Here is a 1,153,433-nt window from a genome sequence, read left to right as displayed (position 1 = left end):
ACACTTTACCTGTCCCATTCTCACCACTCCTCTGACTGCCAGTTAGCATTTTTGTTAGATCTTTACATTTTGTGTTCTAAGTCTCTGGAGATCTCTGGCATATTTTCCATCTTGTGTGTCTCTATGCCACATTCTAAATAACTTATCTGACCTATCTTCTAGTTCACCCATTCTCTCTTCACCTCCATCTAATTTTATGTTAAACTCATTCATTGGTTTTCAACTTGTATTATTATAATTTCCATTTCAATAAATCATATCTGGTTTTTCTTCAAATCTGCATTAAATTAATTACACAAGGACTTCATGACACTGAGGTGGCTCTAATGACATGGCAGCATATGGAATCAAACCAAAATCTAAACCTGTAAAAAGCCTTAAGGCTCTGAAATCAAAACACTAAGAACGACCCGTCACAAACAGCCAGTTAGGCTTTAAGCTGTAGTCAATCAAATAATTTCCTTTCTTTTTCCCTACTTTCTCCGTATACGTCTTTCTCCTGCTCCTCTTGGCAGAATGCTCCTAACCATTTCCAGTTTGGCACTGCCTGATTTGAGTAGATTTTTGCTCAAATAAACCACTTAAATTCGTAATATGCCTCAATTTAGATTTTAACATCTGCTTAGACCCTCATTAGTTTTGTTTTCTACAGACATTTTAAACTTGTCTTTTAATTCTTTAAGTAAAATAATCATTTATTTTGGATCATGAGATTGATAATCGCAGTATCTGATGTCTAAGCAATCTCAAAAATGACAGAATGATCTCTGTTCATTTCTAAGGCAAACCATTCAATAGTACAGTAATCCCAGTCTAATGCCCCAACCAGTCATGCTGAAGAAGCTGAAGTTGAATGGTTCTATGAAGACCAACAAGACCTTTTAGAACTAACACCCAAAAAATTGTCCTCTTCATTATAGGGGACTGGAATGCAAAAGTAGGAAGTCAAGAGCAACCTGGAGTAACAGGGAGATTTGGCCATGGAGTACAAAACGAAGCAGGTCAAAGGCGAACAGAGTTTTGCCAAGAGAACACACTGGTCATAGCAAACACCCTCTTCCAACAACACAAGAGAATATTCTACACATGGACATCACCAGATGGTCAACACTGATATCAGATTGATTGTATTCTTTGCAGCCAAAGATGGAGAAGCTCTATACAGCCAGCAGAAACAAGACCGGGAGCTGACTGCGGCTCAGATCATGAACTCCTTATTGCCAAATTCAGACTTAAATTGAAGAAAGTGGGAAAAACCACTAGACCATTCAGGTATGACCTAAATCAAATCCCTTATGATTATACAGTGGAAGTGAGAAATAGATTCAAGGGATTAGATCTGATAGACAGAGTACCTGAAGAACTATGGATGGAGGTTCCTGACATTGTACAGGAAGTAGTGATCAAGACCATCCCCAAGAAAAAGAAATTTGTAAGGCCTCTCGTGAGGCCTTACAAATAGCTGTGAAAGAAGTGAAGCTAAAGGCAAAGGAGAAAAGAAAAGATATACCCATTTGAATGCAGAGTTCCAAAGAACAGCAAGGAGAGTTAAGAAAGCCTTCCTCAGCAATCAATGCAAAGAAATAAAGGAAAACAATAGAATGGGAAAGACTAGAGATCTCTTCAAGAAAATTAGAGATGCCAAGGGAACAGTTTATGCAAAGACGAGCACAATAAAGGATGGAAATGGCATGGGCCTAACAGAAGCAGAAGATATTAAGAAGAGGTGGCAAGAATACACAGAAAAACTATACAAAACAGATCTTTATGACCCAGATAACCACGATGATGTGATCACTCACCTAGAGCCAGACATCCTGGAATGTGAAGTCAAGTGGGCCTTAGGAAACATCACTAAGAACAAAGCTAGTGGAGGTGATGGAATTCCAGTTGAGCTATTTCATTCCTAAAAGATGATGCTGTGAAAGTGCTGCACTCAATATGCCAGCAAATCTGGAAAACTCAGCAGTGGTCATAGGACTGAAAAAGGTCAGTTTTCATTCAAATCCCAAAGAAAGGCAATGCCAAAGAATGTTCAAATACTGCACACTTGCACTCATGTCACACACTAGCAAAGTAATGCTCAAAATTCTCCAAGCCAGGCTTCAACAGTATGTGAACTGTGAACTTCCAGGTGTTCAAGCTGGTTTTAAAAAGGCGGAGGAACCAAAGATTAAATTGCCAACATCTGCTGGATCATAGAAAAAGCAAGAGAGTCCCAGAAAAAACATCTACTTTTGCTTTATTGACTACATCAAAGCCTTTGACTGTGTGGATCACAACAAACTGTGGAAAATTCTTCAAGAGATAGGAATACCAGACCACCTGACCTGCCTCCTGAGAAATCTGTATATGTCAAGAAGCAACAGTTAGAACTGGACATGGTACAACAGACTGGTTCCAAATCAGGAAAGGAGTATGTCAAGTCTGTATATTGTCACCCTGCTTATTTAACTTATATGCAGAGTACATCATGCGAAATGCTGGGCTGGATGAAGCACAAGCTACAATTAAGATTGCCAGGAGAAATATCAGTAACCACAGATCTGCTGATAACTCCACCCTTATGGCAGAAAGTGAAGAACTAAACAGCCTCTTGATGAAAGTGAAAGAGGAGAGTGAAAAGGTTGGCTTAAAGCTCAACATTCAGAAAACTAAGATCATGGCATATGGTCCCATCACTTCATGTTGAATAGATGGGGAAACAGTGGAAACAGTGACACACTTTATTTTGGGGGTCTCCAAAATCACTGCAGATGGTGACTGCAGCCATGAAATTAAAAGACACTTGCTCCTTGGAAGAGAAGCTATGATCAACCTAGACAGTATATTCAAAAACAGAGACATTACTTTGCCAACAAAGGTCCGTCTAGTCAAAGCTATGGTTTTTCCAGTAGTCCTGTATGGATGTGAGAGTTGGACTATAAAGAAAGCTGAGTTCCGAAGAACTGATGCTTTTGAACTGTGGTCTTGGAGAAGACTTTTGAGAGTCCTGGGACTACAAGGAGATCCAACCAGTCCATCCTAAAGGAAATCAGTATTGAATATTCATTGGAAGGACCGATGTTGAAGCTGAAACTCCAATACTTTGGCCACCTGATGCAAAGAACTGACTCATTGGAAAAGACACTGATACTGGGAAAGATTGAAGGCGGGAGAAGGTGACGACAGTGAATGAGATGGTTGGATGGCATCATCAACTTGATGGACATGAGTTTGAGCAAGCTCCAGGAGTTGATGGTGGACAGGGAAGCCTGGCGTGCTGAAGTCTATGGTGTGGCTAAGAGTCGGACACGACTGAGTGACTGAACTGACTGACTAATGTCTATGCAGATCTATTTCTTCTGTTGACATATTTAGTAATTATTCATTGTTAGCTGCTCCTTTTCCTTTGTGGAGGAGGAGAATTCTTGAGGCCTTGGATGGAAGTGGTTTCCCTCAGAGAGGCTTTGTGCTTATTTTTACCAGATGGTTGGGGCATTGCCATTCTGGAAATACCTTAAAATCTGACATGAAGTTTGTCTTACCACCTGGGTTACATGAATTTGATTTACATGTCCACACAAATGTCAGCTTAAATTTTTAATCATCAGGAAGAATTGTTTATTATTATTATTATTATTATTATTACTACTACTGTGAGGGCTTCCTGGGTGGCTCAGTGGTAAGGAATCTGCTTGCAATGCAGGAGAGACAGGTTCAGTCCCTGGGTTGGGAAGCTCCCCTGGAGAAGGAAATGGCAACCCGCTCCAGTATTTTGCCTGAGAAACCCCACAGATAAAAAAGACTGGCAGGCTACAGTCCATAGGCCATGGGGTTGCAAGAGTCAGACATGACTTAAAAACTAAACCACCATTGTTCCACCACCATTACTACTATTACCTGCTTTGTCTGATGCTTAAGCATCTTGCCTTGAAATTTCCTGTGTGTGGAAGGGGCACAGCTGGGTTTCATTCTGGCTCACAGTGTCACTTAGCATGTGACCCATTGAGGTTCCAGGATTGGGAACAGTCACTGGACTCTGCTTTCTCCCTGCTCCCTACCTACTCTCTCTCTCTCTCTCTCTTTCTCTCTTTCTCTCTTTCTCTCTCTCTCTCTCTCACACACACACACACACACATGCATACCAGGCACTTGTCCTAAAAACCTGAAAATTGATGCACAGGTTCATCAGGTTCAGTAACAGCCCTCAGGGTAAAAACTTTGCTTACTTCTCTAGCTTCCTGTCTTCCCTTAGATGTTGGATGGATAAATCCTCACTGCTATATTTTACCAGTTCTTCAATGCTTTTGAGAAGATTTTAAAAATATACATTAACTAACATTTTTCATAGTTATTAGCAGGAAGATTGTTCCAGATACCTAGCCATTATATTACTAGAAGCAGAGCTATGTATTTTCTAAATGTGCAGATTTGTAGCAAGGAAATAATTCAGAGTGAATTCCTACTAAACAGGACAATGTGGAGATCAGTACCTTGACAATTTTTCAAAGGGAACTTAGAGAAATATGATGGTAATTGCCTTTTTTAATAATATATACCAAACTAGATGTTTCAGGCTAGTGGGGATTAGAGATTCAACTTCTGTCTGTGGATCCAGCAAAACTAGCTCTTCTATAAGGAGACAGATTCCATTAATTCTACAAATATTTATAGTGCAACTAATCTACATCCTGAGGATACAGAAGTGAAAAAACCAAGTCTCTATCCTCATTGAATATAAATTCAAATGGAGATTCATGCCTGTGCCTTTCTCAGCACCATGTTCTAACCAGCAGAGTTATGTAGCACGGTTGAGATAGAGCTATCAGTGAGTGTCATATTTCCTGGGGCCAACTCAGCAGGTGTAAAAAAATAATAAAGTGAAAAGAGTGGTTTTTTTTCCTTTTTTCTTAAACAGCCAGTGCTGCATGGATGAGCCATTATTTTTCTTTCCTCTGAGTTCAGTTTTCTTAAACCTCAGCCCTGTCCACTGTGAGCATAATTGGGAGCAACAGGGATACACTGACTCATTTGCATGACAAATCCTGCTGCAGTCGGTAGGTTGCACTTGGAGTTTCTTCCTTTGAGGAAAATCAGATTTTCTTTTGTCCTTTTTAGTCTATGTCAAGTCACTGTGCCAGGTCTCACCCTTAGTTCTGGGGAATGAATGGGAAGTTGGATATGCAGTTTAGTGAGTTGGAAATGCCCAAATAAATCCAGTTTATTTCAGGATTAGAAGGTCTTGACCCTAATTTCAAGTGCTGACAACCTGATTCTACCAGAATACACATGAGCAGACACTAAGTCTCAAGATACGGTCTGCAAGCTAGAGGAGGTGGTTCTCACCTTTTCATCTGCTGCATGATCTCAGGTTCTAGAGACCCCAGAGACAAAAGGAGAGAAGCTTCTTCCATGCAAAGTCTTGCCCTCCATGCCCCTATGATACAATTTAGAAGAAAGCAGGGCACAAAATTGCCCTGTGACTACCACTGTGTGTATCACTAGCACGTGAGGAAAGAGCACAGGGCGGCATTTTGCAGCATGTATTCCTCAAGACCCTTGCAGTGTTACAGGGAGTGGGGAATATATTGTCTGTCTCTTTTTTGAATCATCTATAACTGTACTTACATATTCTGAGAAGTTACACATTGAAGTAACAAGAACTGATTATCCAAACATATTCCAAATTTCCAAAATCATTTTTTTCTGCCTATCTAGTGTTCCATGGAAACACTTCGGGAAAGTGTCTCGAGGAAAACTTAGGTATCATCATGGTTATGTTAAAGTGACAGGATTATGGGTGCCTTTTCTTCATCTTTTCAAATCTTTTGTCCTCTAAATTTTGTTTTGTTTTTAAAAAAGAGCCTCAAACTAAACAGTAAAAAATTTCTGATCAACTGTTCACTACAACTGAAACGTTACTTTGTCAAAATATTTACTCCTTTGTGTGACATGGTAGATTTCCATGGCATCACTGACACGATGGACATGAGTTTGAGTAGGCTCTGGGAGTTGGTGATGAACAAGGAAGCCTGGTGTGCTGCAGTCCATGGGGTCACAAAGAGTCAGACACGACTGAGTGACTGAACTGAACTGAGCTGATCATTTCTACTGCAAATATTACCTAACTTAACATAAACTATATCATAATCAACTATTTTTGCCTCAGAAAAGAAAAATTTTTTTGTTTGCTTGTTTGGGTGTCAAGGTTCATAGTTGCAAGCTGGATGATTGAGGCAGAAACGGAATAATGATACTGAAAAAATACTGAACCACTTGAAACTATCATAGCATTGTTAATCAGCTATACCCAAATACAAAATAAAATGTTTAAAAACAAAAAAAGACATTGAGTTGCCCATGGAGGCTCCAGGAGGATCAGAATCAGACTTAAATGTTACCTATTCCAGAAAAGCATCCAAAATTCTCTTGTAGAACTGATCCTGTGAAGACTTAATTGTTGTTTCTCCTGGACACAGACAAATTGCTTCTTCCACTGACAACCCTGATCCTGGACACTGGTGTCCGTGCTAAAACTGTTACCACCACGGACTCTGGAAACTGGATCTAGCTTCCACTGGCACCATTAGCCTCACCAAGATGCTGTCTGCACATCCAAGGGTTTTTTGGATTCATAGCTTCCAAGTCAAAGTCCACCCTGGGTGAATCCGATTCATGAACTGTTAGTCATATGCCCATGGTCTAGCTGTAAGGAAAGCTGGAATGGTGAGTACCTGGCTTCTACAGAGTGGAAGACTTTGTGCTCTGCCCAGGTAGAGGATGTCTCAAAGCTAAAGTGGGGAGGGAGGGTAGGTAGGAAGCCAAAATTAATGACAAACTGCCTCTCCTCCCAAGTGGTTCCATCCCCTACACCTCTCTTGTTTCACATTCAATTATACTTTGTTCTCCCATCTTCTCACAATCTACACTTTCCATCCCCTCTACCTATTACAAATTTTACAGTAATATGAAGAGTATCAGAGCTTTATCCACAAACAGCTGAGACTGCAGCAAACTATAAGAGCTTGTTATTTAAAGAGCCAAATTCACTTATACCTATGGAGCTGCTGGCAATGACTTAGGTTTGAATGTTCCAACCAAAACCTCTCATGTATTTTTGCATGTCCACCCCATCACCCCATCTCCAAGTAGCCCTTCAACGCTTCTCTGTACAGTTTGTATTTTTAAAGAAAATTCTATTGGTTTCCACACTACAGAAATGAAAATGTATCCCTTCTCCTACCCTTCCCCTAACTGGGAAATGCACACAGCTGGTAAGGTCAGTGTGGTGCAGTTAAGCTATGTCTTCCCTAAGAAGGTCTTGGGAGACCTGAGCATGTTTAAGGAACTTTTCAACTGCCAGAAAATATTCAATGACCCTAAAACAGCCACCCAAGAACAGCCCTGGTATTCTGGGATTCCAACAGTAAAACAAAAGGAAAACAGAGGTTAGTGGTGGAATGAGCCTGGGATTTGGAAAAGCAAAAATTTCAGAGAAGTATGATGTGAAACCTGACACCAGGCAGAAGCCAAACCCCTCCTAGATGACCTGTCCACTCAGGGAAAACATGGGCTGTAGGGCAAAGAGAGACAATATCGCTGAGGATCAATAGCTCTGCTGTCCAAAACTCTTCTGAAAGAGCTGGTCAGAAAAGAAAGAGCTTTTCCTAACTGACCAGAGGGAGAAGAGTTCCAGAGGCCAATAGGCCATCTGGCTGTATACACAGCATCAAACCAGTCAGTTCTAAAGGAAATCGGTCCTTCATTGGAAGGACTGATGCTGAAGCTGAAACTCCAGTGCTTTGGCCACCTGATGCGAAGAACTGACTCGTTGGAAAAGACCCTAATGGCAGGACATGAAGGGGAAGACAGAGGATGAGATGATTGGATGGCATCACCAACTCAATGGACATGAGTTTGAGTAAGCTCCAGGAATTGGTGATGGACAGGGAAGCCTGGCATGCCACAGACAATGGAGTCACAAACAGTCAGACATGACTGAGCGACTGAACTGATCTTGTACTAGTGCTATTTGGGCACACAAATCATTCCTTTGCTGCTATTGTAATCTTCTTAAGAGCACAATCCATATCCACTCTCTGTTTTTAATCTCTATAACTCCAAAGATAATGGCAAATATTGGTAGGGACAGAGAGAGGGAGAGAGGAAGGAGAGGGGAAGGGAGGGAGGGTGAGAGGGAGGAAAGGAAGAAAGGAGGAAGTAAGGAAGGGAGAGAAGGAGGGAGGGAGGATATTTGGAGCAGAAATGCTATACCACCAGAGATTTCAGTGACACAGATAAACCCATTCATATTATAGGGGAACTTTTACTTTTCCAGTTGAAGAGTTCTTGGCTCATGCTGGGAAATTACTTGAAGGACAAGGTAATTCAACACACTCTTCCCCTGGTCAGTTTCAGCACTTCATCCCATTTACAGTTTCACATTTTTAAAACATAAAAATAACTAATCTAAAGAATTCAGTAATAGGATTGGCCAGGGCCCATGAATCCCTAGAAATATTCTCACAAAGTCAGTGTAGAAAGCCAATGCTGTGTGTCTAAGTGGTCTCCAGGGTGAAAACATAGCTCGCTCCTAGGGGATATGACTTGGAGCATGAATGGAGTTTTAGCTTGGGTTAGAGATGGGCATCAGTTTCCACTGACAGATTCCTAGGCTCCAACTAGACTGCAATCTGGCTTCTGAAAACCACCTACGCCGATAAAACTGCTCCAACTAAGGTCACTGACAACTTCCTTATGGGTAAAATCAACAGCCCCCTCATAACCCTTATTTTACTTAATCTTTCCACAACTTTTATCACCTCCCATGTATCTGTTTCTTCAACTCTCTCTCTCTTTTTTTTTTAGCTTCTGAGTTTCTTCTTATTTCCATTCTAGTTCCTCTTTCTTAGTCTCCTAGCAGCCATTTCTTGCCCTGTCCATCCCGAACCTGTTAATGTCCTCTAGTGGTGATCTTGGTCCTTTGTTAATTTAATCTACTCCTCTAGGAAGGACTCCAAACTCTCATTTTCCATCATACCACCCAGCCCTTCTCAGTTGACTTTTATAAGGGCATGAAGCTCTAGTGCATCCATTGTATATAATTAATTAACTTCTATGTATCTAGAATGGGACTAGCTATCAACCATCCTGGATGAGAACTGAGAAAACAGTTACTCAAATCATATCCTGTAAGGCTTAATTCTCTCCAAGAACCTTTACTGAAGCTGGATAGCATTGGCCCCCTAGAGCCAGCTGCTTAGGAGACAGCTCCACTTGGCTGTTTCACAGATGCCACTTGTCAATAACAAATCTATTGCCTTCTCTCATAATTCCTCTTCTCCTCTGTTTCTTAGTTTGATGAAGATCATCATTATATTACTGCTTCCTGATTTTTCTATCTTTAGACATAATCCATTAATTACTATGGAAGACAAAGATGGGATGTTCTCTGTCACACACACTCCTGTTCCCAGCATACACTTTCCATCCATCTTACTTACAATTTAGAATTTTTGTATGATATTCTATTTATATTATTATAACTATGCAAACATATTTAATAACTGAGCCATATAATATACTCTAATGACCTTCCCTTTCCTGAACAACTTTCTGTTTTCCCTGGAAATAACTGTGGTCTTTTGTTTGTTTATTCACTTAGATTTCTGTAAACATAACCTTAATTTTTTTCATGTAATCGTCACTAATTCAGCTCCAAACTCTTGTCCAATTATGTAAACATCCTTGGTATTTTAGGCCTCTTATCAATTTTACTTCCTTAAAGAATCTGCCTATAGATAAACTTCATTGTTGATATCTCACCAGGCTCCCTGAGGAAGCCCTTATGTCAGTATCTCTAGATCATTTTTCTTGGGTTGGTCATATTTCCAGAGAAGGCTCTTTTCATCTCTTTCTTGAAGGATAAAGATGCTGTTGTCAAAATTCTGAGATGTCTCAATCTCAGTATGTCAACTTTTACTAACTCACTGTATTTTCAATATGATATTCCCATACTTGACTCGATGTGGTGTCCATTTTATTCTCTAAAGAGAACAACTCTCTAGTCTTCTGTCAGAGTGGAAGTAGAAAGTCATTTTCTTATATAGACAGGGAGATGATTTGGGGGTGTCCAACTCTTTAAAATAAATTGAACCACTTCTCCTCATTTTATATCCTCCTTTACTTCTACTTCCAGAGTGTCTGTTACCTTTGATTCCTGAGACTTTGGGGGAAAATCTCTGGTTCAGATCGGCTTCCTATTTATTAATAGTCATCCCCACTGCTTACTTAACACTAGGGTTCCACTTTCTCCAGTGTGTTGATCAATCACCACTCTTCCATCTATTATCTAGCTTCTAAAGTTTTGTTACTCTTGTGTTTTCCCTGTTTGTTCTTATGGTTTATATATTTATAAAAATCCCATTGTCATCTTTTAAAACATCTTTTAATTTTGGCGGGGAGAAATATAATGTATCTCTTCAATTTACCTTCCTTAAATAAAAGCCCCTAGCCTTTTAATTATATCTCTTGCTACTCTTCCAAAGCCACTCTACTTGTAGTTCTTCAAATGAGGTTTTTCTCTCACACATACACACACACACATTTTCATGTTACTCTCCCTGCTAGATTAGCTTTCTTACTTCCTCTTCCCCCACCTCTGCCGAGGAACTCCTGTTCATCCTTCACCAGGAGCTCTTACCTCTACCAGGACACTTCCCAGACCCTTTCCTGTGACCCTATAGCTCCCTGGATACCTGCTCACCACAGCACTTATCTTCCTGGATAATATCTGCTTATTTACTTTTCTGTTCTTACCCACTGGTCTTTAAAGACATACTAATGGGTCTCTCACAAGGCCTTCTTCCTCCAGGGATACCTCTGGCAAAAGAACATTTCTTTTAACTAAGTGGGAAATGAGAGACTATATGAGATGCTTCCCAAAGGCAGAGTTCCAGACCAGGAGTTTCAGTGCAAACCATGAAAAATATTATTATTATTATTATAAAAGTCTCTCTCCTAGATTAGTTCTCAAAGTTAGACAAGAAATTAACTGCCCTCAAAATTATGCATACTGCTTCTTAGTCAAAGCACTTTAGCATTCATCAATTAATTATAGTAATTTACTATCATTAGCTAGCTAATTAAATTTGAAACTGAACCTCCAGAGGAGAAAGACCAATTTGGAAATACCACTCCAGGCAGATGTCCATAGGCCTAACTCCTAATTTCTTGACCTTCCATGAAAAATAGTGGGTTCTGGGCTGGAACTGGGCCAAGCAACCATCCCATGGGTTACTCCTCTTCATTACAAGCATCCAAGCCTAGTTTCTCTCCTCTCCAGAGTTTCAATAGCAAACATTTCTGAAAATGTCCCCCCAGGTGACATACTCATCAGAATCACATTACTATTTTCAAACAGAAACAAAAGGTCATCTCCAACACAAATACACACAAAATGCAGAGCTTCTCTGGCCCTTACTCTTGCAAAAAAAAAAAAAAAAAGGAGAATTAAATGACTAGAGCTATAAACCAAGCCACTCTTTCAATGTTTGAGAGCTGCTTAAAAAGTGGTTTTGTTGGTATGCTGATAAAATGGACAACCTAGAAGAAATAGACAAATTCTGAGAAAGGTACAATCTCCCAAGCCTGAACTAGGAAGAAACAGAAAATATGAACGGAAAAATTACCAAAAATGAAATTAAACCAGTAATTTTAAAACTCCCAACAAACAAAAGTCCAGGACCAGGTGGCTTCACAGGTGCTTCTACCGAACATTTAGAGAAGAGTTAATACTTCCTTCTGAAACTATTCAAAAAAATTGCAGAGGAAGGAAAACTTCCAAACTCATTCTACAAGGCCACCATGACTCTGATACCAAAACCAGACAAAGATATCACACAAAAAATAAAATTACAGGCCAATATCACCAATGATATCAACAATATCACCAATGGGCTTCCTTGGTGGCTCAATGGTAAAGAATCCACCTGTCAACATTCGTCAATAACAAATGTCAATGAGGATGTGGAGAAAAAGGAATCCTAATACACTGTTAGTGGGAATGTAAATTGGTGCAGCTTCTGTTGAAAACAATATGAAAGTTTCTCAAAAAATTAAAAACAGAACTACTATATGACCCAGCAATTCCACTCCTGGGTATATATCTGAAGAAAACCAAAAACACTAATTCTAGAAGATACACATACCCCAGTGTTCATAGCAGCATTACTTACTATACATATATATACACACACACTCAATGGGATACTACTCAGCCATAAAAAGAACAAAATTTTGCCATCTGTAGCAAAATAGATGGACTTGGAGGACATTATGCTAAGTAAAATAAGTCATTCAGGGAAAGTCAAATACCATATGATATCACTTATATATGGAATCTAAAAACCACAACAAAGTAGTAAGTACAATGTAAAAGACAAACCAGTGGTTACCCCTGGGGAGAGGGAAGAGAGGAGGGGCAAAAAAGGGGTAGAAGAGTAAGAGACACAAACCATAAGGTACAAAATAAACTACAAGGATATATTGTATAATACAGGGAATATAGCCAATATTTTATATTAACTATAAATAAAGTATAACCTTTCAAAATTGTGAATCACCATATTGTGAAACTTTTATAATATTGTACAGCAACTAATATTAAATTAAAATAAACATAGTAAATCACCAAAAAAGTGATTTTGTTGGGGCAGAGATTTGGGGGAGGTTGGAAACAATGGAATGGGAGAAGGCAAACTTCTACTTAGGTAACTAGTATTCTCGTAATACAAAATAGACACCCAGATTTATTTCTCTCCCATACATAAGAGACATGACCTTTCACTTGAAATTTGTGGAGCTTTTCACTTCTTAATGAAAAGGAAAGTGAAGAGAAAAATTACCTGGTGTGTGTTGTAGCCCCACATATGCACTGAAGTCACTGGAAACATGCCCATGGAGCATTAGTCCCAAAGCAGTCTGATAAGCCTCCATTTGCTAACCCTGAGATGCAACCCTCCTAATCCATTAAGGCCCCTACCCCTAACAGGAACAGCCTGGCTTTTTCCCCTTAGGAGAAAGGGAAGAAAAAGGAAGTACAAATATCTCAGGATGCAGTCATTTTTCTAAAAAGAGCAAAACACTTCTCTGCATTTTCATTGCAGATTGCTTATGATGAAGTCTGATTATGATGCTGTTATTATTTACATCACATAATATTAATAAGGATAACAGTAATAATAACAGCAACAAGTTTCAGGTGCTTTCACAGTTTACATTACAGCTTGTGAAATACTTGAGAAATATTTTATTATTTCCATTTTTACATGGAATTAGGCTCTTGTAGAGAAAGTGATTGCCCATGGCCACAAAGCTTGTTGGTGACACAGCTGAAATTCCAACTCTGGTCAGTTCAGTTCAGTTCAGTCACTCAGTCATGTCCAACTCTTTGTGACTCCATGGAATGCAGCATGCCAGGCCTCCCTGTCCATCACCAACCCCTGGAGTTTACCCAAACTCATGCCCATTGAGTCAGTGATGCCATCCAATCATCTCATCCTCTGTCATCCCCTTCTCCCACCTTCAATCTTTCCCAGCATCAGAGTCACTTCCAGTGAGCCATATCTTCATATCAGGTGGCCAAAGTATTGGCATTTCAGCTTAGTATCAGTCCTTCCAATGAATATTCAGGACTGATTTCCTTTAGGATGGACTGGTTGGATCTCCTTGGAGTCCAAGGGACTCAAGAGTCTTCTCCAACACAACAGTTCAAAAGCATCAATTCTTTAGTGCTCAGCTTTCTTTATAATCCAACTCTCACATCCATACATGAACACTGGAAAAACCATAGCTTCGACTAGACAGATCTTTGTTGGCAAAGTAATGTCTCTGCTTTTGAATATGCTGTCTAGGTTGGTCATAGCTTTTCTTCCAAGGAGCAAGCATCTTTTAATTTCATGGCTGCAGTCATCATCTGCAGTGATTTTGGAGCCCCCCAAAATGAAGTCTGTCACTGTTTCCCCATCTGGTCATTTGATGAAAATTGTTATAGAGTTACTCCATTCTCTCTACACGCATTAAAGTGCTTATAGCTGAAAATAAAAGAAATCTCAGCCAAAAATCCAAAGAAAGGGCAATTGATTCAGTGCTTCAGTGACATCAAGGACTCAGGTTTTTTCCGTTTTTCTTCTTTACTACCTCTATTAGGTCAAATGTCTTCCCCTCATGGTTTTAAAATGCTACCACAATCCTAGGCATCACCTGTTTAGACAAAGTCCAGACACAGAAAAATGACTATCTCTATAACATGTCCCTTTTTAAAAAGCTGAGGCAACTCCCCTTCACACTCTGTTGGTCACAATTTCATCATATGCCCTATCTCAACTTGCCTATCCCTTACCAAGTGGCACCATCTTGATTGGCTTACCAGTCAAGATTCAATGCAGTGAGGCTAGGAAAGCACCCAGTCTCTGCTGAACAAAATGGATTCTCAGAGAAAAGTAAATAAAATTTGTCAGCAGAGAAGAACAGAGGAATGCTCTGGGATTGGGACCAGGTGTCACTCTATCAGTATGGCAGACCATTTTCTAAAACATCCTGCTATCAAATACTGAAACAAAACATCTGGTAATTTTCTAACTATAATTGATATATAAGGCTACCAGAGTATGAGGGAAACGTCAAAGTCCAATATGATTAAATATGTGTAGTGCTAGATATACAACCCTGTAGAGGGAACTTCACTACCTGGAGGTAAAGAGACCTGAGTTCTACAAACTAGTGGATGGTCGTAACCTTTCTAATCTTGAATTCTTTCTTTGTCACACTAGTTAACAATGCCTGCCTCTATTTACTTCTTGGAATTTTTCTTACTATAAATGGCTTAATAAATCATTATTGCCATTTAGCTGAAGTCATTTTCCAATGAATAAATACAACAGGGAAGATTTCTGGTTTTGAAGGCATGTTGAGTGTTCCTCTTGCTGGGTCCTCCCCATGACTTCCTTCTCCTTCCCAGGTCTCAAACAAACCTGAAACATGTTTTGTGAATCCTCCGCTCCTGGTGCCTGACCCTAAATGGCAGACCAGGATGTCTGTCAGTCAGTATCTGAGGGTATTTTTAGAATTCACTGTAATGTACACATTGAACCCACTGTCTGTCTTTTCATCTCAGTGAACCTATTTGATGAGGAAGTGGGTGTCAGGGATCACAGGGATCCCAGTGAAGCTGAGGAGACTCAGAGGGAACTAACAGTGATTTGACCACTTTTGTTTCTTTGCAAAATGAGAGATGTTTCATCAAGTACTTTTACCTCTCACAAGATTCTTGGTTTCCTTTCTCCATGGCTCTTTCTCTCTCTCTGGTCACATCTTTCGGACTGGGATTCATTCTCTGATTATAACTTGGCTGTGTCTCTCTTACTCACCAAGTCAAGCTTCACTGCTAGGTTCATCCTAATGGTATGCCCACATGACTCCATTTGTTCTCAATTTGTTCTTATTGACTCCATTGGTTCTGGTTTACCTTCACTCCTATAATTCAGAAAGCTTTTAGCTGATTGTCTGTGAGAGAGCATATCATAAAGCCATGTCCAACTGAACTGGAAGAGACATAGTGATTATCTTACTACTCAAAGTGTGGTCTGCAGATTAGCAACACTGGCTGCTAGAGGCTTTTTAGAAATGCAGTCTCTCAGGCCAGCCCTAGACCTATTGAACCAGAGTCCACATTAAACAAGATTCTCGGGTGATTCACATGCATATCAAAGTTTGAGAAGTGCTGATTTAAATCAACTACCTCATTTCACAATGAAGTTAAGTGGCTTCTCTAAGGTCTCATGGCAAATTAGTAACTGAATTGGATTGGATCTCCAGTCTTCTAATTACTAAAACTGTACCATACTACCCTTAAATACTACTGATTCATTTTCATCCTTAGTTCACCCACCTTTAATTTTCATATAGGATGGTAGGCATAAAAATATATCAGTATTTGGGTTACAAATTCACTTCTGTTACCTATTACTATGTATTATTTTGACAACATAGCTTCATTGTATTCTGCAGCCTTCTTATCTTTCCTCCCTTGATGTAATTAATTCACCAGGACTTTCTCTGGTCCAAATAATGACATGAATAGAGCTTCTCTTTAGGATCTTTTATTCACCTCTTCCTTTCTATCACCCTTTTATGACTCCATCAGCTGAATTTGCAAACTAGTCTCTCTAACTAATAATATTTTATTTAAAATTCCTCTACCTATATTTATTTCTATTTTTTTATTTATATTTATTTTATTCCTGTACTTATATTTATTGTGTTTAACTCTTTGCAACCCCATGGACTGTAGCCTGCCAGGTTCCTCTGTCCATGGAATTCTCCAGGCAAGAATACTGAAGTGTGTTGCCATTTCCTTCTCCAGGAGATCTTCCCAACCCAGGGATTGAACCCAGGTCTCCTGCACTGCAGGCAGATTCTTTACCTTCTGAGCCACCAGGAAAGTCCAACATACCTATATTTATAAATAAAAATAATCTAAAGTTTTTATTTTAGTTTAGTTCTTGGTGAAGATCTGGAGATTAAAATTATGATTTCTTCATAAAATGAACTGGGAAGCTTGATCAATTATTTTAAAATCTGTGGATCTCCTAAATGAAGAATTTTGTGGGTCGTACTCTGTGGTTCCTCTATATTTTGAACACTTTTTACAAGATCATCCTATTTGAAGGATCATAACTAAAATCAAAAACAAAGTAATTTTTTAGATGAAATATACCTCTATGTTTGCATCTTTCTGGTATCTCTTGAGCAGACTGAGGGTAGGATAGAAGAACAGGGAAGGGGAAATACGCCCTCAGATTTCCCACTCCAACCCTCACTGTCTCCTACCCTGAAATATAATAGAAAATCTCATGTATCCACAATCCATGTTTATCTATCAATACCTTCATTCGTGAAACATCCATTAGCATCCTTCCTACTTCTTTTATTCTGTATCAAGCAGCTAAAGAAATGCAGTCTAAGAGTCCTAGGTTCCATTGCAGTACATTCGTGGTGTCCGTTTTTCTTTCTTTTTTTTTCCATTTCAGTGTCCTCAAATTAGAGAAGGAGCATTTGGACAGCTCACAGTCATACTCAGGCCTTCTGACGAGGCACATGTTAGCAGGAATGGGAGCATCTATGGGGCACTCTGAGGCCCTCCCTGATCTGGAAAGATGTGGTCATGATTCATGTTTCTACAGCAAATGACAAGAGGAAGAACAGAGCCTGCTACTTATTAGCAAGTGTCCCTGCTGTCCTTGTCCTCACACGCTGTATTTCTCAGTTTAGAATTGTAACCTCAGGACCAGCCTGCATTTAGAATTTCCTGGGTACCAAAAAAGAAAATCTATAATTTTATCACTACCGCACCTGCCCCTCAGTTCTCTTTGAGCAATCTTTGTGATTGGAAGAAGCTAAGGAATATACAGCAAGTCTGAAGAATCTTAAAACTTAGTGCTCAAAGACAAATGTTTCCCTCTCTTGATTAACAGGTCAAGTAAGCAATTGCTTCTGTAATGTGGTCTGAAGACATTAATCAACAAAAGGTCTGCCTACCTCATACATTTCCCCCTCTCTGGCCTGAAATTCTGCTACTAATATTGCTGATGGGAGAGAAATTAGTTTCCCTTTCTTGTCACAGGGATGGAAAGAACACAGACAGGCATCCAAATTTGCATCTCCCTCAGTTTGCCCAGGACTAACTTTTCTCTAAAATTTTCACAAATATTCAGGTGCATAGAGGGGGGTCCCAGGTGGGTATCAGGGGATGTAGGGAGGAGGATGGTTGTGGGAGAGAGACAAACATTTCTAAACTAGAAGATACTCCTCCTAACTCAATACTCTATAAAATCCAGGAAGAAGAAAGGTTTGCAGTGCCTCTCAGCCTCCTCCAGCTCCAAGAATTTCCTCTCTTGCCGGAGGAATTTCCTCTCTTCCCAAGGAATTTCCTCCCTTCCCACCCAGCAATTGAGTAGGAGAATAAGGAGATATAGGGGGAAGAAAAGAAAGAAAGAAAATTAGCAAGCAATATTTTCTGAGGTAACCTGTACATTGATTTATTTATTCCTGTGTTATTTATGCATATGTTAATTTTATGCAAGTATTGCAAGTTGTTTTTATTGTTTCCAGCATGTAGATCTGTGGAGAAACCCTCCTATTATTCAAACACGAAAGCAGCGACAAAACCACTTGAGAATTACAATAAGATGTAAAATACAGGAGCAGTGACAAGGTGGTCCCAGAGGTATCTGCAGGCACAGTTGTCAGTTCACTCTTCATGATCCAAATTGAAGCTACAGAGAGGCCCAGGATCCAGAAGACTCAACTCCTCAGAGAATATGTTTACTCATCCCTTCATTCATTCAACAAATACTAAGTAATCTGTAGTATAAGCTAGAAATACCTATTAGGGGCTGGTCATGGCCACCCAGGTATTAACACACTACTCTTGCCGGTCAAAAAACTGAAAATCACAATGTGATGTGGTGAGCTGTAAGTGGTGGGCTTCCCAGTGGTTTCAGTGGTAAAGAATCCACCCACCAGCGCAGGAGACCTGGGTTCTTTGATCCCTTTATCAGGAAGATTTTCTGGAGGAGGAAATGGCAACCTGCTCCAGAAGGGGGCGACAGAGGATGAGATGGTTGGATAGCCTCCCGGACTAAATGGACATGAGTTTGAGCAAATTCTGAGATAGTGAAGGACAGGGAAGCCTGGTGTGCTGCAGACCATGGGGTCACGAAGAGTCAGACACTACTGAACAATTAAGTGCACACACACACACATGTACTGTTGTGGTAGAAATGGCAGAGTCTTCAGATAGAGTAAAGAAACGGTATTCAGCTTAGAGAAAATGATGTGTGTTTGTGTGTGTGCACGCGTGTGTGTGTTGAGGAGTAACATGGCATGGATAGGGAACAAAATAATTTATTGTGAGGAGGACACCAGCAAACAACCCTGGAGAAGCCAGCGGAGGTTGCTCATGAAGAACAGTGCATGCTATATTAAGGAATGTGCACTTCACCCTGTAAATAAAAACTGGGGAACCACGGACAAAATTCAATCAAGAGCATATTATAGTCAAACTTAATTATGAAATCCAATCATCTGCCAGGTATGGAAGATGAGTTGGAGGGGGTAAACAATGGCTGTAGGGAGAGCAGTTAGGAATCATTGCTGTGATTAGGAGAGAGGTGATAGGAGCCGAAAGTGGGGAAGTGGCTTGGGGATGGGACAGGAAGAGAACTCTATGGCAGGCAAAGCCAACCACATTTGGAGAGAGATTGAATGAGAAGCGATGAAAGGAAGATGTTCAGGATGACCCTAAAATGTCTTACTTAACTGATTAGTATAATAAACGGTGGAGCCACCAATCTAGCTAAAGAACTTAGGAGGAAGTTTGGTGAGAAAGATGATGACTTCAGCACAGCCATGTTAAGTTGGATGGGCCTAAGTACCATCTGGGTGTAGGCTTCCAGCAAGTCAGTTCAAAAGAAGGATCTGAAAGTCAGGTAAGAAGTCTGAGATTTAAGAATTATCAGCAGCAAGGTGATAGTGTAAACCATAAAAATGGGTGCACTGACTCTGAGAACTATGTAAAATGAAAAGGGAGCTGACCTAATGATGAAAGCTTTAAGGAACATGGAAATATAAAAGGCAAGAAGAGAGAGAAGTGTCCATCAACAGGAGATCTAGAGGAAGCGTCATAAAGAAAAACCAGAAGAGTGAGACTACATAAAAGCCAAAAGAGGGAAGAAATTCAAAAGCCTACATCAAATGCAGTAGAAGTACAGCAAAACATAAGATCTTAAATATCTCACTGGATATGGTAGTTAAGAGGCCACTGATCATTTTCAATTCAGTCGCTCAGTCGTGTCCAACTCTTTGTGACCCCATGGACACCAGGCTTCCCTGTCCTTCACCAACTCCTGGAGCTAATTCAAACTCATGTCCATTCAGTCGGTGATGCCATCCAACCATCTCATCCTCTGTTGTCCCCTTCTCCTCCCGCGTTCAATCTTTCCCAGCATCAGGTGTCTTTTCCAATGAGTCAGTTCTTTGCATCAAGTGGCCAAAGTATTGGAGTTTCAGTTTAAGCATCAGTCCTTTCAATGAATATTCAGGACTGATCTCCTTTAGGATGGACTGGTTGGATCTCCTTACAGTCTAAAGGACTCTCAAGAGTCTTCTCCAACACCACAGTTCAAAAGCATCAATTCTTCGATGCTCAGCTTTCTTTATAGTCCAACTCTCATATCCATACATGACTACTGGAAAAACCATAGCTTTGACTAGACAGACTTTTGTTGGCAAAGTAATGTCTCTGCTTGTTAATATGCTGTCTAGGTTGGTCATAGCTTTTCTTCCAAGGATCAGACGTCTTTTCATTTCATGGCTGCAGTCACCATCTGCAGTGATTTTGGAGCCCCCCAAAATAAAGTCTATCACTGTTTCCACTGTTTCCCCATCTATTTGCCATGAAGTGATGGGACCAGATGCCGTGATCTTAGTTTTCTGAAAGTTGAGTTTTAAGTCAACCTTTTCACTCTCCTCTTTCACTTTCATCAAGAGGCTCTTTAGTTCTTCTTCACTTCCTGCCATCAGGGTGATCTCATCTGCATATCTGAGGTTATTGACATTTCTCCCGGCAATCTTGATTCCAGCTTGTACTTCATCCAGCCCAGCATTTCTCATGATGTACTCTGCATATAAGTTAAATAAGCAGGGTGACAATGTAAGCCTTGATGTACTCCTTTTCCTATTTGGAACCAGTCTATTGTTCCATGTCCAGTTCTAACTGTTGCTTCCTGACCTGTTACAGATTTCTCCCGAGGCAGGTAAGGTGGTCTGGTATTCCCATCTCTTTCAGAATTTTCCACAGTTTGTTGTGATCCACACAGTCAAAGACTTTGGCATAGTCAATAAAGCAGAAGCAGATGTTTTTCTGGAACTCTCTTGCTTTTTTGATGATCCAGGGGATGTTTGCAACTTTATCTCTGGTTCCTCTGCCTTTTCTAAATCCAGCTTGAACATCTGGAAGTTCACGGTTCACATACTGTTGAAGCCTGGCTTGGAGAATTTTGAGCATTACTTTGCTAGTGTGTGACATGAGTGCAATTGTGCGGTAGTTTGAGCATTCTTTGGCATTGCCTTTCTTTGGAATTGGGATGAAAACTGACCTTTTCCAGTCCTGTGGCCACTGCTGCATTTTCCAAATTTGCTGGCATATTGAGTACAGCACTTTCACAGCATCATCTTTTAGGATTTGAAATAGTTCAATGATTTTAACTTGATCATATTAATGAAATGATGGAAGTTGAGAGATGTTAAAAAGGTGGGGGCGGGGGGGGGGGACATGAAGAAGTAGAGACAAAATTCAGCCTACCCTAAAGAGTCTGCATGAGTAAGGAAGAAAAGAGGTTGTTGAGAGCAAGAAGATGCGGATTCAAGGGAAGCTTTTGACATCAGAAGTAATTTGAGCAAGTTGATAGATGGAGAGAAGTAGAAGAGACAGGATGGAGGCAGATGGATGATGTGACGAAGTCCCAGAAAAGGCAGGAAGCAACAGGGTCAAGAACACAAGTGAAGGGATTAACCTTGAAATGTGAGGTGAGAGTCAGGAGAAGAGCAACTATTTTCCTGGGAGGTTGCAGCATGGAATATCAAAGGATGAGCAGCCTCTGTGAGTGGGGATTGCAGAGGAAGTTGAGATTTTGAGGAGATCCAGGTGTCAGTTAAGACAAGAAGGTTGAGAACTTTTCTAAAACCTCTTTAGGGATGTAGAAGAGTGTATGTTAACAGCGGGAAGGGAGTTAAACACACTCAGAGAATTCTCAGGTCCTTGGTAGGGGTAGAAATTAGTCTGGCCTAAACTTAGGGGATGTGGCAATAAGTCTAAGAGTCCTCCATCTAATGAAGAAAGATTTCAATGTGACCATGACTTCTATTAACACATCCTATAAAACATTAACAGTATCATTACTAATGCAAGAAAACCTTCTCGTGCCAGAGTAAATAAAAAATAAAGGTGTGAGCTTAGATACGAGACAAGGTAGCTCTGAACAGGAATTTATGTTTCTGCTAAGCTGGTTTTCTGCTCACTCACACTCTTTGTCTTTTTTCATTTACATTTCTGGGTTATTTTCCCATTATGGTCACTTATTTACTTGACAGATGATAGAAGGTCAGCTAAGGATGGAGTATGATTAGCATATAAACAAGATTTTAAAATAGCTGGAACAGAGAAGGACTTTAGAGCCTGCTAATCACTGGAGACTTGACCTCAAGTGAAAGTGTACTTGGGCAATCCTCAGCCAGCCCTAAGAATGCCCTGCCTTGCCTCTGGTGACCTAGAGTGAGTCACCATTCAACTTAGCTATAAGCTGCCACTGTGTCTTTAATTTAGCTCTAGCATTCTAAAAAACTAAAAACTTAGTCACAAATATACAGTACTTGAAGGAAAGGTTGAATGGTGTAAAACTGAAGACCTTAGACTCAGACCTGGGTATGAATGGCAGTTGTCAGGCCAAGCTTTATTTCCCTTAGCAAGCTACTCGAATGCTGGGTAAGAGATGTCACCAATGAAGGGAAGTCATCTATGGGTTGAGTTATTTATGTACATTATCAGAATATCCCCAACTCTACGAGCTTCCTGGCTCAGCTTCCCCCAGTGTAACAGTCGGAGCTCGTACCTTACCATACTAAGTCAGAGAAATCTAGTTATCTTTTCCAGAATTTCCCAGGTGGAGGCAAATGTTCTTCAGACTCCTGTCATCAGCTCATTTCTTAGCCTCTTTCACCATCCACCTCCTGAGATGCTGTTCTCTCTCCTTTTCCAGTGTTGAGTGGACATGGTCCCTTCTCCTTAGGCCTCCACACAGCACCGACAGAAAGCTTTTCCCGAAGGTTTGTGTTCATGGAGGTGGTCACCGATCAGAAAGCAGACTAAAGTGGAATATCACACATCAGGCCAGACAGCATCTCTTGCTAACCCTCCATGTACCTGGGATCTCAACCTCCCCTGGTGAGCCTTCCCTCATCTTCTCTTTCCTCTGCATTCCAGGGCCAGGAAACAGACATGTTCTCTTATGTTATTACTCAGGGTATTTCCAGGTGCCCTTGGTGCTCTGCCTCACTCCCCTGTACATTGCCTTCAACAATCACAGAGGGCTCTTTATGTGAACTTCTACCCTGGGCTCTACTCCCAAACAACACAAAGAATCATCAGAGCTTTGAAATAGCAATTTTTCTTGCACGAGCACCAGATCACACATCTGGTCTAAGATCACTGTTCCATAAGTAGAAAGGAAAGGAACAGAAAAGCTATTTTCTCTCTGTCCTTACAAATGCCTGGGTCCTGAAGTTCTGGGATTCTATTTTCCTGGGATACATGTGTCACTTTATATCCCCACAGCAATGTTCTAAGACATATATTATCTTCCTCATTTCACAGAGGAGGAAGTTTAAGCTGAGAGAATTGAAATGATTTGCCCAGGGTTACAAAGCTAGTAAGTAACAGAGTCACAATTAGAACTCAGTGTTTGGACTGCTGCTCCCTCCAAATAGCTTGAGGCTACCATGCTGTGAGGAAGCCCGGGCAGCCACATGGAGAGAAGAATCAAGAAACCAGGCATGTGAGTGAAGCCTTCGAAGTCTTTCCAGCCCATGTTAGGTATCAGCTGACTACAGACAAGTGAATGACCCCAGCTAGTGTCACACTGGACAAAATTATCTGGCTAAAACCTATGCATATTCTTACCAAGCCTGTTTTTAAATCCAAAAAGTTAGAGCCCTTCAGGAGGCTTCACTAAGCAAGGTAGGTCACCCAGCAACAAGACTGGGGATGAATTGGGAGATTGGGATCGACATATATACACTCCTATGTATAAAATAGATGACTAATGAGAACCTGCTGAATAGCACAGGGAACTAACTCTGCTCAGTGCTCTGTGGTGATCCAAATGGGAAGGAGATCCAAAAAAACAAGGGATATATATACCCTCACGCTGGGAAAGATTGAGGGCAGGAGGAAAATGGGGTGACCAAGGATGAGATGGTTGGATGGCACCATCGACTCAACAGACATGAGTTTGAGCACACTCTGGGAAACAGTGAAGGACAGGGAAGCCTGGCATGCTGCAGTCCATGGGGTCACAGAGTTGGACATGACTGAGCGACTAAACAAAATAACTACATATAGATACACACACATACACACACACACACACACACACACACACACGTATAGCTGATTCACTTTGCTACATGGCAGAAACTGACACAGCAGTGTAAAGCAACTCTATTCCAAAACAAAAATAAGAAAAGAAAGAAAGAAAGAAGACTTCTTCTCACAGACTAATTTCTCCTGGAGAGTCTGCCTGTGCAGTTGGCAAAGAATAACTTAGCCCTGTAGGACCAAAACACCCAAAGGTAGAGCAGATTCTGCTGGGCACTGACCCGAATCAGCTTTTAGTTTCAGGAAAGAAATCTAACTATATTTCTGACTACCGTCTCATTGTTGGTGTCTGTGTCTGTAAATGTGCATCCCTGGGCTTAGCGTCCTCCATGCAGACAAACCATTTCACTACTTATGTTCTATCTCCATAAATCTCATCTTCCCACCCTAGAGCCATTCTAGTGCTTTGAGCCTCTCTGCGCTCAAAGAACTAGTTTCTGGGCATTTGTAAAACACACATCCAGGAAGCATCTCTTGTGTGCCAAGTGCTGTTCTAGGGCCAATGGATTCCATACAGAAAGGGCAGGTATGGGGCTGCCTGCTCTGAAAGAGCTTTGGCCAGGAAACCAGGCAAGAAATAAGAAAACAAATCAGTAAGATATAAAAATGAGGGCTTCATAGTAAGAATTAGGAAGAAAAACCACATGAGATCCAGAGATGGAGCAGGATGAAGAGAAGTGGGGTGTGGTAGGGAGCAGTGTCTACTTTTAAAGACCCCTCTGAAAAAGTGACTTTTGAGCAGAGACTTGAATGAAGCAAGGGAGGGGACTGAATGGAGAAATGGAGGAAGAATGTTCCAGGAGGAACAGAAAGCACATGTAAAGGTCCTGAGGAAGAAAGAGCTTGGGGCTATTCACAGCAGAGCGAGAAGGCTTTGTGGCTGGAGAGGAGGGGGAGGGGAGGCTGGGCAGGAGCACTGGGGTCACGTGGTGGAGGCTTCACACCAAAGCAGAGAGAGTGGATGTTCTTCTAGCATGCTGTGGGAAGGTGCTGGGGAGCTTTGAGCAGCACTCTCTGGCCTGCTACATGAGAAGTAGACTCTAGAGGGGACCACGTGGAAGCAGAGAGACCAGTTGAGAGATGACCACAACTGTCGAGAAGAGCAGTAACAGTAGCTCAAACTTGAGTGGGAGGACATGATAAGACATGGGATGTGATCTGAAGGTAGAGTATCTCAATTACACACACATAATTATTATTCAGATCCAGTTCCTCAGCTCTGAGATTTGGAAGCATTTTCATTTTTTAAACTGATGGTTAAAAATGCTGAGCTGGGTACTCCATCAGTTCAGTTCAGTCACTCAGTCATGTCTGACTCTTTGTGAACCCACGGACTGCAGCACGCCAGGCTTCCCTGTCCATCAATAACTCCCGGAGTTTACTCAAACTCATGTTCATTGAGTTGGTGGTGCCATCCAACCATCTCATCCTCTGTCATCCCCTTCTCTTCCTGCCTTCAATCTTTCCCAGCATCAGGGTTTTTTCCAAAGAGTCAGTTCTTCGAATCAGGTGGCCAAAGTATTGCAGTTTCAGCTTCAGCATCAGTCCTTCCAGAGAATATTAAGGACTGATTTCCTTTAGGATGGACTGGTTGGATCTCCTTGCAGTCCAAGGGACTCTCAAGAGTCTTATCCAACACCACAGTTCAAATACATCAATTCTTCGGCACTCAGCTTTCTTTATAGTCCAATCATGCGTGACTACTGGAAAAACCATAGCTTTGACTAGACGGACCTTTGTCAGCAAAGTAATGTCTCTGCTTTTGAATATGCTGTCTAGGTTGGTCATAGCTTTTCTTCCAAGGAGTAAGCGTCTTTTAATTTCAAGGTCACCATCTGCAGTGATTTTGGAGTCCAAAAACATAGTCTCTCACTGTTTCCACTGTTTCCCCATCTATTTGCTATGAAGTGATGGGACCAGATGCCATGATCTTAGTTTTCTGAATATTGAGTTTTAAGCCAGCTTTTTCACTCTCCTCTTTCACTTTCATCAAAAGGCTCTTTAGTTCTTCTTCACTTTCTGCCATAGGGTGGTGTCATCTGCATATCTGAGATTATTGATATTTCTCCCAGCAATCTTGATTCCAGCTTGTGCTTCATTCAGCCCAGCATTTTGCATGATGTATTCTGCATATAAGTTAAATAAGCAAGGTGACAATATACAACCTTGACATACTCCTTTCCCGATTTGGAACCAATCTGTTGTTCCATGTCCAGTTCTAACTATTGCTTCTTGACCTGCATACAGATTTCTCAGGAGGCAGGTCAGGTAGTCTGGTATTCCCATCTCTTTCAGAATTTTCCACAGTTTATTGTGATCCACACAGTCAAAGGCTTTAGTATAGTCAATAAAGCAGAAGTAGATGTTTTTCTGAAACTCCCTTGTTTTTTTGATGATCCAGGGGATGTTTGCAATTTGATCTCTGGTTCCTCTGCCTTTTCTAAATCCAGCTTGAACATCTGGAAGTTCATGGTTCACGTACTGTTGAAACCTGTCTTGGAGAATTTTGAGCATTACTTTGTTAGCATGTGAGATGAGTCCAATTATGCAGTAGTTTGAACTCCATCAGGGTACTCCATCAGTGCCCCCTGATGTAGGAGTGTTGCCACAGCTATTGGACAGCTCTCAGGTGGGGAGATGAGTGGATTTAATAAAATTGGGTCCCAAAGGAAAGCTTCACATAACCATCTGCCAGGGTTGCCTGTTGGTTCTCTGTCTAGGAAGCCAGATCAAACAACAGTCATACAAATATCCATTGAGTTTGTCATATTTGCCATCTTGAAGGAAATCTGAGTTTTGTGACATGTTCCTTGGAGAACAAAGTAATTGCATTTTTTGAAGCCTGATCAATATTCCTTGGTAGGTAGAACTAGTTTCTGATCAGAGAAGGATCAATTTGCATAAGGAACCCCAGGATCTTCTAAGAAGGAAGGAACCTGGACCCCTACATGTTTCCCTCAAGATTTAAAATTAGGAGGAAAAATGGTAGCCCTTACTATGTTTCATTGGTAGGAAGGGATTCCAAAGGTCCCCAAAACAACAAAGGCAAAGATGCCATGCTGGGGTCCTGGCTCATCCCAGGAGCCTGAGGTTCATGGGGCTTGGCCAGTTCTGGGAGGACAGGGGCTGAGCACAAGTGAGTCCTCACACTGCAGTACTAGCGCCCGTGGCTTAGAGAGCTGTGACTTCAGAGCCCAAGCATGGGGTGCCTCAGTAGAATGGTAGTGATAAGAGTCTACACCTGTGAAGACATCACAGTACTGTAAATGGTTGTTAACAGTGGCGCCACGCAGCAGCGAGAAAAACAAACAACACAGGACCAATCAGACACCACCTCGTCATCTCCCGGGGTTTGAAGGGATCTCTGGATCCTTTTGGACTGAATGAGCCCCTGGTCCCCATGGACAGTGGGAGAGGGAGGGGCCTTAAGATGAGTTCCTGCACTTCCTGAATATAAGGACAGATGAGGACCCTAGTGATTAACTGAGGAAATCAAGAGAACCACATATTTGAGAATGGATACATACATGGTATAGTGCATGGTACACCATATATGTGGTAAGATAACTCCATATAAAGAGAATAGACTGCCTTACATCATAAAACTGTGGCACCAGCTACCTTTACTGGTAAAGAAATGGGTCATTTTATTTATCGTTTTGTTTGTCTCTATATTTCCTACAATGAACATGCATCACTTTTTTTTTCCAAAAAAGAAAAAAAAGTAAATTAAAGAAGAATATTCACCTCCCTCACCAGATCCCTCACCCTGCCAGCAAGTGCCCCTGTGGGTGACCCCAGGAACCCACAACCACAGACCACTTCTGGTTGCTCTTGTGGCTCCTGTGATGGCCATAGGTGGTGATTCCTAGGCCGGTGAGTGGCCAGGGCCTGACGACCTCCCAGCAGGCATCCTGGGTGGCCTGACCTCTGAGTTGAAGTGTTTCCCCTGTCCAGGACAGGACAGTGGCAGGACCCGCCTCCACGTCCTGTTATTGATCAGGACTCCCTCAACTGTTCAGGGGGCCCCATGAGGTGACCACTCAGGGATGTCAGGCGGGGATTCCCACACAAGTTCCCTGGCGCCACACGTGTTCTTTAAAGAGAGAGTTTCACTTCAGGTACCAGGCATCACACCCACAGAGCAACAAATAGAACCTCTCCTGTGAATTTGCATGCCACAGCCTATCCTCCTGGGGTCACTTCACTGCCACAGGCATTTATATATTACCTCCATGTGGTCAGAGCTCTGAGCTGCAGGCTGAGGGGACAAAGATGAGAACCCCGACTCTGTGCTTCCAAAGAACCTCCAGCCCAGAGGGAGGCAGGAGTCACAGAAGAGCCTCTGACCCAGGAAGAGTGTCCTGTGAAAATAGAGACCCGCAGGTCAGCACGTGATTGACTTCCTCCCACAGCAGCCAAACCTATTTCTGGTATCAGGTCCTGCTTCAACAGGTCTCAGATCCGTCCCCTCATACCCACTGCCATCAGCTTGTGATGGTTCTGCCCTCTACAGCTCTCACCAAGACTCGCACACCAGCCACAAACCACCTTTCAATCCAAATGCACTGCCAGGATTTTTCCAAAATCCTCTCTCTCCTTTAAAGTATTCAACAGCCTCCTATGACCTTCTGTATGAAGTCTTATCTCTTTAGCATTTGGTGCCTTTCCTAACATAACCTATCTTTCCTATCCTTTTCTCCCTGCCCTCTAGCCCCTGACAACCCCCTACAGTCACCTCCCACCCTCTCCCCCACCCCAGCCCACACACACACATCCAGAACACTCCAACAAGACCAGACTTAGCAACATTCCTCAAATACAACACAGCCTGGAAGATCCTTTGCCTTGATCTCTGCTTGTCAAAAGTCTGTTTACTCTTCAAGGTGCAATTTAAATGTCTCCTTTTCTGCAGTCTTCTTCAGACCTGAGTCAGAATTAATCCTACCTTGAACCATAATAGTAATTTGCTTATATCTTCTTAATTGCACACATCATATTATGCTTTGCCACTCTCCACTTAACCTTGAGCTCCCAGAAAACAAACATTACAAGTCATTCCCTTTGTGTCCCCCACAATACAGGACCTAGCAGACACCAGACACTTGTTTGCTACTTACTGAATCAAGATGAAAATCATTCTTATGCTTTCAATACAAAAAAAAAAAAAAAAAAATTAAGAAGTGTCATGGTTCAGGCATTGGTTTCACAGATCCCAGATGGTTTTCTTTTTGTTTAGTCACAGAGTCATTTGGCTAAGTCTTTTGCAACCTCACGGACTGCAGCCTGCCAGGCTCCTCTGTCCATGGGATCTCCCAGGCAAGAATACTGGAGTGGGTTGGAATTTCCTTCTCCAGGGGATCTTCCCAAGCTACGGATCAAAACTGTGTCTTCTGCATTGCAGGCAGATTCTTTACCACTGAACCACCTGGGAAACCCATGTGTACACTAACACACACACTACTGATTTCAGAGTTTCCCTAGAGAATCTCAACTAATACAGCAATCAACTCTGGACAGGCTGGAAAACTAAGCAACTCTTGCTAGTACAGAAGGCCCGGCTCCAGTGGATATGGCATGTCGATTCAAGTATAATTATTCATACAGGAACACTTTTTTCCAAGCCCTAATATTTCTTCCACATGGAGGGACAGCCCATAGAGTGACAATCCTGACCCTCACTCCACCATGCCTCACTCACCTGGTTGGTGAGTTAAATGGAAAAACCACCTTCTTCGTCTTCGTCGCATTCCTCTCTGCCTTTTCATGCTCCAAGTCTTACCTGAAAAAATTTCCACCTGCGACTATGGCAGGGTAGCTAAGTCTGTCCAACTCTGCACTCAGTTAGCAGGGTCATTTGATTCTCATTATAAGCTGCATCTTCCAACTTAGCCTCTATCAGTAATAAAGAAAAAATTTTTTCTCCATTCTTACTGTTTTGTTTCCTGTTTAGAACCCTTAGCAGTGAAGAGGCCCCCAGGCAATACTCATATCTTGACTTAGCTTCTGAAGTGTCTACCCAAGGAACAGCCCACCCTGGGCCCTTGGATATCTCCTAAGGACCCTGGAGTGGCCTTGAGGTTGGGAGTCCAACCCCTCTTAGCACTTAAGAGGATTATTACACTTGCTTCTGCCTGTGGGAAACTATGAGAAGCAAATCAGAACATGTATGTGAAACTTTCTGGGAAGTCGATCCTAGTACTTAAATGCAAGGTGGAATTATTTCTGTAGCTGTTGTCATTCTGTTGATGTAAAATCCCAGGGGCCCACCGTGCCAAGTTCTGTTTGCTGGCACCCTGAGGGGCTGTCTTACACGTGTTCTACCAACATTTGGACCAGCTCCCATGGCTCTGGTGAAGCACTTCCCATAGCATCCTCCACGTCCCACCAGACATCAGTGCCCAATGGCAAGATACGGACGAGCACGTTTCCCCTCCCCCCACACGGGGTAACCAGTTTCTCAGACTCCTGAAGCAGGACGCGCCTGCCCAGGGTCTTGTGGCATTTATAAGAACTCTGCATGTCTTCCTGCAGCCAGTTCCCTCTCGCCTAGGGTAGCCCCGTCCCGGGGCTCAGACAGGTTTGCATGATAGATGCTGGGCTCACTTCATCACTTCACTCCTTAGAAACTCAGTACCCTGTTACCAGACCAAGATGGCGGTGCTTGGACCCAGCTTCCACAGGACGAGGAAACTTCTGGAGGCTCCTGAGTCCCTGACTGGATCACTGGACCAATTTCCCAGAGATGCCCAGACATGTCTGAATTCCAGGGGTGGATGCAGTACACCCTTTATGATAATTCGTGGCTGATATGACCAGGCCTCGGGTCTCCCTATGACAGTTATACAGGTGCCCTTGAGAGCACCCTCCTGATCTCATCCCTATTTCCTGGCCAACCCACTTTCAAACCCAGCCTCTGGGTTCCCCTCCACTCCTTGCTTCTCTCTCTCTCTCCCCAACGCCCCTCCCTCTTTCTCTCTCCCCCTCCCTCCCTTCCTCTCTGAATCTCTCCTTCACTTGTCCAAGTAGAAGGGGTGAGATAAGAAGGGTGAGATGTGGTGAAGGCACAAACAAGAATCAGCCTGGGGATATTTTCCCTCCGCTGCTCAAGCAGATCATGTATTTTATATTTTGCCTGCCCTCAGAGAGAGAGAGAGAGTTGGGAGTTTTTACCCTGTGCTGTGTGTGCTCACCTCCCTTGGGAAGCAGGCAACATTCCAGCACAGGGCGATCCCACACCCACGGTAAGTTCTGCAGCCTTAACTCCCAGGCGGTCTGGGATTTCTGTGGACGGGGCCAGAAGGGTGGAGAGCATGTGACATGGATGGTGCACCTGGCCCCTTTAAACCTGGTCAGAGACAAATGCTGCTTCCGAGAGGGTAACAGCAACACCATCTCGAGCTGAGCAGCTGGCTCCGCTTGGTGGAACATTCTTCCACACTAAGTCCCATCCTGTTTGCCAGCCCCGAGCCAGTTGGTTTCTTCCTCTGCAGGTCATTCTCTAGAGAGGGTTGGGGGGCAGGGAGATTGGGCAGGAGAAGGGTGTTTAGAGCATGAAAAAGTTCAGGAAGGGTTTTGCTCTCTTCCAAAAAAGGACTGAGCCAGGAGAGCCGAGGGATTCCCCTTCGCAAGCCAGTGGTGTCAAGGACACAGGCAAGGGATGCTATAAATTTAGCACTCATTGTCCCGCTTCTGGACCATAAGAGGTCTCTGACGCCTTAACCTCACCCCTGCTGCTGGAACACATGTGGCAAACGCTGCGATTGCAAACTCCTAGGGAACACAGTTGGGGAGCAACTCACTCTGTGTGGGGGTGCAGGGGCTGAAACCAAGACACATATCTGGGAGACGCTGTCAGAGTATGACAAGAAGGCACCCAAGAACATCCAAAGGGCCCCTAGGATGAGGGGCCTGAGCTGGTGTGAGGCTGGGAGTTACATTTTCCCCCTAAATCCTTCCCACCTGTCTTCCCCACTTTGGCAAAAACAAAACATTAAGGAATAGAGAGAAGTATTGGTCCACAAACATGATTGTACAAGAAATGTCATGTGGATTTATGCACTTGAAATTTGACTCAGAGTCCTTTACCCTCCAGTCTAGTGGGAAATTCAACCCAGTCATTCCTCATTCCCATATCTTAAGGCTATGCAAAGGACCCCAGGGATGTTTATGAGTTCAAAATATCGGTGAGGCGCCTCCAGAGCACACTGGTGACTGCACTGTACCTCCACGTGACCCCTTGAAATCTAACCTCCCTGTGACTTTCCTGCAGCTTTAGATGGGGACTGTTGGGGACTGCAAGCCCATTCCCCCTGGAGCCAGGGTCTTGCCCACCTAGGAGTACCATCCCCTTCAAAATCTTGCCAGCCTCCCATCAGGGAGAGAAGCAGGGATTCTCCCTCTTTGAGAGGCTCTCTGACCCCCCATCCCTCCCTTAACAGAGAAAAGGAATCTCTCCCTCTCTCCTCTCTCACCTCTTTTCCCTTGAAGGTCCTAGTCTTCCCAGCTCCTCCCTCCAAGAAAATCTGGATAGAATCTGTATGAGTTGAAGGCAGTCACCTCAAACTGGCAGCTGGCAGGACAAATAATCCTGCAGATATAAGTTAAATGTTGGACAAGACAGTTGAGGATCCAGCTTCTGGGGAATCTGCATTCTATTTTATGTTGAAGACATAGAAACAGGCTTGAGGAGGGCACGTAACCATGTGCAGAGCAGGGGTAAAAAGGATCCTTGCAGGCAATGCCAGGGACCAGGAAGAAAATATACCAAGGGGGTAGGAGGAAGAGGAAGAGTACTCTGGAGACTGAGAGGTCAGGGAAGTTTCTCCATGAACACCTCCTGGGGGCTGAGGCCTGAAAGACAAGGAATGCAGCACATGGAGAGTGATGGAAGAGCCTGCCAGGTGGGAAAACACCAAACATAAAACCCCAAGCTGGGTACACGTTTGACTCTTAGGAATAACAAATCAAAAAGCCAGTGGGACAATTGAGCTGACTTCAGAGTTGGGGTTAGGGACTCAAATTCAGGGCATGAAGGACTGTCAAGAGGAAAAGCTTTTGCAAAGGAGATAAGTGAGTCCTGGAACAATGTAGCAGGCTGGAGACTAAGGAGGGAGGCCTCCAAACATGATAAAGCATGATCATGGACTCTAGAAGCACTGATGATTGACCTTGAGCATTAAACTTCCCTTTTCTGGGTTATAATTTTCTTGTGGCAGCATCAGGTCCTTGGGGAAATTCTATCAAATAGCTATAGCTTTCAAGGAGCTGTTTTGGGGCAATCAAGTCCAGGCTGTGTTCTTGTTTTGGGGACTAGATCACAGGGAGCACTATAGATATGGTTACAGCAGGGCAAACTGAAGTCAGACAGAGCTGGGAGAAGCCTGGATGACTTAAATGATGTGTGGGGAACTCCTTGATGATTTTCAGAAATACTAGGGGAAGGGACAGAATTACTGAGACGTGCAGGGTGGGGACTCAGACCAGGACAGCTGATATTAACAGTGGTGATGGCTGATGGCCAGAAAATCTCTTAAAAGAGAAGTAGAACTGAACGGATGAATGAGATTTAGATCATACTTAGAAGAATTGCTTTGGATCTCCAACACAAAATACAAAGCCTTCTCTCAAGAACTTCCTTGGCTAAATTATCTCAAAGCTGTGACAATTAAGTTTCTGGAAGCACTGACCAGAACAGCAGTGTGTCTCCTCTTCCACTTGGCTATATTGCCCTTCCTTAGGCATCACCAGAAGGAGGGGTGTCACGTGGCCAAGCTTGCTTAGAGGACTTTGACAAATCTCCTGATACAATGCCAAGGGTGAGATGGGAGAGCTGGGTGGGAGAGCTCAGCTCACACAAAGGCCAGGAAAGGCCTGGCCTAGGTAGGGGGATGGGCAGCATGACTTTCCAATAAGCCTGCTGCTGCTGCTGCTTAGTAACTCAATTGTGTCCAACTCTTTGTGACCCCTTGGACTGTAGCCCACCAGGCTCCTCTGTTCATGGGGATTCTCCAGGCAATAATACTGGAGTGGGTAGCCATGCCCTCCTCCAGGGGATCTTTCCATCTCAGGGATCGAACCCAGGTCTCCCACATTGCAGGCAGATTCTTTACCATCTGAGCTACCAGGGAAGCCTTCCAATAAGCCTGTTGTAATTTGATTAATTCATTCAATAGAATTGGGAGGCATCAGTGATTTCTGTCCTCATGGGGCTTATACTCTAGTTAGTGAAAACATAACAAATAATAAAAGCATAATAAATACGTCAGTCATGTGGTATGGTAGAGAGAGAGAAATGCTTTAGAAAGGAAATGTGGAAGAAGGGAAGGGAGATCAGGAGTACTGGGAAGAAGGCTTGTGGGCGCTTTTAATACTGTGGTCCAAATGCGGTGACATTAAGTGGAACGCGAAAGAGGTGAGGGAAGAGAAACTTTCAAGCAGAGGGAACAGCCAGTGCGAAGGACCTAAGATGGGAGTGTGACTGATGCCTTGCAGGAACAGCCAAGAGGCCAGCCTGGCCGGGGCGCCGAGAGGGAACACAGCAAAGGGATGACCAGGGCCTGTCCCACCAGCTGCAGCAGAAACCGCGATAAGCTCCACGACAGCAGGGGCTGTGCCTTTTCATCCCTGCCTCCCCAACACCTGGCACATTACCTGCATCCAGCAAATACTGGTTGAATGAATCACTGCCTGTAAAACAAGCCCTTTCTGATGTCCCAGTGCGTGGGCCAACGCTGAGTCATCAACACGGCCCCCGCTTCCTCTCTCCCACACCTTCTCGCCCCTCTCCAGGCCTGCAAGCACCCCTGATGCAATATCAGGCAGCATCACCACCGCCCAAAGGTGCGGCCTCATACACCCTAAAAGAAGACACCCTGCGTCTCCAGAGACCACATTATCTGAAATTCTTGGAGGAAAGGGCTGGGAATGTCAGTTGCTCTGAGCAAATGAAACAAATCAGCCCCCAGTCAGCCTTACCTCCAGGCCCTGCATCCCTGACTCTGCCTTTTATGGCATCCACGCAGCCTGCCCACCCCCTTTCCTGCCCCCTCTCCCCACCACCCCCAGAGTCCATTCACTGAGCAGGAAGATTTCCTCAGGAAGGAATTCCTGTGCACACTCAGTCAGAACGCAAGGCACAGTAATCAGCAAGGGAGGAGGGGGAACTCCTTTTCTTTTCTGAGACAACAGTACCAGTCCGCATATCAGATTTTTTCCCAGAGCCTGAAGTATCAGTCAACAATTAAACAAAAAAAGGGGTGATCACAGCCCCTTCCTAGCTCCTCCCCTACCGCACTACCCAAAACTCAGGGCCCCAAGGGCCTGTGAGACACCAGGGGACATCTCAGGCCAGCAGGCTCCTGTAGGAGCTCTCCTCCAGAAAAGAGGAGAGTGACACCCCTGGGCCCCTCACCCTGGGAACGAGATATGAGATATAACTGAGCTGGGAAGCTTGTCATGAAGCTCTGCAAACCCTTTGCAAACGACAAGGGCTCACCAGCACTGTCCTTTGACTCTCAGAGCTATGATAATCTCCTCCCTCCCCAGATGAACTCAAAGCCCCCTCGCATTTTCCCTCAGTCCCTTCTTCCTTCTTAGGGACCTGCCAGCCTTGGGAGACTAAGAAAGCCAGCACCTGCCAGCCCTGCAGGAAACCCCACCTCACCTGTGAACCCAGGATCCAGCAAACAGACAATGTGAATGAATCTAAAGATGCTCTATTAACAGAAAGGTAACCTCTTCAGACAGATGTTACTAAGAGGTCAAGCGGGTTACTATGCTTCTTAAAATATAGATCTATTTGTTTCAAACCCCCATTTTATATCCTAGGGGGAAAAAAAAATCTGCTGCCTGCCTTGAGATTTCTGCAAATTGCAAGGGAACCTATATCCTTCTCTCACTCCTGGCTCCAATTTCCTGCCCTTACTGAATTCTCATTTTCTGTTCTCCATAATTCTGCACCTTTTCCTCCCAACCCTGTCCTCTCGCCCAAAAGCAATCATTTTTACAAGCATCAGACGTTAGCTGAATGTTTATTGACGGTTTGTAGGTCATGAGGAATGGGTTACATTTTCTCACCACACAGCAAACGACCTAACATCTGATACCAGCTGTCCCATTTCTTGAACATCCTCTAGGGATTTCTCACAGGCCATGCCTGAATGTGAATCGCCTTGGCTCCCTCTCTCCCTCGCTCCCCCAGGGATACCCCCACTCCCGGCTCAGAGCACTGGAGTTCCCTCCCCTGCTCCGCATCCAAAGCCAGTCTAGGTGTGCCATGGAAGCAAAACCACCGGACTCTTCTAGCAGGGCCAGCTTCAGAAGACACTTGCTTTAAATGGTGCTTTTGCTCTGTTTTGCCAATGAAATTATAATTCATTGTAATTCATAGGGAAGCAAAAGAATTTCTTCCATTTCATTCTGCAAGCTCACGCCATTATTTGTAGCATTTGCAGCCTGCTATTTTTTAGGCTGAGAGCTTCCAGTTCCATTCATGGCTAAAGAAATAGACTTACTTACCTTGGATCATGCTCCCCTCCCCCTCCTTATTTCTACCCTTTCCCCACTCTAAACAGCATCAACACTCTGTAAATTGTGTAAATAATGTTTTGACTTTACCAGTTGTCTTTGCCACCAAGTGGTCTAAATCAAAAGGCTTAACCTGGGGTCTAGGAACCCCTTAGGAAGTTAGGCAGAAGTGCAGAACATTCATGAATCCCTAAAACTATATGCAACTCTGCCTTTTTCTGAAGAGAGGGTTTATAACTTTAATAAGATATTCCCCCCAAAGGTTTTAGCCATTTATCAGGTAGCTAGAGAGCAGAGCTCTGTAGCTACAATGCAGCCCCAGGTGCTAAGGTAGCCTTAAACCAGGTCACTATTTAATTGGCAGTTTGGGAAAGAGAATAAATCATTATTTTTTTTTAAAGTAACTTTTCCAAAATAGCTGCTATGAGAGTTGTAAAAAAAAAATCAACAGGAGTTAAGAGCAGGGAAAATGAAAATACAAATTCTTATTTTTTGCAGAGAATTTTTGTAAATGTGATTCAATAAGCTAGTGCCTAACAGCTAATGCCTTTTCAGAGACATAAATAAAGTGATTCTGAAATGCAGACACTTACTCCTGCATTTCACATTCTGAAGAGTCTGGTTTTATAATCTTAAAATATTAACCATAAAAACAAAAATGAATCAGATACATAGATTTATTGTATTCACTGGAGAACAACTTAGCGCAGATAAAACAACTGCAACAAATGAACCCAAAGTTAAGGATGGATGGAAGCCTAGAGCCAATTAAAGCAAAAAGAGATTTAAGTCTGAAAATTGAAGATAAGGGTTGGCAATTATCCTACCATCTAACCAAACATACAACTGCTACGGTTCTGGATGACTTGATGTATTTTTAATTATCATATCAAGTGTTTGACTCTAGTTAGAAAAAAATGAAATTGACCATAAAAAAAAAAAAAAAAACCTTTCATCTCTTTCCCCCATAATTCAGAAAGAGAAACATCATGTCTGCCCACATAGTGTCTCTACATGTAGACAGAGCTGTGCAGTGCCATTAAAATTATATCATAAATTATAGAGAAAGGATGCTCACCATCTCCTGATCTGTGTTTACCTCATATTAATTCTCAATTGAATGTGGAAATGTTTAGTTTTGCTTCATTTACATTGTTAATAGTCTTACACTAGATTACAAGGAAATAGATGAGAAAGAAGGTCTTCAGAATGTGGCAAATGGTTTAAAAGTCTTAGCTGAACTTGCCCTGTGGAAGACAATATTATACTTAAGCTCCAGGCAAGAGGGCCCCTGGCCTGGACTTAAGTGTTAGAAGGGCTCCCATATCTCACAGTTCTTCCCAGGTAGCGCTAGTGATAAAGAACCTGCCTGCCAATGTGGGAGACATGAGAGACATGGGTTCCTGGGTCGGGAAGGTCCCCTTGAGGAGGGCACGACAACCCACTCCAGTACCCATGCCTGGAAAGTCCTATGGACGGAGAAGCCTGGTGGGCTATGGTCCACTGGGTCACCAAGAGTTGGACACCATTGAAATGACTTAGTATGCATGCACACATCTCACAGCAGACGTAAACACACACACACATGATCATGTGAACAGTTCTGTCACTTGGCATCTGGTGCTCAGAGATGGTGCAGAGAGACCCACAGTCCCAAAGATCCACTCTTGCTTCCAGCGCCCTTCATGGCCCAAGAGAACACTTCTCATCTCTTGCCTATGTCCTCAAAACAGAAGGTGGCTGGGTCTGGATGCCACGAATGTTTGTGGGTTTTGTCCTGCAGATATTGAACCACAGGGAGGATTCAAGCAACAAAAGCACTGAAGTATAAGAGAATAGACAAATTAGCTTGTCAAACTCTTCCTCTTGGCATAAACATGACACTTCTTGCATACCAAATGATTGTTTCCTAGTAAGTGCCAGGTGTCTGTTTTCTTCTGTCTCTTTGTATTCTAATTTAAGGTTCCAGAAGTAATCACAAATGATCACAGTATTTGCAACAGATGCAGGTAGCAGCTGAGGAACATTATGCAATATTAAACAAACCATATCACCCTTAAATTTGTGTATATGGTTGAAATATGGTATCAGCATTTTTACTGGTAACTAGAAGAATGCTGAATGCTAAACTGTAAATGGTTTTGTTTTGATACAAACAGTTTAAAATATTTAATTAAAGTTCAAGAAAAATCATATTACATTTCATGTTTATTTAAAATACAGCCAATACTTTTTCAAGGAAGATTGAGTAGATATATTTAGATATAGCTATTTCTTCCACTAAAAATCCTGGACATTATACATAAAAATAAAGATAAGAAGTCTCTGAAACAAAGAGAAAAAGGCAGACTGACAAGAGACTTCAGAACCCAAGGAATGGCAGAGTGATGAGTTCCAGGGTTTTCTTTTTGCCTCATGCATCCCAGACTTAAAGCTGAACAACGCAGCAGCCCAGAAATACTGACAGACAGATAAAACAAGCCCCAACAAAAGCCTTCTCTCTCTAGCCAAAGAATAGGACAGGGGCAGCCTAGCAGACAGAAACAACTATAAACTATACTTTTTAGAATATAACAACTCTACTCTAGCCAAACACCATAGGAAAGATCTGTGGCCCCATTCCCACCCATGCCAGCAAAGTTCAAGTGGGAGCCTAGACATCCCCATGTGTATAAGACTGTAATTAGGTGCTTCAGCACCCTCAGTGATATCAGGGAAGGTCATGTAGGGTGCCCAGACTTTCATCCTCACCACCAGTAACAAGCTCCCCCCAGGCCATTGTTCAGTGGAGAAGACACTGACAGCTCAAACTTGCGCCCCATGAAGTGATAACGAAGAGCCCCTGTTCCTCACTCCCCTCTCTGGTTCTGTCAGAAGCGGCCTACTGGAGAGTCAGGACTTTCACCAATGGCCAGTTGACCTTCACCTTGCTAACCAATGACCTTGACCTTGTTAACCAATGACCAATGACCTTGGTAACAAGGTCACTGTAACTGCAGAGTCAGTGGAGACCACACGGAGAACTGGAACTCTTACCTCCACCCCAAGCAACTCCCTCGGGGTCAGCTGTCAAGAAAGAACAAGTGGAGAACTTGGATGTTCACTTCTATTTTGCAGTGATGGAGCAATGCCTCCCCTTCTCCTGACAGAGAGGTACAAAAAAATAAATGTGTGTGTGTGCTCAGTCACTCAATTGTGTCCCACTCTTTGTGACCCCATCGACTGTAGCCCGCCAGTCTCCTCTGTCCACGGGATTGTCCAGGCAAGAATACTGGAGTGAGTTGCCATTTCTTCCTCCATGTGACCTTCCCAACTCAGGGACTGAACCCTCCTCTCCTGCATTAGCAGGTGGATTCTTTACCACTGTGTCACCTGGGAAATCCACAACAAAATAAATAAATAAAAACAATTTCAATTAAAAATCACTTTTCATACCAACAACCAGAAAATTCTCAAACTGAATGGAAAAAGACAATGAATAGATGCCAACATTGAGATAAAAGAGACATTAGAATAATCTGACAAAGATTTTAAAGCAGCCATGTTAAAAGTGCTTCAATGAACGATTAAGAACATGCATGAAATAAAGAAAACCACATAGTCTCAGCAAAGAAGTAGAAAGTGTCAACAAAGAAATACAAGATGTAAAGGAGAACCAAATGGAAACTGTAGAACTAAAAAACAATAACCAAAAAAAACACTCAGTGGATGGACTCAACAGTGACTTGAAAGATGGAACAATAGGCATTGCTCAATCTGAACAACAGAGAAAATAGATTGGAAAAAGAAAATTAATGGTGGACTTCCCTTGGCAGAAGAATCCACCTGCCAATGCAGGGCACATGGGTTTGATCCCTGGTCTGGGAAGACTCCACATGCCTTGGAGCAACTAAGCCCATGCACCGCAATATAGAAGCCCTAGAGGATGAGAAGTCACAGCAGTGAAGCCTGTGCACCACAATGAAAAGTAGCCCCTGCTCACCACAGCTAGAGAAAGCTGACAAGCAGCCACCAAAAGTAAAAAATAAAGTAAAAATAAATTAATTTAAAATTTTATAACTATAAAAATTTTAATTAAAAAAGTAATGGTGACTCAGAGACTTGTGGGACCATAACAAAAGTTCTAATATTCACATCAAGGCAGTTGTAAAGGAGAGAGACTGTGGAGCTGAAGAAATACTCAAAAGAAATAATGGCTGAAAACCTTCCAAATTTGACAAGAGATATATACATATTAAAGAAGCTTAGCAAACCCCAAACAGGTTATACACAAAGAAATCTATGCCCAGATGTATCATAATTAAAACTTCTGAAAATCAAGACAAAGAAAAAAAATTTGAAAAAGTCAGAGAAAGACACCTTGCCTATAGGGGAAGAACAATTTGAATGACAGTGGATTTCTCATTAGAAACCAGAGAGGTTAGAAGAATTTTTTCCCAAGGAGAAATATTTTAGAATATTTTTCAAGTGCTGAAAGAAAGTTGTAAACCCAGAATCCTACCTAGCAAAAATCTTATCTAGGAATAAAGAAGAAATCAAGATATTCTCAAATGAAGGAAAACTAAGATGATTTGTCACCAGAAGACCTACCCTAAGAGAATGGCTAGAGGAAGTTTTCTAAACAGAAAAGGAAAAATAAAAGAAAAGAGGAAAAAAATATGTAAGCAAAAATATAAGTACATACAATAGGCTTTCTCTTCTTGAGTTTCTAAATTATTTTTGATGGTTGAAGCAAAAATGACAACACTGTCTGATATGATTCTAAGTATATGTAGAGGGAAATTTAAGACAGTTATATAATAAATGGGGAAGTAATGGGATATAAGGAAGATAAAGCTTCTATTATTTCACTCAATACCAATAGATTGTGATAAGATATATATATATATATATGTAAATAAAACTTTTATTATATAATGTAATTCCCAGAACAACTATTTAAATAGCTATACAAAGAGATACACTCAAAAATACTATAAACCAAATGTAAGCCTAAAGAATATTTCAGTAACCCACAGGAAGACAAGAGAAATAAAACAGAAATGAAAAAAATGAGAAGAGTAAGGGAAAAAGGAAATGGCATATTTCAACCTCATCGATAAATACATTAAATGTGAAAGTGAAAGTCGCTCAGTTGTGTTCGACTCTTTGCGACCCCATGGACTATATTCCAGTTCATGGAATTCTCCAGGCCAGAATACTGGAGTGGGTAGCCCTTCCCTTCTCAAGGGGATCTTCCCAACCCAGGGACTGAACCCAGGTCTCCCACATTGCAGGCAGATTCTTTACTAGCTGAGTCACAAGGGAAGCCCATATTAAACGTAAATGATCAAAATACATCAATTAAAAGACAGTGTTGGGAGAGAGGATTAAAAAACATGACCCAATGATATACTGTCTATAAGAAATTCACTTTAAACATGACAGTATAAGCAGGATAAAAGTAAACGGGTGGAAAGAGATATATAATGCAAACATTAATAAAAGGGAAGCAGGAATGACTATAGTAATATTAGATAAAGTAGATTTCAAAGCAAGAACATTACCAGATCCAGAGGGAGATGTTGTATAACAGGGAAAGGGTCAATCCACCAAGAAGACATAGCAATTCTAAATGTGTATGCAGCAAACAATGGGGCTGCAAAATATGTGAAGACAAAACAGAATTGAAAGAAGAAATAGACAAATCTACAGTTATAGTTGGAGACTTCACACTGCCCTCAATGACTGTTAGAATAACCAGGTCATCAAAGAGACAGAGGAATCCATCATCAACCAACAGAAGTAATCAGTATTTATAGGATATTCCACTTAACAACAGCAGAATACATGTTCTTTTCAATTGCCCATAAAACATATACCAGGAAACACCATAGCCTGGGCCATAAAACATATCTCAACAAATGTAAAATGATTTAAATTATGCAGTATATGCTTTGGGAACTCAAACTGAAAATCAATAACAGTATGATAACAGGAATATCTTCAAACTCTTGGACACTTAAACAACACACTTCTAAATAATCCATGGTTAAAGAAGTCTGAAGGAAATTTTTTAAAATATATCAGAATGGAAGAAGATAAAAATATAACATATCAAAATTTGTGAAACATGGGTAAAGCAGGATTGAGAGGTAAATTTATAACACTAAATGCATATGTTAGAAATGAGAAGTCTCAAATAAATAATCCAAGTTCCCAAGTAATCAAGAACCTAGAAAATGAAAAGAAAACCCAAGGTAAAAAGAAAGAATAATGATACAAGCAGAAATCAATGAAACTGATAACATAGAAAAATCAATGAAATGAAAAATAGAATCTTTGAAAAGACAAAATTGGCAATACTCTTATCAAGACTGACAAAAAAGGGAAGAGAGAGAGAGGGAAGGACAGAGAAGATACGAATTACCAATATCAAGAATGAAACAGTGGGTATTGCTATAAACTTTGCAAATGTTACAGGGAATACAAGTGAATACTACAAACAACCCTACAGACCTACATTTGACAAATGGATAATGAAAAATAAAAACAAAAACTTGAAAAATTTTGAAGTTCTCTTTGAAAAATTTTGAAATTTCCCTTGCAAAATAAAAACTACCACAATTCACTCAGTATTAAATAGATCATTTAAATAACCACATAACTGTTAAGAAAGTTGGATTTTTAACTTAAAAACTCCCAAAAGAGAAATCTATAGGACCATATGGTTTCACTGGGGAATTCTATCAAATATTTAATGAAGAATAAACACCAATTCTATATAATCTCTTCCAGAATATAGAAGAGGGAACTTTTACCCACTCATTTTATGCAACTAGCATTACTTGATACCAAGACCAGACAAAAACAGTACCTAAAAAGAAAGCTACAGACCAATATCCCTTGTGAATTTAGACACAAAAATACTTAAAAAAAATATTAACAAATAGAATTCACCAATATGAAAAAATTATATACCATGACACAAGTGGAGTTTATTTCAGGGATGCAAAGCTGGTTCAGTGCTTGAAAAGCAATTGTAATCCACTAGTCAACAAATCAAATAAAAAAAATCACATGGTTATATTAACTGGTGCAGAAAAAATTTTGACAAAATTCAGTATTCATTCATGAAACATGAAATGTTTCATGTTCATGAAATTCTCAGTAAAATAGGAATAGAAGGAACTACTTCAGTGTGATAAAAAGAACCTATAAAAACCTACAGCTAACATTATACTTAGTGGTGAAACTCTAAATGATTTTCCCCTAAGATCTGAAACAAGGCAAGGATGTCTTCCCTCACCACTCTTACTCAATAGGGCCAAAATTTTTAGCCAGTGCAATAATGCAAAGGAAATAAAAGGTATACAGATGAGAAAACATTAAAATATGAAGCAAAATTGTCCCTATTTCTAGATGACATGTATGTGAACCAAGAAATTCCAGATGTACAAGCTGGGTTTAGAAAAGACAAAGGAACCAAAGATCAAATTACCAACATTTACAGGGTCATAGAGAAAGCAAGGGAAATCCAGAAAAAAATCTACTTCTGCTTCATTGACTACACTAAAGCCTTTGACTGTGTGGATGACAATAAACTGGAAAATTCAGACCACCTTACCTGCCTCCTGTGAAACCTGTATGCTGGTCAAGAAGCAACAGCTAGAACTGGACATGGAATAACAGACTGGTTCCAAATTGGGAAAGCAGTATGTCAAGGCTATATATTGTCACCCTGCTTATTTAACTTATATGGAGAGAACATCATGACAAATGCCAGACTGGATGAATCACAAGCTGGAATCAAGACTGATGGGAGAAGCATCAATAACCTCAGATATGTAGATGATACCACCCTTATGGCAGAAAGTAAAGAGGAACTAAAGAGCCTCTTGATGAAAGTGAAAGAGGAGAGTGAAAAAACTGGCTTAAAACTCAGCATTCAAAAATCTAAGACCATGGCATCCCGTCCCATCACTTCATGACAAATAGAAGGGGAAACAATGGAAACAGTGATAGATTTTATTTTCTTGGGCTCCAAAATCACTGCAGATGGTGACTGCAGCCATGAAATTAAAAGACACTTGCTGCTTGGAAGGAAAGCTATGACAAACTTACACAGTGTATTAAGAAGCAGACACATCACTTTGCTGACAAAAGTCCATATAGTCAAAACTCCTAGAACAAATAAGTGAATTTAGAAAAGTTACACGATTTAAGATAAATATGCAAAAGCCCATTGTTTTTATATAGACTAGCACTAAATGCATAGTCATCTTAATTAAAAATACAAAACTGTTTACAATCACACATAGAAAACAAATGGGTGCAAACCTAACAAAACATGTACAGGACTTGTATGCTGAAAATGACACAATGCTAATTAAGAAAATCAAAGAAGATCTAAATAAACATATCATGTTTATGGATAAGAAGACTCAAACTAACAAAGATGTAAATTCTCCCCAAATTGTTACACAGGTTTAACACAATTCCTGTCAGTATATGGGAAACACTTTTTGTAGATATGAAGATTCTTCTAAAATTTATTTAGAAAGGTAAAGGAACTTGATTAGCTAAAGACACTTTTTTGGGGAGGCATGGGGTGGTGTAGCACTGGGTCTTAGCTATGACATGTGGGGTCTAATTCCCTAGCTAGGGCTTCCTGCATTAGGAGAATGGAGTCTTAACCACTGGACCACCAGGGAAGTCCCACTAAAACCATTTTGAAATAAAGGATTAAAGCAGAAGGAATCAATCTACTCAATTCCAAGACTTATGGTGTAGCTACATTTACTAAGACTGTGACGCCGGTAGAGAGATAGACTCTCAGATTGATGGATAGGATAGAGAACCCAGATATAGGCCCACACAAATATGCCCAACTGATTTCTGACAAATATGCAAAATCAATTCAACAGAGGAATTTTTCAATAAATGATTCTGAAGTAATTGGTTTGTTATTGCTGTTGTTCAGTCACTCAGTTGTATTCAACTCTTTGTGACCCCATGGACTGCAGCAAGCCAGACTTCCCTGTCCTTCACCATCTCATGCTCAAACTCATGTCCATTGAGTCAGTGATGTCATCCAACCATCTCCTCCTCTGTCATCCCTTCTTCTCCTGCCTTACCTTTCCCCAGCACTGGAGTCTTTTCTAATGAGTTGGCTCTTTGCATCAGGTGGCCAAAGTATTGGAGCTTCAGCTTCAGCATCAGTCCTTCCAATGAATATTCAGGACTGGTTTCCTTTAGGATTGACTGGTTTGATCTCCTCACAGTCCAAGAGACTCTCAAGAGTCTTCTCCAGCACCACAACTCAAAAGCATCAATTTTTCAGTGATCAGCCTTATTTATGGTCTCCACAGGCAAAACAAAAAAAGAACTTTGACATAAATTTTACACCTCAAATTTAACTCCAAATGGATCATAGACTTAAATGTAAAACACAAAACTATAAACTTTTAGAAAAATGGGAGAAAATCTTTAGAATCTAGCACTAGGCAAAGAATTCTTAGACTTGACACCAAAAGCACCACTCAAAAAGCGAAAAAATGATAAATTTCCAGGGATTAAGAAGTGAACAGGAAAGAGAAGTATGTGGCTATAAAAGGGCAACATGAGGGACTCTTGTGGTGGTAGAAATGTTCTTTATCTTAACTATCAATTTCAATGCCCTGGTTGTGAAATTGTGCTCTAATTTTATAAGATAATATCATTGGGGAAAACTGGGTAAAGGATATGTGGGGTCTCTGTATTATTTCTTATAACTATATGTGAATCTATAATTATCTGAAAATAAAAAATTAATTTTAAAATTCTATTCATTTGCTATAATTTTTTTCATTTTACTGTATAATTATAAATGCTTTAGAACATCTTTAGTAATACACATGAAAAATAATGTCAAATTTTCACTTTCTAATATTTCAGTTCAGTCAATCAGTCGTGTCCTACTCTTTACGACCCCATGAACTACAGCACACCAGGCTTCCCTGTCCATCACCAACTCCTGGAGTTTACTCAAACTCATGTCCATCAAGTTGGTGATGCCATCCAACCATCATCCTCTGTCATTGTCTTTCCCTCCTGTCTTCAATCTTTCCTAGCATCAGGGTCTTTTCAAATGAGTCAGGTCTTCGAATCAGGTGGCCAAAGTATTACAGTTTCAGCTTCAGCATCAGTCCTTCCAATGAATATTCAGGACTGATTTCCTTTAGGATGGACTGGTTGGATCTCCTTGCAGTCCAAGGGACTCTCAAGAGTCTTCTCCAACACCACAGTTCAAAAGCTTCAATTCTTTGGTATTAAGCTTTCTTTATAGTTCAACTCTCACATCCATACAGGACTACTGGAAAAACCATAGCTTTGACTAGAGGACCTCTGTCAGCAAACTAATGTCTCTAACATTTACTTCCATTTATAACATTGATAAAAATATACTCAAATGCTGATGATCTGAGAGAACAGCATCGAAACATGTATATTATCTAGGGTGAAACAGATCACCACTCCAGGCTGGATGCATGAGACAAGTGCTCGGGCCTGGTGCACTGGGAAGACCCAGAGAAATCGGGTGGAGAGGGAGGTGGGAGGGGGGATCGAGATGGGGAATACTTGTAAATCCATGGCTGATTCATGTCAATGTATGACAAAAACCACTACTATAATGTAAAGTAATTAGCCTCCAACTAATAAAAATAAATGAAAAAAAAGACAAAAAAAAGAAGAAATTAAAAAAAAATTTTTTTGAGGCATTTAGGAATAGTGGACAGCTTTCTGATCAATGAGAACTAACTCATTTACCCATTTTTTCTGTAAACCATTGAAATTTACATCATTTGTCATTTTGAGCTTGGAATATCAAAACCATTGCAGGGTTTCTCAACTGAAAATGTTTCATATGAAAATTAAAAGTTAGCTTGTATACATTTCTAAAGTTTCCCCTATGCGGGAACACTGGCAGTTTAAAAAAAAAAAAAGCTACCTATTCCCTGACTGGGAATCGAACCCAGGCTGAGGTGGTGAGAGCGCCAAATCCTAGCCACTAGACCACCAGGGAAGGTGCTAAGAGAATGTCAAGAAAAACCTACAAGGCTAATGCTTTGTAGGTACGAAGTGGCACTGCAACAGGATCACTTTCGTTTTTACAAGGACCTCCTGTCCGCACCAACCAATAAAATATGGAAGAGAGGAAGATGTGGCAATGCCGAAGAAGAAGAAATCGGGGCATGTAGCTTCACAGAGTCTCCTTCCCTGCTCCAGACCTGTGGATTTACTCAGGAATAAATTGAAGATTTAGCTAAGTAATTACAGCAGTTCTTAAAAAAAAAAAAAAAAAATATATATATATATATATATATATATACTCAAATGCCATTCTGATGATGTCATTCCCTTGTTTAAAAATCTTTCTATGGCTTTCCAAAGGCATATCATATAAAAACACTTTAGGTTGATAATTGAAAAAGACACATGTGCCCCCATGTTCACTGCAGCTCTTGTACCATAGCCAGGACATGGAAGCAACCTAAATGTCTGTCGATAAAACAAATATTGTTTATTAATACATACATGTGGAATCTAGAAAAAATGGTACAGGTGAATCTATTTGCAGGGCAGGAATAGAGATGCAGATGTAGAGAATAGTCGAGCGGACGTGGTTGCGGGGAAAGGGGCTGGGATGAACTGGGAGATTAGGACTGACATACATACACTACCGTGTACCAGATAGATAGCTGGTGGGAACCAGCTGTGTCGCACAGGGAGTTCAGTTTGATACTCTGCGGTAACCTGGAGGGATGAGATGGGGGAGTCGTGGGAGGGGCTAAATGGGAGGGGATATACATATGTAGATTGTACAGCAGAAATTAGCACAACATTGTAACGCCACTCTACCCCAATTAAAACCATGCTTGTGGGACAGCTGACTGTCCAGCTCACATGACTCCTGCTTTCTTGGGGCTTTTTGTCTTCCCTTTTTCTCATCCTTCCCCCCCCCCACCCCCAAATAATTCATTCCTTATTCTCCTAAAGTCCCTTAGACTTTTGTTCACAGGACAGTGTGCAGGCTTCCCTGAGACTGTCTCAAGGTTGAGGATGGTACATTTTTCAGACATGCTTTAGACACATCAGAGTTCAATGCTGATTGATAAACAAGGTGTTCAACCTATGGACAGAACAAATGAATAAATGACCTTGAAATACCTTGTAAATTATACAACATAGGTTACTTTTTAACTTCACTCCAGGAACTTTTACAAAGAGAGAGAGAGAAGAACAGAAAAATATACAAAACCCCATAACTCAGGAGGAAGAGCCCTGTGTAGCCGCAGCACACACAGGGAAGAACGAATAAGTGGTTGGAATCATGAACATCACTGTACAGCTTTTATTAATAAGTTTGGGGTCAGATCCTTTGAATTGTTCTTTAGGACCGATGGGAGAAGGGAGGGTGAGAAATCATCATGTCATTTCCAGCTGCTCAGAGAAGAATCCCAGTGTGAGTCCTATTTTTCATGAAGAGACACAAAGAGACATCAAAACATCAAACAGCACATTTCAGTTTTATGCACAGTCCCAGCCTTAAGGAATTTACAATCCACTTTCCATTGTAATCATTCCAATCACTTGCCTTTAAAGCAGTTTAATGCAGTAAGGAAATAATGCATGGGAAGGAGCAAGGGCTATTGCTTCAAACAGGCCTGAGTTCAAACCTGGCTTGACCCTTTGCTGGTTAGTTATAGAAGTCTATCACATAGACATTTTCCATGGCTGTAAAATGCAATATCAGACCACTTAGCCATGGAGCAGGTATGAGAATTAAATAAGATAATATACGTAAATTGTGGATCACAATGCCTGGCACACGGTAGGCCAATAAATTATGACCATTTCTCTCCCCATGAAAGGTACCAATCTCTGGATTATGAATTTCAAAATATCTCCAGGTGAAATATTTTTTCTCATTTAAACTGTATTAGAAACTCAAGTTATAACACAAGAGAATACCCAAGAAAAGTATGATACGTGTAAAAAATGTTATGTTAGAAACCCTGCAGGGCTCTCAGTCAATACTTGTTGACTGGCAAATGCATTGTCAGATCATAAAAATCACAGAGATGGAAAGAGATAACAGCATAAAAAGGTAATTTGGAATCAGCACAGGATAATGACTATACCTCAATAAGTATTTTATTTTTATAAGCCACAGTAAAGGAAACTGGAAATCATTTAGGAAAAAAATCAGGTTTTCTTTTACAGCCACAAGTTTATATGAATACCAAGAGGCAGAGTACCTGAAATGCTGGCATCTCATTGGCAAAATTGCTAAACTAGAAGCAAAAATATTTCACATATTTGCGGGGGCGGGGTGGGGGGGTGTGTATTCACAACTGTGGCTACCTCCTTCTACATGACCCAGGGAGCAGGAGATCCAAACACCCTACACACCCATGACTGAAGCACCGATTCAAACAAACACTTCCTGGAACATCATCATCTCAAAGACATGGTTTATATAACAAATGTTTATTGAGCTTTACTATATTCCTGGTACCATGCTGGACTCAGGGACACTGAGTCCAGATGACGGATCTAGATTCCTGTCCTCAAAAGCAGAGGTAGGCACAGAGATAAATAATTATGAGTGGAGAGTGACTGGCTATACTCGGGGTATGTACAAGGACACACAGAGGCACAAAGAAAGCAGTGGTCCATATAACCTGCAGGATTAAGGAACTATTTCTCAGACAACTGAGCTAGACCTTAAAAGATAATATACTTTTCATGCCAACTGATGGTAAAGGCAAGCCAAGCAGGGAAACCCCTGGATGAAGGTCCAAAGACTAAAGATGCAAGTGAACTCAGGGAATTGCAATCAGTTCCCTGAGAACTGGGACTTTTATAAGTCATACATAATGTACATATACATACTATCTCACATGCATAGTATATATATATCTTCCTATCCTTGTGAAATTGGCAGCAAATAATTATTCCAATTTTGTTGATGCATGTACCATGAACTTACACTCCCTATGTCATGAATTCATCAGCCTGCCTAATATTTTTAAACTAAATACGTGGAGGTTGTTAAATGGCCCTCAGTCACCTATGCCTTACTTCTCATAGGTTGCTGAATTTATAAGACAGGCCACTCACAGTGATGAAGATCCTGGAGGGATGCAAAGGAAGAGACTGAAGGATTGAGGGACACAGCTTCCCAGTGTGAGCATCTCAATGGCCCAACAAAATAACCCAACATCCTGGAGAAATCAACATTCTCGAATTGTCAAAAATAAGCTAAAACTGTGAATAGTACGTGAATCAGTCCTGTACATTGTGAAACCTAAGCCTTAGGTTATTTTGCAACATAAAAATAAAAAGTTTGCCATCAAGAAAAAAAAAATTTTAAGACAAGATATGCCAATTTGTGGAGAGACTCTCGGCACCCTAGGGTTTTGAGCCATTACAGATCATCTTATTTAGGCTACAGAAAGAACTGCTATGTCCACAGCAGCCATCACTAAGTGATCTCAGTATGTTTTCCTACTGAACCTGAGATAAGGGGAGGACAAAGCATCCCTTGTACTGTTAAAAATAGTGCTTTTAGGCACCATCAAAATAGCTCTATGCTTACATTAAAATTGTCACTTCAAATGTTATCAACCCAATTTTGTGTCCCAGGTCTGCTATAGAAGGGTTATGTCACATTTCCAAAGGTCACATAATTTCTCTAAGCTTCTAATCCCTCCCTTGCAAAATGAAGGTCTGGACCGAATAACCTCCAAAGTCCCATTCTGACAGTTCACAATTCTGACTTCTCTTTTTACTGCATCCAGCTATCCCAAGCCACTATCTATACTAATAACCACTTGCCTTGGACAGCAGAAGTCTAACCCCTAGTCCCCAAGGCACGCAGGTGAATCCTTGACCCAAACAGCACAGTTCATATGAAATGCCCCATGGGACCATCTGATCAGTGTTTTTGTCCCCCGTTTTGGGCAAATGTGCACTAGAAGTAAATCAGTAAGAAAATGATTGCTATCCCTAGAGCAGTGACTTGAAAATCAATATTTGCCTTGTCCTCTGTGGTTTCATTTCCTGCCCGGAAACAGAGCTGGGTGCTGCAGATGAGGCCTGAGAAGACAAACACTTCTGATATAGGTTCTGAGTTCAGCATGGCTTCCTTTGCTGAGATCTTGCTAAACACTAGAGAAACTTTCCTTTGGTGGGATCAGGCAGAAAGTACAATTTGGATGGACTTCACTCTGGATTTCCTACTTCTGGATGAAATTAGGTGGGGTGCCACCTTCCAAAGGGCTTTCCAGCCTCTAGGAACCCTCAAAGTAGGTAGAGAAAGGGGAGGCACCCAAGAGTGCCAGCAGCCAGTAGGCAACAGGTGTGAGAAATGCAGCTGCACTGGGCACCCTGCCAGGAGGACCACAGAGTTGCCCCAGGAAGAGCCTACCCCTCAGCTCAGCAATACTGGGTACAGCCTTCTACTAGGGCAGTGAGCTCTGTCTGCATATTTATAAGAGCACATAAGGCAGTGTTTCAAAGCCTGAATTATAAAGCCAGAGACCTGGGTTCAAGTTCCATCCCTGCCCTTTATCACTTCTCCAAGCCTCAGCTTCCTCATCCCTAAAATGATGCTAACAGTAGAATCTAATCATAAAGATCATTGTGAGCATTCAATAAGACAAGGAACAGAAAGCAATAAGTAGTCACTAGTTTACAGTGCTGTGCTGAGTTCTACTTCTGTGCTTAGTCTCTCAGTCACGTCTGACTCTTTGGACGATAGCCCGCCAGGCTCTCTGTCCACAGGATTTTTCAGGAAAGAATATTGGAGTCGGTTGTCATTTCTTCCTCCGGGGCATCTTCCTGACTCAGGGATCAAACCCATGTCTCCCGTGTCTCCTGCATTGCCGGTGGATTCTTTACCCTCTGAGCCATCGGGGAAGCTCCAGCTGTGCTTGCGCCTGAGGCAAAAGGAAAAATCAGCACTACTGAGCCTGTCTTTTGTAAAATCTTAATATTTTGTGTTGGGCATTAATTTCTCACATTTTTTAATTTTTTAAAATATTGCATTAAATAACTATTTATCTTGACTACTGAGGGACTTTTAGGAGGTATACCTTAACTCTTGCACACTCACCTAAGAACTCAGTAAATGTGGGTTATCATTTAACCACCATCATATGATGACTGCACATCACAATTAGCACTTAATTACCTAATTTCTTGTATTAGTCATTGCTCTAGGTGCTTATGTCCTGTTTCCCAACTAATTTGTGCACTTATTAAGGGCACAAATTATGACCTATGTCTTTTATTCCTAAAACTGCTGAGTCATAGAGATTCAAGTAAGTGCATGTCCAGTGGATTACTTATAGCCCAAGGTAGACAATTTCCATCTCCACTGTCCTCTAATTGTTTCATGTTTTTAAAGGTTTCTGTCTCATGATCCTTGAGACCAGAGATGGCATCTGGCATTTATTCTGTGTGTCATGTCTGGTGCAAATATGAGGGACAGAGAACTGGGAGAGACCTCTGAGTTCATCTGATCCCACCTGCTCACTTTACAAAGAAATTATTTGCTGCCCAAAGAAGTTTAACAGTGTAGCCAAGACATGCTCAGTGATAGTGCTGGGGTGAAAACTCAGGTCTTTTAGACTGTTCATACTCTAGTGCTCTGTTAATTTTCTTTCACCCATTGTATCAAGCACAGAATTCTACAAGTAGGAAAAATTCAATAAGTGATGTAGATGATTGATTTCTGGAACTTGAATAATCTTCTTTGCTTAAACAGGGAGTAGGGAGGGAGTCATTGCCTGGAAAAGTGTCTGTGTATTTACCAGCTATCTACATCTCCTGGCTCAGTGTGGCAAGGTGGTTATGAGAACATTGGATTTGGAGTTAGACAGATCTGTGTCCTGGGTTCACTACTTCCTAGCCATGTGGCCTTGGATGAAATTAAGTTTCTTAACTGAATTTTCCTCATCCAAAATGTAAACTTAACAATGGTACTTAACACAGAGAACTGTGGGAAATTACACAAAACAGAAATATGCAATGAGTATGGCAGACTGCCTAACACATAGTAAATGCTCAACAAACATTAGCAATTATGACTATTCTCAAAGTAAAGCCCTAAGAGTTAGGTGGGCCATAAGGGGAGATGGACAGAGTCATATGTGCATTCATGCGTGCACACTCAGTCACTCAGTTGCATCCGACTCTTTGCAACCCCATGAACTGTAGACCACCAGGCTCCTCTGTCCTTGGAATTCTCCAGGCAAGACACTGGAAAGTGAAAGTGAAAGTCGTTCAGTCATGTCTGACTCTTTGTGACCCTATGCACTGTATCCAGGCAGCCTCCTCTGTCCAGGGATTCTCCAGCCAAGAATACCAGAGTGGATTGCCATTCCCTTTTCCAGGGGATCTTCCCAACCCAGGGTCGAACCCGGGGCTCCCGCATTGCAGGCAAATTCTTTACCTTCTGAGCCACTACAAGAATACTGGAGCGGGTTGCTATTTCCTTCTCCAGGGGATCATCCCCATGTAGGAGTCTAACCCATGTCTCCTGCAGCTCCTGCATTGGCAGTGGGATTCTTTACCACTGAGCTACCTGAGAAGCCCTAGAGTTATATGGATGGTAATATACCCACATCTTTATATAATAATGGATAAAGACTGAGAATAGGGAGCTAAATGATCAATTAAGCACTTAGAATTATGCAAAAGACTAGAGATCTCTTCAAGAAGATTAGAGATACCAAGGGAACATTTCATGCAAAGATGGGCACAATAAAGGACAGAACTGGTATGGACCTAATAGAAGCAGAAGATATTAAGAAGAGGTGGCAAGAAGACACAGAACTATACAAAAAAGATCTACTGTCCCAGATAACCATGACGGTGTGATCACTCACCTAGAGCCAGACATCCCAGAGTGTGAAGTCAAGTAGGCTTTAGGAAGCATCACTATGAATAAAGCTAGTGGAGGTGATGGAATTCCAGCTGAGCTATTTCAAATCCTAAAAGATGATGCTGTGAAAGTGTTGCACTCAATATACCAGCAAATATGGAAAACTCAGCAATGGCCATGGACCGGAAGAGGTCAGTTTTCATTCCAGTCCCAAAGAATGTTCAAACTACCGCACAATTGTACTCATCTTACATGCTAGCAAAGTAAAGCTCAAAATTCTCCAAGCCAGGCTTCAACAGTACATGAACTGAGAACTTCCTGATGTTCAAGCTGGTTTTAGAAAAGGCAGAGGAACAAGGATCAAACTACCAACATCCATTGGATCATAGAAAAAGCAAGAGAGTTCCAGAAAACATTTATTTCTGCTTCATTGACTATGCTAAAGCCTTTGACTGTGCGATCACAACAAATTGTGGAAAACTCTTCAAGAGATGGGAATACCAGACACCTCACCTGCCTCCTGCCAAACTTGTATGCAGGTCAAGAAGCAACAGTTAGAACCAGACATGGAACAACAGACTGGTTCCAAATTGGAAAAGGAGTATGTCAAGGCTGTACATCGTCACCCTGCTTATTTAACTTATACAGAGTACATCCCGTAAAATGCCAGGCTGGATGAAACACAAGATAGAAGCAACATTGCTGGGAGAAATATCAATAACCTCAGATATGCAGATGACACCACCCTTATGGCAGAAAGTGAAGAGGAACTAAAGAGCCTCTTGATGAAAGCGAAAAAGGAGAGTGAAAAAGCTGGCTTAAAAACCAAAGAAAAGAAAAAAAAATTAAAAAAAAAAAAAAAACCAACATTCAAAAAATGAAGATCATGGCATCTGGTCCCATCACTTCATGACAAATAAATGGGTAAACAATGGAAACAGTGATGGACTTTATTTTCATGGGCTCCAAAAATCACTGCAAATGGTGACTGTAGCCATGAAATTAAAAGATGCTTGCTTCTTGGAAGAAAAGCTATGACCAACCTAGACAGCATATTCAAAAGCAGAGACATTACTTTGCCAACAAAGGTCCGTCTGGTCAAAGCTATGGTTTTTCCAGTAGTCATGTATGGATGTGAGAGTTGGACCATAAAGGAGGCTGAGTGCTGAAGAACTGATGCTTTTGAACTATGGTGTTGGAGAAGACACTTGAGAGTCCCTTGGACTGCAAAGAGATCAAACCAGTCAGTTCTAAGAGAAATCAATCCTGAATATTCATTAGAAGGACTGATGCTGAAACTGAAGCTCCAATACTTTGGCCACCTGATGTGAAGAACTGACTCATTGGAAAAGACTCTGATGCTGGGAAAGATTGAGGGCATGAGGAGAAAAGGATGACAGAGGACGAGATGGATGGATGGCATCACCAACTCAATGGACATGAATTTGAGCTAGCTCTAGGAGACTGTGATGGACAGGGAAGTCTGGTGTGCTGCAGTCCATGGGGTCTCAAAGAGTTGGACACGACTGAGCGACTGAATAACAACAACAATAATATTCCCACATCTTTATATAACATCGGATAAAGACTGGGAACAGGGAGCTAAATTATCCATTAAGCCTTTACGATTATACTATGTCTATCCCATGAAGCATCATAAATAACTCTGATATCCAACATATTCTGTGAGATCTCAGTTCCACATAACCGTGACAGGGACCCCACAAATACATACACACCCATTGCCTAGCTCCTGAAATCTCACAGATTTCCAAAAGCAATAAGAGACTGGACCAGCAGACTGCATCCTGTCATAGAGTCAAGAGTGCCTAACTATAATTCCACTTTTAGTTCCATTTCAAGAGAAAACAAACTATATTAGCAAGGATGCCCAATCGATAAGCTGAAGCCCAGACAAATATAATACTACACTCCATGACTTGGAATGTTGCCGGCATAAGCCTGACACTATGAACAACGGATGGAGTAACCCAGGGAAACCAACTGCATAACCGAGTTCACACAGTACCCTCATCTACTTTTGTTCTCTTTTGCCCTCCACACAAAGCAGGGCTCGGAAGCCAAATTCATATGACTCCACAGCAAGATGCGAGGTAGAGGTCTGTGTGAAAAGTTATCCTATTTTTTAGTACTTAGAACTTGGGGGAAAGAAACAGACTTAGATATCCCAAATTTCCAATCAAAGACTCCAATATTTTGCATTTTTGGAGCATCTTTAAACCAAAATCCTGAAACCACTTCTGCTTGTCTGGTATTAACATCTCAGAGAAGCAGCCAAGAGTTTGTTGAAGCACTTTAAAGAGCACTTAATGTTCAAGGCCCTTTTGAATTTTGAAAAACGAGGGAAAATACAAATAAAACCATTTTTCACCCTATGTCAAACACTCTACTGGCAATCTGAAAGTTCTGTTAAAATTCAAGGTTTCCCAAAATCAATGTGGTATCCTAAATTGGATCCAAAAACAGAAAAAAATGGGGTGGGTGGGGAACATTAGTGGATGTACTGGTGAAATTCAAAGAGTCTATAGTTCAATTATTAATACTGAGTTGCCAAAAAGTTTCTTTAAGTTTTTCCAAAAGCTGTTGCAAAAAAAACTTGAATGAACTTTTTGGCCAACCCAATACCATGCTAATGCTAATTTCTAAGTGCACCACAGTTACATTAGATTCCAGCACTAGGGTAAACTGAATGAAAGATATATAAGATCTCTGTATTTTTTTGGTAACTTGCCTACAAATCTAAAACTATTCCAGAATTCATTCAAAAAGTCATTTTTGAATTAGCAAAAATAGGAAGTCAAGATTTCTTTCCCAAAGAAACTTTGGTGAGTGAGAGATATGGATATTACTATTCCCTCTCCCCAGTGAAAAGCATATTAAAAGGACAAAAATCCCCAGTCTTTTACTAGAGATTAACCAAAAGATGGTGGCCAACTCTGTGTCTCCTCCAGGTAACACATTGGAAGGCAGGGGGAACTGGGACCTCCAAATGTGGGCTCTCCAGTCTGTCAAACGGAGATCATGACCTCTCTTTCAAGCATCCCCATGGGGAATTCAGCACACAAAGGAGGTAGAGCACTCTGCACATATCAGGAGCTGGGGGGAGTGGCATTTTCCTTTGCACCTTCTCAGGGCCTCCCCACTGGCAACTCCTGTCGGTCTCTAGGGGTGAAGGATGGCTCCTATATCTTGGTAGGAGGGCTCCCCGTGTTCTCGGGGAGCCTGCTGGATGGCTTGGCACCTGGACAGTGAGCTGAGGTCTCTCAGCCCCACCTCTACAAGCACTTGTATTCTGCTGTGCTCCTGTTAAAACTCTCTGGAGGCAGCTCTGTCCTTGCACTACTTTGTAAAGAACAGCCCACCCATCACTCCGGGGGGATACAGAGACAGAACAACCTACCACTTTCTTAACTAATTTACTTTTTCAGTAAGAGTGAGAAGGGAATAAATGAGTCATGAGCTAAGACTGGGGGGCTCAGCCTTGCCCCAAAGAGTGGCACCGTGCAAGCCACAAGGTGGGTCATTTCTAGAACAACCTTTGCTGCCCTTGGCTTGGCCCAACTTTTAATATGTCTGCACTGACTCAGTCTTTTGCTTCAAGGAAACTCAAATTAACTAGACTTTGTCATTGTGTGACAGTGTAGAGCCCATCTGTTCTTCCTGGTATTGTCTGGTCTTACAGATAGAGACTACTTGGTGAAAGTCCCAAGTTTTAACATCCTATGTCCATAGGTTGTGAATTTTCTTGAGTAATCTCTATTCCAAATATTCTGCCTTATTGATCCTAGAAAACTGTCCCAAATGTTCCAGAAACTGAACATGTTTTAGGATGTCTTTTCTCCCCAGCAGCCTCATCTACCTAAAGGTAACCACATGTTCTGCCAGCCCATCAGCTTTCTTCAGAGGAGGTTAAGGGACTTTCCCGGTGGTCCAGTGATTAAGAATCTGCCTCCCAATGCAAGGATCATGGGTTTGAACCCTTGTTGGAGAACTAGGATCCCACATGTCATGGAGCAACTAAGCCCGTGTGGGGCAAGTACTGAGCCAGAACACTCTGGGACCCACAAACAGAGTCTGTACGCTGCAACAAAAGATAACACAAGATACACGAAGATCTCATGCACCACAACTAAGGCCCCTCTTTTCATGTCCAACTCTTTGCAACCCATGGATGGTAGCCCGCCAGGCTCCTCTGTCCATGGGATTTCCCAGGCAAGAATACTGGAGTGGGTAGCCTTTCCCTTCTGCAGGGGATCTTCCCAACCCAGGGATCAAACCCAGGTCTCCCACATGGCAGGCAGACTGTTTACCACTGAGCCACCAGGAAGCCCTCACAACTAAGGCTGGAGGCAGCCAAATAAACGAATAAATATTTTTTCAAAAGAAGTGGCCAAGGTACCCATCGGGTGTGTGGGTACCATCAAGGACAATTCTCATGCATTTTGGCCACTCGGTATCTGAATCCCCTTCATTGGGGGCGTCCCTCTCCCTGTGAGGCAGAACTCTTCTCCCCTCTACGGAGCAGGCAATGACAGTTTGCTGATTGGCCTCCTATGCAACAGAAGGGCTAGCCTTGAACAAGACTCTACCAAATGAACCCAGTCCAGACTTCAAATTGGAAACTAGTCATATGAGAGAGCAGGGATCACACAGAATCCATCTGGTGTGGGGACAGCTCATCCAGCTTACCAACGTAGCAGTGGCAGTGAACCCAGGACAGTTTCCAACACTCACTGTTGGTGTGGCAGGCAACAAGCGGCAGTGTCTAGGCTGAGCAAAAGCTGCCATGGGTCTTCAGGTCTTCACCAGACCAGTTCTTCAACACAATTGGGCTGTTTCCCTGGCCAAGGAGCCCCAGGATCTGGCCCTCTGAACTTTCTAGAAATTCTATGAACCAGAGCCTACTTCACAGGTCAGCAACCTATAGTCACACAGGGCCCCAGGCTCAGCTTACTGACCCTGGGTTTAGTTAAATGGTCAGCTTCCCACCTTCTAATCCTTCACATTTTTCACCAAGAGGCTCACATTTTCATTTTGCACTGGATCCTACAAATTATGTAGCTGAGCCTGCCATGAGCTGGCTAATAAGCTTAGGACTTCTGGTGCCATGGAGCCCTTTGGATGTCTGATGAAGACTATGAGGTATATAAAGAATATTTTGAAATGTACACAATGGAATGCATGGGAAGCCAGCTTATATTAAAATATAGTTTAAATATTTTTTTGTAAAACAAATATATGTTAGCATAATAAGTGTGAATTTCATTAGTACATTAAATAAATCTAATGGTAAGTCTAATAACTGCTGTTGCCCAGAAGTAATATGAGCATAAACAGTATTCTGGAATGCCTGCAAAAACAGAAATGTGACTTGAACATACCTATGACTTCTAAAGGTGATAAACTCACAGATATCTGATTTGTTGTCTATAACTGAGGGAAATGCTAAGTTCAGTGAGAGATTTTTTTAAAGTGAGGGCTTCCTGGTGGCTCAGTGGTAAAGAGTTCCCCTGCAATGTGGGAGACCTGGGTTTGATCCCTGGGTCAGGAAGATCTCCTGGAGATGGGAATGGCAACCTACTCCAGTATTCTTGCCTGGGAAATCCCATGGACAGAGGGCCTGGGGGGCTACAGTCCATGGGGTCACAAAAAGTTGAACATGACTGAACAACTAACCCTTTGACTTTTGATATAAGTTGCAGACACCTTATTTTTTCATTAAAATTTAATTGTAAAGCTTAATTAATTAAAATTTAATATAAATAAATTCCTTTTCTGGTTCAGTCAGCCAAAGCTATTGCTTTGTTGCTTATAAAAAGAAGCCTGTAGGATACAGGGAACTGATGTGACCCAGGCCCCAGAGCGAGTGCTGAGCATGCCAGGCTTCTCCACAGAAAACAAGCAAACACAACAGTCAGAGCGGCCCCAAGGGAGTCAAAGGCTTATCCAATATAGCTCAGCCTCAAGTGTTAAGATCTCAGACGGGAAAGTGTCAATGATGACAGTCCAGGATGCTGGACTCTTACAAGCCCTGGGCATGTTACAAATCCTACATGTGTGGTATAAACCAAGGTATCTAGAGGTCTGAGCACGTGGAGATCCCTTCCAGGTGGGAAGGTCAACTACTAATAACTAACAATGATTCTACCACCAGAGAAGGGAGATAAGATATATGACAGAATAAACACTGCCCCGAGGCCCACAGCAAGTTAACAGAACACTGAAGAATCCCCTTCCTCAATTTCCCAAACCCTAATTCAGAATCCTTTCTTCTAGTCAACTGTTGTTGTTGTTGTTTAGTCACTAAGTTGTGTCCGACCTTTTGCAACCCCATGGACTGTAGTCCACCAGTCTCCTCTGTCCATGGGATGCTCCAGGCAAGATTACCAAAGTGGGTTGCCATTTCCTTCTCCAGAGGATCTTCCTGACCCAGGGATCAAACCCAAGTCTTCTGCATTGGCAGCCGGATTCTTTACCACTGAGCCACCTGGAAAGTCCTCTAGTCAAATTACGTCTCAGATATTTCAACATGAGTTTGTTTTTTGCAGATCTCCTAGGAAATATGATCAAAACATAACTCCCCAGGTACTATTCTCTTGTCACCCTTCCACTCTTCCTTTTGGGGGGAGGGGACTCAAAAGTCCTTCAACACAAGGAATATCTATCCTTTCAGCACACTTGAAAAACCCCCATTTATTTAGAAAGTAGAAAACAATCCATTCTCAGATATCTTTACTTTTCCAAAGTTATTTTCTATCCATTGTTACACTTGATCTCTGGGCACATATCGCTAACCCTGTTTTACCGATGAGGAAATCAAGGGTCAGTCACAGAGAGGCTGTGACTTGCTTAAGGTCACAGAGCAAGAAAGAACATTCAGGTTTCTTGCCTCTTAGCCCAGTGTCCTTTCCTCTGCCCATAACCCTCCTCTGAGCAGATCATAACAGAAAGGGAGGAGGTCTCTGAAAGGGAAGTACAATCATGCAGATCATCCAAAAAAAATTCAAGACACCCACACCCCAAATTCAGGACAGCAGGTGTCAGTTAGGAAAAGAGAGGCTTGAAAAAGAAAACAGATCACCTCATCCTCTGACCCCAGACAGGCTCTGAGCCACCAACATAGGACAGAATTCCCTTGGCCAGTGACCAGCACACAGAGGCCTTCCCATTCCTGCCTGGGATTTAGGCTCCGAACAACAGCAATAGCAGGAAAAGGGCTTCATGAACATGAAAATAAACAAACTTTCTATTTTTAGCTGGGCTGCAGCTGCGAGAACTTCATTATTTGCTTTTTAGCTGCAGCATTCTGAGGGAGGAGAGGCGAGGGGGTAGGGGTGGGGAATGAGGACAACTAGGGACAGTCATGCTGGGAGCCAAATTTTCCACTGCTGAACCTAATTACATACAGGCCGAAGAAACCCCCGTCCAGCCTGGAAGTCTGTGGAGCCTGCAGGTCTGGAAAAACTGGAGAGCAACAACCAGGAAGCCAGCCCCTGACTGGGCTCTCTCCGGGCCATATATAGAAATAAATGATCTTTTGCCTACATGGTTTTTAGAGCTACTAAAAACCATGTCACTGAGTGATCTCATCAAAGGAGTGGAAGATAAGCTAGCAAGATGAGACCTTTCTGGGTTTCCCAGGTGGCTCAGTGGTAAAGAATCTTCCTGCCAATGCAGGAGACGCGGGTTTGATTCCTGGGTCAGGAAGATCCCCTGGAGAAGGAAAGAGCAACCCATTCCAATATTCTTGCCTGAAAAATCCCACAGATAGAGGAGCCTGGCGGGCTGCAGTCCATGGGGGCACAAAAGAGTCAGACACGACTTAGTGACTAAACAAGAGACCTTCCTCCCCTTCACTTAGACTCTAGTGGGAACCTGTGTGAATCTCACAGAAACTTGGATCCAGCATTGTCCAGGTTTAAACACGCTGGGGTCCAGAATTCCCAAGGAACATGCAGTGTTTTCTCCTGCCCAGCCCTCACTGACAGCAGCAATATCGGGAGCTTGAGAAAGAACAATGCTAACGTTAAAGGTGGGGGATAAAGGGAGCTGTGGGTCCCCTTCTCTGTATGCCTAGCACAGGATTGGGTGTTATGAGGAGGGAGTTCCAAGCCACCAGACAGGAGGGATCTTTCCTTATAAAAGTCACTGTGGCTTTAGGAAAAGCATGCACCTGTGACTTCAGAAGTACCTCTTTAGCCTGAGCCCATGGCATCTTGAATTATGTTCTTTTCCCCTCTTGTCATAGCCCTTTTCTTTTTTTATATGTAACTTTATTTATTTCTTCTTGGCTGCACTGGGTCTTTGTGGTGGACTTTTCTTTAGTTGCAAAGAGCAGAGGCAACTCTGTCCTTGCAGCGTGTGGGCTTCTCATTGCGGTGGTTTCTCTTGTTGTGGAGCACGGGCTCCAGAGTGTGCAGGCTTCAGTAGCTGCGATCCCCAGGCTCTAGAGCACAGGCTCAATAGTTGTGGCACATGGGCTTAGTTGCTCTGTGGCATGTAGGATCTCCCAGATTAGGGATCACACCTGCATTGGCAGGTGGACTCTCCACCGCTGAGCAACCAGGGAAGCCCTCGGGGCCCTTTGCCTGCACGGTCCCCACTATATGTACAGTCTTTGCGAGGACACAGAATTGCAGACCCCAAAGCATACTGAGCAAGGGAAGAATACAATGCTTTGGGTACTTACAAGGAACACAGTAGGAACACAGAGGACTGGCTTTTACCTCATTCCTGGAGAGTTAAGATCTTTTCAGAGAAGATGGTAGCACCCAGACAACTAGAGATTAGGTAAATGGAAGAGTTTCTCCTCAAACACCCCCCATGAAAGTTGTTGTTTAGTCATTAAATTGTGTCCAACTCTTTTGCAACCCCATGGACTGTAGCCCAACAGGTTCCTTTCTGTCCATGGGATTTCCCAGGCAAGAATACCAGAGTGGCAACAAAAGAGACACAGATGTAAATAACAGACTTTTGGACTATGTGGGAGAAGGCGAGGGTGGGATGATATGAGAGAATAGTATTGAAACATATATATTACCATATGTAAAATAGATGACCAGTGCAAATTCGATGCATGAAGCAGAGCACCCAAAGCTGGCGCTCTGGGACAACCCAGAGGAATGGGGTGGGGAAGGAGGTAGGTGGGGGGTTCAGAATGGTGGGACACATGTATACCCATGGCTGATTCATGTCAATGTATGGCAAAGCCACCAAAATATTGTAAAGTAATTAGCCTCCAATTAAATTAAATTGATTAAAAAAATAAAAGAATACCAGAGTGGGTTGCCATTTCCTTCTCCAGTGGATCTTCCCAACCCAGGGATTGAACCTGCATCTCCTGTGTTGGCAAGCGAGTTCTTCACCACTGAGCCACCAGGGAAGCCCCCTCCCCTCCCATAAAAGCGTGGCTCTCAAATAATAAGATGGTAAGAGGACATAGTAGGACTGAAATATAAAAGAACTTAACCCCACCTTCTCAAAAATAGTCAGTTTCTACCTCCCAATAAACATTTATCATTTTACCCAACCCAGGGATATTACATTACTAAGCAAACCAAATTACAAGAAAAAAAGACAGTGTCATAATCTATTTGACTGTGAATTTCAACAGCTAACAGTGTAAGTACTGGAATCTTGGGCTGGAAGAGATCATATGGGCTACTGAACCCTCTCACCAGCTATAACAATCCCTTCTACAGTATCCCTACCAGGTTGTCACCCAGCCTTTGCTCCAATTGCTCCAATAATGGAGAGGTTTCCAAGGATCAAGACAACCAGTTACTTCGTTTTAAAGGCAGGAGTTAGAGTGCATAGAGGCCTCCTACCAGGCTGAAGTTAAGGTTCCCAGCCTTTCCACACTCTAATAAATCACAAAACGTCACCAGATTAACTTTGAGAGTGGTCAGTTCATTGCTCAAAATCTGCAGTGACTCCAACAACTGATATACACATTGTAATCTCTGTCTAAAAGACTGGGAGAGTCTATATCAAAATGTAATATTGGTTATATTTGGTCACCAGGTTTATGGATGATACTTTGTTTTTCTCCTTCATACTTTTGAATCTTTCCCTAGTTTTCAGAGATAGAGAGAGAGAGAGATTAGGAAAGGATAATCAAATAAATAATGTTACTTACAAAAAAGCTCTACAATGTTTATTCCTTCATGTTGTACCCAATTCAGCTCCCTTTCACTCTTTCTCCATCTTTAAATTCTTATGCACTGCCTAGATTCTGGCCAACCCACCTCTATCATAAAGGTTTCCTTGATTGCTCCAGCCATTACTGCCTTTAAATCCAAATTATAAAATTGAGCACTTTATCATAAGCAGTTGTCTACTATCTGTTAATTATAGCATGGGTCAGTTCTACATTAGATGTAAATTCCTTAAGGACTGTATCATGGTGTCTACCTAGCACAATGCAGAGGTTACTGTAGATTCTCCATCAATATTTGCTAGTGGATGGATGGATGGATGAAATTCCATTGGGTGTATTTGTTAGTGCAGTTGGTTAAAGCATAGTTTGAATAGTTAGAACATAGCCCTAATAAATAAGTTTTGAATGCCATCTGATCCTATGCTTTTCACACTAGGGTGCCCACAACCCTGGAGGAACATGGAAAAGTATGTCAAGTGTATAAGTCAAAAAATATTAAATAATGTCTTCCTGTTGTTGTGTCCAACTCTTTGCTGCTCCAAAGACGGCATCACTCCAGGCTTCTCTGTCCTTCACTATTTCCCAGAGTTCGCTCAAATTCATGTCCACAGAGTTGGTGATGCTATCCAACCATCTTATCCTCTGCTGCCCTCTTCTTTTGCCTTCAGTCTTTCCCAGCGTTGGAGCCTCTTCCAATGAGTCAGCTCTTTGTATTAGGCAGCCAAAGTATTAGCACTTCAGCTTCAGCATCAGTCATGTCTTCCTAGAGCAAAAATATTTCCCCTTGGAGGAATACTCTGGTGGGAAAGTATGAGAAGCACTTTTGTAGCCCATGTTTTTTTAAGTGCGGGAATTCCCTCTAAGGCTGATATTCAGATACTGTTTGAGTTCATCCATTTAGGCTTTGCTTCTAGATACTTTTAGATACCTGTTTGTTTAAACCCCACCAAGAGACGTTCCTGAATGAAGGTATAATTCATCTTGCAGACAACAGGATAGAAACCACTGGTCTAGGAGCCAGAACACATTGGTTCTGGCCCAGTTGTGCAGCCATTGTGGGCAACCAGCCTCTTGAAGCCCCAGACTCTCATCTACTCTGCCCTCCTAGCAAACGCTGAGTTAAATTAAATAATACATTTGAAATGTCTTTGTAAACTGAAATTTACTTGCAAGCTTCAGGTATTATTGTTGTTGTCTTTATCATCCCAGAAGCAGTTAATTTGACTGTGTCCCAGGAGACAGGTTCTCTTCCCAAATCCGTCCAGTTGAACTAAGGAGGGTAGATGCAGAGCTCTGAATTGAGCAGTTTCTAGGTGGAAACATGACTCTAGTGGAAGCTCCACCAGACTAGACTCTCATTCATTTCTATATATCTCAGGTTTTGCACAGTATTGGGAGAGAATGAATGCTTAATGAATGCTGAATAAATGTGTTTCTATTATTTGGAATTTCTGCCTTCCATCATTTACCTGATCTCTGACAACATTAAAACTTTTCCAAACCTCAGCCTCCTTAACTATAGATAGGTAGAACAGTACCTCAGAGTACTGAAAATTTAAAAGCAATATACATCAGTTGCCTGGCTCATAGGGAGCAGTAAGTCAAAGGCAGTTAAAACAGAAGGAGAGGGTGAGTGTATTTCTGCAACTTAGCAGATGAAGGCTAAATTATTATTTTATGGTTTTTGTCAGCCCTTCCTTTTACCTGTTATAAGAGCCAGCCCAGGGAAAGGAAGTTTGTTTGCAGCAATGTTGTTCTGAGTCACTGAACGAGTTAAGGAAGCAAATTTCAAAGGCACAGTTACTTTGCAGGCCCTCGGGGCAAAAGGAATAAACAATTCTAGTCTTCAGAGAAACTTCTTCCAAAATGAATATGCTTGGGAACGGGGAGCTGGGGTTTCCTAGGCATCTCTCTGACAAAGTGACAAGAAATGCTTTACCTCGGCCATGGAAACGCTGCGTGAAACCCCCATGATGGACTCACTCAATAAATTGACCAGTAAAGGAGAGCAGGAGACATGGGAGAGAGACAGAGACAGAGAGAGACAAAATGAGAGCTCTGTGGGGCTCTCCTTCTACCCTAAGACGCTGCCAGACAAATGGAATCCCAAGGCCCTTTGTGTATGTGAGCACTAGGCCAATGATGAATCCCGAGGAAGAACACTCCAGAGATGGCGCTGGGAAAACAGCATTCAAGACACCACCTGGGAGGCTGGGAGGCAGAAACTGAAAATGAAAACTGAGCCCCTGCATGCCCCAGAGGTATAAACAAACGGACTTCCATGCCAGCACCACCCGCTTGCCAGCCTCACTGCTGGAAGACAGGGGCTCTATCTCTAGAACTTACAGGAGTGCTCAAGAAAGCACAGGGCACATGGCGCAGACGGACACAGGTGTGAGGGGAGACATGGGGATTGTCAGAGGGGTCATTTAAGAGCTTCCTGAACTTCCCCCAATGCCAAAGTTTAGAGCTACAGTCAGAAAAGTAATATTTTTCCCCCTGGCATCCAAGATACAGCATTGAAGACACTCTGGATGCTGTATGGAAAAGCGCTCCCCAGAAAAGTATATTGTCACTGCTCTTTTTAGAGGAGCTTTCATAATTAGAGTAATTTATGTCAGAATTAGACAGTTTAGGGAATGGAAATCTAATTGCAAGAGATAAATATAATAACCGATATGAAAACAGGCTCTCAAAATCTGCTTAGAAATCCAAAGCCAAAATGAAAAAGCAATGCATTTTAAAAAAGGCTACAAGGGGTGGGCTGGAGTGAGGGGTGGGTGGAGGCGGGGCGAGGAAATACTTTCTCAGAATGGTTATAATTTAGCTGGAAAACTCGCTGTTTTTAGGATAACCTGCTAAAACTGAACATGCATGAGACTAAAAATAAAAGACAGCATCTGCAGCACATACTTGGCTAAGGTAAAAAGAATGAGTTTTTGCTACCTTCATGAGGCGAAGGCCACGGAGACTGTAGAACTGAGCATGTCCATTGGCTCAAATCCAGGCCAGGGCTCCTGTCCACAAAGGCCCCATGTTCAGGGCCTGCTGGGCCACCCTGAATACCTGACCACATGGAGTCAATATCGGCTTCCTCCAGCACTCCTCTAGGGCTCTGCCATTCACGGGTCTGTTCCAAACCCCTCTGGAATCCATTTATGTTGCCAGCCTGTACCACCTCTGGGAGATAATCCATCCCATACATTCATGACCTGCTGCTTAGTGTAGTATTTCCACCGACTTGTCCTGAACTTGCCTCCCTCGTGGTTCCACAGTGCTGCTGAGTTTCAGGATCTGGTGAACAAGCCTATGTTCACCCAACCCGCACCATTTGTAGGCTGACCATTTCCCCCAACAGCCTGCACCTTGTCAGTCACCCTTCTGACTTCCAGTGGGTGCCTCAGGGAATCCAGGTTGCTGATCCCGTACTTTCTGTAGCCCGGGTATGCTTTGAGATCCTTGCCCAAGAGTCGTAGGCACAAATATAGCCCAGGTTAAGGTGACAGTAAAATAATATCCTCAGTTTAATATTTTCCTTCCCTGAAAAATGGACTTCCCTTGTGGCTCAGTTGGTAAAGAATCTGCCTGCAGTGTGGGAGACCTGGGTTCGTATCCCTGGGTGGGGAAGATCCCCTGGAAAAGAGAAAGACTACCCAAACCAGTATTCTGGCCTGAAGAATTCCATGGATTGTAAAGTCCATGGTGTCGCAATTGGACATGACTACGCAACTTCACTTTCACTTTCTTTCACTTTTTCTGAAGGACAGGCCCATTTGGGGGCAGCACTATCCTGGGTGCAAACACAGTATATTTGACATGGCTTCTGGACTCAGAGAGTTTGCAAACTGACAGGACAGTGTCTGCAGGCAGCACAACGTGGGTAGTTTCAGGCCAATAGTGCAAGTCAACCATCTGATCCAGGGCATCATCAAGAAAGAAAAGCAAGTGTGGCAGACTTGGCCTTCACAGAAGGCTATGGTTCTATGCTAAATACCACCCCCTTTCCCGCCCTCCCGCCTTGATTTTCACAACCCTCTGAGAGAGAGGCAACAACTTTTGTCCCCAACATACTGATGTGAAACCAGAGCTTAGCAGGTGCTAGAGTTAGCAGGGGGTAGTCACTCAAATCTCCAGTCTCAGTTCACAAATCAGCTTAGTTTGGCTTCTTTTTTTTTTTTAATTAGATGTTAAGGCTCTGTTCCACTCCATTTAGAGTCCACTAACCTCTTGACCACTCTCAAATATCTTTACTAAAAACATGAAAAATAATGAGGATTAAGCAAAATGTAACAGCACCATGGTGGCTTGTGGCCATCATCAGACCTGGGATTTCACTGCCAAGAGAATAAAGGAGTAGGTGGTGCTCTAACCTGCTGTTTTGTAAGGACTGCGTCATCCTCCCAGAGTGAGAACATCCTGGTCAGTCACCCACTCCTTCACTTCTACCATAATTGCATCTTCCTCATAATGCCAGTCCCTCCACAGACTTGGAAGCCTTGCAAAATACAGTGAGCAAATCTGCTTTCTTGCCCACTGCTTTCTCTGCCACAGAAGAGATGGCAGAGAAAGCAGTCTCACTTACTGAGACATTACAGTGATACAACTTACAGATTCCTGTAAGTGGCTTCAGTCGTGACCGACTCTATGCGACCCTATGGGCCATAGCCCACCAGACTCCTCTGTCCATGGGATTCTCCAGGCAAGAACACTGGAGTGGGTTGCCATGCCCTCCTCCAAGGGATCTTCCCAACACAGGGATTGAACCCACATCTCTTATGTCTCCTGCACTGACAGGTAGATTCTTTACCACTAGCGCCACCTAAGAAGCCCTCCTTACGGATAGGCCTGGGATTTTCTTTCCACCATTGATAGCCATGACCATAAAGCCCTAGTCTCAAGTCAATTGCCTCAGTTTCTCTTTAGTTGTTTTCTGTCCTCTCTTCTAAAAGCAACCCTAAAAATGGTCATGTAGGCTAGAACAAATGTGTAACATTGCTCCAACTTTCCAGGAATGCATCTTCTGAACTCCTTCCTCAATAGACTTCATTCCAGGCCTGAATGTGACCCTTGCTCACATGTGGGATTCCTTCACAGAAGGGGCTTTCCTCCTCTACTTGATGACACAGTAGTAAAAGGATGGCTGGAGGGACTGGAAACAGACTCAAATCTGGGTTCCACCACTTATGAGTTATCTGACTGTGAGGAAGTTACTGAGCTACTCGGACCCTCAGATTCTCATCTGTAAAATGAGGATGATACTACATCTCACAACTATGTTGTGAAAGGCTGAGCGATACGTTATGTGCCAAGCTCCTGGCACACTGCCATGTCCTCAGCATGAAAGGAAACCTCCATTCCCAAATCCTCAGGCCAGTACTCAAGACCTCACTCCACCCCTGCCCCAACCCCATTCCTTGCTCAGGGCCCTGTTAGACTCTGGCTTCCAGCTCAAGAGTGTCAGAGGAACCAGTTCTATTAATACATAGGTAGACAGCTATAGGCTCAATGAGGTTACAGAGTGAGTGTTTCCCACCTTGGTTAGCACGTCTGCTAAGAGAAGCTCCTCATCCTGACCCTTCTAAGCAATCTCTCCAGCCCAATCGCCCAATCTCTGCTGGCCCTACCTGACCACCTGTTAGCCCACCTGCTTCTGGAATCCACCTTCCCCCTCTTCTTGTTCAAATCCAGACTGAGTTTTCTCCACCTGTGTTTCTGGCAAGGAGGTCTTGTCTAATTTCCTTCCACTGTAGGAAAACTTTTCTTTCTCTCTCTTTGCTTAATGATCCTTGGCATTTCTGATGGCAGCACTGGGTTTTCTCTTTGGTCTTCCAACTCAGAGCCATTTGGTTTCTCCAGCGCTAACAGAAACAGATCTCTTATTCCTCCGTGGAAACAGCTGGCAGCACTAGTCATGTTTAACACCCACCCGCAGAGGCCAAAGGACACCGGCACTCAAGCACGGGAGGTGGAGGGCAAGACTCGGCTCAGCACCCGGCACTTGGGCACCTGGCAGAAAGAGTCAAGAGGGCAGCAGCTCAGGCCCATGACATGGAAGGACCCTTGGACACTCCAGGGCCAGGCTTCCCACACACACAGCACCTGGGAAACACTGAGCTCCCTGCCCTGAGTCATCAGAAACTTTGGGTCTGGAGTCCTTCCCACGCGGTGGGCAGCTCTTTCATTTTCTAGCGTCCCAGGTGCTGGACACCTGACCCACTGGATCCAAATAAAGAGTGGATGAGGGCAATACTGAGGAGAGGGGAAGCAACTCTGAAACCTCTGTGAAGGCATTTCCCCCTCCATCTCTGCTTCTGACAGGTCCTGCAGAAGCACACACTGTTTCTCATCGCCTTCAGCGAGCAGTGCAAAGCCTTCTCCATGGTGTTGCGTGCACCCCACCAAACACACAGCCCTGATCAGGTGAGCCCTGCACTGCCCTCTGTCCAGTGAAGGCACGAGAACCTTCACCCAATCTGCCCCCATGGGCTCCCTCTCCAACACCTCCCACCGCCTCTCCGAGAAGGCTGCTCCATTAGGAAGGGCTGGGCTGTTTTCACTTAAGCCCACTTTCCCTCCCGGATAGGTCTCAGGTCTCTGGGAACTTTGTTGCGTCCCTGAAAGCACTGAGGGACTGGTTGGCTCCGCAGGCAGGCAGGGGAGCGGCTGTGTCCTGCAGGAGGCGTGTTCCGGGACAGCGGGGCACCGACACGACACGCAAGGGCGGGGCGGGGACGGGGTAGCCGGCGGGAAGCCCTGGCTGGAGGGTGCGTCCGGGCCCGTGTGCGCCCAAGGCCAAGGGCACCCCGTTCTCCGCGGGCCCGGGCCCGGGGTGGAGAGTGTGGGCCGAGCCCAAGACGCGCGAGGGGCAGCGAGTCTGATTCAGGAAGTCGAGCCTCTGACATCAGGGGCAGGACGACGAAGTGGAGTGAAACCTCAAAAATGCGAAGCCTGCGCCCGCGGGAGGGCAGGGGACATAGAGGGCGCCTTTCTCGCCACCGGCGGCAGGTACGCGCGGCGCAGGGCGGCCCCCGCTGACCCGCCCCTCCGGGCCAGGACCGCGCGGAACCGGCAGGGGCTTCCGAGGAGACACCCGGCACCTCGGCCGCCTTCGCTGGGGCGGCACCCGGCGGATCCCCGGGCGACCGCGCCTGCAAGAAGGCCTCCGGTGGGACTCAAAGGTGAGTCTCAAGAGTTTGTGTGGTTGTCTCTGTGTGTGTGTTTAAATACATTTTAAGGTGCCTTCCGTTGGTAAGGGGACTTCCCACTCCCTCTTGCCTCTGGAAGGATGAGTCCAACCCCAGAGATCAGTGAAATCTGAAGATCGTTTCCAAACAGCCTCTTGCCCCTCACTTCCAGCGTTCCCCCCGCTTTGCAAGGATTCTCAGCAGCCTTACATCTGTTTCTGGGCTAAGTCCACATGGGTTCCCAGCCGCGTCTGGGGTGGAGTTCTCAGGCTCTAGTTGACAACAGCTGCCGGCAGGAGCGGCTTGAAAGGGACAGAGGGACATTCGGTTTGCTACAGGAACAAGTCAAGACCTGAGACCCTCCAAAAAGCATTCCAGGCTCAAAGGTTTCTAAATTGTTCTAGGCAAGCTGAATTTTCAAAAGGGGTCTAAGAAACTGGCCACAAGGAAAAAACGGCCTGGAGCCAGGGCTGGAATGGGAGCCTTTCTGCTATTTCCTGAGCCTCAGGGGATTTGCTGTGACCCAGACTTCTGCCTAACTTCTCTGCCTCTCTCAAGGGTCCCACTCCTACTCCCCTCCCCCCACGTGACGGTAGAATGGAGGACACAATGAGACCTGTTTCCCTAGTGTTTTGAATAACTTCACAGGAATACATTATGTAATAGAGTTAAATAAACTATAGACATTAGCTTGTGGGAGCGCCAGTCTTGCCCAACCGAAAGGGAAACCGAAGCAGACAGGCATGGCTTTAATTTCTCAGAGAACACTGGCAGTCCACTTGCTGCAAGAATTCTGTTGAATGAGGAAGGGTGGTACCCTTGAGCGTCTGAGAAGCACTTTTCTCCCAAAGCTGTTGCATTTAATTCACTCAAGTGCATAAGAACCTGAAGGTAATCTGAAGGGACCCTCATTCTGAAGTCCCGCTGGGTAAGGGAAGAGCCTTGATTTATATGGAGCAGGACTTGAAGATGGCACTGATGCTAGGTTGTTCCTAACCTCGGTACAAATGGTTTCCAAGTTCCACCTAGAGAATTCAGCAAGGATGTCACCGTCAACCTCCTGGCCTGATGTGTCTACCTGTTGCCCAATGCCGGGCTGGGGAGGCAGATGTATTGAAAAATCTGATCAAGTCTTTCATTTTATCTGAGATTCTGGCTCCCCATCCCCAGTCCGGATATAATTTTAAGAAAGAAATGCATTGAAAGCCAAATGTTTCTCCAGCCTTCAAACTTTGTTAACATTTAACCCATGGAATGGGCTTCCCTGGTGGCTCATGCATGTGTGTATGTACACGCTAAGTTGCTTTGACTCTTTACAACCCCATGGACTGTAGCCCACCAGGCTCCTGGAGTGGGTTGCCATTTCCTACTGCAGGGGATCTTCCTAACCCAGAGATCGGACCTGCATCTCTCACGTCTCCTTGTTAGGTGGGTTCTTTACCGTTAGCGCCACCCGGGAAGCCCCTCCCTGGTGGCCCAGTGGTGAAGAATGTGCTTGCCAATGCGGGAGGCAGGGGTTCACTCCGTGAGTCAGGAAGATCCCCTGGAGAAGGAAATGGCAACCCACCCCAGTATTCTCAACTGGGAAATCCCATGGACAGAGGAGCCTGGCAGGCTATAGTCCATGGGGTCGCAGAAGAGTTGGACATGGCTTAGAGACTAAACAACAACAAACCTGTGGAATAGAGAAAGGATGTTTTCCATCCTGTCCCCTGAATACTAACTGGGGAATTGCAGGTAATGCAGATTACACTACTATGCAAGGAATGATGAGCTCTTTCCTGTGGCAGTGGGAATTCGTTTTTTAAACAGGGAAAGAGTATGGTCAGATCTGTGTTTGGAGAGAGAACTAATGGCCAGATGGAAGCCGGGTTGGAGAGATAAGGAACAGAGATAAGGAGGACCTCAGCTAAGAGAACAGCAGAGGGAACTGAGAAAAGGGGTTTGGACTTTTGGTAATTTAGGAAGTAGAGTCAGAGGTAACTGGAGACCAAGTGAATATGGCTAAGGAGGAATGAATGGAATGGAGGATTATAAGGTGTTGAGCTGGGGATGGGAAGATGCATTGTGATGCTTGTAATGAAAACCACATGAACTGGAGGAGGAGTAGACTTGGGAAGCAGAGTTTGGGAGAAAATGATGAACACTTCAGACACATTTAAGTTGGGTGTACTCAGGAGATGCCTGGGTGGAGATATATGAGAGGTAGTGGGTACACAGGTCTGGAACCCAAGGAGACGTGGAGGTTGCTCCAATGCGACTATCTCAGATGCTGTGCAGAAAAGCAGTGTTGAAGGAAACTAAAGAGGACTGTATTACACTGTCAATGAGATCGCTTGACCCTGAAGGGTCTTGGATTGGTCAGTAATGGCCTACAGATCTTATTTTCATATCACATACTGACTTCCATATGACTCCCATGAGACACCCATGGTTTCCCCCAGCTGTCTGGCGGGATGATACCTAAAATGTTGGTGAGAACCCTGGGTTAACGACACACAGGTGGTGAGGATGCATTTAACCAATAAGCAAATCCCCAGGAATTACTCCCCAACATGAGAAGTGAATACTTTAGTTGAATTGTAAGATCTGCAGATCTCCCCAGAACTCATACCCCAAGTCAAGGCATGGCACCTGTGTGGGAGAGTCCTACCTTCATTAAAACAAGAAGGACAACTTCCTCAGATGAATTCTAAACCTCTGTAGAGTGGTCCTTTAGGTCTGGCTGCCAATGCCCAGATCAGGATTTTATGTGACCTGGTAGGGAAGAAAAAATCACCTTGAACTTGGAACTAGATAGACATGGGTTCAATTCTTGCCTTGACCACTTATTAGCTGCCCTTGCACAAGTCTTTGAATCTCTCAGCTTCATTTCCTTTACATTTAAAATGGGGATAATTATGTCTCACCAGGGCAATGGTTAGAATCAGAATCAAATTGAAAAAGAAAGTACATTTAATGTGCTATATAAATTGTACAGTTCTATAAAAATGTAAGGGGGTTTTATTATTATTACTAATCTTTCCCCTTGAAGTCACCAAATCAGATGGGCTATGTAGGTGTAGGATTTGGGCAGCATTGTAGGTCCAGATGTGCAGCTTTTTAACTGCATATAATATTTGAAGGCCGTAATTATAGACGTCTCCTTCCGTCAGAGCAATGACGGGTATCTGCTTCGCTTTTTACTCCTTACTTGATGTGATCAAAGATCAAAGAAGTGAATGGTCTCCTAAAGCAAATGCAGGTTGTATACTGACCAGGAGCTCCTGGGAGCTCACAGGGATAAAGCAACCAGGATTCCACTTACTAAGCCACAGACCAACCCCATTTGCAGCTGAGGCCACCCAAAGGGGACACTTTTTTTTCTGTAATCCTCATCAGTGTGCTAGTTGAACCAGCAGTAGTCCTGAATCTGAGCATCTTTCAATGGCTTAGATGTCTCTGTGGTTTTCCTGTCTCCCAGCCAGAAAAGCCTGACATATTCCAATCTAGTGAAGCTCAAGTTTTAGGCCAACATTAGAACTTTCAAATAAACAGACTTCTGATAGGGGCTGGTTGTTGAATGAAGAAAAGGAAGTAACCACAGACTCAGAGACTTCAAATGGAAAAACACTTTAGAGATGAGCCAGCCCCTCCCCCTCACTTCACAGATGAGCAAACTAAGGCTCAGAGAGGGAAGTGTGTACTGGGGTCAACAGCTGGTTAATGGGGGAACCAGCATCCAAGTCCTAGAACAGCGAACACTCCTGGGGTTTCTACCACCTGGACCTTCTGTGCCTCACACACGGGGGCATAGGCAGGCACTGAGAGGCTGGCAGAGGGGAGAAGTGGAAAGATTGTATTTAAAGGCTGCATCTTCCCCACAGTGGCCCCTGGGGGTAACCCAGGGGGTAAGCAGGAGCAGCCCCTCCTTTAAGGGACTTCTCAGGTGGTGCTAGTGGTAACGAACCCACCTGCCAATGCAGGTTAGACATAAGAGATGCGGGTTTAATCCCTGGATCAGGAAGACCCCCTGGAGGAGAGCATGACACCCCACTCCAGTATTCTTGCCTGGGTCTCACAGAGTTGGACATGACTGAAGCGACCTAGCGCGCGCGCGCGCGCGCACACACACACACACACACACACACACACACACACACACGCTCCTCCTCTATGGCAGTCTCTCTGCCACACCCAAGCCTTCTGCTTCATCAGTGTCAAGCCTCAAACTGTTCTTAAGAATTCCCAGAGAGTCCCTTGAGAAGGGATACAATACTAGCTGCCTTAATGAACTAAAATCTGGTTTTCTGGGGGTTTGTTTTGTTTTGTTTTGTTTTCTTAACCTTTTTTTTAAATTAGAGGATAACTGCTTTGCAACATTGTGTTGGGTTCTGCCATACAACAATGCAAATCAGCCCTAAGTGTATATCCCCTCCTTCTTGAGCCTCTGTCCCACCCACCCCCATCCCATCCCTCACACAGGTCCCAGGTTGAGCTCCCTGTGTTACATAGCAGTTTCCTGTATCTGTTTTACACATGGTAGTGTATATATGTCAGTGTTACTCTCAATGCATCCCACCCTCTCCTTCCCCCACTGTGTCCACAAGTCTGTTCTCTACATCTGTATCTCTATCCTTGCCCTGTAAATAGGCTCATCAGTACCATTTTTCTAGATTCCATATACATGCCTTAATAGATGATATTTGTTTTTTTCTTTCTGACTTACTTCACTCTGAATAACAGACTCTAAGTTCATCCACCTCAATTCAACTGACTCACATTCACTCCTTTTTATGTCTGAGTAATATTCCATTGTATATATGTACCACAGCTTCATTATCCCTTCCTCTGTTGATGAACATCTAGGTTCCTTCCATGTCCTGGCTATTATATATAGTGCTCCAATAAACATTGGGGTACATATGTCTTTTTGAATTATTAAAACCTATTTATTAGTGTTTCATGAAACTTGTCATGAAGACTATTTCCAGACCAGTGGGTCTGGAAATACACATGGGTATTTCATTTTTGGGTCATCATTACACATCAAAATGATAGTCAACTCACTGTTCAGTGGAAAGGCTGTAAGTGAATCACAGGAACTCATGAGACTCATCACAGGCACAGAAGAGACACAACAGTGGCAGACAGACTTTCTCCCTCTCTAAGCACTGGAAGGAAAATCTGCAGCACAATTTTGGATAGACAATGCCCAGGGCTACCGAGCAGCTCAGGTTTCTGACCTGTCCCCCGCATCAGCCCGAGCCATCTGAACAGAGCACTACCTGGGGACGTGCGTGGGAGACCAGGCGAGCGTAGCTGAGCTCCCAAACAAACTCCACCCAAACACAGGATTCCTTTCTGAGGGTAACTCCCAAGGGACTGTGGCAGTGTCCAACTCGAATCCTGGCCCTGGGAAGAGGCTTCCTCCCACGCTTGTAAGCAAACTGCTCCATGGAATTTGTTGCTAAGAAATGAAAGGAAACCTAATCACAGCCATGTTTCTTGATCAGACCTGAAGATTTGTAAGTCACTGCAGACTCTCAACCGTCTTTCTCTTTTTATCAAAGAGCAAGCCTTGCTCTCAACTGCCTATAACTCGTTCCTCTTGGGATGTTTTTCAGCAGACTTTTATTCTTCTTAAATATGACCCTGATTTCATGCTGGATAAGCTTAAGGAAAGCCCATCCACAACTTCGTTTAGTTTTCCAGGCAAGGTAGAAAAGACAATTGGCAGGAGAGAGGGGCAAAATGTAATAGCAATAAGGATATAAAATCGCTCAGTCGTGTCCAATTCTTTGTGACCACGTGGACTATACAGTTCATGGAATTCTCCAGGCCAGAATACTGGAGTGGGGAGCCTTTACCTTCTCCAGGGGATCTTCCCAACCCAGGGATTGAACTCAGGTCTCCCACATTGCAGGTGGATTTTTCACCAGCTGAGCCACCAGGGAAGCCCTCAGCAATATGGATAGTTGTACATAATAATATTAATACTTTTAGTCTTCTATTGTCCTTTTCAGGACAAAAGTTGGGGGTACATAGGTTTAGAGATGGGTGTGGAGGCAAGGGTTTGGGGGCAGAGAAATAGGCAGGGGAAACTGGGACATTCAATTAGCTTTAGCGTCATGGGAGCAGAATGGCATGCAGTGCACATGCTGGGTCTTAACCTAAATGAGATGTGACTGTGGCCACCTTAAATAAGAAAAGAGGAAAGCTGCACATGAGCCTGGAGCCTCTGAGATCCTGAGGCTGCGTCTTTTCAAAATATCTAATCCTAGGTCCCTGTGCAACTCCACCAAAGGGTCAAAGCACCGGCTTTCAAAAGCCCCTCTGCTGTAAAGACTCCACAGCAGCTCAGGGCCCCAGGAGCCTCTCAGGCACACTGGCCCAAAATCCCCCAGGAACTAACGCTGGGGTCACAGTGACTTAGGTCTGCAGTGTGCATGCTAGGCTCTCCATAGCTATTGGTTGAATCATGGTGCTAAGACTTTGAGGCACACAAAAGTGACAGCTGCTGCTCCCTCCCACCACCCCCACCAGGCTGCTCTACCAGCACATCCAGCATATCATGGTTGTTTCTGTTCTGCTGGGGAGAAGCAGTGAGGCTGGAAGAGAACACGCCACTGTCAGGGCCAGCCCTGCAGACGCACCCCATCTGTCAGGCTCCTTTCTGATTCCTGACTGATGGCTCCCACCCTCCCCTCCCTCACTCCACCTTCCAGTCCGACCTGAAACATCTCCTGCCCAAGGCCCACAGTCTGCCCAGCGGCAGTTGCCAGCGCAGTGATGGCCATGGCCTAGATGAAAACCTCCAGACTCATTACGTGGGTGACCCACCCTATCCCATAATGAGGCCTCCCAGGGAGAGAGGAGCACACAGACACAGCACACCACCCAGACATGACCTGCTTGCTCAGAGTGCTCCTGGTTTCCAGAAGAGAAACTCAGACCCTTCCCTGCAGGATGTTTGGCCCAACGCCTTCTCTGGCTCAAGAGAAAAGCAATGATGTGCCGGGTGCCCTAGGACACTCACTGCTTTCCAACTACTGTGTTCGTGTAGTTTTGCATGGAGATATTATTGACCCCTCTAAAGAAAGAGCTGATTTTTACTGTGTTTTCAGTGGATAGATGGCACAGGTTTCCACAGCGAGGTGTGGAAAGAATATCTGAGATGTTCAGGTAGAAATACTGCATTTCCCCCACCCTGTCTGGGACAAGAGGAAGGGACCCAGTCACAGGGCATGTGACACACAGGGAAGAAGGTCTGATGCTCCTGACTGACATTTTCCAGGAACAAGTCTTCAGATGTTTTAAAAATAAATATGATTCCTTCAAGAAGGAATACTTCAACCACTGAGGTATGTGGTCATTCAGTATTTGGTACTAGAGGGAATGAATAAATACACACTAAAAAGATAATCAAATCAACAATGTTATACTTCTTAAAACTTAATAATGGAAACTGTACCATTGTTTTCCATTTATCATCTATCAGCTTTCAAGAAATTTTGTATTATCTCCTCCCATTTTTTTTATGGAAGTGAAATTCACATTACAGAAAATTAATCATTTTAATGTGAACAATTCAGTGGCATTTAGTACATTCACAAAAGGGATTGATTGAAAGTTTTAGTTGCTCAGTCGTGTCTGACTCTTGTGATCCCATGGACTGTAGCCCGGCAGGCTCCACTGTCCATGGAATTTTCCTGGCAAGAATACTCGAGTAGGTTGCCATTTCCTTCTCCAGGGTATCTTCCTGACCCAGGGATTGAACCTGGGTCTCCTGCATTGCTGGAGGATTCTTTACCATCTGAGCCACAAGGGCCGCCCATAGTACATTCACAGTGTTGTATAAATAGCATCACCACCTCTAGTTCCAAAATATTTTCATCATTGCAAAATAAACCCCCAGATCCATTAAGCAGTTACCCCTTATTGCTCCCTCTTCCCAGCTCCGGGCAATCTGCATTTATGGACTTATCTATTCTGATATTTCCTATAAATATATGCCCTTTTGTGTCTGGCTTCTTTCATTTAGCTTAATGTTTTCAAGGTTCATTCACGTTTTAGTCTTTACTGGTGATTCGTGCTCTTTGTGGCTGAATAATTATTCATTCTGTGTATTTACTATAATTTGTTTAACTGTTCATCTGTTGATAGACGCTTGGGTTGTTTCTACCTTTCGGCTATTGTGAATAATGCTGTTATGAACATGTAAGTACAAGGATTTGTTTGAGTACCTATTTTCAATTGTTCTGGGTAGATACCTAGGAGTAGAATTTTTAGATCATAGGGTAACTCTATGTGTAACTTTTTGAGGAACCATCAAACTGTATTCTCCAACATTTTAATCAGCAGATGTAAGTTCACTTCCTTTCTTGAGGATAAGAGGCATATGAAGTGACATGCTTTCCCACGCCTGGTCCCTTATTTCTTGCCTTTGAGCTTATCCTTTAAGGAAAGATACTAAACTCTGCTTCTTGTTGTCCTAGAGATGTGGAGTTATTTGGATGCTTGAGATAGAAAATATTTGGGGGACTTCCCTGGTGGTGCAGTGAATAAGAATCCACCTGCCAATGCAGGAGACGTAGGTACGATTTCAAGTCCAGGAAGATCCCACATGCCACAGAGCAGCTAAGCCTGTGCACCACAACTCCTGAGCCTGCGCTCTAGGGCCCACGCACTGCAACTGCTGAGCCCACACGCACAACTGCTGCGGTCTGTACATTCTAGGGCCCATGAGCCACAGCTAATGAGCCGCTGTGCCACAACTACTGAAGCCCATGTGCCCAGAGCCTGTGCTCTGCAACAGGAGAAACCGCTGCAATGAGAAGCCTGTGCACCACAGCTAGAGGGTAGCCCCCACTCTCTGCAACTAGAGAAAGCCCACGTGCAGCAGTGAAAACCCAGCAGAGTCAAAAAATAAATAAATGATAAATAAAGAAAATATTTGGGTAAACTACAAATCCTTCTTGGTGCGGTTAAGTAGTAGGCAATAGGTAACACCAGCAGTATTTCTGGAGGACTGTTGATGTGCCACGCATTGCATTAAGAAAGTCATACCCTTGCTCTCATTTAACCCTCGTAGTTCAACTATGATATCTATCTGACATAGGAGGAAAACTGAGGTCTCTATCAAGAGTTAAGTTCTCTTCCTCTGGCTCCAGAGTGTTATTGACAAGCCTCTCCTACAAAGAAACTGCAACTGCCACCAATGATGAATCAGAAGCTGTTCTGTTACGGTCCACTTTGGCAGATGGATAAAGACGCAGTTATAATAGTGTGACCAGTGCTTTGATAGGTGTGACAATAGTGAAGAAGTACACTTAGCCCAGCTCTTAGGTGACAGACTTACCAGAGGAGACAAAATCTAAGTTCCTGTTATTATTTCATTTATAAGTAAATGAGCTTTCGTGCCACTTGGTGAGGATGGACCCTCCCCCATCCTCCTTTGGCACCACCAGGTCATCATTCCTTGTGCCCAGTGTCTGGCACGCAGTAGCTGCTCATTAAACATAGGTTAATAAATACATGTCTATCCTAAAGGAGATCAGTCCTGGGTGTTCATTGGAAGGACTGATGCTGAAGCTGAAACTCCAATACTTTGGCCACCTCATGCGAAGAGTTGACTCATTGGAAAAGACCCTGATGCTGGGAGGGATTGGGGGCAGGAGGAGAAGGGGACAACAGAGGATGAGATGGCTGGATGGCATCACCGACTCGATGGGCATGAGTCTGAGTAAACTCCGGGAGTTGGTGATGGACAGGGAGGCCTGGCGTGCTGCAACTCATGGGGTCTCAGAGTCGGACACGACTGAGCGACTGAACTGAACTGAACTGAATAAACACATGTGCTTCTGCAGATGGAACTTCCAGGCCCTGTCATACTGCTACAGGACTGCAATGCCTGAGACTCAACTCCTTTGCTTTCCTGAAACAGCTGGGGCGTCCCTGGTGGCTCAGTGGTAAAGAATCCACCTGCCCATGCAGAAGACACGGCTTCCATCCCCAGTATGGAAAGATGCCACATTCTGCAGGGCAACTAAGCCTGTGAACCACAACTACTTAGCCTGAGCTCTAGAGCCTGTGCTCCACGACACGAGAAGCCACCACAGTGAGAAGCCCACACACCGCAACCAGAGAGCGGTCCCCCACTTGCCACAACTAGAGAACAGGCTGAGCAGCAACGAAGACCCAGCACAGCCAAAAATAAATAAATAAGCAGCTGTGGCCCAGGTATGAGGGGAAAGGAAATGAGGAAAGGCCTAGAACAACTGTCTTTGTTCTCTCAGTCTGAAAACATGAGGAGACAAGAGAAGGCGGGGAGCAGGGTGGGGAGAGGGGTGAGGCTGTGAAGATACCTCCCCTTGCCCAGGTGAGGAGTCTGTAGAAGTGCCTGGGGTCCTGGAGCAGACACGGAATGAACTGCTAAACCACTTTCCAAAACTCTAAGTTCTCCACTTCATCTCAGGGTTGAGTTGTTGCATCAGGACATCCAAGCTCATGGCTATCCCATATCTGAGGCAGTTCACCTCGGCCTGCAGGGACAAGCAGCAGAGCCTGGTGGAAAGACCTCGACTCTCCCCAGTGGATAATTCTCGCTCCTCTTTCCCAGGGGTTTTCGGTGAGATTCGGCTCTCACTTACCTTCCCTGGTTCACATTCAGCTCCTCTCTACAAAAAGAGAGCCCTGCTGGCCTTGCTTTAGAAGGCAGAAGCTGTCCCAGCCTGGCTCTGGCTGCACCTTACTTATGCTGGGCCGCGTTGGGTCTTCGTTGGTGTACGGGCTTTCTCTTGTGGTGGTGAGAAGAGGCTATTCTTCATTGCAGTGCGCAAACTTCTCATTGCTGTGGCTGCTTTTGTTGTGGAGCCTGGGCTCCAAGTGCACAGGCTTCAGTAGTTGCAGCTCATAGGCTCTAGGGCCTGGGCTCGGTAGTTGTGATGCATGGGCTTAGTTGCCCTGGACCAGATCTTCCCAGACTAGGGATCGATCCTGTGTCCCCTGCACTGGCAGGCAGATTTCTTAACAACTGGACCACCAGGAAGTCCCTCTGGCTTCATTTTTTTCTCATACACATTTCTTAAGTGTCTTTGTGTCTGCCGGACACTATCCTGGAGGCCGTGGGGGAATTTAAAAACCAAAACCAGGCACAGGTCCCACCTGCAGAGGCCTACTGCCTATTCCTAGGAAGCTCCCCAGCCCAGCCGCAGTCATGCCCCCTCATCTAGAGGTAGAAGAAACAGCCTTCCCCCCCACCCCCGCCACCAGAATTAGAGCCTGTCCTGGGATCTCTGCTTGCAGGTGCCACCGTTTCTTTGCCCACCACCCAGGCTCTGGACTGTGCCACTCGTGGCATCCCCAACATCTGCTTCACCCTGCTTGGCTGGTTCTCCAGGCTCTGACCAACTTACCTAAGTCATAAGCTGCTACTCTGGGTTCCTAACCCCAACTGTGAAAGCAAGGCCTTCTTGTTCTGCACAGCCCCCAGTCCTGGTTCCCTCCACTGCTGTAGCCCTACCCTGTTATAGCACCTGGGACCTGGCCATGCAGAGGCCATTGCAAAACTCGTGGAGATATTGCCCTGACCTGGAGGAGGTAACACACAGCCCCTCACAGACACCCTCAACTCTCCCATCCCATAACCATTCAGTTGGTTCACTAACCAATGGACAAGCATTTATTAAGCATCTACTATGTGCCAACACTGAACTAGGCATGGGGGATTCCTAGAGGAGAAAGCTCTCAAATAGTCTACAATCAAGTGGAAGAGCAGATACAAACAGCATCTGTACCACAAGTATACAATAGGAAGACTACATAAGTATCCCACAGTATCTTACACGCATTGTCAGGGAGGGAGGTAGGAGAGAGGGACAGAAATGTTCAATTGTGATGATCTCTATGTAACCGTGATTCCAGAAAAAGTCCCCAGGTCACTAAATTCTCCTTTCTCTTGCCCTGTCTGCTGAGGGCTGTTCAGTACACATAGGTCAGAGTTTGCTCTAGTTTTATAGGCCAGAGCCTTCCTCGTGGGCTCTGCCCGGGACACCCAAAGGCATCTTGCCATACTACACATGGGAGTCATCAATCACTGTGGTCCCTACTGCATCCTTGAACTCCCCACTGCTAGATTAAAGCAGGGGTCACAAGCTCAACACCCATGGGGCCTGACAGATAAAACTAACATGTATGGAATATGGGCCAGGTGCTGCTTTAACCACATGACAAAGATGATTCAACTCATCTGATTTCCATAACAATTCAATGGCAGAGGGCCCATTCTGATTATTATTTTATAGCTGAGGGACAGAGGGGTAGAGAGACTATCCTAGGTTGGACAGCTAGTGAATGGAGGAGGGCAAGCAGCCTTTGACCCAAGCTAGTCCACCTGAGAGAGTAACACAGGTAGTATGGGGATCCCTACAAGACTCGCTGGAAGCTGTGTCTCAGCCAACCTCTCTTCACTGATCACATCTACCTTACAGGCTTCCAGCTTGCAGCCTGTGATTTCGGGTTGCCCTTCTTACACAAAAAACTCATTTGGTTTCCACCAACCTTGGGCTAAATGTTAATAGTACTGTTACATGGGTAGGCTAACTGAGTGTGTGTGTGTGTGTGTGTGTGTGTGTGTGTGAAAGAGTTGTTGTTGTTTAATTGCTCAGTCGTGTCTGACTCTTCGACCCCATGGACTGTAGCCCAACAGGCTCCATGGGATTTCCCAGCAAGAATAATGGAGTGGGTTGCCATTTGGAGCAATCTCTTTGATCTTGGGCCAATTGGAACTGGCTTTGGTTACCCTCATGGCCCCAGATTGGAATTTGGGATTATCAGCACATTTAAGAATATACAAAGGAATAAAGCGTGTTTGGAGTTGAGAGGGAAGGAGGCAGAAAACTGACTAGCCACTCAGATTTTCTCACGCAGTAATCTGCTTTCATGGTTAAACATGAAAAACAACCCCTGGGTAGGTCCTTGGCCCAGTGCATCATCTTGTTACTCCTGCTCTGTCCTTGGACATTCAAGTCAGAATAAGGAAGGAGGTGAGGAGGGAGAGCAAGTCTCCCAGTAGCATCTCTTCTCAGGCCACAGCCTTTAGGAACCCTCACCTTGGGCCAAGCTGTTGCCTGCAATACCATGGATTAGAGCAGCTGGCTGGGAGAGTGAGCTGTTTGTTGCCATGGTAACAATGGCAGATTCAAACTCTCCAGATCTGGGCCCGGTGCCTGGGCCACCTTGATTGGCTTCTTTCTCTGAGCCAGCTGTGCTTTCTTGAACAGCCTGGAATCCCTTCATTCTCATCCTCACTGCATTTAATCATCCCATTCTCCCAGCAGGTGCCATTTCAAATCCCACCCTCCTCGAAGCCTTGCTTAGATTCCCTCATTGGAATGAACAGCTTCCTTCATGCTGCTCCCATAACCATTTGCTTGCATTTCCCTTGGGACATGTAACTAGTCATGCTTCACTGTTCCCCTGTGCTCATCCATTTCCCAAGCAAAAAATAAATCCCTTGATTCATAGTCTGTGTCTTTAGTTTGGAATCCCTTACCCAGGTGGCTGGCAGCAAGTTTCACATCTTGTTAGGCAGCATTAGCTGGGAGAGCCTTAGAGAAAAGAAGCTCCTTGTGCGCACAGTAGGTTCTCAACGGAAGTGCATTGTATTGAACTGTGTGCTGTAGAGAGGGAAAAGGGCAGTTCCTTGGCCTCCTTGGATTCAGTTGTGTCAACAACCCAGGCTCAGGGAAGGAAGAAAAAAGCCAGCCAAAGGAGTTCCTCTTTCTGAGGAAAAAAAACAAGAACTTTTTGCAGTAATACCAGTGAGGTACCGAGACACTGAATGCAACACACACTCTCGCTACTCAATTGACTTGGCGTCTGAGAATTACCAAATGGAATGTTAGCAATTCATGACAGCAAAATGTGTCAGGAACACAGCCAACCGGGGCTTTCCAAAAGCATGGCAATAGCCTCACTCTCGTGTGATATAATTATAATATTCAATATGGCACCCCGTGAGGCAAAGGCCCATATCCATTTGAGGCCAGTGATCTTTGGAAGTCAGGTCTCACTGCTGTCATTTCTGTTTCTTGGCACTGACAGCCTCACTGGAGATCCAAAAGTATCCAGTCACGGAAAGAGGCCTGCAGAGTGTGCCTGCCGTCTGGAATGCCCCCCAGCTATCTGGCATCTGAGCACATTCTGAGCCCAGGCTGAATGAATTCTCCAAACCCAGAATACTGAAATTCCAATTGGTAGATTTTTTTTTCTTTTCCTGAGTATCTTCTGTGTGGCCACAATGCTGGGTACGAACCCATAAACCAGTGTGGCAGAGTGGAATGAGCCCTGGATATTTAGGGGCAGAAGAGCTGCCACGTCTGCCATGATTGGCTGTGAGACCTTGGGCAACTCATTGAATTTCAGTGAACCTCAGTTTCCTCATCTATAAATATGGTCATTCACTAATTCAACAAATATTTTCCAAGAACAAAACAGGTGCAAATATTTTCCAAGAACAAACATGTCCCATCAAATATTTTTCCAAGAACAGAACAGGTGGGAGTACATTCTGTCTAGAAAGGAAGCAAGATGATTAAATAAACAGTGACTCTAAAGTGGGTCATAGGCTGTGGTGACAGTATAGAGACAGTGTCGGGGTACAGGACAGAGGCTCTAATGAGGTCATGGAAGGTTTCCCAAGGGGGTGCTATTTTAGCTGAGACTAAATGCATAGAGACCAGGAGATTGCAGAGTACTGGTTGAGGTGGGATTGGGGGAGAGTTGGGGGGATTTGAGATAAAGAAGCTCTTGAGGCCCCAAAGCAGGAAGGACCACATATCTCAGGGAGTCTGAGAAATGGAGGGTTTTATAAACTGGAAGACTGACTGGTTGCCATTGTTGGTTCCTCTCCTGTAGCTTTTTGGGAGTTAATACAATAAGGAGAGTATCACGCTGGGAAATGGAAAAACTAGAACCTGGTCTGCCCTTGGCCACTGACCAGCTTTGCAATTTTAAACAAATTTTGAACACCCATTTCTGTTCTTTAGTTTATTCATCTGTGAAATAGGGCAAGAAATCCCTTCCCTTCTCACATTACAGTGGATTTAATGAAGAAATGTTTGCAGAAGAGAAGCTGTTAAAAAATTAAAATGAGTTATAAGTGCAGGGTCTTTGCTAGTACTTTCCCCAGTCATAAATAAATTCAAACCCATTCAGGCATCAGTTTTAAGACTGGAGAAGTGATTGCACTGTGGTTCCCCCCCCCCTACCCCCCCCCCCACCCCTGCCTCCCTTCCCAAGGGATCAGGAAATAAATCACAGTTTCTTTCTGATTGGTTTGGTGATATTTCATTTCAGTTCATAATCGGATTTTGTCTAAGGGAGAAAGTATGCTATTAATAAAAGTGTTTTGTTTTGTTTTTCAATTGTAATATTTGTGATTACCAAGCCTGGCTGGTTAGGGCAGACTGCCCATGTGCCCTGGGGAAGGCAATGGCATCCCACTCCAGTACTCTTGCCTGGAAAATCCCATGGACGGAGGAGCCTGGTAGACTGCAGTCCATGGGGTCACTAAGAGTCGGACACGACTGAGCAACTTCCCTTTCACTTTTCACTTTCATGCATTGGAGAAGGAAATGGCAACCCACTCCAGTGTTCTTGCCTGGAAAATCCCAGGGACGGCAGAGCCTGGTGGGCTGCCACCTATGGGGTCGCACAGAGTCAGACATGACTGAAGCGACTTAGCAGCAGCAGTCCATGAGCCCAGGATGGCCCTTAATCCTGCTCTGGCCAAGGCATACTTTGAATTACCAGAGGGATCAGGTAAGAGAATGAAATATTGACACTGCTGTGTCTCTCTTGCTCACCAACATTCAGGACTTTCCTGTTACACCAAACCTATGCTGAGCCTTCCAAGCCCCCTGAAATCTCACCCACCTTCCTCAGGAGGTTTCTTCACTGCCTTCCCAGTCCCAAACTCTGTACGTGCTGGCCTCTGTACCCCAGCTCTTGCTTTCCCATCCTATTCAGCTCAGCCTAGCTTCCCTTCTCTCACTTGAATGTCCAACCCTTGATGTGATCACACCCAGTATAGGAGCCCTGCACACCCTCCATCTCCTCCAGGTTGCCTCTCCCTTAAAACCTAAGCCAACAGCCATCACTCTCCTTTCTAACTGTGCATACATTTTGGCACTTCCTGATATTTATCTTAGCCTTTAATAGCTTGTGTTATTTTTGAAAATTAAACTGTAAAGCACATTATCAGTTTATAAAGACTCTCATGCATATTTAACTTGACTTTCACAACAACACTGGATGGTGAGTGGAGTCAGTGGAGTTGTTATCTTCCCATCTGAAAGATGGGGAACCTGAGGCTTGGGATTCAGGGACCTGCACTGTCTTCTGGCAGGACTTACCCTGTTCTAAGTCTCATGAAGAAACTCTCCTAACTCTGCTCATTGTTATGTGGCAGCCTGGATGGGAGGGGAGTTTGGGAGAGAAGAGATACATGTTTATGTATGTCTGAGTCACTGTGCTATTCACCTGAAACTATCACAACTGTTAATTGGCTATACCCCAACACAAAATAAAAAGTTTTTTTTTTTTTTAAAAGAAATCCTAGGCTGGGAACCAGATCATACACTTCTCTTTTCCCCCTCAGCACCATGTTGATCACACAGCAGATACTTAACTAACATTTCTTAGCATGAAATCCATATGCAACTACCGGAAAAATAATTGGAATGGCATATTTCATTGATACAAATCATCACTATTAGTACTATTAGCCTCCTCATGGATAAGTAACAGGATGCTTGCAGAATTGTTTTTATTTTAGTGACCCAGTAAACAACTTCGGGGAGGCTCTCACATGTTCTATACAAACCTCCCTACCCCCACCCCCACCCCCGGCAGTCAGTCAGAGGGCAGCCACCCCTGCAGTTTCTGCTCCTTCTGCTCACACCAAGCAGCCTGGCCCCACCGACTCTTGCTTCCTGCGAAGGATGGAATGTGCTTATCAGAACCTGCCTGGCAGGGTGGACATGCTTGACCAGCCCTTGGAAATCTGGGGTCATTTGGGCACATGGAGGATCCAGGCTGCTTAGCACCGTGGCACTGCGAGGAGAAAGAGGAGCCTCACTGGTTGGGGTAGGGTCGGGATGGGGTCCACCCATCCACCCATTCGGGGTTGGAGGCAGGAAGACCTCCCAGCATGGAAGCCAGCTTTCCAAGAACCTCAGGCCACTGTGATGACCTGGCAGAACTGAGGGGTGATGGCTGCTGCCCTGTCCCTACATCGGCCCGGAGTAACGCCAGTTGTGACTCTTAAGAACTTGTGCAGTTCCTGACAGCCGAGGTGCACATTCACACGCCCTGCTGCTCTGACACAAGGACCCAGGCAGGTGCCCACTTCCAGTCGGTGGTTGACTTTGGAAAGTGCCTGCGTACAGTCAGGCCTTCAGAACTGTATCAGCAGCCTGCCTCCCTCCCAGCCCCGTGCCAGCTGCCCTTCTGCAGAGGCGAACCATGCTATCACTTTCTTGTGTCTCTTCCCAGACTTCCCCCATTTGGGAGATAAAGAAATTGAGGCCCCAAGTGACTGAATGAGTTTCCTGAGGACGCACATTAAGTCACAGGTAAGAATTTGAACTGGCTTCTCATACCACCACGAACTTCCCCTATGTTCCCAAGCTATCTTTTAGCCAAGAATTCAGCTTGTATGAAAATCTTCAAGAGTATAAACAAATAAAACCACATATTATTCAAAGCCAGGCCTGGGGATCTGGAGCCTCATAGACTGTCTACTGAGGAGCAGAGCTGCCTACCCCTCTCAGGGCACTCACTTCCCAGGCCCTTCTCTGGCTGCTCCAAGCCAACTCCCATCTCTGGGACCCTCTCCTGCCTTCCAGCTAGCAGGGGCAGGACTACACATCCTGACCGTTTTGCCCTATCAAAATGCTCCCACCCAATGTCCTATTTCTTCAAGATACTGATACTTTGAGGGTTGGTCTGATAAAATAAATATACATACATACATTGGGCTGATAAAATATACATACATACATACATACATATGTAGGGCTGCTAAGGAAAGATAAAGCTTAAGGCTGGTGTAGAGCCAGGTCAGAGTCAGAGTTCTCTGGCCTCTCCCACCATCTCCCCCACCTCCCATTGACCCCATACGCTTTCCAGAGTGTCTTCCATAATACTTTGAGGTCTCCAGGCAAGGATGGAGCAGAGGTGGTGGCTAGGGAGGACAGGATAGGGCTGAGGGAAGAGTGTGTGTGTGTGTGTGTGTGTGTGTGTGTGTGTGTGTACTCTTTAGTATCTATGAGGAACTCCCCTACCCCCACAATCCCCAGCTTAAGCAGTTTCTTCCATCCATACTCCCAAATCACTCATGGGCAATGCCTGCAGCCTCCTTTGGGAAGGTCATTTCAAGAGTGAAGAAGAAAAACATTGATATGGGGGGCAAAAGCAAGAGAACTGAGGCTATCAGGGATGAAGCAAAGTCAGTGGCAGTTCCAGAATTCCCCTAGCACAGGACTTAGGGGTAGCAATCTATATGCACAGAGGCACCTAAAACTGCATTTGATAAGACGGAGCAAATGTCACCTATATCAAAGAAAGAGGGTACTGAGGCAAAAAAGGGGGTGTTACTTGCCTGGGTGGGTGCTCCATCAATGTTTTAGCACATTCATATATGTCTTCTACGTTCACCAACAGTCACTTATCAAAACGGTAAAAATACATCTATATCCACACTCGATGTTGGGGGTACAGATGTAAATGCATATAGACAGGAAGTGAAGATTCATCCAGTAGTAACATCGACTCCTCCACACTACATGCCCTCTGTGGCCCAAAGTCTGACGAACCTGAACTGTTTCCACACTGTGCATTCCACAGGGGTGAGTTATGACTGGAAGGAGAATATTTCTGCTCACTCCCTCTATGACTTGGCCTTTACATTTTAAGCCTTAATATTACAGTAAGGTAGCTTTCAGCTTTTAATTGCCCTGAACTTTTGTTAACATTAAATGAAGGGAGGAAATGGAAAGGAAAATAAAATTGTATCTGTATTGCTTCTGAGTTGCATAATTGTATATTTTTGCCACCCCATTAGTTTTCAACTATTCCAGCCTCTAAACCTCTCCCCCGCCACCACTGAGGAAAATAAATAAGTCAGTCATTCAGCTATTGCTGCAAAGTTTGCCAGACTCTGAGTTCTCTAATATTAAAGAGAGTGATGCAACTGTAAATTCAGAGTCTATTTTTTAATTACCACCTGTGGGAGACCCTGAATCACACAAGTGCTTGGCTGTCTTCTTGCTTTTTCTAAAAACATACCTTCCCTCTAAGCAGATATGATGTTAAACATCAGTTATTGGAGTCAGCCACAGACTGTGTCCCCTTTATTTGGGGACCAGAGAAGGCACTGCCCCTCCCCAACCACTTCTAACTCCAAGATGACCTCAGAGCCTCAGCTCACACTTTCCAAAAATAAAACTGTACCTCGGCACTTTACCACACCCAGCAAGATTGGCTCCAAAATTTTTTACCAAATAGTTTGGAAGAGTGAAAATAAGAGCAGTATAACCCAGGTATGTCACTGTAACCATGGCTACAGGTTTTATTAGCACTAATACCAGGATGTGGTCAGATTGGATATATACAGACGGCAAACACAAGCCTGAGTAGTGTCAGAGTGTGTGCCCATAAATTCTCCAAATTGGAAACGTGGCCCTTAATGACTATGATTCATAAAGGACCTGGGGCGGGCAGGGGTGAGGATGGAGGGAGGGTGAGGGGGTTGAGGGAGGAGAAGGTTTAGGTTGGAGGGCCGCATCAAGAAGGGAGTCAGTAACTAAAATTACTTCTAATTTTAGCTGTAATTCAGCTTTTGAATACAATCCTCTAATATGCCCCTACCTTGCATTTAGACTGCAGTTTTCTCTATGTTCTTTGACGTACCTTGTCGTTTGTTCACAAGTCTTGACAGATATCTGAGATGGCTAATAGCTGCAGTTCTCAGATGAAAAGGGGGCTCAGAAAGCTTAACTGATTTGCCCAAGGTCAGAAGCTTGGAGGACAAGTGAACCCAGAACTAGAACTGGTTCCTCTTAATATTCTTTCCACCGCACCCATCTGCCAGCCTTTATATTCTGCTTGGGACATTTGGATATGTATTCATTCCTCTTGCAAACATTCCCTCATCCTTATCATTTGTTTAATTAGCCAGAAACCAAGATCAATCCATCAAACTGGAGGTGACAGCTGGAAAGTAAGGCTTGCCTTTTGTCCTCATCTCTTTTTCAAGCCCCCTGCCTGGCTTCCAGCTACACAGATGACAGCACAAAGAATAGGCACTGTAGTCCCTATTCCAGAGGGAGTGTGTGGTATCGGGGTTACAAAGTTTAATATGCCTCCAGGACCGGGTGAAGCCAGCAGAGTGGGACTGGGGTACAGGTTAGGGGAACGTCGGTCCTTCTAATGCCCCAGCAGATATGGGAGGTTAGTGTAGCCCAATTTTAGGACTCACTAAAGAATGAGAATTGTATATGAAATCAGAGGAGGAAAAAATAAAGTAAAATAGAAGTGCCTAAGGGTTGGATATAGCTCCTGGGCTGTCAGTGAGCACTCTAGGGAGTTTTATGTGTTTAGGTCCCCAGCACCGACGGTCATGTGTGACGTATTGCACTTCTCTTATATTTCTGGTCCTATTAAAATGTGAGCCCCTTAGGGTCACAGGAGGTGTCTTAGTTCATCAAGGGCGTGTCCACAGAGTGTGGCACACATGCCAGACTTTCAAATACTTGACAGGTGAATGATTGGTGAATACCCCTTCATCCTAGAAGAGAGGGTCCAGAGACTGAAGTCCTCAGCATCTGGAGAATGGCAGTTCTAGAGCATAACATTTACAGCAGGGTCTTCTGCACTTTACTAGCTCCTTTGTTGTTCAGTTGCTCGGTCATGTCCAGCTCTTTGTGACCCCATGAACTACAAGTTTTGTCTGTTCATAGGAAAAGTGATCAAACTGCACACCAGACTTCCCTGTCCTTCACCATCTCCTGGAATTTGCTCACACTCATGTCCATTGAGTCCGTGATGCCATCCAACCATCTCATCCTCTTTTGCCCCCTTTTCCTCTCACCCCCAGTTTTTCCCAGCATCAGGGTCTTTTCCAGTGAGTCAGCTCTTCCCATCAGGTGGCCAAAGTACTGGAACATCAGCTTCAGCATCAGTCCTTCCAATGAATATTCAGGGTTGATTACCTTTAGGGTTGACTGGTTTGATCTTGAAGTCCAAGGGACTCTCAAGAGTCTACTCCAGCAACACAGTTCAAAAGCATCAATTCTTCAGCGATCAGCCTTTTTATGGTCCAGCTCTCACATCCATACATAACTACATGTCGTCTGGCTAACATGAAGCGGTTGGAGGGCATGTCCCTGCTAGTCAGGGCCTGACAAAACGTGCCCCATTGGAGAAGGGTATGGCAAACCACTTCAGTATTATTGCCTCAAGAACCCCATGAACACAGTGAAAAGTAGCTCCATGGCCTTGGGCAAATTAGTCTCTGATAGCCTCGGTTTCCTTATCTGTATAATGGGGATTTAAAAGACTCACCTCCTGCATTCTTGAACGAGGTCATGTCTGTTGAGCCTTGATGACACACACAGAGTTGGACATTTAGTAAGAACACAACCAATGGTGGCTTTTGGATTCAACAGATCATTCTCTGTTCCTGTGAAAGGTGATAAGACATTATGCCAACCCTCTGTTTTTGAGGCTTTGGCCTCTGAGGTCTCTGTGTTAAAAGAGGATAGTCAAAGGAAAACAAGTGAGCATTCTAGCTCAAATGAAGAGGAGAAAGTTGATCGTGATGGACAAGACAAGGTAGCCCTAAGAAACTAGATCCTGGATGTCAGGAGGGCCGAGAGAGGGGTGGCAGCTGAGAATGAATGGAAATAAAATTAATGAGAGAGCAGGGGAAAGGCAAATGAGTCTGCCATGATTCGCAGGATCAGCTAACTCACTTCTTAAACCAGTTCACAGTAAAAGTGATCAAACCCTGCAAAAACTATGAATTCTGTAATGAATGGCTGTTTTTACCTTTCATACAATGAGTAGTATAATAAATAGATGGCTATATGGCTTTCAAGGCAATTTTAAGGCACCCACTGTGTGAAGTGTACTTAGGCAACATGCTCTACACACATTATCTTTATACATATCATTCATTCACTCACTCATTCATTCATTCATCCATTCAACAAATACTGCCAGCCCACTTTCTGCTAGGCACTCTGTGGGGTATATGGAATAAAAAAATGTAGTACAGTGGAAAAAACACCTCGCCTTCTGAGAAATGTGCTAATAGCTAATATCTGTGTTTACAGAAGAGAAAACTAAACTCAAAGTGCTTAAGTGGATGTTGCCCAGACTCCAAGCCGGTGTTAGTGAAGGAGGCAAAAGTCCCGACTGCATTGTTTTTTGGTTGAGGAGAAGAAAACTCAAGTTTCCTTGATGATCTAGGGACATAAATATGAGGAAGTTTATAACTTGCTAACAGGCTGGGGATATTATATTCAATCATATTTAGCACTGTTGGAACTTTCAGAGTATCAGAGAGGCACAATTTTTAGTGTTTATTCCTAAGAGAGACTGAAAATGACTAATTATTGTCAGAGTCTATGACATGCATCCTTGGGAGACAATGTAATTAAGGAAGGGAAGAGAGAAAGGAAAGGAAGAGAGAGGGAGAAAGAGTAAAGGAGAATAAAGTGGCTAGAGATTTTAGGCCTTCCATAACAGAAAGTCAAGAAAGCCCAGATGAAAACCCTTTTAAACTCTTTTCATTGTCCTTAAATTATTATGATTATTTTTCTCACATCATCTTTGAGCAGAAAGAAGCTGTCTTTTTCCTCTGCTGTATTTCCTAGCATAGCTTAATTAATACTTGATTGATTGAAAGATCGACTCATTTGAACCTGGAGTGAAATGGAGCTTTTTAATTTTCTTTTCTGCTGAACCTGAAATAGAGCATATAGTAATTAGGGAAGGATCCCTTGTTATCAGAAAGTCACAGCCACGATGAGCAATTTGTAACCGAGCAAAAGGAAGGTAGATGATTATTTGGGACCTGATAAAGCATACTCCCCACTCCCTACTGCTTTCAGTGATATGGGAGTTTCTTGATCATTATTTCCTCCTTGAAAGAGTTTCTTGGCTAGGGATCTGTCTGGACAGTGGGCTAAATGATGGGTAATTGTCATCAGAGTCTGACCACAGATGTGACTGATGGCCTCTTTTCTATGCCTTTCATTACCCCGGCTCTCTCCCCCAAAACCTGGATTGACTAATTTACATTTTTTTAAAGATCTCTTGAGTTAATCAGCATTTCATTTATTCATTCATTCATTCAGGGACATGTTCAACTCTGGGCATCTAAACAGAATAAAACACGCAAGGACCCAGTTCTCACTGAACTCGTTTAGCAGAGCAGGCAGACAGTCCATAAATGCATACGCCACAGTGACAATAGCAATGCATGTGAATGAGAAATTTCAGAGTAGGAAGAACTACTAGGGCTGTAAGACAGGATGGTGTGGTAGAGATTCACCAGGGGCTTGGCTTCTCTGATGACTTGGTTAAACAAGGCTTCCTGTTGAGCTAACATCTGAGGTTACAGTAAGTAGAAATGCCTTTGCAGAAATGCTTCTGCATGTTATGAAGTGGTTGATCACGCTAAGATCTCAGAGAAGACGTACTGAAGGGATTAACAAGTTCCTGCAGGGTGGACAACTCTGAAGTAGGTGTATCCAGGGCATGGTGAGTAAGGAGCGGGGTACAGGACAAGATTAGAGACGGAGGCAGGGCCAGCTGATAGAGGCATGTCTGGGGTACGGCCAGGAGTTTTGATTTGACTCCACAGGCATTGGGAAGCTGTGGTGGGTGGGGGCAATGTGATCTGGCTCATGTGGGGAGAAGAGGCCATGAACAGGGAAGAGTAGAACCAGAGAGAATGGTTAGGAAGCTGAGCAGTAATCCCGGTGAGGGGTGATGGTGACCTAGCCACGACGTGGCAAGACGTGGACACATGTAGGATATATTTTAGAGAAAGAGGCCATGGGAGTGCTGAGGGGTGGGAGTGCTGTGAAGTCAGGGGGCGTACATGAGTCTCCTGGGCCTACTGTGATGAAGCACCATAGGCTGGGCACTTTAAACAACCCAAGTGAGTTGCCTCACGGTTCTGGGGGCTAGAAATCTGAGATCAAGGTGTTGGGAGGGCTGGGTCCTTCTGAAAGCCATGAAGAGAGGATCTGTTCCAGGCCCCTCTCCTTGGCTTGTCAATGGCCAGCTTCTCTCAGTGCTCCTTCACGCTGTCTTCCCTCTGTGCAAGTTGACCTCTGTGTCCAAATTTCCCCTTTTCATAAGGAAACCAGTCATATTGGATTATAGACCCGATTTATGCCAGTATGATTCATCTTAACTAATTTATTGATATATCTCCAAAAATGCTGTGTCCAGTTAAGGTCATATTTTGAAATAGTGGTTAGGTCTTCAACATAGACATATACTATATATGTGTGTGTGTATATAATTTTTTGTGCTGTTCTGTCTTTTAATTTTTCAAAGAAGACAAGTAATTACAATATAGTCAGACAAGGGCTGTGATGGTAGGTCATTAGAGTAGTAGGTAGTGGAGTCTGGAAGGACAAGGAGTTCCCCTGTGAATGTACCGAGGGGAGAGGTGAGAAGCCATGCCAGGCAGGTGGATCAGAGCACGTGGCAGCGCGAGACAGCAGGATGCTTGGGAGAACCTGAGGGCATGTGGCAATGGGGGTGGTGGGGGAGACGAGGCTGGGATGGGAGCAGGAACCACCAGCTCACAAGCGCTTTGTTCCCCTTGCTAAGGAGTCAGGATGATGGTACAAGAGACGAAGAGCCAAAGGCGGACTGAGCAGGGGGGCATGACCCCACTCCAATTTTAGGAGATGAACTGAAGAAAGGAAAAACTAGAGACTGGTCTGGGGGCTCGGACAAATGCGATGACAAGGCGGGTGAAGAGGAGGGCACCTCTGCTCCTCCGGATCCTTTCTCTGCTCCTCCACCCTCTGCCTTCTATGCTCATGCCACCAGAACTCCCTGGTCACCTTTGGTGCTCCCAGGCTCCAATTCCCTCCTAGACTGTGCAAAGCTCTTCCCCATGTCCAGGCCTTCACCCTACTGTTCCCACCTGTACACAGGTAGACCCTTGTCATCCCTCAGACCTCAGCTCAAAGTCACCTCCTCAGAGGCCATGCTGACTGTGTCCTTTATAGCATCAATAGCATCTTTTGGTTTCCATGTTTGTGTACCTGTTTACTGCCCACCTTCTCCCTGCAGAAAACAAGTCACTTTACCATATCTGCATCATTCCTGACTACATCGGCGCACAGTGCCTAGGGCAGCGTTGACACATACTAGGAATGCAGAAGGAAGAAGGCGGAGGGGGGGGGGGCAACAGAAAGACAGTATGGTTTGGGGGAAGGACAGAGGCTCGTGTCACACTCTGCCCAGGGATATGAGGTCCCCAGAGATGGTATCCCCATCCTCATATTCTGTATTTTAATTCTGAATTGGTTGCTTTGAAAAAGAATGATGAATGGAATGGAGTTAAGAGCCCCCTTACTATAGGAAAACTGGAGGAAGGAGGAGAAAATGCCTTTTAAAGGAGAGCTCAAGAAGGGTGGCACCCAGGCAAGTAGAGATTGGGTATGGGGCTTACACACTCCCCCATGAAAGGGTAGCTTTCAAATAATAACACAGTAAGAGGACATAATGGGACTTCCCTGGTGGCTTGGTGGTAAAGAATCTACCTGCCAATGCAGGAGATGTGGATTTCATCTCTGGGTCAGGAAGATCCCCTCGAGAAGGAAATGGCAACCCACTCCTGTATTCTTGCCTGGAGAATCCCAGGGACAGAGAAGCCTGGTGGGCTACAGTCACTGGCGTTGCAAAGGAGTCAAACACAACTTAGTGACTAAACAACAACAATAGCAACAAAGAATCAAAGTCATGGCTCCAGAACCACTCCAAACTCTAAAAAGGCAAACAAAATGAGCATCAGGTGAGGAGTCAGGGGTGTTTCTTCCGCTGGCCTATTCATTTGGGGTCAGATAATAAGGGCACTCGTGTCTGTTGCCAGGCGTGGTACCAAGAGGTTTTACATTTACTGACTCACTTGTTTTCACAACAGCCTATTATTATCAGCTTCATTTTACTATGAAGAAAGTGAGCCCCAGAGAGAGAGGCTGAGTAACCTGCCCAATGGGATAGACAGTGAGTAGCTGTCAGGATTCCAACCGAGGCTACTTGGTCCCGTAACCTGCACTCTGGAGCACTTAGCTAAATCCCTCTTGGGTGGAAGCTGCACTACAAGAGAATTGTTAAATGGACCACATATTTGTTATAATCATTACCAATGTTAGCTTTTTGTCACCTGTATGAGTCAGGATGGGTTAATTGCTACAGCAAATAATTCTTAAATCTCAGTGGCTTCCCCGCACAAAGGTTTCTTTCTCTTCCACTGTTTGCTGTAGTCAGCAAGGTGCTCTGCTAGCAGCCATTCAGGAACATCTCCCACCTCTGCTGTCCCGGGGCCCTGGCGTCCTTCCCTGGGCCCTGTACGTTGGCCAGCCAGTGAACAAGCAGAGAGATACTGTGAAGGACCTCAAGAGAGATTTCAGGACCCAGGTCCACACTCTCTTGTCCAGAACTCAGTCACACATCCCCAGAGGTGTCGGGGGCTGAGAGGCATAGGCTGTCCTGAGCCCAGGATGAGGACATGATGTCCGTCTTGTCAACTGCTATCTCAGTCTTACCTGTAAGGACCTCTATATGGGACACCTGACTGGGGTGGGGGGGTCACGCTGGGAGTCAGAAGACATTGGTTCTGGTCCTGACCTTACCAACTGTCAACTGTCTGACCTCCAGCAAGACACAGCCTCTTCTAGCCCAGATTCCTCATCACTAAAGTGAAGGAACTCAACCACATGACCCATCTCTGGATTCTTCCGACTCAGGATGTCTGTCTGACAAAGCATCACTTCATTATTTTTAATAACCATAGTGCCTTAATCATTTCTGTATTGATGACCTATTTGTGCTTTTGTTCAAAATTGCAACCATAACATTGATTCTGAAGGAAAATACTATCAATTTTCCTCTAGTACTCAATATCCATTTTCACACCATATATGCATACTCTGCAGGGCGGAGGAAGAGGCTCCAACCTGGACTAGTTACTTAAAGCAATTAATTAAATTGGGGGAAATACAGATCTCTATTTCATCATGCCTTGAGCCAGGTTTAAGTCATAAAGTCACATTCCACTAGCAGATTATTTTCTGGGATCTGACACTTTTTGTACAAAACAGTACTTACATCTATTAGAGGGCATCTGAGCATGCCAGGTTAGCAAGGTGAGAACCGTGAAGAAAATATATACCCAGAGCGGCAGAGCTAATAACTGCTGACTGAGATTCTAGCCGTGCCCTCGCTACCAGAGAGCCTTGGTTTCTGAAGTGTGTGATGTTGTCATAACCAAAGGGATTCTACAAGGACTGCAGGGTGGATCTGAGAACTGGGCAAGGTTTGGGCAGGCAGAGTGCAGAGCCCTGGGGCTGAATAAGATGATTTACACCCCCAGGAGAGATGGTGAGAGTCTTAGAGCCTGTTGGATGGGATTCCTATTTTAGAAAAAAAAAAAAAAATATATATATATATATATATATATATATATATATAGCAGAGTTGGATACCAGAGAGGAGACTAGGGTTAGAAGACGAGGAGCAGAGCACAGCCCAGAGACAGTCCTCATGTTCCTCGGCCTGACAGTTCCACTACTGTGTCGGCTGAAGAATGCCCAAGTCAGGCCACGTGTCCCGCCTGCCATCACCACCCTCAGCCTCGTCCGGGTGTCATTTCCCCTGATCAGTTATAATCATCTCCTCCTGCTCCCATTCTCGGCAATCTGTTCTCTCACCCCACTGACAGTGTTCTTTATAAAACACAGGTCTAGCCTATTCCCTCCTTGCTTGAAACTCCATGGCTCTTTCGCACACACCAGCCACTGATACAGCTTAGCCAGCCCAACAGGTGCAGGGCCACCTGGCTCAAGGGCTTCCCATCACCCCCCATCACCCTCCACACACACTGCTGCTACATCCAGCCACACTGTCCTTTCAGGTCCTTTTCAGGAAAAGCAACGGGCCCAACTGTTCATCTGCAAAACCAAAGCACAGTGAACACATTATTTCCTCTGTTTCCAGACTTTGGGGAGAGGGGACACTTTATCGAGTGTTAACAATTGAACTCGTTGCTTGAAATTTAGAGGCACTTCATCTGAAAAGGTATTGGAGAGTTGAAGATAAACACACCACACATATTACTTGAAAGTGCTTTAGATAAGTTTAGTCTAAGTTTTGAGACTTCTCAGACACCTTGACCACATGATTGCTGTGGTTTTCTTGTCACTCAGACCTTAGCAAAGCCATCCTTGCTCAGCGCCTGCCCCAGCCTCCCTGATGGGCATCACTCATTTTCTCAGCATCCCAGACTTCTCCTTTGTAGCACTTTCTATGTTACACTTGCACACCAGTCTTCGGGCTTCTTTGCTTCCCGCATTGGACTTTGAGCATGAGAGGGACAAGGACTGATCCTGCCTATTTCCTGGATACCCAGGACTCAGCCCAGTTACTGGCATGTAGTAGGTGCTGCCTAAGTAGTCACAGAAGGGAGGGGCAGATGCCATCCTGACTGTCATTTCCTTTGCATCTCTTTCCCTCAATCCCCTCCAGGCCAGCAGGCTTACTCCTTCCCCAGTGCTTCTCTCATGCCTTAACACAGAGCTTGACCACAGGACTCATCATGTTGTGCTTCTGCTATTTCTGTTTCTCCTCCTTACAAGACAGGAAGGAGGTCAGGGTCTGAGTGCACAGGGTCAGACACAGTGGGTGTTCCGTGAATGTCTATTACATTGAACTATGACCTCAAAAATCACTAAGGACGGTGACTACAGCCAGGAAATAAAAGACACTTGCTCCTTGGAAGAAAAGCTATGACCAACCTAGACAGCATATTCAAAAGCAGACATCACTTTACCAACAAAGGTCCGTCTAGTCAAAGCTATGGTTTTTCCAGTGGTCATGTATGGATGTGAGAGTTGGACTATAAAGAAAACTGAGTGCCGAAGAATTGATATTTTTGAACTGTGGTGTTGAGGAAGACTCTTGAGAGTCCCTTGGACAGCAAGGAGATCCAACCAGTCCATCCTAAAGGATATCAACCCTGAATGTTCACTGGAAGGACTGATGCTGAAGCTGAAACTCCAATACTTTGGCCACCTGATGGGAAGAGCTGATTCACTGGAAAAGACCCTGATGCTGGGAAAGATTGAGGGCAAGAAGAGAAGGCAGCGACAGAGGATAAGATGGTTGGATGGCATCACTGACTCAATGGACATGAGCAAACTCAGGGACAGAGTGAAGGACAGGGAAGCCTGGCTTGCTGCAGTCCATGGGGTTGCAAAGAGTCGGATGTGAGTTGGTGAATGAACAACAATGATGACCTCTAGGAAAGCAGCTCTGGCCCAGATGCCCTGACTACACAAGAGCAAGAAGTGACACCCAAAGAGGTTGCCCATAGCAGGCCTCAGGTCTGCTGCATATGAAGATGGACCTCTTCCCCACCTCTCCTTGCCCACAATCCATCCATTCTCTCATTCAGCATATAGCTCCTGAGAGTATAGAAAAGGGTCATCAGCTCAGCCTGCTCATTCAGCAGTTTTTGAACCTGATAACTGTCCAGAAACACTTGGGTTGTTTGTTATAAACAAATTTCTGGGCGTTTCCTAGACCTACTTACTGAATCAGAGTCTCCAGGAATGTAATTCGGGCACTTGCATCTTTAACCCCCTTGATGATTCTCAGCCAGCCATCGTGGCCAGAGTCAGAGACCGAAGAGGAGACTAGGGCTGCCCTCCTGAGATCCTGCTGTCACCTGAGATCCATGGGTGAGGACATAACGCAAACATAGTGATCACTGCAACACAAGGTATGGGCTCAATGAAACATGCGAGGAAAGGCCCAAGGCAAGGTCTCTGCCCCTTTGCCCCCAAGTTACAATGATGAGATGGCCCCCACACATACTCAGGAGTCTGCAGCTGCAGCAGGGGAATCTTTTAAGGTTCTGAGACAGACCTGACCCTCCTGCTTCACCCTACCTGTTATAAGAAGGCCAATGGAAAGCACTCTGGAGAAGGTCTCAGGGATTTTAGTTGGATGCCATTATGATCCTTATCATTAACATTTCTAGAAAGCATTTGCTACTCAACAGACCCTATTCTCCAGCTTTACATGTATTATTTCACCTAATAGAAATAACAAGAGGCTGGTGCAAAGGAGAATGCCCTGCCCCTTTCTTGGAGAGTTCCAGAAGAAACAGAAGTCTGTGGGCCAGCCTTGGACATGACTCTGGAGCAGCTCTTGGATCGCAGGGATGGACCAGTCATCCCTGTGGCAGGAGCCATCCCTGTACATTTCCAGGGGTTCTGAAGTCTGAGGAGAGGCTGGGGCCTGCAGGGGACTAGGTGCTCTCCCCAGGCCTCGTTTTATGAGCTCAACAGTCCTCCAGACACTACCAGATATTCCCCAATGACCAGTCTCCATTCCTGTGGCTGAAAGCCAGAGTCTAGAATTATACCCACAGAACTGCTGACCAGCCCTAAGCAGGGAGGTCACTGTGACGCCCTTTTCATTTGAATGGAGTAGGGGTCCATGGTTCTTTGGCCATGTAGATTGGGCTAGAGGTGAGAGACGGGGAAGAAAAATCTCAAGGCTAGAATTAGTCCATTGTTATCTGGAGTTCACTCACTACTTTATAGATTATGTTTCATAATGTTGTACAGTTTACAAAATGCATTGAGCTCTTAATCTTCACAACCTCATTACAAGGGAAGCTTATTAACTGCATTTTGTAGCTAGTGTTTGGTAACTGGCCAAGGTCACAAGAGTTAACCCAGGACTCAAACCCCCAGGTCTTCTGGCTCCAGGATCTCTGTTCTCCATCAATACCTCACATGCAGGCAGACAGAAGCTTGTGAGAAGAATGAATGAATGAAATGAATGAATCTCTCCCAGCTAAATACTAAGGAGGATATAGAGATGAATACTACTTGGTTTCAGGAAAACTGAAAGGAACTTCTCCCCTCTTCTCTCTCCTCACACCCACCCCCACAACCACAATCAAGTTTGGTTAGCACCTATTGTCGGTTTTACAAGAAGAGATGAATTATTTTTCAGTGTCAGCAACACTTGAGAGCTGACAAAAGGATGGGGTCTCCCAGAGGGCATTTCTAGGCCGAAGTGTGACTCCTTTTGCAAAAACATTCCACAGAAGCTCTGAATTTTTTAATTCATACCACCAAGGAGATATTTGATTGTTTCCTGGAAATGCTAATAATGCAAAGCTCATAAATACTAATGAAATGCTATAGATTAGCAGAGTTCAGCAAGTAACCTGGGGGGCGGGGGTTGCCTAGAAGAGAATTCTTAGGTTAAAAAATATAAAGAATACCTTTTAATCGAATGTTCCCCAGACAGGGTTCCCAAGTGTTAATGAATATTCTCTTTGGCCATATGGAGAGTAGACTCAAATAAGTACCTTTAGGAATCCAGAAGCTAATTATTGACTTCGCTTTTGCTTGAAAAGAAATCTGTTTATTCACATGGCTATTTTAGGTGCCATGGGATGGATGAGTTTGAGCCAAAGTTGGGAGGGGTGGGAGGGCCTGGAATGTTGAAATAAAGACATAATTCAAAGGCATGCTTTTATTTCATCCAACTAAGCAACCTAAACTGGAATCTGCTGCTGCTTCTTGTCTATTGACATGATCCCTCGATGATAGTAAGTCCCGAGAAATGTATGAGGCTCCATGATATCAAAAACTATATCTTTGTCATTCATTCCTGAATCCTCAATACCAAACAGTTTGTGGTACATATCAGGTGCTCAATAAATGTTTGCTAAATGGCTGAAGTGCTCTCTTAAAACATCTTCCAGAGCTTTCCAGACCCTCTTAACTTTCCCTGAAGGGCAGCTCTGATCACAACATCTTCCTATTATGTGCTCAGTCATGTCTGACTCTTTGTGACTGCAAGGGCCGTAGCCCACCAGGGCTGGGATTCTGGCTGAAGCCCGCCAGGGCTCTGACCATGGGATTCTCCAGGCAAGAATACTGGAGTGGGTTGCCATTTCCTTCTCCAGGGGTTCTTCCCAACCCAGAGATCGAACTGGTATCTCTTGCATCTCCTAAAATTGGCAGGAGGATTCTTTACCACTAGCGTCACCTGGGAAGCCCATTATAGAGCCCTCCCCACAAGGAAACACACCCTGTGAAGGTCCTCTCTAACCTGGCCACAGCCTACACTCCTTCACTCTCCCACCCTGAGTTCCAAGCTCGTCAGAAGGTCCCCTAGTCTCCTACTGATGTTCTAGAAGTTTCTCTGCCTGGGATCTTTGACATCTCTTTCACACGTCTGTCAAGAGCCTACTTGTCTCTTGGCTCTACTTTCATGAATACTGTCCTACTGTTCTCCAGGAGCTCCACGACCTTCTCTCTCCGACCGAACCCAGAGTGTGCCCTGATTCACATAGGCTCCCCACGGAGACCAGCACAGGAAAGCCTGTCAGTTAAGTGTCTGCTGCTGTCTAATTTGAATCACAGAAATGCAGTGCAAGGAGCCTTTGGTTCTCAAAACCGTATGTGCAGGAAGGATCAGCTTAGAGAAAGGCACCCAAAGTCTTCCTACGACAGAAGAGAAAAATCCCTCTGGGCCAAAAAAACAGGGCCATACAAGGCTGAGGTCAAAGCAAAGATTATGGCAAAAGAAGGAGAATCCAGAGGAGAGTGAGGGGTGTGAGGAGGAATAGGCGGGGGGCTGGCCCCGCTGAGGGGTCTGGAGAGACCAAGCATGGTTTTCCTCTGTAAAGAACCTGGGCACTTGTTGGCGTGTGGGCAGATCCATGGCATGTGATGTTTCAGACGCTGGAGGGGCTCAAGCAAAGCCTCCAGCGAGGACACATAACTTCTCAGGGTGCTCGTCTTTGTTGCACGTTGAGTTTAAGTTCAGATGCCAGTATGCTTTCTATAAACCTCCCCTTGGGCAGGACTGGATTTTTATCGTATGTATCTTCATGCATCTGTGAGGTATCTGACAATGGGAAATAAATCTCTTTGTAGTCTCTTTCTACAGCAGACCGGGATAAATGTTTCATTCGATCTGGGGGATGGCGGAGGATTCTATAAACCCTGGGCTACTTGCCAAAAATGGGTTAATTCCACATGAAGAAATCGGAGGCCCAGAGCAACACTATGAATGGCTCAGCCCTTGGGGATCTGGAGCCAAGCTTCCCAGAATCCTCAGGGCCAGCTCTGCTACTCACACACTGTGTGACCTGTGCCTGCATCTCTTTGGCTGTAGGATGGGAAGAATAACTGTACCTACTGCATAAGCTTGTGATAAAGTCCAAATGAGTCAACAGGCGCAAGGTACTTAGAACAGTGCCCAGCATGTAATAAGTGCCATCTTTTAAAAAATAATTATTTAATATGTATATATTTACTCGGCTGTATCAGGTCTTATTGCACCATGTGGGATCTTTCGTTGTGGTGCGTGGACTCGAGAGTGTGTGGACTCCAGAGTGCATGGGTTTAGTTGCCCTGCAGCATATGGTATCTTAAGGTTCCCGGGCCAGGGATTAAAGTCATGTCCCCTGCATTGCAAGATGGATTCTTAACCACTGGACCACCAGGGGAGTCCCAAGAGTGCCACCTTATAGCATGATGTCAGGCTCCTTGGGCCCAATGGCACAGAAGCAGGTGCCAATTTATATGACTACATAAACTGTATAAATGATGTTATGAAGGGGTGGGGCCACATGCCTGCAGACCAGGATGGAGATCCTGGGTGGGGCTTGGATGGACACGTGGGCACTGGGTATCTGGGACACCAAGAGTGCATGTTGTCCAAGGAATTAGACCTCCAACCACAACTGCTGGGACAGCATGTGTAACACACCACCCAGATGTGTAACACACGCACTTATGCTCCAGTGCAGGACAACCCAATGAAACCTGAATTTCAGAATGACTCTGGACCTAGGTCCCCCCTAGTGCGTCCCTCCACTCACAATGCACCATCCCGTTCCTCACTTAAAAGATATAATTCACATGAAGGTGGCTTAGAAAAATATCGAGTAAAATATAAAGTAATGTTACTATCCTTAGTTTTTCTGCTTGCCCGGCAGCCTTGGGTGAGTGCTGGACCCATTGTTCAGAAGTCTGGGTGTTCATCACAGCTTTGTGTGTGATGAGAAACACACATGTGCTTGTGTGTCACCTCACAGACAGGTCACCTCACCACTCTGGGCCTCAGATTCTGCATCTTTAAATGAGACAGCTGGTCAGGATGATTTCTTAGCTCTCCAGCCTGAAAATCAATGACTTTTCGATCTTCAGCTCCTGGACAATGTTTAATGCCAAGAGATCTCTTAAATTCCTTTGACTCATGACTGTCCTCTGAGTCTTGTTTAGACCCAAGAAACTGTAGATTCCAGAACTGAAGGCGCCTCTAAGATCTTACACTTGGGAGCTGAGGCCTGAGATATATGTGGTGAGTTGGAGAAGGTACCATAGGAAGAGGGATCACTCTGGACAAGCAAGCAGAACTGTCCAGCTGCAAGCTTGGGCTCAGGATAGGAGGAGAGAGGCAGCCAGGGACCCCCTCCCAGTTTCCAGGCACCATCACCGATCAGCCTGCAAAACTCTTCACTGCGAAGAGAGGGAACAGGCCGGGAAGGAGACTTGGGAATACTTGGTTGGGGGACAAAGAGAAGAGACAAGGGTAATGAGGGAGAGAAAGGTAGAAACAGAAAAACTTGGTTTCCCACCCACAGCACGATGAGTCCTTGCCAGGTCTGAAAGTGGAATGTAAGGAGGGAGGAGTCACGGGGCCAGAAAGAAAGCATGAAGGGACCATGAGAAAAGCAGGAGTGAGACAGGATGAGCACTGATGACCTCTTAGCCTGGGGAGGTCCAGGGCCCCCATGACAGCCAGCAAGACTTGGACATTCTATCTTGTGCTTAAGCTTTCATTAGTGTTAAAAATGACAAGTTGTGTTCGTGGAAGGTCAGATATGGAGCTGTCCTGTGGGGAGTGTGTGTTCATCATTTATCAGGTAGGCTGAAATGAAGAAAGGTGGAGAACTACTCCTGTAGAGGGTCCGGAGAGCCAACCCCCTAACCAGAACACTGTGGGATGCACACACTGATTTATCTAACCATCATGGAGGACTACCTACGTGCCAGGTCTGACATCTTATTAACTGTCATATCCTAAGCCCCATATAGTGTGTACATAGCAAGAATTAGTTAATACATAACTGACTAAATGCATGCATTTATCTTGTTTATTGAGTCTCTCAATACAATTTCAGTGAACTCTGGAACTCTTTGATTTCCTCCCATTTCCTGAGCCTAAAATCAATGATGTTATTAAAAATTATAGACCATCCCCTCCTCGTCTCTCTTAAATGATCTGCTGTTCTCTCTTTAGGTGCTATCTGTGATCTACCCAAACCCAGAGCTGGAAGAGGACTAAGTTTGAAGTGGACAAGCCTGCATCTTCTCACATCCTGCCCTTGTGGGTGAGCTAAGGGGCTCCTCTGGCCCAGTCTAGCCAGGCACCATGGAGAAAATCAGCATGTTCTTCAGTGCCATCTGGGACATCATCTCCACCAAACACCAGGAGGGCCTCTTCAACAGCATCTGCCTAGGCATCCTCCTGGGGCTGCCCCTCCTGGTGATCATCACCTTCCTCTTCATCTGCTGTCACTGCTGCTGGAACCGGCCAGCTGCACATGGCCAACAGCCAGAGCAAACCAAGGGGAAGAAGAAGAAGAAAAAGAAGGCAGCTGAAGAAGACCTCTGGATCTCTGCCCAGCCCAAGCTTCTCCAGATGGAAAAGAGGCCATCCCTGCCTGTTTAGCTAGGCAGAGGGCAGCGGTGTCCTGCCTTGGGAGCTCAGCTGCCTTCCAACCACACCCAACATGGGGAGCAGAAATCCCTGCAGTGATGCACTCATGTTCACAGAGGAACTACCCAACCAAGGAGCAGCCCTCAGACTGAGTGTCCCCCGGGGCAGGCCTTCCCAGGGAGCACGTGGACAAGTCTTGGGCGCTTTCTCAGCATCTATGTGTCCAATAGCAATGCTCTTTACTGCAGACTCAGGCATGCCTTCCACCCATCTCTGGCACATTCCATATGCAAAAGCACAAGGAACATTTATTCATACTTCTTGACATATCTCCCAAATGCACACATGCACAATACCACAGATACCCAGGCAAGTATATTCTGTTCATCAACTGGTCACTGAATGTCTACTTTGCACAAGTCCCTAAATGAGGCAGTTCATTGTCTGCTCTTGGAAAAACATCTCATAGGAAGGCCTGGCAGATCCAGGCCCACATGCACAATTATATAACAAGAGAAGCCTATGTGCTGTCAATGCCATACACCACTCAGGTTAGAGATGAATGCTCTTCTGTTCCTGTCCCTACATAACCTTTTACTGGAAATCTTCATATCTGGACACTCCAGCCATCTGGTATACCCCCATTCCCATATATTGATACAGACACACCAAGTTCCTGTGCTTCTGGCCTCTCACCTGGGAGGAAAAGTTGAAAAATCAAAAGCTATCATCTTACAACTCATCACCACTGATGGGTGTTTAATGGCATCCAAGACTTCTCTTTGAGATGCTACCCCCAGCAAGCCTTCCTTCTCCAAGCAAGAACAAATGGCTTCTGGCCATCTTCATGGCCAGGTTTATGCCGTCCACTTCAGTGGACTGCCATTGTGTACCTGTGCAATGTAAGTTTCACAGATGGAAATGGGATGCTACCCCTGAGCTAGGGCTCTCCTATGAACCCTGAGGTTTTCAGCAGGGAAGAAATTAAGACAATCACTGGTACAGTCTCACAGAGGGCACACTGGAAACAATTACTTAAGGGTATCATGGAGGCATGGCATGTTGCAGACGGGGTGCAGAAGTTACAGAGTTTAAATGAAAGTAGGACGAAGCTATTTAGAGATTTATTAATATTTATCTTGAAGCTCAGGCTAGTGCTTTGCACACAGTCGGTACTCACAACTGTCTGTGGATGCTGTCAGATACGTGATGCTATTAAGGGTAAACTTGTAATACCTCACCAAGTCCCCAAGTGACCTTCTCTTCCAAGTGAGCCCATTAATTGCTGCAACAGGTGGAAGTTGGGTATTTAATTCTGAATAAGGAGGATGCATGCAGGGCCAAGGTTTGGGTTGACAAGTGTGCCCTGAGATCCATAAGGACATGTAAGCTGGGTCCATGGTTAGCTGAGCAGAGCATCTCCCCACATTCTGGGCTGAGTTTGGGAGGCTGAATTAATCCACTCACAGGGTGAACTGGGTGGTGTGTTGATTGTCTGTGACCATAGCACAAAGATGGATAATTCCCCATGTGGGAGCAGGTTGTGCTCTCAAAGTTCATTTGCACATCTGCAGGGTAGCTCTCTTGAAATATTTTCCGACTGAAGCTGTTCTAAATGATGGTGAAATTGCAATTTCATTAATAATATAGCTAAGCTATGATATTTATAGAAGCAAAAGCTAAATTCTCTAACACTGTTTCATGGAAAATATCCTCTGCTCACTTGGGGCAGCTGGTAGACACCCACCTTTCAGGCAAAGTCCAGCTCTAGTCCTGTGGAGGTAAGGTGCCTGCTGGCAACTGCTGCACCAAGATCTTCTAACGGAATACCCTGTTAAACATATTGCAGGCCTGCTTTTATTTTAAAACCAGCCCTGTTCCCCCTTCTTGCCCTAAATGGGCCTAAATACCCCAGGCACTCAGGCCCCTCAGGCATCAACCTCTTTGACCAGAGAAAGAAGCACCCTCTGATGCTCTGTCCCCTTGTCCTGGAACATCTGGCCATCCCCTTTACCTCCCAGAATGACTTCTCATCTCCCCACACCTCCCACTGCCCAGCAGGCTGAGTTGCTTATTCTGTCTCCAACTCTCAGCAACCCCTCAAATGGGGGACTTGGGGGAGACGTAGAGGCTGACGGCTGAAACTGGTGTCAGATACAATCTAGGAGAGCCGATCGCTGGGATCACGGAACCACACGAGTACCATAGTTGTCATGGCAACCAGCTGCTAGTCTGAATTAAGACAGCAGTCCGTCGTCATCACCCACGACAAGGCCTCTTTCTCCAGGTGCAGTGCCCCACCATCTCCTATCTGAATGTATCTGCTCCACCTCCAGGTGTGAACACCCAGAAACACACTTCTCGGTTGCTTCCATAACCCAGGTTTGGAAAGCCAAATGCTTGAAAGAGGCATCTCTTCTTTCCCATCCAGCCTCCTCAACAACCTTCACTGGAGTACCCAGAACAGTGCCCAGTGAGTGAGAGGCCCTCAGACTTTGCTGAATAAGTGTATGTGTCAAAGAAGCAAAAAGCAATTATTGGAGTCCACTGCCTTTCCTTCCCACTTCATTGTCATCCTCCTCTCCCCTGTTTTCTTCTCCCATTCCCCTCTCTGTCTCGAGGCACCACCCTGGCTCCATCCCTCTCTATCTTCACTCCTCCTTCCCACCCTCTGTCCCAGAACCACCACTGGCAGCCAGGGGTCCCTTAGGACTGGAGCCACCTTGTGGGGGTGGGGATAGGCTAACAGAGGACAAAAGGGATGGCAAACAAGAGGCCTCCTAAACCAGCCCAGGCCTGGAGGAGGAGCCCCCAGGCCCAGGACTTCTGAACAATCAGAAGAGGTCTTTCTCCCAACTGTTCAATGGATTCGCTTTGGGTTTCTTGGGGGGCGGTGGGAGGAGGGGAAGATATAGAGAAAGGGCAGTCACTTTTTCAAGAAGAATATAAATGGTCCACGTTGTATAGCATTTGTCAGTGTCTTTTTTTTTTCCTGGAAAATTTAAATGCACCAAGAGAAGATTTTATTTAAATAAAATACTTTGAAACTAAAAAGCCATGTGTAACCACCTTACATATGGAAATCAGTTAGTTATTTTCTTGACATTAGAGACTACCCTCTCCCAGAGTTCAACCAGAATGATGGATGGGGTGACTCCCTCTGGGACGCCAAAGGCCCAGCCATCCCCAGGCACTATCTTCCCTCTACCAGCAGAGTCAGAGGTCCGAGGAAGAGGGGTGAACTCACACCCCACTGCCTGCAGAGCAGACACCTTGGAAACTAGGCACCCTCAGAGATGCCAGATGCAGAAAAACACACTCATGTTCCTTGGCAACACTTAGAGAACTTTCCCATCAATGAGGTCAATCAATGTCCTCTTAAAGGTAAAAGGGGAAAATAGCAAAAACTAAGTAAAAATAGACTCCTGAGTTAAATCTGGTGCTGGGAAGAGGAGAGATCAAAAGTTTCTACAGTAGCAGCAAGGGAGATAGATAGGTAGGTATCTATAGATAGGTAGATAAATAGATCATAGTAGGTAGACTTTATACATAGATAGACAGACATGTGTATGAATGAATAAATGTGTATCTTTTTTTGAGTTGGCCATAGCCTTGCATTGGTTAAGAAATGCAATGAGGACTTCCCTGGTGGTACAGTGGATAAGAATCCACTTGCCAATGCAGGGGACACAGGTTCGATCCTCGGTCCAGGAAGATTCCACATGCCAAGGAGCAACTAAGGCCATGCACCACAACTATTGAAGTCTGCGTGCCCCGACTACTGAGCCCATGTACTACAACTACTGAAGCTCACAGGCCTAGAGCCCGTGCTCCACAACAAGAGAAGCCACTGCAATGAGAGGACTGTGCACCGCAACTAGAGAGTAGCCCTTGCTCTCCGTAACTAGAGAAAGCGGATGCGCAGCTACAAAGACCCAGTGCAACAAAAAATTAACACATAAGATGTGATTAACATTTTAAAAAATGTAATGAGTTAAATGTTCCTGATTCCTCCCTTGATGATGCTAAGCCATCATTAGCACAAAAACCATCTAGAGCAGCGCTATCCAACAGAACTAGGAATAACAGAAATGTCCACTCCCTGCCCAATATAGTACCATTAGCAGTATACAGCTATTTAAATTAATTAAAATTAAATAAAGCTAAAGGTCCAGTAGCTGACTTACATCAGCCACATTTCAGTTGCTCAACAGCTGCCCACAGCTGGTGGCCACCATCCTGGAGAACGTGGGCCTAAAAGCTTGTAGGGGGAGCAGTCAGACACACCAGCAAAACACCATGCTAACTGCACTTCAAGGGCCAGGGCAGGCCTGCATTCATCTTCCCCAAGGCAGGCTGATATCCCTATGAAAAGTAAATGTGTAAGTCACTCAGTCATATCCAACTCTCTGTGGCCCCATGGACTATAGCCTGCCAGGCTCCTCTGTCCATGGGACTTTGTTGTCATTCAGTCGCTCAGTTGTGTCCAACTCTTTGCGATTTTAAAATCGTGGGACTTTACAGGCAAGAATACTGCAGTGGGGAGCCATTCCCTTCTCCAGGGGACCTTCCCGACCCAGGGATCGAACCCAGGTCTCCCACATTGCAGGAATCAATGTGCCTGAATCTCAGATGGCAGAATCTTTACCATCTGAGCCACCAGGGGAGATATTCCTCTAGTTGCAGTCTATTCCTGGATTTCCTTCCCCATCACACATATTCTACGACCAACTGAGGACAGAGATTCTTCACTCACCTCTCTCTTCTTTCCTCCAGGATTTTGAAAACTTTCCACCATCATGGAGGGAATGTTGCCCAGACTGCATCTGGGGGAGCGGGGGTGGGGGGGCGCTGCTGCACCCCTGGGTGGATGCCAGAGCTCAGTACCATCAGCTCCACCTGTCCAGGCTCAGCCCTGACGTTTGGGATATGAATGGACATGTGCACAACGCTGTGAGCATTCTCAACTCACCAGAACACTCTTCACTGGCCCCTTGCCCTCTGCCCTTAGTACAATTCCTAAATTCAAAGTCACAGGATTACAAGACTGAAAAGAAGAATGCCTTTATCACCACTTGCAGTCTCTGCCAGAGGTTCAAAGGGATGTTTTGAAATACCTGTGACATTTCATTCAGGAATGGCCATGTATGCAGGTATCTATTAATAACTCCCTCTGGAGGCTATCTGTTCCATTTACATTTTTGACTCTAGGATGTGCCAAGCACAGCAGGTGGCCACAATATGAAGGCATTTTGAGGGGCTCACAGCCTGGCTGTGGGAACAGACAAGCAAAGAGACCATTCTGGTACAGTTGGTCACTGCTTTCAAAGAGGGAAGTTTCAAAGCTCACGTCAAGTCAGGTTGGGGGCAGGGGTCACCCAGAAGCTGTCACCCGGAAGAGAGCTAGCTGCAGAGGAGGAAACAGGAAAAAGAGGGCACGGTTCGTATCACCTAAAACCTGAAGGTTTAACCTGGTGGGGACCACCGTAAGTGTGGGAGGCAAGGACTGGGTTGTCCCGATTCCGAAGCTAACTCCAGCTCCCACAGTTGTGTAATATACATGCAAGACTTAATCTCTGAGTAGAATTAATGCCAGTCAGTATCTATATCAGAGGGATGAGAGGATTAAATGAGATAATGCATACAAACCGTTTAGCACGGAGCCTGGCTTATTGTAAGTGCTCAGTAAATGTTCCTTATTATTAAGGACAGAAGGAAGATCATGAGAGACTTGTGTCCTAGAAGTCAAAGGAAAAGAGACGTTCGAGAAGAAAGCCAGAGTCCGCGGAGTCAAATGATGCAGACAGGTCAAAGGAGATAGGAATTGAAAATAATGGACATTTTCTGTTCCTGTTGGTGTAACAAGTCCCCTCATTTCACCACATACTGCACTGCTTACAGTATTATCAATACTCCTTGAATTAAGGGCTCCCAATTTATAGGACGTGACCGGTGAACTCCTTAAGTACCTATCCCTGGCGTCAAGCCCCTCTGCCCACAACTAAGCCACCCTAGGGTGACAGCGCCCCTGGTGGCCAGATCAGGAGAGAGTTTGCGTCAACGTGTTTTTCACCTTACAACAGTGCTTCTCTTAGAACATCAATCCAGCTATGTTGCTGATCCTCAGATGAAATGTGCTACAGATTCACTGGGTTTTATGGGACAATCATGATGCCACGCTCATTTTCTAGATAAGGGATTTTCACAATCTTAATTGCTGTTACAAACTTATTTCTGTGAAGTCTTCCAGACTTTACATCACTGCCTAAGAAAGCTCCCCTAACCACTCAAGTCTTCCCCATCACAAGATCAGACTACACTCTTCCTACCTCCCCAGCTCTCCATTCCATTCTCACCTATATTAGAGCTAGTCTTTATGAGGCCAGAACTGTAACTTATTCACCATGTATCTCCGATACCTAGAGTGGAGCATTAGTGCATACTAGATGCTACATAAATGCACTGATTAAGGGAAAAAAGAAAAAGAATCACTTGGTTGTTTTTTTTTTTTTAACAAGTGCAGATCCCCACTTCCTCTTTGCCCTTCCTCTGGATTTATTATATCTTGGACCAGATCAGACAACCTGCTCTTCTAACAAGCATACTAGGTAGATGACAGTGGTCTCTGAACCTTACCTTGAGAAATATTATCTAGATATTCAGAAACAAAAAGCATTTTATAGTCAAACAAGTTTTCAAAGTGCTACATACCATGTCTTTCCCACTCTTTCTTGGAATCTGCAAGTATCATATTTAAAAGCTCTAATGGGTACTAGAATAAAGAAATGGGTGTGACTCTGCTGAACTCAGAATTTTCTCAAGTTTATTTGACCACGAAACCTCATCTTTTAGCACATCTGGAGGAGCAAGGGTTCCAAGGAACACCATTTGGGAATGCTGCTCTGGGGTTGTGCATACCCCCATGCTTCATCTGCTGGTCTTCTGCTGCTAACACCTCAATTCATGTCATCCCCAAGGAAACCTTTTGTGAAATGTAGACAGATTCTCCTTTCCTTTTACTTAACCTTTCTTTCTCACTCTGCCCTTTCTCTTTCTTCCATCTGTGAGCAAGCCATAATAATCCTATTGGTGCCTATTCATAGCAAATATACCTTAGTGTTGGCTAGAGATACAACTTTATAAAAGAACCCGCCTGCCAATGCAGAAGACAAAAGAGATGCAAGTTTGATCCTGAGTCAGGAAGATCCTCTGGACGAGGAAATGGCAAACCACTCCAGCATCTTGCCTGGAGAATCCCATGAACAGAGGAGCCTGACACTACAGTTCATGGGGTTGCAGATAGTCGGACATGACTGAAGCAACTTGGCACACACCTTTATCAGGAAAAAAAAAGAAATCCCAAAACTTTGAGTGACATTATGGAGACGGAAGATGCAAGGCCTCTATCCTACCAGAGTGCTTTCTACCTCATAAAGGCACTTCCATTACCTCATCTGACTTTTGCAGCAACTGACGTTGTGAGTAAATCATCCCCATTTTATAAAAGATGAAAGTGAGAGGCAGAGAAAGCGAGCAACTTGCCCAAACCTGGACTGGAAACCAGAACCCTCAGACTCCTGTGCTAGGGCCCCTGGGGCACACAGGGCAATGCGGCCCAGTCCACTGATCTGGGCTCCTCAGACTGTTAACTAGCAACAGCACCCCCTAGAGGTCAAAAACTCCAATAACGACTCCAATAAAGGGCTCTGCCCACACGTCTTTAGACACCCTGTAGTATTCTTGCCTGGAGAAGGAAATGGCAACCCACTCCAGTGTTCTTGCCTGGAGAATCCCAGGGACAGAGGAGCCTGGTGGGCTGCTGTCTCTGGGGTCGCACAGAGTCGGACACGACTGAAGCGACTTAGCAGCAGCAGCACCAGTATTCTTGCCTGGAGAAGCCCACGGACAGAGGAGCCTGATAGGCTACAGTCCATGGGGTCGCAAAGAGTCGGACACGACTGAGCGATTTCACTTTCACTTTCACTAATGTCTCCTTCAGGTGGTCCACCGTGCAGTGTGAACCCTCAGAGTTCTGTGTCTTTTTTTTTTTTTTTTTTTTTGTCATCCAAGTGCCTGACTTAACCTTGGATTGCAGAAGCACCCACTTCAAAGACCACTATGCAGGATAAACACACTGCAAACACACACAGCTAGATGAAGACCTGGGCCGCCTCCCCTCACTGTGGCACCTTTGTTTTAGAGATCCTGGGTGATTTCAGTAATCAACTACTTGGGCCACTTGATTTTTTTTTTTTTTTTCTTTTCCTGCACTTTAAATTCACCAGGAAAGACTGATCCCTCAAAATCCTAGGCCCCCACCATGGACCCCAATAAAAGCAGAACCCTAAGCTCACTCTCTCTCTCTTGAGCTATTTTTTCTCTCCCCCACAACCTCACTATGCAGCCCCAGGCATGAAGTGTAATTGCCAGGTCTTGTAAGAAATAAACCTTTATTTTTTCAAAGTTTCCTAATAGTTATTGCTGAAGGGTGTCTTAAGATAAGAATCACAAAAGCCAGTCCAACCAAAACATTGGTTATTGATAGGTTGAGACCAGCACAGAACACACAGCCAGCCTCACTGGCCTCCTTATCCTTCTCTCATCAAAACTAATTTTCTTCAGTTGCCAAAATAAGTAATTGTTTCATTCCATTTTTTTTCCTTTTTAAATTTAAATTGCAATACTACAATACCTTTGCTTTCTACTTCGGTCATTTAAAGTGCACTGCAATCTGTATTATAGAATGAACAGGCTTTTCTGGGCTAACCTGAGAACCTTTGTATACCATTGGAATCAGATCTCAACCCATTTCCCATTTCCCCCGTAGAAACTAACGCAAGGCCTATTGGGAAGTGGAGTCAGCTGCGCTTTAGGAACTGCCTAAAAGCCCTTCCGGGGCGCCCCCCACCCCCTGCCGGACCACCAGCCCAGTAGACCAGGTTGGGGGAGACAGTCCCGAGCTCACCAGGCAATCTCTTCCAAAGGGCTCCCGGGGCTTCTAACATGCAACTGGGTCGAGAACCGCGGCTAAGATGAAAAAGGGGATGGCAGTGGATTACAGTTTCTCAATTACCTGTTTTGTGCGGCAACACTGGCTGCGCACCACCAAGCGATGGCTGGAAGGTGAGTCGTACCCCACAGGCTGACTCTCCACATGAATTTACCCGCGAAGGAAGAAACGTGAGGACCCCCAGAACTTCCCTCGCGGTAGGAGAGGAAAGGAGCGTTGAGGCTAGAGGTTCCCGGTAGGACCACACTGCCATCTGCTGGCCTGGCTGGGAACAGCGCGCCCCTGAGCCGGGCCGCGGGCTCCAAACGTATTGATTGATCCGCACTCTTTATTGACAGAAACCTCCCGAACCTCTTCGCTGCCCGGGTGAAGGGCTTAAGAGTATGACCTGGAAATATTTTTAGCGGAAAACTTTCTCCTGTAAATGGCTAGCCGAGAGCATTTCATTATTTATACTTGCTTTTTCACTGCCATGCTGTACCCCCAACCGGGACACTCCACCTGTCCACAGCCTCCCTCTCTTCACAGAACACACCTGGTCTTTTCCTTCAGGGCATCCCTTTGATCATAATACCTTGAGTCTTTTTTCTTTCTTTCTTTCTTTCTTTCTTTCTTTCTTTCTTTCTTTCTTTCTCTCTTTCTCCCTAGTTCCTTCAGCGTTTTCGGCTTTAATGATCCTTGAATCCCTGAGAATTCCAAGTTAAAAAGCAGATTTTTTTTTTTTAATTTTTGGTCACACAGCTTGTGGAATCAACCAAGGATTGAACCCAGGTCCTCAGCAATGAAGCACAGAGCCCTAAGCACTGGACCGCCAGGGAATTCCCCAAAGCAGAACTCTGGCCTTCATGTGACAAACATAAACGTTGGGCCCCTCTTCCCAGAGGAAGCTACTGTCAAGAACAACCAGTTTTAAACTCTGCCATGAAAGGAGCCCTCTCCTCATTTACCACCCATCCCCCTCAGATCCTGTTAATCCTTCCTTCTATTAATATTACTGATCTGTGCTCTTCTGTTTCCCACCATTTCTGCCTCAAGCCAAGGAAGTCAGTGCCTGCACGCTTAGTCGCTTCAGTCATGTCCAACTCTTTGCTACTCCATGGACTATAACCCACCAGGCTCCTCTGTCCATGGGGATTCTCCAGGCAAGAATACTGGAGTGGGTTGCCATGCCCTTTTCCAGGGAATCTTCTCAACCCAGGGATTGAAACTGCGTCTCTTATGTCTCCTGCATTGAAGGCAGATTCTTTACCACTGAGCCCCGTAGGAAGCCCATACCCATCGCCTATTGCAGTAACCCTTCACTGTCTGTGACTCTCTACTTCCTTCCATGTCTCCTTCCATTCTCCAACTTCCCCAATGCCCCCAACTTCCTTCCACGCCTCCTTCCATTCTCTATGCTGTCACCAGACTGATGCTTCCAAAATACAAGTCTCACTACAAGTGTCCCTCCAAGGTTTAAACACCCTCAGTGTTCTCCACTGCCCCTCCCAAACTTTTTCATCTTAGCTGTGGTTCTCAGCCCCATTGCATGTTAGAAGCCCCTGAAGCTTTAGAAAGCACAGCTGCACAGGACTCAGCTGAGACCCATTGAAGCGGCATCTCTGGGGGTGAAGTAGGGCCTGGTTACGTGACAACTCCAGCTGATTCTGATGATCAGTGACAGCTGGGACCATGGTGCCAGCTGAGACCACCGTGCTCACATGGCTGAGAGGAGTTCCTGCCCGTCCCTCCAGTATGACTCCCCACCCCACCAAGAAACCATCTTCCTCCCTGAAACACACCACACTCCGTCCAATCTCATTTTTGCCATCAGGTAATCTCGTCCTGAGGTGCCCTGCCTGCCCCCAGCCTTTCACCTGTCCCTGGCGAATCCAGATTTGTTCTTCCAGACGCGATGCTGACACCACACCCGCAACACTTTCTGGGGCACCCCACTCTGCTCACAGCACTCTCTCCATCGCACTGCCCACTATGCGTCCCCACAGCTGTCCCCACCACCCTGCGGGCAGAGGCTGTGTTCTGCTGATCACTCAGGGCTTTGCTAGCATCTCCCATGGAACAGGAAACCACTCAGAGACTTTATCAACTGTTTGTGATGCTCCGTCCTCACTTTTACCCTGGTGCCTGGCTATGCCCCTGTCCCTTCTATGACAACTTTTGTTTGTTGCTATTCATCAGTTGCTCAGTCGTGTTCAACTCTTTGCGACCCCATGGACTGCAGCACGCCAGGTTCCCTGTCCTGCACTATCTCCCAGAGTTTGCTCAAACTCATGTCCGCTGAGTCGATGATACCATCCAACCATCTCATCCTCTGTCACGCCCTTCTCCTGCTTTCCATCTTGCTCAGCATCAGGGTCTTTTCCAATGAGTCAGCTCTTCGCATCAAGTGGCCAAAGTATTACAGCTTCAGCTTCAGCATCAGTCCTTCCAATGAATATTCAGGGTTGATTTTCTTTAGGATTATTTTATTTGATTTGTCCTAACCAGTAAGAATCGTCCCTGAAGCTTCAAAACGCTGATGGCTCATAATCTGACTCTAAGAAGTGTCTGACCCTCGAAAATGCAGGTCTACCCAGAAATCTATTCTGGGGCCTATCCTACATTCAGCTGCCAGAGCAGGAGCTCCCAGAGTTGGTCACATTAAAATGAGGTTAGGCACAGAGGTTTAGGTCTGGAATGTTCTCAGTCAGACAAACATCTTTGAAAATGAGCTCCCTGCCCCTACCTCCACCGACTTCCTTCTCTGCCCCAGTGGAATCCTTGAGGAGTCAACTGAGGTTTTTTCTTCCCTGTCCTTTCAGGGCAGCAAGAACCCTACAGGTGAAAGAATGCAAGAAACAGCTCCAGTTTCCCACAAGTTCTCTGGCTACCATGTCAGACACCTCCTGAGCAAATAGCCCAGCAGCGAGTGGCCCCCTCTGCCAGAGCTACAGTCACCCGTCCATCAGCAGCCCCAGCCCAGAGCTGCCGAGTCAGAGGGGCGGGGGCCCAGCAGTCCTCTTCCCCAGGGGCATCTGAGAAGCCTGATTCAATATGGGAAGACCACCCACCAGGCACTCCACCCACACTGTGAATCATCCTGGGGTTTGATCCAATTTGCAGAGGTGGCTTTCCTTTTCCAAAAAGGCTGCACCCACTGGGGTGAGCACAGGGGTCCTGAGTCACCGAGGTGGAGACTCTACCTGCAAACAGGAGATGAGAGGCCTTGGAATTTACAGGCTGTGCAAAGGGACCTTTAAAACCGACAAGGAAATTAGCTCCTGCTCTGGCCCTAAGGTGTGGTGTTGGAGAAGACTCTTGAGAGTCCCTTGGACTGCAAGGAGATCCAACCAGTCCATCCTAAAGGAGATCAGTCCTGGGTATTCATTGGAAGGACTGATGTTGAAGCTGAAACTCCACTACTTTGGCCACCTGATGCAAAGAGCTAACTCATTCGAAAAGATGCTGATGCTGTTAAAGATTGAGAGCAGGAGGAGATGCGGATAACAGAGGATGAGATGGTTGGATGGCATCACTGACCCAAAGGACATGGGTTTGGGTGGACTCTGGGAGTTGGTGATGGACAGGGAGGCCTGGCATGCTACAGTTCATGGGGTCGCAAAGAGTCGGACACAACTGAGCAACTGAACTGAACTGGCCCTAAGGAAGCTGGATCAAGGCTAAAGACCTCTAGTCAGTTTCTACAAATATCTGCTCCTCACAGAGGCTTGTGGAGTCCCCCAGTATTGCCACCAATCTCCACCTCCATCTCTTGATCCTACCTTAATTTTCTTTCATGGCACTAATCACTTCTGGGAATTGTATGGATATCTGTTGTTTATTAATCATCAGCCTCCACCAACAGAATATCAGCACAAGGACAGGAATCTTGCATTTGGCTCACTTCTAGAGAAGCAGGACTTACAGAAGACCAGCATGTAGTAGGGCTTAATCAGTATTTGTTGAATGAATGAAGGAATGAATGCATGACAGCACACACACTCCAGCAGGGCAAGAACGGGCTCGCTCACCTCTGTGAGCTCACCTCACACTGCCTGGTAAGCAGGCAGAGCCTTGAAGTCTCCTTGAATCAATGAACAAGGTGCAAGCTTGTTTTTAAACCCTCAGCCCCAACACCTACACAGTACTTCATCCAGACTGCCCTTTATCAGACTGAGCAGTTACCAGGGCATTGCTCAGTGCATGTGTAAATGGAGCCAAGGGGATGCTGAAAATTTTAAACGTTGACAAACACTATTCCAAAAGGATGGCTTGGCGTTTGGCCAGAGGTTAAAACCTGGAGAACCCGAGGTAATAAAGGACTCCCAATCCTGAAGGAGGATTGCAGCTTGTAGGGCATTTGTCTTCCTCCTCACTCACTCACTTCTCCTGCTTCCAAATACCATTATTTACCATCACAACAGTAAGAGGTCACAGCCAACCAAATTCCATTATAACGCTCAAATTGTACCTTTGCTTGCACTTAGGTTAAATTTAGAATTCAAGTGCACTTACGTGGGGAAAATAACACACAGCAGATTTTTTTTAATCAGTGATTTATTTTTTTTTTTTCTTGAATAGGAATTTGACTTTTTTCAATGGTTACTGACTTTGCTACAGAAAAACCTTCCAAAGTGATAGGAAAATAAGACAAAAGGATCTGACCTTGCCAAGTGTCCATTCAGACAATAAGCATCTGGTACTGAGCACTTTCAGAAAACCCAGGGGTCCAACAGAATATGTGGTAGGGGAGAGGGGAGGAGGCTGAGGACTTGATGTTATGAAGGAGTGACAAAGAAGAGTCTTTGGGAGGACCCAATTACCAAGAGAGTCAAACTATTCAAGGTTGAAATAAGTGAGAATTTATTCACAACATATGCAGATCTACAAAAGTGATTATGCAGATGGCTGGTAGGGGGCACTTCAAAATAGCAGTAATATGGAATCTGGGGTTTCCAGCATGCCAGATACCAGTCAAAAGTTAGCAAAATTCAACTCTCTCTTTGTCTCTTCTAGTTCCCTTGAATAACATCAACAATTTTTTTAAAAAGGGGAAGATTTATGCCTTTTCTCCCCAAAATCCAGTGGTAATGGAAGGTAAGTTTCAGGCTACTATCAGCCCCTTGTCATCAAAGAGAAACCCCTCTTTGGTACTTCTTTTTAGACAGAAGATTTGTATTAGTAGAACTATGTGTGTATACATATATATATATATATGTATATATATATATGTACACCAATTTTGAGATTTCCAATTAGTGAAGTACTAGATGATTCTTCACTTTTTTTTCCCCCAACCCCATATATTTGTTACTGAAGCTAGAACAGTAAACCTTGCAGCTTCAGTCCTGTCTCTCCCATACACACTGTGCGGCTACTTTTGTATGGATTTTCAGGCCCCGATATACGTGGGCAAAATGCAGGTGACAGGGAAGTAAGCTGCATGGCTGAGAGCTGGTTGACATGCTTTGTCCTGCAGGTTATCCAGCCATCTCAGAAGCCAGGGGCCATGAGCCTTCTTCAAACCTCCATTAGTCAGTCATCACTACCCACCCCACCCCACGCTTACACAGATGGCCCCAACCCTGGGCTGGTCTCCTCTTGTGCCATATGTGCACAAATGGGCCGTCAGAACGTTCTCGAATTTTCTCCCAGCATTCGCTTCTTTCTGCCCAGAACATGCTCCCCGCTGTAGCCGTGAGGTCGGATCTTCAACTCCACAAAAGGAATGGAGAATTCATGTCCCTTCCATGGCTCCCAGTTCACCCCCTATGTTAAATAAAGAAATAAGCCAATAAACAAGCAAGCCAACATTAAGAAGAGGCACTCGGGAGAGTGGAGTGGGTTACCTCACCACAGAGTGCTTCTCTACCAGAGAAACCACTCCCTCCCTACTTTGCGGTTGTTTAGTTGCTCAGTCGTGTCCAACTCTTTCACAACCCCATGGACTACAGTCCACCAGGCTCCTCTCTCCACAGGGTTTCCCAGGCAAGGATACTGGAGTGGGTTGCCATCTCCATCTCCAGGGGAGCTTCCCGACCCAGGGATCAAACCCAAGCCTCCTGCGTTGGCAGGTGGGTTCTTTACCGCTGTGCCACCTGTGAAGCCCACACCTCTCTGCACAAGGGACAGAAAAGGAGACTGGGGTACTTAAAAAGGAAGCGAGAGAGGAATCTGGCAGTGTGTGCCCTCTGCTGGGCAGCTGAGGTTAGACAGGCTGAGGACTGGGAAGCCCCCTGGGGTTGGAGGATGGGGGTGTGAGCCCAGCAGGCGGGTGAAGCCAGAGCAGCTGCAAAGACAACACAGGGTCAACCTGGTCAGCAGTGATTAAATTCACAGTGATTTGCCTCACTCTTTTCCTTTACAAAAAATTAAAGACAAAAATAAACACATTAATTGGCCAATTGTGTAAAATCATTTTCAATTTACACTGTACAGATATTAGCTCTGGGGTAACGAATAGCCTGCTGAAAACTAAATTTCGCTTTATGACTTTTGACTGGTGAGCACAATAATATTTAATTCACTTAATAACCTTGCAACCTGGCCAATAAAGAGCCCAAGTGACCAATTTTATGTATTTTAATTTCTGAGGTAAATAATAAACAAGAAGCTAAATGCTGTGCAGACTGTGAAAAGCACATTAACCAGATGAATGTCTTTTATTAGCAAATATGGGGATGGTTTAGGGCATGTTGGCTGCTCATTTCAAATATCTGATCTCTGATCACAGCTTCCCTGAGTCAGTCCACATGCAGCCTCCAGGATTCATGGGCCCACCCTCCTTGGCTCCCCTGAGTGCAAATTTCTTCTTCCCTTTGAAAAATCATGTAAGGATGGGGAGTCCCTACTGCCTGGTTAGGACCAACAGAATCAGAATATACCTGGACGTTAGATGTATTAATATTTACAGTCATTTTGATATAAGGTGAGTTCTGGGGAGAGGTGGCTTCCTGAAGGCTAGGATCAAGACCCAGGGTAGGAAATTAGAAACCCAAGGAGGGGAAATTTCATAGAGTGGGATGAATTAATGATGAGTAGGAACAAAGATGCAATTTTCAAGAAGCTGTGAGGGAGCAAACAGGAGATGCCTAGTAGCTGGCGAGGAGTCAAGATGATGTTCTCAGGGCATGAGAGTTCGAGAAATCACTGGTATGAAAGTTTTAGAGCAAGGGAGGGGTGAGGAGCCTGTGTTCACACTCCTGAAGTGGAGAAACTGGTTTAGCACAACGCTCTGAGCAGACTTTGGGTGGCTCTAGGATGAAGTGGATCCAAGGGTGTGTGTGTATGCTAAGTCACTTCAGTCATTTCCGACTCTTTGTGACCCTATGGGTCTTACCTAAAGCAGAAAACTGTACCCCGTGATCAAAGGACAGAGGAAAATAGCTCTGGTGTAACTGGAAGAAGGACTTCCCTGGTGACTCAGATGGTAAAGAATCCACCTGCAATGCAGGAGATCCGGGTTCGACTCCTGGGTTGGGAAGATCCCCTGGGCGAAGGGAATGGCTACCCACTCTAGTATTCTTGCACGGAGGATTCCATGGACAGAGGAGCCTGGGATCACGAAGAGTCAGACACAACCGAGTGACTAACACTTAGAATTTTCACTTTTAACTGGAAGAACAACTGGATAGAATTCTGATGTGTCTGTTATGGATAAAATGTTTGTGCCCCTTCCAACACCCAAAAACGTATACATTGAAGCCCTAACCACCAATGTCATGGTATTCACAAGTGGAGGCTTCGGGAGGTAATTAGGGTTGGATGACGTCACCTATAGTAGGATCAGTGCTCTTCCAAGAGGACAGACCAGAGCTTGCAAGCGAGTGGGCGAGCAAGCTCTGCCTCTACTGAGTGAGGACACAGTGAAAAGGCGGCCATCCACAAGCCAGAAAGACCTCCCATCAGAAACTGAATCTGCTGGGAACCTGGACTTCCATCCCCCAGAACCATGAGAAATGAATGCCTGCTATTTAAGCCACCCTGTCTCTATTATTCTCTTATAGCAGTTCAAGCTGACGAAGAGAGTGTCCACATGTGAATTTGTAAAGTAGGATGATGTGCGACGCATACCATCCCTGTTAAGCAGTGGGCGGCCTGAGTCCTCCCTACACTGAGGAAGGCCGCAGCACTGGTGGGAATGCAGAGAGGGGCGGGCTGCCGCAGATGGGCAGAGAGGACCCAGACCTCAAGGCCACGGAGCCTGGAGAAGGAGCCCTACTGCCCTGACTGTTGGCCTCAGAAGGAGAGGGGCAGCCACACCAGCTGGAGGGTGTCACTCCGGGAACACAATATGGGTGGAGCTAGTGGTAAGGAAACTGCCTGCCAATGCAGGAGACGAAAGAGATGCGGGTTTGATCCCTGGGTTAGGAAGATCCCCTGGAGAAGTAAATAGCAACCCACTCCAGTGTTCTTAACTGGAGAATTTCATGGACAGAGGAGCCTGGTGGGCTACAGTCCCCGGGGGTCGCAAAGAGTCGGACACGACTGAGCGACTAACACTTTCACTGGGACAAAAAAGATGTTCACCTGCCACCCACCTCACTATGCTTGGTCTCCCCGTATCTGCCGTTGGGGTTGGCCAAGTGGCAGTTCTTGTACCACCAGCCGCCGTGATGCGTCAGGGCACAGTTGCTGAGGGCGATGTCGTTGTCTCGGTCAAAGGTTGTAAACTTCCATCCGTTGTGGTAACTGAGCGCGTCCCCTGAGGGCAGAAGTGACAGAAGTGGGTGGGATCCTCCTCTGGCCTGAGAGAGGACTTGGCAGGAAAACCTCCGGGCACGAAAATGCCAGGGGTGCAGTTGGTTATGCCACAAGGAGTCACGCCTTTCTCAAAATCGCCAAGATGAGCACACAATACGAATGAACAGGTTCTCTTTCCTCGCTTGTCACCCAAACTTCAGGCCTGTTTTTCCAATAGCTTGAATAGCATTCCACTTAGCGGCTTCACAGTAAAATATCCAAACATCTAAAACCGAACTCCTCGACATTCCTCATAGTACCAGACCAACCTCACACAACTGAACCCCGTCCCACGCCACTGTCTCTGCTTCAGCATCCCCCCATTGGTCCAGACTGGGCACTCCTGAGTCACCTTTGAAAATCCTGTTGCCCCCGTCCCCCACCATGATCCAGCCCTTCCTTCTATAGATCACTCCAATACACCCCTGTCCCCCACTTCTGCCACCCTGGGCTCTTCTCATCTCTCCAGGCCTGTGTCAACACAACAGGCTTCCCAGTTCTTCCGAAGCTTAATACGTATCCTTTTTCATCATCTCAGATCTACTTCCTCCCAAGAGGAGTGAATTACTCCTCCTGGCTTTGCAGGCTTGTACCTTGGCTGTATCTTCTGTACAACCTCATAGCCTGCTGTCTGTCCCCAAAGGTGCTGAATGTGTAGGGGGGACGAGTCCATCATCCATGCCTCTGCTTACCTGCTTCTCTCTACCCTTCATCAGTCCAAGTCCTCAGCACTCCTCGAAGGCCAGCTCAATCCCACTCCTGAGGAACAGTCTCCTTCTTAATCCTCCCATGCGCCCTCTTAACACACACACACCTGAACTTCTAGAGCCCTTCTGGGCACACAGGTACAATTAAGTGCTCATTACAAACTGTCTAGAAACCTGCCTTAATCACTTGACTTGTGTTCTACTATTTCCCCATCACATTTGTCATCCTTCTACAAGTTTACTTTTTAATTCAGCTCATAAACGGCAATAAGGGCTCATATAAATCCCAAGCTTAATCAAGTCTGTTCCTATGATAACAATACTTCCATGTAATCTGATCTCCGAGTTACGGATCACCTCCACATGTGCATTCTCATCTGATGCCCCTGACAAGCCTACAGGATGGGTCAGGCAGCTCTTAGTCCCATGAGGAAGGAAACTCACAGTTTGTTCTAGGGACTTGCCACAGTCTCTCAGTCCACTGGCAGCAGAGCCAGGACTCAAAGCTCCAACCTCAGACCCCAAGCTCGGCGTTCTTTCTGAGCCACCAATTCACCTGCGGTTTGCTTGTTTCAATAGCAGGCTTTGATTATGCCAACAAGAATGAGCTATCTCTGACTATCTATAACAGTGGTTCTCAAAGTTCAGTCCCTGGGAACTTGTTAGAAATGCACGGTCTCAGGCCCACCCCAGTCCTACAGAACCAGAAACTCCAGGGTGGTACCCTGCAGTCTGTGCTTTGACAAGCCCTTCAGATGCCAGCTGAAGCTTGAGAACTTTTGTCCTGCAACTTCATTCATTCATTCATTCATTCAGGAAACATCAGGTACACCTGCCATGGCCCAGGCTCTGGGAATGCAAGCAGTGGTCCTTGCCCTTAGCTGCGGGTAGCTGGGGATAGATACATAAAGAGTTGACAAAACATGGTGGAAAGGGAAGGTCTCAGTTTGTCTTTCTCATTTGGGAGCTCAGACGGCCCTTTCATGTCCACCTTGTTGTTGTTGTTTAGTCGCTAAGTCGTGTCCAACTCTTTTGCAACCCCATGGACAATATGTAGCCGGCCAGGCTCCTCTGTCCATGGGATTCTCCAGGCAAGAGTATTGGAATGGGCTGCCATTTCCTTCCCCAGGGGATCCTCCCAACCCAGGGATCGAACCCATGTCTCTTGCTCTGGTAGGTGGATTCAGTGGGCCACCTGGGGAGCCCTCATGTCCACCTTTGTTGTTGTCCAGTCACTCAGTCGTGTCCATCACTTTGTGAGCACATGGACTGCAGCACATCAGGCTTCCCTGTCCTTCACCATCTCCCGGAGCTTGCTCAAACTCCATTGAGTCGGTGATGCCATCCAACCATCTCATCCTATTGTCCCCTTCTCTTCCTCCCTTCAATCTTTCCCCTCATCACAGTCTTTTCTGAGACCCAGCAATACCTCTTCCCCTGTTAATTTTCTCCAGTGAAAGAAGAGCAAACTGTCACTTCATTCACAGACATTTCTTCATCTCCTTAGATTTTCTGCAGATAGTTCCCTACAGTTCAAAATACCGCACAATGGCTCCCTTAGTAACAATTTTAATGAGCACAGTTTATCTAACTTGCAAGTAAGTTCAAAGAGCTGTTTTCTAAGCACCTGTGCAGAGGCTGTTTCTTAAAGATCTCCTTGTGGCTATCTAACCTTGGGCGCTGGGATAAAGAAAGGTGAAGCAGGTTGTGGTCTGAGTGTGAGACTTCCCCCCACCTCCAATCCATGATGGATTATCTACCTTCTGGCTTCAGAGACCAAAGGCACACTAATGCTCCAAGTGTAGATAGCGAGTACTCTCATAAATCAAAAACTAACTTTTCTTTGGTCATCAGGCCTTGGCCAAGACAGTGTTCTGATGTATTAAGCTTATCTCCTCAAGGAAAATAGAGCAGAAAAGTCAATGGTGGTTATACTCTCTCTCCCTCTCTGGAAGTTTTAGGAGAAAACATTGATGAGAGACAAATGCCCCACTTCTAGTGTAATAGCCTTGGGTGGGAGAGTCAGTGGCAAGCCCGTAAGAGGTCTGAACCCAAGCCCAGGTGGGGCTGCTGACTGGTCAGCACCCATCTCATCAAAATATCTCTTGAGGGGAGGGAAGGGGGTCCCTAGTGGGTCCAGTGGTTAAGAATCCACCTGCCATTGCAAGGGACACAGGTTTGATCCTTGGTCCGGAAAGCCCCCACATGCTGCAGGGCAACTAAGCCTGTGTGCCACGACTACTGAGCCCATGATCCAGAACCCATGCTCTGCAACTCCTGAGGCCCGAGAGCCCATGCTCCACAATGAGAGAAGCCATCGCAATGAGAAGCCTGTGTACCACAGCTAAAGAGTAGCCCCCAGGCGCCACAACTAGAGAAAGCCCATGCACAGCAATGAAGATCCAGTACAGCCAAAAATAAATAAAAATAAAATATTTAAAATATAAATATATACATATATAAATCACTGTGGGACCAACTCTTCTCCTCCCATACCTCCTGAGATAGGAAAGATGAGCCAGGCAGCTAAGCCATCTCAGGCCAGAAGAAGCTGTTAACATCACATCCCCTATGAATGACACACAGGCACAGGATCATGTGTCTGGACCTTGAACCTCTTCCACTCTGAGACCAAGAATGGGCCCATGAAAGTGTGATTTGTGTCACCTCCAGCTTTCCCTTTTGTTCATGTGTTCAACGATCCTTTCCTTCTTTAAGTGCCAGTACTTAAAAATTCACTTCAGAGCTAGGAAGGCACTGGCCTTTGGGATGGAACAATTTTTCACTGTGGGTATTTGGCAAGCCTGGCCCCAGCCGACTGAATGCTGGTTGAGTTCCTCGTCACATTTCTCAGTGTCCGTAGGGGGTGAACCATCCCTTCTTGAGCAGTTCTAAGTCTCTGAAATCAGATGCAAGTGGCTAGTTAGCCCACAAAAATCCTTCTGCACCACCCTGAATGTCTGCCTATTTATGTTTTCAATATAATCTCCAAATTAATGAACAGCAGCATCCTGAAGGTAGAGCTCACACAATGTCCTACCTGTCTCACTCCAAGAATCAGAAAGTCAATTGACCTGGTATTACCTTGCTGGAATTTCCCTTAAGGAGGAATAATGTGCTGGCTTTTTTAAATTAATTTTTATTGGGGTATAGCTGCTTTACAACGTTGTTTTAGCTTCAACTGCGCAGCAAAGTGAATCAGCAACACATATGCTTCAGTCAAGTCAACTCTTTGAGACCCTGTGGGCTGTAGCCCGCCAGGCTCCTCTGTCCATGGGATTCTCCAGGCAAGAATACTGGAATGGGCTGCCATTTCCTTCTCCAGGGGATCTTCCCAACCCAGGAATCGAACCCATGTCTCTTATGTCTCCTGCACTGGCAGGCAGGCTCTTTACCACTAGTGCCTCCTGGGAAGCCCGATTTAGCACACGGCTGCTTTATAAGGTTGTTAGTTTCTCCTGTATAGCAAAGTGAATAGGCTCCACACACACATATATCTGAGTAGGGTTCCCTGAGCTCCACAGCAGGCTCTCCTTAGTTATCTATTTTATACATAGTATCAACAGGGTGAATATGTCGATTCCAATCTCCCAGTTCATCCCTCCCCTCCCCCCCCCAACTTTGGTGTCCATGTATCTGTTCTCTACATCTGTGTCTCTATCTCTATTTTGCAGCTTCTTGATTTGACTTCAGTAGAAGCAAAAGTTGAGGGTCCGCCTGGACAGTCTGAGTAGGAAAACAGTCTAAAACCTCCCTTATCCACCAGAGCTGTTCATCTCTAGTTCCAAAAAGAGCGACAACAGGGTTAAAAGCTGCGGAGAGCAGGCCCATGCCTGGAGATATCAAAATGTTTGCTTTCCATCTGAATGCCATGTCCTCTAAACAGTACCTCATCATTTAGGACATAAGCAGCCAGAAGCTTGCTAAATTTCAAAATCCTCCTTGGGGACCAATCAGCACATATAAGGAAAGCTCAAACTCCACTAACCCCACCAGCATAATTCAGAATTTAAGAGTAAGAATGATAGTACACAGGGGAAGATTAGACCACTGCCTAAATGCTGCATGAATTCCAAGTCTCCCAAGGCTTCCTATTAAAAAATACATCCTCCACTGACCAGCACTTGTTGGCCCGCACAACCTTAGACTGGGAATTAGCCCCTAATCACAGTTAAAATGCAAATATAGTCCCCGGGAGGGGAATCACAGTAATTCACAAAGATGTTGACTCCTTTTCACTCATTTTCCCATTAGCATCAGGTCATTTACTGGATTAGCATAGACCTCAGAGAAGGGACATTTGAATACTAGAGGGAGGGGGACTAGGTAGCCTGGGAGGGCAGGCTTGAGTGAGGTCCCCAGCAGAAGGCCCATGAGGACAGTGGGTTTCAGGGAGAGATGTGGGCCCAAGTGCCAGAGGGAACCAGCCCAATCCCATATCTTACCTGTAGAAGGTGCCACAAGTGGAGTCTCTGAAGACTGGGCTTTTTCAGCCTGAGAAAGGAAGGCTGACTGATCACTGTGGTCAGGACTGAACAGGGTATTGGGAAGGAAAGGGATGGCCAGATATTTAACTATGTGGGCTGAGACAGAACAGGAGGAGGCCCGAGGGGTCTGATGAAATAAAGTTCATATTTTCTGGCAAGATACAGGGCCCATTTGCACCTTGTCCTTCTCCCTTAGTGTGTACCATGCATCTGTATTAACCAGACCTCTTTAGGAAATGATACTCCCTCTTAATATCCTCAAGGAGCCATCATGAATCATGACCTGTGATCCAATACCTTGTATGTGGTGTAGATCTGGACTGTGTAAACTGTCAATGATACATCATTTGACGGATTTATAACCCTCTATCTCAAACACTTATCTAACTGTGCTCTGACCTCTAACAGGAGAGACAGTCCTCTGAATTTTCTGAAAGACTGCCACCCGGGTTATAATCCTTGGGTTGGCTGGAATAAAACTTCCATGTCTTTCTTGTTTTTCACTGACAGGTCTAAGAGAGACTGCAGTGTGCACACCCTTTCCACCTCTGGCTGTAAGGCAATCTGATCAGCTACAGTTGGTGAAAGAGGGTGGGAGCCAGTGCACTTACTCCTACGAAAGGGTGTCTTGAAATCCCTCTCATTCGATTAATATCCTTAGAAACCACTAAATGCCCATCTGTGTTTCCCAATTGTATTTTAACTGGCTTTTTTCTATGCCTGACTTCCACGTTTTTTATATCAACCCTGAATATTCACTGGAAGGACTGATGCTGAAGCTGAAGCTTTGGCCACTTGATGCGAAAAGCCGACTCATTGGAAAAGACCCTGATGCTGGGAAAGATTGATGGCAGGAGGAGAAGGGGACAACAGAGGATGAGATGGTTGGGTGGCATCATCAACTCAATAGACATGAGTTTGAGCAAACTCTGGGAGGTAGTAAGGGACAGGGAGCCTGGTGTGACACAGTCACTGGGGTCCCAAAGAGTTGGAAACGACTGAGCGACTATCACACACACACACACATTCCTACATAGCCCCAACAAAGTCAGAAACACGCTAAGTCAAACACTAGACTTACTTGCTAGGGTTTAAAGATGATAAATACAGGTTTAAAGTATAATATTAAAACAAAAACCATGCCTTGCATCTCAAAGAAAATGCTCAGTGTCATAATTCCAGTATTTCATCAGCTGCTTAATTTTGTTCTTTTCCTTTCAAGACTTAACACACCACCAACTGGCTTAAATCCAGTGAGACGCTAATTGAGGCTACCGTTCCCCTCCTTTCAGCTGAACTATTAATTTCTGTGTTGCCATAGTTGTGTGGAGTTAATGAGACCGATTCTTCTTATTGTGTGAATCAGCACTTCCATTCTTCTGTCTTTATTTATGGCAAAGTACCACAATAAATTTAAATGACACACACACACACACAGGCACCGCTGTGCAAGAGTGGCAGCCACACTACTGAAGCCGAATGAGAGGTGGGCAGACACCATGAAATCTCTCGGAATGTAGGTTCATCAGCTAATGTACAACAGCCTGATCTGGGGCAGTAGAAGAGGAAGGATTTTACTGGTGGAGGATCAGTGTGTAACATAGAGAAGTTCTGATTTTATGATGGTCAAAGATTGCTTTGACGATTCTGTTTTACCCCCTACCAGGGAGCGGGGCCTCAACTGTTCAATGAGGACAATTCACCTTCGTGAAACAATATTCCATCCCCCAGGTCCACGGCAGGTGGCCGACCCATCCTCAAGATGCACCAGGCAGGAGACCCCAGCAGGAAAGACACATTTTGTCTTACCTGCCGTGCCTCTGTATTTCCCGACTGTGAGCCTATACCGTTCCTTGCTGGAGGCCACCTGGAAGGAGTCGTACACGGCATAGGCAGATTCGTTGGCAGTCTGTAAGTCCACTCTTACCTCATAGCGGGTGGGCGTGCCCATGGTGAGGTTGTGTAGCTTGTCAAGTCCTAAGAACAAGGAATGGAATTCTGGTAACCAATCACCACTGTTTGCATCTGAGACTTTCAGTCCCCCAAATGTGCTTTGGCCTTTTCCTCCTGTGATAATGGGGCGGGGGTGCGGGGGTCTTCCCTATACCATCTCTTATGGCAGGCTTGTTTTCTCAACCCATTATGTCTTTGGTATAGTCATGCTTCTGAGCATGGAAACCATGCCCTCTGGGAGGGAGTGGGGATGGGGGTGGGTAATCATGGGATGAATCTGCCCCCACTGATTCCTTCTCTCTCAAGCAGGAGCAGTCCTACTTATCATCCACTTATCTCACCAAGTGGGAGAGGAGATCAACCACTGACTCCAAGGTCACTGATGGGATTTTTGAACCAAGCAAACCACAAAACTCATCTACTCTATCAGATACTGCATATCCATGTGATGAGTTTAATTCTTCATTTCCCAACTGGTGCTTCTGGCTATTTCATTCTCCACGAACATCTGCTCCAGAAGAGAGCAGAAGGAAAAGGGAGAAAACAATGCCACAATGACTGGCATTCCTCATAGAATTCTGTGTGACTGCCCAACGAGAGCCCAGAATCCCAATCAATCAATAACTGTTCTCCCTCTGTGGCTTCGGAGAAGTTCATGCTGCAGGTGGATTGTGTGGAGCTCAGATGCAGCATAAAGCCCACGTGTGACAGTCCCACCCTCCCACACACCCAGCACACACCAGAACCTTCCCAGTGACCCAGCCCCACCAACACCCTGGTGGGCGGCTTCCTCAGTGCCCCCATCACCTGGAGCTCTTCCTGAATGTGAGGAGCTCCCTCAAGCTGCCTGATCAGCTTCTTAGGGAGAAATCTCCCCTCCACACCCCAGCCTTCAGGGATGCTCAAAGATCATACCAAGCCAGAACTCCTTCATGGGGTCCCCGAAGCCTTCCACGTAGGTCCGCCAGCGCTTGAAGAAATCCAGTTGCCCAGTGTTCCGCCTCTGGAAGACCTGAAGAGGGAGACGGGCATTTCTACCTGACACATGTGGACAGACGTGGCTGATGAGAGAGAACAGCATGGCACGCTGGGAGCTGCCCTGAAGATGGACAGAAGCGGCCAGGAGGTGAAACTGACAGAGGTGGTGATGGACCGAAGTGGAACTGGGAGAGAGGAGGACGTCAAGACTGTCTTTCGAGTTCTGGGCTCCCAGTGCTAATGGCAATTCACTCTGCCAATTGCTAAGAAAGGGGCTCTGAGAGAGGACAGTTTCCATGGGGGCAACATCACTCATTTGGGGAGCTGGTGAGTGTGAGTGGCTTCTGAGGTATCCTGGTGAATGAAGGTACCATAGGAGCTGCTGAATGTCAGGGTCAGAGCTCTCAGGAGGGGGCCTGGCTGAACTTAGACGGTGAGCTTGTGTCTGAGATAGTGCTGGCGCTCACCAAGTCCAATTTTGCTCTCCTCTTCTCCAGGACACAAAGAGACTTTTTGTTGTAGCCTTTCTTGCAGTTAAGTTGGAACCATGTGACTTGTTCCGGCTACAGGACTGAAAGCGTGAGCACAGGGTGTGGGGTGGGGGTCTCCCCACTCTCTCCCCCATTGCCCCAGGCCAAGGTGCCATGGTGAAGGCCACATGTCAACAGGGCAGAACCATGAGCTGGAATCAGTCTGAATCCCTGAGTCACCACTTAGTAGTGACTTTGCACACGTGAGAGAAAAAAACCTTTTATGGGTTAAATCATTGGAATTAGGTACTAGTTTGCTACTACAGCTTAGCCCATTCCATCCTAACTAACATGGAAAGCCATCAGGACACAGAGAGGGAGATGAAGCCATTGGAAGGATGAGACCAAATCAGGAACTGAAAGGAGCAAGCGGCCTAGAATGAAGCCTTGTGGATCCCAAGATATAAGAGCCACACACCGCAAGATGAGTTCATGAAGGAGAAAGAGGAGCAGCTGGTGATGTGAAGGACAACTGGGAAAATGTGGAATCAGAAAGGCCACCAGAGAAGGGTGTGTCCGATGGTGTCAAGTGCTGGTGAGAAGTCAGGGAACGTGAGGCCCAAACCGCCCACAGACTCTGGTGACACGGAAGCCCCAGTGACTTGAGCGAAGGCTGTGCTAGTGAGTGATGAGGGCAGAAAGCCAACTGGTTCCAGCTCAAGAGTGATTGAGAAGGGACAACATGGAGACACGGTTGGGGCTGTTTCATGAGAGTATGGGCTGCTTTCTTTTCAAAAATCCCTCCATCTGGGGAAGGGAGGCAGTTCTGGCCAGAATCACTGGATTCTTTTCTATGCTGCTGCTGCTGCTAACTCATGTCAGTTGTGTCCAACTCTGTGTGACCCCATAGACAGCAGCCCACCAGGCTCCCGTCCCTGGGATTCTCCAGGCAAGAATACTGGAGTGGGCTGCCATTTCCTTCTGCAGTGCATGAAAGGGAAAAGTGAAAGTGAAGTCGCTCAGTCATGTCCAACTCTTCGCGACCCCATGGACCATAGCCTACCAGGCTCCTCCGTCCATGGGATTTTCCAGGCAAGAGTACTGGAGTGGGTGCCATTGCCTTCTCCTCTTTGCTATGAAGTAAACCTAAAAAGCAGCTCAAGGCTAGACACACCTATGTATGCTTTTGCACTTCTAATTCCTCCTGGCCTTGGCAGCCACGCTAGACGCCATCCTAGCTAGCCCCACACATGAGTCTGGAACTCCCTAAGAAGGGGGTGGCATCTTCCTCTCCACCTACTGTCCTTTGTGCTCCTTCAAAAGCAGAAGCCCCAACACAAAATCCAATCCCCCTCTTTTCCATCATGCTTCACACCACGTGCCTTGAAGTCAACCACTTCATCTGGAATTTGGTGAGGCAGACCTCCTAATATTTGAGCATTCTTGACACATTTTTCTCTGGGAAGAGACAGGGAGGGAGGAGAGAGCAGGTTGCCCACAACAGTGCCCAGAGCTCACCGCCAACTCCTGAAGCATCAGTCCCTGGCTGCTGGCCCGGGAGGCACTGAATGAAGGGTGGGGGTCCTGGCAGGGGTTGGTGACTCAGTCATTTCTGTTCCTGAGCATCAGCAGACTTGTTGTCCAACAGGGTTGGAAGTGGGAAGGAGGGGTCTACCCCAGAGGTACTAGACGGACTCATGAGACAGGGTGTGTGAAAGGGTAGAGAGCTGTGAGCAGAACTTAGGGATGGTCACAGTGAACAACTGCACTAACACTCACTAACGCTGTTGTTCCCTTTCCCCTCTCCTTACGTGTCCATCTTGTAAAGACATCATCTTCCTTTCCTGGCTTCCTTGATTTCTTTTTTCACTTACTGATCTATGCAACAAGCACTCATTGAGCACTTTTAAAGGCTGACTCCAGGGCAAGAATATACAATGCCATTTTACAGATGAGAAAGTGTAGAAAAACAAATAGAGTCACGCAGCCAACTATTCGGTGGCTGATGCAAAGATAAAACACTGCCTCGTCTTTCCCTGAGGAAGCCTGAAAACATCAGTTGTGTGGAGTCTACTGTTTAAAAAGCATGCCTTAAGATTCTGAGGCTGTTCATTTCCTATCACGGCACCTGGGACTCCTCCTGGATCATGAGCAATGAAATCCTAGGGCATCACCATTTGATTCCATACACACTGCATCAAATTCTATTCCCACTAATGTAGTTAGTTCCCATGTAAGGTCAGGCTCAAATCTGATCCCACCCTCCTAGGACAGAGGCTTTACAAAGGCATTCGGTCTCTATCTCCAATCAATCAACGTACTGCCAAAGCATTTTTTTGTTTGTTTCTTTGTTTATTTTACTAATGCTTCAGCATGGCTAGGGAAATTGAAAAAAAAAAAAAAGGTTCTGATGCTCTTTGCATCACTATTTAGACCCAGCTCTACACTTACTAGCTGTCTCCTTGGGCAAGTCAGTTAACCTAGACTAGCCTCACTTCTCTAAACTATGAGATCAGGATGTTAATAGCCTATTTGCCATTCTCTTAAATCAAGGCTTCAGCATGGTCATGAATCATGATAAATCATAAAGGCCAGAGTCCAGCTCATACAGATAAAATAAGTGATTATTATATATCAGTAAATGTGTTAGCTTGCATTTTATAATGTCAGATTCCAAATGAACTGACCCACGGGGATCATTTGTACATCTTGATCAAGCAGCCTTAATTGACTCACTGAGAATCTAGTCCATTCCCTTCTAGGAGATGAAAATACCTTATAATGAACTATTTGGGATAACAGAAACCGCTTGCCAAATAAATCTCAAAGGAGAAAAAAATCTTTGTCTGATTCTAACAACAGAGCTTCATTGTACTCTAGAACTTTTGGTCCTAAATGACTAAATCAGGAGGAAAAAATTAAAATCTCACTTAAATGCCTGTGGAAAGAGCCTCTCATGAAGTTCTTAGGACTTACAAGATGGGAAACAGAAATGGAAATATTTGAGACACTTAAGTGTTCCTTAATAGTCTCCATTCCAGCTTCCCACCCGTAGCCTCAGTTACCTCAGGGCAGAGTTCTGGCTAACCCAAGTTAATCAAATTGTGTTCTTGCTGCCTGAGTGGAAAAGAATTTCCTTTAAAGGATTTGAGAAGCTCAGTTTATAAGGGTAATATACTATGATCATCTTTCAGTGACAGAAGACTTCTGAATCCCCCAAAACATGGAAATTACTAGTAAAAGATTTGGTGGAGAGGTTTGCAGGACTCCACATATTTTCTGGAGTGTAGTGACTTTGAGGAGAACACTACAGAGTCTCAGTTCATGTAGTATCTTCAGGAACCTGGGTGAGAAAACAAGATTTGGGAGGGGATGGGGCACTGGCATTGGTGGGAACCCAGAGTTATTTCTGGAACTGACCTCTGTGTTCTGGCAAAGGTCACTTGCATGGGCAAGATGTAAAAGGCAAGCTCCTTGAGGTCAGGGATTTTTGTCTATGTGGCCCACTGCTGGTTCATAAGTATACAAAACATTACCTGACACATAGTAGGTACTCAATAAATATTAGTGAAAAAGAATCATGGATACTCCCAGGCAGACAGACCAGCAGCAGGTCTCTTGCAAAAAATTGCCCTAGACACATATCTCTTTGCCTGTGTGAGGCTGGCTTTCAAAAAGGCCACACCAACAGGGACTTCCCTGGAGGTCCATTGGTCAAGATACTGCACTTCCAAAGCAAGAAGCATGGGTTCCATCCTTTATTGGGGAACTAAGATCCCATATGGCATGCAGCATGCCACCATCCACCCCCGAAAACAAACTAACAAACAACAAAAAGAACCACATGGAACCATACAAACATCCTGCCGATGGGCAACTACAGGGACAGAGGCAGGGAACTGGCTTCAAGCCTAAAGGGACAGAAGCACAGACGTACAATGGTGCTGACGAGAAGCCGCAGGTACAGCCCAGAGTCTGGTCAGGTGATGGCCTCCCATGTGACACTCGGTTCCATTATTTTTACAAATCAATCAGGAATATCCCCCATCTGATCCATTTCTGCCTTTCAGCCATCAGATGCAGCTGTGTGGATAATAACTTTTCCTCTTTGCTGCTTATCAGATGGCATCATTTCATCTGTGGCTGCCCAAGTGTCTTTGGTTCCTCAGGCCCCTGAGCGAATGTGTAAATGAACGCAGTCTGAGCTCTATGAGATCACGCTTTCTCCTTCCCACAGCAAGTGGTGGAAGCACAGCGGGTAAGGCTGCAGGCTGGTTTGGAGCAGTGAGAGCCTCTCGCTGTTCAGGTACAGGGAGAAGAGGGTAAGGAGAGGTGGGAAGATCAGATTGAAAGTCTCAAAAGCAGCTCATCATATAATTGGATCTGCAGATGCAATCAAAGAAGGTACCATGCAGTTTAATGGCCCGCAGAGAATAAAACCTCCACACAGATGTGAGATGATCAGAACATTGCAAGTTTCCCTCTTTCAGGGTTTAGCCTTTCGTATCAAAGTTCCAAAAGCCCTGCTTCTGTACTGTGGAGCTAGGATGCAGAGCTTGGACAACAGGCTCCAAAATTCAGAGGACTGAGCCCCCAAAGAGGCCATGTGTTTCCATCTTGGATGACCTGAGATGACCCATTGGGAAAACCAATGACCCAGGAGGCTGCAGTCCGAGAATCTGGTCCCAACTTTGTTATTAACTAATGTGACCGACTCAGTAGACATGAGTTTGAGCAAACTCCAGAGGATGGTGAAGGACAGAGAAGCCTGGCATGCTGCAATCCATGGGGTCACAAAGAGTTGGACATGACTGATCAACTAAATGACATGTGACTTGGTCAGGGCACTTCTCCTTCTGGGCTTCAATCTACCCATTTATAAAGTATGAGCAATAATCTCTCTCATTCTATAGCTTATATGTGAAGGTCATGTTTATGAGTGTGCTTTGCAGAAAGTAAAAATGTAGGCAACTCATGTAAAGAGGCCATTAGCATTAATAGAAGGTGATAAACCCACAAGCCTTCCCAAACATCAACCTAAATTTAACCAAGCCTGCTCTATCCCAGGAATCAAGTACCTCGGGCCCTGTTCTTACAGTGGGGTGGGATCTCTCTGAAACAGCTGCAAGGCACCAAAGCATCTCTCTCCCATGGAGGAAGAAGAAATAGAGCTCCCTGGGCTGAGAAACAAGAACAGCCCAGGGCTCTGTGTAACTCACAATCCAGCCTCCTCCGTCTGTGTCCATGTCACAGTACACCTGCAGGGGCCGGCTGGCATCCCCGTGCAGGTAGATGGTATAGAGGCCACTGGCGACGTTACTGTTCTGCTGAACTTGACTGCAGTCCGAAGGGTGTGGAAAACGGGCACCAACTGGGAACCAAGCAGAAGGACAGCACTGTTAGGAGAAAGGCAAGGGAGGAGGGGAGTGGAGCTAGTCCCCTATTTTAAGATCAGCTTCCCTGGTGGCTCAGAGGTTAAAGCGTCTGCTTGCGTCTGCCTGCAATGCGGGAGAACTGCATTAGATCCCCTGTAGAAGGAAATGGCAACTCACTCCAGTATTCTTGCCTGGAGAATCCCATGGACAGAGGAGCCTGGTGGGCTATAGTCCATGGGGTCGCAAAGAGTTGGACACAACTGAGCGACTTCACTTTCACTTTGTTTAGAAATTATTTTGGAACCTCCTACTACTTTGCATCTTCCAACTCTTCACTCACATCTTATTTTTCTCACTCACCCTGCTTGCTCACATCAACCCCCCCCCCCCAAATGTACTAGTGTGTGCTAAATTGCTTCAGTGTCCAACTCTGTGACCCTATGCTCTGCAAGCTGCCAGACTCCTCTGTCTGTGAGATTCCCCAGGCAAGAATACTGGAGTGGGTTGGCCATGCCCTCCTCCAGGAGAGCTTTCCAACCCAGGGATTGAACCCACATCTCTTACATCTCCTGCATTGGCATTTACCACTGGTGCCACCAGATAAGGTCAAGTTCACATCACTTCCTCCTCTGACCAAACCCCCCTCTTCCCCTCCACCAGACAATACTCCACTTCACTCCCTTCCTTCATCTCTTTACCATGGGATGGATTTCTTCTGAATTCATAACCCCATTTCCATTTCCCCTTGTCTAGAGAAATCCAGAGCCCTGTCGCCACTCGCTTTTCCTTGGACCCATTTTCTGCTTTCTCCCATGCTTGTCCTGCATTGCATTCTCGTTCAGAGTGCGTGAGCTCACATTACCTGTGGAAAGGTTGGTAGATACACTCCTGCTCCGGCGATCACCCTTAAAGGCAACTAAGGAGATAGGGAGGGTGACACCCTGCTCAAGGCCTTGCAACTCAAACCTCTGGTCCCCTCTTCCAAGCTGCACCTCCTACCAAACAAAGAAGACAGTAGACATTCACTTATCACCCACAGCACCCTCGGTGTCAACAGCACTCCCTGGTGCTAATGACAGAAGCTCCTTGGGAGGGTAGAGTTTTGTCTTTTTGAGGTCTCAGTAGTAACCCAGAATGCCAGTAGGTCCCATTTTCTCTTCAGGGCTGTGCCATGGAAATTCAGCACTTCCCAGCACTAGCCGGGAACCACCAGCACCTCAAACTGCCACTGGGGGAGCACCCTCGAGGGGAGCACACATGAGGTCTTCTGCCCTCCAGATACAAGCTGGGCAACCAACAACAGCCACTATTGGCAGCAACAGGCTAGCAACACCAAGCTGAGAAAGTAATGGGCAAAGTGTGCTGGCCACCAATATCTGAGGCAGGGAGATAGCTGGGTTTTCAATAACCTTTCTCCCTATGCTTATAATGGCAGCTTTACCACTGAGATAATGAATAAATCAAGGTGCCCTTCCTTTTTTCCTTCCTCCCTTTTTTTCTTCCTTTTCAAGGAAAGAGAATACCAACTTTCCACTGGGACAAGTCACAAAGATATGCTGGCTTTCTAATTCCAGGTAGGAGGTATAACTCTTGAAATAAGGTTAATCAAATTCATTAAATAAATATTTATCGAACACCAACCATGTGCTAAGTTCTAAGCACTTTAGACACAAGGCGAGGCAAAGCAGACAAAAATCCCCTGTCCTTGTGGAGCTGACATTTATTGGGGAAGTAACACAGGACAGATGTGTGGCCAGCAGATACGTGACAGGCAGCTAGGAAGGAGCAGGCACGAAAGTTAGTCCCATAAAATGAGACCACATGTACACTGTTCACAAATGACCAAGTTTAGCTTTCTCCCTTGCATACAGCAAGTGATCAGTAGGGATCAACACATTCATAAGCAGGTTGCCATGAGACCAGCTATTGAGCTGGTTGGCCCCAGTGAGTTGCTGTACATGGAGGCTGGGGCAGAAGAGAAAAGACGAATGTCCAGTACCTTGACGGTGCCGTCTGGGAACTGGTAGGTCAGAATATAGCCATCGATGTTGGCAGAGGGGGGTGTCCAGGTCAACACCCCACCAGACTGGGTTACAGCAGAAGGACGAAGGTTTTGGGGAGGGTCAATGTCTGTATATAAAACATCAAGTAGTTATTATTACTAAGGTAATGAGAAGAGGTAATTTTTTAAATTTCCGCTTATATTCTCTCCCTACACATTCCCATTTTCTTCTTCCTATCAAGTAAGTAGCAGCCTCCATTCTTCCTTGCCATAAGGTCTTTAGGATCTGTTTTTCTCAAAGTATAAACCCATGGAGGACAAGAGGGTTAAGGGGTGAGTTTCAGAGGGAGTGAACCTGGGCTCCCACTTCCCCAGCAGATTTGCAGAGAGTGGTGGTGGTGGTTTAGTCACTCAGTCATGTCTGACTCTTGTGGCCCCATAAACTGTAGCCTGCCAGGCTGCTCTGTCCATGGGATGGGACTCTCCAGGCCAGAATACTGGAGTGGGTTGCCATTTCCTTCTCCAGGGGCTCTTCCTGACCCAGGGATCAAGCCCAGGTCTCCTGCGTTGCAGGCAGATTCTTTACTGACTGAGCCACCAGGGAAGCCACAGAGAGTGGTGTGTATGAGCAAACTCGATCAGCAAAGTCCTGGAGATGGCAGGGCTCCCGAAGGAGCAAGGAAGGACTAAGACCCAATGCAGCATATATATATATAGATGTGGTAAAAATGGCACTCTGAATTTGGGAGTAGCAGAGGCAAACAAATCTGAAAGGCCCCTGCATACAGAAACCAGGGACACTCAGTAAACACCTGCCCAGAAAGATGACCAAAATACAAGATGGGACCCCATGCCTGGCCTTGGAAAATCACCTGAGACTTCATACACAGCCCTGAGGAAGAAGCATGACTCTAAATTTACTGAGATTTCCAACTAACAAACAGAACGGGAACTTATAATAGAAATTAAGTTGGTATAGAAATATAAAGTTCTGTGTCTTAGGTAACTAAGTGTGCAGCCTTAGATGCATACCCTGTACAAAATGGGGAAGCAGGGGAGATGCTTGCACAAAAGAGGAGAGAAAGGGAGACAGGGTAATAGAGATGGAGGAAAAGCAGAGATGTCTTCTCATTCCCACGCGCTTCTCCACTCAAACACCAGAGGGAAAGCGTGGGTGCATGTATGCACTGTAGACCAGGAAGACTACATCTCAGCAAAAATTCTAGTCAACACCACAGTAATTGGTCAGACAGCTCACTTTTTTTTAAAGCAAACAAAATATGAGTGGAAATTTCCATTTTGAAAAATCATCATAGAGGGTGACTTTAATTTAGAAGTTTCCAAAAAAGATGTCTCTAGGCTATTTTCTACCCAGTAGCATTTCAGCAGAGAACTGAAACACAGTATTTTAATAGAAATCAGGCAGCTGTTGTTTCGAATTAGGATGTTTTGACAAATTTTGAGTTTCTGTAATATCAGCGTGGTGTGGCTTTCTAAAGCATAACATCTGGTCTGGATTTTATTCCATCCATCACGCAGAAAAACTGAATTTCCTAGTTTCAGAATCAAAGGAAAACCTTAACTATGTAAATATCTTGAGCTGGCTTCTGCCACCCCTTTGACTGCCCACCCATCCCCAGGTTATGAACCTGAGATGTCTGTCTTAGTTATTTCTACATTTCTACGAAGTAGAAAGATTAAATATTTTTGTCTTTAAAAATGGGGAGGGGGCTTCTCTGGTGATTCGGTGGTTAAGACTCTGAGTTTCCACTACAGGGGGTGCAGGTTTGATCCCTGGTCAGGGAACTAAGATCTCACACACTGCACAGCGCAGCCAAAAAAAAAAATTTTTTTTTAATGGGGAAAGTGAAACAAAGAGAAGATAAAGAAGAAAGAGAGAGAGGAATGGAGGAAAGAGGAAGTGGGAGGGAGACTGGGGGTGGGGGGGTAGATGGGGGATGGAGGAAGGGAGGGAGGGGAAGAAGGAAGGAGGAAGATGCTGACTACCCCAAGACAGAAGTCCTGGGTATCAAGGAGCCTTGGGTGTGGAAAAGAATTTTTCTTTCTACACACCTTTGTTTAGTTTGAAAATTTTCACTATAAGCGCGTATTACTTTTTTATTAAAAACATCTGTTAACTGTAACTGATAAATATAATGAATACATTCAAGGCACCTCTCATTTCAGTGGCCACACATGGTAATACTGTGGCCACACGGGATGACCAGGCTCTGCCCAGACTGTCTAAAAAGACCCGAGGACATCAGGGTGGGCTGCATGATCCTGTCAGGTCCCTGTGAGGCCTCATCTCCACAATGCTCAGTGAGACCAGGGGTCTCATCACGCACATAAAATACAGGCAGTCCAGGCCCCTTTACTGGCCAACTGGAGAGGGACAGTGGGAGAAGGAAGATGCTCCACCACTGCCCTCAATGTGGAGATGGAAGCAGAAAAGGCTCCTCGCCTCCCTCTTCCCCAAACTGGAGCTGAGGCCCAGCCAAGTTCTCAGGTCAGGACGGACAGCCTGGGAGCTGGGCTGGGTGAAGGGGGTGTGAGGGAAGCTCCCTTCCACACAGCCACCTGAAAGAGTCACAGTTTTCCTTCACACCACTTCCTTCCTAAACTGTCTGTCAAGGTATTACTTCAGAAAGGTGAAAAGGGAAGCACTCTGAAGAACGCCCTCAGGGGCAACACTGTGTTCCCTGCCAGTCTCCTCAGACTAGATGTGGAGGAAGGCTATCTCCTGTTAGGTGTGAAGGGCTCCATGTCCCCCACCCCCCACAGTACCTGTCAGGGCCTTGGTGTCGGCCTTCCTGCTCTCCCGGTCCCCCTTCTGGGCCCACACGTGGACCGTGTACTCCACACCTGGCCTCAGGCCCGTCAGGACGGTGCTGCTCTGCTCCTTCCCCACCGGAACCTCTCTGGTGTCTCCGTCAGCAGAGGTGTAGCGCACCAGGTACCTGTCGATGACGGCCTGCACTGGGTCCCAGGAGACGGTGGCCGTGTTCTCTGTCACCTGATCGTTCACCAGGTTTTTGGGGCTGTCAATTTCTTTTTAAAAAGGAAATGCTGAATTTTACGGCCAAAGGAACACATCACCATTCATGATACTTTTATTAACAATACAATTCCATTGAAAACATTTTTCCAGGGGAAACAAACCACTGGGAAAATGTTATATTAAAACTGAAAGGAATTTGATCTTCTCCAAGTGCATCGACATGGAAACTTTTTGTTCTTCTAGTTCCCATAAAAATAAAAATAAAAATCTCCTGTGCAACAAGACAAGCGACCCAAATGGCAGGTGAAGGGACCTCTTTTGCTATTTCCATGGTATATAGCTATTTCGTTTCACAGAATTTTAGAGCTGAGAAGTTACACCTTTCAAACTTCTCCCCTTTCATAAAAGGAGAGGAGAAGGGAGATCTAGAGAAATGAAAAGACTTGGCCAAGATCCTGCTGTTTTCTTGCATTAAAACTTGGACTCTGGGGACTCCCCTGGTGGTTGAGACTCTGTATTGCCAATTCAGGGGGCATGGGTTTGATCCCTGGTCGGAGAGCTGGGATCCCACATGCTGTGTGGCATGGCCTAAAGATAAACAAACAAAGAAACAAACAAACAAAAAACTAGACAAAAAACCTAGACCCTCTTCCTCCTGAATTGTGAGCCCTTTCACCTTCTCAAGGACTTTGCTCCCTTTCATCTGCCCTTTCTCACCTATACCTTCAGTCTCTCCCCGCCTCCCGTCATTCCCAGACAAACAAGCTCTAGGCTCTCCCGTCCCTCAGCTCCCCTTAACTGACAGACTTCTCAGGAGAACCCGCCTGTATATCCCACCTCCTGTTCACTCCTCAGCTCAGTGAAGTTTCACATTTCTACAGCACATCACTATAACTGCTGGTCTAGGTCACCAACAACCTCATCTTGCCAAATTCAACGGACACCTGTCATCCTCACCTTGCTCGACCTTTGAGCGGCATTTGGTAGAGCTGAGCCACTGCCCCTGTCTCAAGACACTCTCAGCCCTTGGCTTTCATGACTATACACTCCACTGGGTTTCTCTTAAGTGCCTCCTCCTCTTTGATTTCCATCAGCAACCTGGAAACATAGGGGAACTTGAGGGGCCCTCTCTTCCTCTCTGTCTACAGGTGATCTCAGCCATGTCCGCAGCTTTATTAATATTCTAATCATTTACTTAGGGCTGTGTCATGTCTTAGCCACAGTATGTGGGATCTTCGTTGAAGCAAGCAGGATCTTTTGTTGTGGCACGTGGGTCTTCTAGTTGAGGCGCTCAGTAGCTGCCCCCCAGCATATGAAATCTCAATTCCCTGACTGGGGATCAAACCTGCATCCCCTACATTGGAAGGTGGATTCTCAACCCTGGACCACCAGGGAAGTCCCTCCACAGCTTTAAACTCCAGCCAGATGCTCACAGATCCCCAGTGCCTATCAATCCTGAGTCCCTGACTTGTATCTACAAGAGCATATCCACCACAGCACCTAGCATGTATTAAACACTCAATAAATACTTGTGGACTCAACAAATAAGTCTCTTAGTTAAGCAAGAAATCCCATGAGTACCTCAAGCTTAAGCATTTAAAAGTCTTAATGTTCCTCCTCAGATCTGTTTATTGCTCAGAAGATGCCCCAAGTCAGAAACAGATGTCATACTTGGTTCCTCACTTTCTTCCTGCTCCACATCTCATCCATCAACAAAAACTGTCACTGATGCCTCCAAAATATGTGCCCTGATGTCCTCTTTTCTCATCCCTATTGCCATCATACTTGTCCATCTCTCCCTACCAACTTGACTAATCTTCCCCCTTCTACTCCTGTCATCTCTCCCATTTATTCTCCTCACTGTGGCCTGAATAACCTTTTAAAAATGAATATTGCCTCATGCCATTCTTCTCCTGATAGAATAGCATGCCCCCTCTTTGAGGTACTGTGTGGTCCTATATGACCTGACCTTTCCCCCTGCCCCCATCATCTCATGCCACTTTCTCTCCCCACCTCTATGCTCCAGCAAAAACAGCCTACTTTCAAGTTCTTCAACCATCTCATGCTATTCCAAATCAGGGCCACACACTTGTTCTTCCCTCTGCCCAAGATGGCTAGTTTTCCCCAACCCCTCTTCTGCCCTTCCTCTACAAGCACGCTGCCCAAGAGATCTCTCTGCAATGATGGGAATAGTCTAGAATCTATACGTTAGTCACATGTGGCTACTGACCATTGGAAATGTGGCTAGTGCAACTGAGGAAATCATTTTTAAATTCAATTCAGTTCAGTTCAATTGCTCAGTCGTGTCCGACTCTTTGCGACCCCATGGACTGCAGCACACCAGGCTTCCCTGTCCATCACCAACTCCCAGAGCCTGCTCAAACTCATGTCCATTGAGTCAGTGAAGCCATCCAACCATCTCATCCTCTGTCGTTCCCTTCTCCTGCCGCCTTCAATCTTTCCCAGCATCAGGGTCTTTTCCAACGAGTCAATTCTTCACATCAGGTGGCCAAAGTATTGAAGTTTCAGCTTCAACATCAGTCCTTCCAATGAATATTCAGGACTGACTTCCTTTAGGATTGATTGATCTCTTCGCAGTCCAAGGGACTCTCAAGAGTCTTCTCCAACACCACAGTTCAAAAGCATCAATTCTTCAGCGCTTAGCTTTCTTTATGGTCCAACTCTCACATCCATACATGACTACTGGAAAAACCTTAGCTTTGACTAGATGGACCTTTGTCAGCGAAATAATGTCTCTGCTTTCTAATATGCTGTCTAGGTTGGTCACAGCTTTTCTTTCAAAGAGAAAGTAATTTTTAAATTACTGTTAATTAATTAAAATTTAAATAGCCACATGTTGCTAGTGGCCACTGTACTGGATGGCACAATATAACAGAACTGTAAGCTGGACACATGGCCACCAAGCTAAAGACTCCATTTCCCAGCTCTCCTTGTGGTGAGGGACACTGTATCTTGGGTCTAGCCAGGGGAATGTGAGGAGTGACATGTGCAGTGCAGTCATCTCTTCCCTTTCCCATGCCCCTTTCCACTGGCTGGAGTGAGGATGGGTAATGACCATGTATTGGATTGGCCAAGAAGTTCATTTGGGTTTTTCTGGGAAAACTCCCTGGGAATGGCTGAGCAACAATACGGAAGGAGCCTGGGTATCCTGAACCACGGAGCTATCATATCAGCCTTGGCACCTTACACTCTGACCATTCCACAAGAGAGAAGTAAGTTTCCTTCTTGTTTAAGTCACTGTTACTTGGTTGTTTCTGTCAATGTGCATCTTTTTTTAAATTTTTTAATTGGAGGATAATTGCTTCACAATGTTGCATTGGTTTCTGCAGGACATCAACATGAATCAGCCATAGGTATACATATGTTCCCTCCCTCTTGAACCTTCCTTCCTCTTCCCATCCCATCCCACCCCTCTAGGTTGCCACAGTGTACCAGGTTGAGCTTCCTGTGTTATCTACTACTCCCCCATTTCATCCCTGCCCTGTTATTCTCTACACCTATACCATGTTCATCCCCTTCATAAAACTTATAATTTATAGTTATAAATGCATTTGCTTGTTGACTATCTGTCTTTCCCACTGGACTTCAAGACAGTAGGAATCATATATATTTTGTTCACTGCTATATCCCAGGCCTGGCACTTAGAAAATGTTCATTAAAATTTAGCTGCATGTTGAAATGAACACTGAACTTCAACTGCCAAAAGTTCCTTTAATCTAAACACCACCTATTAAGTAAAAAATAAAATCAAATAGCTTGCTACAAAACAGTACTTTAATGCAGTGGTTTTAAGAATTTTATATTGGCTCTATCTTATTCCCTATAATTTCCTATAGCTGAGAAGCATCGTCATTAAAAACACAGGCTTTGAAAAACAGTTTAAGACATTCATGGGATTGCTCAGTACCGAGCCCATTATTATGCTTTGTTCTTTCTTTAGGTGAATGGAGTTTGTTGTTGTTGTTTTTTCTTTCTTTTTTTCTTTTTTTTCTGTAAACTCCTAAAATAATCCACAGTCCCTGAGGACATGGGCCACAAAAGCAGCATTGCCCTAATTCAGCAGCAGTTAGATCAGCCCACAGTGAAAAACCCTAGTTTGCTTTTCTTGTCCCTCCTGTTACCTGTAGGGGCCTTAGTGTCGGCCTTCCTGCTCTCCCGGTCCCCCTTCTGGGCCCACACATGGACCGTGTACTCCACGCCTGGCCTCAGACCCGTCAGGACGGCGCTGCTCTGCTCCTTCCCCACCGGAACCTCTCTGGTGTCTCCGTCAGCAGAGGTGTAGCGCACCAGGTACCTGTCGATGACGGCCTGCACCGGGTCCCAGGAGACGGTGGCCGTGTTCTCTGTCACCTGCTTGGTCACCAGGTTTTTGGGGCTGTCAATGTCTGAAAAGAAAATAACAATCAATATGCATAATTAATAGGCCACAGAGTGCAGAAAATCACAGCCACCTTGCTTGGGGTGACACCCTTTCATGTTTTGTGGGGTTTCCATCTTGCATGCTCTAACTGCATCATGGATATACGTCTTCTCTCCCCATAAAGACTTTGACTCCCCAAGGAGAAAGCACAGTAGACCGAAACCTGAGCGTCTATACTACTACCTCTACCAAGAGTTTAGCAAGACAAATTTCTTTATTTATTCAATAAGCATATGTCAAATGCCCACTATATACAAGGCTTGGGACTAGACAGTTTGCAGGGTTCAGTTGAAGAAGACATGGTCTCTGCTCACAAGCAGCTAAAAATTTTGTTTCTAGCATCATGTCAACAAAGACCTCTTAGTTCATATAAGATGATTCTACCAGCTCGAAGCAAATATAAGCCCCCAGAGGAAGCGGGCTATATTCTACTCCCATGGGGTTCCCACTGCCTAGAGGGAACAGGGCCCATGGAAAATGCTCAATATATGTTGTTAAATGAATCAGCAAAATTAAAATCCAGTTTTAATATGCTTTAGCACATCATAGATTCACTTGTAATGCTGATTTGCTGGCTAAATCACAGTACAGAAATATAATCATACATGTCTTTCACAATAAGGTAAGAATATAACCTAGAAATTATACCTGAAAATAACACAATATTGTAAATCAACTATAGAAAGTCCAGATATAAACCCATACACATGTGTGCATGTGCTAAGTCACTTCAGCCATGTCTGACTCTGCGACCCCATGGACTGTAGCCCACGAGGCTCCTCTGTCCATGGGATCCTCCAGGCAAGAATACTGGAGTGGCTTGCCTTGCCATTCTACAGGGGGTCTTCCCGACCCAAGGGTCGAACCTGTGGCTCCTGCATTGCAGGTGGGTTCTTTACCACTGAGCCAACCAGGAAGCCAGAATATAACATAGAAATTATCCTTATCCTCAAACGACTCATTATAGTAAAGCAAACCACATACAACTACTCACTTTGGTAGATGTAAAGTCTACTTTTTGAAGTTGAGTTTTGAACACATAACAGTTAATATTCATGGCATTTGATTTTCATTTTCTGTTTCCAATCACAAACTCAACAGGAGAGCCTCAATACTGAACAGAAGACTCACACACTCAGAAGAAGTACTGGCAGGACCTGACCATCAGTCATGGCAGACTTGTAGCTTGGAGGCTGCCAAGTGGCCCTGACTTGTAAAGAAACCAGTTAAAGGGAAATGAGAGATGGAATATGCAGTACATTATGATGGAACACCATCCTGCTCTTCCATAAATCATCAGCTCTGCCAGTTTTCAGTTCAGGAAACCAAAACTAGATGAGGCATAGCCTTAGCATGACAGGCCTTACATTCCCGAAGAACAGTGCGCTGTTACCTGTAGGGGCCTTAGTGTCGGCCTTCCTGCTCTCCCGGTCCCCCTTCTGGGCCCACACATGGACTGTGTACTCCACGCCTGGCCTCAGGCCCGTCAGGATGGTGCTGCTCTGCTCCTTCCCCACCGGAAGCTCCCCAGTGTCTCCATCAGCAGAGGTGTAGCGCACCAGGTACCTGTCGATGACGGCCTGCACCGGGTCCCAGGAGACGGTGGCCGTGTTCTCCGTCACCTGCTCGGTCACCAGGTTTTTGGGGCTGTCAATGTCTGAAAGGTAAAGTACACTATTAGCAAGCACCAGAGAGTGAGACCATGTTCCTTGGGGTGAGGCAATCTCCATTGTTGTGGTTTTCCTGTCTCCTATGTGGATTTTAAGTTGTTTCATGGACATAGGTCTTCTCACCACTCTTGGATCCTCAAGGAGGCGGCATAGGATAGCAGAATGGGCACTGGATCCAGAGTCAGAAGAGCTCCATTCCAATCCCAGCCAGAGAGGCAGAGCAGAGGACCATGAGGAGCGGCCATGGGCTGGAGCCAGCAGACCTGGGCTCTAGGTCCAGCTCAGTCATCAGCCAGCAGCGGCCCTGCACAACTCTGCCACCCCTGGCTGGGTCTCCATCCCTCATTTGTAAAATGTGGGCCTTGCCAAATAGATTTTAAGGTACCATAATATTCCATGAATATTCCATGAATCATCGGCTAACTTTGTGACTTGTCAAAATCATTTATGTCTCTGTATTTGAGGTTTCTCAACTGTAAAATGGGGATATTGATTCCTGCTCTACCCATCTCAATGAATTCCTCTGAGTACCAATGAAATGAAGACTATAATTCTCATTCATTGCTGGTAGGAATGTAAAATAATGCCACTGCTCTGGAAACAATTTGGCAGCTCCTCAAACAGTTAAACATAGAGTTACCATATGACCCAGGAATTCCACTCCCAGGTATATAGCCAAATGAATTGACAATACATGCCCACACAAAAATTCATTCATAAATGCTCACAGCATCATTATTCACCATAGCCCCAAAGTGGAAACAACCCAAATGCTCATCAGCTGACAAATGGATAAACAAAATGAATTAGATCCATATAATGAAATATTATTTGGCAATAAAATGTATGGACACAAGCTATAACATGGATGAACCTTGAAAATATTATGCTTAGTGAATGAAGTCAGCCAGAAAAGGCCACATATTCTTTGAATCTATTTATATGAAATCTACAGAATAAGGAAATCTCTACAGACAGAAAGTATGTAGTTTCCTAAGGCTGGAGGAAGCAGTGCTGGGGAATAACTGCTAATGTCTGGGGTTTGTTTTAGGAGTGATGAAAATATTCTGAATTAGACAGTGGTGATGGCTGCACAATTCTGCATATACTAAAAACAACTGAATCACACACACTATAAAAAGGTGGATTTTATAGTATGTAAATTATAACTCAATAAGTCTGTACTTAAAAAATGAAAACAGAGATGAGAAAGAGCTTTAAAAATTATGAACCGTTACTATTTAAAAGTGCAACCTTAGGATCCTCAGAATGGAGTACACAGCAATCAAAAGAGAATTGATCCACTAAGAAAGCAATAAGACTTCCTTGTCCTGAAGAGATTGCAGCACAAGTCATTTTCCTAAAGTACATGTGAGCCTAACATGTGGCTTATTTCTTTCCTTTCAAGAAGGAATATTTAATGATTGATCACAAAGTAAATACACAGTTGGAAGGACAGTGGATGGATAAAACCAATCACCATTTATCTTTGCAAGATCAAAGTATGAGGCCAAATGTGAGCCCCTTATTTTGATGTAATGTGTAAAAAGGAAGTGAGGGATAGTGTGTGGTTTGGCAGAAATCTTCTCCTGCTCTTCCAGAAAACATCAATTCTGCCACTGTCAGTTTAGGAATACAAAACTTGACCAGCCATTGACTTTAGCATCTCAGGGCTTACATTTCTAAAGAGCAATGCTCCCTTACCTATCGGGGCCTTGGTGTCAGCCTTCCTGCTCTCCCGGTCCCCTTTCTGGGCCCACACATGGACCGTGTACTCCACGCCTGGCCTCAGGCCCGTCAGGACGGTGCTGCTCTGCTCCTTCCCCACTGGAATCTCCCTGGCGTCTCCGTCAGCAGAGGTGTAGCGCACCAGGTACCTGTCGATGACGGCCTGCACCGGGTCCCAGGAGACGGTGGCCGTGTTCTCCGTCACCTGCTCGGTCACCAGGTTTTTGGGGCTGTCAATGTCTGAAAGGAAGATGCTAATCAATAAACACCATCACAGAGTGAGATCTTGGGGCCATGTTGCTTGGGGTGGGATAGTTTCCCATTCTCATAATTTTCCTATCTTATAACAGTTTTCAGTTGTTTCACAGACATAGATCTCTTTATATATCCAGACTTGAGGATTTTCAAGGAGGAAGCACAGAATAGCAGAATGAGCAGTAGACCCAGTCAGGAGAGCTGTGACCCTGGACAACCCAGCTGTCTCTGGCTGGGCCTCAGTTTCTTGATCTATAAATCTTGCCTTCAGGTTGGCTGGACTCAGGTTCCTTTGAGCCCTACTGGTCCATGCATGCATCTAATCTCATAAATTATTAACTTGCTTTGTGACCCTTGGCAAGTCACTTCACTTCTCTGCATCTGTAACATGGGGGTGTTCAATAGTTATTGTACATCTCTCCAGGGTAGCTCTGAAAACGAAGACCAACAAATGTCATGTAGAAAGGGGCCTTGAATATATTATGGTTATCAGTGTTTACAGGAAAAAAAAAGGCACAGGGAGATAACATGAGTACATATTCTGTAGAGCTGGGTATCATAGGACTTAATAACATGCCCTTTATGACAGTTTCTGGCACAGAGTGCATGTCCAGTGACCACAAGCTATTTTAAATGATAGCAGTTTGTTGATATTTTATGAATGTACAAGATTATATTCCTCCATACTACACATAGATAATGTATTCAAAAATGTATTCACCAAGAGAACAACACCACTTCTCTGTTCCAAATACAGGCATACCTAGTTTTATTGTGCTTCTCTTTATTGTGCATCATAGATATTACACTTTTCACAAATCCAAAGTCTGTGGCAATCCTGCACACAGCAAGTTTATTGGCACTATTTTGCATTTGCCAACAGCATTTGCTGACTCTATGTCTCTGTGCCACATTTTAGTAATTCTCATAATATTTCAAACTTTTTCATTCTTATTATATTGGTTTTGGTGATCTGTGATGAGTGATCTTCAATGGCACTACAATTTGCTGAAGGCTCACATATGATGAGCATTTTTAGCAAAAAAGTATTTTTAATTAAAGTATATACATTTTTGAGACACTATGCTATTGTACATTTCACAGACTACACTGCAGTGTAAATGTAACTTTTATATGCACTGGGAAGCAAAAAATTCATGTGACTTTCTTTATTCTGATGTTCACTTTATTGCAGCAATGTGGAAACAAACACAATATTTTAGAGATATGCCTATAGTTGATTGCAAAGGCCATTACCCTAAGGTCTTATCATAGACTGACAATCATATGTTCAAGTGGGACCACTCTTATCTCGGCTTAGGCTTGACCCCAAGAAAATCAGTATCTACATTCCAACCTGAGGGCCCAAAGCCAAGGTGGGTGCAACAGTTTTGTGGCCTTTGATTGATCAACCAACTACAGACTATGAATGAGGTTGGACAGCACAAAGAGGTGGGACTTAGAGAGTGGATTTCTTCGAAAAGAGTTACACGGACAGTCCCACGGGTGAGGGCCAAGCCTCGAGTAAGCAGTTGTAATAGGATCCCTTACTGACCTGCACAGGTATACTCTAGAGCAAAAGTTCTCAACCAGGGGTGATCAGCAATGTCTCGGTTCACTGTGGGATAGGGAGGCTCCTGGCCCCAGATGGGTGGAGGTCAGCGATGTTGCTAAACATGCTACAGTGCACAAGACAGACCCCTGCAACAAAGAATTATCAACAGTGCCCAGGTTGAGAAAACATGACCAAAGCTTGGGGAGCATCATGGGCTGGTATCTGACCTGTGCATAGAATATTTGAGATGTGAAAAAATGGCTGGTTGCCTTGCTGCAAAGAAAGGAGACACTGCAGCATTGGGAAAACAACAACAACAACAACAACATATATCTGGTTGCGTGGGCAAAGGGTGCATGTGTGTTCCACATGGACCAGAAGTGGACCAAGGCAAGGAGAGCCCACCCAGGGTTACTATAGAAGCTATCAAAGGGAATCACCCAGAGGCGTGAAGAGACCCCACCAGAAGGGCAGTGGTGGGCACTCCCAGATGGATGAGCAGAGGAAGAGGAGTGGGAGACCAGTAAGAGAGGTACAGGTGCCCACAGATCACTCCAGGGAAAGAGCCAAGGGAAGAGGACAGACGAGCTGTCTCTGAAGAGCCCAAGGAAGTGTTCCATGAAGGAAAGGTTTTAATCCTTGTTGGGCACCATGGCAGACTCAAGCCAGCTGGGACTGTTACTGTCAGGTGAGATCTCTCATCTCTCCTCCTGCTGACCCCTTAACTCCCACACACTAAACGTTAATGGGTCAGAAAGTCTAGCCAGCACTCTGGAAGAACAGTGCTTGAAGAACAGAGGAGAAATATAAGAGAAGCCAAGCACGCCCCTTTCTGTGACAGGCAGTCCGCCCATAAATGGCCCAAGCTGATGGAGAAGAGCAGGTTTAACTTTCAGTAAAGTATGTACAATTACTTGGATGCAGACATCTTAATTACTAAAATGAAACATATTGGGGGCTTAAAGTGATCTAGACATTTGCTTATTTTGAACTAACAAATACACCATCATTTCTGCCAAAAATGCTCATCCAAAGGGCAGAAACAAAAATAAGCACCATGGAAAGGCTTTAAACTGGTGAGGAAGGAAGAAATTTGGTTTTGGATGAACCCATCCCTCAGCATGATCATTATTTGGGCTTTCTTTATATTCATTCTTTATGAAGGGGAAGGCTTTGGGTTTGTTAACAACAAACCAATGTTAAGGCTTTGTTAACAACAAAGCAGGCTCACAGACAGAGAACAAAGGATCATGAGCAGGAATGTCAATGTTGAAAGCCTAAACTTTGGTCTTTAACCAAGCAGGACAAGTTACACATTCTAAGAGAAGCCACACCATGGAAGAAAGAGGTACACAATTCCCTATGCGAGGATACCAGCCTACTCATCCTTAAGCCTCTCTTTCTGTTAAGGTGAGAGAAGAAAACCAACCTAGACAGACCATGAGCTTAGCAGAGACAGTGACGATACATGCTCCATTACCTGTAGGGGCCTTGGTGTCGGCCTTCCTGCTCTCCTGGTCTCCCTTCTGGGCCCACACGTGGACCGTGTACTCCATGCCTGGCCTCAGGCCCGTCAGGACGGTGCTGGTCTGTTCCTTCCCCACTGGAACCTCCCTGCTGTCTCCGTCAGCAGAGGTGTAGCGCACCAGGTACCTGTCGATGACGGCCTGCACCGGGTCCCAGGAGACAGTGGCCGTGTTCTCCGTCACCTGCTCAGTCACCAGGTTTTGGGGGCTGTCAATTTCTTTAAGAAAACATTTGGGAAAGACTAAGCCTTGAAGCAACATAAGAGATACTCACCACCCCATCACAGAGATTTTTTATCTCCTAGAGCCCTCTTAGCACAAGACAATGGCTTTCCCATCCCGGATTCCCTGGTGGGAGTCAAGGGAGAAAATAGCCCCTAGTTCTCCACATCAAAGGACTGCTCATTATAAAGCTAACATACTTCCTTAGCTTCCAACTCCCTAAAGTGTGGGAGGAACAATGTCTTCTTAGCAACATTATGGCAAATCAAAACAATCCATTAAGTATCTGGCATGATTTCAGGGTATCTAATTTACCATTTTATCAGGGGCTACTTCCCAAGCAATCATTCTAGAAGTACTATCATAATCATTGCAATGACCAGATCCTATCAGTATCTTGACGGAGTCTACTAAAAACACAGCCACTGCCCAACTTTCCTTCTGTCTCCTAGTCGGCTGAGTGGCTCCATGAGTAGCTGTCACTGTCAGGAAGGGCAGCACGATGAGATCACCACTAGAACTCACTGTCTTCTTTGAGCCTTCAGTCTCTTCTTTGCAAAGTCTCTCAACTCAAGACACATCTTTGCCTACCATGCACACCCAAATCCACACCCTCAAACTTCAATCCGCATTGACCATCTTTCTCTTATTACCTGTCGGGGCCTTGGTGTCGGCCTTCCTGCTCTCCCGGTTCCCCTTCTCAGCCCACACGTGGACCGTGTACTCCACGCCTGGCCTCAGGCCCATCAGGACGGTGCTGCTCTGCTCCTTCCCCACCGGAACCTCGATGGTGTCTCCATCAGCAGAGGTGTAGCGCACCAGGTACCTGTCGATGTCAGCCTGCACCGGGTCCCAGGAGACAGTGGCCGTGTTCTCCGTCACCTGATTAGTCACCAGGTTCTGGGGGCTGTCAATTTCTTTAAGAGATGAAAAAGTGTGCCATTTGCCAACTCACTAATTTGTGAAAGGCCAGCATACAAACAACCAAAATGATGACCTCAACAAATTTCAGAGTGTGTTAAATGCCAATAGTTGGGATAACTTAAGGGTTTAATTAAGCAAGTGGTCTGAAATTTCCAAGAAAGAGCCATTTGCATTTAATGAAAAGTAAGGTTTACAGACAAAGCCTATATTGAGTCTCAACTCTATAAACTTTTCTCTACAAGTTGCCTTTGGAGAGAAAGAATTCGTCTTCATATACACATTTCTCCATTACCCTGGATTTATCTTTTAGTTCCTGACTCCTTATACTGGAAAGCAGTTATACTTCAATAAATCTTTGCATCAGATCTAATATTTTCTTTTGGAAGAAAAATATCTAATAAGTAGAAGCTGTCAGTTCTTTCCATATAAAACATTATGTCTGAGGCCAGAGAACTGGGAGACTTTTAAAGTGAATGTATTTGATGTCTAGGTGGATAAAAATAATCCTACTTGTCTGAGTTTCTATGCAGTTAAACTGAGTTGAAACCTGGGTTCCACTGTTTCCTGGTTGCCAACCTAGAACAAACTGTACAACTTAAGTCTTGGTCTCCTTATCTCTACAAAGAAGGAAATATCTACCTACCTCTGTGTTATGATGAATGGTAAATGAGATATTGCGTAGTAAATCTTAAATATGAGCTCTTTGCTATTATGAATGTCACTTAAGGTACGAAATATCACTTTCTCCTCAAAACATAAACCCTTAAAAAGTCAAAAATCTACGGAATCGGGTGTAATGATTAGCATGCCTTTATTCTCCTGTTTCAAAGACCACCTCCTTGAAAGGCCGAGCTTTCTGTGACAACAGCTTTATTTCAGACCTGCACACCATGACGTGCCAGTGGGGCCAGGCCAGCTCGGTGGGATACGCAGACAAGGGGGAACATGCCAGAAGAAGCACAGGGGCTCGGAATGTACCAGCAGCTGACATGAAAGGACAGACAATTTATCCTGGGATTCTGAGCTGGCTTCTCAGTCCCAGCCTTATCTTTCCACACTCCACCCCTCTCACAGACCTACCCTCCATAAACACCACTAAAGATAACATTACCAAGATAAGCTGATGTTAAGACATGACAGAAAACCAGCCTTTAAGATATTCCCACACCTATATTGTTCAGTCGCTCAGTCGTGTCTGGCTCTTTGCGACCCCATGGACTGCAGCACGCCAGGCTCCCGTCCTCCGCTGCCTGTGCTGCTCCCACTGCGAACAGCCGCCCACCCTTCTAGACTCTTCAGGTGGCAGCTCCTCCTGTGGGCTGCCATGACCCCTCCCACCCCTACCTTTTTTCAGATTCCCATAGTTTCAGGGTTAACACAACATAAGTCACTGCACTTTATCTTTTTCACTTGTCTTCTCTACCCAGAGGACTGTGAACAACATATGAGCGCAAACCACGTCTTTTACCTTTGGACCCCCGGAGCCCGGCTCTGTGCCTGACACCCCCAGCAGTACCACACCAGTGGTGGCCTCTAATCTGTGGTACTTATTCACACCACCCTCACCTGTGAGCAGGGAAACCTCTTCTTCATTACAACTTTCACTGTCTTAAAAAAGGTTGACCTAGGGACTTCCCTGGTGGTCCAGTGGTTAAGAATCCACCTGCCAATGGAGGGGACATGAGTTCAGTCCTTGCTCTGGGAAGATCCCACGTGCTACAGGGGAACGAAGCCTGTGCACCACAACTCCTTGAGCCCATGAGCCTAAAGCCTGTGCTCCTCAACCAGAGAGGTCACCTCAACGAGAAGCCCATGCATCACAACTAGAGTAGCCCCACTGGCCCCACTCGCCACAACTAGAGAAAACCCATGCACAGCAAGGAAGATCCAGCACTGTCAAAAATAAATAATAAATAAATGTTTTCTTAAAAGGTTGACCCACATAGTCTATTCACAACACCCAAAATCCTGGTAAATGGAAGGCCAGGTGCAATACAACCCAGGATCTGGTAATCTACAGTCAGTCCAGCGGCCAGATCTGACCCACTGCCTAATTACATAAATCAAGTGTTATTAGAACACAGTCATGCCAGTTCATCTCCACACTGTCTATGGCTGTTTTCTCATTTCAGTGGCAGAGCTGAGTAGCTGCACCAGAGACTGTGTGGTCCCCAAAGCTGAAAATATTTACTATCTGGCCTTCTGCAGAAGGTTTTCTGACCCTGACTTTAAACAAATATAGATCTCACCACCCTTACTGCCAACTGCTTCTTCCCCAGGAGGAGACAAAAACCACATGGCCTCAGGAGGCTATGGACCATGAAATGCTTCCAGGTCAAATGCAGACTAACATTTCTGGGCACTGAATGTTTCTGTCTTCTCAAAATGTGTATGTCGAAGATCTAACCCCTCATTTGATGGTATTTGGAGGAGGGACCTTTGGGAGGGAATGAGCTTTAGACAAGATCATAAGGATGGGGCACCCACAGTGGGATTAATGTCTTTCTGAGAAAAAGAGACCAGAATCTCCCCTCTCCAGCATGTAAAGAAGAAGGAAGCATCTGTAAGTCGAGAAGAGGGCCCTCACCAATAAATGAATCAACTGGCACCCAGATCATGGGAATTTCCAGGCTCCAGAACCACAGGAAATAAGGTTCTGTTGTTTAAGCCAACCAGCCCATGGTGTTTTGCTATAGCAGCCTGAACAGACTAAGACACATTTCAAGAAAGAAGCACGACTATGATTTATGTAGCATTCTCTATGTCAGGTAGGGGCTTCCCTTGTAGCTCAGTTGGTAAAGAATCTGCCTGCAATGCAGGAGACCTGGGTTCAATTCCTGGGTCAGGAAGATCCCCTAGAGAAGGAAATGGCAACCCACTCCATTATTCTTGCCTGGAGAATCCCATGAACAGAGGAGCCTGGAGGGCTACAGTCCATGTGGTCCCAAAGAGTCGGACACAACTTAGCAACTAAACCACCACCACCTCTATGTCAAGTACTTACATGGATTAATTCATGTAATCTTCACACTAACCCAGTGATGTAGACAGTCACATGCCCCATTTAATAGACAAGAATCTGAGGAACGGAAGTGAAATAACTTGCCCCAAATCACTCAGCTAATAAATGGTAGAGCTGAGATTAAAACTTGGAGAGTCAAGCTTCTGAAACCATATTCCTAACTGATTATCAGCTTCTCTGAGCATCTTGACACTAAGAGACTGTCCAAAACAAGTTTATCAATAGGTGAATACTTTTCTAGGATTCCTGTCACATGTGTGGGACGTCAGTGGACTCCAGGATTAGGCTTCTCTGAATTCAAAGTCGGAGCCAGAGGAGGGTTTAAGCAGAAGGAATGTCTGGGATATACATTCCTATGCAGCCTCGGGACATCTGCAGGCCCCAGCCAAGCAGAATGACGGGATGGAGTAAGGGAGCCCTTACAGTTTCTGAAGCATAAAGCTAGAATTGGTACATTTGGTAAATGTTGACTCAGGAGGCAAACCGTTTTCATGGTCTGAAAGAGAGCTCCAGATTACATACACAGTGCCCGTGCAGTCACTGCAAGCTGAGATAAGCATTCAAATTCACTGTCAGCCAAATGTTTTGAGTTTTCACATCCAAAAAAAAAAATGAAAATTAGGAAGTATTCCTCTGCTCTGAGGGAGTTGCACGTGGAATTTCAACCCATGTAAGTATGACCCTCTGATTCAAATTAAAAGGATGGTCTCTTTTGTTTGAGGTTAAAAAGGGGGGAAAAAATTCATAATTATGCAATTTAAAATTGCTTTGGCAACCCCCTGCCCCACACCTGCAAACAAAAGAGCTGGTGCTAGGGGGATTCAGTCTCCTAATTCAAGAATCAATCTTCTCCCTGCCATGAGGAAGTCTGTTTGTTTAGAGATGGGAGAGAATAAGAATGAGAGACGACTCCCCTTCTCCTGTTACCTGTGAGGGCCGTGGTGTCCGCCTTCTTGCTCTCCTGGCTGCCCCTCTCAGCCCACACGTAGACTTCATAGGCCTCGCCCGGCTTCAGACCTGTCAGGACAGTGCTGTTCTGCTCCCCGGGCACCGCGGTGTCCTTCGTCTCCCCGTCAGCGGAGATGTAGCGCACCACGTACTTGTCAATGACCGCCCGGACTGGGTCCCAGGAGACCGCCACTGTGTCTTCTGTCACTCGGCCAGTGACCACGTTGGTTGGACTATCGATATCTTCAAAAACATAACACAAGAAAGAAAAATTAGAGAAGACCTCTAGCTGGTCAAGGTCACAAATGTTTCAAGATTGCATTCTTCTGGGTGCAAGACTCTCCATCATCTATGACAGGGGACAGCTGACCTCTGCTTGAACCCTAAGCTGAAAAAAGTCTTCCTGATGGACATCCACTTTCAGACCACTGAACACGTTAGAGAAAGTTCTTCCAAGTGTGGCCACCTGAAGTGGCTATTCCTTCAAGTATGTCTACCCTTGGTGGGCATGTAGAATACATCTAATTCCTCTTCCCAGAGACCATTCAGCAGACCCCACACACTGTAGCCTGCCAGGCTCCTCTGTCCACGGGGATTCTCCAGGCAAGAATACTGGAGTGGCTTGCCATGCCCTCCTCCAGGGGATCTTCCCAACTCAGGGTCTCTAGCATTTCAGGTGGATTCTTTACCATCGGAGTCACCAGGGAGGCCGGGTCTCTTTCTGCTGCTGCTGCTGCTGCTAAGTCACTTCAGTCATGTCCGACTCTGTGCGACCCCACAGACGTCAGCCCACCAGGCTCCCCTGTCCCTGGGATTCTCCAGGCAAGAACACAGGAGTGGGTTGCCATTTCCTTCTCCAATGCAGGAAAGTGAAAAGTGAAAGTGAAGTCGCTCAGTCGTGTCCGACTCTTAGCGACCCCATGGACTGCAGCCTACCAAGCTCTTCCGTCCATGGGATTTTCCAGGCAAGAGTACTGGAGTGGGGTGCCATTGCCTTCTCCAGGTCTCTTCCTACTTCTCCCCTAATCGAAACAGTTTCACCTCTCTAAGTTATGCACTTGTAAATTAAAATCTATTATATCATATTATAAACTTATATTACCAACTTCCCACTTAGTTTTTAGACTTGGCATTTACATCTAGACGTGTTCTTGTCTTTCCCTTTTCATAGAAAAATTCCCAGAACTCAGTTCATTCATTCAACAATTCATTGAGCATCCATTCCATACCATGGAATGTAATGGCGCTCAGGAATCACCAATTAACAGGACAGTCAAAAATCCCTCTTTATGTAGACTTCATATTCTAGAAGGACTAACCCAGAACGAAATGTCACAGACACTTTACCCTCAATAACAGCCTCAGCCCAGAGCCTCAGAAAATTCCTGTTTTTTTTCATACTTGTCCCAGTTACCCCAGGGGTTTTCAACCTTTGTCAACCAAGGACACCTACTAAGTACCACCACCAGAGGGTCTACTTCAGAAGGTCTGAGATACACCCTGACATCTCTATTTAAAAAACAGATACGCAAAACTGCACAGGTGATTCTGATGTACATCAAAGGTTAAGGACCTCCACATTAAACCACATCTTCCCAATTTTTGCATATCATACATGTCCTGGACCCACCATTTATCCCCATTATATTTCATCTTACAGATTCCATTTATAATTTAGTCTTTCATCCAAGATGCCCACTTTCCTTTCGAGGTTTTTACCATTTGCAAACTTAATAAGTGATTCATCTGAGTGCACCCATCAAGGTCACTAATAAAGATGCTTGCCCCAAGACTCTGCTTTACATATAGATTGGTATCCTTCTGGGTGAAGACACACAGAAAGGATATCTAAGCATTTTTCTTCTTCCTCATCCTGCTCTAGTTCTCCTGGCCAAGGATTTTCCAGCAGAGAAGCTACAACTTTACATAGCTCTGTTCTTTGACATCAGCTACAATGCACTTTTCTTGAGCACAGTGGCTGTGTTTTGTGTGCAAGGAAATGAAATACATTCTATCACCAGAGACAGTGCATATTTTATGTAATAAGTCAACTGCCATTTATTGACCACATATTAAGTGCCAGATGCTTTTAATTCATGACTTTATCAGACCTCATAGTAACAACATAAGGCATTTACCAGGTTCTCCATGTACTAGTTTGCAAAATTAATAACAGTTACCATTTTGAGATCACTAATTATATGCAAGACTCAGAGAGATTAGATAAATTGCCCAAACTACACAGACAGTAAATGGTAGACCCTGACTCCTTCTGTAATCATTGAGTGTCTGCTTGGAGCCAGAGACTCAGCAGTGTTATGAGTTAAATTGTGTCACCTGACCAAAAAGATAAATCTAAGTACTAAACCCCAGCACCTCAAAATGTGACCTTATTTAGAGGGCTAGAGATATAGGGTTAAAATGAGGTCATTAGGGTAGTGGAACTGATCCTTATAAAAGGGGGAAATTTGGACACAGACACATACAAATGGAAGACAAGATGAAGACACTCAAGGAGGAGACAGGCATGTGAACGTGCACCCCAGTGTTCACTGTAGCACTGCTCACGACAGCCAAGACATGGAAGCAGCCTAAAGGCCCATCAACAGAGGAATGGGGAAAGAAGATATATATTAACACACACAACGGAACACGACTCGGCCATTAAAAAGAATGAAATAATGCCATTTGCAGCAACATGGATGAACCTAGAGAATGACTTCTCAGTAAGTCAGAGAAAGAGAAATAGCATATGATATCCCTTCCCTTATATAATGGAATCTTTAAAAGTTACGATACAGATGAACTTATTTACAAAACAAAAACAGATTCCCAGACTTAGAAAGCAAACTTATGGTTGCCAGAGGGGTGGTTGGGGGGGAATGGATAGTTAGGGAGTTTGGGATGGACATGGACACAACTGCTATATTTAAAATGGATAACCAACAAGGACCTACTGTACAGTACAAGGAACTCTGCTCAGCGTCATGTGGCAGCCTGAACGGGAAGGGAGTTTGGGGGAGAATGGATACATGTATGTGTACGGCTGAGTCCCTCTGCTGTCCCCCTGAAACTATCACAATACTGTTGATAGACTATACTCCAATACAAACAAAAACGTTAAAAAAACCCAAAAACACAAGGATTACCAACAAACCCCAGAGGCTGGAAGGGACAAGAAAGGATCCTCCCCTTGAGCTGTCAGAGAGAATGTGGCCCTGCTGACACCTTGATTTCAGACTTCCAGCCTCCACAACCTTGAGAGCCTCCACAGCCAACTTCCACACTCAATTTCTGCTTTAAGCCACCCAGTTTTTGATACTTGGTTATAGCATCCCTGGGAAACTAATATAAGCAATGAAGAGAATAAAGACCCCCTACTAGGGAGCTTACATTCTCTTAGAAGAGCCAGACAATAAACAAGTAGGGATAGTGTTAAGAAGGAATTAGAAAGTGAGAGAAAAAAGATACTTGGGATTTTAGAAGGAAGGCCAGTGAGAAGGTAACATCTGAGCAAAGAGCAGAGTGAAATGAATTTGGCCATGGACAATCTGGGGGACCTCACTCCAGGCAAAGGTAGCAGCAAGTTCAAAGGCCCTGATCCATGTATTCGGGAAACAGCAGTAGGCCAGGGCATCAGTACAGAGTAGGTGAGGTGGTTGAGTGGCTGAAGGTGAGGCCAGTGAGGCAAGGAGGCAAGGGGATGCCTTTGAAAGTCATTGTAACAACTTGGCTTTTGCACAGAATAAGATGAGAAGCTTCTGGGGGTGGCAGAGAGGGGTGGTGGTTCACAGAATGGTATGCTCTGACATGTTATAAAAGGACCCCTCTGGCTGCTGGAGAGAGTACAGACTGTCGCAGGTCAAGAGCGGAAGGTCGCTAGGAGGCCGCTACAACAGTTTGTGTGTGAGATGACAGGAACATGGACAACTGTGGCAGATGAAAGAGGGCTGGGAAGACTGCAAAGACAGTGTCCGCTCGGGAATTTGATGTGGACTATAATGACTTGTCAGTTTGGGTCTTGAGCAATTTGCAGAAAGTGGCGTCATTTACAGAGATGGGGAGATCTTTGGTACTGATATTACAAGTGCTAAAGGAACTTCTCTAGGCAGGAAACACAAGAGATGGGGAGATATGAGGGAGGGTAGAGTCTCCAGAAGAGGCCAGGGAGAGGAATAGGACCAATGGTTTGCTTTTGGACTTATTAACTGGTAATTGGCAGAGTGAAGATTTGAACCCAGTCCCATCTACCTAAGACTACAAATTTCCACCTTATATCACTACCATTGGCCTCTTCTTCTTCCTCTTCTTTTAGTATTTAGTTGTTTAGCTGCATCCAGCCTTAGCTGTAGCACACAGGGCCTTTGTGGTGTTATGCGGGATTTCAGGCAGACTCTCTAGTTGTGGCACAGGCTCAATAGTTGCACACGCAGGCTTAGTTGCTCTGCAGCAAGTAAAGTCTTAGCTTCCCCACCAGGGATTGAACCCATGTCCCTGGCATTGCAAGACCAATTCTTAACTGCTGGACCACCAGATAAAGGCTCCCATTAGCTTCTTCTTATGGAACTATGACTACTACTAAGAACGTGAAAAAAGTGAAAGTGTTGGTCGTTCAGTCGTGTCCAACTCTTTACAACCCCATGGACCATAGCCCACCAGGCTCCTCTGTCCACGGGATTCTCCAGGCAAGAATACTGGAGTTGCCATTCCCTTCTCCAGGAGATCTTTCCAACCCAGGGATTGAACCCGGGTCCCCCACACTGCAGGCAGATTCTTTACCATCTGAGCCACCAGGGAAGCCCACTACTAAAATGATAATAATCAGTTGCAAAGAAAATAAAGTATGATCTGAAAATTTCTTGCGACCTGAAATCCAGCAGCATTCATGGACTGGAACTTGGAGGGGCAACTAGAAAGAGGACATGGTCCCAGACTGCCACCTCTGGGAGACAGGGGCTGGGTGTACCTCACACCCACTGGCAGAGTGGGCCTCTTAGGATGAAAGGGCAGTGCATTCAGGACTCAGACATCAGAAGGGCCTCATCCTGGGCCTCCAGAGCTTGAGCAGGCTCTACAAGGATGCTCAGGAGAAAGTGTGTACCCCGAGGGAGAGGACTCCCTCCTCACCCCATTGCCCCTTTCTGTGCAAAGCATGATTCTACACATGCCAGGGAGGGAATAAAGCGAGCCTCCAATGGTGATATGTCACTTTGGGGAAATCAGTGCTCAACTGGGAGTGGGGACACATTGACTGGCAAAGTAAGGATGGGGAACGCCCAGAGACTCCTGCCTCTTGAAGTCCCTGGCCCCCATCCTCTCCCACATCTGTGCAACCCCCAGGCCTCTCACCACCTCTTCCTGCCCCAGATCAGTGCTTGTCACTATGGCTACAGGACCCTCAGCTGAGGCCCATGGCTTTGTAGGGCGACGACTGCCTACATATGCAGCCCTGTCAAGATCCATCATATCCGCAGGGCTGGATGGAGGAAGCCTTATGCTATTACAGTCGGGTTTGATAGAGTAATGTATGAAAAGCACCTGGCATATAGTATGTGGTCAAGCAATGGCACCTGGTTTTTTCAATACATTATAGTTTTACAGGTTATTTGCAAAAAGTGAGCTTATGTAACACACCTCTTCTTAGAGAAAAAAAGCACATAAGGAATGAGCATGAGACAAGGGGCTACCTCTGGGATTACACAACAATTTAGCTCTGTGGCAGTCACTACTGTACTCTAATATCTGGGAAGCAGAGATCAGAAAGATTAAGAGAATGACCCTTAAAGAAGAAACTGAATGTTTACATATATCCCATCATTTTTTGGATTTCCTTCCTATCTAGATCACCACAGAGCATCAAGGAGGTTCTCACTAGTTTACTATTTTATACATAGTGGTGTACATTATATATGTCAATCCCAATCTCCCAATTCATCCCACCTCCTCTTTCCCCTCTTGGTGTCCATACACTTGTTCTCAACAATTGTGTCTCTATTTCTGCTTTGCAAATAGGTTCATCTGTACCATTTTGCATATGTATAACTGATTCACTTTGCTATGCAGCAGAAACTAATACAATATTGTAAAGCAACTATACTCTGATAAAATTTTTTTAACATAAACAGTAATGAGGGCAGGCTTGCCTTTACATATAATAAAATTATGATAAGTCCAAAAAAAAAAGAAAGATGAAGGAAGTCTTCTTCTAAAAAAAGAAAGAAAAAGAAACTGAATATTGTCTTTCCATCACTGCCTGTGGACTAAGGACAGTTCTAAAGAGACGTGTTAGACTGCATCTGTCCCACTTGGGTGAACAGGGCTAAGCTACCACCAACGATTATGGGAATCGATCCAGGGAAGCACAGATTTCTGGCACAAGGCCTGATTTTGACACACAGCCCTGAGGCTCCTCATCCACCCCCAACAGTCCCAGCACCCCCAGGAACAAAGAATAACTGGAAAAAAGCCAACTCGGCTATGAAGAGTGAGAGGGCAGGAGGCGAAACAAAATCATAGCATGTCAGGGTTACAGAGACCTCACTCAGAGAGGACATGTGACTTCTCTAAACTCATAAAGTCCGTGAGAGGCCGGGCCAGCCTGGAACTTGGGACTCCCCTCCCCCTTTCTCTCAACTCCCTAACAATAGCAACAACAACTTGAGTGTTTGAGAGGCTCCTTAAAGAGCTGCTCCTCTCCTTGATAAATTTCAGGTTGGGAATTGGATGCCAAGATACAGATGTAGGAGGAAAGCCTCAGTGATAGGACCCCCCACAATGCATGACATCACTGGAGGGAGCCAGCTTAGCAGCACCAAGACCTCCCTCTCTGCCAAGAAGGAATATGGGGATCATAAACAGTCTTTTCCATGGAACAAAGCCTTTTAGTAGCCTGCTACAGCTGACCAAATCCTAGATGAGTCACAGCCCCGGCTCAACTGGGAGATGGGCCCTCCTGCCCTGGCCCCAGCTTCCTCCTCAGGTTGCAGTCTCCCACCTGCTGGACACTAGCAGCCCTGGTTGGACCTTCCTCAGGGCCATGGGAGGTGAGGGACATCTAAGACAAGAGATATGAGGCTTGATAGGAGAGATTCACTTTTGAGTGCATGTATTAGGTGGCACCAATGGTAAAGAACCTGCCTGTCAGCGCAGGAAACATAAGAGATGCAGGCTCGATTCTTAGGTCGAGAAGATCCCCTGGAGGAGGGCATGGCAACCCACTCCAGTATTCTTGCCTGGAGAATCCCATGGACAGAGGAGCCTGGCGGGCTATGGCCCACAGGGTCACAAAGAGTCGGACACGACTGCAGCGACTTAGCACACACACACTCAAATAAAGGTGAGCCCCATTTCAGAGAGATCTACAAAACTGGGGATACAGAAAAGGCTGATAAGGAGTTCTAAGCACGTGAGGACAGGTTATTCTGCCTTATTACAAGATTCCCCCACAGGGTTGGGTAGGGTTACGGCTGTCCTGGGTCTATGTTCACACGCGCAACAGCACGGGTCCACATTCCAACCCATGGCCACGGGATCAGGGACAGCCTTCTCCATTCACAACAGCCACGTGTGAGTCACCTAGCTGGCATAGTGGAAAATGGCACAGTCAGGGCCTAAAATCTATGGGGACATGGGCTTGAGGGCAGGGACGGGGGCCAGGGCCTATACTACTGTTCTGAAGGTGAGTTCACTGAAGAGGTCTGTATAGTACCTCTTCAGTATAGAACTATAGTAGCTATGTTTTCTTAGGTCTCCTCTACTGCTGCTTATTGTGGCAATAAAATTATTCAAAAGATATCATATGCAGAGAATGTGTTCACAGAGATCGATCCATCTTCCTGCTGTCCTCCTCTAGCTTTGCTTCTGGAAAGCGACCCTAAACTCAAATGTCATTCACTAGTTTACTCTGAATCTCCTAAACTTTGTAGGCCTCAACATTCTCATCTGTAAAATGGGAATAACAATGCTTGCAATGTTAGTAGAAGGACCAAAGATAATGTTCATGAAGCCCCTCGGTACCTAGAACACAGTGGGGCCTCAAAGACTAGAGATTCTCATTATTTTTCAGCTACAGGGTGTAGGTGTGGGGTGGCTGTGAGAGACAGGAGTTCTGAATGATACAGGAGCTCATCTTGAAACAAATAGGAGCTAAAGAAGGAAAGTTTTAGGGGCTGGGCCATTTCAAGTGAAGCACTGTGTTTGGGAAGCAATAACAAGTAAAAAGGATAGTAAGAGTTGCCAAAACTTATTTCATAGCATAGTCTCAGGAGAAAAGTTCTGAGAAAATTGCTAATAAGTGAATATGCTACACCGTATGTTCTAATGTGCCTGGGAACACATGAGATTATGAAAAAGCAAGTGGTCCTTTGTTTCAGACTCACTATGGAAAGGCATGTATTACAGACATTATTACACAATCATAAACATAAAAAAAGTAAGAGAAGGAATTTGAAACTCATGTAGTCCAACTTCCCATGTTACAGATGGAGCATCACCTCCCAGTGAGGGGCCTGCCTCTCTGGTCATCTGAAGTGATGCAACTCTGAGGGTCTGATGGAGGAGTTTGGGAACACTTCTCCCTGGAGACACTGGCCTGGCTGATGTGTGCTTCTCCAGAAGCTGACCCGGTCCTGAGGTTTTTAGAAGTGCTTTTCAGGGCACTTTGAGCATGTTAACAGGGTAAGATGTTTCTCTTCTGTGGTATGAGTTCCACTAAGTGATTCATTAAATGGAAAACATCTAAACTGTGCCAGTTCCACCCTGAACATGCATATGCCATTCTTATATTCCAGTATGTTTTTCCATCTCATGGAATGCACATCTGGAGAAAAGAGATTCTTCCCCTCCCTCTTACACTAACTAACAGTCTAGCCGGGTGTGAGAGTGTTTCCGGACCTTAGAGATTATTGTGTCTTTTTTTGTCATGTTAATAAGGCACATAATACAAATGTATTTGCAATCCAATAAAATATCCCATCCTGCTTTTAGAATATAATAAGCAATAAAAATATCTCTTGAATGCTCATGTTCTAGCTAGGATAACACACTTGAAAGTTTAACTGGCAATTCAAGGCCATTTGTAATTAAATGCTCTAGAAATTCAGGGGCAAAGATGGTTGCCATTTAACATGGTCCTAGAAGGCCTCAGTGGAGCGGCCAGTGTAGGGGCTGACCCTGGAGGGATGTGTGATGTTACTGCTGTGAGCCCTTGAAGGGCAGAGAAGCAGGGCTCATCATCTATGTATCTAAAGGAAACGTGTCTCTGCTGCTGCTGCTGCTGCTGCTGCTAAGTCACTTCAGTCGTGTCCGACTCTGTGTGACCCCATCCCTGGGATTCTCCAGGCAAGAACACTGGAGTGGGTTGCCATTTCCTTCTCCAATGTATAAAAGTGAAAAGTGAAAGTGAAGTCGCTCAGTCATGTCTGACTCTTCACGATCCCATGGACTGCAGCCTACCAGGCTCCTCCGTCCATGGGATTTTCCAGGCAAGAGTACTGGAGTGGGGTGCCATTGCCTTCTCTGAAACGTGTCTCTAGGACCCATGATACTTGGCAATTAATGTTTGTTGAACTGACTTAATTGACAGCTAGAGGTAACAGTGGAGAATTTTCCAGGCAGGGGTAACAACACGAACAAACCGATGAGGTAGAGAGAAGTCTTCTGTGTTAGGGAACCCCAAGAAGATACCAGTTGCAGGAAGGCTTCCTGGTGGGAAATTCTGAGCATGACAATGGCCCGGGTTGGGTGGGCCCACAGAAGCCAAGATAAAAGGACTCTATCTTACCCAAGACAATGAGAAGTCACAGAATTTTTTTAGTCAGGGAGTAAAGAGTATGAAAATTAACCAGAAATTCCCTGGTGGCTCTGATGGTAAAGAATCTGCCTGCAGTGCCGGAGACCCAGGTTAGATCTCTGGGTTACAATGATCCCTTGGAGAAGGGAAAGACAACCCACTCCAGTATTCCTGTCTGGAGAATTCCATGAACAGAGGAACCTGGTGGGCTAAAGTCGATGGGATCACAAAAGACACGACTGAATGACAGAAACTTCCAATTTCACAATGACCAGAGAAATAAAAGTAGGTAGCCTTTAAGTTTTGCATCCACCAAAGTGGACATCCTGGGTTCCAGTCCCAGCCCTGTCACTTCCAAGCTGGGCAATCTTGAGCTTAATTTCTCTAAGCCTCAGCTGTCTCATATGTGACTTAGAAATAATAATAAGACCTACCACACAGAATTATGATCAGAACTAAATGAGATAATTCACGAGCAGTGCAGTTAGTACAATGCCTGGGGCATGGTAAGCTCTCAATTAATTCACAGCTAAAGAAAAAGCCTCTCAAAGCAAGCAAAGACCTGCCATTTTGCAACTCACTGATGGTGATTCACTAGTCCACCGTTCATGCAGGCTGCACAGTACACACTGTATGGTTAAAACACTAATGTATATTTTATCCTTTATGATTGCCCAACTATATAATTCTTTCACATTTCAGCTATGCAATCTGTTAGGCAGCTGAAACAGTGAATTCAATTCTTGCACCATCTCACCCTTATTCTCACCACCCCAACCAGCTGCTGCCAGGACTGAATTGAAAAGAACTACAAAACTTTTCAAGAAAGTCTCCAGATTCAAATATCCCTTCTTTGCTGGCTCCAAGGATTAGCCTTTACCCAGCGGCATCAAGCTCACAGCCTCCCAACGTGACTTAGCAGGAGCACAGAGTGGTTCACAATTCAAAACGGGCTCAAGCACCATCTAAAAACTAAAAATTACATAGGATATCTTGCACATAAAACTACCATGATTTCAAATTCTTTTCTGATTAATAAATTACAAACTTACTGTCAAATATTACTGATTCATAGCAACATTTGTCATATATTTTCTTAATCCACAGATGCTAAATCTAGTGCTACTCCCCTGTGAAAGTCTTTAATATCTCTTGACATTTTAAAGCAAACTCCCTGAGTGTGTTTGTCATGAAAAAACACCGAAATGACAAGAAAAAAGTTATAAATCACCTGTCTTGGGTACTGTGGAGCTGTGTGCCTAAGTCCAAGATAATAAATGCCTTGGAAAGAACCCAGTGATTGAAGTTATTAAAATAAGCAGAAAGGTGTTGAAAACAGCCTATCCCCTTGACTCCAAGATCCAGGTGGAGATTTTCAACAGCAAGAAAAATGTGAGATAGAAGAAGTTTGCTTCCTCTCTCCTGCCCCGCACCCCTCCCCCAGAGATGTCATTATACAGAGAGACTGGCTGTCTCTATGCACGGCAGTACAGAGTTTTTATCCAAAGAGGAGTCAGCCAAGAATATAGCAGAATGCAAGCAAAGGATGCATTCACCGTGCCTCCACGTGGTTCTTACCTGTCCTGCCATTCAGAACAATCGGCTTGCCCTCGAGGTCTCCCCTCATAGGGATGACTGTGATCTTATATTCAGTCCCCGGCTGCAGACCTGGAAACAAGGAGTCAATGCTGGGTTGCGTAGGGGCTCTGGACCCTGGAGCCCCTGCACTGCTCTTCTGGGGATTCGGAAGGGCAAGGGGTGGGGCTGTGGGTCTCCCTTCAAGACTACATTCTACCTAAGGCAGCTGAAGAGCTGCAGGACCAGTGGAACATGAGGCATCACTGAGGAGCTTACGGGCCAGAATGGACGAGATGAATCTGATGAGGCTCTGGTTTCTTCCTTGGGCCATTAAGCACATATTTCCCAATTGTATTTATAGCCCCAATGTTTTTCTGCTCCCGACAATCATTTTCCCTCAAACGTTCCTTTCCTTCCCATTGTAATAATTCACTTAACTTGTTCCTCTTTATTTTCTTTTTCGCCTTCACTTTACTTGGCCTTTTCTGTTTCTTTTTTGTTCTTAACTTTTGTGGTTTCTCTGTAGCAGCCACCTGAATGCTTGTTCCTTATTGCACAAAATTTCAGACTTTGGTGACAAAATGCAGGCAAATGGTAGCATGTATGAGGCACACCCCACAAAACATTGAGAACCCCAAGATGACCGCTCAAGACAGAAATCAGAGGGTGGAAGGCAGGACAAAGCCCCAGAGGAGGACGTACCAAGGAGCTGGTAAGCCTCAGGGCCCCTCACTTGCACCAGCCCCTTCCAAGGCCATGTGCTTGGACATTGATGCTTATGTGTTACTTTTCTTAAAGAGGGTCCTGAAAACTGTGCAAGCATCAGGTGCCACAAAACATTACCCAGCCCTGCGTGGCCCCATTGTGTTTGCAGCCATCTAATTTCCAGTCTTCCAGTGTTTGCTCAGTCACCTGGGATGAGGAATGCCCCACTCCTGGCCACCTAGCTCAACTCCTTACACATCCACATTATGGCATTGAACAAACCAACTTCAACCAATTTCTCAATGTCTCTCTCTCTCCCATGTCACATACACACACACACATATACACACACACTCAGTTCTTCCAAAAAGAAAGTCTGTCTGCCATCAAATCCCCTCTGAGACGCAGAGGCTTCCAGAAGGTTAGCTGACTTGGAAGAACATTTCAGATGTATAATCTGCTACCCAGGTGCTTCGAGATCCTGGAGTCAGCCCTGGGATGCTGGAGCAGAGTCTTCAGGCCCCTCAGAGTGGGCTGACCTCTGTGAGCTTGGAGTCAGGGTTCAGGTGATTCTCAAGGCCTCAGAATCCTCTGCGCACAGCTGAGAGCTGTAGCTGCTGGTCCCCACGGCTCACACAGTCCCCACCTCAGCATCCACACCGAGCATCTCGCATCCCCAGTGCTGGCTCTTACCTGTGATGTCGTATTGGCTCTTGGGGTCACCGCTCTTGGGCACGGTGACCTCGGCCACCTCGTGCCCTGTCAGCGGGCCATACTGCAACTTGTAATAGTCCACCTCGGTCGGGGGATTCTCCCATTCCACGTCAAGGGAGTTCTCCGTCTCATCCGTCACCCAGGCAGTGCCAGGCACAGCAAGATCTAGTGCAGGGTCAGGGAGGGCAAGGGAAAGCGGTGAAGACGAGGGCCCCCCATCTGTAACAGGCTGCTTGCTACCAGGTCAGCTCCCATTCTTGCCACTCTGAATGCAGGCTGCAGCCCCAGGATGTGTCCTTAAAATGTGTCCCAGAACTGCCAAAGCAGCATGTAACTGTTGGTTTTCACACTGTCCATGGAGGACACACTGTCTTCCAGGAAAACTTCTTCCCTACCCAGCCCATCAGATGCCAAGCAACCTTCCCCGTCCATGTTGCTATGGCCAAGCCCTGAACCTCAAGTCTTGAGGCCAGCCGTCAACACACTCGGCTTTGGGGGCAAGTCACACTGAACCGAACATTCACCCTTTAGCTCTTCAGAGACGCAGGCCCACGACAAGACTCTCAAGGGCCCTCCATGTAGAGTTTGGGAAATATATGTCAAATTTTCTGGAATGCAACACTGGTGATACAACCTGCTCCTTCCTCAGTCTCCCAAATTACAGTTGCTTCCCCTTCTCTCAAATTCTCTTGTAAGATTTACCCCAAAGCAAAAGTGTAAAGTAGCAGAATTTTAACTTGGTCCTTTGAAGGATTCTTCTTGCACCTTCTACCAAATTTTACCTGATACCTGATATCCTCAGATACCTGATACCTGATATCCTCAGCTGCTCTAACTATTGATCCTGTGAAGGAAGAAAGTTACTGTGCATACTTCCTCATGCTCTACTGGCTGAGTCAGTAAAGAATCTGCCTGCAAGGCAGGAGTTCAGTCGTTAAGTTGTGTCCAACTCTTTGAAACCCCATGGACTGTAGCCCATCAGGCTCCTCTGTCCATGGGATTTTCCAGGCAAGAACACTGGAGTGGATGGCCATTTCCTTCTCCAATGCAACGCAGGAGACTGGAGTTCAATCCCTGAGTCGGGAAGATCCCCTGGAGAAGGAAATGGACAGCCACTCCAGTATTCTTGCCTGGGAAATTCCATGGACAGAGGAGCTAAGCAAGTTACAGTCCATGGGGTTGCAAGAGTTGGACATGACTGAGCAACTAAACCATACCAGTGCCACACGAAGTATTAATGGCTAAATGTTCACCCATCCACTCAGAAGAAAATGAAAATATGATGCCTGTTACCAAGGAATGGATTGCTGGTGTGGCTCTGTGGGAAGGACTTTTGGGTGCTGGTATTTGAGAGGGGTCTGGGGTCTCTGGGAGTGCTTGAATTCCAATGGCCGCCTCCCAGGCCAGTGTCACCTAGCCTGAAGTTTGGAACAGGAAAGACAAGCCCCAGACTCTCAGCCTCGCCCCCTTCCTCACCTCCTGCGCCTTGGTTCTGAAGGTGTTCCCACCAGGCTGACTGACCCTTTGTCAAGGACACAGAACAGAGAATTTGTGCATCATTCAAGGGGCAAACTCTCAAGGCCCTGACTGACCCTTTGTCAAGGACACAGAACAGAGAATTTGTGCATCATTCAAGGGGCAAACTCTCAAGGCCTGTGGCTCTGAATGTTTCTGAATCTCTCTGTTATGGATATAGAGTTTCACGGAGCCTTTTCCCTAAATGCTCCCTCCCAAGCTCTGCCTTTCACCTGAGAGCCTCCAGGTTCTTCCCTCAAAGATGGCAGTTCCTTGAGGAAACAGATCAAGAGGTGAATAATGAAAATGACTCGAGGGTTACAGAAGGGGCACGACATGGCTCACAAGTGAAAAAGCAGGAACTTCATGAAAAAGTGCAAGGTGAGCACGGGGTAAGTGTCTCTCAGGCTGAGGTCTCCCAGAGGAACAAACCAGAAAGGGTTTCACTTGAATTGGATTAGACGACTTTGCAGTCTTTGCAGTCCTCTTTGCAGGATTTTACAAGTCCCCAGGGCAAGAAGCCAGGAGTGTTTGCTAAGACTTTCAGAACAGATGTCTCTGCTCTTCATTGAGAGACTGTGGGCACTGTCCTGGCTGAAGACAGGGGCAGTCAGACAAAAACAAAAAGAGAAAAAGCAGCAGGTCTGGGGGGTGGGGGGTGGGCGTGGGGGGTGGGGGTGGCGGGCAGAGCCTGACTCTCACAGGAGAGAGATGTTCTCCCGCTGAACATACACAATTTCACAGGGATTTCCCTGGTGGCTCAGTGGGTAAGACTCTGTGCTCCCAATGCAGGGGCCCAGGTTCCATCCCTTGTCAGGAAACTAGATCCCACATGCATGCCACAACAAAGATCCTCGGTGCCACAACCAAGACCAGGAGCAGCCTAAATAAATAAATACAATCTCACAGGACATCAGCAGCAGAAAAATCAAGATGAAACAAGACCATTCCAAGATCATGTCTGCACACAGGCAAAACATGAACCAAACATCATCCAAATCACAAAAATGACTAAACATCCTCCCTCCTGACTAATATGAGTGACTATTCCCCCTCCCTTTTTTAAACCAATGACAGCTTTAGCCTCCCTCTAGTCTGCCCTCTTTCTAGATAAGATTCACCAAGATAACAATCACAGGATTATCCCCAGTTCATGACAGTATGCAATAGAAAGTAAATCCCTGCTTCCCTAACCCTTCTCTCAGATCACCTAACATAAGTCCAAATCCTACACCAGACCCCTCAAACACTGTCTTCCTGAGACACACATGGTCCCCCATTGTGTGAGCTCCCATGAGGCAACAATCAATAAACCCAACTTGTTCAACTACAGGGGTGTTTTGAGAGGTCTTTGGCTAGAGGGCATTGACAATAGCAATCACAAACTGTCCTCCCAAAGAGGATAAGTCCTTCACGTTCTTTCAAGCACTGAGCTACTCCTACCCTTTTCTATTCTTACTACTAAAATGAACAGGCAGCCAGATATTTCTGCAAAGACACTGCATTCCCAAGGCCCATCTTGGGGTCTCCCTGGCCTTTCCTTGAGAGTTTAGGGGAAAACGGAGGCAGCTTATTTTCATCACACCTAGAATAGTGACTTTTTGTTTTTTTAAAGTCTCCCTGGCCTTTCCTTGAGAGTTTAGGGGGAAACGGAGGCAGCTCATTTTCATCACACCTAGAATAGTGACTTTTTGTTTTTTTAAAGTCACTCAGTCGTGTCCGACTCTTTGCAACCCCATGGACTGTGGACTCTAGACTCCATGGAATTCTCCAGGCCAGAATACTGGAGTGGGTAGCCTTTCCCTTCTCCAGGGGATCTTCCCAACCCAGGGATCAAACCCAGGTCTCCCACATTGCAGGCAGATTCTTTACCAGTTGAGCCACAAGGGAATCCCAGAACAGTGCCTGGCAATGTTCAGATAAATGTTCAAGTAAATGTTCAATAAAGTATGTTGAGAAAAGGAATGAATTTGAATCACTTGAACAGCTAGGTTTCTCTGAACCCTTGAAGATCTAGACTGTCTCAGGTACTTTCATAGGAATGAATAATTTCTAAAGAATAAGTAGTGATGCTTGTCCTTCCAAACATCCTAGTAGCACTTAGTGGTGCCATAGAGACTCTGTCCCTCCAGATCCATCTGCCTTCCTGTTCTGTATCCCAGATTATGACCTCTGAAATGTATTAGCTGGGTTCCCTGGCCCTCTGGTTTCTGGTCATGCGCAGCCAGTGAGACTAGAAGACCAGAGGGCAGAAGAGAGAGTTTGAGCAACTGTTCTCCTTCACTGCCTCCTGATGAGAACACAGTGACTGCCTGCATTCCTCTACCAAAGGCACTTCATCAGGCAGCCATCTTCTAAAGCTCTTTCCGGGTCCCAGTACCAACTTCCATCCCCTGCCCCTTCAGACTGGGGTGGATCCCCACTGACACTAGTCCTGAGTATTTCATCATCCAAACCCTATCTATACCTTTATAAATAACCTCTTCACTAAACTTTCTAAGCTACCCCGTTTGTTCCCTTTCTTTCCTGCTGAAATGAATCTAATTGATACAGGTGGCTTCAGCAGACCCCCAATCATACCAACTTGACCTTGTTCAGAGGCTCAGTGAGGGCGTGAGGATGCAGGTGTCCTCTCCATGGCTGCTTGTACATGGGTGCCAGGGCAACCAGAAAAGACTATTGAGAGTCCCTTGGACAGCAAGGAGATCAAGTCAGTCAGTCCTAAAGCAAATCAACCCTGAATATTTGTTGGAAGGGCTGATGCTGAAGCTGAAGCTCCAATACTCTGATAGGAAAAGCTGACTCACTGGAAAAGACCCTGACACTGGGAAAGATTGAGGGCAGGAGAAGAGGACAACAGAGGATGAGACAGTTGGATGGCATCATCGGTGCAATGGACATGAATTTGAGCAAACTCTGGGAGATGGTGAAGGACAGCGAAGCCTGGTGTGCTGCAGTCCATGGGGCTACAAAGAGTCAGACTCAACTGAATGACTGATGAATAACAATCTCAGGAAATAGAGAAGACCCTGTAATTCCCAATCCAGCAGGCTCCATCACTGGCTTGGAGGACCCAATAATCAAGGAGCAGAGAGAGGGGAATAAGAATAGGGACTTTTCTTCAGAACCTAGGATTGCAGCAGCTGTGTTTTTCAAACCCCAAACCAGAGCAATGGCCTGAGTAGTAGAAGGGTACTTGTGGGGACAATGGAAGAAGATGTATAGAGCAGGACCTCTCTGGGGAAACCTGGCTCCTTTCTCACCTGTGGTGGCCAGTAGATGCTGTGGGCTACTGGAAATCTCTTTCTTCACGTTGCGCAGGGTCACGATGTACTTGGTTCCAGGCAGCAAACCAAGGATCTCGTAGCTGTGCTGCTCCTTGGGCACTCTGACATGCTTCACGGAGAGCTCCTTCCCCAGTGGGTAGTAGCTGAGGAGGTAGTGGTCCACCTGGCTGGCGGGCTCCCAGCTGACCAGCAGGGAATCCTCTGTGCTCTTGAGCAGCTGCAGTCCCTGGGGGGCAACCACTGCACACAGAACAAGAACAGGGGTGGAGACAGTGAGGGAACAGGGCTGGGGATCCAGAGCCAAAACGTATTCCTTGAGCACCTACTTTATATTGGGTTGGCCAAATCATAGTGTATGGAAAACCCCGAGTGAACTTTTTGGCCAGTCCACTGCTTAACGCTATGATGGTGGGTGGGGAGGATACACAGCCTGTGTAAGGCACCACGGTGGATCCCCCCCCCCCAGAAGTTATTATATGGTTAGGAGTTAATATTGACCCCCCCTATGTCTCCAGTGATGCTCCAAGTCTTAGTTCAAAACCGTCCAACCTATGCCTTGAATAGGAGTTAACATTAATCTTTACATGGTCCAGAGATGAGAAAGCAAGCTACAAAAAAAAAAGAGAGAGAGAGAGAACCAGCTGGGACCAAGATGGTGAATCTGACTTCCAACAGACCCTGAGTCTCACTCTACCCTGATTTTCTATAGTGGCATATTAAATGACATGCCTACCAGCAGCATTGACTGGGACATTAGGAGTCAAAAAAATGATGAAAAGAGAGTGGCACCCCACTCCTTTGAAAAAGCACTGCTCCTTCTCAGGTAGTCTAATGCACACACCTCCCCAGCATTAACCTTACTCCTCCTTCCTTTGTTTTTACTCTTTAAAATTAAATCTCTCTTGCTAGCTGGGCCAGTAGATCTGTGCACTTCTTCCACCACTGAATAAAGCTTGTGCTGTAGGGATCTCAGCTTAAGTTTTATTATTGGCAGCTAGAACTGCAACCCTTCCCCAGCCAGGCACAGAGCCTCAGCAGGGTCAGGGCCTGAGCTGGGTCTACAAGACTTCATTCAGTAGCACCTACACACACACACACACACACCTACACACCTACACACACACACACACACACACACACACACACACAACTAGACCACCTAAGACTACTGGTCCTCAAACCAGTGGTATCAGCATCACCTTGGAACTTGTTAGAAATGCAAGTTCTTAGGGCCCTACCTCAGACCTGCTGAATCAGAACCTCTGAGAGGGACCCAGGAATCTGTATTTTCACATGCTCTCCAGGGGATTCTGGTGTAGGCTAATAAAGGTGGGGTGCCCTACTTAGGACAAAATGTACACTGATGGTTAAAGGGTGCCTGGACCATGGGGGCCGGGTCAGAAGAGAGGCGGGCCCAGGCGCATCTCCGCTCTCACCCCGGGCGCAGTCGAGGCCGGTGAAGCCCTCTTCGCAATAGCACTCGCCGGTGTCGCAGAAGCCGTGGCCGCTGCAGTCGCCGGGGCAGCGCCGCTCGCTGCAGTCCTCCGACGTGAAGTCCTCGTGGCACTGGCAGACGCCACGCACGCATGTGCCGTGCCCGCTGCAGTTCTCGGGGCAGGCGGGGTAGGCGCAGTCGGCGCCCACGTAGGGCGGCTCGCACACGCAGCTGCCGTTCACGCAGCGCCCGTGGCCGCTGCAGGCGCCGGGGCAGGCGAGCCGCTCGCAGTCGGCGCCCTCCCAGCCATGCTCGCAGTGGCAGCTGCACGTGTCCAGGGAGAAGGTCCCGTGGCCACTGCAGTGGCGGCTCAGACCTGCCCGAGAGGGAGGGGAACAGTCAGCGGAGGCTGGAGGGCTTGTGAATGGGGACTCTCCATCCCTGAGGACCCTGAAAGCAGAGGATTTCAGGATTCTGCAAGACTCCTTCTGTAGAGGAGGGTAGGGTCTATAGGGAGGACTAGGAGCTTGCCCTTTCCACCGTGGGTCAGACTCGAACCTGCGAAATCTATACTTTATGCCTGAAAAGTCACAGGGGCCATACTAACACTTCCCTTTCCATCCCAAGCTCTCCTGTGACTTCACTTGCTTCCCCCACCACCTCCCGGTAAATGATGCTAATTATTTAGTACCGTTCTATGAAAGCGCCTTAAATGTTCCAACCTGGGTATCAGTGGGCCAGTTTATACTAAGGGGCAGAGCTCCTGGGGTGGGAGGAGAGAGTTAGGCTGGGTGGGAGTTTGTCTTGATTGGAGGAGCTCGACCTAGCAAGTCTGAGTCTTTAGGAAATGAGCTGAAGTTGAAGCCTGAAAGGTGGACCTGCAGAAGCTATAAAACAGCCCGGTCTCATTATGGGGATAACAGATGGGAGAAGGGTTAACCAGGCTCCCTTCTCTAATCCCAGACAGCAAGAGGCGGTTGGAGGATGGGTCAGTCCTCCTGGTCTGCTCACCAGCCCCAGCTCCTGATTCCCAGAACACCCTCTTTCCTTCCTAAAAATGTTTGACGTTCAGGCTGGTCAGGGGCAGTTTCATGCTCTTTAATTGCCCTTTTATTCCCGCGCAGCGTCCTCCGTGTCTAGTTCTGCGTCTGGCCTATAGGAGGCGCTCTTAATGGTATCAATTTCTTCTACCGTTAAACTGTATGCCGAAGTATCACCGGTTATTATTCTTTGGATAATAATATGGGCAGTTTATGTTGAAAAAAAAATGTGGTGATGGAGGTGCTCACTATTTGTAAAGTCAAATTGTAGTACTTTATTACTAATAAAAGAATTAACAGTCTGCTAAATAATGGGCCAAAAAATCTGTATATCATCTCTAGTTCTCAGAACTTAGACTAGCTGATAGAATTATTCTCAGCAGACAGTGAGGAAACTTAAGAAATTTGCCCAAAGTCACACACTAAAGAATGGCAGAACTGAGATTTGTACCCAATCCTGTCTAGCTCCAAGCCACCGACCTTTTTTCCTCTCCAACCTATCGCTTTCTCTTAAAAAGCAAAGGAGAGATTGGATCCGCAGATAAAACTGCGCCCAGAAGCATTCTCTTCTGGAAGCACTGACCCAAGAGTCCAGGCTCACTTTAAGAGTTGCTGGTCCCTCCCTGCTCAGGCTTGAAGATAACCCCTAGAGCTAGTACCAGTGATGACATCCCCCTTAGAGAAAACCCAGAGTGAGAGGCAGGGTGCTCACGAGCCTGGTAGAACACCTGAAGGTGCTCATTCAGTGTTTGTTGAATGGTTACCAGGTAGTGTGCTCACCAGCTGCTCCCGGGCAGCAGCGCTGGGCGCTGCAACGCTCCTTCACCTCCGCCATCTCCTCCTCCAGCTTCTTCACCCGGGCCAGGAGGTCCCGCACGCTGCCTGCCAGCTCACAGTCCTTCTGTGGCGTCTGCAGGCGGATGTTGTGCCTGAAGACAATATTCTGTTCCTCGATCTCCTCTGAGGCCAGGAGCGAGGTCCCATCACCACGAAGGGGCTGGGGTTCAGCCTCCACCTGGACCAAGGCGGACTTGGGCACGTCGATCTTGTAGGTGTGGCTGACAGTGACCTGCTGCTCCTTCTCGCTGCATCCAGAAGACTCGAGAGTGGCTGGGGCCGAGGCCGCCAAGAGCACAGAGCCCAACAGGAGCCCCAGGGGGAAGCAGAACCTCCCCTGGAGACCCATCCTTGGGGAGTCGGGGAACCGATGCTCCTGGAAGCCTGCATTCAGAAGAACATGCAAAAGAAAGCCAGGGATATCTGCTGATGGAAATTGGCCTTTTTAATGGCTTCTAAGGGTCCACGGGAAGCTGAGAAACCAGCAGAAAGATTTCATCCTCTATCTCCTGAGGGCTCGTATTAGATTATTTTTTTTTGTTCCTTCTTCACACATTGCACATTCCTGCCTCCTGCTTTGCTGACACTGTTCCTACTCCCTGGGAGGCCTTCCTCTTCATTTCTAATTCTGTATTTCACCTGCACTTTAGTAATAACAAGAACGACTTCTTGTAGTCAGGGCATACTTTGTGCCAAGCTTTGCTCGCCCTAATCCATCCTGACAACACCAACAATTGTAGCTGCACGTGGAGCACAAGTTATGTGCCAGGCACTGTTCTAAACATTCTACATTTATTATCATTCAATCGTCACAACAACTCTTCATGGACTATGTGGTTATCTGCATTTTAGAGATAGGGAAACTGAGGCATAGCTACCTCAAATGACTTGCCCACAGGCACACATGGCTGAGAGTGGCAGAATGTGAACCCGAGAAATCTGACACCAGAGTCTGTTCTGGTACCGCGTCATCATGCTGCCTCGTGAAGATGAGGAGGCAGAGGCTCATGGGATAGAGTGTGTTGACCTGGGTACCACGGCCAGAAAGGGCAGAACCTGTTCTCAGCCCCCCAGGCCAGTGTCCCACTCACCACCTCTGCCCACAAATGAGCAAGAGAGCAGAATTTCTAATCAAAAATAACCTCTCCACAAAGTCTTCTCTCACACGCCCTCCCTCACCTCAGCTGGAAATTAGCTCTCCTTCTGCTAAGCATTCAGAGCAGTGTATGGGTCCCTCTGAGCATCTCTTAGCAGTGGTTCTTGTCTTGTAATTACTCTTGGATGCAACTTGTGTCCACACAAGACCATAAGCCTTTTAAGGTCAGGACCCAAAGCCAAGTCCTCTTGGGGACCACCCCCAAGACAGGAGCACAGAGCCCCGCATGCTGAGGGTTTCAGTCAGCCTCCAACTCCTCTGGTGCTCAGGTGGTTAGTAAGTCAGGCCACTTGGACCAGAGCTGGCTGTTATGTTCCACCACCTCTGCCACCCACAGACGGTGCAGGCCCCTGGCACCATCTGTGCTCAGGAGGACCCCATCTCTCCTGGGGCCCCTGGCCCCGATCTGGGATGGCACATTCTTGATCACTAACAAGCTGAGTCAGGGCAGATGCAGACCTAGTCACCTCACGTTGACTCGCAGGTACTCAGTCACCAACCAGTATATCTCTCAGTCAAGCTGTCATCCAGAAACCAGTCTGCAGAGCTGCCTCCTGACAATGGACTCCTGTGACCAACTTGAGACTCACAGGCATTTGTACTACAGACTGGAGAAGTCAGGAAGCCTAGTCCTTTCCCTGGCTGTGTCCCAGGCAAGCTCAGGGTCTCCCTCTCTGTGTGTGAGGCAGCTCCTATGTACTGAAAGGACAAATGGGGCAGGTCCTAGGTGTCTATCCCTGCGAGTTCAGTTCAGTTCAGTCGCCCAGTCATGTCTGACTCTTTGCGACCCTGTGGGCTGCAGCATGCCAGGCTTCCCTGTCCATCACCAACTGAGCTTTAGCCTCCTCAGTTGTCAAATGGGAATAGCAGTGGCTGCCTGACTGCATTGTGTGTGGAAGGCACTCAGCACTACGCCAGGCACATGTGTGCATGCCCAGTCACGTCAGCTGTGTCTGACTCTTCGTGACCCTACTGAGAGAGCCAATTTCCAGGGAGGCTGATAAGAAGTCTGGGGGTCCCCAAGGAGGAGAAAAGGACAAACTTTTTGTTTAAGTGCAGAACTGATGATTGCACAACAAAACAACTCATCTTGCTCAAGGATATGTTTTTCCTTAAATTCTGTATATAACAATGTATCCTGCTTGAGGACATGTGTCTCCTTCTTGAGAACCTTCTGGCAAGTCCTGTCATCTTAAAATATATATTGTGGGAGTGGGTCTAGTAAGACCTTTGCAACCTTGCGACATTCTTTTGATTTATTGTAATAACCAATTAAAAAGTACATCGCTCACTTGCTAAGACTAGCAAGTGGGCACTCTCCATCCCCCTTCTGAGGTCTATGTCAGAAGCTTTCTCTGCCCCTTTTTATACTTTAATAAAATTCTGCTACACAAAAGCTCTTGAGTGATCAAGCCTGGTCCTTGGTCCCGAAGCTAAATCTTCTTCAGAGACCATGAATCCGACATCATTCACCATAAGCTATCACTATGGACTGTAGCCCACCAGGCTCCCCTGTCCGTAGGGTTTCCCAGGCAAGAATACTGGAGTGGGTTGCCATTCCCTCCTCTAGGGAATCTTCCAGACTTAGAGACTGAACCCATGTCTCCTGGGTAGCAGGGGGATTCTTTACCCACTGAGCCACCTGAAAGCCCTGCCAAGCACAGAGTAAGGCCTCAATAATTATTTTGAGGTTTTAATTTTAATCAGCTACTCAGTATGACTTCCTTTTTTCTCTTATCTCTTTTATTGGGAAGGGTGACATTGAAAAGAATATACAACATAAATTGAATAGTTCTAATGAACAATTATGGGCTTCCCAGTGGCTCAGTGGTAAAGAATCCACCTGCCAATGCAGGAGACACAGGAGACCCAGGTTTGATCCCTGGGTTGGGAAGATCTCCTGGAGGAGGAAATGGCAACCCACTCCAGTATTCTTTCCTGGAGAATACTATGGACAGAGGAGTCTGAGAGGCTACAGTCCTTGTGGTTGCATAGAGTCAGACATGAGTTAGTGACTGAACACACACACACAATGAACTGTTTTAAAGGCAACAGTCATGGAACCACCATCCAAATTAAGAACTAGAATACTGTGGACCTGGAAGATATTATGCTTAGTGAAATGTCAAACAGGGAAAAATAAATACTCTACTTTTTCACTAATATGTGGAATCTTAAAAATAAATGAATAAATAAAAGAGAAACAGACTCACAGATAGAGAAAATTAGTGGTTATCAAAGAGGAACGAGGTGGGGGAGAGCAAATGAAGTGAAGTGGATTAAGAGGTACATACTACTAGGTATAAAATAAATGTTACAAGGATATAAGGTACAGCAGAGCAAATATAGTCACTATTTTATAACTTATAATGTATGAGATGTAACCTGTGAAATATAAAATTACTACATTGTACACCTGAAACTAATGTAATGTTGTTGTCAATTAAAAAATTTTTTAGAAGAACTAGAATACTGCTAGTGAAAGTGAAACTGTTAGTCACTCAGTCGTCTCCAACTCTTTGTGACCCCATGGACTGTAGCCCACCAGGCTCCTCTGTCCATGGGATTCTCCAGGCAACAATACTGGAGTGGGTTGCCATTTCCTTATCCAGGGGATCTTCCTGATCCAGGGATCGAACCCAGCTCTCCCACATTGCAGGCAGATTCTTTACTGTCTGAGCCTCCAGGGAAGCCCTGAGCCACTAGGGAAGCTGCTAGAATCCTAGAAACCCCCACGTGTCCTGTCTGATGCTGTCTCTCCTCCGCATCAGTAGTTGAAATCAGCAGAACGCCATCAAAAGAATTGACCTGGGCAGACTATTTCTGGGCAGAAAAAAGGAAAACTCCCTAGTTATTAAGCCAAATTCTAGTACTGTGTAAAATCTTTAATTCTTAATAGTCACCATTTATTTCGTATCAGAAAGTGGAGGAAATAAATGCTGAAGGACCCTGGCAGAACTGTTATTTAAAAAATAATAACATTACAACATTAAATGTTATTTGTCAAGTTGCTGCTACGTGCAAGGCATTGACCAGATGCATTAATCCTCATGTAAGATTGGTGTTGTTCTCCTTACCCTGGGTGAAGAACCAGGTGTTGAGAGTCAGCTCACTTACCAGGAGCTGCTCAACTAGTAGGCAACACAGACAGGATTCTCATTTCGGTGCATCTGATTGCAAGCCTGTGCTTGTTCTTCTCTGATGCGACAAATAATGGGTGAGTTCAGTATACAACATTTCTATGCAACCCCCTCCTTTGGACAAATATCCTATATGTTGTACCCAAAGGTTGTACCACCATTGTGAACTAATCAGAACAGCCCCAAAGGAAAGCTCTTCTTCATGTTACCCCTTTGCTACACTCACTCCATCTTGGCTCTTTCTATTAATATTATCCAAAGCATGTATTATTAATAATAGTAATAGCATACCTCTTCTGAGCACTTACTACATTTCAGGAACTGGACCCAAAAGCTAGCAGAGGTAATGGAATGGTCAGTAAGATATTTCTTGTCGTCAACTGATTTAGACAGTTGGTTAATAAGTCCCCACACATTTTAGAGAAAGCTGTTCTTCTGAAGGGTTTCTGGGGATGGGGAATTTGAGGTGAATAAGAGGTGAATACAGTGCCTGCCCCTTGCCTGGGGGAATTCAGAGATGGGAGTTTGCCTGGAACAGGCTGCATAGCAGACACTGGAGGAAAGCCACAGTGGGAGGACTTGCACCCAAGAGTTTGGGGAGACAAGGTATATAAGTCCTTCCACAGGTGAAGTTCATGCCACAGAAAATGATGCAGCAGGGGGGCCAGAGTTGAGATGCACCCCGCCCCAGCTTACTCCAGGGGGCGAACTACCAGAGGAGGTGCTCAGAGGGTAGAATGGGGATGGTCTGAAGAAAAGAGGGGGCAGATGGAACCAGCTCTGGGAGCAGCTGCCTTAACAAGGCGTCTAATAACCAGAGGGAACTATAACAGCCCTTGCTTAATGAACTGCCTTTTCCCTTCTCTTCTGACCCCCTACCCTGCCTCAGTGAGCAATGTGCCAGCTGGAGAGGGGGAGAGGCAAGAAGGAAAGCAACTTACCAGGCCAACCGTGACCCCCCCCCCCGCCCCCACCCGCTCACTCATCTTTGGATTCCAACATCACCCTAAACTGAGTGAAAAGAAAAGATGCAGCCTGGGTGGGAGACTGAGACTCTGACATGGGAATGGACCTGCCTTTCACAAAAGGGGTTCTCTTCCAACCCCCAAAGTGACCAGCAGAGCCCTGGAATCTGCTGGAGAGCTTTGTCAGAAAATGGAGAAGGTGAGGAGCACCGGTAGAGTGACTTGGAAGGTAGGTATATGATAAAAATGACCGTATTTCATCGTTACTGTCTTCCAAAGTTCAGTTGCGTGATAAATCAGTCACACACACATTCTCTGCTTACTTCCCTAGGATGAGGCTCACAGGCAACAAGCAATGTGCCCCTGATTGTGCAAGGAGACTGCAAGATCATAGATTGGAACCCAGGTGCAGTGTCCACCAACTGAGCCACTAACTCCTGGGCACTCTGCCATCACCAGTTACCACACAGATGGATCTGAAAAAGCACTTTCTAGGTACGGGCTGCACACAAGTTTCCACTGTCAAATCTCCGCTTCCCGGGCAACAACAGAGCTAAAAAGGCAGGCTTCAGGCCTCTCTGCCCACTGCTGTTATCCAACACCTCCCCCCACCCCCAGCCCATGGCTTGCTATTCTCCAAAATATAAATGGAGTGCAGATGGTTTTCTGAAGTTCTGAACAAATGCAAAGCAATCCATGGACTCGTCATAAACCACAGCGGGACTGGGCATAGGCCAGCCTCACGGTGTTTGTCTTTGAAGCCTGGAATAGGAGAAACCCCAGAAGCCCTTGTAGGAGTGTTCACTGTCACCCATCCCTCTGAGTTGTAGCAAGATGTCCTTGCTAATTACAGCCTCTTCGATGCACATTGAGGTCAGATTTTCCTAGCAGGGGCATTTCTCGAAAGATGATGAGAATAGGGGAGTCCTCAACCTAGCTCTTCTGTCAAGGGTAATGGGTGGGAGGAGATGCCTTCTGGCTCTGTCTCCCACACGTGGCAGGAGGCTTAGGGGAAGAAAGGGATGACTTCACCCACTCTTTTATGAACGGTGACCACAGACAGAGCTCTGTGAGGATGGGAAGGAGACAGGGAGGGCAGTACACGTCACCCAGAAAAATGCAGGGCAAGTTTCTGAATGGGGATGATTATCCTGTTGAGGAACAGTTTTCCGTGGAGAGAAGAGTAACTGCCGTAGGAATATATTGGCAAAGGGTACAGGAGTGCTGGGAAAACGCGCACAGGAAACCAGGCATCCTGGAGAATCAGTTTCATTGATTGACGTGCGTGCAGCGCATGCTAAGTCGCTTCAGTCATGTCCAACTCTTTGCAAATCTATGGACTGTAGCCCGCCAGGCTCCTCTGTCCACAGGGATTCTCCAGGCAAGAATACTGGAGTGAGTGGCTCCGGGGGAAATGTTTCCCAACCCAAGGATAGAACCCAAGTCTCTTGCATCTCCTGCATTGGCAGGCAGGTTTGTTACCACTAGTGCCACCTGGGAAGGCCCTCATTGACTGAACCTTTACTTAATTCTGTCTTCAGGAGGGGCAGTGGGTGATGGGGAGAAATAGGAGCAGTGTGCATTAAAACTCAGGACAAATGCTGCCTCCTATTGCTGTTCTGAGAAAGGCTCTTTGAGGTATATCCTGCTGACCCTGAACTGGATGGATGGTCCCCCTAGTTCGGCCCTGAAGCTGAGCTGATGTCACTGGGCTCTACATTTATGCTTTATTTCATTCTCTTTTGGCAGGCACATCTACCCCCGTGGCTTTCATTTCTAACTAAACACTGAGAGTTCCCCAATCTGTATGTGAGTTCCTAGCCCAGACATCCCTGTAAGCTCAGGGATGACAGTGGCCATGACTGTGTTAAACCTCTCCATACTCACAGCTTTACAGCACAGTCCTGGCCAAAGTAATATTTTGTGTAAATAAGAATAGCCACTGGGTTTTTGTTGGTGTGTTTTTGCTTGTGTTTTTATTAGATGATGGGTACTGTGCCACACGCTTAATAATGAGACAGCATTCTCATTTAATCCTCAAAATCCTGGTAGTCAATTGATGTCATTCTTTGTTACAGGTGCTCAGAGAGGTTAAGTAAGTTGCCTAAGGACACACAGCTAATAAGAAGCAAGTGTAATAGTTGCTCAGTCGTGTCTGACTCTAGCGACGCCATGGACTGTAGCCCACCAGGCTCCTCTGTCCATGGGATTTCCCAGGCAAGAAGACTGAAATGGGTTGCCATTTCCTTCTCCAGGGGATCTTCCCAACCCAGGAATTGAACCCAGGTCTTCTGCATTGTAGGTGGATTCTTTACCATCTGAGCTATGGAATATATCCCAAGCTGGAATCAAGACCAGGTCTGTCCACTCCCCATATCCGTGTTCTTCATTTCTCTGCTATAATTATTGCATCAAATGGGAAAAAATCCAATAAGATTACGACATGTGAAAAAGAGACCAAATGTCTGCCTTCCTGAAATGTTTAAGAGAGGGATTCTCCAAAATAAAGGAAGCCCAAGGCATACTGAGTGCTCAGTTAAACACAAACTTTTTCTGAGCAGTACCAAGGATAAACCCCTGGAAAGATAAATTATTGTTTGTCCCATAAAGAGGTTAAATTCTGGTCAGTTATCTTGAGAGGCTGGAGAGCTCTCTTCCTAGGAAACACAGAGCAGACCAAGACATCTGTTGTAGGGGTAATTTCCAACCAAGTCTTTGGCCGGAGGAGCAGGATGGACTCTGATCCCAGAGGGTCCTCTCCAGTCCTAGGGCTGGTGGTCTTTATGTCACTTCATTTTCTCCAAAGAAGGGCAGGAATAAAATATACTACTTACATCAAAGAGAGTAACAGCCAACTTCTTAGCTACCATTACAGATCTATTTAAATTTAGGGCTTTCTCTGATTCCCTTATTACCTCATCTTGCCCTTACCGTTAACCACAGCAAATAAGAGCACTGCTTTGGGTTTTAGAAAAACTGTATTATCTTGGGTTTCAGGGTGGAATCACTTTAAAAGATATTCTGTCCCCAAATGAAAGGGTGAACATCACTGAGCTAGGAAGGAAAGTGAAGGAGGTGGGCAGCTAGGGATGTGGTGATGTCACAAATGTTCCCTGGAAAATTTACTCCTCCCCCAAACTCCCTCTGGCATATTCACCAGTGATCTACAGTCTGTACCCTGAGTGACTCCAGGGTCTTTTAACTCAAACACAGTCTAGGAGAGCAAGTTCTCATGCAACTGAGTACTTGCCATGGCTCAACTCACCCTGGCCTGGAAATCTTAAGTAAGGAGCTTCACCTCTGTATCTTTTTCTCCTGCAGGTTGCAAACACCTGTGATACACAAGGCCTTCCCTGGTGGCTCAATCATAAAGAATTCTCCTGCCAAAGCAGGAGATGTGGGTTCACTTCCTGGGTCAGGAAGATCCCCTAGAGAAGAAAATGACAAGACACTTCAGTATTCTTGCCTGGGAAATCCCATGGACAGAGGAGCCTGGTGGGCTGCGATCCATGGGGTTGCAAAAGAGTCGGACACAACTTAGTGACTAAACAACAACAACAAATGATGCACAAGGTCATACTGTTTCTGTCTGGGTCACTGTTTAGACAAACCAAGTATATATGGGCACTTTCATTTCTAGTCTTTGTGACGCTGAACTCTGCACAGGCATTCTCTATAGGACATGAGTCAGCAAGTTGTGAGTGAGGATGAAAAATTGATTTTATGTGATAAGGCTTAATATGGTCACATTTCAGACCTCAGTTCCCCCAATTCAACCACTCTGCTAGCTCAATGGAATACACCTAGTGAGTGGCCAAGAAATCCTTGTGAAGACCTCACACTGCCATGCAGTACCCCTTCTCACAAAGAACTCTATCAAGTCTGCCCATGTGCCATAGGCTGTAAAAGATAAAGGATGGCATTCCTGAACCAGCCTCAGCACTCAATCACTTTTTCTTGGATTGCTCGTGTGATTGTTTTGTTCTATCAACTGAATCTCTCTTTAACATTTTTTTTATTTGACTGCATCAGGTCTTAGGGCACTCAAGATATTCATGCATCATAAATCTTTCACTGTAGTGCATAGGCTCAGTAGTTGTGGCACACAGACTTAGTTGCCCCAAGGCATGTGGAATCTCAGTTCCCTGACCAGGGATTAAACCTATGTCCTGTGCATTACAAGGCATATTCTTAAACTCTGGACCACCAGGGAAGTCTCTATCAACTGAATCTTAATCCACCTTGCAAAGGCTCACATGGGTGATGAGAAAGTGGCTACCATTTTCTAAGCACTTATTATGTGCCAGCCTCTATACTAAGAATGTTTAGAAGCTCTAGCAAAGATATTTATTTATCCCCCAGGAAGGTCACCAAAAAAAAAAAAAAAAAAGACCTTCATTTTGCTTTCAAGGGAATGCACAGGCTCATGCATGAGGAGAAGACAAAATGGGCACAAGGGCAAAAATTCAGAGACCTTGAACCACATCAAACCAAACACCCAGGCTCCAGAATGACTAAATATTACCTTATACAAAATTAACCTTATTCCCTGTGGTCCTGAGGGGCCTCTGATGAGAAACTATACTTGCAGCTGAATGACAATGAAAAGAGGCACATCATAAAAAAGTTGCAATTCCTTTCTTTAGGTTAGCATGTGGTTTTCCACATATTGAAATAACTTGAAAGCTCCTGCCTTCTATCAAAGAGGAGAGGCTTTTCCTTGTTAATTTCCAAGGACTTGCACTGCTCCACCCACACTCCCTGGATCTCTTTGAGACCAACAGCACATATTCAGATGGTGACTGGTTGACATTAACAGTGAGTCTACTGTGCTGAAACCCAGCAAAGCCCCTGAGATCTCAGCTTTGAGATCTCAGCTTCATCAGCTCGCATTCTGGTCACTCCAGATACTGCTACAGAACCTCAACCATGATCTCATGTCTGTATCCAGAGCTTATAGGAGCCAAGGCTCTGGAATGAGCACTGGGTGGACACGAGTTTCCACTGGGTCTGGGCACGATTTCCTCTGGCATCTTCTTGGGAACAGACCTCAGTCTACCCTTCATTTCAAACCACAGACGAGGACTGGGATGGAAACCAGAAGCCACAAGATGATTTCAAGTCATGCTGTCCTATTTTCTCTCTTCCAGGAGTCAACTGCAGCCCACAAACTTGGGGACATAGCAGGATTCAGAATTGCATTAAAGAATGTCAGGTGGTTTTTTTCCCTCCTCCCTGGGAAAATAATACTGATGCTAGTATACTCTTTATTCCTTCCTAAGTTCCTTCTCCTAACACTCTCACCTTGATTCTGAGTCTCCAACAAATGCCCAGATGCCAAAAATTACTAATTTTTTTCCATGTAGACTCTGTGCTCAGCCAGCCGCCAATCTATAGTCTTGGCTGAGCAGGTGTCACCCGATACCTTAGTAATACTTCAACTTCTCCAAGAACCAGTGGACTTTGGGCACTGTGGTTAACCTATGTCCAGATTTGGGCAATTTCTCATTTTTATGTTAGGACTTGTTCTTTTCTTAATGCTTATATAGGCAACTCAGTTTTGTGCCTTTAAGTGATTATTCTCACTCATTCTTTCTCTCTCCTTCTCCTAGCTCTCTCCCAAACATAAAAATAGATAAATAGATACATAAATGAAAACATCTCCAAAAACTAACCCACCATATTATTCCTTGAACGGTTTCAAAATGTTTCCTTTGTGGCATTATGAGGGTAATAGCATGAAGCTTTTGAGAAAAGACATTGTCCTCTTACAATAAGAATCAAAACAGATCAAATTAAATATTTGAATAAACTTCAAAGCTCTTCAAGTTTATTCACAAACATCATCTTTAATGGAATATACAAAATCCAGAAAAGAAAAAAGTTATAATAGTTTCCTGATCACAACTAAAATGAAAGCTCCATTTTAGAATTTTTAAAAGTGAGATATAGCAGATAAATAACAAAAACAGAGAAGTCTTTGCCATTGTAAAGCCTGCAAAAAAATAAAGATGAGAACATGCTAGACTTAAAAGAAACATTTAATATAAAAATCTATTATTCCATGTGGAAATTTCCCTACAATACAGACTGCATCTGGCCAGGTAAGAAAATTGTGCTTAGCTCAGTTGGGGAATCAAATATACTATTGGTTAGGGACATGTTACTCAGGTCCTGGGAAATATTATTAGGAAATAGTATTTCCTAATTGGAAATAAATATCACTTCATGGAGTTAACAGGAGACTAATTACTCTGCCTGGATATTTGGGATCGGGAAGTGAAGCCCGTGAGTTTATTCGCACCTGGCCACCATCTTCCCCCCACAGGTAGAATCTTCAGAGATTGGTGCTCTTACCTTGGAGGCTGTTGGGTACCACTTCCAATACTTCTGCTACCTGGTAGTCTGGCCTCTGGGGCTGCAGACCTTGGTGCTTGTCTATCCCTCGTTGTCTAATTCCCTCAGCTGTCCTCTCTGGGTTTAAATCCCATTCAGGCCAGGGGAGGAGCCAAGAGGGACTCTGGGGTGTTCCCCTCTCTTCCCAGCAAAAATTCAGTTAAGAGATAATGAACAACTCTTTCTTATTCTAAGTAGGAAAGGAAAAAATATATTCGAAATTTCCCTCCTTTGTTTTTACTTCAGTTACACAGCAGCTAAAAATACTGGAGGCTGTTTCCATTTAAGTAGGTCCAGAATAAGGTTATTAAAAGAGTTTGCATGTCTCCTGGCCAAGAGCGGGGTCTCAGGGTTTGAAAGTGTGTTCAGCAAGTCTCTCTTTTTTGGCTGTTTCAGGCACTCTGGGATTTATTGCCTACCATTTTTAAAATAGGAAAAGACCTCAAGCATAGAAAGAAGCGAGCGGAGACCTCAGGGACAGAGCCTCTGTGTCTCCCTCCCCCTCTCCCTCCTTCAGCTCACAGCTGGGAGTGGTGGGCTTCTGAGGACACCTGAGAGCAATAGCAGACCCAGAGGGTCTATTTCACAGCCCATTCTGACCCCCAGCCCTTCCCAGAGGCCTCCCACTCACCACCACAGAAGACCCCTGTCACCAGGAAGGCACAGGGGTGCCCTTTCATCTACCCTTCCCCTTTTGCCACCGGATGGCCAGGCGTTTACCCTTTCTATGAACCAGCTGTTCCAATAGGTCACAGCCCTACCCTCCACCCCTCTCCTGCCCTGCTTGAGGTGGATTCTGGAGCACAGATCTACAACACAATGGAACGAGCCCACAAGTTTTAGTTCAGCTCCGTAGTCATCAAATGTTGTTGGAGAGAGAGCAGGAGAAGGAAGAGGACAGAAGAGATGTGGGATCAAGGAGCTGCTCCCAGAAGTGTGAAGGTGCGTCCAGAGGCAGACTGAGTGTATCTGAAGCTTGTGTCCGCTACTGGCAGATGAACTTTGACTTAACCTCTTCTTGCCTCTGCTTATTTATCTCTAAAAAATAATAATGTGATTATGGTGAAGATTAAATGAGTTGATACATGTAAAGAATTTTGACTAATCCCAGGGACACAATGATGGTTCAATAACTGTTAGCTTCAGGGGAGGGGGGGAAGGGATAAATTAGGAATTTGTGATTAACAGATACATGCAACTATTTACAAAATAGATAAACAACAAGGACCTACTACATAGTGCAGGAACTGTATTCAAAATCTTGTAATAACCTATGATGGAAAAGAACCTGAAAAACAATATGCGTGTGTGTATGTGTGTATTTTTGACTAACCTGAAGAGGGAGGAAAAACAATCAAAGGAGAGGAGTCAGGTCCCACATGGGATCAACGCTGCACAAAGAGAAGGAAACTGTCATAAGATGTAAGACACAGAGCAATAGAGTTCAGAGGAAACGAGAATCCAGAACCAGGTCTAAGACCCTAACTACGAGCCAGAAGCACTTTCACCCTGTCCATGACAGGATGGACAGAATCAGTCATGAGAACAGGGGCAGGGTTTCCCACAGATTGTCAGATGGAGGTTGGAGCTGATTTTATTTAACTCTCTAAGAAAGGTGACTTCAGTTCGCACTCAAGTTATAGGATTTCTTCTCAGTAGCCCTCATTTCAAGATCCATAGTGCTGGTTGACTTCTCTATGTGTTTATGTGGAGACTCCTTAATTTCAATACGAGCTCCTGGAGAATAAGGACTTAGTTTTCTGCTTTTCCCCTCACTACCTATGGTATTGCCAAGTATATAATGCATTACTTTAAATTTTCCAGCATGACAGATATATTCCTCGAGATGCCCAAGGACAAAGCAAATTCCCCAAACCTATTCAGGCCTAATGAATGGTGGAAGGCACTCTTTTGTCTGCCTCCCCAACAGCCTTGCCCTTCCTCTTGCCCATGAGAACCCCAATTTTACTTAAATAGCCACTTGCCTTCTCCTGATCTTGGGCTTCAGGGGTGTATACACCCATTCCATGCTGGTGGGTTCTGATTTATCTAAACTAACCAGGGTAAGCCCACGGTCCTTACTACTGACTGATTCAGACAAGAACATGCAATTCTTTAGGGATCAGTGAGTTGTAAGGAGAGGCTACTGATGGGACTTCAAGGAAAGGTCCTAACTAAAAATAAATAAATAAATGACCCAGAGAGGAGACACACATTGTCACATCTTTATATAAAGCCTGAGACTGTGCTGTGCCAGACACTTTGCAACCAAATGTAAGGAGTCTTAGCCAAAGACAAAGAAGATCTATCAGGGATGGCCAAACAGAAAGATGGCAGGAATCTGGGTTTTTTAATGACATTACTAAGCTGCTGAATTAATTGCCCCTCAAGTTTTTCTTTAGGCCTCCCAGGTAGTTCAGTGGGTAAAGAACCCACCTGCCAATGCAAGAGATGCAAGAGACACTGGTTCAGTCCCTGAGTCTGGAAGCCCCCTGGAGAAGGAAATGGCAACCCACTCCAGTATTCTTGCCTGGAAAATCCCATGGACAGAGAAGCCTGGGGGCTATAGTCCATGGGGTCAGAAAGAGCCAGATGCAACTTAGCATGCAAGTTTTCTACTTCAGCACTTTCTTGAGTCAGGATTTTGCTTCTTAGAACTGAGAGCATTCCACAGGATTCTACATTGCTCTGTTAATTTCTTGATAGAAAAGTGATTTCTTGACATCCCACTGAGAACATAAAGAGAGAGATATAGAAAACCCTAGGAAGAAATCATCACAGCCAGGGACAGGCCATAACTTAGAGATAGATAAGTCAGTTTCCAAAGCTTTCTGGTCCTTGAGCAGCACTGCATGTCCTTCAGATTGGGACTCCATTGCAGATTTTAAATTCTTTTTTTTTTCTAATATTTTATAATCTCTATTGGGACTTCCCTTGTGGTTCAGCTGGTAAAGAATCCGCCTACAATGTTCGATCACTGGGGTGGGAAGACCCCCTGGAGAAGGGAAAGTCTACCCACTCCTTGGCTTGGAGAATTCCATGGACTGTATAGACCATGGAGTCGCAAAGAGTCAGATGTGACTGAGTGACTTTCACTTCACACCATATATTTAAATTTATGGACCACAGCCTTGTCTAACTCAATGAAATTATGAACCATGCCTTGTAGGGCCTCCCAAGACAGACAGGTCATGGTGGAGAATTCTGACAAACTGTGGTCCACTGGAGAAGAGAATGGCAAATCATTTCAGTATTCTTGCCTTGAGAACCCTATGAACTGTATGAAATGGCAAAAAGATAGGACACTGAAAGATGAACTCCCCAGGTCAGTAGGTACCCAGTATGCTACTGGAGATCAGTGAAGAACTAACTCCAGAAAGAATAGTCAGACTCAAAGCAAAAACAACACCCAGTTGTGGATGTGATTGGTGATGGAAGAAAAGTCTGATGCTGTAAAGAATATTGCATAGGAACCTGGAAGGTTAGGTCCATGAATCAAGGCAAACTGGAAGTGGCAAACAGGAAATGGCAAGAGTGAACATCTACATTTTAGGAATCAGTGAACTAAAATGGACTGGAATCGGTGAATTTAACTCAGATGACCATTATATTTACTACTGTGGGCAAGAATCCCTTAGAAGAAATGAAGTAACCATCATAGTCAACAAAAGAGTCTGATACGCATATTTGGATGCAATCTCAAAACATGACAGAATGATCTCTGTTCATTTCCAAGACAAACCATTCAATATCACAGTAATCCAAGTTATGCCCTGACCAGTAATGCTGAAGAAGCTGACACTGAATGGTTTTATGAAGACCTACAAGACCTTCTAGAATGAACACCCAAAAACGATGTCCTTTTCATTATAGGGGACTAGAATGCAAAAGTAGGAAGTCAAGAGACACCTGGAGTAACAGGCAAATTTGCCTTTGGAGTACAGAATGAAGCAGGGCAAAAGCTAATAGAGTTTTGCCAAGAGAACGCACTGGTCATAGCAAACACCCTCTTCCAACAACACAAGAGAAGACTCTACACATGGACATCACCAGATGGTCAATACCAAAATCAGATTGATTATATTCTTTGCAGCCAAAGATGGAGAAGCTCTATACAGTCAGCAAATACAAGACCAGGAGTGGACTGTGGCTCAGATCATGAACTCCTTATTGCTAAATTCAGACTTAAATTGAAGAAAGTAGGGAAAACCATTAGACCATTCAGGTATGACCTAAGTCAAATTCCTTATGATTATATAGAGGAAGTGACAAATAGATTCAGTGGAGTAGATCTGATAGACAGAGTGCCTGAAGAACTATGGACGGAGGTTCATGACGTTGTACAGGAGGCAGTGATCAAGACCATCCACAAGAAAAAGAAAGGCAAAATGGTTGTCTGAGGAGGCCTTACAAATAGCTGACAAAAGAAGAGACATTAAAAGCAAGGAGAAAAGGAAAGATATACCCATCTGAATGCAGAGTTCCAAAGAATAGCAAAGAGAGATAAGAAAGCCTTCCTCAGTGATCATTGCAAAGAAATAAAGGAAAACAATAGAATGGGAAAGACTAGAGGTCTCTCAAGAAAATTAAAGATACCAAAGAAACATTTCAAGCAAAGATGGGCACAATAAAGAACAGAAATGGTATGGACCTAACAGAAGCAGAAAACATTAAGAAGAGTTGGCAAGAATACACAGAAGAACTATACAAAAAATATCTTCATGACCCAATAGCCATGATGGTATGATCACTCACTTAGAGCCAGACATCCTGGAATGCGAAGTCAAGCAGGCCTTAGGCACCATCACTCTCAATAAAAGCTAGTGGAGATGATAGAATTCCAGTTGAGTTTTTCAAATCCTAAGAGATGATGCTGTGAAAGTGCTGCACTCAACATGCCAGCAAATTTGGAAAACTCAGCAGTGGCCACAGGACTGGAAAAGGTCAGTTTTCATTCCAGTCCCAAAGAAGAGCAATGCCAAAGAATGCTCAAACTACTGCAAAAGTACACTCATCTCACACACTAGCAAAGTAGTGCTAAAAATTCTCCAAGCCAGGCTTCAACAGTACGTGAACCATGAACTTCCAGATGTTCAAGCTGGATTTAGGAAAGGCAGAGGAACCATAGATCAAATTGCCAACATCTGCTGGATCATCGAAAAAACACAAGAGTTCCAGAAAAACATCCATTTCTGCTTTATTGACTAGGCCAAAGCCTTTGACTCTGTGTATCACAACAAACTGTGGAAAATTCTTCAAGAGATGGGAATACCAGACCACCTGACCTGCTTCCTGAGAAATCTGTATGCAGGTCAAGAAGCAACAATTAGAACTGGACATGAAAAAATAAATAAATAAAATAAAAACTGAAGCAGAAAAAATGCTTATTTAAAAAAAAAAAAAGAACTGGACATGGAACAATAGACTGGTTCCAAATCGGGAAAGGAGTATGTCAAGGTTGTATATATTGTCACCCTGCTTATTTAACTTACATGCAGAGTACATCATGAGCAATGCTGGGCTGGATAAAGCACAAGCTGGAATCAACATTGCTGGGAGAAATATCAATAACCTCAGATATGCAGATGACACCACCCTCATGGCAGAAAGTGAACAAGAACTAAAGAGCCTCTTGATGAAAGTGAAAGAGGAGAGTGAGAAAGTTGACTTAAAGCTCAACATTCAGAAAACTAAGATCACGGCAACCAGTCCCATCACTTCATGGCAGATAGATGGGGAAATAATGGAAACAGTGAGAGACTTTATTTTTTTGGACTCCAAAATCACTGAAGATGGTGATTGCAGCCATGAAATTAAAAGGTGCTTGCTCCTTGGAAGAAAAGCTATGACCAACCTAGACAGCATATTAAGAAGCAGAGACATTACTTTGCCAACAAAAGTCTGTCCAGTCAAAGCTATAGTTTTTCCAGTAGTCATGTATGGATGTGAGAGTTGGACTATAAAGCAAGTTGAGCGCCAAGGAATTGATGCTTTTGAACTGTGGTGTTGGAGAAGACTCTAGAGAATCCCTTGGATTTCAAGGAGATCAAACCAATCAATCCTAAAGGAAATCAGTCCTGAATATTCATTGGAAGGACTGATGTTGAAGCTGAAACTCCAATACTTTGGCCACCAGATGTGAAGAACTGACTCATTGGAAAAGACCCTGATGCTGGGAAAGATTGAAGGCAGGAGGAGAAGGGGATGACAAAGGATGAGATGTTTGGATGGCTTCCCCAGCTCAATGGACATGAGTTTGAGTAAGCTCCAGGAGTCGGTGATAGACTGGGAGGCCTGGCGTGTTTTAGTCCATGGGGTCGCAAAGAGTCAGCACACTCAGACATGACTGAGCGACTGAACTGAACTGAATATTTATTGACGTTGTTACAGTATTGCTTCCATTTTATGTTTTGATTTTGGGGCCCAACGCATATGGGATCTTAGTTCTCTGGCCAGGGATCGAACCCAAACCGCCTGCATTGAAAGGCAAAGTCTTAACCACTGGACCACCAGGGAAGTCCCTACATGGCCATAGATTCTCTGCAGCTCCTCCCTGCACAGGACTGAATTGATGTCCCCACTACCCGAGCCTGGCTTACATGTGTGATTTCTTTGCCTGAAAGACTCAGGCTCAGTGTCACTATGAACCTGAGCCAGTGGCCATGAAGCTTCTACTCTCACCATCTTGGAAAACAAATGCCTTCTAATGATGAAGGAGCACAGGAAAAAGAGGCCTCTCCAGCCTCGCTGAAGCCACAGACCTTTGAATGAGCCCAGCCAATACTACGTGAGCCATCCTGGCCCCAGTCTACTCCAAACTGAATTATCTCCCAGTCTACTCCAACCCACAGAATTATGAGCAAATAAGTCATTATTTTAAGTCACTGTATTTTGGAGAGGTTTGCTATGCAACAATGGAAAAATCATATGGAGCCTACACCCAAACTAGGCAAATAGTTTAACTTGAAACTAATTTCAACCCATTATTCTGTCCAAATAAGTGTAACCCATCCCAGAACAACCTGGAAAAAAAAAAGTTGCTTGTTCAAATGGTGGTTCAACCAACATGTTATTATATCATCTTCTTTTATTTAAGAAAGATGTAGGAAAAAGCATTCCAACTGCAGTCATATCCAATTTTATTTGTCCTAAGAAATCACCCAAAACCCAGAACACCAATGTGCTGGCTCTGGCGGAACCCGAATCACTTGTGTCTAGTTTGGAGACCTGGAGCTGGTTTTAGCTGATCTGGGTCTGGTTTGAGCTGGTTGGAAGATATGTCTTAGTATCTTTAATTAAGATTCTGCTGAATCTAAAGGAACTAAAACACAAACTGAACAGACCTCCACTGTCAAGATCTTGTCTCAGCTCACTTGCTCACTGTGTCTCTGCTCTAAGTTTTTATCTACTCTATACCCACAGGGACCCATTCCCTTCGTGGTAGACTCTGATTTCAAATTCTAATAGTGTTTATAGGGATATGGCATCTTTGATTTTTAAATGCACATGTGCTTGCAAAATAAACAGAATCTGGCATTCAGCAAACAGGAGGGTTTATTACTCCCTTCAAGGCAATAGGAGATCTTGATTCTTCTTTCATCAATATTTTCTTCTTTGGGTCAATATTCTGTGATATCTATCTCAGTAGAAGTCAATATCTTCTTATTAATTTCTTTTCACTATAACATTTGTAATGAGCCAATGACCTGAAATGTGTGGGGTCAGAAGGCTAGATTTGTAGCTGCTGCTGCTGCTGCTGAGTCGCTTCAGTCGTGTCTGACTCGTAGCAAGGGACCTGGAACCTTGAAGGGGATGGCAGTTTGGTCTTTATGAGGCTCTTCATGCATCCCTTGCCCATAGATCACTGTTTTGTAGATATCATTACTATTTTCACTTTAAACATAATTATAGACTAACTAGAACATGCATAAAAATGTAAAGAAGAAAATTAACTGTAATTTAATTACTGTAATTTTCACAACCAGAGATAACAACTGATTTTTTTTCTACTGCTACTGCTACTGCTAAGTCACTTCAGATGTATACATAGATGAAGAAATGTCCATATCTACACCCAAGGATAAAAAAGATTAAACAATTAAGATTACATTCTATGCTTTTTTGCTCAATTTTATATATTAAATTTTTTCCCGAATTTTTTTATGTACTTTCAAGGACCTGCTTTTTACGCTGCATAGTATTCTAACATATACATCTAATACATGGGGGAAAGGATTGATGACAAAGGGAAACAAAGACATTGCGGGCAGTAATGAAAATGTTCTATACTTTGGCTGGTGGTTGTCAAAGGACTATATAGATTTGTCAATATTCATTGAATCATGTTCTTTAAAAGGATCAATTTTAATATATATTAATTTTATCTCAATAAACCCAAGGGAGGGGAAAGAATTAGCTAAAGAACCACCTCAAAATATGAAGCAGCTCTGCCCAGATCTTTGTCTACTGTTTAAATTGTCTTGACAGCACATGGGAATAACCAGGGAGCTTTTAATAAAATAAAATGCCAGGGGTGTTGGGGAGGGAAACCAGAGACTCTGATTTAACTGGCCATGGGTTGGGCCAATGAATTATATTTTCTGAAAGTTCCAATGGTGACTCCAAAGTATGCAGCCAAGGTTGAGAACCACTGGTCTACACAAGAATTCATTTAGACCAAAGAGGCAGAAGGAGATAAAATGGAATGTATATATTTCAGAATAATAAAAGAATTTTAGAAAATTTTCAAAATAAATATTTATTAGCCCACTGATGTTTTGGTCTGATTTCACGCCCCTCACCCCAAGGCCTGAGGTAGTCCTATAAATATTCTTGTTGTAATGTAACTCAAATACTATAAAATTTGTTCTTTTAAAGTATACAATTCAGTGGTTCTTAATGTATTCATCAGACTGTGTAATCATTACCAGTATTTACTTTGAGAACATTTTCTTCAACCTAAAAACAAACCCCCAATAGTCACTTTTCATTTCTCCTTCCCCAAGCCTGTGACAACCACTAATCTACCTGCAGTCTCACTGATTTCATCTGTTCTAGACATTTCAAATAAATGAAATCATACAATATATGAACTTTGTGACTGATTTCTTTCACTTACCATAGTGTTTTTAAAGTTCATCTATGATATAGCATGTATCAGTACTTCATTCCTTTTCCTGGCCAAATAATATTCTAGCACATGGATATACCAAATTTGTTTATCCATTCATCCATTGATGGAAACTTGAGTCATGTCCACATTTTGCCTATAATGAATATTACTACTATGAACATTTGTGCACTGGTTTTTATGAAGATATATGTTTTCATTTCTCTTGGTATTTACGTAGGTATGAAATTGATTTCTGGGCCATATGGTAACTTTATTATGTTTAACTTTTTGAGGAACTGTCAAAAGATTTCCAAAGTGCCTATACCATTTTACTGGCTGTGTATGAGTTCCAATTTCTCCGTGTCCTCTCCAACACTTGTTTGTTGTCTTTCTTAATTATAGTCATCCTAGTGTGTGTGATGACTGGTGCATGAGTTGTTCAGTGGTAGAATTCTCACCTGCCACATGGGAGGCCCAGATTCAATTTCTAGTCCATGCAGCCACAGCGTCCCCTTTGGGGCTTCCCTGGTAGCTAAGCTGATAAAGAATCCGCCTGCAATGCAGGAGACCCTGGTTCTATTCCTGGGTTGGGAAGATCCACTGGAGAAGGGTAGGCTACCCACTCCAGTATTCTTGGGCTTCCCTGGTAGTTCAGCTGATAAAGAATCCGCCTGCAATGTGGTAGACTGGGGTTTGATCCCTGGACTGGGAAGATCACCTGGAGAATGGAATGGCCACCCACTCCAGTATTCTGGCCTGGAGAATTTCATGGACTGTATAATCAATGGGGTTGCAGAGTCAAACGGGACTGAGCAACTTTCACTTTCAGTGTGTGTGAAGTAATATCTTGAGGTTTTGATTTGTATTTTATCAATAATTAATAATGTTGAGCATTTTTTAAATCTGCTTATTGGCCACTTGTATATTTTCTTTGGAGAAATGTCTATTCAAATCCTTCACCCATCTTTAAATTGAATTATTCATTTTTTTATTGTTGCATTGGAAGCGTTCATTATATATTCTGGACATTAGACCCTCAATAAATATATTATTTGAAAATATTTTCATCTATTCTTTGGATTGTCTTTTCACTTTCTTGATAGTGTACTTTGAAGCACAAAAATTTTTAATTTTGATGAAGTCAATTTATTCTTTTTTTCTTTCATTGCTGATGCTTTAGGTATCATATATAAGAAAGCATTGACTAATCTCAGATCATGAGATTTACAAGTTTTCATCTAAGTTTTTTATAGTTTAGGCTCTTATATCTAAATCAATGATCCATTTTGAGTTAGCTTCAGTATATGCTGGGAGGTAAGGGTCCAACTTTATTCTTTTGCATGTGGATATCTAGTTGTCTTAACACCATTTATTAGAAAGATGGTTTTCCCTGAATAAATTATCTTGGTACCCGTATTAAAAAATGATAGTCATGTATTTTTTGAGTTTTACCTCTGCTCACCTGGAAGAAATTTATATATTCTGTCAGTTTATCAGAAGCTCTTAGTCCAATTGTCCACATCCACATGTCACTGGGCCCAGTGCCCAATAGTTGTGAGTTTCAAGTGCCAGTTCCCACTGGGTCCTTAACAAATACTTTTTTATAAACTTAAGGTTAATCAATTGCATAAACAGAGCATAATTTATTTCTGATCAAGTTGATTGGTCTGATTCAAATGGCTTTCTCCAATCAGCCAGAAGGACCAAACTAACCTGTAGAAGTCAACAGTCTTAGATTCGGAGCAGTGAAAGAATCTTTGGGATGACAGTTGCCTATCAAGTGGGACTATGATTTTGTCTGTTCCTCTCTCCTGTGTGACTCATGGTTAAATCCTGATTTATTCTGAGATAACCATAGTGATTTTCAGTCTCTATGCAATAGGTTGATTTAGGAAAAAATATTTGATCCACTTCTGTCAAATGGGGCTTCTGAAAAAATTTTCGCGTGTGAAGAGAATGGGTCCTTCTCCTTCCCGTGGCTGTGGCCCTGCTTGCCTGGAATGTGGCAGCCATCTTATAACTACGAGGGAGCTAAACGGGACAAAGTATGACAGAGCAGAACTGTGAGCGGAATCTGAGTCTTTAATGACATTTCTTGAACCCCTGAGCCCACCCGGGAGCTTTCCTATCTTGGGACTTCTCTTGATCTGAGACAATATATTTCTTCATTGTTTTAAGCAATGGGGTCAGGGTGCTTTGTTACTTGTATTCAGATCATTCTAACCAACACAGACCTCATGACTTTTTACAGAAAATGCCCTTAAACTGCAAAACTTTAAGGGGACTATAAAACTGAGCACAGTGACCCAGGGACTTGACATCCTCCAAAGGGAGTTCCCAAACTCAGCCTCATATGAGCTTCCTTGAGATCTACAAGGAGACCTACTCTCTAGGCTAACGATGATGGAAAAATTATGGTACAAAGGTTGAACTTCATCCCAGCACTGAGTCCCTGGCTTCCTCAGGGAGGGCAGCTCATCTCTACTGCTTTACTGAAAAAGGGATAGAATTTTGGTATTAATGTATTTAATATATCCTTATCCTCTAAAACTGTTGGTTATAAAGGACGTGGGCTTCCCTGGTAGCTCTGTGGTAAAGAACCTGCCTGCCAATGCAGGAGACGTGTGTTCAATCCCTGGTTCGGGAAAATCCCATGGACAGAGGATGCTAACAGGCTATAGTCCATGGGGATGCAAAAGAGTCGGACATGAAGGAGAAACTAAAAAACAACAACAGAGGGAGTGCTTTTACATTCTAAGTGGAATAATGAAATCTCAACATCTTTGGATTGGGAAGGCGACAGGAGAAGCCATACATATGGAGACTCCTCCCTGACAGTAGTCCTCCTCCAGCCAGGGCTGCTCGCCACCCTAATAGGAAGGAAATTTCAGTTGTATATTAAAACCAGCACGTACAGGATTTGAGAGCTTCCTAACTCTTCCCAGGTCCACACTCAGGGACGTCACATTGGTAGCTTAAAAATCACTGAATATTTATAGCCTGGAAATCAGCAAGGACCTTTCTCTTTCTGGAAAATCAAGTGTTCAGTGTTACCAGCACACCACTGGAAATTCCTCTCTTGGTCCTCCAGGGGCTTGGAGATTCCTTTATACAACCAAGGTATCGTAATATCTCCCAAACTTCATGACTATAAATCAAAGAAGAGAAAGACCCCACTGTCCCTCCCTGAAGACGACTAACTGCTGAAATATGATAGGAAAATTCAATCAGTTGCTCTACAAACTGAGTCATAGCCTCCTATCTCAAATTTTCCTTCTAAGGCCAGGCTGTTCAGACTTTCGTTTTATGGTTTTTGTTTTTATTTTTAACACAACTTTGATTCTCCTTAATAGTCTAATTGCCAGCATTTTCATTTATGTTTTTTTTTAAATTGCTGTTCTCTCAGAGTGTAGGTTTACAGCAAGGCTGCTCTGTGGTAGCTATTCCATTGCAAGCAAGGGCAAAGCCACAGCTAATGATAAGGTCTTACTGTGGAACTGCTGAGGTCACCCATTTGAGCCCATCTGTGGTCTCTGGGAGATGAGTCTATGCGTGGCTCCCTGGTGACTGAGGGTACCTCTGTAGACTTATCCCTCTGGCCACCTCTCCTCCCATCTCCTTCCATCTCTGTTATCCCATATCCATCCCCAGCCAGGCTCTATAAGGCTCTTCTTTCTCCCACTTTCTTTCCAATTACAGGTTTGGGAAAGTGGGCAAAATTCATTGTCAACACAAGTCATCCCCACTGGAGCCTAAAGTTGAAGATAATTTGTTTTGAATTATGGGATATTTCAGATATACAGAAAGGTATAGAGTATTATGTGTGTTAGTCACTCAGTAGTGTCTGACTCTTTGCAACCCCATGGACTGTAGCCCGCTATGCTCCTCTGTCCATGGAATTCTCCAGGCAAGAATATTGGAGTGGGTTGCCATTCCTTTCTCCAGAAGAGTATTGGAAGCACTCTTAAACTTCTACCCAGCTTATGAAATAAAGCTATATAAACACTGTTAAAGTATCTGCATGTGCCTCTCTGATCATATTGCCCTATCTCCAAGAGAGAAACACCTTCCTGAAATTGAGACAATTATTCCAGTGTCTGTCTTTATACTTTCACTATACATGTCTATATGTAAGCCTAAAAACAGTATACAAAATTGGTTTGTGTTCTTTTAAGCTTTATGCAAATAGTATCATATCTATTATACGTCTCTTTCTGAAACTTGCTTTATATCTATTATGATTTTATCCATGTTTGTATTAATTTTTTATTTTTCCTGTGCCACACATCTTGTAGGATCTCAGTTCCCCAACCAGGGATTAAACCTGGGCCATGGCAATGAAAGCACTGAATACTAACCACTAGACCATCAGGGAACTCTCTGTATTATTTTTCTATTGCTGTGTAACAAACTACCCCAAATGTAATAGCTTAAAACAGCACTCATTATCTCATAGTTTCTATGGACTCAGAGTCCAGACATAGCTTAACTGGGTCCTCTGCTCAGGGTTTCATGAGGTTGCAGTTAAGGTGTTGACTATGCTGCATTCTCATTTGAAGGCCTGATTGGGGAAGAATCTGCTTCTAAGCTCATTCTGTTTTTGGCATAATTCTTTTCCTTGAGTTCTTGTGGTTGAGAGCCCTGGATTTTTTAGAGGACATCCACTTCCCTGCCATGTGGCCCTCTCCCTAGGCAGGTCACATTAAAGCAGCTGGCTTCTTTACAAGGTCAGCAAATCTCTCACTCTAGTCTGCTAAAATGGAATCTTATAATGTATAAGATTTCTCTTGTTGATTTTGCCATAGTGCATTGATTGGAATCAAGGTACAGGTTCTGCCTGCCTTCCAGGGGAGGGGGCTACACAAAGATGTGGACACCAGTACTTGGGGATTATTGGGACCTAGTCTGCCTAGGATCTATCTGCCACAATGTTGATACATGTTACTCTGGTCCACTTATATCTGTTGTTGCCTGCATCATATGAATACACAACAAAAATCTACCCATTTTGCTGTTAATGATTAGATGATTAGGGGTAATTCCAATTACTTGCAGTTATAAATAATGTTATGCTTAATAATCCTTACAGGTCTCTTCTGTACATGGGAAAAAGTTTTAGACCTGGAAGCACATGTCTTCAACTTTACTGAATATGGCTAAATTATTCTCTGGAATAGTTATACCTATTTCTATTCTACCCAGGAGTATATGACTCTCCTACTCTTGAAGTAAAATTACTTTAATTTTTTACATTATGGGCAACCTGGCATGAGTGAAATAGTGTCTGCTGGATCTATTTATTATTTTCCTAATCAATACTAAGGTTGAGTAGTTTTTTCTGGTTTTTTCTTTTTTTTTTTTCCGGTTGTTGTTTGTTTCTGCTTCTGGGAACTGTCCTGGATTTTGTGTATTTTCTTATTAATTTGTAGACCTTTATGTATCCTAGATCTTAATTCTTGGCGTTATTGCACTAGTGCTATTTTCTTCTTATTTGTGCTTCTCTTTTAACTATTTTTCCTGGTATTTTTATGTGCAGAAGTTTTTCATTTTAATTTGTTCAAATTTATCAGCCTTTCCCTTTATGATTTGTTGTTTTAATGACTTATTTAAGAACTATTTCCCTATCTTGAGGTAAATAGATAGGCACCTATATTTTCCTATAAAGGTATCAAAGTTTTGCTTAACACATTTAGATTTATATCAGTAGTATACCCAGAATATTCCCAGTATTCCCAGGGTAAAAGAAAAAATCCAATTTTATTTTCTTTTACTATGTAAATACCTAGTTGTTTTAACATCATTTATTTAATAGGTCACTCAGCCCTTTTAATATGCTATGTCAACTCTAATTTATCAAGGTCTCATATGTGTGTGGGTTTGCTTCTCAGTTCTCTGTTCTGTTTCCTTGATTTATTTGTTTATTCCTATACCAATATTCTCTGCCTTAATTATTATAATTTTATGTTTTAATATCCAATCAGACATTCCCTACCATCTCATTCTTCTCTTCAGAAAAAAAAAAGTTTTTAGTCTATATAAGACCTTTGTTGTTTCATATAAACTTAGATTCAGAAGGTCAAGTTCCATGAAAAGGCTTGCTGGGATTTGATTGGGGTAGTCTTCAATTTGTAGATTGATTTAAAGAAAGTAATAAGCTGAAAATTTTCCTTTTAAATTTTATATGTTGAATTGTTTACACACAGTACCTCCAATGTGTATCTGGAGATAGATTCTTTAAAGAGGTAAAGTTAAATATAGGTAGGTCATAGGTAGACCCTAACCCAAAATGACTGGTATCCTTCTAAGAAGAGGAGATTATGACACAGACATCATGACCATATGAAGACACAGAGAAAAAATGACCGTCTGCTAGCCCAGGAGAGAGGTCTCAGAAGAAACCAGGCCTGTTGACAACTTGATCTGTTCTAGTCTCCAGAACTATAAAAAAAAAAAAAAAAAAATTCTGTTGTTTAAGCTACCCAGCCTATTGTATTGTTATAGTAACCTTAACAAACTAATACAGGGAATTTTGAAAGAATCACCACCCTGAGTTTTCCTGTCTACAGAGATAAGCCCTCTCACCATTTATCTGGATCTTCCTTAAGAAAGTTTTACAATTTTCTCCATAGTGATCTTATAGATCTTTTATTAGATTCACTCTAGGTACTTCATATTTTTTTTATTCTCTCTTAATTCCAGTAGTTTTTCCATAGATTTTTACAGGTTTATGTAAATATTCATATCATGTATTAATAAATAATAACCATTTAACGTCCTTCTTTCCTGCCCTTATAATTTTTTATATCACTGAACAGAAGCACTGAAAGCTGGCATCCTTGTGTTGATTTTGATCTTCAAGGTGTTGCTTCTCCAATTGCAAGGATACACTGAACATTTTTATGCAGGAGTTTTGCTACCCGACATCCTGTAACACAAGCTTGATAAATCCCTCTCCTGCCCCCTCTTTCTCTAGCCCCTTCTCACTCTTCTTCCTTCAGTACAACCTATCTGTTCTGAGCTTTGTGTCTTAAAAATAAAGTGAAGTCATGTGGAGATTCACACTGAGATGCTGACGGCTGATTATCCATCGGATGGCACATTCACATTTTAAGACAAAAGTCTAGGTCCAAGGAACAAATGTGACTGTTGGGGCCTGAGTGTTCATCTTCTCAGATCCTGACAGTCATGGCAAACACAGCCCCCTTTACAGCTTCCTTTTAAAAATACCACTTCTCAGACTTCCCTGGTGGTACAGTGGATAGGAACCCGCCTGCCAATGCAGAGGGCACGGGTCTGATCCCTGATCCAGGAAGATTCCACAAGCCTCGGAGCAACTGAGCCTATTTGCCACAACTACTGAGGCCCACACCCTTGAGCCCATGCTCCCCAATAAGAGAAGCCACAGGAATGAGAAGCGTGTGCACCACGACCAAGAGTAGCCCCAGCTCGCCACAACTAGAGAAAGCCGGTGAAGGAATGAAGACCCAGTGCGACCCAAAATAAAACGAATAAATAAGTAATTTTTTAAAATACCACTTCTCTCTGGGCATCCAGATTCATACTAACTCAGTGAAACCAGGAGAAATCCCGAAGGATGAGGACTTGCTGTGTCCCCTTATTTTAATCAAACTACCCAGGTTCACACTCCGCTTGCTTAAATGGTCTTGGGCAAAGCACTTCCTCTCTCCTGCCCCAATTGTTGGACTTCTCAGATGGGAATCACAGTAGCACTTCATCACGCTTACCTAGTAAGTCGCTTCGGTGGTGTCCGACTCTGTGCAACCCCATGGACTGCAGCCCGCCAGGCTCCTCTGTTCATGGGATTCTCCAGGCAAGAATACTTGAGTGGGTTGCTGTGCCCTCCTCCAGGGGATCTTCCCAACCCAGGATCAAACCTGCATCTATTATGTCTAACCTGAATTGACAGGTGGGTTTTTTACCACTAGCACCACCTGGAAAATCCCTAGTACCTTCTCACAATGAGGGTGGGGGGGCGGGGGAATGAATCATTGATATAACTTATTGGGAATAGTGCCTAGCATATAGTAAACACTCGAAAAACACTAGCTAAGCCAAGGGGACAGCCACCTTTGCACTGCCATTCAGTTGCTTAGTGGGTTTGTTTGTTTGTTTTTTTCTTTTTCCATAAAAATCTCAAAATATGGTGTTTAAGTGTTACCCTATCCCCTGTGTTCCACCCTGTGGCGTGGCACAGAACACAACTCTAGTTCACTTATTAAAGTTTATCCAACCCTGCCTGGTAGCAACTATATTACTACTCTCCTTGCCTTTTCTTCTAGAATTTAGGGTTGAATGCCACTGGCTTTCAAGCTAGCTTTCCACAATGAATGAAATACTAAGCAAGAAGCAAGCAATCCCGGAAGGACCAAACCAAACCTGACCATAGAGATGCTGGCTCACTGGCAGAACTCTGGACAGAGCCGGTTTTCGGCCGCATCGCCAAGAAACTCGAGTGCTGTGCTGGGGGTTAGTAGGGCTGGTAAGCTTGATGACATTCGTGCCAAGGTCACAGGGAGTGGGGGTGGGAATAGAGTGACAGGCCTCATTTCTTTTCAGTAATGCCCATTAATCAAAGAGAATGTCACATACCGAGATACAGGGAAGTCATTCTGGCTTACACATGAGTTAACTTGAAGTTTACACTAACTAAAACAGCCTGTTTGCGGCCTATGAAACATACATCTGCCTTAATTACTAAAGAAAAGGGCACATTGACCAGGAATAAAGAATGTCTGCTAAAAATCCAGACTAAATGCCCCTTTTCCTGATGCTGCTCCTCCTTCAGTGATAAGACGTCCCTCGCAGGCACCAAGGCCATACTGTACACGCTGGCATGTTTTTCTGAAATCTGGAAGAAATGTATCCCTGGCTTTAATATTCTTTAATATTCACAGACATAAAGCTGTGCTGAATGGGGAGGGAGGTGGGAGGGGGGTTCAGGATGGGGAACACATGTACACCCACGGCTGACCCATGTCAATGTATGGCAAAAACCACTACAATATTGTAATCAGCCTCCAACTAAAATTAATTAATTTTTTTAAAAAAGCTGTGCTGAAAACCCTGCTTCTGGCATTTGGGCTGGTCCTCAGTTTGGTTCAAATGAAATTCTTTTTCTATTCTTACTACTGACTCCTTATTGATTATTTTTGTCGACACCATTAAGCAATGAGATTGCTAGACTGTAAGTTCAGGAAGGGCAAATAGCTGCTGCTCTAGTACCATGCCTGGTACATACAGGCACTTCAGAGATAGACACAAGCTTGTTCAAATTTTCTCCTGCATGCGCCCCACAGTTAGGCCTAATGCAGGCCCTAGACATGCAATAGATAGTTAATAAATATTGGTGGGTACTTCACTCAGTGGCAACATGCTACGATGTGAGGTGTTAGCCTCGGGGAGCTGAGTCATCTGTCTTATAACACATTTTTGTTATATGTTTAACGTGTGCATGTGTTTAAGTGCAGTGTGTGTTCATCAATCAGTCGTGTCCGACTCTTTGTGACTCCAGGGACTGCAGCCCACCAGGCTCTTCTGTCCTTGGAATTTCCCAGGCAAGAGTACTGGAGTGGGTTGCCATTTCCTTCTCCAATGTTTAAGTGCACACACCCTCAATTAGTTGCTATAAAGGAGAAAGTTAAATCACTAAACAAATGCAACTGTGTCCACTAAATAAGATGTTTTGCATCCAATGATGAAGGATCGGGTGTTACGGTCATTCTCAGCGGTAGCCAGCATGTATTGAGGAACTAAGCCAGGTCCCACACTGAGCAGGTTAGGAGAATAAAAAGGGACACTGTACTGTGACTCACAGGGGAGTTCAGTGAGGCTTTGGTCAGAAAAACAGAAGCCCAAGCACAGAAGGTGAGGGGAAGGGGCAAAAGAGTAAAGCCAGCTCTCACCTTTGCTTCCATCCTTTAGAAAATCAGGAGCTTACAGGACCTTGGGAAACCACCACTGATGATCCCAGCGGCCTCCAGTACCAAGGGAGAAAAATTTCAGGAAGGGTACTACTCAGCCACTAGGAAATTTTCAGGCGAAGCATCACTGCTTTCACATAGGAAGCGAAAAGGTGCTTCCACAGAGAAGCAATTAAAAACACATCTGCCTCTCTTTCTCATGCCAGATCTCAGAGGAATGCCTCTCATTGGTGAAATCCAATGGAAACAGAGGAAGTAAAGGACTCTGGGGAGTGTGGTTCTCAGGCTTCCAACCCCTAAGATAAGGGTGGAGTATAGAAGGGGTGGAATGATGCTGAGCTGTCAACAACTTTGCCATGAAAGACTTCTAAGGTAAATCAAAGCAGTTAACCTGTGATAAGGACCTAAGATACTCCAACACTTTGGCCACCTGATGCAAACAGCTGACTCATTGGAAAAGACCCTGATGCTGGGAAACATTGAAGGCAAAAGGAGAAGAGGGTGGCAGAGGATGAGATGGTTGGATAGCATCACCAACTCAATGGATGTGAACTTGAGCAAACTCTGGGAGACAATGAGAGACAGGGAGGCCTGGTGTGTTTCAGTCCATGGGGTCACAAAGAGTCAGACACTGCTTAGCGACAACTGAACAACACAACAACAAAGACCTGAGAAGCAACACCATCTGTGCTTACAGGCAAGCTTTGTCATTAACAGGTACAAACTGCTATGTATGAAATAAATAAGCTACAAGGATTATTATACAATGCAGAGAATATAGCCAATACTTTAGAAACTAATATAATATTCTAATATAATATGGAGGTAAATCAACAACAACTCAATAAAAATGATAAATTTTTGAAAAAAAGATAAGGATTGACCTTTGAGGAAGGCTTTGGATAGAGTCAAACCCCAAGACAAGACTTCATCAAACAGGTAATGACAAAGAGGAAGAGAACGTGGACGTGAGTAGGCATATTTTTGTTTACTCACTGACTCATGCATTTAGTCATCCACTCAGCAAATATTTATTATAAGCATTGGGCTAGGCCCTTGAGCTTCTAGACAGCGAGGAGCCACTGATTGTTCCTAAGACAGGAAATAATATGATGAGATTTTTAGTGTAAGATCATTCTGAAAAATGCATATGTGCAAAGACACAGCTGAAAGGAAATGCACTGCAGTGTAATCACTGCTCATCTTTGGATGGTGAGATTGTGAATAAACATTATTTTCTTTTCTAAATCTTTCAGTATTTTCCAAATATCTCACAATCAATGTGTGCAACTTTTTATCAGAAAAACATTTTGAGAAAGAAGAGATCAAGCTGGTAACAATGTGGAAGAAATTCATCACACGTTTGTCATCTGAAGTTTTTCTCATGGATACACTTCCTTTGCTCTTGCTTTCTTCCTCTTCACCTGGTTGCTGCCTCATCACTCCTTAGTTTTCAGTTGAAACTGTTTTTCACTGAAAAAACTTGCCTGCCCCCTAAGGCTAGGTTAGGTGTGCATGTTTGACACTCCCAGCCCCTGGGAGTGTCTCCCACCACTTGATATACCTACACGTGTGGGCTTGATGTTCATCTTTCTCACCAGAATGTAAACCCCTTAGGGCATGCATCATACTCACCTTGTCCACAGCTGCTTTCCAAGCACGTTGGTCACTCCATAAATGTTGCTGGAATGATCAGCTCTGTCTATAAAGGATGTAAGACTAGAGATAGGCAGATTAGTAAGGAGGTGATTGTGATAATCAACAAGGATAAACAGTGCCTAAACTAAAGAGAGGAGATAGTGATGAAGAGGAAGAAGGGAAGAACTAGCCCATGATGCTGTTAAAGTGTCAAATCTGGAGAACCTAATGACTTCCTTTTGGATTCATTCAACAAGAAGCAATAGTTTGGGGACTATTTTGGAGGTAGGATTTATAAGGCTCACTGATCAATTAAATGTGAGTATGATGGAAAGAGAACTACCAAGAAGGGCTCAAGAGTTCTGGTCTTGAACAGTTGGATGTATAATGATACAGTTTCCTGAGATGGAAAAGGCATTTGTTGGGGGAAGCATTAAAAGTTCCAATTTTGGGTGAAAAATAAGGATAGGGGAGATGGAGGGGGAATTGCTGATCTTAGCTAGGGAATTATTCTCTTAGGTAGGAGATATAAAAGGTGAATCAAGCTTGTGGAGAAATGCTAATTAGGTTTTGGATATGTTGAGTTTGAGGTGTTCATTGAGATAGCCACGCTATCTAATGAGATTATGAAGAAGTGAAGTGAAGTGAAGTCGCTCAGTTGTGTCTAACTCTTTGTGACCCCATGGACTGTAGCCTACCAGGATGCTCAGTCCATGGGATTTTCCAGGCAAGAATACCGGAGTGGGTTGCCATTTCCTTCTCCAGGGGATCTTCCCGACCCAGGAATTGAACCCGGGTCTCCTGCATTGTAGGCAGACACTTTACCGTCTGAGCTACCAGGGAAGCCCTAATGAGATTATAGGGGTCTAGAATTTATGAAGGGCTTCCCTGGTGGCTCAGAGGGTAAAGCGTCAGCCTGCAATGCAGGAGACTCGGGTTCGATCCCTGGGTCGGGAAGATCCCCTGAAGAAAGAAATGGCAACCCACTACAGTACTCTTGCCTAGAAAACCCCATGGACAGAGAAGCCTGGTAGGCTACAGCCCATTGGGTGGCAAAGAGTCAGACACGACTGACCGACTTCAAATCATGAGCAGATCCTGGACAAAGACAGACATGCAGACTTAGCGGTTACAGTTGAACCCATCAGGTAAATGAGAACATGCATACAGTGAGAAGGGCAGAAAAATACCAACATCAAAACCCTTGAGAAACTGATATTTATAGAGGAAGAAATGCCCTAAGAGGAGATTGAGAGGGATTCAGAGGAGTAAGAATATCAGATTACATGAAACAAGGAGTGCCATTTTGATCGAAGCAAGAGTTCAGACAAAGAAGTAGTACACTTGAGTGGTAAGTAGGGGCCAGATTTTGGAGGTCCCTGAATACAAGGCAAAGAAGTTGACTCTTCATCCAGAACCTTCGTGATCCATGGTGATGACAATGTATATGTTCTGGGTGTACTTGACTGAGCCTCCTAGCCCTGTAGGGATATTGAGAAACACTGGTGGGTCAAGGGTCCAAAATCTTGATCCATACAGTCGACTTGGAGATAGAAAGTAGAGAGGGGTCCATTAACAATATATTTCTTATCAAACTCTATGTCATCTAACTCAAGTCACCACTGACTTGAATAAGCTGAAGAGTAAAACCCAGACTTCCAAAAACCATCATTATTTTTGCTTGGTTCTTATAGCAAGGCCTTCAGCAAAGATGAAGGACAAAAAATATCCCCCAGGAATTCTTCTGGTCTAGCCAACTCCAAAACCAACCACAGCTCATCCAATAGCCTCTGTGATGAACCTCTTTGGCGCCACATGGGCCATGTGTTAGTTTATGTTCCAGAAAGAGGCATTAGACAAGTGCAGAAAAATGTCTGTCCTCGTTTCCATTATAATGTTCCAGAAGAAGAAGAAGATGGCCTGAGGCAAGGGGAAGACAAGCACCATGACTCTTCTAAACCCTGGCAGCTGTACCTTCTACCATACCACTGCAGCTTGGGGAGAGGGTGAAAGCTAAGCTTCAAAAACAATCACCAACGAAGGACCTGACTAAACACAACCAAAGAGGGAGAGCGAGGTGAGCTGGATCTTTGCAAAAGGCACTGGGGTGCATGGTGAGTCTGTGAACCTGAATGTTCAGGAAGGTTCCTGGGTGGATGCCTTGGTGGGCAGCATGTATTAGGGAGCATGCATGTCACAGGAGCATGCATCTCTCTGTGTGGATTGAGAAAATGAACAGCAATTCAGACGAAAGGAAAGAGTATCAATGATGGTTAGTAACCGGCAGTGTGTTTGTGAACGTCTGCAGGAGACTGAACTTGACATAAACACTTTGCAGACACACATTGTGCGGTTGCTTTCAGAAAGCCCCAAGGTTCCAGCCGCTGACAGAAGCCAGAGGCTGCAGAGACTTGACTGGAAGATGAGCTGGACAGGACGGATGCCCTTGGGGAAATGGGCTGGCCCTGAGAACTCTGTACTCCAGAGCCTGGTTGGGGAGAATAGGGAAAAGAGCAAAGCAAGCCCAGTTGAATGGGAGGTTCTTTGATCCAATCTTTTGATCAACTCTCCCCAAGTCCCAGTTTCATGTCTAGGGGAAGGGGAGTGAAAAGGCAGAGAAATCTTTTAAGGAGAGAGGCCATCTCTGAAGGATGCAAAAGCCAGAGTCTAAGTAGCTGATGTTCTGAAGCACAAGGAGCTTGTGGCTGATCCCTCTAAGTGTCCTCAAGATGCGCCCTGTGGAGGCAAAATAAATAAAGTACAAATAAGCAAATGGGACCCAATCCACCTTAGAAACTCTGCACAGGAAAGGAAACCATCAACAAAACAAAGGTGGGAGAAAATATTTTCAAACAACACAACCAACAAGGGGTTAATATCCAAACATGCACACAGCTCATACAACTCAATAGCAAAAGACAACCCAGTCAAAAAGTAGGCAGGAGACCTAAACAGACATTTCTCTAAGGAAGACGTGCAGATGGCCAAGAGGCACATGAAAAGATATAAAAGATGTTCCACCATGCTAATTATTAGAGAAATGAAAATCAAAACTGCAATGAGGTACCACCTCACACCAGTCAGAATGGCCATCATCAAAAAGTCTACAAACAATAAATGCTAGAGAGGGTGTGGAGAAAGGGGAACCCTCATACACTGTTGGTGAGAATCTAAATTGGTGCAGCCACCATGGAGAACAGTATGGAGGTTCCCTAAAAAGCTAAAAAATAGAGCCACCTTATGATCCAGCAATCCCACTTCTGGATATATATCCCCCCAAAAATAAAATGAATTCAAAAAAATACATGCACCCCAAAGTTCATAGCAGTACTATTTATAACAGCCAAGACATGGAAACAACCCAAGCCCCATCAACAGAAGATTGACTTAAGAAGATGTGGTATATATATATATATATAGAATATTGTGAAATATAATAGTGGAATATTGCTCAGTCATAAAAAGAAAGAAACACTGCCATTTGCAGCAACATGGATGGACCTAGAGAATTTTATACTTAGGGAAGTAAGTCAGACAAAGACCAAATAGTATATGATATCACTTATATGTGGAATCTAAAAATAATATAACTGAAAACTACTATACACAAAATAGATAAGCAACAAGGATTTACTGTAGTGTAAGATATTGAACTATATTCAGTATCTTGCAATAACCTATAATGCAATATAATCTGAAAAAAAAATCTGTAATTGAATCACTTTGTTGTATACCTGAAACTAACACAATATTGTAAATCAACCATACTTCAATTTTTAAAAAATTGAGAAGATGTGCCTTGTTGGAGAAGACAGACCCCTCCTTACTCTTGGTTTAGTAGAGGTGAAAAAGTAAAAGTATTAGTCACTCAGTTGTGTCCGACTCTTTACAAGCCCATGGACCATAGCCTGCCAGACTCCTCGGTCCGTGGAATTCTCCAGAGAAGAATGCTGGAGTGGGTAGCCATTTCCTTCTCCAGGGATCTCCCCAACCCGAGGACTGAACCCCAGTCTCCAGCACTGCAGGTATTCCTTACCATCTGAGCCACCAGGGAAGCTCTTGGCTCAGTGGTGAGGCCCAATGTGTCCAGTGAAATTGAGGAGGCAAAAAAGACGGAAAATCACAGATAAAGAGGAACCAAGAAGGGATCAAAAATAATAATTGGGTTTAAAAGTGAGGTCTAAAAAAAAAAAAAAAAAAAAAAAAAAGTGAGGTCTAGGACTAAGGGTATGATGTCAAAGCTGGGGTAAAAGAGAAAGACATGCACCAAAGAGACAATCTCTGCTAGTTCCACCCAGTCCTGTCCTGTCCAACAAACACACAGAGCACCATGCATCCTAAGGTTCTTGCACTCAAGGAGCCCACAGTATTCCAGACAAACAGGCTCCTATAGGTCTGCTAACACAGTGAATGCTATAGGTCCAGGGTGCTAGGAACCCACAGAGGAGCAGCCCTAATCCTGCCTGGGGTCCCCAGCAAAGCCTTCTGAAGAAGACAAGTATAGGCGCTTTGAACGCAGAAATAACATTGTGTGCACACATGCGTGTGTGTGTTCCCACATGTGCACACATGTACATGTGCATAATCTATATTCCCCAAGGTCCTGTAGAGCATTTGCATATGACTGATAATAAAAAAGGCTGTAACATGAACACAAGGATTAGTTACTTTTTATATTTGTACCTTTCTAACTATTCCTTTGCTTTCTTCTTTTTCTTTGCCTTTGCTGGCAATGCCCAGAGAGTTTCATTTTGAGGTAAGGTCCAATAAACTGGATGTCAATCAGATACAGAAATTGCCATCTTACGACATGAGGCAGTATTGGAGGGGAGGATACTGTGGCCAACAGTAAGAAGGGAAATCATCGTTATCATAATCATCATAGAGCATTTACTGAACACAAAGATCCAGCTGCTATTTTAAGGGTTTTAAGTATGAAGTGTGCTAAATCGTTTCATCCTCAATAACCCAAAGAGGTGGGTATTGTTAGAAGTGAGGACTTCAGTCGACACACAGAGAGGTCACATACCCTGGGCAAGGTCCCAAAGAGAGTAGATGGTGGAGTCAATGCCATCTGGTTCCAAGCCTGCAGCTTCTACTGCATCCCACCCTCAGGACCAAAACCTAAAGGCAAAAGAATCTTGAGCTTGCCCCAGTGTACAGGGCTGAGTTGCCTAATTATTTACAAAAATTTTAAAGCTATCTAATATCCACCAGTTCATCTTCCCTACGTCCTTCTGTTTCCCTGTAGAAATTAGAAGGTCCTAAATTCAAGGAACTTTATAGATGATCACTTTTCTCTGAGCATTTATTCCAGTGGTAAAAATAAAATAAGCCATAGAAAACAAGATAATATTAGAATTACAAAGCACATCATTCTCTCAATCAGATAATAGTGATGAGCCAAGGGCCTACTGCTTTCTGGCAGTAGATGCTCAGCAGGGCCTGGAGACCAGGATAAAGGACCACCAGGGTAGGACTGGCTTTCCTGCCCTCAGGTCAGTGTTCATGCTTCAGTTTCACCATCTGAAAAATGGAGCTGATGATCTCTGGGCCTCATTAGAGCACTGCAAGATGAAAAAAATTCATGTCTGTATCTGAGAAGTCTGAATCTCTTCAGAGAAAACAATTATCACCAAGATTAATTAACCTAAATATGACAATGACTAGTTGGTGCTCATCCTCTTTAATTGTTCCTCCGTATTAAAAGGAACATTAAAACCCAACCTATTACAATTGAGGGGTGAAGGAAAACTAGACAAAACAAAAAGAAGAAGGAGAATCCTATAAAAAGCTTCTGTCACCACGGCTATCCCACACAGACAACTGTATTCTACAGTGAGGTGGCCACGTGTGCAGGCCTATTCTTCCATCGTCATTACATCAGCTTTTCCTACTGGGTTGTCACTCCCCTTCATGCTGCAAATGCCCCTCCTCTTCAAGAAGCAGACCCTGTGGTTACTGGAAGTATGAGGCTGAGGTTTTGTACTGAATCCCAGATCACATCAGAACAGGAGACACTCGGCCTGAATCAGACCTCAAAGACAGACTTCAAATATATGAGAGGACAAGTCTACTCTCTGCTGATTAACAAAGTCTGAAAGAATATACCGAATATAACCTGAACTCAATTCATTCAAATATTTATTGAATGCATACTATGTGCTAGGTATTGTTCTAGAAGGTGGGGATATAGAATTGAACGAAACAGACTCATCATCATCACTGGCCTCTGGAGTTTACATTTCTAGAGGGAAGGACAGACTACCTCTCCCTGTAGTAGACAGGAATCAATATTAATAAAGTACAACCTTGTGGTTCTAGGAAAGAAGTAAATGAATGGATGGCAGTTTACGTTCTTCATGTGGGCTTCCCTGGTAGTTCAGATGGTAAAGAATCTGCCTACAAGGCAGGAGACCTGGGTTCAATCCCTGGGTCAGGAAGATTCCCTGGAGAAGGGAAAGGCAACCCACTCTAGTATTCTTGCCTAGAGAATCACAACGGACAGAGGAGCCTGATGGGCTACCGTCCACGGGGTCGCAAAGAGTGGAACACTACTGAAGTGACTAGGCATGCACACTACATTTCTCAGTGCTGTGTAGGATACTACTGACCCCACAGCTTGAATCCTATGGAGATGTGGTAATTTAGGTAATTACCATCGTACTTTTTTTCCTCTCTTCTCTTCCCTGAGCAGAGACATCAAGGATGCTTCATCACCATGAATTATACCTAAGAAAGAGAAAAACAAAACCCTAAGTAAAACCCTGAAAGCAGATGCCCAGCAAGTCAAACTCAATCCAGTAAATTTTATATTTAGTAGAGGGCTTCCCTGGTAGCTTCCTTGTGACTTCCCTTGTGGTTCAGGGCTTCCTTTATGGCTCAGCTGGTAAAGAATCCACCTGCAATGGGGGAGACCTGGGTTCGATCCCTGGGTTGGGAAGATCCCCTGGAGAAGGGAAAGGCTACCCACTCCCATATTCTGGCCTGGAGAATTCCATGGACTCTATAGGCCATGGCGTTGCAAAGAGTTGGGTACCACTGAGCGACTTTCACTCACTTCACTCACTTCCCTGGTAGCTCAGCTGGTAAAGAATCTGCCTGCAATACGTGAGGCCTGGGTTTGACCCCTGGGTTGGGAAGAGCCCTTGGAGGAGGGCATGACAACCCACTCCAGTATTCTTGCCTGGAGAATCCCCATGGACAGAGGAGCCTGGCGGGCTACAGTCCATGGGGACACACAGTCAGGCACGACTGAGCCACTAAGCCTAGCATAGCACATATGTTAATCCCGATCTCCCAATTTATCCCTCCCCTCACCCTTTCCCCCTGGTCATGGTCCTCTTGATCATCAAGCTGATTCTGTTGCTCACTCCTGCCTCTCCAGCTGTGGGGGTGCCTCCTTCTCCTCCTACCAGAGGAAAGTCTACACTTATACTATGAGGTTTTGGATCCAACTCAGGGACTTCCAAGATGCTATCTGTCCAGCGGCTTGTGGCCCCGGCTAAAGCAAAATGTTCCATGTGGTTTCAGGGACAAGGTCACAACCTTTTTCGTTTGCAATGTTCTTAGTAGAGTTTGAGTTGGGGGAATAAACAGCTGATAGGAAAGCAGCTTCTTTTTTTCATATTTTTTCCTCTTTTTCTTTTTTTTCCCTTTCTTCTCTTCCTAGGTTTTCTAAATTTCAGATCCGGATGAAAAGGCTAAATACTAGCAATTTAGCTGAAATACATTGCTTTTAGTAGCTATAGCGACAAAAATACCAAAGAATCAGAAGTTAATGAGCTTTCAAGGGTAGAAAACCTCTGCAAATCACAAGGCGAGTCCTGTTGATGCCAGCAACAAGGCAGAGGTCCCCTTTTTTGGAGAAGATGCATGGTACGACCCTGCAGAGCCCAGCAGCCCCAGAGTGGAAGTGTGTATTATGTCCTCATGTCCCTGGTCTGTGCTGAGGCCTGTGAAGAACCAAGAGGAGAGCACCATCACTTCACATCCCTGTAAAGTACACTTTACGTGTCTGTCCAACAGCCCTCTCTATGGCTTTCTCCCAGAAACCCATAATCCTTAAGATTTTCCCCACCCCCTACCTCCAGGCTAACATGGTTAGACTAAGAAAAATGTTCCTGGATATGCTTGTTTTCTGCTGAGTTTATTAGTTGTCAGGCAAACTGGGTGAATTTAAACTTTGTCTTGATTTATTTTAGAAACGGAAATTACAAAACAGAAACAGACTCACAGACATGGAAAACAAACTTATGGTTACCAAATGGGAAGGGGAGAGAGATAAATGAGAAGTTTGGGATTAACAGATATACACTACTATATGTCGAATAGGTTAAAAAAAACAACAACAACAAGGTCCTACTATATAGCACAGGAAATTGTATTGAATATCTTGTAGTAATCTATAATGGAAAAGAATCTGAAAAGAATAATATAACTGAAATATATATGCATATATATATATATTCAGCCCATGGCTACAGTCCATGGGGCCACACAGAGTCGGACATGACTGAGTGACTTTCACGTTCACTTTCTTTCTTTCATGTGGGACCTAGAAAATAGTACTGATGAACCTATTTATAGGGAAGAAATGGAGATGCAGATGTAGAGAAAAGGCCTATGGACACAGTGGGGGATAGAGAGAGTAGGATGAATTGAGAAAGTAGAATAGACATATACACCCATCATGCGTCAAATAGATAACTTGTGGGAAGCTGCTAACAGGGAGCCCAGCCTTGTACTCTGGGATGACCTGGAAGGGAGGGATGGGAGAGGGAAGGGCGGCTCAAGAGGGAAGGAATATAAGTAATTATGACTGATTTGTATTGTTGTACGGCAGAAACCAACACAAGTCTATAAAGCAATTATCTCCCAATTAAAAAAAAAAAATTGACATAGGAAATAGACTTATGGACCTGGATGGAGGGGAGGAAGAAGAGGGTGAGATGAATGGAGAGAGTAGCAAGGAAGTAGATACACTATTATATGTAAAATAGATAGCCAATGGAAATTTGTTGCCTAGACTTAGGGAACTCAAACCAGGGCTCTGTAACAACCCAGAGGGATGGGAAGGGGTGGGGGCTGGAACGGAGGTTCAGGAGGGAAGGGACGTATGTATATCTGTGGCTAATTCATGTTGATGTATGGCAGAAACCAAAGCAATATTGTATAGCAATTATCCTTCAATTAAAAATAAATTTTTTTAAAAAGTCATGAAAAAAATTTAAAAGTAGAGGAAAATAATACAAATTAATAATTGTATTAATTATATTAATAATATACATAGTATATTTATGTATTATAGATATTTATAGTATTTGTATTTTTCATATATATATATATTTTGACAGCTGGGGGAAATATGTCAACCAAGTACATTACTGGAAGAGCTGTATATGAGTATATCAGTCCCACCCTCCCTAACCTTGACTTTACCCCAAGAGGAATTCTAGTAAACATGTGTTTACTTTTGGGTATCTCTTTAGAAATTCAGAATGGGTGAATATTGCACGCACATATTATGAGTCGCTGGAGTCAGATAGGAAAAGAGGAACTTGGAAATGAGACTGGAAAGAGCATTAACAGTAGACCCGCTGCAATGGCACCTTGACAAAGTTGGTGTGTGTGGTGGGTTGAAATAGACTTATGGACCTGGATGGAGGGGAGGAAGAAGAGGGTGAGATGAATGGAGAGAGTAGCAAGGAAGCAGATACACTATTATATGTAAAATAGATAGCCAATGGAAATTCATTGCCTGACTTAGGAACTCAACCCACCCACCCCGCCCCCAATATTCATGTGAATCCACAACCCCAGAATGTGACTGTATTTGAAAATAGGGTCTCTGCAGATGTTATTAAGGTAAGACTGAGATGAGATCATCCAAATGGCACACATTCAAATGAAAATGTTCTTATAAGAGGCAGAAAAGAATGCAAAGACAGAGTGAGGAGGACCAGGGGGAGTCAGAAGCCCCTGGTTGGAATATCCCAGGAGTTGGAATAATGATGCCACAAGCCAAGGAAGGCCAGGAAATACCAGAAGCTGGAAGAGGAAGGAGCCTCCTCTAGGGTCTTTGGAGAGAGTGGGACCCCCTGACATTTGATTTTGGACTTCTGGCCTCCAGACTGTAGGAGAATAAGTTTCTATTGTTTCAAGTCATCCAGTCTGGGGCAATTTGTTCTGGCAGCCACAGGAAATGAATACAATGAGGAAAAGTAAACCACGTCCTTAGAATGGGGAATTAGCTTGAGAGAAAAGAGGTGGGTAGCTAAATAGAGGACTTGGCAGTAGTTTCCTCTGCACACAGATACTAAGGCCATGACTGGGATTATAAATCCTGGGAGCTGGATGGACGGATTGGCAGTGACCTGCTGAGCTGTGCCTCCTTGGTTAAATGAGATTATCGGGAACCATTACTTTCTAAAGCACCAACTTACTTGACATCTCTGGATCATAGTAGAATTAAAGGAAAGCAGTACAGCTGCGGGCCAGGCAGCCAGGCTTGGCAAAACGAGGGGGCCAGAATCAGGTCATCGCCTCCTCAGGCAGTGCCAACTTGCACACCATACCTAGCCTGCCGGCAGAACAAGAGTGGTGAAAAATCAGCAATTCCAAGTCCCCAGTATCAGGAAGATATGAATATGTGGCTGGAAAATGAGACTCAGAAAAGAAAAACCTCTTTGAATGCATATTACCTGCAACAAGTCAATACAAATACGCAAGCATCTCCTTGGAACTGCTGGGAAGAGAATGGAACACGTTTTTGTGAGTTGGGGATGGTAAGTCGAAATTGAGGACCATATCCGCTGCTACTGATTTAAAATGTACAAGATATTAATCACATCACCTTCATTTAGAGACCAGTCTTTATGATTAATGTAAAAATAAAAAGAATACATTTACCCCCACTCAGAACCTGGTTGATACACAAGATCTCAAGTTCTACAAATGCACATTTTCCTATCTCCCTAGCAAAGTTCCAGCAGTGGTTTTGGCCTGGTGAAAAAGTATTTTCAGTCTCCTCCACTGGGGTGGCTTAGCCAAAAACCTTTTCGTGGGATTGTGTTGACACATGACAGATTCGATGCTAACCCCAGTAACTTGAAGCATCTCTCCCCACCCACCCATCTTTTCACCTGTTCCTCACCTCCTTGGATGACAGAAACTATGGTGTATGTGGTGTTCAATTAAGCATTTGGTGAACTAAATTGAACTGGGTGGAAAGGCTGCCTGAAATAAAATCTTTTCGAGAAAGGGCCACCAAGGGGAACCTCGGAAAGGGGATTATCCATTGTGGTTAGAGGTGCCTGTGGGGGGGCCGGGGGCGGTGGTGATGGAAAGGGCGCTGCAGAGGGCTGGACTTTATTTTGTAACAGAAAGCAAGCTACCAAAAGTGAGTTGTAATGTGTTAGAAAGTTTATTCTGGCAGCAGAAAAGCATGGAGATTTGGGGGGGCGGGGGGAATGTCGACTGAAAAATACAATCACGATCTGAAAGTAGAGAATTATTTGCTAGGAATGTTTAGGACTCCAAGGCCAGAAGACAGCATATCAGTAGCTCTGAGAAATCTGCTCCAAGGAGGCAGGAGGGGAAGTCAGGCTATACGCAAGTTTGCAACACAGGCAACAGGCAATCTGAATATCAAAGATCAGATATCAAGTTAAGGAATTCAGCATTCTGTGTATGGGAAGATGCAAGCTTCTGGGCTCCATGAATTCATTCCTTTCATATGTATCTCAGCTATCTGGAGCCAATCTTGTTTCCTTGTTCACCTTAAGGAGTGGCCCAGGTGGCAGATGGCTGCTTCTTGCACTCCCCCAACTCCTCAGCAATCACCATGGGGTGTGGCAGCTTTGGCTGGATCTGTTTTGGGAGCCCTCATTCACTTTCGGAGGCCAGAAATTGCTGATGGCTGTGACATTTCTTGTTTATTGATATGGCAGGAGATATTTTCATTTCACCAGAAGGAAATGGGTTAAGTTTTTTTTTTTTTTTAAAAAAAGGAAGCAAAAAGAACAGTTATGAATCCACTTACCAGTTCAGGTGGAGATAAAGAGGATCTGACCAAGAGGAGCAGGAGTAGGAAAGGAGAAAATAAAAGAATGATTAGCAGCAGAATTACTGCCGGTAGTTTCCTGGCAGTCCAGTGGTTAAGACTCAGCACTTCCATTGCAAGGGGTGTGGGTTCAATCCCCAGTCGGGAGACTTAAGATCCCACATGCCACACAGTGAGGCAAAAACTAATAATAATAATAATAGTAATAATTAGATAATAAATAAAAATGAAAAAGTAGAATCAACAAGATTTGAATGATCTGTTGGATGGGATATTTTTGTCTTAGCCTGAGTTCCCCCTACTCCCCCACCACCTGCAAAAGCAGGCTCTTCAATAGAGGTTTCCATGCAAGTAGTTGATTTGGGTAGCAACCCTGGTGAGCAGGAATGAGGAGTGAGGAGGGTGAACAAGAAAGAGGGAAAAGGCAGCACAAAGATGCATCACCACGTTACTGACAGGACTTTCCTATTGCTTATACCTTCCAGGGGTTATTCAGTCTTCCGTCACCTGTTGGTTCCGGGAGTCCCACAAGCATCCACTGTCCTGCAGCTGGTGGCCGTGCTCACTGAGAGCTGAGCTCTCCCCTGGCTCCTCCAGCATCCGGGGTCTACCTCAGAGACGCTGAAGAAGGAATTCATAGGGCCTGGACTCCATCTCAGGCCTCTCCAGTGGACCCTGAGCTCTGTGCTTAGCACCTGTGGGAATGACAATGGAAGGATAAGACCCCCTCTGGGCAGGGGAATCTTGAAGATCACATCCAGGTTAAGAAAAAACAGACACTAATCACCCCTGCCTCCGGACAGTATCTATCTGGATGTAACCACAGGCTTATCGGTTATTAACTGGTTGGAATATAACCGCGGGCTTATTGATTATTAACTGTTTGAACACATAACACGTGAATGATGGGGTTATTGTGATTGTATTTACCCTTCCTTTGTAAGCCTCAAGGGATTTGGGCTGGTGGGTTTGGACATGTATACATGGGGTATAAAAGATTTTCACAAATGCTGGTCCGGGTCCTTGGCTAAGAGAAGACTCTGCCTTGGGCCCGCCGGCGTAATAAACTGCACTCCACTATCTGCATTGTCCTTCTGAGTGAGTTTGTTTCCCGGAAAGCATGGCTATAACAACACCCCAGGCCAAGAGGTGAGAGGTGCCTGAGCTAAGCTGAGCCAGGTGCTGTCTGACCGCTCCTGAGCTCCACTTTACATCTCACTAAGTTTAACTGCAGCTCTTTCCTCCTTTACGAACAAGGGGCCCTACATTTTTATTTTTCACTGAGCCCTACAAATCATGTGGCCGGTCCAGCTGTTGAGCCCTACAGAAGAGGCAGGTGTTAGTTGCTCAGTCATGTCCGGCTCTTTGCGACTCCATGGACGGTGGCCCACCAGGCTCCTCTGTCCATGGAATTCTCCAGGCCAGAATACTGGAGTGGGTAGCCATTCCTTTCTCCAAGGGATCTTCCCAACCCTGGGATCAAACTCAAGAGGCAAACTCAATTGCAAACGACCTGATGATAGGCAACAGGTCCTCATTGTATTTGGAGAACAGTGGCGGGGTGTGTGTGTGTGTGTGTGTGTGTGTGTGTGTGTGTGTGTGTGTGTGTGTGTGTGTGTGTGTGTGTGTGTGTGTGTGTGTGTGTGTGTGTGTGTGTGTGTGTGTGTGTGTGTGTGTGTGTGTTTCCCATTTGCTGGCCGGCCTTGGCCCTCCAACGTGCCTCTACCGCCACCTTGTGTTCAATCCCGTGCATAGCATGCAGCTCCCGCAGGCAGAGCTGCAAGCAACTGCTTGCAGAAGCGCTCGGGCCACTGCACTCCACAGCCAAGCTGGTACACCAGTAGGACTACTGTTCAGCTGGAGGTGTCTAATAAAGCTAGACTATCCACACCCACCATATCAGAGCCTGGGTTGAAAACGGTTGTGTGTGTATGTGTGTCTGTGTGTGCCTTTCTCCCTTCAACCTCCAACCCTTTCTTTTTTTTCACCCCCACTTTCTTCCTCTTTGTTGCTCCTCTTGCCCTTCCCTATACACGGACCACTGAAAGCCCAAGAAGTCTGATTCTTTTGACAAACCATATCCAGCTTTCCCCATGGGGGAGGTCCGGCCCTGGAGGCCGCTCCAGGAGAGCGTCGTGAATGGGAAGCACTGCAGGGGTGAAGCAGGAAGAGTGTTCAGCTCCTAGGAAGTTGCCGAGTCAGCCTGTGCCAGACAAGGTCCCTAGGCACAGGCAGACACCAAGGTCAACATTCTGACTCTGCAACTCCCAAGGCTACAGTCAAGTTAAGCCTGTTATTTACCAATTACAAAACAATAAAAAGGAATACTTGGGGCTTCCTTGGTGGCTCAGTGGTAAAGAATCTGCCTGCCAATGATCCCTGGGTCGGAAGACCCCCTGTAGAAGGAACTGGCAACCCACTCCAGTATTCTTGCCTGGGAAATCCCACTGGACAGAGGAGCCTGACAGGCTACAGTCCCTGGGGCCACAAAGAGTCAGACATGACTTAGAAACTAAACAGCAAAAAGAATAATTGAATAATCCTTGCCCCTCGCCAAAAAAAAAAACAAAACAGAAAGGCAAAGGAAATGATCAGTCCCATATTAGGTACAGACTAAATGCCAAAGGAACAACCTATGTGAGGGTCGACACTAAGGAGTCGGAGAAATGAAGGCCAAAGGCACAGTGAATGACTGAATGACTGGAACTAAACAGGAAGGAGTGGGGCATCCCTGGATTCCTACTCTGCCTGTCCCCAAGAGTTTGCACGGGCTATCCCCTAATTAAGACCAGATCATGGCCTTTCCCTCTGAGAAATACATTTTTCAAATATTTTGGGTGAAATAATAGAGGCATGAAAAACAAGGACAGGTTGATATTTTTAAATCAACTTCAACATTTCTGTGTATATCATAAGGAAATTGAAAAAACATTTCAAACATAAATATAACCAGTAATCTAGTTACTCACCTATTAGTGTTAGTATTCAAGTGTATTTCCTTCTTCACCTTTCTTCGATCTAGCTGTATATCTGTGTATCTAACCTATAAACATGCCTATATCTTTGAATATATATCTAAAATTTTGGAACCCATCAGATTTTTTAAAACTAGAATTATAACATGTTATTTCTTAGTTCATTTAACTCTCCCCCTACTGTTAGACTTTTAAGTTATTTATTTGTCCTTATTATAAATAACCCCAGGGTATGTGTCTTTGTATATAAATTTTAGAGTTACTCAGTATGTCTTTGGGACACATTCCTAAAAGTGGTACAACTGGGTCAATATAACAACTTTGAATAGGCTCTTGCTAAATTATTTTGTAGAGAAGTTATACCAGTTTATATTTCTACCACTAGGATATGAAATTCCCCATTTCCCCATAACCATAACAACACTGAACTTTTTTTTTAACCTTTGTTAATTTGCGAGATTGAATTGTCATTGTTTTAATTTGCATTCTCTTGGAAACTAATGAGGATGGATACTTGTTATTAGACATTTGGAGAATTGTCTACTGAGATTTAAGTTCAGAAATATGTTCACCTGTCTTTTCTTCTATTTTAAGGCTTTGTTAGCATTTAACTCTTTATCTAAAATTTAGTTTGATAAATGGTAAGTGGTAAAGATATAATTAAAACAGTTTTTCCCAGGTGTTCTTTAACAGTTTTTCCATCATCACTTGTTCAGTGATTTTTATGCTTCCCTTAATATATAACAAGTTGCAATTATACTGGGATTTCTTTCTGACCTGTCTAAGCTAGTTTATTTACCTGTCTGTTGATTTTGGCATCAGTATCACACTAGTTCAATCACAATGGCTTTATAATATATGGCGTTTTAATATCTGGTAGAGCAAGACTATTCATTATTTTTCCTCTTTGAAAATTTCATAGCTTTCTAACCTCCTTCCAACCCCACTTGGTCTTTTATATAAATTTTAGTATTGAGAAAATTTGCATTGAGGGCTTGGATTGAAATGCCACAAAATCTGTTCTTTAACCAACTGATAAGTTTATAAGTAAGGATCCCATGACAGTACTCCAGGCTTTGTCCCTGAACTGTTACTTCCCCATTGCTGAGTGAGGATTGGTCATCGACCGCGGCCTGGGACTAGCTCCATGAGCTCAGCGAGTCGTCTAGGCTCTCTGTGCCTCAATTTCATCATATATACAGTGATTCTTGTCATTTTATAGAATCAGACATCAACTAGCACAGTCTCTCACAAACAAACCTCAAAACATTTAACAATTAAATTTTAATCTTTTTACTCCAAAAGTAATTTTTAAGTCTTCTCTAAAGGAAAGATTATATGGGAAAAAACAAAGGCAATAAAACTGGCAACAGTGGGTATCTTCAACTACATCTAAGTTTATCATGCTGAATTGCATCAGAAGGAGAGGGATTTTTTTTCTGTCATCCTACCTCACACACATACACCATAGTACATGATAGACATTTAATACATGTTTGTTGAATGAACACTGTGGAAAGAAGTGAAAGGCAAAGGAGAAAAGGAAAGATATACCCATGTGAATGCAGAGTTCCAAAGAATAGCAAGGAGAGATAAGAAAGCCTTCCTCAGCGGTCAATGCAAAGAAATAGAGGAAAACAACAGAATGGGAAAGACTAGAGATCTCTTCAAGAAAGTTAGAGATACCAAGGGAGCATTTCATGCAAAGATAGGCACAATAAAGGACAGAAATGGTATGGACCTAACGGAAGCAGAAGATATTAAGAAGAGGTGGCAAGAATACACAGAAGAACTATACAAAAAAGACCTTCACGACCCAGATAATCACGATGGTGTGATCACTCACCTAGAGCCAGACATCCTGGAATGGGAAGTCAAGTGGGCCTTAGGAAACATCACTATGAACAAAGCTAGTGGAGGTGATAGAATTCCAGTTGAGTTAATTCAAATCCTAAAACATGATGCTGTGAAAGTGCTGCACTCAATATGCCAGCAACTTTGGAAAACTCAGCAGTGGCCACGGGACTGGAAAAGGTCAGTTTTCATTCCAATCCCAAAGAAAGGCAATGCCAAAGAATGCTCAAATTATCACACAATTGCATTCATCTCACACGCTAGTAAAGTAATGCTCAAAATTCTCCAAGCCAGACTTCAACAGTATGTGAACCGTGAACTTCCAGATGTTCAAGCTGGATTTAGGAAAGGCAGAGGAACCATAGATCAAATTGCCAACATCCACTGGATCACTGAAAAAGCACAAGAGTTCCAGAAAAACATCTATTTCTGCTTTATTGACTATGCCAAAGCCTTTGACTGTGTGGATCACAACAAACTGGAAAATTCCTAAAGAGATGGGAATACCAGACCACTTGACCTGTCTCTTGAGAAATCTGTATGCAGATCAGGAAGCAACAGTTAGAACTAGACATAGAACAATAGACTGGTTTCAAATAGGGAAAAGAGTACATCAAGGCTCTATATTGTCATCCTGCTTATTTAACTTATATGCAGAGTTCATCATGAGAAATGCTGGGCTGGATGAAATACAAACTAGATTCAAGATTTCCAGGAGAAATATCAATAACCTCAGATATGCAGATGACACCACCCTTCTGGCAGAAAGCAAAGAAGAACTAAAGAGCCTCTTGATGAAAGTGAAAGAGGGGAGTGAAAAAGTTGACTTAAAACTCAACATTCAGAAAACTAAGATCATGGCATCTGGTCCCATCACTTCATGGCAAATAGATGGAGAAACAGTGGAAACAGTGACAGATGTTATTTTGGGGGGCTCCAAAATCACTGCAGATGGTGAATGCAGCCATGAAATTAAAAGACGCTTACTCCTTGGAAGAAAAGCTATGACCAACCTAGACAGCACATTAAAAAGCAGACACATTATTTTGCCAACAAAGGCCCATCTAGTCAAAGCTATGGTTTTTCTAGTAGTCATGTATGGATGTGAGAGCTGGACTATAAAGAAAACTGAGTGCCGAAGAATTGATGCTTTTGAACTGTGGTGTTGGAGAAGACTCTTGAGTCCCTTGGACTGCAAGGGGATCCAACCAGTCCATCCTAAAGTGTTGGGAACCACCGGGATGCACGCAGTCCGTGACAAGATCATGGGACGAGAGAGGAAACTGCAAGGCAGCTCTTCCTCACATGGGGCTGCCCCGGGGACCCAATATGTCTCCTCCAGAGCTGCCTGGACAAGAAAGGAACCTGCAAGGCAGCTCTTCCCCTCGAGGTTGTCCTAGGGGCCCGGTAATGTCCCTTTCTTCCTTCTGTCTTACTGTTGTTGGGCTTTCTATTAATTTTTGGAAATGATAATATATAGTAATAAGGCCTCGCTGGAAAAGTCCAAGCCTTTTTGGAAATGCTTAAGATTGCTCTGGCTCAGGACACGACCATAAACATCAAGTCATAAAAGAAAAGGACACAGGTATAGTTTGGCTGCTTGCTTAAAAGATTATAATGTTCTAGACTAGAAAAGAGTAGAGGTATTTAGATTTAGAAGGAGATATACTGCTTTAGTTTACTTGCTCCTTGGTTGAAAGGGTTTTCCTTATTGCTATTTCCTTGCTGCTATTTGTTCATTGTTTCCCTTTCTTTAAACAACATGGGATATTACGGGTATTTTTGTAAAATTAGAAAATGGGGTATATAGGATTTTGATAGAAGATTTATATTAACCAGCTTTACTGCCATTATTTTACTATTAATAGAGGTGTTTTGCTATTTTAGAGGTGTTTTTGCTGTTTAATAGTTAATCGTTGTAAATTGAGATTTTGTAGTTTCAGGTAAAGAAAAATATCAGGTTTTTCTCATGGTACTATTTTCAGAAATGTCAAACATGTGACTATAACCCTTCCCATGTATTGTTTTATTGTTCAAAGAATTTACACTATACCTGAGATTTGTGAAACATTGTTTTTGTTAGAGTAAGAATGTTAGGCCATTGAGGCAAGAAGATTATGTATGGGACATTTAAGTATAAACTCTGTAATCGTAAACGTTCTAGATGAATGCTTAGGGGGAAAACATGGGAAAAAAATATTGATGGAATCATAAACCAATATCTGATGTAATATGTGGTGACTTAAGGGGGAGGTAACATTCATTCTATAAAAACTGAGCTATCCTAAAAATAAAAAAAAGAGAAAGCTACCTCTTCTACGCAACGTCTGTGTGTGTGTCTGTCTGTCTTCTTCCTCGCTGACGCCACTCATCCCTTGGGTACTCCTGGTCCTGCCGGGGCTGGACCACGGGACTAAAGGAAATCAGTCCTGAATAGACATTGGATGGACTGACGCTGAAGCTGAAACTCCAATACTTTGACCACTTGATGCAAAGAACTGAGTCATTGGAAAAGACCTTGATGCTGAGAAAGAATGAAGGTGGGAGAAGGGGACGACAGAGGATGAGATGGTTGGATGGCATCACCAACTCAATGGACATGAGTTTGAGTAGGCTCTGGGAGTTGGTGATGGATAGGGAGGCCTGGCGTGCTGCAGTCCATGCAGTCACAAAGACAACTGAGCAACTGAACTGAACTGAACTGAAGGAATAAATGAATGAATGATGATGGTTCTCCTGATCTTAGAATTCCAGAACAGTAAGGTCAATAGCCATCCCCACTTTTTGTCAAATAGCCAGGGAGAATTGCTTTAACCTCTTCTAAGGAAAAACAGGCTAATAACACACTAATACTGTTTAAGATATCACTCAGTTCAGTTCAGTTCAGTCGCTCACTCCTGTCTGACTCTTTGCCTCCCCATGGACTGCTGCACATCGGGCCTCCCTGTCCATCACCAACAGGGTGCAGGGGGAATGGGAAGTTACTGGTTAATGGGTACAGAGTTTTGGTCCGGGAAGATAAAAATATTCTGGAGATCTTCGGTGATGAATGTTTGTACAATGACATGAATGTACTTGATGCCATTGAACTGTACACATAAAAATAGTTAAGATGGCAAATTTTATGCTATGTATATTTTACCACAATTTTTTAAAAGTTACAAAGCTGTTTAAAGATGCTGTCAGAATTAATTTTACAGAAAGAAAGCAAAAGACTGCTGCATATAAAGTTGGCTCACCTATTTTGTTAGCTGATCTTGTTACTATTTTGGCAACATCACTGAGCCCAAGTTCATACTGCTCACCACACAACAGGCCAATAAATCAAGAGATAAGTTATTGAGACAAGGAACAGCGACGTTATTCAGAAAGTTGGCAGACAAAGAAGGTGAAAACTAGTGTCCCAAAAAACTATCTTCCTGAAGTTACAATTTAGGCTTCTTTAATACTAAAACAGGAGGGGGTTGTCTTGGCTCTAGCGACTCCAGAGTGGATATTTCTTCCTTCCTTCAGTCATTCACAGATGGGCCTGATCAGGATGTTTCCTGTGAACTAAATAAAGTTTTTTTAAGCTTAATTCTCATCATCCGGAAGACAGGGTTCCCAGAAGTATGCTGTATGCTTAGTTATGCAGTCCTGTCCAACTCTGTGCAATCCCATGGACTGTAGCCGGCCAGGTTCCTCTGTCCATGGGATATTTTTTCCAGGCAAGAACACTGGACTGGGTTGTCATTTCCTCCTCCAGGGGATCTTCCCGACCCAAGGATGGAACACAAGTCTCCTGCATTGGCAGGCAGGTTATTTACAGCTAAGCCATCAGGAAAGTTTCAGAGAAACGTGCCATTATGTATAATTTAAGCTTATAGGTAGCATCCCTTTAGTGATTAACTTGTAATAGAATACAAAGGTTCTTCCAAATTACAATTGCAGAAGATAACCCTCAGCTGTGGGGCGAGAAAAGAAAGGTTATTAAATGCGCTAGAGTTAGGACTAGATGCCTGTTTGACTCTGGTCCCTGAATTCTCTGATTCTACCCTAATAGGAGCTCATGCTGGTCTTTCCTGCCAGCTGGCCTCAGTCAATCCCTCCCCAGATCATAAGCCATGTTCCAAAAAACTTGAACCTCTAAAGAAAGGAGTCTGCACTCAACTTCCCTTTCCAGAAGACTCCTGTCCAATAATGTAGAGGTAAATGGCACACAGGAACATCGATTCATAAATCAACGCCATCTATCAACATACTAGCTTTGCCAAGCGAACACATACTTACTCCTTGATACTCGTCTAGGAGGACAGTAGGTGGCTGGTACTTGCCTCACTTGCTATACAAAGGAGCCCCACAAAAGGTTCATTCCAGACCCAAGGACTTTTGTTATAAACATAAACTGAAAGTTCCTTGTACTACAGACTGAAAACAGCAGTTTTAACAAAACGGCAGAGCTCCGCGCTACCCACCCCCTGCTCCGGGAAAAAAATTTAAAAAACGATTTAAGCGTTTTTCACCTAAAGTTTTAATACACAATATACATATTTTAAAATATATATAAGTCCTAGACATTCATGGAACTACAGCATTGCCATTAACAACATGATTATATGACCATTATAGCTGAGAGAAAAGAGAGATCTGCAAAATTTACAGGAGGAATGAGGAAGGAAGAACCGGACAGAGGAAGAACTGGGCGTAACTGTGGGCTTCTAGCAAGTAGCATCCTAAACTACCGGAGGATACAGGAGAAGCAGGTCGAGCGACAATTTAGAGAAAGAGACATTGGTGACAATGAACAGATAGGTAAGAAAGGGTGAAGAAAAGGAGGTGAACGAGGACAAAGGTTAAGAGGTTGTGTAAGCCGCTCAAGAAGGGAGGAACAGGTGAAGAGCGTCACAGTCCACTATCAGTATCACAGCTCCGCTTCCAGATGGTTATTTTGCCCAAATTCCGTTGAACACCGCGAGAACGCTAATCTAATTAACTATCCCCGCCTTCCCGAACGCTAAAGACCCGCCCCCTGCGGCCCAGGTCCCGCCCCTCGTGTCCTCGCTGTCTGCGGCAGTGTTAATAAAGTTGCAGCGGTTTGACATTTGCGGTCGACAAGATGGCTGCCTCCATGCTCGGCTCTCTGCTGCGGATCGTCCGGCAGGTCTGGCTCGCGCCGTTATACCCTCCTTCCCTTCTCCCCTGAACTTCCAAACACACAGGTCCTCCCTCCACTGTTCTGTCACCAGGAGCGCCCAGTGCAGACCTGTTCCAGGGTTCTCTCTCTGTCCGCTTCCCTCCTCCGGCTTGATACCGGGGAGGGCCGAGCTGCAAATGTAAATTTGTAAACTTAGAGCTTTTTTGGAAACATAGAGCTTAGGGTTATTTGTAAACTTAGAGCTGACTGGTGTTGAAAGCCTGCAGACTGCCTCCAATTTACGAGTGTAGGTGGAGACAGAAGGTGTTTGAAGAACGAGGCCCCCCAAACCTCCCAATGTTAAAAAAAAGAGAAGCCTAGCAAAAGAGACTTGAGCAGAGCGAGGGAGGAGAGCGTGGTGGCAGCGAGTGGGGAACTCGTTAAAATCAATTAAAAGGAGGGCTGAGAATTGCCTGTTGGGTTTGCGTGCGTGCCTGCTCAGTAGCTTCCGATTCTTTGCGACCCCATAGACTGTAGCTCGCCGGACTCCTCTGTCCATGGTATTCTCCAGGCAAGAATACTGGAGGGTTGCCGCGCCCTCCTCCAGGAGATCTTCCTGACCCAGGGATCAAACTGGCGTCTCTTGGGACTCCTTCATTGGCAGGCGGATTCTTTACCACTGCGGCACCTGGTAGCCCCTCTGTTAGGGTTAGCAGCGTGGAAATTGTTGGAACCTGCATCATAGCAGTTTCGATGGTGTGGTGGGGGTGAAAGTATTAGAGACAGAATAGGAGGAAAGAAATACATTGTATCTTTCCTACAAACTACACAGATTACAAACGTAGACTAACCTTTGAAGACGTTTTGCTGCAAAAAGGAACAGAAAATTGGGTCAATAGCTGAAGAGGAGGTGGGTTAAGAGTGGGTGTTTTGTGGTGTTTTTTATTTTTAATGTGACAGAAGTCAGTGCGTGTTTCTGTGTCAAAGGGAAAGATTCTGTAGAGGGGGTAAAGTAGATAATGTAGGAGAGGGAAGAATTGCTGAAGCTGTAACTTGTGTAGGCAAGAGGTGGTGAGTTTAGTGTTAGATTATTTGGTCTTCAGAACATGAACAGTTAATCTGTAATGGTGTTGTCCAATAGAAATAAAATGCCAACCACATTTGTAACTTACAATTTTCGAGTAGCCAGATGAAATTAATTTTAATCAAATTAATTTTAAAGCAGATGAAATTAATTTTATTAAAATATTTTAAATACGTTTATCAAAAATATTGTATTTCAACATGTAATCTCTAAATATAATGTGTGAGATCTTACATTCTTTTTTTCATGCTAAATCTTCAAAATCAGGTTTGTATTTTACACTTAGAGTACATCTTAGTTTGGATTCTAAACGTTCCACGATTAAGATGGAAAATGTAGTCCTATCAAAACTAAAATTTTTTAATGTTTGCCTTGCTTATGTTTAGTTTTTTTAATTAAAATTAAATAAAATTTAGAATTACATTCCTCTAGTTACTTTTCAAGGGCTCACTAGTCATGTGTGATTAGTGGCTACTGTATTGGACAGAGCAGATAGTTAATAGGAAGAGGGAATGTAGTGCATATGATTGCAGATGTTTTTTAAAAAATTTATTTTGTTGAAGTAGAGTTGATTTACAATGTTATGTTAATTTATGCTGTGCAGCAAAGTGATTCAGTTGTACATATTTTTTCATATTATTTTCCATTATGGTTTATTACAGGATATTGAATTTAGTTCCCTATGCTATACAGTAGGACCTTGTTGTTTTTCCATTCTATATATAATAGTTTGCATCTGCTAATCCCAAAGGCCTTATCCAGCCCTTCCCCATGCCCCCTCCCCCTTGGCAACCACAAGCCTGTTCTATATATCTGATTATAGATGCTTTTGATTTCATAATTGAAGAGAAAGTGAAGTCATCAGCTAAACATGGGGATGTGGGAGCAGGTGTCAGGGATTTAAAGAAAGAAGAGATGGTGTAAAATAGTCAAGAGTAGATCAGAAGAATAGTGGCAAGAATTAGAGCCAATAAGGTGAAGTGAAAGAGGGATCAGGGAGTTGAGGGTGTATGGAAGACAATATTGTGTTTATAGACCATGGAATTCAGGTGGCTCAGACTGTAAAGAATCCGTCTGCAATGTGGGAGACCTGGGTTTGATCCCTGGGTTTGATCCCTGGGTTGGGAAGATCCCCTGGAGGAGGGCATGGCAACCCATTCCAGTATTCTTGCCTGGAGAATCCCCATGGACAGAGGAGCCTGACAGGCTACAGTCCATGGGGCAGCAAAGAGTCGGACACGACTGAACGACTAAGCACACAGGAGATAGGAAATCAAAAGCTGAGAGACAGGTGAAAAGCTGGTAGGAGCAACGGATTAAAAGTTCCAGAGGGGCTGTTATTAGGGTGTTAGAAGAAACATGCTAGAAAGAAGTGATAGAGTATGAGATACACACAATTGGATGATAGAAAACTTTCACCCACTGGGAATAAAAGACCTCCGGCATGGAAGTGAATAGGAAAAGAAGAGTGGAGGACAAAATGAATGGAGGAAAAGAGTTCGAGGAATGGAGAGATCAGGATAAAATTTCACCTGTGTTGAGATCACCAGGAATTAAGACAGGAGGAGTGACAGCCAGGATTGACAGTGAAAAATGAAAGGGAGTGGTGGGGGCTGTGGTAGATGACTGCAGTGGTGGAAGAATAACCCAGCGGCACGTGAGTCACAACTTCCTTTCAGGAAGGAGGGACAGTCTGGAAGCTGCAGTAAAGAGCAAGAAAGCTTCCTCCCAGCTGTGGGAGAAAAAGAGCTATAGGGAAAACTATTGAGCAAACATCTGGAGGAGTTGTTAAGAGAAGTTGAGGATTTAGATGATATTGATGATGGTAGACCATGAGTTGAAGACAATCCAATGGAATAGTTTTAGGAGATGGACAGGGGTGAGAGAGAGGGGTAGGTTAGGATATGTACAGAACAGAATGGAAGCAATCTTAACATGTAAAGCACTGTTATAAACTGGTAAGAAAATACAATATAATAGAAATGTGGGCAGAAGAGATGTAAGAGACCAGTAAATGTTTATTTTAAAAGTGTACTGCCTTTATAATCAGAGAAAAAAGTTGTACAGAAAGAATAAAAAGTTCTTTGTTTTTTCTTAAATAAATAGAAACCTGTTAGGAGACGGTAGAGAGAACATTATTTAGGGATAGTCTGGAAAAGAATTGAAGGGGAAAATATTAAATTTTGCTTTCTAATTCTCTTTTGCTTTCAGTTTCATAGGTAACAGCAGACATTGCATTGCCCCTTCAGAATTGTTTCTTTCAGCCAGCATGACCTCCTTGGACCTTACCACTCGATCTTGTCCATTTCCTCATTTGGTTTGGAAAAACTTCATCTTCTCTCCCTTCCCCCGCTTCCTAACTGTATCAGAATTCTGTCAGGCCTTCAAAGCCTTGCCTAAGCCCTCTTTCCATGACGCTTATTTCCAGCCACTGTGACCATGGTACTCATTTGAGTCAGTTATGAATGAAATTTCAATATCGATTTGATACATGCTGTCTTATTTCCAGAGGATGATTTTAGAGTTGTCGTATTTCCCCTTGAGACTTTGAAGCATTGAAGGCAGTTTATCTTTTGTTGATAGGTTGAAAAAAAAAAAAAAGATTATCTTTCTAGTCTAGTAGTCTCATTTTCAGCTTTATATTCTGTATCATGCTGTACATGTATTTCTAAAACGGCAGTTATAAGAGGCCATCATCATTCCCCATAGCTGTAATGTAATGAACATACAGTATCTGCTCTGGTTTGGGAAAGACTTGAGTTTCTAATGGCCTATACTCTGCGTGTACCATTAGAAGTGTTGGCTCTCACCATGTAAACATGTGACAATGAGGAACCCTCTGTCTTGTTACTGGACAACTCACGCTAAGAAATGAGTTCTGAGTGACAATTTCAAAGTACCCATTGACCCAGCAGTTCTGCTTCCAGGAATTTATCCTACTGATATATACAAATATATATGAAATGATTTACATAAGACATTATTCATTGCAGCATTGTTTATAATGATAACTGGTGAGGTATGGTCTAGTTATCCACCAGTAGGTCACAGGATAATAAATCATGATGCATCTGTGGGGAGGAAGAAAGTTCTCAGCTGGAGCCCTTGTGTCAATAGCAAGAGAAAAGCATACAAATTTGTAAGTTTTACCCAACACAGGAGTTTTCATAAGGAAAGCCGAACCAAAGGAGTTAAACCTAAGTGGGTTTTGTGCAAGGGTTAATGAAGCCTGGTAAGTCATGGGAAAATGTGGTAAGACTAAAGGCATGAGCTATGTGTAGAAAACTAAAGGAAAGTTAGTGTGGCCTGTTACTCAGATTCTTCTCAGTGTTCCTCAGGCTTCAGATATAAGGATGCTTCTTTTATACCCTGGGTATACAGAGGAACCCTCTCGTGAGGGTCTTGTGACCTGTTTCAGGGGAAGGGTCAGAAAGTCCTTCATGCACATACTGTTTCTCAGATTCCTTTTGCTTGAAATAAACAGTATGCCAAAGGAGCCCTATTTTGAGATAGTGTCTCCTGAACCTGGTCACTTCCATATAGTGGAATATTATGCAACCTAAAACAATATGGAAGCTTTTAAACATGGATATAGAAAGAGCTCTAAAATCTATTGTTAAATGGGAAAAAAAATGGGTAGGGAAACAAACATGGGAGAGGGAGTGTGTACGTGTATTTTATAGGCAAAAATCTCTGGAAGGCTACAGAAAAGAAATTAGTAACTGGTTACCTCTGGGATAGGGGTATGGTCACTGGGCAGGTAAGGGATGATGTGGGAGGATGAATCCACTTTGTGTCTTTTTTTTTATTATTTTTTTTTATTGAACTGTAGTTGATTTACAGTATTGCTTATATTTGGTGTTGTGTGTGTGTGTTCCTTTTCTTAATTCTTTTCCATTATAGGTTATTACAAGATACTGAATATAGTTGCCTGTGCTATACTCTAAATTCTTATTATTTTATACATGCTAATGTGTATCTGTTAATCCCACACTCCTAATTTATCTCTTCTTCCTCCCTTCCACTCTGATGATCATAAGTTTGTTTTCTGTATCTGTGAGTCCACTTCTATTTTGTAAATAAGTTCATTTGTATCATTAAAAAAAAAATTCCATATTTAAGTGATATCATGAGTCTTTGATTTTTTTCCTTAAAATGATGATCTCTAGATCCATCCATGTTGCTGCAAATGGCCTTATTTCATCTTTTATGGCTGAGTAATATCCCATTGTGTGTGTGTGTACACCCCACATCTTTATTATCCATCTGTGAGGGACACTCAGGCTGCTTCCATATCTTGAATATTGTAAATAATGCTGCTGTAAACATTGTGGTGCATGTATCTTTTTGATTTAGAGCTTTTTCCGGATACATGCCCAGGAGTGGAATTGCTGGATTATATGGTGACTCTTTCTAGTTTTAAGGAATGTTTTCCATAGTGGCTGTACCAATTTGCATTCCCACCAACAAAGGAGGAGAGTTCCCTTTCCTCCACACCCTCTCCAACAATTGTTATTTGCAGACTTTTTGATAGTGGCCATTTTGACCTGTCTGAAGCGATACCTCACTGTCGTTTTGATTTTCATTTCTCTGAGAATTAGTGATATTGAATGTCTTTACATGGACAGAGGAGCCTGGCTGGCCATGGTCCATGGGGTCGCAGAGAGTCAGACATGACTGAAGTGACTCAGCACGCACACACATGTACCTGTTAGCCATCTGTATGTCTTTGGAGAAATGTCTATTTAGGTTTTCTGCTCATTTTTTAATTAGATTAAAAATTTTTTTATTGGAGTGTAATTGATTGACAGTGTTGTGATAGTTTCTGCTGGACAGCAAAGTGAATCAGTTATGCATATACATATGTCCACTCTTTTTTAGGTTCTTTTCCCATATAGGTCCTTACAGAGGATTGAGCAGAGTTCCCTGTGCTATGCAGTAGGTCTTTATTAATTATGTATTTTGTATATAGTTACGTGTATGTGTCAATTCCAATCTTCCAATTTATCCCTTCCCTCCACCCCCCAAACCGTAAGATTTCTTTCTACACGTGACTGTTGTATAAATAAGTTTATGCGATATTTTTAGATTCCACATATAAGTGGTATCACAGGATGTTTGTCCTTCTCTGTCTAACTCACTTCACTGAGTATGACAGCCTCTGGGTCCATCCATGTCTCTGCAGTTGGCAGTATTTCATTCTTTTTTATGGCTGAGTAATATTACATCATACATATATACACATATATGTACCACATCGTCTTTATCCATTCCCTTGTTGATGGACATTTAGGTTGCTTCCATATCCTGGCTATTGTAAATAGTGCTGCAGTGAACATTGGAGTGCATGTATCTTTCTGAATTATGGTTTTCTTCAGGTATATGCCCTGGAGTGGAATTGCTGGATCATATTGCTGGTAATTCTGTTTTTAGATTTTTAAGGAAACTGCATGCTGTTCTCCATAGTGGCTGTACCAGTTTATGTTCTGACCCAGCAGTATAGGAGGGTTCCCTCTTCTCCACATTCTCTCCAGCATTTACTATTTGTAGGCTTCTTGATGATGGCCATCCTGACTGGTATCAGGTGATAACTCATTGTAGTTTTGATTTGCATTTCCCTGAGAATTAATCATGTTGAGCTTTTTGTGTGCTTTTTGGCCATCTGTATGTCTTCTCTGGAGAAATGTATATTTAAATCCTTTGCCCATTTTTTAATTGGGTTGTTAGTGTCTATGTTAGTGAGTTGTGTGTGCTGTTTGTATATTTTGGAAATCAAGCCTTTGTCAGTACCATCACTTGTGAATGTTTTCTCCCAGCCCATGAGTTGTCTTTTTGTTTATAGGTTTCCTTTGTTGTGCAAAACTTTATAAGTTTGACTTGGTCCCAGTTGTTTAGTTTTGTTTTTATTTCCATTATTCTAGGAGATGGGCCCAAAAACATATTGCTGCAATTTATGTCAGAGACAATTTATGTCAAAGACTGTTCTGCCTATATCTTCCTCTAGGAAAATGTAGCAGTGCAACTTTTCCTGGGACCATTTCCTGGAGAGATTGTCTTTTCTCCATTGTATATTCTTTGTTTGTCCTAGATGAATTCACCCTAGTGCAGGGGTTTATTGCTGGACTTACAGTCCTGTTCCATTAATCTGTTTTTGTGCCAGGACCATATTCTGTTGATTACTGTAGCTTTGCAGTATTGTCAGCAGCCAGGGAGTCTGATTTCCTCTATCTCCATTTTTCTTGTCAAGATCACTTTGGCTATTCAGGGTCTTTTATAATTCCAAACAAATAAAAAAAATTTGTTTTAGTTTGTGAAAAACACCACTCATAATTTGATAGGGATTGCATTGAGTCTAAAGATTGCTCTGGATAGTATTAGTAATTTTCACAATAAAATTGTTAATTTTCACAATATTGATTCTTCCAATCCAAGAACATGGTATATTTTTCCATGTGTTGTGCCATCTTCAGTTTCATCAAGGTCTTACAGTTTTTGAAGTACGGGTTTTTGCCCCTTTTGGTAGGTTTTATTCTTGTTTAGTTGTGTTTTTTTAGTTTATTTAGTTTATTCTTGCTAAGTTGTGTCCAACTCTTTTGAGACCCCATGGACTGTAGCCCACCAGGCCCCTCTGTCCATGGGACTTCCCAGGCAAGAATACTGGAGTGGGATGCCATTTCCTTCTCCAGAGGATCTTCCTGATGGTGGGATTGAACCCATGTCTCCTGCATTGGCAGGTAGGTTCTTTACCACTGAGCCACCAGGGAAGCCCTCAGCAGATTTGAAGTGAACTGAAAGGGGCTCAGTTGTGTCTGGCTCTTTGCGATCCCATGAGCTATACAGTCCATGGACTTCTCCAGGCCAGAATACTGGGGTGGATAGCCTGTCCCTTCAGTGCATCTTCCCAACCCAGGGATCAAACTCAGGTCTCTCACATTGCAGGCAGAGTCTTTACTATCTGAGCCACAAGGGTGGTATTTTATTCTTTTTGATGCAATGATAAATAGGGTTGTTTTCTTAATTCTCTTTCAGATTTTTTGTAGTTAGTGTAGAGAAATGCAACAGATTTCTGTGTATTAATTTTCTATCCTGCAACTTTATCAAGTTCATTGTTGAGCCTCAGTAGCTTTCTAGTGGCATCTTTATGATTTTCTATGTGTAGTATCATGTCTTCTGTAAACAGTGGCAGTTTTACTTCTTCCTTTCTGATTTGGATTCCTTTTTTTCTTTTCTGATTTGGCTAGGACTTTAAAATTTTTATTGACTATTTCTGATCTTACAGGAAATGTTTTCAGCTTTTCACCATTGAGTATGATGATGTTAGCTGTGGTTTTATTGCACTGAAGTGTGTTTTCTCTGTGCTCACTTTCTGGAGAATTTTTATCATAAATGGATGTTGAATTTCTTTTTCTTATTTAAAAATTATTTGTTTTTAACTAGAGGATGATACTTTACAGTGTTCTGTGGGTTTCTGCCATTCGTCAACATGAATCAGCTGTGGGTGTACATACGTCCCCTCCCTCTTGAACCTCCCTCCCACTCTAGGTTGTCTCCGTGCACAGGTTGAGCTCCCTGCATCATATAGCAAATTGCCCCTGGCTATCTGTTTTACATATGGCAATATATATGTTTCAGTGCTACTGTCTGAATTCGTCCCACCTTCTCCTTTCCACGCTGTGTCTGCAAGTCTGTTCTCTGTGTTGCTTCTCTATTGCTGCCTACAAACAGGGTCATCAGTACCATTTTTCTAGATTCCACATATATATGTGTTAATATACAGTATTAATATTCTGACTTACAGGCTCTAAGTTCATCCACCTCACTTGAACTGACTCAAATTCAATCCTTTTGTGGCTGAGTAATATTCTGTTGTATATATGAACCACAACTTCTTTATCCATTCATCTGTCAGTGGACATGTAGGTTGCTGCCGTGTTCTGGTTATTGAAAATAGTCCAGGAGTGAACATTGGGATACATGTGTCTTTTAGAATTGTGGTTTTCTCAGGGTATATGCCCAATAGTGGGATTGCTGGGTCATATGGTAGTTTAGTTTTTAAAGAAATCTCCATATTGTTCTCCACAGTGGCTATATTAATTTACATTCCGACCATCAGTGCAAGAGGGTTTCCTTTTCTCCACATCCTCTCTAGCATTTATTGTTCATAGATTTTTTGATGGTGGTCGTTCTGACTAATGTGAGGTAGTACCTCATTGTAGTTTGATTTGCATTTCTCTAATAATAAGCAATGTTGAACATTTTTTTTTCATGTGTTTATTAGCTATCTGTATATCTTCTTTGAGAAATGTTTGTTTAGGTCTTCTGCCCATTTTTTGATTGGGTTCTTTGTTTTTCTGATATTGAGCTGCATGAGCTGCTTGTATATTTTGGAAATGAATCCTTTGTCAGTTGCTTCATTTGCAATTATTTTCTCCCATTCTAAGGGTTGTCTTTTCACCTTGTTTATGGTTTCCTTTGCTGTGCAAAAATTTTTAAGTTTAATTAGATCCTGTTTGTGTATTTTTGTTTTTATTTCCACTACTCTAGGAGGTGGGTCATAGAGAATCTTGTTGTGATTTATGTCAAAGAGTATTCTGCCTGTGTTTTCCTCTAGGAGGTTTGTAGTTTCTGGTCTTACATTTAGGTCTTTAATCCATTTTGAGTTTCTCTTTGTGTACAGTATTAAGAAGTGTTCTAATTTCATTCTTCTACATATAGCTTTCACAGCACCAGTTATTGAAGAGATTATCTTTTCTTCATTATATAGTTTTGCCTCCTTTGTCAAAAACAAGGTGCCCATAGGTACATGAGTTTATCTCTGGGCTTTTTATTTTGTTCGATTAGACTATATTTCTGTTTTTGTGCCAGTACCATACTATCTTGATGACTGTAGGTTTGTAGTATAATCTGAAGTCAGGAAAGTTAATTCCTCTAACTCCATTCTTCTTTCTTATGATTGCTTTGAGTATTTGGGGTCTTCTGTGTTTCCATATGAATTGTGAAGTTTTTTGCTCTAGTTCTGTGAAAAATGCCATTGGTAATTTGACAGGAATTGCATTGAATCTGTAGATTGTTTTGGGTAGTATAGTCATTTTCAGTGTTTATTCTTCTAATCTAGGAACATGGTATATCTCTCCATCTGTTTATGTCATCTTTGATTTCTTTCATCCATATCTGATAGTTCTCTGAATACAGGTCTTTTGTCTCCTTAAATAGGTTTATTGCTAGGTATTTTATTTTCCTATTGCAATGGCGAATGGGATTAATTCCTTAATTTCTCTTTCTGATTATTCATTGCTAGTGTATAGTAATGCAAGGGATTTCTGTGTATTGATTTTGCAGCCTGCAACTTTGCTAAAATTACTGATTAGCTCTTATAATTTTCTGATAATATCTTTAGAGTTTTCTATGTGTAGTATTGTGTTATCTGTGAACAGTGAAAGTTTTACTTATTTTCCAGTCTGGATTCTTTTTATTTTTCTTCTCTGATTGCCATGGCCAGCATTTCCAAAACTATGTTGAATAACAGTGGCAAGAGTGGGCACACTTGTCTTATTACTTATCTTAGAGGAAATACTTTGTTTTTCACCATTGAGAATGTTTGCTGTGGGTTTATCATATATGGCCTTTATTATGTTGAGGTAGGTTCCTTCTGTGTCCATTTTCTGAAGAGTTTTTGTCATAAATTGGTGCTGAATTTTGTCAAAAGCTTTCTCTATCTATTGAGATTTTCATATGATTTTTATCTTTTAATAATGTGGTATATCATATTGATTGACTTGTGTATATTGAAGAATCCGTGCATCCTTGGATAAACCCAACTTGATCCTTAATGTGTTGTTGGCTTCTGTTTGCTAGAATTTTGTTGAGAATTTTTGCATCCATGTTCATCAGTGATACTGGCCTGTGATTTTCTTTTTTTGTGATGTCTTTATCTGGTTTTGGTATCAGGGTGATGGTGGCCTCATTGAATAAGTTCAGAAATGTTCCTTCCTCTGCAATTGTTTGGAATAGTTTCAGAAGGATTGGTGTTAACTCACCTCTGAATGTTTGGTAGAATTCTTCTGTGAAGCCATCAGTTCCTAGACTTTTCTTATTGGCAGTTTTTAAATAATTGGTTTTATTTCAGTATTAGTAATTTTCTGTTTCCTCCTGGTTCAGTCTTGCGAGATTATACCATTCAAAAAATTTGTCCATTTCAATTAGGTTACACATTTTATTGGGACATTGTTGCTCATACTAGTCTATTATGATCCTTTGTATTTCTGTGGTGTCGGTTGTAACTTTTCCTTTTTCATTTATGATTTTACTGATTTTGGCTCTCTCCCTTTTTTTCTTGATGAGTCTGAAGATTTGTAAATTTTGTTTATCTTAAAAAAAAAAAAACCAAAACCTGCTTTTACTTTCATTGCTCTTTTTTATTGTTTAGTCTCTTAATTCGTTTGTGCCCTGACTTTTATGATTTCTTCTACTAACTTTGATTTTTATTTCTTCTTCTTTCGCTGGTTGCTTTAGGTGTAATGTTAGGTTGTTTATTTAAGATTTTCTTGTTTCCTGGGATAAATTTGTATCACTATTAACTTCCCTCTTAGAAGTGCTTTTGCTATATCTCATTTTCATTTGTCTCCAGATATTTTCTGATTTCTTCTTTGACTTCTTCAGTGATTCTGTGATTGTCTAATAGCATATTGTTTTATCTCAGTGTGTGTGTGTGTTTTTCCATTTATTTGATTTCTAGCTTCATAGCCTCATGATAGAAGATGCTTGATATGATTTCAGTTTTCTCAAACTGACCACCGTCTGCTCTGTGCCCCTGCATGGGATCTATCCAGGAAGATGTTCCAAGTGCACTTGTAAAGGATGTGTATTCTGTTTTGGGCTTGAATGCTCTATAAATATCAGGTCTGATGTGTCATTTAAGGCCTGTGTTTCGTTATTTATTTTCTGTCTGGATGATCTATCCAGACAGATATTTGTGGGGTGTTATAAGTGGGGTGTTATACCCCATTGATATAAGTGGGGTGTTAGTGTCCCTCACTATTATTTTGTTACTGTCAATTTCTCCTTTTATGTTTTTAACATTTGGCTTATCTATTGAGGTGCTTCTATGTTGGGTCAATATATATTTATAGTTGTTATATATTATTCTTGGATTGATCCCTTGATCATTATATAGTGTCCTTTGTCTCTTGTAGCCATCTTTAAAAAGTATATTTTATCTGATGTGAGTATTGCTATTCCAACTTTTATTTGATTTCCCCTTGCATGAAATACATTTTTCCATCCTGTCTCTTTCATTCTGTATTTCTTGAGAAGTGGGTCTCTCATCAACAGCATATTTATGGATCTTCTTTTATATTCATTCAACCAATCTATGTCTTTTGGTTGGAGTATTTAATCTGTTTACATTTATGGTAATTGTCGATATATATATTCTTACTGCCATTTTGTTTACTGTGTTGGATTTGTTTTTGTAGGTCTTTTTTCTCCCTTTACTCTTTTGTTCTCTTGTGATTTGATGACTGTCTTTAGTGTTATATTTGGATTCCATTTTCTTTTTTGTATGTATATTATAGACTTCTGGTTTGCTGCAATTACCATGAGGTTTTATATTGGAATGTGTATTTATACGTACTTGTTGTAAGTTGACCTCTTATTTTCTAATGCACTTTAGGTACTCTGCATTTGTACTCTCTTCCCCTCATGATTACTATTCTTTATTTTATATTTTACATCTAGTTTTGTGTAACCCTTAACTGCTTGTTGTGGATACAAATGGTTTTACTACTTTTGTCTTTTAACCTCCCTACTAGCTTTATGCATGGATGATTTCCTACGTTTATTGTACGTTTACCTTTACCAGTGAGTGTTTCCATTTTGTCATTTTCTTGTTTCTAGTTGTGTCCTTTTCTTTTCTGCCTCTTGAAGTTTCTTAAGCAGTTGTTATAAAGCTGGTTTTGTGGTGCTAGATTTTCTTAGCTCTTGCTTGTCTATAAAGCTTTTGATTTCTCCGTCAAATCTGAATGAGACCCTTGCTGAGTAGAGTATTCTTGGTTTTAGGTTTTTCTCTTTCATCACTTTAAGTACATCATGCACATTCTTCTGGCCTGCAGTTTGTGCTGAAAAATCAGTTGGTAGTTTAATGGGAATTCCCTTACAAGTCATTTGTTGCTTTTCCCTTTTAAGTCTGTCCTTACCTTTAATTTTTGTCATTTTGATTACAATGTGTTACGGTATATTTCCTTTGTGAATTAATCCTGTATGGGACTCTCTCTGCTTTTTGTACTTGGGTGTCTGTTTCCCTTCCCATATCACAGATGCTTTCAGCTATTGTTTCTTCAAATATTTTCTCAGACCCTTTCTCACTGGGATCCCTATAATGTGAATGTTAGCATGCTTCCTGTTATCCCAGGGGTCCCTTAATCTGGCCTCATTTCTTTTCATTCTTTTTTCTGTTACATGGCAGTGATTTCCACTCCTGTGTCTTCCAGTTTACTGATCCATTCTTCTGAATCATTGAGTCCACTACTGATTCCTTCTATAGTGTCCTTCATTTCAGTTATTGCATTCTTTAATTCTGTTTCATTGTTCTTTGTATTTTCTAATTCTTTTTTGAAAGTTTATAATTTCTTGCTCTCTGCATCTGTGCTCCTGCCGAGTCCTTTGATTGTCTTTACGATCATTACTCTGAACTGTTTCTTGGGTAGATTGCCTACCTCCACATCACTTAGTTGTTCTTATGAGGTTTTATCTTGTTTCTTCGTCTCAAATATATTCCTCTGTCACCTCATTTTATGTCAAGTGCTGTTTGTATTTTATGTATGTGGTAGGTTGGTTACGTTTCTTGACTTTGGAGAAGTGTTCCTCTGTAAGACATCTTTTGCATCCCAGCAGTGCTCACCCAACAATGGCCAGGGGCCAGTTAGTCCCAGGGTAGTGTCTGGCCTGAATTTGCAGATTATTCTGTGGGTTGCGGAACAGAAATTTTCTTTCTTTGAGGGGCTGGTGCTTGTCCCCTGGTGGGTGGAGTTGGGTTTTGATCCTCTGGCAGATCCTGGGTCTGACTCTCCTTCACTTATTCCTTATCGCCTTTAGATGGTTCCTTCATCAGCTTCAGGCCAAGTTCGAAGTTACTATGTCAATTGGAGAATGTTGCGTGATGTAAAGAGAAGAAAAATGGCCTACGAGTATGCAGATGAGAGGCTACGGATCAATTCTCTCAGGAAGAATACTATTCTTCCAAAAAACCTTCAGGTTAGCTAATTAGGATGAGTATCTGCCAGAAAATCATTAACTCAAATCACTTCATACTGTTTGTTGTAACTTAGTATACTTTGTGAAGACTAGAATCTAGTTTTCTTGGTCAACATAAACAAATACCATTGAAACTTTTGATTAGTTTCAAATGAAAAAATTATTCATTCTTAACTAGCCTTTCAGCCATTTCATTAGGTGATACTTAAAAGGTACTGAGGCATGGTGACCACACAGAAATTGGATAGTTATTTTGACCCATGGTGTGTCTCTAGTTCATCCCAGTCTTTCAGCATGCCCAGCATATGACCTATACTATTCCTTATCGAAGGCCATCCCTAAGCCTGTTTCTGAATTCCTTTACCCATGAGGTGGCCTTCATATAGGTTTAACTTCTTGTCATACTGTTTAACTTGAAAAAGAGAATGTCAGCTCAGGCTTCCTGAAGCATAAGTCCTGTACCAAATTGTTAGCATAAAATACCTGTATTCAAGAGTCTTATCAGAGACTATAACTCATACTCAAGGCCATGAAACTTATCAAAAGCTCAGAGTAAAAATTATTTCATTCATTTAAATTTGAAGAATAATATACAGGCTCTTCATTATCATGGATTCTTTTTAAATCTTATCTAAATTCGGCCAGATAAGCAGAAAATGGAGTGCCTTGGACCACTGTGTTACAGCTTTTATTGTAATGGCATTAAGCTACTTGCCTATATTTAGGCAGTAATAAGTGGCTCCTGAGAAACAAAGCTTAAGATGTTAGGGAGGACAAATTTATGAAGACCTCCATGAAGAGTCTCCAGTTTGAGAACCATCAATAGATGTGCAGAGCCTCTGTGAATCCTGGGAACTTATATGGCTGTTTGTTGCCTGCCAACTAGCTTACAAGGCGAATTTCTGTCCCAGTGCTAATGAATTTACAGGCTCTCACAGAATGCTCTTTTGTTTCATTTTCCCTTTGCCTAGTTTCCTCGTTTGCTATACATATCGATTTTCTCAGTGAAGCTGGGACAGTCATTTGGGGAGACAACAGAAGTGCATGCATGTATTTTCCAAAAGAGAAATGAGAATGTTATCCTTGAGGTGAGGGGCTGAAAGGAGGGAGAGGGAAGGCTTGGGTACTGATACTGTTTCTTAGGCTAGTTGCTGGTTACACAGCTGTTTTCTATTGGTGAAAACTTTTTGAGCTTTACACTTACAGTTTGTGGATTCTTGATTTTGTTTGTTAGGTTTCAATTTAATTTTGAAAAATTACATTGCGAGTATGTCAAACAATTCTGTCATTTTTCTTTTTGGCCTGTTTCTACTCAGTAAAATTCATCATGGTATCCAGGGTTCTTTTGCCAAACTTGGCTGCATTGATGAATCTAGCCTTTTGTGTTCTCTTCCTCTGAGCATTGACTCATCATCTAGAATTAGTAAATGCATGTGATCTGTGTGAATAATGTTGTGACTTCCCTTAGGAGGTGGCTGATGAAGAAATCGCTGCCCTTCCCCGGGATAGCTGCCCTGTTAGAATCAGAAATCGATGTGTTATGACGTCCCGTCCACGAGGTGTAAAGCGGCGCTGGAGGCTCAGCCGTATCGTCTTCCGTCACTTAGCTGATCATGGGCAACTGTCTGGGATCCAGCGAGCAATATGGTGATCATCTCCAGAAGCTACTGACCTTGCAGGAAAACCATTTAGGCAAGAAGAGACTTTTCTAATAGATAAAAACCTGATTTTTATTTGAGTGTTCTGTCAGTGAATAATATTTTTCTAAATATATTGTTCCCAAGCATAGTGCAAAGAGTAATTAAAAAAAACTTTGTGAAAATATGTTCTGTATGGTTGTCTTTTCCTTCAAGTTCAATCTTTTAGCAACATGTAAGTGTTCCTGTATTTTTTTAAAGAGCGTTACTTCATCCAGCAGTATTATCTTGCTCGTTGACATGTAGCTCATGTGTGGCAATTATTAATCCTGGGCTGGCTACCCAGATCTGCACAGCTCACTTTTAGTTGGTTGTGAAGACAGACAGTACACTGGAAGGTAAATGTGATGTTCTGGATTATCTAACTAATCTTTGTGTGATGGCTGAACCAAAAGAGAATCACTACTTGTTTTCTTGCTCCATCTTCAAGGCCTGAAAACCTATCCCAGGAGGAAAAGTCCTGCTGGAATGGTATGTATTTGCTGTATTCATATTTATTTCATCTGTAACAGAAATGAATAAAGGGAGAAAAACTTGTCTTGTGCAGTAACTTGATGATGTCATCAGCCCAGTGATAAAATATCCACGGGGTAGTACGGAAGCACCTACCTAACATCCGTCTAGAAGATGTTCCTGGAACTGACACCTGAACTTAAATCAGGAGGCAAGGGATGAGATTGTCTGCAAAGAAAACAGTGAAAGCAAAGGCATCAAACAGTGAAACTGCGGTCACTTCAACGTATCAGAACTGAGAAGCACACAACAAAGGCTGTATCAAGGAAGACATCATGTGTGAAGGAGCTAAGACTTAAATACCAGCTGTCAGAGTTTTAAGCAAAGGAATGACATGATAGTTTGCCCTACATATAAATAACAGCTGTGTGATAGATAGCCGTGAAAGGAAAAGACTACAAGCAAGATAAACAGCTAGGAGGATATCTTAATTGTTCAGGATGACAAGGGCCTGAACTAAGGTAGTGGTATTAGCAAAGTAGAAAAGGGGACAACTTTTTTTATTTGGCTGCACCCTCTTCCAATAACACAAGAGAAGACTCTACACATGGACATCACCAGATGGTCGATAGCAAAATCAGATTGATTATGTTCTTTGCAGCCAAAGATGTAGAAGTTCTATACAGTTAACAAAAACAAGACCTGGAGCTGACTGTGGCTCAGATCATGAACTCCTTATTGCCAAATTCAGACTTAAATTGAAGAAAGTAGGGAAAAACCACTAAACCATTCAGGTATGACCTATATTAAATCCCTTACAATTATACAGTGGAAGTGACAAATAGATTCAAGGGATTAGATCTGACAGAGTGCCTGAAGAACCATGGATGGAGGTTTATGACATTATACAGGAGGCAGTGATCAAGACCATCCACAAGAAAAAGAAATGCAAAAAGGCAAAATGGTTGTCTAAGTAGGCCTTACAAATAGCTGAGAAAAGAAGAGAAGCGAAAGGCAAAGGAAAAAAGGAAAGATACACCTATTTGAATGCAGAGTTCCAAAGAATAGCAAGTAGAGACAAGAAAGCCTTCCTCAGTGATCAATACAAAGTAATAGAGGAAAACAATAGAATGGGAAAGACTAGAGATCTCTTCAAGAAAATTAGAGATACCAAGGGAACATCTTAGGCAAAGATGGGCTCAGTAAAGGACAGAAATGGTATGGACCTAACAGAAGCAGAAGATATTAAGAAGAGGTGGCAAGAATACAGAAGAACTATACAAAAAAGACCTTCATGACCCAGATAACAACGATGGTGTGATCACTCACCTAGAGCCACTCACCTAGATCCTGGAATGCTAAGTCAAGTGGACCTTAGGAACCATCACCATGAACAAAGCTAGTGGAGGTGATGGAATTCCAGTTGAACTATTTCAAATACTAAAAGATGATGCTGTGAAAGTGCTGCACTCAATATGCCAGCAAATTTGGAAAACTCAGCAGTGGCCACAGGACTGGAAAAGGTCAGTTTTCATTCCATTCCCAAAGAAGGGCAATGCCAAAGAATGTTCAAACTACCACGCAATTGTACTCGTCTCACACGCTAGCAAAGTAATGCTCAAAATTCTCCAAACCAGGCTTCAGCAGTATGTGAACCGTGAACTTCCAGATGTTCAAGCTGGATTTAGGAAAGGCAAAGGAACCATAGATCAAATTGCCAGTGATCCACTGGATCATTGAAAAGGCAAAAGAATTTCAGAAAAACATCTACTTCTGCTTTATTGATTACACCAAAGTCTTTGACTGTAGATAACAACAAACTGGAAAATTCTTAAAGAGAAGGGAATACTAGACCACCTTATCTGCCTCCTGAGAAATCTGTATGCAGATCAGGAAGCAACAGTTAGAACTGGACATGGAACAACAGACTGGTTCCAAATTGGGAAAGGAGTACGTCAAGGCTGTATTTTGTCACCCTGCTCATTTAACTTATATGCAGAATATATCGTGTGAAATGGCTGGGCTGGACAAAGCACAAGCTGGAATCAAGGTTTCCGGGAGAAATATCAATAACCTCAGATACGCAGATGACCCCACCCTTATGGCAGAAAGTGAAGAAACTGAGGAGCTTCTTGATAAAAGTGAAAGAGGAGGGTGCAAAAGCTGGCTTAAAACTCAACATTAAAAACTATTATCGTAGCATCCGGTCCCACCACTTCATGGTAAATAGATGGGGAAACAATGGAAGCAGTGACAGACTATTTGAGGGGGCTCCAAAATCACTGCAGATGGTGACTGTAGCCATGAAATTAAAATACGCTTGCTTCTTGGAAGAAAAGCTATGATCAACCTAGACAGCATATTCAAAAGCAGAGACATTACTTTGTCAACAAAGGTCCGTTAGTCAAGGCTATGGTTTTTCCAGTAGTCATATATTGATGTGGAAGTTGGACTATAAAGAAAGCTGAATGCCAAAGAATTGATGTATTTGAACTGTGGTGTTGGAGAAGACTCTTGAGAGTCCCTTCGACTGCAAAAAGATCAAATCATCAATCCTAAAGGAAGTCAGTCTGAATGTTCATTGGAAGGACTGATGTTGAAGCTGAAACTGCAATACTTTGGTCACCTGATGCGAAGAACTGAGTCACTGGAAAAGACCCTGATGCTGGGAAGGACTGAAGGCAGGAGGAGAAGGGGATGACAGAGGATGAGATGGTTGGATGGCATCACCAACTTGATGGACATGGATTTGAGCAAGCTCCAGGAGTTGATGCTGGTCAGGGAAGCATGGAGTGCTGCAGTTCATGGGGTCACAAAGAATTGAACACGACTGAGTGACTTTACTGACTGATTACAGATCATAATAACTAGAACATGAAAGTTGCTGACTTGTGGAATATCATTGACAACCTACCTTTTCCTTTGAATCAGGGTTCAAGTACTGTTCACATTTTTTTGGGGGGGAGGGGGGGAAGCCATCTCCTACTCCTTTTTCTTCATGTAATTCATTTGTTGGAGGAGCCAGGTTATTGGTCCTGTAGAATGTCAACATTTGGCTGTTTGCCTCTTTATGTGTCCTTTAACTTGGTCCTCTATTCCTATAAAGTAGTATTTACATCCAGTGGCTTGACCAGCTTCAGGTTTAATATTTTAGGAATGGATGCCATGTATCCTGTTCCATTACATCAGAAGGCTCATATCTGGTTGTCTAGCTTTTGCTCTAGTCATTTGTCTGCAGAGCAAACTATCATGCCATTCCTTTGCTTAAAACCGACAGCTGGTGTTTCAGTGTGAGCTCCTTCACACACGTGATGCCTTCCTTGATACGGCCTTTGCCGTGTGCTTCGTAGTTCTGATGCGTTGAAGTGACTTCAGTTTCACTGTTTGATGCCGTTGCTTCCACTGTTTTCTTTGCCAGCAGTCTCATCCCTTGTCTCCTGATTCAAGTTCAGTGGATTCAGGAGGGGTCAGCTTCACCCCTGCATTTGAAGTTCCCCGTTTATTAGCCTGTCACCTAATGATTTTAGCATTTCACTGACGGTTGTTACCCTGACCTCTGTTTCAATGAATGGTGATTTTCTAAATTCCATGACTTTTTCTGCATTAGCTGGAATTTTTCTGTAAGGAACTTAATTTTATTTTCCTGAAATAAGACTCTTAAAGATTGGATATACATACATGATTTTCTATTAGTTTTTAGAGTAAGTTGGTGCTATAGCAACTTCCAAAGGTAACATGATTTTTCACTATCAAATGATAGTGACAATTTTACACTTTCTGTGTATTTGTTTCAGTCCCCTCCATACATGATTTTGATGCTCAAAATAATCCTTTCACTCTTGGGTCCTGTAACCTGTTAATTTGGTACAGGGTATTTGATAGTTCCTTTGCTTTCTGGCGTAAGATAACCCAGGCTTACCTTGTCTATTTCCTGCCTCATACTTTAAGGGTCCATTTTTTAGTAGGAAATGTTGGTAGAGACTGTATGTGAGCCCTTAGGGTGCTGCTCATTGCTATTGAATTCTGAATTATCAGTGCTTTTAGGCCCCTTTGGTGGCAATTGCTAGGAGATGTGTACTTTTATACTGGTAAGTTTATACTGATTTTATACTGTAAAAAATCTTAAATTCCTAATGACATCAATCTAATTAGTACTGTCATTACATAATATGTAAATATGGTATCAATGTACTACTAATTTTACTAATAGTAATGATTGCATTATGACTTGTGTGGGGTTTTTTGTCCCTAGAAAATGGACAAAACACTGTATTCTAAGGTCACTTGAAAGTAGTATAACACTACGTATTTTGTTTGCAAACGTTAAGGTTTTTTTCTTTTTAAAAATATTGAAGTATAGTTGACTTACAGTGTTGTTAACTTCAGTGTACAGCAAAGTGATTCACATAAATATGTATTCCTTTCCAGATTTTTTTCCATTATAGGTTGAGAGACTGAATATTTTGTGTATGTGAGGAAGTGTTTCTAACTTCATGGATTTACATGCAACTGTTCAGCTTTCCCAACACCACTTGCAGAAGAGGCTTTTTCTCCATTATATAGTCTTGCCTCCTTTATTGAAGATAACTGACCACAGGTTTGTGGGTTTATTTTTGGCCTTTCCGTTCCCTTGAACTGATCCATGTCTGTTTTTGTGCCAACACCATACTATTTTGCCTAGTGTAGCTTTGTAGTATTGTCTGAAGTCTAGGAGGGTTATGCCTCCAGCTTTGTTTTTTCCTCCTAAGGATTGCATTGATAGTTCTGGATCTTCTATGGTTCTATGTAAGTTTTAGGATTACTTGTTCTAGTTCTGTGAAAAATGTCATGGGTACATTGATTGCATTAAACCTGTAGATTGCTTTGAGTAGTATGGCCATTGTAACTAATTCTTCTAATCCAACAACATGGCATTTCTGTTTCTTTGAATCACCTTCTATATCCTTTATCAGTTTATTATAGTTTTCAGGGTGTATTTCACTTTCTTGATTAGATTCATTCCTGAAGTGAAGTGAAAATCGCTCAGTCCTGTCCAACTCTTTGCGACCCCATGGACCATACAGTCCGTGGAATTCTCCAAGCCAGAGTACTGCCTTCACCAGGCAATCTTTCCAACTGGAGATCAAACCCAAGTCTCTTGCATTGCAGGCTCTTTACCAGCTAAGCCACCAAGTTCATTCCTAAGGTACTTTGTTTTGATCATGATTTTTTTTAATTGAAATGTAGTTGATTTATTCAATAATGTTTCAGGTGTACCACAGTGATTCACCTATACATAAACACATATATATATGTATTTTTTCAGATTCTTTTCCATGATAGGTTTTTGTAAAATACTGTACAATTCCCTTCACTTGGGCTAGGAAGTGCTGAGAGGTGGCATGACTCCGTGCTGATCTCTTTCTTCCCTGCCTGCCACAACCTGGGTGTTGCACCCTCCTTTGAGCCTCTGAGGCTTTCTTTCCCAGCTGACCTTTCAGCTGGTGAAGGATCCCAGGGTGAGGAAACTGGTCACAGCTCAGGGGCACAGGTCTCACCCTGATTCTTGTTTCATCCTACCCAGCTATGTGGTGGTATTTCTTGCCACTTTGGTTCTATGAGATCTTTTGCCAGTGTTCAGTGGGCATTTGGTGAGAATTATTCTTTAGGTGGGTGTGTTTTTGCTGTATTTGTATGAGGTAAGTGCCACATACTTTTATTCTGCCATCTTGATCTGTCCCCAGGTTTTTAGGTTTTAAATTCTTAAATTTCAGGTGGTCAAAACAATGGAAAAAGGTACATTCACAAGATTGCTCCCATCCCACCTGTTTTCTTTCCCTATTGGTGGCCATTTTTATTAGTTTTTTCTTCCATTGTCTATTTACATGCAAATATATATATTATGTATTCACATTTCTCACCTTTGCTGACAGTAAGGTAGGTTTAACAGAAACAACATTCTGCACTTTGCTTTTCCACTTACTATATCCTGGTTGATCACTGTATATCAGTATATGGAAACAATCTTCATTTTTTGGTGATGATCAGTACTTTCTGTGTAGATGTTTCAAAGTACTAGTTTACTCATCCACTCCCCTATGAATTGACATTTGGGTCTCTCTCTGATCTTGTGTATACTTCAGTATCACTCCAAATTTTTGCCAGGGTTATCTTTGGGTAAGGGCCTAGTAGAATTGAGAGGACACATACATATATAATTCTGGTAAATACTACCAAGTATTCTTCTATACAAGTTTTAAGTTTCTCAGCCTCTTTATTCCATTACCATGTATGTACTGCCCCATACTGTAACAGTCAGTATGTTTTAGACTGTTTTAAAATTATTTCTCTTCTGAACAAGGTATTTTTGTATGTTAAAGGTCACTTACATTCCTTTTTACAAGGAAATGTTAGTAATTTTAGAATTCTTTCAATGTTTTTGGTTATTGTGGGGGTTTTGCATCTTGCTCTTGTCATTTTAGGAGGAATAATAACCTTTAAATAAACAATACCCCTAAAAACCTGACATTTCTGACATACTCTTGGACAGAAGAGCTTTACTAACTTTACTGAGCATAAAATACATGGATTTGCACATTTATTGTTGCTTTAGGGTTACTGTTTTTATAAGACATCTGATCCATAGCAAAACTTCCTTGTTAGTACCATACAAATGTGTTTGTCTACTATGTTTAGCTTTAGTTCTAATTTATTCATAAATGTATTTAAGCCTAGAGAAAAATATTTGTGATTAGATTATTAGGCCATGGTGATACATGCGATATGCATTACTTAAGCTGTGGGAGGAAAGCGATCAACCTCTATAACCACCTTAAAACACAGGTACAAATTTGCATTTTATGTAAAAATTCAGGCTTTATTTCTACTTATTCTTACACTGGTGGGAGCTGATGTCAGGAACTGAAAGCCAAGCATGAACTTTGTTTTCTACCTCTTAGCTGAACAATAATACACACAATGTGGCATTTTCATTAGGCAAGACTTGCTTTTTTATATTTCACACCAGAATACATTACTCTTCTTGAATAAAATGACCTGGTTACTAAAGAAACCATCCGTGTAGGAAGTGTTTAATAAGCGAATTTTATTTAAATAAATCCTCCAGCAGGAAGTAGAGAATTCATTGCCTTTACTTAGAAGAAGGCTGTGTAAGTAGTTCCTTGTCAGATTTGTGCAGCTCAGCAACATTTCCTTATTGGAAACATCATTTTTCCACATCACAGTTCCCGAAAAGACTTTAAAGTCTCAGAAGTCTGTATCTCCTTTGGCTTGCTTTTCTCTTGATTCCACCCAAGCTTTATTAATGGTTCGCTTCATATCATCATCTCCATCTTCATAAATTTTCTTTAGAACATTCATTAATCCCTCACTAGGATCTGTTTCAGTGTCATAGGAGGGCTTTCTATTAAAAAAAAAAAAAATACACAATGAAGAGTGGAGGAATATATACATAATTATGATATTTTATACCTTATGATTACTAAGTACAGAAAGACAAATGAGGCTGTAGGAAGTACATAAGAGTCAGATAGTATCCTAAAAGAAAGAATCAAAACATGCACAAATCTATCTAAGACAATACATACCCACACTTAGCTCATCAAAGAATGGTCATCAAAAATGGTTAAGGGGTTGTTATCTTGGGACCCTGGCATTTTAGGTGAGTTTTAGCAGGAAAGGTAAGTAAATAATCATTTACCTTTCTGAACTGTTTTAATGTTTTAACCATGTTTCCTCATGTAATTTGAAATTTTCATTGAGAGAAAAATAAACATACATTGTAACACATAGACACATACTGAAGCACATATATATTTTAATTAGAAAAGCCTTCCTCTTAAGACTGAAATACAGGCGTCTTGAGCTTGGTGGTATAAAAGCACACTTCTAGTTCAATCAGTGTGCAACCTGGGCCCATTAACTTTTCCACTCACCTCATTAAGTGCCAGATTCTTGGGATACAGTAAGACAGGTTCCTATATTCAGGTGATCCATTCTAGATTTAAAAGCAATTCCACGGATAATGCCTAACCTTAGCCAACCACAACCGAAATGCCCAGTGGCTATGGGAAGGGGGAGTGAGAGATGTGGATGGTTAATTGACTCAATGTAGTACATTACCCCTGCAGGAGAACAAGAGGAATGTTTGACCTAGAATGGAAGTAGCTCTGAATAAACATTTTTTTCAGAATAGCCATTACTAAGTAGGATAAAAATATTCTCTTTTTCACTCTATACCAGTGATGGTGGTGGTGGTTTAGTCGCTAAGTCGTGTCTGACTCTTGCAACCCCATGGACTGTAGCCCACCAGGTTCCTCTGTCCATGGAATTTTCCAGGCAAGAATACTGGAGTGGATTGCCATTTCCTTCTCCAAGGGGATCTTCCCAACCCAGGAATCGAACCCAGGTCTCCTGCATTGCAGGCAGATTCTTTACCAACTGAGCTACCAGGGATGCCCACCAGTGATAGTGAAATTCTAATTATATAGCAGAAACTTGTGGAACTCAAAAACTGTACATGGGTATCTGGGCTACTCTGTAACTACTGAAGTGCAATATCCCAGAATGAGCAGAGTTATCTGTACAGAAGCACCACAGCCCAGGGGTAAGAGCTGGCACAAAACCACCAACCACAAGTACAAAGACCTCCTTCAGAAGCAACCTGCCAGACGCGTGCCCTCTGACAAGCTGAAGCAGACGTGAGATAACTGGGTTGGTTAGTCAGAGGACATTAGAAGGTAAGGGGTCAAATTATATAGACTATAATACAAATATAATATAAATTACAGACTATTATCAATGAAAATCTATAATCCTAGCAAAAAATACATTATAATTCTCAAAGAAATGAAAATAGACTCACTCTTTCTCTTTGCATTCTTTTTCAACCTGAGTCAGGTAGTCCCACCGTGTGTTTTCTGCTTTCTTTCTACATAAGATAAGAACTGTATCTGTCTTGACCTAGGAAAAAAGTAGAAAACAGGTACAACTTAGAACACATGGTGATAAGCATGAATATTTAGAATATAATTATTTACTCAATTACTTGAGTTACTGTTATGTACAGGACCTGTTTAGGGGTTAGTAATAGTTTTATAAATAGGCTGGAGTCTGAAGACTCATGGAGAAATGAAATCATACACAAGTAAAACTGGAATACCTTCAAATAGTAGGTGCTATCAAAATAAAGAGGGTATTAATGGGACTGGGGGAGATTAAAGAGGGTATTAGTGGGAACTAAGGAAGGAACTTTACTCAGAAAGCCTTTCAGAGGTGAAATGAGCTGTGGCCCAAGATCTAGCAAAAGAGGGCCTTCCAGGTAGTTGACACAGCAAGGAGAAAGGTTCCAAGAAGGGATGATTTTGGTGTATTTGAAAATGAGGAGGAATGCTGGATTTTGATGACTGAAGGACAGAATAATATGTAACAGCAGTCAGAGTCATGCAGAAAATCGTATCAGGCAGTACTGGTTAAGGAGTTTGGAAGGTGAGTATGCAAAAAGAGCAAGAATATACGACCCTTTCAACAAATATTCATAGAACTAGGAGTTCTTTGAGTACTACCTTCAACTATGCCATTAGTGGACAAAGAAAGGAGCAGTGAGTCATAAGCTAATCATTAAACTATATTCTAATATTACCTTTCAGCTGCTACATAACTATATAAACACAGCAGAATGGCATATCTATATACCAGAGGCATTAAACTTCATTTATTTAAATTAGGTAGAGAAGAGAGATTATATGAATCAGTGAAAAATATTTTCAGATACTTTATTTCAATTTTGTGAAACAAATTTTATTGCCACTGTACAAATGAGAAAACTGAGGTACAAAGTGATGAAGTGAGCTGCCAAAGATCACAATAAGTGATAAACCTGGCATTAAAACCCAAGTCTCATTCTTAACTATTTTCTGTTTGTTCAATACCCTCCTGATTCTAATGCAGTATTCTTATAATCTACTTTTCTACAGCAGGAGCTGGCAAACTTTTTCTGTGAGGAGCTACTAGATAAATTTAACATTTAAGGCTTTGTGGGCCACATGGTGTGCTATAGCTACTTAAACTTGCCATTGTAGTACAAAGGCAGCCACAGACAACACCTACACAGGTGAGCATGGGTACGGCCAAATAAAACTTTATTTAAAACACAAGCAGCAGGATAAGTTAATTCCAGTTCGTCTTCATTTCGTAAGTTTTCACATTATGACCAAAAATGTAAACTTACCTTTTTTGAACTGCCTTCCACAGAGATGGGTTTCAAGAGATTGTTCACAATCATGGAGTAACTCTTTCCATTTAGGTTCTTTACCAAAAGATCAAATGACCTATAACACAATAGTGAGTACATTATCTTTCTGGTTCTATAAAAAGGTGATAATCAGTTCCTGTGGGAAAAAAGCCACAGTTCTATTTTAGGATGTGCGTTTGGCCATCTCAGAGCAGAATTTCAGGAACTGCAAAGGAAAGGACCCATTATAAAGCAATCTTCTCCACTGTTGAGAACTCACCTCTCTGTGAAATTCACCTGCACACTCTCAGCAGGCACTTGATGAACTCCAGGTAAGGTAATGTAGATTTTCACAAACTTATCTGACTGGTCCCATCCTGGTAACAATAACAACAGAAAACAACAGGAGTAAAGCCTGATGCTATCTCTGGAACAGCAAATGCAAATAGCTCATAAAAAAAAAATTCAGATAAAAATCTACTAATAGAAACATGAAATAAAAATTTAAAGATTTTTTTAGATGGAAAAATTGAGCTTCAAAGCAGCTAAGTAACCGACCCAAAGTTAGGCACCTAGCTAGTGATATATAATATGGACTCAAATCCAGATTTACTTGAACACAAAACCCGTGTTTTTTATTCCTTCAAATAAGAAATAGGATAGTTTAACTATCTAATTTATTTATTTAACTATCTAGTTCATTTAACTATCTAATAAAATGTATTTACATTTCTAAAGAACAGCTCATTTCCCTGTTCTATGGAAATAATTTTGTTCTAAGTATTGATAATCTCCACTAAGCTAGACAGCTAAACATCAGTTTCGTCTAATCAGTATTATCTAATTGCATAATCATATCCACTTCTCTAAGCAGTTCAACAAATGCAATCCTAGCTTCCTCAATCCCTTTCCCTGATAATTTAGTGTCAAATTTAGAGTCAAATTCATCCAAATACACCAAATTTGACTAACCTAACAACATCTAAACTATGTTATTTCAGTATATATTATCAAACTGTTTCGTCTCTAACCTAGATGAATTGTTTACAGAAAACACACAAACATTACATAAAAAAGCATGTTACATAACAAAATGTATTTTTATGTATTTATTGTATACTATATATATGACATTTTCTTACCTGGTCCAGTAGAATAGAAATGCAGTGTTTTTTTAAAAAAAAAAAATGTGCTAGAGGGTTCTGGAGAACTTCATTTAGTTTGTTCCCATCCATTCAACCCATCCTCCACACCAACAATTTCTCCCTAAACACAAACCTAGATTCCTAGTTAAGATGCCATAACCCTACCACCTTCAGGCCAGTTTTCTATAGTCAAAGAAGTACTTAGCATATTTCCTACAGTACTGCAGCACATCACTTAAACTGCTTTTTGCTATGACAATACTCAAAACACACGATGACCTTCACATCTCTTTATGTCCTTTGCTCATAGAATTCTCTTTTCTTCACAATTGCTGAACCCACCTTTTAAACTGAGATATTTCTTCTAATTCTCCCTGACTCTTACCTTCCAGCAGAGTTATTTTATCAGCTATAGTCTCATAATACTTTAAAGCTTTATTCAGTTAAGCAAGTATTTATTAAGTACTTACTATATGCTAGGTATTGAGAGCACAAAGTAAAAAAGATTATCCCTGCCTTCATGAGAGCTCATCTGTATTGCTTCCAAAATAAAGCCTACAGTCAACTGAGGAAAAATGGTATTATGATGTTGTTATGGTACCAGGTGTATGTCTATGTCCCAAACACACCATAAGCAGGGACTGGGTCTTGCTCACTGTTGTGTATTCACAAGTCCAAGTAAAATACAAGATATTAGATGCTCAGAAATGTTTTTTTAACTTAATTGGATTCCCTTCCACAGTTAATATTGGTGGTTGTTTGGCAAAGACAAAATGCTGTCCACATATATGAAACTAGTCTTCATCAAAAAATCTACAAACAACAAATGCTGGAGAAGGTAAGGAGAAAAGGGAACCCTCCTACACTGTTGGTGGGAAAGTAGTTGGTGTAGTCGCAATGGAGAACAGTCTGGAGGTTCCTTAAAGTAAAAACAGAATTACCATATGATCCAGCAATCTCACTTCTGGGCATACACCCAGAAAAAACCGTAATTCAAAAGATACACGCATCCCAATGTTCACTGATGCACTGTTTATAACAGCCAGGACATGGAAGGAACCTAGATATCCATCTAGAGGAATGAATCAAGAAGAGTGGTACATATATACAATGGAATATTACTCAGCATAAAAAGGAACAAAATTGTGCCATTTGCAGAGATGTGAATGGACCAAGAGATTGTCTTAGAGTGAAATGAGTCAGCAAGAGAAAAAAGGTATAGGTGAACTTATCTGCAAAGTAAAAATAAGACACACAAACATAGAGAACACACACGGATACCAGGGGTGAATGGGGGGGTGGTGGTGGGATGGACTGGGATTTACATATATACACTGCTGTGTATAAAACAGGTAAACTAGTAAGAACTGACTGTATAGTACAGGGAACTCAACTCAATGCTCTGTGGTGACCTAAATGGGAAGGAAATCCAAAAAGAGGAGACGTGAGTACACCCAGAGCCGATTCACGGTGCTGTACAACAGAAACTACCACAACACTGTAAGGCAGTGATACTCCAGTAAAAAAGATACACATGAAAACTCAGCAAATCTAAGAAAAGTGTAGACACACACACGGGAGTTTTTTAAATACACAGCAAGCTAACATATGTCAATATATCACATTACTATTACCAATGAGTTGGAAATACTGAATGCTTACAATTTTATGGTAAAATAAACAAGTATTGAATAATGCTTACTTCAGTTTAAAACTGTACATGTCTTTTATTGGGACATGCAATATATCCCTTATAAAATATTGTATTCTAAACAGTATTATGGTTATTACTGGAGAATCTCTGGGTAGTAGAATTATTTTCTATTTTTTTCATATTTTTTTTCTATTATCCAAATTTTCTTTGATAAACACATACAGACACAAAGCTGAGTCCATATATACTGAATATATCTCAGCATAGGTTCCTTTTTAATCTCTTAAAAACCATCTTATTAAATAAGAGCTGACAGGTCCTCTATTTCGAATCACCAAAAACACTCAAAACTTTTCAAAAATGATTCTGTTAGTCTCTACTGAAGAACAGGCCTCCTCAGAGGCAGAAAGAGCTGGATGTGATGTGAGGGACAAGCCATACCGTAATTACTGATTTTCACTGTATATCCTGTTGTAATAGGAGCAACCACAGCAGCTGGCTTCTCATTTTCTGTAAGTTCTGCTTTCCTCTGTGATTTCTGCTGCATCTTATTCTTCATTTCTGTCTCAATCTTGGATTTTTCAGCGGTCAGGGCATCACGTACTCTTTTCCTAGTGGCTTTTTCCAGCAGAACCTTCACCTCTTCTAGATCTTTCTGGAGCTGTGTTAAAATAAAAGATAAATTAGATAAGATAAACAAGATAATCTGATATTATGCATACTGATCACTTCAACTCACTGAACCAAGAGCTAAGAATAAGAGAGAGGGTCACTTAAATTTTCCAGGATTGGTAGCAACTAGGAGTCTTTCCTCCAGCCTACTGAATTATAAATAACTCAAGCTCCCTTTCTTTTAAAAAGGAAAACTTGGAATGAACAATAAGTAATCAAGCCAAATTTTTCCAGTTTGATAGACTGTTTGCTATCTGACTTTGTTTTAAAAAATTTACAAGATACGTTTGTGATTTATAAATATTTTCTGATAAGATGAATAAATTCAACAAAAAGGGATTCATGGATTTCATTGTAACATGCAGTCCTGTCATCAGATATTAGGAATTTTTTAAATATTAAAATAAATGAGTACATGATAAGCATGGTGAAATGGTACAGCTACTTGACTGAGGTAATCCTCTACTTTCCAATAATGATTGGTCCTCAATGATCTTCCCACCCCAAATAGTATAAATAGAAAAGTTTACTATTTTAAGACCAAAGATTAAAAAAAGACATATTTTCTTCTAATTAGTTGCCTGATTCTAAAGCTCCTGGTTAATTTTACCATCAGAAGTCTGGGACTTGGTTGCACAGTAGAGGGGAAAAACCTGGGCAAACAATCCAACACACTCATGGATCACTGAAAATGCCATCTGTTTTTTCCTCTCATACCAATACATGGCCTACCCAAGTCTATTTCTATTTCTTTCTAGAGAGAGACCAAGACACTATTAAAAAATTAATGGGCTTAAAAACTTTTTTCCACTTATTCTTTGACCTACTGCAAATGCACGAGATCTTTATAAACAAGGGATTCATTTTTGTTAAAATGACTTTACATTCTCACTTGATACTAGCAATTTGACAGAAGACTAACATTATAGCCAGGATCATGTAAGGTTCAATGTAAAAATATTTAAATGCTTGATAACTTGGTATAATATCCAAAGTACAGCTTGAAAGTGTTTCTTATGAGTCTTAGAAAATGCAAAGACTTTCTGCATTTTTCTGTATGAATGCCTTTTACCTCAGGTCCTTTATCTCATTTAACTCAGATGCCCCTGTTTCACCTATCTGTAACTGCTAACTTGGTATAAAAAGTTCAACTGTGCCCAGGCTCCTGTCCAAATTCTATCCCTGCCTCCCAAAACTCATGTTACTAAGACAAAAATTGCAAACTCATCTTTTAAGCATAGTACCAAGTTGCTTTTAGTTCAAATCAATCTTTTCTGTTATCATGATTTTAAAAATTCACATCGTAATAACAAGATGACAAAACAATTAAAATGCACGATAAGTATATTCTGTTTTCAGAATAAGGACTTAACAAATGAAAATGTATAGTCTAAACAAAAGGTTTTACTTCTTGACTGAAATAAGAATCCTTCTTCCAGAAGAAAAAGAAACTGAGAATTATGCAAGAGATCCCTAAACCCTCTCTACAGCCAGTCTATAGTACTACAAAAATAAGATATGCACTCAAAGTCTGAAGCAACTTACAGCAGGTCTGTTGACGGCAATTCCTCAGTTCTCTGTTATCTGCAGACATCTGACCAGTAAAACTGATCCCTTGGGACTTTTCCTGTACACATACCTTAGATACAGCATTTCTTACCTAATTTGTCTAAGTTTTCATTTGTTTTCCTTATGCAAAATCACATCTCCCTTTTATCCCTCTTCATAAACGTAGTCTTTTACTTCCAGATTCTTCACCAGGAAGCGTTAAAACCAAAGTGCCTCAAAACAGGCAAAGGATTTGCGCAGACATTTCTTCAAAGATAACACAAATGGCCACCAAGGGCAGCAAAGGATGCTTAACATCATTAAGCAAACATAGTAAATCCACTTCACATCCACTAGGATGACTAACAACAAACTCCAGCAAACAAGTGTTGTTGAGGATGTGCAGAAATTGAAACCTCCATACACTGTTTGTGGCAATGTAAAATGGTGCACTTTGGAAAGGAGTTCAGCAGTTCTTAAAGTTGGTTACCATACGACCCTACAATTCCACTCCCAGATATATACCTAGAGATTTGAAAACCATATATCCACATAAAAAGCTGTACACAAGTATTCAGGGCAACAATGTTCTAGGGGCCCAGAGAGTGAAATCATCCAAGTGTCTATCAATTTATGAATAAAGAAAATGTGGTATATCCAAACAAAAGAATACTATTCAGCCATATAAAGAAATATATGCTTCACCAAGGAATGAACTTGAAAACAATATGCTAAATAAAAGAAGCCAAAAAGCAAACGGTCATATATTGTAACATTCCACTTACATGAAATGCTTAGAATAGGCAAATCCATACTAGACTGCTGGGTGCTGGCGGGGAGTAATGGGAAGTGACGGCTTAATGGCTACTTGATAGATTTCTCTGAGGGTTGAAAAATTATACAGTGTTGATGACTGCACAACACAGTGAACATACTAAAAAGCACTGCCCTGTACACTTGAAAATGGTTAAAACCTGTGAGTTTTATCTCAAACAAAACCAAAAATCCAAAGTGTCCCTAAATTAGAAAGCTCACTACTTTGAAGATGACTAATACTGAACCATCCATATGTACGACTGTAAAGCCACTTCCTTATGGACCATAAAGAAGGCTGAGCACCGAAGCCTGCTGCGTTCCAACGGTGGTGTTGGAGAAGAATCTTGAGTCCCTTGGACTGCAAGATCAAACCAGTCCATCCTAAAGAAAATCAACCCTGAATATTCATTGGAAGCACTGATGCTGAAGTTCCAATACTTTGGCCACCTGATGGGAAGAACTGACTCATTGGAAAAGACCCTGATGCTGGGAAAGATTGAGGGTAAGGAAAAGGGGACAACAGAAGACAAGATGGTTGGATGGCATCACCGACTCGATGGACAGGAGTCTGAGCAAGCTCCAGCCAGGAGTTGGTGATGGACAGGGAAGCCTGGCATGCTGCAGTCCATGGGGTCCCAAAGAGTCGGACACGACTAAGCGACTGAACAACAAAAAAGCCACTTCAGATACACCTTCCTCCGGGCACATGGTACCATCAGGCCTATATTTAACACATAACAAACTTGTGGCAAGTTATCTAGAATAACACACATGCGCGTTTTCTTCATTTAAAGCAAATTTTCAGAATCACGTTAAGTCAAGTGTGAGATTTCCCAGTCTTGCTCATATTAATCAGAAGATTTCCAAAGAACAAATCTAGTCAGTGGATACTCAACACTTTACCGTGAATAACAGTATTGACATCTTAAGTCAGTAAAAGAGCAATGCAAGTCTGATTCCCATTCTGTAACTGCGCAGTCACCAAAAACCTGCCTCTGTTCAGTTTACAGGGCTTAAAAGAGAAAAAGCTATTTACCACTACCAAGTTACAACTAACTTTTCGGTTTATTTTTTAAAACACCTATAGCAGATTGCTGTTTTGCCAAGCACTGTTTTGAACATTTATAGCTCTTGGTCTTTACGACTCCATGAAATGAATACTACTGTGGCCCACAGAAGCACCATAACTTGTCCAAAGTGTGTGCAGAGAAAACATGACTAAGACATTTAAGTGCTAGGACCGAAAATTCCCTATTTCCAGCCTCCCTCTACCATGGAACAACAGTTTTTGCAATCAGCCGTAATTTAACCAAGCTTCACGTCCTCAGGCTAGTGTAACGCGAGCGGAGGAGCCTGAGAATAACGTGAAGGTGACCAGCCCTCAGGCCCACCGCCGCACATACCTGCCACCGGGAACCTCAACACATCTCCCGCTCACCCACACCGAGCCGGGGAGGCGTCGGAAGGCAACTTTCCGGGGGCAAGCGGAGGCCCCGAGGCCCGCAGCAGCTGGGTCGGCACCGAGGCCGCTTCGGTTGGGCGGGTGGGAGGCCAGGCGGGAAGGGCGGGAACCCGAGGACGCAGGCGGGCGGCCCGACTGGCAGGTGCCGCCGGCGGCCGAAGGGCAGCTCGGCACGGGAAACGGGCGGGAGACGGAGCGGAAAGCTCCAGCAAGGCCGACGGAGGAAAATGGGGCCGAACTCCTTACCTCTTCCAAAGCTGAAGACATGGTCGGGTTGCTTCAGGCAAGGCCCGGGCCGCAGCGGCGTAGGACGGAAAACGGGAAACGCTGCACCGAGCGCTCTCACCGCGAGCGCAGACAACACCGGCAGGAGTAGCGGCGGACGCAGCTTGCGAGCACACCTGACCCTGCGCGAGATTTCGGCCCGCCTCCCGCACGCGGCGCCTCTGGAACCTTCGCGAGTCCTTCGCCACCGCCCAACCAGCCTCAAGCACCGCCTACCGGGCTCGGCTCCGCCTCGCCTCTCCTGGCCCCGCCTCGCCTCTCCTGGCCCCGCCCCACCCATCTCGTCTCTTAGCAACACTCAACTCTCGCGATCAAACCGGCAGTTCGAGAAGAGTAATGCCTCCACCTCCCAGCCCGGGAAACTCTACTGAGTATACTTTGACCCCGTTTGTCCCGCCCGCGCAGTCGCCGCTCCGACCTGCTGCCTTCCGTATGGTAATAACCATAACCCAACGCCGGAAATCTGCGGGGTCCAAACCGGAAATTGACAACAGAGTCGGTTGTTTCCGTGCGCTCTAGGACCCGGGGCCATCGAGGAGGCCATCTTGTGTAAGACTAATTTGTGAACTTGTACGAGGCCAAAAAAAAAGGGGAGGAAAGGAAACCTATTTATGTTAAAGTGAGAAAGAACAAGAACGTTAACTGCAGAGTCCTGAAGAGAATAGCTTAATTTTCACTAGGTTCTGGTGCTCTGGAGACTTCACGACTTAGCGTGTACAACGTGGTTACGTCATCACGGACCGCGAGAGGATGTGGCGTTGCATTGGCCACGTGACAGGACACATTAGCTCGCCGGGGCAAGTATATATAGCTGCACCTGGAGACGTCACGATTTAGCGTGTACGTGGTGACGTCACTACGGACCTGGAGAGGAGGAGGAGGGGTTGCACGTGACCCGGACCCGCGGTCGTGGCTCGGAGAGTAAGGGTAGTAATATATGGGTGTCTCCGTGGGCCCAGCGTTTGTGGTCTCGCAACCCACTCCAGTATTTTTGCCTGGAAAACCCCGTGCACAGAGGAGCTTGGCGGGCTATAATAGTTCATGGGGTTGCAAAGAGTCGGACGTGACTGAGCGACTCGCTCTTTTTTTTTTACCCCTTCCCTCCGTACACGGTGGAAGCGCTTCCGTGGAGCCCTCACCGACCATTCTGCAAATCTCTAGTTGTCACCCAGGTTTGGAGTCGGTTTTAGTGAGCCTGTAGACCACAGATATCGATTTCGCGACTGAACAACATCGACCGTAGGAAATGTGAGCCAAGCTTTTCTGGGGATGCGTTCTGCTCTTGTTCTAGCTCCCGTTATCTCGCTTCCTAAGACCCTTAACTCTTTTCAGATTATTTTAGCTTTTGGCAGCCCGTCGAAAGCATAAACAATAAACCCTGAGAAGTCAAATAGCCCGCATTCAGTTTTAAAGTCGTCCGACGTAGAGCTTAGAAACAGCAAGTCAAAGGAGGAAAAAGGAGTATAAACAGCAGGCGGACCATTATCATGGTCAAGAATGTGAAGGGCAGTACAAAAACAAATTGCAGGTATGCACAACGTGCACAAATTTCAAACCTGATGTTAAAGGTAAAGAAGCCAGGAGGAAGTCCTATCGTTTGGTTCCCTTTAAACGAAGTCTAAAACTGCGAGACATTAAAAATCCGGTTAGCCTTTCCTTAAGCGGGAGAGACAGTGACAGACAGGAACCACAAGGGGGCTTTTGCGGTTCAAACAGTATTTTGTTTTCTTGCTGTGGATGCTGGTTACAAATGTGTTCACATTGTAGAAATTTCATTGAACTGTAATTTGCGTTTTCTTTTGTGTGTTCTAATGAGCTGTAGCCCGCAAGGCTCCCCTAACCGTGGAATTCTCCACGCGAGAATACTGGAGTAGATTGCTATTCCCTTCTCCGGGGGATCTTCCCGAACCAGGGATGGAACCCCAGGGTCTCCTGCATTGCAGGCAGATCCTTTACTGTTTGATCCACTAGGGAAGCAATATAGTTAACTAAAAGCTATATTTAAGTAGGCCCAGGAGGGAATTTTCCCTGGATGATAGAAATGTTACACTGATACATGCCATTGTCAGAATTCATAGAACTAACTCCTAAGATCTGTGGGTTGGTTTGTTTTTTTTTAAGTTACCTCTCAAATTAAAAAAAAAAAAAAAAAAAATGCGTCTAGGGAATTCCTTAGTGCCCAATAGTTAGGACTTGTCTTTCACTGCTGACGCCTGGGTTCAGTCCCTGGTCAGGGAACTAAGATCCCACAAGCCCTGAAGCACAGCCAAAAAAAAGTCTTAACTGGAAACCTGGAATTCTTTAGGTACTTAATTAAATAGGAATAAATATCCCATTTCACTGTGTGAGAAACTGACCTAATCCAGTGATTTTTAAATTTGCTCGATTATACACCTGGGGCAAATTCTCCCACCAGATAGCCTAAGGTCACAGTTTTAAATACCACCAGTTACCAGTGACTCCAAAATCTCTGCTCAGTTGCACCACTCCTCTGAGCTCCAGGCTCTGCCTCTGCTTGGATGTCTGATGAGCACATCAAATTCAGCTTATCTGAGAAACAAATCAACCAGGAAAAGGAAAAAAAAAACACCTCCGGATTTCTCATCCTCACACCCCAGATCAGCTTTTCCAGTTATTCTTCTCTCTGTGAAGGTCACCTCATTCTTTTTGTGGCTCAGACCAAGGAGTCATACTTGAGTCTTCAGTTTCAGTCCTACATCCCTTCCTCTGCCAAGTCCTGGTGGCTTTCAAAGTATGTTGAGAATAAAACCACTTCTCACAACCTCCACTGCTACCACCCAAGACCAAGGCATGAGTATTTTGTCTGGACTGTTAGCCTCTTAGCTGGCTTCTCTGCTTTCCCACTGGGCCTTTACAGTTAGTTTTCCAGAGTAGCCAAGGTAATCTTTTTCAAATGAATAAAATCCAAACTCCTTACACAACCTGGACTGTCTACATGATCTTAAATTTCACTTTGCGATCCCTTATCCGCCGGGTCTCCCCTCTCCCTGACGACAACACTGGCAGTTTTGTCACTCCTTGAATCCACTGAGTTTGTTCTCACCTCCGGGTCTGTGCTCTGTGCTTTCTTTCAGTCTGGAATGGTTTTCCTCCAGATCATCACATAGCTTTTTCTGTCTTCCTTTTCTGCCAGCGCTTAAAAACACCTTAGAATTTCCCATTTTTAACAGAAATTCAATGCTGCTTCTCTCCAGTTGTATCCTATAATTGTCCTTCCATGTATGATGTAGAAGCAAACTGACTCCTTGCACTGCTTCCATCAGGAGTTACTGGGTACATCAGATTCCCAAATCAAGGGGAAAAAAGTGAAGAACGTTGTATCCTGAGATAAAAGCAGACCATCATCGACACACACATCAGGGTCACGGTATCTAGTTCTAGTCCTGCAAATAAACTCGAGAACCTGAGCCTTTCCTCTGAAATTAAGACTCCCTAAAATCAAACGCTTTGTCTCTGATTTTTGCAATGCTGATGTCTAAAAATATGGATCGTAGTGCGAGAACCATGAACAAACTATAGACTCTATCCTTGGAAATTGTGTAGTTTCTTCCTATAAATTCTTGTAATTTCTATTTGGCAAGCTTGTTCTTCTAAAGCCTGAACTTCCTCACAAACTTATTTTGCAATTAAACTTTCAAAAGATTTTATTCTGGACTTCCCTAGTGGTACAGCAGTTAAGACTTTGCCTTCCAATGCAGTGGGTGCAGGTTCAGTCTCTGGTAGGGGGAACTAAGATCCCAGGCCTCACAGCTGAAAAACAAAACATAAAACAGAAGCAGTATTGTAACAGATTCAATAAAGACTTTAAAAATGGTCCACATCAAAAAAAATCTTAAAAAGATTTTGCTCTGAGTGTCCCTTTGACAGTGCTCAAAAGTTTTGTTAAAAGCATAATTTCAAAAAGGTGAAATTGATTCTCATGCAAATAAAAAATGAATATTAACATACTTTATACAACTCATTGCATAAACCAGTGAGGGAACCAGTACCTTGTTAAAACTGTCAAAAAGTGCATTTGCACAGCTAGGTATTTATAGACAATTTAGCAATGGAATATTAGTGTAAGGTTGTAAAGTTAGACACAAACTACTTAACTGTCCTACAGAGTAGAACTATATCTAACTTGGAGTCATCTATTCCACTGGAAAGAAAATGGGATTTGCGTCCCTCCTGGACAAAAACCTACAGGTTAACAGGTAACTTCACAAAGCCTAGGACCTTTAATCAATAATGAACAGCGAGTTCCACTTACTTTTCATGACAGGACCATTCATGACCTTGTAACTGCCAAGCTCAGTAGATATTTTCTGGATAATTTGATGGTTTTACTTTTTATATAAAATTTCTCATTGTTTTAATTGCTACATGGGCCAAACAAAAGATGTCTGTAGTCAGGGTTTGGGGCACAAACTAATTTTACAATCTCTGATTAGTATTTTTTTAATACATGAATTCTAAGAGGAGCTGACTAATCTGGCTTTAAGTCTCTCAGTCGTGTCCAACTCTTTGCAACCCCATGGACTGTAGCCTACCAGGCTCCTCCATCCATGGAATTTTCCAGGCAAGAGTATTGGAGTGGGTTGCCATTTCCTTCTCCAGGGGATCTTCCCCACCCAGGGATCGAACCCGGGTCTCCCGCATTGCAGGCAGACACTTTACCATGAGCCACCAGTGAAGCCCCTCATTTGGCTCCAGGGACACCCAGAACAAAATGCAAATTAGAACCCAGTGCAAATTGCAATTTTCTGTACCCTGCCTCCACTTCAGGAGAGCCTATGGAGTTTTCAAAGTTCTGCCTGAATTACATGATGTCATGCACTGGATTGTTCTCTGAAAGATGAGCAGCAGCCACCCAATCCAATATTAGCCAATCAGATTGTTGCAAGGTTTTGAATTGGGACACTGAGATGCCAGTCCATCTCTGCTGGTCAGTTGAAGACAGGGCATATAAACCTGGAGGTTACACACTTTGAAGCAGAGGGGGCCTCTTTTCAGAGACAGCAGCAGCAGCAAAGCATCACCTGTCAAGACGAGCAGAAGAGTGATTATGAGAACAATTGTTCACATTCCAGCCCCTTGTCCCTGTGCCTCTTCAGGCCCAACAGTTTGGCCTTTGGTATGATGAGCTAAATAAACTTCTTCCCTTTTAATGAACTACCTTATTATTACTAGGTTAGCTTGAGAGAGTTTGTTACTTGCAACCAAGGAATCCTTACAGAGAGGCACACAGGGCACTTGGCTGTGCCTCTGCACAGGATATCGTCTTGCAGGGAATCGCCCAGAGCAAACTCCTATTTATTTCTCCTTGCTACAAGGACTAGAGTCTAGTACCAGATAAGAAGCTTTTCACCAACGCCAGGTTCAGATGATTCAGAATAAAGTCAGCTAGAAAAAAAATCAAAAAGACATAGATGGATTTTAGAACAAATGTTTATTACTGCTTAATGGGGCCAAAGGGGCAACACAAAGCATTGAGAACATCACTGGCTCACAAAAACAGTCACCTTGCTACCTTCTCGGTTGCATTTGTTTATTTCACAAGGCTTCATTCACACATGAAAACAAGATATTAATCCAATTCAAGTTCATAACAATTATAAAAGTAAACATTTGTTGGGACAATGTACAATAAATTGCACTTTTCTTAACAAGCATTACATTTACATTTATAGAGTATACTATACATAATACATGGAATAAGGGAAACATCTAATTGGTCAGTTGATAGAGGAGAGAGGCTGCTCACTAATATCTTTCGTAGTCAATTAGCACTGTTTGAGCTAATCAACTCCTTTATTCTGGAACCTGTATTCATTGGAGAAGCCATGGGCAAAATCATAGAATTTGTAAAAACAGATGGCATAGAATTTCTACTACCTCCTCAGCAAGGGAAAGGTAGGAGTTGAAAGAAATGAAGTGAGGCTGACTGAGAAACTTTCTTTCTTATTTGAATTAAGGATCCATACATTATGCAGAATACCAAAAATAGAGAAACTGATGCAAAGACTATTACAATCTTGGATTCTGGGACCAATTCCAGGCTTTATTCTTGTGCTTTCATGACACCAGAGTCTTGACGAATTTATGTCCTTGTCATTCAGTTTCCTATATTTTATTCCATATATAATATATAGTTATTAAAAGTTACATTTCAACAGAAAAGATTTTACATGTTAATTTATTGCCAATGAAAAAGGAAAGTAACTTAAAATATTCATTTTCTACTCAATGATTCTTTTTTTAAAAAGTTTCCAGAATACCACTAATGAAAAACCAGGGGTGGAGGCAGGGAGAGTGGGACACGTTGATGAAGATGTTTTTATAGCAGGGAGCAAACACACTTGTAGCTAAGCTTGACATGTAGTCTTTTAGATGGGAACTAAGACAGGAATGTCTGACAGCTGACTAGTCACTAAGCTACTCATAAACATCCACTTTTCTCCTTACAACTCAAGATGATCATTTCCTATCGAGGTGCAGCCCACATGCAAGTTTTCATTTTGGTAGCTCTTGAAAGATAAGACAATCCCTAAAGGCTCTGCCTGTGTTACATGGAAGCCACTATGAGACAGGAAGATGTTCTGGAGCAGTTCCAGTTCAATGTGACCATCAGCATGGCAACTAGAGGGCAAGAGTTTTGTATCTGGTGGTAGGAAACACAGGCCGCCGAGCTGGGTGTGGCCTTCTGTATCTGATCACCATGTGCATATTCAGTTGAATGGTACCAGGGTATACCAAAGAGGCAGGGATAAGCCGTATAAAATTATACCAATCACCAATCACACACACACACAAATCTCACAGCATTCAAATCAAACAATAGTTTGTTCATGCTCTCGTTTACCTATACTTGAAGCAAGAGAAGAAGAATTTTTTTTTAAGAGTAAGTTATACAACAGAATTATCTTACTAAGTAAAAGTGTTCTGTGCCAGAGAGAGAAAATATTCACTTTTTAAAAGCTTCTTTTTCCCTAATACAATCATGAAATTGGACAACCACCTTACCAGAGTAATTAGTAGACTGATCTCAACTAAAGAAAAAGAAAACTCAATCCCTTATATTAGTTACAAATGTGATTCTTATCCTCAGAAATGAATCCATTCCTTTAAGGATCTCTCATCTCTTGTGCCCTAAATTGTGTATTTTCTTGTTTCTCTCACTTCAGCGAGGAAATGAAGCTACTAGTTATCAACTGGGAAGTATTTTAGGAAAATGGAGTAAGGGTTTGAGAAACATAAATGTTAATACATAGTATAAGAGGACGAAAGTTTCAAAAACAATGAAACCAGATAAATACTATTAAACATCCCAACATCAGTACAAAGATTACATTTCTACTTTATTATGGAAATTTTAAGAAAGCCAATGAAGAACAAACCACGAACTAAATAGTTGGGAGAGGGATGGAGAATTATTAGTTGCATGGAAAGGTAGGCCATAGGCCTATGTGACATTCCTATTAGTGTTTCTGATAGGCACTCATATACAGAACATTAGGTAACTGAGAATTTCTTTGCATTAAATTATATGAAACTAAATATAACCAAATTGTGCCATGGCTCAGGATGTGGGAAGCTAGAAAACATATGCAGTGAAAAATTCAACTTGGTTTCTTTCAGCTCTAAGGAATGTGTTAAGATTCTCAAGATATAAAAGCTAATGACTGAATTATCAAATTGAACTTCATTCTCTTATATTGAAGAATTTAATGAAAGGAGAACTCTTCACTTTTCAGAATGCTGCAAATGTTGGATTTTTGGAGGAATGTTTTATACAAGATGAAAAACATTCTGAAATATTTGAAATTTTCCTGGATATTTGAGCTGGTCAACCTCTTTCTAAAATCAAAAGAAGAGTATGAATTCTCAAATATACTTCAAGATAAATTAAAACTAGCAGATACTTAATGCTGGAATGCATGAAACAATATATGTTGAAAGGCATGTGGTCTGGGATAGTGCTATTGTAACATTGTATGAATAATATCATATACCAACTTCTGAATTTTCTTTCTTTCTGTATTTGCTATTGCTACTCACCCACAGGCATTGTAGTGAGGGACAGTTTAGACTATGATACTAATACACATATCCAAGTATGATGTGGAGCTGGAGGAGGAAAAAAAAAAAATCTATAGATGGCCATTATAATCTGTTAAAAGAGTTAAAATGCAACAGATTAAATGTTTACAATGTTTATACCTGGTGATTTTGTTTAAAGAAGCAAATGTTAGGGGCTAAAAAACTGAGCCAGGTCTACAGGTAAGAACTGAACCTACAGCTAGTTCTCTCTCAACTACACTTTAAGGAAAAGTATGCAACTTAGGCATTCTGTGAAATGTAAAAAGAGCTCTGTACAGTAGAATTACGAGATTCACAAGACACAAAAGAACATCCTTAATTTAGCTAGCCATCTGATAAGGCAACTTGTACAAGGCTTCTTGGGATCAAAGCATAAAGTACCAGAAAAGCTAACAAATTTTACTAAATGATTTACAAAAACAAGTACCAAGATGCAATTTTCTAGCCATTATATTTTACAAAAAAAAATATTAACTTTTCTAAACCACCACATAGGGAATGTTAAAGTCAACACATACTCAGAATGCTGAGTTATTTTCCTTTGGGGTGAAAGGAAATGAAAACTATGATGAAAGATGTTAGGACGAAAAAAAAAAAAAAAGGAATTCTGTAAGAAAAGTATTATTTGATGAGTGTAATGAAGGATAACAAACAACCACATCAATTTTATGGGCTATAGATGATACGAACACTTACCGATGAGGGGAACTTCACTTTTTAGAGTTTAATGATTATTTTAGAGGAGAGGATCCACCATGAGTAACTTGTAGTGCATGCTCCTGGACTTGAGATGGCTCTTACATGATTTTTACTTCCAAGAGTATGTTACTTTTAACTGCAACATATGGCACAGATGAGAGTCACTCTGCCACTACAGGGTTTAAGATCCTCTGCAAAGAATATGTTCAACAGTGAAGCCAAGGATGAGCATCAATAAATGTTACTGTACACAGACGACAGTAGTTTGGTTGATGTAAAAGGACCGAAGGCCTCCAAAACAGCTTAAAAAATGGGAAAATTGGTTTCTCCCTTACCAAAGGATTTCCTGCAAAGACTATTTATAAAGACATGTTAAATATAATTGAAAAAAATATTTCCATCAACTTTTACACAATAGCTTTGCCTTTCCATGAGATAAGTATATCTATAAAGGTTTTATATGCAATTGAAAATGTTACAAATGCATTTGCATCTCTTCATCTAGGGGTACCAAGGGCACATTCTTAGGAAGCTACAGAACTCAGAAAAAGGGGCCTAGTATTAAATTAAGGTGATATGAAGCTGACCTCTATTTCCCATTTCATAACTTTAACAAAGTTAGAGTATATTAGTGTTTCCTTCGCAAAGTATATGTCAACATTAAACAAATACTCTGTCCCTGGTTCTACATTCCATTCTAAGCACAGTAACTGTTCCTGGGTCTTTTCAGGCTTCTCTGGTAGAGGTCTCCTAAAGATGAAACTCGTAATGTCCACTTCTGACTTCACATTTGCCAGAAGGCACAACTGTATTCTTACTTAGGAACTTGTGATTCTCCTGTGGAATTCTGAAAAGGACCTGTTAGGAGACCAGGACCAAAGTGATTTATTTTATCCTGCATTTATAAAAACCTCAGTTCTTTTTTATCTAGTGTGTGTTCTCAATAGCCTATCTTATTCCATGGTTCTTGGCACTTAATTTCCAGATGTACCCCACAGAAAATAAAAATAAACTAATTCTCTTTGGGAACTGTCCGACCCCAGATCTGTTCTTTCCTTCAGATAGGTTTATCGCTGTCCAGGGAATCACTTTCAAGAGGAAACCTGACGGTCATGGCTGGCCCCAGAGTGTGCTTTATCTGAATAAGTCCTGAAAAGTTACGAGGTTTTGGTTTCAATCTTTTTTTTTTTTTGCTGTGACAAATATCTTCCTATCAATTCAACCTTGGAATAAAAGACATCTCCATTTTCATGTAAGATAAAAATAATTATGAATAATTAGTTCTAAATAAAAAGCATTTAGCTCTGAATTACTTATTTCCAACCAGACATCAGGCATATAAAATAATGTGTAATAATACTATGATGGATCGGAACACGGCCTTCCATGAAGCACAAACACAGGTATTCAACATAAATCAGGTTAATTTAAGTAACACCCCTTTGAAAAGTGTCATTCGAGAAAGACTGAGAGCTACTGAAAGATCCTGGCTTGCTTTCTGGCCTCCTTCCCTTCCTTTCAAAGGGACACCAGGACTCTTCCTGGGTTTCCGTCGCTTTGATCGTTGTGCTCCTGTGCTTGGGTGAGGCTGGAACTATGTGCTCTCCTTGGGGGGCTGGGTGGCCTGTGGCAGCTGCAGCGGCTGCGTGCCCGTGGCCGTTTTGATAGAGTTCAGGGTTTTGCTAAACCAAGAGTTTTTTGCAGCTTGGATTTCATTCATAAGGGCTCCTCTCTGATGTTCAAGTTCCTAATTAAAGAAAGAAAGTTATCTGAGTTATATAAATGTTTTCTCTCCGCCAAAAATAAAATCAAGAGTGCAGCTTTTTGGAATCCACATAGCCATAGTTTTCATCCTACACACCCAGGTGAGATTTAGTTGGCTTCTGAATGCAAGAAAAAAAAATGTAGAGCTAAAAGAGTTACCACTAAAACCCAGAATCTGTGCTTTCTCTGATCCATGACAGGAAACCTCATTTTACCCTTTCCTCCCCCTTGCAATTTAGGTCCAATTTAGGCTGCAACCTGAGAGAAGATGTTTAAAGCCACAGGTAAACATAAGCATATGGATGGAAAGAAGTTTTACTAATAGTGTGAGTATGAATGAGTTCTGGGTCCCAACACACAGCCTTGGCCCTGAGAATGTACAAGGTCTGGTGCAGAAAGTTCAGGATCATTAGTGTGGTGCAGTGGAGGCCATGGCAGGACACAGTGAGGGTGAGGATCACTGGTAGAGGGAAATGGGAACAGTCCATCAGAAGCCAGGACTGTTTTCCTAATTCTGATATCCTCCAAACTGGAACGAGATTATGGGGAAAGGGATTCGGCAAAATCAGGTAAAGATGAAAAGGGACTCCAAAGAAAAGAATGGCCGTCAGCCAACATTCAAGTGTTAGGGCGAGGAGAGCAGGAGGGGTGTGGCTTTTCAACTCTAAGCATCAGCTAAGTGACCAAGTTCAATGCGAAAGGACCATGGCAAAAAAAATCTCAGGTTAAACTAAAAAGGCATATGCTTAAGTTCCCATAAGGGGTGTGTGTGTGTGTGTGTATGTATGTGTGGTGTGAAATTTAATTATTAAAAATTTATTTAAAACTATGTGTTTATTTTTGTTTCATTGCTCAGTTGTGTCCGACTCTCTGCAACCCCACAGACAGCTGCATGCCAAGCTTCCCTGTCCTTCACTATCTCCTAGAGTTTGCGATGCCATCCAACCATCTCATCCTCTGTCGTCCCCTTCTCCTCCTGCCCTCAATCTTTCCCAGCATCAGGGTCTTTTCCAATGAGTTGGCTCTTTGCATCAGGTGGCCCAAGTATTAGAGCTTCAGTTTCAGCATCAGTCCTTCCAATGAATATTCAGGGTTGATTTCCTTTAGGATTGACTGGTTTATATCAGTGTTTAAAAGTGACGTAAAATACAACTCATTAGTGGGCAGAAAATGTATTCATCATATACGGTATGAATTGTGAAACATTCCATGATTCTAAGCTTGATGGGTATATTCTACAGTCCTAGAATATCCTGGGCCACTGACTTTAATTTTTCTTCTTATCAGTCTTTTATCAAATCACCAACCTGGATTTTACACTTGGCCTCCACCAGCTGCAGTTTGGTCTGTGCCAATTCCAGCTCCATCTCCCTCAGCTGCTTCTTAAGAGAGTCCTTCTCGTCATCCGATTCCATCCCCTGGTCCTCTCTGCTTATGGCCGCTACTTTCAAAGCACCCTCCTTGCTGAAAATGTCACTGCAGTGTTTACATGCCATCATTTTACCCTGAAATACCCAAAAGAGATAACCAGTATCAAACCGTATTTCATAGCATATATCATGTCCTGAGATACTGTGATATGGTATTTCTTTGGACACTGCTTCTGGTCATCAAATGAAGGCCCATTTATGAAAGTATTTTTCTTGGGCTATGACCAAAATGGTTATAATCAGCACAAAACCCAACTATCGAAGATAGGAGCTACTTTTTCTTCAAGTGTCTATAGAAAAAGTCTGGAGATAGGAAGTGTTATAGCATTTTCTTGAATGTGTTCTAGAAATTTTATTCTACCATTATCCTTACTGGATGCCAAGCCCATGGCATATACTCTACGTGCATTAATTACCTCATTTAACCCTAGAGCTACCATATGACCAGGTACTATTATCATCCCCATCTACAAATTAAAAGCTTAAAGAGTACAAGTAAACTTGCTTGTGGTAGACAAGGAAGGTCATTATGAGTAACCTAAGTCTACCCTAGCAACAAACAAGTGTTGGGTTGGCCAAAAAGTTCATTTGGGTTATTCCATAAGATGGTATAGAAGTACCTGAACGAATTTTTTGGCCAACTCAAGATATGTCCCTTTGTTCAACTTTAAGGAAAGATGGTCATTATTGTTTAAGGTAATAAAAGTCATTGGGTTACATGCCTGGATTATCAATCAAGCAGAGAGCACTGAACACTAGCAACAACAGAACTGCTGTTTTCTTAAAATATCTTCAAAAAATTTAGAGATAAGGGATATTATAGAACATTTCTATTTTGATGTCCGACTGTTACAAGCTCAGCATGTCCCTAGCCATAACCATGCTTCTCTCCTCACACACACACAAAGTAACCATGCTCACACTTCTGTGTCACCGTGCATGACCCCACCATGTAGGCCTAAAGGCTTTGGTATCATCTTTTCTTTAGCTGCTTCTTCATTCCACTGGTCATTAAATTCTTTCTCTGGTATGTCCAAGCATGTCTCCCAGGCCCAAAGCCCCAAAAGTCACCTTCCCAGAGCAAGGTTCAGATTTTTCAGTTCTCATGTCTCAGATTTTCAGGTTATAACTTATAAAATATGTATTCTTTGAGCATTTATTGTGTGCCAAGTTCTAGACTAAGCACTTTATATACATCATCTTATTTAATCTTCAAAATGACCTTATGAGGTAGGTAATACCTCTAGTTTATGGAGCACAAAATAAAGCTCTGCTTAGTCACTCAGTTGTAACCGACTCTTTGCAACCACAAGGACTGTAGCCCCCCAGGCTCCTCTGTCCATGGGAATTCTCCAGGCAAGAGTGCTGGAGTGGGTTGCCATGCCCTCCTCCAGGGGATCTTCGTAACCAGGGATCAAACCCACATCTCCCGCATTGCAGGTGGATTCTTTACCGTCTGAGTTGAGGTTAAAAAACTTGTCAAGCTGTTAAATGATATGCGAAAGTGCCTAGAATGCATTTACTTACTAGTGCTGTATAAACCTGAATATATTCAAATTGAATTGCATCAGGTTTCTCTAACACTGTCCCAAGAGTGGGCTCTGCCAAGGCTGCTGCTTAAAGAATACCAATCCACTTGGTTTATTCCTGGTTCTGTAGAATAAGCTATCACTTTTTTCAAATAGAAAAGAAACACAAGTAGTTCTACCACGAGGGGGCAGCATATAAATAAGTGTGACTCTGTGACCCCATGGACTGTAGCCCACCAGGCTCCTCTGTCCATGGAATTCTCCAGGCAAGAGTCCTGGAGTGGGCTGCCATTCCCTTCCCCAATGGAATCTTCCTGACCCAGGGATTAGAACTCGGGTCTCCTGCATTGCAGGCAGATTCTTCACTGTCTGAGCCACCAGGGAAGCCCTATAAGTGCTTCGGGTTTTCCTTACATCTCTAAAGCACTGATGGAAGAATACACCTCCGGCTGAGTGTCTCCTGTTTAACAGAGTGATGGGACGGTCCTGCTGGGCTGCACCTGAAGTCACATCAATCCAGGCACAGTTGGGATGCTGGCTTCAGAGGGTTCCCAGGTTGCCAACATGTAAGAGAGCTCGGGAGCCTCGTGTGCCAAGGCTGAAATCTAGCCTCTTTTCCTGCTACCGTCTCTGACAGCTCACAAGGGTTATGGGCTTTCGGCTGGCCCACATCCCAGTCCAAAGGTGAATCCTATTCTCCATAATTCCTAAATCCTTTGTAACAAAGGTGGGGTGGGGACTGTATTTAGAGGCTGTCTGCCTGTGGTGTGTCATCATATACTGGGATCAGGCGCTCACTTAAGATGACATGAACTGGGAAGACACTGCATCACAGAACCGTCTCATTCTTCCTCACCTTTACCACTTCCAGCTCCTCCTTGCTGGCTGCTTGCTGTTTCTCCAGTCGGGTACTCAACTGGGAACAGATCTAAGAGAAAGAAAAGAGCTGCTTTATTAGAAAGTAGAACAACTCATGTAGCATGTGCACATAGCTGTTTATTCACTCTAGCATCTTTGACACTAGAAGAAATTTTGCAAATTTGCCAGTCATTCCCATAATGAGCAGCAGAAAGCCTAAGCCTGTTCTGTGTGTAAAGCACATTTCTATCTCAGTCAGTAGAAAAAACACAGGGGATAAGTTTGATTTATGTCTGTCACTAGTTTTTGTGACTGGTTCCAGAGAATTCCTGTCCTCACTTTGGAATCAATCTGTGGAATCTTGCTGACTGTCTACTTTGGGCAAGGTACTATCCTAGGAATCTGATGAAAAGAATTCTGAATCAAAGATGTCCCCTGTCTGCTGCAACACAAAGAGTTTCTGTTTTCAATCACAAAAGTTTCTTTAGGAAGTGGCAGAGTGAATTTTTTAAAAGTTAAAATGAACAGAAAGTAATAGCGACGAAACTTGAAACAAGAGGTTTGGCAACATAGCATAAAATGAAATGACTGGAAGTCTAGCTCTACGACTTCCTAGCACGGTGTCTTTGGGTATATTCACTCATCTTTCTAAGCCTCAGTTTCTTCATGACTGAAAAATACTGTGCTGTGATAATCACTGGGAAAGAAAATGTACATAAAGGGTTTAGTATAGGACCATTAAATAACATCTCATTATTCTGATTCTGAAACAAGGTGCAAACAAGCACAGGGAACAGAAATAAGTGCTTTCAAAGTCCACCAAATTATAAATGTGTGTGTGTGCATGCACGTGCATGCGTGTGTGTATGTGTATATACACTGAGAGACTGAGCACAGATATATATATATATATATATATATATATCATGTCTGACTCTTTGTGGCCCCATGGACTGTAGCCTGCCAGGCTCCTCTGTCCATGGAATTTTCCAGGCAAGAATACTGGAGTGGGTTCCTCCTCTAGGGGATCTGCCCGATCCAGGGATTGAACCTGTGTCTCTTGCATCTCCTGCATTGACAGGTGGATTCTTTATCACTGTGCCACCTAGAAAGCCCTATATATACTATATATATACATATAAAACTGGAAGGTCAAGTCTTACTAAGCCTGAGTGAAGTAAGAATCTTTTATTTTGGAAAAAAAATGGAATAAAACATTTAGGGGATGTCAAATTTTCAAATGCAATCTGGACTAAACACATAAAAGGTCTACCTCTATTATCAAAACAGACACTTAAAAAAATCCCAGTCTATAATTTCAGAGATCAGAACTTGTTGAGTTCAGTCTCTAGTTTCTCCAGATCCAGGCCTGGAAACAATATGTAGGACTGTGCTGGCTGACGTTAAAAGGAAGCAATCTCTCTAGAAATTCTGGAAAACCATAAACCATTTTAAATAAGCCCAAACCTTCTGAAATATAGCCAATAGTAGCCAATTCCAACTACAGAATGCATTTGGATTATATGTTTAATTATCTTCAAAGAGATGGGTCTGTTGCTTGAAGTGCTTGCCAGATAACATTCAAGAATCGTCCCAAGGACTGCTCTTTGAAAAGTGCTGCATATGGAGGCCACCTATGGCCTAATGTGATGGAAAAAATGCATCTGCAGTGATGACAAGCACGTGGTCTTTGATGATCCTCGTACTGCTTAATGTCTAACCAGTCCTTCTCCTAGTTATCCAAATTCAACATTTCCTTATTAACTCTCTTGTATTTCTTGTTTCTCCATTGTCACTACTATTTATTGTAGTTCAGGACCCTGTCTTGTCTCAGCTGGCCTCTTACTGCTCTGTGCCTTTCTTTGCCTGTACATCTCTCCACTTGTTTCCACATCTCTCTCTGTGACCGAGTAGTACCAGTTCCATGTTCCCAGTCATGCCACTGTCCTGCTACAAACAGAATGAAATCCAAACTCCTTAGCCTGTCCCTGAAGACCTTTCTTGACCTTGGCCCCAACTCATCTTTGCTTTTCTTGCCTACTTGAAACTCTTGCTAAACAAAACTGTCACTAATCAACCTCCCATGCCTTTGCCCATGCTTTTTCAACCTTTCCAACATTTCCAGCCTTTCCTTCTCTATCTCCAGATGCCTGAACCTCACCTTATCTTTGAAGCACAACTCAAATCACTCCCTTCTCCAGGAAGGGATTCCTCATCTCCCATACATAATTCCCTCTCCTCTTAATTATGGCCAAGTTTTACCTATTACAAGATTAGCTTACAGAGAAGAAAAACTGGATCAATTTCTCTTTTATTCCTCTAAAGTATCAAACCTCACATGCAGTAGGCATTAAATAAAGATATTTTGATTATATATATGTATAGATAAATAAGCATATAAACAGATTATAAAACAGAGTAAGATAGATTTGAAGCCTTAGTTCTAAGGAATCTTCCACGAAAGGGGAGAATCCTTGTGGAAAGATAGTCATAACAACAAATGAACTAGTTTTCCTCCAAAAGCATGAACAATATGACTGACATTTTTATTTATATAGCAATAGCAACAAAGCATACTCAGTGTATTAAGTGATTCTTTCTAGTTGGAAAGATTAAGGGAGGTTTGTTTTGTGTTTTTCTGCACCTCCACAAGGGACATACATTTTATTTACAAGCAAAAAACCACTTTTTAAAAAAGTAAGACTTAGACTTCCAACTCTTTTGTGAAACAGGAGACCCTAGGGAAATTTCTGGGTAAGTAGGTGGCATATGGTGCCTTAATAATTTGAGAAAGCTGAACTTGAACAGTCTAGTCAGGGTCTTATGACAACAAGCGGATTCCTGGCTGTGCCCCAGCCTAACCAGCAGGGACCACTGGAGCCGGAATGGAGGCTTTCTGAGACCCTGTCTGGTGATGAGACCAGAAACGTCCTCAAGGAGACCAGCCCCCCCACCACCTACCATTAAAACATCATTTTAAGGTTCACAAGAGGTTTCCTGCTAGGCACTAGCCTCTGTTGGGAAAGGCCACACAGGCATGTGCGGACAAGAGCTCCCGTGTTCTCCACTGTGACAGCAAAGGACGCGCAGATCTCCCAGCTGTACAAATGCTAAATTCTAGTGCTTGGCAAATGTGATCTATTGGAAATCAGCTTCTGAGTAAGGCAGAGACAGGATCCCAGTGGTAATAAGATTTCTCATTCCTCTAAATCTATCAAACATTGAAAACAACCAACAGATTGTTTTGCTCAATTAAACTTCCCATGTTATCAGCAAGCATGTCTAACCACTGTCTGTTTCAGAGGAGAAAATGAGCCAACAAATATAATCCATGCAGTGCAGCGACTATTCTGGAAACTCTAAAAACAAACAAACAAAATTTCCTCAAAGATAAGAGCAAAACAAATACTTCTACAGTGATGAAGCCCACGGGGGCACATTACCTGTTTATACTCGGCAATGATAGCTGTAGTCTTCTTGATTTCATATTCTGCCTTCTCTAGCTGTTTCCTGAAGACTTCTTTTAGCTATAAAGAGTAAGAATGAGAAACATCAAGACTCAGTCAAAATCTTTACACATTTCCACCAATATCCATATTCAAGTCTGCCTGATTCCAAGTCAACAACGATGTAAACAACTGTCGAATAAGGGTCCATTCAGAAGCTATCTTTATTCTCATGAGGCTAAAACAAAAAACATCAAGGCAAACACTGCATGTGCTCTCGATGCTCTGACACAGACTACTGAAAAAACACTTTAGGCCTTCTTTCTCATCTCATATTGACTCTATTGTTACCTCTCTGGAGGAAGGAACAAGAGGCTTTTGGGACTGGAGTCAGAAATAGAGGTGCGGACTAAAGAAACACTGACTTTAGAAGTTAAAGTGACATACGATGCAGTACTTGTTACAGTCACAGAAATACTAAATTATGAATGCTGAACCTGAAACCACAGTTATTTCTGTAGCTTGGCAGCTCAAGAAGAAGGTTAGAGCAATGAAAAGGTTTAGATGTTACCAGATAAAAGGGAAAGAATTCAATTCTCCCAAGATGACCAAACAAAACCCAACCCTGGTTAATCTGCAAGTACACAATCAGAAAACAACTGATGAATTCTGCTTTGCAGCATCCCAAAATATGAATGGAGGATACTTGGTACTTCCAAATTCACAAGTTATTGAAATTGATAGCTGCACTTCTCATTAGAAGATTTGGGAGTTTCTTCATATTTGCTACATTCTAAAATTTTAAGAGCATTTGTAGGTTGTACTGATTCAAACTTATTTGTTTTTATTGGTCTCCATTCTTTATCTTCCATAATTCAAGGACATCAACCATGCCCTTTGTCCCTTCTGCCATAAGGCTCCACTGACTCAGGGTCAACTTAGGTAGCTTAGAGGCTTTGAGTAAGTTCACTCAGTTTCTCTAAGTTGTAGTTAACTCATTTGACAAACGAGAATAATCTCTATCTCACAAGTGAACCATAATTAAAATAGGATACACACACAAAGGGAAAATCATAGATTAAATTCCTTTGTTAATAGCTTTATTCTTTACCTAAAGTACTGAAGTGGGCCCTCAAAAAGCAGGAAATAAAGAAAAGAGTAAAACCCATCAAAATGCCAAGATCAAACCAGATAATCAGCCCCTGAATATTTTTGATTACATTAAAAAAAATTCCTGGTCCACTGTAATTGCCAAAACATTTCATTATTTAGGGGAGAAAAATGAAAATCATGGAATACTTTTTATAAATTCTGGAAGATGCTAAATAACACATCCCTTCATTAGTAACTTTACTGGAACTTTTGCTGGTTGCTTGGAAGGAGGTCTTTGAAATGCTTTGTGTTCTGTTTTATACTTAGTATTATTGATGTCTCCGAATGAGACTCATTAAAATAATTGAGCTAATCATGCCTGGCTGGGACAGAGATGGAGACCACTGGGGAAGCAGCCTGCTCTTCCTTAGGGAAGCCGGAAGCTCTGACTCCAGCTGTCACGGTCACCTCTGGGGCTCCTTGGCAATGGCATGTCTTCCAGCTGATCACCCTCACCACTCACATGAAGACAGGAGCGAGCTAACTTCAAGGCTGGTTCCCAAAGGGTTTCTTTCTATTCCCTCAGAGAATACCATTTGAGAGTTCTGCCAGGAACAGAAATGTTGGTGCTCCTTCTTCAAAGTCATCAATCCAGAAAATGAAGCGTGACTGATGGAGGCAAATCTCAGCAGAGATCTCTGTAGGCATCTGGCTTAACAATCCTCATAAATGACTTCAGAGAAGTCAGTCATCTTGGAGATGCGACACGAAATTTACAGATTTGTCACAGCTCTTGGGTCATAATTCCAAGTTCTTAAACTTTGAGAAGACTTCACGCTCTTGCTAGACATCTCAGTAAGGCAAATTCCTGAAAGCTGTTCCAGGGTGGAAATGCTGCCACCTCTCCTAACACCCTTCAGGAGAAATGACTCAGTGCTACTCACATGTACCGCTTCAGCACCAGCCTTGATTTAGAACAAATTTAACTTTACTTCCTATTTAACTGATGCTGGGAAAGATTGAAGGCAGGAGGAGAAGGGGACAACAGAGGATGAGATGGTTGGATGGCATCAACGACTCAATGGACATGAGTTTGAGAAAGCTCTGAGAGATGGTGAGGGACAGAGAAGCCTGGCGTGCTGCAGTCCATGGGGTCGCAAAGAGTCAGACACGACTAAGCGACTGAACAACAACAACAACTTTACTTCTTGTTTATAGTGTTAATCAAGCCCAGGAACCAATGCACCTGCATGAAGACCAGTTACCCATTCCCCACATGCCTGTTACCTGAGCCGTCTCTTCCTCCTGCTTCCTCTTCTCTTCTTCCGTCTCCACCAGCCTCTGTTTGGTCAAGAGAAGCTCCTTATTCAGCACGTCTGCCTTGTCTTCTGCCTGCAAATCAGAGCACATTAGTCATAAGGAAGGTGAAGAAATCATGTACATACTTTATGGGGCAACACCCCCGGAAGCCTTTCTTCCCCTCTGGCTCACCCAGGGGTGGGGGGTGGAGGTGGTTGCTTTCAATGAATGCCAACTAGCTACTGCATGCTCAGCACATGTTATCTCTAATCCTCACAGCAAAAATTATTTTCCAGCTAATGATAGCAAGATTTGAAGAGATCAAATAACCGGACTGGGACACACATCTAAGATCAGAGTCACAGTCTGAATTTGGATGTGAATGGCATGGAAGGGCATGCTCCTTCTAAGTGTTTCTTCCACATTTTCAGCAGCGACAACAGCACAGACTCTGAGGCTATGGTAGGACGGGATGAAGGGCTGGAGCCTCCCTGGGAAGCTTCTACCCGGTGATGTGTGGGGCGGAGCCAGAGAGGAGGAGGAACAGACAGGCTGACCTGCGAACCACAGCTCGGTGAGCAAGTTTAAAGATCAGCTGAGGGAACCTGGCCCTCCAGGCTACTCACAACAGCAGGGAGTACAGTAAGGAGAAATGAAGACCAAAAACCCATAACAGGGACAGCCCAGAGGCAAACTGAAGTAAGGACCAGGAATCCAGGCACACAAGACCGTATTTCTAGAACAGCCAAGAAAACTCAGAGAAAGTGCTCTGCTCTTAATTTGGATACAGAGCCAAAATTCACTGTGAGAGCAGTGTGTGTGTGTACATTTAACTTAGTTAACGTGTGTCTGCCTGCTTTACACATTAGGGCCCTTACCTCACCCTTCAGGTCTTGGCTTCAAGCTCACTTCCGCAGCACAGGGTGGCCTCAGCCCTGTCCCACTCAGCCCATCTGAATCGGTTCCCCACCCTCATCTAAACTCGTACTCCCCCTGGTAGCACTTGCCCCGATCTAGAGTGATAAACTGTGTGTGTGATGTGTGTGTCTTGCCCACTTGGCTGCAAGCTCTAGGAGGCAGGAACCCTCTTTCCTGCGCTCATCACTATACCCCCAGCACCAAGCCCAGGACCGGAACAGAGCTCATGCTCTGTAAGTGATTACTGAGTGAATGGACGTGGTTCTCTGAGTTATCAGAGAAGCAGACTTGGGGAAGGGGGCCACAGGATGAGTTCAGCAGAGAAAACGACAGACACTGAATACAGGCAGCTCTTTGAAGAAGCCATCCCTGGCTGACAGCAGCAAAATGCTGTCGAAGTCATTGTGAAAACTGGCCAGGTGGCCCTCTCTGTGTTTCGCCGCATCTCCCACGTGTCCAGATGGCCGGGCCAGCACAGTCTGCTGGGTCCTGGCAGAGAAACTACCTTCCAGCTTCTCGGCTCTGTCTTCCAGTTCCTGATGTCCCCACAGCCCAGGGCTCAGAGCTGTTTTCAGATAACTTGGAACTGCCGGGTAGTTAAAGTGAAAAATTCCCTTCTGAAGACTCTGAAATTTGTTCTGATACATTAGATTTCAGGAAGAAAATCTACGTGGCAAAAAACACATCCTAAAAGGAGAGGTGGGCCTCAAAAAAAGCAACATATATACTACAAGTTAAGTTTTAATAAATGGTAAGATACTAGATGATTGATACTGACTATGGACACTCAAAATTGAGAATTCTAGAGCTGCAAACCGGATAACAAGTGACCCACAAAGTGGGAGATGCTCCCCAAAGTCTCTAATGAAGGGTCTCCCAGTGGCAAATCAAGAGCTTGCATTGGTGGATGTGCCTCTAATTCCCCAAGAGTTTGGTTCAACTATCCTTCAGTTGTTCCACTATGGCATTAGCCTTTGAAAATATTTTTACGTAAAAAAATTCAATTTTCTAGTGGAAAAAAAAAAGAGGTCCTGATGGCTTCAGTGTTTAAGTGAAAGTGTTAGTGGCTCAGTTGTGCCCAACTCTTTGCAACCCCATGAACTCCAGCCCACCAAGCTCCTCTGTCCATGGGAATTCTCCAGGCAAGGATACTGGAGTGGGTTGCCATTTCCTTCTTCAGGGGATCTCACCGACCCAGGGATCGAACCCAGGTCTCCCACACTGCAGGCAGGTTCTTTACCGTCTGAGCCACCCAGGAAGCAAAAATCTTATCGGATCTGTCTCCCTAGAATGGCTGCCCACTGGTTAAGGTTCTACGCCAGAATTTCTGAGTGACAGCCTTGCTAATAAAGACGACTGCACTTTAACTTCCTCTTACTGTACCCCCAGCAGGTTCCATTTTGTAAAGAGAATGGTCCTTTTAATAGCACATATCATGACACTCTGAAACAAATGTTTTCTAAGTTTGGTTTCTCGAAGGAAGATTCACTCAAACTGTGAGCCTTCTGTAAACCTCTGAAGAGTCAATGCTATCCTAACATTTATTTTTTGTTTGTTTGGTTTTTTTTTTTTGTTTTTTTTTTATTAGTTGGAGGCTAATTACTTCACAACATTTCAGTGGGTTTTGTCATACATTCATATGAATCAGCCATAGAGTTACATGTATTCCCCATCCCGATCCCCCCTCCCACCTCCCTCTCCACCCGATTCCTCTGGGTCTTCCCAGGGCACCAGGCCCGAGCACTTGTCTCATGCATCCCACCTGGGCTGGTGATCTGTTTCATCATAGATAATATACATGCTGCTTCTGAAATTCTGCAGCATATCTAAACGTTTACAATTTTGGAAATATCTATAAGAAAAGGGAAAAAAAAATCCACTTCCTTGAGGAAATTTTTAATAAACACTTAGATATGTATGATGAGAGGGTCTATCATTTTTATGTACACATAAAATGTACACTGCTGCACGTTCTTCACGAGGCCAAGGTCAGGTGACCTCACTCTATTTCTGTTCTCAGATCTGACATCTGTAGGAGTTGCTCTAGGTCCCACATGGGAAAAGTCCCTGGAAGCTGCATCCAGAATTTCTCCTTCAAGCTTGACAGTGAAGTAGGGGTGATTCTGCTCATCAAAATACAATCAGATCTGAATTAACGTCCTCCTCCTTCTAAAAACAGTCTTCTGAGTCTCTGTACAGCCAACCTCTATACCCCGCTTAAGTAGAGACTATCCTTTAACTTTAAAGGCATCTCCAGGAACAGAATACTAAACAGACAGATATTCAAATTCTATCTTTGTGCCCGAATGATAAAACCTTCACCACAGTTTGATAAGACTGAGTGGACACTTGTCATTATCATCTTCTAATCACGGACCAACATCTCATAATGCCTTATTGATATGAAACCTTCTGAAAGTGTTAGTCTCTCGGTCGTGTCCGACTATTTGTGTCTCCATGAACTACAGCCTGCCACGCTCCTCTGTCCATGGGATTCTCCAGGCAGGAATACTGGAATGGGTTGCCATGCCCTCCTCCAGGGAATCTTTCCACCCCAGGGACCAAACCCAGGTCTCCTGCATCGCAGGCAGATTATTTACCATGTAAGCCTTCTAATTGTTATCTAACTTGTATGATATACAATATGCAGGTCAGGAAGCAACAGTTAGAACTGGACATGAAACAGTAGACTGGTTCCAAATCGGGAAAGCAGTACATCAAGGCTGTATATTGTCACTCTGCTTATTTAACTTATATGCAGAGTACATCACGAGAAACGCTGGGCTGGATGAAGCACAAGCTGGAGTCAAGGGTGCTAGAAGAAATATCAATAACCTCAGGTATGCAGATGACTTACGGCAGAAAGCGAAGAAGAACCAAAGAGCCTCTTGATGAAAATGAAAGAGGAGAGCAAAGAAGTTGTCTTAAGACCCAACATTCAGAAAACTAAGATCATGGCATCCAGTCCCATCACTTTATGGCAAACAGACAGGGAAAGAATGGAAACAGTGACAGACTTTATTTTCTTGGGCTCCAAAATCACTGCAGATGGTGACTATAGCCATGAAATTAAAAGACACTTGCTCCTTGGAAGAAAAGTTATGACCAACCTAGACAGCATATTCAAAAGCAGACACATTACTTTGTCAACAAAGGTCCATCTAGTCAAAGCTATAGTTTTTCCAGTAGTCATGTATGGATGTGAGAGTTGGACCATAAAGAAAGTTGAGCACTGAAGAACTGATGCTTTTGAACTATGGCATTAGAGAAGACTCTTGAGAGTCCCTTGGATTGCAAGGAGGTCAAACGAGTCAGTCCTAAAGGAAATCAGTCCTGAATATTCAATGGAGGGACTGATGCAGAAGCTGAAACTCCAATACATTGGTCACCTGATGCAAAGAACTGACTCATTTGAAAAGACCCTGATGCTGGGAAAGATTGAAGGCAGGAGGAGAAGGCAACGACAGAGGATGAGATGGTTGGATGGCATCACAGACTCAATGCACGTGAGTTTGAGTCAAGTCCGGGAGCTGGTGATGGACAGGGAGGCCTGTAGTTCATGGGGTTGCAGAATTGGACACGACCTGAGCGACTGATCTGAAGTGAATTGATGACATATAAATGAGAGACACAGGCACTTGATCTGTGATTACAACATGAACCAACTTCTCAGAAGGCTCCGCTCTAACATTAGGGATGGGGCGCTTTCAAAAATGATTTCTCAAAGGACTAACCAAGGCAACTGTTTAGTTGAAAACACAACAAATTATGTGTCACTTGTGACATGCAGTGTCTGATTCAACACAAACTCCTGTGGTCAGAAGGGACCTGGGCCCAGTCTGCACTGGGAAAGCACTGGTTGTGTCTCTTGTTTTTGTTCCTCGGGAACAGAAAGAACAGGAAGGGCCTGAAAGCAGGTAACCAAAACTGAACTGGAGATGCATCTTTTTTTCATTTCTGATCACTGAGAAGTCCTTACTGAAGTCCTTACCCCAGAGGGTTGGGGACAAGTTGTCAAAAGAGAAGGCTCTGTCAGAGAGAAACATGAAGAGCTGCTGGTGCCTAGGGAGCCTGAAGCCAGCTCTAAAATGACATGGGTAGGAAAGAATGTGTTTTTTTAAGTACCTGATTACCTAATTAGTGTGTGTTTGGTTTACATATTGTCTCAAATACAATCTGCTTTCATGCTTGCTTAATGTTTGCCAATGTTCTGCTATCTGAATTAAGAGATTTGATTCTGATTAGGCTGGGAATGAAAAAGCACTGGGCAAACTGGGTAAAGGCAGGCAAAGCCTCAAGCTAATGCCCTTCCTCGAAGTCTGGAGGGGCCAGGTACCTAAACTGCAGGGACAGCTTTTCGATATAAACCCCACTCGGGCAGAAACTGCAAGATCAGATTTTAGGAGGAGATAGCAAGTTTTGAATTAGCAATTCAATGGCATAGCAATTTCATTCTTTCATCTAGATAATAAGCTTCAAAAGGCAGAGGGGCCAGGTCTTTACTGTTTTAAAAAGAGAATGACAGGCATGAGGGGGGGAAATAAAGAGAAGGAATAAATGAAGGAATCTTTTCTTTTGGGACTGATCTAGTAGCTCCATGAGATACCTAGGTACTCAATAATTATTTCAGGAGGACTCTAGCAACTTTTCCAGACTAATCTACAAAATAAATTTATTGGAGGTGGAGAAATAATTTTTTAAATAATACATTTTTCTGATCATAAATGTTATAAGGCATGTTATTACTTAACCAAGGGTAAAAATATTAGTCGTGCTCAACTCTTTGCAACCACATGGGCTGTAGCCTGACAATCTTCTTTGGGATTGTCCAAACAAGAATATTGGAGTGGGTTGCCATTTCCTTCTCCAGGGGATCTTCCTGACCCAGGGATTGAACCCGGGTCTCCCACATTACAGGCAGATTCTTTACTGTCTGAGCCACCAGGGAAGCCTCTAACCAAATGCACTTAAGTAATTTAAGGTCTTCTTAGAAAAGATAAATAATTGAAAAAAGTATAAAGATGAAGATAAAAATTAGACTTACTCTTATCACCCAGAGATATCTAATAGGAACATTTTTTAGAGTTTTCAAAAATTAATTTGTTCTTTATTTTGATTTTTGGGTGCCTTGGGTCTTTACTGCTGCACTTAGGCGTGTTGCAATGAAAAGGGAAAAAAGAAGAATGAGTTTTACTTTCCTTTCCTGAGAACAAAGAAGATGGAGAGAACAGTGAGCAGGCCTAATCACTCCTAGTTTTTCTCTTAACAGGTCCTAATTTGTAGCTATAACTAAGCTTGCTTTTCTGCCCCCTAGCTCTGCGTGAGCTGCCTCTGCACCTACTATCCTTTAACTCTATGCTAATTAATCCTGTATCTGGTGCTCACTTCACTTTACAGCACTCTCTTTACAGAGCACTCCATAGTTTTTTCTCTTTTTACATTATAGAAAGAAGGCCACAGTACAAATACACAAAAGACAACAGGGTCAACTGCTAGGCTATGGGACTGCCAGAACCAATTAACAGGCTGAGGGAGTCTGCAACTGTTTTTGAAACAATGCAAGAGGAAGAATACAGTATCTTTACACCTTTGTTCCTCATCACTAACCCCTGAGGGCAAGCCCTCATCTGTAGAATCCTCTGGATGCCTCATGGGCTTTCCTGGTAGCTCAGATGGTAAAGAATCCACCCCCAACGTGCAAGACCTGGGTTCGAATGACCTGGGTTCCATCCCTGGGTTGGGAAGGTCCCCTGGAGGAGGGTATGGCAACCCACTCCAGTATTCTTGCCTGGAGAATCCCCAACAACAGAGGAGCCTGGCAGGCTAGTCCATGTGGTCAAGAAGAGTCGGACAAGACTGAGTGACTAGGCAGAGCACAGATTCCTCATGGAAGTGGGGCACAATTTTTGAGGCATGTGCTTGCTGTGCCCCTTCCGCCAGCTGAGGATTAAATTTACCTATCTAGTTCCCCCAGACTCTTGTCTCTGTATTTTTTATTAGGCCTCGGTAGTCAGAGAAAGCCAAGATTTGTGGTGGCATCAGGCTTTTCTCTAGCTGTGGTGAGCGGGGAGGCTCCTTTTCTTTGCAGTGCCTGGGCTTCTCATTGTGGTAGCTTCTCTTATTGCAGAGCATGGGCTCTAGATGTGAGGGCTTCAACAGTAGCAGCACACGGGCTCAGCAGCTGCGGCTCGCAGGCCCCTACGGCACGGGTTCCGTGGTTGTGACACACAGGCTTAGCTGTTCCTCGGCACATGCAGTTTTCCCGGACCAGAGGTCAAATCTGTGTTCCCTGAATTGGCATGTGGATTCTCATCCACCGCGCCACCAGGTGAGTTCCTCCCGTAGCAACAGTTTGATGGATTTCTATTTTCTTGTTGGCCTTTCTCCTGTCACAAGGTAGATTCCAGCCTCCTTTCCTTTCCTCCAGGATGGCCCCGGGTGAGCATATATCCCTTGCAATTTAGATGTAAACATTATACACAGATAAATTTACTTTTTAAAAAATATTATTATATCATTATCTTCTCATTGTTTTTAAAAAATTATTCCAAAAAGATATTTTACAGATGTGCCTTCATCCTTTCTATTGGACATATACCTTATTTCATTTTTTTATTCTTGTAAGTAACACTGCAGTAAACAACTTTGCACGTATATTTTCATGCAAGTCTCTATTTTTTGGAAGGAAAGTTATGACCAACCTAGATAGCATATTAGAAAGCAGAGACATTACTTTGCCAACAAAGGTCCGTCTGTTCAAGGCTATGGTTTTTCCAGTGGTCATGTATGGATGTGAGAGTTGGACTGTGAAGAAAGCGGAGCGCCGAAAAATTGATGCTTTTGAACTGTGGTGTTGGAGAAGACTCTTGAGAGTCCCTTGGACTGCAAGGAGATCCAACCAGTCCATCCTAAAGGAGATCAGTCCTGGGTGTTCATTGGAAGGACTGACGCTGAAGCTGAAACTCCAATACTTTGGCCACCTCATGCGAAGAGTTGACTCATTGGAAAAGATCCTGATGCTGGGAGGGATTGGGGGCAGGAGGAGAAAGGGATGACAGAGGATGAGATGGCTGGATGGTATCACCGACTAAATGGACATGAGTTTGAGTAAACTCCGGGAGTTGGTGATGGACAGGGAGGCCTGGCATGCTGCAATTCATGCGGTTGCAAAGAGTTGGACACGACTGAGCGACTGAACTGAACTATTTTTTAAAGGATAGCTTTTCAAGTAATGGTAGATATGCCAGTTGCCTCATTTATGAAATGGAAGATTAAAATACCTGCTTAATGGAGTCATTAGGAAAATTAAATGAGATGATGCTTATAAACTGCTAAATAAAGTGCTTGGTGAATAGTAGGAATTCAGTAAATATTTAATTTCACTATTGTTCTACCTTTTAAAGGCTAAACATATAGCAAATACATTTCACACAAAACTTTCAATTTATAACTCTAACTCATTTCATTGCATCCCAATTAAGTCTAACTTCTTAAAACTTTTTTTCCTTTTAGATTTATTGAGATAGAGGTGACATATAGCACTGTGTAAGTTTAAGGTGTACAAAAAAATGACCGAATTACATACACTGTGGAACAATTACCACAACAGATTTAGTGTAAAACTTTTTCACTCAGCTAGCCATCTTAAGAAAACTATTAATGGCTAAAATATTCAAAATGGCAGAATCAAGTGTCAGTCAAGGTCATCTGGAAAGTTAATATGGAGCCAAAAATTTCATTATAGTACTGAGTCACCACAATGGTCTTACTTCTGACAGAAGTAAAACAGTCAAGGTCATGCTGGGTCAATGGCCCTGTTGAATGGGACCCTTCTGCCTTCTTTGGTTCTGGCTCTCTTAGTCACACATTTTTCATTTTGCCTCTAACAGCTTGCAAATGGGCTGGCTGATGCAATTTGTGATCAAAAGGGCAATTCCCACCCCCATAGGGCTGCTGCTTCCACCTTCTATTTCCTGTCCCAAGCAGCACAGTTTCTGTTTTATTTTGAAACTCCAGTTAGCGTTGACTCCTTCAGCTTTCTCCTCTCCCCTTTCAGCACTTTTCTTAACAGTGGTTTTTATCTCCCATCTTACTGTGGTCAATCCTAAAGGAAACAAACCCTGAATACTCATTGGAAGGACTGATGCTAAAGCTGAAGCTCCAATCCTTTGGCCACCTGATTCAAAGAGCTGACTCAATGGAGAAGACTCTAAGGCTGGCAAAGATTGAAGGTAGGAAGAGAAGAGGGCAGCAGGGAATGCCATGGTTAGATAGCATTACTGACCCAGTGGACATGTGTTTGACCAAACTCCAGGAAACATTGAAGGACAGGGAGGCCTGGTGTGCTACAGTCTATGGGGTCACAAAGAGTTGGACACAACTCTGCAACTGAACAATAGCAACAACACAAACAACAACTTACTGTGGTTAAAACTTCTGAGCTGCTAAATTAGCTGTTTATATGGGAAAAGGACTTGTGGCAGGGACCGTTTTTAAACATTAAAAAAAAAAAAACCTTCCATTTTAAACATCCAATCATATTTATATTATCAATGGATCTGCATTTTAAATATTGCCAAAGCATACTTAGAGTACAGGTAAAGCCTTTTTTTTAAACAGATTCAGCCAGTCTAAGTTTCAACTTTTTTGACCCTGCGCCATTGGGAATACTCATATTTTAAAAGTTAGAAAATAGTATGATGATTTTAAAACTGTGCAAGATTCCTTCTATATTGCCAATTATTTCCAAAGACACTAGCAACGGAAAAACAGTAAGTCCTAAAGCTATGAGTACTGTTGGAAAGGACGAGGAAGTTAAAGAATTTAAGGGCTTCCTAGCAACAGCTAATGTTTATTGAACACATACTACTGTAGTGCTTTACTTCATTTAATTCTCACATCTTCCCTATGAGGGAAACACTTTTTGAAACCTACAGGCAAGTTAAGGATGGCCCTGGGTCATGTGTTTAGTAAGTGGTGATGCCAGGATTGACACCCAGGCAGTCCTGGCTCTCTGCCCCTAGGATGCCTGTCAGTCCACCAATACACATATCTCAATGTACAAGCTTCATATAAAATCCTCACATTTACTATAGATGAGAAATCTTGGAGCAAAATGTATAGTAACTATAAAATGTTAGAGTGGCATTAATATACTCCTGGTGACTGATATCTTCAGGTAATGATGCTGTAAGTCCTTGGTTTAGGAAAAGAGATTAAGAGGGCATCCCTGCTTGCTCGGTGGTGAAGAAGGCAAGAGACGTGGGTTCAATTCCTGGGTCAGGAAGATCCCCCAGAGGAGGAAATGGCAACCCACTCTAGTATTCTTACCTGGGAAATCCCATGGACTGAAGAGCCTGGCAGGCTACAGTCCATGGGGTTGTGAAAGAGTCGGACACCACTTAGTGACTAAAACAAGAGATCAAGAGGAGAGACACCAGAGAAGCTTAGAGCCTTTTTTTTCTTTTTTTTTTAAGTATCTTACACACGCTGTTTGGAAATGACTGAAACCCCAAAGGCTTGTGTTTTTCACCATCTCCAAGGAGCACAACAGTCCCCTCCCACCTGCCACTCTCTCGCATGCCGCCCACCCATTCACCCGTCAAGCAGCTGACTCAGCATCAAGCACAGAGCAAGCCCTGGTGGGACTGCTCTGAGAGCAACTTGGTCCTTGCCCTGGAGGACGTCACCACAGTCTTATTTCTACCTCGTGAAACCAGGCTTACCTGATCCAAGTCATTCCGCAGAGCAATCTTGCTGGTTACTAGTTCGTGAGCAAGGTCGTCATTCTCCTGTTCCAGCCTCATGCTGGCCTCCTGTAATCTCCGGTTCTCCCTCTGCAGAAAAAGAGCAATAGCCAGAGGTGGGCATTAGTGCCTAGACGTACTATCAGACACCGATGGAGCTGGTGAGGAAAGACAAGCGACAAAAACAACAAAGTGAACTTTTGAAAGTGTCAGAAGGAGAAGGCGCGAGTGGCACAGGAAGGCAGGACTGCTGTCTGGGAAACAACGGTGGGTTAAAGCGAGCGGTGCAGCTGCAGAACTCTACCCGGTGAAACTACAACCCCGTCAGCCCCCCAGACAGGGCTTCATCATAAAAACCATGCCACGGAAAGCAAACTTTCCAAAGCCACCCCCAATCCTGTGAGATTTTCAGAGACCCAGAACACAGACACAGGCAAGTCTTTGCTGGAAACATGCACGATAATCCCACCCTGGACCACAAAGGAAACTGCACGACAGTAGGGATGAAATTACGAAAACCGCTAGGCATTTCTCTGAAATGTTTTTCCCATTTCAGGGTTTAAATTAATTGAGTATATTTAAGATACACAGTTTGGTCTGTTTTGCTATCAACTGATATTTTCATTCTTTTTGGATATGAAGGCATTTACTTTTTTGAAGGCCAATTTCTTTGTTGGTATGAGCAACAGTCCTTATGATAATGTCTCAAAGTTTGTTTTGCTTTTTTAAAAAAAAAAAAAACTTCAAATTAAAAGATTCTGGGTAAAATAAATGGCTGAGTTGGTTTTTTTTTCCCCTTGAACTCCCAGAAAAAAATGTGAAACAGCTCTATAATGAAAGAAGCAAGTCACTCATTCTTATGAAGCAAGGACTCCCCTTAACCAGTCATTATAAACTGTGTACATTCACTCTATTTTCCCAAGAGCAATTTAGTGTCCTCCATTTCAAAGTATCAAAAGTGCTGTCTTTGCTATTGTTAGCAGTTACAGATGATTCAAAAGAGAGCTGACAGGAAAGACATCAATGTGATGAGACCTTCCTGTTTTTCAGATTTACACTCCTAACAGCATTTTCTGCAAGCGCGGCAAAAACTCAAGACAAAGCAGTGTTGTGCAACCAGAAGACGAATCTACGCCCTGGAAGGCAGTGTATCAGACTGGAGTGGGGGGCAGAGGGGTAGAGGAGAGGGAGGGGCAGGGAGTGGATTTTATCTTCTATAGAACAACCTGGACTTGAAAAGAGGAAAACCTAACTTCTTTCTTTTTGTCTTTTAGAAACGGGCTAAGAAACAGATGGTAAGGGCAAAGCCTGAGACTCTTTATGGAGGCAGAAGATCCAAAAACAGGGCCAGCAGAGAAGCCAAAGAACAAACTTGCACTTTGACTGCACTCAGTCAACAGGGCCCACTTCTATCTTTTCCTTTGGAAAACACAGACTGGGATAGTTGGGAACAGTCAAAACATTTTTGAAAAAGAGAGCTACTGAAAAAGAAAACAATCCCAATAGAGTGTTAACACATAAGTAAAAAATATCTAATGACAGGAGAAATCTGCATGCTATCTTTGTATGTATTAATGTGCTATTTAGTCGCTAAGTGGTGTCTGGCTCTTTTGTGACCCCATGGACTGTAGCCCGCCAGGCTCCTCTGTCCATGGGATTTCCCAGGCAAGAATACTGGAGTAGGTTGCCATTTCCTTCTCCAGGGGATCCTCCCAACCCAGGGATCGAACCCGCTTCTCCTGCATTGGCAGGCGGACTCTTTACCACTGGCCCACTGGGGTAGCCTGTATGTTATTTTATGGGGAAAAAAATAGACAAGTAACTAGAAAATCCCATTTTTATAATAACACAAATAATATTAACTGTGGATAGTGGATTATGATTGTTTTTGTCTTTTTTTTTTTAGTGTTTCCAAGTTGTCTACAATAAATTTATAATACATGTGTTTAAAAAGTTGTTAAAAAATAAAAAGTAATTCAGAATATCAATTTCATTGGAGAGGATAAAATGCCAAAACAAGAACTTTTTAAAAGTTTACTCCTAATAGAAGCTATGTGAAACTATAATGGGTGCACCTCTGTGACTAAGATACAATGGAATCCCTCAAAACTGCCACCTTTCCAGGAACCCTTCCCCAAGATATATTCCTGGAAAGATAGTGTACATATTTGTATGGGAAAATTATACCCATCAAATACTGTTTGGGTCTACCCTTGAATCTTTTAGTCTGTGCTGAAGTCATCCAAATTCTAGCAGGGGATAGAGATTAGTCTCTCATTCTGATCTATCAAACTATGACCCCTTTTTGTGGGTACAACTTACATACTGGGTGGAAACTTAGATTAAAAAAATATCATTCAGAAACTTTTCCAATAAACTCCCTCCTTGTCAGAAAGCAGCAGCAATATCCAGCACAATTTCATCATAACATATTTCACAAGGCAGAATGCTTCAGGCCAGGAAGAGATTTTTCTCATTTCTTGATAAATCCCTTCAAAAGAGACCACGGTAAGATGACTTGAATACCTATTCCCAAGTGTCCTATTTCTCCTGAAGTTGCACTTGGAGGTCTCCAAGGCACAAAGAGCTCCCTCAACTATTTATTTATATTGCATTAATTTGGCACAAGTGGAAATGTTGCAGCTAACAGTTTTTCACATTACAGTGTCAGAGGCTTAGAACCAAGCTAAAACAACCTCCAGGTAAGGGGCTTCCCTCATAGCTCAGTTGGTAAAGAATCTGCCTGCAATGCAGGAGACCCCGGTTTGATTCCTGGGGTGAGAAGATCCCCTGGAGGAGGGATAGGCTACCCATTCCAGTATTCTTGGGCTTCCCTTGTGGCTCAGCTGGTAAAGACTCCACCCCCACTGCAGGAGACCTGGGTTGGATTCCTGGATTGGGAAGATGCCTTGGAGAAGGAAAAGGCTATGGAGAATTCTACGGACTAGTCCATGGAGTCACAAAGAGTCGGACACAACTGAGCGACTTTCAGTTTCACTTCACATGAAAGGCATACACCACTAGTGGACACACACCTTGTTCAAAGAACTTAAAAAACACACCAGGTAGCTACTTCACTATTGATTAGAAATAAATGTCTGATGGGTTATGCTATATAAGAAAGAGGTATGAGCACAGCTGAAACTTGACCGGCCATTTCCTATTACCATGATTGTCACCACTCGAACCTTTGACACAGTGCCCAGGGAGTGGGATGGAAAGGGGAAGATCTGGGAGAAATTATGGGTGTCTGAGGGTCTGTTAGGCTTTCCAGGTGGCTCTGCGGTAAAGAATTTGCCTGCCAAAGTGGGAGATGTGTGTTCAATCCCTGGGTCAGAAAGATCCCCCAGAGGAGGAAATGGTAACCCTCTCCAGCAGTGTTGCCTGGATAATCCCATGGACAGAGAACGTGGTGGGCTACAGCTGGCTCCTGGGGTTGCAGAGTTGGACACGACTGAGCACACACACACACGGGGGTCCCTAAAAAGCAAAATAGCCTAGGGGGCAAGCCTACTGGCTTTTGCTCTAGCAAGAAGCTTCAGTTCAGTGTCTGCAAAGCAAGCAGCACGCTGGGGAGTGTGGACTCCTGGTTCTGCACTCACAGACACGTGGGGAAGCAAGCTCTGGGGCCAAAAATGCAGTATCGTCCTCCAAAGTATGAACCTGGGGGTGGTCAGATGGAGACTTTCCATGAAGAAGAACCTGCCCACACTTACCACGGGGTAAAGAGAGACGACATGACTTGGCTGTCTCTTCCAGCCTTTCTGAGGAGTCAAAACTGTTTTTAGAACTGACTGATTCAAGAAACAGTTTGCCTTTATACTAAAGAAGACAGGTTAGCTTTGGGAAAGGTAGTAATCTTGCCTGGTTCATTCTGAAATGTTGGCAAGGGTGTCCACCAGAGAAAGACTGAAGTGGCCCCCTAACCTCAGCCAGGGCAGAAATGCTCACACGCCACACGTCTGCCCGAGCAGATGTGCTGACCGCTCAGAGCCCATAGACAACACAGGCAAATTGCTTCCCTTGCCTTTCGGAAAACACTACAGGAGACAAGGCTTACATAACCCTGCAAATTTACATCACACTCTTGGAAACCTCCTCCATGTCACACAATTAACAACATGTGCACAAAAAGCAGAGAGCAACTTTTCTCCTTAGTTTCGTCCCCCCTGCATAGGAGATGTGTAACCAGGAAAGTTGGATTAGTATCTTGGGGGAGGAGGATACTGCATTTTTCGGAGAGACAGACGCTGATGTTACAGACACACACAGACAAGAAAACTTACCTCCTCAAAAGTCACAGACCAACTATCGTTTTCAATCATAGGTACAAAGACAATTGAAAAAAAAAAAAGAATATCCAATGAAATTGCACACCTACTAATACAATTAGGAAATGGTGATAACAAAAAACAGACACTTGGTAATGCTATTTCGCTCTGTTGTTTTTCCTTAGAGTGTCATTTACTCTATGCTCTCTCCAGGACAGCTAACATTTGATGGAAGAAATTATACTTGAGGCAGCCAATGGGAGCGAAGAGTGATACACTAAACTCCTCCCTCTCCACACTGCTATTTGCAGTCCGCATGACTGATGCAAACGCTGTCTGTGGAACTATTTGCAACTAGGGTGTGAGTTGTTTATACTGTGTTGTTAAGAACTGGGCGGAAGGAACTTCCTTCAATGACAAAGCCAGAAAGCTTTCAAAATATTTCATCTTCAGGCATGACAAAGCCAGCAACCTTGCAAAATATTTCATCTTCAGGCAATGGAATTATATTGTTGGTCAGGGAAATGAGAAAGGAAAACGAAGGTCCCAGGTCTCCTTCGTGTCTGGGGATTGGAGTTTGGGTGAAGCAGTATAATGAATGGTGAAAGTCATTTTTTCCAAGATGAGAAACCAGAGAAATGTGAACTGGCAATCAGAAGAAAATAAACTCAGCCTTAAAGGAAAAAATGATGGAGAAGGAGGAGGCTTTATAAACTCTAGCTCAGTATTTTGGGTGTGCTTGCTGTCTGCTGCTATAATGAATTCTTGGCACATGCTTTTAAAGACATTCCAGGGTCCAGAGAAAATGTTTTCCTAAAAGACTCAGGGCAATTTTATTAGCAACAACATACTCAACTCTCACCTTTCTTCTTCTGGGTGCCTCTTTCAAAAGCCTTGATAGTCATCATATTCAAATTTCATCAGTTTTTTGACATTTAAAGACAAATGCCTACAGACAAAAATGTTTAAATGTCTACATTGTAGATGAGATTTGAGAAAGCAAATCTGGATATCTGAAATCATTTCATCCTCTTCCTTCACCCAACACAGCCAGTTTTATCTTTCTGGTGGAAATTTAAACAATTTTAAATGTCAAACTAAAGAGAAAATCTTGTCAGTAGTAACTAACTGGCAGTTGGCAAACCAGACTGAATTTCTTTTAGCATTTAAGAACCATCTTAGATTACACTCTAGCACAGGGGTCAGCAAACTTTTAATGTAAATGCCCAGACAGTAAATATTTCAGGCTCTGTAGGCCATATGGTCTTTGTTGCAGCTACTCAACTCTGCCATTGTTGTGTAAAAACAGTGATAGATAATAAGCATGTGGCTGTGTTCCAATAAAACTTTATTTACAAAAACAGGCAGTGGGCCATATTTGGCCCACAGGCCATATGGTTTATAAATCTCTCTACTACTCTAGCGTATACATCAAATTTTTAAAAAGCAAATGGGTTACAGATGATGTAGAAACAGGAGTGTGATGTAATTTTCCAGTCATCCTCCTCTAACAGGAAACAAGACGTACTAAAAATTGAAGAAAAATTTTGGAGCGTTAATTCTAAAGACCATTGATAAACATACTGAGAAATTCTTAATATGCATAACCTTTATATCTCCCCTGAGTGTTAAGTATAACTCAATCAGCAGACAAGCATCATCAGAAACCACCTGCTCCTTCTTAGCTAAGTGGCGCCAGAAGCATCAAGAGAGCCTAGGTTTGCCTTCTCCACCATCCTACAGCAGTGAGTACATGAGTTAGCCAAGAGCAAAAAGAAAAAGAGCGGCAGCCATCTGAGGTTTATAGTTAAGTTGTCACAGATAGATAGAAACCATCCTCTTGATTATCACTATTCATTAAAAGCATGTGATTTCATAACAAATATTTCCAAAAGCCAGTAACATCTCTGTGATATGAAAAATAATAAAATATGTTTATTTTCATTGGATGAAAAACATTTTTCAAAGACGGATTCACTTCTCTTAACTTCTATGAGTAAGGAAGGGTCCAATACGAAAACAAAACAAAACAAAATGGGGCAGGGGTGAGGATCATTTTTTTCCAGATATGATTAGTATAATTTAAACTTTAGCATAATTTAAAAACAAAATATGATCACTGTTGTAAATTATTTCCTTAGATATGTAAGGATAGCAAATAATACAAATACAAATTAAGCTTTATGTAGAAAACCTTGTTTGTACTATTTATAATTAAACAGCTTAATTTTAAATTACATGCAGGGACAACTGCTCTACAAAAATTAGTATGGGCAAGTAAAACCTTCTGTGAAATTACAGGAGTCATTTTCTTTCTGTTTGAATTACATTTTAGTTAAAAAAGAAAAAAAAGTACTATGTCTAACCTCAAGAAAGAAGTTAAACATTCTAAATTTAATTATACTGAATATAGATAAAATCCTTCAATTAGAAACTATGTATTTATAATACTGTCTCCCAAAACCCAAGAGGGTTTTAAACATTCCTGATTCTTTCTAGGATTTGCCCAACCAGAATAGGTAATAATATAACCTTCATTACACTTTGGGAAATTCACTGAATTTAATTAATTAGCTGTGCTTTTTGAAGGCTTAACTCACATTTGTACAAGTAGTTCTTTCTTTAATTAAACAAGAAAAGCATATCATCTTCTAAAGACAGATGAAGGCTGTAGTTCTCTAAAATTGCCATTAATGATTACATCATTAGAAAACTAACTTCCCTCAAATGAAAACAGTTCATCATCTTAAAATAAAAAACAATATTTTAACTTCTGAACTTGATAACCACCTATTAGGTGCTTGGCTACTAATTTTTAAAATGACTAAAACAGCTGTACATATCCATGAATGTTTGTTTTCTGGGGATTGTATAAATCCCCAGATGAAAGTATACATGATGTATTTCTACAGACAACTCTTTACCTTGTATTTCACTTAATCTGAAATTTATAAATATGCAAACCAAAACATCAGAGCAAATAAAAATCACTACACACACACAAAAAAAAATCACTACACAAATCCGGCCAGGTCAAACTTAAGAAGGATAATAAAAGAGGCTTATAATAAATACTGTACATTCTTCTTCCAATAAAGTTTCCTTTCTGTATCTTGGAATCTAGTCATGAAGATAAAACAGAAAGAGTAACCAGAGGCTGTAAGCAGTCATTACAGAGCTCACTGAGTTTCAAATACAAACTTATTCCAAGACCAGGTAGCACAGGCACTGTGCATATGTATGCATTACCTATTTATAGGTTTTGTCTATGTGCATACATATATGTATATAAACATACACACACACACACATAAAGATGAATGCATCACCCACTTTTGTTGGCTGGCCTTTCCTTATAAATATGAGGACATACAGGATCTATAGTCATCGATTAACTCTAATTCTGACAGGAGACCTCCCTCCTTTAAGTATGGTTCCTGCACAGGTACCTCTGGTATGACTGAGGTTTATGAAAAAAACATGGCAGGCAGATGTTAATTCTCTTGGGACATTTAGCTTGGCAGGTCTTTTTTGGTGGGGGGGGGGGGGGGACATAATCCACATATCAAAAATTCATTTTTCTAAAATGTACAATTCAGTGGTTTTTCTACATTCTCAAAGTTGTACAACTGTCACCATTATCAAATTCCAGAACATTTGCATTATGCTAGGGTTCCAAAATTTAAATTTATACCGATGCCATTTCATCAAGTGTTAGGTACAGGTGAGTATGCTGACATAACCTCAAGAGTAGACATTTTCATATGTCATAAAAATAGACACAAAACACATGTTTAGATAGACACAGCAAGAATGTGAGTGCTGCAAGTTATCTCTACTTTGTTGGATCTTTAAATCCATGTCTGGTTTCCCTGAAACAGCTCTTTCAGTACCCCACCATGCCCAAGAAAAACAGTATCAAGCTGAAAAAAAATCTCTTGGAATATCATAAGGTATGACATTTCTGGGTCTTTGTTTTTAATTGACACAACCTTCTTAATTCTCTTGAATTAAGCTTAGGAGGCAAACTAGGGGGTAAACAAGGCATTTTAAACACTACAGATCCTAACTGTTGAGGAGGGATTGTTAGTGAACTGTGTAAGTTCTGACTCAATGCCTTCAAAGATCTTCCCCAAGTTATTCTTGAGAATTTTCATATCTAGGTTCCCAGTTCCTGGACATGAACAATGAATTGTAAAGTGCTTATGCTCAGGGCATAGATCTTACTCTTGACAGGATTAAGTTTATAAGATGCTAAAATGTATTTTCTAAGATACTTTCCTAAGTTAATGAATAAAACTGTAATTAGTTTCTTAAACTAGATATTGATTATCTGAAAGAACAAATCTCCTGATGGGTGAACACCATGTGCTCCACTCTCACTTTGAAAATGTAATTATAACGTGAGGACCATAACTTTACCAGGTTTATCTCCAGTACAAATTTTTAGACATTATTAAAAGGGTATAGGAATATTAGCTGAATGATGCATTAGCAAGCTATTATAATAACACAAAAAAAACCTATAGAGGATATCTTATATACATAAATAGAGCATTTAAGCTAAAAAGTAGTACCTTTGTTCAAAACAAATGGCAAAAATAAGTTTAATTCTACTTTGACTTCTCAGTAAAAATTGTACACATCAATAGTATATGTGTGATAGTCACTTTTTAAGAAAATAATAATAATATGCATTGTATTATTCACTTATACGTACCTGCTTTGACATAAAAAGGATATAGGAAACAATAACAAGTTCAGTTCCAGACTGAATTTGAATACACAATTTTAGTCTTTCATTTCCCTGTCTTCTATTTAAAGAACCCTTCCCAGACTTCACTCAGAATGATGGCAACAATAAGAAAATCAGAATGATGCAAACAGCAGGAGAGTTTCCTTTTGGAATCTTAAAAATATTTTATAATTACTACTTCAAAGCTTTCTACAGCAGCATGCTACATAAGCTACATTAAAATTGGTTTTATTGAGCGGTGGAAATTAGCTTCCAACTATGAGTACTTTATAGGGTAATAGTTATCTGCATAGCAGTATGTGGGAATTCTACTGTCAGCTAGTTTAATAAACAAAGGGAGAAACATACTTATGTTAGATTATTAGGTTAACAATACTTGGGAGAAATAGGAGAAAGAGAAGTGAGGGACTGGTGGGGCAGACACAAATTAAGGGGATATTATTCTAGTAATAATTGGGTAATTTGAGGCAGCAGGCCTAATAAGGCTAATAACAACCATTTACTGAACACCAACTATGTGCTGGGTACTTTGTATACAACGTACCTCATCTTCACAACAATCCTTCAAGGAAACGTGTATACTACACATTTTACAGATGCGGAAGAGGTCCAATAATTAGTCTAAGATGCTGAACAGTGGCATAGAGGTTAAAACCCTCAACTTGGACTCCAAATCCTGTCTTCTTTTTCAGAAATTCACGTTTTGAACTCAGATCTGACTACAGAATCCATACTGCCTTTCACCACTCCTCTATGTCAATGTTCCATGCTATTCAATTCAGCAACAGAAACAAGATAGACCGCGTGGCTGCAGTGGCCGGTGTCCAGCTCTCTGACGACATAAAGGCCACTCCAGCTACAGAAGTGGAAGGCATCTCACAGTGAGTGGTTTAATTAACAATGTCATCACAGTACTTTTTTTGGCAAGTTGTTTCAGCATTGCCGGGACTCAGTGTATGAATACAGTATTCTCTTATCCTAATGTACTGGTGTGGAGAGGGAATCATTATATGTCTGTAGGAATCTGAAGAATTAAAACATGCTGAAGAGAGACACTAATATTTCAGTCAGAAAAAAGTAAGGTTGGGGTCAGTATTTCCCCAACACTGTTTTATGGAAACTGTTGCTAATTACCATTGAGGACATCATTATAACCAGCCCAATTTTTAAAAAATACTGCAACTAAAAAAAAAAAAAAATACTGCAACTAACTGGGATATTAAACTGAATCATTTTCATTTTGGAACTGAACTCTGTAATGAAATGTCACTGTTTTCTATAAATTTGTTCATGGAAATAAATGTTGCGACAAACACCATGACTGTGCTCAATATACCTTTGTGGTTTTTATTTTTTACTTTTGAATGAGTTTGTATCTTTAACATTGGCTACAAACAGGGGTAAGTCTGAAACATTCTTGTACCAGTCTTGGAACAGTTCGCCTTCTAAAAGTCTTTGTGGATGTGACCGTGCACAGCTAAAACCGTACTTTGCCATTTTTCTTTTTTTTTTCTCATTTTTGAAAGTAGTTGATAGCCACTTTCTCTCTTTTCTTTTTCCCTTTCTTTCAGCTTCTTATGAAGACTCCCAGTATAAATGCAACAGGTGAAGTTACCTACAAATATACAAACTGAAAGAAAAGAAATATTATGTTTGGCTACTCAGGAGTCTCCTGAGATGAAAACATACCTGGATATTGAGCAAAGTCAGAGTTAACATCAATCAAGAAGGAATAGGGGGAACAAATGTCTCCCAATTGCGGCTTTAGGGGAAAGAAGATATTGGCTCAGACAGGTGACATGTGTCTCCCATACCTTGTATCTATCCATTGGGTCTTCCTGCTGCAGCTGACTCTCTCGCATTGTCTGATATTCTTTCTCATATTTCTTTAGCTTCTTGGTTGGTACCTGCCGGGTTGAGAGGAAAACCAAGTTAGGAAAAAATCATTTACGAAACCATTTTCTGATGTGTTTCCCAACGAAGTCTCTGGCTTTCTAAAGGAGTACACCTGACTCAATGAAGGGGAGAAATCTAGACTCTCTGGTGGCTCAGATGTTAAAGAATCTGCCTGCAATGTGGGAGACCTGGGTTCCATCCCTGGGTTGGGAAGATCCCTTGGAGAAGGGAATGGCTACTCACTTCAGTGTTCCTGCCTGGAGGATTCCATGGACAGAGGAGCCTGGCAGGCTACAGTCCAGAGTCGGACATGACTGAGAGATTAATACTTTCGCTTTTAAAGTTTTTCTGTAAAGGTCCCAATAGCATATATTTTAGGATATGTGGGCCATACAGCCTAGGTTACAACTCCACTGTTGTTACTGTACAAAAACTGCAGATAGGTGATATGCAAACAAATGAGTGTGGTCATGTTCCAACAAAACTTTATTTACCAAAGTGAGCTGTAGTTGGTCCATGTCTGTTCTACAGCATTGCTGGCAAAGCACCCCTTTTCCTTGTTAACGTATTTAACAGTGCTATTACTTCTGTTAGCTGCTTTTCTCAAAGTAAAATTCATTCTTCTGCCGTGTTAAAAATCATAGTTATTATTTTATAAAAAGGCTGAGCAACAAAGAAAAATTTTTAATGGAACCTATATACCGGAGAGAAAGCAGATTCTAGAACAGGTAGGCAAACGATTTCTATTTCATAATGGTTGTCAAGAGAATTAAATGACATAAAGTATCTAAAGTAACGTCTGGTTCATGGGATTTTAAAAACAGTGTTTCTAGAAAATATTATAAAAATTAATCCATTATAATCTGTCATATATTTTATATAACAGACTAAGTCTACTTCTAGGTTATTCTTGAACAATCCAAATTTACAGAATTCCTTTAAACATCAAAATCTCCCCTTAATGTTTAGGTCCTAACATGAAGCTAAAGTTTTAAAAAGAAAACAAGTGTGTTACTTGGCTAAATTCTTGGGGACTCAGTGAAGGCAAGGACCATGTGTGGATGCACCTCAGCCTCCATCATGACAACTAGCAAAGTAACTGGCCCCTAGGAGGCCCTCAACAGATTGCTTTTTGTCAAGTTCAAATCCTGGCATTTAGAAAACGTGTGTGTGTGTGTGTGTGTGTGTGTGTGTGTGACAGAGAGGATGGAAAGCAGCAGAAAGAAAATAAAATAAACTTATGGTTTCCTGGGGTAAGGATTGTTTCAATTCTCTCGAATCTGGTCAGAGAATTTGTTCAATAAAAAGCAAAGACACTAGGTTATTCTAATTACTTTGTTCTTCCCATCCAAGCACACTGTGAGTACTGGAATTATTTGCTTTTTATCACAACTGGGAAGTTTCACACAGTCCAAGCCCATCAGGTAGTGTAAATCATTCAACAATCACACGACGACAATATTCATTTGGCTGACAGGGACTGCCTACCCAGGAAGACAAGACGAAAGGACACTTTCCAGCATGTCAACTGAATTGCAAAACCATTACTGAATACTGGCATAAGAAACTCTAATCTTTACTACCGTCTCCAGAGACCTTCAACAATACACTGTGGCCAACTTGAGCGCAAGGCAGAAAAATGCCACCTGCCAACTGTATGGCCTTAAGATCATTGATGAACAAGGAGGAAAATATAAATGATCACGTACTAACAAAACAGCAATGACATTATATTTCTTGACTTTGAGAAGGACAATTTTATCCAGTTTTCTTTTCTCTGTACTTATCATATACTCTGAAAACCAAAAACAGATTCTCAAGATGAAATGACAGATCACTGGAACTGCAGTCGCCTGAAGCTGGGGAGAAAAAGGAAGAAGTCCCAGCATTTTAAGCCACGAGAGGGGTTTCCCCGGTGTCCCTAGGAGGAGGGGTCAAGGCGAGAAGTAAAAGGATTTGTGAGGAGGAGGGAGCCTACTCCAGCAGCCACTTACCCACAAGATGAGAAGGAAGTATTAGACAACATGTAAATATTTTTGTGTAGCTGAATACTGGCACCACTGGGTACCAGCCTGAACATCAGTCTTGCACGCATGCTAAGTCGCTTCAGTCATGTCTGACTTGTGACTCTACTGGACTGGAGCCCGCCAGGCCCCTCTGTTCATGGGGATTCTCCAGGCAAAAATACTGGAGTGGGTTGGTTGCCATGCCCCCCTCCAGGGGATCTTCCCAACCCAAGGACCCAACCCAAGTCTCTTTTGTCTTCTGCACTGGCCGGTAGGCTCTTTACCACTAGTGCCACCTCGGAAGCCCAGGAACATCAATCTTAGGAGGAAGCATTTTCTACATGGTTCTGAAATGGATTCATTCACCAGTAAGTCAATTAAATATTATAAGCTTGTCTCTAGAGAATGTCTTCTAAAACTGTATTTTTTCAATTGAAACTATTTATGACTGAGGGGTTTTTGTTAACACGCAAAAGGGTGTCCTTTTAAAAGTCTACCTTGTTACTTATGTTAAGAGGTTCATTTCAAAGGGAAATATTTTAAAAATGCATTAAACACCCCTCAGTAAGCTAATCCTTTCCCATCTGGCTGAGATTCTAGGATGTTTGGCTTCATCTTGTTCAGGAAAATAGAGCAGGTTCCCAGAACAATATGTTGCTAGGAAACCTTCCAAGCTTATTTATCTTGTGCTGTGGGGTGATATTGAGCATCCACCTGTGATTGGCACAAAGTAAAAGGAAAAAAAGGTGGAGGAGGAAGGAGAGCTGATGTGAAACTCCTGTCGTTTATGAGATAATCAAAGAAAATAGACAGTTGTGGTTTTAAAAACTGTATTTCAGGACAAAATTGATTTTATTTTAGGGAATGTAATATTTAAAAACTTCTTCAGTAAGTAGTTTTAATTAAAACACAGAAAGTCATTCAGAATTATTAAAATTTAAACAACCTATGATCTCAAGAGTAGTATAGGTATCTTTTCCCTTAAGTTACATAAATTTAATGTAATTGTGCACTTGAACAATGAGATTTAAAGTATAGGGAAGCATGTGTGTAGGTTATATGCAAATACTACACGATTTTGTGTAAGGGACTTGAGTATTCATGGAGTTTAGTATCTATGGGGGGTCCTGGAACTAATTCTCTATGGATACTGAGGAATGACTGTAATTACTAATTTGCCTTATTCTTTCTCAAGGTTAATCAAGCTGGCCTCAGTAGGAGATACAGAAAGCGAAGAATGAATAAGAATACAGTAGTTCCCTCTCATCCATACTGGTTGTCAGACTGCAAACAGGACCAAACTCTACGTACACTCTATTTTTTCCTATACATAGGAACAATAACAATAATAATTATAGAACAATCATTACATGCTGTAATAAAAGGGTTACTTGGACACAAGCACTGTGATATCAGACTGCTGATCTGATAACCAAGGCGGCTGTTAAGCGACTCCTGGTGGGAACACAGTGTGGATACGCTGGGCAAGGGGGTGATTCGCATCCCGGGAGGAATCAGCAGGATAGTGGACCCTAATCAGAACAGCTCAAAATTTAAAACTTATGGATTTTTCATTTGTTCATTTCTGGAATTTTCCATTTAGTATTTTAGGATTGCAGCTGATTAGAGTAACTGAAACCTTGGAAAGTGAAACTACAGATAAGGAGTGACTACTGTATGCTCAACATTCTCCATTTCCCATGTTCTCTCTCCTTTTCATTTAAAGCACTGATTTCCTGGTTTTATATGACTCTGAGAGAAAAAATATATATGTATATACAAGGTTTTGTTGTATATCAATTAATTTTAGGTGAATTTGTCTTAATAATCTTTACTTCAGTAATCATGCCCATCTAGGTTATCACCTCACTTCATATTTTTATTACATTATTTTGAATACCTCTGTCCATGGGATTTCCCAGGCAAGAATACTGGAATAGGTTGCCATTTTTTTCTCCAGGGGATCTTCCTGACCCAAGGACAGAACCTGCATCTCTTGCATTATAGACAGATTCTTTACCACTGAGCCACCTGGGAAGGCCTTTGATCAGTAGTAATTGGCATTAAGAAAAACATGAAATGCCTTCATGCCAAAGAATTTCCTAATAGTTTTAGAGGTATAATTTAGAAAACTCTGTATTAGAAAACTCTATATTTAAAGCCTCCCAACAATTAAGATAAATTTAAAAAATTTTATTTTACAAATAAAATCCAAGTAATACTTGGAGAGTGTTTGCCCAAGACAGGTAACTTGCCCAACATCATATAGCCGATAAATGGAGTCAGAAATGGGATCCTGGCAGTCTGCCTGCAAAGTCCATCTTCTTCGACCACTCGGATCTAGTGCCTGGGACCAGATGATCGAGGCAAAGCTTCTTGAGAAGTTGACGGTCTAGACATAGAGCTAATTATGTGTCTAATTACCATATAGTTTCATAAGTACAACAGCAGATGTTCATAAAGGGTATAAGCGTGATCAAGAAGAAATTTGCTGGGGTGGGGGAGAGCACCTCAATAAGGAGGACTTTTCGTTATGACTGGTTTACGTAAACTTCCTTGCCCAATCAAACATTCCTATACTTCCCTTTGCTAATTTTTAACAAGGGGCCACTCACCTGTAAGAGGCATTTATTTCTGGCTTGATGAATCTTATTTCAAAAATAAATACAAAACTATTTACAGATCTATACAAATGCTAGCAAAGTAAATCACTATGTTTTAAAAAGGCTGATAAGATCTAGTTAATACTTTCCTGACTGTCAGAGGTCTGAGTGCCTAAAAAATTAACAGGCCAAAGGTATTAACCATTATGTACTACTGCTCTTACTCACGTCAGATAATTTCTTAAACTAAACATCAATGATTCTAATTTAGTATATTAATCACCGGGTAGAGAAAAAAATAAATAAGCAGTATAGCACCACATTTCTTGTTTATAGGGGGGTGGGAGGTGCTCAGACTGAGAATTTTCAATTGAGTCCCTCCCATCAAGATGTAAACAGAAAGTGGATTACTGGCAACCAAAATTCTAATAGTAAGCTTGCAAAAGCCTAAAGGACTTAGAATGAAATAACTGGGAAGACATCAAGAGGAGAAGACATCTAAGAAGAGGAAGCATGTCCTTTAGGCTTAACTTCACCCTCCTCATGGTGTTCAGCAAAAGAAGCTACCCTGACTCTTTTTGAGTTTTTAGTACTAGGAGGAGGGAAAGAGTTAATTTACACCCCCACCCCAGGGTACGCGGAGAAGATTCTTGAGAGTCCCTTGGACTGCAAGGAGATCCAACCAGCCAATCATAAAGGAAATCAGCCCTAAATATTCATTGGAAGCACGATGATGAAGCTGAAGCTCCAATACTTCAGTCACTAATGCAAAGAACTAACTCATCAGAAAAGACTCTGATGCTGGGAAAGACTGAAGGCAGAAGGGGATGACAGAGGACGAGATGGTTGGATGGCATCACCAACTCAAAGGACTTGAGTTTGAGCAAGCTCCAGGAGATGGTGAAGGACAGGGAAACTTGGTGTGCTGCAGTCCATGAGGTCGCAAAGAGTCGGACACAACTGAGCGACTGTACAACAACTGGGGGAAACCTTCAGAGAACGTAAGAGTCATTTTTATTGAGGAATAACTGACAAATGACATTTACTAGTTTCAAGATATATGATTTGATATCTGTACACATTGCAAAATGATCACCAAATTCAGTTTAGTTAACATCTGTCTCTACTGTTACTGCCTCACTTCATCTTGTGATGAGAACTTTTAAGATCTGTTCTCTCAGTAACTTTCCAATATGCAATACAGTATTATTAACTATGGACACCATGCTATATGCTACATCCCTGTGACTTACTTATTTACAACTGGAAGTCTGTACCTTTTGACCCCCTTTCACCCATTTCACCAGCCCCCTCCACCCCCGCCAAGCCCCAAGTCTCTGGTAACATTAGCTGTATTCCAATACTTAAGGAATACAGTGGTTTAACGGGGTGAGGACAAGAAAAGTATTTATCTCTTGCTGTAATTCTAACGTAACTCCCGATGTTTACAGACATCAAATTACTCAACATACTTTCCCTGAATTCACACGTTAGTCTACAATGCTGCACTTTCATTTCGTCAGGTGCGCTCAGTTTCCCCAATTACTCAGGCCTAATGGTGCACACTCCTGTGACAGGTTCCTGTTCTCATTCATGAATAATTGTATGATGTGAGTCACTTTCCGGCATTTGTGGCTTACTCCTGAATGCAGTGTGCTCATCAGAGTATCTGTGAAAGCTTCTGAAATATTGATTTCTACTTTCTTTACCATGTTCTAATATAATCTGTCTGGCCCCAGTGCTGTAGCAACTCTAAGAGACACGGCATTTTATAGAAACTGCTTATCTGTTCATTTCTAATTTCTCATCTCCAGGCCTATAAATCTAATCTATTTATATGGAACTTCTTGGCACTTCGGCTCTAGAGTTTTCCTATCAATAAATAATACCTGGAGGTAATTTCTTTATTATTCATGTTTGACAACTTCCAAATTTATAGTGCCCAGCCCAAGACTTCTACTGAGCTGAATCTACATAATTCACTGTGAATTTCATGTATATTGGATGTTTCATATTTGAGATGTTTTCACTCAGGAGACACAACCCACCCCCTACACCCCAACTTGCTCTTCCGTGGTTCACCCTCAAAGAGATGCACAGGCCAGAAACCCAGCAGTCACATTTGGGCTGGGTTTACTATGTCCATGCAGTAAGTTGAGCGTACTGAGAAAGACTAAGTGACATGCAGAGGGACCAAAGTAAGGACCAACCCCAAGGTGTGATGCCTTTCTGACACCAAAGGTAAAGCCTTCACTGCAGTATGTTACGTGCCTGTCATCCAGCCGGCACACAGGGCTCTCAAATCCAAGAGCCTTGCTAAGCTTCATCAGTCACCTGCTGCAACTAGCTGAGTGAAGCCACTGCAGGAGGATGGAGATGCTCTATTCTAACAGCTGACTGGGAGACAGTGAACCTAGGCTATGTGCCATCTTAACCAGCACAAAGCAGGAACTCAGAAAACTGCAAACATCTTCACCCTGAACTTTCTGGGCAAGCTAGGAAAAAAAGGGAAGGTCAAATAGACCCTGAGGTGATTGAGCCAGGAGTTTCACTCTGAGAGTAGCCTGCTTAAAATTCCATAAAGTCTCAAGAAGGGGCAGATTGAAATGATATATTTTCCTCCTCTCCCAGCCTTCTGAAAAAAGCACTGAGGCATAAACAACTCAGGAGATTTACAGCTTAAAGCAAATTACCTTAAGGTATTGGAATCAGTCAGAGCTTAGATGGAACATTTTTTGAGGCCTACAGCTTCATTGAGAATGCCCTTCTCTATGTATTGTTCTTATATTTATTTCTTTCTGTTCCCCCTGCTTCATGTACAGATTTGTAAAAAAGAAAAAAAGAAAGAAAAAAATGACAGGTTCTTTTTTTCACCCACAAGCAACAGTTGCAACAGGGTTACAAACATTCCTATTAGTTTTTAAGTCTTTTTCTCAGATTTTTTTTTTTTAATCTGAAGGAGAAAAAAGACATTTAGCCTATCTTTCTTTAAAGCACTACAAATCTTTATCTCACTATATTGGTTAACTTCAATTTTAGACTGAATTATAGAAATTCTGTTTTCTCTTAGATTTTGGTGAGAAATATATCACTGAAAATGTTTATTATAACATTTGAAAAATAACCGAATGCTACCCAGTGCTAAAAATTAAGACTGTAAGGTAGTATGTAATACACTACATCTGGTCACATGTGGAATGGTATTGGTCTGATTCCAGGGAGCAGATTAACCAGCTGTAGTCCCCAAACTGGGCCACAGAAAGCTGATACAGCTATGCATTCAGAGTGAGCTAATTAAGCTTATTTGAAACTAGACAATGAGACAGGAGGGGAAGAATAATAGCAGAGCTATGTAGGACACTGTTCTTTATTACCATCAAACGCTATGTTCACTGGGATAGTGCTGGCCTTTGCACTGCAGATGCTGAGAAACCCGAAGCAGTATTTTTATGTCGTTGCCACTGGCAATTAGGTCAGAAGTAAACACAGATTCTTGCTGAAAATATTCACTGTAGGCAGGAGGGCATAGATATTTATGCTACACAAAATTTAATTCAATACTAATATGCTGGGACTTGCCTGTCAGTCCAGTAGTTAAGACTGCCTTCCAATGCAGGGGTATGGGTTCCTGATCCTATAGCTAAGATCCCACATGCCTCGGGGCCAAAAAAATCAAAACATAAAACTGAAGCAATATTGTAACAAATTCAACCAAGACTTTAAAAAATGGTCCACATTAAAAAAAAAAAAAAAAAAATATATATATATATATATATATATATATATATATATGCGCCAAACAGCAGTTGTATAAAAGTCTGAGTATGTCTGTCTTCAGATTCACCTTTACCATACCCTACTATCTGAAAAGGAAAGCAGTGGGAAAGAAAGAGAAATTGGGAACCTTTACTGTATTCACCTACTTTAAAGGCAGTCCCTGGAAGGAAGGAAGTCAAATTGGCCAGAAGTCATCAGCAGGAGTATTCAATGCATGATAATTGCACTGCCATTTTTTTTTTCTTTTTGAATTTATTTTTTTATTGAAGGATAATTGCTTTACAGAATTTTGTTGTTTTCTGTCAAACCTCAACATTAATCAGCCATAGGTATACATATATCACCTCCCTTTTGAACCTCCCTCTCATCTTCCACTGCCATTTTTATATACCAACTGTTTAACATGGGAAGAAAAACTCATCCCTCCTTTGCATTTTTAAAAACCTCCCATTTTGCTCACTCCCTCCACAGATAGGTACTGATAACCTACAGCATTGCAGGCAAAGCCAGCCAAGAACAAACGCACAGTGCGGCCTCTCCAGGTGCTCAGGCTGGTGGGGAGGAAGTCTTCAAAGAAACGATCACACAGTTGAAATAAACAGTGCACTTACATAAGGTGAGCGCTGTTAGGGAGACGTTAAGGTTGGGGCATAAAAGTGGACAGGATTCTAAACTTTTGATTGCTTCTCTGAGGAATGACAACAAAGCTGAAGAAAAGTGAAGAGTTAAGTCAGGGACTTCCCTGGTGGTCCAGTGATTAATAATTCGCTTGCCAATGCAGGGAACATGGGTTCAAGCCCTGGTCCAGGATGCTCCCACATGCCCATGCCACGGAGCAACTAAGCCCATGCGCCCCAACTACTGAAGCCCTCTTGCCCTAGAGCCCCTGCTCACCAACAAGAAACCACCACAGTGAGAAGCCTGGGCACCACAACTAGAGAGTAGCCCCTGCTTGCAGCAACTAGAGAAATCCTGCATCCAATGGAGCCATAAATAAACAAATAATACAATTTTTAAAAAAGCTAAGTCAGCCAGTGAAGAGTAGGAAGGGAGAGTGTTCCCAGCAGAGGGAATGATGGGCACAGGATGGCAAAGAGCATGCTCAGCTACAGAATTTGCCAGGACCAATACAAAATAAAAATCAAGGCCACCTGTTCAAAAAGTGAGAATTTCAAGATGAGAGTAGAGCGTTAAACCAAACGCAGTCGTGCAGGGCACGTGCCCATGAAGCCAGCTGGAGGGACTGAAGGCCCGGTGGAGCACAGGGACAGAAATGGCTAGCTGAGGCTGAAGAGGTATGAGAGGTACACGGGCACCAGCCCAAGGACCAGGGCCCCAGGGACCAACCTCACGGAGCAACCTCCTGTTGTTTCCTGCACATTCCACAAAGAGTTACTGAAGAGCTGTTGTGAAAGTCAGACTATTATGTAAGCACTCTTCTGGGTGCTAAGAGGAAGACAAAGAAGACAGTCTTTGCTTCTAAGCAGCTTACAAATAATTGCATAATTTAGGGTAGAATGTGGTAAGTTCCACAAGAGACTGTAAGCACCAATTTGTGGGAGACTCAAGGCATGAAGATCACTCATTTGAGGTAAAATGTGTAAACACAGACAGGACTTCAAGTGGACTGAAATTAGCATTCCTCTGCCTTTAGAGCAAAGATTTGGCTGGATCACTTCCTTATATGCCAGGCACTCTATATGTATTAATTTATTTTCGCCTCACATCTGTGAGGTAGGTGCTATTAATTTCCCTCACTTTACAGAGGAGGAAACAGAGAGTCAGGAAGGTTAAATAACTTGCCAGAGGCCACAGAGCTAGCCAGGTGGCTATTCATTCTAATCAGGGCAGTCTGGATCTGAAGTCCTGGCTTTGAACTAGTATATAATGTTATCATTTTACAAACATTTTATTTTGCTTTCCTATATCTATATGTTATTCTTATGCCTTTTTTATTTCTTTTCCCTGGTCTTCTGTTGTCGCTTTATTCTTTTTATGTACTTGATTAGCTATATACAACTGCCTCAAATTGGCTAAGAGATAAAAAACAAGAAAAAATAATTTTTCTAAAGATTTTTTCAACTGTATCCTCTAGAGCCAGAGTTGGCAGAAACAGCAACAGGATGGGAACTTCCCTGATGGTTTAGTGACTAGGACTCTGCACTCCCAATTCACAGTGCCTGGTTTGATCCCTGGTCAGGGAACTAGATTGCATATGCCACAACTAAGATCCAGCACAGCCGAATAAACAAAATAAATAACATTAAAAAAAAAAAAAAAAAGAAAAGAAACATGAGATACATTTAGGTGTGGATTTCTGAAGATGATACAGACAATACTACCTTCCTCTGCTACTGATGACAGTTCCAATGTGTCTTTGTACTGATGGGACAACCAGAGCTGATACAGTTACAGACAAGGACAATTACTACTGACTCCTTGCGGACTCTAATTCTGAATTCGTGGAATTCTGGGAACTCACACGTTGCCTCTCAGTGTCCCCATGACCCAAAGTTAGTTCTCTTCCTCACAGAATTGGGAAGTGCGTGTATGTGCTCATTCATTCAACAAACATCTACTGTGTACAAGGCACTATGCCAGATGCTACATGGGATACAAAGATAGCTATGACACAATCCTTTCATCGAGAAACTTACAATAAAAAAAGAAACTCACAATAATCTACAGAATTTGATTAATGCCATAATTGAAATTTGAGACTCCTGCTGTTGCAGTTTAGAGGAGAATATTTTCACAAATCTACGAGGAAATTAGGACAGACTTTAAAATGGAGCTAGTATGTAAGCAGGCATTGTCCTCGGGGAGGTTTTGCTATTGACCACCTATAGGCACTGGGCTTCCCTGGTGGCTCAGATGGTAAAGAATCTGCCTATGAAGCAGGAGACCTGGGTTTGATCCCTGGGTCAGGAAGATCCCCTGGAGAGGGGAATGGCAACCCACTCTAGTATTCTTGCCTGGAGAATTCCACGGACAGAGGATCCTGGTGGGCTATAGTCCATGGCATCACAAAAAAGCAAGATACAACTAAGCGACTAACACTTTCACTTTTCTTGGTCAGGATTTTTCATCTTCATCAGCATTTTTCTTTTATGGTAGGTATCAATAGCCTCCAAGGACTGGAGATAATCACCGTCATAAGCCTTTTCCCTATTACCTTTCTACCAAGCAGGAAGCATCAGTTGTTGGGTGGTAGTCAACAAGCCCAGCATGTTCGGCTGCAGGTGCCATCCTGCAGGTGTTAGACTGCTAGCTTGCCAGAATCTTACATGCAATCCATACAAGGCCAGAGGGGCCTACATATAGTATTTCTAGCCAACCCAATGAAAAATTATTTGACATCCTTTATGCTAATTAGAAAACCCTCTACTGTAGATTTAAATATAAGTAGGTTGAATTTATAGTAGTTTTCTCCTGATTGGGGTCTTTCTAATGCCAACCAACTACCATTCCCATATCAGGGTGCTTCAAATATTAATCAAGTCCAAGGTATAGACTAAAACTAACACATATCACACTGTGTAGGCTGCAGTATCTTCATTTAAATTGCAGAGTCTAACAGTAGGGTAGGACTGTAAGAGCTATAGAGAGGGGTAAGATTAAGGAGGAAACAACTCATTATGGCCTATTTCTCTCCTCATTCCATAAAGGAAAAAGAAAGAAAGTGCTGTAAGCAAAAGGCATGGAGCTAAAAACATGAGCCTACAAACTGTGCCACGCAGTTATGTTTGTCTGGGTGAGGACCTAGAAGCCTGGTGTATGGTGCCTGCGGAGCAGGCTGGAAAGAATACCCCAGAGCCAGGTCATTAGTAGATCTAGGTCGTTGCCAAATTGATGAAAGTGTGAACTATTTTGGTAGTTGATAGTTGTGTGACCATATTTTCTGAACTAAAAACTGGGCACGTGGGCTTAGCAGATGTTTGTATCCATTCTGAATATGAGAAGCAATCTGGAATACAAAAGAACATAGAATACTAAATTTAAATTGTTTTGGTAGCTTATAGGACTTAGAAGGTAGAGAAGGTAGAATATTTGACATCAGAACTACCTTTGAAAAAAAAAGTCCTGTTCCAGAAATGGTAAGAAGTCAGTGAGGCTTTAAAACAGGGCAACAGAAAGATCATAACCGTGCTAGTAAGAACGTTCATTGGCAATGGTGTCTATGCTAAACTAGAAAGGGGGATAAAGAAAAGGAGGAAGGTGACAACTGAAAAAATACAGTTATGAAACAGTTCAGGAAAAGGTGTTTGTTAAGATGGTGGCAGTACAGGACTTGCCTGGCGGTCCAATGGTTAGGACTTCACGCTTTCACTGCAGAGGGACTGGGTTTGATCCCTGGTTGGGGAGCTAAGATCCTACAAGCTGCATGGTGCATCCATAAAATTAATAAATAAAAAATACTAAATTAAAAAAAAAATAAAAGGAGACAGTAGAAATGCAAAGGAAAGACCATTAAAACCAATAATAGAGAGGCCTTAAAAGCAAGTCTTCCTTGCTCATTTTGGTCAGGCCAAGAGAACCCGCCCCTCCTAAAACTTCTTTCAAACTAGTTTAAACAACTTATTTAACAATCACATATGGCTATAATTAGTTTTTCCTGGGCATGAACTTTCTTAATCCAATTAGGATGCCTTATGGCAAAAAAAAAAAAAAAACCCAAACAACTGCCTTATTTAAACTTGGTATCTCCTGCCTTAATTGAAACAAAAAGCTGAATACTCAGTAGATGCTTAACGCAGATTTGTTTGGTTAAGCAGATTCTTCACGTCTCAGGGTTCACAGGGACTGTGTTAAGTAGTAAAAATACTGGAATAAAAAAGAGATAAAGACTGTGCCCATATATTTTCCTTGAGTATGGGTATTATAGGAGACGCGATGACAGAGAGTTGCTAAGTGGAAAGACACAGAAATTCACTTAACATAGGATATTTCTGTTACCTAAATGAGAAGACTGTGATAACCAATTAAAAATGGCAGTTTTCCTTGATATGTTTGACAGAGCCAATAATTAGCTCTGCTCTGTGGGGCAATTTCTAAAGTAGTGCATAAGAATGAGACTATTTGAGGAAACTTTTTATGCTATGCAATTGGATGCTGTTTCCTAAACTGAAATTCACTTCAGTAATCTTGAGGGGAAAGACATTAGTAAAACCATCATTCATACTAAATGCTTAATACAGGTAGGACAGGTATATATATATATATATATATATATATATATATATATATATATCTCTGACAGTCAATAAGAGTATGTCTAAGACAATTCTCACTTTGAAAAAAGGTAATATCAAACTAGTTTTCTAAAAGTTAACTAAATGAAATCATTTTAAGCAAGAAAATGGATCAGATAAGAATATGTTTGCAAGTAGGCTTGGATGCACAAGTGGAAGAAAGGTTAAGATTAGTTTTGTATATGCCTTGTTAAAGGTCCGTCCACTGTTTACACATGAATGACTGTTCTCCAAAGCTTGGGGTGGAGTGGCACTTACGCTCTCATTTCCATGGAAATTGTGAGGAGGCAAGAAAAATAATGTATGGGGAAATGTGTCAGTCAGTCCTCACTTCCCTTCCACCCATCCAGCCCTCCTCATTTCCATGGGAACAGGAATTGAAAGACCTCCAGCAGCTGAAAGTGAAAGCTCACTCATAGATTGCAGCTGTTTGAATGTCAGCTGAGCACTGCAAATGACAGTTTATAGCAGCTGTTAAAATTTTTAAATGATGTTTTCCCTAATAAATTCCTCACTATAATAATTTACAAGGGGGAAACTGACTATATAACTAGCATGAGGAAGAACACTCAAAGGGATGTTTTGAGGCTTAGTCTGCTGCTGTCTTTCAAAATTCTAATATCATATATCATTTTAAAACAAATGACTGTAATAGGAAAGGCAGTGAAATGAAGACTATGTTCATCAAGTCACTGGGATGTCACAAACTTCTTGCAAATGGTGGATGTGGAAAAGGGTAGAGCAACTAATTAAACTCAGGGAGGAGAGAGAAAAGGAGGAGGAGAGAGAAAAGGAGGAGAGGAAAGATCTAATTCAGCTTTTAAAAATGATTAATTATATTTTATTACACAAAATTATGTGAAGATTGTCAGCTATACCTAGAGATGGAACACTGAGTCCAGTGATGTTAGTGAGAGATCTTGACTTAGGCATTTGTAAAGAATTCTATAAACAAACAGTACTGTATTCAAATCTCTTTGGTTGGAGTTCAAATGGAGAGGTATACCCATATATACATACGTGTGTGTGTGTGTGTGTGTGTGTGTGTGTGTGTGTGTGTGTAAATATATTTGCTACTGTGATTGGAAAGGACAAAGCAGAACTCGCTAAAGATTGCCCATTTCCTCTCTACTTTCAAGGGCTTTAGCATACACATATAAAGTGACTTATAGATAAAAATCTGTGTTACAAGCTTTTAGCTCAAGGGGAAATAAGTCTCTTCAATTCAGATTATTTCAGATTAATGAACACGATCCTTTTAAATATATGTGAAGGCTGACAAAGGAAAAAAAAGAATTTTTTGTTTTACATGTCAGTGACTCAATTTTATCTCTGAGGTACTTTTTCACTCTTTATGGAGAGGTTGTTGCTCCCAATTGTTCCCTATAACTCAGGCAAACACATGAGTAGTATTGTACATGTATTGGACATGCCTCAGGCAAATACGAAATCTGAACACTGCCTAATACAATTCAACAGAATGGTATCACGAGCATTCGCCAGCAAGGTAAGTAAGTGGGAATATTATATCAGACCTTTGGGGCCTACAATGGGCTTCTTATTCTTACCACAATCTTCAAGGTGATAGTTCCAAAAACAGGAGATAAGAATAAACTACAGCAGAGTTCCAAGTTAAGATAACCAAAAGTTTTCACTGCTGATTCACGTGGTCTAATTTCATTTACATCAAGAAGTACATATTGAAAACTTACTTATCATCTAGCTCCAAGTGCTAGTAACACTAACAGTTATGAATGAGATTGAGTTTCTAACCGCCAGGTATCTATTTTTTAATGAGATATTACTATTTTAAAATGAATCTTATAAAAAAAATATATGGAGTTCTCCTTCTCCCGCCCTCATTGCTATAGATCTTGATATTCATGAGGGTTGTCCTGAGACTTTGTGAATATTACTTATAATGTAACAGATAACATACCCTAAAAACTGCAGGTCAGTAGTTGAAAAAATGAAGGTGACCCATGGTGAATCTATAAATATGGGCCCAAAGTTATTAATAAATTCTGGTACTTTCCAATTCTGCATAAATGCTTTTTCTTTCTCTTTTCATGAGCAAATTTCTACTGGTTAACATAATAGTTAGGATGGTTTTATAAAGCACTTTGATGCTTATATAAAGTATATGGTGACACAGTTTCATAGCATAGATAGGACCTACTATTAAATTTGACAAGCCAAGTTAAAGCATGCTTTAACTTAGTCCAAATGGCTCTTTTCTTGTTAAAAACCATAATTCCTTTGGCCTTTATGAGAAATTAAGTTTCTCAAATTTCCTTTTTCAAAGCTAATGATTTCTTGTGATACATTTTCAAAAGATTATTTATAAATTCAAATATGTAAGGACAAGCCAAAATTAAGCCAAAGTCCAAATTAAGTGATTTACTTCATCTCTTAGACTTTGTAAGCAGGAGTAGGTATGTATTTATGTATCTATTGTTTCTAGTGCAGAAAAAGTCAAAGGTATTAATTACACCTAGATATTCTCAAAACTTATTCACATGAACACAAAACAGAGAACCCAGAAATATTTACAAAAATTTTGTGAGAACAGTAGTAAAGGCCTTCCTTGAGAACAAAGAAAATTAAAAAAATCAGAAATATCAATCACCTTTTCAGAAGGAAGTAAGTTTTAATTTAAGGGAACTTTTAATATGAGTTGAAAAAAATTTTTACTTCAGGTACTCTGTCATAATTATTCCTTTTTGCTGACAGAAAAGCTAAAGGATACAATATCTAGCCCAGGAATCTAAACAAAGAACAGATTCCCTGATAATCCCATGAGGTGAAGGTCACAACACTGAATCAACCATGCTCTGTTTTCTAGTATAAATATTTTTGGTCATTCAAGAAAAAAAAGAGATATTTTCATAGTGATTATACCAATTTAAATTTCCACCAACAGTGCACAAGGTTTGCATAGCATACTTTTGATGACTATAGAAAACATAGCTGGTATAGGAGAGAAACAGTTCATTAATTGTACTTTCTTATATGTGACATTATATAACTCCATGGCTGATTCATGTCAATGTATGACAAAACCCACTGCAATGTTGTGAAGTAATTAGCCTCCAACTAATAAAAATTAAAAATAAATAAATAAAATAAAAATATTTAAAAAATAAAATAAAAAAATAAAAACAAAACAAAACTGTACCAATTCCACTTCTTTGATGTAACTGTTACCATTGCTGATCCCTGCTTTAACTGTTTCTGTTAGGCTTTAACAGAAAAGGTTTCTAAGCCAAAAAGACAAAGAAAAGTTTAATTCTTCTACAATTTTATAATTTTCCCTAGGGGACAGGGCTTTCCACAGACTGTGAGTTGATATGGATAGATATTCCAGTCTGACCCTGATGCAAGACCAGGCGTGTTCAGATGGCTCTAAAACCCTAAAAAAGGTCCCCAGGCACACGTGACAACCAGGGAATCTTCATTATTCAAGAGACAACCTCAATGAAGACTGGAATACCGAGTAGAAAAATCTGTCTTCCCCAGGACAGTGGGTCTCAAACACAAGTATGCATCAGAGTCTCCTGGAGAGCATGTTAAAGCACACATTTCAGGGCCCTATTCCCAGAGCCTCTGATTCATCAAGTCTGAGGTAAGGCCTGAAATTGCGCATCCCTAACAAGTTGCCAGGTGATGCTGATGGACCTAGTCTAGAGAATACACTTGGAGAACCCCTGCTCTAGTTTCTGTTCATTAGGGTACATCCTTGAGTACTCATCAGTCACCCAATCTCCTTTTGTAGCCAACCCATGAAAACAGAGTGCAGGATGGCCTTCTCGAGGGCCCAAAAAAGTGAGGAGGGTAACCATGCAAGGGGATGGCCTTGTGTGGGACATCAGAGCCCAAGAAGGGTAAGGAGGGCATTTACACAGAGAGGCAGCCTAGCTGCAACCCAAGGGGAAGACATCCATAAGAGAGGTACAACCCGACATGGGGAGTTAGAGCTCCAGCGGAATGAAGAAGGCAGCCACACAATGTGGGCTCAGCAGGGGCAGCAGAAATAACAGCCTTGTGCATACAAAGGGACTGATGGAACAAGTTAAGGATTCAGGTTGCTTGATGTCGAAGAAAGTCGTTATAACAATGGTAAGAACCCCTATGTTCATAGCAGCCCTATCCACAATAGCCAAGACATGGAAACACCCTAAATGTCCATAAACAGGTGAATGGATAAAGCAGATCTGGTACATATACACAATGGAATATTACTCAACCATAAAGAGAATGAAATAATCTCATTTGCAGCAACATGGATGCAACTAGAGATTATCACACTAAGTGAAGTAATTCAGAAAGAGAAATATCATTCTGCTTGTAAGTGGAATCTAAAATATGACACAAATGAACACTCACAGACATAGAGAACAGACTGGTGGTTGCCAAAGATGAGAGGGTTGAGTGAGGGATGGGGAAGGAGGCTGGAGTTAGCAGATGTAAGCTTCTATATATAGAATATACAGCAAGGTCCTACTGTATAGCACAGAGAATTATATTCAATACACTGAGATAAACCATAATGGAAAATAACATACAACAAGAATGTACATATATATATGTATAACTGAATCACTTTTGCAATACAGCAGAAATTAACATACTATAAATGACTGTATTTCAATAAAAACATTTCATAAAAATATTAATGAAAAAAGAACTAGAATGAACCCTGTTCAGTTCAGTTCAGTTCAGTCGCTCAGTCGTGTCCGACTCTTTGTGACCCCATGAACCACAGCATGCCAGGCCTCCCTGTCCATCACCAACTCCCGGAGTCCACCCAAACCCATTGGTTTCAAAGTGGAGGGAATGATGCAAAGTCAGAGTTTTCACGTGTGTGTGTGCATGTGTAGTGTGTATTCCCTAGCTCCGTCTGCTCAGGGGGCCTAGAAGCAATGCCATCTCCATGGTGGTGTACCTCTATTGCAGAGATCTTGGTTTCTAAATATCACTCTCTACTAAAGCGAACGAGGGCTTCTTAAATACCTGATTTCAAGGGCAGGGGCAGGAAAGCACAAATAGAGCCTGGAATATCTTGCTGTTCCAAAATCAAGTTTTCCTCAGAGAAAAATGGGAACATGTCACAGGACACAGACATCATCTTGGAGGAGCTTCTAATGGTCCCAAAAGGGATATTTGAGCATTAAAATGAATAGTTACAGGAACAAAATAACAGGAAATCACAAGTCTCTATAGATGTGAATTAAATTATTTAAATTATTTTGACTAGGAAAGGGCTATTTATATCATTTTAAAGCCTTCTCCACAAAAACCTTATTAGTTACGTAGGAGAACAGAACTTTACATGGAGAATCTGGTAGGAACCACCATTAGTCAAATGAGCAAAGTGAGCATCACCAGTAAATGAACAAATCAAAATCGTGCTCCAGGGACTTCCTTGGTGGTCCAGTAGTTAAGAATCTGCCTTCCAATGCAGGGGATGCAGCTTCGATCCTGGTCAGGGAAAAACATCTCACATACCACTGGGCAACTAAGCCCATGTGCTGCAACTACTGAGCCCTCTCTGCCACAACTACAGAGAAGCCTGTGTGCTGCAATGAATGATTCCATGTGCTAAAAATTAATGCATATTTTAAAAAAAATTATGCTCCATCTGACAGAACGGACACAATGAGGAAAAAAAAAAATCATATCTAGGGTAGTCTGGTCAAAATGTACACCCTAAATCTAATCATGAGGCACCATCAGAACCATTAGACAAACTCAAGTTGAGAGACATTCTACTGAATAACTTAGCTTGTAATCTTCAAAAAGTATCAAGGTTACAAATGTCAAAGAAAGACTGAACAGCTGACTGAAGGTGTCTAAAGACAGAAGTTGAACACAGTGCCTGGCTCAGAATTTATTTTTAAAAAAAATTTTTAATTAAGTGAATAATTTGAAATATTAAAGAAAAGGATGGACTTTCCAGACTTGTTCTGATATAATCCTACTTGGAGAAAGGAGAAGTACCAGACAATTTCTCTGGGTCCTTTATAGTTTACCAGTTCTATCTGGTTTACTATCTTCCTGCTCATCTATCATTCAGAACACAGTGAATAGTAGAATTTGAGCATGGGTAGCTCAGAACTGCACTGGACAGGCAAATAACCACATACCAAAGGAATATGATCCGTCCTAAGGAAAGCTGAAGTGAAGTGAAGAAGTGAAAGTTGCTTGGTTGTGTCCAACTCTTTGAGACACCACAGACTATACAGTCCATGGAATTCTGCAGGCCAGAATACTGGAGTGGGTAGCCATTCCCTTCTTCAGGGGGTCTTCCCAACCCAGGGATTGAACCCAGGTCTCCAGCATTGCAGGCGGATTCTTTACCGTCTGAGCCACCATGGAGGCCAAGGAAAGCAGCTTTATTAAAAGCAGCAAGAAGCTTAAAGTCTTAATTTAACACTAAGTAGGCAAATCTCAAAAGCCTACATACATCTGGACACAAAATGGGAGGCAGACAGTGTCTTCAACAGAAGAGGCCATCACATGTAGCCTTTCACACGGTATTTCTGCCACTTGGTTGTATGCTCAACCAGAAAGTGATGAGAACCAATGTATTATCATGGGTTTTTTAAGTTAAATATCACCAAAACCTTCTGTTATAAAACAGGAGTCATCTTTTGGCTTCTTACAGTGCCAGGGGACTGTTATGCAAGTAGTAAATGGGCGTCTAAAGTTACTACCCATTTATTTTACAACTTGAGATGGCTAGTTTACCAATTAATCAGAATCTTTAGCATACTGAGGCAAAGAGCAGTGCAGAGATATATATGTTGTATGGATACGAAAATTCCCTGCCGTCCTCCTTCCCCTTTAAATACTCCAATTGGCTGAGATAACTAATTCTGGTTCAGCATAGCTGAGTAAAACACATGACAATAGCTGTCTTCCCTAATCTCTCTCTTTTTTTAAAAAATATGTCTTGCCAGGGCTGAAGCAAGCTTTGATTTGGCTCAAAGCACTGGCTTCTATTAGGCTTCAAAAGCCTCACAAAGAAAATCCCTGAAAGAGGATCAGTGAAAAAAGCATTAACTGTTTGAAGCCATAAGAAATGACTTCCCTTATTCAAAGCATTCGAAGCTAGGCTTAGAACTAGAGTATTAAAATATCAATCTTAACATTAGCACTGGGGCTTCTGCATTTTATTCTTTAAATATAATGCAAAAGACATCCCATCAGCTTTCTTCTTAAAAAGAAATGGGAAATGTTCATCGCATAAGAAAATACTGAGTTTCACTGGACACATATATTCATTCCCACTACCCAGAGTCTGATCTGGAGGAGGTACATGTATATTGTAAAGTACCCTGACAATAAATAAAATTAGGTATTAAGAGCATTCATATTGCTTATTTTATCTCTCTCCTTTAAGAGAGGGGATGATGAAGGTATGATTTTTCAAAATGTTTCCAGTGAAACTCAAACGGGAACAACAACAAAACCTCACTGAAATTGAGGGTCTACAAAAAGAAGAAACTATTCCCCATTTGATAAACTGAAACGGATAAATTCCTTTACTTGAGACTTTGGTGGTTTTATATTCACCTGGACTTCAAAAACGTATCATCAGATTACCGTTAAATTTAGCAGGAATGCTTATCAATATTTGGTTACAATTTTAAAGCTCTTGTCTTTTAAGATGTATATTTAAATACTGACGAATGAAATAATATATCTGAAATTTTTAATACCCCAGCAAAAAATGTTGAGGAGAAAAGAAATAAAGAAAAGTGGGAGACTGATGGTTACTGAAGCTGGGTGATGATACATGAATATTAATGGTTCTCTTCTCTCCAGTTTTGTATGTTTAATAATTTCCATAATACAAATTAATATATATGCAAAACAAGCAGACTCAGGCGTAAAAAACAAACTCGTGCTTACCAGCGGGGAGAGGGGAAGAAGGAGGGACCAATTAGGGGTATGGGATTAAGAGACACAAACTATTATGTATGAAATATGTAACTAACAAGGATATACTGTATAGCACAAGAAATTATAGCTATTATCTTCTAATAACTTTTAATGTCATATAATCTATGAAAATACTGAATCACTATGCTGTACACCTCAAACTAAAATTGTAAATCAACTATTCTTCAAAAAAAACTTGTGAACAACAACAAAAAGTTTCCATAATAAAAAGATATTTTAAGGCATCCATTATTAAAGCTCTTGTGTATAATTATGGCAATGACACAATGAATCCTGATCTGGATTTAAGTCCTTTCCATTTAAAACACTGGTTCAGAAATCTGATTCTATCCTTGATGTTCTAATCACTTAAAGTTACAATGAGAGATTTAAAAAAAATTTTTTTAATACAAAAACACTTTGTATTGGGGTATAAGAAGTAAGAAGTGAAGTCACTCAGTCCTGTCTGACTCTTTGCGACCCCATGGACTATAGCTCACCTGCTGCTCTGTCCATGGAATTCTTGAGGTGAGAATACTGGAGTGGGTTGCCATTCCCTTCTCCAGCGGATCTTCCCGACTCAGGGATTGAACCTGGGTCTCCTGTACTGCAGGCAGATTCTTTCCTGTCTTAGCCACCAGGGTAGCCTTATTTAACAGCTGTAGGTAGCCCCAAATATAGCATAGCCCATTTTCATCCACATTTAGATATACCATGGGGCACACGTTTAATAAAAGTTACACAACTAGAGCGCATGTTGTAAATGACACCATTATAAATGGATTCCATTCTATTTCAAATTCTGAATCATAGTTCTTTGAGACATATTTTTTCTTATCTCCATCTCAACATGGAAAATGAAGAAAATAAGTACCAAGTAAATCATCATTTGACGAGGACAAAATCAAGCTCATTGAACTTTTGCTTTATCATCAGTAGGAATTTACATTTCTAATTTCTAATCTGACCAAAGTACAAAAACTTAGTCATATTTTTCTTAACAAGTCTGAGGAACAGAATCTTTCTTCAATACTGACAGTGGGGAACAGGAAGAGAGCAGTGAGTAAAAGAGGAAAGTGGTTTCTCCAACTATTTCTTCCCAGCACTCCATCCTCAATCACTTCCATTTACGCTCTTGCTCGCCAAACACAACTGTTAAAAACCCACTGAGCAGCAAACTTCCTTACAAGATAGGGGTCACAGTGGAAAAATGAGGAAAGTAGTAGGATAACTATGCAAAAGCACTGCTATATTTGTTTGTTTACAAGTTTGTATCCCCTACCAAACTTAGAAAAGGCAGAAGAACCAGAGATCAAATTGCCAACATCCACTGAATCATCGAAAAAGCAAGCAAATTCCAGAAAGACATCTACTTCTGTTTTACTGACTACACCAAAGCCTTTGACTGTGTGGATCACAACAAATTGTGGAAAACTCTTAAAGGAATGGGGATACCAGACCACCATACCTGCCTCCTGAGAAATCTGTATTCAGGTCAAGAAGCAACAGTTAGAACCTGACATGGAACAACAGACTTGTTTCAAATCTGGAAAGAAGTATGTCAAGGCTGTATACTGTCACCCTGCTTATTTAACTTATATTTCATGTAAAATGCCGGGGTGGATGAAGCACAAGCTGGAATCAAGAATTGCAGGGAGAAATATCAATAACCTCAGATACACAGATGATACCACCCTTATGGCAGAAAGTGAAGAAGAGCTAAAGAGCCTCTTGATGAAAGTGAAAGAGGAGAGTAAAAAAATTGGCCTAAAACTCAACATTCAGAAAACTAAGAACATGGCATCCGGTCCCATCACTTCATGGCAAATAGATGGGGGAATAATGGAAACAGTGACAGACTTTATTTTTGGGGGCTCCAAAATCACTGCAGATGGTGACTGCAGCCATGAAATTAAAAGACACTTGCTGCTTGAAAGAAAAGCTATGACCAACCTAGACAGCATATTCAAAAGCAGAGACATTACTTTGCCAACAAAGGTTCATCTAGTCAAAGCTATGGTTTTTCCAGTAGTCATGAATGGATGTGAGAGTTAGACTAAAAGAAAGCTGAGCCCTGAAGAACTGATGCTTTTGAACTGTGGTGTTGGAAAAGACTCTTGAGAGTCCCTTGGTCTGCAAGGAGGTCCAACCAGTCAACCCTAAAGGAAATCAGTCCTGAATATTCATTGGAAGGACTAATGTTGAAGCTGAAACTCCAATACTTTGGCCACCTGATGTGAAGAGCTGACTCATGTGAAAAGACCCTGATGTTGGGAAAGATTGAAGGTGGGAGGAGAAGCGGATGACAGAGGATGAGATGGTTGGATGGCATCACCGACTCAATGGACATGGGTTTGGGTAGACTCCAGGAGTTGGTGATGGACAGGGAGGCCTGGCATGCTGCAGTCCATGGGATCGCAAAGAGTCGGACACGACTGAGAGACTGAACTGAACTGAGTTTTGACAAGTTTGCTAAGGAAATGCAATAGTTTTTTCAACAAATGGTGCTGAGACAATGGATATCCCTATGTTGAAAAAAGAATGTATGTAAACTCTTATCTCACAACATACCTCCTTGTCCCCCCAAAACAAAAGAAAAATAGAACACAGACCTAAATATGAGAGCAAAAACTAAAATATTTCAAAGAAAACCTAGGAAAAAAACCTTCGTATTAGATTAGGCAAAGATTTTAAAGATATGATACCCAAAGCATAATCTATAAAACAAAATAATGGTAATATAAAAACTCTTGCTCTTCAAAAGACATCATTGAGAAAGCAAAAAGGAAAAGTCATAGATTGTGAGAATATATATATAAATCATATATCTGATAAAGCACATACCCAGAACATATAAAGAACTCTCACAACTCAACAAGACAAAAAAACCTAATTAATTAAAAAACGGGCAAAATTTTTTAAGTCACTTTATCAAAGAAGAAATACAAATGGCTAATAAGGACATGAAAAGATGCTCAACATAATTAGGAAAATGTAAACAAAAACTTCCAATGAACTACTATTACATACCCACTGGAATAGTCTATAATGAAAAAGACTAACAATATTAAATGCTATTGAAGAAATGGAGAAATTAGAATCCTCAGAAACTACTGGTGGGAATGTAAAATGTTAAGAGTCACTTTGGAAAATGGTTTGGCAGTTTATTTAAAAATGAGACACAGGCTTACTATACAACTCAGCAACTGCTCCTAGGCACCCACAGAAGACAAATGAAAACCTATGTTCACACAAAAAGTTGTATACGGATGTTCATAGGAACGTTACTCACAGTAGCTAAAAACTGAAGCCAGTAAAAAAAGTCAACCAACTAGTACACAACTAGTTTACCATCCAACTATGGGTAAAACAAAATATGGGATACACATACAATGGAATACTGTTATACAACAAAGGGAACAAATGACTGATGTATACAGTAGCAGAGATGAACTTCAAAATCATCAGGCTAAGTGAAAGACACAAGGTAAAAAGCTACCAATTGTTTAATTCCATTGATATAAAATTAACAGAATGTAAATCCATAAACATAGAAAGTAGATTCCAAATTACCGTGTCTGGGGATGAGATAGGGATTGACTGCAAATGATGATGAAGGTAATTTCTGGGGTGACAAGAATATTCTAAAACTTGATGTGGTGACAGATGCACAAACCTATAAATAATTACCCTTCCTGAGTTTCAACTGGGCTCCCATCTACAGATTAAAAGATTCTTTTCCCATATAGATTATTACAGAATACTGAGTAGAATTCCCTGTGCTATACAGTAGGTCCTTGTTAATCATCTTTTCTATATATAAAAGAAAAGAAATATGCATATGCATAACTGAGTCACTTTGCTCTACACATGAAACTAACACAACATTGTAAATCAATTATACTCCAATATAAGATAAAAAAATTTTTCTAAGAGAGAGAGAGAGCCAAGAAAAAGAAAAAGATTATCTTTCCCAGCCTTTCCCAGCTTGAGAGGCCATATGACTAACTCTGGCTGTAAGCAAAGGTGATGCACGCCATTTTGTACTGATGCTCTTAAAAGGGAAGGGGCTTGTCCCCCACTTCCTTTGTCCTTTCTCCAGGAGATCTTCCCAACCCAGGTCTCAAACCCAGGTCTCCCACATTGCAGGTGGATTCTTTAATGTCTGAGCCACTAGAGAAGCCCACAAATACTGGAGTGGGTAGCCTATCCAGTCTCCAGGGCATCTTTCTGGATTGACCCAGGAATTGAACCAGGGTCTCCTCCGTTGCAGGTGGATTCTTTACCAGCTGAGCTACCAGAGAAGCCCTGGTAGCTTTCCTTTCTCCTTTGGCCATGAGATGGCAAAGACTCTAACAACTCCTTAGTTCCTACTTCCATCATGTAAGTAGCTTGTGAGGATGGCAGAGCTACCTATGTCTTTCTAGCCTTGGATCTCACCATCATGGATTGTATGTGAGAAAACCACTGGATTTTTAGGATACTACCATTACATTTTAGAAAATGAAGACTGGAATTCACCACTCAACATTTGTTAACTGTGAAGTATGTTAGGCAACAGCTATCTTTATGAACTGTTTGCATGTCAGCAGTAAGAACATTCTTATCTAATTACAGAAAAATGTATGCAACGAATTCTGTTTCCAACTGTAGATAAACATGGTGGGAAATTTATCCTGGACACTAGAATATATCTGAAGGATATGTGTTGAAAGAACATTCCAGAAAGTCATGAAAGCTTTGTAACTTGCTTCTGTCTTTTAGGTGTCAACATTTATTTTCTGAAACAAGGAATCACTAGTCTTTCACTTCATATAGTCACTGGCATTTAAATAGAACCAAAGAAAAATTTGTCTTTTTTCTTTTCCCTGTAGTTTTCCAATAAAACTTTAAGAAAAATATTACAAAAAGAAACCTTTTGCAGACAGTTCATTTGTAGAAAGAGGCTAGATATTTTCTTACCTGCCACCTGACTTAGAATGCTGATAGGTAATCAACTAGGAGAGAGCTGAAATTGAGAGGCAGTTATTAACCCTACAGAAGTTAATAAGCTTTGTAGAATTTTCACAAAGTGAGGGTTTGGTAAACATATTTACATTATCAGGAAGATTATAGCACAAAAATAGCTATGTTCTTCAGGCAAGACAGAAGCTGCCTGTTCTAACTGACATTCCACAGGGACAAACCTTTTATTTCTAGAAACACAATGTTTAGTGTTGCTATCTTAACTCACATGGCAATGATGAGCATGTCAAAACCTGTGGGGAAACAATCAAAATCCTTATAGCTAAATGACTTCATCACGTGGCTCTTATGAACAAGCATGCAGAGTGGACTATGAGTAGACACCTCTACTTAGAGCCAAGGTAGAATCTGTGTCATATATAACAGACACCTAAGAGTTCATAAATTAAACTTTCAATTATTGTGCTATTTACTGCGTATACCAGATAACAATGCAAATGACAGCACTAAGGAGTTGCTGCCATTAGAAAGGCACATATTTATTTTCACTGTTTTTTAGGTTTAAAAACTTGAAAATATACAGGCTATGAACGTCTGAGATAAATTTGATTGTTAAAGGATTCCTTTCTTGAAAATCTAGAAGAGAATGAATTCACAGTTAATTTTAACTACCTGACATGACTTATCTTTTAGATTGATACACATTTCCATAACAAACTTATCTGACTAGACACAGCTGGCACTGTCAAAAACAGATTCAGTTTGTGTCCAACTCATCTTTACTTATCTATACTTTGCTTTTAAGACATTTCTAGATGTGGGTGTGTTCTTTTCTGAAGACACTGAAAATTCTTGAGATCGAAGACCACATATTTGGCTTTTAGGTATTTCCTGTAATAAGGCATGGTACACACCCTTGCCACTTACAAATGCACAGCTCCAGCTTGTATAAGGATAAAACAAGTATCCAGTCCTTTGGGCTACTATTCCAAGACAATGGATGTGCGCTATTCTGTTCATATTCTCTTGCCTGGCCCACTGTTGTGGGATAAATTTGAGAGGCTACCGGCAGAGAAAAGTGCTCCCCTGGCAATTCAGTTGGTAAAAACTCTGCTCGCAGTGTAGGAGACCTGGGTTTGATCCCTGGGTCGGGAAGATCCCCTGGAGAAGGAAATGACAACCCACTCCAGTATTCTTGCCTGGAAAATCCAATGGACAGAAGAGCCTAGCGGGCTACAGTCCATGGAGTCAGACGTGGCTGAGCACCTAAACCACCACCGGCAGAGAAAAGCAGTAAAACCTACAGAACAGAACACAAGCATCTGTCTCGTGTGGATGCGGAACACATGGCTTATATGTCATTAACACCTGCCAGCCATGGACAATGCCATCAATCGGTTTTTTATGTTTTTATTTTATCAAACAATGAGTCTGTGAAAACATAAATGCTTATTACCCAGCTCAATTTATACTTTAATTCAGAAGTGAAAATACTTTGTTCGGAAGTAAAAATCAAATCTTATCTTGTCACTCATTTGACTGCAAAACAAACTCAGGTCTGCCAAGGGTAGGAGCTACTGTGAATAACAATTCCAGAAACAGAGCAATAAAAGGACATTCCCTAACTGACCAGGGCTTGTTGTATTACTCTGAGTCTAGTCAGCATTAACACAGAAGCTCCAGGGAGAAAACTGGGATATCTGGAATAAAACCCATCCTAGTTCTGGAGGAGTTTAAAAATCACTATCTCCAGAGTCACGACTATCTCCTTTCTACACCATCAAGGCAAGTAGAGTCTAATACCTGGGAGCAGTAAGGATCTTTCTGTTTAGTCATGTGTCTCTATATTCAGCAGTCGAAAAGAATCATAGCAGTAACAAGGGAGCTTTGATTTTTATAACAATAAGTAATCATTCAATCACGTAATAGGAGTATTTGAATGAGCTATTTTCAACATCTTGAAATCTAATAAGACAGATGATGTCATTACTAAGCAGATAATATGCTCACAAAATTTACTGCTAGTCTTACAAGCACATTCCCAGATTCGGTAAGCATTAAGTTAAAAATCTCAAAACATCCTTCATAAGTAAATTGGAACCTTTTCACAGAAAGATAAAGCTTAGAGAAGGAAACAAAACAACTCATACAAATTTTCATTCAGTTTAGATACTATGTTATTCTGCATGACTCAGAGGGTAAAGAATCTGCTTGTAAGGCAGGAAACACAGGAGATGCAAGTTCAACCTCTGGGTCAGGAAGATCCCTTGGAGTGGGAAATGGCAATCCACTCCAGTATTCTTGCCTGGAAAATTCCATGGACAGAGGAGTCTGGTGGGCTACAGTCCATGGGGTCACAAAGAATTGGATACGACTGAGCAACAACTATGTATATCTATATATGCTATTCTGCACATTTTCACATGAACAGTTTGCACTCTTATTAAATTACATAAAAGTTCACTCTCTTAAACAGATGTTTTTATGAATTTTATGATGTTTTATGTCAAGAAACTCAGCAGTGGCCACAGGACTGGAAAAGGTCAGTATTCATTCCAATCCCAAAGAAAGGCAATGCCAAAGAATGCTCAAACTACCCCACAACTGCACTCATCTCACATGCTAGAAAGTGATGCTCAAAATCCTCCAAGCCAGGCTTCAGCAATATGTGAACCGTGAACTTCCAGATGTTCACGCTGGTTTTCAAAAAGGCAGAGGAAGCAGAGATCAAATTGTCAACATCCGCTGGATCATTGAAAAAGCAAGAGAGTTCCAGAAAAACATCTATTTCTGCTTTATTGACTATGCCAAAGACTTTGTGTGGATCACAAAAAATTGTGAAAAATTCTGAAAGAGATGGGAATACCAGGCCACCTGACTTGCCTCTTGAGAAACCTGTATACAGGTCAGGAAGCAACAGTTAGAACTGGACATGGAACAACAGACTGGTTCCAAATAGGAAAAGGAGTACGTCAAGGCTGTATATTGTCACTCTGCTTATTTAACTTATATGCAGAGTACATCATGAGAAACGCTGGTCTGGAAGAAGCACAGGCTGGAATCAAAATTGCCTGGAGAAGTATCAATAAGCTCAGATATGCAGATGATACCACCCTCATGGCAGAAGTGTAGAAGAACTAAAGAGCCTCCTGATGAAAGTGAAAGAGGAGAGTGAAAAAGTTGGCTTAAAGCTCAACATTCAGAAAACTAAGATCACGGCATCTGGTTTCATCACTTCATGGCAAATAGATGGGGAAACAGTGGTAACAGTGGCTGACTTTATTTTTCTGGGCTCCAAAATCACTGCGGATGGTGATTGCAGCCATGAAATTAAAAGACACCTACTCCCTGGAAGGAAAATTATGACCAACCTAGGCAGCATATGAAAAAGCAAGGACATTACTTTGCTAACAAAGGTCCATCTAGTCAAGGCTATGGTTTTTCCAGTAGTTATGTATGGATGTGAGAGTTGGACTATAAAGAAAGCTGAGCACCAAAGAATTGATGCTTTTGAACTGTGGTGTTGGAGAAGACTCTTGAGAGTCCCTTGGACTGCAAGGCGATCCAACCAGTCCATCCTAAAGGAGATCAGTCCTGGGTATTCATTGGAAGGACTGATGCTGAAGCTGAAACTCAATATTTTGGCCACCTGATGCGGAGAGCTGACTCATGTGAAAAGACCCTGATGCTGGGAAAGATTGAGGGCAGGAGGAGAAGGGGATGACAGAGGATGAGATGGTTGGATGGCATCACCCACACAATGGACATGGGTTTGGGTGGACTCCGGGCGTTGGTGATGGACAGGGAGGCCTAGCGTGCTGCAGTTCATGGGGTCGCAAAGAGTTGTACATGACTGAGCGACTGAACTGAACTGAAAAATATCTTGACACAAACCAAAAAAAGTAAATTGGACTTCATCAACATTAAAAATTTTATGCAAGGAACATGAAGAAAGTCAAAAGACAATCTACAGAATGAGAAAAAATATTTTTGAATCATATATCTAATAAGAGTTTGATATCCTGTATATATAAAGAACTCTTACAATTCCACCAAACAATGCAGTTATTATTTTCTTGGGCTCCAAAATTACTGCAGATGGTGACTGTGACCATGAAATTAAAAGACGCTTACTCCTTGGAAGGAAAGTGATGACCAAACCTGGACAGCATACTAAAAAGCAGAGCCATTACTTTGTCAACAAAGGCTAGTCAAGTCAAGGCTATGGTTTTTCCAGTAGTCATGTGAGGATGTGAGAGTTGAACTATAAAGAAAGCTGAGTACTGAAGAATTGATGCTTTTGAACTGTGGTGTTGGAGAAGACTCTTGAGAGTCCCTTGAGCTGCAAGGAAATCCAACCAGTCCATCCTAAAGGAGATCAGTCCTGGGTGTTCATTGGAAGGACTGATGCTGAAGCTGAAACTCAATATTTTGGCCACCTGATGTGAACAGCTGACTCATTTGAAAATACCCTGATGCTGGGAGGGATTGGGGGCAGGAGGAGAAGGGGATGACAGGATGAGATGGTTGGATGGCATAACCAACTCAATGGACATGGGTTTGGGTAAACTCCAGGAGTTGGTGATTGATAGAGAGGTCTGGTGTGCTACAGTTCATGGGGTTACAAAGAGTCGGACATGACTGAGCAACTGAACTGAACTGATACAGTTAAAAATGGGCAAAGGAGTTGAGTAGTCATTTCTCCAGAGAAATAAATGGCTAATAAGCACGAATGAGAAATACTCAACATCATTAGTCATCAGAAAGACATGCAAATTAGAACCACAACGAGATAACCAGTTCACATCCATGAGGATGGCTAGAATAAAAACAAAAACAAAAAGTCAGAAAAGTGTTAAGAATGTTACTGAGGCAGTAGAGAAATTAGAACTTTCCTAAGCTGCTGATAGGAATGCAAAGTCGTTCAGCCCCCATGGAAAGCACCATGGTGGTTCCTCTGTAGGATAATTCTACATTTAACTTGAAAATGAAAATAAAAGTCACTCAGTTGTGTCCAACTCTTTGCGAGTCCATGGAATTTTCCAGGCCAGAATACTGGAGTGGGTAGCCATTCCCTTCTCCAGAGGATCTTCCCAACCCAGGGATTGAACCCAGGTCTCCTGCATTGCAGGTGGATTCTTTACCAGCTGAGCCACAAGGGAAACCCAAGAATACTGGAGTGGGTAGCCTATCCCTTTTCCAACGAATCTTCTCAATCCAGGAATCGAACGGGGGTCTCCTGCATTGCAGGTGGATTCTTTACCAACTGAAGCAATTTCACTCCTAGGTATATACTGAAAAGAATAAAAAACAAGGACTCAAACAGACACTTGTACAGCCATGTTCACTGTAGCATTATTCACAACAGCCAAAATAAGGGAACAATCCACATGTCTAACAACAGATGAACAGAGAAACAAAATGTGCTCATATAGTATATACATACAACAGGATGTCTTCAGTTATAAAAAGGAATGAAGTTCTAATATCATACAGCATGGATGAACTGCAAAACATTACAGTAAGTAAAATAAGCCAGATAGGAGGACAAATATTCTATGATTCCACTTGTATGAAATACCTAGAATAGGCATTTCACTGAGACACAAAGTAGATGAGAGGTGACGAGGGGTTAGGAGAAAGGAGGGCAATAGGGAAGAACGGCTTGATGAACAGATTTCTGTAATCGGGGGTGGGGGGGAGGTGGGTGAAACTGCTTTAGAAATAAATAGTGGTGAATATAACCAATGCCACAACTGTACACCAAAAAATGACATACCTAAAAATTAGTTTAAAACTTCCAGCATTTCTTCAAAGTCGAGACACCTAGAGGTTTAAATTACTTTTCTTTCTTAATCAAGCATTAAATTATTCAAGTCAGTTATGTGTTCCTCAAAATATGTAAAAAATTAAGATTCCAAAATAAAACCCTTGATTATGGAGTCAAAGTTCATATAATTTAACTTCCTAGCTGATGTTGGGATGTCCTCAGTATTATCCCTAAGTGACTATATACTGCTTAAACATATGTAGCACTTTACTGGAACACTTACAGGCATTCAGAAGAACTTACTAACCTTCCAGTGAAAGTTCTAATTGTTAGTTTTGTTTTTCCCACTTCTGAGTTGAAATCTGTATCTCTAGCAGCCTATATTCATTAACCAGGATTCTGCCTTTTATTCCAACTTCCACACAATAGTCCTTCAGAAATCTGAAGACTATTATTGGACCTCCAATGTTCTGCTATCCCAGCAGCGGAATTGCCCTTTTGATAAGATTTGAAACCAGCCTATCCAGGAGATGGTGAGGGACAGGGAGGCCTGGCATGCTGCAGCCCATGTGGTTGCAAAGAGTCAGACATGGCTGGACAACTGAACAACGACAACAATACCAGCCTGTACCTTTCATTCTAGCTATATTCCAAGTATTTTATTTTATTTTACTTTTTATTCCAAGTATTTTAGAATCACTATATCCATCACTATTATTTCCTTCTCATTATTTTCCACATTTAAAATTTTTTCCATAATACATCTATATTACCTTTCTGATGACAAAATTCTACTTTAGGGGAAAAAAACCCCACCACATCAGAGGAATCATTAGAGTACTTTCTGTACTCTAAAATACTAAAATATGCTCCATAACAAAACTTATATTCCAATCTGAAAGGAAGAAAAATAGAATCAGAGCAGAACAGATGAAAAATGCTGTGTTACTTCTTCCTAGACACGATACTTTCAGAAGATTTACACGCACATTAGAGATCTTTGATCTGAAATGGTTAACCCAAGACTCTCACTCTAAAGATGAGAAAATTCAGAAGCAGAAAGGTCAAATGCATTGCCATGTTTAAATCATTAGCTTAGTGTTTCTGACAGTGCCATAAAATTAAGATCTTCCCTGCTTAAAACCTTGAAACAGCATTACATCGCCCTGTGCATGAAGTCCAATTTCCTTAACATGGCTATTAAAGCCCACTCTCTTCTCTAGCCTAACTTCAAGCCATTCTTTGCTTCCCTTAGCCAACTCTCTCTGCTCCATTTCTTTACGTTTTCCTGCTCACTCCTGAAACTTAGAATACACTTTCTGCTCTTATTAGAACACCCGACCCCTTCCCCTCATTCTCTTTGGTTGACTAAATCCTCCTTGTCCCTCAGGTCCCCTGACCCCTAACTTAGATCAGTTCGCCCTCTGTGTTCCCACAGAGCCTAATCCCTCTGATTTGGACTAGATCTCCCTAAAAATTCCCTTAGGACTCAGGTCTTCCTCTCTCTTCATAAAATTCATAACATTTTGTGTGATTGTTTAACATCTATTTTGCCAATTAGACTGTAAATCCCGTGGAGGTAGGAACCCCACTTACCTTGCTCTCTTCTGTAAGCGTAGCACTAACTCCACTAACATTACTGGGTGCAAAGTACATAGTTAATAAAAATTTAGTTTTATTAATACTAAGACAAGTTCACTTTTAATGGCTAAAAACATCTATAAAATGCTATTAACATGCTATACTACACACAATTCTGGATTTGAATCCCACATGTTACTCTTTGCCCTACTAAGTTTCATGGACACACTGTTTCAGCTAGACTTTTCTGGGTCCTGAGTCTGTCAACCAAAATGCTAGCTATCCACACTGGGCCCTTTATACATTTGATACACAAGCTACTAAAAAATAGATTGCCTTTGTATAATTAAGTACCCTTCATTTAAGATAAATGAAGCTGGTGGCTCAGATGGTAAAGCGTCTGCTTGCAATGTGGGGGACCCGGGTTCGATCCCTGGGTCAGGAAGATCCCCTGGAGAAGGAAATGGCAACCCACTCCAGTACTCTTGCCTGGAAAATTTCATGGATGGAGGAGCCTGGTGGGCTACAGTCCATGGGGTCGCAAAGAGTCAGACACGACTGAGCAACTTCACTTCACTTAAGATAATTTTTAGTATAAGTCATTTTTGTACCTGTCCAATCTTCTTCTAAAGTGCCAGTTTCTGGACTATCAAAGTTTTTTTTTTCCATTACAACAGTAAGTTCACAGACGTATTTGAATAAATAGACTGAAAAGTGAGATTCAAGTAAGACGGCAGCAGTTCCACATTCAAACAATAACTTTCTTGTTAGCATATGCCTTCTACACAATTAGGGAAATTCAAAACAGACAAAACTATTAACTGCTTTACTTATTCATTGTAAGCATGCCTGCTAACGGAAGAATCTTTTCATGTATAGAACTCCGAGTCAAACATGGAGCTTTTAGAATTTAGGTAAGCATGCTTTTGAACTGTGGTGCTGGAGAAGACTCTTGAGAGTCTCTTGGACTGCAAAGAGATCCAACCAGTCCATCCTAAAGGAGATCAGTCCTGGGTGTTCATTGGTAGGACTGATGTTGAAGCTGAAACTCCAATACTTTGGCCACCTGATGCAAAGAACTGACTCATTGGAAAAGACTCTGATGCTGGGAAAGATTGAGGGCGGGAGGAGAAGGGGATGACAGAGGATGAGATGGTTGGATGGCATCACCGACACAGCAGACATGGGTTTGGGTGGACTCCAGGAGTTGGTGATGGACAGGGAGGCCTGGCGTGCTGCAGTTCATGAGGTCTCAAAGAGTCAGACACGAATGAACTGAACTGAAGCATGTTTACCTTAATATCCACACACCCGAAAGACAGTAAATAACAGGGCCGATCACTGTTAGAGCAATCATTCACCTTCAAGAAATTAAACAAACTCTAATTATAGATTTAATGTCTAACTTACCATCTTCCTTAGAAACTTTTTAGGTGTAGAAAAGTTCAGGATTCTGATAATCAAAGGGATATATAATCTCAAGGTTATACAATAACTTATATAATAAGTATAGTATTATAGTATAATAACTAATGAGTGAGAGCCAAGCATAATGCCATGTATTTTGTTTTGTTTTGAACGCAAATAAAACATTTTATCTTTTTTTTTTAATGCCATGCATTTTGATTAATGATTAAGAACACTGTCCCAGAGCCAGGGAGCCTGTGTTCAAATTCTGACTTTGCTACTTTCTTGCAGTGTATCCTTGAGCTATCTTCTGAACCCCTGCTTCAGCCTGACCATCTGTAAAATAAGCCTAAAGTTTTGTTGTGAAGGTTAAATGACTTAAAAAAAAATAATGAGTTAATTGAATTAAATAAAGTTTAAAAATAATGTGATTCTTTTTATTGTATCATTTTATCACTATTAAGATGAAACCCAGGATATATGTATACCTATGCTGAAGCTGAAACTCCAATACTTTGGCCACCTGATGTAAAGAGCTGACTTATTGGAAAAGACCCTGATGCTGGGAGGGATTGGGGGCAGGAGAAGAAGGGGACGACAGAGGATGAGATGGCTGGATGGCATCACCGACTCAATGGACATTAGTTTGAGTAAACTCCGGGAGTTGGTGATGGATAGGGAGGCCTGGCGTGCTGCAATTCATGGGGTCGCAAAGAGTCAGACACGACTGAGCGACTGAACTGAACTGATGGCTAATTCATGTTGAGGTTTGACAGAGAACAAAACTCTGTAAAGCAATTATCTGTCAATTAAAAATAAATAATAAAAGAAGATGAAATATAATACCATGGAACTTGTTATAATACTATAGAACTTGTGGACCCCGAGCCTTACGTTCCTTATTATGTCAATCCCCTTTCATCTTAATTTGTGAGTCTACTAATTTTCTATTCTTACTCTAAGTCTCTTAACATGAAATCAGTGCACAGTCAATAAAGGAAATTAATTCTTTCCCTTTGTAAGGGTACCGAAGACAAGTACCTTACTGTCCTACAAAAAATTCTCTAAAGCTAGGGAAGACCGAGGATCTACACAAGCAGCTGGGCTCTAGAGGTGCTTAGAGAAAGGTGGACCAGTCCAACGTCAGCAGTGCTGTGGTCACCCAGTCCATGTCACACTCGTCCTGCACGGCTGGGCCCTGGCTCCTGCAGCCAGAAGCAAGCTGAAACCTATGGGTTTGGTCTAAATAGGTCACTGGTGAGTGAAATTTTTCAGTATGAATTCACAGTCATTTTATATCATGTTCAATATATTTTAAAAAAAACTTCTATATAGTTTGAAAGATTGAGTAGGCTGAATGCCTTCATTTCACTCCAGATGGAATTAGTACCTTTATTTTACATAGTTCTTATTTCTGTTTTTCCCTTGAAGATTGCTTAGGGGAGACGTGGTAATTTACTGTGGGATATCAATATCACTAGAAATTTGTATATCCTTTAAATATTTTCAGTATTCTTAATTCTGGAAAATTCACAGGACAGTTTCTCTTGTTTCTAATTACCAGAAATGAATAGTTTTCGCTCAGTTATTCCAATTACTTATTTGCCCAATTTTGTAGAATATCTACCATGTTTTGACCTGGTAGGGTTTGAAAAAATGTCCTTGTGTCTTGGCAAGTGTCTGTTAACAAATGATCTCTTTGGGTCCAGTGTCAACCTTCTTGCATCAAATGCAGTGTGCTAAATTCCATTCCCATCAATGATTATAGAAGAGTACTCACTTCCTGAAGAAATAGGTAAAAGTCCTTTGTAGGAGAAAAAGGAACTCGTGAGTCCAGCCAACTCAGTCGTGGCCGTCTTGGTTAGAGACAAAATATATTCTGGCGTACTGCAGTCTTCTGTCATATCCTCTCTGCACCCTTCCATCATTGGAAAGGCTGGTCCTTCAAAACATTTCATTCATGAACAAGAGTCGTGGGTCCTAAGCTATCCCTTGTTTTTCATATCTTCTTCGAAGAGTTCAAGTCAATGACAAATTAGAGTACACATTTACAGACGACATTAATCCTTTAAATGGAAGATACATTTCCTGTCTCTTTAATAAGAAGAAACCTCAACAGCCTACACCCAAGAGAGAAAGCAATTTGCACCTTTTAGGCAAGAGCAATAAAAATGATCATTTCACATGAAGGAGTCAAATTAATGTAAGTGTGACTGTTAGGTTAGAGGGCACTGCAGAGCTTTTGGGCTTCTAACCAAAAGTCACCTTTTAACAATTAAGAGATTTTGCTGATTGCAGCATTTATCACATACTGTATGAGTTTTACCACTATCTTGGGATATATTGAATCCCAAAACACCAAAATTATTGTCACAATCTACCAGTTTGGAGTTCTCCAACAGATAGTTCAGTAAATGCACCTAGGACCTTCCTCCTCTTCCCCTCATAATTCTTAGGATCTAATTAAGGAGGTAAAAATTATTTGAAGGTATTTTAATGTACTTCTGAAGCATGCACTGGTAGGACACATGCATTTAAAGAGAACAATAGTGACTTGGAAATGATGTTCTCAAATCCTGTTTTCAAAGAACAGCCTGGAAAGGATCTGCCACAAACTGTTTCAGTGGACCCTACAAAAGGAAGACCTGGTTACTAAAACTACTAGGATTATTCCATAAGAGAACTCCTGAGTATGAACAGTGCACTCCAGCTTTCTGAAACTTAGCAGACATTTTGCATGGCTGATAATTGCTGAGATCCTAATTAGAGAAGTACCTGCCAATGAAATGTCATAAAGAGGAAAAACAATACATGTAATCAGGTTACATGTATACAAACTTAAAGGTTTGTAGTAAGATGTTGGAGAAGACTCTTGAGAGTCCCTTGGACTGCAAGGAGATCCAACCAGTCAATCGTAAAAGAAATCAGTCCTGAATATTCACTGGAAGGACTGATGCTGAAGCTCCAATACTTTGATCACCTGATGTGAAGAGCCAACTCACTAGAAAAGACCCTGATGCTGGGAAAGATTGAAGGTAGGAGGAAAAGGGGACGACAGAGGATGAGATGGTTGGATGGCATCACCTACTCAATGGATGTAAGTTTGAACAAGCTCTGGGAGAGTGAAGGACAGGGAAGCCTGGCATGCTGCAGTCCATGGGGTCACAAAGAGTCAGAAACAATTGAGTGACTGAAAAACAACAAAGGTCCTTAAAGAAAACAAAAATGGTTCTTTGTCTCTAATAGGCACCTATCTGTTTAAGATAAGGCCTTCATTTTATATGCTTACATTAACAACTATGCTGTAAATTACCCCTTTTTCTCTTCTCCTTTCTGGGAGAAATAACAACTCTTAACAAGTGGTTGTCTTTGGAAATCACTGTCTTTTCTAACCTAATACATATATTGATTCTCTTTCATTGTTTTAAGGACCACAGGAGTTCTTTGGATAGAATTTCTGAGTGGTAAAATTATTAGTAATTTTTGCCTTTTATTATTTATTTATATTTTTTTCCCAAATTTTATTGTATAATCAACATTATTTTACTCATTAACGATAAAAAACTAAGTTGCAAGATCTTTAGGGAGTAGAGCTATTTGGTATGCTTCCCTTTAAATAAATGATACAAACAGCTATTCTTTCTGTAATATGTATTAATCAACTTTAGTACATCATTTTCCTACTCAAAACCTTCATCTATAGAATGAAAATATCGCTCCCTTAGCATTACACACAAAACCCTCCACGACCAACACCTATTTTCTTACCACTTCCTGGCCTTCCTCTCATATTCTAGCTAGATCAAACAGATAAAATTCCCAGACATGCTATTTCTCCTGTGTGCTTCTCAAAGTGCTCCCTCTTCATCTGTAACATCTTTCTTCTCCATATAACGACCTGAAAATTTTCCATTTTTTCTTTAGAATGTTAATCAAAAGTTTTCACCTTTAAAAGGGCACAGATATACTCTGCTGGTGGGTGAAACGATACATCTTTGAAGGACAGCAATTTGGCTTATATATCAAAATTACAAAATGCACATACCCTTCAACCCAGCGATTCCACCCCCAGGAACTGGATATATGGATATTCTAACACTTTTGTGAAATGACACGCAAAAGGTTATTTACTGCACCAGTTTGTAGCAACAAAATACTGGGAACAACTCTAAATACACATACATTGGGAGCTGGTCAAACATATTACAAAATTCCATACAGTGAAATACTATGCATCTATCAACTGCATAAGGAATCCTTGATGTACTGACATAGAAGAATTTCTAACACATATGGAAAAGCAAAGTATAGAACATGAATGGGATGCCAAAATTTCTGTAAAAAGAGAGGGGAGGAACACACACCAATTTGCTTGTATCTGCATAAAATATTTCTGATAAAGAAGAACACCACTGGGACAACAGGAACAATTTCACTGGACGCTATTTTATATGTATTGAAATTTTAAACCATGTGAATGTACTACTTATTCAAAAGGTAAAACTGTAACAGTTTAAAAATCAATGTGCTAAAAAATGTTCAAATCTTTTGATAGTATCTCTATTTCCCATACTGTCTTTTCCATCAACTCCTTTATTTATTCATGAGAACACCAGACTGCAGATATTCTGTGCCAAGTGAAGAGAAATAAAAACAACCTGCAAGGTACAACTCAGGGGAGCAGAGAGAATGTTCATTTCAGTGAGGCCCCGGGTACACACACAATGTGACAGGCACACCAAGGAAAGGCTCTCTTCCAGATTAGACTGTTGTCTCTTTGAAGATAGCTTAAAGGTTAACACAGGGCATTGCCTGTAGGAAGTATGCATGTTCAATGAATCACTGAATAAGCTAAAGAAGTAAGCAATGCATTATTTTTTTAAACAGTTAAAAACTATTATTTAACTATTCAACTAGTGTGTGTGTGAAAGTCGCTCACTCGTGTCTGACTCGTTGCAACCCCATGGACTGTAGCCTGCCAGATTTCTCTGTCCATGGAATTCTCCAGGCAAGAATACTGGAGTGGGTAGCCTTTCCCTTCTCCAGGGGATCTTCCCAACCCAGGGATCGAACCCAGGTCTCCTGCATTGCAGGCGGATTCTTTACCATCTGAGCCACCAGGGAAGCCCATTCAACTAGACTCTAAACTAATTAATTCTACAGTAAATTTTACAAGAATTTAGTATGAAGCTCTAAGGATAAAAATATTTTGAAATAACCTTTCCTATCTTATGAAGGTATCCAATCATTTTGAGAGTCCCTTGGACTGCAAGGAGATCAAACCAGTCGATCATAAAAGAAATCAGTCCTAAATATTAATTGGAAGGATTTACACTGAAGCTAAAGCTCCAATACTTTGGCCACCTGATGCAAAGAACTAATTCACTGGAAAAGACCCTGATGCTGGGAAAGATTGAAGGCAGGAGGAGAAGGGGACGACAGAGGATCAGATGGTTGGATGGCACCACTGATGCAGTGGACATGAGTTTGAGCAAGCTCCAGGAATTGGTGATGGACAGGGAAGCCTGGAGTGTTGCCTGGCGTCCACGGGGTTACAAAGAGTTGGACATGACAGAGCGACTGAACTGAATCATTACAAACATTATCCACTGCAGACCATGATTACACATATGCTTCTTTTACACATATACACTTCTTCCCCCCAGCAACACTATCGATTAACTATGTACAGAGAGCATATAAAGCACCAGGGACAATGCTGGGCTAGCGATATAGTGGTACACAAAAACAGACACAGCCCTGTTCTCACGGAGGTTATGGGTTAGTGAGAGACGAGTCAAACAATCACACAAGTATTTTTAAGAGCAGGCTCATTGGAAAAGACCCATAAGCTCGGAAAGATTGAGGGCAGGAGGAGAACCGGGGTGACAGAGGATGAGATGTTTGAATGGCATCATCGACTCAATGGACGTGAATTTGAGCAAACTCTGGGAGATAGTGAAGGACAGGGAAGCCTGGCGTGCTGCAGTCCATGGGGTCAAAAAGAGCTGGACATGACTGAGCAACTGAACAACAAAGGAGGAGAAGAGAGAAACTGCCAGGTATAGTCAAATTTCTCCAAGGCAGTCATAAGGAAAGGAAAAGTTACCTAAAGTCTTTATGTCTCAGAAAATGTAAGTTAAATGTTATGTTAGGGGGGACTTCCATGGCAGTGCAGTGGTTAAGATGCCGCATTTCCACTGCAGGGGACAGGGACTCGACCCCTTGTCAGGGAACTAAGATGGCACATGCAGTGCAGGGGGCCCTAAAAAAAGAATTTCTTTTTAAAATGTTATGTTAGGAAATTGTGGACAGAATACAATGTCCTTGACCTTAGATAGAAAAATATCTATATTTTCCTGAACCTCTGAAGCTAACCTCTGAAATCAAAATTATGAATATAGGTAATAATCTACTGTATTATTTGTGACTTTGTTAACATATCAAGCTCTGTACCACTTTGGGGCTTTCTCTCAGAGGTTTCCTCTGCCTGAGCCATTCTTTTTTCCCTTATTTCCCCTTGGATGGCATTCAGATCTCAAATGACACCAGTGAGGCACTCACTGATTACCCAGCATAAAGCCTCTAATTAAACAATTTAATTATATCATTCCATTTTAAGTCTCTGCATAATACTTATCACTGGCTGATAAGTGTTATCATTAGCTAATATTCATGTCTTACCTCTCCAAATAATATAAAATTTGCAATTGATACAGGTCTTTCTACCTCACACCTAGATTTCCAGGGCCAAGAATACAGCACAGCACACAGGAGTAGACCAATGAATATTTTTAATTAAATATTAAACTGAATACTAATATGGGTGCTAAAAGAAATAAAAAACTAGAATAAGATTTTTCAGTCATTGTGGACAAGCTATGATTTTACAAAACAAAAACTAGGTATTATATATTTCATGTCAATTGCTCCTATAACAACTCCAAAAAAGATATTTTGAATTAACTCACAAATCAACCCCACTCCCAGAATCAAGTATAGAAGATAACTTCTCAACATCTGAAACAGGATTTCTAACGACTGTCGTAGCAGCTGGTTCAATCATTTCATATTTAACAGCAAAACAACCTAAGTGAGCTTTAGAAAGTGAATTTATTAAGTCCTGCTAAATGTTAATCTCTTATTTCAAGACTGTGTAAAGGGAGAATCAGTTTGGAATTATATTAATCCATACACATATACCTCTTACTATGTGCCGGGTATTCTTAAATGCTTTAATGTATTAACTGATTTAAGCCTATAAGATACTTTTTAACATGCTTCCAATTCACAGATGAGAGAAAGGAAACTCAGAGAGGTCAAGTAACCTGCCCCAAGTAAATGAGCTAACTGGTGGTGAAGTGGGATTTGACCCAGACACTTTGGCTCTTGGGCTCATCTCCAGACTATGTTACCTCCCCTGTCACTCAGATTCTCCCTGAAGAATCTAGAGGTGTGATTAATGGGTAACAACTTAACTCTGCAAATGACAGAACTATAAATTTGAATGCTGTATGGCAGCTACATTCTGCAATGGGAATGAAAAAGCAAAGAACTTGGGGAAAGAGATAAAATAGATGCAAAGAGATAAGCTAATTAGATGGCAAGAGATAGTTTGCCACTACTAGCTATGCTGAACTCCTGCTCTTGTGTTTAAAGGAACATCCCCTAGTGCCCACATGATAAATTCTGCTTCTTGTTTAAGATAGCTCAAGATTTTACTACCTGCAACTGTAAGAATCTTAACTTATATCAAAACTGATAAACCAAATGAGGGAGGATATGGCTTCCTGTGCTAAACTGAAGATGATGAAATACTACCAAAATATGTTCACTGAAATAACAATCAGAATGTAAAATATTCAGATAATAACATTAAAAAATATGGATGAGTCAATAGCTTTATTCTAATCAATATTTTTGTATACAGAATGAGGACTGAGAAACAACTACTGATTTCATTCTTTTCTCCATCTTTGGTACAAGGAATTGCTCTAAATTTTTTTTCTTTTTAATTTGGCATATGAGATGAAATTTATGTGCCAACCTGATAAGGAGGAAGTCATTTTAGAAAGCTCACCCTCATCTCCCAGTTATACAACAGAAACTGTAGCTCCCTGAAGACCTCCCTTCTTTCCCTGGTGCAGAGCTGCTAAGCTGGTATCTGTCTGCTGAGAACATTATATCCAGTGCTAATCGAGTATAAACATGTGCTAGTCTGGGTAAAAAGCTTTTGTTAATGGACAAACCACTGAACAACCAAGTCTCTTACAGTGATGCTGTGATCTAGAATTTCTAGATGTGGAACACAATAAAGCCAAAATGGGCCATCTTTTCTCCATTACATGTCTTAATATCCAACTTTCCTATTCAAGCTGACAATAGTAACAATCTTTCCAATTTTAATTTTATAAGGTGGAAAGTTTACATGACAGTAATTTGCAATTTATCTCAATCATTTACTCTTCATGTATAGATCAGCTGCTGCTGCTTCCTAAGTAATTCTACTGTACCTATCCACTACAAGAACTAAGCATTGTGCCTGGGCAAATTTCTTTATTTACACTTTTGCTGCTGAAGTGTCAAGAAGTCCAGACTCTTGTCAATTCTTTTTACCTGCTGTAATGACCTTTAAAATTTTTCTCCATGGGCAATATGGCGCCTGTCAATCCGTTACTGCCCATTCCTGCAATAATTGATATATCTACTCAGCAGATGGTCTCACCCATATAAATCCCTACAATTAATGCCACATTGCCTTCTCACCATCCTGAGGTTCAAATCTAAGCTCTTCTACAGCAGGGGTCCCCAGCCTCTGGGATCTAAAGCTTGATGATCTGAGGTGGAGCTGATGGAATAATAACAGAAATGAAGTACACAATAAATCTAATGTACTTGAACTACCCCCAGACCATCCCCTACACCCTGTCTGATAAAACAGGTCCCTGGTGTCAAAAAGGTTGGGGACCACTGTTCTATACCATCTGCATGGCAACAGACTTCAAGTTTTCTACAAGACTGATATCCTAATAGTGACCCCCTACCAAACAAAGCAATTCACTAGGGCAACCCAACTCGTACATTTGTCCACCCCTTGCCTTCTTCCATGGGCTTCCCTGGTGGCTCAGTGGTAAAGAACTGCCTGCCAATGCAGGAGATGTGGGTTTGATCCCTGGGTCAGGAAGATCCCCTGGAGAAGGAAGTGGCAACCCACTCCAATATCCTTGCCTGGGAAAACTCATGGACAGAGGAGCCTGGCAGGCTACAGTCCATGGGGTCGCAAAGAGTCGGACACAGCTTATCAACTAAACAACAACGCCTTCTTCCACATCCCTATGATGCCTTATCTGCTCACCATTCTCATCCTTTAGGCTTTCTTCAGGCAGTTACAAGGGGAGACAATTAGAGCTTTCACTCCTAAATGCTTTTAATCCTTGAAATAACCAAGTAATGTAATGCTACTATATCCCTCATTCAGATGCTTAGAGAAACTAAGTAATTTTCCAGTAAGCAGCAGATGTAAAACTTGAACTGGGAACCTTATAACCTTAAAGCCTCTGAAATAGTTAATCCCTCAGCCTTTGCACAAGCTGTTTTCACCCGGCTCAGAAAGGCCCTACTACTTTCCACTCTCTGGCAAACACCTGCTCAGCCTTCAAAGCTTCAATTAATTGCTTCCATCCCCTTTGGAATTCTGCCTCCACACTGAGTAACTATTCTCTACTTCATTCTACCCGATAACAGTAAATATCACCCCCATAAATATTGATTTTGCTTGTCTCTTTTATTTTAATATGAGATCTTTGGGTAAAGGATATTCTATTCATACCCAGCATATTGCAGTAATCCCAAAATGTTTATAACATTACATACTGGATAAAACAACGTTCCCTTCATTATAGATTAAAAAGTTGAAATAATTCAGCAGAACTTAAGTTAACATTTAACCTGAAATATACAAGCTTGACAGACTATGCATTGGTTATTAGGTTTATTCATTTTTAAACATTAAATCATACATTCTGAATTTAAATACATATTCAAAGCTTCCTTCTGGAATGCATAACAAATGTAACAGGTGTGATCTTTTCCCTTTATTTACACTAGTCAAGTATAAAAATAATTAGAAATGGTGAACATGGTAGAGAAGAACACTGGTGGTTCCACTAGGAGACAGAAGGCCCTGACTGAGGAAAACTTAAGAGTCTCCCTCTTTCGGTTGTTATTATTGGTTGTTATCATTCCTGTGTGAGCACCTTGCAATAAGCGGAGGATGAGGAAACGGGTACAATTTTTTCTCAAAATGAAAGAGTTACTTTCAGCCAATGAACAACAAAAGGAAAACTAAGCTGTTGGATTTAAGGAAAGGCAAGAATACTGTGTCCAATGAGGTAGCTTTCTCAATGCTTCTGAGTCATTTTGATTAGACTGGATTTTCACCTTACATACCAACTTATTTACACTGTAATTTACAAGTTCCTAAGTTCTAATACCACCCTTATGGCAGAAAGTGAAGAGGAACTAAAAAGCCTCTTGATGAAAGTGAAAGAGGAGAGTGAAAAAGTTGGCTTAAAGCCCAACATTCAGAAAACTAAGATCATGGCATCTGGTCCCATCACTTCATGGCAAATAGACGGGGTAACAGTGGAAGCAGTGTCAGACTTTATTTTTTTGGGCTCCAAAATCACTGCAGATGGTGATTGCAGCCATGAAATTAAAAGACACTTACTCCTTGGAAGGAAAGCTATGACCAACCTAGATAGCATATTAAAAAGCAGAGACATTACTTTGCCAACAAAGGTCCATCTAGTAAAGGCTATGGTTTTTCCAGTGGTCATGTATGGATGTGAGAGTTGGACTGTGAAGAAAGCTGAGTGCTGAAAAATTGATGCTTTTGAACTGTGGTGTTGGAGAAGACTCTTGAGAGTCCCTTGGACTGCAAGGAGATCCAACCAGTCCATCCTAAAGGAGATCAGTCCTGGGTGTTCATTGGAAGGACTGATGCTGAAGCTGAAACTCCAATACTTTGGCCACCTCATGTGAAGAGATGACTCACTGGAAAATACCCTGATGCTGGGAGGGATTGGGGGCAGGAGGAGAAGGGGACGACAGAGGATGAGATGGCTGGATGGCATCACCGACTCGATGGGCATGAGTTTGAGTAAACTCCAGAAGTTGGTGATGGACAGGGAGGCCTGGCGTGCTGTGATTCATGGGGTTGCAAAGAGTCGGACACAACTGAGCGACTGAACTGAACTGAAGTTCTAATAATCGTCACTCTAGGCTTTTGTTTAGCTTATCTTAGCAACTACAGTATTGATGTGTATAACCTTATGTTGTGTGTGTGTATGAATAATCTGGATGATAAAAGAGAGATTATACCTGACTTCCTTATTCTTTTTTCTTATCTGTTTTATCAAAAGGGCCTATATAAAGGGATCTGTGATTTTCTTCATTATCATTCATTTTTAAAGGATCAACAGGATACAGCCATATTTTCAAAGTGTGAATCAAGACATTTCTGAAATCAATGGTTGTACATAACTATCTTTAAAACAAATATAACAGAGCAGGAAAAAAAAAGTGAACATCACATGTAGTAATAGTAAGTATGGTTTAGTCAAATTTTCTTTCAGGTTTGTGTGTACAATGTCGGGAGATGTATTTTTCACCGTGTCTCCATCAAAGATGTCAGAAAGCCACAGAGTTACTTATGAACAAGAAAAGATTCAGTGTCCACACCAAAACCACTGTACTTAATGGCATTACTATCATTTAAGGAATCAAGATAACTCTCATTATGAAACAAAGTCCAATTACAGAAAGATATTAATTAATCCTATACTAGGAAAGTTTCTAAATACCCTTATAAAAGTCAACCTAAACCCAGGGGATTTTATATGTTAGTAAGAATGTAATTTGCTTTACAGTGCAGTAATAAATCACACTGAGAAGCAATTTACTTTATACTGCGGAAAATCTCAGTATTTATCCCTTTTATGCGATTTTTTAAAGGATTCATCTCGGACAAAGCAGAAAACTCAATATGGAATCAAAAGCAAATAATAAATATTTTATCTTACCACAATTTTAGTATAACTTTCCCAGACAAACTAAAACCAAACTATCACTTCCAAAAGATGATACCAGTAAATAAACTCTTTCAAATTTCAAACCGAATAAAAAGAACTAAGAATCTCCAGCATGTTCTGTAATCAATTTAACATCCTAACATTTATACTATTTAAAAGTTCGGTGTATAGAGCTATATTTTGTGTCTTTATCATGCCTCTGAGATTTTCCATGCTAGTGACCAAATTTCATGTCAAATAAGCTCCTGGGCTAAATCCCCTTAGGGGGAGCTGGAATTGCATCAAGGCATAATATATGTCAATATGCAGAATATGGAAGAGTGTTTCCTGGTAAGCACATCAATAGTCATTCATTCATTCATTTTCTCTCTTCCTGTCTCTCTGTATGTGTATAAGCACACAACCCAAGTGTCTTATATTTATTGAGTATACGAGGCTCCCCATGACCGGGTCACTGCCTACCTCTTCCACATCTTCTGTCCTCTACATTGGGTTACTTTACATCTCTGTTTTTGTTCTTCTCCCCTTTGACCTGTAAAATTACTACACATTTTTGAAGACTCAGGTCAGATCCCTTAAAAGGACCTTGATAGGACTATTAGAAAACAGTGAAACAGAATTTTGAATTTTCTGGATAAGTGTTCATGATGGAATATTATAAAATTAATGGCTAAAATGAAGCTTAAAGATTACTCACAACTGTGAACTAACCTATCCTGACTTAGTATATATACATATTTATGGTTAACTAAGGATTGACAATAATCTCCATATAATACATATAATTATAAAAATATAAATTATGTATATTAAACAGGAAAAGAATGCAATAGGCTGGATATTTTTGTACAAATGAACACTTAGAAAAGTATATTATGGTTTTGTTTTTGCTTTGCTTTTTTGATCTAGCTCATTCTTTTAAACTGTAGCTATAAAACATTTACAAAATGAGAAAGTATAATGAATTCCTATGTACTCCTCTTCTGTTTCAAAAATTATCAACACCTATTCATTTAGTTTTACCCACATCACCAACCTCTTTACTGGACCATTTTGAATCTTTGCAGACATTAACTATCCTTACCTATCTTGTTTATAATCATTAACTATATCCATACATCTCTCTAAATCATCATTTTAAACACAATCAAAATATTACTGCACACACACAAACTGAGTACTTCTCAGTATTACTAAATATCTAATTAGTGGTCAAATTTTCCCTGATTACCTTATAGATTTTTTTTATGGTGTCAACAGTACACCGAAACAAGGTCAGTATACTGCATCAAGCTAATATTTCCCTTAAGCCTTTGAAAATTAACCTATGAGTTACCCCTCCACCATTTTTTTTTAATTACAATATATTGTTTGAAGAAATTGCCACATTGTGTTAAGGTTCCTATGTCTTAGAATAGAGAATTATGGTTTCATACTAGTAAGATGGTGGCTCAATGGTAAAAGAATTCACCTGCAAATCAGGAGACACAGGAGACACGGATTTGATCCCTGGGTCGGGAGACCCCCTGGAGGAGGAAATGGCAACCCACTCCAGTATTCTTGCTGGGGAAATCCTATGGACAGAGGAGCCTGGCGGGCTATAGTCCATGGGGTCACAAGATTCAGACACAACTTAGTGACTAAACAAAAACAACTAGTAAGATAATCTTTATTATTGCTCATTCTGTTGCTTATGATTGAGTACTATTGAATAGAAGAGGTCACTATGACAACAGTCAGGAAAGTATGTTTAAAAGATATGGATCAATGACCGATATAAGGATGACATTTACACAGAAGAAACAAACATTTGCAAGGACTTTGTTTTTCTATTATGCCAGGTCATGCAAACTAAGACTCTTGGAGAATGGTTAAAAAAAAAAGGTTACAAATTTAAATCCCAACTAAAATTATATTTATAATAGTTCCTAGTAATAACGTAAAGACTGAAAGTTATCTGATTTTTAGATAGCTCAATTCTTAATGTCTCTGTTATGGCCCACTGGTAAAAATGCTCCACTTCAGAAATACTGAATTATATATGTGTAAATGTACAGGTAGCCCTCACCTAATAACCATATATGTACATACAAGGCAAACACATGGGAAAATATTATGTTTGGCATTATAAAACTTCTTTCAACCTCACTACATAAAAAAGCATTAACCTAGGTTTTACTTCTGGGACACCTTAAATGTACTACTAAGGTATAATAGTGTTTACTTATATAAATAAAACCATGAAAACCTGTAGACCTTGTTGCAGCTGTAACAATGTCAACAGCAATACTTCTATTTTAATTCCTAGGAAGTTATGCCTCAACTGCTACACGAGTACAACTATCATATTAGAAAAGAAATAACAGCCCGAGAAGAATGTGCAAGGCCCCACCTACCATAGACCTGGGCTTGCTGATGGCCACCAGACTAGTGAGGAAGTCTTCGTCGTGCAGCTGGCTGAAAACATGGGCGTCATAGGCTACCATAATGGAGATTTCTTCCATCATCTTGCCAGCTGGTCTTTCCACAGCAGCAGCTGCTGTCCCAGCTCCAGACCAGACTACCCAGGGGAAAATCCTATTGCAGCTTGGTGCCAATGCACACACCCACCTGAGTCTGAGGGGGTGGAGTGTCAAAAATCCAGAGAAGGGGAAAAAAAAGCAGCTGCTATCATAGGCTTGTCTAGAAATTCACCCCCAGTAGAAAACTGAGTGAGGTCTCTTTATCTACGGAGGAAGTATATACTATAAACACCTTCTGCATTCTTAACAGAGCAGCTGGAAAATTGAGTTTTTGGAAATCTTCTTTAAACTTCAAAAAAGTCTCCTAACTGGAAATATCCTAGAGCAAAAATGGGGGAAAAAAAAAAAAAGGAAACCAAAAACCACAAAAATTGATGTTATGTTCTCGAGAATTTTTTTAAGTTTATCTTCTTACTTCAGTATTACTTATATCAAGATTTGTCTTCTTGGAGAAGATGTAGATTTTCTTACTGCTTATTTGTTTCACGTTCACAGCAAACAAATAGATGGTAACATTTAAATTTTCAGAATTTATAGAATTCTTGGTGTAATTAAAAATTATCTCAAGAAGCGTGAAAAAAAAAAAAAAAGGTTCCTTTTCCCCTCTGAGTATTTCTGTTAAAAACAAAAAGTACCAAAATATAAAAATGAAACAGACTGCAATATCAGTTAATAACCATTTCCTCTTCTCCCATTAAAAAAAACAACAAATATTTTAAACAGAATTCTTGATTTTCAGAGAATTTAGTTTTCCGCTGTTATTCTGAAAACAACACAAGGTTGTCATTTCTAAACTGATTATTATTCTCCCATGATAAAAGTTCTCTTTGTCTATTTTTAAGCTTAGAGATTTCTTTTAATTACCCCCAAATCAGCAGATAGTAATGAACTACTGGTGCCTTACTTAGCTATGAGAAGCGTCTTTTTAAGTACAGCTGAAGACAGTAAATGAACCTCAATGTGCCCTGATGAAAAATGTGAAAACTGCCCAAATTATCATTACAAGGTTGCCTAAATCACCAGGAAATATAATGCAGGCTAATTCCATGGGGAAAGTATTAAGCAAATAAAAAGGGAGGAGGGCAGATAAAGCTCCTCCCGAAGTTGTTTTGCCAGTATTTCTAATTAAGCTATTATCTTCTCTGCTTTTTCCAGAGTATGACAGTGCAATACTATGAGAAATATTTGTTAGAATTAGAAATAAACTGGGAATGTTTATCTTTAATCAAATACAATGTTTAGTCCTAATTACCCATAGTAGTATTATGTTATTTAGTTTGCTTGTTTTTCAAAAAACAAGACTTGGAATGAAATTTCTAGTGCCTATTTTTCCTTCTCTTTCCAAAGTATTTCCACCTAGATGAACATGATTACTTAAATAGTACCCTGTTCTATTTAAATGTGATTAGAAGAGTTTTGCGACACACAAACACACACACACACACACACACACACACACACACACAAAGAGTGGGGAAACACCTTACTGCTTACTGCCAGGAAACAGAAGCAAGACTAATAGGCTTATTTTAAACCGAAAATGCAATACTTTAAATAAATCCTCAAGATTAAAACAGCTTCAAACTGTGTTTGACCCATGCTGGAGCTGGTAAAGCATTTTCACTTCATTTTTTTTCCCCCTACAAGGCACTTGTGCCTTTTAAGCATTATTTTTCTTAAAAATTCTTCCCGCACTCAACACTGACTAACCCGGTAAAGATTAAATGATCATCAGGAGATGAGGTATTCTAAAGCGTCAGGCAGTTCATACCTTTTTAATTCCTTTTTATCTTTTCAGAAGTACTTGAAAAGATACTGGGACTCCTCTCGTGCATTCACTAGCACCAGAAGGCTTCCGATTTATCTCGCAGGACCACTTTCTAGCTGTGAAAGCAATTCCTCTGGCTTTCATATTTTCCTTGGCTTCAGTGACTCAGTGCTTCCACACTGGTATCTGAATCAGGTGCGCTGACAAAGACACCTGTTGTGGAAGGTAAAGAAACCACTTCCCACAATGCCTTATTCCCTGCTGGCAACCGCCCAGGGGCAAACAAGAATTATGACCGCATTTGAGCAGTTGCCTGTGCAGCCTGGGAGAACACATTCAGTTAAACAATAGGTAATCTTCTTGGTTAAGAACACTCATAACCAAGAAAAAAAAAAAAAGAAAGGACCAGGGAAAATGTATTAAATAGTTTTAGGTGCTGTGTTACAAAGTCATAAAACTTTTAAGGCAGTAGGGCTATAGGAGTGCAAAACACTTTTAGAAACATAATCAAAGGCTGTAAAGACGGTTTTAAAATGACAAAAAAAAGCTAACCACTTCAAATAATTAAGTCCTTTTAGAGCTCCACGTGGGTTGTTAGGTGAACAATTAGGTATTTTTACAAAGCTCCTGATTTATTATCTTCAAAAGACTGTTCCAATTAGCCAGAGTGCCTTAGAATTATCTGTAACAGTTTGTGTCTCAATCCAAGAAGTCTTCTCTAGTAGCCACACTGCATACGCTTACTAGAACAAGGGCTCCGTAAGTTTTGTACGTATCCTTCATTTTTCTGTCACCCTTAAATATTCCTCCAGATTTTACAGTCTGAGAAACAAAAATTTTAATGTCCCTTTTTCATATGTTAAATGTATATCTGTGGTCCCCCCAAAAAAGCATACTTCTATGGCTGATTCATGTTGATGTTTGCCAGAAAACAAAATTCTGTAAAGCAATTATCCCTCGATTAAAAAAAAAAAATTTTAGCAAACCAATGATCTATTCTTTAAAAAACTGTCTTTATACTACCTTTTTCTCTTTTCCTAAAGATTCTTTTCTCCAGTCTCAGAAATAAACAGCTATTACCCCCCTTCCAGACTTCAGGAGTCATTGTACACAGTCCTGTTTACATGCAGTACTTCACTGCCTTGTAAGACATCTTTCTGACTCGTTTGCCTTTTCCCCAGTGAACTGGACCCACGGGTCTCCCCGGATGGTTCCCACCTGAGCTTCTGCAGTCACTGACTTCACACCATTCAGAGCCACTGAAAGAAAGGTATGGGCGGAGGGGGGAATTACCTGCAATCAAGGAGTGTACTGCCGACTGCACCAGTTGCTGCTAAAATTCACCAGGAGAGGACTGTGTATTAAATGGGCAGCAGAAAATAAAGCATTTGTGGTAACCAATAGAGGGGCTCCAGTTCCAGCAGGAACAAGCTAGCTGTCTGTCCCAGGGCAAGTCACTTAACCTCCCAAGGTTTCAATTTCCTCGTGGTCATGTAAATTGAGAGGGACGGAATAGATGAGAGGTTTTCCTGTGTGCTCAGAAAGAGTCAAAAGCAGTGTGTCCTTTTCCGCTCCACTAAATAGGCTTATTGGAGGATTTGAAGGTGAGAATACCTTTTTAATCTCTATCAGGATGAATCACAAAGGGTAACATTAATCCCAGATGTTAGGAAAGTACCCCCCACGGTTGCTATAATGTGTCCCAACAAATGCTGTCTACTTTGTACCCGAAATTGGATTTTCTAACATCAACTCTTTTGCTTTTAAAAGATTTGGTGACAGTTGTTGCACTTTTTATTAGTTACTCTTTACAGTCTTTCTATTCAGAAGCCAAACTGGCTACAAAATAATTTTCAAAAGGCTTCTAGATCTCATTAAGATAAAAAAAATTAACAAATATTAATAAATATCTCTAATGATTTTTGAATGCTGTTTTTAAAAATTTTTTACACAGATTTTACTCTATTAGCTGATTGTGTTCCAAAGGCTATTCTTCTGGGATTATTCCTATTTAACACAAATATACCTGGGTCATACTAAATGAGCGTGAGTCTAATAAACCATTCCTGGCCTTCAGAGAACATCTATTCTCAAGAGTCAAATTTAGTAAAAGCCAAAATAAAAATCAAGAGAAGCCTGAATAAGATGTGAACATTTTCTATTTCTGTGTTCTCCCCAAATGCAGCAAAGTAAAGTAGTTTAATCATGGGAGCAGTATTTTGTTATCCACCATCAAAGCAGCAAATACATTTAAAAAATGAACACACATCATTAAAAAATTATCTCACCTCACAAGAGTGGCTTTAGAGACCCTTTTTCCCATGCCTCAGGTTCTACCTGTAGAACATTCTCATCACAACAGCCATAAAATCAGGATAAGACAGAAGACAAAACCACCATGACAGAAATATGGCCTAGAGGACAGAAAGGTCTCCTGTGCCCCCACCACATACTGACAAAGCCTGATAGAGACCATTTTTTTCTTCCCCAGGGGTTCGTCTAATCATTCAGTAACATCTTTATAGATTCAATTAATAATATAATAGATTCAATTAAATATAAATATTCATGAAAATATATGAATATTCATGGAGTATACACAGCTCAGTTTTAACAGACTGTCGCAAAACGTTCATGGTGTTGACATAGAGATAAAGAACTCTAAGAAAGACAAAATTCTACTCTTTCTTAATCACAGAAAAGCAATATTCCAAGGAGGTTTCTCTTTACATGTAGGTGTGCACATTACTAAAACCCAAGTGCTCTCAGTGGAGGAACAAGAGATAAAATGAGAGAGAAACCATAGAAATATCAATAGAAGAAAACTTCTCAGAAGATTTTGGATTTCAGAATAGTCCAGTAACATACTGAGTTTTACAAAGGGAAAAAAAGAAGTAGAAGATAAATTAAAGAAATCTTGGTTCTTTTCAAAATCATGCGAATGTAAATAAAGAAAACCATTATTCTTGTGTCAAATTCCAACCGTTCAGCTCATTACCTTTCTTATCTTTGCCAGTAATTGCTAGGCAAATTCAAAACCTCAGAAAACACAGATTATTTAAAAAAAAAAAAAAAAATCCCTAGAGTTAAACTAAGAAAACAAAAACCAGGGGGACACAAATACTTGCTTAACAGTTATACTGGGTATCTTACTCCTTTCATTTGCATCTCACTGCAAAGAATGAAGGGGAGGTACATTCCAGACTATGAAAGAGTAGCTGCAAGCTCTAACAAGTCAGCTTTCTACCACATTTGTAACTCTAAAACCCACAGCTAACTATTAGAAACAAGACAACAGGTCCAACATGGAGTTCCTTATGCTAAAGCCCCATGTCACCAAAGACTGCTACAGTTTCTACTCTCCCAGAAATGAAATCTTAAACCAGGAATCACCTGACCAGCACTAGTTAGGTAATCTGCCTGATACAGCAGGTGAATTTCCCCTAAGGGAAAGGGATCTCCCCATAACCACTCCACTTTTTTGTCCAGTTTAACTTTCTTGGTTCTGCTCCGTTCTGCCTATAAAAGTACAACTCCTCAGAGTGCCATTCTATCTGCTAGACTGGCTGCTTCCAATGCATGAATTGTTGAATAAAGGCAGTGAGATCTTTAAAATTTACTCACTTGAATTTTCTTTCTTAACACAACATATCCACTTAAATTTTACCTAACCAAAATAAATATTTCAAGTGCTCCTAAGCATTCACTGTTGAAGCCTGGCTTAGAGATTTTGAGCATTACTTTGCTAGCGTGTGACATGAGAGCAACTGTGTGGTAATTGTAGCAAAGTAGCACACTAGCAAAGTAATGCTCAAAATTCTCCAAGCCAGGCTTCAACAGTATGTGAACCATAAACTTGCAGATGTTCAAGCTGGATAGAGAAAAGGCAGAGGAACCAGAGATCAAATTGCCAACATCCGCTGGATCATCGAAAAAGCAAAAGAGTTCCAAAAAAACATCTACTTCTGCTTTATTGACTATGCCAAAGCCTTTGACTGGTGTGTGGATCACACCAAACTATGGAAAATTCTTAAAGAGATAAGAATACCAGACCACCTGACCTGCCTCCTGAGAAATCTGTAGGCAGGTCAAGAAGCAACAGTTAGAAGTAGACATGGAACAACAGACTGGTTCCAAATCTGGAAAGAAGTATGTCAAGGCTGTATATTGTCACTCTGCTTATTTAACTTATATGTAGAGTACACCATGAGAAATGCTGGGCTGGAATCAAGATTGCCAGCAGAAATATCAATAACCTCAGATATGCAGGTGACACCACACTTATGGCAGAAAGCGAAGAAGAACTAAAGAGCCTCTTGATGAAAGAGGAGAGTGAAAAAATTGGCCTAAAACTCAACACTTAGAAAACTAAGATCATGGCATCCAGTCCCATCACTTCATGGCAAATAGATGAGAAACAGTGGAAACAGTGGCAGAATTTTATTCTTTAGGGCTCCAAAATCACTGCAGATGGTGACTGCAGCCATGAAATTAAAAGACACTTGCTCCTTGGAAGAAAAGCTATGAACAACTTAGACAGCATATTAAAATGCAGAGACATTTCTTTGCCAATAAAGGTCCATCTAGTCAAAGCTATGGTTTTTCCAGTAGTCATGTATGGATGTGAGAGTTGGACTACAAAGAAAGTTGAGTGCTAAAGAACTGATGCTTTTGAACTGTGATGTTGGAGAAGACTCTTGAGAGTCCCTTGGTCTGCAAGGAGATACAACCAATCAATCCTAAAGGAAATCAGTCCTGAATGTTCATTGGAAGGACTGATTCTAAAGCTGAAACTCCAATACTTTGGCCACCTGATGCAAAGAACTGACTCACTGGAAGAGACCCTGATGCTGGGAAAGATTGAAGGCAGGGGGAGAAGGGGACGACAGAGGATGAGATGGTTGGATGGCATCACTGACTCGATGGACATGAGTCTGAGTAAGTTCTGGGAGTTGGTGATGGGACAGGGAAGTGTGCTGCAGTCCATGGGGTTGCAAAGAGTTGGGCACAACTAAACAACTGAACTGAACTGAACACATTCACTGCTATTTGCTATTAATATCACCCTGAGTGAGAATGGTTTCAAACACAATCCAGGAATATGAGTAATGCTGCATCTTGTCTCATTTTGAGCAGAATATACAACTGAATTGTAATTACAAATACTTTCACCTTAATTTCTAAAGCATTTGAGTAACTTTTTAAAAGTTTTACTGACCACTAAATCAAACCATTCCACATGGAGTATGTTTCAGATTCCTTTTTTTCACAAGGTCAGAAGGTAGGTTTAGGGAACAATGAACTGTAAGCTCCTTTTCATTCAAGTGTTCATTTGTCTCAAGTTCTTCCTGTAGGGTTGCTGACCCAACCTGGATAACTCCCTTCCAATGAGCCCTCAGGTCCCTGTAGTCGGTAATACACTGAAGCATGAAGCCGTGGACTTGGCTAAAATTCTGCAGTTAAAACTGGAAGAATTTCATGGTACGTGAATGATATCAATAAAAATAAAAACAGCATTTACAGAATGCCTACAACGTGCATGAGATGGGCTTATAGATTTGTAATATAGTAAAATATAACTAGTTATAATAATGACTGGAGGAGAAGGGGACGACAGAGGACGAGATGATTGGATGGCATCACTGAACCAACGCACATGAGTTTGAGCAAGCTGTGGGAGATAGTGAAGGACGGGGAAGGCTGGTGTGCTGCAGTCCATGGGGTTGCAAAGAGTCAGACATGACTGAGCGACTGAAGAACAACAGCTTACACTAAAATTCTTCTGTAATAGCTAGTGTTTAATAAGTACTCACTCTGCCCTAGACACAGACTCTCATTTAATCTTCACATAAGTCAATGAGCTAGGCACTACAAATATCCTTGCTTTATAGATGAACTAAAGTGTGGACAAGTTTAGGGATTTGACTCCGTTCTCAACAGTCAGAAATGGAATCGACAGGATTCCAAAACCAGTCTGTCTGGCTGCAAAGTGAGTGCCCTTCATGACTAAAGTAAGATAGGGGAAGTAAGCAAACATGCAGAGAGAATCAGCCTTGAGCCAGACACCACTGCTCCTCCCATGCTGGGATCTCCTTCACACTCACACACTTCAGGTTACACAATACAATGCACTGTATTGGTCAAGTCATATTAGGACTGTAATAGAATTAAGTCCTTCTGCAGACAGGAGAGTCTTCATGGGAAAAAAGAATGGATTAGTTTTCATAAGCAAAGTAATTTTTTTAAGAGAAAAAATAAAATTAGCCTGGTCAGAGTGGTGAACTGATACTTAGATACAGTAGGAGATAAGGTTTCAAAGGCAGTTTTGAATCAGCCTGTGGTAGGTTTCTAACCTCAGCTCAACAAATTTGGAATAGAAGGTATGCAGGCCAAGGGCAGACCGTGTAGACTACAGGGTTTTTGTCTTTCTAGCTTCCACTTTTTTTTGTCATTAGGTCATTAGAGGAAGCACAGTATAATGGTTAACACATGGACTCCAGGGTTCCAAATACCCTGGTTTGATACAATACTTTGCCACATACTAGCTTTTTGACCATGAGCAAGTTCCACAGGCTGTCTCACTACTGGTCTTCTCATCCACAAAATGAGAAAATGATAATAGTACCGATGTTATGAGGACTAAAACAATGCATATAAAAGTCCTTACTAAGCTGCCAGGCTCCATAAAGTATCTGATTGGTGATAGTTGCTATTATTATCAACATTAGTAAAAATGATGGGGAGTTCCCTGGTGGTCTAGTGGTTAGGATTCAGCACTTTCTCTGGTATGGCCTGGGTTTAATCTCTAGTCAGAGAATTGAAATTCTGCAAATCACACCATGTGGCCAAAAAAAAAAAAAGAGAGAGAGAGAGAGAAAAGCTTGGAGGGGTAAGATCATCTGTCAAAAACGGAGAAGATGGAATATAACCTTTAGAAATGAGGTAGGGGCTGTTGTCAGTGTATGAGGGCAGTCAGTACCTCCATTTCTATTTTTTTGGTCCAATTAATAAAAAATTCAGGAGGGAGAAATAAAAAGTGCCACACAACTCCAATCCTGTACCTGTTTTCCCAACGCAATTAATCTTTCTAGATGTTGCTGTGTTTGGGAGTGATTTGGTAATTTACACAAATCCTTCTGTCAGAAATAATTGAAGCAGTTTAGTGGAGGTAAAAGATTGATAATGGGGTGGCAGGGGATCTCTCACAGTTAGCTTCCCTCTCCAGTTTCCTGACTACAGTGCAAACAGAGCCTAATCAATTACCTTTTATTAAATTGAGCAATTGTGACAAGAACAGGGAACAAAGAGAGCATTTGTTGTATAACGATATCCATCTGTTAAAACCTGATCAAGAAAATAGTTACAATGGGCTATCATGTGCAAATACATAATCCTTCTTCATAATTGTATTATAATAAGATTTTCCAGCATTCATTTGTATCTTAGAGTCAAAAGAAATATCCTATGCAATAGTTTAGAGTAACAGCTCATCCAGAAGCTTAGAACTGACCAATAAACCTGTAATCTACTTCGGTTCAAAGATATCAACTGAATTTGATTAGGGGTGAAGGTGGAAGGAGAGGAAAAATAACACATATTTAACAGTCGCTGTGCCGGCAGCGGGGTGGGGGACGTGGGGGGCAGGGGAGGTTTAACTATTTTGTATTTCTTTCAGTTTTAACAGCAATACTATTCAACTGGTTTTGTTATGCCCAATTTACAGAAGGGGAAACCACTGCCTTAAGAGTTTATTTGAGGTCTTACCAGTAATAAATCAGAACCATGATTAAAACTGATATACATGATTACAAAGGCTCTGGGTGTTGTTTTTTTTCCCCTGCTTTTTGTTTTTTTCTCCACCTACAACAAGTTCTTCATAACATGAATTTAACTGAGAAGAAAAACGGTTCAACTTGGAGATCCTGAAATAGAAACTTTAAAATTTCTAAAGCGAGATTCTGTATTTCTCTTCTGTTTTAAATATTATATTAAATGTTTTAAATATTTTGTTTTTAATATTATATCACTGTATATTGAAAAGATGAACTAAAAACTCATTGCATCTAATAATATTACTTACTAGGCATTTGCAAATTAACAAAAAAGAAAAGACTGGAGGCAAACTACTGACAACGGCCATGTGCATACTAAGAATCTGCTGCAACAGAAACACCATGTGAACGGAGACAGCATTCTTTGAACTGTCAATGGTGGCTTATATGACGTTAAAAATTAGCTTTTCCTTTGTGCTAAGAGCAACAGTGAATTGCTTAATTAGCTGATAGTAAAATAATAAAAAGGTATTGATAATTTTTTAACAGTAGTCGTTAAGTAGTAGCAGTGGCAATGCCCAAAGCATTCTAATTTTATTCATTTTGATAAGAATTTACTTTTTATATTCCATCTAAAATTTTTTTCCCAAAAAGTGATCATTTCAGGCTTAAAAAGTGTTAGCAAGTGTCATCATAGAGACTCTCTCTCATAAAGATCATAAAAATAGCTAAAATCCTCATGCTTTAACTCCTCTTCAAACTAAGCAGGAAGTTAAGAGGGAATGTTAGGGCCTGCATAGCTGACTTAAAGGTTTTATTTTCAGTCACTGATTCTAATATGATAACCACCTTCAGGCCTAAGGACATACATATTCTGCAAAACATCTTCCTTATTTTAAATGCTCACTGAGATCTAAGTAAAGCTTCATATATTTAGGTGAGGAAGGCCTAGTTTAACTAGGTTAAGTAGTTTACTAGCTGACTTGATACATAAAGAAACAGAGGCAAAATAAGCAGCCATTAATTTCTAGAATTTCTGGCTTATGCATTCCTTATTGTATACATGCTCAGTTGCTCAGTTGTGTCTGACTCTCTGTGACCCCCATGGACTTCTTCTCTGTCCAGGCTTCTCTGTCCATGGAATTTTCCAGGCAAGAATACTGGAGTGGGTTGCCATTTCCTACTCCAGGGGATCTTTCTGACCCAGGGGTCAAGTTCACCTCTCCTGAGTCTCCTGAGTTGGCCAATGTGCCATCTGGAAAGCCCACATTCCTTATTATGTTGTCCTTATTATCCTGTATTAAAATCCTCAGTGTGTTCTTAAATACAAATTTTAAATATTCAAAACTGCTATGGAATTGTTGTTTTATATTAAACTTAGCATACATTTAGGGAGAATTTTAATTGTGCAATATGAGATTATGACATATATTTAGACCAACGTTTAACTAAAATTGAGATAATGGTGAAACAAAAAATTAACTAGTTGAAATTATGTTTCTATACAAGCAAATCTGAATAAATGGTCGGACTGTAAAACTGGATACAAATATTTTTTAGTGGCTCCTGAACAACTTCAACTTACGTATATAATGTCTTTTGCTTCTTCTGTTGGCCAACTAGTTGTTATTTCACTACTTCTATTTCTCTTTCAAGGAGTGCAAAAACAGGGAAAAAGGGAAAAACTCTAATTAGTGACTTTAACTGGTGGGTGTTATTTTTTATCATCTATATCAATAACTAGGCTATGGGAATAAGTTAAAATTAAGAGTTAAAATAAATACAAGTTTCATTTTATATAAATTTCAGTTATCAAATGTCTATCCAATTTTCAGTTTTCTATTCCCACATATAAAGGAGAGCTGGCTAAAAAAGAGTTTACAAGAAAACTGGTTCATAAAGCAGGCTAAATAAACTTCATGTTAAGCAAAGAGTTCTGGCATTAAACTTTATAAAGGATAAAAGAAATTGCCCATTATCTGTGCTTGGAAAAACAGAACTGAAGCATTAATAAGTGTCTATTTTATTAACTATTTTAGTCACTATTAGTGATCTTGTAAATTTTTTTTCTTTTCCTCTGGAAAAACTGAATAGTAACCTGGTCTTAAAACTAACATGTTAAGGTTCAGAGAGTTTTTAAACTTCAACCACAACATTTTCTTATTCTCCTCACCATTCTTCTCCACATTATCTATCTTCCTTTTTGTCTTTGTCTCTCTCTCTCTCAAACATAGCTAAGTCGCTGTAGTCGTGTCTAACTCTTTGTGACCCTATGGTCTGTATGTCAAGCTCCTCTGTCCCTGGGATTCTCCAGGTAAGAATACTGGAGTGAGGTGCCATTTCCTTCTCCAGGGGATCTTCCCGACACAGGGATCGAAGCTGCAATTCTTACGTCTCCTGCACTGGCAGGAGGCTTCTTTACCACTATCGCCACCTGGAAGTCACTCTCTCACACGTACCTCTCTTAAAAGATTATTTTTTTGTCCTAAGCTATTTGACTCTGGCACATACGCATTTTATTTGATATGTATTTATATCATTGTGACCCCTCAAGAGACTGAGCCGTATCTGTGGGTGTCTGAGGGCCTTCTGCGGAGGTGTGAGTCAGCAGTGGCCTGCTGAGGGGACAGGGGCACTGGCTGCAGCAGGCCTGGGAAGCACAGGTTGGCACAAGTCTTCCTGGAGGTTGCCTTTAGCCCTATCCAAAAGCCTGCAGACGCCATGAAAGGGCCTTCATAGGCCAAACAACTAACAGGGAGGGACCACAGCCCTACCCAGCAGCAGAAAACCGGATTAAATATTTACTGAGCATGGCCCTGCCCACCAAAGCAAGCCCCAGTTTTCCCCACAGCCAGTCCCTTGCATCAGAAAGCTTGCATAAGCCTATTATTCTCATCCATTAGAGGACAGACAGAAGAAATGAGAACTACAATCCCACAGCCTCCAGAACGAAAACCACAATCACAGAAAGCTAACCAAAATCATCACATGGATCATATAGCCTTGTGTAACTTAATGAAATAATGAGCCATGCTCTGAGGGGCCACCCAAAACGGACAGGTCATGGTGGATAATTCTGGCAAAATATGGTCCACTCGAGAAGGAACAGCAAACTACTTGAGTATTCTCGCCTCGAAAACCCATAAACAGTATAGAAAGGAACAAAGATATGGCATCAGAAGATAACTCCCCCAAGTCAGAAAGTGTCCAATATGCTACCAGGGAAGAGCAGAGAAATAGCTCCAGAAAGAACGAAGAGGCTGGGCCAAAGCAGAAACCATGCTCACTTGTGGATGTGTCTGATGGTGAATCGGTGGTGAAAGTAAAGTCTGATGTAGTAATGAATAATATTGCCTAGGAACCTAAAGTATTAGGTCCATGAATCAAGGTAAACTGAGTGAACATTGATATTTTAGGAATCAGTGAACTAAATGGAAGGATGCTTTCTAACTGTGGTGCAGGAGAAGGCTCCTGAGAGTCCCTTGGACTGCAAGAAGATCAAACCAGTCAGTCCTAAAGGAGATCAACCCTGAATATTCATTGGAAGGACTGATGCTGAAGCTGAAGCTCCAACACTTTGGCCACCTGATGCCAAGAGCCAACTCACTGGAAAAGACCCTCACGCTGGGAAAGACTGAAGGCAAAAGGAGAAGGAGGTGGCAAAGAATGAGATGGTAGGATAGCATCACTGACTCAATGGACATGACTTGAGCAAACTCCAGGAGACAGTAGAGGACTGGTGTGCTACAGCCTATGAGGTCTCACAGAATCAGACACAACTTAGCAACTGAATAACAATGGCAAAGCTCTGTATGCCATAGTGGGAAGACCTAAAGCTCTGACAAGTGAACATGCCAAGGCTAAGTGACGAGTTTGACAGGAGACTGAATGTGGCAGCACCACCTCCCACTCTAAGCCCTTAGCTCAGATGACTCTTCTGAGGTACTTCTGGGTCAAATAACCAAAAATAAAATCACTATATGTAATATCAACACTTCAACTGAATCTTTAAGCACTTCCCTCTCTTAAAACCTTAATGTACTTAATATATTAGCTTCTTAGCATTAAAAACCAATATTGTAGAATTCTATATCCAATGAATTAGAAAACATTTCTTTAGTCAGCAGTATCACTGATAGGCCATCCTATCAGGAAAGAATAACTAAAGCAAATGATAAACACAGGGCAATGTTAAGAGGTTGATGGGAGAAAAGAGACATTCATGTTAAATATACCATATGTTTTGTTTTTGTTACAAAACATGCAACATCTATAAATTAACCAATAAAAGCAGAAGTTGGAAGAAATTCAAAGTGAAACAAACCTCCTCTTGATTTTAATGATCAATAAAGTGTGAGTCACTCAGTTGTGTCAGGCTCTTTGCAGCCCCATGGACTGTAGCCCACCAGGTTCCTCTGTCCATGGAATGTCCCAGGCAGGAATACTGGAGCAGGTTGCCAGGGGATCTTCCTGACCCAGGGATCGAACTCAGGTGTCCCACATTGCGGACATATTCTTTACCATCTAAGCCACCCCAATAAAGAAATACATAAATTTAAGACAAATAAGTCTTTCAAGGCTTTACAAGATATAGGCTTATTAGTTATTTTGGTGGTTGCTAAGCAACATTCTCTTCTGTAAGGCTAAAGCACATGAAATTCGCATGTTTTCAGGATAAAAAAACTTGAACAAAAAATTAGAAAACAGCATTTGAAAAGTGTAAAGGAAAACACATTAACCAGCTAATCAGGCAGTAACAGAGGTTTAGTGCTTTTTGCAATAACAGTTAAACACTTTGTTTTCCACTGGTATCACATGAGATGCTACTTCAGCACATTAATATTGTAATTTTATTGAAACGGTGATGATTATACTGACCTCTACACTCAACAGCCTAATTATTTTGAAAATCTCAAATTAGATCAGGATATGCTCTAATTACTACCACTAATGATGATCTCTATAGATCTCTTTCTCCAACAATATTTCTTCAAATCCACAGTTTCAAGATATGTCACATACCTGGTTTATACTTAAAAAAAAATGTATCTGGTTGTGACATGGCATTTTAGTAAAGCTACCACTTCATGATGCTACTTAAATTGTTAAGATCCCTGAAAATTCTGTTCTTTAACGTCACCATTTCGGAAAAACCTTTTTAAAAAAAAAAAAAAAATAGATCTTGGCTTCCCTGGTGGTTCAGCTGGTAAAGAACCTGCCTGCCATGCGGGAGACCCAGGTTCAATCCCTGGGTGGGGAAGATCCCCGGGAGAAGGGCATGGCAACCCACTCCAGTATTCTGGCCTAGAGAATTCCATGGACAGCAGAGCCTGGAGGGGTACAGTCTATGGGTTCACAAACAGTTGGACACAACTGAGTGACTATCACTTTCTCCTTTTCACTATAGCAACTTGATGAGTAAAGATGAGTGCTATTGAATCTGTTAGGTATAATAATGGAAACTTTTTTAAAAAAGGAAAGAAACAAATAACTGAGGGGAAAATGACGGTAGAAACCCAACTATTGTTGGGAAAGAGAGGATAGTAAGCAGAATTCCAGTTCTATCATTTTGAGGATTCAAGGGAAAATCCCTACCCCACCATTGTCACTTCTCCCCTTCCCCATTTTTAATATCGTGCTGCAATAGTGTAAATGCTGTAGGGCTGCAATTGCCAATTCCCTTATTCACAAAATCAGTTCCTCACTGAGTTTTCTTCAAGTCCACAATGAATAAACCTTGATGCAGAGGTTAGTGAGGGTCAACTTAAATGAGCCAATGAAAAGAACCTGCAAATGTGATGACTGTCTTCATGGAGGAGAAGGAAGTGCCTTGTGTCTCGATTGTAATCATGACTTGTTTTGGCTCTGCAACCCAAACACTGTATGAGCTTAGATACGCAGCTTCTTATTTTATTTTAAAGCAACAGCATTGGACTAAATGATTGGTCGAGTCCACTTTAGCTTAACAGCCCATGACTCCACTTTGAGGATACAAGACTTATCTATTAAGAATAACTACTCAATCTTTAAATCTTCTCAGATGGGACACTTAGTACCAGTTAGTAGGATCTTTCAAATGCTTTCTCTTTTTGTTTTACCATAGTAATAATATTGCCTCAGACCAAATTCAAGAATCCACTGTGAAAGATCTAATCTCATACAGCCTCTTTCCTTTCTTTTTTTTTAAAAGAAATTATTCTATTTATTTATATTTTTTTGGCCTTGCACCATGTGGGATCTTAGATCCTTGACCAGGGATCAAATTCATGTCCCCTGCAGTGGAAGCAGAGTGTCTTAACCACTGGACCATGAGGGAAGCACCTGAGATGTGACATTTTTAATGACCATTATTTTATCTTCAAGACCTACTAGAATGAAACATGAATAGAAACATCAAATTGCAGAACTCACCCTGAGTCACAGTCACATACAGAAAAGTTTCTCAACCTTGGTATTGGTAACATTTTGAGATGGATGATTTTTTGCTGCATGGAGTTGTCCTGTTCATTTTAAGATATTTTGTACATTACTGGCCTCTACACACTAGAAACCAGTAGCACCCCTCCCTTAAGGCTGTGACAAAATTTTCCAAACATTGCCAAATGTCCCCTGGAGGTGAAAACTGACCTGAGCTGGGAACCCTGGATACATAGAAAATTAAGAGAAGGATTATTTTTCATCCCAAATTTACTTCTAACCATCAGACTTTCAAAAATAATTTCCATAGTTTCAACTCAAATGATGTTGCCTCATAATTATCGCAAAAAATAAGCCACTGATTCATAGATGTGATAAATTTTCTTTCACTTTGACAAAGTCTTTGCCTCTGAGATGACAACCTGAACATTAAAATATTCTTTTTGTTTTTCAGCCTTGGTGGTGGTTTAGTCGCTAAGTCGTGTTCAACTCTTGCGACACCATGACAGGCTCCTCTGTCCATGGGATTCTCGAGGCAAAAATATTGGAGTGGGTTGCCATTTCCTGCTCCAGGGGATCTCCCCAACTGAGGAATCAAACCCAGGTCTCCTGTATTGCAGGCAGATTCTTTACCAACTGAGCTACGAGGGAAGCCCGTTTTTCAGCCTTCAGTTCAGTTCAGTTCAGTCACTCAGTCGTGTCTGACTCTTTGCAACCCCATGAATCGCAGCACGCCAGGCCTCCCTGTCCATCACCAACTCCCGGAGTTTACTCAAACTCATGTCCATCGAGTCAGTGATGCCATCCAGCCATCTCATCCTCTGTCGTCCCTTTCTCCTCCTGCCCCCAATCCCTCCAAGCATCAGGGTCTTTTCCAATGAGTCAACTCTTCGCATGAGGTGGCCAAAGTATTGGAGTTTCAGCTTCAGCATCAGTCCTTCAATGAACACCCAGGACTGATCTCCTTTAGGATGGACTGGTTGTATTTCAGCCTTACTGAGGTATAATTGACAAAAATGTATTTAATATATACAACTTGATATTTTGATACTAAATATTCTTAAAATTGGAAAATCAAAAATCACCTATAAGTACCTCATTGTTATAGGTACTGTTTATATATCAGTATTAATTAGTTACAGGTTGAAATATGTACTATTCAATGTCATCAATCAGTTTTATAAAGTTGCAAAAGGGAACAAAATATTCACCTTAAAAATGCCTCTTTGGCATAATGATTATTTTAGAGTTATTAATTTTAAGAAAATAGAGGAAAAGATCTGAAAACCAAGTAAAAGTTACCCTTTTGTAAAGAGAAGGATGATTCTAAATTTCTAGAAACTCTTTATCACTGGAGAAGGTAAGCACTTAGACTGCATAATAACCTTGTCCCTGTTTACTGTGCTTTTCCTCCCATAAATAACTGTCCCCCTAAACATTTTTTGTCTTTAGCTGGAAAAGCTATCAAAGATGGTTTCTTAGGCAATGTTGGGAAGTTGCTCTGTTTTCCTGGGTATCTCCCATGTATATGGGAGGTATGCATGTTATCAAACTTCTATTTGTTTTTATCCCATGAATCTGTGAATTTTATTTTAGGAGGTGTCTCAGCCAAGAACCTCAAAGGATAGAGGGACAATTATTGATTCCTTCCCTATAGTAGAATTAATGAATTTCAGAGACACAAGGTTCTGAATGGTTTTCAGATTCTTATGTTTCTGAAGGTGATCAGAATACACCACCCCAAATATGCTGATGTGATTTAAGGATTATTTAGAGCTGAGGGCAACTGAGAAACAGCAGACATAGGAGGAGCTCATGTCCTCCCCCATCTGCCCAAAAGAAGGGCATGTGCCTGCAAGCTCAGCTGTGTTCGACTCTTTGTGACCGGATGGACTGTAGCCCACCAGACTCCTCTGTCACAGGATTTTCCTGGTAATAATGCTGGAGTGGGTTGTCATTTCCTCCTCCAGGAGATCTTCAGGGATTCAACCCACACCTCCTGCATTGGCAGGCAACTTTTTTCCACTGTGCCACCTGGGAAGCCCAAAAGCAGGACATACATTTCCCTTTTGCAAAGGAAATTTCCTTTAGTAAAGGTGTCTCCTCTACAACCCTCATCTACCATGCTCTCCTCACACATTTTCTAGTCATCTTCCCACAATTCACTTTCCTAGAAGCCCCAGTCCCTTTTTCCTGTCTTGTCACAATTTATTGTGCTGCGGGTATACATGCTCAATTGCTCAGTCGTGTCCAACTCTCTGTGATCACATGGATTGTAGCCTACCAGGCTCCTCTGCTCACGAAATTATCCTGGCAAGAATACTGGAGTGGGAAAAAAAAAGAATACTGGAGTGGGCTGCCATTTCCTACTCCAGGGATTTTCCCGACTAAGGGTTGAACCCGCATCTCTTGTGTCTCCTGCATTCTCAAGAGGATTCTTTACCACAGTGCCATGGGAAGTCAAGTAGTCCCCAAGTCCAAATGCTTCTTTGATTTTTCACTTCTTTTCTGTGAAGTTTCCAAATCACGTAAAAATATTAACATCAATGAAGAAATATATGACTTTTGTCAGTTTAATTCACAGTTCCCAAGAAACCAAATGTGAGAGGGTAGAAGAAAGGTTTTCTCCCCACCCTCATTTGAAAAGACCCTGATGCTGGGAAAGATTGAGGGCAGGAGGAGAAGGGGATGACAGAGCATGAGATGGTTGGATGGCATCACCGACTCAATGGACATGGGTTTGGGTGGACTCTGGGAGTTGGTGATGGACAGGGAGGCCTGGTGTGCCGCGGTTCATGGGGTCGCAAAGAGTCGGACATGACTGAGCAACTGAACTGAACTGAATTTGTTGATGTATTTACATTCAAAATGGTGACAATTTTGTTTATTCATAAGTATATACCACTATGAATTCACAGAGCATTGGCACTGACAATAAGTCTAGTTCCTGATTTATACATTGTTAGGGAACCCACTGACTGAAACCACCAGCCCTGGCCAGGCATGAGAGTAACCACTTGTAAGAGTTATCTTACAACAGGAGGTCCTGGTAAGGAACACAGAAATAACAAAATGCCGACAACTGGAATAATTCAGGAAAGGCCAGGGGGAGAGAGGAGATGCCAGCCCTTAAGTCCCACCAACCTCCCTGCATCCTCGCTGGAGCCCATCTTGGCTGGGTGATGCATGCACCACCAGGAAGAACGTGAGCCACAGTGACTGATCAGAGACAACCTGGACACTAACCCCATCACCGTAATACCCGAGACGGTGAGCCATGTGGCAGAGCAGTTCTCCTGGCTTCCCTCACCCTGATGCTCTTGGCCCGGGCACACCTTCCCAGTGAAGTCTCTTGCTTTGTCAGTACATGTGTCTCCTCAGATAATTCATTTCTTAGGGTTAGATAAGAGCCCATTTCAGGTCCCAGAAGGAGTCCCCCTTCCTGCAACAAGATGAGGAAACCAAAGCCTAGGACTTAGGCAACTAAAAAGGTAAGAATAAATTACATCTTAAAAATGAGAGGAAGATGAAACTGAGAAAGTGGCATAAGAAGGAAGAAGAAACAATGCCAAGTGGGGAAAAAAGTAATGTCTTTAATGGAGTGTGGCAGGATATAGCAAACTAAGTCTGACTAACTGTAGACCTCAGCCTCTGGGATCTGTACAGAACAAGAGCTAGAGAGATGATGGATGTAGTTATAGAGCTTTGATAAGATCAGTGCTTCCTACTGAAACCTAGCAGGAGCCTGTGGGGCCCCTCGAGGTACAAACCCTTTCTGTGTTCACTACTTCTTGTGTGTAGGAAAAAGGTTTCAGCCTCCTAGACCTTCTCTCATTTCCAAAGGGCAGATTCAAACAGTTACTAATTAAAAGTGAAGTTGCTCAGTCGTGTATGAACGACTCTTTGCAACTCCATGGACACATGGCTCCTCCATCCATGGGATTTTCCAGGCAAGAATACTGGAGTGGTTTGCCATTTCCTTCTCCAGGGGATCTTCCCAAACCAGGGATCAAACCCAAGTCTCCTGCATTGCAGCCAGACTCTTTACTGTATGAGCCAGCAAGAGGAAATGCACAAAGGAGGAGCAGTCAAGAAATAAGAGCGCTCTGATAAAGAAGGGTTCTGTTCCTCATCAAGGACTGTTGCTGTGGTTCAGTCACTCAGTCGTGTCTCTTTGCAACCCCATGAACTGCCGCATGCCAGGCTTCTCTGTCCTTCACTATCTCCAGGAGTTTGCTCAAACTGAAGTCCATTGAGCCACTGATGCTATCCAACCCATCTCATCCTCTGTCGCCCCGTTCTCCTCCTGCCCTTAATCTTTCCCAGTGTCAGGGTCTTCAAGGGATATATCTATAACAATACCTTTGCATTCTTCTGCTGGAACTAAGGCCCCCACTCAGGGGAAGGATGGTAACTTCAGGATGAGAACAAGATTCCTGCAACACCACTCTGTTACCTGATCACCAACAGATCAGAAGAAGGTCACACACCTGCAGCCCTCACCCCAAAGTTTTCCTACAAAAACTTTTCCCCGAAAACCATCAGAGAGTTTAGGTTTTTTTGAGCAAGAGAACTCGTTCTCTTCACTTGGCCCTGTAATAAACCTTTTGGGCTCCAAACTTCAACATTTTGGTTTGTCTGGTCTCACTGTGTGTTGGGTAAAAGAACTTTTGACTGACAATACCATAAAGGGGAAACCGCTGCTGGTGGAGATCTGTAAAATCAGGTGATGGGGTGGCTAGAGCCTCCATGCTTTCTGGTTTACACAACTTGATTAACTTCATTTGCTGCTATTAGGTGGGGTGCAGGGTTGGAGGAATAGTGTGGTGTTTTAAATTATATTTGGAAAGGTTTTTTCATGTGTTTTTCCTGGGGCTTTTTAATCTAAAGGTATTTAACTTAAAAATATAAGAAATAAAATAGAAAAATAAAAGCAAATCCTGTAAAATGTAGCGGTGAACCTTTGCTGCCTCTGTATGAGTTTTAAGTTGCATTTTATTTCATTTCTTTCTCCTAGGCTGCACGTACCATGTAGCCTGTGGGGTCCCATTCCCGACCAGGGATAGAACCTATGCCCTCGGCAGTGAAAGCATGGAGTCCCAACCACTGGACTCAAGGAATTCCCTTAAGTTGTACTTTAAATTGGTCCAGGTATTCCAATATGTAATTGGTCAGTCTAATCTGAGAGCATATGGATGAGAATAGGGTTATATAATATTTTAAAACTAAGAGGGATGCCGAAAACTTGGCCTCTGTGCACCGGTGCCAAATCAAATCTTGGAGACAGTGTTTTGGGTGAAGTAGAAAAGAACAGATTTACTGCTTGGCCAGGAAAAGGGGGACACAGCAGGCTCATGCCTCTAAAACTGCGTGTCCCAAAGGGGAGGTTTTCCTGAGGAGTTTTATAGTAATGATTCAAGGGCAGAGTTGCTAATAAGTATCAGGGTATGTGCGGGGCCTGCACTCCTTTAATCTGACCTCTCCTGATGAGCTTCTCTGGCTTCTTTGATCTGGCCTCAGGTGGTCACCTCCTTTGTGTCTTCATTCCCTCCTTTCTCTGATTAGCAACTGTTTGAATCTTCCCTTTGGGACTCAGGGAAGGTCATGGAAGCTGGAGTCTATACCTTACAAAGAAGAAACGAGGGACAGAGAAAGGCTTCCGTGACCAGGAGCCCCACAGTCTCCTGCTCAATTTCAATAACACGAATTAACTTTTCACTTGAACTGTCCATTTAATGAAAGCTGTGCTCTTGTTAGTACAAACAAATAAAAATGGTTCACTGCATAAGCATCAATCAATCATGAAAAACTGACTTAAAATTATGCAAATACTAAAAGGCAGTTTACACTTTACTTTATTAAGTGGTACTTTAGCGAAATTCAAGAGAACACATAGTTATTGTTTTTCCTACATATAGAAGACAGTGTTAAACATCTGGAGTACCAGAAAGAAAAACTCAAGGAATTCAGGCTATTAAAATACTGTAGAAAGACAATGAAAGAAACTTCTATACACAATGAAAATCCATGGATTAATCCCTCATTTCCCATAAAAAATAAACAAATACCTTTCAATCTCATTTTGTTTAAAATGTCTTTGATTTGAGCCTTTCTTTTCACTCAATCTCAAGGGCCTGTGTCTTTCTTTACCAGGTGCAGGAAACAATGCCTATTGAAGGTGAATAGAATGCTTACTTCAAGATTCTATGAAATCACAGGTGGAACTTAGATTCGTACGGTGTAAGAGCTGTACTGGGCCTCTGGGGTCCTCTAACTCAACTGCTTATGTCAAAGGCCTCCAGTAAAGCTATGCAGTGGTGAAGTTAAGGTGGGAATCAGCCCTCCTGACTGTTAAGCAAGGGCCCTGAAAAGTGAAAGTGAAAGTGAAGTCGCTCAGTCATGTCCAACTCTTCAAGACCCCATGGACTGTAGCCTACTAGGCTCCTCCGTCCACGGGATTTCCCAGGCAAGAGTACTGGAGTGCGTTGCCATTTCCTTCTCCAGGGGGTCTTCTGGACCCAGGAGCCGAACTCAGATCTCCCACATTACAGGCAGATGCTTTTACTGCCTGAGCCCTAATGGAAGCCAAAGCCTGTCTTGCCTTTGTTCTATGTACAGGATACATTCACTCCCAGTCTTTCACAGAGCACAGCTAAACTCTAAGGGCTAAATAAGGTGAAGATAAGCTTCCTCCAGTGCCTTTTGGACTGGAGAAGCTCTAGGCCTGAATAGGGCCATCAGAATGGCCCATGGTGGCTGCCCCGTCAGACTGCTACAGATTTCCAACACTAGACCAGAAATGAATTAGTTTCTACTACTAAAACACAGGATCTAGGCTCAGCGGGAACTGACTCCCAGCACTTAATATAAGCTCAGGCTTTTCTCAAAATATGATTTTAGGTAACTTCTCTTTACTGAGAATATGAGACTTTTAAAAGGGTTGGGATGAGATAACAAGAAAAGGAGTACGCCAAGGCTGTATATTGTCACCCTGCTTGTTTAACTTATATGCAGAGTACATCATGAGAAATGCTGGGCTGGAGGAAGCATAAGCTGGAATCAAGATTGCCAGGAGAAATATCAATAACCTCAGATATGCAGATGATACCACCCTTATGGCAGAAAGTGAAGAACTAAATTAAAGAGCCTCTTGAAAGTGAAAGAGGAGACTGAAAAAGTTGGCTTAAAGCTCAACATTCAGAAAACTAAGATCATGGCATCCAGTCCCATCACTTAATGGCAAATAGATGGGGAAACAGTGGAAACAGTGACAGACTTTATTTTTTTGGGCTCCAAATCACTGCAGATAGTGATTGCAGCCATGAAATTAAAAGACGTTTACACCTTGGAAGGAAAGTTATGACCAAGCTAGACAGCATATTAAAAAGCAGAGCCATTACTTTGTCAACAAAGGCTAGTCAAGTCAAGGCTATGGTTTTTCCAGTAGTCATGTATGGATGTGAGAGTTGGACTATAAAGAAAGCTGAGCACCAAAGAATTGATGCTTTTGAACTGTGGTGTTGGAGAAGACTCTTGAGAGTTCCTTGGACTGCAAGGAGATCCAACCAGTCCATCCTAAAGGAGATCAGTCCTGGGTGTTCATTGGAAGGACTGATGTTGAAGTTGAAACTCCAATACTTTGGCCACCTGATGCGAAGAGCTGACTCATTTGAAAAGACCCTGATGCTGGGAAAGGTTGAGGGCAGGAGGAGAAGGGGACGACAGAGGATGAGATGGTTGGATGGCATCACTGACTCAATGGACATGGGTTTGGGTAGACTCCAGCAGTTGGTGATGGACAGGGAGGCCTGGCATGCTGCAGTTCATGGGGTCGCAAAGAGTCGGACACAACTGAGCCACTGAACTGAACTGAAGAGAGAATACTTTAAAAAGCATTAAAAATTTTTACATTGAGTATTGCAATCAGAAGGTTTAATATACAAGTTTTATTTCAAATTCACTCATGAAATCCATAAATTATTGTGCATTTCCTGGTTGCTTAGGCCATTAAGGGTCTAATCTATTTCCTGAGCTGAAACTAGCTAATGGAAAAATATTTAGAATAGTAATCATCCAGTGAAATGGGCATCTGGCATCTATTTAACCAAAACATATTCTTGGTCATATTTCCCTTCAGTAATTTATATGGTTTCTAAAGGGATAATCTCACTTTTTACAATGAGAGGTCTTTGCTATTAAAACATGGAAAGGCTCCACCCTCTCTACCCCTAATGTTTTATGAATAAGGGCACTCTTCTGTACAATACTCTTTGGCCTCAATTACATAATATCAGGTTGGAAAGTTTATTACTTGATTTCCTACCAAGCAATTCATTCCTGAAACCACTGAACAAAAAATAAAAATGTAAGGTCAATATTATCATCATAACAAAATTGAGATTTTTATATTTACTTGATGGAACTCTGTTAAATAAGCTTATCATATACCACTTATATGCAATATTGCCCCAAAGCTGAGGAGGTCCAAATTACTGAAGGCAAACTATGATGTGCGGATGCTGGATTTACCATGTGCAGCTTACAATACCTCTCAAAGCCTCATTCCTACACGTTTGTTTCTCTTTGGGGGCTAGCAAATTCATCACCTATCGGCATGCCTCTGACATATATTATTAGGTGGAGGGTTCAGATGGCAAACTAATTTTTTATATTTAGCCTAGTAGAAGCATTATTTGGAAAGTAAAATGCCAGAGGAAAACCCCGACCTCAGGAACGAGTCAACCAGGATTTTAGGGGTGATCTGTACCATTCCTAAATGAACATTTAGCAGAGATCATCAAGAGTCTTTGAAAACAGTCTACCAGAGCCAGGCTTGGGCTTTGGAGCAAAGCTAGCCTTTGAGTTGAGACCTGGGAGTGTGGATCCCCTAAATTATGCACAATTCTGAAATCAGATTTTTCCACTAGAGGGAATTTCTTTTAAATCAGTAACTGTAAAGTATGGTTTATAAAGAAGATAAAGTAGTTTGATTAGATAAAAAGATTACTGGACTTCAACAAAAGCACTCTGCTTTCTTTCAAATTGGAGAAGGAAATGGCAACCCACTCCGGTACTCTTGCCTGGAAAATCCCATGGACAGAGGAGCCTGCTGTTCTTCTATTATGCAAGTTTTTACCTTTTCATAATTCAGACACCAATCAGTGAGGGTTATTTTATATGTTTTGGCACTGAGCACTAATATAATTAGAGCAGCTGCTCTGAAAGCTTCCATCTACTACAGAATTAACAATAATATAGTTCTCTTCCTTTTAGAAACATCTCATGAGAAAACAAAAATATTTAACTTCATTCCCTTATGAAAAACAACACATTTCTGCTAAAAATGACCAATACCTTCTTTAAAGAAATTTCATTATTAAAGCAAAATAGAAACTGTTTGTTCTGTCTGCTAGGCACACCCTGTACAGTCATTAAAGTTAGTTGTTTAAATTTTTCCTCCTGGGTTTCACATTTATTATAGATAAATCTTTTTATAACACATTGCCCAGAGATGTTATATTCGAGGCAGAAGCATTTTCTGACCTCAGCACACTATTGACAAGCCCCTGAAAGGGGCCGGGAAAGAAAAATTGAACAACGTAACTGACCGAAAAGAAATGACATCAAGACTCAGAATTAGACATTCTATGTGTTATTGAATCTGTTGATCATGCTGGGCTCTTGACACTGACTTGTTTGTGACTGTATTTTCTACTCAGAATCTGAAGTGATGGAGACCACAAAAGCAATCTAGAATCTGCCTAAGCTCTTTGGAGACCTGAACAGATATTCTTCTCTTCTGTGGTTCTCAGAGTTGACATTTCAAGGCAAAAGTTTATGAAAGTCCAATGAATTAAATAAAAATAAGATATCTGATTCCCACACCACTAAACTCAAATAATTAAATGAAAGATAACTTCTAGTGTCTGGCAATTTAGAAGGTAAACAATTTTTATTCAGTCTCAGGTAAAATTGCCATTAGAACAAAACTGGGTGGCGCAGCAGTGAAGAATCTGCCTGCAAAGCAGGAGACACAGGTTTGATCCATGAGTTGGGAAGACTTCCTGGAGAAGGAAACGGCAACCCACTCCAGTATTCTTGCCTGGAAAGTCCCATGGACAGAGGAGCCTCGTTGGCTACAGTCCATGGGGTCACAAAGAGTCGGACATGACTTAGTGACGGCGCACAGCACGCATGGAGCAACTCAAGTAAGTAAGACTCTAGAAAAAACTGGTCAAAAAAGCATTACAGTGTCATTGGACTGCACATTCATGATTAGAAGTTGCTCTAGTGACAAATTTAAAACCCAGGCCACATAAACAAAGAGTTTCTAGAAAGGTAGGAGTTAATTTCCTAAAGTATCCAAAGAAAATAATTCCAATTTCTTCACTGAAAACAGAAAAGACTATTTAAAATGGAAACGCCCCCCAAATTGCTTTCAAGACTATAATCCAAATGGGGGGAGAGAGGAACAAGACAGCTATAAAAATTTTATTCTCTTCGTTAAGATAATAAAATTATCATCCTATACACTGAGTGCCTGATTAAAAAGAATAATAAGAAAATTGGACTTCAACACAATTAGAGAAAAAAATGAAAATACAGCAGAGTATGTTTTACTTATGGCACCTCACAGGAGTCAAGCAGCCCGACTCTACATGTGGTCTCTGTGCTGGGGGCTCTGAGGCTGATCTGCACGATCCAGCCACATCCAGACAGGAGGAAAGATGCTCCCACCTCTAAGTTCTCATAAAGCCCCAGAGGTATGGAGGCTGTAGTTTTAATTTTTTTTAATTAGAGTACAATTGCTTTACAATGTTGTGTTGGTTCCGGCTGTACAACAACACGAATCAGCTGTATGTATACATACATCCCCCTCCCTCTTGAACCTCCGTCCCACTCCCCTATCCTGCTAGGTCATCACGGAGCACAGAGCCGAGCTGTGTTCCCTCCAGGAGCTTCCCACTATGCATTCTACACCTAGGCGTGTGTCCACGTCAGTGCCACTCTCTCAACTCGTCCCACCCTCTCCTGCTCCCCGCCCCCGTGTCTCCATGTCTGTTCTCTTCATCTGTGTCTCTGTTCCTGCCCTGCAAACAGGCTCATCTGTACCATCTTTGCAGAGTCCTGTATGGACGTTTTAAAATGCAATTTTACTCTACTTGTTTTCTATTACTGTATAACAAACTACCACAAACTTAGCCCCTGAAAGCAGCTTCCATCTGTTGTCTCACAGCTCTGAAGGTCAGGAGTCTGGGTGGGTTCTGCTGGGCTTTGCCTAGGGTCTCTCATAAGGCTGAAATCAAGATTCCTACTGGGCTGGCCTCTCATCTGGGAGCTCTGGGGAAGAATCCACCTCCAAGCTCTTGCAGGTTGTTGACAGAACACAGTTCCTTGTGGAACTATGGACGAGGCTGTATGGATGAGGTCCTATTTCCTTGCCAGCCGTCAGTTGGAGGGCTGCCCTCAGCTCTTCAAAACTGCCTGCCTCCCTTCTCCCATGGTCCTCTCCATCTTCAAAGCAGCAGTTGTATATGGAGTCCATCTCATACTTCCTCCCTCCCTGACTTCCCTTCTGCCATCAGCCAAAGAAAGTTCTCTGCATCTGAGCTTCTTATGATGAGCAGGCCCACTCAAATAATTCAGGAAAATATCCCTATTTTCTGGTCAACTATGACATAGAACATAATCTTATCAGAGAAACCAAATCTCATCACAACCTCAGATTCCAGGAATTTGGCTGGGACATCTTTGAAGAGCATTTAAGAAATTCTGTCTAGGACTTCTCTGGTAGTCCAGTGACTAAAACTCTGGGGTCCCAATGCAGGGGGCCCAGGTCCGATCCCTGGTCAGGGAACTAGATCCCACGTACCTCAACCAAGACCCAGCACAACCAAATAAATAAATAAATATTAAAAAAAAAAAAAAGAAAGAAATTCTGTCTAGCAAAAAAATTAAGGCAAATAAAAAAACAAAAGCCAAAGGGTGTTGTGAACTTGTCCAAATGTGAAACAAAGGTATTCTAAATTCCTCACACTTGAGTAAGAAACATTTGCAAATGGTATAAAATAATAAAAGTACACAAGAAGCAAGACATCCTTCTCATACTGTCCCTTAGGCCCAGTTCTGATCCCCAAGAACCACAACTTTTTACTAGTTTCCCAGGTCTCCTGTGAGAAATCTCCATGTTTGCTAAAGCACATATCTGGGAACTCTGGTCTGATGTGGTGCTGAAAAGTTATTAGCACTCCCCTGCTACATCACCTGGGCCTCACTCAAGCTCTTCCTGACAGAGTTGGGGGCGGGGCGGGGGGGGGGGGGGGAGTTATTCTGTGACAGTCAGTGTAGGTTTCCTGATGATTAATGATCTGACTAATGATCTGAGATTAGTATTGATTATTTCTGTTTTACTAGAAAAACATTCATGCCTTCCAGGTTCTCAAGTTAATTTGTGCAGGACTGAGCAAAATATTTTCTTATAATTCTCTTATTCTTTTCTTATAATTCTTTTATTCTTTCTAGGTTCTATCCTTTCCCCATTATTATTTCTCATTCTACGTTCTCTTCCCCACCCACATTGCAATTTTATTAAGTTAGATAAAGATTTATCTATTTAATTAATTTTTAAAAAAAGAACCAGCTCTTTTATTTATTAGTCTAATTAATTTCCTTCTTCTAATTCATTAACTTCTATCATTATTCTGACTTTCTGCTTTTTAATGTTTGTTTTATTGATTATTTCTCTAACTTCTTGAGTTAGAGATTTAATTCAGCTATTTTCTTTCTTCATGAAGATAGGTGCTTCTGAATTCTACTTTTAGCTGTTCTATAGTCCTGACATATAGTGCTTTTCCTCCTAGATTTTCTATAATCTGTTTGATTTCCTCTATAATCCAAGAGTTGTTTAAATAAAAAATTTTAACTATTTCTAATTATGTTCTTAATTTCTAGTTTTATTACAGCGTGATGAGAGAATGCTATATGTATTCACTCTACCTTTTGGAACTCATTGATATTTTCTTTACAGTGTATTTTGTTTTTATTCAGCAGTATAAAAGGTCTGTTCTTAGCTTTTAGGACACTAAATGACAAATATTAATAACAAAGAGTTAGATCATTTATTATCTTTATTTGGGTTTTCATTTTCTTGTTTTTTTGGCCATCTGGTCTCACTAACCAAGAGGAGTGAATTAAAGTCTCCTACCATATCACATATTTCTCTTTGTGTTTCTTCCTGTTTCTGTTTCATGGATGACAGTAGTATGCTGCTGTCATGAGTCCCCCTCTTTGCCTCATTTAAAGCTCTCTCCCCTAAATCTCACACTCCTTACATTGAAGATGTGATCCTACTTTTTTGTTTGTGTTTTCCCAGGAAGCTTTTGTTTCTCTCATCAGCCTTGCCTGGGTACTTCTTCACTGAGGCCATTACCCAGCTTCTTCTTCATGCCCAGCCAGGGCCAAGGACGCTCCTGCTGCCATCCACACACCCTGTCCCCTTAGTCTAAACTGGGCATTTCTGGGTTTGTCCCTCAGAGAGTTCTTTCAGTTTCTTCTGAGATTGGCAGCTGCAGGTATCTTTCTTCAATTGTGTGTATTTGTTCTTTATCCCATATTGTGGTTTGGGGTTGTGTATACCTCCTCCTTTCCTGGAAGATGAGGTTCATGTTTCTTCTTTTTGTCCTCCTAGTGCACTGACGCCCTGATATTCTGTCATTGAAAACCTAGAATCTAGAATTTGTTTTTGCCAGTTCTCCTCCGCAATCCGTGCTCTATGTCACGTTCTCTGGTGAAACGCTTTGCTGTCCTGTGTCCTCCAGGTGTTCCTGCCAACAGTATGTTCCACTCCTTAGCCTTGTGAGTGGGAAAGGTAGCTTCTTATCCAGCTCTTTGAAACTCCCCCCAAGGTTTCTAGGCTATTCTACACTATCTCTACCTCTCCCAGAAGCTGCTGGAAATTCTACTCTCACTTCTAACTTACATTTCTCTCTTCAGCTTAGTTTAGTCTGCCTGAAAGTATATATTTTTTTACCAGTCAATTCAAAGCAGATACTAAATTTTAAGACAAATCAATAGCTGGGCCATTATGTGCTCAATTTAGTATCTCACCTACTACGTGCAAGGCCCTCTTCTAGGCATTAGAGAGGCACACTGCCATGAATGCTTCAGAAACTCATACTTCAGTAGAGAGAAAAGAAGAAATAATATTCTTACACTTTTTTGCTAATGTACATTTCCACACAGTCACCTCTAAAGCCATGTTTCAGGTCATTAACGTTACCTACCTTTCTCTGGTCCCTCCCTGTATCACATCTGGGTTGCCTTTTCCTGTTCAAAGTCTGTTGCCCTCTTCAGGTGGGCATAAAACTGCTATTGTTCTTCAGTCCTTGCCTTGGCTGCGGAGCCAAGGTAATAAAAGCTGAGCCTGTAGAGCAGGTGTGTCATTTAGGATCCTTTGGCTACAAGGAACAGAGACTCAATCAGTTATCCCAAGTAACTGTGTGTGGCTGTATATAGTGTGTGTGTATATACATATGTGTGTGTGTGTGTGTGTAAAAGAGGAGTATGAGTGGGAATACTACTGTAACGTTTCATGGGAAAATATGGAATAAAAGCATGTCAGATGGTTAGGCCTCTTAGTAAGTCCTGGAAAGCTGCTTAAGCAGGCCTCATGAGAAGTACAGGAACACAGATTGAGAATTTCAGTTGCCCAGGCTCAGGCAAATGTGTAAGCATTTGGTTAGTTCCTTGTGTCTTTGGCAACAATAACCTACTGATCATGCTCTTTGCCTACAGATGTTAAGTAAAATCTCTGTATCTCCCCCCCACACAATTTAAAAAAAAAGTTTCATGACTTAGCTTTCACTTATTCATCACTCTTGCTTACTCATGGCTTCTTACTGACTCATATCATCTCTGTCTACCTTTGTTCTAGTTAAGCATTTGACTTTTGTTCCTACCAAATAAATCTCTCTACCTCAAGTATACACTTTTCTGGGAGAGGATTTGACCAGCCTACTAGGTCACCATCATCAGTAAGGTTAAGCACTGGTGCTAGGTCTTCTAACGGATCAGCCTCCACACGGCCTGTTTTAGTATTTATTTTTTTCTGATTGCTTTACGTCAAATGTAGGTGGTAAGGTCTAGCAATACAGAGCATGGCCACCTATATGCAATGCCTAGAGCTGACGTCTTCAGGAAGAGGCTACAGGTAGGAGTCCTTAGACAAGGACTGTGGGTATACAGATACTCCTAGCTTTGGCCTGCCTATTGCAGTAAGCTTTCCTCACTTCTGATAACCAAAATGCTTCTTGGAAGTCATAAAGAAATGATTATTTTATAGAATTTGAGATTTTCTTTTATACTTAACTGTAATCACTATCAAGATAAGAGTCCATATACCGTAACATCAAAGGCATGAGAATTTAGTCTAGCCAGCTAGAAATTCCTGGGAAAGGGTTATATCAAATAGTACCTACTCCTAGTAGTCAAGGAACCAAGGTGATCAACGTCCTGACTTCTGTAAAGGAACCACTATAGCTCAGCGCCAGTGTGCCTAAAAGAAACCAGGGCTTACTTATAATCACATTTATGTCATCTAATACCACATAAATGAAAGCTTTTCATTTCACTTATGACAATTCAGGACTGAATTTCACTTTGCTTACAATCCCTACAAGAACAGGTTTTATCATCAGCTCATAGACTGGGAAAGAAAATTATTCCAGAAGTCAACAATGCCATATTCTAGATGAGAGGTACAACAGACTCAGAGAATAAACTAATAAGGCTTTAGAATTTCAAGCAGGGCACAGCTGTAAACTTCAGCCTGGCTTAACACCTGAGCTGACACAGTAAGTGCCTGATTGGGTACAAACATCTGTTTGCCCAAGCCTAGCCATATGCCACTAGAACTGAAGAGGAGGCAATTACCAACAGAGCCATAATGTATTCCTTACAGCTCCTGTAGGGGCATGTGCCCAATCTGTCCCTATATGTGCAATTTGCTTGATTCTTGCAAAACTATAAAATCTGTCAATCATATATAATCTGACATTTTTTTTACAAATTGAAGATATATTCATAAACAAAGAGAATATAAATTTTGATAAATTCCTTATACAAAAAAACATTATCATGTTTTTCATAAAAATACCTTCTATGGCCAGATAGTGACCTGTATCTTAAAGGTACATTACTGATGTGGTTAAAAGGAAATTCTCTACAGTGAATAATCCATATAATGCACACCACTAGAAACACTTTTTCTATCAGCCAGATACAAACCATTCATTAGGTGTTTTTTTATTATTATGGACATGAATTATGTTGTGTAGATATTCTACAATTTTTTTTCTATACTCATCAGTTGATGGACATTTGCTGGTTTCTACTTCCAGATTTTTATAAATAATGCACATATTGGGGGGGGGGGGAATGCAAAACATACATCCAATAAAGAAATTGTGTCCAAAATATAGACAGAACTGTTAAAAATGCAACATTTGGTTTTTGTTTTTTAACTTTTTTCTTTCTTTTTTTTAAATTATTTTTTACTGGAGTATAGTTGATTTACAATGTTTGCTAACTAGCAAAGTTTCATTTGGTTTTTAACCAAGGAGTTACTAAGCACTTACACTACACCAGGGTATTATGCTGGGTGATCAGAATATGGAACTGGATTTACCTCCTACCTTCCCTGGGTGGGTGGTGGGGGCGCTTCCCTCGAGGCTCAGATGGTAAAGAATCCATCTGCAATGCAGGAGACCTGGGTTCGATCCTTGGGTTGGGAAGATCCCCTGGGAAAGGGAAAGGCTACCCACTCTAGTATTCTGGCCTGGAGAATTCCATGGGCTGTATAGTCCATGGGGTCACAAAGAGTGGGACACGACTGAGTGATTTTTACTTCCCTAGAGGGAAGGAGTCACGAAGGTCCAGACAGGCTAATAGACTGATAGATAAACTATGAGAAAAAGATGTAAGAGAACATCTATCCGGCTAATCAAACAGCCAAAGATTCAGAGAGGTGTATTCTGATTTCAGCGTGTCCTATGAGACATGTACACACATTCTGATACATTTTGCATCTCTCCCTGAAGTGTTTACCACGAGAGATCCTGTGGCATCTATTATCAGAGGTATAAAGGAAGAAAAGATGTTTCTCAGCTTCAATTTATGACTTTCTTGCATCCAAGTGTGTGAATCTGATTCTGTGAATATCAAATGAGGTAAAGCAGAGGTGATCATGGTCTTTATCAACTGTTTTGCCAAGACGGTGCTATCAGTGGGTGGGACAAAGTGGCTACAGGAGCGTAAATCTTTGAAATGAATTATTTGGCTGGACAGAGGAGGAGTGATAATTATCTTATATGGAGAACAGGAGGCATTTATAACCTTCAACTCCTCTCTCACACCTCAAGCTTCTCAAATTCCCTCACTTCCTATATAAACCTTCTAACATCCTAACCTTCAAACTGCCTAGTTATATATGATATCAAATATACACAGAAGAAAAATGAGAGGAAAAAAAAAAAAAAGAATGGGCAAGAAATTAGGTCCTCGATGCCACCTTGAAAGAAAATCAGCATCTTTTAACATGATGCTGTGCTTAGTCGCTCAGTCGTGTCTGACTCTTGCGACTCTAGGGACTGCAGCCCGCCAGTCCATGAAATTCTCCAGGCAAGAGTACTGGAGTGGGTTGCCATGCCCTCCTCCAGGGGAGCTTCGCAAACCAGGGATCTAACCCAGGTCTCCTGCACTGCAGGTGGATTCTTTACCGTCGGGGCCACCAGGGAAGCTAGTGGCTGAATTAGTTAAATTACAGGATCTTGGTAATTTAAAATAAAAGCAGTGTATTTTTTGTTCATGTAGAGTTCAGTAAGCAGGAGAGTATGATCGGGGGTTTTCTGAACTTTGTCATCATTTAGGAAGAGATTCTATCATCTTCAATACGTGGTTTCCAAAGGCACTTGAGTATGTCAGTTGGCAAAAGTGCAGACAGCACAGAAGCTATATGGGAGGTTTTTTTTGTTTTTTTTTTTTCCAAACAGCCAGAAAGAAACATAAAAATGTACATCACTTGTACTCTCTTTCCTCTGCCCAGACCCATTCAGATGACTACATGCAATTTCACAGGAGTCTGGGAAATGCAGTTCAAGCTGTATCAGCAGGAAGAAAAGAGAACAGGTTTGGCGAACAATCAGTCAATTTCTGACAGTGTCTTTCCCAGAATATTATACTTCATATGCAAATATATTCAGTTCTTGCATTCCAGGGATGGTTTATTCGAATATGAGTTCAACTATATAAACATATTTTAAGTACCTTGGAGAACAGGGCGGTAGAGGATGAGATGGTTAGATAGCATCACCGACTCAATGACATGAGTTTGAGCAAACTCGGGGAGATAATAGAGGACAGAGGAGCCTGGTGTGCTACAGTCCATAGGGTTGCAAAGAGTTGAACACGACTTAGCAAACACGTTATAACAAAGTTTTAGTATATCGAATAGTGGTACTGTCTCCACTTGCATTTACTTGTCAAACTTAGCATTCCTAAAACTCAACATTTCTAAAGCCAAACTTATGATCGTCCCTCTTCCTATCTCCTTCTGACTTAATCAACTCAAAAAAAGACCTCTGGACAACCAGTTATTCAAGACAGATGCTTGGGGATAGCCTTTCATATTCTACTCACTCTCAAATCACCATCCAATTCATCAGCAGGTTTACTTTCAAAATAGAGCCTGAACCCATCAGTGTCTTCCAATTGTCCCTAATCCAAGTCAAATCCACTTCTCACCTCTATTATTACTGTGGTTTTTCTCTGTTTTTGCCTTTAGAAGAGTTCTTTATTTTTATATTTTCTCCAATCTATTCTTTCTTACATAAATCAGATAATCTCTTGAAAACTCTCCCAAAGATTTGCATTATACTTAGGATAAAATCCAAAATCCGAGCCAAAGCCTTTGAGGACAACGAGGATCTGGTCCCAGGTTTCATTAACAACCTCATTTGTCAGCACTTATTTTGCTCAGTCTACACCAGCTTTTTAGTTCCCTGAAAAGGTCAAGTGCCTTTTTCCATAAGGGCCTTCCCATACAGCCTTTCCTCTGCCCAGAAAATGGTTATTGGTTTTTTTTGGTTTGCTTGTTTTTTAAGAATGAAATTCATTTTCCTTTTACCATGAAATATCTTTTCACACAGAAGAATGTGACTGATGTGTGTGACTCTCACTCGCTCAAGTACCAAGGCCAAGATGGGTGATTCTCCCATCCATCTCCCTCTGAAGAAGAGGTGTAAGGGGATGGGCTTTTCCCTCTGACTCAATCATGACTCAGAAGTCTTGGTTTGACTTTGTCTTCTGCACAAAGCCTGCTAAAGTCTAAATGTAGGCCACCAAGGATCAGCAAAGGCCCAAAGAACAAAATATAGGTTTAGAATTTACTTGTATCTCAGAATTAAAAATTCTGGCTCCCAAAATTCTTCCTTATTTTCCCACTCAGCCACACATTAAAAAATATACTTCAACTATTTTATCCAGAAGTTTTAGATGTTCTGTATCAGAAGAGTTTATACTGAGATCTAGTCCACTCTTTGGCCAGAAACAAAAGACCTTCTATAGCATACTTTACTACTCCTCCACAGCTGGTTAGCGCTGTTAATCTTTTACAGCTTCAGCTGAAAATGTCACAAGTTTTCCTTGATCTGCATTCCTCAGTCTAAACTATCTTCTTACTATTTTCTCTCTTGTAACAAACTTCTCTTTCCTTTTGAAACCTTTATTACAGTGCTCGACTATACTTTATTTTTGGGTTATTCCACCCCTTCCATTATCCTGTGAGCTTCAGGACAGAAGTCTTGTCTGTTGTGATTATTACTGAATAGAAAGACTAATGCAAGATTGGGACACAGAAGGTGCACAAGAAATTTAAAAATACGTATTAAGCAAAAGAATGAATAGATGCAATTGAATGCAATCATAGTGAATCAGAAGAGTCTTACATCCTGTAGGTGACCAATAAATACTGGCAACAGTAAACAACTTCTAAAATGACCGCCTTCAAAAATTATGTAGTATAAGATTAATATAAAACATAGTATACGAGAGAGTCAAGCACAGACTGTGGAACCAGACTGCCTGGAGTCAAATTTCTGATCTGTCACTTACTGACCAAGTGGCCTTTGTCAGAGGCCAGTTTTTGCACCTGTTTTCTGATCTGTACAGTCAGATCAGTAAGAGCACTTCACGATGTTAAGGTGATGATTAAATGATAAACATGCCAGGCATCCAAGGAAGGAAGGTATCATTGTTATGGCTTCTCTCATTTCAAAGTTAATGCTAATCAATGGTTCCTTCAAAGGAAAAAAGGAAGTTACACAGAATGAGAGGGGGAAATAAGTAGCAGCAGCAAGCATTTGAAAGGGACTTGGGCTACTGATGTTCCAGCAAAACGCAGGAACACACAGGGACAGCCACGAAGGAGGCAGGGAGGAGCGGGCTGCGTGGGTGCCCAGTGCCAGCATGCGGGTATTATCAACTCAGTGGTAGGGACAGCCTGAGACAGGCCTGCCATCTCCTTGAGCCACAAGCCCATAGCACTTAGTTCACACCATCCATCCACCTACTCTCTGGGGAGGATGTCTTTGGATCTGATTTTGGGCTCAGTTAATAGAAAACAGTAGGGAACATAAGCCAATAGGCAAGATTAAGTTGTGCACTTCTTCACAGCAGCAAGCATCTCTGGGCAGTAAAGGCAAGATCTGTCTTCTGCAGCAGTTTTCCTGATAAATGCTGTCCTCTGGCTTCCAATCTTTTGGTCCCCAGGGACAGGTTTTGTGGAAGACAATTTTTCCATAGACCGGTAGGGTGGGGCAGAGGAGGGAGCTGGTTTCGGGATGATTCCAGTGCATTACATTTACTGTGCACTTTACTTCTACTATTATTCCATCAGCTCCATCTCAGACCATCAGGCATCAGATCCCTGGAGGTTGGGGACACCTTCTGTACTCTACTAGGGGATCTAATTTTTCAAAAGAGAAAGTACTAGATCTTTCCCCCACTTTCTTTTGTCTTCCTTTGTTTTTCAATGGCATTTCCCTCCCAATACTGGGAATATATTACACAGTCTCTTCTCTGGTGTCCATTCCCTACTCCCTAGATCCTGGATCCATCAAAAACAAAGTCATTAGAGTTTGGATCTTGTTATGTTACATGCATTTTCATGCTCTCTAGATAGGAAACTAGCTCTTTTTTAGTTACTCCTGGAGACAATCTATGCATGGCCCACCATGAAAAACTTTCATTAAGATGAGTTTAACTACATCATCCATGTTAGAAGTGTAAAGTTACATCTGTTGAGATCAGATGACCACAGCCAAACCCTGAGCTGAATTAAAACAAATATGTAAGATCCAAAGAAAGAGTCCGCCATGGCAAAGCATGGAATAGCTAGGCTGGTGTCTTGTGGCAAACTTTCATTTGGTTCTACCATATTTTCATTGCTCTGTGTCAGAGAATGTATCATATTGTCCTTTCTTTAAAATAGTGTGAACTCATCTTACCCTCGGAAAAAATAATCTGAGACATTTATCTTGAAAAACCAATTTCAATAGTAAACCTTAACTTTCTCATCAGAGTATGTGAATTTTAAGGGCAAGCTGCTGCTCTACTTTGGCCAAAAAAGTAGGTATTTAGGAGATTCAGATTTGTCTCTAAATCTTTGATTGCAATACACCTATGTACTATCGTCTTAAGAAGCTGTTCACATTCATTTTGGCAAATGCATTCCTCTCCTCCCAGTGACTTATGTCATCTAAACCATTCTTTTTGGTCAACATGTTGGATAGATAACACATAGTACAACTGAAATAAAACTAAAATATCCTGAAACTAAAACAGAATATTTATTTCAAATCCCCTATAAATTATTGGTAGCTATGTCACAGTAAACCTGAAAAATTTTGTTTCCTGTGAACCTTTCTCATATATAATAAAATTAATATCACAGACTGAATTTTCTTTGTAATCAGAGTATCTCTACTCAAGTTCTGTTAACAATTTATAAGCAACTATTACTTCTGCCATGAGGGAACCCAAACTGATAATGGTTTATGAGAAAAGTTTTTTTTTTTTTTTTTCATTTGAAGAAGCAATATCAGCCTATGGTAAAAGAAACTGCACAAAAGGATATAGATATAATTAAATAAAAAGTATTAATAAATGAAAGTAAATACATTAAATGGAAAGGAAGTCTCCTCTCCACATCAAACTCAGTCCTCTCATCAGAAACTAGTTAATGTGGGGGTTGGTTGGCTGGCTTGTTTTTATGTACTAAAACACAAATTTGTCCCGAGTGTGTGTAGTAGATCGTTACAAGACAGGCTCCCAATCAACTACGTCTTCTGGCATCATCTTCCCTGTGAAGTCCTCTCCATGTGCTTTGCTTTGGTCAATGTGATGCTGACAAATGTAACACAAACAGAAGCTTGAAAGGTGCTTATGCACTGGGTCTTGCCTTCCTGGAAATCTGAGACCACAAAGCTGAGAAGCAGCCCAGGATGAAAAACCATGTGGAAAGGGAGATCCTACTCTGAGCTATCCCACAAGCTGAATGCTACCACAAGAATGAATCCAGAGATAACAGCAGCAGAACCAGCCAGTCAACTCACAGAATTGTGTAAAATTTTGTTGTTGTAAGCCAGTAAGTTTGGGGATGACTTGTTATTCAGTAATAGATAACTGATCTATGTGAAGCATAAATATGCAGCTATATTGCTGATATTCCCTGACTTCAATTCATGAAGAATAAAATATAATTAATAATTATGAAATATGTAAAGAGAATTTCATAAAAAATACAAAACATGACTACAACTTCTTATATAAAGAAGGAACAGACTAGTCTGTCATTTAGGATCTGTATTAGCAGTCTTTTGATTATAAACTCTATTAAATTTGACTGTCTACCCGATTTAATTTTTTTTTTTTTTTGCCATAGAGCATGTGGGATCTTAGTTCCCCAAGGAGGGATCAAACCTGCACCTACCCCTTGCAGTGGAAGCTCAGTGTCTTAACCAATGAACCACCAGGGAAGTCCCATGTCTACCTTATTTCAAAAGGTTGTGGTATATACACCTTGGCTTCAGTTCTTTCAACAGTTGTTTTGACCACAGACAACTAAGAGGTTTATGCAAATAAGACTTGAAAAAACTTCTAGAATTCTAAAATCGTTGACTAATAATCTGAAAACTTGCATAGTTAAAGATAAGGAAGAGCATTTGGTAACCTAAGCATCAGGGAAGAAAGCTGACCTTCTATCTAGTCTATCTAAGTCTTAAAGGTATTGAAAGATGGAAAATTCACAAATTTTTACTACATGATCCCTGTGATCTATACAATATGATGGAAATCCTTCTTAAGGCTGCATTCAAACCAAGAAATTTAGATACTCCACTTTTCTATAGGAAGAAACCTGGAGTATTATTCAGTGGGACACATGAGGGTTTTTCTATTTTCCAAGTATTTTCAGAGAGGATTTAAAGCCCAATATTCCTCATCTTGAATGAATAGGCTATGTTAACTGAATAAATATTTAATGAGTGACTTCTTTGATCCAGCTTTTATGCTAGGCATTGAACCAGCCCAAAGCATCTAGAGAGGAGCAAGGTAGAGAAAAACCCTTGAGGAACTCACAACGGGAGAAACGGACGCAAATCGATTACAGTAATAATGATGAACATTTTTTGTATACTAGTGATGCACAGTATTGGCTAAGTTTCTTACATATATTATCCCACTTCATCCTCACAGTAATCCTATTATATAGACAATATAATCCTCATTTTACTGAAGAGATAACTGAGGTACAGGTAATGTCAGATATCACACTAGTAATAAAACAGAGAAGCCAAAGTTTAACTGTAACCACACGGCTGTGGTGCTCTAGTGGAGGAACCGCCAGAATTAGAGTAAACAGCAGCCTGGGCTCCCAGAAGGGGTGGTGTCAGTTCTGGTTATGAAAGGATGACCGGGGTTTGCTTGACCTCATAACTGCAAAAGGATTGGATAAATAATTTAGCCAGTGCTTCATAGATATGTTTAGCTTTATTAATTCTTCATTTTTGTTTAGTAGGTATTAGCTTTATCTCACAATAAGAAAACTCATACTCAAGGAAATCGAGTAACTTTCTCAGGATAGTCATTACAAGTTCCAGGTAGAAGGGACAAGATGTGATGAGGTCAGGAAAACACATGGCATACTGATGTGAAACCTGGGGATGAGTGCCAAGCTGAGAGCCAGCAGTGCTCTCTGAAGTGAGGAGCGGTAAGATGAGGTTGGTTTTCCAGGCAGAAAACTTTGGTGGTAGTGAGTAAAAGAAACTCCAGAAGATATAAACTACACAGAAACTTACATTACCATACGTAAAATAGGCAGCCAATGGGAATCTGCTGAATGACTCAGAAACTCAAACAAGGGCTCTGTAACACCCTGGGGGGTGGGATGGGGAGGGAGATGAGAGGGAGGTTCAAGACGGAGGGGACATATGTATACCTGTGGCTGACTTATGTTGATGTTTGGCAGAAACCAACAAAATTCTTTAAAGTGATTATCTTTCAATTAAAAAATAAAATGTGGAAGCCAGAGAGGCCAGTTAGTTAGTCTGAGGCAGCTACAATAGCCCAGACAAGCAATGTCAGGGGCCTATAACTACAAATTCTGAAGGTTCTAAGATCCTACCATGTCAAAAACAAAATTTCCCCCCAAAATTTTCCCTTACAAGTGTAATGTCTACAACCCTGCATGTTTAGTCGCTCAGTCATGTCTGATTCTGTGATCCTTTGGACTGTAACCCACCAGGCTCCTCAGTCCATGGAATTCTCCAGGCAAGAATACTGGAAAAGGTTGCCATGCCTTCCTCCAGGGGATCTTCCCAATCTAGGGATTGAACCCACATCTCCTGTGTCTCCTGCACTGCAGGTGAATTCTTTACCACTAGAGCCACTTGGGAAGCCATCCTAAAATTTCATGAAATATTTTTGAATAAGGGCTTCCCTGGTGGATCAAATGGTAAAGAATCTGCATGCAATGCAGGAGACCCAGGTTCGATCCCGGGGTCAAGAAGATCTCTTGGAGGAGGGAATGGCAACCCACTCAAGAATTCTTGCCTGGAGAATCCCTAGGACAGAGGAGCCTGGCAGGCTATAGTCCATGGGGTTGCAAAGAGCTGGACACTACTGAGAAACTACTTTCACTTTACGTTCATTTTTGAATAAAAGGTTGTATATAAATGATTTTAGAAAATAAACTAAATCCTTTGGTCTTAAACAGTATCCAAATCATGGTGTTGCTTAAAATACTCATTCTATTACAACAGAATATAGATTTTCTTCTATCACTGGACATTCTGCTAAGATGTAACTTATTTACTTGTACAACTCACAGCCTGTCTTTTAGGATATGAGGGGAATTGGGGGAGCTTATGGTTTGTATAAGATATGATCCTATATACAGACAGGACTGAGCTTCCCTGGAGGCTCAGACAGTAGAGAACCCACCTGCAATGCGGGAGACCTGGGTTTGATCCCTGGGTTGGGAAGATCCCCTGGAGGAGGGCATGGCAACCCACTCCAGTATTCTTGCCTGGAGAATCCCCACAGACAGATGGTGGCCTCAGAGTCGGATACAACTGAGCAACCAAGCAGAGCACACAGCACAGACAGGAGTATACGGAAGTTAATGCATGCAGACCACATCAGAACAGGGTATACAAGATAAATTAAGCTACCATGCATGCCAGAGGAAATTCCTTGCCAGCCAAGTGGGCTGATGAAAGTGGAGAAAAATAGGATATCTTAGAAAATCTGAGAATTTAGGAGAAAATGGGAGAACTTGGGTACACTGACCAACACAGGAAACTGTCAAGTGTCACCAGATGCTGGAAGTACAGTTCAAGTTAAGAAGGGAACATCTTCAGAAAAATTAGCATTCTGCTGACTATGAGAAAGACACTGCTAGGAGTTGAACTCTATGTTCTCAAAATTCACGTGTTGAAGCCCTGATTCCCAGAACTGGTATCCTTGCAGCAGTGTAGCAGTAGTGTTAGTTGCTGAGTCATGTCCAGCTCTTTGCAACTCCATGGACTGTAGCTCACCAGATTCTTCTGTCCATGGAATTTTCCAGGCAAGACCACTGGAGTCAGTTGCCATTCCCTTCTCCAGGGATTGAAACCAGGTACACCCACATTGCAGGCAGATTCTTTAGCATCTGAGCCACTAGGGAAGGTATCCTTGTAAGGAGAGGAGATAAGGACATGGGCAACACAGGCAGCAGAATGACCATGTGAGGACACAGAGAGAAGAAAGCCATCTTCAAGGTGAGGAGAGAGGCCTCAGAAGAAACGAAACTGCCAACAACTTGATCTTGAACTTCTAGCTTCCAGAACTGTGAGAAAATAAATTTCTGCTGTTTAAGACACATAGTCTGTGGTATTTTATTATAGCAGCTCTACCAAACTACCACAGGCATGAAATTGGGGGACAGACATGAGACCCAGAAAAAACAGTACTGTTGGTTAGGAAACAACTCAGTGAACAACTTCAAGAGGTAGTAAGAGCTAGTAAAAAGTACAGTGACCCTAAGGACAGGGGATAATAGAGGATAATGTAGTGCCTGGCAAGGAGAACGAATGAAACACTGCCAAGAACACAGTGCTGAAGGCACTGAGCCTGTGCCAAACTGAGTGACTGAAGCGTCCCCTAACCTGCACAGCGAGACAGAACACTCTGTCTGGCTTAGTCATGACAAGTGGTAAGTCATGGTAAGTTTTACCACCTCTTCAGGTGGTTTGTATGCCAAGATTCCCTCATATAATAATGATGATAACAGTGATGAATCGTTTGAATCACATATTACAGAAATTTAGGTAGAAAGTGGTACAGGCACAGAAAAGGAAGAGGCTAAACATTCCAGATGAAAGAAATGGCTTCCACAGGGGGCAACAATAAAATGTCTCCAGACTAGAGGAACTGACTATGAGAAAGGAGCGCCCCATTTAATCCCAACTAGCAACTACAGCAGGCTTCCCTGGTGGCTCAGAAGGTAAAGAATCTGCTTAGGTTCAATCCCTGGGTTGGGCAGATCCCCTGGAGGAGGGCATGGCAACCCGCTCCAGTATTCTTGCCTGGAGAATCCCCGCGGACAGAGAAGCCTGGCGGGCTATGTATGGTCCCTAGGGTCACAAAGAGTCGGACACGACCGAGCGACTATGCACAGCACAGCACAACAACTATATCAAGGTATATACCTTTCCCCTTAGCAGTTTGTCTGCCTTTAAGTGGAGCTTCAGAAAGCCTGACAAACAGTTGGAGATATGTGAAAAACACTTAAAAAAATCCCCATTATCTTTTTTGGGTTGCTATTCTCATTGATATGTTTCATTTAAAAAGAAAAGAATTTTTCATGGTTGAGCAGGGAGAGGGAGAAAAAGGCATAAGAGTAAAATAAGTAAGCTCTCCAGAGTATTATTAAATAATTAGATTTGGTCATTTCCCAGTTAAATGCTAAATGGATCCATGAGTTCATGAAATAAGAATATGAATAACTAAGTAAATATAATTATACTTTATACGCCCCAGAGTAGAGGCACTGGCATCTGACACATCTTTAGCTGAAGTGTTTGAAACACCCCCAAGTTCCAATGGCTCAGCCTTCCTAACCTAACCTATTTTAAACACCTAAGACATTTATAATTTATTTGTATTGTTACCTAAAAAAAAAACTTAAATTATTATCAATAAGCAGCAACAGGGGCACAGAGAAGTACATTTATTTTCTTATCTAATTCAGATCCCCAAACACAAACTATGAAGCATACTTTAAATATAATCTCAACATGAATTCAAGTAGTTAAAAAAAAATCAAAGAGGGGGACTTCCCTGGCAGTCCAGTGGTTGAGATTTCACTTTACAATGGTGAGGGGAGGAGGGTATGTGTTCCATCCCTGTATGGGGACCTAGGATCCCAGGTGCCTCATGGTCAGGAAACCAAAACACAGAACAGAAGCAATATTGCAACAAATTCAACAAAGGAAAACAAAGAGATGTGCCTCTCATTGTAAATAGCTACAGGAAAGTTATTTATTACCACTCCTTCCAGAGAAGGAAGAGGTGTTCTAACTTTATTCTCCTACACAGATAAACATAAATCATAACAACTGGATAAGAGGTAATTGGCGAAGCACTGCAGAAAGTTATATGAAATATGAAAACTCTCACTTAAGAGCATAACCATTTGTCTTACTAAGTCTTTAGAAGACTGCTAAGAGTGAATTAGCTGCAGGGAAAAAGAATACTTAAAAGTTTGAGAGAAGGGAAACTTCTAGTTGAAAGAGTAGTTCTGAAGTGTCCTTTTTTGTTGTTAATTGTATGTGGAGAGCTCTAGGGACACTGTACCAAGTTTGAGATGCAAGTATTCTTATGATTTCTTAGTATTCTGTTTAATTTCTAAGTATTCTAATTCTTAGTATTTCTGTTTCTGAAAAAAGAGATGCCCACATAAAAATCAATTTTTATATCCATTTATCTTACTTTTCTTTGGAATAGGACAATGGAATGGTTTTTATAGATCAGTTCATCATGCAACACCCATCAAGTTAATTTAAAAGTGTTTACATGCTTTCTCCTTAATAAACTGAAAGAGAATGAATGGAGAAGCAGATATGATGGTAGAATAAAACAGCGGAAGCAACGAAGGATACAAATGTATTCCAGCTGATTAGAAACGGCCAGAAGAGCAGAGTTTTCTAAAGAGGAAGGGTGGCTGAGGCTTGGGCACCTGGAGCTCTGGCCTGTTTTCTCTACCTGTTATGAACTGTTTCAGAGCATGGCCAACATTAACATGTGTTCTGCTCGTTCCTACAATGTTTGCTTTGTGAGAGGCAGGATCAAATTGTATTAATCCCTGTTTGGAGGAAAACAAAACAATGCCCCAAATCTCAAGACACGCTAAGGGTTATCAATGTTAATAGAAGCTTCAAAGGAAACGTGAAAGAAATGTTTTGATATCAAAACTCCTTCACTATCTATTTGTTAATGACCACATCACTGTAGCCTATAACAAAATTAACGGTAACCTGGCAGAATACTATGACAGTTGAAACCAAATAGTCCAAACTGTGGCTGTGAGTGGTCTCTACAGGAAAGGAACACGAGATATGGTTCCATTAAACATGAGCCCTTTCCACAATGCACATACCGGTGTGTATTTTAGATTCATGGAGTCAACAAAAGCCTCTGTGTGGCCTCATTGCTAATTCAGAAAAAGCCTCTATTTGGGAGATTACATTCTTGCTTATACACAGCAACAATCGCCAGAAAGAAATAGCAAACGGCATGAAGAAATTAGAGGTAAATTGCTTTTAATACAAATGTTCTTTATAGTTTTGCTCTAGTGAGAAAGTTATTTTCAAACAGTTAAGTTCAAATCCACGGTTACAGATATGGAGTTCTCAGAGGGAAAAATATTAAATCTCCAGATAAATGAATTTACCTCTAGTCCATGAAAAGCATGATTTGTGAGAGGCAAGATCAAATTGTATTAACCCACTTTGGGAGAATGGATAATGGTCCATCACAGTATAATATATGGGTAACTGAGAGCTTCGAGTTTTCAGAGGCAGGTAGCTACCATGGTAACATATGGTCAGTGGTGGCCCCCTCTCTAGCAGGGTTAGGAAGATGATTTTGGTGTGAAAGAGTAAGATGCTAGGGTAGGACTTTGTTTTTAGCCACTAGAGCCCTCCTCTTACTCTTATTTCCCTTACTCCTACAGTCTCTGCCCTTTTTGTTTATTCCTCCTACAATGCATTTCAAATCTCTACGATTAGAGTAAAATGGTAGTGATGGTGATAATTTCATTAAGACAGAGAGAAGCAAACTGTGTGAACTAGCCATGGATGGCAAAATATTTAGCAACTTGTATGATTTTGTTGCTACTAAGAAAGCTGAGCTTTTGTTGTTGTTCAGTTGCTCAGTTGTGTCCAACTCTTAGAGACCCCATGGACTGCAGCATGCCTGACTTCCCGGTCCTTCACCATCTCCCGGAGCTTGCTAAAACTCATATCCGTTGAGTCGATGATGCCATCCAACCATCTTGTCGTCTGTCGTCCCCTTTTCCTGCCCTCAATCTTTCCCAGCATCAGGGTCTTTTCCAATGAGTTGGCTCTTCCCATCAGGTGGCCAAAGTATTGGAGCTTCACCTTCAGCATCAGTCTTTCCAATGAATATTCAGGATTGATTTCCTTTAGGATGGACTGGTTGGATCTCCTTGCAGTCCAAGGGATTCTCAAGAGTTTTCTCCAGCACCACAGTTCAAAAGCATCAATTCTTCGGCGCTTGGCCTTCTTTATGGGTCCAACTCTCATATTCGTACATTACTACTGGAAAAATCATAGCCTGAGCTACCAACTGAAAATTCTGAGCACAGGTAAGTATTATCTTCTAATGTCACTAAACTGTCCTTAAAATAAAAGTGTTTTTGGAGAAAAGATGCATTTCTCTTGGGTAATCACCAATAAGACTTTTAATGGCCTCAGCCACCACTCTCTGCATTCTTAGAGTTCAGTTCTTTGTCCCTCGCCCTCACTCCCTGTCCTACAGTCTCTCAATCCCTATCTGTCCTCACTCTCTCTTTCACTGGTTCTATTCCATTATCTATCATGTTAACCACTCTCCTGCTATGAGCCTCATCTCCCTGACCCCGTGGTGAGGTAGGGTTAGAAGCTACCAGTCCAACAGAAATGACTATTAACAGTCAGAAATGCTGTGCCAGTTGTTAAGTCACTGGTACCCTGAAATTGGCCATGGTGGAAGTATTCTACCTGGAAGCTGGCAAAAGCTACAAATCAGAGACTCTCCCTTTACTCCTCCCTCTCATGCCCCCAAAGGTCTGACTTATTAGTGCACCACTGCCCAGGTTGCACTGCCCTCCTTTTGTCTAATGGTGGGAAACCTCAGTGATAGGTGAAACTAACTGCTTTCTTCAGGTATATATTTGGATTGGTGGGTGTTTCTAGAGAAACTCCCAAAAAAGTTGCAGATTTTTGCCATTATGAATTCATGATCTCCAACAGTTCAGCCCAAGAATTCTTTTGTGTTTTCTCAGTTAGTTCTTCCATTCTCTACAATACCTAAAAGTCTGTCTGTATTCTTTAGATCTCCAGCTCTACTACATTCTTAACAGAAATAAGAGAAATCTTTAAGTGGAATATAAGAATTCAATTTCCTTCAACCTTCCCTTCTCTTACCTAACCTACACATTTGTCTTTATTCCCCATCTACTCAGTCCCTCCTGCTGTAATGGAAAAAAAAGTACATTCTTTGATCTAGGTCTGTCTCTGTTGATATATGTTGAATCTTTAGCTTTTTCTCTTGTGGACCTTTCCTTCTTATTTGAAAATTAATGGTCTGGCCCCTGGATACCAGCCGTCATCATTCCTTGAGCCATCTTCCATTTCTTAAATATACCACACTCCCTCCCACCCCACAGCATCCACACGTTTCCTTCAGTCTGAAGGGCTTTATCATCTCAGTGCGAGAAAGCTTTACCTAATCCCCTGGGTCAGGTTCCTTTGCTCTCTGCTCTTCATATATCTTTATTATATCCCTTCTGAGCATTTGTCTCACTTTTGCAATTGTACATCTATTAAGACAATTATATAATTAATATCTTCTGCACAATATAAACTCCATGAGTTCTGGGAGTTTTTCTGCTTTTGCTCAACTTTGCATTCCCTGGGCCTAGCACAGTGCCTGGCATGTAGTAGATACTATATGAAGACATTGATTCATTGAGGGAATTTTAAGCATTTAAAGCCATCTTCCCCATCCTCCAAAACTTCATCTCAACTTCACATCTCTTGTACTTATGCTCTAGCTTGCTGGCTGTCATCCTCTGTTATCTCCCTATGCTAACCTCCTTAGAAGAAGTTGTCTCATCTTCCCTTTTCCATTGACTCACCTCCCATTTATTCCTTGAATCTTTGGCCATTATACATCATCACCCCACTGAAAATGCTGTCACTAAAGCACCTCTTTATCACTAACTGTTGCATGACATCCACTTCCACTCTCAGTACCTTACGTGAACTCTAAGCATCCTGGTTGGTTGAACTAACCAGGAAGAAGTTCAACTTCTTCCTTCTTGAAAATATACCTTTTCACACTTCACACTATTCTGGGTGTTGCCTTTCCAGTCTCACTAGCTTCTATGCCTCAGAGCATCTCTTATATGTTAATGAATCTATCCTCAACCCTTCTCTCTGCTCCTCTGAAAATTCACCCACTCCCATAGTTCAAATACTGATGACATCCAAATGACTACTTTCAGCTCAGATCTGACTTCCATTCCATACCTACTGCCTATTGGATAGTTTTATGTACTTGAATTTGAGATTGTAGATATACACCATGAGACTAACATGTCCCACACTTAACTCATTATCCTTGTAGTTTGTCCTTTGCTTGCCTTCATAAAGTGATTACTACCAAGTTGCCTAAGTAAGAATCCCGAGAGTCATTACTGACTCTCCTTCTCTGCCCTAAGCTCTCATTTAATCACTAGAATCTGCTGATTCTATCTCATGAATATTTCTGGAATCTGTCCACATCTCTTTAATACTAGTCTGGTCACTTATTAACTGGATTAATGCAACCACTCTTGAATTGGTCTGTTACCAATATCTAATCTTATCCATTTTAATCCGTTTTCCACACACCAGCCAGAAAAGCCTTTCTAAAACGTAAATCTGATCATTTATGTCTCCTATTCAAAACCCTTCAATCCATTCCCCTTTCCCCAGGATAAAATCCAAGTTGCTTACCACTGGATTACAGGGTTACACGGCTCTGTACCAGCTGTCTGGCCCCTGCTTATCTCTCTAGTCTTCCATCTATTCCCCTCATTCCATCGCTCCTCAAACCCTATTTTCCAATGAGGAACTGCATTTAGGTTTTGGACAACTCCATATATTCTCATTACCTCTGAGCCTTTGCATATTCTCTGCATGGAACTCCCCTCCCCCTGCCTCCACGTACTCCTTGTGCTGTGCTGTGCTGAGTCACTGGTCATGTCCAGCTCTTTGCGACCCTATGGACTGTAGCTCGCCAGGCTTCTCTGTCCATGGAATTCTCCAGGCAGGAATACTGGAGTGGGTTGCCATGCCCTCCCCCAGGGGATCTTCCCAACTCAAGGATCAAACAGAGGTCTCCTGCATTGCAGGTGGATTCTTTACCATCTAAGCCACCAGGGAAGCCACAGATGTACTCCTTAATTCCTGCTAATCCTTAGGTCTCATCTTAACTGTTAATTCCTCTGAAAAGTCTTCTTGCATAGCTCCTGGCACATAGTAGTTACTCAGTAAATGACCTTTTCCCTCTAATCTCCTTTTATTTTAATGTCAGACCACAGTTTTAATATTGTTCAAGTTATTTTACTAATAAAATACAAGTAATATAGGCTATTTTACTTTTCCAAACATTTTATTATGAAGATCTACTAAAAGAATATTTTGAATGATATGATGAACTTTACTGCTAATGGGGTTCATCATAACAGTGGCACTTATAACACTGTTTCAAACAAAAGTTAACTGGAGAAAAAAAGACATGCTCCCCAGCTTTTGGAGAATAATCCTCAGGAAAGGTTTTCACAGCCATAAAACTAACCTATTATAGTACTCTGACTTCTGTTATATTTTCTTCTAATTCATCTTTTTTTTTCCATCTTTTTGTTTTTATCAAAGCAATGACCACTAAATGAATGCCTCAATGTTTAAAAAAGCCAAAGTTTTAATATGTCATCATCTATATAAACAGTCTATTTGAAACATAAGGAGGCATGAAATATTGAATTAAGTCATATACAATGTCGAATAACTGGCAGTTTTTGACCAGTGGTGCCAGTGGTAAAGAAGCTGCCTGCCAGTGCAGGAGATATAAGAGACACAGGTTCGAACCTAGGTTGATGATCCCCTGAAGAAGGAAATGGCAACCCATTCCATTATTCTTGCCTAGAGAATCCCACGGAGAGAAGATCTTGGCAGGCTACAGTCCAGAGGGCCACAGAGAGTCAGACACAACTGAAACAACTTAGCATGCATTTAACCAACGAGACTGGTCATTTAATCAATTTAACCTAATACAATATGTGACTAATGTTGAATGAAAGTATGCGAAAAAAAAAAAATAACAAGAACAATTATAAAGATTATATGTATATTTGGACTGCAAGGAGATCAAATCAGTCAATCCTAAAGGAAATCAGTCCTGAATATACACTGGAAAGACTGATGCTGAAGTGGAAGATCAATGCTTTGGCCACCTGATGTGAAGAACTGACTCACTGGAAAAAGACCCTGATGCTGGGAAAGATTGAAGGCAGGAGGAGAGGGGATGGCAGAGGATGAGATGGTTGGATGGCATCATCGACTAAATGGACATGAGTTTGAGCAAGCTTTGGGAGCTGGTGATGAACAGGGAAGTCTGTGGCACAGTCCATGGGGTTGCAAAGAGTCGGACACAATTGAGGGACTGAACTGATATATATATACTTGAATATGTATAGGTACATTTATAAATTCTTATGCTCTAAAGAAATATCTATTTTCTTAATATGTTTAAGATGATCCCACAACACAAAAGTTAACTTCTTTGAGCCACTGAGTTGCCTTTAAGAATCCAATAAATGTTATATATTGTTTCACTAGGAAACAGAGGATGCTTAGAAGGTTATATAAAGAAATTCAAATTTCTAGTGACTCAGAGTCCATGAAGCCAAGATCCAAGTTTAAGAAGCTCTCCAATAGCAAAATTTTAAACTATATGCTAACAACTGAATAATGATATTCAACAAAATTTGCCTTCTTGTGAAAGTGCAAGATATTCATATATTAGTAACCAAATGATTTTTCAAAGTAAAGTCTAATGGGTAAACATATTTTCTCATTTTAGCCTGGTTGGATCATAGGAACAGAAGGAAAATCAGAATGATTTAAAGTCATGTTAGTAAATTTAAAAAAAAACACCAAAAATATTCCTGATATTTAGTATCACACAGGTTTCAGATGAATAAAGTTATTTATCAAATCCAATGTGCTTTATCAATAAATCCTGTTATCAACACACAGAGCTTCCAAGTTATTTTTTACCTATAACTGTTGCATTTATTTTAAAACCAGTCAGTTGACTGCAATTACTGGTTACCCAGTTTCTTTGATTTAGAGGACTGATTCATTTTGAAGGGTAATTAAATGAGAACATGTCCAAAGACTATATGATCATATACAAATACTATAGAAGTAATTAAAATTTTAAAAAATGGATTACTTTCAACAGAAGTTCTTTTCTTAATCTTAAACAGGTTGTGGATAAGAAATCATGAGTTCAACTTTTTTGCCTATTCCATACCATAGCTGCCTTTCTCTTTAAATGTTCCCTCTAATATGGAGCTTTGGTCTGTAAGTCCATCATTTCCTAACGTTTCCAGTTGCCGGCATATGCTGCTATAAAGATGGCACGATGACTCACATCCTTACCAGACTCCCACTCTCATTATTCAGTGTAACACCTCACCCTCCACAACCTCTTACAGTTGCAGTCTATCAGAATGGGGAAAGAGGAGGAGGGACCAGTAGTGGAACAGCCTGAGTTCTTTTTCAAAACTGTAAGCTGCTGTGAAATCCACTTAATGGGCTGTGACTAGCTCTCTGGTTTGGGGATTTGGAAGGGAAAGGAGAGAAGTTTAAAATGAAATAGAATATAATACAGTAGAAGAAAAAACATCAGAGTGCTTCATACATTATAACCATAAGTGTCACTCCAGGTATATATGTGTGAGTATGTATGAATGTTTAAGGTCTTGACATAAAGGCTATTTCAAAATGCAGGTGTTGGATGTCAATGTATGGCAAAAACCTCTACAATACTGTAAAGTAATCAGCCTCCAACTAATAAAAATAAATGGGGGGAAAAAATGCAGGCGTTGGTTAACAATCTTAAATTTTTATGTTGGAGATCTACCTTCTAGTCCCAGCATAAACCCTGAATACTGTACTATTTATGCCTTCCTTCTTTCAACTAAACCTCACACCCACCTCACAATCATGTTATAAATTAAAATGGTGTTCCTGTGGGTGGGCTTCCCTGGTGGCTCAGTGGTAAGAATCTGCCTGCCCAGGCAGGAGCTATGGGTTTGATCCCTAATCTGGGAAGACCCAGTGGAGAAGGAAATGGCTACTCACTCCAATATTCTTGCCTGGAAAACCCCATGGACAGAGGGGCCTGGTGGGCTACAGTCCATGGGGTTGGAAAGAGTCACATACAACAGTGGCTGACCAACCAACAACCAAACAGCCCTGTGGGTACTGTTTTATGTATCTAAGAAAAAGGTACTCTCCTTAGAAAACACAAAAAACTAACAAAATACACAAAACAAAATAACAACCCTATTATTATTTTTTAAAGAATTCTTATCTGTTCATATGCAAATAAATCACTGTGGCTGCACACAGCACTTTCATCCCAGGAACAATCCATTTAGATCATATTTTGAACTTGTTTTCTTTTTTTTTCTTTTTTTGAACTTGTTTTCTCACATTTATGTTTCAGTGTCTCTCAGATCTCATGTTTCTGGCTTGACAACTGTTAGTTACTTCCATCCTCTGAGGAGCTTCATAAATTATACTGGGCAAAAGTCTTTCCCTGTTACATTTCATATTTTAAAATCACTTTCCTGGGTTTTTTGTTTTCAGTGATTTCCCCATCATTCTAGATTTCCCTTGAAAACATTCACCTATACCTCTTAACTCTCTACTCTCTTTTTCTTAGAAATGAATGTTTTATTTTAATAGGTCCCTACAGCATTGCCCCAGGTTATAGTACTTCCTTCTGACAGCTCAGGAACAATAGACTGGATGAAGCCTATCTTTCAAACCTTCCACCCAACAAAATTCAGTCACCAGGACCATTGGAATGTATTTTCAACATTTACAGACAAACGTGGCTTCTGCTTAGTCATCTGATCTTAATCAAATAAAACAGTCAAAAAGGGTTTAAAAGTTTGCATTTCAGGATGAAGACTTTAGAGGTCTATCTTTCTTAATACCTTTGGAAAATGATCTCTTTGAATACAGAGTTCATTTGGAAGACAATATAATCTTTTTCTCCAGAGTTACTTACATTCAACATTGAGTTACATTTTCGAACATTTAGAATTTAGTTTAAAATAACTTAAAATTCAAACACAAGTCTAAGGACACCAGAAAAAAGAAAGTGTTACAGCGGGCATTGTGCTAAAGGGAAGTCTGTGTCAAAGCACATTTTCAGTCATGAGCTTAATAAGCCAATGGCTATTCTCTCTTATAACTGCTTCATCCCCAATCTGTGGAATCATTTTGGCTCCTTTTTCCCTCTCACACCCATGTTTAATACATCATGAAGTCCTGTCGGTTCTCTTTCAGAATATGTCCAGGTTCCAAGCACTTCCATTCTGTGTCTCTCCCCATTATGATCACCCTGGTCATCTGTCATCGTTTCTCAAGAGGGTTACTGCAAACACACATCTGATCTCCCTACTTCTACTCGTACCTTCCTCTTGTCTGTTTTCAACACAGTAAGCACTGTGATCCTCCAAAACCTCAGACAGATCTTCTTACTCTTTCACTCAAAATTCTGCAAGGGCTCCTCCATACAAAGCAAAGCCTATGCCCTTACAGTGGCCTTGTGAGCTAACTTCCTCTCCTATTGCCCTTGTTTTCATTCACTTCATTCCAGCTCTACACCGGTCTTCTTACCCGGCATGAGCCAGCCGTGGGGACTCTGAATCAGCTATTGCCTCTGCTGCAGTGCTCCTCCCCCAGACATCTCCATGACTAACTCATCTCTACCTTCAATGAGATCTACTCTATCTAACTGTAATGCTTCTTCTCCCCATCACCCCAATCTTGCTTATTTTGCCCTACTTTTTCTCTTTTGATAGCTATTTATCACCTTCTGACATATTAAGTATATTCTTTATTATGTTCATTGGTTACTGCTGTCTGTTTCCTTCTGCAAGAATGTAAAGTCTGCAAGACCTGGGATCTATGTTCAGAAAACAAATTTGTATTTTTGTCATGGTTAGGTTAAGATTTCCTAGAATATTCCAAAGGTACAAGAACTTACATCAGTAAATTGGTTCCAAATTTTTTTTCGAATGTACTATCTTGGTACTACCCCAGTGGTTAAGAATCTTTCTTCCAGTGCAGGGGATGTGGGTTCAATCCCTGGTCAGGGAACTATGACCCCACAGGCTTCAAGGCAACTAAGCCCAAGCACTGCAGCTAGAGAGCCTGCACCACAACAGAGACCCAGCCCAGCCCAAAAAACAAATATAGACTAAAAAAAAACTTAAAAAGCGCTATCTCACCTTAACACCACAATTCTCTAAATAGAGATTTCTATTTCAAGTTATTTATAAAATTTGTTTAGTTTTGTAAGACATGTGATAAGGAGCAATATATCACATATATCTGTCAGGTGTGGGATGGAAATGGGCAGATCAAGACAGAGCTTTCCAAGTCCCTTAGAGAAAGGAAAGCACGGCCTAAGCAGGGTGCTTTTCTTTTCTTTAACTCATAATCAAATTTATTTAGCTTAGTTTTGTTAAACTCACAATCAAGCTTATTTAACTTAGTTCTGTAAAGGAACAGAAACAAATTGGCACTATGATGGATGCTGGTGAATTACTGGATTAATTATAAAAGAAGCCCCAAATTAATTAAAATTATTATAAAACTTGATTGTATAATTTTTCTGTATCAGGAAATTATCAACTTTCTGACTATGATCATCAACAAACACCTCTAAAACTTATTTGATTCTTTCACCTAGTTTTTTTAAGTTCTATTTTTGCCCCCACATCAAAAAATAACAACTGGATTAAAGAATTCATATTGAACAACAAAACAGAACAAAAACCGGAGAGAAATTACGTAGCAAACCAGAAACCCATGGACAACATCTACTATCAAAGATGGCCACTAAGCATATCCATAAATTTCAAAATATAAGTAGGTAGGAACAAACACCACCACCATAAGTCCTGTATACTGTACATTCATTATCTGCAGCAGCAGGAAGCAGAAGAAAGCAATGGGACATCTAACAGGAAACTCCTCAACAGACACAGGTATTCACTGGAAAGCATTACATACCAAATCAAGAACAGCCACTGAAAATGAGAATGACTTTACCCAACTTAAAATCCAGTAAGAATTAAGCACAAAAAGCCCACGGATAGACCTGATGGAGTTGGAGCCACGTGACCCCTTTGGACTCCAGAAACTAATTCACCTAGAAATCCTCCTCTGACAGATCCCCAAGCCAACAGGAAAGTGGTGGGAAGGGTGCGTTTCTTGCTTGGCCCTAAAGAATCTTAAAATAGATGGCAAAATCTAAATACTAAGTCTGCTGCCGTGGAAACCACTAACAGAGCAGGCTACTCTAGAGGTCCACTTGTAAGATCGATGTTTGTCTTCCTCTTGTTACGATCTGAACCAGTCAAGGTTCACTCTAAGTCCTACTAGACGATACAGCCACTATAGATACAGACCACCTTGACAAAAATGTCTGAGAGAGACTAGGTCAGATACCACATCGCCTTCAACACAGTCAAAATCCAGCAACAAACAGAGGGTTTTACATAATTTGCCATGTTACTCTGCTTCAGGCTCCACCTTTATTACCTATAAATTCATATATCATACCTTAATGTTGCAAGCCTGCTCCATTAGCCTGCGTGCATTTTCCTCTGCCCTGTACCTCTTTGGAAGCTGGACTCTGAAGAACTTTAAGGCGCCTTCAAAATCAGCCTGCAGAAGATCTTCCTTTGAGGTCTACAAAACAATCACCAAGAATCGTCCATTACATTTTAACCTACATTCATAACAAACACATTGCAAAAGGAATTTCTATTTTCCTGAATTTTAACTTTTATTGGCCAAGATCTAGGTGAGGTCCAAAAATTTTTAGGAAGAGATTTCTAACTGCTTTAGTATAAGCTGAATAAGTCACCGTAAATCCTAGAAGTGACAAAGGAATTAATTAACAGGTTAACATATTTAATTTATATAACCTCTAGATTAGAATGATGGATCCTGGCAAAGCTAACCACACTATGGCTCTGGGAAAAGAAAAATGCCAGAAAAAGGAAAAAATTTGAACTCTGGGACACATCTGTGATTTTAACTTAGTGGGCATTTTAAGGAATTTTTAAACAAAGCTGGCTGAAGACACAGACAGTACAATTAAAGCACAGAAGAGTTACATAACAAACACCTAATGAGAGGATGACTTTTCAATTAATGACAATAGCAGCTCAAATGAAGAAAATAAGAAATTATTTAATATCTTAAAGACTTTTAAAAAAAGTAAATGAAGCAAACCACTTACCTACTGAATTTCTTATGAAAGCTACTTTTGCAAAATTTACTTAAGAAATAACAACTACTTATAAATATATGCATGCACAGAAAAAAGACTGAAAGGAAATAAAAGAAAATGTTTCTCTGAAGAGTGAGGTTAGTTTTTTTGTTCTTCTTCTTTATATTTTGCTATATTTCCTGTGGGAAAGATCTTATAATAAGAAAGCAATAAATGTTTTAATAAACAACTACACATAATCACTGGCAAATATTGAGACACAAATTATGAGACTGAGGCATACTGGGTACACTGAAATAGGCCAAATCAAAAAAAAAAAAAAATTAGGTGTTAAGAGTCAGCACTTAATTTTCAAAAAAGGCAGAAAGAAAATGATTAAAACAAACCAAAAAAAAAGTAGCTAGAAATCATAGAACTACATGAAAGTTCAAATTTTACTTTATTTAAATTCAAATGTAAAAGTGATTAACAACTACACTGAAAGACTAAAAGGAAGTCAGAGGATTTCTGCTCATAACAAGTTGTCATCATCACCACCCTGGTCTAAGTCATTGTTTCTCAGCTGAGTCATTCAGTAACTTCCCAGCTGGTCTCCCTCTTTCTCCCTCTCCTTACCGCAGCTAAATACTTTTTCAAATCACGCTGCTCTTCTGTGTAAAGCCCTCCAATGGTCCTTACTGTGCTCAGAATAAAATCCAAAATCATTACCATTACCTGCAAGACCCTTTATGACCTGGGGCCCTGCCTTCCCCTTCAAGATGATGTTGAATTGCATCTCTTTTCTTGGTCTCAAGTTCCAAGAACACTAGCCTTCTTACTGATTTGTTTTTTTTTTTTTTTGTACACACTGAGTTCATTCCTAACTGAAGGCTATTGCCTGTTATCTCTGTCTGGAATATTCTTCTCCCACATCTTCACTATGATAATAACTTTTTGTGATTTATATTTTAGCACAAATATAAGATTTGAGTTAGACCTTTTCTGAGCACTTAAATTCTTCCTCCTAGCCTATCAAGTCATTCTTCATCCAGTCGTTTTCTAGTTTTTTGTTTGTTTTCATCCTAAAGAAAGGGGACTTATTTGTCTTGTTCTTTACTGTATCCACAGTGATAAGACTAATGCCTAGATTATAGGAGGTACTCAACTAAAATTTACTGAATAACTGAATGAATCCTCCTTTCGTCTCTCTTTCACTCTACATATGTAATTTTTTCTCCCCTTCGCTTCTCTTTTAAATAGAAACATGTAAAATAAAATATTAATTCACACAGCAGGCATTTTCACAGGGGAGTAGGTTGGCCCAGGTTTAGATTCGTAAACTAGTAATCAGAAAATAGAGCCAGGCTAACAGTGCCAAGGGAAAAAACCAAGCTTCAGTAAACCTCAGACTTATTTCCTCCCTCATAGATACTGAAAGATGGTGGCAATAAGTAGTGGAGAGAATATTTAGCAGGATAAAGTGCTATCAACTCACCTTAACTGGAAAAGGCAGTTACTGGAAACAAATTCAGCCCAAAAGTGGGTCTCTTCAACTGAAATATCAACTGCCAAATTGTTGAGAAAGCATCCACCTACCAGTTATACCAGACATACCACATCCTATTTCACCTGTAACACTTGTTCTGATGATTAACTCTGGTAATTGTTGGGGAAAATTCAAGACAGGCTGCTTATAGAGTTTGTAGTGAAACAGGACTGGTAGCTTTCTTCATCATTCAAAACCTCTAAGCACACCTTTTCTATTGTCAGTGCAACTAACCTCTAGTTACCTACAAACAGATGATCCAAAATGGTGTGGAACAGTCTATCACCTGCAGGCAGAAAAGTTACCTAATTTTCTAACACTGCCCAAGGCCTAGTTTCAAGTCCAGCTTCTGAGATCATACAAAAGAAGAAAGATACAGCCCAACTCAGATGACATCTCTGGAAACCAAAATTCAGAGTACTCTGTGACTGGCCTTTTCAAAACATTGCTGGTGTTAACGAAGCTCCAGATTGCCTGAAAGTGTGAGTTGCTCATTTGTGTCCGACTCTTTGCAACCTGGTGGACTGTAGTTTGCCAGGCTACTCTGTCCATGGGATTCTCCAGGCATGATACTGGAGAAGATACTGGTAGCCATCCCCTTCTCCAGGGGATTTTCCTGACGCAGGGATTAAACCCATGTCTCCTGCATCGTAGGTAGATTCTTTATCGTCTGAGCCACCAGGGAAGCTTACTTCAAGCATACCCACTACTAAAAAGTCAAAAAATTATCAGATGCAAATTAGAAAGGAGATGTAGCACTTATTTGAGAGACAAATTGATTTTTATATTTGGGGGGTATCAGAAGTATACATGGGCTTCAGCCCACGGGGTCACAAAGAGTTGGACACTACCGAGTGAACTAAAAAAAAATCTTTATTTATTTATTTGGCTGCACCGGGTCTTAGCGGTGGCATGCACCCTCATGCCACATTGAAGATGGCGTGCATCTTCAATCTTCATTGTGGCATGTGGTATCTTTAGCTGTGGCATGGGAGATCTAGTTACCTGACCACCCAGGTCCTGTGCATTGGGATCGTGGAGTCTGAGCCACTGGACCCCCAGCAAAGTCCCAACATGGCAACTTTCATACTTGGGTCTTTAACTTCTTTAAAGAGTTACTAAGTTAGCCAAAAGGATTGTTCGGGTTTATGGAAAAACCTGAACGAACCTTTTGACCAATCCAATACAGTCTGTCTTCAGTGAGTAATCAATCCTTGCAGCAGTCAACAACAGAGGTAAAAATGGGAGAAAAACTTTCTCATCTGCTTTTTCATTCTCTCCTTAAAAGTAATGTTTTAAGGAAATTTACAAATTAAAAAAAAAAAAAACTAGGATACAGTTTGACAGCATAAGAAATCTGATCAAAATTAAACCTTAGATGGCTTCTGGAGGGACAGTGGGAGCATTTGGCTATAGGTGTATGTCAATGTTCGGCTTGACAGTCCTCCAGTTTCACCATGCACAGGGCCCAGAGTACCAGTACTGAGACTACAGCCAACACTGACATGTCATACAATGATCTGATAATAATTTCCCATGTCATATAAAAGAAGAAAGAAAAAATCTAGGAGGACAGGAAGATTTTGAACATGAGTAAAAGCTTCTCCTCTTTCTCCAAATTTCACACACTTACAGAGGAGTATGAACTCTGGCTGTATGCCACTGTTAATACCATTTTGGGAGTGTTTTTCCCACTGAAAAATTCAGTGCAAGAGTATCACATTTTCAAGTGATTAAAAAAATAAGAGAGAGAGAGAGAAGAAGGCAGGGTGGGTGGTAATGAACAGTTCTAACATTTGAATGTTAGCTCCAGATGCTTCTATTCCAAACCTCTCACTGTTCTCCAAAGACAAATCTTTCTTTAAAGGCCTCTGATAAGCAGCAAAATCTAGATTTGATTATTTTAGAGGATTATTTGGGGGGAAAAAAATCTAGGCACAGTTCTCTTTCTCACCTTCACTATATTCACCACAAATGGCTTTTTCTTCCTTTAGGCATAGAGTCTAACAGGATTTCCATTCCATTGAGCAAAGTTTCTGGAGGTCTGAGAATCATTTGGAAGTGTGGGCTTTAGAAGAGGACATTACTTAGCTGGTATCTAGGATACCTGTATCCCTTGCTTTGGTATTTTAATTTCACCAAAGAAACGTATGCTTGGTGGGTCTGCACACAGAATTTATGCCTTGTGGTAATATCTAAAGTGGAACACTGGTACTTGATTTATTAAAGGGAAATTATTCTTTACTAAGTGTACCTTTGAAGGATCATAAGCAAAAATTCCAAATGTGCTTGTGTTCCTGTAGTTTGATGGTACCTCTGTGCCTCAGGGAACAAAATATAAGGCTCAGAGTTCAAATCCACAACACTGTCTTGGTAAATCTTCATTTAATTTGATCTGTTTCATTAAGAAAAGTAACTGGCCTCATATGAAAAAAATACTACTGGGATCTTAAATGCAAAACAGGGATTTGTATGTGGTTAGCCCCTACATAGTCATATTGAAAACATGACTAAAAAGCTAAACTTCAGTTCCTTCCCTCCTGACTGGTAATGGAAAGATTACAACATTGCATGTGGCAGGATTCCTCTTAGGACCACCCTGGGCAGATTAACCATCGATCCCCTATCATTAGGCAGTCCAATAACACATGGCTGAACAATTGGACATCCCCCTGGTATACACTAAACTTTGAGCAATAACTCATTGGATAGCTGATCCCAATTCATAGCCATATTGCTAATTAAAGGGCATGTGATGTGATTTCTCAGAATGCAGAGTACCCTAATTCTATCAACAATCTTTTAAGCTGTGTAGCAAAGTCAGAAATTTCCAAATGGCCCTGCAGATAACTCAGCATACACTTTTCACATAGGCTGCAAGTGGCTCTATGACCTGTAATGTTCGAGCCCAGAACAACGTGAGGGCTGTACCTACTTGGGTACCTACTTTGGCAACCCAGCCAAGTTTGTACAGTTGCAACATATAGATGTCTATGAGCACCCCCACAGATCTGAACCTTGTGAAGATTATAGCTTTTACTGTTGACAATCATTCTACACTACAGGCAGTTTAAAGTCATCCCTGATGCAGATGTAGGTATGAGAGACATTTCTTGTTATTGATTTTATGTTTCCCTTCAAAATGCTAAAAATGTAAATGCCAAAGAAAGGCAGTACCAGTCATTGTAAAGTTATCAGTGGAAGCCTGTCAGAGACAAAGTTAAGCAGTCTGTAAGGATATAGAAATGCGTTAGATAAAAAACTGACTCCTTAAAGAGAAGCAGATAATTTGTTGAAATATATTTCAGCACTTCTCAATGTCAAAGCTCCTAAAATGCTTTTTATTTCACTGTTTAAAAAAAAACCCTCCTTTTTAATAGAATCATGATTCTTCAGTTTTCTACTTTATTAAGAAAAAAAAAAAAAGTGACTCAGGGAAACAAAATTCAAGTGAGCACTGATGACCTCACCTGGGCACTAAAATATATATTTTGAGCTCTTCCTTCTTAAATTACAAAGGAACTGTATTTCTCAAAAAATATCACCCCCTTCCCTATAACTGTATGCTGGTCACTGCATTCAACTTCACCTTGCAGTGATAAATAGACTCTTTTCAGGGTGAGAAACCCCTTATGTGCACAGCTACCTAACATGTCTGTTATGATGATATAGGAGAGATCCTATTTATTTGTAAATAGATACATTAAGACTAAGTTAATACTTGTAAAGATAGTATAAACAAAGATGAACTATACTAGAGGGAGATACGTGAGAGAGAGAGTTAAATTCAGTCAAGTCAATCTTGTACTTCTGGAAAGCCTCAAATATGAGAGAACCAAATGAAGGAACAGTCTAGAATGGTATTAAACTCCATTGTATAAAATAGACAAAGTGAAATTATTCTTGCCCAATTAACAGATAATGGTATAGGACTACTGTAGGCCAATTATATTATAGAACAGTTGCTAGGTATAGTTCTCAAACCGCTAAAAAGAAACCCTGCACCAGTGGGTATTGTGGGTATTTAATTTTAACCCTTGATGGGAAGTGAAGAAGAGTGAATTTTTTCTCTTCTTCAGGAAATTAAATTTTTAAAAAAAAGCAAATTGGACTTCCCAGACTCAGCACAGACCCAACAGCCCTAAGCTGTTTCCAGATAAACAGTTCAAACATTCCAGGAGAGAAATCTGTAATTTCCTAATCAATGATTTTTAGGGAATAAAATTCCCTACTAAAACAATCAAACTGGATATCAAATAGAGAGGTTAGAAAGCAAACCACACATAGTCTAGATAAGTCACAATAATGTCTGTTGTAAAATTTAACCCTTTGGAGACATAAATAACAGAATGCCTCCAACCAAGCATTTGGGTATCCTGGTTTACTACTAAGCCTGGCCAGCCATAAGACCTTTTTCTTTTTTGCTGCCAGAGAGATAATGCCACTGATGTGGGCTCAGAGAGGAGAGCCATATCTCCTCCAGTCAATTAAGGAGTGGCGTGGACCAGGCTCGGACAGGGCCCCAGGGCAGTGGCCACTCAGCACTTCCTTCCCGGTAGAGTGGGGAAGGAAATAGGAGACCACAAGCCTCTTCCGGGGATACAAGGAATTCTCACAGAGGGTGGCAGATTCTCTACAAATGAAGTTCAATGAAAAACAGTCTCACCGCCAGAAGCCGAGGCACAAACAGACGATGCCCCATCCCCAGAAGTTCCAGCACTCGACACGCATACTCATTCACCAGCTTGCTCCTCTCGTCGTGCATGTCCTGGGACTTTTTGACGGGAGCTGTGAGCTTAGCAGCTGGGGCTGGGCAGGGCACCCCTTCTTCCATGAGCAGTAAGTAGGTATCCAGAATGAGAAAGTGGGATCTCTTATCCACAATTTTGAGAACTGCGGTGGGAGGGGAGCCAGGCTTCGGTCTCCCCGGGAGCACGCACAAGCCAGTCTGTGGTGGGAATTGCCAGCTAACGTCTCCACGAGAAAAACATTTTGGCTAAATTATCCACTGTGAGAGAGCCCCAGAGTAGACTGGAAATGAAATCAAATGCTGATCTAAATTAAAAACAACGACAACAACAAAAAACAAAAAACGGCGAAAGCAATCGAACACAAGAAAATGGCCAAGAGTGATGCAGGAGAGTTCACATACATGTGTAAAAATGGACAAGATGCTTAGAAGGGTCTAGCATGAGAGAGTGTGTGAGTGTGTGTGTGTGTGTGTGTGTGCTGTGCATATGTGTGTGTGTGAGACGGTGTGTGTGTGTGTGAGTGTGTGTGAGAGAGAGAAGCGACAGCAGCAGCGGTAGCCAGGAAGCCAGGGCAGTTGTGAAGCTGCAAGGAGAAAAGGATGAGCTCATTGCAAGCCTTGGTTCGTGACAAGCAGCGCTGCTGCTGCTGCTGCTGCCTCTCGCTGTGAATCAGTAATGAAGGGGTAGGGAAGGAGGGGAGGGAAGAGAAGGAGGTAGGTGAATGAGCATGCAGACTGAGTCTCGGGGGAGAATGCTGTAATAGGAAGCCAATGGCGAGCCGCTGGGCAGATGCACTTCCCCTCCCAGTCCACCGTCAATCAGTGTTAGGCTGACAGCTTATGCTGTTGAATCCTAAACCCACAGACAGATGAACTAGCTTCTCCCAACGTGTGATGCTCACAGGAAAATCAGACAGTCTGCCGGCTAAAAGACTGACCTTTACTCACTCCTGCTTTCTAATAACGATGGATACCAGTCTGATTTTATACCACATATTAAAAGTGGGAGGCTCCAATTCTCGTTAGATCACTGAAATTTCTAACAGAAGAGGGGCTTAGGGGAAGATGACAAAGTATGGACAGAAGAGCAAGGACCGAGCAGCCAAGAAACGACACACCCTCAAGTTGAAGTGTTTATGCAGTAATGACTTTTTGTAGTGCTAGGATATGCAAAAGTAACTCGGCATTCTGGGGAGGCTGGCCGCAACTAAAAGGAAGATTTTTTAAAATTTATTTTTATTTTTTATTGAGGTATGGTTGATGTAAAATATTATGTAAGTTTCAGGTGCACAACACAGTGAAAATGAATATTTTTATAAATACACAATATGATAAAGCATAAAAACCTACAAAATTATAATAAAAGTATACCTTTAAGGAACTATTAAAGTTAAGATTCTCAAAGCAGAAATAACTTTCCTAACCTAAAGACTTTGATAAACACTCAGTCAATAGTTCTACACATTGTTTTGATATTTTCTGGTCTAGTCCTGCCTTGTATAAGACAACTGAGACTTATCCATAGTTTAAAATTTTACAATCTTAGTATTGCAGTTTTACATTAATTTCCTTGGTGTGAACGATCAGCTGTCACAAAATCAAGGCAAAAGGACAAGATCCCCACTTAGTGTAGTTTCTTAACTTTATCCTAACAATTAACTAACACATATCCAGAATCTTGGTGCTAAATCTCTAGAGTTGGTCATGAATACCAAACCAGCTTCTCCATACAAAACTGTAGCATGGTACAGAGAAATGGGGCTAGGAGAGCCAGAGCAAGTTCCCTCTCAGTCTTAGTTTCTTAACCTGACAAATAAGAGTTATGGATCTCATTTATTGGCATAAATCACAATCATCTCTCTGATAGTGATTACCAAAATACATTAATTACAGAACTGAAGACTAAGGGAAACGTTGCCTTCTTTAACAGAATATGGTTTGGTTTCTTTTTCCAAAGCTTCAGAAGAACATTATTTTGGTTAAACATTTAAAGTATTAATTAACAAAATATCTTAAATAAGATATACATATATTGCTGTCAAGCCCTCTATTTCTTCCAAAAATTATTTCTTAAAAAATATAAAGATTATAATGTAAAATTATCAAAGCCACTAGAAAAAAATATACATATATATATATTTCAGATCACTAAGGATTTGGAGAAAATGTCTGATAGGTTACCCAGGATGGCAGTTGGTTCAGCCAGAAGGGGAAAGAAGGAAGAGGTTCTGGGCCTCTCATATCCCTAACTACCCCTCACCAAAACAAACACACCCCCATCCCCACACATAAGAAACAGCTCCATTTTTATCTTCTTTACATAGTAGAGTTCTACATGAGCTTTTGTTTCAAAAGACTGTGTTATTGTGTGAAGAGCACTGCCTTAGTAGCTTCACATTTAAGAGCAAGGGGATATTTTGACCTGAACAAGAAGGAAGAATTCAGTGACTCCTTAGCTTAAAGGATTTTTTTTTAATCGACTTTTTTTTTTAAAGGATAGAGGAGTTGCTCCCATGTATGTGACTTGGTCTCAAAGAACACTAGTAGAAGCATTATTTTAAATTTATGTAAACCAGAAACAAAAAATTTATTATTCAAAAGAACTCTGGTAAAAAGAAGTAAAAAAGTAATCAAAAGACTTCGGAACTCTAGGGTTTGGCTCTGATGCACACAAAAGAAGTTAAAAATATATGTACTAAACATTAAGTGTAATAATTAAAATATGATATTTTAATGAGCAAACCAGGTCACACTTCAAACATTTAGGTACATTTAACAAGATGCTGTGTAAAAGACACTACAAACAGGTGGTAATACGTTTTAGTTTTCCCAATCTCTCCATCACCCTTCCCCTAATGTATGTATTATTCTTGAAGAGGGAAAAGGCGCAGTCAGCTGGGGCTCTGGGTGACTCCTGCTGGGATGGCAGAAGTATTTCTAGCGGGACGTGTCATGGGTCCAGGGCACACCTCCTCCAATCAGGCTAAGGAACTGGGGTCACACTGGGGCCCTACTGAAGGCACAGGGGATTAGAGGAAGGGGCAGGAGGACATGGGGGCAGGTCTAGGTGACTACTCCTACCAGCCCCTGAAGCAAGATCCTGAACCAGAAGGTGCAGAACTGGCAACAGTGGTGGGTGGAGAAGGTGGAGCTGCTGACATCCTGGTCAGAACTAGGTCCTAGGGCTTCATTCCCCGGACAGGCCAGTAGAGAGTGAAGATGAAGATGAGGAGGGAGCTACAGCACTGAGTGACCACAACACTGCCATTGACCCAGAACATAGCAAAGTTGGTGGAAAGGACAAAGGTGGCGACATCAAATGCCCGGTGGGAAGATGTGGTACAGAAGACCCACCAAGCCTGGCAGGTGTCCACTGTCTGCCAATGACCTCACTGGTCCTGTTTTCAAGTTGGCTGCCCCTTAAGAATAGGCTGTTGATCAGTATCAAGGAAAGTAATTATTCTACATTATCACTTGGTAAAAAGAAAGAATGTAACTAGTGATTTCTGAAGCCCTAGAAGAGTGAGTAATCTCAATGAGCATCTCCCCTTATGCCTCCCCAACTCCCCAAGTAAATTATTTCTCGCTCATCAGATTCAGCAATAAATACAGTAAACTTTTGAAAGACAAACGTTTGAGTTGTATAGTAGGCCAAAACTGAAACTAATGATAGTAAAGAAACTCTTCTGCATTAACCAGTTAATAATACATGATTTCTCATATTTCCTTACATTAGGAGATTTTTTAGAAAATTCTGCAAAGTAAGTTCAACAGCAAACTGAAGATACTATGGGAAATGTGGACGAGTCATCCTATGAGGCAGAGTGAGAGAGAGGTAAAGAGGGCCAGGCAGTGGTCCCAAAGCCATCGTCTAAAGAACAGCAGCCTCACGCTGGAGCGCCGGCAGCAGGTGCGTGGCGGTGCCGTCCTACTTAGAGCTCTGGGCTTGAGTGCGCTTTCCTGAGCCACTCCACTGACTGTGGCCGTGTGCAGAACATAGACAGATTTCCACTGTAAAGTGAAAAGCGTGCTTGACTTAATTTATGGAACTGTAATTAAGAATGCTGAGTGCATAGTTACTTCAGGGGTTACAAAGGTGAAAAAAGGAAAACACTTTCCAATCTGCAGGAGCTTCAAGTCAGGGAGGCATTCAAACACAAAGGTAAAAGCAGGACGTGGACTCTGTAAGAGGAGGAGGAACACACTGTGTCTTATGATCTAGTCATGTCTCCATTGTCTGCAACAGATGCAGACAGAAGTGGGTTTAGACTAGTGGGATTGGCCTGGATCCAATTATAAGAGTAATAAGAATTAAACAGATCTCTGAGAGCAAAGCAGGGCATTGCTTATGAATATCATCCTTTAGTCACATTTACTAACTGAATGTCACACGTGAGGTACTTACTACTCTGGGGCCTCTGTGAAAAGGTAGTATCACCTGCCTAGTCAAGTCACTCTGAAATTTAATAAGTTGATGTATAGAAAGGAATTATCTCCTAGTGCCTAACACAAGGTGGGTACCAGATAACCCTAGAATTTCTTTCATTCTTTCTAGAAAGTCAAGAAAAGAGGAGAGCAAGTGTAAAATGCATCGTCTTCACCTGGGTTAGAGTCTAGAAAGACAAAAGGCTCTGGATGTTTTAACAGAGAGTTACCCAAATACCGATAAAAGATGCTCCTGTAAGACCAACTGCCTCTTTAGTTGAGATTTAGATGGTGAATAATAAGTAGCGAAAGGATCCATGCTCTTCTCAACTAGGACAGGTAAAACTTCAAAAACTCAATTCTCTATTTCTTTTTTGTCTTCTAGACTACTTTTAAAAAGCTGAGCCCTCAACAGTTTGGCAAATTCCTGAGAGCCAACAAGAATGGATACTACCCACTCCAGTATTCTTGCCTGGAGAATTCCATGAACAGAGGAGCTTGGCGGTCTAAAGTCCTCGGGGTTGGGAAGAGTCGGACACGACTGATTGACTAACACTTTCACGTTTTTTTTTTTTTTAAAGATCCAACAAAAATAAGTAAATAATATCGAGTAGTATGATATCTTGGAACTGTAAAAACCCTACAACTCACCCTGCCATTCAAGTCTTGGTTCTGCTTAGCACTGTTCCTTGTGCTTCTGGAGATAGAAAGAAACATCAGAGGCTGCTTCTGTCTTTATGGATTATTCAAGCTATTTGAAGAAAAGGCTAAAATGAAATGTAATGAGACTAAGTATACAACTTGGATCACAGGGAAATGAGTCTCTTTATCTTGTAGTTGGGACTCACACTGAGGAATTAGAGTTCAAAATAAGAAAATACATAATTAACTAATATCATGGCTGGTATGGCTTACAAGATTATTGGAACTCAAAGAAGAAAACATGTCCTTGTAAAATATTACAGACTTACCTAGTTTTCTAGAAAAGTGTTGACTTCTTGTGACACTTTAAGCATAGCTATCTTAAAGGAGTTCTTTGTTTTACTTTTTTAGTAGAAGAGACAACTTTTCCCCACCAAAAGCAATTCAATAACATTCTGAATAGTCATGGCAGTATCACTATTACCTTGTTACTTACTCTTGTAATCAGATTTAAGAGTAATCATAATTTATTAATGCAAGAACTTCTACAGTCTCTTTGGGAGTTGGTCACTTTGCTCTGTTTCCTTATCTTTGTTGGCAGTTAGCTCAAAAGACTGACTATTTGTATTACTGGACCTTTATATTTATTTAAAAAGGACTACTTATGGTAAGTGAGAAACCTGAGATTTCCGGGCACTCAGTTGGATCATGTATTTTATAATAATACAGGATACAGGATTTTTTTCCATGTGATGTTGGTGAAAATATCTGAACACAGTCAGTTTCCTTTTCTTCAAGCTAATTATCCTTGTTGATAACTGGGTCTCCTGTGAGCTGGTTTCTGGACCATTCTAGACTGTTCACAGTCCTACCTCCTGCTCCAAGGAGATGATTTTGTTAGACAGTGTATCTCAATAAAGTATTACCCACACTAACATACTTGATAACTCTAGAATCATGAAACAATGATTTTATGATTAACAGAATCATAAAATAATGCAATGTTTTTAGACCCCAGAAACATCAAAGTCTAACACACACATTCGTCCTATTGATGAAAAGACTGAGGTGGCAGATAAGTGACTTGTTCACAATCATAAAATATGCCTGAAGGAGAGCCAGGAAGCCAGAGCCCCACTACACTGCAGAGAACCTAGCATTTCCTGCTCTGTACCTTGCTCTCTTTCGGTAATGGAGCCCATTAAAAAAAAAAAAAAACAAACAAACAACTCTCAGAAGGAAGACTGTGCTCCACCATTTTAATGGAACTGGTCTGAAGCCTGTGCCTGCCATCTGATATGAATGAACCTAAGAGACTTAAATCTGAGTTGAGAGGAGGCTTCCAAAAGTCCACCTTGATAATAGACCCTTCTAAACACACACACACTTGTGATAACAAAGCACATTTGCCTTCTAGTTTTGAACTGAGAAGCACTCTCTTCTTCAATCATACAGAGAAGCTACACCCTTGGCCACTCAGCCTCAGTGTCTACATAAAAGCAGCTTTTTTGAAGCCATGTTAGTGATGCGGGCTTGAAAATGGAAGCTAACTTGGTTCATTAATCCCTCCTCTGGACAGTCTGTGTGAGACTCATCTTTATTTTCAAGTTGAAGCAGAAGGCATAAATGGTAGCAGAGGTCTGTTTTTTTTTAACTAATTATTTAATTAATTAATAGGTTAGTACAAATGTAATTGTGGTTTTGGACCATGAATTTTAAGTCATTACAATAAACAGGCTCAAACACATCTTTATTAATCAAAATACGTACCACAATCAACACATTTTTGTCAATAAGAAATAAGTTTGTTTATTCTTGTAGTGTAAAAATGCATCCTTCGGGATTCCTTAAACTCTTGGAAAGCATTTTCTGCCTCCTGCTGGTTGTGGAAGGCTTTTTCCTGCAAAGTTGTCAAGATGCTTGAGTCAGCAAGAGGTCAGGTGAATATGGTGGATGAGGCAAAACTTCCTAGCTCAATTCATTTATCTTTTGACAAACCAACCTCGTACTGGTTGTGTGATGTGCACTCAGGCGTTGTCATGGAGAAGAACTGGGCTCTTTCTGTTGACCAATGCCGGTTGCAGACCTTGTAGTGTTCAGTGCATCTCACTGATTTGCTGTGCATACTTCTCAGATGTAATGGTTTCGCCAGGATTCAGGAAGCTGAAGTGGATCAGATGGGCAGCAGACCACCAAACAGTGACCATGACCATTTTTTGGTACAAGTTTGGCTTTAGGAAGTGCTTTGGAGCTTCTTCTTGGTTCCATCACTGAGTTGGTCGTCACTGGTTGTGGTATACAATCCACTTTTTGTCACACCTCTCAGTCTCATTGAGAAATGGTTCACTGTTGTGTAAATTAAGAGAAGACAACAAAAACTATGATTGTTTTGATTTGTGGTCAGCTCATAAGGCACCCACTTATCAAGCTTTATCACCTTTTTAATTTGCTTCAAATGCTAATGACAGCAGAATGGTTGATACTGAGTTCTTTGGCAACTTCTTGTGTATTAATAGTTGTAAGAGGATTAGCTTCGATGATTGCTCTCAATTAGTCACTGTCAACTTCTGATGGCCCGCTACTACTACGCTCCTCATCTTCAAGGCTCTTGTCTCCTTTGCAAAACTTCTTAAAGCACCACTGCACTATACGTTCATTAGCAGTTTCTGGGCCAAATACATTGTTGATATTGCAAGTTGTCTCTGCTGCTTTATGACCCATTTTGAACTCAAATAGAAAATCGCTCAAATTTGCTTTTTGTCTAACATCATTTCCATAATCTAAAATAAATATAAAATACACAGCAAGTAATGTCATTAGCAAAAAAACATAAAGTGACAAATGCACATTAAAATGATGTATAACATAACCACATTTAGTTAAGAATGTACTTCAATATCAAATGGCAAATTTCAACAATATAAAAGCCGTGATTACTTTTGCACCAACCTAATGATTTATTTCTGGCTGTACTGGGTCTTCGTTTCTGGCACAGGTTTTCTCTAGTTGTGTTGAGTGGCGGCAACTCTCTAGTTGCAGTGCATGGGTTTCTCATTGCAGTGGCTTCTCTTGTTGCAGAGCACAGACTCTATGCACGCGGGCCTCTGTAATTGCCTCCTGTGGGCTCAGTAGTTGTGGCTCACGGACTTAGTTTCTCACGGTATGTGGGATCTTCCCAGACCAGGGATGCAATACATGTCCCCTGCATTGGCAGGCAAGTTCTTAACCACTGGATCACCAGGGAAACCCCAAAGGTCTGTTTTTTAATTTTAAATAGAGATTAAAATGATGACATATTGAATCTAGACTGTTCCTTGATCTCAAGCTAGACTGGCATTTTACTTTTTCTCTGTGTTTTGTCATTGTTGTTGAAAATAATGAGGTGCTATATTCATCTTGTAAGTTGTGAACTGCCTCTTCCTCCTTCTCACGGTCCATCTCCAGTTTCTATTAAATTTGCTATCTCCGGAATCTTTGTGTTACATAGAATGCTAGGTGTAGTTTAACAGCTGTCACTGTGAAAAATAATATTTTCAGTGGAGGAGTTATATGGGTCAGCTCATGTATTAACAAGTGAATTTGTTTCCACAAAATGAATATGTCAAGATGAGGACATTCAATTTTTTTTTCTGAACAGCTAAGTCCACGTTCTGAAATCAAGATGCTAACAGACTATGCTAGTTCCCTCTTTCCTACTTCCCACTCATGGCTTAGAATGGATTCAGTAGAATTTCAGAAGTAGGAGGCTGGTGAGAGTGGAGGGGATTTTCTCCCTTACTTTTACTGAAGGTGACTGGCTTTCTCTCCACCTCCCTTGCACATTCAGCCCTGTACACTGAGCACTGCCACAAGCTGTCTTGCAGGATGACTGGAACAAGTGAACAAGTGTGTGAAGGTCTTTCCCACTCGGTAGGCTCCTTCCCCTACCTCACACATATATTTGTTTCAAGCAGAGTGTAACACAACAACTTACACATCACAAATTCTTGATAAAATTTAAGTGACTGAAAGTATAAATAATAATAGTTATCATTTATTTGGAGCCTATAACAGCCATGAATTGGGCTTCACAGGTGGTGTTAGTGGTAGAGAACTTGCCTGTCAATACAGGAGACATAAGAGATGCAGGTTCGATCCTTGGGTTGGGAAGATCCCCTGAGGAGGGCATGGCAACCCACTCCAGTATTCTTGCTTGCAGAATCCCACGGACTGGCAGGCTACAGTCCATAGGGTTGCACAGAGTTGGACATGACTAAAGTGACTTAGCACACACGCAACAGCCGTGAATTATACCAAGGCCTATTACTGCAATTAATCTTAACAACCAAGTACACTCATTTTGGGCTTCCCTGCTGGCTCTGAAGGTAAAGAATCCACCTGCAATGTGGGAGACCTGGGTTTGATGCCTGAGTTGGGAAGATCCCCTGGAGGAGAGCATGGCAACCCTCTCCAGTATGCTTGCCTGGAGAATCCCCATGGACAGAGGAGCCTGGAGGACTATAGTCCATGGGGTCACAAAGAGTTGGACACAACTGAGTGACTAAGCACACACACACCCATTTTACAAAGGAGGCATCTGAGCTTAAAAAAGAAATAAAGTGACTTGTAGCTACAAGACCATGTAGCTACTAAATGGCACCTGCAACTATAATTTACACATCTGATATATAAGTATTTTAAGTCTAGTTTGAGTTATTTGAAACAAAGAAGGAGGTGGAGGCTAGATCCTAGAGGCTAGTCAAGTTAGTCCAGTGGAAACTACAGGATTTTCATAGTCATATAGAGTGACCAATGTGTCATTTTAAATTTTTTATTTATTTTAAATAAATAAATTTATTTATTTATTAATTAATTACTGACTAACATGTCTTGGTTCTAAAAGAAATGACAAAAACAACTTATGTACCCACACCTTTTTTTTTTTTTTTGACTACTGGACAACCCAATCCTGAGATCAGCCCTCTCTCCAGAGCTCCCAGTCTATGTATCTCTTCTTCCTGGACAAATGCAGCCTCACATGCAAATTCATCCTGGCATGTCCAAGGTCACCATTTCTTTCCCAATGCAGGCCCTCCTCTTATATTTCCCATCCTAGTGAACAGTATCCTCATCTACCCAGCAGACACCTGGGGGTCATCCTAGAGTCTTCGTTTTGCCTCCACTTCTCCCACTCAACCCATCATTCAAGAGTGGTTGATTTAATCTCCTCATCATCTCTCAAAACTATCCTCTCTTCTTCATTCCCAATGCTTCTGATTTGAGTTCAGCCTTAGTATGACATGCTGGGACTTCTATAATCTGTGATACTCAAGTTACTTGAAGTTCCCCTCCCCCTACAATCAGTTAACGACATACCTTAATATCTTTGTTCTTGCTCTCTCCTTTTGTTAAGCTGCGCTTCCCCTCTAGTTTCACTTACCTTTTCCTAATTTGTTAAAAGTCAGCTCTTGTATTACCTCCGGCAGGAACCCTCCCTCAATCCCAGGGTTGGGGGCATGGCCTTTCTGCTTGGTCTCTTTCCTCCTCTGCTCTCTTTCTCATAACACTTGCAGTCTTATACTTTAATAAGCTGCTACCTTAAGTATCAAAATCAACACTTAGGGTCCTTCTCCCCTACTGAGACACTTAGAGATAGGTATCGTGTACTAGCCTTCTTTTTATCCTAAAAACTTAATAGAGGCAATTACTTGAGACACAGTGGCTATTCTATAAATATTTGTTGAAATGGTTCAGCATTTGAAATGGATAAAATAATATTATTCATGGGAGGGATAGATAAACATTTCTCTGGATAGAGATACTGATGCTTTAATATTTCTGAGCCTTTTAATTTCTTTTGGTTGTACCACATAGCATGTGGGTCTTAGTTCCTTGACCAAGGACTGAATCTACGCCCACTGCATCTGAAGAGCAGAGTCTTAACCACTGGACCACGAGGAAGTCCATCTGAGCTTTATAAAGGGTTATTTCCTCTTTCTAGAATGATTTCCTCCATTATTTTTTCTTTAAAAATTATAACAATCCTGAAAACTGTTGTCACAGAGAAAACAAAAGCTGAGATATTAGAGAGACCTGGCTTTAAAACCACAATTTCAAGTCCAATTAGTTGCATGACTTTAGGAAAGTTAACCTCTTTGAGTCCCACTTTAAATAGTAATACTATGAAGTTGCTAAAGTTTATTTCTAGCTTGGTAAACTGGGATGCTGGTAAAAGCATTAATGGATAGGGAGACTGCTGGGGACAAAGTATGGAGGATGAAATTGGTTAGTGAGGAATATGCGGCAATTCATTGGAGATGTTCTATAGGCTATGGGAAATAGAATATGGAGCCAACGGATGGGTTTAGGAATCACTGGTAGTCATATGCAAGATGAAACAAGGGAATAAATGAAGTAAATTAGGGAACTATGGAAGTTATGAAGAGAATCTGCCTGCAATGCAGGAGACCCAGGTTCAATCCCTAGGTTGGGAAGATCCCCTGGAGAAGGGAATGGCTACCCACTCCAGTATTCTGGCCTGGAGAATCCCATAGACAGAGGAGCCTAGTAGGCTACAGACCACAGAGTTGCAAAGAGTTGGACATGACTGAACTAACACACATGGAAATTATGAAGAACTGTTCTCACAGTTTACTTGGATAGTCTTCTTAATCATCCCAGATGTAATTTAATAACTAATTGTATAATTATACTGTTAGGGAAATGATCAACCCAACAGACAGAAAAATTCTATTACTGCATTAGTTCCACTCACCAGTATGTTCCAGCACTCAGTACAGTAACTGCCTATAGAAGGAGCTCAGGGAACACTTACTGAGTTGATGAATGATTGAATCTCACATCATACTCACCAATGGATATTCTAATCAAATGCTTTTGAAATCTGGTGACCAAAATAAATAGTAATGTGAGACTATAAGCTCCTAATAAAAACGTCCCGAGGTGAGGGTAAAAACAAAAACCTTGTAAGTTTCTTCTGTGGGCCAGACCTGTATCATCTGCTTCCACACATGACCTCACTTCATTCCCATAATATGTTGTGGTAACATCACTGCTAAAACAAAGGATTTGCTCATGGTTTGAAAAATCAGTTTGCCCCATCTCTGCAACATCCTTGATTTCTCACTTCCCTTCTGCCTTCTAAACCCAATTTATCTGTAAGTCCTGTCAGCCCTATCCACAAAACTATCTGAAATCTGTCCTCTTTTTCCATCTTAATTGTCATTACCTTGATCTAAGGCACCATCATCTCCTCACTGGGCTTGAAATAACATCTTAATTAGTCTGTTTGTTTCTGTTCTTGCCTCTTTTCAACCTACATTCCACACACTAGAATTCCTCATTCAAAACGATGTCTTAAAACCATAAATCACATCAAATTTCTTCCTGATTAAAACTTACACTGGCTTCCCATGTTACTCAAATGCCAATGTATTTCTGTTCATTACAGGTCTCTACTGAGTCAGCCCCTGCCTAAATCTCTGACCACAAGTCCATCCTCTTTACATCTTGCTCACTCACTCACTAGGCTCCAGTCACACTAGCCTCCTTTCTGTTTTGAACATATAAAGCTTTTCCTGCCTCAGGGCCTTTGCACTTCCTGTTGCCTCCAATTTACATATGGTTGGTTCCACAGCAACATTTGACTCAAACGTTATTTTGCTCCTGGAGGACTTTTCTTACCAGATTATCTAGTGGCAGGTAGTAGTAACACTTAGATTCCTCTGTATTATTTCTTTCATGACATTTATTACTATTTGAAATTGTTTATTCCTTTCTTATGTATTATCTTCCTCTGCAACTAGAAAGCACCATGGCAAAGCTTACAGGAGAGAAGAGAGCTTTTAAATTATCTTGATTGACAAGCTATTAGAAAAATATAACCATAAAATAAGGTTCTTGTCTTAGCTTCTTTCATTCACTCACTTATTTTTACTTTAGAAGATTATTATTTTACAGGGCCTTTTGAATCTCTCTTTTCTTTAGCAACCAATAGTCAATGAAAGTGACTCTTTGACATTTATAGATTTAATATTTATTGCTTCAGCTCTCTGAGAGACCCCATGAGGCCACAACATAGCACCTTATGAGTTTGCTAAGGAATGAATTTAGTTACTCCCATATAGCAGATGGTGAGTAACCTTAGCTTACAGTCTCATTCTTCTCAGTTATTATATGTTCTCATTGCAAGACAGTTACTTTATCTCAATTTTATTAATAAACTCAATAAAAAAGAGGTATTAAAAAATTAGGAAATTTAAGAATATCTTTAATGTATCCTTTATGAATGTCAAGTTGTTTTTTTCCCCAAACCTATGTCTATACACATTAAAAAAAGAGATGATACTCCAACTAAATTGATCTACCTGGTTAACTACAGCAATACCATGATTAATAACAAATGTTATACCTCCAAAAAGCCTACTATTAATCTATAACCATCATAAAGACTGGCCACAGAAAAATACAGAAACCATTTTAGACATGCAAGTAGCGGAGTCACTGTGGTTTTTGGTAAAGGAGAGATTTCTATATTTAAAAACAAAGATATCATAATGGTTTTTAAAGTGTCCTGCAAGCTGTGGATAATATATGCTATATTACTGTTGACAACTTTAGGAAAGAAAAGGAAGTTGAACACAAAACAATCAGAAGTAGCCCTTAAGCCCAGTGGGGATAGAAAGGAATAAATGAACCCAAGGGCAAGGAATGAAAGAGGAAATATTCCATTCTCTGTGTGTATACCATGGTCTCAGAGTTGTGCTAGGTATTAGACAGATGGGAAAACTAGCACACAATGTGTTCTCTACCCTCAATGGCATCATAGACTTTATGGCAGAGATCTTACCTCATGAGTGGGACAATTAGGATGTCCACATGACAGTGTGTGGTAACACGCCCAGTGGGTACAGCTGAGGCAGTAGGTACATCTGAGGCTAGATTATGATGAAAATGAAATGCTAGAGAATGTGCTTATAGTGGACAACAGATAGGTGAAGATACAGTGAAGATAATTTTTAGAACAACTAATCTGGTAGCCGAGGGCAAGGGAGTTTAAGAGAGGAAGACATCAAAGGCAGACAAGTTATAAAGCTCTTGCAGAATGCCAAATGTGAGAAAATGAGAGCCTGGACCGGTGTGGTTGTCATGGAAACAGAGCCATGCTTGAATCTGAGAAACATCATGAAGAAAAAACAGCTCTTCGTTATCTTTGTGTAACTTTCCAAATACATGTAGCTTATTATGTCCTCCTTTATATAACTTGCTGATACAAAACTGTCAGAGAAAATATTCTTTACTAAGTCAGGGGAAAAGGCACACTACAGAGAAAACACCCATGATATATGAACACTGTGTCTCTCTTAAAAGTTGCTGACTTTGAGGTACAAAGTTGGTTAAAAGATCAATTGGTTTGGTCACTTTCTCTGAAAGTCTAATTATTAATGGAGTTCAAACCACAATATATTAAGCCGAACTAAGCAGAAGCTGATCCAGTAGCACTATTCAATTGTCTAGGGACACCCTGGTTATCACTAAATGAGCAGGAGGTGAGAATGTAAGGTCTAGTAAGTAAGCTGCCTTCTCTACAAAAACAAAGAACACTTCATATGCAGCTCCTTTCCTTCACATTGAAGAAGGAACATGACAGGGAAGTTTCTGAAGGAATGATAGAGAAAAAGTAGAGACTAGCACGGTCTTAGCATCTTGCCTAGTCTCCCTGAGGGCATCTGGAAAACGCTGCTCAGTTTGCTACTCCCTTCCCATCTCCATCGTTCCAGCCTTGGTTAAAAAAGCCTTCATTATTTCTCCCCTTAACTGTGTTCTAATTAGTCTCCATATTTATTACCAATCTCTTCACATTTCAGTCTCTCTGTCTCCAAAATTAACTTCCAAAATGTCCTATCCAACTCTATACCTGGTTAAGGGTACCGTCTGGCCCACAGGTTCAAAGGTTAGCACACAACCCTAACCATAAGACATCTTTCAGACAATCTAGACCTATTCTACCATTCCAGTAACATCTGTCACCTTAATACCTCATGTTCCACATTCTCATGAATGTTCTTCTGAAATATATTATATATCATGATGTTTCTATTCCTTACATATGCAGTTCTCTTCATCTAAAATATCACTCCTTGTCTTCTCTTGCTAATCTCTCCAAACTCGAATGTCACTTTCCCTTTCAAGTTATCTTTGTCATTACCTCCCTCCTCCACCTTTGTATCCTGTCCTATTTGTTCAGGACCATATTTGTACACTTGTCTGTTTCCTCTGCTTCCTTTGGAGACTGACTACAACATATTCAGCGTTGTTGTCTTCACTACCCAACAACTCCTAGTCACTGTGGTCACAGATCATTTAAGTAAATGTTGAGGAAATGAATGAATGACTGAATCTCAAATGAAGAAGTGAGCTATGAATATGTTAAAATATGAGCTTAATTTTTAAAGACATGTCTTAAACTAGAGGATGGTAAGTATGTATCTCTTTTACTGAACCTCTGTATTTGTAAGACATTGCTGCATACTAAGTTGCTTCAGTCGTCTCCAACTCTGTGACAACATGGACTGCAGCCCTCTAGGCTCCTCTGTCCATGGGATTCTCCAGGCAAGAATACTCGAGTGGGTTGCCACTTCCTTCTCCATTGTAAGACATTAAAATTTGTCAAAATGAAAGCAGTGTAATCTTTAAGGATTTCTAAAAGAAGAGAGGAAAATACATGATAAAACAGTGTAAATACCATAAGAAAATAAATAAAACTCAGTATTATTTAGCACTATGCCCATGCTTACTTGGTAGTTTCTTCAGAAACAAGTTTAACTGGGGGAGGGTAGGGGCTCAGTCATCAGACTGACTAGTTCCCTGGAGGTACATCAATGGACAAATCTACATACTTTGCAGGATGGACACAAATGGAAGTCCAGAAGTTATGTTTTTGTTTGAATTTTAATATGCAAAATATATTGGGAAAGGGCAAGTTAAATAAAACAATTGAAATAAATTGACTGGTAGCTTCTTTCAAGGCTCATCCTTTAAAATGGAGTTAGTTCACCCAGCCAAATGTTTGGAGATTATGTAGAAGCCTAGTAGGAGATCAACACCCACTCTGCTCCCTACTCCTTCATCCTCTCCTCCCACCTCTCCTCCATCTCTGGGCTGCCCTCCTTCACACGTATTTTGATTGGCATCCTAGCAGGTCTATTTTTGGCTTTGTACCCAGGTTCCTAAAACTCACTTTAGGCCAGCCTTACCTGATGGCCAAGCTTGTTTCAGGTACTTCCTTCAGTTCATCTGCTCAACCCTCTACCTTTCTAGTATAATAATACCATCTCTGGGTAGATGACACCCCCTTTACCAATCCCACACCTGCTGGGGTCAGCCTCTCCCACTTCCTACCACAACTTACCACAAGAGGAGAAATCTCAAATTGGTGATGTCAAAGAAAGAAAAGAGACCTGAGATAAGGTAAATACAATAAACGGACCAAGAGCACTCAAGTGAAAGAAGAACAGAATAAAAATAGTCAAAATCTATAGTTGCTCAAAAAAAAAAAGAGAAAAATACCAAAGATGCAAAGATATGTACTCTCCTCTCAATTAGCAACAGAGAATGATGGCACTAATATCAAACTGAGGATTAACATATATTTGAATGTGAATTGTAATTCTACTTGAATAGCTCACTTATTATGAAAAACCTTAGTTTAATGATTGAAGTCACTTAGTGAAGAGCTAACTCAAAAAGCACTAGGAAAGCATTTAGATTTCTTATGAGATATTCCCAAACATCCCACTCCCATCTAGAATACCCACAAAAAGTGTAATCCTGCCCATGATGCAAAGTGCCACCTACACAGAGATGCAGAGCTCACCCAGCATACAGTAAAAAATGAACAAGCTTATTTCAAAGAGCTCCCCTCAAGTTCTTTAAAAGGCAGTTAAGTGAAGCAGGTATTTAAAAGCACTTACTCTAGCAAATGCCAACTAAAAATTGTTGCTTGCCATCTGGTTCTATAAGAATGAAGTCACTAGCCACTGCAGTCACTGACCTTCAACACACCCTGAAAGGAGTTCAGGGTGGAGATGGGGAATGCAGCACTTTGTTCTGGGGAAAACTGATAGAACAGGCCTTCAGATGGTTAGATTATTTTCAGAAGATTTTATGAGACCAATTTCTCATAAAATATCCTCTCATATCTAGAAAAGCACTAAAATCATTAACAGACACATCAGTTCCTCGTGACTAGCAGTAACCTTCCTGTGACTAGCAGTAAATTTCTGCCAAAACTATACTTGACTTCATGTACCCCGCTCTTCACCAAAATCACATATGTACTGACCTCTTCCCTCAGCTCCTTGGAGCAGTTTCTCAGAGCTATCTGAGAGACTGTATCCCAGGCTACAGTTCTCATTTTGCCAGTATTTCTTGAGTTATCTCTATTTAGGATTGTAATGTAAACATGGAAGAAGGTAAATGATAACAGAGGTCAGATGTGAGCCTGACCTGCAAAACATGTAGATTTACAAAGACTAAAAGCCTATGCTTAGACAGAAAGCAGACAAGTCCAAAGTGCATGAGGCTAATCTGATTCTACTTTGGTTTAGCCAGAGTAGAGACAGGTGATGAGAACCACCCATGTGGAAGAGTGTAAAAGGTTTTTAGGAATAGTCTAAGGTATCTGAACTCCATTTTCAATCTTTAGGAGTCAGTGAAGTCCTATTAAATATAGGAAAAAAGGATGTAAACAGTGTCTGAGCCCTGTACTTGACACTAGTAAAGTTAATTGAGGGAAATTTTAATCGGTGTATAATTATTTAAATTAAAAATACTTAATTTGGGAAACATGAGACTTTTCTATTTTAAAAAAGGAGTTTTCAGCATATATAGTCTATGTGAAAAGATATGCCTTTACTGGATAAACAATCAACGAATATTAAACAAAAGAAGCAAGGGTTAGTGTGGTTTCCTTCTCTCCAATGTGACACTTGAAAACAAAGCATAGATCTTTAGGGGAAAAACAAAACTACTTCAGATATTGCTTTCGATGTGGTGCAATCTACTTAAATACAACAACTGCAAAAAGATGAGGTAAATCCTGTGGCCCTTTGCTACTCTGTGCATCAATCCTGGAATGAGGATGCTTACCGAACATGCAGAAACTCAGGTGCCACTCTGGGGGAGGAAAAGTAAGCTTCAGACTATCTCTAAGAAATAAACAGTCTAACTAGAGAATGCAGAACAACTACATATGAAATAGCTAAATAAAACAAAAGAGTGAATGATGCATTTTATAATTGCAGTAGATGCTCATTTCAGGCAGAAAGAGTCAGGAACCATTCTTTAAAGGGGGTAGGACTTAAGCTAAAACATAGGGGCTAGGAAGGCTCTGTATAAACAGAGCAAAAGGGACATGATATGTGAAATAAAGATGGTTTCAGGCTAGAGTTTAGCTCAAAGACTTTCAATGAAAGAATGAAAAGATGAATACAGCATAACAATCAGGGACATGATGACAGATGTGCAGGTCATTAGCTATGTAAATGGCACCCCCTGAAGTTGTGTGTATATAGTTGCCTTACCCACACATGAATAATGATCAAGACAGGGGTCAGATGGGGTGGGAGGGAGGTTTAGGAGAGAAGGGACCTATGTATACCTAGGAATGACTCATGTTGATGTATGGCAGAAACCAACACAATATTGTAAAGCAATTATCCTCCAATCAAAAATAAACTTTAAACAATAATGATAAAGGTAATAATGAAAAAGAAATGTCAAGGGACTCTGAAAACATTATACAAGGTGGCTAAAGATATAAAACTGGAACTTGAGCAAGGACAAAATTTAGGAATTATCTTCTTTGGAAATCAAATTTATGCAATTCAAAAATTAAGAAGGCCCAAAGACAAATCTATTGCTAAAAGCTGAGGAAAAAGAGGAACCCACCAAAGGAGTGAGCAGAGAAGTAAGGGTCCTGAAGAGTAGAAAACTGGGGAAGAATCAATGGTACCATCTCTGCAGAATGCCTTTTTTCTCCCAGTCTAACTAGAGAGTTATGACTAAGTAGGAAGTAAACAATGAAATCTTCTGATCATATATTCAACCAGCTGCTTTTCTGAGCAGCTTCTCTGTCTTAAGACACAAGATTGCATGCATGTGTGCTCAGTTGTGTCCGACTCTTTGCAACCCCATGGACTATAGCCTGCCAGGCTCCTCTGTCCATGGAATCTTCCAGGTAAGAGAACCGGAGTGGGTTGGCATTCCCTCCCCAGGGGATCTTACTCATCCAGGGACCGAACTTGCGGCGCCTGTGTTTCCTGCACTGGCAGGCAGTTTCTTTACCACTAAGCCACCAGGGAAGCCCATGTTGGAATCTAGTACCCATGTGTACATGCTTCAATTTCTACAGTTATTAAAAATTTCAAGTTTCAAAATTAAACGTATTATGTAAAGAGTACTCCTTAATAGATATAGGGCTATTCAGGTGATCACTTTCTTCTTCAATGAGCTTTTGCAGTTTGTATTTTTTGAGGAATTTGTCCATTTCATCAAGCTGTCAAATTTACTGTCATAAAGTTGTTCATAATCTTTTACTATCCTTTTCAATGTTTGTAAAATCTGCAGTGACATCATCTTTCTCGTTTCTCTTCTTGGTAATTTTGTCTTCTCCAGTTTTTTCCCCTGGTCAGTCTGCTGAGAAGTCTTTATTAGGTGCATAAACGTTTATCATCTTGACATGTGTTCTCTGTTTGTTTGATCTACTCTTTTCCCCTTTTCTTTTCCTGCGTTTTTATTTATTTTGTCTGCACTGGGTCTTCGTTGCAGCATGTGGACTATAGAGTGCAAGGGCTCAGTAGTTGTGGTGTCCAGACTTGGTTGCCTCAGAGCACATGGGATCTTAGTTCCCCGACCAGGGATCGAACCTGCGTCCCTTGCACTGGACGGCAGATTCTTAACCACTGGACCACCAGGGAAGTCCTTCCTGCTTCTTTTAGATTAAATTTTTTGGGTTCTATTTTATTTCTTTGTTGGCTTACTAGTTGTAATTCTTTGTTTTGTTATGTTCGTAGGGTTTCCCTTGTGGCTCAGCTGGTAGAGAATCTGCCTGCAATGTGGGAGACATGGGTTTGATCCCTGGGTTGGGAAGATCATCTAGAGAAGGGAACGGTTACCCACTCCAGTGGGTAATTCTGGCCTAGAGAATTCCATGGACTATCCAATGGGGTCACAAAGCATCGGACACGATTGACCAACTTTCACCTTACTTCACTTAGGGTTCCTTTAACTTATGATATTATACACTTCACATACAGTATACATGTTGTACAATGGTCATACTACCATTGCTTCCCTCCTGGTTTTTATTCTATTCCAGGTATCCCATGCTTTCTGAAAGTTCATTCATAGCACTTCACTTTTATGAAAGACTTATATTAGAATCTGTTTTCACCAGCTAAAGAAATCCAAAGAAGACTTTCATTTTTACAAAAAAAAAAAGACAAAAAGCAAAACCAACATTAAGCATCTGTTTTGCAGCAAGCTGAGCAGTTATGGAGGCAACACACACCCCAAGGAGGGAGAGTGGCTCCTTATCTGGGAACTGGACTCAGCATCAAGTCACCATACCTCTGAACTGTGTCTGTGAGCATATGCTTCATCTCAATTACCCAACAACACAGAGTTATTCCTTTTGTTTAAACAGTGAATTATATTTTAAAGATAATTAATCAGGAAAAGGTTTTATGTATTCACTCCTCAGCCAAAGGACTTCCTTTGACATTTTCAGCAATTTGTATTTGCTAGTGATGAATTCATTCAGGTTTTGTGTATCTGTAAAAGTATTTTGCCTGTTTTTTAAAAATAAGTTTCCCTTTCTTGTTTATACTTTAAAGATGTTGTTCCACTGTCTTCTTGCTAGCATTGTTTCTAAAAAGAAAGCTGCTAAATATTGATCTTTGTTCTTTTGTAGATAATATGTCTTTTTTCTTTGGCAATTTAAAGATTTTATCAATGGTTTTGAGCAATTTGAATATGACATGTCTTGGTGTATTTTTCTTCATGTTCCTTTTGCTTGGATTTTAACTCAACTTGAATCTGTGGATTTTATAGCTTCCATCAAATTTGGGAAAACATCAGGCATCATTTTTTCAAATGTTTTCTGCCCCTTCTCCCCTGTTTCTTCTTCAGGGACCCCAATTACACACCCAGGAGGCTTTTGTAGTGTCTAACAATTCATTATTCCTTTCTTTTCAAAAATCCCATCTTCACTTTAAATTTTGCATAGTTTCAACTGCTATGTCTTTAAGTTCATTAATCTTTTCTTCTATAATATCACATCTACCATTAACCTCATTTAATATTTCTTAGTTCTATTAAACATAGTAATTTTTATCTCTTAAAATTCAATTTGGGTCTATTTTTTAATATCTTCGATTTCTTTGCTTAACTTTTTGAACATATGAAATAAAGTCATAATTACCATGTTAAAGTCACTGCTAATTATAACACCTGGGCACATTTTGATCAGTTGGTTTTTCTCTTCACTATGGATCCAATTCTGCTTTGGCCATATACATAAAGGTGATTCTAAGAGGTAATAAAGCAACATTTCACAACCATGGGTGATTTTGCTCCCCAGCGGACACTTGGTACTGTCTGGAGACATTTTGTCTTCACTGGTGAAGTGCCACCTGTCACTCTAGAGAAAGTGGATGCAAAGTGGTCTATACACTGAACTGACCAAGTACAGTGATCTGACGCCTCAGAGTTGGAAACTCTAGCCTGTCCCCCCAGTAGAAGGATACACAGGGTCTATATTTTCCCATAAGTCTTTTGTCATTAAGACTTCTCAGCCAAAATATGGAGACAGTCAAGAGGCAAAGATCAAATTAAGGATGTTGCCTTCCCACTCAAACTTGTGGTTTTAGAGCTGGCCTCCCTGAAACCATTAATAAAATGGGAGAAGATGAGGATGGACCACTAAAAACAAACAAATACTACAAGAAGACTTAAGAATTATGTTTAAAAGAAAGATCTGGGTTTTTATGAGTTTATTCATAATGAACTGACTGGAAGCAAAAACCCCAAAGCCTACAAAAATACTGAGGAGATTAATTTCCAAAAGGCTGGCCTGAATAAAACCAGCTTATTTATTTGATCACTAAAACAACTCTCAGGCTTCCAAATCTCCACAAGGAGGAGGTCACCTCTGAAAACTGTACAATCCCCAAGGAGGGTGTACTCTTGAACACTAACTTAGATGTCGCCACAGAGGACAGTGGAAAACGGCATGGTTGTTGGAGATGAGAACAAGCAGGCAGCCAGATGGGCTAACCAGGAAGGCTTCTCTAACTGCCGGAGGAGGGAACCTTGGCTGTTTCTGTGGACCACTGACTACAGTGTGTTTCCCATTCCTCCCTTTTCAAAATGAGAGTTTTTATTGCACTTAGACTTTTCCCTATCACATCTGCACACTGGATGTGAGATGAAAAGATACCTTGTCACTGGACTGTGAGGAACCACCCTAGACCTGACAGACAGGACTGTGCATCACCCAGGGACCCTTGACTCTGAGCAGATAAAGTAACTGAATGGGGGCCTTTGAATGTCTCGCTTGGGAGGGAAGGAGTGTCTTCGTGTGGGAATAAAGGTGATCACAGGTGGGAGGGGGGATCGGGATGGGGAACACATGTAAATCCATGGCTGATTCATGTCAATGTATGACAAAAACCACTACAATATTGTAAAGTAATTAGCCTCCAACTAATAAAAATAAATGAGAAAAAAAAGTGATCACAGACATTGAATGGCCAAAGGGTAGGCAAACTATGATTGACTTTGTTAACTGTTCTCTAGAACATTTCCCCTTCTTCCACAGACATAATTGCTTTAACAGGACATGTGGCTGCCGCGGTAGACTGTATTTCTTTGTTCTCTTGCAGCTCGGTGTGGCGTGGACAAACATTTTGTCGTTGGAACATGAGCAAAAGTAATATATTCAAATTACTCACTATTTGCTTAAAGTAAAAATTCTTGTTCTTCATTTGCTTAAAATTTCCCCCTCTCTCTGAATTGGAACTTGGATATGGCATTGATCTAGTTTTAACCATGTACATGAGGACAACATCCTAGGAGACAGTAGAGCTATAACATTATCTAAGTCATCTATAGAGCTGGGTTGCCTGCCTTTCTGGGCCAGTCTTTCTCTTTCTGGACTGGTACGTATGTGTGAGAGAAATAAACTATCTTATTTAAACCACCATATTTTTCATGGTTTCTCTTTCATGTGCTCTTCTGCTTTCTAAATAGCAGCTTAGCCTACACCCTAATTAATCAAAGTTACCCAGGTCACAAGTAAAAGACTTTGTTATAAATTCATTTGGCTATGCCAAACCCAGATTTCCTGAGTCAACGGAAAACAGCAAAGGAGAAAAAAGACCAAGACTATGAATTTTTTGGTGATTTTATTTCCAGTAAAAAGAGTATATTTTAACGTTTTCTCAACCTGCATAAACCAAGTATCAAGTTTTTATATGCTTCAGTTGAATCTCCTCTGACTGATTATCCTATTGTGATAATATCTATCGATTCCCACAGTGAGTCATCAACCCTGTCAGCACTTTAATGAACAAAATTAGTCTATTTCATGCTGAAAAGCAATGCCAGCAACTCTCGCAGATAAAAAGGGTCATAAAAACTTATTGGGCAGTGACATCCTCTCACAAAATCTCTTGATAGTATCTCCCTATGACCAGCCCACACACAATGATTGGTCAGAGTGAAACGGAATTTGAGTAGGGCATTAAACAGCATTCAGGGATGACTTTATACATCTTAATGGCCATGAAAAAGAAATGGATAGGCTGAGTTTAGGAATCAAATATTATTCTAGCCAGTCAACAGCAGAGAATATTTTAATTTCATGACCATTCTTCCTCTTTTTAAAAAAAAATTATTTATTTATATGGCTGTGCTGGGTCTTTGTTGTGGCATGCAGGCTCTCTAGTTGCAGCTAGCAGGCTTAGCTGCAGCATGTGGGACCTCAGTCCCCCTGACCAGGAATCGAACCCGCATCCCTTGCTTTGGAAGGTGGATTCTTAACCACTCAACCACCAAGGAAGCCCTCATGATCATTCTTGATAGCTAGCTGGTTTTCATTAGCCTAAATTCAATTATGTGTTGACATAACAATTGCTCCTAGTTTCCCTGACTCTGTTTCTGTCCTGTTCAACCAGTGACGTTTCAAAATTGGGATGACTATCTTTAAACATGCAGTTGAAGGAGTTCTAAACACACTACCCCAAAATATAGCATCTTGGAATGCTGAATACTTTAAGCTGAAGGAGTCTGAGAAAGTGGCCTTTTCCCACCTTCCCCCATCCTTCTCCTCTGAAGCAAATCATAACACCCTCATGTGAGAGGTACCCTTCTACACCTGGAAGGAAAAACATCCTTATCTCCCAGAGAGAAAGATGCTGCAAAGAATTCAAATAAACAGGTCTTACAAAATTTTTCTCAGTTAATCATACTTCTTTATGACTGTTCACTCTTCATGAAACCTAGCATGAAAACACTCAAGTTTAACTGATTCTTCAGGTCTTCACTTTCTTTTGAAGGCTCCTATGTCACGTAAAACATATTAAATAAATTTGTAAGCTTTCTTCTGGTAACCTGCCTTTGTCAAATTAGTATTCAGATTCAGGCATGGATTCTATGAGGGTTGAGGAAAACTCTTCCACCCCTACTTAGTCTTCAGACAATATGGATAGAAAACTTTTTCATTCATAGTACAATGTCAACATGAATTTGAGAAATGGAAGTTGATTTCACTATAATATAAGAATCTCTTGCTATGAAATGTGAAAAAGCATGGAATTTGGGGTGGGAGCTCTGGGACTGAGCATCAAATGGGAATTATGATCTCTTCTTCACAGGGTAACTGTAAAGTGTAAAATATCTACACATCTACAGTCTAATGATTAAGAACATTAATTCAATAGTTCAAGACAGGCCCAGTTCTGAGGCTGGTGTGTCATTCAACTAAACAAATGACTTTAGCCAAGTTATTCAACTTCTCAAAGCCTTTGTTTCTTCATCTGTAAATGAGGATATTGACTCATAACAATCTTTCTAAGATCACTATTGAAATGAAAGGTTATACATTATGATAAGTGAAATAAGCCAGTTACAAGAGGACATATACTGTATAATTCTACTTATATGGGATACCTAAAGTAGCCACATTCGCTGAGATACAGTAGAATGGTGGCTGCTAGCTGATGGGGACAGGGAGAAATAGGGACTAATTACTTAATGGGCTCAGAGTTACAACTTGGGGAGATGAGAAAGCTCTGGAAGAAAGCTCAGTACAAGTGACCAACTTTATGTTATGTATATTTTACTACAATTTTTTAAAAAAGAAAAGAAACAAAAAAAAAACAAGAAAAGAAAAGAAACTGGGCTTCCCTGATAGCTCAGTGGTAAAGAATCTGCCTGCCAATGCAGGAGACATGGGTTCGATCCCTGGTATGGAAAGATCCCACATGCTGCAGAGCAGCTAAGCCTGTGCCCCACAACTAGTGAACCTGTGCTCTAGAGCCTGGGCCCACGTGCCACAGCCACTGAAGGCCGCGTGCCCTAGAGCCTGTGCTCTGCAACAAGTGAGGCCGCTGCCATGAGGAGCCCACGTGCTGCAAGCAGAGTAGCTCCCACTCGCCACAACTAGAGAAAAGCCTGTGCAGCAGCAAAGACCCAGCACAGCCAAAAATAAATCAATTATTTTAAAAAAAGAAAAAAAAATTAAAGGTCATGAAAATTAGTTTAAAAGTACAGCATCAGGTATATTTTAAATGCTTTACAAATGATGAGTGTGTAACAATTAATTTTATTATTTAGTTTTAAAGTGCATTAAGAGTTCATCATAAATGATAAATGTACAATTAGAGAATTTTTGATGACAGTCATGAGATTTGTGAAAATATGGATCCAACAAATTACTTGGGTGTCTGGAAACACCTGCTAAGAATAATGGAAATACAGAGGTGTATGTACTAAACACACACCCTCACATTTACACATGCATACAATGACATCTCACTGGCTTAGAACAAATGAATTGTTCATATTCAAGGATGCTGCTGAAAGGGACTTTTAAGTAAGATTATAAACAAATTTGTTGGTATTCATTCTTAATTATAATAGATTGATTATTCTTTTGCATCTAACTTTATTATCTTGCTCTCAGAACTCTTTTTTTGTAAGAGAGACGAACATAAACTTCGGCCAAGGAGTTAAATAACAAATGTGGCAATAATTCCTATCTATTCACTAAAGAACTGAGATGATTGTGTATAGCATATATAGTGTGTGTATACGTATATACATAGATATGGGTACAGACACATTCACTTACACACACACACACATATACATGCATATAGTAAAGATTAGCAGTCAGTAAGACAGAGATTTAGAGCCTTAGAAACAATATTTTCTTATCCCCTTACCTGTAAGTAAGGAAATTAAGTGTTAGATTAGATGATTTGATTAAGACCCACATTAAATGGATGGCAGAAATATAATCAAAGCCCTTCAGAACCTCATCCCATGCATCACCCTCAAATGCACCAGAGCAAAGAACCTGCCTGCCCTTCCTCCTCATGCCTCTTTTAATGCAGTTCATGCTGCCTAAAATGCTCTCCTCACAATTTAGTCATCTTTGGAAAATCTTTCCTGGAAAATCTTTCCAGAGCGAACATGGAGCCCCGCCCTCAGGCTCCTGAAGCTCCCCTTTAAAACCCCAGGGCAATCATCCTGATAACAGTCTACTCATCTGCCATCTTCATTAGACTTAGGACAACCTGAGGACACACACTGTCGTCTCTGGATGCTCCCACACCTGACCCTGGACCTGTCGACAGCAGGCACTCACTGAATGTCCATTGGATAGGTGACCTAACCCAGCACCACAGCTTCTCTAAAAGGAGACAGGAAAGCTGGCATCAAGACCGCAAGTGGCAAGCTAGCTTTGGAATGAAGGCAGAGCACACCTTCATTAAATACAGAAGCACAGCAGAGGATGAAGGCGGAGAGGGATTCTTTTTTTAAGTAAAAGAAAAGAAGGCTTGAGTGTGCTAAATGTATTCAAAGAAGGACACTGAATTTTATTATTCTTAGTTCTGTCAAGTGACCCCATATTTCCCAGGATACAAGATCATATTAATTACTGACAACTTGGAATGGAGCATGTTTAATCAACTATCCTCTCTTACTGGCATCTTGGACTGTCTCATGAGAAATAATGAGAAATCACCTCGAGAAATTTGCTGTGCTACACAATATATACACAGTACTATGATGATATATTTTTTTCTGATATCAATCCCTCACCTATTAAATGTACTATTTATAAAATTCTAAAACTTTAAAATTCCTTGAGTATCTTGCACTAGTTAGAAGCCCAAATTTGTGTTTGTTAGCAGTTTTAGCATTCACTGGATAGCATACTAAACCAATCTATCTGCAAAATGAAATACAATACAGAAAAAATTAAAAACAAACTAAACATTCACACAACCAATTATATTGGAAGGGGAAACCAATACAAAGGAATAGCAGTATCACCAAATTGCAAGTGCAGGACTATTGAGTTCCTATTTCAAAAGGAGTTGTGTTTTGCTGCCACCTACAGGGAAACAGGCATTCCTTCATGAAAGTTACAAAACTAATTAACTAAAGGTGTAAAAACCATTGCAAATCCAAAAGAATGTTATGGGTTACTTCATATTTTCAGGTTTTTTTCTTCTAATTTTGTAACCTGAATAGCCGCTGCAGAAACTACAGCCTTAATTTCAGTCCTACATTAGATCACCAACTTCAAGCTCAGAAACATTTTTTTAACCCAAGTTGGTAAACCAAAGACTAGAGAGAACTAAAATCCATTTTCTATTTTCAAGCTAAACGTTTTGCTCTTCACTTCATGCTTTCTAACCCTGTGTGGTATTTAAATATGGTCCCACAAGGAGAGAGCCTCTGGAATATGAATTGATCCTTCTTTCTGGTGTCAACAGAAAGGAAAAGGAGAATTGCATTTTGAAAGGTCAAAGAAATCCTTAACCAGCCAGCATAGTGCTGAATAAAAACTGATTTTTTTACTTTCAAATAAACAAGGCCCTATTTTATTTTACTTTATTTTATTTATGGGTTACATCAGAGATGTACTCCCTACTTTTAAAAAAATATTTATTGGTAATTTGTGTTTCTATTTTGTAAATTTTTATTAAAATATAGTTGACTTACAATGTTGTATTAGTTTTCATGTATACAGCAAGATGATTCAGTTAAGCATACATATATGTATGCATTCTTTTTTAACATTCTCTTCCATTATATATTATTACAAGATTTTGAGTATAGTTCCCTATACTCTACAGTAGGTCCCAGTTGTTTATTTTATATATAGTAGTTTTATATATAGTAGTGTGCATATTTTAATCCCAAACTCCTAATTTATTTCTGCATCTTCCCCATTTCCCCTTTGGTAACAATAAGTTTATTTTCTACATCTGTGAGTCTATTTTTATTTGGTTTTCTTTTTTTAAATTTCACATGTAAATTCAGTTCAGTTCAGTTGCTCAGTCATGTCTGACTCTTTGTGACCCCACAGACTGCAGCACGCCAGGCTTCCCTGACCAGCGCCAACTCCCGAAGCTTGCTCAAACTCATGTCCATCAAGTCGGTGATGCCATTCAACCATCTTATCCTCTGTCATCCCCTTCTCCTCCTGCTTTCAATCTTTCAGAGCATCAGGGTCTTTTCCAACGAGTCAGTTCTTCGCATCAGGTGGCCAAAGTATTGGAGTTTCAGCTTCAACATCAGTCCTTCCAATGGATATTCAGGACTGATTTCCTTTAGGATTGACTGGTTGGATCTCCTTGCAGTCCAAGGGACTCTTCAAGAGTCTTCTCCAACACCACAGTTCAAAAGCATCAATTCTTCAGCACTCAGGTTTCTTTATAATCCAACTCTCACATCCATACATGACTACTGGAAAAACATAGATGTGACTAGATGGACCTTTGTTGGCAAAGTAATGTCTCTGCTTTTTAATATGCTGTCTAGGTTGGTCATAGCTTTTCTTCCAAGGAGTAAGCGTCTTTTAATTTCATGGCTGCATTCACCATCTGCAGTGATTTTGGAGCCCAAGAAAATAAAGTCTGTCACTGTTTCTGCTGTTTCCCCATCTATTTGCCATGAAGTGATGGGACCAGATTCCATCTTAGTTTTCTGAATATTGAGCTTTCACTCTCCCCTTTCACTTTCATCAAGAAGCTCTTTTTCTCTGTCTTACTTCACTTAGTATGATATCTCTAGGTCCATCCATACTGCTACAAGTGGTATTATTTCTTTCTTTTTATGACTGAGCAATAGTCCATTATGTGTATTTATATATATATATACACACATACATATATTCTAGAATATATGTAGAATGTAGAATATGTATATACATATATTCTACATTTTCTTTATCCATTCATCTGTCAATGAACACTTAGGTTGCTTCCATGTTTGATTACTGTGTATCTGTATAATATATTTGCCTATTTGTATAATAAATAGTACTGCAATGAACATTGGGGTGCATGTATTTTTTTTTCAAACTATGGTTTTCTCCAGATACATGAACAAGGCCAAATTTTAGACTTTTGGGATTCTCTACTAAGACTCTTTTCTTGATTTGAAGATACTAACAGTAGACAAGCTTTGCTTTATAAATTAGGTTTTATGGTTCAAGCAACAACCTTGATGATCCAACATGAATTAGCTGAAGCACAATTCACACCTCAACCCGGGTACTTCTTTGGTCTCCCTTTTAAAGGAACTCCTATAATATACTCCTCAGTAATTCTCACGGCCCCACTGAGCAGATGCTACAATTCTCAGATGGGCATTGCAATGGTGGAGCATGGCAGACACATTAGCAACTGCTAACAATGAAAATAAGGACCATCCATTTTCTAAGTGTGTCTGTGAATGCTTCCTCTAATTGCTCATGTGTTTTCTTTCCCTCTTGTTCCCTCACTATCACTTTTAGGTAATTTCATTTTGAATGTTTGATCACAGTGTAGTAGATGCTTAGCAGCACACTGGGGTCACCTGGGGGGTTTTTAAAAATGCCGATGCTTGGGATCCCTTGATGTTCAAATGAAACTGTTGTGTACAACTCAGAATCAGAAAATGTTTAAAGCTGACTCTAGTTACAGGAGATTCTGATGTAGAGTTAAGACTGAGGATCTTTGCCGTGTACATTAATAACTCAATGCCTGGCAGGCCATGGTCCATGGGGTTGCAGATAGTCGGACACGGCTGAAGCGACTAAGCATGCATGCACTTTTTACCCTCCTGGTTCTGGAACTGCCTGCATCACATTAGAGGGTAGGGGGATGGCTGAGAGCAAGAATGTGGAAATGTTCAATTTAAACAAATTACTTGGGATCTAGGTGGTTCCAAAGTACACTGATGGTCAATAATCACTTTGAGTTCTATTGCTGGTGTTGCTGTTCAGTCGCTAAGTCGTGTCCGACTCTTTGCAGCTCCATGGACTACAGCATGCCCGGCCTCCTTGTCCCTCGCCGTCTCCACAAGTTCACCCACATTCATGTCCATTGAATCAGTGATCTATTGCTGAAGGGACTCAATACTGTGATATGACTAGAATAAATTGGGATAGTCTCTTATTGAAAACTGGTGGGAAGATTTTTTTTTTTCTTTGAAGGAGGAGAAGGAAAAGCAAGGAAAAGAGATTTGCTTCCATACATTAAGAGGACTGTCAGACACTACTTCAAACAACTTAAGGAAAGGCACTGCGTGTCCACTGTTGTATCCGTATCATTAAGCACAGGGTCTGGCTCACAACAGGTGTTCAGAAGTCATTTGCTGAATGAACACATAAATGAACGAATGTTATTAGTATACAATGTGTTTTACTGGGTCCACTCCCAGTAGGGAATGGTAGATGAGTTGGCAGATAACAAGTGGAAGGTTACAAAATGACAGGTTATTACAGGTGAGAAAACAAGGACGTCCTAAAATGGTATAGGAAGAGGTTATTTTGGCTGTAGAAGGGGCACTGGATAAGGAAGCAGGTTGCGACACACAGGGCATGGCTTATTAGAGAGCTCCCAGCCTGCTGACAGCAGGGTAACCTGGAAGGTTTAGAAGGAGGCCAAAATACGAAATACAAAAGATTATTTCTCCTATGAAATACCAGACAAATTTCTGGAAAGACGATTCCATGATACAAAAATCAGGCTTACTGCAGCAGGCTACTGACATGAGAGAAGTTTGGTTAAAGAAAGAGATGTTTCAGTTCAGCATGTAGATTCTGTTTGATATCCAAATCAGAATCACATAGCTAAACTGGAAAAAAAAAAAGTAACACAAATATATTTTCTATTTCTCATGTAATGTGAAATATTTCTTTCTAAAAGCTGAACAATGATATAAACAGAGTAAGCAGGGACAAATGAATAATCTCTGAGAGAAAAAAATTTCAATTAAGCAAGTAGATTACATAAACCCAGAGACATACAAAGATACTTTTTTTAAAAAAATAGTAAAATCTGCCCTCAAAGTCAATTATATTTCAAAATAGCTGGAAAAAAAAGTGCTAGGGTTTCCTATAAATCTAGTCTTGAATCAGTGATGACAAATACAAACCTCACATGTATGAGTAAAATGAAGGTTTTCTCAGAATAAGGGGAAGAGTTTTACTATTCCTTATGCATAGTGATTCTGAATGGAAGAACATAGAATTCAACAAAGAAATAGAATATATAAGAAAGACTCAAACAGAAATTACACTCAACTGAAAAACACACTAAAAGGGTTCAACAGCAGAACAGATGAAATAAACATAAGCACAAATCACTGAGCTGAGACAGCAATGGAAAACACCCCACAGAGTAGCAAAACAAAAAGGAATTAAAAGAGGTGAGGAAATGTTAGGGGCCTCTGGTACAAGATCAAATGGAATAACATTCACGTGAGAAGAAAGAAGAAGCCAGAAGGACTATTTGATGAATAATGGCTGAAAACTTCTCTAATCTGGGGAAGGAAACAGTCATCCAGATCCAGGAAGCCCTGAGAGTTCTAAACAGGACGAATCCAAAGACAAACACACTGAGACACATTATGGTTAAAATGCTAAGAGTTAAGGATAAACAGAGACTCTTAAAATCAGCATGAGAAAAGCAATTAATTACTTAAGGAAAATCTCATAAGGCCATCAGAAGACTTTTTTCATCAGAAACTTTACATGCCATAAAGGAGTGGCATAACATATTAAAAACGCTGAAAAGAAAAAAAAAAAAAAAACACACACAAACAACCTGCCAACCAAGAATTCTCTACTGGCAAAGTTACCATTCAGAATAAAGGAGATATTACGAGTTTTCCAGATAAGCAAAAGCTAAAGGAATTCATCACCACTAAATTGGCCTTATTAGAGATGTTAAAGGGACCTCTCTAAACTTAAAAAGTGCTAATTAATAATGAGAACATATAAAATTAAAAATCAATATAAAGGCAAATAAATACTAAAGGTAGTGGATCAATCACTTATATAGCATATACGAAGGCTGAGACAAAATTGTTACATAAAATTAAAGTACAATAATTAAGATACACATAGTAAACTAAAAAGGTTTAAAATGTGTCATTAAAAATATAAGACGTATGGAGAGTATACATATATAGGATGTTGTATGTAAACCCCATAGTAACCACAAAGAAAAAACTTATTAATAAATACACAGAAGAAAATGAGAAAGAAATCTAATACTAAAGAAAATCACGAAAAAATCACGGGAAAAGAGAAAGAGAAGAAAAGAACAGAGAGGAGCTACAAAAATGACCTGAAAAATTAACAAAATGACAGTAAGTCAATTGTTTAGTCACTCAGTCATGGCCAACTTTTTTGCAACCCCATGGACTGTAGCCTGCCAGGCTACTCTGTCCATGGAATTTTCCAGGCAAGTTTACTGGAGTGGGTTGCCATTTTCTCTGCCAGGGGATCTTCCCAACCCAGGGCTAGAACCCACGTCTCCATGTCTCCTGCACTGCAGGTGGATTCTTTACCAAGGGATAGGGAGAGGAGAATTTCTATATGTAATAATAGCATATAGATGTACTGTAGTACTTACTAAGTTAGAAGCACCAATCATATATAAACTCATTAACCTCTAATAACAATCCTATGTGATGAATGTTACTAATATCCCCATTTTAAAGAAAGGGAAAATGTAAGTCACCTAAAATGTTACTATTAGTCACTCAGTCATGTCTGACTCTTCACGACTCCATGGACTGTATAGCCTGTCAGGCTCCTCTGTCCATGGAATTCTCCAGGCAACAATACTGGAGTGGGTTGTCATTTCCTTCTCCAGGGGAATCTTCCCAACCCAGGAATTGAACCTGGGTCTCCTGCATTGCACTCGGATTCTTTGCCATCTGACCCACCAGGGAAGCCAGTAAGTTACCTAAGATCGCTGGATAAACTGTTGAAGATGGAATCTGTTCTCAGGAGGCAGAAGAGTAGGAAGAAAAGCACGTACTATGCTAATACCGTTTTGATAACTACTGAGAGATCAAGTTAGATAAAAAATAGAAAAGATGTCAACTAGATTTCATTAATGACTTGGCCAAAAAAGCTACAATAGCATGGTATGGAAACATACCATAGTAGAGATCATTGAACCAGTAATATAAAAGATATACTTAATAACATTTACATAACATACACAGCCCCTCCAAGATAAGGCTCATTCTTCTAAAACTTAACCAGAATCAACTGACTTGCCTAAAAACATCCCAGATATTTCCAAACAAAAGTACATAACATTGGAGTCTTCAAAACTGAGGCATTTCATTTGTTTACAACAACAATTATTACAATAATTACTTTTTAAGTTGCTTTGTTTTTCCTTCAGGAAAACAGAAATTCTGATTTTTCAAGAGTATGGTTGTTAACTGAGAGCTGTTTTGCAATATGGATCAAAAATTAAAATGTGATTACAGTTTGACCAACAATTACATTCTTAGGAATTTATCCTAAAGATACCATAAGTATGCAAAGATGGAATTTAAGGATGTTTGTTATAGTTCTGTTTAACAGGGAAGTCTAAAAATAATTTTAATGTCCATAAAAGTTAAAAATATAAAATTGGTTAAAAAAATAAAAAAATAAAATTGGTTAAATAAATTATGATACATACAATAGAAAAATAAGCAGTCATTTAAAAGGCTAAGGAAGTTCTCTGTGTAATAATAGCTCCTGGGTGACTGTAGTGCTTACTAAGTTACAGGCACCAATCATATATTAACTCATTAAACCTTAACAACAATCCTATGGAATGGGTATTACTAATATTTCCCATTTTAAAGATGAGGAAACTGTAATTTGCCTGAGATCACCGGACAAATTGTGTAAGATGGGATTTAAACTCAACCCGTCTGACCCCGTGCTTTTAACCACTACATGTATATTATAACACAGAAGGATATTTATAATATATTATTATATTAAAAAGTCTTGTTCAGCATTTTTAAAAGAAAATAAATATATATTCATCCTTTTACATTGTTCTTTTAGATTTACTTACTACCTCCCCATCGTCTTATCAGTAACCCTCAAACCCATATTTAAAACATATTTATTTATATATACATATATGTATATGAGTATATGTAGGTAGGTAATACATCCTTACATATTCAATAGACTAAAGCATGGGAGAAAGATTTTACATCCAATTTTTATTATGGTTTCCTCTGAGGTAGGGTTATAAATGGGCTTTAACTCTGTAATGTTTATATGCTTGTGGTCAGGGTGGAAGGAAACGTTCTGTCATTTACTTTTTAATCCTTGTCAGAAAGCAAAGAATCTATTCTGATTAGAAATTTTCTCTGCCAACATGAAGTCACTCAGATTCTCACTGATCATCTCCCATCTATTATAATGTACTATCCTATGACTACTGAATGCATCATATAATCACTAAATTAGATTTTTAGGAATATACCTATCCTACCTAATGGCTTCTCCAACAGCCTAAATAATTTAATGATGATACTGTTAAGGAATCATTCTTTTAGCTGAGTGGCTTTCTAGCCACCTGGTAGACTGTTTCTAACCCAAAAGTAAATAGCTCCTATTCAGAGAACAGATGTTATAAACCATACTGAGCAACAGAGACACTCACCTATGTTTATGTTGTTTAAAAATGTTATTAATTCAGCTTTACCTTTGCTAAGTCAAAAGATTTCAAACAATCTGGGGCCTTGGTTCTATCAATTATCAGCTGGGGGAGAGAATTATTAAATGGTTTTCTCTGATACAGTTTATGGTTCTCCTACAAATAACATCTGGATATTTAATATATGCTAATAAGATGATCTAAGCTAACACTCAATGCTCAAGTGTTAGCATTGAGTGCTCAAGTAATGTTAAGTAATTGCTCAAGTAATGTTACCTTTCTGATTCCCCTCATCACAAGAAGTAGAGAGAAATCCCTCTGCAGCTATACTGAAAATTGGTTAGGCTAGGTTCATAAGCACTTTCAGCTATCCCTAAGTTTATTATTTTTATATAAACAAGTTTACATTCTTTTATCTGACAGATTAGAAACTAAAAATTAATCACTGTCAAATGCATTTTGGGGTATTCTTTTTCTAGGTGGGAACAGTCAGATCAGTTAAGTACACTTAGGTACAGCCTATGTGTACTGATTCTATGTGGGGTCAGCTCCAAAATTCAAACAAGAGCTCCCAAAGTAACTTTGTTAAATGAATTGTTCATATCTAAACTCAAAATGAAAAATATGAAGTACACTGTATGTACATTTTAACAGAATAAGAGAGAAGGAGCAGTAGCCCATGTCTTGAGTTATATAAGGCCCATGTAATGTGATGCCTTTGCTTTGGATAAAAGTATTTAATGGTTAAGCAGGAAAGCTCTCCTAAAATATCAAGAGGTTCTCTGAAGCTTCAAGTTACGATCTTTGGGGCAATGTGGAAGACTTATGGGGAACCTAGTAATAAATTCAGAGTAACTTCATGAATATAACACTAATCACAATAATGACAGTTACCATTTATTAGGCAATACAACTTTCCATTATGTTAAGGGGTTTTATGGATCCTATTATTTAGCAATCCTATGAACTAGTTTTCATTACTATCTCAAAACTCAGGGTCTGAGCACTATGAGTAATTTGCCCAAGGTCATACATTAGAGCTGAAATTAGAACCAAATCTATCTGAGTCTGGTTCTGAAATTTTAACAACTACATTTTACTAGGAAAAGGGTGAACCTGCATCTTTTTATAAACAAGGCAATTTTCACCTTCAATAATAGAACTTCATTTTTAACCAAAGGACAAAAACCAATCAGGTTATTTTCATCAACTCTGCAGCAAATGTCTTGCTGTTACCACACTTTTAAAGTTGCATTGATATGTTGATATAAAATCCAACGAGGTAATTATAATTGAATTCTGACATGTCATATAAATTTCTAGCTATCAGAGAAAGAACTGCAAATTGCAAGTAGCAGTTTCTTTTTTAGTCAGCATATTATGGAAGCTTTCTAATAATTCAATTATATGTTTAGCTACCTTTAGAGATGTTATTATGGTAAGAAGCATTTTAAGGAAAAAGCTGGCATCATTTTGACAGAGAACAGGTTTTAACTTTTTCTCATATCATCCAACTCGAATGAATGGAAATATTTTTATATGCTACTGGAAAGAGTGTTATGATAGCGAGATTAAATGGATTATAAGAAAATCAAACTTGAAATACACAAAAACAACAAAAGATGGGAGAAGGAGAGAAGAGCAGAGTTACTCAGAGAAGTCGTTTTTTGTGTTCAAGAATCTAGAATGAGTCAAAGGTTGTAAACTGAATGATGCTCAGTTCCAAGGGCAGAGAGATAAGACAGTTTGGTTAAACATAAAAACGGACTTACTTTTAGGAGAGCCAAGGCTACGTGAAAGATTATGTTCAAACCCTGAAACAGAAAAAGAGAGTCAAAATCAATAATCACATCAATCACTATTTTATTAAGTATTTTCCCAAGACCTCCACATATCATTAATAAAATGATTGTTTTCATTTCCACATGCAATAATAATTAAATGATGAGATTTTTCAAAGGTATTTTTCTTCTCTGAGAGGCTTATTATAAATTTTAGGTCCTATTTAATTGATGCTCACATAAAATTATTGTTTTTACAGTAAATTACTTTTCTTCAGTCTATTTCTGGTTCAAGGCCTGCAAAAGTCAAGTTCCTTGATCAAAATGGCAGTGACACTGAAGTCTAAAATGATTAAGTGAAATTTCTCAGTCCTATCTGTGTCATATGGTTACACTGCCCGTGGAAAACAAAACAGAGAACAAAAGGTGTTCCTGGTAACTAAGGCAGATTATATGAGGGGAACTGTAAGCATCACACTGGATTTCCACTACCTACCATTCTAATTGTTTTGTTGTTTTAGTGTTTGTTTTCAAGGAGTATTTGTACAACTAGAGGTTGTAATTAGGGGCTATCTGCTAGACTTCCTTGTCTTTTTCTTCCTGAAAACCAGAGCAACAGTTCTTCAGGAATAAAAAAGATGAAATAGCTTGCTAAGAAGCCATACTGGAGCTGAATTTTGACTCTGAGTGAGATGTTGAGATATAAAAGTCAAGAGAAAGGAATCTTAAATGCTCAAGATGACAGAGGCAGAAACAAAACTGCCACAGAATACGCTGTTTCTTTGCCATGCAAGTCATCATTCATGAGAAAAAAGACCTTTCAAATTTGAGCTGATATCTCCCATAAGTTCGTATCTTCCCATAACTGTGTGGTATGCCCTCTTCAGCTTGGTCACAAGTATAATCTAAACTACCTTTTGGACATGGAATTGTACTAGATGTGCTATGCAAAGAACTCCTAATGAACCATCCTTTTACTATCTCCAAAATCAGAAGCAAGGATTAGGACTAGATAATTAGAGTATATTCCTGTTATAAGAATCTCTCACATTCAACTACCGAACATATGATGTAATGGCAGAAGAGATGAATGATAAACACAAAATAATTGGTTGAAAGTTTTGAGTGTACTGAGTAATTCGTTAAGAAACCAAAGCAGTAAAAATCATAATCAGGCCAGGAGACAAAATCAAATTGACAAAGAGTTCATTACCACAGCAAGCAATGATTCTAGACTAGTTTTGGTCACTATTAGAAAAAAGAGAGAAATACTACTATAATAATAACAATAATAATAATTTTAAAACAACTTGGGTTACAATTAAGCAGAATCTGCTTTCCTAATCTAAATTTGGATCCCTGCCCTCTAGTTGTAGGCCCTGCTCCACATTCCCTCCATCCCCCACACCACAACCACTAGGCATGGTCCAACCTCACGACCTGAATGCTGTGCTGATCAACCTGCCGTGAAGACCAAATCCACAGGATCTTTGATTCTTAGTTGTTTTTTATTCAATCACTGTCACTATGTAAGCACCTCTTGTCTATAGTTCTCTAATCCCCATAAAGCTCTGGCCTTCCTCCTAAGCCCGTCTCCCACCCTTCCATCTCCTTTCCAGACTCCTTCAGAGTTCATGTTCATGTTCAGCCCCATTCCATGTTCAGCCAACTATGCTATGCTCTTGACCTCCCTGCTAAACATTTCCCCCACCTCCATGCTTTCACAGAAAGAGGGAAATCTAGGGATCCATATAGCAACCTGTATTATGGTTCTCATTTTTCAGAGCATGAACTTGATTACCTAAGTTATATATGCATTTAGCAGTTGCAGGCTAGGATCACTCTCCAAAGCCTCCCAAATGAGTAGTCTAATGGCATTTTCACCTCACAGTGTTGATGTAATATGTATAATAAGTGCTTATTTGATAACCAAATGATTATACTAGGTATCTCCAAGTTTTCTGGGATTTATTCTTTTCCATATGGACCCAACTAGACCAATTTGTAGAGTCACCATCAAATAACAGTAAGAAACATTTTCTTCAATGATCTCAAATTATTGGACAATTGAGCTATGGAACACACAAAGAAGAATTTAGGGGAAAAAAAGAATCTGTAAATAACCAAAACAGCTCTTGCTAATAGCAAAGAAAAAACTTATTCAAAGTTTAATTTCACTTACACTTAGAATTAGTAAAGAATCTTCCTGCAATGGAGGAGATCTGGGTTTGATTCCTGGGTCAGCAAGAGCCTCTGAAGAAGGAAATGGCAACCCACCCCAGTATTCTTGCCAAAGAATCCCATGGACAGAGGAGCCTGGCGGGCTACAGTCCATGGGGTCCCAAAGAGTTGGTATGACTGAAGCAACTAACATGATTTTATTGTTCACAGATATCAGAAGTAGCGAGCTAAAAGACAAAGTGTGTGCTAGATGGGATTAGGGACATAGCCTATAGAGACAGTTATCAGAATCAAAATATTATACTTGATAGAAGGTAAACTTTTAAAAAAATGTATAGCTATCTGGGCTCATCTAATGACGTCAAAAGACCTTCAATAGCTAACCTTACTGTGGTAACCCCAGAAATATTAATGAATGCTTACATTATATTTGAAACACTGTGCTTAAGAAGAAAGCACTGTCTGTGTTTTAAATAAAAAGTAGCTTTTTAAGCTTGGGCAGCTAAAGAGGTAACTTTCATTTATTAGAAGATTTTATACAAATAAATTCTTTAAATAAGTTCATAATGTACATGTTTATGTGAAACCCTAGAAGTTATAAAAAATGAAGAAAAGTAAAGACTTCATAAGCTTTAAACTGAAGTAGAATAGTGTGGCCAGACCATACAAACAAAGGCACAATATTTTCAGACCTCTAGATTGCTGGAAATTAGAAAAAACATGCTATTCTGCCAAGTTCTTTATTTCATTACAAATGTATCCTGATTTCCTAATAGAATAAAAAAGGCAACTTATTCAGACATTTTAAATTATCTATTTTTCTCTTTTAGATAAGACTTATTCCCATTTAGAAATATAATTAGAGGTATTATTAAATTATAGTAACCTCCATAGGCCAGCATTCAGGCAGCACAAGTAGGTTTCTTTTAAGATGACAATGTCAGTATAAGCTTCAGTCCTCAACCTGCTAGCCACCAATGAAATACATTGTAAGCAAACAACCCTTCACTTTTCCAAGGCACCAAATGAACTAAATGCCCCATCATTTTATTGTCCGCTTACTCTTACATGGTCCAACATTTGTCTAATTAAGCTGAAATATATTAAAAAAATTTTTTAAAGAAAAGATGTCATACACTTTCAAAATGCCTCCCTATTTAGAAATATGTAATCTATAACAATTTGTTTTTCACTGGGGGTAAATAAGTGTTCCTAATGGGATTGAAAGGGTTAAGGTACTTAAAGAATTATTAAGAGTGAAATAAGAGGTAAATACACTGTCATGGCTACTTACCATTTATATGCAAAGTCTAACTCCAAGGGCAAGATAATAAATAAGTCAATATCCATTGACTATTTCCTACATGTCAAGATCTAAATTAATTACACTATAAACATGTCCTTACTTAGTCCCACAACTACCTGAAATTCCATTTTACCCACAAAAAAGTCAGATTTAGAGAAGTCAAATTATATTTCCTAAGGTCATAGAGCTCTTAAATGGATTTTAACCTATACAGTATAACTCTAGAAGTCATACTCATAACCACTGTTAAGAGAAGATGGCTGAAGGAATGAATGAAAGAATACCTTAGCTGAGTATTATTTAATGTGGCCTCTAATTCTCAAAGGATTAAAGTGATTCTTCCCATTTAAAGGCAAGTATATTTTGAGAGCAAGGAGGAGAAAGATTAATATGTGACCTCTATCAAAACCAAATTTTATTATTTGTCTCCATATTAAAAACACTCACAAAAATCGTCTGACTGCTTGCAGGACGTGAAGCAATAGAAACTCAGCTTGCTGTGAAAATAAAGGGTCACCACCTTTATCCAGTGACAACAGACTGAGTGACAACCTTCTGGGTATGAAGTAGTTCCTTAACTGCCTGGGAAGCTGCTGCATCAAAATTCAGTCACAGCCTGGAAAAATCTTCACTTTAAAGAACACCTACAAGTAATTGCCTCAAATTAAATAATTGCTCCAAAGTGCAGATCATCGTGTTCCTGGGTAGGCCGACAACGGAGCACCCACCAGCCTGTATGACGGCAGGCTGACAGAGCGCTCACTGAGACAAAGACACGAGTGTCTTGGCTCTGACAGCAGGCAATCGTGGGCTCAGAGGGGGCTGACAGACTGTGTGAGAAGCTGTCAAGAACTGCACCGACAGCGCTGAGAACAAACGCCGGGAAGGTCGTGTCAAAAAAGTGCCAAACGTGCATCCGCACTGGGGTCCTCAGGGACCAACGTAAATGGGAAATCAACAGTATGTGGAAATGGAGAGCCAAGCAACAAGCAGCGAAAAATGATCAGACAGGTAAGTGGAGGACAAACACAGCTGAAGCTGGAGGAAATGGGTGCTGCTCTTTTGGCCATCCAGTGTGGGACACGTCACTCCAGAAAGGGGCAACGACTCACTGAGACAGCATTTAGAAAGCATACTGAATGAACTGAGCACTTGCTCAGTATTCAATAAACGCTAGCAATTATTATTAGGTTTGCATATTTATTGCCTGCCATATCTTACATTTTATATACTGTTTTCACTAGTTCTCTCAATACTCTAGGGCATTTATGTTACCGCCACAATTTTAGAGATAAGAAAACTGAGGATCATAGACATCACACTGTTAGTAAATGGTAATGCCAGGGTTAGAATTTATGTATGTTGGACAAAAAAATGTCCATGCTTTTTTTCACCAATTCCATCTCTACTGCAAAGCCAATGAGATTTTGGTGAAATATCTGTTATGAATTAAAGGTGGTCATAATTCTCAGACACTTTTCCCATTGACAGGCAGAGTCTCTTGGTCCTTTCCTCTTGAATCTGGTAAGACTATATTACTGCTTTGACCAAGAGAATATGATAGATGTGAAGCTATACCAATATTCTTGGGCTCAGGTTTCATAAGACATTGATTGGTGGCTTCCATATCCTATTTCTTGGAGTGCCCTCTTGGAAACCAGTCACCAAGTAAGACGTGTAATTACACTTAGACTCCCATGCTCCAAGAGGCTGAACACAGAGGAAAGAGCGTGCAGGACACACGCCATGCACAGAAAGAGGCCAAGAAACACCCTGGTGCCAGGTATATTAATGAAGATGTCATCCTGAAAGTGAATCCTCCAGCCTCAGGTGCTCCAGCTGATGCCATGTGGATCAGAGATGAAGCACACAGATAAAGTCTTTCCAAATTTCCAACTTATGAAATTGTCAATAAAATAAACAGAAGTTCTCAACTTTTTAAAAAAAACTTTGAAATAATTTCAAACTTGGAAAAAATTTGCAAAAATAGTGTCAAGAGTTTCTGCTCACCCTTCACCCAGCTATGAAGCTGGGTTAACATCTTACATCGTACAAAACCACACAACCACCACCAAAATCAAGAAAGTTGTATTCAAATTCCCACTAATGATTTTTTCCTGGTCCAGGATCTAATCCTGGATCATAAATTGAATTTACTTGTCATGTCTCTTCAGTTTCTCTTCTGGGACAGTTTTCAGTCTTTATCTTTCATGAACTTGACTCTTGTCAAGAGTAAAGGCCAGTTACTTTGTAGAATGCCCCTAAATTTGGTCTGTCTGATGTTTCTTTATGATTAAACTTAGATTATGTATTCTTAGCACAAACACCTCAGAATCAATGCTGGGTCAGCCCATTTGATCAGGAAGCTACATTAATATCAACAACATCTTGCTCCAAAATCACTGTTTTAAAGTCACTCAGGGGACTTCCCTGCTGGCCCAGTGGTTAAGACTCTGAGCTCCCAATGCAGGGGGCCCAGGTTTGAGCCCTGGTCAGGGAACTAGATCCCACATGCTGCAACTAAGACCTGGTGCAGCCAAATGAATGAATAAATTAAAAAAATAAAAATAAAAAAAATAAAGTCACTCGGATTTGGCATAGTTTGTAACATCAGGTAACCAGAAAGAATCCCTTTGGCTTCTCTTTGATAAATTTCTTACTTCTGTGATCTGCACTGAATTATTTTTTTCCCCACAGAAAAGAGAAAGTGACAGATAATTACCATGCAAATATAAAGAAGTAAATACTGGCTGCTCTTTAAATATAGGTCCTATAGCAAGAATACTGTAAATTTCAGCCAAAAAAAGTATTTTACTTTATTCTGTGCTTCTTGTATTATAAGTACTTTACAAGTTCAATTTTTTAGAATGACTAAATAATGGACTTTGATGGAGTAGTAAGTAAAATGATGCAATATTCTGGCTTTTGGTTTGTTTCTGGATGCCCGCTAGAGGGCAGGATTGTAGCATTGAAAACCAAGAAGCAGCTTTACCAAAAAAAAAAAAAAAAAATTTCTGAGACTTTCATAGAAGCTTTGCATACAAATTCATTTAAGTCCTAATGTGTTAAAACCCTCATGGCTAAGTCCTCCCTTATGTCTACAACTAATTCACTACAATAATATAAAATATGAAAAACCTTGGAGGATTGTCACCCTTCCTTCCCCCAGTTTTATTAAATATTCTCCATTTTTGTTATAGAATTGTGAATTTTTTCCTAAGTAGAGTGGTGAAGAAGAGTTCGAGAAGGGGGACGGATGAGAAGTAAATATAACATGAATGTGTCAGTTTAGGCACAGGTGATTATCTTTGCTTGACTTAGACCTGTTTGTTTTTAATATTCTATTTATTTACTTTAGTTCTGGCTGCCTCTGGTCTTAGTTGCAGCATACAGGATCTTTCCTCGTGGTACATGGGCTTCTCTCTACTTGTGGCCTGCAAGCTCAGCTGCCCTGCCACACATACGATCCTAGTTTCCAGACCAGGGATCAAACCCACGTCCCCTCCATTAGAAGACAGAATCCAGAGGATTCTCAACCACTGGACCACCAGGGAAGTCCCTAGGATTCGTTTTTTCAGCAAACTCAACATTCAAAAAACTAAGATCATGGCATCTGGTTCCATCACTTCATGGTAAACAGAGGGGGAAACAATGGAAACAGTGGCAGACTATTTTCCTGGGCTTCAAAATCAGTGTGGATGTTGACTGCAGCCATGAAACTAAAAGACACTTGCTTCTTCGAGGAAAAGCTATGAATAACCTAAACAGCGTACTGAAAAGCAGAGATATCACTTTGCCAACAAGATCTGTATGGTCAAATCTATAGTTTTTTCAGCAGTCATGTATGGATGTTAGAGTTGGACCATAAATAAGGCTGAATGCCAAAGAATTGACGCTTTCAAACTGTGATGCTGGAGAAGACTCTTGAGAGTCCCGTGGACAACAAAGAGATCAAACCAGTCAATCCTAAAGGAAATCAACCCTGAATATTCATTGGAAGGACTGATGTTGAAGGTGAAGCTCCAATACTTTGGCCACCTGATGCGAACAGCCGACTCACTGGAAAAGACCCTGATGCTGGGAAAGATGGAGGGCAGGAGGAGTAGGGGATAAGAGGATGAGATGGTTGGATGGCATCATGGATTCAATGGACACAAGTTTAAGCAAACTCAGGGAGATAGTGAAGGACCAGGAAGCCTAGTGTGCTGCAGTCCATTGGGTCGCAAAGAGTCAGACATGCCTGAGCAACTGAAAAACAATGGCTGAAAAGTGGTATATCTACAAAGTCTGAGTCCTTAACTACATGTGACTCTGGGAAGAACTCTTAGTAGTTACATCTAAAATAAATAAACCTTTCAAAAACAAAGCATGTGAAATAAGAGAAATAAATCACAGTTTTTTGACAAATATTCATTAAATCTGTGTGCCAGGCACTCTGAGAACTGCTTAGCATTTTTAAGTTTACATGGATGGATAAGTTATCCTCTTCCAAGGATAGGAAAAGAATATGAGATAAAAATGTGAACAGACAACATTGTCCCTGGGCAAAAAAAAAAAAAGGAGAGAAAAAACATGTTGTAGTTTCTATAAAGATTCCCTATCGGCAATGAACTCTGGCAATCACCCTTTGTTCTCCTCAAATCCCCTTAAGTCATGATGAGCCTTGGATTATGTTGTCTTCTAGCTACAGTTATCTGTCAACCATCCCATTCTGCAGGGGTGTTACTGATGCCCTTCATAAGGACAAAGTAGCCTCACCAATTCCTAACTACCAGCTGATCTTGATTCTTTCCTTCCTCCCATCTCCTGCTAATTTCCATTGGCCCAACTCACCTAGAAGCCAGAAAGTATATGAATTCTATCAGAATTCTTGTACCTACACCCTCACCTTTCTTTTAAACTAAAAAAGATAAGAGATGAGAGGGATACAGATGTATAAGTGATATAGAAATTGAAACACACTGCTTAAGGTTCATTAATTCACTCTAAATCACACATAAATCATTGAATCTAGAATTCAAAACAGGTAGTCTGTCTGCAGAGACAGTATTTGAAAGGACCATGGTATACTATACATTTTCCTCAAATCTGAAGCTATTAAGTGAGAAGATATTTTAAAAGTTAGCTGAATTAACAATGGAGTTTTTTTTTTTTTTTTTTCATTTTTTTCCCATTTATTTTTATTAGTTGGAGGCTAATTACTTTACAATATTGTAGTGGTTTTTGTCATACATTGACATTAACCAGCCATGGATTTACATGTATTCCCTGTCCAGATCCGCCCTCCCCCCCCCCACCTCCCTCTCTACTCGATTCCTCTGGGTCTTCAAAGTGTACCAGGCCCGAGCACTTGTCTCATGCATCCAGCCTGGGCTGGTGATCTGTTTCACCCTTGATAATATGCACGTTTCGATGCTGTTCTCGCAGAACATCCCACCCTCGCCTTCTCCCACACAGTCCAAAATTGTGTTCTGTACATCTGTGTCTCTTTTTCTGTTTTGCATATAGGGTTATCGTTACCATCTTTCTAAATTCCATATATATGTGTTAGTATGCTGTATTGGTGATTATCTTTCTGGCTTACTTCACTCTGTATAATGGGCTCCAGTTTCATCCATCTAATTAGAACTGATTCAAATGAATTCTTTTTAATGGCTGAGTAATATTCCATGGTGTATATGTACCACAGCTTCCTTATCCATTCATCTGCTGATGGGCATCTAGGTTGCTTCCTTGTCCTGGCTATTATAAACAGTGCTGCGATGAACACTGGGGTGCACGTGTCTTTCAGATCTGGTTTCCTCGGTGTGTATGCCCAGAAGTGGGATTGCTGGGTCATATGGCAGTTCTATTTCCAGTTTTTTAAGAAATCTCCACACTGTTCTCCATAGTGGCTGTACTAGTTTGCATTCCCACCAACAGTGTAAGAGGGTTCCCTTTTCTCCACACCCTCTCCAGCATTTATTGCTTGTAGACTTTTGGATAGCAGCCATCCTGACTGGCGTGTAATGGTACCTCATTGTGGTTTTGACTTGCATTTCTCTGATAATGAGTGATGTTGAGCATCTTTTCATGTGTTTGTTAGCCATCTGTATGTCTTCTTTGGAGAAATGTCTGTTTAGTTCTTTGGCCCATTTTTTGATTGGGTCATTTATCTTTCTGGAATTGAGCTGCAGGAGTTGCTTGTATATTTTTGAGATTAATCCTTTGTTGCTTCGCTTGCTATTATTTTCTCCCAATCTGAGGGCTGTCTTTTCACCTTGCTTATAGTAAAAATGGAGATATTTTAATACTGCATCTTCAGACTAAACATGGTTCCAGAAGACCAGTAGCTAAGAGATATGTGAGAGTGTATCAGTTTATTACTAAAGGTATATATTAACATACCAACTTGAGCGGCATTAAATATATACTTCTGAGACAATAGAAAATACATATTGGCCTGTGGCACAGAGCTCCAGAAACCCTTGTAATTTCCAAACTGATAAGAACACTGGGAGCATCTCTGTTCTACTACCTGATCTTTGAGCCCAGTTCCTGACACAGGGCTCTTGAAACCTCTGTAATATCCTGAGTGATACAAGTGTCTTTTGTTCCAGTGAAGTAACTGTGGGTGGGTTCCTGGATGGCTCTTGAATGAGGGCTGGTCACTGAAAGACCAAGCCAAGATTGGAGCTTGGGATTTCCCGGTCTATTTCACACCCTCCTGAGTAAGGACAAGGGTTGAAAATAAAGTTAATGATCAATTAAGCCTGTGTTATGAAGCCTCCATAAAAATCCCAGTAGTACGGGATTTGGAAAGCTCCTAGGTTGACGAACACATCCGCTCTAGGAGAGTAATGCACCCCAACCCCAGGGGGACACTGGGCTCAGGACCCCCTCAGGCCTTGTCTTATGCATCTCTTCAATTGGCTGTCATTTGTATCCGTTATCATACTCTTCAATAAACCGGGAAAGGTAAGTCAATGTTGCTCTGAGTTCTGTGAGCCCCTCTGGCAAATTAACTGAACTTGAGAAGGGGTCAAGGGAGCCTCTGATGTCCAGCCAAAACGGACAGAACTGTGTGTGACCTGGGGGAGCTACTACTTGCACCTGGAATCTGAGGCAGGGTGGGAGCACAGTGTTGGGGGAGCAAGACTTTAACCTGTGGGACCTGACACTATATCCACGTAGATGGCGTTGGAATTGAGGTAAATTGTGGGACACCCAAGTGGTGTTGCAGGGAAGTGCTTGGTGTGGGAAAAAACAGCCACACATTGGGAGACTAAAAGTGTCAGAAGTGAGTGTGTTAGGAGCATGCGAGCAAAGGAAACACACAGAGAAGAAACATAGGAGGTACACGTAACTGAGATTTTCCCCCTATACCAGAAGGGAAAAACAGGTGTTTCCCTTTACTGTGCTAACCTAGGTAATCCCAATAAGAAGATTTAGGCCTGCTGGTAGACTGTAAGGTCCTCTTTGATAAGGCTCTCACGGGCTGCTATCACATCACCTACCATGTCAGGTAGGTGAGTGCCACTCTGCCCCCTGCTGCTTGTTAGGGGTTTCACTGGTGGTACCCAACTCCCCCTATATCCCACCCTCCTTAGTGATCTAACAGCTGTGGGGAGATGAAAAATAGGTTTTTAAGATATTCCCTCATATTAGACCATGCCCTGAACCTCTGGACTTTATGGTGTTTTTCTCTACCTGGAACATTCTTCCATCTTCTCTTAATTACTGTTCTCCTTGTTTGGGTCTGGGATTAGATGCTAATTCCTCTAGGAGGCTTTTTGGCTTTCCATTGCTGGGTTAGACACCCCTCAATAGAGTTCTTTCAAAATACCCATGACCTCCACATCACAGCATTCAGTTTACTGATGGGTAACTACTCATTCACCAGTCTCTATTTCCCTGTAAGTTACACGAGGGTAGAAACCTGCCTTTCTTTACTGGTATATTTCCATCATTTAGGACCCTACCTGGAACAGAGCAGGTACTCAGAATTAGTTCAAGAAATGGATGACATAAATAGGGTTGTCAGGATCAAGGAGAAAATCTTTGATGAGAATTAAAATTCATGAAATGTTCTTCAAACTAATTTCTTCCTACAATTTCTTGATATTAACTACATACTTTTTCTTTTTGGTTGATGAGTCTCCTTTTCAGGTTATTTGAAGAGATAAACATGTTACACTCAGTTCCTTCTTAAATATTAAAAAAGTAAGCTCTTGGATAGTAACACTAAATTATAGAATGTTACTGTTCATCTTTTTCTGCCCCAGAAGGTTCACCACCTCTTTACAAATCTGAAAACTACAGTATAGTGCACCAGGAAAACAAAACCAATCACACAGTAATCACCGTCTTCAGAGGTAAGCAGAATCATGTCAAAAAATGAAACAAAATAAGAATTTTCAGTCAGATATACAGGGGAGAGGATTTAAAAGCCTCAAGAAATTGTATGTAATTTTGCTTGATTGATGAATCCAGTGCTAACCTGCATCTAGACTAACACACCAGGGAATGCCCTGCATAGGTGACTCTCACCCCTCCAGAGCTGAAGTCCTGAGGCTTGTGTCATGGTGGGAAACCACTCATGAGTGTATTCATCTTTAGAGACCCTTTTTCTTCTGTCCTCACTCAGTATATGGGTAAATGTTGGTGATGCTTAAACACTAGGGACAGTAGAGATGAAAGAGATACAGGAGGAAAGTACTGAAAATGAGTATGAAAAGTTAAATCAGGTAACCAACTCCACTGTTGCCCACCACGTCTCTGTGGAGGTATAAGAAGAATGTTGCTAATTATAGGAATTCACAAATGTTTTCAAATCTCTAGATGGGACAGCTCCATTTTCCCCTCCACTGCTGGTCCCCTACCACCTTGAGCCCCTAGCAGCCTGGTCTGAATAAAAAAATGTAGGCAAACTTTAAAAACCAGGGTAATATACCCTGGAGATAGCCAAGAAGTCCAAATTTCTTTCTGCCTCAGAGATACATGTAGCTTCTTTCTGCCAAAAACCACACAGGACTTAGAAATAAACTACATGCACCACTTTACAGAAGTCACTACATGGTAAGCTCTCATTGCTACCATCTCATAGAGGCTTTATCACAAAGAACTTCTGAGTACACTGTTCCATTCAACTGGAACAATATCTGGTGCTATATAAGCTAATGGTAATACCTCAATTTTACAAAGGAACCTCAAATACATTAGGTGATCTGTCTTAATTCACAAAAATAAAACTGGAATGGTTAAGTTTCCTTCTGATGCAGTTCTTTTGTCATTAAATAAGTGGTTCTCAATCCAGGATTTTCATTAGAATCACCTGTGCTGCTTTTATGACACACAGATGCAGGAGTCCCACCTCAGATAACAATTTCTCCAGGTTAGAGCCTGGCCACTTGTATTTTTAAGAACTTGCCAGGACTCTCTAATATGAATTCAGAGGGAGAACAGAGCATTATCTAAAGTTAGCAAGCTCATTAGAATCACCTGGGGAGCTTTCCTAACACTCCCAGGTCTAATTTTATTGGTCTGGGTGGGGGTCAGGTGATTATAATATGTAGCCAAGTGTGGGAATCATAGCACAATGCCTCTAACAAGCACATCTAAAGATGCCTTAGAGTCTGCTTATAGCTATTTCATATCATTTAAAATGTTTCTAAAGGTCACATGTGGAAAGCCCTCAGTCAAACACTGATATTAAATGTCACTGAAAATACTGTGTGCTGCATTGTAGCATATTTAATTAAGAGATATGGAATCTAGCTGAAGATGATGGTAGAAACAGAAGCAACTAATATATCTTTAAAAAAATAACACTGATATGGAGCTCAGTATAGCTTTTTAGAACCTGTGGTCAAATAAATGAAGATGTTAAATAATCTCTCTGGAATCCATTAATACCAATCATGTGTTATCAAAAACTGGAACATATTCAATTCTCTAATGAATGGTCCTTTCAAGTACATTAATGTAGGTAATAACCCACTAAGAATAGAAGGTCGATGCTTCTACAATGAGTAAATCAATACACCACATTTTACTTGAACTATGCAAAAAAACTCATGCTTAAAATATCAAGATAAATTAAGTTTTATGTATTTAAAAATAAATATATGACAAATTCTAAAAAGCATACTACATTCTTTATAAAATATAAACAAAATTCTATATAACAAATTAAAACTAAAACATAATGTATAGAAAACAATGCATTGAAAACTCAGTCTTTTTTGCATGGGTGAATTTTATAATGGAAAATATCTGACCTTTTATTTCAATGAATGCAGAAATAAAGGAGAGATCTGATGCATATCTGATAAAATGATTAATAAAAACATAAACCTTAGGATCCATTGCAGGCTAATCTATACGCCCCATCTTTTGTCAGTAGAAAAAAATATAAAGTGGCCACTTTGAAAACCGTTGAAAATAGGTTACTTATCCAATTTCACAAATGTCTTCAGTGATTTATGTCCATGTGTATATGTGTACATATTTATATACAGGTGGTATTATTCTATTTTATAGGAAACTATATACAACTGTCTATTTTTTAATCTACAGGAAACACAATAAACTCAATTCAGCACAATAAAAATGCCAACAGCAAAAATTTAAAGTAATAAAATTTGGCAGATTAATGGTGAAAAAAGAACAGCACATAATGAAAAACTAAGCAACAAAATTTCAATTTAGCAAGTTAATTTTGTGGAACTAGTAACTGAAAAGATTTCAGAGAAAACAAGCTATTAATATTATTTCCTTTAAAAATTCCAATGAAAGTCAACATTTGCTCATCAACTACAAATGTGCCCCAAATTTTAACATAAATACATATTATCCGTTTGACCAGAAATCACATTCCTTACTAGAAGAGAGAATACACATGATTTTGAAAATAGCAGTAATTTTTTTACTGCAATATGAAAACTTAATCTTGAAACTAAAAATGTTTACAAAACAAAACAGAAATGACAGATTCTTAGATATAACAAAATATTCTGATGAGCATTGATTTTCCTTGAATACTAAACAGTTAGAAGTTGGCAAAGGTCCTATTTTCTATAGCTTTACGATGTTTCTTGTCAAGCATTTTTTGGACAGCATCCTTAATAATTTAAGGTACAATTTTCCCTTTTCTACTTATCTATTCATACATCAGGGATATGTAAAATCTACAACCTCTGACCCATGAGCCATAATAATTATCCACTTTTTTAGAAAGCAAAAAGTAAATGAGCTTCCAGTATAATTTCAATTAAGCACCATGATTTATGTAGCAAATCATTTTTTGTTAGAAATTAGCGACCATGGAACAAAATACTGAGGACTTCAGGTACCATGAAGAATAGTCATTTGATTGCTCTAGGATATAATTCAGGTTATTCACAATTACTCTAAGCTATAAAATGGATGGGGAGCTTTTTCCTTTATTAAGAGCTGACCAAAAGAAAGGTATTTATCTAAAGGTATTTACCTTTAGAAAGGTATTTATCTAAAGGAGGTAGACAGCTGGTCTCACATCAAGGAATTATACAAGAAATCACAGATCAACCTGCCATAGTGAAGAGGTGTCTCCATTTAGGAAAAAATAGTAGAATTAGTTCAGTTAGTTTGGTCTGAAGATCTACTGAATGACAAAAAACAACAAAAAAGCAAGTTAAAAGTAAGAGCTATAATAAAACAAAAGGACCCAATTAACAAAGGACACTGCCGCAACAGGAATACAGTGAGTGTGTCAGTCGCTCAGTCGTGTCTAACTCTTTGCAACCCCATGGACTATAGCCCACCAGGCTCCTCTGTCCATGGGGTTTTCTAGGTAAGAAAATGAAGTGGCTTGCCATTTTCCTCCTCCAGGAGATCTTCCTGATTCAGGGATTGAACCCATCTCTGCTGCATCTCCTGCTTTGCAGGTGGATTTTTTACCTGCTGAGGCATCAGGGAAGCCCAAGAATACAGTAGTTGTTGCAAAAGTTCTATAATTATAGGGAGAAATTCCAGAAATTAATTCTGTGAAATTCATTCCCATTTAAACACAGTAAATTGCTCCTATTAAACAATCTGGAAATTCACTGTAGAATTCATTAATGCTGTAAACCCAAAGTTTCAGAACTTAGGCAAGTGTCTCAACCTCTCTGTAAGTAAGATTCTTAAATAATAGACTGGGGAACACAGGTTAAAAATAACAAAGCGGGGGATTTGATAAGTTTACTTCCTGAGTTCCACCCTGGAAGACTGATTCTTAGTGTACTGATTCTTACTGATTTTAGTGCAAGGTCTCAGTCACACAGAAAGGTAAGCACTTCTACAATCCAGTATTCCATAGGTTGAGCATGAACATAGCTTTGACCCTAGCTCATCCCGTGTCTCATTTATAACAGACGTCCTTTGACTTTCTCTTAAGACCAAGATTTTTTTTAATTAATTAATTTATTTTAATTGGAGGCTAATTACAATATTGTAATTAGCTAATTACAATATTGTAATTGTAGTGGGTTTTGCCATACATTGACATGAATCAGCCATGGGTGTACATGTGTTCCCCATACTGAACCCCCCCTCCCACCTCCCTCCCCATCCCATCCCTCAGGGTCATCCCAGTGCACCAGCCCTGAGCACCCTGTCTCATGTATCAAACCTGGACTGGCGGTCTGTTTCACATATGATAATATACATGTTTCAATGCTATTCTCTCAAATCATCCCACCCTCACCTTCTTGCACAGAGTCCAAAAGACTGTTGTTTACATCTGTGTCTCTTTTGCTGTCTTGCATATAGGGTCATTGTTACCATCTTTCTAAATCTCATATATATGTCTTAGTATACTTTATTGGTGTTTTTCTTTCTGACACTCTGTATAATAGGCTCCAGTTTCAACCACCTCATTAGAACTGATTCAAATGCATTCTTTTTAATGGCTGAGTAATATTCCATTGTGTATATGTACCACAGCTTTCTTAAACATTCGTCTGGCGATGGACATCTAGGTTGCTTCCATGTCCTGGCTATTATAAACAGTGCTGCGATGAACACTGGAGTACATGTGTCTCTTTCAATTTTGGTTTCATTGGTGTGTATGCCCAGGAGTGGGACTGCTGGGTCATATGGCAGTTCTACTTCTAGTTTTTTAAGAAATCTCCACACTGTTCTCCCTAGTGGCTGTACTAGTTTGCATTCCCACCAACAGTGTAAGAGGGTTCCCTTTTCTCCGCACCCTCTCCAGCATTTATTGTTTGTAGACTTTTGGATAGCAGTCATTCTGACTGGTGTGAGATGGTACCTCATTGTAGTATTCTTTTTTTGTGGCATCTTTGTCTGGTTTTGGAATTAGGGTGATGGTGGCCTCATAGAATGAGTTTGGAAGCTTACCTTCATCTGCAATTTTCTGGAAGAGTTTGAGTAAGATAGGTGTTAGCTCTTCTCTAAATTTTTGGTAGAATTCAGCTGTGAAGCCATCTGGTCCTGGGCTTTTGTTTGCTGGAAGATTTTTGATTACAGTTTCGATTTCCTTGCTTGTGACGGGTCTGTTAAGATCTTCTATTTCTTCCTGGTTCAGTTTTGGAAAGTTATACTTTTCTAAGAATTTGTCCATTTCATCCAAGTTGTCCATTTTATTGGCATAGAGCTGCTGGTAGTAGTCTCTTATGATCCTTTGTATTTCAGTGTTGTCTGTGGTGATCTCTCCATTTTCATTTCTAATTTTGTTAATTTGGTTCTTCTCTCTTTGTTTCTTAATGAGTCTTGCTAATGGTTTGTCAATTTTGTTTATTTTTTCAAAAAACCAGCTTTTAGCTTTGTTGATTTTTGCTATGGTCTCTTTAATTTCTATTGCATTTATTTCTGCCCTGATTTTTAAGATTTCTTTCCTTCTGCTAACTCTGGGGTTCTTCATTTCTTCCTTCTCTAATTGCTTTAGGTGTAGAGTTAGGTTATTTAATTGGTTTTTTTCCTGTTTCTGGATGTAAGCCTGTAATGCTATGAACCTTCCCCTTAGCACTGCTTTTACAGTGTCCCATAGGTTTTGGGTTGTTGTGTTTTCATTTTCATTCATTTCTATACATATTTTGATTTCTTTTTTGATTTCTTCTATGATTTGTTGGTTATTCAGAAGCGTGTTATTTAGCCTCCATATGTTTGAAGTTTTAACAATTTTTTTCCTGTAATTGAGATCTAATCTTACTGCACTGTGGTCAGAAAAGATGACTGGAATGATTTCAATTTTTTTGAATTTTCCAAGACCAGATTTATGGCCCAGGATGTGATCTATTCTGGAGAAGGTTCCGTGTGCACTTGAGAAAAAGGTGAAGTTGATTGTTTTGGGGTGAAATGTCCTATAGATATCAATTAGGTCTAGCTGGTCCATTGTGTCATTTAAGGTTTGTGTTTCCTTGTTAATTTTCTGTTTAGTTGATCTATCCATAGTTGTGAGTGGGGTATTAAAGTCTCCCACTATTATTGTGTTACTATTAATTTCCTCTTTCATACTCGTTAGTGTTTGCCGCACATATTGCGGTGCTCCTATGTTGGGTGCATATATATTTATAACTGTTATATCTTCTTCTTGGATTGATCCTTTGATCATTATGTAGTGTCCTTCTTTGTCTCTTTTCACATCCTTTATTTGAAAGTCTATTTTATCTGATATGAGTATTGCGACTCCTGCTTTCTTTTGGTCTCCGTTTGCATGAAATATTTTTTTTCCAGCCCTTCACTTTTAGTCTGTATGTGTCTCTTGTTTTGAGGTGGGTCTCTTGTAGACAGCATATATAGGAGTCTTGTTTTTGTATCTATTCAGCCAATCTTTGTCTTTTGGTTGGGGCATTCAACCCATTTACCTTTAAGGTAATTATTGATAGGTGTGGTCCCGTTGCCATTTACTTTGTTGTTTTGGGTTCACGTTTATACAACCTTTCTGCATTTCCTGTCTAGAGAAGATCCTTTAGCATTTGTTGAAGAGCTGGTTTGGTGGTGCTGAATTCTCTCAGCTTTTGCTTATCTGTAAAGCTTTTGAATTCTCCTTCATATCTGAATGAGATCCTTGCTGGATACAGTAATCTAGGTTGTAGGTTATTCTCTTTCATTACTTTCAGTACGTCCTGCCATTCCCTTCTGGCCTGGAGGGTTTCTATTGATAGATCAGCTGTTATCCTTATGGGAATCCCTTTGTGTGTTATTTGTTGTTTTTCCCTTGCTGCTTTTAATATTTGTTCTTTGTGTTTGATCTTTGTTAATTTGATTAATATGTGTCTTGGGGTGTTTCGCCTTGGGTTTATCCTGTTTGGGACTCTCTGGGTTTCTTGGACTTGGGTGGCTATTTCCTTCCCCATTTTAGGGAAGTTTTCAGCTATTATCTCCTCGAGTATTTTCTCATGGCCTTTCTTTTTGTCTTCTTCTTCTGGAACTCCTATGATTCAAATGTTGGGGCGTTTCACAGTGTCCCAGAGGTCCCTGAGGTTGTCCTCATTTCTTTTGATCCTTTTTTCTTTTTTCCTCTCTGCTTCATTTATTTCCACCATTTTATCTTCTACCTCACTTATCCTATCTTCTGCCTCCGTTATTCTACTCTTGGTTCCCTCCAAAGTGTTTTTGATCTCATTCATTGCATTATTCATTTGTAATTGACTCTTTTTTATTTCTTCTAGGTCTTTATTAAACAGTTCTTGAATCTTTTCAATCTTTGTTTCCAGGCTATTTATCTGTAACTCCATTTTGTTTTCAAGATTTTGGATCATTTTTATTATCATTATTCTAAATTCTTTTTCAGGTAGATTCCCTATCTCCTCCTCTTTTGTTTGACTTGGTGGGCATTTTTCATGTTCCTTTACCTGTTGGGTATTTCTTTGCCTTTTCATCTTGTTTAGATTGCTGTATCTGGAGTGGGCTTTCTGTATTCTGGAGGTCTGTGGTTCCTTTTTATTGTGGAGGATTAACCCAGTGGGTGGGGTTAGACGATTGGCTTGTCAAGGTTTCCTGGTTAGGGAAGCTTGCGTCAGTGTTCTGGTGCGTGGAACTTGATTTCTTCTCTTTGGAGAGCAATGGAGTGCCCAGTAATGAGTTTTGAGATGGGTCTATGTGTTAGGTGTGACCTTGGGCAGCCTGTATGTTGATGTTCAGGGCTATGTTCCTGCGTTGCTGGAGAATTTGCGTGGTATGTCTTGCTCTAAAACTTATTGGCTCTTGGGAGGTGGTTGGTTTCAGTGTAGGTATGAAGGCTTTTGGACAGTCACTTATTACTTAAAGTTCCATGTAGTCAGGAGTTTTCTGGTGTTCTCAGGTTTTGGGCTTAAGTCTCCTGCCTCTGGATTTCAGTTTTTTTCTTCCTGTAGTCTCAGGACTTCTCCAACTATACAGCCCTGCCAATGCAGGAGACCTGGGTTCGATCCCTGGGTTGGGAAGATCCCTGGAGAAGGCAATGGCGACCCACTCTATGATTCTGGCGTTTGCAGGAAGAGGAGGGGGAGGGTGGCTGCGGACCCGACAGGCGAAGAAGACAGCCAAAGAAGACAGCGCCTGCTGACTCAAGCCAGCTCCCACTCAGGCCCTCTGCAGGCACGACATAGCTTATTTTCTGATTTCAGAATGGACTGGGTCGTTGGGGTTCGCTGAGGGCTTGCACAGCAGCGGACACTCGCTTGCGCAGCAGGAGCCACGAGGCTGTGACAGTCTCTGGGGGCTGCTGTTCCGGGCGGCGCATGCGCACTTTACTCCTGAACGCGCCTGGGGGTGGTCCCTCCCGGGCTCAGCACGTGAAAAAGAGCAACAACAAGTCTTCATTGTAGTTTTGATTTGCATTTCTCTGATAATGAGTGATGTTGAGCATCTTTTCATGTGTTTGTTAGCCATCTGTATGTCTTCTTTGGAGAAATGTCTGTTTAGTTCTTTGGCCCACTTTTTGATTGGGTCATTTATCTTTCTGGAATTGAGCTGCAGGAGTTGCTTGTATATTTTTAAGATTAATTCTTTGTCAGTTGCTTCATTTGCTATTATTTTCTCCCAATCTGAAGGCTGTCTTTTCACCTTGCTTATAGTTTCCTTCATTGTGCAAAAGCTTGTAAGTTTAATTAGGTCCCATTTGTTTATTTTTACTTTTATTTCCATTACTCTGGAAGGTGAAGACCAAGTTTTTATCTCCTACTGAGTTCTGGTTCTGACTTTTTACCTTTGTCTATTTTACCTTTATTCTGAATTTTTACCTTTGTCTATTTGTCTATTTTACCTCTGGTTCTATAATTTTTACCTGCGAACTGATTCAATTCTCTGGGCTTTTTTAGGGCAGGGACCTTATTGTTGCTAGTCCCCTCTTTGGAAATGAGGTCCTGCTTCCAAATCCTACCCATTTGGGCAGGGCTTAGAAAGCCTTACTGGACCTGCTTTCCATTCTGAATCCTACCCTCTCCTGAGATCGCACGGCAACCCACTCCAGTATTCTTGCCTGGAGAATCCCAGGGACAGAGGAGCCTGATGGGCTACAGTCCATAGAATCACAAAGAACTGGACAGGACTGAAGCAACTGAGCATGCTCCAGAGATCTCTGTAGTCACTCTTTGTGTTCCTACTAAGAGCTAATCCTACCTTCAATATACGAACACTTACCAACAACTATATTAGGAACTATAAGGAAATAAACCACAGCTCTGCCCTTGAACACTGCATGCTCTAAGAAAGGCATGAAAAGATCCCCTACCAAGCTGACCACTACAGTCTCCTTTGCAGGATTCTTCATACTTTCTTGTCAAATCCTGGGTGCCACAGCTTCAGTATTTGATCCTCCTTTATTGACACTCCTGAGGTGACGCCATCAAACCCTGTTTAAATACATACTATGTACTGATGACTCCAAAAGATAGCATCTTTAGTCTCACTTTCTCCTTTACACTCGACTCATTTATCCAGCTACCTCAAGATCTCTATTTGCATGTCCATCTGGGAATCTCTGTCATGTCTGAATCTGAACTCTTTATTTTTCCCCACAAACCTGTTTTCCCTCCAATATTTGCCACCCCAGTTGTCATTCAACTGCATTCTTCTAGTTGTTCAGACAAAAAACTTGAGAATTATCTTCTATTTCTTTCACGACCCCCAATCAATCCATCAGCAAATCTCATAGAATCTACATTCAATATATATCCATAATTCAACTATTTCTTACTATCTCTACTGCTCCCACTCTATGCCTAGCTACCATCCCCTCTTGATGTGGATTAATGCTATAGCCTTCTGGTCTCCCTATTTCTACCCATTGGTCCTCCAGTCTATTGTCAAACCAGCAGCCACTCTGTTGAAAGTGACCCTTTGAAAAGAGACATTAGATCAAATGACTGCTCAAAACCCTACTTTTTTCCCCTTAACTTTGATAGCTTCATTAATTCAGAAGTTTGGACTGACTGATTTTTCCATTTAGAACAGTACTTGGCACAGAGTAGTGCTCAATAAATAGTTGTCGGATGAATGAAGAGAACTACAGCGAGAGAGGTATGTACATGACAACACAGGGGGAGTCCAAAGGCAGAAACATGAGTTCCAGTTGCGTAAACTGGGAATAGCTTCACAAAGCAGTGGATGCTTGAACAGATTTCGAGGAATAAACTCACACTGGTCAGGAGTTCTGAGAGGAAGACACTGAAAGCCAACAGCATGGCCCCTGTAAGGGCTGAGAGAAACAGAGGCATAGTGCACTCTGGAACTGCCTGGGATTCCAGAGGGTGGAGAGGGCAAGTGTGAGTGAGCAAAGACTGAGCTGGCAGGGGTCCGGGTAGGGCCAGGTGCTCCACTCTTGCTGGCCCTCCCTGACTCCTGCAACTGTCCAGAACTTGGTCTTCCTTACTATCAGTTCAAGAGATATTTGGGCTCCATGAAAGACAGAAAAGGCAGTAGGGTATCGGGGGTTTATGAGATGGACTCTGGAGTTAGCCTTCCCAAGTCTGAATCAACCCTTCAGTTCCTCCTAACTGGATGACTTAGAGAAATGACTTACAAACTGTCTCTGCCTCAGTTTCCTCACAAACAGTGACCTACCTCAGAGGGCTGTTATGAGAATTAAATGTGAAGCACTTAGAACACACAATTCAGCACTGCATATCTGAACACCATTATTATGGTAGTCTACAAAACTGGACTTCCCAGAATTTGTATATGGAATTTCATTTATTCAAGATCTTAAGGAATTTGCTCCATATTTTGATAAAAGCTGACCTATACATTTCTTGTATAACTTTTCGAAAAAATCTTTTCTTTCTCCCAATCAATTTGATCATATCAAAGACTCAGTCTTAACAGGAAAAGCTTAGATCACTAGGAAATAAAAATAGCTAGTACTTCAGGAGAAAGAGATCAAAGGATTAATACACTTGAAAAATGAATAGAAAAGAGACATGTTTATAGCTTTTGCTTCTTAGAAAATAATGAAGCTGACTAATTTAGTTTTTGAGTATTTATTCCTTAATGGCTAGCTGCAGTTTTTAAAAGTCGTATTAATAAAAGAGCTTGGTCGCACTGATAATGTAGGGAGTTTCCCGTGATTAGGCTGCTACCTTGCCTATAATAGTCACTATTAGACAGTGCAAGGTCACTGGGCTGAGGTAGAACTCTGGACGTGCCTGCACTCAAGCCTTGAGATGTCAGATTTCAACCACAGGAAACAGATACTGATAATAACCAGAGAATTTGAGGAAGACAACCAGGAAGCTGAACATCCCTTCTATTGCAGTGTTTACTGGCTTCCTTGTGTGGATCTGCTTCACGTCTAACTGCTGTTCCTTTTACTATAGTATAAATTAACTTCCTTTTGTTCTGTCTGCAAAGGAAATGGAAAACACCTGGTTGCAATTTTCCATGTCACTGAGATACTTCTGAAGGCACCCTTTTCAAGTTTAAATATTCTTAATTCCTTCAATCTGTCTTCATATGTACTATTGTAAACTGTTTCACTGTTTACCTATGAACTCTCTTCAAGGCTTTTGTAACATTTCCTACTAAAAACAAAACAAAACAAAACAAAATTAGGTAGTATACTGTAGCATTGGTCCAAAGAGTACAGACAGCATTTGAAGAATCACCTAGTATACTCAAAGTATTCAACTTAATTCCTAACCAAACTGCTTCTCCTGCTTTGAACTTGAGGATCAGCCATGGATCTTACAGCTTGTCCTGTCATATTTACACGAGGCCCCTTCTTTTTAAATAAGGGCTCTTGACTTGAACTACCCACGGAGTATTTTCCAAGGTGAACAATCCATGATTCTTTAAAATTTATATACAATAGGAACACCTGATTTTCCAATTTCGAATAAAGAATAGACTGATTTATAGAGACATGGCTGTCTTTTAAGCTCTCAGTCACTAGAATATGTAACAAAAAGGCACCAATATTACCAATGCCAAAGTCTGAGAAGCAAGCCTCATTTACAGAATATGCCTGTAGAATCTCGCCTTTCTGAGACTGGAGGAGTTACCAGGCATCTTACGAATGTAAATGGCGGGTGAGTTCATGAATAAAAGTAAAGCAAGACAGTCAGGACAGCATGACAAAGAAAAGTTTTAGGTTTTTTTGCGGGTCTAGTGGATAAAGGTTTCGGTTTTGCTTTGTTTCCTGGATTAGTCAATGGAAGAATAATATCTATCAAAATAGTATTGTAATCTATTTTTCACAAATGCTGAGAAAAGAAAGAAAACTAAAAAACCTGAAGAAATTACCAAAGTATAAAGTTCCTTTTTGAGACTAAACAATAGGACTGACTAAACCCTAAACAGAAGGACCAACTCTTTGCGATCCCTTGGACAGTGGCCCACCGGAGTCCTCTGTCCGTGGGATTCTCCAGGCAAGAATACTGGAGTGGGTTTCCATGCCCTTCTCCAGGGAATCTTCCTGACCCAGGAATCAAACCCCCATCTCTTATGTCTCCTGCACTGGAAGGCAGGTTCTTTACCACTAGTGCCACCTGGGAAGCCCAAACAATAGGATGAGCACTCATTTCAGAGGGAATATCTACATGTGTGCAAACAGAATGACAATGAAAACTGTCTATACAATTCCTAGCGGCCCTCATGACCTTCTAGTTGTCTCAGAGCAATGTTTCTGAGGGCAGTGAACTGCACTAGGTAAAAGTAGAATGTCCTCAAAAAAGCAAGAGGTTGTTCTTAGAGGCACCCTCAAGGGAGGAAGGCAAAAAGGACAATGCTGTTTTGCACTTCAGAATGAACTTGGAAAAAAAATCACTCTGCCCATTAAATTATTCTCTAGGCAATGATTTTTACATTTTAAACCAAATTGATATGTTCCAAAGCTGAAATTATTTTATGCCGCTTTCATTTCCTTTAGGACGCTGAAACTGTGTGACTGGGCTGGATGACCACACAGGTGTGAACAGCTCTAAGCCTGGGTACAAGTAAAGCCCTTCCTGCTCAGAGAATATGTGGACAGACACTATGTCCCAGTGAACACACATGGTGCACTGAGGACTCAGGTTTAAATACAATAACTATAATTAATAAAATAAATAAATAAATACAATAACTAGCGTGGGGCAAAGTTCAAACATCCAGAGAGAAGCACTGTGTATTCAATGCATCCCCCCCCAAAACTCTTACTTCAGTCAAGTAATTGTTATAGAATTTATATTCTGAGTTTTTGTAACTAATCTGCTTAGCTTTTCATTATTTCATGCTGTAAACTTTTAAAGACAATCTAAACGAGTAACAAGTTACAAACAAAACTTGTCCTTGCATTTTGAATTAGTTCCAACTAAGTATCTGGAGGTTAGAGTGTTTAGGCATTAAATGGCTAGGTCTTGCATGTCATTCTCTAAACAGTGTTACTTCTGAGAGTGAAGAGTTAAGACATTAGTCTGCAAAGTCTTCTGGAGAGAGAGACTGGATTCCTTTCCTTCCCTACAAAAAAATGCACTTCTGATGGTTGGTACAGGAGATTAACTGTGTAAAAGAAAACATGAGAACTTTGCCAAGGGTTTCATTTGTTTGTTGCTCTCTAAAGCCTTGCTGAAGCTGAAATTCCAATACTTTGGCCACCTCATGTGAAAAGTTGACTCACTGGAAAAGACCCTGATGCTGGGAGGGATTGGGGGCAGGAGGAGAAGGGGACGACAGAGGATGAGATGGCTGGATGGCATCACCGACTCGATGGACATGAGTTTGAGTAAACTCCAGGAGTTTGTGATGGACAGGGAGGCCTGGCATGCTGCGATTCAGGGGGTTGCAAAGAGTCGGACACGGCTGAGTGACTGAACTGAACTGAACTGAACTGAAAGCCTTGCTATACAACATGTGCTTGGTGGGGGCAGTAACAGCATCACCTAAGAGTGAGTTAGAAGTGCAGACTCTCAGGTTCTATATCCCACAACCACCAACTGGAATTTGAATTAGCAGTTAAATAGGATCACCAGGTGATTCAAATGTATAATAAAATTTGAGACTCAAGTGCTAAAGTTCCTTCCAGTTGGAGGAGCTTATGATCTTATAATAACAAAATCTGACTCTTGACAAAGGTGTCTTTAAAATAAGGTAAAAAGGAAACTCACTGAATTTCAACATAATAACATTTTAATGAAAAGAAAGGATTGTGCCAGGCATGCAAGAAATACTGCCTCATTTAATCCTCACCAAAACCCCTAAAAGATGAATAGTATTATCTTCTTTTTACAGAGAAGGAAACAGTTGCTGAGAAATGAAAAGCTTTGTCTGAGGCTGCAGAGCCTGGGAGCAGCAGCAGTGTATGTCTGGGGAACTAGGTCTTTCTCCCTCCAAGTCCTACACTGCTTCTACACCAATGGCCAGGAGAAAAATCTAGGAAAAGGTGCCAAGGGTAGTTACAAAAAAACAAACCAAGTGAAACTCAGTCAACCAACCAACAAAGTTTATCGATTACTTACTCTGGACCAAGAAATGTTCAACTCTTAAAGGAAACCTAAGATGTGAGCAACAAAGCAAAATTAAGACAATATAATGAGTATAAAATCTGTGATTCAAGTAATTATTAGAGATAACTAGACTTCAAAAGTGATTTTAAAATGTTAATAATAGTTATCTCATGGTTAGTAGAATTGCTGCTTTAAACTTTTTTATCTGAATTAATCAAATTCTCAAAAGGAGACACTGTTTTTAAATGAATCTATGCTTATACCAGTTTAATATGATATTTTAATGAAGAAATAATAGATGAAAAATGATTTTACATAAAAATAAGCCGATAAATCACAGGCTTCAAAGTTTCACAGGTCACGCTCTTGGACTTTTCCATTTAGTTTTACATTTTTCTTTTAGACATTATATACTTATTCTGCCTTGTGATTCAAAATATAATGTACTTCCCACAAACAGCAGATGGCACCATGCATCAGTGAAAAGAATGACAAATAAAAAGTCATAAAGGTCAAGCTGTCAAAATTGATATATTTTTAAAATAACTCAAATTTTCTAATTAACTTTATAATAGTGATAGATAATTTAAGACTTCATTTTGAAGATCCACTTTAGATGAGGAAGTTACTTTTGATCCAATTTTGCTGAAGAAAACTTGTGTGAGGATACAAAAGAGGAAAGAGGTATCCTACATTGTAAAAAGTCTACTGCAAATTAACTTAAAAATAGAGCTCTTAACATAAAAACTCCCAACTCAAGAGAGGTTTCTAGGAGAATAAAAATTCAAAGGGAAACTTCAAACTGCTAAATTATTAAAAGAACAAATCTAATATACAATTTAAGGATCATAAAATCATTACTGTATCTTCGAAACTGATTTTAATCAATAATCTGTGGTATTGTCAACCACACATCACAAAGAACTACATTTTTTGCCACCAAATCACATCATAATTCTTTTCTTTGACTCCAAATGATCCCAAGTATTGTCCAAAAACACAATAAGAACCTGGGAGGTATGCTAAAAGCCAAACACAGAGTGCAAGTAAGTCCTTTCCTTCTTTGACCAGCAACTCAGCAAGCAAATAGACATTACTTCAGATACTATTTCATTCCTGGATTCATCAAGCACATGGATTATATTTTTACAAAGACAGAAAACAGATTCTATAGGCACAATTTCTGTAACAGTTATAGAATGAAAATGAAAGGTTAAAAGGCAAAAAATAAAAGTGATATAGGAGGTTATATATTATTGATCCTTCCAATTTGTAAGACTAAATTCCACTAAATCTCTTTTTCCAAACCAAAAACTGCAGGGGTTGGTCAAAACAGGAGGTCATGTTTTCAGAAGTTAAAAAAATAATACGCAAGAACTCATCAGAAATTTTCCTGCAATATTTTCCTTTCTCAATCTTTAAACTGTGTATGTAATGCTTTGGGAAGAGGGTGATGTTTTTCATCGTCTCGGATAGGTATTTTTCCTGAGTGAAACACAGCAATAATACTTCTCAAGGGTTTACCTTATAAATAGTTTTGCCCTCCAATCATAAAAGTTCATTTTGGGTCCAAACAATAAATTTTAAAAAATGAAAATCCACTTAAAACCATGCTCTTGGCTCTAGGTAGTCATTCGTTTCTGATTCAATTCAACCCTATTCTACCCTATCTCATGCTTTCTCATTGAGTTGTCAGAATTCATCAAGTCCTGGAATCCTTAACCGTGCCCATAACAACAACCATGCCCTCTTTTCTGAAATACGAATTCACCCACTGCCCTTCATCTCCTCTGCTGCCGCTTTCAACTAACTACCAGCTTCTATGGGCACCGGTCCCTAACCGGTCTCCTTGGTCTTCTCATTCCCCTTCAATGCATCCACAGCAGCCACTGTTGTGGTTGAGTTGGTTAAGTCACAGCCATCAGTTCAGTTCAATTCAGTTCAGTCACTCAGTCATGTCCGACTCTTTGCGACCTCATGAATCGCAGCACGCCAGGCCTCCCTGTCCATCACAAACTCCCGGAGTTTACTCAAACACATGTCCATCGAGTCGGTGACGCCATCCAGCCATCTCATCCTCTGTCGTCCCTTTCTCCTCCTGCCCCCGATCCCTCCCAGCATCAGGATCTTTTCCAATGAGTCAACTCTTCGCCATCAGGTGGCAAAGTACTGGAGTTTCAGCTTCAGCATCAGTCCTTCCAATGAATACTCAGGACTGATCTCATTTAGGATGGACTGGTTGGATCTCCTTGCAGTCCAAGGGACTCTCAAGAGTCTTCTCCAACACCACAGTTCAAAAGCATCAATTTTTCGGCGCTCAGCTTTCTTCACAGTCCAACTCTCACATCCATACATGACCACTGGAAAAACCATAGCCTTGACTAGACAGACCTTTGTTGGCAAAGTAATGTCTCTGCATTTTAATATGCTATCTAGGTTGGTCATAACTTTCCTTCCAAGGAGTAAGCATCTTTTAATTTCATAGCTACAGTCACCATCTGTGGTGATTTTGAAGCCCCAGAAAATAAAGTCTGACACTGTTTCCACTGTTACCCCATCTATTTGCCATGAAGTGATGGGACCAGATGCCATGATCTTAGTTTTCTGAATGTTGAGCTTTAAGCCAATTTTTTCACTCTCCTCTTTCACTTTCATCAAGAGGCTTTTTAGTTCCTCTTCATTTTCTGCCATAAGGGTGATGTCATCTGCATATCTGAGATTATTGATATTTCTCCTGGCAATCTTGATTCCAGCTTGTGCTTCATCTAGCCTGCATTTCTCATGATGTACTCTGCATATAAGTTAAATAAGCAGGGTGACAATATACAGCCTTGATGTACTCCTTTTGCTATCTGGAACCAGTCTGTTGTTCCATGTCCAGTTCTAACTGTTGCTTTGTGACCTGCATACAGGTTTCTCAAGAGGCAGGTCAGGTGGTCTGGTATGCCCATCGCCTTCAGAATTTTCCACAGTTTTCCATACAGATCTCTAAAACAATTAAATCAGACCACACAATTCCATCTTATAGATCTTCACTGGCTCCTCCCTGCACTTGGGATGAAATCCCAGGTCCTCCTTGACATGGCTGCCAAGCTCTGTTATCACTTGGGTCCACCCACCTCTTGGCCAGCTGCTGTCTGTGATCTACCAGTTCTGCCTTTCTTCAATTTTCTCCCACTCAAAAGCCTCCCACATGGACCTTCCCCACCCATCGCTGAGAATTCGCGTACTGATCTCTCAGATCTCAGCTCTAAATGTCACCTACTCAGAGAGGCCACTCTTGAGACCCTAATCTAAAATAGGTTTACTTATTACAAAAATCTTGAGGCAGCTTGTACTTTCCCTTTATAGCATTAATCAAAATGTATAACCACATATGTTTTGTATTAATTTAGTATTTGTCTGCTCGATAGCCTGTTAGCTCCATGGATAGAAAAATAAATCTGTTCTATCAACCATGATATCTGCTAGGTCTAACCCAGTGTCAGAATATACTAGGAATTCAATATTTTTAAATAAATGAATGACTGGATGAATGAATACAACATTTCCCTTTAGTGAGTATCTCCGGTCCCCTAAATGTTGAATTTACTGGTTATTGCTTTTCTAGAGACAAAAGACAAACCTTCACTTGAAAACAACTTGGAAGCATATGCTTCCCCTGTTTTTGCTTTCCTGGCATCCTCCTAACTGTTCTAAGTACCAGTCTGTCTCACATTCATGTTTGGGATGAGAGTTGCCTAGTTTTCACTCTTTTTCAATGCCTTTGAAAGCCAAATAACTCATGAATCCATTTAGACTCTCTAATAAACCTTTAATAACCCAACCTTAAAAACATCTAGTTACTCTGCTGAAATGATGCAACACACCAATGTATTCTATGAACTCCTGTCCCCCCAAATATAAGAAAATATATCAAAAAAGGCTATACAAATCTAATTAGATTTTTTGCATACATCATATAATGTGTTCCCTCCCCTGTAAGTCCACAACAATGTAGCACCATTAGACAATTTGGCATTACACCACATACTCATAAATGTAGGTTTACTGCAAAAGATAAAAGGTATAGAGGATAAATCTGTAAAAGCCATAATCTTCAACAGTAGCATTCACTCTTGATGCTGAATTCTCAATGAATATGTGTCAGCTGACACCACACAACTATTCTGACTCTCCTAGGATTACCTTTTGAAAACATCTATTTCATCATGCCATTACCCTGATTTAAAAGTTTCAGTGGCTTCCCATTTACATAACCATGTTTCCCAAACTGCAGACGCCAAATCCGAGGTAACAGTTATGTGTGAGGGAAAGAAAAGCCAAAGCAAATATGCTACATCTCTTTGGACAAACAGTTTTTACTTAAACATTTTTAGGAAAAAACATTTACATTAAAACAACTCTGGCTCTACTGTGGAGCAAAATGCAAAATTTAAAACTGAATTTTAAATATATGATATGCAACTATACAGAAGCTTTGAGTTTGAGAAACTGTCAGACACACGATAAACAGTAAATATGTTAAAGAGACATCACAGAGGACTTCATTCACTATATAAATAGTGACAATTATGGCCCAGCAATACTGGGCTTGAGCAGTGGACCTCCCTCCTGTTTGGATCAGGTGTTCCTTTTCTTATGAGCTCAACCCTAATATATCACTAGTGTCAATATAATATTAGGTTGAACCACAGGAAACTGTCAATATTCAATGACTTTTGATTTACAAAAATGACATACCCGTATGGTTCAACACAATAGAAGACTCTTTCTGTCTAATTTGTACGTGATCACCTCAACCTGCCTCCTTTCAGAAATATCTGTTTGTTCTTCTCCATCATCAATTACTGTTACTGGCCTAAACCAGACTTCAGTAAAGGCTGGCTTAGGATTCAATCTGAATCAATTGATACACAAGTATAATCAAGTATTCGATGCTCTATATTTTGAGGAAAAAACATTCCCTCTCCTTCAGTTATGGCATAAACAACTCCTGCTTGCCATTTAATAGTACTGAAGGAACATGAGCTAAAAAGAAATGGGAAAGTCACTTACAATCTTTCTCCCACAACCTAACTGATCAGAGCATTTCTCTCAGTATGCTACTGGGTTAACATATAACAAAACCATTCTAATAAGCCACTTATATAAGTGTAGAATCTTTTAAGCTTGATCAACTATTTCTACTGTTAAACAAAGAAATAGGCTTCGTCAGAGTAAGAGTGCCTGATATCAACCACAAAGCACTGAATATCAAGTCACACTTTTCTTTGTAAAAAAGAAAAAGTTATTTGTGATTCTGACTTTTAAAAAGCTTTGAAATTTTTTAAGAAGGAAAAATTTTAGATTTTCAAAGAGATTTTTAAGTTTAGTATACATAAACGTGTTATTAACGATCATAGGTCCGTTTGGTCAAGGCTATGGTTTTTCCAGTGGTCATGTATGGATGTGAGAGTTGGACTGTGAAGAAAGCTGAGTGCTGAGAAATCAATGCTTTTGAACTGTGGTGTTGGAGAAGACTCTTGAGAGTCCCGTGGACTGCAAGGAGATCCAACCAGTCCATCCTAGGAGATCAGTCCTGGGTGTTCATTGGAAGGACTGATGCTGAAGCTGAAACTCCAATACTTTGGCCACCTCATGCGAAGAGTTGACTCATTGGAAAAGACCCTGATGCTGGGAGGGATCGGGGGCAGGAGGAGAAAGGGACGACAGAGGATGAGATGGCTGGATGGCATCACCGACTCGATGGGCATGGGTTTGGGTAGACTCCGGGAGTTTGTGATGGACAGCGAGGCCTGGCGTGCTGTGATTCATGGGGTTGCAAACTGAAGCGACTGAACTGACTGACTGACTGATATCATTTTCTGACTTTGTGAAAGTGAAAGTCTGAAAAAGCCTCACAAATCATCCACATTGAAAACAAAATGCAGACATATTTCATTCCCTATTTGGCAACTGCTAACTTTAAAAGGTTCCATCTTACTCTTCAGCTAAACCTTTATGAAATAAAATACCTGACTATTTTTACTCATAATTTGCTGCAGCACTGTCATGAAACAAGACTGATCCAGATACCAGTTCTGAGGAAGTTTAGCTGTTAAAATACACATCTGTTTTCTGTCAACTTGGCTTTGTTGATAGGTCCATAGTAACAGATGACCAAAATAGCCTTGAAAAGAATCAACAGAACGAGGTTCTTACCCCTAGAATCAATCTGAACATACAGCAACCACATAAACATTGCTGGATATTTCCCTGAAGTTTTGTGTTTCTCCGAATTCATTACCTTGGACTATTATTTCACTTCCTAGAATTTGCCAAGTAATGAATTCTAAGAAATGAAAAAGTGCACTACTCTCATGCCTCTCCATCTCACTCTTCTCAACCTCCATAAAAAGAACTGTGCCTAAACCATTCAATAGCTCCCATATGGGACAGAAGGCAGCTCCCCCGTGACTCTCCACTATTGTTGCTACTGATGATTAAAATGATCAAAAAGTATATAACCTTTAGCCCAAACGCATTTCAATATATAAGCACATGAAAGTATTAAGTGAGCATTCCTTAAACTTCAGAGAATTTTAAAATCTAGAAACATTTGTTAAATATGTAAATTTCTGGGGTCATATTTTTCAAGAATCTTGAGTCTCCTATGGGGCTACAGAATTTGTGTGATTAACAAGCTCTCCCCACCCCTCTTCCAAGTTATTTCTTTTGGATATAATTCAATTACCATAACATTCAGCCTTTAAAGGTGTTCAAATCAGTAGTTTTGAGTATATTCACATGATTGTACAACTATCTCAATTATCTAATTTCAGAACATTTCATCACCCTAAAAAGAAGCCTTTTATACCCAATCTCTCTTCCCCCAGCTCCTGGCAACTACTAATTTCCATTTTGTCTCCATGGATTTGCATATAAATGAAATCATACAATATGTGCTCTTTCTGTCTGGATCCTTTAACTTAGTACCATATTTTCAAGATTTATCGAGGATGTATCAGCACATCATGCCTTCTATGGCTGAATATATGGGTATACCCTGTTTCGTTTCTTCATTCATCAGGGGTTGGACAGTTGTGCTGCTTCCACTTTTTAGTTATTATGAATAATGCTGACATGACCATTAGTACACAAGGTTTTCTTGTGGGGGTATTCTTTTGGTAAATTTATGTTTTTAGTTCTTTTGGGTGCATATACAGAAGTTGAATTGCTGGGTAGTATGGTAACTCTATTTTTAACTTTTTGAGTAATTTCCAGACTGCTTTTCAAAGTAACTATAATACTTTACATTCTCATCAGCAATTTATGAGGGTTCCAGTGTCTCCACATCCTCACTAATGCTGGTTTTTGTCAACCTTTTTTATTATAGGTATTCTAGAGAGTGTGAAGTGTGTGCTTTTAGTTTGCTTTTTCATCTTGACTCATGATGTCAAAGATCTCTTAATGTGCTTATCAATCATCTGCATATCTTCTTTGGGGAAATGTCTACCCAGATTCTTTCAGTTTAGTCACTCAGTCGAGTCTGGCTCTTTGAGACCCCATGGACTGCAGCACACCAGGCCTCCCTGTCCATCGCCCACTCCCACAGTTTACCCAAATTCCTGTCCACTGAGTTGGTGATGCCATCCAACCATCTTATCCTCGGTCATAACCCTTTTCCTTTTTCCGCCTTCAATCTTTCCCAGCGTCAGGGTCTTTTCCAATGAGTCAACTCTTCGCGTGAGGTGGCCAAAGTATTGGAGTTTCAGCTTCAACATCAGTCCTTCCAATGAACACTCAGGACTGATCTCCTTTAGGATGGATTGGTTGGATCTTCTTGCAGTCCAAAGGACTCGCAAAAAGTCTTCTCCAACACCACAATTCAAAAGCATCAATTCTGCAGCACTCAGCTTTCGTCATAGTCCAGCTTTCACATCCATACATGACTACTGTCCACTTTTAAAGTGGCTATCGCTCTTTTACTACACTTGATCTTAGAAAAATGGATGAGATGCTTGGATGGTATTACCAGCTCGATGGACATGAATTTGAACAACCTCTGGGAGTTGGTGATGGACAGAGAAGCCTGGTTGGTGTGCTGTAGTCCATTGGGTCGCAAAGAGTCAGACACGACTAAACGACTGAACTGAACTGAACCCCTTTATTCATTAAGTTGCAAGAGTTCCTTATGTATTCTAGATACAAAGCCCTTATCAGACATGGGATACAAATATTCCCTCCCATTCTCTGGCTTTTTTTTTTTCTTTTTCCACTTTCTTGATAGTTTCCTTTGAAACACAAAATTTTAAAATTCTGATGAAATCTCTTGTCTTTATTCTTTTGTTGCTTGTGCTTTCAACATCATATGTAAGAAACCACTGCCTAATCCAAGGTCATGAAGATTTACAGTTAGATTTTCTTCTAAGAGTTTCATAGTTTCAACTCTTACATTCAGGCCTTTGATGGATTTTTTTAGCTAATTCTTACAGATGTATGGGGCAGGGGATACAACTTCTTTTTTTTTTATATCAATATCCATTCATTCCAGCAACTTTGTTGGAAAGACATTATTTCCTTATTGAATTGTCTTGGCACCCTCATCAAAATCAACTACCCAAAAATGTATATTTGTGAACTTTCAATTATAATCCATTAATCTATACATCTATACTATAACTAATCGGCTAACAGTGAGACTTTCAGTATTGCACTATCATGCTCTTCTGATATTAAAAAAAAAAAATTCTCACAGAACAAGGAATATTTATAAAATTTCCAGGCGATACACTACTGGACATAAACAAAAATCAAAGGTGACCTGTTTTTCAGAAGCCTGATGATTTTGTGTATTTCAGGACAGACTCACTGTATCTGAATGTGTTCAGCACTATTTGCTTCAGCCCAGTCACTTATTTTTAAGCTGTTTATATTTCAAGATAAAAGTTTATTATTAGACAATTAGAGAATAATGTGCTTTCCTCTGCTGAACAGAAAAAAGAACACTTAGAGATTTTATCAGGACTATTGGATATCTATCATTCATGCTTTTACAAAAAGTCATATAATAATAATAAATATTCCTTTCAATCGACTTACAGGAAAACAGATTCTGAATACTGAGAATGCACTAATTTTTCTCTGTATTAAAGATTCTTATGGACAAAATGGACTCTTGCCTATCTGTCAATTAGTATAAACAAGAGGACTAGTCACAAGTACTATGCACCTACTTCACTGGGAAGAGGAGAACAACTAGACCATGACCACTAAGTGCTGTAAGAAAGAAACAACTACCAGATAATGACACAGCCCAAGCTGCAACTCAATAGGTCAATGAGTCAGTGGAACATGCAGGAAACTGTTCTATTCAATTGAGGAAATTTTTCTGGCAGTATTTCTCACAAACAAGGGCAAAATGGGCTATATTACCAGGACACGGATAAGAAGCAAAATGTCAAGGGGACTTCTAAAAAAAATAAGAGCTTCTGAAAACCCTGATGAGACAACCTAAAAAGCAAGAGACCAGAATGTTCTTTTTTTTTTTCTTTTACATTTAATTTTATTAGTTGGAGGCTAATTACTTTACAATATTGTAGTGGTTTTTGTCATACATTGACATGAATCAGCCATGGATTTACATGTATTCCCCATCCCGATCCCCCCTCCCACCTCCCTCTCTACCTGATTCCTCTGGGTCTTCCCAGTGCACCAGGCCCAAGCACTTGTCTCATGCATCCAGCCTGGGCTGGTGATCTGTTTCACCCTAGATAATGTTCTTCTATGCTTCTTTTATAACCAATGCAATCAGCTATTACAGTAGTGGTAGCTGATTACTGTATGTCTAGATATAATTGCTCTGGGTAAATAATGTAAAAGTCGAATCATTATTTGGTTAAAAATGCCAAATAATGGATGCTGATGCTAAAGTACCTAAAAAGGGAAGACAGAGAAGAATACCAGGAGTATCAGAAGAAGCCATTTCATAATGAAATCCTGCTAGACCATAGAAGGAGCAACTGAGATACAAGATCAACAAATTCTTGGACTGAGAGACCTCAACTGATGTTGAGAAATGACAGAACTCAGTCTTTAAATGAAAGTAGATAATGTAGATTTCTTTAGAGAGACAAAGATCATGGTTTATTTGGACAATAATAATCAGTCTACCATAAAAACTGTTTCTAAGTTGGCCAGTCATATGATGAAGATGAAGGGCAGCAGTCTGTTTGGAGAAGGTAAGAATCAGTAGGACCAGGGATATAAAACTTTAAGCAATGTGTGGCCCAGAATCACTCCCCAGAAAAGTCTGCCAGTATGCCATCCCCAAACCTTTTGAGACTTAAAAAGGAAAGCTTAAAGTTTATCAGTAAAAACTGAGTATGAATATAACTGAATGGTAAAGACAAGGAACTACTCTCCAAAAGAAGGTCTCATTTCCTATCTACTGCTAGTTGACACTATACGACAGAGTTTCCTCTCTAATGTACAATCTAAACAATTTATAAATCAGACTGTTATGAATAGTAACAATGGAGGTCTTTAAATCTGTATTAGCTAGAAGACGCTTTCACAATCTAATTTTCAGACAACGGGAAGCATTCAAATATTTCATATTGCTTTGCACATAATTATGAAAATAATTTACACAGACTGACATTACATGCTGCCTTTACTCAACCCCTGTTTGAAAAACTAAACCACGAAAATGATTTGGAATACTGCTACCACTACAACTCTGAGGACCATAATTTTTAAGATTAAACTCTATATTAAAACTGTGCTACTCCTCATTCTAAATAAATAAGTATCTATGGCTGGATAATACATTTTTGAGATATTATTTTGAGATTGATAATATAGTTTTGAGAGTAAATATTTATTTAATAAATATCAAATGCCAAATTTTAAAGCAGTTAAACACTAAATAATTTCAGTCCGTGAAGTATAGACACTCAGAAATATTTTGATTTTCCAGATCCACCAATGACCCTTCTCAGAAAATCTGATTCCATGCAGGTTACCTGTTGAGTGCGCTGTAGGTCATGTGACTTCCCCCAGTGGCTGCCCCTTATCACAGAACACTGCACAAGAGATGGACACCTAGCCTACGGGGACACATGTATCTGACTCATTAATATGCAGGCTTATTTAAAACATGAGCAGGAAAAAAAAATATAAAATAAAATAAAACATGAGCAGGACCAATTACGTTATCCCTGAAGAGTGTTATCTTAAAAATATAAAGATAGTGCCAAGAGCTTAATCTTAGAGCTGAAGGGTGATGGAAGAATTTTCTGAGATATTTTAGGCCCTGTACAAGCAAAGATACAAATATATAGGTCAGGAAAAAAGGGAGAACATGTAATTCATAAAGAGCAAGAGATCAATACAGATGAGGGGCTGGAGTCTGTGTGTCACCTGTTCTTCCTGAGGTCTACTTGCTCATATTCCTCTGGGTCCCCTCTATATTTATAATTCCCGGATGGCACAGTGGTAAAGCTAATGCAGGAGATGTGTTTTCGATCCTGGGGTCAGGAAGATCCCCTGGAGAAGGAAATGGCAACCCACTCCAGTGCTCTTGCCTGGAAAATCCCATGGACAGAGGATCCTGGTGGGCTATAGTATATGGGGTCACAAAGAGTCAGACTCAACTGAGTGACTAAATAACAACATTCCACTGTGTTTAAGCTACTATGTTTAAGTTTCTGTTTTTTCTTTCTTAAAGACTCAAAAGAAGTCTTATATTTCAGCCCATAGGATTTCATAAAAATATCTACACGAAGACAGTAAAAATAATTTTCCCCATTAATTCTTTATTCCTACTCTTTTTCAACAGATATTTCATGTGTGCCTACAAGCTGACTAGGTATACAGTAAAACAGAAGAGAGACATGGCTCCTCTTTCCAGAAATGTGTAATCCAGTGAGAGAAATAGGTATTTGAAAAGTAATACACAATAAATAAATAAACAACCACCAACTTACAGGGTGCTACCAGAGAAGGTAAAAGGATGCATTACTTAAGAATGAGTGATCACAGAAAGCTTCTTAGAGGAAGAAACATTTAAACTTAGATCTGAAGGAGTGAGCACATAGAATGAAGAATACATTCTAGGCAGAAGGTAAAGACTACAGGAATGTTTTCAACCTGAAAAGATCATAAGTGTTTCAGAAACTATAAGGTGGCCAGTGTTGAAGTATAGTGAATAAGGGCAAGACTGACCCAGGGATGCCACTGGGGAGAAAGGAAGGGAAGATTTCAGACCAAGTGAAAGAATGTAAATTTTATTTAGCGGGAAATCACTGAAGGATTTTCCTTCAGTGGCATGACCTGATACTGGTTTTATGAAAATTTCTCGATGCTGTGGAGAATCACAGGATAAAAGAAAGTCAAGTGGTAAGATGAATTAGAAGGTTCCTGAATAGGATATGAAACTGAGTAAAAGTCAAGAAGCAACAGTTAGAACTGGACATGGAACAATGGACTGGTTCCAAATTGGGAAAGGAGTACGTCAAGGTTGTATATTGTCACTCTGCTTTTTTAACTTATATGCAGAATACATCATGTGAAATGCCGGGCTGGATGAAGAACAAGCCAGAATCAAGATTGCTGGGAGAAACATCAGTAACCTCAAATATGCAGATAACACCACCTTTATGGCAGAAAGCGAAGAGGAACTAAAGAGCCTCTCGATGAAGACGAGAGAGGAGAGTGAAAAAGCTGACTTAAAATCGAACATTCAAAAAATGAAGATCACGCTATCTGGTCCCATCATTTCATGGCAAATAGATAGGGAAACAATGGAAACAGTGAGAGATTTTATTTTCTTGGGCTCCAAAATCATTGCAGATGGTGACTGCAGCCATGAAATTAAAAGATGCTTGCTCCTTCGAAGAAAAGTTATGACCAATCTAGACAGCATATTCAAAACCAGAGGCATTACTTTGCCAACAAAGGTCCATATAGTCAAAGCTGTGGTTTTTCCAGTAGTCATTACAGATGTGAGAGATGGACCATAAAGAAGGCTGAGAATTGAAGAAATGTGGTGTTGGAGAAGATTCTTGAGAGTCCCGTGGACTGCAAGGAGAACAAACCAGTCAATCCTAAAGGAAATCAGTCCTGAATATTCACTGGAAGGAATATTTTCAACCTGAAAAGATCATAAGTGTTTCAGAAACTATAAGGTGGCCAGTGTTGAAGTATAGTGAATAAGGGCAAGACTGACCCAGGGATGCCACTGGGGAGAAAGGAAGGGAAGATTTCAGACCAAGTGAAAGAATGTAAATTTTATTTAGTGGGAAATCACTGAAGGATTTTCCTTCAGTGGCATGACCTGATACTGGTTTTATGATGGAAAGAACCGTTATTAGAAAAGACTCTGATGCTGGAAAGATTGAAGGCGGAATGAGAAGAGGACGACAGAGAATGAGATGGTTGGATGGCATCACCGACTCAATGGACATGAGTTTGAGCAAGCTCTGGGAGTTGGTGCTGGACAGGGAAGCCTGGTTTGCTGCAGTTCATGGGATCCCAAGAGTTGGACATGATTAAGCGACTGAACAACAACTGAGTAGAAAGACACATTTTCCTTTGAAAACATTTTGAAAATGGACTTGAGAAACCAGTGAGTACAATGTTTTCCAAATAATTGTAAACTTCTCAGATATATATATACATATATATACACACACACATACACACACAGAGCATACATAAAGACATACATGAAAATGATAAACACGGAATGGTTCCTCTGAAATAGGGAAAAGGGAGTGTGTGTGATCAGGAAGCAGTAATAATATACAAAGCTAATATTGTTGGTATTGTTTTATTTCTTAACCAGAGAGGTAGATACAGAGGAGTTCACTGTATGTCTTAATGATTTTTGATAAGTTTTATTAGTACCTTTTAATATTTTTTTTGTTTATTTGGCTGTGCTGGGACTGAGTTGCAGCACTCAGGATCTTTAGTTATGACATGTGGGATCTTTGGTTGTAGCATGTGGGATCTAGTTCCCTGACCAAGCATTGAACCCAGACCCCGTGCATTGGCAGCATGGAGTCTTAGCCTCTGGACTACCAGGAAGACCCTATTGTTTTTTTTTAATTTTTATTTTATACTGGAATATAGTTGATTTACAATGTTGTATTCATTTTAGGTGCACAGCAAAGTGATTCAGTTACACATGAACCTATTTATTCTTTTTCAGATTCTTCTCCCATATACGTTAATATAGAAAAGTGAGTAGACTTCCCTGTGCTATAATGTAGGTCCTGGTTGATGACCTATTTTATACATAGTAGTGGGTACATGTTAATCCCAAAGTCCTAATTTATCCCTCTCCCAACCACCTTTCCCCTTTGGTAACCATAAGTTCGTTTTTTATGTCTGTAAGTATGTTTTGAATGGACTTCCCTGGTGGCTCTTTTAGTAAAGCATCTGCCTACAACGTGGGATACCCGGGTTCAATCCCTGGGTTGGGAAGATCTCCTGGAGAAGGCAATAGCAACCCACTCCAGTATTCTTGCCTGGAAAATCCCATGGATGGAGGAGCCTATTAGGCTATAGTCCATGGGGTTGCAAAGAGTCGGACAAGACTGAGCGACTTTAGTTTCACTTTCATTGTTTTGAATATTTAATCATAAAAATAATAGACTATGTTTATTTTATTCAATCAATCCATGTATGTATATTTAACTTCTACAAGTGTTTCTGCAACCAAAACTAGTATAAAGTAACTTTAGTTATCCTGATTCATGATGAACTGAAAGATTTTTATTGGAAAAAAAATGTCACCCTACAACGTAAAGTCAGTGATCTTGGTTCTGATTATGAGAACTAACCACGCAAATAAACCCTGTGAGTTACTGCACAGGTTCAAAATGTGCAAAGACTTTGTGAGTCTGATTTCACTGAAGCAAAATACCACTTCTGTTTTTAGGAGTAAATATGTTCTTGTATTTTAAAGTACTAGGTTTAGCATATTTATTCCCCCATTGATCATCTTTCATAATTATCCCACCCTCTGTAGTTCTTATTTAAAGGTTGACCTTACATGTTTCCAGAGGCACAAAAACCTGCTTCTAGAACAAACACTGCAGAGGAACTGTAATCCAAGCACTTCAAGAACAAAGCACGTGACAGTAACTTTCCCTTTCACTCCACAGCATCATCTGTCTCCAAGATGCTCCCTGGAGCATAGAGACTGCACAATCAGCCATCCTTTTCCTCTCCCCACTACACTAAATGAAAACATGTAATCAATAAACGTACCCCAGATGCTCCATCAGCATATCCTGTTTTCTCTACTTTTGAAATCTGTCCAGAATTCAACCACTTTTAACCACCCTCACTGCCGCTGGGCCAAACAACCAAGACTACCACAGTTGCCTCCAACTGGTCTTCCACTCCCCTCTTTGAACTCTCCCCACATCTTTTTTCAACAGTGCAACTGATGATCAGGATAAAACATAACCTCTCCAGTGGTTTCTCCACTCGGTCCAATAAAACCTAAATTCTCTACAAGAGTCATAAGACCCTGTTGAACGTCTGCCACAATTCTCTTCCTTCTCTCTCCATAGCATTTAACACCTCTCATATACTATAATTCCACTTAATCATCTCTTTATTGCTTCTCTCTTCCACAAAGATAACAAAATTAATAAGGGCAAGAGTTTTATCTGTTTTTTCTTTACTGTTGTATCCCTGAACTTGAATGATGCCAAGTATTGAGTAGGCGTTGAAAAAATGTTTGCTAAATGAATGGACGAATATTCCCCTCAAAGTCACAGGAAGTTGTTCTGTCATTTTTTAACTGGAGGTTTCTGCCTCTTTCTGTAATGTCAAAATTAACAAAAACACAAGAAAAAGCTATACGACAACTGATGTGAGAACCATAAAGACCCTAGAAAGTGGGAAAGATATTAGCACCCAGAAACAAGATATTAAAGAGAGTTCTTTTTCTAGTCCTGAGATTTTCTATTGATAAGTAAAACATTAAAGTAGCATATAGAGTATTCATTGGTTAGTCAAAGTATTTGTTTCCTTCCTTTCATGAATAACTACTACTAAAATTTTCAGAAAATTTTATGTTTTTGTTCTTTTCCTATATCAGCTCTTTCTAATGTGCTTTAAATTCAACATATTACTTGTTGAAGATATTAGTGCTTCCATAGTAATCATATAGCACAATAATAAATGTATCAAACTAACATGTTGTGATACATAGCGATACAAGCTTCAATTCAGTTCAATTCAGTCGCTCAGTCATGTCAAACTCTTTGCGACCCCATGGACTGCAGCACGCCAGGCTTCCCTGTCCATCACCAACTCCCGGAGCTTACTCAAACTCATGTCCATCACATCAATGATGCCATCCAACAATCTCATCCTCAGTTGTCCCCTTCTCCTCCTGCCTTCAATCTTTCCCAGCATCAGGGGTCTTTTCAATGAGTCAGCTCTTTGAATCAGGTGGCCAAAGTATTGGAGTTTCAGCTTCAGCATCAGTCCTTCCAATGAATATTTAAGACTGATTTCCTTGATGGACTGGTTTGACTTCCTTGCAGTCCAAGGGACCTTCAAGAGTCTTCTCTAACACCATAGTTCAAAAGCATCAATTCTTCAGTGCTCAGCTTTCATATGGTCCAACTCTCACATCCATACATGACTACTGGAAAAATCATAGCTTTGACTATAGGGACCTTTGTTAGTAAAGTAACATCTCTGCTTTTGAATATGCTGTCTAGGTTGGTCATAACTTTCCTTCCAAGGAGCAAGCATCTTTTAATTTCATGGCTGCAGTCACCATTTGGAGTGATTTGGGAACCCCCCAAAATAAAGTCTCTCACTGTTTCCATTGTTTCCCCATCTATTTGCCATGAAGTGATAGGCCCAGATGCCATGATCTTAGTTTTCTGAATGTTGAGTTTTAAACCAACTGTTTCACTCTCCTCTTTGACTTTCATCAAGAGGCTCTTTAGTTCTTCTTCACTTTCTGCCATAAAAAATGGTATCACCTGCATATCTGAGGTTATTGATATTTCTCCCGGCAATCTTGATTCCAGCTTGCGCTTCATCCAGCCTGGCATTTCACATGATGTACTCTGCATATAATTAAATAAGCAGGGTGACAATATACAGCCTTGACATACTCCTTTTGCTATTTGGAACCAGTCTGTTTTTCCGTGTCCAGTTCTAACTGTTGCTTATTGACCTGCATACAGATTTCTCAGGAGGCAGGTCAGGTGGTCTGATATTCCCATCTCTTGAAGACTTTTCCACAGTTTATTGTGATCCACACAGTCAAAGGCTTTAGTATAGTCAATAAAGCAGAAGTAGATGTTTTTCTGAAACTCTCTTGTTTTTTTGATGATCAAGCAGATGTTGGCAATTTGATCTCTGGTTCCTCTGCCTTTTCTAAATCCAGCTTGAACATCTGGAAGTTTACGCTTCATGTACTACTGAAGCCTGGCTTGAGGAATTTAGAGCATTACTTTACTAGTGTGTGAGATGAGTGCAATTATGTGGTAGTTTGAACATTCTTTGGCATTGCCTTTCTTGGGTACTGGAATGAAAACTCACCTTTTCCAGTCCTGTGGCCACTGCTGAGTTTTCCAGATTTGCTGGCATATTCAGTGAAGCACTTTCACAGCATCATCTTTTAGGATTTGAAATAGCTCAACTGGAATTCCATCACCTCCACTAGCTTTGTTTGTAGTGATGCTTCCTAAGGCCCATTTGACTTGGCATTCCAGGATGTCCGGCTCTAGGTGAGTGATCACACCATCGTGGTTATTTGAGTCATGAAGATCTTTTTTGTATAGTTCTTCTATATATTGTTGCCACCTCTTCTTAATATCTTCTGCTTCTGTTAGGTCCATACCATTTCTGTCCTTTACTGTGCTCATCTTTGCATGAAATGTTCCCTTGGTATCTCTAATTTTCTTGACGAGATCTCTAGTCTTTCCCATTCCATTGTTTTCCTCTATTTCTTTGCATTGATCACTGAGGAAGGCTTTCTTGTCTCTCCCTGCTATTCTTTGGAACTCTGCATTCAAATGGAGAATGTATTTTTCCTTTTCTCCCTTGCCTTTAGCTTCTCTTCTTTTCTCAGCTATTTGTAAGGCCTCATCAGACAGCCGTTTTGCCTTTTTGCATTTCCTTTTCTTGGGGATGGTCTTGATCACTGCCTCCTGTACAATGTCACAAGCCTCTGGCCATAGTTCTTCAGGCACTTTGTCTATCAGATCTAATCCCTTGAATCTATTTGTCACTTCCACTGTATAACTGTAAGGGATCTGATTTAGGTCAAGCTTACATGATGTTTTTTATATATATATATATATATATATATACACACACACTATATATATGTATCAATTAAAAATTCAATGTATCACTATTTCAGGAAGGAAAGTAGGGGCAAAGAGTAAGGATATATAATGAATCTATTCTTCAGATAACAGCATTAGAAAAGTGCTTTGAAAAGGGGATTACACTTCGTGGTATTTAATCATATATCCCATAGTGTCGTTTTTCTTCTCCTCATCACCCTAAGAAGAAAGGAGGCAGGAGAAATATTCCAATTTGAAGGGTCAATGATTTCCTTAAATTTCGTGAAATATCAAGTTACTATATAAGTCTGAATATATTTGATACTCTAAAAACTGAACTATCTGGGAAGAGTCAACTTCAAACACCAGCTGTCAGTTAACTTGTCAAGACTAAAAGAAACACTGTTTTCCTTATGTCTTTTGAAAGACCACGGAAGAAAAAACACTTTTGGAAGACTAACTGAATCACCATAGCAAAAAAGAAACAGAATAAACCTTCTATTAGGGACAATGGCTAAAATTTTTGGTTTTAGCAAAGAAGCGCCTCCACTGAGGGGAAAACAAAGATGTTTAGAAAGATAAGAAAGAAACAACAGCTAGTTAAGGCCCTCTTAAGAATCCCTGAAGTTAGCTAGTTATAGAATAAACGGAAAAGCAACTAAAAGGATTATACAGGTCGATGGAGCAGAATGAAGGGCAATATTACTAAGTGAATATTTACTACATAGCAGACAGAGTACCAGGCACTTCATATTCATAATTGCCTTTAATCCTTAAAATAAACCCAGGAGCTAGATATTGTTAGCTTCATTTCACAGATAAAGAAACTAATACATATATTGGTAAAGTGATATAGGACGGATTGACTTAAAAACCAACTTAAAACCATCCAATGTTAAGATGTCTCTCTGGTTGCTTCTTCTGTAATTGAATACATTGCTGAATTTTCCCCACCAGGGTAACTTCCCTCATATAAGCACAAAAGTGATTCAGGTCTTAGACACAGCTCTTAGTTTTCATTTGCATGCAGCTTTAGAGATTAAGTGAATGATTTCAACCATCAAATGAGTTTCATTTTGATTCATGTTCAGGAACACTAATCTGATCCAGGACCTGCCCACGAAAATAAAAAAAAAAAAAAAAAAAGAAAACAAAAATCTGCCCCTGTTCACAAGGAAGATTTTTGCTGAATAAAAACAACTCAAAAAGTGATACTTAAGATACTCTGAAAACCTGTTTGGTACCATCTACAAAAACCCTAGCTTACATATGTCTTGACCTAGAAATTTCACTCCTAGCTGTGTACCCACTGAAGTGTATACACATGTTTACCAAAAGACAAGTTCAAGAATGTTCACAGCAACACTACTCATAATATCCCTAATCTGGAAATGATCCAAGTGCCCATCAACAATAGAATGGAAGAATAAATAAACTGTAGTATAGGCACACAATGGAACAAATAAACCATGCCTAGGAGCACTATATAGATGAATCTCACAAACAATATGATGAATGCAAAAGCAAGATGAAAAAGCGTTCATATTGTATGAGTCCATTTAAACAAAGTTCAAACAATTAAAACTAATCTATGGTGTTGAAAGTCAAGACCACATTACTCCTCAGAGGAGCAATGACTGAGTGGAGGGAAGGAGGGCTATGAAATACAGTGTTCTCCTTTAATCTGGGATGTGTTACACTAGTATGTTTGCTTTGTTAAAATCACACCCTGTTTTAGTCTTGGTGGGTTAACAGAACAGTATTTACACTATAATTAATACTTTTATCCTTCTTCTTATCCCTCCATATAAACAGAGGTATATAATAAACACAGAAGATTTTAATTTTTTTTTTCATTTCAACTATTGGCTAAATGTCAATCTACAGAGTTCTTCCATTTATCTCAATATAAGAAAATGTATTTTCAGCTCCAGTTTCAAATCGTGTAGCCATCCATCTTCAACAAAAAAAGAAATTGACCCAATTTACCACATATTCAGCTTTAAGTAAATATTTTAAATAAAACCATCATTAAGTTTTTCCTAATTCCAGATGCATTGACAAAGTCTACTAAAATTCTTCCCTTTTCTGCCACTTAACTTCATGTTCTTAACCTTAAGACGAACGAAGACATCTTTAAAAGCATTTAACTTAGGAAAACATGAAATGACAATATGCTTTCTAAGGGTAAAATTTTAAGCTCAATGTCTTTCTCATTTCACAATAGGATCTTTGAGCAAAATACTCTGCAGAGCTGTACATCTTTTTAGTCAGAATAAAGAATTCCAAAAGCTTTTCCATCTGAGAATCTCCAAGCCTTCCACTTGTAACTCAATATTAATTTATAACCATCAATATTTAAATTGTTTTTAAAGACAGAATATGACAGAAATACCTATGGATGTTTCTAATTAAGACTATGTTGCTATTCCTTCTTTTAGAATATTTGATCCCATATGAAAGAATGGCTTTGCTATAAATATTTTAACCACAAGAAGGAAAGGGGCAAGGAGAAAACACAGACAAGCAGGAAATAAAAGTTTATCTAAAAATTTCCTTTGTAAATTAATCCTCTGACAAAGATGAGTTAGTGGAAAGAACAAATGTCCTGAAGCATACTACAATATCGTTCCCAATAAACTCTATTTGGAAAGGCTATTTTACTGTGTTAAGGGATGTTATCATTTATTCCCCTGGTTTCCACAATGCTGTGTTTACAAGCAGTTCCGTGTTTTAGAAAGCTGGGCAACCTCCTTGGACAGCTGCAGAGTGCACATTTAATGGAAGAGAAAGTAACGCCTCTGATGCTCTTATTCATTTTAATGAGCATCAAGGTTAATTAATCATCAACGCTGTGATTATGATCCTGAATCACAGTGGACAACTGATGAGCAGGCTTATAAATTTTCTTTTCTTTTCCCTACCATAAATGTTGCTAATTTTCTTAGTAACTGATATTAGAAACTCAAGTCTCTTCAAGATGACACTTCCTGAGGAATTATGTAATCTGGGTTCCAGAAGTCCTATGGACAAAGCTCCAATGTTAGGAATCACACCATTCGGGAAGAAACAATTTCACAAAGTCACTATTCCAGTGTTACTACTCTACCAAAAGTGACTCAAGAAATCCAATTTAACTGATATGATTAAACATATTAATTTCATTCTTTTTTCTATAATGAACACCTTCAAACCAATCTGCTATATATTTAGACAGTATCAGCAACAAAAATGAAGCAATGATAGATTTGCAAGCTCTTACTATATATAAAGATAAAACTGCTAAAATGTCATATCTCCACTTTTCTATTTTTATACATACCATGAAATACTAAACTCAGCTCAGTGTGCAATGAGTAAGATATAGGCATATTTACTTAACAAAATTAACTTTTGGTATCAATCTGCTTTAAGATTAAAGAACTCAATGAATTTGCTTTTACTTTCAAAGAGCATTAAACTGAATTTAAAGAGCCAGAATTGTTTATTTACCACACCAATTTGGACAATCAAGCAAAGCAGAATTTTTGGTACAAATGTTCAATTTGTTTTGTGTATATTGTTATCACATCATTTTGACTCTGAATAAGGTTTTAGCTCCTAATTTTGCATTCTTCCTTTAGGCTTAATTTAAATAGGCATTTTAGAAACTAATTTGTAAGTAAAATAAACAGGAGAATTAAGTGTTTTATCAACCAGGTTCTTTGGCTGTTATAACATTCTGAATTTGAGAATTTATTCTGTGACTCTTATTGAGTCACTCAACTCTTCTATATCAAATATATTACAAATGTTTTAAAATCTTATGTGTTTATAAAATGCTCTGCAACCTTTATATATTGTGCAACTGCCACCTAGAACCTTTGAAGAGCAAAACCCAGCTATGTTTCCATATAACATGGTTATTGCTATAGTAGGTTTGAAAATGACAATTATGCTTTATATAGATTATATGTTTTATCTTTTTAATCTTATTTTTATAATTAAATTTCTAGTTTCTGTAGTGATTAAAATGGTTAGAATTTTTTTAAGGAAGTTATAAAACTTTATCTAAAAAAATACTGTAATACTGTAATACAAAACTGTCTAGATTATATTAGGCTTATACTTTTGATTACTCCAGCTTTTTACATTAAGACAGTTATATTTTTAAATATATTTATACTCTCAATAAAAAAGTTCTTATCCAGCAACTTTTCATCACTGCAAAGACTATTAAACATTTTGATGGGCAGTACATGATACATGTGTGTGTAATATTACTTACATCTTTAAAGTAAAGAGTAAAGTAAATAAATACAGCCACCTATGAAACTAAAAACAAACAAAAAAAGAAAAAATGTAGATACCTAAGGAATTCTGCAAACAAATTTCTGAAATATTCTGTCTAAAAAATATGATATAGAAGCTTTAGTTTATCACTTCTCAATTAGCTGGCAAGAGCCTCAAATAACATACAGGAAGAGATACCTTATGACTTGAGAATTTAATTACCATAAGATTTTCATTTATATTCACTGTTGGAATATAATTACATTACCATTAAAAATACTCGATCCTGATTTCATTTATTTAACTTAAAAGATCCTTTATATTAGTAATGCATAATTACACAGATACAGGCTTATTGTGAATGTAATGATACAAATTTAATTACCTTATTTTACTTTATAGAAATTATATATGCCTGATATTTTCATTTCTCACAAATAATAAAGAAGTCTTGACTGAGAATTCAAATAGAACCTTTTGTTCAGCATTTCTGGCTTAATGTTCTTTTTTAAGGAAAAAAAGAAATGAAGAAAACTGTAACCATTTTAAGTAGAGACTATTTTCTATTTTGGCTAAAATATGAAGGACGGGATTCACTCTACCTCACAAAGCAGTAAGTCAATGATGTGGAAGACCATGCAGAGTGGGAACTTGGCAGTAAAAAGAGTGAGAAACCACTGGGATGCGTACATATGAGCTTCCAGGTTCAGATCAGAAAAGTGGTTGTGCAGGTCCGGTAACTGCTCCTGAAAGTCAAAGCAGAAAACTGAGGGCGAGGAACACTTGAGGATGCTCTATTTTCTGCCACAGCTGCAATTTATGACGAGCTGGCTATGATGACTCTCAATTTGCTACAGTATTCATTGAATTTTATGTAACTACATAGAAGTGATGACAGGAGATGAGAACTGGGGATGTGACAAAGGACCAGACAGACTTGTTGAACAAATAACAAAGAGAAGCTCTTGCTCACTTGACTCTTCCTGTTTCTTGGGAAACACCTGCAATGAGAGAACACCTGCAGTCTAGTGACGACTGTGACTCCACGGTCAAGTCACAGCATTCCCATTCAGGGTTCACGCCTAAATAGCCAGGAAAACAATGTACCTTTTCTTTGAAGACCATTTAATATCAATGTCATTTAGGTTGTATGGTATTACTTCAGTACATTGTGGTACTGAAGCGCAAAAGATAATCCTACTTTTAACAATCTAGCTTCAACATACTAAGAATGATTTAGTATAGAAAATGTACAAGTACATCCTGTGTGAAATAGATAACCAGATTCTTCCACACAGTCTTTTTCCCCCCTCAGTGCCCATTTGTCATTGGTGCTTACAGTTCTTTTTGACATCCACCTCCCCCTTTATTTCTTCTTCACAGTTAAGGTCTTACACCTTTCTGCATTCCCTTCTCTCAATAAAGCTGTCCTTAACCTCAGTGCAAACTCTCTGCCTTCCACCCCCCTGTTCAGTCTGACATTGGCTACTCTTCCCCTTTAGACAACTATGGATCTGACAGCTCATGTCCATTAACTCCTACCAGTAGCCTCTACCGCCACATCTCAATAACCTTCCTCCCCAGACACTTGACTTCCCACCACTATGGAATCAATTCATTTATGTATTTTCTTCACATTTCTCTTGGGTTCCCAATACTTCATACAGAGAAAGCCATATAAACATGCTTCACGGAGCCACTACAAACTTAAGATTTATTATACAACCTCAGCTTCCCTGGTGGCTCAGACGGTAAAGTGTCTGCCTACAATACAGGAGACCCAGGTTCGATCCCTGGGTCAGGAAGATCCCCAGGAAAAGGAAATGGCAATCCACTCCAGTACTCTGGCCTTGAAAATCCCATGGATGGAGGAGCCTGGTAGGCTACAGTCCATAGAGTCGCAAAGAGTCAGACACAACTGAGCGACTTCTCTTTCTTTTCATACAACCTCAGGTAAAATTGAAAGCTACTCAGTAATTCCTTTAACAGCACCAAACAACAATTTTGCTCTTGCTCACAATCTATTTTATTTTATATATATATATAATATATATAATTATAATTATATATATATAAAAGAATACCTATTTCTCATACATATATAAATTATGAAATAGTAACAACATTGTTTAAGATCTGGAAATTACAGAGGAAAACATTTAAAATATGTGCTATATTACTATATTTTATGTGGTTTTTAATTTCATCAATTAAATCACTGAGATCAATATCAATCACTGAGAAAAATATTAAGTATTTCAGTTTTTATTATGAAAATATAACTTCTTTACAAATAATACTGGGAACCCTCTTCATTAACTTAACTCACCATATTCACGCTTAGAAGTTTCTTAATGTTGAATATTTAAATGGAAGACTATTTTTATAAACCATTAAATAGTTAAATATTTTATGATATTAAGACACTATAGACATTGGTAAAAATCAAATCTATTTACATTTCCTGTAACTTTCCACTAGATTTTCATAAACCATTATTGTTTAATTTTAGAATTTTTCGGTAATTTAACAAATCTCTTAGTGATAAAAGTTCCTAGTATTTATTTACCTGCATGAGTCTCTCCAACTGATAGAATTTGCAGTGAAGATCTTCAAAGTTGTTTTTGTAGAGGTCTCGTAAACCATAGTCATACATGATTTTCACCAACACACAGAATGCTTGTTCTTCTGGCATCTACAGGAAAACATGCACATATAGAACATAACTGAATGGCATTCTGACCAGAATGTCAGAAACATCCCTGCATGTTATTAAGCCACTGGATCAGTGGTTTAAGGTCACTTGGGAATGAAATTCTTCAGAGCCAGCTTTCTGCAGAGACATAGGTAAAATATATGCTCCAAGTTTTGAGCTTCCTCACTTGAGATGAATTTCCCTCTTTTGTTAATTTTAATCATCCTTTCATTTATTCATTAAACCATCTTAAAAACAGGTAATATAGTCAGATGATGCCCAAAAAATCAAAACAGTGTAAAAGTCTATGAAGGTTAAAAAAAAGTCCCACTCCTCTCTATCCTTATAAACACTAACCCCTGTATCTGCCCCCCACCTTTTTTGCATAATCCCAAAATTACTTTTAATAATTCCATGTGTATCCTGTCAGTTTCTTTATGCAAACAAAAGAATTATACTTATTTTCCCTTTCCTACATGAAAGATAGCATTCTAAATACACTGCTGTGTATTTGCTTTCCGCTCTCAATAATGTTCCCTAAAGAGGGAATGCTGGGCCAAAGGACAGAATGTGTTTTTAATCTTGACAGATAGTATAATATTGTCCTCCCAGAATTTTCTTGATGCTGCTTATTTTTCTCTCTATAAAAAACATTTTTCAGCTGTTTCAGAAGCTTATGAGCTTCTTTCATTAAGATTTAAATGACAAAATTTGATATACCTTTCCAGAGATATTTTTATCTTAACAGAGAATAAAGTCTAAAATCAAAAGAACAGATCTCTAAATTATAGCATAAAGCTGAAAGAATTTAGAGAGGGACATATTCAATATTTTAGAATCTGTACCAAGCAAACAGAAAAAGTTGTCCTTACTCAAGGTCCTAGGATGTACCTATTATGTAAACATTTAGTTTAAATGTCATTTCTTTCAAAGTCTGACCTTGGCTGTTTATGGTATCTGACACATCCGTTAGACTAACTTCCTGCCTGTATAACTGAATCAAGTAGGGTTCTATTCACCCACTTAGAAATGAAACTGTTTATCTGAGTTCCTACACAAATTGGCCACTTCTGTTTTCTACTATAAATCATGAAATATGTGAGTTAGTTAAAATCTCCTGAAGTTAAATAATGACAGTTAGCTCTTGTCATTTTGCTTCTCTAAATATTTGCTTATTTCTTTTTTTATCTATGAGTTGGGGGGCTTGGCTTTGACCCTAGCTGTTCAAATCAGCAGACATCTTTCAGTTTATTTGCAGTCATCTGGAAGGTAAGCACAGTATATTTTCTACCCCTTTACCAATTCTGTCACTGAAGCTTCAGTTGAGACTAACATGCACATACACATGTACTTCTCTTATTACCACATTTTAAGCCTTTTCATCTTCTCTTAGATCTCTTCTAACATGGCTATACAAAAAAGCTGCAAGTAAGATAACTGTAACCAGCCCTGGAGAAATTAATTCACTTAATCTCTCCCTCATTCTCAGTGATGTTTAGTTGAATATTTTACCATCTGCTATCTCATCTTATTTCCTGGGATGTGGTAAAACCACTAAAGCAAATGTTTAAACACCCTTCAGCATTCATATATGCAATCTCTGAACATATGAGATCATGCACTGTTCTAGGCCCTGGATACAGAGGTGAAAGTAGAGTGTTGTCCCAAAGGACAAGGAAATAGGCAAGTCAACTTGAGTTTGATATAGACACATTAAGTTCTGGAATAGGGGAGGCTGGATGTGTGGGAGAGGAGTTAGATGCCACTACAGTTACAGTGCAAACAGAGGGATGGCTGAGTATGAGCTAGATCAGAATAAACTATTCACAAAAATGAATGAGACATAAATTTCTACTGTGCTTTTAGGTATGAAGCTTAAGGTCACTCATATTCATTCATTCCATACTCATTCTCTCTCCCTCTATCCCTGAAGCGTCACTGTCTTTTATCTCTTGGCCCCCTTTCCTCTCTCTCTCCTCCACCTTCCCCATGTAACTGTCCCTCTCACATATACATACTAACAACATATTGAATAAATGTTCTTTAGTTTGAACTTGATCCCTAAAAAGAAATCCCTAATAACCTTTATTTAAAAAAAAATACATCTGTATTTGTTGGCAGATGGGTAGCCTTGGAGTTAGTATCCTTCAGGTCTAGCTTCAGCAATACAGTCAAGCTTTTGATTTTCAGGTAGTTCATGGGTCACATGAAAGTCATAGACTAAACCTATAAAATACCAGTCCAGCTGGGGTAGAATCAATACTGACTATCTGTGAAGACTAAGGTCAGATATAATAAGCTCTTATGGGATCTCAGATAGTGCCTTATCATGAAACTAAAAATGAATCCCTGTGAAAACAGAAAAGGCTCACTAACAAAACGAGTAAGAAAGTAATGGGGAAAAAAAAAAAAGAAAAAAAGTAATGGGAAGTATGTATAATCCTTTGGAAAGTGAAAATTCAACCTTCTCTTTATAGTTTAAAGATGAAATGGGATCTATTTAGCATGTTCAATTAAAGCTTCCCTTGGTATTTCTCTCTCTTCAATTAATGTACTCATTATTAAAACAGAAAGCAGGGTAAGCACTCAAAATTTAGTAAAAATCTCAAAGATGTAAAAAATGAGAATAACTAAAATATTTTATATTTGATATAACTAAAAATATTTTATATTGTATAAAATATAACTAAACAACAAATACTCATGGACATTTACACCACAGAGAAAAAAGGAAGTTCACACATAGATTTATAATGGTATTTTGCTTTTGAAGGATTAGACAATGCATGTTTATGAAATATATGTCAGTAAAATGTCAACAACAGGGAGTGAAGGCTGAGTCTAGATTTGATGATATTGTAAAACATAAGATACATGATAAAAATATATTTTGGAAATAATAGACAATAATCACTTGTGGCCACTAGTGGCTTCATGACGGCAGGAAAAACAACAATAACAGACATAAACAGACTCGAGTCTAAGTAACAGTAGAATATGGCAAAATAATTATTAATTTTCACTATTTACAACTTTTCTGTTGTAATGTTATTTAATGTAAGTTTATATCATTTAATCTTTCCCAGTTTTATTGAGATGTAATTGATGTACAAGAGTGTGTAAGTTTAAGATGCACAAAATATGGTTTTTCTGATCTATATATTTCTACATACATATAAATGTATGTATAATTATACCCATATCACCTCACATAGATATTATTTTTGTTTTTTATTGTGAGAATTTTTGAGTTCTTTTGTGGTGAGCAATTTTCAAATATATAACATTGTTAACTATATTTACCATGCTGTAAGTTACATCCCGTAAACTTATTAATCTAGTAACTGGAAGTTTATACCCTTTCACCATACTCACCCATTTCTTCCATCCCCCACACCTGTCAACTACCTACCTACTCTATTTTTCTAACTTCTCTTTTTGAAAAAAAAAGTTTCTGCATGTAAGTGACATCAAGACTTATTTTACTTAGCATAAAGCCCTCAAGATTCATTCATATTGTCACAACAAAAGGATTTCCTTTTTTATGGCTGAATAATATTCCAATCTATGTGTATACCATATTCTCTCTTATCTATCCATCACTCAGTGGACACTTAGGTAGTTTCTATGTCTTCATTATTGTAAAAATGTGGGGTGAAGGTATCTTTATGGGTTTGTTTCTTTGTTTCCTTTGGATAAATACTCAGAAGTATAATCACTGGATCACGTTAGTTCTATTTTTTTACTTTATGAGGAACCTCCCTTCTGTTTTCCACAGGGACGGAACCAGTTCCCATTCTCACCCATAGGGCACAAGGGAAACCTTTTCTACATGTTCTCAACAACACTTATTAATTCTTGTGTTTCTGATGATAGCTATGGTAACAGATGTGAGGTGATATTTCACTGTGGTTTGATTTGCACTTCATTAATGATTAACGTAAAGAGTCTGCCTGCAATGCGGGAGACCTGGGTTTGATCCCTGGGTTGGGAAGATCCCATGGAGAAGGAAATGGCAACCCATTCTAGCATTCTTGCCTGGAAAATTCCATCGACAGAGGAGCCTGGTAGGCTACAGTCCATGGGGTTGCAAAGAGTCTGACACAACTCAGCAATTTTCACATACACATACATAATGATTAATGATGTTGAGCACCTTTTCATGTACAGGATGGCCATCTGTATGTCCAGAGGAAAAGTTTTCAACCTACCACCAATGAGTATGATGTCAGCTGTTGGCTTATCATATATACCCTTTATTATGTTTAGGTACATGTCTTCTATATCCATTATGTTGAAAGATCTTCTCATGAACGAATGCTGAATTTTGTCAAATGCTTTTCTGCACCTATTGAAATAATCATATGATTTTTATCTTTCACTCTACTAATGTGATACATAACTTTTATGATTTCCATTTGTTGACCAACCCTTGCATCAGTTCAGTTCAATTCAGTCATTCAGTCGTGTCCGACTCTTTGAGACCCCATGGAATGCAGCACACCAGGCCTCCCTGTCCATCAGAAACTCCCAGAGTTTACTCAAACTCATGTCCATTCAGTTGGTGATGCCATCCAACCATCATATCCTCTGCCATCCCCTTCTCCTCCGGCCTTCAATCTTTCCCAGCATCAGGGTCTTTTCAAATGAGTCAGTTCTTCACATCAGGTGGCCAAAGTATTGGAGTTTCAGCTTCAGCATCAGTCCTTCCAATGAATATTCAGGACTGATTTCCTTTAGGATGGACTGGTTGGATTTCCTTGCAGTCCAAGGGACTCTTCAAGAGTCTTCTCCAACACCACAGTTCAAAAGCATCAATTCTTCAGCGCTCATCTTTCTTTATAGTCCAACTCTCACATCCATACATGACTACTGAAAAAACCAAGGCTTTGACTAGATGGACCTCTGCTGGCAAAGTACTGTCTCTGCTTTTTAATATTCTGTCTAGGTTGGTCATCGCTTTTCTTTCCAGGAGCAAGTGTCTTTTAATTTCATGGCTGCAATCACCATCTGCAGTGATTTTGGAGCTCAAAAGAATAAAGTCTGTCACTGTTTCCACTGTTTCCCCATCGATTTGCCATGAAGTGATAGGACCAGATTCCATGATTTTAGTTTCCTGAATGTTGAGTTTTAATCCAACTGTTTTACTCATTTTAAGCCAACTGTTTCACTCTCCTCTTTCACTTTCATCAAGAGGCTCTTAGTTCTTCTTCACTTTCTGCCATAAGGGTGGCGTCACCTGCATATCTGAGGTTATTGATATTTCTCCCAGCAAACTTGATTCCAGCTTGTGCTTCATCTAGCCCAGCGTTTCTCATGATGTATTCTTCATATAAGTTAAATAAACAGGGTGACAATATACAGCCTTGACATACTCCTTTCCCTATTCAGAACTAGTCTGTTTTCCCATGTCCAGTTCTAACTGTTGCTTCCTGACCTGCATATAGATTTCTCAAGACGCAGGTCAGGTGGTCTGGTATTTCCATCTCTTTAAGAATTTTCCAGAGTTTGTTGTGATCCACATAGTTTAAGGCTTTGGCATGGTCAATAAAGCAGAAGTAGATGTTTTTCTGGAACTCTCTTGCTTTTTCGATGATCCCCATTTGAACATGGTATATGATCCCTTTAATGTTTTGTTCAATTCAGTTTGCTGGTATGCTGTTGAGAACTTTTGAACTATATTTATTAGGGATATTGGCTTATAGTTTCCTTGCAGTAACCTTCTCTGGTTTTGATATTAAAGTAAAGCTTGCCTTCTAAAATGAATGGGAGTTTTTTCTCCTCTCCAATTTTTTGGGAAGAGTTTGAGAAGGATTCGTACTAATTCTTTAAATGTTTGGTTTTAATGTTTGGTAGTATGCAGTAAAATCATCTGGTCCTGGGGTTTTCTTTGTTGAGGAAGTTTTGATTCCTGATTCAGTCTCCTTACTTGCTGCTGATCTATTCAGACTTTCTATTTCTTGAGTCTTATGTATTTCTAGAAATTTATTCATTTTTTTTCCAGGCTATCCAATTTGTTGGTGTATTGCTTTTCAAAGTAGTCTCTTGTTATTCTTTATATTTCTGTAGTATCAATTGTAATGTCCCCTTTTTTAATAACCTCATTTATCTATGTTCTCTTTGATTAATTTAGCTAAAGCTATGTAATTTTGTTCATCTTTATCTCTTTTGAACATTTTTAGCTTCAAGTCTATTTTGTGTGATATAAACGTAGCTACCTCTACTTTCTTTTGGTTACCATTTGTTTAAAACACTTTAATTCTATCCCTTCATTCTCAGTCTGTGTGTATCCTTAAGGCTAAAGTGAGTCTCTTTGGGCAGCATGTTATTGGATCTTGTCGGTTTTTTTTTCCTTTTTCCAATCAGCCACTCCATCTCTCTTGGGATAATTTATCCATTTTCATTTAAAGTAATACTGGTAGATAAGGACTCATTATTAACATTTTGTTAACTGTGTTTCTCTTTGTGAATTCTTTGACCCTTGCTTCTGCTCTTGCAGTCTTTCTTTGTGATTTGCTGACTCTTTGTAATGGCACGCTTTGATTCTCTTTTGTGAATCTACTGTTGGTTTTGCTTTACGGTTAATATGAGCCTTATATAAAATATCTTATAACATCCTATTTTAAGTTGACAACAACTTAACTTTGATAGTGTATAGAAACTTCATACTTGATGTTTCTTCCCACTTCACACTTTAGTTATTGATGTCACAATCTACATCCTTTTTTTAAAATATTGTGATAAAAATTACTATAGTTATGGTATTTGTTTTATACTTTTTAAAAAGAGCTGTAAGTGAATTATGTTCTACCAGTATACATTAGAGAATCTGACTCTGACTATGTATTCATCATTGTTGTTGCTCAGTCACTAAGTTATGTCGGACTCTCTGTGACCCCATAGACTGCAGCACGCCATATTTCCCTGTCCTCCGCTATCTCCCGGAGTTTGCTCAAATTCATGTCCACTGAGTCAGTGATGCTATCTAACCATCTCATTCTCTGCCACCCTCTCCTCCTTTTGCCTTCAATCTTTCCCAAAATCAGGGTCTTTTCCAATGAGTCGGCTCTTTGCATAAGGTGGCCAAAGTATTGGAGCTTCAGCTTCAGCATCAGTCCTTTCAATGGATATTTCGGGTATTTATCATTACAAGTGAATTTTACAATTCATGTTTTTATGATGTTAAATAGCATCCTTTTATTTCAGCTTGATGATGCCCTTTAATTTTTCCTGAAAGGCAGGACTAGTGATGCTGAACTCCCTCCGCTTTTGTTTGCTGGGGAACACATTTATCTCTATTTCATTTACAAAGTTCAGCTTTGCCAAACCTGGTATTCTTGGTTGATATTTTTTTCTTTCACTATGTTGAATATATCATCTCACAATTTCTTAGCCTCCAGTGTTTCTGCTGAGAGACTAAACAGACTTATAATAAGTCTGGATAAACATCTTCTTTGGGTGGGGCTGCTGGCTGTGCACCATGGTCAGAATGGCCACTAGCTGAGCTTCGCGATCACCTCTGGATAGGCAAGGTCACAGACTATGTTCCCTGGCAGGGTGTCACCAATGGTTAGACTGGCTGGGCTCCATAGCTTGATGGTACTATACGCTGGGCTTTGAGGCTGCCCAGAGTGACCCTTCGGGCTACTTGGTTATACAGAGGGACAGGCTGTGCCCAACAGTTGGGCAAGGTTGCTGACTTGGCTCTCTGTCTGAGCAGGGCTGTAAGATGCAATTGGCAGCTTGCTCTGTTTCTCTGGCCAAACTTCCTAGAAAATCAGGACTGGAGCCTAAACCAGAAATTGTATGGGGCCTGTGAATTTGCTTCCCTGCCTGGCCAGAGCAGTAAAACAAGCTCTATGACCACTATAGCTCATTGACTGATGATCTACATCAAACAAACTGCCAACCAGTATCTTTGACCCGATGAGGTCACTAGCTTGGCTCTACACATGGACAGAGCTATGGGCTGGGAAATCTCGTTGAATACCACTGAAAGCAGTAATGTGGTCTGCAAAGATCCTCCTCTCTGTCACTATCTGATTTCTTGCAGTCAAGCCCTGCAGATTACCCTAGTGATCTCTATTAGGTAGAGCAAAGTAGGCCTCCTAGAAAGCATCTTGCAACACTGGGGGAGATGGATGTCCACCTTGGTTTCTCACGTTGGGATGCTGTAAGGATAAAGCTAGGGTAAAGAACCTGCCTGCCAATTCAGGAGACACAAGAAACATAGGTTTGATCCCTAGGTGTGGAAGATCCCCTGGAGGAGGGTATGGCAACCCACTCCAGGATTCTTGCATGGAGAATCTCATGGACAGAGGAGCCTAGCAGACTACGGTCCATAAGATCGCATAGAGTCAGACACGACTGAAGCGACTTAGCATGCATGCAAGGATAGACGAGACGTACTCAAGGGACAACACAGGTGTGTGGCAGGTGACCAAGGGGGGGTTGTTCCCTTCTTGAACATGGAAACTATGTCTTACATCAACAACTGTCATAGTGCTTTTATAGGTAGGCACTCAAAAGAATTGAAATGGGTAAAACTTTTTATCCAGGTAAAATTACAAAAGTAAATTTCTTTACTTTTTTTTTTTTTAATATGTATAATCTCATTTAACTCACTCATCAGTCTTACTATGCAGGAGATATTTACTACTCCCATTGTAGAGGTAATGTATAAAGGTATATGAAGCTAGGAGATTAAATTGATAGAAAGGAAATTACTACAAAAGTAACAGCTTTCTGCTGTTAAAATGGTTTCCAGAAATATATGCTCTCACAAAGGAAGTAGCAGAAATGTGTTTCTTTTCATACAAATGAGAGCACTTCTTATGTATCACTGGGAAGAATGATCCATGAGAAGAATGCCCCCTTTCTGTTCCTCACCATTTTTATTACAGAAATAGTGACAGCCTACAGTGTCCAGGCTCCTCTTGGAAATAAGGCACACAAGCTCAGGGTGAATGGCTGGGTTGGGGTTTATTATATAGTACAGCTGTGTCTTTGAAATTTTACTTTCTTTTAAGGCTGATCATATATGGCACTTGGAACATGAAGTCTCTGTTATTCACTTTAGCTGATGAGATCATTCACAGCTTCATCTTAATACCAAAGCTCTTTGTGGCATGTAGTAATTTCTATGCCCCTACTAACTGCTGGACTCAGATAACCTAGATTCACATACCAGTCCTAGCTGTGACCTTGGGCATGCTAAAGTACCTCCCCAGGTGTCAGATTCTTCTTCTGTAAAGCAGGGATCATGACAATCTACTTCCTTCTGAGGACTGAATGAGATAGATGTAAAGCTCTCAGACCTTACCATATATATAAGTGACACATGAAAATTAACGACTATTATTGTACACTCAGGCCCGTGCAAACGTAAAAACCTGCACGTACCCTCAAGTATGCATGTTTATATCCCACAATGAGCAAGAGGGCTCCCCCTGTGGCTCAGCTGGTGATGAAACTGCCCGCAATTCGGGAGACCTGGGTTCCATCCCTGGGTTGGGAAGATCCCCTGGAGAAGGGAACAGCTACCCACTCCAGTATTCTGGCCTGGAGAATTCCATGGACTGTACAGTCCATGGGGTCACAAAGAGTCAGACACTACTGAGTGACTTTCACTTTCACTCACTAACTGCTGGGCACTGCTGTAACTTTGTATCCCCCAAAGCCCTTAGCACAGAGAGCTACATAAAGAGCAAGTATTGATATTTATTTAAGATAATTTTAACAAAACTCTGAATAAATCTGCCTTTAACAATAAAGGCATGGCACTCACAGGGGGCAATCAGTTGGCAACTGTGAATGTAAAAGCCAACAAAAATGTAGAAGAAAAGGATGAGTGTCAAAGTCGAAGCAAGGGGCAGCCAAATGTAACTATATTAGTACTGGATTTCTTTTAATATTATAGTAAATGATAAATGTTATTATAGTAAATGTTATATACATATGTATATATATATATTTATTATATATTATAGTATATATAAATGTTATTATAGTAAATGATAAACAAAAGAAATTCTTGTATTATCTGTATTTTGTATTGGCTATTTATCTTATATCTCAATTCATTTAAAAAAATCAGTCAAGATCTGAAAATCAATCTGGAGCTGCACTAGCAAACTTCATTTTATTGTGCGAGTGGGTTCCCCACTAAGTAGCACTGGGGCATCCATCTATTTTAAAAAGCATTAAAATGACTTTAATTTGCTGATGTCACTTAGTTGCTAAGTTGTGTCCGACTCTTTTGCGACCCCATGGAGTGTAGCCTGCTAAGCTCCTCTGTCCATAGGATTTTCCAGGCAAGAATACTGGAATGGGTTGCCATTTCCTTCTCCAGGGAATCTTTCTGAACCAGGGATCGAACCTGCATCTTCTGCTTTGCATGTGGATCCTTTACCGCTAAGCCACCAGTGAAGCATTTAACTTATTACAGTGATTTCATTGAACTTGACAATCTAATTTATCATTGATATGCAATTGATTTGTCTAACTTACAATAAAAATAAATCACTGGACAATATATTTTAAATCGGCTATTAGAAGTTGGACCACAGTGTGTCTCTAGCAGTGAATATCCATCTTTGCTGTGTACAGGAGCTTTGTCATGGAAGCAGTATTGCTTTACTGAGGAAATGATAAGATAAGTATTAAAAGCTTATAATTTAAGATGTCAAAACATCATCCATGGCTCTATGAAATACAAAACTAAATACCTGCCTCACATGCACAATCTGAGAATCAAGCATGATGTAATAATCACTGTTTATTAACAAATGCTGATAATGATCTGCCATCTGTACTAACAGAGGTTATCACTGAACGGAGCCAGTCTTTAAGCTTCACTGCTTCATTCTGTGTGCTCAGTCATGTCCGACTCTCTGTGACCCCATCGACTGTATAGTCCACCAGACTCCTCTGTCCGTGGAATTCTCCAGACAAGAATACTGGAGTGGGTTGCCATTTCCTACTCAGAGGATCTTCCCAACCCAGAGATCGAACCCATGTCACTTGTGTCTCCTGCATTTGCAGGCGGATTCTTTACCACTGTGCCCCCTAGGAATCCCTGCTTCTCTCTGCAATCAACCACAAAACAAAGCACCCTAAGTACTGCAAAAGTCTTTAAGACTCACCTGAAGTAGTTACATCAAGATTTTTGTGAAGTAAAATTATATGTTGAAAATCTTAAATAACTGTTTAGGATAAAACTAAGTTTTTATTTCACATCATGGGGTCGCCAAGAGTCGGACATGACTGAGCGACTGAACTGAACTGATGTGTTTTCATGTCTTTTTGTAGTCAATCTACCTTTTTCCCATGAAGTTAATGAATATTCCACTGATTTTTTTGTTTTCTTCAACAAAGGTCAATGTTAGAGGCCATTCTGACAATCATAAATTAATGAGTCTTCATTTTCTGTTTACAAGTTGAAAAGCAAATAGATGAAAACTTCTGACTGTTTATTTTCCTTTTAAATCATAAAAGTGCCAAATACATGGTAAAAAACATTTAAATTTAATGGCTATCTGTAAGTCTTAAAACATGCTGTACCGCCTATTAGTTTGCTTTGCGAGCTCGATATAAGCTAGGGCCCAAAAGAAAATTGGCTGGGTAAATAATTATTAGTTTTAGAAAGAACAGCATTGTTACAGACATTCATTCATGACCCCATTAATCCTCACAAAAGTAGGAATAAGTTCCACATTTTGAATATTACACTAGTGAGGTTCAAGGAAGTTAGGTGATTTACCAATAACTATATATCTATTATGTAAAGTCTGGACTTAATCCCATGGTTATACTCTTTTTGCGCCAGATACAAAATAAAACTACACTTATAATGCACGGTATTCAACATTCATAGAAACCCAAGGAGGATGATAATATTATTTTCACTTTATATTATAAATGAAGAAACTGATTCTTCGATCTCAGGGAACTTTCCCAAGGTCATGTAACTTGAAAGGTATTAACCCACAATTTAAATTCATAGCTGTGCTTTTATAATCCTTTGAAGGAATTCGGCTTTGAAAGGACAAAGACGTATGAGAGAGCTAAATGGGAGGATCAAAAGAGGATTTTTTTCTTAAGGCAAAATGCCTTGATTGTATTTACAGGACACAGGGAGAAAATGCTGAGGAATGACTCTGAAGCACTGATGCAAAAATTAACAGAGAACAGGAAAAATCTCTTGAGTTTATAAGGAAGAAGTGATTTGGAAGTAAAGAAGGGCTTATTAAAAATAAACTCAAACTCTTATAGCAAAGAATCACTACAAGATAATGGGATGTATCTGTCTAGCATTCTACCTTCCTATCATCTTATGTCAAGATCTCCTTTCTTATAGGAACACCATTTCATTTTTCAGGAAGAAGTGACCCAGATCATTACCAGCACAGAGGTGAACTGAAGACCTGGGCCAGGCCCATCAGAACACTGGAACTTCCTGACCTCAGTAACCAACTCAAGAATGACAGACCCCGAAGGGCAGGATGCTCCAGGGTTTTTGCTTGCTTGTTTTAAGTGCAGAAGCTATAGCAAAAGATAAACATGATGCCTTCTGAATGAAGCTGTAAAACTGAAAAGATACGAAGACAGGCCAAGTCGCAGACAAACTGCCCACTTTGTGCCCTGCCTTTATAAGTTAAAGCAAGAAACTCTAAGCACAACAGAGACAAACAGATGCAGATTTCCGATGACAAAATATGAACTCTGGAATATCAAGCATATCAAAATCATCTCTGCTCTGGACTTCCCAGTTATGTGGGCCAATATATTTCCTTTTAAATTTAAACTACTTTGAGTTCATGTTATGTCACATGTAGCAGAAAGATTCCTAAATAATATCATGGCGCAAATATTTTTACTTATATAAGCATATAAAGACACTAGGAAGCCTCTGTTTTGTTACCTCGGACTTTCTAGAATCTTTATGTTCAGGGAAACTAAGAAGTGGCTCTGCTTCTCATCTCTTAAGTTCATTGGTTAAATCTTACCCGAAGCTCGTTTTTCTTTGGGGGGAGGGACATTACAAAGATTTGTAATTTTTAAATCTTATATTATTTTTAAATGTAGCACACAGAAAAAGACATAAAAGTTAAGATTTTACTTCACAGAATAAATGATTAAGAAGTATAAACAGGTTAGGAGCTAGAATACTGTTTACTCCTAAGGATCCCTATGTGTCCCTTCCCAGTCATGACTCCCAGTTTCTCCAGGAAGGTCAAGATCCTGACTTTAACTGTATTGACTTCATTGGTATTATCTGTATTTTCCATCTCTACATAGCATCCTAAAAAACACAGAGTTTACTTTTGGCGTTATTGAATTATACTAAATGGAATCATACCAAATGATACCAATAATTGCTTTCTTACTAAACTTTATGCTTGTATGATTCATTCACAATAGCCCATGTAGTATATAGGAACTTCCCAGGTGGTGCTAATGGTAAAGAATCTGTCTGCCAATGCAGAAGATGTTAAGAGATGCGGGTTTGATCCCTGGGTCAGAAGATCCCCTGGAGAAGGGCATAGCAACCCACTCCCGTATTCTTGGCTGGAGAATCCCATGGGAAGAGAAGCCTGGTGGGCTACAGTCCACGGGGTCACAAAGAGTAAGCCATGACTGAAGTAACTTAGCATGCATGCAAGCATGTAGTGCAAAACATTTCTTTCATTGCTGTATAGTGTCCCATAATATGAATATACCACAATTTATCCATTTTGATATATAATTACAATTGCAAAATTAGATATTATAATAATGGGCATTCGAGTTGTGTGATCATTATAAACACTGATCCTATAGTATAAACTGTAATTATGATCCTATTTTAATATATGATTCTACTGTAAAAGTAGTGAAAGTGTTAATTACTCAGTCATGTTCTATTCTTTGCAACCTCATGGACTGTGGCCCGCCAAGGAATTCTCCAGGCAAGAATACTTGAGTGGGTAGCCATTTTCTTCTCAAGGGGATCTACCCGACCCAGGGATCAAACCCAGGTCTCCCACAATGCAGGCAGATTCTTTACCATCTGAGCCACCAGTATACAGGTTCTTAAATTTGACTAAAGTATATACTGAGAGTGGAATTAACTGTTATGCATATCTTTATCAGATAAAGCAAAACTGGCTTCCAAAGGAGTTGTGCCTAGTTACAGTTTTTGAAAAAATGCAATACTTTTAAACATTCTGGCTTATCCAAAAATAATCTTTTTTGCAGCTGGAAAGCTTCCATACATGCTGATATTAGTGTGTGTGTATATATATATACACACACACAGTGATTTAACCTTAAAAAGGAGCATAATCTTCTGAAAGTCTAAGAAAGTATATGTTTGATTAAAAAAACTTTAAAGCTGCTTGACAATAAATATGTGAGAGAAATATACTGGGGTTAAAAATTATGCAAAATACTTTACATAGTATTTAGAATAAATGAATGTTCAAAAGATATTATTTATTATACTAATAATATAATGATATAATGATATAATATAATGATATTAGCGATAATTATTGCATATTTGACTTTAAAGGCAAACACTATAATGATTACAAGCAATCTGTGGTGTAACAGCTTTTTTGAACTATAAATGATAAATTTCTTATAATTCCATCAATGGATATAACAGCATCTATGTGATAAACATTTAATTCTTCCAGTGCTTTACTGCAAGTTACAAAGAACATTATCAAAACATCTGAAAATTTCCAAGCACCAGGAAAAGATATTTATTTCTTAAAACTATTCAGACATGGAAAAACTTTAAAATTCTAAATTTTGGTTCTTAAACCTACTTTCATTTTTGGTCTTTCTTTCCTCTTAGGCAGTGAACGTGAAATATAAATGACCATGGGTGAGGAAGACAGCATCCCAGAAAGAAGCTGCTTCTGACAATGATTAATGTGGAGCTGCCAAAGGATATGTGGCAGCAAAAAGAAGCCATTGCTTATGTAACTGATAAAAAATTAGTCAGTAAGGCCCTAATAACGTATCTCCCTGGAATCCGAGATAGTGTATTTGATGAATTGTTTAAGCTAGACTCTATTCTTTTATCTATTTAAACCATGGGGACAACATGAAATACAGAAAAGAAAAAATTATAGTTAGCTTCTCTTATTCAAATTGGTTAATGGATATATTGGTCTTTCAATGAAATATGCTGATTAATAGAATTATCACATATATTTTCAATAAAATTACAATCTAATTTGTTTTTCACTAACATTGATTATCAGTTTATCTTTCCTCCAGGATTCTGAAGGCATTTCTATATCTCCAGTTGTTTTTATAAGCCATGACAACAACTGCATAGTTCTATTAATGTAGAAAGTGTAGAAACTAGACTACATTTCTATTCATCTTGTGACACACTTTGGAGGCAATTTTGTTGAGTATGTTTACAGTAGCTGACTTTCCACGACCCTTATAATAGAAGAGTAGATAATGTAAAAAAAAATCTGGGTTATTTGAGTTTCTTAGCTATTTGAATCACTCTCTTTTTTTCAAGGAGAAAATGTGTCCAACTAAACATGAACTTACAGTTACCTAAACTTCTGTTAAGTCTCAGAACAGATTTCCTAAAGTGATATTCTTCTAATTGAGGTTTAATAGATATGTGTTTCACAGGTCTAATAGATATATGTTTCACAGGTCTAAAATGCTAAACTGTGACATATTCAAAGATTACTTTGTAGAAGACAAAGCTTCACTATCTGTGGCCTGAACATCAGCTTCTCATCAGAGCGATCATGAAGCTCCTTCTAGAAAAATGATGGTTTTGAACCTTGGTGAAAACACCCATCACTGCTTCCAGCCTCCAGCCCCTTGTGTAGGGACATGACTATTCCAGATCTACTAGGCGGCGTTAGTAATAGAACTAAGGGCCCAAGAATTTATGACTATAAAGTACTTGATTATCACAGGAAATCTCAAAAAGGTGGTCTGTGGAGATGACAAAAAAAGGACAGTAAGAGAACATCAAAACACCATAAATAGATGATAATGCCACAGAGAAAGAAATTGAAATCAAAGCTAGAGTGAATAATCACAATAGAACAACGGTATATTATTTTTTTTCATTAAAGTCAAATGATCATATTTAGGACCATGAATCTACTATAAATGTTCTTCATTTTCAGAATGTAAACCGTAAAAAAAAAAAGCTTCTGTTTTAAACTTGGTCCTCTTTGCTGCATCTGACATTATACAATGCTGCTTCTCTGTTGAAAATCAAGAAACTCTTCAGAGATCCCTCTTCCTCATTAGCTCTTTAAATAATTGGCATTCCTGGGTTCTATTCTGTTTTTCTTCTACTTATTTTTCTGAAATGATCTGATCCACTCTCATCATTTCAGCTTTGATTTCTCCCCAGAGTCAGTCTCCAGTATACAGCTGGCTGCTGGACAGCTACTCAGATGGCCCCCAAATACCCTCCCTTTCCAAAATTTTAAAACTAAATTCATCATCAACTCCTAACCTTTTTGCTTCCATTCAATCTCAATGGACCTGTTTTCTACCTCAGTTCAATATACCGAAATTTACCCGGTCGCTTAAGCAACGAAACAAGACAGGCTACCTTTGACCCTTCCTCTGTCATTCCATCCATGAAACCTACCAATTTTGCCTCCAGAAAAATGATTCTTTCTTTTTCTCTAAGTCTCAACAGCGCTCATTTAGATTGCTATTTCCTAACTGGTATCTCTGCTATTGCATGCTTCTTTTCAGTTCCATCCTCTATGTGGATATAAGAATTTATCTGAAATGAAAATCTGATTGTCATTTCCTTGCTTCAAACTGATTGTGGCTCCTCATTAGGTACAGAATAAAGCCTCTATAGAATAAAGCCTACATTTCTTGATATTAAGTCTTTATAATTTTTCCCTGCCCATGTGTCCATTTTTATCTCACATATCTTTCTCTGCATACACTTTCTACGGCAATGATATAGAAACTGTCATTTCACTGTCCCTTTATATATTGTGCCCTTTGTTTTGCCATACATCTGCTCACGAAGCAATCTCTACTCCTCTTATCCATCTTGTCTTCCCCAACCTCATTTATGTCTTGGCAAAGCTACCACCTCTTCTAGAAAGTCTTTTCTGAAAGTTCTCCTCTCTTCTCTTATTCTGTGCATCGCTTTCACTTACCACACCATAAGTCCTCTATAGTGATCATCACAAAAACAATGTAGATACATAAAAAGAATTAAAATAATAGGTATGTGCCTACATTACCTGTGCCCCGTTCCAGCCCTGAGGCCTTTGAAAACACAAACAATAAATTATTCATATTTGTAATCCTACGTCTTAGCCCAGTACTGACAACTGATCCTCAATAAATGTTCTGTCAAATGACTAAGAAGAAAGAGAATGTACAAAAATAAATCACAGAAGAGGTAAAAGATTTCCTTGTCACATTCCTTCATGATGCTCCTGGTCCTGCTCACATTTGGGCAGATACATTGACTTCCTCAATCCTAGTGGGTTCTAGTTAAAAATAACTCCAAATAAGCAATTTATTCCCTACCATCCCGCAAAATTAATTCTATTGAGAAACTAACTGTCATGTTCTTGACATCAGATCTCTTATTTTCTCACCAAAAGTACAGGTTTAAAAAGAAATGCCATGTGTAATCTCCATCAGGTAAATGGAGAATAAGAAGGGAGAAAAAAAAAAAAAAAAAACGAGCAGAAAATACAATGAATATGGCAGCACCATGCCATTTATTACATGGAAAATTACTTACATGCAGCAGCAATACAGCAGCAAGAAAAGACTGTCCTTGACAGTACCCAATGTCTTCGTCATAGACAGAGTAGGCCTAGAAAAAAGATGAAAGGAAAGAAATATTATAAACATTCACAGATTTTAACCTAAGTGCTAGTTCACATCAAGCTGCTACTTGTTCTTATCCCTGGCCTGTCCAGCACAATTTCACTGATCCTTCATCTTGAATGTTCAAGCCATTAGCACAGTGGAATCCTTCAAAGAGGCCGCACATTTCCTAAAGCAATTCTAGATGGCCCATTATCCCCAGGTTCATCTTTAGAATCTGGAATAAAAAGATGCTCAGAGCACCTAAATTAATTTTTAAAGATCCATTATGGTTTGTGGTCAGGCACACAAGACTATGGGAGGCAAGAGCAAAAGGTGGAGGAGGGTAGAAGGGTTCTACAGTTGATGTGGAAATTCTAACGCATCATATGGGGGAACACTGTAGTACAGATACCATAACCTAACAGACTCCCCCCCTCAAATCACCCTCTCTAGCCTCTACATGTTCTCAGACTTTGAGGGACACTTACATATCTGTTGTATACTGTTTTTCTTTTCTTATATAACCCTTTATAATATAAAAACCATTTATGACTCCAGGGTAGTATAAAGGTAGACAATGTGGGCTATAGCTATAGTTTATTGACCCCTGGTTTAAAACAACAACAACAAAAAATAATTCAGGTGCTCTCCCATTTATTTTTAAAATACAAACAACCCCAATTGTGCTGTTTAAATCCTGGACATGTACCCCATTCCATGTATCCCATCTATCTGTAGTGCTTCATTTTAGTGAAGGCATCTCCATTTAAAGTACTTAATATAATACAATGCACTGTGATTTTTTAAGTATAAAAATTCTCTCTGTCCAGGGCAATGGTTATCAAAGATAACAAGGAACAGTTATCATATCTTCCATATGCCAAGGTAGTCAGGGTATAAGGACTAGAATTCTTTAATTAAAAAATCTTTATGGAAATATAGCTTCTATTCAATGAAATGCATACCTTTTAATTTCACAGTTCCTTAAGTTGAGTCATTCATGTAACTCTGACATTATAGGATATTTATATCATTCTAGAACGTCCTTCATGACTCTCTGAAGTCAAACCACCTCCACCCAGGCTACCAGTAACATGATTTTTTTCACAATTATTAGCTTTGCATTTTTAGAAGAATTTCATAAAAATGGATTAATATATACTCTTTTGTGTCTGACTTCCCTCACTCAGCATAATGTTTCTGAGATTCTTCAATGTTGTTGAATGCATCAGTAAATCATCCACTTTTACTACTGAAGAGTATTCCACTGTATAAGTATACCACAATTGGTCTATCCACTCCCCCACTGATGAACATATGGGTTTTTCCCCCCAGATGGGGGCTGGTACAAATAAAGGTGGTTTGTATACACAAGGCTGCTTCTTGTGTACATAGATTTTCATTCAGTTCAGTTCAGTTCAGTCACTCAGTCGTGTCCGAATCTTTGCGACCCCATGAACCACAGCACGCCAGGCCTCCCTGTCCATCACCAACTCCCGGAATACACCCAAGCCAATGTCCATTGAGTCGGTGATGCCATCCAACCATCTCATCCTCTGTCGTCCCCTTTTCCTCCTGCCCTCAATCTTTCCCAGCATCAGGGTCTTTTCCAATGAGTCAGCCCCTCGCATCAGGTGGCCAAAGTACTGGAGTTTCAGCTTCAACATCAGTCCTTCCAATGAACACCCAGGACTGATCTCCTTTAGAATGGACTGGTTGGATCTCCTTGCAGTCCAAGGGACTCTCAAGAGTCCTCTCCAACACCACAGTTCAAGAGCATCAATTCTTCTGCGCTCAGCTTTCTTTATAGTCCAACTCTCACATCCATACATGACCACTGGAAAAACCATAGCCTTGACAAGACGGACCTTTGTTGACAAAGTAATGTCTGCTTTTGAATATTCTGTGTAGGTTGGTCATAACTTTCCTTCCAAGGAGTAAGTGTCTTTTAATTTCATGGCTGGAATCACCATCTGCAGTGATTTTGGAGCCCCCAAAAATAAAGTCAGCCACTATTTCCACTGTTTCCCCATCTATTTCCCATGAAGTGATGGGGCCAGATGCCATGATCTTAGTTTTCTGAATGTTAAGCTTTAAGCCAACTTTTTCACTCTCCTTTTTCACTGTCATCAAGAGTCCCTTTATTTCCTCTTCACTTTCTGCCATAAGGGTAGTGTCATCTGCATATCTGAGGTTATTGATATTTCTCCCGGCAATCCTGATTCCAGGTTATGCTTCTTCCAGCCCAGTGTTTCTCATGATGTACTCTGCATACAAGTTAAATAAGCAGGGTGACAATATACAGCTGTCACGTACTCCTTTTCCTATTTGGAACCAGTCTGTTGTTCCATGTCCCTTGGGTAAACACCTAGGAGTGGAAGTTCAAGGTTCAAATGCTAAGTGTATGTTTAACTTTTTAAGATATTGCCAGATTATTTTGCAAAATGATTGTTCAGTTATTAACTCCAAATCAGCAAAATATGAGTACTCATTGCTCACATTCTTGTCAATAGTTGATATTGCCAGTCTTTTTCCTTTTATTAATTCCTGTGCTTTTGACTTAAATTTCTCTGATGGCTAATGACATAGAATGTCTTATACTGTGTTTTTAGGCAACTGATATAACTTCTTTTGAGGTTATCTCTTTGAGTTTTGTTCATTTGTTTAATTCAGTTGCTCATCTTACCACTGTCGATTCATGAAAATTCTTTATACATTCTGTTGACAGAATCATTATCTGACATATGTATTACCGATATTTTCTCCCAGTGCCTTTTGAAGAACTGTTATCTTTTAACCTTCTGCCTATGATGACATTATCACACCCTCATTTAATGAGAGAAAAATTAGATCATGGAATTATTTCCTAATGAATTTATGGAAGCTTTTCTTCATTATAACCAGTTTCCCAAGATCAGCCTAATTATATTAACTGAAAGATGGACTACCATCCTTTTATTTATTTAATTTTTTTTTGATTTATATAGTTTTATTTATGAGTGCTCATTTGTACTTTTATCCAGAGCTCATGGATTGGGGTAGGTTGGGGTGTGTGTGTGTGTGTGTGCACACAAGGATTACAGAGAGAAAAGGAAAGGAACAATTAACAAAGAAAGAGGGGAGAGGTTCTAATACTATCCTTATTTAGTGCATCCCTGATGGTTCTCCATTACTTCTTTTTCCACGAACAAGGAACTCTGAGATTTCTTGATAAGACATCATGTCACATATTATCATCAAGGCTTCCCTTTCTCATAAAAGATAGTCTAAACTGAGGATTCCTTAAAACTGGGGATGGATCTCTAAAGGCAATCATGCTTCATCAGTCCTGACAAAGTTTTGACAAATGTTTGATCCATCTTTATATATTTAATAGTTACTGAGAAGTGTGCTATGTACATGTGCAATTTGCTATGTACATGCACATTTATGTTACGAGAAGTTCAACATAAAATAAAGGTCCACAGTCCACCAGAGGAGTCCACCAGAATTCAGTGACCCCACAAACTATTCTCTAACTGGAGAGCTGAGGATAAAAGTACATATCAGCAGTGTATCGATCTTACTTTCTAATTATGTTATGGCTTTGGATTAGGTTAGCAACAAAAATGACTTTTCAGAGGGCACCTAATAAATCGATTTTATGATTCACAGTTTGAAAAACACAATGTTCTAGTACGTTCTTTCCCTTGGAGTTCTTCCAAGCATTCTTTGGGTTTAGTCTAAGCCTCCTCTAACTGAACTGAACCAAATCCTTTCCCTCCATTTGAAACTTGCCTCTCTTTTGCACCATACGTTCTTGTCCCACTCCTCACTATAACTGCTTCCCTGGCCAGATACCTGCTCAAACTGACTTTCAAAAATCAACTGAATAGCACTACTATAACGGAGGAGGAATTGGAACAACCTTCCCTCTGGTAATAAATTTAATCTATATACAGACAAAATATATAAACAACTATCTGAAAGCACTGAGCAAAAAGCAGGAGGAAGAAACTGGAGGGGAGAATAAACTTGGAAGACAGTAATGACACTGCATAAAATTCTCATTTTTTATGGCTTTTTCTGGAGGCCATGTGACAATGGTGCCACAATGGAAGGATAAAACTTGGATATTAAACTGTAGACTTACTGGCTTGAAGAATCAGAGAACAGACTGGGATGACTGTAACAGCTAGAAAGCAAGAGTAGAAATGCTAGGGGAAAAGTAACAGAAGAGAAGCCTTTACTATACCTAGTGTAAAAGTACAATATCCAAGACAATGTAAAACTGATACAAGTATAGACAAATAAATAAAACAGAATAAGAAGTCTAGAAGTAGAGCCACCCTCATACAGTCATTTAATTGCAACAAGGTTATCAAGATAACAGTGAGGGAAGGAGAAATTTTTACATATGTAAAAATGTAAATCTATAGAAATTGTTTCAACAAATATGCTCAAACAATTGGAATCCATATGGGGGAAATTAATGAACCTTTATCCCTAACTTTATTTCATATGAAAAAATTAATTCTAGATATACCATACTCCTAAATATAAAAGTAAAATTATAAAGCTACTCAGGGAAAAGACAGAACATCATTGTAACTTGATAAAGGCAAAGGTTTCTTAGCCAGGGCACAGAAGTATTAACTATTAAAAAAATAAATGAATACAATAGACATTAGCAAAATTTAGAAACTGAAAAGCGGAGACATGAGTCTGCTGACAAAGGTCCGTACAGTCAAGGTTATGGTCTTCCCAGTGGTCACATATGGTTGTGAGAGCTGGACCAAAAAGAAGCAGAATGCTAAAGAATTGATGCCTTTGAACTGTGATGCTAGAGAAAACTCCTGAAAATCTCTTGGACAGCAAGGAGATCAAACCAGTCAATCTTAAGGGAGATCAACTGGATGGACTGAAGCTAAAGTTCCAGTATTTTGGTCGTCTGATGAGAACAGCTGACTCACTGGAAAAGTCCCTGATGCTGGGAAAGATGAAAGACAGAAGGAGAAAAGGATACCAGAGGATAAGATGGATGGATGGCATCACCGATGCAATCAACATGAACTTGGGCAAACTTCCGGAGATGGGGAGGGGCAGAGAGGCCTGGTGTGCTGCAGTCCATAGGGTCACAAAGAGTTGGACCTGACTGGGAGACTGAACAACAACAACACTGATAAAAAGATACCATTAAGAAAACAGTTAAACTAAGGACTGGGGAAATATTTGCAAATGTATCTCAACAAAGCTTGAACAGAATATATAAAGAATTCCTCCAACTTGATATCAAAAAACCCAATTTAAAAATGGTCTGAAAAGATACATCACAGAGAAATATCTATGAATGGTCATTGGGAACATGCCCAAGTAGAGAGAAGATGAAAATGGAGGATTCTCACCTCCCCCATGAACACATCAAAAAATATACCTATATGTGGAACAGTTCTCACTGAAAACTAACTGGAGATTGGTAGAAAGACTACTGTACAACTAAGACTGTAAGAAAGATCCACACAGAATCAAGTAGAAAGGGAAGAGAAGTGATCAGACCTGTGCCCCTGGGAGAAGACTAGGAGGAAAATAGAAATTATACGGGAAAGAGATCCTCCCAGGGAGTGAATGGTTTGAGCCACATACTGGTGCCCCGACCTTGGGGACCAACACAGGGAAGATAAGCCCAGCGGCTAGTTGGAGGGACAACGGGACTAACAGGAGGGCTGTGTGAAGACTGGACTCCACTTGTGAGAAGCATGCACGCATTTGCTTGCTCCTGAAGCAGGACACAGAGTGTGGTGTGTAAACTGCATGAGAGGCTGGCCAGCTTCCTGAAGACCACTCCAGTGCTTCAGAAGCCTTCTGGGTCTCAGACCACAACCAGACTGCCACAGCCCAAGGCCTGACCTACCCCAAATGTCTGAACCAGCAACTTTAATACTCCAAGATACTTTAAAGTATTAAGATGGATTAATTAATTGAATGCAAGAGTAAGATGGATAGAGACATCTGATAAAAGAGGTAACAAAATATTAATTATAGAATCTAGGTGATAGATTTATGTACACTGTACAATTCTTTGAGCTTTTCTGTGTATTTGAAAATACTTTGCAACTTTCAGGGGAGAATGTTGTTCCTATACTCTCTTCACTCTGTTCTGGACTACAGACTACGCTTCTGGCTGGGGTCCCAAGGGAATTTTTTATATTCAGTCAGCGAGTCACTGCTTACTGAGTATCTATTATATAATCAAACATTGTGCTGAGGTACACACAAGGATGAAAATATATGGTCTATGTTCCTCAGCTCAGAATATTATGGAAGAACTCAGCATGTACAGTGAGAAAGTACACAGTGAGATGAGTTCCAACCAGAGGGAAAGGGTGCGTAACCAAGCCATAGTGCAAGGAATGGAGATAAAGGCAAGGGAAGCATCTCAGACAAGGTGCTACTGTCTTAGTCTCAAAGAAGAGGATGTGACCAGAATTGCTGCAAGCTTGGCCTCACATTCTTGAAGGAAGAATACTGAGATTCTTCAGGCATGCTGCATGGTCAAAGGCAGACGATGTCAGACACTGTGCTAAATGCTTTCCCACATTCTCAATCAATCCTCACAAAGCCTGTGAGACGACAAAAGTGATATTGAGAGAGGGTAATTAACCTGGGCAAAGTCAAACAGCTAAAGCCAGGATTTGAACTCAAAACTTCTCAAATACAGAGCCTATTACATTATATCACTGCTAGAGACTGTGTTCTCTCAGAATTCATATGTTGAATCTCCAAAGTAATGGTTATTTCGATGTGGGGCCATTTAGAGTTGTTTAGGTCCTGAGGTAGAGCTCTCATGAATGGTATTAACTGTTCTTATGAAGAAGATTCAAGAGCACTCCCTCACCTCTTCTGCCACTTGTGGACACAGTGAGGAGGTGGCCATCTGTGAACCAGGAAGTGAGTCCTCACCAGACACTGAAAACTGCCAGCACTGTGACCAAGGCGTCCCAGCCTCAAGGACTCTGAGTAGTAAATGTTTGTTGTTTAAGCCCCCCAGTGAGTGGTGTTCCTGTAATAGTAACAGGCTAAGACATTCACTTAGACTGTGTGCAGAATTATTCATCTTAGACATTTATGTGTTTGGATCCGCATAAGATAAGAGGGTCCATCTTCTGATTTGCCTTGGGGTTCAACAAACATGGACAATCAGACTGCATACTCTCAAGATTTGCCTTGGGGTTCAACAAACATGGACAATCAGACTTCATACTCTCAAGAGAAAAGAAAAAAGACAGTCTGATCAAGGACAGATGAATATTTTTCAGTCCATAACTTCTGGGTTTAGGGAAGCAGAAGTTTTAATTTCTTTATGTAATATGCATGTTTATTAACATACAGACTACAAGCTAAAACTTAGACATGAGAAAACATAGGTAGTTGTTAAAGCTTAATCGTGTTGGTGCTACCACGTACATATAATTTAGGTTCTCCTTATTAAAGTCGGTGGGTGAAGGAGAGGTTGGGAAAAATTGAGAGCAGCACTGGAATATATATACGACCGTGTGTGAAACAGCTCGCTAGTGGGAGGTTGCTGTGTAACACAAGGAGTTCAGCCTGACGCTCGGTGATGACCCAGAGGAATGGGATGGGGGAGTGGAGTGGGAGAGAGGCTCAGGAGGAAGGAGATGTATATATACTTATGGCTGTTTCACGCTATGGTATGGCAGGCACTAACATAACATTGTAAAGTTAATTATTCTCCAATTAAAAATAAATTCTTAAAAATTAATGGAAAAAAATTAATATGGAAAACACTTTTTTTTTTTGCCTTGTGAATAACTCTTATGCATTGATAGAGATGTTAACTTTGAAAATAATTTTCCACAGGGTAGTGAGACTTTCTTTGCCAATCCAAAATACACAATAACCACTACTGCTCTTGAATTATTTTAAAATCCCTAAGGAAAGTTTTTACTCTTAAAGCTAGATTGTCTAAAGCCTTATCAACAACCTGTTTCTCCCCAAACACTCTTATTCACATGTCTTTATCAGATTGATACAGAAAATATAGAATGGTGTTTCTCTTTTGTCTCAGAAATGTGCAACACACTGCACTATTTTATCAAACAACCACACTTACAAATAAAGGTGAAGGAAGTTCAGACTCACAGGAAGAACAAAATCAGAAGATGCTCTTTAACAAGACAGAAAGGCTGCTATGTGGGCATGCAAGAAGGAATTAAACTTCTAAAACAGAGTCCCATTCAGCCTCTTGATACTACTAAAGTACTGATGTAGTTGCTGACTTAATGTCTATCAATAGACAGTAGTTAAGTTTATTAGTTTTAACCATGACATGTTAAGTGTTTCTCTAAACTCTAACCTAAATATTGAATTCTCTCACAATTTAATAGAGCTCTGAGAACAGGAAATACTAACTCAGATTTCCCCACTTTAATAGGAGCTTGACATTTATGTAAAGCAATTTTTCATTTTTTAATATTAGATAAACTGTTAAATCTATCACTACAATGAACTTCTGCCAACATGAAACCAAAACAAACAGATAAACAAATCAACCTTTGAATTATTGCTCAGTAGCCCTTAAATGAGTATGCTAGGGAGAAAAATCCAAATATAAAATATGTAAAATAAATTCACTTACAAACTAAAAAGAGATCTGATCTCACACAATCTGAGAGACAAAAAAAGAGATACCGAAGAAATACTATTTTAAGTAATGCTACAATAATCTAAATGAAAAGAGGTCACAAAGTGACAAGAATCATTAAAACACATGGTTGTCTAAAAGTAGAATAACATTTAAAGAAAAGATTACTTAATATAGCACAAGAATATAAGTGGCTTTTCAAATAATTCTTCAGCATTAATTTTTCTAACAAATAACAAGTAACATTTATTAATAACTGCTATTTTCCCAGATATTTGTGTTGCGGTGCTTAGATGCTCAGCCGTATCCAACTCTGCAACCCCATGGATTGTAGCCTGCCAGGCTCCTCTGTCCATGGGGATTCTCCAAGCAAGAATACTGGAGTGGGTTGCCATGCCCTCCTCCAGGGGGTCTTCCCAACCCAGGGATCAAACCCAGGTCTCCCGCATTGCAGGCAGATTCTTTACCATCTGAGCTACCAAGGAAGCCCAAGAACACTGGAGTGGGTAGCCTATCTCTTCTCCAGGGGATCTTCCTGACTCAGGAATCAAACTGGGGTCCCCTGAATTGCAGGAGGATTCTTTACCAGCTAAGCTACCCTTGATATGTAAATAATTTATTTAACCCTTACAACAACGCTCTGAGTTAAGTACTCTTAATATCCCCATTTTATAGAAGAAAAAACTGAGGGAAAATAAAAGTAAACAACTTGTGCAAGGTCACCCAGTTAGTAAGCAGTAGGCCAGAATTCAAACTCAGGCAGCTCCAGTCTTCAAACTAAGACCTAGCTTCAGAGCCCAAGGCCTTAGCTACTGTCAGTATACAGTCTCTAGATCTCAATGATTGTTGACATATGTGGTACAGTTTACGTGAGCAAAAGAAAGACCTAATGATAAAACATAAATTTTTCTTTTTGCTATGTAATCAATGAATGTTCAGAAAGAAATCACAGAGAGAGCTTTAGTTAAAGAAGAGGAATGCTAACACAAAGTTTAGGACAGTGGTTGACTTTGCTGAGGGAACACTGAATCTGAGATAAGCACCTGGGAATATTCAAAGATATTGATAATGATTTATTTCCTAAATTGTATGTACAGGGATGTTGCTTCTATTATTGATTTTTCAAAATCATAAATACAAATTATGTTTACTCATTTGAATGTATGATACATTGCATAATTTTAAAAATTTGAATATATTTTAAAATATTTCATAATTTAAAAAATTTGATGAATTTAAAAATATGACATGTTTCATAATTTTAAAAATTTAATTAAAGTTTTAAAAAATGACTTATTACTAACATTCCATTTCACTGAATGGAACACAGCACTGGTTTATGTTAAGATTTCAATTTGGTTATCATTACCATCTTTCTAAATTCCAATTCATGTCAATGTATGACAAAAACCATTACAATATTGTAAAGTAATTAGCCTCCAACTAATAAAAATAAATGAAAAAAAAAAAGATTTCAATTTGGGTGACATCTCTAGAATATAAATGTATAAGACACACACTGACGGGTGGAGAGGGAGGTGGGAGTGGGGATCGGGATGGGGAATACATGTAAATCCATGGCTGATTCATATCAATGTATGACAAAACCCACTGAAATGTTGTGAAGTAATTAGCCTCCAACTAATAAAAAAAAAAAAAAAAAAAGACACACACTGAGCTGGAGTTTAATATATTTATGATTCAAATAGCAAAACAGACAACTAATGAAAACTACTGTCTTGGAAAAAACTGTACATGTATGGCTGATTCTCATTACTTATTCTAGTTATACTCCATGAAGTTTCTTCAAACACTGAATCGAGTAGATATTCAATTCCTATCCCTAGGGGATACAGTGTCTTAGGCTTCTGCAAGCCTCTGGTCACAACACTTTCAGCAACTGATCAATATACAACCTTCTGTTACACGTGTTTCTACTTAAATACACCTTTTAAAATATTTATTGTTGATTCATTAATGCTGAAATCACAGCCAATAGCGTTTCGCTCACGCCTGAATGAAGTTGATCTAACAGATGTATTTCCTCCACAAGACACATCACAGCCTTCTGGTGCTTAGCAAAACAGGCAGCACTTCAGCACGACACGTGGGGAACACTTTAAACAGCAAAATCACCAAAAGCAAAAAAACGAGGTATTAACTATACCGCAAAAAAGACACTGGTGTGTAGTATGCAAGCTGAAACAAGAAGGCAGAGCATTACCTAGTTGCATCTGAACTTGGCAGATACTCACTCATCATGCGACTCAGACATTGTGCACAGGCACATCAGTGAATGACTACAAAAGCACCAAAAGTATCAATTTTGAGGTTACAGACAAATCGTAGCAAGTAGGTGAATTTGAAAATATGGAATCTATGAATAAAGAGGATCGACTCTGTGTATGTGAGTATTGATAACTATGTTTATCCATGTCTACATATCTTCTTGAATTTACATATCTTTTTGGACACACACACATATAAACACACAGGCATATCCAAAATTAAGTTGAAATTGTTTATTTCTGAAAAAATCTACAAAAAGTTAATCAATACAAAGCATTTTTAATTAATAAAACCAATATTTTTATTTATTGGAATAATAAATTATTAGTTTTATGAAGGACCACAAACATTAGATCAAGTAAATTAAAACTTAATATGAGTGTAGCCCCACATACAATTTGAAGTTTTAAAATTTGATTATAAATCATTATTTTATTAAAAATTTTCAGTACTCAATTTCCTGATCATATTCCTTTTCATGCAAACCTTTAGAATATTATCACTGACGTGTTTTATTTATTTCTTTACTATTTATACCAGTAGTCCACAGTAATGAACCATTCACTAACCACTATTTTCTGTGAAACTCAGCATATGTTTCACCATGAACGCAATACAGTTATTAGGTTATCAGATTAGCTGGAATCATAAAATTAGTCCCTAACTACAGTGACCAGGACAATAACTCTAAAATCATTGATTGCTGGGTTAGAAAAAGCTTAATCAAAGGTTTTCTACTAGTGGATCTGAATGCCAAATACTTCAAATTTCAGCTCTGCCATTTACCAGAATTATTTTACCAGAATGCCCTAAGTTTCAATTCTTTTGAGGCAACAAATATTTATTGAGTGTCTACTATGTGAAAGGGTGATCTAAGCAGTGAACAAAAAGGCCAAAAATCTTTGCTCTCATAAAATAAGCCTTCTTAGTGGAAAAATATAACAGCCTGAATAAATAAATACCAACATAGGTACAAAGATACATACACATGTTTGAAATTATTAAGTGCAGTGGGAAAAAGTAGGGCAGGGAAAAGGGCTAGAAGTGCTGGGTTAAGAGGAGATTGCAATTTTAAGCCAGGTGGTTAGGGCAGGCCATAATGAGAAAGTAACACTTGATCAAGAAGTCAAGAGAGGTGAAACAGCAAGCCACAAAGATTTCTGGGAGAAGATTGTTCCAAGCAGAGGGGATAACCAATGCAAGAACTCCAGTGTGTGAGCAAAGCTGGCATGTATGACTGGGGCAAAATACATGATGGAAAGAATACTAATACATGAAATTCACAGCCCTGTAAATCACTATAAAGACTTTGGTTTTTATAATGAATAGTATAGAAAGCCACTGGAAGCAGAAAGATCAGGTAGATAATTATAGCTTAGACCAGGGTAGCTGCAGTAGAGATAGTGATTAAACAGTCAGGTCCTGCATATATTCTGAAAACAGCCAAAAAGGCTTTCTAAGGGACAGGTGTGTGGTAACTGGGAAAGAAGTCATGCACGGCCTGTCGACCTTTGCATGGCTGTAAAAGCACCATAGGCCTGGAACGTTTCCACACGTGGAAATAAGGAGCCCTCACAGCTTGTGCTGAGCTTACTGTCTTGTTCGGGGGGTATCTTTTCCTTTTCTAGCTTGATGTGTACTTCATTGTTCTGCTGAAGTGTGTCTGTCATATGGCACCTGGCCAACCCCACCATTATTATCCACCGTCTCAGTGAGGATGGAACGTGGCCCATCCCTGAAGCACAGACCATCTCCCTGCAACAGTACAGATGGGACTCGCTCACCACAGGGGGCTGACACTCACTGCTGAAGCTGACTTGGCTCTCTCTTTTCTGTGAGAGTAATGCATTGCTCCTTTCAGTGCCTGTGTGAGTCGTATCTTTCTTAGTAACCCCAACATCTGCAAACCACACAGTGGGTTGACATCCTGGGGCTGCTGCCCGTAATGGGTAGGGAATGGGTGCTATTATTTTAACAAGTAGTGTAAGAGAAAGAAAGGAGAGTCAAGGATGATTCAAGGTTTCTAGCTGAGTACCTGGAGTTACTATTAACTGAGACAGAAAAGACTATGATGATTCTTTCTGATTTGTAATAGGTTTGTTTTCTGACCAGACCATTTTCAGAGCAGTGATACAGGTGAAATCCTGACTGATACAAGTTTACGACAGAGATGGAGAAGAAGAATTGGTTACAGCAAGTATAGACAAATCTTCTGAGGACTTTTGTGATAAAGTGGAACAGATGCTTTAATCTGTAACACAAAAGTAAAAATAGAAACCATATAAGTTTATTTGAAAATTAAACAGAGTGCCCAGGATACAGTCAGTTCAGTCGCTTAGTCGTGTCTGACTCTTTGCAACCCCATGAACCACAGCACGCCAGGCCTCCCTGTCCATCACCAACTCCCGGAGTCCACCCAAATCCATGTCCATCAAGTTGATGATGCTATCCAACCATCTCATCTTCTGTCGTCCCCTTCTCTCCCTACCCTCAATCTTTCCCAGCATCAGGGTCTTTTCCAATGAGTCAACTCTTTGCATCAGGTGGCCAAAGTATTGGAGTTTCAGCTTCAACATCAGTCCTTCCAATGAACACCCAGGACTGATCTTTAGGATGGACTGACTGAATTTCCTTGCTGTCCAAGGGACTCTCAGGAGTCCTCTCCAACACCACAGTTCAAAATCATCAATTCTTCAGCGCTCAGCTTTCTTTATAGTCCAACTCACATCCATACATGACCACTGGAAAACTCATAGCCTTGACTAGATGAACCTTTGTTGGCAAAGTAATGTCTCTGCTTTTTAATCTGCTGTCTAGGTTGGTCATAACTTTCCTTCCAAGGAGTAAGCGTCTTTTAATTTCATGGCTGCATTCAACATCTGCAGGCATTTTGGAGCCCAGAAAAATGAAGCAAGCCACAGTTTCCCCATCTATTTGCCATGAAGTGATGGGACCAGATGCCATGATCTTAGTTTTCTGAATGTTGAGCTTTAAGCCAACTTTTTCACTCTCCTCTTTCACCTTCATCAAAAGGCTCTTCAGTTCTTCTTCTCTTTCGGCCATAAGGGTGGTGTCATCTGCATATCTGAGGTTATTGATATTTCTCCCGGCAATCTTGATTCCAGCTTGTGCTTCCTCCAGCCCAGCGTTTCTCATGATGTACTCTGAATGTGAGTTAAATAAGCAGGGCGACAGTATACAGCCTTGACGGACTCCTTTTCCTATTAGGAACCAGTCTGTTGTTCCATGTCCAGTTCTAACTGTTGCTTCCTTACCTGCATACAGGTTTCTCAAGAGGCAGGTCAGGTGGTCTGGTATGCCCATCTCCTTCAGAATTTTCCAGTTTATTGTTTCCACACAGTCAAAGGCTTTGGCATAGTCAATAAACAGTGAAGTGCTGAATAAATGGTAGCAATGACAAGCTGACATCAAGAAAGATTACTATGCCCTTTTCCCAAATACCTCATTTGAGCCATCTTCAGAATGAATGTGAAGCTATCTGAAAGGGGTCTTACTCACTATTAAAATTTTTATGGATTCTTAGGTTCACTGACTTCTTAATAAGTAAAACTCAGGAAAGACAGAGAGAATAATAAAATTCATCTGCAAAACATCATTATTCTACCTATTTCCTTCCTGATGCCACTAGGGAGAGAAAGACACAGAGAAGGGTAAGCTGACATGGAAAATCAGACCCTAACCAGGATGACAAGACCATCCATGTGGGGAAGTGGTGCCTGACAAGGTGAGTCCATGCAGGGTGACATTCTGGCACAGGCGTTAGAGCCTGACCATGGTAAAGAGGCTCTCTGTGCAAGAGAGAAGAGACTGCAGCAAGGGGAGACTGGTCACACATAGAAATGTTGATCTAACGGATTAATATTTTAAGGATAATGGGAGCTGGGTTTCTCATTGTCAGAGAAGGGAATTACAAATGCAGGACACTAGAATTAATCCTCTGGTGTTGGACTGAAGTTGGAAGTATTTCTATGAATCCATGGTTTTCAACACATATAAACCAATACAAAAACAAATGTGGTCAGTATATGTCAGCAAAAAAAAAAAAGAAAGAAAAGGCAAAGTAAGGATCTCCAAAAATGCGCTTCTCCTTAACAACAAGAAAAATAGCAAAAACTGTTATAATCAACTTTTTCAGAGCTCTGGATATTGAACAAAGGTTTGCAGCAGCCTGAGGGACATTTATTCTGGAAATACAACTGAATTTTGGTAAGAGTGAGGAACTCGGTGACATTTTTAACTTGCCATAGTTCCATCCTCTGCTCTGTAGATGACGACCTGGAAAACTAACAGCTTGCATTCTGCAGTGAAAACAAGCAGGCTGGCAGCCACCAGAGGGAGCAAAATGAGACTGGAGCTTCCTGTAAAGATCCACTTCCAGAAAATTATCATTTGACCTGTCTATTGATTCCCCAAAGAGTCTACCTGCAAGGTTCACTCAGGATGAAAGCCTTTTCCCCAGGGGCATTTGTCAAAAACAATTACAGACACGTTAAACATGGCGACTACCTAAGGTGATGGATGAAAGTTGGAGCAGACAAGAGACTAATCAAAGGCTTAATATCCATAAGGGCTATGAAAGACCCAGATATATTTCTGAGAATTTATAGGACCACACCTATGCATAAGGTTTTAGAAATGCCCAAAGCTTTGTGTATGCTTTAGGAAAGGCCTGAAATGGTTTTAAAATCTTGCCTCTGGCTATCTGTGAGATTCTGCACAAGTAGAAAGTCAACTGACTGCTTGATTGAATACTGAAGACATACCTAAATACACACACACAGCCCCATGGCAAAGACTGAGAAACTTATGGTTGCAGGCATTTAAGGAAATCTCTGTCTAAACACTAGCTAATCACCAAGTAGAGACTTCAGTGGCCACAAATGACAAAAAATGACTTCCCAGAATTAATGCAAAAAAGTTACCAACCAAACTACGTTAACAAACAACAATAAAAGTTGGCAAACCCATAGAGACAGAAAGGTCAATGACTGTCAAGGGCTGAGAGCAGAGATGATGAGCAGAGACTTGTAATGGACACAGGATGTTGGGGGGAATGATGGAAACGTTCTAGAATCAAATAGTGGTGATGTTTTCATAACTTCTTAAATATACTAAAAACCACTAACTTTCACTTATTCAAAGGGGTGAATTTTATGGGATGTGAATTATATCTCAATAAAAATGTATGTTTGTGTGCATACACATGCTTATGTATGTCTGTATGTATATTCCCCAGCCATGTTCACTGTGGTGACTTGTGACAAATGACACCCCAAAGCAATGAATACACCTAGCAGATTTTGGTTTCTTACCATTTTTGACTAAAGAAAACAGGGCTCCTTGGAGAAATGGCTAATTGTAGAACTAGGGCAGAGAAAAAAATCTTGGGACATATCTTTTTGAGGCAGAAAGAAAGGCAATGCTCTAAGAATGACAGAGTACATCTATCACTTGAAGGTCTTAAAAGTCTCCTGCTGTCTAACTGGGGACAACCTGAGCACCAAAACAAATAATGCTAGTGAGAGAATATAATCCCCTGAATAAAATGAAGATTCACGAGTCCAAGGGACTACAGTAAGTAATAAATAGATGGAAAGTCTGATAAGGAATGAGATATTTACATAGCTACAAATTGTGTCACACAAAATAGTTATCAATTACAAAGGCAAAAAGAGTAACTTCAGAGAAGTAACTTCAGAGAAGTAACTTCAGAGGAGCCTAGTAAACAGTATCTTATTTATACAATCAAGGTAAAAATGGGGAAGCAGCCACACCTGTGTGCTACCTGGGAGAAAGAAGTAAGAGCAGAGAATTCCTTCTGTGTTATTTCTGCCAAAAATGTATAACCTAAATCTAACCATGAGGAAAAAAACAGGCAAAGGAAATTGAGGGACATTCTAAAAAATGACTGGTCTGTAATTTTCAGGTCAATAAAGTGAAGGCAAGAGTGAGAAATTGTTCTAGACAGAAAGAAATCAAGAAGACAAGATAATCAAAGGAAATATGTAATTGTAAACTAGATTCCTTCTCTATACAGGATAATATTTAAATAATTAGTGAAACCTTAATAAAGACTAAAGGCTTAAGTGGTAGCAATATAGCAGTGTTTGCTCTTCTGATTTGGACGCTGTATTCAAGTCATGTGGGAGAATATTCTTGCTTGTTAGAAAACATCCTAACATATTTGGGAGTGATGTCACATCATGTTGGAGAATCACTCTCAAATAGCACAGGAAAATAAAATTCTGTACCTGCAACTTTCTTCTAAGTTTGAGATTGTTTAAAAAATATAGAGAAATATGGAAATATATATACATATATATAAATAAATTTGACAGGATTTTTGCCTAGATTCTAATAATAAAAACTTGGAGCTTAAAAAAATTATTAAGTTTTTCCTATATGCTGATAAAAAGGGAGTATCAACATAAGCTCTAAAAATAGATTCAGTGATATGAAATCATCTAAACACTGGTGACGATAAATGTAGAAGGCTAGATGTCTCACAAATATTCACTCACAAAGCAATTTTCTTATCTAACATAGCTGGCAAGATTCCTAGATTTAAGTTTCCTTTTATATAACACTTTAAAAAAAGCCCCTGGCAACAACTTAAAAGTGAACTGATATACCCTTTTGTTTTTAAGGAAATTTAATGTAACTGCCATATCCTTAAAAAAATTTTTATGTCCTTCTTATAAGAAATTACTGTGTGATTATGGTAAATTACTCGGAGGGTTTATACTCTCGATTTTTTAAAAATGGTACATAAAGGACATCAAAAGTAGGATGGAACTCTAAAAAACAAAGAAAAGCAGCAGCCATGTTCTGAAGAAGTTTAATAAAACTGCGGAAGGAAATGGCAGAAATAGAGAGCTTTTTCAGAGTTTATGTACATTAAATTTTCATCTGAAATAACAGTGCAGTGACCCCGAAATGCACCTCTCAGATCTCCAACATCAGGGAACATATTGACCAAGGGTCCCAGGCGGTTGCACCAAGATCACACTTGCCATGGGCTGCTCCCAATTAATGACTGAGCACAGCACGAACCCAAAGACAGGCCAGCTTCTGGGAAAGGGGGCGCTCAGGCCAGCCCAGTGGCTTTGCCAAACTTTCCTTAAAAGTGCGCTACATCCAAGACACTACCATGTGACCCTCTTCCCTTCCTCTCTTCTTTCAGGGTCAGACCAGCACGGCACACCCAGCTTCCTTCCCATTTTCTCTTACAGGCACTTCCCCTAATACATTTTTCACACATTTAATCCTGTCTGGATGATAGGCTTCCTATAGGACATGGAATAACACAGTCAGTTGCATCAAGTCAAGACTTCTGAGTCAACTATTTTAACACTAAATAGCCAGTACTGACTGTACTCAGCAAGCAGGGACAAAGAAAAAGAAAATGTCAGAGACAGCCTCCTCCCTCCAAGACTGAACACACTGCAGAAAAGACGTAAATGAACTAATCAGATAATGTTCAAAATATAATACATAATAACCTAAATTGTGCGAGAGTATTTTTAATCTCTAAATCACTGTGGGTAGAAGTGGGTAGGATAAGCTTCACAAGGGAAGTGGGCAACTAAGAATTGGACAGATGGGAAGGAGGAGGAGAGCAATTCAGATTCACACCCTTCCAAGGTCTTTAATACATGTGAGAAGAGGTCTGGTTAAGGAGGAGGCTTCAGTTATAAAGACACTGCCAACTGCATAACGATTAGTAAACAGGAAGGAAGTGCCCATAATTCTAGAGCTAACTAACTCAGAAATAACTGAAGAGTTTATTACTTAGGCTATTTAAGGCATCTGCATCTGGTATAGAAACACACCTCTATTGTGAGAAAAATCATAAATTCAGGAGGTACCATGATTAGCATTTTACTTGAAGGTTCTTTGTGTATGTCTTTGCAGGCTAGTTTTGTTTTTTCCTTTTCTATTTTAAAAAGTAACCTTACTTTTCTCCTTATCCTCAAAGAGTAATGTTTTCTTAAAAGAGTGACTATAATCAAACCCTTAGGATATACTCTAATCCTTGTATTCTAATTTTATACATTTTTATTATCCTCATAATCCCACCATTTCTCTTCTTTATTCTAATAATGGTGTGACGGCTTCAATGAGCGTTTCAGTTGAAAGACTACAGGCTCCACAGAAACTACAAAGCTATTTCAAGAAAAGCTCTTATGTGCTTATGCACATAAAGAAATTTTAAAAACCTCTTCAGACACTCTCAAGAGCATTACAAATCTCTCCTTCTCTTTCCAGGACTCCAGCTTCACAAACCTGACCTTTTCATTGTTACAGTTTCAGAAGAAAACTCCATATTTAAAATAACAGTATGTCTTCCCAGTTGAGCTCTGAGTCATAGAAAGTCTATCCTATTAATATGTGTATAAAAGAGAAAAAAACCCCAAACATCCTTAATGTATGAGTTTAATGATACTAACAAATATAAAAAATATTTTTAAAATATTTACTCAAAAGCTAAGCATGAAGTTAACCCCCAACCACACACACATACACACAAGTGAAGCTTTTCAACTTCAGGTTGCAAAGATTTCTTTTTATGTGTATGTATATGTGTAAGCATGCGCCTGATGTTCTGAATAGCTACAAATATAATTGTCCTTCCATGAAAGCAGTAGAAATAGCCAATTCTTCTAAATTTGGAATGACTGATTTAAAGGAGGGGGGGAAATTAAACAAGCACTTACTCTGAGAGATTAAGTCTTAGCAATATGATAATCTACTATCCCCCTGTAAATAAGATCATCAGTGAGCTTCCCCATCCTCCAGAAACTCTGAAACTAATAACTAACAATACGTCTACTGAAAAGTTTGAGGAATACGTTATAAAGGTTTGATCCCTTATATTTCCTCACAGGAGCTATGTGTAACACCTTATAGAAGGGGAAATCTGTGGGAAAGTGCCTATAAATACTAAGAATAGCTCAGCAGAGATTTTCCGTGGTTGACCTGTCAGGTACACGAAAATTAAAGGTAGGGCTGATCAAAGAGAAAGGTCTCCAGGAAATATTTCAGACTTTTAGTTGAGATCCTGGAAGATCCTAACCCTCCAAGCAAAAAAATAAAGTCAAAGCCGGCTCAAAGGGATACAGCATACTCCATCTTCTTACCAAAGGAATACTGAATCTGCTCTGGAATAAAATAACATCATCCAAAGCCTTTATAATTTTTCATACACAAGACCCAGAATTCTATTAAATATGATTGAGCAGGCAAAAAACATGAGCGAATAAATAAAAATCAAGAGAAAATAGGAATACATTCATGTAAAGTAAAAGTGAAAGTTGCTCAGTTGTGTCCCACTCTTTGTGACCCTATGAACTATACAGTCCATGGAATTCTCCAGGCCAGAATACTGGAGTGGGTTGCCTTTCCCTTCTCCAGGGCATCTTCTCAAACCCGGGATTGAACCCAGACCTCCCACACTGCAGGCCAATTCTTTACCAGCTGAGCTACAATACATTCATAGGTGATCAGATACTAGATTTTATCAGATTTGCACTTTAAAATAACTGATTAATCTGTTCAAGAAAATGAAAGGAAAAAAAAGTAATTTCACCAAGGAACTAGAATCTACTTTTTAAAAAATCAAATGGAAATTCTAGAACTGAAAAATAAAACAACATTAATCAAGAATTTAATAGATTGGAGGAAGGATGATAGCAGGCTATAATGTGTTCAGAAAATGTCATTCAAACTAGGGATCATTCAGGAACCCCAAGGAAGAGAGATGCATTACAAGTAGTCAAATAGGTACAAAACTGTATTGAAAGTACTATCAATTCTGTAACAACTCATCCCTACAGTCACAGTTCAGTTCAGTTTAGTCACTCAGTCGTATCTGAGTCTTTGCAACCCCATGAACTGCAGCACGCCAGGCCTCCCTGTCCATCACCAACTCCCGGAGTCCACGCAAACCCATGTCCATCAAGTCGGTGTTGCCATCCAACCATCTCATCCTCTGTCGTCCCCTTCTCTTGCCCTCAATCTTCAATCAACCCCCCATAAATCAAGAAAACAATAAAAATAATATACAACTGTATCTACTTTCACAAGAGTCAGTAATCATTTGTGTTCTGTAAAAATCATGTATCGGACCACTCATCATTTTGGTATGAAAATAACTCCTGAAATGCATCAGTTCTTATATTAAATCCAACCTCATTTTTGAGAAAAATATGTGCTGCAACAGGGGTTATATTTATTTTTGTCCTTCTACAAACCATTATACTAGCAAATTATTAACCCAGATGAACAGAGGTGTGATTTCTCTGGATTATGCTCAATCCCTTCCTTTAATTCACAGCAGTAGCCTCTTTTATATAAATCAGTTTGCTGGAATCAGAAAATTTGAAAAAAAGCAACATGCCTCAAATTAAACTGCACAAGACTCACTTAAGTCTAATCTGTTGTGAACAATGTTTTAGCTAATTACTATGACTGACTTGTCTTAGGTCTTATAAAGAGATGTACATCTAGAAGTAAATCACTAAATGCACATTTCATGTGTGCATGAAACACACTCCCAAACACAGTAACAGAAAGCAAGGCTAAGATTTCAAAGTAAAATCACACCAATTATAGTCCTGGTATGGACAAACAGAGCTGGGACCTAATACAGGAATTATTAGTAACTGTTCGAGTCCTCATTCAATACATCATATTTCAGAAAAAACAATTTCAAGCAAACTGTAAGAAGAATCATCTTACCACACCCCACGCTCTTACTGAGGAAATTTAAGAAGTGATTTTCCCAAAGTCTTAAATCTGCCTACAGGAGGAATAAGACCAGAATCGGATCTCTTAATGCTTAGTCCTTTAAACTATGCCAAACTGTCTCTCAACTAAAACCAGATTTCACATCATATGTAAATTAGAAAAGTGCTAAAGATACTTGGGGAGACCGTATCCTCTTCCTCCTTTAAAGGACACTATTTTAAAATATGTTATTGACATAATTAATAGGAAAGAAAGGAGGGAGAGAAGGGAGAAAAAAGTGAGGGAGAGGAGAAAGGAGGGGAAGGGTGCTAAAACCTTCCTGCTTCTAGAATCTTGTGAATCCTATTATACTTTCAGTTCTACTTCCACATGAACCTTTTCGATTTCCTCCTACTCTGAAAAAGATATTAAGAGTCAAAAACTAAAATTGACAGGGCCATTAAAACATGACAGTGAGTTTTTAACAGCATTCCCTCTAATCTGACAGTTCAGATCATTCCTCATTTCATTAGAGTCACTGACAACTTTTTAACTACAAAGTCAGACTGTATCCTTGAAACTAGAGTTGATTTCTACACTTATTCTAACTTAAGTTCTCTTAATAATTTCTCTCAATTTCAGAGCACAGCATATTATATATCTAGAACAGATCTAATTGATGAGGAGCTGTCAGAAATAAATGAGGTGATATATGTGAAAGTACTCAGTAAATTTGAATTTATTATAACACCTGGAAGGTATTGTGTGGAAAAAAAAGTCTATAAATGTGTTGCTTATGTGAATACCACCATTCTTAGTGGTAAATCATTAAATGCATTTCCTTTACAATCAAGAGCGAGACAAGGATATCTACTATCGTTACTTCATTTTAACACTATAATAGAGGTTTGGGTCAGTGCAATAAGACAAAACTTACTAAGGGGAAAAAAAGAATAAGAATGGCTTAAGAAGAAGCAAAACTGTCCTAATTTACAAACTGTATAACTAAATAGCTGATTTAATGCCAAGGTTTTATTATTGCTTATTCAGTTTTGTGCAAAGTATCCAGAACGGAATCTCAGTTTTATTGCTAAGACTGTGAGATATGATGTTAGATACTATTCTAGAAATAAAAATGATAGAATAGGGACATCATACTCAGTGACCTTAAAAGTCATACATGGCAGGATGAAGCTCATATGGCTCAAATTGAATACAAAAAGCAAAGGAAAGTGGATGAACAAACTTGAGAAGAATATTTAATCTAAACTATTTGTGATTATCACCACCATCACAGGTTTTCCTGCAAGAAGACTGGACTATTAAACAACAGCCGCTCAAGAGGAAAAGGAACTGTGTCAGTTACAAACCAAGTGGTCCACAAGGCAGGACCCCAACAAATTTTGGTTTCTCCAACATTTTCTCATATATTCATCTCTCCTCTCCTCCATTATCAAAGACAGTTGAAAAGTTATGTTTGGGTGATATATATTTGAGTACAATATTAAAAGCCTTAGGGACTTTTATTTACTATCTTGAATTCTGAGATGCTTTTAATATGAAGTTTTTTGGGGGGTTTCCACATTTTCATGAAATTCAGTGCAATTTAAGCTACTCAGCAATTATAATGTATCTTAGAGCTACATTTTCATAACATTTTTTACTCAGAAAGAGTTTAAAACTGTGTAATCATATTACAAAACACACACTGATAATCTAAAATGGCTACACAAGCTGTGGGAATGTATAACATACTTTCTAGTGAATTCAAGGCTGGATTATTATCCGTAATACAAAAGCAAGGGGTATCAACTACTTAAATGTACCAACTATTTAACTTTTATCTTTGCATTTAGTAGTGTTTTGGATGCTTCCTCTCTAAATCTTACATAAGGAGGCAAATACTGGTTTACTACAATGGAGCAAAACTGTGAGGTACAGGCTGCAAGCACACTGAGCCATCTGTTTCAGATATGTGAAAAAAGTATCTAAATTCAATCAGAGACAAATTGCAAGAAAAGTTACTGAATGGATGAAAATATACTAAACTCTAGGAGAAAAACGCTGCTCCATAAACCATAAGCCAGACTTTCTAAATAACTTAAGAGACTATATAAATTTTGACATCTTCCTGATACAAGCCAGACACTAGCTTGTAAAATTTCAAAACGGGCAGAAAAAAATTTTAATAATTACATTTCCTTTTTACAAGCATATAATGAATATAAGATACATTTTTTGTGGTGTTTGATGGTTTTGGGCATTTTAAAGAATAGATGACATATCACCTCCCAGAAATCAGTACACTGTCAGACTTTAAGTTAGTAATACATTTCTAGCTCTTAGTGATATATTCATATAAAAATAGACTTCTGATCAGTGTGTACATTTATAATCCTCCAATATGGCTACATCAAAAGAAAAGAAATGGGAAAAAAGAAAAGACAAGACAAGATAGGAGTAGGCAGAAGGCTAAAACACAAACATGCAAGAATTTTAATCAAAGTATAACATTTGCAGAACACCAATCCTACTTCGTAAGCACATGTAAGCACTGCTTTTACCAGTGCCATTTTTTTAAAAAGTAAATATAAAATGATATTGATATGTGAGTATATTTCTGACTATCTACTGACTAATCTTTGCTACTTAATACTTAACTAAAGGCTAAATTTGATAATTCAGAAACATGTAATCTGGCTTGAAAATCAGCCATGGTGTTTGTTGTTTTTCCATATTATTACAAGATTTTTGTGTAGATCACTATTCATTAACAATCTTTACTGGAATGGCAGCTAAAGGACAAATACTGAATATACCCACCACACTTTGTAGGACATTTTAACTTTGAGGATAAAGGGCAAAACTTTTTTTAATGGAAATTTTGCAATTTTGAGTCTCTGGCCTCAATTAGCAAGGACAATACAAGTTAATGATATATAATAATTTGAAAAGTTATTCTGCATTTCTAACAGAACTTTCAGAAATTAATAATCTGATAACTATTCTCCACTAATAAACAAAGTCTTTTTTTTTTTTTTTTTTAATTTAAGCAAGGCTTATTTACTGAAAATCAGGAAACAGTTTTCTTCCAGGTCTACTAATAATGAGGGAGAAGAAAGATTTCAAAATGGGACGTTAAAAACTGCACAAAATTGTGATATAACTCAGAGGATATCAACAATGTCAGAGAACCTGCCAGTATTCCAAAACAGGTGCCACACTGTTTACTACTTTTGCCTACTGTCAAAAATTGCAACAACTGCCACATTATCTTGTCAGATATACAGAGTCATTGAGAATCCTCTGAGCCTTCACTGCAGTAGTCTAAGAGGACCTTTCAGTTCCTTTCCTGTTAGCGTCAAAGTCAAACTGAAGTCAGACTATGCCGCCTCCCTCACAAGAAGGTACAGAGCACGCAGCCCAAAAGTCACCTTCAGGACTCAGTATGGAGGATCTGGTGGTGTTAGCGTAAAGGACAAACAATGGCACAGGGCAAATAAGAAATGCAGACAGAACGAAAATCTAAAAAACTTTAAGATGCATTCCTAGAATGCAGCCCTGAAAAGGAAGTTAGAAAAAAATAAGGCAGAGGGCCCTACCTTGCAGATCTTGTAGAGAGATTCCTGGCCGTCTCCTCCAGTATCTTTGAAGTAATCATGTGCAGGAAATGTACGATGAATATCTCGAGTAATAACACTCTCCTGGGCTGAGTCCTAAAAAAAAAAAAGTAGAGTTGGTCATTAATTTAAATTTTGTTAATTATGAAAAATAATACATACATGTTAAAACATTTCAAACAGCATAAAAAATATTTGCTGCTTCCTCCATTAAAAACAAAAAAACCTGTCTTCCCAGATGCCTAGTCCCATGCACCAAAGATATTATAAATACTACCAATAGTTTCTTTTGTGTCTTTCCACCCATTTATCCCTAGATATGTGAATCCATGTTTATGTGAGGGGGAGAGGAGAGAGGGAAGTTGCACACACCCATCTCTATCCTTTGCTTTTTGAAGCACAAATAGACATAAGCTCTCTGCTTTTTTCACTTAACAGGATAACTGATAGAATAGTCTTTATTGGTACATGTAAATGTATTTAATTCTCTTTAAGAGCAACTATTAAAAAGAATGAGGTACATCTGGATATAGACATACCATAATTTACATTTTCTTATCACTGATGTTTTGTTATTTTTTCTATTTATATCACAAATACTACCACTAGGAATATTTCCATACATACATATTCAAGACAGATTCCTAGAGGTGGAATTGCTAGGATACTGGATATATGCATTTCCATTTAAGGTACTTTCCCTTCAGAGTTGTTGTACCACACATAATCAAAACAATGATAGTGTCTGTGTTTCTCCACACCTGTCCCAAACCAAATCTGACTTTCTGAGAATCTGATATGAGAAAACTCAGACCATAGTCATTTAAAAAGTACAAAATATTATCAATCTTTCCTGCCAATAGGTAAATTACCCAACTCATTTGCTTCAGAAAATAAAAAGCCCCCAAACTAGCATAACAAGATGACATACACTTTAAATATAAATCTAGAGGCTTTTCTTTTCCAGACAGATTTAGGATCTAAAAGTTCAAAACTGAGTAAGTTCTAAGCTTTATACAAAATAATCATTCACTTGATTTTATTCTTCTCAATGTTTGTTTTATCTGTTTAAATGTCAAGAAAATAGAACAAGACTACTTCTAGCAACCCCAATAATGAAAATATCCTGCACAATTAAAGAAGAATCAATGATTACTAATGCAAATTAAAGGTGTTTTTTAATGTCTTGTTTCCATATTTGAACAAATCCCCTCTTTCAGATAAAATTAAGAAAAAAATGTTTAATATATGAGTTACTTTAATAAATGCTATTTCTCTTTCTTTTTCTAGCTGAAAAGTATATAAGGAGGAGCAGGTGATGAGCTCTAAAGTTAAGCCAGTGCCTTCTCTTGCTGCCTTTTTCATTTCAGCTGCTATATCATGCTGGGTGGTAATTAGATCTTATATCATGTGGAGAAACAACTAAAACTGAAACGTTCCAAATCTGCCAGCAAACACCAAACATATTACAAATCAGTCCAGAGGAAATTCTGATGGCTTTATAGGAATGGAATGCTAAAGACAAATAAAAATGAAACTTTCAAAAATTTTCCATACCTTAAATAAAAGGAGACATAGAAAGTTTACGTTTATCATGGCCAATGTAGTTTCTAATGGTACAGACTATTGGGGTAGGATGGGGATATAGAACAAGGTAAATATAAAGGCAATGTATATGGAAATATATTATAAAATGCATGATTTATCTGATATGATATTGAGTCTAAGCAGGGGAATCTGGTAACGGGCAGATGAGTTTTCACTGTCCAGATTTCCTCCATCAGTGGGTTTCTTTTCAGTAAGTCTCCACCGACAAACTCTTTGAAAAAAATAGCCAATGAAAATGTTACTCCTCCCAAGTTGAACTATTTTAGGGGCAAACATGTGTCGACTGCTTCACAGGATAACTCATTTTTCACTTTCTGAGATGCTGAGAGAAAGAAATCATTGGACTATATTCCCTAGAAACTGCCTACTCTGTTGCTATCATGCTGTGTTTAAATGGTGCCAAGAGTCTGATTCAGAGAAAGAGAAATTGATCAAAAATATCTAGGATATAACTCTGCATAATATTGATCAATTTTTTCTATGAATAGTTGAATCTTCCTTGTTTGTTTTAAAAAGTAAAGAAGCAAAATCAAATGAATAGTGAGTTGGGCAGAAAGATTGAGTGCAGTTTTCCATAAGGTGTTATGGATAACCCATTAAAAATCATAGACTTTTCTGCACTTAATAAACTTTACCTTGCTATGATTACTTTTAAATGCTTTCTGCATATGTGTTTCTAGAGTTTTCTTTCTACATATTGCTCTCAGTTGGTTAAGAGGACAATTTCTGGAACTTCACTTTATAAACTAAATAAGCTATTTTGCTACATTATTCACTGATGCCTTTCATTTAAGTGAAGGTTAAGAAGTACACTGAAGTGAAGTGAAAGTCACTCAGTCATGTCCAACTCTTTGCAACCCCATGGACTATAGAGCCCATAGAATTCTCAAGGCCAGAATGCTGGAGTGGGTAGCCTTTCCCTTCTTCAGGGGAATCTTCCCAACCCAGGTCTCCCGGATTGCAGGCGGCTTCTTTACCAGCTGAGCCACAGGGGAAGCCCAAGAACACTGGAGTGGGTAGCCTATCCCTCCTCGAGAGAATCTTCCCAACCCAGGAATCAACTGGGATCTCCTGCATTGTAGACGGATTCTTTACCAACTGCACTATCAGGGAAGCCGTAAGAAGTATAGTAGACTCTTACAAACAGACTATTGTGAATGAAATTGCTAGAGAAAATAATAGTGTTTTCAAAGCAAAAGCTGAAGTTAACCATCTCCCAATTACCCATACTGTTAAAAATAGGAATGGTATATATTCAGGAACCCACATCTAATCCCTTGAATTTATCCACTCAATTATTAAAGTATTTGAGTCAGGGAATCACTAACCTAACACTGCAAAAGGAAGACAAAATGATTTCTCTCTTCAATATTCATCCCTTTTTTAGACTTATTCCAGTTATAAAAAATAAACAAAATGAACAGAAGACAAAAAAGAAGCCAAGTAACTGACCATCCAAATATCTAGAGTTAAAAAGTTTCATGTGAAAACCTCTCTTAAAATACGGCCAAAAACATTTTATAAGCACAACCAAAATTGACATGAGGTCATTTTCTTGGAAGGTCCCCATAAACAGAGTTTCCTTAAGTCCTTACAATTATTCTTAGAATGAGAAGATGGAAGAATTCACTTCCTGACAGGTGGTGAATTCACCAGGATCTAGAGACTCACAACTTTACCCCCACAATTTCCTTTCTAGTGGATGTACGTCCCATTCCGATCTTCAGTCCAATATGGTGGCTTAGTGGCTCTGGCTGCAGTCAAATTCATTGATTCTATTTCCGGCTACTTCAAGTAACAACTATAGAAGCTCAGACAAGTTATTTAATCTCACTAAACTCAGTTTCCTCATCTTTAAAACGGGATGGTAATGCCAAATTCATGTTGTTTAGAATAATATACTGTGTGTAAAGTGCTTAGCACACTGTCTATTATCAAGTGAACACTTATTAATCTGTGTAGTTGTTAAGCTGTGTCTGACTCTTTGTGACCCCATGGACTATAGCCCGCCAGGCTCCCCAGTTCATGGGATTCTCCAGGCAAGAATACTGGAGTGGGTTGCCATTTCCTCCTCCAAGGGATCATCCTGACCCAGGGATCAAACCCACCATCTCCTACATTGGCAGGCAAATTTTTTACCAGTAAGCTACCAGTAAAGTCCCTAAATCTGAGAAAACTCATTAAAGCAATAAATAAAAACAATAATCATTATTCCTCCTTCTCATTAAGGATCATGTTCAGTTGTTTAAAAATTTGGTGAATTTAGTTTTAGACATCCTTCTGTATTTGTACACTTTAAATAATGAAATAAGCCACTGTTTCTCTTCGGATCATAAACATTGTGATTATGAAAGCAATTCCCTTTGAGCTTTCAGTGTGATGATGCACTAATGCGTATGCACCCTCTTCTGAATTTTCTATCAGGCATCTTACATATATTAGTTTCTATTAGTCCATGATGAAAAGCAAAAGTGAACAATTATTTAGATAAAGTGATGTTTAACCCAATATGCAATGCTGGGGCCACTAACACCAGTGTGAACACTCTGGCTCCAACTTTGCATATATTCATGCAAGAAAAAAATATGTACACAAATATACCCTGAAAGAAGACTGGCAAGCACAGAGTACAGCAGAAGCTAAATTTGCCAGAACAGTTACCGTTTCCATTCTTTACTTCAGAATTCAGAATCTGAGGATCAGTGAGGGGTTGAAGTCACGGTTAGGGAGAAAACAAATGCCACTATCACTATTACAAGTCTCCCTTCTGGATCATCACCATCAAGAAAATCACTGGCAGGCAAAGTCCTTGAGATCCTCTTCTATCCTGCCTAAGGAGGCATCAGCTTGGGCCACACACACAAACTGACTCAGAGCAGAAACAGGCAGTAGTAGTGAGAAGTTTGGAAGAAGTCTTTTCTTTCTTCCTCGGACCACACTCCTCTGATACTACCACCACACAGAAACAAAATTTCTAAGGATTTTCTTTTTTTTACTTTACAATATTGTATTGGTTTTGCCATACATTGACATGAATCTGCCATGGGTGTACATGTGTTCCCCATTCTGAACCCCCCTCCCACCTCCCTCCCCATCCCATCCCTCTGGGTCATCCCAGTGCACCAGCCCTGAGAATCCTGCATCATGCATCGAACTGGCGATTCGTTTCACATAAGATAATATACATGTTTCAATGCTGTTCTCCCAATCATCCCACCCTCGCCCTCTCCCACAGAGTCCAAAAGACTATTCTATACATGTGTATAGAAAGAAAGGATTTTCTTTCATTTCCAAACTGCTAAGTCATAAAACAAAACTTATCTTCAAAAATACATCAATCTCTAGTGTAATAAAATCCATGGCCTGACAAAGGATATATAATTCAGCTTGCTGAAGATCAGTTTAAAACCATTGCTAAGAGGTACGATAAGTATCTCGATTAACTCTTGATCATTTTAAGTGGAGACAACGTACAGCCTGTTATCAAGAGGATTACATAAGTTTTCTTCCAGTATATTGTATATATTCTGACATCCTTCCTATCCTCTTAATTCCTCTTTGAAGACAATCATCACTTACATGCTTGTTGTGAGAAAGAAACGAATATAGCATTGAAGTCAACAAGTATTAAGAAGACAGGTTTGAATGACCATACCTTATTTTTTATTTTTTTTTTTAAGATACAAATGCTGTATGTTGAAAATTAACATTTTTTCTTAGATAAATTTAAAATTTCTAGTCTCTCCTTTAAATTAAATTTGTCACTTAGTGGTTAATTTTTATTTGACCATTAAAAATACAGAGTGTGAAAGAGTAAAATCATTTCTGAGATAAGTGTGTTATTATTTTTTTATGGAACAATTTCTAGGCTGTCAACAACCGGAAAGGTATTCTAGTGAGGATGAGTGTTGTCACATGTGACTTTAGCACCAGATGAAGTGAAAAAGTAATGTCCTGATAAACAAACACCTTTGGCTGTAGTCTGATTTGCAACATTTTTACAACTTTCGCTGCACCTTTTCTTATGAATCTCTATTGTCAAATCCAAACTAGAAGTAAATTTTCACTTTTCATCTATTACAAAATCATTTCAACTTTTAAGTACCATGTCAACTTGTATCATTAGAAATGCCAATGTAGACCATGCATAGCCACAAGCAGTCAGCAGATAAATGATTCAGAGCCTAAGAAAAAAAAAAAAATGACCTTAAAATGTGCCTTCTATTCTTACTCCACAGGGATCCTCCTCTAGTTCTATGCTGGAGCTAGATCTGTGGAGAAACATCACAAACTAGTCAGCTTACATGTCCCTGAAAGCAGATGGGTTTGCAGTGGTGGCTCTGATTTATTTGCCTTGATGTTTGCCAAAATTCCAAAGAGGCAGAGATGAAAGGAGAAAACATAAGAAGCTCATTCTAGTTTCAAACATGCTACTAAAATCATGAGCTAGAAACAGTAACATAAAAAGGCTGGATCACTGTCAGCCTTCATTTCTTGAATATGGACGGGGGGAGTCTCAGCATTAGCAGGGTAATACGGAAGCAAAGAAATAAACAACCAAACCATATTGTTAGCAAGCTGCTTCCTGTGCACTGCACACACATGCTGCCAGATGTCTCAGAATCAAAGCCTGACACAAAGGTAAAAAATATAAGCCATATTCTGGCTTCAACTAGAAGGAGATCTCTTAGGGGCAGTAGCAACGGTAAGAACAAAGAGCAGGGGAAAGGGAGAGGAGAGTAAGTACTGTCATCATAAGACCAGTCAAGATCCATAACGAGTACCTTAGTCTGGAAGGGCCTGAGGGGAGTGCAGCAGGGATTATGTGATGAGAACAAAGCATTTCTTTGGGACTAGAAGACTAAGAAATGCTGCAGCCTATGAGAACAGCCTGGATTTCCCTGAGATCCTAGAGAATCCAGGTCAGGTACCTCTCCATGATGAGTATCTGGGGTTACTTTTAGACTCCAAATGCATCTATGGCCATATTTGGATATGCCCTCATTCCCAGGAATGCAGACCACTCACCGTCTCAAAATAAAGGTTCAACTGGTGTATTTGACAGCCTTGGAAACTTGTATCAATGGGCAATGATAAATTCTGCAGCTCTTGTTAGAATGAAGTACAATAACTGAACTCTTAGTTCAGTTTGGAAAATATGCTAATATTTTCCAAAGTTAGATTATTTCTAACTTTGCATTATTTTTTAAATCATTAATTATAAAATTTACCAGAACAGTCCTTTATATTCTTTTAAGATAAATAAAAATTTAAAGGGCTACATATTTACTAACCATTGTGTAAGAATAACTTTCATTTTTCTATAAAACTTTAAAGAATGCCTCTGATAATCAGCATTTGATAAATATGACTATTTCCATCTAATCGTTACATTTTATCATTGTATTTACTTTGACCTCATACATACTAGTTACTGTTTTTGTAGGCTGAATATTTTAATAATTTATAAAACATTCTATCATTCCTTCAATCATGTTAGATGCTTCTCTTTGAGCTCAATTAATTGTCTTGAATTGATGACATAAAAATTGAATGTACATAAAAAATAAAGCTTTTTATTTGCTGCATAGTTCAAATCTGTTTATGTATTCAACATCTACTTTTCTGAGTACCTACTAAGAATCAGACACTACTTTAGGAGCAGAGGATATAACTGTTAGCAGGTGAATGTCCCTCCCCTATGGAGTTTGTATTCTAGCAATAGAGGAAAAAGACACAAAAAACAAGTATATAATATTGTTTAGTGAAAAGTACTATAAAAAATAAAACAAGATATAGTGAGGAATGGGATGGTATTTCAGGTAGAGTGGTTTTGCTTCTCTGAATGAGAATTCAAATATTTAAAGAAAAAGTTTTGTAGGAAAGGAAAGAGGATATGCAAGAGCCCTGAGGTGGAACAGGATGCCAATACTTTTCTGAACATCCTCCAGCATTTTGCTGACTTTATGTTTGCAGATGTCTTCAACGAATTCTTAAACATAACTCTGATACTCTCCTGGATTAACCTGGCTACCTCAGAAATTTGTTAGGATAAATGAGATTATGTTACAAGATGTTTCCGTTCATATATTTGAATAATGTGATGTGTCTATATGAAAGCTTACCATTCAAATATTTATTTAACATCATGGGTGAGACATTGTATGAGGATCTACAGGATCAAAAAGGTATAAGACATAGTCCATAATGTCCCTAAATTGCTAGAGCTTAAGAGTTACTGGTAAAGACAAAATGGAAGGAGACACACTAACAGCCAGGTAAGTGATATGAGTAATGTGGGCTACAGGAATTCAGTAAAGAAAATGATTATAGAAGAGATCAAATGGTGAAAAGTCGCCTTGCACAGGAGATGGAGACTGGGCTGAGCATTGTAAACAAGACAGTCTCAACAAAGCTGAAAGATCTCAAGAGAATGCACTGACAAGTGTGGTGTGAGCAGAGGCTGCAAAGCAGCAAAGCACCTGGCAGGCCCAGGAAATATGATTCTAACTGACCAGAGAGAGAAACTTATAAAGGGGCAAGGTGAGTGGGATCTAAACTATGGAAAGTTAATTTTGAATGAAGATGTTTTAACTTAACCCTACAAACAACAAGGAGTTTTTTCATCTGCCATGGTCTCTGTAGTCACAGTTTTGTGAACTCTTGTTTCAGCTGAGCCTCATCTGCAGAACTGCCGTGTAGTGAAGATTAACCTTACCCAAAAAAAGGACTGGCCTTTGCCCTTGGCCTCTAGGAGGTGATCTCTAGGCCCCTGTGATACCAAGTCTAATAGGAAGTCTTTGTTTGCACGTGGGCATGACCACCCAATAGCCTAGCAATGTGACTCATCATGGGGTTTTTGAAGCACAGAGTATTAGGTCCATCTACGGAGAGGATGGGGGCTAAAGGTCAGTCATATAAACAGTACATGAACAAGCCCCTATAAAAACTCTGGACAACAGGATTCAAGTGAGCTTTACTGACTGGCAATACTCCAAGCACATGCTCACACAGTGATGTCAGGAAACTACATGGTCCGTGACTCCATGGTGAAAGGACAAAGAAAGCACCATGGTTGGTACTTCTCATGGAGTCTGCCCAACATCCTCCTCCCCTCGGCAAGCTTTAATCTGTATCCTGTAGTGGTAATATGATGTCACCGCAGAGGAGCCGGGCAGGCTGCAGTCCACGGGGTTGCAAGGATTCAGACACAACTGCGAGACTAAGTGCACACACATACATGAGCATTACAGCTTTCACGGAGTTCTGCGACTGTTTCCAGTGAATTACTGAACCTGAGGGTGATTTTGGTTAACACCTTCACACAACTAGTGTTAGAAGCAAGGGCAGTGGACTATGCTCCCTCTCTTAACTGTGAAACTGGTTAAATTCTGACAAGTAGGCCATCAACAAATAAAAAGTTCTCACTGTCATATTCTCACCAGTAAATTTTCTCTGTTCAAAGATACGTATCATTGTCTTTCTTTTAGTCTTTGACAAAATATTACTCACAATAAAAGTCTTCCAATACCATGTCAATTCAGATGACTTTTTAAAAAATCACCTTTAATATAGAACCTCAAATGTTAAAAATGTTGGTCTACTGTTGACCATTTGGCCATCTGTTCATTGAGTTTCTCAAAAACCTCTATGTAACCAGTAAAGCCCATTAAATTAAAAATAGGTCACACAACTACAGATATGATTTATAACTTGCATAAAGGATCACCTGGAACTTCACAGAAGAGTGAGTGTAAGTAAACAGTAACTACATGCTAAGCTGCTTCAGTCATGTCTGATTCTTTGCAACCGCATGGACTGTAGCCTGACAGGCTCCTTTGTCCATGGGATTCTCCAGGCAAGAATAATGGAGTGAGTAGCCATTTCCTTCACCAGGGGATATTTCCAACCCAGGGATCAAACCTGAGTTTTTTATGTTTCCTGCATTGGAAAGTAGGTTCTTTACCACTAGCACCACCTGGTAAGCCCAAACTATAACAACCACCCTAAGTAAATGTCAGTAATATGTATATTTTTTAAATCCTTTAGGATCAATAAAGTTACTCTATACTGGAGTGTTGGTTTTGATAAAGTAAATTTTTGTATCAAGTCAGGTTATATAATTGCCATTTTATTCTTTTTGTAACAGTACATGTTTCCATTAACATAAGATTTTACTCAAGTAGGACTAGAAGATGCACTGATCACAGCAATAATAAAATAGGAAGGGCCAAGAACAGAAAAATTTTTTCCTGAGAGACTATAAAACTTCTAGTTCTCGATAACAATAATTTCAATAATGTGACTTCAAGAATTAAATACTCTAATTCAATCTGGAAAGTGTACAATAAGGTATTTTTTTTGTTTGTTTTACATATTCTGGTTAATATATCAACTTTCTTTTCTGATACTCTACTCATAATTCTCTATTCAAGAGGGTCAATTTTTGTTTCTCCAACAGATTTCTCTGGAAGTAGTACAATCCTTTTTGCAATATGGCACATTTGAAATCTGATTAATCCTTTGTGGAATAATGCCAAATAATGAGTAGAAACGAAAGATTTTTATTCTGCACTGCTTTTCTCTATATGGACTCACAGATGAGCATTACTATTCTAAGACTTGGAAGGTCTAGGTAAATATATTCCAGCTCCTTGACACAGTATATTCCTTTTTTAGCTTCTTTGCTGATTCCTCCTCTGCCTACTCCTTATCTGATGGTGTTACATCCTTAGCATTGTTCTGTGCTCACTCTCCGGGCTCTCCTTGGGAAATCACATCCATCTCTGTAACTAACTACCATCTGTCTTCTCTCTCCTGGATCTTTACTAAAGTAGAGGCCAAATCTTACTGGTTATCAGAATCATCTGATAATTTACTTCTGAAGCTAAATCCCCAGATTTCACCTAGATATAATCTACCAATATTTCTAAGCACTTCCAGGCAATCTGTATTTTTAACAAAGATCTATCTGTCCTTGAGCTAAAGTCCACTAATTGTTATTTGGAAACTACTAGTCTAACAGACTTACTAATCCACATCTAAAACAAGCTCAAAATTCAATTTAGAATTTCCTATATTCTGATTCTCAGCGGAGTGAACTTCCATGCCTCAGCTGACATGGAAAGAGTTATTCTGGAAGTATTCTCTCTTTTTCTCCCTAAATCAGTCTGTCCTCTGGTCTTCCACTCTGCTTTTCTAATTAATTGGTACCCATGTCTGAATATCCCCACTGGAGTGCCACCTCCAGACAATCAGTTCTTACTTGTCTTTGTTTCCCTGGTGGACTGAGACTTTAGGAGGTCCTTCATAAACAAGTGCTGAATGAATCAGAATAAGGGAAGCAGGCATGGGAAGCATATATATATATGATGATATATATATATATCTATGATGAAGAGACTCAAGTTACATAATTTTAATTCTGAGTTTTCAATTCTCTTCTAACCTCATTTAGTCAAGAGCAGTGAACAAAAGGAAAAAATTTGCACCAAAACCAAAGATAAGGAGTGACAGACTTCCAAACCAAAATTTCACAGCAAAATGCATACCAAAATTGTTCTTGCTCCTACTATCAAAGGAGACACATGAAAATAATTACAGGTATTATATAAACTACAAAAAATCAAAATTGATCTATCTTAAAATATAAGTTAGAAATTCTATCACTATTGCAATTGCCAAAAATCATCATTATGAAAAGCTATCTGGAGTTTTCTCACTGAGTTTTACCTCATTTTATATGAAAATTCATAAAAGATTAAAGACACATTCAAGTGCTGCATTTTTTAAAAAATTAGTCTTTTTACTTTAAAAATGAGAGGAAATGAATTACATAATTAATGTGTTCAAAACTCTATTAGAAGCAAATTACAGTAAATATGATGTTTTAGAAATCTGAAGCATCCTTTACAGTTTATATGTTAACTTTTTTTCAATAAAATAGCTTGAAGTATTAGACTGAGATCAATATTAGACAACAATCAGGAAATTGTTTTCTATTCATTGTAACTCTGGATTATAGTATTTAATAGAGTCAGTTTCTTTATTAGTCTTAATTCAATCAAAGGAAGACACAGATCCTCTCTTCTTTGATTTTAGGATCCTTTAGAAAGACTAACACCTTCTATTCTATCTCATAAGAATATGATACTCACAAAATGAGAATTTTTTCTATCTTTTGAGCTGCTAGTTTATTTAAGTTCTATAACACTATCATGAAAAAGTAGAGAGAGAAACAGTGCATTGGTTGTCATTTTCATTGGTTGTCATCTTCTGAAACACCACCATCTCCTCTGCTTTCATCAACATATGTTTGTTTCTGATTTAAATGCTATACTGCCCACATATTTTTATGTAATTTGTTCCTAATAGACCCAAGTTGCTAAGAGAGGATTTTTAAAGTCTGAATTTCTGAGAAAGATAAATATCGTATACCAATGCATATATACGGAAACTACAAAGATAGTACTGATGAAATTTTCTGCAGGGCAGTAATGGAGACACATATACAGAGAACAGACTTATGGACTCAGGGGGTGGGGGAGGAAGAGAGGGTGAGATGGATGGAGAGAGTAACATGGAAACTTACATTACCATATGTAAAATAGACAGTCAATGGGAATTTGCTGCATAACTCACGGAAGTCAAGGTAGGGCTCGCTGACAATCTAGAGGGCTAATGGGAAGGGAGATGGGAGGTACATTTAAGAGGAAGGGGACATACATATACATACATATGGCTGATTCATGTTGCTGTTTGGCAGAAACCAATAACATTCTGTAAAGCGATTATCCTTCAACTGAAAAATAAATTTAAAAAATAAAGTCTGAATTTCTAATGAAGGGAAATAAAGTGCAACTTCTATAAACATTAAGAAATTGTAAAAGTAACTCCATTTATTTCTCATTTATTAAACTGACGTTTGTGGAAGTTACTTTGACTTGACTCAGTGCTGTGGGAGTCGAAAGGTTTCTTCCCAGTTGTCTACCCAGAGCTGCTTTTTTATTTAGGCTTAGTTCTGGCTCAGTGGGAAACAATCTGCCTGTCAATGCAGGAGACTCAGAGAGTCGGGTTTGATCCCTGGGTCCAGAAAATCCCCTGGAGGAAGAAATAGCAACTCACTCCAATATTCTTGCCTGGAAAATCCCTTGGACAGAGGAGCCTGGTGGGCTACAGTCCATGGGGTTGCAAACAGTCGGACATGACTGAGGGACTGAGCAGAACAACAAAACTACAAATAAAAGATCTTTCATTTTCCAGAGCTTTAAGTGATTGGTAAGTTATACACACAGACTGGTTCCTATCTTGCAGGGTACTTAGGTACAATTTGTAAGTAGTTCACAATATGAAAATAATATTATTCCTCAGAGAAACTAAGCATCATTTAGGTCAGGCAGAACATATTTTTTTCTGGCACCATCACCATAATTCAGGATATTATCGCTTTAAGCTCAGGTTCTTTCCATGGCCTCTGAATCACCCACAGATTTGCTCTCTTTCCATCAGACTGTGCAATACTTAGGTTAAGTTGCCTAAAGCACTGCTTTGTTGTTTTGTTGTCATTGTTTTTCCACAGTATCACAAGTGTTTTACTATTTATTTTTTGGTAATACATAGCTTTTTTTTTAAATTGAAGTATAGTTGATTTGCAATGTTGTATTAGTTTCAGACATATAACAAAATGATTCATATTGGATGCAGTTCCCAGTGCTATATAGTAGGTCTTTATTGCTTATCCATTTTATATACTATAGTGATAAAGCACTGTTTTGCTCCTGGGTAGCATTCAAACTACAGTCCATGGGGTCAAGAAGAGTCGGACATGACTGAGCAACTTCACTTTCACTTTTCCCTTTCATGCACTGGAGAAGGAAATGGCAGCCCACTCCAGTATTCTTGCCCGGAGAATCCCAGGGACGGGAGCCTGGTGAGCTGTCGTCTACGGGGTCACACAGAGTTGGACACGACTGACATGACTTAGCAGCAGCAGCATTCAAACACATCTACAGTAATGGTCCCACCTGCTATCCTCTAATAGAAACAAATTCTTATTCCTTTCCATCTGAATCACATCTCATGCCCCAAAGTTTCACTGTTCTTTCAAGTTTTAATGCTTTTGTGCACTTTCCTCTCTCTTGGATGACATGACTTCCCACATTTTCCCCTTCTGAAATCCTGTCCATTTATAAAGGTTCATATCAGACTTCTTCCATGGTACGTTTCTGATGATCCAAAATTAATACCTTCTTCCTTTATGCTCTTATAATACAAACTTCTATAGACTTAACTAAAACTTCCATATATTGCCTTGGGGTAAGACATATTTTACCTCCACTAAGCTCCTGGCCACGAAAGATGGTGCCTCACAGTAACCTATACAGTACCCTATGCGGTAAGGGCCAAACAAAAATACCCATGTAATAAATGATTCTATAAAACAAGAAGACGGTCAACCAAAGCAGAAGGGCAGAGAATAAAGAGCAAGCTTGTATTTCTACTTAAGTAAAGGGTGCGTCATGTCCCACCCTGAGCCACAAATGAAAACTAGGTTGGGGTAAATTTTCCATGCTTGGTCACTCACATCTGCCCTGTGAAATGCTTTGAGCTCCTTGGGAACAAGAATGATAAAAAAAAAACCATCATAAGGCAGGATGTTATCTACCATCACCAAATCCACGGTTAACATTTTTACAAACAAGAAATAAGACAGTCTCGTTCAAAACACTGCTTTGTCAGGGACTACTCGGAGGTAGCTCTCAAATAAGTCATCACATTTTAGTTCATAATGCTAACTTCCTGATATACAGAGGAGAATCAAAGAAGTCTGTACACAGATTTATCATGATCATCAGAAAGCACACATTTTACTTAAATCTATCTTCAACCTAGCAGAGGCTGAAATGCTTTACGAAGACGGTGTTTGCTGCAATTGCCTAAGGAGCTGCTGAAAGCAACAGTCTTCTAAGCCAGCATTTCATGCTATGGCTGTGACAACGTGTTCAAAATCACAATGGTAAATAACACAGCCTTGAAACATGATGGGGATAGTAGGACCAAGACACTGTCACAAACGTAGAAAATCCAAAAGCCACAGAGAGGAGAAAAGATTTTGATTCTTTAAACAACAAAGATACAGCACTCTGACCCCAGATATCAGTCAAGAGGACACCTCTGCTTTTGCCACTGAATGCAAGGAAAGAGATGGAGATGGGATGAGGTAAATAAGGCAAAAAAAAAAAAAAAGTGGTCTGCCTTTAACCTTGAAAGCAGATATCACAATACCACTATGCGATTACCCCCAGAGAGATCAAGGCCTTGTGAGCAAAGGGGAGGAGCAGCAGAGAATGACACTGAAGGGGAGGAAAGCTCAATAATACTTCATCAGCAGAACTCTTGACTTCTGAGCTTTTTTACTGTATTTTACTGAATGATTAAATAGGTCGACTAGTACAAAAATCAGTGTCATATTAAAGAAAATGTATTTAATCCAATGTGCTCAACTATAAAGTGAGCTTTAGTCATTTTAAAATTTCATAATTCCTCTGCGTCTCTTTTTCTGTCCTGCATATGAGGTGGGAGGGGGGATCAGAATGGGGAACACATGTAAATCCATGGCTGATTCATGTCAATGTATGGCAAAAACTACTACAATATTATAAAGTAATTAGCCTCCAACTAATAAAAATAAATTAAATAAATAAATAAATAAAATTTCATAATTTCACAAGGGTTAGAAACTACTGTGTTCTGCCCCAGCTTTAGGGTTCCCACATAAAATACAGGATGCCCAGTTCAACTGCTTGTGATTTCATATTGCAAAGGACTTACTTACTTGTTACTTGAAAACATTATTTTTATATCTGAAATTAAAATTTTAGTGGGCGTCCTATATTTATATCTTTGCTAAATCTGGCAGTCTTATCCAGATTACTATTATCACGGTATGGGGAACATCAATTTCTGAGTACTGCTCACATATTACTCTGTTCAAGTTGCTTTTAAATACTTGGTCGAGTGAAAGTGAAAGTTGCTCAGTCATGTCCAACTCTTTGTGACCCCGAGGACTGTAGTCCATGAATTCTCCAGGAAGAATACTGGAGTGGGTAGCCTTTCCCTTCTCCAGGGGATCTTCCCAACCCAGATCTCCGGCATTACAGGAGATTCTTTACCAGCTGAGCCACAAGGGAAACCCAGGAACACTGGAGTGGGTAGCCTATCCCTTCTCCAATGGAGCTTCCCGACCCAGGAAGGCACCATATTTGATAGAAACTAGTCACATTTGACTTCTCAAAAAAGCTGTATTAAATTTACTTAAAAATTGAGAAAATATTAGTTAAAAGCCACAGATACTGCTATGAATAGAATCAGAAAGATCTGTTCAAATCTATAAAAGACTGAGAGGAAAATGAGGACATCTAGGTAACAATGGACAGACACCATTATTAGTGAGAATACCAAGCCTGTGAGGCACAGAAAAACTGAATTGATGAACTGGAAAATAAGATCAAATTAAGATATAGCAGACTGATTTGAGGTCCCTGCAGACATGAAGGCAGGGAACAGATAAAGATTCTTCCCAGTAAACAGAAGACAAAGATGCTCAGAATGTTTACTTAGTCAACATTGTCTCTCCTCTGTTTAAATGCCAAATAAAATTCAATCAATTAACATCTGAAAAACTTTTCTGGTCTAAGAAAATGGCTTCAAAATTAGCAGAATGACACAAGCCTGCACCTGAGTTTTTTAGTACTCTACTTTGCCTTATCAAAGGATAATGTACTGTCCTGATATTTACATAGCAAATTATCAGGAAAACTTGAAAGGCTTGGTGGGTATGGTGGCCTGGAGACAAGCAACCTATACATAGAACTCCAATTCAGGAAAAATGAAAATTTATGGGCTGCATATTCTAAATGATCTTTTAATTAAAAATTGTAAGTAAATAAATGTTGGTATCCATTTCTTAAATATTTTTTTTCAGATAAGATAGACTTAATTTTTTAAAATTTAATTGGTACAAAATTACTTTACAGTTTTGTGTTGCTTCTGCCATACAACAATGTGAATCAGTCATAATTTTATCTGCCATCCCTCCCTCCCCTCTCCATATTCCACCCCTCAAGATCATCACAGAGCACCAGGCTGGGATCCCTGTGTTATTCAACAACTTCCCACTACTTGAGTATATACATATGTCAGACAATGCTACTTTCTCAATTTGTTCTATCTTCACCTTCTGCTTCTGTGTCCACAAGTCTCTTTTCTACTAGTCTCTTCAATACCATCTTTCTAGATTCCATACATATGTGTTAAAATATGATACTGGTTTTTCTCTTTCTGACTTACTTCATTCTGTATAAGAGGCTCTAGGTTCATTCACTTCACTACAATGCACCTTTGGGCACCTTATCTTTGACAAAGGAGGCAAGAATATACAATGGAGAAAAGATAGCTTCTTCAATAAATGATGCTGGAAAAACTGGATGGTTACATGTAAAAGACTGAAATTAGAACACTTCCTAACACCATACACAAAGAAACTCAAAAGAATTAAGGACTCTAACATCAGAAACTATAAAGCTCTTAAAGGAAAACATAAGCAATACACTCTTTGACATAATTCACAGCAAGATTCTCTGACCTACCTCCCAGAGTAATGGAAATAAAAACAAAAATAAATGTGGCCCAATACAACTTAAAAGTTTTTGCACAGCAAAGGAAACTATAAACAAGATGAAAACACAACCCATCAAAATGGGTGAAAATAACTGCAAACCAAGTAACTGCCCAAGAGTTAATTTCCAAAATATATAAGCAGCTCATATAGCTCAGTATCAGAAAAACAGATGATCCAATCAAAAAAACAGGCAGAAGACTGAAACAGACATTTCTCCAAAGAAGACATACAGATAGTCAATAAACACATGAAAAGATGCTCAATAATGCTCATTATTACAGAAATATAAATCAAAACTATAAAGAAGTATTACCCCACACCAGTCAGCATGGCCATCATAAAAAAAAAAAATCTATGAACAATAAATGCTGGAGAGGATGTAGAGAAAAAGGAACTCACCTACAATGTTGGTGGGAATGTAAACTGATATAGCAACTGTGGAGAAGAGTATGGAGATTCCTTTAAAAACTAGGAATAAATCTACCATGTTAGTCGCTCAGTTGTGTCTGACTCTGTGACCCATGAACTATAGCCTGCCAAGCTCCTCTGTCCATAGAATTCTCCAGGCAAGAATACTGGAGTAGGTTGCCATTCCCTTCTCCAGGGAATCTTCTCAACCCAGGGATCAAACCTAGGTTTCCAGGATTGCATTCAGATTCCTTATCATATGACCCAGCAATCCCATTACTGAGCACACACCCTGAGAAAAACCACAACCCTAAAAGACACATGTACCTCAAACTGCAGCACTGTTTACAACAGTCAGAACACAGAAGCAATCTAGATGTCCACTGACAGATGAATGGATAAAGAAGTTGTGGAACTTCTTCATACAATGGAACATTACTAAGCCACAAAAAGACACAAATTTGAGTCAGAGGTGGATGAACCTAGAGCCTGTAATACATAGTGAAGTAAGTCAGAAAGAGAAAAATAAGTATCATACATATGGAATATATATGAGAACAGACTTGTGGACACAGCAGGGGAAGCTATTGTTGTTCAGCTGCTAAGTCATATCCAACTCTTTGTGACCCCACAGACTGCAGCACACCAGGCTTCCCTGTCCTTCACTATCTCCCAGAGTTTGCTCAAACTCATTACATTGTGTCAATGATGCCATACAATCATCCCATCCTGTCAGTCCCTTCTCTTCCTACTTTAAACTTTCCCAGCATCATCTTTCCCAACGAGTCAGCTCTTTGCATGAGATGGCCAAAGTATCCGAGCTTTAGCATCAGTCCTTCTAATCGGAAGGTGAGAGTAGGACAAACTGAGAAAGTAGCACTGACTTAAACACACTATTATGTGTAAAATAGTTATTAGGAATTTGCTAAGTAACACAGGGAGCCCATTCTGGCCCTCTGTGATGACCTCAAGAGGTGGGATGTAGGGAGTGGAGAGAGACTGAGGAGGGAAGGGATATATATTAATAAAATTATGACTGATTCATGTTGTACAGCAGAAACCAACACAAAACTGAAAGCAATTTTCCACCAATTAAAAAATAAATAAGTTTTTTAAAATTTAGGTTTTAAAGCCAACTGAAAAGTATATAATCTTGGACCAGTTACTTAATGTCTCTAACCTTTGTTTTCTTCATCCTTACTACTTCTCCAACAAAACAATTATGCTAATTCTAAATTTCAGAATTTAAGATTAGATATTAAGCATGTCGATCATAGTACTTGGCACATAACAGGCATTCAACTCATGGTGGATATCATTAAGTCTGAAATTCTTTTGCTTTTTTCCTATAGCATGAGGGCAGTAATTTTAGTACCTGGAAGCTGGGTAACTGCTGAAGCCTTCAGATGCTACCAGGCAACCAGATCATACGCAAAACTTCTAAGATAGAGTCATGGTGAAAAGACTGGAAGTTAGGGAAAACATGGCAATTCTTGGCATTTCTCTGTAAGCCATGGGAACTTCACATCTCCATTGCTGAATCATGATAATGTTTTGATGTTCAGTGTGGAGGAGCATGCGTGCTCACTCATGTACAATTCTTTGGGACCCCATGGACTGTACCTCGCCAGGCTCCTCTGTTCATGGCATTTTCCAGGCAAGAATACTGGAAAGGGTTGCCATTTCCTACTCCAGGGAATCTTCCCCATGCAGGGATTGAACCCACCTCTCTTGTGTCTCCTGCACGGACAGGCAGATTCTTTACCACTGCTCTTCCTGTTCTGAAAACTTTTCCTTCTGACAGACAAACATAGATGTATATATGGGGATGGTCAAAAATGTTTGACTACCACTGCCTTAGAACACACTAGGATTTCAAGGAGCCCTGATACTGTTTAAAATTTATGAGACACAAATAAGCAGGAAAGAAGAGAGCATTTAACTTCTTTGAAAAGGAATTTTTAGGGCAATCATGAGACAGAGTTGCCAAATATGGGCTCTAAAACATGGATACTGGGATAAAGATATAAAAATCCTAGCTTCAATCCATATGGCTGTATTAAGATCAACTACCCTCAAACGACTACAGAACAAAACACAGCTGGTAAGCTAGATGATATACATTCTTCACTGAGCAAGACAAGTTCATTTTTTCTTTTAAAAAAAAAAAAAAAAAAAAACTTGTGTGTTTTCTTTTTATTTTCTTACCACACTGAACAGCACATGGGTTTCCCTGACTAGGGACAGAACCTGTGCCCCCTGCAGGAGAAGGGCAGTCTTAACCACTGGACTGTCACGGAAGTCCCCTCATTTTTTCTTAATGGCTATTTCCTTTTAAAAGCATTTGGGAACCTATATGCGAGACAGCAGAAGAGACACAGATGTAAAGAACAGTCTTTTGGACTCTGTGGGAGAAGGCGAGGGTGGGATGATTTGAGAGAATAGCACTGAAACATGTATATCATCATATGCGAAACAGATCGCCAGTCCAGGTTCAGTGCGAGAGACAGGATGCCCAGGGCTGGAGCACTGGGATGACCCTGAGGGATGGGATGGGGAGGAGGTTGGGAGGGAGTTCAGGATGGGGGACACATGTACACCCATGGCTGATTCATGTCAATGTATGGCAAAAACCACTACAATATTGTAAAGTAATTAGCCTCTAATTAAATAAATTAATTTTTTAAAAATAAAAGCATTTGGGAAATATATAACTTAATTCACTACGGAAAGGACTTTATAAATAGAATCTGGTATAAATCCTTTTTGTGTAAGGAATTAGAGATTTACGTAATTGGAGAATTCAAAATATCAGCTTCCCTGATAGCTCAGTTGGTAAAGAATCCACCTCCAATGCAGGAGATTCCGGTTTGATTCCTGGGGTGGGAAGATCTGCTGGAGACGGGATAGGCTACCCACTCCAGTATTCTTGGGTTTCCCTTGTGGCTCAGCTGGTTAAGATTCTGCCTGCAATGCAGGAGACCTGGGGTGGGAAGATCCCAGGAGAAGGGAAAGGCTACCCACTCCAGTATTCTGGCCTGGAGAATTTCATGGACATAGTCCATGGGGTCGCAAAGAGTTGGACACAACTGATCTGCCTTCATTTTCTTCACTTTCAACGTGTATAATACAGATGCTGTAGTTTGCAATGCTATTTTTGGTTATGAAAAGAAAGACCAACAATGGATTAAAAAGGCGCATGTGATTTTTAAAAAATGAAGCACCATGGGTTGGAAATGCTTAAAGGAAAAAGTTCTGGCATTAAGACAGAAAAGACTTAAGGAAAGTAAGTCTGTCTGTCATAAACTGAACTCTGTCTTATCTTCAAAGACATGTTCCTTCAAACACCTTATGGATTCTGCCCTCAACACTCCACTGAAACTGCTTAGGGGTTGCGATGACCTCTAAATTGTCAAGCACAAAGGCTATTTTTCAGTGTTCCCGCTGTTTGAAGTAGACAGCATTTGAGAAAGCTAAATGTTCCTTCCTTTTGTGTGTGTATGATGAAAACCATTAAGATCTGCTCTCTTAGTGATCCTTAAATGTACAATTTACTATTATTAACTATAGTCACCATGCTGTATGTTACATCTCCAGGACTTATTTTATAATCCATTTCTTTTTTCTTGAACCTCCTCCCCGACAGGCTCCTGAATACCACTTATCTGATAGTCCTCTCATCTCTACAGTTTCTCAGCCTCCTTTGCCAGCAACTCTTGTATAAACTTCATATTTTCAGCCTTTTCTCCTTTTTAACCAACACTATCCTTATGATTTTGTATTTACATACAAGTCCTCACCTTTAAGCCGTTCATGAATGATTCTTAAATCACGTCTCCAGGCTTCAGCTACACTTTAAACTGCCTACTGAGCATCTCCACCTGGCTGCCCTGAAGGTACCTCAAACCCAGGGTGTGAAAAAACAGAGTCAGCACCGTTTCCCGAAAGTATCTCAGTATCTTTGCTGTGGTTGTTCAGTTGCTCAGCAGTGTCCGACTCTCTGTGACCTAATGGACTGCAGCACACCAGGCTTCCCTGTCCATCAGCAACTCACGGAGCTTGCTCAAACTCATGTCCACTGAGTCGGTGATGCCATTCAACCATCTCATCCTCTGTCGTCCCCTTCTCCTGCCTTCAATCTTTCCCAACATCAGGGTCTTTTCTAATGAGTCGGCTCTTCACATCAGGTGACCAAAGTACTGAAGCTTCAGCTTCAGCATCAGTCCTTCCAATGAATAATCAGGATTGATTTTCTTTAGAATTGACCGGTTTGATCTCTTTGCTGTCCAAGGAACTCTCAAGAGTCTTCTCCAATGCCACATTTCAAAACCATCAATTTTTCAATGCTCAGCCTTGTTTATGGTCCAATTCTCAAACATGACTACTGGAATAACCATAGCTTTGACTAGTTAGATCTTTGTTGGCAAAGTAATGTCTCTGCTTTTTAATATGCTGGTGAGGTTGGTCATAGCTTTTCTTCCAAGGAGCAAGTCTCTTTTAATTTCATGGCTGCAGTCACCATCTGCAGTGATTCTGGAGCCCAACAAAGTGAAGTCTGTCACTGTTTCCATTGTTTCCCCATCTATTTGCCAGGAAGTGATGGGACCATTACTCAGCATCTTTGCCTCTCTCATATTCCCTCTCCCATGTGGTGAATGGTACCACTCTCTATTTAGTGTCTCAAAGTAAAAATCTAGGAGTCCTCACAGATGTGTCCTCCCATATGACTTTCTGTCAAAACCAATCACAAAGCCCTATCTGTTCTTTCTCATAACTGACCCTCAAATCCATCATCATCATGTAAGTCATTACACTATTGCTCCTTATTTCAGTATCTTTCAGTATTACTTCAGTAACTGAGCTTCCTCTTTCTAGGATATTATAATCTTCTTTCCCCTTGAAAATAGAATTTTTTGAACAGAAGTGACTTAACAACAACAAAAAATCACCATTTAAAACACACAATTCAATGGTGTTTAGTATATGCACAGAATTGTGTGATCGTCACCACAGTCTAAGTTGAGAACATCTTCATATGCTCTAAATAAACCTCATGCCATTTAGTAATCACATTGTATTAGCCTCATCCCTCTTAACACAAGGCAACCTCTGCGCCACGTTTCTATATATCTGCCTGTTCTGAACATTTCATATTAACAGAATAATACAATATGTGGTCTTTTTGCGACTGGTTTCTCTCACTCAGCATAGTATCTTCAAAGATCAACCCTGAACCATGTACCAATACTTCATTCCTTTTTATTCCTGAATAATATTCCACTGTATGGATATACTACATTTTATTTATCCATCCCTTACTTTATAGACATGTGGGATGTTTCTACTTTTTGGCTATCACAAGTAATACTGCTATGAACATTTGAGTACAAGTTTTCATGTGAACATATTCTCAGTTCTCTTGAATATATACCTAGAAGTGAAATTGCTAGGTCATATGGCAATTCTCTACCTAACTTTTTGAGAACTGCCAGTCAGTTCCACAAAGCAGCTGCACCATTTTAAAATTCCCACCAAAAAATAAATAAATAAATAAAATGAAATTCCCACCAGCAGTGTATGAAGGCTTCAATTTTTCCAAACTTAACTTTTGATTATAGCCATCTAATGGGTATGAAGCGGTACCTCACTGTGTCTTTGACTTGCATTTCTCTCATAGTAAATGATCTGGGGTATCTTTTCACATGCTAGTTGGCCATTTGTGTATCTTCTTTGGAGAAATAACTGATTCAAATCTTTTACCCATTTCTCACTTGGGATGTCATTTTATGATTGAGTTTAAAGTGTTCTTTATAGATTCTGGATACTAGGTCCTTACCAGATATATGATTTGCAAATGTTTTCCTCCATTATGGGTTGCCTTTTCACTTTCTTGATAATGTCCTTTGATGTATAAATGTCCTGGGTGTGGTGTTTTTTTTTTTTTTTTTTTTGATAGGTCAGTCAGTTCAGTCGCTCAGTCGTGTCCAACTCTTTGTGACCTCATGAACCACAGCACGCCAGGCCTCCCTGTCCATCACCAACTCTTGGAGTCTACCCAAACCCATGTCCATCGAGTCATTTGATAGGTAAGTAGTAGATTTACTTAGAGAGAAACGCACTCCACAGACAGAATGTGGACCATCTCAGAAGGAGAGAACATCATCGAAATATGGTGTGGTTAGTTTTTATGGGCTGGGTAATTTCATAGGCTAGTGAATGGGAGTATTATTTCAAGCATTTCCAGGGAAGGGGTGAGGATTCCAGGGACTGGGTTACCACCCACTTTCTGATCTTTGATTGTCATGGTTGGAGCTATCATGGTGCTGGTGGGTATGTCATAAAAGTTATAAAATTTGATAAAGTCAAATGTATAATTTTTTCTTCTGTTGCTTGTGCTTTTAGCTTTGTATCTAAAAAGCCCTTGTCAAATCAAATGTCATGAAGACCTACCCCTGTGTTTTCTCCTAAGTGTTTCATACTTTTAGCTTTTACTTTAAGATCTTTCATCTATTTTGAGGCAATTTTTAAATATGATGTGACGTAGGGTTTTATTGTGATCTTTTAACCTCTCTACCAAACTTTGGTCTTGTTGCCCAAATGATTTTTCTTAAAAGAAGACAAACAATTTTTCCTGTTGGCATCAATGTATAATTAAAATTTCTACATGGCCTTTTCATATTTTTGCAGTGATATTTAACTTTGTCAGAATAGAGTAACTGATTATAACTATCCCAGGATATGTGCATGTGTACACTAACACATAAACACACACACACTCTTGTGTGTAATTTCAGAGTATTAGCAAAAACTAAAATCTATCAAAGACCGCCGGCCCAAAGAATAGAGCCTAAACCCCTTTGCACTTCTTTGGCACTCCATGCCCCCATCATCTATCCTGACCTACCATTCTAGCTTCCTTGTCTTCCAGTCTGCAAACTAGCTCTCACAGGTTAGCATTAAAAGTTCTCTGAGTCAATCCAATATGTCATACTACATTATAATCACATTTCTTTGCACATGCATGGTATTCTTTCCACCCAAGATGTATTTCTCATCTCACAATACTGTTTTAAACATTAAGTACGATAACTATGCAAATGTACTGAAGTTAGAAGGCATAATGTTGGCTACATTTGACAACAAAAGACTTAGCATGTTGGGAAATGACTCCATATTTTATTTCCAGAAATCTGAGTGACTTAAACAAGGGTGTTATATCTGTATTTCTTCTTTCAATAGTTAATACTGGAAATCCAAATATGTATATGTATGGAAATCATATAGAACTAGACAATTTCCAGGTAACAATAATAAGTCTAAGGGATGGTAAACTGATCACAAAACCAACTCACTGTATAAGTTGCTCTTATAAATTTTTAAGGAAGATTATACTGGTTGATGTATTCATGTGAAAAAAGTTGCAGCATAACACAGAACAACGAATGTCAGAAAATATGATGTTCTGTCTCTGGAAAAAGAAATTCAGTTAAAAGGCTACTAAATTTTCACCTACATATGTTTACTTCACTATCAGTGATGCTTTCCAGACATCACTTTAAAATGCATCGACTTACTTAAATTTTGTTAAAATTAAAGTTGCTACTTCTGTGTACATATCTGAGGGAAACACAGTCATTATCTTGAAGAGATACTTGCAACCCCATGTTTACTGCAGCATGATTTACAATAGCCAAGACATGGAAAAAACTAAGTGATCATCACTGAATGAACAGATAAAGAAAATGTGACACGTGTGTGTATGTCTATACATACAATGGTTTCTCTGCCATTTGCAAAAAAACCATAGATGGACCTTTAAAGTATCATGCTAAGTGAAATAAGTCAGATAAAGACAAACATTGTATGATTTCACATATATGTAGAAACTTAAAAATAAAACCCTCATAGAAACAGATAATACATCCATGGTTCCTAAAGTTGATGGGATGGGTAAAGGTGAGGAAAAGTACATAGTTGCAATATGAAGATTAAGTTCTGGGAATGTAATACACTACATGATTGCCATGGTCAAAAATATTGTACAGTGTACCTGAAAGCTGGTAAGAGAATACATAGCTCTTGAAAACTTAATATGAGAAAAAGAATTATAATTACATGAGGTAATGGATGTTAACTTATGGCAATCATTTCACAATATACGCACACTTCAAATCATTATGCTGTCCACCTTAAGTGAATGTTATACACCAACTGCAGTTCAATAAAGCTGGAGTGGGAGAACCGATCACCAAAGGAAAGCTATATCTTGGCAGGGAAGAAGTGTTATGTCAGCTGAGAATCAACCCTTAAGAATCAGGACAATAGGACAACTAGTTCTAAAAGCTGAATATCTTTGAGAGGAAAACTTCAGGAAGACAGATGTAAAATAATTAAAGAGTAACAGGGAGAATTCAAGGAGAAATGGTTATCAAAGTAAAGTATGCAAGTAGTGCCGTTATCATGAGGGGATAGCACATGAAATCTGTGGAACTAAGACTAAGGGAAGGCGTAAGGATAAAGAAATAACCGTAGGGAGCTGAGGAGGGCTTTTCTTAAAATGTATAAAGTGAAAGTGTTAGTTGTTCAGTAGTGTCCACCCCTTTGTGACCCCATGGACTACAGCCCACCAGACTCCTCTGTCATGGAATTCTCCATGCAAGAATACTAGAATGAGTAGCCATTCCCTTCTCCAAGGGATCTTCTTGACACAGGGATCAAATCTGGGTCTACTAGCACTGCAGGCAGATTCTTTACCATCTGAGGCACCAGAGAAGCCCCTAAAATTTGTAAATTTCTATATTTATAGTCTTCAGGTTTACTAAAATCTCTAATGAAAAATGTTATAAAACACTTGTGTTAACATTTTTAACTCTTTCTAAACAAATCTAACAAATAAATGAACAGATTGTGATGTTACATTTCACTGAGTTTACTATTTTGGGGCTTCCCAGGTAGCTCAGCTGGTAAAGAATCCACCTGCAATGCAGGAGGCCCCAGTTTGATTCTTGGAGTCAAGAAATGTGGATGTATTATGTATTAATATGTATGTAATATGTATTAATCAAGCAGAAGGACAGAAAAAAATAAAATGTTGGTAATTACACGTTAGGGCATAACTAAAGTCCAACTCTTCATCAAGGTTCAAGCAAAATCACAAATAAAGAGACTTTGCTAAATAAAATGCAAACTCTATTTCATAAACTTCTTATTATTAAAGCACTCTTTTCTGGAAATGACAAGTACAGTAAACTCATTGATTACTCATTACAAAAAAATTAACTTTCCTTACACAAATTGCCTCAATTTGTGACCTTCTGTGTGGAAGAAAATGATGCGGTACTTCAAAAGTCGTATCGTAAGTAACTATTATTATTATAAAGACTAAATAGTTTATGTTTTTTATATTTATTTCTGACATTTTTAAAAAAGTTTCCTAATATTACAGTTCAATTTTTAGATGAAGTGGACAAAAAAAAACATCCAAAAGGCATATATGAGCCATGTTTTTATTTCTTCCATTTTTCTTTTTATGATTATATATATTTCAACATACAAAAGAATGGTGTTCCCATTATTTAAGCTGTTTCCCACCAGATAATGTTTTCTTCAGCATTTAACCAAATGTTTGAAACTGAAAACAGAGAAGCTCAATATGATTGGTTAATTAAGATTTCAAAGAACCTGCTGCTCCCTAGAGGGGAGGCTAATTTCTCATTTATAAAGCCCATTTATAACTCTAGCTCTGAGAAATGGTCCTAATAAAACTCACAGTTAAGTAGGCCTTCAAATGCATACCAGCCATTAACATTTGGGCTGCCTGCTGCTAGCAAAATATTAATATTTGATGCTACAGCATTTTCATTTTATAAGACTACTTAGCATAAATCTGTTTCAGGGTCTTATGAAACAGCTTTATTTATGTGTTAAACAGATTAAATTTTGTAATAGTTGGTTTTTAAATGACTTGAAAATAGTTTATAGCCACAAAGAATCTATATATTTTCTGATTAGATTAACAGATGTATTTTCTCCAATAAACACACTACTTTTAGGGAAAAAACAACTTACTGTAGGGTCCTTTGAAAAAAAAAAAAAGAGAGCCAGGAAGATAGTAAGGGAGAAAGCCAACTTGAAGGAGATAAAACCACTTTACTTTATTATAATGTTTGTAATTTACTAACAATTTCTTATACATTCCTACTTATTTAATGTGCATAGCAATCTGGTGAGAAGCATAGATAATTACTATTAATACATTAAAAGATGAGAAAACAAAATCTCCAGAAAGGTTAAAGCAGAGCTCAGTTACATGGCTAGAAAGTGGCAGGGCAAGATTAGAATTTAGACTTTGTGTTAAAAAGAATTTGTGCGTGTAATTGTCTAATATTTGAGCTGTGTCTTAAAGATTCAAAACCAATGGAGCATATGGGTGTGAGTGTGAGTGTTTGTCTAAACAAGGGTGGGGAGAACAGGGAGGGGATGAGAGGGGAGGGGAAGAAAGCGGGGGAAAGCAGGAAAATCTCAGGTTAGGACTCTATGCAGGTTAGGACCATGTGCATGGAACTGCTCACTGACCCATTTCCTTCTTTAGACTGTAACCTCTTTGAGGACAGGGAATGTGTCTTTGTTCCCCACTGAAATCTCAAGACCTACCAGAGAGCACATAAACACTGACTGCACAAATAACAGAAACTAGAAGAGAATAGTGGTAACGACATAAAAGGAGAAAGTTTCAAAAAAGAATACTTAATGTCAACTGTCACAAATCTGTCTAAGTAAGAACTAATGTATCTCCCTTGGATAAAACAAGGAAATTGAGGCTGACTCTAAAGAATACGGGTGAAGGACAGTAGTTCCCAGTGGCATGATGGAGGAAATACAGTCAAGTGTTCCGCAATTTAAATCTTATTTCTTCACTTGTGTGTTATTAAGAGTGTTAACATGGTCTTTTAACTATGTTTCTGGGCATAACAGACATCAAAGCGATATTCCATCAAGGTTCAGAGAAGGGAGGTAGGGAACAAGCCACGTACCAAATATTTTCTCAAGGTAAAACATTATCATATCAGTAAAAACTCTAAAGAGAGGTAGAAACAAGCTAGGAGAATTCATTCCACCCTTCCTTTCACCTAATGAAAAAAGTCTGACTGCTTTCTTAGATACGAATAATGAAGCATAACCCTTAGGCTATTTTCACTTGTTTGTGCTATTTAAATATTATGGGAAAAAAATGACCACACATTAAACAGTACAACAGCCAATCAGCTATTCAGAAGATTTCAACACTTATGTGGCATTTATGCCACATAAATACCTGTAATAATAATAACAACAACAACAACATGTCTTTTTCTAAGTAATAAAATTACCATACTATCTCAATATGTGGTATGTTGTACATGTGGGAAAGCAAAACTGACACAATTTAAATATCAGCTATATTCTCTGAAAAATGAAACTGATGATACTTCCTTTCTGTTCAAGGCTTCAACCTTCACATCAATAGGAGAAAGAATTTCTTTATTCTTTGCTCCATCAAAGAATGAAAAGATAAGTCCTGAGATCTAAGAAGGCTGTTATTTTCATTAAGTTAAGAACAAGATCAGTAAGAACCCTACCACATGAATCAATTAAAAAATGTAAAAGAGATTTTAAACTTTCTCATCAAAACAGTACTGTGGAAAACTAGAAAGGATGATGAGTTCCAACAAGCACCATCTTGCTTTATCAAACATTAGTATCTGTTTTGTACTACGTATCAGGACATTTATGGTTATTTGCTTAAAGTCAGTTAATGAGGGTAATATCATGAGGAAAAGATTTAAATTTGTACAATTCTTAATTATAGAATAATTACAGAGAAAGCAAATTTATTACTTTCAAATTCCACTCAGTAACAGCAAGGTCCTAGGGGACCTGCTGTAATGACCAGATAAGGCTGGCTGTAATTAGCATGCCTCTTCTCTGTGTTAATCAGGGTGCCCTACTACTGAAGGTGGCTCAGAAACACTCTGTTCTTTTAACCATTTAAAACATTCCCTTTTTAATCTGGCTCACATTATTAGTCATAGGCAATGAAGAAAGAATTCTGGAAGCAAAAGCAAATTTCTTTCAGGAGCTGTTTCACAATCCTTAAGAGTTTAAATTAATGAGGTCTTACTAAGTTTGGTTTCATCGTTTGCTAAACTTTTCTCTGTTGAGCACTTATTACCCTCATATGTTTTCTTGTTGTCGTTTGTTTGTTTGCATTCAATAGTTTATTATGGTAAAAGAAGCAGAACAAGTCTGAGACCAATAGTGGCCACTTATCATTTCTAGCTACGTTTCAAAACCAAGAAGGAAGAAAAAAAATCATTGTGAGACAAAAGTCTACCATATCACAGGGAGATGACATATCAACTCCCTTAAGAATAAGTTTTTTAAAAGAATAGATGCCAGTACTTAGCATAAAAATTGGTATTCAGTAATTATACTTTTAATCCTAAGAGCAAGGATCTGTTCTTACATAACCACATTATATGATCAAAACCAGAAAACTATCAGCTACTTTGAATGGTAATATCTTCTGAATTTGAATTTCAAATGGCCCTTGACACTAGAAAATGATCTTAAAAGTTTTGTGTATACTAGGACTTTCTTGGTGATCCAGTAGTTAAGACTCCACATTTCCATTGCAGACCAAGCGGATTCGATCCCTGGTTGGGGAACTAAAATCCCGCATGTCATGGAGTGTGGCCAAAAAAAAAAAAAAAAGAAGTTTTGGGTATACTAAATCAATGATTTTTTAAATAATGGCAAAGTGAAATGGACAGTGGATTGGGATTCAAGAGTTTCTTCCTTTTCTGACATTGCTAGTTATATGGCTTTAAAAAAAATCAGTTTATCTCAGGATCTCAGTTCACTTAGCCACAAAATGAAGGAATTGGCCAAAATAATTACCAATATTCCTCCCAGTTCCAACTTGCTCCCATTCTGTACAATGATTACTAAAAGTAGAAAACTACCATTTGTTTTACAGCTCAACAGTGTGAGATCCTCAACTGACTGTCCTGCCTTAAACTTTGCTACCCAATCAGTACAGCAAATTTCAACCAAGTGTGGCCATTCTGAGTCTTGTTTCCCTGGTGGCTCAGATGGTAAAGAATCTGCCTGTGATGCTGAAGACCAGGTTCAATCCCTGCATGGGGAAGATCCCCTGGAGAAGGAAATGGCTACCCACGCCAATATTCTTGCCTGGAGAATCCCATGGACAGAGATAGCCTGGTGGGCTACAGTCCATGGGGTCGCAAAGAGAAGGTACGATTTAGTGATTAAACCACCACATAAGGCCTTTAAAAACTGTGTGTTCTGATTTTAGTATATTTAAAACACAATGGTTAGAGGCTTTATAGAAAATTTTAAGATGCTACATAAATACAGGCTAGGTTTAACAACATCTAACGTTAAGGTTTAAAAGGAAATTTCACATGTTATCTCATTCAGTCTTTTCTACATGTTGGAGAGCTATTGTGTTATCCATTGTGCAAAGGACAAGCTCTAAGATGGCATGAGGATTGGGAGAGTTCATAGTCCATGCTCTATCCAGTATACCATATTACCTCAAATGCACATATAAACCTCCTAGATAGACCTGACTTTGATTTAGCAGGGAATGTGTTTTAAAATGCTTAACTGTAAACTGTCATAGTCCCAAAAGAGCAAAATCTTATCCAAAATACAACATCAAAATTTCTTCATTTTTTTATCTGCAAGCTGCTCCTCAAGAACAATTCAGGATAACTCAAAAATTAAGTAACTGAGACTAATCTTAGATATAAAAACAAGTATTTCTGTTAGGAGCTAACATGGAGACATGCTGAAATGATGTGAATATAGGTGATAATTCATTTGATTCCCAATACTGAAATTACATAATTATTAATAAATTTGGGATATTTCAAAACTGTAATGTCCTTTTGAGACTCTACAGAACTCAAATTTAGACTATATAAGAAGCTCTTATCCAAAGAGCTCTGATATATATATGACTTAGAAAGACTCTAAGATCTTGAGATCCTCCATGAAAGCATTTTATCACCACTGATTATTAAATACAATTCTTACCCAGTGGTCACTGAGATACAAAGCTCTGTGTTCATTCAATCTGTTCAGAGTGAAAATAAAACTCAGTTTATCCGAAAAACAGCCCAAACCTATCTGACCACTGTAATACTTCTATAAGCAATGATGAAAACTGAATTATTTGCTTTAGAAAGTATTTCAAGTTGAGAATTTCTATGAACATGTAACATGGGTAACCTTTCACTAGTTCTAGTTTATACTTCAGGATTACCTATTAGCAAATGATCAACTGATATAATTCCAACATCATTTAGTTATCATTCAAAATAAGAATCATAAAATAATAATTCTGTAGCACCTAAAAGCACATTCACTGTCCAGCAATGATTTTATAGAATTTATTTATTTTTTCACAATAACAACTACAATTGATTCTTAGCTCAAAGATAGGTGTCAGTTTTCCAAAAACCTTTTACAAATTGTTGCTCTTGATAATTAAACAAAATACACTTCAACTTCTTTCCTTTTGTGGGAGGGTGACTTTCTCCAGATTACACACATTAATGCAAAGGAAAGAGAAATGTAAGAAATCTTATCTATGAAGAGGTAGAAGTAGCAAAGCTTTTACGTTTCTCTAGTTGGCTGAGAGAAAATATTGCTAGATTCCCAAATCCTTTTTTGGACAAATGCCTAAAGTGGATAAAATTGGCTTTCTGTTCTGCAACAGCAGTTAGTTTTTTAACAATTCCTTACAAAAACCAGCAGACATTTGGGGGTTGCCAAGGTAAAGAATACAATGAGGCAGTGTACAGAGTGGTTACAACAGGCTCCCAAGTCAGTGGTCAGGTCCAGCTCCTAGCTCTTTCCTCACCATCTTTGTTAGTGAGAATTCTGTCAGCTGAAAAAAATAATAGGAAACCCTTGACAAAAGTTTATTTGTCTCTTTTGTGTAAATGCTCAAAGACTGGCCATTCAGGGCTGATGCAGAGGTTCTGCTTCCCAAAGTCCACAGGGTCCCAGTTCCTTCCAGCTTTCTGCTTTATCCTTCTAAGGTGCAGCCCTAGCTGGTTTAGACTTGCATCAACTGTCACATGCTTACGACAAAAAAAAGGAGGAGTAGGGAAGGGAAGGAAAAGGTGTAGATGATGCAAGCCAACTCTCTCTTAAGAAGTTCATCAAAATTACCCACAACAATTTTTTCTTTTGCCACAATGGTAAACAGATGCGGAAAAATGGAAACAGTGGCAGATTTTATTTTCTTGGGCTCCAAAATCACTCTGGACGGTGACTGCAGCCATGAAATTTAAAGATACTTGCTGTCTGGAAGAAAAGCTATGACAAACCTCTGTGTGTGTGTGTTTGTGTGTGTGAGAGTCGCTCAGTCGTGTGTGTGTGTGTGTGTGTGTGTGTGTGTGTGTGTGTGAGTCGCTCAGTCGTGTGTGTGTGTGTGTGTGTGTGTGTGTGAGAGTCGCTCAGTCGTGTGTGTGTGTGTGTGTGTGTGTGTGTGTGTGAGAGAGAGTCGCTCAGTCGTGTCGAACTCTGCGATCCCATGGGGTGTAGACTGCCAGGCTCCTCAGTCCATGAGATTTTCTAGGTAAGAATATTGGAGTGGGTTGCCATTTCCTTCTCCAGGTGATCTTCCTGACCCAGGGATCAAACCAGGTCATATGCATTGCAGGAAGGCTCTTTACCATCTGAGCCACCAGGGAAACCCATGACAAACCTAGACAGTGCATTAAAAAGCAAAGACATCACTTCACTGACAAAGGTCCATATAATCAAAGCTATGGTTTTTCCAGTAGTCATGTACAGAAGTGAGAGTTGGACCATAAAGAAGGCTGAGTGCTGAAGAATTGATGCTTTCAAACTGTGGTGCTGGAGAAGGCTCTTGAGAGACCCTTGGGCAGCAAGGAGATCAAACCAGTCCATCCTAAAGGATATCAACACTGAACATTCATTGGAAGGACTGATACTGAAGCTGAAGCTCCAATACTGTGGCCACCTGATGTGAAGAGCCAACTCATCGGAAAGCACTGATGCTGGGAAAGATTGAGGGAAGGAGGAGAAGGGAGCAACAGAGGATGAGATGGTTGGATGGCATCGCCGACTCAACGGACATGAGTTTGAGCAAACTCCGGGAGATAGCGAAGGACAGGGAAGCCTGGCATGCTACAGTCTATGGGGTTGCCAAGAGTTGGACATGACTTACTGACTGAACAAGTCACACTTAACTGCAAGGGAGGTTAGGAAATGTAGGCCCCATGACTTGCTGGAGCTGTTATTACTATGAGTAGGCAAAAACAGATATTGGGGTACTTAGCTGTCTCTATCACACCATCTTGTTGATCTTAAATGCTTTATGCCACTGATGTCTCATCTTTAAAATGAAAAAGATAATAGAACCTCCCATCATAAAGTTACTGTGAATGTGAAATAGTAATAATCAACATAGAAGGGTTAGCATACTGTCTGGCACATAATACTCAAGAAAGTAAATAATTATTTTTCTTCAGATATTTTCTTTCGCTTACTGATTTCCCTTCAATTGCTAAAAATTTTATAAACTGTTTTGTTCCCTTTAGTTTACTGATTTTTCCCGAACCGCATTTTATCAATATAGAGTAAACAGACTGATCCTCTCAAGTCACTGCTTTCAGCAAGGCCCCTCCTCTTTCTAAAGTCCCTAACACAAACACACACACACACACACACACACACACACACACAGATATTCTCTCTTTCTCAAGAAAACTTTACTGCATGTTACTCTCTAAATTCATGTGCAAAAAAACTCCTAAATCTATGCAATAACCTCTAAAAATCCTCTTTCCTTACCCTTCAACACTTTTCAACAATATCCCCACTATGATCCAATGCAGACAATACCAATGATAACAACTACAAACCTGATAATAATAAAGAGTACTAAATTAATAGAGGCTATCACTTCTTGAGTTTTTGTCATTGCCAGATAATGTGCTACGGTTTCTCATGAACTCTCTCCTATTTTAAAAATATAGTTGATTTACAATGTTATGTTAATTTCTACCATACAGCAAAGTAATCCAGTTACACACACACACACACACACACACACACACACACACACATTCTTTTTTAATATTCTTTCCCATTATGGTCTATCACAGAATACTAAATATAGATTCCTATACTGAATAGGGTTCCCAGTAGGACCTTCCTCTTTATCCATCTTATATATAATAATTTGCACCTGCTAACCTCAACTTCCCACTTCATCCTTTCCAAAACTCTCTTCCCCTTGGCAAACACAAGTCTATTCTCTATGCCTGTGCTAACTCTCTCTTTTAACCCTCATAATAATCCTGTGAGGTTATCACCATTATTATCCCCACATTATAAATTACAACTCAAGCTTAGAAAGTTTATACCCAAAGTCACACAGTAAGTATATGGCAGGGCTGTGATGTGAACAGAATTCTTGTTGGACTTCAGAGATGTTCATTTAACCACTGTGTGACAGGTGTCTTGCACAAACCTACCAACTTCATTCTCTGTACACACCTGAGTCATCTAAAATTCTTCTACTAATCACATCCTACAGAGTGTCATTAAGGTCTAGCTCATTTCTGATTTCTTCCATGACCCCTTATCAGGTGTAATGTAAGAATAATTATAGTAATTATAATAATACAGATAATAAACAGCAAAATCACACTTATATATGACAGCATGCAATTCTCAGCATCATATACTAACTCATTTAACCCTCACAACAACACTGTGAGTCAGACGGTAACAGTCCCCATTTTATAAGGAGAAAATGAGACTGAGACAGGCTAGACAACTTGCCCAAGTTCTCACAGCCAGGAGATGTTGAAGCCAGGATTCCAACTCAGGGCCCCTGGATACAACCTTGTGCATTTCACCACTAAACCATACTGCCACTCATTTATCTTCTGTACCTTATCTCCTCCCTGACAAAATATATTCTTCCCATAACCCTTTCTTGGGCTTCCCTGGTGGATCAGATAGTAAAGAATCTGCCTGCAATGCGGGAGACCTGGGTTCAATCCCTGGACTGGAAGATCCCCTGGAGAAGGAAATGGCAAGCCACTCTAATATTCTTGCCTAGAGAATTCCATGGACAGAGGAGCCTGGTGGGCTACAGTCCATGGGGTTACAAAGAATAGGACATGACTAAGCAACTAACGCTTTCAATTTCACAACCCTTTCTTAGATACTTAATCATATAGAGCATTATACTATAAAACAATATAACCATGTAACATATTAAAATATCACACACAAGATATATGAATAAACTAAATGTGGCATACTTTCATAGTGGAATATTATTCAGCCATAAAAAGGAATGCATTTTTATACATGCTACAACATGGACAGACACTGAAAACTTTATGCTTTGTGAAATAAGTTAGACACAGAAGGACAAATATTTTAAGATTCCTTTACATGAGGTACTCAGAATAGGCAAATTCACAGAGACAAGAAGTACAAGACAGGCTACCAAGGGATGGGGGCAGGGGAAAAGGAGACCTACTATTTCAAAAGCATGGAGTTTTTGTTGGGAATGATGAAAAGGTTCTGAGCATAGATATTGGTAAAGTTTATACAACACTGTGAACGGATTTAAAGAAAGAAAATTGTCTACTTCTGAAGGGTTAAAATGATAAATATTATATTTTACCACAAGAAAAAATGTCATGCACATTATTTGACAGTCACACTTCACAGACTCTTTAAGGCTGATGAAAACCTTCTAGGACCAGGAGACAGTAGGATATTTTTACATGGTTGGTTCATAAGTCTTTAAAATTTGTGGCAGACAGAAAATGAAAATGTCCACTTCTATGAAACACCTAAACAGTAAATCCAAAACTAAGTCTTGCTTTCCCAATGTGATCAACAGTATTTGAAGGAAAATTTTTGTACACACACACACAAACACACATACAAACAAGGTGCTCAATAAAATTTTGCTTAATTAAATAGAATATTTAAAGCCTCTCAAAGACACAAAACACAAGTAACCTTTGCAATTATTTCACCAGGATTCAAGGGAAATTCTACAATCTTCATTTTACAAACGGGAAATATATGGCATGAAGAAGAGAAGTGATACTATTTCAATAACTGGATATCTGACACTGAGAGCTGCCTCACATTTGTAAGTTACTGAATCACACAACCTTGAAAAATGACTCAAAACATCACCCATGATACTACATTCATCCAAGAGAGTAAATCATGGGTCTCCAGGTGTCTGAGACTGGCCGCTGCGCTGAGATCAGGCCTGAGCTCCTGAGGCAGGAGTGCGGACTCTGAACTGCTAGAGCGACAGAGAACCTCAGGGCCCAAGGAGTAAGTAAATCAGAGCAGGGTGAACACTGATTATCACCTGCAGCCTTCCTCCTCTAGCTTTCCCCCCACATGATTCAAAACACCCTCCAAATTAAAAGGGGAGTATTTGAAGACCATAACTCAGGTGAGGTAACCGATTATTACCTACCCAGCAATGACCATGATGGGAAAAGAAACAAAGCTAGCATCTGTCCTTTAAGAAAGTGACCTGAACCGCTTCTAAAGAAGAGGCTCCAAAACCCTGTCTCAAGTGAGACTACTGGCTCTCTAGCCAAACGCTCCCCCACCTCTCATCACTCAACCTCATCCCCTTTACTGACAAGGGCAGAAACATGGAATTTCTATTCTTGCTCTTTGTTTGGTTTCTATTGGAGGTACAAGTGATTAACAACCATGGAAATACTAAAAGCTTCATACCAGAGGAAAAAGGATGCAATAAAGGCTAAAGTATACATCAACTGGACATTTCATAACTGGAAATATCACTGAGATATCTTTGTATTTCTTGGAATAAATTCTAAAGGGAGTTAAGAATCCTAATTAGAAATGAAGAATTGTTAATATAATGGTATACCATAAGATTATTCATACTTACATATCTGAGGAACAATTTAGGATTCTTTTAAATTTATGAAACAATCAAAAGGTTACATCTTATATATATAGGAAAAGGATACCACTGAAAATCATCCAAATCTTCACTAAAGTTTTCAAGAAGTGAATGGATCTATCGGCTTCCTGAAGCAGCTCATCCTTACCACCCCCAACCCCCGCCACAATAGCACATTCTGTTACTAACAACCATTGACCAAAAGAAGTGAACGTCACTCAGTCATGTCCAACTCCTTGAAACCCCATGGGCTATACAGTCCATGGAATTCTCCAGGCCAGAACACTGGAGTGGGTTGCCATTCCCTTCTGCAGGGGATGTTCCCAACCCAGGGATCAAACCCTGGTCTCCCACATTGAAGGCAGATTCTTTAGCAGCTGAGCCATAAGGGAAGCCCAAGAATACTGGAGTAGGTAGCCTATCCCTTCTCCAGCAGATCTTCCCGACTCATGCCCGAATCTCAAAACAAAGCAATTGGGACATGGGGAACACAGGGAAACAAAGCTTAGGTAGAATTTCTTTTGAGTTGCAGCTGATGCTTAAGTTATAATGTAGCCTAGCTTTGCCTGATATTAGAGATTTATCTTTAGAAGTTATACACAGAAACATTCCAAACTGTGTCAAATCCAGACAATGAATCCTTCACAGATATTATGACAATCAACTGAATATTAACATACCCAAAGGAATTCAAGGGGGAACAGAAGGAAAGTGGAAGCCAAGAGATATTAGACAGGTCATAAGAGGAAAGTAATCAGTCAAAAAACAAATAAATAAAGGCAATTAGCTAGATGCCAAGTAGTGAGAGAATCCTACAGTGAGCTTGGTGATCATTAAAATTTAAGGAAGCAAAACTCCTCCATTGGGAGGAGGTGATGTAGTGTGTCCACAACATAGCTGGACACGTTCATTAAATAGAGTGGAAGCAGGGAGATAATAGAGAAAGACCATGTTTCATGACATGTGTCTCAAGAGTGGAAGATATGTGCTAGGTTAGAAAATAACTGATTCTAGCTCTTTTATGATCCTGTTGCCTGAGTTTACCTCAGAAACCTCATATACCCACCAAACCCATTCCTTCTAACATCTTCCCACTAACCTATTAAATCATGAATACCCCTTCACTTCATGACATACTGCCTACATACCCTACGACACATGCTTCTTGTCATTTCAAATACAATCATTCAACTGACGTTATGGCAAATATCTGACACTGTGGGGAAGAGACTAAAGGGCTCAAAAGGATGAACATGATCTCAGAAATAACTTTTGGCAGGGCGGGGGAGTGGGGGTTGGTTAGAAACTTGTATGGTTTTCTGGGAAGTGGAAGACAGTTAATCCCTGCAGGAGTTCAAGGTGGCTCTACCTTTTAACCCAATCTACCACTTTTAAAACAATTTTAGCTCCCAGAAGATCTAGAGAGTTCTAAATACATTAAATAAGAGATTCCTCAATAATTTCATATGTATTTAACTTCTTGGAAATTGATACTTCTAACCCAACAAAAAGTTCCAAGACATTTCAGGTGCCTGAAATCCAACCAGAGTCTTTGGCAGATGGGACTTCCTGGGAAGAAGAGAAGTCCAGAAGCATAACCACAGGAAAACTGGACCGTGGAAAGAAAGAGCGTGAGGAAGAGATAGGGGAAGGACTTCCGGACCAGCATTTGTAAACAGCTTTCAGAACCTTTCCCACCAGAGAAAGGATTCAAAGAGACTATGGTGAGCTCTTGAATTGTCTACCCTACTCCACAGTGGATGAATCCCAGAAAAGTAGTCTTATAGTTAATAATACCTAAAGGATTCCAGGAACAGAGACCAGTATTGTGACCACCGAAAATTTATCATTATTCTAAAGTTCTTCCTCAGGATTGAAAATAGGAGTCATTCTTTCAGAAGTCTTTCCCACAGCATAGTGCCACAGAGTCTCCTGCAAAATTCACTTATCCTTCATTCAGGTACCATCTCTTCCAGGAAGCGTTCCTCAACGCCCTAAGATGGGAATCATAACTTCCACTGTATTCTCATAACATCCTCTGTAAAGTTCCAGCTAAGCATTTAATACACGAAAAAGTCAACAATACTTTATCTACCTCCCTAGTCAGATTGTGAATGCCTCAAGGAAGAGATTTCTGATGCATGTAATCAGTAAGTACTCAAAAAAATATTTTTTTGATTCAATGAAAGATCATCTTTCCTCTCTGAAGATACAATGAATTACATATGTCTCTATTGCCCAAGGGATCTGAGACGTTTCAACTAAGCTGGATGGAAGAGAGTAAAACACGGCAGAAGAGGAGAATGTCAGCCTCTAACAGAGTTGAGTTTAATGCCTACATGCTACTTTGCCAAATATGTGACTCTGAGCAGGTTACTTACCTATGCTTCACTATCCTTACCTGCAAAATGATGGGAATAATGGTAGTCATCTCACAGGCTGTTGTGAGGGTTAAACAATGAGACATGTGCAAAGTACCTGGCAGAGTGGCCAACGTACCCTAAATGATCAATAAATCTTAACTGTTATTGCCAAGCAGAAAGAGGGCAGACATGCACTTAGGAGACTTGGATGCTACATCTCCTAGGATTCATTTGCTGGCCATGTCACCTGGAGTTAATAAAGCACAATCTCTGGGAGCCTCAGTTTCCACATCTGAAAAATAAAGTTGAGGAAAACAACCTGCTTAACCTTGCCAGCTGTGTGAATCAAATAAAGTCAGATATGTGAAGCCACTATAAAAATACTACAAATAGGTAAAGTTTATATAACATGGAGCTCTGAAGTTTTTGTTCTGTATAATATATGTCTGTCTAATGAGAAGCAAGCAGTTCTCATCTCTGCTTTCTTCACTGAGGTGATGATTAATACATATGTGCACATTATTTTAAAAATGAAAATCTCTTTCCAAAAAAAGCAAAACATTTGATAAATGCTCTACATGGCAAGTTATTTAGGTAGAAGAGAAAAAGGATTATATTAGAATATACTTAAAAAGAAAACATGGATTCCCAAGCATTCCCTCTACCCTTTATATTTTCACAATCTTTATTGAAGCATTTACTATACTCCTGACTACAGTAAAAAAAAAAAAAAAAATCTCTCATCAAATTATAATGCCCAGAGGAAAAACACTATCTTGTTTATGCCCCCAATTTGTAGTACAGTGCCTCATACTTAGAAGGCCATGTTTGTGGAATTCAGGACAAATACACTATCATCATTTACGAACAGCCTCTTCTCTGAATGTAAAATACTCATTGTCTCTACAGCTCACTTGACAATTACTATGAAAAAATCATGTGGCATTTCTTGGAATACTTTTAGAATATTGTGCAGATTCGTTGCTATTAAAACAACTATAATTGTACTATAGTCTTTTCATATGTAGTAAACCCCTTGAAAGCAAGATCCAGGCCTTATATTTTCTTTCAAATTTTGTATTATTTAGCATAATGTCTCACATACAGAGGAGTTCAATAAAGAGTTGCTAGCTGGTCAGTCATAGTATATATGGCAACTTGACATAATCATTATGTTCAAGGGGGAAAAAATGGGAAAAAAATTTTCTTCTTGGTATTATTGACCTTCTGTTTAGTTTTCTATCTAGAAAATAAGGAAAACTATAACTGTTAAACATTTTGCAAGAAGACTAATAAGATCACCTGTAATCACTGTTGTGCTTCAGGGCAAAATGATACTCCATAAATAGAAAATTGTATTAAAATATGCATTTCTAGAAAGCCAGGGATGCTTGTGCCTGGGGTTCCTAAACTCTGACCAAGACAAGGCAGAGCTTTATATGAGCTGGAATAAGCATCCCAGGGAGGGCACTGAAAGTGATAAACATTTGGAAAAAGCCATTGTGGTGTTTAGACTTAATTCATTTTCTACCAGTGGCAAGACCTGGGGTGACAACATTTGTGTGGGTTTGTCTTAAAACAATTCTCTGGCTGGAATTAAACAAGTAGCCTGGCTAGATGCAAACTCAACAACTTTCCCCTATTCGTCCATTTCTGTAAATTGAGCAGACCAGACCATGTACATTCTGTGTCACTGAGGATGCTGGTATTAGGAAGAAGAAATAAATTAAGTACAATTATTTGCCCTTATTTTTAAAACAACTAGTACTACACATGCATATCTTTAAACCACAATGCAAGGTAAAGAATCTCAGAGGCTAAATATAAACTGAGTTGATTTTTGGAGCCGAACAGTGTTCTGCATGCTTTGCATATGTTAATTTACTTATTCCTCATAATATTTTCATTTCATGGATGAGAAACTGAGGCACAGAGAGGTTGAGTCACTTGTTCTAAATCCCACAGAAGAGCAGAGCCAGGATTTGAGCCAAAAGAGGCTAGCTCTAAAGTTTTTGCTCTCTGAATATGCTGTATCATATGTCCATACAGCAGCCAGCACAGATATATGCAATAACTGTTTGTTAAATTTAATTTTATACCTAATTTACATGCTTGAACAAATTGAAAAATATTTTTTCACCAAAACCTTTACATAAACCAAACAATTTTAAGTCTTAGACTTCATGGTTCAGTGCAGGGAAAAAAGCATTCTGTTAAAATACTCTAAAACACTGTGAAATAAGGGGCATACAAACTTTTTTTCGGTAAAAGGCCAGAGAGAAAACATTTTAGGCTTCTGGCTCAAACATCTCTGTAAAAACTACTCATCTCTTCTCTGTAGCACAAAAGCAGCCACAGATATTATGTAAACAATAAATTTCAAAGTTTACTGCAAAACGAGTAGAAGGCCAGATTCTGCTTAAGGGTCTTAGTTTGCTCACTCTTACTCTAAATGAAAACAATATATACATAAACAAAGCTCTACTATGGCAAAATTAGAACAACTGAAGTACCAGAAGCACATTGCTTAAAATAATTTCTCTGGTTCAGACAGTGATTCTCAGCAAGGGGTGATTTTTCCCCAAGAGCAACATCTAGAGACAACTGGGGTTGTCACAAGGAGGGGATTGTTAACTGTCATCTAATAGGGAGAGGTCAGGGATGCTGCTAAATATCCTATATTACACAGTACAGTCCCTAAAACAAAGAATTATCCTATCCAAAATGCTAACAGTGCTGAGGTTGAAGAACTTTGATTTCAAGAACAATGATTTATATAAATAATCTTTTCTGTCTATTTGCCTTAAAACAGCTTTTCTATTTGGTCCTGAAATAACCCCATAAAGAAGATAAAGTAGGCACATTTATCTGATATTCTACAGAAGAAAACATTCAGAGAAGCTAAATGATACAAATCAGTTCACAAAGCCAATTATGTATCAGAGCAAAAACTCACAGTCACATCCTAAAACATGGGTTCATCCCCCCTTACTTTATAGGATTTTAAGACATGCTTATAACAGATAAACTTGAACAATGCTTTTATAATTGTATTGTCAAAATATAAGGCTATTAATAAAAACACTGAATTCCATATTTTAGGTCTTGTTGAACTGGCTGCCCTCAAAACATCTACAAACAATAAATGCTGCAGAGGGTGTGGAGAAAAGGGAGCCCTCTTACACTGTTGGTGGGAATGCAAACTAGTGCAGCCACTAGGGAGAAGAGTGTGGAGATTTCTTAGAAAACTGAAAATAGAACTGCCATATGACCCAGCAATCCCACTGCTGGGCATACACACCGAAGAAACCAGAACTCAAAGAGACACGTGTACCCCAGTGTTCACTGCAGCACTGTTTACAATAACTAGGACATGGAAGCAACCTAGATGCCCATCAGCAGATGAATGGATAAGAAAGCTGTGGTACATACACACAATGGAATATTACCCAGCCATTAAAAAGAATGCTGAGTCAGTTCGAATAAGGTGGACGAAACTGGAGCCTACTATACAGAGTGAAGTAAGTCAGAAAGAAAAACACTAATGAAGTATATTAACGCATATATATGGAATTTAGAATGATGGTAACAATGACCCTATATGTGAGACAGCAAAAGAGACACAGATGGAAAGAACAGACTTTTGGACTCTCAGGAGACATTGAGGGTGGGATGATTTTACAGAACAGCATTGAAACATGCATATTATCATATGTGAAACAGATGACCAGTCCAAGTTTGATGCATGAAACAGGGCACTCAAAGTCAGTGCACTGGGACAACCCAGAGGGATGGGATGGGGAGGGAGGTGCAAGGGGGGTTTGGGACAGGGTAACACATTTACACCTGTGGCTGATTCATGTCAATGTACAGCAAAAAAGATGACAATATTGTAAAGTAATTAGCCTCCAATTAAAATAAATTAATTTTTTAAATACCTCAGGAAATTAAAAATAAGATTCAATTCTGGGAGGTACAGTACAAAGGAAATTTAGAAATGTTAAATCAATTTTCAAAAATATCCTAGGAGAGAATCATCACAATTAACACATAACTCAGCAGATTCTCCCCTGCTATTCTCTGCTGACTCATTTAGAGAGTCGCCCATCAGTCCCAATATTCCTTTCAAAGCACAGTTCTTAAATTTCTTTCTTAGAACTGAATACATAGAACTACTATGAATACTATACTGAGGCACATTTTTGATGGAAATGGAAATGTACTTTAGTTTCAGTCTGCAGAATCAGGGAATATGGAAGAAAGAAAGTCCAGAGTATTCCCTCCACTGAAACTTAAATGGGACAACAACTGTCCTAAAATATAGCTTCCATCAGAGGGAATCGTTTTGAACACGTATGACAACTCCATTCTCACAGTACCAGAGCCGCTGGTGTTTGTGGACTTTGGCAGAATTAAGCAGCCATGGGAGCTCCCAGGTCGTACTTCTGGCTCTATCAGCTCTAACTCTCATCAAAATGATTTCACCAGAACCAGCAGCAGAAAAACTGACCAGTTTAGAAAGACATGAAATACTGCTAGATTTCAAATGAAATTATTTCTTCCATACAATTCTCTCTTTTACCTTCAATCCCACTCAATAGTACAAGAAAATGGACTTCTACCTCTTTAAACTAGAGACTTATAAACTACAAAACAGTATTTCAATTCAGAGCCTGCTTTAAGTATATTCCTGATGTGTTATATCAGGCCAGGACAGTTTGGTCTCCAGCAGAGAGGAAGACAATCTATCCTGAATTATCAAAGATGTGGAAAAGTCCCATGACAATACAATTATATCAGGTCTAGGTCTCTTGCACTCAGTATTAAATAATTTTAATTTGCATTTTCTGGCAATTTTTTTAAACAAAGTAAAAGTTTCATGTGTGTGTGTTTGTTTGTTTATGCCAGTATCTGATTTTCTAAGCTCTTTTTGTTGAGACATACTGAACTTGAAATTTTTATACCAATACTTTGCCATATATAGATAAAAGCTCTAAGACTTCTGTGTTAATACTGAACAAGAGAAAATATAGTACTTCCTTCAAAAATATATTAGAACAATTTGAGAATAAATTAAAATTTTAAAATAATAATAAATTATAAAAGGAAACTTTTGGAGTATAAAACAAATGATGAAACATATGATTTTTAAAATTTTAGTGAATACTTTTTTTTCAGTGAATTCTTAATTAGGTAACAAAAGCATAGTTTGAAAAAGATAACTGAGTGACACATTTCTGAATGGGTTAGTCTTTCTTTCACCGTCAACAGAGAGCTAGGCTGCCATCTTCAGATTCCTTCCATCATATTCTCTGAGGGAAAAACACCTTCATTTGTTGAGAATTCGAGACTCACAATGACTGAGAAAACCAAAAGAAAACACCTGCCTAGGTTATAAGTTCATAGATTCGCTTTCCCTTTATTCTGCTTTCTCACCCAACTTCATTATTGCCTCAAACAATACACCAAAAGGGAACAAACGATTCCCTTTGATGGATGGTGGTGGTTGTTTATAGTCGCTAAGTCGTGTCTGAATTGTGTGACCCCATGAACTGTAGACCACCAGACTTCTCTGTCCACGGGATTTCCCAGACAAGCACAGTGGGTTGCCATTTCCTTCTCCAGGAGTTTATTTCCCAACACCATGGTACCAGTAATGTTCTGCTATCAGGGATGATAAATATTAGGAAATTATGGGTAAGCAGCAGCACAGTGGTTTAAGAGGCACATTATGGTTTAAAACAAAATTTAAGAATAACATCTCTAAATATAACCTGAGAATTTATTTGGAATAGAGTCTAGCTACTTCTACCAACAATTGTTTCTCCTTTGTTCAGAAAGATCAGCCTAATCAACTATGGAGGTCAACAGAATGATAGATGTCACAGACAGAATCTGTCTCTCTCTAGGGGAACTTTTAGCAAACCTTGAAAGTGAGACAAGGTTATATGAGGTAAAGAAGCAAACTGATTAAGCTATATATAGACTTAATTCGATGGAAATTTTAAATTCATCTGGCAGTAAAACTATAGAACAGCATAAGGAGTTCCCTTAGGCTGAGGCAAAACATCACAGCCTTTACAGAAAGCACCAGGGTGGCCGGCTTGCAGCTCTAGGGTGGACCTTTGGTGTGAAAAAGGAGGTCACAATGCAACTGAACAGTAGGAAGATTAACACAGATTTTTTAGACATTATCACAGCCTCAAAGAGTGGCAGGAGTAAACTGTCCTTGCCTGTCTTTACATGACTTAAATTTTTCTCTGTTCAGTTTTCTGGAGAAAACTCTAAGGAGAAAGGAGAATGTTATCCTTATATCTTTCTCTTTAGGTGGAAGTGGTCGCAAAAGGTTGCAGTGTAACTCTTTGAACTGGGAACAGTAAAACTGCAGGAATTAAGCTAGACTGCTCTTTCTTCTGAGGAAGCCAGCTGAGGTTCATTGCACTGGGTCTGTTCCCTGACCCCAAACTGCTGTGGTCTATTTGCTTCCCAGGGGCCCATGATCTTTCTCAGTCAGAAAGTAGCCAGCCCTCCTGGAAGAGCAATCCTCTTTTTCCAATGTGTATATCCTGAAGCAAAGGAGAGTGAGTGAGTGAGTGAGTGAAGTCGCTCAGTTGTGTCTGACTTTTTTCGACCGCGTGGACTGTAGCCCACCAGGCTCCTCCATCCATGGAATTTTCTAGGCAAGAGTACTGGAATGGGTTGCCATTTCCTTCTCCAGGGGATCTTCCCGACCCAGGGATTGAACCCAGGTCTCCCACATTGCGGGCAGACACTTTACTGTCTGAGCCACCAGGGAACAGGATAACCTAGCTGTTAAAACTTGCACCATACTTCTAGAGGGAGAAGCTTAGAATTCTGAGGCAACATCCCCAGTTCATCTGAGCTTGGCATAAAGAAAAAGGAACCATGGGGATCCTAGCTTGGGTCGTATATGACAGAGAGAGCAGTAAGATGATGTAATTCAAGTACAGCCTCTGACCTAATCTAGACAGGAACTGTTTAGCAGGACACAAGCACCTGGTTTTACACCAAGGCCATGATGGAGGCACAGGTCCCCAAAATGGTAGACTGGAATGAAGGGGTTGGGAATAAGGTCACAAAAGTGAAGAGAAGAATTCCTGGAGGACAGTCTGCTGGTATACAGTGTATCACTGGTTCAGGCAAGAACTGGCATCTAAGCAAGAGATACACATGTCTATCAAATAAACAAAAGTGATAGTTGGATCCAGCATATGAATACCATGTCACGAGGCTTCAATCAAGGCATTGACAATAATTTCAGCAATTTCCAAACTGTTGGCAATTTCCAAACTAAAGATACTAGTCTGCCCATGACCCTGAAAAGTTCAGTAGAGAACCCCGAGCTTCAGCCTGGGCTAACTTTTCATCAAGTACTTAGGGAAATCATGGGCAACCCAGCATCATTTTCTATGGGCAACTGCAAAGGGTCCTGCACAAGTCATTCACGTTGACCTTTCTAGATACAATGTGGATGTAATTTTGTCCCTGTGCAGTAGTTACGTACTTGCAAAATAATTCAGGTCATTTAAGAGAATATATACATGAGATATGATCCTGCCTTTACGATCCTATAGCTGACTTTCAGTGATAAAGATTCCTTGATTTGCTCAATCTTTGAATGGCTGAAGAATTCAGAGACACAAAACTCCCTTTACAAAAATGCCCCTAACTCATTAGTACAAACCTCCAGACTCCTCTTTCATACCAGAAGCAATGCTACTTGTAGGTTTATAAAAATACAACTGCTGACTAGCAGAAAAGTGCTCTCAAATCTGACCTTACTTCATCCATCTACAAGTAATTCCAAATTTCTCGAATGCTCCGCAAAGAGCTTCCTCAGGACCCAACAAAGAAACTTAATGTGCACTGTTTCCTTTTATTTCAAACTTTTAAACCTAGTACCAAAGTTCTATTCAGATTGCATTCTTATCAGGCTCTGATTCATATTTCAAGCTTTTGCCACTAAATAGCCAGTTGAAGGGTATACTAAAAAGAAGGGTATACAGTGAGGAGTGAAAGAAAGAGCACCATGGGAACAGTATCCTCGGTCTCCCGTCTTCAGTCATTACTGCCCTTATTTCACCCATCCTGGATATCACCAAATTAGTATTTCTACAAACCTCCATTTCATGTTTTTATTTTCTACTTTTTGCTATCACTATAATTCTATGTATGTGTGTGCATGCTCAGTTGGGTCCAACTCTTTGTGACCCCATAGACTATAGCCCGCCAGGCTCCTCTGTCCATGGGATTCTCCAGGCAAGAATACTGGAGTGGATTGGCCTGACCTTCTCCAGGGGATCGTCCCAACCCAGGGATTGAACTCACATCTCTTGTGTCTCATGTACTGGCAGGCAGATTCTTTACCCAACGGCATCACCTGGGAAGCCCCTTCTAGTTCTTCTGCAATGGACACATATAATGACTTTTTTTTTTTTTTTTCAGTCAAAAGAAAACTCTGCTTTCAGCATTTCATTCTCAGAGTACAGTCTAAATGCACAGCCCTCCACCATCCAGGCCCCCATGCCTCCCCACTCTGGCAATTCATTTGACCTTCTACAGTGACTCCTACACTCTTATTGAATGATCTACATTTCTTGAGTACAAGTCTTTGTCTCACCATTCCTGCAATTTGTTCTTGCTTCTCTACCACAATGCATTCCCTAGCCCTTCCCTTATCAAAATCATCTTCACCTTCACAGATTACATCACCTTTGATGTTACTTACATCTACTATAGACCAAAAGTGAAATTTTCCTCTTCCTTAAAATGTCTCTGCAAACTGAGAGCCAACTGATAATTTACTGGCATAGATTATGAGTTGTTTTCCTATGTAAATACTACTTATACCTTCACTAATCTCATTAAACATTAAAGAAAAGGAACACAACTTGCATTTTTTTTCTTGGCACATAATAGATGGTCAATGAATGTTTGTTGCATGAATCTCTAAACATACTTAAAAACTTTAACATATAATTAAACCAAGTACTTGATAAACATTCAGTATTTACATGATTCTGGAGTACAAGGGCTTTTGCCATAAAGCTATTGAAGGGTATCCTACCTACATTACTAACATATTATGGAGCATTTTAAAGCTTGAAGAATGTAGATATTACTCACTGGTGAGTTAAGCAGCGATGGAAAATAGTTACAATTGAATATGAAAGATAATTTGTACCTTGGCATAATTATAACCTTTTGAAAAAGGATCTAAACATATACTCCATTGATTTAATGTTCATATTATTACTTCCCAGTGCTTAACTCTAAACAAAGAGTTCTCATATATAGAGAAAGAAAAAGTATAAAGTAAAAGAATGCTTGCTGTTTTCTCTTTTGTCTTTAACTACAGCCAAGGGAAGCCTAACAGGACACACTGCAATGCCATAAGCCAGGCACCCTCTTGCTTCTTCTAACTGCTGGAAACCTAATTAAGGAGCAATAAACAACTTCCTACATGCTGGCCTTGGAAACTACAAGTGTAAGCAAAATACAACACTGTGAAAAGGGTTATGCAACTATTACTGTTTATTATGACCTCAAGAGCTATTAAGCAGTAAAACGCAAAAAGAGTCATGTCACCAAATAAACTTAGACTTATTTTCTTCCTTTTAAAATAGATAATATCCATGGTAAGATATATGACACCCCCACCCCCTTAAAACATTTTATTTTCAGAGAATCATCACTTCAGAGGGGAAAAGTTAAATTTCTAGGAATGTACTATGCTCAAAACTGAAAAAATTATTTTCAAAGTACAAGGTGTCTTTTTAAAGAAAGGAATTACAGTGTATAAATCAAATTAAACATTTTCTCCTATGGTACATGCCATTCCATTTGACTGCCAAGTAAATGTACTGCTTTTTGAAAACCTACCATCAGAAAATGTCAAGGAGTTCATGTGCAAATGTCATGGGAATTTAGTACATTGGTGGTGGTGGTTCAGTTGCTAAGTTGTGTCCGACTCTTTGCGACCCCATGGACTGTAGCCCCCTAGCCTCCTCTGTCCATGGGATTTCCCAGGCAAGAAAAATGGAGTCGGTTGCCATTTCTTTCTCCAGAGGATCTTCTCAACCTAGGGGCCGAACCCAGATCTCCACCTTGGCAGGTGGATTATTTACTGCTGAACCACCCAGGGATGCCATTTAATAAATTACTATAACTCAAATTGATTTCAGTTTTACCAGGTCAAAAAGAGGAAGGTTTAACCTAATCATGAACACTTTCCAACATTTTAGATACCTTCTTTAAAAAAGGAGGAGAACTTCAGATGAAGCAGACTAAGTACTATAAAAAATTTAGAAAAATAAAGGTGCAAAACTACTTCAGAAAAGATGAAGGAGAGCCTCAATTTATGAAAAAGAGGATTTGGTTCAATTTGTAAAAGCAATTATACTTGAAAACATTAGGGATATAAATGAAGAGAACAAAATGAAACAATAAAAACCTGTTGAATTTGATTATAAATCAACTGAATTTTGAGGCTATCGTTAAAGGAGCACTGAATTAATATTTTCACTTAAGTGACGAATTCTGTTACCTTCTATAAGGAGGGACACTAGTTGTAATTACCTGTGATTCTATGATTCCTGTTGAGGATTTTTGCATCTAAGCAAGTGAGAAATAATGGTCTATGCTTTTTTTCCCCTATACTGCCTTGTCTATTTTCAATATCAAAGTAGTATGAGCTTCAAACATGACTCAGGAGGGGTTCCCTCCACTTTCATAGAAGAAACTGTATAAAATTGGCATTAATTCTTCAAATCTTTGGTAGAATTCTCCAGTGAAACATCCAGAACTAGAGATTTCCTTTTCAGAATCTTTTAAATTACAAGTCTAATTTCTTTAATGGATAAAGAGATATTCAGATTATTCCACCTTGGCTGAGTTCTGGTGGTGTGTGGTTTTCAAGGGATTGAGTTTTTTCTTCTAAATTATCCATTTATGGGGATAAAGTTGTTTAAAGCATTCTCTTGCTGTGTTTTTAATGTGTGCAGGATCTGTGCTGATATTTATTTTTCACTCCTGATACAGGCAATTTGTGTTTTATCTTTTTAAATTTGTCTTTCCAGTCTTGCCAGAGATTTACCAATAATGATCCTTTCAAGAAATCAGTTTTTTATTTCATTAATTTTCTTTCCTTTTTTTTTTTTACTGTTTATTTGATAAATAAGGTTTGTATATATGTAAGGTGTACAACTTGATGATTTAATGTGCATATACAATTCCCTGTATGCTGGCCTTGGAAACTACAATTGTTACATAATCACCAAGTTCAAGAAAATTAACATATTCATCTTTTCAATAGTTAGCACAATTTTCTTTTTCTATGGTGAGAACACTTTAAGAGCCACCCTCTTAGCAATTTTCAATTATGTAATAAAGTATTGTTAACTATAGTCACATTGCACTACATTAGCTCCAGAACTTACTCATCTCGTATAACTGAAACTTTATAACTGTTAACTAACATTATCAAATTTCCCACTTTTCCCAGGCCCTGGTAACCACCATTCTACTCTCTGCTTCTATGACTCTGACTACTTTAGATTTTAATTGAAATGAGATCATGCCATGTTTGTGTTTTTGCATCTGGCTTATTTCAATTATCATAACATCCTTCAGGTTCATCTATGATATGACAAATGATAGGAATTTCTTCATATATATAGAGTGATGTATGTATTTTAAAACTTTCTTCACTCATCTGATGTTGAAGGTTTAGGTTGTTTCTATATCTTGGCTATTATGAATAATAGAAATGACCTTGGGAGTACAGCTCTCTCTCCAGTTTATGACTTGATTTCCTTTGGGTATATACTTAAAAGAAAGATTTCTGATCATATGGTAGTTATATTTTTACTGAGGAATCTCTGTACTTTTTCTCTAACAGGTGTACCAATTTACATTGGTAATTTACATTACAGCAAACAGTGAACAGGGTTTCTTTTTTCCCACATCTTCCTCATCACTTGTTTTCTCTTTCTGATAATAGCCATTCTAATGGAGTGAGAAGATACCTCACTGGGGCTTTGATTTGCATTTTGTGAAGCTGGGCATCTTTTCACGTACCTGCTAGTCATTTGTAAGTCTTTGAGAAAAATATCTACTGAAATCCTTTGCTCATTTCTAAACAGATTATTTGGGGTTTTTTATGCTGTTGAGCTTTATAAGTTCCTTATATATTTTGGACATTAGCCCCTTACATGGATTGCAAATATTTTCTCCAATTCCACAGGTTGCCTTTTCATTTTGTCAACTGCTTCCTTCGCTGTGTAGAAGTTTTACACTTTGATGCAATCTAATTTGGCTACTTTGCTTCTGTTGCCTGTGCTTTTGGTGTCATATCCAAAAATCACTGCCCAGACCAATTTCAAGGTGCTCACCACCGCCCCCCCCCAAGCTTTCCCCTAGGAGTTTTAACCAATTGTAAGCTGATTTTTATATATAGTGTGACATAAGAAGTCTGTCTGCCAATGTAGGAGACACTGGTTTGATCCCTGGGTCAGGAAGATCCCCTGGAGAAGGAAATGGCAACCCACTCCAGTATTCTTGCCTGGGAAATCCATGGACACAGGATGCTGGCAAACTACAGTTCATGGGGTCTCAAGAGTCAGACACAACTGAGTGTCTAACACTTTCACATACAAGAATCCAACTCCAATTTTCTGCATGTGTATATCCATTTTTCAACACCATTTATTGATGAGATGATCCTTTTCCAATTCTGTGTCGGCACCACCGTCAAAGACTGGTTGACAAAAGAGGTAAATTTTTATCTTGACTCTCCATTTTGTTCCACTGGCCTATCTACCTTTTCCTGTGCCAGTAGGATACTGTCTTGATTAAGGTAGATTTGCAATATTTGAAATAAAGAAATGTGATCCTCCGGCTTTGTTATTATTTCTTAAGACTGCTTTTGGCTATTCAGGGTAAGAGCTGTTGGATCCTTCTGACGTCCTCTTATTCATTTTCTTCCCATACGGGGGAAGAATTGGCCAAAGCAATCTTTCTTGGCACTGAGTGTGGCACGTAGGCCTCTTTATTTCATCAGTAGGATCTGGGGCACTTGTGCCAGTAACGGCATACATGATGGGGCATGGAAGGCACAGGGAGCATCCAGGAGCTCAGATCCTGCAGGACAACTATAGCTCCTGAGATTGAAGACACAGGCACACTCACTGATAGCGGCATCAGTGTCCAAGGTGTGGGCACGTACGGAGTTGAAGTCCAGGGCTTGGGGGCACAGAATGACCAGTGCCTGGGACTGGGGAACAGAAACACCTGCTGCAGTGGTGGTGCTGGTGTCGAAGGTGTGGGCACTTGCTGAGCGACTGTGGAGTCGGGGTCTGGTGGGGCTAACTGGTCCTCCTCCTGGGAGAGGGCGGAGACAGCAATGGCCCATTTGTTTGTGTGGCAGGGGAGCACAGCAACATGGGACTCTGGAAGCTCTGGGAACTGAGTTCAGGGTTAATGAAGACTGCATAGGTCCTCCATGCTGAGAGCCACCATTGTCAACAGGCGTGATGAGGATCGCTAGGGCCCTCCTGTTCCTTTCCTTGTGGGAGAAGGTCACATCAAGGGGTTGAGGTGACACAGTCAAAATGCTGTCTGTGCTTTTCTATGCAGGATTCTCAGTTTCTGCTTTCTGCAGCTCCCCTGCTGTAAGCCATCATATTTTCATCAATATGCAGTTGCTTATGCACTGTTTTTGATGTTTCTGTGGAGGGGCTGAGCATTAGAACCTCCCAGTCTGCCATTTACTGATGTCACTCTACTGTTTCCTTATTTTGAATTTCCTGGTTTCTATTTTTATATTTATTATTGCTTTGGGCTTATTTTCTCTATTTTTTTTGTAATTTCTTGTATTAGGGATTTTGATTATTGATTTGAAAACTTTCCTCATTTCTAATGTAACCATTAAGGGCTACAGATTTCCCTGTCAGAACTGGTTTAGCTACCTTTGACATATTTTGATATGTTTTATTTTCACTCATACTCAATTTGAAGTATTTTTAAAAATTTCCTTTGAGACTTCCACTGTGATCTATAAATAACTTTTCTTCCTATAATATTTGTTATGGATTTCCACTTTCAATCTATTTTCAGAGACCATACTCTCTATGTGGAGAAGGAAATGGCAGCCCACTCCAGTATTCTTGCCTAGAGAATCCCCATGGACAGAGGAGCCTGGGGGGCTACAGTCCACAGGGTTGCACAGAGTTGGACACAACTGAAGAACTTAGCACACACTGTCCATGACTTCAATTGTTTTAAATTTACTGAGGTTCGTTTTATGGCCAAGAAAATAGTCTAACTTGGCTAATGTTCCATTTGTATTCTGCTGTTGTTGGGAAGCATGTTCTATGTGTGCCAGATAGATTCTACTGGTTGACAGTATCGTTCAGATCTTTAAATACCTGTTGATTCTCTGGATACTAGTTCTGTCTGTTGCTGAGAAGGGAGGCCTGGGTCCATTTACATTTTAATATAATTTCTAGAGCAGCCACATCCAACATACTTTGACGTTTTGTACATTGAATATTTATTAATAAATTTTGAACAGGTATACTGAACTTTTCAGTAGCAGTCACTGATTGGCTGACTTTCAGAAGCCGGGGGTGATGACTGATTTGTTACCTTTCAGATGTGAAGGTATTGGACTGAGGCTGTTATTGACTGGCTGATTTGCAGAGGCATGGCCACTGGAGTGAGGCTGTCATTGATTGGCTGATTTTCACAGCATGTGCACTGATCCAGAGTTATTTCTAATTAATGGTGGTTACTTATTCATGACTTGGGACTTCAGGCAAAGAACAGTCTATTCATTTATTGAACATAAAAACTAAACACTTTTAATTCTCAGTTCCCTTCAGAATAACCTACAGGAGAGACCATAAAAAAAGTACACAGATTTATATTTCTGCAATATGATTTTCAGCTAGTGCTGCCATATAAACAATTTAAATGTCAGTTACTGTGTTGGATAAATAAAGATGCTTTAACTGCTGAATTTTGATATTATATTAGAAATGTTAAATACATGATATTTAGTGCATCCTAAAAAAGTCAATATATGACACAAGATAGAATCATTAAATATGGGATGCATGGCTATACTAATTGTGAGAGACTGTGTGTTTCCTGATAGAGACTTTGGATTTCAGGCAGTAAGTACCATGGACATTTTTGAAACAGGACAAAAGACATGACTAGATTAATGTGCAGACAGGTCAGGAGGGAAGAGAGTGTGGTCTAGAAAGTAATGACTACAGGAGGGCGATTAGTTTAAATACAACAGATCCAGGAGAAATATTAAAAATGAGATTCCTCAATTATTATGAGTACCTCTTAAAACAAAGGTCAAGGGAGGATAGAGAAAGGGATTGTAAAGTAAAACAGAGCTTAGTCTCTGGCTAGTTTTGGTCTCAAGTGTTTCAGACTGGTATAGTACTCAATTCCTACTTAATGGCAAGGCTAATTCCTCGATACTATTTATAGAAAAAAACCTAAGCTTCTGGAATTATTCTTAGTTTTAGGGACTCAGGAACAAGGTGGCTTGGCTTTTCAATAGTTTTGCTTCTGCAGGTTTTTCCATTTCTTGAGATCTCAAGAGCTATTACCAAAACATCGAAAGCCTTCACTTCATCTCTGCATAATTCTAACCTTTAGCTGAGAATGGTGACCAAGTATGTACAAACTTGCTTTTCTCTTCACAAGAATTCAAGGTTTGAATACCCACAGAGGACTGCATCACAATATTTAATTCCATTCTCCCCTTTGAAAGCATTCTTGCTCTACAAAGTATCTCTAGCAACCACACCAACAACCTCCAAACACCAAGAAAACATACAGCTTTACTTCCTATAATTATCATTATGAAGAAAACAGAGCCAAAACAATGCACCATCCTACGGAAATAAGGCTGCCTCTTCTATCTGCTTTTGAGAACTACTTGGGCTGCTGCTGATGCTGAAGTTCCAATACTTTGGCCACCTGATGCAAAGAGCTGACTCACTGGAAAAGACCCTGATGCTGGGAAAGATTGAGGGCAGGAGGAGAAGGGGATGACAGAGGATGAGATGGTGGATGGCATCATCAACTCGATGGACATGGGTTTGGGTAGATTCCGGGAGTTGGTGATAGACAGGGAGGCCTGGCATGCTGCGGTTCATGGGGTTGCAAAGAGTCGGACACGACTGAGTGAACTGAACTGAACTGAACTGAATTGAATGTATTTGGCTGGAGGACAGTTTCTCCTTCTTGAAAACCTTCTGACTAATCCTGATATCTTAGAATGTATATTATGGGAGTGGGTCTGGAGGATCTTTCTATTGTTAAATTCTAATCTTGTTATACTAAAATGTAAATTGTGTGAGTATGTCTGGTAAAATTTTCACAAACTTGAGACATTCTTTTGATACATTGTAATAACTAATTAAAAGGTATATAACTCCATTGCTAACACTATCAAGGGGGTACTCTCTCTGCCCCCTTCTGATGTCTATGTCAGAAGCTTTCTCTGTCTCTTTCATACTTTAAAAAAAACTTTATCACACAAAAGCTCTGAGTGATCAAGCCTCGTCTCTGGCCCCAGATTGAATTCTTCTCTTCCAGAGGCCAAGAATCCTGTCATCTTTTCGTGGTTCAGTAACAACCTTTCAGGAGTACATCAAGGCTGTATATTGTCACCCTACTTATTTAACTTATATGCAGGATTACGTCATGCTAAATGCTGGGCTGGATGAAGCACAAGCTGGAATCAAGATTGCCGGGAGAAATATCAGTAACCTTAGATATGCAGACGACATCACCCTTATGGCAGAAAGTGAAGAACCAAACAGCCTCTTGATGAAAGTGAAAGAGGAGAGGAAAAGTTGGCTTAAAGCTTAACATTCAGAAAATTAGGATCAAGGTAACCGGCCCCATCATTCCATGGCAAATAGACAGGGAAACAATGGAAACAGTGACAGACTTTCTTTTCTTGGGCTCCAAAATCACTGCAGATGGTGACGGCAGCCGTGAAATTAAAAGACACTTACTCCTTCAAAGAAAAGCTATGACAAACTTAGACAGTGTATTAAAAAGCATAGATATTACTTTGCCAACAAAGGTCTGTCTAGTCAAAACTATGGTTTTTCCAGTAGTCATGTATGGATGTGAGAGTTGGACTATAAAGAAAACTGAGCATCAAAGAATTGATGCTTTTGAACTGTGGTGCTGGAGAAGACTCTTGAGAGTCCCTTGAACTGCAAGGAGATCAAACCAATCAATTCTGAAGGAAATCAATCCTGAATATTCATTGGAAGAACTGATGCTGAAGCTGAAACTCCAATACTTTGGTCACCTGATGTGAAGAACTGACTCCTTAGAAAAGACCCTGATGCTGGGAAAGATTGAAGGCAGGAGGAGAAGGGGATGACAGAAGATGAGATGCTTGGATGGCATCACCGACTTCAGGGACATGAGTGTGAGCAAGCTTCAAGGGTTGGTAATGGACAGGGAAGCCTAGCGTGCTGCAGTCCACAGGGTCACAAAGAGTCAGACAGAACTGAGTGACTTGAACTGAACTGAAATACATTTTTATAGTTGTATGGTTTTCTTTTTTTAATCTAGGTCAGTGTTGCCAGTTTAAATTATTTTTTAAACCTTTTGGACAGTTTCTAACTAAACTTGTGAAATATCAACCTGGTGACTCAGGTATTCTTTTAGTGTTATTTAAACATATGCAGCAAAAATAACAGCAAGTAGTTAGTGAATGTTAAACTTAAAAATGAGAAAGGTGATAAGAAGGCATAACATGAAGTTGTAGTAGTAACTGAGTTTTCCAACCAAGATAAATTAGTAAAGCAAAATGAGGGAACTCCAGCCATGGCCTGAAATATTGGAAGATGAGTGGCATACCAATATTCCTGCAAATCTATTTGGAAGTGATGAAAGTGTATCTCAGAAACAGATGAAGAGTAGAGGTTTTACTCTTCTGAAAAACTTAAGAGAATAGCTTAATTTGTAAAAGAGAATGAGAAAATCAAGTTATTCCTATAATTATCTCTAATACTAAACATATAACATGATACATTTATAAATAAACAAGCTCGGAGTTTCTTCAATATTTCTACTCATAGTCCTAAGAATACTGGTGAACATAACTTTTAAACTAAGCAGTATAAAGTACTTGAACAACAGAAACTGTAATTTTACAAACAAGTACACTGGAAGGTAAACAATTTAATTAACGTTATATGGCAAAATTTTTAAATTCTAGGTTGTTTTGCTTGATTCTATAGATAATGCTTTCCATGAATTACCTTCACTCTGAAAGATTAGTCATACAGGTTCTAAAGTGAACATTTGTGACATCAACCAGGGAAATGATCCATAAAGTTACTTCTAAACTCTCAGCTCCCTCAGAAAGAGAGCAGTGCTCATGTCAAGCTGTCAAGAAGGGCTGATGAATTGATGAATAGGCATCAAGTCTCCTAAGAATTTGGTGTCTCAGGACATATTTGTACAATTAAGGTTCATGGAAAGAGCTGGAACAAAAAAATGTGAGATGTTAGAACATCTCATCTAATGTTAAACGATAATTGGTGACAATGTCACAGAGACCTTCACAGAACCTAACCAAGACTGTAAGATCATCTTTGATTAGGTACATTGTTTTTCCCAACATGAAAGTAAATTTAATCTTGCTGAAAGACAACATAAATATGATCCTTTTCAAATGTAATATAGTATTAGACTTCCCTGGTGGTCCAGTGGTTCAGAATCCGTCTGCCAATGCAGGGGACACGAGTTTGGTCCCTGCTCCAGAAGATCCCACATGCTGCAGGGGCAACTAAGGCTGCGTACCACAAATATTGAGCCTGTGCTCTAGAGTCTGGTAGCTGCAACTAGTGAGCCCACATACTAAAACTACTGAAACCCATGCATCCTAGAGCCTGTGATGTACGACAAGTGAAGCCACTGCAATGAGAAGTCTGAGCACTGCAACTAGAGAGTAGCCCCTGCTTGCTGCAACTAGTGAAAGCCTACGTGCAGTGATGAACTGCCAACATAGCCAAAAATAAACAAAAATATCCATGACTTTCATTATCCCCTACATATAACCTCTTTAATAAAAAGAAACAAATACAGTATACAATAAATTGATGGATCCGAGGTCAGCTTAAATACTATGACCGCATATCTAAACTTTGCAGAGAAATTCTCTGCCTCTAAAACTGCTTAGTTAACCTGAAATTTTTGTTCTTTTAAAGCTAATCAAGCTCTACAGTATAACAAATCCTTACTTCACATACACACACACACACACACACAGAGAGGAATATTTCTAAGTCATAAAAACAAATGAAATAATGCCATTTGCAGCAACATGGATGAACCTAGTGATTATCATATTAAGTAACTCAGAGCAGACAGAGAAAGGCAAACATCATAAGACATGACTTACATGTGGAATCTCAAAAAATTATATAAATGAACTTATTAACAAAACAGAAGATGACACACAAACATATAAAACAAACTTATGGTTATGAAAGGGGTTTGCAGGAGTTGGAGGGAGAGGAAAACTAGGAGTTCGGAATTAATATAAAAACACGACTATATATAAGATAGGCAAACAATAGGGACCCAATGTATAGCACAGGGAACTATACTCAATATCTTGTAATGACTTATAATGGGAAAGAATCTAAAAAAGAATATATATATATAATATATGTATATATATATATATATGTATAACTGACTTTGTTGTACTATTGAAACTTACACAACATTATAAATAACTAAGTCAAAATAAATAAATAAATAAATCAGAAGGGGGAAGAAAAAGAAACGCTTACTTTTTTCACCAGCTCTACCACCATAACAATAATGAATCCTGGCATTTCCTGAGGGCTTGCTTGCTACGCGGCAGACACTGCATGGACTTACTACCAATCTAGGAGGAAGCTGCTAATTTTACTCTTACCTTTTCCCACAAAGAAGCACCAATGCTAGCACAATCGAGAGCAAGGATCTGAATCTAAGTCTGTTTAAATCACAATGTTAAACCTCAATTTTCAAAAGAGAGTTTAATGAACACCTACTGGCTTTCTCACTTAACTGCTTTATCTTAACTCAACAGACGCAATTTAAGAAAAAAATAATCAGACAAATCAGCTCAACGGTCCTTTTCCTCAATATCTGTGAAACAATTCTAATGACTCTAAATACGCCACCTTACCGTTACCAAAAGAGGCATCTTTAAAAGAATCAACTATAGAAAAGGACTCAGAGCAAAGTTCTTATTCCCTGTATTATGGATGGCACATTAGAGGAAATGAGAAATCTGATGAATTCAGATAACTGAGTAACATCCAAATTATACCACCAGCAAATATCTAAACTTTGTTTATACTAGAACTCCTACTTTATTTAGCGAGTCTTGAGAGCTTAGTGTAGAGAGTGTGTGTGTGTGCGTGTTTGTGAGTGGGTGAATGAATATCTGAGCCCCACCTTAATATATTTATACTTAGTACATTTGCTATATGCATTACTGTCAACCTATATAGTAAATATTCTTAGATAAAACAAGTGTAAATAGATTGTCTTACATGTTCCCCTTACCCACTGGGTTATACAGTACACTCCTTCCTCATTTTGGACATCATGGAATTAAAGAAGCAGAATTTTTTCTGGCTTCTTATTTCACTAGAATTGACACCAGATCCAACCTTAGAGCAGTTCAAGGGCTTTTTCCCTAACACTCAGGAGGGTCAGTGGAAGAACCAATCTCATAGTAAACAAAAACGCGTTCAGGAGAGGTCTAGAAAAGCCCTGTTTTCTTTATATGTTCACTTAGATCTACTCTTTTTTAACTTTAAGATTTTTTTATTTCTACAACACCAACTCTTTTCTACTTAGAAGTTTTTTTTTTTTTAAGCTAACGTAAATACTGCACAGAATGAAGCAGCCTGTGTGATCGAGACAAAGGCAGAACATCTTGTTGTTTAATCATTCATTCATGTCCGATTCTTTGCGACCCCATGGACGGTAGTCCACTAGGCTCCTCTGTCCATAGCATTTCCTAGGCAAGAACACTGGAATGGGTTGCCATTTCCTTCTCCAAGGGATCTTCCCAACCCAGGGATTGAACATAAAACCAATTGACAATGTTTGTTAAAAACTGCCACGCACCAAGCAATACGTGAAACATTTTACAGGTATTATTTCACACAATTCTCAAAAAATCTATTGGAAAAAAATAGGTAACTTCCACAAAATTATACATGAAGCACAAGAAGAACAAGAATTAAAACCCAGGCTTATCTAATGCTGAGCTCTTAATCCCTCAGCCTGACCGCCAACTAAGCCACACTACGTTTGATTTTTCCATGAAAAGATCATAATAATAATAACATGTACTTATTATGTGTCAGCATTAACTTTTTCTTGAAAATGATACTCTAACTAGAAGCAGTTATTAATCTGATTTATAAATGAGGAAACCATAGGATTAGAAAGTCATATAACTTACCCAAGGTCACAGAAGGCTAAAAATTAATTTAAACCAAGGCATTCTACTGTCAGAGCCCAGACTCTCAACCACCACACTAAAGCAATATGTTTTTCTGTGGCAATTTCACCCTGCTAAAAATTTAGCAGACAAACTTACTTTGGTCTGTTATTGGTATCACATTTTAAATGAGCTTATAACATGTGCAAATGTGTACACATACATACACATGCAATATTAATGACCCCGTATTTCTAGATTATTTGATATTTCAAAAAATTATCTGCAAATTGTGTGCAAAATTTTCATATTTCAAAGGCAAAAGCCTCTTACTATTTTTCTGTAAATCTGACCATTTTCCTCCCAGGGAGTTCAAAGAAGTTCTTTGATAAATAACATAATTTTATAACACAGAGTGAAATATCATTACACCCACTTTGTGGGTTAAAAAAAACTAAGTCACACAAAAAATTAAATGTCAGGCTGCAATTCAAAGAGTAAACGGCAGCACTGGGGATAGAATACAAAAGTCCTAGATTAGTGGCATGTCTATAAGGTTATACTTCAATAAATAATTTTATAATGCACTGTGAAATATCATTACACCCACTTTGTGGGTAAAAAATAACTAACTCATAGAAACTTCAGTGATGAATCTGTGAGGTCATCCTTCAGTAGACATTTGTGGGTCATATACTATAGAGGATACATGGCAAACAACATAAGGTTTGGGAAAATATAAGAAAAATCATTCTTAGCTAATAATCTTACAGAAAAAGACAGATATATGAAGAGTCATAAGGGAAGAATAAGGCAAGTACTAGGAAAAAACAAAACAAAAAAACACTTAACGATATGCACAAAGAAACCAAAACCGGAAAAATCACTCTCAGGTTGAAAGACGGAAAAGTTTCAAAGTGAGTTAGCATTTGAACTGAACTTTAAGAACAGTTAAAATATTCACACACAAAGGTAGAGAAATGTGCATTCCAGATAGAAGTATTATGTCATCATAAACAAAGAAACAATTTCCCAAAGAACAGGTCAGAGGAAGCTGCACCATGGGACCCACAGAGAAGAAAACAGTAAGATCTGAGAGACGGAAAGAAAGTTTGATGCAGATTCTGCTGTTGTTTAGTCACTAAGTCCTGACCGACTTGTGACCCCTATGGACTGTAGCCCATGAGGCTCCTTTGTTGATGGGATTTCCCAGGCAAGAATACTAGAGTGGGTTGCCATTTCCTTCTCCAGGGGATCTTCCTGACCCAGGGATCGAACCTTTGCTTCCTGTATTGGCAGGTGTATTCTTTATCACTGAGCTACCAGGAAGGCCCTAATGCAGACTAGAGAGGGCATTTTCAAGCAGGCTAAGGAACTGAGCTTTCTTCTAAACTAAGAAGAACAAGGAAATGACAAAACAGATTCTGAGCTTCAAGGAGACTGCTCTGGCAAAAGTTTTAGAAGATTAACTAGGGAAGAGAGAAACTAACTGGCTGCATACTTGTTGAATGATATTGTGCCTGGGGTATGTGAAGCCACTGGATATTCACTGAAGGTATTTCTTAAAATGTAATTTTACTGGAAGATCTGGAGTAGTGGAAACAAGAACAACTTTTTGTGCCCCTTAAAAGCTCTTTATACATGCATTAGTTAGAATCATATTTTGCACAGTGATCATAAATATTGTAGAAAAACATGTAAAACTCACATGGTGGCAGATCATTAGGGTTGTGCTCTAAGGCAGCACCACCCTCCTCCTCTCTACTCAAGAACTAGGCTCCCTTCTCCTTCACTGACTGTTCAAAGTTCTAAGTCACAAATATTTGGCAAACACTGTACAAAGTTTTAATAATTTAAGTAGGAAGGTCTGAAACATGGCAGTTATGGACAAAACTGCAAGGAGGAAATGGGTGGGGTAGTTATTAGGGGTAAGGTAATGGCTGTCATCCATTCTTTATCCTTCTGCCCAGATTTGGTTTAGGTGTCCATCCTACAAACTTCCACAGAACACTGCACACTGTTGGCTCAGCACGTATTACACCAAATTGACAGTTTTCCTGTCTGTGTATCCCCCACCTCAATTCATGCCAAATCAGGGACTGCCCTAGGGTACAGTTGTATTCATAACACTTTGTACAACTTCTGGCATCTAGTAAGTATTCAGTAAATGTCTGTTGACTAAACAATTATAGAAGCAACAGATGAAATCACATCATAATTATTCATATATTCATTTCACAGAGAAAAGGAACTTGCATATCCATTGAGATACCCTGTCCCTTCACAAAGATTTAACCACGCCAGAAATGAGAATGTATCCTCAGCCGGGGTAAGGTGTGCTGTGGTAATCTGGGAGACACCTTCAACTACCCTTCCTACTCTTTCAAAACAAAAGTGAAGAGTGCTTGGCAGTAACCACTTGACTCTCCTTCTGATATTGCTAACCACCTCCCTAACCACTGCTTAGTTAGGGCAGCCACATGCACTGATGTTGTGTACAGAGTAGGAGCTGGTTCAAGGAGGTTGGGAGAGTTATCCTGTGCATGTAATGTAGGGACAGCAAAGACAACTGCTGCTATATTATAGGGCTTGCTCTGGACTTAGTGAACCACGGAGCTTTATTTGAAAGTGAATATAAATTTTACATTTACGTACTTTTAAGATATTAGTCTAGAGGTACTCGTTTTAAAGTAACATTTCTTAATGGAGTAATGGTATACCACCTGTAAATCTTTTAATATCTGTATCTCCAAATAATAATATTCAAAATCTAAGGGTCACAACAGTTTTATTTTCAATAGAATCTTTCAATAAAAATATTTTAAAAACTACTTCAGAAAAATGACTCAACAATTAGGGTCATAAATACTTAAAACATAGGAATGCTTTAATGAGCTTGAATTTATAAATAAGATCTGGGGAAAATGTTTCTCTTCAAGTTAAATTTTATTATCACAGGCTTTGAGATTGAGAAGACTGCAAGAAATAACCCTCCTTTCATTTCTTCCTTCCCCACTTATTTCCCTTCCTGAATCATCAGGAAAAGGAAAAAAAAAAAAAAAAACTTGCTGCCAATGAAGCATAGAAGAGAGGCAAGACAACTTTCATAGAGCTCAGAGTATGGAAAAAGGGAGGAAGCAAAGACAGAAACCCGCTCTAGTGATGTAAGCAATGCTGGTGGTAGAACAAATAGGCAAAGTTGCAAGCAACCTTCTACAAATAAATAAAAACTAAGTGTGAGTGTCCCATTCAGTCCTTCTAGCCTTGCCAAGAAAGCTGCCTAAGAAAGCTGTCAAGAAGAGAACTTTACTAACTGGACTACTCAATGTGGACTTCTGAAACTACTTTTTCTTCTACATCAGGTATTTAAATTGAGGGGAAAACAGAAATATTTTCTTTGCGTGTCATTGTACAAAGCCAGCATATAGTACTTTAAAAAGTAAAAGAGGATTCTTTGTACGTCATGGTATAATATTAAAACTCTATAAGAAATACTCAGTGATGTTGTTGTTCAGTCCCTCAGTCAAGTCTGACTCTTTGTGACCCCATGGACAGCAGCACATCAGGCTTTCCTGTCCTTCACCATCTCTGGGAGCTTGCTTAAACTCATGTCTAATGAGTTGGTGATGCCATCCAACCATCTCATCCTCTGTCATCCCCTTCTCCTCCTGCCATCAGTCTTGCCCACCATTAGGGTCTTTTTGGAGTGAGCTCTTCACATCAAGCAGTCAAAGTACTGGAGCTTCAGCTTCACTATCCGTCCTTCCAATGAATATTCAGGATTGATTTCCTTTATGATGGACTGGTTTGATCTTGAAGTCAAAGGGGATCTCAAGAGTTTTTCTCCAATATCACAGTTCAAAACCATCAATTCTTCGGCGCTCAGCCTTCTTTACGGTCCAACTCTGACATCTATACATGACCACTGGAAAAACCATAGCCTTGATTACACAAACTTTGTTGCCAAAGTAATATCTCTGCTTTTTAATATGCTGTCTAGGTTGGTCATAGCTTTTCTTTGAAGGAGCAGGCATCTTTTAATTTCACAGTGGCAGTCACCACCTGCAGTGATTTTGGAGCCCAAAAAAATTAAGTCTGTCACTGTTTCCATTGTTTTCCCATCTATTTGCCATGAAGTGATGGGAGTGGATGCCATGATCTTCATTTTTTAATGCTGAGTTTTAAGCCAACTGTTTCACTCTCCTCTTTCACCTTCATCAACAGGCTCTGTAGTTCCTCTTCACTTCCTGCCATAACAGTGGCATCATCTGCATATTTGAGGTTATTGATATTTCTCCGGGCAATCTTGATTCCAGCTTGTGCTTCATCCAGCTTGGCATTTCACATGATGTACTCTGCATACAAGTTAAATAAGCAGGGTGACAATATACAGCCTTGACACACTCCTTTCCCTATTTGGAACCAGTCTGTTGTTCCATGTCCAATTCTAACTGTTGCTTCTTGACCTGCATACAGGCATCTCAGGAGGCAGGTAAGGTGGTCTGACATTCAAATCTCTTTAAGAATTTTCCACAGTTTGTTGTTACCCAGAGTCAAAGGCTTTGGCGTAATGAGCAGATGTTTTTCTCAAACTCTCTCGCTTTTTCTATGGTACATCGAATCTTGGCAATTTGATCTCTGGTTCCTCTGCCTTTTCTGAATCCAGCTTAAACATTTTGGAGTTCTCGGTTCACATGCTGTTGGAACCTGGCTTGGAGGATTTTGAGCATTACTTTGCTAGTGTGTGAGACGAGTGCAATTGTGTGGTAGTTTGAACATTCTCTGACATTGCTCCTATTTAGGACTGGAATGAAAACTAAACTTTTCCAGTGCTGTGGCCACTGCTGAGCTTTCCAAATTGCTAGCATGTTGACTGCGGCACTCTAACAGCATCATCTTTTAGGATTTTAAATAGCTCAGCTGGAATTCCATAACCTAGACCAGCTTTGTTCATAGTGATGCTTCCTAAAGCCCACTTGACTTCACACTCCAGGATGTCTGGCTCTAGGTGAGTGATCACACCATTGTGGTTATCTGAGTAGTGGTTATCTGGATCACACCATGATGATGTGATCAGTCAACAATAGGAAAAGTTTCATACAATAAAAGCCTTACCAAAAAATATTATGTAAACTCCTTAAACATTATATTCTGTAAAATATTTAATGTTTAATGGCATGGAGAAAATATGTATAATGATTTATTAAGTGAAATTAAAAAAGCAGATTATAAGCAGAGCAGAGCATACACAAAACATACATGATTAGTTAGAATGGTAGCTCTACTTCCCCTATGAAGAATTTAGCTTTTTCCTGAAATTTAGGAAAATTAAAGAGATTTCCTATTTCTTGTGTGAAACCCGTGGCTCTCCATCTCTAGTTTTGACTGTTTTTGCTCTGAACAACCAACACTTCATCAGCAGGAGAATGAAATCTTTCCATTTCATCTACCCATATCTCTGTCTAAAAATGTGGACAGAAATGTGATACATATATGCTTTTTGATAGCTGAATTTTCATTATCCAATGAATTTCATTAGCCATCTCCTCATAGAAATACAGCTGCCAACTTTTTTCTCTTTTCTTTTCCTCATTTATAATTGCCAGTGTTTCTGTAAATGAAAATCTTTTATTAAAACAGAGGCCAGTTAAATGCTGTTTGCTTTCCTGCCCAATATCTAAGCTTAATGTCCAATGGCACATTAATAATGAAATATTAAAATTTCTTTGTAGGCACACAGACATACTTTGCAATACTCCAAAAATCTACTGATAAATAATTAGTGTATAAAATAGCAGAATCTGGCTTAGAAAATTCCATAAAGAAAGGAAAAGTCTAAATATCTTTGATTTAGAATCAGGAAGTTCAAGAGTTGCTAATGCTATGTAACACTTACTAAGCACCTCTGCTAAGGAATGGGGAGACAGCCATATAAAAATGACTGGTTCCCCAAAATCTTTTACACATAATCTCAAATGGGAAAGAGTGGTGTTCCTTAGGAAGATAGGTTCTTAGAAGCAGTATGTTCAGGGCTACAGGCTCCACTGACTCCCTAATTAGCCTTTTGTCCTCTGAGAGGAAGACATATGCCTTTACACCCACCCCAGGTTAAAGAAGGGTGATTGTTAGTACTGATATAGCTCCATGTTTCTCAAATCTTATTAAGCTACTTTGCACTTGGTTCAACCTCATAATATGAACTGTCATAGCAACTCATTCAACTGCTTCCCACATAGAAGTTTATAGTCTATTTTTAATTGAAACTTCATCTAAGTCACAGAAGAACTGACAAAATACAAAAGCTCAGCTGGAAACGCATTTCTGAAATTATCTTTATGGTTTGTTGAGGGAGAGAGGAAAGGCAACTCTATTTCAAAGAAATTAATAAATGAGATTTTTGACCTTTTAGGTTAAAAAATCAACTTCAGAAGCAGAAAGATAATATCTCAATATCTATTTATGTTCTACAATTTAAAAATCTCCCTGCCTTTATATCTATTCCTTCTTATATCAAGAAAATTATTTTAAAGTGGAAAATAAACATGTAACATCTAAGCCTTTTTTCCCTATTAAGAGAAAAATATGAATTATTTAAAAGATCTTAGTGTGCAACCATACCAGGCAATAATTCAGACACTCTACCTTCTGCTCAAAACAAATAACATTCTTTGCTAAATGTTAGCAAATTTCCTTAACATGACTACAAAATATTTCTAACATAATACACACCTTTTCCCAAAAGATATTTATAGTTTTCCCCTCTTCTAGTCATTGACTTACTCTATTATCTAAAAGCAATTATCAGTATGATCTAAAAGTTACCATTTGTTAACCTTATGAATGGTTGTTTTGATGAAAACTATTCTTTTAAAAAAAGTAAAAAGTTTTAATTATTCCCATACTCAACCTATCATTGTCAGTCATCCTAGAGATATATCACAATTTCATAGAAGTCACATGTAAATTCTTCCTGTCTCTGTATCCCCACACCCTTTCCTCTTCTCTCCCTCTTTCTCAACCTTTGTATACATATACACAAACACACACACACACACTCCCATAGAGTTGCAGAAAGTTAAGATTATTTTTGCTTTGGAACTTTTCATTCTCAAACTGCACCTTTAAAGAAAGTGATATAAACACTGAGAAAAGGCCGTACATTAAATTTCCAGGCCATATATTAAATTTGCTCTGACACTGAAATTATCCATGTGAATAAATTCTCCAAGTAAAGACCTCATCAATAATTAAAATACTGATGAAAGGATATTAGCCAAGAAGAAAAAAATGTCATGATAAAAACCTGAGGTGAAATAAGGACAAGATTTTCTACAGAAAACATACATGCACATTATTTCAGCCTTTATAAATTCCATTAATATGAGGCTATCATGTTCATTTAACAATATTCACTAACAGACTACCACACACAGACACTACAACAAATGAAGTATAAAAAGACGAATTTTTCAAGAATCTTCTTGATGCTTAGAAATTATACACATCCAATTTAATTTTAAAATATTCTCAATTTTCCTACCAAGTCCATGGCAAAGTTGAAATATTTTAATTCAATGAAAACCAGAGAAGCAATTCTGAAAAAAGAAAGCCTGTTGTCAGAGCACTATTCATAATCACAATGAATATTTTTTCCTCTGGAATTAATCCTTAATCATTTCGGAAATGCATGTTTCTTAAAACTAAGTAGATCCCCATAACTAGGAAAACACAGCTTTCAAGAAAGACAAAAGTTGAAGAAATTGGGAAATGGAGGGCTACAAAATTGTAACTAAGAACACTTAAGATGTTCCCACTGAACTAAACACCTCTGTTCTTCCAAAAGGATTCTGAACAACTAACAGGCACCAAGTACATCTTCTACAGTCCTTTCATAACAGTCATTACTCAGACTAAAGACAAACTTTCTTTGGCAAATCATTCGTTAACTGCCGTGTTAGTCACTCAGTCGTGTCCAACTCTTGGCGTCCCTATGGACTGTAGCCCCCCAGGCTCCTCTGTCCATGGGCATCTCCAGGTAAGAACATCAGAGTGAGGAGCCATTTTCCTCTCCAGGATATCTTCCCAACCCAGGGATCAAACCTGGGTCTACCTGCACTGCAGGCAGATTCTGAGCCACCAGGGAAGCCTAAATCTATAACGCACAGAGCAACTAGTTCTCTCAGATCCTAACAATCTGGACTTGCAAAGTTCTGGGCCTCATGGACCATTCCAAAATCCTAAGACATGTAGAGGAGATTTTCTTTAAAAAAATGACTGGGTACAATCCTGAAAAACCTAGGAATCTGTATATAAATGGGGCTCTCATAGAAATTTTGCTTCATTTTGTTTAGTTTTGACATATGTGCAACAGAGGAAAGATAATGGTAAACATCACATCCTATGCAGATGAAACATAAATGTTAATTTAGAAAATTCACTTTCTAAATAATTTAGAAAATTAAAGGTAAACTAGAATAGTGCTAACTACAACAGTAGTGGTCTTTAGAGTGAATATCATTCATTCATGTCAGGAAAGTGGCATTTTAAAGTTCTAAAGTCCCAAAGGTGAGAAAGCAAAATTTAAGCATAATTTCGTATAATAACCATGAAAGCTTAAAGTCCAAGGATTATGACCCCATTTTTACACAAACACTAGGTCTACTGGAATACACAAAGTTAATGATCTACTAAAAGCAAGGGACATAAATAAGACATCTTAAAATCTTTGAAAGATATACACATGGACACACTTATCCAAAGAGACTAACAAAACTGAATACAATTAAATTATAAGGGAGAATGAATAAGCAGTTCTTTGTGTGTATTTATGCCTACTTCTTTTTAACTTCTGAAGAATAATAAATTTTTAAAGTAAATTTAGTAAAATTTATTAAACTTAATAAAATCTAATTCTGGATCCAGAATCAAGCAATGTTTAAATCCAAGTGAAAATAAAAATTCTTAATGGGGAACGAGGATGGAACAACGGTTTACAAAAGTATATGCTTATAATAAATATGAAGCCAGAAAAAGCAGCATAATTTAGGGAACTTAGCTTACAAAAAAGCAAAAGTTAGAGTCCCCAGTTTTTTTATTCACATATATATAAGCATTTATATATTAATTATAAAGAACAATTATATATACATAAATATAAAGAATCTGAGCTTATAAATGGGCTTCCTAGATGGTGCAGAGGTAAAGGATCTGCCTGCCAATGCAGGACAAGTAGGAGATACAGGTTCAATCCCTGGGTTGGGAAGACTCCCTGGAAAAGGAAATGGCAATCCACTCCAGTATTCCTGCCTAGGAAATCCCACGGACAGTCTGGTGGGCCCCAGTCCATGTCGTCGCAAACGAGCTGGACATGACTGAGCATGCAGCTAGCAAATAGGAGAGAGGGAAAAATTGTACCATGGACCAAAAAAAGGCAGGCAGGGCCATATTGCACAATGCTCAAGGAATAACAGTACTCTATGACAGTGAACAGCCCCCACAGAACTTTCCCAAAGATTCTTTAGTCTACATTTATGAGCAGAGTTGGCATTTTTACCAAATTAAAAGATACCCAATTAAAGCTGAATTTCAAATAAATGGTAAACAATTTTTTAGCATATTTTTGCAATGCAATATTGGGGACATACACATGCTAAAAAATTATGAGTTGTTATTTGAAATTCAATTTTAACCAAAAATTCTCTACTTTATCTAGAGATTCTAGTTTGGATGCTTAGTATTTGCCATTTACTGAATCTAGTTCCTTCTGAACAAATGAAAACAGCATCAAAACTTGAAAATCCAGGATCCTAACTCCAAAGAGACTAGCAGAGGATTACAGTTTAAAGGATTACAGAAGCGAAATATCTTATTTCTTGTTTGCTAGTATAAAGAATGGAGACCTGTCACACCACCTCTGTGACCTTGGGCAAAACACTCCACAGCTAGTTTCATATAGTACTTCAGTTCAGTTTGGTCGCTCAGTCATGTCCGGCTCTTTGTGACCCCATGAACTGCAGCATGCCAGGCCTCTCTGTCCATCACCAGCTCCCGGAGTCCACCCAAACCCATGTCCATTGTGCCAGTGAGGCCAACCAATGATCTCATCTTCTGTTGTCCCCTTCTCCTCCTGCCCTCAATCGTTCCCAGCATCAGGGTCCTTTCAAATAAGTCAGCTCTTCACATCAGGTGGCCAAAGTATTGGAGTTTCAGCTTCAACATCAATCCTTCCAATGAACACCCAGGTCTGATTTCCTTTAGGATGGACTGGCTGGATCTCCCTGCAGTCCAAGGGACTCTCAAGAGTCTTCTTCAACACCACAGTTCAAAAGTATCAATTCTTCTGCACTCAGCTTTCTTTATCGTCCAACTCTCACATCCATACATGACTACTAAAAAATCATAGCCTTGACTAAATGGACCTTTGTTGACAAAGTAATGTCTCTGCTTTTGAATATGCTGTCTAGGTTGGTCATAACTTTCCTTCCAAGGAGTAAGCATCTTTTAACTTCATGGCTGCAATCAACATCTACAGTGATTTTGGAGCCCAAAAAAATAAAGTCAGCCACTGTTTCCCCATCTATCTGCCATGAAGTGATGGGACCAGATGCCATGATCTTAGTTTTCTGAATATTGAGCTTTAAGCCAACTTTTTCACTCTCCTATTTCACTTTCATCAAGAGGCTTTTTACTTCCTCTTCACTTTCTGCCATAAGGGTGGTGTCATCTGCATATCTGAGGTTATTGATATTTCTCCCGGCAATCTTGATTCCAGCTTGTGCTTCTTCCAGCCCAGCGTTTCTCATGATGTACTCTGCATAGAAGTTAAATAAGCAGGGTGACAGTATACAGCCTTGACGTACTCCTTTCCCTATTTGGAACCAGTGTGTTGTTTCATGTCCAGTTCTAACTGTTGCTTCCTGACCTGAATACAGGTTTCTGAAGAGGCAGGTCAGGTAATCTGGCATGCCCATCTCTTAAAGAATTTTCCACAGTTTATTATGATCTACACAGTCAAAGGCTTTGGCATAGTCAATAAAGCAGAAATAGATGTTTTTCTGGAACTCCCTTGCTTTTTTGGTGATCCAGCGGATGTTGGCAATTTGATCTCTGGTTCCTCTGCCTTTTCTAAAACCAGCCTGAACACCTGGAAGTTCTTGGTTCACATATGCTGAAGCCTGGCTTGGAGAATTTTGAGCATTACTTTACTAGCGTTTGAGATGAGTGCAATTGTGTGGTAATTTGAGCATTCTTTGGCATTGCCCTTCTTTGGGATTGGAATGAAAACTGACCTTTTCCAGTCCTGTGGCCACTGCTGAGTTTTCCAAATTTGCTGACATGCTGAATGCAGTGCTTTCACAGCATTATCTTTTAGGCTTTGAAATAGCTCAACTGGAATTCCATCACCTCCAACAGCTTTGTTCCTAGTGACGCTTTCTAAGGCCCACCTGATTTCACATTCCAGGATGTCCGGCGGTAGGTGAGTGTGAGTGATCACACCTTCATGATTATCTGGGTCGTGAAGATCTTTATTGTACAGTTCTGTGTATTCTTGCCACCTATTCTTAATATCTTCTGCTTCTGTTAGGTCCATACCATTTCTGTCCTTTATTGAGACCATCTTTGCATGAAATGTTCCCTTGGTATCTCTAATTTTCTTGAAGAGATCTCTAATCTGTCCCATTTTATTGTTTTCCTTTATTTCTTTGCATTGATTGCTGAAGAAGGTTTTCTTATCTATCCTTGCTATTCTTTGGAATATATTACTTAAAGGTAAAAAAAAAAACTGGATGAAAAACTGACAACAATATATGTGAAGCATCTTATGACCATAAATACTGACGTTACCTGAATACATTCTTGCAGCTTTACAGCAAACATTCATGTGATATTGTCATGTGAAATTTGTTTGCCTTACAGGCTTCCACTAATCTCCTGAGATCTTTTATATATATAAAAGCTTCCCTGGTAGCTCAGATGGTAAAGAATCTGCCTGCAATGCAGGAGACCCAGATTTGATCTCTGAGCCAATGAGATCCCCTGGAGAAGGGAATGGCTACCCACTCTAATATTCTTGCTGGGAAAATTCCATGGACAAATGAGCCTGGTGGGCTACAGTCCATGGGGTCACAGACAGTTGGACATGACTGAGCAACTAACATGTTCATATATTTATACACACATTGATACATATACACGCATATATATAATAACAAAAGTATTCATAAAAATGCTTTTATGAATTAATTTCATATTCATAAAATATGATGAAATTACCATGACATTGATTAAATTGCCATGACTACAAATTTAGGATCATACTAAAGGTAATAACTAAAATCATCCTCTTCTGCCAAGCAAAATTTCCTTTGGCTTATTGATTTAATAATTCTATTCCTAAAAATTAATTCTCTTTCCCTCTATAAATCAAAGCTTTAGTATTATAATTATTGCACTAAGACCTGTACCTAATTTTTTTGCATGCTATCAATTAAACTGAAATGTGCTGATGTGTTTATTAAAACAATCTACTACAACGATTCCAAATAGGTAAGGCAAATGTTGCTTTCAAGAAGACTACACTCAAGGCACTATGTAAGTACTCTGTAGACAAGTCAGTTCCTCAACTAGTGGTTGTAACAAAGCATAATTAATCCTCTCACAATCCTCTCCATTGCACTTACTTAAAAATCTATTTAACAACCAAAATCTACTTTGCTGTCAGATCTGCTCTGTGTAACAATTTAAATCAGAAACACTCTGCTTAACTTGCTACATTAGTCTAAAAGCAGCAAGGAGCTCTCTTTTCTGAGAGAAAAAAAAAAGTTGCAGGAAAAAGGTAAGGTTAAAAACTGAAAATTGGATAGTTCTGTTTTTTGGGAAATAAGTTTTCTACAAAAAAAAAGAAGATTCATACTGATAAATTACAGAGCCAAAAATACAGTATTTATGAGGCATTTATGGCAAGATCAGCTAATAAATTAATAACATTCTAGCCAGATTTTAAAAAGAAGTTGTTAGTCATTCCCTAACTTCAGACTATACTACAAAGCTATGTCAAAACAGTATGGTACTGACACAAAAACAGATACATAGATCAACAGAACAAGGTAGAGAGCCCAGAAATAAATCCAAATGCCATGGTCAATTAATCTATGACAAAGGAGGCAAGGATATAAAATGGAGAAAAGACAGTCTCTTTAGTAAGCAGTGCTGGGAAAACTGGACAGTTACAAGTAAATGAAAGAAATTAGAATGTTCGCTAACACCATATAAAAAAATAAATTCAAAATGAATTAAAGATCTAATAAGATCTTTATTATTTGATGAGATGAGATATTAGATGTAAGATGAAATGGTGTAACACTCGTAGAAGACAACATAGGTAGAACACTCTTTGACATAAATTGCAGCCAGTATTTGTTTAGATCTCGCTACTAATGCAAACAAAAGCAACAATAAACAAATGGAACCTAATTAAACTTAAGAGCTTTTGCACAGCAAAGGAAACCATTGACAAAATGAAAAGACAACCTCCTGAATGGGAAAAGATATTTGCAAATTGTATGACCAATAAGAGACTAATATCCAACATATATAAACAGCTCATATAACTTAACCTCAAAAAACAAACACCCTGATTAAAAAATGGGCAGAAGAGCTGAATAGACATTTTTCCAAGAGGACGTGCAGATAGTTAACAGTCTCATGAAGAGATCGCAACATCACTAATCATCAGGGAAATGTAAATCAAAACCACAATGAACTAGCACCTATCATCTGTCAGAGTGGCTATGATATGATCAAAAAGAACACAAATTACAAATGCTGGCAAGGATGTGGAGAAAAAGTACCCTGGTACACTATTGGTGGGGATGTAAATTGGCACAGCCACTCTGGAAAACAGTATGGAGCTTTCTTCAAAAGCTAAAAATAGAACTAACATATGACCTTGCAATTCCACTCCTGGATAAATATTCAAGAAAAGAAAAAACTACTAACTCAAAATGATGCATGCACCCCAATGTTCATAACATCATTATTTACAATTTCCAAGGTATAGAAACAAACTGTCATCAACAGATAAATAGATAAAGAAGATGTGGTATACAGACACAATAGAACATTATAAGCCATTAAAAAACATGATATAAGTCAGACAGAGAAAGATATTGATATCACTCATATATGGACTAAAAACTACAACAACCTAGTGAATAAAGCAAACAAACAAAAAAAAGCAGCAGACTCAGCAGCTCTGTTTACAATAGGCAGGGCATAGAAGCAACCTAAATGTCTATCAACAGAGAACTAGATAAAGAAAATGTGGTACATAAATATATATAATAGAATATTACTCAGCCATAAAAAGAAATGAAATTGGATCACTTGTAGAGACGTGAATGAACCTAGAAAGGGTCATACAGAGTGAAGTCAGTCAGAAAGAGAAAAACAAGTAGTGCATTAACTCATATATATGGAATCTAGAGAAATGGTATAGATGACCTTGTTTGCAAAGGAGAAACAGAGACACAAACATTGAGAACAAAGGTATCGATACCAAGGGGGAAAAGCATGGGGTAGGAGGAATTGGGAGATTGGGATTGATACAGATATGCTATTAATACTATGTATAAAGTAGACAACTGTTGGGAACATACTGTGTAGCACAGGGAACTCTATTTGATGTACTGTGATGTCCTAAATGGGAGAGAAATTCAAAAAGGGGATAAATGTATATGTATGGCTGATTCATTCTGCTAGGCAGCAGAAGTTAACACAACATTGTAAAGCAACTATACTGCAATAAAAATAAAAAGAAGCAGACTCACAGATACAAAGGACAAACTAGCAGTTACAAGTGGGCAGAGGAAGAAGGGAAGGGCAAAATGGTGTAAGGGGAAAAGAGGGTTATTATGGAATTAGGTGAAATCATGTGTGTGAAACTTCTAAAAAATTGTAAAGCACTTAAGAATTTAAAGAATCTTTCATCCAATTAGCAAAGTGAAAAAATTCAAAGGAATGGATTAAGAACTATTTTTAAAGATTTTAGCAAATGACAGTCTAATAATCAAGATATATTTTATTACATCACTTGTTAAAAACATTTAAGTGCCTATTCAGTTTCATAAGACCAAGGAAAACACTCTTAAAGATCCTAGTAAACGATCTGAAAAAAAGCAACTGAAAACTGTTAGCTCTGTTACCCACCTCTCCTCTAACCCTATTCATGTACTATGAGCAACTCAAATGTGAATATTACATAGGTTCATAAACAGGGGACAGCTGAATATTGAAATTTCAATATTGAATATTGAAAATATTCAAAGAAAACTACAAACCAAGTTCTGTGGGATTCAAAAGGTGGAGGAAATTATATTCATGTGGAGGTAAGGCATCTGAACTAGGTCTTAAAACACAGCTAGTATTTTAACAGATGGAAATAGTCAAGAGAACTTCAAAACAGACAGAGGCTTAAGTAAGAGCATGAATACAGGAAAACATGGGATATTTGGAAGCGGAAAGAATGGAGGTTGGTACGAACAGGAATCTGCCAAGCCTTTCTGAAATGGACCAGATAATAAATATTTTAATCTTTGTGGGCCATATTGTGTCTGTTACAACCACTTATTCTGACCTTCTGGTACAAAAGCATCCTTAACAATAGTCAATGAATGAGTGTGGCTGTACTCCATTAAAATTTTATTTACAGACATTGAAATTTGAATTTCATGAAACTTCTCATGTCATTAAGATATTCTTCTTTTGACTTTTTCTCACCATTAAAGCATAAAAAACCATTAGCCTTCAGGCCACATAGAAGCAGGCAGTGAACTAGACTTGGATGGCAGGTTGTAAATTGTCAACTCCCATTTGAAATTCCCAATAAATTGGGACCCGATGACAAAGTTTCAATTTTCTAAAAATTTAACTATATCTAAATACTTTCAAAGTTTATTACTTTTTTTTTTTTTTTTTTTTTTTACTTACAACTGATTTTATTTTAAAGAACAGCAGGTCAGAAAAAGAACTTCAAGACTTCATTTTTAACCATCCTTAATCTTACTTCTTATATACGTCAATAGGCCTATGTTCTCTTGATGTTTAATTGCACTCAATGTTTAGGCATTAAATTGCTTTTCTTAATTTTCTACTAGGTCTCCTTAAGTCCTTCCTGCTTCTCTTTGTATAGCTTAACTAATTATCAGTCAGTCAGTCAGTTCAGTCGCTCAGTCATGTCTGACTCTTTGTGACCCCATGAACTGCAGCACACCAGGCCTCCCTGTCCGTCACCAACTCCCAGAGTCCACCCAAACCCATGTCCATCGAATTGGTGATGCCATTCAACCATCTCATCCTCTGTTGTCCCCTTCTCCTCCTGCCTTCAATCTTTCCCAGCATCAGGGTCTTTTCAAATGAATCAGCTCTTCGCATCAGGTGGCCAAAGTATTGCAGCTTCAGCTTCAACATCAGACCTTCCAATGAACACCCAGGACTGGTCTCCTTTAGGATGGACAGGTTGGATCTCCTTGCAGTCCAAGGGACTCTGAAGAGTCTTCTCCAATACCACACTTCAAAAGCATCAATTCTTCAGCACTCAGCTTTCTTTATCGTCCAACTCTCACATCCATACATGGCTACTGGAAAAACCATAGCCTTGACTAGATGGACCTTTGCGGACAAAGTAATGTCTCTGCTTTTGAATATGCTGTCTAGGTTGGTCATAACTTTCCTTCCAAGGAGTAAGCGCCTTTTAATTTCATGGCTGCAGTCACCATCTGCAGTGATTTTGGAGCCCCCCCTCCCAAATTAAGTTAGCCACTGTTTCCGGTGTTTCCCCATCTATTTGCCATGAAGTGATGGGACTGGATCCCATGATCTTAGTTTTCTGAATGTTGAGCTTTAAGCCAACTTTTTCACTCTCCTCTTTCACTTTATCATTATTTAGTTTTTGTTTTCTACACAGACTTTATCTTGAAGTCTCTTGGAGTTTTTAAACAACAATAATTGCAGTCCATTTCACTGTATTTTTTATTTTAAGATACTCTAGTCATTGCCTCCACCTTTTGAATTTGAATACTTTAGAATTTTACCAAGAATCCTGAAAGTTTTATTACTGAAACAAAAACATCTTTACCCCAAATTCATCTATTTTCATCTCCTGGAATTATTAACGATCTTTGGCCACGGTAGAAAAGTTTCATCCATATGGATCCCATAACATCAAATCCAAAAAATTTTCCATATTCAAAAAAATACAGTACAGTTAACTTGGGCAAGGGCAGCAAACCCCAAAACTTCAGCAAGTAAATTAATCAAATATAATCATATGTTTATTAGAAATAAAAAGAACTGCTCAGTGGGACACAAATCCTTCACATATGTGCCTTATAATGCAATATACCAAAATCAGAAGAAAATCATTTTGAAATCATTTCAAAAATTACTTTGTCCAAGTGGATTAAGAGAATAAAAGATACAATATGGCAGACACACCTTGAAACAAACTGCAATTAAAAACCACCATTCACTTTCAAATCTAATACTTAGATTTTATTCTTTACCTTGTAATTAAAGATCTGATTTTGTTTCCTGCAATAGGACACAACACTGCAAAAGGCTAAATATTATCCACAGTTCACCAAAGTACAGCTAGTAGCTGTTAGGAAAAAAAAGCAAGGAAGTACCTATTTATGACAAATGATTCATTTTTTATGAAACAAAATACTCAATGTGACACAAAAGTCCTCTCAGAGGGAAAGAGATTGATGCTGAGAGCAATTTTAATAACGGCTGTTAATGTCAATTATGTGTTTACCAGGAACCAGGCGCTGTTATTTGTACTTTACATGTCGTAACTCTCACAACAACCCTATGAGGTAGGTGCTATTATTATTCTCATTTTATAGATCTGAAACTCAGTGACAGCGAATAACTTGTCCAAACTAGAAAGATGCAAAGCTGCAAGAAACTCAGGCAATCTGGCTTCAGACCCTGAACTCTTAAGCACTACACTGTTACAGTGTAAAACAAAACAAAACTGTATTTGAGACAAAGGACTATGGCTTTACAAATTGGGATTCAAAACACTTTAATTTTCAACTGTGGGAGGTTACATATAATTTCAAGCACAGTAAGGTTTAGTGTTTAATCATATTACAAACATTTCACATTATTACTTAGTAACAAGGCTAATATTTACTAGTCAACAAATGGTTGAAAGCTGTCTTAAAATGATGCATGAGTATTACTTTGAAAATGTGACAATTCAACATAATGAATATATTAAGTAGGCATGAACTGATGAGTGGCAGACGAAAAGAGCACTGCTATACTTTACAATTTAGATCATTAGTTCTCCAAGTGTGGTTTCCAAGTCAACAACATCAGGACTGAAGAATCCAACTCCTGGTGAAAAATCCATGTATGCTTTGTGATTGCCTGTGGGCAGATCTAGAAAATGCTTTACCAGGAAAAATGAAGAAAGTCACATTCTCAACACCAGATCTGATGCACAGCCAATGCACTGCAATGAGTAAATGGAGTTGCACTCAAGGACTCAGGCCCCCTGGCCAATCATACTGTTTCCCTGGCTTGACTCTTTCATTTTGGCTAGTTGCTTTAATTGCTTCTCCAACACTTGGCAGCTCAGGGCACTCTCTTACCAGCTCAGTTAAGGAGCTGAGAAGCATCACCTGGGAACTTAATAAAAAAATAAATAAATAAAGCAAAACCTTGGGCCCTATTCCAATTCAAACAGAAATTCTGGGGGTGCAGCCCAGCATTTTGAGCTTTCATAACTCATCAAGCTTTGAGAATACTCTTTCAGGGAGACACCCTCCTTCCTTCCAGATATATAAATGATTCCTAGTTATTTCTTGGGGCATTTCCTAAGAGCACTTACAAGAGGAATGATCAAATTCATGGGTCACAAACTTCTGAAAAAATAATCTAAGGTTTATCTCGTCTCCCTTGCCCCATCATCTTTCCAAAAGTTTTGTGTTAGCCTTTAAGATCCTTATTTGTATTCCTTTTATGGAATAAGGCAAATTCTTTTTTTAAACTTACAGTAAACTGCAGAAGAAAACATATAGTATACCAGCATTCACACAAGGTTTAAAAGCATTCAAATTGCTAAATACTATTCAAGGACAGATATAAAGACACATAGGAATGACAGATGTAAACTTTTTCTAAACAGTGATTACCTTTAGGCAAAAAGGAGGAAAGATGACACCAGAGAGGAGTACACAGGGGGCTTCCATTACATTTGTAATACTTAACTTCTTAAGCTCAGTTGTAGATATACAGATGTTTACATTATTCTCTATAGATTTTTATGAGGTTTTAGAAACAACTCATAACATACCAACACTTGATATAAATGGTGCCAAGTGGCCTGTATTCCTAAATTTACTTTTCTCATGCCATGCTATGCTTTTGGTGTCCGTGTTGAGGAAGAGTTTGTCTTTCACTACTTTTTGATGCTTCACAGTGTACCATCTACATGAGACATTTCTATTATTAGTTATGTACTTACATACTCTATTCATAGCTGAATCATACAATAAACTATCACTTTTCTATTTCCGTTTCCATATTGTTTCTCCCAGCCCCAGAGTTCATAGTTGTCCTGTTTCTTTACTTAGTTTTCTACATACCCAAAACTCTTCCCTAATTTTATAAATCTCTTCTCAGTAGATACCAATACTCTCAATATTTTATCAACTTGAAAAAAAATATCTCCCCAGATCCTTCTGAATTCTGATTTGAATTGGCTGCTCAACAGACCTCCCATTCAGCTATCAGGTTAAAATTTTCCTTTTCCTCAACCAGAGGGTTCTCTGTACCTCTCTTTCATGGTAGGTCTTCTCTCTGCAGTATCTTATGCCTTTCTCTTTGTTTTTGCATACTTTCATGGTGAACATTTCACAGTAGCTTGAGAAAGGACGAATGGAGACCTAGCACATCTTAAAATGTTATTAATCTGTGTTCATATTTGTTAATTTTTGCTGGGTATAGAATTCTAGGTTGGAATTATCCCTCACATATTTGAAAGTGTTGTTCCATTGTCTTCTTCCACCTTTTTATCCAATATGTTGGACATCTGGTGTTTTCTATCATTCTGGAACCTCATGAACATGTTTGTGAATTATTTATTTCCTATTCTCTATTTTTATCTTCTAAAACTCTTTCAAAAAGTAAGATTGATCGATTGGTTGGTTGATTTTTGCTTTGGCCATGCCCCACATCATGGCATGTGGGATCTTAGTTCCCTGACCAGAGACTGAACCTGTACTCCTTACAGTGGAAGCTTGACGTCTTTACCACTGGACTGCCAGGAAAGTCATTCTCCTAGACCACTTACTATTCAAGTATTGGACCTTTTAGACTATCTAATATTTTTCCTCTATTGTTTACAGAATTAACTTATACAAAGTACAGAAAAGCATGCAGGTCAAAAGATTTTTACATTTACATTCAAGGTATAAAACCTAGGAAGACACATTCATATTAATACACCATCCTATACTATACCCACCTCTGACTGATAGCCACTATTCTACCCAAGACCATAGTTTTAATTATTCTTGAAATTCATATAAATAGACACATGCATTATATAGTTGTGACTTATTTCTTTCACTCAATAATTGCACTTTCAGATTCACTCATGTTATTGTGTATGGCAAGTTTGTTATTCTTAATGCTATGACCTAATTCTATTAAATTATCTACTCTATTTTCTACCTCTTTGTATTTATGAATACTTGCTGGGGGACTTCCTCAACTTCATTTTATAACTCTTTATACAATAATTTTTTAATTTTGCTTTTTTAAAAAAGTCTGTTTGCTCATTTTAATTCCCTGAATGTTCCTACTTACAGGAACATATATGTGTGTGTATAAGTATACTATTTTGTCCATCTCTTATATCTCAAGATATTTAGTTTATTCTATTTTCATGTTTGCTCTTTTCTCTGCACATGATCCATGTTCTCCAAGTGGTTTTTTATCTGATTGGTTTGGCCTTATTTTTTTTAAGTTAAATGTTTCCTTCTAATACCTAATGATATTTAATAGTAGGGTACTTCCCCAGCTCTGCAGAACAGTGCCAAAAGACTCACTTCTTTCTTGCCTCATCCACAAGATCCATGGGAGGTACTGCATGAGGGGGAGTGGTAAACAGCTGGCAGAAGAGCAGCTGAGGCTCTCAGAGGGCATTAACGGGATGTAAATCCTACAAATGCACCACAGATTCTATTAGGAAGGTGGTCCATGAACTGCTGTGGATGCCTCAGTGGAGGATCCCATCAATTGTTCCCCAGCTGACAACCCCAATTTTCTCTGCACCTCAACCACACACACTCCCACCTGGTCTCCAGCCCCATGTGAACAACCCCAATGCTCTAACAGGCTGCTAGCGCACATGTGAAGAGAACTGGCCCACCTCTACAGGACTGGGAAAAACCACACAGACCCACATGGTCAGCACTGCTCTAGGGAAAGTAAGCAAACAAGAGACTGTAAGCATCCAGTACAACTTTGTAGGGTCAAAAGAAGTCACACAAGTGTAAGAATTCTACCAGAAGAGGGAACAAGAAGTGTTAAATAGGCATATCCATAGAAAAGGTCTGAGAAATATGCACAAATATATATACATAAATAAATGAATGTGATACAAAATGAATGTGATACGCCATGTTAAAAGAATAAAATTTAAAAACTGCATGTCGTCTTAATAGGTGCAGAGAAAGCACTAGAAAATTTAAACATCCTTTCACAATAAGGATGAATTTGTCATGATGAAGTTTGTTTACTTCCTCTCAACAAACTGTATACATAACTCAACATATATAGAGGCCATATGTGACAAGTCCATAGCTAAAATCATATGAGTAGTAAAAAGTTCAAATCTTTTCCTTTAAGATCAGGAACAAGACAAAGATATCTAACCTCGACATTCCTAATTCAACACAGTGCTGCTGCTGCTGCTAAGTCACTTCAGTCGTGTCCAACTCTGTGCGACCCCATAGATGGCAGCCCCCCAGGCTCCCCCGTCCCTGGGATTCTCCAGGCAAGAACACTGGAGTGGGTTGCCATTACCTTCTCCAATGCATGAAAGTGAAAAGTGAAAGTGAAGTCGCTCAGTTGTGTCCAACTCTCAGCGACCCCATGGGCTGCAGCCTACCAGGCTCCTCTATCCATGGGATTTTCCAGGCAAGAGTACTGGAGTGGGTTGCCATTGCCTTCGAATTCAACATAGTACTGAAGTCCTAATGGACCAATTCAGCAAGAAAAAAAATTCAAATCAGAAAGAAGTGTCTCCGTTTGCAGGTGACATGATCCTACATATAGAAAATCATGAAAATTCACAAAAAAAATAGAATTATTAAACAAACTCAGTAAAGTTTCAGGATATAAAATTGCTACCTAAAAATCAGTTGAACATATGCCAACAATGAACTATCTGAAAAAAAAATTTTAAAGCAATCCCATTTGTCATTTCAAACCTATAAGATAGGAGGTGAAAGATCTGTACACTGAAAACTATAAAATATTGATGAAAGAAACTGAAAAAGACATATAACTGAAAAAATATGCTATGTCCATGGATCAAAAAAATTAATATTGTTGTTAAAATGTCCATACTACTCAAAGTCATCTATAGATTCATTGCAGGTGGATATAGATTCTTTACCAGCTGAGTCACAGGGGAAGCCCCACAGATTCATTGCAATCCCTATCAAATTCCAAAACATTTTTCATAAAAATAGAAAAAAAATCCAAAATTTATATTCAACCACAGAAGACTTCAAATAGATAAATCAATCATAACAGCAAAAAAAAAAAAAAAAAAAGGAGGCATCACACTTCCTAATTTCAAACTATATTATGAAGCTACAGTAATTAAAACAGTGGTACTGGCATAAAAATAGACACCCATACCAATGGAACAGAATTCAGGGCCAGAAATAAACCCATGAATATACAGCCAACTAGTATTTCATAAAAGACCCAAGAATACCCAATGGGGAAAAGACAGTCCCTTCAATAAATAACACTAGCAAAAGTGCATGCCCACACACACACAGATGAAATTGGACCCCTATCGTACACCACTCACAAAAGCTAAGTCAAAATGGACTAAAGACTTAAATGTAAGACCTGAAGTCACAAAAACCCTAGAAGAAAACAGTGGCAAAAAGTCCATTGACATTGGTGTTGGCAATTTCTTTTGAATATGATACCAAAAACACAAGTAACAAAAGAAAAAATATAGAAGCAGGATTACATCAAACTGAAGATTTTGTACAGCCAAAAAAAAGAAAAAATCAACAACATGAAAAGGCAACCTGTAGAATGGGAGAAAAATATTTGCAAAATACATATGTGATAAGGGGTTAACATCCAAAATAAGGAGCTTATGAAACTCAACATCAGAGAAACAACCAACCAGGGAACGGGAACTTAATAGACATTTTCCAAAGAAGACATAAGATGGCTTAAAAAAAAAAAAGATCCATTTAAAAAATGGGCAGAAGGCTTGAGTAGACATTTTTCCAAAGAAGATATAAAAATGGCTAATAAGAATATGAAATAGTGCCCAATAACATTAATCCTCAGGGAAATGCAAATCAAAACCACCATCAAAATTTTAAAATGAGATATCACTTATTAGCATGGTTATTATCAAAAAGAAAAGAGATAAGTGTTGGCAAGAATATGGAGAAAAGAGAACCATTGTATACTGTTGGTGGGATTGTAAATTGGTACAGCTACTATGGAAAACAGTATGGAGGTTCCTAAAAAAAAAAAAAAAAAAAAACAGAGACAGAACTACCAGAAGAGCCAGCAAGTCCACTTCTATATATGCCTGAAGAAAATGAAATTGTTACCCTGAAGAGGTATCTGTACTCCTGTGTTTACTGCAGTGTTACTGAAGCAATACTCACAATAACCAAGTGATGGAATCAACCTAAGTGTCCGCTGATGGATGAATGGATAAAGAAAGTTGATACAGACACAATCCACAATGGATTACTATAGCAATTCTGTCATTTGAGACAACACAAATGGATCTTGGGGCCATTATGCTAAGTAAAATATGCCAGAACAAGAAAGATAAATACTGTATGACTTCACTTATATGTGGAAACTAAGGAAGTCAAACTCATAAAAGCAGAGTGGAGTGGTGTTTGCCAGAGGCTGGGAAATGGGGAAAATGGAGGAGATGTTGGTCAAAAGGTATAAATTTCCATTTATTATAGAAAATAGATAAGTTATAGAGAATTAATGTACAGCATGGTGACTATAGTTACCAGTTTTCTATCATATACTCGAAACTTGCTAAGAGAGAAATCTTAAATTCTTCACCATTAAAAAAAAGTTAATAGTGTGATGTAGTGGAAGTGGTAACTAACCTTACTGTGATAATCATATCACAATATATATATATGTCCATCAAATCATCACACTTTACACCTTAAACTTACATAATGCCAGAGGTCAACTACAGCTCAACAAAGCTTGGGGGTGGGGAAGAGTAGGGCACTAAAGAACTGAGTGAAAGGTCAATAGGATGGATGGGGCTTGCTGAACAGTGGTGCTCACTGAAGAATGATCTGACTAAGCCGTGTCTTGGGGAACCCCCAAAGAATCTATCTATAAGTCTTCCCTTCTTGGACTTCTTATATTCACTAGAAAAAATTCTTTCCATCTCTTGCTCTGACAATATCCATCTGATTACCTACATCCTGTGGGCTGACAGAGAAGATTGGAAGTCTCAATATTCAAAATGTAAAAGTTTCATTTATTATCCCTGATTTCAACAGAGTACCCACCTGTCTTCTGCCTTTTACTATTCTGTGGTGTTCGGGCCTGGTGCCTTTATTTTACACTTTACAGAAAATCTGCCTTTAGACTGCTGCCAGGTAAGACAGGCACTATAACCCAGCTATATGGTGAGAAGGACAGGCTCTTGGAAACCAACTGCTTAAACACATTTTTAAATCAGTTCTCTTGTTTTTAACCCCATTTTAACTCCCATTTCCAGAGGTACCCAGTGTTTCCAACTCTGAGTAGTATGAATTCCTGGTATATAAATCAGTTTTCTCAGTTTTCCCCTCTGCCAACTTATAATTGCATTTTCTCAGGTCTGCTAAGTTAGTTTACACTCATGCATCTGCTTTTCATCTTTCAAATTTTGTAACTTATCTCCCATTTTCTTTGTCTTTTTGAGTTTATTTTTTTAAGCCCTTTAGTTTCCTTTTAGAGGGGCTTTGGGAAGGACATGAGCTGTCAGTGTATGTTTAATCTGTCAGGTCTAACCAGAAGTCCTTTCAATTTTTTTTATACTACATTTCAATAATGAATAGAAAATTCACAAAGCAAGAAATTAAATTTAGACTGCAGCTATCTCTTTCAAAATTTAGCTTTCTATAAGCTCCTTCTTTCTGAGTATGACCACTGCTTATTTTATTTTAATAAAACCAACGAACTCATGTGACAAATATTTTACCACGACTTAAAATGGATAGATGTTCTAGCATAAGTTTTGAATGTGACTAAATAATCTGCTAAATTATAATACATCCAGCTAAAATATAGTTTTATGATTGAATCAAATGAATTTTTTCAGCCTATAATAAAGGCTCTTTATTTTCTGTGGAATATACATTTTATCTGCCACTGCTTATATTTCAGATTATCTAGGACACCTAAATTTAAATTCATTAATAGGTTTTTCTAGTTATAAACACATTATGTTCTTGATTAACAAAACACTTTAAATCAGATGCCTACATAAGAAAACCTAGATAATTCACATATGATTTTAATTCGGAATATAAAATATTTCTCAATTATCAGTTATTACTAACTGATAATGTATTTACCAGTGTCTTAAGTAATCAATCTTTAAAAAAACATATAGAATAAAATGCAAAGCAGTTGTTTTGTCTTTTTTCCTATGGTAGTCAAGAAATAATGACTAAGAAAATATGACAGTCATAGTTCAAATAGTATATTTGATGGCATTAAATAGTTATTATAAACCTATTTTATGCTTAATAATTAAAATTCACTCTACATCAAGTTGCTATGGCAACACAACTTCACTGAAAAATAAATTCTTCAAGTTCTGCCATGAAGCATACAGCTGACCTGAAGTCTTTGAGAATAGGGAGAAAACTATATAATTTTCCAGTTCATAAATGTCTAATCAATATTTAGAATTGCTTTCCAATCTATAGCAGGAGTTCTGCTCTCAGAGTCCTGAGGACTAAGTCTTTTATTTGGCTTTCATTTCCTTATCCCCTTAATACATGAAAACATTCTTGATAAGAACCATTTCAGCAGGGCTCACCTCAGGCACATTGGCTGCAACTATAAATAGTAAAATCTGCCATCTGCCTTTCTATTCTTGTGCTGAATGCAGTGCTGGCATTGTGTTCACACTTCACTGGAGCCAGGCCTGATGCTGTATCGCCAGCAGCAACAGAAAATAATAGTGCAAGACAGAGATAATGAAGTGAAGAACAGAAATGGTACTACTATAATTAACTGCTATTTTGATATTCACCACAATAAAGCATACACAATGGTGTGCAGACAGCCTAAAGCCACATTTCGCCTCAGCCTTGTAAATGGGTTTGAAACCAAACTATTGTTGCAGCCCCCTGATTTTACATCACTGAAGACTAATTAAGATGTAAAGAACCTAAGTACAGTTAGCAATATTTGTTTGTCAAGTTAGAAAGAGGCTCCACAGTTAACCCATGTAGTTTTTAGACTAATGATATTTAATGAAGCATTTCTTTCTACAATCATGGCTAGTTTCCTGTTCTGTTTTAAAGAGATAAGCTCTTTAATGATGAAAAAGCCCTTTTGCTGTGCCTGATCCTTCCTTACTCTCAGTTCTGAGTGAGTGAGTCAAAGTTGCTCAGTTGTGTCTGACTCTTTGCAATACTTGCAACCCCAGGGACTGTAGCCCGTCAGGCTCCTCTCTGTGTGATTCTCACTCAGGTTTCTCTCTATGTGATCCTCACCCAGGTCAGAATACTGAAGTATCCGGATAATTGTTCCTATCTCCAGGGGATCTTCCCAATCCAGGGATCGAACCCAGGTTTCCCACGTGGCAGGCGGATTCTTTACCGTCTGAGCCACCAGGCTGAAACGCTATGAAAATTTTCATTTCAACACAGTTCCCTATATTTCTCTTGGGATATTTTGAATCCTTAGCTACTGTAAGATATAGACCTTTCCTCAACCTCGCCATTACATACATTTGACCTATTTTAAAATAGAGAATGATTGTCAAAGAAGTCATTTGGATATTGTAGAGGAATGTATACAGGGCAACAGTCATATTGTATATTCCTATATTAGTAACCCTGATATTCCTGAATCATTAATTACTGAAGCCACTAGCTTACTTACGTCATCAACAGCCAACTCCAGGAAGCACAGAACACAGTATGAACAGTGTCCCTAGAGCTGTGCAACATGACAGAACTAAATGTGGATTTAATGCCAAAGATGAGATGAGAACAGAAGAGACTGCTTTGGTTTTGTTTTGGTATGTTTTGTTTATTTGTTTTTAACTCCCCACGTGGATTTAATATACAATGAGGATTGACTATCACTGGCCTAATAATATTAAAATCTGTACCAAAGTTTTTCAAGATAAAATGATTTCACCCTCTAAAAATTTTTACCTACAATCACTTCCTAGCTTTCACATTCAAAACATCACTAATATTCTTAGCTGATTGATGCTAGCAAATATCAAATATAAAGCATTACGTCGATGCGAAAATAATGTCACTTTTGTAAAGATAAAAAAAAAAAAGGCAATTAGAGAGTTACAACGTAATTCATGTAAGACCGTGAAATATTCTTTACGGGTGGAAAACTCTGCTTCTTGAGAAATAAATTTATTGAGATGACTGAAGTGCCACCTGGAAGTCTACTATAATCACACAGCATTTATAGTGGCTTAGCTGAATTTTTTTACTTCCTAGTAAGCTAAGGAGAAGTTTAACAAATACAGCCCTGACGGACTGTTACCATGTATTTCTACAGTATGTATTTCTATGGATTAAGACTCTAAAAAAAACCTGCCTTCCTAAAACTTGTATCAGTAGTTCCCTAGAACCGGAGGGGTATTACTTGTTCACTATAGATCGGTAATGTTTTATAGTCACTTGCCAGGAGAGAATTTATGGCTCTCTTAGAAATAAAAATGGAAGCTCTTACAGGTATTTTCAAAGACATTAAAATATTGCAAGGAAGACATCAGTATTTCTTTCAAATTACTTTTAATGGGTCCTATTCAGCCAAGTCCTGCTTCTACATCTCCCCCTATAAAACATATTTGAAATGAAGTAAGTATTTCCCATGCTTAATCCAACATAAGAAAACCTATTTTTATATCATGTTAAATTTAGATTGCGAAGATGGCGGAGGAGTAGGACCCGGGGAGACCACTTTCTCTCCTACAAATTCATCAAAAGAATAACTGAACGCAGAGCAAACTTCGCAAAACAACTTCTGATCGATAGCTGAGGTCACCAGGCGCCCAGAAAAGCAGCCCATTGTCTTCGAAAGGAGGTAGGACAAAATATAAAAGATAAAAAGTGAGACAAAAGAGCTAAGGACGGAGATCCGTCCCGGGAAGTCTTAGGCAGCATTGCTTGGGGTAGGGTCCGGGCCTGAGTGCCCTGAGGACAATCGGAGGGAGCTTCTGTGAGTTGCCAACTTGAACGGTGGGAGACCAAAAGAGAGAGAGTAAATTAACCGGCCCGAACACACTGCCGGCCGTTCGCAGAACAAAGAGACCGAGAGGGTCCAGAGAGGAGCTCGCAGGCTGCGGACCGGCCCAGCCCCGCCGGAGGCAGGAGGCAGGGGGGAGGGGAAGGTCGCGGCGACACACAGGGCGCAGGCACCCGACCGCCGCGGGCGGGGACTGGGGCTGGGGATGCGGAGGGCAGAAGGCGCAGGCACCCGACTGGCGCCAGCGGAAACTGAGACTGGGTCCGCGGAAGGGAGGGGGCGCGCCACACCTGGGGAGAGTGCGCCCACCAAGCCCCTGGCTGCCTGGACCGCTCTGACGGGGAAGGCACTGAGAGCAGGCTCAGCTTTTCCCTCCGCGCTTTTGTGGAACACCCGAGGGCTGGAACCTCGCGCAGCGCGGGGCGCGCTCCATATAGAACAGCCGGGAGCCTGAGCAGCGCAGACGGAGGGAGCAGCGTCAGCCCCTCCCGGCAGCCCCAGCCCATCCCCGCGGCGCAAGCCCGTCACCACAGCGCCAGCCCCTCCCCGCTGCGCGACGGAACTAGCTACCTGAATAAGAGTCCACCTCCGCCCGCCTGTGTCAGGGCTGAAATGAGGCTCTGAAGAGACGGGCAAACAGAAGCCAAATAAACAAAGGGAACCGCTTCAGAAGGGACTGGTGCAGCAGATTAAAATCCCTCTAGGAAACATTGACTACACCGGAGGAGCCTGTAGATATCGAGAAGCGTAAGCTGGAACGAGGAGCTATCTGAAACTGAGCCGAACCCACACTGACCACAACAGCTCCAGAGAAACTCCTAGATATAATTTTACTTTTTTCTTTTTTTTTTTTTTTAATTTTTTTTATTTTTTTCTTTTTTTTTTTTCTTTTTTCTTTTTTATTTTTTCTCTTTTATTTTCCTTTAAAATCCCCTATTACTCCCCCATTACTCCTTAACTTTCATTTCCATAGACTTTTACGATTTTTTAATTAGGGGGAAAAAAAATTTTTTTTTTCTTTTTTTTTTTCCTTTTTTTCTTTCCTTTTTCTCTTCTATTTTCTATTTTTCTTTTTCTCTTATTTCTTTTAAAGTCCTCTAGTACTCCTCTACTACTCCTTAATTTTCATTTTCAATACACTATAACCTTACAAAAAAAAAAAAAAGAGAAGCCCTATTTTTAAACCGAAGATTATTCTCTCCCAATCTTGACTCTCTGTTTTCTACCTTAGAACACCTCTATTTCCTCCTTTCCCCTTCTCTTCCCAATCCAATTCTGTGAATCTTTGTAGGTGACTGGGCTACGGAGAACACTCTGGGAACAGACAGCTGCGTAGATCTGTCTCTCTCCTCGTGAGTCCCCTTTTTTCTCCTCCTGTTCATCTCTATCTCCCTCCTCCCTCTCCTCTTCTTCATGTGACTCTGTGAACCTCTCTGGGTGTCGCTAACGGGGGAGAATCTTTTAGCCATTAACCTAGAAGTTTTCTTATCAGTGCTGTATAGTTGGAGAAGTCCTGAGACTACAGGAAGAATAAAACTCAAATCCAGAGGCAAGAGACTTAAGCCCAAAACCTGAGAACACCAGAAAACTCCTGACTACATGGAACTTTAAGTAATAAGTGACTGTCCAAAAGCCTCCATACCTACACCGAAACCAACCACCACCCAAGATCCAATAAGTTTTAGAGCAAGACATACCACGCAAATTCTCCAGCAACGCAGGAACATAGCCCTGAACATCAACATACAGGCTGCCCAAGGTCACACCTAACACATAGACCCATCTCAAAACTCATTACTGGGCACTCCATTGCTCTCCAAAGAGAAGAAATCAAGTTCCACGCACCAGAACACTGACGCAAGCTTCCGTAACCAGGAAACCTTGACAAGCCAATCGTCTAACCCCACCCACTGGGTTAATCCTCCACAATAAAAAGGAACCACAGACCTCCAGAATACAGAAAGCCCACTCCAGACACAGCAATCTAAACAAGATGAAAAGGCAAAGAAATACCCAACAGGTAAAGGAACATGAAAAATGCCCACCAAGTCAAACAAAAGAGGAGGAGATAGGGAATCTACCTGAAAAAGAATTTAGAATAATGATAATAAAAATGATCCAAAATCTTGAAAACAAAATGGAGTTACAGATAAATAGCCTGGAAACAAAGATTGAAAAGATTCAAGAACTGTTTAATAAAGACCTAGAAGAAATAAAAAAGAGTCAATTACAAATGAATAATGCAATGAATGAGATCAAAAACACTTTGGAGGGAACCAAGAGTAGAATAACGGAGGCAGAAGATAGGATAAGTGAGGTAGAAGATAAAATGGTGGAAATAAATGAAGCAGAGAGGAAAAAAGAAAAAAGGATCAAAAGAAATGAGGACAACCTCAGGGATCTCTGGGACACTGTGAAACGCCCCAACATTCGAATCATAGGAGTTCCAGAAGAAGAAGACAAAAAGAAAGGCCATGAGAAAATACTCGAGGAGATAATAGCTGAAAACTTCCCTAAAATGGGGAAGGAAATAGCCACCCAAGTCCAAGAAACCCAGAGAGTCCCAAACAGGATAAACCCAAGGCGAAACACCCCAAGACACATATTAATCAAATTAACAAAGATCAAACACAAAGAACAAATATTAAAAGCAGCAAGGGAAAAACAACAAATAACACACAAAGGGATTCCCATAAGGATAACAGCTGATCTATCAATAGAAACCCTCCAGGCCAGAAGGGAATGGCAGGATGTACTGAAAGTAATGAAAGAGAATAACCTACAACCTAGATTACTGTATCCAGCAAGGATCTCATTCAGATATGAAGGAGAATTCAAAAGCTTTACAGATAAGCAAAAGCTGAGAGAATTCAGCACCACCAAACCAGCTCTTCAACAAATGCTAAAGGATCTTCTCTAGACAGGAAATGCAGAAAGGTTGTATAAACGTGAACTCAAAACAACAAAGTAAATGGCAACGGGACCACACCTATCAATAATTACCTTAAAGGTAAATGGGTTGAATGCCCCAACAAAAAGACAAAGATTGGCTGAATGGATACAAAAACAAGACCCCTATATATGCTGTCTACAAGAGACCCACCTCAAAACAAGAGACACATACAGACTAAAAGTGAAGGGCTGGAAAAAAATATTTCATGCAAACGGAGACCAAAAGAAAGCAGGAGTCGCAATACTCATATCAGATAAAATAGACTTTCAAATAAAGGATGTGAAAAGAGACAAAGAAGGACACTACATAATGATCAAAGGATCAATCAAACAAGAAGATATAACAATTATAAATATATATGCACCCAACATAGGAGCACCGCAATATGTACGGCAAACGCTAACGAGTATGAAAGAGGAAATTAATAGTAACACAATAATAGTGGGAGACTTTAATACCCCACTCACAACTATGGATAGATCAACTAAACAGAAAATTAACAAGGAAACACAAACCTTAAATGACACAATGGACCAGCTAGACCTAATTGATATCTATAGGACATTTCACCCCAAAACAATCAACTTCACCTTTTTCTCAAGTGCACACGGAACATTCTCCAGAATAGATCACATCCTGGGCCATAAATCTGGTCTTGGAAAATTCAAAAAAATTGAAATCATTCCAGTCATCTTTTCTGACCACAGTGCAGTAAGATTAGATCTCAATTACAGGGGAAAAAATTGTTAAAACTTCAAACATTATGGAGGCTAAATAACACGCTTCTGAATAACCAACAAATCATAGAAGAAATCAAAAAAGAAAACAAAATATGTATAGAAATGAATGAAAATGAAAACACAACAACCCAAAACCTATGGGACACTGTAAAAGCAGTGCTAAGGGGAAGGTTCATAGCATTACAGGCTTACATCAAGAAACAAGAAAAAAAACCAAATAAATAACCTAACTCTACACCTAAAGCAATTAGAGAAGGAAGAAATGAAGAACCCCAGAGTTAGCAGAAGGAAAGAAATCTTAAAAATCAGGGCAGAAATAAATGCAAAAGAAACTAAAGAGACCATAGCAAAAATCAACAAAGCTAAAAGCTGGTTTTTTGAAAAAATAAACAAAATTGACAAACCATTAGCAAGACTCATTAAGAAACAAAGAGAGAGAAACCAAATTAACAAAATTAGAAATGAAAATGGAGAGATCACCACAGACAACACTGAAATACAAAGGATCATAAGAGACTACTACCAGCAGCTCTATGCCAATAAAATGGACAACTTGGATGAAATGGACAAATTCTTAGAAAAGTATAACTTTCCAAAACTGAACCAGGAAGAAATAGAAGATCTTAACAGACCCGTCACAAGCAAGGAAATCGAAACTGTCATCAAAAATCTTCCAGCAAACAAAAGCCCAGGACCAGATGGCTTCACAGCTGAATTCTACCAAAAATTTAGAGAAGAGCTAACACCTATCTTACTCAAACTCTTCCAGAAAATTGCAGAAGAAGGTAAGCTTCCAAACTCATTCTATGAGGCCACCATCACCCTAATTCCAAAAGACAAAGATGCCACAAAAAAAGAAAACTACAGGCCAATATCACTGATGAACATAGATGCAAAAATCCTTAACAAAATTCTAGCAAACAGAATCCAACAACATATTAAAAAAATCATACACCATGACCAAGTGGGCTTTATCCCAGGAATGCAAGGATTCTTTAATATCCGCAAATCAATCAATGTAATACACCACATTAACAAATTGAAAGATAAAAACCATATGATTATCTCAATAGATGCAGAGAAAGCCTTTGACAAAATTCAACACTCATTTATGATTAAAACTCTCCAAAAAGCAGGAATAGAAGGAACATACCTCAACATAATAAAAGCTATATATGACAAACCCACAGCAAGCATCACCCTCAAAGGTGAAAAATTGAAGGCATTTCCCCTGAAATCAGGAACAAGACAAGGGTGCCCACTCTCACCACTACTATTCAACATAGTGTTGGAAGTTCTGGCCACAGCAATCAGAGCAGAAAAAGAAGTAAAAGGAATCCAGATAGGAAAAGAAGAAGTGAAACTCTCACTGTTTGCAGATGACATGATCCTCTATATAGAAAACCCTAAAGACTCTACCAGAAAATTACTAGAGCTAATCAATGAATATAGTAAAGTTGCAGGATATAAAATTAACACAGAGAAATCCCTTGCATTCCTATATACTAACAATGAAAAAACAGAAAGAGAAATTAAGGAAACAATACCATTCACCATTGCAACAAAAAGAATAAAATACTTAGGAGTATATCTACCTAAAGAAACAAAAGACCTATACATAGAAAACTATAAAACACTGATGAAAGAAATCAAAGAGGACACAAACAGATGGAGAAACATACCGTGTTCATGGATTGGAAGAATCAATATTGTCAAAATGGCTATTCTACCCAAAGCAATCTATAGATTCAATGCAATCCCTATCAAGCTACCAACGATATTTTTCACAGAACTAGACCAAAGAATTTCACAATTTGTATGGAAATACAAAAAACCTCGAATAGCCAAGGTAATCTTGAGAAAGAAGAATGGAGCTGGAGGAATCAACCTGCCTGACTTCAGACTCTACTACAAAGCCACAGTCAGCAAGACAGTATGGTACTGGCACAAAGACAGAAATATAGATCAATGGAACAGAATAGAAAGCCCAGAGATAAATCCACGAACCTATGGACACCTTATCTTTGACAAAGGAGGCAAGGATATACAATGGAAAAAAGACAACCTCTTTAACAAGTGGTGCTGGGAAAACTGGTCAACCACTTGTAAAAGGATGAAACTAGAACACTTTCTAACACCATACACAAAAATAAACTCAAAATGGATTAAAGATCTAAATGTAAGACCAGAAACTATAAAACTCCTAGAGGAGAACATAGGCAAAACCCTCTCCGACATAAATCACAGCAAGATCCTCTATGACCCACCTCCCAGAATATTGGAAATAAAAGCAAAACTAAACAAATGGGACCTAATGAAACTTAAAAGCTTTTGCACTACAAAGGAAACTATAAGTAAGGTGAACAGACAGCCGTCAGATTGGGAGAAAATAATAGCAAATGAAGAAACAGACAAAGGATTAATCTCAAAAATATACAAGCAACTCCTGCAGCTCAATTCCAGAAAAATAAATGACCCAATCAAAAAATGGGCCAAAGAACTAAACAGACATTTCTCCAAAGAAGACATACAGATGGCTAACAAACACATGAAAAGATGCTCAACATCACTCATTATTAGAGAAATGCAAATCAAAACCACAATGAGGTACCATTACACGCCAGTCAGGATGGCTGCTATCCAAAAGTCTACAAGCAATAAATGCTGGAGAGGGTGTGGAGAAAAGGGAACCCTCTTACACTGTTGGTGGGAATGCAAACTAGTACAGCCACTATGGAGAACAGTGTGGAGATTTCTTAAAAAACTGGAAATAGAACTGCCATATGACCCAGCAATCCCACTTCTGGGCATACACACTGAGGAAACCAGATCTGAAAGAGACACGTGCACCCCAATGTTCATCGCAGCACTGTTTATAATAGCCAGGACATGGAAGCAACCTAGATGCCCATCAGCAGATGAATGGATAAGGAAGCTGTGGTACATATACACCATGGAATATTACTCAGCCATTAAAAAGAATTCATTTGAACCAGTCCTAATGAGATGGATGAAGCTGGAGCCCATTATACAGAGTGAAGTAAGCCAGAAAGATAAAGAACATTACAGCATACTAACACATATATATGGAATTTAGAAAGGTGATAACGATAACCCTATATGCAAAACAGAAAAAGAGACGCAGAAATACAGAACAGACTTTTGAACTTTGTGGTTGAATGTGAGGGTGGGATATTTCAAAAGAACAGCATGTATACTATCTATGGTGAAACAGATCACCAGCCCAGGTGGGATGCATGGGACAAGTGCTCCGGCCTGGTGCACTGGGAAGACCCAGAGGAATCGGGTGGAGAGGGAGGTGGGAGGGGGGATCGGGATTGGGAATACATGTAAATCCATGGCTGATTCATATCAATGTATGACAAAACCCACTGGAAAAAAAAAATAATAATAATAATAAAAAAAATTTAGATTGCATTCTTATAATATAGAACTAATGATAATAATGTTATATACTTCAGTGAAATATTCAACTGTGCATCTGAAATCTTCGTCTTGGTGAAATTGCCAGGGTCTGCCAATAGGTCTCCTCTTAAAATAATTCATTAGCTCCACATTTTAAAGGAATTATGAGCTAACACTTGAATAAAGAACTATATTAATAATCATGTTACAGCATCTATTTTTTTAAAAAATTACTGTTCAAATACTGGGTTCAAATCTCAGCTCTGTCCCTTACTAGGGCTATTTATTTAGACTTATTAAGCCTCAGTTTCATCTATGAGGGTAATTATAACACTCAATTCATACAGTTGTTCTGAGGATTCAAGAAGGCATAAAGCAATTCATACACACACACTGTCTCTCACACACACACACTTTTCAAAGCTAGAATAACTCAAGTATCTTCTAACTGATTTCAAGATTTTATCTTATTAAAGGAGCAGATTAATTTTACTCTGCAAAAGTGGTGGGTATTTCAGATGAATTTGACTTGGTATTTGTCCATTCTTTCAGATTATCTGTAATTACTGGAACTACTTCATAGGATTATTTTGAGATAAAAATGAAAAAATCTTTATTGGGTTTAGCACAACATCCAACATCTAACCACGTGCTCATTGCTGGTTAGTGATTCTTTTTCTCATTATTATTCAGTAAATATAGTTTTTATGGAATGACTGATCATGGTCCTGTTAGTCCATCAAGCACCTTTGTACACATTAGGAAAAAGTACCCCTCCCCTTGGACTGGTGGGTGGTACAAGGCCAAGTCAAGGTGCACACCTGAGAAAGTTGAGTAGCAACCTGCCTCCTAGCCAGGCTCCGTGTGCTGGTTATCAATCTTGATTAAAGTACCTAGAGATGGGGAGGCAGAAAACACTTCCTGAACAAAATGAGTTTTAGAGCAGACAGTGAAATAAAGGAAGAAGCATTAGAAAACATATAGAAATATTAGGAAATAAAGAAATTTATTCAAAGAGATGGTATGCATGAATGTTAAAGGAAAATTTACTTCATAAGCAACACTCTTTATTAGAGTAAGTGAGAACTCAGATGTAAACAGAAAAAGAAGTCAGTCATCTGGACCGGGAAAAGAGGGTTAATGGGTAAAATCTTCAAGGAATATGGTGTTCCTATAGTCATATGGATATAGGTGTAACGAGAAATTCAGATACTATGGGTAGAGGATGAATTGGTGAGAAGAGATGAATTAGATTCGGCTACTGGTTTTAAGTCTGCATACAACTAGTCCTTTCAATACTACAAAATTTAATATATACTGGTGAGCTGATTTTCAGAAAAGGAATATCTATAAACTGGTTCACTGGAGTACTACATCTGCTAATTTATAACTTACCCCCTCTATCTCTCGGTCTTTAACTCCCTTAAGATCAGACTTCTGGAAGGAGCGAGCTATGGCTGCTACTCTTCTTCCTTTCCATTTCACATTTTCTTACAGTCTGGCTTCTACCCCAGCTTTAAATCCTTAGATTTGAAAGGTGGCAAATGAACTCCACCAACAAAAAAGAGACTCTCCCCTGTTTCAGCTTAAAATGTAGCACCAATTTCATGATTTAAAAGTCAAGTAGCACAAAACAGCCTATGTTTCCTCTTTTCATAAGATTCCTCTTCTGAGAATCAACTGTTTTTCCTTTAGTAATAATTAGCACTGTACTTAAATATTCATAAGCTTATATAGCTATTTCTTGATTCATTTATTTCAGATTTTACCTACAGTTTCCTGCACTGGTAGCTGAAACTTCACCTTTAAATGGATATAAGCATTCACTGTTATCACTTTAAGAGTCTCTCTTCTTTTGATTTTCATCACACTATGCATCATCCCAAAAAACAAATATACAAATTCATAAAAATGTGTTAGTTTAGTTTTACAATTTTTCATATGAAGAGTGCTTAAAATATAGACTATTACATACCTGAGTTATTTGTCCTAAATACTCATTATAGATAATTTTAAGTAACTAAAATCAATAATTTTAGATAACTTCAGTATACTATTAGGAGAAATTCCCTATCAAAACAGACAAGCTAGTAAAAAATTTAAATTTGTTTACACTAGTTAAAAACATGATACCAGTAATACATCTTAGCCTATATCACATGCTTTCCTAGAAGAGTGGCAACTGACAATAGCTACTAGCATTTATTTTTTAGTTAGTAAATGATCTACTGAATGTTAAATATATTCTAAACTGGATAAAAGGAAATAATACTTAAAATATATTGAGAAATATTACTGAGGGATGATGTAGAATCATTGCTTTTTAAGTACTTAATGAATGCTAACTATCTGGGCCTTATATGAATTATTAAAACAGAAATGAAAGGATGGTTTGATTATAATATTAACATCTGTCACGAAGCCTTCCTTTAAGGTATTTGCATGACTCTCTAGCAGTGCTATGACAGAACTCATTCTCAAGGAGGACTGTGACTATCAGGGTCTTAATTCCACTGCCTTAATGTCACTATACTTCCCCTCTGGCTTAGCAGTAAAGAATCTGCCTGCAGTGCAGGAGAAGTGGGTTCGATCCTTGGGTCGGGAAGATCCCCTGGAGAGGGAAATGGCGACTCATTCCAGTATTCTTGCCTGGGAAATTAGGTGGGCCACAGTCCATGAGGTTCCAAAAGAGTCGGCATGATTGAGCAATTCAACAACAAAGTCGCTTATAGGTGCAGAATGTTAGCAGGATCAAGAAAACTAGTATTACATACATCTCTGACTTAAAACATAACCATCCTGAATAATGTATTTTATACACGTACATGTTTAAATATTCACTATTCTCTGAGCAGCACCATCTAGCCTAAAGCAATGTCTTCAGCAATGTGGGCTCCAGAAAAGAGTACATTAGCGCCACTGTCACAGAGGCCTCTCCAATTCACCAGGTGAGTCATACAAAGATTCTAATTTACCTGGCTACCTCATTTTGAATCCCTGATCTGCTACAACAGGTAATTTGAGAAAGTGTTAGAGAAAAACTGGAGGCTTACAGTGTGCTCATTATGCTCTGAAAACATGATTTTTATAGATGGTGTGTGTCAGTAGCTCAGTCGTGTCTGACTCGTTGTGACCCCATGAACTGTAGCCCAACAGGCTCCTCTGTCCAGGAATTCTCCAGGCAAGAATACTGGAGTGGGTAGCCTTTCCCTTCTTCAGGGGATTTTTCTGACCCAGGGATCAAACCCAGGTCTACCACACTGCAGGCAGAAGCTTTTTACCATCTAAGACATCAGGAAAGCCCTTGTATATATATATGATAATAAGTTTCAGTTGTCCCTTATGCTTCCAAGTAGCAAATGTTTTAGAGTATAACATGTAAATTCTAGTACAATCTTAAGCCTGGACTTCTATATCTCTATTCTCTATCTTCCACATTACAGTAAAATTGGCTAAAATACGTACTACCATACATTTCAAAAGTTACATGCAGTGGTAGTTAGAAAATACACAACAGGTTTGCTAGAAATCAGTAACTAGAATGGAAGAAGTGAAAGTGATAATACTACCATTACTGCTCTCTCCAAGAATAATGCCAGCTATTAGCTATTACCACGACCAAAGTACTAGGCAAGAAATATTCGTCCCAAATGGTTAAGGCTCATCTTCTCAAGAGCATACTTGTGCTATGAATAAACACATTGAGAAATCCTTTGTTTTTATTAATTAAAATTAAGATTGGTTTTACTGTTCATTAAAAAAAACACTGTAAAATACTTCACAACATGATTAGTTGTGTAAATAAGCCACATGCTATTGAAAAGTCCAGCAAGAGATAAATTAACCAGGGAACTTGATAGAGAGTCAGAAAATATAACCAAATGGAAGGACAAATGCTCAGTATATCTAAAATTACTCCAGGAACCATGGCGGGGGGGGGGGGGGGGGGGAAGGCATGAAATTCTAATTTTTCTTAGGTGGAAATTATGGCTTAATTTTAGTTCCAGTGTTCTAAATCTGTACTTTTAAGAGCAGGCTTACTTCAATTGTAAACATGTAGCATTACATGTGAGCCTCCTGGATCCTTTTATGACTAAGGAAAATTAGTCATAAGCTATTTTCACTGAAAACATGCACCACTGCCACAGTGTTTTGCTGGTAAAGAAACAGGTTTCCTTCTCCTTTACTCTGTAGCTTTCTTCACATTACAGATCTGTTGACTTTGTGCTTGAAGTCTGTGTGGTCCCTTTTCCCTCCTATCCCTGCATACAACCAAAACCACGTGGTTGACTTTCGAGTGCTGTGTGCCTTTAAGTGATGCTCTAAGTTTTTATCCAAATAAGAAATTCTACAATAGGTTAGGAATGTGGAGTCCCTGAAGTCATGTTTACGAGTTAAAACGTCAAAGCTTTGACAGAACATTTTCATTAAGATCCTGCTCCTCCTCCTGCCTGCAGTTCTGGTCAGTAAGTAAGAAAGAAAATCTGTGGATACGGATACATGGGATTGTTTCTCTTGTGGTTTGACCATCAACCAATTCAGTGCACTTTGCAAATCAACTAATTAATGTCCTGAATTAGCATCCTAACAGAACTGTCTGTTGAGCTATGGTAAGCTTTATAATAAATACATGACAAGTTTCTTTGTTCTCATGTAAACAAAATATGGCATATAGAGTCATGGGGAAACCCTGCATCCATTCAATGAGTAGTTTCATTGAAATGCAAGTGTTTCTCTTTTAACCCAAACTTGGATTGTGGGATACCTGACCTTGGGGATAACATTTTGTCTGTTTATACTTCGTGAAGGCAAAGGTGAGAAGAGCCATAGGAGTCCCGAGGTCTCCAAACCAGGTTCCTTTATCCAAATTCTGAAATAGTGTTTCCTAACTTTGTTATGCTGTCTTGGTCAAGGATCATTTGATTAGAAGGAACAGGATCCCCTTAAGTTAGCATAGGCAAAGGGAATTCACTGAAATGATATAGGACTCTTACTCAGAATCTTTGCAAATTCAGAAAAGAATAGCTAAATCCCATGAAAGGTATCTTCCAATTCCTCCTTTCATTCACTTGCCTATTCATTTAATCAATATTTACTGAGTACCTCCTATGTGCCAGGCATTGTCTTAGAAGCTGAGGACAGAACTGTGAATAAAAACAGATGAAAAGAAAATCACTGCACTCGTGAAGCATACATAATGATATGAAAAGACACAGGAGCGGAAAAGAATCTAAAATATTTGAGGGAAAAACTTCACTGCGTTTGACCTAAGTATGGCACAAGTGGAAAAAGAGGTTAAAAAACTAGATTGAGATAGGTTTTGCAACTGAGGTTGAAAATTATCATCTTAGGTTATATTTAAGATGCAGTAAAAACCCAGTGGAAATTTTTAAACAGGATAATGGCATCATCAAGCAAGAGCTTAAGGAAGACCAGAGCTATGAATGGTGGATAGAATGGACTCAAGTTGGGGTTGGGGTTGGGGGAGGAGGAAAGGATGGGAAGACCAAGAGCAACAACTGCTACTTTCCCAATAAGAAGATGTGTGGACCTTAACCTCAGCAATGAGTAGAAAAAATAGAATGGAGGAAATAAATTAGGTGATGGTCGTTACATAAGTAGAATGGACATGCCTCTCACTGAATACAAAAAACTTTAAAAGCTGTCAAGCGTGACTGACCATGCCATGAAGTGAGACAATGAATACTGTGTGTAGCAGAGGGTTAGAGAGAATAGAGAACGACTCTTGTCTTTTAAGACATTTAGTTTGAGATGTCACTACGCTTCAAGTATAGGTATTCTGGCAATGTAGCTTCTGGAGTCCAGGAGACTTGAGGACCAGAAATATATATTTGGGAGTCATTGCAATGGGTTTAGAAGTAGAAATATAAAGTACTTCAAAGGAATGGATTGCAGGGGGTAGTGGAAGGATTGACTGAAGGATGCCTGTGTTTAAGGTTTGAGAAAAAGGAGTAATAAATTCTTGGTCAGAGAGTTAAGAGCATTAAAAAATTAATGCATTCTTGTACATTACCTGAGGAAAAAGGATGAAGCAGGAGGAAGTAGGGGTTAGGGGATTATATATACAAACATATACAGAGTTGAAATATGACAAAAGAGGGGCAAGATGAATGTTTTTAATTTATATAAGCTATTAACGTTACTAAGCCACATGCATTTCCCTCCTTCAGCAGGGATAGGATAAAAGGTATTATAATATATCTTACGCTGTCTTACCCACTGGGCCAGTTTTGACTACATAGAGATTTCTAGGTAGGGTTCACCATTTTGAATGCAAGGTGTTAAACCTAAAATAAAGAGAGTATCTGAGCAAAAGGTTTTCATCATTATTCTTCAAGCTTTAATTATCTTTTTTCAACACTATCTGAGACTAGCTATTTTTACTCAGATATTTTCTAGCCAAAGATGCTCTAATTACCTTGCCCTGAATAGACTCTACTCACCTTTATTTCTATAGTGCTTTGAACACTTAAAATTTGCCAGTAGTTCTTAAAAGATGGTATAATACTATAGCACTCCGATTTAATTAAACACAAATGTGCTCTTTTTTCATTCCTAACAAAATGCACACAACTAAACAGGGCTTGCATGTTATATAGAAGTAATAAAACAGGCACTGTGTGTATCAGTCACAGTTCTATAGACTCATAAAATGTGCTTAATAACATTATTTCTAGGGTGAGAAGAAAGTATATCTTCCAATAAAAATATGTGACATTTGTTCAGAAAAGACAATCATTTCCTTGAGAAATCCTCAGACTAGATTTTTCTCAAAGACACATTCCTATGAATAACTTTTCTGAGGAATGAAGCTGTAACAATTTCTATAGCCCTCCCAGGAGAGAACATCTCCCTCAAATACAGAGTTGGGTCAAATACGCAATTGCAAATGACATGCCAATTCATCATATGTCATCAGATCTTAACCACTTTTTCTCTGGTTATGGTACCATTTAGCTAAAAAGCAATCAAGATTCTTCCGAGAACACTGCAGAAAAGATGAAAAACTATATTAAGAAGAAAATAACCTTGAGATTCAACAGCAAAGTAAAGGGCATAATTGTATTGATTCAGAGAAAAAGCAAAAGACTGTGAAACAAAAGTACATAAAAGATTTACTAAATATATAGATGGGGAAACAGTGGAAACAGTGACAGACTTTATTTTTAGGGACTTCAAAATCACTGCAGATGGTGACTGCAGCCATGAAATTAAAAGATGCTTGCTCCTTGGAAGGAAAGTTATGACCAACCTAGACAGCATATTAGAAAGCAGAGACATTACTTTGCCAACAAAGGTCAAGGCTATGCTTTTTCCAGTAGTCACGTGTGGATGTGAGAGTTAGACTATAAAGAAAGCGGAGAGCTGAAGAACTGATCCTTTTGAACTGTGGAGTTGGAGAAGACTCTTGAGAGTCCCTTGGACTGCAAGGAGATCCAACCAGTCCATCCTAAAGGAGATCAACACTGAATATTCATAGGAAGGACTGATGCTGAAGCTGAAACTCCAATACTTTGGCCACCTGATGTGAAGAACTGACTCACTGAAAAAGACCCTGATGCTGGAAAAGATTGAAGGCCAGAGGAGAAGGGGATGACAGAGGATGAGATGGTTGGATGGCATCAATGACTCAACAGACATGAATTTGAGTAAATTCCAGGAGTTGGTGATGGACAGGGAGTCCTGGTGTGCTGCAGTCCATGGGGTCGCAAAGAGTCAGACACGACTGAACAACTGAACTGAACTGAAATATATTTCAAGGCACATGGAAAGTCCTGCAGAAAACTGTAAAAACCCACATTAAAAATAGTTTCTGCCAGGGTAGTGAAATTTAGGGGAAAAATAGTAGATAGCGGATCCTGGGCCTTATTTTATAGGAACATATTGTTGGTATGGTGTGGGGAAGATACGGGCTCCTCTTACAGCAGAGTGGAAAATGGCAGAGTCCTTACTGTCACTAGCACAAATGTATATAACAAATCAGGAAAAAGAAATGTTACTTATCCAAGATGTCATAATATTTATAAAATTTTTAATGTACTAACAACTTTAAAATTCTTTTGAAATGCAGATACAACATACTATCTCATAAGCAGTGAAACTTCATTCAAGATAGAGCATGCCTTTATTGGCATCACTATGTTGTAAAGAATACAGATACTGAATCAAGTGTGGTTTCTGCCTTTAAAGAATTTCTAACTACATGAGCAATGGCTCTAATTGGTGAATACAAAATATGGTATATTAAAGATACTTAATAGTAAAACAAAATTCAGAGACATCTTATTATCTACCATGAGGTTACAGTGTTTACTCATCTGATCCACTTTGAACCAATTCACTAGACAATGGCTCATCAAGGCCACTGCAACTCTCACATATTTTTTCCCCATGTGCTTTTTTGTTTGTTTTGTCTTGTTTTTACTATCACCACCCCCACAAGAATGTGCTATGAGGGTAAATCAGTTTTGGTTTGGTTCTTGGTTTTCTTTTCTTCTTTGTTTCAGCTTCTTGATTCTAGCTATAGTAAAAAGAAGTTGCTGCATGGAAGCTTTGAAACTACAGATAACATTAAAGAAAGATGAAAATAACTCATCTGTATCAATTACCTACTACAGTTGACCCCTAAAAACAGATAATAAAAATTGGTAGAAAAGAATGCTAGAGGGTACTTATAACTTTTGTGTTTATAGATTAATATTTCCCATGGTATGCCCTTTGTTTGGGACTTCCCTGGTGGCTCAGTAATAAAGAATCTGCATGCCAATGCAAGAGACGAGAGTCTGATCCCTCAGTCAGGAAGATACCCTGGAGAAGGAAATGGCTACCCACGCCAGTATTCTTGCCTGGGAAAGAGGAGCCTGGCAAGCTATAGTTCATAGGGTCACAAAAGTCAGACATGACTTAGCAAGTAAACGACAATGCCTTTTGCTTAAGTATGTGAATTCAGCATATCTTTAGTAATACAATGGAAGCGCCAGTATAACATGGCAACACTACTATCAACAAACATAATTCTGATCACTCTATTTTTTAACTTTTTATCAAAGCAATGAATGTACATGATTTTAAAATAGTACCCTTAGGATAAAGTGAAAATCTGCAGTGTTTTGTCCCATTTTATTCTCCTGAGGAAATTATTTTCAATTCTTTGAGCTAGTTCTTCCTATACTTACATACATATATCTAAATAACATGTACACCCCTCAACAAACCCCACGGCATATAACAGGTGCTAGTGAGCTATGCAATATTCACATGGTACTGAGATGGACCAGGTAGCTGGTCAGTTCTTTAGGAGACTTTTCATTGGAAAGGTCAGTTTCCTTAGAGACGAATCTTTCAATTTCCTCACTGTGTTAAGTCTAGTTGCTAAAATTCTATCTGGCATTTTAGCTGCTTAAATTAATTACATGAACTTTTCTATGTACTCATTTATAAAAAGTTCATTGTATGAGGAAATTTATTTCAAATTACATTTCAATAATTATGAAGAGTAGCAAGTTTTGAGGCACATTTTTACCAACATAATTTTCTACTTAAAATTTTCAGTTTCTGTACATGAAACACACCTTTATATCAATTAACAGTATTCAAAGGTAATCAGTGTTCCAGTGAAACAGCAGAATTTTAGATTAAGAAAAACTTAGAATATTTTCTAAACTGCTCCATTATTGCTCAAAATTAAGTTAAGAAAAAATTAAGATATTCTAAGAATCCCAAATGGTGTGCTCCTCAAAAAGGGGGCATATATAATAAATATTTTCTAAATCGATGTGTTTTTTTCACTGCTGAAAATCCTCTTGGAAATCAGAGCAACCGTGTGTTTTAGAAACACCTACAAAAAAAGAAATTATTATGCAATAGAAATATTTTGAGGAAGAATCCTAATTGTTAGTACACAGTTGCTCTCCCCAAAGTTTTTACTTTAAATAATCAACAATAATGACTACTTACAGTCGTCACTGAATAACTAAATCTTCTCATAGTGCCTTATGTACCCATCCAAAAAGCAACTAAAAAGATTTTAATGGAAGTATAGGGAGAAGAATAAACAAGTAATAAAATGAAAAGACCAAGCAGTTTAGAAAAATGAAGAATCTCAAAAGGACATAGAAGCATCTGTGTCTTTCCCAAGTTTGGGCCTCTACCACAGATTCTGACTCAGGAAACATTAAGAAAAATAAGAGAAGAACGTTCACAGTAGGAAATGCTTGTTCCTCATTTTAGATCACTGAAGTTGTTCTTCTAAGAAGTCAGGCATGTCTTCCATTCAAGTATGGCAACAGGCTTATAGAAAACAAATAAGGAAAAAGCAAATTGGTATTTAATTTTACCTGCAAATAAAAAATGTGACATCACAAAGATTCATCACTCCCATTTAACCACAACACCATACTGAGCAAATCTTTTATAGAAGTCCCAAGTCTTGATTAACACTGAGTTTTTTCACTGGGATTCAGAGCTATTGTACCTCCTAGCTCCTTCTCAATCAGAGACTGTACTTTGCCAAGAAACAAAACTATGGGTAGTAATACCTGTATCAGAAGCTTATGGTGATCATTAAATAACAATGCAGATGACAATGCATGTGAGCTACCTGTCCCACAGGCAGTTCATGCACCTTAGTTTCTCTCCTTCCTTTTTAATAGGACTTACCGCAACTCACTTTCATAATACTTACCACATTGTCCTGATTGTCCATCGGTTCCTTTCTCTATGAATGCTTGCACATGAGGAACTCTATATTCCTCATCTTTGATCTAGGCATTTAGTATAGTATTCAGTACACAGTAAGGGCTCAAATGAGTCAGCCACAGCCTTACAAATAGCTGTGAAAAGAAGAGAAGCAAAAAGCAAAGGAGAAAAGGAAAGGTATTCCCAATTGAATGCAGAGTTCCAAAGAATAGCAAGGAGAGATAAGAAAGCCTTCCTCAGTGATCAATGCAAAGAAATAGAGGAAAACAACAGAATGGGAAAGACTAGAGATCTCTTCAAGAAAATTAGAGATACCAAGGGAACATTTCATGCAAAGATGGGCTCAATAAAGGACAGAAATGGTATGGACCTAACAGAAGCAGAAGATATTAAGAACAGGTGGCAAGCATACACAGAAGAAGTGTACAAAAAAGATCTTCACGACCCAGATAATCACGATGATGTGATCATTCACCTAGAGCCAGACATCCTGGAATGTGAAGTCAGGTGGGCCTTAGAAAGCATCACTATGAACAAAGCTAGTGGAGATGATGGAATTCCAGTTGAGCTATTTCAAATCCTGAAAGATGATGCTGTGAAAGTGCTGCACTCAATATGCCAGCAAATTTAGAAAACTCAGCAGTGGCCACAGGACTGGAAAAGGTCAGTTTTCATATCAATCCCAAAGAATGGCAATCCCAAAGAATGCTCAAACTACCGCACAATTGCATTCATCTCACACACTAGTAAAGTAATGCTCAAAATTCTCCAAGCCAGGATTCAGTAATACATGAATCGTGAACTTCCAGATGTTCAAGCTGGTTTTAGAAAAGGCAGAGGAACCAGAGATCAAATTGCCAACATCCGCTGGATCATCAATAAAGCAAGAGAGTTCCAGAAAAAAAAACATCTATTTCTGCTTTATTGACTATGCCAAAGCCTTTGACAGTGTGGATCACAATAAATTGTGGAAAATTCTGAAAGAGATGGGAATACCAGACCACCTGACCTGCCTCTTGAGAAATCTGTATGCAGGTCAGGAAGCAACAGTCAGAACTGGACATGGACCAACACGCTGGTTCCAAATAGGGAAAGGAGTACGTCAAGGCTGTATATTGTCACTCTGCTTATTTAACTTATATGCAGAGTACATCATGAGAAACGCTGGGCTGGAAGAAGCACAACCTGGAATCAAGAATGCCTGGAGAAATATCAATAACCTCAGATAGACAGTTGACACCACCCTTATGGCAGAAAGTGAAGAGGAACTAAAAAGCCTCTTGATGAAAGTGAAAGAGGAGAGTGAAAAAGTTGTCTTAAAGCTCAACATTCAGAAAACTAAGATCATGGCATCTGGTCCCATCACTTCATGGCAAATAGATGGGGAAACAGTGGAAGCAGTGTCAGACTTTATTTTTGGGGGCTCCAAAATCACTGCAGATGGTGATTCCAGCCATGAAATTAAAAGACACTTACTCCTTGGAAGGAAAGTTATGACCAACCTAGATAGCATATTAAAAAGCAGAGACATTACTTTGTCCACAAAGGTCCGTCCAGTCAAGGCTATGGTTTTTCCAGTGGTCATGTATGGATGTGAGAGTTGGACTGTGAAGAAAGTTGAGCGCCGAAAAATTGATGCTTTCGAACTGTGGTGTTGGGGAAAACTCTTGAGAGTCCCTTGGACTGCAAGGAGATCCAACCAGTCCATCCTAAAGGAGATCAGTCCTGGGTGCTCATTGGAAGGACTGATGCTGAAGCTGAAACTCCAATACTTTGGCCACCTGATGCGAAGAGCTGACTCACTGGAAAAGACCCTGATGCTGGGAGGGATAGGGGGCAGGAGGAGAAGGGGACAACAGACGATGAGATGGCTGGATGGCATCACCGACTCAATGGATATGAGTTTGGGTAAACTCCGGGAGTTGGTGACGGACAGGGAGGCCTGGCATGCTGAGATTCATGGGGTCGCAAAGAGTCGGACACGACTGAGCGACTGAAGTGAACTGATAGTAACAGAATCCACTAACACCTGAACTGAATGGTACATAAGCATCAGGAAGTAATAGTAAAATGAACACTGTTCCGCTTATAAGGAAACTTACCACAAGCTATTTACACTGGGTAAATCACTTAACCTCTCTGGACATCATTTTCTCACTTGTAAAATAAGAGGTTTGGACTAAAAGATCCCAAAACTTCCTTCTAACTACAAAATTTTGTAATTTTATGACTATAACTCTAAACAGTATAGAAGTTATAAGGGTCTAAAATTTTGTATTAAAATATAAACTATAAAAAAGTTCTAAGAATAGAGATTTAAAAGACAGAGAAAGCCAAGAAACTGATATGTAATACATGTTTCACGTTTTACTTTCTTATACTAAACAAAACTGTCATTGCTGCCCCTACTGCTAGGAGCAGCTACCACTTACTGAGTCTCAATATGTGCCAGGCACTGTGTTAAACTCTTCATGTAAATTTTATCATTTCATCTTCACGGGAATTAGATGAAGTAATTACTGCCGTTAGAGTCGAGGACACTAAGACTCAGAGTGGTAGCCCAAAGTCATTGATTGGAGCTGGAATTCTCAAGCCAAAGTATGTTTGATGCCAAAACCCACTACTAAGAATACATGTATCTCGCTACCTATAAGCTTTATAACTCTAGGTAAGAGAAAATAATCTCACCACTTATAATTATGTAAGTACTGACCATAAGGAAGGCTGAGCACCAAAGAATCGATGTTTTCAAACATGGTGTTGGAGAAGACTCTTGAGAGTCCTTTGGACAGCAAGGAAATCAAACCAGTCAATTCTAAAGGAAATCAACCCTGAATATTCACTGGAAGATCTGATGCTGAAGCTCCAATACTTTGGCCACCTGATGTGAAGAGCCGACTCACTGCAAAAGGCCCTGATGATGGGAAAGACTGAGGGCAAGAAGAGAAGGGGTTGCGTGGCATCACTGACTCAATGGACAAGAGTTTGAGCAAACTCCAGGAGATCATTAAGGACAGGGAAGCCTGGCGTGCTACAGTTCGTGGGGTTGCAAAGAGTTGGACCTGACTTCAGCAACTGAACAACAACTGACCTCAAACAAATACTAACAAAGCAATCACTCACATGGCACTCTTTCTTATACTAATATGTACCTCCAGCAGCCCTGAGTGCTCTACCTCATACCAACTGTGTGCACTAATTTTAAAACCTTTGATGACTATAATTATTATGCTATGCTATTCCTTTTTAATATTGATTCCCATAAAAATATAATCAGGTGTTTTAAACTTGAGTTTCTATGTGCTGTAAGATTTCATCAAGAACATGTGAACTACATTCTAATCTAAGCCATTTCCTGGATCATAATGTAGTATATGTGATAACTGATCTTGCATAAAGGAACTCATTTTTAATTTTTTCCCAGTTCTACTGTGCATGTTGTATTGTGGTATTTTGGCCTTTCATAAGACTGAAAGAAAAACAACTCTGAGTGAGTAATTACAACTTATTAATATGTAGAAAGCACATTCCATATGAATTCCTAATATTGCCCAAAAGGAATTCAGAATATAAAGAAACACTCTTGTTGCAATAAACATCTATAGCACATCATCAACTCATAATTGACTTAGAGATTGTTCCTCTGGAAAGAGAGACTTCTTGAAGAGATAAAATATATAGAATCATATATATCAATTAAAAACATTATATCAAATGTTTTTATCAATTAAAAACATTATATCAGATATATTTCCTGGTCTGGGATTAGATAGTAGAGATCAAAGAGCCAATTCCTAGCCTCTATGAAGAGAAAGCAATGCTAAATAGTCACAGTTATAATTTTGTTTCCGTTAAAATGCTTATTCCTCATATTCATAGGATTCAATTAATCTTGACCTACTGATCAGATTTACTAGAGTCTATACCATGATATCAGGAAATTATTAAAAGATTATAAAATATATTTGATTTAAATAAGCTCTCTTTATAAACAAATATACGCGAGTAACATCATGTGAATATTACATGTGAAGTTAAAATCACTCAGTTGTGTCTGACTCTTTGTGGCCCCATAGAGTGTAGTCCACCAGGCTCTTCTGTCCATGGAATAATCCAGGCAAGAATACTGGAGTGGGTTGCCATTCCCTTCTCCAGGGGATCTTCCCAACCTAGCAATCAAACCCAGGTCTCCTAAACTGCAAGCAGATTCTTTACCATCTGAGCTACCCGGTAAGCCCTCAAAGTACACATATTCCTATAAATAGGAATTTTCTATGTAAATTCATATATAACCTCACTTTTTCTTAGCTGAATCGTTATACTCTCACTTGTTCAATTACCATATTTCAATACAAAACAAAGAATACAAATTAATTAGTTCAAAGCTAAATAAACAAAATGGGCTAAATTATGCCATCTTTCCTAAGCATGGTTTAGAACTTTAAAGGTAAGGAATAAAAATATAGAACTAGCTTTCCAAATGTGATAAGAGTAACTTATCCATGAAACTTACAGGCTCTTGAAATAAATCAAGCCTGTAAGGTAAGGTGCTTTCAGGGATTTTATTTTCCCTTCTGGGAGATACTGCAATGACCACTGTGTAGTTACAGCCTCTGAGACAGAAATCAGAAATGAAATTAATGTATAGGCCAGAGCTACTAATAATGTAATGTGCAACTCTCTGACATTAATAGAGATACTCAACCAGAGATGAAGTGGCTAATCAGTTTTTTCAGTCAAGTAAATCAATAGCCAACCTACAGAGGGTTCTTGGAATCTTTTGTTCAAATGACAAGGCTGCTGATCTTTATAAGCAGTCTTTGTTGGACTGAAAGAGAGAGAAAAAAAGAGCAAGGGAATCTGCAAGAAGCTGCCAATGACAAAAGGGCAAGAGGGGGAGGGTGCATAAAAAACAGGCTCAGAGAACCAGAAAGCAGTGCACCAGTAAGACTCCAGGTTATAAAAGGAGGGAAAGAGAATTCATACAACACAGAGAGCCCAGAAAACCAATGGATCAAAGGGGTAGGAGGAAGGGAGCACAGGAAGACAAACAATTTACACAATGTACAGTGGTGTTGGGAAGGAAGGGCTGAAGACAAAAATGCAAGGCAGTGACCCAATGCAACTTCCTGGGTTGAGGGTGAAATCTAACTTCAAATTCCACTCAGACGTTCCTTAACTTTCTTATGTCATTCAATTACAAGTTCAGCCTCTTTAAGGAATTTCCCCAACCCTCTTTTCTTTCTTGGGATGGCAGCTAGTTAAAAGGAGGAGACTGAGTTGTCTTATAGCATGCTAATTCACATGCTGTATGTAGCTCAGGCAACTGACTGGCTTCCCCTTAGACACCTGCCATTCCACCTAATCACTGAGTGTCCTATGCTTGTGTCTAGTGAGATCTGGCTGATTTTTTGGCTTACACCCTTGAATACTGCTATAGCCTATGGGCTTGAGACCCTCTGGTTTTGAGGTCCAGATACTCTGCAGTATCCAGGCTTTCTGTTTAAAGGCTTTGGCAGCTGACAGCACTCTGAGAATTTCTCTATCACTAGAGAGTCAGTTTTTTCAGGCAATCTTGCTGTTCTTAGATTCTCTCCTGAAGACAACAGATTATTCTTATCATCATCATCATCATCATATCTCCCTATCTTCTACTGTGACTTTCAGCCTCTGAAAAGGTAGGTAGGGGAATGAATACACTATGGCTCTTCTCAGCCCTGGAAGATTTCTTCTGGTCTGGGAGAAATTGCCTATTTGGTTGTTTAATCACTCAGTCGTGTCCAACTCTCTGGCGACCCCATGGACCCCAGCAGGCTCCTCTGCCCATGGGATTCTTCAGATAAGAATACTGGAGTAGGATGCCATTTCCTTCTACAAATACATCATCCTAAATCTTTTATATACCATATTATATGTGTATACTTATATGCTTATAGTGAAATTATGTATAAATTTTCAAAGTTTACTCTTTATGCACTAGAGTTTCTAGAATTTAAAACTTGGTATAGATAAAAAAATTAATTTAAAACTCAAAACACTGGACTTTGATCCAGTAATTATCCTCCTAAGAATTTATCATACTGATAAACTGATAGGTATGTAAAATTATGTATGGTCAGAATTATTCACTGTAGCATTATTTGTAAAAGCATAAGATTAATAACTGAACTGTCTACCAATTGGATATGGCTACTATAGCTGGTAAGAATGAAGTAGTTTCATACATACTGATATGGAACTGCAGCAAGAGATATTATGTGAAAAAACCTAGGTGTACAAGAGTGTAAACTATGTATCTTTTGTGTACACAAAACTGAACAGGAGTGAAAGGGTGGAGGCCAGTTGGGGAGAAAGTAGAGGAAAGAGATTTATATAAACTTGCATCCTTTTGTACCTTTTGAATTTTGTTATTATACATGTATTTCACATTAAGAAAATAATTTATTGAAAATAAAACTCAGAGCTGAGCAAATGATTCCTTTATTTGAGGCTGCATCTACCCTCATCCTGAAATAAACAATGCATGTAAATGGTTCCATGGACTGATGGGGGAAGGCCTGGAAGGACAGGAACAAGGGAATACTTGGAACAAAGATATTCTTTTAATAGCCCCAAAAGATTCTTCACATCGCCCTGGGAACTAGGCCAACTTTCACATTTCCTTCCCATGAGTTTGCGACACTGGAAGAAGGTAAACTGGAATGGTGACATTTCACGGCATACATTTCAGAGGGAAACCAGTTTCCACCAAACACTCACAGGGTAGAAAGACTGAGTTTCAAAGACTCGGGCAAACACTCACCACAACCTTACAACTCATGCTGGAGAGTCCCATGGGCTTCGGAGAAGTGAGCAGCTTCCTCGGGCAACGCATATCTTCTAACAGTAATTTAAAATGGCATCATAAAAGACCAAAGATTCTGGCTGCTAGGAATTCTTTCTAATGGCCAACTTAAAATTTCACAGTAACAATGAAAACAGAGGGGAAAATTAGCTTTATTAACTTTAATCATCTAAACTGGAATTGAAACAATTGAGAGGTTAAGATTCTAAAACCTTATACAAACAAGCCCAAATCTCTAAAGAGTCATTTCATATCACACGGAAAAACCATACAATCTCTTGTAAATTATAACTACTTGCTAGAAATTATCTCAGAGGTACTTTTTCCTCCAGGAAAACAACAACAATAATACTTCAACAGAAGATTAAATGAACTGTGTCACAGTCTACCAGCCAGTTCCACGGTGCTTTAAATAGGAACAACACAGAGCGAATTTCCTTTCCTATCACATTCCTATCTTATACGAAACAGCATCCACTGGCCCAAGGGAAAAACAGTACATCAACACAAAAACAACCCAGCTGAAGGTGGCTGTGGCTTTATCTGCAGGAGTGCATCAGCAGACATAAGCCCACTTAATTTGACCTAAACCCTTCCAAGCCTCCAACAGAGTATTACTTTCAAAAGGCAAGAAACAGATTAATGCCATTTTTTTCTCTAAAAAGTATTACACACAAGCAATATTCTAAACTATGCTCTTAAAAATGCTAGACTCCAGTGAAAAAAAGTCAACAGAAAAATAAAATTATTTCTTAAAAAATAATGACTAAGTGCAAAATGGTAACTTCCAAGAAATACTTAAATTCAAATATAAAGATGAAATAGATCAGACTTTGAGATTAAATGTTAAGTCTGAAGTCTGAATAGATTTCAATGTCATATTTAAAAATAAAAGTAGACTTCATTGCTATAGACTGCATTCTGCCTATAAAATTATTATTAAGTTTAATGTTCAGTGTGTTATGAACGTCAACAGATAAGTAAATAAACTTGAAAATGATACTTTAAACACTTATTTAATCATGTGTGCTATTTTGGGAACATTTGAAATTGTTACTCTATTTCACGAATGTCATTCAATAAATATTTCTCAAATACACATTATGCCAGACTCTGGGAATTCAACAGTGAGCAAAAAGAAAAAAAAGAAACAAAGACAGTCCCTGACAATGATAATGAGAAAGAATTAAATGGGTAATAATATTGCAATGAAATAAGGCTAAGTTGGAAGTACAGGATGCAGTGAGGCCACAGAGCAGGTTCATCTGCCCAACACCTGACCAGTATGGAAGAGCAGGAGGGGCAAAAAGTGGTGAAGGAATTTAGGACCCTTCCTAAAAAGTTTTCACATGTAAACTAGGACTTTAAGGGTCACTAGGACTTATTCAAAGGGAAAGGGGAAGAGGCTCCAATGAAGGAAGAATTACCTGTATAAGAGTGGAGAGGCACAGGGTAGGGTAGGGAGGTAGAAGGCAGGGCATCTGAGAAACTAAAAGTTCTTAATTCATTTCTCAGGTAAATGAATGGAAACATTCTCCCTTCACTCCTCAATTCTACTTAGTCATCCATTCAATTAAAATTTACTGAGCTCTGATAAAGTTAATGCATATATCAGGACCCTCAAAATGGAGGCCACCCCATTGGCCCAGCCCTCATCACATATCTAAACCCAAGTCAGCCTGCACTTACAGGAAACACCTCATTGTCAAGGAAATCTAACATATACTAATTGCAATCCGCCAGCTCGGCTTTAGCTAACTTACCTTACCCTAGAAACTAGGACCTGCTTGCCTAATAAGGAAGTCCCTGACCTCTTGGTCAATCATGCCCTACTTCTGACTTGCCTCTTCTAATGCTCTATAAACTTGCTTTTGCCCCAAATCTTTCCAGAACAAAGCTCTACTGTTTGTAAGACATTGTACTCCCCGAATGCATGGATCGTTTTCCCTTCAAGAAAGGACATCAAATTTATTACTAAGTTGTTTTAGTTTTGTCATTTTACAGCTTCTATTATCAGCTGCCCCATTCAAAGGGCAAGGTTCCATTATCTTTTTCAAATTATAAAGCCCAAATAAAAGAAAATCAATACTCCATATAAGGGCTCTTTATCTTAGGATGACCTTACACACTATTCCTTTGAAAAACAACCAAAAAAGTAATTATTGTCAAATTGATAAACTCTCTGAGAAGGAATTAAGTCTTCAAATAACTGTTTTACTTATTTTCCCATTTTTCTTATCCCACTGCCTCTGAATTTTCATAATATGTACATCTTACAGTTCAGTAGGTCAGAAATCTGACACAGGTCTCCCTGGGATGAAATCAAGGGCTGGCAAGACTGAATTCCTGCTGGACTCTCCAAGAGGAGAAATCTGTTTTCCTGATTTTTTTTAAGGGCCATTCACATCCCTTGCTTTTGGCTCTCTTCCTCCATCTTTAAATTAAGGGTTAATCAAGTCTGCATCACTCTAAATCTCTTTTCTGCCTCCCTTTTGCATTTTCAAGGACTCTTACGATTATATTGAGCCCACTAGTATAATCCAGCATAATCTCTCTGTATTTTAAAGTTAACTGATTACAACTTTAATTTCATCTGTTACCTTAATTCTCCTTTGCCATGTAACCCAACATATTCAGAGGTTCTGGGAATTCTGAATGACTGGGGAGTCATTACTCTGCCTACCACAGCACATTCAATGAATATTTAACACAACATTGAGGAAGTTGCAGTGGTGGCCTTTATACTTCTGTGATTTTTATCTGCTAGGGTAGGTTTTAAAATGTGTACAATATCACACTGTCAAGGGGGAAAAATGCATCCTAAGGGTACTCTAAGTAATAACTAGGTGACTACAGAAATGAGAAAGAACATCTTTAAAAGCTTAGGGGAGAAAATATAAAGTAGGTCTTAAAGCACAAGTAAGATCCACGTAACAGGTAGAAATGAGAATGGGGGATATTTCAGGTGGTGGCTTTGGGTGACTAAATAGAAGGAAGATTTAGAAAAAAGAAAAAGGAAGATATATGTAACAAGTCCCAATACGATGGAGTGAAGAACACTCAATGGGATGCAATGGGAACTGAAAATTCCAAGGAGAGAATGGTCAAAAATTATTAAAATGTTGCAGAGATAAAGGAATGCAAAGACAGAGAAGTCACTGGAGTTTTAATTAGCAGATGACTGGTGAACTTCAAATGAGCACTCAGCCAAGTGCTGGTGGCAGGAGCCAGGCTGCAGCTCTTACAGAAGCTGGCTGGTGCAAGTGCAAATGATTCTTTTGATAAACCTAGTTTCAAACAGCAAAACCTTTTTAAAAGGTTGAGATGACAAGGTAAAAGGTTCAGTAGTACACAGTATGGCAAGAGGAAGAAATCAATGAAACTGGACATAAACCAAGCCATATGCTGTGCAGTGCTTAGTCACTCAGTCGAGTCCGACTCTGCAACCCCATGGACTGTAGCCTGCCAGGCCCCTCTGTCCATGGGGATTCTCCAAGAAAGAATACTGGAGTGGGTTGCCATGCCCTCCTCCGGCAGATCTTCCCAACCCAGTGACTAAAACCAGGTCTCCTGTATTGCAGGCATATTTTCTACCATCTGAGCCACCCAGGGAACCCATTTTTACCGTGTAAGTCATAGCTATTTTATGTCTATCTCCTTCTGATAACGTAGTCCTTTAATGTCTCTATTTAAAAAGAACAAAAACAAAAAAAACCCCATAAGAATACAATTAAATATTCAATTGTGTAGCACTAAGGAACTAAATTTGACTTAAAACACAAGGGCTACGGCATGTTCTAAGACCACTCTGGTCTGTTTTCTACATCCCCCACGAGACATGGAACAACACTAGCCCTGAAGGAATGACAAGAACAGTGATGATCAAGATCTGTCATGCAAGAACCAGTGATCAAAAAGCAGAACGGCAGTTGAATGTACCCTCCTCACTTATGATATTTTCTCATACTCTTTTCTAAACTTACTGATGCTGCAGATAGACACTTAAAAAGTGAATTACTGAAAGCACCAGTAATAGTGAAACAAAGAAAAATTAAGAAAAACTTGATTCCAACGGAACAAAATACATAAAGAAAAACAATAAATATTGAAAATATTACTGGTAAATTTTCATTTTTCAGTGAAATCAACTGTAATACTACCTATTAACAAACACAGACAAAATCTTAGAAAATATTAAATTATAAAATGAAGAATATTCTTCTTCTGAAAATGATCATCTATAATTAATTTGCTCATTTCAATAACCTCAAAAAAGTTTAATTTGGACAGTTCTGGTTATATATCTGAGCAAAATCTCACACAACTGAAGCCTTAACTCAATAATAATATTTCACAGATAATCTGATAAACTATTACTTTATAAAAAAAGCTCAGTATTGAACTCCAGGAACATAAAAAATGGGCACAATATGGATTATTTAATTAAATTTATGATGTCTGAATGATCTCTCTGCCTCTGTTAAATGAAGTAATATTATTTGCTTCTTATTGCCCTGCTAGGTTTTAGAAGACACTACAAATGAGTTTTATTCCTAGAAAAATTATTCATTTAAATTAATTTCTAAATATTAAACCTAATTTGTCATTGGTTCTTCTGAGGAACTTGACAACAGCAAGTCCTCTCAAAGAAACACATAGCTGCCCAGCTAAAAGACAAATTCCCATCCTCTCTTGGCTTCCCAGGTGGCTCAGTGGTAAAGACTCTACCTGACAATGCAGGAGACGTGAATTTGATCCGTGGGTCAGGAAGACTCCCTGGAGAAGACAATGGCAACTCAATCTAGTATTCTTGCCCACGAAATCCCAGGGACAGAGGAGCCTAGTGGGCTACAGACCACAGGGGTCCCCAAACAGTCAGACACGACTTAATGACTAAACGACAAAAGTGAAACTAATCCTAACTGATATAATGGGCATATCCTAACAATTCCACACTTAGCATATACTCAAAAGTGTAGACCAATGCTATCTAAGAGAGTGACAGAAATGTTCTGTATCTTTGCTGTTCAATCAAGTAGTTGCTAGCAATGTGTGATTATTGAGCAACTGAAATGTTTTTCAACATTTAAAACTGAATTTTACATTTTACTTAATTTCAATTAATTTAAATTTAAATAGCCACATGTGGCTAATGGCTATTGTATTGGACAGCACAGCTCTAGGTATTAAAAAAACATCAAAACTGTAACTGAGTTAATTTTAAATGATATAAAACTTCTCCCTAATTTATTTTTTTCTCCCTAATTTATATATAACAATATAGCAAAACTGCAAACATCATTTTAATAAGAAACATGTCTATAACTATACTTAGCTAGAATAATGTATATTGTCACTCTGCTTATTTAACTTATATGCAGTGTACATCATGCAAAATGCCAGGCTGGACGAGTCACAAGCGGGAATCAAGATTGCCAGGAGAAACATCAATAACCTCAGATATGCAGATGATACCATCCTAACAGCAGAAAGTGAAGAAGCACTTTTGATGAGGGTGAAAGAGGAGAGTGAAAAAGCTGGCTTAAAACTCAACATTAGAAAACCAAGATCATGGCATCTGGTTCCATCACTTCATGGCAAATAGATGGGGAAACAATGGAAACAGTGACAGACTTAATTTTCTTGGGCTCCAAAATCACTGCGGATGGTGACTGCAGCCCTGAAATTATAAGACGCTTGTTTCTTGGAAGGAAAGCTATGACAAACCTAGACAGGGTATTAAAAAGCAAAGACATCATTTTGCCAACAAGGATCCATATAGTTACGGTTTTTACAGTGATCATATATGGATGTGAGAGTTGGACCATCAAGAAGGCTGAGCACCAAAGAACTGATGCTTTTGAACTTTGGTGCTAGAGAAGACCCTTTAGAGTTCTGTGGACAGCAAGGAGATCAAACCAGTCAATCCTAAAGGAGATCAGTCCTGGATGTTCATTGGAAGGAATGATGCTAAAGCTGAAGCTCCAGTACTTTGGTCAACTGATGCGAAGAGCCAACTCACTGGAAAAGACCCTGATCCTGAGAAAGATTGAGGGCAAAAAGAGAAGAGGGTGGTAGAGGATAATATAGCATCACCGACTCAAGGGACATGAGTTTGAGCAAACTCCAGGAGTTAGTGAAGGACAGGGAAGACTGGCATGTTGTAGTCCATGAGGTCACAGAGAGTTGGACACGACTTAACAACTAAACAACAGAGAAATGTTATTATGATTAACTTGAGCTATGCCTATAGAAACTTGGAATATGTTAGTTGTGAGGATGAAGACAATTTGACAATGGGTCTAAAACATACACCTTCTACTTTCGTACAAAAAAATACCCTGAATTTCATCTTAATTTGAAATCAACTACTCTTAAAAATGTGATAGGATTTAAATAGTTTTCAAACTTCTCCATTCATATGCCTCTTAACTCAGAGTGGCTGGAATATACAAAGGACTATCTAGAAAAGTATAATGCCTTTCTATGCATTAACAACTGACCTAATATTATGTTGGAGAATATTAAAGCAAAATTTGTACTTAAATTTCAATAAAATTACTTCTTAGCATGCAATGAAATTTTTTTTGCTCTGCTTTAATAACCAGTAGATATTTTTCCTCCCCAATTTTAACGACCTTCGTGTCAAGAGGTACGAATATTATGGATAGTAAAGCACAGTTCTTAGGTTATTAATAAACCAGAAAATTAACAACAGAAAGGTATCTCAGAAAGGTCATGCAGTTTATATGCTCACATTTGTCTACCTTCTTCTCTCCTTTCCCTTCAGGCAGAATTAATCTCTGTGATCATAAAGTACTCTGTGTGACAGATCTCCTCACACAGCACTTACTGTACTAGGTCAGGATGGTTTTCAAAACTGCCTCTGCTCTACACCTTGAAATTCTCAAGGGCAGAAGAGACCTCAGAGGGGACTGTGACAGTGGAACAAAACCATCCAGAAGTGGCACAAAGGAGTTTGCTCTCTAGGGCAGAGGAGCAGAAGAGGAGAAACGTAATCATGGCTCACTTATCCCACGTTTCTGCCCAGGGCTGGTCTTGGTTACAACCTGCTTTATTTCAGTTCATCCTGTAGTTCATTGTTGGGTACACCTCTGTTTGCTTAAGATTTCTGAATTGCAAAATCACATGCAAATTAAGGAATAAATGAGATAACAAATTTAACCATATAATGGATTAATCCTAAATAAACCTTCTAAGTCACTTTGGTTAACATTACACAGTTTGCTGATCAGAGTATTCTAAATGGCACTCACTGTTTCTGCAACCTCTGTGTAACTCCCTTTTGTTTTAAATAATCTATATAGAATCAATTAAGTATTATATAAATACCACCCACTTCCTTAAAACAGAGACATGAGCAGATGAAGAACTGATTTTAAAGTTATGAAACGATGTCATTTTTAAAAATTCACTTTGAGTGACATACTTTTAAATTTTAACTGCTGCCTTAAACTAAAATTACAAATAACTCGTTAGTTATCTGAATTCCTATTTTTTAACATGAAAACTATATTTTATATACAGAACAGGCTAGACTTGTGACACTAGTTATATATGATAGCAGTATTAGAGATATAAATGTACTCCAGAGAAAGTAAATATCCTGGTCAGAATATCCAGGAGCAGAACCAATACTGGCAACCATTGAGCATTATTTAATATATGTACCCACCTATTAGCTCTAACCAACTATCCAATTTAAGACCCCTTCAGGGCTAAGTAGGGAGTAAAGAAAGCTATGGTCTTCACCACTGATGTGCTATAATAAATTAAGAATCTTCTGCCTGAGGTAATCAGCTAGACAGAGAAACATACAAAAGTATACCACTGCTTCTTCATTAACCAAATTCTACATTGGCATTTTAAGCCCATTTTTCAGGTGGGCTTTTCATTCCATCTCTGTCTTTAAAAGCTGTCATTCTGGAAAGGTTTGAGAATTTCCATAGCAACTTCAAATTTTAAAGTACTATTTCTCAAAGTGTAGTCTTAAACCACCTGCACAAAAATCTGAGAAGATCTGAAAACTGCAGATTTCTGGGCTCCAAAGCCCCACCAAAATGAACTCAGAGAAGCAGAGCCCAACTTTTCACAAACATCCTCCCACAAGATTCTGGTGCATGCTCAAGTTTGAGAACCTCTGCCTAAGAACAATCTATTCCTGGGACACTTCGTACATGCATTAAGAAGCACTGGACATACAGATATAACCTACACTTTCAAGGTGTGATCTCTAGATCAGGAGTAGCAACACTAGGGAACTTGCTAGAAATGCAGGACCTCAGCCCTGTTCCAGCCCTGCTGAATCAAAATTTGCTCCAGGTGAGCTCCCCAGGTGATTCATATTTACATCAAAGCCCGAAGTGTACTTTAATAATAGACAGTACAGCTGTCTAGAGCAGTATTATTCTTGAAGGTAGGTGTCCTGGGGCACTTTCCATCAGTAAACGGCAAAGTATATTAGGGATACTATGGTAAACACCCAAAATACACTTTATAGTTGAAAAGGCAATCAAAGCCAAGGCCTTGCTGAAACCACTGAGGGATGATTCTGAGTATCTTTCATTGAATTTTTAAATGTTTGTGATAATATCCTCTCCATTCCTTTCTACCAAGCATTTTATTAATCATGGAAGACGGAAGTCATTCAAAATACAACTGAGAACAGACAAAAGCTGGAAAAGAGAGAGTGCATAAGCAGCAATGGTTTGTGGGTTTGTGAGTTGTCCTGGTCCCCAACTTCAGACCCATGTAACATATAAAGAATAAGCAAGACCTTATTCATTTAATTCAGCACATTCTAAAAGGTGTTTTCCCATGTATGGATGCATTTCTGGTTGGGGTATAGTTTCTTACTGAATAAAAAGATTTGATGAAAAGAATCAAAAACAAAATGTTAAGAGACAGCTCTCTTAGAACCTTTTTTAAAACATGGTAGGGCACAAATTAGAGAGAGGACTGAAGTCCAGAAAGATACACATGAAAACTAGATAAGAAAAATAAGAACTAATGTGCATATTCCAGATATATTTTGTGCTACTTGACAAAATATCATGCTTCCTGTTATAACACTACACAGAAATGACAACTTACTTTCTTAATCAGAGAAGCATATTAAGTTAGTTATAAAGTTTATTGCTAGGTAAGGACAATATTACCACTCAACTATGGTAATACTATCTACATATTCAGCTTGTTATAAAATGTACTATGCATGTTTGATAAAAATACTTCAAAAAATATCTTTGGAGAAATGAGCTCCAAGCACTCATTTAAGTACTAAATAATGGCAAAATTATATTTATTATAATTTGACATTTGCTTTGTACTTGACCCTACATAAAACTTACTCTTTAAAGAAAAATTATTTATTTATTTGGCTGGTCAGGGTCTTAGTTGTAGCATGCAGGCTCTTTGCGGCAGCATGTGGAATCTAGTTCCCTGGCCAGGGACTGAACACGGGCCCCCTGTGTTGAGAACAAGGTGTCTTAGCCACTGGACCACCAGGGAAGTCTCCAAACTTATTCTTACTGTGCTTAAGCACTGAATGATTTCATAGCACTTGCTAAAAATCTTAGTAATGTGGGTACAATAAGAGTTAAGTTTTATGTAGAGTCAAGTACAAAGTAAATGTCAAATGATAATAAAACATAATTTTGCTATTTTCATGCATTAAGTCAGGGTCCCTATTGTATGTTGTTGCTGTCTTATCGCTAAGTCTTATCTAACTCTCTTGCAACCCGAGGGACTATAGCCCAGAGGCTCCTTCTGCCCATGGGATTTCCCAGGCAACAATACCGGAGTGGGTTGCCATTTCCTTCTCTAAGGGATCTTCCTGACCCAGAGATTGAACCCACAGACCTGCATCTCCTGCATTACAGGCAGATTCTTTTACCACTGAGCCATCAGGGAAGCCTTAGAGAAAGAAATGTATCCAAATGTCTAGTACCTTTGCTCCATCTTTAATAACTTAGAACTGAAATTGAAAACAATGTTACATGTTACAGGAAGCAAATACCAGAAAATCAAGTAAAACTGCTGTCACATATTGGTTGATCCAGAATCAACACTAAATTCCAAACTCACATTGCACCCTTCTCTACTTGCTATACTAACAATGCTTAGTTCATTGCTCACAAGTCCTAAATGTTAAACAATGATAATTACTATATGTAAACAGCACAGCAATGCCTACAGCCAATGAAATCACTCCACAAGATGCTTAGTTGCTCAGTGGAGGTTATTTGTTTATGAACAGCATAATTTTAGCTTGTGATGCTATTTGTTCATACATTTCAAAAGTCTGGCTGCCATTCATACATACAGATTAGCTGCAAAGATTTGTGAAAGAAGCCTACCTAGCAATAACTTCTGCATTTGATATTTAATAATAATACTTAAATTACAATAATCTAGCAGAGACCACATGCACAGCTTTGATATCTCAGCACACCCAGTTCTGCTCCTACATCTCTGGTACTCAAACAGTACCGCCTTCAGGTCCAGGAAAGAGACACTACCACAGACCCTGTGTTGCAGAGGATCCTAGTATCGCCAACAGCCCAAACCAAATCTACTGTCGAACACTGGGATGCCTTCTGCCCCTAGGATCTGGGGCTCACAGCTGACACAGTGCGACCCTGACCCTGAACATCTACTCTCAGAAGTAACACTCCTTAAGCCCCAAAGAAACGCATCTCTCCATCTCTTATCCTTCCTCCTGAAAATAAAAGGAGACTATGTCAGAACGCCCTGAAGGTGTGCGGGCTATTCTGCTGCCAAAGACAGAGACAGATTTTGCTCTGGAGCTTTGGGAAGATTTGAGCGATGAAAGCACTTAGGTAAGAGAAAAGACAAATTAATTAACTTGTCAAATCCTTCCCCTCAGACATCATGAATGCAATAAATCCCTGCTTAACCATGTATCATTTCCCAAGAGTGCCAAGGGCCATTTTCTTGCTTCATGTTTTAATTTATGGTTCTGGAGGTACTTGCAAATGAACATGGTGTTTGCAAAAGTTGCACACAGAAGCTGAAGAGTATTTTACAATATTAAGAAATTCATAAATCTCTTGTGTTTGCCTTTTACATCCATAGAAGAAAAATAACCTGAAAATAGTTTTTAAACTGTTTATATTTCCTTTAGTTTATATTTTTATTAACATGTATTCAAATTTTGGTGAAATAGCTGAAATATTCAGTCAGTAAATTGCTCCAAATTTTAATTTTATTAATAAAATGAATATAACTAAAATAAAAATAGTATAGGCATAATTACTAATCTTTAGAGTACTCAACAGTTTTAAATTTAAATTCAGAATACTGAAGATTAGAAAATTGTTTTAAGTGAGATCTTTTCTTACACAGAAGACTGGGAGCTTTGTTGAAAAGTTTTCTTATCAAGGATGCATAAAAAATTAGAATTAATTCTGACCTTTCCAAGGTTCTTCTTTGTTGGACCCCAAGCCAGAATTCTTATCTCCTGACATGGTGTCAGTGGTAAAGAACCTGCCTAACAATGCAAGACACATAAGGGACCTGGGTTTCATCCCTAAGTCGGGAAGAGCCCCTGAAGGAGGGCATGACAACCCACTCCAGTATTCTTGCCTGGAGAATCCCACGGATAGAGGGGCCTGGTGGTTACAGTCCATAGGGTTGCAAAGAGTCTAAAACAACTGAGGGGACTTAGCACGCATGCACGACTCCCAACCTAGTGCTCTTTCAGTTTCAATTTAGGAAGATTTATAAAGTTCATCTTACATGGGATATTTAGGTTTACACTTGTAATTTCTTGACCTGAAAGTAATACATTTAGAGCAAGAGACTAGATCTGCCTTAATGTGCTAGAAGTCCTTGATTAATATCCTTTCAAATTTAAAATCTCCAAAAATAGACAGGATCATCATGTTTACCTTAATTGTCTGCCCTTAACTTTTTGATACTCAGCACTGCAAACTTTGTTTTTATTTCCATTATTCTAGAAGATAGGTCAAAGAGGACCTTGCTGTGAATTATGTCAAAGAGTGTACTGCCTGTTTTCCTCTAAAAGCTTTATAGTTTCTGGGCATTTAAGTATTAAATCCATTTTGAGTTTATTCTTTACATGGTGTTAGGAAATTTTCTAGCTTCCTTCTTTCACAAGGAGCTGACCAGTTTTCCCAGCACCATTTATTGAGGAATCTGTCTTTTCTCCATTGTAGTTTTTTGTCATACTGAATGAAGTCAGACAAAGAAGAAGAAATAGCATATGGCATCCCTAATAGGCCAAATCTAAAAAGAAATGATACAAACCAACTTATTTATGTAACAGAAACAGACTTAGAGCATGAACTTATGATTAAAGGGGGAAAGCATGGACAGAAAGAATAGTTAGGAAGTCTGGGATGGACAGGTACACACTGCTGTATTTAAAATGGATAACCCACAAGGACCTACTGCATAGCACAAGGAACTCTTCTCAATGTTACGTGGCAGCCTAAATGTAAGGGGAGTTTGGGGGAGAATAGATACATGTATATATATGTCTGAGTACCTTTGCTGTCCATCTGAAACTATCACAACATTGTTAATTGGCTATACTTCAATATAAAGTTGAAAAAAATTGAACAAAAAATACAGTAACAATGTCCAACAAGACACACAATGACTGAAAAAGATAATCCAACCAACCATTCAACATATATAAATAGAAAAAAATGCACAATGGGAATGCCAAATAATCTAGCACATTGCTATCTCAAGTGTGGTCTCCATATCAGAGCACCAGCATTACCTAAGAGTTTATCAGAAACGAAGATCTCAGGTACCACCTCAGACTTGTTAATACTTAATATGAACCTGCAATTTTACAAGATCCCCAGGTGATTTGTACCCACATTAAAGTTTGAACACTACTGAACTAGTAGGCTCATTGTACCTGCTTGAATATGACAACAGCTATCATTTAAATATTCATTAACTATGGCAAACATGGTACTCCTGGACACTTCATGTGATACTTCATTTACTATTAGAATATGACAGGTATTATTTTCCCTGTTTTATAGACGACAGAATTAGGGGTCACGGAGGTTAAGTAACACGTGCTCATTGCTTCAGTCATGTCCGACTCTGTGTGACCCCATGGACTGTAGCCTGTCAGGCTCCGCTGTCTGTGGGATTCTCCAGGCAAGGATGCTGGAGCGGACCGCCATGCCCTCCTCCAGCAGACCTTCCTGACCCAGGAGTGGAACCCGTCCTCCGTCTACCTGCATTGGCAGGTTCTTTACCACTAGCGCCACCTGACGGCCACGGTCAAAAGTGAATGGTGCTAGACCTCGGAGAGCAGCCAGGCCACTACAGTGATACACTGCCTCTCTAACCACTGGCCTCATGAAAGAAGAATCACTCTTAACTGTTACTTGTCAACGTCTGAAATATTTTAAGAGGAACTAAGAAGGGAAAGGGATTCCCAGGGTGGCTCAAGGGTAAAAGCACCCCCCATGGATACAGGAGACGCAGGTTCCATCCCCGGGCTGGGAAGATCCCCTGGAGAAGGGAATGGGAACCCAATCCAGTATTCCTGCCACGGACAGAGAGGTATGGTGGGCTACCGTCCACGGGGTCACAGAAGAGCAAGAAACAACTGAACAATAAGCAACTAAAGTAAACAATAAGAACAACTAGACAATAAGAACATGGGAATACAGCAAAGTACTGTGACATTGACATCTTTTTATCAGAGTCTCCTGGGTTTATCAAAACGCTTCTCTTTTACTGTGTTATGGTGAGGGGTCAGGTTTGAAAAGAGTGATAATCCAGTTGAAGAATAGGGGTAGCTCACATAAACTAACAGAACACCCGTAAGAAATTAAAATATCAACACATGCAAAATGACACTTTACAAACTGAGTACATAATTTCCAATAAAGTACTGAATAAATTTATTCATTTTAATGTAACATTTATTAATTACTTAATATATGACAGGATTACATTAGGATGTAATGAGGATCTAAAATTAATTTTAAAAAAAATAGATTCTCTGAGCTTAGGGACTGTGAGGCTGACAGTATGAACATTTAAGTATAAAAGAAAAAATGACAACCATTACAAGATACATGTATACAAAATGCCAGAGGAACAGCTAATTCCACTCCACCATGCCTTACAAACAGGAAAATGGGGTTAGTTAAAGACTGTCTAAGGAAAGTTTGGTAAGGCCCTAAAAGAACTGATTGATATGGATTAGTTTCACGTGCATTCATTGTCTTGTCTGTAAAACAAGGGAGTCAGAGATGAGAAATCCCCAATAACCTGTAACATTCTATGCAGGAGCCTCAGGGGAATGGCTGATGGTAGGCCTCCTCAACCTGCTTCACTTAGAGCAGCTCAGCCATCATTAAGTTCTGTGTACGCATCTAAAGGAGGTTTTACTGGCTTTAAAGAAAGTGTTGTTTTGTTTTTTTTAATTTTCATTGGAGTATAGTTGCTCTACAACATTGTGTTAGTTTCAGGTGTACGGCAAAGTGAATCAGTTGTAAATACACCCACTCGGGTTTTTTTAGATTATTTTCCCATAAAGGCCATTAGAGCGTACTGAGCAGAATTCCCTGTGCTATACAGCAGGTTCTTATTAGTTACCTATTTTATATATAGTAGTGTGTATCTGTCAGTCCCAATCTCCCAACTCATCCCTCCCCTACCTTATTCCCTGACAACCTTTAGTCTGAATTCTACATCCAGTCTCCTGGCAGACTAGATATGCTTTGAGGTAAGCATAATATGGCATATATAATTCTACAATGCCAAGAGAAAGTTTAAAAATTTAAAACACTTTAGCACTGTGGAATTATATATGCCAAATTATGCTTACCTGAAAGCAAGTCTAGTCTGCCAGGAGACTATCTCAATTACTTGCTAAGGAGCCAAAGTAAGATATCAACCTAAGGGGAAAAAAGGGGCGCAGGTACTGTAAGAAGGGAATACATCATCAGGGCGTGGAGACTCTTGAGCCTGTGCGAAGTTCACCTCCGAGTTCTAACTGGGATTTGTCCCCCAGTTCCAGATGGCAGATGCCATACCAAGAAAAAGAAAACAAGATGTTGCTCAAAATGTATGTTCGAGACAATGAGAGTACAAGGTGGGAAGGCTTTGGTGGTGAGGGCAGGGCAGCGGGGAGAGAGCTGGCTTTACGAAAGTAACAGAGAACGCAGCCTGCTTCTGCAGAACCCCAGAGAAAGCAACACCACTTAGCATATGAGGAATCCTGCAAACCAGTATGCTTCACAGAGGTCCTATGTTGTCAAGGGACAGAACTCACAGCACAAACAGCAAATAGCGGTGGCCTACCAGAGGCAGAAGTGGACACCATCAAATAAGGCGGCTAGTACCAACTGGGTTCTGGAATACACAAGCAATGGGAAGAACGCTGATACGGTACAATCAGAAAAACCATGAGAATATGCCTATACCATAGTTCTGCCCCTGTTATGGTTAGGAAACAAGTTTATGACTGGAAGGTTATAGATGAAATAGCATGCTGAAGAAAACAACAAGAAAGAGACATGACTGACCAACTTTGTTTACCGTACTGATTTTTTGGAGGGAGTAAATTAGTTTGTCATTGCTTTTGCAGAGATTTCAGTTCTTTGACTTAATAGTATTCTGGCAGGGGTGGGGAGAGAAGGTAACATACTCTATATGAACGTGGGTTAGTATTCCTACCTCATAAGGAATTCTTCTGCCAACTGATAATGAAGAAAACACTCTAACAGAAATGTAGATAAAGAACACAGACATTTAATTTATTATAAAGTGGCCATACCTCTTTGTACCTGTCTAGGTATTTATTACTAAAGGTACTGTAAAGATACTCTTACTATATAAGCAGATACAACCTAAAATATTGCTGCATGCTTTGACTTTAAATGTATGGCAGTATTTCACTGTATTCAAAATTGTTTTTTCCTCCTAATACTTTTCAAAAGTATCTTTATAATAGACCAACTGAGGACAATGATGGGTTAAAATCGGTTCCTATTATGTATAAACTTTGTTAATGAAAACAGAATGACATAAATGCAATTTTTTCTGGTTCCTATTATGTATGAATTTTGTTAATGAAAACAGAAAGACATAAATGTAATTTTCTCTTTCTAGTTTAAAATATTACAGTACAAAAATCAGTTAACACAGCAAACCTGAGACTGCTGTCCTTAGAAGGGCCAGTTTGCAAGGCTGGCCATTTGCTGGCATCTGGGAACTTGAATAGGGGGAGGGGTCCCACCACTCTCTAACTGATAAGTATACCTAAACTATTTCTACAGACACACATTTTATACTGAACATCTACCTTCCTTCTAGGAGTCTGGAATTTCTACACACCAGATAAAGTGTGTCTATGTGACTCGATAAAAAACCCTGAACTTCTAGGCTCAGTTGAGCCTGTCTTGGAGAACTCAACTGAGAGGACTCTTGGAAGCTTGTGCCTGGCTTCCTTCAGACTTTGTGCCTTTTCCTCTTGCTAATATGCTTGTATCCCTTTTACTGTAATAAATCATAGCCATGAATGTGACTATATGCAGAATCCTGTGAGTCCTTATAGCAAATCTTCAGACTGGCAGTGGTCTTAGGAACTCTCACCATGATAACACTTCTGCCCACTGTAGGAAAAGTGGACAAATGATCCATTTCAAGACTCATCAGCAATCTCTAACCTAATCCTTTGTCCCTTATATGTGGCCAGCCACCAGGTCCTGCAGACTCTCTTTTTTTATAATATTACTTTCTTTCCATTTCCACCAGCCCAATATCCTTGCTTTCTTTCCAGTTACCACTCTCCTGATCACCTCAAGCTCTGATTATGACAACAGTCTCTCTCATTCTGCTCTGACTGCCCAACAAAATACTACAGATGAAGCGGCTGAAACAACAGAAATTTATTTCTCACAGTTCTGGAGGCCAGGAAGTTCAAGATCAAGGTGCTGACCAGTTCATTTCCTGATGAGAGCGCTCTTCCTGGTCTGCAGACAGTTACCTTCTTGGAGGGCCCTCACACAGCAGACAGGAGAGCACTCTGCGATCTCTTCCTCTTCTTACAAGAGGACCAGCTGTATCATGTTAGGGTCCCACCCTTATACCCTCACTTAACCTTTAGCACTGTCTCACAGGCTTATTTCTAAATACAGTCACACCAGGTGTTAACAGTTTTAACACATGGATTTGGGGTGTGTGTGTGTTAAACTCTTAGAACTTAACAGTCTCCTATTTGGTCTCTCTGACTTCTGTAATAAATTCTGCATTCTGCAGCCAGACTAAGCTTCCTAGGAGGACTGCAGTCACCAAGGAGGGATCTCCAACACCTCTAGTATACAAAACAAGTACTTTAACCTGGTGACCACAGAGTCAGCATCTGACATCTGAATGGGATTTACTTTGGAAGTTAATAAATTAGAGTGGTTTGAAAGAGTATTTAGTTCTGACTTGGATATGTTCAAGCTCTTTTAAAAATATTAATTGCCTAATATTAATTGTGTTAAATTCTAGTAAGTATCTACTTTTCTAAGGTATTGTCCAAAATTGCAAAATTTCTAATATATGAAGAAATTATCATCTTCATAAACAAATTACTCCCTAATAAGTATACTTGAGTGTTTGAAAGCAAGCTGAATATTTTACTTTCCTTCCCCATTAAAGTAGGTAAACATTGTCTTAATATCAATTTTATATCTCCAAGTCATTCAATTTTGTATCTTCACACTGTTGTCTTACTATTAACTTTTTAAACTGAACTGGAAAGGAATGCTAATTCTTCAAAATAACTACTATACCATCAGTGCAATAATCACATTCAATCAGAAAGGAGCTTCAGCAGAAAAACAGCTAAGTGCTAAGTATAACTGAATTTAAAGACAAAAAACTACATAAAAAAGGGATAAATTTTTAAAATTCTAGTGAATCCTTCTCAAAGAAATTCATGCAAAGTGGCTAAAATGTGCTTCTATTGAAACAATCAGTATCAATACATCAAGATTTTTTTCTAAATTTCTGCTATGCATAAACCACCATGCTAATCAGTTACTTCAGTGGAATTACAAAAGCTTGATACATAGTGTCAGCCCTCTTAATTCCTGACTAGGAAAATAAAATAAAAAGGCAAAACCCAACTTTAAGTTAACCTGGCTAGCACACAATGTCAATGAAGTCATTGGTTTAATCTATGACAACTGCTATGCTTTGTTCCCTAAACACTACATTCTAGAATTCCCTTAAACGCAAGGAGGGTCAGGCATTATAACATGGACATAAAACTAAAAGTCTGTCATTATTTCTGGAAAATTAATCAACATCTTTGCATAGAAAAGGTAGTAGCATTACCATTTACTTTCGTGATATAGCTAAGTTTACATAGACTGTGCATAGGTCAATTTACACTTTTTAACTGAGTCTTGAGGGGATTAAAAAAAGAAAAAAAAAAGAGTACCAAACTTAATCTGTGAAATTCAGAATCAATTCCTAGTTGATGACAAAGAGGTGAAAAAAAGGTATATCAATCTACTCTGTGAGAGAGGGTAATGCAGAGCCAGGACATTTCAGTAGGTACCTCCAAATGCAGTAGTCATTTTGTGCAACCAGTAAGAGCATGAAGGTGGGCCATGGCTATAGAGAGACCTTGATCATGTAACTATAGTCAAGAAACGATCAAAGATACAAGGCATGTTTGGGCAAAAGTTCTCAATACCACTAAGAACTCTGCTCTTGTAGCCGTGAAATAACCAGAGCTTGTTTTTTCTTCTCAAGGCAGCTTAGTTCTATAGTACCTGGCGCTCCTGGGCTTCAGGAGGGTAAGTAAGGTCTGTTTGGCAGTGACAATCCCCAGTGAAGACAGCTGAGCCACTTCCCAGAATGCTGTCAGAAATTGGAACTGAGTGAAATTTTGTTTCCTTTCAGTATTGGTCTAGTGAACAATTTTAATGTACCTGTTCTGTTCCAGTCCAAAGGGTTTAGAAAACAGTGTATGTTTGGATCCAACTCACACTGAAATAATCACTGTCTTAAAACTGATTAGTTTGGGACTTCACTGGGACAGAGCACTTACGACGAGGAGTTCTTTCTGCAGGGCCTCTAAGATCTAGCCTCTCCCCAGGGCAGACAATTTAAGCAAAATTTAATACAGTATTTAAAAATTTAATACTCTCAATCTTTTGCGTGCAGAGAGAAATACTTAGTTAAAAATTTAGGTTCCAAAACAGCACAGGAAAAGATGCTCAACATTGTTAATTATTACAGAAAGGCAAATCAAAACGACAATGAGGTTATCAGCTCACGGAAATCATCATCAAATATAAACAATGCTAGAGAGGTGCAGAGAAAAGGGAACCTTTCTACACCTATGGTGGGAAGGTAAACTGGCACAATCACTATGGAGAATACTATGGAGGTTCCTTAAAAAACAAAAAATAGAGCTACTATATGATCCAGGAATCCTACTCCTGGGCATATACTAGAAATATATATATATATACGATGGAATGTTACGCAGCCATAAGAAAGAATGAAATATTGCCATCTGCAACAACATAAATGAACCTAGAGATTATCACATTAAGTGAAGTGAGTCAGGCAGATAAAGATAAATATCTTAAAAAACTAAAAAGAGAGCTACCATATGACCTAGCAATTGTACTCCTGGGCATATACTGAAGAAAACCAAATTTGAAAAGATACACTCACCCCAACATTCACTGCAGCACTATTTACAATAGCTAAGACATGGAAGCAACCTAAATGTCCATTAACAAAGGAATGGATGAGGACAACACAGTACTTACACACAATGGAATATTACTCAGCCATAAAAAGAATGAAATACTGCCACTGCAGCAGTATGAGTGGACCTGGAGATTGTCATACTGCATGAAGTCAGACAGAGAAAGGCAAATATCATACGATACTGCCTATACATGGAATCTAAAACAAATGGCACAAATGAACTTATTTACAAAACAGAAATAGAGTCACACACACACATACACATATATACAGAAAACAAACATGGTTACCAGAAGTGAGGGGCTGGGGGAGGAGGAAGGAAGGGTAAACTGGGAGAACAGGATTGACAGACACACACTGCTATATGAAAAACAGATTAAAAGGATCTACTGTACAGCACAAGGAACTCTACTCAATATTCTCTAATAACTTATATAGGAAAAGAATCTGAAAAAGAAGGAATATATATATATGTATAAATGAATCACTATGCTGTACACCTCAAACTAACACATTTTAAATCAACTAAATTCAATTAAAAAAAATCAGATTCCAGAGACCCACATACCAAATATTCTGATGTAGTGGATCTAAGGTGGTTTCAGGTTATGCTCAGTTCTAGTAAGCATTATCAGAAAATCTGATGGAAACTGTTTACAGCCTACACTTCTACGACATGCTAGATTAGTGCTTAATTCACATAAGAAAAGACCTTATTCATTAGAAAGTAGCAAAGGCATCTTTGCTAGAAAGATGTAGGCAACACAACTTTCTGATATGTGGCAACCAAAATAATACCCCTTATCACCAATGTATGCATGTAAAATTATACACACACACACATATTGAGCCTACTATAGAGGACAATAAATCAAAGCAGCACTTATCTGACAATCAGCAATTTATGAAAGGCCCTTACACAGTTACAACTGTCATTTTCTAATATCAGTTAAAAAGACATGAGTGAAAACACACACAAGCATGTGTTTGGTACAGTTACCTAAAATATCTATGCTCTGTTCTTAGCTTTTGTATAAAGCACTTTGCTAGTAGCATCTAGAAATTCTGGGGAAACAATCATACATTCTTAGAAATGTTCAAGCAAAGCTCCAAAATAATTATCAGTATAATCTACTCAAAAGCAAAAATACTCTCATTTCTCTATAGTGCTCACCTAAAATCCAAGACAGATTGCCTAAAAATACTTGTTGAACACCTATCACATGTAGGGTGCTACTTTGGGTGACAGGAATATAGTGATGAATGTGGCAAAGTCCCTGTCCCCCTGGGATGGAAGGTTCTACAAAGAGGAAACTGTAATGATTTTATACATATGTCAATGTCAAATCCTTCTCCTCTGGGCTTTTCAATTTTTTTTTAGATGCTTTAATATCCAATGTCCAATGCTAGCCTAAAAAACTAACCACTATTTGAAATTCACTGTGCAATATTTATACCAAATACATGTCAATTCCATCATATGGATCCTGTTTAATTTTACCTCATCAATAATACCTGTTTAAACTCAAATTAGTTAGTAAATATATACTCTGCTATAACACTAGAAGATTATAAAACCAATGTAGAATGTGAATCCATCACTGAAGAACAATCAGGATGAATTCTCATAAAAAACTAAAGCACATTTTAAATGTATACTATTTTGTCAATTATATCTCAATAAAATTACGTATCAATAAAGCTAGAGGTAACAGGCAAATGATTGTTAAGGGGGACAGCACAACTTGTTCTAACTCTGTGTTATTGCAAATATAATTTTTTGTGCATTGAATTGGCTTTTTACAAAAGCTAGAGGTGAAAAGAAAGTAAAATTGGGATATCAGAGCATAAGGATAATGACTACTTGCATTTTAATATTTTAAAGTAATTTTTTATTTTTAATTAAAATCAAATTACAAATTTGATTTTTTAATTAAAAAATTACAAAAATGTAATTTTTATAAATTTGGCTGACAGAAAGATGAAATAAACTACTACTAAAAACTACTACTAAAAGCTCTGATGTACCACACACACACACAAAAAGCAGAATTATTTAATATAAAATCAGGCTACTTTTTTTTGGTGTATAAACCCTCTTACAGAATGTCATCGTTAAGTCATTAGATAAGCTGGAATACCATGGTTTCTCTCACACATAAAATAAGAATATTAAAATTTCTATTCATTTATCCTTATTCATATGTATCTTTATATAACCTTTAAATTTAGAAACACAGAGTGAGTGAGTGAAAGTGAAAAGTCGCTCCATTGTGCCCAACCCTTTGAGACCCCTGGACTATACAGTCCATGGAATTCTCCAGGCCAAAATACTCGAGTGGGTAGCCGTTCCCTTCTCCAGGGGATATTCCCAACCTAGGGATCGAAACCAGGTCTCCCACAATGTGGGCAGATTCTTTACCAGCTGAGACACCAGGGAAGCCCAGAAACACAGAAGAAACTTTTAAAATACATGCATTGTAGAAAAATATCAGGAAGGAAGACAAAAATTGACCTTAAATGACAATCAAAACATTTAAGACACAAAAACACTAAAATAACCTCTTAATAATATATATATCCCACATTTATAACTGTGAAATGGCCAGGAAAAAAAACACATGACCAAAAAAGTCTCTTCTAACTCTTAAGATTCCACGATTTTACAGCATATATAAAATGCTAAACATTATCGTATTGAGGAAAATTTGCCAACTTTAGTCATGATTCTCCTCAATTCTCTGACTGAAAATCTTCTCTACAGCAACCCTCTATTAGTTTCCCAAGGAGAGATGACAAACGAAAGAATAGCAGCTTCAGGTTAACTGCTAAATAAAGGGGGAAACAGAGAGACAGCTATCTATTGGAGTTGAAAGGAAACGGTTTTGGAGTCAGACAAAACTGGATTCAAATTCTGTAGATTCTGCTACTTAGTAGAAATGAGAAGATGTAGGCATTTAAATTTCAAGCTTTGATATACCTGCCTGTGAAACAGACTTAGTAAATAGTTGAATAAAATAATATACATGAAGACTTTTTCATAATGCTTGTTACAGAGTAGCTGTGTTATAAGTATTCTTTCTCATCCTCAATATTTTTTTTATTGAAGTGTTGATTTACAATGTTATTGTCCCTGCTATAATTTTACTTTCTGTGTTTAAAAAGATAAGAACCATGGCTAAGTAAACTATCCAAGCAACTTGCAATTTTAGTTTCAGCATCCCATGCCCATGTCTCACTTTCAACTAGGCTTGGACAAAAATAAGGTAGCTATTAAAAGATCAGATTAATCTTTGAGAAATCGTGGACCAGCAGAAAGATGATGACTAGAAAAAGACAAAGTTAAAGCTGTCAATACAAAAATACAGATTTCAGATATACTAAGTTCTATGCTTTATCTGGTAAAATTCTAGACAAATGGCTTATAAAATTTAAGAGACAAAGATGTTTCACTGTGTTCACTCCTGGAAAAAAAATAGCAACAATTTAACTGTGTTTATCTTTCTGTACATGCACGTGCCTTTAACCGGTTTCTATTAGGAAAATCTTGAGACAGAACATATTTAATTTCTGTAGGGCTGACAACAATGATGACAGCTGCTGTTGCTAACATTTACTGGACTCTTTCATATGCCAGGCATTATAGTAGGTGATTTATATTCATTATTGCATGTACTCCCATGAAGCAGGTACTAATCAAGGTTCAGAGAAGTTAGGTAACGTGTCCAGTACTACAGATAACAAGACAAAATGAAAAACTAAAACCCAGATTGGTTTGACTCTGGAATGACTGAATGACTATGCTTCACTCTCATCAGCAAACATCTCATGAAATAATTGACAATAAGAAGGAAAAAATGTGAATTATATCTTAACACTAGATAAAATGGGCACTAGATATTAGGCAGAGTTAAGAGACAGATATACATCTATGCTCAGAAAGTGCTAACTGAATAAAGCATAATTCATTTAGAAGGAACCTTTATAGTTAAGTTCTGTTCTAGGTATTCTGTTTATATCATGACTGCTGACTTGAAGGACAACAGAAAGCGTAAGATTTTCAATCTATAACAAGATTCAAAAATATCACATAAAACTATAAGGAAAAACTAGTAACATTAAATTTTATAGGGATGACTTTAAAACCCTGCAATCAGGCTCAATAAATTAACTTTCCAAGTTCCGAATATGAAAATACTGGTTGATGAATAGTTTAAAGTGACAGACCTTAAAAAGTTCACTATAAACTTAGGATGACTCTGTTGTTGAAACAGCTAAGTATATCTGGGATATATCTGATACATATATACATATTTTGTAAACTGGAATTACCAATTCATTTGAAACTATAGTTGGTGAAACAAGGCATTACTGCTACGAATAAACCAATCCCTGTGCTATGCTGTACTTAGCTGCTCAGTCATGTCTGATTCTTTGCGACCCTGCCAATGTAGCCCGCCAGGCTCCTCTGTCCATGGGGATTCTCCAGGCAAGTATGCTGGAGTGGGTAGCCATTCCCTTCTCCAGGATCTTCCCAACCCAGGGATCAAACCCAGGTCTCCTGCATTGCAGGCAGATTCTTTACCATCTGAGCCACCAGGGAAGCCCAAAAATACTGCAGTGGGTAGCCTATCCCTTCTCCAGGGGAACTTTTCAACCCAGGATCAAACTGGGGTCTCCTGCATTGCTGGTGGATTCTTTTCTTTTTTTTTTGGTGGATTCTTTACCAACTGAGCTACCTTGTTTTATTTTCTTCATGACATTTATTATAATCCAAAATTACCTTATGTTTTATTTATCAAAGTCTTAACTTGGAATACTTTTGTTTAACCTCTATTTGCACAGAAGCCCTATGAGAGAAGAGAGTTAGTCACTCTTAATTACCACCATATTCCGAGTATTTCAAACCGACTTGCACCTAAGAGGTACTCAACAAATATCTATCAAATGAACAAATGAGCAAAGTGCAGGGAAATAAAGACATTTAATTTGGGAAGCAGAGGAAGATATAAGGCAGTTTTCACATATCAAAAGACCTATATCAAAAAAGGAGAAGACCTATTTCTGTTTTCCGCAGAAAGATGGCATAGAATCAAATGATAGACATTTCAAGAAAAAAAGATTGGGCTCATAATTAAGAAACATCTTCTAAGTCATACAGCTGCCTAAAAATGGAAAGGGCAGTCTTACTAGTCATAAAACGATTCCTAGGGGTAGGGGGTTGTGTCCATAAGTTATCAGTTAACCTAAATCTATGATTTAGAGTACATTAAGAATATAAGATGATACATGAAGACTGAAAGAAAGTGATCTGATTACTCAGAGATGGTATCTTGAAAGACAGTAAAGAAAAAAATCAGTACAAATTGGATTCTGAATGAAATGGTGAAGGAGAAGAAAAAGTTCTGACAGACTTTTGTCCAATGAGCATTTACTAAATACAGAGTTGTAAGCTGGAGGTCTAGGAAGACAACAGGAAGGTACCAATGAAATTAATAAGAAAACAAAACACAACAAAAGGAGATGGTCAGTATAAGGAATCAGCTGGAAATAATGAATTCCTTTTGCAATTGTTTGCATTTAAATTTTTATGAGAAATCCAGAATAAAAAGGCAAAACATGTGTGACAAGATAAAGTTATAAGGCCATATTTGGAGAGCATCACTTGAAAATATTTGCCAAAGAATTGTACTTCAAGCCCTGAGAATGGATGAGCTTTCTGTAGAAATATTCAAAGGGAGCACATAAATTAAAGAAACGGAGAACATCAAAATTATAGCTCTGGAAGGACCATTTTTAAAGGCCAACTAATCATTTATTTGTCCTTGGGTAGAAGTTCACTTAAAAATCCCAAAGGTCATTCCATCTTCATAAAAATCTGCACCAAAAGGCATTCTTAAAAACAAACCCCCCTGCAAAATATATTCCAAACAGTAAAGATATTTGTATTAAAATCTTTCTACATTTTAAATGTAGTTATGGAATACAAATGGTAAATTTTCTATTATCAAATGCTATCAAATAATTACATATTAAATTATACTTTGATTTGCTAAACAGATAAGCAGGACTTAAACACTTTTTTCCTGAATTTGTAATTCAACACATAAGTTTAGAAAATAACATATTATCTTCTGACAAGTCCAAAATATCTATCTGTATTGTATCAAATTAAGTACTTCTCAAATGATGAAAAAAGGTTTCTGCATTTCCATACATGCCCCAATGTTCTAAAATAAACAGTATCTTTCTGCATCAAATTGAGACATTATAATTAATGAAATTTAATTATAAAGATCTAGTTGTTTTTTTCCAAACTGTGATTTTTGTTGTTGTTGTTAATGTTAATTCTTTTCTCAATCTTACTTAATCATAAACAAGGTTAATATAACGATAAAAATTACAGGAAAACTAAGTTTTAAAAACTGTAGAGCATCTTTGTAATTTAGCCCCAATTGGAAGACTGGAAACTACAAAATTAGTAAGTATATTGCAACTGGTAATCAGGAAGAGAAAGGAGAGGCAAATTCTTATCAAAATACTATATCACTAAAACTGTTGTTTAAAAGAAATGAATATAAGTAGTAAGGAAAGGTGTATTTCAAATAAAAGGTCTACTGCTGTAAACAATAAAAGGTCTAATCTAATTGAAGAGGCCTATATTCAGTTATTTCTATGAGCATAAGAAGAACTGAATGCCTCCCTTGGTGTATACTGTAGGAAACTATACTCTATCAATATCCTAAAACATTTATACTATATATATATATATACACGTATATATGTATGTGTATGACATTTATATAAGTAAATATCAACATAACATAATTATTTAAAAAGTTAATTTAGCAAGCCTAAGACTACTTACCCTTTGAACAGCCTCCTTGTAAGGATGGCCTTTGGCTAGCTTCTGGGAACATGGCTGATAAACAGTTCCCTACAATCATATGAAACTTCCCCTAAATGATAAGGAACTCATTATGCCCGGACTGTGTGTGCAAACAATTTGGTTAAGTTAAATATGTTTTCCTCTGGGAATCTGGGACTTTGGCAGGTGCAAGGAGAGAATGCCTACATGACCAGCCCTGGGTAAAGAGAGTTGAGTCTTTAATTAGTTTCACTAATAGACAACATTTTACACATGTTGTCACAACTCACTGGAGGAATTAAGTGCATACTATGTGACTCCACTGGGAGAGGACTCTTACAACCTTCTGTCTGATTTCCTTTATATCCTTTTGCTGTAATTAACCTTAACCATGAGTACAATTTACTAAATCTTATGAGTTCTTCCAACAGAACACCAAGCCTGAGGATGATCTCAGGGATTAATGATAAAGATAGTTTGAGACTCTTTGATTACTAAACACTGATTTACACATTAAAGGTGCTTATCATATATGCAGATGGCAAAAGCTTAATGAATATATTGGAAGATACAGTGAAGTATCCAAAAAGGCTTGAACAACTGAGCCGATTCTAACAAAATGAAATTAAGTGAGATAAAGACAGCCTCTGATTATGTTTTTAAAAAACAATACAAAATTTGTATACCTATGGCTAATTCATATTCATGTTTGGCAGAAACCAACAAAATTCTGTAAAGCAATTGTGTGTGTGTTACTTGCTCAGTTGTGTCCAACTCTTTGCAACCCCATGGGATGTAGTCCACCAGGCTACTCTGTCCATGAGATACCTTCAACTAAAAAATAAATAAAATTTTTAAAAAAGAGGGAGGGGAAAAAAATAACACAAGCTACTATACATGTAGGAAGAACGAACTTGTAATTAAGTAAGTATGAAAAAGACTTCAGGGTTTATTGAAAATAAACCCATATATTAATGTAATATATAATTAAATTATATAATTAATATAAACCCATATATTAAATGGTAAGATATAACTATCAAAGATTCCTAATGTACTTCCGTGCTAAATAAAATGCATACTATATTCAAACCAAGAGTAAATAATAGCCCAATCCTCCTCTGTTACTGGTCATATCACATATAGAAAATTATATTTATCCATTTAAAGAAGGACATATTACAGCACATTCATGGCAAAGCTTGTGATGAGCTCCAAAACCATATTTTATAAGGAACAGCTCAAGACCAAAAGAAGACTGGAGATAGGCACAATGGTTCTCCTAACATATATAGCAAGTTCTTGGGTAAAATAGAAATTTTAATTTTTTCCATATAATCATAAGGAAAAGAAATCAGGAAGACATTCATTCAAGTTGTGTATAAATTTAAAAATTATCTAAAATTCAAAGCTACCCCAAAGATCATTCGCCCTCCTTTAAAACACATATTTGAAGCCTAAATGTCCACTTAATGTGGGTTTGGAAGGAAGAACTCAATTAGGTACATAGCTATATTAAATAAAACTTAAATAATCTTTCATTTCTTCTAAATACTCTTTTCCATAGCTCCTTCATGTATACTCTACTAGAAAGGCAGGGGGGAAAGAATTTTGAAGTAATCTTCAGTCCAGCTGCACCCTTAACTGAGTTGGGGAGAAAAGGGATAAGACCTCAAAATACAGTTAAGCCAAATTACTCAATTCAACTCAACAAATAAATGACATACTATAATAGAGAGCCCTTTACATTCAGCTCAACAAAGAACTGAGTAGCCCCCATGTACAAAGCACTCTGAGGGACCAGGGCAATGCAAAAGAACGGGGAGAAAAGCTGGGCTTACAAGCATCCCCTGGCTCCTCAGACATTGATACCAGGTGTCACAGCTCCAGAGTGGCAAAGCCTCTCACTGGCTTACCACAGCTCTAGTCACCATGGTGGGAACGATGGTTCTGAAGGTTAGAAAAATCCCAAGTATCAAAACCAGGCCTGGGGTTCTCAACCATTAACAGTTTATGTCTTAAGGTCCAGGCCCAAAGACACAGGCCTCTAAAGTGTCTGCTTGAGAAAAGATCCTCCCCCACAGCTATAACAGAGGCATAAGAATACAAGGGGGAAAATGTTCTAAGTCTTTCTCAAACTCTATTAATAGAGGTGGCTGTATGACACACACAACATGCTTCCCACCAAAAATAAAAATTAAAAAATAAAGGAAGAATTTGAGTACCATGGTTTAAATGAGGCTCAGCAGACCCATCCCAGTTTTAAGAGTTTTAGTGGTTTTTTTTCGGTGCATGAAAGATAGACACCACAAAAAACACACTAAACAAAGCAATCTCTTTCAGGGGCTCAGAGGAGATAAAGTGAAAGTCAATTCTCTTAATTTACTTGTTAATATACAATTGCTGCTGGAAAGTTTGTGGTGAAGGAGGTAAATTCGTTACTATTTGAACTACCAGGGAAGCCCTAAAGGTAGGCTGATAGTTGTTAGTGTGAAATAAACTGGTTCACTTCTTTTAAAAAATTTGGCACCATGTATAAATAATCATTTTAATAATATTCAGTATTTCTCTTTCTTAAAAATTGGAACAAAATAATACTAAATACTAAAGCTTATTTATAAAATGTTCATAAAGAGTATGCAATAACACAGAAAAATGCTAAAGATATAAATAACTACATTAAAAACCCTTTACATAGAAAAAATCCTGGTCAATGGTAGAAAATGATAGGGGGGAAGAAACAAATGAGTTTTTATATCTATGTGTTAATATTATATAGAATTATGGGTGATTCACTCTCTTTTTTATCCTTTTAAATACTCCTTATATTTCCTGCTGGCTCAGACAGTAGAGTTTGCTTGCAATGCAGGAGACCCAGGTTTGATCCCTGGGTAAGGAAGATCCCCTGGAGAAAGAAATGGCAACCCATTCCAGTATTCTTGCCTGGGAAATCCCATGGACAGAAGGAAGAGCTTTCTGGGGTCGCAAAGAGTCGGACACAACTGAGAAACTAACACACACATATTTCCTTAAGGAATAATACTTGTTTAAAGATTAAAAATAAAAACTAAAATGAATTCTGACTGAGGATGAAAAAGGGGCAATTAGTTACGTGGAAGCAATGACAATCAGAAGAGGCAGACTATTATTCAACATAGTTTTGGAAGTCCCAGCAGGGCAATCAGAGAAGAAAAAGAAATCCAGATTTGAAAAGAAGAAATAAAACACTGTTTGCAGACAACATGATACTATACATAAGTAAGTAAGTAAAGTCGCTCAGTCGTGTCCGACTCTTTGCAACCCCATGGACTGTAGCCTACCAGGCTCCTCTGTCCATGGGATTTTCCAGGCAAGAGTACTGGAGTGGGTTGCCATTTCCTTCTCCAGGGGATCTTCCCGACTCAGGGATCGAACCTGGGTCTCCAGCATTGGAGACAGATGCTTTACCGTCTGAGCCACCAGGGAAGCCCAAAGAAAACCCTAAAGATACCACCAGAAAACCAGCAGAGTTAATCAATGAAATCTGTAAAGTGGCAGGATATAAAATTAATATACAGAAATCCCTTGTATTCCTATACACTAGCAATGAAAAATCAGAAAGAAAAATTAAGGAAACAATCCAATTCACCACTGCAACAAAAAGAGTAAACTACCTAGGAATAAACTTATCTTAGGAGACAAAAGATCTGTATGTAGAAAACTATAAGACACTGATAAAAGAAATCAATTATGACACAAACAGATGGATACATATATTATGTTCTTGGATTTGAAGAATCAATATTGTGAAAATGACTATACTCCTCAAAGCAATCTACAGAGTCAATGTAATTCCTATCAAATTACCAATGGCATTTTTCACAGAACTAGAAGAAAAGTTTTACAATTTTTATGGAAACACAGAACACCCCAAATAGCCAAAGCAATCTTGAGAAACAAAAACAGAGCTGGAGGAATCAGACTCCCCAACTTCAGATTGTACTACAAAGCTACAATCATGAAAACAGTATGATACTGGCAGAAAAATAGAAATATAGATCAATGGAACAGGATAGAAAATCTAGAAATAAACCCAGGTACCTATGGTCAATTAATCTATGACAAATGTTGGCAAGACAGCCTCTTCAACAAATGGTGATGGCAAAACTGGATAGCTACATGTAAATAAGTGAAATTAGATCATTCTTTAACACCTGACACAAAAAAAAGCTCAAAATGGATTAAAGACCTAAATGTGAGACTGGACACTAAAAACCTTTTAGAGGAAAACATAGGCAGAACACTCTCTGACATAAATCGCAGCAAGATACTATTCAATTTGTCTTCCAGAATAATGGAAATAAAAACAAAAATAAACAAATGGGACCTAATTAAACACAACACTTTTGTACTTTGTTGAACACTGAACATTTCCTTCCCTTTCACTTTAATAATTTCAAATATCCCAAGGTATCCTCTGAGACTAAAGTATCCAAGTGAGTGACTGAGTGAGTGAAGTTGCTGAGTCATGTCTGACTCTCTGCGACCCTGTGGACTGTAGCCTGCCAGGCTCCTCAATCCATGGGATTCTCCAGGCAAGAATACTGGAGTGGATTGCCATTTCCTTCTCCAGGAGATCTTCCACATAGCTAAATATTTAGGTCAATTCATCTTTAAAACTGGCAACCCCACTCTAGTATCCTTGCCCGGGGAATTGAACGGACTGACAGCCTGGCGGGCTACAGTTCATGGGGTTTCAAGAGTTGGACATAACTTAGCAACTAAACTGCCATCTTTAAAATGCATCAAGTTCTCTAATTCTTCAATCTATTGCATTGCTCCTAAAATTGTTTCGCAATCTCTCCCTCAAATTCTAGAAATTAGATAGTCTGTCCCTTAGCTTGCATCCCACAATTCAATAAATTACTCTCTGGACTTAAAAAGCATCCAGGAGTATCTGCAGAACCACAATTTATGTCACATAAAACATAAACAAATATTTATTGTCCTACTTTACTGATACAAAATGCAAACATATCTGGCTAATTCAGATTTCAATAATTTGAATTTTGCAATGACTCATCTTACAAATCTTTTTAATGGGTACCATAAGTTAAAAGATCAAAATTCTCACAAAAACCTTAAATGTTTAAAACAACAAACTTTTTCAAACAATTCAGTAAAATTCAGTTATATTCAGTTGATGCATACACTAGAAACTAAGGAAACAGTTCATCTAAGGACATTTATAAGGCAATCCTGTGTTAGCCTAATTAGAGTTCCTTTAATTTTTCTATAACCATATTATTTCACTCAAAGAAAACTGAATTATACATTAACAGGATTTTATGTAAAAATATCACTAATTCAGACTGCTCTCTCTGATTCCCTGAGTACAATTTTTTAAACTATACACAACATAGCACTTCATAAAGCACAGTAGCCAGAAATGTCAAGACCTTTTCTATCACTAGGTTTAGAAAAAACCATCCTATTATGACTTCAACAACACTGCAAATCCATTATAAAGAATATTCAGAACATAAAGTGCACAGCTATGACATGTTTACTTTTCAAAAGCATATGTGTGTGTGTGTGTGTGTGTGTGTGTGTACTAGTGTGTTTTTGACAATTCTTCATCATTAAGGAGAAGGGGCAACAGAGGACAAGATGGATGGATGGCATGACCAACTCAATGGACATGAGTTTGAAGAAACTCCAGGAGATACTGAAGTACAGGAAGTCTGACGTACTGCAGTCCATGGAGTCAAAAAGTTAGGCATGATTTAGTGACTTAACAACATCATCATCATTAAGGTTATAGTTTTTAAACACATAACTAACACTGCTCAATTCAGTCTACATATCTTTCAGTAAATTCACCAGATGTTTTTAAACTGTTGTGTTTTTTAAAAGATAGTTAAATGTTATAACCCTCTATGGATAAGAAATTTCTTTAAGAAATTAGCACTGCTGAGAATACATCTCATTAAAATTTTCCATGACCTCAAAATCCCACCTTCAATATACAATTAAAACTTCATATGGAATTTTTCCTGTATTAACTAAGTCACTCCTCATTTTCTACTCAATGAAAAAGGGTCAGATCCCTCAACCACAAGCCATACATAAATATATTATTCAAGAACTTTATCACAGGCAAAGTCACTGCTGCACAAGATATATGGTCAGTAGTATCTTTGTTTGGTTATGTGATCTTGTGAGGAGGGTCACTTAAAAATCTTATCTCAGATTTCTACATGTAAAATGAGATAGGGTTTGCTCACAGAAGCTTTTAGAATATATTTAATTCATAATGCCAAGGGCATTACACATATTCAAAAGCATTTTAAGCTTTTTCAAAACTTAATGTGCAGTATTTTATAATAATTTCTTAACACATATGACAAAGAGGCAAGACTTGTCTCCAATCTCCTCAATGCACACACAATCATTTGAATATATCCCATATTAACATTCCCAAACTAAGACATCACTGGTAATCTCAACAAAGAATGTTACTTCAAATCTTAAGTTTTCTATTAAAAAACATGTGCACCTTTAACTATAACAAAAGTAAACACTCTAAAATGACGGCAAAATGAAAACACAGGGATTTTTTCTCAGTCTGTAAGAGGTGCTTCCCTGGTGGCTCAGTGGTAAAAAATCTGCCTGCCAATGTAGGAGACATGGGTTTTAATCCCTGGGTCAGGAAGATCCCCTGGAGAAGGTAATGGTAACCCACTCCAGTATTCTCACCTGGGATTCCCATGGACAGAGGAGTCTGGCAGGCTACAGTCCATGGGGTTGCAAAAGAGTCGAAGATGATTTTTAAGAAGTATAACAAATACATATATAGCCACATGCACACACCTTTTTATCTTGTCCCATAAATAAATGCTACTGCAAGATATTCTAGACTTCAAAATCTATAAAAGTATATCAAGGTATAGCCCTCTAATAAATTTAAATTTTTTGTTCAATTTTAAGTATTAAATCACATATAGAAACTGAGAAAGTAGGGCTGAAAAATGATGCTGATGACTGAAATAACAGAAGCCATTACAAGACCCACTTAATAATAATACATTCTAAATATAAATCTTCAAAATGTACTTTTCCAGGGTTATCTCCAAGTAAATATACCTAAAAATCCTGTAATCTTTTGAGATCTTGGAGAGCAAGAAGTTAAATGCATATTTATTTGTAATTTTTCTTAAATTTTAAAATCTAATTTATGGCAAGAACATTTCACAAAAACCTAGATATACATCATACAGAAGTTGTTTTCTTACAAATAAGAAATTGTAATTTGCAATTGGCAAGGAATTCTAAAAACAGAATTTTGAAACTTTTCCTTGCCAAAATAATCACAAGAAAAATCCAAATACAGTTTAACTTGTTAAAAAATTAAAACAAGGACTTTAGAATTTTTTTAACCTGTTGCTCACAAATTATCTTTTAATCTTGGCAAAATCTAGCATTTATAGTATCAATTTTACAAATAGCATTTTTAATTACAAAACCTGTGGAGGAGTAAATGAAATAATTGTGATGAGGCTATTTATTATATAAAATGTATACTCTAAAAATATCTACTTTAAACTTCAGACTTTATTAGGAATATAAGTAAATGTTTTAAAACTGTATGTTACACAGAGTATATACATGAACACTTGCTTGTGTCAGGCATAACCTCAGACAAATGCACAGGTCTGCACTGCATTCAAAGATACATTTTGAATTTTAAAGAACAGACCATATAATACTTTGTACTTGATTTTTTTTATGCGTGGGACTTCCACTGAAAATAATGTCATCACTTTGAATTCATAGAGTATATCTGAGTAGTTTTAACCAGCATCAACATCATTTCCACTTACTTAAGTAGAAAACATAAAATAAAATTGGAGTCAGATTTCTAAACTCAAAAGAGAAACATGATTTATTTTGTATAAAGGAGCATTGGGGGAAATTTTAGAATTTAAGGAAATAATTCCATTCAATAAATTCTATCACTATGCACTGTTTCTTCCTGATACTTATCACTTGTATATTTTGAAATTTTACAATCTCCAAAATTAATCTGATCCCATTTATGATAGTGAAAATATTGATATCACATATGCCTTTCATGTTAAACACTCATCAGACATAACAATCTCCAACTGAATTTATTACTATGATTTTCTTCACCTTAATAGCGAATCATACGTGAGAATAAAATAAAAGTTATCACTAAAAAGTTACAGATATGACTTTTCGGGGTGGGGACGCTAAAAACAGAATCTTGCCTATCTGTGAAATAGGCAGCTAACACATAAGCTGGACTCTACTTCCCTAATGCAAGGTCATCCTTCTGTTATTTAAAGACGTGAAAAATGCATCTTAAAATGCATCAGTGGTACATTTTTAAAATATAATGCATTTTAAAAAAAGTGGTAGATAACAGAGATCCATTTTAGATTCAGCAAATAACACTTAAAAATGATTGTGCTGAAGCAAAATTATATCAAGAACATCTAATATCACAAACAGAAAGGCATCAAATGTCTCTGAAAATTTTACATGTACTAACAAATATTATACATGTCAGAAACTACATAAACTGTCTTTAAAAGAAAATTGTATTGAGACAAATTTAGATAATGTTACTTGTAAAATCAACAAAACTGTGAAACATCAAAATAGTTTTTAAACAGCACACTTAACAAGACTATTTTCCAATTATAAAAGTAAAGATTCACTATAAAAATTTTTAAACAGGATATTAATAAAGAAGGAAAACCTAATCACATCACTTTTAATATTTTAAAAGAATTATCTACACTATTGAACAAAGTTAAAATATTTTAAATTATAGAGCAAAACTAGCACTGGATAAAACTTACATTTATAAGAAACACTGAAAGAAGGATTATTTTTTCTCTTCAAATCATTTTTCCTCAATGTCCACATATTTGGTTGTTGATTATACAACTTTCTACACATCCTTCCTAATCTTAAAGTTTTACTCAGGGAAAGGAGCAACTGTTGGACCCTATACATCAGAACAAAGCATCAACTCAGTAACAAAGGCTCCTGTGCACTGTGATGGTCCTTCCTGGACAGAAAGGATGCTATGCTCAGCACATTATACAAGCAAATTCCCCACATCTTAATTTCCTCTGTTTATCACACATTTATATCTTTTTCATATCTAATGATTACCTTCCAGGGTATGGAGAGACAGAGGAAAGTCATTTAAGGCAACGACTTCATTTCTAATTTTATATAATGAATGATATAAAGAGAGCAAATCTACTTATAATCTTTGTTTCTTCCAGGTAACATGTTTATGACAAAATACCTTAAATTCCATGTTAGTGTACGAGGAAAACTAAAATGCAAAGACAAATGGCAAGGTACTCGTCAACAATGCTTTCCTACTATTGCCAACCTGATGAAAGAAAAATGTTTGACTATGTTGTATTAAATATATAACTAATACAATTTTTGTATTTACTATATTAAATAAAGTGCTAGTTGCTTAGTCGTGTCCAACTCTTCGCGACTCTATGGACTGTATCCCGCCAGGCCCCCTGTCAAGGGAATTCTCCAGGCAACAATACTGCAGCAGGTTGCCATTTCCTTCTCCAGGAGATCTTCCAACCCAGGGATCAAACCCAGATCTCCCACATTGTAGACAGATTCTTTACCAACTGAGCCACCAGGGATGGAGGTTAATCTCAGAGTCATCCTGTCTCATCCCATCGTCTGCTTGCTGGATATCTTTCATCTCCAATGGTATCTTCATGAACAACTATTCCTGGGAAAAGAGCTTTCAGAAATTATGGAAGCTTTCTACATTTAAAAAAATCTGGTGGTTTAGTTGCTAAGTCATGTCCAACTCTTACAACCCCAAAGACTGCAGCCTGCCAGGTTCCTCTGTCCATGGGATTCTCCAGGCAAAAAAACTGGAGTGGGTTGCCATTTCCTTCTCCAGGGGATCTTCCTGACCCAGGAATCGAACCTGGGTCTCCTGCACTGCAGGCAGATTCTTTACCACCTGAGCTATGAGGGAAGCCTGGGTTTAGGCCAAATCCAAGTTTACCAGATTTGGTAAAAAAAAAAAAAAAAAAGCCATCTTATATAACTCTAAATGGTTATAAAACTTCCTTATCAGAATCAGTAATCTTTAACCTGTGATAGTAATAAATATGGCAGCTACAAAGACAATAAAACAGCAGCTACCACAATTTGAACAATTTGTATGTGTCAGGAGCCATGCTGAATACAGAGACCGCTTTATCTCATTTAATCTTTAAATCCAGCCTACTAGGAAGGTACAAGTCTCTGGATCTTTCTGATCCAGATGAGAAAACTGAAAACTTGGAACATTTAGTATCTTACCTAGGGCTAAACAGCTTATGAGGGCCAGGGTTTCAGTCCAGACTTCACAAACTCATAGGTGACAAAGCCTTATGACACTATATAACTTTAGAAACAACTCCACAGATAATAGAACCTTTAGAAATAGACTACAGCATTATTGTTTGGCTGTGATCTATAACCAAATTGGATAATTACCACTGAATACAGTATAGTGGTAAGAATGATGGTTATGCTTTCTATTCTTAAAACATATTCATATTAAAAAGGCAGAATAGTTTCAAAATAAATGTTTTCTTATTACAAAACACATATTAAAAGGAAGTTAAGTGGCTTATCCTGACATTGCTCACAAAACATTAAAATAAGTGAAGAATCTAAACCAAGGACTTGCCTTCTAGAGGCTTTCCTTTCAGCCTATAACAAAGTTTTCCTTCTCTACCCTTTGTCTTAAAAAAATCATTAAGAAATTTATAGAGACTTGGAAAAGGTATGCAATGAAAACTTAACAGAAAAAAAAAAAAAAAAAAGAAAACTTAACAGAAATGAACAAAAGGACTGTCAAGGGGGTGTCGTGCCCCAGGGTTTCAGTTAGATTAAAGACTAAACTGGTAAGTGTGGCCTTATCAGATTGCTACTTTAATAAAAGAGAGTTTTAAGATCAAGGGAAAAGATATCACAAGGAAAGAACTGAAGCAAAACTTTAGGTGAGGAAAAAAAAAAAAAAACCTCAAACAAGCTTTGCAGGGAAAAGGTAAAGACAGAGGTACAAGGTTTGAAGGCCTTATGGGGGAATGGCAGGGTAGCAAAATGGTTACGTGAGTGTGGACAAACCTCTACCACTGACCGAGAGGCCGACCTTGGATAAATCACTTTTCTTTGGCTTCCCCATCTTTAGGATGGGAATAAAAACAGTACCTATCTCCAAGGGTTGCAGTGAGAATTCAAAGTTATCACATATGTAAAACTTCACAGTGCCTGGCATATAATTATTAACTAGCATGAGGAAAAGCAAAAAAAGAAAAAATGCCATAAACACAGCCTCAGGTATTTTGTACAGAAGATGTATGAAGTCTTTTCTAACTATACTTACATACCAAACTAAAGGAATCAACATCTGATTCCCAAATAACACACACAATGTTGAAGGTTCTATTTATATCAGTCAACTTGAAAGTTAGTATTACGTTTCCTCAAGCTTTATTTTCCTTAAACTGGTCTGAACTCAAAAGGCACATTTCAACTTATCCAAGATGTCACTGGCAAATGGAATGAGAATCAATGTAAACAACCCAAACCACAAAAATGTGAATAAATTTTTGATTTCCCAACAGTAATCTTATATTTTAAATGTTTTATTAAACTGAAGCAACTGAAGCAAAGTCTGATTTTGAATATGTAGAATACTGTTTTATTCTTTATTTTAAACCTTTCTTACATGATTAAAAATATACATGGGTTCAGAACAACCTCAATAAAACAATGACATTTCTTTTACTAAAGGACCTCTTAAGTCAAACCACCAATGTGCAAACATGGTTGGCTTCTAATTTGAAGAGTCATAGGCACATTTCACTATATGCATTTCATAAAATAATCAAAAATGCTGAGAATACTCAGTAATTTGATATAAATTTTAAAATGTCTGTCTGGCAGGAAACTTATGATAAAAAAAAAAAAAAAGGTAAGATTTAGATGTTTTAGCACTTACACCTGCTTCACTATTAATTTCCCAAATGCCATTTTGCTACATCTAAACCCCTGACAATTTATTACACAACTCCATATAGCACACAAAAAAATAAGTTAATTTAATCTCTGAATGGGAAAACAGATCATTACAAAAGAAAATATTGACAGTTCTTACCTGTATTTGATAATTAAGTATACTTTATTCTCATCATCACTAGGAATGCAGCTTGGTCTAGTAGAAATATCTAATTAACAACTAACAAAAGTATTTTTCTCTTAAAAGAAGTTTTTATATATTTTTGTCCAATGTTGACAATTTAAGCAACACTGATCTATATAGTGTGCTAAGAAGACATTAGGCACAGATCACATAATGTAATTTACATGTTCTTTGTTGTAAAAAATATAGTATGTGCAAATGCATTATCATACAAATAATTAGTGGATCACAACAGTAAGCTCTGCAGACTTAACATAAAAAGGCTAATATTTTACTCTTTAAAAAAAAAAGGTGGAACACACCAAGTAGCTTTAAGAGCAGTACCCCACTTCTGAGTGAGTCCTCTGCATTTGCATTGTGAATTATCTTAAAGAAAAACAAAGCTTAACTATAGGCCCCCCCAAAAAGGACACCACTTTGGGCACATGTATTATTTCAAAAGAAACCAAATAAAAATGTTTCCCAAAGCCATTAAAAAATACTTAACACAATATTTTAAACAATATATAGAATACTTTTTTAGAAGGAATAAGCCATTCAACATTATGACTTTTATATAATAGATTCTTTCATTAGCTAAGACACTTCTGGCTTAAGGTACCAAAGGATGCAGATAAAGAAAAATGGAAGAAAAATAATAGCAGGCTGTTGGAAAGGAGGAGGGAGCATACATTTACCCAGAAGAAACAAACAAAAAAAAACTGTTTCTTTTTCTTCACTGCAGAAATTTGTGCTACAGGTATAAAAACACAAGCAAAAGGGTTGTGTGGCAGGTAATAAAATACAATGCTTGCTATGTATCCTCCATGGAGGGACTTTTAGGGATTGCAGATTAGTGAGTTTAGAAGTACACTTTGATGCAAAAGGTTATACTTTACCACATATATAATATGTAGCATTTTTCTATAAAGGGCAATTTATATAAGTAATTTCCAAAGACACAGGAGAGAGTGAGAGAGACAGAGAGAGAGAGAGAATGAGAGGCAGAGACAGAGGAGAGAGCCCAGTCAGAAAGAGAGACAAGATGCCAGGGGCTTCGCTCATGCCCTGTGGAAGATGAGGTACTTTTCCATCCTCAGAGCTTCACTTTTCCTAGTACTGCATATTTATACTCACACACTACAATTATCTCATGAGATTACCCTCTATATATCTTTAGGTGTTTTGTTTTTTTTTTTCACATGAAAAAGAAAAAAAAAAAAAAAAAGAAACTTTTAGTCCCTTCCTCTCATAGTCAACTATTCAAGTAAATATTTCTCTAGTGGCAAATTTCCAGATGAAGCAAGAATACAATCCAAAACTACTGTCAGATTACATGTGATTTACTGTGGCGTTTTCTTCAGATGGAGCAGGAGTTAGCCCGTTTCCTAGGTTTGGGGTCTCGTGCTTCCTGATCCTTGACACACATACAAGACATACACATTGTCTCAGACAGTCTTCGGAGGCCTAGCCGGAAAACACTGTTGGAGAGGCTGTATATAACACAGTTACAAAAACTATTACTTATAGCCAGCCAGGTGGTTAGGAAGGACAGTGTTGGATTGTCCAAGACCCGGGAGCTTTCTAGAAGAAAGTAGATGATGTAAGGGAGCCACAGCATGTAAAACACACTGGTTATCCGAAACAAAACCATGGCGTAGCGACGATCAGGGCTATGCCCGGCCTCTCCGGAGGCAGCCGCCTCATGGCTCGGGAATCGGGCTCTCCGGTCATTTATCTCTTTGGTGTGCTGCCGGCAAATTTTGAAAATGTGGAAGTAAGTGAAGCAGACAACCAAGGCAGCAGGGGCATAAAGTAAACAAACAATAAAGCCGGTAAAATAGGCACTGGTGAGCCAAGAGGTGGCACACCATTCAAAAATGTCACCGTGGTAACCAGGTTTCCCCCAGCCAAAAAAGGAAGGCAAGAAAATTAGGCAAGAGTAGATCCAGATCAAAATGATGCAAATTCTCAGGCGACATGGGGTGACCAGTTGATTGTAGGACAGAGGCTTGGTGATGGCAAGATAGCGATCCACACTGATGCAGGCAAGACATGCCATAGAAACACTTTTCAGGACTGAGATGATATATCCAAAAACCTGGCAAGTCAGTGACTCGTGGATACCTGTGGAGTAGTGGAGAAGTGAGAGAGTAGGAACCAAGCAGCTAACTCCAACAAAAAGATCAGCATATGCCATTGTTTGAATGAAATAGCTGGTCGTATAGTGGTGTAACAGTGGAGCACAGTGAAAAACAAAGATGACCGTTAAATTCCCAGCAATGATGAGAAATGTCAGCAAGACAATGACAACTGTCTCGAAGATGCATACGTCCACCGCACTGTAGTGGCCAAATCCAAGTGGGCAGGAGTGACGTTCAGACACATTCAAAATGCCACTGCTCGTGTTCAGGATCCTCCATTCAGTCCACCTGGAATCATTCATGGCTTGGAATTAAAAGGACCTGCAGCCCTAGCTACGGCAAGCAGGTGCCCTGCCTAGCATCTGCTAAACTCTGCCCGTAAGTGTCTCAGCATCAGCTTCGGCAGACAGTGGCAGTGCTTCTGTCACAGCTGAGCATCCCGGGGAGTTGTACTCAAGTCTCTTCACCAGCCTCGGTGCAGCAGTAACACACCTCAGCTTTGGGGGGGAAGGAAGAGGAATAAGCTAGAAAGGAGGTGAAAAACAGGTCACCAATTAGCTTCCTCCGGTGCTTTCAAACAACTTTTTGCAGACACAAGGCACTTCTAGAGAAAATGGACTTCTTAATAATACCTTGCACTATGAAAAATTAAATCTGTAAAAGGAAAAAAGCAATTGCCAAGAAAAGCTCTTGTGGGCCATTAGTTCTCTTCAGAAAGGTAGTTTCTTAGGGATCAACTAGGAAGAACGAGGAGGGAAAAAAAAAGTCTTAAATAGTCTAAGGATTCCTGTTTCATCTGTCAGGAGAAATGGATTCAAATTTTAGAACTTAAATAATTAAAATCACAAATTTGGTTGGAAAGCTAAGAAAAAGTTCATTGGGCTAAATTGTGTCTTTGGGCTCAGTTCAGGGTTTGATGCTGGTGGGTCAACTTTATGATCCATTTCTCTTTCTTTTATCTCAAAAGCTAAGAATCCCCTTCTCCAACAAGATTAATTCTAAAAGATTCATCTCTATTGGGGCACAAAGGAGCAGAAGAGAGGTAACAGACTCCAGACTGCCCTATAACTCTCATGAGAGGAAAAAAAAAGCATATTTCCGATAAGGAAGATAATACACAATGGGTCAACACTGACAAAATAGAAACACAAACTTCTAAAGTTTTAATTCTGCATGCATTTTTTAAGCATTCAGATGAAAACAGTTTTACTCCATTACAGTTAATGATGCTACCACCAGCACTGTAATTTACATCTTTTCCTTTTCAAAAGGAAAACAAAATCATTTTTGCTATTAAGTTCAGCATCAATAACTGAAAATAACCTTCATTATCTGATACGCCACCTTCCTTATAATGGACGATCATAAAATATACAGCTCAAAGTTATTTATCACCTTTGCAACCACACCTATCTCTCACAAATATATATAAAATCTAGACAATAGAAACTTTCCTATATGCTCTGAACTTCTGACTAGAAATGCTGTCATTATTTATTATTTAGGTATTTCTAGTAGGCTTTATAGTCTATACTGCTGCATCTTTTCTGTTTTCATTAAATGATTAATACATTTAATCATTACTTCGACTAAATCTTTTCAAAGTAAAATATTACCTTGTCTGTTATATTTGCAGTTCTATAGCAGCCATATGTTAAGAAAATGTCTCTTCTATTTCTGTACTCTATTTTGAGCAAGTGCTCAATTAGTACAGGGGCCATTAGGTAGGTTATAAGATGTTCTTGTTTTAAAATACTTCTAAAGCATCGAGATGAGTTTAAATCCTAGAGTTTGAAATACTGAAAGAGTGGCAGGATAGAATCCATCCAAAAGGCTTCCAAGGTCATTCTGATATCAGGTTAGCATTTGTCAAAAGTCTTTTTTAAAGTACAGGCATTTCAGAGAGTCTCCTGTCAGTCTTTGTTATCATACCTTTTGAAGAAATAACATGCATTAGAAATAAAAACATTTCCTTCAGGAACAATGCAGGAGCTTAATAGAAAGCATTCTTCTCAAAGTTATTTTCTTGTGCACCACCAGGTCATTCAGGGAAGTCTTTCTTCTTTCATAATAATATCCACAGGATATTCCTCCTTGTACACTCCTAGTTTCACTTAGCAGAAAATAGTTCTCTTGTTACAGGAATAAAACAATGCTTCTCACCTACATTCACTCTTATCAGCTGCTTGGCTGGGCTGCTTGATTCAGAAGTCCAATTTACTGTGATGCAGTTACCGAGATGCTGTCAGTATATTCTTCACAGTCTCTCAGTATCACTTCCTGCACCTGAGCCGAAGCCCTGCTCCTCCTCCTCCCCACCCTGAGCTGATGCAGAAGAACTCACCATCAGAAAGGTGACTCGGTCCTCCTGCCCCAATCAACAGCACAGCCAATGGCCACTGCAGCTGAAACTGTCACTAGGTAACAGTTGCCAGGCACATGCAGGCTTATAGACTTAAACTCGGCAAGCTCCGATCAAGATTGACAAAAGAAGACAATGGAACTGACCGATCCTTGTAACATATTAATGACATGTATGAATTTCTAGAGGTATTGTCCTTATAGCATGTGTAAAGATCGTTTGCTATGAGCAGGACAGGAAAAAGACCCCAGGATGCACCTTTAAACCCTGTAGAGAAACTACCACAAGGTACTATGACACTAAAAAGTCAGCAGTAATCTAATGCTCATTGGCAGAAAAAACTTATTAATTATTAAAAATCATCTAAGTCTTCATGAACTCAAGTGACAGAGCAACTATTTTTACTCTCTAAAATATATTATATTTTGATTAATAGAAGTTACTTTATAATCTCCCCAACCTCTGCCACACCCACACTAAACTGCTGAATCCGATGTATTTAACTGTACAAAGCACTGGAACTAATACCTCTATACTAAAATCTACTTGCTGGACTATTTAAGGTCAAATATGACCTCAGAAGAGTGGACATTAGAAATAAACAGAATGACTGCTTAGTTCACTTTTTATCCTAATAGAAAAAAGAATTAAAGAGTCAAAGAACTTATTCACATATTTCTTGAGCTATTCATACCCAAGTCAGAGAAAAGCTAATTTATAAGCTCATTTATATAATGGATATTTAAAACCATTTCCACTTATTTTGACTTACTATAGACAAACATTCCCAATTTTAAAAATATTTCTTACAGGGTCAGCAACTTTCTTAAAAGTGATTTAGAATTAATTTATACATTATTTCAGAATTGAATCAGGAAATTTAAGATGAAAACAGATAACCAACATTTAGAACATATTCTATGTGCCAAACATTATGTTATATGCTTTACATTTTTTTCTCAGTAAAAATACTAAACCCATATGAAGTAGATACCCATCATTATCATCTTCCAAAGGAAGAGAGTGGGTACCTAGAGAAGGTAAGTATAATTTGCTTACTAACAGTCATGAAACTAGGAAGGAAACAGGTCAAAACTGTCATTCTGAAAACCATTTTGATGAACCCCTCCCTCATTCCCTCTGTTTTCCACTTAGAGCAGCTATTAAGAAAATGTCTAAGAACAATTATTTTCGGATTTCAAAAAATGATTTCTAAACCACAGGACCCTATTTTTTTCTTCATTTTTAACTATCAGGAAGACCATATCATTGCTAAAATCTTCATGAAGTTAGGTGAAATTAAGAAACCACATTTCTCATTATCAGAAAAATTTATAAGTTAGAATAACAATCTTAGAATGAGTACCATACTGATATTTGAAAGTAAAATTTACATATATTTTTAAATTAGGAAAGTATGATGACACATTTACCAGAAACTTAGAAAAGACAGAAAAAAGTCACATACAATTCTACTCTATATTACAACTAATTTTTAAGTAGATAAATTAATTTTTAATTGGCATTTCAATATAAAACTATCAAAAAGTAACAGAAGAAATTAAAAAGCAGAAGTATATAATAGATCTGAAAAGCAGTATGAACCTATTCAACATAATTAAGACATATACAATTTTCACACAATAGCAAGGTAAAAAAGTTCCCATAGACTATAAACCAGAAGACACTGAAACATATGTAGGGACATAAAACAAGGTGCAAAAATTTCATGGTCTAAAGGTACTGCAATTATACAAAGTCTGTTCTCTTATCACTGTGGAATTATGTTAGAAACCAATATCAAAAGCTATTTGAAAATAACCCACATACTTTCAAGTGCAATGTGACATTTACCAAGAGAGATGGTTGACCTAGTCACTGAAAGCTTAAAGAAGGTTAAAAGACGGACAAAACACAGAGGGTGATTGCAGAGAAGAAGGCATTTAAATGAGAAATTAATACAAAAGGCTAGAAAAGTTCTATTTTACAGGGAAGCATTTTGACTTTTAGGGACACATAAAAACATGAAAACAAACAAGATTCGACTTAACTAAAACTTTCTTTCACAATAATAATAAATATTCAAACTAAAAATTATAGATGATAAATATTAATGACTGTAGACAGGTCCTACATTCCACATAAAGAGTTAAATATGAAGGTTTCTGAAGAAAACACTAAGAATAAAACACAACTAATTATTAAAGTGGCCTCATCTAAAAAAAAATCTTTATACAATATTGTAATTAGCCTCCAATTAAAATAAATTTTAAAAAAATAAATTAAAAAAAATAAATAAAACAAAGATTAGTTGCAAAAAATTCTCCCAAAGATTACCACAGATACTATTGATTTTATTGCTTTGTAATTTTCAAACTACTTACATTAACCTCATGCAATTTTATAGCAGGCAGGATTATAGGAATGTTTTTTCTCACTTTGTAGATGAGAAAACAGAAGGGAAGAAGATATGTGACTTACTTAAGCTTAAGCAACTTGTATGTGACAAATAAAGTCATGAAAATAGAAAAAAAATCTTTAAAAAAATCATTTCAAAAGTATACACTATACATTATTTTTCAAGTTTTGAATCATAATATTTTTAAAAAATCAGAGAAACAACCAAATAACTTAAAGATATTCAAACACTAGATCACTCTGACCCATTTATTTCCAACAAATAATCACTGGTAGAGACTTAAGTCTAAGAAAAATATAAATAATTCCTAGTTGTATATGCTGTCAAAGGTATATGATAATATGGGAAGGAGAGTTCAAGGAGCAATAGCTTTGACCCACCAAGCTTCCTTCTTTTCTTCTACCAACTTAAAAAAACAGCTTCAGGAGTCCTGACAAGGTAATTTTCTTCTTTCCTGAGACTGACGCTTACTACTAGTCCCTCACTTTCCTTTCCTTCTATTCTTTTTTTGTGAACTGATTATAAGAGAAACTAATTTATAAAGTGAAGCTCTAATAATAACAGCACTAATAGCACATATTTACACAGCTCATTGCATAAAGCACTCTGTTTTTATATTATGCATAATTCTCTTCATTTTAAGGGTCATTAGATGTTTTATTACTGCCATTCTTATTAGTCATTATCAACCACCCCCCTCTCCTTTCAACTTATGAACACTGGCTGGGAAATATCTAAGAGGAATCATCATTTGGGATTACTTCAGAATTACTTCTAACAGCTAAAAGTTAGAACTTCTTGAGATGATATATCACGGATGTTTAATTTTTCATTCATACCTTATATATGTTTTATATGTTCAACCTTTGCACATATAAAATTCAAATATGAATCAATATTTCATTAGACATCTAAGCAACTCAAGCAAATACTCAATAGGGGTTAAACAGCAAAAGAAGAGAGAACCATTAGCCACTGGTGGTAAACAGCATAAACAGTAGGCAATGATTATCAGGGAGAAATGCAAAACCAATACTGTGGGGCGGGGGGGGGGGGACAGAAGATAATATAAAAAGTTTTTTAAGTTTATTTTTAAAAGATACAAAAAGGTGTATGGACTCAGAATTTACTCATTTCTTCAACTATTCCTCCCCACCTATTAACTTTTCTCCACCTCCACTGGCACTACCCTAAGCCAGCTAGCCATCATTGTGTGTGTAGACTACTACAGAGGCTTTCAATCTGGTCTTCCCATGTGGTCTGTGGCCTCTTTTCAAACCACTATGGGCAAAACAGACAGAATACTCTTTTCAAAATGCAAACTAGATGGTATCATGCTCAGTCATTTCATACTGCCCTTAGTATACAATTCTAACAGGTCCTACAAAATCTGATCTCTGTATATCTATTCAATCTAACTTCTCTTTTCTATTCTTTAGGATTAGCTAATTAGGCTCCTAGAGAAGGAAATGGCAACCCACTCCAGTATTCTTCCCTGGAAAATCCTATAGACAGAGGAGCCTGGAGAGCCTCAGCCCACGGGGTCGCAAGAGTTGGACCTGACTTACTGATTAAACCACCACCACCACCACCACCAAACTGGCTCTACCTGCTCCCACTCCACCCTTTCCTCATCCCACACATATTTGCTATATTCCCTACTTGCCACAGGATATTTATACCTGCTGCTGATTATAACATTATTTTAGTTAATTCAGATATATATATATATATATATATATATATATATATATATATAATCCATCCCTCCTAATATATTCAAATTAAGGGCAATATTATTCATTTATTTATTTATTAAAGTTGTTCAATCGAGTCCAACTCTTTGCAACCCCATGGACTATAGGGGCTTCTTTTCAAATCACTACAGTTTGAAAGCAACCATATACAGTCCATGGAATTCTCCAGGCCAGAATACTGGAGGGGGGAGCCTATCCCTTCTCCAGCGGATCTTCCTGACCCAGGAATCAAACCAGGATCTCCTGCATCGCAGACTGATTCTTTACCAACTGAGCTATCAGGGAAGCCCATTATTCATCTATACCTCTACCTAAATCCAATTCAATATGCATACTTGACTGCCACTTTGAAAAATCCTATCTAAAAAAAAAAAAGAAAAAGAAAAATCCTATCTAACAAGAGATAATGATTATTATCATTTTAAGAATTAAAAAATGCTACAAAATATAGTATAAATGTATTTTAAATGTACTATCAAACGTAGTATCAAAGCAACTTGGTCTAAGCACCAAGAGAAAAAAAAAAAAGAATATAAAGTGGGACATCTTAGAATCCACTGATTTTATGACCTTTCAAGAGCAGAAAACAAGCTTATAAATTAACTTCATTTTATTATGAGGCAAGTTATTAGCTATTAAAAATATTAACAAATGTTAGTGGTACTACAGAAAAAAATTTCCTCAAACTGACAAAAATACTATATGGGAAAGACCACGGCTAACATAACGCTTAACAGTGAGAGAGTAAATGCTTTCCTTTTAAAACTGGAAACGAGGCAAAGATGTCTGCTCTCACCACGTCCATGCACAATATTCTGGAAGTCTCGGCCAGTACAGCAGGCATGACAGATAGTTTAGTGATAAAGGAAAAGAAAGACATGCCTGTACATGTAAGAAAGACCCCCAAAGATCCACCCCAAAAGCCCATCAGAACTAATGAGTAAATTTTTTCAGAAACAAGGTTAATATACAAAAATCACTGCATTTCTATACACTTGGAACAATAAATGAAATTTTAAAACAATAAGCTATTTACAACAGCATCAAAACACCGAAAATATGAATAAACTTAACAAAAGACATGTGTGTCCTCTACCCTAAAAAATACAAAATGTCACTGAAAAAAAATTAAAAGGTCCTAAGTAAATGGAGAGATATATAATCTTTACAAATTAGAAGACTCAATATTGTTACAAATATTAATTTTTCTCAAACTGATCTACAGATGTATTGCTATTCAAATTCAAATCCAAGTAGGTTTTTGATAAACTAAGAAGTTGATTCTAAAATTTATATATAAACACAAAGGACCTAGGACAGCAAAAACAATCTAAGGGAAGGATTAGAAAAAATTTGGAGGACTGGCACAACCTGATTTCAAAACTTATTATAAAGCCACAATAATTAAGATTGGCATAAGGATAAGCAAACAGATGACTTAAAAGAACAGAGCCCAAAACTGCCCATACAATGAGGTTCTGCAACAGGAAAAACTTTGATGAAAGAAATCAGAACACGGCTGCTGGCGGGGGGGAGGGGGGGGGTGTATGTGTGTGCGTGTTTACTATGTATGTAAGTTATAGCTGAAGAGAACGATAAAGATGATTACACTTGCTTTTTTTCAAGTGCTCACATTTTGGTGCAAAGCCATCAAATTAGAGACCTAAATTACTTGAGTGCATTTTAAGGCATTGCCAGGAAATCGTATACGTTGATGTTGAAAAAGAAAAACACCAGAATTCTCCAAAGCAATGTCCCATTAAGAATAAATAGGCTACTGAAATGTCTGAAAGAACAGAAACTGCTGGACAGAATAAGTACATTTAGCCCGTGTCTACATTCACACTCTCTCAATCATTATACCTGACTCATTGCTCACTGTTTGTACTCACAGACACAACAGTCCAGATGCAAGTGAGACACTGAGTGACAAAAGGCTTCTCATTAAATGCCAGTTATACGACACTCTGAGACTGCCCTAGCTAGCTAGCATCTCAGACAGCTGGCTGAGAAAGCAAAACCTTTGAGACAATCCATTATTTGTATCAGTCACAAAGGAAAATGGACAAACAAAATACCAATTTATGTGCATGTTTAACTCAGTGGGGGAAACACTCAAATATATAATTAAAATCAAATTAATTGGTCAAAAGCAGTATGCAAGCAATAAAATAAAACCATGTACAGTATGATCTTCCCTCCCATTTCTCCAAGTTATGTTATTATTTTTAATAAACATCTATTTAGTTTGAAGACTGTGAGTTAGTGAAGAAAATATAGGCTTTAGAATGAGACAGATTTGGGTTGGCACTGGCTACAGCACTTAATAACCATAAGGCCTTAGCTATGTCATTTTCTTCATGTATCTCAGTTTCCATATGTAAAACTGAGATAATATTTAACTTTTTTAAAGTTGGTTATGAAAACTAGGAATTAAAAGTAAACCTGAAAAAGCACATAAGGGTAGTTCACTCCATTCTCACTGATGATGAAGTTAAACATATTCTTCACTATCAACAGGCTTCTTGTTTAGTCATTTCTCCCTAAGAAACCATGCCCACAGTAACCTGTTGAGATTACAGAATTAAAAACAATACTCTCACTTTTCTCTTGAGTTGCCATCTCTCTCACAGTCCTTTTAAAAAATATATTCTTAAAATATACATTAAATATACATTAAAATACAATATACATTAAAAAATATTCTTAATTATTCATTATCTGAACCTGATCACACATCTTAGAAAATTCATGTGATTAGCAACACAGTAATATAAAAATTACCAAACCCTGGTCCATAAAAATCTCAGTTACAAGGATCCTGCAATTCCCAGACAAATATTTTTTTTTTAATTTTTAAAATTTTGTTTTACTTTATCCAATTTTACACTTAAATCTTTATAAGATGGATCACCCACTTCTCTGCCTTCTTACTAATAAATTGAGAATTCTGAACATAATTTAATGTTTGCCTAGTAGGCTGGGATCATCACTGTTAATGTCAATTAGAATACTATCTCATAACACAAATCAAAATTTGGATTCAATACACATGTATACTGAATCAAGAGAAACTTGTTTAATTTTTACAAGCAATTAGGTACCTATAAGAGAATACATAAATTGTATATATGCATCCTTATATCTTCTGATTCTATTTGCACAGAAAAGAATATATAGCTTCCTATATTTTTATATATAAATACAGCAGTATTCTTCCTCCTTCTTTTAACTTGCTATCTTCAATTTTCTAGAGGATTAAATATCAGAAACTAAACTTATAAGAATTTTTTCCTCCAACAATAAACAGAAGTACTGCTCTATGAATAAAGTGTCATAGCTCAGGTCTGCACTGTCAGTTATTTCCAGGTAAGTGAAGTGGTACCTATTTTAGTATGGCAATAGACATAATAAATACACTGAAACAACACAGGGAAAAAGGAAATTCCAAGCTTTCTTACAACTTTCACATAAGAGCTATCAATCATTCATGTTCTTTTCTTACTTTATATAACAACAGATCTGGAAATTTAATTTTTATATCAATGAAATGCCATTAAGTATTAATATTATCTCTCAGAATGGGCTCAATACAGTCACTTCCCTTTAATTTTTGTACAATAAAGACACAGAAGGAAAAGTTAAACCTTAAAACATTTCCGGGGAAAGTCTGTTAAAATTATATGAAAATAGAACAGCACAATATCATTTTAAATTATGGGTTCACATTATAGGAAAGAAATGTTGATTCAAATTCATTTTTAATTGAAAGAGATTTCTCCCTTATAAAAGAAAATCGCTATTTTTTAAGATATCTTATTGTTATGGCAACTGAAGTGCTAAAAATAATAAAGAAATATCAAAGTTGTTATAGCAACTGGAATTTTAAAAAGCCATGAAGTATAAAATAATCAAACCTTTACTTGGCTTGAAATGCAACATCTATGACTCAGTCTTCAAAAGAAAATTTGAAGTACTCATGGTCTTGTCTTTACAAGTTATCTCTGGAGTCCAAATTAAACACACAAACTCGCATAATAGTTGAAGTATTTCCTATATTCCTTACATTTCTCTCATTATTCTATACATATTAAACAATGTGGCTTTACTAACCATACAAGTTACCAAACTTCATGAACAGCAGAAAATGACTACTTAATAAATGTGTGTTGAATTGAATTCAACTATACAAGAGTTGGCACAAAACCTGGAGTTTCTGATTTTCTAACTCGTTTCTAACCTCAAGGCTTCACTGTTCTGCTCTAGAAAACACTAAAGGTGCAGGAAATTTCTACCCATTGCCAAAGTGCTTTGCCTAGATTCATCTAATTAGTTCAATTAATTTAAAATTTTATTGAAGTCCTATTGCATATTTGGTATTATGAAAAGTTCTAGGACTTTCTTTCATAGAGTTCACTGTATAGTACAGAAGAACTAAAACAGGTTGCCACCATTGAAATGTAAAGCGCAATGAAGGAACATAATGAAATTATCAAGAGAAAATTCATAAAGGTCCTCTAATCAGTGGTAAGATCCTCGAAGAATTTAAACCACGAGGTAACATAAATTTCTTGTTTGTTCTCAGTGAAGCTCAGATTAAGAAATTAAAACTATAGATTTATATGCTTAAATAAAGACACATCTTTACTTTCATAGCTTTGTATGTTCCTTTCTGATAACTAATGACCAAGATACAGGTAACAAATATAGTAACATTTGGTACTAACACAGAACATCTCTCCAGCATTTATGGATGGAAGAGAACTGGCTGGGAACACACTTCTTGATTCCCGTGTTTTATTTGTATCCATCTGCATTTTAGTATTTTCACCTTAAAACCATCAGCTTATTTTTAAACAAGCAGTGATTTATCTTGTGAGCTACTGATAAAGATTTGAGAAGTTCAGACTTGGTTCAGTGGGAGATAGGAATATCTTAGACCTAGAAAGGGATTGTTGGTGTGACTGCTGATTAGCAAAGCCTCCTGTTACATATAATACACACACACACACACACAAACATACATACACACATACACAAACATTTCCTTATCTACCTTACCCAGTAAAGAGAATAACTAGTGATGACTGGTACTATTTTGATCCTGAGGCCAATACAATTCTATTGCTTTCTATTAAAAATAAATGATATGATCCTTTATATGAATGATTTGTAATAACTTGCTTTATTCTGAATCCATGTTTATTAGTATCATCCAACAAAATCTTATTTTTATAATTTTTATGAAAAAAATACAAACAAAAACACCAGGAAAAAAACCTAAAGTCACAGAGTTGTATTAAGTGCTTAGATTGTATGTACAAAATAAATTATTCAACAGTTAATTTGATTTAAAAGTGTAGTAATTTATATCCACGCAGTGCCTGTATCATGACTTGTATAACAGCTGTTTAGACTTCTATTCATTTATGCCAAATATATAGTGTCTATGTGTATGTATACATTATACATTTTATAAAATTTCTCAAACTGGAGTCTAATGAATCTTTGAGAGTTATCTTTTGGGTCCCATGAGTATTCAGTAGTATCTTTTAATTTTCAGTTTTTACTTCCACAACAATCTTAAAGGCTTTACTAGAAGTAGATTCTGATAATCTGACGACTATCTCATAATGAAGTATTGTTATACAATACTGGTGCCAACAACTGTCAAAGTGTTTACCACTGTTTTGGAGCCAAGTAGTTCTTAATTTGTGCAGGCTGAGAAATCAGAACATAAAGAGGTTTAATATGTAAATGATATACCAAATAAAGGTTACATGACCTAACACCACACTGTACAAGGAAGTTTTCCAGTGGGTCAGAAACGTGTGTTGGGAAAACTGAGTCATCTGAGGGCACATGGCCCCATAAGCATGCCAAACTCAAAGAAAATCTGTACTGTAACTGTCAGGATCACATGCACACTGTGACCAGCAGTTTAGTTTCAAGAAAATAACCTCATCTGTAACATTAAATTAATATTGTAAGTGTGCATTTTTATTGATTTTACAGATTGTTTCTGTTAGATTTATTATGGTCACCAGAAATAAAAGTATAGAGAGTTTAATTTTATATCACATATGATTCATATTGAGGTAATAATGAAATGATATTTATAGTCAACACTGGTAGAAGGGGACAGTTGAGGACTTCTCTACCCATGAAATGGTATGGCGTAGTCTTCAAAATGAATATGCTGGAAATACAATGTGATATATTTCCATCCCATACACTGTAGTGTCAGCTCCTAGACCTACACTATCATCTCATTTTTCTTTAAGCCTGGCACACAGTGCCTCAATCATGTATACTCAGAACAAATTTGTTGAAAGGATAATATTTCTGTTGATCCAGAACTCGCCACTCCCAAAGATCTCAAAATGCTTTATCAACAGACATCACTGCTGACTTTATAAATATATTTTATGGCTTACTCAAGATCACATTAAAAATATGATGAAAGAGAAAAAATTCACAGAAAGGAGTGAAACGAAAACCCTCAGACCAGGGATGTATTAAGGTCATTAAGATTCTGTTGTAGGAACAAAAAATTATTTACGTGTCAATTTAATTCACCAACCAAAAAATAACCATCTTCTTCACTAGGTTATAAGCTCCTCTGAAAATATCTTTCACCACTGTTACTCTGAGCGGCAAGCACAGTGCCTGGCACATTACAGAAAGTGTTAATCGCTCAGTCATGTCCGACTCTTTGCGACCCCATGGTCTGTACCCTGCCAGGCTCCTCTGTCCATGGGATTTCCCAGGCAGGAATATTCGAGTGGGTTGCCTTTTCCTTAGGTAATAGTATGTTCTAAATAAATCAAGTTAATTGATTTGCATTCCCCTCTTGCTAAATATCAACATAAAAATTATTTATAAGTGTGGATTCTAATCTAGCAGGTTGCAAAGAGTCCATGGGGTTGCAAAGAGTCGGACACAACTGAGCAACTAATTTTAATCTAGAACAAACAGCAGAATTCTCTTAAAATATCATAAATTATGGTAGCTTAAACTCATCCATATAAAGCTTTTCAAAAGAAAGCTAAAAACATTATACTGTCTCATCATCCTTGGGTCATGTTATGGGGGAATGAGGAAAACGAGAAATCAAACAAACTGACCTACATTTTCCAACACAACTTTATTTTTCACCAGGCAGTTTCAAAGCTAAGTGGCTAAAGTGATTAGGTAGCATAGAGAACATCTCAGAATATTGAACCTCTGACAGAAATCACTTTTAACAGGCAGAAACTGAGAAAGGGAAGGATAAACCTATTACGCTGTTTTCAAGAAATGACTAAAAGAGGAATAAATGTTGCTAAACTGGCAGAAGCTTATAAGAAAATGTCTCTATTGAGAAGGATTTGAGATCAAAGAAGAAAATGTGATTAAAAACTGAATTAGCTTTGTTGATTTTTGCTATGGTCTCTTTAGTTTCTTTTGCATTTATTTCTGCCCTGATTTTTAAGATTTCTTTCCTTCTGCTAACTCTGGGGTTCTTCATTTCTTCCTTCTCTAATTGCTTTAGGTGTAGAGTTAGGTTATTTAATTGGTTTTTTTCCTGTTTCTTGATGTAAGCCTGTAATGCTATGAACCTTCCCCTTAGCACTGCTTTTACAGTGTCCCATAGGTTTTGGGTTGTTGTGTTTTCATTTTCATTCATTTCTATACATATTTTGATTTCTTTTTTGATTTCTTCTATGATTTGTTGGTTATTCAGAAGCGTGTTATTTAGCCTCCATATGTTTGAAGTTTTAACAATTTTTTCCCTGTAATTGAGATCTAATCTTACTGCACTGTGGTCAGAAAAGATGACTGGAATGATTTCAATTTTTTTGAATTTTCCAAGACCAGATTTATGGCCCAGGATGTGATCTATTCTGGAGAATGTTCCGTGTGCACTTGAGAAAAAGGTGAAGTTGATTGTTTTGGGGTGAAATGTCCTATAGATATCAATTAGGTCTAGCTGGTCCATTGTGTCATTTAAGGTTTGTGTTTCCTTGTTAATTTTCTGTTTAGTTGATCTATCCATAGTTGAGAGTGGGGTATTAAAGTCTCCCACTATTATTGTGTTACTATTAATTTCCTCTTTCATACTTGTTAGCGTTTGCCGTACATATTGCGGTGCTCCTATGTTGGGTGCATATATATTTATAATTGTTATATCTTCTTTTTTGATTGATCCTTTGATCATTATGTAGTGTCCTTCTTTGTCTCTTTTCACTTCCTTTATTTGAAAGTCTATTTTATCTGATATGAGTATTGCGACTCCTGCTTTCTTTTGGTCTCCGTTTGCATGAAATATTTTTTTCCAGCCCTTCACTTTTAGTCTGTATGTGTCTCTTGTTTTGAGGTGGGTCTCTTGTAGACAGCATATATAGGGGTCTTGTTTTTGTATCCATTCAGCCAATCAGAAGATTGAAGTAGGGATCAGCAGGGTGGTTGGATAATTTGGGGCCCCCTAAGTAGTGACAAGCAACAATGTTTACAAACTCCTGAGTTGAGGGATAGGACTTTAAGTAAAATGAATGTCTATGTATTTATGGACATTCATTATACACACACACACCCACACACATATGCATGTATGTACTTATTTATATATTTTGTTGTTTGTTACTCACAGAGTCGTGTGTTTTGTTGCTTTTTAGTCACAAAGTCATGTCCAACTCTTTGAGACCTCATTTACTATAGCCTGCCAGGCTCTTCTGTTCATGAGATTTCTCAGACAAGAATACTAGAGTGGGTTGCCGGGGGAATCGGGTGGAGAGGGAGGTGGGAGCGGGGATCGGGATGGGGAATACGTGTAAATCCATGGCTGATTCATATCAATGTATGACAAAACCCACTGAAATGTTGTGAAGTGACTGGCCTCCAACTAATAAAAAAAAAAAGATTTAAAAAAAAAAAAAAGAATACTAGAGTGGGTTGCCATCTCCTTCTCTAGGGGATCTTACCAACCTGGGGATCAAACCTGCATCTCCTGCATTGGCAGGCAGATTCTTTACCACTGAGCACACACACACACAGAGAGAGAGAGAGAGAGAGAGTGTGTGTGTGTGATTAAATGTCCTATTAAATCTAACACTGACACCTTCACAAAACCAGCTTCAACTCAGCAGTGCTTTGGATGTTTACAGTGACAAGTGTAACAAGGTTAACCTTGAGAAGTGTAGCTGTACAACATGAACTCACGTTACAAATGTTACAACTCTCTGGTTTTCCCATTCACTGTCTCTTAACTATCCTTACCTTCAGGTGCTAAAATAGCCTGATACACAAGCAGTATAAAATATAAAGGTGATTTCTAGAAATACAGTTATTTAAAAGTTACAGATTTTTTTTAAAAAGTGTAGTTTTGCTTAAAGAAAACTATGCTTTGGATTAAAAGTAGATTCTCATAAGATTTAAATGTGTCAGTAGGGTAGAATTAACTGGGTATTTAGAAGCCAGAACACTAATCCTAAGTGATTAATAGTGAACATTTACACTAGAAAAAAAAGTGTTTACAGAATTTTATTCAATACCCAATATTCTGAAGTTGCTTATAACAATGAGATAAATCAACCTGATTCTTTTTTCTTTTCTCATATACATTTTAACCATATATATTTTTTTCTTTTATCAATATACTTCCTGTGCTTATGCTATTTGAATAATATCAAAACCTTGGAGTCTTAATACTCCAGTCTTTCAGCGATTGTGACAGGGAGAAAACATGATTAAGATGTATTTGTGATAGAAACATTTTAGAAAATCTTAGGAAACTATTTATCCAACATCTCTTGTATGTCTTTAAATTTGTAAATTTAATAATCCTGTTTAAATGCTTACATATGCAAATCTTACCAAATTTTTGTACCAAAAGATGGCTGCAAAAGTATGAAGGATTCTAGTTATAGTAATGGGTTAGAATGACATTTTCCTTAATAACTCCTTTTATAAATGTACCGCCCAAGCTGAATGTCATTATGAGACTATTTATAATTTAGAACTTTCCGTCAAGATGATTTTATGCCCTGACATGACACTGAGTAGGCTGGAAACAGCTGTATGCCCCAAAGGAAAATGAAATTATTGGTGTTATTCAAGAGCAAAGGTATTAAATGCAAAGTATTTTTTATAGACCTTCATGAGAATGATGGTGGGTAATTGATTACAATGTACAGTAAAATTAAACCTTTCAAGCAAAAACAATTACAATCATAAATGCTATTCTACCAATAAAGTTTCCTCCCTCTAAGGAGATGAAAGTTAACTATAAATATAATTCTAACCCTTTGAGTTTCCTAATAAACTAGATGTATGGAATGGTACTACTACAATTAAGGTTTTTGTTGCACACAAAGTGGGTATTAGAAAAGTTTTGGAAAAGACAAACAATTTATCCAATATTTATGGAATGTCTTTACATTTATCAATTTCAACTGCGCATAAAATGAGTTTAACTAACACGAGCAGTATCAAGAGGAAAATGTCAATTACTAGGGAACATGAGGGTTAACTATATTTATGGAAAACATTGGTCTACACCCCACCATTAACATAAAACTGTGAAAAGGACAATCAGACTAAGGTGCTTGCTTCTATTGTGCTTTATTTACTTTTTTAATCTATTAAAAATAAAAAATATTAGCTTATGTCTAATTTACTCCTTATATTTGGGGGGCTTTTCACAAGAATTCAGCTTTGTGGAGAATTCTGAACACAGAATGCTTTTCACGTCTTAGTCAAACGCTACTGGAAATGAGAGAAGAAAGCTTTAGTTCACTTATACACTGCATAACATAAAGGAAACCCCTTGACTTCTCCCAGTCCCAAATGCCTAACAAATCTCATTTATAAAGTGAGATACTTAACATGTGAAGCATGCACTAAAAACACTAGATCCTTTTTTAGAGTTCTTGAGAGCCTTGAAATTTTTACATCCAAACACTGCCTATTAAAAATGTAATAAGCATGGGCTGGAACAAAGACTGTAGACATGAAAGCCAAAGAAAACTACTAACAAGAAATAACATACTACAGTATAGCTTGATCATACAGGTCAAATCCTATTTACAGCAAATGCCATAACAAATTCAAACGAAAAACCTCAGCATGACAAAAAGATTCCCAATGCTGTGGCTGATAACCTAAACATCTCAAATAATACTCCGTATGTAACAATGCCCCTTACCAACTGAAACAGAAAAAAAGAAAAAGGGGGGAAAAGGTAGAAATTCCCCTATTATTTGCTTACACTGACTGACAAGGATGATTTAATCATTCTGTTCTAAATGGTAAATCATAATCCTATTGTTGGCTTATTTTAATTCCAAAAACCCTTGCATTCCATTGTATACCACAATTTTATAACAATAATAATGCCAATAAAGCACTAATCATGGGCACAAATAGAACATAAAAGTGTGCCATAAATGATAATATATATGCCAATGAAATGCAATAAAGTCTGGAATTTATTTCTGTTTTTATTTCAGAGTTACAGTAAAACACTTCAGAAAGAGTGTGAGTTCAAGGAGATTTTGTGTTGGTTGCTCAGTCGTGTCTGACTCTTTGCAACCACATGGACTGCAGCTTTCCAGCCTCCTCTGTCCATGGAATTTTCTAGGCAAGAATACTGGAGTGGGTTGCCATTCCCTTCTACAAGATTAGTGTCTTGAATATGGTTTACATTAGTCAGCACCTTTTTCCAGAAATTTTGGTTTAAAATAGTTATTATTTATTTAAAATATGGTTGAGTACACTTGACTGAGATGACTTAAAGTCTGAAAAGTATATGATAAAACATTTCAATAAAATGTGTATTTTACCACTATCAAAAAGAGTTTAATAACGAAAGAAACACAGAAATGACATGGACTTGAGGAAATAAATGAAGGTTAAATCTGCAGTTTATTAGTTGGAGAAATCATCCTGAATATTCACTGGAAGGACTGATGATGAAGCTGAAGCTCCAATACTTTGGCCACCTATTACGAAAACTGACTCATTGGAAAAGACCTCGATGCTGGGAAAGATTGAAGATCAGAGGAGAAGGGGATGACAGAGGATGAGATGGTTGGATGGCTTCACTGACTCGATGGACATGAGTCTGAGTAAGCTACATGAGTTGGTGATGGACAGGGAAGCCTGGCACATTGCAGTCCATGGGGTCACAAAGAGTAAGACACAACTGAGTGACTGAATTGAACAGGTTGAGAATGCAAAAGCAGCAGAAGTTAAATTATGAGCCAGTATCTCTACTTGCATGAAGTCTGAGAGGAAGACACACAGAGGTTATTACTTTCACACCATAAGCACATCCTGCTCTAGGCCAATACTACAGAACACAGAAATCTTAACAATCTCTCTTTGGCAGTGGGTCAGAAAGAAAAAAAATAAATCCTATATTCTAGGAAGGCCACAAAAATGTAGACACACATTTTTATTCATTCATCATACTTCTTGAAAGCCTACTATACCAATGCTTTCTGTTTGAAATCCTCTGGTTTTGGTCAAATGCATCTTTTCTTATAAACTGAAGTGACTTTTCCTTTAGGAACAAGGATGCTTATTTCTCAGATTTGCCTTTGGCCTACATATCCCAAAACAATTTTTTTTTCTGTTTCTGAAATGAGAGAAAGTTTAGTTCTAAACAGATGTAATATATAAATCAAAAGTAAAATGAACACTTAGTCTGCCTTCTGTACTTAAATTACCTACAGAAGTTGTTTCAAAATTAGACACGAGGGCTTGGCAGAAGATAGAATATAGCTTTTACAGAATAGTAGTCTATCCTAGGAAGGAAAGAGGGAGGAAAGAAAGGAAAGAGGAGAGGAGGAAAGAAAGGAGCAAAGAAAGAAAGGTATGTTCAAGACTTCCAAAAAGGAACTTAAGAAAAATTTTTATATATAAATATTTAGTATGCATTTAATCCCAAAGCATATTATTTAGCATTTAAATAGCCCCTTTGGCCCAGAAGTCTTTAAAAGTTTTTTTACTAGTTGACTCAAAATTCAAAGTACAGGTATGTAGCATTTTGGAAATACTGTGCAGCTCATTCTGAGATTTTTTTTTATGCAATTTTATTCATAGTAACTTTTCCAGAAGAGAATAAAGAAAAGTCCAAAAGACAGGAGGAGATAATGCCAAAATATTTGTTTTCATTACTGTCAATTTAATAAAGTGTAAAGTGCTTCCCACAATGTCAGATGCAGTCTAAAACTACTATGGAGAAACGTTGGTGAGATAAGTATATATTCTATAGGGGCACAGTCACCTGTAAGCAAAAGACGATAGTGTGGTACAGAAGGATGGACCCCAAACTTAGTGTAAGAGATCTAGGCTACAGCTTCTGATCTTATAATTATCACTATGTACTGCATATCCCTACAAATAAGTTCCTGTTCCTTTGATTTCTCATTTGAAAATAGAATAATACACCAATTGTTTTGCTTATCCCAGATGGTCAGCTGAAATATTGAGAAAATATTCATAAAACATTCTGAGAAAACAATTCTAAAGTATGTTAAAATATCATTATTTTTCACTGATAATACTTAAAAGAAAATATTTTAAAGAAGATTTTACTCAGAAGAATGGATACCTGACCAACTACTTCATATAACTTCCATTCGGCCTCTATTTCCACATCCATAAAGTAGGGAGAATCATTACTGGCCTAACTTAGTATTAATATGAGGCTTTCATAAGGATAAAATTAAAAGCTATATTAAAAAAATCTTATAAACTATGAAAGACCTATTTCGATGAACTTATTGTTGATGTCACAACAAAATTCATACCTTGAAACTTGAATTTTGAAATATTAGGAAATAGGCACTTTGGGAAGTGATTATAAATGAAGTCCAAGAAAGCTTGCCCCGTCCACCATGTGTGCAAGAAGGTACCATTTATGAAAGCTCCCCCAGGAAGTGGGCCTTCATCAGACACTGAACCTGCTGATGCCATGATTTTGGAATTCCCAGCCTCCAAAACCATGAGAAAAAATTTCTGTTTTATATAAGCCACGTACCCTATGGTATATATTTTGTTATAATAGCCCGAATGGACTAAGATAGCTATGAAATAAACACAAATGATTATTCCTATTATTATGAATTTAAGTTTCTCTTCTTAAAACTTTTTTTGGAAGTTGCTCAAATGTTAAGAAAAATTGACTTAAATCTCAAGGCTCCTTATTAACCGGGCACAGGAAGCCTAGTTACAAGGCAGTGCTCACCCAATAGGCACAGAAAAGACTCTAGTTTGTTACACCTAGAAGTCTCCAAACTCAAAGAAATCATACAAAGCCTTTTTATCTAAAATATGTGCTCTTAAACCAGACAGCTCTACTGTCTGGTTTGCTATGACTAGTTTGGACAAAATTTTTATAAAATATAAAATCTTTATGCTTCAGTGACAGCAATGTAAGGTAAGATTAAATGAGTTAAAAGATTAAATTATACTCAAAATCATTAATTATCACTATTAATATATCATTAATATTTATATTAAATATAATTTAATATTATGATTATAAAAATTATAAAATTTCTACCCAACAAACCTCAGAAGAATCACTCGTGCTTCCCTTCAAAAGTACTAAAGTTTGATACACACAGGAGCTGTACTTCTTGTATGATGGGGTGGGCCTTAACAGACCAAGCGTAAGTTCTAGACTAAACACACCCAAAAAATAACTCACTGAGCACTGAAGAGAGAGAGCGAGTGCAGGTATACTTTGGAGAGGTAGTCAAAATCTGGAGAAAGGGAGTAACAGGTAAGTTCACATTTTTGCACCTTTGGCATGAGGGCAGGCCACATTCATAGCGTGATGTTGGGTGGCTGAAGTTCTGAAAGAAAGCCCACCACTTTATCTTTTCTGACTGAGGAGCCAGGGACAGTACCCAGTGTAATTACAACTGCGACAGAGTGAGGAGGGAAATAATAGGGAAAAAGAGCTAGAAAATGAGAACCCTAAATTCTGTGCATAAAATCTGCCCACGTCTCTGGGTAACCCCCAAATCAAATACACACATGACAGAGAGACTGCAACTTGGTAGCTTCAAGATAAATGGACTAAACTGAGAAATGGGCTGCTGACCACCACAGGCAAGACAGAGTTTACAGTTAAAAGTTAAACACGTGAAAAAAAAAAAAAATTCCTCTCCTAACATTCACTCTTTCCAGAGGACAACTCCAAAATTATCTGACAAACAAATACCAGGAAACCGTGACCCATATTCAAAGGAAAACGCAATTAAAAGAAGAAAATTTTAAGATGATCCAAATGTTGAAATTATCAGACAAGGACTTTTCAGAGGCTGTTATATATGTATAAAAATGTAAAATTCTCCACTCCCTAAATGTTTCTATGCACAGAAACTGTTGTCTATATGAAATAGTTATTCTGTTTATATCACAAGGTGACACTGAGGCTCATTCCTGCATGAAATTTTGTGAATAAATTCTGTTATCTTATTAAAAAATTAACATTTTTAAAATGTGTTCCGTGAATAAGCACAGTCTGGACATGGAGCTATCAGCAAAGGAGCCCCAGCATTAGCTAAAAAAATCCTCAGAAAATTAAATTATTTTTTAAAAGTCAAACACATTTCTATATAACAATTATACCCCGATTATATATGTTATTCTGCTTTTTTCTCTTCACTCCAGAGTCATCATCACCTCATTTTTAGTCTGTTTTATTAACATATCTTTGAAAGGGGGAAAAAAGGCTATTATAACTATGCTCAGTGATAGAAAGAAAATACTTGTAATGAATAGAAAGAGAAGAAATTTCAATACAGAAACTGAAATATTAAAAAAGATCCAAATGAAAATTCTAGAATATAAACACTGCAAAAAAAATAGCAGTAAAATAAAATATATAATAGCATATATATATATGCTATATATATATATAAATATATAATATAAACTATAAAATAGCAATAAAAATTCACTGGATGGACTAAGAAGTGAGATAAAAAATAAAAGATAAGTAAACTTTAAGAAAGGTCAACAAAAATTATCCTATCTGAAGAAGAAAGAAAAACAACTGCAAAAAAAGAAGTACAAGAACGTGGGGGCATGATACCAATATTTAGAGTACCAGTAGTAGAGGAAAGAATTGGGAAACACGAGATATTTTAAAAATAATGTTCCCAATTTCTCCAAATCTGATGAAAGACATAAATTTATGGATTTATGATCCTATGCAGGATTAACATGAAGAAAACCATGCCTATTATAGTCAAATTGTTGAAAACTAAAGTTAAAGAGAATTATCTTGAAAGCAGCCAAAGAAAGACAATGTATTACACACTGGGGATATTAATGATGATTATATGAATGATGCGGGACCAGCTATATAATTTGTGGGCGTCAGTGTAAAAAGAATATTCAAGGCTCATTGTTCCAAACTATTAAGGATTTCAAGGCAGCAATAGCAGAAAACGTAACCAATCACAGATCCTTTCTAAATATGGGAGGGAGGTGGGAGGGGGGTTTGGGATGGGGAACACATGTAAATCCATGGCTGATTCATGTCAATGTATGGCAAAAACCACTACAATACTGTAAAGTAATTAGCCTCCAACTAATAAAAATAAATGGAAAAAATAAATAAATAAATAAATATGGGGCCCTCTGCAGCTGCACAGGTCACATGCCCATGAAATTGACTCTGAAATGATCATTTACTTTCATCAGGAATTATGGATGCCAAAGATGGTAAACAACATTCCTCGAATGCTGAAAGAAAAAAACCGTCAACCCAAACAGTCTGTGGTTGTTGCTGCTTAGTCGCTAAGTCATATCTGATTCTTTTACAACCCCATGGACTGCAGCCCACCAGGCTACTCTGTCCATATCCAGAGACAGAGTCCTTCAAGAAGAAAGCCAAAATAAAGGTACTTTCAGACAGTGGAAAACTATGCTGTTACCAGCAGATATATGCCATAACAAATACTAAAGAAATTACTTCAGGTTCAAGGGAAATGAGAGCAGAGAGAAAACATGAATCTTCAAGGATGAATGAAGAAGACTGAAAACAGTAATAAATATCTGGATTTTGTTCTTTATCCTAAATGCATCAATGAAAGTTTTTTAAAAAGCCTTTTCTGGCCATAATATGGAAAACAAGCTGTAGTTAAATGGGTGGGGTATGAAAAAATGGAAGTGGGAAGACCACCAAGAAAGTTATTGCTGTCATCTTGGAAAATGATGTACCTAGGACTCTAGCAATAACAAAGATGGAGAAAGCCCATGTTTGAATCCTAAGTAGGCTCTTCCCAACTACACTGGACTACACTTCAACAGGAAAAAAGTACAAAGTATTTTCTCAGCTGGAGATACTGGCAGAAGATAAAGCTTAGCTTAAGCTTCATTCTGTTCTGGAAGGGCCCCAGAAATATGTTCACATCATTATAAGCTTTGGTAAAATTTGCAAAAAAAAAAAAAAAAGACTATTTTCCTTAAAAAGCTTCCGCTACCCCCTCCAAAAAAAAATCATATATGCTTTAGGCCCAAATTCTGAATCCACATTAGATACTCAGACAAAGCTAAGTAGCATACAAGGGAAAGATGAAAGGTATATTAGAAATGAAAATCAAAAGCTATTTTTAAAATCTTCTTGGGTATTTAGCTAAAAAGTCTTGAATGATGAGAGTCAGTTAAAAAGCACTCCCACAAATTAAATTAGTAACATTCAACCTAACGGTCTCTAAATCAATAATGTAGTATGTTCAAGATTCATATAATTATACCTGTTAGTAATCAAGATTTTCTTCCGAGGAGTGATTTCTGAAGGTAATACAAACAAAGAGGCTTTGAGGGTTAATGCATTTAATATGCATCACTTCACTTTCACAGCAAAGGCACCGGCCAGGTTTTCCCAGAGGACTGTTTTGTCACAGTATCTCTCTGGCTACATATTCACCCAATTTCAAAAAGGAGGGAAAAAAAAAGCCATCCAATAACTTTAAATCTGTGTTAAGCTACTATCTCTATAATAGAATATTTCAAATTAATGTGGTTGGCTCTTTCACTAAAGGACTCTTCTCCCATATAAACCGACAGAAGGAATGGGAAATAGGACTTATCTTCCCGGGAAGTAAAATATACTATGGTTTTAAATGTGATGGGTTGAGTAGCACAGAATGAAGATTAATGGAAGTAAAATTTAATTCTTGTTCAATAGGCTCAAGTGGAAAACCTAAAAGGCTCCACACAATTTGAGCATTAAAGACGAAGCCTGAATAAAAAATCAAAGTGGACAGCCAAAATCCAGGAGAGAAAAACCGTTCAAAAGAATCATCTTCTACTTCTCTGATTCTCTGAATTTCCTTTCTTCTTTCCCATCAAGTAAAAGCCAAGTATCACATGGCTTGTTTGTTACATAAAGCATAAATTAAGGAAAAAATGTAAACCTTATAAGGCAACTATGTTTAACCCATTTTATGTTTATTTACATAGTACTCTTTTGATAAGGAACTACTGTATAACTATTTTACTTTTTAAATTATACTGACTCATAGGTCCATCTGTAAACTCTTTATTAATGAGGGCTATCTATGATTATAAAAAAATAACTATTTCATAGTAAACAGTAAACTACATTGTGACCTTTTAATATATTTATCTTTCTTAACTACAATAAGCCAGGAATAATTACACCCATTCACTGAGCCAATAATCATTTTAAAAATACTTCAGAAACATTTTCGTGTTTAAAGTCTAGGACCCAGATCTTTGCTACTCAAACTGTGGTTCATGGACTAGTAGTGGTGTTGGCATCATCTGATGGGTCATTAGAAATGATAACCACAATCCCCACCCCAGGCCTACTGAATCAGAATCTGTGTTTTAACAAGAGTGACAGGTGTTCTGAATGCCCATTAAATATAGACTTCTGTCCCAGGTAATGTTTCTGACAAAAGAAAAAAAAGCTGATGGTTGAAGTTAAAACTGAAAGCAATCAAACCAAAAACAGATTTTCAAGGTCTGACTCAGTGTTTAATGATTAAATCAAAACTTGCAGAGGGATATGGAATTGGCATCTTAGATTATATACTAAGCTTATACTCTACATAGGATCTAAGTGACATAATGCTGGCAATTAGTCTCACTGACATATTTTCATGGGACTAAACACTCTTAGCTCAGAAGGTAAAGAATCTGCCTGCAATGCGGGAGACCAGGGTGCAGTTCCTGGATCAGGAAGCTCCTCTAGAGAAGGGAATGGCAATCCACTCCAGTATTCTTGCCGGGAAAATCCCATGGACAGAGGAGCCTGGCAGGCTATAGTCCATGGGGTCACAAAGAGTTGAACATGACTGAGCAACTAACACTAAACACTCCTTAAAGACTCTCTGCAGTGCCCGTGGAGCATCATATGATTCTTAACACCAAGAGAATTTCTCTTTAAATGATAATAAAATCATTCTCGGGAGAGATCCACAAACAATACAAGTGGAAATAATACCTACTACCTTGCTAAATCTAAATATGACCTTTTACCTAAGAACAATAAGTGACTTGAGTGCCTAATCTGGAACAGAATCATTTTGGAGTGAGGCACAGTTTTCATCCACTGCCATGTGTACACCTAGAAGGATAGGTAGCAATACTGGTGAGCAACCCAGATAACAAACAAAATGAGTTCCACATAAGTGCTGTCATGCCTCAGCACTCAAAACCTCAGCTCTAGAAAGCCAGCAAGTTGCCTCTTAGCATTTAGTCTCGGGAAGCAGTTATCTATTGATGAGAACTTTGATAGGCTTATAGTTTTATCACCATATAAAGAAGAAATATTCTCTGTGTTTATATGCTCCAAGCAATGTTCAATGTATAACATTAAGAAGAGAGTTAGAAATCACAGATAAATTAAGGTAAGTCCAGTTTTTATTTCCAATTTGGACACGCCTTTGACTTTGGGCTGAATATTTAAACATTTAGACTTCTGTATTAAGTTGTAATACTATTACTTGAAATCAATCTATTCCATAGATAAGGCACAAAGATAAATTAATAAATGTTTCTAAATCAATTTAATTAATGTATTAAACACATGAGACTACTTCAAATAATGTGAACATCTGAGTAAATGAGTTATTCAAATTAACACAAATCCATCTACCTAAAGTTCAAAGAAAACCCAAAACAAAAATAAGACCAGATATGAATAAAGCTATGGCTTCTGGCTTTAATACTGTTCTTGCTCAAGACATTGACTTGCTCCCATCAGACACATCACATACAATATAGGTGAGTGACATTCTGAAGTTAATAACTTTTCTCTCTTTGTTTAAACAAACTACAGGTCTAAAAGAAATGCATCTACCTTTAAAAAACAATTATGCCTTCATTCTTAAGACTATGTTTGCCCTGGTTAAGCATGCCATGAACTTTGTATATATTAGATTATGTCGTATCAACAAACATCTGTATGAGATTTACCATCTTGAACTACAACTGATTTGAAATAATTGCACAGAATTGATTGCCATAAGGCTGCAATTCAAATAAAGATTACAAAAGTATGCTCTGACTCTACCATGTGCCAATGGGTGGGAATGGGAGGCTGGTAAGGATACAAGGAAGAGTAAGTTACAATTCTAGCTCCCACTAAGGGTAGCTTTCCTGCGCTTATCTTCCTAATTCTTCCAAATATCCGCCAATTTTAGAAACCAATAAACCTCTATATGTGTATTAGGACAAAAATCAAAAGCCAGGGAGTAAAATTAACAAAAGCAACATCAGGAAAAATGATAAAGTTCTCATTAGTAGTCCATAATCAATTACAATTTGGTAAATTAAGAAATAATTGATTAGCTGGCTATAATAATCATCACAAACATAAAAAGGCCTGGGAAATAAGACATATAGCACATACATAAAACACATACCCTTGTTAAGTACTTTCTTGTAAACCGTAATTCTCCAAGATGATTTCAGGTAAGACAGACTAAGTAACAGAAAATCCAGTATGATTTAAATAAATAAATTCACTATTGTTGTTAGATATTTATGTTTATTTTGATCTTGTACATTTTATATATGTGTCTGTCTGTGTGTGTCTGTATAGTTGCTTACATGTATCTATATACAAACACGGGGCTTCCCATACGGTTCAGTGGTAAAAGAATCCGCCTGAGAAGGCAGGACTTACAGGAGACCCGGGTTCCATCCTTGGGTACGGAAGAACCCCCGGAGAAGGAAATGACAACCCACTCCAAGTATCCTTGCCTGGAGAACCGCATGGACAGAGGAGCCTTGCAGGCTACAATCCATAGGGTCGCAAAGTGTCAGACAAGACTAAGCACGTATGCATATACAAACCCAAAAGTTATCTACTATGATACTTTCTATATAGCATGGTTTATTTCAGGATTTAGAAAACATGGTAAGATGACAAGATTATAAGTTGGAAAGCCTTGCAGGTCAGCCAAAATATTCTAACTCCAGAATTATTGCTATTATGTAAACTTATATCTGAAAACAAGTCCATCAAAGTTTATTACCACAAAACAATCTGCTGGAAATCCTTAAATTACCCCTTTCCCATGGGAGACATAAGCAGTTAAAGAATGTTGCTAGAACCCGGAGAGCAAGTAGCTAAGTCTACAGTTTCTTTCTATGAAAAGGCTGAGCAGGCAGCTGATGAGCAGTTTCCCTTTTAATTAGAGTAGTTTCCTGATTAATTAGTCCCAGAACACTTAACATAAGACCACACTGTGCCACTGGGATGAACAATTCTCCTCATGGTACTAAGTATCATCTTTTTTCTAGGATCAAGCTCAACCTGTTTTCTGATCAAACGGGAAAGGATCTTCTCTCACAAAAAGTGAGTTGGAAAAAACTATAGCCACATGGAGAGGTATATCATCAGACCCAAAAGGAAAAAAAAAAAAAAATGTAGATTATCTAGGGGAATTCCTTCACTTCCTTAATTGAAGGTTCTCAAATAACTTCATTTACTTAGAAAATCTTGATCTTCAGTAGTATGTAATAAAGATCAATTTCCTTTTTAACTGCATGATCAACTCTATAGTTGATCTGAATGAGACAGAAATTTTGTAAACATATTCAAATCATCTTTGCACATACTTGAGCTTTGAAACCCATCAAGGCAGAGATCATGGGGTTCTCCAGGCAAGCATACTTAAGTGGTTCGCCAACCCCGTTTTCAGTGACAGTTTGTCAGAACTCTCCACCATGACCCATCCATCGTGGGGGGCCCTGAGCAGCATGGCTCACAGCTTTCTTGAGTTGCACAAGGTTGTGATCCATGCAATCAGTATGGTTAGCTTTCTGTGACTGTGGTTTTCATTCTGGGGGCTGTGGGATTATAGTTCTACCTTCCTGATGGGAGGGACACACTGGGGAAAACTGGGTCTTGCTCTGGGGGATAGAGCTATGCTCAGTAAATCTTTAATCCAACTGTCTGCTGATGGGTGGGGCCATGCTCCCTCCCTGTTAGTTGTGTGGCCTGTTAGTTGCTTAGTCCTGGAGTCTGCAGGCTCAATTATAGGGCTACTGGCAACCTCCAAAAATAACTTATGCCAACATCCACCTCACAGGACTGCTGCTGCCACTGCCCATGTCCCTTCAGCAGGCCACGGCTGACCCAGACCTCCGCAGGAGATCCTCAAACACCCACAGGCAGTTCTGGCTCAGTCTCTTGTGGGGTCACTGCTCCTTTCCTCTGGTCCTGGTATACACAAGATTTTATTTGTGCCCTCTAAGAATCTGTTTCCCTCAGTCCTGTGGAAGTTCTTTAATCAAATCCCGCTGTCCTTCAAAGTTAGATTCCCTGGGTATTCCCAGTTGCTCTGTCAGACCTCCAGGTTGGGAAGTCTGATGTGGGGCCTAGAATGAGATGGAAATACCAGACCACCTTAATTGTCTCCTAAGAAACCTGTAGGCAACACAAGAAGCAACAGTTAGAACTGGACATAGAACAACCGACTTGTTCAACCTTGCGAAAGGTGTACATCAAGGTGGTATACTGTCACCCTGCTTATTTAATTTATATGGAGAGTACATTATGCAAAATGCTGGGCTGGATGGTTCACAATCTGCAATCAAGATTGCTGGGATATGCAGATGATACTTTAATGGCAGAAAGCTAAGAGGAACTGAAGAGCCTCTTGATGAATGTGAAAGAGGACAGTGAGATAGCTATTCTTAACACTCAAAAAATGAAAATCAAGGCATCTGGTCTCATCACTTCATGAGAAATAGATGGGGAAAAAGTGGAAATAGTGATAGATTTCATTTCTTTGGGCTCCAAAACCACTGGGGACAGTGACTGCAGCCACAAAAATAAAAATCGCTTGCTCCTTGGAAGAAAAGCTATGACAAACTTAGACAGTGTATTAAAAAACAGAGACATCACTTTGTCAACAAAGGCCCTTCTAGTCGAAGTTGTGGTTTTTCCAGTAGTCGTTTATGGATGTGAGAGTTGGACCAAAAAAGAAAGCTGAGCGCTAAAGAATTGATGCTTTTGCTGTGGGTTTCGAGAAGACTCTTAAAAGTCCCTTGGACTGCAAGGAGATCCAACCAGTCCATCCTAAAGGAAATCAGTCCTGAATATTCACTGGAAGGACTGATGCTAAAGTAGAAACTCCAATACTTTGGCTACCTGATGCGAAGAACCGATTCACTGGAAAAGATCCTGAGGCTGGGAAAGATTGAGGGCAAAAGGAGAAGGGGGCAACAGAGGATGGGATGGTTGGATAGCATCACTGATTCAAAGGATGAGTTTGAGCAGACTCCAGGAGATAGTGAAGGACCAGGAAGCCTGGTGTCCTGCAGTCCATGGGGTCGCAATTTCTTAGCAATTGAACAACAAAAGTAAAGATCTGAGGTCCCTAGAAAGTAAAGTAAGAGAGCCTCAGAGACTTTAATTAAATAATCTGTATGAAAAGACAGAATCTTACTTAGTATACTTAAGTACCAACTAGAAAGATGGGTAGAAAAATTAACATAAGCATTCAATTAAAAATTACCGATTTTACTTTTTCAAACACGAACTGAAGGTTCAAGAGTTCAATGGAATTGCTCTTTTTCACATCATTTTTACAGGTATCAAAGTAAAAGCTTCATGACACTGTCTTCAAAAAATCAGTCATCTATTAAAAGATTAAATAGCTTTTTTAAACATGTCAGAGATCATCCTCTTAAAGGGTAAAAGTGATTGAATTATTCTGACAGTAGTAACAAGTAAAGCTCTCTCTTGTAGAAGAAAATGTGTATACCTATAATATTCCAATCCAAAAATTTTAAAGTTCTGAGCAACTTTTACCTAGATCCCCTGGAGAAGGGAAAGGCTACCTACTCCAGTATAGTACATGGGGTGGCAAAGAGTAGACACAACTGAGCAAATTTAACTTTCACTTTTCAGTTTTCTTCATCATTCATATGGATAAAAAAAGTTTGTATGTAAAAAATTCAAGTCTTTTGTGTGCTTAATAGAGGTATAATTGAGAAAATTGTGATAGGAGAAAAAGTAAAGATTTAATATACAGAAAAAAGGAAACAAATGAGAATCATATTAAATTGTTATGGTATAACTCTTCTTTCAAAATTGCAACATATTGAATTAATTACAATACTTAGTTTGAAACACTCTATGGAATGAATATATTAAAACAAAAGCCAGCTTGTACATTAAAGCTTTAAATCTGAAAAATATTAGTGCTTTCCTCTTATCCATAATTCTATAGCTATAAATATAGTTTTTATACCACCGGATCCATGCTCAGCAACAGCCCAAAAGTCTTCTCTCAAAACAGCATACTCCTACTCTAATTCATTAGAAAATCATCTTTTCCTTTAATTTACCTCAAAACTATTTACTATGTTTAAAGAATAACAAAAATAATACTTAGTACTAGAACTAGAACATTATCACTTAAGTACATGGAAACAATTAAGAATATATTTTTAACTTTTCATAGAAACATATCGATCGATGCTGGGGGGGAAATTCTAATTCTGAAGTCTCAGATTCACACATATCATCATAGTTTTTACACATGTGGTTGTCCATATTGATATGAAAGAAAATGAAAGATTTCAGGTAATGAGAACAAAGAAAATTTAATAAAATTTATCCTGTGAATAACAAGCAAAGGTATAATTATGTATTAAGAAACCATCGCCCTTATTGTGCAAGAGAAAATAAAAGGTACATTTTCTTAAAGAACCTCAATAATTCTTAAGTTTCCTTTAATACAGACCTTCTAGCATGTACATGTTCAAGTCATTTCATTACAACACAGTGGATATTCCTAGTGTCCTTGCTCCCCTTATTTTTTTGGCTAATAAATTTTAAAGAATTATAAATTTTCTGGAGATGTTTATAGAAATTTTATAGCAATATCAGTAATATACCCATACAAGAGTCTGTGACTTTTATAATACCAATGGTAGAGACTCAGCAGGAGTAACGCTATTTGAACAAAAAGCTCATTTCCTACAAATAGACAAGGTGATGACAGAGAACAGAGAAGCTATGTAATTAAGCAATGCCCTGCCTCTCAATGAAACTAGTGTTGAATGTTATCTAACATACAGCATTGAATTTTTAAAACATAAGCCATGTAAAGAAAAAGCAAATATCTACCTGGCTAAATGACATACAAAGTTTACTTTAGTTGTGGAAACTTAAAAGAAAATGTAACTGATTCCGTAATTTCACTTTTCAAATATTCACTAAATTTCATTCAATCATAAAAAAAAAACACCAATTTAAACATTTCCTCTTGAGACTGTCCAGTAATTATAATTACAGTACATTCCACTAAAATAGGGTAAAATTTTTTCTTTAGCTACATGTTTTATTAAAAGCCATCTGCTACAATAATACACTGGAGAACAGAGAGAAGACAGGCTTTACTCTGAGCAGTACCAATAACCTGACAAGAATAAACACAGTGAAGCTTTATCTGTCCATACAATGCTCAAGAAAGCAGAGAACTTGCAGAATCTTAAAACAGGCCACTCTTACTGTTGTTTTTTATGTATATTCCAAAAAAAGATTTTTTGGCAGCAACTACCAAAGCAATACTTGCAACTTTGCCCTTTTTACTCTCTGACAGAGGTTTAAGCATATGCTCTCTGAACTATATCAAATTAGACTTCCTCTTTGCAAGTTTATACTGTTTTGTACTTAGTCAGTAGATGGTATTTTTCAGTTCACTGATTTTAAAAATGAAAATGCATTACCATCCTAGCACGGTACCTGACACACAATAGGTACTCAAACATTTACCAAATAGATACTGTAAAATTACTTGTTCAAATTCTATTACTTCAACTTTAGGTACATCAACCAATTATTATGATTACATCAACTCTAGGTACAGCAATTAAATATAAATATCCATTTTGATATGACATATTTTCTGAGGTTTTTCACTTCACATATTTATTCTAAGAGGAACAAACTTGTATTACATTCTTTTCATTTTACCAGGGGACAAACACTGACCCATAAGTAGTGGATGTAGTTCTCCAACTGTGGTGGAAGTGAGGGAAGGAAGGAGCGCACTGACTCCACTTCCTAAGGCTTCCAGGATAATCCCAGCTAAGTCACCAAAGGGCACCTGAATCATTATGTAAGCTACTCCTACTCTATTCCCTCCCCTATCCCACTCAGACATATTTAATTCCCATCTCAGGCATCAACTTCCCCATGAAGTCCTCCCTGACTCACCCAAGCAGAGCTGCCACTACCTCTTTCATATTCCACACACTTGATTAAAATACCTGTTATAACCTGAATCATCATATATTTGATTTATCTGCATATAGGTCTGGCTTTCCCTAGGCCATGCTCCTCAAAGCTGTGAGCCCCTTTTGTCTACACAGGCTTAGAAACCACACAGGGCCTGGCCCATAAAAGATGCTCAATAATAAGTTATTGAATGAATTAATTAATAAGTGAATGACACTGGTATCTCCCTTGCAGTTTTGATTATATCATATAGTCATTAGGAGTGATTTTTAGAGAATATCATTTAACTTCATGATATACTTGAAACTGCATAATGACTAAATAATAATTCATATAATCATTATAAAGCCAAGTTTAAGGATTCAGACATTCCATGATATTCACTAGCCAGAAGGAAAAAAAAAAAAGACAAATCTGATTTTTCATACTTCTAAAAAGAATAATGCTTAAGTTCTATCAGCTATTGTTCACATCAGATGCTCTCACAAAAACTATGTAACTGGAAGTTGACCAACACTAAAGTAGCAGTATACACTGACACAAATATCCATTAATACTAATATCATATATTCATACCTTAAATACACACTATGTACCAAGCACTTTATCATTTTACTTAATTCCTACAACAATTCTAGTAGGTACTACTATTATCTGTGCTTTACAAACGATGAAGCTGAGGCTTAGAAAGTTGAGATAACTTCTCAAGATCACAAGTTAATACATGGCAGGGGTGAGACTCAAATTCAGGTCAATCTACCACTAGAATTTAAATCCTTTAAAAAGAAATTGTGTGTGCACATATATACAAACACTTCTTAAAGAAAAGATTCACTTGGAAAAAAGCAAATTTAAGTGAGAGAAGTATGATACCATTACTTCTGAAAGCTTATCAATTAAAGGCTTATTTTGATTTTAGCAAAATATAAAGTAGGAATGTTATCGATCAGATCACTTCTACAAAAAAGGAGAGAATTATAGTCTAATAATTGCTATGTTATATAAGCTGTAATCAGCAGACTTGATAAACTATACCACACATGCCACATAATTACAAAAATTATACATACATTTCTGTAAAGCTACATAAAATGCAAATTGCCCTAAAACACACACAATCTTCCCTAAGTCAAATGGCTCATAAAGTGTGAAAATGTTGTCATTACTCAGTGGCTCCTAAAGCCAGCAATTAAGATTTAATTCTGGACTTCCCTGGTGGTACAATAGACAAGAATCTGCCTGCCAATTCAGGGGACATAGGTTCAATCCCTGGTCCAGGAAGATTCCACGTTGTGCAGCAACTAAGCCCATGCACCACAACTCCTGAACCTGTGAGCTGCAAGCACTGAAGCCTACACGCCTAGAGCCTGAGCTCCGCAACAAGAGAAGCCACCAGAGAGAAGCCCGTGCACCACAGTGAGGAGCAGCCCCAGCTCACCACAACTAGAGAAAGCTGCATGCAGCACCAAAGACCCACCATAACCAAAATTAAATATTCTTTTTAAAAAGATTTAATCCTAATCTTTGAAGCTCTAAATTCTGTTTGTTTCTATAAGGAGCAGCAAGGTTACAATCCTTCCATTGTCCTTTCAGATCACCTCAGTATTATGAAGAATGCTAATTTAATAGAAATAATAAGAAATCTCAATGATAAGCAATAAAGAACTTATACTTTCAGAAGTATGCGGTACAAGCCTGCCACTGATCCATCAACAGTGTCGGTGTCCTCAGCCTCTGGCAGATATCACGTAGCAGCAGACACTGGTTGAAGCCTCAAGTCAACTTTAGGAAAGATGTGTGAACACCCACTTGAAAAGGGACAGCTGATTACAGCTTTTCTATTACTGATTCTATAAAGTACTGTTAGAAATTTTCTATCATTTGGAAAGTTTAGACATGTTTTTTTCTATAAACAGAATTCCTCAAGTAAACAAAAATTTCATTTCCATACAATGATTAGCATAGAGAAAAGGAGATAATAGTGTTTTTATTTCTTTAACCATTTATTACCCTTAATGATTAATGATGGGGAAAATACAGAGAAAGAGTTTTCCCTTCCAAAGGATCTTTAAAAGACAAAACATTAGAATGCCCTATCCCTTTCATGTTTATTTTAGAGTTTTCTACTTTATGGATTCACATACTAACTCTGCTATTTAGTAACTATGGGTCTCTCAAACTCTCTGAACCTCCCATCTCATCGATGGTAAAAATGGGAGTCCCATCACTGAAGATGTCAGGTGTACATGGAAATGGCATATGAAAGCACTAGACATAATACCCATCACACTTTCCACTGGTTCTCTCAGCAAGTATGTTTTAGCATTACCATGAAATTAAAAGATGCTTACTCCTTGTTAGGAAAGTTATGACCAACCTAAACAGCATATTAAAAAGCAGAGACATTAATTTGCCAACAAAGGTTCATCTAGTCAAGGCTATGGTTTTTCCAGTAGTCATGTATGGATGTGAGAGTTGGACTGTGAAGAAGGCTGAGCGCTGAAGAATTGATGCTTTTGAACTGTGGTGTTGGAGAAGACTCTTGAGAGTCCCTTGGACTGCAAGGAGATCCCATCAGTCCATCCTAAAGGAGATCAGTCCTGGGTGTTCATTGGAAGGACTGATGCTGAAGCTGAAACTCCAATACTTTGTCTACCTTATGCGAAGAGTTGACTCATTGGAAAAGACCCTGATGCTGGGAGGGGTTGGGGGCAGGAGGAGAAGGGGACAACAGAGGATGAGATGGCTGGATGGCATCACCAACTCCATGGACATGAGTTTGAGTAAACTCTGGGAGTTGGTGATGGACAGGGAGGCCCGGCGTGCTGCAATTCATGGGGTCACAAAGAGTTGGACATGACTGAGCAACTGAATTGACTGACTGACTGACTGAGAGGGCAGTCCTAGTGTTGAATATTAAGATTACAGCAGTGAGCAAATCTATATGCAGTCCTTGCTGACCTAAAGTTGATGGTGAAGAGTGCCCTGTGGCTCATACTGAATTTCCTACAGCCTCTGACCATGGTGGAACTTTTCACAACTCTGTGTCTTTGGGTGTGGCATTGCCTCAGCCTAAACACACCCTCCAGCTCTTTGCTCCTGGGCAGAAGGGTTGGCTGCTCCAGTGTCTGTGCTCCCCTATCACCTCGCTCATATCTCTGTCACAGCACTTAACCATGTCATCACCATTCCTCTGCCTTCCAGACTGACTCCCACACTGGACCGTGCATTTCTATTAGATAAGATACCAGTGTTACTCTTCACACAGAAAACACCTGCATGTTTAATAAATTAAAGGATGAATCAGTGGCACAAGTCCATAAAAGTGTTACACATATTTCATTTTCCTTCTTTCTCTTTATTTCTCAAGAGGATGTCCTTAATCTGCACAGATATCACAAACCCATAGTAATCTCCACATTTCCTTCTTTTGCACGCTACTCATTTAACATTGAAACATACACTGTTTTATAATTTTTCTCATCCCCTATCACTAGTGAGTGCTTACCATGTATTAGGCATGCTGAGTCCTTTACGTAAACTACCTTACAATCTTATTCAATCCTCCCAAATCTATACAATATGTATCATTAAGACCACTTTATAAATGAGATGAAGGATAATTAAGGAATTTGCCCAAGGTCATGAGCTAGTAACCAAGGTCACAAGCTAGAGCTTGAAATCTGAACCCATGGTCTCCCTCCAGTTGCTGTTCAATCACTCAGTCATGTCTGACTCTTTGCGACCCCATGGACTGTAGCACACCAGGCTTCCCTTCCTACACTATCTCCTGGAGTGAGCTCAAACTATGTCCACTGAGCTGGTGATGTCATCCAACCATCGCATCCTCCCTCCAGAGTGCGCACCATTTCCTCCCAAAGTGGAGTTATAGCTATCACCGAGGCAGGCTGTGCCTAAAAGTTCCCTGATCCTGGCACTGGAGTTAGCACAATTTCTCCGTGATGTAAACGGCTCAGCTCACCTGGCTTGTTCTGTTTGGTCCTCAGCTCCAGATTAAGGTTAGCAGTTAGTCTGCAGCTCCTGTCCTGGCTCATCTTAAATCTGTCTAGACTTTTTCATCCTTTTTAAAAACTTTGGTCCCTAAAGTCTTTTTCCTTATCAGTGACAGCTCCCTCCCCTGAGGCAAAGGTTGATATGCTAATATGATGGAGTCACAGAATCAAGCATATTTCAGGGCCCGGTCAGGTGTTACAATGTGTGAAGAAAAGAGAGTAAGTAATAAAGAGCAGGAATAGTATGTCTATGAAATAGGAAGCACAAGCTTGAGCAAGCAATGGATACTATTCTTTAATGTATTGTACTGATGATTACACAAAGCAGATGATAGGCTGGATCCAGTCTTCTGGCTATATGCTATCTCACCTGAAAAGAATGCTTCAGAATGTGATTTGTTTTTTCAAAGAGTGAACTAGCACACTACTACTAAAGGATGAAATGATAAACAGACTAGTTTTTCTCCTAAGAGCCCAATCACCTTTTCCTTCTTCCCTATATTATCTGATATATTTGGGAGGGATTTTAGCAAGTTTATTTGTTCAAGCTGAACCAGTTCATTAACTGACCTTGAAATCTTGCCATTCCCTTAATAAGAGAGGAGAGATTAATGAGACCAAAAGAAAATACTACCAGCTTTGGACTAAACATGCAGGCACTTCTTACTGAAAATCCTCTAGGTATTCATATTCTTTCTCCTGAGCATCTCCTAAGCTCATATGCATTCACCACCAAAGTGCATTCTTAATGTTCTTGGCTACAAGCACTTGCTGTCTGATTTCTACCCGAAAGCATAGAGAAAGAACAAAATTATTTTTTCAATACTGTCATTATTCATCTTATTTTTATTATGCTTAGCTATCAAGCAAGGAAGACAATGAAATTAAATATACCACTGTACTTCCTCTCACAGAAATGTTATGACTTGAGAGCCTGAATAAAGGCACATGATCAGAGCCACACATTTCTACATTGTTTATATGAAAATGCTTTTGATAAATGGCACTGTTAATGATAGAAATATTAATAACATTAAAAATTTTATGTGGTCATTGATTTATAAACCAAAGGTGAAAATATTTACTATACTATCTTTAAATTATACATTATTAGTCAATCTCAAATGGCGATTAGTAAACATTTGCTGTCCTAAAATAAGCTACTAGGCTTAGATGCTTTTCATAATAAATTATTCCACAACAAAAAGCTCAATCACTGTCACTATCAATAGGCAGGTGTTGCAGAGAAAGGCAGGTGTCTACCTAGTATTAAGTGTCTCTTTCTTATTAATAAACTCGTATTTCAGTGCATGAAGAGGAACTGCAACATACCATTTAAAAAAAAATATTTCCCAGAATTCCATGGAGATAGTCATATAACAGAATCCTGGTCAAGAAAATTAAGTGGAAGTTGTTGTTGTGGGGTTTAAGGAAAAGCTCTTTATAAGGGTGACACACCTGGTCCAGATCTGCTAAAGAGTTCTAGATTCAAGGAAAGTTCAGGCTCATGGAACGTAACCTTTAAATACTTGGAATTTCCCAAATGACAGAGGCATCTTTGTCATTCATGGTGGGACCCACCAATCACCTCTTACAATTTATGCTTACATTTTGGGTGACTCATGGAAGGACCACAGACAGTTTATTCTAAGAAGAGGACTAAGCATGGGAGCTGGCCAAGCCAGAAAGACCAACCATGAAATTAGAGGATAGGGGTGTTGAGCCAGGTGATTTCAATCCAATCTCAGTGGAGAGAAGAAGACTAAAGACTTAGTTCAACCAAATGGCTGGCAATGATTCAATCAATCACCCATATATGATTAGATTAACTCTATATATAAAGAAACCCCAGTAAAAATTCTGGACTCCAAAGCTTGCTGAAATGCCTGGGCTGGTGATACATACTACTACAGATTGATGCTGGGAAGGTAAGGTGTCCCTGAGGACAATGTAAGCTTCCTTGGAACCCTCGCAGTTCCAGATTCTGCCCAATGTATCTCTTCCTTTGGCTGACTCTAATGTATATCTGATGTATATCTTTTTGCTATTTAAAAAACCCTAGTAATCATAACACTTTGCTACATGCCTGGGTGAGTCTATGGGGACCCCCAAATTTGTAGCCAACTAGTATGAAGTGAGAATGGCACTGGGGATCCCCAACCTTGTAGTTGATTTCAGAAATCTTGGGCAGAACTTAGCAGTCTGGAGGACTATTCCTTTAACCTCAAGTTTGGATGCTTTTGTCTTTCCTTTCCTCTTTACTGGACACAACACGATGTAGAGAAGTCATTTGAGACAACAAGGTGACAAGCACAGACCAAATATATCAGACAGAGTTCAGTCAGGGACGCAGAACCTGTTCTAAACATTTCAAAATCGATTAATGTGAGGACTTAGGTTCTTAAACACTGGAAGACCAAAAGACTGGGAACATCACTGCGAGCTTTTAGGTCTGCCACAACTATAGTCCAAAGAATCAGGAGGTTGGTTGGCACTGCTAATCAAGATAGGAAACTGCAGAAAAAAGGAACACAGAATGAAGGCGGGAGATTCATAAGGGAATGTCCAGAGCAGATGAAAAACTCACAAATGGCAAAGGCCAGGCATCTGCCTACTACTGCCAAATAAAAACAATATGGCTTTTTCCTCCCTCCAGTCTTCACAGGCAGAAAGTAAACCACTGTCAGAATTCAGAGTGAAAGGAGTCTGGGAATATTTTATTCAATGAAAACATTTATGTCATTCTGTCTCTTGGCTCTTTCTCCTGAAAACTGTATATTCAAAACCACCATGTTGCTTAGTATATGTGTATATGCTTAGTAAAACTTTTATCACACATATAGTGATATATAGTGATATAGTATATGGTCAGGAGTTTATAAACAATATTGTGGCAGACTAATTTCATTTTTCTCCCAAAGTTTGAAATCTTAAACGGTATGAATTAGAAAGCCTCTTAGTGGAGAAAAGAATATGACAGTAGCTGCTACCCCATAAACAGTCATTGACAGTATACAATTACTTACTCATAGGAAAAAGTGATTTGATGCCAAGAATTATGGTCTCTGGACATTTTTGCTCAGATGGGTATCATTAATAAAAATGTCTGAGCATAAACTTCCAATATATGTATATTTATTATTTATGTTTATTATTCACAAGTGCTACTGTACTAGTAAAAATACTATAAAGCATAGAAACAGACTATAAAAAAGATTTTTTAAAATGAAAAATGTTTGCTTAACAAAAATACTACAAAAATGCTATTCAATATAAAATATGGGTCATTTAATTTTTTATTTTCTATAATTTTTCTATGAAGATAAACCTTATATGACATAATATTCACCAAAGTGTACAATTCACTGGTTTTTAGTATATTCACAATGTTGAGAAACCGTCACCTCTAATGCCAGAATATTTCCATCACCCCAAAACGCAACCCCAAACCTGTTAGCAGTCACTCCCAGTTCCTCCCTCCTCCATCCCCTGACAAACAGTAGTCTATTTTCTGTCTCTATAGACATATCTATTCTGAACATTTCATATGGACAGAATCATACACTACGACTCCTTATCTTTTAATATGTTTGTCAAGCAATTTATGAAATGACAGTTTGAAAACCTTCACAAATCAGTTTTCTGATTCATGGTTTAATTGTGATCATATCTGGAGAACACTAACAGAGAGCAGAGGCACCTCGCTGGTTTCAGTCCCACCATCAACCATTTTGCTGAAATAAAGCTAGGGGATTACTCATTTTCTCAAAGTATTCTTAATAAATCAGAAGGCAGTGAATTTTTATATTTCTAACAATCAGTCTCAAATTTCCTGCAACTACTTGCACAAGATTTAAATGTTCTTGAAATTTATGATTCCAGATTTAAAAGAAAGAAAATGGTAAGAGTTTTTAAATAACACAGACATGCAGTTTTCAATCACAAAAATCACACTGATGTTCAAATTGCCAAATGTTTCAAACATCCTTTCCTATAACATGAATTTATTTCCCAATGTAGTTGCTTTGTCATCCATTATCATAATATTAGTTTTTGACTGAAGGAAAAGAGTAGTGTGCTTCTCTTTTTTAATACCTTGATATGTAGCATCCTGTGACATAAACCTTTGTAAACCATTCATCTATGCTATGAAGATTAGAACTAGCCTGTAAATCCAAGTAACCTAACGCATGCAAACTGCAAGAAAACTGAATATTCTAAAAGTGAATACATGAGTGTGAGCACCACTGTTATTTCATTCCAAAGTATGCAAGGCCCTTCTCCCCCACCTCACTCCTGAAGCACAAGGGATCAGCGGCCATTAGCCCCAAGAACTTAGTAAGGTACGCCAGCACAGCCAATACGAGTAGAGCTTAACGTCATTTTGTGTGTGCAATTTAAAATTGCAAATGGAACTTTAGATATCTGCCCCCAACATCAATCGATTATCCTACACATCCCACTACAGAAAATACTAATTAGAAATGGTATAAACGGGTGTTTAATATATGAATTGAGCAGTGACTGGCTACACTAGGAACTCAGAAAACATCTGTGGAATGATTGGAGGCAAAGAGGTAAGTGAGGGGAGAAGGAATTAGAGGGGCTAAAGAATTTTAAAAGCTTATGTAGCCTGAGGAGTAAAGTCTTACTGAACAAAAAAATTCCTTTATTAATAGAGATTTTCTTAAAAAAAAAAGTTATCATTATTTTAAAATCCATGATTTACAGTAGATTAAGAAATTGGGAGGTAAGACCTAAGAAGAAAGCCCAGGAGCCAGGATTACCCATGTTCTAAAATCAGTTTTTTGGACATAACAGAGGAATTTACATTGGAACCAGAGGCTCCTGACAGGATAAGGATCTGGGCAACTATCCACATCATCTACGTGTAAGGTTACATAAGCACAGACAGTCATAATTTCAAGTTAATTTGACTTTAAAATTATACTAGAGTACAATTATACTGTGTACAACTGTATATAAATCTCACACAATAAGAAAGGTTAATTGAAAGTACATGAAATATAAGTATATTCCAACTTAGTAAACAGTTATAACAATCACTGAAATGAAAAAAGTGAAAGCCAAGACTTAAGTGTTCATAGATGACTACAGTCCACTGTTTATCACTATTCAACAAGTGTTCAGAACAAAAGGCAGACATATTCACCAAATGATGCAGTACAGCTTTTCAAAAAGTTCAAAGCATTTATGACTTATTGGAGCTATGAAAACAGGATTTACTTAATATATTGTCACATGAGAGTAACATGAAAAGAGCTCCTACCTTTGTGATAAGAAGTCGGTACCTATCCAGCATCGCCTGGTTGTCATGGCAGCCTGCTAATAACTGCCATACCTCTGCCCTCAATGCTTCAGGAACACCACTCTTCACCAGAGTGGATAATCCCTTTGGTCGTGCACCAAGGTTATTGTGCCTGAGAAAACAAGAAGATAAATCATTCATATTCCCTTCACCACTACTGACCTGGTGCTGTTATGGAAAATATATTAATGAGTTCATAGTAAAAAAAAAAAAAAAAAAGTGTAAGACTGAATCAGGAGGAAAATGGCAGGGAGTGGCATGAAATAATAATAGTAGTGTTTAAGTTTAGTAACATCTTCAACTTTTTTTTTTTTATTGCATCTTCCTTATTAGTGAACCACGTTATTCCACCGAAAAGGAAAGTTTTTCCTTCCTCTCATTTATTTTTTAACCATTCTATGAACTTATAATAATGAATGTGTTAACTGTATATTCCCAGGAAGCATTTCAAGGCATAAAAAGAGCCATTTGAATTCCCTGAGATGAATGTATGGTGTGTACAGCAAGGGCTGGGGGCTAGGGATGCTGAGAGTGGATCAGAAAAGAGGCCTATTATACCTTGACTATACCTCTAAATCCTGATCCAAAGTACCCCTGAAAGGAAGAACCTAGCCCTTTCCTACAAACCTCATATGACCTATCCAACTCCCCAGACACATACACTTAGCAGCTTTACCCACTTCCAAGGGTGCTTAGAACCTGAACAAAGACAAATACATTGTCATGAAGCCAGTGATCACAAAGCAGGTATGCAACTCTGATAATCTGCCCAACTGAACTGAAACTGAACTGCAGTTCCCAGCCTATGCCTAGCTTGAACCTGGAGCTATGTTCCACACCTTTTTGTTCAGACTTTACCTCTACTTTTATTTGCTGCTCACCTTTAATCTCTTAAGAGTTGATCCTAACGTAACCATCCAAACTTTAAAGATGTACTGTGCTTTGGTCTAACATCCCAGGTTTTGGCTTCAGGTTTTGAACCTGTAAGTCATAGAAACCATACGTCTATTTTCTAAAATTGGCCTCCTGCCTACTTTACCTACCAAATACAACCCAGACCTCAGTTTTGGCATGTCCTTCATTTGAAAATATGTTCCAAGCTTTACCCGTACTCTCATAATCCAACTATCTCGGAAAAATTTTAACAACTTCCGAAACTCGAAAGTTCAAGTAAACTCATCCCATTAATATCTTTAATAAACCATTAAATTTATGACCATTCTGCTTTATTTCAGCCTCTTAAGGGAAAACTTTTATACTGCTGAGTTAGAGAACCTAAGCTGATGATACTGACAGGCTTGAAGCAAAACAGAGTAAAGAGAGGTAGAGCTTACACGATTTAACATGCCATGGCACCATTAAAGAACCTAATTATGCTGCTAAGTGAAAAAAGCAGGTTTCAAAATAGCACATATATGGTATTATTTTAACTACACATTCTCTCTCTCACACTCTCTCCTTAACACATACTATTTTGAAATCTGCTTTTGACATGCATAGGGAAAGAATATGGAAGAATGAACACCAAAATATCTATGTAATGGAAACAAGAGAAAGTATTCCTTTTATTTTTCTATACTGTTTGAAACATTTACAATGATCTTGAATCCTTTTATAATCATACATTAAAAGAAATTCACTTCAAGTCTTTAAATTTCTCCAGTGGACTTCAATTAAAAAATAAATTAATTTGGAAAAACACCATAGCCAAATATGCTCCATAAAATACGTCAAGTAGAGGCTTCCATGGGGACGCAGTGGTAAAAAATCTGCCTATCAATGCAGGATACACAGGTTAGATCCATGGTCTGGGAACATCTCACAAGCCACTGAGCAGCTAAGCCCACATGCCACAATTATTGAGCCTGTGCCCTAGAGACCGTGCTCCATAACAAAAGAGGCTACCACAATGAGAAGCCTGCACACCCTCACTAGAGAGCAGCTCCCGCTTCACTGCAACTACAGAAAAGCCCTTGCAGCAACGAACCTAGCACGGCCCCCACACAAAAAAAAAAGAATTAAAAAGAAAAAGTTGATTTTAAAAAATATGTCAAATACAAAGATTATTAACTATTCCTGAGGAGACTTACATTTGAGTAAACTATATGACACATGGGTTTCCTTCCAGCTGCCTAGTCTTCACTCTCCAACTGCCTTTAAAATTAGCAAAGGAATGCTGCACCAAAGAAAGCCAGGAGCAGCTTCACAAAAGGATCTTTTCTGTAATCCTATTATTTGATTCTGATCACTGATGCAATGGACATGAACTTGGGCAAACTTCGGGAGATGGAGAGGGACAGGGAGGCCTGGCATGCTGCAGTCCACAGGGGTAAGAGTTGGACATGAGCAGGCGGCTGAACAACAGCAACAACAGACTTCTGAACAGGAAAAACATACATGATTTGAGGGCTAGCTGAGTTTCTGAGCTCTTAGTATAAAATAAAAATAACTAAAAGCAACAGTGTGCCAAGGGCTAAGCGCATTTCTCATGAAATTAAATGCAAAGTATTCTGAATTATAAGTCCCATAATGAATAATATAAGAGTAATTCAAAGTAATTAAATATACTACATGTTAAATATACTACATATACTACATGGTTATACGTGAACCGTGAACTTCCAGATGTTCAAGCTGGTTTTAGAAAAGGCAGAGGAACCAGAGATCAAATTGCCAACATGCACTGGATCACCAAAAAAGCAAAAGAGTTCCAGAAAAACATCTATATCTGCTTTATGGACGACGCCAAAGCCTTTGACTGTGTGGATCACAATAAACTGTGGAAAACTCTTCAAGAGATGGGAATACCAGACCACCTGACCTGCCTCTTGAGAAATCTGTATGCAGGTCAGGAAGCAATAGTTAGAACTGGACATGGAACAGACTGGTTCCAAATCGGGAAAGGAGTACGTCAAGGTTGTATACTGTCACCCTGCTTATTTAACTTATATGCAGAGTACATCATGAGAAAGGCTGGGCTGGATGAAGCAGAAGCTGGAATCAAGACTGGCCTGGAGAAATATCAATAACCTGATATGCAGATGACACCACCCTTATGGCAGGAAGTGAAGAACTAAAGAGCCTCTTGATGAAAGTGAAAGAGGAGAGTGAAAAATTTGGCTTAAAGCTCAATATTCAGAAAGCTAAGATCATGGCATCCTGTCCCATCACTTCATGGCAAATAGATGGGGAAACAGTGCAAAGAGTGGCTGACTTTATTTTGGGGGACTCCAAAATCACTGCAGATGGTGATTGCAGCCATGAAATTAAAAGGCGCTTACTCCTTGGAAGGAAAGTCATGACCAACCTAGAAAGCATATTCAAAGGCAGAGACATTACTTTACCAACAAAGGTCTGTCTAGTCTGTCTAGTCAAGACTATGGTTTTTCCAGTAGTCATGTATGGATGTGAGTTGGACTATAAAGAAAGCTGAGTGCCAAAGAATTGATGCTTTTGAACTGTGGTGTTGGAGAAGACTCTTGAGAGTCCCTTGGACTGCAACGAGATCCAACCAGTCCATCCTAAGGGAGATCCGTCCTGAGTGTTCACTGGAAGGACTGATGTTGAAGCTGAAACTCCAATACTTTGGCTACCTGACGTGAAGAGCTGATTCATTTGAAAAGACCCTGATGCTAGGAAAGATTGAGGGCAGGAGGAGAAGGGGATGACAGAGGATGAGATGGTTGGATGGCATCACTGACTCAATGGACATGAGTTTGAGTAAACTCCAGGAGTTAGTGATGGGCAAGGAGGCCTGGCGTGCTGCGGTCCATGGCGTCACAAAGAGTCAGACACGACTGAGCGACTGAACTGAACTGAACATGTTATACTGAGCTCAATGTCAGCACTGTGTATCTACAGCTATTAAAACTTCAATAAATATCTCCCATATAAAAGAAACCTTTATTCAACCCCACATAATACTCCAGATGTCATACTGTCTTCCCCCTTTGCACATCACATTTCCCTAAAGGATGACTGTACATTCTATCTTCCCTCACACTCATTCCTCAGCTCAGGTCAGCACGGCTTCTCTCTTATATAAGTAACACATGACCTCTCTCCAAGCCACTAAATTCCAGAGACATTTTTTTTTCCTTCCCATTTTTTTTTTATTAGTTGGAGGCTAATTACTTTACAATATTGTAGTGGGTTTTGCCATACATTGACATGAATCAGCCATGGGTTTACATGTGTTCCCCTTCCCGATCCCCGCTCCCACCTCCCTCTCCATCCGATCCCTCTTCCCAGTGCACCAGCCCTGAGCACTTGTCTCATGCATCCAACCTGGGCTGGTGATCTGTTTCACCCTTGATAGTATACTTGTTTCAGTGCTATTCTCTCAGAACATCCCACCCTCGCCTTCTCCCAGAGAGTCTAAAAGTCTGTTCTGTACATCTGTGTCTCTTTTTCTGTTTTGCATATAGGGTTATCATTACCATCTTTTAAAATTCCATATATATGCGTTAGTATACTGTATTAGTCTTTATCTTTCTGGCTTACTTCACTCTGTATAATGGGCTCCAGTTTCATCCATCTCATTAGAACTGATTCAAATGAATTCTTTTTAATGGCTGAGTAATATTCCATGGTGTATATGTACCACAGCTTCCTTATCCATTCGTCTGCTGATGGGCATCTAGGTTGCTTCCATGTCCTGGCTATTATAAACAGTGCTGCAATGAACATTGGGGTACACGTGTCCCAGAGACATTTTTCAGTCCTTCCACTACTGACCATTTTGTTTCCTTGGCATCAGTGACAAAGCACTCTCTTTTCCCTCCTCACAAACCCCACGGATGATTGCTTCTTAAAGTGTTTCAAACTATAAATCTCTCCACTCTCCCTCAATGATCTAATTCTCTCCACTCTCTTATCTCTGGGCATTACTACCCATCTCCACGAATTCTGAGCTCCAGAAATCAACATACTCAAATTCGAACTCATATTCTTTCTCCCTAAACCTGATCGTTTTCCACAGTGTCCTACCTCAGTGATTGTCACCCCAATTCAACCAAATTAGAAACCTAGATGTTACTGTTCACATTATTCTCTATCCCATAATTTATTACTAATCTATCAAGAAATCTAATGCATTTTATTTTCCCAACCACTCCAAAATCCTTGCACTCCTACCTATCTCCACTGCTACCAATTCTACTCATTGTGCCTCCTAACATCCACTCATCCTATTACCATGTATTTCCAATACGGCAGGCAAAATGAAGAGGAAAATAGCTTGATTATATATCATATTGGCTCAAATTACTTTGCATAATCAATTATACAAGATTCTGAATCTGAACTATCTCTTCTTACACAGGCATACACCCACACATACACATACAAACACATACCTTAATGTTAACAGTCAACAGTCCATAATACAGCTTTTACTGTAATATGATTAAACTCAACCAATATTCTAGCTTCTAGCTGGCCCTTGTCTAATTGGCCAGGCATAATAGAAAACCTTTTCCTCCTCTCTTAAAAACCCAGGCACTATTTATCTTCATAGTGAAGTGAAAGTGGCTCACTTGTGTCCAACTCTTTGCAACCCCATGGACTGTAGCCTGCCAGGCTCCTCTGTCCATGGAATTCTCCAGGCAAGAATACTGGAGTGGATAGCCATTCCTTTCTCCAGGGGATCTTCCTAACACATGGATCAAATCCTGGTCTCCCACATTGCATGCAGATTCTTCACCATCTCAGCCAAGAGGGAAGCCCTAGAACACTGGAGTGGGTAGCCTATCCCTTCTCCAGGGAATCATCACCACCCAGGAATTGAACCAGGGTATCCTGCATTGCAGGTTGGTTCTTAACCAGTTGAGCTAACTTACAGACTGACATTTAAAAAGAACTGGGTAGTTCATAATACAACATGATTAACAGCTTTAAATTACCGATTATTCTGTAATGATACAGTAATTAATTATATTGTATACAACACCCTGTACTTAAGAGATACTGGTATCAATGGCTACCAAGCCAAAAGCTATAGTATGCATCTATGACCAGAGAGGATCCAAACAAGATGACAATTTATAAAAATAGTCATTGTTTCAGTATTTCTAATAAAAATATAATTACATATGGTCATTGATTTAATACATTAACTACAGCTATCAGGAGACTTACAAGCAGGCATCTAGTTAGGACAAGTGTTGAACTCTGCACTAGAAGCAATATAGGTATCAAATGATTCAAAAAGTCACACATAAACCAGATGTGCTAAACAGTAGTAATTGGGAAGTTTGTGATGCATGAATGTAAGTTCCACAAGAGAAGGAATCTCTGTCTTTTTTACTTATATATCCAAAGCACCTAGAGCAGTACCTGTTATATACAAGGTATTCAATAATTTTAGATAAAAGAATAGATTTATGAGACTAAATTAACATGAACAACTAATACAGCTAAGCTAAAGAATGCTTTTTTTTTAAAGGCAAACAGTCTCACTGATTTAACAGCATCATAAAGCAGTTGTATATTCATCTAGTTACCTTCCAAGAGGCATCTTCTCTTGAAACTGTTTGGGCATATAAGAACTTCCTCTATTTTTTTTTTTTTTAAAAAAAAAAAAGAACTTTCTCTATTTTTAAGGCTGTCTAGGAAAGAATTTCAAAGAGGAGCTATAATTTCTAACAAAAACAGCAGAGAAATCAAGAAGTGAGAAGAAAAGCCATTGAATGATACTCAGTGGTCACTTATAGAATTGGGGCAATTTTGATAGAGAAGAAGTGGAAGTAGGTGGCTAGAAGATATGAGAATGTGAGGGCAGCAGCTTGACCCACTTTAAAAGGTCTTCTCAGAAAAAGGAATAGTTAGAACTGAAACTAAAAGATGGGGAACATCAAGTAAAGTTGGGGATTTGTCCTTCCCTCATTAATGCTAAGACCTATATATGTCAACTGAGGTCTCACTTTAAGTTAATCAAGATACATGAAGAAGTTTCAAGAAAAGAGATAGATTAAAGATCACTAGGAAAAGCAAGTGCACATACTTTGTTCTGATATGTATATGCTTTCACCGGGTTTTTTCATTAGTGGAAAAAGTTGAACATTATATTGATGTGAAAAGGAAGGAAGCTATTTATGTTCATGCTTAGTGATTTGAATTCTTTATGTTTTCCGAATTTAGATATTTTGGGGGATCATTTTGCTGATGTTCAGCTAGGTTGAGAGATCATGGATTAAGAACATATTTTCCCACTTTGATAATAAGGACAATCATGAAGAATACAATCAAAGTGCCTATTAAATCTGTATCAATTTTCTGAAAGTCTAACAAAGGTAAATGAATAGTCTGAAGGTAGTTTTACTTATATATAGTAAACCAATACTCAAATTTTATCTCAAAGTTCCCTTAGTGTTTTGGTTAGAAACAAACGTTTCCTGCCACAAAAGTTAACTTACATCTAAGTGTTCAGGGTCAACACAGTGTTCTCCTAGTCTTTAAGAATCTCAACAGCTTTGATACAATTCAAAACCAGAAACAGTTTTCCAGAAATAATTCTGCCCCAATTCCTTAAATAATTATTTAATATGCAAGACATCAGCATTACCATTCTGAACATATTCAACACATAAAAAAAATCTTGCTACCACTTTCAGTTTGGTGTTTTCAAGTCCTTCTATCACAAGTGTGTTAGTTGCCCAGTCATGTCCGACTCTGTGACCCCATGGACTGTAACCTGTCAGGCTCCTCTGTCCATGGAATACTCCAAGAAAGAATACTGGAGTGGGTTGCCATTCTCTTCTCCAGGGGATCTTCCCAAATTTCTATCACAAACATTTCCTCAATTCCTCTCTCCCTGACCTTCTTCCTTTCCTTTTCTCTAAATCTTTGTTTGCTCACTTTTTTATGTAGTATTTCAAAACACTTTAACTCCAATTTCATATGAAGACCTCCATCACTGAATTTTTACTGTGTTTTCCATTTTCTTTCCCATAGTATCTTTTTTTTTTCTGATAATTTAAAATTAGTATTAGTCTTCCTTTGCTGCTACTGCTGATAAATCACTTTAGTCGTGTCCAACTCTATGCGACCCCATAGACAGCAGCCAACCAGGCTCCCCCATCCCTGGGATTCTCTAGGCAAGAACACTGGAGTGGGCTGCCATTTCCTTCTCAAATGCATGAAAGTGAAAAGTGAAAGTGAAGTTGCTCAGTCGTGTCCGACTCTTAGCGACCCCATGGACTGTAGCCCACCAGGTTCCTCCATCCATGGGATTTTCCAGGCAAGAGTACTGGAGTGGGATGCCATTGCCTTCTCCGAGTCCTCCTTTATATATTTCTAATAGTATATTTCATTATCTGAGTTCTGATTTTATCCATAAAAGTTTCACTTTATTTTGATATAGTGATCTCATTGTTTCACAGTAAGTTCAAAATACTTTCAACTACGTTTTATTTAAAAACCCCTTGATAACACAGGCTGTCTCTTCATAAACAAAATTTTCCCCCAAAGCACAAAATGAAGCACAATAGGTGCCCTACCTAACTGAATCACAAAAATATCTTCTTGTAAGTCCCTAGCTAATATTCCTAAGACTCACTGAAATGCTCTAAACCCACAGAAACATTAACGTTAAAAAAGATACGCCAAGAGCAATTTTAAAACTTTGTCAATTCTTGTGTAATAGAAACAAACTTCTCTCAATTAGACAAATCTCATCATTTTCACATAAACTGTCATGACACAACTACAATGAGACACGTAAACATAAAAATACTTCAACTGTAAAAGATTCAGAAAGTTTTCTACAGGTCTAAAAATCAGTTATCTGAGTTCTTTAAAACAGTTCCCTAAGATTCTATAAATGAGTTAGCTAAAGTCCACTACAAAAAATATAATGTAGAAAGATTACATTTCTGAAAAAATGTACACTGAATGGTAGCTGAGGAATCCCATCAACTCTACTTTAGAATTATTTCTCCATTTGGAACTACACTTTATACAGAAGGCCCATGAGTTTGGTACTGACCTCATCAACCCATTCAGTTATGTCCTAACTAGCTACTCTATTAACAATTTCTTCTGACTCCAAAATTACCTTCTAAATAATAAAAAGCACAATAAAAGCAATTTTTTAAAGGTTATTTTCCAAGATCTTTTTTATTAGTATTTACTTTTATTTATTTGTTTGGCTGTGCCTGGTCTTTGTTGTGATACTGAGAATCTCTGGTTGAGGCATGCAAAGTCTTAGTTGCAGCATGCGGGATGTAGTTCCCTTACCAGGGATTGAATCTGAGTCCCCGGATTACCAACTGGACCACCAGGGAAGTCCCCATAATAGCAACTTCATCTTTAAAATATGTGTTGGGAACTGTCTTTATCGTGTTTATTGTATCTTTTTTTTCCTACTTCTGTGTTCATTCCAAAATTTTCACTGGGTGCTAACAGAAACATTTATCCATTATGTCACAATTCTCTGTTTTAACGTCTATATGCCTCTAGTGGCTTCCCTGGTGGCTTGGACAGTAAATCTACCTGCAATGTGGGAGACCCGGATTCAAGCCCTGGGTCAGGAAGATCCCCTGAAGAAGGAAATTACAACCGCTCCAGTATTCCTGCCTGGAGCATTCCATGGACAGAGGGGCCTGGTGGGCTACCGTTCATGGGGTCATAAAGAGTCAGACACGACTGAATGACCAACACTTTCACTGTCTCTGTAAGATGGTAAACTCCTTGGGGGTAGGGATTTTCTACTATTCATCTTTAACTCAGCAGTGTCTAGTACAGTTCCTTAGAGAAAGTAGACGATATTTTTAAGTTGGCTCAAAAATCAAATGATTGTCATTTCACAGAAAAGAAATATAAAAAAATGGTTAAGAAATTTGAAATAACCTCAGTTTTTCAGTTATTTTGTTAAAATGGCCTGTTATCTATTCCCACCCTTCTTGCTTGTGAATCTCAAAGGTAGGAGCTATGTGTTTACCTGTGTATCTCCTAGAGCCTACAAGGATGCTTCATATTGAAACAAGTTATAAATCTTGTGGACAAATCAATTTTAAAGAGTGAAGATCTCAACTGGCTGTCTAATTAGTCATAAACGTATTTTACTGTATTGTCCATCATACTGTCATTCTCATTATTTCTTTTTAAATTCATACTAGAAGATTGGAAAGAGTATCAATTTTCTGAGTCTATTCTCTCACTTACTAAACCTTCTACATGCACCCATAATAACGAATCCAGAAATCTATGTACATTATAGAAATGGCAGCCTGTCCAACTGGTTAAAAAGTCCTGCCTTTACAGCCAGACTGCCTAGATTCAAACCCTGGCTCTGTCATTGACTTGCAGCATGATCATGCTCCTAACTGTAACTCCATCACTCAACAAGTCCCATCTCTTCCTGCCTATTCATCAGCTTCCCTTGCAATTGTGTCCTCTTCTGGCATCATCAAATTTTCTCTCCCTGCAAGTCACGTACAGCAGCACACAATGTACATGCTCAAATTATCTCTCAACCCACATTCACTTACTAATATGTCCTTATTTCTTATCACCCCTTTATAGCAAAACTTCTCTCAAGAGTTATCTATCTATACCTGATGATTACCTTTCCTCCTAGATATAGTCCAACCAGGCTTTCATTCCTCCCTCTCTATGGAGAGTTTCTTGTGTGAGTCACCAGTGACATTCAAACTGCTGGACTCAATGAAATTCTCAGGCTTCCTCCAACGTGACCTTTCAGCAGCTGAGCACTTTGTTCTTGATAGACTTATTCACTTGTGTTTACCTTGATTCTCCTCCTACACTATTGGTTGAGCTTTCTGGGACTCCTTTGCACAATATTTCCTACTCATCTTTCCAACTGCCAGACTCCACTGCTGGTTGAGGGCTTGGCACCTAGATGACTATCTATATTTACTCCCTAAGTTATCTCAATATAAAGATACATAAACACGCAGTTTTTTAATTAATACAACAGATGAACAATCACGTAAATATAAAATTTTCAATAAGAAAAATAAATTTTTACCATCTTCCTAGCAATTCTCCCCAAGAATATAGGATCTTCTCAGGACAATCCTTAGACACATCACCTGTTCCACTTGAGAGTTCATTATCACTCTCTGCAGAAGAAACACAAAAACAACAAACATTATATAGTACATTGTATATTTATGTGTTATAAAACAAGAAGCATGACTGTTTCTAATAAAACAAATACTTCAGCTTATATTACACCACTGCAAAAATAACAGTATAAACTTCAATAATATATTTTATTTCAGTGCCAAAATAAGTATTTTCAAAGCACAAAGTTTTTATTAAAATTCTTGTCCACGGTTTACATGGTATGAAACTGAAAATACCTATAAATAAATATCTTTACCCAACGGAAGTAAAATTTAAAAGCTAATGGTAACATGGTTAGAAATTCCTATTTAGTATTTTATCCATCAGTTTAGTATTCTCAAATATTGTGTGTGTGTATTCAGTCACTCAGTCGTGTCCTAATCCTTGAGACCCTATGGACACAGGGCCACCAGGCTCTGCTGTCCGTGGGATTCTACAGACAAGCATACTAGAGTGGGTTGCCATTTCCTGCTCCAGGGGATCTTTCTCAACCCAGGGATCAAATCCATGTCCCAGTGTCTCCCAGAGATGAAACTTTCATCTTTCAAAATGACAACTTCACAAGACATCGCAAAATATAAAGTAATAGTTTTAGAAAGAATAAGACAGCTTGAGTTGTAGTTTACAATCAGTAGTGAAAATAAGTTAATTCTAAATTCTATAAATCTTTTGAATGGTAACAGACTTGGTAAAGAAAGGAAATGTAATGGACACAATTCATCTACACTATAACAAAGCTTTTGACACAGTGCTACCTAAGAAAAAGCTGGAGAAGTACTGATTGAATGATAAAATAAGCTAGATAAAAATCTGTCTGGCTGATAGCACATACCAAGGTTTCACCAATGCTGTTATAGTATAATAAGGATTGGCATTAAGTGAATCTCACAGGGATCTGTGTTAAAAACAATATTGCTTAGCATGTGACAAATCCAATGATCCAAGCAGAAACTCATTCATACCAGTGGATATATTCAACATCAAAAATTAATGTGATAAATAAAGATTTATTTGGTGATGTTTAAAAGATGTGTTTATATCTACCTGAAAAGATTTTATCACATATTTAGCAAAATAAAACCAAACTATATACACACACACACACAAATGCTTCATCATCTTTAGGACAACATCAGATAAACAAGAATGATGATGGACATTTTATTCTAAAAGCAAGTATTATTCTGGATATTGGGAATGAAGGTTAAGAGGCTATACGCTAACATCACTGCTCTAGAAATATCTCACACAGAACTGAGAGGGTTTTGTTTCTTTTAAAGCTAAAGCAAATGAAGTATTACTAAGTATTGGAGGAATAAAGTAAACAGAAACAACTGAAGTCTTAATATTAAAATAGCCTAACATGAAAAACTGTGCCTTATAATCCTTATAATTTTTAACTAAAATGAGGCACTTCTGTAAGTAATATGAAAATGAATAAAGGAAATCTCATTTAAAGTGAAGTCAGGAAACCCTGAAGGGGCAATTCTCACACATGTATCATTCGTGGAAGCTTACAGGCACTAACAGGAAGGAAGATTTCCTCCCGATCCAGCAAGGACAAGCTGCTAGCCACCTGCAGTCAGTGAAGAAGCCCTGCAGCCCTCCCCAACTTCCTCCTTTTCTCTATAAAAGCAAGCCCCTCTCCTCCATTCTCCAGATATGCCTATCGTTTACTGTTGTTTGCTTGTCCCAAATTGCAATTCTCTCCTATTACAAAATAAACTTATTCTGCTGGTAAAATAACTGGCTGGTTTTATTTGTTTAACATCAGCAGTGAAAAGGGACACTATTAAAAATTACACTAGAAAACAGGTTAAACTTACACTATCTCAGGCAAACAGACTTCTGGTCACCCTTCTTATTAATTAGTACCAAACATAAGTGTTTATAAGTTGATATTCAATTAAGCAGAGTCCAAGATGATCCCACATTATACTTTAATTTGCCACACAGTAAATAATAATACACCAACGTGCCAAATTGTACACGCTAAGTTGGGAGATCAAAATCTAAGAACACAATGACAGAAACAAGGAAACGAACACCAATGGACATCACTAATCTTGAATATGAAAAAACTCAAAAGGTACTACTGATATTGAGACTCTTTTGGACTCTTATTGTTCTTGCTGGGAAAGGAATCCCTAAGCATGAAACAAAATGAAGATGCTTTAAGAAAGAATAAGAAATATGACTACCTATAAAATTAAAACTTCTATGATGTAAGGTACAGTATATATTTTTTAAAACTGTATTTACAGTATATATTTAGAAAAAAAAATTCTAACATATGACAGGACTATTTTGTGTAACATATCAAAATAAAGAGCAGTCCAACAGAAAATTGGGCCAAGGACATGAACATAGTACAGGGCAAAATACATAAAATACAACTAGCTAAAAAAGAAAGCCCTAGCTCATTAATAATTTTTCAATGCAAATTAAAACAATGAAACATATTCATCAATTAGACTGGCAGACAGTATAAAGAATAATAATATCTGGTGTTGATAAAATGGGAAACAGGAAGGTTGATACTTAAACAAGCAATCTTTATTAAGATTCTAAGATGAAAATACCATTTGGTCTAGTAACGTCACTTCTAGAAGTTTATGATCCAGAAACACATATGCCAAAAAAATATGTAAAAGGATTTTCACTGTATCATTGTTTGTGAAAAAAGAAACTGAAAACTATCAGGAATCCTTCAATAGGACTTTTATTAACTAAATTTTGGTCTATCCAGTCAAAAGAATACTATCTAGCAGTTTAAATGAATTGGTGAATCTTTATATGCTAAATGAAAATCATCCAAAATATATTGTGATAAAAAGAAATAAAAGAGCAATTTTAAGTATGATTTTATTTTAGTAAATATTATTCCTTATATGATTACAAAGATCTTTAAAAATAGCTGTAAGAATATACACCAAACTATTAACAGCAATTACGTTTCAATAACTAACAGTATCTTATCACATAGCAGGCACTCAATAAATATTTAGGGAATGCATCTTTCAGTTCTAAGTTTTATATTTCTGTAATACTTTTATCTTTTAACATAAGTTGTGTGTAACTATAAAAAGCACAGGGAAAGGATTTTAATCTTTTAAATGACCCCTGTGCTATATGAAACAAACACCTATTTTATTTAACCCCTACTGCTATGTCATAAAAACATGAATGATAACAACAGCGTCGTGTCTTCTTGACACTCTCCCAAGTTACTGTCCATCAAAAAAGGAAATCAGAACTGTAAGCAACTAGATTAGCAATGGAGAACTCCAAGGAGAAGGAAAGAAAACGGGCACAATGAAGTAAAACCAGACCCCTGATGAACAATTAAGGCAGAGACAACAGAAGGTCAGGAGCCAAATATTTGGATGAAAAGTAGGATTTAGCCAAGTAAGTTAGGAGGCTTCCTCAACGGCTCAGTGGGTAAAGAATCCATGTGCAATGCAAGAGACCCAGGAAACGGGGGTTTGATCTCTGGGTTGGGAAGATCCCCTGGAGAAGGAAATGACAATCCGCTCCAGTATTCTTGTCTGGGCAATCCCATGGACAGAGGAACCTGGTTGGCTATCGTCCAAAGGGTCACAGAGAGTCAGACATGACTGAGTGACTGAATAAATAAACAAACAAAATAGACTCCTACAATAATGTCTTTAAGACTTCCGTGAAAACATGCCTTTTGGACTCCCTGTTGGTGCAGTGGTTTAGGAATTTGCCTGCCAATGCAAGGAACATGGGTTCAATCCCTGCTCAAGATTCCACATGGGGTGAGACAGTTAAGCCCACGCACCACCAACTACTGAACCTTGCCTGCCCTGGAACCCAACAAGAGAAGCCACCACAATGAGGAGCCTGTGCACTGCAACTAGAAAGTAGCCCTCACTCACTGCGACTAGTGACAGCCTATGTGCAGCAATGAAAACCCAATGCAGTCAAAAACAATAAACTTTTTAAAATCATGCCTGTTTACATTACTTAATCATATATTTAATATCTGTAACATTCATGTCCTTCTCTTGAAGTCCAAGCTCTTAGAGGGCTGGGATTGTATCTTATTTGCCTTTATAAGTAAACTTCAGCACATAACACTGGACTATGAAATGAATAGAAGGATTACTTTGTGGCTGCTTTATTTTGAGAATATGTTCATACATATAAGGCACTTGGGAAGGAAAACCCTTCAGCAAGAAAGATGAGAAATCAGGCAAATTTTCTGTAAACACATGAAATTGCCCAGGTTTCGGAGTATTGATTGAAGAGGAGGACAATTCCTATTTTGAATGCATGAGAGGCTTTGGAGAAATAGGACAATGTTAAGAGAGTTAGTTGAGGGAATTTGTAGGTAATAGTTTCATCTTACTCTATAAAGCTTAACTTTAGGAGAGGTCTCTGGCAGACTCTGCATAACTTACATAGCAGGATTTGGTAGAGACTCATCTTAATATGCCTAGTTTCACTTCCTTATCATGAACATTTTCCTCATCAATTTCAATTTCCCTGCAGTTACTGGTGTCCTTTAGAAAGCAGGACCATGAAGAGCATTTCAGATGTCACTGGATTCATACTGTAGGACTACTGCTTTCTTTAATCTAAACATCAGTGAAATGGGAATAATATCAATCAGGTAGCATTGTAAAAGTTAAATGAAAATGTATTTGAGGTACTACACAGGGTGCCTGGCACACAGTAGCACTCAAGTGTTAGCTATCATTTTTATTCTTATTGTTATTGAGCCCATAGTTGCCTACCTTCAAAGCACTTAAAAGTAACTTAAAAAGGATTCCAGGTTTGTTCTGTCTTATCCACTGATTTCTAGTATGCAGAGAGCAGAAACCAATTCTACAATGCCAAAAGAAGTTATAATAGATGTAAATTTTTAGATCAAACAAAATAAATATGTATGATGCTGCAATCAAAATAATTTAGTTTCTTAACTTTGTCACTACTCCCTGCTTTGAAAAAGAATTGTGTTTCTATTAGCAATGTTTTTCATCCTAATCATAAAAGGAACTTTTCAGAACTAGTATCAACAAACATCATAAAAGGAAAAAAAGTACAGACACAGATATACAAAATACTTTTTTTCAAATAAAGTTAAAAATAAATAACAAAATTAGGGACAAATAAGCACAAAAATCTCATTTTCTTTTCTACTAAAGAATTACTCATAAAATAAAAAGCTGAAAAGTAAGCACAGATAAAATGTGACTACTGAAGATTTTCAGATATTTCTCCCCTTAATTTTAGTCTTTCTTAATAAGTAATAAATATTTGTTGAAAGAAATACAGGCAATCACAGGTTGCTAAAACCTTTCATCTAAACACACTTGGGAGAAAAAAACTGAAAATTTTACTAACTGTGCAAAATGTGTAGAAACAGGTCTGTAAAATAACATCTTCCAACCTGGAGTAGTAACAAAGTGATTCATTTTGATTGCCTGCTGCCTGCTAAGTCACTTAAGTTATGTCCCACTCTTTGAGACCGTATGGACTGTAGTCTGCCAGGCTCTTCTGTCCATGGAATTCTCCAGGCAAGAATACTGGAGTGGGTCGCCATTTCCTACTCCAAGGGATATTCCCAACCCAGGGATCAAATCCACGTCTCTTCTGTCTTCTGCACTGGCATGTGGATTTTTTACCACTAGTGCCACCTTGATTAATTAGTTGTAAAGAATATCATTTTGAAGGCCAAACCCTATAGCCACATTTTAATGACTTTGAATATAATATAATCTCTCAATTTTCACATCACAGTCAGAATATACTTGTTTTACATAGAAACTTATACACAAATGTAAATCATTAATGTAAAACAAAATATATTCCTTAGTTTCTAAAATGTTCTAACATTTCCCACTGTCCAAAGCAAGTTGATTTACGATAGAGAAAAGATTCAAGGTAGAGACCACAAATTGCTTGCTTCTTTCCAACTAAATTATCATCACTGTCATTCTGAATCTAATTACAAGTTTAAAATTAATAATCCCTGTAGTTCCTAAGCATAAGTGATTAATAAAAATGTATCATTAATTGCTGAAACCTGTCAACCACACTCAAGAGAACTAGGGCAACCAACACGCCTGATGTTAAGGACAATTAACAATGTTAAGCCAACTGTTACATTTTACATTTTTCTGGGATAGTAATGACTCAGAATTTATTTAGTTATGTATTTACACTTCGAATTTCAGTTCTTTGGAAATGCATTTTAATTTTATTCCATTTTCCTATTTTTAAAATTGTATGTATGTATGTACGAGTGACATACAAAAAACTGTAGATATTTAGTGTATAAAGCTTGATGTATTTGTAGAGGTTAGCATAGGCCTAGAATAAGAAATTTGAGTAATGTCTATCTGAATGTGCTATCTATGACCCTTTACAAAATAAACTGAGGTGGTAAAAGAGGAAAATAACATCTGGCAGATTTTTTAAAAAGAACATATGATTTAATAAAAAATTGTTTTAAAACACATTCAAAGAATGATTTTTTTAAGGTAGCTATTCAATTAAGAGGGAAAAACTGAACAAGAGTTGGAGATAATTAGAAACAAAGAGTAGCAAGACAAGAAAGAATTTATCAGGCTAGGTCAAATCTACCTTAAGGTAGAAAGGGAACTCACTGACATCTACCATGTGGTACACAACATACTCAAGAGTCCTCTGAGCAGACAACCCTCTTCAACCAAGAGTGTAACTGAAAGGGAAAATACTCACAAATAAATAAGGAAAGGGAAATGCCCACAAAACTAGCCAAAGAAGCCACATGAAATCAGGCAAAGAAGTAACAGTGAAATCAGGTTCATGTCTGCAGTTGGGTTTATATATTCCACTGAGAGACTATACTTCAGAATATAAATTCAGTTGAGTTACTGAGAAAATCAGATAACTAGACATGATGAAGACTGAATAATGATCTATCCACCTATCTATATATATGTGTATATATATATATAAACATGTATATGGGGACACTTATGAACACATATGTGAGTGTGTACATATGTACACACATGTGTCTCTCTGTGTGTATTTATGAGGAGAGGAAGAGGAAGGAGGGAGAAAGAGAGATGGATAAGTAACCAAAATACGGAGGGGTGACAAAATCTGGAGGAAATGGTTCTCTTTAAGAGAAAGCATATTAAGTATATGAAGAGATTGCCAAGTAAAGAACACAATAGAGGGGAAAGCAAAAACTGACAAAATAGACTTAGGTTAGCTTTTAATATGGGCATTCCTGGTGGCTCAGATGGTAAAGAATCTGCCTGCAATGCTGGAAACCTGGGTTCGATCCCTGGGTTGGGAAGATCCTCTGGAGGAGGGCACAGCAGCCCACTCCAGTACAGATGATCTCATACACACAAGGATTCTAAAATTCAAAAGTCAAAAAAAAAATTTGTGAAAGCAATAGAAAATAAACAGATTTTTGAGAAAAACTCCAGTTTTTGGAATTTAAGTTCCATCTGTCGGGCCTGCTAACATTCTCTATGTGGCCCATGATCACACATCTTCCTGTGATGTCCTGAATACTTGTCTGCCTTCCTTTCTAGACTAACTTACTCACTTTTGTTAGAAACTGTGTTCTAGTCATCACTATATTCCTCCCTATCAAAGTACTGGGCAATTTGGCTGGCAACATCTGTATAGAGACACAAAAGACCACAAGCAATCAAAGCAATCTTCAGGAAGAAAATCAGAGCTAAAAGAACCAGGCTCTTTGACTTCAGACTATACTACAAACCTACAGTCATCAAAACATTATGGTGCTGGCACAGAAACAGAAATACAAATCAACGGGACAGGATATAAAGCCCAGAAATAAACCTACACACCCAAGTTCAATTAATCCATGACAAAGGAGGCAAGGACTATACAATGGAGAAAAGAAAATGTCTTCAATAAATAGTGCTGGGAAAACTGGACAGCTATATTTAAAAAATGAAATTAGAATATTCTTTAACACCATACACAAAAATAAACTCAAAATGGATATGAAACATAAACATAAGACCAGATACTATAAAACTCATAGAGGAAAACATAGGCAGAACACTCTTTCACATCATAAATTGCAGCAATATCTTTTCTGAGCCATCTCCTAGAGTAGTGGAAATAAAAACAAAAATAAACAAATACGAACTAGTTAAACTCAAAAGAGTTTGCACATCCAAGGAAACCACAGACAGAATGAAAAGACAACTGACAGAATGGGAGAAAATATTTGCAAATGATGCAAGGAACAAGAGACTAGTCTCCAGAATTTACAAACAGCTCATGCTGCTCAATAGCAAACAAACAAACGACCTAATCAAAAAATGGACAGAAGACCTAAGTATACATTTCTCCAAAGACAACAAATACTTGTATTTGCCTGATTTCCTATCCCTCTTTAGCTCAGCTCAGTTCAGTCCAGTCGCTCAGTCGTGTCCGACTCTGCGACCCCATGGACTGCAGCATGCCAGGCCTCCCTGTACATTGCCAACTCCCAGAGTTTACTCAAACTCATATCCATTGAGTCAGTGATGCCATCCAACCATCTCATCCTCTGTCATCCCCTTCTCCTCCTGCCTTCAATCTTTCCCAGCATCAGGGTCTTTTCAAATGAGTCAGCTCTTCGCATCAGGTGGCCAAAGAATTGGATTTTCAGCTTCAACATCAGTCCTTCCAATGAACACCCAGGACTGATCTCCTTTAGGATGGACTGGTTGGATCTCCTCTTCAGTGTTTTCATAAATGATATCACTATCTATCCAGTTGCTCAAACTGCAAATCTACAAGTTGTTCTTGAAACCTTTTACCCTCATCACCTACATTTAATTACCCAACCCTTGTGCATACCACCTCCAAAATGTTATCTCAAATCTATCTACTTTTCTCCCTTTCCAAATACAACTCTAACTCTAACCTCTAACATTTTGACAGATCTTACTATGAGGGTCTCCTAAACAATCTTCCTGAACTCATGCTCTGAACTTCATGCTCTACTGAACTCCATTCTACATGTATCCAGCTGCTGTGGCATTTTGAAATCATGAACCAAATCTTTGTCTCTCCAGCTTAGAACCCTTCAAAGTCTTCAAAAAAGAGAAAGCCCTCACTGTGGCTTACAGAAAGTAACAGGATTTCCCCCCTGGCTACCTGTCTACATCTGTTGTACTACTAAGTTGCCTGTCCCCTGCCATTTGGTCATCTGTCCTCCCTTTCACTTCTTCAAAAATCATCAGGCATACTTTCACATCTGAGACTCTGTACCACCTGGCCTCCCTCCTGAAATGCCCTTTCCCCATCTTCCAACAGCTGACTCTCTCTTGTCATTCGGATCTCAATTTAAATGTCACCTACTCAGAGAAATTTTTCCTGACCACCTAATCTAAAGCAGCTACCCAAACCAATCAAGCATCATTAGTTCTTCACATTTTTCTTATTTATTTATCATCTACTATCTTCTTCCCAATTAGAAGTAGAAAAAATTTATCTATCCTGTTATATCAGAGGTGTTCAAGATCAACTCCAGGTTCAATGATTCCCTAGGAGGACTCAGAGAAATCAGCAGATAGTTACTTAATACATGATTTACTAGTGACTGTGAAAGGATACAAAGAAAAATCAGCAAAGGAAAAAGGCACACTGGGTGAAGGCTAGCAGAGAGAAAGCAGAAACTTCCAAGAATCCTCTCCCAGGGGAATCCTCTCCAGGTGCTCAGTGCTTAGTCATTCAGCCGTGTCCAACTCTTTTTGACCCCACAAACTGTAGCCTGCCAAGCTCTTTTGTCCATGGGGATTCTCCAGGCAAGAATACTGGAGTGGGTTGCCATGCCCTCTTCCAGGGAATGTTCCGAATCCAGGGACTAAACCCATGTCTCCCGCAACTCAGGAGGATTCCTTACCATCTGAGCCACCAGGGAAGCGCACTCAATTCCTCCAGTGATGAGCTGTGACACCACGTGTGAAACACCATCTACCAGGAAAGCTCATCAGAGACACTGCACCAGGAGTTTTTCCTGAGGCTGGTCATAAGTACTCTATGCTGAGCATGTACCAAAATTTCAGAAGCCAGGAGAAAAGCAGGTGTTCAGGATAAACCATACTGTAGTACAAACAATTCAGGCAGAGTTAGTCACTCTTCTCAGTTAGGGAATGTGGCAACCCTCCTAAACTCTAAGTTTACCAATACCAGCCGGAGGCCAACCTTGCAAACAGGCTCTTCTAAGGACAGAAGTCTGAAGTTTGTTAACTCTTTTCTGTACATTTATCCACCCCTATATCACCAATTATATCTTCCATTAACAGATTTTAAAAACAAGAATACGTTTTTTTGTCTCTGAATCGAATATTTCTAAGAAATTCCCACTCATTAAACAAATATTTACCTAACACTTGCTACATGGTAGGCATTGGGAGCTCAAAAAATAATAAAACACCATCTGCCCCTTAGGAACTCAAACTCTAGAAGGTGACAGAAATTAATTTAAAAGACCATATTTATAAGAAAGCATTTTAAAAATTACTAATAGTGGTGTGTATGAAGTGCCATTAGAGCATGATGATGGAAAGACTAACACTACCTCAATATATAAGAAAATCACTTCCAGGAAAAATTGAGAGAGAAGAAAAAGCCTACTTCAGCTATAAGATTATCTGAAGGAGTAATATTTGAGCCTGAGCTGAGATCTAAATGATAAGGGAAATGCAGCCAGCACAAGTTTTGATCAAAGTACCTTTCAAACAAAGAATAACATACACAACAATAGGAAAGGTCAATTAGAGGGAAAGCTTTAAATACTTAGAATACTGTACACATTCAATTAATGGTAGCTATTAGTATAATACCATGTTCTCTTCATACATTAAGAAACGGATGATTTTAGAGATTAGATACATGAAGCCCATACCTCTAGTACATTTGTATACCATTTATATCTACTCTATTCATCTACCAAAAAATTAATTTTAGACAGAAGTTAAAAATAGTGCAAGTAAAGTGAAGCAAAAATTGATTAGCTATTCATTCATTCAAATATTTACTAAGTACTCACTACATGACCGAACTTAAGAAGATGAAACAGACATGCCTCCTAACTTTGAGGAATTTATGTTCTAGGAGAAAGTAAGTGCTTGGACACAGACACATGAGAGGAAAGCAGAATATGGGCTATAACAGAAACAGGAACAGAAAAGTCAATGGTTGGAGTAGGTTAGTAAACATGCCTTAGATCAGAAGACTTAAGCTAGAGCAATAGGTAAATGAAAAACTAAGCCTTACCCTGCTCAAAATAAAGGGCAAGTTAGGGGGCAGCACAAATATGGAAAAAAAATTAAGGGTTACATCATTAATAGACATATATTTTCCTAAGCTGTGTAAGCAATTTATTTCCTAAATTTTTATACAAAAAACACCCTGAATAAAATAAATCATTTCCAAGAAGACACTTTTAACACAACTGTAAAATATCTCTTACACCAACCTTTGATTAAATCAGAAAATACAAAATCAGCATGACGTAAAAGACCCTCCATTATTCAACCTCTGTAGTCTCTCTAATCTCATTTGCCACCCTTACAGATGAACAATGTATATTTTATTGCACACATAATGTGGTTTCCCATCACCTGAAGCTTTCCTCTGCCTGGAAGGGCTCCCGTATGGTAGTGTCCAAACATTTCCAGCTAAATGATAGCATTAATCAAGACTGAACTCAGAGGCATAATTTTCAAAATGTCTTCCCAGAATTTTCAGGCCAAACCAAGCTCCTTTTAGTCAGCTCACATCATGCCCTGTTCTCATCTTACTAAAGTTGGCCCACCTGATCCATAGGGTCTGTACTCATAGACTCAAACAATCATGGAGCATCTCTAAGGGTACCTGGGCACCTAAGGATTTGGGTATCAACAGGGAGTCCTCTAACCAATGCCCCCAGACACCCAGGGATGAGTGTACTGCATCTACTGTATTTTACTAAAATTATCTATTTATGGGTTTTGTTCTTCAAACAGACTATAAGCTTCCCAATGGTAATAGTCACATCTTATTTTTGTGTCTACAGCAATGAGCAGAGCAGTGGGTGCCCACTAAAAGTTTACTAAACTTTTAAAACTTTGATAAAAATTACCAATAACAAATCTGAGTTATAGATGGCTTTCTAATCATTGCAAATGATCCAGGAATCACACTTGAAAAACATAAAAAAAAAAATCATTAGTTTTCTTTAGAGGGAACATCCTGATTATCAATTATCTACATTTTTCAGTCTATAGTATAGACTCTTCAAAACAGAGATCATCAGCAAGTGCCAAAAGCATCTGTGGTTTGCTGTGAATAAGAGAAGACCCAGCTGCTCTGTACACTTCTTAGGTGAATTGAGCAGTAAAATGAAAATGCACTGCAGAAGTCAGAGAGTCTTCTGTGTATTGCCACTTGGATTGAGGGCCACTGAATCTCAGAACAGGTGGTTTTCCATGATCAATGGTTCTCAATTCTTTCTACCTCTGTATCATTCACATATGTAGCCCATTCTCATGAATTCTTTTTTTCAACACAGTGAATTCTCAACTTAGGACATACACTTCTAAAGTAACAAGACACTTCCATATATTGAGAATTACTGATCTACATATGTTAATTGAATTTGAAAGTATCACATAGGAACTGCCAAGTTAATTCAAGTATATTTATATTTATATTTCTTTTTCTAAAAAAAAAAAAAAAATGTGATAAAGGTCAACATACAAAATGTGACTCAAGTGAAGGTCAGTCACTTCATTAAAGTCAAACTACAAAGTCTCTGCATCTCTGCCCTTAAAATCCAGTTGACAGTCATACTGAAAGAAATGGAAATTTGTTGCATCATTCTATGATTAAGGCATATTCTTCTTCTTACACAAAACAGCATACTATTTTCAAAAAAAGTACCATGAATGAAGCTCACGGTGTCTTAAATTATGAAGTTGTAATACCTTAACCATAATATGATATAAATAGTCAACAGAAATCTTACTTTGGAAATGATCATAGGTACAAAGACTTCAAGAAGTATCCAAATTCTCTTAGAATTCAACTAACTAGTCTTTATCTGAGTGCCTGTACCTTTAATATCTTGCATTTATTTTACACATCTCTTTCCATCTCTAGACTGTAAGCACCAAGAAGACAGGAACAGATCGTAACCATTTGATACAGCACTTAATATATGCCTAGAATATAGCAGGCTCTAAATATAACTGAATATGAGAAGGATGAATAGGGCATTGGGAGTTGAGAGATTCAGATCTCTTATAATGACTGGAGGGAAGCTGAACTTTCTGAAAAAGTGAAAGTGAAAGTCACTCACCCATGTCCAACTCTTTGTGACCCCATGGAAGCTACAGTCCATGGAATTCTCCAGTCCAGAATACTGGAGTGGGTAGCGTTTCCCTTCTCCAGAAGATCTTCCCAACCTAGGGATCGAACCCAGGTCTACTGCATTGCAGGCAAATTCTTCACCAGCTGGAGCTTACTGAAAACTTACTGCCAAAAATATCACACTGGGCTTCCCAGGTGGAACTAATGGTCAAGAATTCACCTGCCAGTGCAGAAGACATAAGAGACATGTGTTCAATCCCTGAGTTGGGAACATTCCCTGGAGAAGGAAATGGCAACCCACTCCAGCATTCCTACCTGGAGAATCCACAGACAGAGAAGTCTGGTCCATAGGGTCGCAAAGAGTCGGATACAACTGGAGCAACTTAGCATGCAAGAAGGATGAAAGAATAGAAACTGAAAAGGAAAGATAAGTAGGACAGAGCAAAGATTGGGAATGATAGAAGCAAGGAAGGGTAAACTAATACTAGAGAGTTATAAAGGTACGAGAAGAGAGATGATGAGGAAGACTATTAAGCAGGTTATAGCTGGGCAATTCTGAAGAGACATAAAAAATCTAATACCCTTATTTCTCTGATGTAAAATTTGTTTGTGGTTTTTGTACAAAGAGAAAGGACAAATTAAAGCTCTAATTATCTAAAGTCAAACTTGTTTTATTATTTAAATATCACTCAAAAAATTTTAATGTGCTCAAATGGGTATCACTTAAAATTTTTATTGAATAATTTGCCTATCTCTATTTACAGTGTAATGAAAACACTAATACTACTGTATTATGTAGACCTTCTGCTGACATACACTTTCCAAATATTGTACTCGAGTCCAAATATTAAAGCAAGGGTAAAATTTTTAGCATTAAGTTTTCAGAAAGCTCAGCTTTCGTCCTGTCATTATAAGAGATCTGAGTCACTCAACTCCCAATGCCATATTCAAACCATTAGAACACCACACCCCATGGTGTAACAAAAGCCATAATTTCTTCAATTGAAAATTTAAGTCCTTTCTTTTCAGATACTAACTGCTGCTAAAGAGAATGGCATTTGAATTAGTTCCATAAACATTCTGCAAATAGTTAATAAACTCTCAGTCTTGTTTCAGTTAAAGGAGTTAACTGTTTCCAAATGCAATTATAAAGGAATCAGGAGAATACATTCTGGTCCGGCCACTGTCACTTAACCTCAGGGTCTCAGTTTCCAGAACCATAAATGAGATGGTTCAGTATAATTAAATTCAAATAACACTTATTAAGTACATTCTGTGTACAAATATACAATGCCTAAACTGTTGCAAGGTTCCAACACTGAAATCTGTTAATGATTTGATGTTATCAAAATTGTTCTGATTGAAACAGACTGTATAAGTAGAATCCAAAAACTAGCAGCCTCCTCCTTGGACCTTTTCCTGACACCTACTTTCCCAATCCCTGCCCTTGGGAGCCACAGATGCTTATAGTAATTTCTGGCTTCAACCCAAAGCTGAGCATGAGGCTGATAAAGAATGGCAGTCTGCCATATTCAGCTCCCACCTGAAAAGAAGGTAATGCCTGAGGAGGAGAAGGGAGATTCAAGCAAGCTGTTAGCCTAAAAAACAAATGAAAGGTTTTAGCATGGAAACTACTCATAAACTGTGTAACTCTGAGCAAGCTGCTTAATCTCACTACACTTCAATCTTTTTATACTTAAAGAAAAAAAAAAAGATGATAAAATACCACCTAATAGGACTGGTGTGAGAATTAAACAGATTAATTCATTTACTTTCCATATATATGCTTCACTATTATTCAGTTCAGTTCAGTTCATTCACTCAGTCGTGTCTGACTCTGTGAGACCCATGAACCGCAACACACTAGGCCTCCCAGTCCATCACCAACTTCCAGAGTCCACCCAAACTCATGTTCATTGAGTCGGTGATGCCATCCAACCATCTCATCCTCTGTCATCCCCTTCTCCTCCTGCCTTCAATCTTTCCTAGCATCAGGGTCTTTTCAAATGAGTCAGCTCTTCACATCAGGTGGCCAAAGGACTGGACTTTCAGCTTCAACATCAATCCTTCCAATGAACACCCAGGACTGATCTCCTTTAGGATGGACTGGTTGGATCTCCTTGCAGTCCAAGGGACTCTCAAGAGTCTTCTGCAACACTACAGTTCAAAAGCATCAATTCTTTCTTCGGCACTCAGCTTTCTTTATAGTCCAACTCTCACATCCATACATGACTACTGGGAAAACGACAGCCTTGACTAGACGGACCCTTGTGGACAAAGTAATGTCTCTGCTTTTTAATATGCTGTCTAGGTTGGTCATAGATTTTCTTCCAAGGAGCAAGCATCTTTTAATTTCATGGCTGCAATCAACATCTGCAGTGATTCTGGAGCCCAAAAAAATAAAGTCAGCCACTGTTTCCACTGTTTCCCCATCTATTTCCCATGAAGTGATGGGACCGGATGCCATGAATGTTGAGCTTGAGTTTTCTGAATGTTGAGCTTTAAGCCAACTTTTTCTCTCTCCTCTTTCACTTTCATCAAGAGGCTCTTTAGTTCTTCTTCACTTTCTGCCATAAAGGTAGTGTCATCTGCATATCTGAGCTTACTGATACTTCTCCAGGCAATTTTGATTCCAGCCTGTGCTTCTTTCAGCCCAGCAATTCTCATGATGTACTCTACATATAAGTTAAATAAGCAGGGTGACAATATACAGCCTTGATGGACTCCTTTTCCTATTTGGAACCAGTCTGTTGTTCTATGTCCAGTTCCAACTGTTGCTTCCTGACCTGCATATACGTTTCTCAAGAGGCAGGTCAGCTAGTCTAGTATTCCCATCTCTTTCAGAATTTTCCACAGTTTATTGGGATCCACACAGTTGAAGGCTTTGGCATAGTCAATAAAGCAGAAATAGATGTTTTTCTGAAACTCTTGCTTTTTCGATGATCCAGCAGATGTTGGCAATTTGATCTCTGGTTCATCTGCCTTTTCTAAAATCAGCTTGAACATCTGGAAGTTCACGGTTCACTTATTGCTAAAGCCTGTGCTGGAGAATTTTGAGCATTACTTTACCAGCGTGTGAGATGAGTGCAATTGTGTGGTAGTTTGAACATTCTTTGGCATTGCCTTTCTTTGGGATTGGAATGAAAACTGACCTTTTCCAGTCTTACGGCCACTGCTGAGTTTTCCAAATTTGAGTGCATAACATATTGAGTGCAGCACTTTCAAACCATCATCTTTTAGGATTTTAAATATCTCAGCTAGAATTCCATCACCTCCACTAGCTTTGTTCATAGTGATGCTTCCTAAGGTCCACTTGACTTCCCATTCCAGGATGTCTGGCTCTGGGTGAGTGATCACACCATCGTGATTACCTGGGTTGTGAAGATCTTTTTTGTACAGTTCTTCTGTATATTTTTACCACCTATTTTTAATGTCTTCTGCTTCTGTTAGGTCCATACCATTCCTGTCCTTTACTGAGCCCATCTTTGCATGAAGTGTTCCCTTGGTATCTCTAATTTTCTTGAAGAGATCTCTAGTCTTTCCCATTCTATTGTTTTCCTCTATTTCTTTGCACTGATCGCTCATTATTATTACTAACTAGAAAATAGAATTAACTGCCTTTTGAATCGGTTACTCAACCTGTTTCCAGAGACCAGTCTACCTACCAAGTGTTAAAGGCACTCTACTTTGCCAACAAAGGTCTGTATAGTCAAAGTTATGGTTTTTCCAGCAGTTGTGTATGGATATGAGAGTTGGATCACAAAGAAGGCTGAGCACGAAATAATTGATGCTTTCAAACTGTGGTGCTGGAGAAGACCCTTGAGAGTCCCCTGGACAGCAAGGAGATCAAACCAGTCAATCCTAAAGGAAATCAACCCTGCATATTCACTATAGGACTGATGCTGAAGCTAAAGCTTCAATACTTTGTTCACCTGATGAAAAGGGACAACTCATTGGAAAAGACCCTGATGCTGGAGAAAAATATTGAGGGCAGGAGGAGAAGGGGGTGACAGCACTTGCTTTACCTGGTGTGGTGGTAACAGACCATCTCAAAATGCATTTGTGTTAGATGAAGACATCTTCATTGTGCTTCAACTGACTGAAGAAATTTAAACGTTCTGGAGAATGATGTCTACTGTAATCAGGAGACACTTCAGTTTGTCAAAAGTATTAAGATATAAAGATGATGTAAGCTTAAGTGACGACAGTCCTGACAGAGTACTGACACTCAATAAACATCTGGGAGGGAGAGAATCCAAAGGGAAAGCAAAAATTCTTTCCCTTCAAATAGAATGGATTATTGTTTCTGGGTTCCTAGTGGTTTTGATCTGTATATCCATAGTTTGATGGGATTCCAAAACAACATACACCTCTTAACAGATAAAAATGCAAAAGGAGCGGGTGTGAGAGAAGCAATAGTTTTCCATGACCCTCCCCTGACACTAGCACAATAATAATGCTTACTTTCTTTCCCATCTCCCTTTAGACAAATATGCAGGCACATAAACCAAACAAGATTTTTAGAATTTGACTATAGGTATCATGAAATACTAAATCTCTGACAGGAAAAGCAGTTTATATTAGATTTAACAATCAAATTCAAATCTATTAGCAGAATAAGCATATAAGACATGCTCAATTTCTTTTATAATCATGGAAATGTAAACAAAATGAGATGTCAGTAAGAATGGTAAATATTTTAAAACTGATAATATTTCCCGTTGGTGAAGGGAATCGGTGAAGGGTGCTCAGATACACTATTGGAAGGAGAAAACATTTGCAGTCTTTCTAGAAAACAGTTTAGCATTACCTATCAAAAACCAGATTGCGCCTCAGAGTATATATACAAAGAAGACTATTCTTTATAACAGCTATAATAGCAAAAAATAAAAATGGTAATTGCTTTTAAAACCTTCAAAAGAGAAATGGAAAAGTAAGTTATGCTATACCCATGTCACAAAATACTATGCAATTTTATATAGTGAAAAATTGTTTAATGAAGTGTTCATAAGAGATTGTTTCATGAGAAAATCGAGTTGCCAAACATGATATACACAATGTTCCTTTTGGAAATGAATACATAAGCTTCTTAAATGATTTCTCTTGAGAATTACTATTGGTGGGTAATAGGAGTCCATTTTACATTTATTTAAAATTTTTAAATACGAAAAAGAGAGAAATTTTCATGTATTTTTGTATTTGTTTTTTAAGAAATAAAAAGATGATTCTCTTCCCAAATCATAAATCAATGATTAGCTTTACACAGAAAATTTTTCAGTCACACTGTTAATTTATTTAAATGTCTTAAAGATTTGATTAAGTAAATGATTATCTCAGTCAAAATCCATTTTAGTTGATTCATGTGCTTGGTTAAATTGAAATGACAAACATATCAATAATATTTGCAAAGGAAAACAGAACATGCTATTATAAGTTTATCTCAAATTCACTTGGGGGTTTTTCTATTACATTTATCATTTGTCAACAAAAGTAATTATTTTAAGAATTCTAGCCTGTTTCTAACCAATTTCCTCTATTTATCACACTACCATTTAAAATGTTATTGATATCATATTAAGCTGAAGCCACCAGGAATAAATACTGGTATGCTGGATCAAAACAACTTTTTCAAACACATGCTTGACTGAACCACTTTGGAAAATATAAATACACTAAAAATGTTATTAGAAAGATAAATAAAGTCAGATTTCTACAAAAACTGCGCTGAATTTAGCCAGTTGTACTGACCCTTCAAGTATAAAGTTCATTTATCCACTCTATAAAGGTCAGCCCTATTATCAACAAAGACATTTCTAGGATTAAATTAGGGCTTCCAATTTTTTTAAAAGTACCAGTATAAACTCTATTTAGTATATGATTGCTGTGTAAATATGTGAGATTTATTTCATTAAAACAAAAAAATCCTCAGGTCATGAGATAATTACATACCCTGAAAAAGAAACAAGAAAGGAATTCTGTATTAATTTAAAATTTTAGATATCAAAGATTTTCCCTCAGTTCTCAATTATTCTATGAATTAAATTAAGTATGAAAAGGAAGTCTTAATGAAGGGGGGGGAATCCTATTTCAGTTAAACTTCTGCAATTTCAAAGAAAAACATCTTTCTATGTAACGTTAAAAACATCTATGTAACGTGACCTCTGAATAATATGATAAGAAACATGAGTAAGTGCTCAAATTTTCATCCAAACATGATGCAGCACTAGCCTTGTGCTATATCAAGCAATCTGCATAATCAGATTTTATAGAACTCAATCTCCCTCTTATTTTCTAATACTTTTTCTTCTCCATTCTCATCCTATTCTATAATATTTATAGAAATTGTTGATAGGGAAATTGCAAAAGTAGCATTGGGACAATCTCTCTAAGCATTCTAAATTAATTTTAACATTCACCTTTCAAGAAGTTTGAGACATGAAAGCAGGCAATGAAGTAACACATTAGTTGGCATTCAGGAGAATTTACAGGGGATTGGGAAAAATGAATTTATCACACTGAAGTTAGAAAATGATTAAGGACAGTTGTATGCACATCAGACTGACACAAAAATAGCACTAATTAAGGAAGAACTAAGGATAAGTTTCTATGGGAATACTGGCTAATTCAAAATTAATTTTCTAACTTGTGAAATAAATATTTTAAATAAGTTAGAGGCTTCTCTGGTAGCTCAGATGGTAAAGAATCTGCCTGCAATGCAGGACACCCAGGCTCGATGCCTGGATTAGGAAGATCCCCTGGAAAAGGATATGGCTACCCACTTCAGTATTCTTCCCTGGAGAATTCCATGAACGGAGAAGCCTGGCAGACTACAGTCCAAATAAGTTAGAAAGAAAGAAAAGTGACCATGATCACTTAATGCTTGACTGCATATTTTTACATTAAAAATGTTTCAGATAATATAAACAGTGTATCTACAAAGTACTAAATGAACCAAATTTGACACCAGCATGAAAACAGAACACCAAAAGAATAAAAAAGGGACACCAAGAAAAACCAAACTTATAGAAGTTTAATAACCAAATCGGAGTATTTTAAAATATTTATCTAACTAACCCTTTTCTAAAAGCACACAACACAAAAAGAAAAAAATTAACAAAAACATACCATATAAAAATCCACAATTCATATTTACTATATTCACAATCTTATACCTCTTATATGGTTAAAACTTAAAGTTTCATGAAATAGATTTATATACTTTGAATAAAATGTCTAAGAGTGTGATTTTCTTATCAGAGATTCTGCACTGTATTAACCTTGAAGAGCAATCCACCCTGATCAATATAAAAAGATATTTTTATGATCTTAAGATGTATTTTTTCTACTAGATTATTCACTTATAACAGTTTGAATTAAATATACATTTCAGACATGCCAAAACAACCACAAGTATAATTGTACCTTGAATATAAACAAACTGTGTAGGCACAGGTACAATTGTACCTTGCATATTAACAAACTGTGAAGCCACACTTAAGTTACTAAATGAGAAGGATGGGTGCTTGCCATCACACTTATATGATGAAAACACTAACTCTAGCAGTACTGCTTTTCCTTTTTTTCTTGCTATTTACATTTTCTTTCAAATATATTTTCTATTAAGAGCGAAGTTAAATCATGAAATTTGTTTTGCTCGCCTTAAAGTCATTTCAAAATGCAAAAAGAAAAAAATAATTTATTTTTTAGATATATTTCCACTAGAAATACACTAAAACTTTACTATAATATGCTATACATAGCAAAAGTCCTATAACAACAGCTTATTTTGGAACACTAATAAAAAGGGCATTTATTATGTAATAAAATGTAACTAACAAAAAGTAACATCAGCTATATGGTGGCCCCATTTTTGTACACAAAAGACATTACAGTAATACCAAAACATTCCACAGAGTTTCAAAATTACATTAAGTATACTTAAAACTGTTCACAAATATGTTTTAACTGTTCGGGTTGACCAATTTTTCTATAAAGGGCCAAAGAGTATTTTTAACTCTCACATGTTGTTGTTTCTTTTTACTTTTTTGGTGTGGGGAGGGAGTGGGGACTGGGGGAAGTTGTTATTACAATCCTTTAAAAATATAAGAGCTATTCTTTGCCCAGAAGCCATATAAGAAAAAATAAGTTGTGGGGCAGATTTGCCAGTAGGCTACAGTTCACCCTTTCAGAATAAGTATTCATTCTTATTTGCTTCAAAATATTAAAGATGAAAGAATCTTTTAAATGCCCAGTAATACATATTCCAAAGTAATTAATTTCATTAAAAAGTAGGGGTATACTTACAGTAAAAGACTAGACTATATATTTTATAATTTAAATATAATTTAAATCAATATAATTGAAATCATTCCCATACACATTGAACATGTTAGAATCAGATTTTGATCTGCCAGTTCCAAGAATCTTATCACTTAAAACAAATTGAAACACTAGATTCCAGTGAAACTCCACAAGTTAAAGACAGAATAATAAACTTTCCAGGCACAATAACATTGCAGGAAGTGAATTAAGACATATTCTTTGTTAACTGAAAGGTCAATTACTGTTTAAAGCTACATAAAACCTTTTTTTGTGAGGAGGGAGTAAAAAGACTCGCAGCTTAGACACATGAAAATACAGTTTACTTATACTGAGTTGTACAGATTTTCACTCTTTGGAGGTATTTTAAAATATAAAGATTACTGTATGATTGAGGGGAAACAAAACTAGACCTTGACAGATCTTATTCATGAATCAAACACTGTGAAGTTTGTACTTTAGATTTCTAAATGAAATACAAATCACAGGGGAGGAAATTAAATACTTGAGTTCAGTTGATATGGAACCCAATCACACTCAGTCATCCCATAGTTAGATTGCAGTGTTCTCTGAAACACCACCAGTTATTTGTAAAGGAAAAGGTCAGAAACCCAAACAACACTACTAATCTTAAATGAATATCGTAATCTTGATTATATTCAGGTAACTGCAATACACACTGTGATGTGTCGCAGTACTACTTAATTGCTGCAATGATTCAGAATGTTTATTCCCACCTAAAACATAAGTAACCATAAAGGAATTTTTCACCCTCAGAACCAAGCTTATTGCTAAAATATCTAGGTACACACACACAAAACTCATACTAAGGACGTGTTTTTCATCATAAGGGAATAGAACGCAAAAGCAGGAAGTCCAAGAGACACCTAGACTACCAAGTAAGTTTGACCTGAGAGTACAAAGTGAAGCAGGGAAAAGGCTAACAGAGTTTTGCCAAGAGAATGCACTGGTCATAGCAAACACCCTCTTCCAACAACACAAGAGAAGACTCTACACACGGACATTACCAGATGGTCATTACAGAAATCAGCTTGATTATATTCTTTGCAGCCAAACATGGAGAAGCTCTATACAGTCAGCAAAAACATGACTAGGGGCTGACTGTGGCTTAGATCAACTCCTTATGGCCAAATTCCAACTTAAATTGAAGAAAGTAGGAAAAATCACTAGGCCATTTAGGTACGACCTAAATCAAATCCCTTACAATTATACAGTGGAAGTGACAAATAAATTCAAGCAATTAGATATGATAGACAAGGTGACTAAGAACTATGGGCAGACGTTCGTGATCAAGACCATCCCCAAGAAAAAGAAATGGCCTGAGGAGGCCTTACAAACAGCTAAGAGAAGAAGAGGAGCAAAAGGTAAGGGAGAAAAGGAAAGACATAAGCATCTGAATTCAGCGTTCCAAAGAACAGCAAGGAGAGATAAGAAAGCTTTCCTCAGTGATCAATGCAAAGAAACAGAGAAAAACAATAGAATGGGAAAGACTAGAGATCTCTTCAAAAAATTAGTGAAATCAAGGTAACACTTCATGCAAAGATGGGCTCAATAATGGACAGAAATGATATGGACCTAACAGAAGCAAAAGACATTAAGAAGAGGTGGCCAGAATAAACAGAAGAACTACACAAAAAAGATCTTCATGATAACCACGATGGTGTGATCACTCACCTAGAGGCAGACATCCCAGAATGTGAAGTCAAGCGCGCCTTAGAAAGCATCACTAAAAACAAAGCTAGTGGAGGTGATGGAATTCAAGCTGAGTTATTTCAAAACTTAAAAGATGATGCTATAAAAGTGCTGCACTCAATAGGCCAGCAAATTTAGAAAACTCAGAAGTGGCCACAGAATTGGAAAAGGTCAGTTTTCATTCCAATCCCAAAGAAGGGCAATGCTAAAGAATGTTCAAACTACCACAAAATTGCACTCATCTCACATGCTAGCAAAGTAATGCTCAAAATTCTCCAAGCCAGGCTTCAACAATACGTGAACCATGAACTTTAAGTTTCAAGCTGGATTTAGAAAAGGCAGACGAACCAAAGATCAAATTGCCAGCATCTGCTGGATCATTGAAAAAGCAAGAGAGTTCCAGAAAAACATCTATTTCTGATTTATTGATTACGCCAAAGCCTTTGACTGTGTGGATCACAACGAACTGTGGAAAATTCTGAAAGAGACAGGAATACCAGGCCACCTGACCTGCCTCCTGAGAAATCTGTATGCAGGTCAAGAAGCAACAGTTAGAACTGAACATGGAACAACAGACTGGTTCCAAACTGGGAAAGGAGTACGTCAAGGCTGTATATTATCACCCTGCTTATCTAACATATGCAGAATACATCATGCTAAATGCTGGGCTGGATGAAGCACAAGCTGGAATCAAGATTGCTGGGAGAAATATCAATAACCTCAGATAGGCAGATGACACCACCCTTATATCATAATGTGAAGAGGAACTAAGGAGCCTCTTGATGAAAGTGAAAGAGGACAGTGAAAAAGCTGGCTTAAAACTCAACATTCAAAAACTAAGATCATGGCATCTGGTCCCATCACTTCATGGCAAATCGATGGGGAAACAATGGAAACAGTGACTTTAATTTCCTGGTCTTCAAAATCACTGCAGATGGTGACTGCAGCCATGAAATTAAAAGATGCTTGCTCCTTGGAAAAAAGCTATGACCAACTTAGACAGTATATTCAAAAGCAGAGACATCACTTTGTCAACAAAAGTCCATCTAATCAAAGCTATGGTTTTTTCCAGTAGTCATCTATGGATGTGAGAGTTGGACTATAAAGAACACTGAGCACTGAAGAATTGATCCTTCTGAACTGTGGTGTTGGAGAAGACTCTTAAGAGTCCCTTGGACTGCAAGGAGATCAAACCAGTCAATCCTCAAGGAAATAAGTCCTGATTATTCATTGCAAGGACTGACGCTGAAGTTGAAGCTCCAATACTTTGGCCACCTGATGCAAAGAATGGACTCATTGGAAAAGACCCTGATGCTGGGAAAGATTGAAGGCAGGAGAAGAAGGGGATGACAGAGGGTGAGATGGTTGGACGGCATCACCGACTCAATGGATATGAGTTTGAACAAGCTCCAGGAGTTGGTGACGGACAGGGAAGCATGGTGTGCTGCAGTGTATGCAGTCACAGAGTTGGACATGGCTGAGCAACAGAACTGAACAAAATGTCAGACCACCATACTTGTCTCCTGAAAAACCTGAATGCAGGTCAAAAGGCAACAGCTAGAACCAGACATGGAACAGTGGACTAGTTCCACATTGGAAAAGGAGTATGTCAAGGCTGAATATTGTCACCCTGCGTATTTAACATATACTCAGAGTGCATCATTCAAAATGCCAGGCTGGTTGACTCACAAGTTGGAATCAAGATTGCTGGGAGAAATATCAACAACCTCAGATATGCAGATGATACTTATGCATATTTAATATTTAATGATACCACTCGATGACAGAAAGCAAAGAGAAACTAAAGAGCCTCTTGATGAGAATGAAAAAGCTGGCTTAAAATGCAACACTCAAAAAACAAAGATCATGGCATCCAGTTCCATCACTTCATGGCATATAGATGGGGACAGAGTGGAAACAGTGACAGATTTTATTTTCTTGGGCTCCAAACTCAGCAAATGGTGACTGCAGCTGTGAAATTAAAAGATGCTTGCTCCTTGGAAGAAAACCCATGACAAACTAGACAGAGTATTAATAAGCAGAGACATCACTTTGCTACCAAACATCAGTATAGTCAAAGCTATGGTTTTTTTCAGTGGTCATGTAAGGATGTGAGAGTTGGACCATAAATAAGTCTGAGTGCCAAAGAATTAATGCTTTCAAATTGTGGTGCTGGAGAAGACTCTTGAGAGTCCCTCGGACTGCAAGGAGATCAAACCAGTCAATTCTAAAAGAAATCAATCCTGAACATTTGCTGAAAGGGCTGATGCTGAAGCTGAAGCTCTAATACTTCAGCTACCTGATACAAAGAGCTGATTCACTGGAAAAGACCCTGATGTTGGGAAAGACTGAAGGCAGGAGGAGAAGTAGGCAACAGAGGACCAGAAGGTTGGATGGCATCATTGACTCAATGGACATAAGTCTGAGCATCCTCCAGGAGATAGTAAAGCTCAGAGAAGCCTAGCATGCTGCAGTCCATGGTGTTGTAGAGTTGGACACAACTTGGCAACTGAACAACAACACAAATATTTCTTAAATTAATTACTGGGTGAAATTAATTAATATAAAAATATGCCCTCTTCCAGGGTGAACTAACCTAGCACTGAGCCTTTGAATATGGCAATTAAAGACAGGTATGATGCAGTCACATTTCCCTGCCAATTATTTCTCTAAAATTGGTCATTTTCTATGTACAAGACCAGCATCCTAGTTCAGGCTTTATGTCCTCGACTTAGACATATATATCAAAGATTCTTTGCTATTCTTAACTGCATTTCACATAATATACTGCCAGCTTAATCTACCTAACTCACACCTAACTCAAACCTTCACTCACACCATGACCAAGCTCAAAATCCTTTTAAGACTGTCCACTGCTTTACACAAAGTCTATGCTGTTCAATGTTTCTAGTCACTTTCTCCAAGGAAGGCCTGCTCTCAATCCCTCTCTGACCCCACACTCGCTGTCTTCCGGGCATACTGAAGATTCTGCTCATGTCTTTACTTTCCGCTTTCACATATGTCAGAATGCTGTGCTTCTTCCTTTCTACTCTTCCAAATACCACTGACTCTTTCAGACTTTCCCAGGTGTGGTCATTTGAAAGTGAATTAAAACTAGTGTTTACTGGAGACCCACTGTGTAGAACTGACTGACAAACCCACTAAGACGAATAAGAGTCTGAGCTTCTCACTGGAATTTACAGTCACAAGGGGGAGAGAAGACACATGGAACTATAATTTAATATGGAGTACGATAAATGACACTAAAGATGTGTAAATATAGTGGAATTCTGCAGTGAACAGGAGATCACTTCTGACTGGGGACAAATAGAGCAATCATGAGAAAAACATTTAAGTTGATCGCTGAACCCTGGTTTCAAAAGGCAGAGATGGTGAGGATGCCACATGTAATGGAAATTGCTCAATAAAAGACACTAGAGACCTACAGCAATCAATACTCTTATAATTCATTTGGAAATTCATCACGTACTGTTTTCAAGTTGTCTGGATCATTTTTTGTTTACCTAGTACTGTATATATGTATACCCTTAACAGGACCTCGTCTAACAGGAGAAATAAGATACAAACTTGTAAAATAAAGAGGAGTAACAGTAATTATCTTGCATGGTTATGGTAATAAGTGAGGTAATGTGTATGCAAAAGTGGTTGTTATCAATATATAACAGATGCTTGAAAAAGGATTGTTTCCTTCATTTCTGGTACATAACCCTTCGTTACAGGCAGTTCTAAAATGACCACAAAGATTCCTGCCTCCTGGTATAAACACCCTATATAATCCCTACCCTTGGGTGTGAGTGGGACATGTGAATAAGATGGATGTCACGACTGTGACAACGTTGTGTTACATGGCAAAGCTGAAGGGATTCTGCAGATATGAAGTCCCTAACCACTTTGGCTTTAAGTTAATCAAAGGGAGGCTATCCTAGAGGAGCCTAACCAAATCAGGTAAACTCTTACTCCCTGCCAGTCTGGTGGTTTTTCACTGCTGAGGGCGTGGGTTCAATCCCTGGTCAGAGAAGTAAGATCCTACAAGCTATACCATGTGGCCAAAACAAATTAAAACAAAACCAAGAACTATCATTAAAAAAAAAATGGGGGGCCTGGGCCTTCTCCTGCTGGCCTTAAACCAAGCCCCTCTGAGTACTATAACAATGAAATGAATTGTGTAAGCTCTGAAGAGAATCCCAAATTTCAGATGAGACCGAAGCCCCAGCCAAAACTCTGACTGCAGCCTCAGGAGACCATGAACAGAGGACCCAGCTGATCCAGAGCCACACTCATGATCCATGTGAGATGATAAAAGGGTGTTAAGATACCACATTTTTGAAATAACTTACTATAGAGCAATATAAGACTAACTAATACACTCTACTTTCTCTCAAATACCTATCCTTATCAAATGCATTTTTTGCTAACTTTCATTTGTTTAAACAGATTCAAGAATCAGTCAACAACATGATGAAGCCCTTTCTTCCCTCTTTCACATATACACAGCAGTGCACACACACATCAATTTTATAAATATAAAAAGTACCTGAGTGGAAAATAAATAGTATCTAGCATGCCAGTGTTATTTTGTTGAAACATATTTTCTCATCTGTAAAACGAATATAATAATAGTATTGACCTTACGGGGTTGATATGAGGAATAAACAAATTAATGTGTGTAGGCAATTTAAATTCTTGCTACTCAGAGTGTAGTATGACCAGGAGCAATGGCATCTGACAGATTTTTTTTTAAGTAAGACTTCATTTGAACAAGATCTCCAAGTAATACACACACACACTTAAAACCTGGGAAGCACTTCTTTAATCAGCACCTACCACAAATAAGTGCACTATGATCATTGAAAGTTTAAGTCACTCAGTCATGTCCGACTCTCTGTGACACCAGTCCATGGAATTCTCCAGTACAGTCCAGAACTATACAGTCCATGGAATTCTCCTGGCCAGAATACTGGAATGGGTAGCCTCTCCCTTCTCCAGGTGATCTTCCCAACCCAGGGATCAAACACAGGTCTCCCACAATGCGGGTGGATTCTTTACCAGCTGAGTCACAAGGGAAGCCCAGGAATACTGGAAGGGGTAGCCTATCCCTTCTCGAGCAGATCTTCCTGATCCAGGAATTGAACCAGGGTCCTGCACTGCAAGTGGATTCTTTCTTTTTTTTCCCCCCTTTTTTTTTTTCATTTATTTTTATTAGTTGGAGGCTAATTACTTTACAATATTGTAGTGGGTTTTGCCATACATTGACATGAATCAGCCATGGATTTACATGTGTTCCCCATCCCGATCCCCCCTCCCACCTCCCTCTCCATCCCATCCCTCTGGGTCTTTCCAGTGCACCAGCCCTGAGCACTTGTCTCATGCATCCAACCTGGGCTGGTGATCTGTTTCACCCTTGATAGTATAGTTGTTTCAATGCTGTTCTCGCAGAACATCCCACCCTCGCCTTCTCCCAGAGAGTCTAAAAGTCTGTTCTGTACATCTGTGTCTCTTTTTCTGTTTTGCATATAGGGTTATCATTACCATCTTTTAAAATTCCATATATATGCGTTAGTATACAGTATTGGTGATTATCTTTCTGGCTTACTTCACTCTGTATAATGGGCTCCAGTTTCATCCATCTCATTAGAACTGATTCAAATGAATTCTTTTTAACGGCTGAGTAATATTCCATGGTGTGTATGTACCACAGCTTCCTTATCCATTCGTCTGCTGATGGGCATCTAGGTTGCTTCCATGTCCTGGCTATTATAAACAGTGCTGCGATGAACATTGGGATGCATGTGTCTCTTTCAGATCTGGTTTCCTCGGTGTGTATGCCCAGAAGTGGGATTGCTAGGTCATTTAGCAGTTCTATTTCCAGTTTTCTAAGAAATCTCCACACTGTTCTCCATAGTGGCTGTACTAGTTTCCATTCCCACCAACAGTGTAAGAGGGTTCCCTTTTCTCCACAACCTCTCCAGCATTTATTGCTTGTAGACTTTTAGATAGCAGCCATCCTGACTGGCGTGTAATGGTACCTCATTGTGGTTTTGATTTGCATTTCTCTGATAATGAGTGATGTTGAGCATCTTTTCATGTGTTTATTAGCCATCTGTATGTCTTCTTTGGAGAAATGTCTGTTTAGTTCTTTGGCCCATTTTTTGATCGGGTCATTTATTTTTCTGGAATTGAGCTGCAGGAGTTGCTTGACCTATACATAGAAAACTATAAAATACTGATGAAAGAAATCAAAGAGGACACAAACAGATGGAGAAACATACCGTGTTCAGGGATTGGAAGAATCAATATTGTCAAAATGGCTATTCTTCCCAAAGCAATCTATAGATTCAATGCAATCCCTATCAAGCTACCAACAGTATTTTTCACAGAACTAGACCAAAGAATTTCACAATTTGTATGGAAATACAAAAAACCTCGAATAGCCAAAGTAATCTTGAGAAAGAAGAATGGAACTGGAGGAATCAACCTGCCTGACTTCAGACTCTACTACAAAGCCACAGTCAGCAAGACACTATGGTACTGGCACAGAGACAGAAATATAGATCAATGGAACAGAATAGAAAGCCCAGAGATAAATCCACGAACCTATGGACACCTTATCTTTGACAAAGGAGGCAAGGATATACAATGGAAAAAAGACAACCTCTTTAACAAGTGGTGCTGGGAAAACTGGTCAACCACTTGTAAAAGAATGAAACTAGAACACTTTCTAACACCATACACAAAAATAAACTCAAAATGGATTAAAGATCTAAATGTAAGAACAGAAACTATAAAACTCCTAGAGGAGAACATAGGCAAAACACTCTCCGACATGAATCACAGCAGGATCCTCTATGACCCACCTCCCAGAATATTGGAAATAAAAGCAAAAATAAACAAATGGGACCTAATGAAACTTAAAAGCTTTTGCACAACAAAGGAAACTATAAGCAAGGTGAAAAGACAGCCCTCAGATTGGGAGAAAATAATAGCAAACGAGGCAACAGACAAAGGATTAATCTCAAAAATATACATGCAAGTGGATTCTTTACCAACTGAGCTATCAGGGAAGCCCTAGTATGATCACTGTATTTCTTAAAATGAAACTCATTTCTTTTCTATATTCTCCATTGTATTTTCATTCAAATATAAAGAAATCTCATTTGCAAACTGATTTCTACAGTAAGAGCTTTAATCAGACTATGAATTAACAAATTAAAGGAAAATAAACCTCTAGTTGAGTTTGAGACTGTTTTACTCTGCAACCAAAATGAATTAGAAGTGGTATTAGTCAAGAGTACCAGTCACTGAGATCAAAGGGAATATTTTCAATCTAGATAGCATTTAACCAATCTAAATACAAAAACAAAAAATGCAGATTACAGTAAAGTTTAGTTTACAAGCAAGGTGTGAAGCTTGCCTCATATTACTGTGAATCTGGTCTTTTACAATTACTTGGGCATGTGTCTTAAAGGAAATCACCCTGTATTTGCCAAGTATTATCTTCTTATAATTTACCATCCATGTTATAAGTAACTAAATACAAGTCTGAGGTCAACAAACAGAAAGTCAGCTTGAAAACCAAATGAAGCAGTATCAAGTGTACCTCAAGTTTCAAAAGCAGGAGCAATTCAGAACATGAAGGAGTATACAAAGGTGGCAAGGTAGTTTAAAATAATCCCTAAGGCAGTTGTACTGATGGACCTAACTTTCTGCAAAGATTCCTTGCATTCAAATTAATTCCCTTTAACACACTTCACTTTTTCAACAGCACTTGAAAAATATGCAAAGATACTTTAATTCATTTTACTTTAGATCTTCCTCAGGAAATTAAGAGCAATTTTAGTCCTTTAAAGTCTGCATCCCTTTTTAGTTAAATTACAGGCTAAGGTAAGACAATTTAGTGACTTGAACTTCCACTTTTGCTTTGACAGGCAAATTGCTGAAAATAATTAAATAAAAGAATACTCCAAATCCCCCCAGCAGGAAAACATTTCTATGCCACCTCCAGCTCTAACTTTTGATATCTGCGTTGACAGAAATGTCAATTATAGAACTAATAATAAAGTGTATTGAAAATGTATGAAATGTCTCATCTATAAAAGAAACTATTACTTCCTACTCTGTGATTTCTGTAGCTTTTTTAATATGGGTGATGGCTAATAGATTTTCAAAAGACAAACTGACATCTCAAATAGTGAAAACTTATTAAGAACAGAAGTAAAAATTTTGAGGGAAAAATAGAAATCTGATGACTTGCTCTTATTCAAACCATATATAAGAATGAGAAATTGAAAACTTTATTTATGTTTTCATATTTTCAAGTGCAATTTCAGAAATGTTAACTACTGCCTTTCTAGTCTTTCTCAGTATGAAATCATCTTGAAGCAATGTAAAAGAAAACATATTCATTTATTCTATAATTTTTGTGTTAAAATATTTCTATTTATTCCTTCACTTATTATTATTCATGCTATTTACTCAGAAGGCAAAAATCTCACTGAGAAGGTGGTACTTATTAAAGAGGAAGGAGAGACCCATTTGGCAATCCAGGAAACAAGGTGTCCTTCCAGGGGAACAGCAAGTGCGAAAGCCCAGTGGCAGATTATAGCAGTGTCTGTGAAGGACACAAAAACTGAAGAAGAACTAAACAGCCTATGATGAAAGTGAAAGAGGAGAGTTAAAAAGTTAGCTTAAAGCTCAACATTCAGAAAACTAAGATCATGGCATCCAGTCCCATCACTTCATGGCAAATAGATGGGGAAACAGTGCAAACAGTGGCTGACTTTATTTTTCTGGGCTCCAAAATCACTGCAGATGGTGACTGCAGCCTTGAAATTAAAAGATGCTTACTCCTTGGAAGGAAAGTTATGACCAACCTAGACAGAGTATTAAAAAGCAGAGACATTACTTTGCCAACAAAGGTCCATCTAGTCAAGGCTATGGTTTTTCCAGTAATCATGTATGTATGCAAGAGTTGGACTATAAAAAAAGCTGAGCACCAAAGAATTGATGCTTTTGAACTGTGGTGGTGGAGAAGACTCTTTAGAGTCCCTTGGACTGCAAGGAAATTCAACCAGTCCATCCTAAAGGAGATCAGCTCTGGGTGTTCATTGGAAGGACTGATGCTGAAGCTGAAAGTCCAATCCTTTGGCCACCTGATGCGAAGAGCTGACTCATTTGAAAAGACCCTGATGCTGGGAAAGATTGAGGGCAGGAGGAGAAGGATGACAGAGAATGAGATACTTGAGTGGCAGTACCGACTCAATGGACATGAGTTTGGGATAGGCTCCGGGAGTTGGTGATGGACAGGGAGGCCTGGCAAGTTGCAGTCCACTGGGTCGCAAGAGTCAGACATGACTGAGCAACTGAACTGAACTGAACTGTGAAGGAGAGCAAAGGACAAGGGTGGAATTTGTGGGGCAGAGAGTGACAGCGAATGAGGTCAGAAAGGTTACAATCAGAAAGCAAAATCACATACAGCCTTATAAACCACGGTAAAGAACTTTGGCAAACAAAATGAAAAGCCAATGGAGAATTTTCAGAAGAGAAGAAATGTAATCTGACAAATTTCAAAAGGGTGACTGTGGCTAGTGCAGAACCACAGACTAAGGGGGAGTGAACAAGGGTGGAACGCAGAAGACCCGTTAGGAGGTATTGCAACAATCCAGTCCAAGAAATGACAGCAGCAGAGAGAGGGTGGATTCTGGATCCTGAGATCCAGCGCCTAGGAGCTGCCACTTGCTCACAGCGGAAGCCTACAGGGAAGATGAGCCTTCGGCCATTTACTCCACCTGGAACGTGTTCTCTTTGTAGAACAGAAAAGAAGCAAAACCACTGCACACGTGCAAGGCCTCAGGTCCAGCATATATCTGTGAATAGCTAGGACCCTCTCTAATCTGCCTGAGTGTATGTGCAGCCCTGCATGTATACACAGCCTCCCAGACCACCAGTGATATGCAGAACTAATGAGGCCCAGTCATTCCTTAAATCTCCTTTCGGAAGGAGTTTTTTTCTTTCCCAACCAAAATTACATCATTCTACATAAAACACTGGTCTTCCCATTCTTTTGCCATTAAAAAAAAAAAAAATCGCTATTGTTTCCAATAATGTTCCAAATCAAGTAAGTCCCTTCCAGGGGTGAAAGCAAAGCTACCAGTTTTCATAGCTCACCCCATCCTAGCAAAACTACCATGATAATAAGCCAGTGGTGGGAATCAGCAGAATAGGAGATGCCTCAAGTACTAAAACACCATTCGCAGTTCTCACTCAAGGCTCAGTAGTTTTTCTTGAATAAATGCTTTCTCCATATGTTCATATAATTTGATCACCTTCTCAAGTCCTTCACTGCCTGTTTTTTTGACGATTTTGTTGACATTTATGATTGCTTTTTCATAAGCAGATTTGCCAAGCTTCTTACTCAAGCCATTCCTGCATTGAATATATTTTAAACGCAATTTGCCTGAGCAACCTACTAAAAAATATCATAGAAAATATTTTTAAACATTGCTAAGTATGGAAACTGCCTGTATGCTAAAATCACTATTTTCTTTTGACTGTTAACATGCCTTTGTTGAAGAGCTTACTCAGGGGGCCTTAAGTAGAAAAAGTCTCTAAGCAGAGTAAATAGCATTTGTAAAGACACAGGAAGCCTGCTAGGAAACTGCACCCTTAAGTGTTGGGTGGGTAACTATTTTTAGCTCTCCTTTCCCTATTACAGATGAGCTCAAATCTCTTACACCCTAAAAATGCCCTTTTGTGGCCACATGCAACGCAATGTTTTAAAGTCTAGTCTCTTTCCTCTTCTTCTCCATTGACTTTCTTGAAAAAATAGTCTGAAAAGTATTTAAAACATCCCTTTCTCACCTCTAGTCATTCCTCAGTCCAGTATAAGAAGGCTTCTTTTCCAACTTTATTAAAATGACCCGCAGAGGTACCCAGTAGCCTCTCAGATTTACCAATGAACAATGGTAAATGAATCCAACAAACAATCTTTGGTCCTTATCATACTAAATCTCCCTGTTCCATTTGTCAATACTGCAACATCATTTTCTCCTTTTGAATCTCCACTCCTTGGTCCATTACTACCTTGTCTTAGTTCTCATACTGTTCTGACCATTTCTTCTGCAGATCTTTTAGCTGGACTTTCTCTTCCCACATCTACCCTTAAATGTTAGTAATCTCTCAAAACCCTACTGTTAACCCCCACCTCCCACATTTTCTCTCAAAGAAATTTCAGCCAATTATCACTGCTTCACACTGATGACCCTCAAACCTTTATCTCCAGTTGTTAAAACTTCCCTCACAATATAAGACCATTTCTAATCACTGAAAAATAGCTGTACTTCAATGTTCCCCAGTGAGTTCAAATCCATCACTATCTGAAACTGAATGTATCATACCCCACCTCAGACCCACTCTTCCCAGGTATTCCTATCTCGTTTGCTGGCATTAACATCATCCAGTCACCTAACCTAGAAACCTAGATTTAATCTATGATTATTTCTCTTCCCTTCTCTTCTTTCTGCTGCCCATGACATCCAATTCAGCTAAAAGCCTTGTTGCTTTTACCACAGGCATATTCTCACATGTCTTCTGCCCTTCCTTCCTTACATGCTGAGGCAGCCACTTTGACAGACCTGTACCAAACGAACTTAAGGGCAGCATCAAAAATGAAGCTGGAGCCCACGTCAGCTCTCTTGCTAAGACTAGAAAATGATGGCCTTCCAATACTTCGTACAGGACTTTCAGATCCTAGCAGTGAATGTCTCCAAACATGTTGCTGATTAATAACAAGCCAAAATTGGGATCATTTAGTTTGCCATTTACTTCTAAATGTATCAGTTTTCTAATTATGTTATTTTCCATAAGTAAATGGTTCTTCCCTTACACTGCACATCTACACAACTTTCAAACCTCATGAGCCCTAAATTTTCACTGAATCAAAAAATACCTGTCCAAGACTTGGATGGCATGGAGTAATGTCAGACAAAATGCATGGTAAGTCTATGAAATAGCAACTACATTGTATACCACAAAGCAGATGAATACCATGGAAGTGATATTCTGTGACTCCAAGGCTAAGATATAATAGGCATTGCAACTTCCACCTTAGTTCCCTGGACTGCTGTCTGGGGAGAGCTCACCATTGTACCACATGGACACCCAGGCAGCACGAGCGGGAAGCCTTTGTGGAGAGAAAGTGAAGTATCGCGGCCAATGTCCAGCATCATTTTGACAACGATTATGAATCAGCCCCCTTGGAAGCTTCTCCAAGCTTTCAGCCCCATCAATGTCATCTTCAAATAACTAAATCCCCCAGATGATATCTGACTCTCCATAACAAACACGAAGCCACAACTGACCAGACAAGCCTAATTCATGACCCACAGAAACCATGAGATAATAAATGTTTTCTGAGTGGGGTGGGAGGGGAAGAACTCTACTTCCAACTACATGTAAAAATTTAAATCATTCACAGACACATCATTAATGAAAAAAAAAAAAACCTGACAGGGAATTCCCTGATAGGGAATTCAGTGGATTCCGTGGTTAGGACTCTGCACTTTCACTGCCTGCAGTCCAGGTTCAATCCTCAGTCAGAGAACTAAGATCCCACAAGACACAGCAAAAAAAAAGAAGAAGAAGAAAGAAACTGACAAATCAGACTTCACAAAAATTAATCTTTCGTTTCTCAAAAGACATTGTTCAGAAAATGAAAAGGCAAACTGCAGAGTGGGAGAAAACATCTGTAAAACACATCCAATAAAGGACCTTTGTGTGTGTTAAGTCCCTTCAGTTGAGTCCAACTCTTGGCGACCCTGGACTATACAGCCTGCCAGGCTCTTCTGTCCACGGGGATTTTCCAATAAGAATACTGGAGTAGGTTTCCATTTCCTCCTCCAGGTAAAGGACCTTTACCAGTGTATTTAAAGAAATCTTAAAAATCAACAAGAAGACAAATAACCCAATGTTAGAAAGGGTAAGAGATTTGAAGTCTTGACAAGAAGGATAAAACAGATGGCAAAGATGATATAAAGAAACTTTCTTTTAATAAACCCTATCCTATAAGCAGGTAATATAAAGGTTAAAAGTAAAGATCCATCATTTAACTCTAGTTTCTATAAAAAGTACTGAGCACAAAGCCAAATGACACGTGACTCTCATGAGGTTGGTTAGCAACTCTCAGCAGCATTCATGTAGTAAACAAAGCAGATAATCGCTAGTGTTTCAAAAAAGTGAATGGTAAGTGATAAGGCAACAACAATAAACAAATCAAAACTGAATCATGTCAAATGAGGAGTAGGACATAACATTAACCACTTAAATTCTAAAAATGCTTAGAATTTGAAACTTCTCATTAAACACTTCAAACGTGCAAGACAGCAAAGTTAAGCTGTCAAATTTAAATAATTGTGTAAGTTGCACTTAGGAGTACGCAACCAAGGAACCAAATGGACCAAATTCTCTTCTGCATCTAGTAGAATCTAGTCTAAAAGTAGCAGAGACTACAAAGAAACACCACTCCTCCCCCTACTGCTTAGAGAGGCACGCATGCACACATGCACACACGTGCGCGCACACACACACATACACACATCTGTAAGGATACAAGTAAAGCAGCTATGTAAAGACAAGAAACTGAGTAAGTTTCATTTCTTACCCTCTTCTGCTTCATCCTCCTGGGGTGACAACGGGCCGCCTCCACTAGTAGGAGTGACTGGTTCCTCCTTCTCAGACTCTCGCTGTAGACTCACCACCTCATATATTGCATCCCCAGCATTGGTATGGCCTTTTCCCTCAGACTGAGAAAGATATAAAAATGTGCTTAAACATTAGAAATTTGAAGTAAACACTGAAAGATGGTGTATTTCAAGGGTCATTAAAAAGAACTAAAATGAAGAAGAGCAGCAGGTCATGCTTGATCTACAGCACGTCTGAAGTTGAGAAAAATCTTTCAAGTGCAATGTTCACATAACATCCTAAATGTATGGTTCTTTTAGTATTATTTTAACCAAAACAATAAAACATATTAACCATCTGAAAAATCTCAAATTTCTTTTATCAGAAAAACCTAAGAAGCCACAGATTCCAGGGTAGAAAGATAAGCAAGTGATGCTGGATTCTTAGGACTGACTACCTTGCTCTGAGATAAAGAGAAACCAGCTATATCCATCAACTAATTCATGGAAGTAGGTAGTTTTCACCTTACAAATGGCTTACATTCTAAATGGTCTTTTTTTAAGGAGTAAAATTTCCAAGGCAATCATTAATTAACCAACTTAGCATGGCCTACAAAGTCTTAGATTAGTTGAACCCTGCCTCTCTCATGAGCCTCATCTCATATTCAAACACTGTTACAATACTATACTTCAACCACTCTGGCCTTGTTTCAGTTCTGAGAACTTTTTCTTTTTTTCCCTGCCCAAGGCCTTGGGATATCCTTTTCTCTCTGACAATACAGCTTTTCCTCCTACTCTTTGCTAACTACCATCAATATTGGATCCTTATTTCTTAATGTTACTTCTGTTGATGTTGTTCACTTGCTTTGTCGTATCCAACTATTTGTGACCCCATGCACTGCTGCATGCCAGGCTTCCCTGTCCTTCACTATCTCCCAAAGTTTGCTCAAATTCATGTCCACTGAGTTAGTGATGCCATCCAACCATCTCATCCTCTGTCACCCCCTTCTCCTCCTGCCCTCAATGTTACTTCTACAAAGAATCTAAACTAAATTCCCAAGTTTTCAGTTCTTATCATAACAACAGAGGAAGTATCATATGGGCAGAGATCATGTTGACTTTCAATCAGAAACAATATGGTACCTGACACATAGTAAGTATTCAACAAATATCTGTAGAATCAATGATTAGACTAATGGTAAAACATGAATTTTAAAGCCAAACAGACCTGAGTCTGAATTCAAATTTCACTACAAGTAAGAGTGTGGTCTTGGACAAAATACTGTGCTGAGGCACAGCACCTCTATCAATAAAACTGAAATAAACCATCTCAATTATTAAGGAGATTAAATATAATAATACTTAGAACATAAAATTAGAGTGACTGAAACAAATTTTTATTACTATTATTATCTCAGTCTTTACACCATTTTACCACACTCTAAAGAACACAAAATAACAATAGTATAGGCATATATAGAGGTATAATTATCTCAAATATCTACCTTTACTTTAATTAATTTAAATTACAAAAACATAACTAATTATTCATTCTTTTCAAGAATTTCTTCTGAACAATAAATCAAATTTCAGGCACATTTTCAAGCCATTTAGCAAATAATAAAAGGTAAAATTGTCCACTGCATTAAACATAGAGGGGGAAAAAAAAGAAGACAGCCATGAAAAATTATGTGGTTAGGTTTAAACCAAACATTTTTTTTTTGTAGTTCTACTATATTCAGGAAACAAAGATCTCAATCCCTAAAGCAACAACTAAAGTAATTGTATAAAGAAATACAATAAAAATGAAATACTAGAAAACAAGCTGGCAGAGGAGTAGGTGGACATGGAGTATATCTCTCTCCATGGATACATCAGGAATACACCTTCAGACACAGAAGTCCATGCAGAACACCAGCTGAGAGAGGACGGGAGTAGCTGAGCAGCAGAAAAGAATACACAGAATCACGCAAAACTCGGTAGGCTGGAGGAACTAGGGGGAAAAAACAGGAGTACTACAAGGACTGGACCTGCCCTTGGTGGGTTTAAGAAGCGAAGCAGGGGTCTGATTCCCACATCAGGGCAATTGTCTGAGTCAGAGGAGAAACATTTAAGGCTGAGAATGAAACATCTGATCTGTGGCAGCCTAAATAGAATGAGAATCAGACAGTCCTTGCTGCAGCCATACGTACCCTGGAGAGGGATGCAGGTCCCCTAGAAGGGGCGGCAGCAGCTGGGAGCTGGAGCTTAGGGATTGTGGAGCAATCCCAGGGCGAGGGCTACTCTTGACTGTGGAGAAATCACTAGGTATAAAGGACACTACACTATGTTAAAAAGATCTAGTCACCAAGACTATATAAGAATCTTATAAACATATGTAGCTAACAACAGGCTCTCAAATAAATGAAGCAAAAAATTCACAGAAATAAAAGGAGATGGACAAATCCACATTTACAATTGGAGACATCAACACTCCTCTCACAGAAATGAAAAGAAGTATACGAAAATTTACAATGTTATAGAAGAACTGTACATCATCAACAATCGTATCTGATATTATATATCACTCCATTCAATAACAGAAGAATACACATTCTTTTCAAATGCACATGGAACATTCACCAAAACAGACCATGTCCTGGGTTATAAAACACACTTGAAGAAATTTTTTTAGACTTAACTAAATTATGTTTAGTGACCATAATATAATTAAACTGAAAATCAACAACAGAAATGTGTCTGAAAAATCCCCAATACTTGGAAATAAAATAACACACTTCTAAACACTCCATGGATCAAAGAGGAAAACTCAAAGTAGAAAATATTTTTAACTGAACAAAAATGAAAATACACCAAGTGAAAACTAGTGGGATACATCTAGGATTTAGAAATATAAATATATGTATTTCAGATGAGCCATTCAAAAATCAATAATCTAAACATGCACCTTAAGAAATGAGGAAAAGAAGTACAAAATAAAGCAAACAGAAGTAAAATAATAATAAAAAAGATAACAGTACAAATCAATAAAACTGGGGACACAAAAAGTTTAAAAGCAATGAAACCAAAAGGTAGTTTCTTTACAAAGATCAATAAATTGATAAACCTCTAGCTAAATTCACAAAACAAAAAAGAAGATACAAATTATCAATACCAGGAACAAAAGCATGGGTATTACTATATACTCTATGAAATCAAATGGATAATAAATAAATACTGCAAACCGTCCTATGCATATTAACTGTACAACTTAGAAAAATGCACCAAATTTAAGCTGTACACCACAATAATTTGATACACTGTATATACTGCAAAATAGCTACCACAATAACATCCTTCACATGACATAGTCTTAGTAATTTACTAACAGATTGTATTCTTTCAGTAGAAGTATAGTTGATTTATATGTTTCACATATACAGCAAAGTGATTCAGTTTTATGCATATATACGTGTGTGTGTGTGTGTGTGTGTGTATATATATATATATATATATATATATATATATATATATATATATATTCTTTTTCAGATTCTTTTCCATTATAGGCTATTACAAAATATCGAATATAGTTCCCCATGCTATACAGTGAACTGAAGTGAAAGTCACTCAGTTGTGTCCAACTCTTTGTGACCTCATGGACTATACAGTCCATGGAATTCTCCAGGCCAGAATACTGGAGTGGGTAGCCTTTCCCTTCTCCATGGGATCTTCCCAACCCAGGGATCAAAGCCAGGTCTCTTGCATTGTAGGTGGATTCTTTACCAGCTGAGCCACAAGGGAAGCCTGTGCTATACAGTAGTTCTTTGCTTTTTTATCTAATATATATGTAGTAGCATCAGCTAATCACAAATTCCCAACTGATCTCTCCCCTAATTGATCATACTTTAATTTAAATAGGTTTAAATCAACATGCATCCTCAAAAGGGAAACTTCCTCTTATGCCTTTTAGATCTAATAACTGATAAAAGGCTTTGCCTCCACGTGAAAAGAATGTTAAGGCACCTGAAAGCAAAGAAGAGATTTGGGAGGAGGGCAAAAAATAGTTATTTTAACATTAAACCTGTATTTAGCCCAGAGCCCATAACAAGCCTAAAGGAGGCCTGAGCTAGGAAAAGATTTAAGAAAGGGCAGCTACTTCCACCTCCAGTCTGGATCATGCTCTCTTAGAGAATAAAGAAGAAACAGCTCCCTTCCTTCTAGTAAGGGTCAAGCCACAGGAGCTTCTGAGAGCAGGTAAGACTATGATGAACTCTTGTCACGCCCTAAATCTACCCTTTTTTTCAGGCAAACCTCCTCCCTCTAAATGATGTCAACTAAAAACACAACAGGATAGTAGCCTCTGGAGAACAGCTTATCAAGAGAGAAGCTTTTCCGCTCTCCTTAACAGTGATCTCCAGTCTTACCTCTTGGACATTATGACTCTGTTTCTCATTTCTCTATAACTTCCCCCTGTAGGCCAGCAAGATTTACCACCCCAAAATGTCTCTTTGGCATTTAGACTATTTAGAGTTGGAACCAATCAAGGCCCAAAAGACTGAAGAAGCAGCTTTGACCTTCCCCCTCACTGCCTAAATTTAGATAGCAGGCCTGTTCCTCAAACAGAGTTACAACAACCTGCAAAGGATATGGGCTAGGTGTGATGGGGAGACTCAGCGGGGCCTAGAGATCAGAGTTCCCTCTGTCCGACTGTCACCGTGTAGCCCATCAAACATCTGTTTACCAAACATTTGCTTTCCCAGCTCCATATGAACTACCATTTTCCCCCAGAAACATTCCCCCCAACATACTCTTTTATCTTCAACTGAAGATGGTATTCAAGGTGAGGGATTCGTCCATTTCGGTGAATTTACTCAGTTTTCCTGGGTCTCTCCAACGTGTGTGCCATGCTAAGTTGCTTAGCCATGTCCGACTCTCTGTAACCCTATAGGCGGTAGCCTCTGTCCATGGGATTCTCCAAGCGAGAATACTGAGGTAGGCTGCAATGCCCTCCTCCAAAGGATCTTTACAGTGCAGGGATCGAACCCTCATCTTTTATGTCTCCTGCATTGGAAGCCAAGTTCTTTACCACTAACACCACCTGGGAAGCCCTGATGTACACATGCTATTAAACTTTTTATTTTCTTCCTTTAATCTATCTCACATCACTTTAATTCTTATTAAGAATTACCATCTAGTCAAAAATATGTTTTTTCCAGTAGTCAATTATGGATGTGAGAGTTGGACTATAAAGAAAGCTGAGCACCGAAGAATTGGTGCTTTTGAACTGTGGTATTGGAGAAGACTCTTGAGAGTCCCTTAGACTGCAAGGAGATCAAACCATTCAATCCTAAAGGAAATCAGACCAGAATATTCATTGAAAAGATGGGATGTTAAGAAAAAAGAAAAGACGGATGTTGAAGCTGAAGCTCCAATACTTTGGCCATCTGATTCAAAGTGCTGACTCATTGGAAAAGACCCTGATGCTGGGAAAGACTGAAGGCAGGAGGAGAAGGGGGCAACAGAGTATGAGATGGCTGGATGGCATCACTGACTCAATGGACATAAGTTTGAGCAAGCTCCAGGAGATGGCAAAGGACAGGGAAGCTTGGAGTACTTCAGTCCATGGGGTCTCAGAGAGTCAGACATGACTGAGGGACTGAACAACAACAAAGCAGAATCATAGGAGATGGTTCTTGGATATGAGTCCGTCTTCTCCGCAGGTGCCAGTCTCCTTATTAAAGCAATCTTTCATTTCCCAACAATGAGTACTGGCTATTGACAGGCAAGCAGCTAAACATGAGTTCAGTAACAAGCATAAGGATTACTATTTTGAGCTAAACACAATCAAAACTCAGCAGATTCTTGAAAGCTCTTCTACCTCTCCCTCAATTGCCTAAATTTACTTAAGAAAGGGAGACAGCTATTAAGAGAGATATCCTTTTACCTAAGAAACATATCTGCATAACAGGACTACCTCCTTTTTTTAATTCCCCAAATATCTCCTCCCACTTCCTGTGAATGACCTTCCTCCTCTTTGCATCCCCAGATCCCTCCCCTTTCCCTGGCTCAGGATGGAATATAAGCTTCAATTACCAGCTGCCTTTTGAGTCTTCATATCTTTCTGGGGCTCCCACAGCCACATAATTAAATTTTCCTCCTATTAATCTGTCTTGTATTTATTTATGTATTAGGCCAACCAAAGAATGTAAAAGGGAAGAAGAGAAATTTTTGTCCACCCTTACAATATTACTTCTCTGCTGTGATCACAAAACGTGACTCACATAGTTCCTCAAAGGGGCTTCTTTTAACCACCACTTTCTTTCTTTCTACTGCTATGGCCCCTTCCTTTTCTAAACCCCACAGAATTCTGTACATTATTTTTATCTAGTATTAATCACAACCCTCCAAGTAAAATGGCAATTTTTATATATTTCCTTATTAATAGGAGGTGACACAAAGTTCCTTTGGGGATAAGGTTGTTATTTGAAATATCTTATTCTCACTGTGCCACTAGAATAGATATTATAAATTAACTTTGAATTAACTTGACTACAACAGTCATGGAATTATTTGTACTAAAAATCATTTATATTCACTAATCCAAATGTCACAGAATTTTAGAAAAAAATTCAGTAATACTAGTAACCCACATTATTAGTTTATAATAAGAAAACCAAGGCTGCCAGACATAAAAGGACTCCCAATAGGTTTATTTTTTTTTAACTATTTACTGAGAAAAAGCTTCATCTTTCACACTTATTTCATATAAAAATACAAAACATTTATTTCATGTACTAAATCCAAAATATATGATATACACTACATCTCTATACCAGGATTAAGTGACCCCTTCTCAATCAAATGTAAATTTCACTATGTCATTTAAGGCCAGATGCTCCAAAAACTAAACAAAACTTAATTTGTTATTATTACAAGAATTTAAAAATCTCCATACTAATCAGCAATCCTTCTTTTTTTCCAGAAAATTTGTTCATCATAATAATCAGATGTACTTACAGAAATCTCAATTTAAATTATTTAAACCTTATTAATTCTACAACATATGTTTTGTATTTCAAGAAATGTCAAGCTACATTAAAATATGTTGTACTGGCCTCTAAATGTTCTGCATTTCCTGAATCAACATAATGTAAATAACATTTCTTAAGATTACCTTTAAAATGAACATAAGTATTTCTTTCTTCATAACACTATTTTTCCTCCATAATTGCCTCCGATTGCTCTTTATAGTTTATCATAAATCTACAAATGAAGCAAGGATTTTAAGAACCACCCCCTGCATGTTTTCAGTGCTGCTGACTCAGCTGACCCCTTGAGAACTGAACTCTATTTTACAACAACTTCAGCTAATCAGCAATTTTTCTGGAAACTATCTTATTTATAAATATGCCTAACTTATGAAATAAAAGATTACTGAATTCACTGAAGTGCTGCTTTTTCCAAGCTCCTATCTCCATATGCCTCTACACTTTTATGCATAATATAACTTTACTCATCAATTTTTACTAAATTTTGACACCAGAGCAGACTAGAAAATATTTTTATGAAGGACAACACTGCTAAGAATGTTGCACACCATTATTGGCAACAAAATCAATTATCTCAGTCCATAGAAAATAATTTCATTCCAACATTTCAAACAAGTAGTATTTTAAGAGTAATACCATAGTCTTTTTTTTTTTTAGTTGGAGGCTAATTACTTCACAACATTTCAGTGGGTTTTGTCATACATTGATATGAATCAGCCATGGATTTACACGTATTCCCCATCCCGATCCCCCCTCCCACCTCCCTCTCCACCCGATTCCTCTGGGTCTTCCCAGTGCACCAGGCCCGAGCACTTGTCTCATGCATCCCACCTGGGCTGGTGATCTGTTTCACCATAGATAGTATACATGCTGTTCTTTTGAAACATCCCATGCTCACCTTCTCCCACAGAGTTCAAAAGTCTGTTCTGTATTTCTGTGCCTCTTTTTCTGTTTTGCATATAGGGTTATCATTACCATCTTTCTAAATTCCATATATATGTGTTAGTGTGCTGTAATGTTCTTTATCTTTCTGGCTTACATCACTCTGTATAAGGGGTTCCAGCTTCATCCATCTCATTAGGACTGGTTCAAATGAATTCTTTTTAACGGCTGAGTAATATTCCATGGTGTATATGTACCACAGCTTCCTTATCCATTCATCTGCTGATGGGCATCTAGGTTGCTTCCATGTCCTGGCTATTATAAACAGTGCTGCGATGAACATTGGGGTGCACGTGTCTCTCTCAGATCTGGTTTCCTCAGTGTGTATGCCCAGAAGTGGGATTGCTGGGTCATATGGCAGTTCTATTTCCAGTTTTCTAAGAAATCTCCACACTGTTTTCCATAGCGGCTGTACTAGTTTGCATTCCCACCAACAGTGTAAGAGGGTTCCCTTTTCTCCACACCCTCTCCAGCATTTATTGCTTGTAGACTTTTGGATAGCAGCCATCCTGACTGGCATGTAATGGTATCTCATTGTGGTTTTGATTTGCATTTCTCTAATAATGAGTGATGTTGAGCATCTTTTCATGTGTTTGTTAGCAATCTGTATGTCTTCTTTGGAGAAATGTCTGTTTAGTTCTTTGGCCCATTTTTTGATTGGGTCATTTATTTTTCTGGAATTAAGCTGCAGGAGTTGCTTGTATATTTTTGAGATTAATCCTTTGTCTGTTGCCTCGTTTGCTATTATTTTCTCCCAATCTGAGGGCTGTCTTTTCACCTTGCTTATAGTTTCCTTTGTTGTGCAAAAGCTTTTAAGTTTCATTAGGTCCCATTTGTTTAGTTTTGCTTTTATTTCCAATATTCTGGGAGGTGGGTCATAGAGGACCTTGCTGTGATTTATGTCGGAGAGGGTTTTGCCTATGTTCTCCTCTAGGAGTTTTATAGTTTCTGGTCTTACATTTAGATCTTTAATCCATTTTGAGTTTATTTTTGTGTATGGTGTTAGAAAGTGTTCTAGTTTCATTCTTTTACAAGTGGTTGACCAGTTTTCCCAGCACCACTTGTTAAAGAGGTTGTCTTTTTTCCATTGTATATCCTTGCCTCCTTTGTCAAAGATAAGGTGTCCATAGGTTTGTGGATTTATCTCTGGGCTTTCTATTCTGTTCCATTGATCTATATTTCTGTCTTTGTGCCAGTACCATAGTGTCTTGATGACTGTGGCTTTGTAGTAGAGTCTGAAGTCAGGCAGGTTGATTCCTCCAGTTCCATTCTTCTTTCTCAAGATGACTTTGGCTATTCGAGGTTTTTTGTATTTCCATACAAATTGTGAAATTATTTGTTCTAGTTCTGTGAAAAATACCGTTGGTAGCTTGATAGGGATTGCATTGAATCTATAGATTGCTTTGGGTAGAATAGCCATTTTGACAATATTGATTCTTCCAATCCATGAACACGAATACCATAGTCTTAAGTGCAAGAATACTATCTATACCTTAAGAAAGTATATTTGACTATGAAATAAGCAAAATTTCCTTGTTTAAATACCTTATCACATTATTCTCCAAGTGAGAAGCCTTTTGTTTTTATTTATTAAATTTTCAATACACTAAAAGAATATAAATCTTTACATAAGAGGGTCATTTATTCCTCACTAATAGGCCACTTGATAACATGGCCTTGGTAATGTGTGATTTCTTAAACTCCACACAAATGACAGCCAAGGGAGAGGTGCCAGTACTTAATGAAAAGAACCCAAGTCACGGTGCTTACCATCTTGCTTTGCTTCACAACTGGCTTTTTACTTTTTAAATGCATTGCAAAAGAGTATATGTATATTTAAGGAGTCTCTCCTCTCTGGCTTATAATTTCAAAACTTAAAATACTAATTTTTCATACCTGAAAATACTAATTTTTCAGATCTTAAAAACACTAATTTTTAATACCTTGATAATGGGAAAGATTGAAGGCAGGAGGAGAAGGAGACAAGAGGATGAGATGGTTGGATGGCATCACCGAATGAATGGACAGGAGTTTGAGCAAGCTCTAGGAAATAGTGAAGGACAGGGAAGTTTGTGACATGGGGTCACAAAGAGTCAGACACGAGTTAGTGACTGAACACAACAACAACAAATTTTCAGAATAAATCCTTTTAACTCAACTAATAATTCAAGTTTTCGATGAAGGCCTATAATAAACAATCTATTCTCATTTCAGTACCCAGAATGAAAACCTGCTTTATTCAGTTTTATTTCCTTTGATGTAGTCTCATAGTAAGATACACTCTCTAGCACAATACAAACCAAACCTGAAAGTAAATGGTAACAGCTGAATGTCTTATAGTTCTTTACACAAAATAGGACCAGTAGAATATAAAATTATTCAATGATTTTAGCAAGCATAAAACTAAACAAAAACAGTACTACAAAGGTTATATTCTGATACCTTCCTATCAAAGAATCCTGCCAATAAACACCTATGGATGAGGGAATGCACAGCATTTATTTTTAGTAATAAGAAAAAAAAAGAAATAATATTCATCAAATTACTTCTTAAGCAATTTATTAATGTAGCAGTAGGTGATGTCACCATAGTTTAAAAACATGAGTATCTTCAATTCATTATGAATTCTATTTTCGGGTATTTTAAAACTGTCATTTAAGGGAATTCCCTGGCGGTCCAGTGGTTGGGACTCCACACTCTCACTGTTGAGGGCCTGGGTTCAATCCCTGTTTGGGGAACTAAATTCCCACAAGCTGCATGGTGTGGCCGAAAAAACACAAAAGCAAAAGCAAAAAAAAAAAAAAACTGTCATTAAAAAATCACTCTGAAATAACACAGTAATAAGCAGATAATACTTTAAGCATTAGAACCTTCCAAAATTCTCATTTTGCTTCCAGCTGTTTTGGAAGTCCTCCCATAAATTAATAATTAAAAAAAAAAAGAAAATACCAAGTGACGCATAATTTCTATTTTAATGAGATATAATTGACATATAACATTGTGTAATGTATTGACTTGATACATTTATATACTGCAATACGATTACCACTGTAGCATTAGCCAACAGCACACATCATCATCATTTCTTTCCTGTGGTAAGAATAATTATGATCTAATCCCTTAACAACTTTTAAAATATATAGTACAGTACAATCAACACTTAGTACCTATGGAAAGACTAGATTCAGGACCTCACTGTGGACACTGAAATCTACAGATGCTCACGTACCTCATATAAAATGGTATAGTGCAGTTGTACCTGCATATCTGCAAGTTCTGCATCCACAGATTCAACCAACCAGGAACTGAACCATGGACTAATCCAAAGACCAACTAAATCCACCCTTGAGGAACCCATGGAAAAAGGGCCCACTAGATTGTTGACTACAATCACTAAGTTTTGTACTAGACCTCCAGAATGTTTTTTTATCTACTAACTTGCAGTTTCTACATAGTTTCTTAACTATAGCATTTCAGCAGAAAGAAATCGGTTCACTTTTACAGTATCTGCTATGTCATTCCTCTAAACGTTGGCAACAAAAGGTTTTAGGCACTTGCATCCATATTTTGATGAGGTATTCACTCAGCAAAATCACTAGCAGAGGGATAGACGTCCAAATACAGGAAAAAAAAAAAAAAAAACAGAAAAAAAGACTGAATTTTCTAAAAATTTTAACTTTGTATTTAAAGTAAAGTAAAATGTATCATAATACTTCGAACTGTATCCAGCCTCTCTCTGTCCCCAGTTATGGGGGTGAATTATCTTGTCTCCCATTCAATCCTCAATTAACTGCAGTCTGACTTCTTCCCCAATACTCCTCTCAAGTTGTTCAGGTTTTACAGTCTAAGATCTTTATCTCTTATCTACCAATCATATCCCAAGCTAACCTCCCTGCAGTACCTAATGCTGCAGGCCTTCTCTCCTGCTGGAAACAATCTTCCCCCCTGCTTTTCTGGCCTCACACTCTTGTGATTTTATCCCAAGATCTGTGCTTATCCTTCTACATCCACTTCACTCAATCCTCTTCCTGTACCAATCTTTGAAATGTCTCCTCTTTCAACACTTGGTCTCAGGGTAATTTCACCTACTCCTATTCACAATTCTCAAGCAATAACCACTTTTAAAATCTTTATTTCCCAAGCGTAGGATACAAATATCTGACTGCCTACTAAACCTAAACGTCCCTTTGAAATGTGAAATTCAGCATGTCTAAACCTCCGCTAGCTTGCCTCATGAGCCTGGAAACACTTCTCCTTGAGAGTCTGTTTGAATCAAAACGATCAACAACCACCCAGTCACGTAGAAGTAATCCTAGGTCTTGCTTTCCCTCAACCTCGCATCAAATCAAACACCAGATCTTGATTCTTACTTCCCTAAAGTCTCTCAAATTCATCTTTTCTACTACCCCACTGCAAAATACCAGGCCAGATGAATCACAAGCTGGAATCAAGATTGCCAGAAGAAATATCAATACCTCGGGTGGTGTGCAGATGATACCACCCGAATGGCAGAAAGCAAAATAGAACTAAAGAGCCTCTTGATGAAGGTGAAAGACAAAAGTTAAAAAGCTGGCTTAAAACTCAGAATTCAAAAAACTAAGATGATGGTATCCAGTCCCATCATTTCATGGCAAAGAGATGGGGCAAAAATGGAAACAACAGCAGATTTTATTTTCCTAGGCTCCAAAATCACTGTGGACAGTGACTGTAGCCATGAAAAAGATGCTTGCTCCTTGGAAGAAAAGTGACAACAAACCTAGACAGAGTATTAAAATACAGAGACATCACTTTGCTGACAAAGGTTTGTATAGTCAAAGCTATGATTTTTCCAGTAGTCATGTATGGATGTGAGAGACAGACCATAAAGAAGGTTGAGCACTGAAGAACTAATGCTTTTGAACTGTGGTGCTGGAGAAGACTCTTAAAGAGTTCCTTGGACAACAAGAAGCTCAAACTATTCAATCCTAGAGGAAATCAACCCTGAATATTCACTGGAAGGACTGACGCTGAAGTTGAAGCTCCAGTACTTTAGTCTCCAGACGCAAAGAGCCGACTCATTGGAAAAGACCTTGATGCTGGGAAAGATTGGGGGCAGGAGGAGAAGGAGGCAACAGAGGATAGGTTGAATGGCATCACTGACTCAATGGACATGAACCTGGGCAAGCTCCAGGAGATAGTGCGGGACAGGGAGGCCTGGCATGCTGCAGTCCATGGGGTCGCAAAAAGGCAGACATGACTTAGTGACTGAACAATTATCCCCACTGCCATCGCCTTTCTTCAGGCATTCATCATTTCTCATCTTGGCCACAACAGCCTTCCAACTTCATATTCACTGCCTCCAGTGTCAATATCCTTTACACCACTGTCAGACTGAACTTTCCCAATTAAAAACATATTGTCATTCACAGCTTAAAATTCTCCCAACCTGAGGACAAAGTACTAAGCATGACAATGACCTACCTATGCAGAATAATTACCCACCATGCCCACTGATACTTCAGCAATACAGCAGTATCTAATCTCCTGAAGATCTTCAACCTATCATGTTGCATCAGAGCTGTATGAACTGACTCAACTATTGTCTCTGACTAAAATGTCCTTCTCTGTCTTACCACAATTCAAAATCCTGACCCTTCTACAAGAGTTAGTTATTCACTTATTGGTTAATTTATTCATTCATTTATTTTAGGCTTAAGATACAAAAGACTCTGTCCAAAAAGAATACAGACTAGATAGAAGACAAGTATTAACTAATATTAATAACAATAATAGCTAACACTTACTGAGTACATACCAGGTGATAAGCACTGTCCTAATGGGCCTGACATGAATTCATATTTAATCATCATGAGAGCCATGATATTGTATATAATAAGAAATACATTGGTCTTCATCCTGGCTCCACAGCAATAAAGGTGAAAGAAACATCTTTTGTTATAATATTTGGTTTTTATCCATTTTCTGAAATAGTTCCAGGGAATCCCCTGATGGTCCAGTGGTTAAGACCCCACGCTTCCACTGCAGGGGGCATGGGCTTGATCCCTGGTCAGGAAACTAAGATCCCACATGCTGCAAGGTGCCACCAAAAGAAAAAATATATATATCTTGAACCATGAAATAGTTCCAGAGTAATAAAGGTAAAATGAGCATTTTTTTGTTATTTCTAATGAGCTTCTTTCAACTACAGCTGAATTTATATTCATGAGGTGACTTTTAGAAAGCCCCTAAGCTGAGAACGGGGCAGGTGGATGCCAGGAGAATCTATCACATTGATTTGAGGGCTAGAACTTACAGCCCCACTCCACCAGCCTGCAGGGAGGGGAAACGGACTGGTGCTTGAGTTAATCGCTAACAGTCAATGATTTTCTCAATTATGCCTACAGAATGAAGCATCCAAAAAACCCCTAACTTAGCTGTTCAGAGAACTTCTGGGCTGGTAAACACGTGGAGGTACTGAGAGGGTGGCAAGACTGTATATCCCCAAGACCTTGCACTATGCATCTCTACTAGCTGGCTGTTCCAGAGTTGTATCCTTTTCTAATACACTGGTAACCTATTAAGCAAACTGTTTTCCTGAGTTCTGTGAGTTCTAGCAAATCACCAAACCTGAGGAGGGGGCTGTGGCAACCTCCATATTACAGCTGGTTGGTCAGAAACACAGGTGACAACCTGAACCTGCAGTTGGTATCTGAAGTAAGGAGGAGGGGGAGAGTCCTGTGGGACTGAGCCCTTAAACTGTGAGGTCCACGCTAACTCCAGGTAGTGTTATCACTGAACTGAAGGGTCAGTTGGAGAATTAATTGGTATAGGAAAAACACCCACCTATCTAGAGTCAGAAATGAAGTGGTGGGAACAGTAGTAAAGGAAACAGAGTTTTCTTTAAACAAATCTGAGGTGGTATAATAAAAATCCCCACTTCGGAGATGAGGAGTATCTTGCCTAAGGCTAAATATCTAGGACATGGGGGGAAGCTGGGTTTCAATCCTAGGAACCTGACTCCAATCCAAGGTGACAAGTATGATTAGTGAGTGTCACTTGTGCACTCTGCATACACTTCTACTGTTGCATGAATCACCAGTAGGATAATCTTTTTACCATTATATTCTTCACTCTTTAAAGACAAGATAACATGTATTATTCATTCACATATCCCCAACACTATCACGCTACAGGTACTCAATAAATATTTAATAAACAAAGCACTGAAAATCATTTCTAAAATGAATAGTGGTATCTCAGCAAACTAATTTTACCTATTATGATACAGGCCTTTGACTCTCTCAGTTTAGTAACACTTCATATGAAGCATGAATGCCCTCATGGTTTCTGGATCTTGACCCCTACTAAAACCTAGCTGAAGGAGAGCATCTTCTTAAACTCATTAACAATGAGGTCAATAAGACTGGTAAAAGTTATTAAGGTCTATTTCCTGGTAATATGCAGCAAAGCTTTAAGACAGTGGAATAAGCATCCAAAAGTAAAATATGGGATGTTCATTAACAATAAAAAGGCTTTTAGAGCAAGGGATCTTTTTGGCAAGCCATTTTCAAGTGACTCCATGTAAGCACAGTGCTCTTCTCAGATCAGCATCATACAAAACGAAGTTTCAGCAGCAAAGAGCCCGTTTTCTTAGAAAAGGAATCAGTCGCTGCACTTCCAAGGTTTCAATTGTTACAAATCCTTACATTTTCTCATAAAGTCTTCATATACTGTATACCTAATGTAGTCAGTGATGTCAACAAAGATGATACAAAGAAAGACAAGTTAAGTGAAATACAACAAAAATGATCAGTGCTCATATGGAAAATTTTTCAGGAAAAAAATACTAGTTTTAGTGTTACAGCTAGCATATTTTCCATTTCTCATAAACATTTCACAAGGACAAGTTTTAGGGCAAACTGCTTAGCCTTAATTCCTGATCTATCACCTAATAACAACCCTCCTATGCCTAACAGTTTATCTAAAAAATGGGGTTAATAAAGCTACTTACACCTCAATGGTGGCGGGCTACAGTCCATGGGGTCACAAAGAGTTGGACACAACTGAGCGACTAACACTACACTACACCTCAACAGAGTTGTGAGGAGGTGTACCATGTAGGACTCTCTTTAAATGATGGTTGTTTTCATTACTATTGCTCATAGTAACAGTCAGAAAAGTTGCTATTGTTCTTTCCAACAAGAACGGAGAGATCTCCTTGAATATACAGAATACTGAGTAGAAAACACAGAAAAATCTCATCATAGAACTTAACACAGTTGACATTTATAGAATATTCCACCCAACAAATGCAGAATACATATTCCTTACAAGTACCCTTGGAACATTCACTAAAATGGGCCATGTCTTGGGTAAGTAACTCTCAACAACTTAAAAAGATTCAAATTTCAGAGTATGTTCTCTGTTCAAAATGAAATTAAAAATCAGATTAAGAAAGTTATCTAAAAACTTTGTATATATCTGGAAATTAAACAACATATTTCTGAAGAACTCACATGTCACAAAAGAAATGACATGGGAAATCAGAATATAAATTTCAAATTTATGAGCACACAAAAGATCAAGTTTTTATGGGTACAGCTAAAGCAGAAGTTAGAGGGAAATTATAATCTTAAATATTAAAAGATTTTAGGGAAAAAAGATATTAGTAAAAAAATGTTTTTAAGAATCTTCACATGTAGCAACTAAACAAACAAGTTAAATCCAAAGAACAAAAAAAGGAAATATAAAAGAAAACAAAAGGAACCAAAAGAAGATAAAACAGAAAAACAATAGAGAAATGAATGTGCTCCAAACTTGGTTCTATGGGGAAGAATGAAAATCAATAAAACCAATATACTTCAAGCTAGGCTGATTAAAAAAACACAAGGGAGAATATATAAATTACCAGTATCAGAAATAAAAGCAGATCATAGAGATTCTAAAAACATTAGAAATAAAAAGGGAATATTTTAAGCAATAAATTAAATATCCTTGATTAAACTGAAGATTCCTTGAAAGAAGAGGATCACCAAAAAATGACTCAAGAGGAAATAAAAATAATAATAAAGTAACACATCATCTACTAAAGAAATTAAATTATACCACTGAAGTCATAATCTGCCTGCAACTCAGGAGACCTGGGTTCGATCCCTGGGTCAGGAAGATCTCCTGGAGAAAGGCATGGCAACCCACTCCAGTATTCTTGCCTGGAAAATTCCATGGACAGAGAAGCCTGGGGGTCTACACTCCATGGAGTCGCAAAAAGACAACGACTGAGCAACTAACGCTTTCACTTTCTTTCACTTTTCAAAGTTAGAAGGGCTTCCCAAGTAGTGCAGTGGTAGAGAATGTGCCTCCCAATGTAAGAGACATGGATTCGATCCCTGGGTTGGGAAGATCCCCTGGAGTAGGAAATGGCAACCCATTCCAGTATTCTTGTCCGGGAAATGCCACAGACAGAGAAGCCTGGTGGGTTACAGTCCATGTGGTCGCAAAAAAATAAGACACAACTGAGCGACTGAGTACACAGTTAGAAACCATCTTCTTATTTTACATTAATTTAAATCAGTTTCACATTTAATGGAGCTGAGTACTACAAGTGAGTCTAATTTAATCTTTTTAATTCACATGAAATGATGTCAAATAGTTTTCTTTTTCCTCAAATAGTATTTTTTTTATTACTAAGAAGTCTTATGGTACTTACCACTCAGTAACTCAATATCAGCAATTTTAAAAAATATAAAAATAACAATCATAAAATCCACTCATATATTCTTTACATTTATGTAAATATAAATTCCAGTAGTCTTGCAAGATAAACAAGAGTACTGGAATTTATACATTTACATAATTAGATGTATATGTATAGCATATGAAGCCAAACTGAGCAATAATAAGTTTTTGTAATATGAAAATGGTTAAGTGGTTTCTATATTTGTTCACTGCACTGATGCTTGCTTTTACATTACTTTTTACATATTACAGTATATGAAGCAACAAGCATTTTTAAATTTGGGAGAGAGGGAGCACTAAACAGGATATGAGGAATTCTTATCACTCAAACAGAATATTTCATTCTGATTTCATACAATGGATGCTGTTAGAATTCAAATTATTTTTCACAGTAACCTTCTTCCTTCATTTACAAAAAGGGTGTTTTACATACTAACACTGCTTAAGAACTTAAGAATTTCAGAGAAACCCTAATTTTGTTCATCTAATATTAAAATAATTGTATAACCTTACTGATAAGTCAAACAACACATTCATATAATATTATATAGGTAAAAAGAACTATAACAATCAGTTATTACTTAGAAACTTTTTCGCTATTACTTTCTAAAGATATATTTCTGTGCTCTTTCTTTTTGGTTTCATTAATCATATATAACAGAAAAGTTTTTGATGCAGATTTAATATTTCTATTAAGTATGTTGATACTTTACAGGTACCATTACAGGTTTCTAAAACAAATTAAATTTCTATTTAATTTAACTAGCTGTTTTTTTCAACTGACACTAATCTTACATATTCACTGGAAGGACTGATGCTGAAGCTGAAGCTCCAATACTTTGGCCATCTGATGCAAAGAACTGACTCACTGGAAAAGACCCTGATGCTGGGAAAGATTGAAGGCAGCAGGAGGAGGGGACAGCAGAGGATGAGGTGGTTGGATGGCAGCACCGACTTGGATGGACATGAATCTGAAAAAGCCCTGGGAGTTGGTGGTGGACAGGAAGGCCTGGCGTACTGCAGTCCACGGGGTCACAAAGAGTTGCACATGACAGAGCGACTGAACTGAATCTTACATATGCATTTTACAAATACTCCATTGTTAACTCTATATATCATTTGATTATCTGAATAATTTTATTGCTTTTTATTGCTATTTAAGGAATTACACTGACATTAAAGAAAAAAAATAGTAGAAAACAATATATGAAAAGAACAAAAAGATCCTACCTGTTTCAACCTCATGAAGAAAGTCTCCGTGAAAGTTTTTCTGCTGAAATACCAAAATCGCTCATTTGCAGGGTACACACGTACTACTGTCTCCAGGAGAAAGCGGACTGGCTCCACCACTTCTGTGACTACCATATCCACTGCCACGGTCATGTATACTCGTTTATCTGCAGTAGAAATGTTCTGTGTTTTATGCTAACTTTATTACTACTTGATTGAGAAAACAAAGTTAAAGAACTTAGGTTCTTTATACTCATGTTACCCTCTATGTTTAAGTGTTTTACTGACACAGAGGTTGACAAAGTAATCAAGTTTCCCAGGTACATTTCTCAATTCTCCTAGTCTCATCTTATGAAAAGACTAAATCTCTTCTGACAATTTTAATTTTTCCTTCCCAAAATCAGGCCCTCAATAAAAAAATTAAAATTTAAATGTCTTTTACACTAAAACTATCTTTCAGGTTGCCCCCCACAAAACAAACAAACAAACAAAAAAACACTAGAAATAGAAAATCACAAAAACTTGTCTTTCATTCTATAAAAAAAAGATACTAGAAATTATTAGGTTTGTTTGATGAGTTGCATGGGAAGAAATGTCAAATCAGAAGAGACACTCAACCTTCACTTTGTTCAATTTGCTTGGAAAATTTTTATTAAAATGATTCAATGTTGTATGCTTTAAGGGAAGTCTCTGGGGATTTCTTAGTACCCACAATTTCCATAATAAATATTAATCCTCAGGAAAATCACTGACCAAAGCTCTAATGAAATAGCTCTGTGTAATTTTCATACTCTCGACATACATAATGTATAAAATATTCTCTCTGTATATACTCCATGTATACACACAGTATATTTATACATACTATAAATATAAATATATTACAAATATACATATACTATTTATAGTACATATACACTACAAATATATGTAATTTTCAAATATATACTCTATATATGGTGAAAGTCTCTCAGTCGTGTCCAACTCTTGGCGAACCCATGGACTATACGGTCCATGGAATTCTCCAGGCCAGAATACTGGAGTGGGTAGCCTTCCACTTCTCCAGGGGATCTTCCCAACCCAGGGATCGAACTCAGGTGTCTGGCATTGCAGGCAGATGGACAGAGGAGCCTGGCAGGCTACAGTTCACAGGGTCACAAACAGCTGGACACAACTTTGTGCCTGAGCACATACTATAAATATATATATATAACATATATCAGAGCCCTGGCAAGTGCTTTTTTTTTAGACAGCAACAGTATACTGTTAGAAGTGAGCATTTCAGCTACCACTTAAAATGCTTACTTGCTACAGCCTCCTTTAAATTTTAATCTAGAATCTTCTAGGCCAGTGTCTATTGGTTATCTTTAGTTTCACTATGATAGGTTGATGGACAACTGGGAGTTGGTGATGGACAGGGAAGCCTGACATGCTGCAGTCCATGGGGTCGCAAAAAGTCAGATACAACTGAGCCACTGAACTGAACTGATGATAGGTTGATATGGACTTGATTTACCCTTTTGAAATTCATTGGGCTTTTTGAATCTGTGGTTTCATTATTCCATATAACTGTATTATTTTTAAATTACTTTTAAAATTTAAAAATTATTTCGTCTGCAATTTTCAGTTCTCAGTTAAAAGGAAAGTTCATATGACCAAGCTTACCATTAGAAGAAACCTTCAATAGTTTCTTTTTAACCATTATACAACATTTAAAATCATCAACTATACTTCTATTAATATAATTAAACTCAATAAAAGATGTATTATATTTGTACTAAATGCAAGCATTCAATCTGCCAAGTCAAGAAAAACTGGGATTCTCTCAACATTGTATCAGGATGTCATTTTGATATACAATTATACAGTTTAACTGAACAAATAAATTTTTAAATATATTATTTTTAATTGACAACCAAATAGGTGTTAAACTACAAAATGAAACTGAACTATGTGTTACATTTAAAACAGATTAAAACTGCTTTTATAAGTTATTGTTTGAAATGTCTGTATTTTATTCTTCAAAATTATCAGCTGACTTATTTTTTTTCATTTTCATGTTGATTTTCTGAATGATTAAAAGGAAGATGTTTATAGACTGGTATTGACAAGTCTGTATCCAGAAATAACAAACTGTGGGTGTAAAGATTATTTATTCCTATATAGGAAAACCTAAATTTTATATAATCATCATTATCTTTCTCTTTTTAGCCCTCATTTTGAAACAGCTTGATGTGTGAGCAAATGCATGCAATTTATGGAAGTGGTAAATACTCCTGAGAATAATTATCATTTACTGTTCTTCATTAATATCTTTCCATATCCATATTCACTAATGCTCCTGTCTTTAACCAAAAGTCTATTGTGGATATAAAGTAAATAATATAAAACTAAGAATCAAGCAAACTGATCCATATTTTCTCAAGATAAATTATTGTGTTGAGTCACAGTAAAGCATTTAGTAGAAGATTATAACTCATGAGGGGCTTCCCTGGTAGCTCAGTTGGTAAAGAATCCACCTACAATGCAGGAGACCCTGCTTCGACTCCTGGGTCAGGAAGATCCTCTGGAGAAGGTTAAGCTACCCACTCCAGTATTCTTGGGCTTCCCTGCTGGCTCAGCTGGTAAAGAATCTTCCTGCAATGCAGGAGACCTAGGTTCAATCCCTGGGTTGGGAAGATCCCCTGGAGAAAGTATTGGCTACCCACTCCAGTATTCTGGCCTGGAGAATTCCACGGACAGTGTAGTCCATGGGGTCTCAAAGAGTCAGACACAACTGAACAACTTTCACTATAACTCCATGAGGTGAAACTAAATTTTAGTTTAAAGGCAGACAGTAGACAAGAAAACAACAAAATGTCACATGGGCAATGAACAGATATCTAGATAAAGTAGGAGTAAAAACAATGGGAAAAATGAAAAATGAGCCTATTTATCATCTATAAATTCTGTTCAACACTAGACATAGTAAACAAAATGAAAAAATTAAAAACTTAAAAAAAATACTTGCCATAAATGAAATCTTAAATATACATTACTAAATTCCCAAAGGTCAAAAGGCTGGAATAAACAATTAGTAAATAAAAATATATATATAAGTAATCTGTAATATAAACAAAAAAAGTTAAAATAGATATCAAATATAAGCAAAAATTCCAGAATTTTCTTTCATTTCTTTCATATTCTTTTCCCCTACAAATAAAATAACCCTATTATGACACATGAAACAGTAAGCCCAAATACTTTCCTGAAGAATGTAATAAAATTAATCCACATATTCTTGGAGGTCTTTCTTCTGAACAGTTATAGGAGATTATCCCCATTGACACATAAAGTATGAAAAGAAGAATAACTCCATTTAAAATAAGTACCAGAATATTTTTTAAACATGGCAAAACAATATTGTCCATAATGCAAATTTTATAATAAATATTGAATAATCTTTTAGGAAAAGTCACCTTTTGGGGTTTCTTCATTAAGTGCCAGAAATATTGGTGCATTGGGGTTCCATATGCCAGTGATAACATAAGCTCTCCCATCACAGCTCTTTCCCATGGATTCCTATGACATTTCAAACAGAAATCACTGAGAATATTTACACCCCCAAAATCATCATTTTAACTTATATCTTACTTTAAGCAATCCAATTAATTAAATTTGAATTTACACTCAGGGCATTTATTTTCTTGGTAAATTTTTTTCACTCTACAGAAGCATTTCTTTAAATATTAAATTCTCCTGCAGCTTTCTCCAGCATTTCTATTTAGAGACACAAACTCTAGGATAAAAGGTATGCCCTTTGATGCTGACTCACAGAAACAGTATTGGTATGAAGTTATATTTAACTTTATCTTAGGCTGGTTGTCAAAATCTCACATACCCAGACATACAAGGATATATGAAGTGAGAATTAAGCTAATCACAGGAAAACATTAAAATTTTTCTTCTAATGTTCTAATTTTTAATATATTCTTAAAATAACTAATTTCCTTTGTCACAATTAACACCTTTAAAGTTAATACTTTTCTATTGTCTATATGCCAGATATACAGACACTTTCTTACAATCATAAATCAATATTAGGAGACTAATCCTGGTTTGTAATCTATACCCAAGGTTGTTAACTATCTTCCTCTACCCTTATATTTATTCTCCTTCTTCCATTCTCTCCTTTTCTTCTCTTCTTGCTCTTCACTTCCTCCACTCCTTAAGACTTTTACCAAGCCAGCTCTTGACTCTCATTAAAGCAGAAACTTCTATAGTTAAAGCAAGGCCACATTCAGTTATGTATATGTATGTGTGTATGTGGTGTGGGGGAGCTTAGAGGTTGTCCCATGGGAGAAAAGCACACAGTATACAAATATAAGCATTTGCAAAAGAGTATTATTATCTACAATACTTTCAATTTTCTATACCAATTTCCTCATATTATGAATGGAGAGCGCTAAAAATGTCAGGCTAAAAGACAAAAAACTTTTTTTTTCCAGTATTTCCCACACACAGATGCTTCTCTGAATCCTTATGAAACTATTTCAGTCATTTGGTAATTACTATGTACATTTTTCTACTGTACTGGCGATAGTTCACTGATCAGACTGTAAAGCAGAGTGGAAAAACACTCAAGACCATGTAAAGGAAATCCACTCAGTACCTCCAACACACTTATATATTCATATTCATTCTCTTTCCCTGTGTCCCTCCCTCCCTTCCATGTGCCTATCTTCTCTCTCTACTCTCTAATTAGACCCCCATTCAGAGCAAGAATGAGCACCTGACCCCAAAATATCTAGTTTATTTCTGGACAAAAGCGTATGCTATGCTTGAGTCCAAAAAATGAGCTAAACCAATCAAATTCTCTCTTTCAATTAACAAATACCCAGGAAAGTGGGCAGTTAGCAGTGGAGCTGAAAGGTTTTGATATGAAAATGACAGACCACAGGCAAAATGAAGTAATAACTGAATTTAAGGTACGGGAAAATATATAAGGAACAGCACAGTATTAGGAAACTGCTAAGTGTTAAGCAAGAAATGGGGAAAACAAACACACAAAAAAATCCTTAAAAATAATGAACCACGTAGTCAAAAAACAAAGGCATTTACAAAGGAGGTGAATTGAAGGGGCAGAGAGTGGGGAACCTAGAGAGAAGGGCAGAGAAGAGACAGGGAGGGAGAGAAAGGGCAAGGAGGGAAAAGGGCAGGAGAGGGAAAAAAGGAAAGAGGCGGGCAATGAAGGAAGCAAAGGAGGGAGAGAGAGAAGAAGGTGCAGAAAGAGAAAAGGGAGCAGAGCACCAGAGCTGTGATAACGGGGTCAGCTCCTAGGAAAGAGGCTCACTGAAAGAGCAAGCCCATGTGGAGAGGGGAGGCAGACAGGAAGAGATCAGACAGAGACCACTCTTCAGGTTCAGGTACAATTTCATCAAGGTCAATAACCTCTTTTGTTTTTCAGCTGCTCTAAGTGAACCTTTGTTCCCTGTAAGCAAAACAGCCTAACCAAATCAAACATATTTTTATTTCTTTTTAGTCTTCACAACCACAAAAATACTGTCTCATACATTAAAAGCCTTCAATAAAAGTTTCTCCTTGAGTCATTCCTGTTATTGTACTAGATATTTCTATTACATAGCCTGGCTTGCTCCCATCCCCTTATGAAGAGACTTTCACAATCTTTGCTCTAGAGTTCTTTCCCAGCTCCTCTGCAGACCTTCCCTCCCCCAAGAGGGCTGACAAGATCAGGGACATCAGGGAAAGGACATCTGGACAACAAACACCTCTGCCCCAAAGAGGCCAGGCTGGAACCACCAGATGCCCTCCTCTTAAGAAAATAAAACAGGAAATAGAAACAGAATATGGCACTTCGCAATGGAACATAAGCTGAAGAATCAGATACAAAGCCATGAATGAACTACTGTCAAGTTATGAGGTACCTGAAGCTGTGAGGTCAAGTAGGGACAGCAGGGTAAAGCACACAGATGTTATCAGGAGGAGGAGATAACACACAAAGAAAGAAAGAAACATAAGTTCTCACTAATCCATTCATTCCTTAAGCAAATATGAGACTACTATGAGTCACACTCTATGCCTGTGAGTGTCCAGCAAAGAAAACGAGAATGGTCCTGACTTAACGGAGTTAACAGGCTAATGATTTCCAAACAGCAGTTTGTGACCCATCTGTGGATCATAAAATCAATTTAGTGGATTATGATCAGACTTTTTAATCAAGTAGAAGAAAAAAATAACAGATTTCATCAAACATGAATTATTTCATAAATTTCACTATTTCTTAAATTTCATAATTTAAGAATTATTTCATAAAAATTTTACTTCAGCTTTTCTTTTTTACCATTTATAAGTGTATTAGATTACAATGTAAATTTTATTTCTGTGAGTCCAACTACTGGCCTAGTGTCTCAATAAATAGTTAATTATGAAGATTCACAAACTTTCTGGACTTCCCTGGTGGCTCAGAGGGTAAAAGCATCTGCCTACAATGCAGGAGAACAGGGTTCAATCCCTGGGTCAGGACGATGCCCTAGAGAAGGAAATGGCAACCCACTCCATACTCTTGCCTGGAAAAATCCCATGGACGGAGGAGCGTGGTAGGCTACAGTCCATGGGGTCACAAAGAGTCAGACTCGACTGAGCGACTTCACTTTCTTTCACAAACTTTCTGAGGCACCTCTAGGATTCTAAGTTGTGTTCCAGTTCCACGAAATCTGACTCTACTGAGTTTTCACCTCTTTTTGGTACTTTCCTGTTCAGCATTTCCTAGGTATCAATGGTTGTAAATCAAAAATTCTAATTTCCTTATTCCTACACTACAAGTATCTTCAAAACTTTTCTCACTACTGGGATAAAATTCAGAGTCCATTATCTGCACCCCCCCGCCAAAAGAGCTTAATTAATTTTATTTATATGTGGTTTTATCTACTATGTATAATATATATAAGTAATTCATCTGACTAAAACTATATTTTGTTTATAAATAGAGCTTTCTTTTTCATGTATATTTTATATTAAACAAAATTTATAAATGTATAGAGAAGTCTCAGCTAATCCTGCTCATTTAGCATTCAGGGAACAAAGTAGGCACTGCTCAAAAATGATTCAACTCAAATGGAAAAGCCTCATAAATTCTGACGCTCCAAAAAAAAAAAATTGACGTTCAGTTGTACCCTTTTTCAAAGTTTGTCAGAATAAAGTGCAAGGGGAAATCTGTTTTCAAAGAGTTCACGTATTTGGATATGTCATAGAAGTATTAATATCTTGTTCTAGAGGGCAGAACTAAGACACATTAGGCAAAGTTACAAGGAATATGATTTCAGGTGATTACAAAGGTATAACCTATAATAACCACAACTGTCCCATAGTCTTCATTATAAGGTAATCAGTTCCTTTTTATTAGATGTAGTCTGGTTAAAGCTCAATAACTGTGTATTAAGATACCATGAAGATTAATAGCATTGGGTGACAACAAATCACAACTGCTGATAATTGTACATACAAGCTCTCCAACTTGATCAACTATTTATTGCACTGGTAAGCCCACTGCTCCCTACAGGAGCTTCAGTGCTGACAAGCCTTTGATTTCAGTATGGATTCTTCAAGGTGGAGGGATGCACTACAAGTGAAGGGGGATCAGAAGCTCACGCCAGGTCTCTAAATCTCTGCCAGTGATTCATCTTAATCTTTTAAACTCTGCAAGATCATTACCAATTAGGATCTAGGAGCTGATAAGTATTTAATGTCCTTGAAACTCCCTCCTCACAGAATTTTCAGGGCTCCAAAATGCAATCTCTTGCCTTAAGCAAAACCACCTGCATTACTGATATGCTGTAAAAATGGATGGAAGAGAGATGAACCAATAGCTAATTTGTTTTCACATTTAATGTAACTGGTTGTCCTTACCTTACCTACCCAAGCAATGCTTCCTCGCTATTTCTGTGGCTCACTGTACTGACTCTATGAGAGCATTTAACCCAATGATATCATTACAGATTTAAAGATCTGTTTCCATCACAAGATTATGAACCCAAAGATGTTAGAACTTTATTACCATATCTATAATGCCAGCACTCCACACAATACTTGGCATACAATTAGGTGCTCAAAAATGCTGAATAAACCATCCTACTAATACTAAAAAATCACTGTGGTATTATCCTGAAATAAAGAAAAAGATGATATAATTTGTGATATTTAAATGACATTTGTAAAATACAGCTGAAAGGAGAACATGTAGTGCTACCTAAAAGAAAAATCTCATTTAAGAACTTTATATTTATACTAAAATAACTATTTCTTATAACATTTCTAAACCATAAACTGGATGTTTTCATTAACTGCACTATTAACAGGTATTTCTGTTTAAAAGTTAAGATGGCTTGCCATTTTTACATCAAATACCAACTCTTAAATATATATTAACCTTCAAGGGCATTCCTTAAATGAATACCACTCCCACAGTAAATATACTTTGCTAATGAAAGGTAATCAAGAAGGAACAACTCAGAAAGGGAAATGCTTTAAAGAAAACAAACGCATCCATCACAGTACTCAAATTAACATCAATACCACTGCATTAAAATAAATGAAAGGAACCATATCCACTCTGGATATGCCTGTTATAATCATGTACTTGTTATGTTTGGCTCAAAGAAAGGATATTTTCCTAAGAAGTCAAACAGATGAGTAGATGAACTTTTTCATAACACTATCCTTTTATCTGCTTTCAACGTGCATATGATTCTTTCTACAAAAGTTTTTTAACTCCTAAGTTTCTCGCTTATTAGAAATTTTAAGTATGGGGTTCCAAATTAAATGACTACTATCACACGGCTGAAAGTTAGAAGTAATTTTGACAAAATGACGATTTCAAAATAGAAAATACTTTAAAAACATAAAATAACTATCAACTATACTTGGTTAAGGTGCTAAAGATTTTCATTACCATATCCAGTAAATGCATGTCACTGTTCTTCACGTTTCGACCTGGGCTTAATAACATTCCAAAACATCTGAAAATATTGGGGGGAAAAAAAGAAGAAATGAGGTATCAAGAATATATAGAAGCCCAGTGAGCAAAAGCCTTTTAATAGTAACTATACAATCTGTCTAGCTCTATACTTACAAATAACTTTTTTTAGAGAAACATCACAAATAAGAATCCATCAAGATACATAATAAAATCACAAAGAAATAAATTATTTAAATTCCCAGATCTCTATTTCTGCTTCTGAAAGATTACCAATGAACAGAAACTGTGATAAAAATAGCCACAAATTGTTAACTGAAACAAAATACAGTACTGAGACATGAACTAATTTCTAGGTAAAAATTAGAGATTGTTTGCCTTAGAGTTATTCCAAACATATTGATCAAGATCAACTAATATAATTAAATTAAAAGTAAGAAAACTTAAAAAAAAATTAGAATAAAACACTGTACTCTCTCTTTGCATCAAGCCAGATTAATACAATCAATCAACTGGCCCTCAACAGTCATGTTCACTGAGTAGACTATCAATACTGTATCTTCAGTTTGAAAAGAAAAAAAAAAGGCATATGAAACTCATTACTAAAAAATGTTGTTATACTAGTGAAGATACTATCCAGCATATATTATTAACTACTTATTCTGTGCCTCCTGATGCTAAGGAAGTTTTAGGAATCCAATTAACACTATCACTTTATTTGTAAAGGGTTTTCATCAACTATAAAATTCAGTTAAACCTAACATTTCTTTATATTTGTTATGATATCATTATTTTTTCTTTATTGTTAGGAAATGTAAACTCCAGAAAAGTTAATTTACTTAAACTCATATGGCTATTACATACCTCTTGTACTCAAGAGGCAACGTGATCTATCTACAGTGCACCTCTCTCTGCCAACAATGTATACCCACACTTACTAGAATAGTTTTTATTACAGTTCTCCAAACATTAAAAATATGCTACGGAGCATTTTATAAAAGGAGTAAAGAATATAAACAAACTAAATATAAGATTTTTTAAATTTCAAAATAATGGCAGCTGAGCAGTCAATACTAAACCTGATCCTTGTTTTCCAAAGGTTTACTTTTCCAATGGCAGGGTTTTTCCTTCCATAAACAAGACAAGAGAGTGGTCGGGATGGGGAATATATGTAAATCTATGGCTGATTCATGTCAATGTATGACAAAAACCACTACAATATTGTAAAGTAATTAGCCTCCAACTAATAAAAATAAATGAAAAAAAAAGAGAGTGGTCCTATGCAAATAGGAGCTTAGTAAGTGGTAAAACAAAAAAAATTTTACTTCCTGTAAATATTTCAGGATACCTTCCAGAAGTCATGTAAAAATGATCAAATATATAATAAAGATACAACAAAGTCAGTGAGCTTTGAGGAAAACCTTCCAAACACACTATTGTAGCAGTGAGCAAAGTATAATCAATGAAAATAGAGATAATTATAACCTAATACTCATAATTTTAATGATTCCTATAAATTGCTATGAACTGTCTTTGAACTCACATAACAAACACTGTCTATACAAATTAAATATTAATCAGCCACTTCATTGTATTATTTCTAATTGTGCCTTAAATTCTTTATAACTACAGAAAACAGTGTGGAGATTCCTTAAAAAACTAAGAATAGAATTGCCACACAACCCAGCAATCCCACTGCTGGGCATACGCCCTGGGGAAACCAGAATTGAAGGAGACAAATGTACCCCAATGTTCACTGCAGCACTATTCACAATAGCTAGGACATGGAAGTAACACAGAAGTCCATCAGCAGACCAGTGGATAAAGAAGTTGTGGTACAAATGCACAATGGAATATTCCTCAGCTGTAAAAAGGAATGCATTTGAGTCAGCTCTAATGAGGTGGATGAAATTGGTGCCTATTATACAGATTGAAGTGAGTCAGAAAGAGAAAAACAAATACTGTATATTAATGCATGTATATGGAATGGTTTTTTCCAGTAACCATGTGTGAATGTAAGAGTTGGACTATAAAGAAACCTTAGCGTCAAAGAATTGATGCTTTTGAACTGTGGTGTTGGAGAAGGCTCTTGAGAGTCCCTTGGACTGCAAGGAGATCCAACTAATCCATCCTAAAGGAAATCAGTCCTGAGTATTCATTGAACGGACTGATGCGGAAGCTGAAGCTCCAATACTTTAGTCACCTGATGCGAAGAACTGAGTCACTGGAAAAGACCTTGATGCTGGGAAAGATTGAAGGCAGGAGAAGAAAGGGAAAACAGAGGATGAGACGGTTGGATGGCATCACTGACTCGATGGACATGAAGTGTGAGCAAGCTCTGGGAGTTGGTGATACACAGAGAAGCCTGGCGTGCTGCAGTCCATGGAGTCACAAAGAGTCAGACACAACTGAGCGACTGAACTGAACTGAACTGATGGAATTTAGATGATCCTACAGGCAGGGCAGCAAAGGAGACACAGATGTAAAGAACAGACTTTTACACTCAGTGGGAGAAGGCAAGGGTGGGATGATTTGAAAGAATAACATTGAAACATGTACATTATAGCGCAAGTATGATGTATGAAGCACGGCACCCAAAGCTGGTGTTCTGGGACAACCCAGAGGGATGGAATGGGGAGGGAGGAGGACGGGGAGTTCAGGACTGGGGGACACATGTATCCCAACATCAATTCATGTTGATGTATGGCAAAAACTATCACAATATTGAAAAAGCAATTATCCTCCAATTAAAATAAATTCATTAATTTAAAACAACTTAGTTTCTCCAACTAAAAAGTCAGGTCAATGAGGACAGAGACATGTCTCACATTCTCTACATATTTTGTTTCAGCCTGCATCTCTCATGGGTGTTTTACATATGATTTTTCCTATTATAGGATTTGGGGTTGGTTTATTTATTTACTTATTTATTTTTTTATTTGGTTGTGATGGATCTTATTTGTGGCATGTGGGATCTAGTTCCCTGATGAGGGATCGAATCCGGGCCCCCTGAATTGGAAGCACAGAGTCTTACTCACTGGACCAGCAAGGAAGTCCCAATTATGGGTTTTTAACTTACAAAGGGCCTTCCTTGTAGCTCAGCTGGTAAAGAATCTTCCTCCAATGCAGAAGAACTGGGTTCGATCCCTGGGTTCGGAAGATCCCCTGGAGAGGGGAAAGGCTACCTACTCCAGTATTCTGGCCTGGAGAATTCCAGGGACTATATAGTCCATGGGGTCGCAAAGAGCTGGACACGAATGAGCGACCTTCACTTTCATTTAAGTTACAAAACTATCATATAGTCACTGTAAAAAGCTAAAGAATACCAAAGTATGTAGGGAATTTCTCCTTCTCTCTAATCTCAGCCCCCTCAGGAACCAATACTAAGAGTTTAGCAAGTATCACCCCTTCTTTTCTTTTGCTTGTTTTAAAAATTAAAGTTCTATATGGTGTTTGCCAGGTTTTCCTGATAGCTCAGTTGGTAAAGAATCCTCCTGCAATGTAGGAGACCCCAGTTTGATTCCTGAGTAGGGAAGAGCCCCTGGAGAAGGGATAGGATACCCACTCTAGTATCCTTGGGCTTCCCTTGTGGCTCAGCTGGTAAAGAATCCACCTGCAATGTGGGAGACCTGAGTTCTATCCCTGGGTTGGGAAGATCCCCTGGAGAAAGGAAAGATACTCACTCCAGTATTCTGTCCTAAATAATTCCATAGACTGTATAGTCCATGGGGTTGCAAAGAGTCAGACACAGCTGAGCAACTTTCACTTCACTGTCAACACGAAGTGACAACAGTGTAACCTTAGTGAAAGCACCTATCCCCTTGAGGCTCTGCTTCCTCTTCTACAAAATAGAAGACGTACAACACATGAACTCTAAGGATTCTTCCAGCATTAAAACTGTATAATTGTTTTCTATCAAGCTATAACAGCCATTTCTAAAATTATATTTCATTAAAGCACAACAGGTTTCCTATGGAGACAAGCTGGGTCTATTAGGAATAACATCTCAGTAATTAGATATTATTAGTACCACAAACACCTAATGTGAATATTAAGTGCTTCACTAGGGAATTCAAAGCATTCAACCTTCTCTTATTAACTCTATAAATAATGTTTTCAGCAAACTGCTATTACACCTATTTTTTTCAAGGAGTTCACAATCTAGTATAGGAGGAAAATAATAGACAATTACAACCTGTATGGTAAGTTCTATGATAACTGTTAGTATAGAAGGTTAACAAAGCACAGAGAAAACACATTTAACATTATTTATTGACCCAAAATTTGAAATCAAACCTCCTAAGAATAAGATTATGGTGTTATCATATTAATAATTACCATATTATAGCAGCTGTTTATTGAATGTTTTCAGACATTTACTATATTGTTGCATTCACATTTTAAAACAACCTCCATACAACAAATGATAAAATTTGTTTCCAGAAAGTAGAAGTGATTTGCTCAAACCACATAACTATTGGGCCATGACTCTGACTCCAAAACTGCATAGTCACTTAACGTTATAATTTGTCACTTTCTGGCCTATCAGTCAATGTTGTTCAACTGCTAAGTCATGACCAATTCTTTGCAATCCCATGGACTTCAGCATGCCAGGCTCTTCTGTCCTTCACAATCTCCTGGAGTTTGCTCAAATAAATATCCATTGAGTAGGGGATGCTATCTAACTATTTCATCCTCTGCTGCTGCTGCTGCTGCCCCCTCTAATTTTGCCTATCAGAAAAAAATTATAAATTCCTAGTGTGATCCTTGGCAAGTCACACACTTCAAAGCCTCACTTTCCACATTTCTGAAACAAAAATATACCTGCTTATAGTTTCACTATGTTAATATACAGTTAAAATGAAAAAATCTCACAGGGAAAGGACAGTGCAAACTCTAGAGAAGTTGCCAATTACACATTATATGGAACAATGGATTGGTTCAAAAATGGGAAAGGGGTATGTCAAGGCTGTATATGGTCACCCTTATATGCATATTACAACATGCAAATACCAGGCTCAATGAATCACAAGCTGGAATCAAGATTGCCAGGTTCAGTTCAGTTCAGTTCAGTTGCTCAGCTGTGTTTGACTCTTTGCGACCCCATGGACTGCAGTACACCAAGCTTCCCTGACCATCACCAATTCCAGGAGCTTGCTCAAATTCCTGTCCATTGAGTCGGTGATGCCATCCAACCACCTCATCCTCTGTCAACCCCTTCTCCTCCCACCATCAATCTTTCCCAGCATCATAGTCTTTTCCAGTGACTCCGTTCTTCACATCAGGTGGCCAAAGTATTGACGTTTCAGCTTCAGCATCAGTCCTTGCAATTAATATTCATGACTAATTTCCTTTAGGATTGACTGATTGGATCTCCTTGCAGTCCAATGGACTCTTAAGAGTCTTCTCCAACACCACAGTTCAAAAGCATCAATTTTTCAGCGCTCAGCTTTCTTTATAGTCCAACTCTCACACCCATACATGACTACTGGAAAAACCATAGCATTGACTAGATGGACCTTTGTTGGCAAAGCAATGTCTCTGCTTTTTAATATGCTGTCTAGGTTGGTCATAGCTTTTTTCCAAGGAGTAAGCATCTTTTAATTTCATGGCTGCAGTCACCATTTGCAGTGACTCTGGAGCCCAAAAAATAAACTCTGTCACTGTTTCCCCATTGATTTGTCATGAAGTGATGGGACCGGATGTCATGATCATAGTTTTCTGAATGTTGAGCTTTAAGCCAACTTTTTCACTCTCCTCTTTCACTTTTCATCAAGAGGCTCATTAATTCCTCTTCACTTTATGCCAAAACAGTGTTATCATCTGCGTATCTAAGGTTATTAATATTTCTCCTGGCAATCTTGATTCCAGCTTGTGCTTCATCCAGCCCAGTGTTTCTCTTGATGTACCCTGCAATAAGTTAGATAAGCAGGGTGACAAAATACAGCCCTGACATACTCCTTTCCCAGTTTGGAACCAGTCTGTTGTTCCATGTCCAGTTCTAACTGTTGCTTCCTGACCTGCATACACATTTCTCAGGAGGCAGGTCAGGTGGTCTGGTATGCCCATCTCTTTCAGAATTTTCCACAGTTTGTTGTGATCCACACAAAGGCTTTGATGTAGTCAATAAAGCAGAAGTAGATGTTTTTCTGGAACTCTTGCTTTTTCAATGACATAGTGGATGTTGGCAATTTGATCTCTGGTTCCTCTGCCTTTTCTAAATCCAGCTTGAACATCTGGAGTTTCATGGTTCACATACTGTTGAAGCCTGGCTTGGAGAATTTTGAGCATTACTTTACTAGCGTGTGAGATTAGTGCAATTGTGTGGTAGTTTGAGCATTCTTTGGCATTACCTTTCTTTGGGATTGGAATGAAAACTGACTTTTTCCATTCCTGTGGCCACTGTTGAGTTTTCCAAATTTACGGGCAAGTGGAGTGCAGCATTTTCAAAGCATCATCTTTTAAGATTTGAAATAGCTCAACTGGAATTCCATCACCTCCACTAGCTTTGTTCATAGTGAAGCTTCCTAAGGCCCACTGGACTTCACATTCCAAGATGTCTGGCTCTAGGTGAGTGATCACACCATCATGATTATCTGGGTCGTGAAGGCCTTTTTTGTATAGTTCTTCTGTGTATTCTTGCCACTTTTTCTTAATATCTTCTGCTTCTGTTAGCTCCATACCATTTCTGTAGATTTCCAGGAGAAATATCAATAATCTCTGATATGCAGATGACACCACCATTATGGCAGAAAGGAGGAATTAAACGGCCTCTTGATGAAGGTGAAAGAGGAGAATGAAAAACCTGGCTTGAAAATCAACATTCAAAAAACAAAGATGATAGCATCCAGTTCCATCTCTTCACAGCAAATAGATGGGGAAACAGCTGAAACAGTGACAGACTTTATTTTCTTGGGCTCCAAAATCACTGTGGAAGGTGACTGCAGCCATGAAATTAAAAGACACTTGTTCCTTGGAAGAAAAGCAATGACAAACCTAGACAGTGTATTAAAAAGCAGTGACACCACTTTGCCTACAAAGGTCATTATAGTCAAAGCTATTGTTTTTCCATGTATGGATGTGAGAGCTGGACAATATTAATGGCTAAGCATCAAAGAATTGATGCCTTCAAACTTTGGTGTTGGAGAAGACTCTTGAGAGTCTGTTGGACAGCAAAGAGATCAAACCAGTCAGTCCTAAAGGAAATCAACCATGAATATTCATTGGAAGTGCTGAAGCTGAAGATCCAATACTTCGGCCACCTGATGCAAAGAGCTGACTCATTGGAAAAGATCCTGATTCTGGGAAAGATTGAAGGCAGGAGAAAGGGATGACAGAGGATGAGATGGTTGAATGGCATCACCAACTCAATGGACATGAGTTTGAGCAAGCTCCAGGAGATGGTGAAGGACAGGAAAGCCTTGCATGCTGCAGTCCATGGTTAGATAAGTCAGCCACGACTGAGTGACTGAACTATAACTGCCCAGCGAGTCTTTTCGTGAAAATAGAGCTTGAAACAGCTTTGAATACCAAGTTAGCTTCTATATGGGCTTCCTGGGTGGGTCAGTGGTAAAGAATCTGCCTGTCAATGCAGGAGACCTGGGTTCAATCCCTGGGTAGGGAAGATACCCTGGAGAATGAAATGGCAACTCACACCAGTATTTTCACCTGGGAAATCCCATGGACAGAAGGAGCCTGATAAACTACAGTTCATTGGGTCACAAACCAATAAATGACTAAACCAACCAACCAAGGCATCCATACAAACAACAAAAACTCTGCATATCTTGTATGGCTTTAGGCTTAATTGATGGAGAAAAGGAGGGGGGAAAAAGGATTATATGTTAATGTCCTGCAATAGAAAACTATTTTTTTACTTTTTTAGTCCATAAAAATCATAATTATACATATCTCCATGAAGACCATGGATAAAAAGGAGGAAAAGAAAAGGAAAAGAGGAAGGGAACTGACCAGTATCAGTTAAAGAACACTGTCTCTTACTAAACTAAACCTGTGCTATTAAAAATGAGAAAGTGACAGTATGACAGAATAAACAGAACTACAACAAAGAAGAAAGGCTGTAATTCTATCATAACTTTAGAATACACAAAAACCCTAGAAAACTAAATAATTTCATAAAATTGGAATCCTAGCCATCTTATAGAAGTTAAAGCAAAAAAGACAGTTGGAAAAGTCTTCTATATAAGAACTGTTGAAATTATTTTTTCCCTATTAAAGTTATCAGGTAGAGAAAGATATACAGGCATTCCTCACTATACACAGCAGTGTGGAAACATAAAAATAACCATACAAGCTGAAGCTGCATTGTGATCTTATAAACAGTGGGAAATATTATGATTGTCCTGTGACCTGTAAATATTTTGTCAAAACTTTAAAAACTCTCATCAGTTACAAATACATAGGGAAATTTTTTAAAAAGTAAAACTATTATTTAGTACTTCATATTTTAAAGTACTTAGAAATATTGAAAACTGAAATGTTTTATTTCTTTTGAAAAGTTATTAAGAATAGTTTAAACAGTGTTTACATGGAAAAGACCCTGATGCTGGGAAAAACTGAAGGCCAAAGGAAAAGGTGGCAACGGATGAGATGGTTAGATAGCATCACTGACTCAAAGGACATGAACGTGGGCAAACTCCGAAGATGGTGATGGACAGGGAGGCCTGGCATGCTGCAGTCCATGGGGTCACAAAGAGTCAGACACAACTTAGTGAGTGAACAACAACAAAACAGTGTTTTGCTTTCTTCTCATGTGATAAACAATACAGAATAAGCATTTTTTTTCCTATGCCTTGGCAAACTGTCATACTCCTTTCTAACTCTGAATGAGCTTCCAGTACCTTATCCTTTGCACTTTTACATCTCTAAGAGATCCTTTAACATGAAGTTTTTGCTGGTTTGACTTCCCAAGACATTCATCCTTTTCATCAAACCACTTGCCTTATTTATGCTGATAAGTTCACCTTCACTAAGGTCTTCTGGCTGTATACCTAGTGTAAACCTACTGTCAACATTCCCATGGTCAGCTATTCTTCTATAACTCCACGTATGCACTATTCAAATCCTGCACTATTCAAATTTGTACGGTGCAGTCAACGTTTTGCCACACTACACAAATACAACTCACTGTTACTTCCTGTTAGGATGTGTGAATGTTTTCAATTGTATGCCTTCATGTCATATCTCTTCCAAAACTCAGCTAAAGAAATTGTATGATCTCCAGTTTCTTATAATTAACATATATTTCAGTGTTGCAACTAACTGCAAAACTGTGGCATGAAGACTAGCAAAACCTGGATTTTATTTTTTACCGCGGTCTTCAATCCAGCATAAAAATAAACACTCCATTTCAATCATAAGAAGCTTTCTATTCCTAGTGAAATTTTAACTAAAAAATGTTGAAATGCCTTTATCATGTCTATCATGCCTTTATCATGTATATCAGACTTTTTCAATATGCTTCATATTGTAACTTCATGCAGAGCTAGGTCTCATCCAATCTTCATTTTGCTGTCATCATTTTCTTTTTTTTTAATTTTTTATTGAAGTATAGTTGATTTACTGCAGTCCCCATTTTCAAATCTTCTAAGATAACATGCAATTTCATTTTCAATATTATCACTTTGCATTTATTTGTTGCATTCATCTTTGTTGGCTACCTCTTTCAATTATTCATTATTGTAAAATGTTACATGGGTTTATCATTGAGAGACCAAGCAGGCAAAACAACACACTTGGCTGTCTGTAACTGAACTAAATAAAAGATACACCATAACCTACTTTATACTTTGAAATAAGTGATGTTAACAGTCACTGGATAAGCATTTATGTAGTGACTGTGAACTGAAGAGCTAACAGCAAAGTCTACATTTTATGCAATTACTCACAATTAATATACCATGGTTAACAAAAATTTGAACCATGTGTCTGGGGGACTGGTATTCTTTAACTAAACCATGGTAACATAAATCCATGCATATCATATCTGCAGAACAAAGACTGCATGCATATACATGTAGGTTCCAAATAAATATAGCCAACGTTTTGCCTTCTCAGAGGGGTATTTTACTCTAATTCTGCAGGCTATTCTGATTTCCGGTTATCACTCACAAAGCACCAGCAGTCTCAGAAAAAAGCATGACTGTGGTAGTACTATTAGTACCACCAATAGCAAGCATTCATTTGTTTCAGGGACTATTTCAAATACTTAGCAAGTATCACCTAATTTTATCCTTCCAATATTCTTAACAGGTATCATTCACAATTTACAAACTAGAAACTGAAGCACAGAGAAGTTAAATAATTTGACCAAGTCACTGTAGAGCAGGGTTTCAAACCCAGATAAGGGGATTCCATAGATGTGAACCTTAAAAATCTTGCTTGCTTCAGTGCCTTCAATAATAGAAAGAATAAGTTTCATCATTAGGAATTATACTCATCAGCAAGATTTAAAAGTTGGTTATTTTTTCTTTTCATTCATCAGGTAGGAAATTTTATTTGTTCCCCAAAGATTTTTAGAACACGAAGACTAATTACTGTGAAAAAAAAAAAATGTTAATAGATGCTTAGGATTGTCTTAAATCTGCTACCAGTGCAGAGAATTTAACCTATAGGAAAGTTATGAAAGAACAGATGGTATCTTTAGGTCCATTATTGAAAAAACTATCTGTCAATAAGCTTTAAGAAAATACAACAACCTCCACACCATCCTTGGACAATAATGTCCCATTAACTCTCACACTCGTAATGGATAAAAATTTGAAATGCAGAACCATGATTCAAATATGAATACTTTCTACTAACTCTCTTCAAATTAAAAAAATGAGAAATTAGCTATAGTTAAAAATATATATTAAAATGATTACAACAATCAAAATCTAAAACTTGGCTTAATCACTGCTAAAAACATTTAGTAAATCAATTATTTTGCTTTATTATTCAATGGTAGTAATACAGGAAATTTGGGTAGTGATACATTTGGGCTTTTGCAAGTATCAGGTTTATACATCAAAATAATCAAAAGCCAAACTACAAATATTTTTATAATTGAGTATAACTATAAATATAATTTCAAAACATCAAAAACAAAGAAAAATAACATTCTCTCCCTATACTGCTGGTTAACAAGCGCCCATTTTCTCTTTCATAAACATAAGCTGGAGTTAAGCCAAACAACAGCAAAAAAATTACAAACTCAATTTGATGAGAGAGTTTAAGGCATAAGCAAGTTAGCACGCATGCTTAGTCATGTCCAACTCTTTGCAACCCCATGGACTGTAGCCCACCAGGCTGCTCTGACCATTGAATTTTCCAGGCAATAATACTGGAGTGGGTGGTCATATCCTTCTCCAGCGAATCTTTCTGACCCAGGGATCAAATCTGTGTCTCTTCTGTCTTCTGCATTGGCAGGTGGATTCTTTTCCACTGTGCCACCTGGGAAGCCCTATAAGCAAGTTTACTTTTTAACAAAATACTAGTGATTCCACCTGGAGTTCCTGCTCCTTTTTCTTTTTCTTCTAATTATTTTTATTTTACCAACATTTTCACCTATGTCTATTCACGTATTTTTCTTTATCCCTTTCCTCGAGAATTTTATCTTTCTTTATATAGTTGGAAGTAGAGCGGATATGATTTACTGATGAATTAGATGTGCAGTGAAAGAAAAAGAAGTCAAGGATGACTCCAAGTTCTCAACCTGAGTAACTGAAAAGATCAGACTATAAATCATAATGCTGGGGGAGACTACGGGAGGGACAGGTGTGTGACAGGGTCGGGAGTCTAGACTTTCAGGATAGTGATTTTGAGACACCAAAGAAGTAGAGCTGCAGGATACATGAATGAGGAACATAGAGGTCTGGGACCTCAGGTGAAAGATGAAAAGTTGGAAGTTACCTATTTTACAGATATATTTAAAGGAATTAGACTGAATGAGTTAACCTCAGGAGTGAGTGTGGTAGCAGAAAGAATAGAATCACATCAAAGAAGGCAAAATGGATTAAAACGACAAAGGATTATTTCAGCAATGCTGAAGGTTGAGTGTAGGAAAAAGGCTCCTGGAAAGGGAACGCAGAACTCAGGAGTACCACACTTTACTCCTTCTGGTACACAAGACAAGCAAGGGGCAGTATTACTAGAGTAACGAGGAGTTCTGAGTATCCTCTTACTATTTCTGATAGGGAGATGGAAGGGGAACAGAACATGAGTGTGGAGGAGGATCTACTTGAAGTGCATCAAGAAAAACTTATTCTAGGTGTCTGAAGACATTTTCAGGTGGTAAGTTTCCAAAACTATAAACCCATGTATATTTACTATATATTATCATCAACTCATTACTCATTGCTCCTCTGAAGACAAGGTGCAGAAAAGCTATTTTGTATCCTCATAAAGAGACCTTCAATTAGGCAAATACTCATTTTCTGTAATCAATAAAAGCCACACACACACACACACGGAAATAGTTATCTTAAATGTGATTTCTGGATGATAAACTAGTCACAACAAAATGCTCTTCAAGACCACTCAAGGATCAATGACTTGCTACAAGGACTCACAGGACTCAGCATACAGCTGTACTTAGGCTCAGGACATAGTAGAGCGAACAAATACAAAGCAAAATTGGCAAAGGGAAAAGGCACACAGGGTGAAGTTCAGAGGAAACTAGGCACAGACTCCAAGACTACTCTTCCCGGAGAGTCACACAGAGGACACACGTTCCCAGCAATGAGTTGTGGCATGTGAGAAATGACACATCACATACGTGACACGCTCACAGACAAGAGTCTGTTTTTCTCAAGACTAATCACATAGGCATCCTCTGCCTAGCATATGCCAAAATCCCAGATTCCATAAGGAAAGCAGGAGCCCAGGACAAACCACATTGTTTGTACTAAGTGGCATAATAAGTCACTAGTCTCAGTTCTAAGAATGGTGGAAACCATCCCCAAAGCTTTAAAATTGGCTTTAAAATTGCCAGACAAGAACCAACCTTACGAGCACAACTTTCAGGAACAGTAGTTTCAGTCCTCCTTTGTTAACTCTTTTCTACACAGTCCTATTTTGGTGTTTATATTTTAAGCAAAAAAAAAATTAATACTAAACAACATGATCTGAATGTAAAATAATTTGGACTCCTCAGAAGCTCAATTCCACTTAAAACAGCTGAATCAAGTTATATGAAGCTCTGACTAGTTATCAAAAGGATAAGAATTTTCTATGTACAGTGGAAAAATAGAATAATTTACCTAAACATATGGACCTTAAAGAAAACAGGTAAAGAACAATTTAGAAAATAACAGGAAAAGCCAGGCTTCAACAATATGTGAAGCGTGAACTTTCAAATGTTCAAGCTGGTTTTAGAAAAGGCAGAGGAACCAGAGATCAAATTGCCAACATCTGATGGTGGATCATCAAAAAAAAAAGAGAGTTCCAGAAAAACATCTGTTTCTGCTTTATTGACTATGCCAAAGCCTTTGACTGTGTGAATCACAATAAACTGTGGAAAATTCTTCAAGAGATGGGAACACCAGATCACGTGACCTGCCTCTTGAGAAACCTGTATGCAGGTCAGGAAGCAACAGTTACAACTGGACATGGAACAACAGACTGGTTCCAAATAGGAAAAGGAGTCCGTCAAGGCTGCATATTGTCACTGTGCTTATTTAACTTCTATGCAGAGTACATCATGAGAAACGCTGGGCTGGAAGCACAAGCTGGAATTAAGACTGCTGGGAGAAATATCAATAACCTCAGATATGCAGATGACACCACCCTTATGGCAGAAAGTGAAGAAGAACTAAAGAGCCTCTTGATGAAAGTGAAAGAGGAGAGTGAAAAAGTTGGCTTAAAGCTCAACATTCAGAAAACTAAGATTATGGCATCCAGTCCTATCACTTCATGGCATATAGATGGGGAAACAGTGGAAACTGGCTGACTTTATTTTTCTAATTCCAAAATCACTGCAGATGGTGATTGCAGCCATGAAATTAAGACGCTTATTCCTTGGAAGGAAAGTTATGACCAACCTAGACAGCATATTCAAAAGCAGAGACATTACTTGGCCAACAAAGGTCGGTCTAGTTAAAGCTATGGTTTTTCCAGTAGTCATGTATGGATGTGAGAGTTGGGCTATAAAGAAAGCTGAGTGTTGAAGAATTAATGCTTTTCAACTGTGGTGTTGGAGAAGACTCTTGAGAATCCCTTGGACTGCAAGAAGATCCAACCAGTCTATCCTAAAGGAAATCAGTTCTGAGTGTTCATTGGAAGGACTGATGCTGAAGCTCAAACTCCAATACTTTGGCCACCTGATACAAAAAGCTGACTCATTTGAAAAGACCTTGATGCTGGGAAAGATTGAAGGCAGGAGGAGAAGGGGTCAACAGAGGATGAGATGGTTGGATGGCATCACCGACTCGATGGAGTTTGGGTAGACTCCGGGAGTTGGTGATGGACAGGGAGGCCTGGCATGCTGCAGTTCATGGGGTCACAAAGAGTCGGACACAACTGAGCAACTGAACTGAACTGAAAAAGGATGACTAAGTAAAATTATTAAAAATAGATAAAATCAAGTTAATAATTAGAGCACAAATACAGTATTCCACACAGAAGACTTCTTTCACATTTGTTAATTATTGTCTAAACTCCTACTAAATAAAAAGAACATTTTATGTAGTTCTTCCCCCTACTTCTTTTCAAATAAACCAAAATCTTTCAAAAAAAGGAAAACTGTTTTGCCATTACAAATAAGAACAAAGTACTAGTAATTAAACAATGTTTACTAAGTCATATAAAATAATTTTACCTGTAAGTACAATAGCTCTCTTGGATCTTCTCCCCAATAAAGTCCTACAAAAGGGTCATATAGAAAAGCTTTAGGAAGACTAGCAAGAAGCCCTGCTGCCTCTTATTAGCTGCTTCTTACAGGCAAAATAACATGCCTTAGTTCCTTCCTTTGCCAAAAAAGAGTAAATAAAAAGATAATTTTTTGTCTTCCCTGCTGGCTCAGTGGTAAAGAATCTGCCTACCAATGTAGGAGACATAGGTCTGATCCCTCATCCAGGAAGATCCCACACTTAGAAAACAAACTTATGGTTGTTGGAAGAAGGATGGGGAGAAGGGATACTTAGGGAATTTGGGATGGACATGTACACACTTCTATATTTAAAATGGATAACCTAATGTATAGTACAGGGAACTCCGCTCGGTGTTATGTGGCAGCCTGGATGGGAGGCAAGTTTGGGGGAGAATGGATACATGTATATGTATGGCTGACTCCCTTTGCTATTCACCTAAAACTATCACAACATTGTTAATCCAGCTATAACCCATTAAAAAATAAAAAGTTTTTTTTAATCACAATTTGAGATAAGAAATGATTCCATTTAACTTTGACTTGAATGAACTCTGACCTGTTTGTACTGTATTTTCTAAAGGTCTGGGGTTAAATTACACGTTTTTATTTGGACAGCAAAAAAAGACTATCAGCTAAAAAGACTATGTATGGCAACTCACTCCAGTATTCATGCCTGGGAAATCCCATGGACAGAGAAGCCTGGCAGGCTACAGTCCATGGGGTCGCAAAAGAATTGGACACAACTGATCGACTAAACAACATAACATGGCATATAGTATACTATTATTACTTTGTCTTTTCCAGTGCATTTCGTTTCCCCTGGAGCGAAATGATTTTCCAGTATTTTTATATTGGCTTAATTTTTCTATGTACTTAACAGTAATTCAAATTCAAACACTTCCTTAATTATGTAAATCTCTTTTACAAATCTTCTGGTACTGTGGGTGTTGCGTTAAATTTGTCTTCTTGAGGAAATCACTCCTGAAGACTGCTCTAATAATGTGGGTTCACTGTTCTCTTGGCCTGGCTCCCCATTACTGTCACCCTCAGGACTCCTGATTCTGTCTTGTGTTGGATATTCCGAATCCTGGACCCCATATATGTATTTATTTAATTCAAAACCTCATTTTTTTTTTAAAACCTCATTTTTTGGTAGAAGACATTCTTCAGTAGTTTTCCAATAAAAGGAGTTCGGGAGATTTAAAAAAAAAAAAAAAGACTATCTAAAATAAACATTTTCCCCCCAGAAATGTATCAGGAACTTTATCTACCAGACTGGCTAATTTCATTAGATACTAGTTAAATTAGTTACTGTCAGTATAAGTCCAAATACGGGAGAGAGCACAAAAATAATTTGAACAGGGAAATCTTATTAATAAAAAAAAATAATTGTCTATAACAAGAGAGTGACTACAAAGAGAATTTTTAAAACTATTCTAAGGCTGAGGAAGAGAAACCCAAAGAAGACCAAACCAAGAAAGAAGGTCCTCTCCCTAAAGCTGGTAGTCTCATCTCACTGTAGAAGGCGTGACTGTAGACCAGTGGATGACGAAGCAGCTTTCTGGACTGCCCCGGCAAAGCGGGACCACAAGAAAACAGGAAACATCCTCTAGGGTGCAGGTAGCCAATGTCAGCAGGCAGGTGAACAAAGACACTCAGGACTCCTGGAGGCAGCTCCGAGGCAGAGCCTGTGTCTTTCTCTGGAAGGCCACAGGAAGCCCTCACCAAGCCAGCACCTGGGCCACGAGTTTACAGAGGGAATGCTCGGACTGTGTGCAGAGCGGGAGTGCACCACCATTGGAGGTACCAGAACCTTGTAGCAAGAGCAGGGAGCAATCACAACACACCAGAACCAAGAACACAAGTCCCTTCCTCAGGGTATCTCTGCAGCACCCTCTACCGGCACAATTTAATATTGTGTGTGTTCAGTGGCTCAGTTATGTCCAACTGTTTACGACCCCATGGACTGTAGAGCACCAGGCATCTCTGCCCATGGGATTTTCCCTGCCAGGATACTTCAGTGAACTGCCATTTCCTCCCGCAGGAATTTAATACTGTGCTTGCTGCAAAGAATAAATGCATAAAATTGGACTAATGAAGATCAAGTGAAGAAGCAACACTTGCTCAGTTGTGGCCAACTCTTTGCGAGTCCATGGACTGTAGCTTACCAGGCTCCTCTGTCCGTGGAATTCTCTAGGCCAGAATACTGGCGTGGGTAGCTGTTCCCTTCCAGATCAAGTATGAGGGTAGAACTGGGACGTGAATTGAGAACTTTCAGATGTACAAGCTGGACTTAAAAAAGGCAGAGGAACCAGAGATCAAATTGCCAACACATGCTAGATTACAGAAAAAGCGAGGGAATTAAAACAAAAAAAATCTACTTCTGCTTCATTGACTATGCTAAAGCCTTTGCCTGTGTGGCTCACAACAAACTGGAAAATTCTTAAAGAGATGGGAATACCAGACCACCTTGCCTGCCTCCTGAGAAACCTATATGCAGTTCAAGAAGCAACAGTTAGAATTGGACAGGGAACAACAGACTAGTTCAAAATGGGAAAGGAGTATGCCAAGGTTGTATATTGTCACCCTGCTTATTTAACTGATCTGCAGAGTACATCATACAAAATGCTGGGCTGGATGACTCACACGCTGGAAACAAGCTGGAATCAAGATTGTCGGTGAAAACATCAACAACCTCAGATATGCAGATGATACCACTTCAATGGCACAAAGTGAAGAGGAACTAAAGAGACTCTTGACGAAGGTGAAGGAATGAAGCTAAAAGAAGAGCATGAAAAAGCTGGCTTGAAACTCAATATTCAAAAAATGAAGATCATGACATCCAGTTCATCACTTCATGGCAAGTGGAAATTGTCAGATTTCATTTTCTTGGGCTCCAAAATCAATGTGGACAGTGACTGTAGCCACAAAATTAAAAGACGCTTGCTTCTTGGAAGAATAACTATGACAAACCTAGACAGTGTATTAAAAACTAGAGACATCACTTTGTCAAGAAAGGTCGGTATAGTCAGAGCTATGGTTTTTCCAGTAGTCATGTATGAACATGAGAGTTGGACCATAAAGGCGGCTGAGGGCCAAAGAATTGATGCTATCGAACTGTGGTGTTCGAGAAGACTCTTGACAGTCCCTTAGACAGCAAGGAGATCAAACCAGTCAACCCTAAAGGAAATCAATCCTGAATATTCATTGGAAAGACAGATACTAAGGCTGAAACTCCAATACTTTGGCCACCTGATGTGAACAGCAGACTCACTAGGAAAGACCCTGATGCTGGGAAGGATTGACGGCCAGAGGAGAAGGGGGTGACAGGGGATGAGATGGTCAGATGGCATCATTGACTCAATGGACTGAGTTTGAGCAAACTCCAGGAGCTAGTGAAGGACAGGGAAGGCTGGTGTGCAGTTCATGGGGTGCACAGTCAGACATGACTTAGGGAGGGTACAGTTAAAATACATCATCGCTTTAAATTACTTAATAGCCAGATTATAAGTCAAAATTTCTTTTCCTAATGTAAATCAAGAATGTAAATTGGTACAGATCCACTCAAGATAAATCTTGGTACAGATAAACTCAACAATAAGAGTGGATCTTGGTACAGACAATATGGAAAACAAAATGAAGGTGGCTCAAAAAGTTAAAACTGGATCTCCTATATGATTCAGCAATTCCACTTCTGGGTACATACCCAAAGGAGATGAAAACAGGATATCAAAGAGATAAATGCACTCTCGTGTTTATTGCAGCATTATTCACAACAGCCGTGATATGGAGACAACGTGAGTGCCCAGCCACAGATAAACACATAAAGAGGATGTGGCATATGGGCTTCCCTGATGGCTCAGGGATAAAGAATCCACCTGCCAATGCAGGAGACTCAGGTTCGATCCCTGGTCTGGGAAGATCCCACATGACATGAAGCAACTAAGCCCAAGCACAACTATTGAGCCTGTGCTCTAGAGCCCAGAAGTTGCAGCTACTGAGCCCATGACCACAACTGCACAAGTCCACGTGACCTAGAGCCCACATTCCTCAACGAGAAGCCACTGAAATGAAAAGCCTGTGCACCACAACTACAGAGTAGCCCCTGCTTGCTGCAACTACAGAAAAGCCTGCACAGCAACGAAGACCCAGCACAGCCAAAAATAAATTAATAAATAAAATTAGTTTTTTTTTAAAGAAAGGGTGTACAATGGAATATTATTCAACTATAAGAAAGAAGGATATCTCACCATTTGCAACAATGAAAGTGGATCTTGAGGGCATTATGCTAGTGAGATAAGCCAGACAGAGACAGATAAAACAGCATGATATCACTTATATGAAGAATCTAAAAAAGTCAAACTCATAAAAACAGAGAGTAAACTGGTGGTTACTGGGGAGTGTGGGAATAGGAGAGATGTTGTTTCAGAGAACAAACTCTAACCAGAGGTAAATAAGCCTTGAAGATCTAACACACAGTATAGTTAATATAGACAACACTGCATTAAAGTCAAACTTGTTAAGAGACCAGATCTTAATCATTCCGATCACAAAGAAATAATTGATAATTATGTGATGTGACAGAGGGAATAATGCTACAACTGCAATCATATTACAATATAGAAACATCAAATCAACATGTTGTACACCTTAAGTTTACACAATGTTATATGTCAAATATATTTCAATTTTCAAAAAAATTACTGCATTTGTACAATCTGGAACTCTTCTCTGCTAGGACCTGGTAGCCTCTTTGTCCACAACTATCTTGATCAGTCACCTTAAGTTAAATAAAGCTAGTAAAGGTCTTCTGCCACTGGGAAAACAAGAAATTATTATTCTATTATAGAAGTATACTATGATTTACAAAAGTATTCAAAAAGAGCTCCAACAGAAATCTACAGACTGTACCAATGTCAATTTTCTAGTCTGTGTATTGTACTATAGTTACATCAACTTCTCATTACATAGTTTTTGCTCTAAGCCAGCAAGCACAAATTTAAAACTAAAACAATTTATTATCAAAACAGGCACATCTCTGAATCACTCTACAAATGATCAAATGGCCGTCTAGTAGTGATGTGTTTTATATTATATATATATACATTTATATATATAAATGTATATGTAATGATTTTACTCTCCCAAATTAGGATCAGACACAAGTAGTAACCCATGGAAATTTTTTCTTCCTAGCAGTAACGGCCTATGTTACTCAGTACAAACGAAGCGGCATACTTACAACAAATCTAGTAATTACACTTTGCTTGCTATATCAATACTTCATTCTGATTCACACATCAAGCATCAGGGCAGATCCCTAGGAACAAAGTGATCTGACAGACATAAAACCATGAAGCCAAAATCTCTCCCCAACTAACCTTCCACAAAGTCTGAAATTACCATCATTACAACTCCACTTCATGTTAGGGAACTGTGAAGAGGTCAGTTTTCCAAACGTGTATGGTATTACTTTCCCTGAATCATTTTATTACAAATTAAGAGGTAATACTTAGCAAAAATCAACTAGTCAGAAAACAAATATAACAAAAACAAATTTTTCCTACTCACTTTTTGGTTAGCTGGCATAACCAACGGAGAAGGAAATGAAAACCCACTCAAGAATTCTTGCCTAGAGAATCCCATGGACAGAGGAGCCTGGTGGGCTGCTGTCCATGGGGTCGCACAGAGTTGGACACGACTGAAGCGACTTAGCATCAGCAGCACCATAACCAACAATCATCAAAGCACTGAAGTGGGTACTATACAATAATGCTACTTATCATCTATATAGTGTATTTCAAATTCTAGACAGAGCTTTAAAAAAATCCGTATCAATTCCAGGGTATATAAGAAAATCTCTGCAGTATTTCTACACACGGTGAGACCGAAATCCATGAAAGTATCAGCTGGAGAAGGACAGAAGATTGCCACCTCCACTTTGGAAACACCAGAAGAGCCTGACCTGACTGGATTTGCTCTGACATTTTAACTGGAACCTCTCAATAATTAGGCTTAGGCTGCTCAACTCACACATTTCAGATTACAATCATCTTGCCTTCACCCCGCAGCTGTTATTGTTGGTCTTCTCCTGAACAAATCAATCAGCTTTTCTCCCAGGGCAAGGTGTCCCTGGGTTTGAAATCACTGAGCAATCACTTGAATGCCCCAGGTATACTCTCCCTTTCAAATTCCACTGGAAATAAACCAAAGAATACTAATCCATTTATATTCTAACTGGTTTAATTTTAAATTTAGCATATAAACAAAATTTAATTGGGTACAGTCTTTAAAAGTATATACTCAGAAGTTAAATGGCTTGGCTTAAACCCTGGCTCTATTAGTTTCTGGCCAATTGACTGAGTTACTTAATCTCATTAAGCTTCTATTTCATCTTCTGAAAAAGAAATAGGGTAATAATTATAATATCTTTCTCACATGTTGTTATGACAATTAAATTTTACAATGGCCATTACAGTAAGTCCTCAATAAATGTTGCCTGTTAATATTTTTTTCTTATGTTCAGCTCCTAAATAAAGCTTAATATGTAAAATCTAACATGAGTGTTTGAGAAAAGCAAAAGAACACGAACATAACAAATCTTCAAAACATGAGAACAGTTTTCACATATCCTCTAAACAACGTAGGAGTCTATCAGGTACAATGTTCTATTACTCTCCACAAATTACAATGAATTTAGTCAATGCTCTAACTTTATAAAATCTTTACATACTTTTTATTCACTTACTCTACAATTTTTTCTCACTTACTCAACAAATTTTTAAAAAGACCAGAGTAAGAATATTTATGTGGCAGTTGGTATTTGATTGTATGACCTTGAGAAAGCTATTTAACCTCTCTAGCCTCAGTTTCCCTAACTGTATAATGAAGACAATAGCATCTACACCTCATAGGAAGCATATAGAACAGTGCTCAGCACAGAGAAAGTTCTAAGGAAGGACTAAGTAACTATACAGAATTGATTCCTAGCACGGTGCTAGATATTGGAGATTCTGGGATAAATGACACAGTACTTGCCTACAAGTACTTGCTTTTAAATTGTGGTGTTGGAGAAGATTCTTGAGAGTCTCTTGGACTGCAACGAGATCCAACCAGTCCATCCTAAGGGAGATCTGTCCTGGGTGTTCATTGAAAGGACTAATGCTGAAGCTGAAACTCCAATACTTTGGCCACCTGATGTAAAGAGCTGACTCACTGGAAAAAACCCTGATGCTGGGAAAGATTGAGGGCAGGAGGAGAAGGGGACGATAGAGGATGAGATAGTTGGATGGCATCACCGACTCAATGGACATGGGTTTGGGTAGACTCCGGCAGTTGGTGATGGACAGGGAGACCTGGCATGCTGCAGTTTACGGGGTTGCAAAGAGTCAGACATGACTGAGAGACTGAACTGAACTGAACTTGCCTACAAAGCGGTCAAGACCAAATGGTATATACAATTATCTACACATAAGGAATCCTTGTATGTCAAGGCTGTATATTGTCACCCTGCTTATTTAACTTCTATGCAGAGTACATCATGAGAAATGCTGGGCTGGATGAAGCACAAGCTGGAATCAAGATTTCCAGGAGAAATATCAATAACCTCAAATATGCAGATGACACCACCATTATGGCAGAAAGTGAAGAAGAACTAAAAAGCCTCTTGATGAAAGTGAAAGAGGAGAGTGAAAAAGTTGGCTTAAAGCTCAACATTCAGAAAACTAAGATCATGGCATCCAGTCCCATCACTTCATGGCAAATAGATGGAGAAAGAGTGGCTGACTTCATTTTTCTGGGCTCCAAAATCACTGCAGATGGTGATTGCACCCATGAAATTAAAAGACGCTTACTCCTTGGAAGGAAAGTTATGACCAACCTAGACAGCATATTCAAAAGCAGAGACATTACTTTGCCAACAAAGGTCCGTCTAGTCAAGGGTATGGTTTTTCCAGTAGTCATGTATGGATGTGAGAGTTGGACTATAAAGAAAGCTGAGCACCAAAGAACTGATGCTTTTGAACTGAAGTGTAGGAGAAGACTCTTGAGAGTCCCTTGACTGCAAGGAGATCCAATCAGTCCATCCTAAAGGAGATCAGTCCTGGGTGTTCATTGGAAAGACTGATGTTGAAGTTGAAACTCCAATACTTTGGCCACCTGATGCAAAGGGCTGACTCATTTGAAAAGACCCTGATGCTCGGAAAGATTGAGGGCAGGAAGAGAAGGGAACAGAGGATGAGATGGTTGGATGGCATCACCAATGAACATTAGTTTGGGTAAACTCCGGGAGTTGGTGATGGACAGGGAGACCTGGCATGCTGCGGTTCATGGGGGTCGCAAAGAGTCGGACACGACTGAGCAACTGAACTGAACTGAAGGAATCCTTGAACTTGAATTCACAGATAAATAAATTTTTCATAATAAAAATTAACATTTTTAAAAACCAAAATATTGCAAATTAGCATCCAGAATGGGTGATGGGTGCACTGGGGTTCAATGTATTATTCTTTTACTTTTGTGTATGTTGTAAATTTCACATAATGAGAAGTTGTTTTTAAAAATGATAAATCACTTTCCATCTCAGAAGGTAAGCCAAAATTATGTGATTTGAAGTATTTACTTTAACACAGATGTCTTTTTTTTTTTTTTTTTAAATCTAGGCCTCAGAGGGGGCACCATAACACAGATGTCTTTATACTACAAATGAACTCTTGACAGCAGTGCTTAAAATTGAGGTTAAGAATTCCCTTGACACGACTGCCACCTACTGGATCACCTTAAATTCCACTATTCACATTTTGTTATTTAAACACAAATATAATCCAATAAAAAGCAAGGGTTTCTTTTAAAAAAAAAAAAGGGGGGGTGGAATTCAAGTATTTAAAAAACACCCCACGTCACAGGAAATTCTGTCTGCTGTGTTGAACAAAGTATTGTTTGGGCAAGTCCCATTAGCCAGAAGCAATCTCAGTCAAGTTTAGTTTGGATGTTTAGAGGTCATCTGACAGAATGTGTGAAAAAAGAAGCAAAAAAAACAACAAATTTGGTAATTATCGCTGAGTGTATGAACACATGATGGTTAGATATTATCATTTACATTAATTATGTTAAAATAAAAGCAATATATTAAATAGTCATACATTGAATGAATTTTTTTTAACTATTCTACTGTTATACAAATGGGTACATCTGGTTTAGGTAAAATTTCTAATGAGAGCAATATATATGATTCAAAAAGTGCTTCATCTCAAACAACTTAGGCAGAAGTTGAGATACTATGCTCTGGAAAAATGCCTTAAAGTTACTCAAAAAGTAGCTAAGTAATGATGAAGGCATTAATGTCAAAGATTATTGAGGAGAGCCTGAATTAAGCTGTCTTATGAATATGAGAATATGGGCAAAGGCAACATTTCTAAGTAATTATTATATAAAATATATTTTAAATGTATGTATAAATGTTTAAGTAAACAATGAAAACAGAAATAGGCATTCAACTATTTCACCTATATTCACCAAGGTTTCTGTATTCAAGTTAATCCATCCTGGAGCTTCTCATTTGTAAAAGGAAGGACTGTTATATATATAAGCATAATACAGGCCTCTACAGTACAGGCATAATATATCATTTAATCATAAAACCTCAATATTTGTAACTATTATTTGTTTAAAGTTAAATTATTCAACACCTAACACTTCTTTGCCTGTGTTATTCATATACTATAAACTGGTTAATGCCCTTTGTTATACCAAAGAGAAATGCCTTTTATTACACCAGAAGGGAAGTGCTCAGGGCATTTTTCAAGGACAAAGGGTTTGACTGGGCTCCTGGCAAATTCTGGGACAATTTGAGCACCTAGATAATTAAACACTACAGTGAATCATGAACTATTTCAGGGGAGAGGGAATTCAAGAGTCAATATCAAAAACAAGCAGTAAAAAATGGAAAAAAAGGGAGAGGTCTGGCTTACAGGAGAAATGTCAAGGGCTGCCCAGAGAAAATGCAGAAGATGGAAAATTACCACTTTACATTCATCATGATAAAGATTGGATCAGACAAGAATTATGAATGAAAGGTAAACCAAAGAGAAAATTTTGATTTGATGAGAAGCAAAACCAAAGAGGAAATTTTGATGAGAAGCAAGATATTTTCCTGGGTCTCCCAACAAACTGCTTACTAGTTACAAAGGAGGAGGGGGGAAAAAAAAGAAAAAGGGAATTACAGTGAAGAAATCAGACATCTTGGCTGGAAATCAAAAATTAACATCACCAGAAAGGGAAAGATGTTTATCAAGAGCCTCCACATGTGATACACTGTGAAGGAGAGAAATCATCTATGCAGCAATAAATTATCTGCATCTAATCATGAGGAAATATTAGATAAATCCAAATTGAGCAAAGTCATATTAAAAAGAAGGAAAAGAGATGTATTCTTCAATAATGTCCATGTTTTAAGACAAAGACTCTGGAAATCTTTCAAAATTCAAGAAACCTAAAGATGTATGACAGCTAAATGCAGTATCTGACCCTAATGTGACAAACTGGATGGGGGGAAAGGACATTATTGGGTTCACTGGCAAAATTAGAGACAAATAGTAGATTCGATAAAAAGTATTCTATGGAAAATAAGTTTACTAAAGATGATACACGTGATGTGGTTACATAAGAGATAGCCCTACCCATAGTTTTCCTAGGAAAGACACATTTCCTAACAAAGTAGATGGGGAAAAGCATCATGGTATATACAACTTACTCTTCAATTGTTCAGAAAAACAATCATGTGTTTTTTTGGGGGTGTGTGTGTGTGTGTGTCTAGGGAAGGAAAGATTGAGACATAGACTGAGAAAATGTTTGGAAAGCAAATGGGATAAAATATTATTAGTAGGTGATTCTGAATATACATGTATTATCTGTACTAGTTTTATTGTTTTAACTCTTCTGTAAGTTTGAAATTTCTTCCAAATAAAAAGTTTAAAACATTGCTATATCGACTGCTAACAAAAATTAAACATAGAAATAAAAATATAAATGCATGCACACCTATGTGTATGTATGTATGCGTGTGTGTTTATATATTTAAAAGACAAATCTCTTAAAGATTCTAAAATCTCAGTAAATAAATGGACTTTTTAATAAACAAAAATGATTGAGAAGGAAAGGTGTCTGTCCTATATGTAAATAAGGAAGAGCAAGAAAAAGCCCAATTGGATTGAAACAGTTACTACTGAAAAAATAAAGCCATTTCATGTTTATTTACCCCCATCAATTAAGACTTTCAATGAACCAGTTACATCTAACTTATTTAAGTGGGGAAAACATTATTATTCTCATTCTCATTTTTAAATGGAGAAACTGAAACATGGTGAAAAGCCACACTCAGTAATGCGGCAGAGATTCAATTGTATGTCTCTTGAGACAGCAAGGATGTCAATACAAGTTTTTGATAGTATGCAGGAGCAAGCTGCTTACCTTTCAATAGCTAATTCTTTGTTAGAAAGTTGCTGCACTGTAATCACAACCTTCTTCTCTATTCCTTGTTTTAATTTGAAATAAAATTTATCTCGATCCTTAGGCACAGGACTGAAAAATGCAAAAAAGAACAGAAATGATCAATAATTAAAAACAATAAAAAGGTCATCTGTTTCAAGGTTAGAATGAAACAAGAGTATTTAACAACCTTATTAAGATATATCAAACTTTCACCTTGACACAAAGTAAATCCAAACTTCGGTTGTATCAGTTTCAGGTGTTCAGCAAGTGAATCAGTCATACATATACATATACCCACTCTTCTTTGGATTCTTTTCCCATATAGGTAGGTCATTACAGAGTACTGAGTAGAGTGCCCTGTGCTTGCTATAGAGTAGGGTCTAATTGGTTGTCTTTTTAACATACAGCCGTGTGCATATGCCAACACCAATTCTCCCAATTGATTTATCTCCCCCCACTTTCCCCCTTGTAATCGTAAGTTTGTTTTAAATCAAAACTTTTTAAATTACATCATTTCAAATTTTAGTTTTTAAATTTTAACAAATTTGGAAACATGGTTTATTTAAGACTGTTATATTTCCGGTTTAGCTGGTTATATGATTATGAATGCTTTTAACACAGTTAAACCCAAGGCAAAACAAGTGAGAAAAAAAGCTTACTTTTAAACATCCAGAATTAGAGATGACTGTGACAAATCCAAGAAAATATAAATAAAAGGTGAACAGAGAGGAATAGATCAGGGTAAGTTAAATTCTAGCCTAAGGCAGACTGACAATTCTTAAGAATTAGTCTATTAAAACAGTAAGTGTTTAAAATATAAGCTGTCTTACCTGAAAAGGAAAAATACTTTCAGTAACTTAACTGACCTAAGTCTCAGTTTCTATAACTTAAAATAAGTGATAAAATACCTACTTAATAATTATTGTCAGAAACAAAGGCAAAGTAAAGGCACATAGGTAAGCAATAAGAGTGTAACTGTTAGGGTGGGATATTTCAAAAGAACAGCATGTATACTATCTATGGTGAAACAGATCACCAGCCCAGGTGGGATGCATGAGACAAGTGCTCGGGCCTGGTGCACTGGGAAGACCCAGAGGAATCGGGTGGAGGGGGAGGTGGGAGGGGGGATCGGGATGGGGAATACGTGTCAATCTATGGCTGATTCATATCAATGTATGACAAAACCCACTGAAATGTTGTGAAGTAATTAGCCTCCAACTAATTAAAAAAAAAAAAAAAAGAGTGTAACTGTTTATTATTTATCTGCCTATTTTTGAACCAAAGAACAACATTCCAAATATACAACAGAAGGAAATAGTTAATTAAATGATGGTCAAATCATACAAAATACTACTGACAACTATTAAAAACAATTCTAATTAAAAATATTTTAGGGACTTCCCCGGTGGTTCAGTGGTTAAAAACCCACCTTGCAATACAGGGAACACGAGTTTGATCCCTAGTCTGGGAATTAGGACCCCGCATGCCATGGAGCAATTAAAGCTGCATGCCACAACTAGAGAGCAGACATACAGCAACTACTGAGCCCAGAACACAAGATCCCACATGATACAACCAAATATGAGAAAATTCTTACATCATGAAGTTAAAAGGAAAAAACTACATATATATACGTATGTATAACTGTATAAAATACACTCTGCAGGTGGAGGGGGAGGGATAGTAGGGATTGACATGTACATACTGCTATGTTTAAAATAACCAACAAGGACCTACTGTATAGCACAAGGAACACCGCTCATTATTCTGCAAAAATCTAAATGGAAAAAGAATTTGAAAAAGAATAGAGACTTGCATACAGGTAACTGAATCACTTAGCTATACACCTGAAACTATTACAGCATTGTTAATCAACTGTACTCCAATATAAAATAAGAAGTTTAAAAAATACACCCTAGTATCAAATATTTTTGATAAAATAATTTTAAAATTTTGATAATACTAAAAATTATTTTTAATAATTAAAAAGTGATATGGCTGACAAGACCATAAAAATTTATTCTAATTTTACTTTTACTAATTTTTCTTTTTTTTTTTTAAATTTTTATTAGTTGGAGGCTAATAACTTCACATCATTTCAGTGGGTTTTGTCATACATTGATATGAATCAGCCATAGAGTTACACGTATTCCCCATCCCGATCCCCCCCCCCCACCTCCCTCTCCACCCGATTCCTCTGGGTCTTCCCAGTGCACCAGGCCCGAGCACTTGTCTCATGCCTCCCACCTGGGCTGGTGATCTGTTTCACCATAGATAATATACATTCTGTTCGTAAGTATATCAGTATTTTAAAATATCAAGGAAATAATTTACATAAACTATCTGAAAAGCCTGACAAAAGTGAACCATGCATCCACCATTGAAGTTTTTCTGTATCATCCTAAAGCTTTATAACAACAGTGTACAGTTTCTGCAACCTATATGTTAGTCAATGTTATATTTCAGACACAATACTAATTTTTATTTTTTCCAAATAATCTCACCTAAAGTTTCCTTTTCCATCATCTTCTTTTACCTCCAAGGAGACACTGAAGGTAAACACATCACTGTCGGGGGTAGGAATAACTGAGTCTTTAACATCAGATACTTGTCTAGAAGAACGTTTGAAAGCTGTACAGAAACTATATAAAATTCTGCTTACCTAAAAGAATAAAAGTGGAAATAATATTAGACAAAGATTTTAACTGCATTTTGATCACCTCTAATTCTTGAATCTGTAATTTCCCAAGGTCACAATGTTCTTAATAGACAAAGCAGATACAGGGTAAGCATATATATATATAGAGAGAGAGAGAGACAGAGTTTGTAACGTGTAGCGTATACACACACACAGGTGACCCTTGAACCACAAGGGTTTAAAGTACCTAGGTCTACTTAAAACACTCAGTACAGTACTACTAAATACTACAGTACTCCATGACCCACAGTTGGCTGCATCAGCAGATGCAGAACAGTGGATAAGGAGGAGCCACCAAAATGGAGGGCCAACTATAAACCACACATGAACTTTTGACTGGGCAGAAGGTCAGTGCCCCTAACACACTCCACCTCCCCAGCACACTGTTCAGGGGTCAACTGCAGTTTGTTTCTTTTAATCTGGCATTTAATAAACAGCATAATAAAGATGTTTAAAGTCACAAAAGAAGTTGCTTGTACTTATAGATGTTTCTAGGACTCATAAGATACTATATTGCAAAGAATGAATCCAAAGACAATTACTAGAATGATGCTGGCATCTAAATCTTCCCAGTGAACACACACAAATGAGGTTTTAGCCCAAGTTGTCAAATTTCTCTTTTCACTTCCCTCAGCTTCAGAGGGCTAGATCCTGAGCCATACAATAAACTGTTCTTTGCAAAATGAAACAAAACATGGCAACATGATTTAAAGAGCTTCCAGTGTTGATCCCCAATGCTGTTGCTATATAAATGTGTAGCAGAATGAATGAATCTGAAATGTTTTTATTTATTAGTATTAGGCCACCCTGGTGCTTACCTGATATATACATATGCATATATATATTATAAATGACTTACTCTCCTCCCCTAATATGGAGGAGCACTCTATATCTAACAATCTTCCAGAGGCTATTATCTTCCTTGGTTCCAAAAGAAGTACCATATCATCTCAAATTTGCATTCTTGAAGCACAAAAGACCTTTCAAATCTCTCAAGTCACCCAGGCATTGAACAAATAAAAACAAGATGAAATAGGAATGATTTAAACAAAAGTCATATTTTCAAAATCTCACACTGGAAGATACTACTAGTAAAGAGACTTCTCTGAATATTAACAAATCCTTCACTTTAGATAAAGCGTATTCAAATTATTCTTGGTATTAGTCTAAGATTATAATATTTTATAATTCACTCAAAGTAAGAGCACTCCCATTAACAGAACTTCTTAAAGTATGGAGGTCTTTCCTCAATTTTCTATTTTTGCTACATTCACATATCCTACCTTTTGTCATACACACACTCCATCACAAACTTCAAAAACTTCCAGTAGCCAAACTTACACCTAAGTACTGAATTTGGCCTTTCCAGGGCCAAATCAATAGTTATCTAAATTAACTGACTTATACATTTTAACTGTATAGCAACGCTGCCGTCATCCCAAAGTTCAGCTTCAGCACAGCGTCATATTTGTATCACACTGCTTGTAAAATGTTAATGCTATTATAATTTGATATACAAAGTAAAAATAAATCAACAAAGGATTGATATTAATAAAAATTTTATACTTCAAATCTTATACAATTAAGCCAATGATAAATCCACTCATTCATGCAACAAATACTCTTTTAGTTCTTCTGTGTATTAAGTATTTGTTTTAGGGGCAAGGGATAGAACAATGAACATGGAGTTTAAGTTTCAGCAGGAGTTAAGTTGAATGTGCTTGGGGTGAGTGGCAAGGAATCACTAGGTAACACAAAAGCAGATATGTTCAGTCTCAACTGGATCCTTAATTCACTTAGCGCAATAATTTAAGTGCTAAGGACAACAGAATCAAAGAACATGCTGGAAATAAGTCACTGAAGAGTATGCCTACAAGGTAAAGTGTAAAAAGGGACTTAAAACTTTTTGAGTTGAGTACTCCCCACTTCCTAACTTCAAATACAATGTGAAGTCTATTATTTACTTTATATATTTTTAAGAAAACAAAGAAAATTTTAAGCATATTTTTAAGAAAACATTATATGTGAAAACAGAATACCTATAATTTATGATGCATTAGTCGAGTTAAACCCTAACCCTATTTATTATTCTCTCCTATAGTCATTTCATTTTCTTTGTATCAGAGCTATCAGCAAGCCTGCCATTTGAGTCCACACCAAAAATAAGTCAAAGAACTTGGCAAATTCTAAAGCATGGGCAAGGGTCAGGAATTTCTTTTTCAAAAAGCTAAGTAGAGCCAGAGTAGCAGAGAATGATGGGAGTAGAGGGAGTGGAATAAGACTACAACTTCCTGGTTTTGGAGAAAGGACTGAACAGTACATTAACAACAATTTAATCCACTCCTGCATTTAATCCTGACTATGTCTTAGAAGTTGCTATTCCCAACAAGGTTAAAATCATTTGTGACTTCTAGAGTCTGTGAATAAGCTGGAATGATGATCCAAGAATGGGTAAGGCAGAGTGGCTTAAAAGACAATGATTATCAGTAATAGTTATTGGAACAAATTGGGTAACTGATTTCATCATGAAAAGAAAATTTAAGACATAATACCATGGAAAATATTCTATACACATCACACCATTAAATACATGCACACACACAAAATCTAGAACAGGCATTTTCTTTGCAGATGTCAAAAGGTTTATTCAATAACACAGTACAATTTTTCCCCAGGAGGCAGTACCTGTAGAAAGCACTACTTAAACACAAAACTATCTCTTGGGGTGGTGGCTGTTGTTTTTGAAGAGTTGGGGAAAAGGGCACAGGTAGATACGTGGAAAGGAGATACACCAAAATCTTAATTCTGGTGGAATTCTGAGTAACCTTTCTTTGGTATTTCAGTAGCTTCCAAATTTTCAAATATGTAGAACATGTTAACAGTCCAAGAAATACTATTAAACAAAATATTTACTTAAATAACATAGCTAATTCTTCTAAAATAAAGCCTTTTCACTAATAATGGTGAAAGAGAATCACCTCTTTTAAAAACAAGTATCAAGAAAATGTTCACCCAAAAAATAAATGTAGAAAAGTCATCCCATAAAAGAATACCCAGAAAGGTATGTGTTAAAATTTTTAAAAACTTGCTCAAATATACTACTGAAAGGAACAACAAAAAAAAGGCATTATCAAACAAGAAATTTTTTAATAATAAAAATCAACTTATTTGAGAAAAACACTAACAATATAACTTGCCAACTAATTTCCAAAATAAGGCATTTTGCTAAAATACCATCTGAATAAATATATGTTTAGAAACAGTATTTTCCCAAAGAATTATTTTCTTTTATGTAGTGGTGTATCAGCAATCCCAAGAAAAACCAGAGCATTAAGAATAAAGATCTTCTTAATGATATTCTTGGTATTTATCATAAAATACAGCCGAATGCCTTTAACAGATGATAACAACCTGCTTCTAAAAAACAACACTAAGAACTGCTAGTAATAGTAAGTATAACATACAAACAGAAAAATCCGTTTTGAAGGAAACAGTTATACTGACTAATAGAAATACATTCTTAAAAGAGTCAACTAAGACTTTTAAATGTATCTTTAAAAACAGCTTTGTATAATATACCCACAAAGATTCAACAAGAATAAGTGCCTCTATGGCTCTTTTCACTACGCTTTCTGATACTATGCTTTGTTTGCAATTCTTCACCAGAATGTTCCCTGTACAAAGATCATCAGCATTAAGATACTTCTGGCTGGATTCCCCAACTCTTTTGCCATAGACAATTAACATCCACTCCAGCAGAGTCCCTCAGAAGAATATCCAGGGTAACAGATCAAATATGTCCTAACCCTTCTGTGGGAACCCCTAATCCTCACGTCACAGGTCCAACAAAGCCATCATCCACACTGAGCCTCCCCTCTACCACGGCTGGTATCTGCTGCTTGTGGAATTTTATGGTGAAATAAGAGCATGTCACAGTGACAAATGGTAGTGGCAGCCATGCTGCAACTTTCTGTTTAGAAGTTGTCTTCTTGCTTTTAACTGACAAACTTCTTCAAATCTCATCCAGGGACTCTGCAAACAATGGAAAACAAATTAGCGACACTGTGCACCGTACATATTTAAGCAGTAAGAACATCTGTCGTCTGTTCCAGAGCTATCTTTGCCAAACGTCTGTGCCCATTAAGAGGGGCCCATATACTAAGAACTAATGTTGTCCCTTCACCATAGAACAAGAAACTTCTGGGAACCAGATAACCAGGCAACCAGTAAATGCAACAAAAGGCAAGTCATTATTTTTTGAGAGGAGAGAGGAAGATATCAGACACCTATAAAAGGCATGAGTAAAACCTAAAGGTTGCTGGAATGACCAAGATATCCCTTTATAAAGCATAACTAAAAGGTAAAAATCTACATTTACTTTTTATAATAAAGTAACAGGAAATTTGTTACTGAAAAATACATGGGTCTTCAGAATCATATACTTCCTCTGAAAACCAGCTTTATTATCTATTCTCTTGGACCTGGGATACGGAAATGGTAACCAATTTATCACCCAAACCAGAACACTTTTGAGAATAAAATGGAGGCTTTAATAATATATTTAGACAACAGGCATAATCTATGACTGCTCCAGGCAAAGAGAAGCATAAGATCACTAGTCTAAACAAATACTATCTCTGTTATGGAGATGTTATGAGTATCAAGTAAGTATTTAACACAGTGCCTGGCATAAGCCCTATGTCTATACAGGGTTATTTGTATTTAGAAATGATGGCTTATAATAAAGTGGAATGACAACTGTCAAGTATTTTTCCTCCAAACAATTTTACCACCAATGTCCCAGAATGTAACTCTTTGAAAAATTTACTCAAAAAAAACTAAATACATGAACATCACTTTCTCACAACCTACATGTACCAAATACCCTCTCTAGAAATACACTATTTAATACTATACCCAAAATAGGCCAAGAAAACCCCCCCTCATTTTATCCACTGCTTACCCACTGTTAAAGCTCTCAAAATGACAAATACCCCCCTCATAAACAAGTGGATGCTATAATCCAAAAAGAGAGTTTCATACCATCAGTTATGAAAAATGCTTGCAACCAGGTGCCTTTCAGTTTCCTTCCATAGCAGTGCTTCTGCCTCTCCAAGAAGCAGGTTCTCCAGTTCTTCAAAGTTCATTTTTTTACTGTTGAGTGCCAATTATCCAGAATCCACACAGGCATGTTAAATGATGGTTGCCAACATGAAATGCCAGGATTCTACCATCTGCTTCCCCACCTCTGTAGTGGAGTTGTAAGGATCAGAAACAGACCCCCTAATTCACAAACACACACACATTCTTTCAACATAGTTATATTCACTGTCTCCTATGTACCAGACACACTTGTACTCATTCACTCTTATCTATCACACACTTGGTCAAGCAGTCAGTACACACATATATGTATACATACTGGTATATGTATTGATATATGTATGTGTATATATCTACATATCTATATATATAATATATGCATATATATATATATATGCGCAACATACACATATGGATAAAACAGAACTATTTTAGATAGATTCAGAACTACCTAAAACAAACAAACAAACAAAACAAATTTGAACTCCTTACATGGGCACAGTTCTGACAGAGAACTTCTATGTCTGTACATGTTTGTTTTAATGTAAATATAATCAATCACCTGGGCATAACAACTGACATACTGCTCATGCTTAGTATCAGACACACAGAAATATACATTTCTATGAATTCCCATGTTGTGGCCAGAAACAAACTCTCAGAACTCCTGTCAATACAACGGTTTATTTATGTTTCACAGTAAAGAGAAAACAGAGTAACTGCTGCTTTTAGCATTTTCTGCTGACAATTTATATTTCCAAAAGCAAACATACCTGAGATTTGCCCATCCAAACCCACTTATTAATGCCTCTGAAATGGCTGTATAATTACCAAAGTTCTAAAAGTGCAACTTATTTTTAATTTGAGAAGAATTCAATAGATACCAAAAAGAAAGCAATTTCCCCAACAGCCATTTGACTCTGAGTCTAAAAATAAACATTTAATCATTAGTGTGAGGAACTCACTGGCATCTTCAAAGTACTATAAGTGGACAATTCTGCTGAATGGGAGCATTTGCATTTACAATTAAAACCAGTTTTATAGAACAAAAGCCAGCCTCTGAACAAATGCACATAATAAATGATCACAAGTGACAACCGCAGAGATCTATAACACAATCTCAGTGCAATCTCTAAGTGGAAGGCTCAGTAGAGAAACAGGTATTATTATAGACATTTTTTAAAGTCACAGAGAACAACCAGCTTGGGCGAAACAATAAAAGAGGGGCAAAAATACTCTGTTTCTAAGCCTGAGCAATCATCACCATGGTGGGACGGGAGGACAGCTCATCAAGTGGGATTTTTCTCTTACATATTTTTCTCTGAGAGCACCACTTCAGAGTACAGAGTAACCAGATTTAAATTTCCATATTTCATTCTATGCCATAACATATATTAACCTTCTATTTAGAAAGATACCCCAAACTTATTATGTAATATGGTATATGGTCATACTTACTAAATTATTTGACAGTGAAATCAAATAGTTGATTTGATTTCAACTATAGTTGACTCAAATCAAATATTGAGTCATCTCAACAGCAAATTGCTACAAAATATTATACTTACTGCTTCTTTAATTTCACAGGAGAAGACATGTATCTGGAATTCTTCGGAACCATGGGAACTCTCTGTAAATGCAAAGCAATTGCTCTCTGTTGTCCCATCATGGCCACGTGCACAGAACAATACCTTATAAATTGGAAAAGATGCTATCTCCATATTGTTGGATTGGTCTATGATTCTGCAAAACAGTTATGAGAAATGAGATTAAATATTAACTATCAAAGAACAAAAGCAGTTTTACTAGGCCAGTAACATATAATTTTCTTAAAATCACAAAACTAAACTGGTACCAATAATCATCCAAGAAAACAAATTATCTTCATATTTTTATTATACACACACACACAAATTCTTTACTTTCTTTTCACAATTACTTCACTTTTGTGTCCTATGATCCAATTCACTTCATCTCAAAGCCAAGGATACACTGCCTGGTAAAATCAACGTCGCCCATCCCTAAATACTAGACTTGTTCTGTTATGGTAAAAGAAACACTCAGAAAAAACAGAACAAACCATCCCTGGAGAGCTCATTTCTATTTAAGGCAACACCTGTAAGTTTATCTAAGTCCCAGGTCATTCACTGTTCAACAAAGACCTCTCTTGCCATAAAAAAGGTCAGAGTGGTTCCAAAGATGAACTTAATGAAATGTAAGAGGTAAAAGGAGTTTGTGGAATTTTTCAAATATTTCTCTGACTTTCCCTGTATAAATCCTAAGATTATGGATTGATCCAAAACCTCAAGACTACTTGAGGATATCAAGTGGTGAAACTAAGGGGTACCCATTAGGAATAGAGAGGCAAATCAAAACACTAAGTCTTTGTTAAGGCATGTTTGGCACTGTGATATTTAACAGATAACAGTGAAAGGTATTTTGACACTTATAAACGATACTGTACAAACAGTCCATCTACAAAACCCTTTCCTAAAAAATCAAAGCATTTTTACCAAAATCTTGTGAATTTGTATTGCTACTATTTTGGTACTTAGTGCTTTTCCCACATTTTAAATGTTAGAAAATGAGGCAAATCAGAAAGATTTTGAAAAAGATTTAAATCAGCCTTCAGAGAATAGTACAGGCCAACACTTTGGCCACCTGATGCAAAGAACTGACTCATCTGAAGAGACCCTGATGCCGGGAATGATTGAAGGAGGGAGGAGAAGGGGACGACAGAGGATGAGATGGTTGGATGGCATCACTGACGCAATGGACATGAGTCTGAGTAAGCTCCAGGAGTTCATGATGGACAGGGAAGCCTGGCATACTGCAGTCCATGGGGTCACAAAGAGTCAGACACAACTGAGTGACTGAACTGAACTGAAGACACATTTGACCTAATCTCCTAGACTTGGTTCACTTATGGGTTCATTCAGCAAATATTTACTAAAAACCTGCTATGGACCAAAACTGCTCCAGACAATGAAGCTGCAGTAGGAAGAAATACCAATAACCTGCTTCCACAGAACTTACATTCTAGCGAGGAAGAGAAACAATAAACAAACAAACAAAGATGTAATATCAAGGCAAAGAAAGGTTCTTTGAAGGAAAAAAGGCCCAGTGAAAGCAAAGAAGGTTGGTTAAGATATGATCAAAGAAGGTTTATTTTGATAGTTTGACAGTTTCTTACAAAACTAAGCATACTGTATGATCTATCAATTACATTCCTTGGTATTATTCAAATGAGTTAAAACCCTGCACAAAGATGTTTACAGAAGCTTTATCCATAATCACCAAAACTTGGATGCCATCGCAACGTCCTTCCATAGGCCAGTGGATAAATAAATTGTGGTACACCCAGATGATAGCACATTATTCAGCACTAAAAAGAAATGAGCTACCAAGCCACAAAAATTCATGTAAGAAAGTTAAATGTCTACTATTAAGTAAAAGAGGCCAACCTGAAAAGGCTATTTATTACATGATTTCAACTATATAATTTACTGGAAAATGCAAAAGCTATGGTGACAGTAAAAAGATTAGCGGTTGCCAGGGGCTGCAGGAAGGGACAGATGAACTGGCAGAAGGCAGGATTTTCAGGACAGTGAAAGTACTCTACATGACACTCTAACGCTGGATACATGTCATTATTTATTTGTCCAAACTCACAGCATGTACACCACCAAGAGGGAACCCTAATGTAAACTATGGACTTTTTAAAATATGTCGGTGTAGTTTCATCAGCTGTAACAGATGTACCACATGGAAGATGGTGAGGGAAGTGTGTGTTTGGGGAAGGTGGGGGTGCCTATCCGGGATATGGGCAATCTCTGTACCTTCTGCTCAATTTTGCTGTGAACCTAAAATCACTCTCAAAAGTAAACCCTATTAAGAAAAACAGGGAGAAAAAAAAAAGACTTCTTTCAATAAAAGGTTTCTTGAGGTGAAACTGGAGAGAGGCGAAAGAGTCACTGGAAAACCAAGGAAAGCCTGTTTGGGCAAAGTAGAGACCACACAAAAGCCCCACGGGAGGACTCCTGACTGATAGGTCCTGAGGCAGGATTCATGACTACCTGTGAGAAAGGACAAAGAGGCTACTGTGAGAGGAACAGAGCGAATGAATGAAGTACATGTAGTGACAGAAGTGAGAGAACAGAGGGCGGGGGAGATGATCGGGCCAAAGCAGATCACAAGGGCCAGACATGGTAAGAAAGAACTTCAAAAATAATCACAAGTGTGACTGGAGGCCACTGATAGGCTGAATGTAGGAAAGTAACAGTATCTGATTTACATTTAAAGAAATCCAAGGTTCAACATATAGCTGATTCACTTCGCTGTTCAGCAGAAAACAAACACAACACTGCAAAGCAATTATACTCCAGTAAAAATAATAAAGTGTTAGTTGTTGAGTCGTGTCCACCTCTTCTGCAAGCCCAAGGACTGGAGCCTGTCAGGCTCCTCTGTCCGGGAAACTCTCTAAGCAAGAATACTGGAGTGGGCAGCCATTCCTTTCTCCAGGGGATATCTTTCCAACCCAGTGATCAAACGTGGGTCTCCTGCATTGCAGGCAGATTCTTTACTGTCTGAGCCACCAGGGAAACCCAAATAAAATAAATGGGTTGTATTTACATATCCACAGAGCACAACATACCACATATGCTGGCCGTAATTCTCTCCAACTAATAATGTGATGAATTCATTCCAGATACTATGCAAAACAAATAAATACAGCCAGGCCAAAAAAAAATTCAAGATTCGGATGACATTACAAATTACTCCCAGCAAAGCATATGAGAAAAAGCCATTTTGCTTCTTTCCAGTCTGATGTGAAGAGCTTAAAATCTAGGGAACAATCGTTTTCTGAATCACTGTTAAATGACAAAGGTGAAACACAAATCATAGGTATTTTTAGTTATAGGATATAATTATATAGTTATATAGTTATGTATAGGAATACTATACATTTATAGTATTCCAAGCAAATTTTACAAATGCCCCAAGCAAATAAGGAATACAGTCTAAACCGAAACATGTTTGCCTTGCACAGCTACAGAGTAAAAGTGAATCCAAAGTAAGTCCAAGGTCTCATTCATGATAAAATATTATCACCACTATCCAAAAATAACTTCATACACGTCTAAGGATGGTAAAAAAAGATTAGAGCTTACCTCACAGAACCTTCTGGAACATTTGGCACATACAGAGTAACAGGAAAGGGGTGTTGACTGCAAGATTTCATAGTTGCCATTGCCCGTAAAGCTTCCACTTCATTACGTGGGGAAGAAACCTTCATACATCCTAAATAGGTCAGTTTGTTAAATAAAACACTATCCTCTTCAGGTATTTCACTTGGAGAAGATGGTCTGGGTGTAGAAATTTCTGAGGAAAGAAAAAAAAAAAAGAAACACTCAAAAGTTAATGTAAAATTTCCCAGTATAATTTCATCCATTGCCCAAAAACGAATGAAAACATTGCAAATAAAATTAATCTCCAAAATTTACAAGCAGTTCGTGTAGCTCAATACAAGAAAAACAAACAACCCAATCAAAAAGTGGGCAAAAGACCTAAACAGACATTTCTCCAAAGACGACATACAGATGGCCAATAAACACATGAAAGGATGCTCGACAGCACTCATTATTAGAGAAATGCAAATCAAAACCACAATGAGGTACCATCTCATGCCAGTCAGAATGGCCACCATCAAAAAGTCTGCAAACAATAAATGCTGGAGAGAGTGTGGAGAAAAGGGTGGGAATGGTACAGCCACTATGGAGAACAATGTAGAGATTCCTTAAAAAAAAACAAAAAACTGGGAATAGAACTGCTATATGACCCAGCAATCCCACTGCTGGGCACACACACCAAGGAAACCAGAATTGAAAGAGACAGATGTACCCCAATGTTCATTGCAGCACTGTTTACAATAGCTAGGACACGGAAGTAACATAGATGTCCATCAGCAGACAAATGGATAAGGAAGTTGTGGTACATATACACAATGGGGTATTACTCTGCTATAAAAAAAGAACACATTTGAGCCAGTTCTAATGAGGTGGATGAAACTGGAGCCTATTATACAGAGTGAAATAAGTCAGAAAGAGAAATACAAACACTGTATATTAACACAGATAAATGGAATTTAGAAAGACAGTAATGACCCTACATGCAAGGCAGCAAAAGAGACACAGATGTAAAGAACAGACTTTTGGATTCTGTGGGAGAAGGAGAGGGTGGGATGATTTCAGAGAATAGCATTGAAACATGTACATTACCATACATAAAACAGATGACCAGTGCAAGTTCGATGCATGAAGCAGGGCACTCAAAGCCAGTGCTCTGGGACAACCCAGAGGGATGAGTGGGGAGGGAGATGGGAGGGGTGTTCAGGATGGGGGACACATGTGCACCAGTGGCTGATTAATGTCAATGTATGGCAAAAAAAAATCACAAAATTGTAAAGTAACTGTCCTCCAATTAAAATACACTGATTCAGTTCACTTCAGTTCAGTCACTCAGTCGTGTCCGACTCTTTGCGAACCTGTGAACCGCAGCACGCCAGGCCTCCCTGTCCATCACCAACTCCCGGAGTTTACCCAAACTCATGTTCATTGAGTTGGTGATGCCATCCAATCATCTCGTCTTCTGTCGTCCCCTTCTCCTCCTGCCCTCAATCCTTCCCAGCATCAGGGTCTTTTCCAATGAGTCAGCTCTTCGCATCAGGTGGCCAAAGTACTGGAGTTTCAGCTTCAACATCAGTCCTTCCAATGAACACTCAGGACTGATCTCCATTAGGATGGACACCACAGTTCAAAAGCATCAATTCTTCAGCACTCAGCTTTCTTTATAGTCCAATTCTCACATCCATACATGACTACTGGAAAAACCATAGTCTTGACTAGACGGACCTCTGTGGACAAAGTAATGTCCCTGCTTTTGAATATGCTGTCTAGGTTGGTCATAACTTTCCTTCCAAGGAGTAAGCGCCTTTTAATTTCATGGCTGCAATCACCATCTGCAGTGATTTTGGAGCCCCCCAAAATAAAGTCAGCCACTGTTTCCACTGTTTCCCCATCTATTTCCCATGAAGTGATGGGACCGGATGCCATGATCTTAGTTTTCTGAATGTTGAGCTTTAAGCCAACTTTTTCACTCTCCTCTTCACTTTCATCAAGAGGCTCTTTAGTTCTTCTTCACTTTCTGCCATAATGGTGGTGTCGTCTGCATACCTGAGATTACTGATACTTCTCCTGGCAGTCTTGATTCCAGCCTGTGCTTGCTCCAGCCCAGCGTTTCTCATGATGTACTCTGCATATAAGTTAAATAAGCAGGGTGACAATATACAGCCTTGACAGACTCCTTTTCCTATTTGGAACCAGTCTGTTGTTCCATGTCCAGTTGTAACTGTTGCTTCCTGACCTGCATACAGGTTTCTCAAGAGGCAGGTCAGGTGGTCTGGTATTCCCATCTCTTGAAGAATTTTCCACAGTTTATTGTGATCCACACAGTCAAAGGCTTTGGCATAGTCAATAAAGCAGAAGTAGATGTTTTTCTGGAACTCTCTTGCTTTTTCAATGATCCAGTGAATGTTATCAAATTTTAAAAAATTTAGGTCTCTCTGTGTTTTCATTTATTTTAATGTTTATCCTATATCTTATGAGTTCTGGAACTGGCCATTTTGTACTTTAGATCTCTCAAAGTATTATCTTACTTATCTATAACTTCTTTAAAGGAAAAGAAAAGAAGTCCAAACTTTGTATTTTAAAAAGTCAAAAATACAGAGTTCAAATGATATAAAACATTGAGGAGAAAAAGCTATACTAAAAACAGTGTAAACGTGCCAAAAAAATAATGAAAATAACATTAAATTTATTAAGCAGCCTAATTTCCTAAGCAAAAGTCAACAATGTTAAGATATTCCATCTCACATTAGTACCAACAAAAGTCAAACTCCTTATTTTGTTCCATCCTGGCTTGCTGGCTTCTACAAACTATGTAAGTATCCCAATGAAAATTTTTTTCCTCAAAGTAATTATTTTGATGAATTATCTTATGAATGCTCCCCCAATTCTTTTTCTAAAAAATCCACTTTAATTCTAGCAAAGCATGCACGTAGCAAAGTCCCAACTGCATATATCAGGTAGTATAAAGCTTCCCCTCCACACTATCCCCATCCACACCTAAAATTCCCATTCAGCTAGTCTCCAACTCTTCCTGTTACCCATATCCATGCTGTACAAAATTAAGCATGACTGTCTTACCCAAACTAGATCCTTGTGGCACGCTCTAACTCTCATTAGCAGGATTATACTTACAGGATATTAACATATAATTCACAAAAGCCATTCTCAACCTCCCCACCCCAGTTTTCAAATATTAGACTAAATCATGCACCCGTCACCACATTTTTTTTCTATTGAAAAACTAAAGTCATTCAAAATGAAGTATTTCATCTACCATGTTCTTCAATCACTGAAGCATGTTTCTCCCTACTTTGAATCCGTTCAGTGTACTGCATTTCAAAAGAGACAAAAAACTACAAATACAATATAAAAAGAAAGAAAGAAAGAACTACAAATACACTTTAAGGCTGAATGTTAATGTTATGTGTGTGTGTGTGCAGAATGAATTTTGTTAACTGAGCAAGTACTTATGCAAAAACAATTACGTGCAAGAGCCACTGGTAAAACTATGCTTCAGTGACTGATGAACATGGTAGATCAAGTAGTTCAAATGGTCTAACTTATGTGTAACTGGAGTCCTACAAAAGAGCGAAGGTGCAGGAAAATCTTTCTAAAGAAATAAATATTTTATAAAATCTGTGTAATGCACACATTCATGAAACTCTGTAGACTCCAAATACAAAAGCAATACACAAATCGATCCAAAAACGACAGATGGCAAAATTAGTAGACAAGACCTTTTAAAATAACAATTTTAAATATGGTAGAGGAATTAAAGAAAAACACCTAAAAAAGAAGGAGAAAAACAGAAGACAGAAAAAAAGAACCGAAAGAAATTCTAGAGCCAAAAAATGCAAGAGCTGAAATGAAGTATTCTCTTGGTGAATATAACAACTAATTCTAATTTGCATAAGAAAATAAGAATGTTAAAGAAGTTCCTTATATTATAAAGAACATAATAAGAATGTTAAAGAAAAACGAAACTAGAGGGAAACTGAAGAGCACCAAAAGTCATAAATATGACTTTTTCCTTACTGTTTAACTTCTTTAAAATACAACAGACTGCTGGTTATATCCATTTGGAAATCTTATAAGTTAGTATGTCTAAAATTGAATTCATTAGACATCTATTCAACTACTCATATCTTGAATAACTCTTGAATCCATCCTACTTTTCTTTGGCTCCATACTCATTATCCAAATTACTACAGCAATAACTTTCAGTTCTTCTTCCCTCCAATTTATTACCTACACTTCAGCCACCAAGATTTCCATAAAGATCAAAGAAAGAGAGAGGAAGGAAGGAAAGGAGGGAGAGGGGAAATAAATTAGATATACCATGCAAACAGATACACCACATAAACACTAATTCTAAGAAAACCAGAATGGGTATATCAGTACCAGAAAAATCAGACTTCAAAACAATGAACAGTAACAGGAGAAAAACAGACATTTCACAATAACAAAAGGGTCAATTTATAAGAAAAATGTAATTTAAAAAGTGGCTATGACGCTCATACCAGAGCTTCAAAACACCTGAAGCAAAAACCAGCAGAACTGAAGACCCTCAAACTGAGCCAGTCAAGCCAAAGTAACAAGTCTATTACAGCTTCTATCTATTAACTAAAAACACTGGGCAGAATATAAAAAGTAACTACCTTAGGACTGTTTTTGTTTTGTTTTGTTTTAAAAGCAAATAACAATAGACAAATTGGATAGAGAAGTCAAAACCTGAAGTATTACCAGTATAGTACTGAATTTCCTTTTATATTTTTTCATCCTTTATATCTCATATTTGATCTAAGGGCAGCCCAAGTTGCAGAACTGTGCAGTGAGCAAGAAAACTAAGAGAGAAATCCAATCTGTCTGGCTAAAAAACAGAAAAAGGAGTTCTTGTAAACCGCAGAGTGTTTGGAGAGTTAAAACATTTCTCTCTCTCTCTCTCTCTCTCTCGTCTCTCCCAGTTCCACCACAAGGCCAGCCCCAATGACACAGCTGCAGCACTGTGTGTGTGTGTGTGTGTGTGTGTGTGTGTGCATGCTATACCTGTGTGGTGTGTGTGTGTGTGTGTGTGTGTGTCTGTGTGCATGCTATACCTCTGTGTGTGTGTGTGTGTGTGTGTCTGTGTGCATGCTATACCTGTGTGGTGTGTGTGTGTGTGTGTCTGTGTGCATGCTATACCTGTGTGGTGTGTGTGTCTGTGTGTGTGTGTGTGTGTGTGCGTGTGTGTGTGTGTGTGTGCACGCGCTATACCTGTGTGGAACAGACCAAAGAAGCATAGCAAAGGTTTTAGAACTGACTGACTTTGGAACCAGAAAGCAATACAGAACTTGCAGTCTGGATGCAACCAACCGAACTGCCTGCTAAAATAAAATCAACATTCTTCAGAGGATTTTACCTGGAAATACAATCTCAAATGTAAGAATCAGAAAGTCTGAAAAAAATAAAGTCTGAAAAAAAATTCAATTCCTTAACAACAACAACGATAACAAAAATCAAACAAAGGTGACCAACTGTCAAGGGAAAAAAGCAATCAAAAGATACCAATCCCCAAAATATGCAGTTGCTGTAAGCATCAGAAAAAGACTTTAAAACTGGTATTACAACCATGCTCTGTGGCATAAAGGTGAAAGAATTCAGAATGAATAAAAATATTAAAATCTGCAGCTGAGGAACAGAAAATGTAAAAAGGAACAAGGTAAATTTAAAACCAGAAAGACAGAATATCTAAAATTAAAAATTCACTGGATGGGCTCAAAAGAAAGGAGGTAACTGGACTAACAGTCAGTAAACTGGAGCACAGATCAACAGATCTAAACTAAAGAAAGAAAAAAGATTGGGAAACAATGAAGAGTCTTAGGGATTGTAGGAAAATGTAACACTTTTGTTGTCTTAGAGGAAAAGACTATGCACAAAATAAACTTCCAAATTTCATAAAAGATGTAAATTTACAGAATCAAAAATCTCAATAAACATCAATAAAGATAAATTCAAAGAAAATCATACCCATATAATCAGACTGCTGGAAAATGAAAATATTAAAAGTAGACAGAGAAAAACAGCATGTTACAAATAAGGGAACAACAAATGATTCAAATGACTGCAGATTTCTCATCAGAAACTATGAAGAGAAGTCAGGAGAAATCTTTACAGTACTTAAAGAAAACAACTATTTAAACAACACTGACTGCTCCACAGAATTCCAGGGGTTAGGTACGTCAATGGAGATAAAGGGCCTACACCCTGCCCAGGGCCCATTTTAAGCAGATGTGTTATAACTATCGGGCTCAGACTTAAAATTGTGTGTAATTTTATTTTGAGGTTCAAGATTTCCAGAACTATTGATGATGACAAACATTTTGTTTGGTATTCACTTTGTGCCACACATTTTATTAATACAAAATACTTTCTATGGATGATATGGATGGTATCATTTAAGTTTCTAAATCCCTATGAAATGGTTTCTATTTTATCTCTATTTTACAGATGAGATAACTTACTGTTAGAGAAGTTGAATAACTTGCCCAAGCCACAGACAGAGCCTGGATTCAAACCCAGCTCTGAGCTCCAAATAATGTCTTAAACTCTAAGTGAAATGAAGTTGCTCTGTCGCATCCGACTCTTTGCGACCCCATGGACTGTAGCCTACCAGGCTCCTCCATCCATGTGATTTTCCAGGCAAGAGTACTGGAGTGGGTTGCCATTTCCTTCTCCAGAGGAATCTCTAAAAAAGGTCTAAAACAGAACAAATTAAAAGCAAAATGAAGTAAATTTTGCTCTTAATTATAGAGAGTATCAGCTCTTCAAGGGAAAGAATTGTTCTATCCTCTTTCTATCCCCAGCACTTGTAACAGTCTCTAAAAGTCTAAACACTCAATAATACACCAAACAAATCAATCAGTAAGTAAATGAAATTTTTTAGAGTTAGTGATCCTTTCAGCAACCAAGTAATGGCAAACACACATCTCTGGACACTATTGGATCCTATTCTATCCACAACTAAATGTATCATAACTGCAGCCTCCACGTAGACAAAACTCATGACAAGTCGAAACCCTGGATTAAGGAGACAGACAATAAAATATTTTTTAGCAAGCCAGTACTTATAGATCTAGTAAAATCACACACCACTGCAATAAGTTCATATCCCTGTAAATTTAAATTCAGTCTTATACAAGTCATTCTTCTTCAATTCTATTATCCCTTCCTCAGCAGAAAAGATGCAAAGAGTAACAAAGAGCATGAAAGAGAAGACTCATTATGTAACCAAACAGTATTTTAGTACATTGCCATAAATTAGCAAAACTTCCCTGTACAACTGAGTCCAAGTAGCCAGGATATATGATCATCAAATGACAAAAACCAAAAAGTTAACCAATGAGTTAAACCAATGATGTTTAAACAAAAGCATTTATCTATTCAATTTTATCACCGACAAACTACATATCTTTAATATTGACTTCAGCCCATTTTAATATAGATACTTTCCAGGTAGTTCCTTACCATTGAAGTTAGGGGTTATTTTAAATTGACCACAAGAATTCTCTTAACAAAAACTGCAACTATGAAGAGGCAGCTGAAAAGTCTTGTCTTAGTTCTTTCAGGCTACTGTATAACAGAATACCACATGGGTGGCTTACGAACAACAGACATTTCTTTCTCACAGCTCTGCATGCTGGGAAGTCCATGACTGAGACTCTGGCAGATGGCTGTCTCGTGAGAGCTCACTTTCTAGACAGCATCTCTTCGCTGTGTCCTCACACTGCAGGAGGCACAAGCTAGCTGGCTTGTAGCACTTTGGCCTACATCTACACTGAGCCTACATAAACATTCAGAAATGGATCATGCGGCCTTAAATCAATTAGGATGCTATCTCTTCTGCAGAGTAACCTAGTAAGGAATCTGAATATAACCAAGACCAGCATGTATCGATTCATGTCATTCCATTGACCACAACAAAATGGTTCAGGTGGTCCAATCAGAGTGATAGTCACAACTTTTTGTTCCATGGTTAAAACACCAGAGCCTTTCTCTCAACCACCAGGTATAAACAAATCATTTAGCCTTACTTATCAATTTCTGCTGCTAATTTCTGTCTCCATGACATGGAGAAGATCAAAGCTGAGTAGTTTACAAAGAAATATTACCAGAGCCTAGATCAAACCACACCTCCAGTGTTTAAACCAGTAGGGGTTGGGTTGGGGTAGATCTGCCTTTTCCTGATGTAAAATCATTTTCACTTATAAGGCTGGTATTCCTACTATAAATACTACTTATTCATGCATGTATTTATCATTTATTATAGTGTAATAAACACTTTTACAGTACTATTACACTGATGGAGTTGATATGCTATTTTACTTAGAATTTTCACAAATTATAATTTAAAATAACTGTATTTAAACTGAGTAAGAAGGGATATCATATGAAAGAATGTGTATATTAATTATTCTTTGATACCCAATAATTTATTCATTTGTTAAGCATTTAGTGAAGATCTACTATACACCAAGTCATTGTTCAGTTGCTAAGCCATGTCCAACTCTGTGAACCCATGGACTGCAGGACACCAGGCTCCCCTGTCCATCACCAACTCCCGGAGTCTACTCAAACTCATGTCCATTGAGTCAGTGATGTCATCCAACTGTCTCATCCTCTGCCACCCACTTCTCCTTCTGCCTTCAATCTTTCCCAGCATCAGGGTCTTTTCCAATGACTTGGCTCTTCACATCAGGTGGCCAAAGTATTGGAGCTTCAATTTCAGCATCAGTCTTTACAATGAATGCTCAGGGTTAATTTCCTTTAGGATTGACTGGTTTGATCTCTATGCATTTCAAGGGACTCTCAAGTGTCTTCTGCAGCACCCCAATTTGAAGCATCAATTCTTCAGAGCTCAAACTTCTATACAGTCCAACTCTCACATTCCTACATGACTACTAGAAAAACCATAGTTTTGACTATATAGATCTTTGTTGTTAAAGTGACGTCTCTACTTTTTAATATGCTGTCTAGTTTTGTCACAGTTTTCTTCCAAGGAGCAAGTGTCTTTTAATTTCATGGTTGAAATTAATGGGTAAACTGAGTAGCATAGGTAAAGTGAGTACCCAGACATAGTACCAGTCCTCAAACAACACACAGACTGATTTTACATGTAGAGATACAAACAGAAGCTTAAGAACCAAAGTGGGAACTCTCAACCAGAACTGTAAAGCTGGTGGCCTTGATCTTAGAAAATTAAGCTAATAAAATTTTCTGATTTTCATCATCACTTTTTCTCTTACAGTTTCTAAGAGTTCAATACAGTACCTGTATTTGATGGATCCAAAATTAACTGAAGAGATGGCTTATTTCTTTGTCTGGCTGAAATATTTCCAAATGAATGGTCTGAAATCTCACTGGAACTTGGACAATCAACAGGAAGGCTGCTTTGCCCCTTCTCCGAATCTCTCAAAATCTCTTCCATGGCTTTTTCCAGTTGTTCATTACCATTAGAAACTATCTACAGACAAAGGAAAACAATTCCTTAAAATCATAATATGGTCCTAGAGCTTAATAAAAATACTGCATTTTTAGAACATATTTAAATTTAAAAATAGTTACTGAATACCAAGAATTAGTTGTACCTAATTTCATGAGATATGACAGAAAATCCTGAGTTTAAAAAAACAAAAAACAATAGAGGACTATTAGTTTTAGAAAAGGATTCCCCAGAAACACCCAAGTAAGTTTCCAACTATATTTGGTCTAAGATCTTACTTACAGAGATTTTTGGTTTTTTTTTTTTTTTTTTTTTACCTTTCAGTAACACATTCTAAAAATCAAGTAATCCTAAATTTATGTGTTTTAAAGAGAAAAGTGGATAAGTTTAAATAGACAACATATACTGTTAATATCATTTAAAAGGTCATATTTTATGTTATTGTAACATAAATATGTTTCCGATTTCTTTACAAATTTTGCTAGAGCATCCAAGAAGTATCGGTAATTTCCTTATATTTGAGTTGGCTGACCTTTTTCTTAAAAGCAAAGTGAGACACATCAAGCATAAGTAAATAAATGCCTTAAGCACATTTATGTCAAAACAGAGTTAAGTGAATTTAAATAGCTATTTAAATATAGATATTTCAATAAATTTAAAGGAATTTATTGATTATTTTAATGAAATTATAAAACTATATATCCTCAACATAATGTAAAATGAGTACTTAATCATCTAATTTTTACAAAATTAGATGTAAAATTTTATATTAGATTGATATTTTATTAGATGAACATACTAACATACCTTTGTATCATAATTAATACTAAATACAAGTCATAAATAATATACAGCATTTGGGGCTAATTTCTCTCTCCCTATATCTAGAAGGTGGTTATGCAATTCCCAAAGATGTATACCTGGGTTTATTTGGTTTTGTTGGTCATTTATAAATAAGAAAACAGTTTTCATTTGGTCAAAGACCATACATATATCTGTTTGCAAGAATAAAATATATATATCAAATACATACTTGAATTGGTACACAGCTTCAAAGAAAGACTTTTTTGATAACTCAAACGTTAAGCTGCCTAATAAAAACGGAACATAAAAGTGAAAAATAAAAAGGACCACATCTAAATAAAAACTCAATAACTAAAATTACAAAACATATACTTAAAAAATATTCAGATAAGTGTTAATCACACAGATAAATGCTACAAGCTGACTTAAAGCATAAAAATCATAAAGCAAAGTCTCTCAAGTGAAAGGAATACATGACTACATATTTAAATAAGTAATTTTTAAAACCCAGCAGCAAAAAAAAAAAAAACCCAGCATCAGTAAGAGAGACAAAAGTATCCAGATAAATTAAACTGATGTAAGATTTAACCATTAAGTCTAACTTGCCAATTATCCTTTCTCTTCTTTTCTCCCTATTTCTTCTTTCTGAATTCTAAAAGATAAACAACCAAAAATAAAAAACTTTAAAAATAACAAACCTAACAATTAGGTCTCTGGATAAATCAAACATTGATTCTATTCTCAAAGTGAGTACTTGAGAAAAAACTTTGGATTGTATACACTTCCTATAATAAGTTGCACCTAGTTAAAAAGAATAATTTAAAATAATATCATTTGTAGAGAAGGAAAAAATACCTTCAGTTCTGGTTTTTCATCATCTTTTGTAGAAGTATCACCTCCATGCTGAGGAACCAAAACAAATTCTTCACTGTTGAGTGTAGTCACAGAATCCGATGACCCACTAACCTTCCGTAATGAAGCTCTGACCTCCATTTCAGTTCTGCAAGCTTCTCTGTCCACATCCACCTGGTCAAAACCACTAAGATTAAGAAAAAAAAAAAAAAACTAGTAAACAAAAACATGAACTACTGAGTACCTGGATCAATATTTTTGGGACCTTTAAACATGATTCAGGCAAAGAATTCTGCTGGCTAGATAATCATCTCAAAACTAGGGAGTCTACCTTCTTGGACTGGGCCACATAAGAGAGATGTACCCTGAGTTTCCAGACTAAAAGAATCATATTGTTCCCTGAAAAACAACACAAACCTGCCCATATCTCAACTAAAAGGATTTACTACTATTAGGTGCACTCTATACTTACTCTGAGAAATACTTTTTGTTCTTTTTAATAAATATGAAAAAAAAAAAACAAGTAAGAAATAAACGAGAAGTGTGTACAAATTAACACACAAACAAAAATACATTCACTGCGGACTTTATAACCAAATCTAAATGTCTGCATAACTTATCTCCTCACACTAATAAGTATTGTACCTTAAAATATTTTTTCTGTGTCACTGAAGTTGACTGATTAATACAGAATTCAACATTCTAAGCCATGTATCTTTTCCTTTCCAGACACAAAACCACTTATCTATAGGAAGCAGAAAGTGGGGAGTGGGAGCGGAGGTGGCAAGGGGAGCAAAGCTTTCACATTGCACTCATGAAGCAGTATTCAAACACCGTGTTCTATATTGATCTCAATACTGTTTTCTATATAGATCTCTAGTAGCTCAGCTGGTAAAGAAACCACCTACAGTATAGGAGACCCCGGTTTGATTCCTGAGTCAGGAAGATCCGCTGGAGAAGGGATAGGCTACCCACTCCAGTATTCCTGGGTTTCCCTGGTGGCTCAGCTGGTAAAGAATCCACCTGCAATGTGGGAGACCTTGGTTTTATCCCTGGGTTGAGAAGATCCCCTGGAGAAGGGAAAGGCTACCCACTCCAATATTCTGGCCTAGAAAAATCTATGGACTGTAAAGTCCATGGAGTCGCAAAGAGTCGGACACAACTGAGCAACTCACTTTCACTTTACACCATAGAAACTCAACATTCTCTGTCACTTCCAGAAATCCAAATATTCACACAACTAAATTTAACTGAATATGTACACTATGTAAGAGTCACTATACTCCGCATTTTGGGTTACATGAATGAATAAGGCAAACAAGATGCCTCCTCTATCCTGGAGCTTACAGCTAGTGAGGAAACAAGCAGGCAAGTAAGGAAGGAAATCCCAAATCATTCAACAGGCTATGAAGAAAACACAACAGCCTAATATAACAAAGAGGAGCTGTAAGGAGTATACAGACGACTTTAAGGAAGGTAGTATTTGAACTGAAACCAGGAAGATTAAAAAAAAGAACCATATGTTAAACAATCTGCTCAGTGACAAAGGGGGTAATATGACAGAGAGGTAGGACAAGTTCAGTTCAGTATAGTTGCTCAGTCGTACCCAACTCTTTCCAACCCCATGGACTGCAGCACGCCAGGCTTCCCCGACCATCACAAACTCCCGGAGTTTACTCAAACTCATGTCCATCGAATCGGTGATGCCTTCACTCTTTCCTAGCATCAGGGTCTTTCCCAATGAGTCAGCTCTTCGCATCAGGTGGCCAAAGTATTGGAATTTCAGCTTCAACATCAGTCCTTCCAATGAATATTCAGGACTGATTTCCTTGAGGATTGACTGGTATGATCTCCTTGCAGCCCAAAAACTCTCAAGAGTCTTCTACAACACCACAGTTCAAAAGCATCAGTTCTTTGGTGCTCAGCTTTCTTCATAGTCCAACTCTCACATCCATACATGACTACTGGAAAAACCATACCCTTGACTAGACGGACCTCTGTGGACAAAGTAATGTCTCTGCTTTTGAATATGCTGTCTAGGTTGGTCATAACTTTCCTTTCAAAAAGTAAGTGTCTTTTAATTTCAGGTTTCAATCACCATCTGCAGTGATTTTGGAGCCCCCCAAAATAAAGTCAGCCACTGTTTCCCCATCTATTTGCCATGAAGTGATGGGACCGGATGCCATGATCTTAGTTTTCTGAATGTTGAGCTTTAAGCTAACTTTTTCACTCTCCTCTTTCACTTTCATCAAGAGGCTCTTTAGTTCTTCTTCACTTTCTGCTATAAGGGTGGTATCATCTGCATATCTGAGGTTATTGATATTTCTCCTGGAAATCTTGATTCCAGCTTGTGCTTCTTCCAGCCCAGCGTTTCTCATGATGTACTCTGCATAGAAGTTAAATAAGCACAGTGACAACACACAGCTTTCACGGACTCCTTTTCCTATTTGGAACCAGTCCGTTGTTCCATGTCCAGTTCTAACTGTTGCTTCCTGACCTGCATACAGGCTTCTCAAGAGGCAGGTCAGGTGGTCTGGTATTCCCATCTCTTTAAGAATTTTCCAGTTTATTGTGATCCACACAGTCAAATGCTGTGGTGTAGTCAATATAGCAGATGTTTTTTCTGGAACTCTCTTGCTTTTTCGATGATCCAGTGGATGTTGGCAATTTGATCTCTGGTCCCTCTGCCTTATCTAAAACCAGCTTGAACATCTGGAAGTTCACAGTTCATGTACTGTTGAAGCCTGGCTTGAAGAATTTTGAGCATTACTTTCCTAGCATGTGAGATGAGTGTAACTGTGTGATAGTTTGAACATTCTTTGGGATTGCCTTTCTTAGGGATTGGAATGAAAACTGACCTTTTCCAGTCCTGTGGCCACTGTTGAGTTTTCCAAATTTGCTGGCATACTGAGTGAAGCGCTTTCACAGTATCATCTCAGGATTTGAAACAGCTCAACTGGAATTCCATCACCTCCACTAGCTTTGTTCGCAAAGATGCTTCTTAAGGTCCACTGGACTTCGCATTCCAAGATGTCTGCCTCTAGGTGAGTGATGACATCATCGTGTTTATCTGGGTCATTAAGATCTTTTTTTGTATAGTTCTTTTGTGTATTCTTGCCACATCTTCTTAATATCGTCTGCTTCTGTTAGATCCATACTAGTTCTGTCCTTTATTGTGCCCATCTTTGCATGAAACATTCCCTTGGCACCTCTAATTTTCTTGAAGAGATCTCTAGTCTTTCCCATTCTATTGTTTTCCTCTATTTCTTTGCACCGATCACTGACGAAGGCTTTCTTATCTCTCCTTGCTATTCTTTGGAATGCTGCATTCAAATGGGTATATCTTTCCTCTCCTTTGCCTTTCACTTCTCTTCTATTCACAGCTATTTGTAAGGCCTCCTCAGACAACCATTTTGCCTTTTTGCATTTCCTTTTCTTGGGGATGGTCTTGATCCCTGCCTCCTGTACAATGACACAGACCTCTGTCTGTAGTTCTTCAGGCACTCTGTCTATCACATCTAATCCTTTGAATCTATTTCTCACTTCCACTGTATAATCATAAGGGATTTGATTTAGGTCATACCTGAATGGTCTAGTGGTTTTCCCTAATTTCTTCAATTTAAGTCTGAATTTGGCAACGAGTTCATGATCTGAGCCACAGTGTGCTCCCGGTCTTGCTTTTGCTCACTGTATAGAGCTTCTCCATTTATGGCTGCAAAGAATAAAATCATTCTGATTTTGGTATTGACCTTCAGGTGATGTCCATGTGTAGAGTCTTCTCTTGTGTTGTTGGAAGAGGGTGTTTGCTATGACTAGTGCATTCTCTTGGCATAACTCTATTAGCCTTTGACATGCTTCATTTTGTACTCCAAAGCCAAATTTGCCTCTTAATCCAGGTATCTCTTGACTTCATAATTTGCATTCCAGTCCCCTATAATAAAAAGAACACCTTTTGGGGGGATTAGTTCTAGAAGGTCTTGTAGGTCTTCACAGAACCATTCAACTTCAGCTTCTTCAACATTACTGGTAAGGGCATAGACTTGGATTACCATGATATTGAACGGTTTTTGCCTTAGAAACGAACAGAGACCATTCTGTTGTTTTTGAGACTGCATTCAAGTACTGCATTTCGGACTCGTTTGTTGACTATGATGGCTACTCCATTTCTTCTAAGATATTCTTGCCCACAGTAGTAGATAAAATGGTCATCTGAGTTAAATTCACCCATTCCAGTCCATTTTAGTTCACTGATTCCTAAAATGTCGATGTTCATTCTTGCCATCTCCTGTTTGACCACTTCCAATTTGCCTTGATTCATGGACCTAACACTCCAGGTTCCTATGCAATACTGCTCTTTATAGCATCGGACTTTACTTCCATTACCCGCCACATCACAACTGGGTGTTGTTTTTGCTTTGGCTCCGTCTCTTCATTCTTTCTGGAGTTATTTCTCCACTTTTCTCCAGTAGCATATTGGACACCTACCGACCTGAGATGTTCATCTTTCAATGTCCTGTCTTCTTGCCTTTTCATATTGTTCATGGGGTTCTCAAGGCAAGAATATTGAAGTGGTTTGCCGTTCCCTTCTCCAGTGGACCACGTTTTGTTTTGTTTTTTCCATTTATTTTTATTAGCTGGAAGCTAATTACTTGACAATATTGTAGTGGTTTTTGCCATACATTGACATGAATCAGCCATGGATTTACTGGACCACGTTTTGTGAGAACTCTCCAAGATAACCCGTCCATCTTGGGTGGCCCTACATGGCATGGCTCATAGTTTCACTGAGCTATTCAAGGCTGTGGTCCCTGTGATTAGTTTGGTTAGTTTTCTGTGACTGTGGTTTCTATTCTGTCTGCCTTCTGATGGATAAGGATAAGAGGCTTATGGAAGCTTTCTGATGGGAGAGACAGATTGAGGGGGAAACTGGGTCCTGTTCTGATGGGCCATGCTCAGTAAATCTTTAATCAAATTCTGCTGACGGGCAGGGCTGTGTTCCCTCCCCATCATTTGACCTGAGGCCAAACGACGGTGGAGGTAGTGAAGGTAACGGCGGCCTCCTCTGAAAGGTCCCACACAGGCACTGCCGCACTCAGTGCCTCCGACCCTGCAGCAGGCCACCGGCGACCCACGCCTCTGCTGGAGACTCCTGGACACTCACGGGCGAGTCTGGGTCAGTCTTTTGTGGGGTCACTGCTCCTCTCTCCTAGGTCCTGGTGCACACAAGGTTCTGTTTGTCCCCTCCAAGAGTCTGCTTCCCCAGTCCTATGTAAATTCTGGTGGCTCTATGATGGGGCTAATGGCGACCTCCTGCAAGAGGGCTTATGCCACACCCAGGTCTGCTGCACCCAGAGCCCCTGCCCCTGCGGCAGGCCACTGCTGACCCGTACCTTCTCATGAGACACTCAAACACAGTTCTGGCTCAGTCTCTGTGGGGTCTCTGGGCCCTGGCGCGCACAAGGTTTGTTTGAGCCCTCTCAGCAGACAAGTAGACCAGTGCTGAAGAATGTAGGACCTTGTAACCATGGTAAGTCTGACCCATGCCAAAAATTCCCCCAGAAATGTTCTTTTTCTCTTTCTAATTAGGTTATTTTGTTCACTTCCTTATTTAAAAAAAAAAAGGTTGCAGTATCTCATTTTGCCATTAGGTGACACTAACACCATTACTCTCAGCAAAAAAGGAGAAAAAAAAATTACTTTCTGCTTCAAATCACAATTGAAAGAATTACTTCCTAACATTACTGAAAAATCAGTTTCCAATAATATCAAAACAAAGAATAATTACTGTCATCTCCAAGGCCTAGCTCTCATTTATTTCTGCTAGGCATGTAAACATACTTCTTTTTTAAAAACCTTCAAGCACATTCATCTGTCCTCTAAAGGCATATTATGTGTGTGTGCTAAGTCGCTTTAGTTGTGTCCAACTCTTTGCAACCCTATAGACTGTAACCCACTAGGTTCCCTCTGTCCATGGGATTCTCCAGACAAGAATGCTGAGAGGGCTGCCATTTCCAGGTTATCTTCCTGACCCAGGGATCGAACCCATGTCTATTATGCTTCCTGCATTGGCAGGCAGGGACTTTAACACTAGCACCACCTGGGAAGCCCTTGCATATTATATGTTTCTGAAAATGCAGTATGTATTAGCAGCCAAGTTTTTAACCTTCTGGCTGCCCCATGAAAGCTTTATTGTCAAGACATTACACACTTCAGGTGTTCTTTCTATGGCCAATCCTTCTCCAAAACCTTTTCAGTTGCCACTCTTCTACCTGACATTTAAATGTTGGAAATTCCCCAAATTCTGAGCTTTTTTCTCTGATTCTTTGCCACTCACTCTTATTGCCAAAGATTTAAATAGCATCTATATATTTTGAAAGTCTCCCAAATTTCTATCCCAACCCAAATATCTCCTCTAAATTCCTGATTTCGAATCCGACTCTTTGATATTTTCATGTGGAACTCTATCAGTATCTTAAAGTGTGACCCAAGTGGAATTCCTAATGTCTCCTCCAAAATTGTTTCTTATTCAGATTTCCCATTTCTGAAGAACACCACCTTCTACTAAATTGCACAAACAAAAAATCTGGTTATGATCCTTGATTCATCTCTGCTTCTTTATTCCTCTCATTACCAAGTCATGTCAATCTCACTTTCAAAATAAACCCCACATCTATTTCTCCACATCCGTTTTAGAAACCTAATCCAAGCCATGATCTCACCTATTATAACAGTCTCCTAACCCATCTCCTCCTTCCAGTCTTCTCCTCCCTAATCTACTAACGGAGCAGCCAAAGAAATCTTTTGGAAAGCTAAGTTGGATTACATTAAAGCTCCAGACTAAAATCTTTTTTCACTAAAACTCAAATAAAATCCAAACTCCCGGCCATGACTTAAACACCTGACACACCCTTGCATCTGTCACTTTTTCATTACAGCTCTTTAGTCATGTAAAGTTCTTTCCCACCTTAGGTCTTAGCACTTATCACCTGCCTTCATATGGCTGACTCCTACAGGTATCACCTGCCATTCATAGACTCAACAAATATTTAATGAGTCCCTACTACATGACAGAAATTGTAATGGGAACTAGAGACTAAATAGATAGTGAGATGAATGTAGGGCCAATTTTCTTAGACCTAACATTCTTACTGATGTGTTAAATAATACAGAAGAAAGTAAATTAGGATCATATATTGGAATAAGCACTGGAAAAGATGCTGAGAAGGCAGGAGGCAATATGGATCCAATCGACACTTGGATTTAATAATGATGAGCAAATCACGGAAAGACCTAGGGAGAAAGAACTTTATGTAGAAGAAACAGCAAATACTGGGTGGGACAAGAAGTTTGTTCGGATTTTTCCACATGATATTTCGAACAATCTTCTTGGCCAATCCAATCAAAAACCGAGATGTAAGAGAAGGCTGGTTCAGTTTCTAGTGGGGTCACTGCTCCTTTCTCCTGGGTCCTGGTGAGCACAGGTTTTGTCTGTGCCCTCTGGGAGTCTGTGTCCCCAGACTCAACTGCACTCATCTCACAGGAGTAGTAACAAAGTAATGCCCCAAATTCTCCAAGCTAGGCTTCAACAGTACATGGACCAAGAACTTCCAGATGTTCAAACTGGATTTAGAAAAGGCATAGGAACCAGAGATCAAATTGCCAACATCTGTTAGATCATAGAAAAGGCAAGAAAGTTCCAGAAAAACATCTACTTCTGCTTTACTGACTACACCAAAGCCTTTGACTGTGTGGATTACAACAAACTGTGGAAAATTCTTCAAGAGATGGGAATACCAGATCACCTGACCTGCCTCTTGAGAAGCCTGTATGCAGGTCAAAAAGCAACAGTTAGAATTGGACATGGAACAATAGAATGGTTCCAAACTGCGAAAGGAGTACTTCAAGGCTGTATATTGTCACCCTGCTTATTTAACTTATATGCAGAGTACATCATGAGAAACGCTGGGCTGGATGAAACACAAGCTGGAATCAAGACTGCAGGGAGAAATATCAATAACCTCAGATATGCAGATGACACCATCCTTATGGAAAAAGCAAAGAGGAACTAAAGAGCCTCTTGATGAAAGTGAAAGAGGACAGTGAAAAAACTGGCTTAAAACTCAACATTCAGAAAACTAAGATCATGGCATCCGGTCCCATTACTTCCTGGCAAACAGATGGGGAAACAATGGAAACACTGAGAGACTTGATTTTCTTGGGCTCCAAAATCACTGCAGATGGTGACTATAGCCATGAAATGTTTATAAAAGACACTTGCTCCTTGGGAGAAAAGCTATGACAAACCTAGACAGCATATTAAAAAGCAGGGACATTACTTTGTCCACAAAGGTCCATCTAGTCAAAGCTATGGTTTTTCTAGTAGTCATGTATGGATGTGAAGGTTAGACCATAAAGAAGGCTGATCAGTGAAAAATTGATGCCTTTGAACTGTGGTGCTGGAGAAGACTTTTGAGAGTCCTCAGACTTCAAGGAGATCAAACCGGTCAATCCTAAAAGAAATCAACCCTGAATATTCATTGGAAGGACTGATGCTAAAGCTGAAGCTCCACTACTTTGGCCACCTGATGTGAAGAACAGACTCACTGGGAAAGACCCTGATGCTGGGAAACATTGAAAGCAGGAGGAGAAGGGGACGACATAGGATGGGATGGCTGGATGGCATCACCGACTCAACGGACATGAGTTTGAGCAAGCTCTGGGAGTTGGTGATGGACAGGGAAGCCTGGGCATGCTGCAATGTATGGGGTCACAAAGAGTCAGAGACGACTGAACTGAACTGAGAGAGAGAGAAGTTGCTCACTCGTATCTGATCCCATGGACTGTAGCCTACCAGGCTCCTCCATCCATGGGATTTTTCAGTACTGGAGTGGGTTGCCACTTAAGAGAAGGCTTACTGAGAAACAGAAAGGAGGCCATGATAGCTTCAAAATAATGAGGATAGGTAAAAACACATTCGTCCCTCACTATCCATGGAGAATTAATTCTTGGGACCCACCAAAGACACCAGAATCCACAGAGGCTCAAGTATCATAATTGACATTACATATCCTCGATTTGTCATCCGCTTCAACCAATCAGACTGTGTAGTATTGTAGTATTTATTGAAAAAAATCTATGTATGTGCAGACTCAGACAGTTCAAACCCATGTTGTTCAAAGGTCAACTATATTTCGTATGAAATGAAATACAGATAGAAAGGCAGAGAGCCTGAGGTCATCCCTGACACTCAGTTCAGTTCAGTTAAGTCACTCAGTCGTGTTCGACTCTTTGCAACCCCATGAACCACAGCATGCCAGGCCTCCCTGTCCATCACCAACTCCCAGGGTCCACCCAAACTCATGTCCATTGAATTGGTGATGCCATCTATCCATCTTATCCTCTGTCATCCCCTTCTCCTCCCGCCCTCAATCTTTCCCAGCATCAGGGTCTTTTCAAATAGGTTAGCTCTTTGCATCAGGTGGCCAAAGTATTGGAGTTTCAGCTTCAACATCAGTCCTTCCAATGAACACCCAGGACTGATCTCCTTTAAGATGGACTGGATGGATCTCCTTGCAGTCCGAGGGACTCTCAGGAGTCTTCTCCAACACCACAGTTCAAAAGCATCAATTTTCTGCGCTCAGCTTTCTTTATATGACAACTCTCACATCCATACATGACTACTGGAAAAACCATAGTCTTGACTAGACGGACCTCTGTGGACAAAGTAATGTCCCTGCTTTTGAATATGCTGTCTAGGTTGGTCATAACTTTCCTTCCAAGGAGTAAGCGTCTTTTAATTTCACAGCTGCAATCATCATCTGCAGCGATTTTGGAGCCCAGAAAAATAAAGTCAGCCACTGTTTCCACTGTTTCCCCATCTATTTCCCATGAAGTGATGGGACCGGATGCCATGATCTTAGTTTTCTGAATGTTGAGCTTTAAGCCAACTTTTTCACTCTCCTCTTCACTTTCATCAAGAGGCTCTTTAGTTCTTCTTCACTTTCTGCCATAAGGGTGGTGTCATCTGCATATCTGAGGTTACTGATATTTCTCCCTGCAGTCTTGATTCCAGCTTGTGCTTCCTCCAGCCCAGCATTTCTCATGATGTACTCTGCATAGAAGTTAAATAAGCAGGGTAAAAATATACAGCCTTGATGTACTCCTTTTCCTATTTGGAACCAGTCTGTTGTTCCAAGTCCAGTTCTAACTGTTGCTTCCTGACCTCCATACAGGTTTCTCAAGAGGCAGGTCAGGTGGTCTGGTATCCCCATCTCTTTAAGAATTTTCCACAGTTTATTGTGATCCACACAGTCAAAGGCTTTGGCATAATCAATAAAGCAGAAATAGATGTTTTTCTGGAACTCTCTTGCTTTTTTGATGATCCAGCAGATGTTGGCAATTTGAACTCTGGTTCCTCTGCCTTTTCTAAAACCAGCTTGAACATCTGGAAGTTCGCAGTTCACGTATTGCTGAAGCCTGGCTTGGAGAATTTTGAGCATTACTTTACTAGCGTGTGAGATGAGTGCAATTGTGTGGCAGTTTGAGCATTCTTTGGCATTGCCTTTCTTAGGGACTGGAATGAAAACTGACCTTTTCCAGTCCTGTGGCCACTGCTGAGTTTTCCAAATTTGCTGGCATATTGAGTGCAGCACTTTCACAGCATCATCTTTTAGGATTTGAAATAGCTCAACTGGAATTCCATCACCTCCACTAGCTTTGTTCGTAGTGATGCTTCCTAAGGCCCACTTGACTTCGCATTCCAGGATGTCTGGCTCTAGGTGAGTGATCACACCATGGTGATTATCTGGGTCGTGAAGATCTTTTTTGTACAGTTCTTCTGTGTATTCGTGCCACCTCTTCTTAGTATCTTCTGTTTCTGTTAGGTCCATACCAATTCTGTTCTTTATTGTGCCCATCTTTGCATGAAATATTCCCTTGCTATATCTAATTTTCTTGAAGAGATCTCTAGTCTTTCCCATTCCTTTGTTTTCCTCTATTTCTTTGCAATGATCACTAAGAAATGCTCTCTTTATATCTCCTTGCTATTCTTTGGAACTCCGCATTCAAATGGGTATTATCTTTCCTTTTCTCCTTTGCTTTTCACTTCTCTTCTTTTCACAGATATTTGTAAGGCCTCCTCAGACAGCCATTTTGCCTTTTTGCATTTCTTTTTCTTGGGGATGGTCTTGATCCCTGTATCCTGTACAATGTCAGGAACCTCCGTCCATAGTTCATCAGGCACTCTATCAGATCTAGTCCCTTAAATCTATTTCTCACTTCCACTGTACAACCATAAGGGATTTGATTTAGGTCATACCTGAATGGTCTAGTGGTTGACAGTTAAACTAACAGTTAATTCTGAATTAGCATGTAACTCAATACTAATGTGCACTGTGGTAGCTTATTCAAATGAGATGTCCATTTTTAATAGAGGTTTTCTTTATCCCAAGAGAATGTCAGATATTCTGCCATGCTAACAAGGAAACTAATAGTTTACCATATGTAATTTTGTGACCTCTTCCAAACACACCCTGCACCTCTCATTCTACTCAAAATTAAGACAGCTTTTAATACAGTCATAACAACCCTGCCTTGAAGGGCCTTAAAGATACTCTTAGAAGTTTGCTGAGTACTACTACTATCTTAATAGTGAAGGTATTACTAGTACCTTCACTACTAAAGCAGGGTGAAGGAGGAAAATTAAAAAATGGCTTAAAGCTCATTATTAAAACAACTAAGATCATGGCACCCGGTCCCTTCACTTCATGGCAAATAGAAAGGGAAAAGGTGGAAGCAGTAACAGATTTCCTCTTCTGAAGACTCTAAAATGGCAGATGGCGACTGCAGGCATGAAATTAGAAGATGATTGCTTCATGGCAGGAAAGCTATGACAAACCTAGAGAGGGTGTTAAAAGACATCACTTTGCCGAAAAAGGCCTGTAGAGTCAAGGCTATGGTCTGTCCAGTAGTCATGTACATATGTGAGAGCTGGACTATAAAGAAGGCAGAATGCCAAAGAATTGATACTTTCAAACTGTGGTGACTCTTGAGAGTCCCTTGGAGTGCAAGGAGATCAAACCAGTCAATCTTAAGGGAAATCAATGCTGAAGTTACACTGGAAGGACTGATGCTGAAGCTGAAGCTCCAATACTTTGGCCACCTGATGCAAACAGCCAATTTATTGGAAAAGACCCTGATTCTGGAAAAGACTGAAGGCAGAAGAAGAGGGTGACAGAGGATGAGATGGTTGGATGGCATCACTTGATGAACTTGGGCAAACTCCAAGAGAGGGTGCAGGACAGGGAAGCCTGGCATGCTACAGTCCACAAGGTTGCAAAGAGTCAGACACAACTTGGTGACTGAACAACACCTAATACCTTACAGGACTGAAGACGGCTTTGAACCTCAATATAGAGACAACATGCTTATCAAATTTACATACAAACACAATGAAAGTCAATATTTTAAAGTGCAAAGAATGAAAAGTCAATACTTAAAATATTTCCACTGGCAAGCAATAACATTTAAAGAGGGAAAGTATAGTCTTTTCAATAAAAAGTGTTGGGAAAATTAGATATCAACATGCAAAAGAATGATGTGGACCCCAACCTCATACCATACACAAAACTCAATTCAAAATGGATTATAGACGTAAATATAAGAACTAAAACTATAAAACTCTTAGCATAAAACATAGGAATAAATCGTCATGTCCTTGGATTAAGGATGGTTTCTGATATGACAGTAAAAGCACAAGTGGCTGAAGAAAAAAGAGTTCAACAGTTAAAAGAAAAACAGTTAAATACATTGAAATTTAAAATGCACTGAAAATGACACCATGAAAAAGTAAAATCCACAGGATGAGAATATATTTACAATAGTTGATTATCCAGATTAAATGAGGAACTCTTACAAGTTAATAATAAAAAGACAAATAATTAAACTTCTGTTACCAGCTAAAGAGCGTGAACATTATCACTTTCTTCCCTATAAGAAGAAAATGTTGGACAAACCGAAAAGCAATAGTTTTCTTGGATCCATCAGAGAACTGAGGTCACAGGACAAACTGCCATTTCAAATCTGGGGCAAGCAAGAGAAAGACAGCAACTAAGAGCTGCTGGGGCCATAAACTGGGAGGAACACTTAAACGCTAATTGTGACAAGCTTCCAGAAGCTAAGTATGGGATTTGAGTATGGGAGTGGACAGTGGATTGCGAAAGGGTGGCTTCAAGTTTTTTCATATTTAGTTGGTACTTAATAAGTAATAATAAAGAAATTTCTAATGTTCAAAAAAGAAGAAAATGCTGAAATAACTACATTGATTTTAGACAAAGCCGACTTCAGAACTAGAGGATTATCAGAAATAAAGAGGGGTATTATAAAATAATAAGAGGGTCAATTCTCTGAGAAAATATAACAATCTGAATTGAGTATGCATCAACTTGAGGTAAAAACTGGCAGAACTTGAAAGGAGAAACAGAAAAATCCACTATTATAGTTGGAAATTTCAACACCTCTATCTGAAACTGACAGATCAAGCAGACAGAAAATTAATCAAGACATACACGACCTAAATAGCACTATTAGTCAGCCTGATCTAATTGATGTTTATAAAATACTAATCTAACAAGAGAAGAATGTACATTTCTTACATTACAGAGAACATTCACCAAGGGAGACCATATTCTGGACCATAAAACACTCCTTGGTAAATTTTTAAAAATTAAAACTATACAAATATTATCAAACTCATAATAGAATTAAACTAGAAATCAAGAACAGATAGCCCGGAAATTCCCAAATATTTGGAAATTAAATAACATATGCCTAAGTAACCATGAGTCAAAGACGAAACAAGGAAAGATTTTAAATACTTTTAACTAAAGAAAAACGAAAATATAACACATTAAAAGTTGTGGGATATAGTGAAAGCAGTACTTAGAAATTTGTTGCACTGAATGCATACATCTATGAAAGAAAAAACATCTAAAATCTAAAAAAACATCTAAAAACTTACGCTTCCTTAGAAACCTTAGTAAACTAAAAAAAAAAAAAAAGAGGGGGAGCATATAAAAAATAATAAACAGAAATCAATGAAATTGAAATAGAAAAGCAATACAGAAACATTTAAAAATAAAAAAAAGGTTCTTTAAAAAGATAAATAATATAGATAAAATTGATAAAAGGTCTAGCCAGGCTAAACAAGAAAAAGAGAATACACAAACTAGCAATATCAAAAATGAAAGAAGGTCATCACTACCAATCCCCTGGATATCAACAGGATAATAAACAAATATTACAAACAATTCTATGCCCACAAATTTGGTAACTTAGATGAAACGGACCAGTTCCTTGAAAGATATAAAAGTACCAAACTTCACACCAGGTAAAATAGAAAATCTGAACAGCTCTATATCTTTAAATAAATTTAACCAAAAATAATTAATAAGCTTCCAAAAGAGGAAGCACTGGACATAGATGGCTTCACTGGCAATTCCAAAGATTTAAGGAAGAAACAGTATCAATTCTCCGTAATCTCTTACAGAAAATAGGAGAGGAAATACCTTCTTACTTATTCTATGAGGCCAGAATTGACCTAATATTAAAAACTAACACCAGAGTACAAGACAAGAAAAATATAGGTAAAATATTATAAAATCATACTCAACAATGTTTAAAAAGAATTATACCTTAGGTATTCAAGACTGGCTCAAAAATTAATCAATGTATTCAAACATCAATAAGCAAAAGTAAAATCACTATCATGTCAATTGATGCAACATCCATTCATTATAAAAACTCTCAGTGAACCAGCGATTGATGGAACTGCCTCAACTTGATAAAGAATATCTACAAAAAAAAAGAAAACACCACCCCTACAGCTAACACCATACTTAACTGTGAGAGACAGAAGAGACTGGACACTTTCCTTTGAGACTGGGAACCATGTAATGATATCCCCTCTCTCTCACCTCTGATTAACATTAAGAAATAAAACTGTCTTTATTCACAAATTACATAACATCATAAGAAATAAAAGCTATGAAGATTAAAAAGGAAGAAATAAAACTGTCTTTATTCACAGATTACAGAATTATCTATGCAGAAAATCCCAAAAATCTATCCAAATTGAATGAGTACAGAAAAGTCACAGGATACAAGAGCAATATACAAAAGTCAATCTCTTCCCTACATACAAACAATAAAGAATTTGAATTTTTCATTTTTTAAAAAGTAATACCATTTACAGTAATACCAAACAAATGAAATAATTATGTAAAAAACCTATAAAAATACCTGTAGGATCTGTTCATAAGTAGAAACCTACAAAACACTAATGAAAGAAATTAAGGGCAATCTAAAAGATGAAAAGATACTCAGTGTTCATAGATCAGAAAACTCAGTATTGCTAAGATGTTGATTCTTTCCTATTTAAATACTTAGATTCACAAAATAACTTGTTAAGACTGAATAAACATATTTAGCACTCACCTGTCGACACAAGGACAGGGGACCAGGACAGGGGACCGTATCTATTTTTATTTTATTCACCAACACATCCCCAGCACAGTACCTAATACATACTATGGACTCAACATCTGTTTAACAAACAAGTCAATTATTTTGGATATAGCAGGCTGGACTCATGCATCAGAAAGGAAGTTGTAATGAATGGATTCTAACGTCACTTTAAATCTTAAGATTCTCATTCTACATAAAGTGCAGAAGATTTCCATTCCAACAAGTCAATTCAAAATATAACCTACTAAGTCTACTATTATGCAGCAGAATAAACACTAAGCAAAATGTTACTTTTTATTTATATATGGTTATTTGCTATCACATCAAATCAAAAGAAATAGCAGCTGGAAATTTTTCAGTCTTTTAAATAACATGGACCTTCACTGTTCTATGAACTCAAGACTAATACATCCATTTCAACTCAGCATGTAAAACAGAGCAATGCACAAAAGCAAAGCTGCCTTTAAAATGCATTTTGTTAAAAGTCTGGCCTATTATAACCCCAAAATTATAATGCAAAACCTGACAAAGGATTTCTATATCTCTTCAGGCACAGAAGAAGAAAAAAAACAAAACACCAACACTGGAACTATAGTCTAGGCATAAACATTTTTATTTTTATTTTTAGGGCATTTTAATGGTACATGAGAATAAGAAAAGCAAGCAGTGCTACAGGAAGTTTAATGTTTCTTCTATCCATCTTCTTCTCCTCTGCTCTAAACCCAAATATGTTCTATAAACTGACTGACTTAAACCACTTAAACACACATTTCCCCCAAACCTATGGTAATTCTGAGCTTCCCAGGTGGCTCTAGTGGTAAAGAATCTGCCTGCCAATACGGGAGATGTAAGAGACACAAGTTCGATCCCTGGGCTGGGAAGATCCCCTGGAGGAGGAACCCATGCCAGTCTCTTGCCTGGAGAGTCCCACGGACGGAGGACTCTGGTGGGCTCCAGTCAACGTGGTCACAGAGACTTGGACACAACTGAGCATCAGAGCACAGAGTAATTCCAGAAATTCCATCAAGTGAAATAGCTTTTCTTACTTTAATACCATATGCTGCTGCTGCTGCTAAGTCACATCAGTTGTGTCCAACTCTGTGTGACCCCACAGACCATATAATTTTGTCAAATGAGCAATATATCTATATTAACACCTCACTTGGAGACCTAAAACTACAATTTTCACATGTACAAGAAACAGTACAACATTCAGCAAAGCCTAACTGGAAGCTATCTTCTTCCCAAAATAACCAAACACATTCAGAACCACAAAATCGTGGTGTGGTACACATGGTCCAATTTCTTTCTGTGCCAAATGTGGTTGTTAGCCTACTTCTTCTTGCTTTAAGATTGAGGGCTTGTACCTATTCATTTTCAAGTGATGCTTGAACTAAAATAGGAAACTGAAAATATGAGTGTGAGTCAAAACTGGTAAGCTGGGAGATAACCAGACATGAAAATTAGAATGACTATAGTAGATCCATTATAACAGTGGAAACAGGAAATATTCTTAACTTACAGAAAGAAAACAGACATGAATAATTTAAGACATCATTTACCAACCATAATTCCTCTGTGCTTTGAAGAATTAAGTTAGTCCTAGAAAAAACCACCATGACCTCTGTTTACTAACCAGTCCATCTGCTATTCTAGTTATCCAGGCAAGGGCCACACCAATAGTGTATGTATGTGTGTCCCTGCCTCTGATTCAAGGACAGAAGGACCTTATTAATTCACATTACTGTAGTGGATACCTATTTCTATTTGTCCAGCAATACTCTCCAAATCTTTTTTTCTGAAAACAAGCTTTCCCTCTACTCAAATCATATGGATTTTATAGAAACCTCAACCCTGTGGCCAAACAGATATAAAGTTGAACACTGAATCCAAACTAGACCAATTAACCCATATCCCTTCTTATAAATGGAGAAGGAAATGGCACCCACTCCAGTAATCTTGCCTGGAAAATCCCATGGACAGAGGAACCTAGTGGGCTACAGTGCATGAGGTCGCAGAGAATCAGACACAACTGAGAGACTTAACACTTCCTATAAATTCTTTTTGAATAAGCATGCTTAAATTGTGATTCTGTCGCATGGTGTCTAATAAAGTACTAACATAATTATATGCTAGCAATAAGATGTACAAGATATATTTTAACAGGCTGAAGATGGCCATATGGTTTCATATAGTAATATTTGTGGGAAAAGAAATATAGGTGAAGAAGAGAATCTGAAAAGCTGACAATAATTCCCAGATAAATGGTACAGTGAAAGAAATGAAAGAAAGGAAAAAAGTAGATAAAACACTTATTTGAAATAATTGTAGGAAAGAAAGATAATACAAGTACTTATAGTCAAAGCATGATTTAAAAGGCAATAGAAGAATGTTCTGTAACCAAAATAGGAAGCCATCAAAATAGGACAAAGAGGAATTTTAAATGGTTGGCACATTACGATTACTGCTATATATTTAATATTCCTATGTCATAAAAACAGACTGCAATAGAGGAAAAAAATTTTAACCTAAGAATTTATATTAGGGAGGTGAGATGTGTGGAGTGATTGAAGTAGATGAGATTACTGTTACCAACTTTTTACTTCCTCCCTATTACAGAATTGTGCGTTTATGCCCCTTGCCGTGTTGATTTTTCAACATCCTCAACTGGAGTAAGTGAAGCAAAATACTTCCCTGCCCAAGTAAGTTTGGGCTTAGCCATGTAATTTGCTTTGGTCAATGAATATCAATAAACAAAACCTGAACAGAGACTTTCAAAGGTATTTGAGTTTTTTGACTTGGTTTCCTGAATTTCTGTCATTTATCATAAGAAGAATATGTACCAGGAAACTAATGAACCCAAAACGCAACATGAAAAGACCTGAATCCAATCTACAGCCTGAAGAGTCTCCCTCACAGACTTACAGAACATGCATTAAAAGCTAAATGTTTGTCATAAGCCAAACACTCCAGCATTGTTACACAGCATTACCAGAGTAATAGCTAATTCATAAACTTACTATATTTAAATTCCTTCAGCATTATTATACTATCTTAAAATAAAAATCAGCTAAAGCTATCATTTGCAACTAATAAGTTAATTTCCAAGATGAGATTGGCATACTTCTTAAACTATTGCCTAAAAAAATCTAGTGGTCTCTATAATTTTCATTTATATTCCACTGAATTACAATGCACATCAATAATCTATCCTTCTAATACTAACATTCAACCTTAAGTATACTCAATTGCATAAAGCTTTGACCCATGCATTATACTGCAGTTTAGAATATCTCCTAGGCAATAATACAAATGAAAAATATCCTGAAAACAAATACAATAAAAAATTCTAATGAAGACTGACTTTAACTCTAGATTTTCCTCTTGGTTTTTCCACCACAACTATATATGCAATCTATTCAAGAATAAAGTTGATGAAGTTATACAGTTATACAGTTGATGAAGTTATACAGTCACTTTTTGCCTGAAAAAACAAGGATTGTCAGCTAAGCAATTCGGTCAGTATTCCAGAAACTTGGCTTAAGACCAATAGCCAGCTTTATGCCCAGAAGGTACAGGCATATGGTCAAGAGGAAAAAATTCATCACATGACAGACTACACTAGGGAGTCCACCTAACTATAGTCCCCTTCCTCTGCTGGTCTAATAAAACCATCTAATACTTCGTATGTTGTATGCTGCTGCACAAAAGTACAAAACAGTCAACAACCTTGAGTTCCTTCTGGCCCACTGTGTTCATGGGAAAGGCATCTATCTCACTTCTGTGAACATGATGGTTTATCTGAAAAATAAGAGGTTTGACTAACTGACCTCGCTCTAAAAACTGTACACATCATTTATTTTCTGAATATATCTGTAGATGAAGAAGAAACAGAATACAGATGAAAAGGTTGAGGCACAGAGAAATTAAGTAACTTCTCTAAAAAGTTACAGAGTCAGAAGTAGAATTTAGAAATCCTCTGTTAAGAAATCTATTTACTAGCAAACTATCTTTCCAAGAGTTGGAAACTATTTCACTACTGTAACCCAAAGTTGGGTCCAGCTGCTCGTCACACAAAAGCCAATGAAGAAGTGAGGCTGGAGGAAAGAAAAGTCTGCTTTAACTTGGATGGCAGCAAATGAGAAAGGGGCGGGGGGACTCTCTCCAAAGACTGACTCCCCCCTTCACTGACAATCAGTAGGTTAGAGCTTTTATAGGCTGAGGGAGGGGGCTACATCCAGAAACAGCACAGTCAGTTCTGACACGCGTCTTGAAATTGGTCTTCAGTGGTCTGACCAGCATCATCTTGATTGTTTTAAGTACGGATAATCTTCAGTTCCAGTGTTGGTTTGTTTCCATTTCTTGAAGCCAGTTCTCGAAATTGCGGCAGTTTATGTCATGGCTACAGTCTGGTCATCACGTAGTTAACTTCTTCCACCCGGTGGGGGTTTCAGTATCTACAAGACAGCTCCTAGGATATGGCTCAGGCTATTATCTATAGCCCTAAGGAGACTAAAGAGAAGAGAACTAAAGGAACTAGAGAAGAAACTAAAGGTCCTTAACTATGCTTAGTGATTATTATTATTTGGTCTCCTTTGTTTGCTTTCCTTTGTTTCTGCATGTTCTCACTTCTTTGCTTAAACTTACTCTTTGGCTAAACTCATTTTCTGGCTAAGGACAAAAGGCAAGCAGAGAACATGGGGGGACAAGGCACATAGGGTCCTGCTCTGTTTGACTATTGCAAACATTTTCATCTAATTATCTCTTCTGCCTTCACATAATATACCCTAGAAAGTATGCCAAATCCCCCAGTTTGGCATAACTAAGCAGAATTTGGTAACAATAAGCAGAATTGAGAGAGGAAAGTAGTGAATTAAAATTTACTGTGTATTTCCTATATAACTGGCACTAAGTTAACACAAGATGTGGTCATTACCAATTTATTACTTCTAGCATGGAGAGATTCAAAGCAGCAACCAAAGCTTCATGAACTGGACAACTAGACATGGTTTCTGAAGCTAAGGAGAAGAATAAGGGTTTCCCTGTTGCTCTCTTCAACTATTTGATCCGTACAAGCTCAGCAGTCAGGGAAGACTCAGTAATTGTCCAAGAAGACATTGCCCAAGCATCAACACAAATCAGGAAATTAAGTCAAAAGATTTTTTTTTGTCCCTATTAGAGCCTATAAGCAAAGACCTGACTTCTGTCTTGGAAGCACAGGTCCTCCGGGGTATACTAGAACGCTGAGTATTTCTAAGATGACTGACTTAACACCTTCCTGCTCATGAGAAGAAATTTAAATATACGGTGCACAAAAGCTTCTTGGCATATAGTGTGAATGTATGTTTGTATGTGTGTATGTATTTGTGCCTGCCTAGTTCTACAGAATTACTGATCCACATAAAAGAACTAAAATTCATGAAAATCCCTCAGATTAACTAGGTTTCAAGAAAAGCCATTTTTCCTTGATTTTAGACTTTCTAACAAAGGAATAATATATAATAATACTTCCTAATTTTTTCAGTAAAATGACTCAGCAGGATGCTTATGGGGAAAGTTAAGAAATGTGAAAAAAAAGTTTTGAAATACTAAAAAAAAGGACATCCAAATTCTATTGCACAAAAAACCAAGAATAATCTGAAGAAGTTAATATTTTCTAAATATTAAATTTCATAAGAAAACAGTTTCTATGAAATTATATAATGTCATGTATCTACAAAAGCAAAGGGGAAGAGGGTCTTACTGAGTTGAAACTATTAACTAAAAACAGTTTTCACTGTTCAATGGAAAAAGAAGTCAAAATAAAAATTGTTCTAGTACTAGTTTCTACTTTATAAGTTTTCACTCTCACAAGGCAAACAAAACCCAATGATACTTTATATCATTAGAAGAGTAAATTATTCAATGGCTTCATAACCATTTCTACTGAATATCCTACATGAAGAATGTTTTTCAAATGTTTTCTGATATTTTAAACAGGAAAAATGCGACAAAATACAAACCACTCTACTTTACAAGTTTTCACTCTCACAAGGCAAACAAAACCCAATGATACTTTATATCATTAGAAGAGTAAATTATTCAATGGCTTCATAACCATTTCTACTGAATATCCTACATGAAGGATGTTTTTCAAATGTTTTCTGATATTTTAAATAGGAAAAATGCGACAAAATACAAACCACCAGAAACCCAATATTTGATGGCTTCTCACCGCCCTAAACCCACATGTCCATCTTGGTATTTGTCATGCCTTTGAATCCTGGGTTACAAGCCACAACAGACTTGCTGCCATACTGTGGGTAAAGAATGGAGTGTTACAGCCTCATGGTCTTCAGTGCCATTCACACAGAATCCAGTTAATTTTTTAAGAACTTTTCGCTGTTGTTGCTAATGCTGAACATGTATTTTGACAGGCATACCAAATATCTAAGAGACATTCCAAACGCAACACATTCAAAAATCATACTTCCGAACGTTCCCCCACCAACCTTACCAAGTCATCCCACACTACCCTCCTATAGACTTTTTCATCTTGACTGATGGCAACTCCATCCTTCTAGTTACTCCAGCCAATATTAGAGTCATGTTACTCCTTTCTTTTTCTCTCCTTGACCAATCAACTTCTTTCTCCCTCACTCCCTCCCTCTGACTTTACAGCTATACTGTCAGCAAATTCCCTTGGTTCTCCCTTTAAATCACATCCAGAAATCATCCATTTCTCATTACTTCCCTTGCCACTATCCAGTTGTACCATCATCTATTACCTAGATTATTCTAAAAGCCTCCTAACTAATTTCCCTGTTTCTTTACTTGCTCCTCTATGGTCTATTTTCAAAAGCAACCAGAATGATACCTTTAATGTAGTTCTCACCTGTCCTCTGACCCCTCCAATCACTCCTCCATTTCACGCATATACAAGCGAAATAAGTTTCAACGCCATTACATGCCTGTACTACAAACTTACGCCTCCTCATTACTCTCCTCACCTCATCTTACTTTACCTTTGTGACTTACTCCCTACAATTCTCTGCCTGGTTGCCTCAACTCCACCTAAATGAGCTCCTTACTTTCTCCTGACTGAGCTGACTTTCTCTCAAACTCCTGACGCACATACTCTGATTGTTTCAAAACAGAACACTCTTCCCCCAGATGTCTGCCTGACTAACACTTTTAGTCCCCTGTTCACGTGCTGCTCTGTGCTTTGTCGCTCAGTCATGTCTGACTCTGTGACCCCACGGACTGCAGCCCATCAGGCTCCTTTGTCCATGGGGATTCTCCAGGCAAGAAGACTGGAGTGGGTTGCCATGCCCTCCTCCAGGGGATCTTACCAACCCAGGAGTTGAACCGGGGTCTCCTGCATTGCAGGTGGATTCTCTTTTTTTTTTTTTTTCATAGAAACTCCCTTTAGTAAATGTCTGGTGGTTTGTACCATCCAGAAAATACAATCTTAACAATTCTCTGTGGAAAATTCACCTGTTTATTTTTTTACTTTTTGATTTTTAAATTTTTTTATTTTTAATTGCAGTAGATTTACAATATTACACCAGTTTCAGGTGTAGAGCACAGTGATTCAGTATTTTACAGATTATACTCCACCAAATGTTATTATACAATAATAGCTATAATTCTTTATCTGATACAATATAAACTTGCTGCTGTTTTATAGTTTTTAATCTCTAAAAATATGGAATGCTTCACAAATTTGCGTGAGGCCATGCTAATGGCCTTTCTAACGGACCCTTGCGCAGGGGCCATGCTAGTCTTCTCTGTATCGTTCCAATTTTAGTAGACGTGCTGCCGAAGCAAGCACTGCAGGTGGATTCTTTACCAGCTGAGCTACCACGGAAGCCCTATTCATAACTTTAATAACAGTCCTCCACCTATTTCCCCATCACTAACTTCCAATACCCCTTTATCTTACTCTACTTACTCTTTTCCCAGAATACTTATTTTCTTACATACAATCAATTTCACTTTAGTATTATATTTACTGCTACACTAGAATGTATTAATAGCATCTTCAAAGGTAAGGATCTTTCTTTTATTCACTGATGTAACCCAAGCACCTAGAAGAATGTCTGGCTTGTAGCAGACAGCTAAATATTTGCTGAATAAATGAATGTCCAAGATGAATAAACACAAGGTTCCTAAAACCCAGAGAGCCCTGTAATGCCTTCCAGCCTGATCAGGACTTCATCTCTAAAGGGACATTTTAAGAGCACTGCTGATCTCTTTCACTGGGTAACTAACCAGCACACATTCTTGACATTATATAGTACTTCCAAGGGTTTAGGATTTAATAAAATAACCAGAAGACAGAGTAAATTAAAATGTTAGAGACCTCCTCACTGAATTTCCCATTTATGCAACAAAAATGACAACACTTACTAGAGAGTCAGTCATATTAAAAAGCTACTGTTGATATTTTTGAGAGTGTGAATATGGTGGAATCATCCTGAGGGAGTCTTTAGCAATGCATAGTGAAATATTTACTAATTAAATGATATGATAACTGAGATTTATTTCATATAATCTGGGGTAAGCACAGAGGAAACTAGAGTGTGATCATTTTGACATCGCTAAATTGGTAAAAGGTCATAGGAACACTTACATCATTTGCCCTGATTTTGCGTATGTTTGGAAATTGTCAGAAAAAAGGCAAAGTAAGAATAACATGGAAAGGAAGTTTTAAAAAAACAAAAACACAAAAACAACAGCCTATATCTCCTTTTGCATCTAACACATTAGTGGCACCTAAATAATAAATAAAATAAATGATGAAAGACTAAAGTATATGTCAAAACTAAACAATAGTTTCTATAAACTACCATAATAACAAGCAGACTAAAACAAAAATTAATGGCTAAAGTTAGGCCCGCCTTCAAAAGAAAAATGAGATTCAAAGTGATGGTCACAGTGACTTCGGATGTGTATGGATGATTTGGACAGAATAGGAACACAATGAAAAGTCTTCATATTTTTCCAAGGTAAAAGGCAGTGCACTATATTCCAAAAAGGTCATTTATATAAATGCAAACTATAATTATCAAGGACAAGAGAACATGGTTGAAATTTTATGTACCAAATAACACTGCAGCATAATTACTAGAAATACAAGTATCAGTTCAGTGATTCAGACTCCACAATCCCACTGCACTAAGCGCAGGTTCAATCCCTGGTCAGGGAACTAAGATTCTGCATGCCGCAAGGCATGGTCAAAAAAAAAGAAAAAGACATATAAGGACCAACTTGACTAGAAAACAAATATAGCAGGAAACAAAAATACTATCTCAATCCCAGAAAGAACAAGTAAACAAAAAAATTTTAATCTTAGAACTATTAACATAATATAAACTAGATATAATAAAATTTGCATTCTTCAAAACCTACCTTATAACACTGGCAGCAGTTTCAACAATCTCCTCAGCTGATTAAATCTACTCTAGTAAAATATTTGCCTAATATCAAGATGAGAGCTACCCATCGTGCTCATGTACAGATAAATGTTTATCAGCTTTTAATTCACATTCAAGTAACTGGAAATAAAGATCTAATGGATTAAGTACAAAAAGGTATAAAATTTTCCCATCAGGAATAGAAACAGTTATTCATGACAGCTTACTCTGCTAATTTTCCCAAGAGTAAGATGTGCTATATGTGTTTCACATTCTAGGAATACCAGACTGCTAGCTACCACCTACATAAGAACACATATAAAGACATCAAGTACCTAAGACTGTCTAACACATGGTAAACACCAAATATGTACTAAATTAACAAAATTAAAAATCACTAAGCACTTGGACCAACAAACACATCAGAGCTACCATCACAGATTGTTTAAAATGTAAAAATGAGAATACTACATATCAAAATCTTGCAGGTTTTGTTCCACAACACCTTTACAGTAATATTGCATAAACGGCCACAATCTGCAAGTGTCAACTGAAAAATTATTAAAACTAGTAAAAGATTTCCAAAAAAATAACAGCTCTTAGGACACTAAATATACAAAACAGTGCTCGCTGTTGTTATTTTGATATTTCTCTATTTTCACACATTTCACAATTTTGACACTACTAGCCTACCTTTCTTATGCTAAATGCAGTAATTTATATCCACAAGGCAAAGATTATTTCCTGTTCTCTGGTGACAAGATCTGCCCCAGAGGAAGAAGGTCGGATCCCCTCTGCAGCAGTGCTCATCGAGTACACCACCCCCAACACACACTACTACGGACAGGTGTGTGGTCCCCTCCAAAGACCCCCTGGCCAGTCAGGTGTTAAGAAAGTGAGTGGGCCTCCATCCCAACCCAGGGACCCTGAGTCTCTGGAAAGAGTTTCAACTAGCTACAGGATTTTCCTAAGCCTGTTATCTAGATATTTCACACTTTCTTAGCTAAGTATAAATAGAATATATTCACCACCAACCCCCCCCCCACACACACATAAATCAATCATGTTCCTATTAGACATTTAATTTTTAAATATTTTCGGACATATATTCTCTGTGAAGATAGCAGATAATCAGTATTGCTTGCATTATTAAGCAAGACTGTCAGGCATAAAAAATATTAATTCAATAGCTTTCCTATAGGCCAGCTGTATCTCACTTGTTGTTCAGTCACTCAGTTGTGTCGGACTCTTTGTGACCCCATGCACTGCAGCACACCAGGCTTCCCTGTCTTTCACCATCTGCTGGAGTTTGCTAAAACTCATGTCCATTGAACCGGTGATGCCATCCAACCATCTCATCTGTCGTCCCCTTCTCTTCCTGCCTTCAATCACTCTATGCCAAAAAGGAGGTGGGGAGGAACCCATTCATTAAGCGTCAATAAAATAAATGCCCAAGATAAACTTCTTACATATACAGGCCTACAAAAAATACTAGTAAACTCTACTGAACACTCAAAAAAAAAAAAAAAAAAAGCCAACAAATAGAAACAATGTTCCAGGAGAGTAGAATTCAGAAAATAGACCATTAGGTAACTAACAACGGAGTGTAAAGACCCCAATTCTCTCCAAGTTGATTTACCAGTTCGATCAAATTACATCAAAATTTTAAAAAGAAGTTCTTATGAAACTTAACAAAATAATCTACATCAAAATTTTAGAAAGAAGCTCTTGTGAAACTTAACAAAATAAGCTTTGGGATGGTGGGTAAGTGCCTGTGCTCTAAAGCCAGAGACTGCCTGGGTTTGAATTCTGGTTCCTCAGCTTAATGTGATCTCAAACAAAGTACTAAACCTTTCTGCATCTCAGTTGTTGTATCTCTCAAGTCATGATGTAACACCAGCATCACTGGGTTGTCCTGAGGACTGAACGTGCCAATCAGCTCAGTTCAGTTGCTCAGTCCTGTCCAACTCTTTGCGACCTCATGGACTGCAGCATGACAGGCTTTCCTGTCCATCACCAACTCCCGGAGCGTGCTCTAACTCATGTCCATTGAGTCGGTGATACCATCCAACCATCTCATCCTCTGTCGTCCCCTTCTCCTCCTGCCTTCAATCTTTCCCAGCACCAGGGTCATGTGACATTAAAAATTGGATTAAAGAACAAGACCCAGTTTCCTCCACAGTCAGTCTCTCCCACCAGGAAGCTTCCATAAGCCTCTTATTCTTATTCATCAGAGGGCAGACCAAATGAAAACCACAATCACAGAAAACTAATCAAACTGATCACATGGACCACAGCCTTGTCTAACTCAATAAAACTGTGAGCCATGCCATGTAGGGCCACCCAAGACAGGCGGGTCATGGTGGAGGGTTCTGACAAAATGTGGTCCACTGGAGAATGGAATGGCAAACCACTTCAGTGTTTTTGCCTTGAGAACCCCATGAACAGCATGAAAAGGCAAAAAGACATATAATAGGCTAGACAAATAAAAGTAGATAAAGCTAAATTCTATACCTATTGATCTCTTTCTACTTGTATGAAAAGTTTAAATGCATATGTTCATTGTCTAGGGAAAGTAAATGTGCTAGAAAATTATAAAGCCCTGTACAAATCTTACTGAAATTGTTCAGATGGAAAGAGAGGTATAGCTTCTCTAGGAAGAAAACTGATCATCTCTAGCTGGTCTATGAAAACTAAGGCTTTTATTAAAACTTAACTACTCACGCAGGAGGAAGGAGTGAATAATTAAGTAATGAACAAATGTTCCATGGTCAAAAAAAAAAAAAAAAATCATTCAGCCTTGTGGCAAAGTCATCAAAATGACATTGTTTTCATCTTCTCTGAAATAGAATAAAAATGAAAGTAATACAGCAAGAAATATTTGAGGACTTCTCGAAACTGGTAAAAAATTTCCCTCAAGAAGATTCAGCTGTTAGAATATAATGATGTACAAGCTGGGTCTCAAAGAGTTAGAGGAACCAGAGATCAAACTGCCAACATTCACTGGATCACAGAGAAGACAAAGGAGTTTCGGAAAAACATTTACTTCTGCTTCACTGACTACGCTAAAATCTTTGACTGTGTGCATCACAACAAACTGGAAAATTCTTAAAGAAACGGGAATACCAGACCAATTTACCTGTCTCCTGAGAAATCTGTATGCAGGTCAAGAAGTAACAGAACCAGACATGGAACAAGTAACTGTTTCAAAATTGTAAAAGGAGTATGACAAGGCTATATATTGTCAACCTGCTTATTTAATTTATATGTAGAGTACATCATGTAAAATGCCAGGCTGGATGAATCACAGACTGGATTCAAGACTGCCAGGAAAAATATCAACAACTTCAGACATGCAGATGATACCACTCTAACGGCAGAAACTGAAAAGGAATTAAAGAACCTCTTAATGAGGGTGAAAAAGCTGGCTTAAAACTCAACATCTTAAAAAAAAAAAAGATCATGGCATCCAGTCCCATCACTTCATGGCAAATAGAAGAGGGAAAAGTGGAAGCAGGGACAGATTTTCTTTTCTTCAAAATCACTGCAGACAGTGATTGCAGCCATGAAATTAAAAGACACTTGCTCCCTGGATAGAAATTATGACAAACCTAGACAGCATATTAAAAACCAAAGACACCACTTTACTGACAAAGGTCCATCTAGTCAAAGCTATGGTTTTTCCAGTAGTCATGTATGGATGTGAGAGTTGGAACAAAAAGAAGACCGAGCACTGAAGAATTGATGCTTTTGAATTTCTGGTGCTGGAGAAGACTTGAGAGTCTCCTGGACAGCAAGGAGATCAAACCAGTCAATTCTAAAGGAAATCAGCCCTGAATATTCATTGAAAGGATTGTTGCTGAAGCTGAAGCTCCAATATTTGGCCATCTGATGCAAAGAGCCAACTCATTAGAAAAGACTCTGATGCGGGGAAAGACTGAAGGCAATAAGAGAAGGAGACAGCCGAGGGTGAAATGGTTAAATAGCACCATCGCCTCGATGGACACGAATTTGAGCAAGCTATGGGAGATAATGGAGGACAGAAGAGCTTGGCATACTACACTCCACGGGGCCTCAAGGGGTCGGACATGACTTAGCAACTGAACAACAACAGTAACTCATGTGAAAAACCAGATGATCAACCACTCTAAACTGAAACAGAACACAACTTCAAAGAACTTAACAGAGATAAACGGAAAGACAAAACAAGTTTTTTTTAAGGTGGAAAAGAAAATCATAAGTAAATTCATCAAACTATGGGAAAAGATGTCTTTCTTTAAAATGTATACTCTACATGGAAACAGATAATGGTGCACAATCTTGTGAATATACTAAAAACCACCTAACTGTACACTTTAAAATGGTAAACTACATCTCAAAAACAAAAATTTAGTGTCAAATTGACATTTATATGCAAAACCTCCCAAAATAAGGAAAACATACATAGATGACTGTTATTCATCAGAAATTTTGTGTTTTGCAAGAATCTACTATTAAGCTGTAGATTTCTATATGCTCCAAGATTTATCTTCTCAAAAAAGGGGGGAAAGGGCATAAGTATAGATTTAGTCTCCCTAAGAAGCCACAAGATTTGAATATCTGAACGGACATGTAAAATCCTTTGTTAACATTCTCCATAAACAGTCTCAATGCGTGAGAACCTTGTGAGAGTCTGCTACAGTTTCAGTTTAGAGTAGTTGATCACTGTTTGTTTTTTTTTTTCCACATTAGTCACTGACACTCAGTAAATTAATAACTGGATCCTCTCTTGTGGGAAAAATGTTCATACCTTTGCAGACCTAAGCTGGGAGCTGGGCTGCCTGATCCCACTGACAGCTACAATTCTGTTCAGACAACAAAAAATGTGACAATAAAGAAAAGATACCTGCCACTTCTGATTGGGAATTCTGTGTTCTGGGCAAGACAAGTTCTAGGTTGTCCACTCCAAACAGGTAACTGTCACTTCTCTAAAGCCTCCAAAGCCCAGAAACAACCCCACATAAGCAGGATTTCTCTCTTGCAGGACACACAGGGCAAAAGGCGTCTAGGGGAAGTCAGAATGGCATTTCTTTATCCTGAGCCCAAAGTGGTGTTGCTTTTACCTCTGTTCTACAAAAACAAGTAACAGAAATTCCCACAAGTAAAATCTAATATACACTATTTGTATTTCATTCCAAAATATTATAAATAAATAAATACTAAACTGTTAATATAAAATTGTATTGTTATAGAAAAGGCGTAATTGACTTCATTATAGACTAAGTACTCAATTCAGAAAGCCATCAGTGTCAGGGAAAAATCTATCCAGCTGGCTCACATTGCCAACCCAAGAAAATACTACTGACCTGAATTATAGGCATCATGCCTATGATAATTACCATTCACTGAGTATCTGTGTATTTATAATACTTCCAAAAACTCTACAAGGTACCTATTAGTCTCGCTTTATAGATATGAAAACAGGAAAAGAATAGTTATTAAGTAATTTGCCCAAGGACACAGAGTTAGTATACAGTTGAGGCAAAATTCAAAACCAACTTAACCAGACCCCAAAGATTCTTTTTCCACGATGAAATGAGGCCTCTCAAAAAATATATATACAGTAATAACATCTAACATTTACTGAGTGCTTATTTTGTCCTATGCACTTTACACTCCATTTCATGCAACCCCAAAAACATGAGATAGAACTAACATTAATCTATTTTTATAAATGAAGAAACAACAGGATGCTAAACGACACCCTAGGTCACAAAACTAGTACGACAGTTCGAACAGAGACCACATCCTTAACCACTACACACACACACGCATTTGCTGCCAATCATTAAGCTCATTACTTAGGAGGCACTGTGTTACATACTTTTCTTTTTCCTTTCTCACAAGAACCTCCAAGAACAACTAAACAAACTCTAGATTTCTAAAAGTTCAGCAACTATTATTCCTCAACTAAAACAGTCTAAATTTTACTTCACCATTTCAATGAATTTTAAGATGGCATGTTTAACGGAAAAAGTAACTTAAATCTAGAAGACAAATTTAGAAAGTCTTCAATACATTAATGATATCTTTACTATGTTGCCACAATTTTATCAATTGTGCAATCTCCCCTCATCCTCAACTATGAACACATTCTAAACCTTCATGATTAACTCTACTTTTCCTTTAATTAACATAATAGTTAGAAACAGATAGTTATTTGTAGCATTTTTGTCATTCTGTCGCTCGGTTCTGTCCAACTCTTTGTGACCCCATGAACTACAGCACGCTAGGCTTCCCTGTCCTTCACTATCTCCCAGAGTTTGCTCAAACTCATGTTTATTGAGTCGGTGATGCCATCCACAATCTCATCCTCTGCCGTCCCTTTCTCCTCCTTCCTTCAATCTTTCCCAGCATCAGGGTTTTTTCCAATGAGTCATTTGTTCACATCAGATTGCCAAAGTACTGGAGTTTCAGCATCAGTCCTTCCAACAAATACTCAGGACTGATTTCCTTTAGGATTGACTGCTTTGATCTCCTTGCAGTCCAAGGATTCTCAAGAGTCTTCTCCAACACCTCAGTTCAAAAGCATCAATTCTTCAGCACTCAGCTCTCTTTATGGTCCAACTCTCACATCGTACATGACTACTGGAAAAACCATAGCTTTGATTATACGGACCTTTCTTGGCAAAGTGATATCTCAGCTTTTTTAAAAATGGCTAGGTTTGTCATAGCTCTTCTTCCAAAGAGCAAGCATCTTTTAATTTCATGGCTGCAGTCACCATCCACAGTGATTTTGGAGCCCAAAAAAACAAAGTCTGTCACTGTTTCCACATCTATTTGCCATGAAGTGATGGGATCGGATGCCATGATCTTGGTTTTTTTAATGCCGAGTTTTAAACCAGCTTTTTCACCCTCCTCTTTCACTTTCATCAAGAGGCTCTTTAGTTCTTCTTCGCTTTCTGCTTTAAGAATGGTGTCATCTGCACATCTGACGTTATTGATATTTCTCCCAGTAATCTTGATTCCAGTTTGTGCTTCATCCAGCCTGGCATTTTGCATGATGTACTTTGCATATAAGCTAAATAACAGGGTGACAATCTACAGCCTTGACATACTCCTTTCCCAATTTGGAACCAGTCTGTTGTTTCATGTCCAGTTCTAACTGTTGCCTCTTGGCCTGCACACGGGTTCCTCAGGAGACAGGTAAAGGGTCTGATATTCCCATCTTTTCAAAAATTTTCCATAGTTTGTTGTGATCCACCCAGTCAAAGGCTTCAGCATAGTCAATGAAGCAGAAGTAGATATTTTTCTGGAATTTTCTTGCTTTTTCTATGATCCAACAGATGTTGGCAACTGGATCTCTGGTTCCCCTGCCTTTTCTAAATCCAGCTTGAACATCTGGAAGTTCTCAGTTCACGTACTGTTAAAGCCTAGCTTGAAGGATTTTGAGTATGACCTTGCTAGCACATGAAATAAGTACAATTGTGTGGTAGTCTGAACATTCTTTTGCACTACCCTTCTTTGGAATTGGAATGAAAACTGACATTTTCCTGTTCTGCGGTCACTGCTGGGTTTTCCAAATTTGCTGGCATACTGAGTGCAGAATTGTAACAACATCATCTTTTAGTATTTTTAAATAGTTCAGCTGGATTGATTATTAGCACTTACTATTTGAGTATTTTTCAGTTGCTTTGCCAGGAGTTAATTAATTAGTTAATTGGGATTAAAAAGGAATTAAGTAACTCATCCAGGAACAACACAACCAGTAAGCAATGAAAATGAGATGGAAACTCAATTCTCCTCCAAAGTACCACTCTCAAATTATTTCATGCCTTAAAATCTAGGGAATTTATTACCAGAGATGTATCTAGATGAAGAAAGAGGGGGAAGGGCAGAGCAATCTTATATTCGGGAGTAGGAAAAATCTTGGAAATAAGAAACTAGTCATTCCATATCTGAATGATTTAAGAAACACTTAAATGTTAGAGAAGGAAATGGCAACCCACTCCAGTATTCTTGCTTGTAAAAGTCCATGGACAGAGGAGCCTGGCGGGCTGCAGTCCATGGGGTTACATGACTGAGCCTACGTGCATGAGGGTGGAGGGAGATGGGTTGGTAGCAATAAAGTGGTAGAACTAAAAAAAAAAAAAAAAGAAGAAGAAACACTTAAATGATTAATTGGTTAACAACAAAAAAAGCACAAGAACATGGAAACCAGATAAAAATTTAAAATTTCTGAAAATGGTCATGTCTTTCCAAATTTGAAAAAAAATGGAACAAACACAATATGTCACAATTTCTGAAAACGATCCCCCCCCCAAAGTGGAAGAAAAATCATTAAATACTTGCCTAAAGGTAACAAAGAATTATTTTTAATGTGCATGACATAGATTCACTAATTCAAGCATTTATTGGAAGTCCACTATATACTTGGCACTCTAAGCTGGAGGATGAATCAAACCTGTGGGCTCTATTAGGCTCTGATATCTGCAACAATACAGAAGATCCTTGCAGCTTCTCCACCGCCACATATGTTTTGGGGATTATTTGAGCTCTTTAAAAATAAAAAAAAAAATCTCAGCACTTCCAAATAATTCTCCCTACTCTCCAAAAATACTATTTAGACTCTTGAAGCAAACCATTTATCCAACCCACGTATTGAACTTGACACAAAATCAAAATGAGACTATTTTGAAACATAAGAATTAGATGGATAGCACTAAGCTCCGTGTAACAGGTTCACAAGTGGAAGCATTCATCTACAGCAGGGGTCCCCAAACTCTGGGTTCTAATGCCTGATGATCTGAGGTGGAGGTAATAATAATAGAAATAAAATGCACAATAAATGTAATGCGCTCATATCATTCTGAAACCATCCCGCACACACCCAATCCTTGGAAAAATTAACTTCCACAAAACCGGACCCTGGTGCCCAAAAGGTTGAGGACTGCTGAGAGAGAAATTTAAACAGCTCCACTTAATACTGGCTCTTTCAGCTGCAAGTCACAAAGCATGCAGCTTCTCTGTAAACTTAAACAAAACAAAAATCAGTCTTACCTGAATTCAAATAAGGCTTTCACAACTTCAATCATTAGGATAACAATTTTCAACTCTATATAATTTTTACAAACATAAGATGAAACCAAAGATATAAAAGAAAGTTCCAGTTAGTTATATTGAGCTAAATTTCAATACCAAAACCAATTCCACCAGGAAGTTATAAAACACTTTAAAGAAGTGAGTATAGTGATCTAATTGGTTCCCAAAGTCTGACTACTGTTACATTTTAAATCACCATCAACACTCCATATATAAAAAAGCACTCCATCTAAAAGCATGGAGCAAGTACAAATAAACAAAGTGTTCACCCTAATTCTATCAATTAATAAGTTAGAAGCACAGATCCTCCAACATGACAGTCTCACTTACTTATTAGTTAAGTTGGGAAGATAAACTCTGCTTGCCCCAAGGCATTTTTATTTTACTACATTGTTAGGAGATTTGAGTTCAGTTTAACCAAAGGTGTTTTCTTTTCATCTAGTTAATTCAGTCACAGATGAGATAATAGAGAAATGAACAAGTATTTCTACCATAAAAAAATATATCATAGGTTATAAACACAAAATAAAAACTGACTATTCCTACAAGGGTATGAATAGGCCCAGACAGTGAATACATAGTCATAAACACAGTAATGCTACTTTATTCAGGCAATCCCCTCTTGATTCCCAAAGTTTACATTTGGGAATCTAATAATTGCAAGCCAATACTCAAAGTGAGAAGTCAAAGGTCCCCCCTCCTCTTAAATTCTCCAGCTTATCTTTTTAACACACAGCTAAACATTATTTGTTAATACTTTTTCCCTAAAGGTAAAAAAACGAGGCAGGGATTCTCTCCTGCTTCTGAACAAAGGAATTCAGATAAAAACTCATATATCTGATATCAAAATTACCACCTCTAAACCAATTTCTACAAATGGGAAGCTGTTTCCAAGAAAAATCAACAAAGAAACCAGAGTAGTTAACTTGACATCTGAACTTCACTTCCTTTTTTTCCCCCAAATAACAGCGAATAACTTTCCTCCCACTAGTCAAAGCCCATCTCAGGACCCCTCAGGGCCTGTCCCTGACTTTATTTTTTATTTATATGTGTTGTTTAAGTAACTTGTACCTGATATGCTAAATATCACCAGCTTTTTTATAAGAGTACTAAGCATACAAATTCAGTAACACCTGATATGACAAACCAGAAGATGAAAGCTTAAAAAATGGAAGGATAGGGTCTTTTACAACTTGTCATAGTCTTGTCAAAATAAATCAAAATACATTAAACTTCTGTAAGCGAAGAACATATTTCAGTGTGTTCTTTCAAGAGAATGAGGAAAATAAACAGCTGGAGAAACACAGAAATAAAACTCACATTTGACATATCCAGAAATAAAACTCAAACACTGCATCTGAAGTAAATCCTAATCTATTATGTTTTAGATATAGCTACCTAGTAATCACATATTGCACTTTGGGAGAAAAAAATTCTCAGGCTCCTCCTTGCTTCACAAAAGTACAACAGTATTCCAAACTCCATGTCACACAGAGACGAACTCACACACGTACAAAGTTCACGCATGCCCTAACAATAAGGAGTGGGCAGGGAGCAAGGATGCCTCGGCAGAGAGGACATCCAAGAGCATCGCAGGAGACCAAGGTGGCTTCTATGAACATTACACCCTCATCGAACTACAGTTAAAGCCATTTTCCCACAGAGTAAATACTAACTTCTGGTGCCTATCTATTCACTTTCTGGTTTCTAATCAGTAACGATTAAAAATCCCCTGGTGGAACAGCTGTCCTTTCAATTCAAATCCAATATGAAGTAGTTTTTACCTTTCAAATAAGAATTATTTGATTAGCATACTTCCAATGCAGAGTAACCACTGGGGGGAGGGGGGCGGGGAAGGGAGGGAGGAGGATGGGAGGGAAGCAGGGAAAAGTTTAATAAAGGCAATTAGGAAAACTCAGGAAAGTCCATGTCTTAAACGGTTTTCTTCATATATATTTTTAAAACCAAACCAGTAAACAGTAATTAGTCTGAGAAAAGCTCCTGACTTATTTAGCCAAAGAAAACATAATTTAGTACCAGGAATCCCAGCCCTTGTTACAATTTCTAACATCATACAGACTGTATACAACTATGTTTTAACCTTATCTCATTCCATAGATACAGGGACTCTTTAACCTGTTGCTTGCTTGTCTGAGTGCTCAGTCATGTCTGACTCTTTGCGACCCCATGGACTGTAGGCCACAGGCCTCCTCTGTCCATAGGACTATCCCGTCAGAGTGAGTTGCCATTTCCACTTCCAGGAGATCTTCCCGACCTAGGGATCAAATGCCCTATCTCCTGACTGGTAGGCAGATTCTGTACCACTGAGCCACCTGGGAAGCCCATTTACCCTGTTATACATACCCTGGAATCAAGATTAACAGGAGAAATATCAATAACCTCAGATATGCAGATGACACCACCCTTATGGCAGAAAGTGAAGAGGAACTAAAAAGCCTCTTGATCAAAGTGAAGTGAAAAAGTTGGCTCAAAGCTCAACATTCAGAAAACTAAGATCACTAAGATCACAGCATCAGCATAAAAATAACTGTAACCTTTGCTTTGATGAAATGAGTAAGCCAAAGAAGCAATATTAATTTGAAGGCAGGCATGTCTATTAACAGCACAATTTAGAATGTAACAAGTATCACATACTGTGTGTTTAAGGTTGTAGTTGTAATTTTTAAAGATTTAAACATTCAGGGTCTAATCTGTTGAAAATAAATAACAGTTACCATATTATTACTATTATTTACTAAATGCTTACTATGAACCAAACAGTATTGGGCATTTTAGTTATCTTTTTGTTGTTTATGTTCACAACAGTCACTGAACTAACTGCATTCCCACCTTATAAATGAAGAAATACATTCAAATGATTAAGCAATTTGTTCTAGTTAATACAGCTAATTAAACACAGAGACCAGATTCAGAGCAACCAAATCAATCTCACTTTATAGCAGTCTGTCTCCTGCAAGGATGGCCCATAGGTTGGGTGCCTCGTGTTGGTCTGGGAAGTGACCAAATTAAAAAAACGCCTGCCTAGTTCCCTGACCAAACTTTCCATCTGAATGAACTGTGGCTGTGGCAGGTGTCATGATTCATTGCACTGGGGAGCAGGGGAACTATTCTTCTGTTCTCTTACTTCTGTGCGGGGGCTTTCACTTCTTGCAATGAAGAATGCAATACTAGAATCCTTACTACATTTCACAATTCATCTTTACTAGTATTAAAGCTCAACAATTTCTCCCCACATTTGGGATTCCCTGATGGTTCAGATGGTAAAGAGTCCATCTGCAACACAGGAGATGCAGGTTCGATCCTGGGTTGGGAAGAACCCCTGGAGAAGGAAATGGCAACCCACTCCAGTATCCTGGGAAACCCCATGGACAGAGGAACCTGGCAGGCTACAGTCCATGAGGTCGCACAGAATGGGACACAACTGAGCAACTAACCCTTTCACTTCATTTGGCTCCTCGTTTCTGTTCTCAATGAATTAAGAGCCTAGGAATGTGGAGAAGTTACTTCAACAGACCTTCCTGAAACTCCAACTGACATGTGCAGCATAGTAAGAAATACAGGAGGTTAGAAATCAAGCAGCTGTCATTAATGAAACACACTAACATCAAGAGAACCACAGGGAGGGATATTATCATCAACAAAATAAACCAGTAACATAATTCCTTTTGATACTGAATGACAAAGTTTCATAGATAATCTATTTTTGAATATGTACTTAATTTATGAAACCTTTAGACCATTTGATCTAATACCCTGACCACTCTGGGAAAAAACAGTCAACACCACCCGCTTTGCTGTTGCTATGAAACTGAACTTCTATCTTCTAATCCCAAACTTTATAGTCTGGCCCATCTTTCCCTTATTAATAAACTTGCCTTCCTAGACTTTTGCTAACTCTCATGAGCCAAATCTGACCCTTTCCTTGTGTACAATGAATGCTCTTGACTCAGCTTTTCTCTGTTATTCTAGGAACACCCTTGGTTATACCCCCAAACATCTTGTAGCAATGTTCTCTATTCACTGGCTGATAAAGACCTGCAGGACAGTAAGTAAAATGATCATGGCATACCAAGCAATTCTAAGAACAGAGTAAAAGAAAGGAGAAAGAAAGCAACAGGAATGTGGGAGGGAAACGAGGAAGAAGAATGCAATGTTCCATGATCTGACTGACAATCTGTTTTTCTCAGTCAGTATACATATACCCTCAGGCACAAACTGAGGCGTGCTGGGGATACACTAAGACAATGAAGGTGTCTCACACATGGTATTAGTCCTATTCATTCACCCCAGTCTTTCAAAATTAATAGACCCACAGGATTTTTTTTTCTCTTCTGAGAGTGAAATATTACTACATTTATATAATCAGTATGCAATAGAAGGCAACAGTCACATGACTTAATATAAAATAGAGAATTTAAGAAATTTCCAAGTTGCTCTGAGGTATATTCAAACCTCTGTTTGAATATACTTACTCTCCTCTGTCGGTGAGGTTCTTTTCAAGTAGTTTAAGGAGCCCTATTTTATACAAATTTGGGAGGGTAAAATCCCAACAGTTTGAACTTCCTGACTAACAATCTTTCCAGAAAGAGTAGATCACTCCCTCTACAGTGTTTATACAACATTTTACATTACTTTATATTCTTACTTAAGCATTTATCAATCACATAATAACTTATGTGTCTACCTCATCAATTACAACTAACTCCTCCTGGACCGCAACCATATGTCTATTCATCTTTTATTTAGAGCTCTTAGGAAAATGTCAAGAGCATAGCACACCACCTGACAATATCACATTTGTTGGGGTAAACTTACATATTTCAAAGATCATGTCAACACAGAATCTTTTAATGTGTTAATCACGTTAGACGACCCATACAAATACCTAACCCAAATCTACTTTACCACTATAATGGGATTTGAAATATTAATCCACTTACCCATAGTCAAGAAACTACATTCCATAGACTTAATAGAAAAAAAAAAAGCTGAACACTTACTGCACACAGTTCTCTTATATAAAGTATACCCTTTCAAATCAGAAAATTTCTGGTCCTGCAAAAACAAAACTATGATTAAAAACCTTTATAAATGATGACTGGCATTCTGTTCATCCCAGCACACCTTATAAAGGACAAAAGATCTTAAGATACAACAAATCAGAATTGCAGTGTGTTTGTTTAGCTTTAATTGCCCATGCTCTACTTACTTCTAGTGCTATCCTTTAAACCTATTTGGTTCTCCAGAGGGCAAGTATAACTACATTATGTAGAGTTTCAAAGAAAACTTTAATTACTTCAGTGGGAAAAAAGGCTACAAGGCCTATGATCTCCCTAGGTTTTCAAAGATGATCAGAATTCTCAAGACAGTGTCAATGAAAAATGAATGAATAACTAATTTCAAAAGGATAAGCAACATTGTCTCCCATGTTTTAAAAAGGGTTCTATTTAATTTAGTAGAAAATTTGCATATTCTAATATTATCATCTGAAAATTTTAATGTCATACCTTTTATTAAACATGATGCATACCTGAATGTACACATTTCCATTTAAAAATATACTACAGGCTACCAATATGGTAACTAAGTAGCATTTTATTAATGCCCCTACAGTACTGACAAAAACACAATTAATTAATAAATATTTGATTAATTAAGTCAACAAATATTTAAGCTTCTTCTTATATCTATACACTGTTCTAAGCACAGGCTTTGACAAGTCTAACACATAAAACCCTTGCCTTTATGTAGCCTTTAGTTTTGTGAAAAGGCAGAAATTCAACAAATAAACCCACAGATCTATACTCATCAAATGCTGCAAGTAGAATGAAGGAAAATAATCAGGTGATATTAGTGGTGGTGGGGGTTGGGGGGTAATCCCGCTTTAGACTGGAACACTAAGGACTAAGGATGTCTCTCTAAAAACAGGACACTTGAGATTAAGATTCTACATTCAAAGATTTGAGGAAAAGATCATTTCAGGTTATGGGAACAGCATGTGGGAAAGTTCTAAGGCAAGTTTCAGAAACTGAAGAGTCAGCAAAACTTGATCACAGAAAACCAGAGGAAGAGTAGATTTCTTAAATCTGGTAAGGGACAAGACTGCATACAGCTCTGTACCACATTTAAGGATTTAAGGTTTTACTCTAGGCGCACTAAAAAAATCTAAAATGAAGCATTATAGGTGAGGTGTACGCAAGAAAGACCAATATACAGAATGCCAGAAGGCCCTGGCCCTACATCAAAAGCTTGGTAAATAAAGGTACACAAAGATTTCAACTTAACATGTTAAAAGGTGTATTTGTGTTATGTTCGCATGATTCCCTATTTTGAACAACTTTTTCAAATAATCCATCATCTACCAGACATGATCACACTCCTCCCTTTCCCTTTACACATTCACATTAGCAAAGATACAGCTGAGCAACAAAGTGGTCAACTACAAAGGAAAACAGAAGTACATGGATATGCAAAAAGATCACAAATAACAAATGTTGGTGAGGATGTGGAGAAAAGAGAACCCTTCTACACTGTTGGTGGGAAAGTAAATTGGGACAGCCACTGTGGAAAAGAGTATAGAGGTTCCTCAAAAAAACTAAAAATAGAACTACCATATGACCCAGAAATTCCACTCCTGGGTATGTATCCGGAAAAAAGCAAACCACTAATCAGAAAATGTTATAGAAGGGTTTCTATAACATTTCTCCAATGTTCATAGAAGCATTATTTACAATTGCCAAGATACAGAAACAATCTAAGTGGCCAGCAATAGATGAATGGATAAAGGAGAGGTGGTATACACAATGGAGTAATAGCCACAAAGAGAACGAAATGCTGCCATTTGCAGCAACATGGATGGACTTGGGGAGCATTATGCTAAGTGAAATAAGTCAGAGAAAGACAAACACTGTATGGTATCACAAGTGGAATCCAAAGAATAAAACAAACTAGTGAATAAACAACAACAACAACAAAAAAACACCACCCAGACACATAGATATAGAGAACAAACTAATGATTACCAATAGTGGAAGGGAAGAAGGGAAAGGCAAGAAAAGTGTAGTCGATTAAGAAGTATAAACTATAATAGTATATACTATTATATATAAGTATAATACTATGTATAAAATAAATAAGGTCATGGATATATTGCACAGCATGGGGAATATAGCCGTCATTTTATAGTAATTATAAATGGAGTAGAACCTTTAAAAATAGTGAAACTATACCATACACCTGAAACATATAATTTACCTAATACTGTATATCAACTGTACCTCAAGGGAAAAAAAGCACATGGAAATGTAATGACAAACTGGGAAACCAGCCCCTGCATAACTAAACTCAGGAGTTCTTCTGAAGTGAGGGTGGAACAGAAGCAGAAGATACAGACATTCTGAAACTGCTTAAATTCTAACCATATGAATCCATCACTTTTATATCAAAACATCAACTATCGTCATTACATCTCTCACTAGGAAGCAGCTTAAACTGATGTAACATCTTGCCAAAACATCACCAAGTCTTTCAGAAATTTTTTCCTCTTAATTTTAATGACAATGAAAAAGTATTAGCCATTATTTTGAGAGATTATCCTCACATCTTCATCTATCTGAAACTCAACTATGTAGAAATTTCCTTGAGAGTTTCTACCTGCAATAGTCATTATATGATAAACAGTTTTCATTATTAAATAAAACATTTTTCATCTCTACCAAAACAAGTTTGAGCTTTATTGCCCCCTTAAAAATCCAGAGTCAGCATTTGATTCTACTGAATTTTTTTTTAATTTTAAAGTAAAGGTACACTGTTTTCCACCTGCAAAAATCTGTCCTAGATAAATATCCATTAATACAAGAAAATACAATGGCAAGAACACTAGATTTGCTTTCAGTGGAGGTGGTGGTGTAGTCTCTAAGTCGTGTCCGACTCTTGTGACCCCATGGACTGTAGCCCACCAAGCTCCTCTGTCCATGGGGATTCTCGAGGAAAGAATACTGGAGTGGGTTGCCATTTCCTTCTCCCGGGAATCTTTCCGACCCAGGGACCAAAACTCATCTCCTATACTGCAGGCGGACTCTTTATCACTGAGCCACCAGGGAAGCAAGGGAGACCCAGACTGTATCCAACAGTAAGGAAACAGTTCCATAAGTTATATAGTATCATGCTGCCAAAAAAGTGTCACAGAAAGATATCCAAAATACACTCTCTATTGCAAGTTCATTTCTTTTATTTTTAAATGTGTGTATTTAGTAAACAATGAATGAGGAGATTTCACTTTTCACTTGTACTCTTAAATATGTTACAATGATTACATACTACCCAGGATTTAGGAGAGTGAAAAAGTTGGCTTAAAGCCCAACATTCAGAAAACTAAGATCATGGCATCTGGTCCCATCACTTCATGGGAAATAGATGGGGAAACAGTGGAAGCAGAGTCAGACTTTATTTTGGGGGGCTCCAAAATCACTGCAGATGGTGATTGCAGCCATGAAATTAATTAAAAGACACTTATTCCTTGGAAGGAAGGTTATGACCAACCTAGATAGCATATTAAAAAGCAGAGACATTACTTTGCCAACAAAGGTCCATGTAGTCAAGGCTATGGTTTTTCCAGTAGTCACATATGGATGTGAGAGTTGGACTGTGAAGAAAGCTGAGTGCCGAAGATTTGATGCTTTTGAACTGTGGTGTTGGAGAAGACTCTTGAGAGTCCCTTGGACTGCAAGGAGATCCAACCAGTCCATCCTAAAGGAGATCAGTCCTGGGTGTTCATTGGAAGGACTGATGCTGAAGCTGAAACTCACCTGATGTGATGAATGGACTCACTGGAAAAAACCCTGATGCTGAGAAAGACTGAAGGCAGGAGGAGGAGGAGGAGTAGGAGACGACAGAGGATGAGATGGCTGGATGACATCACCGACTCAATGGACATGAGTTTGAGTAAACTCTGGGAGTTGGCGATGTACAGGGAGGCCTGGCATGCTGCAGTCCATGGGGTCACAAAGAGTTGGACACGACTGAGTGACTGAACTGAACTGACTGATATACTAGAAGGACTGATGCTGAAGCTAAAGCTCTACTACTTTGGCCTGATGCTAAGACTTGACTCATTGGAAAAGACCTCGATGCTGGGAAAGACTGAGGGCAGGAGGAGAAGGGGTCAACAGAGGATGAGATGGTTGGATGGCATCATCGACTCAACAGACCTAAGTTTGAGCAAACTCTGGGAGACGGTGAAGGTCAGGGTAACCTGGTATGCTGCAGTCCATTCAGACATGATTGAGTAACTGAACAACAACAATCAAGACATGAAAACACATGGAAGTACTTCAAATTCATAATACTAAGTGAAAGAAGCCAATGTGAAAAGAATACTTACTGTAAGATTCCAACTATGCAACGTTTTAGAAAATACAAAATTACTGGTGGCAGAAGAAAAATGAGTGGTGGTCAGGTGGGATGGAAGGATGAAAAAGCAGAACATGGAGGATTTTTAGGGCAGTAAAACTATTCTGTATGATACTACAGTGGGGGATACATGTTGTTATACATCCACACTCATAAATTGTACAAAACTAAAAGTGGATTCCAATGTACACTACAGACTTCGGGAATGATTATGTATCAACGTAAGTTCATCAATGGTAACAAATGTACCCCTTTGATGTCTGATGCTGACAGTGAAGTAGGCTCTGCATGGAGGGTAGGGCAGGAGGGGTCTATGGAAACTGTACTTTCTGCTCAAATTTGCTATGAACCTAAAACTTCTCTGAAAAATCATCTATTCAAATATTTTAAAGAAAGAGAAATAATAGTATCATGAGGTTAAAAGAAAAATAATAAAGCAGGCTGCCTGTGTAACTTGAGTCATGCTGTCATTTTTTTCCCAAGCTTTACTTACATTTCAAATGAATAATCATGGCCGTTTCTGGCCAAGCATCTTTAGGAGTTTGAAATTTCTGAGAATGCCAGGTTGTGAGTAAGGATGTTAGCTGCTCCAGGATCAGCATGTTCAAACTCACCAACTGAGTACTTCTAATAAAGTTTTCCACACATCTTTGGTATTCTTACTGTCCTACCAAATTTTAATTCCTATGACATAGAGTTTTCTCCCTCACTTGACATTGTGGACAGCTCCTATGCAATCCTTTATAAGAATTTCCATTCAAAGAGATTCTATTCTTTTTTAACACCTTTCCCTTTGGCATTTTACAGGCTGTAAGACTGAGGAAAGGCCCAAATCAAAAGAAAAAAAGAGAGAGAGAGAACAAAGGATATATACCATCTTTATATTAAGCCAAGTTCCAACAGTACCTCTACTTACATTCCAAGGGCCTGAACTTAGTTATATGACCATGCCAGCTTTCAAAAAGGGCTGGGAGATGTAGTCGTTATTATCAACGAACATGAGCCCAGCTTAAGAAGATATTACTTCTGAAGAGTGCTCGCTCCGGCAGCACATATACTAAAATTGGAAAGATACAGAGAAGATTGGACTCTATGGGGGAAGGCGAAGGTGGGATGATCTGAGAGAATAGCATGTATATTATCAAGTGTGAAACAGATCGCCAGTCCAGGTTGGATGCATGAGACAAGTGCTCAGGGCTGGTGCACTGGGATGACCCAGAGGGATGGGATGGGGAGCGAGGTGGGAGGGGCGTTCAAGATGGGGAACACATGTAAATCCATGGCTGATTCATGTCAATGTATGGCAAAAACCACTACAATATTGTAAAGTAATTAGCCTCCAACTAATAAAAATAAATGGAAAAAAAAAAAAGAAGATATTACTTCAGAAGAAAGGACAGAGAGCTGTTGAGGAAAAATTAGCAGGCTCTGCCATACTCATCCTTACACCCTCACCGCAATGGCTGACATATTCAATAAATATTTTGAAATTAAAATTTCTAATAAGTTAAACTGAAAAAAAATCAAATATTTACAGATTCTCCTGTACAAGTTTAAATTCCTCAGTTTCAATATTCCTTCAGAAGCTAGTACCATCCTCATTATATAAACTTATTTTTTAATATTTAAGAGGCAATTTAGTGTGCTCCATAAAAAAATAGGCCTTGGAATCCAGTTTGTCTGAGTTTAAATTCCAATTCTGCAATTTACTGATGCTGTGACCTCAGGTGAGTAGCATAATTTCTCTGTGCCTCAGGTTTCTCATATGCAAAATGATAATAATAATAATACCAACTTTCTCAGGCTATTTGCATGTATAAATACACATATTAAACTTAGATCAGTAATTGACACATAGAAAGCACCCAATAAACGGCAAGCCACTGTTACTCCCCAGCATTACGAGCCAACTAATTGTACCACGGTCTTTCATTATCCGCCAGAGTTTATCAGATCCCAGTACATGAAGATCATTTTTTTTTTTTAATAAAAAATTTTATTGGAGAAAAATAGAACCACCACGTACACAGGGAAAAGAGCACAAAAATTCAACTGATACAGAACTGCAAGTCACAACTACCCAATGTTGTTTGCGATTACTTTTCAATTTCTTAAATGGCTTCCCTCAGTTTTTTAAATAGCCTTGCCAATTTTCAGCTGAAATAGAATCAAGTTTTCAAAAAATTAAGAGCCTCAGCGAAGGGACCAGCTTTTAAGATAACAAAGGTGACACCAAGAGTCTCCTAATAGGACCAATTCTACCGAAAAATTCCTGAAGCACATAACTACTGAGTCTGGTAGAACAGTAGCTCAGAGACCATCAGGAATTAGTTAGAACACTGACTCAGACAGTCCAGTATGCAGAGAGGGCAAGCAAAAAAGCTGCATTTCCCTGTCAGATGAGTTCACGTAAGAAAACCAAGGAGGTGCTAAGAAAATACAGGCAGTGGCTGCCCAAAATAATTAAGAAGGCATTCTAAATACCACATATTATTAGACAACAGTGTGTAAAGTGATGCAATTAGAAAACAGGCAACTTAAAAAAAATATGGTCACAGGTCTTAGAACTCAAGAAAACAATCAGTAGCAAACACAAGAGCTAAAAGTCTTCTCAGCTGAGGGGTGAAAGTGAAAGTGAAAGTGAAGTCGCTCAGTCGTACTGGACTCTTTGCAACCCCCTGGACTGTAGCCCACCAGGCTCCTCCATCCACGGGATTCTCCAGGCAAGAATACTGGAGTGGGTTGCCATTTCCTTCTCCGAAGATCATTTTTATTTTTGTTCTACCTTTTGAAATCAAGGCAACTGTTTTAATCTTTTGTTCCTGAGACATTTAATTTTCCATAACTTTGTTTATATTATTTGGCCCCAACAATAATGCCTTTCTCTTTCCTCCTGTTTATCTAATGCCTACAAGCCTCATCTCAAATCTCACCTCCTCCACAAAATCTTCACTGTTTATCTAATTCTGGTTAAATGGTATGCAGAAGAGACCTTCAAACACCTGCACTCTCAGCTCCTCACTCCTTGCCCCAAGACGAGTGGTGGTTAAAAGTAAAGGAAAATGGCCAGACTCTCTTCAAATATTTCAACCCAAACAACATACCACCGTGGAGTGAATGTAGTAGCAGATATGAGAATCTGTCATCTACTAAGGCAGACATTAAAAGAATTTGCAAAATGTAAAAACCATGCTTTCTCACTAAACTGTTTTTAGAAATAGTTACTTTCCAATAAAATGTATGTCATTTATGTCAACATGCAATGGATTTCTTACCATTACTGTTAATGGTAATTCTAAATTATCAGCTTTGCTTCCTAACAGAATAAACACCCCCGTATACACAGTCAACATCTTATGTCTGGTCATGCTATCCCCTTTACCCAAAGCCCCCTTCTGTCTCACCTGGCTATGCCTAGACACCTCCGTGCCTTCAAAACTCAGCTCAAACAGGACCTCTTTCATCATCTCCTACCCCTCCTAAAGCAAACACTTTATTGCTACTTGAACTGCCAATGCACTTTATCTGAACCCCTCTCAAGATTAACATCTCTATGTGATTTATCTTCCTCAAGGGCAGATTACTACTCATCTTGTTTCTCCAGCTCAGGCTCACAGTGGGCATAAAATGAATGCTTTTGCAATGAATACTTCTAAAACTTAACAACCGGTGACAAACTATATTTCAAAGAACAAGAAACAAGGAAATAAAGACAAATATAAAATCACTTTTACAAACCAAGAATGGATAGGCAAACATAACTACAGATTTTTTTTTTTAATAACTACAGATTTAAAGAGGATCTAAGATGACACTGGGTCCAACTTCTGACCTAAATTATCCCCTCAAAGTGTTTCTCCCAGTAAGATTTCTTAGTTATTAAGGAGAAAAAGAAATTATAGCTACCTGAGCAGAAATGGAATTTATTAAAATATATCTTCAGAAAAGCAAGGAACTGGACTTGTAAAAGGCCACACAGCCGAGGCTATGCCTGAAAGCAAGCCTCAGTCTTTCCAGTGACGACACCGCTGCCGCTGGCACAGATGTGAGAGCTCTGTGATGTGAGCACCGCCCACATTACCGACAGTCTAGACACTGGGTGGATGCCACACTTGGCATCAGTGCCCCTGCTGCTTCTTAAACTAAACAAGATAGTGGCTACTGCTACCAACCCTCACTGGAATGCATTTTTTCCCAGGGTCATCTTTATATTACAAGCTTCTAGTCCAAAACTGGACATAGGTATTTGACTGACAGAACCCACGTACGTATCCATGACCTAGACAAGAAGGTGACTGGGAGTAAAGCACCTAACATTTTCAGCTTCTCTAGTAAAAAGACGGCTCTGCCTCATAAATTGGGGAAATTTGCCAAATACAGGCAAGGGGTTCAAATGCTGGAAAGCGAAAAATGAGAAATATTCACTATCCGTAACAACCCTTAATGATGGCATTCAAGCAACCACACTACCCTAAATTGCAACGATCAAAACCATATGATACTTACAGTGCTGAGCCACAGATAACTTCTTAGTGATAAGGAAAAAAATAAGCTTTATAACAGAACAATTCGATTCTGTTACCACTTTACCCAGTGATCAATCTCAGCATCACCAAGAGTAGGACAATGAGACATGTGCCTCCAGACACAACCATTATGACCCACACAGCACAAACTATAAATACCGGTGCCCAAAATGTTTTAGTTTAAATAAACCTTCTTCAGATCTAGCTTTCAGCTTATAGGAAACAGGAAACAATGAAATATGTCAGACAAATTCAAAACATGGAATATCTTACAGGACAGTTGGCTAGATGTCTGTATTGTCAAGAGAAGAAAAGCGGTAAAGTGGGGCGATGTATGTAGGTTAAAGTGTACGTAAGAAATTTACAACTAAATGCAATTGTATAGTCCTTAATTAAATCCTGCTTTGAACAAGCCAGCAGTATAAAAGACATTGTTTAGGACTGAATTGTGCCCCCGACTCCCACCACAAAAAAATAATACATATCTTGAAGTTCTAACCCCCAGTACCTCAGAATGTGACTATATTTGGAGTTAAGGCCTTTAAAAAGCTAAGGTAAAAGGAGGCCATTAGGGTGGGTCCTAATCTGATCTGACTGGTGCTCTTTTTTTTTTTTTTTTTTTTTTTTGATTAATGGAATAGTTTTTTTTTTTTTTTTAGATCTTTTTTTTTTTTTTTTTTTTTCTTTTTTAATTTTTATTATTATTATTTTTTTTTCCCAGTGGGTTTTGTCATACATTGATATGAATCAGCCATGGATTTACATGTATTCCCAATCCCGATCCCCCCTCCCACCTCCCTCTCCACCCGATTCCTCTGGGTCTTCCCAGTGCACCAGGCCCGAGCACTTGTCTCGTGCATCCCACCTGGGCTGGTGATCTGTTTCACCATAGATAGTATACATGCTGTTCTTTTCAAATATCCCACCCTCACATTCTCCCACAAAGTTCAAAAGTCTGTTCTGTGTTTCTGTGTCTCTTTTTCTGTTCTGCATATAGGGTTATCGTTATCACCTTTCTAAATTCCATATACATGTGTCAGTATGCTGTAATGTTCTTTATCTTTCTGGCTTACTTCACTCTGTATAATGGGCTCCAGCTTCATCCATCTCATTAGGACTGGTTCAAATGAATTCTTTTTAATGGCTGAGTAATATTCCATGGTGTATATGTACCACAGCTTCCTTATCCATTCATCTGCTGATGGGCATCTAGGTTGCTTCCATGTCCTGGCTATTATAAACAGTGCTGCGATGAACATTGGGGTGCACATGTCTCTTTCAGATCTGGTTTCCTCAGTGTGTATGCCCAGAAGTGGGATTGCTGGGTCATATGGCAGTTCTATTTCCAGTTTTTTAAGAAATCTCCACACTGTTTTCCATAGCGGCTGTACTAGTTTGCATTCCCACCAACAGTGTAAGAGGGTTCCCTTTTCTCCACACCCTCTCCAGCATTTATTGCTTGTAGACTTTTGGATAGCAGCCATCCTGACTGGCGTGTAATGGTACCTCATTGTGGTTTTGATTTGCTCTTATAAGAAGGAAATTCAGACATACAGAAACACCAAGGATGCACTCAGAGAGGAAAGACCACGTGAGGACACACAGAGAAGGCAGCCACCTGCAAGCCAAGGAGAGATCCTCAGGAGAAATACATTGCTTTTGGATTTACAATCTCCAAACTGTGAGAAAATAAATTATGTCATTTAAGCCACCTGGTATGTGTTATTTGGTTATGGCAGCTCTAGCAAACTAACACAAACATTTTGGGTATAACTGGCAAAATTTTAACTCAGGCTGGGTTTCTGATGATATTAAGAAATTGTTAATTTAGTTAGGTGTGATAATGTGATTGTAGTTATATGAGAAAATGTTCTTACTTTTGAGAGATACATTTAAGTAATTAGGGATAAAAATAAACCAATTTCTGTAATTTGCAGTACTACACCCAAAAAAAGAGATTAAGCAAAAATGAGAAACATAAGAATTGTTCAATTTAGATTTCTATGTGGATGTTAAGTAAACTGTTTTCTTTCTCATAAATTTCAAATTTTCCATAATGAAAAGTTAAAAGAAAACATACCTATATGATACTGATTGTGAAAGCTAGACTGTAAAGAAGGCAGAATGCCAAAGAATTGATGCCTTCAAACTGTGGTGCTGGAGAAGACTCCTAAAAGTCCCTTGAACAGCAAGGAAATCAAACCAGTCAATCTTAAAGGAGATCAACCCCAAATACTCACTGGAAGGACTGATGCTGAAGTGCTAGTATTTTGGTCATCTGATGCGAACAGACGACTCATTGGAAAAATCCCTGATGCTGGGAAAGATCGCGGGCAGAAGGAGAAAAAGATGTCAGAGGAAGGGATGGCTGGATACATCAACAATGCAATGAACATGAGCTTGGGCAAACTCCGGGAGATGGTAAGGGACAGGGAGGCCTGGAGAGCTGCAATCCATGGGGGTCACAAAGAGTCGGACACGACTGGGTGACTGAACAACAACGTGATACTGACCGGAAGAGGACAAACTGATCACACAATAGAAGAGAGATCCCGGAAATAAATGCCCACAACTAAAGACTCAAACAAGGAGCAAATGTAATAGGAAAACTGTATTCATTTCACAAACATTTATCAAGTGTATACTATATGCCAAGTACTGTGCATACAGAGGTGAACAAAAGAGACACGGTCCTGCCCTTAAGGGGCTTATAATCTAACAGAGGAAAGACATGTGAAAACAAAGTGAATACAGTAAGCACAGACGGAAGAAAAACTAATAAAAATGTAAGATTTTCGAAACACTTTTTTTTTAAAGGGAGCTCCTCAGGGTTCTATTCCAGGTCTCTTCAACTCTACCTACTTAATCTCAATTAGTACATTTCAAACCCAGACATCTTTCTCACATTTTATACCATTTGTCAAGCTGCCTACAGACATCTACAATGTCAAACCTTGAACTCATATTTTCTTCCCCCAAAACGCTGCTCCTCCTTTAATCCCTCTTGGTAAACCTGCCCAAGAATTATGACTCCTTCTCTTGCACTCCTAAATCAAACATATCACAAAGTCCCAATGATTTTGTCTCATAAAAACTTCTTAAACCTGTCCACTCCTTTCAAGCTTCACTACTCCCATCCTAGTTCAGTTACCTGGATTACTGTAACAATTTTCTAAATTGTCTTCCATACTCTAGCCTACTTCTCTCCAAATCAACTCTACACACCCAGTCCAAAATAATCTCTCTAGAACAAAATCTAATGTGTGTCTCAGATGGCAAAGAATCCACCCACAATGCAGGAGTCCTGGGTTCAATCCCTGGGTTGGGAAGATCCCCTGGGAAGAGCACGGCAACCCACTTCAGTATTCTGGCCTGGAGAATCCCCATGGGCATGGTGGGCTACATTCCACGGGGTCACAAAAAGTCGGACATGACTGAACAACTAAGCACAGCGCAGCATTCTTAGAATAAAGCCCACATCTTAAATGATCCATAAGAGCCACCACCATCACCTGGCCCCTGCTTACCCTTACAGCCTCACGTGTCACCATGGGCTCTCCCGGTTCCTTCAAATACACTGCTGTCCACTTCCTTTTTTCACTCTTCAGATTTGCTATGTTCTTCCCTGCTTCTGGACCTTCATATCTGCTCTCAATCTCCAGGACTCCCACATCATCTTCCCTGGTTAACTCCTACTCCTTCTGATGGTAGAATCTCTCCTCTGGCTAAGGTGCCCCTCCTCTGAGCTACCCCTGCAGCTCAAATGGCCTATCACTGTACTTATCACAGAGCACAGTAATTGCCTAACTCCTCCCTAAACTATAAATTCTATGATGGCAGGGTATCTCTGTTATTAGTACCTAGAATATCAAAGCCCTTGATTGGATACATTAACTGTATCAACAATAATTACTAAATTGATTTTCATTTTCATGACTTATCTTCAGTTAGACCCCAAAATTGCATCTTTTTCAATCCAAAAAGTCCTGACATGTTATTCTGTGGAGGATTACTTAAGATATAGAAAACTGTCAGAACTTCTTACAAGTGCATTTTATTTTCACTTCAAATATGAAACTTAAAAAAAGTTCCAGTTTTCAAAGCAGAGTAGTTACAATCCTATTTCAACTTCCCTCCTTATTCTCATTTCCTTGACCTCTCAAACATTATATCAGTAAGTCTCCTATCTTCCCAGATATATGGGAAGCACCTTCCCAGATATATGTAGAAAGATGTTTCACTGCAGAAATGCCTCTTTTTTTTTTTTTTTTTTTCCTTCACCACAGCTACTGGCTTGCAGAACCTCAGTTCCTCAACCAGGGATCAAACCCAGGCCGCTGGCAGTGAAAATATGGAGTCCTAACCACTGGATCATCAGGGGAATCCAGAAATGCTGTTATTTCTAAAACTAAAAAGATGTTAACTCAACAAATCACCCTTCTGTGTGTGTGTGTTAGTTGCTTAGTTGTGTCCGCCTCTTTGCAACCCCATAGACCGCAGCCCACCAGGCCCCTCCGTCCATGGGATTCTCTAGGCAAGAACACTGGAGTGGGTTGCCATTTCCTCCTCCAAAAGAAACTATAGAAAGAAACAAAGTGAAGTCGCTCAGTCATGTCTGACTCTTTGCGACCCCATGGACTGTAGCCTACCAGGCTCCTCCATCCATGGAATTTTCCAGGCAAGAGTACTGGAGTGGGTTGCCACTTCCTTCTCCAATCACCCTTCTATCTAAGGTAAAAAAGCAGTATCCAGTATCATGTTTTTGTTAAGTAACATGAGTTTTTAATTACTCTTGCCAAACACTGAAGCATATTTCCTCCAAGCATCACTCAAAAAAGTTCTGAAAAAAAAAAATTAGACCATAAAAGTAATTTTCCTAGCTAAATAATTCTAGTTTTTTACTAAATTAAAAACAATTGTTGGAATTATTTAGGAGGCAGAGTGTCCCAACATTTCTCAACAACGGTCAACTATAACCAAAATGTGTTACACTTAGGGTTGTCAGATAAAACATAAGGCATTCAGTTTAATGTTGAATCTCAGAAAAATAATTTTATTGTATTTGGAATGTACATCCCAAATAGTGTATGTATTTTTATTTGTTAAATCTGGCAACCCTAGTTATACTAACAAAATTATCATTGCTAGCAAAATCTGATTTTACTTATGCTTTTTTCATTATAAAAGTTACACAAATTTAGGGGAAAAAAAAGATCCATAATACTATTGAGCTAATATAGTTGGCATTTTAGTGCATTCCTGATATTTTTCTTATAATTTTAAATGGTTACATTCACTCTTCCTTAAAATGAGTCTTTCTAATTATTTTTATGCTACCCAATGGTTCTTGCAATAAGTGTACCATACCTTAAAGTCTCCTATTGTTGAAAATTTAAGTTGCTTCCAATAAGCCACTACTATAATGTTGCTCTGAACAGTCTCCTACAAACACCTGTTTCTTATCTTTTCCTTCTTTCTTCTGTAGTTATTTCTTCAGGATTTTCTCAGAAGGAAAGCCACTGATCAGATTTATAAAACAATTATGAACAGTCTAAAAATTCTAGATACATCCTACCAAATTGCGATCCAGTAGCACTATCTGAATACGCCTGCTTTACCAATATCTAACCAGCATTACATACAACTGTTTTTGAAAAAATATGAAATAGGTATAAAGTAGTATTCCATTTTGTTTTAGTCAGCATTTCTTTGATTACTGAGAAGATCACACATTCTTCTAACAGCTGCTTACAGGTTGCATATCCTCTAATATCAACTGTCTGTTCATTTCCTTTACCCATTTCAAAAATGTTTTTGTTCAATAATAAAATATTCCCAAATGAAGACTAAAATAGCCCAGTGTCTAAAATTCTAGTCACGTGCACCAAACGAAAAACTAGTGTACATCTACAATTCCAACTGCCTTCCAGAAATTACTACAAAAGTTACTTTTAATGTAAACTTTCATTTATATGTATATTATCTCAAAGTTCATTTCATAGAAATCATAACTCTCATAATCAAAATTAACTAAAAAGAGATGACTAAACTTCCCTGATATTTAGAGTAAATAGCCAGAAAGATCAGTTCAACTTAATACTTGGATATGCCACAGAACCTAATTTGATCATCAAAACAGAAATCATGTTGCAGATCTAATCTCTTTAATAATCTAGATACACCAAAAAACTGAGTCTGCAGTCAGAGTTAACTCTCCAATGCTGTCAGTAATCTTACAAATATAAATATGCATTACTGGTTTCAAGAGAAGAGTAAGAAAATAATTAAGTAGCTAAGCCCAACTTCATCAACACCATTAGAGCAGGACTCAAAGCTCACAACAAGCTAACAGCACAGAGTTTAGAAATAATCTAATTCAATCTTTTTCCTCTCCCATCCCCCACCCATTTTGCAACAAAAGAAAACAAGGTATAATGAAGTAAAATGAACTTTCAAGACAGTCATAAAGCTACTTAGGGGAAAGAATGTCTGCTTTATTCTACAGTAACAAAACTTTATTGAGCGAATTATTTGAAGCTCTAGAGATAACAGAAGTGATAAAAACCAGTTAAGTTCTTGCACTCAAAGAGCATACAAGCTACTGGAGAATGGAAGAAAGGAAGGAGGGAGTGAAGAAAGGGAGGCGCGGGTAGAAAGGAAGGAAGGAAGTTTCTATGACAGGGTAAGTATTCCGCATGAAAATACACAGGGCAACCTGGCAGAGCAAGCCAAGAGCATCAGGAACCACTTCAGATTAGGTGGTTTGGGAAAGACTCAGAAATAAATTTTTTTAAGCAGAGATCTGAATGACAGGAAGTCAACAACAGGAAAATCAAAGGAGAGAGCAATCTGATTAGATTCTTTTATATCCAAATGTTAGTCAAGGTACAGCAGGAGGTAACAGGGAGGGTGGCACTGCTTCTTTTGATCAAAATGTGCACCATTTTGCAGTAAAGATACTAGATTTAATAATAAATACAGCACTAACTTGATGATCTGTTGCAAATGACGCACAAACTAAGATAAAATACTGCCACAGGAAAATATCTAAATCATGATGATTTAACTTAATCTGCTTTGAAAGACACAGAATAATTAATCAACTCTTCAATGATCACATTTGAAGGTGACAAATAATTTTTTAAATTCTTAGAAGATATTAGTGAAGGAATCAGTACAAGATAATGTTAATATAGATTCACAAATAAGATGGAAAAATTAACATTAGTCAGAAACTTCAGTTTCCAACTTTTCTAATCTATGGTTTGACACTTGCATAACAACAGCCTAAGACTTTTTTTTCCAGCAAAACTATCTTAAATGACCCTAGGGATATTGGGCTCAGAAAATAAGATGTTTTAGTTAATAATTCTGCTTTTTTAAAAGTTAGTTTTTTTTTAAAAAAAAATTAGTTATTTTTAATACATGTACGTATCACTTTCCCGACTGCAATCAATTTCCTGAAATACATGGTTTTACTTCTTTACATTCCTCCACAAAACTTAACATGACACCTTGCAAACAACAGAGATGTAATGAGATAACAGATCCCAACAGGAGTACCGGTCATATGTATCTCAACAACTTGTGGCACTAAGGGGGTAAAGGATACGTGGGGGGAGGCGGGGTGGGGGACACTTCATTTCTAGAAATGTCTTAACACACTATCACAGAGGAACAACTCTACAGTCCGTAAGCCTTGAATAAGTTGTGCTCAGCTCACTGAAAAGTCATTCTGTAATCAAGTAAGTAGTTTAGTATTGTAAGCATTTTAATAACCAAAAAATAAACAAAACTTTTAAATTTTAAGTAAATTAAAAACCACCCAACCAGTTGATGAGGATTTAAGCCAGACTACAGATGCTATGTTACATCCAATCCAATCAGGTTTCACCCATCCTCCTTCACATAAAGCTACAGGCCCTTCCCATCCATCTCCCATCTGAGGTCAAGGGTGCTGGTGCAAAATCTCTGCTATCATTCCCCCAGTGATCCAGTTCTCCTTCACCCTATTTCTTGGTTTGCTGCTGTCAAACAAAGTTACTAATAAAGAAGGAATACTGAGGATTCTGGCTTGAAAAGAGAGCTAAGAATACCTACAATCTACAGAGCACCTTCTATACACCAGGCACCTATTTCTAAAATTTCAGAGTCATGAGGTATTATTACTACTTCATTATACAGATATATAAACCCAGAAGTAAGGTTACTTACCCAGGGTCACACAGCTAGTAAGTTTGTCAGACACAGGGTTCTTTCCTTCCAAGAAAGAGATCAATAACAAAGCCAAGATGATGGCAGTAAGAGGCATAGCTACCAATACAAGTGAACAAGGTCAGAAAGCAGCAAATTCAGAAAAAGGAACTCTACAATCTTTTCCACTTATTTTATTTTTTTATATTCAGAAGCATCTTTTTTATTTATTTTTAAATTGGAAGAAAACTGTTTTACAATGTTGTGTTGGTTTCTGCCATACAACAATACAAATGAGCCATAATTATATACATATATATCACCTCCCTCTTGAGCTTCCTCCTCTTCCCCTACCCCCATCCTCCAGGTCACCACAGACAGAACACCAGGCCCACCTACTTTAAACCCATTGCCATCACAACAATTACATGCTTGACAAGGCCTGGAGAAAGTTTTTCAGGCTGATAATGAAATTTGGAGACTACATGATTTCCTGATATCTATCTCAAAGACTGTATTTTTATATACTAGTTATTATTCATTTTAAGAAATTTTCATTTAATAATATTAATGATAGATCCAAATGAGCTCTAACACAGTGTACAAAACTACTTTAAAAGTACTAATGTAGTAACACCTTTAAACGCATTTAAAAGTAAATGCCAGACACAATAAGAAAAAAAAGGAAGAAACATTTATGAGAACTAAACAATGTGCCAGAAACTGTGTTATTTCTCCTCTACATTCATTAACATATTCAAGATAAATAACTCTATGGAGTACGATTATCCCCACTTTACAGATAACTTCCCCAATGTCACACACAGCCAAGATTCAAATCGAGAGGAGACCAATTCCAGAGCCCTAAACCAAATAGCTTTTGTTCTCAAAAAGCCTATACTGTAATCTAAAGTAGATACAGACAAGCTACAATGCAATGCTATTAGTGTCACAACAGGGAGGAAATAAGATGCTCCAAAAACACAGATAAGAGATATCTAACAGATTTCTAACAGTCTACAATCTCAGTGAAGGCTTTCAAGATGATAGCATCTAGGCTGAGAGAGACAACTATAAATCATCCACAACAGAAAGACAACCTGGTCCATACTCTCAAAAGGACTTGATATCCAAATGGTCAAGAATCCTAACTTTGATACTTTATATAAGCAAATACCTGGAGAAGGAAATGGCAACCTACTCCAGTACTGTTGCCTGGAGAATCCCTTGGAAGAGGAGACTGGTGGACTCCTTGGAAGAGGAGTCCATGGGGTCGCAGGAGAGTCAGACAGGATTTAGCAACTGAACAATATAAGCAAGTAGTTTCTAGCCAATGTCACATAGCAAAGACTGTGCTGAACTATGTCTGAAAGTGAAAGAAAGTCTCTCAGTCGTGTCCAACCCTTTGTGACCCTGTGGACTACAGCCCGGCAGGCTCCTCCATCCATGGAATTTTCCAGGCAAGAATACTGGAGTGAGTTGCCACGCCCTCCTGCAGGGGATGTTCCCAACCCAGGGATCAAACTTGGGTCTCCTGCACTGAAGGCAGACTCTTTACTGACTGAACTATGTCTAATATTCCATAAAATATGCAGTCTACGTGTCATATGGGCTTCCCCGGTGGCTCAGTAGTAAAGAATCCACCTGCAATTCAGGAGTGAAAGTGAAAGTCGCTCAGTCATGTCCGACTCTTTGCAACCCCATGGACTATACAGTCCATGAAATTCTCTAGGCCAGAATACTGGAGTGGGTAGCCTTTCCCTTCTGCAGGGGATCTTCCCAACCCAGGAATAGAACCGGGGTCTCCTGCATTGCAGGCGGATTCTTTACTAACTGAGCTACGTGGGTTCAATGTGTGGGCTGGGAAGATCCCCTGCAGAAGGGAATGGCAATCTACTCTTGCCTGGTCTAGAATCCCATGCACAGAGGAGCCGGGACAGAGGGGTTGCAAAAAGGGTCAGACATGACTGAGCAACTAGACAACAACAGATGTGTCATATGTAAGAAGAAAACTAAATCTAAGGTTATTCAAAGCCCTTTGAAAATCAATCACTCAAGATAAACAATTTGATAACTGACATAAGAGTTTACCCTCTGGTTTTCACTCTATTTCATATTTTAAAATCTTTCTAAGATAAAACTTTAATGCCTTCATAAACGCAGACCATATATTTAACCTTTTCTTGTAAGGGAGAACATGACAAACTTTTATTATTATTCTATATATACTACTAGAAATACAACAGATACCCAAAGCTAAATAAGTGTGCAAGGCTGTTTTCCTTTACTATCTATGGTTTTTAGAGTTGGGTTGTGTGTGTCTATAGTTTTTCCTATTTCTTCCTTGCTATCAATGCTATCAATGTCAGCACTGTTATTATCAGTATGTATATTTATGACACCATTTCAATTCTATATTATTCTTTTTAATCTGCTACTTTAGAAACCACAGCATCATATATAAAATAAAAGTAAGTTCTCAGTGAGAGCTTTATTTTTAAGTAATTACTTATAAAAAATTACATCCATTTGGGGGTTTCTACATGTTTCAGGAAGATGAGGAGCTACTGGGTCTACCCAAGTAAAGAGTTACAACTTCAAATTTTCATACCTCTAAGATGCCTCTCTCACCTTCTTTAAACTCAACTCAGACCAGGTTACAGAAGCTTTCTTGTAAGACACATCCTACACTGCCCCCATCCTGGCTACACTCCACTGTACTTGTATGTTTCTCCAATATGACTGTCATTTCCTTAACCATCTCTTATCTGTTCCTCAAGCACTGAATCCATTCCTTGCCTTACAAACGCCTGCTGAATAAAACAGTGTCAGAGAATGAAACCAATTGTATAAAGAGCCATAAAACTGTAACACCCCATACAATAAAAACGACCTTTCATACTCATAATGTTAACTTTCGCGTGGAAATACACACTTATGAAATCTAAATTTGAGGGAAAATCACAAGAAAAGTATTAAGTGCAAGCAAGCAACAATATACTATTAAGCTGTTTTATCCACTGCACCCTCAAAAAAATCTGTCTATCTTGTGGGGAAGAAAGCAAAAGGCATAAATGTATTCTCCCCAGGCAACCATAATACATTTTTCCACCCTCAGTGCAAAAAAAATAAAATAAAATAAACTGACATTTAAAAAAGAGTGATTGTTAATTATCCAAGCTAAAATAAAAACATTTGGGGGGTATATCTAGCTATTTTGAGGTACAAGAATAAAATAAAAGTCACCCATTACCAACACTCATAGATCTTGCTGTTGGAAGCATCTCTGAGGTCACCTAATGTTTTTTAATATCCCTCCTCATTCAGAAAGAATTCAGGTTGCTAGAGATGATCCAATCCACCTTCTACTCAATACATCCCTATATTTCTGGCTCCACTTGCCTTTCACTCACTGATCCTCTGGACCCACACAAAACATGTCTTCTGCTGTTCAGATAGCAGCCTATCAAAATCTGTTTACTCGATTTATTTTATGGTTCGACTTATTTTAGTGATTAAAAGTAATATATGTGCTTTTCTATTTCAAAGATTTCTTTGGCTTCTCAAAAAAATTCCCAGTAAAATTAAAACACCAGGCACGTTGATAGGTTTCCCGTTGTAAATCTTACCTTTTTAGGTTCTCATAATTACCCTATGAAACACGAAAGGCAAGTATCATCAACCCCATTTAAAGAAATCATCAATAGAGAGTAGCAGTTGAGAGTTGCTATGAGGTAATTTAGGAGCGAAAGAGACTTGCCTCTCATGAGCTGTGTAATCGTAAGTTACGACCTTCTCTGTTTCTTCATCTGCAAACTGGACACTGTAATAGTTCCTACCTCAGGTAGTTATTGTGAAGATTAACTAGATAATGCACATAATCTTATGGAATAACTAACCCATTCAACACTTAATAATGTTAGTTTTTGTTATTATTATTACACAAAGAGGAAAAACTGTGGCAAATCACTTATGCTCTCAGAATTTCATTGCAGCACTATATCAAGAATAGAGCTCTTAGGCTCTACCTACCTTCTCAACCACAAAACCAAAAAATATTTTCAGGAATTTGTGGCTTAAAGCTGATGCTTCTTTTCATTCACTTTGACCAACCATAATTTATAAAATCTACTACCATGCTCTCTTCCAAATGAAATTTTCACAAGTATAAAAATTACTAAAGTTCTCTATCTAGAAAAATAAATTCTCAATGGCACATAATAATAAAGTTCCGCCATGACTAGCATGTAAACATAATGAAACTTAAAAGCAAAATGAGAAGCATCACATTAACTGCTAAATGAACTAGTTTCTATGAACTACTATTATTGGATTATCCTTGAAAACTTTTATCTGTTATCTTCAAATGGTAGAGACTGCTATTTTATTGTTTGTGAAATCAAGTGCAACAGGAGAAACCTGTTTCACCTATCGAAACTACTGACAGTGCCAACAAGAAATATAAAATGCATGTCAGAATTTTAAAAAAATTAAAACACCCCACTGTTCATAGCAGCACTATTTACAAAAGCCAAGTCATGGAAGCAACCTAAGTACCCACAGTCAGAGGAATGGATAAAGAAGATGTGGTGTATATATATACAATGGACTATTACTCAGCCATAAGAAAGAATGAAATAATGCCATTTGCAGCAACACGGATGGACCTAGAGATTATTGTACTAAGTGAAATATTCCAGAGAAAGACAAATATCATATGGTATCAAACATTATATGTGGAATCTAAAAAGTGATACAAATGAACTTATTTAGAGAACAGAAACAGACTCACAGGCACAGAAAACTTATGGTTACCAAAGGGGAAAAAGATGGTGGGAGGAATAAATTGAGTGTTTGGTATTAACATATACACACTACTATACATAAAATAAACAACTAGAACTTAGCATATAGTAGAGGGAATTATAGTCAATATCTCATAATAACCTATAATTGAAAATAATCAAAAATTATGTATATATTTATATGTGTCTATTCAGTTCAGTTCAGTCGCTCAGTCGTGTCCAACTCTTTGCGACTCCATGAACTGCAGCATGCCAGGCCTCCCTGTCCATCACCAACTCCCGGAGTTTCCCAAACCCATGTCCATTGAGTCGGTAATGCCATCCAACCATCTCATCCTGTTGTCCCCTTCTCCTCCTGCCCCCCGCTTCTCCTCCTGCCCCCAATCTTTCCCAGCATCAGGGTCTTTTCAAATGAGGTGGTATTTTCACATCAGGTGGCCAAAGTATTGGAGTTTCAGCTTTAGCATCAGTCCTTCCAATGAACACCCAGGACTGATCTCCTTTAGGATGGACTGGTTGGATCTCCTTGCAGTTCAAGGGACCCTCAGGAGTCTTCTCCAACACCACAGTTCAAAAGCATCAATTCTTCGGTGCTCAGCTTTCTTTGTAGTCCAACTCTCACATCCACACATGACTACCAGAAAAACCATACCCTCGACTAGACAGACCTTTGTGGACAAAGTAATGTCTCTGCTTTTGAATATGCTGTCTAGGTTGGTCATAACTTTCCTTCCAAGGAGTAAGTGTCTTTTAATTTCACAGCTGCAATCATCATCTGCAGTGATTTTGGAGCCCAGAAAAATAAAGTCAGCCACTGTTTCCACTGTTTCCCCATCTATTTGCCATGAAGTGATGGGACCGGATGCCATGATCCTAGTTTTCTGAATGTTGAGCTTTAAGCCAACTTTTTCACTCTCCTCTTCACTTTCATCAAGAGGCTCTTTAGTTCTTCTTCACTTTCTGCCATAAGGGTGGTGTCATCTGCATATATGAGGTTATTGATATTTCTCCCGGCAATCTTGATTCCAGCTTGTGCTTCCTCCAGCCCAGCGTTTCTCATGATGTACTCTGCATAGAAGTTAAATAAGCAGGGTAACAACATATAGCCTTGATGTACTCCTTTTCCTATTTGGAACCAGTCTGTTGTTCCATGTCCAGTTCTAACTGTTGTTTCCTGAGCTGCATACAGGTTTCTCAAGAGGCAGGTCAGGTGGTCTGGTATGCCCATCTCTTGAAGAGTTTTCCACAGTTTATTGTGATCCACACAGTCAACGGCTTTGGCATAGTCAATAAAGCAGAAATAGATGTTCTTCTGAAACTCTCTTGCTTTTTCGATGATCCAGCAGATGTTGGCAATTTGATTTCTGGTTCCTCTGCCTTTTCTAAAACCAGCTTGAACATCTAGAAGTTCACAGTTCACGTACTGCTGAAGCCTGCTGTGGAGAATTTTAAGCATCACTTTACTAGCGTGTAAGATGAGTGCAATTGTGCGGTAGTTTGAGCATTCTTTGGCATTACCTTTCTCTGGGATTGGAATGAAAACTGACCTTTTCCAGTCCTGTGGCCACTGCTGGGTTTTCCAAATTTGCTGATGTATTGAGTGCAGCACTTTCACAGCATCATCTTTTAGGATTTGAAATAGCTCAACTGGAATTTCATCACCTCCACTAGTTTTGTTCGTAGTGATGCTTCCTAAGGCCCACTTGACTTCCCATTCCAGGATGTCTGGCTCTAGGTGAGATCATCTGGGTCGTGAAGATCTCTTTTGTGTGTGTGTGTGTGTATATATATATATTTATATATAACTTAATCACTTTGCTGTACACCTGAAACCAGCACTTTTTAAATCAACTATTCTTCAATTTAAAAATTAAATAAAACAAATACGTAATTAGAGGCCTAGACTCATTACTGAAAGATTAAGCTGTGTAACTCATGCAGAGGAGGAGATTGTTAGATAGCATCACCAATTCAAAGGACATGAATCTGGGCAAACTCTGAGAGATAGTGAAGGACATGGGAGCCTGGCATGCTGTAGTCATGGGGTCACGAAGAGTTGGATATGACTTAGCAACTGAACAACAATCAATCTTATGCACAAAAATTTTTATAGGTTCACTAGTACTAGCAAACAGGTGGTCCAAAGACTTGAATAATAACATCTAACTTCATTTTTCCCATTAACTTTACCAAGAAGCTTGGGTTAGTGTTAAAAGTAGATTCTAGAATATTGAGAGAAAAAAATATATGCAGGAAAGAGGACATTAACTAAATTACAATTTAGTACCAACTTGATAAGCAACATCTTTGCATAGAAAGACTAGGACAAAGTCTTTAACATTAGTCCAAACCTGACCACTAACAGTAGGGCAAAATATGAGACTGAGATTTTAAATGAAAGAATACAGCCCATGAGAGAAGATCTCTGTGGAAATAAAATAATAAATGATTAAGGTCTGATGGCTATTAGCTGCTGAGACAAAAAAATTACTATAAAACAACCTAAGAAACCATATCATCTGCCGGTATATGTAGAGTCTCCCTTCAGAGGCTGACTTCTCACTAAACAAAGATATAATTTATCCCAAGTGTCTTGTCAAGATAAATTTACTAAAGAGAAACTATTGAAGGAAATACCTAATAACCACTCTAACAAACATTTGCACTTATACAATGCTCTTAGAAATGGGGCTCAAAAATGACAAAGTACATCTTTGTCACAGAATAAACACTCAACATTGTTTATCAAAAACTAGCATTACATTTTAAACCTTCAAAACTGAAAAACCACAAGTTTGTATTTTCTCTAAAAATAGTGCTTGTTATTTGCATCCCCTCTGGTGGAAGTTTGATTTTTAAGGTCCTGTAATTTTGCCTGGCTTCTCTGGTGGCTCAATGGTAAAGAATCTGCCTGCCAATGCAGGAAACATGGGTTCGATCCCTGGGTCAGGAAGATTCCCCTAGAGGAGGAAATGGCAACCCACTCCAGTATTCTTGCCTGGGAAAGCCCATGGACAGAAAAGCCTAGTAAGGTATACAGTCCACGGGGTCGCAAACTGAGTGTCTGCGCATGCACACATACCAGTTTTCCTACTGCTGATGATGAGGGCAGAATACAGGCGCACAGCAAACACAGGGGAAGGGTGAAATTCAGAACTCCTTCACTGGCACGTGAATGAATTCTATGCCGGACTTTTAAAATGTGCTACTTTCCTGGAAATGTGGCATACAAAGGAAAAAAAAAGAAAACCCACTGGGTGTGCATGGCTCTTATATTTGTGACTTAAGAGACAGTCTTCAAAGAGCCAAATCACTTACTTTCAGTCATTTACCAGGTAGACGGTATTCTCACCAAAAATTCCAACAATTGGTGGGTAGCATGTGTGTTATACATACACATCCATGTGTATGTGTTTAGGAAAATGTTTGCAAAGTTTAAATTAAGGACACCGTGTACCACATACACACAAAAAAACTGATGGTAGAAAATTTTAATAAACTCAATTTGTAAAACCTAACATGTAAAAAAAAAAAAAAAACCTACCTCTGTGCTGACATGATTAGCTGCACCATTCAAGTGGTGTGAGGTATCTGAAGCATGCCGCCTCTAAACTCTTATCATGCTATTTGGGATGTGCTATCTTGTGAAACAGTTCATGTGAAACTGCTAAACCTACAGTAACAGGACAATATACATATCAGAACTTTAAATGAGGAAAACAGTATGGCAAGGACATTCATTCATATTTATTTTGGAGCCAAATCTCAACCCCAAAATTCCTTGTCAATCATCCAGAAGTAGCCCAACTTTTTACCAAGTTTTGTGTTTTTTTTTCTTTTTTTTTTTTTTTACTATAGCAACTTCATTACCAAGACTACCAAAATTTTCCACACACTTCCAGCAGTCTGTATGTGTTACCTGGGCAACATTCTAAAAGGGCTTTTACTTTATAGAATTGGTAGGTCAAAGAGAAGTAAAGCTTCTTCAAATTGACTGTGCATCATTTTAATTAGAAGCAGTGAGTATGAAATCTTCAACAGACAGAAAATCTTGAGAATCAGTTTCATTAACAGACACAACATGCTGTCATTTGTCTTCATTTCCAGCCATCTAATTCCCCTATGGAACAAAGGAAGCTCCATCCAGGACTTCAAAACATCTCCAGTCATACAGGTTGTCAAAGACATAAATGCTGAAATCAAAGGAACTACTTGAGTAAAGATCTAGCAAGCCTTCACAACTGGCTGTGGTATGAATACCCTGCTTTACTGTCCTAAATTCTGAAAACTAGTCAGCTCAGCTGTGGATCTGTATCAACTGCCTTTCTGCCTAAGCCAAACCAGCCTCCAAATTAAGACCCAGTCATTTAGAAAGCACATTTTAGAAGGTGCTTTAAAAAGACTTTCAAAACTGCTTCCTGTTATGCTACAGCCAATCTGATGCTGTCTATTTGGCAAAACAAAAAAATAACACTATCTCCTTACAAAGAAAATGTTTTCCCTTTCTTTCCAACAGTTTTAGGATTGGTATACGCAACTTTGCTTCTCTTACAGTAATAACTTTTCGCTCAGCTTTCACTCTAAGGATACTTAAGTGCTCTCTGGGTCATAGTCAAGTCGGGAGCAAAGCATACAGAGCTTACTGAACGTTAAGAAGCAAGTACCAAATGACTGCAGAGACAAAAGTGAAAGACAAGCTGAAAAACAGAAAGGAAAACTGGCATTCAAGGCTCTTCACCATTTGGTACTGACTCTTTCTTGCCTAGCTCTTTCCCTCTATACCTTTGATCACCCTGGCCCAGAAAGACCTTTCTCTATTTACTATGTATCCTATTTCCACATGTCCAAATCCTACCCATTCTTCAAAGCATGGTTTAAATGTCACCTCCTCTCATATCCTTACAACTAAAGGTAATCTCTCCCTCCTCTCTCTAACTTATACCTCCTTATCTTTATCTCTTTACTACATATTACTTTCTGCTTTACATTATCTTCATTTCCATATTTAATCTCCCACACAAGCATAAAGCCTCAGGGTCAAGGTTCATGCCTTATTCATCTCTGTTCAAACTGCTTAACACGTCTTACACATATTAAGCTCTCTGAGTTCCAGGGGTTAGGAAGAGAGATAAATCCACTACATATAACTCCAGACTAGGAGTCCACAGACCCCACTTTGTAATGACTAGCTATATGACCTTGAACTTCAATTTTTTAGTGTATTCATCCACAAAGTCAAGAAGGTCGACTAAGCCAGTTTTTAACCATTGACAGTTATCCACTATCAGGCTGTAAAATCAACTTTGCCATCAAAACCCAGCATTATCTTTTTAATAAAATGAAATAAAATAGAGAATATCAAAGTATGTTGTAGGCATTGAAGTGGTACACTATGAATGTTTAACTGGCTATCCAAAGGAGAGAGAAAAGCTCTGAACTGTAACATCTGTTGATGTCCCTGGCGTAAATACTCCCACCAAAGCCAATTTCAAGCTACACATGCACCTGGGTGGAAAGAGAGGCATAACTACTCTTACAAGTCAACTGATAAGCCAGCTCCAGCAAAGACCTGAAACGACAAGTATTATTTCACCAAAATTTTCTTTCAACTTTGTGTGTGTGTGTGTGTGTGTGTGTGTGTGCATGTTGAATCGGTATAAAATATATTTCTTACTGTGAGTCACAGTCAAAACCGTTCATAAATGTTCAGCTAAACAATCTCCTAGTCCTCTTCCATAAGTACTACATAATGCAATAAGCTGCACTCTGAGTTACACATGTAATCTCCTCAACACCAAAATTTATATGTCTCTTCAAAAATGAGTAAGAAAGATGCCTACTGGTATCACCAGAAGGCAAATTACAGGAAGTGAAAATTTGGCTTAGGAAGTATTAGCAAAAGACCAAGGTTCTCAGCCTTTGTTCAGTTACAACCTAGAGCTACAACATCCTCCTACTAGTTGCAACGGCTCATTTAGCAAAGGGTTAGGGGAGACAGGAGGAAAGGAAAAGGACATCTATATGAAAAAAGGTATGAAAAAAGGTCCATGTAATTGTGAATATGTGCCCTTCACCCACCCAACTTGAACCTTGTTGTTTCTGTTCATTCGCTCAGCCCTGTCCAACTCTTTGCAACCCATGGACTGTAGCCTGCCAGGCCCCTCAGTCCATGGGGTTTCCCAGGCAAAAATATTGGAATGGGTAGCCATTTCCTTCTCCAGGGGATCTTCTCGATCTTCTCCAGGGATTTAACCCGCATTTCCTGCATTGCAGGTGGATTCTTTACTACTGAGCCATCAGGGAAGCCCTTGCTTAGAACCTGGGTACAAAGAAAACCAGAGCTATAAAAAGGGGAATTTCCATCCCTGATGTTTCCCTGTCAAATTTTCCAGCACAAATCTGGATCCCTCAATAGACTTCCATTACTGAGAATCCCCTACTACTAAAATTAAGGTTTTGCCAGGGACTAGAGACATGTAGTACTTGTTGAATTTAGAATAGGCAAGGGGAAAAATAGCACAGCAAACAGTTGTTAGACTTGATATTCTGGGAAAATCAGGCTTTTATTGAAAAACATACTTTCTTATTTTCTTCTTACTTAAGCTTACTAAACTGGGTGAGAAAGCAAGTTTATTGAATATATTTTTGGCTGTACTATGTCTATCACAACAACACAGTCTGTAACCAGATTTTTCCTGAGTGTTTATAAAGAATTGTGTTTCCTATTTTTAAGGTTATTTAGAAAACTAGGAGGCTCAGAATTTCAAGTAGGCTAATAATGGTAGCTCAAATCTAACTCCAAATCAACTGAATATATGCACAGAAGTTTCCCAGGAAAATCCCAAAAATTACACCAAAAAATACAAAAGATGAAAAAAAGAAGTCAGCATGAACACAAACCAGCAATACTCAATTGTAGTATCCTATCTGTTGCATGAGTACAATATGGAAAGTAAGTGAAGTATGAAAAAGAGAACGTTGAGATACAAGTTCTGCTTAATTCCATTAACTATTCCTTATTAGGGTCTGCTGGTAGGTACTTCTACCCAATTTCAAATATTGACCATCAAGTAAAAATTATTCAGTTCAGTTCAGTCGCTCAGTCATGTCCGATTCTTTGAAAAGCCAAGAGTCAAGTCAAGCAATGTCTTTCTTCATGGTCACAATATGAAACCTTGCCTTAAAAACTGAGTGTTTTACCATACTCAGGCTCTAGTCAGTATTTTCTTTGCCTCCACTATCTGTGCTGTCAAATGCTCATAAGACCATCTCTATAGCAGGCTGTACCAGAGGCTGGAATAGCCTGGGGCTGCTGGTCATGCTCAGATCCACTGGCTGACCTCTGTATAGAAAGTAAGCGCTATACCTGGGCTTAGGCTCAGCAGTGAAGATCACCTGCAATGATCAGGAAACATGGGTTCGATCCCTGGGTCACGGAGATTCCCTGAAGGAGGAAATGGCAACCCACTCCAGTATTCTTGCCTGGGAAATCCCATGGACAGAGGAGTCTGGAGGGCTATAGTCCATAGGATGGCAAAGAGCAGGACACAACTGAGCAACTGAAAATACACAAACACACATACAAGAGCTATACACATGTAACAACTCATTAAAACTTGTGAGACATAGCAAAAAGAAAACTCTGTGCCTGGCAATCCCACAGCCTACAGTATCTCCATCCTCCAAACATCCTCTATTCAGCCACTAAGACCCCACACCACTTCAAGACAACAGCAGGCTAGAATTCAGAACAATTTCTACACCCTCAAAACAAGAAAGTTTTGCTACTTAGCTACTATTCTCTTCAAAGCTAATCTCTCAAAGCCTTGTTAGCTCCCACTCATAGTATTTTAACTTGGCACAAGAGCATTCCTTCTTTTGATTACTCCAAAAGAATGAATAAAAGGACTTTGAGCTTCCATGCTGTACCATCCAAGTTCAAATAAATATACGCTAACTGAATGTGTTCAACTTTGGATTAAGGCAAAGAAAATTTTAAGTTTTTAGAAATCACAAATTTAGAACTGGTGAGCTGATAAAACATAAAAACTGCTTCACATACCCAATAAAATTCTGTTACTCAAGTTTTATAACACCATAATAACCACTAAGGTGAAAAGAAAATTATCTGAATTATGAAACAATTAGCAAGGGCACAAAAATTCACAGAACACTGCAACTATAATATATAAAAATTACCATCAAATAACTCAGGCCAAAAAAAAAAGTCACACATTTACACCTTTTATGCCTGTTGGTATATTCACTATATCCCAGTAGTTTGTTTTCAGCTTCCTACTTTGTTTCCAGCTTCCTAGAATATAATGTAGCCTATGTAATACATTCACATATAAAGACTGCCCAGATACATCACTTCTCCCCAGATGACCTGTCAATACAAATTATCAGGGCACATTTTGACCTCATTTAAGACTCCAGTCTCAGTCTCAACTAACTCCCCAGCCAAACAAGCATTTAATACAATTTGAAGATAATGTATACCTTAAATTCACCTGGTCTTTCTCCTTTGTAGTTTCATTGTCAGTTTCACATGGGACTCTGTTGAGATAATGAATCACAGGCCAGTTTTCCAATACTGGCAACTTGTGGACCAGTATTTTCCATGGGCAAAAACCCACTCCCAATTTTACCACAAGCAAACTTCATGTTAGTATCTTCTGCCATCATTCTACAAATGAGCAGATATTCTACAGAAGTGCAGCAGAAGCCACACATAAACACTATTACAAGAAAAGTCAGGTTTTCGTGATACCATGTTTTCAGAATTATAAAAAGCAACTACCTATCTCCCCAGTACATGCAAGAAAATTTAAATGTATTTTTAAAAATCCCTAAACCTTCCAGCACCAGAACTGCAGACCTTGAAATCAAATTTCCAGTCAGCGTTGAAATCTATCAGGCAAGTGAAAGCTGTCCTTACCATCAGCAAAGTGAAGTTGGCATTTCCCATCACTTACATGAAACTCTCAATTCTACAAGTGACCACGTAAATTTCGGTACGTTTTCTAAACTGATCCTATCTAAGAAGTACAGGGAGAATACACAAGCACCTGGACACACTGCCCTGGGATCAGAAACAACCCTATCGGTCCAGTTCCCTAGAACCCGAACACCTCCCCGCTGGCCAGTGGCCCCTTTCCACATGCTGACGCACTGCCCAGCCCTGCACCGCTGGCGACCAGTGCAAAGTACTAGTCCAGTCTCAGAAACTTTGACTCAGTTATCAGGACACTGAGCACCCACGACCTGGACGGGGGATGTTTGGCATGGCCAAGGCGGTCAACTTTGAAGCGGGGCATTCTTTGCAGGTAGAGATCTGCCCAGCACGCAGCCCATCCCAGCCAGCAAAACCACAAGCATCAACAGCAGGAACGGAGCAAAGTGCCTGGCGGAGACAGGGGGAGCGCGAGGGCGAGACGCGGTCACGAACAGATGCCTGAACGTGGGTAAGAAAATACCCTCACCACACGCCCACCCCCCCACCCCCGGACGTGGGGCTGCTGGGACGGCGACCCCGGCAGCAGCCGGCGGCAGTGTCAGGAGGGCACATCTGGAGGCGAGCGCCCAAGTCACCACCCCGCCCCCAGGTGAGGGGCGCCGGCCCGCCCCGGCCCCGAAGAGCGGCCGCCAGGGAGAACCACTGATGTCCGCGGAGCCACCGACAGTCCCGAGCCTTCCTCCCGCGGTCCTCTAGCATCCCGTCCCGTCCCGGCCCCCACAGCTACGCTCCCCCGGCGCAGCCCCGGCGCCAACATCCCCAGCCCAGCCCGCGGCTCCGGGCCGCTGGTGCGCCCGCCGGCCCCTAGCAGGCCGCCCTCGCCTCACCTCCTCTCGTCTTCGCGGGAAGGGCCGGAACAAGTCTGCCAGGCGCCCGCGTCGCACCCGCCGCCCAGCGTTCTGCGGCCCGGCCCGTCCCGTTCACTCTGCCGCCGCCGAAGCCCTGGGAGGGCGGAGGGAACAGGGCGGAGGGAGCGGAGAGAGGAGGGGAGGAGGGCCGCCCGGCAGGAAGAGGCTAGGGAGGGGGCGGGCCGGGGAGGAGGAGGTGGTGGCGGGTCGGGAGCGCGCACGTCCGGGCCCCTCGGCGCGGCGTGCGCGCCCCTGAGGGCGGAGGCGCCTTCTCTGCCCTGGGCGGCGGGCGCGCACGCGCGTACACGTCCCCGCCTGGCTGTGTTTGGGTTAGCGTTTGAGTGACGACCTGGCCCACCTAGACTGTGAAGAGTAGGGACCCGGGAAGGGGCTAGAGACGCTCGCGGTGCTTCAGAACTTCCCAAAGCTTAACCATGCCGGGAGCCCCGCCGCGCGGGTTCGCTAGGGCGTCCCCGATCTCCGAGCGAGTTGGCTGAAGCCTTGCCCAGCGATTACTGATGTCTTAGATAATTCTTACTTTGGGGCGATTGTGTTCTTACTCATAAACCTGGTTTACGTATATTGTCATTCTTAATGCCCAGTACTCCTCAGGGAAGTCACCTTAAAGAATTCTAACTTCTCTCGTCAGCTACTCTTTTCTGTGCCTCTTTCAAGGTGTCTTGTGGGCTTTATAAAGGTTCCTTCTGTGGGACTCAGGAGAGATTAAAGAGGAAAATAACCAGTGGGGATTAAACAGGAAGCACTATTATGTATTTATGAAGAAAACTTACCATCATTTGCACCTTTTTATCCTGTTGGGTAATAAATTTGGGGGTACAAACTAGCAGAGATAAAAATAAGCCAACTCTTTCATTGACTAATACTGTACTGATCCTTAAACTGGGGATATCCTTCATCCTAGATCTTGCAGGCAAAACAAAACAAAAAAAAAAAATGACCAGGAATTTTTCTGAATTTCCTTAGCACTTTGTTTCTAAAGGTTTGTGGCACCGAATATATTCAACCTTATCTGGGTAAATTTGTGTGATACTTTAGCCCACTAAAGAATCTTTTGATGCTCTGCTTCATTTTTATCTTCCACCATGCCTAGCATAGCGTCTGACTTAAGAGAAAGTACTCCATAAATGTTATTGTATAAATAAGTGAAGACATTGCAGGAGGAGTTAGATGTGTCCAGTGATTTCCACTCTAAAATGAATTCTTTAGTTTAAAATTCTCTCTCCTACTTAAATTCTTCTGCACTCATTTCCCCACCTGGATCCAAAAACTACGCTGAGAAATCCCTAATTTAAATGTCTATAGATGCTAGGGAGCTTCCCTGATAGCTCGGTAAAGAATCCACCTGCAATGCAGGAGACCCCGGTTCCATTCCTGGGTCAGGAAGATCCCTTGGAGAAGGGAAAGGCTACCCACTCCGGTATTCTGGCCTGGAGAATTCCATATATGGTATAGTGGACTATACACTGTATAGTCCATGGGGTCGCAAAGAGTCAAACAGGACTGAGGGACAGGACTGAGGGACTTTCACTTTCATAGATGCTGGGACAGACCAATAGTATTACAATTGTTTAGTATTTCCCCTAGGTGCTGGGCTTCTTCCTAGGAAATCCTTTAACCTCTGTATCCCAAGAGTCTACCTAACTCTGAGCCTGACCCAGTAAATGCTGAACTTTTGGTATTTAAAAAGGTTAAGGTCAGAATAACTCAGATCATCTGTATCTATTAATAAAGAAGCCAACAAGTATGTACTGAGCCTCTACTAAATAAAATACTAGTAAAGTTACACTGGGCACAAGGATGTCAACAGATGAAAATGACATGATTTCTGCTTTCTGAAATCTACTAACTGAAAAAAAAAGTTTTCTGACAAAAGGGGAAACACCGTGACAATTATCTGCACTCACTAAGAAAGAGACCCCCAAAAAAAGGAACTAAAAGTTTTAAATCATAAGTTCAAAATAAGTTTAGTGTTCCCATATTCAGTACCACAAGCCTTTGGCAGCATAAGAATGTCTACTATTGGCTGTTGCTAGTTAATTGTCTTATTAAACTGGAGCATAACAGCTAAGTCACTATTATAGGATCATTGATGTGTCAGCTTGCTACAAGGAAAAGTACTCTGTCCCATAGCCACATGTTACACCTCTTAATCACAAGGGGTCATTCTGTAAAACTGAGCTGTTCCTCACAATAGAACTTGGATAAGAGATATCACAAGAGAACCTAGATAAGAGGCGAGTCACAAGAGAACACAGATAAGAGACAGTGAAGGTGATTTGATACAAACGCATCCTCACTACCAGGAAAACAGTTCTAAGTATATGCCAGAGAACTAGTAACAAAGCGTTCTTCGCAAAATGAGTACTGCTCACTTCTCTCACCACTATGGCTTCCTTAGCATTAAACATACACCAGCAGCCCTGGTTCATAAGAGGACTGAGGCTCTCACTTTGAGGGAAGGTGTTATAAAATGTTCTAACATGATTCATAACATGAAAACAGTGGCCTAGATCCAGATCTAACCCGCAGATGCATTTTGTTTAGCCTGCATGGTGCTGAAAAAGTTAGCCAAAGTTCAAAGCCAGAAGATTCCACATTCTTTTCAGCCTTCTTTTTAAAAAGTGGAAAATTTGGAAACAGTGGGATTACAATTTCGCATGGTGACAGAAAGCTACAGGATATGCATTGTCTCTTCTGCAAAGTCTCTGTATTCCTTATTGTACCTCACATTGCCCTGTTTCTTTCATGTGGGTCTGCAGTTCCCAATTTTAAATATCAGAATATCAAAAGCTGGAAAGAAGTTCAATGTTGAACAAAAATGGAAGAGTTTAAAGTATAGTAGTTAAGCAGGTGGAATTTTTTTTTAAATAAAGTCATAATCTTTTTATAGCTTTATTTATTTATTCATTATCTTTTGGTTGCACTGGGTCTTCATTGCTGTACCCAGTCTTTCTCAAGTTGCAGTGAGCGAGAGCTACTCTTCGTTTCGGTGAATGGGCTTCTCATTGCAGTGTCTTCTCTTGTTATGTAGCACAGGCTCTAGGAATATGGGCTTCAGTAGTTGCAGCATACAGGCTTTAGTTGCTCCAAAGCATGTGGGGTATGTCCGAACCAGAAATCAAACCCACGTCCCCTGCATCAGCAGGCAGATTCTTATCCACTGTACCACCAGGGAAGTCTGGAGGTGGAATGTTATCTTGTTTTTATGATGAGTATTACTGGTTGATTCCCACCCACGTGTGCATTTTCAGCCCTCTGCAATTAGAAGGTAGCTAATGATTTGAATGGGAATAGGCCCAGCTCCAAGTGTAGACCCTGACTGAGGTACACAATCAGTCTAATCAGGTCTTCACCTGATTCTGTCAGTGATTGATGCTAACACAGATCTAAATTGGCCCAGTATAAGGAAGGCCTGAGCTTGTGTTGGGAGAAGAAAAGTGCCCTCCCACCTTTCTCTCTCTGTGTCTCACTTTGCTGAGTGTGATAGATGAATGTTAATCCCATAGTTACTGTAGCCAGTTTGCTGCCCTTAAGTGAAGCCAGCCTGAAGCTGACACATGACACACAAGCTCGAACCCAGAATGAAACCGACAACCTTCCTCTGCATTTAGTAACTTCCCTAAGCCAATAAATTTCCTTATCTATTTAAGAAAGTTTGAATTTGGCTTTTTGTTACTTGCAGCCAAAGCTAAATTTTCCATGCATGTTACAGAAGAAAAAGCTGTAGTTGCATTATTTGACACTTCTAAGAATACCCTTCCGATGGGATGAATAGGTAACAACCTACTTGGTAAAATTCAACAAGGTCTTGAAAGGAACTTCACCACCACCAATCCCCCAAATCCTTCCCTGACTAGGTAACCTTATCTCTTAGAATCATCACTACATTAAAAAACAAACAAACAAACAACCGTGACTTCAATCCTCTGCCCTGTTTAAATCAGTTTTCGCTGAGAAGAGCAGTTTTTTACTATTGGAAAGAGAAAAAGAGACAATGGGAACCTGAGGAAGGAAAGAATCAACAGAGAAAGATGTAATAGAAGAGACTATATATTGCTGGGACTTCCCTGGTGACCCAGTGGTGACCCTGGTGACTCCGCACTGCCAATGCAGAGGGCCCGGATTCGATTCCTGGTCAAGGAACTAGATCCTACATCTTGCTGCAACTAAAAGATTCTGCAAGCCACAAGAAAAGCTTGCACATGCCACAACTAAGAAAGAAGATCCCACATGCCACAACTAAGACCTGATGCAGCCAAATGAAAAAAAAAAAAAAATTTTAATAAAAAGAGACCATAGATACATTGTAGAAGACAATTTTTTATATTTCACAGTTCTATGTATGGCTGAAATTCAGACTGCATGTGCATGTGTGCTAAGCAGCTTCAGTAGTGTCCAATTTTTTGTTACCCTATGGACAGTAGCCCACCAGTCCTCTCTGTCCATGGGATTTTCCAGGCAAGAATACTGGTGTGGGTTGCCATGCCTTCCTCCAGGGGATCTTCCTGATCCAGGGATCGAACTCACATCTCTTACATCTCCTGCATCTGCAGGTGGGTTCTTTAGCACTAGCACCACCTGGGAAGCCCAAAATTCAGAATAATTCATGAGCACTATCATGTAGGCTTTACCAGACTAATTCACGCAAGTCATAGTAAGCCTACATGATGGTGCTCATGTAAGCCTCACAATTTTGCCGCTCTGAACTAAGTTGCTTCCATCATGTCCAACTCTGGAAGACCGTACGGCCCATAAACTGCAAGGCCCCTCTGTCCATGCGTTTCTACAGGCAAGAATACTGGAATGGGTTGCCATACCCTCTCTCCAGGGGATCTTCCTGACTCAAGGATGAAACCTGTGTCTCTTGCATTTCCTGCATTGGCAGGCGGGTTCTTTACCATTAGTGCCATGTGGGAAGCCCAAGCCTGCATGATAAACCAAACCTATTAAATCACCCTTTTAAGACTAAATAAGTGCAAAATCAAACAATATGTATATAGGAATCAGGAAATTTCCTCAGCAGTAGAAAAAGCAAGCAGAATCATAGATATTTCTCTGAAGAAGAATGCTGATGTACTACTTTTGTGATTCAATAAGAAATAAAAAGGACACTTACCAAAACTTTTCCCATACCTTGTGGCAGGTGTCTGAAATTCATCTTCCCCTCAGAGTCCTTTTCTTTGGTCTGGGGCAGCCTTCCTCTTTCACGTATAACAAAATCACCTTGGGAGTTTTTTTTAAAATGCAGACTTCTATACTCAGCCCCGAAGAGATTCAGTAACTCTAGGACAAACCTCGGAATTTGTTTTATTTTGACATTTTATTACAAAAATGTTTAAACACATAAAAAGTAGACAGAATAGTATTATGTCATCATGTCCAAGCATTCAGCTTGAACAATTATCACCAAACGGCCAATCTTCTCTTCTCTATCCCTCACATGGATTTTACCTATTAAAAAATACAATAAATATATGTATATACTTCATTATACAGTTCTAAAAGGTAAGGAATTTTTTTTTTTTGCAATCAATAAAATCCAGAATGTGGGAGAATTTACGGGACAAACCACCAAATTCCTTAACAAATGTATTGCTTAAATAAAATTAGGAAGGAGAATATGTTTAAATTGCTTGAATCTTGATTTTCTTTGCTTGTTTTTAAAAGCTTCATGCATGCATGCTTAGTCACTTCAGTCATGTCTGCCCCTGCGATGCTATGGACTGCAGCCCACCAGGTTCCTCTGTCCATGGGATTCTTCATGCAAAAATACTGAACTAAGTTGCTTAGTCCTCCTCCAGAGGATCTTCCTGACCCAGGGACTGAACTCGTGACTCATATGTCTCCTCCAATGGCAGGTGGGTTCTTTACCACTAGCACCACCTGGGAAGCTGCTTTAAGAGCTTCATGTGGTATAACTGCCATACAAGGAACTCTACGTATGTACAATGCACAATTTGACAAGTTCTGACATATGTATACACCTGTGAAACCATCACAGCAGTAAAGATAGCAAATATATTTATTGCCCAAAAAAGTTTCCTTGTGCCTCTTTGTTAAGTTCTCTCTCCTACTCCCCGGTCCTCAGGCATTGCTGTCATTCTAGACTAGTCTGCATTTTCTAGAGTTTCCTATAAATAGGAACCACACAATATGTATTCTATTTGATGTTGCTTCTTTCTCTCAACAGAATTATTTGAGATTCATCCTCCCTATCCACATATAAGTTCAGTCACTCAGTCGTGTAGATATCAGTAGCTGCTTTTTAGCCTTCCAGTCTCATGGCATGCTTCCAGCTCCAGTACCTATGTGATCCTGAGGCTTCAGCTCACTCTGATACTTCATTTTTCTTTTTTTTTTTTTTAATACTTCATTTTTCTTTTCGCTTTTTAAAAAAATTTTATTGTAGCTGATTTACAATATCTTGTTAGTTTCAGGCGTACAGCAAAGTGAATCTGTTACACATAGACATATATCCACTCTTTTTTAGATTCTTTTCTCATACAGGCCATCACAGAGCATTGAGTAGAGTTTAATAATCCATTTTTCTGTTTCCCTTTTTCTAGAATCTGACAATTTCCCCTTTCTTGCTTTCAAAACATACTGAAATTGGCAACATATTTTTTTCAATTTTTTACATTATTATCTAGCATTTTTATATTTTTGGAAAGCTGCATGTGTGTTAAGTCACTTCAGCTGTGTCTGACTCTGTGCAACCCTATGAACTGTAGCCCGCCAGCCTCCTTTGTTCATGGGATTCTCCATGCAAGAGTAATGGAGTGGGTTGCCATGCCCTCCTCCAGGGAATCTTCCCCACCCAGGGATCAAATCCCCATCTCTTATGTCTCCTGCATTGGCAGGCGTGTTCTTTACCACTAGTACCACCTGAGAAGCCCTTTTGGAAAGGTAAGGAGTCGGAAAAGAGTCAAGATGGGACTTAGTGACTAAAACAACAAAACAGAGTGTCTTCCTTTATCAGTTGACTTTTGATCTCACCATTTTAATATGAATTTGATTAATTTTTTAACAAAGTTTTTGAAAACTGTTGAAAAAAACTCCCTTTTAGCTTCCCAGGTGGTGCTAGTGGTAAAGAACCTGCCTGCCAACGCAGGAGACCAAAGAGGCGTGGGTTCGATCCCCAGGTTGGGAAGATCCCCAAGAGGAGGACATGGCAACCCACTCCAGTATTCTTGCCTAGAGAATCCCATGGACAGAGGAGCCTGGTGGGTTACAGTCCCTAGGGTTGCAAAGAGTTCGACATGACTGAAGCAACATAACGCATATTGGAAAGGAACTCTTATTTTTTAACAATGTAAAGAAACTATACAGAGCTTCCCTGGTGGTCTAGTGGTTAGGAATCCATCTTGCAATGCAGGGGACACAGGTTTGATCCCTGGTCTGGGAAGATCGCACGTGCTACAGAGCAACTAAGCCTGAGCGCCACAACTACTGAAGCCGGCACACCTAGAGCCCAGGCTCCGCAACAAAAGAAGCCCCGCCGGCTGCAGCTAGAGAAAGCCCGCACACAACAACGAAGATCCAGCACAGCCTAAATAAATACATCTTTTAAAAAAAAAAAAAAGAAGAAGCTATACAAAGAGGGATGTGTTGATGTGGTGTCAGCCATTTTAGCAGAGTTCTCGCTCCTCAATGAATTCCCAGCACCAGGCAGTCAAACAACTTTGGCAGTAACCCCATGTTCCTTTGAAGTACTTGCCACAGGCCTAGAATTTACATTTTGAACATATAAGATATATTCCTTAAATACATATGTTTTACAGGAAAGCAACTTCAAAAATTACAAATACTTTCATGGTAAAGGGAGGAAAATTACCACTTTCCTCTTCTGGTCGAGAGAAATCCGCCCTCTCCACGGCCTCCCACCCCTCCCCCAAGACATTCACTTACTCCCTTTTCCCTCTGCCCCATTAAAAATAAGCTGCAAGTTTGAAGCAAAAAAGATTTATGTCAAACTGCTATAAGAGTCTATCTAACATTAAAGTAATTGAGAATTATCAAATAACACTTTTGCTTTAGAATATACTAAAAGATTCCTAACAGTTTCTCTGAAATTTCCCCAATTTCAGGAAGATTCTCACTTCCCTTTAACTCTCTGATTTGATGACAATAAGAACTTCTTGTGGAAGATCATTTGTCTATGATATTTATACCTGTATATATTATTACTGATAATTTTAAATTTCATACCAAAATCCAGGTTTGAGGATTATTTTTCTTAAAAAGTATATCCTGTGATCATATTCACAATATCTTATAACATAACTGGTGATGACTGGATGTTCATTATGTCATTTTCTATGTCTTTCAGTATACTTAAAATTGCATAATAATTTTTAATTTAATTCCACTGTCACTTTGTGCCTTATTTTGGATACATACCTTTCAAGCTCTTTTATAGAATTAATATCTCTCTTCTGTACTCCAACAACGCCTGGCACACACTTCCTTACAGCAGCTATAACACTTTCTTACCTTTGAATTTTTTCATGACTATTTATCTCCACTAGATTCTAGTCATGTATGGATGTGACAGTTGGACTATAAAGAAAGTTGAGCACCAAAGAATTTATGCTTTTGAACTGTGGTGTTGGTAAAGACTCTTGAGAGTCCTTTGGACAGCAAGGAGATCCAACCAGTCAACCCTAAAGGAAATCAGTCCTGAATATTCATTGGAAGGACGGATGCTGAAGCTGAAAGTCCAATACTTTGGCCACCTGATTCGAAGAGCTGACTCATTAGAAAAGACCCTGATGTTGGGAAAGATTGAGGGCAGGAGAAGAAGGGGATGACAGAGGATGAGTTGGTTAGATGGCATCACCGACTCAATGGACATGAGTTTGAGTAAACTCCGGCAGTTGATGGCCTGGCATGCTGCAGTCCATGGGGTCGCAGAGAGTCGGACACGACTGAGCGACTGAACTGACTGAACTGAGATTCTATCTCTTGGAAGACAAAAATCATGTCTTTTTTCACCTAGTAACTAAACATTTAGTAAGCGTTTATTGTATGAATAATTAAATAACACATTCACACATTTGTCTTAGAAATGCTTTTTTTCAGTTCATTTATACAGAATAAAACCTTGTATATTTAATCCATTATTATTTGTTTAACTTTGGTTTTACTCACTGCAGCTGAACCTAAATCTAAACATTGCTATAACGCTTAAGTCATTTTCAGGTAATCCTCCTTCATTGATTCATATGATTTTTTTTTGATTCACATGATTTTAGAATAGAGTTAAAATAGTTTCATAATACTCTAATTCCTTTTAAATGGGAATTCTTTTTTTTTTTTTTTTTTTTTTCTTTTCTTTTCTTTTATTTTCTTTCTGTGCATTAGTTTTCTAATCAGTAAATTGAGACTAATTCCCACTTTGAAAGATTGTTTTGGATATTAGGTTATAGAATATCTAAATGCATAGCATCTAGCACATAGCAGATGACAAGAAATAGTAATTGCATGTTATTTTTAGAATCTTAGATGCTTATTATTTTTCTCTAGTCTAAATTTTAAAAGATTTTTTTTAAAGTATATCATATACAGAAAAGCTGTACAATTCTATGAAGTTACCACAGAAGTGAACATAACCAAGGTTAAGAAATAGAACATTGCTTTCACCCTATGTATCTTTGTGCCTGTTCTCATTCACTACCTCTGTTTTCTGCATTAAAGTAACCACTATTGTGACATTTAATATAAGTTAATTCTGCCTGTTTTTGAACTTTCTGTAAATAGTATCATATGATTTGTCTGATTTTATGTCTGATCTCTTTCACTCAGTGAAATGTTGTAAGATTCATCTATGTTGTTGCATGTAGCTAAAGTTCATTTATTTATGTGTCTATGTGATATGAATATAGCACAATTTGATTTTCTATTCTACTGTTCGTGGATGTCTTGGTGGTTTTCAGTTTTTTTTGTTATTATGAATAATACTCTGTGAACATTCTTGTTGTACATATGCATGTGTATATACCTAGAAATATATAGGTATATACCTATTGTGTATATACCTAGAAATAAAATTGCTGAATTGTAGTGCCTGTGTATGTTCTACATGGAGTTATTGCCAAAGAAATTTCCAGAGGGTTATAAGAGTTTATGAACTCAATCAGCATAGGAGAGTTGTAATTTTTCTTCATTCTTATCAACATTTAGTACTGTCAGTCTTTTTTAATTTAGCCATTCCAGTGGGTCAGTTTAGTGCTATCTCTTTTTTTTTTTTTTTTGTGCAATAAAGTTTTATTAAAGTATAAAGGAGATAGAGAAAGCTTCTGACGTAGACATCAGAAGGGGGTAGAAAGAGTACCCCTAAATGGGAATTCTTTATTTAAATGCATCATACTTATGATAGCTGATGCAGGAAAGCTAGATAAAAATTTCAGTAATTATTTTATCTCAATAACCATAGCTAAAATGTATGATTTAAGTACATGTGGGTTTGATATTCTTTTTACTGAAAGGACACTGAATTTTCTCCCTGTCTTAGGAAGGTTGAATTTTTTCATTCAAATTTTACATTTATTTCTTCTGTAAGGTTTGAGTATTCTATACTCATTTATCTCAGGATTCTGCTGCAGTGACTGGTGAATAAAACTAACACAGGAATTGTACATTTTTTAATTTTATGAATCTGGATTTGCAATGCTTATTTCCTCCTAAGACCTGAACTTGCAAGTTCTGAAAGGTTTCCACTAACTGTACGTGGAAAATCTGTGTACTCGTTACCCTGAGCTAGTATGACTTGTGAAATACAGTCAAAACATAACTATTCTCTTTGATTTTTACCCTCTGCCACTAAGAAGAAAATTCCAGCATGTCTCATGACCTTTCTGGTCACTTATCTTATGATCACTTTAAAATCACAAAAGTCAGCCTCAATTTGACATTTAGAAGGGAAAGCCTTAGAGAAAAGAAATGTGGTCAGCTGCTTCATCTTTCCTGCTTACCTCTCCCTATTAAGTATTTGCTGTTCTTGACTCTCTGGGTTGGAGTACAAGGAGCAAATAGGAAACAGGAAACAGAAAGGTCTTACTGTAGTGAGATGATTTTGTATTCTCTAGGACTAGCAGCTGTTTAAAACTGATCCTCTGTCTTCAGGGATTTGCATGCTTGGTCAAACAAGCTACGACTCTTTCAGCAACTCCTGATACTGGGCATATACTCTATTCTTGCTGCCACTTATCCCTCATCCTCAGATTTCTTGGACATCTACGTCATTTGGTTCTTTCTGTTAGAGCCCAACTGACATTTTAGTCAGCTTTCTTGAATAGGGAGTCAAAAAGATCTCTGGACTGATTCTTTCTCCCCCGTGTAGCCCACATCTGCTCTGTGGAAAGCTTTTTGCATCCTTCATCCTTCAAACTCTGAGAGAGTTTACTGATCCCACTGTGTTTGAAGCGTGTTAGTCATTCAGTTGTGTCCGAGTCTTTATGACCTCATGAACTGTAACCAGCCAGGCTCCTCTGTTCATGGGATTTCCCAGGCAAGAATACTGGAGTGGGTGGCCATTTCCCTCTCCAGGGGATCTTCCTGACCCAGGGATCAAACCTGGGTGTGAACAATCCTGTAGAGTCCACACTCACTAGGCTGAAGGTGAAAGAGCAAGCATCCTTTCCTCCTTCACTTTTGTGAGAGAGCCTAGGGTACACAGCATGGCTTTTTCTAAAGAAGGCCTCTTAACAAATTCACTCTTACTATCCATCTGTTTGACCCTGTGGTTTTTAAGAACTGTCTAATCAGTGGAAATTTGTTTGAAATTTCTGCTTGGTGGTCTGGTACTTCACCCTGAAGAATCACACCTGCTGCACTGGAGTGCTTCACTCACAATTTCCTATTTAACTTCCTGTTACATTTGTTATAGCTTCAGGATTCAAATAGCCAGGTTTTTCACGGAATTATTTAACCAAGAGAAAACTAGCATATTTTCCAAATAATTATGCTTTAAAAAAATTAAAATCCTTTATTAGAACAACAAGAATACCAGTTGACAATAATCACAAAGTAGTCACTCAGTTCAGAGTAAATCTTGGTATTTTTCTGATCAGTAACTTTTATCAATAGTTTCTTTGAATTACTACATCCTCTTCCCTACTCCACCATGAATACTTTCAGAACTAAGAAACCTTCCTCTAACAAACCCTGCATTCTTCATCTCTGAGTAAAAAAAATCTTTCAGAATACACATTTGGCTGTCCTCTTTAAAATCAAACACCTCTTTAAGAATCAAAATTCTTTTTAGATATATGTGTTGCTACTTCTACATATTTCAACTTTTTCTTATCCAAAGAGTTTCCTTTTCTTCTAAATGGGTAAACAGAAAGCAGAAAACATGTAGGCATGTAATAGACTTGTATTCTCTGGCACGATTCCCTTATTACTTTTTTCTCTAATCAGAATAAAATATAACAACTTCTACTTATCCCTGAAACTCTGCCTTTTGAGGATAAAAAATCACTTCAAATTCCTCACCTTCTTTCTTAGTCAAAGTTTTCCATATATTGACTCATGGTTTCTTATAATATTTAATGGGTTGTAGTCTATTTCCATCAATATTTAATTTAATGCTCAAAATGTGCCAGGTTTGCCCATGGAGACCCTTCAGACTCCTGCAACATACCCCCTCATTCCTGGAACACTTTGCTTTCTGGCTCACCTGGATGTTCTAAGCTTATCTTGTATTGTTGCTGCCCCAGGACTGGAACCAGCTACTTCTCCAAGAATCCTGGTTACTTTTGTGGGAAATGGTATTTAGAAGCCAAAATCTGGAAAATAGATATGCTCAATTGTGTTGAAATGTTTTTTCTCCCGGGCCCTTTCAGTGGACAGAGCTAGGGAAAATAGATACAGAGATACAAAAACACACCTTTAGTTCTATATTTATTTTATATCTCTTTATATCTATCCATCTATTTATCTATAATAAATATCATCTATCTGGATATAACCACAAATTCACACAAATACCTCCAACAATAATCTGACACCACAATATTGAGGTTTTCTTTTTTTTCCATCTGACAGTGGGAAACCTGGTCCCAACTTTTTAATATATTTACTTATGTAATCAACTCCCCTATAAGTAACAGATCTTCCAGGGTCACCCCACTCCCTTTTCTGCATAGATTTCCTCCTCACCCATTGAGGTTCTGACACTCATACCTGTCTGCTCATACAATATAAAGCTTTTCCTCATACTACTGAGGCTTTGCCTCCTCATGCATGGCCAGTCTTCCTCACTTGGATCAGGCTAGGACTATCCATTCTAGGCAGTCCTCTTAGACAGGCACTCTTCTTTCCCAGATGGTCCTGAAACCCTTCTCTGAGCTTTTGTGATTCTTCTCATCTCACACTTAATGCCAGCCTCACTCCGCCTTACCTAATGGCTTTGGGTAGGAAGAGGAAGTAAAAGAAAGAGGCTAAGTCATATATAGAGTTTGCAAAGCCACAAAACTAGTGAGATCTCTTAGAGAATGAGGATAGAGGAGAAATAAGCCTTGGGGGAACTCCAACTTTGACATTTATTGTCAAAATAATGAGGAACAAATAAAGTAGACTGCAAAGAAGGAGTCAGAGATGGGGGAAAACCAGGAGAGAGAAATTTCTTGGAAGCCAATGTAGAATGTGTTCCAAAATCCAAAAAGATATATTCCATGCAGTTCAGTTCAGGCACTCAGTCATGTCCAACTCTTTGCGACCCCATGGACTGCAGCACTCCAGGATTCCCTGTCCATCACCAACTCCCGGAGCTTGCTCAAACTCATGTCCTTTGAGTCGGTGGTGCCATCCAACAATCTCATCCTCTGTCGTCCTCTTCTCCTGCCTTCAATCTTTCCCAGAATCAGGTTTTTTTCCAATGAGTCAGTTCTTTGCATCAGATGACCAAAGTATTGGAGTTTCAGCTTCAGTATCAGTCCTTCCCATGAATATTCAGGACTGATTTCCATTATGATTTCCTTTATTCAATGTACTCCATTGACTACTACTAAAAGGTGAAGCACAATGAAGAATTTATCATTCTGTTTAGTGATATGGAGAGCAAAGGTATATTTGATGAGAGTATTACCAGTGAAATGGTGAGGGAAAAAATGTAATTGGAGTAAATTCGAGATAGAATGAGAGTTAATGATATGAGAGAGCACATATAAAAAATTCCTTTGAGTTTTTCTGTAAAGAGGAGTAGAGAAATGGGGCAGTGGCTAAAGAAGATTGTGAGATTCAGAGGGCTTCTTTTATTAACTGAGATATTAAATATATTTGTATGTTGTTTGTCATGGTCTGGGTGTGAATTGGAAAAGAATTTCCAGAAATGGGACAGAATGATAGGGAAATAAAGTTTATTAGAGTGAGAGATGCTGTTAGAACAACGGGCCAACTCAAGGGAGAACCAATGTTGAACAGGTGTCCTTAGTCCACTTTTATACCTGGGGTACAAGGAGTGGGATAGGGGGTCTTGCGGGTCATTTGCTAATTGGATGAGGCATGTATACTGGGTAGGGGAAGAGTAGGGCAAATATCTTCTCCCTATGGGGTAGGAGGAGAGACAAGTTATACTGTTCCATTAATAGTTACAACATAGGGGAGGGAAGGACAATAAAGGTCTGGCTTTTCCGTTCCTGCATTCCAAGACCCTCCTTGGTTTTATCTGCTCTTTCATCCTTGGGTCACCCCATTAGTGTTAATAATCCCACGAAGTGGTGAGGGGAGGGTGATACAGGAAACAGATGGGATCATTTTAAGAGCAAAATTCTTGAATGAGCAAAAGGAGCTAGGACCCAAAGCACAGGAGGAAAGTTTGGATTCAGACAGAAACAAGAATAGCTCAGCCTTCACAACAGGAGGGAAGGTGAAATGCAAGTAAGTGGGTGGAATTAATGGTGAGAGACTGTAAAAATTCTCTTCTGACTGATGGTTTTTACTCAGAAATAAAAAGCAAGGTCATCTGCTGAGAGAGAGAAAGGAGGAAGATGCTTAAGGGGAATGGCATCATCTGGAAGAGTGGGAGAGACAAATGACTAGAGAAATGTAAAGAATGGCTGGATAATGCTCAGACCCACTTGAAACGAGGCCATAATTATAAAGTGAGTCCAGTCAGCATGATGATTTCTTTTTTCTCTAACTGATTAGTGCAGGCACTGAGTAGGTAGGGAGTTGTATTACAGCAGGCTTGGAGCTCTGCAAGCAAATACCAAAGGAGAGAAAAGAGTGTTGAGGGTGTGACTCTCACAGTATAAACCATCTCATGAAAGAGTTTAAACAATATTAGCTATATAATGTTTAAAAAAGCATTTTACTAAAAATTTAGATCTTTATAAAATAGTTTTCCAAATGTATATATGTCATGATAGATAAAAATATTGTCTTCTTAACTATAATTGACAGCCACTTTTGGAGATAATATTATTTGTGTGTGCAGAAGAAACAAATACTAAATAACTTCAGAAGTCAATATTACTGTAATCATCAATATTTTCACTATACAACCATGAGTTCTGTAATAAATAGCTATTGTTTCTTACTTCAGAACTGAATGCAGTTTAGGAAATTCTGGGCTAAAACTTTTCTCTTTGCATCTAGGAAGCTATTAACGGTTTTGACTCATCTCACCTCTGTTCTGTCCTTGAGGCACCAACAGTTTAAATAGCTATTACTTCAGTAATTTTATTATCTCACTCCAAACAATATAAGCCAATAAGAAAATCCATTAGTATTGACTTTGTAAGAATAGTTACGTGTGTATTACAGTGGCTCCACTTTTGACACGCAGATGTGCCTTAAGGCCTTAGTCCCTTTTAGAACTGGGTGGGTCAAGGTCTTTGCATAGTCATCCATTGTATATTCTCTTACAACTACTTGAACAACTGCCTTGTGTTGGCTCAGTGGGGGGGACACAGAAATTAACATACTATGCTTTCTGCCCTCAAGAGGTTTCCTCAACTGTAGCCCAGATGAGACATACACACATGTAATTCTATAAAGCAGTCTGTGATGAGTATTATATTGTTGATATAAACTGCATCTATAGTTATACGGAGTGATTGTTCATTCCAGGAATGAACAAAGAAGTTATTAAGGAAGATGTGGAGATGTGGTATTTTGAACTTGAAGATGGCAGAATTTTGAAAGATAGAGACTAGAATAAGAAAGTTTTCCCTGCAGAAAGCATGGGTGAGCAAAGACATGGAGATAAAGAGGGGGGAAATGAGTGGGAAGAAGAACATTATTTTATTTTCTTTTTTAAGATTTAGGTTGTTTCTTTTAGTTTTTGTCTTTTGGGGTTTTTTGGCCACACCACATGGCTTACAGGATCTCAATTCCCTGACAAGGGATTGAACCCAGGCCTCAGCTGTGAAAGTGCCAAATCCTAACCACTAGACCACTAGGGTACTCCCAAGAATAACATGTTTTAGATATCATTTGGTAGCAAGAGCAAAAATCCACTGATAAAGTTTAAAGTAGAATGTGTTTAAGAAGAATTTTTCACAGATTCAAGAATGGGTACAAAGTGGATCTGGGCCAGACAAGTATGTGGAACCAGGAAGAAGAAAGTTAAGAACCAAGATTAATCTTTCCTTCATTACTAGTTTTCATTGTCTATTTCTTTTCTCTTTCTCTCCACCCTGGTGAGTCAGTCTGAAGCCTCCAAGAGGTAAACATCAGAGTATGAACATAGGATCGGCTATACCCCAATACAAAAAGTTTTAAAAAAATAAAAAAGATGCACAGAGGGAAGAAAACCACCCTAGATCAAAGCACTAGTCCCCAGTAACTTAACAGAGTCTCTGTGATCCATTCCCAATTTCCCATAAGGGAAAATTTGAATGACTCAGTTTGGGCCAAATAAAAGAGCATCTCTATTTTTTTAAATGCGCAAGTTGGAATAAGATCTGGGTGTATAATATACAATGCAGAGAATATAGCCAATATTTTATAATAACTATGAACAGAGGAAAACCTTTAGAAATTGTAAATCACTATATTTTACACCTATAACTTTGGAGAAGGGAATAGCAGCCCACTCCAATATTCTTGCCTGGAGAATCCCAAGGACAGAGGGGCCTGGTGGGCTACAGTCCTTAAGCTTACAAAGAGTTGGACATGACTGAAGCAACCGAGAATGCACGCATGCACCTATAACTTATATGATATTGTACATCAACTATAATTTAAAAAAAGAAAGATCTGGACTTGAATCGCGGATTTGATATACAATTCCTATGTGATTTTCTTAAGGAATAGTTTCTCTATGAGTTGCTGCCTTGTCTGTTAAAGTAAGGTTAATAATACTTTACAGGGTTATTATAAGAATTAAGCAATATAATAAACATGAAAACTCCTTGAAAATTTTAAAGTTTTATACAAAACAAAGGTGAAAGAATTAAAAGAAGAAAAAATAGTCCAGATTCTATAAATCAAGGTTTCTTTTAAATAGAGGAATGCATAGATAAGAATAGTATTAGAATTAGCATAGGAATGGAATTAAATAAGAAATTATCTAATTATAAATGGATTAGATAAGAAATCTAATGGATGGAAAATAACCTTTAAACTTTATACAATGTGAGCCAATCCATGCAGATAAACTCCTCTATTTTGAGTGATCTTCCAGACCGTAGATAAATCTACAAAAAAGGGAAGAGACTATGTTTTATTCAGGAATACTCTTCTGGAAAAAGAATTAGGCTCCTTGCATATAAGACTCTTAAGAAGAAAAGAAGATAGAAAAATGTTAAAATGATACTTTTGAGTCAGACTTACCTCCTATGGAGAGGGAGAATTCATCTATGAGAAATGTAAGTAGATGGCCAAGTACAATATTCTTGACTGATACCGAAAGACTATCTTGCCTAATAATATATTCTCCACTGGTCATGTTACAGTGACTAACATTATTGCTTTGAATTTAAGACACTGAAGGTTTCTGTTAATATGTACATATTATCCTGAAATAATTCAGCAAGGAAAAGTAGTTCCTTATAAGATACCTGAATACTCATTGGAAGGACTGATGCTGAAACTGAAGCTCTAATACTTTGATCACTTAATGCGAACAGCCAACTCATTCGAAAAGAGCCTGACACTGGGAAAGATTGAAGACAGAAGATGGTGACAGAGGATGAGATGGTTGGATGTCATCACCAATTTAATGGACATGAACTTGTGCAAAATCCGGGAGATGGTAAGGGACAGGGAAGCCTGATGTGCTGCAGTCCATAGGGTCAGAAAGAGCTGGACATGATTTGGTGACTGAACTACAACATAAGATACCAGCAGGGAAACCCACTAATAAAGGGAAGATTTTTAAGGACAGAAACTTTGTTGACAAATAGCACCTTAAGGCTAATCAGTTTATCATAGTATCTGTCCTATCACCTAGAATGACCAGAAAGAAAAGCAAATTAGGACTGGAGAATTTTGCTGCAGAGGCAGGGGATCATGAATGGGCTCAAGCTGTTGATTGGCAACTTCTGAGAACTGTTGTACTGTCACAACTCATCTCTTCCTCTCTACCCCTGGCTGCTATGTGTAATATGTAGCAGAGCATTGGAAAAATACACCAGGAGAATTGCATTTTAGGTTCTTCTAACAGAAAAGGGGACTAGAAAGATGGAGTCATTATATTCTGAGACAGGGGAAAATTTAGGAGTACATAGGACTGGACAGAATCAGGACTTAAATTTTGGATGCATTAAGTTCCAGGTGCCTGTTAAATAACCAAATACAGATGCCAAAGAGGCGCTTAGACATACAAAGTTGGATTTATGAGACTGGAGTTCAGGAGAGAAGCAGAGATATAAATTTGGGATTGCCAGTATATAGGGACAATATTTAAAGCCATAGACTTAATTAGATCACCAAGAGAGGGAATAGAAATAGAGAAGAGAAAAGAACCAAGGACCAATCCCTAGAGCAGTTCAATATTTAAAGGCTGAAAAGATAAGGATGAACTCTCAAAAGAAAACTGCAGATGGCTAGAGAAGTAGAAGAGAAATCAGATTAAGTGTGGTGTTCAGTTCAGTTCAGTTGCTCAGTTGTGTCCAACTCTTTGTGACCCCATGAACTGCAGCACACCAGGCTTCCCCATCCATCACCAAGTGTGGTGTATATAGAGCCAAATGAAGATAATGTTTCAAGGTGAAAAGAATGATCAGCTGGTATTGAATGCCACTGATAGGTCAAGAAGATAAGAAGTGAGCAATTCAGTATCAGTCCTGCGTTTCAATGAAATGAAGATAAAAAAGTGGGTTTTTTTTTGTTTGTTTGTCTGCATTTATTTACTTATTTTGTTTGACTGTATCAGCTCTTAGTTGCAGAGACAGCCTTGGTAGCCCCACAGCATGTGGGATCTTAGACCAGAGATCTAAGGATCCCAGACCAGAGATCTGGGAACCTACATCCCCTGCATTGCAGGAAAGATTCTTAACCACCGGTAATTTAGTTGCTAAGTCCAACTCTTGCTGTTGTAACCATGCGTTCTGGGAAACAAACTCCCTCAGGAGGACAATGCAGATAGTGGAGTGCAGTTTATTACACCAGCGCGCCCAAGGTAGAGTCTCCTCTTAGCCAAGGTCCCCGACCAGTTTTTGTGAAAACCTTATATACCCTAAGCTTACGTGCCTAAACCCACCTCCCCAAATTCCCTGAAATTAGTCTGAGCAAAGGAAAAAGAAAAATACAATCAAAGCTAACCCGTGATTCATATGCCTTAAGCCTAGGTAGTCAGCAGTAGACAATTATTAATAGGCCTGTGGTCATACCCCAATAAGCATAATAGAATGTATGATTCTATTCAGTTACACAGATAATTAGGGTATTCTTTTAGGTGATGGAGAGCCCTGGGGCTCTTTCTTCTGGGGCCGGGTTTTCTAGCTGGTATGTCATACTGGGCATATAGCTCAAAGTCCACAGTCTGGCCCAAGATGGAGTCCTGCTTTCAAGATAGAGCCTGTTCTGTTTCCTCCTTCATTGCAAACCCATGGACTGTAGCCTTCCAGGCTCCTCTGTTCATGGGATTCTCCAGGCAAGAATACTAGAGTGGGTTACCATTTCCTTCTCCCGGGGATCTTCCTGACCCAGGAATCAAACTGGGGTCTCCTGCATTGTAGGTGGATTCTTTACCAACTGAGCTACAGGGAAGCCCAAGGTAACTATAGTGAAGTGAAGTGAAGTCAAAGTCACTCAGTCGTGTCCAACTCTTTGCAACCCCGTGGACTGTACAGTCCATGGAATTCTCCAGGTCAGAATACTGGAGCAGGTAGCCTTTCCCTTCTCCAGGGGATCTTCCCAACCCAGGGGTCGAACCCAGGTCTCCCCCATTACAAATGGATTCTTTACCAGCTGAACCACAAGGGAAGCCCCAAGTAACTATAGGGTACTATCTTTTTTTTTTAGGGTACTATCTTAATGGGTTTCCCAGGTGGCGCTAGTGGCAAAGAGCCTGCCTGGCAATGCAAGAGGTGCAGGAGGCACAGATTCAATCCCTGGGGAGCCTGGTGGGCTCACGTGGAGTAACAAAGAGTCGGACACAACAGCAGTGACTTAGCACCCTCAGAATGTTCACTGAACTTACTACAGTTCCCCAAATAGTCACAATTTTAACTGAATTCCTCTTATGAAGAAAAGCCTGTGCCAGGTGTTGGAGAAACAGAGATGAGTAAGATACGGGTCCTGACTTGAAAAATCATTCCCCCCTCTCCAAAAAAAAACACTGCCACCAAATTCTGAATACATACTATGTGCCCAGCACTGTGTAAGGCACTTTACAAGTACCATCTCATTTAATTATAACCATAATCCTATGTGGCAGGTATGTTTTACAATCATTCTTAAAATCAGGAAATGGAGGCATAGTCAGGTTAAATAACTTGACTAAGTCACTCAGGCACTAGTAATCAGAATAGGAAGTGTGTGTGTGTGTTTGTGTGTATGCGTGCGTGTGTGTGAGACTTAGAACAATTCTTGAACTCATGGTTTTATGGGTCAGAAGTCTGGGCTGGGTTTACATGTTTAACTCTTCTGGTTCAGTTTGACTCATACATGTGTCTGATGTCAAGAGCCCAGCAGCTCAGAGGTCCTACTTCAGGCACTTAAAAAAGCTGTCAGTTTAGGGAATGGGGGCAGTTGAGCCCGCATCCTCTAGCAGACTAGACTAGACTAGTCTCTCATCCTCTCACAGACTAGCCTGGGCTTAGCCCGTGGACTATGAAGGTTACGTAAGACTGAAAGTAGAGGCAAGCAAAGTCCTTTAAGGTGAAGGCTACAAACTGGCACTCAATATTACTTCTGTGAACATTGTACTGTTCACAGAAAATCATGAGGCCCACATTCAAGATGTGAGGAACTTGCTCAGTAAATATGTCCACAACATCTTGCATTTAGTAGGTGCTCACTAAATGCTTATTAAACAAATAAAAATAAAAGACTCTGCATTTCCAGTGCAAGGGGTGCAGATTCAATCCTTGGTAGGGCAACTAAAATCCTATGTGACAGGCAGTGTGGCCAAAATATTAAAATAGATTTGGGTCTTTAAATAAAATGTTTTTAAAATAAAATAAAAAATTCAATCTTATGCTCAGCATTGCTCATTATTAGAGAAACACAAATTAAAACTACAATGAGACATCACCTCACAGCAGTCAGAATGGCCATCAAGAAAAAATCTACAAACAATAATAGCTGGAGAGACTGTGGAGAAAAGGGAACCCTCTTGCACTGTTGGTGGGAATGTAAACTGATATAGCCACTATGGACAACAGTATGGAGATTTAAAAACTAGGAATAAAACTACCATATGATCCAACGATCCCACTACTGGGCATATACCCTGAGAAAACCATAATCCCAAAAGGCACATTTACCCCAGTGTTCACTGAAGCACTATTTACAATAGCTAGAATATGAAAGCAACCTAGATGTCCATCAACAGATGAATGAATAAAGAGGTTGTGGTACATATATACACTAGAATGTTACTCAGTCATAAAAAGGAATGGATTTGAGTCAGTTTTAATGAGGTAGATGAAACTAGAGCCTGTTGTACAGAGTGAAGTAACTTAGAAAGAGAAAAACAAATACTGTGTATTAACACATATATATAGAATCTAGAAAAATGGTACTAATGAACCTATTTGCAGGGCAGGAATAGAGTTGTAGACTTAAAGAACAGACTTGTGAATACAGAGGGGTAAGAAGAGGGTGGGACAAATTGAGAGAGTAGCATTGAAATGTACATTACCACATATAAAATAGATAGCTGATGGGAAGTTGTTGGATAACACAGGTAGCTCAACCTGGTGATCTCTGATAACCTAGAGGGGTAGGATGGGGTAGGGGGTGGGAAGGAGGTTCAAGAGAGAGGGGACATATTTATACTTACAGCCGACTCATGTTGTAGTATGGCAGAAACCAACACAAAGAAATTAACCTCCAACTAAAAATAAATATTAGTAAAAAGCAAAAAAAATTTTCATTCTTAAAGAACACAGACTCTATTCAGTGTAATCAATTAATCATCTTTTTCTCATCTGCAGAGAACCAGAAGTCTCAACCCATCCATTCTTATCTTTGCTTTAAAGTAGCAAAGGAGAGGTTAGTAAGGAGGAATAAGAGCCAGCACCACTTAAAGTCACAGTGAAGAATCTCAGCTGGCCCCCAAATAACAGTTCCTCTAAAGAGATCCAGGGCATCATCAGAAGCCTTGACCAGGTACCTGGTCCAAGCCTGGCCACTTGAATTGAAAGCCCCATGCCTTGCTCTTCAATTACAGGGTAAGAAAGATGTTTAGGCCATTGTTAGGGCATGGAGACAGCCTCCTTTCACTCTTTTTCCTCCAAAATTTAATAGCTTTTTTGAGATCGAAATGACACAGAATGAATTGTACATATTTAAGTGTACAATTTGATACCTCTTGACATATGTATTCATGAAATTATCTGTGAAAATATTACCATGATCAAAATAATGAACATCCATCACCCCAAGTTTTCTCATGTCTCTTTTTAATCCCTCCCTCTTATCTCTACATGTCTGCTTCTGACCTAGGCAACCTCTAATTTGCTTTCTGTCCTAGGCAACCTCTAATTTACTTTCTGACTCAATATGTCAGTAAATTTGGAAAACTCAGCAGTGGCCACACGACTGTTAAAGGTCAGTTTTCATTCCAATCCCAAGAAGGGCCAATAGTGTTCAAACTATCAGGCAATTGAGCTTATTTCACATGCTAGTAAAAGTTATGCTCAAAATCCGTCAAGTTAGGCTTCAGCAGTACGTGAACCAATAACTTCCAGATGAACTAGCTGGGTTTAGAAAAGGCAGAGGAACCAGAAATCAGATTGCCAACATTTGTTGGATCATAGAGAAAGCAAGGGAATTCCAGAAAAACATCTACTACTGCTTTATTCACTACGCTGCTAAAGCCTTTCATTGTGTGGATCACAGTGAAATACATTCTTAAAAATATGTTAATAACAGCCCATCTTCCCTGTCTCCTGAGAAACTTGTATGCAGGAAAAGAAGCAACACTAGAACAACTGACTGGTTCAAAATTGGGAAAGGAGTACATCAAGGCTGTATATTGTCACCCTGTTTATGTAACTTATATGCGGAGGACATCATGCAAAATGCCAGGCTAGATAAATCACAAGCTGGAATCAATATTGCCAGGAGAAATATTAACAACCTCAGCTATGCAAAGGATACCATTCCAGAGGCAGAAACTGAAGAGGAACTAAAGAACTTCTTAAGGGGTAAAAGAGGAGAGTGAAAAGACTGGCTTGAAATTCAACATTCAAAAACTAAGATCATGGCATCCGGTCCCATCACTTCATGGCAAATAGATGGGTAAAAGTAGAAGCAGTGACAGATTTTATTTTGTTGGGCTCCAAAATCACTGTGGCTGGTGACGGCAGCCATGAAATTAAAAGATGCTTGCTCCTTGGAAGAAAAGCTATGACAAACCTAGACGGTACATTAAAAAGCAGAGACATCATTTTGCTGACAAAGGTCTGTATAGTCAAAGCTATGGTTTTTCCAGTAGTCACATACGGATGTGAGAGTTGGACCCTAAAGAAGGTTGGGCTCCGAAGAACTGATGCTTTTGAACAGTGGTGTTGAAAAAGATTCTCGAGAGTCAATTGGACAGAAAGGAGATCAAACCAGTCAATCTTAAAGGAAATCCACCCTGAATATTCATTGGAAGGAAGGATGCTGGAGCTGAAACTCCAATACTATGGCCACCCGATGTGAAGAGCTGACTTTTCGGGGAAAAAAACCTGATAACTGGGAAAGATCAAAGATAAAAGGAGAAGGGCGGGCAGAGGATGAGATGGTTGAATAGCATTACCGACTCAATGGACATGAATCTGAGCAAACTCCAGGAGATAGTGAAGGACAAGGGAGCCTGGCATGCTGCAGTCCATGGTGTCCCAAAGAGTTGGACATGACTTAGCAACTGAACAACAACATCATACAGGATTATGTTTGTAATTCACAAATTATGTTTGTAAAATACAAATATAGCTTGTATTTTCTAGAATTTTTTTTAAAATAAAATCATACACTCTTTTTTTGTCTGGCTTCTTGCTTTCAGCACAATTATGTTGAAATTTATGTACATTGTTGTGTGCTTCCCAGGTGGCACTGGTGCTAAAGAGCCTGCCTGCCAATGCAGGAGACAAAAGAGGTGTGGGTTCTATCCTTGGTTCTGGAAGATCCCCTGGAGGAGAGTATGGCAACCCATTCCAGTATTCTTGCCTGGAGAATCCCCATGGACTGAGGAGCCTGGAGGGCTACAGTCCATAGGGTCCCACAGAATCGGACATGACTAAAGCAACTAAGCACTCACACATGCATATGGATACTATTCAGCCATAAAAACAATGAAATACTGCCATTTGCAGCAACATAGATGGACCTAGAAATTAGCATATTAAATGAAATAAGAAGTCAGACAATGAAAAACAAATATATTACATATATGTGGAATCTAAAAAGTAATACAAATGAACTTATTTGCAAAACAGAGACAGATTTACAGACATAGAAAACAAACTTATGGTTACCAAAAGAAAAGGGATGGAGAGATAAATTAGGAGTATGAGATTAACACATAGACAGTACTATATATACAATAGATAAATAAGAATATACTGTGTAGCACTGGGAACTATATTCAAATCTTGTAATAGCCTATAATGGAAAAGAATATTAAAAAGTATATATACACACACACACACATATATAAAAGACTTTGTTGTACACCTGAAACTAACACAACATTGTAAATCAACTGTAGTTCAACTTTTTAAAAAAGCAGGAGAGGGAAAGAGATGAATAAAAGAGTTAAGACTGTTCTGCATTATAATGTAAATTTTAAGTTCATTGTGTATGAGAGCCGTGTTATGTAGGAAAATTAAGAAAATGTTTCTTTTCCTTCTTGTTGGTACCACTCTGGAAACTGACATTTGTCCTTGGCAGATCAATGTGTGTTTGTGTGCCTGATTTGATGATTGTCTACTAAATCTTTAGAATACCAAAGCTCTTTCTAGATACCAGACTATGCAGCTGGACTTAGAATAGAAAGTACACCCGGAACGCCCATGCCTTTTCCATGGTATTATTCTAGACTGGTCCCATCATGGCAGCTGGTCCCATCACTTCATGGCAAATAGATGGGGAAACAATGGAAATAGTGACAGACTTTATTTTCGGGGGCTCCAAAATCACTGCAGATGGTGACTGCAGCCATGAAATTAAAAGACGCTTGCTCCTTGGGAGAAAAGCTATGACCAACCTAGACAGCATATTAAGAAGCAGAAACATTACTTTGCCGACACAGGTCCATCTAGTCGAAGCTATGGTTTTTCCAGTAGTCATGTATGGATGTGAGAGTTGGACTATAAAGAAAACTGAGTGTCAAAGAATTGATGGTTTTGAATTCTGTTGTTGGAAAAGACTCTCGAGAGTCCCTTGGACTGCAAGGAGATCCAAACAGTCAACCCTAAAGGAAATCAGTCCTGAATATTCATTGGAAGGACTGATGCTGAAGCTGAAACTCTAATACTTTATGCAAAGAATACTTGATGCAAAGAACTGACTCAGTGGAAAAGACCCTGATGCTGGGAAAGATTGAAGGTAGGAGGAGAAGGAGACAACAGATGATAAGATGGTTGGATGGCACCACCGACTTGATGGACATGAGTTTGAGCAAGCTCTGGGAGTTGGTGATGGACAGGGAAGCCGGGTGTGCTGCAGTCCATGGGGTCGCAAAGGGTCGAACACGACTGAGGACTGAACTGATTCTAGACTGAAATATGCAAGGTGGGGAAACATGTTGCTGGGAGATACTCAGATTCATAGGCTATCAGGAGAGGAAAGGAGGTTGTGAACTATAATCTACAATTCAAACAAACCATTAGCAGCAGAAAAATGAAGAGTGTTTTCTAAGTGGACAGAGAATGCCTTTCTGAGCAACAGAGTGCAGATGGGTGAATCCATAATGGATGTGGTGCAATTCCTCTTACCCTTCCTTTTCCTAAGTATACTAAGGAAGTTGATTCCAGTGAGTGGGCAAGGGAAATCTGAGGTTTGGGAGGATGAATAGAGAGCTCTGAGAGCACATGAATGACATCTAAGGAAGGAGGGCTCTGAAGGAATGCTTCCCATAGGAGAAGACATCTGAGCAGCATTTTGGATTATTAACATTTTCCATAAACTGTCTAGCAAAACTAAGTATATGTAACTTTGTTCTGTATTTTCCTAGTCTTCTGTAAATGTGTTATCACACTTTCATAACTTAAAAAATAAATAGGAAAGAGAAAAAAAAAAAGAAATCTTGATGAGCAGAGTTTTTAGGAAACTGATGCATAGATAGGTGAATATATTTCCCCAGAGAAAATGAAGCATATGCTCGGACATCTGATTTGGCAATATGACAGAATATTTGAAATTGGGACTCTTCAGTAAAAGACAGCATATGGTCACTGTAAGCACAGGGTGTAGTTTGGGAGAAGGCACTAAGGTGTGAGAGGACTAAGCCAAAGAAATGGTGAGTGACTGCACTGGGATGAAGCAAATGTCTAAAGCCACCAGCATTGACTGCAGAGAGTTAAAAATAGCACTAAAATATAGAAGCCAACCAAGATCCCCTGCGGAGTTTCTCGCCCACTCTCCTCTCTCTGATGTGACAGATAACAACAGCCTCCAGCAATGCCCACCAGGTAGGCTTTAGAATGGGTGATGATAGATTTTGAGGCAACAGTGGACATGAGGGTCAGCAAAAAAAAACAGTGAAGTAATTGGGAAACAGCAAATTCTGCTGCAAAGATACTGATTACACCTCTCTTAACTCCCACCTTGTGACAAAGGCCAGCATTGTAAATATTTTACTTAGTAGTTTATATGTCCCTCAGAAGACAGGATACAAGTTCTTTCTTTTTGAAAGGGAAACAATATTTTTAACCTAAAGAGAAAATGGAGGGATGGATGGGAGGGAGGCTTGATGGAGGGGATATATGTATACTTAAAGCTGATTCACATTGCTGTGCAGCAGACGCTAACACAACATCGTAAAGCAATTATCTTCCAATTTAAAAATATATCCTTTGATAAAACATAATGGAAAAGGATATTTTAAAAAGAATGTATATATATCTATATATATGTACAACTAAATCACTTTGTTGTATAACAGGAATTAATGACAATGTAAATCAACAATACTTCAATAAAAATAAACAGAGAAAATGGATTAGATTAATTACATTTTGGTACTACCTACTTGATTTCTTCCTCTGCAAGGCATAAACTCCTAAACACCTATATTTAAAATAGTGTAATATTATTATGGTACTTCATGGGATAAGAGAAAATAAATTTTAAAAATCTAAGGATTTCTTGAGATGGGAATAAAAGGGTGAAAATCAAATAGAAATCTAATTCAGGGAGGAAATAATTTGTGAAAATCAAACAGGTAGATGATGGTGACAAAGCAAATCATGACATTTCTTGGAGGGGGTGATAAATTTTCAGAATCTGAGTTTACTTCTTCGCATTTCATGACATAATGAAGTGGTTAATCTCATACATTCATGTTGAAGAAAACAGGTACCTTGACAGGAGCAAACATTTTTTTTAAGTTTTTATTTTTTATTGGAGTATAACCGATTAGCAATGTTGTGATAGTTTCAGGAGGACAGCAAAGGGCCTCAATCATACATTTATATGTATCTATTCCAGTGAATCATGAGAAACGCTGGGCTGGAAGAAGCACAAGCTGGAATCAAGATTGCCGGGGGAAATATTAATAACCTCAGATATGCAGATGACACCACCCTTATGGCAGAAAGTGAAGAGGATCTAAAAACCCTCTTGATGAAAGTGAAAGAGGAGAGTGAAAAAGTTAGCTTAAAGCTCAACATTCAGAAAACTAAGATCATGGCATCTGGTCCTATCACTTCATGGGAAATAGATGGGGAAACAGTAGAAGCAGTGTCAGACTTTATTCTTTTGGGCTCCAAGATCACTAGAGATGGTGATTGCAGCCATGAAATTAAGACATTATGGCAAAAACCACTACAATATTGTAAAGTAATTAGCCTCCAACTAATAAAAATAAATGGGAAAAATTAAAAAAAAAAGAAATTAAAAGACGCTTACTCCTTGGAAGGAAAGTTATGACCAACCTAGATAGCATATTAAAAAGCAGAGACATTATGTTGCCAACAAAGGTCCGTCTAGTCAAGGCTATAGTTTTTCCAGTGGTCATGTATGGATGTGAGAGTTGGACTGTGAAGAAAGCTGAGCACCGAAAAATTGATGCTTTTGAACTGTGGTGTTGGAGAAGACTCTTGAGAGTCCCTTGGACTGCAAGGAGATCCAACCAGTCCATCCTAAAGGAGATCAGTCCTGGGTGCTCATTGGAAGGACTGATGCTGAAGCTGAAACTCCAATACTTTGGCCACCTCATGCGAAGAGTTAACTCATTGGAAAAGACCCTGATGCTGGGAGGGATTGGGGGCAGGAGGAGAAGGGGACAACAGACGATGAGATGGCTGGATGGCATCACCGACTCAATGGACATGAGTTTGAGTAAACTCCGGGAGTTGGTGATGGACAGGGAGGCCTGGCGTGCTGTGATTCATGGGGTCGCAAAGAGTCGGACACAACTGAGCGACTGAACTGAACTGATTCTCCCCCAAATTCCCCTCCCATCCAGGCTGTCACATAATATTGAGTAGAGTTCCCTGTGCTATACAGTAGGTTCTTCCTGGTTACCCATTTAAATATAGCAGTGTGTACAAGTCCATACCAAACTCCTTAACCATCCTTCCCGACAACCTTCCCCCCAGCAATCTTAAGTCTGTTCTCTAAGTCTGTGAGTCTGTGTAAGTTTATTTGTATAATTTCTTTTTAGGTTCCACAGGTAGGTGATGTCATACAATATTTCTCCTTCTCTGGCTGACTTACTTCACTCAGCATGACAAACTCTAGGTCCATCCATGTTTCTGCAAATGGCATTATTTCATTCTTTTTAATGACTGAGCAATATTCCATCATATATATGTACCACATTTTTTTAATTCATTCCTCTGTTGATGAACATTTAGGTTGCGTCCATGTCTTGACTATTGTAAACAGTGCCACAGTGAACATTGGGGTGCATGTATCCTTTCAGATCATGTTTTTAGGAGCAGATAATTTTAAAAGGAAGGACAACAAGACCAAAAAAATACATTAAAATATTTAGCCTCACTAGTAACCAATAACAGTGAGATAATGTCTTCATAAAATTAATAAAAATTTAAAAAAACAATAATTCTTAGGGTTGTTGAGGGTAGAACTGTATAATCTCACAGGTGGCTAGTGGGAGCATAAAAGGTATGACTTTTCTGGGAAGCAAAACATAAGAAAAATCTCAAAAATGAGCCAAGCATCTGATGTAGAATTCTACTTCTAATATTTATTTTGGGGAAATAAACAGAAGGGATACAGTCCATAGGGTTGCAGAGTCAGACACAACTGAAGCAACTTAGTATGAATGTTTAAGGCTAGATATAAAATTTTAATAGTATTATTTACAAAACTGAAAATGTCCAAGAGTTAATTAATGAATGTGATGATATTTCTATCCATTAAGTGTGCAGTCATTTAAAATTATACCTATATGCATATACCTGGGAAGAAATTCATAATACTATTAATAAAGCAGGTTCTGAAATAGTATGTAGAGTTTGACCTCAAATTTTTTAAAATTTATAACTATAGACATGAATACTTACCCCCCCAAAAAGTCTAAAATGTTAGCAGTGACAGAATTAGGGATACCTATTCTGTCTTCTGATATTTTCTATTTTTCTTTAATAAAGATGTACTATTTATGTAACAATATTTTAATAATTGAAGCATAATTGATATACAATATATTTGTTTTAGGTGTACATCATAGTAATTATGATCATTGAAAGGGTCACTGTGATAAGTCTAAAAATGTGGAATGCTTCACAAATTTGCTTCCTCACACAGGGGCCATTCTAATTTTCTCTGTATCATTCCAATTTTAGTGTAAATGCTGCCAAAGTAAGCACTGTAATAACATTTTAATGACTACCTTATGAACAGGAGTATTTTCACTCAATGTTTTCTCTCCAAAGGATGAAAAAATCAGAATGCAGAATTATGAGGATATCCAGAAGATGAAGCTGAATGAGAACTGCATCTTTTCAAGAGTCTAACTTGCAGGAGGAAAGTCTAACTATCAGGAAAAACCATGAAGAACTTTTATACATGCTCCAGAAATGATGAATTCAGCAAAGATTTTTTTAGGTCATCATTTTATTCTATTTTTCAGGCTTAAAAAAAGTCTTCATCTGGAGAACTACACTTTCATAAATTTGGGGATATAGGATGAGATGGAGTGAGGAAATTCAAATATTTTATGTCAGCAACTTTACTTCTGTCAGTGTTTATCTCATCACCAAGGAAAAATGATTCACAATAGTCTTCAATCATCAGAAATATCTCAAGATTTCAAAAATACAGTAAGAACCATCATGTCCAATTCTTTGTGACCCTGTGGACTGTAGCCTACCAGGCTCCTCGGTCCATGGGATTCTTCAGGCAAGAATACTGCAGTGGGTTGCCATTTCCTTCTCCAGGGGATCTTCCCCACCCAGGGATCGAACCCAGGTCTCCCGCATTGCAGGCAGACACTTTAACCTCTGAGCCACCAGGGAAGTCCATAAGAACCATCATACAGATGCTTTTATAGCACCTTTCAAAATGTTAACATCAAACAGCATCTGTAATAACCCTATGTTGTTGTGTTGTTAGTCGCTCAGTCGTGCCGGACTCTTTGTGACCCCATGGACTGTAGCCCACCAGGCTCCTCTGTCCATAGGACTTTCCAGCCAAGAATACTGGAGGGTGTTGCCATTTCCTTCTCCAGGGGATCTTCCTGACCCAGGGATCAGGCCCAGGTATCCTGTATCACAGGCAGATTCTTTACCACCTGAGCCACCCAGGGAAGCCCATATAAGCTATATCAAAGCAATGTGATTCATAGGTCATCATGAAATGCAGCTTTCCAAACTACACACAAAAGTGTCTGTTTTAGCCAAGGTTCTCAGTAGCAGTAGTTAGAAACCAATTCTCACTGATTTAAGCAGATCAATAGTGGATTAAAAGGATATTGGGTTATACTTCCATAATTTTTAAAAATTATATTGAGTGCCTCACAGAATTGCTAGGAAGGCTTGAAAAACTGAGCTTGAAGTCAAGCAGTAGGGATAAACCACCCACAGAACTGATCTGATGAACGAGTCGGCTAGAATAACCAACCATCCTGGTTTTCCTGGGGTTGGATGATTTCCAGAAATTCAGAGCTTTCCATGCTAAGACTGGGTAAGAGCTATGCAAGCTGTGAGAAGAGGGTCCTCCCCGCATCCCCCGGCCCCAGCCAGTGCCAAGGACATCAGGCTAGACCACACAGTCTGCCTTTTGGCTACCTCTACACTGGAAATGGTAGATTGCAGTAATCTTTCCTGCCAGTAGATTAAGAGAGAGAGACTATTGCTTGTATCCTCAGGTTTGAGTTAAAAGTCCAGCAGAGATATCTGATTGAAAAGCCTGGGTCATAGGTCATATGCCTTTACCCTAGCTGCAAGGAAGGCAGAGAAAGATTATCTGACATCCTCCACTTCCACTATGGGAGACATCTTTGCTTACCACCAAGGTTTACACAGTGAGGAATTCTCTAAATACAGGAAAGCAGTGCAGGTGGCCCAAATAATGACCAATTCCCCTACAGAATCCAAATTATTAACAGTTTTAGCTCTCCAACATTATTTGAGGACACTAAGGCAATCATTTGTCTTTTTTTTTTTTTTTTGTCTATCAATCGGCTGACTATATTGACAGGATTCTGATTGGTTACATGTTAAAGAAAACATACAATATAAAATACAGAAAAAGTTCATTCCATCCCTTCCCACTAACCCCTCCGTACGCACCCACCCTAAACACTCGTCATTGTGCTTTGGCCAGAACATGACTCAGAACCAAAGGTCAGGGGACCAAGGACGAGGCAGAAGGGGGCTGTGAGCAGTGGGCTGATGGCTGTGACAATAATGCGGTGATAATGCTGTGAGTCTCCCAGCTGTGAGTCAGTGGGTGAGAGAGGCCCTGCAGCCTGATGAGCAGCATTTGAGGGAAGAGCTGACTCTCCCTTCCCTGGCCCCTCCGGCCTTCCCTTCCACTCAGAACCAAGAACACTCCAAACACAGTAAGGATATGGATGCTCCTGCTGACATTGTAGTTTCTTTAATTTAAGCTAAGTTTTAAAGGTCAGACTAACAACATGTCACTGTAATACATCTTAATTACCTGATCACACAATAGTTTACGTCTGTTAAAAATTTTACAACTATATGACAAACATAATCCTATATTTAAGTTGTAAAAAGTTTAATCCTCTGATTTTTATCCACCACAATGGATTGTTTCCTTTTCATTATTGACTCAGGAGAAATCTTTTCTCTCTTTTGTTTTTAATATTTCTAGAGAAGACAAATATTTGCCAAGGAGAAATGGATTTGAATGGAAAACTTTTATTGAGGACAAATGTTAAGAACTGTAATGGACAATGTGTTCTGCATAACTCTTTGGCCTTCACTCTTACATTTGTTGTGGTCAAGTGACTTGAGCAAAGGATTTCAAGTCAGCGCTTGTGTATTTTTCGTAGCTGTTCATTTCTCTTGCAGAATGACTTGGAACAAATCCATTAAATGTTTTTGTCTTATCTTCATATACTGAACTATAAAAGTGAGAATGCCCATAATAAATCAAGGATACAGTTTTTACTGATCATAAACAACAAAACAACAGACTCAGAGCCTGGTCCTGCCTTTCATGGTGTAATTGTGCATTCTTGAGAGTATCACTTAAATTCTCACATGTCAATTTCTTTGATCTATAAATAATAATAATATCTACACTATTTCAATATATATATGAGAAAAAGATTTTTAAAAGTACAGAACAATAAGTGCAAAGTGTTATTATTGAATGACTCTTCCAGGATTTAGTCCTAAAAATGCAGAGTGCTTCCTTTGATTTTATCTGGAAAATATGTCTCTGAAAATCAATTTAAAATTATAGAAGCTAATAGATAAATCCTTTCACATTTATGGTTATCTTCTGCATGGTAGATTTTTTTTTTTTTTTTTTTTAAATTTTTATTATTATTTTTTTTTCCAGTGGGTTTTGTCATACTGCATGGTAGATTTTTAAGTGGTAATTATTAATTCAGTTTTCTTACACTTAAACTGTTTCCTAAACTCCATTTTTTCAAAAGCTTTCTGAATTATATTTACAGTCTCTGAAGTCCTGGGGATGCTCTTCTGTGTTTTGTTTTCTTTTAACCTAAGATGTCCAAGATAAGATTGCATACAGGAGACAACCATTAATACAGGAAATAGTACCAGAATGATTCTACTTAAAATAATTGCCCCCTAATGGAAGTATAGACTGTAAACTCCATTTATACTGAGAAGAACAAATGGGGAGGAGGAGAATCTGTTGAAAGAGATTTGTTTGAAAAATATACCTTATCTACTTTGTGAAATTACCAAGTGCCTAAGGACTAGAAAAGTACTCACATGCCCCCAATGAAGAGGCTCCTTTGTTTCCTTGATAGCTGGCCCTTTAAACAGTGTCTGGATAATCTCACATTAACTCTCTGGAGCTGATGAATTTATAGATTAAAAATTGCTGATATAGGACAGCCATGTGATTAATCAAGATACCAGAAGTACAAGCAAGCAGGCGGGCAAGAGGCTTATTCTGGCAGCTTCATAACTGGGGCTCTTGGGTACAGAAAAAACATCTCAATCCCACTCCTTTACAAAAGTCCTTTCTATATCTCAGCCTTCGCTGTCTAAACCTAAATAGAATTCCTTTCTATTTTTAATCCCCTTTCAACATAGTGAGAGCAGAATTTACACACCAGATTTTGTCTTTTATCCATCAACACTTTAGTTGGAGACAAACTACACTGCCTGTTAATCTCAAGTGGGATAAACCCTTCTGACTTTTTTCTCACACCTACTTTAAGTGTGTTCATCACAAAAGTTTGGCTTAGGCAAGTGGTTTGATTTGCAGAGATGGTATTGCCTATTTCTCTGGGTGACCTTGGGCGAGCTCTCAGATTCTTTTCCTAGAGAATGTGATATAGTTAATAAAGAACTATAATATAATAAAGAACATGATCTGTCTTGCTGATGATAAAAATTTTTTGTTGGTTGATTTTTTGATTGCGAGGCAGAGCTTAGATTTGCAGTGCTAAAGAGAGTAGCTCCTATTTGTAGAGTTAAATATTCAACTCAGGATTGTTTATACCTAAGAGTATCAAGGAATTTGATATACTTCTTCACGAGGCTAAAACATGCAAAACCCTACACATTAATACAAGTAGAATGCAGATGATGCCACACTATGTCCTGAAAGAACTATAAAGATGTATAAGAAATAATCCCTGATTACAAGGATATCACGGCCTAGTAATGACTTGCTACAATAACTTCTGACACATTTTAAAAGATTCAGTTCAGGGTCTTCCCCTGTGATCCAGTCACTAAGATTCCATCCTCCTACTGCAGGGAGCCCAGGTTCAATCCCTGGTCAGGGAACTAGATTCCACATGCTACAACTAAGAGTTCCCATTCCACAGCTAAAGATCCTGCATGCTGCAATGAAGACCCAGCACAACCAAATAAATAAATAAAAGACTCAATTTAAAATACAATTGAGACTATTAACCATGTTCAAGGCATGGTAAAAAATAATAATAATTAAAAATAATAATAATAATTACTATTGGAGTGTTCTAAATAATTTTTATGAAATGTGATTATCAATTAAATTTTTGTCTTTCTTTTATAAAAGTCAGTAAGTTTTACAGGGTACTTAAAACAGTGGAAGAGTCCTAAGTTCTTCCAACTATCATTCCCCTGTTTCCAAAGACAGTGACTTTCAACTCTAGGTGATTTTCTTCATATGAACTTCCATACTGCAAATAACATGCTTGTATTGCTGGTAGCTCAGACAGTGAATAATCCACCTGCAGTGCAAGAGACCTGGGTTCGATCCTGGGTTGGGAAGATCGTCTGGAGAAGGGAAAGGCTACCCACTCCAATTTTCTTGCTGAGATCAGAGGAGCCTGGTGGGCTACAGCCCATGGAGTCTCAAAGAGTCAAATATGACTGAGTGACTTTCACTTTCACTATTGCTATACCATGTTCTTTCTGTTGTAGGAATTCTCTGCTGTCTTCATTCAGTTCACTTCAGTCATTCAGTCGTGTCTGACTCTGTGAGACCCCATGGACTGCAGTACGCCAGGCTTCCCTGTCCATCACCAACTTCTGGAGCTTGCTCAAACTCAAGTTCATCGAGTCTGTGAGGCCATCCAGCCATCTCATCCTCTGTCGTCCCCTTATCCTCCTGCCTTCAATCTTTCCCAGCATCAGGGTCTTTTCCAGTGAGTCAGTTCTTCTCATCAGGTGGCTAAAGTATTGGAGTTTCAGCTTCACCATTAGTCCTTCCAATGAATATTCAGACTGATTTCCTTTAGCATTGACTGATTTGATCTCCTTGCAATCCAAGGGACTCTCAAGAGTCTTCTCTAACACCACAGGTCAAAAGCATCAATTCTTCAGCACTCAGCTTTCTTTATGGTCCAACTCTCACATCCATACATTACTACTGGAAAAACCATAGTTTTTTTTTTTTTTTTTTTAAACCATAGTTTTGACTATGTGGACTTTTGTTGATAAAGTAATGTCTCTGCTTTTTAATATGCTGTCTAGGTTGGTCATAGCTTTTCTTCCAATGAGCAAGCGATCTTTGAATTTCATGGCTGCAGACACCATCTGCAGTGATTTTTGGAGCCCAAAAACATAAAGTCTGTCACTGTTTCCATTGTTTCCACATCTATTTGGCATTAAGTGACAGGACCTGATGCCATGATCTTAAGTTTTTTGAACTTTGAGTTTTAAGCCAGCTTTTTCATTCTCCTCTTTCACTTTCATCAAGAGTCTTCCCTCACTCTATCACAATTAAACAGATCCACACACAATCAGTTCCCATTCCTCATCATCCCAATATAGTGATTAGATAAATGTATACTGTTTCTATTATGATTATGTATGCTTTCAGAACAGTAGTCATTAGTGCCATTTTTGCAAAATGTTTTGCTTTCTCTAGAGTTGATAACTTCTATGTAAGTTTAGTTAATATTCTAATCCCTAATTCAATCAAATTATCAGTCAGGTACTTAAATTCATTAATGTATACTATCAGTTTCATCTTCCTAAATATTTCTATCCCCAGCCTCTGACCTACTCCAGCTAGGACTTGTTGCATAGCTATGGTCCTAGGATCTCCCTTGGCAAACCTTGGAGAGTTCTTCACTCCTCTTTTATGAAAATATCCTGATTGGAACACAACCTTCATTAAGTTTATGAGAAAGTATATATACATGGAAAATAAGGTTTTTGAGACCTTGCATGTTTGAAAATGCCTTTTTCCCTTTCTACTTGCATACTGAGTATAGAATTCTAGGTCGGAAATAATTTTCCTTCATGATTGTGAGGCCATTTCACTGATGCTTTCTGCTTCTAATATTGCTTCTGAAAAAGCAAAAGATATTCTGATTCTTGATTGTTTGTATGAAACCTCTCTCTCTCTTTTTTTGGAAGTTTATAAGATCCTCTCTTTTTCTCCAATGTAAACCCATGGTCATGTGTCTGGGTGGGGGTCTTTTTTTATCATCCCTGATCATATATACCCTAGTGAGATTCTTCAAGCTGAAAACTCATGGCTTTCAGTTCTAGGAAGTTTTTGTAAATTATCTTGTTAATGCCTCTCCAGTTGTTTTCTTATTTCTTTCTGTCAGGAATTCCTATTATTCAGTTGTAAGACCTCTTGGATTTGTTCTCTGGATTTTTCCCCCTCTCTCTTATTTTCTAGCTCTTGCTCTTTTTTCTCTACTTTCTGAAAGATTTCCTTAATTGGATCTTCCAAGCTTTCTGTTGAGTTTTTCATGCTACCATGATTTTCATTTCAAAGAAAAATTTTTGCTGTCTGAATATTGTTTTTATGTAGCATCTTGTTTCAGGAATGTAACATCTCTTTTATTTAAATTTTTTCTCCTTGCCTAGTTGCTATCTTCTCAAACTTTTTTTTTCTTTTCTTTTTTAAATATTCATTTTGGTTTTTATCTGTTTTATGATTTCTTCAACTTTATGGTATTAAATTGATTGTTTGCTCATGTAGGACACTAAAAGCTGATTGAAAGCTTTGAGCATATGTCAATTTCAAGTTTTAGTGTGAAATGATATGGCTGAATTGTTTGTTGTTTATTGAGGAATCCCTGAAGTATTATCTTTAGCTTTATTTATGGACTGTGATCCTCAGAGAAGGATCTTCCAACATCTTGCCTAGAAGGTCTAGGCCTGATTGCTGGTATTTTGGAGTCAACTGTGGTAACAGTACTTGCTCAGACATTCAGTCATGCCTGATTCTTTGCGCCTTATGGACTGTAGCCCACCAGGCTCCTCTGACCACAGGATTCTCCTGGCAAGAATACTGGAGTGGGTTGCCATTTCCTCCTCTAAGGGATCTTCCCAATCCAGGGATCAAACCTGTGTCTCTTATGTCTCCTGTATTGGCAGGCAGGTTCTTTACCATTGAGCCACCTGAGAAGCCAGTAAGAGGACTTACGATTCAGCATTCAGCATGCACTCACATTCTCCCATGTTCGGTACAGTACTCAACATTCAACTGTGACCGATGACCCTCAGACCGGAGACCTCGCTGTTTTACCCTCTCCAAAGAAAAAGTCTATAGTCTTTTGTAGGGGGCAAGGAGTAGATAATCAATCAGCAGTGTGAACTGAGAAATAAAATCTATTTGTGTATTTTATTGTCTTTCAACTAACATTCCTTTTAAAAAGTTCCCCCTACTTTTATTTCCATTTAAAGAGATACCTAGTCTTGCTAATTCCTGGCATTTTAAGCATTTCTGCAGCACAAGTCAGTTTAGTTCTTGGCTTTCCTCCTGCTAGTTTAGTAAGCTACTTTCAATGGACTCCTCTCAGTAACCACCAATCTATATCTATCTGCTTCATAGCAGACAAAATGTCATTAATTTTGTTTACTCTCCTGTTTTCTAGATTGTTGGTTTATGGCCTTATATTTTTTTAAAAGCTAGTTTTACTGAAGTTTCAGGAGGGAGCAAAATTAGGTGTATGTGCTCCCTTTTACTGAGAAACCCCCATTTATTTTTTTTACCGGGAGACTAGTGAATCAAAGGAACTTAATCCAAACCAGAATCATCAGAGAGGCACCATCAAAAGCTAACATAGCTCTCCTCTTGTTCCAGTAGGAGCTTATGAAGAGAAGAAAATGGCATGTTGCTCCATACAAAAAATAAAGACCCATTAAAATATGGGTAGGGTGAAGCATAACTAATCAATGACATATTTCCTTCTACAATATTGATTTAGGCTGTACCATTGGTTAAAAATTAATACCTGGTTTTTATTAATAAACTTCATTTTTAGAGCAGTTATAAGCTTACAGAAAAATTACACAGAAAGGACAGAGTTCCCAAATACCCTTCTCTACGCCCACAGCTTCTCTGCTATTAATGTCTTGCATTAGTGGACAACATTGTTACAATTGATGAACCAATATCGATGTGCTATTAAAGTCCATGGTTTCCTCTAGGGTTCATTCTTTGTGGGTTTTTTTTGTTTGTTTTGAAAAGTGCAGCATCATGTATCCAGCACTATAGTGTCATACAAAACAGATTTGGCGCCATAAAACACCCTTGCATCACCTATTCAATCCTTCTTTTTTTCCTCTCTTCAAATCACTCACAACCACTGATCATTTTACTGTCTCCACAGTTTAGCCTTTTCAAGAATGTCATATTGTTGATAGTATACAGTATGCAGCCTTTTTATACAGACTTCTTTCACTTAACAATGTGAAACAACATTTAAGGTTTTTCATATCTTTTTGTGACTTGATAGCTTATGTCTTTTTATCACTGCAAAGTAATCCACTGTATGGATGTACTACAGTTTGTTTATCCACTCACCTAGCAAAGAACATCTTGGTTGCTTCCAAGTAGTAGGAATTATGAATAAAGCTGCTATAAACATTTATGTATGTGTTCTTTTGTGGACATGAATTTTCAACTCATCTGGGTAAATACCTAGGGCAACATTTCTGAATTAGATGGTAACATTTTGTTGTACACTGTCTTCCAAAGGGGTTGTGCTAGTTTGTATTCCCATCAGAAATAAATGAGGGTTCCTATTGTTCCTCATCCTCGTCAGCATTTGGTGTTGACAGTATTTGGAATTTTACCCACTCCAATGGATATGTAGTAGGAAATCACTTTTGTTTTAACTTGCAGTACCGTAGTGACATATAATGTTGAGCATCTCTTCACACATGGTTAATATATGTATATCTTCTTTGGTGAGATATCTGGTCAGACCTTTTGCCCATTTTTAAATTGGGTTGTGGGACTTCCCTATCAGTCTAGTGGTTAGGACTGCACACTTCCACTGCAGGGGTTATGGGTTTGAGCCCTGGTTAGGGAACTAAGATCCCACACGCCACAGGGCAACTAAGCAAGGCAATGAAGATTCTGTGTTATGCAACTAAGACCCGATGCAACCAAATATATTAATTAATTTAAAAAAAAGAAGAAGAAGAATGGGAAGAGGTTCCATGAGTAATTTAACCAGTCCCTGAACTAATAAAATCAGCATGCCTACAATCATACTGTGGAAATATAAAAAAAGGTCATCTGAACAGTAGACTCCATATGCTCCATTGGCATGAAAACAAAAGACTCTCATTCCTTTTTACCACCACTCCCAAATTTCCCAGCATGACTTCTGTGGCATCAAGCAACATTTAATATCTAGGTGAGGTTTCAAGTATACTACTTCAAAATAAATGGCTCAAGCTTGGGGCATTTTATCAAATGGAGAGGTTATGGAAGATTTATCCAGTAAATTAAATCTCTGTGAGTATGAGGTTTTTCCAAATAGAGACATTACTAAAGACTTCCCTGGTGGTCAGTGGATAAGACTCCACCTGCCAATGTAGGTTCCAACCCTGGTCCGGAAAGAACCCACATACTGTGGAGAAAGCCTGTGTGTGCCACAACTACTGAAGCCTGAATGCCCTAGAGCCTGTGCTCCACCACAAGAGAAGCCACTGCAACGAGAATCCTGCCCAACACAACTAGAGAGTAGCCCCCACTTGCTGCAACTAGAGAAAGCCCATGTGCAGTAATGAAGATCCAATACAACTAAAAATAATAAATTAATTAAATTAATTTTTAAAAATCTCATCTCAAATTGGGAGATAAATTGCATGATCATTCTACTTACAAGGGAAGTGAAAACAGTGCTCAAGAGTTCTCCAGAAAACCCTATTCTTACTCATGTAGGCTACAAGAGTCCCCATCCTTAAAAAGGAAAGAAGAGAGAGGTCATACAATTCGGTTAAACATTTATACATGCGTTAATAACAAAACTTCCTGAAATCGGAGAGGCTAGAGCCATTGTTGCTCCAATAGCCATCAGAGGCATTTTAAGCTATCAAATGGCTTTTAAACTAGATAATCTCATATCTCCCTGCTCACTTTCACACTGCCTGGAAAGTCCCTCTGAATATAGAAGTTTTTCTCTGGTCTTTGAGAAAATTTCCATGCCCCAAAGAGCCAAATAACCTGCTACAGGAAGATCCCTAGATATTTAGATGATCTAATAGTTTATGTTTAGAACTAGGTCACAACATTCTTTTTTTCCCATTCAGGTCCTCCTTCCTGTTACTATTTTGAATATTAAATAGAGTCCTCACTGAGAGGAACTGCCTAGTTTTAAGGCAGAAAAAGTCAATCAACAATTTCTGAGCAAAAAAAAAAAAAAACAATTTCTGAGCAACCTCTATGTAGGTCCTTAGGTATGTTGTCTTTGGGTACAAAAGCTCACAATATAGTCAAACAATAAATACATTAAATAATTGCTTTAAAATGCCATATTACACAAATAGTATTGTGGAAGTACAACATAACCCAATGATTTATGCAGTTTAGAAATTAAGCACAAAAAGAATTAAAGAAAAGGGAGCTGAATGTCTTAATAAGTATTGGAAGAGCTTTGGTTAAAAGGACAGATTCTCTATGTGTGTACGTGTGTGTGTCTTTGTGTGTGTGTGCGTGTGTGTGTGTTGGTAGTAAAGTAATGAGAATATCTTTGAAGTACTCAGATTAAAATAGTACCTCTCAAGTTAAATTGTAGTTATCATGTTGACATTTTGGAGGAAAAAAAAAGGAATGATGAGAAGCAGAGTTGTACTATTCATAAACTCTAGCTATCATAAATCTAGCACTATTTAAAAAAATACAGGAAGGAAAAAAAATACAGGAAGGAACCATGGTAGGAAAGAGACATAAGATATTATTTTTTTAAGATATTATTTTTTAAGGCAGATTAAGAAAACCAACTAGATCTTTTTTTTTTAACTAGATCTTTTATAAACTAAAAAATACCATAATTGACATAAAAAACCCAAGGGAAAATTACTTAAGCTAGCTGATGATCATTTATAAAAAGAGCTTCATGACTGTGTCAAAGGATTGTTTGATAAATGTAAAAGAAATGTAAATCTGAATTATTGGTCCTAGACAATAGAAATCAACTCTGGCTGATTCAAATAGAAAAGGAATTTATGGATGTTGGATAACTTACAGAATCTACCGGAGAACCAGACCCTTAGGCTACCTAACCTTAAATGATGTTCATAATAACATTTCAGGACTGACACAGGAAGGGCACCATTCCTCCTAACAGAAAGCAGCATCTGCAACAACCTGCACCACCCAATACCACAAATATAAGACACTGTGTCACCAAAAGACATGTCTACCACTCTGCTCCAGGGAGTGGATCTTTCAGCAACTTCCTCTGAGTTCCTCATAGTCTCAGCTACCACAACCACCTGCTAAATGTTTCAGGAGAGTGGCTCTGACTGGTGCTGGAAGAGCAGACATCTGGAATAGTCAGCTTCTCTAATATAAGGCAGAAACCCTATATATTACAAGCATTAGTCGTTCAGTCATGTTCTACTCTTTGCGACCCCATGGACTATAGCCCATCAGGCTCCTCTGTCCATAGGATTCTTCAGGCAAGAATACTGGAGTAGGTTGCCATTTCCTTCTCCAGGGGATCTTCCTGACCCAGAGATCCATTGCAGGCAGATTCTTTACCATCTGAGCCACCAGGCAAGCCCATCCACATTACAAAAGACCTTCAAATACTAGGCAGTGAAAAGGAAAAAAGCCAGTGTTACTGTAATTTACCCTGTAACTGCCCAATAGAAGCAAACACACTTCTTCCTATTGTTATACAACTAATTACTTCTGCTCAATAATACTGTAACATATCCTTCAACAAATGGAAACCTGTTCTCTATCACCCCCAAATGGGGACATCATCAGTTGGTTCAGGGGATGGTTAACTATTATCATAAGCTCTTCTTGTTAGTAAAGTTGTATTGGAACACAGCCATTCCCATTTGTTACATATCATCTATGGCTGCTTTTGTTCTATATTGTCAAAGTTGAACAGTGGTAAGAGACTGTATGTCTCACAAAGTCTATCAGACCATTTACAGAAACAGTTTACCGACCATTGAATTAGTTCATTCAGCTCCAAGTCCACAGTTTCTGAGTAATATCTATTATTCCTTTAATCATATCATTATCCCACCACAATATTCTAACCTCCAGACTAAATTATAACAACAAATACCAACTACAAATCCAGTATAAAATGGTGGGGAAAATAGAAAACATTTTTTAAAATCTTCAAAGATAAATTTATACTTTATTACTTAATTCAACAGTTGTTTATTGAATACTTACCATGTGTACTCTTCCATATACTGGAGTTACAGTTGTGAACAAACATTATTAGGAGTGACAAGCAATAAATATCATTTAGATAGTAATGAGAAGAAAAATAAAATGGTGGAGGGAGGAAATATATGGAAGAGGAATAGAGTTGCAATTTTAGGCAGGGTAACCAAAGACAGCCTTTTTGAGAAGCTGACTTTGAATAAAGACCTAAAAGAGATGATGAGATGAGATATGAGATATGCAGGTATATGGGGAAGATCAACTGAGATAAGGGGAACAAAATGCATTGAAGCTCTAAGGAAAAAAACCAGTGATGGAGAGAGTAGTAGAATATGAGATCAAAAGAGGGCAGACTGCAATGTTCAATGTCCACTGAAATACTATTTACAATAGCCAGGACATGGAAGCAACCTAGATGTCCATCGACAGATGAATGAATAAAGAAGTTGTCATACATTTATACAAAGGACTATCACTCAGCCATAAAAAGGAATGCGTTTGAGAGTTCTAGTGAGGTGGATGAAACTAGAGCCTGTTATATAGAGTGAAGTAAGTCAGAAAGAGAAAAACAAATACTGTATATGAACACATATATATGGAATCTAGCAAGGAGATCAAACCAGTCAATCCTAAAGGAAATCAATCCTGAATTTCACTGGAACAACTGATACTGAAGCTGAAGCTCCAATACTTTGGCCACCTGATGAAAAGAGCCAACTCATTAGAAAAGACTCTGATGCTGGGAAAGATTGAAGGTAGGAGGAGAAGGGAACAACAGAGGATAAGATGGTTGGATGGCATCAATGACTCAATAGACATGAGTTGGAGCAAGCTCCAGAAGATGCTTGAGATCTCTCAAGGACAGGGAAGCCTGTCATGCCAGTCCATGAGGTTGCAGAGTTGGACATGACCTGAGCGACTGAACAGCAACAATAGAATCTAGAAAAATGGTACTGATGAACCTATTTGCAGGGCAGAAATAAAGATGCAGAAATAGAGAACAAACTTGTGGATACAGTAGGGGGAGGAGAGGGTGGGACAAATTGAGAGAGTAACACTGAAACATATACACTACCATATGTAAAATAGATGGCCAGTAGGAATTTGCTGGATAAGAGAGAGCTCAACCTGGTGCTCTGTCACAATCTAGAGGGGTGGGATGGGGTATGTGGGTGAGAGAAAGGTTTAAGAGAGAGGGGATGTGTGTATACTTATGACTGATTCATGTTGTTGTATAACAGAAGCCAATACAACATCATAAAACAATTATCCTCCAATTAAAAAGTAATACAAATTTTGAAAAAAAATTAAAAAGAAGGGGCCAGATGATGTAGAGTCAAAAAGTTACTATAAAAATTTTAACCTTCTCTGATGTGACACAGCAGAGGAGAAAATACAGATCTATGCTGCAGTTCTTTTCTCTGAAAATGGTTATGAGAGCATACGAAATATCTATGAACTTAATTCTCAGAGAAAGACGGCACATTCCCTTTGCCTTTAGCAAGATAGTCACCAAATAGTCATCCTTCATTCCTGAAAGATATGAATCTTTGGTGGTCCTGCCTGCACAATCTCCTACAGTCTTCCATCACCTTATACCTCTGAATATGTCAATAACAGAAGCCCCATTAGATGGTCTCCATCTATAACATTCCTGCCCCCTTTTTTGGAGCAGCAACCCTATTTTCCCAATATCCAAAATCAGTTACCTCCATAAATCATCATAATATCCCCCTTTTTTTGGTCAATTGGACCAATTGATCAGATAAAATGATCAGATAAAATTATTAAATTGCTCTTGTATTCCCTGTAGAAGCATTCTTCTCTTGCTTTCTTAGATTAATAAATAATCAACGCTCAGAGCTGCAGGTCCAGGAAGCGAAAACATTTGAGGAGACTATTATGCATTCATTTAGAAGACATTTATCAAAACTGGCATGGACTCTTTAAAACTATCAATGTTATAAAGTAAAAACAAAGTAGCTGGGGAACCATTCTAGACTTCAAAATGTTGAGACATGACTACTAAGTGCAATGCATGATCCTTGATTGGCTGTTGTGTCAAACTTTTTTAAAAAGCTATAAAAACATTACTGAGACAGTCATGTCAGACTCTTTGTGACCCCATGGAACTCTCCGGGCCAGAATACTGGAGTGAGGAGCCTTTCCCTTCCCCAGGGGATCTTCCCAACCCAGGGATTGAACCCAGGTCTCCCACATTGCAGGCAGATTCTTTACCAGCTGAGCCAGAAGGGAAGCCCATTCCAAATGCTGAGACATGACTACAAAGTGCAATGCATAACCCTTGACTGGCTGTTGTGTCAAACTTTCTTAAAAAGCTATAAAAACATTATTGGAACATTTGAGAAAATTAAAAAATAGACTGGACATATACACAAATGTGAATTATCCTGAGTGTGATATGGTTATGTACTATATGTATCATAACTGATGAATGTTGAATTATTTAGGAATGGAGTATAATGATGCCTGCAACTTACTCTCAAAGGAACAGCAACAACAACAAAAATGTATGTGTGTGTACATTCATAGTGCCACTGAAAGAGAAACAAAGCAAATGTAGCAAAATGTTAACAGTGAATCTAGGTGTTTATGAGATCACTCAACAAACACTTGGGTGGATGAGAAAAGAGTATCAGACATTTTGTCTACCTGATTATTGAGATCTTCCTCTGAAATGGGCATTTTTTTAGTGAGCATTCTCATGGGACATAAATATTCTAACACCCTGGGCCCACACTAAGAAATGTGCCCTCATACTGTTTTTCTAAAACTTCTTGTAAGCCACTCTTCAATTATTTTACTTTCAAGTCTCTGCCCATACATCAAAACTATGAGTTATTGCCCATGAATCAGTGGACATATTTACCTTATGACATCTTCTTTTCTAGCTGAAGTGAACAATGCAATGTCCTGCTTAAAATTTAATTGATGAGGGGTAGGAGGCGCTGTCTCTTCCATGGCCCTTCACAATCACCTCTCCGTGGAGCTATAGTCTGATCCTCCTCCCTAAAATCCAGGCTCATATATTCAACTGAAGACATTGTCACCTGGATGAATAATAAATGTCTCAAATTCAACTTGTTCAAAATTAAGCCTCTGGTCTGTCCTTCTGGCTGAAGAGAACTGTTAGCCTTCTAGTTGTAAAACCTGAATAAATGTAAGCCAGGATGGAATTTTTTTCTTCTCCTCAGTGAATGAACAGAAAGAATTCCACATGAAGCCCTAGGTATGGGCTGAGGAAAAAGCAGCAGAAAGGATGCTATAAATGTCATTTACTACTTTGCTTGTTCATGGCCATACATATATCACTTTCACTTGATGATGGAACACTGCTGAGAACATCAGACTTTATGGTTTGTTTTATAGAGGGCTCCTCAGAATTCATAGCCCTCTGATATCTTATGGTCAAGTATTCAGTCTCTGCAAGAGACTGGTATTAAAAAAAAAAGAAGTTGCTTATCAAAAATAGCATAGTTACTTGCCAAAAAGAGTACAGTTTTTCTCCCAGATTGTAGGATGCCTCCATTTTGATTTACCTATTAGAACTTTCCAGGCTTCCCAGGTGGCTAAGTGGTAAAGAATCTGACTGCCAATGCAGGAGATGCAAGAGATGCAGGTTTTATCCCTAGGTCTGGAAGATCCCCAGGAGGAGGAAATGGCAACCCACTCCAATATTCTTGCTTGGACAATCCTATGGACAAATGAGCCTGGTGGGCTACAGTCCATGGGGTCACAAAGAATTGGACACAACTGAGTGGCTAAACAACATTAGAACTTACCATCATCTCCATACATAGCTCTCAGACCTGCCTTAATCATTTCAAAAAACTGTGCTTGTTTTGGATCTCTCTCAAGTCAAGAACTTTTCATGTTACCCTGAAACTGGGTCAGAGCAGCAGGCTCATGTGACACATGTTGCCTCTAAAATCCAAGGGGGCTCATCAAGCATTGTCTCTTTCTTAGTGGTAGGTAGAATAGCAACCTGATGTTCATTTTAGAGAAAAATATCCCAACTTTTCAAGGCTAACATGCAAGTAGTCTTGCGCCAGTGGCTGCATTTGATTATTTTATATAGAGAGTATGCCAAAGTTTGTTAGGTGAATAACACCAGGACTTTAAAGCAAAAAAAAATATTCTCTTATTAAAAATACAGTATATAAAATATAGTAAAAATACATGTAATGCATTAATTTTTTTTTTTTGGGGGGGTGCTTTGTTGGGTCTTCGTTCCTTTGCGTAGGCTTTCTCTAGTTGCACTGAGTGGGGACTACTCTTCATTGCAGTGCACGGGCTTCTCATTTCAGTGGCTCCTCTTGTTGCAGAGCATGGGCTCTAGGTGCACAGGCTTCAGTAGATGCAGCAACGGCAGGCTCAGGAGTTGTGGCATACGGGCTTATGTGTTCCATGGCATGTGGAATCTTCCTGCACCAGGGATCGAACCCACATCCCCTGCATTGTCAGTTGGATTCTTACTCACTATACCACGAGGGAAGTCCTACATGTTGTTTGTAAAGGAACCGCCTGTGGCTTGCTATATTGATTCTGAGGACATATTGATCCCTGGTGGATACTGAGTGCATGATCATGAGATACCTGTATCCATCATAAACTTAATATTATCTAACTACACACAAAGTAAAGCATCAAAACATCATAATCAAGTGGAAGAAACAGAAACAGTGGAAGAAACAGGACTACAGCCAAGCAGATCTAAAAGTCACAAGGAAGTTACACATGTAGTTTTGTCACACCTAAAGCATAGTTTTTTCTGACTTCACTGCCATGCCTCCCACATCCCACTTCTGTGGCTTCCCACTTCTGTTTGCTTCTGATCACTTGCTTGAAAAAAGGGGGCGGGAATCTAACAAGTTCATAGAAAGTGCTGTACAATATAGTAGCTCTTGCCCTAAAAGGACTTCTGTGTGTGCAATATAGTAGCTCTGGCCCTAAAAGGACTTCTGTGATATTTGGCTTCATTTAGGTGAACCCTGAAGAACAGTGGGAAAGAAATATCCCCCTGTGGCAAAAACCTTAAGAACGATAACTTAGAGGATATTCTGCTCCATGCAACTGAAAACATTTTATATGATATGAATTTTCCATATAGCATTGCTGCAGACAAAAGAGCTCTGTGAGTCCATAGTATGACATCCATCAGATTTACAAATCTTATCTGGCATCTCATCACCCAGAAGCAGTTGGTACTGATCTTATAGAACAGTGACATGGCTATCAAAAACACAGTTACTGAGTTTGCCAACTGGGGGATCATGCTATATCGAGGTGTGAAGTTGGCATGGTCCTACACAATGTGATAAATGCTCTAAACCTCTGATTAATATACGATGCCCTAGGAATTCCCTGCAGGTCCAGTGGTTAGAAATCTGTGCTCTCACTGCCAAGGGTTCCAGTTCAATCCCTGGTTGCGAACTAAGATCCTACAAGCTGTGCAGTGTGGCCTGCACACCTACATATGTGTGTGTGTGTGCTTAGTCGCTCAGCCATGTCTGACTCTTTGCAACCCCATGGACTGTAGCCCACCAGGCTCCTCTGTCCATGGGGAGTCTCCAGGCAAGAATACTGGAGTGGGTTGCCATGCCCTCCTCCAGGGGATCCTCCCAGCCCAAGGACCGAACCCAGGTCTCCCGCATTGCAGGTAGATTCTTCACCCTCTGAGCCCCCAGGGATGCCCACATATGTTTATTTTTTCTGTCTCCAGTCTCCAGGACTGGAGACAGCAGTTTGACAGTCAGCAGGTATCAAATGTAAAGGTGTACGAGAGGATTAATCCTCTGAAGGAGAGTGCAGACTAAACAACCAGCCAAAGACCATGCCATGGGAAATCCCACAATCAGAGGCTTGATGGGATGAGAACAGACAGATGTGCAACTGTAATAAAAATCAATGAGGCATTTCTAGTTTTAAGTGGTATTTGGCAGCTCCTGACTCAGTCTCTCCCAAATGCTGCCTAAAACATAAAAAAAGACAAAGAAAAATGATAAAATTTACACCAACGCAGAGCATGAAGACGGACAGGCAGCTTATTACCAAGAGGAATTACCCGAATTTATGAGGTCAGTGGAGTTGAATTCAGAAAAAGAGTTGGTGGCATGCCCACATTCTGCTTCATGCTTCAGAGCAGATCCAACCATGTAGAAAAAGGTAGGATGTCTGAGCATCCCTCTCCCATTGTCAGCTTGCTGACCCAGAAAGCCAGGATCCATACAGAGCTGCAAACTGAGCCATCAACCTTCTTTTGCCTCCAAATTCCCAAATCATGCTTTCTGGTTATAATACTATTAGAGGCTAGCATCTTTCTCTGTATGTCTGAAGACAGCAACTTCCAAAGTTCATTGGGGAAGGATAGGGTAGGAATGGAGAAGCAAGTAGTGGTCCACTGTGCCCTGGCAGATTTGTCTGTATCAACAAAGTCTATAGACAGAGTTCTGGTCGTAATGTTTTCTGAGCTGATAGCAGATCATGAATTCCACTGGTTTGTTTTGTCAAAGAATCAGTTAGTTCCTATTGCTCAGGCAGTACATAAATAACATTAGGCTCACAGTGTCCCATCACCATAAAGCAGAGCCAGGTAAGAAGAAACACTGGGAATGGCCCTGGCCATGGGCATACCAATCTGGGCTCTAGCTAAAGATCTAAGTCAAAGTGTCTTAGTCACTCAGTCACATCTGACTCTCTGCAACTCCATGGACTGTAGCCTGCCAGACTACTCTGTACATGGAATTCTCCAGGCAAGAATACTGGAGAGGGTGGCCATTCCCTTCTCCAGGAGATCTTCCCAACCTAGGGATAGAACCTGGGTTTCCTGAATTGCAAGTGGATTCTTTACCATGTGAGACACCAAGCAAGCCCCAAAGATCTAAGAGTAGAGCCAAAAGAAATCCATACTTCCTCCTATATGAATGGTATACGGTTGAGGATGAGAAAATAAAGAGTGGGAAAAACTTTCCAAATAGACTTAAGGTCTTCATAATTCCCACCAAATCTAGCACTATGAAAAGCTATCACATGCTCATGTGTTTTATTTCCTCAGGTTAGCATTCCTGGCTTTGTCTTCAGAACCTACTAGTTAGGTCAATATTTTTTTTTAAATCATTATTTATTTATTTACTTTATTTTTGGCTGTGCTGGGTCTTGGTGTCTGCCTGCAGGCTTTCTTTAGTTGCAGTGAGCAGGGGCTACTCTTTGTCATGGTGCCTGGGCTTCTCTTGTGGTGGCTTCTCTTGTTGTGAAGCACAGACTCTAGGGGTGTGGGCTTTAGTAATTGCAGTTCACAGGCTTAGTTGCTCCATGGCATGTGGAATCCTCCCGGACCAGGGATCAAACACATGTCCCCAACACTGGCAGGCAAATTCTTATCTACTGTACTACCAGGGAAGTCCACTAAGGTCAATCTTCTCTGATAATCTTTGAAGAAGAACCAGTTCTTGGTTTACCTTCCCTTACAGATTTCACATTTCAGATTACTGTCTACTTTTCAAGATTGCCAGGGATTGACCTGGGTCTCCTGCATTGCAAATGGATTTTTTACCTCTGAGCCACCAGGGAAGCCCAAGCATTGAGTAGACTAAAACAGATTACTTCAAAGTGACCAAAATCAGGTAGTCCTCATTCAGAGTTTCCACTGTAACAGAGTTTGGAACAAATCTGCAGTGATTCCCTCGTAGCTGTCGGTAAAGAATCTGCCTGCAATGCAGGAGATCTGGGTTTGATTCCTGGGTCGGAAAGATCCCCTGGAGAAGGAAATGGCAACCCACTCCAGTATTCTTGCCTGGAGAATCCCATGTACAGAGGAACCTGGTGGGCTACAGTCCATGAGGTCTCAAGAGTCAGACACAATTTAGGAACTAAACCAACACCACCACCACCACCACTGTAACAGAGTTTGTAACAAATTTGCAGGGATTAAAATTTGAAATCCAAGCTATGGTTTAAGTATGAACCAAGCGTGAACCACTGTGTTTATGTGTGATGTTAAGAGAAAAATGACAGGCTTCGGAATACCATTCATGTTCATTTCTTTAAAGAAATTTTAAGTATATATTCAACTAAGTAAGAAAGAAATAAAAATAGGAATTCCAAATGAGGAAGCTGTGCTGTAAAATATGGGCAGTGGACATTAAAGCCCATTAAACATCATTCATTCATTTAATTAATAAGCATTTACTGAGCTGTTACTATGTAATAAGCATTGGAAATGCAACAGTGAGCAGGACTTGTCCAGGAACTTGTGGGAAATAGAAAAAGAAAATTCAACAAATAATCACAATCATGTGTGGCAATGAAGCATATGGTAGAGGGGGCTAGCCTATTTTAGGGGTCAAAGAGGACAAACCAGAGGTGAAATTTTAATCGAGACCTAAAAGATTGCTAAGAATTAACCAGGCAAACAATGAGAGGGGACAGCATTCTAGAAAAAATAAAGAGCTCTTATTAGCCTCAGAAGCAATAGAGGACACTTGAAGAACAGAAACATGTTCACTTGAGAACTCTTTGGCAGTCCAGTGGTTAGGACTCTGCACTTTACTGACAAGGGTGCAGGTTCAATCCCTGGTCAGGGAACTAAGACCCCACAAGCTGCCCCATACAGTCTAAAAATAAAACAAAACATGTTCGCTGTAGCTGGAACTTGGACACCAGGCTAGACAAATAGTCTGGGCCTGGATAATGACTCAGTTCAGTTCAGTCGCTCAGTCGTGTCCGACTCTTTGCAACCCCATGGACTGCAGTACGCCAGGCCTCCCTGTCCATCACCAACTGCTGGAGTTTACTCAAACTCATGTCCATCAAGTTGGTAATGCCATCCAACCATCTCATCCTCTGTTGTCCCCTTCTCCTCCTGCCTTCAATCTTTCCCAGCATCAGGGTCTTTTCCAATGAGTCCATTCTTAGCAGCAGGTGGCCAAAGGATTGGAGTTTCAGCTTCAGCCTCAGTCCTTCCAATGAACACCCAGGACTGATCTCCTTTAGGATGGACTGGTTGGATCTCCTTGCAGTCCAAGGGACTCTCAAGAGTCTTCTCCAACACCACAGTTCAAAAGCATCAATTCTTCTGCGCTCAGTTTTCTTTATAGCCCAACTCTCATATCCATACATGACTACTGGAAAAACCATAGCTTTGACTAGACAGACCTTTGTTGGCAAAGTAATGTCTCTGCTTTTGAATATGCTGTCTAGGTTGGTCATAGCTTTTCTTCCAGGGAGTGTCTTTTAATTTCATGTCTGCAATCACCAACTGCAGTGATTTTGGAGCCCCCAAAATAAAGTCAGTCACTGTTTCCACTGTTTCCCCATCTATTTGCCGTGAAGTGATGGGACCAGATGCCATGATCTTAGCTTTCTGAATGTTGAGTTTTAAGCCAACTTTTTCACTCTCCTGTTTCCTTTTCAAGAGACTCTTTTGTTCTTCTTCACTTTCTGCCATAAGGGTGGTGTCATTTACATATCTGGGGTTACTGATATTTCTCCTGGCAATCTTGATTCCAGCTTATGCTTCATCCAGCCCAGGGCTTCTCATGATGTACTCTGCATATAAGTTAAATAAGCAGGATGACAATATACAGCCTTGACATACTCCTTTCCCTATTTGGAACTAGTCTGCTGTTCCATGTCCAGTTCTAACCGTTGCTTCCTGACCTGCATATAGATTTTTCAGGAGGTAGGTAACGTGGTCTGGTATTCCCATCTTTTGAAGAATTTTCCAATTTGTTGTGATTCACACAGTCAAAGGCTTTGGTGTAGTCAATAAGGCAGATGTTTTTCTGGAACATCTTTTGTTCCAGATAGATTTTGGTTAATTGATCTCTGGTTCCTCTGCCCTTTATAAATACAGCTTGAACATCTGGAAGTTCACGGTTCATGTATTGCTGAAGCCTGGCATGGAGAATTTTGAGCATTACTTTGCTGGCGTGTGAGATGAGTGCAGTTGTGTGGTAGTTTGAGCATTCTTTGGCATTGCCTTTCTTTGGGATTGGAATGAAAACTGACCTCTTTTCCAGTCCTGTGGCCACTGCTGAGTTTTCCAAATTTGCTGGCATATTGAATGCAGCACTTTCACAGCATCATTTTTTAGTATTTTAAATAGCTCAACTGGAATTCCATCGCTTCCACTAGCTTTGTTTGTAGTGATGATTCTTAAGGTCCACTTGAGTTCACATTCCAGAATGTCTGGCTCTAGGTGAGTAATCACACCATCGTCATGATCTTTTTTGTACAGTTCTTCCGTGTATTCTTGCCACCTCTTCTTAATATTTTCTGCTTCTGTTAGGTCCATACCAGTTCTGTCCTTTATTGTGCTCATCTTTGCATGAAATGTTCCCTTGATATCTCTAATTTTCTTGAAGAGACCTCTAGTCTTTCCCATTCTATTGTTTTCCTCTATTTCTTTGCATTGATCACTGAGGAAGGCTTTCTTATCTCTCCTTGCTATTCTTTGGAACTCTGCATTCAAATGGGTATATCTTTCCTTTTCCCCTTGCCTTTCACTTCTCTTCTTTCACAGCTATTTGTAAGGCTTCCTCAGACAACCATTTTGCCTTTTTGCACTTCTTTTTCTTGGGGATGGTCTTGATCCCTGCCTCCTGTACAATGTCAGGAATCTCCATCCATAGTTCTTCAGGCACTCTATCAGATCTAATCCCTTGAATCTATTTGTCACTTCCACTGTATAATCATAAGGTATTTGATTTAGGTCATACCTGAATGGTCTAGTGGGTTTCCCTACTTTCTTCAATTTAAGTCTGAATTTGGCAATATAGAGTTCATGATCTCAGCCACAGTCAGCTCCCGGTCTTGTTTTTGCTGACTGTATAGAGCTTCTCCATCTTTGGATAAACCATACCAAGAGGGTTGGCTTTTATCCCAAAGGTAGATTGAAAGATTATGTAAAAGTTTAACAGGAAAGTGATAATTAGACTTGAGAAAATCTGATTTGAGAAAATTCAGGAAAAAAAAGTTATCTAATGGATTGAACTTAATGCCGATAAAGTGGGTAGATTCAAAAGATACTGACCAAGAAAAGACATTTAAGAGACAGAACCAGTAGGATATTGTGAATGATTAGATACTGCAGAAAAGGGAGAGGAGGAATTAAGACTACTAGTTCCTAGCAAGGGCTACAAGGAACCCACACATCATGGTGAAGACCCTATATGCCACAACTAAGACCTCACACAGCCAAATAAATAATTTTTTTAAATTTTATTAATTAATTAATTTTTTTTGGCTGTGCTGGGTCTTTCTTACTGCACGCGGGCTTTCTCTAGTTGGGACGAGCAGGGGCTACTCTCCAGTTGTGGTGTGTAGGCTTCTCATTGTGGTGGCTTCCATGCTCAGCAGTCATGGTACATGGGCTTAGTTGACCCCATGGCATGTGGAATCTTCCCAGACCACAGATCAAATCCATTTCCCCTGCATTGGTAGGTAGATTCTCAATCACTGGACCACCAGGGAATCCAATAAATAATTTTTTTTAATAATAAGAAAAAAATGAATAGAAACATGCTGACAAATGAGATGATGATGTAACTACTAGACAAGAATATAAAAAGTTATTATAACTATATTCCATGTGCTCTACAGGATAGAGGAAATATTGAATAATAAATACAAACACAGAAAATAGAGTAAAAAGATACAAATTGAACTACAGAAGATGGAAACAGCAGTAGTTTAGATGCTGCAGATGAAGATTTTTGTGAACTTGTAGGGATAGTGATAAAAATTATCCAATATGGTTTCTCTATGTATATGTCCAGATTTAAAAAAAAAAAAAAAAACTGAAAAATGAACACAGAATCAGCTGTGAGATAATTTTAAGCAGGCTAAGATAAATGGAATTGGAATCCCTGAAGGAGATTTAACTTTAAATGTGAATAAACATCAAGAATCATCAGACATTTCAGGATAGTCTCTAACATGGAAGAGACCAATAGAAATACTACAAAAGGAACTTGGAGAAAAACAGGTAATGGGGAGAAAAAAAATTCCTATTTAAAAAAAAAGTAGCTTATTCTCAGAGAGATAAAAGAGATATCATCCATGAAATGAGATGACAAATCTGTTTTTAAAAAGGATGATACTTAGAGAGCAAAAAAATATTTTAGGAAATAGATAATATAAAAATAATTTTAAATACACAGAAGAACTGAAGATAAAATTGAGGAAATCTTCCCGAAAATAAGTCAAAAACAAAAAACTGAAGGAAAATGAAAGATTTAAAAAGTAATAAAATTTAAGGGTCAGTTGAGCTCTAATACCCAAATTTGGAAAGAAATGAAAAAGAATAAAGCATGTAGGAAATTATTGAAGAAATAATACAAGAACATTTCCTATAGTTGAAGGACAAATTTTAGGATTGAATGAAACTCATCAAGTACCTAGCACAATAAGTGAAAAACACCCACATCAAGGCAAATCTGGGATTAGGAAAAGATTATAAGAGCTCTTAGAAGGAAAACAAAGTCACATGCAAAGAGTTGAAAACCAGAATATCTTCAGACTTTTCAGTAGCAACAGTTGAAGGTAGAAAACAATGAAGCAAGAACAGTATGAGGGAATATTATTTCTAGATATTCACCTAGATATCCATCCCTGTGAAGCTAGTGGTCATGTGTACGGAAAGAATTAAGACATTTGTGGACAAACAAGATTTTTTTTAAGAAATTACTTCTTAAAAAAAAAAAAAATTACTTCTCATATACCCTTTCGCAGGAAGCTGCTGAAGAATGTATCACCAAAAAGAAGGAATGAACCAGATGGTACATCAAACTGAGTAACTGAAGACAGGTTAATAAAGGGACTGTTTAGAAGGGTATGGACAGGGTTTAGGGAAAGTAATAAGGTGTAGAGTAGCACTCTGGGCATAGTAATGTCCCTAGGCCTGAAGAGGCAAGGGGCAGGAGTGGTTAGTGAAACCAGAGACAAGAGACAGCGCTATCTGATGGAGACTACCAGACAGGAGCCGTGACTTTAGACAGAGGGAAGGAGTCAGGAGAATAAATACCCCACCTCCACTTCCCTCCCTCATACCAAATGCTGAGCCTCCAATTAGCCAAACCCTATCAAAAACCAAAGAGAATGGCTTATCTCAGAGTTATTGCAGATTTGGCTCCAGACCACTATAATAAAGCAAGTATCACAGCAAGTCACACATACTTTTTGGTTTCCCAGGGCATATAAAAGTTATGTTTACACTATACTGTAGTCTATTAAGTGAGCAATAGTGCTGTGTCTTAAAAATAAAAAAAGTACATACCTTAATTTAAAAATGCTAACCATCATCCAAGCCTTCAGTGAGTCATAATTTATTTTGCTAATGGAGGGTTTGAAATAGTCTAAAAACTACGAAAATGTGATATCGAGACAAGAGTGAGTAAATGCTGTTGGAAAAATGGTACTGATAGACTTGCTCAGTGCAGGGCCGCTGTAAAACTTTAATTTGTAGAAAATGTGTTACCTGCAATGTGAAATAAAGCAAGCCATGCCTGTGTGTAGCAGAGTGGCAAAAGGAGGAGAGGAGTTGAGGGGCAGAATCCGGAATACTGGCTATCTAGTACAGAGGGCGATACAGGACCCAGGAAATGGATCCAACACAGCAGCAAGGCTTCCTGGTGGTGCAGTGGTAAAGAATCTGCCTGCCAGTGCAGGAGACTCAAGAGATGTAGGTTTGATCCCTGGGGCAGGAAGATCCCCTGGAGGAGGAAATGGAAATCCATTCCAATATTACTCAGTCATAGAAAGGAATGAAATTGGGTCATTTGCAGAGATGTGGATGGACCTAATGACCATCATACAGAGTGAAATCAGAAAGATAAAAACATTGTACATTAATGCATATTTGTGGAATCTAGAAAAACACTACAGATAAAACTATTTGCAGGGCAGGAATAGAGACACAGATGTAGAGAATGGACTTGTGGACAAGGTGGGGAGGAAGGAGTGGGTGGGATAAACTGGGAGATTGGGATTGACGCCTATACACTATTGTGTGTAAAATGGATAGCTAGTGGGAAGCTTCTGTACAGCACAGGGAGTTCAGCTTGTTGGTCTGGGCTAACCTGGATGGGTGGAATGGGGAGTGGAATGGAAAGGAGGTCCAAGAGGGACGGGACATATGTGTTCATAAGCTGATTCACTTTGTTGTAGAGCAGAAACTAACACAACATCGTAGAGCAACTATACAACAATTTAAAAAAAAAGAAATAGCAGTATAGGCATGTTATTTAGACATTTGAGTGTAAATACCAGAACAGCCAGCTCAAAGATTTGAAAGCAGTGACTCACGGAAATGGAGGAAGGCGGCTAGTCTTGGAGGAAAGACAGGTCCAGAGATCGCATTTTTCATTAAAAGTCTTATAATATAATTCGACTTTTTAAACTATGTACATCCTATAATGTGACAAAAAATTTAGATTAAATAAAAACCCTGAAAACTGAAGATTTTTCTTTTACTAAAACAAAATTAAAATGTAGCCAACTCCTTCACATAAGTATAGCAAAATACACAAAATCTTGTTTGTCTGATCTTCTCTCACTTCCATGGTTTCCAAATTTCCTCTTCCAGTGCTCTAGTCCCTCAGATTTTATTTAATGAAGATTATTTGCCACCTTCACAAAGAATGAAGAAAAACAAAAAATAGCAAATAAAGAGGCTTGAAAGAATATGAGTCTTGGGCAAGTCTTTTTGGCTAAAAATTGCTAGAATATGAGATATGAAAAAGAATTCTAGAATGTGGGGATCTTCTTCAGAAATTTCCTTCCTTGAAAGAAAACATTTTTATTAAATAAATACATTCTGGAGATGCTGTTAAGTATAGCAACAACCAGTCCTTTGGTGCATTCACTAAGCCAGTGAATTCAATATTCAAGACAAACCTAATGCTTAAGCTAAACTATAATTTAAAAAAATTGAATAATAGTAAAAACTAACAGCAACTTAGCAGTTGCTAAGTGATAAGCATTGTGCTGAGCCCTTTATTTGCATTACATCATTTCTATCCTCACAGGCATCCTAGGAGTTAGATTTGACTATTTCTCCATTCTGCATATGGGAAAACCTTTTAAAGGGTGAGTAACTAACTTGTTCAAGGAAGTGGCAGTCTGGATTTAAACTCAGATCTGTCTCACTCAAAAGCCCAAGCTCTCATAAACTTCCAGTGTACTTCGAATAAAACCAAAACTGACAACTGGGGGAAAGGGGGAATGGGGAAAGATTAGAAATCACTCTGGCTGTCAAGTCTCAAGGTAAGGCTCTAGGAGTGGAAGAGGAAGTTACTGAGGACCAATTAAAACTGCAAAAGAATGATATTATTTTATAAAAGAATGCCACTGTAGACTGTCACATGAGCAGTGTTAGAATAAACCAAAATACAGGTAAATTAATTCACCAAACATTTATTGAGTGACCTCTGAATTGGTTACTGAGCTAAGTACTGGCAATATAATTTCTTCATATATAATATAATATATTTAGAAATAAAGATTTGTTGAAGAGCCAGTACAAAATTCAAAGTCCTTTGTGATCCTGAGAACAATAAATTATCAGTTTCTTAGAAGAAATTAATTGTTATACTATGGCTGTTTCAGTAGAGGGCACTAGGCGATCGAGATGGTTTTTAACTTCAGGTGGCAAAACAGTTAATAGATGCGTATTTTTAGAACTGCATAGTCATTATGGTAAGTCCCCTACATATGAACATTCAAGTTGAAAACTTTCAAAGATGTAAACATGTGTGCCAGCCCCTATATGCCAGTTGTACTGTACTACTGTACTTTTCAAGGTACTGGACTGTAAGATTTAAAATGTTCTACTTTTATGTTTATTTTCTATGTATGTATTATTTTTGCAAAAGTGTTATAAACCTATTACAGCCCAGTACTATACAGCTTATCATATTAGCTGGGTACCTAGGCTAATTTTGTTGGATTTAGGAACAAATAGGACTTATGAATGTACTCTCAGAATGGAATTTGTTCATATGTGGGGACTTACTATATTTTAAAAAGCATATCAAGTCGTGAACCAAAGAAAAGAGGTTTTATATAAGAACATTGGTGAGATCACTAAGGTTAATATTCTAGATGCTTGCGTAGTTACAAATTTCTGTAATTGAGTGATTCTGTTTATAAAATGGTTTTCACTACTTATTTGCAAGTGTCAGGACCACCAGGAAATGTCAGTTTAGCACCTAATGCTTATGAGAGAGATAACTTAGGGTAGTGGAATAAACTATGGACCAGAAATCAAAAGGCTAGGGTTTGAGAACACTTACCTACCTCCGTCTCTCACCTGCCCTCACCCCATTAGTTCTTACAAATTATATAACCTGAGGGCAAACTGTGTAATTTCAGGTTCCTTACCTCTAAAATATTGATATTTTTGCTCCTGTTTAGGAATGCAAAAGTGTGTTGCAAAGTGCTGTAAATATGTAAGGTAGGTATTACAAAGTGTTAAAAAGTCAAGCTGTTAGAAAAAAATTTCAGAAACTAAATGCAATATACCCTTTTGATTCCAGGCCTACAGAGATTGGCTTTAGAACCTTCTGACAATAGTGTTCATCTTTTGTCTGCTAGTGTAGACAAAGATAAATGGCAGAAATCTACTATCAAAATTTCAGGATACTTTTTCCCTCTTAAGATTCTGCAAGTCTCTTTTTATTTCCCCTCAATCTTGAAGAAGTACAAATTAATTAATGAAGATTTGATAAGAGATCTTTTTATCATGTAATCATCTCTATCAACAGAAAAACTTCCATTAATTTGCACAGATAGATTTCCCAGTTTTGGGGGAGAAAACACATCCATCTGTACACTTTGCACTAAACATACACATGCATACACATACCGCGTTTGCATGCCTAATTAGCAGTATGGTCACTCAGCATCACTTCCAAATGCCTTGATGAGTAATGTTTCCATTAACAAATTCATAGGACGTGATTATGTTCTACTTATGTATGGGAAAACTGAGGAACAGAAAGATCAAATTACTTACTTAAAATGACATAGTGTCTATCATGGACATTAGCCTTCTAATCATCCTGGAACCCCTTACTATCTTGAAATTCCCTTGGACAGCAAGGAGATCAACCCAGTCAATCCAAAAGGAAATCAACCTTGAATATTCACTAGAAGGACTGAAGCTGAGGCTCCAATACATTGGCCTCCTGATGTTTAGAGCTGACTCACTGGAAAAGACCCTGATGCTGGGAAAGATTGAAGGCAGGAGGAGAATGGGACAATAGAAGACGAGAAGGTTGGATGGTATCACCAACTCAATGGACAGGAGTTTGTGCAAATTCCAGGAGATGGTGAAGGACAGGGAAGTCTTGAGTGCTGTAGTCCATGAGGTCGAAAAGAGTCAGACATGATTTAGCAACAGAACAACAACAACTGGAATTACATGGGACTATTGAAAAATTAGCATTCTAAGTTCCATTCTGTTTATCTTATTATTCATTTAGTTATGAAATTAGCAAATATATTCCAAATAGCTACTATATGCCAGGCCCTGCAGAAGGCGTCAGAGCTACAATAAGGAGGGAAAAAGAACCCAGCACAGTCCCTGCACAGAAAGTTTATCATCTGATGGAGGAAACAGAGCCCCCCAAAAAAATGTGAGGAGAAAAGTTAAATAGCTGTGAGTTGTGAACATTCCATGAAGAAAGGAAGTAAACATGAATTCATTACATTAAAATAGAAACAAACAGAGGAAAATGATCTTAGAGAGAATTCAGGAAAAGTCAAGTCAGTAAAAGATGATGACATTTAAGCTGAGTCCTAAAAGTACAGGGTTTCGCAGTGGCTCAGTAGTACAGAATCTGCCTGCGAGGACGCCGGTTTGATCTCTGGGTCAGGAAGATCCCCTGGAGAAGGAAATAGCCACCCACTCCAGTATTCTTGGCTGGAAAACCTCATGGACAGAGGAACCTGGTGGGCTACAGGGGTTGCAAGAGTCAGACAGGACTCAGGGACTAAACCACCACCATCACCACCTGAAAGAACAGCAGTATTGTGAAGGCTGCAGCTCTCTTGACAGAGGCGATAAATAGCACATGCAAAGACCCTGAGGAAAGATCTTGATGTGCTCCAGGAGCTGAAAGAAGACTGGATAGTCAGAACAGATGAGCAAGAGGAGAGTGACTTGAAAAACGAGTTTTAAGACATATGGTGGGGTCAGATCACAATGAGTTTTACTGGCTATGGAAAAGTTTGGATGTTTTCCGGAGTACAATGTACAGTCACTAGAAAGATTTTAAAGAGAGGGATAACATGACTGGATTTGTATTTCAGGAAGATCTTTTTGCTACTGTGAGAAGAATGAGCTGGAAAGGAGCAAGAGAAGCAACAGGGAGCCAAAATGAGAGTGTAATAAAATTATTATTTCATTTTATAATTATTATTTCATATTATTTCTCTCAGATGACAAGAATTCAACAAAGATGGTGATGGATATGAAAAACTGTTCACAAAGTGGAGGTGTATCAAATATACCTATTGTTCTACTGGTTATCAGTAAAGTGTTTCTATGCGTAATACACAAGATAGAATCTTTTCTCTTGACCCGGATGAGTTCTCTTTCAATGAAATCAAAGTTGTTATCAAGGAAAGCAATCAATTTACCATATATTAATTGAACACCTTCTAAGTGTATAGAAATGAAATTTGAGAGATTTTGCTCCTCCTCACAATATGTACCAGCTTGGAAATCAAAAGCTCTCTGAATTAAACAATTAGAAAGTAACATATTACTTAATATAACACTAAATACTAAGGGCAGAAAGTAAGTTCTCCAGAAGAACAGGGGTTTAAAAAAATTTTTTTTGGACTATCCAGGTATGTTTATGGTTCTAAAAAGGGAGATTCTTTGGGGAATTTTAAGGATATATAAAGTTTAGGTGAACCAACAAATTAAGGCAAGGAAAGGATTTGCATAAGATTATTATGGCAAATATCTTGGGAATTTCTGCTCAGCTCAAAATACTGGGTTGACCAAAAAGTGCATTCATTTTTTTCTGTAAGACATTACAGAAAAACTCGAGCTTCTTGGCCAACTGACCCTCCCCCCCTCATAGGAATGAGAACCTGATAACCAAGTTCTACTGTATGATTCCTACTCGATGGCAAGACTGACTATACTTCCCTGGATGCTTGACCCAAACCAAGTCAGGCCAGTCAAATTCTCTATCTCAGAAATTATGAATTGGAACTCAAAACAGGTAGGTTAGTCTTTAAGCAAGGCGGAATTATAACATGTGACATCAGGAGCCATAAATAGGCAGAGAAGTGGGGAAAATTGTTCTGCAGTAGGAAGGAGCAAGAGAAAAATCCTGATTTGTTTGGTTCAAGAGTCTCTACACCCTCCAGAGTCTCTCATTGCATTATCCTTGAATTATGTAAGAAAACTCCTTGTAGTTAAGATAATTACCCTGTTTGCTTAAGTTGCCTCAAGTTAGTTGCGTAGAAGGAATTTGCCTTATCTGAGCCCTGTACAGTCATGAAAATGGAAATGATCATGGACAGGACTGACTAAAGCAGATCATTCTATACACAGAACACTGAGTAGCAATGAAAAAGGATAAGGCCAGTCACCGTCTTCATTTATTTATTTTTTAGTCACCATCTTTAATAAGCATCGAGCTAGTGAAGTATGACAAACAGCATACCAGAAGAGCAACAATCTCTCATGGATGCTATCAAAGATGCTTCACACAAAAAATGTAAACTACATTGTCAGACGAGAAAGGGAGGCATGAGCTAGGCACTCACAGACTCAGGGTAAAGTGTTAATTTATGGAGATTAATTTGTTAAAATTCTTTAACCAGACATACTCTTATCAACAAGCAGAATTTACTGAGTCCTTACTATGTTTCAAGGAATCGTCTAGATTCTAGAAATTAAGTACTAAATAAGAAAGACAGATTTTCTGCCTTCCTGGAACTATTCTTACAGGGGCAGGGAGTCAAGGAAGAAATAATGAATAATAAATTAATTAATGTGGTTCATAATTTCTAAGTACTCAAAGTAAATAATTAGATAAATATACAACTAAAGAACCTCTTGATCAAAGTGAAAGAGGAGAGTGAAAAAGTTGGCTTAAAGCTCAACATTCAGAAAACTAAGATCAGAGAGCAGTTCTCCTGGGTCCCCTTACCCTCCTGCTCTCCACCCGGGTGCCCTTTCTCAATAAAATCTCTTGCTTTGTCAGCACATGTGTCTCCTCGGACAATTCATTTCCGAGTGTTAGACAAGAGCCCAGTTTCGGGCCCTGGAAGGGGTCCCCCTTCCTGCAACATAATCACGATGGTGTGGCCACTCACCTAGAGCCAGAATCCTGGAATGTGAAGTCAAGTGGGCCTTAGGAAGCAGCAGTACGAACAATGCTAGTGGAAGTGATGGAATTCCAGCTGAGCTATTTCAAATCCCAAAAGATGTTGCTGTGAAAGTGCTGCACTCAATATGCCAGCCAATTTGGAAAACTCAGCAGTGGCCACAGGAATGGAAAAGGTCAGTTTTCATTCGAATCCCAAAGAAAGGGAGTGTTAAAGATCATTCAAACTTCAGCACAGTTGCACTCATCTCACACACTAGCAAAATAATATTGCTGAAAGCATTGCAGGAAGGGCGACCCCTTCCAGGGCCCAAAAGTGGGCTCTTGTCTAACACTCAGAGAGAAAAAAAAAAAAAGAAAGAAAACTAAGATATGGCATCTGGTCCCATCGCTTCATGGGAAATAGATGGGGAAACAGTGGAAACAGTGGCAGACTATTTTTTTGGGCTCCAAAATCACGGCAGATGGTGATTGCAGACATGAAATTAAAAGACGCTTACTCCTTGGAAGGAAAATTGTGACCAACCTAGACAGCATATTAAAAAGCAGAGACATTACTTTGTCAAAAAGGTCCATCTAGTCAAGGCTATGGTTTTTCCAGTAGTCATGTATGGATGTGAGAGTTGGACTGTGAAGAAAGCTGAGCACAGGAGAATTGATGCTTTTGAACTGTGGTGTTGGAGAAGACTCTTGAGAGCCCCTTGGACTGCAAGGAGATCCAACCAGTCCATCCTAAGGGAGTTCAGTCCTCGGTGTTCATCGGAAGGACTGATGTTGAAGCTGAAACTCCCAATACTTTGGCCACCTGATGCGAAGAGCTGACTCATTTGAAAAGACCCTGGTGCCGGGAAAGATTGAAGGCGGGAGGAGAAGGGGATGACAGAGGATGAGATGGTTGGATGGCATCACCAACTCAATGGACATGAGTTTGGGTAAACTCTGGGAGTTGGTGATGGACAGGGAGGCTGGGCGTGCTGCAGTTCATCAGGTCGCAAAGAGTCAGACATGACTGAGCGACTGAACTGAACTGAACTGAACATAGATGTGAGCACAAAGATCCTGACATATTACAATGCTTATTTACAATATTAAAAAATTGAAAACCACCTAAATGTCCAATAATAAGGGATTAATTACATAAATTACAGAATATCTAAGTAATGGGGAATTATGTTTCAATTCAAAAATATTTTAAAATAATAGTAACTAATGTTCACTTAGTGCTTACTATGTGCCAGGTATTCTTCTAGTGTTTGTGTATATATAGTAGTTTACTTAATAAACACAGAAATCCTGAAGTAAGTATTTTATTACTTCATTTTATAGGATATGAAAACTGGCACAGAGAGGCTAAGTAATATACCCAAAGTCATATAGTGAGTAAGTGGGAGAGGAAAGATTTGAACCCAGAGATGAATTTGACTGTAGAGCCTGTGCTCTTAACTACAACATCTCCTGAAAAGCATTCCAGTATGGGAAAATATCCACACTATAATTTTTAGGTTAAAAAGTGCAAGATATTGATATAACTTTATATATAATTTTAATCAAATTATGTACATAGTATATTTGTGCTCTAAAAAAGCATTAGAAGATATTCCAAAATATTAATAAACTATTTTCTCTTAATGGTAGGCTTACACATTTTATTTTCCTCTCTGTTTTATATTTCCAAAACTGTTTTTCAAGTAAGGGAGATTACTTATTAAAGGGGGTAAAAATTGTGCTGAGTCTTGACAAATGAAGAGAAATTAAGTACAAATTTGCAGAAAAGTAAGTGGGAGGAAGTTTAAGGTTTGCTCTCAAAATCCCTATAGTGAATCAGAAAGCAAGGGAATCACTTACATGTTGAATCTAAAATATGACACAAATTAACTTATCCATGAAAGAGACTCACAGACAAAGAACAGACTTGTGGTTGCCAAGGTGTGGGGGGCAGGGGGTTAGGGAGGAATGGGCTGGGAGTCTGGTGTTAGCAGATGCAAACTATTATATAAAGAACTGATACACAACAAAGTCCTACTGTGTAGCACAGGATATATTCAGTATCCTGTAATAAATCATAATGGAAAAAATATGAAAAAGAATATATATATGTATAGCTAAATCACTTTGCTGTACAGCAGAAATTAATACAACATTGTAAATCAATATATGTCAATAGAATACCTTTTCTAAAAAAAAGAAAAAGCAGGCAAAAATCGAGTTTCTATAAGTTGCTTCTTCCAAGATGTTTTTCAAAAAGAGATTTGACATTTAGGGCACTTTATTTGTCATTTTTACAAAATGAAGCTGAGACCAAGATAAGAAAGGTTACATGTCCAGAAAAATTAATAATGAAGCTAGAAAAAGAAAAGCCCTTCTGATACTCCAGGCTACATTGCTAATAGCACTGGAGAAAAGGCCTTTTCGAGGATTTTTTTTTTTTTTTTTTTTTATTCATTTATTTGGCTGCACCAGGTCTTAGTTGCAGCATGTGGGATCTAGTTCCCTGACGAGGGATTGAACCTGGGCTCCCTGCATTGGGAGCTCAGAGTCTTAACCACTGGGCCAGCAGGGAAGTCCCCTTTTCCAGGATTAAAATGAGTTTTTTTGAACATCTCTGTTGGAGAATAGCATTAATATAATCAGACTGACTGTATTTGAACAGAGCCTTATAAATGTAGAATGAATGAGAATGATGAGACATCTTATCATAAGCATTGTCAACCACTCATAAACTAGATAATGCTAGTAGTTAGTTTCATATTATTTAAGAATTGATAGTACCTGCTGCCCTGCAAGTTTCTGACAATAATTTGGCAGCAGGAAATGGAGATAGTTTTATCCTAATATCTATATATTTGACCCTTACTGTTCCACATGGAAGTTAGCTGATACAGGAAGATGGTAGGCCATTTCATATCTATTCCTGTTACGTTTCCAACCACACAATGTGCTTTTCTGAATGATATCTCTAAAACCAAATGAATAAGATAAGAAAAAATCTCTCTCCAGGAAAACCAAAAGTAAAGAATTAGTAGAGATACATCTTGGAGAATATCAACACAATTTTGTGATCACTGGTCACTCAACACGTATTTGTTAGAAGCCTATAAAGGGCAAAATAACTATGATATGAACCTCCATTGTATAGACACAGCCACTGCCCTCAAAGAGCTTGTCTCTAGTAAAGAGATAAGTAAACAAGTATTATATGATTCAAGGTAAGCATATTTAATGTGCTATGAGTGGTATGAACCATGTTTTAAATCATCACAAAAGAGGTAAGGGTTACATCTAGGCAGGTCACCTGAACTGAGTTCTGAAGAATGGTGGAAATTCAACAAAGATGAGGGGTAAAGAAGCCATCCTCAGCACTCTACCAGGTGTGAATATAGAAAACCAGGGCATATATTAATATTGATACCACAACATAGAGAATTCTGAATTCTAGATATATTACCAGGAATACACACCTTCAGTTCTTTCCCCTATTCAGCTCCAAGATGCTGAAAACCAGGCCAAAAATCTCCAATAAAAGGCTTTTCAATATATTTCCAGGACTATCGGAGTCATCCAAGAGGAAAGACGGAAAGATACCAGCATTGGGGTTTCCTCAACCTAGTGGCCAATGCAGCACTCTCTACAGTAAACTTCACAATACACACGCTTTCCTCATGGGCTCAGGCTTACAACTGGCTCTTCAGCAGTTTCAAACAGATAAGTAAAGTTCACAGTTATCTCAGAAAAGCCTCTAACAAAAATGCTAAAGTAACCAGAGGAAAAAAAGACCACGTGGAGAAAAGAATACTCTTTAAAAAATCCTCATTAGACTCAGAGAAATAATAGACAGCACTACATCAATGAAACAAGAACACGACACCAAATAAAAAGAACATTGATAATAATAATACAAACAAAAGAAAAACCAAAATCAGCCCTTGTAAATTAAGACTTAAACAACCCAGATAAAAATTCAATATCAGGAAGATGATGTTGTAGATAAACAAGTATAGCAAAGAGTGAAAAACAGAGATTAAAAAATGGGAAAGGGAGTGGGAAAAAGAATAAGAATAATCATCCAGATGGACCAACATCCAAATAATTCAGGTCCCAGAAAACAAGAACAGAGAAAATGAAGGGGAGGAAATAATCAATAAACATAGTCAAACTGGACTGAAAGATGTGTGTTTCCTGACTGAGAAACACAACGCATCTACTGTGCAACACAATAGATAAAAATAAACCCATATGAAGGTACATTATGAAATTTCAGAAACCTGAAGACAATGAAAAATTCTACAAGCTTCCAAAGGTAGAAATAGGACATATAATATGAATTCAAATAATTCTGAACTTCTGTGGTGGGCAGAATTCTAACCTCAAGATTCCCCATCACTTGTGTACATGTGTTCTATGAAAATGTTTTACTATAAATACAGTGGGTATCACTCTCATAATTAGGTTGTGTTATATGGCCCAGCTGACTTTAAGAAAAGCTTGACCTAATCAGAATGAAAAGGACACTTAAAAGTGATGGTGCTCTTCCTGAGAAAGGAGATTGTACATAGGTGACTTTGAAGACAAGGAGGTCAAACAGCAAGAAATGCCTTGGACTTACCTGGTGGCTCAGATGGTAAAGAATCTGCCTACAATGCAGGACTCTTGGGTTTGATCCTTGGATTGGGAAGATCCCCTGGAGGAGGACATGGCAACCCACTCCAGTATTCGGGTCTGGAGACTCCGTGGTCGGAGGAGCCTGGTGGGCTACAGTCCATGGGGTTGCAAAGAGTTGGACATGACTGAGTGACTAAGCGCAGCACAGCTGAGAGGGGTCCCTGGCCGCTAGTCAACAAAGAAATGTGTCTAAGTCTTATAACCACAAGGAGCTGAATTCTGCCAATCTCCTGAATGAGCCTGGAGGTGATTTCAGCCTTGTGATATCCTAAGCAGAGAATTTGGTCATGCTGTGCTCACATTTCTGATCTATAGAATTGTGAGCTAATAAATAGGTATTGCTTAAACTGCTCAATTCGTGGTCACTTGTTAACAGCAGGAGAAAATGAACACAGCTTCTCAGCAATAACGGAACCTAGACAACAATGGAGACACACTCAGTATTCTGAAGAAAAGCTATTTCTAACCTAGAATAACATACCTCACCAAACTGCCAATTAGCTGTTAGAGTGAACTATGGATATGTTCAGACATACAAGGTCTCAAAAATTTAGCTCCTGTGTATTCTTTTAGCATGCTACTGGTACATGCTTCATCAAAATTTGGAGAGGGGGGGCAGTGGATAAATCAAGAAAGAAGAATATGTGGCATACAGGAAGAGGTGTGAAAATTTCCAGGATATTGGTGAGGGGAGATCCTAAAATGACATGCACCAGACAGCTAGTCCACACTGGAGCAGTTCAGAATACTTGGAGACATTTCGCCATGAAGATTAAATCAAAAGAATGACTAATATAGCTGAAGGAACAGAGAGGAGATTTAGATATGTGGCAGAGAGCTGGGGTTGAATTATTGATAAGTATATAGAAAACTAACTATATAACAACAGCTTCAAAAAAAGTTAATTCTAGTGGAAACAAAAAGTTGTACAAGAATAGTTGTCATAGTTTATTACTTGGTTTAACTGTTAACGGTTTTTACATGGTCACTATAGAACATTTTACCACAGCAAAATTATAGTAAGACCTAAAGTTCAAAATTAAGAAGTATTAATAGTTGTAGAATCTAACAAGTAAACCAAACCAGTGAATGTAACAAAACAGAAACAGACTCAATAGACACAGAGAACAAATTAGTGGTTACTAGCAAGGAGAGTGGAGGGGAACAATAGGGAGAGGGGATTAAGAGGTACAAACCATTATGTATAAAATAAATAAGCTACAAGGACATACTGTATAACATAGGGAATATCATCAATATCTTATAATAACTTTAAATGGAGTATAATCTAGAAGAAATTTGAATCACAATATTATACTCCTGAAACTAATATTGTAAACCAACTACACCTCAATTAGAAAAAGAAAAAAGGGACTTCCCTTGTGGTCCAGTGGTCAAGAATTGGCCTGCCAATGCAGGGGACATGGGTTCGATCCCTGCTCTGGGAAGATTCCACATGCTGCAGAGCAACTAAGTCCATGCACCACAACTCCTGAAGCCTGCACCCCTAGAGCCTGTGCTCTGCAACAAGAGAAGCCACAGCAGTGAGAAGCCCATGGGCTGCAAGGAAGAGTAGGCCCCACTCGCCGCAACTAGAGAAAGCCCCTGTGCAGCAGTAAAGACCCAGCACAGCCAAAGATAAATAGAAATTAAATTTTTTTAAAAAGAAAAAAAATAAGAAGTAGAAAAATAGTATGCTTACAGATCTGGAATACCAAACAAATTAAAGAGTTGAAAACTGCTGCCTCTACAGATGCTCATTACAGATGCAAGATGCTCATTTTAGTTTCAAATCTTACAAAATTATTTTTATCTTTAGAGACATGTATGTCTTTAATGAAGATAAACACTAAAAAAGAAGGTAGTGAAAGGGATCTTTACAAATTAATCAGACATAAACGGCTTTCTTGAAAGGGAAACTGATAATCTTCTGATCATAATAAAATGTTTCCATGTTAGTATTCATTTTAAAAGGCAAAGAAGTTTTTATTTGCCAAACAATAGAGCATTGTACATTTTTGAGCAAAAGAAACCCATTCATTATGACAAGTGGGGATGGAAAGAAGTAGGTTTTAAAAATCTTAGGAAATAGACTCAACAGAACCTGGTAATTGATTGCTAAACTGATGGGAGCAATGATAACACAGAAGGTATGAGAAAAGAGGAAGAGTCAAGAATGTTCTCAGGTTTCTGACTTGGAGTACCTGAGTAGATGGTGGTACCGTTTTCTGAGACAGAAAACTCAGAAGAGAAACAGAATTGGAAAGACAGGAAAAGAACATAAGCTTGATTTAACACATGATCAAATAAAGTACCTACAAGACACCTAGGCAGAGAAGGCAGGTGGCAACTAGATATAGAAAACAAGAGTTCAGGCATAGGAAAAAAAAAAGAGAACAAGAGTTCATACGAAAGATTTGGTCTGGAAAAAGAGAATTGGAAATGTAACAAGATAAATAAGAAGACTGTGGGGAAGGGAGCAGATGAATCCTTCCCCAGGGGCAGACCTACTTTGCTAGACCAATTTAGAAAAGGCTAGGCTTCAAAAGTCTATGGGAAGATTGAATGACATCACTTTTTGTGGACTCTAAAAAAAATGACACAAATAAACTTCCTAACAAAACAAAGAGACTCACAGACATAGAGAACATATTTATGGTTACCAAAAGGGGAAGGTGGAGAGAGGGATAAACTAGGAGTTTGGGATTAACATATATGTGCAACAATATATAAAATAAAAAACAAGGTCCTAAAAAAAAAAAAAAGAAAGAAAGGAAAAAAAAAAACAACAAGGTCCTGCTGCATAGCACAGAGAACTGTATTCCATATATTGTAATAACCTAATGGAAAAGAATCTGAAAAAGAATATACTATACACACACACACACACACACACATATACATATTACTGAATCACTTTGTTATGCAGCAGAAACAAACATAACACTATAAATCAACTATAATTCATAAAACCATTAAAAAATAAGTCTATGGGAAGGTTGAAAATTGTAACTGGGAGAAGTTGAAAAGTCCTAAATTACTCTATGGGGAAAGTATATAAAGGGTTAGAAGACAGTGAGACATTCTGTGGCTGGCAGTATTTTGGGAAGGGGATAGAAAAGTCCAACTGGGAATTGAAAGTTATTTGTTGTGTGATATGCCTTGTAACTCTATACTTTTTTGTTCCTATGAAATCAGTAGTAAAAACTGACTATCCTTCTCAGTATTTTGTGGAGCAGATTTGTTTTAGAGGGAATGTGGCAAAAAATGGAATCATGTCTCAAGGGTTGTACAAGGAGAAGCCAGACATGGTCTATGGAAGGATGGCTACATGACTATAGTTACCAACAGCAGAGTGCTAGGGGAAGCATTTGCAAACATCTCTGGTAAGACTAAAACCAACAGGGAGTCAGGGAAGTAACTGTGGTTACACAGGAAGGTCTCTGATAATCTCAATTCTTTCTTTTTAATATTTATTTGGTGGTGCTGGGTCTGAGTTGGGGCATGCAGGATCTTTAATTGCAGCATGCAGGATCTTTATTTGTGGCACACAAACTCTTAGTTGCAGCATGTGGGCTTTAACACAGGGATCAAACCCAAGACCCCTGCATTTGAAGTGTGGAGTCTTAGCCATTGAAGCACCAGGTAAGTCCCTTGATTCTTCTTTTTTTAAATAGCTTATTGTTGTTGTTCCTCCAATACTGCCTTTTTGTATTTTTTTAAGCTGAGATATAATTGACAAATAACACCATACTAGTTTAAAGTGTGCAACATATCGTAAACTCACTTCTTAACAACAACAACAAAACCCAGAAGACAGAAAGTAAGGTCCATAGCCAAAAGCAAATATAAGAGATTGGCTCTAACATAAAGTATCAGCAAGGCTGAAACCAAATGAACTAACAAGACTTGTGAATAAATGCTAAGGAGGATGTGAAGAAAAATGCAATGGCAATGTTAATTCATTAGTTCCTACTTTTGTGTCAACAAGGCACCCATTAATTATGATTTATCAATATTCTACTCCATTGTGCCTCCACTACCTTCACACCCAAGGTTCTTAACTCTGCTTTACTCTATATCATCTGTGTGTGCTAAGTTGCTTTAGTCGAATCCAACTTCTTGAAACCCTATGGACCACAGCCCGCCAGGTTCCTCTGTCCATGGGATTCTCCAGGCAAAAATACGTAGCGGGTTGCCATGACCTCCTCCAAGGGATCTTCCCAACTCAGGGATCAAATCTGAGTCTCTTACATCTCCTGCATAGGCAGGCAGATTCTTTACCACTAGCACCACCTGGGAAGTCTACTTAAATCCTAGCACCTATCAATACCTGAAATTGTATTATACATTGTTAATTTGTTAGTTGTCTGTCTCCCTCACTCTAAAGTAAGTTCCATGAGCAGCGGAACTTGGTCGTCAATTCTCTGTCTGCAAAAAGTGTACCTGTCATAAAAGATATTCAATAAGTATTTATTATTGGCTGAATCCAATAATTCAGCCAATAAACAAAACAAACCTGTCTTGTTTCTATCTTTTGTCAAAAATGACCTTTGGATTAAAGCAAGGAAGAAAAAGGGACTTCTCTGGCAGTCCAGTGGTTAAGGCTTCATGCTTCCAATACAGAGTTCAATTCCTGGTTGGGTAAGGTTGACCTTACCTGGTTGGTAAGGTCTCATGTGGCCTGGCAAAAGAAAAAAAAAAAAAAGTAGGAAAAAACTGGTTAAGAAGAAACAAAGTATTGAAAATTGAGATAACGTATTAAGCACCAAGTAGGTGTCAAGCACTTAACCTATATTATCTAATATAATCCTCAAAGCAAAGGGATTGTTATCCCCTTTGGTAAAGGGGATGAGTAGGGTAAGGGGATAAGATAAAGAAGGTAAGTAGGCCAAAGGCTTAAGGAATTTGCCCAATCTGGCCAATGTCCAAGCCAAAGTTCAAACTCGGGTCTCTCTAACTTCAGAGCTTATGTCCTTAAACATGCTGTGATTCTGCCCAATGAATGCAAAACATTTTCATACTATATTTAAATCCCTTGTTGTTATTCAGTCACTAAGTTCTGTCCAACTCTTTTCGACCCCATGGACTGCAGCACCCCAGGCTTCCCTGTCCTTATCTATCTCCTGGAGTTTGCTCCAACTCATGTCCATTGAGTCAGGGTTGCCATCCAACCATCCCATCCTCTGTTGCCCCCTTTCCCACCCGCCCTCAATCTTTCCCAGCATCAGGGTCTTTTCCAATGAGTCGGCTCTTTGCACCAGGTGGCCAGAGTATTGGAGCTTCAGTTTCAACATCAGTCCTTCCAGTAAATATTCAAGGTTGAATTTCTTGCTGTCAAAAAGGCTCTCAAGAGTCTTTCCACCACCACAGTTTGAAAACATCAATTCTTGGCTCTCGGCCTTCTTTATGGTCCAACTCTTATATCCATACATGACTATTGGAAAAACCATATGAGTGAAGTTGCTCAGTCGTGTCCGACTCTTTGCAACTCCATGGAATGTAGACTACCAGGCTCCTCTATCCATGGGATTTTCCAGGCAAGAGTACTGGAGTGGGTTGCCATTTCCTTCTCCATAGCTTTGACTATATGGACCTTTGTCAGCAAAGTGATGTCTCTGCTTTTTAATATGCTGTCTAGGTTTGTCATGACTTTCCTTCTAAGGAAAGTGTCTTACTTTCATGGCTGCAGTCACTGTCTGAGGTGATGCAGTGATTTTGGAGCCCAAGAAAAGAAAATCTGACACCATTTCCACTTTTTCCCTACCTATTTGCCAGGAAGTGATGGGACAAGATGCCACAATCTAAGTTTTTTGAATGTTGAGTTTGAAGCCAGCCTTTTCACTCTCCTCTTTCACCCTCATCAAGAGGCTCTTTAGTTCCTCTTGGGACCCAACCACATTATCTATCAGGATCCTAAAAGTTTTAAAGTGCTTTTTGTAATTATGAAGAAATTAGGAAAAACAGACTAAGTGTTAGAAGACTTAGTCTTACCAATACTACGTGGTGGGTAAATATGTTTATGATTTTAAGAAGAGCAAATTATACAATAAGGGACCACAAAAGTAGATAATTTAGTTGAACTACATATATAACAGTCTTGGTATTTGAAATACCTTCAGACTAGGCACTTCAGTTTGTACCCTGCCCTCCACTTCCTGCTGTCTTCTCCCAGCCATCTTATATATTTTGATTTCCTGTCTGGCCCTCAGAGAAATTTCAATATATAACCCCAGAAACCATAGAAATCTGTCACAGGAGAAATTCAAGGACACACACACATTGTACTGGATCACTTTTAGAAAAAGTAGCAATTGATCATTAAGAGCCAAGAGAGGTTTTCTATAAACTCCTAAGATAAAATTCTTTTTCAAAGTTATTATATTGATTCTAAATGACAAGGAGGTAATGGCAGCAAAAGTAGAAAGTAACGTGTAGATTTTTAAAACCTACATTTTAGAATATCTTAGGGGCAAATACACAATGGAATGGAATGGAAACAATGTTTGCCTCTGGCAAGGGAATGAAAAGTCTGGAGAACAGAAGGAGGAAGTATTTTACTGTCTATGTAAAGTATCTTTTGAATTGTATGGCTCTAACTTGGTGACGGACAGGGAGGCTTGGCGTGCTGCGATTCATGGGGCCGCAAAGAGTCGGACACGACTGAGTGACTGAACTGAACTGAACACTTTGGTAAGCCACTCCAGTATTCTTGCCTGGAGAATCCCATGGACGGAGGAGCCTGGTGGGCCACAGTCCATGGGGTCGCAAAGTGTCGGACACAACTGAGCGACTTAACATTTCAAGGGTGATGAAGCTCTTGTTGACACAAAGGCTGGAATCATTGCATACATGGAACAAAATTCAACCTAATAAGCCTAACCTCCAGAGTTTTCTGATGATTCTCTGAGATGATGCTGACACCATCTTCCCAGCCTTTATTGCAACACAGACTAACCAACTTACTTTGTTCTCAATTACCACAGGATGCTAAATTCAGATGTCTGTTGAAGTTTAGTTGTTCACTACACATGACTCAGCTACCACTTGTGTTCACAGTGCATCTTGTCATGCTGAACCCATTAAGTCACCGCCTAACAAAAATGTGCTCCCTCCCGCTTTTACAGTTTTGGGTTAGTTGATTAATGTTCTTCAGTTTCCCAGCAACAAGAAATAGACTTGTAGGCTGTGAAGTTCTGCTTTCTTTCTTGATCTTTGGTTTCCCACAGACTTTAAGTTTGAAGGAAAATAAGTAAAGTTTCAAGCCATTGTTTTATTTAGCTATGTTTTGAATGATTTTGATATACGTTGGCCTAGAAAATACTGAATTTCTGGTTTTTTAAAAACGACAAAATGCATCAAAATCAAAATCTAAGGAAATGGAAACCTTAGTAAGGAAAACCTTAGTTAAGGAAATAGAAATGGGAGTACTCTAACTGATACCCTGTTATCCTCAATCATTTTTTCTAAAGCATTAAAAATATTTTTACTGACAACAACAAAATACAATTTTAGAGCATGCAGTATAGGCAATATTATATATCACTGCTATAAATATTAAAATAATGTACTAATAAAATATATATATATATATATATATATGCTCAAAGACATCTATTTCAGTAATGAGTCACTAGTTTACTCTTTCTCCATAAATAAAGAGTGAAAAATTAGTGAGAATTTTTGACCATTACTTTTCTGTGCTCTGTTAACCAAAGTTGAAATATAGTCTGAGTGTTTTCTTCCTCCTGGAGGTATTATCTTTGAACTTACCCCAAATTTAACATCATAAACCTAAAAGTAACAACTTTGGCTTCATTTTTAAAACCTAAGAACAATTGCTAACCAAAGCAAATTTACTCAAAATGCACACGTGCAAACAATAATACGGAATAAAAATACTCAAACCCTTGGAGAGTTTACTCCATTCATTCCATTTCTTGGAGGATAATTGTCTGGTTTATGGACTGAACTGATCTTTTGTTCCTTTTCACTCCAAATATAGTTGTACTTCTGCCATTTAGCCACTCATTTTCTTCTCCCCATAAGAATCTAGAAGAAATAAAAAGAAGAACCAACATCTCAGCTCTTGGACTTTCAAAAGGACAGTACTCTATAAAGCATAGTCAATATTATGGTCTGCTACTCCAACTCACTGGTGGCCCAAATTTTTTCCAAACACTCTGGAAATTGCCATCAGCTCATGAGAGCCACTCTTTCAAAAGTTCATGCTTCTTTCCCAAAGGTAGTTCTCATCTGATAACTGATCAATGTGAGGTTATACATGACTGGCCTCTTGTCTCAAGGTGGAACATGTGTGAAGGGACTCCCAGCTCCAAAACTTCTTGTGGGATCAGTGGAGACCTCTCTTGTGACTGGATCAAAGATCAGCTTTTCCCATTGCTTTCATTCCTTAAAGGTGCTGTCCCTGAAAGTACTTCTCAATAAACCTTTCTCCATCAATCACTAAGTAAGAGTCTGCTTCTGGGAGACAATCTAAGGCATATTCGATTTTCTTCCAGCAAAATTGCTTTGTGGTAATGATAGGGACAGAGGAAAGAGACAAAGTCGGTGATTAAATAGTTAATCCCAGTAGGGGATTGTAAGTAGAAAAATATGGGAGACCCCTGTAAGTTAATGATTACTCAAGAGAGCAGGTTTACTTAACCACAAAACCAAGCAGGCTAGCTTAGCAATAAAACCCATGCGGCAGAAGCATGAGACATGCCCCCAGACAATAAAACAATGATGGCATGAGACCTACATCTTGCCCAGTGAGCTCAGTAAGTTAATGATCCCTAGGATATGCTTTCTGCACACACCAAAAACAATAATTTGCAGACCTAGCTTGACCAAGTAGGGACAAGAAAACTCACCTGTCAACCTGGTGGAGGAACTGATGATGAAAGCATGCACTCTACTCAAGAAATACAAATAAGTTATTTTCCCCCTTCCCCCTTTTCTGATGATTATAAAACTATAGCCAAGTAAGTTCTCAGGGTGTGGCACCCCCTTGCCTGCCTGCTTGTAATTCTCACAAGCATCCTATTCTAATAAATCACTTCCTATCTATCACACTGCCTCTCACTGAATTATTTTCTGCACTGAGACATAAAGGACTGTGGTACCAGAGCCCTACAAAGCCCCTGAAATGACACCAAATGGTTTCAACAATACCCCTGTACTCTTTTTCTTAACATTTCCCTTCAATTTGCCAGTGGTTTTTGTTCTTTTTAAGTTCCTACAGCTGCATAGGACACAGAATAGTAATAACAGCAGTAAAATGAAAGCTGTGTTATTCCCTGCCTATTTTATAGCTACCCAAAACAATATTCTTAATTTCCTCTGAGATGAGGGAGAAGATGGAGCCCGTGAAATTAAGTAAGTTTAATTGATCTTCATGGAAATCAAACTCGTGACCTTGGCATTATTTTACCATGCTCTGCCCAGCCGAGCTAATGGGTTCACAGAGAAAACTTAAAAATGAGATTTTCTATAAATCTTGCTGCCTCCATTAACAACCACCACCAAGAGTAATCCAAAAATTGTATTTTTGAGGGCTTTTACGTTTCTCCAATAGATTCTAGCTGAAAGTGACAGGCTGATCATATAAATTCTTCTCCTTGCCTGCCTAAGAACCTCTTTAAAATTAAGAGAATTGGAGAAGAAACAACAGCAGATTAAAAATGTCAACAGTTTTTTTAAAACCGAGATCAGATGAAGTAGCAGTTACTGATTGTGCAGAGCAGAAACTGAAGAGCTCCAGAAAAAAATACATTTTGTTACCCTCCAGTGAAACAGCTGGCTTCCACCTAATCATCCTAAGTAAACAGAAAAAAGGGGCCCAGAGAAGATAGAGACAATGTAAGAAGTAGAAAATTCTTTTTAAAACTCTAAAACTTTTAAGGAAGTAAGAGATTATATGATAATCAATTAAAAAAAAAAAAAAGACTTCTGTAAAAAAAATTAAACAGAAAATGTAAAAGCTATCTAGAAATTAAAAATATAATAGCCAAAATAACAATGTGATTTGAAGTGTTGAAAGAGGTTAATGAATCTCCCGAAAAACAGAGAAAGAAAATAAAAGCGATATAGATGATCAATCCAGCAAGGCTGAAAACCAAGTTGTAGAATTTCTGCAAAAAGAGAAAATACAGATGAGCAAATTATCAATGAAATAATACTAGAAAATTCTACAGACCCAAATGACAGGAGTCTGCAAATTGAAAAAGCCCAGATACCTTAAGCAGTGGCTAAAGAAACACTCACACACAAGTTTGTCATTGTGAAATTTTATAACACCGGAGATGAAGATTCTGAAATCTTCCAGGGAGGAAAAACAGGTAGTATGCATAGGAGCAAGAGAGAATGGCTTCAGAATTCTGTCATCAGTAAGAACACTAGAAGATAATGAAACAATGCTTTCAGAATTGTGAGGAAAAAGTACCATTCAAGGCCATAACATAGACTGAGGATATTTTCATTGATTCAAAGACCCAGATATGTTATTTTCTGCCCATCCTTCTCTGGATTTTACTAAAGATGTACTACAACAAAAGAGAGATATAGATGAAGGCAGATAAAGACATGCAATCTGGGAAACACTACAGTTCAACATATAAGAAGCAGGCCCAGAGAATAATCAATACAGATTGAAAAAAGACAGAGGTATCTAGGAATATGGAGATATGTTTATACACAAAGAAAGTTAATATGGATTTTTTTTTTAAAAAGTAATTGTTTCGAAAAAAAAAAAGTAATTGTTTCAGAGGCAGTCATTGAGAGGTGATTTGAAGGAGCGGGGCAAGAAACTCCTGTTTGTTTTTATAACTTATTTGGTGCTATTTGATTTTTTTTTTTAAAATATGTGCATGTAGCAAATACTTTGATTAAAATGTTAATGAAGTAAAGTTGATAAAAGGTTAAATAAAACAATTTTGTCTTACAAAATATCTTTTTAAAGGAAAGTACTATAAACAGAAGCTGAACACAAAAGGATCACTGGTCCTAAATAAAAATATGCCAAACAAACTTCCACTTGCTCTTTTGGCACCTTGACAATCAATTTGCTATAAAAGGTAAGGATGACTGAGCCAATGAAATTCAAGTTAATGCACTGTGCTTGAATGACATGATCTTATAATGGACTTAGAGAATGTACTAATGGTGATTTTGCACGGCTTCTGATTTAACCTAGCATTATATCCATAGGAAGTTTAAAATATTCTTTATTATACAATTATGGCTATTGTAAATGATTGTATTGCTGGGCAAATGACATATTTATTCATTTTGTCATATTAAGGTATCTAGGGTTCTTTTCAAATTTTAAATTTATTTTTGGCTGTGCTGGGTCTTCAATGCCAGGCACAGGCTTTCTCTGATTGAAGGGATCCGGGTCTACTCTCGTTACGGTGCACAGGCATCTCGTTGCAGTGGCTTCTCTTGTTGCAGAGCTCCAGCTCTAGGCACTTGGGCTTCAGTAGTTGTGGTGTACGGGCTTAGTTGCCCCATGGCATGTGGAATCTTCCCGGAGCAAGGATTGAACCCACGTCCCCTGCATTGGAGGGTGGATTCCCAACCAATGGACCACCAGGGAAGTCCTAGGATTCTTTTAAATGGAGCAAATGCAAAGTGGACTTGACTAACTCCCTTGCCTTAGCTCTGGTGTTAAACTTCAACAACTCTTAAGGGTTTCTTTTCACACCCCGCTCCCAAATTAGAACTACCATTTTCTTTCTCCCTCTAATGTTAGTGACATATGTCTTTTGAATTGAGCTTTAGTAGATCCTTTGACTACAGTTTGTAAAACAAAGCACATGATACTTGCTAGTTAAGTGATGGGTATTTAGGGTCTTGATTATAGTATTCAATCTACCTTTGTTTGTACGGGAATTTTCTTTACTAAAACAGCTAGCAAGAAGGTGGGTTTCCAATAAAGGAAGGCTTCCAATAAAGGGTTTCCCTGGTGACTCAGCCAATAAAGAATCTGCCTGCAGTGTGAAAGACCTGGGTTTGATCCCTGGGGAAGATTCCCTGGAGAAGGAAAAAGCAACCCAATCCAGTGTTCTTGCCTGAAAAATTCCATGATGAGAGGAGCCTGGCAGGCTACATTGCAAGAGATTGCAAGGAGTCAGACACCACTGAGTGACTAACACTTCTCAGTTTCCAATAAAGGAAAGCATTTGTTAATATCTATCTTTGATTGTTTGGTGAGTCAACTTAGGAAGGCAAGAGTCCATTTTCTTTTCAAGCTTTTCCATTATAAATTCTATTTTTGTTTTTAATATAAAGAGCAGCCTACATAACAATTATAAAGATTTCATCCTCATCAGCAAAACAGGCCTTGGCCTGCTAAGAGCCTGAAGGAGAGACCCTCCAGGGTAACCTCAGTAGGAGGCAAAGTGTTGATGAGTCAGCTGTGGCACACTTTCTCTGCCTTGATACTAAATCAGAGCTTCAGTTAATGAGTAGGATTGCTTTGTTGCTGAAGCACTTGTTTTGAGAGTGACCATAGGTCTGAGGGTGTAGATATTAAAAGACTCTAAGTAAAAAAAAAATAACTCCTTTTTTTTTTTTTTGGCACTGTTTATTTCAAAATGTGAAGTGCTACTTATGGAAAGCTAGACAAGTTGTTATTTGGATAATTATTCTCTCACTGAAACTCCACTGGTGGTTATAGTTAAATTAAAAAATGATACTGCCTTTCTTGCTCTAAACTGTTTGACTGGGCTGTTTACATATTAAGCTGTGCCAAGCCTAATCTTCCTCTCAAAGCCTGTGTTTTGCTGATCCTTCAGGTGATTCATCTACTATATACACATGAAAGTTATAGTTCACAAGGTTGTTGTTAAAATTAATTAATGTTTGCTGGGTACTTTATGATCCTCAGATGAAAGGCATTAAGGAAATGCAGTGTGTCTACATAAAACAATAATATCAGTGCACATTGTAAAGAATGTTGGGATCTTTCTGAATGAAAGGTGAAGTATTAACTTCAGGTTATTTTTTATTAGTGTTTGTGGAAAAATCAAACAGCATTTGGAGGAATATAATGAAACTTAGTCAACAAAGGTCCATCTAGTCAAGGCTATGGTTTTTTCAGTAATCATGTATGGATGTGAGAGTTGGACCATAAAGAAAGCTGAGCGCTGAAGAATTGATGCTTTTGAACTGTGGTGTTGGAGAAGACTCTTGAGAGTCCCTTGGACTGCAAGGAGATCCAACCAGTCCATCCTAAAGGAAATCAGTCCTGAATTTTCATTGGAAGGACTGATGTTGAAGCTGAAACTCCAATACTTTGGCCACCTGATGCGAAGAGCTGACTCATTTGAAAAGACCCTGATGTTGGGAAAGGTTGAGGGCAGGAGAAGGGGACAACAGAGGATGAGATTGTTGGATGGCATCACTGACTCGATGGACATGGGTTTGGGTAGACTCTGGCAGTTGGTGATAGGGAGGCCTGGCGTGCTGCAGTCCATGGGGTTGCAAAGAGTCGGAGATGACTGAGTGACTGAACTGAACTGAACTGAATGAAACTTAAGAAGTTTTCAGGTAAACATGTAACTGACAAAAGCAGATAAAATTCTGTTGTAGACTAAGGAAATACAGACTAATGATACCTAAATATCAAAAAGAATGAAAGAAACAAAGAAAGGAAAAGGGGGGGGAACACATACTCAATGTTCAAAAAAGTCAGACTGAAAATAAGAACGATTCTTGGTTCTCAAGATTCTTTTCCCATTGAGACAAACAACTCTAAACTGGCCCCGAAAGAGTATATCGGAAATGTTTGATCTTATTTTACTCTGCATAGTGTTACATGTCGTTGATGGAAGGCTGTTCAAAGAAAGAGAGGAGGGTGGAAACACTGGGTAAGCATAAACATCAGTGAACAGAGGAGACCCCCCGAGAGTTATTTTTGAAGCCATCCTTTATTTCCCTCCTCTTGATAATGAAGGCCTAATAATATTTCCTCTCAAAGATCACTTCCTCCTGCCATTCACACCTGCCTCACCCCAGCTGGATCCCTCAGCATCTCAGAGCTGGATTGCCACAGTAGTCACCTGGCTGGCATCCCTGAACACTCTCACTCTGTATACCAAATTTATCCTGTTTAAACCCCCTTCCTGCCTTTGAAGGTCTATTGTCATCAGGCCCCCTCTTCTTACCCTGTGTAACTCACTATTCAGCTACATTGTTCTCCTTGGAGGTTATTCCCTCCTTCAAAATCTTTAAACCACTGAGAAGTACTATCCTTCCCCTACACCAATCTAAATTAAAACCATTCTCAAGGTTTCTGGTCAGTTTTAAAGCCTTCTCTAAGTATACCAACTCTCAACAATACTTTCTCTTTTCTGATATTTTTGACATCTAGGCACCTAGAGTTTGTGCCACAGTCTTTTTTTTAATGCAGTTTTATTTATTTTTGGTTGTGCAGGGTCTTCCTTGCTGCTTGGGCTTTTCTCTAGTTGAGGTGATCAGGGGCTACTCTCTAGTTGTGATGTGCAGGCTTCTCATTGCAGTGGCTTCTCTTGTTGCAAAGCATGGGCTTCGTTGCAGAGCACGGGCTCTAGGGCGTGGGGGCTTCAGTAGTTTCGAACATGCAGGCTCTAGAGTGCAGGCTCAATAGTTGTGACCAACGGGTTTAGTCGTGCCAGAGCACGTGGGATCTTCCTGGAACAGGGATCAAACCTGTTGCTCTTATGTACACAACGAGACTGTCATCTTTAGGACAAAGACTGGGGTTTTTTAAATAAACTTTTAAATTAATAAATTAATTGATTGATTTTTGGCTGCGCTGGGTCTTGGTAGCTGCACATGGGCTCTCTCTAGTTGCAGTGTGCTGGCTTCTCATAGAGGTAGCTTCTCTTGTTGTGAAGCATGGGCTCTAGTTGCCCACAGGCATCTGGAATCTTCCCGGACCAGGGATCAAACCCATGTCCCCTGCATTGGTAGGCAGATTCATAGCCACTGGACCACCAGGCAAGTCTGAAAAATACTGTTCTTGATATATATTTGGCGTGTCACAGAGTGAAACACTTAACAAGGAACAAAGTAAACATTTGTCTGATTGGCTGATCTTAACTCTGGTCTACTGTTGTCTCTCTTTGAAAATAGGATTGTGGGGTGGGGGCAGGTTCATAGTATATTTCACCCTAATATTGGGGGTAGAGCCCTCTGGGTCCTGGCTTTAGGAGGGAAAACTCTCATTTTAGAGTTTACATCTTGAATCTTCCTTTGTTTTTTGTGCCCCTACTCCTTCTCGGTCACGAAAACTGAATTTACCAAGAGAGGCAACTTTAGCAAATGTTCTCAAGGAGAAAACTCACAGCTCCTTGTAAAACTGAGAGCTCTTGACTTTATTCAGAACTTGGTCTGAATATTCCTAACTTTCTTGCCAGCTTCTATATATATATATATGTAATATATATATATATTTAAGATCTTTTAAAAAATTATTTATTTTTGGTTATGCTGGGTCTTCATTGCTACGTGTGGGCTTTCTTTACTTGTGAAGAGTGGAGGCTACTCTTCGTTACAAAGCACGGGCTTCTCATGGTGACTTCTCTTGTTAGGTGGTTGCAACACTCAGGCTTAGTAGTTGCGGCTCACTGGCTCTAGAGTAGTTGCAGGCTTTAGTTGCCCACAGCACATGGAGTCTTCTGTATTGAACCCATGTCCACTGCACTGGCAGGAAAATTCTTATCCACTATACCACCAGGGAAGTCCCTACAAGATAATTTTTTTTTAAGATAATTTTTAAGAAAATATTTCAACCAACATTTTTTGTTGCTTTCAAGAGGAGGGTCTAAGTTTTTCTTTGTTTATGTTATTAAAAAGGATCATATTATATCAATACATGGTTTCATAACCTGCTTTTTAATATTCACAATGTATAAAGAACATATCTTACTTAAGGAATATGTGTCTGCAATCATCAATTGTTTTTTCATTCAACAAATATTTCCTGAAGACCTGATATCTGTGAGATATTTTTGGTCCCTAATGATACAACAATGGATAATACACAGTTCCTACATGTATGAAACTTAAATACTAGGGGAGGGGAAATATCAACCTATTCAGTTCAGTTCAGTCACTCAGTCGTGTCCGACTCTTTGCAACCCCATGGACTGCAGCACGCCAGGCCTCCCTGTCCATCACCAACTCCCGGAGTTCACCCAAACCCATGTCTATAGAGTCGGTGATGCCTTCCAACCATCTCAACCTCTGTTGTCTCCTTCTTCTCCTGCCCTCAATCTTTCCCAGCATCAGGGTCTTTTCAAACTAATCAGCTCTTCGCATCAGATGGCCAAAGTACTGGAATTTCAGCTTTAACATCAGTCCTACCATTGAGCACCCAGGACTGATCTCCTTTAGGATGGACTGGTTGGATCTCCTTGCAGTCCAAGGGACTCTCAAGAGTCTTCTCCAACACCACAGTTCAAAAGCATCAATTCTTCAGTGTTCAGTTTTCTTTATAGTCCAACTCTCACATCCATACAGGACTACTGGAAAAACCATAGCTTTGACTAGACGGACTTTGTTGGCAAAGTAATGTCTCTGCTTTTCAATATGCTGTCTAGGTTGGTTATAACTTTCCTTCCAAGGAGTAAGTGTCTTTTAATTTCATGGCTGCAATCACCATCAGCAGTGATTTTGGAGCACAGAAAAATAAAGTCTGTCACTGTTTCCAATGTTTCCCCATCTATTTGCCATGAAGTGCTGGGACCAGATGCCATGATCTTAGTTTTCTGAATGTTTAACACTTTAAGCCAGTTTTTCACTCTCCTCTTTCACTTTCATCAAGAGGCTCTTTAGTTCTTCTTCACTTTCTGCCATAAGGATGGTGTCATCTGCATATCTGAGGTTATTGATTATAACACAGTAAACTATATAATTGGGCTTCCCAGTTGGCGCTACTGGTAAAGAACCCATCTGCCGATGCAGGAGCTGTAACAGACATGGGTTCAATCCCTGGGTCAGGAAGATCCCCTTTAAGAGGGCATGGCAACCCACTCCAGTATTCTTGCCTGGAGAATCCCATGGACAGAGGAGCCTGGCGGGCTATGGTCCATAGGGTCTAAAAGAGTTGAATACCACTGAAATGACTTAGCACACACCACAAGCTATATAATTACAAACTTTCTTATGAAGAAAAAATAGAGAGTATTATGAGACAGGCACTCAGTTTAGACTGAGAAGTCAGGGAAGGCCATTCTGAACAAGAAACATTAGAGACTAAAAGATGAATAAGAATTAGCCAGGTGAACAGGGAAAGGAAGAACTTCAAGGCAGAAGGGACAGCATGTACGACATCCCCGAGACAAGAGGGAGCATGTCATGTTTTGAAGATGAAATCAAGCAGAGAAGTTGTAGTAGAGATCCAAGGGGGAGAGAGTGAGACACAAGCTGGAGAAATAGGCTGGGGCCAGATCATACATGGTCTTCTATGCTCTATAGTCAGCTCTGGCTGTTACAAAAGACTGGGTGGCCTAAGCAACAGAAATTTATTTTCTCACAGTTCTTCAGGGTGAAAGTCCAAGATCAAGGTGCTAGCTAGCATGAGCAGGATCTGGGTGAGTTCTCTTACTGGCTTGCAGACACTGGCCTTCTGGCTGTGTCCTCATGTGGTGGGGAGAGAGCTCTGGTAGCCCTTCCTCTTTTTATAAAGAGCATTGGTGCTATCAGACCAGGTGTGTGTTAGTCACTCAGTCATGCCTGACTCTTTGCAACGCCATGGGGTATAGCCCACCAGGCTCCTCCATCCATTGGATTTTCCAGGCAAGAATACTGAAGTGGGTTGCCATTTCCTTCTCCAGGGGATCTTCCTACCCAGGGATCGAACCCAAGTCTCCTGCATTGCAGGCAAACTCTTCACCGTGTGAGCTGCCAGGGAAGCCCTATCAGATCAAGGCTCCACCCTTCATCTCAATTACCTCCTTAAAGATGCTACCTCCCATACAATCCATGGGAGGTTAGAGCTTCAACATATGAATTTGGGGAGGTGACACAATTCAGCCTGTAGCATATGCCATGGATTTCAAATTCATTTTAAGTGTGATAAGAAGCCATTGAAGAGTTTCATGCCAGGAAGTGACATGATCAGTTTATGTCTTGAAAGAATCAGTGTGATTCTTTAAAGACAGAAGTGGAGAGACCAGTTATGAGACTAAATAGCCAAGATAAAATAAGGCAGACTTTTTGATAAATAAGATAAAATAAGGGGCCTTTTTGGTGTCAGTGATGAGCAGAGAGAATTCAATGCATTCTAGGACAAATTTAGGAATAAGCATTGTCACCTTTTAGTGATTATCTGGATGTGAGGAAGACCTGAGTGTCAAGGAGGTGTCTAGATTTATGGCATGGGCCATGACTGGATGGTGGCATAATTTACTGAGGTTAAGTTCAGTTAAGTTGCTCAGTCATGTCCAACTCTTGCGACACCATGGACTGCAGCAAGCCAGGCTTCCCTGTCCATCACCAACTCCTGGAGCTTACTCAAACTCATGTCCATCACGTTGGGGATGCCATCCAACCATCTCACCCTCTGTTGTCCCCTTCTCCTCCTGCCTTCAATCTTTCCCAGCATCAGTGTCTTTTCCAACAAGTCGGTTCTTCCCACCAGGTGGCCAAAGGACTGGAGTTTCAGCTTCAGCATCAGTCCTTCCAATGAATATTCAGGACTGATTTCCTTTAGGAAGGACTGGTTGGATCTTCTTGCAGTCCAAGGGACTCTCAAGAGTCTTCTCCAACACCACAGTTCAAAAGCATCAATTCTTCAGTGTTCAGTTTTCTTTATAGTCCAACTCTCACATCCATACAGGACTACTGGAAAAACCATAGCTTTGACTAGATGGACCTTTGTCGGCAAAGTAATGTTTCTGCTTTTGAATATGTTGTCTAGGGCGGTCATAACTTTCTTTCCAAGGAGTAAGCGTCTTTTAATTTCATGGCTGCAATCACCATCAGCAGTGATCTTGGAGCCCAAGAAAATAAAGTCTGTCACTGTCTCCAGTGTTTCCGCATCTATTTGCCATGAAGTGATGGGACCAGATGCCATGATCTTAGTTTTCTGAATGTTGAGTTTTAAGCCAGCTTTTTCACTCTCCTCTTCACTTTCATCAAGAGGCTCTTTAGTTCCTCTTCACTTTCTGCCATAAGGGTGGTGTCATCTGCATATCTGAGGTTATTGATATTTCTCCTGGCAATCTTGATTCCAGCTGTGCTTCATCCAGCCTGGCATTTCACATGATGTACCCTGCATATAAGTTAAATAAGCAAGGTGACAATATACAGCCTTGATATACTCCTTTCCCGATTTGGAACCGGTCTGTTGTTCCATGTCCAGTTCTAACTATTGCTTCTTGACTTGCATACGGGTTTCTCAGGAGGCAGGTCAGGTGGTCTGGTATTCCCATCTCTTGAAGAATTTTCCACAGTTCGTTGTGATCTACACAGTCAAAGGTTTTGGCATAGTCAGTAAAGCAGAAGTAGATATTTTTCTGGAACTCTTGCTTTTTTGATGATCCAGCAGAGGTTGGCAATTTGATCTCTGGTTCCTCTGTTTTTTCTAAATCCAGCTTGAACATCTGGAAGTTCATGGTTCGTGTACTGTTGAAGCTTGGAGAATTTTGAGCATTACTTTGCTAGTGTGTGAGATGAGGGCAATTGTGCAGTAGTTTGAGCATTCTTTGACATTGCCTTTCTTTGGGATTGGAATGAAAACTGAACTTTTCCAGTTCTGTGGGCACTATGAAACTATGAGCCATGCAATGTAGGGCCACCCAAGGCGGAGGGTTATGGTGGAGGGTTCTGACAAAATGTGGTCCACTGGAGAAGAGAATGGCACCCCACTTCAGTATTCTTACCTTGAGAACCCCATGAACAGTATGAGAAGGCAAAAAGGACACTGAAAGATGAACTCCCCAGGTCAGTAGGTGCCAAATATCCTACTGGAGATCAGTGGAGAAATAACTCCAGAAAGAATGAAGAGATGAAGCCAAAGCCAAAACAATACCCAATTGTGGATGTGACTGGTGATGGAAGTAAAGTCCGGTGCTGTAAAGAGCAATATTGCATAGGAATCTGGAATGTTAAGTCCATGAATCAAGGTACATTAGAAGTGGTCAAACAGGAGATGGCAAGAGTGAACGCTGACATTTTAGGAATCAGCGAACTAAAATGGTATGACCTAAATAAAATCCCTTACATTTATAGAGTGGAAGTGAGAAATAGATTCAAGGGATTAGATCTGATAGAGTGCCTGAAGAAGGAAATGGCAACCCATTCCAGCGGACAACCTATGGACAGAGGTCTGTGACATTACACAGAAGGTAGGGGTCAAGACCATCCCCAAGAAAAAGAAATGCAAAAAGTCAAAATGGTTGTCTGAGGAGGGCTTACAAATAGCTGTGAAAAGAAGAGAAGCAAAATGTGAAGGAGAAAAGAAAGATATACCCATTTGAATGCAGGGTTCCAAAAAATAGCAAGGAGAGAAAAGAAAGCCTTCCTCAGTTATCAATGCAAAGAAATAGAGGAAAACAATAGAATGGGAAAGACTAGAGATCTCTTCAAGAAAATTAGAGATACCAAGATAACATTTCATGCAAAGATGGGCACAATAAAGGACAAATGGTATGGATCGAACAGAAGCAGAAGAAAATTAAGAAGAGGTGGCAAGAATACACAGAACTATACAAAAAAGATCTTCATGACCCAGATAACCATGATCGTGCGATTACTCACCTAGAGCCACACATCCTGGGTTGCGAAAAAGTGGACCTTAGGAAGCATCACTACAAACAAAGCTAGTGGAGTTGATGGAACTCCACTTGAGCTATTTCAAATCCTAAAAGATGATGCTGTGAAAGTGCAGGACTCAATTTACTGAGGTGAGAAACATTTAAATTGCAGGTTTGGACCAGGAAGAAGATAAATGTAAGTCTATTTTGAAATACTGAATTTGAGATGTCTACCAGACATCTAAGTGAGATGTCAGGTAAGAAATATATGGATCAGAGGCTCAGCAGATAGATCTAGGATAATGATACAAGGATGAGGGCATCATCAGTTGGTATTTAAGATATAGGAGTAGGTGAGATTAGACAGGAAGAGAGAACAGAATAAAGAAAAAAGTGGGCCTAAAACTAAGCTTTGAAGAACATAATTTCCTCATCAAAACTTAATGATGAAAAACTTTAAACATAAGGAGTTACCAAAAAAAAAAAAAAAAAAGGAGTTACACTGTGAGTATCCATATACCCACCACCAAGATTCTATAACTGGCTTTTCACTATATTTGCTTTTTCCCATTTCTATTTATTTGTCTCATCTTCTATCCTTTGATCAAGGTATCTTATTTTTGATGCATTTCAAAGTAAGCTGCAGATATTAGTACATTTCACCCCTAAATGCATGCACATCAACCAGAGTTCAATATTTATCTATAGGACTTTTAAATTGAAATTTATGTATAATGAAAATGTTCCATTTGATGAATTTTAACAAATGTATAATTGCCTGTTTAATGCAAATTCCTATCAATATATATACATCATGACGACCCCAGAAAATTCCCTCAAGTCCCTTCCAGTCAGTCTCTACACCCTCTCCCACAGAGGCAACCATATTTCTGATACTTTTCCACCAAAGATTGCCTGTTCTAGAATTTCATATAAATGGAATTATATAGTATATACTCTTTCTTATATGTAAGGCTTATTTTATTTAGCAAGATGTTTTTGAGACTCATTCATGTCATTGCAATTAGCTTGTTCTTTTTTCTTGATGAGTATTACTACATTGTATGGTGACACCATTGTTTAGATTTTCTTCTATTGATGGACACTAAAATGCTGTTTCTCATGTAAGGTCATCATAAGTGAAGCTGCTACGAACGTATATGTATAAATCTTTGTGGACATATGTTTTCATTTCTCTTGAGTAAATATCTAGAAGTGGAATTGCTGATAAGGTCAGAAAGTTGATAGACGGTTTGTTTTGTTTGGGGTTTATGTGTGACTGTGTGACAGAATATTTTACATGTTAGCATCATAGCAAGACAATCCATGCCAGGCATCATCCTGATCTGAACCCCCACCCACTATGTTTACACAAATACTCTTCCATGATCATTTGTGTTAAATATATATAAATACAGAAAACCCCTTCTGCATATCAGTCTCATCTGAGAAGCAAAATGATGTTTATAGGCATATATAAGAAAGTGAAAGTGAAGTCACTCAGTCGTGTCTGACACTTTGCAACCCCATGGACTGTAGCCCACCAGGCTCCTCCATCCATGGAGTTTTCCAGGCAAGAATACTGGAATGGGTTGCCATTTCCTTTTCCAGGGATAGGCATATATAACAGGTTATCAAATATTTGCTGTGATTCCTTGTGATAAAGTCAATGCAAATTAGTTTTGTTCTGTGACTTTTATATCATCAGTTGAGAACATCCGATGCTTGGTTAGATGTTGCAGAAACAAGGTTACAAATCTCTGCAGAAAAGAACCACAAATGAATACTTCAATTATGAAAGTGGAAGTAAGTTTGCACAAAATTTTAAAAATAATTCTTTTTCCATGTAATTTTAGCAAAGGTTTTGCCCCAGATGAAACGCTTGATTAGAAAGAATGCCTGTTAGCAAAAGGAGTTTGAGAAAAAATAAAAAGCACTTTGCATTTGTCATAATTTTTAGCTAAGAGAGATATTTACATGCAGACTTTTCCCTTGAGAAATCTGTGCAATATTAGTTTTTAATGTAGACACTAAACATTCTTGGCAGAATAAAGAACACAATCACATCAAAGCTTGAGAGGACTGCTTATTATTTGAGTATAATCAATGAACTGAGTAACAGAAGGAAACATGTAATTTAGGATATCTCCACTTCAGTTTAAGTGAAATGGATGCAGATGTTAAGTTTTGAGATTGTTATGACTAGGATCATGAAATCAGGGCCCAAAGAAAGAAAAAATCATAGATAATTCCTTTAAAGTGAGTAAACATCAACTATATGAAAAATCAGAAAACGGCTTATTTCTGTGGACCCTTGATTGCTGTGCCCTTTCCCTTGTATGTTAAACTATTTTGGTGGTTAACATCAGCAGAGAGGGAATTTTCTGGAAGAACCCTGAGTGGCTTATACTTTTAATAGTAAGGTAGGGAACTGAAGGAAGCTAGATGGCCAGAACCTGGGCTAAAGTCAGTCCAGAAACAGCCTGGTAAGGGTACTGTTGACCTGACCAGTGGAGGCTGGACCCCATCTCAGGATTGTTGCCACTGTTTCATCAGACTCTGGATATCACAGGTGTGAGTGGGATGAATTCTACTTATGTCTGTGTAACTCAGTTCAGACTCAAAGTTCCAAATAACAGCATCCAGCCTACCAAGCTTAGATCACTTTCTCTCACTCTAGGATGCTGTGGGGTAGAGGGGGAGGAGGTGGCAGGTGGAGGGCAGAAGGCAAATATCTGGATTTTCTGCCTGTAGTGGGAGGAAAGATCATGCCACCCACAAATATTCCCAATTGGAAAATTCCCTAACAGTATAAGAAGGGAAGGGTAAGATGATGAGCAGTCAAAAAATTATAAATATCCATTATAAACATCTATCTTTCAGGGGTATGAGGTGATAGAATCTTGCTCTGCCCAACAGCTACTATACATCATTTCTGCAACTGTAGGCTGTAGGTTAGGGGCTTCCCAGGCAGCTTGGTAGTAAAAAAGAATCTGCCTGCCAATGCAGGAGGTGCAGGAGATGTGGGTTCTGTCCCTGGGTTGGGAAGATCCCCTGGAGGACAAAACAGTAACCCACTCCAGTATTCTTGCCTGGAGAATCCCATGAACAGAGGAGCCTGGTGGGCCCTAGTCTATAGGGTCGCAAAGAGTTGGACACAACTGTGAGACTGAGCACACATGAGGTGGTAGCTTACTAAATCACCAATTATTGATATAAACATATCCATATATACATGTACACACAAGCACACAAATTGATCCACTGAAGTTTTTTTGTTTTTTTTTTTTCCTAAGTTTACGGTTCCTATTGAGAAAAGGAAACGTCTTTCTTTTTTCCAGGTCAAATAAAGGGTATGGTCACAGGTGTTATTAAACAACAGCTATATCACAGCACCTAACCTCAGAGAATAAATTTGAAACTAATGTATTTTGATGAAATAACATTGCGAGAAAGCAATCTAGCCATATACAGTCATGAGGTTCTGTTTAAGCGACTCCTTTTAAAAGATGCTCCCTTATATAGCTTACTGATGAGAAGGAAATTCTAATAAGGGGCATTGTTCTCCTCTTCACATTGGTTCCTGAATGACCCCTTGTGCTCCTTTGATTTTATCTGATATTTTCAAGTCAAAAGTATTAGGAAAATCTGCCCACCTGTGAACTCAGTTTCCCGTTTAGTCTTGTAGGGTCATCTGTTTACATGACAATTACTCATACAGGATTATTTGCAAATATTATGTCTGCACTGTTGTTGTTCTGGGTTACTAATTCCTTGAAAAGGCAGGATCTCTGTCTAATTGTGTTTAAGACCAAATATTGGTCATTACATGTAAGCAAGATTTTTAAAGCTGCTGTTGTGCATTATAACAATAAATAGCTTGCCTGGCTACAGCAAATAAAATCTCTCTTCAGGGAAGACAGGTTTGACAAACCACAGTGTGGGGGCCAAATCCAGCCCACCAGCATCTCTTTATGTCTGCTTTTATAAACAAAGTTGTACTGGAATCCAGTCATGTTCATTAGTTTACACATTGTCTAGAGCTGCTTGCATGCTATAACACAGTTGAGTAGTTGTGGCAGAGACCAGATAGCCTGTAAAGCCTAAAATATTTACTATCTGGCCATTTACCAAAAAATCTTGCTGACCATTGATCTATGTCAGTGGCTCAGAGCACAGAATGGGATCTTCTGTAAAATCCCCAAAAAGAAAAACTCCCTGGTCCCACACCAATACCCCAAACCGAAATCTCTGGAGAGCTGGAGATACACAGTTTTTAAAAGTTCACACAAAATTGAGAATCACCAGCCTAATATAATACATAGTACCTAGTAATTTTGGCTTCCTGGATGGCTCAGTGGTAAAGAATCTGCCTGCCAATGCAGACCAGGAGACATGGGTTCAATCCTTGGGTCAGGAAGATTCTGGAGAAGGAAATGGCAACCCATTCCAGTATCCTTGCCTGGAAAATCCCATGGACAGAGGAGCCTGGCAGGCTACAGTCCACGGGGTCACAATGAGTCAGACACAACTGAGGAACTGAACACACACAAGCACACAGTATAATTTTAAAAATTTTCATTCACTGAGTGTCTACTACTAATAGATGTCAGGCATTGCACTAGATGCTCAACATGTATTTTCTCATTTACCTACATAAAAACCACTTTAGATACATTTTAATTTAATACATTAAATACATTCAATCCTTATTTTATAGCAAAGGAAATACAGCATTCTAAGGTTAACTTGTACAACACAGCCAGTAAGTAACGGGACAAGGGTTTGCACTAGGTCTTTCTACATGTCCACGACTGACAACAGAAGAAAAATATACAGGTGGAAAGAGATACTGATTCTTATCCCCTGAGATGTGCATTTTCTCTGGGGCAGCTGTAGTATCTCCCATTACTAATGTTACACGGACCTCCATAAGAATAGTTGGCCTAAGTATGACTTAGGTCTAGGTATAACTGCTGAATTCTACCATTAAAAGAAGGTAGCACATCTGAGAAAACACTGGAACATTCAAATAAGATGTTATTCAAATCTAGAAGATAACAAAAGGGAAATAAACTTATGGAGTAACATAAGGGTGAAAACTCATCTTCAATGAGGAATATGCCACAGGGACATTTTCATATCTGGTTCATGACCTGTCTCCTATTGGTAGAGCTCAACTTTAATCCCTAACCTCTTAGAACACCATAAAGAACTCTAAAGACTCACCTAAGCCCAGATCTTAGAAATTAAGGCATGGAGCAAAAGGAAGTTTCCTCTCCATCTTGCTTACAGCACAACTTTCAAATGCTGGTTTCCTGAATGATTTACATATCAATGTCCGACTGTTTCTTAACTGGTTATTTATAACAAGGTAAATCTAATAATGCCTAAGAAATATTGAACATACTTTTTTTTGCTAGATGATATAATTTGGTTACAAAATGTATTTAACCTCAATATATCAGAGCAACTAAAGAGCCTCTTGATGAAGGTGAAAAAGGAGAATGAAAAATCTGGCTTAAAACTCAGCATTCAAAAAACTAAGATCACAGCGTCCAGTCCCATCAGTTCATGGCAAATAGATGTGGAAAAATGGAAAACAGTGACTGGCTTGATTTTCATAGGTTTCAAAATAACTGCAGATGGTGACTGCAGCCATGAATTAAAAGACACTTGCTCATTGGAAGAAAACCTATGACAAACCCAGATGGCATATTAAAAAGCAGAGCCATCACTTTGCCAACAAAGGTCCATCTAATCAAAGCTATGGTTTTTCCAGTAGTCATGTACAGATGTGAGATTTGGACCATAAAGAAGGCTGAGCACTGAAGAACTGGTGTTTCTGAACTGTGGTGCTGGGGAAGACTCTTGAGAGTCCCTTGGACAGCAAGGAGATCAAACCAATCAATCCTGAATAAAGGAAATCAACCCTGAATGTTCTTTGAAAGGACTGATGCTGAAGTTCCAATACTTTGGCCACCTGATGGGAAGAACCGACTCACTGGAAAAGACCCTGATGCTGGGGAAGATTGAGGGCAGGAGGAGAAGGGGTCAAGAGAGGATGAGATGGTTGGATGGCATTATTGACTCAATGGACATGAGTTGGTGCAAACTCCAGGAGACAGTGAAGGACAGGGAACCCTGGCGTGCTGCACCCCAGGGGTTACAGAGCTGACTGAGCGACTGAACAGCAACAACACCTATAATCGCTTATTCAGGCAGAGCTCTAAATGCTGTTCAAACCATTAGCTTTGACAAAAATGTTTAATCCAGTCATACTAATCTTGGGTTTATTCAGGTTCCAGTATCCGTCTTTTGCTAACTCTCATTGTTGCTGTTGACTTAGATAATTTTGATAATTTGGTTTTTATAATTCTAGTATCCTATTTATTGTTGCTAATTTATGCCTCCCAAAGCATAGATATTTTATAGTGCAAGGAGTAATTAGAAAAAGAAAAGCAGCTTCAGATTTCACTGGGTAGATTTAAAATTGTACTTTAACTAGGGTACCTTTTACTTATTAGTATGATACTGTAAAAATGAGCACTTATAATTGTTATGGGCTGAACTGTGTCTATCCATCCCTCTTGCTCCCACCAAAGTCACAAGTTATAGCCCTATAGTACCTCAGAACATGGCTGAATTTGGAGATAGGGTCTTTGGAGAGATAACTAAGGTAAAGTAAGGTTATAGGGGTAGGCCTTAATCTAAAATACCTAGTGCCCCATAAGAAGAAGAGATAGTACACAGATAGACATGATGGTGAAGACAGAGGGAGAAGATGACTGTCTACAAGCCAAAGGGCGAGGCCTTGGAAAAAACCAAGCCTGCCTACACCTTGATTTTAGACTTCTAGCCTCCAGAATTTTGAGAAAGTATCTGTTGTTTAAGCTATCCAAAATGCAGTATTTGTTACTACAGCCCTAGCAAACTAACACAATAATGAAAACCAACAGCATTCCAGTGAGTTTTGCCCAATTTAAAAGTGGAGCTACTTTCTCCCATGACACTGTTTAAAGTATTATAGAACCTAGAATGCACCTCTCTGCCTCAAGTTGTCTGATGTCTCTTTCATAAAGGGGTGCTGTTTACTATCACCCTGGAATGGGTCTCAGGAGATCAGCTGAAGTTCAGATATTCTTAATTCACGGGTGGTAGGCCAGTCCAAAAGCAATTACAGGCAGGACTCAGATACATCATTTTATTTAGCTCTTTTGGAATCAAGTCTACAGGAATCTAGTTCCAGAAATCCCAGAACTAACTTGGCTACATCTTCCATGATCATTTTGGATTGTTACCCTGGATCTACGGCAACCCCTTAGGTGTAGTTTGCAGTTACTAACTCAGGCCTGTTTTGAGATTGCACTGTAAAGATTAAGGGCAGGTCAGAAACTATTGATTTCCTCCTATTTCCTTGGGACACCTTCCTCTATTTCTCACCCCACAGATTTATCTTAATGAACACTGGTAAAAAGTGTAGATTGGGTGAAAATGTAGACTATGGGGAATCTATATACAAGGAAAGGAGGGTGAGAAAGAAAGGACTAATTTGGCCTCCCATAGTTAATTTACCTAAAGCAATTCAGAAAATCCAAATGACTCAGCTCCAGTACCCTCTGTTTTGTGCATGTGTTCATTTTTGAGGCTGCCATTCCCTCTGCATACATAAATAATTTACACTGGAGAGGTCTCAGGACCTAGCCATACTTTCAGTTCAGTTCAGTCGCTCAGTCGTGTCTGACTCTTTGAGACCCCACGGACTGCAGCACGCCAGGCTTCCCTGTCCATCACCAACTCCTGGAGCTTACTCAAACTCATGTCCATCATGTCGGTGATACCATCCAACCACCACACCCTCTGTTGTCCCCTTCTCCTCCCACCTTCAATCTTTCCCAGCATCAGGGTCTTTTCCAACAAGTTGGTTCTTCCCACCAGGTGGCCAAAGGATTGGAGTTTCAGCTTCAGTGTCAATCCTTCCAATGAATATTCAGGAATGATTTCCTTTAGGAAGGACTGATTGGATCACCTTGCAGTCCAAGGGACTCTCAAGAGTCTTCTCCAACACCACAGTTCAAAAGCATCAATTCTTTGACACTCAGAATTCTTTATAGTCCAACTGTCACATCCATACCTGACTACTGGAAAAACCATAGCTTTGACTAGATGGACCTTTGTTGGCAAAGTAATGTCTCTGCTTTTGAATATGCTGTCTAGGTTGGTCATAACTTTCCTTCCAAGGAGTAGCGTCTTTTAATTTTATGGCTGCAGTCACCATCTGCAGTGATTTTGGAGCCCAAGAAAATAAAGTCTGTCACTGTTTCCAATGTTTCCCCATCTATTTGCCATGAAGTGATGGGACCAGATGCCATGATCTTAGTTTTCTGAATGTTGAGTTTTAAGCCAGCTTTTTCACTCTCCTCTTTCACTTTCATCAAGAGGCTCTTTAGTTCTTCTTTGCTTTCTGCCATGAGGGTGGTGTCATCTGCATATCTGAGGTTGTTGATATTTCTCCTGACAATACTGATTCCAGCTTGTGCTTCATGCAGCCCGGCATTTTGCATGATGTACTCTGCATGTAAGTTAAATAAGCAGGGTGACAATATACAGCCTTGACGTACTCCTTTCTCGATTTGGAACCAGTTGTTCCATGTCCAGTTCTAACTGTTGCTTCTTGACCTGCATACAGATTTCTCAGGAGGCAGGTCAGGTGGTCTGGTATTCCCATCTCTTTCAGAATTTTCCATAGTTTGTTGTGATCCACATAGTCAAAGGCTTTAGCATAGTCAATAAAGCAGAAGTAGATATTTTTCTGGAACTCTCTTGCTTTTTCGATGCTACAACAGATGCTGGCAATCTGATCTCTGGTTCCCCTGCCTTTTCTAAATCCAGCTAGAACATCTGGAAGTTCATGGTTCATGGACCGCTGAAGCCTGGCTTGAAGAATTTTGAGCATTACTTTGCTAGCATGTGAGATGAGTGTAATTGTGCGGTAGTTTGAACATTCTTTGACATTGCCTTTCTTTGGTATTGGAATGAAAACTGACTTTTCCTATCCTGTGGCCACTGCTGAGTTTTCCAAATTTGCGGGCATATTGAGTGCAGCACTTTGACAGCATCATCTTTTAGAATTTGAAATAACTCAACTGAAATTCCATCACCTCCACTAGCTTTGTTTGTAGTGATGCTTCCTAAGACCCACTTGATGTCTCCTGTGGAGGTACGGGTCAGCAGTGGCCTGCCACAGGGGCTCTGGGTGCAGCAGACCTAGGTATGGCATAAGCCCTCTTGGAGGAGGTCACCATTAACCCCACCATAGAGCCACCAGAACTTATACAGGACTGAGGAAACAGACTCTTGAAGGGCACAAACAAAATCTTGTGCACACCAGGACCCAGGAGAAAGGAGCAGTAACCCTGAAAGAAACTGACCCAGACATGCCCATGAGTGTCCAGGAGTCTCCAGCAGAGGCGTGGGTTAGCAGTGGCCTGCTGGAGGGTCAGAGGCACTGAGTGCAGCAGTGCCTGTGTGGAACCTTTCAAAGGAGGCTGCCATTACCTTCATTACCTCCACCGTAGTTTGGCCTCAGGTGAAGTAACTGGGAGGGAACACAGCCCCTACCATCAACAAAATTGGATTAAAGATTTACTGAACACAGCCCCACCCATCAGAACAAGACCCAGTTTCCCCCTCAGTCTTTCTCTCCCATGAGGAAGCTTCTATAAGCCTCTTATCCTTATCTATCAGAGGGCAGACAGACTGAAAACCACAGTCACAGAAAACTAACCAAACTGATCACAGGGACCACAGCCTTGAATAGCTGAGTGAAACTATGAGCCTTGCTGTGTAGGGCCACCTAAGATGGATTGGTCATGGTGGAGAGTTCTGACAAGACGTGGTCCACTGTTGAAAAGAATGGCAAACCACTTCAATGTTCTTGCCTTGAGAACCCCATGAACAGTATGAAAAGGCAAAAAGGTATGACACTGAAAGATGAACACCCCAGGTCAGTAGGTGCCCAGTATGCTACTGGAGAAGAGTGGAGAAATAACTCCAGAAAGAATGAAGAGACAGAGCTAAAGCAAAAACAACACCCAGTTGTGGATGTGACAAGTAATGGAAGTTTAGTCTGACGCTGTAAATAGCAGTATTGCATAGGAACCTGGAATGTTAGGTCCATGAATCAATGTAAATTAGAAGTGGTAAACAGGAGATGGCAAGAGTGAACAGTTGACATTTTAGGAATCAGTGAACTAAAATGGACTGGAATGAGTGAATTTAACTCAGATGACCATTGTATTTACTCCTGTGGGCAAGAATCCCTTAGAAGAAATGGAGTAGCCATCATAGTCAACAAAAGAGTCTGAAATGCAATACTTGGATGCAATCTCAAAAATGATCTCTGTTCGTTTCCAAGGCAAACCATTCAATATCACGGTAATCCAAGTCTATGCCCTGACCAGTAATGCTGAAGAAGCTGAAGTTGAACAGTTCTATGAAGACCTACAAGACTTTCTAGAACTAACACCCAAAAAAGATGTTCTTTTCGTTATAGAGTACTGGAATGCAAAAGTAGGAAGTCAAGCAATACCTGGAGTAACAGGCAGATTTGACCTTGGAGTACAAAATGAAGCATGTCAAAGGCTAACAGAGTTTTGCCAAGAGAATGCACTGGTCATAGCAAACACCCTCTTCCAACAACACAAGAGAAGACTCTACACATGGACATCACCAGATGGTCAATACCGAAATCATCTGTACTTTGACAGATCTAATTCAAACTTCATTCTCATATCCTCCAATGAGCCATCTATTGAAGCTGATTGTACTTATATGCCTCTACATACAGATCTAATGCACAGTATTGACATCTGTCAAAAGGTAGGTTCTATGACATTAGAATGATGATTCCCACTAGTTTTTCCTTTTAACTTTTACAGAAGTCTATATTTTTATGCAAGAATCATCAAGCTATTTTATACTCCAGCTGTTGACAAGTACTTTTCATTGTATTCTTCCCACTAGATTATTACATTTCTTTAAGGCAGGGATACATGATTCATTTATCTTTGAATTTTTTCCTCCTCTTCCAGTCCTTCCCACTCTCTAGCCCCCCTACTCAATAACATGGCATCTATCTATAACAAAGAGTTGGGTATATATGTGACCTACCGAACTTATCCTAGTCTCTGTTCCAGCTGTTGCAGTGAGTGAGTTGGTAGTTAAGGTTTTTTTCTAGCCCTAATACAATAAGCAACGCTTTAAGTTGAAAATTACACATTCCAGATCAATTTTAAAGCATGTGGTAACTTAAAAAAATCACTTAGCATAAACTAAAAAGCATAGCCTATTCTAAACAAATAATCAAAACATTATATAGGCATACCAGAAAACACTTTTAAAAGATTTATAAGGCCTTATTCTGATTTGTGTGTAACATTAAAAAAACAGCACTAAAATTTTTTTAGGGTTCATGCTAAGAGCAAAATTGTATTTGGTTACTGTCATCCTTATTTGACTGATCAAGAAACTAAAGACTATAATGATATATATCTAAAATGGATTTTTAAAGAACATGTGTATACCTTTTGTGTGCCATGTGCTGTTCTAAGCCCTTTACATGAAAATTTACTTATAAATTTCACTGGATTAAAACAAATTATATAATTTAAGCATTTAGAAGCTTAAATATAATTTAAATTTGAACATAATTATTTAATCTTTTTCATATTAACTCTCAACACCCTAAAATGGTTACTATTATTTAACAATAACAGAGCAAAAATTTTAAACAGCGGCATCAGGGGGGAAAAGTGCTGAATTCACTAGCTAGAATTCTTACAGAGTTAATTTGGGAATAAAATCCAGGATATCTTTTTTTTTCCACTGAATAACCATATTATCTGCTAAATAGACTCAGTCTCATGGGAGAAATTATTCTCTGCACTTAATACGTCTACCCTATCTGGGGCATTCAAAGCATATAAACTACTTTTTGTAGATTAGTTTTTATTGCAAACACTTGTTTTTTTCAAAGCTGGTCCCTTTTTTTGCCAAATGTTTGTTTAATTATATCATTAAAATGAATTTTGGGAAGCCCCTGCATTTTACACTTATTTTTAACAAAAATAAAAATAAATTTAACTTAAAAACCTTACTTTTTAAGGGGACCTTGAAGCGGGTCTACCTGTTGAGGTGTAACTATTAACAGTTCAAATAAATTACATGATCCAGGTTGACTGTAATGAAATTTGGCTTAGTTGCTTCACCTAAACAGGGAAGTTGGCATGTTTGCCTAGCAACAGCTGCTGAAACCTTCTGTTGTGGAAGGTTCCCTAGGAGTGAGAAGGGAGGAGGAGGAAAAACTGGAGGAACAGATTAATCTGTTTTTCCCAGCAGGAGACGGGAGGCCTGGCTAAGGGAAATGCTATCCAAAAGATAGCCTTTAGATTAGCACACACCCACCTAATCCCTCCATGGTAGCTAGAAATTTGCCCTTGGCAGGACTGGGGTTACTATTTACTGGGTTGAAGAGATGGTTACTGATTCAGCCCACTTCAAAGAGACTAAATTCCAATCAGTATAAAGACATCAATAGGTCTTCTAGAAAGAAGCGGAAATCTGAGTAGCAGGAGGGTGTTAGCAACTAAAAAGAACTGTTCTCTGCTCAGAATTTAGGAAGGTGTGTGATATATTACTTACAAATAATATAAAAACACTGGCTGTTATAGTAATTGAATTTATCACCTTAAAAGCAGAAGCTTCTCTAAATACAGTACTTCTTTTGGTATTGGGGATGTATGCAGGGAAGAAAGGACAGAACTGCAAAATCTCTCTTCTCTTGGCCAGACCTGAGGAAAAAACAAAGGGATGATAATGCAGAGGAGTATTAACTGGGTGCTTATTTGAGGACCGTCTCTATTCTAGATGATTTATTTTGTAATTAGGACTGTATGGTATAAGAAGAATCCCCATGTCTCTCCTTTCTTAAAAGCAAATGTTTGGTTAAACTGAATAGTCTTGAAGGGGTCTCCCATGGCCCCAAATGAAAATGGTTTCTTTTCCATAAGGGAGAAGAAACTTTCAATAACTACAAGGTTAGCTTTTAGATCCGAGTTTTTTCTTCTAAGAGCCAGTTCTTTTCCTGCCCTCCCTCAGACAACTCTTAATTGGTCACATAGGCCTGGAGAGACGTTTTGAGGCAGTCGAGTGTCCAGGCCTTTGGACTGTTCAGCCCTGTTGGGAGGCTGAATTCTTCAGAGACTCCTGACTAGGGCAAAGCTGGTGTGATCAGGAACCAGGATAAAATGAGATAAGAACAAATTCTTCTGGGGTGTAGGAGGAGAGACGTGAAAAAGAAACAAGAGCAGAGGGACGAGTTGAGAAAGTCAAGGGGCTAGAGGTGAGCGCGGGACCGGTTGGAAACGTCAGACATTTTCCAATTCACCCTCGCCGTCTGGCCACTTGCCCGCGGGACGCCGAGGCGCTGGAGGACCAGTTCTTCGGCTCAGGGCGTGGGTGCGCGCCGGGTCCAGGCGGGGAGCGACGCCGCCCTCCCTCCACGGCGTTGGTGGCGGGTGACTCAGAGCTTGGCTCCCGCGCCCGCCCCGCCCCCTCCGCCTGCCCCGCCCCCGGAAGGAGGAGCCTCGCCCTCGTCTCCGCCCCAGTCTCTGGGGCGGGCGGGAGCCCGAGGAAGAGGAAGGGGACGAGGACAACGAGCGACGGGGCGGAGGAGGAGGAGGAGGAAGAGGAGGCCGACCAACAAGATGGCCCCTGCTGCAGGAGCAGCCTCAGCAGCAGGTGGGGGGCCGGAGGCGGCGCTGGTGGTGGCGGCGGCGGCCGTGGCCCGGCGGCCTGGGACAGAGTCAGAGTCGACGGTGGCAGCGGCGGCGGCGGTGGCTGCCCCGGCGGTGGCGACGGCCGCGGGGACTCGGAGCTGAGAGGAGCTACTGCTCGGACCAGCGCGGTGAGCGAGCGGCAGGCGGCGGCGGCGGCGGCGTGGGGAGCCGCCGGGCGGCCGCGGCCCGGCCTCCGTCGGGAACAATAGGCGGCCGCGGCGGGGCAGGGGCTGTCCTCGGCCGCCCTCGGGTCCTCGGCCGTAGCGTCCGCCCGCCCGGCCTCGGGCCCCGCCAGTGGTCCAGGGACTTGTCAGTGGCCGGCGGCCTTTAGGCCTCAGGCCTCCGCGAGCCGCCTGGAGGGCCTGCAGGGGTGGGTAGGCCGTGGGGAGGTACAGACGCCGCCCTGGACGAGGGGAGGGCGAGGGAGGCTTGGGCCATAGGGAGGGGGCCACCAGGCTGCCCAGCCCCTCTGTTAGTCCGAGGACCTCGGCGGGAGCAGAGAGCGTCCGGGGGATGCTTTTTGGACCCTCAGGCTGCGGGGGTGGAGGAGGTGCAGGCGTCTGTAAACAGGCGCCGCCTCTGCCTCCCAGCACCTCAAGGCTGCTCCTTCTCCCCTGCCCCTTAAGCGCTCCCTTTCCTTGGCCAAGTGGGCTTTACGAAGTCTCTGCCTGGAGCTACTGCAGAGCGAGCCCGGTAGTCTTTTTTTTTCCTTCCCGGCGGCGCTAGGGCGGTTAGGTTTGCAGGTGTTTTTTTAAAAAAAATTAAGTGCACAACAGCAAGAAATCTACCAGGTAAAATGTGATTATCGACAAAGGATGGAGAGAGAGAGAGAGCTAAAGGCTCTTCCTCCTTAAACATCTCTAGGCATCGGTTCTCTGTAAACATCAATTGTGTTCGCTTCCAGGGTGAGAGTGAAACAAGGGCTCTTTTGGAACGGTAAATAATATAACTCTTGACATCCCAGAATAGTCCCAGAAACTGGAAACAAAGCCGCTTACTGGCAACGCGGAGACAAATTGTAATGTTTGAATAGAACTTTTCTTCAAAGGAACCGTTTTAAATTATTAATGTGCCTCGTAAGAAACAACATTAACTAGATAAAATAGACCTAATGAAGCATTTCTTCAGGAGACAGAAGAGGTTCATCTCCAGGCCGGAACTGGTCTTTTTTTTTTTTTTTTTAACAATTTTCAAAAAGTAGAAACAACTGTTCTCTGTTGGATGTTTAGGCTTATCAAGACGCATTATTAGCTGCCCTGTGTAGTGATTTCTGAAATGTCAACAATTAACTACTATTTCTCCTAAACTTAATTTCTCAAGGAGGAAATTATCCAAGTTATTTCAATTTCAGTTTCTATGACCGTATGGAGAAATTTATATTAAAATTGTTTGAATGTGTCCGAAAGACTGCTTTCCACTATTTAACACTCACTGTCATGGTCCAATTAGTTTGCGTTCTTCACAGGACCTGTGCTGTGCAGAGAATATGCCAGTTAATATCTTTTACACAGTTTTAGGGTGAACTTCTAATTAGAATTGTCCATATCTGTTGTAATTTAGAGCATTTTCAGGTTATATGAAGTTTAATGAGAAGCACTGGTCCTTGGTTCTTCCACAAGAACTCACGGTAAATAGACTAGCAATTGAATAAACGTGGAGGTTGGACTATTTTTTTGTTGTTTAGAATTGAAGTATAATAGATGATATGAATGACTTTCATTTTATGTCTAGTATAAATAACGTGGATGTTTTGACTTTTTAGGTAGTGGGGAAAGAACAACTTTCACATGGCTCCTGCTGATGTGAATTTTCTGGGAATACATTTCGACAGGGACATTTTTTAAGTGTTCAAAGTTATAATTTAATCAGTTGTTTTTTTTTTTTTGCGAATTTTGTTAGGTTGATACAGAGTGTAAGTAATCTCTATATCATAATGATACTTAAATTTATCTGTGAATGATGCTTAAATTTATCTGTGACTCTAAACCTATTAGAACAATTGTAGTAACTTATGATTTTGTAAATTTTAAGTGATCAGTGTGCTTTGTTGTGGAAACAGATCTGTGTTAAGGACTAATTTGCCTCATCATCTTCCTGAAAACAAAGATTTTTAAGTGTTGATGGTTTTGTTTTTGAAATTGGATTCTGATCCAACAAGCATTGAGGCTAGGTCCCAGTTTCTATTCGATATTGAAAAAGCTCTTGGAGAATTGTGCTTTTGTTTGTGTCAAACTATTTTAAGATGTGATCCCTCAATTGTCATGTCCTCAATATCAGTGTTTATTCTGATTATATCAGTTCAGATTTTCTCAAGTGATAATTTAAGAATTTCCTCTAAGAAGTTTTGGGACCACAGCTTAAGAATTAGATTTGTGTTTTTGAGGTAATATTAAAAGTTACTATATGTTTGATTCATTTGGAGAAATTTGAAAGGCTTTTTTTAATACATTAAAAATCTAAAATTACAGTTTTTCAAAGCATATTTATAAAATGGATAAAAATATTTGCATTTATTCCTCCTAATTCGTCTGTAATATTGGTGGTATTCTCATTTTATATAGGAAGAGTCTGAGTCTAAGGAGAAGCTACTATAACTGGCAAAAAGACCACTTAATTAATAGGTGAAAAAGCTTACTCAAACCCAAGTCTTGTGACACAACTTATTAATAGATGTTTTACTACTGCTACTCCTGCCATATGTCCCAAGGTTAAATTTGCATCTCTTGTATGATGGATTTCTTTTTTTTAAACTATGAACTATGTTTTGTAATATTGTGCTTGCCTTTTGCACTAATATCCTTTCTAGTATCATTATTTGTACCCTGCCAGTATTCACTTATAAGTTTGAGAAAGTATTTACTCATGTAAATTACAGGAAAAACACTAGTTTTTGGTTTTAGTACATCTGAATGCCATACGTATAGAAACTCATACTGTTTACATAGAACAGATTTGTGGTAATGTTGTAATTGTTTCATGGCTTTAATTTGTTAACTAAATTGTGCCTTTGAAATAAATACTTAGGAAGATTTTTAAATGATTTTAGTAACATTCAATGATGTTAAGGTCAAGTCAGCTTACATTTGAAGTTCTTCATTTATAATTTTTTAAAGCCATAGACCATTTAGAATTCTGCAGCATTTTTTATCTCCAGATATTAGAGCTTGAAATGGAGTTTGGTGGGGCCTAATGAGTCTTTTCTTGCATATATCTTGGAAGTGGTTGGTATCCAGTAAAGTGAAGAATAAACTGATAAATGATCCTTGTTTGGTGGACATTTCAGAGCAGGATGTTCCTTGGCAGGGTATGCTGCCCTGGTTTAGCTTTGGCCCTGTCCATGCTCAGGAGTTCAGGTATTCTTTGGGGTTGGATTCAAGTAGGTTTAAATTCTCAGATTGACCTGCATCAAGACAGTCACAGATTTCAAAATCAGCCTGTTATTGGGATCTACTTTAAGATTACTGTCTCTTTTGTTTAATCCTAAAGTCTAGACTGTATTTGGACTAGCCTCTGAGGGTATAGCATAATATTAATTTTGTCAATCATTTATATAAAGGAATTTTTCTTAATCCAAAGTTTCTTAATGTTGAGTCTGTACATCTTCATGTGTGAAGTTTACCCAATCTGAAATGATGTTGCACTACATCCACAAGACAGTTAGCTTTAGCATACTTATTTATATCCAGTGTTGGTCAGATTTGTGCCTGTTTACTTTTTATATTCTTGCTTACTCTTTATGTAATATTAGACATTTCTCATCAGTTCACAGTATTTCTGATTGTTTGAGGTTTGAGAAAAAAATTTTAGTAAAAATTTTGATTTCACCTTACATGCACAGTTGAGCTGACTAAAATTGTGCTCTGTCCTAGAGGATTAAATATTGCAAGGTTCATTTATATATTTTTTGAGACTATTTACAAATGTATGTCAGCAATATTTTGATGTTTGTCAGGCATTTTAGTGCTGATATCAAATACACACCTATTACTGTACATATATGGTGATAATTTAGCTTGTAATGCTTTTTTTCTAAATATCTCCAAGATCTAAATAGCATTTGAATGTGGTAGCAGTGTTTTTGAAGAACTCTAAAATGGTCTATATATTGTAACAAATTTTTTTTAATGGAGGTTTAAATCGCATAATATAAAATTAACCATATTTAACAGTTCAGTGGCAATACATTCACAATGTTGTACAACCACCACCTCTGTCTAATTCTAAAACATTTTATCACCCCAAAAGGAAGCTCTTGTACCCATTGAGCAGTTACTCCCCATTCCCCCTCCCTCATTCCCTGGCAGCCCACCATACTACTTTCTGTCTCTGTGAATTTAACATAAAATCATTTTGAGCCAAGATTGAACACTAGTGCTGTGTATAATTGAAATTGCAAGAGAAGACTTTGTGATATGATTGTTAGGAATCAAAAACCACCTCATTCTTTGTGTTCTTCTCTAAGTACAGTAGGCATGCTGCCAGGGATTCTTTATGGGAGAAAAGTTGGAAGTCACAGCATTTTGAAGTTTTTGTTTTGATCACTCCAGAGAAGTTGTACTCTCAGATTCATTAGGGTTGTGAGAATTAACTAATTTTTATTTTATTTTATTTTTGAGAATTAACTAAATTTTAATGTTCTCTACAATTGTGAGCAATGAATACTTAGTCTGTTGTCTGCAACTTGTTTGCCTTTTGTATTTTCTTAATATATAGAAGAAACTTGGAATATTAATAAATAAGAACTTGTTTGAAGTTACAGTAGAAAATGTTTGTTAGATTGAAGGTCTTTTATCTTTTTTTTTTTTTTGAAGCTCTTTTATCTTTATGAGTCTAACTTTATGACTTTTATTCAGCTAACATTCGAGGCTGTTTGGAGTTAGGATTTGCTTGTTGACTAAATCTTCAAAACCTTGGTCTTGGCTCTATACCTAATTCCCTCCAAAAGCATGGACACTTAAACAGAAGCAATTGGTTTGTAAATGTTTGTTGGTCAATTGAGGGAGAAAATAAACAGACTTTTTTTTTTCTTTCTGGAATAAAGTATAATAAAGTTGGACTTCTGTAAATTTAGAATTACTGCTGAATTTGAAGCTTCAATTTTGGGCTTTGAAAATACTCTTTTATTCCTTTTGGAGAAGGAAATGGCAACCCACTCCAGTATTCTTGCCTGGAGAATCCCAGGGATGGGGGAGCCTGGTGGACTGCCGTCTATGGGGTCGCACAGAGTCGGACACAACTGAAGTGACTTAGCAGCAATGGGTGTGAAGTGGTATCTCACTGTAGTTTTGATTTGTATTTCTCTAATAGCTAATGATGTTGAGCATCCTTAACATGCTTATTGGCCATTTGTATATCTGTTTTGGAGAATGTCTATTTAGATCCTTGCTATTTTCTGGCTAGTTATATTTATTTTTTAATTATAGAGTTGTAAGAATGCTTCTATATTCTAGATGAAGGGCCTTATCAGTTATATAATTTGCATATTTTGTCCCAATTCTGTGGGCTGACTCTCCACTTTCTTGGTAGTGTCCTTTGTAGCATAAAAGCCTTTTAATCTAATGTGGTCTTTTGTGATGAAGTCCAGTTTATCTGTTTTTCTTTTGTCACTTGTGCTTTTGTTGTCACATCTAAAAGCCTTTGCCTAACCGCCCCCCCAAAAATAAATAAATAAATAAATAAAAAAGAAAATACTCTTTTATTCTTTTCCAAAATTCAAAATTAGGTACTTCCCCTAATTAAATTTAAATTTTAGTGTTTATGGTGAGAAGTGAAATACAGATTTTATATTATCTGTTAAAGATTTATAATACTTTACAAATACAGAAGATCTAAGCAGGGAAGAAGAATTTAAATTTTGATGCTAATTTCCTCTCTTTTAGGGAAAATTTAATTATTAAATGTAGTTTTAAGAGCAACTTTAAAAGTTACAAAAAAGAATTATATAGATATATTTAGAATTCAATGCAGTAAAATTTCTGCTTTCTTTTCTTCTCTTTTTTTAAAAAAGTATTTATTTATTTGGCTGCACCTGGTCTAAGTTGCAGGTGTGGGGTCTAGTTCCCTGACCAGGGATCAAACTCAGGCCCCCTGCATTGGGAGCGTGGAGTCTTAGTCACTGGACCACCAGCAAAGTCCCCTTCTTTTTTTTCACTAGTGACTTTTTTAAATGTCAACTTTGTCTGTAAATATTTATGTTTACATATACCTCATTTATGTTTGATAGTAACATTTATTAGAAAGCTAGTGTGCTAAATTAACATTTAATCATAAAAGAACATCTTTAAATGAGGTTATGTTTAAAGATTATGCTTGAAAATACGGTTTAGTGTAAGATTTGTGAATGAAACAGGATCATTATATTCTTAACTTTATTATAAAATAGTGTATCATCTAGTCAGATCCCAATTTAGAATAAGAAATAGACAAAAAACTTTTATTAAATATTAATGAACTAAATCATCTATATGAAGGCAACTGGCTTAGAACCTCTTTTGCACTGTGTGTAATTCTAAGAAGTTTGATTATCTGCTTTATAATTTCACAGCAGATTAAAAATGCAAATTAGACGTGGGAGTAGAGGCACTGTAGGTAAGATGGACAGTAGTCCATGAGAGATGGACTACTCTTACTAGGAAGAGTAGTAAGATAAAAAATCACCTTTGTTGTCAGTCTCTAAGTCGTGTCTGACTGTTTACAATCCCATGGAATGCAGCATGCCAGGCTTCCCTGTCCTTCACTGTCTCCTGGAGTTTGCTCAAACTCATGTCCATTGCATCAGTGATGCTATCTAACCATCTCATCCTCTGCCATCCTCTTCTCCTTTTGCCTTCAGTCTTTCCCAACATCAGGGTCTTTTCCAATGAGTTGGCTGTTCCCATTGGAGCTTCAGCATCAGTTCTTCCAATGAATATTCAGAGTTGATTTCCTTTAGGATTGACTGGTTTGATCTCCTGCAGTCCAAAAGACACTCAAGAATCTTCTCCAGCACCTTGATTTGAAGGCATCAGTTCTTCGGTGCTCAAGCTTCTTTATGGTCCAACTCTCACATCCATACATTGCCACTGGAAGAACCATAGCTTTGACTGTACGGACCTTTCTTTATCACCAAAGTGATGTCTCTGCTTTTTAATATGCTGTCTAGGTTGGTCATAACTTGCCTTCCAAGGAGCAAACGTCTCTTAATTTCATGGCTACAGTCACCGTCTGCAGTGATTTTGGAGCCCACTGTTTCCACTTTTCCCCCTTCTATTTGACAGGAAGTGATGGGACTGGGTGCCATGATCTTTGTTTTTTAATGTTGAGTTTTAAACCAGCTTTTTCACTCTCCTCTTTCACTCTCATCGAGAGGCTCTTTAGTTCCTCTTCACTTTCTGCCATTAGACTGGTATCATCTGCGTATCTTAGGTTGTTGATATTTCTCCCAGCAATATCAATTCCAGCTTGTATTCATCCAGTCCTGCATTATCACATTAGCTTGGGACAGTGAAATACAAAGGCACTTTAGACTCCTGAGTATATCAATTAATTAATTAATTATTGTATTTTGCTGTATAACCTGTTCATCTTCATGATAGATTCATTTTGGGAAAATTCACTTACGTGTGTGATTTGGGGAATCATAAAACTATATACAGAGTATATTAAAACAGACTTTGGAGTTAGATGTATCTTAGTTCCCATCTTTTATCATTAACTGTATAATTCTTTGTCTCTAAAAACAGAAATGGTAATGTCTGAAAGGATTGTTTCTAAATTTAAGTGAGTTAACCTATATCTTTAGTATAGTATGCATTCAATAAATGTTACTTTCTTACTTAAATTTTGTTTAATAAAAATCACTTTAGAAAGATATTCATCTAGACTATTTGAACATTTTCTGCTGTCAAATATTAGTACTCAACATAAAAATAAACTTTGTGTACTGGTGGACTTGGTGGTAAAAAATGAAATACCCTTCTCATTCTTTGCCCACATCAGTCTTTCATTAATATGAACCTGCACTGTTTAATACCAGCCACTAGCTACATGTGATTATTTAAATTTAAAAATTTAATGGACTTTCTTATAGAGCAGTTTTAGGTTTATAGAAGTTTCACTGTAAGTAATGTTTCCATGTATGCCTTTCCCCACAGTTACTTCTGTTAACATCTTACATTAGTTTGGTGCATTTGTTATAATTGATAAACCAGTATTGACAAATTATTAACTAAAGTCCATAGTTTAGTTTACAGTTCACGATTTTTATTGTACAGTTCTATGGGTGAGATTGTCTTTCACTTAGCAACGTATGTTTAAGATTCTTCCCTGTCTCTCCATGACTTGATAGCTCATTTCTTTTTATTGCTAAATAATGCTCTGTTGTATGGATAAATTTAAATTTTAATGAATTAAAATCAGAATTTAAAATTTAGTTCCTCAGTTGCACCAACCATATTTCAAGGGTTCAGTAGCTACATGTGGCTCAGTTCAGTTCAGTCGCTCAGTCGTGTCTGACTCTTTGCGACCCCGTGGACTGCAGTATGCCAGGCTTCCCTGTCCATCGCTATATGTAGCTACATATGGCTAGTGGCTACTATATTGGAAAATGCAGATATAGCACATTTCTATCATCTCAAGAAGTTCTATTGAAGAATGCTGATACCAACCAAAGTCTGATTCTCCATTTACATTCACTCTCACAGAGAATTTACCTTTTGGCACAGCCTCAATTTGTCAGTAAGCCTACATTTTCAGTGCTTTGGCTTATGCTGCCAGCAGTCCTAAACTTAACATAATTTAAAATTCTTTACTCCCCCAAAGAATTAGTCTTTCCAGATGCTGTCCATTATAATGTGGTTTCCTATCAGGGCATCATCTTTTACTCCACTCTTCTTGTCCCTAAAACCTAGATCATCTTTTTCTTTATTTTTTCTCTACGCCTTTTGAATATTTATCAAAGGTAAACATGTCTCAGAGCTAATAACTGGCAGAGGTTAGATCAGAATCTAGAACTCCTTTTTCTAGTTCTCTCTGGGGATTTCCACTAGTTGGGGTTGCTTTCACAATAATTTTAAAGTTACAGTCACGTTTGAAGAGTTTATTGGGAACTGTGTGATTTATATCAAAACTGTCGAGGTTATAGCTATAGATTTAATAAATAGTGATATACTAATTCTTTTAAAAACAAGAACTTGAAAATGAAGTTTATCTTATTTCACTGATTCTTCTCGATAATTCAGTTATGATGGGAAAATTCTTTTGCTCTGTGTGTGACCCACTTTGCCTAATAAAACTTAATCTTCTGTACTAATATGAATTGGCTGGTAAGAGTGAATAGAATTTTAACTGAACATTGTTGCCATCCAAAATTCTCTGTTGGCTCCCTGGTGTAGTTTATATTCTATTCAAATACTTTGTAACATCCAATTTGGTTACCACATGAACCTGTATCTTCTTAAACATTCTTCAGATTATCGTGTTCAAGTTTCCAGAGCTTGAAAAATGGAGAGCCTTGTGTCAGTCTCTCTTTTGCTTTGCTTTTGGGGTGAGCTGTACCTCTGCTTTTGCTGAAAATAGCCATACTGTTTATGGTCTTGATTTGACCTTCACTGTACACTGGTTATGCTTGCTCAAAAGTTCATTTTTGTGGAGACATTCTGTTAAAGAGTAGTAGTCTTGCATGTTTAAGTAGTGTATTAAAAAAAAGCCTGAATTTTAACCTTCATTTTGAAATGCTTTCCCTGTAATTACTGCTCTTAAAACCCATGTTTTGTATGTCAGTTTTTACATTAATTATAGTTTTGATTAAAACTGTCACTCTTTACTTGAATCTAGCCTCTCTTTAAATTTATTAAAAACTTTTTTTAAATGTGAAGGCTCTTCATATATTTAGAAAAGTTGAGTTACGCGTTACCTGAGTCAAGTTTTTCAGAAATGTCATTTTATTATGTAAGTCTGCAGTTGATAAAATCTACTCATAAGGGCACAAAAGTTCCTTTCAATTTATTCTCTTTCTCCTGCTTTAGAAAGGAGAGGAGGAGAGAGAGAGGGTTTTTTGAATAAGAAAATCCTTAGGATAGAAGATGTAATATTTAAATCTCTTTAAAAGCATTTAAGAGTAACTTAGAATATCACAAAGCTTAGAACATAATCTCATGAAAACACCTTTAAATATTGAAGCAATAGCACCTATTCCCCTAATGATTGACATGCATTATTAGTTAATTCACTGTATTCAGAGTATTAAAATAAAACTAAGCATCATCACAGCTGTATAATGACAAAATGATAAGTGGCAGAGGAGAAGGAAGGGACAGGGAGCAAAGTCCTATCAGTTGAATCTCCATTTTTGAGAGATTTCAAATTCAGTTATTGACCTTGACTATATTAGGGTTAGGGTTCATTCTTGTTGTACATTCTATGGATTTGTACAATATGCATTCTTTCATTTAGTAATATGCATTTAAGTTTCTTCATGGCTTGGTAGTTGATTTATTTATTTTTTTTTTAGAACTGAATAATATTCCATTGTCTGACAGTACCACAGTTATTTATCCATTCACTGGTGGATGTCTTCATTGGTTGCTTCCAAGTTTTGCAGTTATGAATAAAGCTGCCGTAAATATCCACATGCAGGTTTTAGCGTGGATACAAATTTTCAGCTCCTTTGGGTAAATATCAGGGAGAGTGATTGCTGGATTGTATGGTAAGAAACTGCCAAATTGTCTTCCAAGTTAATTGGCCCATTTTGCCTTCCTATCCACAATGAATTAGAGTTCCTGTTGGCCCCACATCTCTGTCAACATTTGAGTTGTCTGTGTTCCAGATTTTGGCCATTCTAATAGTGTGTAGTGGTGTTCTATTGTTTTAATTTGCATTCCTTGATAACATATGATGTGACCTATCTTTTCACATGGGCTTTCCTGGTGGCTCAGAGGTTAAAGCGTCTGCCTGCAATGTGGGAGACCCAGGTTCAATCCCTGGGTTGGGAAGATCCCCTGGAGAAGGAAATGGCAACCCACTCCAGTATTCTTGCCTGGAGAATCCCATGGACGGAGGAGCCTGGTAGGCTATAGTCACGGGGTCGCAAAGAGTCGCACATGACTCTTTTCATATGTTTATGTGGAACCTAACATTGTATAGCTGGAGTCACACAATATATAGCCTTTTCAGATTAGCTTCTTTATCCTTAACTTTTTAATCTGTTACTTCAGTTTTAGCTTTACCTCATTTATAGATATTTTTAAGAATGTGGTTAGTTTTGGAGGCATACTTTCTTCTAAATATTAAGTACCAGCATTAAAAAAATAGAACCAATGCGATATATTCTGCACTCTTACCTTTCATGTGACTTGTTCAGCACTATCTTTAGAAATATGAAACATGCCACAATCAGATAGTGGTATTTTTCATCATTTAAAAATTATTGAGCAAATATGTGCCATACAGCAGCTTCCCCAGTGGCTCAGTGATAAAGAATCTGCCTGTCATTCAGAAGACGTGGAGATGTGGGTTTAATCCCTGGGTTGGGAAGATCCCCTGGTGGAGGAAATGGTGACCCATTCCAGCATTCTTGCTTGGAAAATTTCCATGGACAGGAGTCTGGTGGCCTATGGTCCATGGGATTACAAAGAGACCAACTGAGCAACTAAACAACAATGAAATGGCGTACTGCAGTATACAACAATATGGATTTTCTGTTATAGATAAAGTTTAGAATGTATTGGAGCCATCAGAAGGGCAACCTAATATACCCTGGACTTGAAAGAGATTTCTTGAGTTTCCTGAATTGAATGAGACTTAAAGGGTGAATAGGGGTTTAACATCCCTAACTTATTTGAGCCAGACAAGACCTAGAGTGAAAAAGCATATGTTGTGTTTGGGGAAATGTTCATACTTTTGTTGCTAAAATATAAAACCTGAGGCAGATGGTGATGAAAAATAAAGCTGGAGAGGTAGGTAGGGGCCACATCCCAGGGATCTTGTATGACGTATTGAAGCAGTTGGGATCAGTTCTGCTGAGGCATCATCGAAGAGCTGTGTTTTTTTGTTTATGTTTTTATGTTTGAGGTACAAAACACACCCACTAAAGGGCAAAAACCACAGGTGTACATCTTGATGACCTTTCACGTATATGCACTTGTGTGACCACCATCCAGATCAAGATGTTCAGTGTTTCTGGCACCCAAGAATTCTTTCTACTCTTTCTCCTCCCCAGTGTTTCCCAGCTTTCCCAAGAGTAAATTCTCACTTCTGGCACCATAGTCTGTTTTGCTTCAAAGTCGTACATCATATATTCTTTTTGCTCCTTCTATAAACTGAATCCTGCAGAAGGTGCTATTTTGTATCTGGCTTTGTTGATTGTAGTATCTCTGAAATTTGGCCATGTTAAATATAACAGTAGATCAGTTCTATTTTTATTTTTGCTGTATAGTATTCCATTGTATGAAATTGTCACAGTTTATCCACTCTACTGTTTATGAACATTTGGATTGTTTACAGTCTGTTTTTGGCATTTTTTTTGAGTAAAGCTGTTATGAACATTATTGCATATGTTTTTTGGTAGCCATATGTAGTCATTCCTCTGGCAGTGAAATTTGGGAGTCATTAGTAGGCTTTTGTTTAGTCTAAGAGGATACTGCCAGTTTTCCAAATGTACCAGTTCACACTGCTGGCAGCATTGTATGAGAATTTTGCATGCTCATATATTCTGTAATACGTGGTATTGTCAGATTTTTTTTTTTTTTTTTTTTTTTTAGCCATTCTGCTAGGTATAGTTTCTCATTGCCACTTTACTTTAAACTCCCCTCGTGATGACTCTTTAATAAGCATCTTATACACTTATTGGCCATTTTGATATCCTCTTGTGAAAGAGGATCTTTCAAGTTATTGTCCTTTTTTTTATTGCTTTCTTTTTTGGTCATAGAAGAAAACCATAAGTGAATGACCAGCTGCTGTGAGGAGGGTGAAGGAAGACAAAGCTGGAGACAGATCATTTAGAAGGTTACTGTGTGGTCCAGGTGAGAGAGACTATATATATCCTGTATGAGAGCAGGGACTTTGTTTCACTCAGGAACTACATATTCAGATCCTAAGACACTGTGTGGCACATGGTCAGTGCTCAATAAATAATTTTTGAATGAATGAATGAATACAGCCTTCAATCATGGAAGGAGAGATAGAAAGGAAGATACAGATGTGGGCAATAATATAAAATTTTTAATGAAGGTAGAAGTGGATGGAATCTAGGATGCTTACTAGGTGTGTACATTGAGTGTCAAGTTGTGTAGTGAGGTAACTAAAGAAACAAAGGCTATAGAAGGAATTACCAGTTTAAAAAAATAGGGACAAGTTAATTACCCTGTGACCTTGTGCATATTACCTAACATTTGTGCTCAGTTTCTTCAACTGTAATGAGATATAATGATATCTGATATCTAATAGGGTCATTGTGAGGACTAAGTGAGATAATGCATGTAAAATTTAGAATAGTGCCTGGCACATAAAATATACTCAAAAACGATGAGAGATAGAAACGAACAGAAATCCCAGTCTTCATGGAACTTAAATTTTACTAGTGACAGTTCCACACTGTAGCAAAATAAGAGAAACAGCATATTGAATGGTGAGAAGTATTCTGGAGAAAAATTAATCAGGAATGAGATGGGAAGCATCTATCGTTGTGGTTGTAGTATGATTAGGGTTGAGGGGTCCATTGTAAATAAGGTAATCAACTACGGCCCTCCCTAAGGGAATTCACATAGTAATATGTGTAGGGAAATAGGGAGAAAGTTCAGGATTGGGAGAGGAACAAATTGTTCGCAATTTAAGATAAGAAAGGAGGCCCCCTATTTTATGAAAGAATAGAGTATAAAATTAGATTTGTTTATTGTATAATCCACAGTGGTATGGCGTATCCCATCCTTTTATCCTCTGTTGCCTGTTGCACACACTGCACGGACCTAAGCCTGTATTTATTCTCTCGGAGATCATTGTTACCTATTTTGGAGGAAATGTTTTGTGTTTAATTCTGATACAGTAGTAACAAATCAGTAGGTTCTCTAACAGTAGCTACTACTTGGGAACAGCAAAATATCTTTTTACAACTTATATGCCTTTTTCAAACCACTTTATATATGTAAATAAGATACATTGTAGCTATAGGCTTCTGGGTTTGGACTCCATGTCGCAATTGGTTCATTCTTTTAAACTCTTCAAAATAAAATTCGCCTGAGATTAACAGTCTAGAAATAGTTCTAAAGTGGAAAATGAATCTATACTTTTTTTTTTTTTAAACATTCTTTTTCAAATATGTGCAGTTTGAATATCCTTATGACTTTGTGTTCTGGAAATAGTTTGAGTTCTTTCAGGCATATTTCACTAAAATAAACAGTGATAAAAATGTCCTTAGGCCTTGGCCAGTAGATTATGGGGACATTTTAATAATACTAATGTTATTGTTATTTTGCTATTGTTAAATAGGTTATATCTTTAACACAAAGATTCCCTAGGTCAGAGTGTACACTAAGTTATCACCCACCCATTGCAAAAGAAGCACGTTGCGTTTGAAGCTTACCTATTCTGAATACATCTGCTTGTTTTTTCTTTGCTGCCCAGTTCTAGACTCAGTCAGAGCCCTATGGTAGCTATGAAGTTCCACAGGAAGCCTAGGACACAAGCTCCCTCAGGAAAAAAATGAAGAAACAAGTAAAAGTAAAGGCCTAGGGCTACTAGTCTGACACATGTGCTGCTTTGTTTTCTTGAGTAAAGAGGGAATTCTTTGTTCTCCAGTTTTGTTGTTTGATACCTGGTATTTTCCTTCTAGTTCAGCACCAGAAATTTGCTTCATTCAAAATCCAAATATCATCAGTACTCCAAAAATGAGTTCGTGAAGGTTTGCTTTCTAATTGTAGTTTAACTGGAATGTTTTGTAATAGTTTAGTAATGTAAATGTAGGAAAAACAATCTTAACAAATATGTTGAATGAAAGAAGCCAAAAGAGAAAACACATGCTGATGACTTCATTACATAGAATTTTAAAATAGTTAAAATTAATGTATAGTATTAGAAGTTAGGATAGCAGTGGCCTCTGACAAGAATAAAGAGATAATGATTGAGAAGGATAGTGAGGGGGCTTTCTGAGAAGGGCGGGATATACAGGTACACTCACTTTGATAATTCACTGAGCTGAACACTCTGTCTGTATACCTTTTATGTATATATATTTCAATATATTAAGTATCTTAAAATATTTATAAAATTAAAATTCACTTTGTGTGTTTTAGTCCCCTTATTATTTCCCAGTGAAATATTCTAATAGAATATGCTTTGTGGTTTTCTTCCAAAGAAATAATAGAAGTTGCTATAACCTGATCAGAAGGTTGTTGGAGGATTAAATGAGATGGTTTGTAAGTGCTTAGCACCCAGATCCCACCCCTGCCACACACAGTTTTGGGATAGAGGGGGGAAGATTCAGGGAGTACGTAAAGGTAGTTATAGGTGGGTGAAGGCAAGTATAACTTGCTGAAGATGACTAAGGTGATGCTGGTAAGGAAGGTTAGGCCTTTAGATTGTACCAGTGAAGACTAATAACACCTAACTTGGGAGTATTTGAATCACTTTCAATAAGAGTTGATAATGCTGTTCTGGCACATCAACATGGAGGACTGTTACATAGATGACAATTTAAATATATTAGGTTGGAATAGAACACAAAGGTTCAGATAGATTTAAATTAAGCCTAAGTAGTACATACTGTTAAGTTTAAGGGTTTGTTGTTCATGCTGTGCTTTGAAAATATCACCATTTTGGTACACTTGAGTGCTCTTCCCCTCAGTTACTGATAATTTATGCTGCAAGAATAAGAAGCTAAATTTAGGCATGTGGTGTTTGTGAAGGTACTTAATATATTGGTAATTGTTAGGCCTTATAAACAGAAGAGATTCACTTTATTAGAAGTTTGTAATTCAGCTGAGGGAAGCTTTTAGATTCTAGTATGAATATTATATTCAGTATTACTCTTTTCTCAAAAGGCTGTAGTGAAATTTATAAATGTAAAATTGTGTCTTGACTGTATAAACAATCAGATAATCTATTGCTGAGTAACAAACCACTCCAAAATTTAGAGTGGCTTAAAATAGCAACTATTTGCTTATAATTGTGAGTTAGTGCTTGGAGCTAGGTTAGCTGCAGGTGGTTCTGCTGTTGGTCTCTGAGGTTAGGCATGCAGCTTCAGTCATCTGGCAGCTAAAACCGGGGCTGATTGTTCTAGGGGTCTGAGCTGGGACAATTTTTCTCTGTTCTGTTGGTCTCATCTCAGGTCTAGCTCAAGTCCCCTCACATAGTGGCACCATGTTCCAAGACAGCAAGAGTGGAAAGTTGCAAGGTTTCTTGAGGTTTATGTTCTGTCTGGAGCTCTACAAACATCACTAATGCTGTATTCAACTACAGTTTTCAAAGAAAGCCAAGGTCACCCAGATTCAAAGTGGGGGGAAAGATTCTCTTTCTTGATGGAAAGAACAGCAAAGTCAAATTACAAAGGGGTGTAGCTAAAGGGATGGGAGGAACTGTGGCCATCTTTGCAGACTGTCACAGTAAATGATTAAAAAACCTAAGGGAAAAGTTTTTTAAGAGTAAAGTTTAGATAAACCAGGTTGGAATCTCAACCCTTGGCGGCTGTGAGATGTTAAGAACATTGCTTAATCTGAGCCCTGATTTTCTCAAAGTTGTAATAATATTTTGCAAGGTTATTATGAGGATTTAAAAATAAGGCACTTTAAGTTTTTAGAATATTTTGACCCATCATAAATTCTATTATCATTTTAGAACTTGTCATTCCTTTAAATTTCCATTTGCTTATGTTGTTGTTCAGTTGCTAAATCATGTCCAACTCTTAGCAGCCCCATGGACTGCAGCATGCCAGATTTCCCCATCCTTCACTATCTCCTGAAATTTGCTCTAATTCATGTCTGTTGAGTTGATGATGCTATCTTATCCTTTGCCGCCCTCTTCTTTTGCCCCCATTCTTTCCCAGTATCAGGGTCTTTACCAGTGAATCAGCTCACATGGCCAAAGTATTGGAGCATCAGCTTCAGCATCAGTCCTTCCAATGACTATTCAAGGATGATTTTCTTCAGGATTGACTGGTGTGATCTCCAGTCCACGAGGCTCTTAAGAGACTAGCACCTAGTTCAAAAGCATCACTTCTTCGGCTATTAGTCTTCTTGAGGGTCCAACTCTCACATCTGTACATGACTACTGGAAAAGCTGTAACTTTGACCTTATAGATCTTGTCGGCAAAGGGATGTCTTTGCTTTTTAGTATGCTGTCTGGGTTTGTCATATTGCTCACTTATTACCTGAACCTGTGATAATCTCCTTCGAAGATAGGAATGCCAGCATAACTTGCTACTAATAAGTGGTGTCCCAGAGGCCCTCTGAAAGATACAGTTGAGAATTTTTTCCTCTATTATTTGCTAGCTTTGATGTTAAGACTCGATTGCTTATAAGTTGTCTTCTTAAAATAATCAAACAAAAACCTAGATTTTATATTTGGGTACATCAGCCTTGAAGTATCTCTCTACCTCCCTCTTCCAAGTTGAAATGTGTATACTCTTCCAAGTTGAAATGTGTATATTCATTGTAAAAAAGAACTGTCAAGATTTTTTAAAATTGCATTTACACCTCATAAACTAACTAATATTAAACTGTTTGGGATACTAGAATACTTGGGTTTTTAAGTTTTTAATGTCTTTTGTTTATAAGTTTCTCTTCTGTAGTATTTAGGGAAGAAATCATATAAAATTGGCATTACTTGACAGTATTAAATTCAGAACTTATATTTTGGCCACAGAGAATTTGTCATCATGTTGCTGGTGTTAGATATCTTTTTTCCCCAATGTCTTAAGGTGGGAAAGTAAGATTATTGATTTGAGACTTTCTTCCTTTTTAATATGGACACTTAAAGCTATTAATATCCATCTAAGCCTTGCCTTAGATGAATCCCATGAATTTTGATATGGTGTGTCTTCATTTTCATTCATTGCGAAATATTTTCTAATTTCCCTTTTGATTTCTTCTTTGACTTATTGGTTATTTAGCAGTATGTTGTTTAATTACCCTATATTTGTGAGTTTAAGTTTTTTTCTGTCGGTAATTTCATTCCATTATATGCAGAGACTATAATGTTTATGATTTCAATCCTTTTAAGCTTACTGAGATTTGTTTTATCATCTAGCGTATGATAGACATCTTGGAGAATGTTTTGTAAGCATAAACACTTAAAGAATTCTGTTCTGTTGAGCGTTCTATGGATGTCTTTTAAGTCTAGTTGATTTATAGTGTTATTCAAGTCTTATCTATCCTTGTTTATCTGTACATGATACTTTGGATAGTAAAGCCCTAGGTTTCTTCTCTAGCAGCTTTCTATTAATTTAGTTGACTTTCTATTGGTGAAAGCATAAATATTCCAGCTTTATATGTTTGCTACTGTATATTAGCTGGCGTCTTCTGTATTAAAACCATAGAGAAGATATCGTCCGAGCCTCACCCCCATCCCCGCCGACTGGCCCAGCGGACCCACCGCAGACCTGCCGACGGCCCGCGGATCTGCCATCCTTTCCAGTGCGCCATGTCTGGTTCATCCAGCGTCGCGGCTATGAAAAAAGTGGTTCAACAGCTCCGGCTGGAGGCCGGGCTCAATCGGGTGAAGGTTTCCCAGGCAGCTGCAGATTTGAAACAGTTCTGTCTGCAGAATGCTCAACATGACCCTCTGCTGACTGGAGTATCTTCAAGTACAAATCCCTTCAGGCCCCAGAAAGTCTGTTCCTTTTTGTAGTAAGATGAATCTTGACAAGGTTTTCCAAACCACTTTTCATAAACCAGTGAATATTCAAAGGAAAGCTAAATTTGAAGCCTGTACAAAAGCCTCTCTGTAACGTGCCATACTACACAAACTTCTACTTTTGTCAGTCCTTAATGTCTACCTCTCTGAATATTCTTAATTTTCTGTTTCACAAGGGTAATTATTTTATATACACTGATGGCAGCATACAATAAAATACTTAGTATAAAAAAAAATAAAATAAAATAAAACCATAGAGAAGATATCAAGAAAGGGGACGAGGGGAAGCCCAAGACATTCTCTGATTTTAAAGAACCTGCTCTGTTGAGGATACTTTTAACATGGTCCTAAGAAATTGTCACAGCAATCCAGGTAAGAGATATTGGCAGCCTAAAGTAAGGATTTAAGAATGGATGGAAAAATTTCAAAAAACACTGAGGAAATAAAATGAATGGAACATGACGCTTGTTAGTTGAGGGGAGAGCACATTTGAGGAAAAGTGAATAGTGAAGGGTGATTTCTCATGCTCCTCTCAACAGGTACGTCACTTTGTCATTAACATAGGGAACAAAAGATTTGGTATGGTTGAGATTGTTTGAGACCCCAGTTGGACATGGATGACTAGTAGTCAACTGGTTATATGATACTGGCACCCAGGAGAGTGGCTTGAAATTTTGGAAGTCATAAGCATCCAGTTGGTAGTCAAAACCTGAAAGCAGATGAAATCACTTGGGGAAATTTTGTAGAGAGGAGAACTAAGGAAGGAATTCTGAAGAACCGCATATATTCCAAGGATGGGCAGAGAAGGAGAAGCCCTCAAAAGGGACATGTAAAGGAGTGGCCTGCTAATCAGTGGAATACCTGGAAAGTATGCCATTATAGAAGCCCAAATTGGTTAACATTACTAAACACTAAAGAAAGAAAGAAGATAAGGATTGAGATGTGACTGTTGAATTTCATAAGAAGATTGTTGATACACTAATAGTGGTTGGGATAAAGTGATAGTTTGAAAACTCAAAGGTGAGGGAGAAGAGAACAGAAACCAGAAGACAGGCACAGGGATTGAGTTACCTTTTTTTTTTTTTTTTTTTTTTTACTTATAACACTGTAAAGATAGAAGTAAATTTGTTTTGTTTTGTTTTGTTTTTTAGTGTTTTTCACAAAGATTTAAGCTTAAATGCTTCCATATAAGCAAGGAAAGAACTAATAAATTAGGATACATTGAAGAAACAGTGTTATGCCTTAAAATGTCTCAATTTACTGAATTCCTCAGGAGTTTTATAAATTAGTATTTAACAATCTGGAATATAAATTTATTAGACACAAGTTAATTTTTTTTTTATAGTTAACATTTTCCCTTACATTCAAGATTATTGAGGACTTGCCAATCAGATTTGTCATTGTGTCTCAAAATAACTTCTGGGGACAGGAGGAGTAAACTTCCTTTATAAAAAGGAGCCATTATTTTAGCAGGAGGACAGATTTCAAAAGATAAGTGAGTTATCTTTATGGCATAAAAAAGAGTCTTAATTAAGGAGACGTCAGGTTTTTTTCTTTCTTTAAGCTTATTTTCCTTTTTTTAAAGGATATTTAATTTTTTAAAGTATAATGAATTAACATACAGAAAGGGCTCAAAACAGTTTCTGTGCATTGTTCTTGGTGTTGGTTTTGTTACTGTTTTTTAGTAAGTGTTATTATTAAGAAGACATCAATTTTCACAAAGAAAACAAGTTTCAGACATCTACAATTAATTTGAAAGCAGTTAACAAGATAACAGATCAACCAAAATGCGTTGACATATTCCAAAATATATCTGACTTTGGTTATTCTCCTTATTCTTTGATGTTTGGGCTACCATTAAATGGTGAGGACGTATGTAATCTTCAGCAGAATATTAATGCAAACTAAAAAATATAACTCTTTGATATTTTGCTATGACAGATAAGTTTCCCTGCCTACTACTTCACAGCTCTCTTTTAAGATGATGCTTTTGACTTTGGCCTTTTTATTTAACCACCTCTGTAATAACTCTAATGACCTCTTGTGGAGCACATTTTACACTCAGTGTAGAACTTTGCTATATAGAATAGAAACCTGAAGCTTCAAAGTATATACCCAAAGTTAGTAGCTGTCCTTCACTTGTAGTGTTTCAGCTTGATCAGGCAACTTCTCTGTGAATGGCTTTACCCTTCCTTACTATTTCTTCGTCTAAATTTGGCTGTACATTGGAAGTAGAAGTGTTTGTTTTTGTCCCTCTGAACACTGGGAAAATAAGCCACCTAAATTAGCCCTTTGCAGCTTTCTCAACCCTTTAAAAATCAAGTTCTATTTTCCAGGCCTGTTCCTCCGCTTAAGTCAGAAGACCTTCTCTTTATCCCGTTCCTAAGAATTTGTCTATATTTGCACTAACATTAGCATATTGCGTTATTTATATCTAGGATGTTGTGTACAATATAAAGTTACAATTCAGTTTGTTTATTTTGGGAAGAAGTATTTTTACAGCCAAAATTGGGTCTTCTCAGGGTGTTACTGCTGGAGAAACCTTAAGCCTTCAGAAATCTCACAGTTTTATATGTGAATTAATTAATATTCTGCTGAGAATTATAACATTGAGTGGTATTATACTAAACCTTCATTTATTTTTCTTTTTTTTGTTTTTATTTTCTTCTCTTAGCATCACTTTTCAAGATAGTTAAAAATTTTCTCTTCTCTGATGTTGCCCTGTTTATTGGTTGCTATGGAAATGTCCCAGGCAAATGGCAAATTAAGGCCAAAAATAATAATTAAACTCATTTCATAGGGTAGGGCGGGGTGGAAGGAGATCCAGGATTTTCTTCTTACAGACAATAAGGTTTTGTTTGTTTGATGTGATATCTTGCTCTAGGTAACTTACACTGTGAATTCACATAAGAACTGAGTTAGTCTCAGCCTGACAATTTATTAGCTTTGGACAAGTTATTTAATGCTGCTGAAGATCAAGAGTTACCTATAAAATGGGTATTATAATGCTTCTGAAGAGTGACCAGGCTAGAATAGATACTTGAGGAATTTTAATTTTCTTATTTCTCCCTCTAAATCAGACACACATAAAATGAACCTTAATAGAGGAGATGGTAATAACTTTTAAAAAATTTTTTAAATGTCAGTTTGTAATATATTTAATGAAATCTTCAAAGCAGTATAATTTAGCTATTTCTTTAAGTTAGCTATTCCCTTGTAGCTCAGTCAGTAAAGAATCTGCCTGCAATGCAGGAGACCTGGGTTCAGTTCCCAGGTCAGGAAGATCCCCTGGAGAAGGAAATAGCAACCCACTCCAGTATTCTTGCCTGGAGAATCCCATGGACAGAGGAACCTGGCAGGCTACAGTCCATGGCATCACAAGAGTCGGACATGACTTAGTGACTAAACTATTAACTACTAGAATTATTGCTGTGCTTATAGAACAGTCTGAAAGGTATCTTTATATTTTTAAATTACTACATTAAAATTTAAAACTATGACTTTATAAAAAGCCTTTAATGGCTATTTAAACAGCTTTATTGAAGTATAATTTACATGCTGTAAAATTTACTTAAGTGTACAATTCAACAGTTTTTAGTAAATTTGTAGAATTGTGTAACCATCAGCACAATAATTTTAGAACGTTTCCATCATCCCTAAAAGCTCCCTTGCCATAATGACTTAATTGCGCCTGTTAAGTGGCAGAAGTTAGAGAATTTTAAAGTACCAGCTTATGGGTTAAGCTGGCCTGAGTTTGAATAATAGTCCAGCCACTTACTAGTATTTTGGTTTCTTTATCTTTAAAATGGAAATAACTATATCACAGTGTTGCTGTGAACATTTAATTAATTAGATAACTAGTATATAGAGCACTGAAAGTATTGGCACCTAGTTAGTGCTTAACAAATACTGGTTACTGGCGGTGGCTTATATTGTGGTTTAGATTTGTGGTAGACATTTAAATGAGAGATGCACCTGAAAACACCTGGCATAAGACACGACACATGGTTTACTTTTTGAAAGCCAAGCTCTGTTACACATCATGTTATCATAATTTTGTCTGTATTAGTTCCTTGAGAATTGCTTTAATCACCCTTAAACCATAAAGATTCACAACATGTAGTTATTTGTTGTCTTGCAGAGGCATGGATTCGAAATGAGTTACTACAAGGCATTTACATGACTTGGAGTTTGACGTCTGCAAACTAGTCACTTAGCTGGTGGAATGAGTCAGTGGTTTTATTGTTTACTGTTCACTGAAATAATTTTCTTACTCTGATAAGATTTTATTTCTTTTTAAAAGAAAAAACTCTGGGAAAAGTATAATGATAATATTGAAGATTAATTTTATTAACATAGAAGGATAGGGATGAGATGGTTAGATAGCATCATGCCCTCAATGGACATGAATCTGAGCAAATTCCGGGAGATAGTGAAGGACAGGCGAGCATAAGTTTGGGCTTTCTTCAAGGTCAGACTGAGTGCTGTTTAATTTGTATTCTAAATTACCTATTATCAGTTATCAACAGTAAGATCACCAATTGTTGACATCTACAGAGGAGAGTAGGTCTTATTTAAACTGATGGGAAAGTTAACCATTGCTCTCATCATTGAGCAGCACAGTGACTCTTGTATTTTTTTAGAAATAAGAGGATTCATCATTTATGCTGTTTCTGATTAGGAAGGTTCCAGTAGAATTGCTCCTATCGAGCTAGAGTTAGTCTGAACCCTAACACGTAATGATTTTACCTGCAGACTTTGAGCACATGTGCATTAATTAATAGAATTTTTTCTTTTTCTGACACAGCCTTGCTCTGAGGAAATTTAAAGAATCTAGATGTTGGTATTTAGTAATTTTATCTTATGTTTACTCTTTTTAATTAATTTATTTTTAATTGAAGGATAATTGCTGTACAGAATTTCATTATTTTCTGTCAGACCTCAACATGAGTCAGCCATAGGTATACATATATCCTCTCCCTTTTGAACCTCCCTTCCATCTCGCTCCCAATCCTACCCATCTAGGTTGACACAGAGCCCCTGTTTCAGTTTCCTGAGACATACAGCAAATTCCCATTGGCTATCTGTTTTACATATGGTAATGTAAGTTTCCATGTTACTCTCTCCATACGTGTCACCCTCTCCTCATGTCCATAAATCTATTCTTTGTGTCTGTTTTTGCCTTGCTGCCCTGCAAATAAATTCTTCAGAATCATTTTTCTAGATTCCGTATATATACATTAGTATACGACATTTATCTTTCTCTTTCTGACTTACTTCACTCTGTATAATAGGCTCTAGGTTCATCCACCTCATTAGAACTGACTCAAATGTGTTCCTTTTTATGGCTGAGTAATATTCCACTGTGTATATGTACCACAACTTCCTTATCCATTCGTCTGTCGGTGGACATCTGGGTTGCTTCCATGCTCTAGCTGTTGTAAATAGTGCTGCAATGAACAATGGGAAATGTGTCTTTTTCAGTTTGGTTTCCTCAGGGTTTGTGCCTAGGAGTGGGATTGCTGGTTCATATGGTGGTTTTATTCCTAGTTTTTTAAGGAATCTCAATACCATCTTCCATAGTGGCTGTATCAATTTATATTCCCGCCTACAGTGCAAGAGTGTTCCCATTTCTCCGCACCCTCTCCAGCATTTATTGTTGTACACTTTTTGAAATGATAGCCATTCTGACCAGTGTGAAGTGCTATCTCATTGTAGTTTTGATCTGCATTTCTCTAATAATGAGCGATGTTGAACATCTTTTCATTGTGTTTGTTAGCCACATTGTGTTTGTTCTTCTTTGAAGAAATTTCTGTTTAGGTCTCTTTCCCACTTTTGATTGGGTTGTTTGCTTTTCTGGCACTGAATTGTATGAGCTGCTTGTATATTTTGTAAATTAATCCTTTGTCAGTTGTTTCATTTGCTATTTTCTCCCATTCTGAGGGTTGTCTTTTCACCTTGCTTATAGTTTCCTTTGCTGTGCAAAAGCTTTTGAGTTTAATCAGGTCTCACTTGTTTACTTTTGTTTTTATTTCCATCACTCTAGGAGGTGGTTCATAGAGGATCTTGCTTTGATTTATGTCATTGAGTGTTCTGCCTGTGTTTTCCTCTAAAAGTTTTATAGTTTCTGGTCTTACATTTAGGTCTTTAATTATTTTGAGTTTATCTTTGTGTGTGGTGTTAGGAAGTGGTCTAATTTCATTCTTTTATGTGTAGCTATCCAGTTTTACCAGCACCATTTATTGAAGAGGCTGTCATTGCTCCATTATATATTCTTGCTTCCTTTGTCAAAAATAAGATACCTATAAGTGTGTGGGTTTATTTCTGGGCTTTCTATCTTGTTCCATTGGTCTATATTTCTGTTTTTGTGCCAGTACCACACTGTCTTGATGACTGTAGCTTTGTAGTATAATCTGAAGTCAGGAAGGTTGATTCCTCCAGCTCCATTGTTTTTTCTCAAGACTGCTTTGGCTAATCAAGGTCTTTTGTGTTTCCATAGGAATTGTGAAATTTTTTCTTCTAGTTACTGTAGATTGCATTTGGTAGTATAGTCATTTTCACAATATTGATTCTTCCTACCCAGGAACATGGAATATCTCTCCATCTGTTTATATCATCTTTGATTTCTTTCATCAGTGTCTTATAATTTTCTGTGTACAGTTCTTTTGTCTCCTTAGGTAAGTTTATTCTTAGAGATATTTTATCTTTTGTTGCAATGGTGAATGGGATTGATTTCTTAATTTCTCTTTCTCATTTTTCATTGTTAGTGTATAGAAATGCAAGTGATTCTTGTATATTGATTTTGTATCCTGCAACTTTGCTAAATTCACTGATTAGCTCTAGTAATTTTCTGATGCTATCTTTAGGGTTTTCTATAGGGCTTCCCTGGTAGCTCACATGGTAAAGAGTCTGCCTACAATGCGGGAGACCTGGGTTTGATCCCTGGGTCGGGAAGATCCCCTGGAGAAGGAAATGGCAACCCACTCCAGTATTCTTGCCTGGAAAATCCCATGGACTGAGGATCCTGTTAGGCTACAGTCCATGGGGTCGCAAAGAGTCGAACACAACTGAGCGACTTCACTTCACTTCATGTACAGTATCATGTCACCTGCAAACAGTGAGAGCTTTGCTTCTTTTCTGACCTGGATTCCTTTTATTTCTTTTTCTTCTCTGATTGCTGTAGTTAGGACTTCCAGAACTATGTTGAATAATAGTGACAAAAGTAGACACCCTTGTCTTATTCCTGATCTTAGGGGGAATGCTTTCAGTTTTTCACCATTGAGAATAATGTTTGCTGTAGGCTTATCATATATGGCCTTTACTATGTTAAAGTAGGTTTCTTCTAGGCCCATTTTTTGAAGAGTTTTGATCATAAATGGCTTTGGAATTTTGTCAAAGGCTTTTTCTGCATCTATTGAGATTATCATATGGTTTTTATCTTTCAATTTGTTAATATGATGTATCACATTGATTGATTTGTGTATGTTGAAGAATCCTTGCATCCCTGGAATAACCCAACTTGATCATGGTGTATGAGGCTTTTGATGTGTTGTTGAATTCTGTTTGCTAAAATTTTATTGAGGATTTTTGCATCTATATTCATCAGTGATAATTGGCCTGTAGTTTTCTTTTTGCATGCTGTCTTTGTCTAGTTTTGGTATCAGGGTGATGGTGACCTTGTAGAATGAGTTTGGAAGTGTTCCTCCCTCTGCAATTTTTTGAAAGAGTTTTAGAAGGATAGGCATTAGCTCTTCTCTAAATGTTTGATAGAGTTCTCCTGTGAAGCCATCTGGTCCTGGGCTTTTGTTTTTTGGGAGATTTTTGATCACAGCTTCAGTTTCAGTGCTTGTAATTGGGTTGTTCATAATTTCTGCCTCTTCCTGGTTCATTCTTGGACGATTAAAGTTTTCTAAGAATCTGTCCATTTCTTCCAGGTTATCCATTTTATTGCCATATAGTTATTCATAATAGTCTCTTATAACCCTTTGTATTTCTGCATTGTTTGTTGTAACCTCTCTTTTTTCTTTTCTAATTTTGTTGATTTGATTCTTCTCTTTTTCTTGATGAGTCTGGCTAAAGGGTTGTCAATTTTATCTTCTCAAAGAACCAGCTTTTAGTTTTATTAATCTTTACTATTGTTTCTTTCATTTCTTTTTAATTTATTTCTGCTCTGATCTTTATGATTTATTTCCTTCTGCTAATTTTGTTTTTTTGTTGTTGTTCTTCTTTTCCAGTTGGTTTAGGTGTAAAGTTAGTCTGTTTGATGTTTTTCTTGTTTCTTGAGGCAGGATTGTATTGCTGTAAACTTCCCTCTTAGAACTGCTTTTGCTGCATCCCACAGGTTTTGAGTTGTCGTGATTTCACTGTCATTTGTTTCTAGAAATTTTTTGATCTCCCTTTTGATTTCTTCAGTAACCTGTTGGTTATTTAGAAATGTATTGTTTAATCTCAATGTGTTGGTGTTTTTTACAGTTTTTTTTTTCTTGTAATTGATAGCTAGTCTCATAGTGTTGTGTCAGAAAAGATGATTGATAATTATTTCAATTTTCTAATAAATTGACTGTTCCATGTGCACTTGAGAAGAAGGTGTATTCTTCTGTATTTGGATGGAATGTCCTGAAGACATCAATGAGATCCATCTCATCTAATGTATCATTTAATACTTGTGTTTTCCTCACAAGGAATACTTGTGGTTCCCTTTGTGGGAGTTCTCACTATTTGATACTCCCTAGGGTGGATTCTCTGATAGTCTAGGATCTTGGAGTCAGTGCTCCCACTCCAAAAGCTCAGGGCTTGATCTTGGTGATGTTGAGAAGAGCCATTTATTTCACTGGAGTGGTGAGACCAAAATACCGGTGCAGTCACCGTAGGTGGGGTGTGGCACTGTCCTCCTGTTACTTTTTTTTTTTTTTTTTTTCATTTTTATTCCAGGTGCTCACCTGTTGGAGTAATCTCTTTGGACACATCTAGAATTCCAACAAAGTCACCTAATTCCTGTTTCTTTGTCCAGTTACAGCTCCTTTGTCTTCTCAGCCTCCTCTTGCTTGTTATGATTAAAGTGTCTCATGTTTACTCTTGATTGAAAGAATGTTTATTATATTCACAAAGTCATATGTCCTTTGTGGTTTAGATTTGTTTTGTAGTTGAAGATGGTGTAAATAACTGTCTTTTGACAAGCTTGAACAGTGTTTTAAAAGATGACTTTGGAGAAAGATGTTTAAAGAATGAGGAAGTTGAAATTCTTCTTGTACCTACTACAACTTAATGCCAGTTTGAGTCTTTAAAAAAGCTTTGGTTTATGATTTTGCTGATTGAAATAGAATCGTCAAAGATTGACTTACTATTCTTATTCATTAAATTTTCTATCCAAAGTCAAATTTTTAAAATACTGTTTTCTCCTTGTCTCTCAAACCCATCTTTTTGGTCAAAAGAATACTTTTATTTTTTGTGAAGAGCTGGGTGCTGATTCTGAATGATAATTCTGTCAACTTTGTTATGCTGTAAGAGCTACTTAACTGGAATGTGTGAGGGGTTAGCAATTAATATACTTCATTTTACTAGGTTAAATCAGATGGAAATGATACATTTTATTATAAAAGTAATAAATTATACTGGTTCTTTGAAGCATAAATTCTAGAGAAGTTCTTAAAGGAGTTTTTAATGAATTTTATAAAGAACTAATAAGTAATTTTGATGATTTGACTATCCAAATATGTGTAGTAAATGAAGATCAATTTATTAAAGAAAATGTTTTTAATAGTTTTATAATAATTATTTGTGTTCTAAATGTGGTCTATCTTCTCTTGTTTTCATTCTTTCAGTTTTTTTGTACTTACATAAGTAAATTGTGATTGTATACATTTTGTAAGTTGCCCAACTATGTAGCTGCTATTAAGTTTGTTAGATATTTTCTGTATCTTTTTCTTCTATCCATTTATATTCATTGATACCAAGACTGTAGGGTTTTTTCCCCCAACACAATGACATCATATGTATTGGTCTGAAAGTTTTGCTTTAACTTAACATTTCTACATGCTTAATTCTCTTTTTAATTATTCTGCATGTTTTGATAATGTAGGCATACCTTGTTTTAAAAAACAATGAAGTGGATCATTTCCTGCCTCTTCAGTGCCTTAACATTATGATTAGATACCACTGTTGTTTAGTCGCAAAGTCATGTTTGACTCTTGTGACTCCATGGACTATTGCCTGCCAAGGCGCCTCTGTACATGGGATTTCCTAGGCAAGAATACTGGAGTGGGTTCCCATTTCTTTCTCTAGGGGATTTTCCTGGCCCGGGAAAATCTCTTGCTTTTTAGGTGGATTCTTTACCATGAACTACTGGTTATGAGTTAAAAGATCCTATAGTTTTTGGTTCCTTTTAATTCTTTAGTCTAACCTCACATCTTTTTGTCTTGCTCTCTGTTTTATTTTTTGTTTTGTTTCTGGCTTTCCTGTAGCTTTGATTTTTTTTTTTTTAAGCTCCCCAATTGTACTATATTGAATTTAGTCTCAGAATATGTGATTATGCTTTTCCTTTTTCTGTTATGAAATCTATATATGATGCATATTGGGCTTTCCTGGCGGCTCAGACAGTAGAGAATCTGCCTGCAGTGCAGGAGACCCGGCTTCAATCCCTGGGTTGGGAAGATCCCTTGGAGAAGGGAATAGCAACCCACTCCAGTATTCTTGCCTGGGGAATCCAATGGACAGAAGAGTCTGGCGGGCTACCATCCATGGGGTTGCAAAAGAGCAGAAGACGACTTAACAACTAAACAATAACATCTGGGTTATTATTGCAGCTCTTTTTGTTTTTAGCTTATTCAGCCTCACTAAACCTCCATTTCTCATGGAGTTGACAGTTGAACTCCATTGACCCTCCAATCAGTTGAAAATCTATGTTTAATTTATAGTTAGCTCTCCATATGTGTGGTTCCTCCTTATCTGTGGTTCTGCAGGATTCAGCCAATTGCAGGTTGTTGTGCTGTGCTGTGCTTAGTCACTCAGTTGTGTCCAATTCTTTGCGACCCCATGGACAGTAGCCCACCAGAATCCTCTGTCCATGGGATTCTCCAGGCAAGAATACTGGAGTGGGTTGCCATGCCTTCCTCCAGGGGATTTTCCCAACTCAGGGATTGAACCCAGGTCTCCCACATTGCAGGAAGATTCTTTACCATCTGGGCCACCAGGGAAGCAGGTCGTTGTAATACTGCAGTATTTACTATTGAAAAAAAAAAATTCCACATACAAGTGGACCCTTGGTATTCAAACCTATGTTGTTTAAGGGTCAACTGTATCTGTAAAATGGGATAACAGTAGTTACCTACTTTTTATCATTTTGTTCTATGTAAAGCATTTAGTACACTTACAGTATGTGGCACATAACGTATAAATAGTAAAAATTATAGTGATTGTGCAATAAAGCATTTATGTTTTGTTCTCTTTTGGGTTTCCATAGTTTTATAGTGTTAAGGGGATAAAGTGCCATGTTTTAACTTTGTTTTATGATTAATTAACAGATGTTAAGTTCTCTACACAGCCATACTGGTAAAAAGGAAGGAACCATTTACTCTGTGAAGGTTTAAGTTAAGAGCAGATTCTTTTTAGGCATTAATTTAAGCTGCATGCTAATTTATAGAAAAGATTGGATGATACTTAATCAACTTCAGCAAACATTTCTGACTAATAACCAGTTCTCATTCTAAATATTATGTCTTTTAAGCACTTTTCTTCTTTATTTTGGAGCATTCTACAACCCCATGCAAATTGTAGCATTTGACTCTACAATTGAGTAATTAGAAATTTCATTTTCTTTTTTAGCACTTCAGATGATGGTCTCTTTTTATTAAGTAATAAAAGATTTAATGTAAATATGCTTGTAGCTACTCATTCTATATGCAGGTACATTTTATTTAAAATGTTTATAATTAATTATAGAAATAAAAATGTGGGCATTTTCTTTACTAACTCTGTCCTGTTTTTGCACGGGCCATTTGAACATATACACAAATAACTTTAATTTTAGATCTACATATGAAATTAACTTGTTAACTGTCTAGGTTCTTACATTTTTCCCCCATTATCCATTTATTTGATAGCACAAAAATCCAGACAAAGCTCAGGTTACTCACAAGGCAGATACTATAGAGATTCATTGTTTCCCTAAAAATTCAGAGTCTGGCACATAGTACTAGTAGTGCTTAGTAAAATATTTGTTGAATGACTGGGTAAAATTTTTTAGCATACTAATGGAAATTAGTATGGGCTTGATTTAAGGTTGAATTACTTAAGTAAAACCTGAATTAAATGTAATGCTTGGAAAATAAAATGTGTAGATAATTTACCTTTCATAAACTTAGATAAATTGAGAGACTTAGATCTTGGATCCAACTTTGTTATTGTCACCTACGGCAGATTACTTCCTTTTTCTGAGGAAAAATCTACTCTCCATCTCTAAAATGAAGGGATAAGACTAGGTGTTTTATTATGGCTCTGATTTTGTAAAAATGCAAAACAGGTAAACTCTGTTGATATAAATGTGGCATGAAATGTTATAGGTAGTAGGGTGAGAATGTACAGTAAAGGAAGACAGTCATTTTCTTTCTTTGTTTTTCAGGTTATATTTCACACTATGTGCTGACTGTATTTACAGAAGATATTTAAAAAAAAAAAAAAACTTTTTTCAAAGATTTTGATTCCAGTGGAATCTTTGCTTTAGATTTTGTGTGTGTGTGAGTAAATTGTAACTCCAGAACAATGCCTGTACAAGCTCCACAGTGGACAGATTTCCTCTCCTGCCCAATTTGCACTCAGACTTTTGACGAAACAATTCGAAAGCCCATCAGTTTGGGTTGTGGCCATACTGTCTGCAAGATGTGCCTGAACAAACTCCACCGCAAGGCTTGCCCATTTGACCAGACCACTATCAATACAGACATTGAACTCCTCCCAGTGAACTCAGCATTGCTGCAGCTAGTGGGTGCTCAGGTTAGTTGGTTAACTTATTACATTTTTAAATGTCTGTATATGTGTATTTTCCTTCTGAGAGAAACTGATTAAGATTGAGTAATATTGCCCTCTATTTAAATAGATAAAATTCTGCTCAGTACTGTTTAGATCCTTTTATTTCAGTACTTTAGGTTTTGTTGTGGTAGTACAGTGTTTCTCAGTCATTGCACAGTAACAATCTGGTGGTCAGATTTTCTCAACAACCTTAGCTCTCAGGTCACTAGAGAAACCTCAGAGGTAAGTCACAAGGACTTCTTAATATTGGGGAAGATATTATTTGCTAAACAGTTGCCTTTTACTTAATAAGAAAAATGAAGCTGCTTCAGACAATTTTTCTTAGTAGGTACTAACTGAAATGAAAGATACAGAAAGTGATGAAAACTATAGAACACCACCTTTGGAACCTTTTGTCTAGAGTAGGAGCAAATGCTCCTTAAATACATAAAATATAAAAATTAGTGATTCTGAAGGTGATACTCTGAAAGCTTTGTGTCAGTATTCTTAAGTTAGAGATGAGTAGTATCTTCAGAAGGTTTCACAAAGCCAAGGAGGGCAGGCTTTTCAGAGATAGATATGATTCACTTAAACAGTCCCTCACTGATTTGCATAGTGTGAGTCTGAAGTGTCATGTTTACTGTGAATCATTTTCTGAATAAATATACTAGAACTTGGACATTAATACTTATATTAATATTAGTACCACTAATATTTGCTGGATCAGTCTTCCTGTAAGTGGATAAAAAGTAAGGAAAGTCGATACTATGTATACTGGGGATAAAGAGAGCAGTTCTAGAACATCTTATTCAAAATGAAAACTTATTGGACTTCCCTGGGCGTCCAGCGGTTGGGACTCTGCACTTCCATTGCTGAGGGCCCAGGTTCAATTCCTCATCAAGGAACTAAGATCTCACAAGCTGCAGCCAGAAAACAAAAACGAAACCAGAAGTGTGGTGCTTCAAACAACACTGTCAAGAGAGTAAGAGAATAGCTCACAGAATGGAAGAAAATAATTGTAAATCATGTATCTGAGAAGAAACATGTTTCTAGAACATATAAAGAACTCTTTCAACTCCATTATAAAAGGAACATCTGAACACCTCACCAAAGATATGCAGATGGCAAACGAGCAAATAAAAACTTGCTCAACATTGTTTGTCACTGAAGAATTGCAAATTAAAATGACAGTCAGAGGTATAACTACTATATATAAAGTAAATAAGCTGCAAAGATATATTTTACAATAAGAGAAAGATAGCCAACATTTTATAGCAAGTATAAACAAAACATAATCTTTTGGAATTGTGCAAACAGCAACGAGATACCACTACACATGAATTAAAATAGCTAAAATTCAAAACACAACACAAAATACTGGTGAGGATATAAAGCAACAGAGACCCTTCATTTATTACTGGTGGGAATGCAAAATGGTACAGCTACTTTGGAAATTATATGATTCTGTTTATATGAAATGTTGTAAATAGGCAAATCCAGAGAGACAGAAAATAGATTAGTTTCTTTCTACAACTGGAAGAGGTTTGAGGGGAAATAGGGCAGGCATGACTGTGGGGTTTCTTTTGGGGGGGCCATGAAAATGTTCTAAAATTCTGATGTTGCATAACTGTGAAGATACTTAAAGCCATTGGATATATACCTTAAATGGGTCAATTATATGTTATGCAAATTATGTCTCAATAAAGCTGTTACAGAAATAAAACGAAAAATTTTTAATGCTATAATTTTGTATGTATGTATAGAAAAGATCTTTTTGAAAGAATTCAGTAAATTTAATGGGAGTTTTGATAGAGTGCCAGTGATAGAGTGTAAATGAAAGTGTTAGTCGCTCAGTGTGTCCAACTTTTTGCGACCCCATGGACTGTAGCTTACCAGGCTCCTTTGTCCATTGGCTTCTCCAGGCAAGATATACTGAAATGGGTTGCCATTCCCTCCTCCAAGGGATCGTCCCAACCCAGAGATTGAACCTGGGTCTCCTGCACTACATTACCACTCCTGGGTGAACTGCACTACAGGCAGCTTCTTTACCATCTGAACCACCAGGGAGAATAGGAGTGCATAAAATATACTCAACAAGCGTTTGATCATAATTAATTAGTGAGCACTCAAACACCCTTTTTTTGACCTCTAGGTTCCTGAGCAGCAGCCCATTACTTTGTGTAGTGGGGTTGAAGATACAAAGCATTATGAGGAAGCCAAGAAATGTGTAGAAGAATTAGCACTGTACCTGAAACCACTCAGCAGTGCTAGAGGTAAATTGGATGAAATTATCCATGCTAATTAAGCACATGTTCATCAAAGATGCTTTTGTGACCATAAAAGTTGTGGGCTGTGTTAACAAAATTCATTCATTTATTATAAGCCAAACCCACTGATGCTAAATAATATCATTATAAACCACAACAAATAAAGTAGTGAATTTAAAGTTTAGGTACTGTTTATTGGAAACATTTTTTGAATGGGTTGCAAAAGTAGGTATAAACATTCTAGTGGTTTCAGAAGGGCTTTGTATCATTTGACAACCCTGAATTGTCTGCCTTCTATCCAGTTTTGTGTGGTGTGCTGTTGGGGATACAATACAATTGGAAGTTACCATTACTGTCTTGCCAATAATGGCTTGTTTTCATTGAAAAGGTGAGCTTAACCACTATAAAATGTACCAAATCTGCTAAGACCTAAGATATGAATTTTTAATTATTGACTAGCCTTTTTTTATTATGATTAAAATGAATAATGGTATATTTAATGTCATAGTGAGTATTCCATTTGCATGCAGTTAACAGCTTTTATACTTTTAAACTACAAACTGGGCTTCATTTATGTGATTTGTATTGTTTAATTTAAATATCCTGATAGAACCCAGAACTGTTCCATATACCTGTAAGTCAATCAGCCCATTAGAGGAAATTTTTCTGGACTCCAAAATTGCATTGGAAACCTAGAAATAACTCTTTGTTCTGTTTTAAAGGAGTGGGTCTGAATAGTACTACTCAGAGTGTCCTGAGTCGCCCAATGCAGAGGAAGCTAGTGACGCTGGTCCACTGCCAACTAGTGGAAGAAGAAGGCCGGATTCGTGCCATGAGGGCAGCTCGATCTTTAGGTGAACGAACAGTTACAGAGCTCATTCTCCAACACCAGAATCCTCAGCAACTCTCTTCCAATCTTTGGGCAGCAGTCAGAGCTAGAGGCTGCCAGTTCCTTGGACCAGGTATATAATTTAAATTTGATATTTAAAATATAGTGTAGGCACTATGCTGCTGCTGCTGCTAAGTCACTTCAGTCATGTCCGACTCTGTGTGACCCCATAGACAGCAGCCCCCCAGGCACTATAGGTGATATAAAAAGGTCAGTTCTCTGCAGTATTCTGTTGTTATCAACTAATGTCTCACTTAGTTTCCCATAATCATGACTTGGGTAATGACAAGTCAGTTTTTCAGTACACTTAAAACTTTTCTCTTAATGCCAGAAGTTTATTCATTTTGATAGAGGTTTTCCTTAACTGTATTAACCTGCTTTCTTAAATATATGGAAAGTAATACAAAATTGTCCCCATATGGTTCAAAAAGTGTAGCTGTGAATATTGGTGGTGATTATGTTGCCTGTTAATTAAGTGGTACCTGTAGAAATTATTAAATATTGCCCTTCTAAGAAATGGATTTATCTTATGTCTGTACGTGATAAATTTTGATTTTGTTAACTTTTCCTAGCAATGCAGGAGGAAGCCCTAAAGCTGGTTCTCCTGGCCTTAGAAGATGGTTCTGCTTTGTCTAGAAAAGTATTGGTTCTCTTTGTGGTGCAAAGATTGGAGCCACGGTTTCCTCAAGCCTCTAAAACTAGCATTGGGCATGTTGTCCAGCTCCTTTATAGAGCCTCCTGCTTCAAGGTATGGTAAATTTCAATTTAAAAGGAAACTTCCTTTCCCCAGACTTAAGTAGTAAAACTTGAGTTTGATAAAGTTGCCTGTATCTTTTCATAAAATTTTAGCAGATTTTCTTTTAAAGAATGTAGATGATGGTCCAGTGGTTAAGACTTCTTCCAATTCAGGGGGTGCGGGTTGGATCCCTGGTCAGGAAGATAAGATCCCAAGGATCTCCTGGCCAAAAAACCAAAACATAAAACAGAAGCAATATTGTAACAAATTCAACAAAGACTTTAAAAATAGTCCTCATCAAGAAAAGAAGAAAAAAAAATCTTAAAAAAAAAAAAGATTAAGAATGTAGTCATTTAGCTGTGTCTGACTCTTTGCAACCCTGTGTACTATAGCCCTCCAGGCTCCTCTGTCTATGGGATTCTCCAGGCAAGAGTACTGGAGTGCGTTGCCATTCCCTTCTCCAGAGAGATGGTGTCCTATTAAAGTTAAATCTTGTGGCATTGAATTTTGTATATTAGATATTGAACAGCATAGATCAAATCAAGGCATATAGATTTTTGTATTTGAAGAGACTATAAAGCCATGTCATTTTTCCATCAAGACTACAAACAGAATTGATGTAAAGAGAGAGACATTAAAGCAGAAGAGCATTTTATGTGGCTTTTTTGCTCGTGACGTAATTCCACATATACAGCACTGGAGCTCCATTTGCCATTTTGATTTTAGTATATGCAGTAACACAGAACAAAGTCCTTTGTATGACAGATTGAATCAGCACTACTTCAAACATTGGTGTCCAGTATGTGTCTCTTACTGTTCATTTTGTTTTTCTTACTTCTTAAAGTCAAGGTTTCTTGCTTTTGACACAACACATAACAAGTACTTCATGGCCAGGGAGCCTGTCTGAAAAATTGTTAATTGATAACAAGCTATAAGGAGGCCATCGCATCCCCTCATCTGACACTCAAACTAAAAAAGGCACAGTGTTTTTCAGAATAGTTGTATGAGAATTTTCTTCTTTTCAAAGTATTTTCATGTCTCTATGTGGTCTTATAATATATAAACACAGTTTGTTTCTTACTTGACTCATTATGAGATTACATGTATCTTATTAGGTCACCAAACGTGATGAAGACTCTTCTTTGATGCAGCTGAAAGAAGAATTTAGAACCTATGAAGCTCTGCGGCGAGAACATGACTCCCAGATAGTGCAGATTGCTATGGAAGCAGGCTTACGAATTGCACCAGACCAGTGGTCCTCTTTGCTGTATGGGGACCAATCTCACAAATCTCATATGCAGTCCATTATTGACAAGGTAGACTCTTTTTTTGTTCCTTACTTCTTGATAATCATGGAGTTTGCTAATTCATTTATTTAACAAATATGTATTAAAATGAATACTGTATATCAAGTTCTTGTAAATTATATTCTCTGTAGCTGAGTGTCATGTCATAACTAGTCACCATAACACCAGTTTGTTCATATAAAGGTTTTTAAATTGAGGTATAGTTGACATTGCTTACATAAGAATTGATTTAATCAATGTTTTAAGTTTTATCCAGTGCTGTCTTCCATCCCTTTGAGAGTCTCCCGTCTCTATTTTCTCATCACCTCTCTCCCTTTTATTTTTCTCTGAGTTTTGATCACTATATTCATTAAACTCATTTTCTCAATGCTTTTATCTTCTTCCTGGAGCACCTATTTAATAGCCTGAAAGATGTGTACACTGAGGTTTCTTGTGACTCTCAGCCAGGAAAATTTCACATAATAAGTTACCAACCATTCTAAATTTGATCAGATTTTCAGTTTATTTTTACTTTTAATTGTTTTTATGAAAAGATCACTTAAGTACACATGAATTTAGGTCAGATCCCTAAAATTTCTGACTCTAAAAGCTATATTTAATTCTCTTAAAGCTATAGAGTGATATTTAAGCCAGTTTTGTTTAATTCAACATGAAATTTGTGAAAGTGCTGTATAAAAGTCTTTAAGTGCCATTTGTATATATTGTGTTCAATAATTTTTAAAAAAGTCTCTAAGTGCCATTTGTATATATTGTGTTCAACAATTTTTTAAAAATTTCTACTATTTTCCTTAATTTTTGCTATTTTATCTTAAATCCTTACATCAGCTGAGTGTATGCTCCTCGCTTCTTTGTCTCATCACAACAAAAATTTGGAGTGACAGACATTAAAGCCCCCTCGGCAGGTCACAGCTCTCTTGGACAGACCATGTTATAGCTCTCAGGTCTCGAGCGGACCGTGTTATAGCTCTTAAATAACTCGGTGTTCCAGCTCAGTGTTACAGCTCTATTTTATTTAGATAATAGCGGGAAAATCCATCTTCGAGGCGTGAGGGCACATCGATCCAAAGACACGAAGGAAAGAGCACCCCATCGCGCGGGAGATGGCTCCTCTTTTTATATGTTTTTCCTTCCCCCTGGGCCTGTCCTATGCAAATTGGGCCTAGGCAGGAGCGCTGTTCTACCTGAAGTCCTCACTCCGGTCCAAGTTGGACCTTCCTTTGACCTTCCTCTGCTCTATTTTCGCGGGCCTTTCCCTTCCTGTCTTTTAGCCACTGCCATTTTGGACTCCTTTTCCCTATTCTAACTACCTAACACTTATAACCATAGAAAAGAGACTATATGTGCGAGTCTACCATATATTTAATTTAAAGAAATGTGAGTATGTAAGATACATAAAAAATATTTAACACTTATTGAGAACTTACTGTGTGTCTGGTACTTTTAATTATTTATTTTTATTTTAATGTGTTAATACTTTGCTTAGAATGTTTTACTTTTTGGCCATACCACATGGCTTGTGGGGTCTTGGTTCCCTGACCAGGCATTAAACCCTGGCCATGGTAGTAGAGCCCCTGGTGGCTCAGACAGTTTTAAATAATTCATTTAATCTTCTCAACAGTCCTGTAATATTCCTTTTATACAGAAACAGAGGGTGGTTAAATACATTTCTCCAGGGTCATATTGGTAATAAGTGACAGAGCTGGATTTGAACTTGGACGCTCTGACTCAAGAATCCGGCTCTTAACCACTCAAACCTCTTTCCAGGCTATTCTTCCCACCCCACCCTTTTTTTGTTGTTGCTATTCCTAAAGATAAAATTCTTGAAATAAGTAGTAGGTTGATGTCAAAGGAAAATTAGGAAATGTGTTTTATAACTGTGTGATGCATAATTTTCAGTATATATTATTTGTTCTGTCCTGTAGATACCTTTACCAAAACTTTACCTGCCATTCCTAGGTGTGAAATTATGTAATTGATTATAACCTTAATCATGATCTTTTGGAGTTCCTTTCTACTTCTGAAGAGAAACTTGACTGACTTTTGTGAAAACTCTAGTAGGAGATTATTAACCTTCTTATCTGAACTGGACTATATACCTAAATGTATACTCTATAATAATTTGTTCACATCGTGAGCATTAATTTGAATTTAATGTCCTAAACTTTCATGCAACAAATTGGTAAATGAAGTTTGCAGTGTGACATCTTGTTAGTATATACAGCAATAGAACTTCCGTGATAATGAAAATGTTCTACATACATGCATTGTCCAATATGGTGATCACTAGCCATACTTGGGTATTAAACACTTGACATGTAACTTGTGTAACTGATAAACTAAAATTTTTATATTACTTAAAGTTTTTAATAGCCTTACATAGCTAAGGGCCACTGTATTGGATGATGGAAATAGAGAACTTATTAAAAGTGACAAGAAAATCAATAACCGTACTAAATTAATAAAGAAATATGAATTTAGAGGTCACAAAGAGGAAATGTATCTAATGGATGGGGTAGAATGGGCCCCAGTAATAAATACATATCTAAAACAGTAACATGACAAATACTGTCTGTTAAACTATAAAGAAACATATACTCTCATTCATTGCTGATGGTTTGTAAAATATATTACAGATTTTTGGGGAACTAATTTGTGAGTGAAGCCTCAAATTTTTCCATTTTAAATTGAAATATAGTTGATTTACAGTGTTCTATTACTTTCACATGCGGGATCTTAGTTCCCTGCAGCGGAAGAGAAGTCTTAACCACTGGACCACTGGGAAGTCCCCGAACCTCAAAATATTCATGTCCTTTACCAGAGTTATTATTTCCAGGAATTTATTTTAAAAGAATAATAAAAAAAAAAAAAAAGAATAATCCAAACTTTCAAAAAATTTACAAACTCAAAAGTGTTATTTGCTAAATTATTATAAAGGATTAAATATGGGGATGGTTAAAGAAGTAAATATACATCTACTCAGAACACTGTTACATGGCCAATAAAATTGCAGTTATGTCAGGACAGATACTCTCTTCAGCTATTAAATAGCATTAAATTTATTTTTAAAAGTGTTAGTGAAATATTTTTGTTAAATCTCAGTGATAGATGCACAGGAATTATATTAGACAATTGCTCTGAAGTATTTTATAATAAAGATGGTTAGATATTTTAAAAATATCTTTGTTATAATGTTAATGGTAAACAAATCCAGAAGTTTATAAATAACCCATTATAAGTATATGAAAAACATGCAAAGATGAAAAAATTGAATAAAAGGCATGTCACCATTTTATTTATTTATTTATTTTCCATTTATTTTTATTAGTTGGAGGCTAATTACTTTACAATATTGTAGTGGTTTTTGCCATACATTGACATGAATCAGCCATGGATTTACATGTATTCTCCATCCCGATCCCCCCTCCCACCTCCCTCTCCACCTGATCCCTCTGGGTCTTCCCAGTGCACCAGCCCCGAGCACTTGTCTCATGCATCCAACCTGGGCTGGTGATCTGTTTCACCCTTGATAATATACATGTTTCGATGCTGTTCTCTCGAAACATCCCACCCTCGCCTTCTCCCACAGAGTCCAAAAGTCTGTTCTATACATCTGTGTCTCTCTTTCTGTTTTGCATATAGGGTTATCGTTACCATCTTTCTAAATTCCACTAATGTGCATATGCATTAGTATACTGTATTGGTGTTTATCTTTCTAGCTTACTTCACTCTGTATAATCGGCTTCAGTTTCATCCATCTCATTAGAACTGATTCAAATGAATTCTTTTTAATGGCTGAGTAATATTCCATGGTGTATATGTACCACAGCTTCCTTATCCATTCGTCTGCTGATGGGCATCTAGGTTGCTTCCATGTCCTGGCTATTATAAACAGTGCTGCGATGAACATTGGGGGCATGTCACCATTTTAAATGATTAGTTGTGTTGCTCCATGTTTTTTTAAATGTATGCTATTTAAAATTTACCTTTTAAAATGACCTGTATGGGGCGGTCCGTGCCAATCAGGCTGCCAGCCGGTGCCGCCCGCTCCTGCTCCATCACCCGGGCCCTGGCGGCTCCACCCCTGCCTCCACCCTCTGACTGAGCTTTGCATGTTCCACTAACCCAGGGGGGTGGCGGGTGGAGGTACCTGGCTTCGGCTGCCTCCGAGGGCAGAACACTAACCTGACCACGGCGGGCCTGCCGCACTCGCCCCAATAAAGCAATTCCAACCTCAAAAAAAAAAAAAAGCAATGACCTGCAGGGGAGAAAAAGTTTCATCCATGTATTTTTTTTAAGTGAAAGTAAGTTTATTTAGAAAGATGCACATGTCATAGGCAGAATGCAGTCCGTTTCATAAGGCGAGAGCAGCCCTCTTCTATATTAATAAACCACAGATAAATGTTTTTAAGTAAGAACCCTTAGTTGTGAAAAGTGGAAGTTAGTCGCATAGTCATATCCGACTCCGCAATCCCATGGACTGTAGCCTGCCTGGTTGCTCTGTCCATGGAATTCTCCAGGCAAGAATACTGGAGTAGTTTGTCATTTCCTTCTCCAGGGGATCTTCGCAACCCGGAAATCGAACCTGGGTCTCCTGCATTGAAGGCAGATTCTTTACCAACTGAGCCACTAGGGAAGCATCACCTAATCTTTTTCTTTTCTTTAACGGTAAAATGTATTGGCCACCTTAGGAAAGTTAGGGCAAGTACGTGTGTCCATTAAGCCTTAGGAAAACACGCAACCTGATAGCTTCCAAGAATCCCAAACCAAATACAGAATTTTTCTGAACTGGAATGAACTCAAATTATGTAGTCCATGCAACAAATGAGTTCAGATCGAGTCTGTAAATGTTGTATGTGGTGCCATAACCTTTGGTCTATGACAGAACTTGAAATCAAACTTGGTTTGACTCCAGTTTCATTGCTTTTGTTGGTGTATAACATTATCTCTAGACTGTTATTTCCAAATTTCAATTATTTGAATGGATCCAGGAGGCAAACTGACATAGTGCTAAAAGAACCTGAGCTCTAAAGAGTGTTGTGAAATTGAGGAGTTGAGAAAGATCTCACATTCGAGGAGTGTAATGGCAGAGAGAAGAGAGTATACAATATACCAACTTGTGGATGCAGAGAAGTGTAAGGTTTCTTCAGGAAGAGAGTGATCCAGTTGGCCAACTCATGAGATGTGGGCGAGGATAAAAATTAAATATAATCAATTGCAAAAATGATTGTTATCTTGTAAATAATCTTTATTTTAAAAGGATTATCTGGTCTTTGGGGGAAGTTAATATTTATCTTTTTTTAAGTTGCAGACCCCAGCCTCTTTTGCACAAAGCGTTCAGGAACTAACAATTGCTCTCCAGCGGACTGGAGATCCAGCAAACTTGAATCGACTAAGACCCCATTTGGAGCTATTAGCAAACATTGACCCTAGTCCAGGTAAATTCACGGGGAATTAATGGACTATCCTATACGTGCCTTAGTACTATTCAGTGATTCTTTTGTTACATTTCTCTAGAATTTCCCAGAGTAGTAATTCTGAATCTTTTCTGTCGTAGTTAAGTTTCTGGCCCCAATCTTGTCTGTCTCTTTATTACTTCAACTAATATTTATTTAATACTTTTTACTGTTCTGTTCACTTCACCAGGAAAACAGATTCATTCTGGGATCCTTTATGTTTCTTCCCTGTCTCATCACAAAATTGTGCTATATTTTTACCATTTTCATCTCTTGACAAAACTCCGGGTTTTTTCTTTTTTTCTGTATAATATGTCCTTGAAAGTGAAAGTGAAGTTGCTCAGTCGTGTCCGACTCTTTGCAACCCCATGGACTGTAGCCTACCAGGCTTCTCCGTCCATGCGATTCTCCAGGCAAGAGTACTGGAGTGGGTTGCCATTTCCTTCTCCAGGGGATCTTCCCGACCCAGTGATCAAACCCAGGTCTCCTGCATTGCAGGCAGACGCTTTAACCTCTGAGCTACCAGGGAAGCCCTATATGTCCTTAGTTGCATTTTTTTGGTCCCAAGTTTCCCATCTCCACAATAATCTTGTTCCATCACATATCCTCTTTTACATGTCTAGTTTGTCAAGCCATTCCCTGTCCCTTCTCATTAACCTGAAAGTCAACCAACCTTCATTTTTCACCTGATACTTAGATCTTGGGTGTGTTAGTTTATATGCTACTGTCCCTGTGTTTATCCCTACTACTGAACTAAAAAGCTCTTAATATTCACTAGTAATTTCCTAGTTTCTAATTCCAAAGGCTTCTTAAATTATTTGTCTTCAGCATTTGATAATGTTGTTGACTACTTCCTTGATAAACTATCTTGATAGCTTATCTTTCTGTAGTCTTAGGATTCTCTTCTGGCCTGTCTGAATGCTAGTTCTGTCTTATTTTGTTCTTTGTCTGCTGTTTCCTCTCTTGCCCCCTAAAGAGTAGGCTACTTGTGTTCTTGGAATTTTGCTTTTTCTACACTCTTTGTTGAAGATGTTTGTCATTCATTCTCAGCATCAGGTATTATTCCTTTACAAATAATAGACTCCCAAATACCTCTGTCACTATTATCTGTTCATCACTCCAGACCTACTTTCCCAAATGCTTTCTGAGATTCTACATCCTCTCCGCTCAGTGTTTCAAAGCAAACTCATCTTCACTTAATACTTGCTCTTCCTCCTGTGTTCCCTGTCTCAATAAATGACCTGATTCTCTGAGGTATGTAAACTTAAAACCTGAGTCTTTTGTCTTACCTCATATCTTTTCCTTTCACTTGCTCTACACACCGTTTCAGACAAGATTTGTCTGTTCTTTCACAGTATCTCTGTAGCCCATAGATTAATACTGCCTCAATGAGTGCCTCATTCCTTTTCCTGAAACTAAATGCCTTTCATTCTCCTCTACTCTTTTGATTCTTCTAATCTAATCTGCTTATTGCTGCAAAATAAATCACATCTCTGATCTTATTTGACACTCAAACTTTTAATGACACCCATTGCCTATAGAATAAGGCTTGGAACACTTGACAGTGACATTTCAGAGTGGTAAATTTATTACCAAATTGCTTAATCAAATCAGTTAAGATCTATTTTTATTTTTTTATTTTATTTTTTGACCATGCTTCGCAGCATTCAGGATCTTAGTTCCCTAACTAGAGAGTGAACCTGCGCCCCCTACAGTGGAAGCCCAGAGTCCTAACCACTGGACTGCCAGGGATTCTAAGATCTTTTTTAGAACACAGTGATTTTATTTTTTCCCCACTGCTGTGCTTTGAACAGTCTGAGCAGTCAAAAGAGCACTTCATAAGCTCACTGCTTCATCAATCACCAATCTGTCTACACCATTCTGAACCAATATATTCTAAGCCCTCCTTGTGTGACAGTGGATAAGCCATACTTCTAGCTAAGGCCACCCTCTTTCCTTATGTGCCAGTATCATCTTGTCAAGTATATCCTTTCAGTAGCCTCTGTTTCTTATGTCATCAGTTTTCCTTCTCTATAGAGTAGCTCTGTCAACATTCAAGCATTTTACCTTTCTTTTCATCGAAACCCAGTTTTGACATCATTTGCCATCTACCTACAACTCCAGTTCTATACTTTTTATAGCACTCTCTTGAACACACTCCAATCAGACATTTATCTCTACCACTCAATCAAAGTGGCTTTTGTCAAGGTCACAAATGACTTCCATGCAGCTAATTCCAAATATCAAATCATGATTCTCTTTGTGTTTGACCTGTTAGCATTTAATATATTTGTTTACTCTCTACTCCATGTACCACTCTTTTCACTTGTAGGCCACTGTACTTTCCTAGTTTTCTTCTTACTACATTGATACCTCCTTCTCAGCCTGTTTTGCTGATTTCTTCTCTCCATAACCTCTAAACTTTTTTCTTTTTTTTTCCCCATATTTTCTAACCTTTGAAGTGCTTCCAGAATTTAATCCTTGTGTCTCTTCTCTTTTCTATTTATACTCATTCCCTAGATAATCTCATCTAGTCTCACAGCTTTAGATTTTATTTGTATGACTCACAAACTTGCTATATTTCATCAGTTCTGAGGCTCACATTTTTTCAGACTTTAGCATTTCTGAAATTGGGCTGCATTTATATAATTAGTGACATGTAATAATTAGCAATTTTTTAAAATTTTGGTAGCACATAAAATAATGATATATATTACAGTTGACAGTGTTTTAAAATCTGTGTAACTTAGTATTTACAGCCTAGACTTTCTTCTTAAATTCTTTTGTATATCTGCCTGCCTATTATCCAGTACTTCTATTTGAATATCCAATAATTATAAGAGTAGTCTGTCTAAAAGTGAGTTCCAGCCCATATTCTCCACCCACCCACCCACCCATCATTCCTTTTAGTGGCAACTCCATTCTTCCATTTCCTCAGGCCAAATACCTTGGAGATATCATTAACTCATCTTTCTCTCATAAGGTACATCTGATCTATGAGCATACCTCATAGGTCCTACCTTTAAAATCCGTTCAGAATCCATCTACTTATCACCTCTCTACTACCTCCGTCTTCTGTCTTCATGGATGATGGAATAGCCTCCTGTTGTCTCTCTGGTTTTAACATAGGAGCCAGAGATTCTATTACCCCTTTGCTCAAAAACTCAATACAAGCCAGTCTTTTCTATGACCTACCAGACCTCACATGATCTGGTCTTCCTTTACCTCTCTCCAGCTTCTTTCACTCTTTCACACCTCATTTATTCCAGATTTCACCTCCACTAACATGTCATGCATACTCCCATATTAGGGTCTTTGTACTTATTCTTCCTTCTTCTTGGAATGTTTTTCTCCCCGTATATCGTAGTAGATCCACAAGGCACACTCAGACCCTGCTTTTGAGTCTTTAATCAAATGTAACCTTCTCAAGGAGGCCTTTACAGGCAACCTTGTCTAAAATTTTACACATACCTATTCCACTCCCTTTCTTTGCTCTATTTATTCAGCTCATCATTCTATAGATAATTTGTTTTGATTATCTTATTTATTGTCTGGCTTTTCTCCTTGAATAGAATAAGGATTTTTGTTTTGATATCTAGTGCTTCTCAAGCAACTAGAATAATACCTGAAGCTTTGTAGGTATTCAGTAAAATACTTTTTGTATGACTGTTCTTTTTATTTTCTCTGTGCTTTTATCCTTTTTTCCTGATGAAGTTCCATGTGTCTTTCAAAGCCTAGTTCAAATGCCATCACCCAGAAATTTTTCAGAGTGTTCCAGAAGGAAGTCATTTATACATATGCATTCTTGCTTCATTTTGTATTTCTTTTAGAGAACATTTCATATTTAGCTTTGCAGTTAATTTTTAGAAAATCACAGTACTTACCAAATGAAGAGTGTGTATAGCACAGCTGCTTTATATAATAGCTCTTCTATTAAACTTTTTAAGCATTCTGTTTACCAATATTTGCCTTATACAAAATTTCAAAATAGACATTACAGTTTGGCTTGACTATAGGCAGTTCACAATTACATTTGATCCAGAGTGTGTTGGTCTGTACTATACTCTCATTTTTTTAGGTGCAAACATTTAAAAACTAAAACTTTTTACATAAAAATCTCAAATTTCAGTTTTCCCTGGGAAACAGAAGTATATCTGGAAGCGTCATCCTTGCATCTTCACATAGCAACAGTCAGCTAAAGTTGGGTAGTCACCATAACCTTAGATGGGAGACATACTGTTTAACACAGTCCCCATCACTCTTTTTTTTAAAAATCACTTTATCTCTTTGAAATTTATTTTTTACTCTATTTTTCAGTGATTCTAATATGAGTTTTTTTGTGGTTTTTTTTGGAGAATAATTACTTTACAATGTGGTGTGAGTTTCTGCCATCCAGCAGTGTCAGTCAGCCATAAGTATACATATATCCTCTCTGTCCTGAACCTCCTTCCTACCTCCCACCCCACCCCACCCCTCTAGGTCATCACAGAGTACCAGACCTGTCACTCTTTATTGTTATTTCCAACAATAAGGGTCTGATGACAGTTGCTGTTTATTATCTGTCATATTTCATTCCTGTATGTTACCTTCACTGTCTCTGTAGTTACTTTAGATTGCAACCCCTACTTTAAAAGGATATATTTATTTCTTTAAAATGATTTTTAGGTGAATAAGCTGTTTCCTGAATAGCTATATGAAACTTAGCTTAATTCCACTGAAGTGCTGACACTCCTTTACTAATTTAGTACTGGGCAGAACTTTGAATAACATAGTTTGAAAAAAAATTTTTTATTTGTTGTATAGATGCTCCTCCTCCTACTTGGGAACAGCTCGAAAATGGGTTGGTTGCTGTGCGTACAGTGGTACATGGGCTGGTTGATTATATCCAGAACCACAGCAAAAAAGGAGCGGATCAACAGCAGGTAAGGGAGGTGTTTGACATTTAGAAGTAAGCTACTGTGGTTATCCTCACAGATAAAAATTAAGGCAATAAGATGACAAGAATATTTTTAGACTCTGTAAAGACTAGAAATTAAACTAAAATTAAAAATCTATTTTTAACTCCATATTCCTTTAGACATCAAGAAAAATGTAACAAAAATAGTAAGATTTTTAGTTTAGAATGATGAGCAGCCAGTTTACTGGATTAGCCTAGTAATTTTGTCTGATGGCATTGAAATGAAGTAATCCTTGTTGGCCTGATGGCGTGCTGGAGTCACTTTTCACATTGGATATAGCAGCATTTGATTTCATGTTAAAGGTTATTCCATTTATATAAACTTATTCTTTTCCTGGTTACTATTGCTTTTCTGTTTGATTGTAAGTATTACTTTTTAGTGCTAATGCTGTATTTCTCCAGTACTGTTCACGTATTTTGTAAATGCTTTTTCTCTATTAGTATTTAAATATTTTTCATTCATAATGTCTCTTATGCCAGTGGTCAGATTTTCCTCAGGTATTTTTTAATGGAATATATGGCAGTAAAATATAATAGCCTATGTTATGGCTGGAATTTTAAATTTTATTCCCAATGATTTCATTTCACCCTCAGAATTTATGTTAGGGTCACTTTATCTTTTATTTTGCCATAGTAAGCTTGAGAAATTAAAACTTTGTTATTAATTTATCTGGCTCAGGTAAATATTAACAGTTTCTTTAAAAGTAAGAAATACTAGAAGTATCCTACTAAGTCGAATAGTACAGATACGCTTTTCCCAATCTAGGATCAGAACTTTATTTTATGATTAGCAAAATTAACATTAAAATTTAACTTTTAACTCCCTGTTACAGAAATAATATTAACTTTTAAGTTCTGCCCATGTAGATTTGTAGTATGTTATAAAGGAACATAATTGTAAGCATAGTTACATTGAACACTGTCCAAATCAAGTATTAGAAGACAGGTTAAGTATTTGAAGGTCCTAAACTCCAGGGGTTTGCTTGTCCACTATAAAATGTTGGAAGGAAGCTCATAGAGCCCTCATGAGATTGAATCAAGAATTTATGTGATGTTACATGTTCGATAGTTAATATCAACATAGAAAAATCAGGGCTATATTTTTTAAGTAATTTATTTTGGACTCTCTAAGACCTCAGACAGGATGATGTTCTAGCACTTTTGCTCTGAGTGGTCTAGATAAGTGTATAAGTTAATCTGAGTTATTCATCTGGATTATTAAGTTCCTTAAATAGTGACACAAAATTTACATTATTTTAAATAGCTAATGTTTAATTTTGATCTTAGCCTCCGCAGCATAGCAAATATAAAACATACATGTGTCGAGACATGAAGCAGAGAGGAGGATGCCCTCGGGGGGCCAGCTGTACATTTGCACACTCACAGGAGGAACTGGAAAAGTAAGTTTGAAAGTCCTCAGACTCAACCTTCCAGTAATGTGTTAGAGAATAATTTGCTGCCATTGAGAAATAGGAAGAAATGTATTCTCATTCTCTTTGATGACTAGGAAATGTTTAGAAAGTAAAATAAAACTTTAAAAAAAGAAAAGCAAATCAGTTTCATTACACTGTGCCTACAAATGGAAAACTACTTATGGTTAACTAAATCTAGAAGTGAGTTATTTTCATTACCCCCTCCCCCAAATTAAAAGTCTCAGAATATTCATCAGCTTTAACCGATTGACCTTAACTAATTGAAAATTGCATTTTCAGTGGAAAAATTTGCCCTTTGGTCTATCGAATTATTTACTGCCAGGCTCATTTTCACAGATTCTTTCAAATTTCAAGGACCAGATAATTTCAATGATGTTAAATCTCCAGCACAGAGTAAAAAGAAAGGAAAAACTTCTTAATTGTTTTGTAAAATCTGTGTAACACGGACACTATATTTGACAAAGATAGCACAATTAAAGAAAGCTACAGATTCATCTCACATGATATTTTTTAAATCCCAACTATTATAACTTGGAATTCAGTACATTAAAATAGACACCATTACAAAGGTGCAAAGGTAGCACAGTATAATTACTGTAGGTTAGAGAAGGGTTTTATAACCGTGTGATCATATCCAAAGATACCAAAAGGCATTTGAATAATATTTGATGTCCATCAAGGTTCATTAGTAGAACAAAAATGTCATAGACATTTTCCCAACATGATAATTATATCTCAAATCAAGAGCCAGCATGATAGCCTGATGCTTACTTGGTATTAGTTTATTAGATACAGTCCTGTTTCAGACCAGAGTCAGGGAAATTTTTCTGCTAGTAAAAAGTGTTATTTAACATTCTGGAAGTTGTAGCTAATGTATGTAAGCAAGAGAATAAAATAGCCGAAATCATTAAATGGGAAAATTCAAGAGAAATATGAGAATCAAGAGAACCAAGAATTTAGTAAAGTAGCAAATCGAAAAATTACTGAAAGCAAAAAATGAATTGCTTTCATATAAACTAAAAAGGGAAACATAACCAGTTAAAAAGTAAGGTGACATTAAAATCCCTTTTGCATTAACAACAAAAACAAAAAAGTTAAACACCAAATAATCTAATAAATACCCAGGATCTATATTGAATTGAATTAGTAAACTACCTAAGAACATAAGAGTTGACTAAATGAAGCATACTATGTTCTTGGATGAGACTTAGCATTATAGAGGTTTTATTTTCTCTTAAACAGTAAATTCAGTGAAATCTCAGAATCTTAACAGGATGATTTTTGGGCCCTAACAAATTCATTCATTTGGAAGAAAAAATACACCAATAACCAGGAAATTCTGGGGAAAAAAGTCTTCAGTGGGGACTAGACTAATAACTATTAATATTAACCTGTTTTATGAGCTAAAGTATAAAAACTGTGGTATTAGCATAGGAATAGATAGACCAATGAAATACAGTAGAAAATCTAGAAAGAATTCCAGATACAGATATGAACTCAGCAGTGTGAAAAAAGGTGGCATTTCACATCAATATCAAAAATTATGATGATGAAACAACTCTATTTGAAAAATAATTAGGGCTGGATTCTTAACCTTTATACCAAAATGAATTATAAATTTATCAGAGATTTAAATATTTAGGAGAATACTGTAGAGTACTTAGAGATTGTTGTTGTTGTTGTTGTTACATCATCTTATGTAGGAAGGGATTTTTTTTTTAATATAATTTTATTTATTTATTTTTAATTGCACTGGGTCTTCATTGCTGCATGGGCTTTTCTATAGTTGTGGCGAGTGGAGACTACTCTCTAGTTGCAGTGCACAGGCTTCTCATTGCTGTGGCTTCTCTTGTTTGTGGAGCATGGGCTCCAGAGCACTCAGGCTTCAGTGGTTGCAAGATATGGGCTCAGTAGTTGCAGCTCCGAGGCTCTAGAGCACAGGCTTGGTAGCTGTGGCGCCCAGGTTTTGTTTCCCCGTGGCATGTGGGATCTTCCTGGACTAGGGATCAAACCTGTGTCTCCTGCATTGGCAGGTGGGTTCTTTACCACTAAGCTGCCAGGGAAGCCCAGGAAAGGATTTTTGAAGAATGACACCTGGCATGCATAAAGAAGATTAATAAATTTGAAATGAAAATTAAAAATTAAGATAATGGCTCGAACAGCACAAATGTAAAAAGAAGAAAAATGATGGTGAAATGACTTGATACCCGTAATACAGAATGATCTCCTACAAATCTATAAGAAAGAGAAGAACCCATAGATACATGGATCAGGCATGTAAACAATTCACCAAAGAAACACGAATGGCCAGCAAACATATGAAACTATGTTCAGTTTCACTAATTGTTAAAGAAATGTGAATTAAAATAAGATCTGATTTTTTTTTTTTTAACTGTCAGAGACTAAGACTAGCCATTGTTTAATAAGATATTGAAAAAAAGCCTTTTTTTTTTTTTCCTTTTAATCAGTAGGAGTTATAATAGCTTTGGACATTATAACAATTTCTAATGTGCATACATTAGACTTAGTAATTCTGCTTTTGGTTATTTACACAGGTGTGAAGTATATAATTTTCTGTTACCACATTGTTTTAATAGCAAAAATTAGGGATAACCTAAAGTATACTGACATAAAGGAATAGTTAAGATTTTGAAGTAGAGGAAAAAATTTACTAAGCAGCCATCAGTTCAGTTCAGTTCAGTCACTCAGTCGTGTCTGACTCTGCCATATATAACCCTATTTCTGTAAATAATAATCTTATAAACGTAAGAATATTAAACTAGTGCATAGAGTGGAAAAATCTGTATTATATATCAAACTGTTAACAGTAATTACTGTTGATGGGTGGTCCCCCCCAACCCCTACTCCAAAGTTTGTGTATGTGTGTCTATATATATATACACAGGCACATATAGACACACACACAAACTTTGGAGTTTGTATATATATATACAAGTTTCCAAGATGATAGCTAGAGCCAGTATTTTAAGAGAATTTCTAGAAAGTGATATGCTCAGAATCTTTTCCTTTTGTATCTGTTTCTTAAATACATTTTACTTATTGATTTTTGCTTCCACAATTTTGGTTTTTGTTGTGCACCTTTGCTTTTTCTATAGATTTCGTAAAATGAACAAACGCCTGGTTCCCAGGAGACCCCTGAGTGCCTCTTTGGGTCAACTTAATGAGGTGGGCCTGCCTTCAACAGCTATCCTTCCCGAAGAAGGGGCAGTGGATCTGCCTAGCAGAAAAACCCCTGCTCTGCCGAATGGGATTGTATCAGCAGGGAATACAGTAACACAACTGATTCCACGAGGGACAGACCCCAGCTACGATTCCAGTCTGAAACCAGGAAAGATCGATCACCTGAGCAGTAGTGCCCCTGGGTCCCCTCCTGACCTGTACGTTGTTTTTACTAACTTTTAAAGTTTCTTTATTGACATAAAGTAGAAGGAAGAAAGAATAATCAGTGTTTTGTTTGGGGGAGGGGATAACCCTTAACTGGAGGGCTCTAGTCTGTTGTTTTTTATTTATTTCATGTGCCAGTGATTTTTTGAGAAACAGTATAGGTGACATAAGATCAAAGTTTGCAAAATTTGTGGGAAAAAAATGGTTATTGGGAGAAGCCTGTTTCCCAAATTTTGGCAATTTTTTTTTTTTTCACATGTAACAACAGTTTGTATGCATTTAGAAATGTTCTCAAGACCTTAAACTTGACATGCAGACTCTTGCTCCCATAGGCTAGAATCGGTCCCTAAGAGTATTTCTGCCTTGCCTGTTAATCCACATCCTGTACCTCCAAGAGGACCAACAGAGCTGCCCCCTATGCCTGTCACTAAACCTCTTCAGATGGTGCCGCGAGGTTCTCAGCTCTATCCAGCACAGCAGGCTGATGTTTATTACCAGGATCCTCGAGGAGCCGCTCCGCCGTTTGAACCAGCACCTTATCAGCAGGGTAATGATCTTTCATTTATGTCACTCACTTTTCTTAGGAGTTACAAGAATGATTTCAAGTAAGAGTGACCATATTTTCAGTAACCTCCTCAAAATAAATAAATGCTTTTTTTTAATACTTGGGAAAAAACTTAAGTTATATGATCAGCTAAATAATATGAAATAAATGAAGTAGCAAAGCTAGGAAAACCAGTTTACCCCAACTGCTAGAAGCAGTTATATATTAAAAGTGTTTACATATTTGTGGAAATAAGTCCTTCAAGTAGACAGTGGAAATTTGCTGAGGCAATATATATTTTCCTGACAAAAGTTATCTTCAAGCATGAGAAAAGAATGTAATATTATGGTGAATATAAATTAAACACACATGGTACATTTTTTCCTTTCAGTTGTCACCTAATGTTTTTTTTCTAGGTCCTATAATATACATGAAAAAATGCAAATACTAGTAAAGAATAGAAAACTATATGTGTTAGAGTATATCTATATACATGTTTGAAATGAGGTGTTCAGTTGTGGTGGTTAATATTAGTGTGGTGGAAATTAACTGCAAGACTCAAGGATGATCATTGAGAACTTGAGGTCTCAAAAGACTCTGGAAGAATGCCCTAAATAGAGGTTTGGGGAATAGAAAGGAAAATTTACAAATGGATTGTAAAGATGAATCTAGAGTCAAGGAGGAGTAAGACTATTGTTAATCAGGTGTGACTTGAGGTCTGGACTAATGTGGTGAGAAAATAGGAAGCAGGTATTTGAGAAAATAGACATAGCCAGTTTTAATGGTAATACTAGGTATGGAGAATGAGTTTTCACATAATGTAATTCATGTTAAAAAAAAAATAATAAAATATATATAGGAAGCTTCTGTCCTAATTGCCAACAGAGGAGTTCATCAGTTGAGGCAAATGTCTTGAAATTGGGAAGCTACTGCCACAACTGTTGGGTCAGGAACTCTAGGAGACTTCCCTGGCAGTCCAGTGGTTAAGATTCCATGTTTCCACTCTAGAGGGCACGGGCTCAGTCCCTGGTTGGGGAACTAAGAACCTATGTGCCTTTCAGCATGGCCAAAAAAAGAACTCTGGAGTTATGCAGTTAGCCACTCTATCTGTACAGCAGAAGGGATCTTTTGAGGGCCATATCTCTTTCCAGTTAACTCAGTTTCACATTCTAAACTTACGCAAATGAAAGATTTGTAGAACCTAAGCTTCAGGAAAATACAGTTTTTTTGCTTTCCAGTGTTTGCAGTATATTAGGCACACCAGAAAGATGATCAGAGAATTGAGAGAGCCAGTTTACTCTTGTAGACTGTGAGTAGATTGGTGTTATCAATAATTTGGAAGGAGAATTTTTGCTTGATACTTTTCATAAATCTAGCCTGACTGCATACCTAAGCAGAGGGGGAAACATCTAAAGAAATGAGTGGATTTTTGATTCTTTACTGTTGAAATATTTTAAAAGGAAAAGTCTTCCATAGAAGAATAGGTTGGCTGATTGTTGCTTCTGGCTGCTCTTCCGTATGTACAGGTGTGTACTACCCTCCACCACCGCAGTGTGTGTCCCGGTTTGTCCGACCTCCACCATCTGCCCCCGAACCTGGTGCTCCCTACTTGGATCATTACCCGCCATACCTGCAAGATCGTGTAGTGAACTCACAGTATGGCACACAGCCACAACAGTACCCACCTATGTACCCACCACACTATGACGGCCGTCGAGTATACCCTGCTCAGTCTTACGCAAGAGAGGAGATGTTCCGAGAAAGTCCCATACCCATTGAGATTCCACCTGCAGCAGTGCCACCCTATGTACCAGAACCCAGAGAGAGATACCAACAAATGGAGGGTTACTATCCAGTGGCTCCACACCCAACTCAGATCAGACCTTCGTACAACAGAGTATGCTGAGTTCTTTTTATTATTATAAATGTAGATTTAATTTGACTATCACTTATAGTGATTTTTTGTTTAACCTTTTACTATGGTAATAACCCTTTGATCAGTTAATTCTTTTAAAGGAAAGCGTCTTTTGTCACCTTTTCATAATCTTCATAGGTTTAGGGGTTTTATTTATTTTTTTTTTACTGTTAAAAGGGAAATAAATTACTGCCCCACTCCCACTAACCCATCTTAGTTTCTGAAAATGTTAGATGATTTTATTAACATTTCTAGATTCATTTAGAAAGTATGGTGTCTGACCAAGAAAAAGAAACTTATATTTAGGTCTTTGGGAAATCCTGAGAACTTTTAGGGGTTTTGTTTTGTTTTATTAAGTCTTGCTATTTCCAGCTGTTAAGATGAGTATACAGGCTAGTTATTTAAAATATGTGCTGAGTGAATCAGTGTGTCCTGAAATTCTTTTTCAATTTGTACTCATCTTTTCATTTTCAGGAGCCTCCATACAGTCGGCTTCCGCCTCCTCCCCAGCCCCATCCTAGTCTAGATGAGCTACATCGAAGACGAAAGGAAATAATGGCACAGCTAGAAGAAAGGAAGGTGATCTCTCCACCTCCTTTTGCACCTTCACCAACATTGCCTCCTGCCTTCCATCAAGAGGAAGTAAGCCTGTGGCTTTTTAGTCTCGTTTATCAATTTTTCCTTTATCAGTGGTTTAAGTAATCTTCACCCTTCCCAAGATCATCAAGATATTTTTCTGTTTTCTTCTAAAAGGTTTATTATTTCACATTTAGATCTGTAATCCATCTAGAATTGATTTTTGTATATAGTATCATAATCTGGTCATAGTCATAGCCAGGTGACTGTATATGTTTCAGTTTCATTGATCTGTTTCTTTGTCCTTCTCCCAGCACCACACTGTCTTCATGTGGTGATGTATGTTTTCCAGTTTTGGTCTTCAGGTTTGTCTTCGCTCTTCTTTGTCCTTGGAAATCCAAACATACTTTAGAATCAGCATGTGGATGTCCACAGAAATATCTGCTGCAGTTTTTATTAGGATTACCTCGAATCTCTGGATCTGCACAACCCAGTATGCTAACCACTAGCCACATATGGATAATGATACTTAAAATATGCCTAATCTGAGTTCCCCTGTGCTATAAGCATAAAACATATATTGGATTTGAAGATTTTGTACCCCCTCAAAAACATTTCAGTAATATATTAATTTATATAGTGTATATAATAATTATGATTAGTATATAATATATATTAATTACATGTTAAAATTATAACTACTTTGGATTATTAAGTTAAATAAAATGTATTGTTAAAATTATTTAACAATTTAACCTTCTCCAGGGGATCTTCCCCTTCTAGGGACTGAGCCTGGGTCTCCTGTGTTGCAGGCAGATTCTTTACTGTCTGAGCTACCAGGAAAGCCCCCTTTTCACTTTGGATTATTAAGTTAAATGTATTGTTTATGTTTTTATTTTTTAATGTGCCTATTAAAAATTTTTAGGTTACATATGTGGATCAGTGATATTTTTCACTGTACAGTGTTGCTTTAGATCCATTTGGGCAGAAGTAACATCTTTCCTATAGTGAGTCTCCAAGAACATGGTATACTCTCCATTTTCTTGAATATCTTTATCATTTCTCTCAATAATGTCCTACCTCGTGTGGTTTTCAGTGTCTTTCACATCTTTCATTAAACTTATTCCTAGAAAAGTAATGTTTTTGAAGATTTTTAAATGGAATGCTTTTTGAAGTTTCATATTCTCTTTTTTCTTATTACAGAGAAATTAAGTAGATTTTTATGAATCATGATCCTTGTGTTCAGGAGCTTTGGTAGATTTCCCTAATTAATTCTAGTATTTGTTAGTGGATTCTTTTGGATTTTTGTGTTCTCTATGAATGGTGACCATTTTGCTTTCTCCTTTTCAATTCTTAAGTATTTTCTTTTTCTTGTTAGTTGTGTAAGCTAGATCCTCCAGTGTAATATTAAAAAGAGAGATGATGATAGGTTTTCTTATTTCTGGTCTTTGAGCAAATGAAACTTCCAACAGTTTACCATTAGGATGTTTGCTGTCAGCTTTTTTGTAGATAATCTTTATCAGATTAATAAAATTTCCCTGTATTGCTAGTTTTAGACTATTTTTATAACTGAGACATGTCAAAGTTTTGTTAAACTCAATAGCAAGGGAAACAATAGGGTGATAAGGTTGATTCAAATACAAGAGACAGGCTAATATAGGTAGTGAAAGGCAGAAAAACACTGAAATAGAGTTGCTAGAATAAACTGTTTTATAAACTAGAGAGTAGTAGACAATAATTTCAAGGTTATCAGTATTTCAACAAGACAGTGCTAAGAGTTATTATCAGTGAGTATTATCTTACTGTCTTTCTAATGTCTACAGGGTTTATTCCACTTCTAATGTTAGTAATAATTTTTTCTCTTGGTTAGTCTTGCTAGGGATTTATCATCAATTTTATCTTTTTAGAAAGCTATCTTTTTGCTTTATTGATCTTATGTATTTATTTTGGCTTGTTGTTATACATACTGCGTCAGCTCAGTGTGTATAGCCATTTTAAGTCAAACAGATTTTTTTCGTATGGGTGCAGTTGATATTATGTAAAGAAAATGTCTTACATGCTTTATGTGTAGAATTATAATTCTAAACATTATTTCTAAGCAATGAAAGTTGAAAAGTAAAGCATACCATATTGCTATATATAATAAACTGTAAACTTTGGGGTGTATGAAAGTAAAATTACTAGAGTTCACAGTACCTAGCTTTCCTATCTAAACACTTTGGATGAATTTTCCACAATAGTGTAGGTTAATTAGTAAAGCTGTAACATCTTCTCTTAATATGATTTTACTTGGATAAACATGACATGATATTTTTTCAAAAGCTGATTATTAGAGACATTCCTGAGCTTTGTTATGCCATACCATTTTCTGAGAAATATGGAAAGCAATATGACACTATGAAAAATGAGCCAGTTTTAGAATGAAATACACTTATCTGTTAGGTTCAGCTTTGTGGCTCAGATCTTTTGTAAGTTACTTAGCTTCCTTGAGGCTCAGGTTTCTCTATTTGTAAATCAAGCATAACAAAACCTACCTAACAGTGATGTGGTGAGAATTAAATGTGACATAAGGCATCTGGCACATAGCGGGCATTCAGTAAATAGTAAATATTTGTATTATTTTTTTATTTCTAAAAAATAATAATGTGTGACTGTTAAGGAACTTTAGAATTTGTCTCATTACTAACATAACAAAGCTATATAATTAAACTTCAGTTCTGATTATTACAACCCGCATATAGTTACACTAAACTGATACAAAGAAATTTCTCCAAAATCTCATTTTCTGTATCATTGTCAGTTTATTATATATTTCAACTTTTTAATATGTATTTCAACTTTTCTGTACATGAACTAACATATCATTATAATTTTTAATAGGATTATTTAGTAATTACATCTTCAGGTTTTGTGTTTTGCATATTTTTGGTTTTTGTTTTTACTTAACCAATTATCCTGCATGTCTTGCTGTTGGAGGCAGAAAACACTCTTGTTAGTAGGTCATAAAAAAACTAATTGTTTTATACAAAATTTGTGTGTGGAGGAGACATGTAAAAAAGAGATGGAATTTTTAAAATAGAAGTAGGACAAAAAAACGGAAGGAGGTTATACACAATGGAAACAGGAGTTGTGCTTGAAAATGAGTGGTATTTGTGAACAGATCCTTCCGCCAGTGCAGAAGACCAGAATGATGACTCAGAAAACAGAATTTTTTATTTTATTTTTTTCCAGTATAGGGGAAGCATAGAGCCATTTATATGTGCCAGTACCCCCCTGGAGTGTTAGTATGCCAGTGTATACATCTATGATAAAGAGAGGGCAATTTAATAGTGTCCTAGCACTCCTTATACTGGCATAACCTTGGTCAGATCACCCATGTTGTCTCACCTGGACTTGAAGAACATATAAGATAGTGTATATCTAAAAGCACTTAGAAGCCTGTAAAAGGTTACACAAATGTGAATGTAAGTAAAAATACATCAGACTTAGAATACCTATTTGGTTATTACATAACTTCAGAGCTCATCTTAAGAAAAGAAAATTTGGAATCTTCACTTCATTGAATCAACATAAGGACCAGATTTTATTCAAGATACAAGTTGTTGCTGTTAAAAGAGATTTCAGGGAAAAGTCATTACATCATCATGTACTTATATAGAACATTTAAGATTACATTTTAAAGAGTGTTTAGTGCTCTTATTTACCTGAAATATTATTGAAAGAAACATTAAAGAGAGTCTGGTAAAACCAGGGCCTAGTACTTATTTGCTTAAATGTTAACTTGATCTGTTGAGAAAGAGGATGAGCAAATTACTTCAAAAATCCTAATTTGATTCTTTGAAAGATTTTGAGATACTTCTTTTTGACCTTGTGTTAACAAAGTATAATGGCTCAACATCAGTTTTTGTTTGTTTTATATTTTTCATAGTCAACAAAAATCTTCTATTGTGACACAAATTAAATAACCATTATTTTGTTGCTTCAGCATGATGTTCTAAAGAAATTCCTGCTTTCTCTGTGTTGTTACTCATAGAGCTATTTCCTATTTTGTTCCCTTTTTCTTTTTTCTGTCTCTAGTTTTTGGATGAAGACTTGAAGGTAGCTGGGAAATACAAAGGAAATGATTATAGCCAGTACTCACCCTGGTCATGTGACACTATTGGCTCCTACATTGGAACCAAAGATGCAAAACCTAAAGATGTTGTGGCAGCAGGGAGCGTGGAAATGATGGTATGTGTAACAGCTAAGCCATAATTCTATACTGTGTGTAATTCTTAAAACTCTTTAAGTTTAAACAAAGTTGAATCTAGTGAACAACACTAGTTTTTGTGTCACAATTGTAATTACTTAGCTTCAAATAAGCTATGGTATACTGAAATGTATTACACTAAAATCATTTTACTTTTTAACAAAAAGTAGTGTAACACCAGTATATCTAATACTCAAGCTTAAAATATATGACTATTTTATCTTAATTGCTTCTTTATCCTTTAAAGAAATAAAACTTTACCTTTGACTTTCTATACCTCCCTATCATTTTCTGCTCCTCTCCTTCCCTGGAGTTAAGGTAAATCCTATCCTGAATTGAGAGTTTATCATTTCATGGATACTTTTATTTGACTTATAAACAATTTTATTTTGAATATTTATAGACCTTATACCAGTATAAATTTCAGCCTATGTTTTCTTTCAGCATTGTTTTTGAGATGTATCCAAATTTATATCTAAGTTCAAATTCATTCATTTTCACTTCTTTTATCAGATACCATTTATGATAACTGATATCATACAATAAGTAAATATAATTGTTTATTCATTTTCGTGTTGTTATTTTTAGGCTGTTTCTGATCTTTTATTATTATCTTCAGTGCTACAGTAAACATTCTTGCCTATGTTTCCTTGTTTACATGCATGAAATTTATGCATAGGAGTAGTGTTGATGAGTTAAAGGTATGCCTTGACTCTTTTTTTTTTTTTAACCATTATTCTTAAGCCATTTGCCCTTATTAATTCTAAGAAAGGTTCCCTGGGTTGTTAGATACAGATTTTCAAAGAGAAAGACTTGTCCAGCAGGTTGAGAGAAGACCAGTTCTTGGTAATAGAAAAGGAAGACTTAGATGCCAGTATAGCTGTAAATGAATGAAGTGGCATCTATAGCATGAATATGATTAGATGCCAGGCAATAGAAAAAGAAGAAAGGCGAAGGATATAGAGGAGAAGAAAGCAGAAAGGAACCTTTTGCTTTTCTGTAGTGGGTTTAGGGCAACATTGTTTTTAGGCCATAAAAAACAGCCTCTCTAAGAACAGGAATGAGATAAGGAGGCAGAGTAGATAGAAACCCTTGTTTCAGAAAGAGTAATTAAAATAGCATAAACATTAGCAAAATAAAACTCATTTCTTTAAATTACTAAAGAATAAAAATGTTGTCCAATCTAACCTACATGTTATTGAACATTTCCGAAATGGAAAAAAGTCTCCCCCAGTGTTTCTCAAACATGAGTCTGGATGTGAATTCTGATCCTTAGAATTTAACCTAAGGATCTGTTAAAGTTCAAGTTCTAATTCAGTAAAAGTGGAATGAGACCTGAAGTTCTGCATTTCTAATGAGTTCTATAGTGATGCTGTTGCTGCTGGACTTTGGGCTGGACTTTGGGCTTCTCTGGTGGCTCAGCTGGTAAAGAATCTGCCTGCAATGTGGGAGACCTGGGTTCGATCCCTGGGTTGGGAAGATCCCCTGGAAAAGGGAATGGCTACCTACTCTAGTATTCTGGCCTGGAGAATTCCATGGACTATGAAGTCCATGGGGGTCGCAAAGAGTCAGACATGAGTGAGCGACTTTCACCTCACTTTAAGTAGCAAGGGTCTGACAATTCAGTTTCCATTTATCTTTCTGACTGAAATCCCTTTTAAAAGCCTATGTTGGCACATATTTTTAAAGAATGTTTATATATATGTATTTGAATGTGTACATATATATATTTGTATATGTAATATATGTGTGTGTGTATATATATGTATGTATACTGGATAATGATGTAAAAGATATTTCTGATGATGTAGAAAAAAATACCATTATAAGGAGTGATCAGAGATTCAAAAGGTAGTGTTTTATATGACAACTAAAAGCAACCAATGATTTTAGTCTTTACTAGTAAAAACATTATACTCTATTTTGACCTTATTACAGAGCTAGAGGAAATTATGTTAGAGATCTAAGTGAGGGGTGGATTTCTCATTTCATTTTTTCTCAGAATGTGGAGAGTAAAGGAATTAGAGACCAGCGATTGGACCTTCAGAGAAGAGCAGCAGAAACCAGTGATGATGATCTCATCCCATTTGGAGACCGACCAACAGTATCTCGGTTTGGTGCCATTTCTCGAACTTCCAAAACGATATATCAGGGTGCTGGCCCAATGCAGGCTATGACACCTCAGGGAGCTCCCACAAAATCTATTAACATTTCAGGTAAGAATCTCAAAGGTAATCAGATTTTAGAGTGTTCATATTCACAACTTCCAACACTACTTTCTCCCTATTTACCATCAGTGCTCTTTATAATCTTCAGGGGCAGTAGTCTTCAAAGTTTTCTGTGGAATTAGCCCTGTAGAAAAGTAATTATGACCTGGGGAATTGTAGGGGTACAAACTAAAGTATCTGTATATGAGGATAACCTATGTGGTTTTTAATAGTTTCATTGTTTTTGTTAAAATAACACATCTTATTTTTAAAAAATTCATACCAAAGGAAGAATTACAAAGACTGATATTTTAGTGGGGAAAAAACAAACATCAATACCCTATTACTATTTTGGTAGCCATCTTTGAAGATAACTGTACAGAATATAACTTTGACTTTTAGATTGTGACTACCTGAAAAGAAGAATCAAATCTACGAATTGCATCATTTCACTGTAAATTACTCTTTTACAGATTATGGTCCATATGGAACCCATGGTGGCTGGGGAGGTTCTGCATATTCACCTCATCAAAACATACCTTCTCAGGGACACTTCAGTGAGAGGTATTACATCATCCTTATTACTTTTACAAACCTTTAAAATTACTCAGCTTGCTTTGTTTTTCTGGTCAATAGTATTTTTTTCAAATAAAATTTTAAATTTATTCCACATTTTCCTTCCCACGAAAGGGAGAGAATATCTATGTCAGAAGTGGCTAGTCATGGGAAACCCCTTCCGTCTGCTGAGCGGGAACAGCTACGACTGGAATTACAGCAGCTAAACCATCAAATTAGCCAACAGACCCAGCTACGTGGACTAGAGGTACAGGCTTAGAGATATTCCAGTTTTTAAAGCATTCTCAAAGAGATTTTAAAAGGAGGAACTTTTGAGGTTCAGTGAACCTCAAACTTAAAAGTCTTTTTCTTAAGAGTTAATATAAGTGTCCATTTTTCAAAGAATTTTAATACTTTGAAGTTCTCAGACTTTAGGAAATTTAGAATTTCTATTATCTGAGAATAGGAAACATATTTTATATGTTTTATATGTTACTATTATATATTATATATAAGCTTTTATATTTTTATACTGTATAATATTTTAGATAATCTAAATTTACTAGATTATCTAAAATATTAAATAAAATACATAAAAGGAGCTTATATTAGTTCTTTCACTTTATAAATTATTATTACCTGTCTTATTTGACCCATACGGGTTCCTGACACGTAGATTGGGCAGGTGGTATTTTCCTCCCTTTTCAGTTGAAGGATATGAATTTCACAGAGATTGAACATGAACCCAAGTCTTCATACTCCAAGTTCAGTGTTCTTTCCACCATACTATCTAGTACTTAAGAGAAACAGAATGTCAGAAGACAAAAAATTCTTGAAGTCCCTTAAGTGCCCCATCAAGAAGACTAGGTTTTGTTTATATTATCCTTTGGATTGGAACATTAACTTGAATATGAAGAGCTAAAGACATTCTAGTGATAAATGCATTGCTCTCTTCTGAAGAAAAGGATACTCTTAGAACATTAGTCTTTTATCTTTCTACCAAGATCTTTAATAATATGTAAGGCATTGCTTTGGAAATCAATTTCTAACTGATTCTGTCTTAGACTTTCTTATTAGCAAGACCAATAGGTAGGATGTTTTGTGTGTTTGCTTGTTTTTGAGCATGTGTCTGGCTTATACTCTTATGTAAGTGATAAAGTTTAGAAATATAAACCTGTATAGTATTCATGTTTGTCTCCTTTTTCCATTGCTTTATTTACGTTGATCCAAAACTTCTTGCTAATTCCTGTTTTAAGAAAAAAGAATGTTTATTATGTTCATCTTCAGGTAATTAGTTATTAAAGATTTGGACCTTTAACCAACCTCATGAAATATAATTCTTTTCCTTGCTATTTCATGGCTTTTTATCTTAGTTGAAATTTCCTAGACTGATTTTCTGTTCCAAAAAATTTCAGCATTATTTAACTCACTGTGGTTAAAAGTCCTTGTCATTATTGAAGTTTCATTGAAAGAAATTATAGGATTTATTTCAGAGAAAATTCAGTTCAAAAAGGGGGGGAAAAAAAGCACGTTTATAGTTTTTTTTCCCCCACATTTATAGTTGACTTCTCTCTTAAATAAGAAAAGAAGAGCAGCTTAAATCAAAGATTAAATTACTGTTCACCAAATTTAAATCGCTCATCTTTTTCCTCTTTTGTTCAAATGGTATTCAAAGACACAGTGCCTTAGAGTTGCATCATTTTTATTGCAAATATGTATGAGTAGTAAGCTGCTTAAGGCTGTGGTCTGAAGTCGGGCCTGGTCGTTCTGTGCGTGGTGTGAAGGGTGTTGAGCTGTGTATGTGCTGGGCTTTATGCACTAGGCTGTTAGTAACAGACTGCTGTTGCAGAGGGAGGCGAGCACCCTGGCAGGCCAGTCGCAGCCCCCGCCACCACCCCCTCCAAAATGGCCTGGAATGGTCTCAAGTGAGCAGCTGAGCTTGGAACTGCACCAGGTGGAAAGGGAAATTGGGAAGAGAACCCGGGAACTGAGTATGGTAAGTGTTACTGTGGAAGGAGAGAGGGAAGGTGAAAGGAAACCCTGTGTGTAGTTTTGTCACTGAACTTGTGGCTCTAGAGTTCTCGAATCATCTAGAGATATAGAATCATCACCCCAAGGCTAAAATGAGTGATTAATACTTAGAGTGTCGTGAAGATGGACTGCCTTCTTATTTTATCACTTTTCTCCTCATTTATCTTTTGGTTTGAGTGTGTTTTTTGTCTTAGTTTTCTGTATTTATAATAAAATTTCAAGGAAAACAGGGTGATTATCTGAAAGTTACTAAATTTCTGTTAAACATGTTGATTAAGGAAGCAGAGGGGTTGGCATTTTTTGCAGTGCTGTTATCCAAGGGCTTCCTTGAAGGTCAGTTGGTAAAGAATCTGCCTGCAATGCAGGAGACTCTGGTTAGATTCCTAGGTCAGGAAGATCCGCTGGAGAAGGGATAGGCTCCCACTCCAGTATTCTTGGGCTTCCCTTGTGGCTCAGTTGGTAAAGAATCCATCTGCAATGCAGGAGAGCTGGGTTCGATCCCAGAGTTGGGAAGATCCCCTGGAGAAGGGAAAGGCTCCTCACTCCAGTATTCTGGCCTGGAGAATTCCATGGACTGTGTAGGCCATGGGATCCTAAAGAGTCAGACACGACTGAGTGACTTTCACTTCACATATTATACAAAATTATATTACCAAGTAACATTTCTAGGTTTCACAGCCCTTAAGTTATTGATGACCTGTTTTTTGTCATGAATGAAATACTATCAGCATATTCTTTCCTGTGGAGTTGAATCCACAGATATGCTTAGGATTTATGTTACAGTACATGAACACTCATTTCAGCAAATTTTGAATCTTGGGAGATTGAAACTTTCCTTCAGATTGCATGGTAATTGATATTTCTTTTCATTGTTTTTGCATAGTTTTCACATTCTTTTAAAGGAAATACATGGGGCTTATTTGTTTTTCTGTTTTCAATAAGTGTATTATAGATACTTACTATACTTTAACTTGATTTTTCTGAATCATCAATTTTCCAATGAGATTTTCCAATGTTAACATGAGACATTGCCTCCTTATTTCTCATCTTGGATGATGAGCAAGTGGACCATACTCCATTATATTTTTGTGTTGTCATTCTTTTAATCTGCCTGTTTCTTTGGTCATTTTACAGAACTAAATATGATTTCTGTTCATCATTTTGTATTACTTGCAGCTGGTTTCTCCTCCATCAGCACTGTTAAATAGAAAATAATAAAATTTATTTCCTTTTCTTTCAAAGGAGAACCAGTGTCCTCTGGACATGAAAAGCAAATTGAGTACAAGTAAGCAAGCAGAAAATGGACAACCAGAACCACAAAATAAGGTTCCAGCTGAGGACCTTACGTTGACATTCAGGTAAAGAAAGGGACACTTCCATATAGTCTCATACAGTCATGATAGAAGCACTCACATAAATATAATTTGATTTTTACAATATCATTATTTTGTGTACATTGAGAAAAGAATATTTTTGCATAAATTTGGGAGTTAATAAAGGGGCTTCCTTGGTGGCTCAGTGGTAAGAACCTGCCTGCCAGTGCAGGAGACACAGATTAGATTCTCTGGGTTGGAAGATCCCCTGGAGAAGGAAATGACACACCACTCCAGTATTCTTGCCTGGAAATTCTATGGATAGAAGGAACCTGGAACGCTACAGTCCATGTGGTCACAAAGAGTTGGACACGACCTAGCACCTAAACAACAAAAAGGAGTTAATAAAACTTATTTTAGAACAGAGTCAAGGTTGAATTATCTGTTAATATCCAGGAAATGAAATTTTCTGCTTCCGTCTCCTTCTTCCCCATGGTTTATAATTTATTTAAAACCATTGTTAACATTTTGATGTATATATACCCTTAAGTGTGCAGGCATTTAGCCTCTTTCACCCATGTATCCCCTGTTCTATCCCCCCTGGTTTTTAATTTGGTCTATCCTTATCACCCTTTACTCTTCTACAGGTACGGAAGAATACATATCAATTATTATGAACAACCCTGCAAAAAATATATTGTAGTTAATTCTTTGTACATCTTGCACCTTAGGATATTTTGCAGCTAGGGCACTTTGAGGCTTTTAATGCATAGTCCTGAGTTGCCTTCCTGATGATATACAACAATTTCTAATGCTCTGTTGCTTCCAGGCTTAGATTTTTGTCTGTTTAAACCCATGCGTTATCTTGTCCTAGTAAACCTGCTAAAGCAGGGGTCAGCATTTTTCCTAAAGGCCAGATAGTGAATATTTAAGATTATTAGTCTTACTATCCATGTCAGAACTCTCAGTTCTGCCATTGTAATGTGAAAGCAGCCATAGACAGTATGTAAACAGATGGGCAGGCTGTGTTCCAATAAAACTTTATTTACAGAAACAGGCAGCTAAACAAAACAAAAACCAATCACCTAGCTTGTCTTGGTTTGCCAACCCATATGCTAAAATAAAGCATGGATATAGAGCTGTAAATTAAAGTTTGAAAGCCATTCATGTATTTTCCATAGTGCTATATAGAAAGGCCCTGTTGATTTTATTCTACTAATAATCAGTTTTCTCTCTCTCCTCTTTTAAAATTCCAACTCTCTCTCTTTTTTTTTAATGTTAACAGTGACGTGCCTAATGGATCAGCATTGACACAAGAGAATATCAGCCTCCTGTCCAACAAGACCAGCTCTCTGAACCTGTCAGAGGACCCTGAGGGAGGAGGGGACAATAATGACTCCCAGAGATCAGGAGTTACATCCAGTTCTACTCCCTAAAATATGAGGAGTCTTACTTTTATCTCCTGCTCCTAACCAATTTGTCGGGCATAGGGGTAGGAGAACAGATAACTTCTAAACCTTTCTCTGAGAGTGGTCAGAGAAATCCAGGAAAAGCACCGGAGGCAATGTGCACAAACACCACTACTAAAAATAAACCCTGCACATAGTTCATATTAATGCATTTTTTAATTTAAAGAAAAAGAAAATTAGCAGTATCTGCAAGCAATTCAGATTAAATTTGTTTTTGTTCTGTGAATGAACTTTATTTTAATAACTTTGGACGCCTTGGATCCAGGGCTTTAAAAAAAAAAGAAGATATTATATATACACTCTGTTTGATTAATTGTATGATCTTAATGAAGTAGGTTTTTCTTGTATTTTGGTATTATTACATACCCAGTGTATAATTCCGTACCCCCAATCCTTTCCAACTCTCACAACCCCGTAAATTACCACAGACTAAAAGCACCAGTCTTTCTGAGAATTCTATGGTGCTTGAGAAATAGTAATAGACTAGTTATTAGAAAATGTGCAGCAGACCAACTTTTCCAAGAGCCATTATTTGGAAGCCATCATTTTCTTTCTTTCTGGGTCACAAGCTTTATGTGTAGGGAGGTTTTTCATATGGCATTAAAACTTTGTTGTTGCTCAGGAGGGCTTTATTTCTTGTTTTTGTGTTTATTTCAGCTTTTCAGAGAAGTAATTGCCAATTAATTTTTGAAGACCTCATTTTCATATCATGAACTGCTTCCATTCTCTTAATGTAATCAGAAATCCAAGTCAATTTTAGAGTGCTTGATAAGATTTAAATGGAAATTATTTTAAGGATGAACTATAATTTATTAGCACTGAAAATACATATTTAGTTTATTACCTATATTGAGCTAATGGCTGGAAATTCAGAGCAATGCTTTTCCAAGTTGAAGTTCTGAAATCATAGAATGTTCAAAAACCAGGACAATCCACCATGTTTTAAAACTGCTCAACACTTGATTGAACTTAAAATGAGCAGAGCCACATTATTTCAATGAATGTTTGTTTTACTCTGAAAAACCAAAAGTACAAAGTTCTTATATAGTAGAGCCACTGGTTTTCAAGTAGATTTGGCAAATGAGAACTGCTTGAATCTTAAGGATAGTTTACAAATTGATCAGTAGTTGCTTTTTGGAATTATTAGCACAAGTAGGTAGTTAGTAAGTACCTAGGAATCAATTTTTGTAGTCTTGGCTTCACTATACTGAAAAGACTCCTCATGAAAATGTTGAAGAGAATAAGGAATAATTTTTCTCATTTAGTTCTGCTGCACATATTCTGATGCCACATGTCTGTACTGAACTAAGACCATATGATATGTGTTTAGTGGGGATTATTTGACATAGTCACCCACTATATCCCTATGTTTGCCTGATTTTCTAGAAATTTCCCTTTCTGGATTATACTACTAAAACAGAAAGCACTGGTTATGTAATAAGTTACTGCATTGCTTTGGTTGGGTAAAAGCAAGAGTTTGTATTTTTCTTGTTTCTTATTTTCTTAACCCTTAACTCCTGCTGAGGTCATAACCACCTCAGTCTAAGCTCTGTGTCTATCGAACTGTTAAATGAAACAAATGGGGGGTAAGGGAGGGGGGAGGGTAATACAGTCCTGCCATTGCCTACCAGTAGGAGAGTCCAAACAGAACACTCTTTTGAGTAGCAATTATTTAATTTGCCCAGTCAAGGCACCGTGTTTATATACTATTTCACATTGAATTTGATTATGCCCTACAGACCTGGCTGGTCAAGGATTTGATATACACATATTGGCTTGGGATTCGAGCTTTCTTTTTTATTTAAATAAAAATTTATATATATATATTATATATATACATATATACATAGCTATATCTGTATATATATTGGGTATGTTTTATGGATTTTTTCGCATGAGCGCAGCTGTTGCGATAAAATGACTGATTGGGAGGTAGAAGCACTGAATGAAGACGAGGCATTTTATCAGTTGATATCCATATTTTCCTATTTTTTAAAAATACATTTGCTTTTTTGCCTTTTTTCGTTTGTTTTATTTTGCTTAAAACCCTCTTACATTTACTATTTAAGTACTTATTGTTTTTGGGAGGAGGAGCAGAGAAATTTTATGTCTGACAGAGTCCTGAGATTTTTAATTTCTCTCTCTAACCATAAAAGGCAACATTCTTGGCCTCTAACCTTCTGTAGGCAGATTTGGGCAGATCTTATTTCTTCTTTGGACATGTTAGATAATTCCTAAGTTTTAGGAGCAGTTGGTTCAGTTTGGAATTCAGAATGATTCTGGTATTAAAAAGAAATGTATGGGTGTTGATTTTGTTGAAATATGGAGTAAAAGTAAAATTACATTTTGGGTATCTTTTGAAACCCCTAATAACTCAACTTTTGCTGTTCTTGTTTATTTCATTCAAATACACTCATTCTTTCACCATTTTGATTTTGTAAGCTAGGTAGAAAGAGGGATTGATTTATATTTTCCTATTCTGAATAAAACCAGAAAAGCTACTGTTTTGAACTGACTTAAAATAGTCTCTCTTTTTAAGGTATTTTCATGGAGTGAGGATGGGGGATCTCTTAAATTATAGCCTTAATTCTAGCTATACCTCTCTAAGACCCCACCCTTGAGAGGAAATCTAGGTGGGTAGAACAGCAAGAGGAAGGTGTGTGTGCCTGTAACTCATCTATTTAAGATTAGTTTTTCTGCCTTACCTCATGGAAATTCTTACAACTTTTCCAGTGCTCATAAGCAGTTTTAGGAATTCAATAAAACCTCCAAAAAATTTGTTTTTCTCTTACTTTCTTTTCCTTTTCCCTGTGACATTTTTTATCATATGATGAGCCTATAATGGTAAACGGCCTGTTTTGGCAAAACTGTTTGACTTTTTAACTGCTTTTTTCTTAAAATCTGTGAAAGATATTGACTTTTCTGGCTTCTTAGATTTATTCCCAGAAACAGTTAAATGATGAAGCCAGTCAGATAGGAAATACCATCTTTAGGCTTTTTACTTATTCAGATGTTAATTTCTTCTGAATTAAAAGGCAATACTCAGACATCTCAGATGAAAATGAACACTTTTGAAGGGTTAAGGTAGGAGTAATAAGCATTGCTTTCAGTTCTGTTTGGATAACACCATAATTTTATTATAACCAGAGTATAAAAGTACTTTGACCTTTTCTTTATTCAGTGGGTCTTAGGAACAGGGTAGAAGAACTGAGAATAAGATATCTAGACTCAATTTTCTGACCGGTATGTAGTTTTTTCTCCTTGCTTATAGATATTGCCATAAGTTCAGTAGCTGCCGTGTCTTGGGTAATTTACAGAGGCTGATGTGACCAAAGATCCATTCCTTGTTACTTTTCTAATCAAAAGAAAAATTAGTCATAGGTTTCTAGTAATATTCAAATAGTAAGACACTATTTTTAATACCAGCTACAAATACTTAACTACTCAGAATGTATAAAAATATATTTCATACAGCATTAATATGGCTAATTTCCTTCTCCCATTTTATTTCCCTTTCCTCCTAGTCTTTCCCTTTTTTTTTTTTTTGGTCTGAAAGACCTGAAATTGATATGAGTCTCATTTGCTATCTTGAATATGTAACTCCTTCGGATTTTCCATAGGTCTTCAAAGTTGGAGCTCAAAGTTTGTTTTTGTTTTTCTTTTTTCTCTGGCCCTTATCTGTCTTGCGAATTCCCCTTGATTTACCCACTGCCCTCCCCAATCTGCAACAGTGACAGTTTGCTGCCTCAAAACAGAGCATTCAAATGAATTCGCTTAGCCAATAACTTCTGTGAAGTTGCCTTTTCTAATGGTGTTATTACTCAGTGATGCACAAATGTGGTATTTGCCCTACTGGTAGGCAAAACAAAGGTCTGGTTAGGAATGGTAACCTGCTGTTTTCTTTAAAGGAGAGCCAAAGACTTGTGCTTTACTCTGTTTTGGTTTGGGAGGAAATAGTGGCCATTTTGATTGTGAAACCTCTTAGTATTCGTGAGTTGATTATACTGTGTAGGGAGATGTATCCAAAGTTAACTCTTAAAGTTAGCTGGCCTTATAAAATATAAAAGTAATGAAAATCCATCAGTTTTTCTAAAACCATGAATGTCATCTTTTACATCTTTTGTATGTAAGCAGTTCCTCCCCCCATATACTGAGATTGTCTTGTCATGATAGTTTGTTATATTTTTGTTATTTTACTTGTGCCTATAGGACAGTCTACTGTCACTATGATCAAGTCTTGGGACTGAGTAAAAGAATCCGTGAACATGTGATTGGTGAAAGATAATTAACTGTAGTCAGTACCTGTTAGATTATATTCAGATTCAGAGAAAAAGAGATTCTTTTCACTAAAGATAGAGAGTACTCGGTTGCTAATGCTTATATACAAATGGTGATAGATGGAGATCTAACCATCTCTTTTCTGCTTTCTTTTTGCTCATTTTAAAGAGTTGAGTAAAGGTTTCATGTATAAACTCTGTCTGTGAAAAGCACTTGTAATGTTTTATATGTCATTAAAAGGCCCAGTTACTTTTTAGGGGAAATTAAGAACCTGTTTGGAAATTAACTGCAGTGTTTACTTAGATTTTTACCCTAAAAGTTCAATTGTATTTTGTTGTTATTGATGATAGATGATTATTGTGTTTGCAAGGTGATATCTTCCCTGAAAAATCTGCCTATCCTTTTAAGTGAAAATTAGGGCTTCTAAACTAAAGCATATTTTACCTTCTACATTAGGGATTGAAAAAATAAGCAGTCTACTGCTGTCATTATTTTACTTGACTGCCCATTTTGCTGGCCTGTATGCATACTTTTCTGCCTTGGACAACTATGATTTTTATATTTATTTGTGGCTTCAATTCAGTTTTATGAAATTTTCCTGCTGAAATTACTTATTGGGAATTACAGGTGGATTGCAGTTAATATATTTTTTTTTTAATTCTTACTTCAACTTTCCTGAGCCACTTGGAAAAAGAAAGATGTTTTTGTCAAAAGACACTATTAACTATAGTAAATGCCAGCTTACAATTTGATTCTTAAGATTTTCTTTGCTAAAGATGTTTTCACATGTTTTAGATTCTAACTGAAAGTAACACTAGCAGCAACCTTACTTAAGAATTAAAAAACTGCCACCACCAAGAAGTAATACCTTTTAATAATAAATATGTTCCCAATGGGTGAGTTTTCAATGCTGCACTGAACAAAGTGGGTAAAGATCCCTTTGAAATCCTGTTGTGATAAAGGGACTAACCTCACCACTGGAATTACAGAGCTTGTGAGTTTTCAGCCAAACACTGAACTTCCCCTAAACTTTATTCCTGAGCAGAACATCCGGAGATTAATAACTTTCATTTTCAAAAGAAAATAAGGCACAATAACCCAAGAGAGAGAGAACTTAAAATAAGCCTCACGACAAAATATTGTGTCCAAAATATGTATTTAGAAAAATAAAATCCTGTGGAGTTTGTTATCCTAAATGTATTTTATATACTAGATAAGGTGATTTATTTTCTTGTATTGAGGTCTCATTGTTTCTGGTTGGGGTTTTTTGTGTGGTTTTTCTTTTTTTCTTTTTAGTTTTGTTTTGTTTTTAATTTAAACTCTTTAAGTAGACAGAGCTCACAAGTCTTTGGCATCCATTCTAGGTTGTACACTCAAGAGTCATCTTATAACTGGAAACTGTCAGGTGGCCCCCTACTCCAACTCCAGCTGATGTATGAAAGGATCAAGAGAAGAATGGAAACAAACTATTGGGTGGATAATTGGTAGCCTTTTTTTTTTTTAGAAATCACCGTTTATTAGCATAATCTTTCTCCACTAATTGACTACCATTCTCACAGTAATATCTGAGCCACCCTGTAAAATATTCCTCTGATTTCAAGGCATTTTAAGCTTTTGCTTATCATGTTTACATCTTCTGTTCAACTAAGACACTGTTCTGAGAGCTACTTTTTCCAGGTGTATTGTTGCCTAAATTTCCTTTATTTCTTCTTCATCCTTTCTCTTCTTCCTACATTCTGGGAATGAAAGGAACTTAGAGAAAAAAAGTTGATTCCCCCCCCCCCCCCCGCCCCACTGATCCATAGGCTTCATTATTTTACTTTATAATGAATCTATGACTTTTTAGAACAACAGAAATGGAAAAAGTGAATTAAGGTAATGAAAAAAACCTTTCACCCACTTAAACATTTTCCAGTTGTGAGATTCCTCTTCTTGTGTGTGGTCTCTTCCCTTTGTTACCCCTCTTCCCCTTTTCCCCTGACTATAGTCAATTTGGTCTTTAGGCTCATACCAGTCTCCCCGAGACATTCTGCAGTCATTATCACCTTTTTGGGTGGATTTATTTTGTTTTATTTTGTTTGTTTTTTAATAAGTTTTTAATATTGATGCATATTTGCTTGGGATAGAGCTTGTGTAATTTACCAATCGTATTGATTGTATGTGATTGTGCCCTGCAGAGGTATATTTAACAAGACAAAAATAATGTAGGTTAATAAAGGAGCCCATGAGATTTGAGTCAGGGTATAAATGACCATGAAATCATTTCCAGTTTGAATAGTGAAAATTTATGTCTCCTGTTCTTAAATTAGTGCTAGACAGAATATCATTTTTAAAAGTTTTTGTGCATTTCTGTTATTTTCCCCTTACCTTAGCTCCCTATTCTTTCTTGCCTGCCTCACCCACCTGTTAAGAACTAAAAGTATTGAGCCTTAAAGGGACAGCTCATTTTTAAATTACTAAAGTTCGTGAAATTTTACTTTTTCCAGGTGTTTCCAACTTTTCTTTAAAAAGTGAAGACAGATAATGAGTTGGAATTTCACAAGCTGTGAAATTAGCATCTGGCAAACTGTGAAATCTTATTTGAAGACGTTATCTCCTGGAAGTTCTTTGGGAATAGGAAAGAAGAACCCTGTTTTTGAAATAGACCATTTTTCTCTCTTTAAAAATCTGTTTATATATTCAATTTTTAAATGGCCTTCAAAAAAGTGAGGTGGGAAAAAGTACTAATAGAAAGATGTTTAGGACAGCTAAATGCTGGGTCTGAGTAAGTACATAGTCTACTTGTTGCAGGGTTTTGAGAGGATGAGGCCATCTTGTTCAACCTGTGTGCATGCTGTTTATATCAAAGTTGCCACTTTCGTTAAAATGGTGTTATTTTCATTATTATCTTGGAAACTGACTCAGCCTCATGTTGCTCCAAATTAGTGTTTAAGGCTCCCACAAGTTGCAGATAAAAGGATTATTTTAACAAGTAGAAGGAGGTGATTTGCCTTTTGGTTTGTAAATATATGAAAGTGTCTACAAGGTCTTTATCTGCTTTCTGTCAGCATTTATATTAAATGATAAATTAATGAGGAGAAACGTGTAGTCTTTTTTTGTAAATGAGCCCGTGCCATCTTATTCTAACCCTGGTATTGTGTCTTGTTTGTACCTTTTTTATGGAGTTGTGTTTGTTTTTTAGATGAAAAATAGAGAAGTAGATAATACACACAAACACATAGTGCCAGTTTCATAGATTTCACAGGAATTAATCCAACACCACAGTCCAGAATCCTTCATTTGTTATACAGTGACTGCACATTAGGGATAAAGGTAATGTTTCTCAGATCCTAGGGTCAGCGTTCAATGAGACTCCATGGTTAACATGCAAAGTTCTGGTTTTTATGCCTTCTCTTAAAAGCAGGACCTTTTTATGCTTAGGCAACATGGCCTTACTCTGAATACTTTCCTGATGCAAATATTTTTTGTCTTTCTTACTCACTTTTCCTAATTGTCCTGCAATCCCCACCAATTAATCAGTCCTGACATTTAGAGAATTTTTAGAGACTACTGTAAAATATACCCTCTTCAAGAACTCAGTGGCTTAAAGAAAAAAGTGGGGGAGGGGAGGGGACTACTTTAGATTAAAAGGAACTTAAGAGATACAAAAGTCACATGCAGTGTGTGGACTTTGGATCCTAATTTCAACAAACCAAACATTCGAAGATTTATATATATATATATATAGTTAGGGGAATTTGACTTACACATTGAGTATTAGGAAAAACAAAGGAATAACATTTTGTTCAGGGTGACAATAGCACATTGTTATAGAATAAAATGTCCATATTTTTAGAAGACATATAACTGACAGTGGGTAGAGTTTCCTTTAAAATAACTAAATATTTTTAAAAGAAAAATAATGTATATTACCAGTGAACAAACGTCACGCCTTCTACTATCAGTTAACATTAGGTTTCCATTGGTACCATTTCAGACCTCAAGAGAAGTGGCCACAGTCAAAAAAGCTCAGGCGGTATGAGGGATGTTAACTATTGCCTAAAATAAAATCGAGAATGGGAATTCCAAAACCAGACCTACTGTCTTAACCACTTACCCAGGCCCACCCTGCTTACAAGCAACAGGTTACTTTCTGATCCTTTACACTGAGACTCATTGATGAATAAGAGTTTGTGTCTTTGTATGTATTAGCATTTCAGTCCCAGTAACCAGCTAGTCTTCATGATCAATTTGTAAACTCCTCTGCTTTCCAACATGGTAGCTCAGTTAGTTAATGGCTTGCCACCCTTATTGGGACCAGCTAGCACATCAGAAGTAAACTTGGAACTACTCACTGAATACTTACTACAGTATTTACTAAAGTAATTTACTGAGTACTCCCCATATGGCACAATACTATAGAGAACAAAGAATATTCTCTGCCCTCAAGGAGCTCAAACTCCAGCTATAGAACTTGACGTGTACATTTATGGATAGGTAACAATCCTCTACAGAACACCACAGACAGAATTACCAAAGGATCATTGTTGTGTTAGTGGCTCAGTCATGCCCAGCTCTTTGCGACTCCATGGACTATAGCCCAGCAGGCTCCTCTGTCCATGGGATTCTCCAGGCAAGAATACTGGAGTGGCTTGTCATTTCCTTCTCCACCCAAAAGATTATTCATCCACAATTATCTTCAGAAGAAAAGAGCAAGGAGCTGTGAGAATATATGCAAGGAAGATTTAACCTTGCCTGGCTGAGCAGCAAAAGCTTTCCTGAGACAGTGGCCTTGAAGGTAAGAAATGGCTTGGGGTAGGGTAGGGGGTTCGGGGGGGTGGGGGGATAAGGAGACTCCTATTCAGAGAAAAAAAGATGTGTGAACCCCACAAAGAAAGACAGACTGTTACGGAAACTGAAAGAAGGTCATTGAAGTGAGAGGAGAGAGTGAGGTGGCTTCAGATGCAGAGCCAGGTCACAAAGCTGGACTTCATTCTGAAAGTAAAAGCTGTCCAAGGAAGGGTCGTAAGTTGGGGAACTAAAGCGATCGGATTTGTGCCTCTTTAGTCATGTTTATTGAATAGGCTCTGTGTCAGCCTGCTTCTCAATCCTAAGGTGAATGCAGTTCACCTGGGGCTCTGGTTAAAGTGCAGCTCCTGTTTCAGCACGTCTGGAGTTGGTCTGAGACTGTCTAACAGGCTCCCAGGTGATGCTGGTGCTGTCTGTCCAAAAACCAACCCCACAGACCACACTTTGGAGTAGTGGGGTTCTTTCTTGATAGGCAATTTTAGAAGCAGAGGGATCCAGTTTATGCCTGTTTTAGTGAAATGAATAACATGTGAGGCATAATGAGCACAACTCGGAGACCACTTAAAGACAATTGTAAGGCTGGAGAAGCACGGTGACTCAGCAGTTTTTACATTTCAGGAGTTGGTCCCGAAAGGCACAGAAGTGTTTGTATGGTGAACAGAGCAGAAGTTCTAAGCCTGGGAGCACACAGTACATGGCCTGGAACAGAACTTCAAGGAGTTGGGGATATAGAAAAGTTAGGTTGCGGGCAGATCTTGGAAAGCTTTATGTACCCCTTCTGAGTTGTTGTGATTTTTTTCCCTTAGCAATTAAACACTAGTCAAGATTTTCAACCTGAGAGTGACGTGGTAATTGTGATTTGAAGTGGAACAGGGCCTAAGGCACGGCTTCCTTGGTGGCTCAGTGGTAAAGAATCTTACCTGCAATGCAGGAGACTCAGGTTTGATCCCTGAATCAGGAAGATCCTGAGTGGAATGACGAGTCACTCTAGTATTCTTGCCTGGGAAATCCCATGGACAGAAGAGCCTGGTGGGCTACAGGCCATGGGGTCACAAAGAGTAGGACACAGCTAAGTGACTAAACAACAACAAAGGGCCTAAGGCAGAGAGCTCAGTTACAAATCTGTTGCAATAGACTTAGAAGAAATGATGAGGGCTTGCAGCAGGACAAAGAAAATGAAAAGGAGGGGAGGAATTTCTAAAACAATATTTAGGCCATACTTGAGAACAGCACAAGTATGATTGGCATTTCTAAACACCCAAATGGGTGCCACCAAAGTCAGCCGCTTCCCGTAATTCCCTTGACCAAGTGCATAGCCTGATCCAATATTATCAGGTTAAAGGGAAAAAAATTACAGTATCAAAGCCCTTAAAAAATTCAGTTTTAAGGAAAATGTACAGTGACCTTAGTTTGTCATCATCTTGTTATCCTCTCAAGTCCAAAAATGTTCAGGCTATTAGGATCTAAAGCATTCCCTCTAATTTTCCTCAGTCCCTATGCTTACCATTATTATCTAACTGGATAATAATAACAAAAATTTTGTTATTTTGTTAACCTGACAACAAGCTAGACAACCGGATGAACTCCTGGCCTTAGGCCATGATGCAGGCTGCCTCTCCAGAACGAACTGGGCCATTTCTCTCTGAGCAGCTGGAGGGTTTTGTATCCAGTACAATTCCCTGGTGAGCTGAACCTGTGAAGCCACATGAGATGTGGTTCCTAGAACTTGTTTCTGTTCAAAGTTAGAAGCCTGTGCCCGTACAGTATCTGTTGATTTTTAGCACTGGCTGTTTGGGAAGGACCTGAAACCAACTATGTCTTCATGGGATAAAAGCTGCCAAGCTTAAAAAAAAAAAAAAAAAAAAAACTGCCAAGCTTCATTTATTACTACCCCCTCATTTCCTCCTCCACCCTCAAGAGGACTTAAATTTGCTAAAGCAGCCCTTGGCAGAAGTAGGTAAAAGACACCAGTCACACAATTGACCTGTACTTGTCAAAACATACACTCTTGACTTCAGCTTTACTGCGAGTTTCTGCCTGTAGCTGCTTGGTCTGTCCAACCCACCCTGTCTCTCTCCAGGGGACTTTCTCCCACTACCTCTAACCTCTGCCTCTGCTGTCTTCTCAATTTCTCTTTTACCACCTACAAGTTCCTGAACTAAGCAATGAACTTTGACCCCATGCAAAACTCTCTTGCTCAGCCTTGCAAGAAGTGTTTCTATTCATACAAGGTGTCAATGATAAGTAATCTTTTTTACTTTACTTAATAATCTTAACCTTCCATTTGGGAGAAATTTAAAGTACTTCCTTCTTAATAAGTCAGCCAAACTACTCTGAACCTGGGTTTCTTCAAACACAAATATTTATTGAGCACCTGGTGCATTCGAGACCCAGTGGGCATGTGCACTGGACATGTTCAATAAGTATTTGCTTTTATTTGATTTCCATGAAACTGAACTTTCTCACATTTGTGAGAATTTGGACAAATACCAGTGAGATGCTTTGAGATTAGCTGCCGAATGATAATGCAGGATTTAGTTTGATAAACTTTCTTTCACCTTAACTACTAGATGGCTACTACTTCACCCTAATTACTAGATCGTCGTAGCCATCTAGCAAACTAGAAACCCAAGAGAGTTGGAGACAACTCTGTTTTTGTGTGTGTGTGTGTTTGTGTGCTAGATGTTTTGCCGAATTTCTGTGGAAGAGTTAAACTTTGAGTTACTCAGTAACCACTGCAGGAGCTCAGTTCTACTGTTTATTCTCTGCCAAGGTCTCCAAAGAAAAGCATAGAAAGAAAAGTCCAGGATATGAGGTAATGGCGAGGACCAGCTCGATTTCCTGCTCACAGGAGTTACAACTGAGACCAGAGGCAGGGCTAGGGAAAGAGGAGTTTTATATTTTATTACGGGCCTTGAAGGAAGCATTAAAGAGAGGACGATTGAATGCTACATTCTTTCCTCTCCACAGCTCCTCAAACCTACCCCTAAACAGCGCGGAGCATTGCAAGGGCCTCTGAGCTCCTTCCAACCTTGTTTTCGCTCAGCATAGAAGTAGTGCTGGTTTTTATATAATAAAAGTTCTGAAAGTCTGCCTCCACTTCCAGAAACGGTTAGACGTTTCCATGAAGAATTTGATTTTAAGGTACACAATTATCAAAACACCTCACAGGGCTTTCCTGGTGGCTCAGTGGTAAATAACTGGCCTGCCAATGCAGGAGACAAGGGATCGATCTCTGATACGGGAAGATCTCACATGCCACAAAGCAACTAAGCCCATGTGCCATAACTACTGAGCCTGTGCTCTAGAGCCCACGTGCCGCACCTACTGAAGCCAGTATACCTTAAAGCCTGGCTCCGCCGCAAGAAAAGCCACCACAATGAGAAGCCCACACATTGCAACTAGAGAGTAGCCCCTGCTCATCACAAGTAGAGGAAGCCTGCAGGCAGCAATGAAGACCCAGCACAGTCAAAAATAAATAAATACAGTTATTCAAAAAAACACTTTACAGAATACTAATGACTCTGTGTGTGTGTGTGTGTGTGTGTGTGTGTGTGTAGACAGAGATAGAGACCCAAATGAGTTCACGCGACATACCAGCTGCTTTTTCCTTTCCTCATCAAACCAGTCTAAGATGTACCAAGAAGAAAGGGAGCTGGGGTCATCAAAATCTTCACAATGAAAGCCAAGGGGAGTTGTGTGCAAGAGAATTAAAGACTGGGCTGGTAGTAAAAGACTCCAAAGGACTGCCTGGGAAAATCACGTTTGGAATGTGCCTCAAAGACAAATGTGGTCTGATAAAATTTGGGTAGACAAAGGAAATGGTGGCAGTCTCTAAGTTTGCTTCTGGTCCCTGGATTTTGAGGGACTCCTGGACAAACTTAATAGAGACTACTCAGGAGGGGCTTTCCTTGTGGTTCAGACGGTAAAGAATCTGCCTGCAATACAGGTTCCATCCCTGTATTGTATTGTTCATCCCAGGGGTCAGGAAGATCCCCTGAAAAAGGAAATGGCATCCCACTCCAGTATTCTTGCCTGGGAAATTCCATGGACAGAGGAGCCTGAAGGGCTACAGTCCATGGGGTCACAGAGTCAGACATGACTGAGCGACTAGATAGTGACTTAAACTCTGCCTCAAGAAAAACAACTGGACACTGTAAGTTTTAACCTGGGAAAACAGACATTTTCTTTGTGTGTGTGTGTGTGAAATTTTTATTTGACTCTAGGTAACTTTGGTTTGTTTGGTTTTTTTTTTAACACGGACCTTTAAAAAAAAATTTAATTTAGATATTTATTGGCTTTGCTGGGTCTTCATTGCTGCTCAGGCTTTTCTCTAGTTGTGGAGAGCGGGAGCTACTCTCTAGTTGTGGTGCAGAAGCTTCTCATTGCTGGGGCTTCTCTTGTTGTGGAGCATGGGCTCTAGGTAGTGGGACTTCAGTAGTTGTGGTTCTCAGGCTCTAGGGCACAGGCTCAGTAGTTGTGGCACACGTGTTCAGTTGCTCCAAGGCATGTGGGACCCTGCAGGATCAGGGATCGACCCTGTGTCTCCTACATTGGCAGGTGGATTCCTGTCCACTGCCACCAGGGAAGTCCCTGGACATTTTCTTGATAGCCGTCCTGTAGGAGCCCAAGACCTGTGAGACAGGCAGACGAGGGTTTGAATCTCTGCTTTGCCAGCTTTGTGATTTGGGGGAAGTCTTTAACCCTTGTAAATAGCAGTTGCTTTGTCTGTAAACTGGGCATAATATATTCCTGGTAGAGCTGACAAGAGAATTGTAGAAGCAAATGCTTATAAAGCTCTCAGCATAGATCCTGGTGTGTAGTAAATGGCACCTATTATTATTATTATCTCAGAGATTTAAAGATTTTGACCTAAGCTACTGTGAAGCAATGGTTAAAATTCTAGACAATGAAATATGATACAGGCATTAGAAATTGTCTTCCCAGGCAGAGCACACCTAAACACCTCTGCTCCACCTGCAGACACTGACCTTGGCTACTCTAATTCTTTCCTCCTGTCACCAGCCAGGGGCTCAAGCTGCTTCCAGTTTCTCTTTGGTGGCTGCCACCACTTTCATGTCATGCCCTTATACTCCTGTCTCCCCAGGCCTCTGTGGAATACAACACTGACGCCCTTGTTGCTCACAAAGTCCATACCGTCTTGACTAAATGATACGTTGACATGTTCAAAAATAGAAAATTAATTAAGAAGGTTCATATTGACAAATCTCACTCCCACCCTTGTCTCTCGACACCTACCCCATCACCCCCAATTTGTGATATGAAAGGTAGCACACTCTAAGCACTACTCTGCAGTGCTTGCTTCTTTCTGCTTAGTGGTCCTAGAAACCCTCCCATATCCGCACATAGAAAACAGCCTCATTCTTTTTGACAGTGGCCTAGTTTTCCATTGTGGGGATGTATGTTGGTTTAACTAGTCTGCTATAGGTGGAAATTGTTTCTAATCTTGTGCTATTGCAAATCAAGTTATAACCGGTAACCTTACTTATACCCATGCAGATAATATCTGTAGAATACACTTCCTGAAGTGGAATTTCCAGCTCAAAGGGTAAACTCATTTGTAATGTTCGTATTGCCAAATTTTCCTTCAAAGGGTTATAGTAGTCTGCATTCCCACCAGCAATGAGTGAAAGGGCATTTTCCTCACACCCTAGCAAGAGAGTGTGTTGTCTCACTTTAGTTGATATCTGAATTCTAATGGTTTCACTGATAATTCTTTTTAGGGAATCAGATGGGAACTAGGAAAAATGCGTTAAAAGTCTTACAGAAGAGCCACTGAGGAATGCTATAATTAGCACGTGACAGTTTGATGAAAAATAATGTATGATGTTCTCAAGGTATCTTCTTAGAGGATACTTACTTCTTAATAAAAATGGAAATGTTATAATTTTACAGTCCTGATCTTATTTAACTAAGTGATCAAAACTAACATCAATTATCCCAATTAATGGGATAAATTGATAACTCATGCCTCCTGATATGATGCACTGAGAATGACGCAATATTATTTCTTTAGTATTCCTACCAAAAATAAAAGTGTAACTTGAATCAAATCCTGAAGAAACCTCAGATATACTCAAATTGAAAGACATTCTTCAAAAATAACTGGCCCGTACTCTTTAAAAAATTCCATAGTCATGAAAGACAAAGAAAAGAGAGCAACTGTTCCAAACTAGAGGAGACCAAAGAAACATGACAGTTAAATGCAGTGTGTGACCCTGGACCTGGAAGTGGTGGTGGTGGGGCAGGGACTTTCAGGGCCTAAAAATTAATGTTTCCCAAAGTGTGATCCTGGCAGTTCCCCCATGAAAAGCTTTCAGTGTATGCATGAAGTTAAAATTATTTTATGTATGTATTATATAAATAATTATGTTTAAATGTAATTTAGCAAGACTAAAAAGAGATCCTAAGACCCAAAATTTTGAGAACCACTTGCTATAAAGAATATAGAATATCAGTGGGACATTTGGCAAATTTAGAATAAGATTTATGGATTTGAAAATGGTACTATATTACTGTCAATCTTGTGTCTTTTATACTGTGACATTATAAAGAGATGTTCTTGTTTTTAGGAACCTCACTCTGCATAAGGGTAAAAGGGCACTTACATCTGCAAATTATTTTAAAACAATACAGAAAATATAGAGATGGGGAGTCAGAGAGAGTGAGGAAGAGAGAGGTATGAGAAACAACAGAAAGCAAATGTAAGATGAGAACAGTGTGAAAATTTGGGAAATCTGGGTAAAGGATATACAAGAATATTTTGTATTACTTTTGCAACTTTTTTGTTACTTTAGAATTATTTTAAAATAAAAAGACTTTGTATCTTAGTCTTGAAAATTTCTTACACTATATTATCACCTCCTGATCCTACCCTCTCCTGCCCAGCTTTAGTCAGATGACCAGTAGCATTGATGGGCATGTTTATCATCGTGTCTGGCGTCTACTGTGAAGCAAGGAGCTCCTGGAGAGCAAAGTCATCTCATAGCCCCAGGCCCAGCACCAATCATACCTGGTACCTATAGGCATTTATTAAACACATGTTAATTAAATGAGCATATGACTCAATGAATGAATGAACATATTAAACCCAGTTGCTGATGTATAGTTCTTCACTATCTGCATCCTCATCTCTTTTCCCACAGATGTTCTCCAGACCTCCTTCACCCCTTGTGCTCCATCTCTTCCTCTGCCTTCCTCCAAGGCACAAGTCTCACAACTTCTACAAGCTGGAACAATAGGTCTGAACCACATATTCTACCTCACGATGTTTGTTATCTCCTGTTTCTTCTATGTGGAAAGCTTTTCCTGAAAGTACTATGTGGTTCCTCACCCCGCCCATCTCCTCCCCCCCACTTCATTCTGGTTCGTTAATGTCAGTTCATTAGGGAGGACTTTCCTACCACCCGTTCTATAACAATAATGTCCCTATCTCCTCTCGTCACTTTCTACTACCTTGCCCTGTTGTATTTTCCTCTGTAACCCTTATTAACACCTAACATGGGCTTCCCTGGTAGCTCAGATGGTAAAGAATCTGCCAGCAATGTGGGAGACCTGGGTTTGATCCCTGGGTTGGGAAGATCCCCTGGAGGAGGGCATGGCAACCCAATCCATATTCTTTCCTGAAGAATTCCCATGGACAGAGGAGCCACAGTCAATGGGGTTGCAAAGAGTCAGACATGACTGAGCAACTAAGCACATACAACATGTTACAGGTTTTATATTATTTTTAAGTTTATTTTATTTAGCTGTGCATGGTCTTTGTTGCAGCATGCTAAATCTTTAGTTGCGGCATGTGGGATCTAGTTCCCTGACCAGGGATTGAACCCAGGCCCCCTGCATTGGGAGCACGGAGTCTTAGCCACTGGAAGGGAAGTCCCAGGTTTATTTTTTATATGTTGGTTCTTTATGTGATCACCGCATGTCTTCCTGACTGGAGCTCCCAGCCTCGACAACAGTGCCTGCTGTCTAGGTAGTGCTCCTATGTTTGCTGAACACAAGTGGTTGAATAGGAGACTTTCCAATTGCCTTTAATCTGGAGTGACAAGAGACTCTGACCATTCTGGCTTTTTAGGACTGTTCCTTGTAACCATTTATACCATACACAGAGGCCTTCATAGTGTCCAGGGTCTAAATCAGCCAAGAACTTAGACACAGGGATTTCCCCAGTCTTCTAGGGAATAGACTCTGCCTTCCAATGCAGGGGGTGCAAGTTCAATCCTGAGTCCTGAACTAAGATCACATGCCACAGGGTGTGGCCAAAAAAGTTAAAAAATAAATTAGACACAACTTCAGTCTAGGTAGAGGCTTCTCCTGTCTAATGAATAGAGAACGCTTTAGAATGCCTATGACAATACCAACTTAATACCAGTCTTCAATCACACTGAAGGTGGCTTATATCCTTTGAATACAGTTGTAGCAATCCTTGTGATACTGTTTTTGGCTTATCTGGGAAGAGGGAAATAAATATAAACCTTACCCTTTATCTCCACTAATTTGACTTGATCTCCCCAATTACTAAAATAAGTAAAATTAACAATATGCATAAATATAATTCATTCTGTTTGCTTTTTAGAAGTATTTCAGCAGTTGCAAGCTTGTTTTTCACCTGTCCCACACTGTCTCCTAATCCCCCAATAGAATTTTTCCAAGTATTCCTCACCCAGCTCCTCCACTTTAAGAAATGTCTGTGGCGGCACCCTGAGGCCCCTGCTATTGTGTCCCTCTCAACCACTTCAAGGCTGAATGGGGAATGAGGCCATTTTACACAAAGGTGTAACCTGTCTGGGTCACAGACACATGGTCTCTCAGAGGCCTGAAGGTAGCGCCTGTTTCAAAATATTTCTCTTCTCTCCCCTCTGATTAGATAACATCAGCTCTCTTTTATTCTGGTCTCAAAAAGCTATGAGAAAGAGGGCATTGCACTGAGAGGTAGAAAGCTAGAATTTTCTGGCCATTCAACTTGGCTAGTTATATACTGGGCTTCCCTGGTGGCTCAGATGGTAAAGAATCTGCCTCCAATGCTGGAGACCTGGGTTCAATCCCCGGGTCAGGAAGATCCCCTGGAGAAAGGAATGGCAACCAGTATTCTTGGGACTTCCCTGGTGGCTTATACAGTAATACTATTTTATTTATATAGAATATGTACTATTTTCTACTTCCTGGTTTGGTTAACCAGGAAAAAAAAAATTCCTGCAGACAGAGTTCTCATCTGTCAGGTATTTTCTGATGAAGTTTTGTGAACATGTCCTCCTTTTCCTTTTCTATAAAGATGAAGAGAGTAAGAAATGTGGGCCTCTTTCTCTGGACCTGACTGAACTTTATTTATTTATTTCTTTTTCTGACTGAACTTTAAAACTTCTCTACTAATTAACCAACACTGGGCTCCACACTTTGCTTAACCCTGGGAGCTGGTCATCAGCCTTTGACCTCAGGCCTCCCCTCCTCACCAGTTCCATCCCCCACCCTAGCCTCTGGAACCCCAGTCAGATGTAGAGGAAAGAACCAGTCCAGAGGGATTGCCTCAGACCACACTATCTCCACTCTCTCAGACCTGTGGAAGGTTAGCGACCATGATTTCCAATGGGATAGGAAACGTCACCACTGGAAAAAGGTAAGAGGGGTAGGCTTTCCCTCTGCATGCCCTCACTGGGTTTCCTGACCTCTGACTCTCCAGGATGACCTCAACACCTTCAAGAAGACCTGGCCCTCTCTCCCTGGTAGTTATAATCAGACTCGTTTGGAAGACATCGTCCTGAGTACCCTCCCTCCGGCTCAGTTCTTAGGATAAGGCCTTTCCCTAAGCCACACCTTGGATTCCCAACCCAAGAAACAAGGGGGATGTCTTCCCTCAGAAGAGACGCTGCTCCGCCACAGCCCTCACAGCAGCCCAGGAGACACTCCAAGGGGAAGCGCTGGGCCTGCCATATATCTGGAAAGAGGGAGAATGTAATGCATGAGGACCTCCTAACTCGCTTTTTGCTCCTCCTTCCACCCAATTCCGCCCTGCCCCCCGCTTTTCTGTCACAACCCCTACTCCCTCCCAAGGTCTCAGTGACCTTTGACAAAGGACCACATCCCTTAACATCATACACATTCCTTCCTTGATCTGTTTTGTTTTGTTTTTTACAGGAAGCTAAAAGTGAGGCTCTAGCTTGATCACCTTGGTTTTTCTTTGTGCTTAATAGAGCTCCCAGGGCCCCTCAGCCTCCACTTGTATTTCTAAAGGTAGCTGAGGGACAATGTGGGAAACAGAGACAAGACAGCTGGGGAGATGAATGGCAAATCTTTCTCTGCTTCCTCACCCTGTCTTCCGCAGCTCCCTCAGCACCTCTGCTCTCCCACGCAGTGCCTCTGTTCTTAAAAAGACTTCAGAAAAAAAAAAAAAAAAGACTTCAGGGTTGACTTCAGATCATGCAAGAAACCAAGTACCCCTCAGCTGCCCCAGCTTCCAGCCAGCCCCACACTTGCCTGAAAGACCACTCTGACGAGTCCTGTCTACACTACCTGCATGTCTTGTCTTTTTCTGCTGAGGGAAGATTGTGAAGAGTCAGTACCCATGTACAGACTCCCTTCTGTAGGCCTAGGGCCCCAAGTCAACCAGAGGAAGCGTCTGGCCCCTCATGTCTTATCTATAAAAACACTATAATAGAGTTTATCACTTTGTTTACTTAACTGGGTGTCCCAATTTTTCTAATTTGTCAATTTCATGATATCTTTTTTGATATCTTTTTTTTTGAAAGTGAGACTAGTATTATTTACTTTAGTGAACACACTGGAAGTTACTAAAATTTCCGGGCATCAGAAAATGATGAGGACCTGAGCTAAGGCAGCGAGAGAACAAGAAAACAGAATGCATAGAATCCAGGGTCTGACTACTGAGAAGGGAGAGAGGGAGAAATCCTGGATGGCTCTCAGGTCTCTAGATTGGATGACAGGGTATCTGAAGGTCCCATTTGCTGAGTTGGGGGACACAGAAGGAGAAGCAGGTATATGGGTGAGAGACACAAGTTCAGTTTACTTGTATTTCACTAAGGGATCAATAGGACATCTAGGTGGAATTGTCCAGCAAACAACTGGTCTAGAACTCAGTGGAAAGATTAGGACTGGAGCTAGAGATTTCAGAGTTTTCAGCACATAGATTGTAGTTTTGCCCAGGCATTCCTTCTTAGCCATCTGGTGTTGCTGTCAATCAAAGTCTTCCCAGTCCTTTAACCTCCAGGTTAAAATCCCTTCCCTAAATAGCTTCTGTTAATGACTCCACCAATTGACCTAAGTTTTCACTGGGCACTAAAATTCCCCACCTTTTTTCATCTGTGCATGGTCCAGTTCACCAGTTCGAAGCTTCGCATTCTTTATTTCTTCCAGCATGAGGCCTTGAGCACGCAAGACTTCTAATAACATCGTTACTCCAACAGTTGGCTCTAATTTCAACAGGACTATGTCCAGGATAAGGAGTCCAGGATTGAACTTGTCCTGGGCCCTTGTACTTTGCAAAGGTGTTGGCCCTCCTTCTGGCCCCACAGTGTGGGCTGGTAGTCTATGATCTACTAGGGTAAATCTGTGGTGGACAGTGGGGAGGGGATTTTTCAGCCTAGCTTAACTCAGCTTTCTGTCCCCCTATAGGAGCATATGTCTTCTCCCTTTGCTGCTTATTGGCTTCTGGGGCTATGTGACCTGTCATCGGAAACCTGTGGAGGATATCTGCACAGCCAAGCCTCGGGACATTCCTGTGAATCCCATGTGTATTTACCGTTCCCCAGAGAAGAAGGCGACTGAGGGCGAGGGCTCAGGGCAGAAGATCCCCGGGGCCACCAACCGGCGGGTCTGGGAACTGTCCAAGGCCAATTCCCACTTTGCCACTGTCTTCTATCAGCATCTGGCAGACTCCAAGAATAACAATGACAATATTTTCCTGTCACCCCTGAGTATCTCCACAGCTTTTGCTATGACCAAGCTGGGTGCCTGTGACAACACACTCAAGCAGTTGATGGAGGTACAACTCAAAGCCCTTCTGAGTATTCCCGGCTCTTTGTGTTTCTTTTTCTCTCTCTCCTTCCTACCACACCCCTTTTTTTTTTTAAGAACAAATTATCTATTTATTCATTTGTTGCTGCATGGGTTTTTCTCTAGTTGCCCAGAGAGGGTGATACTTTTCCGTTGTGGTGCTCGGGCTTCTCATTGTGGCGATTTGTCTTGTTGCAGAGCATGGGCTCTAGCGCTCGCAGGCTTCAGTAGTTGCAGCACACAGGCTCAGTAGTTGTGGCGCATGGGCTTAGCTAACCCATGGGATTTGGAATCTTCCTAGACCAGGGATCAAACACATGTCTCTGCATTAGTGGGCAGATTCTTAACCACTAGACCAGCAGGGAAGCCCCCCTTTCTTCTTTTTTCCATTTATTCCTTTAGAAAGTGTGAGTTGAATGTTTATGCTGTGCCAGGCACTGTGTTTGATGACTATTGGTCAGGGGCTGACTGGCATGATGCTCACTGACCATGTGAGCCAGGCTGTCCCACCAGACCCACCACTGTTTTCTTTTGGCTTCTACAGGTTTTTAAGTTTGATACCATCTCTGAGAAGACATCTGATCAGATCCACTTTTTCTTTGCCAAACTGAACTGCCGACTCTATCGAAAAGCCAATAAATCCTCTGAGTTGGTATCAGCCAACCGTCTTTTTGGAGACAAATCCATCACATTCAATGAGACCTACCAGGACATCAGTGAGGTGGTATATGGGGCCAAGCTCCAGCCCCTGGACTTCAAGGTGAGCCCCAGATGTTATCCCAGACCTCAGAGTTCTTCCTCTCCACTCAGAAGTTAAAGAGACAAGGAAGCAGGATCCTAATGAACACTGCTATGCTAGTTGAAGGCAGGAAGAGGTGTTTTAAGTCAGAGCCCCTGAGATATATATTCTTATTTGAAACCTGAGAAATCAGTGCTATCTATGGGTTGCAGCAGTTTCTCTGAAAAAGTTATAAAAATCCTGCAACAGTGGCATTCAGAACACAGTCACTAGTTCACACAACAGAGCAAGTGTAGGCCTACTTCTACAGCATGACAGGGAATGACCTAGGAAACTTTGGGTTTTTGAAGTAAATTCTTAATGTCTCATATTATTACTACCTTGAAAGTTTGTTAAATGTTGAAAGCCTTATTACTATTTTCAAATCTTTTCAATAAACAGACTTACTTAAAAAGTTAAAAAAAAAAGTCCTGCAACAAAGAAGTCTACTGATTTTATTTTTATTTATTTTTATTTTTACTGATTTTATTCAAAAGGTATTTCTCAAACTTTTTGGATCACATGGGCATCTCTCCTGTGCCCCTTGCACCTCCTGCATCAATCCTTAGCTTCCCAGAGGGCACATCTCATGAATACTCATAAGAGTTCAGGTTTCCAAAGTCAAAGAAGATAGTATTTTGTTTTTTTTTTCCAGACAGTTTTTCTCTTCTTCTGTTTCTTTATTTCTTCCTCTTTTTCTTTCCTTTCTTTCTCTTTCTTCTGTTAATATTTATTAACTCTATGGAAGATCCACGACAGTATGCTGGATATGTGTGGTTTCTCCAATCTGGATTAGAGTGATTGGTTTAACAAAATGGTGGAAAAGAGTGGAGGGAAGATGGACAAAATAAAATTCTGCATGGGGAGATGGAGAAGCCGATTGAATAGTACAGTTGGGTAGGTTTGTTTCCTGTTCTCCTCAGGGAAATGCAGAGCAGTCCAGATTGACTATCAACCAATGGATATCCAATAAGACTGAAGGGCGTATCACTGATGTCATCCCCCCGCAAGGCATCAATGAGTTCACTGTCCTGGTGCTAGTCAACACCATTTACTTCAAGGTACTCAAAAATGGCACTGGAGGGAGGCTCAAGAGGGAGGGAACATATGTATATCTATGGCTGATGCATGTTGATGTATGGCAGAAGCTAACACAATATTGTAAAGCAATTATCCTCCAATTAAAAATAAATATATTTTTAAAAAATAAATGTGAAAAAATAAAATGACCCTGGAGAGACCTCAGGAATGACATATTTTCCTCCAGCTCATTCTCCTTCATACCATTGGGCATGTGTAGGTAGATCATTTTGAGAAATAGTACATGCATGGTCTGGGCATAAATACAAATTTGCTGAGTCTAGAGTCATGTCTAGGGCTGTGGTTGCTGGACTGAGGTCCAAAGGGGGCCTGGTAATGTCTCTGGGCCCGAGGCAGAGTGTACACATTCATAGGCCAGCATGTTCAGCAGCAAGGTGTGCATGATAATAAATTCTCATAAGTATGTGATGATTTCTTCTGTCCAATTAGCTTCATTTTGAAATCTGAAACAAAATGACAAAGTCTATAGACAATCCTCAATGATGAGGTTTTCTCTGTCATCTAGAGCAGCTTCTGCAGCATCTCAAAATTCCTCTTGCCTGAAGCTTCTGAACCTCCTGGTACCAGACTAACCACAAATTTTGCAGAGGCCTTGTGACATCATGCAGATGGCTTTCTCTTTCTCAGAGAGTCAAGTTCTGAAGATTGTTCCAACTTGATTACATTTAGGAAAAAGGATGAGGGGAGAGAGTACTGGGAATAGACAGACCACTGATAACTCAGGAGGCCTACCAGCTTAACGCAGGTTAAATTGTGCCCTCCCGGGTCATGCTCTAGATGTGTTCTCCCCGACTGGGCCTGGGGGTTCAGCCCGTCACTGCTGTTGCCAATTGCTTTGTTGCTTGGGGGTTCCCTCATGCCAAAAATGCAGTAGGTTGCATTTCTACAATGTGTACTGACTGCCCTTTGCAGTTTATGGAACACTTTGCCTCCTGATTCTCATGACATCTCAAATGAGAATTTGAGCTGCTCAGACAGATTACTTAGTTTAAATTCTGACTCTTCCATTTCTGCTGCAAACTTGAGCGAGTTACTTAAGACCCTTCTGTGTCCCAGTTTCTGCATCTATAAAGTGGTTAACAATGATACATCTGCCTCACAGGGTTACTGAGGGGATTAAGTCAATGCATACAAAATGCCTGGAGCGGTGACTGGCACACAATAAGCATCCTACAAATATTAGGGATAACCTGCTGCTAATTTTACAAGTGAAGAACCACCACTCAAAGAGTTAAGTGACTTGTCCCCAAATCAAAGAGCCAGAAGACAACAAGTATGCTAACTGCATCTTGGAAATGTCAAAGCAGTATCTTGTATCCCTTCCTTCTTTGAACAGGAAGTTGGCCAGGCCTCACTCTCTGCCTGGCAGGACTCCCAGATGACCCCCTGGGGTTACTACCTTTGTCTGGCTTTATTCATCAGGGACAGAGCCCAGCATTTTGGAGGATGGTCTTTGAGAAAGAGGCCGGTGGGAGGCAGAAGGCAAAAGGCAATTAGATTTAAACTCCAGGAGAGACTTGCCAAGAGGCCAGTAGGTTATTCTTGTTTTTATTTTTTTCTTGTTATAAAAGCAAATAGTCATTGCTGAAAATCTAGGAAATACAGAAAATTCACTGAAAAGAAAAAACCCACTCATGATTCTGTCACTCTGACACAGTCAGTGTTAAAAGCCTTTTTATGCACATCCCTTGAGGTCTTTGTTCTTAAAAATTGCACTTCCCATAATCTTCCCTGGTGGCTCAAGACGGTAAAGTGTCTCCAATGCGGGAGACCCAGGTTCAATCCCTGAATTGGGAAGATCCCCTGGAGAAGGAAATGGCAATCCACTCCAGTACTTTTGCCTGAAAAATTCCATGGCCGGAGGAGTCTGGTAGGCTACAGTCCATGGGGTTACAAAGAGTCGCATACGACTGAGCGACTTCACTTTTTTAATGTAATAAAATATTGTGACTGTTTTTCATGTCAGCATTCTCCTACGGATGTTTCTGGTCTTCTTGCTTTGTGATTCTCCCACCTGGTGTCTTCCTCCAGGGCCTGTGGAAGTCAAAGTTCAGCCCCGAGAACACAAAGGAGGAACTGTTCTACAAGGCCGATGGGGAGTCATGTTCAGTACCCATGATGTACCAGGAAGGCAAGTTCCACTATCGGAGAGTGGCAGAAGGCACCCAGGTGCTCGAGTTGCCCTTCAAGGGTGATGACATCACCATGGTCCTCATCCTGCCCAAGCCGGAGAAGACCCTGGCCAAAGTGGAACAGGAACTCACCCCAGACATGCTGCAGGAGTGGCTGGATGAGCTGGCAGAGACGCTGCTGGTGGTCCACATGCCCCGCTTCCGCATCGAGGACAGCTTCAGCGTGAAGGAGCGGCTGGAAGACATGGGCCTTGAAGACCTGTTCAGTCCTGAGAAGTCCAGGCTCCCAGGTGAAGGCAGGAAGGGCTTTCCTCCTCTCTCTGCCCTCAGAGTTGTCTGACCAAAGGTGGAAGAGACGGGGAAGGAGTAGACAAGAGGGAGTCAGGACACCTGGATTCTAATCCCAGTCCTACTGCCAACTCAGGGGAATCCCTTCCCTCTCAAGGGGTCAGTTCTCTCCTGTGTACGAGAGGAAGCTGGCTCTCGGCTCTCCATGGGCCCAGCTGGCACTGGAACCTTTGGAGTCTGTAACTGATAGAAGAGGTGGGACGGGGTAGAGAGGAACTTGAAAACCACCAGAGAGTCCAGAGCAAAGAGACAGACGGGGTTAAGAGCCAAGGACATCCGACTCCCACCAAAGAGGTGTCGCTGACATTTAATAGCCCTTCCTGATAGTCTAAGGGGCTTCTGTGTTTTCTAAGGTCACATGGACAGACGCAGTCAAGCCTTCCCAGTTTTGATACTCTAATAACAGTGTTAAGTTGGTTTGGTTTTTCCAACACACCATTCTTGAAAACTATGCACTAAAACATCTCATTTTTAAAAAGAAGTTTACAAGATTAGTTAAGTGGATTCACCTGTAATGGGCTGTCTTTAAACTAGGTCTCAGAACCACACCGTTTTTTCAAGGTGTTGTCACCCTGGAAGGAAAGACATCGCTACTAGATGGAGTGAGCGTTTCTTTAAGAACAGAGTCCTCAGCCTCAACCCCCAACCCCCCATGAGCTAAAGCACCAGATTAACTTCACAGGAACCAGGTTGAATAAACCCAAAGTATTTTATTATTTTTAACATGTATTTATTTTGAAGGTATCATTAGGAGAGGGTCCAGGATTTCTGTTTTTCTAAAAGTCCCAAAAGACCTCTTAATCCAAACTGAATTCCTCTCTGTGGATTGAAGCCAAATTTCCCTCATTTCACAGATCCTTCTCTGATCTTCTAGGTATTGTTGCAGAAGGTCGGAACGACCTCTATGTCTCAGATGCATTCCACAAGGCATTTCTTGAGGTAAGTGTACCTCTCTCCGCTCTCTCTTCTTAGGCTTGCTTTTTTGTTACCATGCTGCTTTATTATTCAATACATCAGTATCTCCTATGATGAGTAACTCTGGAGTCATTCCTTCATTGACTCTTCCGGTGTAGACAGCAGATGTTTGAACAGTAGGTGACAACTGTGATAAAAGGCATATTTCCAGTGTCCCTCAAACCCCAAGTCTATAGTGCTGTCCTCTACAACATAACTCTGACTTGACGTCCTCATGGTCTAGTTGTTCCACCCTCCATCCGCTACCTCTCCTGGGAACACAGACATTAAGGTGAAGGTGATACCAGAAAAGCAGCCAGCAAAGGCATTCAAAGGAGAACCAGGAGAGGATGAGCTCATGAAACCCCAGAAAGGAGTTTTAAGAAAATGGAAAGCATCTAGTAAGAAGACTGAAAAGTGACTGTAGGTGACTTTTCCCTAAGGCATTTGGACAGTGTAGTGGGGGCACATCCTAATGGTAATGATTGAAGAGCAAATGGAAAGTAAGAAAGGAGAGCTGGCGAATGTAGACCATCATTGTAGTGTCCTACACTGTGTTCCAGAAAACTAGAACTCTAGACTACACTGCAGATAATAAAAAGTTAGGTGTCAAATAAATGTATATCCTCTTCTAGGGAAATTAACAGAGAATCAATGCACATTGGAGTGTTGATATCTGAGCAGTTCCACAGTGAGGAAAATGGTTCAATATTGCTTAACCCAGTGTTGCCCCAAATAAGAGGTCCATGGAAACCTTTACTGGAATCAGAGCTGTGTAAAGCCTCTAGAACTTCTGGCTCTTAAAACAAATACTAAACTATGGATCAATACCGTTAGTTACCTAGAGAGCTTGACTCAGGGTCTGAGCAACTGTATATTTACAAAGCTCCTCAAGAAATTCCGATGCGCATCCAGGTTTGGGAACCACTTATGTAGACTATTTTGGCGGGGGGACCCAGGCTGTGAGGGAAATGCGGTAGGCCAATGTTAGAGGTCATAAAATTTAGGAATCTCAAAGAGAGGATTGTGGTCAAAGAGAAAGATTTCAGAGCATGGTGCTAGTAAATATAGTTGTAGTCCAAGCTCAGTGGGAAATATGTCATTAGGAGGAAAGTGGAAGGATCAAGGGACAGGAAAAAGCCAGGGTAATTGTAATGGGAGCGAGGAAATGTGATAGTTGGAAAAAAACAGAAGGTTATAGTCTGAGAGGATAATGTAATTATAATTTCAAAGGTCGAGATGTTCTGAGAGAGGGCCAGCTCAAAGTGCAGCCATGGGCTGGTTTGCTGAAGTGAAGGCAATGCTCATTGGGTTCAATGAGACGAAAGAAATGGAAGTTTAGAGTGGGTCTCCTAACAAGATATTTTAATTGTCTAGGTCACACGATAGCAGGAGTTAGGTTAGACAGGCAATGGGCTAGGCAATAAAATCCTCAGTGTGGGACTATATTCTGTAGAGCAATAGAGACCTGTAGGACCAAAGCAAGAGTAGAAAGATATATATCTTAAAAGATACTGAGGTCAGAACAGGGGATTTTATATGAATACTGGATTAATGATTTTGGAAGTGAAAACAACACTGAAGCCGTATTGATTATGGAAGAAATAACATTTAGATGGCAAGAGATGAGTCCTCAGGATTTTAACTATGACTGAGAGTCTTCTTCCACAGACCCCAAATGGAAGTGGTCAACTCAGACCTCCACGAGGGCCTTGAGTTACGATCAAGAAGCAGCAAAAGTTCTGTTTCATTTTGTCTACCTGAGCCCACTAAACAATGATGCAAGGTTCCTCCATGGCTCTTGGGGACCCTATACACAAGGACCCTAATTGATTGTCAGTCTCCTGAGAAGCCACTGAAAACCAGAATCTGATTTGAGTAAAAGGGCCCTGGTCTTACAAAAGCTCGTCTGCTCTTAGTGCTGAAATGATGGTGAATTAGACAGCATGTGTAGAAAGGAGAGGTGGTAAGGAACGAGGAAGGGAAAATCATCAACCAGGTTCTCTCAAAGCTCAGGGATCTGAAATGCTTTCCTTAGAGGCAGGGACAGAGTTTTAGTGACATTCTAGGTGTCCAAGCAAAATTTCTTAAGAAATCTCCCATCTCCCGCCAGATCTGTGGCAGTTCTACTTATCAGTAAGTTCCAACACCGTCCTTTCAATCTATTGCTCTGGGAAATACTCATCTCATCCAGCTAGAGGACCCTCCTCTTTTCATAGGCCCTAGCTCCTGAATGGCTGTTTACAGTAGTTCTATCTAGGATCTTGATGATCCAAAGTGGAACTACCTCAACTATGGTGCTAATTTTGAGTCAATATGCCTTTTAGTATAGAGTTCAGTATCACGTACAATGTCACCAGCCAGAAATGTGACATCCTTGTGTACATCCAGATTTCTGGTTCAGAGTATCTGAATGGACCCTGGCACTTACCTTCAGCACAAGGCTTGGATGAATACAAGTCTTACATCAGTATTCAGTGGATGAAAGAAAGACTAAAAGTAAGGTTCTAGAGGGGATCTGATCTAACTCATATCTTTTCGACTAGAAAATAAATGGCATTTTTGAGGAATTGCTGTGTCCATGGATGATGTACCTGCTTGTAATGAGCTGCAGAGTAGCTAACGTGGCAGTTTGCTTCCCATTTGACCTGCAGGTAAATGAGGAAGGCAGTGAAGCTGCAGCAAGTACCGTCATTAGCATCACTGGTCGTTCGCTGAACTCGAACAGGGTGACCTTCAAGGCCAACAGGCCCTTCCTGGTTCTCATCAGGGAAGTTGCTCTGAACACTATTATATTCATGGGCAGAGTAGCCAACCCTTGTGTTAATTAAAATGTTATCCTTTGTACTTCTTCCTATTTTGGTGTGTGAATACAAGTAAAAATAAATAAAACTATTCCCTTATCTGACAATTATGAATGGACTTTGCCATCTGAAATGAAGGCAAGGAAAGGAGAAATGGATAGAGATGCTGCTGGGCATTTGGTGTAATGGAGCTTTCAACTCTTCTCTACGGGTGAACACATCTAGGTCAAGAAAGTGAAGGAGGGAGGTATGTTACTACTTCATCTTGAAAGATAGTAGGCATCTTGAGAGGGCAGGGGGAGCTTGAAATCTAGAAAATTCCTTTATACTAAAAAAAAATCCAAAAGTTTAAAAAGACTTAATCTCTGTAATACAGAAGAGACAGAGATGCAAATCTGAATATTAAATCATTTAATTCTCAAACCACTCACATGCATAATGTTCTTTTACACAGTGTTAAAATAAAGAGGAAAATGTATTTTTATACAAACAGAATTTCAAGTATACATCAATAGACTTTTCAAATTACTAACCAAGTTGCTAAGATTTCATTCACATTGTTCTTAAAGCTGTTCAACGAGAAAGCTTTTGCTAAACTGCTTTAAATATGTTTATATAAACCCATATATCTTCACTCTTTCTCTGAATCTCCCTCCCCCAACCCGAGTCTCTGCCCACCCTCCTGCCCTCCCCCCTCCCCCGACACAACAGGGCTCCTGGGGCTCTAGGAGACATGCAACCCCACCAAGAACTATTGGCTTGTCATCAGGGGAAGGACAGAATCTACAGGAGGAGAGACTTGAGAACACCTGTCAAATTAAGGGAGAGAACGAATCTAATATTTAGAAATGACACAAATCAG

At 39.2% G+C, this 1,153,433-nt stretch overlaps 9 protein-coding genes, 1 non-coding gene and 1 pseudogene across 30 annotated transcripts; 5 read left to right on the top strand and 6 right to left on the bottom strand.

Moving 5' to 3' along the window:
* Nucleotides 1–71,592: 71,592 nt before the first annotated feature.
* On the top strand, nt 71,593–111,179 carry KIAA0040 (KIAA0040 ortholog). 4 transcript variants are annotated; one of them, XM_061160770.1, is made up of 3 exons: nt 71,593–72,056; nt 89,601–89,680; nt 107,706–111,179. In XM_061160770.1, the coding sequence occupies exon 3, from the start codon at nt 107,838–107,840 to the stop codon at nt 108,135–108,137; it is 300 nt and encodes a 99-aa protein (XP_061016753.1). In that variant the 5' UTR covers nt 71,593–72,056; nt 89,601–89,680; nt 107,706–107,837; the 3' UTR covers nt 108,138–111,179. The 4 variants fall into 4 exon arrangements, with proteins under 4 accessions (XP_061016753.1, XP_061016754.1, XP_061016755.1 ...); XM_061160771.1 differs by lacking the exon at nt 89,601–89,680; XM_061160772.1 differs by lacking the exons at nt 71,593–72,056; nt 89,601–89,680 and adding an exon at nt 95,758–95,876.
* Nucleotides 111,180–121,690: 10,511 nt separating this feature from the next.
* On the bottom strand, nt 121,691–193,761 carry TNN (tenascin N). The gene is made up of 20 exons (XM_061160768.1): nt 193,640–193,761; nt 181,965–182,405; nt 180,146–180,520; nt 178,686–178,949; nt 173,887–174,072; nt 172,489–172,578; nt 161,100–161,363; nt 156,880–157,143; nt 155,959–156,222; nt 152,645–152,908; nt 150,664–150,927; nt 148,972–149,235; nt 144,616–144,879; nt 141,826–141,956; nt 140,689–140,821; nt 139,671–139,822; nt 133,919–134,015; nt 132,860–133,027; nt 125,655–125,818; nt 121,691–122,883 (listed from the first exon to the last, which is right to left on the bottom strand). Exons 2-20 carry the CDS (start codon nt 182,368–182,370, stop codon nt 122,743–122,745), a joined length of 4,155 nt encoding a protein of 1,384 aa, XP_061016751.1. The 5' UTR covers nt 182,371–182,405; nt 193,640–193,761; the 3' UTR covers nt 121,691–122,742.
* A 42,517-nt stretch (nt 193,762–236,278) lies between these two features.
* On the top strand, nt 236,279–252,532 carry MRPS14 (mitochondrial ribosomal protein S14). Of its 2 annotated transcripts, XM_061160765.1 has the most exons (4): nt 236,279–236,402; nt 250,552–250,710; nt 251,682–251,798; nt 252,179–252,532. In XM_061160765.1, exons 1-4 carry the CDS (start codon nt 236,358–236,360, stop codon nt 252,359–252,361), a joined length of 504 nt encoding a protein of 167 aa, XP_061016748.1. In that variant the 5' UTR covers nt 236,279–236,357; the 3' UTR covers nt 252,362–252,532. The 2 variants fall into 2 exon arrangements, with proteins under 2 accessions (XP_061016748.1, XP_061016750.1); XM_061160767.1 differs by lacking the exon at nt 251,682–251,798.
* A 7,392-nt stretch (nt 252,533–259,924) lies between these two features.
* On the bottom strand, nt 259,925–275,261 carry CACYBP (calcyclin binding protein). Of its 2 annotated transcripts, none has more exons than XM_061160764.1 (6): nt 273,738–275,261; nt 266,332–266,551; nt 263,372–263,468; nt 263,089–263,188; nt 261,724–261,821; nt 259,925–260,262 (listed from the first exon to the last, which is right to left on the bottom strand). In XM_061160764.1, exons 2-6 carry the CDS (start codon nt 266,447–266,449, stop codon nt 260,106–260,108), a joined length of 570 nt encoding a protein of 189 aa, XP_061016747.1. In that variant the 5' UTR covers nt 266,450–266,551; nt 273,738–275,261; the 3' UTR covers nt 259,925–260,105. The 2 variants fall into 2 exon arrangements, with proteins under 2 accessions (XP_061016747.1, XP_061016746.1); XM_061160763.1 differs by lacking the exon at nt 273,738–275,261 and adding an exon at nt 270,635–270,866.
* Nucleotides 275,262–276,106: 845 nt separating this feature from the next.
* RABGAP1L (RAB GTPase activating protein 1 like) lies at nt 276,107–953,226 on the bottom strand. 12 transcript variants are annotated; one of them, XM_061160749.1, is made up of 26 exons: nt 953,056–953,219; nt 882,256–882,439; nt 880,425–880,617; nt 871,104–871,314; nt 867,501–867,675; nt 860,636–860,793; nt 858,111–858,221; nt 831,752–831,818; nt 826,263–826,365; nt 822,805–822,971; nt 803,869–804,010; nt 766,708–766,801; nt 755,679–755,829; nt 556,974–557,087; nt 531,622–531,696; nt 513,729–513,854; nt 511,762–511,905; nt 462,207–462,248; nt 418,157–418,285; nt 312,399–312,491; nt 301,537–301,647; nt 290,882–290,986; nt 288,500–288,583; nt 285,055–285,126; nt 282,547–282,744; nt 276,107–281,222 (listed from the first exon to the last, which is right to left on the bottom strand). In XM_061160749.1, exons 2-26 carry the CDS (start codon nt 882,391–882,393, stop codon nt 281,070–281,072), a joined length of 3,156 nt encoding a protein of 1,051 aa, XP_061016732.1. In that variant the 5' UTR covers nt 882,394–882,439; nt 953,056–953,219; the 3' UTR covers nt 276,107–281,069. The 12 variants fall into 12 exon arrangements, with proteins under 12 accessions (XP_061016732.1, XP_061016733.1, XP_061016741.1 ...); XM_061160750.1 differs by lacking the exon at nt 953,056–953,219 and adding an exon at nt 950,576–950,592; XM_061160751.1 differs by lacking the exons at nt 276,107–281,222; nt 282,547–282,744; nt 285,055–285,126; ... (1 more) ...; nt 290,882–290,986; nt 301,537–301,647 and adding an exon at nt 311,907–312,214 and having other exon boundaries at nt 953,056–953,221.
* GPR52 (G protein-coupled receptor 52) lies at nt 709,801–713,399 on the bottom strand. Its single transcript, XM_061160762.1, has one exon. The coding sequence runs from the start codon at nt 713,397–713,399 to the stop codon at nt 712,314–712,316; it is 1,086 nt and encodes a 361-aa protein (XP_061016745.1). The 3' UTR covers nt 709,801–712,313.
* LOC133069716 (U6 spliceosomal RNA) lies at nt 905,516–905,587 on the bottom strand (annotated as a pseudogene).
* Nucleotides 953,227–983,600: 30,374 nt separating the features above from the next.
* LOC133069711 (U6 spliceosomal RNA) lies at nt 983,601–983,702 on the bottom strand. Its single transcript, XR_009695942.1, has one exon. It is a non-coding gene; the product is annotated as a U6 spliceosomal RNA (small nuclear RNA).
* A 72,462-nt stretch (nt 983,703–1,056,164) lies between these two features.
* On the top strand, nt 1,056,165–1,127,909 carry RC3H1 (ring finger and CCCH-type domains 1). Of its 2 annotated transcripts, none has more exons than XM_061160748.1 (20): nt 1,056,165–1,056,362; nt 1,087,670–1,088,040; nt 1,090,208–1,090,328; nt 1,091,045–1,091,284; nt 1,091,784–1,091,959; nt 1,093,063–1,093,263; nt 1,098,563–1,098,689; nt 1,103,511–1,103,629; nt 1,104,952–1,105,064; nt 1,108,214–1,108,495; nt 1,108,835–1,109,049; nt 1,110,573–1,110,943; nt 1,111,436–1,111,603; nt 1,115,615–1,115,767; nt 1,117,789–1,118,002; nt 1,118,467–1,118,557; nt 1,118,684–1,118,816; nt 1,120,398–1,120,544; nt 1,121,822–1,121,937; nt 1,123,178–1,127,909. In XM_061160748.1, exons 2-20 carry the CDS (start codon nt 1,087,810–1,087,812, stop codon nt 1,123,326–1,123,328), a joined length of 3,369 nt encoding a protein of 1,122 aa, XP_061016731.1. In that variant the 5' UTR covers nt 1,056,165–1,056,362; nt 1,087,670–1,087,809; the 3' UTR covers nt 1,123,329–1,127,909. The 2 variants fall into 2 exon arrangements, with proteins under 2 accessions (XP_061016731.1, XP_061016730.1); XM_061160747.1 differs by having other exon boundaries at nt 1,056,166–1,056,362; nt 1,098,557–1,098,689.
* Nucleotides 1,074,742–1,075,291, top strand: LOC133069326 (guanine nucleotide-binding protein G(I)/G(S)/G(O) subunit gamma-5). The gene has a single exon (XM_061160745.1). The coding sequence runs from the start codon at nt 1,074,841–1,074,843 to the stop codon at nt 1,075,045–1,075,047; it is 207 nt and encodes a 68-aa protein (XP_061016728.1). The 5' UTR covers nt 1,074,742–1,074,840; the 3' UTR covers nt 1,075,048–1,075,291.
* Nucleotides 1,127,910–1,131,313: 3,404 nt separating the features above from the next.
* Nucleotides 1,131,314–1,153,226, top strand: SERPINC1 (serpin family C member 1). Of its 4 annotated transcripts, XM_061160742.1 has the most exons (10): nt 1,132,351–1,132,416; nt 1,139,337–1,139,463; nt 1,139,594–1,139,689; nt 1,141,919–1,142,061; nt 1,144,074–1,144,443; nt 1,144,999–1,145,214; nt 1,146,156–1,146,293; nt 1,148,365–1,148,755; nt 1,149,688–1,149,752; nt 1,152,422–1,153,226. In XM_061160742.1, exons 4-10 carry the CDS (start codon nt 1,142,021–1,142,023, stop codon nt 1,152,596–1,152,598), a joined length of 1,398 nt encoding a protein of 465 aa, XP_061016725.1. In that variant the 5' UTR covers nt 1,132,351–1,132,416; nt 1,139,337–1,139,463; nt 1,139,594–1,139,689; nt 1,141,919–1,142,020; the 3' UTR covers nt 1,152,599–1,153,226. The 4 variants fall into 4 exon arrangements, with proteins under 4 accessions (XP_061016723.1, XP_061016726.1, XP_061016725.1 ...); XM_061160743.1 differs by lacking the exon at nt 1,139,337–1,139,463 and having other exon boundaries at nt 1,132,321–1,132,416; XM_061160740.1 differs by lacking the exons at nt 1,139,337–1,139,463; nt 1,139,594–1,139,689 and having other exon boundaries at nt 1,131,314–1,132,416.
* Nucleotides 1,153,227–1,153,433: the final 207 nt, after the last annotated feature.

The sequence above is a fragment of the Dama dama genome, chromosome 14, assembly GCF_033118175.1.
Source record: "Dama dama isolate Ldn47 chromosome 14, ASM3311817v1, whole genome shotgun sequence".
Classification (NCBI taxonomy): domain Eukaryota; kingdom Metazoa; phylum Chordata; class Mammalia; order Artiodactyla; family Cervidae; genus Dama; species Dama dama.
This window is presented reverse-complemented; position numbering and strand designations above follow the sequence as displayed.

Coding starts and splice junctions, on each gene's coding strand:
- KIAA0040 (XM_061160771.1), top strand. CDS start 107,838: ATGGAGAAAATCAGCATGTTCTTCAGTGCCATCTGGGACATCATCTCC.
- TNN (XM_061160768.1), bottom strand. CDS start 182,370: ATGGGTCTCCAGGGGAGGTTCTGCTTCCCCCTGGGGCTCCTGTTGGGC. Junction 161,364..172,488: donor TGTTCTGAATGGCAGGACAG/GTAAGAACCACG, acceptor ATGTTTTTGAAG/ATATCGATAGTCCAACCAAC. Junction 140,822..141,825: donor TCCCAGACGGCACCGTCAAG/GTACTGGACATT, acceptor TTTGTTTGGTAG/GAGGTGCAGCTTGGAAGAGG.
- MRPS14 (XM_061160765.1), top strand. CDS start 236,358: ATGGCTGCCTCCATGCTCGGCTCTCTGCTGCGGATCGTCCGGCAG. Junction 250,711..251,681: donor TTCTTCCAAAAAACCTTCAG/GTTAGCTAATTA, acceptor CCCTTTGCCTAG/TTTCCTCGTTTGCTATACAT. Junction 251,799..252,178: donor ATGAGAATGTTATCCTTGAG/GTGAGGGGCTGA, acceptor GACTTCCCTTAG/GAGGTGGCTGATGAAGAAAT.
- CACYBP (XM_061160763.1), bottom strand. CDS start 270,655: ATGTCTTCAGCTTTGGAAGAG. Junction 263,189..263,371: donor CAGGTGAATTTCACAGAGAG/GTGAGTTCTCAA, acceptor ATTGTGTTATAG/GTCATTTGATCTTTTGGTAA. Junction 261,822..263,088: donor TGGAAGGCAGTTCAAAAAAG/GTAAGTTTACAT, acceptor CTTTTTTCCTAG/GTCAAGACAGATACAGTTCT.
- GPR52 (XM_061160762.1), bottom strand. CDS start 713,399: ATGAATGATTCCAGGTGGACTGAATGGAGGATCCTGAACACGAGCAGT.
- RABGAP1L (XM_061160749.1), bottom strand. CDS start 882,393: ATGGAGGTCAGAGCTTCATTACGGAAGGTTAGTGGGTCATCGGATTCT. Junction 462,249..511,761: donor TTGACTTACTGCTTTGTGAG/GTAGAGTGAATC, acceptor TTTCTGTTTCAG/GGTTTGAACATAATCTTTCA. Junction 290,987..301,536: donor TGCGGAATGACTTGGATCAG/GTAAGCCTGGTT, acceptor TCTGATTTGCAG/GCAGAAGACAAGGCAGACGT.
- LOC133069326 (XM_061160745.1), top strand. CDS start 1,074,841: ATGTCTGGTTCATCCAGCGTCGCGGCTATGAAAAAAGTGGTTCAACAG.
- RC3H1 (XM_061160747.1), top strand. CDS start 1,087,810: ATGCCTGTACAAGCTCCACAGTGGACAGATTTCCTCTCCTGCCCAATT. Junction 1,105,065..1,108,213: donor TCACAGGAGGAACTGGAAAA/GTAAGTTTGAAA, acceptor CTTTTTCTATAG/ATTTCGTAAAATGAACAAAC. Junction 1,120,545..1,121,821: donor GAACCCGGGAACTGAGTATG/GTAAGTGTTACT, acceptor TTTCTTTCAAAG/GAGAACCAGTGTCCTCTGGA.
- SERPINC1 (XM_061160740.1), top strand. CDS start 1,132,351: ATGCAAGGAAGATTTAACCTTGCCTGGCTGAGCAGCAAAAGCTTTCCT. Junction 1,142,062..1,144,073: donor AACGTCACCACTGGAAAAAG/GTAAGAGGGGTA, acceptor GTCCCCCTATAG/GAGCATATGTCTTCTCCCTT. Junction 1,149,753..1,152,421: donor TCCACAAGGCATTTCTTGAG/GTAAGTGTACCT, acceptor TTTGACCTGCAG/GTAAATGAGGAAGGCAGTGA.